Source organism: Labrus mixtus, chromosome 20 (genome assembly GCF_963584025.1).
Source record: "Labrus mixtus chromosome 20, fLabMix1.1, whole genome shotgun sequence".
Lineage (NCBI taxonomy): Eukaryota > Metazoa > Chordata > Actinopteri > Labriformes > Labridae > Labrus > Labrus mixtus.
The window spans coordinates 21,259,700-22,413,132 of NC_083631.1; the positions used below are offsets into that span (position 1 = coordinate 21,259,700).

At 42.9% G+C, this 1,153,433-nt stretch overlaps 38 protein-coding genes, 3 long non-coding RNA genes and 1 other non-coding gene across 60 annotated transcripts in view; 21 read left to right on the plus strand and 21 right to left on the minus strand.

The window, feature by feature from the left end:
* Positions 1-9,090: 9,090 nt before the first annotated feature.
* On the minus strand, positions 9,091-14,150 carry tmem100a (transmembrane protein 100a). 2 transcript variants are annotated; one of them, XM_061026695.1, is made up of 2 exons: positions 13,911-14,150; positions 9,091-10,399 (listed from the first exon to the last, which is right to left on the minus strand). In XM_061026695.1, exon 2 carries the CDS (start codon positions 10,312-10,314, stop codon positions 9,904-9,906), a length of 411 nt encoding a protein of 136 aa, XP_060882678.1. In that variant the 5' UTR covers positions 10,315-10,399; positions 13,911-14,150; the 3' UTR covers positions 9,091-9,903. The 2 variants fall into 2 exon arrangements, with proteins under 2 accessions (XP_060882678.1, XP_060882677.1); XM_061026694.1 differs by having other exon boundaries at positions 9,091-10,402; positions 13,911-14,149.
* Positions 14,151-14,876: 726 nt separating this feature from the next.
* Positions 14,877-20,717, plus strand: pctp (phosphatidylcholine transfer protein). Its single transcript, XM_061026565.1, has 7 exons — positions 14,877-15,052; positions 16,026-16,143; positions 18,020-18,099; positions 18,212-18,383; positions 18,706-18,773; positions 19,296-19,676; positions 19,726-20,717. The coding sequence occupies exons 1-6, from the start codon at positions 14,924-14,926 to the stop codon at positions 19,368-19,370; spliced, it is 642 nt and encodes a 213-aa protein (XP_060882548.1). The 5' UTR covers positions 14,877-14,923; the 3' UTR covers positions 19,371-19,676; positions 19,726-20,717.
* A 30,951-nt stretch (positions 20,718-51,668) lies between these two features.
* On the plus strand, positions 51,669-53,151 carry nog1 (noggin 1). Its single transcript, XM_061026189.1, has one exon. The coding sequence runs from the start codon at positions 52,078-52,080 to the stop codon at positions 52,777-52,779; it is 702 nt and encodes a 233-aa protein (XP_060882172.1). The 5' UTR covers positions 51,669-52,077; the 3' UTR covers positions 52,780-53,151.
* Positions 53,152-72,363: 19,212 nt separating this feature from the next.
* cbx2 (chromobox homolog 2 (Drosophila Pc class)) lies at positions 72,364-79,139 on the minus strand. The gene is made up of 5 exons (XM_061065899.1): positions 79,002-79,139; positions 78,859-78,902; positions 76,434-76,499; positions 75,863-75,932; positions 72,364-75,790 (listed from the first exon to the last, which is right to left on the minus strand). The coding sequence occupies exons 1-5, from the start codon at positions 79,071-79,073 to the stop codon at positions 74,459-74,461; spliced, it is 1,584 nt and encodes a 527-aa protein (XP_060921882.1). The 5' UTR covers positions 79,074-79,139; the 3' UTR covers positions 72,364-74,458.
* A 1,280-nt stretch (positions 79,140-80,419) lies between these two features.
* Positions 80,420-86,426, minus strand: LOC132953885 (ectonucleotide pyrophosphatase/phosphodiesterase family member 7-like). The gene is made up of 6 exons (XM_061026235.1): positions 86,093-86,426; positions 85,511-85,656; positions 83,565-84,194; positions 81,430-81,661; positions 80,792-80,915; positions 80,420-80,631 (listed from the first exon to the last, which is right to left on the minus strand). The coding sequence occupies exons 1-6, from the start codon at positions 86,328-86,330 to the stop codon at positions 80,574-80,576; spliced, it is 1,428 nt and encodes a 475-aa protein (XP_060882218.1). The 5' UTR covers positions 86,331-86,426; the 3' UTR covers positions 80,420-80,573.
* Positions 86,427-286,096: 199,670 nt separating this feature from the next.
* On the plus strand, positions 286,097-570,850 carry LOC132953909 (RNA binding protein fox-1 homolog 3-like). Of its 9 annotated transcripts, none has more exons than XM_061026269.1 (14): positions 286,099-286,752; positions 354,453-354,546; positions 421,492-421,601; positions 521,370-521,672; positions 529,252-529,395; positions 535,954-536,007; positions 539,303-539,395; positions 540,188-540,248; positions 540,769-540,822; positions 547,489-547,615; positions 549,563-549,602; positions 551,957-552,015; positions 555,880-555,958; positions 558,260-558,747. In XM_061026269.1, exons 2-14 carry the CDS (start codon positions 354,525-354,527, stop codon positions 558,302-558,304), a joined length of 1,191 nt encoding a protein of 396 aa, XP_060882252.1. In that variant the 5' UTR covers positions 286,099-286,752; positions 354,453-354,524; the 3' UTR covers positions 558,305-558,747. The 9 variants fall into 9 exon arrangements, with proteins under 9 accessions (XP_060882256.1, XP_060882258.1, XP_060882252.1 ...); XM_061026267.1 differs by having other exon boundaries at positions 286,102-286,752; positions 547,483-547,615; XM_061026271.1 differs by having other exon boundaries at positions 286,103-286,752; positions 521,370-521,621; positions 547,483-547,615.
* Positions 286,807-287,718, plus strand: LOC132954191 (uncharacterized). Its single transcript, XR_009665729.1, has 2 exons — positions 286,807-287,505; positions 287,568-287,718. It is a non-coding gene; the product is annotated as an uncharacterized LOC132954191 (long non-coding RNA).
* LOC132953912 (uncharacterized) lies at positions 528,274-715,158 on the minus strand. The gene is made up of 2 exons (XM_061026279.1): positions 703,834-715,158; positions 528,274-528,305 (listed from the first exon to the last, which is right to left on the minus strand). Exon 1 carries the CDS (start codon positions 705,375-705,377, stop codon positions 704,472-704,474), a length of 906 nt encoding a protein of 301 aa, XP_060882262.1. The 5' UTR covers positions 705,378-715,158; the 3' UTR covers positions 528,274-528,305; positions 703,834-704,471.
* On the plus strand, positions 589,217-658,613 carry grin2ca (glutamate receptor, ionotropic, N-methyl D-aspartate 2Ca). Its single transcript, XM_061026719.1, has 13 exons — positions 589,217-590,496; positions 612,098-612,542; positions 626,762-627,363; positions 632,685-632,799; positions 638,007-638,218; positions 644,790-644,958; positions 646,708-646,861; positions 647,039-647,164; positions 648,798-649,027; positions 651,540-651,700; positions 651,811-651,998; positions 654,346-654,578; positions 656,301-658,613. Exons 2-13 carry the CDS (start codon positions 612,114-612,116, stop codon positions 657,921-657,923), a joined length of 4,242 nt encoding a protein of 1,413 aa, XP_060882702.1. The 5' UTR covers positions 589,217-590,496; positions 612,098-612,113; the 3' UTR covers positions 657,924-658,613.
* Positions 698,499-757,060, minus strand: tmem104 (transmembrane protein 104). Of its 3 annotated transcripts, none has more exons than XM_061026265.1 (10): positions 756,792-757,060; positions 755,256-755,327; positions 753,544-753,665; positions 751,731-751,812; positions 749,130-749,232; positions 748,088-748,171; positions 739,708-739,807; positions 738,128-738,224; positions 715,166-715,259; positions 698,499-703,599 (listed from the first exon to the last, which is right to left on the minus strand). In XM_061026265.1, the coding sequence occupies exons 2-10, from the start codon at positions 755,298-755,300 to the stop codon at positions 702,836-702,838; spliced, it is 1,491 nt and encodes a 496-aa protein (XP_060882248.1). In that variant the 5' UTR covers positions 755,301-755,327; positions 756,792-757,060; the 3' UTR covers positions 698,499-702,835. The 3 variants fall into 3 exon arrangements, with proteins under 3 accessions (XP_060882248.1, XP_060882249.1, XP_060882247.1); XM_061026266.1 differs by having other exon boundaries at positions 749,139-749,232; positions 756,783-757,060; XM_061026264.1 differs by having other exon boundaries at positions 756,783-757,060.
* A 1,348-nt stretch (positions 757,061-758,408) lies between these two features.
* Positions 758,409-763,476, minus strand: LOC132954186 (5-hydroxytryptamine receptor 3A-like). Of its 2 annotated transcripts, XM_061026676.1 has the most exons (10): positions 763,304-763,476; positions 763,121-763,209; positions 762,843-763,012; positions 762,698-762,742; positions 762,462-762,571; positions 761,343-761,515; positions 761,072-761,229; positions 760,776-760,986; positions 759,484-759,642; positions 758,409-758,965 (listed from the first exon to the last, which is right to left on the minus strand). In XM_061026676.1, the coding sequence occupies exons 2-10, from the start codon at positions 763,158-763,160 to the stop codon at positions 758,685-758,687; spliced, it is 1,347 nt and encodes a 448-aa protein (XP_060882659.1). In that variant the 5' UTR covers positions 763,161-763,209; positions 763,304-763,476; the 3' UTR covers positions 758,409-758,684. The 2 variants fall into 2 exon arrangements, with proteins under 2 accessions (XP_060882659.1, XP_060882658.1); XM_061026675.1 differs by having other exon boundaries at positions 763,121-763,476.
* A 334-nt stretch (positions 763,477-763,810) lies between these two features.
* On the minus strand, positions 763,811-771,837 carry tsen54 (TSEN54 tRNA splicing endonuclease subunit). The gene is made up of 12 exons (XM_061026543.1): positions 771,702-771,837; positions 770,329-770,487; positions 769,050-769,113; positions 768,873-768,956; positions 768,665-768,763; positions 768,323-768,375; positions 768,037-768,159; positions 766,841-767,294; positions 766,630-766,765; positions 766,468-766,528; positions 765,344-765,457; positions 763,811-765,043 (listed from the first exon to the last, which is right to left on the minus strand). Exons 1-12 carry the CDS (start codon positions 771,755-771,757, stop codon positions 764,893-764,895), a joined length of 1,554 nt encoding a protein of 517 aa, XP_060882526.1. The 5' UTR covers positions 771,758-771,837; the 3' UTR covers positions 763,811-764,892.
* A 2,845-nt stretch (positions 771,838-774,682) lies between these two features.
* LOC132954171 (C-reactive protein-like) lies at positions 774,683-776,045 on the plus strand. The gene is made up of 3 exons (XM_061026655.1): positions 774,683-774,749; positions 775,043-775,250; positions 775,389-776,045. Exons 1-3 carry the CDS (start codon positions 774,698-774,700, stop codon positions 775,792-775,794), a joined length of 666 nt encoding a protein of 221 aa, XP_060882638.1. The 5' UTR covers positions 774,683-774,697; the 3' UTR covers positions 775,795-776,045.
* Positions 776,046-777,233: 1,188 nt separating this feature from the next.
* On the plus strand, positions 777,234-778,712 carry LOC132954344 (C-reactive protein-like). Its single transcript, XM_061026880.1, has 3 exons — positions 777,234-777,456; positions 777,750-777,957; positions 778,096-778,712. The coding sequence occupies exons 1-3, from the start codon at positions 777,405-777,407 to the stop codon at positions 778,499-778,501; spliced, it is 666 nt and encodes a 221-aa protein (XP_060882863.1). The 5' UTR covers positions 777,234-777,404; the 3' UTR covers positions 778,502-778,712.
* A 285-nt stretch (positions 778,713-778,997) lies between these two features.
* On the minus strand, positions 778,998-779,069 carry trnat-cgu (transfer RNA threonine (anticodon CGU)). Its single transcript has one exon. It is a non-coding gene; the product is annotated as a tRNA-Thr (tRNA).
* Positions 779,070-779,652: 583 nt separating this feature from the next.
* LOC132953883 (uncharacterized) lies at positions 779,653-783,409 on the plus strand. Its single transcript, XR_009665676.1, has 2 exons — positions 779,653-780,041; positions 781,228-783,409. It is a non-coding gene; the product is annotated as an uncharacterized LOC132953883 (long non-coding RNA).
* Positions 783,410-784,666: 1,257 nt separating this feature from the next.
* On the plus strand, positions 784,667-797,918 carry LOC132995511 (polycomb protein suz12-B-like). The gene is made up of 16 exons (XM_061065518.1): positions 784,667-785,397; positions 786,394-786,440; positions 786,537-786,601; positions 789,191-789,259; positions 789,349-789,398; positions 789,499-789,584; positions 789,687-789,933; positions 790,707-790,809; positions 791,017-791,122; positions 791,719-791,893; positions 792,002-792,090; positions 792,207-792,350; positions 792,447-792,604; positions 792,779-792,977; positions 793,442-793,521; positions 793,770-797,918. Exons 1-16 carry the CDS (start codon positions 785,256-785,258, stop codon positions 794,251-794,253), a joined length of 2,244 nt encoding a protein of 747 aa, XP_060921501.1. The 5' UTR covers positions 784,667-785,255; the 3' UTR covers positions 794,254-797,918.
* Positions 797,919-798,285: 367 nt separating this feature from the next.
* On the minus strand, positions 798,286-811,471 carry crlf3 (cytokine receptor-like factor 3). The gene is made up of 10 exons (XM_061065693.1): positions 811,359-811,471; positions 806,629-806,756; positions 803,378-803,585; positions 803,009-803,096; positions 802,747-802,924; positions 802,313-802,541; positions 802,059-802,197; positions 801,851-801,960; positions 799,551-801,597; positions 798,286-799,496 (listed from the first exon to the last, which is right to left on the minus strand). Exons 2-9 carry the CDS (start codon positions 806,743-806,745, stop codon positions 801,329-801,331), a joined length of 1,338 nt encoding a protein of 445 aa, XP_060921676.1. The 5' UTR covers positions 806,746-806,756; positions 811,359-811,471; the 3' UTR covers positions 798,286-799,496; positions 799,551-801,328.
* A 1,651-nt stretch (positions 811,472-813,122) lies between these two features.
* LOC132954480 (mpv17-like protein) lies at positions 813,123-817,575 on the plus strand. The gene is made up of 4 exons (XM_061027034.1): positions 813,123-813,967; positions 814,393-814,463; positions 815,104-815,133; positions 815,445-817,575. The coding sequence occupies exons 1-4, from the start codon at positions 813,661-813,663 to the stop codon at positions 815,658-815,660; spliced, it is 624 nt and encodes a 207-aa protein (XP_060883017.1). The 5' UTR covers positions 813,123-813,660; the 3' UTR covers positions 815,661-817,575.
* Positions 817,576-819,708: 2,133 nt separating this feature from the next.
* On the plus strand, positions 819,709-829,034 carry LOC132953911 (nuclear distribution protein nudE homolog 1-like). 2 transcript variants are annotated; one of them, XM_061026277.1, is made up of 9 exons: positions 819,709-819,814; positions 820,714-820,859; positions 822,095-822,248; positions 824,832-824,980; positions 825,325-825,461; positions 825,758-826,045; positions 826,650-826,738; positions 827,865-828,010; positions 828,273-829,034. In XM_061026277.1, the coding sequence occupies exons 2-9, from the start codon at positions 820,774-820,776 to the stop codon at positions 828,319-828,321; spliced, it is 1,098 nt and encodes a 365-aa protein (XP_060882260.1). In that variant the 5' UTR covers positions 819,709-819,814; positions 820,714-820,773; the 3' UTR covers positions 828,322-829,034. The 2 variants fall into 2 exon arrangements, with proteins under 2 accessions (XP_060882260.1, XP_060882261.1); XM_061026278.1 differs by having other exon boundaries at positions 826,653-826,738.
* A 1,624-nt stretch (positions 829,035-830,658) lies between these two features.
* LOC132953907 (myosin-11-like) lies at positions 830,659-852,278 on the minus strand. Of its 2 annotated transcripts, XM_061026263.1 has the most exons (42): positions 851,969-852,278; positions 851,429-851,599; positions 849,166-849,322; positions 847,428-847,455; positions 847,053-847,146; positions 846,455-846,484; positions 846,190-846,282; positions 846,043-846,106; positions 845,819-845,917; positions 845,153-845,296; positions 844,947-845,042; positions 844,717-844,835; positions 843,713-843,865; positions 843,450-843,623; positions 843,183-843,356; positions 842,873-842,987; positions 842,315-842,502; positions 842,051-842,172; positions 841,158-841,227; positions 840,808-840,968; positions 840,549-840,657; positions 840,299-840,430; positions 840,005-840,211; positions 839,517-839,654; positions 839,314-839,437; positions 838,885-839,056; positions 838,341-838,553; positions 838,021-838,165; positions 837,738-837,944; positions 837,413-837,517; positions 837,174-837,326; positions 836,840-837,088; positions 836,532-836,744; positions 836,227-836,439; positions 835,799-835,960; positions 835,574-835,702; positions 835,363-835,451; positions 835,012-835,135; positions 834,099-834,307; positions 833,892-834,000; positions 833,629-833,801; positions 830,659-833,144 (listed from the first exon to the last, which is right to left on the minus strand). In XM_061026263.1, the coding sequence occupies exons 1-42, from the start codon at positions 852,122-852,124 to the stop codon at positions 832,901-832,903; spliced, it is 6,027 nt and encodes a 2,008-aa protein (XP_060882246.1). In that variant the 5' UTR covers positions 852,125-852,278; the 3' UTR covers positions 830,659-832,900. The 2 variants fall into 2 exon arrangements, with proteins under 2 accessions (XP_060882246.1, XP_060882244.1); XM_061026261.1 differs by lacking the exons at positions 846,190-846,282; positions 846,455-846,484; positions 847,053-847,146; ... (2 more) ...; positions 851,429-851,599; positions 851,969-852,278 and having other exon boundaries at positions 832,994-833,417; positions 846,043-846,100.
* A 3,798-nt stretch (positions 852,279-856,076) lies between these two features.
* On the plus strand, positions 856,077-857,553 carry hoatz (HOATZ cilia and flagella associated protein). The gene has a single exon (XM_061026280.1). It carries the CDS (start codon positions 856,255-856,257, stop codon positions 856,714-856,716), a length of 462 nt encoding a protein of 153 aa, XP_060882263.1. The 5' UTR covers positions 856,077-856,254; the 3' UTR covers positions 856,717-857,553.
* Positions 857,554-869,793: 12,240 nt separating this feature from the next.
* On the minus strand, positions 869,794-892,250 carry gsg1l (gsg1-like). The gene is made up of 5 exons (XM_061026912.1): positions 891,573-892,250; positions 883,568-883,615; positions 876,140-876,292; positions 873,111-873,222; positions 869,794-870,157 (listed from the first exon to the last, which is right to left on the minus strand). The coding sequence occupies exons 1-5, from the start codon at positions 891,898-891,900 to the stop codon at positions 869,794-869,796; spliced, it is 1,005 nt and encodes a 334-aa protein (XP_060882895.1). The 5' UTR covers positions 891,901-892,250.
* Positions 892,251-921,764: 29,514 nt separating this feature from the next.
* On the minus strand, positions 921,765-927,792 carry si:ch211-76l23.4 (uncharacterized). 2 transcript variants are annotated; one of them, XM_061027032.1, is made up of 4 exons: positions 927,765-927,792; positions 924,204-924,359; positions 923,324-923,453; positions 921,765-922,491 (listed from the first exon to the last, which is right to left on the minus strand). In XM_061027032.1, the coding sequence occupies exons 1-4, from the start codon at positions 927,775-927,777 to the stop codon at positions 922,260-922,262; spliced, it is 531 nt and encodes a 176-aa protein (XP_060883015.1). In that variant the 5' UTR covers positions 927,778-927,792; the 3' UTR covers positions 921,765-922,259. The 2 variants fall into 2 exon arrangements, with proteins under 2 accessions (XP_060883015.1, XP_060883016.1); XM_061027033.1 differs by lacking the exon at positions 927,765-927,792 and adding an exon at positions 927,539-927,703.
* Positions 927,793-928,500: 708 nt separating this feature from the next.
* ift70 (intraflagellar transport 70) lies at positions 928,501-940,385 on the plus strand. Of its 2 annotated transcripts, none has more exons than XM_061026456.1 (19): positions 928,501-928,695; positions 929,158-929,223; positions 929,880-930,089; positions 930,580-930,636; positions 930,743-930,878; positions 931,168-931,272; positions 931,453-931,581; positions 933,282-933,331; positions 934,042-934,194; positions 934,726-934,791; positions 934,885-934,938; positions 935,114-935,179; positions 935,611-935,681; positions 935,870-936,077; positions 936,821-936,892; positions 937,080-937,183; positions 937,634-937,712; positions 938,784-938,913; positions 939,208-940,385. In XM_061026456.1, the coding sequence occupies exons 1-19, from the start codon at positions 928,648-928,650 to the stop codon at positions 939,342-939,344; spliced, it is 1,941 nt and encodes a 646-aa protein (XP_060882439.1). In that variant the 5' UTR covers positions 928,501-928,647; the 3' UTR covers positions 939,345-940,385. The 2 variants fall into 2 exon arrangements, with proteins under 2 accessions (XP_060882439.1, XP_060882438.1); XM_061026455.1 differs by having other exon boundaries at positions 928,502-928,695; positions 935,605-935,681.
* A 439-nt stretch (positions 940,386-940,824) lies between these two features.
* Positions 940,825-946,352, minus strand: c20h16orf89 (chromosome 20 C16orf89 homolog). Its single transcript, XM_061026457.1, has 8 exons — positions 946,023-946,352; positions 944,541-944,693; positions 943,473-943,623; positions 942,870-942,987; positions 942,566-942,728; positions 941,961-942,065; positions 941,583-941,672; positions 940,825-941,084 (listed from the first exon to the last, which is right to left on the minus strand). The coding sequence occupies exons 1-8, from the start codon at positions 946,198-946,200 to the stop codon at positions 940,981-940,983; spliced, it is 1,062 nt and encodes a 353-aa protein (XP_060882440.1). The 5' UTR covers positions 946,201-946,352; the 3' UTR covers positions 940,825-940,980.
* Positions 946,353-947,172: 820 nt separating this feature from the next.
* Positions 947,173-953,678, plus strand: alg1 (ALG1 chitobiosyldiphosphodolichol beta-mannosyltransferase). The gene is made up of 13 exons (XM_061026650.1): positions 947,173-947,550; positions 948,150-948,227; positions 948,334-948,437; positions 948,682-948,830; positions 949,329-949,418; positions 949,622-949,735; positions 950,494-950,615; positions 950,781-950,819; positions 950,921-950,980; positions 951,064-951,174; positions 951,326-951,440; positions 951,594-951,669; positions 952,164-953,678. The coding sequence occupies exons 1-13, from the start codon at positions 947,256-947,258 to the stop codon at positions 952,293-952,295; spliced, it is 1,485 nt and encodes a 494-aa protein (XP_060882633.1). The 5' UTR covers positions 947,173-947,255; the 3' UTR covers positions 952,296-953,678.
* On the minus strand, positions 952,595-956,300 carry eef2kmt (eukaryotic elongation factor 2 lysine methyltransferase). The gene is made up of 8 exons (XM_061026651.1): positions 956,124-956,300; positions 955,825-955,887; positions 955,648-955,728; positions 955,364-955,465; positions 955,001-955,134; positions 954,659-954,903; positions 953,008-953,157; positions 952,595-952,731 (listed from the first exon to the last, which is right to left on the minus strand). The coding sequence occupies exons 1-8, from the start codon at positions 956,277-956,279 to the stop codon at positions 952,622-952,624; spliced, it is 1,041 nt and encodes a 346-aa protein (XP_060882634.1). The 5' UTR covers positions 956,280-956,300; the 3' UTR covers positions 952,595-952,621.
* A 1,679-nt stretch (positions 956,301-957,979) lies between these two features.
* pigq (phosphatidylinositol glycan anchor biosynthesis, class Q) lies at positions 957,980-969,610 on the plus strand. Its single transcript, XM_061026221.1, has 14 exons — positions 957,980-958,085; positions 960,321-960,518; positions 961,238-961,418; positions 961,590-961,858; positions 962,209-962,405; positions 962,492-962,623; positions 962,728-962,848; positions 962,967-963,093; positions 963,241-963,394; positions 965,185-965,296; positions 965,410-965,490; positions 966,026-966,140; positions 966,460-966,521; positions 967,584-969,610. Exons 2-14 carry the CDS (start codon positions 960,366-960,368, stop codon positions 967,734-967,736), a joined length of 1,857 nt encoding a protein of 618 aa, XP_060882204.1. The 5' UTR covers positions 957,980-958,085; positions 960,321-960,365; the 3' UTR covers positions 967,737-969,610.
* Positions 969,611-971,987: 2,377 nt separating this feature from the next.
* On the plus strand, positions 971,988-986,463 carry rab40c (RAB40c, member RAS oncogene family). Its single transcript, XM_061026657.1, has 6 exons — positions 971,988-972,177; positions 980,311-980,371; positions 981,770-981,830; positions 981,987-982,064; positions 983,786-984,008; positions 985,291-986,463. The coding sequence occupies exons 1-6, from the start codon at positions 972,036-972,038 to the stop codon at positions 985,563-985,565; spliced, it is 840 nt and encodes a 279-aa protein (XP_060882640.1). The 5' UTR covers positions 971,988-972,035; the 3' UTR covers positions 985,566-986,463.
* A 4,797-nt stretch (positions 986,464-991,260) lies between these two features.
* Positions 991,261-994,500, plus strand: LOC132954190 (gastrula zinc finger protein XlCGF26.1-like). Its single transcript, XM_061026680.1, has 2 exons — positions 991,261-991,586; positions 992,377-994,500. Exons 1-2 carry the CDS (start codon positions 991,412-991,414, stop codon positions 993,801-993,803), a joined length of 1,602 nt encoding a protein of 533 aa, XP_060882663.1. The 5' UTR covers positions 991,261-991,411; the 3' UTR covers positions 993,804-994,500.
* A 6,936-nt stretch (positions 994,501-1,001,436) lies between these two features.
* On the plus strand, positions 1,001,437-1,015,566 carry LOC132954467 (uncharacterized). Its single transcript, XM_061027020.1, has 6 exons — positions 1,001,437-1,001,509; positions 1,002,930-1,003,440; positions 1,005,150-1,005,199; positions 1,006,030-1,006,131; positions 1,010,202-1,010,711; positions 1,014,835-1,015,566. The coding sequence occupies exons 2-6, from the start codon at positions 1,002,943-1,002,945 to the stop codon at positions 1,015,400-1,015,402; spliced, it is 1,728 nt and encodes a 575-aa protein (XP_060883003.1). The 5' UTR covers positions 1,001,437-1,001,509; positions 1,002,930-1,002,942; the 3' UTR covers positions 1,015,403-1,015,566.
* Positions 1,015,567-1,016,584: 1,018 nt separating this feature from the next.
* On the plus strand, positions 1,016,585-1,032,508 carry LOC132954468 (uncharacterized). Its single transcript, XM_061027021.1, has 7 exons — positions 1,016,585-1,016,635; positions 1,017,422-1,017,870; positions 1,025,592-1,026,036; positions 1,029,267-1,029,474; positions 1,029,517-1,029,663; positions 1,030,794-1,032,014; positions 1,032,323-1,032,508. Exons 2-6 carry the CDS (start codon positions 1,017,430-1,017,432, stop codon positions 1,031,356-1,031,358), a joined length of 1,806 nt encoding a protein of 601 aa, XP_060883004.1. The 5' UTR covers positions 1,016,585-1,016,635; positions 1,017,422-1,017,429; the 3' UTR covers positions 1,031,359-1,032,014; positions 1,032,323-1,032,508.
* A 5,502-nt stretch (positions 1,032,509-1,038,010) lies between these two features.
* Positions 1,038,011-1,070,982, plus strand: LOC132954008 (xylosyltransferase 1-like). Its single transcript, XM_061026435.1, has 11 exons — positions 1,038,011-1,038,458; positions 1,048,428-1,048,965; positions 1,052,309-1,052,481; positions 1,052,592-1,052,794; positions 1,057,278-1,057,358; positions 1,057,601-1,057,817; positions 1,058,630-1,058,806; positions 1,061,910-1,062,178; positions 1,065,107-1,065,302; positions 1,065,522-1,065,858; positions 1,067,616-1,070,982. Exons 1-11 carry the CDS (start codon positions 1,038,174-1,038,176, stop codon positions 1,067,936-1,067,938), a joined length of 2,799 nt encoding a protein of 932 aa, XP_060882418.1. The 5' UTR covers positions 1,038,011-1,038,173; the 3' UTR covers positions 1,067,939-1,070,982.
* On the minus strand, positions 1,060,935-1,061,997 carry LOC132954009 (uncharacterized). Its single transcript, XR_009665705.1, has 2 exons — positions 1,061,864-1,061,997; positions 1,060,935-1,061,686 (listed from the first exon to the last, which is right to left on the minus strand). It is a non-coding gene; the product is annotated as an uncharacterized LOC132954009 (long non-coding RNA).
* Positions 1,070,983-1,072,566: 1,584 nt separating the features above from the next.
* kat8 (K(lysine) acetyltransferase 8) lies at positions 1,072,567-1,078,230 on the minus strand. Its single transcript, XM_061026571.1, has 11 exons — positions 1,077,845-1,078,230; positions 1,076,721-1,076,795; positions 1,076,440-1,076,618; positions 1,076,281-1,076,334; positions 1,075,996-1,076,160; positions 1,075,335-1,075,424; positions 1,075,050-1,075,190; positions 1,074,545-1,074,638; positions 1,074,276-1,074,426; positions 1,073,991-1,074,145; positions 1,072,567-1,072,914 (listed from the first exon to the last, which is right to left on the minus strand). Exons 1-11 carry the CDS (start codon positions 1,078,158-1,078,160, stop codon positions 1,072,850-1,072,852), a joined length of 1,485 nt encoding a protein of 494 aa, XP_060882554.1. The 5' UTR covers positions 1,078,161-1,078,230; the 3' UTR covers positions 1,072,567-1,072,849.
* An 896-nt stretch (positions 1,078,231-1,079,126) lies between these two features.
* On the minus strand, positions 1,079,127-1,083,322 carry rnf25 (ring finger protein 25). Its single transcript, XM_061026563.1, has 10 exons — positions 1,083,094-1,083,322; positions 1,082,774-1,082,845; positions 1,082,272-1,082,368; positions 1,081,317-1,081,384; positions 1,081,158-1,081,227; positions 1,080,954-1,081,025; positions 1,080,718-1,080,864; positions 1,080,551-1,080,640; positions 1,080,251-1,080,388; positions 1,079,127-1,080,039 (listed from the first exon to the last, which is right to left on the minus strand). The coding sequence occupies exons 1-10, from the start codon at positions 1,083,108-1,083,110 to the stop codon at positions 1,079,371-1,079,373; spliced, it is 1,440 nt and encodes a 479-aa protein (XP_060882546.1). The 5' UTR covers positions 1,083,111-1,083,322; the 3' UTR covers positions 1,079,127-1,079,370.
* Positions 1,083,323-1,084,917: 1,595 nt separating this feature from the next.
* anapc2 (anaphase promoting complex subunit 2) lies at positions 1,084,918-1,091,289 on the plus strand. Its single transcript, XM_061026511.1, has 14 exons — positions 1,084,918-1,085,281; positions 1,086,223-1,086,472; positions 1,086,555-1,086,879; positions 1,086,964-1,087,096; positions 1,087,180-1,087,426; positions 1,087,999-1,088,118; positions 1,088,321-1,088,438; positions 1,088,587-1,088,765; positions 1,088,858-1,088,999; positions 1,089,215-1,089,290; positions 1,089,536-1,089,739; positions 1,090,155-1,090,287; positions 1,090,461-1,090,702; positions 1,090,812-1,091,289. Exons 1-14 carry the CDS (start codon positions 1,085,183-1,085,185, stop codon positions 1,091,019-1,091,021), a joined length of 2,478 nt encoding a protein of 825 aa, XP_060882494.1. The 5' UTR covers positions 1,084,918-1,085,182; the 3' UTR covers positions 1,091,022-1,091,289.
* A 4,379-nt stretch (positions 1,091,290-1,095,668) lies between these two features.
* si:dkey-16l2.16 (ras-related protein Rab-35) lies at positions 1,095,669-1,105,880 on the minus strand. The gene is made up of 7 exons (XM_061065773.1): positions 1,105,721-1,105,880; positions 1,103,368-1,104,285; positions 1,100,956-1,101,006; positions 1,099,184-1,099,307; positions 1,098,968-1,099,092; positions 1,098,578-1,098,702; positions 1,095,669-1,097,974 (listed from the first exon to the last, which is right to left on the minus strand). The coding sequence occupies exons 2-7, from the start codon at positions 1,103,420-1,103,422 to the stop codon at positions 1,097,825-1,097,827; spliced, it is 630 nt and encodes a 209-aa protein (XP_060921756.1). The 5' UTR covers positions 1,103,423-1,104,285; positions 1,105,721-1,105,880; the 3' UTR covers positions 1,095,669-1,097,824.
* A 1,120-nt stretch (positions 1,105,881-1,107,000) lies between these two features.
* srrm2 (serine/arginine repetitive matrix 2) lies at positions 1,107,001-1,118,500 on the minus strand. Of its 3 annotated transcripts, none has more exons than XM_061026735.1 (13): positions 1,118,266-1,118,500; positions 1,115,500-1,115,751; positions 1,115,070-1,115,165; positions 1,114,785-1,114,973; positions 1,114,550-1,114,633; positions 1,114,391-1,114,459; positions 1,114,269-1,114,304; positions 1,113,966-1,114,082; positions 1,113,043-1,113,178; positions 1,110,827-1,112,910; positions 1,109,495-1,110,190; positions 1,109,283-1,109,369; positions 1,107,001-1,107,527 (listed from the first exon to the last, which is right to left on the minus strand). In XM_061026735.1, exons 2-12 carry the CDS (start codon positions 1,115,745-1,115,747, stop codon positions 1,109,291-1,109,293), a joined length of 3,834 nt encoding a protein of 1,277 aa, XP_060882718.1. In that variant the 5' UTR covers positions 1,115,748-1,115,751; positions 1,118,266-1,118,500; the 3' UTR covers positions 1,107,001-1,107,527; positions 1,109,283-1,109,290. The 3 variants fall into 3 exon arrangements, with proteins under 3 accessions (XP_060882718.1, XP_060882717.1, XP_060882716.1); XM_061026734.1 differs by having other exon boundaries at positions 1,110,827-1,112,913; positions 1,114,391-1,114,456; positions 1,118,266-1,118,499; XM_061026733.1 differs by having other exon boundaries at positions 1,110,827-1,112,913; positions 1,118,266-1,118,499.
* Positions 1,118,501-1,120,447: 1,947 nt separating this feature from the next.
* On the minus strand, positions 1,120,448-1,134,004 carry LOC132954228 (SEC14-like protein 1). The gene is made up of 16 exons (XM_061026742.1): positions 1,133,828-1,134,004; positions 1,133,434-1,133,525; positions 1,127,558-1,127,707; positions 1,127,046-1,127,177; positions 1,126,641-1,126,769; positions 1,126,302-1,126,521; positions 1,125,950-1,126,059; positions 1,125,505-1,125,694; positions 1,124,268-1,124,356; positions 1,124,091-1,124,161; positions 1,123,597-1,123,768; positions 1,122,876-1,123,010; positions 1,122,599-1,122,733; positions 1,121,700-1,121,951; positions 1,121,421-1,121,599; positions 1,120,448-1,121,147 (listed from the first exon to the last, which is right to left on the minus strand). Exons 2-16 carry the CDS (start codon positions 1,133,494-1,133,496, stop codon positions 1,121,042-1,121,044), a joined length of 2,133 nt encoding a protein of 710 aa, XP_060882725.1. The 5' UTR covers positions 1,133,497-1,133,525; positions 1,133,828-1,134,004; the 3' UTR covers positions 1,120,448-1,121,041.
* Positions 1,134,005-1,148,315: 14,311 nt separating this feature from the next.
* LOC132954227 (alpha-1,6-mannosylglycoprotein 6-beta-N-acetylglucosaminyltransferase B-like) overlaps positions 1,148,316-1,153,433 on the minus strand; it is a 73,881-nt gene continuing 68,763 nt past the window's right edge. The window contains exons 16-17 of the mRNA XM_061026741.1: positions 1,151,062-1,151,330; positions 1,148,316-1,149,043 (exon numbers count right to left, since the gene is read on the minus strand). Of these exons, the coding sequence (XP_060882724.1) occupies positions 1,148,845-1,149,043; positions 1,151,062-1,151,330 (468 nt within the window). The 3' untranslated portion in view covers positions 1,148,316-1,148,844. The remainder of the gene's footprint in view (positions 1,149,044-1,151,061; positions 1,151,331-1,153,433) is intronic.

Consider the following 1,153,433-nt stretch of genomic DNA (forward strand, 5'->3'; position numbering starts at 1 on the left):
GAAAGCCCCCCCCCCCCCCCCTCGTTCATGTGCTGACTCACACATCTGTAAACTTTTTGTATTTTGGTGATCGGTGTCCAACATTTGACAAATCTGCTCCTCTGCTCGTATGTCAATGAGGCATTTGACCTCCTCACTGCCCCAAGTCAACCCACAACTCATTTTTGTCAGAAGCAGAGGCGCAGCTTGTCAAACCCCCCCCCCCCCCCCCCCCCCCCCCCCCCAGAGGGCCCCATCTGACACCATCTTGTTGCGCCACTAAGTGTTGCATCCATTTATCCTGTGATAACCCGAAGTTTGTCAATGAGAGTCCCTGAAGGGGAAAAAAATTGGGAATTATCAGTCTGGTGGTGAAGAAAGAGAGAGAGAGAGAAAAAAAACGAAAGTAAGAGAGTCCATGAGAGTAGTCGTGTTTATTTTAGCGGAATAGTTTCTGTGGGGAATAAAGTTGCGAAATTATGGCATCAAACCAAAAACTCTGAATAAGTCCTTAGTCACGGTTACACCACTCAAACGATTCTGGTTTCATTCATTGTTGACTCTTTCAAACTGGAGCGGATCCCGTCTCCCTCGCTGGGCCCGGAGGGGAATATTGAGTTCAATCCGAACCGGTTTGTAGGTCAGAGGTCTCCGGTGAGGAGGGAGGAGATGTGGAGAACGTGATCCTCCTCGTCTCCTATAGTCCTCTCCTGTCTTCAGAGATGTTCCATGAGGTCAGAGACGAGGCGCTTGTTACACAAGCAGGAGACAGCTGAGAGGAGCTCCTGCTGCTGCTCCGCTGATGGACGCTCGGAGTCTGAGCCAAGAGAGAATCTGCAAATTCATTTTAATTAAAAAAAATATATATATATCAAAATGAAGCAGTGATAATCTGTATTATTTGAAGAATAACCAAGCAGTAAACCTATTTCCCTACATAACAACCAGAGGCTGATAAGTACTGTACTGGGTCTTTATGGGTCTGTGCTGTGTTTGGTGGTTCAGCCGGAGGTTGAGTGACAGACTGCAGGCCGCTTTGGGTCCTCGCGGAGAGGAAACCCTGAACTCTGGGAGGAGCCGGTTCCCACACCCAGAAGAAGAGACGTTCAAACACAAACAGTCCGCGACATTCAGGAAGGAAAGGGCTCTCTTTATCTGATCTGCGAGACCCTCGAGCCTGTCCATCACCCGCTGCTGTCCGACAGCTGAGGCCACGCCCTTCTCCGTTTGTCTTCTTCTAACACATCTTTTTTTTTTTTACCTCCACATCTTTTTAGCTTACTTTTTTTTATCTTCTTTTTTCTGTTCCTCTACGTCTTTTAACTCCTCTTCAATTCCCTCTCCCCTTCGTTCTTCTTCTATTTATGTTCTTTGTCTTCTTCTTCTTCTTCTACACAAAGTTTCTCCTTTCTCTTTTTTGTTCTCATGATCTCATCTTACAGATAATAATAATTTTTTTATTTTTTTTATCATTTTTATTATAACTTTGATGTTGAAACAGCATCATAACTCATATTTGATGCACCCAAAAAGTCATTAAAGGATGATTGTGCGACTTTTTGATCCAGTAGAGATGGCTGAAACAGCTTTATATGCAAGGCCGTCCCTTCCATGTAAACATGACTCTGACAACAACACAGCCAGCGGGACTCAAACTTCTCACTCATTGTTGACAGTCATGACTCAGAGAGACATTTACAGATAATATATTCTTGATTTCTGCTGGATTCATGTGTGAGATGTTGCACTTTCTCAATTTCAACACTCTCAGTAAGCTTTCGGATTTTGCAGACATCATGATTGTAACACATCACGACCAATAAATAACTTTCTGAGAGTGATAGATTAGCACACGTCATGCACATGTTGTTTGCATTACCATAACTGACGCTGCAGCTGCCGTTGACGTCACCTCTGTAAGACTTGTGGAAGTTTTTCATTTACAAAACCACAGAAATACACTCATCCTGATGCGTCTATGAACAGATGTTGTAACCCCGGCTTACAGGAAAATGAATGAGAAATAAATGATTGCAGGACAGAGCTTTAAAAATCCAGGAAACATGCAAAGCTTGAGATTTTGAACCAGGGTTTATATTTTTTTGCACTGAACAAGAACATGTGCAAAGTTTCCAAAGTAAACACACACTAAGGATTATAATTCAGCGCAAATGATCGTCCTCTCTGCGGGGACATAAATCGGCATGATTGACGACAGACGTTTTGTGTGTCCTCCAGCTGCGTTTCAGTCCAAGTGTCTGAAAAGCGTTTCACGTTCACACCCAACATCTATACCAGCAGGGAGCTGTTAAACCTCCCTCCTCGCCATTGTCTCGTGTACGTCATCACAGGCAGCTTGTTCGCTTCTTCCCAGGCAACGCGCAGAGGAATGTCCACAGCTGATAAAGCCACAGCTCCCATCACAACACTCCCAACCCCCACATGGCTGCATACACACTGCGACTCAGGAGAGTAAAGAGAAGGGGGGGTGGGGGGGCTCTGGTTCCCTTGTTGATGGAGGTTCCAGTGTGGTGAACTGTGGCTGCATTGGGCCACAGCTCTGACGTTTAAAAGGGGACCCAAGAAGGAGCGAAATTTGTTTTTAATAAATCCAGCAGATGTTTTCCCTTAATTGTGACATATGAAAACGAGAAAGAGGCCACATGTTGAAGCTCTGATCTGCACTTCAAATGCATAACAGTCGAACTTAAAGCAACAACAACAACTTTTAGAGTAGTGGTTTCAATGTCGATCTAATAGAAAAACAACTTTCAAAAGTGAGAACAGCATCTCTCTTATATCCACAGATCGCTCCAGTCGCCTTCTTAAAGCGATATACGTATATGTTTTGCAGCGGGTCACGGCTCAGTCGCACATGGGCGGTTCTAGGCAGGGGCCAACAGGAGCCAGTGCCCCTGTAACACTGAGCTTGGTCCCCCCTGTGGCCACCCCTCCAAAAGGAAGAGCCCCCCTAGTATTTAACTCACAATCTAGTATTAAATTCTGTTACTGAAACAAATATAAATCATGGTATTTTATGATGTGCGCTATTATTTGGCATAATATATATATATATATATATATATGTAGGTAAAGCGATCATCTTTGTGTATTTTTCACTTGGGTTTAATGTTCCTCTCTGACAAAACAACTGGCCCCAGTTTGGCCCCCTCAGTAAAAGTGGTCTAGAACCGCCACTGCAGTCGCAAGAAGTATGTACAACTTTACAGTTATGAGAATTTATCGATGAAAACTATTCAAATCCATCCAGCATCTAACATCTATCCATTTTCTTCCCCTTATCCGAGGTCGGGTCGCGGTGGCAGACTTTCCTCTATTCAAAATGTACATTCATTTTCTTGTAAAGCAAGATGTAGATTATGTAGGGTCCAAGTGGGGCCCAGCTTTTCTTAGATAGAATTAAGGAGGGGCTTCAAGCAAAAACAGGTCGGGAACCTCTGTTCTAGGATCCTGTGCTGTGTGATAAGATCACCCTGGATGCATGTTGGTGTAAACAGAGCCACAAAGTCTGCCTTAAATAAAACACTATTGAACACTCTGATTTGATTTGATGTTCAGGGAGAGGCCTCATTTCAATTAGGAAGGCAAAGCGTCTCGCTGTAAGTCAAACTTTGTTGGAAACAGATGTGTGATGGTTGCATGACGTTCTCTATCAGATTGTGGGTGTTGGCACTATTGAGCAGCAACTTTTACTCATACTTCAGGTCACAAAGCTTTATTGCACATCAGGGCACAAAAAAACCAATGCGCCAAAAGGTTTGCCCAGAGAGCCCGAGGATTTTACTGCTTCTCAGAGTCGCTCTGCTCAGCTGTTCGAAATGAAAAGGAAACCAAGTGCTGTGAAGAATCCACTTCCCATGACATCATTGTGTTTGTTAAATGACCTCCGCGGGCATGTCAGACACACCTTCTCATTTCCTCCCCGAGCCGCTCAAATTATTTACTCAATTTACAGACGTCAGAAAAACAGTCGATGATTGCAAAGACTGTCCTTGAAACATGAAATGGGATACTGAAAGCCAACAAATCTCACTTTTTAATCACAGAACTGGAGGTGCTCTACAGACTTATTACTTCTCTTATCAACCCTAATCCTTCAACTCTGTTCCAAACTCACTCTCTTTTATTATTTATAAAACAACTGTACTTTATTGAAGTAAAATTTCAATTACAGTCGATGTGCACACACATTGCCATGTGGTGGACTCTGAAGCTTCAGTGTTTATCCAGCTCTGCATGGGTCTGTAAACCTTTCTGTGTTCTAACCTCTCTCCATTTTTCAAAAAGCATCTCCAATATTGATCCTAGTTTGAGCACATTTCTGCTCGTGGAGCTTATTAGAAACATGCAGAGGCTTTTTAGGTCGGGTACAATCACTTCTATCTGAACAAGTTTGCTGGCCTGCTTCCATCACTGCTACACCTGTGGGTTTGCAGTTTGTCTGGCAAACTGAGGGGTGTCCAAAACGGCTGTTTGAGGGTGCCTTACCTTCTCTTGTCAAAACAAAAACAAACCATTGAAAACCAGAATCTAAAGTTAAAAGGAGGACATACTGGATGCTGCATTGTTGACAGAGAAACTGGAAATTCAACATAGCATGTTTCCGATTTGCTCCCCAAAGATCCCCAAAGGGGGGGTGGGGGGCATGGCCCAATTCAATGCTTGGCACAACCGATTATTTGTGTGTGATTTTTCCTTCTTCTTGGCTGAACACCGTTTAAAAATCACCATATGTTTTTGTAGTGAAATGTTTAAAGGTTAAAAATAAAAGTAGACTTGGTTTTTAATATTTTTTTCACCACTTTAATTCCCAAAACTGTTTTGCAGGAATGACTGTTGGTCATAAGTGTCGACCTTTCTCCAAACATCCTTGTTTTGAGATGTTTGTTAATCAAGACGTCACACAGTCATCAGATTAAAACTGGGGTTGCTCCTCTTAAGGTTGCTGAGTCATTATCCTCTGCAGCTTAAAGTGACCCGTTTTCAACCGCCTGATTGTCAGATATGACGGCTGCATGACACAGTAACATACTTTTGCCAGATGTTTTTTTGTTATTAATCAAGGGACAAAGACAAAAATCAATGACAGAGTAAATAAAACAACACAAAACGAAGCAGATTCTCCTTTTTTAATACTTTTCCTTAAAAAATACTCTTACTGAGATATAATCAGATGCATTTCATCCGTCTTTAAGCGCCTCTTGCTCTATCAAATGGGGAGGATTACAAGAACTAGGCTGACGCATTGACAATGTATGCAACCTTCTCGACTTTTGCAACAGACGTGCGTCAGAAGAGTCAAGACCAATCACAGTCCTGGAAAAGGACAAACAAACTGCCTGAAAAAAAAAAAGTCAAGCAACTGGTCCTGATTTCTCCACGCACATATGGACGTAATCATTCTTGTTTGATGGGACTGACAGCTGGGTGTTAACGTTCCTTATTTTTTCTGACGTCCTTTTTCTCTTCTGTTGCTGACCACAAACTTTAAACTGGAGAAACGAGGATTCAGACGTGGTGTAGCAGTGAATACAATGGTGAAATATCTGATCTCCAACTGTTGCAACATTTTAACATATAGTTCCAATCTAGAGTATAAAACAGACGTGCTGCACAAAGTGTTTCTGGCTATTGCTATTTTTTTAAGCAACTAGCATGTTAGCCTTCTTACATACAGTATGTCTATAGTTTAAAGTGCCAATGTGGATATACTTTTATGATATCAATTGCAGTGAAACTCAAAATAAATTAAAAATAGAACACTTACAAAACACAACTCTTTGTTTTATTCCTTAGCTAAATACATTTTTCATATGAATAACTGGCAACGCGGTCTGCTGAAAAGCTTTGCCAAAAATCTCCCGAGTGTCAGTTTTCATTTCCCATCTCCATCTCCTGATATCCCCAAAAAGTTTGTCTTACCACTGAGAATACCTCGCCTGACCTCACGCTTTGGCCTTTTGTTGGAACGGATCTTATCGACACAATATTTGTTCCTCCTCCAGCGACAGTGCAGAATAATGTTTTACAATCAGGCAACCGGAGCCAGGTTTAACAAAACAAACCTTTTAGGGGGGGGGACAAATAGCTTCTCACTAGTTCCAGTTCATTGAAGAAAAATGTCATTTTTAATCCAGTCAGCTGGTCAGAAGCTGTCAGGTCAGCTCTGTTTCAGCCTGTTTCCGCTCCTCACAGCTGTCTCATTAGACGGAACTGACCGGACCTGGTTCCCTGTAATGCTGAGCTTGTTATCTTTAATTGTGTTAGATTTGAAAAAAACAGTTGCATTGTTAAGCTTTCCCTTTGTACTTAAAGGAGCCAAATTTAAGGTATCTACTAAATAAAACCAACGGAAACATGTTGTGTTCTAAGTTGGTTTGTTTTAGTTTTGACCAGAGAAGGGAGGCGGTTTTAAGACGCCCCCACACGGCCGTTTTGGATGCCCCTTGTTTTGCAAACGGCAAACCAACAGGTGTTACAAAATCGAAGCAGGCAAGAGAACTGGTTCAGATATAAGTGATACTACTTGACCTAAAAAGCCTTGGCATCTTTCTGATATATATACTTATACTTGGGGTGGCTGTGGTTCAGTTAGAGTCGGTCGTCTCTCAACAGGAACGTCGGGAGTTTGATCCCCGGCTCCTGCAGCCACATGTCCGATATGTCCTTGGGCAAGACACTTAGCCCCATGTGGCTCCTACTGCTTCGTCGTCGGTGTATAAATGTGCATGAATGGATGAGTTAATACTGATGGACACTTTAAACTTCAACCATCAGGGTGTGAATGTGTTGGTGTGACCTGCTGTGTCTTCATCCTATATTTCTTTCTTTTTCCATTTCCGATTACTGAGTTTTATTTGTTCCTATACGACCATCTGTTATAACTTCACAAGTCTTCTCCCTTATCTTACCACCCACGGTCCTTTTCTGATGGGCCATCTTTGCTTTCCCTCATTCATCATCCACGTTCTCTTTGTTTTCCCCCCTTTTTCTATCTTTTCTATGATTTGAATTTTTCCTGGTGTTCTTTCCTTCTGGATACCATTTTTACATACAGTACATATGTTCTTCTTTTTGTCCTCCTCGTTATAGATTTGATTCCCTCTTTCTTTTTTCAACAATCATTTCCAGATATCCATCTTTGTTTGCTTATTTCTTCTGGTCTTTACCGTGTTCCTTTTTTTGTTTTTGCATTCTGTATTATTTCTCTTTTGTCCTTCTTAAACCACCATCTTTGTTTTTTCTTCTTTCTTCTCCCTTGCTCCTCTGTTAAAGTTTCTATTTGTTCCTTCACTCTCCTTCTTCCTCCCTTTCCTCTGGCCCCTTATTTATTCTCTCTTTATTCCCTCCTTCTGTCAAAGCTTTCCTTATTTCATTCCTTGTCTCCCTCCCTTTGGTCCTTATCTGATCTGCAAATCCATAAAACTGGACTGACCAAACAATAATCCCATCACATTGATTGTTGATATTGCCAGACTACTTAACGGTTTAAATGTGACTCGAGTTGTTGTACTTTAGTTTAGTACCTGTTGTGGATATGCATCCTTCTTGTTTATTGATAAACTCACCCGGCAGCGTGGCCCAGCGTGGAATGACAACCACGTGAAGCACAAAGTGACGCACGCAGCCCTCGCAGTGTATAAAGAGGCTAAAGACGCTGGCGGAGAACACCTGTCAAACTTCATATCAAGTCACCCGTTTTTCCAGCTTCAGTCTGCCTCGCTCTAAACCCGAGACGGCAGGCAGGAGACGCCTCGCGGTGTCACGTATCCCATAAAAAGTGCTCCTGATCTGATCTCGGCCTGTAGCTGACGCCGTGTGTGTGTTGGTGGTGATCTCCCAAAAGTGTGTTGGAGGTTCTCCTCTGACGCAAAAGAAAACCATTTAGTTGTAGTGTCTGGTGTCACATAGCAACGCAAATGCTGCCTATAAATACACTTCCACATCCAGACTATTTTAAAACCCAACACGGTCAAACAGGAGAGTTCAACTTCCTTTTACCACAGAGAATTTATATCCTGAAATGCTGAATTATGCGGAGAACCTGGCAGAGGAACGAGCTGCTAATGGTTTAGACTAAACACTATACAAACATGATGAGGTACGGCCAAAAAGGGTAAAAAAAAATAACAACAGATTAGGAAAATAAACCAACTGGAAATAGATGGTAAAAGCATCAATTCAGCCAAACTACAAGCAAAAAAAACACGATCTTCTGACTTGCATTAAGCGTTGTTAAACATTTGCAATTGGTTCAATTTTTAGATGTAAAAATGTCTTCATGTTCTTTTCTGGCTTAGAATTCAATCCAGTAACTTCTCATGACTTTTATCAGTGGAAATTATAACGAAGTATTGGAGCCAAAAACTTGGTATTTTGAGAACAATCTAAGTTGCCAGGGTTTCTGTGCTGCCTGCTTTAAAGAGTTATCACGTTTCCTTAATCCTGATGATGTTTGGGTTCTGGTTTGGATGTTAGTTTTTTGTTTGGGTTCCTTTACGGTTGGGGATTTGTTGTTGTTGGTTGGGTGTCATCAGTGGGTTGATTTGTTGTCGTGGTCTGTTTTTAAAAGTGCTATAAAATAGAGTTATTGTTATTATTACTAATTTCATTCACTGATGGAAACCCCAGAAGATGTAGATTTGAAAAAACAATATTAATCTCACTTGAATTGTTATGTTGAAGTTAATTCTGGAAAAAAAAACGGCTAAGTCAAGTAATTCCAGGTCTTGATATTAAAACATCAGCTCAATAAAGGCCTGACTTGACTGATGGCGCATCTGGAGATACATTGAGTATAGCTTGGGAAACCAACACTTTGTCTTTTTTACATTTTTTTGAAGCTTTGTGCTAGCTGTTTCTTGTTTGCAGCCATATTCTTTTAATGAGGTCTTGATAGCACACTGTTTTTATTTTTTTTACCATCGTTGTATTTGTACGATGACCTTAAGTGTGCTCTTACAGTCACCCTTCAACAAGTGTATTATATCTTTTTATCATTAATGCTAAGCTAGGCTAACCTCATCCTGTAGGGTGTGAACACTGACGGAAACCTTCCAACAATTGGTCATCATTGGGCTCTAAGAAGTATTACATGTGTATCAATGAGTTTATTGAACCTCATGACGTCCTGGTAACAGTTAATACATGCAAGCAATAACAAAAAACAAAGAAAATGCTACATTTTTTTACAATATATTTTTTACAGTATGGACATAATGTTATAGCCTGATAAAAAGATTAGTGTTTAGATGTTTAAAATATGCCAAAATTAGCAAAAAATAGTACAATCCTTGATATATTACTTATTTAATTTTGTGAATATAGATCATTAACGACTGATTAGGATGATAATGTAGAATCAAAGTGCTGTAGGATTAAGTATACTATCCTGTGTCCCCTCAATCTGACACAATACATCGGCAGGTTTTGAACACAGGCCTCGTTAGTACCGTATTTCCAGTAAAGGCAGTTCATAATAATTCCCTGTGAGATTACACTTTATGAACAGAGCTAGAGCTATGAATCATTGTCCTGGATTCTTAAACCACCATCCCTCCCATTACAATCAAAGCTGCTGTAAACAACAGCAGATTAATGAGAGACTTCCTCTCTGTCGCTTCAGTGGTTATTCATCTTAATTGTGATACATTCCTCCTGGCTGCGTTCCCGGCCCACCAGATGCTCAACGTCTGTTTGACAAATAAACCCCTTAAAATGTCTTCAAAGCTCCGAGTTCCAGGCCTTGAGATTTTGCAGCTTTAAAAAAAAAAAAAAAAATCCAACATCTGTCCACAGCTGGTTCTCCAAATCAATCTTAAAAAAAAAAAAAAAAAAAAAAAAATCAGGCTTTTTTTTTCCAAAACAGAAAACCTGCTGATGTGTTCAAGTTCAAGTTCAAGTTCAAGCGAAAATGCTCCTCTGGTTTGCCACCAGAGCGGTTTGGCTCTCCCGTCGGCGCTCCTTCTTCCGCTCCATTCTGATCTTCCAGCAGACGACGCTGGACGCCAGGAGCACCAGTCCGGCCGACAGGAGCACCAGCCCGAAGTAGGAGATGGTGGACCCGTGCGAGTTGAAGCTGTACGCCACGGCGGTGACCACGATGCCGGCGATGAGCACCACCACGCCGAACGGGACGGTGCAGCGGTAGCAGGAAAGCTCCGCCCCGCCGGTGGCCGCGGTCAGCTCGACCTCATTGACCAGGGGGATGTTCACAATGGTCACGTTGCGGGGGGCTACGGGAGACTCGTTGTTGTTGGTCTTCTCTAGGGTCGCTGGCGTTCTCATGGCGTCCTTGTTGGCTTCTTCTGGCATCGCAGGGTTGAGAAGCCTTCTGTCGACCAACCGCAGACGGGTCCTCGTTTGATGTTTTCACCTGTTCTCGCTAAGGTGTTCCTGTCTGCTGTGAAGACAGAAAAGCATTTATTGAAGGGACATTCTTACACTCTAGTCTAAAACAGTTTTCATAAATGCTCTCCTCAAAATGTTTAGAGACTTCCAATAGGACTGTCCCTTAAATCCTCCTGATCTGGTTGTTCACACCTCACAGTTAGGGTTTGGTGTGAAGAACAACTTCAGGGGCAGGCTGTCCCGGGTCAGGAGATATGTGAAAACAGCTTAAAGGCTTTATATGCGACTTTTTGATCCAGCAGATGTCGCCCTTGAGCACCAGCATGAAACCAAAACAACTCGCGCTGCATTGTTGTGTTAGCATGCTAATGCTAGCGATCTTTATTATGCTCGTATCTTCACACTGCATGTAAATTTACCTGAAATGAGCGTGATCTAGAAACACAGTTAAGCAGTGAGTACAGTATGTTATTCTTCTTTTCTCTAGTCCCTCAATTAAACAACTTTTATACACGAGGGGAGGAGTCAGCCGGCCGTCCAGGCGATGTAAACAAACTGAAGATAGGACTCTGAAAACTCTGAAAACATCACAGACAGTGGGACTCGGGTGTTACACCCATTGTAGACAGTCATGACTCACAGAGTTATTTTCAGAGGATATACTTCATTTATATTATATTTAAGTGTGAAAAATCATATCAAAACATATAAAGACTTTAAGAAAGTTCACTTATTGAAACAAAGGTAGACAAGCAACAACTTCTTTCAACAAGGTGAAATTTTTGTTATTTTTCAATGGAGTCAGGTGGCTTTGAGGAAAGCAAACAGCTTACCCTCAAACAAAAATGTCTAATTTTGTAGCAGTCATGACTGTAATGTTGTCAGAAAGTTTCAAGACAAATCTGAGCCTGTCAGTGGAATCAACAAGAACTTTTAGTGGACTCATTTGCCCAGGAAGATTGCGGTGAAGCCAGCAGAGCCTGTTGTGAACCGGCTGGAGGAACTCCAAGACACTGGTGGCGCAGTTTTTAGAGCGTGCGTATGGAGCGGGCGGCCCGGGTTCAAATCCGACCTGTGGCTCCTTTCCCGCATGTCATTCCCTACTCTCTCTCTCCCTAATTTCCAACTCTATCAACTGCCCTATCTCTCATATAAAGGCACAAAATGCCCAAAAATAAATCTTAAAAAAATGTATGGTCAAGGTTTGGGGCGCAGATGGCCTAGTGGTTAGGTCGCTTTTTAGGAAGCTATAGTCCTCCAAGCAGGCCTATGGCGGTTCAAGTCCCAGCTGTGGCTCCTTTCCCCCACTCTCTCCCATTTCCTTCTCTATCCACTGTCCTGTCAAATAAAGGGCAAGAAGCCCAAATAAACATCTTTGAAAAACAAACTATGGTCAAGGTTTAACAAAAAGAATTGAGGCAGTTGAGGGTTAAAGCTGCGGTCCGGAGCTTGACTCAGCGCTCCAGGAGAGAAAACCCCTGACTCTGCAGATGCTTTTTGTCAGAAATCAACACCACATTTCACAATTCCAACAACACTCTCGGAGCAACACACGCTGCTTTTGCTTTAAAGTAACCCCTGCTCGGCTCAAACCCCAGCCGCCTCCTGACCCGGTCGGAGGAGCCGTCTGAATGACGCAGGAGCGGCCGGCCCAGCACGAGCTGAGACATTCCCTGGAGAGCGCAGGATATGACATTACAAACTGCCCCGTGAAACGCGAGGAGCCTCAAAATCAACGGCAATTTCACAAGCACGCATTCTTCGCCCTCCGTCACGTCTGCTGCGGGGAAAGCTGGGATACGGAGTCTGAGGAGAAAATATAAACTACTTTCAATCACTGTCAGGGGTTTGAAAAACAGGAAAGTATTCACTGTTCCTCCCCCAGGACTGATGTTGTACTCGCTGCATTTTGGGAAAGACTTCAGAGTGTAGATTCTCCCCATTAAAAACTAACACATGATTGGTTGTTTAATCCGCTGATTCCAATAACAAAACATTCATCAGCCCCCTACCAGCTTTTAATTCTGCCCAACGATGATAGAAGTAGTTCACCAATGAACTGCAGGCTCAACAACTGTGAGAGTTTGATGGTTTTTTTTATCACGAAGAACTGTAAATGTTTCCTCTTTAAGATTCAGATTGAATAAAATATGCAATTTAGGTCCATCTTTTTGGGTTAGTGAAGAATTATACTTCCACTATTTTTGGAAAATGAATAACAAAGACCAAAGGTAGACTTCTTTCAGACGAAATTAGCTCTTTCTAATCGAATGTTACCTCTTTTCTTTTGCCTTTTAAGACTGTTAAAGTTAACAATCGGAGACTCTGTCTGTCTACACTTTCAGTGATTCACAAATGTTCTCAAAACTTTCTAAAATTAATACCAATTTTTCTTCTTTCTTTTTCTTTTATTACAAAAGGGTGGGCTTATAAAACTGTAAACGTTTTGGGTTAGTCTGTTTGAGCTGAATTATTATGAAAAATTACAGGGAACCCCCCCTTGAAGACCCCTGGAGACACATGAGGGTCCAAAAAAACTTTAACCCTAACCCTATCCACTTTGAGAACCAGTGTTTTCAGGGGACAGCTTTGCATTTGGAAGATGCTTGTTGTTACTATGGTAACCTCAGTTTTACATTCGGAAAAAGATGCTTGTTGTTACTACGGTAACCTCAGCTTTACATCTGGAAGATACCTGTGGTTACTATGGTAACCTTTGAACATGAAAATTGTTTTCCGTTAGTGAGTAAAAGAAAAGGACGTTAAGTCAAAGCGGAGAGAGTGAGAACTTCATGGTTGTAAACAGTTTTCAATATACTTCGATATTTTTTCAAAACCACGTCTTTTAAAAGGATTAAATGATATCGGCCGATTGTTTTAATGATAAAAAAGTGCCAACGCCTCTTCAGTCATATTTTTTCCACAAGCAAAATAGAGTGCACTGCCTAACTTTCTCAAATAATTTGACAACTAGGCTACTAATTAAAGAGTTTTCTTGCAATTTTTAGCAATTAAGTAATTAAAAAACATGTTTGCTGGTGCCCAATATCAGGTGCTGCAGATGTTTGCTGGTGTCATATGGAAACAGGTAACCTACCTGCCTTTTTTATTTATATGGTTTGATTTGAACTAGCACCATATCAAAGTTTAAAATGATGGTATTCAGTCTCTAAAGGTTATTTTTGACAAGCTATTAATTAAAAATGAACTGAAGAAATAAGTGGAATTTGTGCCAGGGAAAGAGAGGCACTTGGGTTTAAAAAAGTAAAACAGCAAAATAAAAAGATAGTTTAAGTACTTGAAAGTGTAATCTTCAGTCCACATACGACCACTTATTAAGGGTTTTACTGTTTGGACAGGTGTGTACAGAACATTTTGGGTTGTAGCCTAATTATGGCTGCTGTTACTGTAAAATTAGTTTTTATTTTTAAACACACTCCTCCATGTAAAGTGACTTTAAAAAAGCAGGACAAAGTGATGAGTCCCTTTAATACCGAGCCTCTTCTTTGTCCATGCTCGACTGAAGCTCCGCACAGAAGAAAGCAGAAGAAGTTCTTTACCTCACAGCTGAAGGTCTCCATGTCGCTCCTCTGCTGCAGGGAAACTTTGTCTCAGTCAGAGTAAAAAACATTCAAAACATTCATTTGATGAGAAGAGAAAGTTGTTTTCTTCTCCTGAGTTCAGCTCGACCGAACAAACTGCGTCTCTGTGCCGGACTGGAACCTGACTCCCATCCGTCCCCCTGTTCAGTGCTCAGGTTCAGGGCTGCGGGTCGGACTGCCATCCCCATTGAGAACAACTATTTCAAGTATCGATGACTGGAAGGTGAAGCCCGAAACAGCAAGACAAAATACCTCTTCCGGAAGCACATTTCAAAATAAAGCTAGTTTTGCTGCAATAAGGCTATTTTGATTTCAAAATATATTTTAACGACTGGTGCTGAATTATTTGCATAACATAGACATAAGTTGAATAATCTATTGTATTATATCATACCATATTTTACTATATAGTATGCCTACAATGTTATTGTATGCTATATTATATATATCAGTTTATATGAAATTACTAAAAGTTATAAGCTAATTATTTACATGTTACATTATTTCAAATGGCACTTCATTTTGCTACACTGAATTGCCTTATATTTGTACAAAATTAAATTGAATATTCATTATTACACTTTTTATAGGCTTATTGTATTTTATTATTTTACATTTTGTTCTATTTATTGAACCTTGTTATTAATATTTCCCAGTTGTGTTCACAAATTTGCACATACCCTCATCAACTTTTCTATAAAAACAAATTAAAAACACAATTAAGATTAAAAAAAATAGATGTAAACATGCTTTATTTATTTGTTTGTCCTCTTAACCCCTCTTAAGTTTATTTTCTGTCTTAATCCTTTAGCAAACTAGTAAAATAATCATTACATTTCCTCTATCGTGCAATCTTTTATGCTGAAGGTTACGACCGGAAACCCTGTGAGTGTTGTGTGTTGGGATTTTGTGTGCGTGTGTGTGCGTGTGTGTGTGGTTTGTGTGTGTGTGGTTTTTGCGGTAGAGCTGTCATGTCGCTGCAGTTTACAGATGTGGAGTTTCAGAGCGCGTGGAGGGAGCTGGATGAGCCGCAGCTGGAGGGAGGATGGGAGCTTTTCACCGAGACCATGGGAGTGAAAATCTACCGGCTTTATGACAAGGTAGCGAAATACAACAAAAGTGCTGATTTGACAAACGGAATACGGCTGCTGAATGAATGAATGCGTCTGTGGCGTCAGGGGGGGGTCCTGTGCGGAACCTGTTTATCAGCTGTTTACAATAATAATCTAATAATCTTTGTTGTAATTCACTGATTTAGTTGACATAGTAAGCAAAAACATTAGCAGTTATCTCCAAGCGGCCAACATGGGAAATACCCGGAAACTGAGGGAGAGTTGTTGCACCCGGAAAACTGACTGAACCGTCCAACCAAACTCCATTTAAAAATGTGTTATTTTAACTTTGCCACACCTTTTGACACTTTTTAATCACTTGTAAAAACCGATGTAACACATTTTTAAAATCAGACAGAGCCAGTCTTCAACTCGGCATAACCCTGACATATCAGGATAACAGATATTAATTCATTTCATACAGAAAGTGTAAGATTTTATGCTTCATACTTTTGCCCGTTATTGAACAAATAGTCATTGAAATATAAAATGATATTTTTATGATTGAAGATATTTTTGGGGAATTAAGTCAGAGACATATCTGGATTCTTAACAACAACTCAGTGTCTTCTGAGATTAAAAGGTTTTTAATTTGATGAATTTACAAACATTAAATTACTTTAGGAAAGTCGTTTAAGAAACCTTTGTCATCTCTTTGAAGTATTGTGATTGGACACGTTAAGTCTTTATGCACATGTGCAAATTTCCCAACAAAACCTGCGAGTAGGTGTTCACTTTGTCAGATTTTATGGCATTCCAGTGTGAGGAAATAATCCTCAGACCTGTTTTTCTTCATTTGATTTAAATCCAACACTCTTCCTCGGTCGTCAGCGGGAGAAAGAATGAACCACAGGCCGCTCCTAATCAGAGTTGTGTGGTTTGGGATTAGTCACATACTGTGGATGCGGTATGTTGTTGGCCTGCATTTTCAATGGGGAAACTTTCACGTGCTGTGTTTCAGGAAACTGGGCTTTATGAGTACAAAGTCTTTGGTGTGCTTAACACCTGCACCCCAGAGCTGTGCGCAGATGTCTACATGGACCTGATGTATCGGAAGAAATGGGATGGATATGTGAAAGGTAAAAAAAACAAAAAACATCAGAAAATTAAGGTTCATGTTATAATTACCACTTTCATCCAACTTTCCTTCATCTTTCCTGCTCCATTATTTAAATTCACCCTGGATACATGTTCATTTACTTTGGCTGGAGCTAGTGTTGTAGTCAAGACCACACTAACCGAGACCAGAGTGCTTAAAGACCGAGACAAGACCAAGACATTTAGGGATTGAGACCGAGACAAGACCAAGACATTTAGGGATTGAGACCGAGACAAGACCAAGACATTTAGGGGTCGAGACCGAGTCAAGACCAAGACATTTAGGGATCGAGACAAGACCAAGACCAAAGCAGGATGAGACCAAGACAAGACCAAGACATTTAGGGATCGAGACCGAGTCAAGACCAAGACATTTAGGGATCGAGACCAAGACAAGACCAAGACATTTAGGGATCGAGACAAGACCAAGACCAAAGCAGGATGAGACCAAGACAAGACCAAGACATTTAGGGATCGAGACCGAGTCAAGACCAAGACATTTAGGGATCGAGACCGAGACAAGACCAAGACATTTAGGGATTGAGACAAGACCAAGACCAAGGCAGGACGAGGACAAGACAAGACCAAGACATTTAGGGATTGAGACCAAGACAAGACCAAAACCAAGGCAGGAAGAGACCATGACAAGACCAAGACATTTAGGGATCGAGACCGAGACAAGACCAAGACATTTAGGGATTGAGACAAGACCAAGACCAAGGCAGGGCGAGAACAAGACAAGACCAAGACATTTAGGGATCGAGACCAAGACAAGACCAAAACCAAGGCAGGAAGAGACCATGACAAGACCAAGACATTTAGGGATCGAGACAGAGTCAAGACCAAGACATACTCGAGACCAGAGTGTTTAGAGACCGAGTCAAGACCATGACCATAAATGTCACTGAAATGTCACCAGGAAGGTTGCGGCCGTAACCGTGGGATAAAAGTGGTGGTCTTGACCGGTCTTGATTTAAAATCCGGAGTCCGCCCAGTTTGAGACCGAGACAAAACCAAGTCAAAATGCTTTCGATTCTGAGATGAGACCGAGACCTTCAGAAAGTGGTTTTGAGACCAAGACTGACCTGGAGTACTACAACACTAGCTGTAGCGCACTGTTTCCATTTGCTTCCTTCTACACCATCTCGTCCCGTAAGAGTGCTCTTTATTTAAGTATGCTCTGAAGTAACCTTTTCCTTTTCCATTCTTGTCTTCATGCACCTCTACAGTAGCCTAAAGGTAACATGTTGTAGCGCTAGTCATCAGTCTCACTGTATTGTAGCGCCCTGGTCCATTGGAAACAAAACCCCAGCTTGAATCACAAATAGTAGGTATAATTTTAGATGTTACACATGATTTTTGTAGTAGTGAAAGTAGTTTTCCCAGACCTTCATAGGGTGTTGTTTCAGTAAGTGATGTTGTCTTTGGTGGTAGCAGTGTCTTAGTGTCTTTGTAGTGGTTTCTGATTGAGAATATGTGTAGAGCTGGGAGGAGCGGTTATACACATGTAGGTGTAATGGAGGAGCATTTCAAAATCAGCAGCAAAAAAGGAGGCAAGTCCACACACTCACTCAGTGCCACAGAAGAGCTTATTAAATCACAACGTTTTAACCCAGACGGTGGCCACAAAAAATATATAAATCATTCAGTCAGTCTTTATTTGTACAGCACCAATTCATACCAAATATGGTATACATAATAAACAGAACTACAGGTGTTTGCAGTCCACATTTGACAGAATATCATAAATGATTACAGAATCACTGGATAGTCCGTCATTTCTGAAAGTATTATGCATTCAGTAACCTCCATTGTATTTGTTTTTATTAATGTACATCTTATTTTTTTTCTACTCAGAGCTCTATGAGAAAGACTTCAGTGGACAGAATGCGATCTACTGGGAAGTGATTTACCCATTCCCTCTGTCAAACAGAGATGTATCCTTTATTTCCATTTCCCTCTTTGCATTATGCATGGTTCTTGTAGGTGGTTGGTTGGTGGGTGGGGTGGATTTTCACAGAGTGTCTTCCCTGACTGCCCAAACCTCAGTATGTGTACGTCAGGGAGCGCAGGGATCTGGAGATGGACGGCAGGAAGATCTCGGTGATCCTGGCCAGAAGTTCTCCAGAGACGACGTGCAAAGAGAAGAAAGGAGTCCTGCGAGTCAAAGACTACAAGCAGAGCGTCGCCATGGAGAGCGATGGAGCCGGTGGAACTAAAGGTAACACCTGAAGAATGAAACCATACTAATGCAATTTTTTTTAAATGTATATAAATCATCCTCATGTATTTTATTATTCAAGTCCTTGGAAACACATTTAGAGAGACCCTCACTCACTATGTTGTGGAGGTACAGAAAACAATAAAGGCAGACTTGATAAACTAATCAGTGGAGACAACAGGTAGAAAGAGAAAGTTAAACATGAACAAAACAAGAAAAATCACAATATTTAAAGTCAAAAGTGCAAGAATTCACAAAATAACACATGAAATATCTTTCCATGTAGCCTTAATATCAGTCATGAACGTTTGCTTTGTTTCAGTTTTCCTAAACTACTTCGACAACCCCGGGGGGATGATCCCTACCTGGCTGGTGAACTGGGCAGCTAAGGTGAGTCTATGCATTGTTTGCCAAAATAAAACATCAATACCATAACTTGAAAGTCAAAATTAAGAAAAAGACAAACAAAAATGAACAAACAAACAAAAATTCAGTGGTCCTAATACTCTTCCTTGCGGTCCTAATAATGTAAAATGTCGAGAGCAACCTCATGTTTTCAGACTTATTTTATTAGAGGGAACATTTAATCTATTATTGACATGTGGAAGTCTCTGAGAAACCATTTTCCCACGAACACATCAAATGATTAAAATTGCATGCATGTTTCCGTAGACCTACTCAAACAGATCTTTGATGAGGGCGTTAAAAATCGTGTTAAAGGGTTCACTCTCAGGCCTCAGAGAGAGCTCCATCTCTCTGCCGGCTTTATGGTTTTTCCATCGTTATTGTTTGCAGATGTGTTGCAGGGTGATGCAAACAGCTCCTCTCCTTGCTGCCTCACCTGGGTGGCTCCATGTCGCTCACTGATAGACAATCTTTGTGTGTGTGTCTGTGTTTTTTCTTTTGTAACAGACTGGAGTTCCAGGTTTCTTAACAAACATGCAAAAGGCCTGCAGCAACTACAGCCAGTACTGCCAGGGGAAATGAGCAGAGCTGACAGGACGCTGGAACATGCACAAGGGCTTGATTTAGTTTTCCTTGTCTTATGTTTGGCAGGTATTTTAATGTTGAATGATTAAATGTGACCTTTCTTTATGGGGTAAATGTGACACTGTGTGGGCTGCTACTCATCCTTGTAGCATGTTGTGGACTCTTGACTCAGGCATGATTTGCATGACCGGCCATCCGCACTAACAGGCTGGAGGGAAGAAATCAATTGTGTGTATTGTCTTTTATGTGCAATCACTAGAAGCTCAATAATAAGGAGCTTTTCTTAAAAAAAAAAAAAAAAATGTCAAGGTTTATTTGTAGAAAAATTCAAATGCACTGTAAACTATGGAAGCCCTGAAGGGCAAGTGAGAAAATTGAAACCACTAGCCTATTCAGGCTGCTGTTTCAAGGCACGATATTTAGATCCCTGTGATGTTTTGCATGACTGCGGAGCTTAGTTACTGCCTATAATGATTTAATTCCTCTGTTTTTACCTTTGCTTAAGGAAAAGGTAAAAACAAATGCATTGCAAGCTTTATTATTCTAAGATTCCAATTTGGAACAAGAAAAAAAGGTCATGGACAATTTGTTTAATTACTGTTTTTCCTCTTTTTAACCGTGAAAGCATGTCTTAGCATGCCATAATGTTTTTTTTTAAATATTTATTTTTTATGTCAGGGAAAACAAAAACAAACTTTTTATGCAGTTAAAAAAAGTTTAAGAGGATTGTAATCTGTTTTTTAAGGAACAAAAAGTTAACGCAAACCACTAACCTCCTACAATAATTTGTAAAACAAAATGTTTCAAGAACATTTTTTCACTTTTGATGACATCCAAAACAATGAAAAAAAAAAAATAGATTAGCAGACTTTTTTTTAACCATTTACCCCTCAGGGCTTCCGTAGGAGGGTTTTTTTTTATGTGCATAGGATTTAATCGTTTTACCTTGTTTGTAATCTGTCTTCTGTACATGTTAAATGTTATGGATGCAATATAACTTGATTTATGTCTTTAACTTCACACTGGGATTGTACCTTTTGTCCTCTTCAATTCACTCAAGCCACGCCTTTATTACGAGGAAGTGAACATGACGAATCTCTACTTCTAAAGGAATGTTGCCTGTGAAGATTGTTGGGTGTTTTTTTTTGTATGCAGAGGACGTGTTTTTATTCACTACGCTGGTTTATTGTGTGTACATGAAAGATACAATATGTGAGAAAATACTGTAGTGATTTAGGCTTTACTTCAATACCTCTGTATTTCAGGTGGATACAATTTGAACTTTTCATGAGATCTATTACTGTGTAATACTGCTGAAATGAATAAAACTTTACTTTGAAATTTCTTCCTGCACATGAATTATTCCATTGTCCCCTCATATACAATGATGCTTTTTGACATTGTGAACATTGTTTTTTCTAGCTAAAGACAAAACAGTCCATTATTAAATCCTGCCTTCATGAAGGTCATGATGTTCAGACTTAGTTTTTAAAATATTGATGTAACTTAATGAACAATTTGAAAGATGTATTGTGGTATAGTTTGAGCTGTTTTGTAATTATTCAGTGAAGTATTACAGGAAATACTGTCATTTAACCTTCCCACATTGGAAAGAGTCAGCTTTGAGCATCGGTCAGAAAATTGTTGTTTTTTATTGATTTGATATATTAGCATTTTAAATGACAGATATTTAAATTGAATTAGCAACACCAAAAATAATACCAAATGTTCCTGTTTATCTTCATATACCTACCTGAATTATAAATGCTGCAGCTCATGTGCATTAAACTTGCACATTTAATTTGAAATAATAATAATAAAACCGGCTGAATTATGCCTGTTATTAGCAGGTAGGCCGCGCACAGGCACCTGTAAAGACAGCCGTTTTTTGGGGCCTGACAGCTAAAGATATGCCAACCAGGAGGAGGTGCTGCTGCAGGTGAGGACACAAAGTAGGCTGAAGCAACATTTATGTGTTTTATACATATATTTTTATATCTTACGGGTCTTTTTTGTCCTGTATTTGGCCAAAGTTTTTTGTTGTGAGAGAGGTATTTAACTGTTACACTGTTAGTGTTAGGTTACTGGGGCAAGTTAGTTTTAAAGGCTCCCAAAAGGAACTAGGTAGGCTAACTCCAGCTAGCAAACAGGTGTGAAGCTGTAGCATGCTAATGTTAGCCAGACTTAGCTTAATGTGGCTGCCTGGATAATAAAACAGTAATTTTCTTGCTTCATTTTGTGTAGCTAATAACTTTTCTTATTAATGGTTAAACTTTTTAGGAAAGATATAACAAAGGCTACACTTAACATGATGTTCTGTGGTGGAAGACGAGCTATTGGCTCATGGATTGGCAACATTATGCGGCAACGGAGCCACAGGTTGGACTCGAACCCGGGCCACCCGCTTGGAGGACTGCAGCTTCTGTGCATGTGGCACACTTACAACTAGATACTGGTGTCCCAAGATTATTTATTCTTTATTTAGGTAATGATTTGACTGAGCATCTTTCACTTGTACTGGAGCAATATTTGACCAGCAGTATCTATACTTTGACTCAAGTTATGAAGTTGTGTGCTGTGTCCACCACTGGTATTTATTTATACTTTAAAATGCACTTTTACCAACATTTAAAATCTTTTGTATGTATCTTAAAGAGCCCATATTATGCCCTTTTTGGGGTTCGTATATTTAATCTATGTACCTACTAAAGTATGTTCACAATAGCTAAAGTCCGAAAACAGTGTCTGTTTTCATGTACTGCTCCTCCTTGCTCCCTCTACGCTCTGAGTCCGTCAGCTACGCTCTGTTGAGCCCCCACTGTTAGACCCCACGTGGGCCAAGTCTGCTCTGATTGGTCTGCCGATCCGCTCTGTCGTTATTGGTCAGTTGCTCAGCACGCGTCTCGGAAATTTCAACATGAGCTGCTGGGCTTGCCACAACGAGCCAATGGGCTTAGATCAGTGATCTCACAATGACAATGACGTCACACTGACAAATTTTTATCGAGGGGGGCTAGAACCGAGCGTTACATGCGGCTAATGCTACAGCTAACAGGAGGACGTAGGAGAAGCCGCGTTTCTGTGGACTTTGAATTTTTGCACATAGATGTGCCTAAACATGCACAGGACACTTGGAAAACACACTAAAGAGCATATAAAACCAGAAAAAACATAATATGGGACCTTTAAGACGTTGAACATTACAGAGTTACGGTTGGACCCAAACCAAAGGCAGCTGCAGAGTAATTTCTTCATCATGAGCTCTGATAGTTCAGTATGAAAGATGAGCTCTATGATGGAATAAAGAAGCTGAGTAGTTAAATCAGCACAGATGTGACCACCGTGATGATGGTTTTCTGTCCACAGATCAGAAACATGGAATCAGACAGAAGCTGGATCCTGTGAAGGTTGGAGTCGAACGTCGCTTGCCGTGACTGCTGCAGCTGTTTGATGAGCCAGAAGTGAACTGATGACATATTCGAAAGGTTTGTAAAACTTTTCGTAATACATGCAGGAAGATGAACAGAAAAGTTCCGGTCTTTAGACAAATGTCTCTTTTCAAAGCTTTTAACCTGCTTTTAACCTGCTTTCTGGTGAGAAGGCAGACTCAGAGGGCAGAACAAACACCACTCACTGTGGGAGTGTCACCCACCTGGGGGAGGGGCTACTGCCCTTTGTGATGTCATGAAGGGAACATCTCCAAACGGCCTGTTTGAGCACACATTTTCTGAAAAGTGGAGCAGGCAGAAGACGGAGCGGTTGGACTTGGACTTGGTTTGTAGACGGACTAGGGATGCATATTAGTGTCAGAAAAACATGGTGAAGTGTATTATGCATAATATTTGACCTTTAACTTGATCAGGCATCGTTAACATGATCTTTTCTGCTCTAGGATGTGAACAATTCATCAAGTTATATATTTCAGTTTTAGTAGCAAGGATGACTCTGTCTTCTTTATGACTGATTATTCTTAAATCTCTCAGCTTTGTTTTAGAGCTTCAATATTTCAGTATTTGATCTGCACAACATCAGAAATGTCACTTCCCCCTGGCTTTTTAGAATAGAAGAATAGAATTTAGAATTTATACTTTATTGATCCCGCGAGGGGAAATTCGTTTTTTACACTCTGTCTAGTAAACATGCTACACAAACATGAACTGAAATACACACACATGCACAAACAGGATCCTGTGGACATGCACTAATGGAGAGGTCTCAGAGTGAGGGGGCTGCCCTACGGCGGGCGCTCCTGAGCTTGTGGGGGGGGGGGGGTTAGGTGCCTTGCTCAAGGGCACCTCGGCAGTGCTCAGGAAGTGGCCTGGCACCTCTCCAGCTACCAGACCAATTTCCGGACTTGGTCCGTGCCGGGACTTGAACCGGCGACCTTCCGATTCCCAACCCAAGTCCCTACAGACTGAGCTACTGCCGCCCGCAGTTATGTTTATTGGATCGACCATCCATTGAGGGATGTGCATGTCTTTTTTGATTTTTCACCTTCCCCGGCTTAACTTGATATTTCAAACTGAATGTTGGCATATTGGACTAACTAACCCAAAAAAGCAAATAATTTCAGAGTGCCAAACCCGAACGTTTGAGCAGATATTGTTCAGTGTTTTAACTTTATGTAGCACTTCTGTTAATAACTGTTGATTGGTTAAAAACGTCCAGGTAACATCACTTTGTGTAAAGCTTTCATTCATCATCGATTATAATCTGTAATCAATGCATTGTATTCCTTTTCATCCGTTCAGTTGAAGCCCACTAGTTGCCGCCTCAGAGGGGCTTCTCAGTGGAAACAATGAATTGTGGGGTCATTTCCTCGTCGCCCTTATAATCCTCCTGATTACTCTCCTGCCACACTGATAAAAGAGAAAGCAGAGCGACACACCCACTGCACTCCCTCTGCTGATCGGTTGTTAAAGTTGTGAAGTGTCGGCGCAGATGTTTCCTGAGGGAAGAAGCTGGTCCCCGTTTCCTGTGATGTCACGTTTCTGCTGGTGGTGTAGTGATGCTTTTGGAGACTGTTATCCTTTATTGCCCCACTTTACCATCTGTCCGCCATTATGCACCGACAAGATCTTCCCCATAGCTACATTTACAAGCAGTCTGTTATAATATAATCACTGCAAAGAGGTGGTTTTAATCCACAGAGAACCATTTTAACCTGATTACTCTCCGGCTGCTTACCTTCTATAAATGCCCTCCATGTTTATACCAATAACTGGAGCCCTTATTTTCTCTTTTACAAAAACAAATGGTGTGTTACAGTCTGGGTAAGGAGATTTCATTTTCAATACTTACTCTTGAAGACACCTAGACAGAAATATCAGATCCCAAAATGGTTACAACACTGAGATAAATCCCTTCTGCAGATATGGTAAGGTGCATCCGATCACAACACTAGACAGTTTTAAGATCACTTTGCATGCAAACAGTGAAATATCTGTATATATACATGTAAATCAAAGTAACCACCATGGCTGCAGACTGTAGTTCAGTGTTTGGATCAGGATTCACATAGATCAAAAGATTAAGGAGGAGGCAAACACTTTTTTGAAACATATTAAAAGCTGTGGGTCAAAATGCACAAATTTCATACTTAAATTTGAATTAGATTCTATGTAGGTTAGAAGAAATTCATTTTTTAGAAGTCCAGTATCTACAACTGTTTTGTGGAAAGAGATCTGTTTTGTTTTGGGGGTTTAAAAATATCAGAGAAAAAAACACAAAAATGGAAAGTGGAGAACTATGTAAATGGCAATATTGTTAGAATAGAGCAAGTTGGGGCGCCGGTGGTTTAGTGGTTTGTGTGGGCGCCCAATGTGTGAAGGCTATAGTCATCAAGGAGGGGCGGCCGGGGTTTGAGTCCGGCCTGTGGCCCTTGTGGTCTTTCATGCACGTCCCTCCCTACTCCCTCTCTCTCTCTCTCTCTCTCTCTCTCTCTCTCTCTCTCCGATTTCTGGCTTTGTCCACTGTCCTATCTCTACAATAGAGGAACATAAAGCCCCAAAAATACATCTTTTAAGAAAAATAAAAAAGAATTAATTGTCTCAAGTGTTTGAGATAATGATGTTTTCTTTAGAGGCAGCATTATGCTTATGTATTTTTTATATTGTTGTGAAGTTGGTACGGTTTAATATACAAATCAATACAGGAGCAGTCTGTTCTGAAAGAAGATGCATTCACACTGAACCTCATCCAGCTGAGAGCTCGGGCAGATGTTTGATGTTTTATCGCCCTCTGCTGGTGAAAGTAGAACATTGGTAGTTTAAAATGTTGCCTGTTTACTGTGAGCTCAAACTGCTGCAGAGTACATTTTAACTTTTTGAATGAAACTCTCTGGAATCACAGTGAAAGAAGCGTTATGTGGAGTTAAATAACAAAATCATTAACATGTTTTTTTGACATCTATTGCTACCTTCTGTTAGGATGAAGCAAATTCATTTTATTAAAAAACAGCGTCTTCAGGTTGGAACTTCTTCTTGTCCGTTTTTTTCTGTATTTTTTTTTCCAGATTTGTTCCAAAATGGTGCGATCTAGTTTCTCTAAAGTCCTCATCCGTTTGTTTGGGAGACACCGTGGCAGCAGTGACACAAATCAGACGTCGGATCTGCACTTTAATGCAACATTGAATCCGCTGGAACGTCTTGGATGAATAACATTGAGGCCCTCAAATCTTTCCACCGCCAGTCTCTCACAAATGGAGGACAAATATATTTCTTGGCCGGCCGTTGTGTTTGGGAGCGAGGCTCTTATGATTGGTAATACACCGGGCTAATTAGCTTAAGAAAGTGATCTAGTTTTTTCTGCTGGACTGCTGCCCCCCCCCCCCCCCCTCCCCAACTCTTCACGTCAGCTCAGATTTCCCAGGTGCCTCGCTGTCTGCCAGAGGTAACAAAATAATGGCTCTCCTTGGAAGCCTATTTTTCAACCTGTTTTTTTCAAAAGTGATTTTTAATAGATTTCTCTTTTAGATATTGGTTTACTCAAGGGAATCTGTGACCCTCTAGAGGCTTTCCTGTGATTTTCTTTCGTTTTCTGGTAGTCAGCTGTGTTTTGGTGGAAGGCCTTTGGCTCTACTTCATGTCTGAAGATTCACATGAAAGCTCGACATGAGCACATTTTACACATTTCACTGCTTTGATTTCTTTTACCTGGAGTGAGCACTAGACCTGCATGATATCAGGAAAAACATGTTTTGTTAAATATTGCACAGATTATATAGCAGATAACAGTCTATCTGCTGTTTGTGTCTCCTGAATTCAAACTTCATCCAAAATCAATTTAAAAAAAAAAAACTAAATTGGCGCCAGTTTATGTGAGCGTAGTGAACAACTGGCTTGAGCTTCATGTGACTACGGCAGAATGGGGGCAAAATTAAGACCACTACATCCATTCCTGGGTTGCACGGTGGTTAGCACTGTTGCCTCACAGCGAGGAGGTTCTTGGTTTAAATCCCGCCTCTCGCCCAATGACAGCTGGGATCGGCTCCAACTCCCTGAGACCCAGAACGGGAAAAAGCGGTATAGGTCATGGATAGATGGATATCCAGGTCTTCATCCAACAGGGAAGAAACAAAAACTGAAAATCTGCTGTGGACTTAACGGTTCTGACAAGGGCTTGGGGTCGATCCCCGGTTCCGACCAGCGGTTTGACCAGCCAGCTCCCTTCTGCACACCAGGACAATAAGTCAGCGTTCCATCGCAGCGATATTCTGGCTTCAATTCAGTACAAGGAAAGGAGACAGAGAAGCGCTGTCCTTTTTAATATAAAGTCAATTTTTGGTATCAACACATAGTTTTGGTTAAATTCACATGAACCGACATAAGAGAGATTGAGACCTTTTTGCTTTGTCACTGTCTCTTCATATGATTGTGCACTTACTGTGTGTGTATAAAACGATTAAGAACTGATTTAAACATGACTCTAACGAAGCTCATGGAAAAACGTCTGCTTTTAGAAACATATATATAAATAAATAAATCCTTTCAGACTGTCTGTAAAAATATTCCAAATCTGTCAAACACAAGAGCACCATTGGAGCAGACACCAGCTGATAATGTCGTGATGTCTGTCTGACATTTATCCTCCGGCCACGCGTCTTACATAACTCAGTTTTCATTGCAGTCAAGCGGCTCGATGTCAACATCAGCGACGGCAAGCACAGAGGCCGTGTTTTCTCTGCCAGTCGAATAAATCAAACATCGAAACATGTTGGGCTAATTTCAGCCTCACTGAATCATAATTCATCAAGCTGTTACTGAGCTTAAGTGCTTATTTTAGATGAGAGGCTTCCTATAAATGAGGGGGTTGTCTTCAGGCGGGTGTAATTGAGATATGATCTATCGGTGCGTTTAAGGGAACTACAAGAAGGTCGTGCTCATTAAAAACCACTTAAACCATTTTCCCCAACTTTGCCTCAGAGTTCTGATTGTCTTTAGAAGAATAATATCACGTTGAATATCCAGCTGCCAATCAGATCTCGACAGAGGTCCTCCTGATGCTTGAGTGAAGACTTAAGTTAACTGGAAAACAAGCTGGCCTCTTTGAATCAGTTTTTTTTAAATACTAAATCTTGGCAGACGGGCTTCTTACTTTACAACAGGCGCAGCGCCAGGATCCCATTTGGGCCCACATCATTTTTGGCTTGCCCTGTTAATATAGAAGATAGAAGACGGTTTGCTCTTATAGCCTACATGCTAAACTTTTAAAGTACTTACGTGTCATGTTTTCAGTGACACGCCCGAGTGAAACACGCTTCCTTGTTGCCCGATGCAAAAATAATGAGCGATAAATGTACCTGTCTGATCGATGTCTGTGTAGGTTCTAGTTATCCGAGTCATGGTAAATTCCAAGCTTGATCCAAAGGAAAATGGACTTGGATCTTGAAGACGTTTCTCGTATCTTGAAGAGGTGAAACAAAAATTGTCAGAAGAAAACTTTATTAACAATTTGGGGCAAAAAAAATCTCTTTTTCTCTTCTCAAGATTCTTTTTTTGGGCTTTGTACGCCTTTTATTTTTAGAGACAGGACAGTGGATAGAATTTGACATCGGGTGGAAAGAGATAATGGGGAATGAAATCCAGGAAAGGAGCCACAGGTCGGATTCGAACCCGGGCTGCCCGCTTGGAGGACTATGCCTCTGTACATGGTGCATGCATACTCAACGCTAGGCTACCTACAGCCCCTAAAGTTGGCTTCTCTAATCAAGTGTGGATATGATTGACGGTTTCCAATCCTTTTTTTAAAATGAAGAATTGGGCTCATTATTTTTATCACCCACATTCTGGTCCATCCTGTGGAATCGTACTCACATAACAGCACAACAGCAGGTTCTTTATCCCCCCCCCCCAAAGAAAGTGAGAGGCAGAAAAACTACAATTAAGAGGACCCGTCTTTTACAGCACACTAACATTGAATGAAGTCCTATATTTAAAAAGTTTGTCTGCGCTCGGATGGATATGATTGCGTAATAGCAGTGATCACGGGTTGCATGCTTAATGCCAGCTATTTGTTACCCTGAGAGTATTTTTTTCTCCTTTCTTGCATTCATCAAAAATAATTGTGTTTTGCAAGCGGAGCATACTTCCAGACTGGCACCTCCTCAGAGTCGCAGCCCCCCTTTTTCCTCTCCGGGCCCAACGTAAGCCCCCCCGCATACCAAAGAGGGACGACTCGTGTTTACCTCTCTCCCCACCGGCACAGAACCGACGGCAGACTGACTTGAGGGTCCTCTTCTCCTCTTTTCTTATTTTTTTTTTTTTCTTCTGTGGTTTCTGGCAGCCAGCGCCAGATTCCTCCATGTCTATCACTGCAATCAGCAGGCCAGACCCGCAGTCAGCCAAGCAGCTTGAGACAAAGCAGCATGAACAGCTGAACACAGAGTAGGTGAAGCGTTTCTTTTCTGGATACTGGAGTCGTTCGGATCTGCATTTTTTCTGGCAGCTTTGTCAGGTTTTTTTTTTTTTTTTTGTCATCGCTGTCATTCTGCTTCTTCTTTCTTGATCTGCCAAAGTGCTGCACGCTCCATTTCCTCCTGAAGAACTCAAAGGAGTATAGCTCATCTGAAATCTTGTACTGAAAGTCTAAGTGTAAATTCTCCATGATCTGTTAGATTTATGATTGGCCCTGATTAATCACAGGCTAAATAAAACCTCAGACAACCTCAAATTATGTCACCACCCCTCTCTCTCTCTCTCTCCCCCCCCCCCCCCCCCCCGTTCCCTTTCGCTTGCCCATGATCATAAAACCAAAGTACGTGCTGATGTGCTAAACGTCCTATTTAAATGGCAGAGGGTGTAAAGCATCCAGAAAATAAGGGTGTCGGTTAAAAATGCATGTAACGCAGAGACATGTTTATCGAGGAATGAAAAATAGCGATCATTTTCCTCTGGCAACCGTCGGAGTGCTTTTCTTGGAGCGCTGCTTCACCTTCTGTGATTGTTTGGATTGGACTAAATCAAACTCAACGCCGAGATGCTGAGGCGGCGGAGAAACACAGGACGAGCGGTGACACAATGTGAAGTTTTTCTCTTTGAAAAATGAAACAAACCATTTGAAACTGCGGCTGGTGTTGTGTTCCTTCCTGATTCTCAGGGCGGCTTTCGAAGCACAGCGGTAGAATATCTAGAGTGTGTGCGGTGGGCGGTTTTTTTTGTTTTTATGTTTTCACACTGTTAACCTCCTGAAATGATTTGTTGTGATTTGCATGTGTGAATGCAAATGAACACATTTTTCACTTCAACTTTTTACTGCCCGTCCTCAAGTTAATTTTCAGTCTGAAGTTAAGTAAGTCAAAGTAACTCAGTCTGAAGGGACTCAGGTTGTGAACATGAGGATCTTCTTCTTCTTCTTAAATGAGCTGATGTGAGAACGCAGCAAGTGTGAAGAAGTGATGACTTTAATCTACTTGCGACGCTCTTCATGCATGTTTGTCCTTCTCCACTCTTGTTGATGCCATGAATATGTCGAACAGCACGCTGCATTGATATTAAGGCAAGAACAATCCCCTTTCTGTAGCTTCATCCGCCATTTACTCCCCCCCTTTAAATTATTACTAAACAATAAAAAGAACCTGATAATCACATGATATTTCTTTCATTTGTTCTCCTCTGTTCAGTCACACGTGGGCACTTCTGTTTTTAGCAGTTCTGTGTTTGAGGTGTACTTCCTGTCATATCTCACTAAGACATGATCTCACTCTGAAGAGAGACCTGGACCAGACGACAGCTTGCATGCGATTAAAAAAAATTGAACAAATATAAAAAAAATGTTTTTAAAAAAAATAAAATAAAAGTCAGCCGAAAACAATCTGCACAGGCGCAGTGATTCTGAGCTCTGATTGGCTCTGTTGTTATCTCAACTTCAAGATACAAAACACGGCTGAGCGCCCGTTTAAAGTGTCTGAAATGATCAGATGTGGCCAGACAACATGCTTCTTAAGATGCACGACATCTTCTGTCTTTCTGTTTCATTAGCCTGACACACAGTCAAATTCTGTGGATGAAGATGAATAATCAAACTATTTGAGTTTCATACTTGAACAACAACATGTGTTTGCTGTTTCTGTCCCTCACATAATGACTCTTGTAATTTTTCATACGCTGACTCTCTTTAAACGTCTCATCCCGCCGCAGGCTACACTTCAGATTGTGGCTTCATGTTACGCTGTCATTATCAAATTAACCAAGAATGACATCGTTCTTCGGTGCGTGTCGACACCAAAGAAGAGGAGGAAGGAGAAAAAAAAACTGTGTTGTTTTTAGATATGAATCTCTGTGTCTCCACTCGTATTTGTGTTTCAGTAACCCCACACTTTCTATGGAGCAGTGAAACCGTTTTAAGAGAATTGTTTGTTATTTCACACCGAGCGCACGGAGCCAGCAGTAAACCCGTCTGTGAACTTAAGTGCTCCTCTATAAACTTCCCAACAGTGTATCCCCTGGTAAAAAAAAAAAAAAGAAGTGTTGGTCAGAGATGGATAGGGGGCAGTTTGGGACCAATAAACCCAAAATCCACAAATACCTCAAATGAGATGTCTCATTGTGTCCCTGCAGACTGATTTACTGACTCCCAGAATCAAAGGCCGTCACCCTCGCTCTGTCGTCTTTCACAAACAGCGAGGGAGTCGGGGGAGGACACACAATGGCTTGCGACGATATTACTGTTATTATCACCCTGCTTTTGTTCGCTCTGTGGCATCAGATCTCTGGTAATGCGTATAATTCATGTGCTGCTGCAAAAAGTGTTGGGAAAGGGGCCATTTTTAAATTGGCCTTCCCCAAAAAACCCATAATGCAATGCTTTATTACTGGCACCCCGTTAATGTTGAACATTTGAGTCATCAGGCATGGACACAAAACCAAAAAAACAACTTATCTAAAACAGTTCAAACCAGAGGACTCAAGTCTTTTTTTTTTGCACACACAGAAGTTCCTGATTTAACCAAATAATGCATTTCAAGTTTTGTTATTACAGATCAGAAAAATGAAACATGATTATTGTTGCACTGACTGAAATAATGTTCTTCTAAAATGTTCTCCTGCTTAGCCATGCATGGCGGTCTTTGAATATAACATGACTAATCAGGTCCTCCGAACATGAGGCAAACAAACAGCTCTTAAAATGCTTCTTTTTGAACTGGGTTTGGTTCAAGCCAAGTGGCAACCTCCGGTGATGAAAAATAAAGCCGACGCGGAAATGCAAAATCCCGCTTGAAGCTGGCTCCAAGAGCTCTTGAAGTCACATATACACCACATTCAAAAAAGTCAGAAATAAACATTTTTACAGCCTAGTACAAAAAACAAAATATGTCTGATTATATAGATTATATAGGATAGGATAGGATAATACTCTATTGATCCCCAGAGGGGAAATTCCGGCATTGCAGCTGCAAGACAGAGAAAGAAGTAATACAAAATTCACAGGATAGATAAGATAAATACAGATAGAAACAACAATAGGATGTCTATACAGAAGAATATAAATAGTTGATCAATACAGGACAATTACGTGGAGTGGATGGCAAAGTGACCAGTGATGATATAAAGTGACTTGTGTGATCAAAAAGTTTAGGGTTATGTAAGAGTAGTATGATATGACGATCTAAAGGGGCGTTTCTTTACGTTTTGGTTCAAAAGAAATCATAAAAATAAAAGATTAGAGCTTATTCTACCTCCCCTGACCTGATCTCTCACTCTGCAACAGTAGCTGGTTTGAATCCTGCTCTTTGTTCCCTCTTTTCAAACACTATAACCTGCTGAAGTAGCCCTGCACAAACCCAGGTATTGGCAGTAGTTGAGTACTCTGGCGGGGAGCACATCTTGCAGCATCATTAATGCCACTGCTCATTACGGCTTTGACCTTGAATCCACACACACACGGGCAGAAATCCAAAGGTTTGAAGGGGGGTTGAACTTGGCCACAGAAACTCTGACTCTTCCACTTTTTCCTGGGAAAAAAAAAATGCATCTTAATAGACCGCGCTGTCGTTTTTTATTTTATTTAAAAATATTTCTCTTTGGTTCTGCATCCACCATCCAAGACCCAGTTAACAAAAGTAGGCCGTGTCAATAAATGATTCAATCCACCTCAATTATTTTTGGTTGTTTTGTCAGTGTGTTTTCAGAATCAGGAGAGAGGCTGAGGTTCAGACTCTCAGGCTTTGTCGCCGATTCATTTGTGATTGTAGTTAGTTTAATTCTACGCCTATTAACCGGTCTCACAAATACCGACGGGGACCCGAGCTGCAGACGTGATCCTCACTGAGGCTGTCTGGATGAGTCTGGTGCCGCGGTTCTTCTGTGAGCTGATTCCACATGTTTGTAGTTTGTTTTACACACACACACAATCACTGGCAGGCTGAACTGTACAAATATTGTGGGAGGAAATCGCTTGACCTTCAAGTATCAGTCTTCATGAGAAGGAATGAATGAGTTCATCAGAAATCTGAGCGCGTTCAAAGAAAATTTCAATAGTCTTTGGATGAGCCCCCCCCCCCCCCTTTTTTTTTTTTTAAGTGTGATAACATCAGCTTCTTCCAGGATCACTGTTGCATAAGATCAAAACCAGCCCCTTGATCTCCACATACATTTTTCTTCACTCAATTAATGTTTTGATCTCAGACGAGACAACAATTATAAAAGTCATATTGCCATACTGCTGCCTAGATATTCACTGAGGGCAGTGTATCATTTGAAATATGAGCGACATTCAGATTTCTACGGAAGCCCGAAGAAGCCCTGAGAGACAAAACAAAGATGTTGATGCAATTATTAAGTCTGATCAAAATAGTTTTCTCTCCTTTGGTGATGACAAACGATCAGCTGAAAGAAGTTTTCCTGTTTATTTTAGAAGGTACCCCTGTTTTTCCTCATTTGTTGTAATTCTCATTTGGGCCACAAGAGGCTGTATTGTGCCAAATTCCCATGTTTTCAAAATACATTTCTGGTCAAGATGAAGACATGACAGTAATGATTCATAACTGAGAACAGAATAAGGTATTTTGTAGAAATTAGAAATCTCATTTAGAAGAAGAAAACATGAAGTGAGTAGCGTTGGGAGGGGTTCCTGGAGGTCCTTGATGCTTCTTAAAATCACAGTGTAGGGGGCGCCAGATATCTGACTCTGTCCACTTTCCTATCTCTAAAATAAAGGCATAAAAAAACCCAAAATAAACCTTAAACAGCAAAAAAAATCACCTCCTGTGTGGCTCTCTCGGTTTAACAAATTGATGTATTGTCTTTCCCTTTAGGACACTTTTTTTTTTCTTTTACTGTAAGATCTGCTTTGTTTATTTAAAGTGACATTTATGTGACTGATAAGCACACCTTTGAAGTGTCATGGTGTCCATTATTTCCCCTCAGAATATACGGCCACTGATTATACACATTACGGTTTAATGTGAACGCTTTGAGTAGCTTACCCACTGCCCCGCTCTGAGCGCTGCTCTGGACTTGGGATTGAGAGGAGCAGATTTTTTTTTTTCTCTCTTTGTAGTTCCCTGAGAATCCAGGGGTTTCGGTGGGCTTTGTTTAGTCTGACCCTCCGTGTGTTTCTTCTGCTCCTTAAGCCTTTGGAGACGCTGATCTCAGAGTGTCTTTTACGACCAGCAGCACATCATTCACTGTCGAGCTCCGCAGAGTCTCTTCTCCTACCGCTGCAGATTGTCACCCAGAGTAACTGTCCATACGTGTATATCAACCTGGTCATAGAGTTTAAAAACAGAACTGTACAAAAGGAGACCATCATCTAAACAGAGATCTCTTACCATTATCTTTCAATCAGGGTTCCTCTGGTCCATCCAGACTCCAAACTAAAAGCTCTAATATGTAGGAATTTGGTTTGGTTTGGTGCACAGCGAAGGTTTCTAAAACTGTTTCCACCAAGCAGTCCGGTTCACTACGGTTCAGTTTGGTACCCGTTTATTGGTATTTCCCCATCAAAAGTTGGGAATGGCACCAACTAACCGATCTGTTCAGTAATACCTTTTTGCTACCCTTCTGTCGGGGTGCCAAGCGTACCGAGCTCACCCTAAAGTCAAGTCAAGTCAACTTTATTTATATAGCACATTTATAACAGCCGAGGCAGTTATAAAGTGCTGTACAGTAAATCAGGCAAAATACATTACATCCAAAACATCATAAAGACACGTAAAAGCAAAAATTAAAAGTGAATTAAAACACAAAACAATAGTAAAAGTTCTAATAGACACTGCTGCTGGGATAAAACACTCAACTAGAGGTAAAAGCCAAGGAAAATAAATGTGTTTTTAAAAGTGACTTGAGCTGTTCAGTTGTGGCAGCAGATCTTATTTTAAATGGTAATCTGTTCCAAAGTGTCGGAGCTGCAACAGAAAAGGCTCGATCGCCCCTCGTTTTGAGCCTTGTTTTGGGCACGTCCAGGAGCAGCTGGTTGGAGGACCTTAGTGCTCTGGATGGAGCATGAACATGTAGTAGTTCACTTTCGGTAGCGAGGTGTTGAGCCATTTAATGATTTAAAAGCCAGAAGTAAAATTTTAAAATCAATCCTGTAGCAAACAGGAAAGCCAGTGGAGGGAACGGAGCACAGGGGTTATGTGGTCCCTCTTTTTTGTGCCTGTTAGGAGGCGAGCAGCCGCATTTTGGACAAGCTGCAGGCGTTGGATGGATGACTGGTCCAAGCCCACATACAGTGAGTTGCAGTAGTCCAGGCGAGATGTTATGAATGCATGTATTACTGTTTCTAGATCATTGGCAGGGAGGTATGATTTTATTTTGGCTGTAAGTCTGAGCTGGTAAAAACTAGATCTCACAACAGTGGATATCTGTTTGCCAAATTTAAAAACATGATCGAAGTGCACACCAAGACTCTTTACAGATTTTTTCACAGCAAGAGGACCAAACGTTTCTACAGCACCAGGTTCTCCAAACACAATGACCTCTGTCTTATTGGGATTGAGTTTGAGGAAGGCTCAAAGGCTGGAGCTAGACACACTGCAGTCTGTAGATTGGTGGAAAGATTCATCACTGCACGTGCACTATCGCTATCTGACCTACATCCCGCCCACCAAACTAAGGGATACGGTTGGCTGTGGTTAAGGAAAGCCAGATCAGGGTTTACCGTACCACCATACTGGACCGCTTGGTGGAAACAAGGCTTTAGTGGAACTGTCGTTAATACTGTTACACCTTCCCCTTCTTGGTCAAGCTGCATTTGTTTACGAGCAGATAATTGGGAATTTGGTCTCAGGTGGATTAATTTGTTTCAAACCTGAGGCATAACTTGGCTGAGACGACTTTCTGAACCCGCTAAAGCTGCTCAACATGCGACAACGATGACACAGATCACACTACAGCCTAATATTTCGATGTCTGGTATGAAAAACATCTACTGGGATGTACACTCCACCTCTTAGTCGGTCGCATAGACGTAGAGGTTATTATCTTTGATTGCCAAATCCTCGGTCAAAAACCAAATCTTCCTCATGCGTTTGATTGACCTTATTAAGGTACAGCTTTTCTCAGATCTAAAATCCTTTTTTGGAGGTATCACCTGGACACTTTTAACCAATCAAGCCCCTCAGCAGACGTCACACAAATGAACCCCTTCAAAGACAGTCAGGAATGTAGAGAGAGTTTAAAGGTAGGAGTTGATTTTGAGGGTATCATATCCAGTTAAATGATGCACTGTCGAGTCACTGCATTTGTTTCCAAGGATAAAAGAGATTTAATGAGATGAGTAAGGTTTTGAATCAGCCTTCATATGGGCATTTACTTCCAGTTTCTGTTTTTCTTTAATAAAGCAGCAGCTCCAGTCACAGAGTCGGCTAGGATCGACCATCCTGGTTCCTGAGACGAGTTAAAGATCTTAAGCTGGGTGTCTGTGCTCCGCACCCGGTGGGCTTAAACATATATCACACTGGCAGAAGGCTGTTTGCTTTCAAACCCCCCCCCCCCTTCAACCAAGCAGACCGCTGATCCCCTCCTCGTCTCTATCTCGCAGTGAATCCCTTAGAGTCCGGGACACAACGTTGAGTTTTCACAGCCAGACAGCACCCATGCTGGCCCAGAACTTCTTTGATCCCCACAGAGCTCGAATCTAACAGGTTAATGACGTGTGCTCAACGTCAAGAACTTACATAAATAAACAGAGACACAAACGGTTTTAAACATTTCCACAAGGACGTACCGCAGCATTTTGATGTTTATCCATTTTCTTTTGGTTTTACATTGTAGTTTTAAATTCCACTTGTAGGGTCAGCTTTCCTGGACAACTTACAAAGAATTGGGCACCACCTGAAGAAAAACCCCAAGACACATTTTGGGACCACTTCCTGTTGTGCTCAAGAGAGCGCAACAAAAAAATGACATCCAAAATGATAATTACTCACCAAGCTGGGACAGTAAAACCCCAAAATACGGCATTTAAAACATAATTTATATATCTTAAATGATAATGATTATACGAGATTAAAATGTTCTAAAGTGGCTCAATTAGTGGAAATATGTTTTTTTTTGAGTTTGCAAAATGTCTGTTAACAAACTTTTTTCAGTCAGCTCCAAAAGGATGATGGGAGCCAGGCAGAGGGGACTAATGTTAGCTTGGAGGCTAGCGCTAACACTGCTGATCAAATGTGCATATTGATACAGCTAAATCGTATCCTGGGAGCGCCGTGTTAGCGGCCGAGTTATTTCTGCAGGCAGGACTGCTTACAATGTTCAAAAAATATCTGTGAGTTTTTCTTTTTCTTTTCCTTGACAAATTTCTCGTTATCATTTCGGGAGGGAATCTTATCAATGGGGAAATCTGGCAGAGAGATTAAAATACTTGGTATAGGAAAACTTTCTGTCCTTGATCCTTACGAACGCAGCTTGAAGTGAAGTTTGAGCTGAATTTCTGCGGCTAAAAGTCAGGCGTTCAGAGTTCACCCAGCAGGGGCTGAGGTGGAGAAATGTGCGGGGTTGTGAATGACGCCTGGCTTTTTGCTGTTGTGTGTGTTTTTTCTTTTTTTGTAGCGTGAAGACTGTGAACTGTCCTGCTGACCCCCCCCCCGCGTGACCCCTTTGATCAGTGGAGCGCGGTGACAGTGTGCCGTTCCAGGCCAAACTGCTGCGTCACATCACCGCAGACCATCTATCAATCTAGACTTCCCCTCAGAGACTCGACATTTGTCTGCAGCACATCTGACGTGGGACGAGAAAACACCAGAGATACGCTATCTGCTACACGACTTAGATAATTAGAAAGATCACTTCTTTAGATTTGAAGATTTGATGGTAAATACATTCTTTAGGGTCACTTTTAAAGCCATTTAAAAAAAACAAAAAACATACAGTGTGTGCCAGTGATGATGATAACTAATCAGACCTATTTAGTTTTTTGTACCAGGCTGTTGTGTGTGTGACATCCGGTGTTCCTGGAGCCAGCCTCTAGTGGACACTCTGTGAACTGCAGGATTTTGCACTTCCGCATTGGCTTCATTTTTCAAGACCAGAGGTTGCCGTTTGGTCTGTATTTCTGTTTGGGTGCCCCAGATTCTCACACAGAAATATCCTCGGTACTCTCTTCAGTAGTAGTCCGTCCTTGCAGCCAAAAAATAACCCAGGATTATTTTTTTTATCAAACATATGATTGTAAAATGTTTTCCCTGCCGTCGAGCTTCTTGCAGTCGGTGCCACGTCGAGTGTCCGTGCGAGTCTTTACGTTTCATTGTGCGTGAGAAAATCGCTTCAGAAAACAAACAGCGGGCCGCCCGCAGCAGTGGAAAATGTCTTTCTCTCTCTCTGTTTATGTGATGGTCTAATTTAAACCAAAACACATCTCATTGGTACAAATTGCCTGTTAATTTGCTTGTGTGCAACGCAGATGTTCCTTTTCAGCGTCCAATAAATTTGCCCTCAAGAATCTCTTGAAAAAAGAAAAAAACAGTCAGTAACCGTTAAGTCCCCCTCTTTTTTTTCTGGTTTATTAAGAGGGGAAAAGAAGGGTCTCTGTTATTTTACCCACAGATCTAAAACACACACAAACAAAACCCATCACATGCATCAGTGTATGGATGGATGTCAGAGAGCCCCCCCCCTATGAGCTATGAGTATGACCCCTTAAAATGACCAAAAAAACTCAAATATATCTCAATAAAGATTCTAATTTGTGGACTAAGACTATGTTAAAAGTGGCTCCCTAATTTCATAATTGTTGGTTAAACTTAGTTTTAGCCACTTCATTGTACTCTTCTATGGGATGCTATAAAACAACTTCACCCCAAGCATGCTGAAGACCCTTACAATAAAATTGAACATTTCTTGAGATTGAAAAAGATTTGATAGTTTTCAAACACATGTTTCAGACTCTAAATAATTGTTTGTTTGAAGAGCCTGTCTCCCACCCGACCCCTCTTCCCTTAGATTCGATGTTTATGCAGTTTGCCATTTCACGGACACTGAAGCTTCAGTGTTTAGCCAGCTCAGCATCCGTCTACTTTTCACAAGCAATCTTCAATATTGATCCTAGTTTGACCACATTTTCTACTCGTTGAGCTTCATTGGAAACTTGCATCCCATCCGATGGAAAAAAAAAACAAGCGTTGACGGTCATATGTAAAAAAAAAAATTTAAAAAGGCAACCCAGGATGTTTTCAGGGACAGGCTGTCTGAAATGTTTTTTTTTTTACATTTTAATCTGTGAAAACAACTTTAGAATAAAGTCACATTACATGTAACATGAAGTGACTTCTTCATGCTCCTGCAGGCCGACCAGGAATTCTGGGAAACCGTCAGCGTGTGTAAATCAGAGCTAATCAGCTACCTGAGCAGGTATGATCTCTCACCAGTGTTTTTAAGAGTTTGACAAAAGAAAGAAAGAAGTAGAGAAACCGACACAGTTTGAGTTGTTTGGCTGCAGGGCCCTGGGGAAGAATGTGTCTCCCTCTAAAGCGTCACCTCTTAAAGAAAGCAGATTACGTTACACACAAACATGTCATTTGTGGGACACTGGGGTGGAAATGTCTCCCTGGGGAGCAATCAGACTGACTCCAACTTTTTTTTTTTAAAAAGTCTCCTCTCTCTCTCTCTCTCTCTGCCCGCTCCTCATTTTTCAGACTCCTGGAATTAGTCGAAATCCTAGCTCGTCCCCACACAGCTCGGTTACATTGATTAGAAATCAATTAACAATTTCCTGTTTGTAGAAGTCGCTCTGTAATTCAACGCCGGCCGGAGATCAATCAGAGCTGGGAACCTTTTCTCTGCAGCAAAGACTCACAGATACTTCTTCTCTAAAGATTCACAACATGAGATCTATGGAGACAAGGAGTGCAAGCAAGTGACATGTCTTATCAAAGTGTTTAGTCCAAAACTTTATGGAGAAATTCCATCGGTAAAACCCAGTTAAAGAAGTGAGTGGCAAGCCTTTACACAAAGATTACGTTCAATTTTCACTTCTACTTGTTTAAGTAAATTAGAGAATTTCTCCAAATCTTTAATTTTGTGCTTTTCATGCCTTTATTTCAGAGATAGGAAAGTGGATAGGATCAGAAATGAGGGAGACAGAGAGTGGGGAAAGGAGCCACAGGTCGGATTCAAACCCGGGCCGCCCCCCCCCCCCCCCCCCCCGGAGAACCACAGCCTCCCTTCAATGGGCGTTAACACACTCACCACTACGCTACCGGCGCCCCAATAACTTAAAATTCTTACCAGTCTTTGGCTCCCAGTGAGTCCGCTGCACCGCCGCCTCTGAGACATTCAGAGTGAAGGTGAAATGTCACAGGGGTGAAAATACCGCTGCTTGAAACTGAAGGCTTAAGTCGTGAATTTAAAGTATGCACATCTTCTCAAAACCAAAGCAAAAGTTCCTTATAATAAAGATAACAAACATCAAAGGTGATGTCATCTCATCTATCATCTTTCTAAATCTGACTTTCTTCAATTGACCTTGGAGATGTTTTGTTCCCTCTTAGGGAGTTCGGGACTCTTGTTTTTGAACCCATGAGTCCCAGACCTGGTCCAGCCTGCATAAGCTCCAGCACCGCAGAGGGCATCTGCTCAGTGGGGACCTCGGGTGTCTGCGCGAAGTTGCTCTCTAACATTTACACTCTTGGCACCGGCAACAAAGCTAGCAGCCATTCCTGTGGAAGCAGCGCCGGTCATTAAGCATAATTTGTCTGCTCTCTCCCCGAGTAGAAAACGCACAAAGCAGTGCGAGTAAAGTCAGCGTGAGGTTGTCTTCTGAGCTGTCATGTGGAGGGATGGAGGGGGGGGGGGGGGGGGCACATGCTGGGTAGTGGTGGGAGTGTGGGGGAAGAAAGGGGGCAGACAGCGACAGAGAGGCTGGCTGGGGGAGTTGGGGCGGAGGGGGCGGGGGGGGGGGGGGGGAGCTCCCACAGGACTGTTTGGGGACAGCAGCAACCCGAGAGGGACCCCCCCCCCCCCACACCACACACACACCACCTACAACCACTGCACCCACCCCCCCCATACCGCTGTGTGTCTGACGGTTAAAACAACAGCCCCTGTGGCCAGCCAGGCTCCATCTCCCCTACTGGATTTACGCTCGATTCCCAGTACCCCCCCCCCCCCCCCCAGTCTCCTCTTGCTTCTTCTCCTTCAACAGCAAGTAACTTTCACTGCTGCTCTGTAAAGCAACTTCTAGCCCATTTGCACTATTGGAAAGTCATGCAGCATCATCAGAGCTTAAAGTCTTTATATGTGATTTTTTGATCCAGCAGATGTCGCCCCTTGAGCACCAGCATGAAACCAAAACAACTCGCGCTGCATTGTTGTGTTAGCATGCTAATGGTAGCGATCTTTATTCTGCTCGTATCTTCACACTGCATGTAAATTTACCTGAAATGAGCGTGATCTAGAAACACAGTTAAGCAGTGAGTACAGTATGTTATTCTTCTTTTCTCTAGTCCCTCAATTAAACAACTTTTATACGTGAGGGGAGGAGTCAGCCGGCCGTCCCGGCGATGTAAACAAACTGAAGATAGGACTCTGAAAACATCACAGACAGTGGGACTCGGGTGTTACACTCATTGTAGACAGTCATGACTCACAGAGTTATTTTCAGAGGATATACTTGATTTCTACATTTAAGTGTGAAAAATCACAAATAAAGACTTTAATGTCACAATAATTTGCTGCATTTATTTTATATTGTGATTACTGTTATAATTGTCAGGGAGGTACATATTTAATCAGGGAGCCTATATGTCAATCAAATTAGGAGTATGCGCCTTTCTGTAAATATTAATTTTAAAGGCTGGCATAAATCCCGGCTGATTCTGAGTCTGTAGCCCAAACATCTGACAAAGTAAGGCTCTGTGGCTCTGATGTGTCTTTTTATCGGTGTTTTGACAAAGTCCTGATCCAAACCAGCCGAGCTGCTGTTCAATAACAGAGCGCAGAAAACTTCAGCGCCCTCCGTGTGTCACGTTCTGTGTCGACAGGAGAAAAAAAAAAAAAAAGAAACACTCTCCCTGTCTGCCAGAATCCGTCTGAAAAAACCTGTCTGCCTCCACGTCTGTTTGAATTCACAGCAACAACGCTGTCGCATGTTGAACCAACAGAGAGGCCGAGGTGTGAACGAGAGGAGGTGCGAGAAGCTAACAGAGCCAATAAAGCGATTATAGGTTCCTTCCTATATCGAGCCGCCTGACAGAGAAACTCAACAGCAGCTGATAGTTAAACAAACATGTCGAGGCTCAGACACACAGACCTGTGAATAACACACAACAGACTTTTTTTTCTCCTTTTATTTCATTTAATGCGACGTCGTTCATTTCCTCCTTCTGATTTATTTTATTCCTGACGCTGAGTTTGAAAGATTATTTGATCCATTGACGACAGCAACAAAGGATTTATAATTTATAGTTGTATTTATTCATGAATAACTGAGTCTGCACATCTAATGCCCCACACATTATCACAGAGTTCAGTGACACATTTAAACGGCTCATTTAGATTTATTAACAAACCCAGAGATGTTCATTTTATCGACAATAAGGATTAAGAATCACAGCAAATCTGAGAAGACAGAAACGGGGAATGTCTGACTAATGAGCTTATAACTGACTCATGCATTTTATCAAAACAGTTGTTAGTTCATCTTTAATTAAATATTTGATTAATTCAGGGGAGGATGGACAATGTTTTGTGTCTCCTGCACTATGGTAAGGGGGGGAAAAACTTTCATATTTCCTTTTTTTTCTAAATAATTATTTGATTAACTTTACATTTTGTCATCTTAATCTAATTTTGGGGAGAAACATTGAATATTAATGTGGCAGAATTGCGTTCACATTTTACCTGGTTCTCTGCGGAGTCTAGTTTAAATTCATCTGAAATAAAAACTTTAATTTCAAGAGTTTTTCTTGTTTCTGCGGTACGAAACAAAGACCTCTGACTTTTTGTGTCAGTTTGTTTTATATTCAAAGTGCGGACACATTCCTGTTAAAGTGGGTAATTTAATGATTTAATCAAAATAAAACATGCACCTTGCACGACATTTGGGTTGCACGGATTGAACGAGCTGGAGCATTTAAAGATACTTGAAGACTGAGGCTGTATGCTGCATGTCGTCCCCCACTTTCTCCTACCAACATTTCCTGTCTCTCTTCAGCTGTACTAATCTAATAAAGGCAAAAAGTCCCAAAAATGTATTGGCAATACTCAAAGACATGACTTCACAACACGCCCAAAAACAAATTTTGTACCTTATTTACATGCAAATCAAAACATACTGTATATGCACTCTGATCATAAAAAATGCAGTTTTTCTTTTTTTCAAATTAAAGATATTCAGAGTTATATAGACTTGACTTTTCTATTCTACTAGTCAAAGTGTTTTTACGTCGCATGTCACACCTACACATTCACACACTGATGGTAGAAGTTTCTATGTGACGTGTCCACCAGAAGATGAATTTGAAGTCTGATGTCATGTGTCTTGTTGCCCGTTGCTTAAACCGCCTCTCGGTGAAAGTGACCGTCTGTCTGTCTGTCTGTCTGTCTGTCTGTCTGTCTACCTGCCTGCTCTCCCTCCCTCCCCCGGGCTGCGTCTCAGCCCTGCTCACAGCCTCACTCACGATCTGCTTGCCGGAGAGCTGTGGAGGTGAGCTGGGAAGCGCCTGGGTGGCAGGGCAACACACGGGGCCTCCCTGGCTGGCGCCTGTAATTTTACCTTCCCATTCATCAGCCAGAGATATTAATAATAACAGCACATCTGGATTCACTTTACTGTCTCCTGTTAACCCTTTCCTCTGCAGCCGCTGACTGCTACTGCAGCCGCTGGCCAGGCCTCAAAACCCCAATGAAACCCCCTCCCCCCTCCCCCCCCCCCCTCCCCTCCTCCTCCTCCCCCCCTCCCCTCAGGACTCAAGACCCATTCCTCCTCCTGCCAGTCTTCATTTCTCTGTCTCTACCTCTGCTGCTGTTTCCTCTCTCAGCTGCACAGAGCCAGCGAGCTCATCTGAAAGCTTTGTGTGCACTTCACATAAGTCAGAGGAGCTGTCTGCATGGGCACAAAAAGACATTCATTGTAAATAATATGCATGTACATCTATTTAGCCATCAGTTTTTTTAACATAGAATGTAACTCCATGTGTATGCTATCTTGAAATATGTTCAAAACGAAGCAGTGTCTCTAAATGAAACAAATCAGGAACCACTAAAAACGACTTAATCGTTTGATTTAAAGAGACAAAGTGTTGTGTTTTAGACTTCCAATATGGCTATCATCATTTTTAAAGCAATATGCTGCTCCTTGGTTGCGCTGCATTGCAGCAACGTTGCATCAATTTGAATTTTACTCAACTGTCTCCTGTTTTGAGATGCTGAGTTTGGTCCGCCGTTCTTCCACTCTCTCGGCTCTCCTAAACCCTGATTTGAAAAACAAAAACAAAGAGCCAATGTGTCTATCACTGACCAAATGCAATTCAGTCTTAAAGTCTAATTCCGACATCCAACTAGCAAATATGTTCTTCACCTGCAGACAAAATAATATCACCATCACCTAAGCAGAGTTTTCAGACTGTTTTCACACCATCTACCTCGCCCCACTTGGACATTTTCACAATACTACAAAATACTTTTAATCAAATCAGAAAAAAGGGTGCAAACATTTTTTGGGGAAAGACAAAAAGGTAATTCAGGAAAAGATGCCATCCCTAATGTCTGTTAACTGAGAAGACTGGCAAAGTACAGAAATACTGACGCTGATTTGGCCAATTCCAAAAATGTATCAGAAGAATTCAAGGAAAGAGATTTGGATGTGCAGGGTAACAATGAATCCATCCATGTCAGTACCTTTTAGATTGTCACCTACAATGGAAAAGGAGAGGAAACAAACACAAAGACTATAAGACCTTGTGTGTCAGAACCAAGCGGCGACCTTTGGTGGTGAACAATAAAGCAAAACGTGGAAGTGGAAAAATCTGTATTTCTTCATTTTTGTTGCCGTGGTATCCAAGCAGATATCAATATTGTTAGATTTAAGAGCGCAAAGAGCGCTAATTAGCCGCGCCATCCACTGGATTTTTCCAAGCTACGGCCAAACAAACCCCCCCAAAAAAATGACAACCGTTTCATGTCAACATCAGACATTTTAAGTGTAAGAACTCAGACATTGGCCTCTGGCCGTGTGCCCGCGGCCACTCGAGCGGCGCATATACAGGACGAGTGTGTCTCCCGTAGACACACTCGGCGTGGAGGCGAGGAGTAAATCACCCGCTGAGCTGTCTATAGGTGGAGTCCGGGCCCACGGCTACTGGCCCGCCAGCGCTGGCTCCTCGCCCGTCGCCCTGAGCCTTCCCGCTGGTGGCAACAGGTGACAGAGGTCTGCTGTGTGTAGCGCTGAGCTGACAGCCACCCCCCCCCCCCCCTCCCTCTCTCAAAGCAAAGGAACACTTGCTTCATTACCAACAGACCCCCCCCCCCCCCCCCCCCCCCTTACCCAAACGCAGAGAGAGACAGAAGCAGAGAGGCTTTACTGCTGTTTCTGTGCCACTAAAGTTTGAGAGCTCCGTGTGCATCACTCATCTGCTCATGAGTCAACACTCATGATGTCACACGCCGCCGTGCCAGCCTCACACACAACTATACTGTAGTACCACATTTCGGTATAAAAGACCTTATTTATTAAAGAAGGGGGGGGGCGGAGAGTTGGCTCTTTTTTCCATGCAGTGGACTGAGCCGTACCTCCCAGAGAGCCCCGACTGTTAAACCATCGTGCCACAAACAACCTGCTAAAAACACTTAGGGTATTTCTCCCAAACAGAAATAAACACTGGCCAATTAGTGTTCTTATTTTTGGAAACCGTTCGAGCTGCCAGAGGAGTCGAAAATATAACGGACTAGACGTGGCCTGACTCGGAGCTCCTGGACGTCCAGGCGCTGCTGCAGCTATCGAGTCCTTCATGAGCTTCACCGTGCTCGGGGGATATTTTATGTCCATGAAAATGAATCCCCAATCGTCGGAACAATAGCACCTCTATTATCCAGCACAGAGAGAGAGAGAGAGAGATGAATTCACTCGTGGACAGGTCATCTTGATTTATGAAGTGTGAATTAGGAGCTGAGAGTTTGGAGACCCAAGGTGGGGTCGGCAGGGTTTGGTGGAGGGGGGGGGGGGGGGGGTTGCGTGGCACAAACAGCCGTCTGTGTTGTAGAGGTTTGGAGACACCGCGACCTCCCGTCATCCCCCCCCACCAGCTCTACAGTCTTGACCCCCCCCCCCGGCATGTTGCTGGTTCACAGGAGCCTCTGGCACAGCTGAAGCTCTGGCTCCTGATGATCCGTAGAAATCCAGCCGGGATCGCCTCATAGGAATCAGCGACTCAGCCTCAGCAGTGGCATTGAAGTTTTTTCTAAATTACCCCCCCCTTCCCTTGGTAGCTGCAGCAGACGCCTGCTAGCTGCGGTGTTCTGCGCCGCTTGTCAAGCTTCATTTATATCACACGACAGGTTGATGGAGTGTTGAGTCATCCATCAAGAGCTCAGGTGTTTACTTTGATTCCAGGAAAAATAAAGGCTGATCTTTGACTGCTGACTTGGACTTGTTCTCAAGCCAACAAAGTTAGAGAGAGAGGTTAGCATGATGGCTTTGAGAAGTCCATACCACACAAGGTTTGACCGGTACAACCTGATGCATTAAAGATAGCTGTAGTGGATCGGTGTTACTTTAGTCTTCAGACACAAACTTTTATAGGTTTTATTCACATTTTAATCAACAATGACAACTCAAAACACGTCGAATATCGGAGTTCTGGGATTGCGTTTTGGTCTGCAAGTTGCATCTTTTTTCTCCCCACTTCCTGCAAGCAACAGAATCCATAGACGTAGTTTGTCAGTTCTACTCAAGACTACAAACCAGATATCTGTTTTTAAAGATTACGCATGGTTATCCATTTCACTCCTCAACTTCAGAAGCTACAGGTGATGATAGAGGATGATCTAAGAGGTTGACGATGACACTGTATCGTAAAAGAATGCAGCAGACAAATATATTTCAACATATTTTTTCCTCCTTATTTTTTAATGATTTGCCCAAAACTAACAAACAGTAGTGCTGCGTGGTTTGTTATCTCTTCTTTTCATGCATACTGTATATAATAAGTCCATCAGTCACCTGTCCGCCCTGCGCCGTATAAATTCAGTCTCCTGAGTAATCACCGAGCACTTTGGTCTGAGCTTTGGTTTAATGACTTTATTTGCTTGTTTGTGTCTGTGAAAAAAGTTTTATGGAGGAATGGAAGGAACACACACTCAGACGCCCGGGCTTTGAGCATCGACTCTACAACAACCTGTGGGAAAAATGAGCTCAATGTGCTCCAGTAACTGTGGTGCTCGTTATACCGCGGATATATTTATGGGTCTTTGCTTCAACCTGAGGAAGACTCTATATAGATTCACATTTAAAGGCTTAATATGTGATTTTTCACACTTAAATATAATATAAATCAAGTCTATCCTCTGAAAATAACTCTGTGAGTCATGACTGTCTACAATGGGTGTAACACCAGAGTCCCACTGTCTGTGATGTTTTCAGAGTTTTCAGAGTCCTATCTTCAGTTTGTTTACATCGCCAGGACGGCAGCTGACTCCTCCCCCTCGCGTTTAAAAGTTGTTTAATTGAGGGAAAGAAGAATAACATACTGTACTCACTGCTTAACTGTGTTTCTAGATCACGCTCATTTCAGGTAAATTTACATGCAGTGTGAAGATACGAGCATAATAAAGATCGCTAGCATTAGCATGCTAACACAACAATGCAGCGCAAGTTGTTTTGGTTTCATGCTGGTGCTCAAGGGCGACATCTGCTGGATCAAAAAATCACATATAAAGCCTTTAAAGCTTTGATGGAATAATATGTATTCAGACTTTACTAATTAGGATGTATAAGGTGTGAACTTTTTCTGTTTCTTTAAATGATGTAAACATAAGGTTTGAAAAATTCAAACGCAAAATCTTCTTCCAATTTTTACTAAACTGAAGCTAGTTGGAATTTTTTGTCACTGACATTGGGCAATCGCGCTTAAGCATGGTACGGGACAACTTTGCCCAGTGCGAGTGCGCCCTTACTCTTTGTCAAAAGATCCTTTTCTGCAGGCGTCCTCTCTGTAAAGCTGAGCTCGTCGGTGGCAAAAACACCATTGACCATTTTTATGGACATAGTTTGATTGGAGGCCTTTTCCTTTTGTCCAACCTGTTTCACAAACACTGCCAGCAGAAATCTAGCGTCACAATTCCAAAACTTTCTGTCCCCATATCAGTTAAAACACCTTAAAAAGAATAGTGCCGAGATTGAAAAACAAAATACTAGAATGACTCTTTAAAGTCAGAAATAGCTCGGCCTCTCAAGAATGCAAATCAGCTGTTTGACTCATGGTCAGCCGTCAGAAGAAGCAATTATTTCTAATTAAGCTCCCAGCAGGAGTGATTATTGTGATTGTGTGGGAATGGAAAAAAAAAGCGCTAAACAAACGAGCAAATTGCACACACCTCCCCGAGTGCCAGAGTAAACAGAATAGCACCCACATCGTGTCTGTGTGTATTCAGCTTGGTAATGTGGCCTCAATTAGCACGAGGTGTGAAACAGGCGAACTGAGGGGAGATAAAAGTATGTGAAAGGTGCTTTGTGTTCGGTGATTGGCTCTATAACTGCTCTCTCTCTCTCGTTGATAACCTAACACTCAAAGCCTCCCAGGACGAGATATCACGCCTGAAAAGTCTGTTCGGATCGTTCTGTGTCTCCTTAAAGTATCTCGGGTCTTTTTTGCGGTTTACCCCTCGCATGCATGAGAGCTATCAAGAGTCGCCGAGTCCTCCCGGCTGTGTGTGTTTCTACCTGAGCGTGCCGTTTCTCAGTTTCACCGCCGCAGCTCTCTCTGCCAAGAGAGAAGTCTGCTTTCTCTCACCAAAATGAGAAATCAGCAGGGAAGTACACAAAGACCTGCGCTCGGCTCGGCTCAGACAAGGAGATTCATTTTAAACGCGTATCCTTAAGCGCTTGGTTTTAAGCGTCTTCTCAGGGACCAGACCCCCGTTTAAATAAAGGTCATTACATCGGCAGGTTTTATTAGCCAAGGCAGGCGTCTGTCTCAAGAACAACCTGTCATCTCAGGGAGGAATATTTCACTATCGAACGTTCCTGTGGTGAAACAGTAGGAAGGGATTAGAGGAAACAAAAACAACCTCGGCGTTAAATGAGCCTTGATGACACTTAATGAGAACCATGTTTGGACTTCACCCGTGCAGCCGCAGTAGAAATGAAATATTCCGACGCGAGAAATCTCATTAAACATGTCAGCTTCTTTCTTTGAGACGTTCCTCGAGTGTGCAACGACGCCCTCTAAAGCGCCGTTCTTGTAATAACAAACCGAGGCCCTATTTGTGTTTTTCAGAATTACCCTTTAAATAAGGTCCAGTACTGCATCGGCATTGTCGTAATACATGTAAATGATTGGTGCTGCTGGTTAACAGCATTATGCTGATGTGTCTTAATGCAGTTTAAGAGGCTGACATCAGGTTTATATGTGTCTGTTTATGTGACTCATTCACTCTGCACCATCCCACATGTGAATGCTGAATTGAGCCGATCTGTCAGGTATTTTTTTTTTCTTTTTTTTTTTTGGGGGGGGGGGGGGGGGGGGGGGGGGGGGTGGGGGTCCATAGTTTATGATACGTGCTGGTCAGATGAAAAATATAAGGGTGACATTTTCCAGACTTTTCACCATCATTTGACCGTAAACTAAATGAGTCGTGTTGCGTCGAGCGCCCGTGTGAATTAGCTCATTCAAAAAATGAAACAGAGATGCATTTATCTCCAGCCGATGGTTTATGTAGCAGCTGGCTAAGTTCTTCCATTAAATTATTATTTCATTTTTTTTTTTTTTTTTTCAAAGAATGATTCTCTGAGCCCCGAGTTTAGACAGGTTTTCACAAATTGTGATACTTTCCATGGCTTGCTGCTTAGACGAGCGAGTTGTTTATTTGGGCGCTAATTTGGCCGGCTTTTATTGAGAGGCTCGCCGTGGCTCCGTTACAGGCAGAAATATTGTCCCACTTGGAGTTGGAAACGAGATGTAAATACGCTGCAGAAAGTCTACTTAACGGGGCATATTCAGCCTGTAAATTCTGCCTTTCCACTAAGAATTTTAATGTTCTGGTAATTAGGTGATATGATTTGGCTTCTGTGATGGAACATCTTCTATCTTCTTTGGCAATCTTCATGTTAGCACCCATACAAAGTGAAAAACAAAAACAAACAAATAACACCAAAAATCGTCACCATGTGTACAACCTATCCAGTTTTATTTTACATCATGTTGTTACTTTACTGTCCCCATGTTTTTCTTTGTCCTGTTTGCTCATTCACTTATTTTGTCCCTCTTTCTAATTCATTCATTTTATTTTCCTTTTGTTTTGTTTTGTTTGTTTTTGTCTAAATCTGCTTGCAAAACTGTATCGTACCACAGTTCCCCTCTTGTTTGTATCTCTTTTTTTTTTATTGTGTGAGTGTGTGTGTGTGCACGTTTTGGTAAACATCGTCTATAAACACAACAAGCCGGAGCGTCACACACTCAGGACATCTGTGAACACACTGGAACAAACAGCTTTCTCCTCATGCGTCCACTTCTTTTTGGCCTCACACACAACAACTTTAGTCACACACACATTTCTGAAATCTAAAAAAAAATCCTGAGAGTTTTGCGAGAGGCTCCTTAGATATGAGAGGTGTGTCAGATGAAAGTCTGATGAAAGATGATTCCCCGGGCCGGCCTCAGCGTCATCTTTTGTTTTTGTACTGATCGAGAGCCCCCTGGTGGCGCAATCTACACACTGTGCCTTTAACTCGGATGTGACTTCATCTCCAGCTCCAACATCTGGAGTTCTGAGGTAAATGGAATTATAAGTTTAATAAGTTTTAAAAATATATCTTGAAATGTTAGAAAAAATAATATTTTCGGTATTTAAAAAAAACGATATGCGATATGACTGATTTAGCATCAGACTGGTAACCGTCAGTGTTCATTCATGCTGTTTGAGCAGAATATAAATACATATGGCAGCCTCTAAATGATACAGAACACATGTTGTATGAAGTTTTTGGAGTTCTGGTTGTTTAGTGAGACTCTCCATGTACCTTTTGGGTTCTTCATGCTGCATCTCCAGCTGAAGGATTCTCCAGATGAAAAGACTCCCCAACAATCACTCCTACTGTGACTCTGATTTAAGGAAGTCTGGAAAAACCGACAGGGGGCGTCTCCTCTCCCTGCATGCCCCCTCCCCTCTCTCCTCCTCCTCTTCAGCGCGCTGGAAGAAGGAGCTGTTGGGGATCTCCTCCTAGACAACAAACCACCACATTCAAAGAGGGGGCACTCGAATGACGTCACGCTGTGAGAGGGGAATAAAACGAGGGGTCGCGGGTTTCACTCACTCACTGCTTTAATCTGTGGTGGAGTCATCGAGAGCATCATGCCGAGCCCGCGCGCACGGACTCCGAGGAGACATTTGAGTTTTGTCATCCAGTTTGAAGTCAAGAATAGTTTCCACTGATGCTGACTGGAACTGTTTCTTTGATTTCTGTCACGGATCTTCACCATGGGACACTGACATTTAAAGGGACATCAGAGACGCAGGTTTGGATACTGCTCACGCGTAATTGCGCACCAGAAAGTGGACAATTAGCAGCTCCGTGTGCGCACAGATCTCACCCTCTGGACCCGTGAGACATGGATCAGCCTCAGCAGTGTGTGGCCATGTATCTGCTCGTGCTTTCCCTCGGACTTCTGATGGAGAGGGGGATATGTCAGCACTACTACCTCCTGCGCCCCATCCCGAGTGACAGCCTCCCGCTTGTGGAATTAAAAGAAGACCCGGACCCGGTGTTCGACCCCAAGGAGCGGGACCTTAACGAGACCGAGCTGAAGAGCGTGCTGGGGGACTTTGACAGCCGCTTTTTGTCCGTGTTGCCCCCAGTGGAGGACAGATTCACCGGCGGCAACGACGAGCTGGACGACTTTGACGTCCAGAAACCCGGCGGAATACTCCCGAAGGAGATCCGAGCGGTGGACTTCGACGTCCAGTTCGGCAAAAAGCACAAGCCGAGTAAGAAACTGAAGCGGCGGCTGCAGCAGTGGCTGTGGGCGTACTCGTTCTGCCCGGTCGTGTACACGTGGACCGACCTGGGGAACCGGTTCTGGCCGCGGTTCGTGCGCGCGGGCAGCTGCCTCAGCAAAAGGTCGTGTTCGGTTCCGGAGGGGATGGTGTGCAAACCCGCGAACTCGACCCACCTGACGGTGCTCAGATGGAGGTGCGTGCAGAGGAAAGGGGGACTTAAGTGCGCGTGGATACCCGTGCAGTACCCCATCATCACGGACTGCAAATGCGCTCCTGCTCGAGTTAAAAAAAAACAAAAAACAAATAAAGACTGAAAAATAAATTATAAGCTCATTATTTTTGTGATTCTTTTCTCACGTGCACTACCGAGTGTAGGAATGTATTTTCTGTATATGCGGTGCCATGCAGTTCTATTATAGCTCCCTGTACAAAGTCAGTATTATTTTGTAACCAGAGTCTACTTTTATTTGTGGAGAATATTGGTTCTATATTTTGTATTTATGGAGATATGGCGCCATGTTATAGAGACCACTCGCTGTTCGCATCCGTATTTGGATGAAGCAGATCGACCTCAAAGAGTGGACTATCGAACACCGCCATGTATCTGTGACCTGTTTTATCCTGTAAATTAAAGAAATGTGCTATTTATTCTTTATATTCGTACAATAAAACAACACAGAAACGAGTTGAAACGCTGTCCTTTGCTTCCTTTGCGTCACCTGCCACCAGTGCGCACAATGTGTCACGCTAACTCCATTTTACGCATCACCTACTTCTTACAATCCTGCACTTACATACCACTCCACGGTGTCAGGGCTCATCCGAATTAACATTTATGTCTTAGCACTTATTTATGGAAACAAAAGAAGATTAGGTGACCGTGTAGAGGTGTTTGGAAATATATATGTTTCTGATTTCAAATGAGGTGATAATCCAACATTTTTTCTATCTAGGTCTCCAGTCAATCAGAACGATCTTATCACTGTTAAACTGTCAGTCATACATCAGACCCATTACATGCTGATAAAGAGAGGAGCTCTAAAACAGTGATTGAAGGAATCAGCTGCTAACAGTTCTCACTCTTTCATCTGCAAAACCCCTCCTTCCCATTTACAACCCAGCAGGAGGAGAGGAGAGAGCAGCTAGATTTAGCTGAGACTGATGCTTCTGCTGTCTCTCTGACTGAATGCAGTGAAACCATTAAAACATACCCAAGTTCATGTTTTTTATGTTGTTGTAAAGCCTTCATCATTGGGAGAAAACAACCTGCAAACACTTCATTACAGCTTCATCACAGGACTTAGGAAATTGCCGATAAAAACAAGAGTGACTTCTTGAGAAGTTGACATTTTATTGATTAAGGATTGAAGGATGATCCGATGAACTGCTGTCCAGAAACAGCACGCTGAGCGGCAGAAACTAGAACTGTTGTTGTCCACTGCAGACATCTTCACATAGTTTTAAATACATCATCAAGGCAAAAATAACCCAATAAATAAAAGACAACAGAGGTTGGGTTTGAAATCAAGTTTCTAAAATGTCCAAAAGGTAAAAACCTCAATAGTATAAAAAAATAAATCACCACTGAACAGATACAATATGAGTGAAATCTTTACTTATAAAAAAATCTAAATCTTTTTACCTTTTTTATTTAATTTGGCTTCAGTGAGCATGCAAAGTGTTATAGAACAGAAAATCCAGGTGCTAAAGTGTATTGTTAAATCTTTAAACCCCTCCTGTCAAACAGTAATGAACTGTTCAAAATACTTCAGTGTAAATTCGATGGGAGTGGGACCGTCGCTGCCGCTGTAATAACTTCATGAGATGCTACAAAAAGAGACTTTAAGGGTTTATTTTAACAGTGTTTTGCTAGAAGTTAAACATCTGAATTGCTCTTCCACCGCCGGGCAACACACACACACACACACACACACACACACATCTCTCGACATCAAAACACCAGTAAGTGCTTCACATCTTGGCAGCCAGGTACCCTCCTCTCTCGTTTTACTACCACCGCATAATAGCCGTCTCTAACTGACTCCGAGCCTGATGATGCTAATTCATCTCTTAAACTCTTCAACTTCTGCCCTCCCTGTCTCTGTTTTTTCCACAGCGTCACGTTCGTTCTGTTTCAGCTCGGTCCAGCGCTTTTATTGAAGGCACATTTTTAACTGCTGCACTGTCATTATTTTATTAGCATTTCCCCCCACGATTCATACGGAGATTTTGCACTTTTGGAAACTTTTGGGGAGCATCACCAGAATCTGAAAAAAAAATACTTTCGGCTTGAACAAATTTGGCTGAACAATGTGAGTTTTTAAAAAAAAAGATGTAGCCATCGATGTGTCATGTGCAACTCGAGAAATAAAGAATGAATCGTTTTTAATAAATTACAGCTGTAATCGTCTGAGTTTTGTGTTGCTTCTCTCGCTCGCTGCCTGAAAATGACTCCCCCCCCCCCCCCCCCCCCCCTCCCCGTGTTCTTCCACTGCCTCAGCCGGGCAGACTGTGGGGCACCAGAAAGCCTGTGTTTTGTTTTAGTTGTGTTTAGTCCGTAATGATGCTCCTTAGCCTCCGAGCCAGCTCCGCACGTACACAAGCTGCAGACAAATCCCCCGTTCTTGTCACCGGATAGCAATGCAAGGGTGAAGATCTCCACCATGCAGCGCTAAAACAAACACAGTAAACAGGCTTTTGATGTGTGTGTGTGTGTGTGTGTGTGTTGGATCTTCAGTGTTTAGCGGTGATCCTCAGGTCTTCTCCCGTGATTCTGTTTTGTGCTGTCGCGTTAAGCTAAGCGCAGTCCAGCTTTACAGCCGACAAGCTCCGGTGGATATCCGCCTATATCAGGTCGTGTGTGTCACAGTTGAAGCTGCCGCGAGGATTAAAGGCTGGGCAGTGTACAGCTGCCTCAGAAAGAAAGGCACATCATAACGTCTGCTTTCCACTTCATTTCAACCTGATGTTCCACTCTGAAGTGACAGGTGTCCTATACCAACTTTATTTCTCTCTTCTCCATCATTCAGCTCTCTGATGATTCTTTGTTTGATTATGTCGATTCTTATTATCAGGCTTTCCATAACAAGTCTCTAAAGGCCGTCCAGCTTCTTTCAAAAACCTCTGAAACGGAGGTCGTACTTAAAGAATTGCTGGATAGTAAGAGGGATTCAAAAAGATGACAAGGAGGTAAAGTGATTTTGATAGTGAACTGGAAGCTGCAGTAGTTTGATTCTCTTGAAAAGAGCGGCAGTTGACTTAGGGCGTAATCACACTATGCGATCCGTACCGTGCCCAAGAACGCTTCCCCCCGCTAAAGTCCAGTTCCAAACGAACTGAATTGCATGCCACAGACATGTCCTTAAATTCCTGCATCTTGCTCGCATTTGAATAATGAAATATTTCCTGTTTTTCTTTAATCCTTCGACATCCTGACCCGGGAGTCATCTTTTGGTGATTTTAATAGTAAATGTGATTATTTACTGAGAATAACATTACAGATATTGATTGCATATTTGTAATTTTCAGATACTAGTTTGAGTGCTCCGATCCGCGCATAAGCACAGTATACTTTTTTTTTGGCCCTGGCACGCTTGAAAGAGGTCTGCTTCAGCACCGTGCAGTTCATCCAAATCCAGATCTGTGCCTATAGGGCACCAAAGTGGCTGCAGCCGGCCCTGCATGTCTACTTGTGGTACCTTAAGTCTCCAAATGTACTATGGGAGGTAGAGGCCCCTCTTCTTTGGAATCATCTACCAGTCAGGGTCCAGGAGGTAGACACACTCTCTACTTTAAAGACTAGACTTTTTTTTTCTTTTTTTTTTAATAAAGTGTATAGTTTCTGTTTGTTTGGCTCAGGCTTGGCTTGGACCTTAGTGTTGCTGCTCTTCGCTTCATTTTTCATGACCGGAGGTTGCCGCTTGGTTTTCACTGGGTTTCTAATGATGACATTATTTTGAGGATGGTTTAGATATGTGATATATCTTTAGATGTCATCAGCAGATTCATTACTTTAACCGTTTCAACTTCCTCCAGTTGCTTACTCTTACTTGTACAACTCAAAAAATGTCCTCTCCTCCTGTTCCTCACCTGAGCAGCATCCTCTTTAACTTTCTGTCTTTCCTGCACTGTTCCCTGCAGCACCGCAGAGCGCTGACAACAGTCAGATGATTTGTGTGTGGAGTAATATGTGTTGACAGAGTGCTCGGTGCCTAATACCAGCTGCAGACTGGAGGATGCGGGGCTGCTAACACCCTTCGTCACTCCTGAGCCGGCTGTCAAGCTCTGAGCGTCGCCCGCTCAGTGTGGCGCTCAAAACCACTCGGCTGTCCGCAGATCTCTGCAGCCTGAGATACCAAGGCAGGCGGTTGTAATGCTTTTAGCCACCAGTAATCCATTACCTTAATGATCTCTTTAGGTTTGGACTTGTTTTATGCTTCTCCCCTCCCTCCCCTCCCTTTAACCTAATCAACTTTCCTTTTTTTTTTTTTTTTGTACGGAGATATTTTGAAGCCAAAACCTTGCTGCTGATTAAAACTCTCCTACAGGGTTCAGATATTTCGCTGATCAAAGCGAACTTTCTCCTTGTTAGTTCTGCCAACAATATCAAACACGAGCCGTTCATTTTTTTTCAATACGGATGATAAAATTACTTTTAATAACGTCGACTGGATCATTAATATGCCAGCGGTAGCCTTTGTGGCATCTTAACGATGAAGACAAAAGGAAGCAGAAGAAGCCAGCTCTCGGAGTCGTGTTTATTCAGTGAAAATGACGAATTAAAGAAAGAATGCAGTTTAACAGTTCAGCACATGAAAGAATGTTCTGTAATGATCAGGTTTGAAAGCTCTAAAGAAACACTCGGACTACAACTCTGTAATAAAATCAAACACAGAGTTTTGTACTGTATGCAGTGATGAAAGCTGAAAAGTTTCCTTTTGATCTTCAGAGACGGTTTCTATATGTGCGTTAGTGTGTTTCCTGTAAGCAAGGATTTAAAATGAAAAGCTGAGTGGACATTTTTAAAGATGCATTTATGTTTTTGTTTTACAAGCTCAATTCGTTAACAAAACAAGAAAATAACTACCCTTTCTTTTATGTGTTCTCCCTGTCCAAAGACGTGCTCGTTAGGTTTACTGGTGTCTCGAAAATTGGCCGAAGGTGTGAATGTGAGTGTGTCTGGTTGTCTGTCTCTATGTGTCAGCCCTGTGATTGACAGGGGAACAAACCAGGGTGTAACCCCGCCTCTCGCCCCAAAGCAGTAAATATAATGGATGGATTGATGGAAAACAACTTTATTGTTAAAGAAATATTAAATTCTAAGTATTCAAATTCCAAGCTCAACGATGGCCCCAAAAAATACACTAAAAGGTTCCCAGGCCATATTTGGAGTCCATTAGTCCATCGACAGAGCTGATCTATGTGACTCATTGTGAGTGAGAATGGGTTGAAATGACCGAGACAAAGAATGGTTTCATTTGAGGGGCTGCTTGTCGGTGCAGTGGTTAGCGCTGTTGCCGTACAACAGGAAGGTCCTTGGTTTGAATACCCCCCCCCCCCTGTCTGACAGGTGCCTTACTGTGTGGACTTTGCATGTTTCCCCCCGTGCAATGCAGGCATGGGTCCCTCCTGGCACTCCAGCTTCCTCCCACTTCTATTTTATCAGTAATTCACAGCTTGCCAGTGAATACAAACCATGCTGTAATGGCCTGAGTGATTTGTCCGTGCACATCCGTCAATATGGTCGAATATAATGGAGTCTCTTTCAGTCGGTGTGCACATGTCAGTCTCAGGGAAACGTCCCTGAATGAAGGCAGGTGTTCAGTCCCATGCAGCAGAAGGGTGGAACAGCTGCTTCACTTATTCACATCGCTCTGATATGAATCTGTGCTGGCAGTTAGGGCCTTGATTTGCCCTCAGTGTTTGGTTTGGGTCGAATAGAAGGTTTTTGGACTCTTGCTGAGTGTGAACCCAACGGGTCCTCAAAGGCGCTCTGTTGCTAGTAGCTTAGTGGGTTTTGTTCCACTGATGTCATCTCAGTTTCAGAACAACCACATGAAAGCTCAAGTTTGGCACTTTAGCCATTTCCATCTTGGATTTTCTAAAACCAGTAGTGACCATATTTGGAGAAATGGACTCAAAATAGTCCAAAATCTTTTAAAATGTCTTCCTGCCCGTCAGCCGCCATGTTTGTTCACTCTAAAGTCTTGTTAAGCCCCCAACAAATTTGTGAAATTTCCAGTTCTGAGAGTCAAGACTTTGTTTTTTTGGGTGATGGAATCTGTTCAGCCCAACAATGTGCCCAAAAGAGCAGACCATACGTCGTCATGTGTCGGGTCTCTCACACTTTGAAAATCTGTTAATATTTTACAAATCTTTAAGTGAAGACCAAGCTTAGAGCAAATCCCAAACCTTTTAAATATAGAAGACCCTAAATGAGTTAATATGGGACTAAAATGACCAAACACTAAGACTATATTTCTATATACCTTACATTACTTTAAATAGCGGTTACTATACAAATATATTACCTTGTCCCAAACTTTAGCCGGATTGGCAACAAATACTTTTTATTGGAGCCTTGGTCCATGGCCTGATTTTGATATCTGGTAAAATGTTACGAGGATAAATTGTTAATTAACTTAATAGTTGCTCTTTTAGGTAGACAGATTTTATCTTTAGTAACTTCTCTTATGTTTAACAGCTTTAATCGTTAAGTATTCCTAACACTAGCAGCCATTAGTGTCATTATATCTTGTGTCTTTATTCTGGAGTTGCTGGTTTTATTGTATTGTTGTTATTTGTTGAATGAAGTAACAGGAATCAGGGCGCGTTGAGTATGAGGAGTGTTTGTCGCTGCCCTGCACGAGCTGTTTGTTGGTGTGCAGTCCTCTACAAGGCAGACACGTCCTGTCAAAAGTTTTATTTGTTTGGTAAAGGATGCTGTTTGGCACGCGGCCCAGTTCATTGTGCTCTCCCACATATCAGATAATTGGAGGGCTTTTGAAATATCCTCTCTGCTGCCGCGGCCGTCCTGGTCACGGTGTTCAAACCGGGATGCGTGGCAAGGTTGATGTTGATTTTTCCAGCGTTTTTTTTTTTTTTTTTTTTGTCCGCTGTAAATTTTCACCGAGCTGGGTTTGATGACTTGTGCGGGGGTGATCCTGCTGTTTGATGTCCAGAGCTCGTTAATCCAAACCTCATCTGGTATGCAAGGTCAGACCCAATACTTTGATGTGCGCAGGGCCAGCGCTGCCAAGTCTGGAGAGTGGAGAGGGCACTGTTCGTTTATGAAAGATCAGGAACTGTAGCAACCCTGACACATTTTGGCTTTTGTCCATTCGACTACTGTGAGGACGAGGTCTGGTTTGTTAAGGGGGCCCTTTAAGCTGGAAGCGCACACATGGACATTTCCTGAGAGGTTGAATCAAATACAAATCTTTCCCTGAGCATGCAGGCTAATTGGAGGAATGTGTGGAACTTTCTTGTTTTCCTCTGGGAGGCATCGAGGCCGTTTATAAGATGAAAGCTTTATGATAACACTGGATACATAAACCAAATATTAGCCAGTATTAACCCACAGCTTTCATTTGTTTTGCTAACACTTACCCTAATTATCTTTTTGATAAAACCTCTGCCATCGCTGGACCACATAAAAAAAAAACAAGAAATAATATGAATCTTTTTTGGTTATTTTGGGAGGGAGAGTTTTGTCTCATTATCGTGATTGACTTGCAGGAGTTTTGGGGCCTTCTTGCATCTTGGGTTCAAGGTTCCTTGGAAACGGAGAGGAATGAGTCGAAACTCTGTTTGTTATGTAAAATAAAGCAACAACAGCCCCCACTTTGCACCCAGCGCAGGAATTCAGCGCAATTAACTCTTGAGCGTCGCATGTAAATATGAAGGATTGGGGCTCCGCGGGCAGGCCGGCACTCACTCGCTCACACAGGGATCCTGGGCCTTTTGTTCTCCCGGGGCTTTGGCTGGCCGCCACTCTGCCTCAGTTGGCGGCACCTAGCTATAATTTTCTCACAATGGCTGGCGTGTGAGCCGTCCATCATTCCCCTCCCGTGTCTCCCTGTTTCTCCCGAGCAAGTAACCCCCCCACCTTCCAATCCACTGGCACCTCCAGAGCCTGGAGCAGATTCACGTTTACCCATTCCTGAGTGCTTGCCAAGTCCTTTCCTATCATTCTGTCATCTTGCACAACCAAACAAGCTGCCTGAGGATATTTATTAATTCCCTGTCTTCACACTTGGCTGAGCTTTGATCAAATGTTAAGTATCTAAAGGGATCATTTCTGGAGGGCTGCGAGATCTCTGCAAATTGTTTCCAGATCCAACTCTTTGGTTTGGTTTTTAGCATCTCACCTTCTACAACTTTCCTGAAATTTATACCAAGGTCTTCATTCTCTGTTTATTCTCTTCCCTGTTCCCTAAAACACCATGCATGTTTCCACTTTAACACCAATGACAGCATGGTGTTGGAAAAGGTGCAAAGGAGGACGTGATGGGATGGTTGCGGGGTGACACAAACCAACGCAGATTTAGCTGTTTGATCTGGATTGCATGATTCATTATTTGATGTTAGTCACATTGCTAAGCACACACGTGGTTTCGTCAGCCGTCTTTCACTTCCCTGCAGTTTAAAACTCTGGATTTGTAAATATTAGATTTCGTAGTCATGCTTTCAGTAAGTGCTTCAAGACATTTTGATTAATATTGGATAAAAAAGCAACACATTTTCCCAAAAGAGCACATCATTTAGGTCTGGATGGTTTAGGACGGTTCACAATACTTTGCCTCTCCTGGCAGCGCTGGGATGATGGGAGTCGAGGTGTCTGGTCTTAGAAATTGGGAATATATTTGGGATCTCTCCTGGAAAGGCTCAGCTGGATCTTCCGTCTTTTTGCTCTTTTCCCTGTGCGTTGAACATTACCTGGAAACAGTCCAAGCGTTGTTCCCGTTGGTCGAATCTGCTCATAAAGAACAATGTAGCTGCTGTGGTTGCTAGCTTGTTCCTTTAGCAATTTGAACTTGGTACATTTCTTGTGCATTTTTGGAGGCTCTCTTCAAGCTTATTGTTGGAAATGATTTTACATAGCATGGAAAAGAAGAAAGTTCCCTTGGAGTGAAAGTCAAACATGTTAGACATTGGATTTCAATATGTCTCATTTACATGACATCACATGCACCTGTTTTGTCACAGCCATACGTCTCGTCTTGTGTTGTTTGGCCAATCAATAACTCCCGACCTCTGCTGTTGAAGGACCTTCTTGGTCTTTACACCACGACTCAAATAACTGCTTCTCTGAATGCGAAGGAGGCCGTGCAAGGGTTAATCCTAAAGGGAACCTTGTGTGACAGTTTGACTCTGACAAAGCCACAAGAGTTCAAATGCACTTTTGATTGGATTCCCATGTGACACCAAAAGTTGAAGGTTGACTGCTGGTATGAGACGTATCCATGTATACGTCGGTACCAAATTAAACCCCAAATCGTGATTATTTCCGATACTTAAACATCTTCTTTTGATGCTCAAACCCAACCAAATAGCAATCCTTCAAACATTTTCAATGGGTGTTTATTGTTGCTGCGCTTTCTAAAATGTTAAATATGTCTCTGCAAGATGTATAATTTAAGTGTAACCAGGCCTTGTCGGTTCATTATCGCCCACTTAGCGTTGCACGTGCTTAAGTTGACCTATTTGACGAGTGTGGAGTCAGAGCACTTTGTTCTTTGATTACCAAATGTGGCTTTAATGGCTTAGTCAAGATGATCTTTTAATTGAAAGCCAAGATATTGACCACTGAAACATTTAATTGTTCAGTTATTCAAGGTTTTCTCAGCCTGCTGGAATATTTCATGACGCTAACAGTAAATTAACCAGGGCCAGGAGGTTATTCCAGAGCGTATTGAAGGCAGGACACGGTCTGACGTTGACCAGAAAAAGGACTTGTCTCTCGAAAGGCATCGCTTGAGAGTTTCAGCATGTGGTTGTCACAGAGTAAGAAGGGAATGTGGATGCATGCGACAGCCTGAGATTATCTGCGAATGACTGATTTGGCATGCCTCCTCTGAAAACAGGATTACCCAAAGTTCATAAAACACGAAAGGTTATCAGGAACAAGAGCCCTCCAGCACCAGAAAAATGAGACTAAAACAACTTCACGGCTCCATCCCGGTGACTGAGCACCATCATTAACACGCCTGTGGTTTGCTGATATAATTGCGTTCTGTCAAGGTGCTGCACAAACATGTCACATAAATCCTGTATGTTTTATGGGCAAGGACGTAATCCCACATTTCAGCAAAGAGATTTAAACAAATCTGCTCGTCACAAAGAAACGTTTCTTCATTGTGTATTTCTCACTTATTGGAGAGGAGAACTTGACTGACAAGTATCGCACGTTGGACCTGCAGGGTTTAATACTCTTGTGCATGGATTCGGTTTACCAGGCTTTGCTGAAGTTATTGTTAGTCATGAAATTGTTCCAGCATGTAGCACCTCCTTAAACCACAAATTGGTGTTTTTACATTTCTGTTTGTGTAAGAGTCAAACAAACAAGATACGACATGTTAATTAGTCGAGTTTCAGAAGAGAGCCAGAGTGGCTGTTTCCCCATCTCTGCATGCCTTATGCTAAGCTAAGCTAATCTCCTACAGTCAAATCGTCCATCCCACATTACAAACACATAAAGGAATCCATCCAAAATTGTTGAACGTTTGCTTAAAGTATCTCAAGGGAACAAAACCTGCAATCTCATACTGTTATCTTTTATTGAAGGGCCCATGCCCCAAATTGTGAGATTGAAACCATTTGTAGCGTCATGTCGATCAAAAACTCGATCTTTGGACGTTTTTAACTCGATTCAGAATCTTAGAAATGAACGATTGATTGATACTGATAATTTGCAAACCACCTAAAGGAGTAAGGAAGTGAGGATGAAACCCACTTTCTTTGATTTCTGCTGAAAAGATTGACGGAACAAACATTAATTACAGCAAACAGAATTTAAAGAGTTTCAGTCTAATAATCTCAGCAACCTCCACTTGAAATGTTTCCCATGCTTTAGGAACGTTCTTCTGCAGATTTCAATAAATCTTCCGATCCAATCTCACAACCCGTCACCTATTTTTGCGCGTAAAAGCCGCCCGAACAGACAAAGAAGAGGAACGCTTGTTTAAAAAAAGAGAGGAACAGGAAAGGCAGGCGGCAGAGGATGGCAGACTGCAGATTTATCACCCCGGCGCAGGAGTGGAAAGAAGTGCAGCTCGTCTGGAGCGAGCTGGTTTCCACTTCACTTTAATTCAGTGTGAAGTGTCCGGGACACACGACTGTGGTTTGGGGAAGATGAATGGCTTTTTTTTTTTTTTTCCATCCAGACTGACACCTCTCTGTACTCTGATCCATAATAAATCCTCTCAGTTGTTTCCAGTCTTCTGTGTTTAATTTCTTGCATGTTAATTCAGGATTTTCAAGCTTCTGATAAACATCTTTTTATTTTCTTTTCCAGCTGCTGAAATAGTATTCTTTCAAACATCGCTGGAAGCCGTCAGCTTTTAATTTCAATCCCAGAAATATTAGTGACAGCTGCTGTGTCATGAGCTGTGCAAACTGCATCGCCTGCATGGTGAGTATTTCAGGAGATATCTGCCACCTAGTGGTACAGATGTGCACAGATGTTTTCCCACAGCTGCACAGGTTTTTTTTCTGCTCGCCTCAGTGATGACAGATACAGCATGCAAACCTTTTGCTACTGTTTGCACTGAACATGAATTTAGATATTTGACTAACAAATGAATCTGTTTGGACAGATTTTTATTTTGTCCCAATATTTCATGAAAAAATAGTTTTTTAACTTTACATTCTTAAACAACTTTTTTGGAAGACTTTTCCTTTTGTATTGGCCGTGCGTGTCCTGCACTAAATGGCACGTTTGATTAACGCTCAAAGACTTTGGCCCTCATACTCCGAGGTCATCGGCACATTAATGGCTGCTCTTTATTACCGTAGCCTGTTAACCTGAAGCGCCGCTTGCCGTCTAAGAAGAAGCCGAGGAAGCGGCATGAAAATGATTACACTGCAATTATATCGGCCACTTTGTTGCGACTCCACGCTGCCCAGCTGTCTGCCGCCTGCTGCCAAGAAATGGATTAGTTTCAGCGCTCCTCTATTAAGACTGTTAGACCGACAGCACGAGCTCAAATAAATGAATGAAAGCTGCAAGATTGGTGGGGGGGGGGGGGGGGGGGGGGGACAGAAATAGATTAATATTGTCAGGCTGCAGCGTGCGTCTTCATCCAGTCAGAGCTGGAAAACTGGCAGCACGGGGAGAGGAGATTCTCATTATCTGTGAAGAGCCAGAAGACTCACAGAAAGCTGTCAAACGTTCTCACACAGGGACAGGCCGACGTCAAACAGAGAGTGTTTTGTATCCCCGGAGGGCAGAAGCACAACCCAGGCGGTAATAAAAACTCAGGCAGACCGTGTTGGTCCTGTAAACGTAATCTGAAAAGTGTTAATTACAACCTGGCGCCTCTGTGAAGCTTGTGCGTGTGTGTGTGTGTGTGTGTGTGTGTGTGTGTGTGTGTGTGTGTGTGCTGGAAGTCAGCTGAGTCGTCAGCGGCGTCCTGATCTCCTTCCCCAAACAACACAGAACCCAGCCATGGCGACAGCCCTGGAAACGAGATTTTCCTCTGTGTTGACGCTCCCCGTTTGAATGGGCCGCTTTAAACAAATTAAGAGCCCGGTCGGATGCTGTGTTTTGTGTGGAGCCCTTTCTCTCCTCGGGGGTTAGGTGGTGGGGGGGGGGGGGGGGGTTTCGCAGCCAGAGATCCTGTGTTGTTTACTGTCATTCATGTGAAGGGTCGACGGTTTGTGTGTTTACCACACACAACTTCTCACAGATGACACTCAGTGAAAATGCTCTTTACACGGCAGCGCAGCCCACACAGCAGTGAGACGCCACGGCTGCAGACTGCAAACACTGATTAATTGACCTATTGTCAGAAAGTAAAGGGGAGTCCTTTTATTTTCTCAACCAAATGACCAAAAGACAAACGGTTTTAGAATCGCTTCAACCAAAACAAGCTGCAATGACTGCAACATACAAAAATGCACCAAAATAAAGTACTCAGATTGATATTTGAGGTGTCTGACAGTTTCACAGAGAGGATCCCTCAGAGTCAGACCTTAACGTTGAGGTAAGATCAACTTATTGAAAACCTAAATCACCATTATGTTGTCATCTTCAGAGCCTCCAGACTCTTTTCCCCTTTAAGAACACAACACTCAGAGGTTTCCTGACAGATTGCTTTGCCTTCTGCATTATCTTGTGTTTAATGAATACTAGATTGGATACACAAACAAACTAACCAATGATGGGCAGCGTAACATCAGTAACTCAGAAGTCCTGTTGGGTAAAATCTCCATTCTTTACTCTGCAGTTTGGTATCCTTGCAGAGAGCAATAAGAGATTAATCTATCTATTGATCTATTTTTAAATGCACAGTTTAAGTTTGATTCATCTAGGGGGATTCTTTCAATCTTTTTTTTCAGGTTAATATATATGTATGGGAGGAGGGGGGGGGGGGGGGGGGGCGTCGGTTTTGTGGTTAATTTGTAACAAATGTTTCATGTCATGTACGTCTTTGTAACCTGCTACTGGATGCTTTGAATTTCCCCCGGGATCACTAAAGTATCTATCTATCTATCTATCTATCTATCTATCTATCTGTCTTAATGGACCCCATAAAAGTCCTGTTCATTGCAAAGAAATCCACAGAAGCAGATCTTAAACTTTCTACTTGTTATTTGGATCCCAAACTATAAAAAAAAAAAACAGCACCAGTATATCGGGGAATTCCTCTCAAATCTGCAACTATTGGGAGAATTAGTATTCATATGAATTATTTTGATGCTCAAACTTTACCTTTCTTTTCTTTCAACTTCTCATACCAGAGGATTTGGTTCTTCCATTTGTCATAAATAAGTGCAAACTAAATGTCTTCGGACTGCTTTCCCAATATATAAAAAAAAGAGATCTTTTAAGATGTTTTCTTATAATGAACATGTTAAAGAGAAAGCAGATAATTGATGAATTGAAAGATGAATCAGTTGTGAGAAAAATCACAATTTATCCTCTTGTGTGTGATCTTGCAGAGCGTAGAGAACGGTCTTCATGTGCTCACTCTGCTGTTTCAGAAAAAGTCATCCGTCCTCTCCTCACTCAGGCTTAATTCAGAAAACCCCTCTTCCTCCGTCTGCCCGGCTCTGCGCGGTCCCCAGAGGGAACGGGGGGGGGGGGGGGGGTTTCAGTCAATGAGCCCCTCTTTTCAGATTTTTTGTTATTTTGTTATTGTGTAATGGCCTTCCGAGAGGTTGAAGGATGGCTCCTCTAACAGGTCTCCCTGAGGAGCTAGGCCCTACTATCTCGACATTAATCTACTGCTGTGAGACAGACACGCTTGTTTAGCTAGCACAAAGCCCGGTAAGCTGTTGTCTCTGAGAAAGAAGAAGAAGAAAAAAAAAAAAAAAGAAGCTGGCCGTCTCCAGAGCCACTGCAGGCTGCGAGGGAGGCTGGAGCCAGAGTAATGACCTGTGAAATTCACCGATAGACTTGTCCTGTTGCACACAGGTCCGCCGGCACCGGGGCCTTGTTCGCCGGCCTGCCCGCTGATTTATCAGCGCGCCTCCGCTGGGGGGCCACGGGGCTTTGTGGAGTTTTATGTGGGTCGACTAATGGACCCCAGTTTTGGGTGAAATTGATGCGGTGTTTGTCGGAGCCAAAGCTTGGAAACATCTGTGTGATTAAAACAGAAACAACCTGACAGACGAGACGCTTCAAACGGCTACATCTCACAGCCGCCTCATTTCATTAAAACAGTCAATATTTGAGCTCCCAGTGTATCACAGCATTGGCTTCAAATATTTACACTCGCTTTGTCCTGCGAAATAGTCAATATTTTCTCTCCTTCCTCAATCAGATTAGGGTGTGAGGGTGAAAGTAAAAGAGAGAGAGAGAGAGAGAGAGAGAGAGATGCCTTTGAAGGGTGGTATAAGCAGAGGAGCTGTGTCGTCTTCCCCAGAGCAGATTATATAAAGATCAGAAGGGCAAACTCCCCGCTGGCACCTTCTGTCTGCGAGATACAGTTTGACTTTGTTACCTCGGCTTCACAGCGGAGGGAGATTCCTCCTTATTCCTGCCCCCGTGGGTGTTAAAGAAGCCGCTCGCTGGAAGAGGAATCTGTTTAATGTCGAATACTGTTTTAGCACAAGAACTCCTCGGAGGCTTTGTCACACTTTTTCATTTTCTCTGCGTGCTTTACAGTTACTGTCTTATTGCTTAAACACTGGTGTTACCAAGGCAACAAACATGTCATGTGTCCAAACCTGAACCTGCAGAAAACAAGTTCTACAGCCGAATGAGTCGTTACACCTTAGCTTATCCAATATGCAACGCTTACATGTTGTGCACTTTAGCAATGTGCATAAATGCGAGTGTTTGAAAATGCAAAAAATTTGGAGCACATTGCAGAAAGTCGCGCTGAATGCCGTTGCTTTTTCAGACACTGGGTCAATCATTCATCATCGCAGCATCTCCAGTAATCGGTTTGTAGGGTCAGTCTGGGTCAAAGTTGTGATCTGCATTAATAAGAAACATGACTTTGAATTAAATCACAACGTTTTAAAGAGTTTCATTATCTTCACAGTTCTCTCAAAGGCTTCTGTTAAAATGTTTTGTTTGGAAGTGTTGGGCGTCATGCTGCATTATCTGTTCCATGAGAACATCAACATTTGTTGGTGGAGATTTATTTATTAGTTTCTGGAGAGGAAATGATAGAACCAGTTCTTCAGTGAGTTTCCCTTTAGAAAACGAAATACGGCGTCAGCGTACAAACAATCAGCAAGATGATTAAATATTTCTATAAAGTCATTTTAAATGTCTGTAAATGCTGCAGCAGGGTATAGGTGTCAGATGAGGCCACTAACAGCACCCTGCCATTTGTTTACATTTTGCCACAGTAAAGATTTGCAATGAGTGATACATTTGACTGTTGGTAGATAAAGGGGTGAGGATCATTTAGACAGGAAACACTTCTAAAACAGTACAGGACTTAGAGGTACTGCTTTGTCCACAGGGGGCCCAATTAGGGACATAAAATTAAAGTTCCTCACGGGAGCTTTAATTTGACACTTTTTGGTTTATATGTCGACTTTTCTGTGTTCAGGTCGACGCCTCAAGATTGACTTTGCTCGCTCACATTTTCCAGGTAGCTGATTGGCAGAGGAATAAGTGTTTCAGACACCAGATACCATGACTAATCAATAGGTTTTTCTCTCTCTGCCTGCTTGCCCTTCAGGTGTCCGTGAAATCCACAGGGAAGGAGGCGGAGCTCGTCCCGTGCAATAAAAGTAAAGTTGGAGGGAAAAGGTGACGGATGTGGAGGGCCTGTGCCAGCGAGAGAAAAAGCGAGAGTGGGACTGTCAGACATGTCGACTCCGGCGTAGTGATGGATGGAGAGTGAGGTAAGACAGATGACATCGTCTGTCTGAGGCCGTGTTGTCATAGTGGAGGATTGCCGCTTGTCTTAACCTCTCAATATCAGAGAGCAAACTGAAGTTTGTTTACACTGCTCCAGTGGAGTGATTTAGAGCGAGGGGGCTCAGGAGACGAGGGGTGGAGAAGGTATGCTCGCTGGAGGGCCGGATCAGGTTTCTAAACATTCCCTTTGAAATCGAATAGCGACCCATCCCAGGCGTTTAAAACTCAACAAGCCCCGCTCGGTTACAACCGCAAGATACGGAGGAGTCCCAACACAAATACCAACAGAGACAGTTAAATATCAGAATCAATAAAGGTCTTTAAATAGTTGTGTTAGTCAACATCCAGCCTGGATTCTGCCAACCATGAGTCAGAAAAAGCAAAAACAAGCTAACTGGGTGCCTCTACTCACTAAGGAAAAGTGTTGAAGCAAGACTTGAGAAAATATTCTTCAGTTTTGCATTTCAGTCAAAAAAAAAAAAAAAAAGAAATGTCAGAAATGATAAAAAAAAATATGTCACATCAAGTTTTCTTCACAATTTGAGCAGAAAGTCACCAGTCGAGAATAAAGTCGACATTTTGAGAATGAAGTCATAATTATGAAAAAGGTTTAAAAAAAATGTGTAGAAGTAAGTAGAAGTTTGAAAATATTACAACATGCACAGCTTTAAAATAAATGCAAAGGAGAAGTCTCCTGTCTGACAAGAATCAAGTCAGAATATAGAGAATAAAAGTCCAACCGACAAAGATGAAGTGATAACGTCCCAATTTTGGGGACAGAAATTGAAATTTTTGAGAACAAAGATGAATTTTAAGAATTATTGCCTGGTTTAAAAAGATTTTAAGTAGGTAGTTTTTTGGGGGGATTTTGAAAAGAAAGCCACCCTTTATGAATAAAGTAAAAAACTGCCAGGTTAAAAGTAAAACTAGTTTGAAGAAAGTCGTACAGTCACAGTTATTACCAAGAATAAGAAAGAATAAATCAACAGTGAAAGACGTTGAGAAGATGAGAAGATGAATGTTTGCTTTAGTCATCAAGTTCACAAAACATTAAAGTGGGGTGAATTTTTTTTTACATTTGGACTTCATTCTTAATATTTCAAAAATTAAAAAAATGCAAATACAAAAAAAACAAAAAAACACTAAAAAAATGAAAAAATTCTGCTCTGCCTGAATCGAATCTTCTGCAGGTTTGCAATGAGGCCATTACGCAACATAGAAAACATAAAATCAACATGTTTAAATCCACTTGTGTGTACTTTCCTGAACAGTAAACGCTCTTTTATCAGAGATTTTGAGCTTTTACTTCTTTATATTCTTCTATTCTGTCTGCAAAGACCTGCAAACAAAACAAGGTGCAAAATCATTTCTTTTCCTCCTCTTCATCTGGGTTTGTGTTTGCACGGTTTGTATCAGTTCTTCACTTTCAACGATGCATCATGGGGAAAAGAAAAATCGTATTTCTGGCTTTTAACCAGAGGCCGGAGTGAAACATAGAGCTGAATGATTTACTGCACCTTGTGTTGCTGAAACAATAAGACGTCCTGGTGGAAAAGCACAAAAACATCCCTGGAGAAGAACTGCTGAATGCGCTTCCAAAACAGCGTGGTCCAGGGCGTGTGTGTGTTTGTGTGTGTGTTTGTGTGTGTGTGTGTGTGTGTGTGTGTGTGTGTGTGTGTGTGTGTGTGTGTGTGTTATTGCGATGGAAGATGGATTAAAGTCCGGCTTATTCTGCCAGGAGTCAGGTGTGGGGGATCGGGGTAGGTGCATCGGGAAGGGTTTAGGCTCTCTTCCAACCCCGGTGTGAAGTCAGCGCTGGACCCGGTTTGCTGGGTGTGTGTGTGTGTGTGTGTGTGTGTGTGTGTGTGTGTGTGTGTGTGTGAGTGTTGAGCTTGGGGGTGTAGTATGGGGCTGGGATTACACTGTCACACTGTTCATACTGTTTATGCATACCAGGCCACTGTGAGTGCCTCTTTGTCGCGTAAGTGTTTACTTGAATGTATTTTGGGAGAATTCCGCATGACTGGGACGGGGATCTCTATAAATTATGGAATCGAGCGCTTTGTGTAATGATAACTTCTGTCAGTCCGTCAGGCCGCCTGACACTGTTTTTAAGAGTGTGTAAATACAGCGGGCTGGTGAGAGAGAGGGAGCGGGGTGTCTGGGTGCTGAAAGGTGCTGCAGACTCTCTTGTTCATTGAGTCTCCTCAGCGGAACGATAAGAACACTTTCTAATGAGTTTTTTTTACTCCACTCTGACACATTTATTAAAATGAAGAAAAAGCTGTTTAATTTACTAAACACTGCCATTAGTGGAAGAGAGAGAGACGGGCTGATTTATCTGGATGTTAAAAGCAGAAAGCGACCCATTATTGGATGCCTGTCTGACTTTTCCTTTTATTGCCACAGTGTGGAAAGTGGATCCTGTAGTGCATTAGATTAGAACATGTTTTCATTTGATGCATATTAAGATATAATCCCTGTAATGGTTCAAATGTGAAGTGTGTGAACTAACAGATTATTTCATTATGCTTCATTAAGACTCTTCAGCACCTTCGGGGGCTTCAGCCGTTAAGTACAACAGCACCATCTAGTGGCAGAGTCAGGTCACGTTGGAGAGTCTGAGTGAGTGACTTATTTATCTGTTGTATAAAAAGAAAAATGCTGCAATAATAATGCATTTTATTTTTAAAGCTTTTTTTTTAAGTACTCAGGCGCTTAACAAATCAGTGAAAACAAAACAACAAAAAAAGAATTAGCAGAGGATGAGAGTTGAGTTTGTTGGTGGTTGTAAGCAATGTTGAAGAGGTGAGTTTTTAGACGTTTCTTGAAGGTAGAAAGGGAGGGGGGGGGGTCTCTGATGCTCTTTGGGAGTGAGTTCCATAGGGTAGGAGCGGCAATGGAGAAGGCCCTGTCCCCCCAGGACAACATGGGGTTAAAAAATCAAATCCAGTCGTGACATTTTAGTAATGTCAGTAAATCTCTGATCAGCAGAAATCAGTGATTTGGTATTTCCATGTCCCATATTTGACATCTAAGCGCACTGTAGACAAGATGAATTGGGCTACACTTAAAGACACGTATCAGTGTCAGTTTGTTTTTTGAGTTTAAGATAAGATAATCCTTTATTTATCCCACAACAGAGAAATTTACAGTGTGTTTATCGACTCAAAAGTCTTGTATGTAAAACAGAGAAAACTCTGAATAATAACTGTTTTAATCAGACCTGATAAAGGTTCCAAAGGTTCACATTCAATGAGGATCGAACCAGGATGTGATCGGCATTCATACTTGATAAATAAATCACAAAAAGAAAAAAAGGAAGACCAAAAAGAAACACCAACGTCCGACAAAAGGTTGTACCATTTATTAGTCGATTTCGACATGTGGCCCAATACAAGGACTGATGACACCGTCTTACCCTGGAGGAGGGCTCATGATGTGTAATAAATAGATTGTAAAGAGGGAAAACGTTCTCTTGAGATGGTTAGTAGATCTAAAACAAAACTGGGAAACACATTTAGGCCAAGGTCATTTTTTCACCCCCCCGTCAGTTAAGAAAAGTAGAATCAATAAAAACCATAGTCTAATGCCGTAACCCATGGCGATGATCACCTCTGATGTCATTTGGAAGAGAAACATCCAAATCCTGTGCAGTTTTATCTGCAGCTCATTTAAGATGAGAAAGCACTTCTGTTGTTTTTGGCCAGTGCGAAATGGGAACTACCTTGAGAACTTTTTGTAAGGCGCATTGTTTCCATAAGGCATCAGGTGTTTGTCCGGCCCTTTGCATTCCTGTTTAGTCTACCGACGAGACTTTTTTTTTTTTTCCCGGGTCACAGCAACCCGGCTAAGAAAATAAAGATGGTCCGTCTCCGTGCTTTACTCTGGGGGGGGGGGGGGGCTCTCCCATTGAACGACCTGAAATTCTAGCTATCTTTGGGGTAATGCCTTTTTTTGTGTGTTTAGTCTCTGAGAAGAAGAAAGGCACAGGGGCAGACAGAAGAGTTCAGTACGAAGTGCTTGGTTGCTGAACTCCTCTCGTGGGAGCCGAAAGTAGCGCACATTGTTGCGGTTTCTTTTCCGTCACATCAGATAAAAAAAACATTTTTTTTCTCTCTTTATCTGGGAGGGCCAGGCCTGCAGCTCTTGTACCCATGCAGGCAGGCAGGTGGGTGGGTGGGTGGGTGGTTGGTGGTGAAATGAGACATCTGCAGCTGCTGCAAGCACAAAAAAAACAAACATGGCATTTTGTTTTGATACGCCCAAGCAGCATACAGAGTGACATCTGGAGTCTTGTGGTCAGTTACAAACAATGCCCAACGTTTTATTGTCAGGGCTTTGTCCACGCCCAACCCTTTCCCCACAATGACTTCAAAGCAGATGCCTGAAGCCAACGCAAAGGCTGATGGGACGCTTTGACGGCGAGGCATCAACAGGTATATCGTCTGAGAAGAGAAACGTTGCTGGTGAAAACCCTGGAGGTCAAAGTGATGCAAGGACAGGAGTCTTATCCTCATGATGGAAAAACCCAAGCGATATCGGGTCCTGTCCAAACGTGCTGAACTTTGCAATCCAATTGTTCTGTTGATATGTTGAGTAGGGTACTCATCAGTTAGAATCAATCAGTCTCTTTTAATTGAGTTTTTTCATGACACTAAAGAATCCGTTGCCTGGCTGCCGATCGAGTTGGTCGCTGGTAATTAAACAAGAAACGGAAGTCCAATACATTTCGAGCTATATAAAAAATACTATAAAGGACACAGTGATATATACCCTGGAGGGAGAGGTTTCCCAATCCCACGAGAAATGAATATGCAGCAGACGTAGGAAAAAGAGGTAGCTAACTTATCAATAAACAATACTATACCAAGAATAAAAAAAAACTGGTCTACATTAGCTATCGAGTGATTTGGATTAAAAACATTGACGCATTGTGAGCTAAATGTTTTCTACCGATTTAAAAACACACTAAACCAGTCCTTCCATATTTTCTTCATTAGATCACCTTTCAACAATAAAACACAATAGATGAACCGGAAGGAATGTATGAATGCTAGTTTATACTATAAAAATGTTTAATATGAAGAATCATTTACGATTCTCCAGGATGCCAGTGACGAAACAAATGTTGGACCCGCTGAAACCACAAAGAATTGTCTCTTTTGAGGCGAGCAGGTAGGACCCAAATGCAGATGGGTAGTGTCCTTCTTCTACAGCCACTTTGGGGGTAAAAGTATGCAGAAACGGGCAAATAAATTAACACAATCACGGATGTCCAGCCCATTCTCTTAACCTTCAAATAGCTATTTGACTGAAACGAGTCCAAGAGCAAAATTAACTTCCATTCCTTGACGCATTCCTCGGGAATTTTCCAGCAGAAGGTTTATCTAAAAAAAAAAAAAAACACCACTCTGTACGCTTCAAAGCCCATCTGGTTTGCAGTTTCAGTAATTACGAATGCTGAAGAATCCCACGCTGGTGGGCGACTCCTTGACTGTGACGGTAACCAGATTAGCGGTGACATCCGTGACAAACACGTGTTCAATCAGACTCCTTGTCGGCTTCCAGTCCTGGTTCTGGATCGCCCCTGCGCGATCCTGCCCGGTGTAGGAAGAATCCTGGTCCGAGTCCGAGCTGCTCTCGTCCTCGCCCGTGCTCATGTCGTTCATTTTGGCGTTCTTGCCGTCTTTGGAGGCCGATCTCTCCCGCTGGCTCTGGATCTCCGTGGTGGATTTCTGCAGGCCGCTCTTCTCCAGCTTGCCTTGGATTTCAGTCGTCTCTGTGACTTTGTCCGCTCCGGGCTGGTTCTTCCTGGTGGGTAATCGCCCAGGCGTCGCCGGACTTTTAGGAAGATTATACTCCTGATTTTGCGCTACGGTAGTCTTTCTTGCTGGATTTGTAGCATTTCTCAGACCTGATCCTGGAGTAGTTCCATTCCCAGGAGCATTGTTCCTTTGCACAAGCTTGTTCTGAAGGTTGAGAGGCTGAAGACCAGAACCTTGACTGGAATAGGCGGTCTTGGATGGTATGGACGCCATAGCTTTAGTATTGGGTATCCGCTGCAGTGTTGACACAGGGGTCTGCGGTTTCTTTTGTCCATTGGGGGAACTTAGAGTGTGCTGAGTGGTGCCTTGAATGGGGTGTTTGGAAGTATTTAAATTCAAAGCTGCTACCCCTTTTGATTTACTCGCAGCTGCTTTCAAATCCAGACTCGTCCCGCTGTTCACACCAGAGACAGACAGTTTACCCTCGCTGACATTCCTGCTCTGGCTTGATTTGTTCATGGAGGGGGAGGCGGCGGGTTGGACTGACCTCCCGGAAACCACAGAACTCTGCGAGCTTTTAACCGCCCCTCCCTGGGTCAGAGAGCCCCTGTTCTGACCAGCCGCTGTATCCCGAGGCGAGCCCCGATGGAACCCCATGAAGGTGAAGCTCGCCGGGTGAACGGGCTTCTTTATCACTCCTGGAAGATCAGAATCTTTAGACCCCTTCAGGGTTTTGCGCGCGCCCTTGCTCTGTTGGAATTCCTTCACGTCCGGTTTCTTGCTTCGTTTTTTGGGCGGCTCCTGTTTCGCCACCACAATCTGCGCCTTCTTCTGAGGGACGGGGTGGAGGTCTCGTGTTCTGCCGGTCGGGTTGGCCTGTTTCACATTGCTGCTGTCGTCGTCGTCGTCGTCCGAGGAGGAGTCTGAGGACGAGCAGGAGGATGAGGAGTCCGAGGAGGAGGAGGAGGCAGATGAAGAGCTGCTTGGCTTTGTATCCTCAGGCACATTTTCCTAAATTAAAGAACAAATATTAGACTTTATAAACCCAGAAACCAAAGAAAAACACTTTTGTTTTTTACTTACTACTATTTTCCGTGGCCTTCCTCTTGGTCTTTTCCCTTTCTTGCGAATCAGAAGCTCCTTTTCTTGCTCTCTGTGTAAGAAGAAAATGTCAACAAATGCTTACTGGGAAATTGAGCCTTTGACTATTAAAAAGATCCACATTATTCTAAAATCCTTCTTTTGTGGATTGGCTTGACTAAGTGTGTATTTGCCAGCGTTCAAACCATAAAATAGATGATAAATAAGGTACTCAACTAATAAAAGTAGAATCTAAAGTACGTTTACAAAAAAATGATTGATTACAATTGCTCCACACATTACCTGTCTGGACTTCTGTTGCAAACCAAACTGCCTCTCTGGGACAATAACAATGTAACTACCTGTAACGTGCGATAATTAGACCGAGATCTGACCTGTCTCAAATGTTTTCCATACTTCTGCTTATACTTTCTGAGGTGAAGTCCTTAAAATCCATTAATGTGAATACAACAGGTCCATAAATGCAGGTCAAACAACATTCACCAGCGTGTGCAAGTCACTTTAAATTGTTTCTTGATGTCTAAATAAAAAAAATAAAAAACAGGACACTCACTTCTTGTTGAATGCTGCCAACAGTCTCGGGTCCAGGATGTTTTCTTGGGGCTCCCAGCTGTTGTGTCTGAAAGAAACAAAATGAAAAGTGTCAATTATCATAGTGTCATGTAAAACTATGAATGTAGGCCGTCGTGCAAGGCGACATGTAAATTCTGTCCTAAGTGGTGGAGACGCTAAAAGTCAGATTCAGAGAAGTTGTCTAAACAGACAGTAACTGACTCATCAATGGAGGAAAGGTGTGTCATTCATGTCCGATCAAGTAAGCTCCAGAAAGCTGAAATCTGTTATTAAGCAAGAACACCTTATAGTGTAAGTATGCTATAAATAAGGGATGTTTCAAGCCAACTCATTTCCTGGTTGGTAAAACGGAAATATTATGTTTTTTAAACGACTATTCTTAAGGTAAGAAACACTCAGATAACAGCCAAAATGTATCACAACTTGTTCTAAATCGTCAGCTGGATAGATAATATCATTTGGTCTACTGAGTGAGGCTAATGTTAGCAACGCCAGCATTCGTCCCTCCCTGCAGGATAACATCGTCATGCCGGTGATAAATGTAATTATGCATTGGTCTGGTCGATATTCCCAGTTTAACCTGACCCAGCTTCACAGAACCTTTTAGATCAAAATACTGTCAAACCGCGTCGCCCCTCCATGATGCTATCTGTTTACTGTGCTTGTTTACATCTGGGTTGTAGATCCGGGAGAACAGGTCCATCTCCAGGAGCTACAACCCCGGCTATTGGACGGCGGCTGAGTTGCAGTTTGAGCGTAACATTTGACCGACACTGAAGCCCAGATTATGAATCATTCTGGTTGCGACGAGCGGTGCGATGACGTGGTCGACTGAACGAGCAAATTCCTGCTCTAAATTAAGACTCCTTTGCTTTAAATAGAACCGTACAATCCAAACGAATTACAGCAGGAGATGAGAAGTTAGCAAGCTTGTTAATTGCTCTTTCAAAATAAAAGACAACAAGACCAAAAAAAATAAATATTTCCAGACTAATAAAAGAGACGATGCATGAGAGAACGGGAAATTGAGACTTCACAACTCGCCTCCCACGGCCACCGAACCAGTTCTGTTTTTAGTCTTTGTGAACACGACAGGAAGGAAGAACTTTTTTTAGGTCATGAAAGAGCTCTGACATTTATGGGAAGTCGTGAAAATAACAAAAATAGTTCTTGGAATGACACGCCATGGGGGCATCTGCTGCTTTTTTAGCACCTGCACATTACCAACTTGCTTCATTTCAATCTGACCTTTTACATATTTTTGTCTTGATTTGAAATTGAAGCATCTGTGGAGTGTCCTGATGACTGGGCGTAAACATGTGATAACTTGTATTCATGCAGGGGAATAAGAACTTGTTTTGCGCCACAAACAAACTGAAAAATGGATCCACTTTGTCTCCTCTCAGAGTGATCTGAACCACATGCATGTGTAACAGCCTTTCCCCTCATCACTTGTTGTTGAATGGCCCATTCTGATCAGCAGTCCCCGGTGAAATAATCAACCCCCACCCCTTCCCCTTGCACACACACACATTAACACACACAAAGGATGTGGGTCTAACAGAAAGCCATGGAGCTGGCAGGCAACAGTGTGCATTGATGGTGGATTACAGCAACAATGTGGAGTGAACAGAAAAGGCCAAGTGACAAGAAATGAAGGCAGAGTGGAGCTCTTACAAGCAGCAGAGGGAAAGCGTCGCAAAATCACCATTTGTAATTGAGTAATACATCTAACCAGTGGAGTAGTGCAGCGTATACACACTTCTAAATCTTCTCTGATTCACACCAATTAATTATTGACAATATTTTGTAGCATGCTGCAAGGATGGTGAAGGGAGGACCCTCCCTACTCTGTCTCTAGGCTGGTATGCTTTAACTAAATATGCAAGAGTAGTCTTAAAAAACACTGTTTTTAACACAGGCCACTTAAAAGAAACATTTTGGGGAAAAATGAAGAGTATACCACAGCTTCTAACCTTCTATAAAGTGATTATAAATTAAATATTTAACACATTTTGAATTTGGCCGCTTGTTTTGTTAGTCATACACAAAACAACTTTAATAAATCGGATAAAAAAAAATACATAAACGTCACGATAACTAAAAAAAAAAAAAAAAAAGGAGGTTTAGTACAAATGGAAAATAGCTGATTTAGCATATTTTAATTAGCTTTCCGCTAACTTCCCAAATTGGAGTTGTTATGAACAAAAGGAGAGAAACTGTAAAGGCTGTTAGCTGAAATGCGACAGAAACAAAATGTTAGCACATCCCGCCACATTTGTTGTTCAGTCGGTGTTTTGTGAAGAAGTGAGTAAGGTTACAGCAACAGTTTAAGTTGAAGCAACAAGCGACACGTTGTTGTTGTTGTTTTCATTGTTCCGGGCAGCAGCACCACTTGTACTCACTTGGATGACCATCCTCTCCACTTCACCAGAAACTCCAACTTCCCCTGAGAGAAAACCAACAAAGAAGAAGGTTTATAGAAAAGCCGCTTTGCTTGCAGAATAAAACGAGGTGACGAAAGTTTGAACGTTTTCACGGCTCGTACCTTTTTCAGTCGTTTATTTAAAATGCATTCCGCATCAAAAACCTGCTCCCCCACCGCGCTCAGCTCCTCCATGTCTGCCTTCTTCGCCCCGAGTAAGAATCCCTTTATCAAAAAGACAAGAGGCGCTGCCAGCCAATCAGAATTCACCTCGTGCGGGACCGGAAGTTGAAGACTTGGCCTTCACAGTAAGAGTCTAGTAGTGAAAGCGCTGTCAAATACTCGGTGAGGAGTTGGTTTTTGTGGAAAAGTAAGACATTGATGTTGGGCTTCATTTAGTAGCCTAATTGAAAATCATAATGTTGAGCTATTTGTTTGTCCACCATCTTTATTGACAGACTCAGGAGTCCATTTGAAAACAGATTTAAAAAACAAAACAAGAAGAAAAACACAATGTAAAGGTAAAAAGCAACAAACAAACAGCAAGGTTAAAGTGATAAAAAAAAATGTGTTTATTGATTAAAATGTATTTTAAATGAAGTCACTCATTATTAGGGCTTCATAAAAATACTCACAACTGCAAGTAGGTTTTTTTTGTAGGATCTGAATCCATTGGTCAAAGCATAGCACACCACAAATGTTATTTAATACATTTGTTAAATAAAAAAACACTACTTTTTATTAGGGACAATACAAACGGTAAAATGTTGTGATACCTTTTTTTTTTACGTGAAAATAGAAATGGTAAACATTTTTGATTTTATTATTTCAAGTAGGCCTAACGTTTTATCTCCATTACAAGTTAGACTTTAAATAAATGCAATTAAAATGCATGGCTAGAGTGAGAAAAACTTAATTTAGATCAACAGGCATTACTTTATTCTGAAAGCCACAGCCGGAAGTTCAGTACCATGGTGCTTAACTTGACGCTTTTACTCGACGAGAGGCGGGCAATTGTGAATGGGGTTGCTGAAATATGTCCCTCAGCAGCCACCGTCCTCTAAGCGTTACATGTTTATTTGTTGCACTTCATATTTTCAGTCAGTGGTTGTAACCTGATTATAACCTGAAAGAAGAGACATCAAAATAATTACAACCATGGGATAAAGTCATCACATTTCCACTCAAATAAGACTTAAAAAAAACACACATTAGAGTAGAGACTAATGCATTTAATGTTTTTATTTTATATATACATTTTCTTAAAGTAGGCTTGGCTATTTCCTGCTGGACTTTTTATTCTAATTAGCCTATTTGTGCCATACTTCCTGTTTTTCTTGTTACACAGGAGGCCTAATTAAGTTTGCATGAGATATAATTATATAATTACAAATAAGTAGTTACATCTTTTACTTTTTATCATAGACGCTCATATTCAGGAAAGTCATATTCAGGAACGTCATCGATCACATAAACATAAGGGTATAGGATTTTCAAAATAAGAATTTTCTTTGAAACAATTAATTACAACATGTACAATGTGATCCCTCTTTATTGTAAGGCCTACTTGTGTGTTCTGTTCATTTGTGTCCAGTGTTTTTTTCTTTTTTGGTTCCTCGTGCTCTTCACACGGGCGTTCATTTCCTCACACACAGCTGTGTCTTGATCTCACACTGAAGTGTTCATTTGCAAAGATTAGAATGAACTTTGTTGTGTAGTTTCGTTTTCTGGAAGATGTTTTGAACTCCCCGATCTGAAAACAGAAACAAAGAATTAAAACATCTGAAAGTCATAAAAACAAGTTAAATAATGTATAAATATGAATATACATAACACTCCCTTAAAAAAATAACTTTAATTTCCCAGTCCTACAAGTCAACCTCCCAGTTTAAAGAGAGTTCCCCAGTCTTTACCTTTGACTCCTGCGTTTCTTCTTCAGTATGTTGTGAGACACCATGGCTATAAAAACTACAACAAGAAATCCACCCACTGCCGACAGCCCGGTGAAGACTTTCTCCAGATAATTCACAGGTTCACCTGAAACCAAACCAAAAAACACAAAGAAAAAACGTTGCTATTATAAGTAAATGTCTTTTTCCTAGGTTTGGTTTATTTCTCTGTTTCAGCGTCCTACAGTCATCTGAGCTGATAGGGAATATCTTTAAAGGACCATTATGATATTTTCTCTCAATTTGCTTCTCTCCCCTTAAAAATATTTGAATTATTTGACTATAAATGAGTTCTGCCCTTACTAAGGAACTAAATGATATAAAAATAAATAGGACATAATCAGTAAAGAGATAAGACCTACCTACCGCTTTGACCACAGGAAACACCTATAATGAAAGTTCCTCACAGCTACTTTTCCACTTGGCCTCAGATCTGCAGACCTCCTTTCTTTCACCTTTTTCAAACTTACATCTGATCTGGGTGTATGTTGTCGGAAATGATGGATGAATGGCCTATAATAACGAAGGAGCAGGTGCTGAAGCGACACACTTTTCTCACCCTCGGGGAGAGCGCCTCATTAGTCTGAGGTATAAAAACTCACCCGGTTTAGGACTGGTAACCAGCATGTGTTTGGTGACGTCCAGGTGGCCGTCGTTGACCTCGGGCCGGATGTTCAGGATGTGGCACATCAGGGCGTAGATGTTCACCGTCTCAAAGGGCCCCACCTCCAGGTTCTTGTGAAACGCCGGACCCGCCGCCCTGAAGAACGCCTTCATGTCCAGCTCCTGGTTGTCGAAGCCGTGCTCGCCTTTGTTAAACTGAACCGGAAAATACTGCACGGGACACAAAGAACAGACGGACAACTTCACTTTAAGATGGTGCAAAAGAAGATAAAAAATAAACAGGAATATGCATTCACAAAGGAAAATGCACAAGTGGAATGAAACAATCAAACAATGACACTTGTGAAAGACACCTTACATGGAAGTTAAAAACATCTGCAAAGGCGTCCTGCAAAATTGAACCTAGTTTGTTAGATACAAATACATTGTACCATTTTTATAAGCAAATTAGAGTTAAAAAAAAAAACAGGACCTTATCAGCAAAAGAACTCACATATTATTGCTTTCTCTTCTTTCGTCAGCAGAGGGCGATATTGGCCAAGCAACAAAAAAAAGCTTTCACAAAGGAGAGTTATATCCTCTTCTCTATTTGTGATGTCTTCCAACCAATGAAAATGGTTAAATAAGATTAGAATTTGAATCTCTATTTTAAGATTTTCAAAAAGAGACATGAATCCCTTCGGTAATGTCTGGTAAATATTGTGCTTGTGACAGATTTGTCGATATTGTAGGACGGCTGGTTATCTCTTTTTTTAGTTGTTAAGTAACACTCTCGGCAAGCTTATCCCTCCCTGAGATCAAACTGAAATTGGCCATAAAGGGAGTGAACAAAGAGTCAGATAATACATAGGATCACGGCCGCTGTTAACCTATAGACTTTAGATTACCCGTTTCATCATCAGAGGAGCCACAGGGCTGATTATTTCCCCCTCACATTTCGGCATTTCGAAGCCATTTCATGATTGAATTACTTTAGTCTTTTGAAATAAATTCAGATTTAATGGCTCTCAGCGCTGACTGACACATTCAGTTGCAAAGTTAGTGCACGGTGGAACGACTGAGCGGAGCGCGGAGCCAAGTGAAAATGCTAATTTTTTTGAATTTCTGAGGCATGAATAGCTTCATGAAGCATTCGAGAGCCCTGCATGTCATCAGCCGGGCCTGGATTATCCCGAGGACATGCAAATGCACTTGATTAAAATTGTAATGTACTAAGATTAGAATATGACTGGTTCAAAAGAGTCCAGTTTCACCATTTGCAGTGAGCAAAATACAACTGGTGATTTAAGTATTCTTGTAGTCAGGACTGGGGGTGGGGTGGGGGGGGGATTGTATAAACCAGGTGGTGTGTAAAGACCTTTCACCATCATTTTTCTTTTGTGAGTACGTCAGGACTATTCAGTTAATCCCATTCATTCAGTTGAATAGGCCATAATAACCACATTGATTACTAACTGGGATTAAGAAGTTACCAAACCATTACAGCAACAAGTGTGATTGTTGCAGAAGCTCTTCCCAACGCAATGTTTGCACGTTGGGGAGCGGCTCTCTGCAGCTTGGCATGTCGATGGGGCACAAATGGCGACCTGAGGTAACTGTTAACTTTAAAGGGTAAATCAATAGGACTTGCAGTTGGGGTAGAAAACTGCTGCTGCACATCTCTCTATGCTTTCCCAATGTTCCAGCATGTTTCATTCATGACCAAAACCAAGTGAGTGACATCAGAGAAAACATCTGGTATGTTAAGAACATCACTACAGATGGGTTCGCATTGGAGCTGACTGAAAGCCCGGTAAGCGCCTTGGGTTCTTGGCTCAAGTTGTATCGCTTTACTATGTTTCTCTCATCTCAAGAATTGGCTGTTCATTAGGGGTCAGCCCTATGTTCCCACAGCCCAATGGTCCCACAGCCCTATGTTCCCACATTTCTAAGATTGTTAGGGTTAGGGTTAGGGGTTAATTGGGTGTAATTGGCTACCAAATTGGGAGAAAGGGGGATAATATCTGATTCAAATTTATGAAAAAGGAAATGTGGGAACATAGGGCTGTGGGAACATAGGCACGCTCCCATTTATTAAACTATCAGAGAAGAAAATTTGACTCCATCCACCCACCCCGTTGATGACATATCCTGAGTCAGCCCATAAAACGATGGGGAGGATACGATCATTCTTGGCAAAGTGGAAACGCTCTGGCATCTCTTCCTTCTTGTACACATGGAGGTGTGGATGGGAACCCTTCAAGGCGTTGTAAACCTTCTCCAGCTTCCCCGGCTTGGGCAGCAGCATCCCAGAAGGGCCAAAGTCCACCAGGTGAAAGGCCAGGTCGCCGAAAGAGAAGCCGGGTATATTGAACAGGGTGATTTCTTCCACCAGGCCGTTGCGGTACACCGAAGTCATGCCGTGGTCCGCCGTGATGATGATGTTCAGGCGGTCGCTCAGCCCGTGTCGCTCGGCCGAGTGTCGGATGTATCCCACCGTGCGGTCCACTTGCCTCACCATCTCCCGACGTTCCGGAGAGTCGGGGCCGTATCTGTGACCCGTGCCGTCTGGCTCGCCAAAGTACAGGGATACAAAGTCCAGATTCTGGTCTCTGAACCAGCCCATGACCTTGTCAGAATTCATCCTCCATGCAGTCTCGTTTTTGTAGTTGTAGAGCAAGGGCTCCACTTCCCGCACCACGGCAACCTGTCCCTGGTAACTGGAAGCTGTGCCAGGGAAATGAAGGGAGCCAGCTTTTAGCCCCTGGAAGGGTAGAAAAAGAGACACGTAAATATGCATCTAGTTCTGACTCCAGACTCCCAGAATGCAGCAGCTTTGTCAGTGGCCCTATGTTTTAAAACATGATGTTCTACATATATCCCCCTGGTGGGCAGTTTTACACATGCAAAACTCATCAGAAAAGTAAATAGTAGTAATTATATGACATTCTGTTAAACTTTATATACAGCTTGCTAAGAAATACTTTACATTGCAAGAGTTTAAGAAGTCCACCAAATTCAACAAATGAGATTTTGATAAATGGTGGTTGGCTAGCTGTTTTGCAATCGGCTTCAAAATGACACTTTCTCATTCTTCACTACTGAACCAACCAATCAGGAAGATATTCTTATTATGTTAACTTCCATTCAACAGCAAAATTAACAATATTAAGACAGAGGAGAGGGTCCAGAGGTGAAGCTTGAAGACTACCTATAGTGTCGTATTTTGAAGCCTGAGACCCATGGACTGTGCATTAAGATGGACAAATTCTGAGTGATGTCACCCATTGGTTTTCCTAAGGGTTATTTGGAAGCCCATCCATGGCTGTCACCACTTTATAATCGCTCTCTCAAACTAACTTTTAGTCACCTAGAAACGGGCAAAGAGCTGGCGCTGAGGTGGACTTTAAGCCTCTTGACAAACGGCTAAGACACGTCCATAATTATGCTTATCATTCATGAAATAAAAAACTGATGAGTTATACAAATATTCCCCCGTTACAGTCTATGCAGAAAATTAAAAGTGCTATTCTAACCAGGCTGTAAGCATGTTTATTTTTGTAGTCAAAATTGATATTTTAATATGGGATGTGTATGGGACTTATGTGTCTTTTGGAGCCTCAAGTGGACACTCCAGGTACTGCAGTGTTTTTGCACTTCAGCTTCATTTTTCAACATCAGAGGTTGCCACTTGATTAGGCCACTGACAAAGCTGCCAAATGTAATATTTGGTTGTGGGAACTGGCTGTATAACAGAACAAGTTATGAACATTTTTACCAGCATGCCAAAGGTTGATCCATTCATATTTCAGAGCGACATAAAGGGAAACATAATCAGAATTTCAAAGATGTTTCTTTAATCCACAGCTCAACATTTTAAGCAGCCTTTCACCAGCTGTCATTTGCATGCAGTCAACATCCACACCCTCGACATAATTTGCAATATAACTGCGATGATCTGGGCCTGAAATTATTCATCAGGCCATCTGAGGTGTTTTAGTCAAGAGAAATTGTTTCTTGCGCTGCAAACAGCCACACAGTCTCTCACAGAGATAAGCTGGAAATGGTTTCTGCACAGACCTGTTTCTGCGCTGTGATCCAGATAGGCAGACTGCCATTGTCCCACCACTCATTCACAAACTGAGTCTGATAGTACGGCTTCGTCTGAGTGGTGGTTGTGTTGAACCACATGTTGTGGATTACCCCGTGGTTCTCAATGTAGCGGCCTACAGAAGAGAATCACTGTCAGTCTTGCGTGCACTCATTATTCAGAGCGTGACACATTCACATTAAAAATTCTATCAACTTAACGGGGCTGAGTGGCATGAAGCTTTTTTGGACAAGGTCTTATGACCAACTTCGGAGATTAGAGGAATTTAATTTCAAGGAAGTTAAATTTCCTTTAGCTGGCGCTGATGATTTGAGAGTCAAAATAAGAAAAGGGGAGCACAGAATTCTTTCCCTCAGTCATCCAAGTATAATTATCTTACTCAGCTATAAAAGCTGTTGGACCCTGGGACATTCAATTACAACTAATTCCTTTTTCCCTTGGCTTTTTTTTTCCAATCCCGAGCTAAACCCAGAGCTGGTTCCCACTCTGCCATGATATGCAGATCCCCCTTGCCAACTGGGAGCACCGTTGTAGAAAATGAAACACTTTACCTGTCAAGAGGGTGAAGTGTGAAGGGCTGGTGATGGTGAGGTAAGGAGGTGTGACATACAGAGCTTTCACTCCGTCCCCGGCCATTTTGTCGAGGTGCGGCGTGTCCACGTCGCGGTCGTAATCCCAGCGGAAGCCGTCGAAGGAGATCAGCAGCACCTTCTGTCTCGTCTGTTTGTTCGCGGGGGCTCCGAGGACGCACAGGGCCCAGAGGAGGCTCAGACCGGCGGTCCACAACATGGTGAAAAACAGCCACTTCACAGGTCTTGAACTGAATCTATCCTCGAGCTTGAAGCGCTTATTTGTAAGAGGATCCGCCTCCTTTGAGTCTCACCTGAGGACTCCAAAGACAACAGCCCCTGAGCAAAGTTTCTCCAACTTATCTTATCTCACAGATTGGACAGACATTATCTGAGCACTTTCAACCTGGTGATGTTTATGAGCCACTTTTTTTTTTACAGATGGGACTTGTGTTAACAGTGAGTTTCATTCCCCCCCCCCCCATGTTTTGCTCTTGAGGACTGGCAGTAAAAGCAGATTAATCTCCCCGGGCATCCCGGCTGTTTGTTTCCCTTTTAACTCGCTTGTTGATGCTGTCTTTCTGTTTGTCTGCGCGCCCGTCTGTGCTTCGGAGTTTCCTGTATATCATTGACAATGAGGGAATGGCACTTTGATGGCTTTCACCTTGAGTTGGGATGGCGCATGATTGATCTGACACCGGGAAAATGAAGAGGAAAATGAGAGTACATATCTCTTCGTCAACTAGCAGTGGTCTCTGGGGGGGGGGGGGGGGGGGGGGAGAAACGACTCTAATAGACATATTCATTTTAATAACCCTAATGTGTGTTTTAGCCCCGGGATATTTTTAAAAGATCTACATTGATTCCTGCAATGGACAAACTATTCCAACTGCCCCCCCCCACCCCCTCCCCTCCCTCAGTGTTTCAACTCAGATCATACTCCGCTCAGCCACACATTATATATCACTTTCATTGTGATGTAATCTTATCAACGTCCATCAAATTGCGAGACAAGGTAACTCTTCAAATTGGTTCTTTATTGTGTGTGTCCTTGGCAGAGGTTCAAGGGAATCGTCCAATCTTTATGGAGATAAGGGATAACATTCATCAGCTTTCATTTACCTCATTCATATTCATTAGCTCTCTCGTATTAACTCTATACTGCGCTCGTCGTCCAATGTCAGCAAGATTTTTCGGGAGAAGGAGTGTTGTGGACTGCTGAGACCGCCGTGAGTCTCAGATCTTTGCGATGAGAACTTTATCAAACACACACACACACACACTCCTGAACTTGAGGGGCAAGCAAACTTTATCTGACCCTCTCAATCTCTGCACAGGGACTCCACAGGGAGCCTCACACATTCTTGGAGAAAAAAAAAAAAGACAGTCAGGTTTTATTATTTTTTTGCCTTTAGCACTCCCTGCTGCCGATACACAACCACTGTAGCACCACTTCCCAAAAGACAAACACAGCGTCATCACATTCAGCCAGAACATGGACATTTCCTGTTAACAATATAAAAGATATTTTCCAGGTTGGATTTGCAGGGACAAATTAGACTTCTGTATCAGACTGTTATATCTTTGCACCATTCTCTGGACACCATCTAAGATCATACTATAAATGATCAGGGTCGGAGCACCAAAAGCAGTGAGATAACCCATTGGAAAGCAATTTTTTCTGCTGAACTTATTGAACATTTGGCAGCTTTAAAAGGCCCCAAAACTCACTAAAGTTGATCCGGGAATCAGACTAGGTGAAATATTAGATATTTAATTTTTGCTAAATTAAGTGTTAAGTGCCCCTTGAACTTGACAGTTCTGCCCTTAACAGATCTACTTATAGGATTTTGTCACAGTCATAGTGCCATCTAGTGATAGGGGGAAGAAACAGAACGAGAAGTCAAGGCATGGCTTGAACTTCATGTCCATCAATGCAATGCATGACTACTTGCATGTTCGTTTATGCCACCTAGTGGTCACAGCCCAGAATGTCACATGTAACTCCATTTTTTCCCATCATAGAATAGAACAGAATTACTTTATTGATCCCAAACTGGGAAATTGTGGCGTTACAGCAGCAGCTTATCCAAACACACAATATTAGCAAATATACACAATATAATATTAAATACAAAGTAAATAAGCACTAAAAATATAAACACTAAGAATAAATATATATACATCCAGGATTTAACTTTAGCATTATTTCTAGTCTTAAATATGAAAGATTAAATACAACATACTTTGCTGGAGGTAGAAGTAAATGTGCCAAAAAACAGAGTTGTAAATGAACAGTATTGAGTGAGACATGAGTGATACATTAGTTAAAGTGCAGGAGTGTAGATATGTTATCAGCAGAAACTAGTCAATATAACAGCAAGTAGACAGACAAATGAAGTGAACTTGAGTGGAGGGTTAATTTGTAAACTTACAACACGCGGCTGTATCTGTCCCCAGCTTGCACTAAGATGCAAGGGCTCGTTCATGCTGTTTTGTTTCTTCTATAATGCTAAGTGCATCGTTTCTGTTGAGCAGTTTGAGTGAAGAAAGTTTTGAAAAATCATAAAATTTAGATAAAATATGATCAGATTGTTCTTAATTGCAAATGAAAACCTGCTGCCAGATTGCTCCAAAAAGTAAAGTGAAAAACTTGAGAGTGAAAACATCTGAGCATTTAGATAAAAACATAAAAGTGAAACAACAGAAGAATCAAAGAAACAATGCCTAACACTTTGAGAATAGAAGAAAATCAATACAAACTTGTTGAACAGGCTTTTCATTGACAGTCTTGGCAGTAAAACGAGAGGTTTTTCTTCTTTCATTATTGAATTCATCATGTTTTATACATACTTTATAACTGTGAAATGTTTGGCTTTCTGCAGTGCACATATAGAAAAAACTAAACTGCTACTCTTGAATCAGAATTTCTGATGAAACAGGAGTAAGAACCTTTAAAATCACACCTCAAAAATGCTCAACTTGCATCGGTATTCTGCTCACTGTGCGGTTTGAATAGCATGCTGCTTCTCTCCCCGCTGTGCCTGGAAGTAGACCATCAGGTTCATGCCGGCGTGCAGAGATCGATGTGTTCTGAATTGTGAGCAAACAAACTTTTAATGCATGAACGGCTTGTTATCAAGTTACATGCAAGGAAGTCCAGGCGTAAAAAACTTCAAACCGCGGGAGAACTCCACTGGAGGTGTGTGCCGCACGCTCACACATAATCCGCTCTAAATAAATGCTACACATGTTTTCCTTTGATACTACAACAGTCTGTCCAACATAGTTAATTGCCCTCATACTGGAGGAACCCAGGATGTTGTTTCTATCAGCTATGGAGGGAGGCAGCGGAAGAGCTTCAGTCTGTAACCTGATATTGATCAAAACCTGCACTGCTAAACTGTTTCAACATATCAACTTGTCAAACTGTAAGTGAATTAACATTGCCATTTTTCGGAGGCATAGACTGTATGAAACATGATTGAGTCTTAGTGACAACCCCCATTAGTTTCTGAAGACGTGTTTTGAAGTAAATGGCAAAATGGACATGAGCTTTTCTAGTCTTCTGACGACTTAAAGCGCTTTTCCACCGCAGGTCAGACGAGTAGTTAGGTGCTGTGTGACCATCAGAAGTATCTAAGCACTGTGAAACAAAGAGAAATATCGACTTCTTTAGAGAGTATTGCGTGCTAAAGATGAAGCAATGCACTGATTAAAAAAGAAAGAAGACCAAAGCCGATGTTACTGTTTCAGAGTTTCAACATACAAAAACCTTGACACCTTTTTTTTTTTTTTTTGGTATGAAATTGAAAATGCATTAAACATTTGGCAAAGGAGATACACTCTTGTTTTTTGGTCTTTTCAAGGTGTTGTTGACAAAAGTGAAAAGAAAAAGAAATGGAGTAACGCCAGACTTATCATTTTGAACAAGAGTCCAGAAGCACTTACACTTGAGCTGCAGTGATCATTTCACCTCACAACATAAGACAAAGTGTTCAACCTGGTGACTGCACACTGACTCACTGTGAAAGCACGCTGGCAGCAACATGTGGAATTATCTAAGAGGATAACATGAAGAGGGGGGGAAAAAAAAACCCTTTATGGTTAAACTTGCTGCTCTGACTAAACAGACGCACTCAGTCACACACACATCAAAGCCGAAAATTCCCGAAAATTCCCGTTTTGACATCAGAAATGAACATGTTTACAGCCTGGTTCAAAAACATGATATTGACCTGATTAGTTCCTCTTTATAGGGGTGATTTTTTTTTTAATGCATCTGTTTTGATTTTTATGAACGATGCGAGCTATGCGACTTGATTGACGGGTGGGCGTGGTTTGTCAAGAGGCTTAAATCCCACCTCAGCTCCAGCTGACTGAAAGTTAGGCTGAGACAGCATTTCCAACATGACGGCTGCTGCAGATGAGCCTCCAGAGCCCCCTGCAGGAACAGATGGCTGACATCACTCAGGCTCCGTCCATTAATATTTACAGTCTATGGCTAAAACACAAAGGTAGCAAATGAGACCGGCATCTTCTCCGTAGCGTGCAGCAGTAGAAAGCCTTTTCTTGCCTTCCAGCTGGTCGGTTTCGAGTTAATTGCTAATTAGTTAGTTAAGTTGTTAATTGCAATCACGGCTAAAACCGATAAATTTAGTCTTAAAACAGACACAGATGAGCCGACACACAAAGTGAGCATGTGGTGAATGGTCACTATTAACCTGGAATACCTCTCGCATGTGAACCATATGTGTGTGTGTGTGTGTGTGAGAGAGAGACACACAGAGGAAAGGGAGAATGGAGGTGAGAGCATGAGTAAGAGCCGGGAGCAGGAGTGGAGGAGGCTCAGGCTTGTGGAGGCAGCAGGGCTGATTTGCGGCTTCATTCCAGCGCGTGGGCCCTTTCAGGCTCTGTTGCCTGTAACAGGTTGACGTGATAAACTCTGTGGCCGAGCCAGTCAGATGTGGCGCGGTGTGGGCGCCCTCCTCCTCCTCCTCCTCCTCCTCCTCCTACTCGCTCCTCTCCCCTTGGCCTGGTGTCTCATTGTGGCGCTGTGGGGCTCCAGTGTGCCGGCGTTACACTTTCACACGGCAGTAATTGATTTCTTTAATTTGCTTCAAGAGAAACTGTTGTCAGCCAAGCAGGCAGCCATTTTTCAGGGCCACTTTAATTAAATGCCAGGTCTTTAGGTGTGATATGAAATTCGTTTGGCTCCTCTGATCTTCTACTCCTCAGACAATTCATTAACATTTCCCTTTTCTGCCTTTATGTTTTACACAAAGCTTCAAAAAAAAAGGGGGGAGCTCATCAGTGACATTTTCGGTTTCCTGCGCAATATACATTCAATCGTTTCTTTAAGTGCGTTTAAACTAGAGATTAAGTGCAGTGCGGCTGTTTCGCTCGAGATAATGCGGAGACTGTCGAGCCGCGGTCGGCCCGAGGAATTCAAGAGAATGAAAAAAAAAAAAGCAGTTGGGTGTCTTTTATTCACGGTTCTGTTATGTATTGTGAGTGTTTCAGGTTACTGAAGAAGTACCTGAAGACAATGAGATAATAGAATTAACTGCAGTGAACGTCAAACACAGATACAGGGCCAGGTTCCTCGCTTTGTGAAGGGGGATTCCAGTATTTTATTTTTATTTTTTTTTAAACCTGGGCTTTGTTTTTCTACATCTGAATCACTAAAAAGTACAAAAAGTTTTGCAGTAGCTTCAGCTGTCAGACGTGAAACAGGCCGTAATGGCTGCATCCTGGTCTCCAGGCTGCACAAAGAGTTCTTGTTTTCGTCACTGACAGACTCAGATTGGTATCCAAAGATTCCAACGACATAACGGCACGGATCACCAGAGACAGAGCATTTAAGTCAAGAGTGAGGTGCTCTTTTTAATCTTTAATTCCACCAATCTCCACTGAAAAAAAGATGTAAATGTAACCAGTGGTGCCGCCAGGATTACAATTTCACAGTATGCACAACAACCATTCCAGTTGCATGTAGGAGATCTTTTCCTCCTGTTTTCCCCACGCGCACAAACAACTATCGGGTTTTTTCGGTGGGCGCCAAAGAGCACCAAACCACATCCCTAACATACTGTTGCTTTGAAGAAAGAGGTCCAAACATTTGGCGATCCTCTCTATAACGATATCAGATGGTTAGATACATATTTAATATAATATTTAATCGATTTCAATCTTTATCCTGTTGCTTGTTAAAAAAAACGAGTTTTGGTACTTCCTTTCTGTTTTGATATGCATGCTCCAAAACACCAAGACGTAATCTACGTTTATAGATACAATAAACCCTGATGTACTAACAAGAGAGCCTGTCATTTGCAGAAAAAAAGTACTTGCAGTAGACAGAAGTTTAATCGCGTATAATCGCCCCTAAGGATTGCATTGCAGCCATCACAGCCAGTTTGTGGCTTCCAGATGAAGAAATCTACTTCAGCAATTGAAAAACTTTTTCTACTCATTAAGTTATTTAGACCCCAAGTCATGTTAAAAACCTAGTGTCCACCAGAATAACTTTTAAAATCATCCCCACTGTGCTGGTTAGCCTAGCTTAGCATTACTCTTCATTTCATCCTGATGTCCTTTCTCGCTCACAAAACAATCAGAAGTGTCATTAGCCCCATCATCTGACTGGAATTATGTGTCACATCATTTTTAACATCTCACTGTAACACCTGATGGAATAACACTGGGCAGGTGTATCTTTAGTCCAAAGCAGCAGCACCATTTATTTCAGTCATAATAGCAGGGCAGCAGGCACACCTCCCTAATAATATCCTGATGCCTCCCCACTCGCTCTGACTCAGAGATGTTCTGAGCGGGCCCCTCTCTCTCCACTCATCCTCACAGAGTGGCCTTCCTCTCATGGAGATGAACAGCAGCTGCCTCCTCCTGCCTCCCACCATACGTCAACACATCAGCACCACTCTGCCTGCCTCCTGCCTGCTGCCTGCCTTCAAACACCCAAAAATATGAGGCCCAGCTAAACCCCCCAAAAAAATAACATGCTGCAGTTCACATTACAGTGGTTGATATGTATTGACAGAGATATTTTTTTTGCTGGCGGATACATCCTTTACAGCTAGACTGAGTCGGCAGAGCAGGATTTCTTTTTTTGTCCTAGTTCTGGGATTGAGAGGAAAAGTGAGGGGATGTATGGGGGACTATTTTAGGCGCCAAAAGGAGACAACTTTTATTTCTGTTTTAATGAGTTGAAAAGGGTCAAACACCTTTTTATACTCGTGTGTTTGTCTTCTTTTAAATATAGTTGCATAAGTGTATAGTCCTTGGATGTGAAGCCAGCTGACTTTAGTGTTCATTAGGACTTTTCCTCCAGCTCAAGAGGTTAAAATAGTACACTTTTGGGTCAGTACCCATTAGTTCAACAACTAATGGGTAGTTTGATGTAAAATTTGGTCTATCAGGTGTTCCTATTTCTCAGGGGATGCCTCTTAATGACACTTATCAACTGGTTCATATCAAGTTCCACCAACATGTCAGTCTTGTCATTAATCCAAAGCGTTTTCTTGGAGATTCTTGGTTCCCAGGATCACGGCTAACCTTGCTTCCATTCAGTGTCAGAATATTTGAAAATGAGTTCCCAAAATATTCATGCGGGAATTCCAGTTAAGGCATCCAAGGACATACCAAAAGCGTGAACAGTAAAAGAAAAAATTGCAGAATAGCTCACAAATATTGGTTTGAATAAATATTGACAGGAGAAATTTTCACTATAGTGTTGCAAGCGTCTCATATACAGGGTATGAAACATGGACGTAGTATCAGTGACCTCACCCATTGGTCTCTGAAGAGGCGTTTTGAAGCCCAGTGATGATGGTCGTCATATTGTAAATGCTATCTCAACTTAACTTTAAATCAATCGATCAATCAATCGATCAAGAAACATACAAGGAGCTGGAGATCTACTTAGGGTTCCTTGACTTTTACAGCCAGCCTTAAGTGGACACTTAAGGTACTGCAGTTAGTTTTTTGCACTTCTGCTTTGGCTTCTTTTTTCAACAGTGTTGGTTGCTGCTTGAATCATTGAAAATAAACCCAAAGATTAGAGGTAAAAGCATAAAAAAACACGTCGACTGTAACGAAGACGTCCACAGTGACATGTCGGTTTCAGACAAAATAAAGAATAACAGTGCGTGCGATTGTCGGGGACTTCATCCCAGATGCTTTGAAGAAAGGGTTTTCATCTGGAAATGGAGCGGGGAGGCATTGTAAATGGGACATTAAAAGGAATCCCACATCAATTTCCCACACCAAATGCTGCATAACAGGAGTCGTTTTGACAAAGTAGCCGTGTGATTATTTTTTATTTCCATTTGAAAGCAATTAGCTGAAAGGTCCTTCCCTTGAGTTCTGTGGCAGAATGTGTGGAATGACTCAGGATAATTGCTGTGAAATGAACAGAGTGCCAAGTTGAGAGAAGCGCGGAATAAACCGCAAGGGTTCCCTCTCCATGGAAACGCCCTCTGCCTTTGTCAGTGCACCAGGAAATTAGGCAGCGAGCGATAACGGGGCTTGAATGAGTAACAAATGCAGGGGGGCGAGTGATATTTACTCCATTTCAAGCCATTACAGAAATTGAGTGTTTCCCCACGTCTCACGCTGTGCCTGCTGAGTGCTGGATACAGGAGGAGGAGGAGGGTCATTAAACATGGCAGCCGCCAGCGACGCACGCCTGAATAACACACTGTTTTCACTCTCCCACCGATGGGCAGGACGGATATAATGAAGCCCGGCGCTGTCAGAGTGTGGCACCGACTGATGATCCTGACGCCCGAGAGGAGGACAAGGTGTTAGACGAGAGACAGCGCCGAGACCGAGGTTTGCAGCTCGTCTCCGAAACTCCAAAAAGCTGCCTCCTCAGCCCTGGCCCTAATTGCTGCCTTGCTTGGAGGCGGCGCTCCCTCGGTGTGCCTTTCATGCCTCGCTTAATTACGTCAGCCGGAGAGGAACGTGATTGTTATTGTCATTACTCTCGTTAGTAATTAAGCAGCTATTGACTTCTCCCCTACATTCGGCCTGTTTGATTAGGCCTGAGGTCTGCAGATATGGATTAGGGCTTCACAATGTTGCAGCCAGAGAATGCCAAAAACAGCTTCTGGAAGCAGCATGGCCATACTGATACAAAGAAAAAGAGATAGTGAAGAATTAAAGGAAGAGCCTAACTTGCTGCTTTCTTTTTCTGGGAGCACAACAGACAATCCTAGAGCAGTTTAAGCACATTTACCTCTCATGCGACATTCTCGTTGTCGCTGACATGAAAATCAACCAAAGCGAGATTGGACTGAATGGATTCTAAGGTGAAGGTGGTGTAGTTTCCGCTTGGTAGTGATGGAGAAGAGGATAAGAGTCCTGTAAAATAGCGACAAAAATCAATGTTTTGTGGTGAAGTTATACCTCTCTTTGAAAAAGTTTCAAATTAGGAAAGAGACTCTTCCATTGCCGAGTGTGTGAGTTCCTTCTTGACTTCAGGAAAATTACTTTCTCGAGGTTAAGTCAAAGTTTTTTGTGGTTGTACGTTCAATGAGAAAGGACCTTGAGTGAACAACTCTCGAGCAGCAGATCCGTCCACAGAAGCTGTTTTTTTTTTCAACGAGCCTTTTATTCAACTATACGCTTCACAATGAGAGCTCAGGCAGAGTTCTAAAATAGCCTCAGCCCAACACCGAAAAACCATGAAAATCAAGACAAGAAAAAATGAATTTATGTCCAATTAAAAGTTGTCTTTCAGGCTAAGTTAACAGAAAACCCGTACACATCATAGTCTTTCCAGAAGCTGCCGGAACAGACGGAATACTTGGCGTTATATTTCATTTATATTCTGTCGGATGGTATGGATCAGGCGGTGGTGAAATGGCGTTACCAGGTACTTGGCCGGTGTGCAAATATATTTAAAAAAAAATCTATCATCTTTGATCACGTACTGGTCATAATAAGCAAAAAAAAAAAAAAATCTGTTTTCACAGGTGAGACTGAGAGTGTGAAATGTGAAGTGCTGGAGAAAATTGCTGCTTTTTTTTTTTTTCTGACCGCGGCGGCTCATTAATTGGTTGGAGCATCACGCAGCTGCCAGTGTTGGTGTTCTTTTCTCTGTTCAGGTCCACCGCCTTTTGGATCTGGTCAAATTAACTTTGGGTGTATTTCCTGGCACGTCTGTTTAACTCTGCAATAGTGGTGTCTTTTTTTTTTTTTTTTTTTTTCACTATGCATGTGTTGAACGACCTTATGCATGCAGATTTTAAACCTCTATCACCAAACATGTCACCAAAATCAAAGACTCTTAGAACCTGCTGGTTTGCCGTTTTTAAACCCTCAGGGATTCCCGGCCTTTTGGGGAAGTGGCAGAGAGGGATGGAGAATAATAGTCTAGAGTACAGAAGAGGGAGTTCAATAATCGTGCAGGTGAGTGACAAGGACCCAAAAGCAATCCCTGACTGAGCACTAATCCCCACTTTTTTTTTTTCCACGGGACGCACAGAGAGTGAGATAAGCCTGGAGGTTAATGCAGAGGCGGTCTCTACTCTGTCCTCGGCGGTGACAGCCCCCCCTGACAGGCGGACCCCAGCAGCACGCCTTGTTTATGCTAATGCAGGTGGCCCGGGCCAGCTCCCACACTGAGAGCGCAGATAGAGACGTCAGAGGCTCGTCAGAGTGGCACTCTAACCTCTCGCCGGGCCGCCCGGGATCCCTGCGTTTGCATGTTTGGGGATCGGCCACGGAGGAATACCCGGGGCGAGGGAGATGAGTTAGGTGAGGCAGCCCCCCCCCCCCCCTCATCATCTGTGGACGCTTCATCTACTTCTCTACACTTCGTTTGAACCACAAATGACATTTTGGGGAGAAGTGGAGAGAGAACGAGAGAGAGAGAGAGAGAGAGAGAGAGGGGATTCAGCTTTAATATATGCAGCTTTGAAAATGTGCATTTTTATACCAACTGTTTCTCTATTTGGTTTTTATTTTTGATGGGGGCAGACCCTGACAGTAACAATCAGAAATAGCTACGCACTGCCGGTTCTTCCTTCGTTTTCTGAGCGTGCAATGTGTTGTTAATAAAAACTGGTGTAACAGGAACAACATACAGGCAACTGATACTTTAAGTGAGTGAGGTGCAGCATAAAAACACTTTTCTATTAGGAGGTAAATATAAAAATCAACGCGCTGTCTCTTTATTATAATAGAAACCAATTTGAGCTTTTAATCTCATGCCACTGCGACATTTTGTGTCAACTACTTATATTGACAACTGAATAATATAATTTCTTAAATAAGTCTTTGATTGATCAAGAGTGTAAAACCATTCTGGTTCTAGGCTCTTATTTGCATTTAGCTTAGAGACTCACAAATTTTGGATTTCTCTAGAATGACACAGACGACAATTTTAGAGTGAACATGCTCTCTATTGGAAAAAAAGAAGAAAAAAAGCAGGTGTGCCTGACTGTTATGTTGCCTCCCCAAAGTACAGACTCCAGAATCAGAATCAGAATCGAGGTTTATTGCCAAGTACATTTACACATACAAGGAATTTGACTTGGTGTATTGGTGCTAAACAATTAGAATAGAATAGAATAGAATTACTTTATTGATCCCAAACTGGGAAATTGTGGCGTTACAGCAGCAGGTTATCCAAACACACAATATGAGTAAAAAACACAATATAATATTAACTACAAAGTAAATAAGTACTAAAAGATATCAAAAATATGAATGTGAATATATACAACCAGGATTTAACTAAGCATTACTAGTCTTGAATAGGAAGATTAAATATGGAAGATTAAATGTAAATGTGCAAAAACAGAGTTGTAAATGGACAGTATTGACATAAAACAAGGAAATAAAGCAGAACTAGCAACAACTTAAGTAATACAGTGTGAGAAGCTATTACAATATATAAAATAGAGTTTAAAAATGTAAGATATAATATATATAATAAAAAACACAAAATGTACAAAAGGTGCAATGTAGGAGCTGTGCAGTGGACTTTGGAAGTGTGCAGCCTGCGTTTGACTTCAAAATCCTGCACCGCCTGCCGTCTCTGCCACACATCTCGCCTCGTCTCCTTGTTTACCTGTTTGCTACTCTGAGGCATCATCCTCATCGTCTTGCCTCGTCTCTCGCTGATGAATGGTCACGCCTCAGTGACCTCCCCCCCCCCCTCCTCTTTGTTTGTGTCAGTGTGATGTAGGGGGCTGACCCGTTGGAGGTTGGAGCAAGGTGGGGGTGGGGGGGGGGGGGGGAAGGGGGGGACATTGAGACAGATGAAGGGGTCAGAGATGTGTTCTGAGGAGCTTCTCCTTTGGGTCTCCTTCACCCCATGCCTGCTCCGACCCGCGTCAGCCTTTCATTCTAATCTGATGATAATGATATTTGCTCAGGACGACCTCTGCTTGCACAGTGTAATTACCCACCCCAGCTTTTCTATGATCTCGGCTATTGGAAATCGATGGGCCATAAGAGGGCCCCATCAGAGCTTATTATTATCACTGCTCGCTTTTCGTTACAGCGCGATCAGATTTAATATGTTGTCCACTTTTTTTACTGCATGTTTTTCCCCCCCTTTTTATTTTACATAGACTACTGTCAGTGTTGTTAAGTCAATGTTGGGTTCCTTCCTTGAGCATGCACTCACAAAAAAAAAAAATATGAAGCTTCTTTTAATGCATTGAATGGTTTACTGTAGCCTACAATTATAGAATCCCAACAAAGTTTTCACATTGTTCAGTTAAATGATGAAATATCAGAATCTCTGTCTGCTCACTGCAACCAAAAACCGCTTCTGTTGATATTGTTGAGTGTTTTTTTTTCGTCCCCTTAATGGCACCTCTGGCTCGGTAGCACTCAGCGGTTCCATGCTTATCCATGTATTTGTGAGTGGATGCCTATTTAAATCAGTTAGGCGACTCTGCTCTGGATGACTCCCTCCATTAGCTACTCATCCAGGGTTAAGCACCCTCAGGAACAGACGGCAACGGACCCGGCCAGATGACCCTGCCGTCTGCAAAAGCCGTGATTGAGACACTTCAGTTGGAGGCCTTGTCGTCGCCGCCGCCGCCGCGGTGACCTTCCGCAAGAAAAAGCTCCCAGCAAATAGACCTTTCTTGTACCGCCAAGGGTGTGTGTGCGTGTGGTCCACTGATCTGGACATTATTGCCACTACTCCAGCAACCTTTTTTGAAATCCAAACTTGTTATTTCAAGAGCAAAGCAATGTCTTTGCAGTGACCTTCGCGCTTGTTATCGTCGGCCCCTGTCAAAGAGATAAGAGGATCACAGGTGAGATTCCATTGGTGAGGGCCAAACGAGGGCAGAGTTAAGGCACACTTTTTTTTTGGACACAGCCCTGATGCCTGGTTGTACAATTAAACACTGGCATTGGAACTGAAGGCGTTGTAGACCCTGTGTTGTTTATTTATTTTGCCTTGGATTAGGTCATAGCTGGAGTTTAACGTCCCAACTCCCACAGCGTCTCTGAGCAGCAATTTCCTTTTATTGACCCCGGTAAAGTGCCTGGCTCTGTAAACGTCAGGGGACTGTCATGTTTTTTTATGAGCCTATAAGGAACCTAATAACACAGCAATCAGCATTTGTTTTGAGTGTTGTTATTTTAGACCAGTGGGGGTTTTGCAGATTTCTACCATCCAAAAGCATCGCCAAACACAAACAGGCGATGATCTGACCTCAGGATAACAATGATCACATCTTAAGGTCATGAAGCCCCGAGGACGACCACAAGATGGATTTTGAAGAAACAAACATTCTGGATGCAAATGCAAAAAAGGATGAGAGCAGAAGCCCAGAGGTCAAAGGACAAAAGCAAAAAAAAGAGGATTGGAGGTGGTCGTTGGCGTCACGCATTGGTGGTGAAAATGTATTTTTAGCCCAGGACAGAAGAGGCGACAAAGGAGGAGGAGAGAGGTGGAAGTGATCGATATGTTTGTGCAAAAAAAGGCAGAGGACTGCTGAGACACAACGGTGGAAGTCATGAGTGAAGCGCTCCCTCCAGGGGACGGCCGGCTCGGTGCAACGTGGAAAACACAACAAATGAAGGAAATGGTTGCAGAGATATGGCCGATGAGCATGGGGGGTGGGGGGTGGGGTGGGGGGGATTGCGCTTGGGAGTTTGGGGGCACGACTAAATGACAGGAAATATTTGTAATGGAAGAACTGGAGGCCATTTGAACACGTGAGAGAAGTCGAGGCCGGGGCTGGGAAAAGCAAAGGGATATATGTTTGCAAGAGGAGCTGAAGTCAGGCCAGTTCTCTCAGGAATCTGTAGCACAGCGTACGCAACGAGCTGGTTTTGTTGTTTTTTAATAATACCGGTGTAACAGCTTACTTAACTGGTGACTTTCAGTCAAATTTGTCCGTGGCTCTCGTAGTTACAACAGATGTCGAAGACAGAAAGTGCTTAACCAATGGGTCTTTCTTTAGTTTTTTATTGTAATGTCAAAAAGTCCCAAGCATATCGGCCATCATCAGCTTTCTCCATAGAGAAAGTTAAGTTTCGATTGTGGGAGTGAGTTCCCACCCACTGATCTGTGATTGGTCTGTAGCTTCAGTGGTCGAAAAATACGAGGACCTAGCGTTGTAGTTTCACCGCGCTAACCGCAAACGTGACGCAAAAATCGTCATTCTGCGTCACTGGAGGCTCCTTTTCAGACGCAGAAATACAAAGATTTCCCGTCTCAGGGGAAAATGAGGGCGGGATGCACGACCATTCAAAAACACTACCAGGTTTCTAATGATACAAAGCTTAATGCAGATGGGTGAAGTATCCCTTTAATTATAAAAGGAATAAGTGATTAACTGCTATGAAAGTGAAACGTCTCTGTTTAGGGATGAACAAAGTTTACAGTGTCCCCCTCTGATCTAACATGATTCAAGTTGACACAACGTTTCTTCCGCTTATAGATTTCAATCGATTTCTTTCGATCTTTTTTTGTTTTTAGATTTCACTGTACAATGAATTTGTGCGTGTATTTCTCTGACTTTTGGCGTGTGAGCGCGTGCATGCATTGCTGTATTTCTCTCAGCTGTGACTGGTTAAATGATTTTCTTGAAGTGGGCTATGGAGCGACCATTTCATTTTGGCACCTAATAACAGTCAGGTCACAGGGTGCCCCGGCTCTGATCCTCTTTGATATGGTCCGTGCACTGCGCCCGAGCCCTCCTTTCACAGGTGCCAATCATTATAATCAAGCTCCCAAACCCCCCCCCCCCCCCCCCACCACCCCAACCCCCCAACCCCAACAACATCACACTCCCAGCTCCTGAGGCCAGGCGATGGCTTCACAGCAGTTGTGTTGAGGAAGAGGAGAGTTTAATCTGCCCCCTGTTCTGGCATCGGGGCCATATTCTTTGACCCTTTGCTAAAGCCTGTTCTGCCGGCTTACTCCCCATCTAGGTTTTTTCTTCGAAATACAGTTGTCAGCCAAAGATTCACCGACCGGCATTGGGAATATTTGCTCTGATCTCGAAGCAGTGGAAATATTCCTGCAGAGATCTAAGCACACCAGGGCATCATGACAGTGGGGACTAATGATTTTGGAAGGCAGAGCTTTCCACATTCATGTACCCAAGACACACTTCACAGCTGGTGCAGGCGGGGGGGCGGGGGGGGGGGGGATTCAAACAGGTCACCTGGGTTAAAAGGTTACCCATTTAAAAAAAAAGGCCAAAGGTCCAAAGTCAGAGTGGTTTCCAGATTATATTTAGAGATTGGCTGGGTCTGACACTGCCCTTTTTCTGAGATGAATTACTAACTTTATTGCTCTCCCCCCACGGACTGGTCAGTGTTAAACCAATGACAGCACGACAGGAATCAAATTGAACCCCAGATCAAATCAGGGCAAACAGGCGCCAAAGGCAGCCTCACCTTTAATGAAAACTTGCAGACCAGCTGATTGCTCCTGTTTCTCACATGGTGTGAAGCTGTTTCGTTTTCTGATGAACTGCTCAAATTGCCAGATGTAGCTTGTTGTCGGTGAAGTCGCAACATCTTCAATATTTCGCTGTCAGCTTGTCGCTGCTTCTTGTTGCATGGTCTACCAATACTGATGCCCATGTATGCAATAGGGACAAACCCAACACATATTTATATAATACATTTTTTGTCTTTACAGAACATAAATAGTATGAAAGTATGCAGTTCTGGACACAGCTAATATCGAAAAATATCACAAAATGAAACCAAAATTTTATGTCAATATGGTACCATACGACCTTTAGCACTTCAGTGTGCAGTATGTGCCAGCTTAGAAATACAACAACAAAAGCAAAACTCATGTGTACACAGAGCCAGGCTAGTAAACAGAACTTACAACATATCACATACCACGGTGCGGCTTATTTATTTATTCATTCATTCATATATTCATCGGTTCTGCCTAGGGCTGACCATCATGTGGTTCACATATAGGATAGGATAGCACTTCATTGATCCCCTGAGGGGAAATACGGGCGTATCTATATATATATACCTTTCCGTGCTACATGGAGAAGGAATCTATATTCTGTGACAAAGTAATTATTTTCCTTTAATGTCGTTTTTTTTCTTTCTTCCACGAATCTGAAAGTAATCCATTGAACCAACCACATAAATACATGTATTCTGTCTGTCTTATGTAAGGATTAGGGTGGGAGTAATCCTTAAATAAACAACATTTTCTTCTAGAGGTATAGAGGCACACATAATATATATTCTCAAAGTGTCAATATGTGAGATTGTTTCTTCCATGGTGATTTAAGCCTCTCTACCTTCATCACAAAACATTGAACCGCACTGACCCGCGCTGTTTACTATCACAAACAGGACTCTTCACCTTTCCCACATTCCAGGGGCGCGTCCAGACTTTTTTTTAAACCTGGGTGGCCCACCTTGGGGGGACTGACTTGATTTCATTAGGGTATATTTGATGTCTGCTTTTATTGATGTTTAAAATGTTCCCTTCATATAATTGAATGTAATTGAAGCAGCCTCTCATTTCAAAGAAAGAGACGTTGAAGACATCAAACTCACAGATTGGAGTCTGCAATGAAAACATGTTTTTCACAGATTTAGATTTTAAACTAAAAAAAAAAAAACAACCATCTTGTATTTGGTGAAGAGAAGTAAACAACCTTTAAAAAGGTCAGAATCTGCCGAGGTGGCAGGTTTTGTTTGTCAATGTATTTCTACATGTTAGCAGTGATGAGTCATTCACCAACATTGTGAGGACAAGCAGCTTCTGAAACTACTGAGGGCTAAAGTAGACTTAAATTTATTCCTGTTCCTCAGTTTTTGTGTGATTTTTTTTTTTTTTTTGCAGTCCTCTTCACTCTGCTGCATATTCAGTGGAGGCCGGAGCCGGAGCTGAAGCTTGTGGTAGCAGCATGGCCTGAACCTGTGTTTCAGCCCTAATCTGTAATTGCATCCAGCGAAGGAGGAAACGGCCTTCTCTGACGTGACCGGCCCACGGAGCACGAGGCCCGGAGCGGCAACGCGGAGCCGGAGAGCGATGGTATAGAGATTGAACACGGAGAAGCAAACACAGATAAAAACGAATACAAAAAAAAAAAAGGCGGGGGAAAAAAGCAAACGGATTGACTTTGGTAAGAGGTCACTTTTGAAAGTCCTCCCAAGTGATTGTTCCAAAGTACCATTTTTTCTCAGTTCAGGACACCCCAGAGATGTGAAGTGTAAGGTTATAGTATGGCCCAGTGCTCTATATTAATGGTGACTTTGGCTCACCTAATACGGATTCTCAGGGTTATAGCCCCCGGGTGCCTGCTGAGCAGAATGTGAATGCAAAAAAGAGCCAATCCCTCTCCCCATCCCCTCCGTGGTCACCAGGGCCCCACCAGCCCTCGCTCAAGGTTACAGCGCGTACCCGCCTGGCAGCTATGAAGCCATCACGGCTGATTTTAAATGATACCCCGGACTAGCCACCACTTAATGTGTTCCCTCTCCTTTTTTTTAACTTTTTCTTTAAACTCTTCATTATCCCCCTTTTTTTTTTTTTTTTTTTTTTTTCACACACGATATTGTAATGCATGATCAGAGGAGAGGCTGAACGGGGAAGACGCCGTTCTCCTTGAGCCGGTCGCTGGAGTTCCTGCTGGGAGAGGAGAAAGGAGAGGTTATGATCAAGGGGCCTGCCTCCTATAAGCCCCGCAGCTACACGCGGGATTTGTTTGCATTCAGTGTATTTCAATGTGAGCCTGGCTATAAATAACCTTTTTTTTTTTTTTACGCTACAAATCCAGCAAAAATATGTTTTTACTGGAAGTCTGCAACATCATGTGAAGATATTCCGCGGGAAAACAATGCTTCCCTGTAATTATTCGGTTTCCCCCTGCAGGAGAAGAAAGGTCTCTGCCTCGGCTGTGAAATGACACAACCAAAAAGACACCGAGACTTTTCTTTTTTTTTTGTGTGTGTGTGTGTGTGTGTGTGTGTCATTCCCTTCTCATTGCTCATGTAGATTCCCGCTAATGCTTACTTGACGAGTAAAAATGTTATTCTAATAATGGTCGAGGGAGCAGGGTTTTTGCAGGTAGTTGTTATGGAAACTGCAGCTGCAGCTTAACTGTACGATAAGCCTCCTCTCTTACACACACACCCCTGCACACACATCGTCTCTTCCTTTTCGATCTAGTGAACACAGCATGTTGGAGTCATTACCAGAGTACAAATGGTTAAGGACAGAGCAGAGACATGCAGGGGGGGGGGGGGGGGGGGGGGGGCAACAACATTCAGTCAGATGCTCAGAGGATGTGTGCAAACTGTTCTCTGTTGTTATCTTTGAGCAACAATCTGGCCCTCACAGAGGAGGATTGTGATTCTGTTTGGTTTATTCATTCCTTCACATGATTCTCATTTCTCCCCCAATAAGAACTAAAGCTATACATTATATTTATAACTAATGCGGCACAGTTATTTTCCTTCTATACGGGGGACTGTGGGGAAACCCCTACTGTGAATCATTAGCCATTTTATGTGGAGCTGATCCGTCTCTTCTGTTTGTGAGAGATGTTGATCAGAGTGGTTGTGTTGCACCTTTCTGACTGTGCAAAACAAATCTAAGTATTGATTTAAATTAAAAACAGTCTTAAAAAGCTCATCATGATCCGCTGTTGATTTTGGGTCTGGATGCAAAAGCACGAAACAGAGCAAGGCGGACATTTAGGAATTTAGGTCATATTCCAAAACAAATCTTTGAAGACAATATTATTATTTTTGTTTTGTTTTTTGTTAATCAAAGGATGTTCCAGGTTCAGGTTCAGGTTGCTTTATTTGTACCCGTAGGTAGATTTGGTTGCAGGGAGAGACACTTAATACAACACAGACAACACATAAAACGCACAAAGTGCAAATGCACAGTAGACGGGTAAAAGTGCTGAGGTGCATAAAGTGTGCAGGTTCCAATCACAATTAATGAAACAAGTTGATCTGTAAAAGCTACAGAGCCGAGAACACCAGAATAAATAACGCATGACTAAAGAACCACTAAGAAGCATGACAACAACTTCTCAGGCTGCTATCTCCGTCCCTCCATGCAAAGGCCTTCATGAAATTACAATGTTCCAATCATAACAGAGATATGAATTCATGAATGCCTCCCATCAGTCATTCTGACCATCTTTTATTACCAGATTTTACCATGAAATACCAGAATCAACTGGTTTCTAACTGGTTTAAGTATCCATGCTAAAAAAAAAAAAAAACTGTCATCTGAAGAAGGCATACAAAAAAATGTGTTAACTTTGGACCTTGATCTCATCCCGATTAGCGGGTTAACACTGACACTCCTAAATTAAACATGAATGTGCAGCTGCTTTGAGGTACTATGTATGTACAATACTCAGCAGCTGATAGTAGGTGTCTCTCTTTCTGACTCAGGGAGAGGAGGAATTCGTCCGACCTTTATCTTTCTTGTGTTTTAAACAAAGCAGAGCAGTGTTTGCTCTTCAGTTTGCACTAGCCTGAAGTCTAAATTGAGGCTATGAATGAACGGTCCATTAAGTGTTTCTCAAGGCTGTAATTTAAGGGATAACACTGTGTTTTCTTGCCAGAGCTTTTAATTATACTTTTTAATAAATTGGCATGTTTGAATGTTTTTAATTGATTGAGGCATCATCCTCACAGAGTGCTCAAATGATTCTGGACCCCCTCACTGCAATTCCTCCCAAAGTAGCCTTCTTAGTAGCAACACATGAGGTTCAATTAGCCAGCGACGAGAACCTCTTATTATGAAAATAGCTTCAGATGAACTCCATGAATGAGAGCTCGTCTCATTCTCCGCACAGCGCGTGCCTTTAACCCGACAAATGTTTAATTCAGAAAAGAGTTTGGATTGAAGACGCAGACATTTCTCTGTAGATTGAAGGCCAAACAAAATATAATTACTACGAATGTGAGAGTGGATATTTTGACATTTTTATTTTTTGTCTGATTTTGACATGGCTGGTATTAGGATTGAACTGTTAGCAGTGACTAATGAGCTCCGTGTGAGATCACTCAAGGTTATAGCCGGCAGTGTTACGGCTTAATGCAACTCTGTGAATGTGTGTGTGTTTGTGCGTGTGTGTGTTTGTGTGTGTGTGTGTGTGTGTGACAAGTCCTCTTCAGTTTCCGTCGAGGCTCTGTCTTACTGAACTTCCACAAACTTCAGCTGAAACTGCGGTGATGTCAGTAATGATCTCCAAGTAAACCCAGCTAAAATAGCACCGTGACCTCGTTATTGTTTCCATAGTTACAGAATGGCAGGGTTACAGCTCCTATCTATAGCCACATTCACTTCACACAAAATACTGTTTTTTTTTTTATTCCCACAGATGATAGTGGTTAATGGCTAAATAGCAAAAAAGAAAACAGCTTTATAAAGGTGTTGTTTAGTGCAGCTCTTTCTGCAGCTGGAGACTAAAGAACTGTGATGATTTTTTCTATCAGATTTCCAAAGTTGTAACCTCTTCTTTAACACATCCTTCATTAGAGGTCACATATTCTGTTTCTTCTTAACAAGTTTAAAGAAGTCTCAGAGCATCCCATAACACGTCTGTGAAGTTTCTTGTTCTAAATCCACTCTGATCCTGTATTTGATCATGCCTATAAACCCCTCTATTTCAGCCCGGTTCAGAACAGGCTGTTTCTGTGTCTGTATCTTTAAATATGTAAATGAGCTGTGTCTCACCACGCCCCCTCTCTAGAACGGCTTGAATGGCTCGGTCTTTCCCGCTTCATGCCCTATTGTTTTAGGTGAGAAGGCAGAACTCAGAGGGCAGAACAAACACCTAGCTGTGGGAGTGTCACCCACCTGGGGGAGGGGTTACTGCCCTTTGTGATGTCATGAAGGGAAAATCTCCAAACGGCCTGTTTGAGCACACATTTTCTGAAAAGTGGAGCAGGCAAAAGACGGAGAGGATGGACTTTTACTCATAATTGTGGGGTTTGTAGTCAGATAGGGAAAACAATGGCCTCTGTTTGTCGTCAATGCTAGCTACACATAAATGCCTACATGTTTGAAAGTTGGCCAGTGTTTCCACATCGTTGATACAAAATGGCTGATGGGATCCAAAACTGCCAATTTCTTTCAGAATGGTTTTGATAAATTAAACATTTGTGGTTAATTACGACGTATTGCTGCTGATAATGGTTGATATCAGTATTTGTTTATGAAATATCATCATCATTTAAATTGCACAAACAATGATATGAGCTCCAGAACCTTAAACTGCTTCACTGCTGCCCACCCACCTATTTCACTTTCTGTGCCAGAGAACGCATCACACACTTAATTGAACCAGCTGGCTTAGTCAGGCTGAGATCCAAAACAGGGATCTATATTTACAAGATAATATCACTGTACACGAGTCAACGAAAATAGAATTAAACTCATATATAGTGATAAAGGACAGAGGGGTCCCTGAGGCCTTGAAACATCGAAAGCAAACCTCCAAACAGAAGCGAACCAGTCTAGTTTTTGTTCTGGTTCAAATGTGGGTGAATTTATGGGATTATTTTCTGCCTTCTCCAGTGTGGTGGCTGCTTTGTTGTTTCAGTTTCACAGGCACAGTCATGCCTCTGCTGTTTGATATTTTGGTGACTCATCGTAAAATTGGACTGCGCCAAAAGTGAGGGGGAGGCTCAGCGGGAGAGCGGGAGGGGGGGGAGGGGGGGCGAGTCAGCAAAACTGGGACAGATTGGTGTCAAGAATAACAACAGGCTTGGTTTTCTTTGTCTGCTTGGTCCAGGTCAAATGTTGTTACCCACAACTCACTGAGATGTTCTGTAATTGTGTAACATGTCGACCATAACAATGAGCATGATTACTCAAGGTGGCAAAGCTTACAGCTGGTTTCTAGGAACATTGTTGCAGGACTTTGCTTTCACCTCACAAACACACACTGAAGAAAAACGCCAATGGAAAGTAAACGATAATCATTTTTAACTGTGGAACCTCATCATTGAAAAGTCTGGAGATATAATATAAAGAGCTTGTGGAGGTCAGTGAAGTTTATGGAGGGATATTTTAGTTTGAGTATGAGGACCTTACTACTACTTGAGTAAAGTTTTTGTCTCTCTTGAAGACTGACAGATATTGAAGTTGTTAGACATAAAATGACTCTAAATTTAATAGGAGACCAATTCACAGAGATAACCAATGTGGCAGCCAATCCAGTTATTGTTCTAGGCCTAGTCCAGTTAGCTGAGAAAAAGATGGAGCCTTTCTATGCTGATGACGCTCCGTTTCTGAATATGCCGCATGTCGTTTCGGTTGTTGAAGGTCGGTCGCCCTTGTCAGCCACTCTTACAGGTTCTTCAACACAAAACTGAGAACATTTTTTCTCTGGAGTTGCCACACAGTTTGACGACACTTTTTATTCTTTTTTTTTTAGATTTCCTTTGAATCAAACCTAAAGGAAAAACAGCCCCGGGCCAAAAAGCACAAACACAGGGTGTCCACTTTCTTTAGGAACACTCATTGTGTATGTCTGTCTTTAACTGTAGCTCTGAGAACAAAATGTAAGAAAATACTGTGGCATGTCATATTACAAATATGTTATTCAATTGCTTGCAAGAAAAACAAGCCAAACAAACAGTTTCAAATAGAGTTAGTATGAATAGAAAAAAAGGCGCAGTTTTAAAAGAAAACATCGAAAATGTTTCATTTGCAGGTGAGCTCTAAAAGATTGTTTTTATTGTAATTAGCAAAGTGTTAAAAAAGACAGCGATGCAAAATGAATAACAACACACACACACACACACACACACACACACAGAAAAAAACATTTTTAATCAACTATATTTAAAAAGAGTATTTTCCGCTCAGCGCACACGGTGTGTATCCCAACACATGCTTGTGATTTCTCATTTTGCAGAGTGTAGCACGACTCCATCTTAGAGTCTGCAATTGAACGCCCCGACCACGCATTGTTGAACCGCAGGTTCAGCTGCAGACAGGTGCTCTTGAATATTCATTGGCAGTAAGCCCTCACAGATTCTAATCACTGTCAATATGTGTGCACTTTGCAACTGTCAACTATTCAGAAAACAAAATATGCCCCCCGCTTAGACTGCTTATGAAAATGTATGATGCAGGTAGAAAAAAAAAAAAAAGAGAGTGCACAGTATATTCAGCTGAGATTTATTATGAGCTTGAACAATGGAATTGCTTCCAAATCGTGTGTAGTTATGGGGAGATGGAAGGTGTGACTTTTGGTTTTAGTCAATCTTTTCAAATGTCTGTCATGCAAACTCTCAAATGTCAGTAAAAAATCGTTCTTTTCTCCTCAACTGATGCATGAAGATAGAGACAGACCGCTCCACTTCTGATGGTCAGGAGTCCCTTTTTTAGCCTCGGGTTTACTTAATTCCCTTCAATCCTGTCCCTCCTGTCCGTCTGCCAAAAGAAAGTTTCAGTTTTTACCAGGATCTATCTAAAGGGCTTCAATATGTCACCCTGCTGACGCCAAAGAAACACAGCTCCTCAAACTCTGCCAGCTCCTTGTTACGGTGACATCCATACATCCCTGTCCTGTTTGTTTCACTTCCTATTTGATTTGAAAAGGTTAGTGTCCAGAAACTCTTCACGGTGATGGGCAAACATTTGTTTTCAGCAACTTTCTGACAACATTGGGAAGCCATTCAGCGGAATATATGACAGGGTCCTGCAACGCTTTCAATCTGTGTGATGGATGCATCTTAAACTTTCAATAAAACCGGCCTCCTGAGTGAGGACATCCTATTCCACTTGTCAGTGTGCATTTCCTACTTTGATATGATGCAGGTCCAAACTATATTTCAGAACAGGGGATGAAACAATGGTTGATTCGCCTAACCTTCATACGAGATAAAACTTTAACTTTCCATTCAAATTCAGCTCAGATGTAAATGAAGATATTCTTTTGTTTAACCTGCAGCTCTCCAAATTAGTGCTTATTTAGCATATTATCCAATCCTTGTTGTTGTCTGAGAGGTCAATGGGCATTATTTGATGGTGGCAGGAAAGTGTTGAAATTACGCATTCATGTCACTACTTGGTTAGGTTAAGGAAAGATTGAAGATTGTGCTGAAATAATTACATATGTCAGTAAAGTTACATACTTAAGTCATCAATGGCACTTTACAAAGCTTAAGTATGAACACCTTTTGCATTAAATCAAAGCGGCAACCTCCAGTGTTGAAAAATTTAGCCATTGTGGAAGTGCAAAACACTGCAATTATGAGAAAAATCCACCCTCTCCGAAAATGTGTGCTCAAACAAGCCGTTTGGACTCTTTCCCTTCATGACATCACAAAGGGCAGTAACCCCTCCCCTCAGGTGGGTGACTCTCCCACAGCTAGGTGTTTGTTCTGCCCTCTGAGTCTGCCTTCTCACCGTAAACAAATAGGGCATTGAGCGAGAAAGCCCGAGACACCCCCTTCCAGAGAGGGGGCGTGGTCAGACACAGTTCATTTACATATTTAAAGGTACAGACACAAAAACAGCCTGTTCTGAGCAGGGCTGAAATAGAGGGGTTTATAGGCATGATCAAATACAGGATCAGAGTGGATTTAGAACAAGAAACTTCACACACATGTTTTGAGGAGCTCTGAGACTTCTTTAAACGGATTGAAAAGAAGTATAATAAGTGACCTTTAAGACAAGACACCCACAAATGATTTCTTTTGTTGGGTAGTTCAGCCTTCTTGTTGACTTCTACACTTCGGTCGCATCAATAAAGTGGGTCAGTCGTGGTACCCAAACCACAATGCAAATCACTTTGCTGCTTTACAAAGGGCTTCTTTTCAGCAGAGCACATTTGAGACTTTTTTTTTAAGAGCCTCAAGAGAGCCTTTTATGTTAATGATTTTTAGCTGTTGTCGAAAATTAGCCCGGTTCAAAGGGTGTCTTACAAGCACTTGGCACAGTCCTCCTGAATCTCATGACTGGGCTGAGCAATATGAGGTCACAGCCAGTGCCAGGGCTGACTGAGTCATTTTACACTCTGTCATCACTCTTATCACAATTTTACCCCCTCTTTCACTCTATCTTGATTGGTCACTCCTCTCTGGAACACGTCTGCACCCTGGAGGCTTTATCTGTGATTCCTTATCATCCCCAACTCTGCCTATCTCTCTCCCAGCTCCTCTTTTCTCTCTCTCTCTCTCTCTCTCTCTCTCTCACTCTTTCTTTCCATTTGTCGGTCGCTCTGTCATATTTGTCCTTCTCTATCTCCTGTAATAGAGCTGGAATAATATAGTGACGGTAAATAGTCTTAAGGTAGAAGAAGAGACACAGGTTTGGGTCAGGCCTCTCCAGCAGAACACATCTTCAGATCCTGACTTTTATTATGTGTTTTATCTTGGTGATATTTTTTGGTTTTTAATCACACTGATGAACTTATCACTGCAGTTCATCAGATGCCAAAGCTGGACTTTGCACAATGTCATCCAGGCTTGACACTAATTATGCCATTTTCAAAGCCAGTCAGATTCACAGCAGTAGCACATTTATGCAGGATCCATTTAAATTCTTAATTGTGCCTTACTGTTAAAAGTAGAGAGTCCGGGTATTTGGTGTATAGCCGCAGGAGCTGTTTGCCCTTGGCGATTCTTTCATCTTCAGATTTAATAGCGCGAGTCAAACAGTGTTTGGTAAATTTGACTGGGGTACATCAAGTAGCTGGAGTTCCTTGTGCTAATATTGACCTGAAGGAGCGGGTGAGGAAAGGAACGTGTGGGACATGAAGATCCCTCCGAGATAGAAGAGGAAAGCAGCGAACATTGTCAGAGGACAACTGTGTTTGATATGTGTCCTTAGTCTTTCTTGCCTTGAAAGTCACTCATATCCAAGACTTTTGTTTGGCATCTGATTTTCATAATGAAGGTGACGGAAGCTACTTTAAGGTCTTTTTACCGACGCTTTGAACTTCTTTTAACGTGAACCCAGGCAGAGTTCAGAAGACACTTCCTTTGCAAAGCGTGCACGATGTACCCCTGAGTACACTGATTAAGAATGTGAAGGTAATTCAAGGCTTTTTCTCATGTTTTATGGTTCATACTTTTTCCTTGAAGTGAAAGTAGTCCACTAAAATTCACATTTAACCCGCTGTAATTCAAAGCCTATTTAGGGTGCAGGCAACAAAACTACCTAATGTTTAGAAAATATGTCATACCATGGGTGGAAATACACAAAAAAAAACAGTGGTTCTCAACTGGTGGGTTGAGACCCAATAGTGGGTCACAGAATTTTTTAAGCAGGTCGCAAATGTGTGCCTGGAAAAGAAATGGTGAAAAAGTCTCTAGTGCTTTTTAGAAGCTGTTTGTTTGGTTCCTTCTCTTCTCTTTTTCTGAGAACATGTGACAGAACTGAGGTCCAAACTGCACTGTTTTTCATGGAATAAATCTGATTGGTTGAAATTATCAGGTCTTGGTTTGTGATTTCTCGTTAAGGAGTTGATGTCTTTGGCTTTAATGTATCCAATTATAGCCAGAGCCTCGATGTGTTGTGCATATTCTAGGATAGGAGGCTGAGCTTACTGTCTGGTGTTTCTGAATTGTTGGACTAGTCAGGCAAAACACCATCGAAAGGACGTTCCCACTCGACAACCACGGTGATGTCCTGGCTCTGGCCGCCCATCGTTCTACAGGGTTGAGTAGGCGGGGGGGTCAGAAGGGGCCATGTGGTAGGGTAGGTATTATCGGCATTGTCATAACGGAGCCTGGATCTGTTGAAGGTGGCATCGCTGGTTTGGTTGTGGTGGCAACTAAGTGCCATAAGGTTGGCGTCTGATCCAACCTTCACAACAGGGTCCTAAGACGCTGACTAGACTCTTCTCCTCTGTCGCCCCCCGGTGGTGGAATGAACTTCCAAACTCTATTCGATCTGCAGAGTCCCTCTGCACCTTTAAGAAAAGACCCAGCTCTTTCATGAATACCTACTAACTTAATGATGATGGTCTCCATATTATTGATGATGATGATGGTAATGACGATGGTTTTTGTTTGATAACGACGACTTATAAGATGGTTTCTATACTGATTAGAGCTCTCAAGAACTGCCCTCAATGTTGTGCTTTGCCTCTGGTCACTTCCTGTCAGCACCTGTGTGTCCAATCAGACTCAAAGCTGATCGTTTGCTCTTACTGACATTGTTCCCTTTTTTTCTAGAGCCTTGCTTGTGTTGTTCTTACTCTCTGATGTACGTCGCTTTGGATAAAAGCGTCTGCTAAGTAAATTGTAGAATTGTAGAATTGTAGGTTGGTTAAATAACCTGTCAGTATAGGCAGTTCCTGTTCTTACTACAAATGAAGCACACCAGAGTCCTAAAAAAGGGGGCTGAGACCGACCTTTTCAAGTGCTCTTGGTACGGTTGTTTGGTACGGACCAAGCTTTTCTCAACAGCGCCAACAAACGCACTTACCTGGCATACGGACTCAAATTTGTTTCAGCCGATCCAAACAGGATAGGTGTGAAAGCGCCCTGAAAAAAACATTCATCTTAAACATTAGGCCCAGATGTTTGAGTGAAGGAACTGTGGAACTCATTTTGCGCTGCGGCGTTAAGATTGGTTGTAGATGGAAATCAGTCTTACTGGAGGAGTTTGAGAGTTGCTTTGTGACAGGCTGCAATTATCCTGCATGGATTTGACGTATGGACCGCAGTGGCACTAATCTGTTTGTGTTCATAATGTTAATATTTTAAACGCCTGTTTTAAATCAGTGGCTCTTAATTAAAGGTACTTTGTGTTTGATTAAGTCTCATGTCCCTGAATCTGCGCTGCTCTCGACTTTTAATGACACATTAGTATGTGTGTGAGATGCCCCCCCCCCCCCACCCTCCACCCCACCACCCCGACACCTGCCTTTCCCATTTCCTCCACTCCAGTTCATTCGGCGGCACATTGTGCTGGCACTGAACTAACTTTTGATGAGTACTCTGGCTCCCAAAACATTTTCCTACCCTTTGAAGTGAATATATTTCAGAAGCAGCTCGAGCTCCTCGCTCCCTTATGTTTTGTGAAGCTGCGGTTATCGCGGGTTACAGATCTGGAGACTTCCATCATTTCCCTGTTTATCAGTTAATTCTGGCCAATGTGACTTATTGCTATTTCCGCCATTTGTCTAATGGAACCGCATTATCGAGGCCTCTGTTTTTACGAGATAGTGCCCGGGAAGACACTGTTCAAGGTCTGCCGTGGTCTACCAGATGTCAGATTAGCAACAAGAAAAGGCACTGTAAATAAAAGCACAGGCAGTCTTGCTGTTGAAAAACCACTTTATACAACACTGTGAGATATCAAAACCATCTGCCTATTACAGTCTTGACTGTGTTAAAGCCCAATACATGGCCTTCTTGAATCCATATATAAAGTAAGTGAAGGCATTGTACAAAAAAAAAAGAAGGGGGGCTTGTCCAGTCTCCAGGAGCACCATTCCATTTTTTTTTTTTTTATCCAGCTGCGAGTCACAGCTTACATTGTCTTATGTTTGCTCCATGTTGTCATTCTCAGCACATTTCATAATGGATGAACATATTTCCTTCGTATACAGGAAAGCGCTGATAATGAGAGTTCTCGTTCTTTAGAATTTGCACCACTGATGATAATGGACTTCATTATGTCCCTCTTCCAGTAAGCTGTCACCCTGAACAAATTTAAATTAGCCAGCCCCCGGAACAGATCTTACACCGAGATTATTCCCATTCAAGGCACCATTTGGAGCTGTTTTGATTCCCTTTAATGCAGGACTTTTTTCACTCCGGCAAGCAGCAGCAGCAGCAGCAGCAGCAGCACTGTTTATTTGACTGTCACAACATTATAAATTACTGGCAGCTTTCTAAGCAATGACACCAAGGGGGGGAAAGTCACCTCGAACCAGCCGGGGCTAAGAGAACGGGGGGGTGTGTGAAGGATGCTGGCTCACTCGCTCCGAACGGGGCAAGGTGGGGTCTTGGGCGATGGACCCTGAGGGAAACCATGTGGTGGAAACCATACTGCGACTCATTCAATAAAGTTAATTAATGATATTTAATACATAATGAGGGTCGCTCTCCCATGTGGTCCCCCCCCCCCCCCCACCTCAGGTTGGGTTCATGGAGGGACGGCAGTTTTTTTTTGCTGCGGCTGCAGGGAACATTCTGGAAACAAAACAAGGGTTGTGTCAGGTTGTGTTGAGGTCATTTCGTTATGACTTTGTCTGTTTTGAAACTATGGAAGCCCTTAGGGGACATGCATCTGTACATTTTATGGACTCAGTGTTCCCGTACTTTCCGGTGTTCTCTCAAGATCTCGACTCACTTCTCTCGTTATCTTGGGATAAGAAACCTGGGTTTTCCCGTTTATAACAGATTTATTTATCTCGTCATCTTGAGATAACAAAGATTGATTCCTGGTGATTATAATCTGGAAATCTAGAAAACAAGGTACGCTAGGTAAATTAATCCTATGTCTTTGTTTGTTTTGTGTTTTTGTAACTCTGAGCGAACAACATCGTCGAGATCATGATAAAACAACCCAACGGTTCTCTTTATCACAGGAAAACAGAGTAAATAAAATGAGGGATGCATGTCCACTCATGGCTTTCTATATGAGCTCACACTTATCTTGACATATTCATTAAAAGATGATCTGTTTGTGGATTAACTCGCTATTTAAAAGCTTTTCAAAAGGTTTAGAATGATAAACTAATTTGTTGTATCTTTTTAATGGTATTCATTGAGTCTAAGTCACTTGTGAACTATAAACATTCAAGTTGGCTATAGGGCAATACTGTTGCAGGCCCTGATAATAATATGTAAATATGAAAGATAACCACACAGGTGTTGCAGCGATGAACGCAGAAAGGTTTCAAGACCGATGCAGAGCTGGCTAAACGCTGAAGCTTCAGTGTCCATGACATGGCAACCAACTTGAGCAACGACTCTAGAGAGGAGGAGGAGGGGGTGGGGGGAGAAAGCTCTCTTCCATGTCTTGAATTCGGACTGCAGTACCCATTTTAAACACCAGGTGTCATCGTTACATACTGCTCCTTTAAATATTAAAAGAATTGCCGAAAAGATTCATCCCATTGCTGCACGATAAATAACAATATTGTGCAAACTACTTTGGACTGTGTAGATGTTTTAGTAAAAAATGGAGCTGCAGATTTAGATTATTTGCACATAGTGAATAATGTCCTTTCTTCCCTTGGTTCTGCACAGGAAAACATCCTGACAAATAAAGCAAACGCACTCACAGCTCCGCAAGCCAAATCCTATTTATGACATGACGTTTGATTGAAATGCATTCTGTGAAAAACACACGCAATAACATCACTGCTAGTGGGAGATAAAAGCCAACAGATTGACGATAAATATAAATACACCCGATGTGTCGCATTTCATTTAACAATCATAATGCAGATTGCTTATAAATCCCACACGGAGCACCTGTATAAGGACATGAGTTGCGCTGTCATTTGCCGCTCATTTAATGGATTTGAAGGTTAGACAGACTCGGAGGGAACTGGATTAGTGCGATAGCAACGAGAACAGAAAAATCAGACATCAGCATTGCATCATTTTCTGAGTTACAGCACCTTGTCTCTTGAGTAAAATATGTTGCTCACAGAATAAAGTGTACACTTCAAAATGAAAAATAACACAGCCAAGTTTTTCCCACATTTGGTGTTCATCCGTCTGTGGGCCGATGACTCAGACTTGCTGCCAGTTTGTGCTTCTGATTAGCATGTTTTCAGCCGTATTGACTGATGGTGAGACTCTGAGCCGGCTTTCCTTCGAAAAAAAGGTGTAATAAACAGAACCTGGGGAGGCTGCAGCATCTGCATTAACACCTTGCCGGGGATGTCTCCTAGGGCCCAGGAGCCGAGGACAGTGCCTTCCCTTCACACCTCGTTACTCCTGTTCCCTCCCATGACCTTTCCCTGCAGGCGAAACACGCACCCCAGGAGACGGCAAGCCAATCAGTACCCCTCTCCCCATCCAGCCCCACCCACCCCACGCAACCCTCGATCCCTTCTTTCCCTCTACCCCAATGCACCCTCACTGCGACTGTCACGGGCTCGTTCCCTGAGTGGTATCGTTGTCAGCGGCCCCATCATTGTCCTCCACTCTATCAGTCGGCGCGTGTTTACGTTCAGGTGATTTTTGCTTTGAATCACTCCGGTGGAAACTGATGTGACCTTGAAGAGAATGTCTTTTAAAACCTGAAGAGGAAGGCGAACGCTCTTTGAAAGTCTTGTCTTTCATGTCACTAATAGACAGGAAGGCTGTCTGAATTACCTTTTTTTTCCCACTCTTTTTTTTTCTCGACCAGTCATTACAAAGATCAGGACGGGCTTGAATGCATCGAGCCTTGGAGAGTGAAAATGGAGTTCTCCAGGTGAAAGGGAAAACAGGCCCAGTGGCAAGGTTGCGTGGTTTGTCTTTGATGCTTCTGGTTTGACATGGGGAACTCACCTTGACTGGGTCGTTTATTCAGACGCACACTAAGTCACCTGGCACTGGGAGGCTGAGCGACAATTGCGTTTAGCCTTCATGGATCGATGGCGCCAGGTCACCAGAAAACATCTATATTTTAAACTTTTCACGGCCTGTCGTCGTTTGGGCGGTGATCCAAATTTCCCAACCAGCCTTTTTCTTAACCCTAATCTAAAATATTAAGATGTCTCAACTTTAATTATTGGTTAATTCCCCTCCCCAAAAAAAAAAAAACTTTCTGAAGTCTAAAAGGAAAAAGTAGAAGGAGGCATGGGAAACATGTAAATGGTGCAGAAGCATTGGAAAGATGGCGCTGCCCTTATCCTTTATCCCTTCTACCTTCTGAACAAACCTTCCCAACCTGACCTAGGACGTCTGCGAGTCTCACACCGTAGATGAGTTGCAAACTGCAGTGTGGCGAGTCAGAGCACAGAAAAACCCTGTTAATTGGTCCAGTCTGGCTGGCCCCTGTCAGACGAGGCCTTTCATGGCCTTTTCATGGGTTCCTCCTGGGAGAACTGAGGAGGCTGCCTGTAATGAGGCACCGTACCTGGTTGCAGAGGGGGGAATCAGGAGGGTCACTCGTGGGCAATTAGGGAGAAATAATGAGAGCTTTCTCTTTCGTTCTGTCTCTGTTTTTTACCTACCCCACCCCTCCTCCTCCTCCTGTTTCCTGTGAGGACGGTGGCTCATCAGGCAACTTTTTTTTTTTTTTTTGGGGGGGGATCCCGTGAGAGGCAGCTCGAAGCCAAAAAGTAGCAGTGCGAGTGGAGAGCCAGAGCTTTGTAGATCTTCAACAAATATGCACAGCATTCAGCACATATGCTGCAGCTCTGTCAATCTCAGAACTCATCAGCTATCGCCTGATGGGGATTTAGCTTCCTTGGGCTGACGGCCTCCTTTTCTGGGATTTTTTTTTGCTGTATCCAAAACCCCAAACACAAAACTAATACGCCATATATTGTGTCAACAGATTCTGCATTTGTTTGCAGATCTTTCTTACTAGAGAGTATAGCTCTGACTTTCAGTAAATAAGAATGCAAACGCAAAAGTTTGTGTTTGATTAAGTCTCATGTCTCTAAAAGGGCTAACTAGCGCCATAAAGCCGTACGCAAGAGAGAACGGCGGCTCACTGTCGAACTTACTGTAAATAGTGCATACAAAAGGCCTACAGGGCGACCTGTGGACATGAACGAAAGGCCGTTCTCACTGTTGAAAGTTATTGTTATTAGATCAGACCCACAGCAGGAATTGGACCAGCGACGCTCCAGTCTCAAACCCAAGTCCCTATTGGACTGAGCTACCTCCGCTAAGTCCTAAAAAAGTCATAATGTAATCCTTAAAACTTGAGCATCATATGTTAGTTTGCGTTTATCGAACTGAAGAAGATCTCAATTTAGCTTTGAAAGACACACAAACCCAGGTGTCAGAAACTGTGTCCTGAAGGAAAGGAGACGGTACAGTATCTGAAACATCTCCATGAAATATGTGTTTGTCAAACCGTTGGATATCTTAAAGTGACACTTGACATGTTGTTACTCACAACAGGTTGTTAGCACCCAAGGACTATCATAAGAATATATAGCTTAGCATATAAACAGTTCATTATACATGGCCAAGATGAAATGCTCAATGCACGCTCGTACACAGTCCATTATACAGCGCTCGTCTTCCTATCACTCCCGGGAGTTCCAGTTTTTTTTTTTTTTTTCATGTGTCTGGCGTTAACTAGTGCAGCTCCTTCCTGGCTGCTGCCTGTCTGGAGACACATTTCCACTTCTCTGACAGAGATTGATGTGCTGCCTGTCCCCTGGCTTGTAATAGCACTCAATACCCACTGCACTTAATATCCAAATGGCACCAAATCAAAATCAACGCCAAGGCTTGACACCCTGGGGGGGGGGGGGGGGGGGGGGGGGGCGACGACACCTCCGTTAAGTGCATCGTCTTATTTACATGCGCCAGAGCTCAGTCATTTTCTTAAGCAGTGGAAAGGTGATCAATAATTTACATGCAGGTAGATGTGTGAGGCGCGTGAAATCGTCCGCCACGCTCTGAGAATAATGGTGGAATGTGAATTGCGATATAGATTTTTTCATTAGCGGAAATGAGCCGTGGATAATATATTGTTCTAGAATATTTTAGTTTTGCCTGTTTAGGTGTGGAAAAGAAGAAGCCGGAGAATATGAGACAAACATTTCTTCTTTTTCTGCAGCCTTAAGGTTCTGCATTAAATCAGACCGTGAGAGCAACAAACTAAAAATCACCGTGAAGCCGGTCCTCCCACTTCCTTCTACTTCAGTGATAATCATAGATTCCCCTCTCTACAGGCTGCTCCACTCTTCCATTTTTTTATTTTTTTTTTATTCTTGCCTTCAATTTTGCTTTGGCTTGCTTTCAGAACCCTTTTGAATACATTTCACGTTCAGGGGAAAGTTATCCACGGCGGGGGTTGAAATGTACCTGCTGCCCTTTTTCCCGTAGACCCGGTCGCACATTAAGCTGGAGGGGAGGAGGGGAGGAGGGAAGGGGGGGGGGGGACAATAATGCAGGAGTAAGACAAGTACTGCAGGCTACGTTTTGAATTCAGTTTTCGGTTTTTGTTTTTGAAGCGGTACGAGTCGACGTACCGCTGATGGCATGACAGATTTGGGTTAGGATCCAGACCTTGTTTTTTTCTGAACCTCGCCTCTCGGAGAAAGGACCATTAATGTTACAGCAAGTCGCAGGAAAATCCCTCCCCTGGTTAAAGCTCCATCTGTGGCGCGCACGAGGAGCAGAACGTGCACAAGGCAATAAAAAAAAAAAAAAAAAAAATGATTGTGAGGATTGCGAGGTGGCCCAGGGAGTCTGTTACGCTGATAGAAAATGTAAAGTGCTATAGTCATGGATGTAATGTAGAATGATTGTCTGTCTCCCCTGTTTATTTGCCGGTGTGAGGGCCGTAATGGAGACAAATGCTCGCCTGAGCTTGTGAACCGGCTGCTTTGGCAATCTAACTCCGCGGTATGTGTAGCCGTGGAGGCCGCCCGCTCTGAGAGGACCGTGTGACGGCAGGTGAGAGGTCCTCAGGTGACTAACCTAGCTTTTATGCTTTAATGACTCCTTGTTTCTCTCATAGCTATTTCCCAATTGCCACCAGCAATTCCACCCTCTGTGTCCATTAGATGCGGGGAACATGGATCAATATGTGATGCAATTTCCCTGGGGAATGAAGCACGCTTCTTTAGGGTGGCCGGCACAATGTCTCCCTCCTCTTTTTCCCCCCTCTCTCCCTCTTTCTCCTCCTTCGTCCTCCTCCTTTAGCCCTCCAAGCCGAGTAAACCCTCAGGTAGGTGCTGCAATAGACGAAAAAGGAGATTTTTTTTTTTTGTTGCACGATCACTTATCTATATATAAAAGTATAATTCACCAACGACAGGAAACACTTTGTAACAGCAGCTAAAACAGAAACCTGTCACCCTGGGCTCTCTAAAAGCAGATGAAGAATGAGTCATCAGCAGTCCCGACACCCACCCAATAGCGGGGCTGGCACTCAGCATGCCAGCAACATCATCTGCCTTACAAGGAATGTTGCCCAGCTATTATCTTTGAACAATGAGACACGCTTTGCTAGTATTCGATTTCGCAAAAGGTCAACATCATTTTGCCACTGGAGTAAAGTGTTGTTTTCATAATGAATATGCCCTAGATTATGCACAGACACAACACAGCCTATACAGTCTGGGCACATAAAAAACCCAGGGAGCAAAAGCACATTATAAAGCAATTGCATACCTTTGTTAACAAAACTCTAAAAACTGGCTATTTTCAGTTTCATGTCAGGGTATTTTACAGCAAACTGTGTTATTCATTTGGCTACAAAAAAAAACCCATTAGTAATAAAAGTAATGCTCAGGAAGAGAGGCTGTAAAGAAGAGGCTTTTTATGAAGCAGGGCCTTTTTTTTTCTTGGTGATATGTATTAGATTGTATTAACTCTAAAGACTCGATTGGAACTATGTTGAACACCAAGATGATTAAAAGGAAAATCCATCCTTTTAGCTTATCTTATGTGACTTTCTGTACTTCTTTAAACCAATGTGTAAAGCGATCCCTCAACATCTTCTCTCAAACTGTGACAAACCAACAGCTCTTTGTCGACTATGCTTTGATTTTTCTCACAATGGTTGTTCTTCTCAAGCTTGGCTCACCCTAAACTATTCAAAAAGAATCTTAACAGATGCTGAAAATGTGAGCGATCCGACATGATAACAACTAGAGGAAATGTTTTTTGTCCATAAAGTGTGTAGAGAGTAATGATATGGCCAACACAGCACACCTAACCGCATGCTAGCAGATTCTGTTCACCATCAACCAGAATCCTGACTCTCAAAGCTAGAAATCTCGCAAAATCTCTTGTGGTTAAACATGACTTTAAAGTATGCAAAGATGGCCGATGGCAGGCAAGAACAGTCGGTCGATCATAGCTTTTGGACTATAGAAAAAAGTTATGGATAAAGTTGTTGGAATGGAGTGAACATGGGAGTTGAGTAAAGAATCGATTTGCTGCTGTTGTTGGGATTCCTTCTTCAGTCAGCCGGCTTCCCAATTTGGAGATCATTTTGTTCCATGTGGCTCAACTTTCGCTGGAGTTCCCCAACAGGATATTGGGATCTGTGTGGCGTGACGTTCTTGCGAGCAGATGAGATCACTCTAAACACACCTCACATTACAGGAAAATCTTGCAAAAATGATCTTCAGAACCATACAAAATTGGTACATGGCTTACTTTTTGCAGAAGAAGGGAATTGGGCCAAAATTCTGTCCGATTATCCTGTAGTGTGTACCCAGCTTTAGAATACTTAAACACTGTGTACCCATCAGTCCAGACAAGGTCTTGGTCTTATCTAAATTAATGTTTTAGGATGCCAAACATTCTTCTTTGAATTCATCATGTTGATCATGTAAAACATTTATTCACAGAAGGCTACACAGCATCTCTTAGCAATGGCAGGAATGTCCTCTCTTCCAATGTAGACAGAAATTATCCAATGAGACGAAGGCCTACCCTTCTATGCATCGTTCAGTACAGTCGGACTCGCAACTACAGAACCCAAGGATTTGAGTTTAGACAATGAATCCACAACTGGATTTTTATCTTTATGCAAATGCAGACGTCGATAAAAAGCTCAATTATTGCAGACAATTGCTAATGGATTAATGGATTGCAATTTGGCCAAACTGCTCCTTCTCTTTTTTTTGCAACTTAGTTCTGCTATTTCTGCACACAATCAAAGCCTGGGCGGATGTGAAAGGTAATTTCTACCTGGTCAGCAAATGGACCCCAAAAAGGAAACGAGAATTTTTCAAATACTAAAAATCTTGTCTCTGCTTTCATATCCTGATTGATCATGATTACAGTTGTGTAAACCAATTATTATTCCCTTCCGTTTGTTTGGTAGAAGTCCTATAATGATCGCGGGCTGTGAAGTGCACCATTTAAATGCTTCCTCGCTGTGAAATCCTGCAGCTTTTGTCAAGGTTACTATTTTCGTGACAACAGATTGTAAATGCAAAATGCAATGTTTACAAGGCAATGAACCACAATCCCCCCGCTCCCCCTCCCCCCTGCCCTCCACCCGTCCACACTGTTATGGGTCAGAGATTTTCTGTGGGCTTTAGGGTTTTTTGTAGTTAGCACAGTGTGGCAGTTGAAAGATGTGCATGGTGCGGTTGGTGATCAGAAAGTCTGAAATTGGCCCAGAGAGAGAGCGCCGCTGTCAGAAAAAAAGACCACAGCATTGAAGAAACGAAATGGAAAATGCCATCCCCTGCTGAGTGAATGAATACATGAGTTTCTCTGTGAACTTTTGGTTGTGTCGCTTGGATCACAGCATCAGTGGAAAGCACTCTTAACAGTCTACGGGTTTCTAAAGGGTATAATAAAACAGGGAGGGCAATTTATTTGAAAATGCAAAGGTGAGGGTGAGCTGGGAGAAGGAAGAGGGTATTTTCTCTAATGAAAGATGTCAGTGTGAAAGCGGAAGGAACAAACAGTTAACATCTTTACCTTCTCCCATTGTTGTTTTTGTCCACATGAGGATATTTCTGTCAGCCCTTCGGCGTTGATGTGAAAGGATGCTGTAGGTGTCTCCCTCCTTGTCTTTAATCAACCCACAATGTTATCTTCCACCAGCCCTGGCCCTGCGTTTGTTTCATGGCTGAGCCTCCGCTTCTGAATGGCACCATTTTTGGGGATGAAAGACGAGCAGTAGCAAAATGTCTTTAAAGACGGACAAAGAGCCAGAATGAAACGGGTGGAGACAAAAGCTACAAAAAAAAAAGAAGTCTTGTTCAGGATCAGACTACGAGACATCAATATGTGTGGGCAGTGTTAAATAATTTACTGCTCCCTGATCACACCCCGTTTAATTAGTCCTTGTTCTTTCGATTTAATCAGGCCCCTCTTGGTTGGGGTTTTTGGGCTATGAACTGTGAGGGGCGAAGAAGTATCATATGGTCTCCTGCTGTGTGATCACAGCGGGGCCTCAGGTAGAGGACGCAGGGACACCCGCCTGACGGCTGGCTCCGGTTATTGCTAACAACACCAACAGGGCAGAGCAGCAGACCCCGCCGACTTCTGCACGCCTGCTAACAGGTTGCCGTCTAACACCTTCCATGGCTTCTCTTAACAAGAGTTTGCCTTCTAATTAGGGCTCCTCCAAACACATGATTCAATTATCCTTGTGTGCGATGGTTCACAGGAAGCCTGTTTGCACTCCCGACTGGTTGAATACTACAGCTTTGGCATTTGTCTAATAAAATTACAGCACAGTTTCAGGAAGGGAAGAATGTGAATCACTTTGCATTAGCTTGAAGAAGAATCCTTAAAAAATGTAAATCCACTGTATCGTGGCATGCAAAACCAACAGGTTGCCCCAAACTGTTCAAAGAGTGCTGAAGAAGACTATAAGTCGATAAAGAAAATAAATATAAGGACCCAATAGAAAGGTGCAAAGTGTGTGATTCTGATGCTCAGAAAATAAAACAGTTAAAGTTGATGCTTGGCCATGCATTGATCTAACCCATACCTTGTTTTCCTGTCAGATGGTTGAAGATATACAGTACAGTACTGTGCAAAAGGCTTATGCCGCCATGCACTAGCTTTATCATTTTAGGCAGACTAGGGACAGATATTAGGGACGGCTGTGGTTCAGTTGGTAGAGTCGTCACCTCTCAACCGGAAGGCCAAGGGTTCGATCCCCCGATGTGTCCTTGGGCAAGACACTTAACCCCGAATTACTCCCGCTGCTAAGGCGGCAGTGTATGAATGCGATTAGTTTCTTCTGATGGATGATACTACATAGCTACATTGCCATCAGTGTGTGAATGTGTAGGTGTGACATGCAGCGTAAAAGCTACTTCGAGTAGTCGGAAGACTAGAAAATTATGTATGATACCATATGATGATGATAAGCTCAAGTCCATTTCCCATTAGTGTTAGAAAGACATGGTGAAGTGTATTTTTGCACAATTTGTGACCTTTTAAGTGGTTTTGGTGTCAAACTGTATACATAATGATGAGTAATGCAGATGCTAATTGTTGTAGCATGTCAGTAACTTTAAAATGAAATGTGAACTTTTTTATCAGCAACCTTTTAAGACAAAAAAAATTAAACTATAAAATTGCAATGAAACATATTTTTAAGTGAAGGACAACTGACCAAGTTGCGCTAGATATCATGTCATAATTGCGGTGGTGGTGGTGGTGGGGATGTTACCAACCGTCAGACCCATTCCTGCTTCCCCTTCCTCAGGATAAACGGCGGCACCTTTAGAACTTGGATTTTTCCTTGGAATGATAGCAGAGAAGAAGGGGGAAGTATTGTGTTGCCCGAGGCTAGTTTAGAGGAAGAGTAAGCCGCCAGAGGATCCAATTTCAGGCCATTTCCTCCCCGGGAAAAAAAAAAAATTGTCTGAAGTGGAAAATCACACCTGATGGCCCAGTGGCATAGCTTTCAAGCCACTAGATGGTAGTACAGAAATCTTTGTACAAATCAGTTTTCTAAAAAAATTGAAAAAAAGAGGGGTTTATGATTAAAAAAAAGGTCAGACTAAAGTCCAGATGACCATCTGCGCCCTTTGGTAAAAGATTTAGTTCCCTGTTCTACTCTTATTGAAGACGGGCTATTAGAGCATTTCTTTTCTCAAACTGTAGTATAGACGTGAATCTGCAAGTAGAGGACATTGAATTTGTTTTAAGCTCCACTCCCATGGCGTGCAGCCAGTGCTGAGGTACACACTTTGATTTGTGACATGCAGAGCTGAGGGGGGGGAAGAGAAGTCGAAGAGGAAGAGAAAGAAGAAGCTAAGGGAACAGAAGTGTAGTGTCCCGCTGAGGTAATTTGCCTTGGGTCTTATAGAGCTTACTCGCACTGCTGGCAGAGTCATATGCAGGCTGATACGGGGAAAAGGAGAAGATGTGGGAACAGCGTGAGAAGCCAGCGGAATCACAAGTGTTGTGGCTTTGCCTTGTAGCTTCAGAGGAAATAAGAAAAGAGTGAGACCGAGCGAAGGCTGGGAGTGGAGTAGGGTTTAACTAATACTCAAACAAAGGTACCTGCAGCATGTGTGCAGCCCCGGCACACGTGCACACACACACACACACACACACACTCAATTCATCATCTGGTGCATCGGGGGAAGGCCAATTTTCATGGGAGCGTAGCAGTTTTGAGCACACATAAGCGCCTGTGACACCTTTGGCAGTGCCAGGAGCCGGGGACATCAGCCGCCGCTGACAGCATGGCTGGCACATGCCTGAGGGGCTGCAAAACTTTCCCCTCTATAATTGCATCCCATGTCAACCTGTGACAAGTCAGGCTCAACCAGCAACGGGAGCTCACTAATCACCGGGCCGGACGACCTCCACCTCCTTTACCCTCTCATTCCGGGCGCCTTTCCCCTTCATTTTCAACCCTGCCACTCCACACATTCCCACCTCAGCTATACCTGCCAACCATATTTTGTTTCCTTGCATCCGCTGGGGTAGCACCTCTGAGGGAGCCTTTACATCTTCATCCAAGCACCATTACCATCAGCATGACTCGGCAGTCAAAGCACTGTCTCATTAGTAACACAACTGCAGAAAAAGCTGTGTGAACGCAAACAGACAGATTTTTCTAACTGACTACACCCCCGGACTTATCCCGCAAGCCTCTTACCAAAACTTATCCTGCCAGCCTCCGAGTAAAAGGTAAATGGACTTGAGCTTGTAAAGCGCTTTTCTACGGTGGCTGGGAAGTGCAAAGCAAAAATTACAAAGTGTGAAACACTTTTGCAAAATTTGAGACAAATTTACATTTTCAAAAAACGTTTTTACATTTCATAAAACAAAATGACAAAACCAAAACACTTTTACCGAGGAAAAAACACATTTATATTTTATAAAAGACTCTTGACGGAAAGGGTAGGTACCAAATACCGGAAGTGACCCGGAAGTTATTGAACGAGGGGTCATTTTGATTGTTTTGGCGGTAAGATTTTGCGAACACAGACAGTGATACGAAATTTAGATAGAAAGATGTTTTGCCCTTTTTTGTGGAAGTAGTTTGAGCAAGATTAGTCAGTTTTGCTCCTTGTGTGGACAGTCTCTCCAATTTTTTACATGTTTTATGAAATGTAAAAATGTTTTTCAAAATGTAAATTTGTCTCAAATTTTGCAAAAGTGTTTCACACTTTGTAATTTTGCTTTGCACTTCCCAGTCACACTTCTGTATACTCAGAGCTCTTTCACACCTTCACATTCACACACTGATGGTAGAGGTTACTATGTAAAGAGACCATCACAAGTAACTCATCCATTCATACATCACCGACAAAGCAGCAGGAGCAACTTGGGGTTAAGTATGTTGACCAAAGACACATCGGACATGTTGCTGCAGGAGCCGGGGATCAAACCCCCGATCTTCCGGTTTGGAGACAACCGACTCTACCAAGTGAGCCGCATCCGATGTGATCGATGTGAAGTGAGGGCAGTGTTAATCTTCACACCATTTTCTAATTTAGTCATAGTCTCCTGATGAACATGTCCTTTATATTTAGTCAGATATTAGTCATTTGTTATTGATTTAATTTGGTCACTGACTAAAATTGCACATCATTTTAATTGACAACAATAGAAGATATTTTAGTCAACAAAATCAGATGCAAGCTTTTATTTTGATTATCAGAAGCTCCAGGGGGCGGGGCTTCACGGAACTGCAGGCGAGAGGCGAGAGGCTGCACATTGTTGCACTCACCACACACACGCACACACACACACACACACACACACACACCTTTGATGAAGTCTGCTGTGGTTTACGATGATTTTAGAGCAGCTGAGGCGGGGACGTGATAATCCTCACTTGTAATGTAGTTTTCGTTTCGTCACATTTTCGTCAATTAGATGATGAAGTTATATTATTTATCAAATCGTCAAATAGCGGCGTTCCGTCTCGTCATCGTCATAGTCGACTAACTTAAAAAGGCCTTTGTCAACGAATACTTTCGTCATTTATTTCGTTGACGAGATTAACGCTGAGTCAGGGTCAGCTGATCTGAGAGTGCTGCAGGAAAAAAAATCAGGAAATTCATGACAGACGAGTTTGAGCGAGTGGTGATGTTTATATCAACAACAGCATCTCCGTGCACATAATGAAACTGCTCCATTATGTTTTCTTCTCGCCAATATGTTCCCCTTGGTTATTTTGTCGCTTTTGTGATTTTATCAAACAACCAAAACTTCTCATTATCGCATCATATAGCAGACAATTCTACAATTCACTTAGCAGACTCTTTTATCCAAAGTGACGTACATCAGAGAGTAAGAACAACACAAGCAAGGCTCTAGAAAAAGGGAACAATGTCAGTAAGAGCAAACGATCAGCTTTGAGTCTGATTGGACACACAGGTGCTGACAGGAAGTGACCAGAGGCAAAGCACAACATTGAGGGCAGTTCTTGAGAGCTCTAATCAGTATAGAAACCATCTTATAAGTCGTCGTTATCAAACAAAAACCATCGTCACAACCATCATCATCATCAATAATATGGAGACCATCATCATTAAGTTAGTAGGTATTCATGAAAGAGCTGGGTCTTTAGCTTTTTCTTAAAGGTGCAGAGGGACTCTGCAGATCCAATGGAGTTTGGAAGTTCATTCGATCATTCGAGCAGACTCTGTTGCTTTCTGTTGACCACTTCTGGCTCATTTCTATTTACATCATGTCTTGCCTCATGAGACCCCACCTCGATTACCCTCCGTCCACTAGGGGCTGTCTCCCGCTGCGAGGTGCATGTGTGAACATCCAACTCACAGATTTTGTCTCCCGGCTACCCAGCAGTGATTTAATTAAACGTATAAATAACTATATATAAACAGACAGTTTTTTATGCTAATGGTCTTTTGCATTTGTAGCCCAAAGAGAGTCACACATATTTATTTCTTATTTCTTATTTTAGTCTGTTTCATAACCCTCTAAAAAAAAAAAAAACGTTTTACATGAAGCACCTTCCATCTTTTTTTTCAGTCTCGCACCTTCGAGCTGACACGTCTTCACTAATTTCACACTAATTGGATCAAATTTGTCAAAACGGGGGAGCTGAGGCGGTGAAGACGAGAGTGTGTCCAGGGTAACAGGACGGCAGGAGCTTCTTCACACCTCCCGTGAAGAGGGCTTGTGAGTGATACAGTCGGATACCAGAGGCGTTATGGCAACATTTCTTTGTGATTTAAGACCAGGGGGGCGCAATTCACAACAAGTCTACGTGCGTGACAGCAAGTTTGTAAAAAAAAAAAACTCTGTAAAAAAAGCAGTGCAGTGATTTTTGATAAGAGATATCAGTGTGTGTGTGTGTGTGTGTGTGTGTGTGACCACATCTTTGATCTCTGCTGACTGATGTGTGTGTGTGTGTGTGTGTGTGTGTGTGTGTGAGAAAGAGAGCGACATGGCGCTCGTGCCTGCTGCCTCCTACAGATTGAGGTGAGAGCAGCCAGGTGGGGCCCCGGTCGTGTCTGTGTGCCACGGTAACTGGATGTGATGGCTGGCCTCTGGGGATCTGTGCCTTAGAAGTGCTAAACGAGCGAAGCAGAGCAATCACACTCTTCCTGTGTGCGTGCGTGCGCTTGGCATGTGTGTGTGTGTGTGTGTGTCACAAGCCCCACACACACACACCTATTTTCCTCGCTTCCCTTGTTGCCAATGGCTCTGGTGTCTGCGTGGGGCGTGCGTGTCTGCTTTAAAGGACACTGCATTTATCCCCGGACTAAATATAAAGCACCGACGAGATGGGCGATAAGATATAAAAAAAACAAAAAAAAAAACAAAAAGGCCTTTTAATGTATTAAATGTTGCCTAGTAACAAGGCCTTTTAAATAACAAAAACACACACAAACATGGCCGCCGCTGCAGGTCAGCACGGTGCTGGTGATGATAAGTGCTGCAGACAGTCCACATGTGGTGGAGCTGTAGCGCTGCGACTCCAGTCACAGAGGTGGTGACAAGACACTGGTCCCAGTCTGGAGAGTGTGACCCCCCCCCACCCCCCACCCCTCCTCTAAACAACCCCCCCCCTACCCCCCCTGTCCTGCATGTCTCATTGTGATTGTTAGCCTGATGCCCCCTGAAAGGGCAAACTGCCCCCCAGCCCTTCATTAACCAAATGGAATTGACTTAATTCAATTAAGGAGTAAAATGTTCCTCCCATGAGAGAAGCCGATGTTTGTGTGCATTACTTCCTTTTGACTCTGTGTGTGTGTGTGTGTGTGTGTGTGTGTGTTCGTTCTCGTGCATGCTCCCACATATATTACATTCTGTGAAATGAGCTCTCATGCATATGAAAACAAAGGCAAACGAGTGCGTGTCACAGGTTGTGTTCTTGCCGCGGGGCCAACAGAGTGGCGCTTGCTTCAGAGGCCTTCCGGTAACACCTGGACCCCCACAGCTCCGCCCCCCCCCCCCCCCCCCCCGCACCCTCGTGTTGCCGCCGCAGCCCGAGGTGAATGCCAAGAAGTCTCCGAGCCACTCCATCAAGCAGCCCCCCCCCCCTCCCACCCCAAACCCAACCCAACCCAACCCAACCCAGGGGAACGCCAGCCAATGAATTACAGATTAGATCATTGTTACAGGATCATAACAGTGATCTAATTGCCAATTTCTCTTTTTTAATTGAATCTGGTGGAGTGAAGAGGCAGAGATAGGATTCAGGGGACTTTGTGTGGAGCCGATTTGGGAGCGGGGTCCGTTGTTGACTGGACACGCCGGTTAATTAGGGAGGGGGGGGGGGAAATAACGGAGCTTGACATTCGGCTGCAATCTTGGGCGTCGACTGCAGAAAAGTCAGGCTTGATATCCTCCGCTGTGCTTCTTGTTCTTGTATGAATCTTTCGTTTACGTTCTGGATGTTGGCTCGCTGAAATCAGTCAAACTGTAACGACATCTCGAGGATTACAAAACTTTGCGTTGTGATTCTCATTTCATTTTTTCTACTCTTTTCACTTTTTTGGTAACAATCTAATGATGCTGGTACCTGGTTGATACCAAAGCACCAAAAGTAGAAGTCCAAGACACCCTATACCGGGTCACTTCATGATGTTGATTAACTTGATTTTTAGGCAAACGTTGGGATTTGTTGCAGGAGACATTGGCAGTGTTGGGATTCACGCGTTGGACGTTGCCAATGTTTTGGTGTAATCTAGACCAGTGGGTTGGGAAACTTGAGAAATAGAGAAGGGGGGGGGGGAGATTCCTTCCAAAAACATCTAAAAATCAATGTAGCATATCTTATAATCATTATTGTGAAAATATATACAAAAAGTAGTTCAGTAAGTTCTCCTTTGAGCGTTTCTTACACTAAATTACTCAAATAATATTACATGTTTGGGCTGTTCTAATGCCACTATTTGGATATGCGTAATAGTGCAACATTAAATGTTTTAACCACTTCCAGGGACAATGTCGTCCCCAGTTGCTTGCACCGTTGTTTTGGGGGTCTCGGGCTGAAAAGTTTAGGAACCCCTGATCCACACAATGTTCAGGAGTTTGCAATTTTGGAAGACTTGACTTCACACAATAAGACTCAGTAGACTCAGATGGCTTACATTGATGAAAGTTTATACATAAGATGAATACTCGAGGAGGCATGGATCAACATCACACTTCGTGTCTTGCTCAACCACATCTGCCGATTCCTCGAAAGTTATCGCATATACCCCAAAAGACTTTATCATTATCAGGGTCACATTGACCCACCTAGACTAATCTGTGACGTCTATAACACTGGAGCAGACAATAAGTCTACCAAACATCCTGATAGCAGATATCAGGAAGAACAGTTGACACTCTCTAAGCTGTACTTGGTGTTCTAATCACAGCTGAACTCTGTCAGGTCTGACTGACATTAGAGAACAGTGAATAAACCTCATGACGTCTGCACATTATGATCGAAATAACTGCAGAAATTCCACCACAACAAGATGTAGTTTCTCTTAAGTTTAAGTGCGATCGCTCATTAAAATAAAGAGAGTGTACCCTTTTATAATGTCGACTTCCTTCATTTAAATCTTTGACTGGGTCGTTTGTGTAATCGAGGTGTGGTTACAGAAATACCTCAGGGTTAGCTGAGGCTGTGGTGGAGGGAGGGGCCCATTGTGATATATGTTGATGGGGCCCAGAAATCCTCGAGACGCCCCTGTACATGTGTACACACCATAGTTTGGGAATCACAGTGCCACAGAGAATCCGTCTCAAACTGATTTTTATCCACATATAACCTCACATTTTTGCACACTGCACCTGAATCTTCACTCCTTCTAGTTTTCCTCCTTTGTTGTCCCTGCTCTCTTTCTTTCTTCTCCTGCAGACGTCTTTAATGTGCATCCTCAGCCCCGCTGCATGCTCTCTGACCCGACATGATCTAATTGCAGTTTTGTCTGCGTCTTGCCTCTGCATCCTCACCTCCACCTCTAGAATCCCTCCACCCACCCACCCACCCGGTCCTGGCCGTAAACGAGCTCCACGGTGTTTGTCTGATTATAGCTCGGTTAAATGAGATGAGATAAGTTAGCCTCCGCGTCTCCTGCACAGCCTTTGCTTGAGAGCTGACAAGCCCAATACATCTGCCGTGGCCATGGTAATTGAGATGGGGAGGGGAGGAGAGGGGGCTGGATGTGAGGGAGTGATTTGTGTGCGTGTGTGTGTGTAAAGCCGTGTGAATGGGAGTAGAGGAGGAAGAAGGGGGGGGGGGGGGGGGCTCCCTCTGTCTCTTGTTCCTCAGTACCTGTCATTGATGAGGAGCCAAGGAGAAGCTTCAGCTTGAAGCTGTCATCGGCCCTCTGAATCTGTCTGCCTCACTCTATCATCCCTCCCTCCTCATCCTCACTCTCCCACCCCCCCCCCCCTCTCTCTCTCTCTCTCTCTCTCTCAGTGTGTGATGTGGATGCAGAGTGTGTGAGTCGTGAGCCAGCCAGCTAAGCGTGTGTGCACACCGTAGGAATCTGCGCGACCAGAGCTCTCGAGGCGCTCAAATCGGAGAGACGCCAGCAAGAGAGCGACTGGGGTTGCTCGCTCGCCCGCCACCCTGACACTGCCGAGACCGACGCTCCCCCTCCCGGACTGACAGGCCAATCGCAGGCCACCGCTCAACCCTCCCCATTCCAACAGCACGCTCTCTCTTTCTCTTTCTCTCTCTCAATCTCACTCCTCCTCCTCCTCCTCCTCCTCCTCTTCTTCTTTCTCTCTCACTCTGCTTCTCATTCCTTTGCGCTCAATCCGTGCATCCCCTCCTCCTCCTCCTCCTCCTCCTCCTCCTCCACATTCTCCTCCTCCTCCTCCTTCTTTTCACACCTTTTGGTCCAGAGAGGAAGAGGAAGCCCAGCCCAGCGAGAGACGCTGAGAGGATGAAACTCTGACACGCCGACAGACCACAGGGAAACAAGAGCACAACTGTGAGTACAGCGGTCCTTTCACCTCTCACTCAGGCTTAACGCCGTCACACACACACACACACACACCTCAACTCTCACACACAAACACACACACAGTCCCTCACTCACACTCGCACGTGTCCGCCACATTGACTTCAAACACACAACGGTGACTTGACTCCATATCCAGAACTCATCCTCCATCCCTTTTCTCGAGTGTCTTTGTCTCAGTCAGAGAAGTGCAGGAATGTGTTGAACATGTGTTTTTTTTTTTTTTATGTGTGCTGTTTCTATGGCGCTGTGCCTTGTGTGCTAGTTTTGTATTCAAAAAAAAAAAAAACAATCAAGCAAAAAGTGTGTTTCCTACTTTTGCAAAAAAAAAAAAAATGCCTGTGACATTTCTCCACACTTCACTTTTCTGCTCTTTTGCAAAAAAAAAAAAAAAAAGTCAGCGGCGCGTTTCTTCTTCTTTGTTTGGGCTCAGATGAAAAAAAAATCACTCGGGGGGGGGGCAATATGCAAGGTCAACTGAATAATGTTTTCACACGCTGCGCCTCATGTTGGGAGCATCTTTTGTCTGCTGTTTTTTTTTTCATTTTTATTGGCAATATAGGCACGCCGGAGCGTCCCTGCTCTTATCTCTACCATCTTAAACGTATAAGCTGCTATAAGCCAATAGATGCCCGCTGGGTGGGAAAAAAAGAAAAAAGAAGGGGGCGTACTTTCCTCGCAACGGCAATCCCCCCCCTCTGCTTATTGTTTAGCGCTTTAGCCAGTGGGGGCGGTCTGCATGCATGCACGCACGCCCGGTGGCTGATCTGCACCGTTTGCGCCGCACTAGTTTTTTGATTATGTTCCCGGTTCATCTCTGGCCGAGGCGATTTCCTATTTCCTTCTCCCATTTCGAGAAGCGGGGAGTGTAATATGATAGCGGGGAAGTGCAGACAGTGGATCCGCACACAGAGGACACAGATTGCATTTCCCCCGGAGAATGCTCCCGCTGTATTAAAAGGCAACTTGCAGGGCTGCTCGCCACTTGTCATCAGCTACCGCTAGTAAAGCCGGCGAGGCGGCGAGGGGAGGGGGGGGGGGGGGGGGGGGGGGGGGAAGTAGACGTGGTGTTTACGGCCACTCTCTCATTTAAAGAGCTCCCATTGGCCCCCTAATGCCACCACAGCTGCATGGCGCCCCGGCCCGCCGCTGCTTCTCCAGGTTATATTACATTTGTGAGGCCCAGGATATTGCGTGGCGCCCTCGCTTTTGCTTTGACAATCTCATGAGGAGCAAATGTAGAAAATGAAAAGCTATATATGTTAAACACCTGATACATTGGATTTTGTTGTTGCACTATAAACTCCTGGTGTCAGATCTACAGTATTAGCATTTGAATGATTAGGTTTAACATGCACTACGGCGCATGTTTACGCTCCAAATTGAATTCATATTCATACATTTTTTTTTGCAGCTCGGTTTCTACTCATTCCTTTTAATGTCTTTGTTGTTAATTTATAATGGTAATGATTTCCTGACATGTTAAGCAACCATAGGTGATATATATATATATATTTTCCACATTGCTGAATCCAAAACGAAGGGATTGGTGTGGAGTGTTTGAGATGTGAAGTGACACATCAATGGCTCTCGAGGCCCCAGACAAGCCTCTGGTCGCCCATGTGTCAGCAAAAGTGAATGAAAAAAAAAAAAACCCTGAGACTCACTTTCTCCTCCGTCTGGCCTTGGCAAATTTACAGAACCCTTGTGGTTTAACACACACACACACACACACACACACACACACACAGAGAGACATACACACAGACACACACACAGACACACGACATTAAATCAAGGTAAACAAGACAATTACCTACCCTTTCCTCCTCTGACGTTCCCCCCCCCCCTCCCTGGTGAGGATTATTGGAAAAGACTGATTAGAGGTGGAGTTGGAAGGCACACTGATTCAGACACACATAACTCCCACTGACCATGCATCACCTAGAACTACCATCAAAGCTCTGATCTTCTTCGCACGGGGAACACTACAAAAGCTGCATCAGAAAAAGTAATTTAAAAACTCTCGCCATTAATGCAACTCTCATTCCAGGTTTGCCTCCAGGCTTTGGTAGAAAAATTCGGCTTTTTTGAAAACTTGGAAAGCCTTTCTCTTTTTTTTTTTTTCCGACTGGGTCACTCACCGTCAAATTTATCTCCTCCATGTTGCATGTAGCATTGTTAAGGGATGTATTCAATGTTAATGTTAAAAGCCGTTTTAATGCTTGGGAACATATCTAATTACATATTTCACCCCAGAGGTGCTTTTTTCTGGTAGAGGAAGTCCGGGATCTTTGCAGTTATAAAAAAACCCCGCCGGTGAAGGCTAAGATAAGTAACTGCCATACCATATTTATGACTATCTGCTCGTGTATCTGCACTTATTGATTACACGGTTGGTAACCAGTCCTGATCATCAATAGAGATCCTTACAAGGCGAGGGCAGATAGTCTTTCCTCTCTCCCTGAAGGCTCAATTACACAGTGTGCACGAGGAAATGAAGGTGGGGGGGGGGGGGACGGCTTCTGACAAGGTCAAATTATACACGTCAGCCTTAAAAAAAAAAAAAAAAAAAAAATCATATCGTTGCGGTCTTTCGGCCACATCTGAATGTATGAAGTAAGACGAGGAGTCGATAAATGTTGAATAGCAGAGCTCTTTAAATATTCACATACTTTCCTGATTAAATGATGTCTACCGGTGGAGACAGCGAGAGCTCCTTGTGGCTGTGTTTTCATTTATTCTCAGAAATATCTCCGACCTGACTTTGGGGGCATTTGGATGCAACTAATTGCACATCTTGAATAAATCAGCAGTGCAATTTACTAATTTGCCAACTTGTTTCTCATTTATACATCATTGATTACAATTGCAAAAACCCCCATCATGTGTTTGTGTTCCAGCCTTGACACCATTGCGGTTTTCTACTTTTGTTGCAGCAGAGAAGAAGAAAAAAAGTCGATTTTGGCCATAATTGGTGTTTAGCCGTTATGCTCGTCCTCTTAGACAATGGCACCTATTCAAAAACTCATGAATATCATAATTCATTGATGAAGGACATGTGTAGCACGTACTGAATGTACTTTTCTTTTTTTGTGTTGGTAGAATGCCCAAAGGCAGAATTGATTTGTTCAGTTCAGAAGGATTCATTCTTCTTCTCACCTTTGTGAGAAAGATGGTGATTGTAGTCCAAAGAGCTGCAGGAGGATTAGCAGATGACTCCAACCACAATGTTTGGAAAGCTATACAGATCAACCAAAGCACTAGATTTATCCCACAAAGGAGCTAGTACATTGGGAACACGTTTATCTGTAGTACTATGTATCCATGGAGATTGTCATTTTTACTCAGAAACAATGGAGGTAAATGGCGTTGTTGTTGTTGTTGTTGTTGATGTTGTGCAGGATGGTGAATTCTACAATTCACTTAGCAGACGCTTTTATCCAAAGCGACGTACATCAGAGAGTAAGAACAACACAAGCAAGGATCTAGAAAAAAAAGGGAACAATGTCAGTAAGAGCAAACGATCAGCTTTGAGTCTGATTGGACACACAGGTGCTGACAGGAAGTGACCAGAGGCAAAGCACAACATTGAGGGCAGTTCTTGAGAGCTCTAATCAGTATAGAAACCATCTTATAAGTCGTCGTTATCAAACAAAAACCATCGTCATTACCATCATCATCATCAATAATATGGAGACCGTCATCATTAAGTTAGTAGGTATTCATGAAAGAGCTGGGTCTTTAGCTTTTTCTTAAAGGTGCAGAAAGGATCGAATGGAGTTTGGAAGTTCATTCCACCACCGGGGGGCGACAGAGGAGAAGAGTCTAGTCAGCGTCTTAGGACCCTGTTGTGAAGGTTGGATCAGACGCCTTTCATTGGCGGAGCGTAGTGGGCGGGAGGGAGTGTAGACCTGGATGTGGAGTATATGCTGCTTGATGTGGTTGTTGGAAGGTTTCATGAAGGTCTTGTATGGAGGGGCAGAATGGGAAGATGATGTCATGCTTCTTAATGGTTCATTTTATTTATTTATCTATTTTAATGTTCTCAGGTCTGGAACTTTTACAGATCATCTTGTCGCTCGTTTGTACAATTGGCACACTGATCTTTTAACCATGTACCATGCATTTGCACTTCGTATGCTTGATGTATTGTCTGTGTTTTATTTAGTATATGGGACTCTCCCTTCCACCAAATGTACCTATACGGGTACACATTAAGTAACCTGAACCTGATGCTAGTCATGTTTTGCTTTTATTTACCATGAAATCCAATGTAGAAGATGCACTTTTGAAATCAACTTTTGCATCTTAAAAGTGGATTGCTGCATCTATCAATCAATCAATCAATCAAATCTAATCAATCTTTATTTGTATAGCACCAATTCACAACAAGTGTTATCTCGAGACACTTTACAAAAAGCAGGCCGTTGTTCATGCAGGCCGTCCACCAACAATCCTGAGGAACCTACGAGACATGAGAGCTCAGGAGCTCACATGTTGTTAGTAACTAAGATTAAAGATAACGACATGAAGTAGTATGATGTGAATGCACAGAGAGAGAGAGAGAGAGATGTACCAGTGCGACCAACATACCAGTATTAAAAGCTGAGACGTGCACCGTCATTACAGCGAGTGCAGCAGACGACAACCTGGCGTTCGAGACAACTCGCTTCCATTCGTCGTGTAGTCGCTTCACTGCTCTGAATGTTGACACATAGCGACACAGACCAGGCCGGCGGCGCCACATTTGAACTGCTTTTTCTCCCTTATTAGATCATAATCATGCTTTTAAAGAAAACGGTGGTATACTGTTGAGTAAGTAAACCTTGTTGAGAGCTGGTTAGATTGAAAAGATTCCTCAGTTGAAGTCAAAGAGGGACCAGTGGAGGTCGGCAGCACGTTGACCATAGGCTGAGAGATCAACTACCGTACTGTAGCTAGTAGGGATGGGTACGAGTACTCGAGTACTCGCCGTTAACCCCATTATTCGAGTAACATTTCGTTACTCGCTCACCTGTGCAACCGTTGCTTTTGGCTACAAAACATGAACTCATACAGCGTTACATGTGTGACCCAGCTTTTTGTTTTCACCTAACTGAATATACTAGGTAGGAAAATAATTAACGGGATACAAACGTATGACTTCTCCGGCCACGGCTTCAGCTTTAGTACACACCGAGCCAGATTTCAGCAAAGACAACTGTTTTTACGGCAGCTACGGCAACTCTCGAGGAACATTACACCGAAAGCAAAAGCACAACAAATACAGAACCGTCTGCTACACCTGCGACACGTCAGTCAAGAAAAGTGATGTCTGGAAGCACTTCGACAAGAACGATGAAGTTAATGTGCAGTGCAAGATATGTGGCGCTCAACTTGCATACCATAGGAATACTAGTTCGATGCTTAACCACATGCGCTTAAAGCATAAGGAGAAAACAGGCAGTCTCGCATCACGTCATTTGCTAGCCCTGTTAGCACACGTCGTTGTTAGCGACATTGTTGAAATTGAAATCGCTTTCTGTTGTTGGTTATTTATTTATATTTATGTTTAAATATTGGATGTTTATGTCATTTTACAGGCGTAAAGTCTACAATTCCGGTCCGGGAGGTCCGTGTCCGACGGACCCTGTTTTCGTTTACGGTTACGGTTTGCGGGTACTCGAGTACCCGTTCATTAGGTAATTTGAGTAATCGAGTACAGGGATTACTGTGAATTCCCATCCCTAGTAGCTAGTAGGAGTACAAACTCCACATGGTGAAAACCAATGGTACTCAAAGAGCCACACAGCTGCTCAGAAACTGAACGTTGTGGAAGTTGCTGTAAGCAGTAGGGATGTACCTCTTGGAGACCCCCATATAAACACACTACGTCCCATGGTGCGACTTACATTCTGTTAATACTTTAAAACATCAGGCTAAGTGAAGGATTGCATCAATAGTTTTCTTCACCAATTCATTGTTTTTTTTTTGTCGTTTTTTTTTTACTCAGAGGTGAAATAAAAACCACTGGTGAAGTCTGTGTGATCCAGAATAAATAGGAAGGTTTGTTGTTGTTCAATAGTCCTCTGTCAAAGCTGCTAAAAGTCCCTCCACCTCTGTTGTTTTACGGAGAATGCAGAAGGACATACATCTCAGGTAAACCAAAACTGTTTACATGATTAGATATGACCACAGGTGAAAGGAGGAATGTGTTTGTGAATTACCTCGTTAAAGTCGTCCTGTACCTAAATTGTGCTGCGGCAGGTGTTTATTTAGTGGGTTTTATTAGAAAGTTTATAGCGGCCCTTAGCGGGCTTTAGCCGCTCAGTCGCTATTTAATCAGTCTCTACCCCCAGCGTTAACCTTCATTACCTCTCCGTGTCATTCTCTGCAGGGTCATGCAAAGTATCATCAAATATTTATGGTATTAATAACTGCCTTTAGGAAGGAAAAAAAAAAAAAGGGGACATAAATAAATCTGCCCGGCAAAGCACACGATTAAGAAGTCCATTCCATTTAATAAATGGGGTGAAGGGGGAATAAAAGGGTCGTCCTGGAGCAGAGAAGGGGCCGAGACATTACAACCGGCAGCGACTAAAAGATGGAGATGCTACAAATTAGCAGCGACGAGCAACGAGCAGACATCTTTTGTGCTGCAGCGGGATATTTCTTGTGTAAAATTTGTGCATTATCCGCTGTGCAATTGTTCTTCTGAGAGCTTATGTGAGCCTGAGAGGAATCGTTGTTGTGGATTGCTTGAGCATCCACGCTCCCCTGGGGGGGGGGAGGGGGGGCCTCCTACATCGACAGACTCCAAATAGACAAACATGCAGACACCCACACACATGCGCTGCACATATGTACACAGAGCTGTTTAGCATGGGAGCCGATTGAGGCAGCGCCCAACATTAATTATCTGTTTTTCAGCCGAGGTCTGGTGACAGTGATTAGAGCGAGAGGGGTTTTTTGGAGAGTGCTGCACATGCGGTCTAATGAGGAAAACTGGCCTCTCCATAGAGCTCTCCAGGCACACTTGATCTGCTCCGTGGCTCTGCAAAGTGTATTTGTGTATGTGTGTGTGTGTGTGTGTGTGTGTGTGTGCGCACAAGTGTGTGGGTGTGACTGTTGCTCCTCCAGGCTCGCCGCCTCGCAGAGACACGCTGTGAATGTGTGAGCTTTAGGAGCTGATGTAAGAGTCAAGACACTCCCAAAGCAGGAGAGGACTTTTTTTTTATTTTTTTATTTATTGCTGTTTAATTGTGTCGTATTGTGTTGACGGATGTTTTGGTTTTTACTGGTCGAGGCTTAAAAAAGCTAGAGCTAGAAAAAAAAAAAAAGAAGAAGAAGAGCAGACCACATGACGGCGTGGACCCGTCTGCATCCCATGGAGTCTGTTTTGGAAAAAAAAAAGGAGCAAGCTGCTTTGCTTGTGAGAGAATTATAAATGGCTGTGTCCAAACTTTGGCAGCACCGAGCCAAAAATACTCTGCACAGTAGCGTCGGAGCAGCAGTGCATCTTGTGCTCATCTCAAAACAAAGGAAGGATTTTTTTTTCCACAGGCTGGCTTGGATCAGGGTTTTTTTTTTTTTTTTTTCCCTTTTTAGAATTCAGAGTCAAACGCTCACAAGGTTCAGGGTACTTTGACCTGATTGTGCTCTGATATGCTGCGGGGTTTCACATGTAAAAACATTGTTTTATGTGAACATGACAGAGTCAAACTGAAACCAGACATTTTCAGCAGCATGGAGCGGCAGATTGCATGGCTGGAAATAGTAGTTTCCCTCCACCAGAAGCACCGGTCCAGCACACAGTTGCTCTCCAGTATTGTCGACTAAATCACATTTGTGAAAATGCCAATGTTGGTGTGCACCTGACTGATAGATTTCTGGTTTGGCTTTAGGCGAGGGCCTACACATCATTTTCCACACCATTTTGTCCCAAAGTCGATTACTTTGCCTCCGCAGCTATGGACCGCCTCTGAATTGAACCGCACATTTAGCTCTGGAGCTGCCAATAAAAGTCAAGAGAGCCCGGGCTTCCATCAGCGTAATGATATTTCAGCCTCAGTATTAGTTCAGCACTGTTCTCCACCGCTCCTTTCTGCTCAATTAAAGATGGTCCATATTTAAATATGTAGAAAATCATAGGACGCCGGCGGGGGGCCCGTGTGCATTCAAATATGCCGTCCAATGGTTAAATGATGAAGTTTGAAATTGACTTTCTTTTTTTATTTCCCCTGCTTTGAAGCAAGTTCCACACCTTTTTTTTCAAGTTTGAATAAGAGGAACTGTTCATTTGTGGCTGTGAAAATTGTTCCGTTCACGTTATTGATGTAGATGAACTTTTAAAAAGGTAAGTAAGTGAAATGTGAAATCATTCATCAAGAGGCAGCCATGTAAGAAATGTGATTTTCACTTTGCAGAAAAACCTCGTAGACCATTACCCCAAACAGAGGGAGTAGATTAAGGGCGGGTCTGCCGCTCTCTCTCTCTCTCTCTCTCTCTCTCTCTCTCTTTAGGCCCAACAGTATGAATAGCACATTTCCAACTAGATTGCCAGCCAGAGCCGAGGAAATACATTTCAGCTCGTGTCAGCCCCGTGCGCTCGTGGTTTTGGAACTTCCGTTGTCTTCCCCCCCGATTCCACTTCGGCTTTATTTAGCGGGGGAGCTGTCATTTCCCATAAATCCCTAGGAGGAGGCGTCCGTCAGAGCTGCCAGCTCCCCTGTGTGGAGCACCTGTAACAGGGGAGCAAAGTGACAGTTGTGCTGGGACTGTCCCATCAAACACACACACAAACGCACACACACACACACACACACACACACACACACACACACACACACACACACACACACACACACACACACACATAGAGGATTGTTGCTCTGAGACCTTTGTATGTTTCCGCCCCCAAAAGAAGCAGCTTCAACAGATATTAGAAAGTCGATTCATCAAAAGAAATCTGAATTGTTTTGGAGATGATTTGAATATTTTGAGGTGCTTCTTACCGGCTTCCATAAAGCGCCATTTAAATAAACATTAGACTGTTGTTGCACGCCTCAGTCTCAGCGTTTTTCTATTTACGTCTGAGTCTGTCAGCGTTGACTCTTGAATTAATGACCAGAGTGAGAGAAATGTACAGTACACACGAGGACAAGTTATCTGTCTACTGCCATTTTCCGACGACTAATTGTTTTATTATTATATTTATGAACGCCGCTTTAAAAATGCTCGCAACGTCGGCGGAAGAGAAGTCTTTTTCCCTCCCTTTTTTATTTTTTATTTTTTATCAGATTCAGCTGTCAGCACACATGCTCCATCATCTGCGCTCCAGGAAATTAGAAAGGAGAAACGTTTGACAGCACAATTTCACAAAACACCGCCACGCCATCATTTCATTTTCTCTGAACCCTTTTTTTTTTTTTTTTTTTCTCTCTCTCTCTCTCTCCGCCATTTATTTATTTCATTGTCTTTTTTGAAAAACAAACAGAGCGATAACAGCGGCTCCTTCTCAGGTAATTTATCCCGGTCGCCTTGTTACTCCGCCGCAAAGCTTTAACCCTGGCTGATTAGGGAGCAAGGCAAGGTAGGATGTCGGCCCAATCAAAAAGAGGAGGGTCATATCGTGTAGGGGAGGACAAAACATGAATAAGAGGTGCTTTGGTTATTCAGCTGGTGGGTTTGATGCCTTTTTGATGAGGTAACTCAGGTGTGTGTTTGGTTGGTTGGTCGGTCGCCCTTGACCTGTTGGTCTGAGCTGCTCCGGTGAGACTTCACTAGGATGGCAAAGAGTCATCACCCGCCGCGCAGCAATCGCGGTTATACATCACCAATATCAGTAGCTGACGGCTGCTTATCTCGCGGGTATCGATTGGAGGACTTTGCAGAGGGGGTGGGGGGGGGGGGACCAAAGCGCCACGGCCAATCAATGGGGGCATTTCATTCTCCTTGAACGTCTGCTTTTTGATCCCTGACACTGATTGGTCGGCCATACTCCGATACTGTGGGGGATTTTCTTTTTTTCTTCTTCCCTTTTCTGTGTTATGAAAAGGAGTGGGAGGAGAGTGATGAACACTTTGGTGTTGGCAGCCCGCTGAGCCTCTCGTGGATGTGCACGGCATATGTGCGAGGATCCCGTTGTGTTCCCCCCCTCGCTGCCAAGAACCCACAGATCCTGCTTAGAGGGTTTGATTTAAATTTGCACTCTAATTTTGGGACACATAATTCCATCACAGAGATATGGAGACCCAAAAAAAAAGCTCTCACAACGTTTCCCTGGCAAAGCTCCAGTGTTTCGGCAGCGGCACAACATGTGTAATCTTTGCAGAAACTGTGAGAGATCTTTGTATATTCCACGCGGTTGTTTGAGATTTCAGAGAATTACTCAGCTTTGCTCGGTGCAGCTGATTGCTTGAAGTGTTTTAAGGTAATTGTAAACATGACTTGTCATCTCTCAGCAAACTGACATTCAGAAGTTGTTCTTTTATTTACCTTTTTACATGGTAACAAGGGACATTGTGTAGACCAAGATGGTGGCTCAAACCTGGTTTCTGGGAGAATGCAATGGCTCACAGAATAAATCTGAGGACTTGAAGGATGACTAGCGAGGTTAATAAGTCACACAAAAAAAAAGATTATTTCTGTGTCAGTTTTTTTTTGGTCAAAAAACAGAGAAGTGCTAATAGACACAAAGTCCACCAGCCCATACAACAGCAAAGGTTGTTCTTACACCTGAATATGACCCACATGAGCTTTGCCTTGATAAGGTCCCTTTTAAAAACGCCATGCCGAGTCCTCATACCTTTTACATTTGTACCAGTTGAACAAATGGAACATAAAAAAGTGAAGCCATTGGAGCTGGTTTTCAAAAAGTACTTTCAAAAGATTGTGGTTTGGGTTTAACGGTCCTAGGGTTAGGGTTAGGGTTTAAAATGTTTTTCCAATGAAAATTCCCAACCAGCTTTTTATTTAACAGCCAATCATATCGCTCGCTGTAAATCTTAAAAAATGTAAACCAAGTCTGTTTCTGCAGCGCTTGTAACTCACTCGCTCGACACCTAACCTACAGGATTGGTTGCGAGCATAATTAAGAATGACCATAAATAAATCATTAGTCTTTTTGTGAGGATCTTATTGGTTATGAAGAGGCATCATTATGGATTTAATTCTCTTTCACACCCAGCTAAATACTTGAACTAAGTGTGACTTTGGTTTAATACAGGAACTTGGACTTTGGTCTCCTGGGTAAAAGTCCCGCGTTGGTTGGACCCATCCATCGCCCCTGACAACAACAATTTCTGAGTCTGGATATTAGAGGTAGCTATGCAGGCATAAACACAGCTATTTGTTGCAAAGATGATCTGCACAGTTGTATTTTTATGTTGGGAAACTTGTGACCTCAAACTTGAACTCTAAAAAAAACTTTGCTTGATGGAAAACTTCCATTTCACTAAAATCGATGTTTTTCTTAAACCTCTTCTGACCTCATGAGTTGACATTTAGTCATTCTGAGAGAGAAAAAAGACTAAGCCCCATTTCATGTAAACGAGTTACCAATCAGAGCAACAGAAACATGGTAAAGAAAGACGATCAAATGAAATAATACGATGACTTTGTGTCTTAAAACTGGTAAGACTCAGATATTTTTCCTTTTAGCAGCTCTTCTGGTGACAAGTGTTGATTTTGGCGTATGAAGCAGGCGAAATGTTTCAATGTTTTTAAGTTGGAATATTGATTGTGAGATCGGGGGATAAAAGGTTGATGGGAATTTTGTCAGTCTGGGTTTGGCTCATCATCGTGTTAGTAATGAGTATGACTTACAGTCTTAAAAATGTGCTAATTAATCCTCTGACATTTACAGGACAGTAAATCTCAGATGGAGGACACTATCATGTTTGTCCTTCTCCCTGTTTGTGCAAATAACCCGGCTGCCAAGGTTGTTCGAGTTTGAGAAGTTAGGATGTGCCTCGTCTAGAGTATCAAGTATTTAGTGCGATTATGGTTTTAGTCAACAGCTTCTTATACAGTGGTTAAAATGATGACTTGCTGAAAGTTTTGCTAAGTAATTTTTGCTGAAGAGTACACAAAGTCACGTCTGTTAAGTGTTTGTTCCAAGGTACCTTTAAGTGTCTGATTAAAGTCTTGGAACCCCTTTGGCAATCATCGTCTATCACCATCTTATAGACAACGTATGCCTCTGGGAACAATTTAAGTTAATTTCTCATTTATCCCGGAGATTAGCGTTGAACCACCTCCAGGCAAGACTTCCTTTTCTGTGCAGCTTTTACATCTGTAAGTAGAGGTTAGGCAATCTCTGAACCAATTGACTATTGCTGGACGACCGTTTAGCCTGTGGAAGCTAAATCTATCTTTTGGGGCTTAGCAGTTAGTGTTTCAGAACGTCCAGCCTATAGACATCCTCTTTCATGCATTGATAATTGTTCACAGTCTGACAAGCAGAGTGATAATGGAGTCCAAGTTTAAAGATGATGCCTAAGAGTGGGCTGTTAGCTGCACTTGCATGCAGATGTCAGCTAGTAGAACTATACAGAGGTAATCATGGCCAGATAAACCATTGATGGGCTTTTGGATTTCTATGGATTTCTGCTGATGGGTTCTGCCTTTTTTGCTACCCACACAAGATTTTTTTTTTCTCTCCTGCTTCCAGCTTAAGCCTGTGGGAACCATGGTGGGTGATACTACTCTGACTACAAATGGAAACCAAAACATTTTTCCAACACCGAATCATTTTTGCTTGCCTCCAGATTCTGAATTCACAAGCCTCGAAATGTAGAAACCGTTAATAGAGCTAAATATTTAAAAAAACAGTACTCGACCCCTGTCTTAGTTGTTTCCACAGACTGTTGACCCAAACAGACTTCACATGCTTACTCTCATGACTTAAAACATGCATGAAATGGATGGGTCCAAATTTGATTAAAATAATGGACATTTGATTGTGAATGTATCTTTTGTTGGTTTAATTAAGAACATTAAATAGGAAATTCCTGTCGTAGTATAAGTCAGAGACCCCTCCATTATCACTATTCCCACACATAGCTGCACTTTTCATGCTCTGTGAATTCAAGTCTTTAAAATGTAACTCTGATTCAGTATCGTCAGTGCCATTTGAAGTGACCAAATGAATCACTAGAGACTCATCGGTGATTGATGATTATTGTTCTTTGTTTGAATCCTCCATTTTTGGCCATCTGTTATGCTGTCTCACAGTCTTTTGTTTTCACAAAGTACTTTGTGTCGAAGTGTATAGATGGCTAATATTGAATTCACAAGCCAGTCATGCAGGGAAGAAAAAACGAGCACCTCTCCGTGATTCATTTCCAGATGGAAAGTGAACAAAGATAGTTATGCCACTCTATATGTGGTTGAGCTGAAACCGGAGAGATCGCTGTTTGCATAATACCTTTCTTATAGGTCTCCTTAACCTTTGCGGAAGGCTTATTGACTCTCACTAACCTTGCAGCGAGCTGCTGGAGGACAGGAGATGATGAGCGTGCTCAGTGTATGGAAAAAGCCCTATGTGGAGGTTTTTTCCGCCCCCACCCTGCCCTTGCTGAACGGCACCTCTACCAACGCTTTGCTTGACCTTTGCCTTCTGATCCCTGTTACCATGGTGAAGCACACAATGCTGTGAATTCAGCTACAGTAGACTTATGATACAATAACTCAGTGTGCCTTTGATGTACTTCCAGCAGGTACTGCATACATATCATTCTGGTTAAGATAGACGTAAATGAAAAGCACTTCTGTGTTAGATGGGATGATTGATGAGATTTCATGATATTAAAAAAAAAAACCTCACTATCCGCCAACACCTGCTCAACTTTAATTTCCATCCCCCTCTGACCTTTAGTGGCACCTTTGCCCCAAGAAGCTCAAAGTAGCAAAATTGCAAAACATATTTAAAACTCGTCTTAGTATCACCAATGTCTTGCATAATGTAGACAAAGACTACATATCCCAACACCCAAGACTCTGACCAGTATCCTAGCAACATTTTTGGCAGGAAAACTTTCATTCAAATGGTTTATGGTTGTGTGCCCCTCCCCCACTCACACACTCAGCTTTCCATTTAGGACACATTTCAAAAATCCTTCTAAGCTCGTTTTGACCTCTAGCATTATTTTAATTTCATTTATTCTAAAGTGATAATCGATGAAAAACATTTACACTGGATGGTCTAGATGGAGCAGGGGTAGAACAACAACTCCCTCGTTCTGCAAACATATGTAGAAATAAGACTGCAGAAAGAATGTGCGGCTTTATGTCATTGGTTCACATGCCAGCCTTCAGTTTTAAAAAGGAAGCCGTCGACCACCGTGCAGGTTGGTAATATATGAAACACAACATATTGTATCCCTGAGGCTTTCTGCATATTCGATGTTAAATCCAGAGACTTTGGTCTTGATGTTGGCGTTGTTGGAGGAGGCATGGGGAGGGGTCAAAACGAGACAGAGCTGTCGAAACACTGAGTGCCATCCTTCAAGTCTGACTGTAGTGGTTAAAGGCCAGCCAGGCTCTTAAAGAAACCATTAGCATTTAGATTTGAGACGCTCCCCCCACTGAGCAGCGGGGAGCGGGTTGCGTCACACCTAAGACTTTTTTTTTTTTTTTTTTTTACCTTGAGTGGGCCCGAGTGGCAGCTCTGTAGCTCTGATCAATCTTTCAATATGCCCAAATTGCTTCGGACGACCTCCTCTAAAAGAGACAGGATTGGCCGTACTGATGCTCCTCCAATCGATAGCAGATGCTATCGCGGCCCATCAACAATGAAGTGTGTTTAATGGAGGTCAGGGCATGGAAGATCTAATTCATTTTAATTTGTAAATTGTGGCATGACAAAATTCTAATCAGGCTGCTTTGCCATCAGATATGCAGACTTCAGAGCCTCTCGCTCGGTCTCTTGCTCTCGATCTTCCTCGGCTTCATTTGCATTCAAGTCTGTCTATGAATCCACAGTGGGACTGGGAGAGCATGAATGTATACATGACATATATTAAATATCAGACAGCATTGACTATCACTCAGTTTTTAATGCTGAGCATTTCGACAAACATGTTTTAAAGAGTAACATCTCTACCAAGACAACTTTTACTCAGGAGCACACCCTTGCACGTGTTCCAGCTCATTAAGTAAAGATTGAAGAGATTACAAATATGACATGTGCAATTTATTATCTTAATGAATGTACTGTCTTCTGTCAGAGACAGGCAAGGCGGCTCTGTCATCTAGAAACCATTTTTTTCTTCCAGTCGAGATGTTCATAGGAAGCCGGTGCCGTGTTGTTCGCTTAGATTAGTGTAAGAGGTGAGCCTTTTCCATCTCCCCTTCCATTTTCAGCTAAATTTGCCTCAGCCGCAGTAATATGCACCGCAGGATCTTTCCCCCTCCCCGTGAGCGGAAATGCAATTGGAATGGGATGCGGCCGTCCGTTGTGATTGTGTGCAGATGAACCTGTCTGCCCTTGCACCCCGTGCATGAGTGAGGCCGTGTGATGCTCATCGTCTGCAGAAGGCTTTTCAGAGCGCCAGAGGAGGAGGGCAGGTCCGGGGGGTCACCGTCTCCGCACAAGGCTGCATGCTTGTCGAGCTGTGACCAATACAATCGGTAGAGGAGATCGCCACGCCGTTTCAAACGGATTATGCTTCCTTGGAGCATAAAGGAAAAAATTGGCAAAAGCCTCCCGTCATTGTTGGCATAAACAGAGAATTGGGTGGCTGTCATTACAGAAATTCTCAAGTCAAGGATACTGCCAGTGGGGAAAAAAAAAATGTTTTCGAGCACGATCAAAGAGCCTTGACGAATGCACATTCTTTTAAAAATGATTGGCTGAAACTATTCAAGGTCTGTCGTACCTCCCCCCCATCAGTTGTAACACAGAAATCTATGTGTGAATTATGGAGAATAATTATTGATGAGAAGTAAGGACGTAGCGCTTTATAGGAAAAAAATAAAATAAAGGAAGCTTCAGAAGCAAGCAGCACCAACCCCCGTCTTCACTCTCGAGTGTCCCCATTGATTTATCAGGACTCTATTTTTAGTTGCACATGGAACAGTAATGGATTCATGGGAATTAACAATGATTCATGCGAAGCTAATATCAGAGATTTCAGAGGCTCGATTAATGCTGGAGAAATTCCGCACCTCAACTCCTCCAATTATTCATAATATTTCTCCGGCTACATAAACACAGATGCTTCAGCCTTATCAGAAAGACTTGTTAAAAAGGAGCCTGTGTGCCTTTTTTCTCTTTTATACTACAAGCTGTAAGAATATCTAATGGATCGCAATTAATAGTGTGAACTTTTTACCTTCATGGTCCAGCAGAGAGTGGAGTAATGTTTTTTGGATTCCTGTAATCAAACATTGATTCTAAAGCCACGCACTGGAGCTAACCATTTATCCCTGCTGGAGTTGAGCTATACGGATCATAAGGGTTTCTTTGCTGTCTTTCTAAATCACTTACATTGACTTATCGAAAGCCGAACATCTAATCTGCTCATACTGCAACTGAAAAAATGTACAAGGATACGAGCTTCTACTTTAATACAAGCCTGGTTCCTGACTTATGTGTCATCCTTCACATCTACAACGTTCATCAGCTATACAGATAGATGTGGTGTTTCAGGATTGGACCATCAAATTAAAGGGATAGTGGGGTTGTAAGAGGCACTTAGACAGGAGCAAATGACCCCGTCTACTTAGCCGTATAGCCTAGCTTCCGGGCCGGACACTGGTGGACCTCACCTTAAAACGGCCACACTGACCCACATGTCCTGTGGTTAACATACTCGCTACTAACAAAAACCTCATACAACTAAGCCTCCAGGAAGAGCACCGACCGTTCAAGCCAGTTTTACATGGCGGTCAAACCCAGTTTTAGCAGCGTCATGAGATGCCATCGGGCCCAAAATGACTTTTTGCCAAAAGCTTACATTGGGAAAGACATCTTACAATGCCTCCTCTATTCTCATGTCTGTGGTTGCTAACCAGTTTGTTAGCAAACTGTGAAAATGAAGTCCTCTCCAGAATTGTGATGACGTGTATCTTGACATCTTTGGCAACATTGAAAGCTTTGATAAACTGGCTGTCACAAACGGAGGCTGATAATCTGTCAGATTTGCGCTTGTTCATTGGGTTTATACGACATTGGTTCCATATTTCTCTATCTCATTTTTCATCTTCAGCAGTTCAAATAGGTCTACTGTGTCAGGATAAGTAGGCAGGACAACAATGGATGAGAGACATAATGGTGGGAAGCCTACATGAGACTAAACTGTGCAGGAAGACTTTTCCTTTCAGGACTATATGAGTGCTACTTGTTGATACCAAACAGTGAAGGGGCACCAGGACCATAATGCCAGGCTGAATAATGGAGTGGAACCAAATGGCAATTCAGTCCGATTGTCAAGCTCGGGTTATATGGCATCATTTGTTGGTCTGTGATTGAGTTTAGATTCAATTTGTTGGTTTGCTTCACTGGATGAATGAGCACTAAGTCTGTAATGCTGTATTTATGAAGACTTGTCTGATGCTGTAGTGGATCCTAAAAGGTTTGACCGGGCTGATCTTTAGTTTCATCTAATTAAGTCAGATAAATATTGAGGGCTTTGGAGTTGGGAAATGGCGTGTGGGGTCAACCATACAAATACAATCTGCAGTGGAAGACGTTATAGGCTAATGAAAAAGTTAGATCTTTCTTCTTGTTTTGTGTACAGCCTGTTTTAAAATGGTTTTAAAATGAATTACTGGCAACAGAAAGTTTCTATTTTACGTCTTGAGCCAAGAAAAAAGTAAAGGACAAACATTCAATACATAGTGTTGGAATCAATAAATCCGTTTTAAATGTAGCACTTTTTTTAAGTTTAAATTTCAAAGTAAAAGGCTGTTTTGGAAAAAAATAATGTTTCTGAAACTAGTCTTCAAACCTTTTGCAGAAGATATAATCCTTGAGCATCCAGTTTTACACAGTCTGTTGAAAGATTAATATTATCACCCAAATATACGCAGAAAGAGTCAACAAAGGAATTGATATTGTTGTGGAAATGAGCTGAATAAAACTGAATGCATGGTTTGATTGTGTGTTTTTAGGTGTCTAGTGTAAAATTGTAGGGTACACAGGGAGTCAGCGTCGGCCATGTTGGTGACCCACTCCTTTGTTGGGATCATACTGGTGTCAGTTCCTCATAGAATTGTACTTTATTACTTCTGCCCCAGTCCTCACTTCACAACATTAACCTTACCTCAGAACTCCATCGAGAACCTTGTTGTTGTTGTCGACACGATCAATGAAGCACAGAAAAGCTCCTTTTAGATAGAGTTGACTCTGTGAGAGGAATTATGAGACAGCTCTTATGAGTTTAGTCTTCCAGGCGAGACTTTTTCTTATAACAACTCTGCAGTGTCTGGCAGAGAAGATTCAGGTCTCCTGTTGAGTCAATATGTTTCTTCTCTGAGCTTTTCTTGGCAAATAAGCCAAATAGAAGTACTTCACTTTGTGGCCTGTACCAATCAATGCCTCATCACAACAAACTACCTTGCTTCCATCGCAGCATTTTTCATTTTTATTTTATATGAAGTGAACTTCAACTTTTACCAAATTTGTGTGTAAACAATATTTTTGCACAAACAAGAAGCTTGGCGTTTGACTATTGAATATGCTTTTGGTATAAACGTTAAACTTCTGGATTTGACGCTTTCTCCCTCAAGTTGTAGAGTTATTTGCAAACGTAAATATGTTTGAAACAAACCCCAAAGCCAGCCATTTATCCTCAACTGTGGATCAGTTTTTCTAAAGTATTCTATAAAATGGTGTGCAGTCTGTAAATGTGTGGTGACTGCAGTGATGAATGTGTGTGGTGTTGAGGAGGTGAAACAAAGACAACTAACCAAATCTAGTGTAAAAGAGAGAGAGAAAGGTATAGAGTAGAGTAGCCATCTTAAATACCATAGCCCCGCCCCCCCCCCAGGTGCATGAATCAAATGTACTAACTCCGCCCCCTCTCTGCCTGAAGGCAGCCTGAATGGGGAGACAGACAGGAGGAACACTGACAAAGTCAGGTGTCACATTCTTAATGAAAAGAAACTTCTTGAAGAAATGTAGAAGACAGCAACAAAGCTTGAACGCACAGTTTGAATGCTGCCTGTCGGTATAGAAGAGACAGTCTGTGAACGGGTCAGGGTTGAGGACGTGAGAGGTCGGCGAGTTGAAGTCTGGGTTGTGTAACATCTTGTGGCCTTGACATTCCTCACAACACAACATTGTTCCTCGTGTTAGTCTTTGTGCTTCAGTCACAAGAGGCAACGGATCGGACTGTGAAACTTCTAATTCTTTTTTACATCACTTGATGCACACTCCCCCCCCCCACAACTCCCGAGCTGTCCAAACACATTTCAAGCAGCTTGTGACAATATGTCATTTTTTTTACTTTTCAGACCTGTTATGCAGCCATCACTCCTCTAATCAATGATTAATGCTTTCAGTCGGGCTCTGTTGAAGGCACTGAATTGTATGAGTAAGCCACTTCAGAACTGAACAATACGATGTGACCGTGGCTGCCTGTGTTACACTGAGATAATATTATATTGAAGAGAAGAAAAAAAAAAAACATTTGATACATCAAAAATGAGTTTGAAATATCAAAAAAAAAAAAAAAGCCAGCAAAGCTTTATTTTTGCAGTTGTCATTGTGAAATGAATGACAGCTTTACTTTGGAGACTTTGTTGCAAAAAGTCTGGGAGTTACTGAAAAGGAGTTCCATGGCATGTTTTTCAAAAGCTTCATAATATTTTCTTACGTTATCTAAAATGTGCACCGCCGTACCTCCAAATTATCTCCTCGAGCTGCCGTTCCTCTTCCACGAGACTGACAAACACTTCACACGAGCCTTTCATATCCCAAATGTTTTTTTCATAACTTCAAAATCTCGGGAAATTGGACTCAAATGCGGATCAAAATGAATGAACCATGAACTCAACTTAAATATTTTAGCAGCATGCATGCACACCCTGCCATACAATCCAATCCAGTATTTTTGATATTTAATGGACATCATAAGGGCTTTGATGTTCCCAATCAAAACGATGTCAGAATGACTGAATTTACAAAATTCAATAATTCTCTAAAAGCTTACCAGGTTTTCGAGCTGTTGGGAGCCTTGCCCGGCGTGCATTGATTTTTAGGGTGGGGTCTAACTTTGACACATTCAAACTGTCAGACGCTTGGAGTTCATGCCAGACCTAAACACTCAGCCGAGAGCGCCAACGTATCGAACCTCACACTAACTATCGTATGAACTCTTTTGACATTCAAAAGTAAAATCCCTCAACAGGAAAAAACAGCAAAACAGCGTCTGTCTAGTGACTTCCTGTTTCTCATCCTCTGTACAGGGTCAGTGTCCAGTCCCTTTGTCTTCCAGTTGCTATGCAGATTGTTCTGTTACATAGCAATGGCACTTTTTTAAATACATTTTTTAGATTTATTTTTGTGCTTTTTGTGCCTTTAATGGAGAGATAGGACAGAGGATATAGTCGGAAATCAGGGAGAAAGAGAGAGGGGAATCACAGGTGGGTGGGATTTGAACCTGGGCCGCCCACTTGGAGGACCACAGCCTCCATACATGGGACGCGCGGTGGATTTGAAGAGTTCAAAATAATGGATTTTTATGATTAACAAAATAGGATATTTCCTTTACTAATGGGTCTATCCCTTTCTAAAATGTGGTTAGACGTTTAGAATAACTATTTGAGCCAGTCGGTGGAATAAAAATCTGTTTTAGTAGACGTAGTAGGAGCAGGCACAAATGCCTACAGGATACATTTGCAGCCTTGACAGCCGGTTTGGCTGCTGAAGATATCTGCTCGAGCAGTTCAAAGACTTTTGTACCTATGAATCATTAAAACCTCAAAATATTAATATATGAAAAATAGAACACTCCAGATTCCGCCCTTTAAGTAGCCGATGAAGACAAAATAATACATGAAATACATCTGTACTAGTCGTCGAGGTCTGGCAGATAAACTGTTTGTGTAAATGGTTTGTTGCTAGCAGGAGCTGTGAATTCTAAAAGTTTACCCTGATGACATGATAAACCAAACAGTTATTTCAGGGGATAAGCTTCAATATTTAATAATTTAATCGATGGTAAACCGGAGACAGGTTTTTGAAGGATGAGAGTTGTAGCCAAGTTTTTAGAGATGAAAAAGTCCTTCACTTTGGTTTCAAGGATTTCTGTTGTTGATGTAATATTGAAGAGATTTTATTTGACTTTGGCTTGTAAAAGCGGTTTGGTATTAGATTATTTTTTTCATGGGGAGGCTCAACATTGGAGAGGGGGGGGGGGGAAATCCAGCCCAATATTTCTTAGAGATTCACTTCACTGTAAATACAATTATCACTTCTCATTTGAAGTTTTTCTTCTTTCTGTTGAGCTACGAGGAACATAATATATATCTATAAACGACACGCTGAAAAACTAGACATTCATCACCATGTCAGCATGCTGAAGTGCTCCAACACCTGAAAGAATATTAAAATGTATCTGCCAGTCTGTGGCCGTGTAATATGAGATGAAAGATGGGGCGGAGAGCGGTGAGGAGTGGAGGCCAACCTCTCATCACCTGGTCACCCAGACAGGCAGACGGAGCGCCGGGCCGTCTGTCCACACGTCTGATTTCCATCCCCCCTGGCACACCGGGTAATAGAGATCAGTAATTGGGTGCTATAAATCCTGGCCGAGGACAAGGTGGGTCAGAACAGGCTGATTACTTAGGCATTACAGTCAATCTACGCAAGTCCTTGAATTGAAAGATTTGGTGAGGTGGATTCTCATTATCGGGGCGCCGTGCATGTATGCATTTGTGTGCGAGAGTAAGGGCCAAGGTCCCCTTTGCTCGTTCCCCCCCCCCCCCCAGTTGCAGGATGACATTATGCGACGCTCCGATGCCCTCAACGGCGCCGACTCGTAAACATCACAACAAATTTATTTTCCTCACCCCTCTCGGTTTTACAAGAATGTTTTCAGAATCGTCAAGAGAGCAGTCCGAGGGGGGGGGGGGGGGGGGGATTTTTTTTAAAGACCTCTCCATTGGAACAACTCGGCCCGGGTCACACTTTCACTGCAGGTTCAATGTTAGACCGCAGGAAGGAAGCGGCCTGCAACAGGCGTGCAAACAGGACTCTCGCCATCTGCCGCCATCATCCCCTCAGCTTCTGCTGTGTTTATCTTAGCCAGAAAACAAGCCCTCAGGATGATTAGCCCCCCATCATTTAACACGCAGCAGACTGATGGCTCTATGAAACACACCTTTCTGTTATTTTTCATCTCCGGGCCTATGAGCTAAATCCATTTTAAGCTTCTCCGAAAAGAAAAAGAAGGAGTCTATGGAAGGTGAATTAGGGTGTAAAGCCGATAGTCTTTCTCGGCGTTCTCTCCAGTTGAGGGTGTGACTTACTGGATTATGGGAACAGTAGTTTCTGCTCCAGCCCCCCCTCCCCTCCCCTTAACTTCTCTGATGTGGCTTTTATATTCCCACCTATTTTGATACAGATTTTTTTTTTTTTTTTTTTTGTATAGAGAGCGCATCAGCACATTCTGACTGTGAATTTCTCATCACAAGTTCCCTTTTCTCCTTTCCATCCCCTCAGCTCTAAAATTCACAGTCCTCGAAATCAATTGTATGAAAAATAAAATCAGCAGAAAAAACATGAATAGCAAATGGCTTGAATCCAAATTTGAGCTAAATGAGCAAATGTGATAAATGATCTTAGCATACATTTAGAGCTGGGTGAGAAAAATATACGCAAAAGAGAGAGATAGAGAGAGAGAGAAAAAAAAAGATATATGACAAATTTATGCTGTGGCATCAGTGCAAACCCCTGCAGTGTGAAGTGTTCCCACTCAGAAAAGCACTCATGCTACCATCATCCCTCGACTCCTATAACAGCATGCTACTTCACTTAGCAGCCTCCATTTGGGATACAGCACAAACACTGTTTTAGCGCTTTTATCTTAATGCACTGCAACACTCGGCAGCACTAAAGGCATGATTATTGTACAGAGATAGGGGCGGCCCTGCATTTAAGCAAGACGTATTTAGGCAGAACTTAGCACCATCCTAACCACTCAAGGGCACGCGGCGATGTGATTCCCATTATTACTCAGTTGGTTCATTTTGTTAAATGGACTCTTTCCATATATTTTAATAAATCAGACTAATTCCTGGCATCTATATCCCGTGTTTAACCATAACGTCCTACTGGGTTTGTTTACTGTATTCTCCAGATACCAGCGGCCTTTGAACTCTCCAGCAGGACAGCCAATGCATACATCTTTATTTTAAATATGGTGACATCATTTCTTGGATTATTATTTCATCTCCCTAGATTTGATTGGACTTTAGCTGCAAATGTTGTGTCAATAAGCCAACACTAATGAGAGATCATTTACATTTGGTTGGCTTAGAAAAGTACAGGAACCAGATGTTTATTTGCTGGATTCCGTTAAAACATGTAAAACTCATTGGCCAATGGCAGTGGTTCTCAAACTTTTCACAATGAGTACCACCACATCAAATATTTGGCTCTCCAAGTACTACCATTATGTCTAACATTGAAATACAGTATCGTTGGGCTATTTAATAGGACTGGGAATCAGTGGGTGTCTTATTCGATCCAATTTTGATTCTTGGGGCAACGGATCGATTGAGAATCCACTTTTTGATTCATAACGATTCTAAGTCTGTTTTGTAATTAGTACCTTACAGTCCACAACAAATACGCATAGTCATTTCAGAGTGATGCACACAGCCAAAGGTTACTTCCACAGAACAACCAATGGCGAGCTTTGTCTGCATTAGAAGTGTGAGGCTGACACGGCAGTCGGTTTTCACACCAGTCCAATCCCATTCCCACAAAAAGTATCTGGTCCCGTCCCAATCCTGTGATTAGTGGTGAGATCTATTCCTTTCCCGCGAGATTCCCACGGGATTCATGAAAAAATGTCAGCCTCTAATTGGAAGTTAATTTATCCTAAGTTGACTTTTTATCATACCGGGTGTTTTAAAGAGATTTATGCAGTACACACTTTGACATTAACAAAACAGCAACAGAGTTGTGAAAAAGTAAAAGGGTCAACTTCCAGACCATATGGAGAAAGTCAAATCACTGAAAATCTGTCTTAAAAAAAAATAAAGATTGATATGCTAGTCTGACTTGAACTGTTACTACACTGCCCCCAAGGTTTTTGGTGGTATTGCAACGTTTGGTCCATATCTGTAAGAAAATATGAACACAGAGTATGGACGGAAGTAACCAGGAAGGCCTGCCCCCCCCCCCCCCCCCCTCATGCTTATCAGCTATAAAAGACAACCAATCAGAGACGGTGTCGCCTTAACACGGCAGATGGAAGTCTTAGGTTTGCACTGCAAAAAACAACAACTGTTCTAGCTTTAATATTTTTGATCGATTAAAAGAATTCCAGCGTTGAAAAAAAACAAAAAAACGGCCCCTTCTGTGTTCAAAGAGTTAACCATCTGCTGGCAGGTTGGGCTGGGCGGATACAAAAAAAAAAAAAAGCAGCTGAAGGTTAGAGGGGATCAAAGTGAGCTTTGTTTCCATGTTTGTGACGGGAGCAAAGTGGCATATGGCTGCTGTAGCTTTGTGTTGGAGCCAGGTGTGGAGGTGAGCCTCAGCAAAAGCGTTCCCTGCCACACCCTTCAGAGGGCGTCTTACAACACAGGAGGATAAAACATCCGTCACCCCCCCTCGGCTCTGAGACAGAACGGACCCTGTGTGACAGCGAGGCTTGTTCTTACACTTTCAGAGGCCACTGATTTAATAGAGGCACACTGTCAGCGCTGACCTCATCCACTGATGTCTTCACAGCTAATGCCCTAACATGTGACATTGACACTCAGTAAGACAAACAGTAAAGGAGGGAGATGGATAGGCAGAGTGGCTCGTGTGTCTCCATCTGGATGCGGGAGAATGATGGGTGACAGACAGCGAGACCGTAGTGTCCATGAGAACGGTCAAAGTAAGCATGAATTACGTTATATGTTGACTTAGTTGTGGTGTTGTTACTGTCAAGCTAACTAACCTTCAAAACTAAATTGCCGATGTACTGATTTAGAAGTTTTGCTTTAGCTGATTTGATGCTTTCCATGTCTCCAGAAATCTTTAAAGGAGCAATATGTAAATCTGACACCTTGTGGTCAAAATGGGTACTGCGGGCCGAATTCAAAACATTGCATAAAGCTGTCTCCCCTGCCCGCCCGCCCCCTCCTCTCTAGAATCGATGTGCACGCGCAGGTTGCCATGTTTTGGAAACTGAAGCTTCAGTGTTTAGCCAGCTCTGCATCTGTATAGAAACCTTTCCGCGATCTAACCTCTCGCCATTTTTCAAAAGCATCTCCCATATTCAACCTAGTTTTGCCACGTTTCTGGTCGTTGAGCTTACTAAAAAAAATGCTGAGGCTTTTTATGTCGGGTAGAAAGAATCAGTTCTATCTGAACGTGTTAGCTGACCTGTTTTCATCACGGCAACACCTGTTGGTTAGCTGTTTGCAAACCGAGGGGCGAGGGGGGGGGGAACCGCCTTTTGTAGGTGCTGCTTTACTTCTCTGGTCAAAACAAAAACAAACCATTGTGGATCTGAATTGAAACATAGGGTGCACACATATCAGTCCTTTAAGAAGTTGAATGTCCTCAGAGTTGTATTTACTTTTTGTAGCTTTTTGATGTTACATTGTCGTTTCATGCAATTTGCCGCATATGCATTCCACATTTACACCTTTCCTGGCTAACTTCCAACCACATACTTTAAAACTCATTGAACAGCTCAGTCTCCACCTACAGTTAGAGAAGAGATCAGCCTGCCATGGCCACACTGTATTTTCATCAGCCCCGAACAATGAGAGAAAAATGTCGGGTATTCGTATTTTTATTCCTCAGTGTCTCGATGTGAATGTATTCTTTGCTAAGGTTGTGGCACGGCAATCATGTTCAAACTTTTACATTAAAAATAATGTTTCCGCACTTTGACTGAAGTTAATCAGGTTGAAAAAGCAATCAAAGATGCTACCAAAGAAAAGAGGAGGGAAATGTCCAACATATTTTTTGATTCTGAATGGATGCCCTTCAGACAGGCGGAGGCTGTTCAGACAGGCTGTGTACAGAGTGAAGGCTGCCACTTTGATTACTATTTATCATTAAAAGCTGCCAATATATTTTCTAAGTTACACCCTAATGTGATGTGTCGACTCAAATTAAAGTAAAAGTTCATGGAAAATAATCAGTACCTTATAACTTCAAAGTACTTCAATGATGACGATGCAGGTGATCCTTCAGAGTCTTGAGCATGTCAGTGTGGTCAAGTCAGCAAGACCATGACATCATCCTTTTCCAAGTATACCAGGATATGTGAAATAATCCGCCTTCAGGAGGTATCAGGGCAACGCCTGACATGTTTCCTGTTCTCCTCAAATTGTGCAGAAGCAAAAACCAGGGTTTGAAGTAAAGTACGACTGAAATAAGATAAACTCAAACAGGTGAAACTAATAACCATATTCAGAGGTGATTCGAAAACGTGGAGCCAAAGTAACCTTGATTTGATTTTTCTCCTTGCAACGCAGCGCTGTGTTTTTATTATTATGTTTGTGTTGTATTATACTCACTGTTCATACACAAATGAACTCTGCTTAATGGACTAACCTGCCAAACTCACAGCGGCACGAACACAAAGGACCCGCTGTTTTTTAAAAATGATTGAGCCACGACTTGTCAGGCTGAATCTACTTTCGTCCTTGAATAGTAAATGCGTGATGTTTATGCGAAGACACGTACGCACTCCCAGAGGATCTTAGGGCTGGATTTCCAAACTCTTAAAACAAATCTTAACATGTTGTCAGCATAACAATGTCAATAAAATGACACTTCACTTTCTGTGTCAGTGAGGTACTTTTTCATTCCCCTCTAACAGGAAAAGCTTCAATAAGTCTCCCCCGCCCCTCCAGCGTTTCACATTATCTAAATCTGTGACACATTTTCTACAATCAGCCTGACAGCTGCCCTAAAACAAATTAAAATGTATGAACTGAAAAATGCAAATGCGATCCAACTCATTTCAGAAAAGTTTTCTGTTGTTTAAATGTTTGCTATAATCACGGTTCACGCTGCGTAGGGGCAAACCCAGAGGCATAATTTATTAATGTTTAGAACTGGCAAGTTTTATTGGCAAGTTCTTGTCGTATACGTTGAAGAAAAGTTTGACAAATTGTCTTCACAGAGTTGAGCGTCTTACTTTTTGGTATCGGTTGGTAATTGCTGCAGACAGTCTTCTTTCCCTTCTGAGGTTTACTTGTGATCTTTTGTAATGAAGGTTAGACTCTTAATAGGAAGGTTTGGTGGAAGCATTGAGCTCTTTACTTGGAAACACCTGATGCACCAATATGTTGCAGATCTTTTTATATGATCATTTTTCCACATTTTAGTCCTCAACTTCAAGACAGAAGTGGCAGAATGCATTTAAAAAAAAAAAAAACGTTGTTGTCTTCATGTACGAGAAAGTCATCTTGGATTTTTTGGAAAATTTGAGCCAATTCACAAGTTGAGTTGCATGGCCGGTTCTAGGCAGGGGCCAACGGTAACACTGAGCTTGGTCCCCACTGTGGCCACCCCCCCAAAAGGAAGAGCCCCCCTCATTACACACACATAGTATTTGACTCAACAACCAGACTCACAATCTATTGAATACTGTTACTGAAACAAATATAAATCATGGTATTTAATGACGTGTGCTATTATTTGGCATAATATATATTCTTGAAAGCGATCATCTTTGTGTATTTTTCACCTGGGTTTAATGTTCCCCTCTGACAAAACAACTGGCCCCAGTTTGGCATCCAATGTACCCTGGCAGCTAACCCTAACCCCAGGGGGTCAAATACCACTTCTTGGCCATACCCTCCTTTGGTGTGTTCTAAGGAACCCTTTGGCAGCTGTCTCAAGGGATTCTGTCTTTCTACCAATTTGTTAACATGACATAATGTGTTTGGTCAGCTTTAAAGCAAAAATAAATTCGATCTCCTGGTTGAGAAACCTCCGTCCATCCTGTGCCCCAACGGTGGATTCTTTTTGTCTTCTCTACAACGTTATGACTCCCATCATTGTTGAAGGCCAGACCAGTTTCTCTTAGTGTCTAATGTTGCTCTAAATGGGTTACAACTGGAACGAGAAGACATCTGCATATTGTACAAGACTATCAAGAGCCCTATAGACGTTGCAATATCTCAACAGCATCGCATTGAAGTTCGGCCATCGTTATGGAGGCCAACGTCTTCCCCCAGAAGGCCTAGCTTCGAGGCCATTTGGTAGGGTGGGCAGTATCGGTGTGGTCACTGCCTGGAGCCTGGGTCTGTTGAAGGTGGTAATGCGGGTTTGGGGCTGCGATGGCCATGTGGTAGGGAATGTAAGAAATTCTGCATGTGGGTGTGGTCAGCAGGGAGGGGGTGGCTTTGGGGCCCAGGAGCTAACAGATGATTGTGTTTGTTATCCCATTGTAACATAGTAAGAAGTGGTATTTAGGATAAGCAGGTTGAAGTTGTATTGTTTCAATATCAAACACTGTAAGTTATTTCAATGCTTTTTTTTTTCTTCAAACCTGGACTATAAGTCAGTTGTCAAGATCTCAACAATACGTAGGCCAAACTAAAAAACTCAGACACTGCGCTGTCCTTTAACATCAAGAAGTTATTTTTCCAAATCACCAAACCATCAATCAAAACTTCCAGCCATCGTAACCTCTATAATGTCTCACCTGATGTGTGATTGCTAATCAGCCTAGTCTGGAAATGAAATGAAGTGAAGACAAGGAGAGGGAAAGCAAGATGAAGAAAAATGAAGTGGGGGTGGGGGGGGGGGGGGGGGTGGGGGGGGGTGAGGAAGTGTTTTGAGGGGGGTGGGAGGGAGTCGCTGCCGCCGCCGCCCACCGCTGCCTGGCCCTGACACCTTGTGAAGAGTGCTCATTCATCACGCGGGCGCAGGGCTTGAGCCTCCGTAAATCACTGTGGATAAAGGACGCGCCGTAAAGAATGGAATAGTGAAGGTAAGGGTTTTAAATCCCCCCTAGATGATCCGAGATAAACACGGAGAGACTTTTGACAGTCCCTCGTTACCGCCACGAGCGAAGAGGAGCTGTCACCCGCTCCCCTCCTTTTGCCTTTCATCTCCTGGTAACAGTCTGGCTGCTAATATCCTCAATTATCTCGGCAATATGTTGCTGGGAAAAAGGGAAAGTTCCGAGGAGGCATTCGCACTATTTAAAAAGTTTTAATTTGACAGCTTGTGGTGTAATGATGGCTTGTGATGAGTGTTGAGAGGGGGGCCCTGAGAGCCCCGCACTGAGTGTGTGACAAGTGATTGGGCCGGACTGAGAATGGTTTTGTGGATGTCAGGACATCTCTGGATCAGATGTCAAGAAGCCAAATAGGAGATTCACAGGTTGATGTGGGGAAAGAAACTCCGAGCTCCTTAATTGCATGTGGCAGCGGCATCTCTTAGAGGTATGAAGGCAAAGATTCCCCTTCGCCCTTAGGGCCTCTTTACAACAAAATTAGATATAATGGATTCCAATTTCCAGGTAATATTGTGTTATATTAATGTCGGTTAAACCTCCATGACATTTCGCCTCTTCTGTGGAGAGAAAAAAAAAAGATTTCAAAAGCAGGGAACTGTGCAGCTACTAAGGCTGGCTAAATGTGCGAGAATCCATTCAAACATGCAGGAGGCAGAACTCGGGAGCATTTGCATTGACAGAGCAGCCGTCGGCCTCATAATGACGGCTAAGTCACAGTGCATGATGGAGACACAAAGGGCATGAGACTGTCGTGTGAAGGTTGACTCTCAGGAAATATCCTCCCACCTCAGTACCTAGCCTAGGTAATTGTCTTTTCCCCCTTCTTTTTTTCTCTTCCTCCTCCCTGATATATATACATAGCTCCTACTTGGAGGATAAACCAATCGATCACTCCGAGTGTCTCAAGTAATAAGCGAAAGTGATAAATCACGGCTTTGCACTCAGGTTTATGAAATATGCTCCATCCTGCAGGTGCGGATGCATTATCTGGCAGTCAGTGTTCCACGGGCTTAAGGTGTGAATGTCAGAGCACGTGGGCAGCACTGTGCTGCCACTAATAGGAGGATCCGCCTACGGTGGAAGTGCCTACTCCATCAAGGGCTTTGTGCTGCTGCAGTGCAATTAGTACACAAAATATTAACATAAGGATGAGACGTGGCGTTTCCACCGGGGCGCAACTTAAAAGTTCAAGGTAGTTCACATTATCCGTAGTTGTGATCTTTTTTTTTTTTTTTTTTTTCTCCTTCTTGGAGTAATTGCCTCAGGTTCATTCAGCTTGAATCAGAATAAGGTGAAGTCGGTAGCCTCAGTGGCATAATGACAGAGTACACACTTTCTTTCTCACATTAACAGCTTTTTCTTGATAGATAAAAGTCCCAAATAATGGCTTCTGTGATGGAGTGAAACCGGGATAACAAATTGGCCCTTTGTGATAACAACCCCCGTGTGAGCTCCTCGGCCGTGCGAGATAGACAGGCGGCTTTTGAGGAGAGGCAGGTCTGCTGCAGCGCTGCGCCATGGGGAAAAGGCTCCATGCCGTACAGAAGGATGGATAGAGGAGATTTTGTAATGGTTCCTCCTTTCTTTTTTGACAAAGTAACCCAACCTGCAACTTTCATCCTCGTTGGGTGCTGAGTGAAAGGGCAGAGGCATTGGCAGGAGGAGCGGGGGGGGGGGCAGAGATAAGTGAGGTATGTCGCTCCGGCTGGGACGTTATAAATTGCAGCTACCTCAATCATGTGCTCAAGACAAGCGAGCTGTCTCCTGTGACAACCTCCCTTTGACTTGACATGCAAAAAAACAAATTGATACAAGGCGGAGAAGCAGGGATTGAAAAGAATGGGGGCTGAGCTGATGTGGGAGGTGATGTCTTCCTACACAACTCTTATTTAACATTGCATAATGCAGGTTTTTATAATACATTTAAAAAACACAGCTGTACTCTCTTTTAAAAAGCAGAGGGCTGTATGACAACATTCATTCTATATAATTCCATATATATATTTTATATTATAATATATGTAATAAATGTGAAATTGGCTGTCTATGTAGTCTGCAGAAAAGTTAATCTTTACTGAAGAGAAATCCTTTTATTAGAGACCTCAAGGACTAAACCTTTTGATCCTCTGCAGTTAAATGGATCAAGATAATGAAATCTTCCTGAATTGAAATGATGTCATTTTAAAACCGTGGTCCCTCTTTTCCCAATGTGTGCTCAAACAGGCCGTTTGGAGATTTTCCCTTCATGACATCACAGATTATAACACACTTTAATGGTGATGTCATACACTCTAGGATGGCCACTGCTTTTAAATCCCCCTTCAACATTTTGCACTTTGCTCATCAGACTTTTCGCTTTGACAGTTTACCGCTGATTGACCTCTCAATTAACTTTTATTTAAAGTAGTACAACACATTTAACCTATAATATACATTATAGTGGTGATTTATTCAACAGCATTGTGTCTTAAGGACCAGCCTGTAAGCGTGCCATCCATTTCTGCAGGTCACTGCCATCAATGGGCATTCTCTCTGTTGCTAAGTGCTGCAAATGGGAAAAAATTCTTCTTCTGTTATATGCAATGCAAAAAAAAAAAAAGAGATTACACAACCTTGACTGTGTGTTTTATGTGGGTGTTGCCATGGACAAGCACAGTACTTTGTTGATCAAAGTCACTCCTGCAGTAGCGGAGATATTTGACAGAGGAGTTGGACTGAGGAGAAGGATGTTCACTTTAAACCCACACTCTCACCGAGTCCTCTCTCGCTCTTGGAAAATCTTTTTTTTTGTTTTTTTTTTTGTTCTTGTTTTGACCGTATGCACAACACAAATCTTTTTGTTGTTGTAAACCTAAAGCCAGGCGTTAGCTCCTTGGCAAAGTCTCAGACAGGAGCATTAATCACATGACCACAGTTCACTGAACTCTGCCTTGAAATATGAGACTCATTTCTCCTTCCTGGATAATCAACTTAGGGGGGGGGGGGGGGGAGAAAAAAAATCTGATATTTCACCTTGAAATGCTTCATAACTTGCTTGTGGGATTTTAAACTCGTCATGCTCATGCCTGATTATACCGGGCTGAGGGAAAACTAATGAAATCAAATTTTTTAAAAAGGCTGGAGCTCTGCAGCACGGCTTCTCTTAACACATGCATACCACCTTCTGCATCCCAAATAGCAAATGTATAAATCTATATGAAAGCTCACATTAATTGAAATGTTGTTTTCCTTCTTCTAGATCTGACAGCAGATGCAAAAGTAAATGTGGACTACATATTTTGGACGATTCTGCCTACAAAACTGGCTTCAAATGAAACCACTTTCTTTTAAGATCATCAATCAATCCCAGACCCTTTTTTTATAACTTCACAGCATTCATGCAGCAACCTGGGGGGAAGCTTCTGTGCCTTTCTTTGTGCATATGAGAAAAGTACAGTGTGTCTTTTGAAAACAAATAATTTAAGCCGCGGTTTTAAGTCCCTTAGACAATTCTGGAAAGAATTATGTGTACATTGGAATATTCATTTTTTGGCACTTTGAAGGAGTAAACACTGCGAACGCTGCATAAATCACACCTGATACTGTCAGCGATCCCAGTAGGTCTCTGAATAGACGCTCGTCTTTTTTTAATTTTTTTTGGTTTCACACAATATTGTCGTGGAACAGATTATTTAATGCACATGAAGCACTTGTCAGATGCTTTTTTTTAACACAACAACACCTCACTGGGCAAAACAAAATATTTGTTAAAGGACAAGTTTGCTGCTAACCAGTCTCCTATTACTTCCCAATGAGTTGTACTTGATGTGTTAGCTACTTCTGGCAATCCCACAAGATAAAGTATTGAATAGAAGAAAACGTTCTCTGTGAATCCAACTTGATTCTTTTTGTTTATCTTGAGCTTTATAGTTTTAGTTTTTGCTGGACTTTTTGCCTAGCTCGCTTAAGGATGACAGGATTGTGCTGTAGTGGCCAAAGTTGGGACTGCATGCCTGGTGCTTGTCATATGTAATGGACATACACCGATGAGCCAATACATTGTGACCATCTCATGTACTAGAGTGCATTATATTGAAATGTGTTCCTAATATTTGCATCCCCCATGTGTGTTAATGGGGTGGGGAGTGTAACTGGTATTTTTTTGGGGGTGTAAATTTGCTGTTTGCAAGGAGGCCAAAGACCCGCCTCAACACCTCTTTGCCTGTAGAGCCTCCCATTCATTTTCTCTATAGCTGATTTGATTGTTAGCCATAGTGTCATAACCGTCTACGGTGGACTTACCACGAGATACCTGAGTGTGAAACGATGGTAAATGCTCCTGTAGAGGACACGAGTTTGTATAATATTAATTTGGATTAAAGAAAAACATGGTTTATTCACGTATTGGTGAAAAGAACTACACTACCCACAATCCTAGAGTGTCACATTGATGTCTCTGATTGGTGGAGCCCACTGCTACCATGGAAGTGTTTACCGCCCCTCCAAACATCAGCTGTCGTCTGCTAGCACTGAAGTTCACAGAGGTTCAACACACTATATCAACACAAACTACAAAATATAGAAATGGTTTATGGGATGCGTAGTTCCCTCACTCCTGGAAAACAAATATGTCCACAGTCTTGTTGCCCATTTCTCCATTTTCCAATTGATTTATTTATTTTCTTTGTCACCAAATCAAATGTTTTATAGTCAGGAATACTCAGGTAGCAGGTTGGCTTGGTTCAAGGATTTAAAATATTCATATAAGGATTTTCTGAAATGCCAATGGAGGATTTGAATGGCGGAACTAGAGCTGTCAAGAAAGTGGGCGGTCACTGTTAAACTCTATTACTACTGTAGATTGTTTGAAAGTTTGGTAGAGTCAGTACTTCCATTTTGATGACCATAATGGTTCGGCTTCAAAACTCCACATCTGACACCAAGGTGTGACATCACTGAGGCTACATCCATATATATACACATTTTTTGTCTCAGTGATATTATTCCATGTTGTTTGGTTTAATACCAATATGAATGTCAATGTATAGCAGTGAAAAGTGAGTAAACAAAACCTCCAGTAACATTTTACCCATCCACTGGCCTAACAAGAGGAACACAATGCAGAATGTTTCCTCCCAATTTTTTAAAACTTTGGAACACCCCAATTACTTCCGAGAGACTTGAGGAGGAACAAAAAATGATTATTCATGAAGGCGGTCAGATGTTAGAGGTCAAAGTGGTTCCCTGATGGTTCCACGTCCTCGTGCTGAGCAAAGCCTCCCCTGTCACCTCCACTGCAGCTCTCCTCTCAAACAACACTCTGCATTCAATCTTTTTTTTTCAGGAGAAGCTGTGCCCTTCCTACCAACACACTGATGTTTAATTCATTCCTGGACACCTGGGGGACACTCATAACAACAACAGAAAAAAAAAAAGGCGAGGGGAGAGAGAGAGAGAGAGAGAGAGAGAGACAGGGGGAGGGGAGGATAGGAATTAGAAGGAACTAAACGATTGCTTTGTATTTGCTATCCGTGGGATGTGAAATGAAGCAAGACCTAGAGCAAACAGACTCAAGACGTTTTAGAGACAACACCAAGGAAGGGAAGACAAATAAATCCTGTTTCCTCCAGTGGAGATGTTGCCGGACACCTTGGCGTGCTCCCTCTTAATCAGAGGTTGATTAAGCGCACTTCCAGAGGCATGGATTAGGGGGCTCCCCTCGGACTCGGCTAAATTGGCCGGAAGGGAAGGAAGGCAGAGTGTTGAGCACCGCTGAGGGAACTTTTGATGTGTCAGTCAGAGAGTCTGGCATGGTTTGCTTTTATTGACCTTCCCATCCTTGATTTGTGACAGATCCCCTGGTGCTGGGGAAGGTGGGGAAGGTGGGGAAGGTGCTCTGAGAGGGGTGGGTGAGGTTAGAGGAGATTCAGCTTTTGGAGAATTTTCCTAATTCTGCTGATCCGGTTGAGCTGCCACAAGCATTTCCTGAAAATTCCTGACAATGAAGGGCATGGAAGTACGCAGCATTTGCAGTCTTGAGGTTTTTTTTTTTTTTTTCCAGCATGTTTTTTTTTTTTTTTTCCGAAGATTATATTTCTGTCATCTTTGCTTTATTTGACAACAACAAGAACAGGCATGTGGCAAGGGTCTCGCAGATAGGACCCAAATCCAGGATGTTGTACCCAAAAGTTTGCAGCTGATCCGACAGGAAATCCAGGTGCTGTCCATCAGTTTTCTATTCACTCAAAACTTTGGATTTAGTTTTTTTTTTTTACTATTCTACACCTAAGGATCAAGATAAGGGGCAACACATATGAAGGCTAATGTGCTCCAAGCGGGCGACATGGGTTCAAGTCCGACCTGCGGCTCCTTTTCTGCATGTCTTCCCCAACTGATTTCATTTGATTGAACTGAATTTGTTTTATTGGTAAAGGCATCATGTACAATATTAAACATATGTTACCAGTTGATGCATTGTACCAGAGTTAGCTTAGAGCTAATTCACACCTGCAGACCCTATAGGCTAATTTTCTATTGATAAAAACTGCAGGGGGTGATATCTTTTGTGAATAACCTTTTTTTTTTGAGTTTGCATTCATTTGCATATTTCGGGACGTGATTGGTTTGACTAACAGCTGGGTGTGGGTCCGCCTTAGCGCCACCTCTTAAACTTCTACTAGATTGATTGTAAGCGAGGCAGATTGCAGGATTAGGCATGTGGCAAGGATCAAAGGGTAGGACCCAAATCCAGGATGTTCGTTGCACTTACATGTAGGCAGAAAATCCTGGTCCAGTAACTTTTTTATCAGCAGGTTATATCCATTTGTCTTTTATTCAGATGTAAACAACAGTTGTTTCCTCTCATATTGTGTGTGTATCCAGTCAATGGATTCACCTGGATCCTATAGTTCAGCTCTAAATATATCCTAACCCCGGTATGGACAGTCTGTGTCATTTATGGATTTATGGTTAATAATAGCCCGATGCTTTCTCCTGCCGTCAGACTGCTTTGTAACCCCTTCACAGACGGGAATGGCATTATTCATGTTGCGGCAGTGCCACCGCTATTAATGTAATGAGTCAGGCTGTTAATGTGATCCCGCCTCAGACACAAAGGGGGGATCTCTCAACCCGCGCTCCTGCCGCAGACAGGAGACCTCTGCGCCCTACATAACAACGACGGGACGTGTCGTCGCTGATTTATTTTGCCCTTGAACCTCCCCGTGATAGGACCTTGTGGGATAGCCTTTAAAAAGAAGAAGCGCCCAGAGATGAAATGAATGCGCTGCACCGAACTATTGAAAGACATGCGCTACAGGCTGAAGGCTTTTAGAGGGAGTGCTGTAATCTAAAAAAATGTGCTATTTCTCACACATAGCACACAGCTCTGGGATGGGGCTGATCTGATGAATCTGACTTGACCTGTGAGCTGCAGTCACTGCCTCCTGCATTGCCGGCCATGAGAGGAATCTGCAATGGATTCCAGGTAGATAGAAATCGATTCAAATTCAGCCGAGGCGCCATACCCCGATGAGGCATGGCTACACCTATGCGCACAAATTTCATAATGAATAGATAAGGATTAATGTCATTTCAAACTGTCAGCGCCTGCCAGATGGCACGTCATGAATGGGCTTATCATTGTGCCGTGATTTTATTTACATCCAGGAGCCCGGCTCATTTGTGTACCATCCGTAAACACGGCTCCATGGTAACCGCCAATGGAGGTGCATCCTGGGAAGTGTTTTAAACGCAGCCTTGTTAACTGAGTCCACTTGCTCATGTAATTAATGTCTGCTTACAATGCAGCTAATATCCGCTTTGTAACCTGTGAAGGCACACAATAATTACAGGAGCGTTTGAGTGACAGAGATCTGGAGAGCAAATAGGGGAGGCCTGTCCTCGGCCTCATCAGGAGGGGCAGAGTGTTGGCCCAGGTTAATAGGCATCCTCCAGGGAGGGATTAGCCGGAGTTAAAAGAAAGTAAGGAGGGCGTGCATTTGAATTCAGTGTAATAATGTCAAATACCTTTTTAAAAGCCTCTCTTCTTTCAGTACCATTGTCACGGGGGCCATTTTGCAAGTTCTCGGTCCAAGGCTTTGTGAAGTTCCCCTTACGCAGACATTAAAAAGACACCAAGATCCTGTGAAGGAATATTTGAGCTGGACACCGGACCCTTCCACAAATAGCAAGCCATCTGTTTCCTGCTTCTACACACGCCAAACGCTGAGCCAGAAAAAAAATATTCTCAAACCAAGCGAGTCTTCTTGAGTGAGGAACAAAGGAGGACAGAAAGTGCTTCTTATTGAAGTCTAAAGCGAAGGTAGTCCGGACCCCCTGAAAGTCAGCTTGGGTGGGGGGGGGGGGGGGGATATGCTATGGTTTGAAGGGGAATGCCACTTGTAGTGGAGTGGACCTGTGATCGATTGGGTTGTAAAGTGGCTTAGCCATTCTTCTGTGTGTCAATAGCTCCCCCCCCTCAACCCTGTGTTAAAACAGGCTTCAATTGCAAACTCTCAGACCTGGTATGTTGTGCTCTGAAGATGATGGGATATCAATACAGAAGATCTGACACCATGTTTCTCGTCTGGCAGCTTCATCGAGAATTTAACTTTGATTTTTTTTTTTCCAAAATGATTAACATATTTACTATGAACGGACCCAGTAGGGCATGCAGTCTGAGAGAGTAAAACTGTGGCGCTGACGGAATGCGGTTTGGACTGACTATGTGAAAATTGGCAGGATAATAACTTTTCTCCACAAGATAATTATATTGTATGCACAGATTACTTGTTCCCACAAGATAATTATATTATGAGCCAAGGAAAATATTGTGTTTCCACAATAAAAGTATATTGTGCAGTATGATTATCTCGATTCATTGCTTCCTCTCTGATCACGCATCCAAACTTTTACTTCAGCCAGGACAGAAGACCGAGACGAGTTAAAGGTTGAACTGACATCAAATTAGAATGCACTCCGCGGCGCCATGGATTGAGACAAGGATTTAATTGGCTCCATATCAGGGTTAGATAGCAGCGTTGTTGACTTTTGATTAGAAAAAAAAAAAATAGAAGAACAAGGTGACTTGATATTGTCGTGATAAGCAAAAAAATCCCAACTCGATCACATCAATAAGTTTCTCGGGTGCACGTAGGGGGGTCTCACCTTGTAACCAATGACAGTGGCTGCAGTGGCTCGCCGGCCGATAGACATCAGAGCGCTCCTCGTTGGCGTGCTTTGTCATACATTTATTGCTGTGTGTGCAGGGCTCTGTTTTCCTAACAATCCTCCCGGTTGTTCTTCAGCGTACGCTCAACTTGGAGGTCAAGCCGCACAAAGACATAAATTCCTCAAGCGTCCATGTTGGTTAATTCACAGCATGTCACACGGCAGCTCTTCAAAATAAAGGTCAACTCTGAGAAGAACATTATAGCTTTTATATCTATTTTATATGAATCTGTGCTGATTTACAGCTCGACAGAATCAGAATATGAATCACCTCAAGACTTGGTGTCAGTATTCCCGAGGTACAGCTTACATTGGGTTATTTATTTTCAGATTCTGAAGAATACATATATCATGACAGGGGTGGATCTTTTCATACTGATTTCTCGGTATAGACGTTGGGAGATCTCATTTGCAAACTTCAATCCCAAAGTCAGTGCATCATTAGAGAGGTCTGGAGCAGCATTATAACTGTCAAGCCTCCCACAGGCAACCCAGAGATCATTGTTTGCATAAACTTGTTTGGATTGATGTGAAATGAAAACTACAATAGATAGAGAACGATATATTGTGTAAATGAAAGCGAGGGGTTCTGTATTTGTGGCTTAAAACTGACAACTCACAGGTGGCAGGGGACCAATGAGATCTCACAGTGGGAGTTTCTTTTCCTGTTTAAAATCTCAAAAACAATTTCCTTTAAAGTGAGAGTACAATATGGAAGCCCAAAGTGGACATGCAACCAAACATTGAGTTTAATTGCTCCGTTTCCCCGTTATTATTTGCGGTTGTTTTCCCGTTGTCTCTTCTACTTGATCTTTTTTTCCTCAGAGTCACAAAAGCACAAAATAAACATAATAATGCTGAAATAATGCTATCCCATTAGTATTGCTCAGGGCCGTCACAGTGACCAGACTATTGTTTTTGTTTTCTACATCACCATCACCTTCTGTTGTGAGAAAACAAAGCTTTGTGAATAAATTAAATTAACTAGTTATGATGGGAAACCAGCAAGATAATGAGAACACTATGTCGAGATCTGGAGAAAAAAAAAACTGAAATTATTCATTTAAATGTGACAATGGAATCTTTTAAATGTATGGAAGCATGTCTGCTTCGGGCTTCCGTAGAAAAATGTTTAGAACTCAAAAGAACATAAATTGTACAGACATCACTGATACAAAGGATTCCAATATTTGCCATGTAAATTCTTAATCTCAATGAGCTGTTCCTGGTTAAAGGCAGGGTTGGTCATTTTCGAAAACAAGCATGATTTTGAAAGTAGTGTTCCCTCAGTGCTTCGTCTGCACCCACCCCCTCCCCTCTGTGCTCCCTCAAAAGCCACGCCCTTTCACTTACGTGCACCTTCAAGTTCAGAATGTGGAACTTCTTGGTGACTGTCATGGATAGGTCATGATTTATTATTTTGAAAGCCAAAGGCCAACCGGACTATTGGTGCTAAACCAACCAGGCACCCTAACCACTGTGCATAGCGTCGTTATTCAAGTCCATATTCTGTAGAAGAAAGACTAAACCATCTTTTAAAGTTTAAAGAAGAAGTAAGAAAAGAAGCAGCATCCTCTTCTCGAACGTCTTCAGAGTCCTTGAAAACTAACTTTATAACCAACTGTTCCGGGCATAGACTTCTGAGTTGCTTAATATGTTTTTTTTTTTTTTTGCTTTTCAAGTATGCTTTCCAAATGGACTTTGCATTATGTTTTTAGTTTGACTTCATGTCCCTGACCACCGATCCAACCTTGGCCCCTAAATTCACATCGGCCAGAACACAGTGTAAGATTAGTTTCTTTACTCTCCTGTGAGGAAATGATTTGAAAAAGTCAAAAGGTCACGAGTTATTAAAATGACATACAGAACACGATTTCTGCTGAGATTTCCTTTTGCAGTAAAAGTTGTTGAATGTGTGTTACTCACACGTCTTTTTTAATTTAAACTCCTCTCAGCTACAAAAGGTCTGCAAGAAGTCAGGGTTGTGACATGGGAGATCAATACGGATCTTTATCTCATAGTAATCTTCTTTGATTTCAACTTAAGGTCCCGCCTCTGACAAGGCAAATAGCCAATCATTGTTTGGTATTTTGGGACGGCACTTGGATTGGCCACCCCTCTGGAAACGCCCCGTTCCCCAATGTTTTTTTTATTTGACCATTTGTCAAAATGCTGTTAGTGTTCTTTCAAGCAGTTTCCAGAGCCTGTTCTTTGGACGTCTGGTTCATAAAAATGCTATGTAGCTCTAATGTTTGGCTTTTGGAGCTGCTGTAGTCAAGGTCAGAGTTTAACAATTTGATTTACATGGGCATTGAAACACATCTGATATTCATATCTGCAGCTTCAGAACATGTTGGTCACAGGTCGAGCCCTTTGTGTGTGTGAGTCTGTGTTGACATTACTTCCCTTTGTCTAAGCCTGTTATCTTTGTGCCCCACAGTTTGCTTCACTCGTTCCAAAAAGCCACTCTACGTGTCTTCAGTTTGGAGCATATTAGTCTCCATGGTAACTACTCTTTTTTTTTTACCAATATTTCAACAGCGCCAAATGACCCTGTACTGTTACTTGTAGCTTCTCGCTGCTTTGTGTGGAAGTGTTTTCTTTTCCGAGATTAAATGTTCAAAGGCAAATTGAGGTCCTGCTGGGTTTTATCATCTAGATATTGAATAAGCATGTGTGGGGAAATACCAAAGTGTGGTACTGTAACACATCTTTTGAAAACCGATTATGATGAATTTCTTTGCTTCTGAGGGGCCGGGGGGATATCAACACGTGAAATGTCAGGGGTACTGCACCATTTTATCAGGCATGAACAGGGTGTAGAAGGCAGCACTGAACACATCTTACTGCTGTTTGATGCTTGATGTGTTATTTTACCAGAACGATATTCCTGACCCTTGCAGAACATTTCTACAATTAGTAGAGCAGGTCGTTTTCCTTTTTTCTTTTTTTTTTTTTTAAATGTGAGCATGTTTTGCTTCCTTCTGGTTCTACCTGCATTTTGTATTGAGCGGTATCTGCTCAGGGATTCCCCCTGGAATATTTATTCCTCTCTTCAAACCTTCCCACAGATAATTGCTGGAAGGAAGCGCCCGGGAAGGTCAGCCAAGAATCCCGCAGTAGGTGCCAAAGTGAAAATCTACAGGACTACAATTACTTGGACAGACTGAGGCTGCGGAGCAAAGTGAATGACAGGTAGGAAATAATTCATACGAATCACCTGCTGTATTATGAATAACCACCTGCTGAGAGGACATAGCACGGTCAGTTATCCTCGGAATTGCTTCTGAATAGCCCTTTTCGTCATTTGTTGGTAATTGCCTTAATTCTCTGGGTAATATAGTGAAATTAACCTCCGAGAACATTTCTTCCTTATGGCATTTATTAGACAAGGTTGAAGTTGACATGCCAACAGTCACGCAATTATATTTAGATTATTCTACTCCGCTCGCAAATTTGGCTTCGTCGTTTGATGTCGACACTTTAGAGGAGAATTCTCGCCTCCACTCATAATTCATAATCTTTGTTTTACCAAAACACACACTGCAGAATCCTTACACGAAGGGCATCCTTTTAAGAAATTTCGGGATCACTCACTTCTATTTTCTATTTAGGATACATCTGACCTTGTATAGAGCAGACATAAAAAGGCTGTCAGTCAAGCCGTCGCGCCGTCTTTGTTTCTTTGTGCTTGTCATTCTCCTGAGGAGTCGAGCCGCCGCCGCCGACTTAAATCTAGTGATTCGACGCTCCTGGCAAAATGCTTCTCTGTCCTTCTTTCCACACCGACTCGACGGCCGCCTCGGGGAAAGGTGGAAAGAAGGTGAAAAAAAAAAAGTTTTAAGAGGAGTATTTGGATGGTTCTAGAATATAATCAAGACCAGGAGGTGGTTGTAAAGTTGAGTCTTTATTAATGAATCAGTCAAACTTAAGAATCTGACCTTTTCATCAATATTTAAAGGTCTTGTGAGGAGTCTTCTAACTGGTGATGACACATGATGAAAATAAAACTGATGCCTCTATGAGCTACCAAAACAAACCAGACCTTCAAGCTTAGAGATCATTCTCTATAGTTCTTTGAATGACTTTTACTGTTCAGTGTTCTCAAAAGCAATTTTGACTTTCATTTTTTTTACATTTAAAGGGAAAGACCAGAGGGGGCGCCAAAATCAACCAAAACCAAATCTCAGTATCTTTGTATTTTTCTGTTAAAGGTATAATATGCAACTATTAACACATTCATTTAGCAGACATCAAATCTTAACACATTACATCGTTGAGTTATGACTATAAGGATTGAGTGAAGTCAAACTCCCTCTGGGTTTGTTGTTCTGAGCTCTGTGTTCACACCGACAGGTCAGCGCCTCCTTTAGCTTGTTATGAAAATAGAAAACAACTGCATTACATAAACAGCAGTTTACAATCACTTTTTAAAGGCCGTTTTGCCTTTATTTTGATAGGACATCTGAAGAGAGACAGGAAATGTTGGGAGGTGAGAGTAGGGGATCACAGCAAAGGGCCGAGGTCGGATTTGAAACCTACAGCCGCTGCAGCGAGGACTATACCCTCTGTACATGGGGGGGCGTGACAGAACCGCCAGGCCATCTGGTGCCCCAATGATTTTAATTTTGTCCACAAAGTCTTAAGCAGTCTTAAGGGGTGCTTCCTGCATCCTTCACATTCTGTTTGTTTTAGAAGATTAGTCTTATTCTGTGCTTTTAATATTTCAACTATACAAAATGATCCATTTCAAAGTATAATCCTCACAAATCGACTTCACAACAACTCAAAACTTTAGGCCCGCTATCAATACCAAGCTTCCGATCAATACCAATTATTTCATACGCAGACGCCAGATGACACCATGCAGGGAGTTATTAATGCTTCCTGATGGTGCTCATGATTAGTGATCATAATTGCACCAGCAAACAAGTCCTTATGTCCATTAATTTAAGTATGAATGTGCTAAAATGTCCTCATTTTTCATCGTAATCTTCAATTCACCATGTTTATATACTCGGGTAAATACACCATTTAGTTTTCTGAAAAGGCCTCAAATGTGAGCATCAGTATGTTAGCGGTTAAACAGAGATATATTCCACCTTTAACATCATGCTTTAGTTTGGGTTTCACCGTGTTGGCATCTCACAGAGCCATGCGTGCCGCCTCAGATGTCCGTGCATGTTGTTGACCGCGGTGTTTAGGGGCATTTCAGACGTTTGTGCATCTAACCGCCGAGCTGGCCGAGCGACTCAAACCCCTCAGCAACAACATCAAACATCACAGTATCTCACTGCTTGGCTCAGTTTCACATACACAGATCAAGGCTACCACAATGTTTTTTTTCTTCTTCTTTTTCCTTACAGTTGATATGGAAATGTCACATCATTTCAAAGAGAACTTCTGTTTTATTCATGTCTAATATCCTTTTACTTCTCACTGTGTCATACTGGCCTGGAAGGGCTGCCATAAAGCAAAAAAAAATAAAGCTCTACTGTCAGAGATACAGTGCACTCTATATGCAATTGTTTGGCTGCATATAATGTGAAAACCTGACATAGAAAATGTATACACTTCTTACAAAAAAGTATAACTCGTAAATATACAGAATGAATTTCTGAGTCTGGATTCGAGACAGATTGGCAGGAGGAAGATGTTTTATGCAAATTTTGAAATATATAAAAAAAAAGGTTTTATTTACACTTATTTAAAAGCAGAATAAATGTAATGCCTTCCACCTTTTCCTATCCAATTGTAACACCAGCTGTTCCATTCTTCCACAGTGGATTCATTTTTGTTCTTCAACAGATGTTACTGTGGCTCTTTGAAACATCAAATTATTTGGTTTCCTAACTCGATAACAAGTTGACATGAATACGTCTGTGTTCCAATTCAACTTGTTCCTCCTCATATTCAAATGTATATCGTGCATTTCTTAATAATGCTGATGACACCGTCATTAGTTTCTGTTTAGTTTCTCTCTCAAGCAAGATATCTAAAAGCAATTAGAGAGGAATGTGTAGATCATTACATGAATTTATCTAGGGCTGCGATTAACTAATTATTTTTATTATCATTAATCTGCCCGTTATGTTCTTGATTAATTGATGAACAATACAGCAAAATGATATCAAATACTGAAAGTTGCAAATCAAACATCCCAAAGGCATAAATAAATATTCAATGGACGACAATGGATGGATCAATGGATTCTCTTCTATTCTATTCTATTCAAGCAACATGGTCGTTGTCTCTCAACCGGAAGGTCGGGGGTTCGATCACCAGCTCCTGCAGCTACATGTTCGATGTGTCCTTGGGCAAGACACTTAACCCCGGATTGCTCCCGCTGCTTCGCCTGCGGCTTCCTAATGTGTATGAATGGGATTAGTTACTTCTGATGGTCAGTACACAGCAGCCTCTACCATCAGTGTGAGAATGTGTAGGTGTGACCTGCGGTGTAAAAGCGCTACACAAGCTCCATTTACCATCTATGTATCTTTTCCACTTTACAACAGTAGTTTCAGTGTCGATCTAATAGCACAGCAACTGGGAGAATGGCGTCCATCTCAGTTCCACAGAGCCCCCTGGTCGCCTGGTTTCAAACAATGCCGGACTTTCATCCGGGGTACCATGGTGTGAGTGTTGAGTTTTTAATTTATCCCACACCATGCTGTTTATCCTAAGATTTAAGAATAGTTGTGTGCCCAAACCCTACCATGCACACCATCATAAGTGAAGCAGAACTTTACCAGCTGTTAGAAAGAAAGAAGACATACACACTTTGACAGGGTATACCTAAAAACATGCATAAACAGGCCCTATGTTTTGTGTCAAATCCACCTAAGTGTGGAGATAGAAAAGGACAATAAGTACAATTAATTCTGCGTATTTGTGCACTCAAACTTTGTCGGTGCCCCAATCGGGCCACCCCAGTCAAAAAGGTCTGGACACGCCCCTGTATACACACCAACTCACACCAACAATGTATTTTCTGTACCCAAAGACTTCCACCAGAAGAAAAGGTAGAGCATGTTTGATGCATTAGGTGGAGAAGAATGTGTTGTCTGGCAGCAGCAGCAGTGGACTTAAATACAATGAATGTCATATTGGATCTCATTTACTATTCTTCTAGCTTGTTACAGTACCCGGTCTGGATTGCTTCAGTACGACTGCCATCTTCCTCGAGGGCCCTGCTTAATGTTTCCATGATTATGTCTGGTTGCCACACCTTATATATCTCTGTTCTCAATTAAACATGGCTAGAATGGGAAATTAACATAGGGCACGTCATAAAAAAAGGCTTGATAAGAGAGCTAATACAATTACATGAGAGTGATTTAAAAAGGTTAAATAGGTGATCTATTACATTGATATTAAATGCATTCAGACTTAATTTAATTTAACAGTGCTATAATGCTCTAGTTAAAATATGTCCTATTAGTGTTTGGAGCCTGCATGTATAACGATTAATTATTGAATAATTGTTCATGCATTTCAACTCTGGCAGGCTCTGAAGGGTGATTTATTTTCTTCAGTGGCTGTACAGAGATAGGGCTTAATTACAGTGGATAGCCTTATCTCCCCTCTCTAATCCTCTCTTTGGAGTCTCCCGCGTTCACGCCATCTAGTCGTCGATATCATCAGGCTGTTGGCGGAGCCAGACAGAGAAAGTGATCCCCAATTTCTCTGTCACATTAAGGCTCATTCATGAAGTCTCCACTGTGGCCCTGATTTAAGAACTCCAAAGTGGGAGGAAAGAAGAGTCGCTGAGTGCCTGAAAAAGCTTTTTCCCCCATGGTCTGAGGTCAGCGCGGGCTCGGCACATTACCCACTTGTGCAGTCTTTGTCGGCCGGATGGAGTGAAGAACAAGGGGTGGTCAAATCTGATCAGATAATGGGCTCAGTTTCCTGCCAGGAGCAATTTGTTGCGGATATTATTCTACTAATCTTGGCAACTCCATTGTTTACAACCTTACTACAAGTACAAACTGCATATCTGTTATTCACAACTTTAAAAAAAAAAAACATGGCGCTCCAAACTGATTCGCCCCGGCAGTGGTGACTCATGGTGACACCACTTCATGGCTCCTCGAGGTGGTGCTTCAGACATGGAGGAAGGTAACGAGATTGGAAGTATGGCCAAAGAACAAGTTGGCTGCAAGATGAAAGAAGAAGAAAAGGGAGGAGATGAACAGCGGTGAAAATGAGTGAATGGACGACGCGCTACACCAAAATCCAGCAATTGATGCTGTTCTCTACCATTTTAGGAACATTTGTATTCTTCAATTAAACATTTCAGGTTTTTTTTTTTTTAAAGCAGATTTGATCTTTCGACCGTGTGAGCTTCTTACATGTGAGGATTTGCTGCTTTTTCTTGTCATACGGAACAGTAAATGAATGTTTTTTTGGATTGTGGATGATTGGACAAACTAAAAAGGTCATTTGAAGACTCCACTTTGGGATCTTCTCGATTGTAAAAGAGCTTTTTTTCTCACAACTCTTTGGGATTCTGACATGGATATTTAACAATCAGGTTACCTTGGTTATGGTGGGCAGTTCTTTCGAGCTTTTGGTCTTGCCCCTGGTTAGTGAATGAACTTGTAAGATTGTAAATCTGCCAACAACATTGTATGTTTCAATAAAGCTGCCTTTGATTTTTTTGATTGAGCCTTCAGTGGAATGACAATCCTTGCAGAAAGTTGGTAGCTAGACTGGGCTGACAAGAAGTTAACTAAAGGTTTGAACATAAGCCTTCCAAAACCTACACGAGAAAGTTGGCATGCATGGTTGATGAAGTGGAATCATACACACTGACTGTCTCCGAGTCCTTCCCTGCCCTTCCTTCCTGTTTCCCGGGATGATGAACACAACACTGGAGATGTGTAGTATGCCGATTTCTCGGGGAGATGACAGGGGGAGGCTGGATGTTCTGCTGGATGTTCTTCCATTGGCTGAGTGAATTCATGTTTGTTAGGGACTGCAGGCATTATGGTTTGTGACAGGTCTGGACATCGTCAACATTGGAGGTGCTGCTGTATTCACCGTTTTTTTGTTTTTTTGTGACCGGAGAGAGGAGTGTCAAGCTGAACGCACCGACAGATTCTCTCCTTAAACATCATTCTGTCGCGCTCAGGCTCGGTGACAGCTCTACTTGAAACTGACACATCTCCCAGCGCAAAGAGACAAGTAAGATAACTAATTAGAGCAAGAGATCCAACACAAATGTTTAATGAAGAGACACCGGAATAATAAGTCTTCTTTATCATTAGCCTTTTTTCTATCTTTGAGTTGTTATTTCACCCTTCCCAGAGGCATGAAAAGTCGTCTCTTGCTTCTGCAACTTTTAAATGTTAAAGTTTTCTTTAATTGCTATCCACAGCTTATTTAAATGACAGAGTATACCCTCCCCTTGGATTTAATTGTGTATATTCAAAGATGAATACATTTCTTAAGGCACATTAAGATAATTTGATCTCACTTCTTTTTGAACCAATGTTTTATTTTTTCTTAATCACATCTATACTTGATCATTTCTGTTATTAAGCTACATGGGGACCTTTGTTTATTTCAGTTTTTTTTGATGGTTACAAATAGTAAAACACTAATTTTTAAACACATTCTCTCATTATTGTAAAGTCTCATTTTCCTACCATAATCCCAATTTCCACATACTCCGTGCTCCACAGTCCGTCAGCGCCGCCCACTACACCGTAGTTCGCTGCAACTAGTCAATGATTGCGTTTCCACAGCGAGTGCCTCAGTCCGTCCCTGGAGCCTAGCCAGCAGCGCCACTACACTCTGCTCCGTTTCAAGTATGTCATGAGTGTATTCCGACGGAGCCCATTCCAGAAACGACATTATGAAGGAGACAGGACAGTGGATAGAGTCAGACATTTGGGAGAGCGAGAGAGTGGGGAATGACATGCGGGTGAGTAGCCACAAGTTGGATTCGAACCCAGACATCAGCCTCTGTCCATGGGGCAGCAAACTAACCACAGGGCTACTGGCACCCCAAATAATTCAACTTTCCTTTGCACTCATACGATGTAAGAGGGGATTTCTTTGGGCATTATTTTTTAATCTCCGTCACTGAACCTTATATTTACTGTCTTATAACAGCTAATTAACATCTTAGGTACATACTAACACTCATGTCATTACCTATTAGCACTTAAAGTCTTTATATGCGATTTTTTGATCCAGCAGATGTCGCCCTTGAGCACCAGCATGAAACCAAAACAACTCGCGCTGCATTGTTGTGTTAGCATGCTAATGCTAGCGATCTTTATTACGCTCGTATCTTCACACTGCATGTAAATTTACCTGAAATGAGCGTGATCTAGAAACACAGTTAAGCAGTGAGTACAGTATGTTATTCTTCTTTTCTCTAGTCCCTCAATTAAACAACTTTTATACGCGAGGGGAGGAGTCAGCCGGCCGTCCCGACGATGTAAACAAGTCCAAGATAGGACTTGGGAAAACTCTGAAAACACCACAGATAGTGGGACTCGGGTGTTACAGACAGTTATATACAGGCATGACTCACAGAGTTATTTTCAGAGGATATACTTGATTTCTGTTACATTGAAGTGTGAAAAATTGCATAAAAAGCCTTTAAATGAAGGGAAAGCTAAAGAAGAAAGTCAGTTCTTCAGTCAACAACCTTATGTGCACTTGGCCTGTATTGACAGTCACAGCGACCTCCTGTTGTGCTTAAAAGTGAGATTGTGTTCTTTGTCTCACCTTTGTCTGACTTGGAAACTTTAGACATGAATCAACTATCTTTACCGACACTGAATTTCAATACTGGCTGTCTGTTTCTCCCCCCATATATTATATTTGAGTCTGGATCCGCATGAAGTAAAAGGCCACACAGCTCAGACCCCTATCAAACAATTCTTTTCTCATTGATTTTTAAAGCAACTTTAATTCTTGCTCATCTCCCCCCGCTCCTCCCTCCTTAACGTTGCAGCATCCCATTTTTAAAAAAGAAGGTAATAAAACTAAGCCGTCCTCTCGCCTGAAATGTAATCAATATTCAAACGAGCTGGCTGATTTCTAGCTGAATACCATATGCCGGCACCTGATGTTATAGTGATGGTAATGGCACTGTCAAGTTTGACAATGTGGAGAAAGCAATACTGTCATTCCCCATATTCACTTTTGAAAATCTCATTTTGCTTTCATCTCTTCACTAACACAGAGCTGTCAACACATAATTCAATGAGTGTCACCGCTGCGCTTGAACATTTTCTTCATCTGTTTTGCCAACAGTGCTCGCACCCTCCAGCCTACTTTACTGGTGTTGAGTTAAAATCGTGTTAAAACCACTTTGCTTGTGATTGTGTATCGTTAATATGCAAAACTCGGTCCTACCTTTGGTGTAAACCATTCTCTTTTTTTTGCCTCGGCTTCTCGGCTCTTTGTGCACATTAGATCTGAATGTGATGTGTTGGTGTTTACGGTAAAGCCACGACAATAGCTGCCTGAAATGGGCTGTCAGAGTGGAGGAAATGGAAACCTGTCATTGTGAGAACACTATCTACAAAACATATATACATGTGGTATACACTGCACCCTATACAGAGTAAGCATTCCCAATGCATCAAACTGTGATATATCTTCTTCCTTTGTGGCACAGAACTCTATTGGTGTCCAAAAAGTATCCAAACACATCAATGAGCCAAACTGTTACACAAGGGTGATCACAATAAAGATAAAGATAAAAATACACTTTATTGATCCCCATGGGGGAAATTTATTTGTCACAACAAACCAAGAAACAGGAATATAATTATCAAAAAACAACAAGAAGTTAAAAATCAAACATGTACATCAGTTAAATAAAGGAGAAAAAATACAATAATCGAATAATACAAGGTATGTACACTTCCACTTGTGGAAAGAGTTATTATTATTTAAAAAAAAATAAGGGATTTTTCCAGTATTTTCAACCTGGGCTTTGTAGCTACATATTTTGGTATCTACATTACTTAAAGGTAAAACTGTGTGGAAAAGTTTTGGATGCTAAAGTGGGCTTAAGTTTAAGATTTCAAAATATTTCAAATAAGGGCCCGGAGAGAAAATACCAGTTTCCCCTTTCAATAGAGCTCCTTGTAAGATGACACCCATCATTCAGTTCCATTAGCAAATTATGATCATGTAACATGGTCAAAACGATTGCAACATGAGGAAATAGAGACTAAGAGGTGTTGTGGTTTTCTGACGTGTAAATTCTGCATTGCCAATGTGGATGAGAAATCCTTAAACCCGCATAACAAAAAAAAAAGAAACTTCAGCTGATGAAAATGCGATAAAAAAAGCAAACAAGAAAATGAACCCGAGGGTGAGATTGTTTTGTCAGCAGCTGTTACAAGCGACATATCTAAGCCGCTGAAAGACAGGACATGTGTAACACAAAAAGGGAAAATAACACTTACGTCTCTCCTGAGCACAGTTTAAAAAAAAAAAAAAAAAAAAAAAGTAGACATTTTCTTTCCTCAGACAGGATTTGAGTCACATTTGTAATCTCTGTCCTTGTTAAAAGGCAAATACTTTTATCTGCTGTCTTTCTTTCCCGAAGATCCGGAGATTCAAACGGATCATTTACATACAAAGGGATGATCCCCCCCCCCCCCCCCCCCCCCCCCCCCCCCCCCCACCCTTCCTCAGCTTGTACAAGGGGATGGGAATTATCCGCTGTAGTGCTACTTGTGTTGTTGGCTTGTTTTCACCACAAGATGTGTGAACAACACTTCACTTGTTTCCAGGCAGGCCGACACTACAGTCATTTTCATCAGCACTCTTGTTCAGGTAATGTTCCTTCAGGCTGCCTGATTTCAGGGCTTATCTTGTTAAGAGCCCCCCCGCCTCGCCGCGGATCTGCGCGGCTGTCAGAGGCACGGCCCGCACATATCAGGGCTGTTATTGGCGATGCTAGAATGACACTAATTAAAGTCATTGATGTTAAAAAAAATCAAAGCGCCGCGCGTCCCGCTTGTTTTGTCACAAAAAGCTCAGATAGCTCCTCAACCTGGCCCCCGTCGTGTCGTTATCATGTCATTTGTTTTCAAGCCATGTGGAGAAACTAGCATGTGTGTGTCACTTCATTAAAAATAAAACACACCTCAGGACGGCAGAGAGCTCTGCTTGAGCTATTTACATTTTAATTTGAGCTGGGGCCTTCACTTGCCTATGTGACGTACTACAGCTCACTGGTTCAAACTTTAATCTAGCTTTTATTACAAGGGAGAAATAGAAAAAATAAATTCTATTTATAAAACGCCTCTCTTCCCTCTCAGCTGGCTGTGGTGATGTAATTATGTTCGAATTTGAAGTATAAGTAAGTCAAATACACAACATCTTTAAATGTTAGTGTTTTCAGCATTAAAGGAGCAGTAGGTAACTCTGACCCCTAGTGTTTAAAATGGGTACTGCAGTCCAGATTCTAAACATTGTAGAGAGCTTTCTCCCCCCGCCCCCTCCTCCCTAGAGGGGATGCTCACACAGGTCACCATGTGGTGGACTCTGAAGCTTCAGTGTTTATCCAGCTCTGCATGGGTCTGTAAACCTTTCTGTGTTCTAACCTCTCTCCATTTTTCAAAAAGCATCTCCAATATTGATCCTAGTTTGAGCACGTTTCTGCTCGTGGAGCTTATTAGAAACATGCAGAGGCTTTTTAGGTCGGGTACAATCACTTCTATCTGAACCACTTCTCTTGACCCGCTTCCATCGCTGCAACACCTGTTGGTTTGCCGTTTGCCCGACCAAACGAGGGCAGTACAAAAACAACGCTTCCTCGCGTTGCCTTAAAACTTTGGAGGAGGACATACTGGCTGCTGCGTTGTTGTCAGAGAAGCCAGCACTTTAACACAGCGTGTGTCCTTAATGTCTGATGATACAGTAAGGACATGTTATGATTTAATTCAGGAGTTATCTTACAGATTGGTCCTTTAATGAAAAATAATGTCGAGTGAGACATTTTTGAATCAGGAAGTTTGATAGTTTAATAATAATACATTTAGCTAACTAACTAATAATAAAATATTGAAAAGCGCCTTTCAAGATGAACAAGGACACTGTACAACAATCAACATTTAAAAAAACAACGATGGATAAAATCTGCATACAATAAAAGAGATGAAATGTAGGACAGTGTAATTACAGTTAAAATGTTAGAGTGAGTAGGCGATCTTGAACATATGGCTTTTGAGTCTGGATTTGAAGATGGGGAGAGAGTAGACACTTGTATTGTTGTTGCCAGGGCCAGAGTGGGACTCACTTTCAGCTGGGAGTTTCATGGCTCAGACCCGCCCCCATTAGTTCACAAACCTTTACTGGAGATATATCATTTTAGCCTCACTAGTACATACATTCAAAATCTCCTCCCACTTTTAGCTCTGGTTTGGTCTCTTTTCAGTTTTCCTGGTACGTTTACTCACTTGTTTTCTTGTGTGCTTGTTGACATTGCTCAGGTAAGGTTTGTGTTGTCATCTTCTGACCCCCAACAGCAAAGCAAATGAAGCCAATAATAGTTCAGTTAATTGGTGAATATTTACACATATTTACACATTTATTGGAAAAAAAGACTCAATGTTGTTTGTAATAAGTAGCTAAGAGTCACCCAAATGATCCTTAAGACATGACTAACAGGCCTGATTCGACCCAACGACCACCATTTGGATAACCCTACCCTTTGGGGCGTAATGCATTGACAACCTTTGATTTGAGACTTTTGCTTCAGTCGTCACACGCCTCACCTCCGTGTTGTTAAATTGACTTTCCGGATGCTCCATGCGTGTTCCACCTCTTATTTATGGCCGTAGTAGCATCTGGCGGGCAGCCACAGCCCGCCGCCCCTCCCTGCTTAAGATGCAGCGGAGCCTCTATGGGTTAGGAGGGCCAGCTCTATCAATCTGCTCCCATCCGGCCCCCACGTTCCCCAGCGCGGTTAATCACTGCCACTAATTAGTGCTAATTACTCATGGCTGCCCGGGAGAGCCCCCCCTCACTGGCTCACGCTGATCTGAAGGTCCTCTGTGGTGCCCTGCTGCTTGGCATTCCTCAGGTACAGGACGTGGGAGGTGCTGGGGGGGATGGAGGAGGCTACAGGGGAGCTCATCTTTTCTAATTTCCCTTTTTTTTTTTTTTTTGGGCCGGTATTATTCAAAACATCCCCAGTGTGTAGCCTCCTCCGGCTGCAGGTAGAAGGCCTCGTCCCAGCGGTGCCTCCAGGGCTCCAGCAGACTGGTTTGTGCTGGTCTGCTTTGGTCTGGCTGGTGGCCTTGTCTGCATGCACAGGCCCCGGCCAGGCCTAATGAGCCAGCACCTTTTTGCTCCCTCTGTCATTAATTGTCTGCGGCCGTGACTCTCCGGGTTGCGTCGCGTTTGGCTGGCTTTTTTTTCTTTCCCTCAGTAATTTTGCTTTAATAGATTCAATTTGCTTTCATTTGCTTTGTATTGATTTATTTGTCCTGCTTTGTCTTGTCAACCATAAAAAACCTATAATTTTTCACAAAACTTTGTGAGAAAAACAGCTGAGACACGAAGCTCATTTAATTTGCTAATATTGAGCGAGTTATTAAAAAAAAAGAAAAGAAAAGAGGATGACAAATGATGTTGATGTGGTTAGTAAGTGAGGCTTGACTAAAGCTGAACACATTCCTCTGCCGGGAGAAAAATACTCCAGATTTCCCTTCAGTGCTGACTGTGGAGCTTAATAACAGGTTGAGAAGTCTGACGGGTCATGCTGCTAAATGCTATCATTTGATCTGTCAGGTTTTAACCTGTCCAAAATGCACAGGAATCTCAGTAATTCAAGGAAGTGGAAGGTGAGCGTGTCACGCCAACCCTAAACAATCATACAATGACAGCAGATTTGGGGGGAAATGAATAAATTGGTATTTGAGAACATCAGTTTAGACAAAGAGGAGGAGGCTGGCTCTTAAAATAAATTGCTTTAGCCTCTGTCAGAGGGACGTGGAGCACGACACCGAGTGTCACCGGGAATCAACGGGAGTGTAAAGCCTTTACCTCTCACTGACCTCCAAATGTGAAGTGTCCAGCTATAGTAACTGTGACAGATGAACCAGCCATAGTCATCACACACACACATACACACACACACACACACACACACACACACACACACACACGCATAGACCAAGTCAGACAGATTCAGTCTGAAAGTTTCAAAAAGATAAAAGTAAAAAAAAAGCTCTGAGGTCGCTCTGACTGAAACAACCCGATCCCACAGAAATATGTGAAATCAAATCGACCTCTTCACCCTGCATTACACGCTGGTACTTTATGTGCAAAAGTTACGTGTCTGCACTACAGAAGCTGTGTGGTTACAAGCGTCACGTTAGTCGAGGAGGAAAAACGCCCTCTTTTTACAACATTAATGTTGTAAAATGAGAACAGTTACATTAGGTCAGAACACCATGAGGCACTTGGTGAGGTCGTTAAAATGATCTTAGTCTGTCTCCTAAACCACATACCATCTTACTACATACTCAAACAGTTTATATAATTCATTTATCAGATTTGTATCCAAAGACATCTGAGTAAGTACGTCACAAGAAAGGAACTAGAGAGGAGGAAACAGTGTCCGCTTTAAGTCCGATTGGACTCACAGGTGGTGACGGGCAGAACACTTTTATATATCATCATCAGCGACAACTAATCATAAGTGAGTAGGTGTTCATGAAAGAGCTGGGTCTTTAGCTTTTTCTTAAAGAGGTTCGTATATATTTAATCTATGTTCCTACTTTTGTACGTTCACAATAGATAAAGTCTGAACAAAGTGTCTGTTTTCATGTACTGCTCCTCCTTGCTCCCTCTACGCTCTGAGTCCGTCAGCTACGCTCTGTTGAGCCCACACTGTTAGACCCCACGTGGGCCAAGTCTGCTCTGATTGGTCTGCCGATCCGCTCTGTCGTTATTGGTCAGTTGCTCAGCACGGTTCTCGGAAATGTCCCGCCTCTTTTACCATATTGGGAATGCAGCCACTGGCTCCGTCTGAGGGGAGCATAAACATTAGCACCTTAGCACTACTGCGCTACCGCAGGCTACGGCATATCGTGGGCGTGCCACAGAAGTTAACGGGCGTGCAACATGAGCTGCAGGGCTTGCCACAACGAGCCAACGGGCTTAGATCAGTGACATCACACTGACAATGACGTCGGACTGACAAATTTTTATCGAGGGGGGCGAGAACCAAGCGTTACATGCGGCTAATGCTACAGCTAACAGGAGGAGATAGGAGAAGCCACGTTTCCGCAGACTTTGAATTTTTGCACATAGATGTGCCTAAACATGCACAGGACACTTGGAAAACACACTAAAGAGCATATAAAACCAGAAAAAACATAATATGGGACCTTTAAAGGTGCAAAGGAACTCTGCAGATATAATGGAGTTTGTAAGATCGTTTTTACCACCAGGGGGCGACAGAGGAGAAGAGTCTAGCGAGAGACTTAGGTTAGGCAGTAGACGGAGATGAATGGGATTTAAACTCTCTGTATTGAAAGCGTTGTGTTAGTGTGAGTCATCACGTATCCCCCACAGGTATATGGATGAGTTAGCGTTGGGCAACCTCCCAGAGTCAGTGCAATCCAGGTTTAACACTTCAGTGATGAAAGGATGCAGATCATTTCCTACATTTCAAACAATCATTAACAGCACATTTCATATATTAGCACGCAACAGCCAGCCAATAACATGAAATCTACGCCCAGCTACAATTCTATATCAGTCAACCTTTACATGTACGCTCTTTCACCTTGATTACATCATGGGCTCCATATACTCACACTATCAGCTACCAAATGAAACAAAGCTATCAAAGGTCTTTAGTGTGAGCTGCACATGTGAACACAAGAAATATTATACATGTAACTTTGTACAACTTCTAAAAGGGATACACATTTTCGATAGGTCTAGTAGTTAATTGCATTTCAAAGAAAATCTTATATTTCAACTGGATAATTTCTGGTTTTGAGAGGTGATGTCATCATAAAGGCACAGGTTAATGGTTTGCAGATTGATATTCTTGAGCAACATGTTGCTCATTATTGGGTATCACTCTGTTTCCATCTTTGTCTTTAAAGTCAGCTCATTTTCAGGAGTTCAGTGAATGTGTGACAGCGGTCGATGTGTCTTGATAACAGGCTGAAGTCATGCTATGTCTCAAACTCTTCACACTGTTGTTGCAGGTTGGCAATATGAAGCATACTGTTCATCACAAGTAATACCCACTTTATGACATCAAACACTTGACTTTCTTACCATTCCCTTTTTATGTTTTACTTAAGTTTTTGAAGTGTTTAAATTACTGTGTTAACCTTAAATCTACCAGAAGTAGCTTACTTCATTTCAAAATAAAAGCATGGTTCAATTCAAAGAGTAAGGAAAGTACTCTCAGTTTAAGATTAAAAATGTGATTAAGTTTGTAATTGATTGACGGCCCTAGTTAAAGACTATGTTCCTGACTTAGGTAAAGACAGTTTGAGTCCAACATGTTACATTAGCACTCGGCTATCAAGCTTTTCTGAAGCTATTCTACAAGGCAGACAACTTAAAATGTTAACACCTACAATTCCATTATGAGTGGGCTGTTGATGGAGATCGTGTCATGTGATCGAGATTTCCAAGACACCTCATACATGGACATTTTCTCAGCTTGTCTTAGCAATTGAAAAAAAAGTCCAAGCAGTGGAGATAAGGATGGATGAATGGAAGGATAGATGTGCTTTATTGATCTCAAACCATGCAAGAATGTTAAGCTCATTTTGAAGTCACTAACCACGAGGCCAAAAATGTTGCCAAAAGTAAATCAACACCAAAATCAGTCATCGTATCCAGTTAGGGAAAACACAAAGCAGGAGATTGACGGAAAGAGAATTTTTTGAGTTTATGTTCAATCAGCAGCTGAACTGAGCTGACCAGACGTTCTCACGTTGAAGCATTTCTTATCTTTGTGATATTTGCCGCCAAGGCCAAATAAAAGCTCTCCAGCTATACAGGCAGGTTAGACCATGAATAGAAAACACTCAATGTTTATGTCTCTCTGTGTCATTACTTTCAGGGAGAATAGGAGCCGTTTTTGAAAGCAATCTCAGTCGCAGCCTCTCACAGAAAAAAAAAAAAAGTGTCAGAATCAGAAAGGCATCCGGGCGGGTGCGTCAACTTGAAACTTTTATACAAATGACAGGAGGACGTTCTCTTTCCAGCCTGATACCTTGATGGATTTCTATTTTTTTCATGACAGGAAGGTGAAATTAAGTTGTGTTTTTGACGCTTTTCAGACAGACTCTAACAGGTGTGCTGACAACAAAAGATGTCTCATTCAGCTAATTGAGTTATGTCTGTGTCCCTAGGTTAGCTTTTGATGTATGAGAAAGAAAACATTAAAGTCGTTGTCCCATATTTTTAAATACACTTTACCGTTTTTGTCGACACGAATATGTGTCTCTAGTCTGTCCCCAATGATGAGAAAAGTCCATCCTGTCCGTCTTTTGCCTGCTCCACTTTTCAGAAAATGTGTGCTCAAACAGGCCGTTCGGAGATTTTACCTTCATGACATCACAAAGGGCAGTGGCCCCTCCCCCAGGTGGGTGACACTCCCACAGCTAGGTGTTTGTTCTGCCCTCTGAGTCTGCCTTCTCACTGTAAACAATAGGACATGGAGCGAGAAAGCCAAAGCCACCCAAGCCCTTCCAGAGAGGGGGCGTGGTCAAACACAACTCATTTGCATTTAAAGCTACAGACACAGAAACAGCCTGTTCTGAGCAGGGCTGAAATAGAATAATTAATAGGACCCCTCTCTGATTGGCCACCCCGAAATCCTAAACTGTTACTGGCTACTTGCCCTGTCAGAGGTTTTTACATATCAATGTAGCATATTTTATTTTTATTATACTTTCAATTGTAAATAAAAACAGATTGGACATAGGAAAGTAATGCACTCTATCTTACTTGCATTGAACTAACCAGCAATGTGTCGGGACCAAAAGAAGTGCAAGTTAGTGTGCAGGCGCTTGCATGCTTTAAATTGTGACTTTGAACAAACGTCTTTATTTTTTTGTCATTAAAACATTAGACCAGTGTTGGCATTTTCTGGTGTTTTAAAGTAGATACAATGAATGAAGTTAGAACGGGTTAATAAGAGCTATGTATCATCTTGAGAAAGCAGGTATTTATTTGTGAAAAATCAGTCAAATCAAATCACAACATGCTTCATGTAGATACACATTCTGTTCAATGAAGTCAGTCTTATTGCACTGAGCTTTGACTCTGCACCAGTGCTCTTAAAATGTGCCCAGCAATGCTTGACTCAGGCCTTGTTCGTTCTCTTCATGAAGTGGTTCAATGTATTGGGACGTTAAACTGAGATAGCAAAGCAATTCTTTTTCAGAGCTAATTCCTCTCAATGGAAGACGTGAAGCCTCTTAACTGTTTGAGAAGACATTTAAATCTTGTCAGTATGCCTCCCTTGAAAGTGTCTTCATCTTTCCAATAAGATCAAATTCCCCCCGCACCAACTTTCTTCATTAAACCTCAGAGATTCATTCAGGGTTTATTTTTAGAGACATATTCATCCTTATTGCCGTGTTGATTTTCTGCACAGTCTAGTGGGGTTTTTTATTCGGTTGCTGCCGATACTCGCAGCAATATGTTTCCTCAGTGCAAACACGAGGTTGGAGGTGATCTCCTCCACCGTGGATATCGGTGCGCTTGAAAAAAAAAAAGTCAGTTGCCAAAACAGAGAATGTTATCTTTTTGTGTCACGTTGAAAGGAATCTGTTGCAGTCATACATCTAGCTGTGTTTGGACAGCATCTGGTGTGTGAAGGTTGACTTTTTCTTTCTGTCTTTAAGCACTTAAATTGTTTATTCCCCGTCCACTTGCATGTTTTTTTCTGAATTTATAAAGTCCAACTGGGGATAAAAATATTTTGACAAATAGAGAATCTAGATAGATGTCAGATACCCAGAGCCAACTGTTCGGTTACAAAGGATCTTCTTTTGCTATTGTGAACAGCTATTGCTAAACAGAAAAGCCCCACATTGCACTCATAAAAGGATGCCAAATCTGTGCTTTGTTTATGAGGAGTCTTCTGTTGGATTTGTTTGCATGATACTCTCTGTTTGTTCTGTTACTTTTTTCTCCTCACCACTCCCAATCCAAAATACTTTCCTCTAATTGAAAAAACAGCAGGTGTCAGCTTGACGATACAGCATTTCTATCAGCGCATTGTTAACTTCTCCACATGCAAATGTATGCAGATGTCCCCGAAAAACCCCTCGAACACACACACACACACACACACACACACACACACACACACACACACACCTCTGTTGAGGGATCGGGACAGGACGCCTCACTTTGTGAATTGGAAATAACATTTCTGCAGAAATGTCACCGACAGCATCAAACAAACTGTAATCTGTTGCGTCCCACCAACCCTTAATTGACCTTTTGTTTCTAGCCTCTCTTTTCCATCTCTTCCTTAATTCTCATTTCATAAGAAATATAGTCGTAAACCTGAAGCAAAAGAGCCAAATCGAAAGGCCATTCTTATTCATTAGCCGGCGCTCGCAGCGTTGTTGGCTGTCACTGCCACCGAGGGGCCTGTCTACGGCCGCCGCTGACATCTGTTGGCATAATGTAGCGTCCAGCGCTGCGATAGGCCACATGAACTGATTTATAAGGTTGCCTGTTTAAGTGGGTGTCTTAAGGTAATTATAAACTGGTAGGGGGTGGGGGGGGGGGGGGGGGGGGTTTCCTGCTAATTGCACCTTCCCCTGATCTGTAATGAAGGCCAAGCAGCGTGAACGAGCTCATCCTGCGCGTCTCGGGCAGCGGAGCAGCGAGGGCGGCTGAGCTTGACCGGTTACTGTTTGGTTTAGCTCTGGGCTGGAGCTTCCTCACCTGCTGTTACGTCCGCGTCTTCAGCCAATTCCTCTTGAGTAATTAACTGCGATGCCACATATGGCGGCGACGGAGAGGAAAAAAAAAAAAAAAAAACGTGATCGCTGGTGGATGTAGAGAGAAAAGTGGAAGAGAACGCGAGGAACCCTGCGGTGACCAAAGCTCCCAAACACCCGGTGCGAGCACAAATGGGGCGAGTGGAAAATTCTCTTGACATGCACAATTAAAAACAAATGTTGTTTCCACACGCCACAAATGAGTGTAATTAATCACCGAGCAAATGAATTATTAGGAAGATTAGAAAACGAGGTAGATTAAGTACACCAATGAGGCTTGAATTATTAACAATATTTGTATCGGTTGATGAAGATGTTCTAGAAAGAGAGCTCATTCTGCCAACATGCAACAAAGTCATTAGAGATGGAGTTTAGCATCAGAGAGCTGCAAAGACGAACAAAGTGTTCAAATATTTGGAAGACTAGTGCACACTACATTTCACCCTGGACATTTCATATGCAACCACTACTTCCCTCATATCTCTCATATGTTTTAACCCTCTCAAAAATGTGTTTATTGTGTGTTAAAAACGCAAATCCCTCTGTTTTTTTTTGCCCTCATCTCAAGTGTCATCTAAGGCACAAAAAAAATCCGGCAAAGACAGAATTGTTTTTCATTCATATTTTTTACAACAATGCATTGATAGCAACCACTGTGCACAGGGATCCACAAAAAAAACAAAAACTAATGTGCTTCAAATGATCACAGACTGTAAATATTAATGGAAGAAGCCTGGGTGATGTCACCCTTCTGTTCCTGCAGGGGGCGCTGGAGTCCAATCGATCGTCGCCATGTTGGAAATCCTGTCTCAGCCTAACTTTCAGTCGACCTAACGACAGGCTGAGAGCTGAGGCGGGTTTTAAGCCTCTTGTTACATCGCGCCCACCTGTCAATCATGTCAGCTACGTGCCTTAGCGTGAATAATGCTTATCCTTCATAAAATCAAATTGAATAAGTTAATTAAAATTGACCTCCATCGAGACATGAGCTATTCAGACCTATTTGTTTTTTTGTACCAGGCTGTAAACATGTTAATTTATGCTGTAAAAACAGGCTTTTTTGAATGGGTGTGTATGTGACTTCTGGTGCTTCTGTAGCCAGCCTCTAGTGGACACTTGATGAACTGCAGGATTTTGCACTCCCGCATTGGCTTCACTTTTATACACCTGAAGTTGCCGCTTGCAACTGATGCATAAAGCTGCTTCAATGTGTATTCATGCCAGGCCCGTAGTTGGCAGTCTGACTTTGTAATGAAACACCATTATGTAAAAAATGGCCCTAATACTCGGTCGTGGAATAACATTCACGCAGCTACATTTACAATTTGTTGAAAGTAAAATAGGCGGCAGGAGTTTTATTGAACTGCCATCTTTTGGAGAACACATTGTGATCTTCAAGAATTGTTTCGGCAATAAATGTTTTTTGTTCAAATAATCAAATAAGCGCTTTAACTGCACTTGAAGATCAGTGTTGAACAAAAGAGGTATCCAAAGAGGGGGGAGGTGAAGCTGCGTTTAAGCGCCGAGTTACACAGGAAGAGTTTCTGTCGAGTGAGTGACACAAAAGCAAGATTAGGGGGATCAAGTGCTGAAAGATGAGAGAGGAACTTAGTGGAATTGACAGCACATTTCGAGGGTTTTTTTTTTTCCGAGAGGAAGGAGGAAGACAAGAGACAGGGCGATCATTCGAGAGATTTGAAGGGTCAAGATTAAGCGGCCTGATAATCAGCGCAGTGAAATGAAGCAATTTTGAAACTACATGCTGATGCAGTCAGGATGAGGGGAGGGGAGACAAAAGGGAAAAGGCTTGTCAGTGCTTCCACAAAATGACTGGGTATCAGACAACAGGCTTTTGGAAATATTGGATTGTACAGTCAGACAGTTTTCTCTGCCTTCCGCACTATATTTATGCACAGATCATATTCAAGGCTACATTAGGACCGCCTGCTCGCTTGCCGCCGCCTCTTCACGGCAAACGCGAAAGCCCAATAAAGAATTTCTGGAGGATGTAATTAGCCAATCGTTTCTAATAGTGTCCATAGCAATGCGTTTTCACAGCGGTGTCATTTTACCCCCCCCCCCCCCTCCCCCCGAGCAATATGCCTCGGAGTGTAATTCCTGCCTGAGCGTTTAGACACAGAGCTATCGATTGCATTCAGTGAATGATCTGCTCAGAAACCCATCATCTGCTTTAATAATGTCACTCAGAGCGCCACATTCTCTCTGCTCGGTTCCCATTAATAGTCGGCCGACGTGACATTGTCAACATTCCCTGCTCAAACAACAGGCCCTTTGAAGCATGGCCGCCTGGCAATCGGGTCATTTAATCAATTTATACAATTGAACCTATTTAACATATTGATATGCAGTTACCCTGTAACGTGTGTGGCCTTTTATATCTCCCCCTTACCAAGAGCGAAAAGGAAACTCCAAGGGGAGCTTTTCAGATCTTCTGCCGTTATTTATCATGTGACATTTAGCCGGGGCCCTGATGGCGGCAGCTCTCCACTTTAATTAAAGGTTCAACCTCTTCACTGGATGACAAATTGACTGGTTTGTGCTTCGGAAAAGTGGAGGAACATGTCTAGTCCACCTCGGCCCCTCTCACTATCGCTGGGGCTAACACCGCCGAGAGAGCGAGAGAGAGAGAGAGAGAGAGAGGGGAGGCAGAGCTGGCATTTCCGTCAGCGAGCGAGGTCAGAGAGGGAGCCGGGTAATCCACAGCACAGCTCTCTCTGTGGTTAGGAAAAAAATAAATCATATTTTATCTGTTTTTTATGTTTTGGTTGGGAAAAAGAAATTCTTTTTTTTTACTTGAGAGGAAAGCAACATATTCTTCTGATCTTTGGTGAGTTAAAAATTTGGACTTTCAGTGTTGCTTAAGTTCCACTTTAAAGTCTTAATATGTGATTTTTCACACTTAAATATAATATAAATCAAGTATATCCTCTGAAAATAACTCTGTGAGTCATGACTGTCTACAATGGGTGTAACACCCGAGTCCCACTGTCTGTGATGTTTTCAGAGTTTTCAGAGTCCTATCTTCACTTTGTTTACATCGCCCGGACGGCCGGCTGACTCCTCCCCTCGTGTATAAAAGTTGTTTAATTGAGGGACTAGAGAAAAGAAGAATAACATACTGTACTCACTGCTTAACTGTGTTTCTAGATCACGCTCATTTCAGGTAAATTTACATGCAGTGTGAAGATACGAGCGTAATAAAGATCGCTAGCATTAGCATGCTAACACAACAATGCAGCGCGAGTTGTTTTGGTTTCATGCTGGTGCTCAAGGGCGACATCTGCTGGATCAAAAAATCACATATAAAGCCTTTAAAGATTTGTCTTTTTTGGAAGGTGATCACTTTTCAAACTTTATTACAATCCTTATCCAGGTTGTATTATTGGCCATGCAGTGTGCTTTCCAAATATGTGTCCCTCTAGAGCAGTGGTTCCCAAAGTGGGGGTCAGGACCCCAAGGAGGGTTGTGCGCGTCCAAGAGGGGGGTCGTAAGATGCCATCCAAATAAACTAAAACATTTCAAAATAGTATATATTTGACCAATTATTGTAAAGTTGTTCAAAATCAAATGAATCCGTGAAATGAAAGAGTCTTTGGCACTCAGTTTTGAGGTTTGCAAGCTAAAAAGTTTGTAATTACACAAGAATAAGTGATGTTCTTTAAGGACCATATGTTTTAAATTAGAGTCTTGATTTCATTTTCTCATCATTTAAATTCTGCCCCTCCTCTATTGACGTTTTCCTCGCTTCCCCACTTTTCATTTGATGTAGTATTTCTTCAGCCGGCTAAACTCTTCATGTTTTTCTCTTTTTGTTTGTCCTCAACATTATTTCCTCCCCTGTGCCGCCGCTCGTTTGTTAAGTTTTTTTTTTTTTTTCTTTTGGTGACCTTCTGTTTGTGCAGATGCGAGATCTGCAACTCTTGTCTGCAGCCGGCGAATGGCTAATGGTCCGTCCCCGCCGGTTATTTTACGGCAGGCTGGAGAATATGTCCACTTTGCATGGTTCCCTTCTTCCATTTCTCAAACTTCGCCTGAGTTGGGAGGGGGGTGACACAGCTTGAAACGCGGCCGGCTTCAGGAGAAGAAGCAGCCGCACACAAACGGAAGAGTAGGCCCAGATGATACAATCACTTTGTGCAGCATGAACACTTCTGCAAACATGGTGAGGGGTGGGTTTGAGGAGGTAAGGGGGGGGGGGGGGGGGTTCCGCAGGGCAGGCGCCAAGGCTTCTGTGTAAGATGAGATGGTGTAAACAGGCAGATTGGCTCTCTCCTCCGCGTTAGCTCCTTGAGATTTCATGCTGGCTGGATTTATAGAGAGAGTCAGAGTGCAGGGGGAATCTGCCGCGGGCTCCTCTGGGGGCCAGTTTCACCGAGAGCACAGAGCTGTGAACTTCAGATGATAAACCAAACATAAACCCATAAAAAAAACATGAATACATTTTACCATCTTAAAAATAGAGTCCGCTCTTTTTATTGTGACGTTCTACCTCCTCGGCCTTCATTTTCATTATGTCTCTACCTAACGTTATGCATGTTGTGTTTAGAGGTTGAACATTACTCCGGATGTTTTCAGATTTAATTCATCCATGTCATTTTATTTTTTGTTTCCTCCTAAACTTTTCTCATGAAGGGATTTAGACGAAAACAAACTGTCACTAACTTTGTTATTGGGCTGAATGAAGCCACTTCAGACCTAAAGTCTTTATTTGTGATTTTTCACACTTAATGTAGAAATCAAGTATATCCTCTGAAAATAACTCTGTGAGTTATGACTGTCTACAATGGGTGTAACACCCGAGTCCCACTGTCTGTGATGTTTTCAGAGTTTTCAGAGTCCTATCTTCACTTTGTTTACATCGCCTGGACAGCCGGCTGACTCCTCCCCTCGTGTATAAAAGTTGTTTAATTGAGGGACTAGAGAAAAGAAGAATAACATACTGTACTCACTGCTTAACTGTGTTTCTAGATCACGCTCATTTCAGGTAAATTTACATGCAGTGTGAAGATACGAGCAGAATAAAGATCGCTAGCATTAGCATGCTAACACAACAATGCAGCACGAGTTGTTTTGGTTTCATGCTGGTGCTCAAGGGGTGACATCTGCTGGACGCATATAAAGCCTTTAAGTAAGAGTTTAAAATTATTTATTGAACAGTTCAGGAGAAGATAAATGTGCAATTTATTTAGCAAATGATGAAGTCATGATGATTTAATGCGCTCAGACGGGTAGCGAGGCCAACAGCAGGATAGGATACCCCCCCTATGGAGTCTTGACCCTGGTGGTGGAGGTGGTGATATACAGGAAGTGATGAGGAGGCTCTATCTGGACTCTGCTGAGCTGGAATGGATGTGACAGGGATGGTCGCACTGAAATGACAAACTGACTGCAGATTTTAAAATTTGACCGCAGCAGGATGATTGGTTGAGAGAGGTTGTGTCAGAATCGGGGTTGACTCGCATCATCCCAGCATGGGTCTGTTGGAGGTGGCCATGCTGTTTTTGGACCATAGGGTGGGTTATGTAACTAATCAGTAGAGCATCATTTGGACGAGGGATTTCTTCACTGAGCATTTATTTATTTTTTTGATATCCTTTATCCTTTATTTATCCTTCCACTCTGGCCCAGGTACCTGAGTGTTCAAATCATCATCATCAAGTCTCTGCCACTAATTCTTCTTGAGCCATTTGTTCATACACAAGGTGTAAAATAAACACAGTTCATTCATGGAGGAGAGGAGGAAACCATCACTCTGATGTGGACTACACCTCCACGTGAAGTTCATCCATGCCAAAGTGAAGCAGGACTCTTGTTGTTTTTGTTGTCTATATGACAAACCAGCAGCTTCTCCATCAGCACAGCAGCGTCGACGTGGACCGATAGGAAGAGGCCGCGGCTCCTTAATAACGGTCCTGCGTTCAGAGGGGACAGTCGTCTCGGCTCCGAGCCCCACTTCCTTGACAGCCCCTGGGATCCCTTTGTCCTGCTGTAAACTATTCTGAAGGAAGGACATTTAATTGCCCGGCACACACTAATGAGTTTGCAAACTAATTAAAGGGGGTATATTACGCCCTGTGGAGGCCCACATCACTAAGAAAGCCAGGGACATCTTTAATGAGGAGCCTTGATAACCCTTCAAAGGAGGAATGTGTAGTGTCTGTAATGATGCCCAGGGTAAAGCCGAGCTCAGCCAGGGAAAAAAAAAGCATGTGTGTATATGTGTGTGTGTGTGTGTGTGTCCCTCACCTCGGGTGTGTGGAGACTTGCAAGCAGATGCCAAGTGTTTTCAGTCCATCGCCCACAGCTACCTACCTACATGTCCTAATCAAAGAGTTTCACTCTCCTTTCCAATAGGTTCAAAGAAGAGCGGCTGCGGCTCCTCTCTCGGTGGGTGGTGCAACGCAGACTTCTGGGTCGTTTCATTTTCCCTCTATTGTATAATTCACTTCAGAATCATTTGCTTTATTAAGGAATCAGAGGAGGCATTTTAGGAGCATTTTTCACGAGCAACACGAGTGACCTATATCGCACGTGCATGTGAAATAAAAATAACCTGCAGAAGGAAGCCGAGGGAGAAACTGAGCTGAAAGAAAGATGGAGGCAGGAACTTGACGGATAGACAAAACGGTTCCTGTCTTTTTGTTGTAGTTCTATGTTTCACGCAGTAAGGATCACTATTGTTTTGCTAGAAACAGCAGCTTTCTTCATTTATCTGAAAGGTACCAGAGTCAGTTGTCAAAAAACATCGATTTTAGCATTCAGATCACAGGAGCTGCTGCTTCACCGCTGCCCTGATTGGTTGGGTTTTTTTGTGCTTTGTAGGACTTTGGTGTCTTAAATGGTTGGATCAGATCCAACGTAATATTCATGAGACACAGTTAAACAAGAAGAATCAAGGCAGTAGCAAACCAGAAACCTTCGCATCGTAAGAGGCTAAATTACTCGTTTTTTCAATGGAGTTTGGTACAGCATCAAAGAAAGGGACTTCTGGATTTTTTTAAAAGTCTACAGACTGGCTTGACTTTAGGTGTCATCCTTCAGTGTATCATTCACTTCTAAAAATCCATCCCTTTAATAAGGAATCAGAGAGCTGGAACTGTATCAGGCATGAGAATACACACAGGAGAGACAGAGGGAGAGTCTTAGCTTGGTCAAAACGACAGAGGCATGAACTAGAGAAAAAAAAAAACTTCTACAAAAGCTGCGTCTTGGAAAGTGTCTAGCATCAAAATAGAAAAGATCCCTACAGATATTGTTTTTTTTAATGAAGGTAAGACCCTTTTTTAAACACCAGAAACAGCCCTTTCATTCATCTCTTCACAGCCGCCAAACCTCCTTGAAAAAAGCACAACTTGTGCCCTGCAGAAGAAGGGAATCGTAGTCTCACCCTGGACACAATAAGTCAGCTCGTTTACATATGAGTGTGACTTTGTTGTTCACATTGGTTGTAGTTCAAACACAATATTCTCAGACATTATAAAACAAAAGAAAAACTGAACCGTGAGGGTGGCAGCAGCTCTTCTTTCATATGAGGCAAAAAAAAGGACTGTTTTTGTCAATGGAGTCTGGTGGCTTTGAAGCAAGTGATTTAAGCGTTTGTTTCTGGTTCCAAACGACGGGGGAGGGCGAGGGGAATTATTCTGCAATCACAATCGATGAAGGTCTTGATTAGTCCACATGTGTAATTCATTAAAACACACCAGAGCGCTTTAATGATTTCAGACAAATTAAACTCTTTACTGTCGCCGAGGTTCAGCCATCCCTCTCCTTCATATCTGCCTGGCGTCCCGCTGAGGCAAGCTGCAGCCGCCAGTCCTTTTCCTCTAACAGAAGTCACCCCCCCCCCTCCCTCCCTGGCCTTCCCCTCTCCAGTAAACAAGTGCTTTTTTTTCTCCTTTTTTTTTTTGTTTGGTCACAATATTTTTCCTCCCAGACAGTGACGGCTGTTATTTCGCCCGTGGCTCCTGTCAAAACTAACATGGCTTAATTGACTGCGAGCGAATGAGCTCCTGGATTGATCCTGTCAGGCTCCTCAGGAAGTGATGCTGCTCCATCTGTGAGGCGCAACTCTAGCGACAGCAGCAATCTGTTGCTTGGGAATGAGCCAAGTCTTAAAAAAAAAAAAAAATAAGGGTGGGGGAAAAAAAAAAAAAGTCAGAATTATAGAAAGTACCTCAGGCGCTGTGTGTATTCTGATCAGCTGTCAGTGATGACACACTCAGATGAACACGCACATGGAGAAGCGACTCGGAGAAAGGAGACAGACATGCACATATACACAATGTAATTTTTGCATCATGGTTAGCAATGTCACATTCAAGGGGGCCCCGTGTCTCTCCCTGAAGGTACGGGCGGGGAAATCAAGATGGTCTTGTCTGGCTTGTTAGACATTTGATGTCAGCCGACGTCGTCCTCGGGGTATATCCAAAACACAGCCTGTCATCTATTCCTGCGCCGCTGTCATTTGTCCAAACTCCTGTGGCATATACTGTCATCTTAGGTTTTTACCTGTAACTCAACTGAAGCCAGGCCGCGTCGTGACCCCCAGCAGCCTCTCACCTCTCTCTCCCCTCTCTCTCTCTCTCTCTCTCTGTCTCTCGTTCCTTCCGTTTCATCTTCTCCTCAGTCTATCTTCTTCAGCCGGAGATACAGTAGTTCCCCAGCTAAAGTGCGCCGTGCGGCAGCGCCTTCTGGCTCGATTAAATATTTAGACGGCTGTCTATGTCGGGCGGCGGTGGCTCGGGAGACGCCGAGGAATAATCTGGGAGACAGCTGCTGTGGCACATCTGGGTGTCACTGATAGCAGAGGAAGGTGTGCGGCTGGTGTTGCTATGGAGGGGGGGGGGGGGGGGGGGGCTTAAGAGACACAGCTGTCAATCAGACGGGCGGTAACGGGCGGCGAGGCTTCATAGCGTCCCCCTGCATGGTGGGCCCCGCTCGCACAGACTGATGCCTGACAGGCTGAGGCTGACGTCTGGGCTGAATGCACTTTTTTGGTGAAGACGACCATATGCTAATGTTGTCTAGCTGCATGCTAAACTTTAAAAAGTTCATCAGTTAAACTTGCGTTCACCTCAGTTTAACTTAGAACCTTTTGAACCTGGGCCTGATTTTCACAAAACTGAAATAAAAGGGGCAGAACGTTTTGAAAATGCTCCTTTAAATCAAAACAAAATGCTTGTTTTTGCCACCTGAAGGCAAAAGGATCATGTACATCATTTTATTTTTTAAATGTCAGAACATTTTTTTTAACCAGGAACCTCGCTGCATAGATTTCTTCAAGGCCGCCAGACTCCATTGACAAAACAGTCATTTTACAAAGCAGGAAAACGGGGTAGCATGTCGACCGCTGCCTCCTTCAGTTAGGTTGTCGGTGTTATTGTGTGACTTCAGTGTTTAACATACATGCTCACTTGATGCATCCAACTTAATGTTTGTGTGAAAAAAAGAATCTCAAGGCAGTTGTCGGAAAGAAACTCTGTGAGGTACAATATGCTTTTTTTGTCAATGGAGTCTGGTGGCTTTTCAGTGAGTGATGTAATGACTTCTCTCTCTCTCAAAAAAAGAATCTAGCTCTTTAAGAAAATCTTTTTATGCAAGGCTTCTTTCTGTAGACACTTTAAATACAAATCTGCTTCTGTCAGTGACAAAAATAAGCTCTTGTAGTTGACATGCAAGCCAGGCTCTCGAGTAGACGGAGCTCCCCTAACCTTCAGCGAGGTGATCGGGCACTACTACCACCAGACGTCCCTGACGCCCAGCCACCAACATCTGAATGTATCGCCCCCACAACCACCGCCGTCCACATTCATGCACGGCTTCGGCTGCGAGGAAGTGTGGACAGCAGTAAAGCAAGGAATACAAAAGAGAAATACTTCCTTCATATCATCGCATATGCTCTTTGGTAAAGCGTCTCGAGGTGACACTTGACTGATTGATTGTCTCCTGTTTTCTGACCATAGCAAGCAAACTACTGGAGCAGTTTTAACACACTTTTTAGTAACTGAGACCCTGAATATGTAAAACGTTCGGCACCAGGTTTTAAAAATACATAAATGAGCCTCTAATCCCATGTTTGAAACATGCTTTAATGATGAGTTCAACATAAAAGAGCGGCACTTAATGACTCGCCTCGTGCAGTGACACTCTGAGAGCGGTTTGAGGTTTTTAAATAGCCGCTGATCCTCGCTTAGGTTGGCTGGTAACTGGTGGGGGGGGGGGGGGTGTCTGTAGGTGCAATGTGTCAGAACATTTGAAGAAGATTGAGTGTGAAAAGCCGCCCACTTCTTCTCTTCCTCCGCCCGGCAGCCCTGAACTTGGAGGCTTCGCGCGGCGGCGGCGCTACTACGAGGGCCCGGCTGGCCTGAAAATCACTTTTCTGTTCCTCTCCCAGGCACATGGCGGTGTAACGGGATGCGTTCTCCACTCTGGGCTCAGGCCCTCTCCCGACACACCGTGATTAATGGCGCTCGCTTCCCTCCCCATCTCATTCTGTTACTGTCAGAGTTAAGTGGGCCGAAGACAATAATAAACAGTCAGTCTTCTGTGAACCCCCTAACACGATCATTCCACCCAGCCCCACCTTTTTCCAATGAGAAAAAGAGGGAGAGAGATGGAGTGAGAGATAGAGAGGGAGTGTGTGCATGTGTGTGCTGTGTTTGTGTGTGTGTGTGTGTGTGTGTGTGTGTGTGTGTGTGTGTGTGTGTGTGTGTGCATGTGCTGCACAACAGACACAAATACAGGTTAAAGACACAGCAATGGGGCTTGTAAAGGAAGTGGAAGCTGTAGAGATTAGTCGGTGAAGCAGATTGTGTCATCTGCATGTGAAGTTTTAATCGCATAAAGGGGTTCAAAGTGGTTTCAATCTTGCAGGATTAAGCCGCGTGAGTGCAGGTTTTTGACTTTTTAACTACAAATTATGTTAATATTGTGTTCATTTACATTTCATTATTTTTTCTTTTTATATTTGTCCAACAAGTTGTTCCTATAATGACTTCATTTCATTGTTTTTTCCATTCCTCTTGTAATTAAGGCGAGTTAAAAATAACGTTTTTTTTCTCCTCCTCCAGATGGCATTGATTACATAACTAATAATGCTGCGAGCTTTAGCTGGGGTGGTTTTGTTTCTTACAGCAGATCTCTTCTCAGGGTCCTCTGGGACCTTTGTAGGTGGCCTTGTGTGTTAAATATGTTGTTAGGATGAGGATAACAAACAAGCGATCACAAACATAAACAGTATGCACATGATTTGATGCAGAAGAACAAACAGAAAAGAAAGAAAGAAGAAGAGGAGGCATCAATAAACACAAAGTGTAGCTGTGGAATTAACTGCTTTTGTTTATTTTACAAAAGAGCCTTGGGGGAAAAAAAAGTTGTTGTAGCTCCAAACATCTCTTCATGTTTGATTTTCACTACAATAATGTCAAAATTAAGGCTGTCAACGATTCATTTTTAAATTGGAATTAATGGCTGAATTTCAATAGTTAATCGCGATTTCTCACATTTTTAATCGCATGTAGGAAATTCCATTACTTTGGATTTTTGTTATGCTTTCATTTTGAAATCTTGAACTGTCTTCAACTAAGGGTACTTCACTACCTGTTTGTTTGCAGACCTTTTATTTTGAAAGTAAATAACATCCTTCTGGGGTTTCACCCAGGCTTTGATGTAAAGAAAATATTTTTTATTTGAGTTTTGGTTCCTCATTCAGATGTTTAATTGATCGATTGGCAATTCATGATTTATCATTGTTATTCATGTTTGCATTTCGGAGCTTAAAGTGATCTTGATTTGTTGCTAATATAATAGGGGGGTGTTGATTTTATGGCTGTCTCATGTAAGTCATATTTGAGGTCCAAACAATCCTCCATCTGGTCGTATGGATTGAAGGATTTGTTGTGATCCAATGTTGAGGATCTATGAAGGAATCTTCTTTCATTCTTTGGTAGTATGACAGTCAGTGTCAAACCTCAGATCAGATGCTAACAGCCTGTTTCTCTCCGAGCGGCTGTCTCCAAAGACTTGTTCAGACTCCACAGATGTATCCATTGAGCCGCGCTTGCCTGGTCTCCAAGGAAACCAAGGTCATTGGCAGATGGATGGATTTAGACTCCACACTACAGTACGACTGTTTCTTCTCTGACATGTGCCTGTGTGACCTGACTTTGGTTCATTTAAGGTAACCATAGCGCCCTATAGTATCTTTAAATACTCCGCTTTATATTGAACCCATCGGATGATATTAAACCAGGCGGTTGGTGTCAGTAACTGTTTTTAATGATGTGAAAAAAGTAACAACCAACCTAACTCAGGCGACTCTGAATACATTGAAATGATAACTTGACGAATAAGACAATGATAATCGCCAAACAAGAGAAGTACCAGATGAGAGTAATGATCTTGCACATCCCTAATACTGTAAATTCAGCCGTTAAACACCAAACTTATATCTTGGAAACCCTTAAGAAAAGATCGGAAACAACAGGGAAAGAACTCAGATTGACTTGAAAAGTAATTCTGATAAAAAAAAAATGCTTTGTATATAATTCAACAATGTGATGATGGAACACAAGCAAACACTCTTTTTATCACCTGGTCTCAAGACAAGTTGATGTGAAATCTCTGTCCTACAGGAATAATCTGAAGTAAACTCCCTTTTCAGGCGTTAAGGAAAAACTCGAAGTTCTTACTCATTGAGAGGAAAAGTACAAAATGAAGACAGCTGGAGCCGAAGAAAGAAAGAAAAGAGAGAACATAGCACATGGAGCCGCTTTGAATCTCAAACCCTTCCGCTTTAGTCACCAGTGATCTGTCTCCTCTGTAAATCCCAGCCTCCTCTTCCTCCCTCAGCGGGCCTGTCACTTTCCCTCCTCCTTCAGTGCAGCTCTCCCCTTCCTTCCCGCTCGGTCTCTGCAAGACACCGAGCAACAACAAGGAGCTCATGTACGGCAGGCGGCATCATCCAATCCTCCGAGGGGGTTTCCGTACACAAGCAGGAATAAAGAATCAGCGTTTGAGTTCCAGTCACTGACCTCGCTTTCAGCGGCCTCGAGAAAGCCTTCCACCGAGGCTGCGAGACCACCGCTACTTCCTCCTCCTCCCCTTCCTCGTCTCCTTCTTTTTTTTTTTTCTTCCATTTCTTATTACTGGGGGATGACCTGCCTCGCAGCCCTGAGCTCAGTGACCGGAGAAATCCTCCGTCCACCCCCCCCCCCCCGTCCTCCTTGCTGCACAGGTAGATTGTCTTTGTGTCTTGCCGGAGAGTGGCCTCGGAGAAAATGAAGTGCCGTGATCTCATCACGCCGAGCCCATTGTTTTCACTCTCATGCACACTGTGTAATAGCCATGGAGATAAGGGGATGATTCAGGCCTTTCACGCGAGGAAAATGTGGGGAAAAAAAGCCCCGCCTGTGAAAAAGTGAAATTACTGTTTTGATGGCTTTTGATGGCGGGGGGCATAATTGCTGGATCGAAGGAAAGGAAGGATGGAGGGTGAAATGCACGTCGGGAGATTAGTATTTCTAATACTGGAGACGTTGGTAGGAGGCCTGCAAAAGGTTACGCACACAGTGGGTAGTTCTAATGAAGCCGCCGTGTATGCAGAACAGCAGATTGACTAAAATAGCTCATTGTTCTTCTTTTTCCACGGCGACCTTTGCCCCGCCGGATTGAAACTGCGTTCTCGATGGCAGCGCTGATTATGATATTGTTGGAATGCTCATCCCCCACAGTAATGGTGATTATTCTCATATTGTTTTTCTGCTTGGAATAGTTTGCCGGAGCCTTCAGGAACGGGAGGGAAAAACGAGCGTTAGTATTTTTGGCAACTGGCACAAGGCTCATCAACACATGCAGGCAACACAGGTCGGAGGATTACAGCTTGTAGTAATGACAGGGGCAAGAGCGTAAATAGTATAAATACTCCATGGGATTATAATTAGCCTTACCCCGTGCGTTTGGGCACACTCAAGTGGAACTAAAACCTTATTGACTTCTGGAGACAATTTCATATTAATTGGATGCCTCTACTTTCCCGCGGTCGGGTTTCTTTTAGGTTTGTTTTCTCGAAGGCTGCTGACAAACCCTTCGCCGCCGCCGTGCAAAAAGCAGGAAGCAGGCAGAGCGGGCGGATTAGCATTAGCAACGGCGAGCACAGAGTCGTCGGACGTATAAGGAATGAAGCCTTTATGCCGTCGCCTGGGCCCCGACGAGGAAACGTGCTGATGGATGAGAATCCAAACGGGGGAGTCAGAGCGGCTTTGAAGGCGACTTAAAAAAGCGGCAAAAAAAAAAAAAAAGGGCGGGGATCAATACGAGAGAGGGGGAGTGATAAGGAAAAAAAAAAGGCGTGTGATGGTGGAACTGTATCCCTCGGGTAAGGAGACACAGTCGCGCAGAGGTGAGGCGGACAGGGTGTTCCTGGTGATGCTGGGGCAAAAAGAGGGACACGCGAGGAATTAATGTGTCTGCCACCGCCGCCCCCCTCAAAACGCACACACATGCTATATTTCATCTTCCATCTCTGCATTCAGCATATGTCCTCCTCCCTCTTTCTCTCCCACCTCTCCCTCGCTCGCTCGCTCTACAGTATCTGCACACCGGCCACACATTTTCTCCCTTATTTTTCCGTCCACAAGTGGGGGGGGGGGGAAGTTGTAAAGCTAATTAAAGAGCGGGGATGCGGCAGGCCCGACAGATGTGCACTGAGATGGGTGCTATTGAGTAGCGGGGATAATGGTGTGTGTGGACCTGGTGGGCAGCGGGGGTGGTGTGTTGGAGGGAGCTCCTACCTGGGCGTGCATGTTAATCAGCGCGCCTGTCTGTAGAGAGCCGGGGAATTAAGGGGGAAGGGAAGCGTGTCGCCAGCCTCCAGTGAGGAGACAAGGCTGGCAAGCTGATTAAGAGCACAAATTTGCCAGTTTGGTCAGACAGGGAGATATGTGTACCAAGGAGGGAAAAGGGCAAGAAAAAAGTGTGTATTGATTAACAGTGCTGCAGGTGGTGGAGTTCAGGGGGAGAAAGAGGTGGGTAGAAATCTACCTACCGATGTCAAGCTAAATATTTCACAGTACTTGAAGGCACCACAATACTTCAATGGGGGGGGGGCAAAAAAAAAAAATCACAAAATGGCCATTGCATATCTGCAGGGAGGGCTGTGGGAAGTTGTTGATAGATGTTAATAACTTAACGATTTCTCGACCCGGTGCTGAGATTCCTCCCCGTGAAAAACTCACTTTGCCTGCACTCTGAACAAAAACAAAAAAAAAAAACTCCCAGCCTGATGAATTTCATGACATTCACAGTCTCCTTCACGTCCACACGCATTTACAGCTGCTCAGCAATGGAGGACGGAGCTTCAGTTTTGAGCGAGCAACACTCCAGTGATGAAAAGCTTTTCCGGGCTTGTTTTTCAAGCGCAGAACAGAAAGGGAAAAAAAACAAAACGCAATACTTCCATCAGAAGAGTCGAATCTCCTGCTAAATCACCGACAGATTACTGCTGCAATAACCTACACATTACTTTGTGTTTTATACAAAAAAGCTCACTGACTGGGACTTTGAATAGCAGGTGTCAAGTCTTTAACCTGCTGTATGCACGACAATCTGCAACATGCAGCATTTATGTTAACAACATAACTGTAAATAAATCCAACACTCAGTATGTTTACATGCAGTTAATAAAAGTGGATTTCTTGTGTTAGTTGGACTGAAACAGGACTTGTGATATGCATGTAAACATGTTAGTGCGGCTCAAATGGTACTAAATCAGATTTCTCAAAGTCGGTCTAACACACTTACATAATGCACGTGGAGGTCGTTTCACTCTTAAGTCCTCAATCGCACCTAAACTGGACTAGGCGTTCTGAGCGTGCTCCACAATCTCAGCACCTGGTTTTGCTCTGGAAGCGGAAAAGCAGAAGTGTGTAGCAAAAGTAGAAGCGGCCTTTCGGCTAGAGGGATAGCTTGCGTTACATTTCAACCAAAGCGTAAAGAGTATTGTTCGCACCGTGCGACAAACAACCACCACTTTGCTGTTTGCCAACTTGCTAACATGTTAGCCATGTCGAACGGAAAATAAATGTTTAGCTGAAATGGGCTTCAGCTCCGGTTACCGCAGAGTCTTTTCTCTCAATGAATCAATTCTCCAACAATAAAACTGGGACAGACCTAATCAAGCATTAACAATAGCTTGACGTAGCTGTGCATGTAAACGTGCTGTATGTCAGTATTGTGTGTTTTGGACTAAATAGCTACATCTAGACCAAATGCTAGTTTAGCTACATTTTGCGGTTTCTTGCTTGCAGTTCTTTCATTGCACAGAGAGTCACGTACTCTCAATTTCTTTTGTGTGCAGGTAACGGTAACCACAAAACAATTTTGTGCCATCATTTATTGCTTACTATTTTAACTGCGCTTCTGATGGACCCTACAAAGGTTATTGTCTTGTCACCATGATTACTGAGGGCTTGCCTGGGCCTCACTAGCTTCTTATCAGCAGTTGATCAGAGACTTTTTTTGTGGGATTGGACGTTTACTGGCTAACTTGGTGCACGTCAAACACCTGACCATCTTTTCTGAACCGAGGCTGACATTCCTTCAAACTCAAAGTCTAACTGCTGTCTTTTATGATTATCTGGATACGACTGCTTTTCGATGGTATACCTGGATTTTTTTTTTTATTAGTTATTTATTACTCCTTAACTATTTACCTTACCTTGATTATTCATACCTATTACTACTACACTGCACTTTATTCTTTTTTCTGAATCGCTTTAGTTAACCTAACTAGGTTTTTTTACCATGGTGCTCCTTCGCTGTTGTAATTGGTAGCTTGCAGAGCTAGAACGTCTCGTTGGAAGAGGATGTCAGATCGAAAAAGTGCACTTAAAGTAACGCTACAATGAAACTGAAGGACATAAAAAAAAAACTGATATTGTATTTTGTGATACCATGAAACTTTTGGATGAACAATATATCCTCTCCTCGGCTCTCATTAACTGAAAGAAAAGATCAAGTACTAATCTCCAGTGTCTATTGATTGATTTATTTTGTTCGGTGAGACTGTCTCTGAATTTCTGTCAGAACATCACAATGTTCAACAATATATAGCAGATTCTCTTAATTGTTTATTTAGAATGGAACACTTCTTCTCTCTCTCGTTCTTTGGTGCTACAGCGTACACAATAAGAAGAACAGATTCAATGAAAAAGAGACTATACATGCGCGCGGATACTTTGTTTTGATTTGAAAAACATCAGAAGTGCTGTAAAGTATGTGACGCTAACCCCATGAAAACAGAAAACGTTTTAGCAGATAATTAGCTGCAGGAAATGTCTCTGAAAGTGTCAGTCAACAACATTAGAAACAATTAGGAGATTGATGAAGAGAAGATTGAGTTCAGTTATTCATCATTTTTGCTTTTCTCTGTGTTATTATTTGAAGAGTTTTCAAAGTAATTAGGTCAAAATGTCATTTGGCCGGACGCACCAATTCAAAGTATGAATGTTGAACACATTCACACTCAAACTTCAACGCAGCAGAATCTTTATAAAACGGGCTTGATGAGCAACATTTAACATTTTGTATGTCATTGACCTGCAACAATGATAAATTCAATGGACACTTAAGGCGGGGCTAATTGATTTGGGGGCATGTCCAACAACATTGAGCTTCTTCAAGGACTCACAGACAATATGTAAGTATTTAAAAAAAAGCAGAGAAATAATAAGAAAAAATTCAAACAACCATCTGCACATTGAAAACTATGAGCTGCCTGTTGCCACACAGCCTGAATGGTGGAAGTCCCGGCGCTGGTAAGCAAATGACTAATCACAGTTTAGACATTTTTGGGTGGCACCTGGAGGTGGCCAATAAGATTTCAAGGCCAACCCTCTGGAAACGCCCCTGTACGTGCCTACACCCGGGCCTGTCTTTCCTTAAAGGGGGGCCACGCTGACCCACATCTCCTGTTGTTTATACACTTACTATTGACCTCATACTGAACTATCCCTTTAAATACCTCAAACAGAGTATTTTTAATTACAGAACACTGATGGCATTTCATATCCAGCTATTACACTGTTCTGGGAACACGGCCCCTTCTGAATGGGAGTTGATATTTACATTGTAGAAGAAGAGTGAGTTGGTAACGTGACACCTTGTAAACAACACAAAAGTCTTCCACACATGAGCGCACAATAATTCACTCCCATGGATCGGCGTGCAGCTTGATGCTTTCTTCCCCAGATATGTGCAGGTTTTTTAATTAGAATTATCTCCCTTTTCAGCAGCAGCACACCCCTGATCTAATTTCTCCCCCTAATTGTTGTTATTTACACAGTGAAGGTTTTACGGGGTATTTATCGACATTCCCCCCCCCCCCCCCGATCTCAGTGTCTGCGGTTTGATAATGAGTGGGGGGAAATTATTTTTAACACTCAGTCATTATCTCTGTGTTCAAGTAGTCTTTTCCTTTTAATATGCTAATGCGGCTGATATAATCAGCTGGTAATTGTGAAACACTTCAAGTACGACACATTTTCGCGGCACTCTCTCCTGAATGAAGAAATCACAGACAGCAGCAGCTGAAGCCGAGCCGAGCCGAGCTGAGCTGCAGGTTGGATGTGCCCGACGATCTGTTTAGTGTTCTCAGGAGACTTTGTGGAGGGGAACGCCCGCCATACGATCCCCCGCATGGCAGCCATCCAACTCACACACACACAGACTCCTATAGAAGTGTGTAGGCATGTTAGTGATGCCCCTCTAACACCATCACCAACACCAACACCATCAACATCACAATCACCATCACCAACACCATCACCATCACCAACACCATCAACATCACAATCACCATCACCAACACCATCACCATCACAATCACCATCACCAACACCATCACCATCACCAACACCAACACCAACACCAACACCGCCACCACCATCACCAACACCACCATCACCATCACCATCACCATCACCACCATCGCCATCACCATCACCACCATCATCACCACCATCACCATCACCAACACCACCATCACCATCACCATCACCATCACCATCACCAACACCAACACCATCACCACCACCACCATCATCACCACCATCACCATCACCAACACCACCATCACCATCACCATCACCATCACCACCATCACCATCACCATCACCAACACCAACACCACCATCACCATCACCACCAACACCACCATCACCATCACCACCACCACCACCACCACTACCACCAACACCATCAACATCACAATCACCATCACCAACACCACCATCACCATCACCATCACCATCACCACCATCACCATCAACATCAACATCACCATCATCATCAACATCACCATCACCACCACCATCACCATCACCACCATCACCATCACCATCACCATCACCAACACCACCATCACCATCACCACCATCACCATCACCATCACCATCACCAACACCACCATCACCATCACCACCACCACAACCACTACCACCAACACCACCATCACCATCACCACCAACACCACCATCACCATCAACATCACCATCACCATCACCAACACCATCACCATCAACATCAACATCACCATCATCATCAACATCACCATCACCACCACCATCACCATCACCATCACCAACACCAACACCAACACCACCATCACCATCACCAACACCATCACCATCAACATCACCATCACCATCACCATCACCAACACCAACACGAACACCTCCATCATCATCACCATCACCACCATCACCATCACCATCACCACCATCACCATCACCATCACCATCACCAACACCACCATCACCATCACCATCACCATCACCAACACCATCACCATCAACATCACCATCACCATCACCATCACCATCACCAACACCAACACCACCATCACCATCACCATCACCACCATCACCATCACCATCACCATCACCATCACCACCATCACCATCACCGTCACCACCACCATCACCACCATCACCATCACCATCACCATCACCAACACCACCATCACCATCACCATCACCAACACCAACACCACCATCACCACCAACACCACCATCACCATCACCAACACCAACACCAACACCACCATCACCATCACCACCATCACCACCACCACCATCACCAACACCACCATTACCATCACCATCACCACCAACACCACCATCACCAACACCATCACCATCACCACCACCATCACCACCACCACCATCACCAACACCACCATCACCAACACCACCATCACCACCAACACCACCATCACCAACACCATCACCATCACCAACACCAACACTAACACCGCCACCACCATCACCAACACCACCATCACCAACACCAACACCACCACCATCACCATCACCAACACCAACACCACCATCACCACCACAACCACCATCACCACCACCACCATCACCATCACCAACACCAACACCACCATCACCATCACCACCAACACCACCATCACCAACACCATCACCAACACCAACACCACCATCACCAACACCACCACCACCATCACCAACACCATCATCACCAACACCAACACCACCACCATCACCATCACCAACACCAACACCACCATCACCACCACCACCACCATCACCACCAACACCATCACCATCACCATCACCAACACCACCACCACCATCACCACCAACACCATCACCATCACCACCACCACCATCACCACCACCACCATCACCACAACCACCACCATCACCACCAACACCATCACCATCACCAACACCATCAACACCACCATCACCAACACCACCACCATCACCATCACATCATCAACATCACCATCACCATCACCACCATCACCATCACATCACCACCATCACCAACTCCATCACCACCACCACCATCACCATCACCAACACCATCACCAACATCACCACCACCACCACCAACACCACCATCACCAACACCACCACCACCAACACCATCACCCCAACCACCAACTCCATCACCACCACCACAACCACCAACACCACCACCACCAACACCACCAACACCATCACCACAACCACCAACTCCATCACCACCACCACAACCACCAACTCCATCACCACCACCACAACCACCAACACCACCACCACCACCACAACCACCAACACCATCACCACCACCACTACCACCTACTTCTTCTTCTAATTCATCTCCCTCTCATCCAGCTATTTATATATTATTTTTTTAAACCCACCTTTGATTACCATTGATCCTCCCATATGGTTGCTTTTATACCTTCTAGCTATTCATGTCACAACATCTTTTTTTTTATTGCGCGTTAACTAGAATGATGAAAGAAGTGTTCTCCCCCCGCGTCCTCTGGGGAACGCTCCTGCTTTTTTTTTTTTTTTCTGCTGCGAGAGAGGGGATGGAATCCTGACTTTGTTTTTTCTCCTTCGGCTGTTATTTCCCCGAAGAGAAAGAGAAAAAGAGTGAAGGAGAGCTATGAGTGATCGACTCTGCCTTTATTCTGCAGGTTTTTTTTCGAGGGGGGGGGGGATTTGAAGTTATTGAAAGTCTGGGGATGGGTGACAGCTTGGAAGATGTCTATGTGATGCGTGTGTGCAGGCATGAGGCGTGAGTCCCAACCCCTCACAATCAAGGGGGGGGGGGGGGGGGGGGCAGAGGGCACGGGGCTCCATGTTCTCAAATACATGTTATTCTTGCGGCCAATCATTTCTGCTCACACATGACATCTCTCCCAGATTGATTTCATTCAGCTGTAGAGGGCGGCAAGATCAAACAAATGTTGTCTGAAATAGCAGCGGCGGCAGCGGCGGTGGAGGAGGGGGGGTCGGGGGGGAGGGGGGGTTTGCTTGCTTGAAAGATGAAGTGAGGGATGGAAAAGGAGACAGAGAGAGAATCAGTCATCCAGTCAGGCCTGTGCCATGCGGTGACATGGTATAGCGAGGGGAAGGTCTATAAAGAAGCGATCCTTTCAACAACTGCTCCTTTCACAGCGAGGCGGCTTTTTTTCCTGTAGAGGTGGCGGCGGTGGTGCTGGTGGTGGAGGCGGTGGAGGGGGGGCCCCTTTTCCTTCACGATGCCTCTGAGTACCCATGCAAGGAATAATGGATGCGTAATATGGAACGACAGCTTGCAGAGCACTATCATTAATGTTGTAATTCACTTTTAGTGTTTCTACTATTGCGCGGCAACAGGAGGCACAGATGTCACCTGAATCTGCTCCTTCTAGCAGCCAGAGCACACCCGCTTTTCACCAGCTGTCTTGGAATGCACCCTGCCAACTCTACCCCCACCACCACCCCCACACCTACCCCCTATGTGGGCAGTAGTGGTCCTGTTTCCGTTGCCTTTTCAATACAGGTTTTTGGGATTTTTCAGTTCCAAGGATGTTTTTTTTGGTTTTGATTGTTTTTTTTTAAGTTTGTTAACTTGATGCACGTTTGCTTCTTCTTCCAGGGCTTAGTTTAAAGTCTGCTCTCGCGTTTAAGGATCATAAATCATCGCTGCATGCTCTGTAAGTCATAAAGTAGAGTCTGCTCTGTTATCATTTCTTTTTCTGATCCCAGGTTATAACCACGAATACAATACCTAGTAACGTTCATCCATCATCTGGGAGGAGCGGATGAAAAAAACAGAACACTCTAACCTTCCTCGTTCTGAAAGATTTCATTTTATTATTCAGTAATAATGTTCACCTTAAAAACACTGAAGTGTATGAACCCGTTTGTGTGAACACAGTAACGTTCTCCTGTCAGGTGAAACCAAACAGGCCGAGCTGAAAACAAAGCAAACAAACACTACAGAGAAATATTCAAACATGAAAAACAATAAACTGAGTCCTGCAGCACCTTCACCCCGTTTCAGCACTTCATATTCTATATTACAGCTGGATACATTATTTCATTCCTTTATTCTTTGACTTGATCTGCAGGAACAAAAACATGAACCTCCTCTCTGATGAACAGGTATGATTTAAAAAGCAAAGAAAAGGACAAACACATCAGATACATAGATCTCCTGTAATAAGATACGATACACTTTATTGTCTCCCTGGGGAAATTTGTCTTGGACTCAAAGTTCTTCCAAACATGGAGGTTCATGTGAAACAGCTGTGACACATGATACAGAATGTGAATGTCACTTTGAGCATTTGAAAATGTTTCAAGTCAAAATGGAGAAACATTAAAGGGGTCATAACTCCAGCTAACTTTTGTCAATTCTTTTGGTTTCATCGTTTTGTTTGGAACTTTTTGAGTTTTTTTCTTTAAGTTGGCATTTTTAAGAATATTTTTCAGTCTTGTTTGGACTTTTAGTTTTCTAGATATGACATTGTAAGGAATTTTAATTTATTTAGTATTATTATTTTTTGAATTATTAAATCAGCAAAAAAAGCAACTTTTTTTTTCAGTTCCCAAAAAATGTGGATTGCAATTTTTGGCTGGTGGGGGAGGAAGGGGAGGAAGTCAGTGGAGAATACAAACAGTGTGATATCTGAGAGAGAGAGAGAGAGAGAGAGAGAGAGAGAGGCAGTCTAAGCCTATAGAAGCATAACTAGGAGGTGGTCCGCAATATTGTCATCATATATTATTAATCATACATTTATTGTTGACTTTTACAAAAGAACCAAAATGACTGCATTTCAATATTCTACATCTTTAAATAGTGAAGTGACCACACACTGACCCCACCCCCCTCTGACTCTGTTAGTTTCTAAGGACTTGATGTGACCTTTGTGACCGCTCCTCTGAGTGAGCTTCACGTGGAGGTTAATGAAATGCAAATATTCAAACATTTTGTCACTTTCCTTCAAAGTGCACTGTTTTCTTTTCGGAGGCAAAATGAGAAAAAACAAAAAAACAAAAAAACAAAACAATGAGCAAATACCGATATGGATTTCATGGACGCTGGGGCGCTCTAATTGAAACAGGTGCGATTAGCATATTGTTTGTGTTTCACGCTGCACCGTAGGCCTTATTTGTGTAATACCGGGGAACCTGTATGGAAATGAGCTCTTTGAGAAAGAAAATCAACAGAAAATGTATCCTATTTCTTTAAAAGGGGGGCACAAATTTAGTGTGAAGATCATCCTGGCAAAACCACAGAGGGAAATGTCAGGAAGACGGAAGAGAAAAAAAAAAAAAAAAAAAAAGCAGAAGGTTCAAAGAGAAAATAGCTGACTGACTCTGTAAGTGAAGCTAAGCCCGAAATGAAAAATGTTCATTATATGCCCGTCAAGGTGAAAGGAAGCCATCTCCTCGCTGCTGCAGTTAAAATGTCGACCTCTCGTTTCTCCGAGGGCGAAAATGTAAAAAGAGGAGAAATGCTGCTGTGTGTGTATGTGTGTGTGTGTGTGTGCGTGCATACATGTTCAGCGTGTGTGTGTGTGTGTGTGTGTGTGTGAGTGACTGAGCTGAGCTCCAGTTCAGACAAGGGCAGCGATGTTAATGGTGCTGCTCAGTAAAATGACCCTCACATCCGTTTCTTCATACATTTTACAGCGCTTCAGAAGTCCTCATATTTTCCTCTTGTCAGCAGTGTTTGTGTATCACTGTTGTGTGTGTGTGTGTGTGTGTGTGTGTGTGTGTGTGTGTGTGTGTGTGTGTGTGTGTGTGTGTGTGTGCGTTCTCCGAGTGTGTTTTGACCTCTACAACAAGCCCGCCGCGCCCTTTTGGACCTCCGCTTGTCTCTTCGTATGTACCTGCTCGTGTAAAAGGCTGTTAAATCGCTCTCAGGATGCATTTTATTCAGCAGTGAAGCAGAATGTTCCGGTTGACCTCTGCAGATCGCAGATGCCGTCCCCGGTGCCTCATTACTGACAATTTATATAATCTAATGTTACTTGAATGGCTCGCTGTGTTGCAGAATGTGTTTATTTTTTTTTCAAAAAACAGCTCTCATTCAGAACCGCCACGATGCTACAAATCCAGAAAAAAGAAAAAGATGAAGAAGGAAAAAAAAAAAACCACACAAAGCATCAGCAGCAGCAGGTGGGGGCCGAGCAGCTGACCACATTTTCCCGTCAAAAAGATTTCAGAAACAACCTTCATGGCTGGACTACAAATGAAGCCTCGCAGTGTTTGATTTGTGGGATTGGGAGCTCGTGCCAAGGCCCGTTACAATCTTCATAAGGATCCGATGCCAAGCTTTAACTATCTGTTATGGATTATGAGCTAACCTTCCACCTCGCCGTCTTATTCCTCATGGCAGAGCTGGATGGGAAAGGGCTCCACTTTTTTCTTTTATGGATGTGAGCGGCGACTGCTCTGAACCCGGTGCAGACGTTATATCCAATGATTACAAAGTTCTCTATTGCTGCAACGTCTTTTTTTTTTATCTTCCTCTGTCTTTGTAATGGATCAGTCACAAGACATTTTATGGAAGTTTTCAGGGATAAATGTTGTCAAATTCTCTAATTTTCTTGACTAAAAGACTCAAACACACACTCTTTTACTTCTATCTGTCGTCATTCGTTCCTGTTAACTTTTATATTTTGTTCATTTCAGTGTAAAGAATCCATTTCCTGTTTTATTTTGTAGTAATCCCTTGTGTTGCTTTAATCTCTAGTATGAGTTTCTGGTACTTCCTGTTTTATTTTCTTATGTGTATCCTCGTGTTTCTCTCGTCTTGTTTTTTAGTGTTTCCTGTTTTATTTTGTAATTATTCCCTTTTGTGTCATCTCTCGTTTCAACTGTTGTCCCTGCCCATGTACTGTTTTATTTCTGAGACCCGTCTGTTGTGTTTCCTGTTTTATTTTGTAGTTCTTGTCTTCCTCCCTTCGTCTGGTTTCACTTCATGTTGATCGCCCTCGTTGTCCTCACCTGTGTCTTGTCAGTCTCACCTGTGTCTGATGACCCCAGTGGAGGTCTCTGGGTTTCTTCCCTCGTGTGGTCAGTTCACGCGTCGACCTACCTCAGTGATCGCTCGCTCTGTTATTTTCTGTGATTTTGCGCCTCTTCCGTTTAGATTTTCCAGTTTTAGATCTTTGTTTTGGAGCTTTGAAAAGTAAGCTTTTGCCTTTTGGTTTACATTTTTAACATCGAGTTCTGCACTTGGGTCCTGTTCCTCGTCATTTAAGCTAGAAGCCTGACCTATTATTCAGCCAGCCGATCATGGGACCATCGATATCGGCTGATTTTATTGCACACATGTGCTGATATTACTACATTTATTACATGAAAATAGTTCTCAAAAATCTGTTCCCATATCTTTTTGAGTAATGTTCCAGACAACGACCGAGACTTTTGTGAAACATGTTTTTAAAGACTGAAGTCATCTTTTGAAGTCAATGAGCTCAGAGGCGACCGACAGACTTAAACTGTTGGTATCTGTTGGTGCTGGTCTTTCATTGGTCGTTTGACGGTACAAAAAAGTGCAGAAAAAACATCCAAGAAAGATTTGACTTGCTGCATAAAATAAAAATAACATCCTCTATTGATTTTCTCATCTTGTTTTAATTTTATGACTCCACTTATTACCTGTTTGTGCCTTAATGACTTTATTTAGATTTCTTACAGGTATAATAAGATAAAACAAGATAAAACTAACTGAACTTCCTTACATCACTCCCTCAAACACTGTCTTGTATTTGTTCTCTTGCAGACTCTTGATCGCTTTCAGGGGGCGCTGACTCTGGACTTCACTCTCGGCTTCTGCAACAAGTGATTTCTCCCCCTCCCGGTACCATCCCCTCTGACCTCTGACCTCCAGCCCTTTTTACAGGTAGGATGACTCACACTCACAGTGCATTCACACCTCACACCTGAAGACAAGGCTCATGTTGTAGCCATGCAACAAAGGGAGGATAAAACTGACAGCATGTGCACACTGTTCAGGAGAAATCAGCTGCTGCGTCCTTCTAGGTCTTCATCAGATACAAAGAAATCCAAACGGCTTCAACAGCAACACTCCAATACAGACACCACAAACAAGTTCTGACATACAGGATGAATGACGCTGTATCTTCCACAACATGTAATGTCAAATCAGACTTATGGGACACCAGTGTGACGCTGTTGCAGAGTTCAGTCCATGACACTGTGTCCTATCGGCGTTGGATATCGTGTCGCATCAAGCACGATTGCACGCTCACTGTTCACACTGCATCTGTTAAATTCTCTGTTCTGTGAGTTTTAATATCCCCTCCTATCAAAGAGTGTGACATCTAGTGCTTTTGTATTGAAGGTGGACAGACGGATGTTTAGAGTTGACTCAAATCAAAACTCTCAGAGGCTTGTAAAACGGCTTGCGGGGAGCCAAAAAATTTGTTTTTACCGGTGTTGGTACAAGTCAGAGCAAGATATTATTAATGCAACGTTATCTCCACTTTGTAAAAAAAAGTCTTACAAGTTATGTTGAGTGAGGAAAGCGAGATCCAGGGCCTCGCACAGCCCCTTCCTTCCTCGTCCTTCAACATGAGCGACAAACTGCCTGTGCATCGTGCTGAGTCGCTTGCGGGCAGTTAGGACACTCCAATAGGAAACAATGGAATCAGGGCTGATGTTGTCGCTGATGCTCTGTGAGTTGGACAGGCTGTTAGTAGAAAGGTGGAGTCATGGCGCTCCGGCAGAATCTCAATGTAAAGCTGTCCGAGTCAGCTTCCCACAAAGGAGTAAAAGTCGTCTTTAAGTCTGACGCCTTTCCCTACAACACCATTTTTCTTTCAATGGCACGTAAAAAAAAAAAAACAATAAATGGTGGAGGACGGGGTGAGGAGAGGATGCTGGAGGAGCGCCGAAAGCTTTCTATTTTTTGAAGTGTGGACCAAGCTTCTGTAATTGACGAGTTGTGAAAACAGACTGACACCACATGATACTGAACAGACCTCACCGACCAGAAGACAGTCGTAATAAAAGGGGGAAAGAACTGGAGCAACACTGCAAAAAAAAAAAACGAGATTTAATGAAAAAAACTATCTCACCCGAGAACAAACAAAAAAAACTAAGAGTACAAAGTAAAGATTTTCTCGGCCTGCAAAGACGGAAAAAGTGAAATTAATAATCTTTTTTTTCTCACTACACTGCACCCGACACTTCCTCATTATTTATCTCATCTTGTAATTAAAAGATGTCTCAGCAGGTCTTTAAATGCCATATTGACTTAAGTTACAATCCACTGGACACCCAAAGAAACACCATTTTTCTTCTTTTTTGCCATTTTTTGTGTAATGAGCCCCTCAGCGCTTTTTGTCTCGGCAGCTCGCGCTATATGCAGACAGTAAAAGACATCAGGACTGACTCATTGGAATGATAATCTGGTGTGTGTGTGTGTGTCTGCACTTGCCGAGGATATCTTCGAAGCATGTCACACTTTGCATCAAAGGTGCTTTTGTTGAATTCTTTTTTTCAAGGGCAACTTGAAAGAGGAAGCCGGGGAAAAGAAAAAGTGGCATTAGTTTTCTTGTCTTCTCCTATACGAGGCAGCCGGTTCAAAAAGTATCCCAGTGCTTTTTTTTTTTTTTTTTTTTTTTCTCCTGACGGGATGATTCAGCAGGAAACCCAACAGCCCGTCTGACTGATTCACATTTAAACATAAACAGAAATATGGCGGCTCCCGGGAGAGCTCCTGCAGAGGAATGGAAAGTAGCCCCAAATTTCACAGCTGCAAATCAAACGTCTTTTTTATTGAACCCTTCCTCTGTTTTCCACTCTCTCTCTCTCTCTCTTCCTCGATGGCTGAGCATTCCGCGCACATAACAGCGCCTACTGATTGGGCTTATTTGAAGCACGCACCCTGACACACAAAAAAAAAAAATGGAGAAGAGGAGATTTTCCCCGTGTCACGACGGGATTGAATGTGGTTCTCCAGAAGAGGAGGGCCCTGAGAGGATTATATGGCTCAGTGGGCGCTGCATTGTGCGAGGGAGAGAGAGAGAGAGGATACAGCAGGTACCCACCGAATCCCCAGCCAAGAAGACAGACACAGTGTTGCTGGGGATAATGTTGCATCCCAGCAATTAAACTCTGGAGGTTTTGGAGTGGTTTAGGAGGAAGCTTGTTAAATTATCCCATCGCTTCTTTCTCTCTCTCCGTCAGCCTGCCTCTCTCTCTTATATCTTCCCTGTCTGACTGTGGCACTGCAGGAAAAGCCTGAGAACTACAGGGGGAGTCATTCTCCTTGAATACTTTGCTGCTTTATTGAATTCTCCACTGCTGTTGGTCCTTTTTGCATCTTTTTTTTCTTTTCAATCACACACAGAATAAAAACACTATTGCACAACAGCCCTAAATCTGGAGGAGGAAAAAGGAGACACACAAAAAAAAATGCCAAAAGCAGCCAGTTGATGGCAGCTTTGAATTAGAAACAAGACAAGCTGTGTAGTCAGAATAGTCAAGGATTGATTCTTCATCTTTTCAAATGTACTTTCTTTCACTAATTATTTTCAGTTTATCTGCTGCAGTTAGACCTTGAGGCAAACGAACCTCATTACTGTGACATACACGAGCTTTCCACAACAATACACCTCTTATTTTCCCAATTAGACGCAGAAATGTGTCATATTATATTTTCGTCATTTGTTAAATAGGCCTAAAGATGTATGCACTTTTGGGTCGCCGGTGGCTGAGTGGTTCATTTGAACTTCCTATGTACAGAGGCTGAAGTTCTTGTAGATTTCTTTAGACTTTATTGTCCCCATGGGGAAATAATTTTATCACAGCACCGTTACACTCCAAACAGACAATTCCCACCAAAGAACAAAAACACAAGAGTGTAACACAAACAGAGTTAGACAACAGCTGAGAGTTCCCTCTCTGGCCTGTTCAGCGAGGCCTTCTGCATCACCTGTGGCTCCTTTCTCACATGTCATTATCCACTCTCTCTCTCTCTCCCTCGCTCTCTCTCCCTGATTTCCGACTCTATTCTCCTCTTCCTCTGTCCTGTCTCTCCAGCACAAGTCCCAAAATAATCTTATTTGCCTGAGCTGTTCAATGAAATATCATATTGGCCTGACCGTGCGACACTTCTATTTTCAGTTATTGCATAAATGACTTTTGCTCACACACATTGGCAAAAAGCTTTTAGGTTGTAACTTGTTAACCTCGTCAGTGACTCAGATTTTTCTGAAGAACAAATTACACCACAACTTTATAGCATCCATCCAACAGTTGGTTTCCATCTGAGTGATTTGATTGGACGAGAATGATTTCATGAGAGCTGATATAGAGTACAACTGAGTGGAACTTTTTGTCTACCTGCAGTCCGTTGAAGGTGTTTTCTGAATGCCGCTGATTAAAACAGTTGTTGTGGAGGATGTAGTGAACTTTGCAACACAAAGATTGAAGACCATGGACACTCTTCATTTCCAAATGCGACTCTGTGCTGCCTTCCACCCTTCGGACTTCTGTGTCAGTAGTTCCAAAGGAAATGGGACCATGCATGGAGGGTGTGAATGCAGCAGAGTGAAGTGAATTTAAACACACCCTCGTCCATGTTTGTATCCATTTACTGCGTTAAGGTCCCAGATTTAAAACAGAAAAATACTCTTACTTGTCCCCTGAAACTTGTGATGGATTCACTTTGTTGTTATTTTGCCTTTCAGCTCGACCTCATAAACTCCTGCGTTGGTTTTTTTTGAGTTTTATGGGGGCAGTGTCGCTCACTAACTTTGACCAACTGTCCTCGTCCTCGGGCGAACAAACAGCCCATTTCAAAGGTGAAAGTCCATGGCATTTCCTCTTTTAAAAAAAAAAACACCCACTCATTTATTTCCAAATGTGACACTGTGCTTCCTTACACCCTTGGGACTGCTGTGTCCGTAGTTCCAGGTCGGTTCCCAACAGCACAGCAATGCTGCGTTAACCTCTTTTCCATATACACACACACACACACAGAATCACACACCCCAAGGTAACTGTGGGTAGTCGAGCCCCAAAGCCTCGTGGTCCAGGACAAATTGGTAGCGAGCGGCTCATTTACTCGGAGCCGTCATGAATGGACTGTGCCGTGACTGTGTAAACAAGTGCAAAGACTCCCAAGGGCATTCCTGCATAAATAATGACTCCGAGAGATGTTTGCCATTTGTACCACTCACCGGTTGCAGACATGGGTCAGCTAGTCTCCTCTGTGGGGAGTCTTCAGTAAACAACAATGTCCATTAAGGACTGTGAGGAAAGTTTACCTGGTCACAGGTGCGAGGGCCGGTCTCCCAGGCAGGGGGGTTCTGGGAATTTATTTGGCTTTTATCTCCAGCTTTTTTTTTTTTTCGGTTTTTGGAGGCTCATTTGCAGGCTTTCTTTGTAAATGGTAAATGGACTTGGATTGGCTTGTAGAGCTCAAAGTGCTTTTACACCGCAGGTCACACCTACACATTCACACACTGATGGTAGAGGCTGCTGTGTAGAGTGTCCATCAGTATTAGCTTATCCCATTCATAAACAGGGGCGGCTGTGGCTCAGTTGGTAGAGTCGCTACCTCTTAACTGGAAGGTTCAAGGGTTCAAACCCTAGCTGAGCAACATGTCCGATGTGTCCTTGGGCAAGACACTTAACCCCACATGGATTAGTACTTACTCTCTGATGTGCGTCGCTTTGGATGAAAGCGTCTGCTAAGTGAATTGCAGAATTGTAAACATTAACTGGCCGCCAAAGCAGTGGGAGCAACTTGGGGTTAAGTGTCTCTGGGGATCGAACCCTCAACCTTCCAGTTTGAGAGACGACCGACTCTACCGCTGATCCACAGCCGCCCCATGTTCCTCTTTGGTGTAAAACCAAAATCTGACAAGTTGACTTCATTTACGTCTGTATTTGGTTTGTGTTTCTTCAGACAAAAGTCTCAAAGTAAAGTTTTTCACGTCGTCAAAAGAAGTTCATTTTATAACGGTGGACATCTGTGGACTGTGTTTTGTCATGCTGCCAGGACAGAGATTTTGGTGGCAGGTTAGGAGTCAGAACACATAACATCTCCTGTCATTTAAGCTGCGCCTTGGCTTGTCTTCAGTCTACTCGTAAAAAATCATAGAAAGCTGTGTTTGAGCTGAAGCATTCTTTTGGGTTTTTTTACACTCCACCAGTTCGAACAGAGAGCGTAAATACTTCTATATGATTCTTGTCTTCAGTGAGTAATCTTTGCTTTACAATAATCGTTTAATGTCACACCAAGTATCTAATACATGTTAGCTGTCTTTATTTACATTGTAGGCGTACTGTCTGAAGGGACTTGGGGTTGGGAACTGGAGGGGAGGCTGGTTCAAGTCCCCGATGCGGAGCAAAGTTTGGAAGTTGGTTTGGTAGCTGGAGAGGTGCCAAACCCCCAACAGGGGGCGCGCTCCCAGTATAACAGCCCCATTAATGAATGCGTGTCCACAGGTCCTGTTTGTGTGTGTGTGTGTGTGTGTGTGTGTGTGTGTGTGTGTGTGTGTGTGTGTGTGTGTGTGTGTGAGAGTAATGTCTCTCAATAATAGTGTAAACCAACATTTTCCCTTTGGGATTAATAAAATATGTATAAAAAAAAAAAAGATTTACATGTATTTATATGAAACCTATGGGCTGAGATTGATTGTAGCTACAGAGCATTTCGATGATGTCATCTTCTTCTTACACCTTCAGTGCATGGGGGATACATTGGATTTTTTTCAGGTTGTATGAACATCTCCTTTGACACGGACCGATATTTCTCTAATAACTTCTCCACAGCCACAGTGTCAGGTCATCGCTCGTTTTTTCTTTAATTTTCCTTTTTCAATATTAGATCCTTAATCAGAGCTCTATCGTTTGTGGAGGGATAATGTCATGATCTAAAGTGCTGAACAAGTGGAATAATTCAACAGACAACGGTGCTGCGTGGAAAAAGTCAAGCGGAGTTCAAAGTCTTTAAGATCTTCTGTGAAAATTTGACAGCGCAATCATTCCTGTGGTTTTTATATGAAATGTGCAGAGGAGGCGTCTCTTCCTGGACCCATCCTGCACAGTTCCTCTTCATATCACTTTGCGAACGACTTCATCATCTCCAGCTCCATGAGAGGTCGTCGCTGCACATAAGTACAGCTGCTGGGGAACTCTGTGTCGTTTTTTTTTTTTTGAAGACGACCACCGGGGCATGCGAGCGGCGCTCAGAATAGTGTTTCATAATTGTTTGGCATATAGGTTTTTTTTTTTTTTTTCTCCTGCTCGGAGCGTGGGTTTGAGGGAAGAATGGAGCGCTAGAGGATGTGTCGGCGGGAGAGAGAGGGGAAGAAATAAAGAGGGGAGACAAAGCGACACCCACTCCTCATTAGCTTAAACATTGCGTGTATCCGTTTATCCTGTAAGATAAGATTTAAAGGGAGGGGGGGAGGAAGAAAGCGGAAGCCTACATGTTCTGCGCCACAACATGGGATGGAGATATAAAACAAATCCCCACACTTACACTCCGCCATCTGTTCATCTTGGAGAAGAGCACGCCTTTGCGACACTTTTTTTTTTCTTCTTCCTCCCCTCCCTTAGAAGCCATGGAGCTCTATGAGAAAGCTACAGCTTGACAAAGTGACATGCCTGGATGCAAGCCCTGTGGATGCATGCTCTCTCCCCCCCCCCCCCTTCTTTTTTTTTTCTTTTTCTTTTTAGAAACTCACTTTTTTTCCTCCCCTGACAGTTTGCATATCTAAATCCAGTTTTTGATAGCATATGCAAAACACAAAGTGACATAATACAGTTTGAGCTCCATGTGAGAAAGGGAATTATCTCAGTGGTGATTGTTTGCGCCGCGTCACGGTAATCACTTTCTTCCGGGAGCGACGACGTGACTCACTCACAAGTTGACCTGCTGTCATTATCTATTCCCTCTGACAGTATTTATGTATTTGGCTCGATATTTTGTTTCCCTTCAGGTGAATTAGAAATGAATTTGGAAATAGAATAAATGAATAAAAGGATGATGAAAAAATGAGTAATCCCCCTTTGCAAATTGGAACAAGGAGTAAATCCCAGCGGCAGTAAATCCTCCTCTGTTTCTATCGCACTCTCTCTTTTCTTTTTTTTTTCTCTCTCTCTCTCTCTCTCAAAATGGTGTTTGGATGCTTCAGAGGAAGTGGTCGATGCTCACAGGGAAACACACGTCATGGGCTGCTTCCCTGTGAAGCTCCACAGCCAGACAAACTCCCCGGTGGTCTAATTGATACAGGATGTGTTTTTCCAAACTCCAGAGGAAGGTCGCATCACAAGAGTCCGACACACTGTGGGGACACACAACAACAACAAAAAAAAACTCAGCGGAAAGTGTTATTTACACAAAGAGTGACTTCTTAGATGTTGCAGAAATCATGTAATTGAATAATTTCCCTCACATTGACACCCACTGGACCCACTCGAGTTGATTTACCAGCTGATTTCCTCCTCCCAAATTTAATTCTGGAGCCTCACAGATGTGGATTTAAGATAAGAAAAACTGAAGTTTCTGCTGGATTTGTTTAAGAACATCCAAAAATGTAATTTAAAATCACATCGAAATAGTGGCCACCCACGCATGTACCATACCCTAAACCAGTGGTTCTCAACTGGTCTAGCCTAAGGACCCACCACCAACTCTTATGACCCAAATTTCTGATATTTTTGTTCAACCAATCACATTTATATGATGAAAAAAGAGAAGGAACACATCCAGCATGTTTTTAAGAGCGCTTCATAGTCTTTTTTTTTCCAGTCACAAATTTGCGACCCACTATTGGGTCCCGACCCACCAGTTGACAACCACTGCCCCAAAACAATATTGAATCCAGAGCTAGGTGAAATATAGGAACGTTAAAGGGATAGTTTGGTATTTTTTGACTAACATGACCCCTCAACTTGATCCAAACCCCGACCCCATTCTCTCAATTTAGTTTTTCTGATTCTGATTTTACTAAAAAGTTTTTGTTGCACAAACATCTATAAAAGGAACAACCAAAAAATGTTATATTAGGAACAATACCATTTTTATTTTGCTTATTTTCAATGCCTCCCACTTCAAATTGAACAGCTCTTTTTCCCACCACATTTTCTTAGATTTATTTGGATTGCTCACCCTCTCTCCATCATGGCTCATAATCATCAAATTCAGAGACTTCACTCTTTCAGTGTCAGAAGTGATAGCAGTCAAAGTTCTGGTGCAGGGTCACCGAAAGGCTAAGAGATAAAGGCTAAGAAACACATTGAGGGGGTGGATATGATCTGAATCAAAACTTTTCACACTTTAAAAAAAATTCTAAATGGTACCAAAAAAGGTGCCAAAGTGATTAGCATGCTGTATTAAACACAACATGGAACAGGTGATTGATCTTTGAAGAGTCAATTTACACTTATATATATTTTGTTTTACAAGTTAATTGACATCAAGATCTCATTCACAAGGGTGACCTGGCCAAGAGGGCTGCAGCATGTTTACACCGTCTACATGTTGAATTTTAGTCTCATCATGTCTTATAAGCGTCGTATCTTATTGATCATATTGTGAAGATGCCTCATGCCTGCAGTAAGGCCTGTATCAAATCAGCTTTGGTTCAAGAATTTAAAAAGATTATTGATGCATTCTTGTAAACAACATTAAAGCCATCCGCATGATTTACATGGATTAATTGGAGCTCGTGTCTCTCTGTGGTTTGGACATTAGTTTCTGGGTGACACACCCCCTCCCTCCTGCCCGCCCTCTGCCATGCCAAGCGTTGACACATGGCCGGCTGTGCATCCCTTTTTTTTTTTTTTTTTTTTTCTGTATTTGGTTGAAGCCGTGTCCTCTCTCTCCCCCGGCCGTAAAGAGGACATCCATCAGGACAGGTGTAATTTGCCATGCAGTCACGCATAATACAATTTGTTAACCAGTTGTTAAATGTGTGTGTGTGTGTGTGTGTGTGTGTGTGTGTGTGTGCACATGTGTGAATGCACAGTATGACCTGAAGGTTTGCCGTTATTTTCTTTCCACTTTGCACAACTTTTAGCTCTACTTTTCGGCCACTTCCTCCGTCTCTTTAACAAGGACGCTAACGATGCTAATTGGCCGGGTTGACTAATTTGTTTCTGTTTTATGGAACTGATTAAGAGTGTGTTCAAAGAAAGGTAAAATTCTCTTTAAACCCCGTTTCGACATGGTGCACACACAAAGAGCCCTGAGCTTTAAGCTCACAGATACGGTGATCATTTGCAGGCTTGACATGACGGCTGCAGCTCTACGATCAATTCGCTCTACAAGTATTTGTTGCTCAGTGACATTGAAGTGACCCAGATAATTCTATGCCATTAAGTGCTCGAAGGATTTTTGTACACATCTCGACTAACTTGCTCATATAGCTGGTTCCCCCCTCACTGGAGTATTTTTCCAGAGTGTCATCTTTTTTTTCTTTCCTGCTGTAATGAAATTCTACAATTACTGTGCTCTTCAGGCCTGTTTGTTTTGTTCCCCTCACTCTTGCATCACAGCCGAACGGCTCTCCCAGACAACCCTCCTCGCACAATGCCATTTAATTCTGGTTACACAACACTAGGTGTCACTCCGATGTTCTGAGATTAGTTTGATGTGACTGCGTTTGCCCACAACCTGGGTGGACATCCCTCTTCGCCTTTTTAAGCAGCGTTTCCTCCCATCAGCTCCGCGATGCTTTCACATCACATCACATTACATCACGCGCCGTCCCCGTTAGTTAACCACGGATCAAATGCTCGTGTCATCCGAGTCGGAGACGCTGCCTCAGATAAGCAGATTTTAAAGTGTGTGTTATTTGAGCAGAAAAGTGAAGGGGGGGGGTTAGCGCTGTGGTGTGATCCCGGGTCTCGAGGGGAGGCTCCCGCTTGTCAGAATGTGCTGTTGCAGGATCTTCCTGATGAAGTCATTAAGAAGTCATTAAGAAACCATTAAGAATCATTAAGTCGAGCGAGGTGGCACTCCGAACGCGCGCACAGCGAAGCGCCGCGGCGTCAGGAAAAACTTGTTAATCACGCAGTTTATTTGTTTCCCCAGTGTGAGACTGTAAATACTATGACAGTGTGTTGAAGTGTGCCTCCTAATGAAAGTCTGTATTAGCTCCTTCGCCAGCGTGTGAACGCCCGTCTCCAGAGGGGCCGCTCTCATCATCACACAATGGCTGCCTCCTCGCCAGCTTATACTCTCAAAAGCAATAAACAAGAGCACGCGATTCTGAATCCGGGCGCTCCTTTCCCCCCTCTTCTTAATCGGCCAGGTGGCGGAGGTATCAGGGAGCCGTGCTTTTTTGTCCTTTCTGCTTTGATTTGGAAGAAATGCACCTCTGGAATAAGAGCACAAAAAAAACCTGGTTTAGCACCAAACGGTGATCTTTTTGAATTCATCAAAAAGATGCAAAACATGTTCTAGATTACACACTGGATGTATTTTTTTAAGATATATCAGTAAACACACAGATTGGACTCTGAAAAATGCCAAATCCAGATATCCACCAATGGAATATGTTAATAAAATCTTAAATGTATCTACTAAAGAGCATTTTTATTCTGATCCGTCCATGTTTCGAGTGCATCTGTCTTGATGCTGGGGGAAACAATTCAGCCATTTAATATGCTTTAGGATCCTGTACCTCATCTTGCTCTAAAGTACAGAAATCCTACATCGGCAAACATCCTTGCATTTCATTTTACGCCATTTTCCGCTGATGACAAATGCATTCTGATTGTTTTCTAGAGATCTTGCCTAATGGTATGTTAACTCAATCAATCAGTCAATCAATCAATCAGTCAATCATTATTTGTATAGCGCCAATTCATAACATAAGTGTAATCTGAAGACGCAAAGATGCAGGAAGGATTTATCCTTTGTATTCCTCACGTTCCTGTTGTCCACACTTCCTCGCCGCTGAGGTGGAGGTCGGAGCAGGCCGTGCATGAATGAGGACGACGGTGGTTGTGGGGATGAAAGTCCGATGGTGGAGACTGGGCGCCATGCGGTGGTTGTGGGGATGAAAGTCCGATGGTGGAGACTGGGCGCCATGCGGTGGTTGTGGGGATGACAGTCCGATGGTGGAGACTGGGCGCCATGCGGTGGTTGTGGGGACGACAGAGTCCGATGATGGAGACTGGGCGCCATGCGGTGGTTGTGGGGACGACAGAGTCCGATGATGGAGACTGGGCGCCATGCGGTGGTTGTGGGGATGACAGTCCGATGGTGGAGACTGCGCGCCTCACGTTCCTGTTGTCCACACTTCCTCGCCGCTGAGGTGGAGGTCAGAGCAAGCCGTGCATGAATGAGGACGACGTGGTTGTGGTGACGACAGAGTCCGATGGTGGAGACTGGGCGCCATGCGGTGGTTGTGGGGACGACAGAGTCCGATGGTGGAGACTGGGCGCCATGCGGTGGTTGTGGGGATGACAGTCCGATGGTGGAGACTGGGCGCCATGCGGTGGTTGTGGGGACGACAGAGTCCGATGGTGGAGGCAGGGTGCCATGCGGTGGTTGTGGGGACGACAGAGTCCGATGGTCGAGACTGGGCGCCATGCGGTGGTTGTGGGGACGACAGAGTCCGATGGTGGAGGCAGGGTGCCATGCGGTGGTTGTGGGGACGACAGAGTCCGATGGTGGAGACTGGGCGCCATGCGGTGGTTGTGGGGACGACAGAGTCCGATGGTGGAGACTGGGCGCCATGCGGTGGTTGTGGGGACGACAGAGTCCGATGGTGGAGACTGGGCGCCATGCGGTGGTTGTGGGGACGACAGAGTCCGATGGTGGAGACTGGGCGCCATGCGGTGGTTGTGGGGGGATGACAGTCCGATGGTGGGGACTGGGTGCCATGCGGTGGTTGGGGGGATGACAGTCCGATGGTGGAGACTGGGCGCCATGCGGTGGTTGTGGGGACGACAGAGTCCGATGGTGGAGGCAGGGTGCCATGCGGTGGTTGTGGGGACGACAGAGTCCGATGGTGGAGACTGGGCGCCATGCGGTGGTTGTGGGGACGACAGAGTCCGATGGTGGAGACTGGGCGCCATGCGGTGGTTGTGGGGGATGACAGAGTCCGATGGTGGAGGCAGGGTGCCATGCGGTGGTTGTGGTGACGACAGAGTCCGATGGTGGAGACTGGGCGCCATGCGGTGGTTGTGGGGGGATGACAGTCCGATGGTGGCGGCTTGGCGTTTTCTCATTAGGCTAAAAGGCTTAATTTCATGAGATCTCTAGAAAACATAAATACAATAATATCTGCATCACTGAACCTTGAAGGGGTCATTTGTGTGATGGAGGTGTGGTGATAACAACATTTCCAGGTTCGGGCTGATGAGTCCCCCAGAAGTCCTGTCAGCGCCCCTGCCTGTATGTATGTTCACGGGTATGCACACCTGCCAAGTGTCGCCACTCGTCATGCGGATATATGCGTGCCCTCAGTGTTTTCCTAGCTGATTGTGTGTGACCACTAGAAGCTCCATACTGTGACAGGTCGGGAGGCGGAGGGTGCTGCTTCAACAAGCGCTGAAGAGCTCTTATCTTACTCATTAGGCCTGAGCGAGATGTTGCCTTCCCCCTTAATTATCTCCATACAGTAAATCTCTCATTAGGAGGTCCCTCTAAAGGAAACCCCAGAGACACACGGGGCTATCTCCAGGATGAGGAGGGAGGGGACGGAGGCTGAGGGGCCACGTAACGCTACCTATCAGGCCAAATGAGGCTCAATGGGGCCAGCAGACATTAATTCAAGGTCCTTTAAACAGGAGGTGAGGGGAAGAAGAGATATGTCATTTCTTTAACTGAGAAATAACACTAAAATGTACAAAATGAAATGCATATTTCATGAAACAGAACTGTACAAATAAATAACTAGTTAGACAACATTTGGAAGGGTCATCGATCTGGTAAATAAACTGTTTATTTTGCTTATTTTGAAATAATTATGAGGGTTTTTTTTAGTTTATTTCCCAAACTACAAACAATGAAAGAATCATTATGGATGAATCTTATTTGGTGCCAAATTCAAATACTCTCAAATATATTTTTTTTTACCAGATTTTACGGAGCGAACAACAGAACCAGCTATGTCTATATAGAAAATGCAACATTCCTTGCCCTTTTTGGGCTTGATAAAAGAAAGTGGCAACCGTTGGTGTTGAGAAATTAAGCCAATACAAAATAGCAAAAAAAAACTGTAGTTCCTCAAGTGCCCACTAGAGGCTGGCTGCAAAAGCCAAGAACGCACCATTAGGTCCCATGTTAAAAATTCCCATTTTTACAACAGAAATAAAACATGTTTAGAGCGTAGTGTATACAACATGGATGGGGTCTGTGTGATGTCACCCATCGGTTTCTAAAGGAGAGTATTGAAGCTAATCGATGGTGGCCGCCATATTGGAAATTATGTCTTAAACGTACTTTCAGTCAACCTAACAGGCAAAGACCTTGATACAGATACAACATGCCTGCCCGTCAATCAGATTAGCCACGCCCCTTTATCATGAGTAACTCTTTTGGGCTCCTGTATCTTTTAACCCGACTGGTTTTCTCCTTAGGTTAGCTTTGCTGTCGTTTAACTTCTTCTTCTCCACAACTATAGCGTCTAGACATTTTGGCCTGCTTGAAAACGCCTCCACAGCTGCTCTTGACGTGACATATATCTGTCATCCCTTGAAATGTTTCAGAGCTTTTCGGAATCATTTACCTCCTCTCCCAAAAATAAACACTGAAAAATGCAGGTGCGGGCCTCGTAAATCCCTCGCATGAACTTTTACTGTCATTCAGCCGTTTGCAGCCATCGAAGGATATCGACATAAGTGCTGTCAAAATACCAGAAAAGCAGCCCTGACAGACGGCTTTCAGCTGCCACATTCAGCTTATGGACGGTGGCTTTTTTTGTCTGCGCGTTTGACTCGAACACCTCTCCCCACCGCTTCTCCTATCCGACAAAAAAAACCACACAACCCCTCCCGCTGACCGCGTGACCCGGGTCGACCGACTTCTCCCAGGGATTAATCCTCGCTGTGTGTAAACACATTAACTGGCAATTAATATGGTGATTCTGCTCCAGATGTGCTTGTAAAAGTGGAGTTTGGACTTGGCAGGCAGTTTTTTTTTTGCATCCATATGGGTTAGCTGCCGAGGCAATATTCCACCTGCTCCCGCCGCCATTATTTTTCACACATGCAAACAAATGCCCCAAATGAGAGCATTTGGTTTAGCTGATGAGTGAGGGAGGGAGGAGGAGGAGGCAGGGGGGGGGGGGGGGGGCGCCTCATCGCTGCAGCATTCATATACACCTGGTTAGTATGTGTTGGGAATCTGTTTCTGCTCTTCCCTTTATGTTAATTCAAGTCCTCCTCCCACACTCGGAACATGATGATGTGAGGGTTTCATCAACAGCTGCAACTGTCTGTCGGAGTGAGACGACATCACTGCGGTATCAGTGATTTTTTGCCGTCAACTAGTTAAACTCCCGACAAACTTTAAAAAAAACGTCGGATTGCGTCGATAACGCGGAAGAGAAATGATGTAAAGCGGGGGAAATAGTTGTTAGAAGCCTGTAGCGGCGGCGGCGGCTCAATCACCGTCTGTGACATTTTCACCTCAAACCTGCTAACTCGGGACACGCACGCGGGCGCAGAATCCCCTCCAAATTGAACCGAGTTGTGCTGAATTACTTTTTTTTTTTTTGTTGTATCGATTCTGGCTCATTTTCAAGCCGTGTAATTTAACCCCCCCCCCCCCCCCCCCCCCCCATTACTAGGCCTATATATCATCTTTGTTTATGAAGAAGAGGGCGATCAATAAAAAAAAAAGAATACTGACTCTCTCTCTGAGTCGGTGTGCAACATGATGCTGCAGTATTATCATTCAAAAGCAACGTGGCAACCCCCGATCTGCCTCCGATTGTCCTGCCGCAGCTTCAGTGTGCAAAGGTCTTATCTGACTGGCAGCATTGGAGGTATTAAAATAAAAACAAACAGGGAAAGTAACACACTGGAACAGATAAAAGCTCATGCCGTGTGTCAACCAGACACCTCTTTTTCTTTTTTTTACTCTGCATGTTGGATGACTGGATGTTCGCCTGTTGCTTTTGCCGTCCTCCAGTCTTTTTTCCCTCAGTCAGGTGCATGCAGGTCACAGCTGAGACATTGTGCAACGCCCGCAGAGACCGCCATCAGCGGCGTCAACCAGCTGCACAAAGAGTGGCTGCACACAGGCTCCGTTAACTCCTCTCTCATCAGGATTTTCCTCAAAATACACCCACTAATTCAGAATTCAGAGCGGCAGCTAAAAGCGGCTAGTTTTCATGTCACACATCCTCTCTTTCTTTTTTTTTTTTTTTTTTTTTCCTTCTCAGCCACAAAAAAAAATTGCAGCGCTCTCATCACCCACAAGATCGACTCCATGATAGAAATATAAATGTATGCATATGTTAAAGCCTCGTCCTCAGTAGAAAACACCCACATTTGAATGCTTTTTTGTACTGAATAATCACAGGATTCCCAGGCTGGTTGCATCAGTGCCTTTCTCGTTCTCGCTGCCTTTGCCTCTGTGTGTTTTAAAAAGCAGGTGTGTGCTGGGAAAGACATTGATCTCATTTTGACTTGACATGATACACTAGTGTATTAAAACTCATTAAATGTTCGCCTTGCATATAACCGCACACCTCAGACGCAGCTGTTAACCTTGCAGGCTTTTGTCATTAACTGTTTTGCATTACAATTCTGAAATCATCCCACGTGTTTGTGAGCAGACGTGGAGGCTTTACCTGCTTATTGTTGCCTTTAAACAGCTACAGAGGGTACCCTAAAACAGCTGCTAAAGAAGACCATTTTTCTGGGGGGAGGGGGACTTTTCTATGCCCGTATTTAGAGATAGGACAGTGGATAAAGTCAGAAATCGGGGAGAGAGGGAGTGGGGAGTTGCATGCGGGAAAAGAGCCACAGGTTGGATTTGGGCCGTCCGCTTGAAGGATTTACAGCCTCCATACATGGAGCTTGTAAGCTAACCACTATACCGGCACCCCTGCTAAAGAACACCTTAAAGGTCACATATTATACAAAATACACTTCACCATGTTTCTCTAACACTAATGTGTCCCTAGTTCGTCTACAAACCCCCCAAATTATGAGAAAAGTCCATCCTCTCCGTTTTTCCCTGCTTCACTTTTTAGAAAATGTGTCCCCAGGTGGGTGACACTCCCACAGCTAGGTGTTTGTTCTGCACCTCTGAGTCTGCCTTCTCACCGTAAACAATAGGACATGGAGCGAGAAAGCCTGAGTACACCCAAGACCTTCCAGAGAGGGGGCGTGGCCAAAAAACACAACTGATGATTGGCCTATCTTGAAAGTGCCTCGTAAGTTAATATTCAACACCATTCTGCAGCAAATTGATCTTTTTCTCAAGGACTCACAAGCGTCCCTTTTGACTTGTTGGTTAAGGGTTCACTTCAAACTCAGGATTGTAAGTAATATTTGAAACTTTGCCACAGTCCAATAAGAAGTAATTAAGTAAGCAGGGAATTAATGATCAGTCATTAAAAAAATGTTAATGTACTGTTAAATGTACTTAAATATTGTATTTCTCACTGGTGAAATTGAAGCCTCGGAGAAGAAAGTCTAACATCAGTAAATGAAAACATGAAACAAACACTTCTTCCACTCCAGGAGGACTTCATTACTAATATCCACCGTGTGACAGGAAGCGCTGGGATTTGTGGGAAATGTGACATTAATTCTTGGAAACACAACCACTAATATCATCGCTTGCCACAAAGGAATCACAACTAATTGGACTCCATTGCTGCACTGTAAGTTGCTTTACGTGGCACTTTTAAAGGCAGTTGGGGGGGGGAGCTTTGGCGTAAATTAGACATCAACTGAAGAAGAAACTAAAACAAGACACCAGGCTGCTGGCTGTTTTTTTTTTTTTTTGTCCAGCAACAGCTACAAACCTCCCACTCTCTGCCACATGGGGTCTGTCCTCCAGCCCGGCCCGGATGGACTAGTGGTCCCCTGATGGTTGCATCCTTTCCCCTGAGGTCCGCCGTGTGCCGACGGGCAAAGGGGAGAGATGCACTAGCAGACGCTGGCCACAGTTGCTCTGCCTGGCAAGAGCGTCGTGTTGGCTCCGAGCAGACCCGAGTCTTCCAAGAGCTCTGTCTTTTTCCGGGCCGGCCTGAGCGCCCGCATGGGGCCTGGCATGCTGAGCGTGAGCTTGGCATCCCGGACAAACAACAGGAGGTGGAGGCATCCTCGCTCTTTCTCTCTCCTCCTGATGATCTGCTCCAAGGACGATTTCTCTTCTCTCACAAAAACTGGCTGCTGTTGAAGCACACAACAGCAGCGGCGGCGGCGGCGGCGTTCACAGACCTTCAAAAAGGAATAGAATAGAACAAAAAGGAACTGAGGGAATATGTTTGATTTGCTTGAAACATATTGCGAAGAATCACATCCAGGCTAATTAAATTGCATTCATGTCTGGAAGCGGAGACATTGACATGCAGACGATGCATGCGTCGTGTGTTCGACTCTTTGGCTGTGTCTTGGCCTCTGCGCTTTAACTAAATATTTTCTCCAAAGCACAGAGGCCAAAGATATCTGCCAGATTTTCTCCATATCTGCTAATGGTGGAATATAAACTAATGGCATGTCTGTTACAGCAAGGGACGAGACTATCCTGATAATCAGGCTGAACTCGTGCTCTGATTCGCTGCATTATTTAGTCTTGACATTTTATTTTGTGTCCCGCTATGTTCGAGCCTCCGAGTTGGCAGTTTTTTCCCCTCGCCATCTTGGACTTTTGGATCCAGAAATGACCATATTTGGAGGTGAGGGGGGGGAGCAGGAGAGGGGCTATGTTGACATTAGTGCTACCTCGGTTAGCAATGTGCATACCTGAATTATTGTACTCACTACACATAATGAGACGCTTATCAGCTTTACGATGCAAATGTAAAATCTACCTTAAGAAAGATGACTCCTCAATGTTAACAAATGAACGGTCAGTCCCAGAAGTAAAAGCATACCATTTGTCTTTGATTTGAAAGCGATGATGTTACTTTAAGTAAATTAAGACTTCAAATTTGGGAATTAATGCAAAAAAACTCATTAGGAAAATCTTTACTGGCATTATGAATCAAGAGAGACGTAGCCCCGCTTTCCCATTGACTTCTATGCGCAATAAATTCTTGCAGAACCAGTGTAGACTCCCCCTGCTGGTCATCAGACATAATGCAGGTTTGAGTCACTTCCAGTTTGTGTCTTCATAGGATCATTATTTTTGCCCTAACCAATCAGCAGGGACTGACATATTTGTGATGTCGAGGCTAGCGGGGAATCGTGGGAGTTCTCTCTGCTACTCCCCATCCCAATCCCCCCATCCCGGATGAAAACGAACTCCGAGTTGACCGTAGTGAAGAGAAACGAGCGAAACCGACGTGAGGAAGCGAATATGTTTACCGACAATGAATCCAAAGTATAATTTGGATAAGCAGCACATACAGCAACAGTACGGCAGCTTACAGTAGCAATTCCTACTTCCTTATGTAGCGGTCTATGGCGTAACAGCCGTTGTTTCCATGGAAACGATAAACATGCCGTGTCTGTCATGGCGGCTCTGTTATGACCCATCCCGGTACAACTATAAAATGAAGGATTTCTCTGGCTTTGATAACTGTTGGAAATACTTGAGGTAATGTAAGCACTCAACAAAAATATATATAACATAGGTTTAGTCAATTTTTCAATTAATTGAGATATTTTGAATAATAATTGAACATATTCCAAGTTTAACTGGGGCAGTATAATGTAGGTGAGATAGTTTTTGCACATGGGTAAGATGAGCCGGGCAGGATTTAAATAACAAATATTTCCTATTCAGTCAAAAGAATAGATTTAACAGTTTAAAAAAGAAAAGTCGGCAGGGTGTTAAAGGATTTGTAAACATTACATTACAAGCTTTTTTTTTCCTGATGTTCAAACTGTAGTGCATCACCAAGTTGAGCAGCAATTATTTCAAGTTTGATGTCCTTACAGCAAAACATCTCAACTCCTCAATCCTGTAAACACCTGTCTCCGTATCTCAGAAAACAAAGTCAGCGCACTGCAAAGCATTAATTAACAAACTTTTTTTTGTTGTTGTGCCAAAAGCTGCCAAATGAAATCTATGAACGCTTCAAAATCCTGCTGCCAGCTGTATTGTTGTGTATAGATTACTGACTTTAACTCCCAACGCTTTCTACAGCTGTGCCGACTGGAGTTTACTCGTTCCATTATATCACACTGTGAAAGTTAGCAGAAAACAAAAGGTCAAAAAGGGGACCAGCAGTGCGAGGAGAAACCCTCCAACCCGTGCTGCTTGTTATTCACAGAGCTGTAAAAAAAAAAAAAAAAAAACACACACACAACTTTTATTTTTGATTTACATCTCCATCACTGCATTATCATATTGATCTCGTACTGTGGCTAATGAGCCGGGAGCTACACTCTCTCCGCTTCTCACTGCCGCCGCCGACTGACCAACAGGACATCTGAATCCTAACAACGTCCTTCAGGCGTCACGTGACTGAAACAAAAAAAAAGAAAAAGAAGCATCTCATTTGCATACGGAGCTGTGCGGATGGCTAGTTTCCTGACCGCCCCAGCTGATGAAAATAAAGGAAACTGTATTTTAAAGCGGCGCCCTTCCCGCAACCCCCATAATTCATGCTGTTTATGATGTAAATATTTCAGAGAGGTGAGATGACCCCACAGCATGGCAAAGGCCATTAATAATCATAAAAAATATGAACCGCCCTCTCGGTGATTAATCGCATGCGTTTTGCATAATGCTTTGTTTGCCGTGAGCATTCAGCAAATTCACTATCAGCCGGCCAAAACTGTCAAAGTAACCAAGGCTACTTCAAAGTGATATATTTTTTTTTTTTGTGCCTGTATCACGAGTTACTCGACAAGTTATCTCCACGCGGGGCTCGGAGACGGAGGCCGGCCTGTTATGAAACCAAGAACTGTGTCTCTGCAGAGGAGCATTCCTGCAAACACTTCACAAAAGAGTGATGCCCACAAGTGTCATCAAAAGCTCCTAAAAAAAAGTCAAGTGGTCAAAATGCTCCATATCACAGTTATGTGATGAGGTGCAGGTTGTGTAATAGATTCATATTTCAATTCTGGAGGGTTTTTTTCAGTTTGGGAAATGTTAAATCTCTTTTAACTTTATTAAGAAATATAATGTCTTGTATGTTTCCATTGAAGACAAGGGAGGCAGGTGTATTTGAAGTATTCCTTTTTCATTAACAGAGCTGGATGAATGTGCTTCCCCTTCATTTTACATGTTGTCTGAATCCTAGTGATATGGATTTTACTGCCAAGAAGTACTTGTGTTAAATATTGACTCTTGAGCGAGATGAGGGCATGGAATATTTGCCAAATGTTGAACAAGTAGACCCGGTACCTTGGCAAACTCCAACATTTCCTGCTGGCTCATCTGAGAACATTTCATCGACTGGATCATTCATGTTAACTTATTTAAACGCGACTTGGAACATTTCTGTAGAAGAGACGGAACTGTCTGCTCTTCTGCCAACTTTAAGAAGGGAAAAAAAAAACACCCTGCAGTAGTACCTGTTCCTTTTCTGTCAACAGTTAGCCTCCAGGGCTAGAAAGTTTTACCGTTGCTTGGGAACACAGTGAGCTTGCTCTGTGTTCTGTAGACTTCTCTCTCATTGGCTGTGATGGTCCCCTTTGGAAAGTACTAACGTGATTTTCAAATTAAAGCTCCTGTGAGGAGTCTTTGTTTAATGGTTATGAAACACACTGGAGTTATAGTATTGGCTCTAAATGACCTTTTAAAGCAAACCAGACAGTCAGCGACAGCGACAATATTGATTCTTCCTATACTGTGATTTTTAAATGCCTGAAGCCGCTGCAGCAGGATATAGTGTCAGACAAAGTGATTAACAGCTCCCTGCAGTAACAGACATTTTTCTACATGACTTTAAAAGTCAGCAGGGTAAGATATTTACACATGTACGCTAAAGGACAAAAACAGCAATGAGATCAGAGGAATCCTTTTGATCACAGGGGTCACCAAAAGAGACAGAAACTGAAAGTAACTCAGAGGAGCTTTAAAGCAGAATTACGTTTATGAGAAAGTAACGAGCTAGAAGCAGAGTGTACATCCCTGTAGATATTATTCAGAACAGGTCATGTTAGGATTGCCTCATAAAATATACATCTATTTATATTCATATAGCATCGTGTGAGCAAATGTAAACTGGAAAATTAAAAGCTTTGTGGAGAATTTGAAATGCTTAATTAACTCGTCGTTTAAAGACAGGGTTGGTCATTTTCTCCAGATGCTCTTTTTTAAGATTTTGGTTGAAATCGTCTTTAGGTCCTGACAGAAATTAATATCTCATGAGCTCTGAAAAAGGAATGAAGAAAATCCGTCATCCGTAGCAGTTTGTAAGCCTGTAAAAACTTCGACCAATGTCTGCCACAAGGTAACAATCTGATGAACCAATCACACGCCTCCCTGTCTCCCTGCTCGTTCTCTACCCCTTGTGTGTACAAGCTCACACTCAAAGCTTGAGCTGAGGTCCGCTTCTGGACCAACAGCGCTTGTGCATGTAGGTGAGGGGGCGTGGCTTTTAAGGGAGCACAGAGGGAAGGGGGGGTGGGTGCAGACGGAGCACTGTGGGAATGCTACTTTCAAAATCATGCTAGTTTTTTTTTGAAAATGACCAACCCTGCCTTTTAAGGTTACAAAACAAGAAGCTCCTCATTACCAACTCTTAAAATCCTCTCAATCTGACAAACATATCTAATTACTGAAAATCAAGAGTAACAAGGGGTTTGTTTTTCATTGTCCTGTCCCATGTGTCTCTAAAGTGTCTGCTCTCACTTGTTGCATGCAGTACATGTGTACACACTGGATGATACTTCTTTTTTATTTTATAGTCGCCTCTGCGGTCATAAGATCCAGTTCAGTCTCACACAGTTACATTTGGTGGTAAATCTACAGCACTTTTTTTTTATGGCACAAAGACGGATTGTTTCACAGCCCCAAACAGGAAGCCTGTATTGTTCTCCTGTGTGTATACAGGAGGAGGGGGGGGGGGGGGAGCATCAAATACAACAAAGCAAAGTCAGAGTTTGTTTGTGTGTCCTTGTGGCAAAACCACGCTTCCAAGTTATCTCTGAGAAAAAAAATTGAACAGAGAGTAGCATCCTTACACTTTGGAGATGGGCTGCGTGCTTGATATCGCATGTGTGACCAATTAAAACACACAGCTGTTCTTTTCTCCCATCTGTTTGAAGCGGCTCCGTATTACAGACTGTTTTGGATGTGATGTGTCATTCTCACGATGAATCACCGAGCTCCTCATTTGTTCTCATCAGCCCGAGATGCTGTCTGATTTATCTTCATCCATCTCCCGTCTACGTGTGCGTTCGCGCTGGATTCTTAACTCGGACGATTAGACAACACAAACAAGTTTTTCTTTGTTTTTTTTGTTTTTTTTTAGAAGAGCAGTTTTTACTGGGAATTATGTTTTTGAAGTTTGACTGTGACTTGTAAAAGTAGAAAAACATGTTTTTTATTTCCTGCTTTGTTCCTTTAATATTGGTTTTGCTGCAACAGCCTTACATAGTGTGGTGTTTGCTGTAGTGTATGCTGGCAAAGGTTAGCTTAGCATAAGTCAGATTGACCCAAGTTGTGTTTTTGAATTAAAATAAAATAATCGACTCCCAAAAACTTAGTTGGTTTAGGCACAAACAATGCCTGGGTAAATTAGGGGAACATCATTGTGTGGGTTCAAATAATAACTCACTTTTAATTTTTAGTTTACACATCAACTCTACCACCACGTTTCTGTAACATCAGCTGACTTCCCCCAAGCTGAAAAGCTGCTGCAGCTGCTCGGAGCGCTTAATATTTGGCTGAATGAGTCAAAACCCGCCAGCTATTACTTCCCATTTTGAATTACAGTGTTTCTTTGAGGGCTCCACAGGGACCGACACCCAGAGCAGTTTTTTGGGGTTTAGTGCCTTGCTCAAGGGCACTTCTGCAGAGCTCAGGAAGTGAACTGACACCTCTCCATCAACCAGACCCAATTCCATTCTGATTCTGTATGGGGACTTGAACCAGCGACCCCGCTTCCCAACCCAACTCCCTGCAGGCTGATCTTAGGCTGGAGAACAGTAGTGTGGGAGGAGAGGGGGAGGAAAACTAATTTCTGTATAGCCCACGTTTCCACTTCTGTGGTGTTCTTGTGATTTCACATGTCTGAGCTTTAGAATGTGGAGGATACTTGTCCTTGTTGGGTGTGTCAACAAAAATTTAGATATTAGCTCACAAGAGTTGTGACATTTCATTAAATGATCATTTCTTTCCACTGATCAGTCATGTGCTTTGATAATATCCAAAGATACTAAATGCACAAATAACCTGAGGATGAGGTTCTTCAGCATGCATCCCCACGTCTAATTAATGGCCTTTTACTCGGAAACCAGAAGTGACCTTTGATACTAACCTGATGAAGGCATGACCACATGTTAAACACAGTAGAATGTAGAAGAGAAAAGTTATTCAAGATAAATCTGTAGTGAGGGAGTTTCATTGAACTTTGCCGCATCCACAAAAAAAGAGGCAAAATATTGAGCACAAATACCAAGTCATTTATAAAAGAAAATCAGTTATTTTGTGTTTGAAGCATCTCCATCAGGATGATAGGTTGGTTTTTTTAATACATTTCAATTGATTTTTTTAGAAATATTTCACAGTTATTGGGACAAACACTTTCTTCTTCTTTTTAAAAAACATAATTTAACAAGTAAACATTCTCAAAGTGTTAACAGGGGTCTCAGAATCTTTATAGATGTTTTTGCTTTTTTTTTATGGCTTCCTGTTCTCCATTAGCAGTTATAGGATTAGGCAAGTAAAATCATCATCACCAAAATAATGGACTTCTACGCAGCTGCTACTTGCAGGACTTGCTACAATAGCAAGAATCACATTTCTAGAAACTCACTCATGGTCTGATCCAGAGGTTGACTGAGTCTCGGGCGTATTGGATCAAGCAGACAGATAAAAAAAACTGACCAAACAAAGGGCTTCTCTGGTGGAACATTGCAAGCGCTGGCAGTCAATAGTGTTATTTGATGTAGATTCCTGAGAGGATGAACTAACCCGCAGTCTGACTGAAGGTTGGCCCTGGATACAAACCACTGCCTCCCCCCCCCTTCCCTCTCTTTGGACAAAGACAATACATCTTGTGGCCTTGTGAAACAGGTGCTGGCAATTTAGCCCCAACCAGCCAGACACAACCTTCTGATTGGAGTGGAGCCGGATCAGATTGTTCCCTTCCAATTGAGCCACAACCAGCTGACATTTTCACAGTATTTAATAAAAGCCACTCTTGATTAGCGAGGCCTAACCACAATCTTTTTATTTATTCTCGGCGGCAGAAAAGCATTAATTCAGAGTAATTAATGAACAAGTGGTGGAGGGGCTGAGAACAGCTGCCTCCTCTGGGAGGCTGGAGGAAGGGGACTCTTTCCTTTGCCCTGATTAGATGCACTCCATTTCCAAGCTCCCCATGACACTTTTACTGTCTAATGATAGCTGCTGCTGTTGAGCTGTACCTGGGTTTCATATTCGGCGACATACTGGAATGAGGCAGCGCTGTTTTGGCTTTGTGATTTCTGCAGCTGTGCAACATAATTGTGTTTCTTTGGGAACAATATAACGCCTTTGTGTCCCGGCTCTCTGCTTTCTCATTGAACAGACAGTGAATCAAATAAGTGATCTTGTTTTAATAATGTCTGCACATATACTACGCCCACTTAGGTCGTCTCTGCAACAGATTATGATTGGCCCCATTTTGGAAATTCATGGTAAAGTGATGACCTCTTTACATGGTGCAAAAGCCAAAAGTTATGGCATACTGAAAAATAATCCATTATGCCCAATTTGTGTGGTGATGGGGGTTGGTTATTGATTCAAAGAAGACTTTAACCAAGGAACAGGAGTCCCATGTGAAACTATAACAGTCAGCGTTGGGAAGTAGTTTATGTTGTGTTGTACATACAAAAATCCTCAGAGCCGTAAAGATGTCCATGTTTTCACCGGTTAACATCCAACCAGTTTGCCAACTTGTTTGTTGATTGTTTGGTTTGTGACATAATAGGTCAAATGGAAGAAGGTCCAAAAATTACAAGCTGAAAGGGGGCTTATCGCCCCCTTCTGCGAAGTCAGACACACTTCTGTCAATACATTAATTCTCCCACAGTGCTTGTATACAAGGACAAGGAAAGTAGTCCAATTAAATGGCCTAATCGAACTGCAACTGTAGCTCGACTTGACTGTGCATGTAAACGTACTGATTCATTCTGTTTCAAATCAGCACACTACTTAGCAATGATCCATTAATGGAAAATCAAACACCTAAAAGCTCATGGCGTGATCTGTCCTGCAGCTTCAGTGTTAAAAGTAAAATTCACAACAACTGATTAGAATCAAACTGAGATGAAAGTGTTAAAATCAAACAGAGCCCATTTTCCAAACATGATTTCATGCAGCAGCGACAGCAGACGTGTTATGAGTCCATTTGGAGTCGTTCAATTTGCCATCCATCTTCTAATGTGCCCATTTCTGCACTGCAGTTTTTTTTCTTATTTAGTTCAGAGTCATTTTGTTGTCTTCCTCCAGCCCTTCCCGTCTCATATCCTCTGTCTTTGGCTGTCACTCGATTTTAGTCAGACGGATAAGCTGATCTCTTTTATCCACACTTGATCTTTTTCTCTTTTATCACCACGTCTTGATTTTTTTTTCTCCCCTGACATCCTTCTTCCTTCCAGTTGGCTGGCCATAGAGCTCTGCTTTATGAAAACAGTTTAAACTTGAAAGGCAGGAGCGAGGTGGTGCAGGGAGGGCTGGGGAAAGGGGGGGGCTCGGCAAGCCCATAGGTCAGACTTTCTTTTCGCATCTTGTCTGTCAATGTGAAAGCAAGGCATCTCCGCTTGGCATCCTATTAGCGCCTAATTGTCTGTGTGCCTCTTACTACTGGCTGAAGACCTGGGCTTAAATTTAGCCCTGCTTACTTGCCAAAAAGTAAGTTTATCCTCCCACAAGGAAGTGCTGGTGGATGTGGTGTGAAGCCAGAGGAAATTGTTTTCTCTTTCCTTCCTTCCTTCCTTCCTGAGACAGATTGAAGTCAAACTTTTATTGCTGACATCGACCTCATTTTTTACTGTGGAGATGCACCATGACCATTTATACCTTATTTATCTGAAACTTTTTGGGACTGAATATAATATTTCTTTACACACGTAAGACAGAAAGTATTTCACTTAATTTATTCCTTTTTAAACAAAACACTAATATAAGCAAATGTTAAAAATCCCCAAAACAAAGTGAACAAAAAAAATCTTGTAACAAACTTTCTCTATAACTATAGGCACATCAACGTCCATCACAGTAGACATCACTGGTGGGGTACCCCAAGGCTCGATTCTTGGTCCCCTCCTCTTCTCCCAACACATGCTCCCTCTGGGCAATATAAACCGTCAATACAATGTCCCGTTCCACAGTTATGCCAATGATACACAGTTCTATCTACATTTAAAACACAACCATTGCAACTGCTTTAACATCCTCAGAAACTTTCTAAAGGCCATGAAAAGCTGAATATCTAGAGGGACTTTCTTCAGCTTAAAGACAATCATAGTTTTTGGGGCAGCAGAAAGCCAGAAACAAAGTTTTAGAAGACCTTGGTGATTTGTCTCCTAATATGGTGCCAGCAGAAAGCAAGTTGTGTGTAATTTTTGTCAGAATAATGACCTTTGACCAGCAGATGTTGTACAGTCTTTTTTTTAATTTTTTTTTTAATGTATTTCGACTGTAGATGACTGTAACTCTTTGTACACCCATGTCAGCAAAATCTATATAGAACATCTCCAGCTTCTCCAAAATTCAGCAGCAAACATTTTAACTGGCACTAAACATAGAGACCATATCACTCCTATTTTAGCTCACCTGAACTCTGTGCCTGTACATTTTAGAATTGATTAAAGATTTTACTGATTGCCTTTAAGATCCTCCTTTACTGACCTGCAGGCTAAGATCCTTTGACAAGGCCCTTTTAGTTGTTCAAGAGTTTAGTTGGACAATAGGTGACTATGCGTTCTCTGTTAGGGTACTTGTACTGTGGAACAGTCTGCTAGAAGAAATGAGCCCGGCACAATCAGTTCAATCTTTTAAATCTCTCTCTATAACACACTTTTATGAGCAGGCCTTTATGTGAATCATTTTGTGATGTCCTTTTTAATCGAATATTTTAACAAATTCCTGTTTCTATTTCTGACTGTTGATGTGACTTACTTATAATCTCCTTCACGCTCTTTTGTGCTTCTTATCGTGAATAACTGTTGTATGTTAATGAACTTCACCTCAGAAAAATGGCTTCAGACTCCAGTTTCTGAGGCACATATCTCCTAAAAAAATCTGTCTTTGCACCACCCAAATGAAACACATTTAACAAGTGCGCATGTTCTTTTTTTCGAAGGGGTACATTTTGATTATCTCTGAACTCAGTAATGACATTCTCTGTGTCATCAAACAGGCGATAATCATCTAAACTTTTTATCAGAAATAAGTGGGAGTGGGAGTGTTTATTTCCCTTCACCGTCTAACTGTCCCTGTGTGAACCATCACAGAAAATCAAACTGAACAATCTTATTACCCATAATTGGTAAAAATGATTTCTGAAAACTCAGACTGACACCAGTGAACCTGTGCGTTGACAAAACTTCACAGAGGTACCTGGTGATTTAGCTCTTTTACCATCATAACACTCGGAAATACAAGGCTGTAGGAGGAGCAGCAGGTCCAATTTTTACCCGAGACTCTCCATAATCACTCAACACTATTTGGGTGACATTACAATGATTAGTATTTGTAGAGACACGTGTAGCCGCGGAATGTGAGAGTTTTAGATATTACATTTCACCGTATGCCGACGATTAGATTGTATGCATGATCAAGCTCTGATGGTGTCACGTCGGAAACGGACAGCATATTTTATTCAACCTTCTGTTCTAATTTGTTTGAATGTATGAATAATGAGGAGAGCAGAGCGGCTGTCTGTTGAACCTTGTATTTATGGGCCCAATGCATTAGAAAGTGCAATCCCTGAATGATAGAGAAAGCCATTAAAGTAGTAATAAAATTGCAAATGTCTTCCTTCTCTGTTTTGCTGCCTTTCAATATGGGCAGCCGAACACATTGCTCTCACCAACTGTGTGCGAGCCTCTGGCGAACACATACATACCAATATGATACAGAACACATTTCCCAATCCAATTCCTCCCCGCTGCGTCGCTGAAACACTTGGTGAGATCCATCTTTTTCAATTACGCCGAGAGAGGACACGCATTCCTTTAAGCCTGGAGGGAGAGGGAGGTTTTAAGGACAGGTCTCATCCCCAGATCTCAGGCTGCATTAAAATGTATTGGTGCCATTGGATATTGAAGGAGAATCTGCCGGATTAATCGGTGAGAGGCTTGCTGAGGAAATCGTCGTCAAGGGACATACACTTACTTACAGGAAAGACTTGCTATGATAACAGATTAAAAACCATCAGCAACACGGCAGTGAGTGTTCAAATTGCAGGTTTGTCTGTGATGGTCTAAAGAAGTAGTTGTAACAGGATGGTTGCCATTCAGGTCAAGTTTTTAACATGAATACATTTTGAATGCCATAACTTTTAAGGCTGATATCGTTGGTATTCATTACACAATGTTGAATTCAGGAGAAAAATCTGAGATTAACACATCCACAGCAGATCTATTTTTACTCACCTCATGCTCATGCTGTATGCACAGCCCATTTCTCACCATCTTCACAACCACATACATACATATACCTTTTTTATTTGTGATTATTAGAAAATGTAGTCCAGAAACGATCGCCAATTCTTCCTGCCCATCAGCCTCCAAATTTGTTTACTTTAAAACCGCATCTAACTACGACACATTTAGCGAGATTTCCAGTTTTTAGAGTTGGGAATCTGGTTGTTGGTGAATGGAAACTGTTAGTGTGGGGTGTGCTGTTTGGGGGATATTGCTCTCCACACACAATAGGTTAAAAAAAAAAAACATACACTAAGTTTTTAATTTTATTTGTGTATGCTAGTCTTAAGGGGATTGAGCGCCGTGCAATGTAAAATGTATATTTTCATTGTTAACATAGGAGTGATGGCCAAGCTGTGTAAGTAAAACCAAAGTTGATGTCAGAGACTCTGTAATTATCTTTACACTGTAGGAAGAGAGAAAGGAAAAAAATATAATAAGACTGAAACGCCTAAAGGTGTAAGCAAAGATTCACAAGGCACCCACTAATGGTGTCGTCCAGCGTCAGTGTGAGGGGAACCGGAGCTGTGCTGCTAAAGGTTACAGGAGCAGACTGTGCCCCCAGCCAGGCCCCCCTCACAGCGCACTATAATCAGTTCAGTGTGTGATCACTGTGTTTGGTGTGTGATCACTCAAAAACCCTATTGTGAATGGGGATTGGAAACACCAGGACACTTATGAGTAATGGACAGAGAGGGGTCCCTGTTCCCTAACCCGCCTTCTCCATCATACACTGCCCTGCAGACAAGGTGCAGGGAGGAGGGGGGGGGATGGGTGAGCAGCGCCAGCGGGTGGCGAGGTGGTTGAAGCGTTTGATGTTCGCCGCACCTTACCCACGATTCACAGCTGGTCATTTGTTTTGCTTTATGTAGCGCGGCGTGAGCACTGCAACTGCCTTTCTGATCACCTTAAACATGCACGGGGGGGGGGGGGGGGTTTGTGTGTGAAACCACGCAGGCAAACAAACAAGTCACCTCCTCAGCTCCTAATCAGGGAGCCAGGCAGCATCCATCCTCCTCCTCTTCCTTTTTTTTTTTTTTAAGTCCTCACTCCCCTAACCGACCAGAGGAAGGGAATTACATTTCCCCTGGGTGGACCGGCGCTGGGAAACAAGCCCCCACTGGCCTCGTGTTAGGGGGGAAGATGAAGATAGCCTGTGGGGTAGATTGAAAAAGTGACAAAATCTTCCCCAAATCAGAAAGGTGACCTAACCCAGATTGTTTGGCAGATTAAAAGTCTAAGATTGTGATACTTTTCATTTGTCAGACTACGGTGATTGATTTGTGCTCTAAACCCCTTTTAAGTGCAATGGCATCACGGCCGTCACAGGGGGCTGTGTCTCCCCCAATGACATTAAGAACACAGAGACAGAGCTATAGAGACTCTCTTACACCTCTATATTCACACTACATCTGTTCTTATATCATTCTTTATCTATCGGTGGAAGGATTACTGTAGTTATTTATGAATGTACAGAATTTATGGAGTCATGAACATAAGCCCTTTATCAAGGTAAAGTTTAATTTCTAACATCTCAAATTTTAAGACACAGTTATGAAAAGAGTTAAATCATATGTTCAGTATTTAGATTTTGGACAAATTGTTAAAGCAATGATTTTTGAAGCATTTTGTGGATTTTCTCTTTATTTTAAAAGTCATAGTTTTTGCTCATATCAGTTGCTTTTGGTTGTTTTGGCTCCCAGAATGTATTTATCTTACTTGCAAGTTAAAGAAAAACTGCATTCGTTCTACAAGCACTACATTTATAAATCGCAAGACAATAGATTCCTTTATTGGATGCAACAATTCTTCATGAACCCTCACTGTCGATTATTAAATTGCAAATCATCTGCACAGTTCCTCAGTTTGAAGTTCGGCTGTTAAAAACACAAACATGCAAAAACTCAAATCTCAGTGCGTGCAATTGTGGAAATTTCCCGTCTAAAAATATGACATTACACTAAAAATTAACTACCAGATAAACATCTCATTTCAAGGTGTAAGAGGAAAAAAATAAGGCCCCAATTGCTTGTTACAAGGAACAATGAGGCAAGCTAATTAACTGAAGTGTCTTAAAATAGGCTGTACACTGCAAAAACTCCAATCTTACCAAGTTTACTTCTCTAATTTGTTGTTAAAAAAATACACTTATTATAAGCAACCTTCACCTGACAAGTCCAGATAAGCATCTTATTTTAAGATATAACACGCAAAAAAAGGCCCTAATTTATTTTTAGACAGCTCTTTCCATTGTTTTGAATTTGGACTGCAGTACCCATTTTAAACACTAGGTGTCAGAGTTACATGCTGCTCCTTTAAAATTTGTATCTAGACTTGTCAAGTGAATGTATCATTAAATATTTTTGAGTAGAAAAAATCCACTTGTCAAAACTTGTGTTTTTGCAGTGTCATGACTACTCCACATATAGAGAACTAATATCAAGCCACCACAAGTCACATTAGTAATTTTAACCTTTAACAAGCAATTCAGGCCTTATTTTGTTGTTGTTTGTGTCTTTAAAGTCTTAATATGTGATTTTTCACACTTAAATATAATATAAATCAAGTATATCCTCTGAAAATAACTCTGTGAGTCATGACTGTCTACAATGGGTGTAACACCCGAGTCCCACTGTCTGTGATGTTTTCAGAGTTTTCAGAGTCCTATCTTCACTTTGTTTACATCGCCAGGACAGCCGACTCATCCCCTCGCGTATAAAAGTTGTTTAATTGAGGGACTAGAGAAAAGAAGAATAACATACTGTACTCACTGCTTAACTGTGTTTCTAGATCACGCTCATTTCAGGTAAATTTACATGCAGTGTGAAGATACGAGCATAATAAAGATCGCTAGCATTAGCATGCTAACACAACAATGCAGCGCCAGTTGTTTTGGTTTCATGCTGGTGCTCAAGGGCGACATCTGCTGGATCAAAAAAATCACATATAAAGCCTTTAAATAAGATGTTTACTGGACTTGTCAGCTAAATGTTCAAAATTTTTGGTTGAATTAGTTTTTTATTTCACTAGAAATGAGACAACATGCTAAGATTGGTGTGTTTGCCGTGAGGATTCATTATTATTAGTACTAGCTTGTAAGGTGCCTGCATTTGTAAAGAACTAGTTTTAAGCGTAACCTCACGTTGGAGTACAATCCTTGACATACCTCCTCTTTATCAACACATTTATCTAAATCGTGTTATTGCACAAAACCTTTTGTGGAGGCTCCATAAAGAGTGGTTTAAATAGGCACTGGATGCCTCTTGCCCGATTCTGACCCCGTGAAGGTCACCGTCGGTCTTTGTAGTAAAACTTTATGGGATGAAAGAATCCCCAACCGAGCGGAGACCTTGGTCTGTAATTGCTTGATACCCTTTCTGCTTAACACCAGAGAAAGGGGAGAGCGTGACTGAGCGCTCCGACAGCCGGAGACTCTCAATCTGCGAGTATCACAGATGAGATCGAGTGACACGGACCTGAATATTCCGGGTGATTCGGTTTGGACGCGGGGCGATCGGGCCTCATCCTCCATTGTTTTGTGTGTATTGCCACAGATGGGATAAGAGTGACGAGATGGGGGCCTTTTGTTGTCTCTGTGCTCATCGCCGCTCTGTTCTTTATGATCCCCGATGTCCCCCGTCTATTCGACACAGAACCGCCGATTGTCTGCGCAAACAAACCCCCCATCCCGAGCGATCACTTTCATTGAACCACAGACACTGTATGAAAATATGTTCTCTCGTATTCAGGCGTGCGAAAGGGCAGCCGTCAACAATACCTTTGCCTTTTTTGCAATTCATCAAAAGACAACACAGGGAAAAAATACAGGACAGTTGCCAAGGACTTCACACTTTTTTTTTCCTGTTATTGTGGCTTTTTTGTGTCCTCTTCATAAAGAATAACAATGGCTCATTGTCTCTGGTCCCTCGCTGGGAGAGCCAGGCAGGGACTATCAGAGGAAGAGTAATAGGACGTGCAGGTTGGGGCATATGCTAGCGCAGACATGGCCCCTAAACTTCCTCTCCATCATTCTCTCCATTTACCCACCGCTGAGGCACATCTGGGTCCAGGTGGCATCCAAACATGTTGTCAGCATGTTGTGGTAACTGCCTTAATGGCTCGAGTCATTCTAACTGACACGGTGGGGAAACAGACATGGCAGAGTCTCACTCGGCCCCCTTTATCTTGTGTTTACCCACCACTGGTTCCATTGATAACAAAAGAGCCTCACACCTCCGCGGCGTGCAGAAAAGCCTGACACCGACGGTCAGGTTGGAAGTCCTTGGGGGTTTTTCATGAAATAGATCAGATAGAACAGATTAGTGATGTGATCGGGCCCAGCTCTATGTGCCGGCTCTTTTATGAGAACGATGGGAGCCGGCTTCCCCTTTTTTTTTTTGTTGTTATTTAACGGGATGATCTTTTCTTTTTTTACCACTTTTTTACCACAGGCACACCTTGTTCTCTGTGGGATAACACGAATGTTTTGCACCAGACATCATGGGAAATAGTGTTATACTGGGAATTACACAATCTAGTGTGATCGTATCATGTGTGAAAACAATGCTAAATGTGACTGATTTGATAAAATGGTACCAAATGAAGAGTTGTTTTGGAGCTCTGAGATTCTCGTTATGTCCTGAGTCTGCTTCAGACATTGTTGCATAACTCCATTTGGAAAAAATAAAAAATCTAAATGATGTGATTACTACTATTAATACATACTTTCTAGTCCTCCAAGCAGACTGCCAGGGTCTGAAACCTGTGACACTTTCCTCCCTTAGCTTAGTTAGCTTCATTTGTAAGTACGTCCACATTCTATGACCACATTGAAAGACGGTACAACCGTTTGGTCCTCTGTAGTTCCGAGATAACAACAGAAATAATTCCCACAATGCTTTTCCGGACAGTCAGGAAAGGCCAGTACAGTCTTAGTCACGCTGTTCTAACCTGCGTGATGCTTTCAGCAGCTGTATTTGTTTAGAATTTACTAGCTCAGCCATAAAGTTGAGTTTAGTCACCGCATGCTGCAGGATTTATGCACCGTCCACACACACACACACATTTCTGCTCGGTAAGCGTGTGTGTGTTTGTGTGTGTGTGTGTCACTCCCTAATAAACCTTTTGTTTTATCAACACACATACACACACACACACACACACACACACACGCACGAGTCCATACCTAAAATGTTTAAAATAAGGGATAAAAGTTAGCCGTGGATGAATCCTAATGAGCTCAACTCCCAAGATGAGCTTGAGGATTTTTAATTGACAGCACAGTCAGCTTGTTGCCCACCCCCCCCCCACACACACACACACACACACACACACACACACACACGCACATCAAATAAATTGGCCCTTGCTTCCGCTGAGCTTCGAGTGTTGCATACGAGCTTCCAGGTAGATCCTTAAATCGGAGTCTTTCCTCATAAAACTTAAGAGATTTGTCCTTGTTTGTGATGACTTGCCGAGACACGGTGACCCAGAGGAGTTAAGGATATTATCTGGACAGACCGGGGTGGAGGGGGCGGGGGGGGGGTGGGCCTGTGAACCACCATAAGTTCTACTGAGACGTGCACTTATGTTTAATTAACGCAGAGTTCAAGAACTGCTGGCTTCATCTGTTACAGAGACGGGCAGACGGAAGCTGCTTTAATTGGGGATGAGGGAGGTAAAAAAAAAAAAAAAAAAAAGAAGAAGCAGAAAAAAAAAAACAATTGAGCTGAGAAGGTGGGTCATGCGTTAAGGTCAATATTTTCTTTTTTTTCATAGAAACCTCGGATCCTCTCTCTCCCGTGCAGCATGATTAACTTTGTCACAGCTTCATTTTCTATTTATCGCGCGCTGAGATAATGAGTTTAGAGTCTGAGCTATAATTCATAGATTCTTCACTTCCGCCTCAGCTGGAAAAGAAGTAACTTTTACAATTTGTTAGCGTTGGAAATGAGTCAGTGATGCGGACGCTGATGTGACCCGAGGACGGACGAGGTGACTCAGGTAATCAGGGGAGCTGTTGTATGAATGTATTAAACTGTGTCAGATTCATTCTTAGAATTACAGATTCAGTCTACATAGACACTGATTCACGCAGACAACTGTTACACACAGATCCTTACTAAGATGAGTGTGCGAGCCTTAACGTATTGGTGACTATTTGACTGAACTCATGTTGGTGTGCATTAGTCTCTAAATCATTTTTCAACACTCCACTTTTAGTCAATCCCTTGTAAAGAATTTTAAACCAGAGGGTTACTTTTTTTCTGGAGTCCCGCAGGTCATGGGGCGGGGATGGATTTCATTACTAATCATGGTATTGGAATAGGACAGGAAAAAAAGTCAACAGGAGAAGACAGGCTGAGAAATTATGATACATGTATAAAGGCTTTTGGAAAAGAAGAATAACCTACTCACTGTTTGTTTGTTTGGATGTAAGTGTCTTTAGATCTCGGTCATTCTGTGTCAATTTAGTCGCAAAGTGAAGCTAAAGGCTAACTAGTGTGCTAACATTAGCCTGCTAACATAACAATGCAAGACACAGGTGATTGCAGCTCGAGGAAATTACAATTTTGTCCTCCACTTGTGCTTGATGGTGCTTAATTATGGTGTGTTCTAGGAGAGTGGAGGCGTGGCCAAACAGCAGTTTGTTTTGGTTTAATGCGGATGCTCAAGGGCGACATCTACTGGATCAAAAAGTCACGCATTCCTCCTTTAAAAGTCTTTTTTTTTTTGTTCTACTGAATCAAAAAGCACACGGCCAAACTGAGTCTTTACTATTGTTTAAATTGTCACTAAGATGTTTGCACTCTCTGAAAGATGCATCAGCGAGTTTAAATTTCAGTCTTCTTTTCAGGAAAACGTTCAAAAGATTAGTATTCAGCTGTATGCTGAGGGTCAGTTGGGGAGGAAATGTAAAACTATAGCCTGAAATGAAAAGAAAGGTCAGACCTTGTTGCAAGGATTTTTGGTCCAAATGTATGTTACAGAAGAATTGGAGATTAAGTAAAGACGTGAGGCCCCTGCACAGCCCGTGTTTTAACTTGTCATCTCTGATTTACTCGTGCAGATGGAATATTAAGTATGTTCTTTTAAACACAAGAGGGAGTTAAAGAAAAAAAAAAAAGGAAACACGGTAGAGAAAGGGAATTAATCCGCTTGGCTTTATTTTGATAATGTTTTAGAGCTACGCCTGCCCAAATCCATCGGCAGAGCTGCTCTACTTTCTCTTCCACAGACAAGCCAATTCTTAATCCCAATTCATCTAATTGTACCTCAGAGTGCTAATAAATATTGTTATGAATTATTCAGGCTCTGAGTGGGCTGATGACACAGAAACGGGTGCAGTGAGCGGAATTCAAAGCACTCCAAATTGGAAATGGGAAAGTGCACTAAATTCTCTCCGACTCTGAATTAATGAAAGTTACATGTAAAAATGAATAGTGCAGGGACCTTCTCCACATGATTATTCTTCTAATGGGGATGTTAGTATAACTGTCCAAAGGCAAAACACTGTAAAATACAAGCTGGTCTAAAAGGTAAGTGGCATTAAACGTTAAATATTTCCAGAGATGATAAACACCCCGGTATTAATATGCCTATTACACATGAAAGTTTTTGCACTCGGTCACTAAATGGCGTCGCCTGATCCCAGCGTGATGCCCGGCCGCCTATGTCGCAGAAAAAAACGATGCGATAATCTATTCACGCCACACCTGACAGTCATTTAAACGTCGTTTAAAGTGTTGCTTTCAATGCATTCATCTCTTAATTTGCCCACCCAGATACTGTATGTTTTCAAATGTCAGCCATGTTCCACACAGCTGGGGGTTTTTACAAGTCGCTTCATGGCTGCGGGTCCCCAGGGGGCAACCGGGGATTAGGCTCCGTGGCTGCATTGTGCAGAGGCCTGTCTCGTCGTGGTGCTGTTCCACTACTGAGCTCCACTAATGGCCACAGCTCAGACCGGGCCTCATTAAGACAAACTGACACCAGGAAACTGGGGCTTGCGGTAGGCGTGATTAGATTAAAAGTTCAGACAAGCCTTTGGTCTGTGTAATTTGTGGGGCTCCGGTGATACACAAATAAACAAAATGCAAGAGCACTTTAGAAACAGCCCCCTTAATTAGCTCATTGGGACTTGGGTAAGCAATATCAACACCGTGGCCTTGGGCTGTGGAAGTAGCAGCTAGAATAAGGGGGTGGGGGGGGGGGGTTAGTGGGGGATAGAGCTGAAGGGAAATGAGGGACAGGAGAATTATTCACTGTAGAGTCATGTTTGTATGAGTGTTAGTTTTCGCCGGCAGAAGCTGGCGGGAGGTCATTGGAAGCAGCCGCGCAGGTCCAAGCTGCTGATTTGGGGCTGGAATTAAAATGTTCCACAGCTGTTTGGCTGGTCTCCGTACCTTGACTAATGAGTTGTGGAACAGGCTGATACGGCGCCAGTCGGTGACATCCTCACTCCGACCAGTCAACTGTTTCAAAGTGTTTTCTGACTAAAATACCACCTGCCCCACTCAGCTGTTGCGACAAACAGCTGCCTCTCTAACATGTGGACTGCGGCGCGCTGCATGCTAACGGGACTTTTCATCAGACAACTTGCACAATTAACCCTGCAAACACAGGCATCCTCTTTAAAAGACTTGCTATGTTCTGTATGCACGCTAATAGATCTACAGGAACGAAGAATGTAGTCACCATTGCAAAGGTGTTGTTACTATTGTTCCTGATTGTGATGTGTCATAGAATTTATAGACTTACTGATATGTATAAATGAGGATGAGAGCCACATTTGACTTTTGTTGAATCTCAAAATCCTGTCTTAAACAAAAGGCTTTTGTATTGATATACATTTTTGCATCAAAAGGAGCCAGTTGAGGTGGTTTTGCCTACTGGACGCCTCCCTTTTGAGGTTTTCCAGGCACGCCCAACTGGGAGGAGACCCTGGGGCAGACCCAGAATACGCTGGGGGGATTATATATCCCGTCTAGCCTGGGAACACGACAGAATCCCCCAGGAGGAGCTGGAAAACGTTGCTGGTGAGAGGGAAGTCTGGGTTGACTTGACTGCGCCTGCTGCCACCACGGCCCGACCTCGGATAAGATGAGGAAAGTGGACGGATGGATATTTTTTCGTTGAAACCCTGCTTATGGCACAAAGAGATCATTCCATTCCAGCTGCATGGGGGTGCTCAATGTAGAGTCGTAGTCAAGCCCACACTAACCGAGACCGAGACATACCCAGGCAAAAAGGTCAGAGTGCGGCCACAATTTTGATGTATCAAAGGAAACGAAGGAAATCATTCATACAAATGGTTCTCTTATGTAACTTAAAGCCACCTCAGGTAAGCTACCGAAGCGTCTCCCTGTAGTCACAATGATGGAAAAGAAAAGATCAGTAACGATTTCCTCTTTCTAAGTAAATGACGTAACCTTCAATCTACCAGAAGTTCCAAAATTGAATTCAAAATAAAAGCATGTTTGTATCTAGACAGGAAGTAAAGTACCCTAAGGATAAGGCAGTACACATTTCCAAAATAAAAGCATGACAAAAACTGTTTGAAAAAATTGAATTTCAACTATTGCAATTCAGCGATTAATGGTGAATTAATGGTGTTCACAATCTAAATCAAATCTTTGACCACAATTCAAAAAGATACTACCCCCCCCTTTAATCCCCTCAATATAAACACTTCAGCTGGTCTTTTGTGTGCCTCCTCCTGCCTCCTGGGGATAGCAGCTACCTGAATAATAACTCCATCAAGGTTGGCATGAATATCATTTAGAAATTTGTGAAAATGTTGGACGGGGCCTCATCATTTCATTCACAATCTTTCATTGAAAAGAACCACACAGCGTGCAGGTCTTCTGCAGCCTTTTGGGTGCTGAGGAAGGGGCGAGATGAAAAGCCGAACAAATCAAACAAACAAAAGAAGAAAACAACCTTGACTGTCAGGGGGGCGGCCCAGAGAAGTCAAACGCCCGTCCAATTATTTGCGTCTCTTGCCAGGCTTGATTGGACCCCCGTCCAACAGATTGAAGAGATCTTTTGAGCCGCTTGCTGGTCCAAGATTTTTTGATGCCACTTTTCTTTTTCGGTAATTAAAGAGAGTGATCTTTATCAAGCAGCTAAAAAAAAATATGCACCAAGTCAACCCCCTACCGTCTAAGCTGATGCATTTTCCTGCAGCATCTGTACTTCTTTAAACACCTTTGATAAAGTACGGCATATATTTCTTCTTTTGGGAGCACCATCAGTAAACATTATTACAGAAGCTGCATGATAGCTAATCTGATTGATGGATCATGCATGAGTAATGGTGACACATAAGTGATGGATAGTGTTAATATCTCTGAAAACATTTTTCCCTCCAAAAAAAAAAAAGGAGAGAGAGAGAGCAGCAGGCAGCCGCTCTCTTGCACTTATTTCCCATCCACCAGTTAACTTCCATTTATCATCACATTTGTCAAAATATGTGCACTAGATGTATTTTTGCTTCTCTTCTCAGTCTCCCTGGTCGATAAAATGTTTCCCATGTGGTGATTTGCAGGTGATAGGTAATCAGATTTAAGTGATTTTCCAAACCTTTAACATTTGAAAATTGTCATTTCAGACCAGCTGTCAGAGAGATGAGAAGGGAAGGTGAAGGTGTGTGTGTGTGTGTGTGTGTGTTGTCATGGCTGCTCTCTTTGCAGTCTATTTAACAAGCCCATGGCAGGTGATAGAGAAAAGTTGGTGCATTTTTAATAAGAGATGTGCTTTCAGTGTTTTCTTATTGACTCGGATGCTGAGGGAACTTTTTGGGGTCGGAAACAGAGAAAACTGTTTGTTACTAAAAAAAAAAAGCTCCAAAATACCTCATCAACATAACCGATCATGAACTGTATATTAATTTGATGATTGACAGGTGTGCGTGATGTAACGGTTTATCAAGAGGTTTAAAACCCGCCTCAGCTCCAGCTCTCAGCCTGTCGTTAGGTTGACTGAAAGATAGTTCTGAGACAGGATTTCATCATTAGTTTGATCATGTTCTGGTTGTGAAGATTTTTAGGTCGGGTACATTCCAGTTCGCTTGCCCGCTTCCACACCTGTTGGTTTTCTGTTAGCCTGGCAAACTGAGGGGCGTCCAAAACGGCTGTGTTGTGGTGCCTTTAAACCGCCTACCTTCTCTGGTCCAAACAAATCCAGAGCATTCAGGAGCAGAATCTAAAGTTAGAAGGAGGACATACTGGCTGCTGCATTGTTGTCAGAGAAGCCAGCACTTCAACATAGCATGTTTCCTTAATGTCTGATGATACAGTAAAGGTCATTTATTGATTTAATCCACTAGATATCTTACATATTGCTCCTTTAATCTTCTCTTTGATTTCAGTCCCAGTATCACAGCTCTTCTGGTAATTGTGCTGCTGTGGGTTTTGCCAAATCTGTGACAGGCAAAGGTGTTTTTCTTTTTGTCAAAATGAATCAGCTCAAGATTCGATCATAATTATGCAAATTGCCCTTTGACAACAACTTGAAGTCATCCACAGCAGCAAGTCATGCCTTTTTCACATTTCCATGAGAAACAGAAGTTGAGTTGTAGCTCACCAATAAAGCACTCCAAAAATCTGATCGTCATGACGAACAGCTTCTTCCCCAGTCACTGAAGTATAACATTAATGAGCATTGGTTACCATAAATGATGCACCACTTTCTACCTCCTCGCACCCACTGTAACAGCAACTGGAGAAAAAAAGGCACAGTCCAACCAGAGGCGGAGTATGTAAATACAAGTTTGAACACTAAACCAAGCTGAAAGATTCAGGCTTGTGAGGAAGCAAGAAGGAGCCTCTGCTTTCTTTGAGCCCTTTGTTGTGATGAAGTAGCGTGCAACAGTGCAATGTGAAATTGTGTACTGCACACTTGAATGGAGAGATCAAGTATGCTTGCATCAGAATCTGGTTTCAGACACTTTTCTACTCTGACAAGCCCCGGAAAATGAAAGAAGAAAATCATGATGCTTTGCATGGGAACCCAGAAAAGAACACATTCAGGTCATGGAAACAATTGAAATTTGATCTTACATATAAATAACAACATTATATAAGACATATATATCATTTTAACCAGCTCAGGGTGCAAAATATTTCAATTTTTGATGATAGTTTGATCCAGTATAAACCAATGTCTATTATGGGATTGATATGTATTTTAAAGGCAGGGTTGGTAGTTTTTAAAAAACTAGCATGATTGTGAAAGTAGCATTCCCTCAGTGCTGTGTCTGCTATTCAATTCATATTTTAAGTTCTTGCCTCAAAACAAAAGAGCTTAACAAAAATCAATAGCTTCTTAACAGGTCAGGATTTTATTAAATGACCTGTCCAAACACAAACTCTAAGACCAAAATGTGCCAGAAGCACCGAGTATTGAACACTAAATCCTTTTAAGTACCCGCTGGTTATCTTAACAGTCTGTGATCAGATAAGTCCAAAAGTTTCAGTTTTGTTAGGAAAACGTTTTGAATGATTGATTGGATTTAAGCAGAAGACTCTGAGGCTTTGAGTGCGCCCTAGTCCATCGCTTCACATTGTATTTAACACTGAGATTTTTTCAATTTGTAATCCTGAATCCATGATTTATAACCCCATTTTTTAAAATACCAAATATTCGTCAGCACCGCTCTGCAGTGTCTCACACGGGTGGATAAGTTGGCATCTGTTTCGACCCTGAATACTGCGCCTCAAGGTTCATGTTAGTGTCTGTTTTGAAGTACCATTAAGCTTCTGTTTCAAGTTGTTCCCTAGCAAAGGTTACCTGTAATATCCAGCCAACCTGAGCAAACCTACCTTGGCCTTTTTAAAAAATCACTTCAATCAATCAGTCCGTCAATCTTTATTTGTATAGCACCAATTCATAACAAATTTCATCTCGAGAGACTTTCAGAAATCAGGTAAAAGACCTTCCTCATTGCTGTATTACAGAGACCCAGCGTTAATCCATCATGAGCAACATTTAGCAAAAGTTACAGTGGCAAGAAAAAACGTCCTTTCAGGGGTACAGGCAGGCCGTCCACCAACGATCCTGAGCCACCTACGAGACGTGAGAGCTCAGGAGCTCCCAGGAAATGTGTGGTTAGTGACTAAGATTTACAGATAAGAAAGTTGACTTCAAACATGTTGGACAGAGTGATTGCTATGGGCTTCAAATACTGTTGAAATTAGGTTAATATCACAAGATAGGTGAGTTTTAAACAAATTATAACACTCTCCTTTTAAAGTCAAAAACTTTATATGAGAACAGTCCAAAAGCACTTTTAAAGTTGTGTTCCTCAAAGTGTACTGAAAGTCAGATTTTTGGTAGTGTACTGAAACCCCCGGTATCACATTGGCATGGAAATATTTTAGAAATGATACCCAGCGTTCCCAAAGTCCAAAGGTTCTAGACAAAGGTTTCATACCCAGTGGGAACAGTTTGTGAGATTCGAAAAAGAGAAAAGTGACAGAAACGTCAGGCCATTTTCTATTCCTTTTAGATTCCTGTCTTCTGGCTTCTGCCACCCACAGTGCTAAATCAAGGGGCCAAGTCGAGCTCACTTCTCGTCTGTGTGTGAGTGTGTGTGTGTGTGTGTGTGTGTGTGTGTTGAGGGGTGAGGGTCACAGGGAGCTGTGAAGTGCACCAGTCCCATGCCTGTCAGCGAGCCTACACCACACGCCTGGTCCAAAGGCCAACCCTGAGCTGTGGAAAACTCCGCGGTCGCCTCCACACCGCTCTGCTCCCAAAAACATCCACCAAACAAAAACCCAGAGAGCGAGCAAACAGAACCTCAAAGTAATATTATACAACATACACACACTGTGTGTTTGCGCAGGGGCACTCTGTTTACAGTTGACATTACAGTATATACATAGTGTATATATATATATATATATAAAGCACCTGGTAGAAGGTGTAAGCACACACACACACACACACACCAGCACACACTCATCTCAGGAAGTACAGAGTAGGAGGACAAGCCCGCTATCTCATCTCTTCCCCTCTTCCTGTCACTGTGCGGTGGTGTGGCGGATCCAGGCCTTGTGTGTTTGCCACAAAAGGCCTCCTACGTGCCTGGAGGCCAACTCCTACAGGCCGGTTTTTACCCAGCAGGTTTCCTCCCACCAGGATCCCGTCTGAATCATTCAACTCTCACCGAGGCTTTTTCCACATGTGTCAGCCTCTGACAGAGCTAAAGCTAACCGCTAACACAGAACGTCATTGTCATTTTTTATTTGTCAAACGTCCCTCGTTACTCCTGAGATTGTTTTTCACTGACAGAAAGTAGGCTCACTCCCCCCCTGATGAACCCCCTTTGCTTTCTGCTTCACATCCTCAAAACCATCTGATGGATTTCTTTTTCTTCCCGCACAATAAAAATCTTGGTAGAAAATGCTCGAAAGGCAGGAATGAAATCACTATTTGAGGAATACTTTCATGTGCAGAGCATAATAACCACCATTTGTACCGAGTGGATTTTTTTCTAAAGTGCTAAGATATAAAGCTGCTTCATTATATAATCTTCTCACTGCGTTCCCATCGTGGTATGAGAGTAGTTTTTAGCTGAGGTTTTTTTTTTTTTTTTTGGCTTCTGCCTCTATGATTAAAAAAAAAAAAGGAACTAATGAGAATGTTTCTCAGCCTGGTTCCAGCCTCTGAACATCTTCAACACATCTCTAATTTTAACAGCACTTAAATTTTTTTTTAAAAAATTGTCTTTGTTGTTGTGCTCACCCGTCGTTTTGCACAGCGGACATTATTGAGCTTTTAGAGCGGCTAGAACAGAAGCATTAATAATAAAAGGAACAATAGGTCGAAGGTTTGTCTTATTTTGGTTTATTAATGACAATAAAAACAGATTTTTTTTATCATGTATTTTCATCCATAGGCCTGTATATGGTAGTTTTTAAATGGTTCTTGTAGTTTATGGATTGTGCTACCTTTGTCGTCCTCGTCCTTGTTTTAAGTGTAGCAGCTTGTTAGCAGGCTGAAAGAACATGAATGAGCTAATTGTTACAGTATCATTGAAGCGGCAACCTTCAGTGTTTAAAAGGAAGCCAATGTGGTCGTGAAAAAAACCTGCAGTTCATCGAGTGACCATTAGGGGCTTGGCTGCAGAAGCCCCAGGATTCACATACACACCCATTTAACAACACCCGTTTTTACCGCAGTTGTCAGTTTGCTTTTGTTGTCGTGATTTGTGAAGAAAACAAAGCAAACTTTGCCCTCTTAGCCATCTAGCATCTGTGGAAGATGATTAGGGCAACTGAACATTTTTTTGGGGGGCGGAGATTAAAGTCAGAAGTAAAAAAAAAAAAAAAGTCAGAACCCAAACGTTTATTTTTCAGTGGCCCTCATCCTCTTCTGTAAGTATCCAATATATTATGATAAAAACACAGAATTACCCTTTACTACTACTCACATCAAATCTACAGTTACAAGATAAAAGCAGTCCAGTCGAATCAACGACTGACTGGTTTAGGAAAAGTTACAACCCCCCTCCCCAACAGAGAACATCAAATATGAACATGTTGTCAGACTGAATAATGAAGTCAAAACAAAGTGAGATTATCAGGCTGATTATTTCTTCACTCTGCCCCCCCCCCCCCCCCCCCCCCCTCCTACCTCTCTATAAGAAACACTGATGATAAGCACAAACTGCAGTGTGCTGTCTCACCCCAGGAGACATTCATTTCACTGAGATGACCTTCAGAGAAGAGCCAGTGACACGACAAGATTAGTATGTTAGAGGATAATGGGTTGTGTGTGTGTGTGTGTGTGTGTGTGTGTGTGTGTGTGTGTGTTTCAGGGGTCAGGGACGTTCCAAGGGGAAGTCATTTTACATCAGTCACTGACCGAGTAAATTTGGTTTGTCATGGAACATGTTTGTAGATACAATCTCTTATTTGTCGTTTTTATTTTGTAGCGCTGTGCGATGATGACAAAGAAAAGGGGCCAGGATGAGTCATACTTACCCCCAAATTTGCACAAACTCTGTGCGCACCGTGGGCCTTCAGCGCCACGGTTTTGCTCCGTCGGAGAGCGCGCACCCTGCCCCCCCACTGGCTGCGTTTCTGGAACGTGAGCAGCTGTACTCACATCACAGGAAACTACAAGATCAAGCTGGAATAAAGAGAAAAAACAGAACATTTTTACTTTGTCTTTCTGATTATTATTTTTTTTTTTTGTTGGTTTGCTGCCCGTTTTATTTTGAAATTGACCGGATGCTTTCTGCACTTCCTTGTCTGACTTCCTGTTTGCTCCGGAGATGCTTTTATTTTGAAACGTCCACCATCGTGTTTATCTGAGCATCATCCATCTCTGGTCCCCAACAACACCAACCATCAGGACGCATGTTGGAGGCGAGGCGAGGCGAGGGCGGCTCTGGGATGTCATAATGAGTCTGGACAGAATCAATAAACATCAAGTGTATGATTGATGAAGACCCCGAGCGCTGTGCACTTTGCGATGCACTTATACTTAGATACAAATTAGCATCTCTTCTTTAACGAAGGAACGGAATGAAAAAAAAACAAACGCCGTTCTCGAGGGACCGTTGTCTAATTTCTCCGTCACGCTTGATTGGGCTCCTGGTGGCGTCCTAGTAGCCCATTCCAGTCACCATCAACTAACTGCGGTACTCTGGGGCTCCCAGGCAATGACTTAATCAGACCAGATATACATAAATAGCAGGGCAGCCATATGGTTCCAGTGTGACGGCGAGTCCTCATTACATCGGATCTTTAAGGGAACTAGTGAGCGGGATACCTTCAGCGCTCCTCCAGAAAAACAAATAACAGCTGCACATGAGTGTGTGTGTGCTGCATGGCCTGCTGTATATACACTGTATACATGGTGCAGAGAGCCTCAGGCAATGCAGCGTTTACCATATGCACCGGCCTCTAGGTCAACGCCGAGGATGGATTCACAACATGTAATTTAGTCGTACGAACGCTCGGCTTGTCGAGCAGGTCGGTGCGGGAGGGGGGAGAAAAAAAAAATGGATCGGGGCCGCTGCAGAGTCGGTGGGAGGGGAAATCTATAAATGTTTGCCGTATATTGTGTCAGAAGCGGTGTAATTGTAGCCTATTAAATCAGCGGGGTGTCCGGTGGGCTATAGCTTCTGATGAAACGTTGCGCCCCGCCATCCGCAGCGGGGTCAGCCGGCTGGGGGGGGGGGGGGGGGGGGGGATCGGCGCGATGATTTAAAACCCAGAGTCGCTGGTTAATAGTTAATGAGAGTGAGTCGTTTTCTGGAAAGGCTCTTGATGGTTTCCAAGGTCTGTTGGGCTCGGGGGGCAGCGACGGAGAGGTCTAATCACTTCGTTAAATAAAGATGGCCTTCTCTTTTTATCCCCGGTGCGTGCAATAAAAAACAGGAAACAAACACAATAGATCCACCAAACGGGGTTCCCGCGGGCGTGCTTCTGCCTCATCTCGCCTGCCCCTGTCCCCCCACTTGCCAGATTTACAGCTGTCCCCCCCCCCCTCTCGTCCGCCTCTGCAACTCGCTCCCTGTATTCATCACTTTTCCATTTTTCAGGCCGTAATTCAGGATCGCCCAGATGCCTTGACATTCAGGGCCGGGGAAATGTAAAGGTTTTTTTTTTTTTTTTTTTTTAAAGGGGCCGGAATAAAAAAATGTAAAACAATAAAAAAAAAACCTGAGGCTCTTACGAAGGCTCTTTTTCACAATAAGGAAGCTGAGGCCGACATCAGGCTGCATGCACATCGATGACATCATGACGCTCTGATGTGGGATGGGCAACACACAGGCACTCCTCCTGTCATCGTAGAAGATCTTTGTTTCTTAAATTCATGCTGGAACGTGATTTAGATCAAGTCGCAATAAATACAGCAGAACTTGTAAGACTTAAAACGGCCTTCCATCTGTAATGATTTCGTCCAATGACAGCTGGGATCGGCTCCAGCCCCCTCCCTTGATCCTGAACTGGGAAATGTAGATGATGGATGGATGGACTATTATGAGCATTGTCAAACTATTTTTGCAGTTCTAAGGGGTTTAAGGGGGCCGGAATAAAAAAAAGAAAAAAAAAAGAAAAAAGCTGAGGCTCTTACACACAGTCGCTTACAAGGGTCCTCTCAATCTATGACTACAGCCGGGAGGAGTGATAAGTGAGGGAATCAAGGGCACATTAGTCTGCAGAGAGAGAGAGAGAGAGAGAGAGAGAGAGAGAGAGACGTCCTACAGTAGGAAGCCGTGATTACTACAGGTGTTTGGCTAATGCATAAAGTGGCCATTATCAGAGCACGGCGGGCCACACTTCTTCTTCCCTTTTGGTTCAGAGGTGTTTATTAGCATCCGCACACTCGCTCGCCGCACTGCACTGTACCAATTTAACGCGGCGGAATTGAAACAGAGCAAGGTATTAGTGCTGGCTGCAGGAGCACAGAGATCTGAGCTCTGTTTCCTCGTCGTCTCATTACGAGGGGGTGGAGGGGGGTGGAGGGGGGGTTTCATGATGATGATGATGACGTTGATGTGAGCCCTGCAGAGGTGACGATGAATCAGGACTCATTCAGAAAAAAAACAACAAGAAGAGAACAGGGGGAAAGTCAATGTTAGTGTAATGCAATGTGGTCGTGATAATTGCATACAAACCTTCAGTGTTGCATTATTAGCCTTTTGGGATGAAGTGATGAGGCCATGGAGGGGATTCTGAATCGACTGTCCCTCTGGTTGTCCTCTGTCCGTCTTTACATTCTGTGTGAATGTGCACTCATGGCACCATGCAGCCAGCTTCTTCTTCTTCTTCTCTTTTTTTTGTCTTCTTATGTCTGTACCTTGTTGGCTGTGAGAAAAGACAGAGATTGGGTGAGAGCCGCAGAGGGCCTCTCCAGGGTTTAGAGAGAATGCTCATTAAGGCCTCCTATAGCACAGCCAGCTCATTCCTCACAGTCCCAGCGGCCGGCTCCACTACGCTCCGCTTCCTCACCACATCCTCTCTCCCCTCTCTTTATCTGCTCTCCTCTATTTCGGTCTCCTTCTCTCTCTCTCGCTCTCTCTCTCTCTTTCTGTCTCCTTCCCCCTTGTCTGTGTCTCACCTGCTTCCTTCCGCTCGGCCTTCCACCTGCCATTCGGGCGAGCTCAAACAGCAGATGTTTTTTTTTTTCTTTCTTTTACACTGAGGTGAAGGTGATGTCATGTAGACTACTTCGGCAAATTAAAACACAGCAAATACCTAAAACTAAATCTATGATGGATAGAAAGAGCATTCATCGTTTTCACAATAAGGAGGCTGAGGCCGACCTCGGGCTGCATGCACATTGATGACATCATGACGCGGGATGGCAACACACAGGCATCCTCCTGTCGTCGTAGAAGATCTTTGTTTCTTGATTCAGATCAAGCCGTAATAAATAAAGCATAACTCGTAAGACTTAACCGGCCTTCCATCTGTGATGATTTAGTGAATATGAGGCTTTTCTGAAGACGCTCAATGAGATCCTAATAATCTTGTCAGGTTAAATGTGGCTTATGAAAAAGATTTAATGAAATATCTCTGACTAGAAACAAGATAAATACTCTTGCTCAAGATTTGGGATTTTGAATGGAGATGTGAATGCTCTTGGAAAAACATTCAAAGCGATGACATCATACTAAGGAGTAAAATCCTTGACCTCCCTGCCTGATCACTGAAACTTTTCTGCAAACACGACCACTTTTAAGAGAGCCACAAAATCCCGGTTAGTTCAGCAACAGACGAGTTATCATGTCTAATTTTTGTTGTTGTTGCTATACATCACAGCTGAATGTGTTTCTTATTGTATCTTGCTGTACCCAGTTTACTCTCTTTTATTTACACAGGAGCCCTTCTAGGAGCGGGTGTTGCAAATTAGCATCTGCTATGAACAGTATGATACATTGGACTGCTGATTTCTGATTTGTCTATATTGCATCTGTCCCCCTATCAGATAAATACTGTCATAAGCGGCTGCGCAGTGGTCCAGTCGTTAAGCGCTTGTACCTCACAGGTTCCTGGTTTGAATCCTTGTTGGACGGGAGCCTCTCTGTTAGCATGCTAGCGAGTTAGCATGTTCTCCCTGTGCATTTACCGGTTCTCTCCGGGGACTCGTTAGTTTAATTGATGACTCTAAAATTGCCCGTTGGTGTGAATGTGAGTGTGGCTTGGTTGTCTGTCTCAGCCCTGTGATTGACAGGGTGTAACCCCGCCTCTCGTCCAATGACAGCTGGGATTGGCTCCAGCCCCCCCCCCCCCTGTGACCCTGAACTAGGAAAAAGCAGTGTAGATAATGGATGGATGGATGCACTATTATAAGCATTGTCAAACTATTCTTGCCGTTCTAAGGAGTTAATTATGAAGCGGTGCATGTAAGTGCAGTCCCCTGATATTTGCATTCTTTAGTTTAATTGTGCCAGAAATATTTACCAAGGTGCAGTTCTGCATGTAGGACAACATTAAACAGGAGCTGGTTGTTTTCTGATAATTAGGATTTTTTTTTTTTCATGCAAACCTCAGTATGAGCTCAACTTCTCTGTCCTCGTGTGTGTTTGTGCAGCGAGGGCGGAGGTGATGAACAGGTGGAGCCGTCAGCGGGCGAGCCCAGCTGTGAACCTCGGCGAGCGCTCTGCTGTTTTAAAGAGACAGTTTTATATTTAACTCGGCTGTTTACGAATCGTCTCTCCTCTCCTCTGCCTTTTTTTTTTTTTTTTTTTTCTCACAATTAGGAGCAGAACACTCGTCGTCTTTGTTTCTGCCTCATTTCCTGGTTGGAAGTTAATGAGGTTAGTGTGTTACTGCAGGAATAACTCATAGAGAAGCTTTACAGGATAACGACGCGGGTGTTAAAGCATCTTCTTCTTCTTTCTTTTTTTTAATTAACAAACAAATCCCCAAAAGACACCAAAACCAACAGTTTGACTTCATCCTGCTGTGATTTAGTTCTCTCAGCTGCAAAGATGGTTTTGTCGAGAAAAAAAAAGAACACTGTTGCATATCAAAATACTTCTTAATGCACATGTAAAGCTTATTTTATTGTGTATCAACACGACAACTTTTTTTTGGGGGGGGGGAAGTAACTTCAGGCTTTGTGTAGGAATGGAAAATAAAAAAAATACAACTTTTGTCTTTTAATCTTTTCAGGTGTAATATTTGTTTCGCTGCAAAGTGACGCTCTGATGCAGAGGCTTCCATGTTTGGCCAATTTTCATCTTTTTCATTTTTTCCCTCCTCCCAGAAAACCTTCATTTTCATTGCATAAAAAGTAAAAACACTACTTTGCACGTAGGTCGAGTCCTGTGCCAAGCTTTTCCTCAGTGACTTCATACACACATGCTCCTGGTGGAATAACCATCAAAAGTTAAATAAAAACTTTGAAAAAAAAAAATTGCTAAAATGAAAGGCCCCCGATCGAGCAGATATGTTCAGATCTGACTCTGATCATTAAGGCCATCTCTCTGTTTGTTTAACTATCAAAATAATTAAATCTGTTTCCTCCTTCCTCTTCTGCTGAATCGACAACAAACCTGCTGCGCTGCATCTTCAGACTTCCCTCCACAAATGAGTGTCACCCTTAAAATCTAAATCTGAGCACGCGCTAATTTATCTTAAAGTTAAGTTGGTCATTTCCAAACTTTAACACCGCTGCAGCAAACCAGACTTTGTGTGTGTGTGTGTGTGTGTGTGTGTGTGTGTGTGTGTGTGTGTGTGTGTGGGTACATTTGCGTGATGGTGTGTACAGATGAGTGTCAGTGATGTTATCTGTCACGCAGACAGGCGGCCTGCTGTTAGCTTGATTACCGTTGGCCAGCCGAATGCTTGACCCGCGAGCGGTCGAGGCCCCGGCGGTGGCAGCGGTGGGAGCATTATCCACTTCCACCCCTGCCTGTGTATAATGGCCGCGGCGTGTGATCGATGGCCTGTGTACCTGTGGAGCCCAGCAGCTACAAAGCCACACACGCACACACACACACACACACACACACTTACACAAGCAAACGGCTCTCATAAAGGCCAGGAGACACACGGCGCTCCTCAGGAAACACCTCCAAGTCACACCCTGACACATGGATCCATTATACAGGCTTGACTAGATGTATGGTATATTCATCATTGTGTCCAAACTCGACGCGGAGTCGCCTGAATGCAGAGCTGCTCACCAGTCAAACAGATGCTTTGTGCTTTTCCTCTTTGCTTTGAAAGAAAATAAATCTTAGAATACGCTCCAGAAAACATCAGTCAGTACGTTAACATGCAGTCAGAGAACTTTATTGTTAGTCAGACTAAATGCAAGTAAACTAGGGCTGTCAGCAAAAAAGCTTTATTATGATGATGATTAAGGACCGAAAGTAACACTTTTGTTTTTTTGAATAGCATTGATTGACATTAACTCCAGATGTGACGGGTGGGAGTGACCTAGTTGTTGGTGCACAGGCTCCATATACGCAGGCTTTTGTCCTCCAGGTGCGCAGCCGGGGTTCAAATCCAACCTGTGGCTCCTTTTCCGCATGTCATTCCTCTCTCTCTCTCGCTCTCTCTCTCTCTTTCTCTCTCTCTCTCTCTCCCTGGTTTTTCACTCTATCCACCGTCCTTCCTCTAAATAAAGACATATAAAGCCCCCAAATACATTTTTAAAAAAATACTGAATTTCAGCGATTAATCTCGATTAAAATATATAATTTGACGGCCCTAATGTAAACATGTTTGTCTGACTTGAGTGTGAAGTTAAACTTCTAGAAGTTGGACTAACACACGCAGATATTGCGGTCGGCTCCGCAGATTCTTGTAGCATCAGTGGACGCAGAGAATATCAGAAGTGGCACTGTGATCTGCCCTCAGATATCGGCATAAGCTAGAGGTATAACGTGCATCTGATTCAAACCAAGAGTAAAGTGTACTAAACGTAAAAAGTTGTAAATTTGTCCATGTTGTGACTTGCAGCCGGTTTGCTGCTTGCTACTTAGGTAACTTGTTAGCAAACCCAACTGGAAGAAGGTCCAATGGTGACTTCCTGAAAGGGGGCATATCGCCACCTACTGTTGTGGAGTTGAACCTAATTCTGTCGGTGCTTGTACACTGGGAGAAGGACAGTTACATGGACTAATCAAGCTGTGTAGCTCAACTTAACTGTGCATGTAAACATACTGACTGGGCTAATTCTAAAAAATGTGAAATGATTTAGCTAAATAAGCTGCAAACACATTTCTCAAGCATTAGCACACTAAAGTGATCTTAAACCAAAATGTTTGCTCATCCATTAAAGTCAACTAAAGCTGCTTTATTGAACCTTCTTTTTGTGTTGAGTTTGGCGACCCCTGTGGCCAAATGTGGTACAACTCTTGTCAGTGCGTAACAGTTTTTGACGGTTGAGGGAGGCGTGTTTTTACCACAAGTTCCTGACACGTCATGAGGAACGTGTTTTACAGTGATGTCCACAGCGACCTGTCCTCAGCCTTGTCTCACAGTGTGTTTTCTAAATTATCTTGACATATGACATCCCTGTGTTTGCGGGAAAAGGGGCCCGTTTAGGATCTGTTTCAAATTAATGTCATCACTTATTTTCACTGAGCTCAGTCAGCGCTCCATTCGAGCTTCGTTGTAGCTTCTGCTTCTCGTCTCTTCCGCTCGTCCCTCGTCCCTAACTCACCACTCATAGTGAAGCTCTGCAGGGGGAAATTCAAACATAGGCTCTTTTGTATGTGACCCATAATTTGTTTTCTCAGATTTTCATTATATAACAGCAGTGATGGATACCAAACGACACAAAGAAACTGCAAATCTTCTAGTTGAGGTCCTGCTTTGCTTTTGTAGGTCAAATCGAGGAATAGGTTGAATAGAGACTTTTTAATAACCAGTAAAAAAAACTGCTCTCTATGTTTTTTTTTTTGCAAATATTAAAGGATGCTTTGACCAAAAAATTTCGGCAAGGATTGCAAAAAGCATTGCTATTCCATGTAACCATGTTCGAGGAATTCCTTGAATGCCCCAGTTGCTCAAAAGTGAAATTCTTCACTTTTTTTAAAATAGCTACTTTTTGTTTTGCATTCCTGTTAACTTTTTTTTTAAAAATACTGTCAAAGGATTACAAAACGAGAATGTTTTCATCAACATGCCTGAATACACTGCCGCGTCAGCTTTAAAATTCTCTGAATGCCGAATTGTCCGAAAAGGCTTTTCACCTCTGTTAACGTTTTGATATTTTGACGGTAGCGTTCAGATAAAGACTCTTCACACGGATGAAAAAAAAAAAAAAAAACTCTCTATTATCAACGCTCCCTTGTTTGCCTGTGCAGGAACATGTTCTGCTGCAGGAGGAAGAAAAAGGCAAGTTTAACACGTTGAAATTAAGTCCTTTAGTTGTTTTCCAGAAGTTGAGGACGCGTTCTTTTTTCTTCAGCTCGTTTTGCTCTGGTTTAAATTTTTCCAAAATATGAAAGGAGGCAGCGTTAAGCCTGATCACACACGCCCATAAGAAGGATAGAAAGCTCTGCGTGTGGGACCGTACAGATATATTCCCCATGCACACTCATGTTCTCTGCACCGTCCTTCTTCCTGTCCATCTCCTCCATAAACAAAAACCCCCCACCTGCTTGATCTTTAAAAAAAAAAATAAAAAAAAAATCCCCGTTTGTCCTTTGGAGAGCCAAGGTTACCATGTCCATCGCTCCCCCCTCCCGCCGCCGCCGAGATCTGTCAACAAACTTCTGAAGACTCTCTCACTTGGCAAACTTAAAGAGGAGCTGGAGGAGGAGGGGGGCGTTGTCCCAGGAGGTAATCAAGCTCCTTCTCTCTCTCTCTCTTCCCCGCAAACCGGTATCTTTAAACAGAATAGATAAAGGAAGGGGAGCGCGGGTCATGCAGGAGAGCTCAGGTACTCGGCAGGAAAAGTTCAGCGTATTGATGTGCTGCAAAGGGCTGCGGCTTCACAGAGAGAGGAGCCCGTCAGACCCCGGGCTTGGTACCTGCACAGGTAGCCCAAAGGGAGCTCGCTTTAGTGCCCCGCAGAAATTGACTTAGCCTCTCTCTTTCTTTTTTTCCTTCTTTTTTTTTTTTTTTTTTTCTTCCCCCTACTCTCCTTCTAACTCAAACGAAAAAAAAGCTCTTTCACTCTTAACTTTTGTGAAAAGGAAAAAAAAAAAACCCACATTGGATAAATGACTGTCTTCTTCACTGGAGACTAATGATCCGCTGGTGTCTTTCAGTTTTTTGGCACTGAAAGTGGAGAAGAGCTTTGATGATGGAGGATTGCGGCTGACAGATAAAAGCTGGATGCCCCCCCCCCTCCCTTCCCTCCCCTCCCGTCTCTGAGAAGCGCCCCATCTCTCATACTACTTAGCTATGTGCTCCACTGTTATTGCTATGGTAACCCATTGTTATTTTTATTTCATCTTTGCCACAAGAAGTTCAAGCCCAAGGCAGAAAGGAGCGGGGTCCTGAAAAACGGAGGCTGCCTCTCTCGCTCTCCCAAGTCTGCATGCCTCCCCTCATCCGGCTTTGTCTGCATCCGCCTCCTTTTTTTCCTGTCTGGATCCGTTCATCGTATACAGAAAAAAAACTCTTAAATAACACAATGGCGTGTCATTGAACCACGTCTTTTTTTTTCTATAAGTGCTCTTTATGTGCATCTTCAGGACGAGATTAAGGTCTCCTTTGTTGGCCGTCCTTTTCACGTCTCTAGATAAACATTTCCCGTATCACACATCAAACTGTGACAATTTGAAAGGTCACAGTATCGAAGGCTCCACCGTATATAGAACTCTGCGCTGATCTTTGTATTCACGGCGCTGACTTCTTTACCTTCCCTCTCTCGTCAGTGGAGCTGTTGCTTCTCGCCCAATTCACCCACATTATTAAGTAAATTGCTGTTCTGCGCTATTAAAGGTTAGAAAGGACGTGAACTCCCTGAGAAAATTTGACTGGTTTTCAAGCCCTTTTCTCTCTGCTAACCCCCCCTCTCCCACCCCCGCCTCCACCTCCACCTCCACCTCCCCTCACTTTTTTCATCCCGACCCGCAATTTGATTTGACTTGATTTGATTTGAGCCCTGCCACTTTCAGTTTGAATAAGGTAACCAAGAGTTATTTGCCAGGAGAGACAAGGGCCTCACCGGCTGAGGGGGAAGGTTTGATGAATTTTCACGCTGCTTAAAAAAGAAAAATTCGAACTTTGCTTTATTCAAATGTAACGGGGCTGACTACAAAGGCCCGCTGTTTGATGAGGTGTATGAGATGTAAATGTCGAACGGAGCCTCTCCACTTATCTGGCCCCGCCGAGGAAGGTGCCCGGCATCGTAATCATCTGATCTGAATGGATTCAAAGTGTGCTCCTTTTTATGTGAATGAGTGCTGCTCCATTGCTTTGACTGGTGGAAGGGGTGTGTGTGTGGGGTGGGGGGGGGGGGGGGGGGGGGTAGCAGGGGAGCCGTACAGTAACATCCCCCCGGGGTGGTTTGTGGATCAGATGGAGAAGGATGAAGGAGATGTGTGCTGCACCCCCCCTCTCAGGGAATCTGAGGTGCAGAATACAGTTATTTTTTTTCTCAGCGTCCGTTTTTCTTCAAGGAGGACCACTTCAAAATCCCCGGCTCTCGCTGCAGCATTCATGCTGAATTTGTACCTGATTTTTACCGCTTCCCAAAAAAATCAACTCCACTCAAGATTCCCTTTGACACAAAAATGATTTCACAAAAGGCACAGCTTGAAATTCTTTTTAAAATATATAGTTAACAAAAAGAGGTTTCAGGTACATTACATTTGATAACCAGCGGGGAAGCATTTCAGTGCGGTCTATTGAGATGAACCAGACCTCTGTGGGGAGATCACTTGTGTTTTGAAATGCACAATACTTGTAAGGAAGACTGGTGCAACCTCCAGCGCTGAAAAATGAAGCCAATGCGGAAGTGAAAAAAAACCTGCAGTTCATCAAGTGTCCACTAGAGTCTGGCTGCAGAGGCCCCAGACGTCACATACACACCCATTCAAAAATGTACGTTTTTACTGCAGTAATAAACATGTTTACAGCCTGGTTCATAAATCAAAAAAAGAGCTGGTTAGCTCATGTCTTTATCGGCACACACTATACGAGGGTTGAATTTTTTAATAACTCATTTGTTTACATTTTATGAAGGATAAAAGTTTTTCATAATAAGGGGCATGGCTGACCTAATTGAAGGTGGGTGCTGTAGCTGTTGGTTGGGAGGCTTTAAACCTGCCTCAGCTCCTGGCGTTAGGTTGACTGAAAGTGAGGTTGAGACATCCTTTAGAGCATGGGGACCGCCATCGACGGGATTCCAAAGTCTATGGGTGCAACGCAATACAGATGCCGGTTAGAAATAGAAAAAGCTAATGCAAGGACCAACAAGGACGACAGCAGCAGATACCATGCGAGTGTTGTTTGGTACTCTCACAAATGACAACTTGACTCAGTCAGTAGTCTCAATTTTCAGTTATGAGACCAACATGGAGTCTTAGGCCACCACTGAACGCTCTGCGGAGCTGCAGCACAGCCTTGTTAATTTCCATCTCTTCAAAACATGTTTACGTCACCTGGAAACCGTATTAAAAAGAAGACATGTAGATAAACTGCAAAATTTGGGCAATTGTGACCTTTAAGCAGCGCCTGCGACAGAGCTTCCCTTCGGTGATGTTTACATATATTTAGCAGAAAATCTTTCCCCCCACCCCATCGCCTGGATAACTACTAAAGAACAGACAGATTTATGTGTTTTCCATGTTGCTCGGTCAATAATGCTGCCGTTTGGAAGTGAAGGTCAGGAAATCCTTCATAATCAAAGCATAAATGGATGCTAAGTAGCTAACATTAGCTTATGTCATTCTTCCTTAATTTCATGATGAGTGCTAGAGTGTCCGTGTAAGCCATCCATACCAAAGAAAAGTTATCACCATATTGGCTTATCCTTTGGATTTAAATCATATAGCAATGCTTACATGCAATTAAAATTCATATTAGTGAACACCTTTCTTTTGCTATAGCCACTAGGGGGTTCAGTGAGCCCCCCCTGAACCAACATTAAAAGAATCCATGCAATTTCAGTCACATTGAGATTTTTTTTCCCCCCTTTCTTCGCTCTCATTTTAACCTCTACACTTTGTATTGTGGGCTGTTTGAAGCCGTTTGGAATTACTCCACTCCTGTATGTACAGTAAGCCACTCTGGATAAGAGTGTCAGCTAAATGTCTAACATGTAAATGTATGTAAATGTGAGACCTCCTGTGTACAACTCCATGTCTTGACTTTGCATAACTATCAGCAGCTTCTAGTAGGGAATCATATCGGCTCCTTTCATTCAGTCGGCAAAGTACCTCGCCGCTCAGAATCTCTCCACAACCACATTCAGAGCTGGGGTCAGAGGTCATCTACACAAGTGTTAATTTGGTTTGATGAAAGATGGCAAAAAGTGATAAATGATGTGAGCCAGGATCTGTACGATTGAACATCAGATCGTCAGCAGAGTAGCTCTTTGCTTGTACAGTAGTGAGCTCATGGATTAATGCACGTCTACCTCTGCACACGGCTGAGCCTCTCTGCATGGCCGTGCATCCGTCTGGGGAGCGAGCTAAGAAGCTAAGCTCAACCCTTAAACACTCACATGTGTGTGTGTGTGACCGAGAGAATGTGTGTGCAGGATGCATGCAAAAAGCTTGTATTTGTTGGGTGTGTATTTGTGTTTGAGCCCCCCCCCCCCCCCACCCCCGCTCCCCCTTCACACGAATCAAGCTGCTCACTGCCTGCCTGTCTCTCGTCCCCCTCCAGAGGGTCATTCAGCCCCTCTTCCAGCTTCTAATCCCGGTCTGTCCGGGGGAGATAGAAGGGAGCGGACGGGCTGCGGCGCACCCGGGGCCGCCGCAAACACAATCACCAGCCTTTCACAGACACTTAACGGGGGCTTTGCGCTTGTTCAACAAGGCAAAACGCGGCAGGAGGGATCAATTTAATACGAGGCCTGACTCAAATGGAAAGAGGGTAAATAAATAAGCAATGACAGCAGAGGACTGTCGCACAATTTGTGTAGTGGGGCCGTCCACTTTTCTCTCAGTCGCCCCTTCTCCTGCTTTTTTCCGGGATAGCACCTATATGATTCCATTTCCAAACCTCTGCGGGCATACGAGGGGGACAACTGAGAGAGAGAGCAACCCTCTCTCATCGGGGTGTGTTATTTTAATAAATCACTTCCTGCCATTGCTTGGTACATTAATTCCCTGGGCCCAGAGGGCTGTGTTGCCACTAGCAGCGATCTGCATGAGGCGCTAAATGATGTTGGGTGGGGATCCCCCGGTGAGAGAACAGAGGCTCTCTGAAACTTCCCTCCATCTCATCCCTGCCGGGTTTTTGGCTCTCACCCGTGGGCTGGCCCCGGCTCTCAGCAGACATCATAATCAGAAGAGAGCCAAGGCCTCGTCGTGTCGCACATACCAAATGAGACGCACATGTATAGCCAGGAGGGAAGTCACCTGACGCCTCGACTCTGCAGACGACTATCCCCTCGCGTGGCTTCATTACGCTTCTTTGCTCTGGGGCTTTATCATCCCATGCATGTGTTCTGGTGTGTTGCATGCACCAGTTTTCCACAGGCGTGTTTATTCTCATGTTCCTCTCAGTGTAATCCAAAAAACAAAAGGCCTCTTAGGAGTTTAAACCTGAACCTCCATAACCTCCCGTTTTCCACTTGTCAAACTAAATTCCATCACATTGTTGCAAAACCGAGACCACCACAGCCCTCAGAATTTTTGTGTTTTTTATTTTTATTTTTTATATTTTATATTTTAAATTTCATATTTTATATTTTATATTAAATTTTTTATATTTTATATTTTACATTTTTAAGTTCTATTTTATATATTGTAATATCTTCTTATACTGTATTATTTAAGTTGTTGCTAGCTCTGCTTTATTTCCTTGTTAATTGTTTCGCACCAAAACACCAAGTCAAATTCCTTGTATGTGTAAATGTACTTGGCAATAAACCCAGATTCAGATTCTGATTCTGATGAGCCACATGTCTGCGGGTGCTGGCGTGCATAAAAGGCTACATAGATGTGGCTGTTTTTACATGGCTGCTTGATTGAATCCAGCGCAGTGTGAATGCACAGAGGCAGGTGGTGTAGGAGTAGCAGCCCACCCAAAGTGGTAACATTGGCACTGGTGGTGTTGATGGGAGTGATCTCTCCACTGGGGGTTTTCCAGACACCTCCATTTCCCCCCTGCAATATTTTGACGCATCATGGACTTGCCTTGCAGGTTTTTTATTTTTTTCCCCTCACTTTCTTTATACATCATAACTCCACTAACACAGAGGTGAGGTTGCCATTGGTATGCACAGACAACACTGGGCAGATTCACCACCCAGAATACCGCTGGGAGATTATACCCTTCCTTGCTCCACGCAGCAGGGATTCGGCCACCGTAAATAGAGCGCTTGGGAGTGCGCGATGTGCACGGAATGACAGAGCGCCGCGGCCGCTGAGCACACGCCAAGCCAGACGCAGAGGTGCAACAACCTCAAGGACTGCTCGCAAATACAGTAATCTCTCATGCTTTCGGTTGCGGTTTTAACCTTTTTCCTAAGGGGCGGGGGGGGACTCAGGAATCGTTGCACTTGAGATCCGTCTGGCTGATTGTCAATGTACAGTGGGCAACCGCCGGGGTGTGCAGCACATAAGCCACAAAGAAAATCTCTTGGACATCAGAAAAGATATGTCACATGAGATGGCAGGAAGGAAATAATCATGGTACAAGAGTTCTGCCCTCAGGAATCCTGTTGTCTACAAATGTCGCCCTTTGTATTTGAAATGGGTTTGAATACTAAAACCGGGCCCTACTTTCATACATGTTGGGGTCTAAATGACAAATGGTGCTCAAATTATTTTTAATTTTCTCCTATAGTATGCTTGAACCTGAAGCTGCACAATGGACTACAGTGTTTGCAACATTATTTTTCAGGGCAAAGCGTGTGCCACTGAAACATTGAGCTCATTAAACTGGTAGTATTTTTGAATGGTCGTGCATCCCGCCCTCATTTTCCCCTGAGATGGGAAATCTTTGTATTTCTAAGTCTGAAAAGGAGCTTCCAGTGACGCAAAATGACGATTTTTGCGGCTATATTGCTGGCCGCTGCCGGTCGCTGCCAGCTCAGCAGCCGAGACACGAGGCCTGCCTGTCGGCTGCGGTGAGGACGAGGAGCCCGGGCCGGCTCGAGCTGGGGCGGACTGGTAGTGTCGGTGCTCTCACTGTTTGCCTATGGACACAGACATAGAGTTTTTTTTCTGCCAGGAATTTCCAATCAGTAAATATGTCTGTAAATGTTTTTATCACTATATTTCTACTGCTATATTGTATATTTTGGAGAAACTGTAACAATCGAATTTCCAAAAAGACACTTTCTGCCTTTTCTCGGCCAAGAAGGCACCAACTTCAAAATGTATTTCACATTTCTACATATATGACCCAATGTCAACACAGATTCATGTTTCAACGGGTGAAGTATCCCTTTAACAGACCATCTGAAGGTCTGGTGTCTTTTGAAAGTGCAATGTAGCTCTGCTTTTTGTTTACTCAGATGCATCTAACTCTGAAAACAAAGGTTTATTTCTGAAGGTATAGGTGTAGAAGTTATTTCTGTAAAGCTTTAAGACATTTACTATAAAAACCTTAGCATGTTAGGGTTCAGCACAATCCATTTAGGTTGATGTTTTCTGACCCGAGCCCTTTTTTTCTTGAGGATAATTGGTGTATCAGTTGTTGATTACGGCCATAAAAAATAGGGGTATATGTTAAAAAAAAAAAAATACCAGCATTGGGGCGCAGATGGCCTATGTTCGGGGCTATAGTCCTCCAAGGTGCTAGCAAGGGATCGAGTCCAACCGGCAGCTCCTTTCCCACATATCATCCCCCACTCTCTCTCAATTTCCTACTCTATCCACTGGCCTATCAAATCTAGGCAAAAAGCCCCAAAATAACTCTCTCTAAGCTACTCAGTCAAGGCAAGAATTCAGCCCAAATGATAGTTTACAGAAGAGAAAATTGGCCCCATTGATTTGCTTTTTGCTCAAACATTAAACTGGTTTATTAATAAATTATTCAGCATGTGTTTATATCCAAAACTTCTGAGGGATGGAAGAACTAGTCATGGCAACTGGCTCAGCATTCAGATGTAATCGTAAAAAAAAAAAAAAAAAGAAAAGCTGCAGTTTCTCTGAAGAGCTTATGTAGTATCAGAGACAAAAAAAAAGTGAATGACAGCAAGGGAATGTAATGACTTGGCTGTTGCTATGGTGTGCAATGACACACAGTGGAAGCACAGATGCAGCACACTGAAAGTCGAGATGAGAAGTACTTTGACATTTTTTTAAACATCCAGCTCCAGCTCCTTCTTACGTAATGAATCGGTAAATAATGTAGGCGTAGAGCCAAGTATTTCAAATTTCATCAAATAAGAGTCTGTGGTCATTTTCAGATTTACCAGCGTCTGTTTTTTTTTTTTTTGCACATTTCCATTTGTCTTACTTGTGCATACCCTGACCCGTTAAAACTGCATCTGTGCATTTGACTTAATATGGTGCATGGAGGGCTGTCTTAATTAATAAGCAGGCATCCACCAAACTAATCTGCCTGTGTTGTGAAGTCTGTCCTTTCCATTAAGTGGGACTCACATTATCTCCTAATCAAATTAGTCACTTAATTGTGGCCCTCCCTTGATGGATCCCGTGAAAAAAAAAAGAAGGAGCGGCGTATTTGCTGGAGGGGGGGATGTGTGAAGATGGAACACGGCTGTTTCATTACGATATGAATTTTTTAATAACCAAAGCGTTCGCTGTCATCTCCTTGCTTTGAACCTTTTCGCACAGGGTGAAGTTGAATTTGACATTTTATCCACTCTCACAGTCGAGTGTCTCGCTGGTGTGTTGTGGGCTAAGTACCTCGCCCAAGGCCACTACCCAATTGCCCAACAGGGGATTGACCCCTGTCATCCGCTGATCACTAGTCTGCTTTCTTAATCACTTCCACACACCGCCCCGGCGCTCTACCTGATCTCAGTCAATACATTAGTGCCTTCAGTCCTGATGGAACTGCTATTCCCAGAGTCGTGATTAAGGACGGAAATGCTATGTGACCAAAAGATGCCACTCTGTCCATCCCACATTTTCAGGGGGCGAGCAAAAAGGCTATATACCCTTGCGGCGTCGGAGAGGTTGCAGTGACCATGCGTCCACAGGGGGAGAACCCCCCGGGGTGTCTGATGAATGTCGGCGTGCGTGGTCGTTTGTCCCGCTGATGGAGTTTTATCCCCTTGCCCTTTTCAGAGCGGCCACACAATAAAGAGAGCCACAGCCGAGCGTGACAGGTTAACCCAACAGTAATAGAATAGTCTTAATGGTTCTGGCTTGAGCCAAAGTGGGCGGGCAGGGCCGGGCCAAACAGCCAGGATACCTCAGAGCAAGAGTGCAGGGGTGGACACCGGCTCGCGCTGTTGTTGTCAGACGAAGGGGGGGGGTGCAAGGACAAAGAGGGCAGCGTGATGGCTTAATGGGTGGTTTGATGGCTTCATAGGGTGAAATTGAGAGGGCAAACCAAACAAATGAAACAGGGCATGGAGGGCATTATACAAAGCAGGAATTAGCCCTACACGAGCATGACGTCAACAAAATATCACTTAAATATTTTATAGGAATCCTTGGGCTTAAGGGAAGCAGCATTGTCTCTCTCTCTCGCTCACATAAAGAATGATTGATAGAGGATGCAGTGACACTGTGGTGATGCCCGTACACAAGGTAGAAAATAAACACGATCAAACAGTCGCCGGAGATTTAGATGATGTTGTCATGACGCTGACGTGAACGTGCCTGTTTTCTGGCAGATAATCCCCCACAAAGAGAATCCTCGGGGCTACAAGAAACCCGGCGCAGCAGCCAGTGCTCCTGACGGTGTTTGTTTCTGTAGCACCTTTCCGCTCTTGCAGTTTGTCATGTCTGACTCGGGCTTTAATTAGGCCTGCGGATTGAAAGCGGCGGCGGCGGCGGCAGCAGGGGCTGGGAGCCCCCTCTGTCCACCGCTCAGCCGCTCCTCCACGGCAGTCTCCTCGGAGGACCCCTCTCTCCCGCTCTGTGCGGTTAAGATAATAGAGGCTCGCTCAGAAGATGTTAATTGAGGGGAGATAAAGTGCAGTAGTGGCTGGAGGGATGCAATGTGCGGGGGCGGGGGGGGGGGGGAGGAGGGAGGGCTACCTGATTAGAGGTGTTTGACTTACAGCTCCTCTTCTTTTTTTGGGTGATATATGTACTGCTAGGTTTTCAAAGAGGAGAAAAACAGGAGCAGCATGCATCAAAAAGCCAGACCTAAAAAGACAGTTATTCAAGTTCCTTCTGAATCATTTGTGTTGTGCCGTGCCGCACTAGCCTTGCAAGGCCAGATAAGGTTGCGAGGGATTAATATATTTTACCTCTGGAGCTGAATGTGGCTGTCAGGTTGTGCAAGGTGGAGTTTGGAGTCAAGAGTTTGGAAGCTTCTTTTTTTCAGGCTGACAAAAGTGTAGCAGCCTCGTCTGTTTACGTTCAGCGTTTGTTTATGTACCTCGGATTGGATTACACTAGTGTTTGTCAAACTGTGGGGTGCGGCCCCCGTTAAGGCAAGGTTACATGAAAGAGGAGACACTAGGGGGTGACCTGGACAGGGGCGTGGCTAAATTGGTGCCCCCCCTAAAAATGTGATCGGCCACCCCTAATGATTGCTTTCGTCAGAGACAGGATTTATGTTCAACTATTTAGGTTGTGTTTCAAGAGGCTGTTGGTCGATTTCTTTGTATTTTAAATGTGGAACATTTCCTTTTGTTAGAACTTTAAAGCCTCTGTACACCCACACAGGATGATTAGACCAGGACAGATTGTAAATAGGTGGAGCTGTGATGAGAATTTATGATGTAATACATTCTAAGCACCCATAAGTGTTATACCTTCATCAACAAGTCCTCCTTCCCAAATGTTTTCTACAAAATTTAAGAGGATAGGGGAGCTGTCAGTCACACGACTTTATGTTTCAGGGGGCGTTTTTTCCCGCTCAAAGGGCGGGCATTACAGAAAAACTTTGAGAACTACTGGATCATACGATAATTCACATTTTACCCGGTAAATCTAAACCAATTCTGATTAGCATTAGCATCAGACAGGCTGGTCTACTACGTGTGAAACAACGTAGATTTCTTATTTCAGCAGACGCATCGATCGATCTCGTGAACTAGGTCGTCGTTTCTCGCCTTACCCGAACCACACAAACTTCTCAAACTTAACAAAACAAACAGGTGTATCATGGGTACCAGGAAGTGGAAACTAATGTGTATGTCAGAGTAGAGCCATGACCTGGGGCTGAGAAGAAAGCATTGAACATTTTTTAGGGTCACACACACACACACACACACACACACACAAAAGTTAGTGCATCATTTTTCTCACGTTACACCTCACCACACCAGCAGGTAAAACAAACAAAACAAAACAAAAGGCGGCAGAACATCTGAAGTGATCTGACCAAAAACAGCTGAACTGACAGAAGCCCCATTAATAGTGGCATATGCCTGAAGCTGCAGAGGAAAAGCGAAAGGGAGGGAAAGTAGACCCCCTCCACCTGCCCGCGAGAGGACAGGGGGGGGGGCGAGGAAGAGGAGGGGAAGACGGGAAGAAGAAGCTGAAAACAGCGCCAGCAGCCTCTATAATTGCCTCAATGCCGCTGGGATTGCTTTCATTCAATTGAAGCGTTTCTCTTCTCTGTACATTTTTTGAGGTGGAAAAGCGTGCGCAGTTCGTGATTGTGTTCAGGCGGGAAGAGGGGGGGGGGTTGGTTGGTTGGTTGGATGTCGGGCAGGGTGGCGTGGGCGGCCGGGAGATTCCGCCGGTGCCCCCCCCCCTCCCCTCTCTTTCTGTAACACACAGCGATGAGGGCGATATAGCTCCCCCCCCCCCTGTAGCGGCTGAATCTCTCCGGCATCAGTGTGAGCAACAGAGAGGGATGGAGAGTGAGCGAGCGAGTGAGAGAGTGAGAGAGAGAGAGAACAGTGCCTTGGAAGAGTGAGGTAGCGATAAGGAGGTAGGTGGACCGCAGATCAGACCTGTCAGATGTGATTGCGCACCCAAGTGCAACCCCGCATGTGAGTGTGTGTGTGTGTGTGTGTGTTTTTATATTTCCCAAAGACAACCTACCTCCTCAGCCCCCTCCTCACTCATGACAACACACACCATCACTGCCCAAACACACACACTCACACATTCCTCGAGGAATCCTTTATTTCTTTATTTGGGCTCTGTGCATTGGATGCTCTTGCTCCCTCCTCCTCCCTCCACTTCTTCTTCTTCTTCTTCTTCTTCTTCTCCTCCTCCTCCGTGTCCTGCTCTTCTCTCCTCCTCCTCCTCCCTCCTCCTCCTCTACCCTTTTTGCCGCTCTCACAGCCTAGTTTTCTTCTTTTTTTTCTCCCTCTTCAATCTCGTGTGCGCAGGTTGTATCTGACGGAGGGACCGGTTGCCGCGCTCTCCCCATCCCCGCGCCTTCTCCTTCAACAACAACAACTGTGAGTATTCTCATGCTAATTCGGCTTCTCCGAGCCTTATTCCCCCCCCCCCCTCCTCAGCCTTTCGGTTTTGTCTCTGTCTCTCTTCCTCTCTGCCTCTCTCTTCTTTTTTTTTTCATATTCTTTGCCTCTTTTTTTATGTTTGCATCCGCGGCGCCGAACGCGGCAGAGGCAGCAGCAGCAGCAGCAGCAGCAGCAGCGCCGGCATGTAAGGAGAAAGAAGAAGTGGAGACAAAAAGGAAGGACGGAGAAGGCAGGGGGAATAGAGAGAGAGAGAGAGAGAAGCGATGAGGGGAAAGAGAAGGGAGACAAGGAGGGGGGGGGGGGGGGGGGGGGAGAGCTTACCGCTGCTTCTGCTGCTGCTGCTGCCGCCACTGTGAGAGCATCCCGTTCTGCTTTTCGGAGGTGTTTCTCTCCGAGGATGGAGGAATTGCCGATAGGGATGAAGGGGGCGGGTCTTTGGTTTTTTGTAGAGTAGATAGTTGATAGGTGATGTTGTTGACAAGCATGGAGCAGCTCATCAGACAGCCGGGCAGCTGGAACCAAGGTTTTTTTTTTTTTTCTTCCTCTGTTGACTAAACTTCTGATTCATCCGTCACTTTTCTATATTTACTCACCACAAGAGAGGCACCGCTCCTCTGTCTCCTTCTTTTTGAACTGACACCGCTCTATTTTTCATCCTGGGAACGAGGACTCTCCCATTAAACAGTCATCTCTCATGATGCCTGCCAGTTGCATCCTGTGTGTGTGTGTGTGTGTGTGTGTGTGTGTGTGTGTGTGTGTGTGTGTGTGTGTGTGTGTGTGTGTGTGTGCAGATGGGCGATGATGAGTCGTGGAGTGGATGTTTGTCTTTTGGTTTTTCATACCTACGCCAAGATGTGCTAAGCATATTGCGTGTGCCATTCATAATATGCCTTTTTAGTTTTAATGACTTCAGTAGCAGCTGCACAAATTAGCATTTTTCAATCAACATTTGTGCCCACATATGTGTGTGTGTGTGTGTGTGTGTGTGTGTGTGTGTGTTTGCAATAAGTGGGAGAGTTTGTGTTTAATTGCAGGAGGAGACGCTTCAACTCCAAAACTTTGACTGTTTTTTTTAAAGGAATAAACCGTAATGAGTACAGGGTGTTTATGGATGTGTGTGTGTGTGTGTTAGTGCATCCATGTGTGTGTGTGTGTGTAAGTGAAGGTCAGTAAGTCACTGTCCGTTCCCACACTCTGCCCTTTGATCAAAGGGCCGCATTTAGTCCGCCCACGGCATGTGTCTGAGCCATATGAAGAGTGGGTGTACTCTGTGTGTGTGTGTGTGTGTGTGTGTGTAGGCAGAGATGGATAGGCCTGGTGCCCTCAACTGCAACGCCATTGCTAATGGGCATGCAGGTCAGCAGGGGTTCAACATGCATCGGAGCTGTGGGGATAAGTCACCGGGACCGGAAAAAAAAAAAAAAAACATCTCTCGGAGAGTCAGGAGGAGAAAGAAAAAAAAAAAGAAAAGCATATTGGGCCAACGGAAAACCGCTCGGAACACACTTTGGCAGATTCATCTGGCAGAGTTAAAGGGATTGATCTGAGCGTGGCAATTAGGCAAATTTCAGAACTAAGCATCTGGCGAGGCGAGAACGTTTTTCGCCTGGCAGAGGATTACCATTTTAGTTCCATTTTTGCGAAAAGCCCAGAATGTTATGTGTTGTATTTCGCAGCACTCCAGCGAGCAGGCACAACCGGCACATGGGCGGGTGTGGGGGGGGGGTGTGGGGGGGGGAGATCTCTGTGCGACGTTTATGTTGTGTACGCGATCTACCGCCGGACCTGCGAAGTAAGAGTAGCGCTTTCGATTCACAATGATGATGATTAGGTTTAATATGTGTGTACGTTTAGCCGCAGCGCGACGACCCTCCATTCCCCCCCCCCCTCCCCCTCCCCCCGGCTTTTTATGAAAATGAATCGCCCGAATAAAAATGCCGGGAGATGATCGCAGCCTGCCCGATGAGCTCGCTTTTCTAAAGTAGGCTGATATAAATGAGAACCATTCCCCCCAATTACGGAAGATTAGGTTACCCTCCACCAATCTGAATCCTTTAAATCCCTTCTGTTTTTACAGCTCTGTCTGCCTGAATGTAATTCAGCCCAGAGAACCTGGGCAGAATAGCAATAAAAAGAGAAGGTAGAAACTTTACCAGTGGAAACCGCGGCAGTAAAAATATCCATCGGGAGGAGAGAGAGAGAGAGAGCTAAAGCAGATGATAATTGACACAGCGCCTGTGTTGCAGTTGGCTGTAATTAACTGTGTAACAGAGGTTGTCAGTTGGAAAAAAAAAAAAAAAAGGAGAGAAAAGCCCAGACTATCTTCGTGCATTAAGACACTTGAAAGTGTAACATTTATCGTGTCTTTGCAGCCCTTTAGCGAGGGGGGAACAGTTTCAGGCAACCCGAAGCTGTATTTATCCTGATCCTTTTTTACTACAGGCCCCATTCAGTCATTACACACAGCTTCCTCATTCCCTTTTGTACGGCAGTTTGAACACATGAAAAAAAAAAAAAAAAAAATCAAAAGCAGCCATTGTTTCTGGGGCGAGCGCATGAAAAAAAAAAAAAAGCTTATCATCTATTTTTAGTGCACTTTTTCCTCATTGTTGCCTGGGCCACGATTCATGCTTATACGTCTAGCGCTTGTGTCGCCATAAACTATGTTGTGCTTCGCAGCCATGGCGCTGGGCTGGTGACAACTCTCACCCACACGTTAGTGATCTACGAGCCATATAGCACAGCCTCCCCCTCCTGCTGCCACGCCAGCCGCTTTCCCCAATGCACAGGACCACAACAATGTCACCCCCCCCTCCCCTCCCCTCCCCTCCCCTCCCCTCTGTGATAGCACCCATATGCGCACAGAGCACCTGTATTAGCGTAATGTGCCAACCTTTTATTTCTCATCACTTATCACAAGCCTGCTACATGCTGTGCTGAAAGAGGGGTGGCGGTGGTGGCGGTGGTGGCGGTGGCGGCGGCGGGGGCGGCGGCGGTGGTGGGAGGGGGGGGGGGGGGGGAAAGCTCATAAAGATAAAAATCACATTTCACTAGAGGGTGCTTGTGTGACAGTGATATATGCTGCGAGCATCCTGCCACCTCATTGAGATGGGAGTGAGTTCTGGGTGGCTAAATCAATTTGTGCAAAGGGCTGTTGGCGCTCGGATTGGTGTCGCGATATGATCTTTGTTGTCCATTTTTAGAGGTCAGCGCATGCGACAAGGGCAAAAAAACCTGACCGCTTTTTTTCCTCTTGTTTCGAGCCCAGTAAACGATCCCTTCCTCCCCAAGAGGATTGTGGGTAAAGTCAGTCCTGTTTAAAAAAGGTATACGCTCCGGTTTGTTCTTCCCACCCTTTTTTTTTTTTTAAGACACTATGGATTCTCTATTAAGAATCTACTTTCATCCATTACCGCACGCGTCTTGATAGAGTGTCCAGAGCCAGAGGCGAGCTCCGGCCTTGCATTAATCGCTGTAATTACTCACAGAGAGAGCGACAGTGATTCTGGAGGTGCGTCTGAGTACATATACTAGTAGAGGAATGGGGTGGGGGGGTGGGAGGTGGTGGTGGTGGTAGACCAGTCGATAGGGTGAACCTGACTCCATCTATTGTTAGAGATCTCCGCTCAGGAAGGGGATGAAAAAGAAGGCTTCAGCAAAGTGGATGTGAGATGATATGATGTGAACATCATGGCCCACATGTTGGACATTAAGGACGAATCAGAAATCACATGCTCGGGTTTTAATCTCAAACTCATTCACTGGTCAAACCAAACTATCCCTGAAGAACGATTCATTCAGAAGTCTGCAGTGTGCCATCTTACTAGAAGAAGAAGAAGGAGATGATATCACAGCACTTTGAGCTGTCCTGATCAGGCGTTCAGTGTCTTTAAGGATTGATTTGAAACTGTTTCATTAGCCTCACATTGTTTGAGCCTCAGCCTACAAATTCCTAATTCTCTGATGTCAAATGCTTCTGTTTTAATCCCAGAAGCCTGTAGCTCTGGGGCGTCAGTAGCCTAGTGGTTAGTGCCTCTCCCATGTACCCCATATATAAGGTCCTCCAAGCGGGCAGCCCGGGTTCGAATCTGACCTGTGGTTTCTTTTCCCGCATGTCGTCATCTCTCTGCCCCTGATTTCTGACTCTATCCACTGTCCTATCTCTAAAATAAAGGCCATAAAAATACACCTGTCGAAAACAAAAGGGGACACAGGTTGCAAATTAACCACGGCTAGAAATCTGCATGCATGGTGTCGACTATGTAGTTTACATTTGAAGGAAGGCTTCATCATAGCATGTTTCCCTATGTTACCATTGTTTAATGAGATTCTGTTTCCTTCTACTCTCTGCAGACAGATCTCTAAAAACTCACTATTACACACTTTCCAAACTTTGCATTTTAAAGTGGGAGCTTCCGACCCGAGGCTTCAAGAGATGCAAACTCTGAAACACAAATGAACATGTGTTTATTCAAATTTCTTATGTTCCTCTTTTAGGTTTTCCTTGTGCATTTTGCTTTTCATACACCAACCTGACGTTGCTTGTGGTGCATGTTGTTGTTTTTATCCATTTCTTTGCTTCATTTTACTCAGGCTGGATTTGAACCCTTTTTTTTTAAACGTGCTTGATTTAATTCCTCTTCTTTTTTTCCCTCCTAAATCACTCTGAGAGACTCCACCTGCATGAAAGGTGCTCCATCAGTAAAGTTTTATCACTGCTATACATCATCCCAACACTGCTTTCTCTGACCTTATTTTTTATAAAGCTGAAAGAAGGATGTTTTTTTTTAAAATCTTGGGATGCACAAGAAGAAGTGGTTCACCTCGTGCTTCCAGTGCATGGGGGGGGGGGTAAACAGGGTGTGAAGCATTCAAGTCACATAAAAAGAAAGTGAGAGAAGTCAAAGTTCCCTTTCACCAAATTCACCCCGAGGAAGACGTCACCGTTCCCGGCCACACTCTTTTGACCGACTTGTGATCTCTGGGAAGTGCAGCGCAAAAAAATCACCACAGCAACGACTGCTTAGCAACAAAGATGTTGCCAACATTAAAAAAAAAAAAAAAGCAAAAAGAAGAGAAAACAACAAAAAAAAAAAAGAGAGCTCAGGATCATCACTCGATTCAGTACGTTGGAATATAATTACAGCGCTTTTGGGTTTCATAGCACAGGCGTCGGCTGTGCGAAGATGCTTGTAAAGAAAAAAGGAGACAAGTGGTCAAATCAAGGCTGTCAAGTCAGGGAAGAAAAAAAAAAAAAAAAGCGGAGGAGGGATGAGCTGAACATGCTGCAGCTCCGAGGGCTCCCTATTGTCTCTACAAGGGCAGCGGAGTTTGTCTCCTTTTGTTACGCTGCTGAAATGCGTCTCATAACGATGTCCATGTGTCCGCTTAATAAGAACAGCATTGTCGGGGCCGTGAGGAAGTGAGCAGAGTTTAATAGGTGAATGTCTGCCACTTCCCTTCTTATCTCGCACTGACTTTCACTTTCTTTTCTACTTGCCTGCAGCAAGTAATCATGGGAAATATATACGACTCCAAGACACAATTTTTTTAATTAAGGGGCTGTGTTTTTTTTTAGCGTCATAGAAACGAGAAGAGAAAGCAACGTTTGGAAAAGAGCGTGCATACATTCTTGTATTTTTGTTGGAAGGGGAGGGGTTGGTGGTTAGTTTTCTCATTAATCACAGCAGAACCATGTCTGATATTTAGCGTTACAGGAGATGAAACCAGGGCTGGAACGACAGAGTTGAATATTTGAACATCTCAGTGCTGATGTGTGCAAAGCAGAGTGGTGTGTCTGCAGGGGAGGCTTTGAAATTTCATCCACTCCATCCCTTTTAACTCTGCAGAGGGGGGAATGTGTGTGTGTGAGTGTGTGTGTGTCTCGCTCCAGTCGGCCAATGGCTGTTAGGGAAGCTCCTGAACTCCCCCCCCCCCCCCCCCATCACCACCACTAGCAGCGCCGCCACTGCCACCCTTCCAACCATTCACATCGCCGCGCTCCTCGCTATCTGCCTCCTCCTCCTCCTCTTGCTTCCCTCTACTCCACCGACCTGCATTGTGTCAGATAGTTTAATGTGAAATTGCTTTTTCTTTCAAATTTCCCTCTGGAAACGCAGGTCGTCGTTTCAAAAAAAAAAAAAAAAAAAAAAAATGTTACATCTCATAATGGCGTGTTATTGTTGTTCTTTCATACGAGTCCTTGGCTTTCTGAGTGCATGATTTTGTCAGAGCACAGCTGAGGTCACACTCGGCTATTTCTCTCTCTCTCTCTCTCTCTCTCTCTCTCTCTCTGCCGCCGCCACTCCTCCTCTCTTTTTTTTGCCATCTCAGATTCTACACCGCCGCTGCGCCCACGGTAACCCCGTTGAAAAATTTATCACCACCTCGCTCTATGATTACGCTCTGCATTAGCGGGGCTTAAATTTAATTTGTCGGCGGGGGCCCCCTCGCGGGGCGACTGCTACGGGCCTGGCCTATCAGAGACACTTTGTAGAAAGGGCCCCTGGAAGAGCCTCCCGGGGCGATCCTATCAGTCAGACACGCTGTCAGCAGACACACTCAGTTAGTCAGCATCGAGTCAGAAATGTGGCCCCGGCCAAGCCACACGCCACCGTTGGCTGCCGCTCCGCTGGGCCGCCGCTGTGGGGCATCGAGCTCCCCCGCCTGCCAATCAAAGCTCCAGCGCGGACGCTGACCTTTGTTCCCCCCTGTTGAAATGAATGCTCTTCAACAGGTGATCCAACCGACATCCCCTGCCTCGGCACCCTCAAGTTTAAATATAGCATACTTTTCTCTTTCCTCCTCCGTCCCTTCACGTTAGCTTGTTACAGCGCTCCCTGTATGTTTATGTCAGAGCTCTGTAGGATGCACTCACATTATTTTCTTATATTTTTAGACTTTATTCCGTACACAATGTCAATCGCCTCAATAATAATCACCTGTCTCAAAGTGGCTATTAGCGTCTTCCACTCCTGTGATTTACATTAATACCCGGTGGTTAATGTCATGTTTCTTCACGGAGACTATGTGGAACGTTTAAGTGCTAGGCGCTACCTCTGCCGTAATGCGCTCTGTGATTATGCTCCCTTTTTCTTTTTTTTTTTTTACACTGCCTTATTTATATATTTTTTTCCACTCACATTTTCATCCTCACAGACGACGATCAAAATAGCTTGATCTGAGGCCACTCAAGGCTGCTTTTATCGCCACTCTCAGAACGAGAAGGTCAATTTTCAAGGCATTTCACGGATGTGTGTGTGGGGGGGGGGGGGGGGGATGTTTAAACCGGCTGGTAACCACGAGAACCGAGAGGGTCTTGCGCTTCCCGCGGCTCTAATTGGGATCCATTTTCATTTTCATGTGGTTTTAAATGTCAAGAACGAGAGTACACGCAAAGTGTTTTGAATTTGCTCAAGGAAGGCCTCAGTCCCGGGGTTAGACAGGTTGAAAGCATATTGGTTTATTATGAAAAGAAGACACGGTGCACTCTGTAGCCGAGTCTCACCAAAGAAAAAGGAGAGGGGGGGGGGGAGATGATATACTGCTTCTGACCTCATCCGTGGTCCGCTGAGAACATAATGTCAGAAGTTGCCAGCGCCTTTCTTCATTTGACAGAAACAAATCCTCAGGAAGGGCTCAGTGGCCCTCCCTTCCCAGTGTGCAGGCGGAACGCTCTCCTCGCCTGTGTGGGTCTCCCCTGGGTGCTCCGGTCTGCACTCATGGTCCAAAGATATTCAAGTTCGGTGGACTAGAGAATCCTAGTGTTTCATTTTCAGCGCTTGGTCACAAGTAGCCGAGCGGAATACACTTGGTGTAAAGAGAAGCTTAATGGTCATGTAGAGGTTGTGCTGTGGCTGCTCTTGGTTGTGCATGGTTTTATTCATCATTTCCTGTCCCTTTCATTTAAAAAAAAAAAAAAAACCTCTACATAACAGAACTAGGACAGCTCTATTGGTGCTGCTTCTCCATAGCCGTAGATGATTTTGGTCATCCACAGAAAACATCGACTTAAGTTGCTTTGGAATCAAGCTGCAACCTCTGCTGTTGAAAAATGAAGCCAATGTGGAAGTGCAAAAAAAAAAAACTGCAGTTCCTTAAGTGTCCACTTGAAGCTGGCCTCAAAAGCAGAGTAATCCCCATTGGGACGCATATTACAATGTCAATTTTTACAGCAGAAACAAACAGGTTCACAACCTGTTACAAAAATGGTTTTGGCCTCTATAGCTTATTTCACACTTTTAGATTTTCTCTTTTGATTTTGTTAAGCCTGTGAGTTTTTCATGAATTAGCATAATCAGGGACGTGGCTGAGTTGGCAGATTGGTGGCTGCTTATAGCTCCACCTCTTTGCCTGTTACTTGATTGACTGAAGGTTAGGTAGAGTCAGCATTTCCAATATGGCCACCACCGTAGTTCAGCTTCAAAACGCCTCTTCAGAAACCAATGGGTGACGTCACTGAGACTGTGTCCATGTTTTATACAGTCTATCTTTGGAATATGCCCCAATTGGTGCTTGTTTTAGTTGACATGACAAAGACCTCTAATGGTTGTAGGAAGTGTGATTCCTGTCAGTCAGGGCTCACAGCTTTTTGTGGTGAAGTCAGAAAAATACGATATGTAGAGTAGGTGCTGTTGAAATTAATCATTTCATCGGTGCATCGCGATGCAGTCTAGACGATTAATGCACCGACGCAGGGACAGGACGTAATCGATGCCGATGAGGGTTAGAAAAAAGCGTCTGCTAACCGCTAAATGCACTTGTTTTGCGCAGCATTGAGTGAGTTTGTTTTACCTAAACACACACGGTGGTGTGTAATGACAGTAACGTAGGCTAACAGAGGGATTTGTGACAGAAAACAACATAAATTGCCTATACTGTAGGCTACCTCTATAATGTATTCATTTTAACTTACAATGTAAAGATATTGATAATGACATTGTTGTCTAACTCACTTTTTAAATTATACAAAAGGAGTTCATATTTATAAGACTGCTTTTCCTGTTTATGAAAAAGTAGCCATGTGCAGTAATATAGAAAATTGAGGATGCATCGTGATGCATCGTGATATCGAATCGAATCGAATCGTTGACTGGATAATCGTAATCGAATCGTAAGACCAGTGAAGATGCACAGCTCTAATGTAGAGTCCTGTAAATTGAACCTAAGTTCTGACCAAAGCACCAAACACTAACCAGGGTTTTCCCTCTACTCAAACCAAGTATCTCAAACCACAAGTGCATTCAAGTCCGCTTGGTGCGTCAAGCTATTAGCAAAATGAACCCGAGCTGTGCGAGATCAGAACATGTGTTTGTGATGTCCTGGAGGTCGGTTACAAACGGCATGTTTTGTCACTTAATTTGGACTGTTTTGTTGTAAAAATTACCTTGGGTCCTCTTGTAATGGACCTCTCAGTTCCCTTCCATTCCCTCCAAAGGTCAGAAATGTCAAATGTGTTGCAGCTACACCGATTCCTGTCATATTTGCTCTGCAAAAGCAAAGCAAACACAATCCACAGATCAGATGGCAGGAATCCCAACACTACATTAACACTGCTGCAAAGCCTATAGGGTGATTTGTCCAGAAACCTGTCCAGGTTTAATAAATACTCCTCAGTCTTCACCCATAGCATGCTGGATGTATGTGACCATGAATAGTTGTCAGGACTATAAATTAATGGAAAAACCCCCGGAGCCTGGATTTACACCCGGCGTATAAATGCAATTTTTCTCTTCCTGTAACAATGCATAATCCCTCGTCCAAGCAGCCCTGTGTTCTCTACCTTAAACATCCCTTTCATTCCTTCATTTAATAAATGACACCCAGAGGACGAAAACGGGGACAAGTCCCCGCTGACACTTGTGAAATATAGACTGATAATGCTCCTGCCACTCGCTTAACGCCCGCTCCCTTCCCAACCTCCTTCGGGTCTGACAAGGCCCGGCCCCCGCCGACGCGACGCATGTATCATAATGAGCGGATCTGGACGCGGTCATTTAGGAGCACCTCACACATGTGACTGAACTTCTGTGATTCCTCCAGATAAAGGCAGAGATGAAAGATCTCTACCCAGCTCATGGGGATTGAACGCCGATTCTCCATCGAGGTAGACGAGGTAGATCCCCCCTTCAGTTTGAGCTGTTTCTGCCAGCGTTGTGTCTTATTGCTCCTTTATGTAATGTGTGTGTGTGTGTGTGTGTGTGTGAATACGTGGCGGTGGTCCCATGGGTGGTGTGATGGAGAGGAGCAGAACGTACCGGCTCCTGCAGATGTGGAGAGAGAGAAAACTCAGTCAGTCATTGTCTGCATGGCTCACTTTGAATGATTTAATTAGTTGCTTTTCGACTTGAGCAATTATAGCTGAGCAGCACATATGTTAATTATATCTGACCTCACATTTTTTTGCTGCTCTGTTAATTGTTCGCTCCACGATGACATTCCGAGATGAGTGTCATTGCCGCTCTGCGTATCGGGCAATTTTTAAGGGGGGAAAAAATGGCGGCGTGTCGGCTGAGGGACAGACTTTCAGGGGCGACGGAAAAAGAAGTTTAAGCTGCAGTGTTTCGCTTCCAGATGGAGGGGGGGGGGGGGTCAGTCAGCGCTCGGGTGTTGTCTGCCTCTGTTTGCTCGTCATCTGTTATCATATTACCATATTCCTTTCTTTCTTTCTCTATCTGCAAATAGAACAAATATGCGACCGTTTCCGGCGGCATGAAAGTCGTTTTAATCTGCAGTCTCATCACACGTTTTAACATCCACTCGATGACTTAACAGCTCTGAAGAAGTACAAACAGTGTGGTTAAATCCCAAACTCCACCCGCACAGACTCACAGAGTGTGTGTGTGTGTGTGCGTGTGTGTGTGCGTGGCGTTCCCTGTAAGCGTGTGAGTACTTAAGATAGGAGGTATTTTTTTCCTGTATTATTTGATGGCGTATCTTGTTTCCAGGCAACTTGTGATGTCATGACAGTGCGTCCCATTACTCGTTTCTTAAACCCCTCGTACGCTCAAGCAACTCACACACCGCAGCTCCTGACGCCGTTAAAGTCCATAAGGGTCGATTATCAGGCTGAGGGTGGAGATTAAGATCGGGCCTACTACAGTTTACAGAAGAAGACTATATATGTTTCTGTACTTTACACGAGTTTCTTTGCTCTGAAAATGCTGGAAGAAAAAAAAAAACGACTTTCTCCTCCTGACATTTTGAAAACAGGCTCTTTTCACCCTCCATCATTCATTAAAGCTCCTGCGGGAAACTTTCTCTTCTGTTTTGATTTTGGCGACCCCTGTGGACAAAACAGTGCCTCTTTTCTCTTTGTTGATCTTGAGTAGATGTTTCCTATCTCATCCTGTCTTTGAATAGTGTAAGTAAGGGCCTGTGTCCACAGAATGTGTTTTTTTTTAGTGTGTGCTGGCGGCGCTCTTTTTTCAGTATAAAACGTAATGTAGTTGTTTTTTATCGCTGCACGCCCAATGCTCTCATTTGAAACTAGTTAAACCAAAGTCCCAGCTGGGCGCTCTTGAATGTCACTTTTCCCTCCCTGACCAATCAAAATCAACAAGGGGCGGGGCTTCTGATATCAGCTTTCTCAACAACTGGCCGAGGAGTCGCTAGTTCGACTCGTCTTTTCAAGGGTACAGTTTCCTGCTCTAGAGCTGCTGCTACTGCCAGGACCTGACATATTTACATTACTTGCATGTAAATATTAAGCACATGGAGCTATCTAAAGCACACCTAACGCTCATTACCGAGGGAAGCAGAAGTTAGCTTTTGTAACCTAGCAACAATGAGCGCTGACAAGAAGCGCTCTGAAACTGAGCCTAAAAAAGCTCCATCGTTTTGTCTATTAGTGACACCTACCTCTTGGCAGCAGATTCAGTTATAAGTAAGAACTATACAGAAATAATCAGACTTGATGCTGATGGTCTTGTATGCTGATGGAAAGATGAATCTGTATTCATTTCAGACTGTTTCATAACTGGCCAAAAAATCCTCACAGGAGCTTTAATTTCAATAATCAATCATTTTGGGTTTTGCATTACATGCTCCATCTTCCCTGCATCAATACTAATTTCATCTGAATGACAAAAACACAATGACAAAAGGTTTTTTTTGGAGGTGGTGGTGGTGTTGGTGGGGGGGGGGGGGGGGGGCATATTTGAATGCCACTGACTGACTTACATTTTTATGGCTACTTGTCATCAGGCCCCTGAAGTTGCCTTCAGTGGTTTTTGATCATGTGTCTGAACGCCCCCCCCCCCCCCCCCAGCGATCAAGGGACTCCGTGTTTGTGCTTTAATGAACACTTTTAACAGACTAACAAGCGCACATAACAGCTGAGGACTGATGCTGCAGAAACTGTGAGTGTTGGCAGAGACGACTCGTGTAAGACGATGCCAGTAATCTGTACACAGCACCCATGTTTAGCAAACAGGGCCAATCTGCAATGTGTTTTTGTACAAACAGAATAAATGGATGAGCGCGGCTAAGATGTACCGACGCCAAGCTTTCTCTGGAAGTACAACTCACTTCCTGTTGTTTGTGAGATGATGCATTTTTTTTATTTTTTTTCTCCCCTACCATTATTGCCCAGGAAACATCTAAACCTCGCTAATGTCCCACTTCCAAGCTCGCGCCGGCTCTTCTAATGCAAGTTTCCGGAAGTTCTCGTCTCCGCAGATCCATTAAAAACAGCTCGCAGGGACAAATTACTACCTGAACTAATACATCTTGTTGAACGACACATGTATTGTGAACCCCCCCCCCCCCCCTGCCCGAACATGGTTTTATTATCACGCTCAGCTTATTATCACATTTAATGGGGACTGTTTTCACTTTTGCCATTACCGCACACTGCGGTTTAATTTTTCCCGGCAGCGAGGAGGCAGAGCAGAAGTTAAGGCGGCGTGGAAGGCAGACGCACACACAGCGAGCTCTTCACATTCATTTTGTCTTGTGATATGATTGCAGCTGCTGCGTGACTGTGGCCTTTTTTTTTTTTTTTTATAGAGGCAGTGGAAGGAGAAATGAAAAACACATGTGCCGCTCAACACAATTACCTTTGTTAATGCTGCAGTATGTCTCCGCGTGCTCTTTCTAATGGACTGTGCTTTTTGTTTGTCACCTTAAGTGAGTGCAGACGTTTCCTGTTTCACTTCACTACACTGGAGTTGAGTTTGGAGAAAATAGGATGAATCTGGTGGGTTCTATTGAGGGAGTATTTGTTTTTCTTCTTCTGTGCTGCTTTTGGCTCTCAGATGTATCTGGCTGCAGTTGTCTCCATTGTAAAAATACTAAAGGCTCTTTTTCACGTTTTAGACACTGGCTCTATTGTTATATACATTAAAGGAGATCTATTATACTCACTTTCAGCATTAATGATGTCAGTCTGGTACACCTGCTGAGTAGCATTGCGCGGTGTGTAGCTCAAAAACCTCCTCATTTATCTCATACTGGCGTCGGTAAAATCCCTAACTTCAGCCTCTGCCTGAAACGCGTCATTTCAGGTACTGTCTCTTTAAGGCACGTCTTCCTACTGCCCTCTGATTGGCCAGCTCTGTTTTCAGGGAAATTTGAGTGAGCTTCCAGCAAACTCTGACTTGTTTTCTCTGTCAAACATGACAAATAATGTCGTCGTTGTTGGGAGTCTTACACCAAGACAAGTCATGAAACAAACATCCAAATCAGATTTCGGCGAAACTGTTTTTCTTCAAAGATCGGTAACGGCATCGGCCCCCGATTTTTCTCAATCGGTGCATCTTTAATTTATAGTCATTGCTATGTGAGGACACTTAGCAACTGTGTTTATCACAGATAAAATACAGAGACATACTATTCCCATGTCTTTGAATGTGAGGGGTAGACTGTGCCTGATCCATGCATTATATATATCAATCAGTTTCAGCTTCACTGCAGGAAGCAACTTCATATTCGGATGTGTTTGCCAAAACTGAATAAAGGTAAATCTTGGGAGTGCAGAAAAAACCAGAAGCCAGCAGATTAAACTCCAAACTCCATTGGATCTGCAGAGTCCCTCTGCACCTTTAAGAAAAAGCTAAAGACCCAGCTCTTTCATGAATACCTACTAACTTAATGATGATGGTCTCCATATTATTGATGATGATGATGGTAGTGACGATGGTTTCTGTTTGATAACGACGACTTATAAGATGGTTTCTATACTGATTAGAGCTCTCAAGAACTGCCCTCAATGTTGTGCTTTGCCTCTGGTCACTTCCTGTCAGCACCTGTGTGTCCAATCAGACTCAAAGCTGATCGTTTGCTCTTATTGACATTGTTCCCTTTTTTCTAGATCCTTGCTTGTGTTGTTCTTACTCTCTGATGTACGTCGCTTTGGATAAAAGCGTCTGCTAAGTGAATTGTAGAAATGAATACGATGCAACCAGAGTGGCATTGAGTTTTATATAAATACAGTCCATCTATTTTAGTAACCGTCTACAGGAGAACACATTGTCTCTCTACATTACCCAGTGTTTTTTTTTTTTTTTTAAATGCATTAATGCTTAAATATAATGTTCATGCAGGGGCTGTCCTATCCACCGCCCTCCTGGAACAAAAGATATTAAAGTTATGGCGCACTCAAACATCTGATAGAAAGTCATTATAGGAAAACAGCAATGCAGGTTGTTTTTGTAATTTTCTGAATGTTGTCCAGCTGTGAAACACATTTAAATAGCTTCTTTTTTAACTGGGTGTACTGCTGTGCAGTTTTATTCTAATGGGGAAAAGAACAAATGTTTCTTTACAGGAGGATCATTGTACACTTTCATTCCAATTAGCGCCTTTTAACACATTATATATATATATTCAGTTTGTCACATCGCTGTCTGAGCTTCAGCTTCTGTCTGCTCCTCTTTTTTACAATTCAGATACTGTGCAATTCTTCCAGCCTTTTTCCCCGAGAGATATTAAATCATTTAGCTTTTTTTTTAAAATGCTAACTGATGCACTGGTGGGCACAGACAGTTTGTCCTTTTTGGAACTGATATATTACTTTAAGTCACATAAGTGCCGGTTGCCAGACTTGTTTTTTTGTGGATGACACGCCGCTGCTCATTGGCATTCAACCTACCATGACTCAGCGCTGCAGCACTGTTTGTAATTGTTATGAAGTTACTCAAAGATCACTTTTAAATTAGGTGTCGTTTTTTGGGTTTTTTTTCAACCCGTTTTGGCTGTCGTTGCGGTGCAGTTCATGCTGGGTGTTTTTTTTTTTTTTTTAAAGCGTGTGTTGGTGCGCTCATCTGTTTTGGTTGAGACTCTGAGCTCATGGCAGCTCACATTCATTAAGCGCTCTGGCTGCTCCTCACTAGGATCCACAGACAGCTGTCAGTTCGCTGAGGGACTCCTGCAACTGATTGTACATCAACATTCACTCCGACTTGCACATCCCACTGCACATATACTCACTTCGACATCTACATAGCCGTCAACGCGGGGGGGGGGTGCCGCAGTGTAAGGGGCTGGGTGACTGTCAGGACCAATTACACTGCAAGGACCTTTGCTTCCCTCTGCATGGGAATGGGCAGGTTGATGTTTATGTATAAATGAACGCTCACACGTCAGTATAGAAATGTCAAGTTCATAGCTGTATTAACAGAAAAGCTCTGTTGTCACATTTCAGCTTAATAACGTTTTTAATGCTGAAAGTTAATGAACAAACAGTACATAACCAACCGCTAGGCCACTGGTGCACCCACGTAGTCATTTGTGCATGCATAGAGAGGCCAGTCGGTCGAAAATGTGAATTTAGAATAAAAATAAAAACGTTCATATCGCGGCTTAACCTAAACTTTTGGCCGCTGAGGGGCGACATAGACGGGCTGGTTTATTAATTGAGGCGCTTTGCTTTGGCTTCGCTCCTGAGCGTCTTGTGAAAGAATACAGTCCAAATATTTTCTTCTTCTTCATAACTTCCATATGCAAAGATTCAAACAATCGTCCATACATTTTTCCAACACCTGACACCCCGAGTGAAAGTTCCCACCTACGATATAAAGTGTATGACCTGAACCCAAAGGTGACACCTGCTCAGAATCAGATCCAGATTTATTTTCCAGGTATGCTTACACACACAAGGAATTTAACTTCGGTGAACTGTGCTCTCTTATGTACAGGTACAACATTAAATATCAACAATAAACACAATGAGAAAAGACTAATATTTACATGACTAAATATGAAACAGTGCAGTGGTGAATAGTGCAAAAGATGCTGAATTAACATGATAATTAGAAAAATGCAGTTATGTGACAGATGGGTCAATTACAGTGTTTTCATAAATAAGAGCTCTTACACTTCATAACTCCTAAACATGACTCCTACAGTTCAAATTCTTTAATCGAGACTGGCAAATAGCTTGTTTTCAACATCCTCCTAAATTGAAATGTTACGTTTTGGACAATTGCTCGGACAAAACAAGGCTTTTATAAAAGGTCATCTTAGGCTTCCAAAACTTGTAAGGACAAAGTGTATAGGGAATGAGATATATCATTTAGTGCAGACTTAAAAGTACACATATCTTTATATCTTCACCTCATGACTTCAGAAAGTTTCACCATAGTCTCTTTTTGTAATAACATATGTCTCTTTTTACTTTACCTCAGTGTTCCCGTCTGTCGCTGCAATAAGGAGGCTCTTTTTTTTTCTTCTTCATTGGTATTCAGATATATGCTGGCCCGAGGTGGCAATCTGTTAAAGAACGTGGAGGGGGGTGTCACCTCTCAGTTATGGCGGGCGCTGCCATCCTCGAGGCCCCGGTGTGCTTGGACAGCTGGCCTCAGAGTTAGTGAGTGTGACTGCGGAGGAATGGACGCTAAATAACAGAGCCTGCAGCTCTTTGGCCTCCCCGCCCGGGCCGGCTGGCTGGGCTGTGCTAGCAGGCGTGACGCTGACAGGACGGAGAGGGCCAGAGCCAGCTACAATCCATTACTTTTACCTGAGGAAGAGCAGTGGTGAGGGGGTGGGGGGGGAGAGGGAAGGGAGAGATTGAGTTAAGGGCCAAGGCACCTTTCAGCGCTCTCTTCTGCATGCTAATTCCAAGTAGCGCTTTTCAGAGGGATCAAAATCTGCAGGCTGAGAAATGTGGCCTCTCGACTCACTTAAAGGGAGGAAGAAATCTTCCCTTCCTTGCTTGATGCTTCACCGGCTTCTACTCTGCACACATATGCACGTTATCACCGAGCTAAATAACATTTTAAATCAAGTGTTTTAGAGCCTGGTATCCCCCCCCCCCCCCCACCCTCCCCCGAGTGTTACGTCAGCTGGCTCTTAAAACATATGGAGATTGAACCTGGAAAATACGAGATTGGATGTTATTCTTTTGTGATCTTATAATTACACACACTTGATGCATTATGCAAAATACATTTTCTGTAGGCACAGCAAATCTTTAAAAAGAAAAAAAAAAGAAAAAGGTGCACACATTGGATTTAAATTTATGGATTTTTCCATCATCAGTCAGCGTTTTTTTTTTGTGTGTGTCAAATCCATCTGAAGAAATGATAAGAAAGTGGCCTGATAAGAAAAGTAAAGGTAGAGGTATTATAAGCCTACCTGTCACATATCACATGTTGCCTACACACACACACACCGACACACATCCTGCACCCGCGTGCAAAATTTCCCATGCAGGCCAGACAGAGAACGCGATGAGCATTTGTGCAGAGGAGCATGAAGCAGAGGGTTGATTTTCTGAGGCGCTGCTTAAAGCTATCACTACCGGAGTGGAAAGTACACATGACAACTGGTTTGCAGGTTCCAAACGAGAAACCACCACAAACAGTTTAGGTGGGGCAGCGGAGAGAGAGGGGAAGGGAGGAGCAGAAGGAGGAGGAGGGGAAGGGGAGGGGGGGTTGAAGCAGCCTGGATTGGCACCCAGTGACAGTGATAAATTTCACCAATCGTCCAGTGTGAAGATCTGTCTAATCTCCGCGGTGGCTCGCAGCGGGGTAGGGACCCCCATCACTCTCCCATTATTTGACAACAAAACATCCGCGGAGAGCAGTGAGCCAGGTTCAGTTAGCCGCGATGCACTCCCCGCATACACAAACACCCAGCGAGGGGGTGCGGGGGGGGGGTTATCAAGTGGCTCTGTAGCGTGTCATTAAAGGGGCAGGGCCATTAAAATGCAACCCACCTATCCCCACTCTTAAGCGTTGGAGTGGCTGAAAGAGAACAAAACAATCTGTCAATAGCCTTTAATTTTGAATAGAGAGCAAATAAAAAATCCAACGGCCGGTAATGGGCTGCGTTTTTTCCCTCCACACTCTTGAAATTGATTCGATGGCTTAATTTTGGCGACTGGCAGGTGGTGGTGGGGGGGGGTTGCGGGTTGGCAAACATATACGGCTGCATGCAGTTCACCCCCGATGACTCCATAAACAGTGTTCTGCAGCAGTTTAGCAACAAAACATTTATTTTTTTTTTCCCTTCCGAGGGGCCATGCATCACGCTCCATATGCATCCATCACGGCCATGTGGCGTTCGCTTGGCAGCTACAAGCTCGGCGTTTACACCCAAAATGTTATTTTGATTTCACTGACACAGAGATAATGTTTCATAACACACAGTCAGTCACGAATTAGCCCATCTGTCTGTTTGAGCTCCCCCGGTGCTGATGGAGTCTCTCTGTGTGTGTGTGTGTGTGTGTGTGTGTGTGTGTGTGTGTGTGTGTGTGTGTGTGTGTGTGTGTGTGTGTGTGTGTGTGTGTGTGTGTGTGTGTGTGTTTGACCACAGTGGCTCAGCCTTCCTCTCTCCCCCCACCAGGATCCACTGACGGCTGTCAGCTCATTGAGTGACTCCTCCGCAGATTGTATTCGAGCCAAAATCCTGATCCCTCATCGTGCTGCTCCTCTCGTGCTTCGCCTTTTTTTCTCGCTCCTTCCACCCGGCTTGTCGACATGCATATGCTGACACACTCACACATGTACATACAAGCACACACACACACACACACACACACACACACACACACACTCTCTCTCTCACACACACACACAGGGCGGTATGTTGTGCTAAAGCTTGTGGGATTCAAACAGGAGACACAATAAATCTCGTCTGTGCGATGACTTCAATGAGCTCGTTTTGGATCCGCAGTCATTCCCCGACAAACTAAAACCAACTGGCTGTCATGTGAAGTCAATGTTATTCCTTGTTGTCAAAGGACATATTTACTGCAGTTCAGGCTTCTTAATCCGTCTTCAAGTGGCTCAACGGCCTCCAGCTACACTGGGGGGGGGGGGGGCTTCTTCTTATTGGACAACATTCAAGTCAAAGGGCAGGAATCAGAGTCTGTGGAAACTATAAATGAATTTACAGAAAAACAGATCTGAGACCTTATGTTCAGTGTGATGACTGATGATGTCATGTGTTTTTTAAGAGTTCTATGCACAAGGAACACGAGCTGTATTAGACTTTTGGTGGCAACACATGTATGCTTTGTCATTCTGTCCTGTGATTGGCTGTTAAAGAGCTCAGGAAGTTGTCAAACTGACCCCTGGAGGGCCGTGCTCACACTTCACTTCTTTTTTCAACTGCCGGCGCCTTTTTTACATACGAGCCTGTGGAAAAAGGAAAAAGGATGACGCCTTTTCAAAAAAGCGCTGCGCCCGACGCCTTTTTCAGTTGAATTATTTCAACTTTTCAGAAAAGCGCTGGGTGACGTCAAGCGCGTCAAGGTGACAGCTGACCGATCAGGACGAGTAGTAACCTACGTCCCGAGTTACCAGTGCTCAAAAACGGCAAACTTCCACCAGATATGTGTGCACTGCGTGTCCGCTCCGGTCTGTTACGGGTCCGTGCACCCTCATCCGTCAACAACCACCGGCTGCGTTCTCAGTCCGCAGCACGGAGAGCACAGCTGGAGCACGGAGACAAAGCAATTTCCGCGGTAATTTAACAGATTCACTCGCGACAGCACGAGATAATACGATGTACGTGGTATAAAACTCAATACAAACCTTACAAACACGTAAACAAACACACGAACGGTCGTTTTTCTGAACCGTCAAAAGGGAGGGTGTTACTCTGAAAATAAACCGGATGTTTTAATGTTTGTATCGGTGTCTGACTTCCCGTCCCGTTTGTTCTTTTCTGCGCTAAACTGATGCGTTGTGCTCCGGCGCGGTTGCACCGCAGACTAGATCACGTTGCTAAGGTTACAGAACACTCACGCATAAGCGCTCAAAAGGCGAAAGAAAAAAGAAGTCAAGTGTGAAAACGGCCTTAATTAGCATACACAACATAGAACAAGCCGAAGTGTCTGAATGATCACATGTTGGATTCACTGAACATCACCAATGTAATATTTATAATTCCATTTGTCGTAGTAGAAAAATGATTTTTCATTTGATACCTGTCAGCACCTCATAACTCCCTGCTCTTTACCGTCAGCCTTCCCCAACATGTGTTTGGTGTGTCTGCTGTGTGCTACAGGTGTTAAATGTTGTGACACACACACTGTGCGGGCCACTTAATGCATCCATGAGTTTGATGCGATAACAGATGTCACAACATTGCATGGCTGCTTGACGCTGTGAGATTTTCTAGATATAGCTTTACCGCCCTTCTCTAAACACCGGGTGAAATCAGAAGATTGCACGCTCTCTGCAAGGACGCATTGCTAGTGCCTGCCTGGATCCACTTTAGGGAGCATGTTGGTTTGGGCGCCATTATTATCCTCTCACACCTTTTTTTTTTTTTTTTTACGATCCCCTCAGCTCTCTAGACGGTACTTGACATTTGTTTTTTTTGTATTTTCACAATCGATGAGTTTAAAAAAGTTGACCTTCAAAGCGTTTGTAACCGGGGAAGGCCGTGATTCTTTTAATCATTGTTGTCAGAACTTGAAATTTGCTTCCCCCGATAAAACAAAAAATGAAATCCACTTCAAATGCTCCGGTGTCAGTGTCGCTGCTCAGGTTTCAAACAAAACTTTCACAATTATATTTTGTTCCGTCCTCCATCCTCTCTCTGTTTCCCTCATCGGAGAAGAGGCAGGAAGCCTTTTGTGCTTCCAAGTGTGCGTCGCTGTTACAATTTGGATCATGGTTTGAATTTAAAAAAAAATCCGAATCCAACAAGAAAAAATGATTTCAGGTTTGAGAAATTGAGGCGTTCTTGAGTGTTTTTCACATCCTCGCTACTTGTCAAACTCTTCTGTTATTGTCTTTTTCTTCCCTGTGCTCCTTCTCCCTCTCTCTCTCCCTAAAGCTCACCCATCACCCGCACACCATTTCCTAAACAAGTACAAAGCCATGATGATGCCCAGATTGAGAACCAGTGCGATTTACATGACTGATTAGAGTGTAATTTCACACTTATTTGCATGGATCCCCTCAACATCCTCGCAGAGCTAATGGATTGTTAGAGCTCTGCAGCGCGGGCCTTGTAAATGAGGCTGAGCAAGATGGAGTGAGAGAGACGGGAAGAGAGAGAGAGACGGGAAGAGAGAGAGAGAGGAAAAAAAAAGAAGACGGAGAGGCAGACAAAGTTCAAGTTAAAGTTCAAGGACATTTATCTCCATAGCCCCCTTTATCACGCAGAGGTCTCAAAGGTCTTTAAAGGGGAAAGAAGACGAGAAAAAAAAAAGAGAAAAGACAGACAGGAACCAAAAAAATCAAAAAAAAAAAAAAAAAAAAAAATCCAATTACATCCAACTAATCAGGAGCCAATCACAAAACAAAATGAAACAGTGTGTTGGAAGGACGTGGCTGCTCACCAATCTTTCTAATCAGCTGAGAAAAAAAAAGCAAGGCTGATGCTTTATTAAGCTCAGGAAAATCTGCTCAATAAAAATGGCTCCACGCTTCTCTGTAGGGCCAATTTATTCCATTAATATACACTGAATGATTGCTCGCGCGTTATCACTTTAAACTAGTTAGAATTCAAGTGTTTATAAGGTGATGCATTTTCAACAGGTTGCACCAAACAATTCCATTTTTTCTACCTTAAAATGACGGGCATTGATATTATTTAGGACCACCACCTACCTGTAAAGCCAATAGACAATATCATAATGGGCGTGGCCAACATGACGTCAGCCGGTAGTACGTCCACTGTCTTCTATGAGCGTTTTTAAGTAGCTACCATGTTGCTATTAATTAGCCAGTAGGGACCCTGATTGGCTGAGTGGGTGGGGCATAATTGAGGCAAAAGGGTAGGTGAACAATAAATGATCAAAGCTACATGGTGTTAGCATTAGCAGCAGCTCTAGACCGGGACATTTTTCCATGGAAAGGACAAGTCAGATCACTTTCTCATCCGCCACTTTTGTTGACAAAGCTGATATCTTGATTTTGATTGGTCGGCACTGCCAAAAAACAGTGCTGAACTGCATCGGTTTCCTAGAGAAACTGAGCGCCGCCAGCGCAAAAAAAAACAAACACCCCTAGTGGTCACAGGGCCTTATGGTATCTTCAGCCCAGTGTTTTTAGCCAATGAGGAAGCAGCTTTGTTAAACCTTGAAGTAGCTAACTGCTAGTCCATCACCTGTACAAGACAAGCAACGACCATCAGGGGGAAAATAAACGTTAGCAAAGAGCAACCTTCACATGAGAACGTGATGGATTTGTGACAAACTGGTGCAAAGGCTTAATAAAATGAAGTTTATAAAGAGTGTTGAGAAAGATCAAAGTTTAAAGATCATGCAGCTCCTGTAAAGTGAGAATGTACAGATTGAATTTTGTTCATCAAGGCTGCAGCAGATTTGTGTTGCCGCCGTTTGTGTCACGCGGGGGGGGGGGGGGGGGGTCTACATATCCGATTGTAAAAGAATGCATTAAAGCAGTCCAGCTCCGCTCTATAAAGTGCAGCATTATATTTTTCTCTACAGATGCCATTTATAGTTTTGTCTGAGAATTTCATCAGCGGCTTTTATGAGAGGTTGGCCGTATTTGACATCGCTCTTTATGAGGCCAGTTACTTTTTATGGGAAGCCTTCAGCGGAAATGTTGATGCGGCATGATTGCTGGATTTGGTGAAGTTTATAGGGATGAGTGGCTCCGTCCAATATTCGCACCGTCCCTTTTAACAACAACAACAACAACAACAAAAAAGAGCAAACTTCAAAGACGGTTGCTCCCTTTTTAAAAAAACCTGAATTAAAATTAATTTCTTGCGGATTAAACTCCCACTGTGTGAAGCAGACAAATATGTAGGTCTTAGTTTCATTATTCTGCTTTATCGTACTTATTTGTTTCTCTTTACTGGCCCCCCAACTCTTCCCTTTTTCTACCACAAGTAATTAATTTCCACATGTTGTCATTAGTTAAACCAGTTAAATAAAAAAAGAAAAAAAAGAATTATGTCCTACACCATGCAAATAGTGATTAATTGTTGCTGGCTTTAGTCCATTTGTTCTCATGGAAGCTGTACAGAGAAGCTCCCGGGGTGATTCATTTCTCCTGCTTCCAGAGATACGTAGCTCGTCTTGCCTTTTCATCACCCCCCTTTTTTTTTTTTTTTTGTTTCTCATTGTTCCCCTTCACTTTCATCATAAGCCGCATGCTAATGTACAGTGCGGCTGGGTCCGGGGTACAGCCTGGAATATATCATTTTCTGATTACATTCTATAAATGGATTTGTGGCTATTTGCACAGAGGAAGTGTCACGGCGACATGAGATGTTGAAAAGCTGACTTTTTTTATCTTTTTTTTTTCTTTTCTTTCTCTTCTTTTCTTCCGCGGCGCAGGTACACCCGCTTGCAGGTTGTCAGAATGTCCGTCTGCTCTGCGGCGGTGGCGTTCGGCACTCTGACGGCGAACGCTGCTGAGGGAATTACCGGCCGTCACGGGGGAAGCTCTATTAGAATATCTGTGATGGATCCCAGAGTGAGAGTTGACGTTGAGGCTTTTTTTTTTTTTTTTTTCAGAGTGATTTTTTTTTTTTTTAGCTACCTTATGCATAAATGGTTGCAATTCAGACGGCTACTTAAGCCCTTTGCAGCGGTGCTTAAGTCTTCCCTCGCACGCAATTTCCTCTCCGTTCATTCTGACATTGAACTGAAGTGCAAAGCCGCGCTGCTCCCAGCATCGTGCACACTCACTAAAGGCCATTTGCATTATTTACATTTTTTTTTTTTTTACTGTGAAATCCAATACAGTCTCGATCCAATAATTCTATAGTCTGAGGTGCTGTTGATATTTAAAAAATGCAATTAAAAAGTCATTAATGCATTAATTTAGAATGTATGCATATTCATAGCTGCATATATATTTCAACTTGACCCTTAGCATCAGTAAGGAACCATAAGTCACATAATTAAGTCTCTAAAAGTTCCACAAAAATCATCAATCAGCAGGAAGAGAACCAGAGGAAAAAGAGTCTTTGAAACTTTAGATTATCAATAGGGGGCGTTTTGTCCTGAGACCAGTCCTCACCAGTTCAGATTTGAGTGTTACCCAATCACAGAAGGGCGTACCATCTCAGGACGGGCTGTGTCTTAGGGACAGTGTTGCCAAATCTGCTTGTTATAAGCGACTTCGGGGCTTGTTTTTTCTGGAAAGTCGCTGACAAATATGCAGGGGCGTGTCCAGACTTTTTCTTCCTTGGGTCGTCCCAAACTGGGGCACTGACTTCTGCATGGGTGGCCTGAAGCGTGATGTGCGACTCAAACACAAATAAATATCAATGATTTCACTACTTACTCTACTTTATGACACGAGATAATGGAAACACATGAATCCTCTTAGCTTAATTCATTAATGACACAAAAAGAAGATGTACGTTCAAAGTCACACAAGAACTTAAACTCTCGACAAATCTCAGAGTGCATTACTTTTCTATGCACCTGTCTCATGAAATAGATGTGCAAAGTAGTTATTAACAATTTAAATTACAAAAAAAAAGGAAAATAAAAGCAGGTTTTTGCAAAATCAAAAACCCAGAATAGTCTCAACTCTGACAACATAGCCAAACACAGTTTAGGATTTTTAGGGTGGCCAACCAGATTTCAAGGGTGGCCCACCCCTGGCCAACCCTCTGGACACGCCCCTGCAATTATAGTCAGTCGAGGGTTGTGTTTTTTGTGCTTGTGTTGCCTGTTTACGCTTGCCTTACATACCCTTTATAAGACAACTATGGCGGCCATCTTTGTTTAGACCAGTCAGAGAAATGCTTCCTCCTTTCACATGCATCTGCACTAAAAGAAAAAGTAGTTCTTTTGTGGCACTTTGAAGTTCAACCCTGATAGTAATACATTTTTTTTATAATTTCAACCTTGACATCCCAGATAATGCTCGTTGGGAAGTGCAACATTTTTGGGTTCATCTCACATCGTCCAAGAAGTGGCCTGGTGTCACGTTCAAATCTAAAAGTCAAGGTTTGTGCTGAAGCTGGATAAATAGTGATGGATCTGGGGACTTCCCTGGCTCTTAAAGACAGAAGACGTTCTGGCCTCCTTCGGCTCACCACGCTTCAGCATATTAGCAGAACAAAACTAGCGGGAGATTCCTGCGTTTATCTACAAAATATCAGTTTAGAAAGAAACTCCCCGACAAAATCTAGCCTACGTCTTTGTTCTCAGTGACCACGGGGAGCTGGAAAAAAAAAAAACAAACAGCTTTGCCACTTTTTTTTGAGAATCTTGTTGCGCTCGTGTGATTCACCACCAGGTCTAACCTGCTGTACCGAAGCTCCAACGCCTCTCCACCACTTACTGTACTGCACCTCGGTCCAGTCTGTACCAAAACCCCCACACTGCGCCTCCCCCTCCTCCTCGCTCTGTACTGTACTCCTTCATCTCTTTGTCTTCCTCTCTCTCTCTCTCTCTCTCTCTCTCTCTCTCTCTCCCTCCTCCTCGCCGCGACGGGGCTCTGCCAGGGGCTTGTGATCGGATTTAGCGCGGCGTTCTCACTCCGTCTCCCGGAGATGAGTGACAGATGGTGGCCATTAGTGTATATTCCATGCATCTGTTGCGAGGCGCTAATTTATCTCATTAGGGGAACGTGTGGCGGGGGAGGAGGAGTGTGTAGGAGCTTTTTATTATGAGTGTAAAACACAGGGAAAGATGCGCCGAGCTGGCTGATAGACACACGCAGGGAGGAAGGGGGGCGGGGCGGGGCGACAGAGTCCTGAGGTCATGGAGTACAAGCACTAGAATTTTTAGATTCCTCTGCATGCCTTTGTGTGTGCGTGTGTGTGTGTGTGTGTGTGTATTTTACATTAAGAGTGTTCATTTTATGGAGCCATCATGTACATGCATGCTCTCCCCCCCCCCCACCCACGGACGCTCACCCACTCACATTAGCAGCCACACCCCCGCACACCTCCGTCATACTGTGTATTTACATTAACAGAGGCCTGCAGTGCAGAAGCTCGGGCTTAATTAATGTTCCACTGCGCTCGTCTAAACGCTGCACACACCGACTGGCTGTGTGTTTGCAGGGGGTGGGTCCACAACGTGCTGGATCAACCGTCTGTAAGGTGATGTATGCTGCTGTTGTGTTTGTGGCACATAATGAAGACTAAAAATAGAATTCTATATGTACCATGCCTCAACAATGGCGGGGAAAAAAAAATCTCTGAATGGACAACAGTGGTTCATACGAATTTCCTGCAGGTGCAAATCGGTCAAAGGAGAATGCTGTGTGCATTATTTTGCTTAAAATGATCCTAAATTAAATAAATCATTGTATCCTCATCATCACCTCAATAACTTGGATAACTCTTACTGACCAATTTCCACAATTGCCACTGTAGTCAATGCTCCTGTTTCCGGGCCGCAGTCTGTCTCCGGCGCCAGCCAGCAGCGCCACTCCGCTCCGTTCCAAAAATACGCTGCAAGACTTGGGTCAAGCCGGACAAAAAAAGTGAGACAAAGGAAACGCGCAGGGCCTCCTGTGATCCAGTGGTGACGGAAAAGTAATGAAGCTGATCAGCGGTGGTCCTGACCGGTCTTGATTTAAAATCCAAGAGTCCGCCGAGTCTGAGACAAGACCGGGTAAAAGTGCTTTTGATTCTGAGATGAGACCGAGAACTTTAATAAGTTGTCTTGAGACAAAGACCGATTTTCGAGTACTACAGCAACGGACCCCTAGCAACCCATTTAAAAACAAAAAAATGTTAGCTAGCTCTAATTTGAGCTCTGGTTTGGTCCCCTCCAGCTACTTTTTAGCCGCTAATAGCTCCACTGCATTAGCCCGCCCCTCACTGTACATGATTATGAAAGGATGCATCACCCTTCCCTTTACATTTGAATGCCATTTTGCTCTATTTGTGGTATAAGAACCATGATAAGTACAGATTTGAGTTAAATTGTAGTGTAAGCGTCTCTTTGCTGGTGCTCATTATGATATTATTGTACGTGCAGCCAGAGATGAGTTGTCCATCAATCAGTGTAATCGGTGCTGCATCTCTCCTTGTATTGTCTCTTAATGAAGCCTGATTGTTTCTACGGCGGGGGCTGAATCCATTGCTTTCTTTACTATTTATATTTCCCGTTTCAAATCCAGGTGCAGATGACAGCTCTTTATTTGATTTAATGTGATAATACTGTACTGCTGCGATGAAACAAAAACCCCTGCGTCCAGGGCCTGTCATGCAGACCCACTCTGCTCTGATTAGAAAATATTGCACTTAAAAGGTTCTACATGCATTATTTTGACATTGAGTCTCATTACTGCGTGAAGAATTACTCCTAACTAAACAATGGTGGGAGGCAGAAAAAAAAGCTGTGAAATTGGAAATTGTAAGATTGGCAGCCTCCTCCACATTTTTACATTGTGCTATTGTTACAGGAGTGAGGCTGAAGTTTTCTACACAAGATTTGAGTTCAGAAAAAAAAAAGGCCAGCCGAGAATCAATGTGAGGCCGACGGCTGGACCTCAGGCCGGTCTGTGAACTGTGGACTTTTTTTTTTTTTTTTTTCCCAGATGATTGAGAAAATGAGCAGCTCTGTGGTTTTTTTTTTTTTTGAAAGTTGACTTGGATAGAAATAGCAGAAAGTTCAGATTCTCTGGTATGGACAGAGCAGAGCAGGAGCTACGGAAGCCCTGGAGGGGGAAAAAAAACATTCTGAGAATCTGAAGTCTGGTCTAAATTGTTTGTCACTGTTTTTCCTGTTTTCAGAATCATGGAAAAGTCTGTTTTCACTTATGGAAGAAAAGTAGCTTTGAGAAATGATTCAATGGTTTTTTTTTATGGAATTGCTTGAACTGTTTTAGTTTCTCCTGGTGAAAATATTTTTGTGGAAAGAAAGGGAAAAAAATACTTAAAATTAGTCCGAGCTAACCCTTTGTTATCTAGACATTTTAAAGTATTGATACATTTAACTTTGCTAACCTTTTGTTCAAACTAACAAATCTAGTTTTTACTGAAGAGGATCATCTGAGATTGATTTTTTCTCAGAATTTTGACTTTTTTTCTCAGAATTTTGACTTTTTTCTTAGAATTTGACTTTTTTTCTCAGAATTTTGACTTTTTTCTTAGAATTTGACTTTTTTTCTCAGAATTTTGACTTTTTTCTCAAAATGTTGACTTTTTTTCTCCAAATTTTGACCTTTTTCTTAGAATTTGACTTTTTTTCTCAGAATTTTGATTTTCTCCAAATTTTGACTTTTCCCTTAGAATTGTTTGTTTTTTGTTTCCGACTTTTGCCCTGACTTAAATTTCAGATGTTTGACTTTAAAGTCAGAATTCTTAGAAAAAAAAAAAAAATGACCCTGATCCTCTCCTTTAATTTTTTCTGTACTGTTCCTTTAAAAAAAATATTTTTGTGGCCACTTTATTTTCCATTTTGTGTTAAAAAGTATACAAAGAAGAGTCATTTGAACCAGTTTCAGAAAATAAAGGACAATATTCCCCTTAGGGCTTTCATTTAAAACATTAAAATGCCCAAAGAAAAAAATAATGCATGTTTATCTTTTACATTAGAATGAAAAGCTTTAAAAAGCACCTTCATTAATGGATAAAGCGAAATAGGAGCAGCATCATGAGTTATAGAGGCTCGGGATCATTGCAGCGACGGTCTCATTTGTTTGCAGTAATTACACCAACAGTAGGTCGCCTAATTACTTCAACAATAACACAGTGATGATTAAAAAAAAAAAAAGTAAAAACGTCGCCTCCACAGCCGCCGCCGCCGCAGCCAAAGGTAGCACACCATTCATCCTCCTTATGGACTCGGAGTGCAGGGGTGAGCATGTTTTTAAAATTTCTGTGTTAACCAAAAGTGGATTAAAGAGGCCCCTCACTCTGTTCACAAACTCCCCGATACCTCGGAAAGATTGTTTCAGCACACGTTCATGAATAAAGAGTGACTTTTAAGTAGATTTGGCATCAGGGCTCTTATTGACCCGTCTCCTGTGTACGCTTTTTTTCACCGGGGCTATCTGCGAAACCCAGGGGAAGGATTTAGCCTGCCCAGGAAAAATCTAATATTTCTTCACATTAGAGTCAAATAAAAGCCACCTGGCAGCCAACCGTGTGTGTGTGTGTGTGTGTGTGTGTGTGTGTGTGTGTGTGTGTGTGTGTGTGTGTGCGGCAGGGAGATGATACAGTGGTGACCTACAGCCATTCACCGCAGCCCGAGTTAAACACTCTGGTTTGGCCTCCTGCTATCTGCTCGGGGTGCCACAAGAGGTGACACATTCTCATAAGCAGGCGGGAGGCCACAGTGGGTGTTGATACGCTGTCGATTGATGTGTGTGTGTGTGTGTGTGTGTGTGTGTGTGTGTGTGTGTGTGTGTGTGTGTGTGACTGAGTGGGTGTGGATCTGTTTGTGTGTGTGCGTCTGGCTGTGCGTGAGGTGAGGCTGGGTGAGCTGTTCCTGCAGATACATGTTATATTTAGGAAACAGGCTTTTGTATCCAGTGAAAGAAGACACAGCAGCGTTTTTTTTTTCTTCCTGGTTGTCATTGCATGCCGGGGAGACCATGAATAAGGAGAAAGAGAGAGACAGAGAGAGAATGCATCCGGTGCAGATTATGCTGTTTTTTGTTTGATTTATAATTCAAGTAATGCTCCTTTTAGTAATTTTTGGGAAGTGCTTTAGAGGCGCTGTATGTGTAGAGCTCATTAAAACATGATCAAATCCACTAAAAACAACATTTGCAGCAAAACATTTTCTAATATATCTTCTCACTTTATTGCTGTTTACATCTTAGCCAAAGAGTTGAAAGTATTACATGCCTTCTTTCCATTTATCTCCTCGTGTTTCAGGTTATTGTTAAATAAAAAACTGATGTTGCAGCATTTGTTTAAAACATGCAAGCAACCCCAGACATGCAGGGACACATGAGACATTTTGACCTTTATGCATCAAAGTAAGCGAGAAACTACGATAATGCTGCATGGCAGGCCTTTAAAATAATCAGTGCAAGGAGACGAATAAGACATTTAATCAACCTAACATCAAAGAAATGCCACAATCAACGCCGAAAAACTAAATTGGGCTGAATGATTTTTTTAAAATGGGAAAAGTATTTGCCTAGTAACAAGTTTTCTTTCTTCGCTTGTCACTCCGAGAGTCAGAATGAAATCTATTAACGTCCATTCCGGTCAGCTTGCAGAATAACACGTCTGCTCTGCTCTCTTTGTAAATATTGTTAATGACACATGTTTATCATAGGCAGACAGTCACAGCAGACTTTAGACTTTGAAAAACAACAACAACAACAACAACAGCAGCAACAACAACTGTACATTCACTTTTTTTCTGCTAAAATCTCCTTAAAAGGCAGCAAAATAAGAGGCTGCCATCCAACCATTTATGTGTATGCAGGGGCATCTCTAGAAGTGTTGCCAGGGGTGGAATCCCCCCCCCCACTAGAAATCTGATTGGCCACCCGAAGTGCCACCCCAAATATCCTAAGCTATGATTGGCTCACTGCCTTGTCAGAGGCGGGACGTTTGTTAACAGAACAGGTTCTTGCTTCCTTCTTCTTTTTTTGCAACGTGCTGCAAGTCGTTTTCTTAACTTGTGAATGTCACATAAATATTTGATGTTCTTTAATATAAGGTTTATTCTTTATTACAACTCTACAATTCACTTAGTGGACGCTTTTTTCCAAAGAGACGTACATCAGAGAGTAAGAACAACACAAGCAAGGATCTAGAAAAAAGGGAACAATGTCAGTAAGAGCAAACGATCAGCTTTGAGTCTGATTGGACACACAGGTGCTGACAGGAAGTGACCAGAGGCAAAGCACAACATTGAGGGCAGTTCTTGAGAGCTCTAATCAGTATAGAAACCATCTTATAAGTCGTCGTTATCAAACAAAAACCATCGTTATTACCATCATCATCATCAATAATATGGAGACCATCATCATTAAGTTAGTAGGTATTCATGAAAGAGCTGGGTCTTTAGCTTTTTCTTAAAGGTGCAGAGGGATTCTGCAGATCACATGGAGTTTGGAAGTTCATTCCACCACCGGGGGGCGACAGAGGAGAAGAGTCTAGTCAGCGTCTTAGGACCCTGTTGTGAAGGTTGGATCAGACGCCTTTCATTGGCAGAGCGTAGTGGGCGGGAGGGAGTGTAGACCTGGATGAGAGAGTTAACCTTTTGACCTTTTGATTCTGATTCTTAAACTTCAACGTTTTGTCAAGTTGGAAGACGAGGGTCAACTTAAACGTATCGCCGGGGAGCGAGAGAAGACGCCGCACTGCTGCCGCGCCGCCATCTTGGAGCAAAACATGTGACATCACAACATTTCTGCAAACCTTTGATCAGACACTCACATCTAAGTATGTATGACGGTTTGTTTTTGCAGTGTAGCACTAATGGCGGTTTGAACTGGTTAAAGTTTAGCGTAACAGGGAGCCCTGTTGATGCCCTGCAGGTAACACAAACCACAGCTTAAAGAAGGGCAGCCGTTTCTGTTCCTGCTTCCATTGTTGGTGTCTGCTGCATGTATTGAATGAAAAGGTGCTTTACAAATAAGGGATATTTTATTAACATTATTATGTTGCTTTTGTGTTTAAATAGCGGAGCCTTGGAACTGATGTAGAAAAAGGTGTCAGGGCCGTGATTGAAAGTGTGTAACGTTGAAGGCTTCAAGGTCCAATCGCTGCATAACAAAGATACAAATAACACATTGGAGTGAGACACAGGGAGGTTGGAGGCTGTGAACAATGCAGACAATTTAAACAGAGTATATCATCTGACTGTGAATTATGACTGTATAATTCAGCCTTGTCAATCTTCTCTGGGGGGTTTTGCTTTCGAGTTTCTCCCGATTTTCTTTCCTCTTGTGCGTCATGAATGACATTATCAAGAGATTTCATCATTTCCTGTGTTGTGGCTCATTTGGGAGAATAAGTGGAATGTTGTCAGAAGAGCAAAAGAAGAAATAATGCACCGCAGTGGCCTCGTTAAAATCACACCTTTTGGGATAAATATTGAGATTCAGTCGCAGGGTTTTTTTTTTTTTTTTGGGCGTGTGGGGGGGGGGGGGAGGTTTATTGCAGAGTAGCAGGATTTTTATCTCAGTTTATGCTGCCATGGCTGCTGCAGAAAGCGTTTTTTTTTTTTTCGTATCTCTGTGTACTCGTCTCTGTCTGCCGTCACATGTCTCTGTGAAGCCGCTGTACCGTGTGTTCCCCTCTCTGCCGGCAGCCTCGCCGGATGAAAGCGGCGTCGGTTGGCGGATGAGGCTCAGATGCAGAGAGCCTGCGGTGTATTGGTGAGCAGCAACTTGTCTTTATGGGGGGGCCAGGTCACCAGGAGGTCTCCTTTCACCAAGGTGACAGATGAACCAGGAGATGTGCATCACTGTGTGTGTGTGTGTGTGTGTGTGTGTGTGTGTGTGTGTGTGTGTGTGTGTGTGTGTGGAGGAGGTTCCTTCTTTTTTGGGATTTTTGCATTGATCAAATTAGACCCTTCCCCTAGATGAGAATGTTCATTTAAATGTCAACACTGATATTAGCAGGCCTCCTGTGAAATATGGAGGATTGGGCGGAATCATCTAGATGTCAGCCTCCGTTTTATGTCTCCTCTTTAGTGATGAATGGCTCCAGTTTGAGTCTCCTGAGCGGATTCAAGGGGAAGGTCTCATCATGTCAAACCAATATTCAAATTGGGAGATGGATTTTTTTGTTTGAGTGAACGGAGAGAAAGTTCCCGGGATGTGATTTTTTTTTGTTGAAGACTTTAAAAACAGCAGTTATCAACATCAGTGCATATCCTGTTGCAGACAAAATACCCAACAAAGAAGAGCAGAAGTACGAGCGAATGCCATAGGGGGAAATTACCGAGAAGGGAAAAAGAAAAAAAAGAGCAAATGTTTGCAGCCTAATCTAATGTATAAGAAGTTGTAATGGGAAAGCAATTAGTTGTAATAGCTTCTCCATATGCATCTCATCAGTGGAAGGAAACGAGACTTGATTATCACTCCTGCAAACAGCTACTTTTATATTTTGGGAGTTGGAAAAAGGCAGCATAAGTACTATAATGTTTCTTTTCTTGTGGCAGAGTCTTGCAGTGCTGCAGACAAAGTTTAGCTCTTGATGCTTTCACTTAAAGCTCCTGTGAGGAATGTTTTTCCCTAAAGTTAAACACACAGAAATTCCTACTGATGTGTCTTTATTGCCCACAAATGCAAAAACCCCACCGTCTCAGATCAAATTGGTTGTGTATACGGATCATTTATTTTAGCTGTTGTGGAGATGTTTGCTGGATTTGAGGCATAAAAGTGGAAGTTGTGTGTTCGTTATATTTTTATCATCTTGATTTTACAAAATAATTGAACATGCCTGATCGTAAAGAGAGTTTTTCATCTTGGCTCCTGCAAATTGTGAAGTTCATTGATGGAGCCGCAAACTGCAATGACAGTCAACGGGAGAGGACTCCTGAGAACGGCCGTTTTCCATGTTTCCTAGCTGAACGCAAAGCCGTAGAGCGATGCCAATTTTGCTGTTATGAAGCAATGTGAACCACGGCTAGCATGTGATGCTAACCCAGCTAATGTCACAACACAATCACCAAGGACAATCAAAAGTACAGCACTTCGTATTGTGTCCCGAAGCTGCTTTTATTTACCCGCCATTGCTGACTTTCTTGGTGTACATTTCCACCAGGTGCATTATGGGAAATAATGCGCACAGAAAATCGAGTGAACCTGCAAGACACCCAACTTTGTTAAACTTAAAGCTCCTGTGGGGAGTATTTAGCTGATTAAAAAACAAACTGGTATCAGTATTGATGCCTCTCTATGACCGACAGAAACCAACAAGATCATCAGCATAAAGACTGACTGTCTCGATGTAGTTATTACGACCATTGTTTACATTTTCCATGGCAAAGATTTTGGATGTGTGACACATGTACAGGACAAAATAAGTTCACCAGAGGAGCTTTAAAACATTTTACATTCTCCAACAATTTCAAGGATATCAGGACCTAAGTGTTGATTACTTTTCGTTAACATCAACTTATTCCATTATAAGGCAGACATTCAGGGAGGTTTTTTTTTTTCTATAAAAGTTGCTCTACAATGGTGCATATTCATGAATCAAAAAATGTGTTTATTCAAACACCCACGAGCTAACCGACACAGAAATCCCGAGGCAAAGTCAAATACTGAAACTGCACCTCAGAGCAAGAGCACTTGTTGGATTTGAAGTCTCTGAACAAATAATGAAGCCCCGATGTCTGGTCTGCTGTCAGCATGTAAATTTGGATTGGGGAGTAAGGAGGGGGGGCTATGGGGCCCAAAAGCACATTATCAGCCCTGGGACCCTGTAACAGGTTAAATCCAGCCATGAAAGGAGGCCTATCTTGAATGCATTGATTCTCTGTACAGGTAGAGATACAGTGTAGAGTACAGCTCAGTTCCTCGAGAGAGAGAGACGGAGTTACTTCTCCACTTCTACTCCGAACCACCACCACAAACTTTCCCTGAGCCCTGAAGCCAAAGTACACAGCAGCTGCAGCCACAGCTCCAAGTCAGGCTGACACTCTGAATTATTCACTCTACTCTATCAACATGTTTTGGAGAAAAAAAAAAAAAAGTCAAAGAAAGAAAAAGTCCTTGCAGCTTCTTTTCCCTCCTTCTCCTCCTCCTCTCATTTTTTGTTTCATTATAAATCAGAACTACAGCCCCCCCCCTCCTCTTCAGTTCTCAGGCTCTGGTGTGATGTGCTCCGATGACAGGCACCTGTGTGCGTGTCAGCCTCCCCTTTTGTGCCAGCAACTTAATTGGGAACAATTAGCCCCAGAGGTTGTTTTACATGGCAGGACATGATAGACTTCAGTTATTCCATTGTTCCTTGTTTTTTTTTTTTTTTTTTGTGAATGGCGCTATCGGAGTGGAGCTCTGATTGGAATTGTCTTCCACCATGAGCCACTACGGCGGCGTGTGTGTGTCATCCTGTCGAAAAAAAAAGACGCTTCCTGAAAGCTTCCCCGAGAAAAGGCGACGGAGTTGTTGAGGTCATTGTCGTCGAAAAAAAGGAGCAGGCTGATGAAGCGCATGAATCTCATGATCGGGGCCGGGTGTTAGGGGGGGGGGGGCTGCGGGTATCAAGAAGCCTCTCATTTCTATCAGCGCTTGTAACGAGAAAATAAGAGGCTGTCATCCAAGTAGTGTACAGCCGTGCATGTGTACGGTACGATCAGTTAGGGTGATAATAAGTCATGATGGATTCTCATAATGACTCCGCTGGCTTTGCCCGCCGCACACACACACACACACACACACACACACACACACACACCATCATCACCTTTTTTTTTTTTTCCTTCCACTTGCTCATTTTTTGCGAGGCCAGCTCGGCCCGCTGGTTGCCAAATGGAGCTAACCCCGAAGCCAGCCGGCGCTGAGTCTCCTGTCTCCCCGTGGCTCTGGAGGGGGAAGCCATCGTCCCGAGGCCAAGGCAACGTCTCCTCGACAGATCCCTCTCCTCTGTCACTCTGCGGGCACACACAGTGTCTGTGTCGGAGCGTGTTTGTTCTCCTCTTTGTCTGCTTCGGATAAACACTAAGCAGTCTGTAGAAAGTCAGATCTGATGCAGTCAGTGTGGGCCACACCGAATGTGATGAAGAAATAGAGTTTGCTGGATTAACTGACGATAAATCTATCGTCAAAATGAGTTAAATAGTTGCAGGATTAAATGTTTTGTTGATTGACGACATGGACGGTTGAGCTCAGTCTGTGGGGAGTTGGGTTGGGAACCTGAGGGTCGCTGGTTGAAGTCTCGGTATAGGGACTAAAGTATGGGAGTTGGTCTTATAGCTGGAGAGGTGCCAGGCCACTCAAACCCTTTTCACACACACGGAAATCTCCTGAAAAACTCCAGAGATTTGGCTACCTGGAGGGTCTTTAGGCTATGTGTGAACGCAAACAGACGCATTTTTCGTGCAGTCTTTACCTGGAGTTTCTCCGGCCAGACCCCGAGTATTTTATCCGCAGAACATCCGAGTGAGCTGATGTCTGAACGTGGCAGCATATACTCCGGAGATTTCAACTCGAGCCAATAGGAAGAGAGTGACGTTTATATAGTGAGTGTATAAAGTGTCTGCACGCGACCACTACGATCTCCGTGCTCTAATTAAACGTCTGCATTGTGTTTTCTGTTCGTCAGTATGTTGTTCTCCTCTCTTTTGTGGATGTTGTCATTCCATTGGATTACACATAGCATTGATATAAAGACAAATATTCTCATTATAACGTCGTGTAGCGGACTCTGTTGCTTCGGCCGCTACTTCCATGTTGTTTTTTGACGTCACGTCTTACCTCAGGAGACCCCGCGGCCCCCCCCCCCTCCCCCCTGACAGGGAAAGCCCCCCGCTGTGAGGAGCATATGTGAACGGCTAGTTCGGGAGAATCTCCGGAGAAGTCCTCCTGTAAATATCTAGATATTATCTGGAGTGCATATGTGAAAACGGCTTCACTGAGTTCTGCCGAGGTGTCCTTGAGCAAGGCACCAAACACCCAACAGCTCTGGTGCACTCCCTGTGTAGGAGTGTGTAGCATAAGCGCTCTTTAGTTAGCTCGTATCTTCATATTGCACATAAAGTGAAAAAGATTGACAGAGATCTAAATACACTTGAGCAATAATCAGTGAGTATGTTCTTCTTCTTCTCTAGTTCTTCTTCTTCTTCTTCTTCTCTAGTTCTTGACTAAAACAGCTTTTATACACAAGGGGAGGAGCCGGCCATGTAAACACGGCTCTAACAACAACACAGCCAGCGGGACTCGAGCTTCTCCCTCATTGTAGACAGTCATGACTCAGAGACACATTTACACAGGATGGACTGAATTCATGTGTAAAATATTTTTGCACATTCTTTCTTTAACAGTTTCCTCCTGAAAACCAGCTGCCTGCAAATGTTAGAAACTGGCTTCATAGGCGCATTAAGAGAAGAATGTTCTGTTAATAGAAAGTTAAAAGGAAAATGAGTCTGAAAGTTGATGATAGCTCTCCGTGGGCTTTGTGTTTACGAGGGCCCACAAGAAGAAGTTTCTTCTGTTTCTCGCCGAAACGATTGACCTGTGGAATTTTTAAAAAAATGTAACTTTTTTATTATCGTCCTAGTCAGCTGTAGTCCGCGTCCTGAGATGATCCCACTTGTGTTTTCAGAGGCTTTCCCAGCCTGACAAAAATAAAAAATCTGGAGGATGTATCGAGTACTTTCTCTTCTCACTTGTTTTTTTTTTTTTTTTTTTTGGGTTGTCGATGTGTGCAACTTGTGCACCTACGTCTTCTTCTGTTCTCTGCTTTGTGTCGGTGTCAGCAGAAATGATTCTGTCGTGCATGCGTGTTGTGTGTGTGTGTGTGTGTGTGTGTGTGTGTCCGTGTGTGTGTGTCCACTCGGCTTTGCTTTGTCGGGACACCTGCCACACTCTTCTTCCCACGTGCTTTTTTGTGCGTTTTGAGCTGAGTGGGTTTTTTTTTTCTGTGTGGGGCAGTATGGTCCTGTAGGGAGGTGGGTGGTGGTGGTGGTGGTGTGTGTGTGGGGGGGGGGGATGGGGTGCTTGGTGGTTTTTGTGTTGGCAGGCGTTGCAGCTCCTGATCCATGGCTTTTCGCTCTTTCTTTAGAGCGGCGGCCTTGGCTGTTGTTACCGGAAGTAGCAGCAGGAGGATGGCAAGGAGTGTTGGAATAGCCAAGAGAGTGTATCTGTGATATAAATACAGAAAAATAAATACCTGTGTACTCGCAGCGCCGTTGTTGTGTGTGTTTTTTTTTTATGCCAGGCATGAGCACATTACTCATTTTGTTTGTTTACATCGGGCCTGGTTATGAATATGATTTGAGTATCCGAGCAGCTCATTGTGCATATGCATGCCGGTGCATGTTTGTCTTGACTTTGTGCGTCTGTGTGTGTGTGTGTGTGTGTGTGTGTGTGTGTGTGTGTGTGTGTGTGTGTGTGTGTGTGTGCGCGGGTGCCAGCGGGTGCAGCTTGCAGCTCAGTGTGTTTTATATATTCCTGCTCTCAGTGTGCGTCCGGGCACTGCGGCACGGCGCCCAGCTTCACCTGAGGCCAAGGAATGTCCTCTCTTCCTCTTCCTCCTCCTCCTCCTCCTCCTCCTCCTCCTCTTCCTCCTCCTCTTCCTCCCAGCGTCCCCTCACACTCTCCGCCCACGCCCTCAGCGGGGGCAGCGGGCGCCTCCGCTCGGGCCCGGGCCAAACAGACCTGCCGGGCATCTGGGTTTTTTTTTTTTGTTTTTTTTTTGTCGACTGAACCCATCCGCGCTCACCTGGACCTGGACAAGGTCAGGAAGTTGGGAGAGAATACATAAGCGCAGAACGCTCGGGCCTGCGGGGCGAGGAAAAGAGCAGAGGCAGCGTGAACCCAGCAGACCTTCTGTTCCTTTTTTTTCTTTTCTTTTTTCACCAGGAATTCCAGCGTTCAGGCTACAAAAAAACCTACACTTTCTCCGATAACTCGATGATCAGGAGGTTACAGTCGAGACAAATGGAAAGTATAAAAAATGAAACCCGGCCGAGGTCAGTGGAAAGTAGATGAGCTGCGTGTTTGCCTTCGCCCCACAACACAGCCACGTCTTCTTCTCTGGGCTCGGGCTGCTGTGGGAAATGAGTGAACCAGGAGGGGGCGGGGGGGGGGGGTTATTCTGGGGATTTTCATGCTGTGCTGCACACCAAATAGGCAGAACCACAGTCAGTCGGAGCAGGCAGAGAAAGTCAGAACTAACCCCGGGATCACTCAGTGTCTACAGCGTAAAAAAAAAAGAAGAAGAAGAAGAAGCCGGATCTCTCCTTCACTGCCCCGTGTTTCTCACACAGCAGACAGCGTAGCTTTGCCTCGTCAATCCCCCCCCCCACTCGCCCAGAATTCAAACTAACTGCAAACCCCCGGCGCCCACGAGTGTCTTGACTCCTCCGTCAGGATGCGTAAGCTACAAGAGATTTGCTTCACTTCGCCGCCTTTTTTCCCCCCTCATCGCCGTCGTCTGTTTGACTTTTTAAAGATGATACTCCCGAGGAATACAGCACGGCTTCTACTGGGGGATTGTAGGGGGGGGGGGGGTAACACAGAAGACAGCGGCCTCTGACTGGGAAGCACACTCAGACGAGCTCGTCTAATCGCCGGCAGGGTTTTTACACGCGACGTTTGAAACGGGGGCCTGAACTACTTTCTCATGCTGGTGTAATACCCTGGATATTTTCCCAGGGCCTCCATCCCCCCCCCCCATCTCTCTCTCTCTCTCTCACCAGCTCATTCTCTCACTGTCATACCCCTTCTTCTCCCCCACCCCCTCCACCCCCGCTCCCTACTCTGTCCCCTCTTCCTTACCCTCATTTTTATCACCGTCGTTAAACTGGACCTCCTCGCCCCCCGACAGCGGTTTTTATAGTCCTTGAAGTTATTAAACATGTATAATTACTTTTAGTCAGTTCTGCCGTGGGGAGATGAAGAGCGAGTGTAGAGGGAGAGGATGGAGATGGAGGGGAGGAGGGGGGGAGAGGGGGGGGGGGGGGGCATAGTGGAGACAAATAGAGTTGGATTTTGTGTGCTCGTATATCCTCATTCTTCATAGAGAGAGTGGGAGCTTGCATGTGAGTGCTTGTGTGTGTGTGTGTGTGTGAGTGCTTGTGTGTGTGTGTGTGTGTGTGTGTGTGTGTGTGTGTGTGTGTGTGTGTGTGTGTGTGTGTGTGTGTGTGTGTGTGTGTGTGTGTGTGTGGGAATGTTTGCCCTCCCGCTCCATCCTGCTCATATTTCTTTTATTGGCTGTGTGGCGGTGCTGGTGGAGGGCCCGGGGCGGCCGCGGGGACAGCAGGTGCGGCCCCCTCTCCGCGCTACTGTATTAGTGGCTATAAAGGCAACGGACTTGCCCGGGAGTGCAGTGCATGCTGGGATGGATTCCCGAAAAACAGCTGCAGAAACGGCCAACCGGGGGCCCTCCATTGTTTAGCGCGGGTGTTCGTCTACCTATTCATTATTCACAGTCCGACCGTGTGAGCGAGCGAGCGAGCGAGCTCTAATTTAATCTTTCTTTTTTTCCGTTTTCTTTTTGAAGCAAGAGATGGGAGTGTTAAGGTCAAGCTCCAGTAGGGGGCGCTCACCCCCGTCGCGAGGTGCTGACAATTGATTTAGGTCACCTGGTTGAAGGACGTAGCGGAGGATTTGTGTTGTCGTTTTTTCTCGGACACGGCTTCTCTCTCTCCGCCTTCCTGTGAGCGTGCGAGCAGAAGCACTAAATATAAACCAGGAGATGCTTCTTCTTCTTCTTCTTCTTCTTCTTCTTCTTCTTCTCAGGAGGATTTAACTCCTCTTTAACCGGCTGAATGTGTTTCCCCCCCTCTGCTAGGGCGCTCAGACAGGTGACATGACGCCCGCTCCTCCAGCTCAGGATGCAAAAGGGGGGGCTGATGGGTAAAGGGAGGCAGAATGGGGGGGGCGAGCCGGGGGTTTGGTTTTGTTGCTGCATTTATTTTGGAAAAGGGGTCGGCTGAGGACAGAGAGGTGGTGAGAGTCTTTGGCATTTCTGTCTGCACGGGGACATCTGGTGGACAGAGAAGGGACTGCAGCATGAGAACACATCCATATATACATCTTTGTGTTTTTTTTTCTCTCAATGGATGTTTAGTGAGCTGCAGGTTTTCACTGCAAGTCTAAAAAGTTAACCAGACATGGATGCAATTGTTTGCTCAAGAAGTTTTTTCCTCTCATAAATAGAAACATTAAATGACATTCGGAGCTCTTAACACATTTTTTTTTTTTTTTTTAGCATCTCAGCAATTTAGTGTGCAGATGTTTTTATTTTATACGACTCTTGGCATAAATCTCAAACTGTTCATGTGTAGTATATGTCTGTATGTTGCTCTGAGTGACTGCCTTCCTATCACTGTGCTGTAACTCTGTTGTCAGATTCATCCAGTAGATGGCAGCAGTGCTCTGAATTTGCTTCACTTGCAAAACAAACAAACCTGCATGTGAAGGAATGAAACATTCATTTCTGCTTTACTTTTTTTTTACTTTTTGTGCAATTCCTTTCAATTAATGTAACATGAAAAAAAACAAAAACACGTTGTTTTCTTTCATATTTCAGAGGAAATGACTCTGTTAACCTAATTATTTCATATCCTCTCTTAAATCTCTCTCCTTCCTTTAAACTCTAAAAAAGACGACTTTCAGCAGGAAATGACTCAAAGCTGTTTACCGAGTTAGATTTATGCGTTTGATTTGATCACTGCGGCTTTAATGAGTTCTTCACATTAAACACAGAAATGTTTGGGCACAAAAACAAACAGAGATGTCTTTAATGCACGTTGATAAATAGGTACAAACACCTTTAAATTCTCCATAAACAGAATACAAAGACTCAGAATGAGAACTGTGTTTACTGCAAAAGTGAGGAATTGATTTGATGTGTGTAAATGGATGTAAAAGTAGAGGAAGTGAAACAGCTACTCCTAATGAGAAGTAACTTAGATACAAATTAAACACCAAAAAAAAGGCTATTATAAAGTTTTATGCTGAAGTTCTACCCTAAACAGCTCCCAGATAAAAAGCAGTAAAGACACCTGATGTGGAAGAGGACATTTTATTTAAAGAGTTAAAGGATCAAAATGATGACATCACTTTAAACTCTTTGTAAAAAGAAGAGGGATTCAAAGATTGGTGGAGCTCTGATGTTGATCTTTCACCTCCGTATGCTCAACATGTTTTCACTCATGATGGATGTCTACTTTTTATCAGACTCTTTTTTTTTCTATTGTGAGCGATCAAGTGAGAAGGAGTCATTCACGAGTCCAAGGTTTCACTTACTGTTTGTAGAGATAGAAAAAGCTCTTAGCATGTGTTTGCATATAAAGAGAACATCTACGTGGATGCCGTTTTTGCATCTGTGCATGAAAACATCTTATCCTGATTTTGAGAAACACAATTTTGCTACCCGGAGAGCTCTGAAAGAAAAACGGGACACTGTGGCATGACCGCCTTACCCCCGGTTTCTGACATCTGCCGACTACCTGCACAGGCGGTAAGAGCGTCGTTGCACACTGAGTCGTTTTCTTTTTCCAGATGCGTTTTTTTGGGTCAAACGGGTAAACGCCCCTGCTAAACTGCGTCTCGTTGTTCAATCCTTTTTACTCAATCTAATCTGAGTGCAGGATGAGTCATCAGACATTTTATAAACAATTTACAGGAAGAGAAAAATACGCTCATTTAGAAGTACAAACACTCAGATCATGCTTTATAGGAATATATTTGGTAGATAAATAAACATTTACCCACCGGGGACGTCGGATTAAAACTGGGAACACTTATTTTTTATACCATGGGGACTTTAAAATGAGCCAAATGCGTCTGACATGTCCAGATAAACTTCTTATTTCAAGACTTAAAACGAACAATTGAGGCCTGAAGTGCTTGTAAAAAGTCAAAATATCTGCCAATGCTGCAAGTAGATTTTAAATAAATGGACTTCACACCGCAGGTCACACCTCCACATTCACACACTGATGGTAGAGTCTGCTGAATAAAGAGTCCATCAGAGGAAAACAGAGGGAGCAATTCTGTGTTAAGTGTCTCGCTAAAGGTCACATCAGACATGTGGCTGCAGGAGCTGGGGATCAAACCCTCGACCTAACGGCTGAGAGATGACCAACTCCACCGCTGAGCCACCGCCGCCCCCTTGTTGAGTGTCTTGAAATGAGATTTACAAACTTATTTAACGACATCTCATTACAAGAACCTGAAGAAGTTCACTTTGGGCGCTGCATTGGAAGACACTTTTTAACTTACTGCAGCTTGTTCAGGCCCTGTTTCTATTTTTGAACCTTTTTGTACCTTTATCGGAGCGACATGACAGTGGATATAGTTTGAAATCAGGGAGAGAGAGAGAGAGAGTGGGGAATGACATGAAGGAAAGGAGCCACAGGTCAGACCTGAACCCTGGAGGACCACAGCCTCCATACATGGGGCGCCCGCACTAACCACTGCACCACCAGCGCCTCTAAATTGTCATTTTTTACATAAAATAAAACGGCCTGCCTGATGGAGCATCAGAATTGTTGTTGTTCGTTGCATACAAGTTTTATTCACCTCAAAAAAAAAAAACTCCCAGTGTTGAATGTTCTGCAGAAAACCAAAAAAGGAAACAAATTCATTCATGTGTAATTATCAGCGCTGCTCTGATGTCATGAGCACAACACATCTCGGGGTTTCCAGGCCCCCCTCGTATACCAGCAGCAGCAGACTGAGAGTATAAACTGGGAAAGCCTCCCTGTGAATGTCTCCGCCGCTCTCTGCCAGCTGCCTGTCTGGAATAAACAAACACGGAGCTTATTTGTCGCAGGCGGAAATAGGCAGAATCAAAAACTCCGCGCCGCTTATTAAAAAGCTCTCCTAATCTTTTTCGCGGAGCACACATTGCTCTGAGATAAAGACCACCAAATTAATTACCGGTTAATTATCATTTCTCACACTGCTCGTTTTCCAAAGAGGACAATGGCGTCTTTTCGTTTTCCCCCTCCCGCTCCTCCCCCCCCCCCCTTACATACTACATTTTTCTTCTTCTTCTTCATTTTTTTTTTACACGGCCTGATAAAGTGTTTATTTATTCCCACGGTATATTTGGCACAGGCAACCTTCTTTTTTTTTTTCCCCAGTTACCTCTGGAGCATCTGCACTTGAGCATGCTCGGGGAAGAGAAGAGGAAATATGATTTGAATGCAAATCAGCGATGTAAACACAGACAGGCAGCAACATGTTGTGCTGATTATGGAATAATATTCAAATGGAAGAGAGATTCAGGAGGAAATCTGAAAAAAAAAAAAACGTCAACAGGGCCGGGATAATCACTCCACTGAAAAACTGTCAATGAGTGGAAACAGATGATGAATATTTACAGTAAACAGTGAGATGACTTGCACTTAACCGTTTTGTCCTCTCACAAACGCGACGTGATTAAAAACGTAATGTTTAAATTATGGAAATGTTTGATTGTGCATTGTCGGGTTTCCTTGTGGGCTCGTGCCTTTTGAGCGTGCAGACAGAGAGGAGACAGACGTGCAGGCGAAGGTACTGGAAGAGAACGCGTCTCTCGACTGTTGACATGCCTTAAGGCGAGGCGCTTTTACATTGCAGAGGCATCAGTCAGGGATCCTCGCGAAACGGCGACAAGACCCTTTTTAGTTTTCGGTCTGCTGATATTCTACACTTTTTGTGCTGTCAACAAAAATGCCGTTCAAAGAAGCAGAAAAAGAAACAAAAGAAGACGTCCTGCTAACAAGTACTGTCTGTTGTTATCTTCTTCCTCTGGGCCACGGCGCTCCGTTATTGTCCGGAAACTATTTAAAAACCTATCAGTGAGTCACACTGTTGACATGTTCTTTTATTGCTGTATGAGCACACACACACACACACACACACACACACACACACACACAACATCTTGCTTGTCATGAATATGCATTAATGAGGGCTCCAGCTGTGGACAAATCCGCCGCTGAAAATAGTTCCCCACAAACACACCGTCGCCGCTCGTCTAAGTAACATTTAACAAAAAAAAAACTACAATTCCCAGATGTGTCTGCTGCATAGTTCTGGAATTTATCTCTGATGTTGATGTTTTACATTTCTTTTGTCTTATATTGTTCCTGGTGTTTCACCCTGGGACGTTTTGAATGTTTGACCACACCTGTGTGATCATACTGTCTATCAGCCGATTGGTGTAGAGATGTCCTTATATGGGTATGAGGCCGCCAAGTATTACCTTAAGAATGATTGTATTTATCTGCACTTCTGTTACTTTCATGACTTCTCCATCAGTTTAATATTCATGGCAAAACTTTCTCCTTTTACAAACACAAGCAATACCACAAAGTGTCCGTTTCACTTCCTGTATTTGTTTAGTTAGTGCAGCGTTGTCATCTGCCGGATGACAGCTGCAGAAACCAGCCGCCCCACTGGAAGCACAGGAAGTGTGTCGGGTCGTCTCCTCTGCCATGTGTATCGTTTTCATATTTGGAGTCCTCTCCACTTAAGTCCTCTCGAGTTGGTTTGTAAAAACCAAAGCAGAGACGAGGTCAGAGGTCACATCAAACATGACATCATCCACCCAGGAGCTCATTAAGATTTTTTTTTTCCTCTCAGCACTCAGCGGGCTGTGTGTGTTCAGCAAAGTTCTCCACAATAAGACAGTCGGAGGCAGATTAGAGCGTTTATGAATAAACACTTGGGAGCCATGAGGGACTTTTTTTTTTTTTTTTTTGACACATATCCTCCAAATTAAATCTTCAGCAGCAGTTAAACACCACGATGAGACTGTTGTGGTGACACGTCATGGTTTACTGTTTTCCTGCTTTAACAGGGATGGGCAACTTTGGCCACAGCAAGGGACACATTCATTTAATTTTCACTGCCAGGGGCCGATTTCAGTCAATTATGTCTCAAATTTAACTCAACATATACCAGAGATCAAATATTATGATGGACATAATTCTGGTTTTCATTGATTCAAGGCAGATTTTTTCTTTTTTTCTTCATGTTTCCAATTAATTGATGTGTAAAAATCGACCTGAGGGCCACGTTTTGGGTTAATGGAGGCTGCATGTGGCCCCCGGGCCGCCAGTTGCCCACCCCTGTGTTATAACAGTGAGTGGTAGGGGCCGCAGTAGCTCAGTCTGTTGGGAGTTGAAGGGTGGCGGACCAAAATATTGAAGTTGGTCTGGTAGCTGGAGAGGTGCCGGGTCATTTCTCAAGTACTGCCGAGGTGCCCTTGAGCAAGGCACCCAAGGCCCAACCGCCCCCGACCTGGACCTGTGGACATGCATGAATGGAGATGTCAGAGAGGGACTGCTATGCAGGACGCACGCTAGAGCGGTTGGGCCCTCCGGTGCCTTGCTTAAGGGCACTTCAAAGTGACCTTGCACCTCCTCGACCACCTGACCAACTTCGACATTATGGTCCGCACCGGGACTCGAACCAGCGACCCTCCGGTTTCCTAACTCAAGTCCCTCCAGCCACTTAAAGCTTTCAGTTTCTAAATTTCAAACATGTATTCAGAAAATGTGTTAATATTTAATAAGTCGTAGTTTGACACGAGACATGAAAACATTTAGTCTGAAGTTATAATTTGGAGTTTAAAGAGACGTTAACGCGTGTGGAACAGCCACAACAACACTGATGGATCTACTTGATGGATTCATGCTAGTTTAAAAGATGCTTCTCTAAAGGGAAACAACATTTTTATACCCGAACAGATTTCATTTCATCCTCTCTCTCCCCCCCCTCCCCTCCCCTCCCTCCCTCCCTCCCTCCCTCCCAACCGAGCAGTTAAAGCTTAGTCCTGCTGCCATATTGCTGCTAGCGTCGTATGCTAAGTTCCCCTCATTGGTACTGTACTGTTTGCCCCCGCTGGTGGCTGCCTGTGTCAAAGACTTTGACTCTGCTTCAAAGCTCGTGGCAAACAGTGGAAAGGCTGCAGCTGTACAGAGCAGCCTCCCCCCCCCCCCACCCCCCCCACCCCACCTCCCCCCCGAGTGTGCATCTGTAGAGCTGTATGAATAAAGAGACTCCGCTGCAAACCTGTTCAACAGACTCTTCTCTTCACAAAGTGTAAAAAGGAGTAAATGTTGGAGGCGCGCTGCTTTTAATGCTGCTTGCCCTCCAACATAAAGAGCCAGTGAGGAGGAGGAGGAGGAGGAGGGGGGGGGGGGGGTTTGGGGCAGAGCAGAGCAGGTACACGGACACGATGATAAGAGCGGGGGACGCTGAGGAGGCCCCAGCACAAATGAAAGGCTAAGTAAGGCGGGCAGGCGATCTTGTCATCACATTAGCCCGGGCCCTCATTGTAATTGTGAGGCTATACTGCTGTCAGCCCCGGTGCAGCACGCAGCTCCCCCCCCCCCCCCCGCCCCCCCCCAGCCGGAGCTGTGCAGCCAGAGCCCCGGATAAAGTGCTCCTCCGACTGGAGATAATTGAAAATCCAAAAAAGACTCGGGCTAATTTGATTACGGGCAGGCAATCGCTGAATTGTTCCCATTATTAAAGGGATTTGATTATGACACGAAGTCAAGTCATTATTGGTGCCGAAACTGCAGGAGCTGTCCCTTCTGATGAGGGCCAGCACTACAGGGAAACAATGGTCCCTGTGTGTGTGTGTTTGTGTGTGTGTGTGTGTGTGTCTTAATGTGTGTGTGCAAGATGTGTGACATGAGTGCGCTTGAAGGTAAATCACGATCAAAAGCAATCACAGAAACAGCTTAATGTCAGGTTTGTAATAGATCTTAATCCCTCATTTCAAACGAGTGATCCTTCACATTTGATGAGTAAATGTGTTGAAACAATTATTGTGACGCTCAAACATTTTCATTCTTAACTTAAAGAGGCAACGATTCGAAAAAATCCGGACTTCAAAAAATAGGAATCATGTAATATGAGGCAGAAAAAAACATCCTATAATAAAGTTACAACATGTGATTGTCTTTGCATATGTTTATGTGGACTCACCTGGACAGCTGGTTAATGATGCTTACTGGATGTTAGAGATTATTTTTAAACTTGGTATGTTTGAGTTTTTGCAGTGTATTTGTGCTCTTAGTGTGAAATACATTCAGTAAAGTAGGTTTCTTTTTCTTCTTTTTTTTAAATATATTTTAAAAGTGAAGTCTTAATGTTGGAAGTGATTCAGAATGTCTTCAGTATAACGTCGTACTTTAAGAGATCCAGGCGTGAGGACACAATGAAGCAGCAGAGGAGGAAGTTCTAAATCAGAGAAGACTTTACTCCTTCACAATAAAACAAAATAATATTCCAACTCTGAATCATACTTTTATGCCTGGAATTAATTTTGAATTTTTGATTTCAGCCTAGATATTTCAACTTTTTTTTTTTCATAATGAACTTTTTTTTTTTCTTGTCCTGGTGCGCCTAATCCAGACGGTAAATTTGGCTTAAAATAAAACAACAAAAACGTGTCATGCCTGTACATCGTCGAACATTTTTAAAATATATTTACATGTGCATGTTCTGTCATCATCGGAAAAGTTGTGAAATTTCAAGCTAAAGGAAAAGCACATGGGTTGATTTTACTGCTTTTAATTTGACCCGGGCAATATTCTATATAAGGCCGTCCCCTTGCAGTGATTTGATCAAATGTAGTTTTTCCTCTTTGATGCCAGGTTAACAGACTGTCACCCAAACACAAGGGTGTCTAGCTGTTTAAAAAAAAAGGGTTGAATGGTCCCAATCAGACCAATCATCAGCTGTGGGATAAAAACCAAAAAAACACATCAGCGGCACAAATAGATAAAACAATAAAAGCGCGGCGCTGCTCAGGCCGATGTATATTACATTTGTGAAGGCAGCAGTATGGCTCTGCAAGCTGTTTTTTAATGGATTCTCGAGAGCAATGGGCACACAAGCAAACCTGCAGCCCAACAGACTGTCGTGCACTTTCTGAAATACATCGGCAGGTTTCAACTTTTTTTCCCAGGTTTTTAACAGCAGAGGGCAAAAAAAAAAAAAAAAAAAGTGAAATTGCAGCAGTTTTCACCTTTCACTTTTGATTCATCACTTCCTGAGGACGAGGCAAGCGCTACACCGACAGCGGAGTATAATTTGGGCAAATAGAGTGAAACTACAGCATCTCACTTGGGGGGGGGGGGGGGGACGGACGAGGAAGAAGCTCTCCTCTGTTTCTGCCCCACCTTAAGTGATTTAGGCTGATGGGGGATGGCCGTGTTTGTGTGTGGCGTGCAACAGATCTTGCGTTTACTCGCGGCGCCCTGTTACCGGGCAGGGAACAGGTGGAGAAAAAGGAAAGTTCAATAGTTCGGCATGCTCATCATTCTCACCGCCGCCTCCCCCCACTCCCCATTCTTACTCGCACGCTGATTTAAATATCAGCTGAATTCACTGAACACTCCCCATTAAGGCCAAAGACAAGTCGTGTGTAATGTATGCCCCCTCATGCATTCGCCCCACACACTCGCCGCCTCTTCCTGCTCTGCCTTTGGGCGCTAAAAATTCATATGAGGGATTAAGAAGCCTTTGTCACCGGACCCCATTGACATTTGAGTGAGCATTAGTGAAATTATAACTGCATCTGGACAATATCCATCCACGTTTTTGCCCCCGATGGGATGTGACGATAGGCTTTTTTTTGGGGGGTGGGGGGGGTGGGGGGGGTGGGGGGGGGTGATGTAGCCACACTACACACTGCAACCAGAAGGGAGCAGTCTTGTGCCTGGGAGTGTGTGTGTGTTTCGGGTGTGTGTGTGTGTTTGTGAGTCTCTGTACAGTACATGGGAATGCAGAGAGATGGGAGTGTGGAAGTGTAAAAGAGTGATTTTGTCCCTTTTGTATCTCTGCGAGCGGCGCCCTTAGTTCTGCTCGGATGGAGGTATGAAGAGTCGCAGTGGGAGGGGGGGGGAGGCGCAGCTCTTTTTGAGATAGGCTTTACCCACTCGAGTGTCCCCGTTTGAGACACAGTGCCCAGCTTATCCTGCACCCCCCCCCCCCCCCCCCCCCCCCCCACACCAAAAAAAGCACCTTTGACTGGGCCAGCCTCCCTCATAGGGAAAAAGAAAAAGTGCCCCCCCCCCACACCCCTGCTGGCCTTTTTGCTCGAGGAGCGAGGGCCACCAGACCGACATGGGATGACTCATCCACAAGCCTCGTCTCTCCCTCCTCGATCTCTCTCTCTCTCTCTCTCTCTCTCTCTCTCTCTCTCTCTCCTTTAACCAAATTTGAAAGCGACTGTGTTTGTAATTCACCTCTGCGCTCGAATAAAGCCACGCTGCTATCCGAAATGAGCTTTATATACTGTCGATGTGCGATGGCTGCCCGCGCCGCCCACCCCCCCCCCCCCCCCCCCCGTCCTCAGTGGCAGCAATAGAACATGAGTGGTTTGAGGTTTATTTATTCATGCCTTTCGGGCTCTCCTTTCCTCTTCATTTTGGGGGCTAAGAAATGGAGCAAGTGCCGCTGAGGCTGCGGAGATTAGGTTAGCATTGATTGCTTTATTGGTGGTGGTTGGATTGTTTCGTATCTGGGAACATTTGATGTAAGCACAGGCATTTGTCTTGTCTCATGCTGTCTCTGTTTTGTCGAAAAATCATTCATTTCTCTCAGTGCGTGGGATTTATTGGTGGTACAGAAACAGGAGGGGGAGGGAGGGGGGGGGGGTTAGAGAAGCAGAATGCTTTTTTTTTTTTATTATGCACTGTGTATATTTTCAAATGATGAATGGAGATATGTAAGTCCAATCTTTTTTTTTTTCGCCTTGCTGTTATCACCCTCATTGGAACTATTGCAAGTAATGTTCCAATTTTAATCAACACCTAATTACATCTAATAATGCACATGTAGCTAATCTGCAGTTGTAATTACTACGTATTCCACCCTGAGAGGTATAGATCTGCAGATGCCTACTTGGAGCTCTGCTGCTGCTGCTGCTGCTGCTTGTAGACTTCTGGATGTACAGCAGCATTGATCATAAAAGTCAATCATGACAACACATTATAGTAACTTTTTTATGAGGGGCTCTGCAGCGTTATGCAATCCCTCCTCCTCAGCTTGATGCCCCTTCCTTTATTTATTGTGCTGAGCTGGTGCTATCCCCTCCAGACCTCATTGTGGATGTGTTTGAGCGGAGTCGATACCGTACTCTTTTGGCATCAACCATCAATAGTCCGCCCATTAAAATGTGGAATTGCTTAACGCAACACAGTAAGATGCATTTCTCTGTGTGGAGACGGGTATTTGCAAATAGCCGTCAGATCAATGCTCTTTTACTGCCTTCTGAAACCATTGTCTGCAAAACAATTGGAAATCTTTGGGAGAGGATAGTAGGGGGCAGCGCGGGAGGAGCTGGAAGAGAGCAAAGCATCCCAGCACAGCGGCGAATTAATTACCCTTGTGAAGAATGAAGGTCTGTGAGATTTGCTTTTTTGGGCCATTATCAAGTGACACTCCGAAACGATTGTTTGTCCCTCTCTGGGTAATGTAGCCCAAACAATGGCTGGCCCCGGACCATCATATGGATCATTAGCGGCTCGCCCGTGGGACCCCCATCCTGTGGAAGTCAGTCGCCCCTTCCAGTGGGAGCTGCGAGGGGGCTGCTGGGTGCTCTCCTCTTCCCTTGCACCAGGGGACAGACAGCTGACAGGCCCGCAGGAGGAGACGGGGCGCCGCCTTGCCGCTCATTAGGAATGGATGCACTCGAAGTTGGGTCGTCAGAGCAAAATCCCAAAGGGCAAGAACGCGGCTATTACTGTGACTGTTCCGCTGCTGAGGGACACCAAAGCTCTCCAAGACACCAGAGAGCTAACATGACGCATGCAAGTCCAAACAATAAATGCCAACAGTGTGTGTTTTTGTTTTTTTTGTGGATTCGCTGTTGGGTTTAGTTTGAAGAGTTTAAAATAATGAATTGCTTTTAAAAGGAGATTTTTTTCACACTTAAACGCACGCCGAGTGTCTGTTGAGTGCAGTGCACTTTTAGTTTGTCCTTATTCTCTTCATACACGTCCTAGAGGAGAGGCACCAACATTTCGCTTCAAAGTCATACGACTACAACATGCAATCGAGTCGCCAACTAACTCAATCATATTGGGGATTGTTCATGAGGACGGCATGGAGCCTCTCAAAGCACTGACTTTCATTCTGATCCATTGGCATGTGCTGCTACTACTTTGTATGTGACACTGGCGTTCCTTTGTTTTCCCCCCGATTGACTTTTCTTATTACTGTTATTCATCATTCCTAACATGGTTAGTCTTTAGAAAACAAGCTTTAGCCGTTTGATTCCACGGGACTAATGGCAAAACCTTGTGGATACTCGTATCCAGGGTACTTTGGTTTTCGATGTGTTTCACGTTATTGGCAGGCTTTGTGGTGTGTGTTGTTTTTTACATGTTGTGTTGATGCATTTTTCCCTTGAAGAAAATGTTTTGATATCATCACTAAAAGGGTCATTCTTGTGTTTTTGAAGTCCAATTTTTGCGTTCTTATGGCTCCACATCGGTCGGTAGATCTACATGCAGGTAGAAAGAGTTGATTTGTTGTATTGGTTCAACTCAAACTTGAATGTCAAAATGCATGTACACATGCAAGTCCAACTGAAAGTGGAATTCCTCCAAGTTGGACCAACACACCTCGATAATGCGGTTCAGGGTCGATGTAAATTTTGCATTTGTAACCTCAGTCGGACTCAAACTGGCCGAGGCATTCTGCTCATGATCCTCAGTTCCCGCGCCAGGATTTGACCCAGAAATCGGGTCAAATGTTGTTTTCTTCCCAGAATAAGAAAGCCGGGAAGAAAACAAAACAAAGGTTTCTATATAGATCACTAGATTCTTCTTCTTCGTTGAATTTATTGGCTGTGTCTACACTATGTCGCGCCACTGACGTGTAAGGGTACGGTTGACTGTGGAAACTCGAGCAAGAGCAGAGTTTACTGGACCAAACTGGACCGCTTGGTGGAAACAGGGCTTATAGGATTTGAGTGTTTTTGGTGTTGATTACCTATAAAGGTTGGCTTAGGAGGTAACAGCCCTGGGCTCAAAGTATATCCATTAAAGGTGTTTGCTTATGCCAGAAAGACTGCAAACACTAAAGTCCACTTTTTGTTCTTAAAATCAACAAACTCAGGTTCCATCTGCCTTCCATTATGGATTAATTACCATTCAACCAAGCATTAGTAACTGAAAAGAAGATGCCATTTTTGGGTGGATATGTTGGCCCAGCGTTTTGTGTCAGAAATATAACCTATTTTTTCTGTCCTTTTTGAGAAAGCTGATATCAACTCAGCACTTTCCTTTGCTTTCTTTTGAGAACAAGGACAGACTACAAATGTCAGAATTGAAGGCTTTTCTACCCACATGCCTCATATCATCACCAAAGCAAACAGGCTCAAAACGAATAAATACATTGGTAAAACAGTTTGCATTTGAACCTTTGGTCCAATTTATTTGTCCAAAAAAGACATATAATTTAATTCCATTGCATGTTTTTGAATGTAGTGTGCATTGGAAGAGAAACACATTTCCCCAGCCAAATGGGAAAAGCACAAACACAATTGGCAAGGTGCTGATGGATTTTATGTACAGAGGATGCATAATGCCCCGTGTCAAAAAAGCAAAGTGAAATTTCCTGTTAAATATGCAAAATCCCGGCTGTCTATTGAATGATAATGGCTCGGCACCTTGTCGCTGGGTTGCTGACTCCGTTGGCTTTGCTTCAAAGGCCTGTTGACTAACTTTGAAAAGACCTTGTGTTTCCTGACTCTGGGCTTTCTAAGATTGGACAAATGCAGCAGAAAGAAGGCTGTACGAGTGCCAGTCACGGCTTCCCCTAGACGCCGGAGGGATGTCAGCCTTTGAAGTGATAAAGACCCACTGTTTCTCAAGACTGCCATTTCAATATGGCCAAGCTCTGTGATGCGCTCATGTTTTTTTTTTTTTTTTTTTTAAATGACCATGTTGCGTCTGCGCACCAAGCCTTTCTTAGCAAGAATAACATTCTGCATGAGTTTCTCTGTTTACAAATTTCTGTGAAGTCGGGGGTATTCTGGTTTCTAGCATGCCTGGTGGTCTCATGGCCATAAATAAATAGACACCTTGGTGAATGGGACTGCTCAGGGCTTGGGTTGGCGCTTTGGTTCCATTTAAGGGAATTTATCAAGTTATTCTTGTTGTTGGATCTAAGATTTTGCGCATTTTGGGGGAAAGCGATTGCACAAAGAAATGGTTTTCCCCTAATTTTATGGAAAAGCTGTAACATTAACCCAGCTAATCTTAGCCAGACTAACCTGTAGGAGAGCGAACACTGCTTTTAAGCCCCTATGAAGGCCTCCTATGTCCCACCTAAAACATGAGCATTGTGTATTCTTTGTCTTTTTTCATGTTCCCTGCAGCTTCTTTCATTTACTTTAAGATCTGTAACAAGTTATTTGTTCCATGGTTGAGATAATTTCCTTGCTTTCATTCTTCCAGAAGTTCTTTATTTCCCTTCAAAATAAGAGCATGTTTTTAACCCTAACCCTAACCCTCCAAACAGGAGGTCAAGCAAACTTAGCCTAAGACAGTACAAAATACAAAATAAAAGCATAACAGAATCAATTTTTATCAACGATTAATCGCGATTAACTCTTCAAATTCAGCTAATTGTTTGTCCATTCTTTGACTGCTTTAATAATTATATAAACCAGCAGGTTTTGTCCATTCTGTGTGTGCCTCTGAGTCTAATTCATCATCATCCTAAGGCTTTAAGACTGCCTCCTGATTCCTCCGAAATCCAGTCTGCAAGGTGTGCTCGGCGCCCACCAGTTGTTATGTCACACGTGTAAAGGCTTAATAAATGGTGTGCGGAGCTCCACTTCATGAAAAATGGGCTGCTCCGCGTAATCAATGCGAGAGCAACGTGATTCCGGCTGGCCATTATTCTGTTGGCCTAATCATTTGAAGAACCCCCGAGACAAACTACCACCTGCGCTCGGAGCATTGATCAAGTGTAGGTATTCTATTAAATCTAATAATACACTTTCTTTTGGCTAAATCACCCCGCACATTTCAATACCAAATGACTTCTGTTCATTCTATTAAAGTGGAACTACTCTCAATTATGTTTCATAGTCCTATTGTCTGATGCTAATGAAGATGAAACACTTTCATTTTTCCACTTAATTAGTTCATATTTAACAAAGGTGCTGTGCCATCAGACTCCAAAGAAGGAGCGCTTTCTCTCTTTTTTTCTTCTTCTTCTTCTTCTCCTACTCCTACCCCCCATTTTCTGTTTCTTCTTCCCTCCTATGGCATTGGAAATAATCCTTTTACTTTCATCCTTTTGTAGAAATTTAACACTGTTTTTAATTGAATCCCTCAAAAGAATCCACCTGATCCCATTTTTTTCTTTTGTGTGTGTGTGTATTAGCTTATGTGTTGTGAATGCACTGATACTCCAGGTCCAGTTGGCAGGCAGTGCCAAGGACAGCTAATTGAAGGTGAATTGATAATGCCCCAGCTGTCTGTGTGTTGCAGCCTCATAGCCGGTCTGCTGTGCGCGTCTTTGATAAGTAATTCATCTGTTTGGCCTCGCAGCACTGCCTTGTTGCTTTCATGTCACTCTCTCTCTCTCTCTCTCTCTCTCGCTCTCCTCGCTTTCTCTTTTCCTGTGTGTGTGTGTGTGTGTGTGTGTGTGTGTGTGTGTGTGTGTGTGTGTGGAGCCTTGGATGCTACCTCCCCCAGGCTATGTGTCTGTAGTCATGGTCAACAGGGGGTGAATCCTCCGCTCTCTCTGCTCTCACACTCTTGGTCTCTGGGTGGCATTATAGTACTTCATCTCTCTCCTCCAGGCTTCTTTCTAATTGGACCTGACTCCCAACTTGCTGCAAAAAAAAACTAAAAAAAAAACTCTCCAAGTCTGCCACCTATCCTCATCAAAACTTCATCTTCAGAAAACAGTCCCGAGACTCCCTCTGATGTGGGCACCCAGAGGTGCAGCTCCCTAGGACTCCACACTGACCTCCTCCTGTTGCTTTAAAGCACAAAATCTCTCCCCTCATGTAACCCCATTTCAGCCCCTCGTTTCAGGTTCTTCTTTTTTTTTTTGCAGCACGATTCATTAACATGTTCGAGGTGGATGCGCGCGGGGGCCACAGCGCGGCACTCTGAATCAATGCCCCTCGCCTCCCAATCTGCCCTTTATCATGTTAATATGATTTCCATTGATGGAACGCTTTTTCAAAATGGCATCCCTCTATGGTTTTACATATCGACTTTTTAATTCATGGCCCTCAGTGCCGCATCACTCTTGTTGTGCCGCCACTGCAAGAACGCTCCCAGATCAGAGACGGATGTTGCTTGAGTGTGGAATTGACTTCGGGGCAGTGTTTTTTATTTTCTCTTTTTTTTTTTTCTGACTTTGTGCAACTGTGTGTGTATGTGTTTGTGCATCTGTGTGTGTGTGTCTCCAGCTCCACCCCTTTCTGAGAGCTGCTGTCTCCCTGATGCTGAACGTGTGAATGTGTGTGTGCATGTGTGTGCATTCTCTCGTTAGGCTCGAGCCAGACAGAAAAAACAAAAACAAAAAACAAAAAAAAAACAACACTCCGCTCCGGTTTCATGTCGCTGGGGCGATGAGTAACTCGCCTCTTTGCTAATGTTCTCACCAAAATACAACCCGGCCTCAATAGTAATAATGTTTACAGCTCCTCCCAATAGCCAGTGGAGAATTGCCTGAACCTGTAACATAGCTATAACAGGAAATGGAGAATTTAATGCCCCGTAGAGTTGCGTCGCTCCAGCAGTAAAATAGATATTTTATTATATATATTATGAAGACTGAAGGATGTCGATCCTTTTCCTTTTGTGTTGTTTCTTTTCTGAGGAGTTCAGCCGCCTGTTGTTTTGTTTTTGAATGTTTATTTCCTGAAATATCATGTCATAAAGAGACTCAGTCGAGGGGGAAAGTGTTATTTTTATCAGTGAGTCTCGCAGCTTGTTTCAAACATTACAAGTTTGATTGGGTTCCCAAAAAAAAGTCTTGGAAAAAATTCATTGTGTAGACTAAAAATGTGTATATGAAGTCAGTGTTGTTGAGGTACAATACAAAGATCTGAATCCCCATTTATGTAGTGAACAGATGAACAGATCATTGTTGCAACTGCAGGTCAACTCTCCTCATATTTTACAACAAAATGTTTTTATCCAAACAGATTTACAAGCTCTCCTTTTTCATCTCGCACAGATGCACACAGAAGTCTTGTAAGCATGTTCTGTACCCTCAGTGAGCGTTATTTATATCATGTCACACCGTGCATGATCGCAGGCTGGCTGTCCACACTGCATCCGTTAAATATGTAACTCCTTGCTCTGTTCAGTTTACCCCTTGCTATTGGGATAAGTTACTTCTGATCAACCACTGTCATGTGTGAATGTGTCGGTGTGACCTGCAGTGTAAAAGCTCTTTGAGTAATCAGAAGACTAGAAAAGAGCTACACATTTACCAGTATACCCTTTGACGTTGGTTTACTGGTCCCATATGGCCCCTGATGTTGAACTGGAAGTCTATACCTTTAGGATGTAGTTTAACTACCGTTTTCTTTTGTACTGTTGTATTTCATGTTACCCTTTATGGTTTGAATGGTCGAGGGTTCGATCCCCAGCATGTCCGATGTGTCCTTGGGCAAGACACTTAACCCTGCATTGCTCCCGCTGCTTCGGTGGCGGTGTATGACTGAATTAGTGTTAATCTCTGATGTACGTCGCTTTGAATAAAAGCGTCTGCTAAGTGAATTGTAACACTGAATCATTTTAAGTTCATGTTAGGATTCCTTAAGCAGGTTTCGACGTACCCTTTAGCATATGTTTCACAACGCCATTTCATTGGCCATTCTGGTGTGTTTGAGGCTACCATATACGGTCGTGTTCAACGGGAGTGAAGTGTCCATTGGAAGTGTATTTTTCTAAATAAGTTAACTTGTGATATTCAGGAGATAAAAAAAAGAATATGTTTCTAATGTACAAAGAGAAATGGTCTGTGGATATATGGTGCAAACCAAAACTAAGAACGTATTGTCTCATAAAGGATTGCTACAGTGTAGAAGCCTCTGCTAAATTTAATTTAACCAAAAGACAAAGATCCCTCTGCGCTCAGCTACGTTCAGGAACATTGCCTTTAGCTTTAGAGAGCGGCAGGTTTAATGCCATTCCAGAGGAAGACCCAGTTTGTTGTGTGAGTTAGGAGAAACTGAAAACGACATTCACTTTTTGTTTTACTGCCCGATGTACGCTGACATCAGGGATGTTCTTTTTAAAAGAATGTCTTCGATTTATGTTGATTTCTTTTGGCTAGAGACGATTATGAAAAGTTGTGTTTTAAAAAGAAGGAACCTTTCTTAAAGCAGATTTTGTTTGTAAAGCCTGCGGGAAAAAAAAGACAGAACACGTTGTTTAAGACTGAACTGGAGCCGGCAACTTTGTAATGTTATGATTTGTAAATGTGAACCACTGCAACTGAATTCTTTGGTGTCTTATAAGCCCATGAGGGTTGGGCACTTTGTGTGCATGACACGAAAATGAATTAATCAAATCAAAAAAAAATGTAGAGTCACTCCTACATGTCTGTTTTAGGGAACCCCTTAGTGGCTGTTTCAAGGTACCCTGAAGTGCATGTGCACTTTAGGGTTTGTTTCACATGATCCTTGATGTATGTTTTTCTCAGTATTTGTAGAAGTCAAGTTATTGAAGTTGAAATTACTTTAGACACAGTTTCCAGATCCAGATTAAAGTAAATATTCTAGGTGCTTACAGACTGTTGCCCGATGTCTGTAAGGGACATCAAATAGCGGCTGTGAATTTCATCCCGAACCAACTGGGAGCAACAGTTGACTGCTCTTTTACCGGTCAATTAAATGGAAATGAAAATCATTGTCAGAGCACCGAGATTTGACGCACAGCGATTCAATCAACCAATCACATGAATGCTTCAGATCATAAAACGTTTCATTTACAGCGGCGGCAGCAGCAGCAGCCAGCCAGCCAATCACTTTGTCTTTTCTTTGGCGGTTGACACTGAGCTTCAGCCATGTACGTCTGGGTGGGGAGGGGGAGTGGGTTGGGGGGGGGGTGTTCCTCGGTGGAGAGCTTTGCAGATCTATGTTGAGCTCACTGATTAAGCAACGGCTCTTCTCTCCATTTTCGAATGACAAGCTGCCAGGGACTTTGGTTTTAAATTGTGCAATTAGTGATCTGGCATGCTTTGCTTGGCTTCAGTCAGACTCAAATCCCAGTCCAGGGCCTTAGCTGAAGCGCAGTTCGACAACACATACTCCAGGAGCATTTGTCAGACAAATTCATCTGAGCCTCCACTTCCACTCGCCTCTCTGAGCACACTAACCTCCCCGCAAAATGTCAGCCAGACTATTTACTGTCTCACCGGTGGGGTAAACAGTGGTGATCCGGGGGTTAGGCAAGCTCCGGATTTACTGAGATACTCTCCTCATTCAGAGCACATGATAATTCACTGTTTTCCTGTTTGTTTGTTTATTTCACAAAGATGCAAAAAATAAAAAAAATAAAAAAAAAAATATGTTGAGTGTGCACCGTACTCTGCCAAAACAAAGTTGAACTCGTATCCGCTGTGTTAAAAATGATCCATTTCCCCTGCAGTCATAAATTATAAATATATTTACATTTGCAATATCCACCTAGGATTGCTGCAATAAATCTGCATAACCGCGTTGGCTTTACTGCAGCAAATATATAAATTAGGTTACTCCTTTTTAAGGTTTGCAAACTCACAAAAACCAAGCCACCTCTTGGATCATTACGTTTTCGCTCCAAAATGAAAAGCGGCTTATATAACACAATTATTACTGTACTATATAAATAACCTAAGCTGGAATAATATTGGGAACAGCTTAGATAATAGCCTTAATATTTAATTCCCCCCCCCCCCCCCACCCCCACTCCTCTTTGAAGTGGCGCCTTTGCTACATTAAAAGTTCAAGAAGAAGAATATGGTAAAACTTGTCATCCCTCGACCAAGATTCATTTGAACATGTATTTTTAATGGACTCTTGTAGGAGTCGGATTTTCCACTGCTCCGAGAAGTGCTTTTCATTTCAGCAGTAGTTTGTTTCAAGTCTAAAGCCCGAGCATCAGGAGTCTAGCATCTGACCAGCTGGGATTTAATGTGCCTTGCTGATAGATGAAAAACTTGCTAAGTTGCAGAAAAAAAAATATATATATTCTGAATTACAAGTACCTTTCCCCCCCCCCCTCCTCCTCCTCCTCCTCTTCCTCCGCCTCCTCCTCCAGAAGTACAGCTGGATACTAAATATTATTTTTTCCGGTTGGCGGAAAACGACAATCATTTGCAGAAATGGCATTATCTCCCATTTACGACTGCTGTATTTGCTGCGGTAATTAACTTTATTTTAATAGCTGGGAATTTTTGATACCTATTACAAATTAGCACCGTTTCTTTTCTGTGCCTCTCATCGGGGACACAACAAACACGAGACGTTAGACACATTTAGGATGCTAATTCCCCCCCCCCCCCCCCCCCCCCCCCCTCCCCACCGCCCCCACCTCTGCAGCTTTTGTTCTGTCGCAGTGACAACTGTTGGAATGGGCCCGGGCGAGCGCAGGAGGCAGCCAAACAGGATGTTCTCACATTCATCCACAGTGGATCCAGGGCAGCAGTGGTGGGAAGACATAAAAAAAATTGCAGAAATCATGGCCTACAGTTTATGTCCCAATTTCCAGTTTTGGGGCTTTCAAATCTATGAGTGATTTTTTTTTTTTTTTTGATCACTTTCCTCCCTCAGGAAGAGAAGCTGTAAATGTTAACAACACTGAGTTTTTTTAAGAGTCTGGCACAGGCTGAGATCACGTCTTCCTGCCAGTATATCTATCTGCTGCTGCTGTTTAATATGTTTTAACGAATTGTCACTGCAAGAGCTGGAAAGTATCTCACTTCATTTCCTTTTTTTTTTTGCAATTTACTCAGGGAGAAATCTGAGGCGAGAAAGTCTTTTTTTTCCCCTTTACACATTCACCTCTTGCAACAAAAACAATAAGGTAAATGTACAGCGTTATACTGACAGATCAAATAAAGATCCTTTACAGGGAGGGAAAGTTGGCAGAAATAGGTTTTGAAGATGTTTTTGAAGAAATGCCGTTCATTCTTTTTTGTGCTGTTTAAATTATTTATTTTTGGGGGGCTTCGAGGACATCAGATGAGAGAGAGCGTGCAGGTCAGATTCTGACCCAGAGGTCGCCTGCTTGGAGGACCGTAGCCTCGCCGTCTAATTGCGAGTGCCCTGTTTATGCTTTTAAATGACAAAAGCGCAAACATGGGTTTGCAGAGGAAGCAAAGTTTAAAGAGTAGAGGTCGGTCAAATGACCTGTGAGGCCCGGCGGTACAGAAGTATATTCTTAAATTCTACAATTCATTGAGCAGACGTTTTTATTCAAAACGACGAAGATCAGAGAGTAAGAACAACACAAGCAAGGATCTAAAGAGGAGGAGACAACGTCAGGAAGTGCAAACAAGCAGCTTTAAGTCCGATCGGACACACAGGTGCTGACCGGAAGTGACCAGAGGCAAAGCTTACATTGACAGAGATCTAATCAGCATCAAAACCATCCTAAACATCATCATCAAGTGCATAGGGGTTCATGAAAAGACTTGGATTGAAGGAGGTATATCAGTTAGAGAATACATGTGTTGGCTTGTAATATGTGTGTGTTCAATTACAACCCTGAATCACAGCAGGTGTTATTTTTTTTTTCTTTTCATGGCACCATCATGCCACACATGACACTGATCACATCCATTAATCAAGCCGCTCACAGCGCTCTGCCATTCAGGCAGTCTGTGCGCATTGTGTGCACTATGATGTAATATCCACAGCTGGACTTGTAAGGTGATGGAGAAAATGCCTGCTGCATGTTTCATCCACATCGCCCCACCAAGGCGCTTTGCTCGTCTCCCCGAGCTAACATAGCAATTACAGGCGCTGTCAGTCACTGTCAGATGTGGCATCGGTGATCAATCCAGCCCATTGGACTCAGGACATTAGACATGAACATACATGCAGGGGAGTTAAATCCCCCCCCCGCCCCCCCCCCGCTGCTCCCCGGCCGGCTGTTCAGCCAGCTTCCTCCGCCGGGATCGAGCGCGGATCCATTTTGTGTAGCCGGCTGCTTTTTTTTTTTTTTTTTTTCCAAAGCAACATCTGTCTATTTCAACCCTCAAAACTCCAACCATTCCCCTTCAAACAAAAACAACAACACTCAGTAACAGTGTGTGGCTACGAGCCTCATGTTTCAGGGTCTGTATCATCTTTATTCTGTTAGATAGCCGGCCAAATGCAGACATCATGTCACCGGAAAAAAAAAGAGGAAACTAATTCCAAACTGTCCAGAAACATGAAAGTGTTAATGTCAGGTTTTTTTGCTTTTCAGCCTGAAACAGCGAAAGGCCTTTTAACTGCTCGTGTCGCACAGGAACTGAACACCAACACAGGGAGATCTCCAGGGTAGCAGAGGCAACAATAATATTGACCAGAATGCACTGCTGCAATAAAACAAAAGGTTGCAAAGGTGTCCTGGTAGCAAACAATGAACGGGTGATGCAATGTGTGCACATTCAGACTTTTGGGTGACTTTTGAGTGACACCACTTTTTTCAACTTTTTCAAAGAGAAGCCGCTTCTTTTGTTTCTTGTGATTTCGGAGATTGTGTTGCTGCTTGGTTAAAGGCTTAATATGTGATTTTTCTCACTTAAATATAATATAAATCAAGTATCTCCTCTGAAAATAACTCTGTGAGTCATGACTGTCTACAATGGGTGTAACACCCGAGTCCCACTGTCTGTGATGTTTTCAGAGTTTTCAGAGTCCTATCTTCACTTTGTTTACATCGCCCGACGGCCGGCTGACTCCTCCCCTCGTTTAGAAAAGTTGTTTAATTGAGGGACTAGAGAAAAGAAGAATAACATACTGTACTCACTGCTTAACTGTGTTTCTAGATCACGCTCATTTCAGGTAAATTTACATGCAGTGTGAAGATACGAGCATAATAAAGATCGCTAGCATTAGCATGCTAATACAGTAATGCAGCGCAAGTTGTTTTGGTTTCATGCTGGTGCTCAAGGGCGACATCTGCTGGATCAAATAAATCACATATAAAGCCTTTAAGTTAAGCAGACACAACTTTTGTTTCACACAGGACTCTTTCCCTGATCACCCAATTGGACAGCTCTCTCTCTTCTCACTTCTCTGTCCATAAAGTCCAGCAGGAGTTGCTCTAAGATTATTGCAGATTGGTGCGAATTCATGACTCACATGCAATACTGACATAATGACAGTGAGTATTTTGTGAGTATGAATCAAGCTGCAATCTCCGGTCTGTTGAAAAATGAAGCCAATGCGATGAGCAAAAAAAAAACTGCAGTTCCTCAAGTGTCCACCCGACTCTACATCAAGCAAATAATACTTTTCAAAATGTTTGAGAAATTGAGTTTGTGCAGAGAAACCTGAAATGTAGATAAACGATTCATCAGCATACATGCATTAACATTTTTAAACCACACCAACAAGTACTATATCAGCCATCTTTGGGGTGGATGTGAGGGGCTGACACTGCCCCCCTCTATACCCCTGATGTGTCCAACACGCCCCTGCCTTTTCACATCAGCAGGAGAGTCAATAACAGAAAATAGTTGGTAGAAGTGGGGCAGATTACATGATCACAAAATAACTCCTGGAACACTCTGGACACCGCAGATGGATGGATTTAAAGAGTATGTGAGGCTGGACTTTTCCCCCTCTAAGTGCACAGTTATCACAGTGTCAAAGCTCTGAGGGGGAGGGGGGGGGGGGAAACGGCATAATAGCCTCATTCTTAACTTCATTTCATTGTGGCTCCTGTGCATGTACATTATTCTCACGCACCCCTGTTGCCCCCTGCACAGCACAACAGATAAGAGATCTATAACTACAATCGGCAGTCTAGGGGGGGAAACCGAGGAGGGGGGGGGGTAGGGCTTTGTAAGGCCACGGGTCCCCCGCCTGCACCCCTGCACCCCTGCGCTCCAGCATTGGGTAAAGAAACAGGCATTCGCGCTGACCTCAGAGCTGTTGTTTAATCACCAGGGCATTTTAATGGCTTGTCAGAGTAATGAAATATGGTCGGAGGCTACCTGGTGCAAACATTACGATAAATCCCCTCTCACGCGAGCCTACGCGCGGGCTTAATGGTTATAAATCATCACTTTGGGGAGAGAAAAAAATGACAGCTATTAAAATAATGAATGGGATGATTAATTTTTCACATTAAAGATTAAAAGCTATGAGAGGTATCATCAGATATTTGAGCCGCCGTAAACGCTTGAAAGTGAGAGCTTATTTTCCCGCACTTTACGACGCCCTCCGTTTCTTCACTGTCATGCGAGTTTCTGCCCCTCTTTTTCTTTTTTTTTTTTTTTTTTTTTAGTATTTTTACCCCCTTTCTTTTCAGTGTGTGTGTGCGCACTCGCCCCGACACACACAGGCAGGCATCCCTTACACCTAATTTGTGCTCTTGTAAAAAAAAGTGCTCTGAGGGGGGAGAAAAAAAGCCTTGAAGAACACTCATTGCTCGAGGCAGTACAGGACCCTCTCAGCCTCTCTGCGGGGGCTCCTCAAGGCTCTCACCGACATTATTTCACACCTCTAAAGCTGTCATACCTATAGCCTCAAACAAGAAGAAGAATAAGCCGGGCCAGAGGTAGTTTTTTTTTTTTTTTTTTTCTCTCTCTCAGCTTTTCCCCGTGCTACATCCGCTCTGACGCTGGCGAGAGCTGATTAGTCAACTTCCTCGTTGTTGGTACATTACAAGACGCGCTGACTGAGCCCCCCCCCCCACCCCCCATGCATATAGACAAAACCATGACAAGCTTCCTCTCTCTCTGTCAGATGGCTCCCAGGAGAAGGTGTGTTATTGCACGTACGTTTCCTAATTCCTCGCCGCGTTGTTCCCGACATAGATCAACCGAATTGCGCGGCGAAAGATTAGAGAGGAGAAGCATAATTAGAACATTAATAACCATACATGTTAGGGAACATAAGTAATTGAGTTTTTTTTTTTTTTTTAATGATGAATGGGAATGTAAACAAAAGGCAGGAGAGAGCGAGCGCTTCAATTAGATATTTTTTTTTTTGTGTCTCAGCAGAGACGGTTTGTTTTTTTTCCGACGTGGGGCTCCTTCTTCCCGCCGTCGGCCCAATTATTTTCTGTGTTCCCCGGCAATGATGGCGTCGCTTGTCCGTCTGCAGGCCTTCAAAGGGATATTCAAATCGTCTCGTTGAAGCGACGGCTCCATTTGTTGGCATGAGAATAAATTGTTGGCTTGGAGTTTTTTTTTTATTTTTGTATCTGCTCAGAGCAACGCCAGGTATTTGTGCAGCTAAAGTTATTTACAAAGTGGTGGGAAATTTAAACGACTCCTCTGGCGTTTCCGCGTCCCTCTTTTACCCCCCCCCCCACCCCCCCACCGCTTTGATTTCTGCCTCCTTTTGTTTCTTTTTTAAAACGTGTGTGTGTGTTTGGTTTTTTCAGCCGTTTTCATTTCACATGCTGTCACCGGAGACGCCCACACCTCCTTCATGTCCTTCCAACTTCCTTCCCCCCCCCTTTTTTTTTTTCTGCTAATGATCCAGGGACACCAAATAAAAGGCCCACTGAAACAAAATGGCCACCTTAGCTGCCCACTTATATCTCAACCCCTTCCCTCTCGAATCAATTCTGACATTTCATTCTGCCCTTATAGAAGGTAATGGTGCATTCAGAGGTTGTTACCGATAATGTTGAAACGGCATTGCTTGGTTTCATTGGATACCGTAACCTCTTCAGCTCCTCTCCTTCTCTTCACTCCACCTTCTTCTTCTTCCTCTCAAACATCTCTTTTTTTGCACAAAGTGAGAGCTTTCTTCTTCTTCTTCCATTTTCTGTTAGCAACCAACCAACCAGTGTTTGTATTTTTCCTCCCACTCTCGCGTTCACACAACATGAAGTGAAAACACTCTTTTAAGTCGGGCAGTCAATATGCTGTTTCTAATACATTATTTACCGCCTATGGGCTGTATATCAGAGTGCGCTAAACAACTGTTTCGGTTTTTTTGCACTCGTAATCATGTCGAGAGAAATCACAGAGCCAGATGTCTGGCCCCCTCGTTTTACAGCATTTATGTTTTCCTCCGAGTTGATGTAAAATTCATCCTTCCCTGTTTTATTTATCCCCCCCCCCCCCAGTTTTCACAGACTCAACAATTAGTCAATTCCCAATCAACAAGAGAAAAGAAATTGCTTTTAATTACTTTTGATAAATGACAAATTGTGTTGGCACGGCTCCCCTGCAAATGCTTAATCAGGTGCTGGGCGGGGTAGGGAGGCGGGTACCGGGGAGAAGGGATTTCTGCTGGGATGAAATCAATGCGCTTTCTCCGCGGTTCACCGGCTGGGCTTCTGGGCGGCAGCCAACCCGAAGGAAGGCCTGCACCAGATACAGCAGTCAGCAGAAAACAGAGAGTGCAGCCGCTGTATGAGAGCTGCCACACACTGAGGCGTAAACATGGCTGCAAATCTATTGCACCGTATGTAGCAGAAGAACTCTGTGCAGGTTCTAATGATGAGATGACAGTGATGCACATGCACACTCAGACACAGTTATGCACTCGTTCACTCACTCCCTCTGTAACCACAATTAGAAAGTCCCTGAAAGATCATCTGATTACATAAATGTAATAACACCTTTCAAATGAATTGTAACCATATGTTCTGTGCCCAAATATAATTACAAAAGTGCTCCAGCATCATTTCTTTTGTTCAAAGATTCACTTAGAGACAGACTTAACGGGCCCCCTTTCTTCAATTTTTTTTAGATTTACCGAGGATTAGAAGAAAGAGGTGTTCAAATCTGCAACCCCTAGATCCTCAGAAAAGCGGAGACGCTGTGTGAGAAACATCAAAACCCACATATTTGATTTCAAACAGCACAAAGACAACATGTCAAGTTTTCAGACTCAGAAAAATGTCATTGTATTTGGAAAATGAGAAAAAAAAAGTTGGGCCTTGAATTTGGAGATTTTTTCAGATTCTCCAAAATGTTGATGCTATTTTGTGATGTAGATGAAGAAATCTCCAGATTCTTATTGAAAAAAAACATTATTCCTGGGCGCTGATTTGCCTTGCGGTTATGTTTGCTTAGGATATAGTCCTCTTTGTCGACAACAGCCAACATATCTGTCATCGGCGATGTTGCCAGATGTGTTACCATCGTGCATGTGTGGAAAACAAAGACTAGAACTTGCAGTAATCTAATGATTCTGGTAACAAAATGTTACATCCTTACGACACATCGTTATGCACAAAGGGGGGGAAATAATGTACTGTTGTCTATTTAGAAATAATTCTGACATGTAAAGGGTTAAGGGGGTCAGCAGTCTTGGTTGCCACAGTCCTGGTTTAATAGGTCCCTCTGGGGCACGGATTCTACAAAACGTTATGCATCATGTCCGGGTGAATTTCTCAAACTTTGACAGAAACAGGCCCGTTTGTTTCCTCCTGTTTTCAAACTTTGTGCTAAGCTAGGCTAACCACAGCTTCACTTCAGCCATATACTGAGCCACTAGATTTATCATGGCGTTTATCCATCTTACCTTCTTTAACTCTAAGAGAAGAATGCATAACAGTGAAAAAAAGAGTTCCTCAGTTTGTATTTCTAACCGGAGCTTATCTTTGTCCCTCTCTGCAGAGTTCTTCAGGACCTGTGGCAGCAGCAGCGAGTCAAGTGACCCAGCTTCAGCCCGACCGGCTTTACCTGTACATGGAGACCCCCAGCTGGGCAGGTAAGCCCCTCAACAGAACCTCTTTAAGCGACTCATGACTTCACCCTGCATGTCATATCCTGTCTGTCTGCAACTTACACCCAGTCGCACTGAGCCAAGGTGGAAAAGGTTTACAGGTTCACTCTGATCAAATGCAAAGTGTCTAATTTTTCATTTTTTATTTTCTATTTTTGTTGCTTTTCTTGTTTTTTAAAACTCCCAATTTGAATTTACAACTCCTAGAATCTGGGTGTAGATAGGAATGGATTACCGTCTGCGCCCGCATGGCCTCATTCTTCTTAACTGAACCAACAGAAGAGCAGTTTTTGAGTCCTCTTCCAGAACTTTAACGGGCAGCCAAAGTGACATCCATCGTGTAAATCTGAAAGAGGAAAACAGATGAAACCTAAAAAAAATGTTTTCTTCAATCATTTACTGTAAAGTACATCTGTGTTGGAGTTCTTTGTCTTTGTCATTTTCAAAAAGAGACAAACACTGATTTCCTCACCTGAACATTTGAAGAACAGACGCGTCGGTGCATTCCGAAAGGTTTTTTTTGGCTTCTGCAGCTGCTTCCTGTCGATTGTTTTGGTGATGTACATCCCCCTCCCGTGCACGCTTCGTTTTGGAAAGCGAGGCTCGTTCTTTTCAGGACGTTTATTTAAGAGCTTGTGTTCAGCCCCGGCCTCACACGAGGAGCTCCAGGAGTTTTTTTTTAGGTGGAAAACGGCTTCACGCCCTTCTCGCTGTGGACGCGCCGTTACTGTAATATAGCCTGTATGTATGCACGCCTTACTCTCCCCTATCCGGCCATATTGTGCTAATGTGTGCTGGTTAAGTAGCGGAAGACTAGAGAAAGACTCTTATCCATATGCCGGAGAGCCCAGGAGCCGGCTCGATCTCTCCCCAGATGGAGTCCTCTGCCTCCCCTCCCCGTCCTCGGTGGAGCCATATAGCAGGTGGCGGCGAGGATCAATGGGCCTCCGCCATTACCTCCTCTCCACTTCACATCTCCAGCCTCATCTCCAAGGGGGGGGGGGGTTGGCCCGCGGGGGGGCACGCTGCGCATCTCGCTGCAGCACACCGGGAGAAATAGGGACGTTTTCCATTAGTCTAATTGCTCGGTTATAGTTCTATATTATTGCCGTGATCACCACTGCGGCGTTGGTAATGATGGACCTCCCGTGCCCCCCACGTATAGCCGGTGGGTGTTATGTCTCCCCCGTCGCCGCCCATTGAAAACCTCGGCTTGTGCGGTGGGTGTAGGAGGAGAGAACACAAAACTTAATGCAGAGAAGGAAAACAGGAGGATAAACACACAAAAGAAAAAGAAAAAAGAAGAAGAGAGAGAGAGAGGGGGGGCTCTTCAAATGTTTTGATGTAAGAGTTTAATCAAATAGCCGCAGCTATTTACATTCTCAACAGGTGCGGCGGCGGCGGCGGCGTCGGGCCTGATTTATGGAATACACACTGCACTTCTAGTGCTTGTTCATTTGCCTCGGCGAGCAAAAAAAAAAACTGGCAATACGGGACTAATTTGCGATAATTTGCTGCTGCTGCTGTGGCCACTGGTTAAGAATGTTTATATAATCATGATATAATAAGAAAAATGAAAATGAGTTTTCACGCAGGGTTCAGGCCCCGTCAAACACAGCTCACGGACCCCTGCTAAATGATAATTACGTTCCTCGAGCACGGCATTACATTTTACCCTCTTAACACGGACTTTTATTCACGCTAAATGGGAGGGAGTGTTATTTTCATTCGGCGGGGCGATACGACCCCGGTATTATACCCCACATCTGAGCTCCCCTTATACAGTACAAGATCCCCCCCCCACCACCACCACCACCACCACCACCACCACCACCACCCCTCCCTCCCTCCCTCCCTCCACCACCTTCCCTTTCCTCCTCAATCAGCGATTACACGAGGAGTCTTCCATCAGTCAGCAGACGAGGTGAGGATTATAATGAATTAATTTGCCCTCAAAGACTCCTGCCTTTCTTCTTCTGTTTATAATATCCCATTAGCATAACGCGCTCGCTTATGTTTGGAGACGTTTGGCAAAGCTTCAGTGTAAGCTCAGCCCGCCTAATCGCCCGCTGAATATTTCACAGCCGAACCTGTAGCTCTCTCTCTCCCCCCCCCCCCCCTCCCCCCACAGGTCATGCACATAAAAGCTGCTTCCTGTTTTTTTGGGGGAATTTCTCCATCGTATACAGTACATTAGATCGCCTTACATTCCTTTGGAAGGAGAGAAAATCCTTGGCTGTAAATCCTGCGTTTTAATTTTTTTTTTTTTACACAGGTATTGATCTTTTTGCCTTTTGCTGCGGGGGCTTGTGTTCACATAAAAGGCCCACTGATGTAGCAGAGCTTATTAAACAAATAGGCCAGAGAACAAGGCCACAATCGCTTTGAATCATGGAGGAGGTTTGCCCCCCCCCCCCCCCCCCCCACCCCGCACCCCCCCGTCTTAAAGCGCCGATGTATCAAATATGAAACGCTCCGCTAACAAGGTGTGTAATCTATTTTAATCAGATCATATTTTATGAAACAAGGAGAGAGGGGTTGAATTTAAGTAAGAGAGAAAGATGGAGATTCTGGTGGCGCGATGTGGGAGGATGGGGGGATTGTATTTTGAAATTGAATGTGACGGCCGGGGGACCATGACTTGATTTTACATGCATGGCTTTATAATGAAGCCGCGCCAAATGGTCAGTTATGGTTAACTTTAGGGAGGGGAGGGGGGGCCTCGCTGTAATGGGAGGCTAATTCGGGGCCCATAACGCCTTGACAGGCTGCAGAGCGGAGCTGGAATATGGATAAGGATGTGCGTCAGAGGCCCGGGGGCTGAAGTAAAAGGTCTGTATTTGTCTGCAAATTACCAGGTTGCCTGAGGATATAACAGGGTCAACAGCAGCAGCAGCGGCGTCTTTTCCCTGAGTGTACACAGCTGCGTCGCAGACATAAATATGATACAGAAACACACTCAGTCAGACGATACACTCGCTAACTCGCTCAAAGTGACTCGCAGGAGCGACTTCATGTTGTCATCGCAATTCAGGCCATGATCCTTCTTATATATCTTTACACTGGCTGGGCTCGTAGCCGAGTGTTTTCAATCACCCTCTTTTTTTTTTGTGCTCCTCTTCTTTGCGCCATAAATTGTTTCAGATCCTGTGACACTACACTTGGTTATGAATATATGAATATATATATATACACTCCCCAAGACCTTAGGAAGCTCCACTAGTCACCCAAGGTAATGGACAGAGAGACATTATATACTGCTCAGGGAGGCACCACTTGGATTTTTTTTTAATAATCACAAGAAAACATTTGACATCAAATCTCTGCCCACAACTCTTAAAAAAAAAAAACATTCTTTAGTTTGAGTTTTATTTTGAAGTTAACAGTGTCGTACACTTCCTCCCCGTCCTCCTGCTGTAATAATCGCAGAGAGATATCATTGATTCTGCTGCAGGAAGCAACACTTTCAGAACATGTTTTTTACAGGTTTCGGCGAGGAAATATTCAAAGGAGGCAGATTTTGAGGTCTGAAGAATAAAAAGTAGAAAAGTTTTTTGAATTCCTCCAGGAGATCGCTTCACCCTGGAGCAACAAAATGGCCTGAAGTGGTCACAATGTCCCGTCATAGTTCTTTGACAGCCTCAAATGGCTAATCTAAGTGTCTGAATTTAGGATCCCTGCAGCGGTAGAGCTTTTTCTCTTGAGGTAAGATCCTGATTTTTTAACAACAGTGGTCACATCTCGGCCACCAGACTCCTTTGACAGAAACACTTATTTTAACCATCTGGACACACTCACTAGTGGCTGTACTTCCACAACCTCAATCAGTCTGTTTTTTTGTGTTGTGTGTTTAATGTGGATATTTAGGATGCATTTTTGTAGAATCATCAAGACAAGCAACTTCTTGTTCTGCAGGATATTGTGGACTTAATTTTAAAAGTGAAGTTTACAGTGTCATGCAAACCAGTTTCTACCAAAATGACAGATACAATATATCCATTGATTTGCAGAAATATATGAGAAGCTCCACATCCTGTAAACAAGTCCAAAGAAATCCATCCTGTCAGTTATTGTTCCTGTTTTATAATTATCTAATGTCATGAGGAGAGGACAAGTGTGATTTTTTTGATCCCTTTTCAGTGTAAGACTCTCCAAATACCTACATTCTTGTGGTCTTCAATGTTTCCAGGACCCCCCTGATAACCACTACAGGGATGATGAGGAAAGAAATAGATGGGGGGTGGGGGGAGAGAAGAGGGAGGAAGAGGAGGGGTGCCTGCGTCTTTAAAAGCTAGATGGAGTGAGGGAGTGGGGCGGACGGGTGGCTGGCAGGATTGTGCTGACGGCAGGGCTTTGGTTCAGAGCATGCCCATTAGAGGGAGCCATAAATCCTGGGCTCTCTGGGCCGGGCTGTGTCAGCAGTCCACTGAATGAATTGATTTTAAACGCCACTGAAAAAAAAAAAAGAGAAAGTGCGAGAGAGAGAGAGAAAGACAGAGAGAGAGTGAGGGAGGGAGAGAGAGTGACTATTTAATTCACCCCTCCGCCAGAAGCCCACACCCCCCAACCACCGCCCCCCCCCCCCTCCCCCCCCCTCCCTGTTCCACCCCGCTTCTCAATTCAGGACTGAAAAAAAAAAGGGGGAGGAGAGAAAGTCTAGAAACACTGAAACTGTCACCAGCAACAAGCCCAGGGCTACGCGGCCCCCACACGTTTGATTTAAACAGGAGGGGAGACACACAAACCAAATACATAATCTCAAATTCCATACAGCATTTTGTTCTCTCCCACCCCTCTAATTTTTGTCCCTCTCAGCCCTCTCCTTTTAAATCTCCACAAGAGAAATGAGACATATCGTAAAAAAAAAAAAAAAAAGAATGAAAAAGAAAAAGAAAAAGAGGCACCGCTGCATTTGAATTTCAAATGTGTTGGATTTTGAAATTGATGTATGTGTTTATTCATTTACGAGCAGCATCCATGTGTGCATGCATTTATATATTATCAGGCCCGGCTTTCTCTCCCCCCCCCCCCCCCCCCACCACCCCCCTCGTCTTTGTTTCAGTGTAAGAAATATGTCTGCAAACAGACACACAGTAAATTGTGCATGAGGACCAGTATCAGTGCAGCCGTACTTATTTAATGTAAACACATTTAGTATCTGAACCAACTTTGTGTTTGTCACACTTTATACCCACGCTCTGACATCCCTCTGTGTACCAACCTGTTGGTGTGTCCTCAAACACGACGCTGAGAGGTTTTTTTTGTTTTTTTTTTCTGTTGAACAATGTTTCAGAGACACAACAGAGGCTGGCCTGAAGACACCTGCAATATTACTGGAATAGAAAGTTAAGGACAGAGCATTTTAAGCATGCAAAATCCCAATGGCAAAACAATAATTTAGATGTTTTCAGCACTTTAATGCAACAATATGTCGACGGGTTATGCACACATATGACTCTGCAAGCGTCTTCCCGCGAGATGACCTCGTTCTGCTGCCAAAGTTACAAAATGCAGTTTATTTATTATTTGTTATTCTGTTAGATCCACATTTAAAAACTTCTATTTTAAGGTGTAAACGTTGCATATTGTTGCTTTACCTCCCATCAACACCTGAACAAAAGGAGTCAGACTCTATATTTAAACACAAGTCCTTTTTTTAGATAAATTGTGCATTATGCAATATGTCCACACAAACATCCTCATACTGCCAAGCTTAGCCAAGGAATTTTTGTTCAACATTATCCAAATATATCTGTGCTAGTGTAAGCTAAAGCCCAAGCTGTGGCTTTTTGAACTTCTGCAGCAGTAAAGCGAGCTTGAGCAGGTGTAGCAGAAACAACACCTGTGCACTGTTTCCTCCTGTGCCTTTGCTATTTTAGTTCTCTCTGAGACAATCGGTTATTCTTTTCTGTGCTATTGGTTATCTCATACTGCTGCTAAAGATGATCCTAACTCTCACACATGAACCTGGCATGATGACGCTGTCACATCAGATCAGAGAATGAATTAAACCTTCATGTTTTGGACGTTTTCTCCCCGATATGTTTTCTTAAAGATCTTTTCTTTCACTGTTTCAACATTTAACAAATGCAATGTTTGCATACGCTGTCTGCAGACATGACTGACTCAGACACAGTTCTGAGTTGTAGGTCTGGAGTGAGGGGGGAGGATGTATGAGGCAGTGGCGATTCTAGAGTCTGCAGGGGCCCTCGGCAAAAAATGAACGAAGGGCCCCTCCAACCGCTGTTATATCTAGCAGAGTCACGACGCTCTTCCTCTTCAACTGGTTTTCATTGATGGACTTTGGTTTTCCACAAGAGTAATACATGACATGCTAAGCAGGACGATGAGAGTGAGTGCTGTCAGATAGGGCCCCATTAGGGAGGTTTCCGACTGTCGTTGCAAAATTTGTGCATTTTGAGGTACTGCTGCGGTTTAAAGTGTCTAAAAATGTAAAAATTCTGGTTGCCGTTTTTGGATTTTGGATTTTGAAAATTTGAAAAAAAACAGAGAATTGAAAAAGACAACGTACTTTGAGTTTTCTGTTGTATCTTTCATCACTACACTGATTTACACAAGTTTGGGACCCCATGCAGTTGCCTGTTGACAAGCAGCGCCTCTGTGGAGACGAGCAGGTTCGTGGTTGGAGTTCAAACATTTGGAAAAATTTGTTGAATGTATTCAAACAAAGTAGCACGGTTTAAGTTTGAAGGATGTTTTAATCGCCCCTCTTCTGTTTTGTTTTTAATAATTTGGGCGACTACATTTAGTGACTTGGTGGCCATTTGGACAAGTGGTTGTCTACATCTGTCGAGGACTTATTTGTTGACATTTTCCATTTTTCTGTCTAATCTTTTTTTTCCAGTCTGCCATCTGGCACTGGGAAAGTAGAACACAGAGGATTTATCACAAGTTATTTACTGCAGTAAAAAAAAAGGGGATGAGAACCACAAAGTAAAATGTGCCTTTACACCAAAAACACTTTGCAAAATTAGCTTGAGGCTAATTTAGCTAATTGGAAGTCGTGGAATCCAGTGGAAGTAGCAACATATTGAGAGGATATATCACTGTTAGTGTCTCGGCGTCACGGCGACTTACATCAGTACTGTGTGAAACGACGTTATGAATAAGAGGAGCCTGACGCACTTTTTAGTTGTTTTGTTACTTACAGAAAAAAATCTGTTGTCACTTCAACATGTGAAGTGGAGTGGGGCTTGGTTGGGGGCGGGTGTTTGGTTGGGGGGGAAAGGGGGGTGGAGCGACGTCCTCTCTGGCTCATTACGCTGTTTAAAGAGCCGGCGCCTTCGAATCACCTGCCCGGCTCCACGCTTCAAACAAGCTCAGCCACCAGGGATCATACATCAACTTCCCCATCGGTCCCCCCCCGGCTTCACTTTTTTCCCCCCCACCACTCGCCTCACCAACGCACGACTCTCACATGTAACGGCGAAACAGAAAGCACCGCTGGTTGAATACTGATGTCACAACCTTCCACAAACAGAATAATAAATTAGCAACAAACCAGCCTGATGTTGTTCTGCATGCCATCATACATTTTGTCCCAACGCTTCCAGTGGATTTTTGCAGCATCCGAGGCCCGGTTTGTGGCCTACAAGAATCCCATTGCACGGCTCTTCTTCTTCTTCTGCATGTACAGAGTACACTTTCTCATGCCTAATTACCCACAGGCGAAGGCATGAAGAGGACTCGCTGTGTATTACCACAAAGATTGCGAGGATATTTCACTTTGAAAAATGGCAAAGCACACAGGACTAAGGGCTTGATTACAGGGAGCGGGGCACACAGCCTCTACATCTTCCTTCCCTCATTTCAATTATGGCTGACTGGAGGCACGGTGCTGCCACCGTCCTCAAATAAAACTAAAATATGATAAAGCTGAAATATCAGGCCCGGGACCGCTCCCCGCCTCGAGCCATGTAAGGGAGCAGATACCCGGCACGTAATTACAACATTTGCCAATATTTTTTTGACGGGAGTTTCAACGTGGATATGAGTGAAAAGGAGGATGGGGGGAGGGAGGGGGACAGCATGAAGAGCATTCATAGCACATGATAAAAAGCACATTTCAATTTTTGCCCTTCCCTGTGGATAACAGGAGACATGCATGCATTGAGCTGACACCACTCTGCACCCCATACATGTGGAAGTGTATAGGATAGCGGTGTTATTTTGAAGTTGCGAGATCATTACTCATGTGTGAGATGCACGAGGAGAGGAATCCGCTGTCACAACAGAGGACGGCGGTGAGCACGGGGAGTGCTGGAAAAGAGCGTGTCGTTTCAAGTCACATGTTTTCATGAAGAATGCGTTCCTGTGTTTTGAAACGAGGCATCTGAACAGTCAAAGCGGCTGCATGCAAATATGATTTCTGTGTTTCTTGTAAGAGAAGGCAGAGGGGAAGATGCTGCAGAGCGTTTTTCTTTATTCAACTCGTGTTTGCCCTTTTAAAAAATCTGCCCCCTTACGACCCCCTGCAGCCAGAGGTGATGCACGACGTGGCCGATGTCTCACCGTGACGCCCCCCCCCCCCTCCTCCCCCTCTCCCCCAGCAAGGTGGACTTCCTCTGGTACTACAGGTTCCTCGATGGCCTCGGCACCGCGGGCGACCGCGTTCCCGCCCTCTGTTACGTCAGTGTTAATAACAGTCTGGCATGCTGTCTTTGACATGTGGGGTCAACGCTCTGCAGATCCAGGGGGCTTTCAGAGGAAAATCCCAGCCAGCGTGGTGCAGAGATTTCTTGCATCCCAGGGAGCATGAGAATGAACGCGAATTGACAGGAGGATTCGCAACGAGTGTAATCTATCTTAGCACATTTTGAAGTTAACCACTAATTGCTCTGAGAATATAGTCTCGGTTCAAGCTTTGTTTTGTTTGTGTGGAGCAACAGTTTAGAAGATTTAGAGGATTAAAATTTAGGGGAAAAAAAACACACATGTTTATGAAACGTGCACGCTGGGACCTGACATGTCAACTCTCAGCAGAGTTATCTCGTTTGAATTCAGAGCACCAGTGTGGCTGTAAAAAAGTAGAAAATGTTGTCGGTAGCTTCTTTATTTTCTTCATGGAATTATTGATTCAAAATAATAAAGGAAAAACTTTGAAGTCCGAGAACTTAAGACATTCTGTGAAGTATATCCTCGTATAGATCTTATCTCGCTCATTAAATGTGATAAACAACCTTTTTTTTCCTCTCCTCCTCCAACATGATTTACCGGACGCGGTCACAAGAGCTCCTTCAGATAAAGAATCTCAGTCTCGCCGTTTTGTTTCTTCATGTTGTCGTTTTTTATCTCGGGACACTTGAAGTATAGCTCCAGCAGCTGCTTTTCAAAAGGAAGGAAATGTTTTTTTTTTCTTTCAAAAGGGAAGGAGCCTCTGCAGCAGAATCAAGAACAATTCCGCCCCCCTTCGCTCGTCACAGTGTGGGGGATTCAATCAAAAGTGTGCCCTGTGACCTGTTCTCCGAGAAACAAACAGCCAGCAGAGTCTCCCAAGACCAAAGCCATCAGAAGGAGGGCGGCCTGCACGCGCCTGTGAGCTAAATCGTGGCACCTTTTTTTTTTTTTTTTTTTTTGAAAGCTTCCATCATGGAAAAATTGTTAGTTGTCGCAGTGGAGAGTGACTAGCATTGGCGGCACATTGATACATTGATGCAGTGAATGCCTCGGACAGTGCAGTAAAAGTGCTGAGGTTGAAATTAAGCTGTTATCTCTGGCATGTATCACTGGGGAGGCAAGAAGCAGTGGTGCAAAGGCAGCAGCCTGTTTGCTTTACTGTTATTGCCTCTGCACGTCCGTCCTCGTCTGACTCTCCTCCTTCCTCCTCCTCGGACATTTTAAATGCAACACTAAGTTTGTACATCTTTGATGTCGAGATAAACTTAATTACTGCAAAAAAATAACTGCACGTTAAATTTCCTAAATCCATTAAACCTTATCGCCCTAACTGTAAGAAATCAGTGTATTTGCACAAACACATTATACCATCGTTGAGAAAATGTGTGGCCTTATCTAGGCTGCTGACCTCGTTGCTTTGTTTTATCTCTATTTACCAAATGACTACTTTACATGCGATTGTTTCAGATATTTTGAAAAGTTGGGAAAAGTTCCAGTTTGTTTTTGGTGAGAATTGTAATTTGACCATGCATTGTTTTCTACTTGAAGGCACTCTGGTGCATAATCAGCAGCTTGTTAGCGGCTTGTCCCCCGTTTGAATCGGCACTTTCTGTTATCTAAACTCTACTCTGAGCTGTCCTGGAATAACAGGGACCTCAAAGAAGCATGGAGAAATGAGCGGCCTCTCGCAGCAGGAAACAAAAGCATTGAAACTAAAGCAGTATGTCATGTCGACGTCAATTTGTTTCAAACAATGTCCGGATTCCACAGATCTCGAAATGGTGTCACTTGGCTTGTTTGCAATTTATCCTCACACTAGCTGCCTCAGCCTCAAGTAGGGATGTTCCTAGCGACTGATTTCAACGTCGATTGTTCTCAAATGTAGACTCGTCGACCGGTCTGGAGTTAAGAAAACAGTAGAAGTAGAGCACAGATCATCCTGGTAAACATTGTCCAATAGTTACCAGCAGCCTTCAATCCTCAATGCAGGTTAATGTGTAGTGCAGGGGTCTCCAACAGGTAGCTCTGGACGTAGCTCACGGCCAGGTTTTAAGTAGCTCGCCTATAGTTTGACCGACTGTTAAAACATTTTTTTTAAATCTGACGACAGTAAATGCACCTCTTCCCACTATTCAAATATTTGGCCCATGAAAACAGGTGTAAAGTAGAAATGTTTTCTTGGACATTTATGTGAATTTTCAGCAACATAGCTTACTATGTGGTACAATAAGAAGCCTAAAATATTCATGTTTTTTTCCTTGGACGTTGATGTGAATTTAAAGATTATTGATAAGTGATCATGTGTGCTATGTAAATAAATGCAAGCAATTTGATGCAAGCAGCTCTTGGCCACTTTCATTTTTAGTAGCTCTCAGATGAAGAAAGTTTGGAGACCCCTGGTGTAGTGCCTGTGCCGGATGTGGTCTCTGTTGTTGTTATTTTTCTTTCTCTGGGTTGGGTTTGAACTGCCCTGTGAAACTGTCGGCGTGCTTCTGATGTCATACTGCATATAGGGAAGTGTGCAAAACTTTGATGCATCACATAGACCCCTCTAGCCGGTCCTAACAGAGGGGTCGGCTAAACTCCTAGTCCTACTATTAAGATAAAAGTTGTGAATAAAAACACATCTCCACCCAATGAGGCCGTCATTTGTGTGAATTGTTTCCACAGGAAAGAGGGCGTTGTTTTTGTCAGCGCAAGCAAGGAGCGACAACTTTTCCCACAGAGTCTGATTAATCAAATACTAATTACTAATTTCTCATTTTCAATAGGGAAGAGAAAAAAAAAACCAGGAACAAAGCAAACGATAACAGGAAGTAATGTGCAAAAACTTTCAGAAGCACCAGCACAAACACTTCCATGAGCTATAGAGGCTATAATGGTCTCATTTGTTTACAAGTGAGGTAAACAAATGTATCACAATTAATTTGACAATGATGTATAGATGTTCAGAATGCTGCACATAGCACCTTTTGGAAGAAAAAAAAAACCCTATTCAATGCATATTATCATAAAGCAGACAGTGAGTAATACCCCCCCAGGGCATAACAATTGGGTGATGTGATCAACAGATTGGTCTTTAAAGATGGAGAAGAGATACCATCCTTCAAAATCCGGGGGCCTTCTTGTTTTTTTTCTTCTTCTTCTCCAAAACATGAAGGACATTATGTTTTCTGGATCCACCAGATAAGTTTGCTCGTTAAAAGTTCAGGGCGCTCGCACGTCATATTTGTCTTTCCGCGGGTTGCGATGAGTGAGGGGAACATAGGTGGAGGTGCTGGTTCTGTCACGCCGCGCTGACAACCCCATGAGTAATCTGGCGCATGATAAACAGAGGGTCGAGGGTGTCACGGGAACACCTCAGCGACTGGCACAAGGGTAATTACTCTTTTCCTGCGTGGGTGCAACTCAAAATTTTTGAACCTTTTCTTTCTCCAATCACACTTGATGGATTGAGTGGAAGAGGGCGATCATCTGGCTCTTAGCAGGCTCACTGAGCGTGGTAGGGCCCTCTGTTGATTAATGATATCCGCTGCGAGTCGCCCAAAAGCGGAAATTAAGTATTTCTGTTTAAATGTAACATTTGTCTCCTTTGCTGCCGTTGAGAAAGGCATTTGTCAAAATCCCCAGGCTTTGGCGAAAAGGTGGATTTCCTCTGGGAACAAGCTGGGAATTACTCCCTACTTTCACATTAATGGCATTCAGTGTTCCTATTTTATACCTTGAATCTACTTCTCAACCCTTTCACCTTTACAATGTATTCTGAATAAAGAATCGCTCACCTTAAAAAAAAAAACAAAAAAAAAACACCAGGCTGTGTGACAGTTTAGGAATAAGCATGTTGTAGATTCCTCCAGGAAAGACGGACGATGACCTTGGGAAGGGATTGCTGATGGCATCTCTGTCTGATGTGGTGGGCACACAGGAGGGGGGGGGGGGGTTTCTGGTGGTTTTCACTGGTTGAGTTGGGTTACCGTTTTTTTGCCTGATGGGCGAGCGCTGGAACAGAACGAGAACTCCAGCTCCTGAGGTGGACTAATGGTTACAGGGGCCTGGCCAACGTCCAGTGCTGGCCCCCCCAGCCCCCTCGCCTCGCCTGCCTCTCCCGTCGCTGGGATATCATTACCTCCAATGTGTTACATCAGACTCGCTTGGTCAGGCTCTGAAACAGTCAATACTCCACAATTTAGAAAATCAGCCAAGTTTGCAGAAACAAAGAGGCAATATCGGAAATAAAGACGGATATATAATCTGACGCTGAGGCGTTTTTTTTTTTTTTTTTTTGTGCTGGGTGAATTATTTGTTGTCCGGAAGGTGGGGACGTGGAGAAGAGGGTAAGGGGAGGGGGGGGAGGAAGGGAGGGAGCCAGGGATCTGTCAGGGGGGTTAAGGGAGGTGGTCAAGCGGCCTGAATAAACGTGCAAATCACAGCGCCCAATCACTGACCCTTCCCCGTCTCATACAAGCAGCCCTCTACTTTTTCCATCAATGGAAATCTAATTGCTTGAAATGCGATCAATGGAAACTAAATTGGTTTTTGTGTGGAAGCGCACATGGAATAAGCTCTGAGCTGTTTTAATGTGTGTTGGTTTTTGCATCTTAAATCACGGCAATATTTGGAGCGAGGCCCCCCCGGCTTCTCCGGAGGGGGTAAAGTTTGGTAGTGTTTAGACATCGGGGTGGAGGGGAGGCACTCAATCAAGCCCCTAATAAAAATCACAGGCTTAATTGTTTTTCCAAACTCATAAATCGCCCCCGACTTAACGGGTTAATATTAAGACGTATATGAGGACGGTGGGGTGCTTGTTTCAGCGCGGGGCCGGGAGCTCCTTTCTTTGCGGAGCTGCGACCACCGATAACCCTCAAGTGATCTGATATGACTAATCCCCTCTAATCCTTAATACACTCCTTAACATGCTCCTAACTGACAGCAGTCGATACGGGCGCACTTCTCTGTCTTATCGCTGATCTCTTTGTCTTTGTACACTCTCCGCGGTGAAACTCGCTCTTCCACTCTTTTTTTTTTTTTTCCTTTTGACCGAAGATCACTGGCACATCTGCGCGAGTGTCACACACGTTTTTAGCTCCGAGTGCCTCTCGATAAGGAAAAGGAGTTGATCAGAGTTTTCGAAAATTGCACCGACTCGCGAGGTTACCCGAGGGCTCATTGAAAGTGGAGAGAGAGAGAGAGAGAGAGAGATAGAGAGAGAGAGAGAGTGTGGTGGTATTGGGGAACGGTAGAGAAGCAAGACCTTTTTTTTTTTTCTACCGCAGTATCCGAAACTGCTGCTTTTTTCCCCCCCTCTCTCTCGCTCTTGTCTTTCCCAGCGGACAGCTAGATGGACTGCTCAGGAGGTTGGGATGTGGGCTGGTGGCCGCCCGCTCGTGTAGCCTTACCCAGGAAAAGAAGAGTCCCAGCAGAGTAATTTATTGACAGCATTGAGATGTGTTTCTGGCCAGGTGCTCCTCTCAGCCATCCCTCAGGTGCTTATCTATCAGTTATCAGTGCAGACAGAGCACAGACCCAGGTTGTATTTCTGTCTGCTATTGTAATTACATTGTAATTGATCCAAGGGCTGTGCTGGGCAGTGCCCCATGCAGTAACTTTGCAAAAGGCTTTTCTTTCCCCTCTTGTTATCTGGAAAAGTGCTACAGTATCGTTTGTGAGAAAACCTTGTGATGGTTTTTTACAACCTTTTGTGGCTCGATTAACTTTTTTTTTTCTTCTTCCTAATCAAGAGATAAAAACGTGATTACAAGGCAGACTCCTTGAAACCTTGAAGACATTTTACAGGACAACTTATCCTCATTATATGGGTTGTATGATATCTTATTTATCTGATCTTATAAATGTTTTAGGTTTGTTTTAAGGTTAATCCTCTTAATCCCCTGCTTACACATAAGTACGCTTTAGCATATATTTCCAGGTGCCATTTACATCCGTTTAGCAGAGACTTTAAGGTTTCCTTTGGTATCCGTTTTGAGGAAGGACTGATTTGAAGAACACGTCATCATTTGTTTGAATGTTATCTTTGGTGTGGGGTAGCGGGCTGAAAAGTTTGAGAACCCCTGATTTACGGGGGGTCAGCCCTATGTTCCCACAGCCCAATGGTCCCACAGCACTATGTTCCCACATTTCTAGGACATTTTCAAAATAAGCCTATCCTCCCACAAGATTTTTTGGAAGCACTTGATAGTAAATGAATGAATGAGTAATTTTATTTCGCGCACCAGATTTCGCTAAAAGCTACATTCCATCTATAGTCCATTGCTACTGGATAATAGGTTGGGTGTAATTGGCTACCAAATAGGTAGAAAGGGGGATACAATCTGATACAAATTTATCAAAAAGGAAATGTGGGAACATTCCCGTGTTGCCCTTAGGCATCTGCTTTACATTTGGTTTGCAACGTTTTCAACACCTGGTAAACCTGAAATGGTTTTAGGAGATAAAACTAATTTGTTATGATTATGTTGGTAAAATCATCACCTAGGGTTAGGGTTAGGGTTTCTTTTTACAACAAGACCTGACTTCCATCATGTTGGATTGCCCAAGCTTTTATTTTCTCTGAGCACATAGATAGGTTCAGATTTGCTCAACACTACGTGTGTTACATACAATTTCTAAATAATATTTTTTTTGTTGGTTTAACAGTGAATCACAAACAGCCCGTGCAGGGACACATGTTTCATGAAAGTCCCAACATGGACCTTGCAAACAAACCCACACCAATGTTGACTTGTTCCCATGTGCACATTTGCAATCATTTCAAAAAAGCCTGAGACAAGACAGAACTGCCTCGACGTCAATACCGCCTCCATTGGAATTAATGTTGATCCTGTAAATCCGAGAGCTTGTCTCTTCAGTATGTGCGCCGTCACTCTCGCTACAACAAACAAACAGAGCAGAGTTTGTGTATCATTCCAATCACGCATATTAACCAGCACCTCGCCACACATCAATCTTCCAGGCGCCATTTTGTAACTGATGCTGAAATGATGTTATAAATGATGTTTGAAAAATATCCCCCATGCCGCCCTGCATCAGCAGTCTGCGTAAGGCCTGGATCAGATGTTCTGCGCACACATCTGTGAGCTGCACTCACCTCCGGGAAATTAGCAATCAACCTTTTTCAACAGCCAACACCTGTATAAGGAACACAACATTTCCCCCCCCCCCCACATCCTGCTGCTCGTAATGTCAGGTCACACACCCTGCGCGCCTGTTGTGTCGAGAATGTTATTGTTATGTTGATAGTAATTTCACAATGCTAATCACTGCCTTGGCATGCAATTTGCATGTGGACTCACAACAGCCCCGTAGCTGCGTCTGAAAACCAGGCAGATCGTCCATGCTGTTTGCAGCTCTTGAAGCTCTTGTGCAGTCTAATGTAAGTATGCACGCTCTCCCTCATGATCCCTCATTTATCATTTTGACACTGGCTACTTTTTTTGAAGTGGAGAAAAATGTTGCAGTCAGCTCTTCCTTTGGTCCTCGGAAAAAAAAAGAAAAAAAAAAAGAAATATGTGCGAATGAGTGTGCGTGTGTCGCGCGGGCGTGCCGTCGACTGCTCGTGGAAGATAGAGAAGAAGAGTGTGTGTGTGTGTGTGTGTGTGCGTGTGTGCACATGCCTTTCTGTTATTGTGTGTTTGCGAACATGCATCAGTATGATTAAGGAGCATGGGAACATGGCACCGGCTATTTACTGCTGATAAACCCAGAGTGTGCATATGTTTGTTGTGTTTTGCGGGAGCCGCTTCATCGGGGTTGCTTGTTATTCTCGTTCTGATGCTTCATGGTAAGACAAATTGTATCCTATTTTAAGGAGCTTGTTGACCCGACGCAGAAACAAAACGGTCTCAAAACGTCTTTTTTTTTTTTTTCTTCTATCCTGGAGCACCACTTTAGCTCACTTTAAATCGACTGTGTGTAACAGTCCACTGTCATTTGGGCACCTTTCAATCCAATTATTACCTCGAAAACACTGTTTAGCAGAACTCCTGACATTTACCTGTGCGCAGACTAATATCCCTGTTAAATGGCATCAATAGGTATCTGAATGGGTATCTATATTGATTGCCATGGAATCGATTGCTGACATTATGATCCTTCTTACAGTGTGCTGCTGGAGAGCCTCTGATAAACAGTCTGATCCATCTAGCTGCACAAGGGGATAATGTTACTTGGCTTTTCTGTTGTGTGTGTGGGTGTGGGTGTGTGTGTGTGTGTGTGTGTGTGTGTGTGTGTGTGTGTGTGTGTGTGTGTGTGTGTGTGTGTGCTTGCATGTGTGTGTGTCATGGCAGGTTACAAATGAGTTTGTTTGTGCTCTGGCCGCAGAAACCTTTTATGCCCCGGGCTGTGTGTGTTGTGTGGGTGGGTCTTGGTGAATGTGATAGAGACTAAGGATCTGTATGTGCATGTATGTGTGTGTGTGTGTGTGTGTGTGTGTGTGTGTGTGTGTGTGTGTGCGCCCAAATCGCTTTATATGAGTGGGATGGTTATGAGTTTGCCGTTTTAGTATTTCGCCTGTTGTTACCACCCTAAGCCATATAGTTTCCTGTCCAGTCGGCTTCGATCCTCGTGCTCACGCCGAGGTCAAGCAGGTGACCTATCGGTGAAAGTGCCTAGCGTGCCAATAAATGCCTAGCAGTATTAATCACATAGGAGCCCTCACTCTGCGAAGAGGTCAATGCTTTAAAGGGCACCCAGAGAGCTGCCTAAGACTGAAATACAGCCAGGGCATCTTTCCGGTTGAATGTACCAAAAGTTTTATTAGTTCCCCCAATGAGGTCAGTCTGCCCTGCATAAATGAAATCTGTCGATATCCCATTATAGGCTTTTGGAACTTGATTGTGAGGCATCTGTCAGATGCATATTTCATTCTAAATTTAGTTAGCTGGCTGTAAGCAATGCATACATTACCAGCAGCTTATTTCCCAGTGTACACGGCTGCAGAACATCTGTTTTTCTATTAAGTGAGAGATGAAATATTAATCCAAAGGCAGATCTGGTGCGAGTCAATCAGCGACGGGCCGCAGTGACAGCTGCTGTGAAAGTAACACTATCACGTCAGGTGTCGGCCTGGAAACATCTGATCACAACAACACAACGTAGCTCAGAGCCAAAACACGAACAGGGTTCACCCGGATCAAATGGACTGTTTTATTAACTGGGTCGATCTGAGCTGGTAATTGGAGAGCAGTTACAGTTAAAGAAAAGGTGGTTGTTCAGAAGGAAGATGTTTAAAACTCAAAATTCACCTCAGTGCTGGGGAGCTGAGTCATTTTTAAATTGAGGTGACAAACCTGGTGCCCTGCGGGTGGGGGGGGGGGGGGGGGGGGGGGGGGGGGGGGCATGTAAGAAACATCATTTTGCACATAGCTTGACTCTTTAGGGACTCAAAAACAACGATGCATGTGCAAAGTGACAATGTTGAGAAGATTGCATGTAAACTCTTGTACGCTGTCTAACTAACAAACAAACATGTATTGGCAATTAAGTTCAGTGCGATTTTTTTCCTGTGAAAGTGCTACCATTAGCCTGTTGAACAATCAGAATAGTTGATTTGTACTTAAGTCCCGCCTCTGTTTAGGCAATTAGCCAATCATACTGTAGATTGGGATTTTGGGGTGGCACCTGGGGTGTCCAATCAGATTTCAAGAGGGGGCCAATGCCACCCTTGGCCGCTGTATCTGGACACACCCTTGCCAGGGAGGTATTTGATTGGTTCTTTCCATCTGGACCCGACGTGTGATTCCAAAAATCTGGATTAACATGATCTAATCATCTGCGGATTCAGAGTGAAAACTAGCAACAAAACTGAATTTTGAAATTATTCTGGCAATGCAAGATTTGCAGCATTCATTTATATCATATCTCATTTTTATATTGTCTTTATAATTTGTGTCTACATTGGTAAAGACGAAACAGATAGTAAAACTAGACTGGTTTGGTCCCATTTAGAGCACTGGAAATACAGATTTGGTCAAGATGATGCAATCCAATGTTGCTTTGAAAATTGGGCCCAAAGTAGAAAGGATAAGCTCACCTGAAAGAAAATGGGATTTCCAAACCAAGAACCAGATTCTTTTTTTTAAACAACTGGGACCCAGTAGTAGGAAATATATTGATATATCATGTTTGTTTGTTTTTACAAAGAACACACACCAAAATCATTAATAACTACATGGTTATGTAATGGAAATCAGAAAAAAACGCTGATGGCCATAATGTTCTGCGCTATTAGCCAGAAAATCTGTCATCTGCATCAGTTTAAAGTCACTGCCATGTATGACTGCCCTCGACAGATGTGCCCAATCAACATCATGTATGCTCAACATTTCCCTGTTCTGCCTTTTGAACATTGTGGAGGGTTAAGACATCACATGTTCAGATATATCAGGATTGTAAATGTTCATCTTGAGGTGTTGTAGTTAAATAAAAGAGAGAGCGAGTAAATACATGGAACCCAATTCTAATTCTGCCAACCCACTGACCCACTGTGATAGATTTCGCATTAATCACTTAGTACATCATCCATCCATCGAATGTATCAATCCACTCGATGAATTCACTCACCAAACAGAGATCCATACTATGCAATTATTGCTCTCTAAATAGCCCCTGTGAATACTTGAAAAGCTTATTGTCTGTCAATACCGCCCAAAGGCTGAATCGCATTCACGCGCACCATTTAAGGAATTTGGTATTTGGCTCAGTTGCCATGGTGACCGGAGCAAGACCTTGGCTGGAGGTGGGCTGAAGGGTTTCTTCTCATCGACGCTAATTAGCGTTGCCACATTTCTTTCAAGATGCCGTTAAACGTTGGCATCTCAGACGATAACAGCAAACGCAGCGGAGCATTAATAAATCAGTGCATATCACTATTCATTTTCAAGCATTAGTTCAATTAGACTGGTCTTAATGACTCCACTTGTACAGTCTTTAAAGCCTGCTCTATTCCTTTAAGTGTTGTGTATACAGCAGGAAAAGGATTTAATTGCATAACCACACAAAAGGCGTTCTTATAAAAGGCTCGGAGAGTGAATGAAAGAGAAAATCACAGTTTATTAGATGGTGGGAATCATGACTATTTGCAGTAATTTAAGACTAATGTCAGCTTTGCTGGTGTTTAACCAGATGCTTTTTGTCTTTTTACCTTTTTTATTTAAATACAGATGTTGTTGTGGAAGAATTTACTATCAAAAATCATAGACTGTGAACATAATGGACGAAGCCTGAGTGATGTCAGCCATCTGTTCCTGCAGGCGGCTACAGAGGCTCATCGGCAGCAGCCGCCATGTTGGAAATCCTGTCTCTGTGTGCCAGTGATGACAATAAATAATCAGACCTATTTAGTTTTTGAACCAGGCTGTAAACATGTTTATTTATGCTGTAAAAACGGCTGACAAGGTACAGCATTATTACCAGATTCTGCACAAATATTGAGTCTACATCTCGTTGTAGGGACAACTTTGGTTTGTTTATTTATTTGTATTTAAGCCTGAGACAGAACTCGGGTTAGATGACTTTCTGCACCCGGTAAAGCTGCTAAACCAATTCAAAGAGAAAATGAAACAAAAGAAGCGGAGTAGAATGGAAAGGGCTGTGTCTTTGTTTTTTACAATACGGATCTGAAAAAGCAGTACAATAATTAAGCATGCATCACCACTGTGACCCACAGGGCTGCATAAGGGACTTCCATTGTTAGGAGGCGCGCGGCTCAGCTGCACTGTACGTCCCCGCAGATTTCCCTTCAGGGCCCCCCCGACGTGTGCCGACACAACAGAACTGTCCTCCTCTCCCTCTTGAGCTAAAGATGCTCGGACATTAGCATACACAGGTTGTCACGGGTAAATGAATGACAAGACTTTCATCTCCCGATGTGTCAGCCTCGCTTAGCGGTGACACGGTTCAATGTGCCCGCAAAGTGCCACTTTGGTCGCCTGTGGAACCGGCGCACGATTGAAACCCTGCCTCACAGAGATTACTTAATAAATAGAATAATTTCGCCATCAATATTATCCTAGCTTTGTGACAATGTCAAAAGAGAGCAAGAAAACAACCCATCTATATTTGTTATGAAACTTTGCCATCCTCCCTGTGCTGTGCGCAGCCATTTATAGCCTAATGAAAAATGGAGGTATGTTTTTGTGCACACAGAAAGGGGGTTGATTGCACGTCTTTTCTTTGCTTGGCTTTTATATTTTTCTGCAAATTCCCTTCCTCTGCTGCGTTTTCCTCACATTTGACTTTTGACGCAATTGGTCACGGTGCAGTTTTTATTATTTTGCACATGCATATGCACTTTAATTTTTACAGGTTTTTACAGATATGGTTCCTGATTTCTATTGCTTGGCTGTCATCTTCACCTGGATAGTTAAAGAGATGTCAGTTTTTGTTGGAGTTATTTAACGCTCATTTAAAAGATAGATGTGTGAAGACTCACTTTGCAGAGAAAAAAAAAGAGTAAAACCCGAATATTTTACGAGTCTTTCATGCCTGTCTTGATGACTTTGACTAGTTCTGCTATAGCTGCAGCTCCAAAGCCATTCATGATCCAGTCCCCCTCAAAACTTCTGACGTCCTGTCCTCAAAATGGATGACATCTTGATTCCCCCGGTAATGAAATCATCACTGGGATATTGCAGACGGTTTTTAATTCTGATTAAAAGTCATTTTTTAAAGAGATGACCTCAAACATCTCATTCTCTCATCTCCGCTCTTAATTCTTCATTTCCCTCCATTGCTCGGAGCCGAAGTCCTGAGTTTGCAAAAAAAATTCCCGCTCGCGAATAGAAGACGTTTATCAAATTTCTCCATTAATCTGATGTGCAGGGCCTTGATTAAAAATGCTACCCCACACAGACAACGCAGATGCTCAAAGTGCAGACTTATAGGAATATACAGATTGATACAGATGTGCTGCGCCCCTCCGCCTCGTTCGGACGCAGAGGGTGGCTGCTGTGGGAATCGATAAAGGCGATGCTCTGTGATCGGGGGAGGGGGGGGGGGGTCGGCTTTTTGTCTTTAGTGTTTATCCTGACTCAGCGCAAAGTCAAAAAGGCAGCATGTGAGCGAAGGGAAGACTGATGTGCAGAATACCCCCCTCCCCTCCCCCCCTCTCCTTTTCCTCCTCCCTCCTGACGGTCAGGGAATCCACAGAGCGAGCAGAGATTGATTCTCCCTCCATCCAGAGATGGGGCTTGTTTTTCACATAGGGTGATATGAGACTTTCAGAGACGGTCTGGGAGAGGGGTTAGGGGCGAGGGGGGGGGGGGGGGGGAGGTATTGTGCAGGGGCGGTGAGATCGGTATTGGTGGAGATGACAGGATGGTGATGTGGGGATAGGCAGGGTCTGATTGGAGTTGAGAAAGAAGTGAAAAACTGAGACAAGAGATGGAAAAGCAGCGGCCGTGCTCCCTGAGACTGAAGGGGGATCGGTCGGCTGCCTCGTACCAAACATCCCCGAGCCCAGAGACTCCACTTTAGGCCGGCTTCTGCTTGCTTCTGGACAACTTGTCCTCCAGGCGTATGGATCTGCTGTCTTCTAATGCTGATTGATATTAATCAAATTGCCTTTGACTGACACAGCAGCCAAGAGGCACCATTCTTTAGCCCCAAAAGGCAATTTTCTCAAATGGGCCGGGGTTGAAGCCTACAGGCTTTTCTCGCCGAATGCTCCTGCCAGGGCCACTGACCCCTGGATAGCACATGTAATGGATGAGTACATATGCCTTGTGCTGTCTCCCTCTCTCTCTCTCTGAGCGGAGGAGACATGGACTAATTAATTACGGGGGATGTTGGCCAGGCTGGACGCTGACACGATCGTTGTGGCTGTGTGGTTATTGACTACTCCACAGAGGAAAGTTGCTCATTTAGCACTGTGTTGCGAGCCGGGGAGGTCACTGATCATTGTAGAAGGAGCATATGCTCTGTGTTTGTCCGTCTCTCGCCTTGTGTTTGCTCCTGTCACGCGCAATGTGTGCACATGTCTTCCTCTTTTGTGTGTGAGGTATTCATTGCATGATGAAACAAGAAGACATTTGCATTTTGTCACATTTATTTTTTTTCTTCCTGCAGTCGCTGTTAAAACAGAGCCCTGTTATAGAGGCCGCTTTTGTTTCTCCAAGCTCCAAGAGCGGCTGTTGGACATTCCAAGTACATGGCAAGTAGAGTAGATTAGAGGGTTGTGCCCTTGAACATCTCCGGTTCTCTGTATTATTCTGAAAATATAGATTACAGACTCGGGGTCAGGGAGAGCGCCACAGGAGACTATAGAAAACCACTGCAATCATCTCAGCCGGTCTCCAGCCCTGATTCACAGACGCTTTTGAAATTCTAATGCGCGCCAAGATGGATGTGGAAAAGTACTCAACGGCAGCTTAAAAACACATAAATTATGATGACCATCCTTTTTACAAAACAGATCGCTTTAATGGCGGGGCCTAACTGTGTCGCAGCTTATGGGCGTTTCGGCTTTAAATGGCGCACCTCAGGGACCCGTCAAGGTGCTGCTGATCTTTAGGGGAGGAGATGCTTTTCTAATTGCTTTGACTTTTGCCTTTCGGTTCTCGGGCGTGCATGGCAAGCGGCCGGCGAGAGGCTGTGGGAGACGAGCGTCTTGAGGGAGACGAGCTAGGCTGGTGTTCGGATATTGTCAATGGGAGAGGTTAAGGTGGAGTCTGTGATTGTGCTGTTGTTTTATTTATGAGGGTTAGCACAAGGCTGAGATTCATGGTGGGAATTGAGGTTACGAGCTTAACTTCAAAGTTCTCTGACAGGTAGGTTTTGGGTATTGATGCGCTGGTCTGACTCGGAGATGGTTCCAGATTCATGAGAATTGGTGATCTGTTGCATTGCTGAATCGACTTATTGATGCCTTCAGGAGAAGATTGGACCTACTTTTTTTGGCATGCATTTTGGATGCCTTTGGAAAATCTTTAAACTTCCCATATTTACATTTCTGGTTAAGCAGAGAGCTCCTGTGGCCATAGAACTCTTTTAAAGGAGAAAAGGTTGACAGTCAGGTGGCTTAGTATGAAGAGCAATACATTCAGTTTGGCGCGCCACAGACTGTGCCGTAGTTCGCTTGCCACTCTAGTCAATCATTGTGTTTCCACAGCTAGCTGGAGCGTGCCACCAGCACCACGACGCACTGCTCCGTTTCAAATATGCTCTTCAGCAGAGTATGCTGGACAGAATATCACAACCCGGACAGGAAGTCAGACAAGGAAACACACATAGCTTGTCTGATCAATTTCAAAATAAAACGCAATATACGAACTCTGGATCATATTTTAAAAACAGACACTGAATGAACAACGAATCATCCTCACATCCTCAGAAAGACAAAGCAAACATGTTATGTCAAATGATAGTGCAGAACCAGGTTTTAATTGGAACCAGACCAGTAGTGAAAATGGAATCAAAATCGTTACACTCAACAAGATACAACAACGTCTATGATGTATAACAGGGTGTCTCTCCAAATATTTCAAATATCTTTCTGCGTTGTGTCTGTATGTTTATGGCCAGACCAAAATGGCTTCCTTTGCCTCTCAACAGAAATAAGAAACCTTAGAAAGGTTACAGGAAACAGCTCAATTAAAAAAAAATGAAATAAAAAAAAAAAGCCGTTAATAAATTATACCTTTAGTATCTTTTCTCTCTCTGCTGTCATAAATCCAATATAGCTAAGGTCCTGTGGGGTCTTCTCATCATAGATGAAGACAAAACTCCCCCCGGGACCAATTAGACCACTAGGAAATTACTATCTATTGGATTGTGTACCATTAGAACAATCATATTGAGGATTTCTTCGACAAACACTTGTCAGGAAAAACAAGATCGGGGCAATCCACACGAGGCCGAGAGATTTTTATTCTGCCATTTTTTACTTCTTTATGGCACCCCTGTAAGTGATTGCCAGTTGCTCAGGGTTTTTTCATGTGAACATCAGCGTCGGTGTAATGACCCTGTGGTATCAGAATCGAACAGCTGATGGTGAAGGGGTGACATTCGCCTTTTACTATCCCCAGCTGATGGAGGTGACAGTGATGTGGCACAGACAGGTGACAGGAGGGAATTGGCAGGTGTATCTTGTTGCAGTTGTTTGGGGGGAGGAGAGGGTTGAGGTGAGATTGTGGTGTGGTGGTGTTGGTGATAGGGGGGTGGTATGATCCTCTGCCTGGCCAGAGGGAGATGGTGATTCATACATATTTAATGCTTATTTTCTGAGGGGTGCTTACGCAGCTCCTCGTTACTGCCCATCCAACCTGTCATGGCATCGGGCCCGCCGAGCCAGGCAACAGGCCCTCCTTTACAAACTTCAATAATTTAGTGCATGTGTTTACAGAACGTTGACAAAGTCAAGTGCGCCGGCCACTGTATACATCCCCGGATGAATAATACATGCGGCCGGTTCAGGAATTGTGCCTTGCAGTATGGAAGTTCAGATCTACCACACATAAGCAAGAGTAAATGTCCTGACATTTCAAATATCCACTGTGCTGAAATGTGCTGAACGCACAGAACTGCTCTGTGAAGAGAGAGAGAGAGTTGGTTAGGGGGTGGTGGTAGTTGGGGAGGGGAGGGGGGCAGTCGGTGATGATGGGAGGGGGTGAGGATTGTGATCCAGAAATAAAAAAAAGCCTCTCTTTCTGAACAATGGCCTGAAAGCAACTCTGAATGGCCAAAAGGCTCTTTGACGGGATGTTTGATGCCTCCTTGTTTTTGATCCGTTTTTTTTTTTTTAGATGCTTAGAAGAATTACAGACGGTGAGAACATGTGGGTGTTAAGCCTATTCCCCCATTCCCTTTTATTTCTACTCAAAAATAGGAGGCCAAACTATGGTCCCAGGAGCATGTGAAAAACAGACGAGAATCTCTGCAGAAGGAAGGAAGGCAAGAATCCACTTTGTCTTCACTCTACGAGCGAATAAAGTTTTGGAAACTCATCAGGAGCGAAACGATGACTAATCAGATTTTACAGTTGCCCCAGTGCAAAAGCATAAGACGAGGAAAAGTCTCTAATTGTATTTGTACTTTACAACTGCATGAGTTTTAGTGCCTTAAAAAAAGCGCAAATTAAAGATTTGGACAGTTTTCATGATTGATCGTATGTCTTAAATGTTCCCAGTCGACAGAAATGAAAACCAGGGATGGCTCACACAGGCTCACAACCCTAACCCTAACCCTTAAACTAGTTAGATTCTAACTTCTAACAGAAGTATCATTGTTTTGGTTGCACCATAAAGTTCATTTTAGCTAGTAAAGTGTAACTTCTAAATGAACCAAAATATTTTTGTGGATATGACATTTTCACATTTCAGGGCCAATCAGAGAAAAGCCTTATTTAAAAGCTGTGTTCTCTCTGGACAGACTTAACGGCTTACCAAGAATATCTGATGGGTGGGTTCAAGATTTCAAGGTACACAAAACTGTTTGGACAAAGAACGAATGCCAACAGTCAATCATTGAAGACCGCCCAACCTGTCGCTTATTCCAGAACATAAACACTCAACATGGAGAATCGGCAGCGCTCACAGTCGACAGCGATGTAAATCACCTTCCTTTCCTCACTCCCAATCAGTGTCATTTTTTATGCACAACACGACATGCTTACATTGCAGTGGATCTCATTTCAAATCCAGTTATTTGCCAGGAAGACATTATGCAATATTGTGTTAGACCTGTGTACACTACATCCACAAACACAAACAGACATTGCTTGCATTTACTTTTCCCCAGGGCGGCATCCGTGTTTCTGAAATAAAGCAGACTGCAAACACTTCCTGTTTGTTACATTGTAGGTATTATGCCATCTTTTTCTGGAGCAGACACCCGCATGGCTGTTTGAGGGTTTAAAGAACGAACGATGCTGCAATCCTAATGAGTCCCATGCCTAATGAGGGAGTCTCACATAATTTAATTAGGGTTTTGCAATCTGAGAGTGGAACTGCTCCAAACTGTGACTCTAATATCAGGACTATTGGACATGTGAAACAACATCCAATCAAAACACAGTTATCACCTGAATCACTCTTGGGTTTTTTATCTTAGCCATGATGACAGGTTGCCCTTTGGCTCTCTTTTTTTACTAACCAATCAAGCTCTGTGGGCAACTACACCCTGGGGAATTACGCATTTCCAATGTATGTATATGTTAAGATGTATTCAATCTTACTACTTTCACCATATAAGTGAATTATTGCTAAATAAGCTATTGGTGATGGTGGACGATGAGGGACCAAACCATCTGGAAAAAAATCATTATTTACAAAAGTAAACTGTAAATGAATTACAATAAATGAAGCCAGGACCAAAACCAATGAATGAGTTGGGGAAAAAGCACAATGATTAATCATTGTGCTTTTTGGGGCCCTTGGTAACAATCCAAGTTCTTGAGCCCTCAGGGGTCCTCTACTGGTCTGGGGGCCCCCAAGCAGTTACCTGCCCTGCATGTTGACAAGCAGCGTCTCTGCAAATGATTCAAGAAACGAAATAAGATGTTAAAAAAAATAAATAAAAATAGTCGAGGTTCAGTAGACTTGACCATTTTTGCCAAAGAAACTCACAACATGGAAATCTGGTCTTCTTTACTTCTGCCATCATACGCTGGCGGCTCTAACACCTGGTTATATAAGTCTTTAGGCGTCTTGACAAACGAAATATTTACAGTCTTTGATTATGATCGGGATTATGCAGCTGCAGTTTGTTTCATGATTGTTACATGACGCAGCGTACTGGAACAATAGAAACGATTTTTTAAACCTATAGTCACATTATATGAAGAAAATGGGAGATTTCCCCTTTGCACACCTCAGTGTCTTTGGAGCTGAGCACCTTTCACCTTTTTGGACTTTGGGGCTTCCATAATTTAAAAAACATCGACACGTCATGTCAGTAAAGTGTCAACGTTCATATCCAACACATCACAGTGGACTGACCTGCGGGGGGAAACAGGCGATAAGCTATTACAGGGGTGGTTGTTGTGAAGTTATTTGCAGTGGCAGTAATATTCACACACTCATGTAAGCGTTGCATTCACCTGGGGGTAGGAGGAGGGGGGGGGGGGGGGGCATGTTGACGGGAGCCCGGCTCTTGATTGAGGGGCTGTCCCTATATGCCTTTGCAGATTTATGACTGAGAGGATTTGTGTCCAGTCCAACTTATCTTGCTGATAGACAGGCTTGTAGATTTCCTCCGAGTGGATTTATGCTCTTGTGGGCACCAGCACTGTTAAGGGGGTGGTGTTTGGCCCCCCCACACCATCCCCCATTTCTTTTTTACACTTTATTTGAACTTCACATGTCCACACGGCTGCGTCGTGCAGCTCTTGAGTGGCTCTCGACCTCCAGCCATTTACTAGAAATGTAATTATTTATGCTCCGGCGTAGAGACAAGATTTTATAAGGAGTCTCGCATTTTATCTAATTCCACCCTCGTCTCCGAAGATGGGCGATAATGGTGTTGGATTTTTTTTCCCAGCGATGCCATGTATGGAATATTATTTTACTACATTATTTTAAAGTCAGCATGATTTATAGGGGCCCGGACTCGAGACGTGATGATCGTAATTAATCTGAACCGTCGTGAGAGGGAAAGGCCAACCACTGATCTGTACACGGCATATGGCTGAGGGATCTTATTCTCCCTGCACCAAATCTTACTTCTTTCACCTGAATCAGCACGTTTGGCTTCTCTGTGCAAGGGTGCTTTTGCCAGATTGTAGTCATCCCGTCATCACTCACACGTAGAGCTGTTTACCCATAAGCTTGAAAAAGTGTTTCGAGCAAGTGTTTTATTTTAAAAGGCTTTATTACCTTTCATTTTTTAGGTCTTTTTTTTTTTTAGATGTATTTTTTTGGCGGTGGATAGAGAAGGAAATCGAGAGAGAGAGAGAGAGAGAAAGAGGAATGATATACAAGAAAGGATCTGCCAGTCGGACTTGAACCCGGACCGCCTGCATGGAGGACTAGCCCCCCTACATGTGGTGCAACCCAACTGCTAGGCCATCATTCATTATTACCTTCCAAAACAAAAAGGATAATCCTCATACCTTGGACACTTGATATCCATGTAACCACACTAACACGTTCACAGTGAGATCCAGCGAAGGCTTACATCCAAGGCTTGCAATCCCCCCCCCCCCCCGGACTGGCTCGCACGCTGACCTCCCCCATAACGAGCACATTTGCAGAAATAAAAACTCATCTGAGGCTCCGACTGGCAAGACAAAGGAGACACAAGTAGCTGGAGAGCTGGAAAGACAGAGAAAATTCTGAGTAATATTGATCTTAGTTAATTAGATTCCTATCCAGTCTCTGGGGACTGGTGTTCCGGCAACACATTTTAGAGTGAAGAAAGTGGCTGAGAGATATACCAGTATATGAACTCAGTTAATTTAATTTCAAAGCCCCGAGTACAAAATGTGATTTGATTATTGTGAATATTTTTCATGTCTAATTACAATTTCTCTTTTCTCCCCTAAAGTTTATCTAAACTTTTTTTTCTTCTTTTTTTTCCCCTGAATCCTAATGAGTCTCAGTCCATGTTTAGAAGTAATGACCAAGTATTAATCCCCCCCCCCCTCCCCCCACCACCCCTCCACCACCCCTCCACTACCGCCAAATCCCTCCCCATTCAGTTGGGTAATTCAATATGGAGTGAGGAAAAAAATTGGATTTGAAATTGAACCCTGATATTGTTAGTTTCTTCACACATTCGTGCTAAATGAATTTGCACATTGAATAACTAATTAGAAGGTATTTTATTTCACTTTACTGCAAGTCGGCTCCTGTGCAATAAAAGATTATGTTATGAAGGTAGGTCCAATTATCATTCCTCGTGTGTGCGTTTGGAAAATTCAGATTACATTCAGATTAAAAAAAGAGCCTAAGGAATGCTTTAAAACCTCACACCCCAGAACGTCCTCCAGATACCTGTGCATTGTGTGTCAGCTCCGCTCTGTCCTGGTCCGGCTCCCTCGTTCTTAAAAAAACCCACAAGCTGCGTCGTTCCCAACCATCAAAAGAGTTGTCCTTACCTTTGGTGTTATGAATCAAATGAAAGAGTGTAAAAAAATGGACGTAGCGATCATGACATCAGCCGTTTTGTTGTTGTTTGTTTTTGGGCCTTTATTGGATAGAAAAGATGAAGAGAGACGGAAAAACATTGGGAGGAAAGAGTGGGGGGATGACATGCAGCAAAGGGCTGAGGTCGGATTCAAACCCACGGACGCTGCAACGAGTACTGTAGCCCCCAAAATATGAGACGTGGGACATAACCGCTAGGCTATACAGCGCCTCATCAGCTAGTCTTTTTTAACAGCTATTGAAGTCTCAAGTTCAGGATTGTGTTGTGGCCATGTTGCTTTTTGGAGTCATAAGTGACCGTATTCGTTTGAGAGGGAGGAGGACGAGCCAAAGCCAAGCTATCAAATCTATAAATTCTGTGCTCTTGGCTAATTTTTTAGGTTGCAAATGGAGCTTGGTGATCATCGTGTTTCCCACAAAGTCGGCTCTTGTGTGTTGGTAGCCGACCAAAGCTTCAAGCTAAAAGAGATCCACTTGTCAGACCTGTTTATTTCAGCAGTTATTGGAGTTTTTAACATGGGGCCTCGTTGCAACTGACTCACTTTTGGAGCCTGCCTCAAGTGGCCATCTAAGGTACTGCGTTTTTTTTTGCACTTATGTTTGCTTATATTTGAAAATCCCTCGGAGATCGCTGCTTGGTTTTCACGGTCTTGGTCTGCGCTTCACTTCCTGGATGTGTCTCTCTCTGTGATGGCAGATAGAGTGGGGGGGAGGGGGTCGTGTTGGGAGGCGGCGGCCTTACGTCCCGGGGGGCCACAAAGCCAGGTCACCGGCTTTCATGGCTGATCTGTTTGTCATAATGGCTTTTAAAAGGTCACGTGTTGATTAAAATGACTGATCGTTAAAAGCATCCGTCGGTAGCACACGGGGACACACACACACACGGCACGCCTATCCGCGGGTCATGTCCGACGGTGTATAGTGGCATTTGTTATGGATGGATGCAGAGAGGGCACCGCAGATACATGAATTAGGGGGAGCGGGTCAGGCAAATATATGGAAAAGCTCCACAACCCCACCAAAAACCATTAAAATGTGTCTCGTGTCACGTGGTGCGGCGGGCGCACATGTTACAGAATTCATGAGTTATATGGTCAAAAGTAGAGGTAGACGTGTTGGCGACAGCACCCGCGGAAAATGATCATTCACGTCTTCTCCGAGGGAAAAATTGCTGCAAAACAATTGCTCTCAGCGAGTGGCCGGCTGCATGAGGACATACCTGCGTCTCACTTAAAACCCCTACACACGACACCCCCTTTCCCCGAGCCGCTTCCCCCCCCCCCCCCCCCCCCAGGCATCTCGTTGTACGGGGGCTATAATTGTTGCTGTAAATTCTGCCGCTCCCCTACGCCCCTGTCTTAACCGCCCATTACACATGGTTCACTACGGCCCTTGTTGATTGCAGCTGTCAAGAGGAGCAGATTTATGCACTCTGCCTCTGGAATGGAGGGATGGAAGGGAGGAGTGAGAGAAGGGTGATTAGAGGGGGGGGGGGGCTGGTTTATTGGGTGAGCCCACGCTTGACCCCATCCTTGCCAGGCCCCCGGTGTTACCCTTCCCTGGCGTAGGTGGAGATGAGTGAGGGTGATCAGCCAAGGCGGTCTGGTATGGAGGAGAGGCTCGGTTTGCGAGCCTGCAAGATGGAGGGAAGAATCAAAGCTCTCAAAGTGGGCTGATGGTGATGAGATCTGGGCCTGATCCGCTCAGCTATGTTGTGTACGTGTGTGTTTGTGTGTGGATTTCTGCTCACACACACACACACACACACACACACACACCCCTCTCAGCCAGCCTCTCAGACACCCTGTCCTTTTTCAGAAAACACCACTTGTGTAACAAAGGCTGCTAATCTGTTGAGTACAGCAGTGAGCCCAGTTTGTGTGTGTGTGTGTGTGTGTGTGTGTGTGTGTGTGTGTGTGTGTGTGTGTGTGTGTTGGGGGGGGGGGGGGGGGGTTGCACTTCCTCATCCCATCACAGAGACCACTGTGGTCACACTCTAATCCACTGAGCCATCACAGCACTAAAATAAACCATTATACTCTGTTAGCTCCTCTCCTCAGCTCAGCTCTGTGGCACTGTGTTGTTATATATCAAGTGGAAACTCATCAGTTCACAGGGACCTGGATAATTAATTTAAGTTTCTGAGACAGTGCAAAGACATTTAAGATAATCCACAAGGGTCATTAAAGACGTTCTGGACATTTCTTTTATTATATTGTTTAATGAATTGGGTACTAAGACATTTAAATTATTATGTGTTTTGCCAATTAAAGGAACAATGTGAAGGAATTAGGTTGGTGCACTTTGGCGCCCTCGAAGGTGTGACTGTGATTTGAAACACACAGTGCTGTTACGCCTCCGACTCTTGCAGCGAAATTCCACCAGAGGAGGTGTGATCCGTCGGTCCGTCTCTGCTGCGGCAAGGCTTCTATTTTTGCCAGATGCCGGATCAGGGCGCACCAATTTACCCGCAGCAAATCAAGCAAAACAGGAAGTCAGACACTGAAACAGACTGAAAGACATCCCATTTATTTTCAGAATAAAACACTCCTTTTTGACAGTTGAGAACGATGACCTTATGTGTTTTTGTTGTTGTGTTTATAAGGCTTTTGATTCCGTTGTACACCACCTACATCGCGTTTTCTCGCACTGTCGCGACCCTGAGGAACTCCTTTGTCAAGGGACTCCAGCTGTTCCGGCGGTGCTGCTCCCTCGCTCGTTTTCACGGAGCCATACTGGAGCGAAGCTGAAACGCAATGCACATCTGTTTGGTAGAAGTTCTGGCTTGGAATCTGGTAAAGACTTAAGAAGCCAAACTGGGTTTTATTGGCCATTATGTGTTTAGTATGTTGTTTGTAATTTGTTATCCCTTGTCTTCATTTAATTGTGTTTAAAGATTTTTGTAAAGTAGTATTTGTCATCATTTAATTTCATGTTTTTTTTCCGTCCCACTCCTGCGTCTTGACCTCACCTGTCCACACTCTGCAGCTGAAGCTTCTGTTTTGTCAGATAGTGACAGATCGAGCTTGTTGCCCTGTTGGCAGCATTACTGTAACGCGGCTAAACGTGCACAAGTCTCTAAGTGGCCTCTAAGTCGTCCTGCGGGGATGATGGGATGCCATAGCAGCGGCGGTAATGGAATTACAGGGAAAAGACTCTGCCCCTGGTCGCAACTGGTGAAAGGTACAAGTGGAGGATGAGATGGAGTGAGGAGACCAGAGCTTACAGAGCCAATCCACACTGTGGCACTTGTGGAGTCACCTACAATCACCTTCTTTCCACCAAATAATCAACGGCGCTCATTAATAATTCACACAGTCTTAAGAGGAGGGAACCGTAACTGTCCTAAAATGTGATTTTGTTTCATCATTATGATCCTTTTCATTGGGATAAACAGACATTATGCATCTGAGAAAAAGCATAAATATTCATGACACGGACACGTTCTGTAAACGGAATAGCAAGGGACCTGCAAGGAAAAATATATATCCAGGCTGTATCGATGTGATTTCCCCTGAATGATGAAATAATTTACAGAATTGATTAAGATGAAGGCTAATCTTTACGAGGCATATATGGCTGAATATTAAACGCACGGCCCCGGTGCTGGTCTGTCATGTGGTGGATGGATGACGAGTTGTCTTTTTGAAACTGAGCATGAGCGTGAGTCCCAAACCCCCAGAGTCATGGTCGAGTCTCAAGTCTTCGAGGGGGGCAGCTCCAAGTGGAGTCATATGTGTGTAGTTTTAAACTTGAGACTCAAGCTTCGACGGGAAAATATCACATTTAGTCTCGGACACGTGAACGACTTGTCCATGAACAACGCTCCCGGCAATATGTCACCTCCAGTTTCTCCACTTGCCACCGAGAGTATACCAAGTCTGAACTGCTTTTGAATTCTTATTTATAGCCTCATTTGCTTTCTCAGACTCGCGGAAAAGAAAAAAACACAATCACAGTTGCCGCTGCAATCCATATCTATCTGTTTGTGTCTGAAATAAGTGCTGTGATATTAGATTGTGAAGACGGAGGTTTTCGCTTATGAGTAGGAAGAAACAGATGGGCTATTACAGATACAGAGACTGAAGCAAATTGAGGTCATCGAGCAGGTCTTGCGAATCGTGCGCTTCCAAGACGTCGAGCGTCGGTGTAAAAGGAAGGATGGAGGTTTTTGTTTAAGGAGGTGTCTTCGCTCGCAAATGTATTCAGCGCATATGGGAGAGGACGGGCCTCTGGGCACAGACAGCCGTCAATGGGTAGGGATAATTTGATGAATGCGTTCCCCCGATCTCCCCCCACCACACCCGTTTCATAACCAGATTTCTTCTTCTCTGGCTTTATTTTTGTCTCTCAGATGAAGTGAGAGTGGTGGAATTTGCTATTCATGCAGGCTCGTCCGTGTGACCGCAGGGCTGGGTGACTTCAGGAAAAAAGAAAAAAGAGAGGAATCGCTCTCCTTGTTCAGCCTCGCTCCATCATTGTTCCTCCTCTTTGAAAGCCCGTGTTGCTCACCATGTTCGGGTGTTTAGAAAAGAAAACCGGTGGCTGTGTCATTACAGCCAGCATCACACAGACAAGGCAGGTTTTTTTTTTTTTTTGTCTTTCAGCCGTTTCTATCTTCAGCCTCGGCGATCTGATCTCCGCTTTTTGTTCCCCCCCCCCCCTGTTTGTCTTCACAAGTGTGTCGGTGCGTGTACAGGATGTGTGGGGAGCAAGCAGCTGAACGCGAGCTACTCACCACCGGGGAGCGATTTAAGGGGCCTTTTTATAGAGACAGATCCGAGCGCTTTACTGGAGCTGAAGCTGGGCTACCAAAGAATTGTGACAGACATGTTGCCTGCTCGACCCTCATACATAAACCACTTGGGGTTGTTTGTATGCATTTGTGTGTGTGTGTGTTTTATGGGGGGGGGATAACGCGAGGGCTGTTGTATCTCTGCTCACGTGCCTCGCCTTCAATTGCCCAATCAGTCAGCGGACCCTTCAGACAGTCTCCTCTTAATAAGGAAGCTTCCAGCCCAATTCCCACAGATAGCCTAAGTAAATCAAACCGGTTGAGGAGGAGAGGAGAGCCTCTTCAATCAGGCTCTAGAGAATGGAGCCCGGGCAACTCTGGCACTCTAGACAATAAGAGAGAGAGGAGGGGGTGGGGGGGGGGGGAGCGGGAGATACAGTGATATTCCCGTATGGTGATGACTACTCTCACGATGAGGTATACCATTCATCTGGGCTCAGCCATCTTCTCAGAGCTGCATCTCTGCACCCCTCAGGTCCTCTACACTCTGCATCCCCGCTGTAAAAAAAAATAATCCTTCCCCAATTGTAATTCATGTTATGCCGCGAGGGGTCTGGGCTTTGGTATGGGCTTGCACCCCTTTTTACTTCCACCTCTTCCTCCACTGCAGCCCTAGTAATAGGGTCCTCATGGCGAGCTGAGCGAGCCGTAATGCCGTGTTTTGTATTCAAACCCGATAGCAGCCATTCCGAAGCAAAGCCACAAAAACAAGGGGGCCCCAGCTTGCACATTGGTCAGGGTTCAGGTTGGACCATTCGGCGCTGTCCCACGATGGCAATTTGTGGGCTAGAGCGCTCCAGGCCACATGCGCCTTGTCCGTCCATCACAGGTGAAGAGGTGTAAAGGGGGACAAGAGGGAGCAGGCGCAAAGGGGGAGGAGGGAGGGGAGACGGGCTAAAGTCGAAAAGGCAAGGCCCTGGCATCTGCATCCGGCCAGACTAGCAGATGTGACGATCCTGGTCTATTTGAGCTAAAGTGATGATTAAGGGATCATGGCCCTTAAATAGACAATCCTGTTTACCCAGTTTAGGGCCGCAATCAATCCACCACTCGCCAGATTAATTGAGACGCTTCCGATTGATTTTTTTTTTTTCTTTCTTCCCCTCCTCCTTCTCCTCCTCCTCCTCTTCTCCTGCTCGGCCTTCCTATCAATGACTTCTCAAACTGCGAGGTCATAATTCATGAGAAAGGGCTGCAGGGGTTGGAGAGGGCTGACTGCATAGGTAAGTGCATGTAAAAAAAAAAGGATGACATCACGCTAATGCTTGCCTACAGTAATGTATACATGTGGCTCAGCGTCGACTCTGTCAGGCTGCGAGAAACCTTTTGTTTGACACTCTCCTGGAAAGTCATTTAAAGCTAAACTTTGACTCGAGTGCCCATTCTTATCTTTCCGAATGATTCATCTCTATACATACTTCCTACTGTCTTGTCTTCATTACTTAAAACTATGTTAGCATAGCACACATCATAAGAAAGGGTCAGGGTGAAGAAATCTCCAATTTGTTCTCAACTGTAACGATGCTGATGAGTGACAAAGAAGGCATCAGTTAATTGGTTCAAACAGGCTGAACTTTAAAGGCTTTATATGATCCAGCAGGTGTCGCCCTTGAGCACCAGCATGAAACCAAAACAACTCGCGCTGCATTGTTGTGTTAGCATGCTAATGCTAGCAATCTTTATTATGCTCGTATCTTCACACTGCATGTAAATTTACCTGAAATGAGCGTGATCTAGAAACACAGTTAAGCAGTGAGTACAGTATGTTATTCTTCTTTTCTCTAGTCCCTCAATTAAACAACTTTTATACGAGAGGGGAGGAGTCAGCCGGCCGTCCTGGCGATGTAAACAAAGTGAAGATAGGACTCTGAAAACTCTGAAAACATCACAGACAGTGGGACTCGGGTGTTACACCCATTGTAGACAGTCATGACTCACAGAGTTATTTTCAGAGGAGATACTTGATTTCTACATTTAAGTGTGAAAGCCTTTAACCATGGCGGCCTGTACTCGGCGTTAGTCCTATAGTTATTAGTCTTGACTCGTCTTAAAGTCATGACTTGGTATCTTGGTTTAGGGTGCAGCACTATGGAAATACACAATAGTAGACATTACTCATGCATGTTTGATGTGTGTTTATGCACATCTAATTGGGAAAGAATAAGCCGTCTGTCGGATGGTTTATTTATTTATTTTGATCGGAGAATGATGGGAACGGAAGGTGATCACGACTCGACTCGTCTCCAGCTGATCTCCTTCATGTTGAGACATTGTCTGTCAGCCGTCACCACCATCTGTCAGCGCAGGGAATCTTTAAAGACTGTTCTCTGCACTTTGCCTTCGGGGCAAACACATTTCTCATGTCGCTACCCCCCCTACTCCCATCACTCCGACGTCCCCCCCCCCCCACCCCCAGCTTCCAATAAGCACAGGAAAAACAAAAGCCTGGAAAACAAGGCAATGAGGGTATCAGTTTTGGCAGCGCCTTCTGAGCGCTCACTCTCACCGAAAGCAGATTTGTCAGGCTTTGTGAGGCTGCTCCTTGACAGCTTAAGCACAGCGAGCTACCTCACTGTGCATTTCTGAAGCGTTGTGTGAAAAGTAGCCGTAGATCATCTTCGAATTTCCTTTTTTCTTTTGGTCAGCGCTATGAAGCAACATGGATGATTGCATGAGCGTGTTATGTTAATCAGGCTGGTAATGCAGTTTGCCGTGTTGGTGATGCTTTATTGAAAGTGACAGTACGACATCAACAGGGACTGGATGACATGTAGTTAGCCGTGCTTGTAGTGCTGCAAACAAAAAAGGAGCATCGATTCCTCTCAACATGTCACCTGAATAATAAAGGAATTCGTCAAAGACAACCACAGATTTGTTTGTGGTGTTCAAGCTTGTATTGAAACCTGTTGCACAGTCATTTATTTGAATTGCAGCACAGCAATGAGAATTAACGCCTTAAGGCTCAAAAGATAGCAAAGTATTCATGCATGGTGTATGACGGTGCGTGCAACATATGTAAAAAAAAAAAAAAAAAAGCATCTTACATATAGATTTCTCAGACGAGACCTGCAGGTGCACAAGCAAGGTGCTTTGTGGAAGCGCGGCACTTCCTCCTTCTGTCTTGTGCTCTAATTTGATTACAGACTGATTAAACCCTCCCTAATGCAGTCAGAGCTACGGCATGCTAATGTAATAAAATCACTTACAGCTAAAACAGGTTAGCTTAATTGGCAGGAGGCACGAAGCTGGGATTTGCATTAAATTATTTATTTGCTTAGCAGACGCCCTTATGCGGGGCAACTCTCAATTCCATTATACACATTAGCCATTTGCGCAGCCAATTTAGCTTGAGCACCTCGTTCAAGGATAGAACAACAAGTGTCGGATCGCCCCCCCCGCCGCCACCATACCCCCAACTGCAAAACCCCACGCCACCGTCCCTCCATTTTGTGTGCTTTCTTGTTTCCTGAGGGAACATCAAGACAACAGGAAGTGGATCCTGGATCGCAGTTGAGCCAAGTGACACATTGTTGGCAAACCTCGCAGAAGCTCTCTAAAAGTATTTTTGCCTTCCAGCAATCCAGCATGTCCACTCAGTGTCTGGTGTTAAACACAAACAGCACACAGCAAACATTAGTGCGCTCGTCCCGGTCAGTCCACTGAAAGTCAAAGCGTAATTGAGCTGCTCCATTAGCACCGGGATCAACCAGATGGTGCCCTCGTTCTTTTATTCGCCCATTTATGTGGGCATGTCATTCTTCCAAGAGTAGAAACAAAAAAAAAAAAAAGAAAAGCAAGAGATGAAAAGAGTGTTTGCATGCATGTGTGTGTATGTGGAGGCGGGGGGGTAAGGGTGCTCATGGAAAACAGTGGGTGCCTTCAGACTCCCACCTGTTAACTAATCTTCCGGCTTGGTCTGTCAGCACGATCATCTCTTCCTCCAGCAGCCTAATGGCTAACCTAGTTATCAGACTAACTGTACACACCACTGATTGGTGTCTACACTTAGATAAATGAATTTCATGGGTGCCTGTATGGTACGGGTGTGTAGCACCTCCCATACCAACATTAGTTACTGATGTTTCCTCCTTTCTAGACGCTTGTGTTGTACTTACTCTGTGATGTACATCGTCTTGGATAAAAGCACTTGTTCAATAAATTGTAGAATTGTTAAAATCATTATTATAAACAACTGAAATAATGAAAACAGATTGAGCCCCTGTGCAGTTTGTACCTATTCATAAATATTCTACTCAGACCAAATTCATCTTCTGCACCAGGCTGTAAACATGGTCATATCTGCTGTTCAAAGTTGGCATTTTAGAATGGGTGTTAATGGGACTTTCCAGTGGTTTGGAACCAGCCTCCAGTGGACACTTAAAGAACTGCAGTTTTTTTTTTACACCTTTTCTCCATTGGCTTATTTTTTCAACACCAGATGTTGCCAATTGGTTGTTTGACTTGGGGATTTAAGAGTATACCCACTTCTTAAAGGCTTTATATGCGATTTTTTTGATCCAGCAGATGTCGCCCTTGAGCACCAGCATGAAACCAAAACAACTCGCGGTGCATTGTTGTGTTAGCATGCTAATGCTAGCGATCTTTATTATGCTCGTATCTTCACACTGCATGTAAATTTACCTGAAATGAGCGTGATCTAGAAACACAGTTAAGCAGTGAGTACAGTATGTTATTCTTCTTTTCTCTAGTCCCTCAATTAAACAACTTTTATACACGAGGGGAGGAGTCAGCCGGCCGTCCGGGCGATGTAAACAAAGTCCAGACAAAGACCCAGTTTTGGGTCCCGACCCACCAGTTGAGAACCACTGCTTTAGATAGTATAAATGAAACACATAAATACAAAAGGGGGGAAAAACAAAAGAGATAATGTAGATATGCTCCAAAGAAATCCATGTGTTGTATCCCACTTAGTAATTGTGTTGATGAGAATCCATTCCTGATTAGGCGCCACGTGCCAAGGTTTATATTTGGCTTTTTGCGCATTCAATTTGCTTTACATTTAATACAGTGTCTTTCACCCAGTAACAGAACTGGCTGCCTGCCACCGAGGCTTTTGATTGGAATTGAATGCACAGTCATTTTCCTCTAATATAAATCAATACTCCGCAAACCTGCCACAACACATTTTAGATGCTCACTATTGCTCGGTTGCAGTTTGGAGCACTAGTGAAACGGTCAAATAGTTTGACACGTTTTTGAGGAGGGGGGGTGGGGGGGGGGCTGCGATCGGTCTGTTTGTGAAATGCTGGAAAAACAAATCACTTAAGAACCACTCAGACCTAATCGTATTACCTTCCTAAGTGAGAAGTTTCGGATCCTTCCTGAACTTCTGAATTTGTCTCCTCCTGCAAGTGGAGCGGCTGTGTGGAGGCACTGGTGGTTTGTGTCGAGTGTTGTTTTGTTTTCATCTCTTTCGTGTTTACAGTCCTGTTTGAAATGGGATGAGGGTTAAACGGCTGTATCGGCTTCTTAAGAGGAATGTATTACAAAGTTGACCAAATGATCAGACACTAGATCCCCGGCTGCACCATTTGTGTTTCTCCTCCACTCCTTTCTTTTGTTTTTTTTTTTTTTGTTTTTTTTCCTTCTTTGTTTTTTTCGCTGCAACAACAGTATTGTTTGCATTAAGGGCCTGGCTTGGAGTAAATGGAGCTGTTTTCAATTAGTTTTCAAAGTGCTTATCCCATTAAAGGTAATGACTTATTGATTTAACGACAGTGGCGCTTTTGGTGTGAAACGTGGTGCTATTATGACTCTCTCCTCTTCTGTTATTTGAAAGAGGCCAGCGAAACGGAGCCCGACGGGCTGAACCGCCTTTAGTCTCAGCCTTCCCATGACCGCCGTCGTCGTGCTTGTTTGTTTTTTTGCAGCGGTTTCCCCGGGTCATTATTGAGTGGCATAAGTAACTCTGTGCTCTCGGGGCGGAGCAGGTGATTTTTTCTCCTCCTGGCCTTTTGCCAGCCGTGTCAGCCGGGATCCAGGAGCCATCACAGAGGTGGGAGAGCCTGATGTCATTGTCAATGTTCCTGTGCGTCCCGCAAACCGCAGTGCAGAGGAGGGCCCCGTGCAAGCTAATGTGCCCGCTGCCTCCCCGTGGGTTCCACTTTGCCATGCAGCCATATGGCCCGCGCTCCTCCCCTCAGTAATCCCTCACCGGTGTCAGCATCCAGCCCAGGAGGGCCACACTTTTGTGTGTTTGCTCCTTCTCCTGCTCTCGCACTCTCTCTCTGTCTGTCTTTCTCTCCCTCATCTTTCTCTTTCTCTCTCTCAGATTTTTTCCTTTTCTTACTCCCTTCTTTGGCATTCTGCGCGTCTCCCTGTTGAACTCCCTTTGTTTGCCGTCTCATTCTCCCAGCATGCTAAAGGTTGAACCATTGTTTTTTAACCTTGACAGAACTTCCAGAGGCCGGGCAGCTCATCGGTACAGTAATATGCACCCCGCTGAGATAATTGGCTTTCACTTATAACCCATTATTGGTGGATGCTACTTGCTAATGTACTGTGCGTCCTTTCGTATCCTCAAAGAAACAGTTGGTTCAAGGCTGAAAATGTCTTTACAGCTATTATGAATCTTTTAAAATACCCACACTACTATCCTGTCACCCACATTTTGAGTTTCTTTTTCGCTAATTGAGCTCAGCAGAAGTGGCATCACGGTTGTAAAATAAAAAAAAAATGACCTGGAGCTGTATGAGTTATTCAGCTTCCTTGTTCCACTGATCCCTTTTCTGCTGGAGTATGGATATGTGCTGGACCAGGAGGAAAGATGTGCAGGTGCTGACAGTCGCTGTTTCAAGTAATGAGACAAGTGATAAGTCAGCTAGCGACCTTGTCTTATTCCCTTTTGCTTTCTCTCTCTCTCTCTCTCTCTCTCTCATTTAAATCTGAGATATAAACTGTATGCACAACTGACTCTGCAAGTGTGGAGAACAGTTACTGTTTGTCTTTATCTTCCGCTGTAAAAAGTTCTGCTTTAACAACCTCAAATAAATGATAACAGCTGAAATTCAGACAGAAACAAATAGATACGAGTCTGTGGAGAGAAGATGATTTCTAATTGTTGATACTTGTTTTTGTATTTAAAGTATTTGTGTTTTTTTTCATGCTGTCGAACCTTGTTTGCGTTAACCCCCATTAAACACCCCATCATTAACAGCTTTCAGTCATTTTGCATATGCATATGAAAGGTTCTGTCATTCCTCATCACAACGCCCGCTCGGAGAACTCTAGCCTCCGCACATGTGACCTAACCGCTAGGCCATCTGCGCCCCAAAAGCCTCTGCATGTTTCTAATAAGCTCCACGAGCAGAAACGTGCTCAAACTAGGATCAATATTGGAGATGCTTTTTGAAAAATGGAGAGAGGTTAGAACACAGAAAGGTTTACAGACCCATGCAGAGCTGGATAAACACTGAAGCTTCAGAGTCCACCACAAGGTGACCTGAGTGAGCATGGACTCTAGAAAAGAGGCGGGAAAGCTCGAAGTGACATAACAGGAAACTGAAAAGTCAGCAGAGCTGCAGGCGGGCGTCTTTGATCCACAGTGTGAAAAAACCACAGCAATGTCGTCTTATCACCAAAGTTAATCAGAGACTGAGCCTGCAGAGTAATTCCCTGCGTTAGATACCTCTGATGAGGATGCACACATGAAATGTAAAAAGTTTCTAAACTCAAAGTAAAGCACCATGCCTCCTGTCATGATCTGATTGTCATTTCTAGCCGCCTCTGGTGGCTCTTGGCTGCATTGCTGTGAAAACGTGCAGCTCGTGGAGCACATGAGCGGCTATGAACAGCTTGAGTCACTTCTCACTGTCAGCGTGCAACTTGATTTCTGTTTCCCTGAGGAACGAAAATGAAATTATTTGTGCGTGATTGACACAGCCTATAGTTTACACACGTTTCCACTTCGCCCGCTTCAAAGCTTTCATTATGTTATTTTGATGTGCTTTTATTTAATTCAGTTTACTTTTGGTCCCCTGTTGAATATTTTCATTATTTTTTTTTTGTTTGAAGTGAACACATATTTAATGATACTGAAGAGATATATTTATAAAGTTGTTGATCACAAAGTGGGAACATGCAAACAAACTGGGAAGTTGTAGTTTTGAAACTGTAGTTCACTTTTGTGGTGTTCCTGACCATCATGAATAACAGCACTGGGGTCACAACACTACCTCCTCTCTGTATATTTTATAGTAGGGTCAGTAAGTCAAAACCATGGTCCAATAATGAAGATATTTCAGGATCTCAATGACCAAAAGAAGCATGACGAAGCAAAGGGCCGAGGTCAGACCCCAACCCACGGACTCTGCAATGAGGACTATATCCTCTGTACATGGGGCGTGCAACATGACCACATCGTAGTTAATAGTCTATTGTTAATAATCTCAGATTACCTTGGTTTTATTTTGGATCTGACCTAGCAATATAAAACACTATAGTAACACAAAAACACAAACAAGCTAACTAATCTAGGCAGCAGTAGACCGCCAGCCGCACGCTATTTATATTTTCTGAAAAGATTTAGGCTATTTTGGGGCTTTTATGCCTTCACTTTAGGACAGTGGATAGCGAAGGACGGTGAGACATGTGGGAAAGAGGCTGGGTCGGCCACTTTAAGGACTACAGCCTTAGGGTACACAACTTAACCACCGGGTCAACTGGCTCCTTCAATCCTCGGTTTTTCTAAGATGAATTTACTGTTTTCATCATTTGACTCTGGTGCTATAAAAAGAGTGATGTTACAGTTGTTTCTAATTCATAAATGTTGTCAGACCTGACCATGTCAGTTGCAAAACTGAACATTTGTAATGTACATCATTTGATTGTGAAGATTAGCCCCAGTTGATTGTGTTGCAGCGTTTAGAGCCTGTGTCATGGCTGCAGGTGAAGCAATCTAACCGGGCCAAGGTTTAATAATAACTGAATAACCCTTCACAATCAGTTATGATACAATTAATTGTGGTTTGTCATATTTTGCTAGATAATATATCCAATTTTATCATAGCGCCTTCATGTACCTGCAGGCTATAACAAACAGGGGGGGAAGGGATTGAAGAGCTTTTGACAACAGCCCCACCGCTCAGCATATGTGAGATTAAATGAACACTGCACACACCGAGTGTGCACTCACAGTAGACTGGAGGAGACGTCTCATTTGTTCCGGCGCCTCACACTCTTTGTGGAGAACCTGGTTGGAGCGGGAGTCAGGAGTTAGTCGGGCCAGAGGCCAACAGAGGAGTGAGAGAGTTCTCATGCTCTCTACGTGCATTGGAGGTTCGGTGCTGTGTTGGCGCGTTGCATTCACATCGCCCCGAGCACTGAGCGGTTGGTGCAACAGCGCACCACCTAGTCTTACAAACACAAGGACTGAAGTAGTGTTCAATATGGTAGAAGATCAGAAGGTCGGCTGAGAGTAGAGCCACGAGGTTATGGTCCTCCCCCGGATGATTCTTATAAATAGACCAGAGTTGAGCTTCAGCCCAACAGTTTTTATGCAAATCATGAAAGCTAAAGTTAAAAAGTGCACTTGTTCGTTTTATACTGTAAATAACATATTCATTCAAATAGAGATTTATTTTAACAGAAGCACATTTTGCAATATGTGTAGGTTATGAACTTAAAACGCATTTTTCAATACTGCTTTTGCTTCAAATCAGTGTCTTACAGGAGTATTGGGGAAGCTGGTTGTCTTGGTTCCAGACTTCAATCTCTTGATATAATGATTTTGTGAAAAATCAATGGAGGATTTGAATGAGGAAATTAACTTCCGGGATCAGAACCGCTGACAAAGTGGGCGGGCAGTGTTGAGCCCTTTTGGAGCCACCAAATGTAGGGTCTTTGTGGCAGTGTGAATGCTTCTTAGAAATATGAGCGCCCATCCATGGTTTGTTGGGAGTGAAACAAGGAGCGCTAAGGAAGAAGAAATCTCTGTTTTTCCTTAGTTAAAATAGTCTCAAACTGTAAAGACAGTGCATGATTTTGCCTGCTGCTTACCGCCATTCAGAAGTGCTCCCTCATTCTAAATAATTACTTGGCTAATAAATTAAGTGAATTATCTTGTGCACTCAACGTGCCAAGCACTGGTTTCATGTGACAGCATAAACAAACAAAAAAAAAAATCTAGTTTCCTTATTATGAAGATGTCACCCTACGCTGCAGGACAACAGGGAGGAAGTTACTAATTCAATCATCAAAACTAATACACTGCTCATGACCTTTACTTTTAATTCTATTAGAGGACAATCTTTGCAACAAAAAAAAACTTGGTGAAAGATAGATCAAGTTGCCTTCGAGAGTCTAAATTAGTCCTACCTTCGCTGAATTTAATGAAGGTGGTCAAATGCAAATGTGGTACTGTGGGCTGCGTGAGGGTGTGCTCTGTTGTCTGTCTAGCGTGGTGCGATGATGGATAGGGCTGCCAACAGGCTGGGGTTTCACTAATACTAGAGCCTCAGTAGAAGGAAGGGGAGGGGATGCATTAATGGATGTGTGAGTTTCGGTGTGTGTGTGTGTGTGTGTGTGTGTGTGTGTGTGTGTGTGTGTGTACCTGCATGTTAAAGTTAGATATGTGTGCTTTGGTGCAGGTTTTCTGTTAGGACCATGTATCGTATATATCTGGCTGTATTCACGAGTTTAAAACAGAGAACCATCTTCTGAAGATCTCTCTGTTCGGTGGAATGCGTCTTCATGTTTTAACATCACACTGTTTCAACAAAACAATGAGTCAGAGGGGTTGAAATAGATGTTTTTGGAAAGACCCAAAGACCTAAAGTCTGACCTGGTGTCACAGGTGAAGACATTCAAGTTTTTGCAGAGACTGAATATCTAATGGGGATCATTATTTACTGGACTGCATCTAGATTCAAGTTGAGATGATTTCCCATCCTGCTCTTGGTGGAAATTTTAAAAAAAGGGTAGCATATGTCCAGCAAGGCTTTATTCTTCCACTCTCTTAGTTGATACTCACTCTAGGTTACTGCTGGAGCTAGTATTGGCTGCTGTCTAAAGTGGTGTGCGCTTAGCTCGATTTAGATCCAAGTCTTCTGTCGTATGACTGATTTTGAAGTCTGGGCCCACTTCAGCACATCTTTAGTCTTGCAGTGTAGCTACAAGCGGGCTAATAACAGCAGCTCAATCAGGATTTCCTCCAATGCTTACGATCCACCTGGTGTGCTGCTTCCTAAATGGTTCCCTTTCTGTACATGACTTTTAGGATGCTGACAAAGCCTTGGGTGTTACATGCCTTTCGAACAGCATTAACTGCATGGTGATCATCTATAGCAAATGCGATGGCTATATGACTGTCAGCTATACGAGGAAAAGTTGCTCAGGACCAATCTGTTTGGACTACATACCTGCCCTACATTACTATCATGAGATCCCGGGCTTATTGGATGGAGCGTTTTGCTTACCTCCACAGCTGCAGCACCGACAGCCACCTTATATTACTCCAGCGATGTAGTCTCAAACGGTCACAGTCGTAAAACTTTCATTTTTACAGACTGGAAATTGCTTAACAGCGTAAGTGTGCGCGGCGTCCCAACTCAAGATGGCCAATCTGGGCAGCTGCTACTTTGAGAGTTGTTGCCTTACGACTCTGCGGAGTGTAAACAGCAGTATATATCTGCATTTGTGTATGTGTGTGTGTGTGTGTGTGTGTGATTGAAAGCCGCGGCAGCACACCTGCTATGCTTGGACCAGCAGTGTCTCTGGACCTCATATCCCATTCAGGCGAGCTCCTGTGCAGAACAGGAGCATATGGTCGAAGGGAAAAAAAAAAAAAAAGAAGACTTCTCCCTTCCTTTGTGCCACCGTTTTACAGACGGCCCATATACCCTCAGCACTCCCTGGAAAGCTGTTCCTTCTTCTTCGTCTTATCCCACAGCACTTTGCCCCTGTCTGTCTCCGCCGCCTCATCCGCGGTGGCTTTGGCGGGGTTCATCATCCGACATATGAATATAGACACCCTGGGAGGCAGAAGTGAGTGGGTTGAACTATCTTCAGTCTGCTAAAATAACTTCACGACTTGAATGTATAATTTATCTCAAAACGCGGGTGTCTTCTGGGCGTCGATGCCTTATCTATCTTGTATGAGATTATTCTCCAAAAAATGCGAGGAGCAAATATCTATCGGGGCTGATTACAAAACATCATGTTCCCATTTAGAACAAAAAAAAAACTAAAAGCATTTCTTCCATAATATTTCTGTAGGAGTGCTCGTTTAAGACGAGGCAGTGGATGGATTGCTTCTGCATGGGGGAGATTGTAGGAATTGTTGCACTCCTATATGCGCTATTCACTATTGATGTGTTTTCTCATCGGCGCAGAGATTTGGGTTGAAGGAGCGCCTCCACTCTGGAGGAACACCTGTTTCAGCGGGGCCTCCAGATGGTTAGCAAATCCAAATGCATTTTATATGATGTCACACTAATCTGAATATAGGATGGGGGTGCACATCAAAACCTATGCCTTAGGTGGTGACGCCGGCGTCCATATGCCACCATACATGGAACATGTTTACAGTAATGTTATATACCATGACAGTTTTTTTACCTGCACAGACGGCGTTACCAAGACGACATGCGGTAAAAATAAACATAGGGGCATTGCGTTTTTCTGAAATGTACTCGATAACTTCAAAGATATGCTTAGATTTTAATTACTCTTGACTAATCCCTTTGCTATATTTTGGTACCATATGCCGTAATGATGTCAGGTTGTTTTGAAAATGGTGTTAGACTCTTGATATAGGGTCCAGCTGTTTTCCAGCACACAAAAAACTACAATGGGCTTAAAGCTGCTAAAGATGGCGATGCAGTAGATGCTTAAAGCTCTCACTGGGTTTTGCTTTTCTCATGTACACAACATCTTTACTGCAGAAAAACACACGTCTAGACCGCAGCAGGCCCCAATATGTATGTGCCTATGTAGGCTCCAAGGTGTGTCAGTCAGGATGGGAGCTTTTAGTACACGTATGAAGCGTATCTTTCACCATGGAGGCCATGAAAACAGCAAACTCATTGCATGTTCTTCTTTTTTTCAAAAAGGCCAAATTCATCTTTTGCATGTGTCAGAATAAGACTTAAAGGCTTTATATGCAATTTTTTTATCCAGCAGATGTCGCCCTTGAGCACCAGCATGAAACCAAAACAACTTGTACTGCATTGTTGTGTTAGCATGCTAATGCTAGCGATCTTTATTATGCTCGTATCTTCACACTGCATGTAAATTTACCTGAAATGAGCGTGATCTAGAAACACAGTTAAGCAGTGAGTACAGTATGTTATTCTTCTTTTCTCTAGTCCCTCAATTAAACAACTTTTATACACGAGGGGATGAATCGGCTGTCCTGACGATGTAAACAAAGTGAAGATAGGACTCGGGAAAACTGTGAAAGCATCACAGACAGTGGGACTCTTTTCAGAGGATATACTTGATTTATATTACATTTAAGTGTGAAAAATCGCATATTTGGCTAGCAAAAGCCTGACTGATTGATTGACACCCATCGAGACAAATCAGTGTTGACTGCAGGCACGTTGATCACTTGTTATGCTTTTACATCGGGTCACTGTGTAATGCTCGTTATCGTCTGCAAACCACATTCGGCTTGATTATGTAAAAAATAGCAGGGACACGGTAATCAAGGAGCGAGGACGACGTTAATGATGGCGCATAAACACGCACGCTTATACATATAGGCCGAGGCTTTTGATCACTGCGCTCCTCCTTCATCATCCACAGCCTTTGCGTGACATACCCTGTGAGATGTGTTACTAAGGAGGCGGATGCCCCGGCTTCATAGGTTCACATGTATATTTAATTTCCTCTCTGGTGCATTAGAGAGCGGTACAGCTAGAGCTACCGAGTTCACCAGTGTCCACATGTGTTAGCAAAGATCTCTGTGCATTAGCCTGGGAATAGTTACACGGGATATTCACGTGGGTGTGTTTGCTCTGCATTTGCTTATCAATAATTAAAGATGTGTAACATATGCCATAAAGCATATTTTTAGATCAGTCCCGCTCTCTTCTGTTGAGTTAAGTCGAGTGTGCCTCACTTGTTCTTTTGGGGGGCTTTTTGCATATATGTGTATTTGAGTGTATAAGTAGCCCCAGCCCCTGTGATCCATCCTCCTCTGCACCAGGGTTAAAGCCGCACACTCAGGGCACAGGGGCTGCGGGAGGGAAAAGCGCGGGTGGGCGGCTCATTAGACAGCACTCCCCGCGGAGTGTGAAGGAGAAAAACACCCATTAGCAAAACAAACGATGTGCCCATCGCTCACACAAACACAGGCCAATTGTTTACAGAGAGCCAGGCGGCCCAGCCCCATCAGCAACCTGTGCCTGCCGGGGGCTTCCTGTCAAGGTACTTCCGGGGTCATGCATTACAGGAGAAGAAAAACAAAAAGTTATTTGGTGATATCTGCAGTGTCTTATGGATGCATGTGGATTGTTTACTGTGTAAGCAACAGTGTTCAAGAAGTTTCTGGGTCAAATAAGTGATCAGCAAGACAAGACATTCAGTGCTGTATTGAATGATTGAAAACTCAAAGATTTAAATTTTTCACACTTAAATATAATATAAATCAAGTATATCCTCTGAAAATAACTCTGTGAGTCATGCCTGTCTACAATGGGTGTAACACCCGAGTCCCACTGTCTGTGATGTTTTCAGAGTTTTCAGAGTCCTATCTTCACTTTGTTTACATCGCCTGGACGGCCGGCTGACTCCTCCCCTCGCGTATAAAAGTTGTTTAATTGAGGGACTAGAGAAAAGAAGAATAACATACTGTACTCACTGCTTAACTGTGTTTCTAGATCACGCTCATTTCAGGTAAATTTACATGCAGTGTGAAGATACGAGCATAATAAAGATCGCTCGCATTAGCATGCTAACACAACAATGCAGCGCGAGTTGTTTTGGTTTCATGCTGGTGCTCATCTGCTGGATCAAAAAATCACATATAAAGCCTTTAAAGTACCAACAAAACCCATGATAAAAAAGTCACATGATATCCGAAAAGCAGCAAATAGTGTTTCATATTTTTGGATTAATCAGTGACTTCGTTTGAGATGAGATTTACTTCAGCGCTTGACGTAAATAGACTGAAGGAGATACTCCATCATTGTTAGGATAGGTATATGAAGCTCACTCCTGTGTGTGAGCAGCCAGCTGGGCGTAGCCTCGTGGTTAACAAGCGTATCTGAGGCAGGTTCATCCCTAAAACCTCTGACCCTTCCGAGTTATCTCCCAACACATCCCCCCAACTTCCCACTCCAAACCCCCTGTCATCCCCTCACGACTCTCGCGCCGAACAAAAAGACCAACCAGCACTTGATCTGCGGGGTAGCGGTGCCAGCGCTAATTTGCTATTATGCATCATCTTCCAATCATTTGTTTGGCTGGGCTGACTACACAGTGTGTGTTACGGTCTGCTGGCTCTGTCTGCAGAGTCCTCCTGCCGTCAGGTGAACGATGGAGATAATTTTCATCAAATGAGAAACAGGCCGAGCATCACCTCTCATGTTTCTCTGTTGTTTGTTTTTTTCTCTCTTTATCCTCACTCATTATGAAGCGAGAGTGATCAAGACCCCTCTTTGTTTTTTTTTTTTACATTTAGCTTCAGATTCTACGTCGAATCACCACACCTTGAACCCCCAACCCCACCCCCCCTCCCTGTCGCCGCGGTCCCCTATCACAACCCTCTCAGATGACTAGTTTGCTATAGCTGTCGAGAGGTGGTGGGAGGTTTGTCTCTCCCCCTCTCTTGTCTCTGTGTCTCGCTACAGCCGGATAATTAGCTGCCCGACTGTCAGATAATTAGCCGGGCTGCATCTAATTTTGGTCACAACCTCAGACGATAATGGTCAAATGAAATCAATGGCGTACAGGAATGCGTGGGATTAGCTAAGCAGCGTGTGCTCAATTAGCTCATTCCAAATGGTCCGTCTCGATTAATGAGTAAGTTGCTTTGTGTTAATGGTTACAGTCACATGATTGTGTTTATATCTCTTAGTATCTGAAGTATAAATGAATAGGCGGGATTTGAATGTGCCTTCCCTCCTGTTTCTGGATTGTTTCCCTCACTTTTTAAAAAGCAGCATTGTTTTACGTCTCAAGCTGTGTCACCTTCTGATACCAGCCGAGGTGTTGAGTGAGAGGGAATGGATAATAACGAGAGCCGTTGTGTGGATTCCTTTGCCAAGAGTCGGTTTTTCCAACCCAAACACACGTCTGCACAAGTCTTCAAAAAAGAATATTGCAGTAGCTTCCTGGGTAGAGCCATTTTGTCAAGAAAATGATCCTCGACCCAAGACGTTCTGGGGGTTGCCAGGAAGTGCCATTAAGTTGAGTAGCAAGTGTAATAGGCAGGTGTGACTGAGGAAATACCCCCACCTTCAAACCCCCCTACTGAAACCTCCCAGTGCCAGCCGGGGATTTGGGTTAATGCGGAGTTATAAAGACATTGAGTAGAAATGGAGGGATTGGAGGGCGTATATCATCAGGATGCACCTCTGTGTGGTGACAGCCCTACTGTATGTGACGGTAAATCCTTGATACTTATGCATCATTTCCTATTCCTTGCTCGCTGGCGACGTATCAGCAGTCAGACAACAGTTTCTGCTGGGGCATCATTCTCTCTTGAGAGCTGCAGCGCTGGTGTTTGGTGGAATATATGGATGCCTGTGAAGCTACAAAGAGCCCACTTTTGGGTTTTATTGAGTCTTTTTAATGCAAAGATTCCTAGTCGTCCATAGAAGTAACTTTTTACATGCCTACAATACTATTTTAATCCAAGCTTTTACATGATAATCTCATATCATCTTTTAATACTGGTTTTCTAAGCGTTATGAACGACTATCTTCACTCAGGATTTTGTGGATACGACCTGTCCAGGTAGTACCTTCCAAATGAAACTCCACCTGTGGTCCCAGAAGACAAAAAACTTAACCGACTTTCTAAATAGGATAAACTTCTGTTTTCTCTTTCTTCTACAATTCTACAATTCACTTATCAGACGCTTTTCTCCAAAGTGACGTACATCAGAGAGTAAGAACAACACAAGCAAGGATCTAGAAAAAAGGGAACAATGTCAGTAAGAGCAAACGATCAGCTTTGAGTCTGATTGGACACACAGGTGCTGACAGGAAGTGACCAGAGGCAAAGCACAACATTGAGGGCAGTTCTTGAGAGCTCTAATCAGTATAGAAACCATCTTATAAGTCGTCGTTATCAAACAAAAACCATCGTCATTACCATCATCATCATCAATAATATGGAGACCATCATCATTAAGTTAGTAGGTATTCATGAAAGAGCTGGGTCTTCAGCTTTTTCTTAAAGGTACAGAGGGACTCTTTGTTGAATAACTTCTTTCCAGAACTCTTCAGTGTAAGCATCCATCACAGTTTGACGGCGGCTTTCCTGCTCTAACTTTCCCCAACTGTACAGTACTCATATCTTTTGTCTAGTCCTCTCTTTCCTGTGCACTGTGGCATGACTATTGACATTTGAAGGGGCTCTGCCTCCTGGTTTTACATCCAAATAAGTCAGCTGAGATTGGCTTAACTTTTGTGTTTTCTGGTTTTCATTTCCTACATGACTTTCTTTTTGCTGCCAGCACTCGTATGTCGAGTAGGATCCCAATCAACAACCCAATTAGACGGCATGTTTGGTTAAGTTGGATGAAACCAAACTCTGCAGCTCATCCAAAATTCCTGTCATCTCCTCGGCAGCCCTTCGGGGGTCTCATTTGGCAGCCATTTTCCCCCCTTTAGGGCTTCCCGGGACTTCACCATTTGCGTGAGTTTTGGGGAAAAGTGAGGACGTCGTGCACGTGTGTGCTCATGTGCACACAAGCACACACACACACACACACACACACACACCTGAGTGTGTTGAGTGTGTTTTCCCGAACTCATTCCCCTATACGCACTTTGTTTCTTTGTATCCGTTTGCCAGGGAACTTTGTGTGACATTAGTATTCCGACAACATCGCAGGGGTCATGCGATCTACACCCTGTTCCCTCCCAGCAGTGCATCTTGTTGCCCCCCCTCCCCTCCCTATTTCTTCCCTCTCCCCTCTCTCCATTTTGTGGGCTGCAGCACTGCATTAACTAGAAGCACGGGGAACAAATAAAAATAGATGGGCCAAGTTGTGAGATGTGAGCCCTTAGGGAGGCACTGTACGGATATACATTTTCTGTACGCTTTTGGAGCAGGCCCTTCTCATCAAAGAATATTACACCCCCCCCCCCCCTTCCTTCCTCACCCCGCCTCACCCTTTACCTCCCCATCTTTGGACCGAGGCAGTAATTCAATCGGGGATAGACAAGAGCAGGATTTCCTTGATGCTTTTTTTCCTTTCCTTATAAACGGGTTGTCTGCCTGTCAGCATTGATAATGCTAGCCGGCGCACACTGCGGCTAACTCTTCCCAACCCGCGCTGCCATCCTCCATACTGCCCCGGCTTTGAGGAGCTCCTCCATGATTTACTCTATGCCTGTCTACCCATCTGGCTTTTTTTTTCCTCCTCATCGGCTGCCTCTCCAGAGGACTCGCTATAGCCGTCTCTCATTCTCTCCCGCTCATCTGTTTTTTTCTGTTTGACAATCTAAGCATTGTCCATCTGATATGTCTGTATGTCCAGGGCTATCTTTCCATCTGTGGAGATGGGATTGAAATGCGATCTGACAGCAGGCTGGATTTAGTATACGCTACCTTTACAGTACAGTCACCCCTGATCTCTGCTTTTTCTGTTTGAGTATCTGAGATGATCCACTCTCCAGCATATCTATCTGACCGCCAATGCTGGGTTAAGCAATGGTCAGACATAAGCTGTTCTAAGGAAGCAAGGTAGTCCAAAAGCTAGCCACGTCATCAGATGGCTAACAAGGAGCCACATGAGTAAGTGATGTACAGGCTGACAGGTGTGATCGACCAAGAAACCTCAACGCCGAGTGTGGTTGGTTTCCTCTGAGAGCTTCATCTTTTAAGATTTTTTATTCTGACAGTTTCCTGACAGTCTTGACTTCAGAAGGGGTATCAACCACTCAGACATGCTGTTATCGTTTTCCAAAATGTTCGACATCATGTTAATGGACGTCGGGGGGGGGGGGGGAGGAATGTGACAAGGTGTGGCGAAAAATATCACAGATGCACTTAGGCTCGCTCAGATATAATTTTCTCTTTAATTCAGAGCAAAGATCAAGTAGAGTTCACATAAGAGGGAGGGGAGGGGGGGGGGGGGGGTGAGTGGTCCCTATCAGCTCAGAGTTTAATGCTTAGTAGACCAAAGGAGAAATAAAGTCTCTCCCCACCTCAAAAATGTGATTCATTTTTGCAGAAACTATGATAATAATATTTCTTTGGGTTTCAATAGGGCCCTAACAAGGCGGACTTCTTTCACTGTGACGCTAAAGGCTAAAGAGCATCTATACCCATTTCTCAAACAAATGTCTCAAATCCACTCCCCGGATAGATTTGATCATCATGTCAGACTGAGCGAAATCCAAATCTAAGTCTTAATCGTGTCGAAGTGGATGTTTTTATCAGATAGAGTCTCGCCAGTGGAGCACAGATTCAAAACAAAAACCCGAGGAACAAGATGGAGCGAGCGAGAGTAATAGGCTGCATCAGAGTGGTGAGGAAGCTAATGCCTCTCGAGACTGTTTGTAAGTGAGGGAGGCCTTTTTGGACGGCGAGCTGCCTTTCAGTATGTGCATTACTCAGCCACATAAATCTGGGAGCCCCCGCCTCGCCTGCCTGCTTTGGTTTGGCTTTAATTACCTGAGCTATCCTGCACTCACCACCAGCACTTCCCTAATGGGGCTGCCTCGCTTGGGCATCACTCACACTCAGTCCGGCCAGCTGGCAGGATGGCCTGGGGGGGGGAGCCTGGCCCTCCTATTATAACTCCAAGTCTGTGCCCTAACACACCTGTAGTCTGCATGTGTGTGCGTGTGCTGTCCGTCTCAGCTGTCACACAGACTTACAAAAGGGAAAACAGAACGTTGAGATTTCTCACACAAACAATCCAGAAACATAACCTGCTGGTCTTATTTGAGCTTGTGCTGACCAAAACTTACCACTAATTTGGTCCTCCATTACTCCATTAAGTATCAAGTTAGTAATCTGTCCTTTGGGAGGGGTGGGGGGGATGGGGGTTGCTGTCAGTCAGCGACATGTCAAGGCAGCTTCACCACTTGTCAAGAGCCTGTGCTTTTCATTCATTCCTGTGTACGGCCGCCTAACAATGTGCCAAGAGCTTTCAGCGCTGACTTAAAATGCATCAGGCCTTCTTCTTTTTTTTTGTCCCCCCCCCACCCCCCATGTGAAAAGACACAGAAAGAGATGACTTGGTATGAGCTCCTCGCGTTCCCCCGGCCACCATTGAATGTCTCACAGTGACCTTGGAGATTATTGCTATACTAGACAGAAAAAAAATGCTATATGTTTGTCAAGAGCTGTCTGTCATCAATGAGCTTTTGTGTTGGCTATCGATCGGCTCCTGGGCAGGACACCGGGGTTGATGGATGCACAACAAACAGACTCTGCATCGCCAGCAAGCGGCCCAGCCAGCAGGCCCCCCTCATGATGGGATGTCAAGTCCGGGGCGGGAGGCTGCCGCCGCTTCGCCCCCTCAGGCCCTGCGCTTCCTCACTCGAAAATTCACACAAGTGCTTGCCCCACCCCTCAGCCCGATGCAGAATGGAGCTGCCTCACTAAATGGCGGTTCATTAGTAAACATGAAGTGGATTACTGTAGTTTAGCCCTGCTACCCATGCGTCGATAACAGGCCCTGATTGCTTTGTAAAACGTAGCGATCTGCTCGCGAGGTGCTGTGCCACTGCATAGACTGCAGCATTGCACATATAAAGATAACGACACAATTCCCCTACCAGTTGACCTGGTTTTTCTCTTCAGTTAGCGAGCTCCAGCCCCCAGGGTGCAATTGAGAGCGCCTTGGTCCGATACTGGATACGAGTGAAATGCCAGGCGCGATGCAACAATCATCATCCCCCTGTGATTTTGGCGATTTTTTTTTTTCAGGAAGTGAGCTACCACTGCTACATTATTCAGCCTCCGTCTCACAGACGAGAGAGAATGACATTAAAGTTAATATTCCGCCGGTGCTGTTGCATGCAGAAAATGAAGCTGCATTGTTATTCCATTTTATCACAAGTAGCAAAAAGGCATCGTGTTGGAAAATCAGCTGTTGTGAAGAAGCTTGTTTGCCTCTCTTGACTAGATTTAACCCCGTCTGGATGGGTACGCTACGAGGTCAGACTCATCAATCTGCTTTGATATTTTGTAGACCCTACCCAGCTTCCTACCAGAGATTTACCTGTGGCCACCATATAGCTTGCTTTTTTTTATTTATTGTTTTTATTTAAGCAGGTTGGTCCCATTAAGATTAAAAACCTATTTTTCAAGGGAGTCCTGGCCAAGACAGGCAGCAGCAAAAACACAAAGTTACAGACGGAAATACAAAGACAGACAAGGTACAATTTACAAAGCGCTAAATTTTGGATTCAAAATAGAACCATCTATGAGTCATATCTGGGAGTCAGTTGTTCAAACAGCCGAGCTAAAACATCGACATCCTATAGAATCTGCTTTTCATGTCTTTCATTTTAGATTAGGACACCAGCTCCCTTGAGCTTTAAGCCATTCTGCAACAGATTCCAGGCTGAGGGTGCAGAGTACCCAAAAGCCCTTTTCCTAATTTCTGTCCGAGCGTTTGTGACGGAGAGCTGAACTTGAAAGCACACATTCATGAATCAAGCTAATTTAAATCCCGCCCCAACCAGCAGGGTATCTTTCCATGGCTCTCCACTGACTTTGTATTGGGTGCCACCCTGTAGTTTTCATCTGCCTGCAAAAATAAAGTGTCCAGCTAGTGCTGCATGGCTAACACTGGCTAAGGCTGAACATTGCATTCATAGCTTTGAGAACCAATAGTAGCATCTCAGCTATCTAAAACGCTATCTCTGATATTGATAGAAAAACATTTCAAGCCAAGTTTTGGTTTGAACCATGGCCAGCAGGTTGAATAAAATACCCAGAATGAAGTAGTTGATGTTTACTAAAATCTGCAAAAGAAGACAAAGCTGATATTGGGAATAATGAGAAAGCTGTTGGAAGAACGATGAGATCCTGACACTCAGTCGTTTATCCAGAGCTACTGTAGATTATCATATACCTGGTGATTCATTCAAATAATGCAACAGACCCAAGTCTTTAACTACTTGTGATTTGTATCGGATCATCCTGCCAAGAGATAAGGAGAAGGGACACCGAGAAAAACTGAGTTTGTCAAAGTGCCTTTTCGTTTCCTGTGATCTGAAATAGTAATTTGCTGATGATGTGGTAAAATATATTTGGGCTTTTATCAGGATACAATCTTTTTCTGATTGCATTTCAGCCCATGTATTCTGTCCCAGTACAGACACACACACACACACACCTCCACTTATATAAATCAGGAAGCAGTAATTGACCTCCAGAGTTTAACACCTTCCAAAAAACAATGGAACATCACAAAATATAAACGGTGAAATTTTTACCGCCTGTAAGCATCTTTCTTTATAGTTTTACTGTCGACCATTATCCGCAACATCTGGGCCAAGAGTGTGTGGCACTAAAGTCCTTTTGTAACTGGTAAAAAAAAAAAAAAAAACCTGCCATACTGTTCCCTTTCACAGGTGCTGGGCTGGACCCAAATTGATAACAATTTTTCAGAGTTTGCAGACTCAATAACACTTAGAAGGATACAGGAAACAACAGCGCCGGACATGGAGGGGAGGTCTGGCAGATTACAGGAGATTTGTCGGCACCTGGGAGTTCTCACTCAGCTGATGTTGACAAAGCATGGCTGATGTAGGTTAGAGGAGGGGGAGAAAGAAAGAGAAAAAAAAACCTTTTGTAAGAGAAACCATTCATGTATACAGGCCGGAGCATGATGCATTCCTTTGTCTTCTCCTTTTCAACACCCTCTACCTCCTCTCTCTTGCACCAAGGGTACGAACATCAATGCATAATTCATCAGCCAAATCCAAAAATCTATGAAATAAAATCATTTGTTGCCCTATAGTGTGCTTGACAGAGAGATTGTTTATAAGGGTGGTAAAGCAGGACTCGAGCGTTGGTAGCAATCAATAGTCTGATGGAATCCCGAGGCCCTCTCCTGTTGCCAGCGTGCATCCAGACTGAGACATCAAAACAGCTTTTGGTTTCCAACCTCTCGTTTGTTTCTGCAGAACCATCTCGAGCCAGATGGGCAGTTACGAGAGCTTTCATTGGTCGTTTTTTTTTTTTTTGCATTATTTATTTCTGCATTACGAACCCCCCCCCCCCCCCCCCCCCCCTTGTCTGCACATCTTGGGGTTGTCATTAGCTGCAGTATGTTACCATGATGCTGAGAACAATTAGGATAATAATGCTGTGACCGATCGTAATGGTGATAATGATAATGAAGAGATAATGATAAGACAGAATGGAAATGACTGCAGCAAATAGGGTCGCTGTTTTTTTAAGTGCAATTCTACGACGGCAAAACACACTTTTCTTCTACCAATAATAATCATTATTGTAATGATGTTGATGACTACAGAAACAGCCCTTCTCCTGTCATCCCCCCGCCCCCCCTGCTGCATCTCATTAGAAGCAGGAGGGGGTCACAGTACTACTGCCACTCATTTTTACCAGTTATAACCAGACATTCCCACAACCTGTCCATGCAGTCTTCTTTGCTGGTACTGTAGGTGGTGAATATAACCCCAGTGCAGGTGATGACTTATTAATCTGTCCACCGTAAAGTGAACACGCCCGTGCACTAATGAGGAGAGATTAAAGGGAACGAGGAGAGACTCCTTGAAGGGACAGAGAAAAAAGTGTCAAATGAAGGGAAGGAAGGACACAGACAGGGAAATAAACTGGAAACTGGTTTGAATGTACTTCATTATTATTAACTCTCTAAGCTAAAACTAAACATGTTGACACTAAAGCAAGTCACAGATTTTTTGCAACCATGATCATACTTTGCATCAGCCTTGTTCACACTTGCACAAAACTCCTAAAAAAACGAGCTGCATGTGTGAACGCAAACAGACACATTTTTCACTCAGACTTTATGTGGAGTCCCTCCTGTCAGCTCCCATCGTTTTATTTCTGCACGAGGTCCGAGTTAGCTGATGGAAGAGCACAGAAGTATACAGTATAAATGGGGGTTTCCAAAGGATCTGTGTGCGAAGTTCTGGTTTTGCTCCATCGGCCGCTTGATTGGATCTTAGACAGAGTGCCAAAAGAAAAGAAGGTGGAGGGGTTATCCACATACTTTTGGACCATATAGTAAACGTGTAGTGATCACAGAACAAGTGTGTTTTTCTGTTCTGGATCCCTGCTATGTTTTCATCCTCATAAGCTACCCCCCTCCCTCCCTTCCTCGCCTGGTTTTGCCCTTTTTAATTTCCCTGCTGCAGAGAAATGTACATTCCTTTCACTTTAGATTCAACAACTGATCTATTAAAGCAGGCTTGTGTTATGAGAAAGGGGAAGACCGCCGAGAACCCCCCGTGGGGTTCTGCTCTCTACTGTATGTAGGTGTGTGTATACATTCTGTAGATAGAAAAATTGGCCCTGCGGCTTGCAAAAAAAAAAAAAAAAAAAGGAAGAGGAATCCACTTAGCAACGTGGCTAATTTGCATAGCTTTGAAGAAAAACAGGGTGTGTGTGTGTTTAGTCAGCCTAGATGGCAGAAGCAGGAAGCACGTCAGAGTCTGACACTCGGCGGGAGATGAAGCTGCAGCACGACTGGTTTTTGTCTGACGTCGAGGCTGGGATGGATGACTGGCCGGCTGGACGGGTTTTGCTTTGATGTCCTCTCATCAAACGGTGGATATGAGGTGAAGAGGTGCTTTGAAAGTTGGACCAGCGGAAACACTGGCTAGTAGATTTTAGTGAATTGGCAGAAAAAAAATGTAGGGGGTTTCCAAAACTGAATTTCTCAGCTGCTAAACTAAAGGATGCTAACACAACAGGCAATTGGAGCTCAAGTCGAGGACTATTTTGTCCGCCCAAGCGCTAAACTCCTTCGTAGGAACTCGAGTAGAGGCGGGGTTGGAGGTGTGTCGCTAGAGGAGAGCGGAGGCTTGAGAATGTCGGAGGTGTCGCTAAACAGCAGTTTGTTTTGGTTTCATGCTGGTGTTCAAGTGCGACAATCTACTGGATCACACATTCAACCTTTAGAAGTCAAAGTTCCAGGCACACTGCATTTTAATTTGTACATTTTATTATGGAGAAAGACAACAGTACAGTTATCAAAAGTGTAACTTTCTGAAATGCACCAGGTAAAATCTCATGCCGTTTCTGTGTTCGGCGTTCTTTTTAACGTTTTTATTCTCTCTAACGACTTAACGTTTCATTTTTATTTACTCCCTCCATAAAGGGGCCTCTCTGACCGGCGTCTCCTGTGGCTAATAAACGTATCGACAAGTACCTGATACAACCCCACTTCAGAAATACCAAACCGTCCCTTTAATGTGTTTCATGACCATCAATCCAGAAATAAACAACACTCACTCGACCACACTAATTCCTCATTTTGAGGTCGATATATCAGCCAATCATACAGCACCTGACAGCCACATGTCTTCCTCTCTGTCTCGTGTCTCTGCGTCTCTCACAGCACAGCAGACTTTGATTTAAGAGCTCTGCAGCACTTCATGGTGTATATATCCTAAATGGACGTTTTAATAGGCCTTTACTTTTTTCCCCCCTTCTTTGTATTGTGCAACGTAAGCACTAATCATAAATTATAATAATTGTAATTTGTTGCTGCGGGGCTGAAAACCTTCCCCGGTATCTCTGAAATGTCAAGTTTTTACAAAAAGGAAAGAGCTTGTTGGGGGTTGACTTGATAGGGATTTATAGAGGTCCCACATCCACATCCCCATCCCTGTTCCCCCACTCCCCCCCAACACCCCAAACCCTTTATTTCATAGCCTATACAGAATCAGCCAAAAAGTGGTGCCAATGTGGGAGTGTCTAAAACTCTGCATTGTGTTTAATGGCCAGCAGGAGGAGACGCAACAGGTTGAAAGATAAGTTCATAAGAAAATAAGCCAACTTCTTCCTTGATTTGTATCAACCTAACACCTAAACTGGCCAAGGCGTTAGGCGCTTGCTGGACAGGCCAATGACTTTGACTCAAGAGTCGATATTGTCGCATTGTTGTCTCTCTTAGCATATCACCTTAGCATGAGGGATAGCGTGCAACTCGTTTGTACCAAATGTAAAGCGTAGCATACGAAATCTGCGGGGCTGCAACGATGTCCATGTTTCCACCTTTCAACATTCTACAATTCTCTTAGCAGACTCTTTTATCCAAAGCGACGTACATCAGAGAGTAAGAACAACACAAGCAAGGATCTAGAAAAGAGGGAACAATGTCAGTAAGAGCAAACGATCAGCTTTGAGTCTGATTGGACACACAGGTGCTGACAGGAAGTGACCAGAGGCAAAGCACAACATTGAGGGCAGTTCTTGAGAGCTCTAATCAGTATAGAAACCATCTTATAAGTCGTCGTCATCAAACAAAAACCATCGTCATTACCATCATCATCATCAATAATATGGAGACCATCATCATTAAGTTAGTAGGTATTCATGAAAGAGCTGGGTCTTTAGCTTTTACTTAAAGGTGCAGAGGGACTCTGCATACAACCTGTTCGCAGCTAGCTAACTTGTTTGTCGAATAATCGGTTTGTGATGTAATAGGTCAACCTGAAGAAGGTCTTATAGTAGCTTGCTGAAAGTGAGCATATCGCCACGTACTGTAGCGGAGTCAATAAATCAATTCCTCCGCCGGTGCTTTTCTACAGTCCAAATCAAACGGTGAAATCAAGCTATAACGACGGCACTGGAACTGATTTTGTTTGCATAGACGTCCCAAAGTTTCCAGAAACATGCCTGAGATATCTGGAGAATTCCCCATTGGATGGAAAGACGCTGCCATGCCAAAAAACATGGAGTCTCTGGTTTGAACATTTCACTTAGTGTAAACATCTTAACACTTCTATAAGCAGCTGAATCAAGATGATACAGAATACTTTATACATCATGCTGTCAGACAGCAACAGTGTGGATTAAGATGTGAGGTTTTTTTACATTCATAAAGCTGAGGCAGTATCAACATGTTGAGAAGTTCGTATGATCAGCATACACATGTCAAACTGATCGTTTGTGTGCACATGTTGTTTCAGAGGATGACAAAATGTGCACACATCTGCATTGGAGTGTGTTCCCATTTCTCCATGTGCCTGCGTATCTCTTATTCATATTCACTCTCTTTGCTCAGGAAAAGAGCCAATCAGGCTCCGAGGCAGTTTACAGTACCTTTGAACACGTCCTTAACGGTACCATCATGCGTCCATCAGTGCCACATCGGACACGATTTTTATGACTCAATTTGATTCCGTACAAGGTTCATTCCCCCACGTTTTTGTATGCATCGTGGGCTTAGCTCAGGCAGAAAAATAATCTGGACGGCGGAGGGGGGTTGGGGGGGGGGGGCTCTGTATTACGGTTCAAACAGGATAAAGCACTGACAAATTCCGGACCGGAGGACTAGTGAGCGGGGAGGACAGGGGAGAAAGAGAGATTAAGAGCTACACCATTATTTACCTCCTCCTCTAAGGTGCAGGATACTCTGTCGTTTATAAATGTTGCTAGCTGTTATTGGTTACCTCGCAGGCTTTTGTGGGAAAGAGGAAAGGAAAATGAAAGAAAAAAAAAAAACTTTAGGAAAGACCCAGGAGGGGGGTTCGATACAACTTTAATAATGCGTAGCAGGAGCTAAATGAGCCATTCTGCGGTACTTTAAGACGTCTTCCCTCCACACACACCCCCCCCCCACCCCACCCCACCCCCCGCTCCCCACTCCCCACCCTCTACCCCACCCCCCCCCCCCCCACCCACACCCCCCACCCACACCCCCCTCACGGTCTCAGGGCCTGAATTATTAAAAGTGTTGTTTTCCCTTATTGCATTGCAGCAATGTGCCTCGTTGCTAGAAGTGAGCCGCACATTCTGGAGTTTGAATGCTTAGAGCTATCAACCTCCAACGGCACAGAGCCAGGGGAGGGGGGGCCGGAGAGCATGGGAGGAGGCCGGGGGGGCATCGTACTCTCAATACATCTAAATAACCACAGTCACCTATAAGGCTGACACTCCACACTCATATGGCTCCTTCCATTTATCTGCTTCTAAACGTATCAGTGGCTGGAAACAGAAGGTGGAGATACTAACCTTTTTTTTTTAATTTACCATATAGAGCTAAAACTTCAGATTATTTTAAGTCAGTGGATCCCAAAGTGGGGGTCAGGACCCTCGGGGGGAGGATGGGTCGCAAGCTTTTGGGGGTCACGAGATGAAACGTTTCAGAACCCTGTGTTTAAGTATCAAAACGCTGTGAAAATGCACATTACCATTCCAACAGTCCATCATGTTTTCCTTCAATATTAAATAAGAGAAATGAACGTGCAACTTATTTTTGAGCTTCTCCTTCTTCATTTTTAAACTTAAAATAGTTTGAAACCATGAATGGAAACATTATGAGTGAATAATTTAATAGTGGGACTGTGATGTTTTCAGGATCCCAATCACAACTCGGTGGTGAACTAGCAACTTCGATGTTCTGCAGGATAAAAGTTCCGTTCTAATCTTGTTATTATCAGTCTCATTCTGTGTTTTCTTAAAGATGCAGGCTCTCTTTAATATCTTGTAAATATACATATAAAGAAGTGTTGAAACGTTGATTACAGTTGGAGACACAGACTGTAGTTTTCACTTCTGATAAGATTCAATGAGTTTATAAAATGAAGACTTTTGCAACCTTTGTATCACATCTCATTTAATCGCCGTGATATTTAATCTCGATGCGATGCAGAAATGATCAACGCCACAGCCGTGCAGGCCGCCTGAAGTGCTGCAACGGTTTTCTTCTTCTTGAAAAGTTTGAAACAGTGTGAAGTTTAAGGTTGAATATTGACATTTAGAATAATTTATAAAGCAGGTTCAAACCCGAAGTATTGGCCTTGAAATCCTGCTTCGGCATGAACTCCATGCATGTCTACACCGAGATGAGATGGAAGAAGAAGAAGAAGAAAAAAAAGAAAAAAAGAAACTCTGACTTGAAGCCAAAAGAAAAATTGAGCCAGACTCAACCAGGCATCACTCACTTAATAAAACAATACCCTCTCCTCCCGTTCACCGTGCTCTCGCAGGTATTGTACATGCTCGATGATTTTACCTATTAAATAATCTGCTGCCTTCAGTTAAATGTTCTGTTCTGAAGCTGAAGCAAAAAAAAAATCAGTGAAGGAGTAAAAAGTTGTAGATAATACAAAAGAAGACTGCAGGTTGCATTCCTTTATACTCCTTGCAAGCCACACACACACACACACACACACACACACACACACACACACACACACACACACACACACACACGGCTGCACACTTTAATCACACAATTAATAATTCATCAGAGGTTGGGGCTGGATGCTGTCGACTCTGCAGATGAGAGAACACCCAAGTGCTGAGAGGAGCCCTAAAAAGGCTCGAATAACTACCAAAAAAAAAAAGGTTAAGCGTGAACCAATCAGCTTAGCTTTAGGTTCGATTGGTTTTGATAGAAGAGAACTACAGATGCTGCAAACGTGCAGAGCTTCTTGTGTAAACTAAACTAAATGTAAAAAGCATGCTCAGAGTTTGTGAGGGGGGGGGATGAAGCTGTCTTTTCTTTGTGACATTTTCAACATGCAAATACGTGGAAATGAGATTATTACATGCTCTGTTCGCTGCATGTAAACACCATTAATAATATCATAACAAACTGCCTCATAGTGAGAGAGCAGGGTCAGGGGATGAGTCTTTGTGCACCAACAGTAAACACCCCGGTGCATTGATTTTCAACGTGCAACAATCGCTCTGCAATTGATCCCCACACAAAACACAGACGATCATTTTGTTCAATTTATTTATTCCCGCTGATTAAATATTTTCCGATACTGTCAGCAGAGAGATCAAACGGCGTCCTCTTTTCCTTTTATTGGTCCTGCATGCTCTCCCGGTGTTGCAGCGGGGCGAGCACAGTGTGTTTTGCCCAGCTGTAATTACAACATGCACAGTGACCTCATTCTGCTGTGTCAGGAGCGGTAATGTATAGCCCTTGATCTTAAACTGCAAAGAAAAAACTGCGTGCACTTATTTTAGCAATATGCTGACTTACATTCCCGGCTTTTTTTTTCAGACGTTGCCGTGACGGCGGATCAGAATTTGATATAAGCACTGGTGCTCCTATTCGTCTGACAAGGTCTCTCTCGCTCTCTGCCTTAATACGCATTCAATAATGTGAAATGATATTAGCTGTAGGAGCTCATTGACTGTGCTCTCGGGGTCTCGCGCTCTCTCTCTCCGTCTCTGTCTGTAGCATGCTCTGTATCTGTTCCTCTTCCACACACACACACACACAGAAGAAACGGGGGGGGGGGGGGGGGGGGGGGGCTTGAACCGCAGCAGCAACAGCAGCAGAGCAATCACACTGAAGAAATGCCCCCCACGCCTGGCCCATTAATAACAGTAATACGCACACCGCGCCCAAGCCAGCACTGCCGAAAGCACCACTGACACTTTAATGGGCATTTTTTACTTTTGTTTTTAAATAATGCATGTGCTGCTTGTCAGCACTGCTTCACTCCACCCCTGGTGTGCCTTTGCAGCGCTCCTTTTGTGCAGGAATTACAATGGGGACCCCGTGTTTGCTGTGCCGCCCCGCTCCATAAGCTGCATTCATCACATACATGGGGACGCCAGTGTGCAGTACATCACACTCTCGGGGACATGTGTGTGTGAGTGTGTGTGTGTGTGTGGGCACGTGTGTGCGTGTGTTTGCGTTGTGCTGAAGGCCGCTCATTGGCACTGAGCTAATTAAGAGTGTGTTTGCGAGGATGCCCAGGCTCACAGGCAGTGGACGGCACTTCTATAGGAGGGCGGTTGTGTACATTTTACAGCAGTGTTGTGATACTGTCGAGCAATATGCTGATCTGAATGTTCATAGAACCTCTGATTCTACAATGAGAAACATCTTTAAGAGCCAAAGTTTGAATGGAAGCTCCTGCTTTGATTCCATTCAGGAATTGAAAACTTTGAATGTACACTGAATTTGTTAATTTATGTGAACGGACAGGAAGTGAGAGTTATGTAAGAGCACAGTTATGATCAGAGGGGGGGGGGGGGGGCACAGATAATAAAATAAATGTCACTTTGTGAATAAAGACGTTAACTTTGATAGCAGTTAATCATTTAATTCCATTATTACTGCCTGAAGTTAACATTTACATCAACTTCCCCCGGTGTTGTGGTTTAAAGAGCGACTGTGTTGCCATTGGTAACAGACATATGTGATTGGTACTTTTGACACAACAATAACAAACATAAACAAAGCAACATTCATTTGGACACTTTCCGTCCTCAACATCCGTTGTAACTACGAGAACCACACACGCATTCTGCTAGAAGTCACCAGTTAACACGGTCACTTTTTAAACCATAACACCGGTGTAAAAAAAGATGAACAGCTTTTTCGCAATGTCAGTAGATTTGAGTTCTTCAGAGGCCATGACGACTTAGAGAACTCAAACTGAATCTACAAATGGTAGAAACTTTATCGATAAGTCTTCACTCATCGCACAGGAAGAACCATGATGTAGGTCACGCAGCATTTCACAATAAAAGCGCTCGGCTATTCAATGAGCTCTCTAAAGTGTAGGAGCTGCTACGCTCTTGCTCAGGTTGTCTGTGATTCATCGTACCATGTAAGAGCAGGATTTGGATGTTAACAGAAACCATATTTACTGGATACGACATGCTCCAAAAATCGTTTTTCAAATTAAAATAGATACTTCATACCTGGATATTACCAGGTGCAAGGATTTTGCACTTCCTCATTGGCTTCATTTTTCACCACTGGAGGTTGCCGCTTGGTTTGTTCCACACGTTTATTAAGTTATTTTAAACAACTTCCCTGTGTTGTTAGATCCACCTGGCTCAGTCAGTGAAACCTTATCGATTGCAGACATGCTACCTCTGTATTTATCATTACATGTAAGGTCAATAAACCTCTGAAATCAATATTTATAACAATCGATGATGCATCCACTGTTATTTCCTCTGATTGCCCCCCCCCCCCCACCCCCCCACCCCCCCTTCAGAGCTCAGTGTCTTACTGCCGGAGTGCACACAGTTGCCCCCCTGGCTGCCTCCTGTCTGTTTAAATGACGTCTGCCCTGTGTTTCTTTCTCGTCCCTGTAGGAAACACGTTGTGTAAGTCAGGAAGCATTGCCGTCTTCGGGAACGTGGTGTACAGCGGACTGCTGAACGACCACCTCTGGCATTTGGGAGTGCCCCTCTTTACAAGACTGGTAAGAGCAGTGGGCCCCTGTGTGCACACTTACCTCCATTTTGTCAAGAAGAGTTTTAGGTCGGACCTAAACCATGCTCCATGTGCAGAATCCCCCAAAGTCTCTAATGGGGCCTCGTTTGATGCCTCCTCTGTTGACATGTGTTAGCTGACGCTCTACAGGAAGTGACAGTGCTATGCATGGATGTTAGACCAGGGAACCCCACCACATCTTAGTCTCTTATTTCATATCAGACTTTCCAGGCTCCAGCTCCGAGTACACAAGTCCCGTGTGAGGCATATTAAAAGATGAGTCCTCCTCTGCAGCCCCCTGAAAACACATTAGGAGCAGCCATTTGTGCATTTGTTTCTTACACGTTGAGGCTGAACTGGTGTTAAGTTTGACCTTAAAAAAAAAAAAAAAAGGCCCATTTCATCATTTATGGATTTTAGTTTTAAGGCAACAACTTAAAAAAATCATAAGGCCTCAATTAAGAGCTGGAGCGGCTGAAGCCTGAGTTTAAGAATAAATGATAAAAAAAAAAAAAAAATCCATCCCTTACTGTCAAAAAGGAAATTGAAATTTTGTTTTACACACTCTCACTTGTGCCGGATTATGTGCTTGAAGAGATTCTTTTGAAAGGCATAAACCTCGAGGATCTCAGAGTTAATTTTTTTTTTCCCAAAGAAAAAAGCTAAATTCAGCACAGCACTTTTTTTTCTTCTTCTTCTTCTTTTTTTCTTTCTTCCTGTTAATTACCCTCTTTGGAAGCGGGTCGCAAGTTTTCATCAATGTTTATTATTGATTAAATCTGTCGCTGTGGCTGTCATTTATGAGCCTGGGAATTACTGTTGATTGGTGCACAAGGGTTGCATATAATTGGGTTACATTAAATAGATAATTCGGCTGATCTCATAAATGTCTAATGTGAAGGCTTGTTTGATTATCAATTAATGTCAAACGGAGATGCAAGAGGCTGCAAGGAATCCAGTCGGGTCTGCTCGTGTCGCGAATTGGAAAAGCGTTTCGACTGTGTTTCTGCAGAAATGTGAGCTTGTGGTCTGCATGTGTACTAAAAAACATATATGTATTATATATTGAATAAATTCACTGAGGAATTCAAAGGAGTGTTTAAGCATGCATGTGATGACACCCGTCGACACACTGCAGCTGTTTGACAAACCTCTGAAAGATGCAGCACGTGATGACAACAACAAACATGACAGCTGACTGAGATGCTCCTACATTTAAAAACTGATATTGTTGTTTCTGGTCGTTAATGATGTGAACGGAAAATGATTACTTTCAGATTTGTAAAGTATCAAATCTTTTTTAGGGACATTTTTTACATTATTGGTGACTGGTAGTATGGGTGAAAAACTGAAACTTTTAATTTCACTCCATACATTTCAGCCAGGGCTGCATGGTGGTGCAGTGGTTGGCGTTGCTGCCTCACAGCGAGAAGGTTCCTGGTTCGATTCCCTGTCCGACAGGGCCTTTCTGTGTGGAGTTTGCATGAACTCCGGCTTGGAGTTTGTGTCTAAATCGTCTGTAGGTGTGAATGTGAGTGAGGCTGGTTGTCTGTCTCTATATGTCAGCTGTCAATGACAGCTGGGATCCGTTTCAGCCTCCAAACGGGAAAAGTGGTAAACATAATGGATGGATGTTTTACTCAAAGGATTTACAAATCAAGAGACTGTTGTTTTTTTGCCGCTTTTTTTGTCTGCAAGTATTTGGGGGGGGGGGGGGAATATATTCAATCTGTTCATGTTTTGTGGCCCTTTAACAGCTTTGTCACTCGTTTTTTTAGATGATATCTTGTAGAGATTTTATCTGAGTTAGTGCAGCACTGGCTTGCAAACAAACTTGTAAATCTCCTGTAAGGAGCAGGAGGAGATTTCTTGTACAGGAGTGAAACAGAAGTGATGAGAAGCACCACAAAAAAGGGGGGGGGGGCGCCAAAGTCAACACAAACCAAAAGGTCCTCAGAGGAGCTTCAACAGAAAGCCCGGACAAACAGGATACAAAAATCAAATAAAAAATAAAAAAATCTAAAGATGTCCAATTACATGCCCTCGTGTGTCCTTGTTTTTGGCCACCGACCATAGACTGTACATAAATATGGACAAAGCCTGTGTGACAAGAGGCTGTTTTGGAAGCTCATCCATGGTGGTTGCCATATTGGAAATGCTGACTTAGTCAAACCTAACAACAGGTAAAGAGCTGAAGGGGAGGCGGGCCTTAAGACTCCTGACAAACCTCTACAACCGCTCACAACCGCTCACAACCCTAATTAGGAATAACTCACATCTCTTAAACATGTTCATCTCTGCTGTGAAAATAGACATTTTGATTTAGGGTGTGTGTGTTGGGACTTCTGCATCTTTTTGGGGCCGTCCCTCAAGCAGACACTTGTGAAACTGCCGTTTTAAGCACTTTTGCATTGCGTTCACTTTTCAACAGCAGAGGCTGCTGCTTGCCTCCGACTGAGCTCAAGCCGCGGGGGAACTTGTTGGGAGTAAAAAAAAGTGGCACGTCCTGCAAGGTGTGGCCTCGCGTAGCGCTCTGTGCGCCCTGCTGCTAACACACCAGTGGTATCAGCATGACACTCAGCCAGCCTTCACATCCCCAACACACGGCCCCCTAATTACTGCAGAGCCCTGGGCCAGCGCTGCCTGCTCTTTGCCAGGGTGTAAACACTGCATTATTAACGCTACATACAGTCTGTGCACACGATACACTCCATGTATGTCTACACGAAGGCGTTACTGCGGTGGGATTCTTTACATGGAGCCGTACAATAGATTTATTGTTTCTCCGACAGTGAGCTCCAGAATCAGCAGATGGGCGGTTTGCTGCGTGGAGTGTAATGTATGCTTACAAATGATGTTTAATGATGTCTTCCAGGGCTGAGAAACAACATTACCGCTTTAAGGCTAAACATACAGGCAATGTGAGAACGCTGGAGTTAAAGAAATTACTACATAAAAACACAGGTATTGTTATATTACACATATTTATTATAAGGCAGTAGGTCTAGATAGAGTAACACAATTTCCTCTGTTATTGCTGCTTACCTATCTAACAATATTATTTTATATCACTGAATGAAAAAATCTAAAATAGCGCATTTAAGTGAGGGCTTTAACCCATCCACCAATGATGTATCCCTGCTGATTCTGTGCAGTGTTTCAGTGGAGCTGGAGCCGTTTCCCATCATGCATGGCTGAGGAACAGAAGCAGCCAGTCTCACTCTGAGCTGACAGAAAACCATTCAACTTCTATTTGAAATAATCCCAGTATAAACTTTGAGTGTCTTCAGTGAATACTGGGTCAATGCCTCTGAATTGTTTTCAGTTGTCCAACAAGTTCAGAACAAACAGTTTTGATTGAGCTGTATGTTTGCGTGAAATCATTATGGAGACATGATGGCGATTGAGGAATGTTCCTGGTGTTTCTTCCTTTTATCTCCATGTGTAGTACGCTGTGCACTCTTTGTACTAACTGTATCGTGTGGTGGCTTAACCAGGGGTTTGTTGTCTTGTGTTTAGCAAGAATATTTTGCAAAAAATAGAGACAACAGGAGTGCTTCTGGTATCCCTCAAACCACCAGTGCTCATTGAAGGAGTAAAAATGTAAGACCAAAACAAACGTAGGTGTAAATAACCCAGGTCCAGACAATAATAAATTATGATTACATTAAATATTGGAATCGGTAGGCCTATCGGTACATATGTATCGAAATTGGATTGGAACTGAAAAAAAGTGGATTGTGCAAATCTATTTTTTTAGGAAATAGATGTTGGACATTTTTTTCAGCTTCTGTACTCTTCGATACTATCTGTCATGAAAAGAACAGAGTTTGTTCAAACACACGTGGCATCGGAAAGTATCAGAGTATCAAAAGTGTTTAAAGCCGCACTTTTCATCTGGTGACACGCAACCTGCAGAACCCAAACCAGCATTTCTATACCTGTCCATTAATGTTTCAAATGTATCTGCTTGATTTATCAGCATTTTGTGCTGTTGAAGTAAATCAAAATTTACATTCAGTATCTTGAAATTGCTTTGTGTGCTTCCTGTTCCAAACCGTGTGGAAACTACACCATCATCTGCATACGCGCAAATGCTGTGCCACTTGCAATATTATGAAATCCACTATGGTTCCAGTTCAGCCTGTAATCCATGCTTTTCCAGATTTAACACATGGTCTAAACATTAATAATCAACTCTTATTGGACGAGGAGCCTATCATTCAACTAGAAGATGTTTCCCAAATCCATCTCAGGTGATGTCTAGCCAAGCCTACAAGCCTATCGGTAAGAATTTAGCAACAATCGGTCGCATAATCCGTCTCTTGACTTCTTCACATGATCAAATCTCGATGCTTTAGAAGCGGCGGAATGAGACAGAACTCTCTGCACAGCCTCTTTTTCACCATGTGCCGTATTTAGCAGAGAAATGTCAATACCTACCTGTGGAGCTGATGAGCACAGCCGAGGATCCTCGTCAGCGAGTTGTAAAAACGGGTCACTCCATAAAGTGAAGTGTGTGATTAGAGAAAAGGAACCTTGAATAGACTCGGGGATGGAGCCGCGTGTCCTCCTGCCCTTCCGCTGACCAACCCCGGGTCCTCCTGCCAGCTGAGGCCAGCCGGCGCAGGGCCGTGTGTTTGATGAATGAGGACGATAGGTCGAGCGGGCCGTAACTATAACCCACATCTCCGCTGGGATTCGGCGTGAAGTGAGAACTCTGAAGTGCGGCTCATTGTCTCCTCTGGAGTCTTTCTAATGACAGAGACGTGAGTGCAGTTTGACAGGAGATGTTCTGTAAGTAGCAGCGCACTACAGAGGAGAGGTGAGATCATCATGAAATATTAAGACAGAACAGATCTGGAGTCTGCGAGAGTCGGTGAGACATTTTTAGGAAGAGCGCGCTCGGCTCTGTGTGAGGCCTTCACTTCCTCTTCTCTTTGAAAGCTCTATCTTTATAATGGATGGCGGGAGTCTCCGGGGAGTGTCTAGACTATGGTGGGAAATCTAAATGGTCGGGGAAAAAGCCACTCGCAAACCCTCGGTAAGCAGTGTGGGAGAAAAAAAAAAACGGCAGCTGCAGAGGGAGAGGCGGGATGCGAGGGAGAAGCTCGGTCTGCACCCGGAGCTACGCCATCTTCGTCCCGAGTTCCATTTTTCATCTGTAATTGAAGGAGATTCCTGGAAAGGAGTCGTGGGGATTAAATGAAGCTGAAATGCCCTCAGATTCCTATTTTCCTACCTTATTTCCTAATCCCTCCAACCCCAAGTGCCCTTAGCTTCAAGACCATGATGCTCTCTGTCTGCACCCACACCACCCGCCTGCCTGCCTTCCTGCACCTTCTCCTCCGGTTTCCCCTCTTTTTTTTTTATGCCTCCACCCTTCGTCTTCCCCTCCCTCTCTCCCCCCCTCAGTTATTTATGAACAGGACTTGAAATAGACTTTAGTATTTGATAAAAGCGTGATCCTTAATCCGAGGTTGCCTGAGAAGTGCATTTCATTTTTATTTCCCATCAGAGATTGATGGAGGAGTGGGTGTGGGGGGGGCGGTTACCCACTCTGTGATTGCTAATGTAAATTCATTGGGTTCTGGTGGACATGTTTAAAGATATGGAGGGGGCCTTGTATGTGCACTGCGAGATTGTGTGCATGCAACGTGATGGAGAGGCTGAACTGTGATGTGAAAAAGGCCAAAAGCGTCGTTTGATGCATTTCATGATCCAAATTAAAAGAAAACAATTCTGCGTACATATCACAAAAACGTGAGATTCTTCCACATCGCCGTTCTGTGCAAAACGTTCACTTGTGCCTTCCTGGAGGAGGGCGGGAAAAAATAAAAACGGGTGATAAATTCGAGATGACAGTTGCGCCATATGAACGAGGCCCCTCGTGTATCAATTCGCTCCAAAAGCCAGCTGCAAATTTTAACTCAGCCTCCTTATGTGGCAATTAACCGACGGGTAACATAACCTGAATGTATCTGCTCTGTTCATTACGCCAATGTTCTCTATAGCTGGCAAATGTTCTTCAGGATCCTACAGCAAATTAGCGGATCCCCCCAGGACGCCTTTTTATTGGATGATCCAGCGCAGGAGGACGCCGCAGAAACCACTCGAGCTCTCCACAACCTGGTCCCCCCCCCACCCCACCCCACCCCCCCCATCCTCTCCCACTTCAACCCACCACGGTCGACACAGGGTTAATATTTAAAAGCGTTGGATGCTCCCAGTCGTGTATTGATGATATGTTTTGAAAAATTGCTGAGGCAGGCTCATTGTTACAGTTGCTGTCTAGAAGATAGCCAAACCCTCCCCTCCCGCCCTCCCCTCTCCCGGTCCCCCCCCCCCCCCCCCCCCCCTTCTCTTCTGTGAAGCCGCCAGATGGAAAACACTCTAAATCTCGTAATGCAATATAGCGCCTGGCGAATGAGAGGTGTTTCAACTTCATGTGGGGCCTCCTCATCGGCACCAAAAAAATGTATATTTGTTCTACCTAACCGGGGCCACCAACCTGCTTGAGGCGGGGGGCGGTGTAGTGTGTGTGTGTGTGTGTGTGTGTGTGTGTGTGGGGGGGGGGGGGGTTGGAAGAAAACGCATGAAGACGGCGAGCATCAGCAGCTAAAAGTAGAAAACAAGCGGAGAATATGCTGTGCCTCACCAAATTGCCTCTGGCATACTTTTAAGGTTTTTCTCTGAGAACCCCTCCTCACACACACACACACACACACACACACACACACACACACACACTACTCTTTTTATTCTGCCTCTTCTGCATTGTCTTCTTCTTCAATGAGCTACAACTGCCACAACTCCAGCGCGACATCTCACTCACAGGCGGCAACAAGAAGAAAGAGAGGAGCGAATCTCTTAGTCCTCCACTTTCACCAGCATCATCATCAACACAAGTACCCCCCCCCCCCCCCCACCCCCAATCCTCCTCCTCCTCCTCCCCCTCCTCCTCCCCGCAGAGCTCTCCACCGGCTTCCTGCCTCCCCCCCTCCCTCCCTCCCTCGCCCTCCCTCCCCGGGACACTGAATTTTACAGTACCGTCTGCAGGATCCCGGTTTTGTTCGGCTGCTCTCCTCTATGCAGAGCAACACGGCTCCGGTGAAGGAACGCTGGAGGCAGCTGTCAAAGCGCACGGGCTGCTGCTGCTGCTGCTGCTGCTGCTCTAGTTGAGCCTCGGTGCCGTACCGACTGATTTCACATTCACCAATAAGAGACGGCACAAGGTGGGGGGGGAGAGAGAAGCGAGAGAGGGAGAGAGAGAGAGAGAGAGCGAGAGAGTGAGTGAGCAGAGAGAGACAGTGGGGGAGAGTCTCGAAGTGAGTGGTGTTGGAGAGGCAAGTGGAGTGAAAGAGTGTCAAAAGAAAAAAGAGGTTACAACACCTCCCAAGCTCTCTCTCTTTTTTCTTTTCTCCCGGCTGCTTTTTTCAACCCCCTTTTTTTTTTTTTTTTGCTTGTCTTGAAGAAGAAGAGGAAGAAGACAAAGAAGTGGAGGCTTTAAATATTAACTGAGAAAGAAGCGAAAGAAGAAGAAGAAGAAGAAGACGAAGCAGGAGGGGGGGGTAAAACCTGAAGTCAAGCCCCATTGAACAGTTGAGAGGGCGGGCTGCAGCCTCAGAGGATCAGGGGACCAGTATCGCTCTCTGTCCACACACTCGGACTCCTCCTGACTGGACTGGACTGGTCCCAGTGCTCGGCCCTTCTCTCCTCCACTCACCCGCCTGCTGACACCTTTTCCCACATCCACCATGATGATGTACTTTTGGGTGAGTAACCCCCCCCCCCCCCCTCCCCCTCTCTCTCTGTTTGGACATATGAGTGTTGATGTGTGTGATGTGCTTATGTCAGACTGGTTCAAACCTTTACAGTTTATACACAAAGTTCAAGTGTGTGTAAGGGGGTGGAGGGTGTGTGATGGGATGCACCTCCCACATGCACGGACACAGCTTTTATATTTTCCATGTGTTTTATTGATGCTGGATTTGCTGCAGCCAGATGCTACAGAGAGAAGGCCCCCTGCGTGTTGGGATTTATTCAGCCTCAAACGAGAGAGGGACGTCTGAGCGTGATTGTTACCCCAACACCTAATACCTTTTACAAGTACTGTTATTCAACTTCCTCTTGACAGTTAAACTACCCAGAATGCAACCTGTCTGTCACCTGAAAGCATATCTCTCAGATTTAACGTCTGAGCTAGGAAACCCGCTCAGGGGTCTTCTGGGGACACGTTTTGATTTCCCCTTTTTTTTTTTCCTGTTCGTCTGCATGCGCTGTGTTTTCATTCTGGTGGTTTTTGTTGTTGTTTTTTGTTTGGCCATATATCCAAGTCACTTTACTATTCTTCTTTTTATTTTCCCACCTCCTTCTTCTTCAGTTTTGTTTTTTTTCCTCCCATAAATTAAGCAGCATCAGGTTCGCAGAATGAGGATGATTACAGATTGTTAACCAGAAAGCTGCTGATTAATTCTGTTTGAGATCATGTTGCGATTAGTCAGATTGGTTTTGTCTCCTCCGTGGTTTTCTTTTTTTTTTCTACGCACCACAACAATACCCCCGCCCAGCCAGCGCTTGCTTTGCTCGCGTGCATTTACAGAAATAAGACAAAGTGGATGAAATTATTCTCCAATGCAACACATATTTTCCGGCAATACCACTGGTAAACCGTTGGAGCTGTAATGCAGTTTCAGACTCGTCTCCTGCAGACTGTGTGTGTGTGTGTGTGTGTGTGTGTGTGTGTGTGTGTGTGTGTAGCTATCGATCCTGGGTGTACATTTCTTTGCAGAGAGCCTCTTTTTTTTTTTTTTTTTGGAGGGGTGTCGGGGAGTTATTTTACCTGGATTATTTCATTGAACGACTTAATACTTGGGCCACATTTCTTGGATAGAGAAAGCAAAATATAAATGATAAAAAACCATGTTCAGCATGCTGTGAATCAAGCAGCCTCGGCTATCGATCTGCAGCTCACATTTCTGGAGAGAGAGAGAGAGAGAGATCGAGCGAGCGAGAGGATGTTTTTGGGGGCTAAAAGTTACTCCAAGTGGAGAAGATGAGCTCCAGTTTAAAAACCGCAAGAAAAGTCGCTTTGCCAGTGGAGTGGAAGTGACAGGAGGGAGTGTATGATTTCCAAATTATGTCACAACGATAAAGACAAACAATGCAGCGTGAGGTTTTGTATTTTTGTTTTTTTTGAGAGGCCGCCTTCGCTCAAACACGAGGCCTTCCCCCGATACTCGTCCTGCGATGCCTCCCGGAGGCCGTGGTGTTTGATCGAGAGAGGCTCTCCGGCCTCTTTGAAGGCGCGCTTGTGAGGACGCTGCTCACCTTCTTTTTTTTTTCTCCCCCACCTCAAGCTTCATCACTGATTCTCCCTGCAGCCGGTCACAACCATGACCACGCAAACATAGATGTAGAAAGAGTAGAAGTGATGGAGTACTGCTAAGTCTGCAGGATCCTCAGCTGTTAAACACAGGGACACAATTTAGTTATTTTTTCAAACTGCTGCACAGTTGTTAAAAAAAAACACAGCGGCAAGTACACATTCTCAGGTCCTTGCTCACTTTAACTTCACCTGAGTAGTTTCTTTTTGATGGTACTTTGAGGACTAATCCTGCTCCACATTTAAAGACAAATACTGCACTTTTCTCTCAAATCATCTCGGCAGTCCAACATACTTTGCAGAGTCCGTTTATTTGTGGAAATAAAAAACATAATAAACTCAAATAATTTGCCTTTTTTTTTTATTTATTTTTTTATGAATGAAATCAAATATGCAACATCTTTACCGGCTGCAACCTCTGAGTGATGAACCCAATCATTCATAAATTATAATAATAGAATATTTATCACCCCAAAATACAAAAAGGTTAGCATGTCAAGTGTGTTTCCTGTCGCGCATTAACTTTATTTTGGTTCTAAAAGTCGGACTTTTTACTTGGAAAATACAAGTTACATCTACTTCAGTAAGATATCCAAGTACTCCTTTATCTCCTATGTAGGAACATCACAATAACTCTGAAGCTCTTTGTTTTGCTTTTTGTTGCTATAAAGAAGCTAATCGCTCACACACTCTCGTTCAATTTCGGTAGATGTTCTTCCAACTGTATTTTCAGCTAGCTCTTCTTTATTGACTCTTGTATCCAATTGGGGCGGCAGTAGCTCAGTGCGTAGGGACCTGGGTTGGGGTCGCTGGTTCAAGTCCCGGTGTGGACCAAGTTGGTCTGGTTGCTGGAGAGGTAACAGGGCACTTCCTGAGTACTGCCGAGGTACCCTTGAGCAACCGGCCTGGTGCGCTCCTTGCATGGCAGCCCCGCTCTGACATCTCTCCACTGATGCATGTCCACAGGTCCTGTTTCTGTGGGATTCTGGCCTATGTGTGTGAGAAGCATGTCTCTAAAATATCCTCAGGGATTAATAAAGTATATCAAATAAAATAAATCCAGCAATATGCAACCACTGGGGGCTGAGATAAGCAAAGAATTGATCTTTTATACCTAATTTGATAATGCTAGCAATGACAGTCTATGACACAGTGAACGTAGCGATAGCCCTGATGGACACCCAGCATCAATCAAAATGTTGCTAATCAATTTTTTTGACGGGGATCCATTGCATGCAGCTAGCGGTGTGCTCCACCTCTAAAGACAATTGATGACAGTTTGTGGTGAAGCGAGCCGATCTACGCCACAGATAACAGCCGTGGCGGCTAATTCTGGAGCCTGATTTCACCATCTCCTCTTAACAAACCATCTTCTCTAAACACTTATTAAACACATGAACCTCTACTTTGTAACCACTCTCTGACTCTAAAAAAAAAAAAAATCATAATTATGTCTTGTTCTTAACAGCAGTAGCAGAGAAGCTGAAGTCAAATATCCAAAATAAGTCGTAGGCACATTTTACAAAGACTAAAACAAAAAGTGAAGATTTTCACTCTGGAAAGAAAAAAGGAACATGAAATATATGGAAGAGTATTTTGACATTTTTGAGTCAAGGGTCGTCTACAGTTAAGAGGAAAGACTCCCTGTGAGGTACTGAAGAATATGTGTGATTGTAGAGAAGCTCAAACTTAATGTGCTGCTTTTTATTTTATTTCATTTCATATGCTGGATATTTGATTCCTTTTAGAAGCGTGGACAGTTTTTGGAGGGAATACAAATCAGCCTGGAGATGCCAAGTTAAAAGGCCATTTTGACATTATGCAGAATGATAGTAAAACAAATTTGCAGCCATATACCACCAGCCATGGAGAGGGGTTGCAAATTAGCCACGGCTATAAACCTGTATGCTTGGTATCTGCTTAGGATTTTACAAATGAAGTGATGCTCATTGCATGTGTCCCTCTTAAATAAACGAATGAATAATATCAGCAAGGATTGGGATCCGTTTTTTGCTTTCTTTAATTCGAGACAACAAGCATTACAGTTCAAATAATGTCGCTTAATGATGGTCAACAGATTTTGAATTTATTCACAAAAAAAAAAATCTAAATATTCTCTGTTTCCAATTTTTAAGTACGACTTTTCTTCTCTCTTGGTTTTTTACAAACAAAGATTGCATGATGTGAAAGTTGTTCTTTTCCTCATCAACTGTCAATGTTCATGTTTTGTCAACAATGGGCAGGACGGTGACAGTGACTAGTTTTAAAAGGAAGTGTTATGAAAGCAACTTTCTGCAGACTTTTTCACATTTTTTTGGGGCATTCCGACCAAAAACATCCCCCACTTCCACCAGAAAAATACTCCGATTATGAATGTTTGTGGGTGCTTTAGAGTAAAGCAGGTGCATAACCGGCTGGAGTAAGATGATTGATTGCAAATAGTAATAACGATCTGTAGCTGCATGTAACACTGCAGGATGACGTGCATCACCTCTGCATGCAGCTGCAGCTCTCTGGATCAACATCTCTTCAGCTGCAGACGCATGAAGAGTGAAGCTACAAGAGTCTCACATTGCACTTGTCGTCTCTGAGAACATCACAACCAGTGCATGATCAATGATTTACCACCCATCCCTGGTATCTACAGGGATGCGTGGGTGGCCGTGTGTGTGTGAGTGTGAGTGTGAGTGTGTATGTGTGTGAGTGCCGACCAGCGTTTAGCCGCGAGAGGAGGGGTGGGGACCGCCTCCTGCTTGAACTGCAGGTGGTGAGCATTACCTGCGGGTCCCTCCGGAGGGCTGTCAGCCGTGCATCAGTCTGGGGAACCTGCAAGCTCCCCCTCATTAGAATATTTATTCACCAAGCAGATGTTCTTATCCGGGGCAATTACCTTTGGCTTACATTTCCCTATTGCCCACTGATATAGATGAATGTGTATACAAAGTCGTCCCACGTTATGCATGGGGCCCCTGGGTGCCAACCAACTTTTTTTTCCCCCTCCGTATGCACGGCGGGGCGGGGGCGAGCGAAGCCAGAGACCGGTCTGGTCTTGCCACAATGCAACCCAAACCCCCGACCTCAACTTGGCTGCGGTAATTGGAGGAAGTGAGGGCGACATCTCCTTTGCGATTGGCCACACAGTGATGGAGAGACGGGGCGCCTGTATATCATTCTCTCCACCCCGGCTGTTCCTTTGCATTAGAGCCAGGGAGAGAGAGAGAGAGAGAGAGAAAAGAGGGGAAGAGGCATGGAGTGGAGAAACCATGCATGCTTCTGTCCTCCCCTCAGTGTGATGAATAATTTAGCAGTGCAGGGCCCTCGCTGTCGAGTGGAGATGGTGGTAATGGGGGAGACTGGATATATATATATGGCATTGGCAAGGAGCAGTGGTTTACGTTAGACTCCCCCCCCCCCCCCCCCCCCCCGACCGATGCATTCAAGTGTGCCGCAGGCTGCTCACATGGTGTGTTTGGCCCTGCATTAATGCTTCTTTTTGTTTTTCAAATCGGAGGGAAAAGGCGTCCACAAGAAGAGGCTTAAAAAAACAAAAGGCAGGAAGGAGCCCCGATTTGAGGCTTTAGGAGCTGCGGTCATTAGTAAGGAGTGGATTCCCTTTAGGCGGGCGCTCAATCAAAAAGCTGCTGTGATTCGCTCATACGCCGTGCATTATACTGCAAATTGTATCTGTAGGTTTCCACGGCGATAAAAAAAAAAGAACAGCTCGCAGCGCTCCCGCGTCTGCCCCTTATTGCACGCTGCATATATATGTGCAGCATGTTGGTTACAATGCATGCCTCTGGTGGGACATTACAAAACCCCACACGTGGAGAGGCGTTTCCCCCCCCCCCCCCCCCCCCCCGCAACCAGCTAGACGGGCCGCGTTGAAATTCATGGGCAGAGAGAAGAGGGGTGTGTGTGCAGAGAGAAAAGGCAGCCATTCTTGGGGCGGGGAGGGGGCAGCGAAAAGTCCAGGCCCGCCCGGGTTTCATATTGCAAGATGAAGTGCTCGCGATGGTTTGTTAATGTATTTAATTGATCTGTGTGTCCTCAGACGGGGGGGGGCGCATCAGGAGTAGTGTCACGCAGACTCTTTAGTACTCCCCGAGACGCCTTCATTAGCTTGCTGCTGACCGGCTCCCCTGCCCCCCTATTTACAACGTTTGCCACACACTTTTACCTGACTTGCTGTAATAACTTTAGATATTTCTATCTCCCTTAACATCAAATGTGAGGCTCCTCTTAGACTGCAGGTGATTCGCTCCCGGGTGTGTGTCACGTGCACCGGCCTTGTTTTGTCTCGGAGTTGTTGCTCTACTTTTTTTTATTTTTTATTCTCCCTACAAGTTTCAGGAACGGCTGTTGCAATCAGTCATTAACTTCCTGCTCAATGTTTTATAATCTGGAAGGCTACACACACACACACACACACACACACACAGGCCTTTGTAGCAGAGCTCTTACATCAGCTCTGCTACAAAGCCGGGGCTGAGGAAAGCAAGCCGAGTCGAGAACATCCAGGAAAACGTGTTATCATCTGTTTATCCCAGTTGTACCCAAAGTTCCGATCAGGCAAACTTCATCAGGCTGCAAAATGTTTATATACGTTTTGAGTGTAAATCTGATGACATTAGGAGAAAACCAGGATGGATGAGATTGATTTAACCTCGTTTTTTCTTTTTCTTTTCCTCATTGGGATCATTAGCAATCACTGTGCTTAGCAGTAGTACTAACAATAATTCTGTCAGCTTTTCGGTCTCTACCCCCTTTGGGGCTAACGGGTCTACAGCCCCGGCTAATTGTGATTAGGGCTCTGACAGCAGGTTTTACTTGCAGGATTTTCACACCACAGTCCTCTTTGATATTAGCCGCACAGCTGATGAAGAGATTAGATACAGGAGAGAGAGAGAGAGAGAGAGAGGGGATGGAGAGGAGTGAAGGAGGGGGTTCTTAAACTACAGAAAGACACCTACACGGGGGAAATCACTGGCGAGTTTAGCAGGAGGAAAATAGATCCGGACGCAGTAAAAGCCTCGCGCTCGCTTATTGCACCTGCTATCATTAGCGCTTTTGTACACATGGTCAGCCTCCCAGGGAAAAGTCATTATCCAGCTGTGCCGTTATTTTTTTTTTCTGCTGTTTTCTCCTAGTGGAGTGTGACTTCAGGGCTATAGCCAGCGCACCATTTAATGCCTCCAACACAATAAAGGACTCCAGCCTTAATGATGTGGGATTGGATGGCCATGCCTCAGGTTGTCCAGGGGCTTGTGAGCTGTTACCGCGGACGGCCATTTTGCACTCGCCCCACACTTGCCGAGGCTTTTCAGTGTCAATTTCGACTCCGGCCATTCCAGAGCAGGGGCGAGGAATAAAAAAAAAAAAAAAGTCCGGTTTAATGATTAACTGCGGCGGGGGCCTGTTGTTTAAAAGCCTCCTCTTTCACTTCAGGAGAACAGGGCAGACAGAGAGAAGAAGAAGAAAGTGTTGGAGCAGCTAAACAATGAGGAGAAGAAGAAGAAGAGTAGAACACGAGGAGACATTTTCTGCTCTCTCACTCAAATCCCTAAACCTGGTGAATCACACGCAGAGAGGGGGGATGCGTGATTATGCAGAATAATGTTTTAAACTAAAGCCGAGCAGACGTTTTTTTTTTTGTTTTTTTTTTTACATCTCACTGACTGACTGACTGACTGGGAGAATTAAATATTAAGACTATGGCTTCTGCAACAAAATGATAATCCGAAGGAAAAGTGGAGCAGAGGTTCAAAGATTTTGCCCCAAATTTCACAACGTCTAAAAATAGAAGAAAAAAAAAAAAAGAAGAAGGCATCATTTTGAGCAATGACAGCGAAACAACAAGTGAGTTCCGCGATCATAGCGTGTGTCATTAAAAGCCGGAGAAATGTGGCGCTCTGGCCTAAAAATGTCCCCCCCCTTCAGCTGATGTATGGAAAGAAATGGCTTCTCTCAGCACCGACTCATTTGCAGAAGTTCTCTTTGTAACTTTCCAAAAAGCACTCCAACAGAAGTATCAGTTTAACGCCGTGTTTGTGTAATTTTTGCAGTCTTCTATATTTATTTAACTTTCCTGCGGTCGGGCCTGTTGCGCCTGCCAGTATAACTCCAGTAGAAAGTCTTCCCTCATGGCGGTTCTTCACCGTCTCCACGGCAGCAGAAGGCGTGTGCATCGCTAACACGCCTGTGCCATAGATATGCCCCCGAAGTGTCAGCTCTCACATAAGGAAGAAGATTGGAGGAGAAGCCCCTGTGAGAGCGGCAGCAACATTTCCACTGGCAAGCTGCCACGCATGATAAGAAATCCACGTCTGCCCCCCCCCCCCCCCCCCCCTCTCTCACATGGCAACGAATGTCATTTCTGCAGTTTATTACGTTTTTAGTTCTCAGTTTCTCAAACAGGATCATCAAGTGTTTACAATGCTGAAACAAACATGAGCTTTTTGCTTTTCTTTTTTTTCACTGCAATACTACAGAAGCATATTTCATTCAATGTGAAATTGTCAGACTGTTAGCATGACTAAGAATTTTTAGGTGAAAGTGTGACTGTGCATTGATGCTAGAGTCTAAAAACATGTGAACATCGGGCGAGAAGTTCAACGTCTGGTTTATCGTACTGTCAGGTCTCTCATTGGCTAAGCCCGACCTCATGCAGAAGGGGCCTGGGCAGAAAAAATTCAGGGTAAAAGTCGGGGTGAAAATCTGATTGGGCAACCTCAATTTGCAATTTGCCTAATCAGAGGCGGGACCTACAAGTACAAATCAACTATTCTTGCTGTTTTCAACAAGATAATGGTAGAACCTCAGTTGTAAATGAATACTTTGCTCTTTGCAGAAACATTTCCAAGGAATGTCTTGTGCACACTGACTAACTTAAAATGGATTTAATTGCCAATACATTTTTTTTTGAAAGTAAGACAGCGTACAAGAGTTTCCATGCAATCTTCTAAATACTTTGCATTACAACTTAGTTTTGAGTCTCTAAAGAATCAAAGCTAGGAAGATTTGTATGTAGCTAAATAGTGTTTTTAACATATCATTAGTGAGGATAGAAGGGATAAAAAACGTTGTTTTATTTATGTGCATGTGCCCACAAAAGTCATGCCACCCCTGCATAAGTCAGGTGGGCCACCCCAGTTTAAAGAAAAGTCTGCACACGGCCCTGAGGTTTGATGCAGTAAAGAAACCTCATTTAAAAGAGTTGGAGACGTAGAGGTGAATGTGGAAACCCTTCAGGTGTAGTGATCCTGCAGACAGGCGGTTTGATTCCCTGTGAAACTTCTATTTGTGAAGTTATTTTTATTTTTGTTATTTTATTGTTGACTTCTTTTTCAAGTTACCAGACCAACTTTGGATTGGTAATGTTTGTACTCTTTCACAAGCTCAATCAAAGTCTTGAATATCTTTTGCTTTTCCTTGTAATCTAAGAATGCCAAATACTTCTTAGCGTGTTTTATTTGAAGACATGAAAAGACCATGCTTTGCTTGGGCTGCTTCATCGTGAACCTACAGGCATGTGTAGGTCGTAGTCTCCAAAGACTCACACAGCCAGAGCAGTTTTTTTCATACATGTGTTTGACTTTATGGTTGCAAAGGCTCCATTCAAACCTAGTTATATACTATTCTCAATCAATCCCGGGGAGTATAAACCCCACCCTGTCACGTAAAAACGGGGGTTAAGAAACAATGTGGCACACTGGCTGTAAAATTAATGGCAGGAGAGTGACATTAGTGTTATAGGTTATTGACCGATTTCATGGAATTTATGACCCTAATCGAGAGGAAGTGTCAAAGGGAATGAAGCAAATAAGAGTGGCGGTGACAGCGGGGCCCGCGTCGTGGCCACTGGACACTCCGCAATTTGAGCCTCCCCAGTAAATTGTAGCAGGGACTTTATAAGTCTCAGCGGAGGGCCCCCCTCCCCCCCTCCACCGCTCACTCTCGCCTCGCCTGGGTCCCGAGGCCGTGCCCCGAGCCTACCTCCATCCTCCGGGTCATACACAGCCCGACTCGGCCATGATGAGATATGCTACTTCATCTCACCTCGTGTCAGGTTTAGCCTCTCTCTCTCTCCATGTGGAACACTGTGTGTGTGTGTGTGTGTGTGTGTGTGTGTGTGTGTGTGTGTGTGTGTGTGTGTGTGTGTGTGTGTTTATGTGCAAACACCACATGTGCAAACACACTCCTCTACATTTGATTTCCTCGTGTGTTTGTTGGGGTTGTTGGTGTTTTTTTTTTTTCTCATCCACTTTTCATGATCATGATGTAACCATCCTGCTGGAGCTACCTGTGTCTTGTTTGCCTGCCCCGTGTGTGAGAGCCGGTCAAAGCTACCTACCTGCTTAAGCTCCGACTAGAAACAGAAATATTCAGTGGAGCACAAAAAGGCCGGCCCATAAAGATGACTGAACCCCCCCCTGCTGATAAATAATTCTCAGTTGAAATGCTGCATAATGTGACACACACAAGTCATTGCATCCCCAATACACACATATATTCATCCATAGATAAATATAGATTTTAGAAAAAAAAAAACACTTTAACTACCTTCTCTCCCTTTAACGACTTCTCCGTTTTCATCTTTTAGACTCTTTTAGTAAAATCAAGCCACACTTTATTTTTGCTCCTGATTTGATACAGCTGTCTGATAAACATCATTAACATGGCCGACGGCGTTCTGTCCTCGTGTGTAAAGAACACAGGACTTTGATCCTGCAGACAGGCGGTTTGATTCCCTGTGAAACTTCTGTTTGTGAAGTTATTTTTTTTTTATTGTTGTTGACTTCTTTTTTAAGTTACCAGACCAATTTTGGATTGGTAATGTTTGTACTCTTTCATAATCTTAAAGTCTTTATATGTGATTTTTCACACTTAAATATAATAGAAATCAAGTATCTCCTCTGAAAATAACTCTGTGAGTCATGACTGTCTACAATGGGTGTAACACCCGAGTCCCACTGTCTGTGATGTTTTCAGAGTTTTCAGAGTCCTATCTTCACTTTGTTTACATCGCCCGGACGGCCGGCTGACTCCTCCCCTCGCGTATAAAAGTTGTTTAATTGAGGGACTAGAGAAAAGAAGAATAACATACTGTACTCACTGCTTAACTGTGTTTCTAGATCACGCTCATTTCAGGTACATTTACATGCAGTGTGAAGATACGAGCATAATAAAGATCGCTAGCATTAGCATGCTAACACAACAATGCAGCGCGAGTTGTTTTGGTTTCATGCTGGTGCTCAAGGGCGACATCTGCTGGATCAAAAAAATCGCATATAAAGCCTTTAATCAAAGTCTTGATTATTTTTGCCATTTCCTGTAATCTAAGAATGCCAAATACTTCTTAGCGTGTTTTATTTGAATACTTGAAAAGACCATGCTTTGCTTTGGCTGCTGCATCATGAAAGTCTAAGTGTGCATTGCATTATAAGTTTTATAGAGAAAGGCGGCTGACAAAGAGGCCATGGTTATGATTTGGGAATCACCTTTATCATGTGTGGTGCTACATGTTACATCGCTGACATATTTTACTACATTTGTTTAAAACTCAACAACTTCATAGTATGAAACAGTGTGATGCGATACGATACCAAAAGGTCACTATAAATGATACAGAACATTAGGGTATGGTACGACAACACAGGACTGGAAGCAACACAGCACGATATGATACACTTAAGTATGATGATGATGAATGTGGTACAACATGATGGGACATGAAACAGTATGATTGGACAGAACACAACAGTACCGTATGATACAATATGGTGAGATATGATACAATTGATTAGACTTGTCTTCCTGCAAATTTAGCCGGCTACACGCAAGTCATGTTTTGCAAGCAAGCAGCGCCACTTGGATCATATGTATTCAGTCAGTTCAGATTGCCTTCAAATCTGCCCAATCCAGAAAAACACCTTTTTCATAAAACCTCTCCTAAAGAAGAGGGACACAACGATGTGAAACCCATCGCCCATGTTGTTGGTTGTTTAACTAGAGCCTAGGCCTCACTGCATTCAGCTGTGCAAACGAATAAGCGCCGCCTTTGTTTCTGCCAATGCCACAAATAATTCAATTTGGCAAAACACGTCCAGCTTTTAAAAAGAGCTCTCGTTTGCGGGTGAAATCTCATCTTAAAAAATATTTTGTTGAATACAATTTTTTTCCGCTTATCACCTCTCTTTTGTACGGGGAAGAGCTGCGAGTCACTAAAACTTACTTGACCTTTCTGGAGTACCAAACCAAAATGGAAACTATTTTAGGTAATTTTAGGCTTTAAAAAATATCATTTCACATTTCCATGACTGTGAAGTGCGTGCAGCCCGAGATGGCAAAGCTTCCTCTCACGAGCCTATTAATATTGTAATTGTTTTTCTCCATGTTTGACAGCTATGATATCTCTCCACTGTGAGCCAAGTAACGGCTGTAAATCCACCTTCGCTGACTGATCATAATCCTGAATACAATTAGACTTCTAACTCTACCTGCAAGAACGATACACAAAGTCTGTCTGCATGTGTTAACAATCCAGATGTTTTTAATTCATCTTTAAGACCACTCACATTAACTACTGATCTTTCTAAATACCTATCGGATGTGACAGGTTTAGACATGAAGTTACCGTGCAGTTAGCATGTAAATAGAAGGAGTGTAAAGCAGGCAGGAGAGTGAATCTTTTGTCAAAACCAGCTTGAAAAAAGTTTAAAAAAAGAGTGTTTTCCTCAGGTGCACAGAGATGGTGCTAAATAGAGGCAAGGAATGAATATTTAAAACAGGCTCACTTCACCCAAAGACGCTTTCATTCATCTAAAAATAGCAGCTGACATTATCTCGCTGTCAACAACTCTGTCCGGGGCCTTCCCTACTCGCCGCCGTTTGTTCACCCCCGCGGGTCCTTCAAGGCGACGCGAGGACTGGTCTGCTGTCGGCCCCCGACCCGACCCGACCACAGCTCTTGTGGCTTTGTGCGCTGGCTTTTTGTTGCGGTGCACTAACCTGCTTTAAAAATCCCCCTTCAGTGTGGTTGGTGACATGCTGTGCTATCACATCGTGGCCTCTGCAGAAATGTATAGAGCCATTCAGACACTGTGCAGAGAGCGAAATGAGTTTTATCCAGCAGGTTGACGATTGAATGTAATGGCACTCTCTCCGGGGAGTTCCAGTTTTCTATCCACTGATGTTCACACTGATACGATGCAGCGCTCGCTCTCGCTCCGCTATGCACCGCCGAGGAGCAGGCTTCGAGGTCTCAGCTCTTTTAAATTATGCATTTTCATGACTAGAATATGGGACGAGAGTGTGCCACTTTTGGACGTTTACACTTTAACAAAACGGATGCAACGTGTCACGTGTTGCATAACAGCCTCGGCATATGGATGCATATGTAAGTGTTGCCTCTGTTGTTGCATCGTTTTTTTTTTCTGGTGGTGGGGGGGGGGGGAGAAAAAAAACATCAGAATACAAGTCGCTGTGCTTTTTGGTGCAAAAACGTTGAGTGGAAAACGATGCTTGCATGAGCGTCAAATACATAACACGGATTGTTTTCGAGCGCTCAAATGACGTGTGATAAGAGTTCATGTCTGTGTGAGTGTTTGGGATATGACAGAGACAAACAGGAAATGCATTTCTCTGCCGGCGCTGATTGATGACGCGCAGACACTCTTGTGTTTTTCATACACTGATGAACATATAAACAAGCCCTCTCCTCTTCTCTCCTCGTCAGCAGCAGCCGCGGTACTTGACAGAGGAGCGCACTCGTGTGATTTTTTAATTAAAAAAGAAAATTCAATAACCTTATCAAGACTTGCCATTTTACTTTTGAGACGTATTGATCGGGCCCCCGTTCAGTTATGCAGATCGGCGGTGGCGGCTTTCATCTTCGGGGCAATTTTTGCATGGCGGCCTCTGGATACTGAAAAGATCTCATTTCAGAAAATCTATTTCATATTTTATTCAGGTTCTGTTTAGTTCAGCTTACAATACAATATTCAAATAGGTCTTAATGCCGTGTACAGTGTGTCTTAAATATGAAAGGGCGACGGATTAGAGGGTTCAAACTGAGGCTAAAGGAAACATCTGGCTCTCTTTGTGCAGCCCTGCACATGCCCAGCAAACACTTTAAGAATAAGAGAGAAGAGCACAAAGAAAAGGAAAAACTGTACATTCTCTGCACATACATGTCAATGGCATGACAGTTCACAATATTCTGTGGATTTTTCATCCCAAATGTGCTGCCCTCTCTTATGGGAAAAATGCTCAGAAGGACCTGAAAATGTCGGATGTTTTTATCGTTTATCGATTTATCGAGTTTAAAGGGGACATATTATGAAAAATCCACTTCTACAGTGTTTTTGAACATTTATTTGGGTAACCTGAGTGTCTACCGACCCACAAAATGTGAAATAAACCCATCCAGTCCTTTGTTTGTGGTCTGCATAAGTCTTACAACGCAGAGGAAAATGCTCTGTTTTAAATGTGCTCTCCTTGTGATGTCACAGTGGGATTCTGGTAAAAGAAAAATCCCCTCCCCTCCCCTGATATCTCCACCCATGGACTCCGCCCCCAGCCTAGAACAAAACTTTTGCGCAGGTCTGCCATTTTTATTCTCTCTACAGAGGAGTGACGTCTACCAGGAAAACTCAGAGGGGGGCTCATTACATTTAAAGAGACACACACACCAAAACGGAGCATTCTGAGAGAGCTGGTTTATACAGGGTCACAAACCTCCTCTGCTGCTTGATTCATGTTATATTTTGACCAAAGCACAGCACAGATGTTTCATTTAGACCACAGGGGGGCTGTTTGAAAAGGTGGAGAAGGGGGGATAATATGTCCTCTTTAATATAATCTGTTCCTCCTTCTACTCATGAATGGAGCACGTTTACCTCAAACAAATACGTTCTTATGAGATATTTGAGGACTGAACCTGAAACAGAGAGTTTGTGAAGTGTGTGTGAAGGTGAGTTTTGTCACCAGAGACCCGGGACAAGATGGACAAACTCCCCTCAGCGTTAGAGGAGAAACTGTGCGGCTGATGATCCGTCGCAGCAGTAGGCTAATTGCCCCCACACACCTCTGTGTATCCCCCCCTCACCCCCACTCCTTCTTTTTTTATTTATTTATTTATTTCCATTTAATATGTCTGCTAATGGAATTAAAAACATGTTGCCAGGGGTCTTTTGCAATTTGGAAAATAAGTCCATTAAGTTCATTAATTTAATAATGGGCAATAATAATGAATAAAAAGTATTGCTCAATTAGGGGGGAGCGTACGGTTGGCTGTTTCACATTCATTCGAAATCACCTCGGTGTGCAACAGCTTAATGAGATTATAATGGAATTGATATCGCATAGGTAGTGAATTAAAGCGTTACCAGAGAACCCATTAAGAGTGAAATTCTAATCCTGAAACACTTGTCACCGCTCAAATAGGATTCTACTTTTGTTATTAGCGTCAGACCGAGCGGTGATGAACGCAGAGGCTGAAGGCAAATCCCTCCTGATAATGAGGATGATGATGATGATGATGATGAAATTAAGTGTTTGTGCTGGGTGCAAAGAGTAAAATGGAAGGATTAATTACTAAACAAGGCAGTGCTTACTTTAAAAGAAACATATGTGTTCGCTCAAGGCTGTTACTTTTATATGAAAGCATTTTTGTAATTAAAAGACATAAAAAAAACTCCAAATTGAGATTTAATTACTGGTCCTAAACAAGCGGCAACCTCCGGTGTTGAAAAATGAAGCCAATGCGGAAGTGTAAAATCCTGCAGTTCGTCGAGTGTCCACTAGAGGCTGGCTCCAGAAACACAGGAAGTCACATACACACTGCAGGCAAAAAAGCAGTTTTTACAGCATAAATGAAAATGTTTACAGCCTGGTACAAAAAACTAAATATGTCCGATTAGTTATTGTCATCATGGGCGCACACTGTACAGGAGGGGAATTTTTCTTTAAACTGCGCCCATTTGATTTTGAGAACGATACGTGTTACCCATAGTTAGGCGCGTAGCTGACCTGATTGACAGGTGGGCGGGATGTAACAGATTGTCAAGAGGCTTAAATCCCGCCTCAGCTCCAGCTCTCAGCCTGTCGTTAAGTCGACTGAAAGTTAGTCTGAGACAGGATTTCCAGCATGGCGGCTGCTGCCGATGAGCCTCCAGAGCCCCCTGCAGGAACAGATGGGTGTCGTCACTCAGGCTTCGTCCATTGATATTTACAGTCAGTGGTTTAGCTGCATGCTGCGTTAAAAGCCTTTATTTTAAATCAACTGCAAATCTGAATGGGTGTTTCATTTGACTGAGATTTTATTTAAAAAAACACCCACAGGGCAAAGTCAGCAAAGGGAAGTCATACCTCGTATTTCCACAGGTGGCGCCAAAATTGACACAAACTGAGAGTTCCTTGCAGGAGCTTTAAGTTGTTTTTCTAATTTTATATTTTTTGTCCCCATGTTTTTTTGGACACTATACTTATGCAGTGTGGTGTGAATAGCCGTGAATGCCATGCAGTCCCCTCAGCATTTGTTTGCTGTTGTATCACTGCTGTATTGGTGGTATCAGAACCATTGATCCCATCAGCTGCCGCCTGCTCGGGTTTCATAGCCAGTGTTTCCAGACCAGCAAAGCTGCTGAGGACTTCAGTTAAAATTACACAGACAGCACATTCATAGTAATCTAAAAAGGTCAGGATGAATTACACTGCTTATTTCAGTGAAAAAGGCAGGTAATGTGATCGCCCGCGAGTAGTTTTTCATGCTGGCCGCGGTGCTTTCTCCCCCGCGTTATGGCGCAGATTTGACTCTTTGACTTTTACACGGTTGACACTTGATGTCAATTTACAGTCTCGCTTGAAGACCGGGAGGGATGGGACGAGATGAACTTTTCCTTTTCATCAAGATATTGCAATAATTTGAGGTGTTTTATATGCATAATGGCTTTTTTTTTTTTTTTTTTTTACAGAAACACTTAAAATAATGTGTCGTCAGGAGGATGTTGTTAAGATCAGAAATAGATTGGTTCATAATTTAACTTTTCATTTAATGTGGGCGCAATGATACACCTTGTAAATCCACCGTATCAGCAGTTTGTGCAGCTTCAGCAAGGCAAGCATGTCAAAATGGATGATCATTGTCAGTCTTAATGTACTATATATAATGTATAATGTGCCATACATAACAGGCTCAATCAAAAAAATGAGATCTCTGCCGGTTGAGTGATGTGGAAAGAAGAAATAAATCTCAAACTCAAACAATTTACGGTACTTTTTAATGGAGCTGGCTCGGCCTTGGCTGACAATATGATCACTTTATTTTTTTTTGGGCTCCAGTCTTTTTTTTTGTGTGTTAGTGAAACAATAAAAATGATGCAGTCTGTTATTTCTCTCCAAAATAGAAAGGTTGTGTTTTCAGATGGAAAAATACAAATCTCATGAACTTGACATTGTCTGAAAAACATTTTTTGAAGAATTCACAGTGACCCTAAATCTGATAGGCCAATATTTTGAACATGTAGAAAAAAATATCTGTAACAAACCTCAAGTTAATCACACAATGCTGGAGAGGAGTAAGGCCAGTTGTGAATAGAGTTTGAGCTTAAAGTCAGGATCCTGAACAGGATTCTTCACAGAAATGTCTCTTTTAATCATGTTTTATTTGGTCTTAATTTGTTTCTATAAATTTTGACATTCTTGGAAAACAACCTCTGAGTTTAAAGTTTGAATTTTGTGATACAACTTTAGTGTTTGCAGTTTGAGTTTGTTTCCTAGTCTAAGGTCAGATCCCGAGCTTAGCACTTCTGACAGGAGAGTTTCTAGTTTTGATAAGGTGTGAAAATTCTGTATTCTTCAGTTTAAAGTTGGATTTTTGAGTTCAAGGCTCTGGGCTTCATGGCCAAATCCCGAGGAGAAGAACCTCATTTAAAGATCAAGAGTTCTTCTTCTTTTGGGGCTTTTTATGCCTTTATTTTCTCAGAGATAGGACAGTGGGCAGAGTCAGAAACCGGAGAGAGAGAAAGAGTAAGGGGGGCCCCTGATGGCAAACAAACTGAAACCAAAGCAGTGGCTCAAAATGTGCAAATTTTCGCAACGACAGTAGGAAACCTCCCTGAGGGGGCCCCACCTGACAGCACTCACTGACGTTGCCCTGCCAAGCGTTGCATGAACTATTGCTGCGAAACCAAAGCTCGTAAATGAAAGTCAACCAAAAGAAAAAAGAGGAGGAATTCTCCGTCTGTCGGAGAGAAATCAGAAAAAAGGAAAAAAAGAGGACGAGGAGTAAACGTCGGGACGCTGGCAGACATGATGGTGATGAACGCTGGTTGGAGGGGCCCTGCAATTGATTTTTGCCGAAGGCCCCAACAGACTGTAGAATCACCACTGGGAACAAGTCGATACAGATTTGAACCCGGGCTGCCCGCTTGGAGGACTATAGTCGTACAAGGGGCAGACGCACTAATGAATTCTCAGATTGAAAATGTTATTCTGGTTTAAGAGTAAAACTTCTGAAATGAAAGCCTGAATTTAAAGTCGGTGGTCTGAATCCTGAGTGCACAGTCAGTCAGATCTCAACTCTAAAGTTACAGTTTTGAGTCTAAGATCCAAAGTCCAAACTTTGAGTTTCAAGTAGAAACGAACACTTCGGTGTGAATCTGAATTCTGAGGCAGAAAACTGATTAAAGAGTAAAACTCCTGAGATGAAGGTCAGAATGTTTCAGTCGTAGCCTGAATTTTGAATTTGGAAAAATCCAAATCTGACACTAAAGTCCTTATTCTGCGTGTACTTTTGTGATTTTGACGTCAAAGTTATCAGACTGTTAATTCATTTGAGATATGATCATGATCCTCCTCTGCATGTTAAACCTCCTGATACAGAAAACCAGAGTTTGTTTTCTTTTCCTGGACTATTTTTGCCAACAAAAAAAAAAAGTGCAATGGGAGGATTTTGGTTTGAGTTGAGAGAAGAGGAGTACAGAAACGACAGCACTGAGCATCCCTAAAAAGGAATGAAGGAATTAATGAGTAAGATATGTTTTTTTTCTGCCGTATGAAAATAGGCCGTGTGTGTTTGAGTGTTAAGCTGGCTGCGTGTGTGTTTTTCACAGACAGAAATGGAGGTTTTATGGTGAAGAAGGAGGCACTGTTTGACAAAGTGAGACAAAGGGAAATCAGAAAAAAGGCCCGGATATACATTCTGTAGTTAATCCCGAGCAGAGCGAGCGCTGCATAAACTCTGCCTGTATGTGTGCGTGTGCATATGGGCGGACATGTGTGTGTGCTTAATTAATATTTAAGCCACCTTCAGCATACCCTGGAAAGGAAGTAAAGGGGATTGTGTTCTCATGGATCCTTTAATCCTCTGAATTAGCAGTTTAATAACAAGAAGCCATTTGTAGATTAGTAAGATCAAGCTTCCAAGACGTGCTTGTGTACAATCTACTTAAATGCTTTGATTTTTGATGTCGGAAAATTCCGCTCACACACACACGCTGCATATACAGTGAGGGCTCAGCTGTGCATGTGTGCGTGCATTTATGGCTGTGATGCTGCACTATTTGATCTTCAGTTTTCATTTCATTCACGATAATGGAGATGGAAATTCAAAGGAAGGACATTAATTGAGACAATAACTGATGGTTGATTAATCATTCATGTCATCAATAAAGCCAGAAAAACAAACTCCACTAGGGTCAAGCAATTCTCCTGATTGGCAGCAGCGGTGTGTCCGGAGAGTCGGACGGGGGCATGGGCCCTCCTTTGAAATGTGATTGGCCACCCCATATCCTAAAATTTGATAGGTTATTTGCCTGATCAGCAGCGGGGATGTGGCCCTATTTTAAAACTTTAAATTGTGACTTTTGACATACCGACATCTTCTTTCTAACTCCTAAAAATGCGAGGCTTTGAAGATTTATATTTTGACACTTCGTTGTGTTGCTTTTCAAATTAAAACACATTAATATACCATATGTTTGATACTGTTAGTCGTTAAATAACATATTATGAAACAAAAAAGGAAATAGATGTTAATCATTCATGTGTTTGCACACACCCTTGCATATATCGGTGCCCCAGCTTGTCCCCCCCCCTAATCAAAAAAGTGTGTACATGCCCCTGGGTGGAAGTCTCTTTAAAGTTGATTGTGGTGGAATTTCACAGCAGAAACATCTTTACATTTACAGTTTATGTAACTGAAAGCTCCCAGCATGCACCAAGAAAACAGATGCTTTGACATATGTCGTGTATACCGTGTTATTGCAATGGTAGTGAAATAGTAGAACATACAGTCTCCTATATGGCCTGTCCGTTTTATATTCTGTATCAGTCAGCACAATTTTTTAGCTGAAGTACTGAATGAGGATTTATTTTTGGCCTGTAACACAAAAAGTACGGTGGCTGACAAGGCCTATCGTGCTCCTTCATGAGCAGCCTCTTTCTGTCGTTTCATTTGTTTTGGACATTTACTTTTTAACCCCCCCCCCCCAATGGAAATTGTTCAGGCCTTTGTAAGCCACAGTACAATATTATTTAGGAAGTCAGGGGTCATATGAAGTATAGAGCCAGGAAGTCTTCGGGGATGGAAGGGTCAAACACTCATGGAACCAAAGTTTTAGTCCCATTTAAGATTTCCAACTGATTTGAGTTTTGCCGAGTAGAAAATGTGACTTCAGCAAAGTTCCCATTCAATGACGGCAACTCCCACCTCTTTGTATTTACCCGACGGAGCTAGTTTGGATACCTGAACATGATAGAACTGTGTCAGCGTTATGCACCACAGCTACTCGGTAATGTTTAAGAAAAGACAACACAATAATCGTCAGGCCTTTTGGGGATTATTTGGTCGGGAACATTTTGGTTTTTCATATTATGTCACTGAGATTAAAAAGATTCAATCTGAGAATGACACGTTTATCCTCAACTCTGGTCAAAAGTCATCAGGATGAACATTCATAAAAGGTGAATAAGTTTTAATAACCCTCAGTGTGTATGTCTTTGTGTTTTTCATTGACTGATAGTCTCTGTGTGTACAAAGCGTTGCTGTACTTTGCACTATCACAAACCCCTCTACTCCTCTCCACACACACACACACACACACACACACCTACCCAGATCACATCTCCTCTATCGGCGCTCGGCGGCGTCATCATTTGCCAGCGATGACAGCCGCCTCTGTTTAAACCGCCACAGATCAGCGTGTCACAGCAGCCGCCGCCGTGTTTCTAATCATCCGCGCGCAGAAAAATCTCCGCCTTTGTTGGCGTCCGCTGATAGCGTCTGTGTTATCCCTGACTCTCCCAACCCGGCCAATATCGGAGATTGATTGCTTTTGTCTTGTTATCGGGTTTGGTTCAGGTGAGATTGACATGGCGCTCACCATCACCGGATAAGGAGGCTCTCTTGACTGTGGAGGAGGGAGGAAGGAGGTCGTCCGTACAGTGCAGGAACTTTCTGCCTTTTAAACATGCATGACGACCTGCATGAAATGTTGATGAGGAATAATCAGCGGCATCATTGGAGGCTGCAAATAGGTCAAGTTGTCCCCCCCCTTTTGTTTCGGGGTATACTATTTTTTGGTGCATAAACAAAAGGAAAAAAATCTGCTCACATTTTTCTGTAAAATTTAGTTATAGTGCCCGATTGTCGTAAAGCCCAAACTCATCTGTCACTCCAACAAACTGACGTCCAAGATGAAAAAAAATAAAGATGTCAGACAGACGAAATGTTTGTTGCACGCTGAATTCTCTGGGCCACTCTGCCTGGCAGTTGCCGGGCGGAGTGGCTTCATGCTCTGCACACTAGCCACACGTCCTAAATAATTCACACTCTACTTGAGAATTCTCCAACGGACTCACCGCCGCCATTAGACAGTCTCTGGCTGCCAGTTTTTCTTTTTCTTTCCTTTTTTTTTTTTTGTTTTCCCACATTCTGACTCCAACATTTCAACCTCAACCAACCCCCCCCCCCCCACCCCAAAAAAAAAGAGAAGAAGAAGACAGTGGGGAAGAAGTGAAAATCGAGTAAAATCTCAGGTCAAAGAAAGTTCATGGGCAATCCAATATATAAAAATGAGAGTACATATGTAACATTTTTTCTTTTACAGAGTTCAGCATATTTTCTAGAACTCACCCCCAACTCGTTTTTTTATTTTATATATATATATATATATATGAGACGCCTCTCTGACAATGTCTCCCTCATGCAAAATGCATGAGCGCGCGTGGATCGATACAGGCCCCTTTAATCTCTCTACATAGACAGCTCCAGCGCTCAGGCGTTGAACCAACACACCAACGGCTGCCACCGCTGCAGCCCGGGATCAGAGGCCAGAGAGAGAGAGAGATCAGCCCGAGGAGCCACCGGAGTCACCAACACGAGGGGGTCACGGCCCCCTCGAGGTTCGCCCGTTGACTGTTAAAAACCTAATCTCTCCGTTATCCGTCTGAACAACACTCGGATGTGTTTGTCCCTGCTTTATACTTCATGCAAACATGAAATCAAAAACAAAGTCTTGACTTCAAGAATATTTGAAGAAAAAAGCATGAAGACAACGAGAGGCCGTCATACTGTATGGAGCTGGTATTCAGTAACCTGGAAAAACCCCCTTTGGACACTCCTGGGATTACACACAGGAAGTGGTTTCACCTCATATAGGATGTCATGTGAGCAATAGTCTGAGGATATCTCACTAAATTGTTGTCCACCACTGAAATCACATCTGTTTGAAACAGTGTTCAGCATAAGGAAACACTCTGTTATTTCAGGAGCTGCATTCAGTCCCTTTTGTTCGATCAGTTTTGGGAACACAGATTGTTACAGTGGATATTTGAGATGTCACAGCTTATGTGTGATTACACAGAGCTGTGACTGTGAGGTGCCTGAGCTGAAACGTGGTTCCGCCTCAGAAAAAGAAAGCCCTTCTTCTTCTTTCTTCTTCTTCTTCTTCTTCATTTCTTGTTGTTGTCATTTTTTTTCCCCCCCTCACACAATAGAAGATTTTCTTTGGCTTCCTTTTATCAACACTTCTGTTTACTTAGGAGGTGCCAAATGCAGGATTTAGTGTCACATTTGTCTGAGTGTCTGGCACTTTCTCCACTGAGCTCATACTTCAGTAGTTCTTATTATCAGCCATTTTGAAGCTGTTACTCATTTTGCCAGTCATTTAGTTATTTTGGAGTACGTTGTCACTTTTCCCCCCACGTTGAGGGGTACACTCTGCCTCGCGTGAAGCTTTGATCATGTTTAGTACAAACAGATTTCGGAAACAAAAAGCAGAAGCGCTGAAGGTTTTTTTTTCTTCAGAACCCTCGGTGTTGGTGTAAATATTAAAGGGGGGGGGGGGGGGGGAGAAGACACATTATTGCATTTAACAATAGTAGACGGCGTTCTCAAAAGGGAAACAAGGCCCCCAAACAGAATAAGAGATTAACACCTCGTCTGAGCTCGTGTAAACTGTGGAGAAACTCTTTTTGATTAAGTTGTTGTTGATCAAGGCGGAAATGTGAAACAAAAAGTTAAGTGATGAACCAGATTTAAAAAAAAAAAAAAAGAGCCATAAGTTAAGTATAGGGGGGGCCACCCTCGGATCATGTGCGGCGTTTTTAATAATGATCCAATATGGCCGACGCATCAGCGCTTCCTCCCCATTGTTTTCCACCCCCCAAACAATCCCTCCCTCCCTCGCCTCCTCCACCCCCCCCCTCCCCCCCATAATGCAATGCAGCTTTTTGTTCACTCATTCTTTTAACCGTTTCTTTGGCTGCGCGACTTGTCACGGCGGGGACAAATTAAGGAAGCGGTAATAGGGTTATGTCAAGTAGACGGAGGTGCCGGCTCTGTGTGGATGCCTCCCTCCCTCTGTCTCCATGAAAGGTTACCGCGCTCGCTGGGGTTTTTTGTCTCCCACCGCTGTAATGAGAAAGGCAACAGACGAGCCTCGATCAGTCCTGCAACACCTACTGACAGATAGCATTTAGAGACTGGAGGGGAGGAAAAAAAAAGAAGCATTAGGGAAAGAGCGAGCGAGCGTCACAGGAAGTAATACAGCAACATGAGCATGACTGATCACGACGGACATGCATGACCGGGAAAAACAATCCTTCTCGCCGAGGGTTGCCGCGCTCCAACATTTACCTATGACACCTTCACGTGTATATCTATACATATGTTTGTAATTCTTCTGTCTCGCAGATGTGCGCCCTTGCAGAGTTTAACATTTTCCATCGGAGCCGCTGATATTATGCACTCAACAGGACGACATTACAACCCCGACGTCTTTTTAAAATATTGAGCAGGGGATCGCTGCATTTTTGGTTTCGGTATGATATTACATTCCCGCTCTCAGATATTACACTCACATTTCTTCCACCTCCTTTGGGCAGATTTTTTTTTTCTTTAAGCCCTTTTTCTCTTCGAGCCGCCGTCGTTCCTGGGGGCAGATGTCCGTGGAAAATCTGTGTGAGCGTGAGAGTCCCTGTAGCTACGTTTTTTGATGGCGGCGGGTGGAAATGGGAAAGAATGCAGGAGGTGGCAGCGGTTTGTTGTTGTTGTTGTTGTTGTTGTTGTTGTGTGCTGCTGGTGATATGGTCAGAGGGCAGAGTTGGATCTTAGGTAACAACAGCAGGCGCTCCGGGCACTTCATGCTACGCAGGAGGGTTTTATAGCCCAGCAGGTTTCCACACACACACACACACACACACACACACAAAACCCACCTACAGCAGGAGAAACACCAACAGAGAGATTCAAACACCCAAACAGTGAGGGAAACACATTGGGACTGGGACAGAGGCGTGCACCCACTCAAACTTTATATTTAGAGCTTCTATTTGAGTACTACTTCACAAAACATGAGCGCTTACCAAACAGGACTCTGAAACAGAAAAAGACACTGGGAGAAGAAAAAAAAAATATGCTACATAAAACATTCAGCAGCCAGATTTATGAAAAGGCCTTTTGGAACAAATGGTATTTGGGAAGTGATTCAAAGGCGGGCATTGATTTAGCCTCTGCAAAAACAAGAGGCTCCAGGCTCTGATGGAAAAGCTGGGTCACGTTCAGTCTTTTTTTTTTTTTTTTTTTTTTACCCATTATTTAGAAGTTTAAGCTTGGAAAAAATTGCTTTGCTCAGGAGTTAGAGATGAAGCACGGGGCAAGACATTGATGATCATTTATCGTTCCATAAATTAATGAAGCCAGTCCATTGTTTGTAGGGATGCCAGGGTTTGTTAGAATATGGATCATTGTTTTTTTTAAAAAGAAAAAAGGTCCTTATCAAATTTCCCAACCCTCTCCCATTTTTAAAGTAATGAACATTTGTTTGGCATTCGACTTCATTCAATTATCTTTGAATTGGATCAAACAAACTAAGCGTGTACACTCCTGTAAGACGAGCAGGATGATGTTGAATTGATGTTGAGCTTCTTTTAGAGAGTTTCTGGCAATTAAAGATGTTTGGACTTGTGAAAGACCAGAGCATAAACTACACAGTGTATCTTGTTTTTTCTCAGTAACTGATCCATTTTTTTTTTTTTTTGGAGTCTGTGTAGTCGGATCAACATCAATAATGTTCAAATCACGATGCTACAACCAAAGAATGTCTTGCTTTTTTTTTTTTTTGGTTGAAAGAAAGTCGATGAATCAACGTATCCACATCTGTTAAGTCAAGGGTGAAAAATGTTTGAGTGATTCATGGGAAATGTGGTCTCAATGCTTGATTTTTATTTGTGTATTTAAGCCACTCAGAGCTTTGCCTTAGCTTTTCGTTAACCTCAAAAAAGGGCAGCTGAAACATGAGCAGATCATCTTGGAGATGGAGTCGCTAAATGTAGAAAAAAACCCAGAATTTTAAGGCAACACAGTAATAATGATGCACACATATTACAACTAGAGACATTGAGACTGGCAATGATTATTCCACTTTGAGCTTCAGGGGAAGTTGACAGGCTGGGAGAGCTAACTCAAGTTAGCATAGTAGCCTCCATCGTTTGGGTGTGATGCTAGCAAGTGAACCAATTACGTCCATTGCAGTCGAGGTCGCAGTAATGATTAAATTCTTTCTATCTATATTTTTTGAAGAGATGCACATCAGGCTACAGCAAAGGCTGCGGCATATGCACCTGGGGGTTTGTGGCTTCCGTGTCCCGAGGATGTCGATTTGAAGCAGAGGTATAAATCAGGAGGTGAGCTGGAGACGCTAACTAGAACCAGAGGTTACCAATCGTCCACAAAGATCCCTGTCATTGATTTTTAAATACATCAAAGTATGACTGTAAACACACCGATATGTTTTAAAACCCTAACAAAGGCTCGTTGAAGATGACCAGTCAAAGCTGTTTCAGGCGCTGATAGCCGAGCAGTTACAGACGCACATATATTCACACATTTCATGACACCTCCTGGACCCGGCTGACGCTCCATTCTGATATGATATGTGTGTGTGTGCTCGTGCGGCTGTGGTGCCCCGTGTGTGTGTGTGGAAGTATTGATGTACCATTTCTCACCCGCCGCCGCTAAATATGAGAGCCCGGTAGCTGCAGCGTGAACCCCTGACCCCTCTGGGAGACACACCAGCATTCACGGCTGTGGGAAATAGGTCTCTGGTTCCCCAACTGCCTGTTTAGAGTAATGGTCAAAAGGTATGGCTGCTGGAAGGGAACATTACTGGGCATGACCAATCTGCTCCCAAATGGAATACACTTTATGTCACCGCACCAATCTGTGTAATTGACTTCGCTTTGGGCTTGCAGCCATTATGGTTAAGGTTGCTTTTTTATTTTTTGACAGGACGTCAATGAAATCTGAAATGCACAAGGCTGCTGGATTTTGAAAATGATTGCTTTTGATAGATCTGAATTGTGGGACATTTTGGCTATAAAGAACCTCCTGATATGTGTAATGTGCCTGTCAAGCAGCACATGCCGTCAGGTGTCTTTACACCCGGTCCTCACAAGTTCCACAGCGTCGCTAGGCGATGCCTCTGCCTGGGTAGCACTGCGTCTGTTTGAATAAAGGACAGATTTAAGTCTGGGACAACAGGTGAATGCAATTAAACAAGGTGGCACAAAGGAAAGCGGTAACACTCTGGACCTTCAGGGGTGGATTTAAGAACACTGCCCTGACTTATTGATCAACAACTTAGCGAGATAACAGCGTGTGTGTGTGTGTGTGTGTGTGTGTGTGTGTCTGCTCTTGCACTTTCGTGGTTATAAAAAATAAACAGAATGAAGACGAAGAAGAAAAATTATTCTATTTATCCCCTCGGGGAAGCTCCGAAGTAAAGTTATAAGGCTGGAATGCCTTCTACAGACACAGTGTTCATGGTTTGGACTTGAGTGGGGAGTTAGGGGCTAGAGGAAGGAGTGTTATTAAGTTAGGGTGGCATGTATAGACCATAGGCTGCATAACACATGGTCGTAGTCTCAAAGATGTCACCCATTGGTCACTAAAGGGGAATTTTGCAGTTTGGTAGTCACTGTATTGAAAAGGCTGTCTTAACCTTTTGTTAGGTCAGCCTTATAACAGGCAAAGAGTTGAAGCTAAGGCGGTCCTTAAGCCTCCTTGCAAACAGCTTGTCATATCAGCCACACCATCAGCAAAAAATTGGCGACCTTTATCGACACCGGAGGTTGCCGCTTGGTATAAAACCCCAAGTTCCCCCGAAACAGAAGCTAAACTCTAACTTCCTTGTGCACATTTATGAGACACCAGTGACAACAGTACAGTTGTTTGATGGTAGAGACGTGGCGGGAATGAAACAGTAGAATAAAAACTCTGAGTTAAATGAGTTTGCCTTGCAGTGTATTCATAGTGCTTTGAAGCCAGTCAAATTTGAATCCTTGAACATAGTGCTCTAATTTGGTTACAAGCAAAGATATTTAAGGCACTACGACAAACTTATACAGCAGGCAGTCTTCTCAGTAGTCGCCCATTGCATTCTCTTCCAGTGGAAATACAGTAATCATAGTATAGTACAGTATAGTACGAGTAAGGGTTGACAAAATAGTTCTTGTCTTTTTTGTGTACCTGTATTGGTTGGCTACGATAATGTAATCAGGCCAAAGTACTGCATCAAGAATTCCAATGGTCTTATATGTTTTCAATGCATAAATGTTACATGGACCCATCTTGTTGTTGACCATCAATTATTGTTCTGGTAAAGGTTTTCAGGGGGGGATAATGGTGGTTTTGAAAAGGTTCACCTCTGACTGATTAAAAACAGACAAACTAGAGACCAAGTTTCTTATTTAATTGACAACTGAAGTGAACACATGCAGCTCTAAAGACATGCCCTTTTTGTCTCTTGTAGTCACTTCCTTCCTGCTATTAAGTCCATTTCTAACCGACCACTCCAACCTCAGAAGACGGAAAATGCGCAAATGCACATTTCGCATGGCTGACATATTGGCCCTGCTCATGTACATTCGGGGGAGTCACACGCTTACATGCACCATGTGACATCAACCCCCGAGAGCGACTCTTGCCACCACTGAATTTTTCATCATTGATCTGATGTGATTTCCATGCTCGGCTGTCCCTCTGCCCTGTCAGCTCTCTCTCTGTCATAGCCTCTGTCGAACCTGGAGGGCTAACTGGGCGTGAGCCATCGCCACAGTTTGTTGTCTCACACCATGCCCCCAACGAAACCCCCCCCCCCGTCTTCCGCCCACCACCCTGGACTATCACACACACCCCCCCTCTGGCCTCAGAGCTGCTACACAGCCACGAGCAAACCAGACCTTTGGATAAGAGGGTGGTATGTATTGATGTATTGACGTTGAGTGTCCACTGCCATAAAGCTCCATCACCCCCCCCTCCTTTTCCTTTCCTTGTCAGAGCGGGAGCAGCCGTCGGTGTGTGTGTGTGTGTGTAGAGGCTTGATGTATGACGGTGTGGGAGGCAGAGTCAGTACCCCCTCGGTCTGCGCTCTGCCTCCTCCGGTGGAAGCTTTCTCGAAAACGTCCTCATATCTGGCCGGAGCTCCGGTGAGCGATGGCCGCAGCCAACCTGCTGATCTTAGCACCGGGTGCATTAGTTTGCCATAAAGAAAGCAGTGATTTTTGAGACGCGGCAGGGCGAAAACATATGAGGATGAATGACACCATATAAAAGCCAAGCTCTGTTTCGAAATCCATTAGGATAGAAGCAAGTGCCTCACACTCCGCGCAGCAGCAAAAAGCCCGGGCGCCCCCCCCCCCCCCCCTACATCCCGTCTCTGCGTCCAATTGAGGCATTGGATCGCAGATCGCTCTTGCAGTTCCTCCCTTAACTGTCCATTTAATCAAAATTTTTAATCAATGCATTAGTACATGACAGCTGTGAGGGGAGAAAAAGCATACTTCACTCGGTGCCAGATATTGGCATCCAAAGATAGGTGGGAGATGAATGCGGCTCATTTGGGCCTGAGATTGAACAAGTGCTTTTTTTTTTCTTCCTCCCTTGTGTGTGTGTGTGTGTGTGTGTTGTTGCGCACTTTCTTCCTGATGTTGTGAGTGCAGAAGTGTGATTGTGTGTGCGTGTTAACTCCGGATGTGTGCGTGTGAGCTTCCATAAAAGCCCCCTCCTCCCCTCCCCCTGTGGCACTGCCTCCTAATTACTCAGAACTGCGCTCAAAGTGAAGAAATAATGAACGAGAGCTTTAATTATGCCTCCAGACAAAGGATCCCTGATGCCTCCACAACACCCCGCTGGCACGCCGAGATGGGGCGAGGGGCAGGTTAAACGGGAGCCCTCTCCTCTGGGTGCAGGAAGCCGGTCAGCTTCAAATACAGACCTATAGCCTGCAACCTGACAAGCTGCTGGAGATCGCGGATATATCGGCTGGGTGGAGGAGGGGGGGGGGGGAATCTGTGAAAAATGGACTCTACATAGGTTTGTTATCTTTAACAGATATGACACAACCTTTAATTAGCGGGGATCCCTGAAGCTCTGGGCCTGAGATATAATCAGCGGACCTTTAGCGAGATCACAACCCTGCCCGTCTCTGGGTACTCCTGGAGGCGGGCTGATCCAGGCGTCCTCCTGCCCCCTCTTCTACACTGGCACTCTGGAGATGCCAGATAATGAGGAAGACCTGTCAGAGGGGCACTTCAAGGGTGCCCCCCTCCAAAAGGCCTCGCCGCTTCTCAACACAATCCAGCAGCACCAAACACTATACTGCTTTGTTGCCTCCAGAGGTCTTGGTTGTGTGTCCAGTGGGGTTTTTTTTTGGATTGGGTGGGGGAACCAAACTGCTCCCAAAGTTACCCTCTACAATGTCTTCTACAGGCTCGACTGATCACATCAGGGGCTCCGATGGGCTAATTATACCCCAAACTAGGTCTGTCACTCTTTATTCTAAATTGAAACATTCATTTAATCGTGGAGAGAGAAGTCCGTACCCAACTAAAGTGCACCAAACTTTAAATGTAGGGTCCATCAAGCCACCGACCATTTGCACTGCAAAAACTCAAATTGCATTTCTGGCCAAAAACATCTTACTGAGTCACATTCACCGGACATTTCTTTCTTATAATCCAATTTGCAGTGTGGTGCTCTATAAAAAAAAATAAATCGCCCTTAGCTTAATCTCTTGCCTTCTCTTTTGATATCTCACTGTTAAAATGGAGGACACTGGTGAGCCGAGCAGTCCAGAGAAAACCTTAACGTTAACCAGGCACCTGAGAAGCAGTGTGTGGAAGTATTTTGATTTACACTGTAAAAGCAGACCATTCAACACATTCATATTCCTCAATCGAACTGTTATTTCACATTTGTTCAAAGTAGACTTTTTGAAAAACTTGACATCCCTACCCTACGCTTTTACTAAAAGACAAATGGCAAAAGTTTCATACTCACTTTCAAACCAATTTACAAACTTTGGATCCTTGCTAGTATTTCATAATCCTCACTGTGACGTACTTTGTGTTTAAACTCTGGTGGTCCTCCTGTTGGGGGAGCTGTGTCCATAGTGAAGTACATTCACTCAGCGACTCTTCCACCTTGAGCTACTTGACTTAACATGAATATTTCCAATCTCTGCCACCCCCCCCCCCCCCCCCCGCCCCCCCCCTTTTGTTTCCCTCTGCATTGCAGAAGAAAATATCTGCTGCACATCTCTCACAGCTATAGTTACTCATTAATTCACAGCAGGGTTGTTCTACGAGTGAGGACACTGAGTTATTGTCTTCTGTTTTTCTGGGAAACTTGGAAGAGTTTAGGTACCTGTGGGTTTTTTCGTGCACTACAATATTAAACACTGAGCATGTATTTTGGGTATTTTATAGGCTGCGTTTTAATTTCTATACTGTTAGGGGGAAACGTTAATTTTTTATAAATTGAAATGTATTTTCCCCGTAACAGAACTTAATTCATGGTCGTGTGGAGAGGCCCTTGGAAACAGACTGTAGGATGTAAAAACCTGCAGAAAATGAAATTTCACAGATGAATAAAACATGACAAATGCAAATGCTAAAAAAAAAAAAAAAGTTGTACAGACTTTGTGTTTCAGAAGAAAGGTACTTTATCATTCTTGCGAGTTCGACAATTAAATTGTAACTTCATTTAAAGTAAAATGATTTGAGATATTACATCTACAACATTTTAAAGCAACAACATGTAACTTTTCTATGTTAGAATAAGAGTCAAAGTCATTCTTGTAGTTTAATAACTTGCAGCATGGATCAGACACACAAGCCTTTAGCTCAAAAGACGCCGGTTAGCCCGTCTTAGTACAGTTTGATAGAGCGACTGAGGCTAAGAGACGATGACGGATGAAGCTAAGAAGCAAAAAGAGAGAATCGGTGAGAGAGTGACCGAGCAAGAAGCAAGACTAAAGTAAATACTCTACCTCGTCAGTCGACATAGTTCTTTGGGCTCTCACAACATCGTCGACGACGTTCTGTGGAGATGTGCTAGCTTGTTGAAAAATGCTACCATAGCGCAAAACAGTTGCAGAGACTACCTGAATCGCCTAAGAAATAACGCTACCAGAACAGAATCACCACCAAACACCACAAGTGACTGCATTTGCACTGTACAGAAGCAGAACGCATGTTTAGATGCTTTATAACAAAAAGCTCCATTTAAGGTTTTAAGAGGAAGCATTTATCGAGAGATGAAAAGCGGCTATCAAAAAAATGTTCCCTGTACTGCGCAGAGCTGTATCGTAGCACATCGCGTTGGGTAGCACTATTCTTTAGAACACCTGCTTTACCACCCTTAGCTTGTTAACAAATGAACGTCGTCTATGACATCACTGTGCAGTTGCACTCAGAGACCTTTGGTGGGCGCCAAAGCGCACCGAAACCAAATTCCTCCATAATGTTGCTTTAAGAAAATGTGGAAGTTTGGGTAAAGAAAGAAAGAAAAATGTACTTAGATGTATCTAAATCCCTCTAACAATTCTGTTTCTTTTTCATAACTTAACCCCGTTTTGATGACTTCCTTGTAGGAGACGTATGGAAAGTGGGACATTCATTGAATGGATTGTTTTACACAAGTCTTAAGTGAAGCATCTGAATCCTTCTTCCTCCACGTTCAGAGTAATGGGAGTTAAGGGAAATAAACCGTCATCTCTTATGAAGATTAGTGCAAGTGCGTCGTATTGATCAGCGGTCGCACGGTAAACAGTGGAGAGAACAGGGAACGCGCCGCCAATCGTTTGGGCCCCATTAGTCGCCGCTTGTATTGCCTTTGATTATTGCTGACTGTGCTCTCCCCGTGCATGTGATGGCTTTTTTTTTTTTTTTACTGCAAGAACTGCTGCTTTCAACCTTTTTCTTTGAGAAGCACATTCTAACAACATATCCTCTGTCCCGGCTGAAGCTGCCTCGCATGCATAAGAGCGTTTATGGTCGTGGATGTTTTTAGGGAGATTAAAACCAGATTTAGACGCTTTGTGTTGCTTTGATTCAGGTCGATCTTAAAGAAAGAATGAAACGCAAACATCTGCACAAATGGACATGCAATTCAATAACAATCAAACGCATGGAAGTCCTGCCTCGGAGGGTAAATCACGTTCTATTGCAAGGACGGCGTTACAGGCTCAGAAGACAGACATGACAAGAGTCGACAGTGACAGTGATGATGATGGTGATTGTGGTAATAATGATTAGGCTGATTATTACAGGGCTGCCACCGCGATGTGGTGATTGCGCCGCCAGGAAGAAACGGAGGAAGACAAAGGGCGACAGTGACAAAATTGATGATGAGGATGATAATGATTAAGATCACTGTTTTTTTTCTTCGTCTTTTGGTGATAAACCGAAGAGCCGTTTCGCAGCGGTTGTTGATCTTTCTTTAATTGGCAGAACAGCAGTGCGGGGAGTTAACTGAGGATATCTCTACCGCGCTTTGAGGGCTTTGATTTCACATGACAAAAAGAAAAAGGCACTGTTGAGAACATTCCAGCAACTCCCTTTGAAGGGAGTGATCTGGCAGTGCTCATTTGAATTATTAACTGGGTGAGACAGACAGACTGAGCAAAAAAAAAAAAAAGAAAAAGAAAAGGGGGGCGAGCAAAAGAGTGAGACAGAAAAAAACACACAGAGGAGAGACGGGGAGATGGATTTGTGTCTTTAGCCGGCAATGCTGAACAGTTCAACCTAAAAAAGCGTTTCACATATCTGTGATGACTGATTGTTACATCAAATAGTTGGGCAAATTATGCAGGAATAAGAAGGTTTGAAGGCAAAAAAAAAAGATGGTTTTCAATGTAGGTGAACATTAATTTGGTCTCTTTCTGTGTTATTCCCCCTGTTCTTTCTGTTTGAGTTGATGCAATACAAGTATGAATGTCTAATTATGGGTCATGTGTCCCCCCTGCCGCCTGCTTGGAATTATTTAATCCACAGAGGGAGCATCCCATCGGGAGCTAATTCTCCTCTGTGGTTGTGTTGTGTCCCCCACAGTGGGACTCTAATATTCCTGTCAGTGTGGCCGAAGCGGCAAACGTTCAAGGTGTGATCTCCCGTATTTTAAACGAGACCTACAATTTAGCCCACGCTCAATCCCAAACTTGCCAAATGCGGGAATTTAGAAAGCAGCAATGTGCTTCAAAAATGACGATCTAGGTACCTTTTTTTCGGGGTCATTTCTGGACACTTTCCCGTGTTCTGATGTTCCGTAAATGGTGGGTAATGTTCTACCAAGTGCACAAAAAGGCCTCCTAGGATGGCTGTTCCAGGGACATGAATGGTTCAAACAAACATGGTACTTACGTTCAGGAGATGAGGGTTCAATCCCTGGTGCAAGGTCAGTTGTACAGTTTTCAGTGTAATCTATATAGTTATAACAATTTTGTTTTTAGGCCAATTTCTGGACACTTTTCCACAACTTGGTGTTCTGATGTTTATGTAAATGGCGGGTAATGTACTACCAAGTGCACATACTTTTGCACATTATCCCAGGGAAAGTCCGCAATGCTGTAGCCTCCTGGAGTCCATTTTTGATGTTCGACTTCCGGGTCAGAGTGCATGAAGCCAAGAAGAGGAAACGAGAGAGTGACAGAGCAAAAAGCTAGACTAGAGTAAATATTGGACAGGCTTTTACACGTTGGCAAGAAAGACACCAAACAGCAGGCTGCAAGCCCGACATCAAGCTGGCTATGATGCTGTTGGACAGTTGCAAACTGGTAACACTACTGCTCGCTAATTAGGTTTTGTGTTCTGTGTTTCTCACAGCTAATGGGAAAGCAACAATTGGCAGAATTCACATCTCAGCAGATATTATTCATCACAGATTGTGAGGTAGCGTTAGGCTGTATCGTTATCGATGACGACGCTGTCTCATGTTTGGGAGCCTTCACCGGATGCGGGAAAGTCATCTAACACAGGTTTTTAGACATCATAGTTGAATACACAGACACTTACTGTGCATGCAAACGAAGGGCTGTGGATGCTAGCATGAGTCGTGTGTGCGCAAAATCCAGTAATATTCCTGTCATGGTTCTTTGGGTTCTTCTAAGTTTAGCTCTCCTGCTTGTCAGAAAATGCACATTGTCTATATTTGGGAGGTGCTAACGTCGCTATGCGTATTTTAAGAAAGTGTAGTTGCACTAAAAGACCTTCGGTGGGCGCTAAAGCGCACCAAACCAAATTCCAACATGTTGTTGCTTTAAGCACTGTGAGTAATATCCAAGGTGGATCCTGGAAGACCTCTGATCTCAGGAACGTATCAGGTAACTTAGAAATAGAGTTCAAGAGCAGGAGTTATAGGAGAAAAGTGTTGAGAAGCACGGGTTTAAAACTCTGCAGGATCATGTCACAAGTTGTGGACCAAAGGACCAAAATGAGTTGTTACGTTTATCACATGTTTCGGACTGTTGGGATTTGACTCAATTAAAGATGTACACACTGAATCTTTTAACAGCATATCGTAATTTTTTGTCGCAATTTTATCACTGGGTGTGCCGGATCATAAAATTGACCTAAGACACGACGAGTGTCTCTCCTCCTCCTCCAGTCTGTTATCTTTTAAAGCAGACACAATTTGCTTTTTAATGAGCTGGTCGTCTCTGGGTTTTTTTTTTTTTTTTCGGGATCCATAAGAGTTCAGACTCCTGAGGACCCTCTCAGGTGCTGATGATGACCCCTGGTTCCCCCCCCCAAAAAATGCCTACTCAGACATCAAGCCTGTAAAGCCTGGCACTGTGTTGGATCAGATAAAAGATAGATTTCTTGCGTTTTCCCCTTCAAACCTAAAGGTAATGGAGTCTCCATACTCCAACTGGCGCCTGTGATGTAACCAATACATCTTGTGCATTCTCTTTGTCAGTTCCTCTTAGAGCCGTATCAAACAGACTTAATCAGAAAGATACATTAAAAAAGGGAAGCTCTTGAGTTGTTTTTGCTTGTACAGTTTAGCGTGCGCTACGCTACATGCATGGCTGGATGCACGTTAATAGATTCCAGAGCAGATGAAGGATTCAGCAGCGGCGGCCAAACGAAAGCTCTTCTTTTGTTTTTAAAGCTTTTTTCCCTCGGCTTCTCACACAGATATGTCTGTTATACATGCTGTACAGTATGTGTCCTTGAGCGCAGCATACACATAAGAGGGAGGTGGTGCCGGCCACCGGGGGGTGGGGGGGGGGGGGGGGGGGGGGGGGTGGGGGGGGTGCGTGTTTATGTGTGTGTTTGCAGGGTGGGGGGGCCCCGCAATTAAAAGGCAGCATGCAGTGTCCCACGAGGTGCTAATGCCCAGGATCAGCTGTTCTAATGTCATTCACATCCCCTCTGTTATTCCGCCGGCCCCCGTTTGATGTATGAATCCATCGGGGACTTCATCAGTAACCCCCACACCCTCTCTCCCACCCCCACCCCCACCCCCACCCCAATGCAACCACCACTTTTATAACCCCACCCTAACCGACCCAACCCCCTGTCGGCTCTACAACCCCTCCTCCTCTTCTTCCTCCTCCTCTTCTTCTTCCTCCTCCTCCTCCTCCTCCTCGGCTCGCACAGAACCTCCCCTTCTGTGTCTGAATGCTTATGTTGGCTTTTATCACGCTCAAAGTAAACAGAGTCGCGCCAGGGATAGTGAGAGAGAGCGAGAGAGAGGAGAGAGAGGAGAGACCTAAAGCGAGAGATACAGAGAGAGAGAGAGAGAGAGAGAGAGAGAGCTTTAGTGATAAAGGTGGAACATGCACATTGTCTGCGCATCGCTCTCATCCCTGCCACATCTTCAATAGAGACACAAAAGCCAGAAAAGGGGAAATTTAAAAAGGCAAAAGGAGGCGAGAAGAAAGGAAGTGATCCGAAGAGAGAGAGAGTGGGAGCACGCAAGCCAGAGAAGAGAAAGAGAGAGAGGAAGAAAGAGAGTAGAGCAAAAAAAAAGGATCTCCCTGCTAAATGCGCAAAGCGTCCCGTCACCCCACGCTCAGCTCCATGGCCAACTCCGGCTGCCTGCTGCTCTCCGGCTCCGGGATGCTACCTCACTCTCTCCAGTGTCCCCCCGCGTTCCTCTACCTGCCCGAGGTAAGACTGAATGAAGCTCGCTCCGTCGCCCTCCCCCTCTCTCTCTCTCTCTCTCTCTCTCTCTCCTTCTCTCTCGCTCTCAGCCCTCACACATCTCGCATCTCCATCCGATGCCTTTCTCATTCCTCCGCGCGCTCCTCGGGGCTGCACGTGATAGCATCGCGGCTGGCTTTTGTGTTGTTACCCTGAGTACTTCCACCCCCCCCCCCACAACCCACCCACCCCTTTTACCCCTTGACCCTCACCCCGCATGTGTGCCTTTGTGGTGCTAAAAAAGAAAAAGAAAGACGGGACGAGTGGTGATTAGAGGGGGTCCACCTCTTGTAATTTTATCATCTCAACCAGCCTGTTCTTCTTTGCTCTCTCATCCTCGCCCTCCTCCTCCTTTCTCCCTTTCTTGCCCCCCTTTTTTTGGGGGGGGGTGGTATGCAATTGAAGCAGTGAATTAGGGATCTCTGTGACGCTGGGGGGGGCCACGCAGTGTTTGTGTACATCAGTCACTCCATGACTCATTGTGTTTGGAAAATGCTTTTCTCGGGTCACTTTTGTCGGGGCTGATACATCCTCATCGCTCCTCTGCTGCCACGATCAGACGTTCCTACAGTCAGAAAAACCCTCTCAGATATTCCGCCCACATTTTGACTTTTAAGAGAAAAAAAATGCAAAACAAAAAACTTTGTCTTTTTTTTTTGTTAAGGATGAAACACTTTTTTAAATTCCCTGACACCCCAACATGGATCAGCATATAAACGAATGAAAAAAAAAAGAGATTTCCTCATGCTACCGTCAAATGTGGAAGTTTTGCAAGCTGCGAGGCCTCCAGGGAACAAAAACTGGAAACAAATAGAGGAAAATTATATGTTTCATAGCTGGTATTTAAATAATGCTAAAAAAAAAAAAAAAATCCATCTCCAGCTGCAGTTTTGATTGCATTGCATTATTCTATGATGTGAAACTCTCTCTGAATTCATATTTCTTGGTCATCTTATCTTTTATAAGCGATTCAAATCTTCATATTTCTCTGTTTGTTAGAATCCTTTGAATAATAGAAATCACTTGTTATGGAGGGAAGGAAATCAAACGCTCTGATAAATTGCAACATCACATTCAACTTGGTAAATAATACCAAAAAAAAAAAAAAAAAAAGCTTCTTTACTTCAGAGAATTGTTTATCAGAGGGCCCACAGCGAGGGCTTTAATCTCCTCGACACCCCTTCATTTCTCTAATAGTCCAACACTTGGAATAATTACACATCTCTGCAAATTAACATTGATTTTCTCTCTTTTTTTTTTTTTTTTTTTCTTTTGGCTTCTTGTCCTCCTCCTTTTGGAAATTGATTGTGTCACTGATCCCCTTGTTTTGTGAAACCTGAAGACTGCAATTTTTGTGAGGAAAGGGAAGCTGAAAAATCAACAACAAGGTGACTCTTAAGAGCTGCCCGTCTTATCTGCTGAATTATTCACATGTTTTAATTCACCCAAGTTGGGGACGCCGGTGGTGGCGCAGTTGGGTGGAGGGGGACGATGGGATTCTATGTGTGGTTAGGCTGGGGGTCGAGCATCCAATCCAGTTTTTTTTACTACCAGCAGCATGTGTTGCAGTAAACAGTGTGTGTTTACTGCAGCTGATTGAGGGGAAATAACGGCGCTCGCGATTGGAAACTCCTGCTTTCTCATTTGGAGTCTCACCCCCTCCTCCCCTCCTATTCTCCCCCACCATCACAGTAATGGCCCTCACCTCCTCCCACCCATCTGTCCAGAGCGGGCGGGCGTTGGGCACCGCCGGGTGTAGGGAAGGGAGGGGGGGGGGGGGGGGGGGGGGGGGGGGGGGGTGCATGTTGGACAACCAGGTGCCACCAACCAAAAAAAAAACATGCCACCTTCACAAACTCTTCTCCTTAAGTAACGCTTGGAGATGAGTTTTTGAATGGTGAATGGCTCGGTGTATTTAGTGGTGACACAAAAAAAGGGAGCATAATCCCGCCCCGCCCCCCCCCACCCCCTCAGGCTGCTGATCTGCAAACATCTCTGACGTTTAATAGATATTTCAGATTCATCATTTCCTCCTTTTTCATTGAACGGAGGATCATTTGTTCAATCGTCTTGTCTTAAGTGCCGCCGTCTTCGGATTGATAACATTTGAATAGTTTGCATTTTCATGACAGCTGTTCACGTTTTTTTTGTTTTTTTGACTCCTGAGCTCAAGTCAAAAAGTGTTACCAAACAGAGTTCAGGTGGGTTTACCTGCCACTACACCCCTGTTACATCCAAATCCTCACACCGGCCAGTAAGCCTACCTCAGTGTGTACATGTGTGTGTGTGTGTGTGTGTGTGTGTGTGTGTGTGTGTGTGTGTGTGTGTTGAACCACAGTCTGATGCTCTAAAAGTCCAAGACAGAGCTGAAATGGATACTTCCTGTGTGCTATTCTCATGAAACATCCTTTTTTTTTTGTTTGTTTCAAATCCCTTTAATGTATCAGCAGCTTTTCTTCATTTTTTCTTTTTCTTTTTTCTCCTCTCTCTCTTTGCGGTAAATCCTCGCCCTGCAGCGCTGCAAAGGGGGAAACAACCCCTCTGAATCACACAGTGGCCAGCATCCCCCCCCCCTCTCCCACCCACCCTCCCCCCCTAACATCCTTCATACTGTAGGATGCTTGCCCGTTTCCCGCCACCTCCCCTTCCAAAGTGGCAGGGGCTGCAGCGTGGGCTCGTGTGAGACGACAGCCACAGAGAAGAACAGAAGGGGAATAGATTGAGGTGATAGCCTCTGCCTCGCTGTTTGTTTGCATTTCAAATAAGAACACTGTATTAACAGCTTTGCTTATTATGTGTGAACATGGCGCTGCATGATATCACAGGAAGACAGGAGTTTTATTACATAAAAGATTAGCGAAACATACCTTTTTGCCTTTTTTTTATTTGTGTTGCAGCAGTGTTTGGGGTGTGTGTGTGTGTGTGTGTGTGTGTGTGTGTGTGTGTGTGTGTGTGTGTGTGTGTGTGTGTGTTCCCAGGCACTTTGCTTTGATTTCTCTTTGTAGTCGGCGGCGGCGGTGCGTCTAAATCCCGGCTAAATGTTTGTTTTCATTAACACAAGGAGAGGCTCCCCGCGGTGAGGAGGGAGAACTGTGGGCTTCTGATTACTAAAGAAAAAAAAAAAAAAAAAGTGGAGGTGTCACAAAAACGCCGCTTAAGGGCCGTCCCTCTGCTCTCCACACACACACACACACACACACACACACACACACACACACACACACACACACACACACACACACACACACACAGGGCAACCGGCTTCATCCCTCCGCAGGATGATGTCACTTTTCCCCCTTCCGTCAATTTGTATCGTCGGGGCTCATTTTGTGAGTTATGGCGCGGGATATTGAGGGAGTTATGAATTACAGCGTGGTGAGGCTTTTACGGGACGCAATGCTCACCGCTGTAGGCCCCGTATTAAAGTATAAATATATTTATGGCACACAAACCGAAGCTGACGGTGGTGGTGGGTGGGGGGGGGGAGCTCAGCTCAGGTTGGCTCATGGTAGTTAGTAGCTGTCTTCAGAGCCATAAAAAACATGGCATCTCATGGATTTTTCTATTTACCAGGCACTGGGTGGGCATATGGCATCCGCTCGTAAATGTAACTCTATTATCTAAGACGGCGCCATTGGGCGGTGAAGCAGGGTGTTAGTTACGTCTAAAGAGGGGGGAGAAGAAGAAAAAAAAGAAGCAGCAGTTGTTATTGTCTTCATGTCACATCTTTTTCTCCTCGTCTTTGCCTCGGACTTATCTTAAGATCTGCCGTTTTTCTAAAAATTGCCTTCCCTTTGATTTGTAATTGGATTTTCTATCATGGCATTCCGCTGCTGCTGCTGCTGATGTCTATTGTTATTGCTGCGTCTATTGATTTCTGCTTTTCTGTGGCTTCGTCGGTCGGGGCTTGTTTTGAATTCCCCCCCCCCCCTTCCACGCCACCCCACCCCACCATCCCTTAGCTGTACACACACGGCTTGGGTATCGTTCTCTAAACGGACCGGGTCACCGTTAGAGGAGGGCGATCCCTTTCTTTTTTTTTTTTAATGTTGGATCCTGAGGTGGAATCGCTCCGGGCGCTCTCTGGTTTCAGGGCCTCCTCCTACTTCCTGATCTCTTTTTTATGCGACTGCGCTGGAACCCTGCCTCCTCCTCCTCACACACACACACACACACACACGCTGATACATCTGGTGAGAGGCTCGGGGATGCTAGAGAGGAGAGGACTGGGAATACCCCCGTGACACACTTCCCCCCCCCCTCAGTTCAGGCCTTGATCCTGCCTCCCAAAGCGCTTGCTATTCACGTGGACTTTAGATATCGAAAAGGATTCAGGTTGGGAGCGGTCTCCCCGGGGGACGGACTAATGCGAGCCGCTGCAGAGACGGCTCCTTTCCTGGGGGATAATTATTGTAGGCCAAGCTGTACTATTGACTATCGAGCTGTAAATGGAGATGCTGTCTGTAACCGGGGAGGCCTAATAGGTTTCTGTCCCTACATGGGCTCTCGTTAGGCCCGGTGCGTGAGCGTCGGAGATGAGTTTGAGGAATGAGCTGGCGGTCTCTCTGGGCTTCAAATGGGACTCAGATACCCCCCCCCCCTCCCCCTCCCCCCCTCCTCCTGACCTCTGGGGGAAAGGGTTAACACACAATGGGTTCAGTCAGATCTGCTATTAGACTCTCACTGTTCAAACACTCCCTTCATCTTTAAAGGACAGAGCTGCTCACATCCTAACACTTAGCCAATGAGCACTAATACCTTCTCTTTCACACGTTGATGAGCCACACTGCAGCACTCACTGACATATATCCCCGCATTACCTTGAACGCACACTGTAGTTTGTTTAACTCAATCACTGTGCTTGCTACTCCGAGAAAAGAGCACCAAGTGTGGATTCATCCGCCGCTGAAAATAGTCCCAGGCGACAGCAGATAAAGCTTCAAATAAAGAGATGTTTTAAAGTATTTAGAGTGTTTTAACAGAAGGTCAAGAACCTTCAAACATCAGGCTAACACTCTGCAAGTTTTAGATTCTTCAAGACGTTTTTTGGCAGTTCAATAAAAAAGTGATGAACAAACGCTCAGCAGACGTAACAGGACGAGACCGTTCTTCTACAAGATCAGCTGTTGAAGTAAACTAATTCGTCTGATTTTGAAAATGGATTCATAGATTGGTGAGTGTTTAAAAAAGAAAATTCATACCAGTGTGTTTGGGACATGGAGCATCCGAGAGAAAAGGGAAGTCAGAACGTTTTTTTAGACAAATGGACAAATGCTGCATTTTCAAAGATTCAGGTGGAAGAACAACGCGTTCAAACAACGACAAAACTAAGCGGGCGGCCCCCGGGTTTGAGTCCGACCTGTGGCTCCTTTTCCCCGCTCTCTCTCTCTCCCTTATTTCCGACTCTATCCACTGTCCTATCTCTAAAAAATACATGTTGTTGCACCAACATTTTGAACCACCTTACATCGTGTTATATGATGTCATAGTTCACTTTGAAAGGCTTTACTTCATTGCGCTTTCCAGCTTTCTTTCACTCAAATGATCTACAGTTTGCCGTCTAATTTCCGCCTGAGTCCATGAGTTTTCACCCGGACGCGTTGTGTGTTTTTTGGAGATCTGTTATCAGTTGGATGAAAAAGAAAAACTCCCAAGTCTTTTATTTGCTTTATCCACCTGCAAAGTCAGATCTTGTGTTTAGGGCGTTAGTCACATCACAAGCTATCTGATTCCTCTCCGCCGTGTTAGTAATAGGTAAACGCTGCATTCCAAATATTTCCATTATATCATAAAGCAACGCCAGCTTTTGTTGTTTTTCAGTCAATTTCTCCGAGCACAATTCACTCAGATTCAATCAGGCACAAATACAAACAAAGAAAAAAAAAAAAAAAAACTTAAAACCCAATTTCATGGGCTCTGGAATATATACACCTCTCAGAATGCACCGTGTTTGTGTGTGTGGAAAATCATTCGGCGTTCGTCTCTCGCCGCCGTTCAGCTGTTTTGTCCCTTAAACAGCTGATTCATAGCGGCATAACAAAGGCGGAGGGACTGATTGAAATGTTTTCTCACTTTTCCTCCTGGCCCGGAGGAGAATTGTAAATCACAGCTCAGTCGTTTATTTTGAAATTTCATTTGGTGTGTGAGCGAGTGCTGCCTTGTTCTTCACAGAGACTTCACAGTCAGCCTGACTTCTGCGTGTGTGCGCGTGTGTGTGCATGTGTGTGCATGTGTGTGTGTGTGTGTGTGTTTTTTTCTTTCTTAAGGCTACCCACCGTCTTACTCCACTAGACCTTTGTAAATGGAACAAAATTAAATTTGTTCCCTGTATAGAAGAATGGCACAGTGCAGGAGATTTACACAGCAACAAAGGTTTTCCACTGGGGAGGGGGGGTGTGGAGGGAGGGGGGGGTTGAGCTTACATATGTATGTGCATACTTGTCATCTTTAGGTGGAGGCTTGCAGGGCCTTTGCATGCACACAGCTGTGCAGTGCATCAATAAATGTGTATTTACATTTAGCCAATAATGCTAAACCTCCTCCAGTCATTAACGGTGAGCGTTAGCCTGTAGCGCTGCCGTCTATATTCTGGACCTATAGTGTTGTGGCGAATTAGCATTCACGGTGCTCCAGATGCTAATAAACTCCACTTCAGGAAAACATCGCTGCAGTTGCACGTGGCCTCACCTCACACAAATGAACACTTTTGCGCCTTTTTTTTAAAGTGGCAAATACATAATGAAGCTTTTTTTTGCTCGTTGTGCACATCCAGTCTTATTGAAACAGGAGGGGGTGACTCACTGCAGCCACTAGTGGCCAAGATGAGTATAACAACAACAAAGACTTTTGAAAACAGGCTTTTTTTTTAACTGCAAAATTTGGATTTACATTTTTTTTTTCTGACTTAGAAAATAGACAAACAATACATATTTGGCTCACTACAGCCTCTAGTGGCCAAGATGAGTACAACAACATATGGTTACCTTTTTCACAGGGAAAAAAGGGTTTAAAAAGTCACAACGAGAAGTTGGATTTGAATGCATTTTTTTTTTTATCTGACCTAACTTTTATTAACCTTTATTACAGAGAAAAATAAAGTGACATAAAAAATGACCCTTTATCCCACCGAGCAAACTTGTTTCCCCCTCATCTGTTGCACAGCTTAAATTTAAGAAAACTAGATCATGATGGGAACACCTGTTATTCAGGTATAAACAGAAGAGCTAAATCAGACTGTAAAAAAAAAAGGATTACCAGTACTTTTTTTTCCCTCACTTGCCGCCTTTAGGCTTCCGTAGGTTACAGCTTCCTTTGCTGTGAACATGTTTTTGACAGTACTAGAAAGCGTTTCAGATATGATATCCCTTTAACTTGAATGTCATATGATGTGTTAATTCACAGAGATGAAGTGGGTTCAGCCAAAGGCCGCTGGTCACAGAGGGGGTGTTGACACTCGCTTCTGTCAAATCTGCATTGCAGTGGCCTTATTTCCCAGCCAGGCCCTTTCAATACCGCTCAGGAATGTCCGCCTGGTTTAGAAAATCTCTGCTGCTCGGTCCGCTTGAGCGCTCCTTCAGGCCAAATGCAGACCGTGGAGTGAGTAGAGGGGATTCACAAGAAGAAAGGGGGGACAAGGCACACGACACAACACCTCCCTGGATTTTCACCGCGGGACCTCTCGCTACATCAGACACACTTCTACACGCTTACACTTTACAGGAGGATAACCTCGCCGTAGCAACCTTTTCTTTTTTTCTTTTTTTTTTTCACCCTTGGACTATAATCTGTCCAGAGGTTTTTTTCTATTCCTGCAAAAATGGCATGCTAAAATGCTCAAGTAGCCAGAGCAGCTTGAGTCCAATTATTTCTTTACTGCAGTCTCTCAGCCGGCTGTGATTAGTATGTTTATAATGTAGTGTCACTCTCGTACTGTCCTTCAAGCATTCTCCTCCCGGTGGGATCCTCTCAAATGAGACGTATTAGCCTGTGTGCTGAGTTAACAGAGTGGCCGTACAAGTGAAAGCAGAAAAAGGAGCTATCACAAGCCATTAAAAGCACTGCACCTTTTTATCACCAGCGGCTTAATGGCAGTGGTGAACAGCAAAGCATTATTACCGCTTCTCCTTGTGCTCCTGCAAGCGTGTTTTTTTTTTTTTTCCCCCACCACCCGCCAGAAGACACACTGCTGACAAATAGATCTCCAGGCAAACGCTGAAATTTTGTTTTTCAAAAGGTCATTATCCGTCTTCATCGGAGCAGCGGGGCGCGTTGCATGGGAACCAAGTGTGGGGAAATTCTTCTTCATATCAAAACCGGCCTAAGAAGTCCATTTTTTTTTTTTTTTCTCCCACCACCCTTTTAGTTTCTGATCTCATTACTTCCCTCTGTTTGTTTTGTTTTTTTATTTATTTTGAAGATGCAACCGTACAGTGTGTTTGACTACTAAGAGGCACCCTGGGTCACCCGCTTGGGAAGATCAATATTTGAACTATGCTGTTGTGGGTCAGCATGTACGGGTGTATAAAATTAAATGGTGCTTGAAATTGATTTCAAGTTCTCCTTGGAAAAAAAAAAAAAAAAAAAAAAGTCGACAGGTATTCTGATATGAATCCAAGAGGAGGGGTGCTGCAGGGCGAGGGAGAGAGAGAGAAAGGGGATGACCTCCACCCAGGCTCATTCATAATTGTTTTTGTTTCCGCAAATTAAATGAGCCCTTTTATTATTATTATTATGATTTCTAGATTGCGGAGCTGGGGGTCCAAAATTGCCAGTTATGGCACGTTCGTTTTTAGAGACCTGGAGTAATATAAAGTAATGACTGTGATTCTAAAGTGCATCTCCACTGGCTACTCCCTTTAACCAACGATGATGGGATGGACTTCAGAGTAAAGAACGGGGGTGGGGGGGGGTTTCGTTTTGGTTAACCTCAGCTCTGTGTTGCATGAACAGCAGGGGAGGGAAGGGAAGAAGAAAGAAAACAGCAAATGCTTAGATTCTGTTTTTCCCCTCGCAGGCAACCAAACAGGTATCCAACTGATTACTCTGCTTTGGGTAATCTGTAAGAGACGAGAGAAGCTCATGTAATTTAGCCCAAATCAGAGCCCCCTCCTCCTCCTCCTCCTCCACCACCACCTCCTCTTCCTTCTCATTTTTCCTCTCCTCAGATGGAGAGTCTAAATATCACCACTGTTTTTTCTCGCAGCACTTTGTTAGTGGAGCACGCCTCTGTGTTTTTCTCAAATCATCTATCAAGGTGAGATCTGTGGGAAAGAGCAGCGCCTCGGGCTTCCTCTCCGTGTGCTTATGAGGTTTTATTAGGTCCCACAGGACCGCTGCTTTGGTGTGTGTTAAAAACAAATGGAACTTACAAATTACAGATTACAGCCTCCGCAAGGCTCGTGCATCCACCTCCGACTGTGTGTTAGTGTGTGAAAGTGTGAAAGTGGCCAGTTAATGAAGAAACGGCTTTTGTGTGTGTTTTTTTTTAAAGACGGTGCGAGCAGGTGCGCGTGAAGGTGTTTGGTCATTGCTGCAGCTCCAACGGTTAGTAACGGTCTTCATGGGCGGGGTCTTCTGCAACAATCGTTTGCTGGGTTGTTGATATTCGGTCTTCTTAAGTATCACGATATTATCACGACATTTGAGTCATGATACGATGTTATTGTGATTTTCAACATTTTTGTGACATGCTGAGAGTTAGCTGAGCTAGTAGCAGCTGAAGTTGTTGTGACGTCTGCGCGGCATCAGGTGATGATCTGATTTGGCCTGGCAGCAGAGTGGCGGGCGTCCCGGTCAGCTGCTGAATGATGCATAATGTGATGGTTGTCTCAGTCGTGCTGGTTTGATTGGTTCGCCTCAAATAACATACAACGTTTGCTTGTGGTGACATTGAAATTGCCAAATTATCATACATCATACAGAGGGCAACATGATGGATCACAATATGTATTAAAATGCAACAAATGAAAAATTAAGAATCTGGTCATTTCGTTTGTTTTCCGACATTTTTGACTCCTGTCGAGTGAGGAATTATTTTTGAAGGACATAAACACTGAAGCTCTATTATTTCAGACTTTCTGCTTTCTGCAAACCAGCCATCCTCTGCAGAGCAATAACACATAATACAACACTGGAGCAGACAAAACCTGACAGCTGACATGAGTTACGGCCAAAAGAATGTGTTTCCAGCAAAACTATTAACGAGTCCAGACTGGGCACGTTTGCCTCTCTCTCTCTCTCTCTCGTCCAAGCTCTCCTACAACACGAGTCCTTTCTTTTTGCATCTTCTTCTGCGTAATGGTTTTGTTGGATTTGTCCAGCTTTTAACACGTCGGTGTCTGAGATTGCTCCCCCTGAGGCAGTGCAATAAAAGTTGAATAAAATCTCATATGTGGTGCCTCAGTAATCAGTGGAACTTTTTTTTTTTTTTCACTGTCATAACTGTTTACAGTGACTTCTGAAAATTATCCAGAGATCTTAAAGCGAGCCTGAAAGAAAGACTGCTGAGGTGCACTGCAAAAACTCAAATCTTAAGAAGAGTTTGATTTATTAGTCAGAAGTTTCACTTATTATAAGTCATATTTCACTTGACAAGAACAGTTAAACGTCATATTTCAAGATATAAAAAGCAAAAAATAAGGCCTGAATTACTCGTGATAAGGAAAAAAAACCAACTGCAACGGAAGCAAGTTATTTTTCCTTTAGTTCCTTGATATCAGATTTACTCACTACAAGTAAACCCTTTTCAAATTTTGCTCAGATTGGAGTTTTTGCAGTGTACTAAGACATCCCTTAAAGAAAAGTTGCTGAAGTAGCCTACACAAAAATTCCAATCTGATCAAATGTATTCATCGTATTCCTTGCAAAAACAAAATCTCATTACACCAAATATTAGCCGGATAAATATCTTATTTCAAGGTACTACAAGCGGGGGAAAAAAAGGCCTGACTTGCTTGCATTGAGTAAAAATATCTGTTGCAGCAAAGCAAGAAAATTTCACTTGCACAGTGTCTTGCAATAAGAAGTACTAATGTGAGTTATTGCTGTAAAAGTTGTTCCTGGAACACATTTGGCTGAGGTACACTGCAAAAAAAAACCCTCCAAACTTAGCAAGTGAAATCATCTAAAAATATCTCATTACACTCATTATGAGCCGCATTCCCCTGACAATAAACATCCTATTCCAAGATTTTACAAGCAAATAATGAGGCATGAATCTAGACAAAAATATCTGCAAATGTAGCTAACAAGGTTTACATTATTAGTTGCAGCACTGGCAGGTATTTATTTTTCTCATTTTACTCCTGCCTCCGTTTTAACTCGTAACATGTTGAAATAAGAAGACGATTTTTGACGAGAAACGATCAGAAGATTTGAGTTTTTGCAGTGCATGTTTTTATTTTTCATGCCTCATTTACATGATTCCACCGCCGCAAATTAAAAGTCATCCGCTGCCATGATGACGAGGCTAAAAATCTGAGATAAATCAAACCAAACGATGTGCATAAGTAAGAACATCTGGTTATTTCGCGCCCGCTAATTTGGGTGGAGTGACCCTTTAAACAGCACCACACTGTCATCACTCAGCAGAGATTTTTTTCCAATGCCCACTCCTCCTATTCATCCCCCCTTCCTCCTAATTTAATGACTCAGAAGTGTAACTCCCAACATTGTTATCGTTCAGCAATAGCGAGTAATGAATAGCAATTAACGTTTTCAAAGGAAGGGAGTAAAAGCTTGAGAGACGTCGCTTTTCAACCCAGAAATGTTGGAACAAGCTCAGTGGTGGGAGATACTGTCATGTAGAGAAAAGGGGGGGCCTAATTTATCTGTCCAGCTGTTTTTGGTAAATAACTTCCCCCTCTCTCTTCCCGTCACACAGACTGCTATCAGCACAAACACGAGTAATCACTCTAATATCCAGCGCACTCCGGCTTCCTCAATGAACTGTAATAAAGTGTAATAAATTACCCCCGCACATTTTTCTGTCCAATGATTGCTCTTTTCTGGTGTCGGCGAGAGGAAGCGCTAATTAACTCGGATATGAATGGAAATTCCGGGGCAGCCGTGGTATCAAACGGGGCGGGGGGGGGGGGGGGGGGGGGAGACAAATGCGATTTAGCTCTGTCGCGAGCGAGTGGAAAATTGCTGTGTAAATAGGAGGTTGTTGTGGAGCGAGAGCGTTTTTTTTCTGTGTGCTTACATTTCACGGGTGAGAATCCAATCTCGCAGGGGCAGCATGTGCGGACTGCCCTCTCTGATACACTCCACCGTCCTCCACCTACTCTATGATAGCGCTCTAAAAAGCTCCCCCCCCCCCCAAAAAAAAAAATCTCTTCACACACACACACACACACACACACACTCCCACTGACAACAGAGAAACACAAACACATATTTATAAAATAAATAAAAAAACGGTAAAAAGCTATTGTTGAAAAAAAAAAAGGCGAGGAGCCGCGCCAGCTCGAGGTAAAGATGTAAGCGGAGTACGCCATGGCAATTTTGACTCATCTTCCAATTCAACAAATTCCCCCGACACTTGATTTCACGCAACGTAAACAGAGCAAATTCTAATTGTCACACTTGTCCTCTCCTTTACTCTACTTCTGCATATTTACTCCTCGCTTCTACCCCGGATGTAATGTGTGCTCGAGTCAGAAAAAGAGACCCCCTCCTCCCCTCATCCACTTACTTCCCCCCCCTCTCTCTCTCTCTCTCTCTCTGCTTTTTTTTTTTCCATCTGTAGCTGCAGCAGTGGCCGTTTTTTTTTTTTTGTTGTTTTTTTTTTTATCTTTGGGGGTTTGGGCAGTTTTCGGAGAGAATTACGGTGACAGAGCCGTGGAAATGATAGGCCCGGCAGTGAGATATCTCTGCCTCATAAATTCTACATCGCTCAAGATAATTTACGAGGGAGGTTTGTGTGCGTAAGACAGACACACTGCTTCCATGGTATCCATCCACTCCACAGCCCCTTCATTCACTCACTTCAGCCCGGCGAGTGCGGTCGATTTATCCAAACAGAATTTATTCTCACTTTCGGTTCCCTTTCACTCCCAAAAGCTTCACTTTGAATGATTATGATAATTCTTCTTTGTGTGTGTGTGTGTGTGTGTGTGTGTGTGTGTGTGTGTGTGCTCAGAATATGCCTGGATATTATTTGTTCTGTCAGGATTATTACAGATAAAAGAGCAAACGAATAGATCTTTGGCGATGTGTCTTTTTTTTTACAACTGAGAGGCCTTCTTGATGAGGTATTCTGCCATCAGCAAAGGTCATCAGCTCCCCCCCGATTGTGCCGCACGAGCACGAGCACGAGCACCAGGCCGAAAGGGAAAGACGGCTCTAACATCGGTAATCATTCTTCATGCATATTTCTGTTTGAGTGCTGCGAATGTACTCGACTAACTCGAAGGAAGCATCTATAGGGATGAGCTGCTGAGGTCAGTCCCCCCCTCCCCCCCCTCCACATGCATTACTGCAGTAAAGATTTTTATTTTTTCCAGAAAGTTTCAAAGGCCTCGATATTGCTCCTTAGAGTAGAATTGGATTTTCTTAACTTATTTTGATTTAGTTTGCATTGTCCATGTTTTCTCTCTTCTTTACACACATTCTGTTTTCTGCTTTTTTATTATTTTTTTTTGCTTTCTGAATTCTCTCTCTCTCTCTCTCCTCCGTTCCCCGGCTGATTCGATGAGCAGAGTATGACTGCAGCCCTCGGGCAATAGAAGTTTACAACTCAGTTAGTACCGGGCTCTGTGTCTCTATCCAGTTAGCTTTCTCTGGCCTCTCTTTTTGGTTGCAGGAATGCCTCTAGTCTCGACTCCCAGCAAGGAGCTTTTTTTTTTCTTTCTTCAGCATCACGTCCACCGTGTCAGTTCACAAATAAATAGACATGTTGGAAGATTTCACAAAGAGGTCGTTGCAGGGAAAACCTTAGAAATGCATCAGCCACAACCTGCATTTGTTGATTTTATTTACTGTGATTTTATTTCTCTGAGTGTTTAAAGTCTTTATTTGTGATTTTTCACACTTAAATGTAGAAATCAAGTATCTCCTCTGAAAATAACTCTGTGAGTCATGACTGTCTACAATGGGTGTAACACCCGAGTCCCACTGTCTGTGATGTTTTCAGAGTTTTCAGAGTCCTATCTTCAGTTTGTTTACATCGCCCGGACGGCCGGCTGACTCCTCCCCTCACGTATAAAAGTTGTTTAATTGAGGGACTAGAGCAAAGAAGAATAACATACTGTACTCACTGCTTAACTGTGTTTCTAGATCACGCTCATTTCAGGTAAATTTACATGCAGTGTGAAGATACGAGCATAATAAAGATCGCTAGCATTAGCATGCTAACACAACAATGCAGCGTGAGTTGTTTTGGTTTCATGCTGGTGCTCAAGGGCGACATCTGCTGGATCAAAAAATCGCATATAAAGACTTTAAACGCTTTATATCCCAAGAATATGGACAATGTAGGCTGAAAGTGAATAACTGTTCAAATCAGTGACATAACATTTCTATACAAAGTGATGGTCATTAGCTTTGTGTTGCAGTAGATTTAAAGGTTTATTTTTTGGCATTTTGTGCCTTTATGTGAGAGATAGGACAGCGGATAGAGTTGGAAATCAGGGAGAGAGAGAGTGGGGAATGACATGCGGGAAAAGGAGCCACAGGTCGGATTTGAACCCCGGGACCGTCCGCTTTGGAGGGCTACAGCCTCCATACACGGGGCGCACGCTCTAACCACTGCGCCGGACCACATTTAACTGAAAACAATCCCGAGGTGGTGCCCCGCAAAGTCCGTTTTCATAAAGGGACCAGCGGGGTGCATCGAGGGTCCACTTGAAGAATCCCAGACTTGATCTTCATGTGAGACGGTTTGCTCAGAGGGAGGGTTAGAAGCTGCACGTCAGCCCGCTGTTTGTGTTTGAGGAATCCTCTATAGGTTTTCCAATCAGAGCCAGTATTCCCAACACGGCTCTGATGTCAGCGCAGCCTGCTTATTGCCGCGGCGTACCTGTGTCTTTTTAACTAGACAGGATGCACAATGGAAGCAGACAAGGCTCTTTCACAGGGGAGTTAATCTAATCTACTCCCGCTCAACCTGGACACTCGCTGTCACTGACACGCCGCCGTCGTCTCCAATAAAACAGGTGACGGCAGAGCACGTCGGCAGGTAAACCGGGGGCTGGCACTCTTTCGCTGGGCTTTCATGTATTTTTTTTTTTTTTAACCCTCCACGGGCCCCCCCCCCTCCCCCGCCCCGCCTCATCCAATCATTATACATGAGCATTCATTCTCCATTTGGGGGCTGCTCCGACTTCCAATCTGTTGTTTTTTTGGGGTTTTTTGCGCTGTCTTCTCGCGTCGGAGAACCAAAGCGTGACGCCCCCCTGACAGGAGAGGTTTCCAAAAATATGTTTTTGTTGTAGTTTTTTTGTCAGGTGTTTTGGGGCTTTAAAAAACATCCGCCCGCCAGGCAGATGTTAACATCACCTTCCTCTTCTTTCTTTCTTTCTTTCTTTCGCTTGTCTCGCCGTCTCTGTGTAGGTGTGTGTGTGTGCGCGTTTGAGTGAACGCACAGGTGACGAGTCGGTAATTCAAGTGCTCAGCAGCAGGTTATTTCCTCTGAACCGGGGCCCTTATTTAATGCTAATTGTAGCAATTAGCATGTGAATGAGGTAAGAATTGGATAATAGAACTAAGATAAATATTGATGTTAATTCACATTGGTGGAGTAGTGTGTATGGGGGGGGGGGGGGGGGGGGCGGGGGGGTGTAGAGGTTTCTGTAAATGTATCCTGAACTCTCATTTGCATGCATTAATGCCGGGGCAATTACCACCTTCCAAAAACATCAACGCTTGCTGACGTTAAAAAACAAATCAATTACTCCTCCTCTATACAAGGCGACTCTTTTTTTTTTTCTTATCAGGAGAAAATGGATTTAGGGGGGTGAGGTGGTGGGGGGGTTGTTTTCAACTTTCCCCTCCCTCTGCCTTATTTACTTTGGTGTCTAAAACCAGTAACCAGCAGCTTGTGGAAGGTTAAATGACATCCATCACCTGTCAGACAGCTGACCTGGGGATGAGGCTTTTCATTTTGACTTTGTAATAACTGCAGCTTCGCTCGCAAAATGAGACGGATGACCTTGCTCGGTCCGTTCGGTATGGGGGCTCCCTGAAGCTCTCTCTCTCTCTCTCTCTTCGTCGCAGGTGTGTATATAACAGGTGATGAGCTCGTGTCATTTTCTCCAGGGGAGACATGCTGGGCGTTCTGTTGTTGAAAAGAGGAGGGTCGGGGGGGGGGGGGGTACAGGCATGTTTTATAATGTCCAGTGGCTTTAAAAGGGAAGTGACCCAGGGTAGCTGATGCGAGGATGGAGCTGGGGGTCTTTGCGGGCTGCTGCTGTGACTGAGCAGTTGTTGGGGTGGAAGTAAAAAAAAAAAAAAACACAGTCCCGGAAGGCCGAACTGCCATCTGGACATCGGGTCCCCCATGTCTGCAAATCAGCAATCGGCCATCTCTACCTTCCCCTTCACACATGCTCACACCAAACATTACTATCGTGCATCCTCTCGTAGAAAAACTATACGCAGACATTCACATCAGCTCCTACACCCCCCCCCCCCCCCCCGTCCCCCCCCCGTCCCTCTTCTTCCCCATGTCTGCTGTTTTTGAAAGAAAAATGTGAGAGAAGAAGAAGAAGAAGAAGAAAAAAAAAAAAAAAAGCGAGGGAAAGAGGAGTGCAGTGCCAGGGGCTGGGCGGTGGAGAAAACCTCATTTCTTCCGGCCGTGCTGCAGCGAGTGGGTTATTGAGGTGGCTGTAATTTGATAAGGAGAGGAAACTCAATGGACTGTGAGCAAGTCAGCAGTTTGAGGCCAGTCACATTTCTGATGTGATGTGGAGGAGGAGGAGGTGGCGGCGGCGGCGGCGGCGGTGGTGATAGTGGAAGGAGGGATGGAGTGAGAGAGAGAGGAGGACAGAATAGGGATTGAAGAGGAGGGGAGGAGAGCGGGGGGAGGGGGGGGGGAGGGGGTGTTCCTGACATCGTTGGACTCTCTGTTCCCTCCATGAGAACAGGGAGGAAAAAGAGGAGCACTTAGCCTCCTCGTCAGGTCCGAAAGCCAGAGGCAACATTCCCATGCAGGCAGATGGCCCATATACATCGGGCCTGATCACTTCTAATCTGGAGAATCTCCCCGCAGAGCCCCCCCCCCCTCCCCCCCTTTCTATTTCAAACGCCTTTATCCCCCTACCTTTCCCCTCCGTGATCAGAATCCCACTCCTCCTCACCGAGTCACTTTTTGTTGTTGTGGCTGTTTCTCGCTCTCGCTACAGATAAGAGACACAAGTGTGATCAGCGGAACCTTTTGAAGTTCCCATAAATAATCGGGCAGCGTGGCCCCCACTCCCCGAGCCCCCCCCCCCCCCCCCCCCCTTCAGCTTCCAGTTCAGATCAAAGATTAGCCTCACGTCGGCCCCAGCCCCTGGAATAAAGCACTTTATTGGATTCCAAAAAGCCGGGCAAGCAGGCCCCTCTTTTCTCTCTCTCTCTCTCTCTCACCGCGGGTCCCTCGTCAGACACGAGGCCCGAAGACTTTCACACGCAGCCTATCGAGCTGTTTGTACTCCCAGGATCCACAAGAAAGAGAAAACAAGAAAAGCCCGATACAATGCTGACTTTTTAATCAACACCACGTTCTGAAGGCAATCAGCAACCAAGGCCCGATGTCTCAGAAATCTCTTTTGTGGAGAGAGGGGGAAAAAAAAATGGGGCGAGGGGGGATTTTTTTTTTTTTTGAAGTTACTGTTAAACAGGCTGTAAAATGCTCCCTCGAAACCTGCGGGGCATTTAGATGCTGGCGAGCCCGATGCAGGCAGTTTGGAGGCTGTTCACACATGAGCGGGCGCTCTCATCTGGCTGAGGGCGAAGTCGATCTGAGGGGCCCGGTGTTTCGAGAAAATGCGCCATTCAAAAAGGTCGGCGCTGGGCTTCTCTGGCCTCGTGGTCACACTTTTTTTTTTTTTTTTCTGGGTTCCGACGGGCGGGACTTGCACTCCAGGGTTAGAAGAACTGGCTCGAGCCCGTTTTTTTTCTTTTCGATGCCCGCGCTAAAATGAACGCCGCCAGCATTTGGATGTCTGAAGGAAACTAAAAGGGTATAGGCTGGTTCTGTTGTTCGCTGGTTACAGACAGGGCTCGCTGAGTCTTTTGTGAAGGATGAAAAACGACGTCCCCTCTGAATGCTAGACTGCCCCGAGGAGGAAATGGCTGATGAGGATGGGGAAGAAGGGGGGAGGGGGGTGTACAGCAACCCCTCAAGAAGAGCAGAATTATCCTCCCATTATGCACCTCCCACTCGCCAACCTTCTCAACGAGTCTCCTTTACCACTCAACACCAGAGAGTTACAGTGGAGACTTTACAGGTCTGCATGAGCATCACCAACACTGTGTAAAACATTAACAGGCCCTGTTTAATATCCCCATCATCCTCCACCAGCAAGCTCTACAGCTCTCCCAACATTGCACATTTTCTGACAATAGGTAATACTCAAAATCTCTCTTCCGGAGCCTAAATCCCCATAAAAACACATCTCATCGTGGCAGCTGTATTCTCCGGGGATTTGATGGCGGTGTCATGAAAAGCCATACTGTGCAAGAACACAGAAGCGAAACCCACGCACAGATTAGGGCCGGTCATACCAGCTCTCTCTCTCTCTCTATCTCTCTATTGCCATTTAAAAAAAAAAAAAAAAAACACATTTTGTCTTTATTTTGCCTTTTGAATTATTCTGGGTAAACAGCTGAGGATTGTACCAAGGGGAGGGCTTTTTATGAGCAGGAGAGAATGTAATGACAATAATAAAAAATACAAAAAATGAAAATAGTTTCAGCTCTTTTGGTAGATGTTCAGTACAGAGAGGGAGGCTTACAACGGAGCCCCAACAAGGAGATGAGAAATAATTCTGTCAGCAGACACTTTTCTCCCTTACATCACCCCATTGCACTCTTAATTGATAAATGATGTCCGTTCATTTCATCAAGGTCAGGGTACAATTAAAACCTTCATGATTTATCAGCCAATGAGGAGAAAACCCAAATCAGCAGGGATCGCGGGCAACAAACCTTGATGTTTGATGACTCGGACACACACACACACACACACACACACACACACACACACACACACACACACACTGTGCAGAGGAGTGCGACCTGAGCAGCTCAGTGGGGATATCAAATAACTCTCCAGTCCAGAGTGACACTCCTGCTGCTCCTGCTGCTCCCCGAGTGCGCCGCCTCTCAGACACACAGGACACATATCTGTTTCCAACATCTCTGACAGCCAGGCTTCATTTCACTCTATCCTCATTCTTCATGTGTCCTGGATGTTTATCCATTTTTTTTTCTATCTAGATCCAATTCACTATTTTGCTGGATATTCATTGATGCAGCCATCAGAATTTGTGTATTTTAAAAACAAAAAATCATAAACGTGGTCGCCAAATGAACAGAAACAGTTACAACTGCAAAGCTGGAAAAACACAGATCAGCTCGGGATGAGGCAGAAAGCTGGATGTGGATTAGTGTTACTAATCATTAAAGCTGCCAAACGATTAATTAGTTTAAATCGGGATTCATCGTTTAATTTCAATAATCAATTTTTTATTGCATGTTATTTTGCATTTCAAACCAGTGTTGGTTATGCTTTTATTTTGAATTTTTTTTCTGTCTTAAAGGCTTTCTATGTGATTTTTCACACTTAAATATAATATAAATCAAGTATCTCCTCTGAAAATAACTCTGTGAGTCATGACTGTCTACAATGGGTGTAACACCCGAGTCCCACTGTCTGTGATGTTTTCAGAGTTTTCAGAGTCCTATCTTCAGTTTGTTTACATCGCCCGGACGGCCGGCTGACTCCTCCCCTCGCGTATAAAAGTTGTTTAAATGAGGGACTAGAGAAAAGAAGAATAACATACTGTACTCACTGCTTAACTGTGTTTCTAGATCACGCTCATTTCAGGTAAATTTACATGCAGTGTGAAGATACGAGCATAATAAAGATCGCTAGCATTAGCATGCTAACACAACAATGCAGCGCGAGTTGTTTTGGTTTCATGCTGGTGCTCAAGGGCGACATCTGCTGGATAAAGCCTTTAAGCTAAAGGTACGCCACTACCTGTTCAGATGCAAACCTGCTTTTATTTTGAAAGAAAATAATTAACTTTCCGGCAGTTCGGAGCTTACCGCATTAACTTATGCTGCATTCATGTGTCGCTCGGCTGTGGTCCAAGTTTCCGACGTTGGGAAGTCGTTCTTCCGACTTCACTATGTTCACTGTGATTTCAGTTCGGAAAGTCGGAAAGTTGTAAGAACAGCACAAAAAAGCGTTGATGCTACGAATATGATCAGTGAAATAGTTACTGTTAAAAGTTATATTGGAGCAAAACGTTGACGTGCAATACTTGAATTAACAAAAACATTAGTACAGCAAAATGGATGAAAGCTTCCACTTTTGTCCACAGGGGTCGCCAAAATCCAAACAGATTTGAAAGTTCCTCGCAGGAGGTTTAAACCATTAAGGGGAAAATTACTTCCTTTTCAAATTAGCGTTGCACTTAATTTCATTAGCATTGCAGGTTTTTAAGATTTAACCTCCAGCTTAAGTCATTTTTATCCATACTAGCCGCACCATCTACCGCATCCTAATCCCAGGAATTAAGAGAAGCATATATGTGCCTCATGTAAATCTATGAGATAAGGCCGTACCGTATTCAGATTGACACTGAATTAAACATACAGGCCAGTGCAGTCATGCCACGGCCTCTTGTGCTCGTGCTTTTGGGTGAATTTCCACTCTCGGAATCTGCATTACCTTTGCATATGAATTAAAAAAAAGGTCATTACAAAGTCTCCTTTTTGATGTCTGACTGATAAATAATATATAGAAGCTTTTCGCAAGATATGCTCTTTCAAGTTCTATCAGCGGATCTTTTCTTAATATATGCGCTACATTACTGTGCATGCACAGCCTTCGGTGCACACCCCCCCCCCCTCATGCATACTCCTCGATGTATGTTAATGACTTTAATGGGCTGTTCTGTTTCCATTTAATCAGAATCTAAGTTCTGGGATGCAGCTGTGTGTTCAGCAGTGTCGAGGCATCTTGTTCAGGCCCAGCTGAACGCTCCTGCTGCCTGCTTCAAAACCTCCGCACTGCCAGCTTCCCCCAAGACTGCCCAAGACACCGGCTTGATTGCACTACTCTCTGTGTGTGTGTGTGTGTGTGTGTGTGTGTGTGTGTGTGAGCAGAGGGGGAGGTGTCAGGTGGAGTTTAATGTTCTTAAGAGAGAAATCTCAGTGTGAGAGAATGAAATATGAGAAGCTTGCTTGATGTGTGGCGACTGCAGTCTTAACAGTTTTCACCTCAGATGCTTTTTTTTTTTTCGCTTCCTCGCTGGTTCAGTGAAGACTCGATAATGGGGTCTTGCAGAAGCCTTTCCAAAACTTCCTCCCTCCCACAGACTATGCTATGATTTTATGGGCTGGAAAAAAAGAACAAAAAGAGATAAACAGGAATGCATTTCCTTATCAACTATAATGAGTTGTGCCTCACATTTCAGCGTTCTTACTTTCTCTAGTGTCTCCTCCGCCCGCCCGCCCGCCCGCCTCCTCTTCTTCTTCTTCTTCTTCTATCCACCCCCGTTGGTAGTTTCTTTGGCATTCCCCTCCCCACTCCAACGCGGCCCCATCTAACCGAACCTGATACTGAGATTTGTGCGGCTAATTCCCTGCACTCACACGGCTCAGTGTGGTGTCATAATTGGCACGCCATTGATTTATGTCTCCTCTTACAGCGCCCCTGAATGGCTGATGAGTGGAGCTTCCTGTCATAATAGGCCTTGTCCAGGCCTCTTTGCCGCTCGGCTGCTCACCACACTTCTTCCTGTCCTTCCGCCTTTTGTTGTGGCTGAAACACAACTGAAACTATGTTAATTTCCCCTTTTACACGGGGACAACACAGGACCGAGAAGAGCTCATATTTTACCTCGGCGCTAATAACATTCTGTACATTTCAAATCACTGATGATGGGCTTTGAAAACCCGCATAAATCCACATTGCTCAAACTGCGTTAGCCGGTAATCACATTGCACCAGCAATCGTAGTAATGTGAGCAGCAATACATGGGAGGTTAATGGCTTGAGTGCAATGTTTTCTTCATTCAAAAAGTGAGACATAATCTCTAACAGGCTGACCCCGTGTTAAGGCCCGAGCAGGATTTTGAAGTGTGTTCTCTGTTTCTCGTGTCGGCAAACCAGCAGGGGGGGGGGAGAGGGGGGGAAGCAGGGTTTCTCCCCAGGGGAGCGTGGTAATCTCGTTGTCCCACAGTCGGGGAAGGAGAGAGAGGAGGAATAGATGAGGGCTGCAGCCCCGGGGGGGAGTCTCAGGCTTCCCCCGAGAGCACTTTCTCCATCTTCCCACCGCTGAAACGCTTAACAGCAGGAAAAGATGGTGCTGGTCACCACAGCGGCTCATTTGTGAGCTCTGCATGCTTTGAGTTGCATCTTTTGTGCTGAGAAATTAAAAAGGGATCTATGTTTTCTGGAAGGTGTTTACGTACTTTTAACATACTTGTGATGTGCTACTTTGGTGTTTTTTTTGCATTTGATCTCTTTATAACAAGCTCAGCCCACGAGCACCAGGCACACATTTGTATATCAGCGTGCAAAAACCATCCATATTAAGGGCGATGTGAATTGATAGATTTATGAAAAATGCATTGAAAGGCTTTAAGCTATGTGGATGGTAAGAATAGAACAATATTCTGCCTTCATGTTGTTGTGTTTTTTTTTCTTCTTCATGCTTGCATGTCATTAAAGTTTTAGTCGGGCTGGCTTGGAGAAATCAAATAGCATCACAGAAGCAGTAAGATGCACTGAAATCAGACTGAAGCAGACAGGGTGATGGAGCTGCGTCGAGGGGTCTGCCGGGTTAGGAGTGTTGAGCTAGAGATGCGAGCAAAGCTAAGATAGAGCAGACCCCCCCCCCCCGGGCGTGGCCCTGCCTCCTTAAAACTCTCTTCTGCGTTTGCGGGAGCTGCTGATCAGACAGGCGGGGGCCGGGGCCAACGCGAGTTGTCAGGCAGGAGTCAGGGAATCCATCGGAGGCGGCACGTGGCTAAGGGAAAGGGAAGAAAACAGCATGGAAGGAGAAGGAGGAAGGAAGGAGTGGCAGGGAGTGCGGGCAGAAAAAAAAAAGCCCAGACCTTGTGTTTCCAAAGCCCAACTCATACATTGCTAATGCCTGGAGTAATATGGGTTCATTCATAATGGATAAACCCTTGGCCCCGGCTTGCAAAGTATATCATGCGCACTGCAAAGAGGTTAAAGATTGGGCTGTGTTTGCCAGGAATGTGGCGACCACTTTTGGCCCCGTGCATTAGCGTATGCTATTGTTGTGAATGTGGGATGCAGAGGGAGGGGCCACTGCATAACAGGCCCGAGGCACATGGTGCACTAGACAGTCAGCGGCAACCCAGATGAAAATCCCCTCTGCGTTTTGAGAGTCTGCGCTGGTCTCTGTCGAGCTTGATTTTTTCATTTTTGGTTACCTATCGCTGCCGTAACGTTTTTGTAAATCAGCCAGAAGTTTCTAAAAAGGGAGGGTAGGCCCCCCCTTTTTTTTTCCCTTTTAAATTTCATGATAAATTCATGACAGTATCACAGGGTTTTGCATCATGTTGTACATGCCAAAGATCAGTCAGTGGCGCTGGGTGGTGCTCTGCAGCTCACCATCTGCTACTGCACCAAAAAAAAAGCTTAGATGTGACTTTTAACTTCAACTTAATTGACAGTGAAGAACACACGCAATTAAATATACAGGAGATACCATTTTTGGAAAGCTTATCATTGTTTAGCTTTCGGCATATCCGTCAGCAAACTGGCAAGCTGATAGCATGGGCCAAAACACGATGCAGTGCAGAGAGAGCGGCTGAACTGCTTTTGAAGATTTGTGAAACACTTTCTCCCCCCTTGTTTTTTTTTTTTTTTTTTCCAGTTTCTCAGTTTTACCTTGGTGACTGTGCACATAAATCAGCACTCCTGTTTGGCCCCATTACCGAGCACTTCCTCCGCCACCATCCGGTCTCCCCCTCCCCCCCCCCCCTCCTCTGCTCCGCTGCCTAAACAATGCATGAACCTCTCAAAGGGCAAAATGCTGTACCACTTAGCAAATGCATATTTTATAGTGTGTAAAAACTACGTACAGCCTTGCCTTTTGACTGGCCCTGTTTTTGCTTTTGCTCTTGCTACTGGAGGCCCTTGTTGTTGATTGGCTCTGCCGTGGAGGTCAAAGATCATTCCACCCTTTTCCCCTCCACACAACAGCTGGTGTTTTGTTTTTTTTAAATTAAAGGAAGCATTCAATTTGCTTCTTTCCATAAAGCACAGTGCATTGGCGCGCTAAATATGTTACATTTATTTTCATATTAGTGCATCAAGCCCGCTGAATCTCCTCCTTAGATTATGTACAGTACACTGGAGTCCAAATGGAGGGCACGACTGTAAAGAGTCCAATAAAAGCCGAGAGAACTTATGAGAATAATGCATCACAGGATTGCGGTTATGGCTTCATTTACGCCCACAAGCCCGTCCGCCTGCCCCATGTTCTGTGGTCCCATAATTCTCGAGCAATCATCCAGAAGCTTCCTTAATGCCCTGCGTTTCAGTCAGGGATCGCTGAGCATTCTCCTTAGGTCACTGGTCTTTGGGTTAATGATCTTATTACAGTGCCACTGCTTTCAGTAGGAGATGCCTGTTTGACAGCGTCTGAGACACAACACGATCTCTCTCATCCCGTTTTTCAACGCTTTCTGTTCCTCGGTAACAAATAGCAACGACATTGTACAGAAACACAAGGTAGCGTCTTATTACTACCTCACCCCAAGGCATCTGTCATCCTTTTTTTAAGGAACAACAACGCTGACTTTTTTTGGTTTTGGGTTTCAACCCCCGGTCCACTTGACGAATGTCCTACGTTGTTTGACCCTATTCTACATTTCTTCACTTAGCAGACGCTTTCATCCAAAGCGACGTACATCAGAGAGTAAGAACAACACAAGCAAGGATCTAGAAAAAAAAGGGAACAATGTCAGTAAGAGCAAACGATCAGCTTTGAGTCCGATTGGACACACAGGTGCTGACAGGAAGTGACCAGAGGCAAAGCACAACATTGAGGGCAGTTCTTGAGAGCTCTAATCAGTATAGAAACCATCTTATAAGTCGTCGTTATCAAACAAAAACCATTGTCACTACCATCATCATCATCAATAATATGGAGACCATCATCATTAAGTTAGTAGGTATTCATGAAAGAGCTGGGTCTTTAGCTTTTTCTTAAAGATCCAGATCGAATGGAGCCTTCCTTAACTAAAGATTCCTACTTCAAGCGAGTTGCATCAGTCGTGCTAATTCATTAAAAGGCACATTGTGTCATGCCCCGTCGTAGCTCATACAGATGTAAAGTGTTCTGAATTGATGACTGAGAGAGGAGGACTGGCTGCCTCTTTATGCTTTTATTTTCTTGCATATTTCAGTCCCTTCCAATTTTCTAACCACTCTTTTACCCACGTCGCAGTAGTAGTGTGTGTGTGTGTGTGTGTGTGTGTGTGTGTGTGTGCGCATGTGAAATTCACTCAGAAACTTTCTGCCTTTTTGCAACTTACCCACATACCTCACCTCTTTGGCCTCCATTTCCGACTTCCCTCCCTCAGCCCATCCCATCTCTCCATCCCCCCCACCCCCCTTTTCTCTGTATTTTTTTCTACCCATCTCTTTCTTTCAATTTCTCCCCCCTCTCTCTCCCCCCTCCTCTCTCTCCGCTGATCGATATTTGGGGCTGAATTGGCTGAAAGGGGAAAAGAAGCCTGTAAAATTGAGGAGACAGGCTGTTGGAGGGTAGCCAGCCTATCTCCCTGGCTTGTTTATGCTTCAGGAATGATTCCCAATACCAGATAACCTGCAGAAAAGTCAGCATGTGTCTGTCTTGAGGGATGGCCATGGATCCGCCAATTTCTAATTATCGGGCCAGCTCGACCACTTATTCCGACGGTATTTACTGTTATTAAAAATGTTAATTGCATTCCAAATTAGGCTGTTTTTTTAAAATGTATTTTTGTGCATAACTAATGAGTAAATAGGTTGTGAAATCAGGGTTTTCTGAAAGTATGATGGAAGAGGCTGCTGGGTCAGTTGCTGGAATGTTCTGTCCGCTTTTTTTTTTTGCACCGTGGCGCTCTATATCTGTGTGTGTATGCATGCACAAAGGGGCGCCCCCTTGGGGAGTTTGTCTTTCTCTATTTGTGTTTGTCAGGGGGATTTTTTTTTTTTTTTTGAAGCAAACACACACTTCATCACTTTTGACATTGATTAAAAATACATGGCCCTGTTCTCGGGGACAAGTCAGTGCACAAATCAGCACAGTGTTCAGTTCAGCACTCGCCGTCCAAAGCTCTCTGCCCCCCCCCCCCCCTTTGCTCCTCCTCCCCGGTTCTTAGCATCCAGGCCCTTTTACTTCCTTTAATTGCAGTGCTGCTCTGGGCAGCGTAACGCGTGGCGGCTCACAGGGCTGTGGGCGTGCATCCATCCGTCACCGGCGCTCCGCCACAGTCTACTGCTTGCACATACACTCGATGCAGTGAAGTTTAGGGCTGTGCTCAGGGGTGATCATCGTTCTTCAGAGCACTCAGAAAATATCTGCCTTCGAGGATCATCGTCCCTTTTGCATATTTTTCTTTCACGTCTCAAAGCAGGCACACATCTCCTCGTGTTACAGCTTGTTTTTGATTCTTGGATGTTTGGCCTCTTTGTTGCTTCGTCCGTACCTCTACTCTATCCCAACATCTTTCCCTCATTCCTCTCTTCCCCCCCCCCCTCTTCAGTCCCCGAGTGCCTCTCTTGTTTCCTTTGGCTCATCTGTTAAGTGGGAGATAAACCTCACTTAGCTTGTGTGTGGAAGTCTCTTCAGTGGGGACGGTGTTATCTGAGATGAGGCGGTAGTACCCTGAGAAGCACAGAAAGGTATACCCTGGTGTGTGCGTGCAGACTTGTGTGTGTGTGTGTGTGTGTGTGTGTGTGTGTGCACTCTCAGGTGTGTGGTGCGCCCTCGCGGTTTGTTCACTGTTGTGGTTGTGGGGACGAGCAGCAGTACCCACTTCCTCCCTCTCTTCCCCAGCTGATTCCCTCGCCCCTCTACTCTCTTCGATAGTCTGGTGTGGTCATCCGTATACCTAATGGGCTTATACGACCGGGGCCCTGTTTTCAAGCTCCTTCCAGCGGAATTGTTGCTCCAGCCGTTCGGTCAGGGGGCCATTTTTGCGAGGTGGTGGTAACCCATGCGGCAGAGCAATTAGAGGGGGTATATTGAGGGGGTAACACATCCAGTCTCCCCCCTTGCGCCTCATCACAGCACCACTGCTGATCGATGGCTGGATCTGGAGGGTGGGAGTGGGGTTGCTGATTAGGGAAGGGAGATCGGTTTTGAGGGCCCCAGAGAAGCCACAGCCACTTCTTCCCCTCTGTCGTTCTCACTTCTGTATCTCCACCTCAGACGTTCTTCCCCCCCCCCCCCCATTTGAAAAGCAGCGTGCGTGTGTTTGTGTGTGCGTGCAGGCACTACCTTTACCCTGACATCAGTGTGACATGGCACTTAATGGACTCTGCCATGTGAAACAAGCACCCTCAGTTAATTACCTTGCCAAGGCTCCTGGCCTTTTCTGGAGCAGTTCATTCCCGCTTGGGCAGGGGACCGCTCCTCCTGCAATGTGTGTGTGTGTGTGTGTGTGTGTGTGTGAGACACAAGAGTGTGTGTGGGTGTGAATGCAAGTGTGAGTGCACAAGCTTCGCCCATTGTTACTCTAATCCTCTGAAGTTGAATCAGATTCAGGCTCTTTCGCTCTAAAAACAAGTGTTTTGTTGTCGCTTTTTTTTTTTTTTTTGCACAAATGCAGCAAGCTGAGGCTAGAGGCGAGGCGCTAACAAAGAGCCAGAGATACAGTGAAGCTGGAGGCTATTCCGGGAGTGGATGGGGCTGCAGTGGTACACCTCCTGAATGAGCTCGCCTCCCCGGCTTCATTCATGTGTCGATTAGCATTGAGTCCTCTCTCCTATCGCACATTTGAATAGAACTGACAAGCACTTTGTCAACTGTTGCAAAAAATGTCCCCTTTTCACATCTATCTGTTTACCCCGAATGGATGAACCGTGCGAAAACATGCAACATTTAGAATTTGCTCCACATTTTTGCACAAATATCTTGTTCATTATTTTTTTCATTCTCGACTCTACATTCCTGTGTTTGAGTTGCTCTAAGATACACATTAGGACTGTTACTTTCTCCGTGATTCATACTGTCCATTTACTCCTCAGTTTAAAGAATGAGCTCGGCATTCCCCTTCACTTTGATTTTACTTTGCTTTACTTTATCTTTACTTCTTTGCCACACGTCCGCCATAGTTCACCAGTCTGAATTTCATCCACTCCCAAACTCGCACACAAACACACCCACTCCCCACTCCCCACTAAGAAACGGCCAGAGTCAACCAAAACCTCCAAATATAGACAAAGGACAGGATTCACTGACACACTCACCACTGAGTGATGATTGAGCAGCAATTGGGGTAAATGCTGCTGACTCTATCTTTAAGCCATTGACTGTATTTTATAATATGGACTTAACTGCCTGACCTCAAAAGTGAGGCACAAGGGCCTTAAACCTGCAATCATTCTAATGGCCAGCAGGGGGTTGCAGAATAATATATGATTATATACGTATAAGTCTGTGAGACACTTGGTTAATTAGGTGAGTTAACATTTTCTTTTTAAGGTTTTCCCAATAATTTCCAAGTCTTTGCATGAACAGAATCATTTTCATTTGGTAAATTATGGCCCAAATTAGTGTGAAAATAAAAATGGTAAATTGGGTTTTGCTATTTGGCGAGGCTGTCTGTGAGTGACCACTCATGAAAACCTTTTTTTTTCCCCTTCCAAATATGATGTTTTGGCTCCAACGAAACAAGACAGACAGAGGCGGCTAAAATACCAAAGTCAATGTTCAAAAAAAGTCTAATCGAGCATTTCAAATCCCAGTGACCGCGTCCACTTGTTATGTACAGTCTGTGGTTTAACCCTGCTGACGGTGCGAAAAAGAAGCGTCTGTGAGATGTGGAGCAGCACTCTCAGGTTGATTGCCCGAGCGCTCTGCTCTGAAAACAGGTGGTGTGGAATAAAATATTTAATGGCATACTCTGAATCGACACATCGCATAAAGTAGACTGTAATGTCCAGTCCATCTGTCGCAGAGGTAAACAAATCTCACCATCGCACGAGGCTACCGCAAAAAGACCTCTTCATGTGAGATTATCGGAGAAATCCTGAAAACCAAAGCAGCAATCACAATTCTTCTCAAGTATTAAAGCAGATTGCCAAACACCAACACAACGATTTAAAGGCATAGAAGCTATTTGGTGTTTTCCTTTATCATAAATGCTCATGGAGATGAAATAAGATGTTTAAGTTTGATGTGAAAAAGGTCAAAAATGGGAACAGAAATCAGTCAGGATTGACTCATTTACCATTTGTCTCCTTTCTGTTTTTTTTTTTGCTCTGTCACTCTGCCTCGCTCTATAATCTGTATTTTTTTTGACGTTGAGTTAAATATTAATAATAAAGACAAGAGTGTGCAAAGGCTGTCGCTTTCTGCCGCCTTTGATGTATTCAAGAAAACACAGCACAGTCACTCCAAACTTTTCAAATAGTTGTGGATTCTAGTCGATCCTTAGTGCTACAGATATCCCAATTTATCCAATAAACAAATTATCATATGAGATAATAATAATCCGAATGCCTCCGTGGGAGCTTTCAAAGTGAAATGCCTTCTAAAAAGTTGATGCTTTGTCAGAAAAAAGGAGTCGAAAAACTCGTCACTTCCTGCATCTTGCTGTTTTGAAAAGTTGCCTCAGATGTGACTTTAAACAGTGTTTGACTTCCTCCGTATGTTTGAAGCGGAAATTAATCAAGTTAATGTTGACAAAGTGTAATGTACGGTAAGACCTTGCAGTCCCCACTCTTTTTTGGCAGCGTGATGTTTCATATTGGGCGTCAGAACAGATAGCTTCCCGTCCCTGGGTTCAGATGTTTTATTGGGGGCTACCCAGTGTTTATCTCTGAATAACAGGTTGGGGCCTCTAAATACTGTTTATACGTTTTCTGTCATGCGGGCTTTTGCCGAGACTTCTGAGAAGTGGCAATTTTCTGCAGAAATCAAAAAAAAAAAAAAAAAAAGAAGTATCGATTGCACTGACGGGAAAGTTCAACTCACCCCGGAATGAAGTATGGCTGCGATTTGAAGGCTTGGAACTGAACTAAGGCACTTTGATCAGGAAATCTGAGGAGGCAACAATAGTGACATGGTTGTCTTCACTGTAGATGAAAAGAGGTAGTTCCCCCCCCCCCCCTCCCCCTCTCTCCTCTCTGTCTGTCTCCATCATGCATTTTACAGTAAACAGACTCTGACAGAGCTTCCATCTCTCTTTGAGATGCATGTTATCCAGGATTCAATCAAACATGAGTTTTGAAAAAGTATCCTTTAATTAGCTCATTGTTCTCCACTGCTGCTTAGTTGAGATTATAGACACAGACAGCAGCTTTCATGTTCAGAAGTTTTTTTTTGATGGATTCTCTTTGAGTATTTCTCCTTTTATTAGCCATAAAAACTCCACAATGGTGCCCGACGTGTGTGCCAGCCCCAAAAAAAAGTTAGCGGACCTAGCTCTCCGTCTCCCGAGGTTGTTCCATATTCGTCATGGCTGATTATACAGCGTGCACTGCCAAAGTAGAGTGAGGCCCGGCTTTACCTTTGTCATTACCATAGTGTGGATATACACTACATCAGCTCTCTGTTTAAAAAACTTCCAGGCTGGAGTGCAGGTAGCAGGAGAGAGAGGATTCTGGCTGCCGTGGGCGCTGCTGCACGGGGCGTCAACCGCCTTCATTAAAGATGCAGGAGACACTGCCTCTTCTCTCTTGCCAAGTCAGACACAGGGAGAGGGGAAGGGGTCCCCTGAACAGAACAGCCCCATAGGTTAGCCTCGAACAATGCCCCCCTTCCTTACTCCCCCCTCCAACACTCCCCGCAGACTCAGTCCGCCCTCCTCGTCTACTTCATCCTGGCCGTGTCTCAGACCATGGCCAGGATGAAACTGAAACTGGTCCCAGAGCAGTAGAGGGAAGGGGGGGGGGGAAGGGGGGGGAGCAGGTGAGGAAAAAGGAAAGAAGGTAGAGTGACAGATAGCGGTTAAAGGATGCTGACCGGAGCCTCAACCGCACTTTTTACCAGCCGGAGAGATAAGCCACATCCTGCTGCAGGGATTCACGCTCGAGAGAGAGGGGGCGGGCGGGGGGGGGGGGGGGGGGGGGGGGGTTGGTCTTCCTTTTCCTGCCGTTTCATCCACGCATCATACATAGCTCATCTGCACAATTCTTGCTGGATCAACTTGTGCATGTATAGGCATTAAAAGCTAGCAGCTTCACTGACGGCGCAAACACACAAAAAAAAAATGTACACCAGTTAATCGAGGAAATGGGGGGGGGGGGGGGGGGGGGCTGTTTTCTTGATTAAGGCACAGAAATGTTACTTTTATTTTTTGGTGCTGTGAATGCCCTCTGGTCTTCTTTTTTATCAAAGCAGCTGAATGAACCAATTTGTTCCTCTGCCATGATTAGATAACAACACGCTGTTATTCTGAGGATGTCATACTTTTTATATCTTATGCAACCATATGTAACACAGCCCCCCCTCCCCCACCCCCCGACAGTAAACACCTGTAAGGCACCCTGGCTGCTGTCACAAACTGATCTTGCACCATTTATAGTTCTTCAAAATCTCAGCCACCCCAATAGTTTGTCGCATTCACAATACTGAGTCTTTTAAAAGCAACAATATGTAACTTTTCCCGCCTTAAAATTGTAGTTTCAAAGTCAGTCTTGCTTAACTTGTGGAATACTTAAAACATGGGATTAAGAATGTGTAGTTCACTTTCCAGATTTAAATTTCTGTTTAAAAAAAAACGTTTTTTAACAAATATAAAAGGTCGGTTTGATTATTTTTTGTGAGTGTGACTTCTGTTTTGTTTTTTGTTTGTTTCATTTGTTTTGTTTTGAAATTCTTGGAACAAATTTTTGTTCTGATATGTTTTGTTTTTTTTGTAACCAAACTAGTAGTGGCTTAAATAATAAGATTTGTAACAAGGGTAGGTGTAATAAGTTAAAGCTTCAGCCTACACCTTTATCAGTCAAAATGTTTTTGTTTTTTTCTTGTGACCGAAATAAATTACGACTACTACTACTACGACAGGGCAGTTGCTCTCAGAGACCTTCGGGGGGCGCCAGAAGATAGCGTTGCTTTTCAAATTGCTCTGATATTTTTGCGATTACAGGACCGCAGTTTTGGAGGTTTTTCAAAAATAAAAGCACATTATATTTGAAGACCAGAAATAAAGGCATAAGGCAATAAGAAAAGCAAAATAAAAGCATCACAAAGAGTAGTTTTGAATCTGTTTTTTTACAGCTAACTGGGTTACTCACAATGGATGTTCATAAAGTTAGAGTCTGATTAGAATCTTTTGTAACTTTGTCTTGTTGTATGATGTGTCAGCTAACAGTAGTAGTTATTGGAAATTAAATGAACCAGAATGTGTTGATTTGCTAGAGGGTAGCACTAGAACACCCGCACTTTTAAAATCGCTGCTCCACCCCTGCATACCTCCCACATCACCATGATTATTTGGCATTAAGTTAGATAGTCGAGTTCTGTCGCAGTCAGCTCAAACTCCACAGCGGTTTCATAAAACACAAACGAACATGATTGAAAGATGTAGTAACCTAAAGGAGATTCTGTTCAACCATGCAAACGACCCCCCGCCCCCCCCCCCCCCCTGCCTTTTTTTCTTCTTCATCTCTTCCCCACCCACTCCCAAAGCAAAGTGGCATTTCCATTTTAAGATTGCCTCTCGAAGCCCCCTTTGTGAATAGAATCGAATTACGCTGAAAAGCTCCGATTGATTTCTTTTTCTGCGCACAATAGTTTTCATCATTTAAGCCAATCCCAGCAGGTCGTCCCCCCCTCCCCCACCCCGTGTTCTTGAAGTACCCTATTGAATCCGGTCGGAGGAGTCATCGTGGCCGTTTCATTGTTTTAAAAATGGGTAAATGGGTTGAATGGGTTCTGGGATCAGGAAACACAGCTCTGAGGAACCAGTGTCAGAGGTGGTGAGATGTAGATGGGATGAGGCGGGGGGGCGGTGGGGGGGCGGGGTCAAGAGTTCAGCCCGTACATGCTTGAGGTCCAGGGTTTGCATTTCTCTGCTTTAATACTCCGATGGTCTTGTCACAGAGCCGACCTGGGACCCAAGGGCCCTTTTTAATGGCGGCATGGAGGAACTGGATCCCAGCTCATTATGAGTGCTAATTTGCCACAAGGACAGCGCTCCAGAGAAGCGCAGGTTTCAGGCTCAAAGCGAAAAAGCTGGTTGAGTGGGATTTTTTAATGCGCCGCACACCTTCTTTTTTTTTTTTTTGATGGAGGAGAAAGAAAGAGAAGAGGGAGGTTATCCTGGAGGTGTTTGATAAATGAGCACCCCAACTATCCAGCAACTCTTTGCAACCACCCACACCCAGGAACACCCTACCCCCCCCCCCCCCCCAACCCCGCGCCCCGCTCTTTCTGATTAAGGCACAGTAACGCAGACTTCATGGTCATAATCTCGAAGGGGCGAGAGGCTCCACCCCCCCCCCCCCACCGGAGCAGTGATGAAAGGCAGAGCAGGTGAGAGGAGTTCACATCTGCGCCTGGGCTTTAATCAACTTTCCTGCAGACATGCGGTAATGTAAAACAGTGGAAGAGGGGGCCAATCCCATCACTGACACTATAACAACCCCCCCCCCCACCCCCTCCCCAGCTTGCCTTATCAACGACTAAGTGAAGATGGGGAGGGAACATCGCTTTTGCAACCCCACTCAGCGGCTACTGACATCATCAGCTGCCAAGTTTACCGGAGCTGGGCGCGGGGGGGCTAGAGAGCCTTTTGGATCAGATTCAGGTTTTTGTCGTCACTCTCTCTGCTTTTGACGAGCTACCTGTGCTGACGGACAAAGAGAACAAGGGGCATTCTGGGTAGCACCACAAAGCGGTCGAGTTTGGACGAGTCCTTATAGGAGCTGCCGCAAGTGATGTGCAGCCAGCGGTACATGGACGAGATCCACGAGCGCTGTCACACACACACACACACACACCGGCACGGCGGCGTCGTTGTTGCATATATATCAGTGAGACACTCCAGTCCTCGTCTGGATCGACGCCAATGTGATGAGCTAGAAAGCTAGGGTTTATTTTATGTTGTAAATTTTTGCTTCACTTTTCTTTTTTTTTTTTCGTCAGCAGTGCACTTAAGGGCAAGAAGAAAAAAAAAAAAAAGATGTGCTCTTTAAGGCTTAGCTTTTAAAACCAGATATGAGACAGGGACTGAGGAGGCCTTTTTGTTGCATTAGGAAACGTGTGAAATGTGGATCATTGTCGAGAATGTCAACCCGACAGTCATGGTCACGTTCCCTACACCTGCTTATGAGGAAAAGACCAAATTTCATCCCATTTTCCAAAAGGCAGCAAGTGAGGGCGAAATTGGCCATTAAGTGTAAAAAGGAAAAGAAAACTGAGACTTTTCTGTGTGTGTGTGTGTGTGTATGTGTGTGTGTGTGTGTGTGTGTGTGTGTGTGTGTGTGTGTGTGTGTAAAGAGTGGGCGAGCTGGTGTGTGTGTGTTTATGTGGGATGTTTTATTAAAGGTGTCTGTCTATTGTGTTTTAAAATGGAGCTTGCTTGACCTCCGCGGCGCGCCCCGGCACTGTTGAAATATTTACCATCCGCCAAAAAAAAAAAATGTCACTTTGCCCGCCGCCGCGCGATCACTCATCTGGCCTGTGTGACCCACGATTACTTCCACCCCCACCCCCTCCCCTGCCACCCTGTCAGGCCTACATGATCAGGCCCTGGTGGCTGCTTTTGTCCTTTCCCCCCCCCCCCCACCCCCTGTAATGTAGTATTTCATGCTTTCTTGCCCGATCTGCTCGATCAGCACTTATTCCCTCTGCACTCCCCCCCCCCCCCCCCCCCCCTTAGTTCACCTCCGTCTATTTCCTCCCTCCAGTGGTTTGACATACACGGGCGGAGAGAGAGAGCGAAATACCAGCTTTCCAGCGATTTGGAATCAGTGAAAGTCGGGATTATGAATCGTTTTATTGACTTTCTCTCGGATACCGTCCTCGATGCTTCTGTGGAAACTTTTCAGAATGACTTGAATAAATGAATGAAGGTCTTTCTCTGCACAGTTCTTAAAAAGAAAAGAACGAGGGCATGTATCAGAGTGATTCCTTTTTTGAATTTCATCTTAAGTAGGGTGCAAAGTTTTGTTTTTTTCCAAAAGAGCCCTTGTAGTGCTCTTCTAATAATCCAAATGTTGCCGTACGAGGGGACGTCGTTTGCTCTCTCTTGAACCTTCTCGTGAGTGAGTCACTTCGACGTCCTCCAAGAAGAAACGAGCTTTAGTTTTGCATGTTTCTTCCTCAAACACTGAATAAAATCTTGAGACTAGAGACTCGCACTTCTAAGAGGAAATTGGCCACATTTGTTACAAGCTGGTGTTTCCAATGCACAGTTAAACCAGCTGCAGAATTTAGACCTGAAGGGATTTTTTTTCCCCCCGCACTTATCTTAGAATAATTGGGAGTAAAAGATAAATGTCAGAATGACCAGAAAAGTGATAAAACACCCGATATTCTCCTGCTCTTGTCTAATTAAAAATCCACGCCTGATATTATCTCCGAGCTCTTCACCAAGGCGGACAGAACTTAGACAATTCCTGTCAATGTTGACGAATACTTAACTGTCACAAAGTAATTATAAAACAGAGCGATTCCCACCGAAAAAAAAAAAAAGAGATTGAATTAAAGTTTCCAGCGGAAGAGTGAGAAGTTAATATGTAACGTGAGCTTCCTGAACGAGATCAAGATATAATCCTCCTGCTCTTTCCCTCCGTCGTTGGATAAACAGAGACAATCTCAAAGCTCTCTTTATTTATATCCTTAAGACCCAAACCCAAACCTTGACTGTATATTTTCCTTTTGAAGATCCCTTCCTGTGGATTAAGGTGCTCCTAATTGACTCAATTATCCCGTCCAAGTCAAAGTTTGAAAAAGTAAAAGTGTGGGTTGCGAGGGATTTTTCTCGGCATTAAGTCGTCATTGAGGGGGCACGCGGGGGCCCGGTGTATTTACTGCCAGAGCCCCGCGTTTATCCGACCTGATGCCTCCTAATGCGGGTATTAATCTCCACAATGCGTTCTCCCTCCAATATGGGTCGTGTCATCTCTGGTTAGCGGAGTCTCCTGATGAAATTGTCCAAAAACTCCGCCGATCAATCAGGCTTGCCGAGGGATTGATTTTCTTTCATCTTTCTCGTCTTCTTCTTTTCTCTTCCTGCCCCTCTCGATTCCGAGGGCCTCTGATGTTTCTCAATGTAAGACGAATGTCGCACAGAGGGTAAAAGAATGGCTTTCTTTCTGACCCACACCAACAAAACATTTCAGGGCTTTTTTTTTTTTTTATCTAGCTTTCTTTCTCTTTCCCGTCAAATCCTTTTTTTTTTTCTTCACTTCAGAGTTTGATAGAGGAAGCTCCTCTCTCATCATCAGGATGCTCCCCCTCCCCCACCTCCTTCCCCCTTACCGCTCTCACTCGCAATCTGTTGCAAAATATTTCTCCAAATGTTAACAAAGTCCTTTTTACTTCTTCGTGTATTGTTGGGAGTCAAATTGTGAAAAAAAGGTGCTCCACATCAGGCAGGTCTGCCCTCGTTTTTTCCCGTCGTCGGCTTGGGGACGGCACAGCTCGACAGATCAACACCCCCCCCCCTCAAGCCCCCCCATTTATATGGGCCTCACGACTTTCCCCATAATGAAATATTCACAGGTCACTGGTTCCCTGAGAAATGATGGGGGTCAGTCAATTGCTTTTCAGCGAGTAATTTTCTCCCCCTTCAGACGGCCCTGCTTGTCGTGTTGACAGTCATTAGCGCGGGGAGGAAGGCTGGATCGAAGCGCAAGTGTGACACTTGTCAGACAGTGTGGCAGTCTTTAGCTCCTCTGCCTCGCTTTTATTTCCTACCACCTTTTTCTTCTTTCTCCTATTTTATCTCGCTGCTCATTTTTTTTTTTTTTACACCCTGCTGCTTTTCAGCTGGATAAATCATGCGCCTGCAGTTTTTCTTTATATTTCTCCCCCCTCTCTTCTTTTCTCCCAAAGCTGGTAAATTCCATCCAGAGAATTCCCCCTTCATGTTGCTATGTAAGGATTAGCTCGCTACTGCTCCTCTAAATGCCCCCCCCCCCCCCCCCCCCCCCCCTTTTTTTTTTTTTAGTGTAATGATTCACTTTGAAACCAGGCCATCAAAAGCCAATCAAAAGAGACACTTCAGATTTGGTGATTGGTGATTAGACCTCTGGAAATCCCGGGGAAAGTTTAGTCAAGGCTCCTTTTTCTTTATGACTCGGCCTGACCTTTAAAGATATTACCATGTGACATGATGAATGGTGCACAGAGGAGACAGAGACTTTTCCTATTAACCAGCTTCGGTGGAGGGAGTTCACACTCTTTTCCTTAATCCCTCTCCCTCCTCCACACCCAGCCCACCTCCCTATCCTTAAAGAAGGGGGGGGGGGGGGGGGGGGGGGGGGGGAGAGAGAAAGAGAGGGAGTCACGTCAAGCGGTGGTGACACTGTTAAAAAATGATTCGGGAGGGTGGTTTGAGCCGGGGGTCTCCGGTTGGTAAAGGCACCGCAGATGGCTAACCTGACCCCGAGGAAAACTCCAATTAGCTCGCAGTAATGGCCGGGGGGGGCCCGGTGCCTTGTGTCTGCAGGCAGCCGCGCCGCTGACCCTTAAGGGCCCCGCGTTCCCTCTATCTGCTGCGCTGCGATGGAGAGCTGCACAGCGGCCACGGCAATCTGTTTCCATTGTGTCAGCTGCCACACACTGTACCCCGAGCCGAGGCGCACACACACACACACACACACACACACGCACATACACACACACACACACACACACACACACACACACACACACACACACACACACACCTGCATGCATGTCTGTTTACACCAGCATATACAGCCCATTGCAACCTTTCAAAAACACTGGATGCCACCAGACAGGCTTGCCTGATACGATGACTTGTGTTCAGTTTTAAGGAAGCCAATCATTAAATCTGCTCAAATTGGTCCAATTTGGTGGTTGTGCTGGTTGTTATGTTAACATGGACAAAAATTGGATATTTTCTAAAAGTTGAGACATGAGCCAAAAACTTCTGCGGTTGTTTTCACAGTGTCAATCCAGACTTTATGAGCGATTCCTTATCTCTGCGATAAACAAATAAGAATGGCATTAAGAATATGTTTTCATCACATTCTGCCACACTACAGTCGCATGTCATCATGTGTATTGTTGCACAGACACAGACTGAAGAATCTCTTTCGAGGAGAGGTGAATGTCTTCACTCTTAACATGTGCACGCTAACAGACTTGTCAGTTTTGACATTTTCACCTCATCTGCCTCTTTCCAGATGCACTTCATGTGATTTCTCCTTTTTTAACATGATCACACTGATTACATCTTTAGCGCTGCCGGAGAACACACAAATCTTTTTTTTGTCAGTTTGGCAGCGTGACTTCCTTTTTGTAAAATCCCCCTCCTCAAAAAAAGTCTTAAATCCTCGGTAATGTGCCTGAGTGAAAAAAAAAAAAAAAAGGCAAACATCTCTGCAATCATATTAAATCCTCAACTGTAATAATTTCCCTCTTAATGAAAACAGAGCAACTTTCTTCATATCTTGAGTTGCTTGTTTACTCCTTCACTACATCTTCTCTTCCATTCAACACGTGTTTGCTGAGTGTGCAGCGTCTCTCACCCGGCGTTGCCCTGCAGCAGCAGCAGCTCGGTTTAAGGGGATAAGTGCTCCTCTGAAGGCCACGTGGTTTGGGGGGGGGATGGTAACTTAGAGGGAAGTTTCATTTACCTGCCAACACTTAACGCTTGCAGGAATTTATGTTCAGGAGGGGAAATTTCAGGTTTCTGCTCCGTCTGATAACATAAACTAAAACCCCTCGGTTGATATCATGTTTTAAGGAGGTGCAATGTGAGGCTTAAATTGCCAATCACTCATTTTTCTGCAGGTATTCTAAAAGATAAGGCCAGTGTTCTTACATATTTCAGACCAGTATTCCTGCAGTCAGGGGCGTCACCAGGTTTTCTAGGGTCCTATAAAAAAGACACTTCACTTTGCCCCCCCCCCCCCCCCCCTCCTCAGAGATGCTGATTAATGCTTCACAGAGTTTTGTTTTTTTCTATATGTGGAAAAGTCACGGTGTGTGTTCATGTCGCCCCCCTGTTTTGTAGAAATCCAATTGCTTGTTAGCGGGATCAATTCATTGCTCCTTTTTCCACGGGGTTTTGCTGACATTAAGAGAATATCACTTTCTATTTCCACCTCGTCCTCGTTTCCTGCGCTTTGTCGCCGAGCTTATTGGAACACAGAGAGAGAGAACGCTGCCCCCGCGGTTCACATCCAAATGTCACTCTCTTGTAGTGTGCCGTGCAGTTTAGCCTCTTGTGTCTGAATGTTGGAGGGAGCGGGGGGGAATCATCCGTTAATACAAAGTTTAGACTTTTAAAAAAACCCGATTAATTAGAAAGGATAGATCTCTCTTCTTCTGTAAGCTTCTCTCGCTCTTTCTTTTTTTCCCACATCTCCTCCGAGGGGGGGGGGGGGCAGATGTTTATACACAGAAGTTTATTGCAGAGCAGAAAAAAAAAAGCCAAATATACGAGCTGGATCAGAGCGCACAGAGAGCTTTCAAAGATGGGTTTGATCTTGTTTGGATTTTGATAAACATGACCAGAATGAGAGCAGCCTTGTACATTACTGTAAATGTGTGCGCGCGTGTGTGTGTGTGTGTGTGTGTGTGTGTGGATTATTTCACTTGTAAACACGGGGACCTGCTGTGTATCACTATTACAGCTTGTGTCAACATGTAAACATTGCGCGGCATCAATCTTGCACTCAGCACAAGTGGACAGAGCTATTATGTTAAAAGCCCATTTGCTCGACATATTCTTTAGCAAAAAGATGGCCTCTCGCGGTGGGCGGAGCTTCACCCCCCTCTGCGAGTATTGATGGGCCTCATTGATTGATTGATGGTCCCTGGTGATTTATCGATTTATCATCTCGCTTCCAAATGAGCTACGAGTGCTTTTCCCCCTTAGCCCAGAAGGAAAAACAAGCGCACTCTCACACAAGCCCCCCCTACTGTAATGAGAATTCACCGACTGACTTTCAGCCGCACGTACGTCCCACTTTTCAAATTTGATCTTTTTTTTTCTTTTTAAGGAGTTGAGGAGGGGTTGGGAGAGAAGTTGCTGTTTTGAAATTGGAAATGAAAATTGTTGCGCGGTGTTGTGCTGTGAGATTTAGAGAAAGATTCAGTCAGGCAAAGCACTTTTACCCCATCACTGTACAAAGTCAATCTCCTCCTCCCCGAAGGTTTTTTCAGAAGAGTTTTCGGGGGGGGGGGGGGGGCGTCCTTAGGTAGTTAAAAGTGCATCGACTGCGGATGGGCTAGTGGGATGTGTAGATTAATGCGGTGGAAAGCCATCCCTCAAAGTGCTTAGAATAATTAGAGTCAGGCTTCCAACAGAATGGGCATGTCACTGGAGGAAATTGTATTTTTATTTACTGTGTCGGGTCTCCCCTGGCCCTCCCCGCTCGCTCTGTCTCTGCCTCTCTCCATTTGTATACGGGCGCCGGAGCTCCGTATTCAGGAAACGCCGGGTGTTTTCTCAAAGTGTCTTAAAGGTGCTGTCAGCGCGCGCCCCGTGATGCATCTCCTGGATTTGTATCTCTTGCCGTGTTTCCACGTGTGGGCGCACACCATTTGTATTCTGGCACGGGTGTTTTTTGTATTCAGGAGGGGAGAGATCTGAGTTTTCTGTAGGTGTGCAGATTCACCTTTTGTACCCGAGCTGGTAACTATGTATGTAAATGTGCAGCATTAGCATGTGTTTGCATTTTTAAACGTGCATGATACATGTGACGGCGTGTGTTAGTCTTGATGGAGGAGGCATGGTGTTCACCAGTATGAGGTCATGTGTAGGAACAATACTTTAATGTTGTTAAACCTACCTCCACGTGTTTCTGATTTATTATCATAACACAGTAAACACACTCATATCACACATTTATACGACATCTGATCGACTTTATATGACATTATATCACAATTCATCTCTTTCTGGACAGATACTTCATGTATCAGTCAACGCCTTGAAGTATTTGAAATATGTTTTTAATCATTTTTAGATCTTTTTTAAGGAATTTTCAGACCAAAACCGACACTGATTATACGGGGAGAAACTATTTTTTTTGCACGAGTGAAAAGTGGAGATGTAGTCTTCTCTTAATAAAAATGTACAGATTTTCAAACAAATAACTTTAGAACATGTGGCCCAGTGGTAGTCGGTCGTAACTCACCTGGAAGGTTGGGGGTTCGATCCCCAGCTCCTTGCATCCACTATCCGTGTGTCTCTGGGCAAGACCCCAAGTTGCTGCTGTGTCAGTGGCGTGTGAATGTGTTTGAATGGATTAGTTCATACTGTTGGTCACTTTCAGCCTCTTCCGTCAGTGTGTGAACGAGAAGGTGTGTGACGTCCATTTACTTTTACCAATACATAATAATGGACGCCACCTAAGATGTTACAGTGCTTCTTAAACAGTTTTAGCGCGTGGTGTCATGGAAAGAGGATGAGCAGGGGCGTGGTGAAACGGGTATGGGTGGCATCTGCAAAACAGATGTCAGATGTCGCATTTGTGTTAAAACCAAATATTTGTGTTGCAAAAGGCTGCTTGTAGCTTTCTTTGTACTCCAATGTAGAACATTTTATTCTTTTAGTTCCTCAAATTGTGACTCGGTTGAATCTTTTCTGGAAGGTCCTCAAGGAAATACACCTAAAACATAAAGTCATAACGATATACAGAGGAACATGCACTCTTAGATACTTGAATTGTGGTATTTGAGGTAGATATGATTTGTCGGTATAGAACTGGATTTCGGTGTTTGCACACACATACTTACTGGGAAATGAATGTTCACAGTCTTGATGGTATGAATTGTAACTTAGCCCTTTTGGTAACCATTTATTTTGGGTTGGCTGAGGGTTATATACTTCCTCCTGCAGTAGGAGGGGCTGGATGGAAAAAAAATCAGGTGATTCATTATTGCAGAAGTCTAACAAAACAGGTAGATGTAGTTCTTAAATAAGCTCCGCCTCTAACTTAACTAAAAGTTTCTCTCACATCTGTTCTTAACCTCCCGGTGCAGCACATATAACAAACTGTACTATTGTTACTTTCATGGTACTTGTAGTTTCTTATATTTTTTATATATTTTCACTTTCCTAAAGGATCCTGATGCTTCCTCCATCACTGCTGTTGTGTAACTGTGTGTGTGTGTGTGTGTGTGTGTGTGTGTGTGTGTGTGTGTGTGTGTGTGTGTGTGTGTGTGTGTGTGTGTGTGTGTGTGTGTGTGTGTGTGTGTGTGTGTGTGTGTGTGTGACTGTGTGTCGGCCCTGCGCACTAAAGTGTTAAGTCATTTCCCATCTCGGTGCAGTGGACGCTGGTGGACAGCGAGGCGGGCCATTGATAAATTGATCACGGTGAAATTGTGGAGTAGTGAGACATGCTCTAAATCCCTCCCCCATCACTACACGTCCCACGCACACACACACATACACACACACACAATGGCTTTGGCATCAATTATTGTGGATTGCGTGGTTGACAGAGTGTAAACCAGGTGCCAGCCCTCAATCCAATTAAAGAGATTTAATTGGAGAGAATAAATGGAGTGTGTCCACAAAGTGCTGCCTTACCCACATTTACCAGTTGTTGTTTTTTTTTCTTACCTTATTGAAAAAAGTGAGTTTTTTGTTTATGAAAGACCGATTGAATCTAATAAAGCCTCAAGGCTGTTGCTTTCTCCCAGACTTGCCTTGCTCCACAGGTCAGCAATGCAAACAATCCAATTTCTCCCGTCTGAGAGCCGCGCTGGCATGTAGAAATGGGATTATTATCTCAAATGGGCCCAGCAGGTGTTTCTGTGATACAGTGTAATTTTCAGGAGGGGCGATAGCGGTTTTTCCTGCGGTCCGGAGGTTTTAAAAAATTCCCAGAGACACTTTTAAAAAAGGAAACATCCAACAAAATAAGTCGGCAAATCTGCCACTCCGGCCCATTAGCGTTATTACCCCAGATCAGGCTTCATAACAGGGCTGTTTACCGAGCTGATTTCCTGTGCACCGCAGAGGGGGAGTGTGTGTGTGTGTGCAGCTCTGTGTGTGTGTGTGTGTGTGTGTGTGTGTGTGTGTGTGTGTGTGTGTGTGCGCAGCCGTCACAGTTTGACGAGTTCGAGGAGCTAAAGAGAGGCGTCTGAAGCGGTCAGGTCGCGCTCACGGTGGTCCCGACTCTTCTTTTTTTTCCCACACACCTACTGGAGCTCTTTTCTATCCAAATTTGTCCCCGGGGAGACGGGAGTGTGGCTCATCTCTGTCGCCAACCAGCACCACCCCCCCCCCCTCCACCCCCTTCCTCGCCTCCTCACAAGGGACAGACATGCATAATTCAGGATTGTTATCTGTCTGCTGCTAAACCCCTTCCTCCCCCCCCCACGCACACACACACTCACGCACACACAGATCTGCAATGAAACAGTCTGACTGCACATCAATGATTCACCAGACAGAACCCCCCTCCTGCACGCCCCCCCCCCCTACCCCCCCATCCCATCCCCTTCTCCATTCCGTTGAGGGAATCATATGGAGTCGACAGGGACTCCACAAGCATGCAACTTTCCTATAATTGGAATGGAAAAAAAAAGGGGCGAGTGAGGGGAAGTGCTGTATCAGGGAAATCTGCGGCACAGGTGCTCAAACAGACATTCAGCGGTGTCAAGCGGGCCGACAGACGGGGGGCGGCTGGGTGAGGACGCCGGGCCCACTCTTTAGCCATTGAAGAGGAGACGAGACAGGAGAGAGGAGACGAGTCAGGAGAGAGGAGACGAGTCAGGAGGGAGGAAGTTCGGGGCGCAAGAGTTGGTTTTTTTTTTTGTTTTGTTTTTGAAGGAGGAGGAAGAGTTTGGATCTCTCAGATTTTTAACCGTCTGAAATGCAGAGGCAGCGCTGGGACTGGAGACGGTTACAGTAGCTCCCTCCCGAAAGAAAGAAAAATAACACACACACATAAAAATAAAAACTCCATCCCTCCCGGCTTCCTGCTGCGAGCATTTCTGTTTCCCCCCCAGTTGCACCCAGGCCTCTTTATCCTCCATGTTTTCTCTCATCCCACTTACCTTTCTTCTTCTTCTTAAACATCACAGGAGCAAATCAGCAGACAAGCGATCGTACAAGTTTTCCCAAGCTTTCAAGAATCACCAGCGTTTCATCATGGATAATCACAGTTAATAACCCTTCTCATTAAGGAGACGAGGATCACGGGTCATTAATATTGTTAATATCTTCTCCCTTTTTCCCTTCTCTTCTATCTCTCTTATCCTCCCCCCTCCAAACTCTCTCTGCGTGCCAGAGGGAGTGGAAACAAAAGGATGACTAAAAAAGAGCTTAGCGCGACAGTGATTAACCGATAGGGGTAGATGGACTGTGATGAATCAAAGTTATCTCTCAAATCTTAATAACTGGAATTAGCCCCTGATTAGATGAGCTTTTGGCTACAGCGGGGAGTATAGTCGGCATTTTTTCACTTCAAAGAATCCCGCCCATGTAAACCTGTCCCTCCTCTTCCACTGCAGAGCGGAGGGGTAAAAAAAAAAAAGATTCAGCGAGGCAAATAGGCCAATGGAATAAATTACAAAGACATGAGAGAGCAAGAGAGGATGACGATAACAAAAACAACATGTTACACCTGTTTCTCGCAGAATCCGGCCGTTCTTCCTTTATCCCCCCCGCCCCCCCCTCCTCTCTCTTTTCCATACACGCTCGTGGGGGTCCAGTGGGAGGTGTCAGTCTCCGTGACAGGGTCATAACGACAGTGGCACTCTCCTTCATTTGCATATGTTTGCCATTGTCACAGCGGTCAACGAATGTCATGTCGAGATTCCTGCATGCTTAAGTAATGGCATTTTGTCCCCACGAGGAACTCTGGCCCGCGCATATCATAATCCCAGCATGCACAGAATAAAATAAGGAGTGAAAAAAAAGACTGAATTAACATGACAATCAGCTGATTCTAAAACTAATGTTGGCATTTTTATTTTATCCCCCACTTAGCTTTTTCAAAAGACTCATTTGTAGTCTGAAGAGGAAGCGTGGAGGAAGCGAGTTCATTGAAAAAATTTGAATTTCAAGTTGTGTTTATGAAGCAGAGGCGGACGGACAGAAGGGGCGGATGTGTGTGTGTCCAGTGTGTTTGAACACCTTAAGAACAAAGAGACAGGTGCTGTGTTACTACTGGCTGTTATTTGTTGAAGACATCAGCTGTTTGGGAGTCCTTGCAGAGTCATGTCAGTGCAAAATCAGGGAGCAACAATAAACATGCAAACAGAAAAATAAGTAATTTTTGGGGCGGCAATGGCCTAGCGGTTATGTTGCGCCTCTCATGTACGGAGGCTATAGTGTGGGTTCCAAATCCAACCTCCGCCCTTTGCTGCATGGCATCCCCCAACTCTCTTCTCCCAACATTGCCTGTCTCTCTCTCTTCATCTGTCCGTTCCAATAGAAGCAAAAAGGCCCCAAGAAAAACCAAAACTTTTCACTTCTTAGTTGCAGGGATCACCGCTCGAAGCTCCATGTAGAGAGGAAAGTAAAAGGAGAAAGTAAAAGTGTAATAATACACTTTCTGGTCATGATAAGTACTCCCACACACACACAAAGGAAATGTTAACCAGCACACATTCTCAGCTACGGAAGCCCTAAGCGGACAAACATCCATGTATGTTATTTAACTCTCTTTTCCTGTTGTTAACATTTTGGTTTGTTTTCTGAAGAACACAACTTATTTCTCCTGTTACCTCAGTATTACAAGTCTTGTTTACATGTGATAAGAGTTGATTTCTTGAGATATCGAGGGAAAAAAAACAACCAAATTAACTTGGGGGGGGGGGGGGGGGGAACGAGCGCAATTACCCCGAGATTGAGAAATAAATAAGCAGAGCCTGAAAGAAAATATGGATGCATTTCTTTTTAACGCTTCCGTAAACGGCTAAAAAAAAAGTTTCAAAATCTCAAGTGTTGAAGTTAATAATTGACATTTACTTAACTTCTAACAGCCTCCCCCCTCCCCATACCAGGAAGTGACCCTTTGTCAAGCCCCGCCCGCTTTAGTTACTCTTACTAAAGTAGACTAATTGATTCGATTCTTTTTGAAACTTTGACTCGGTGACAGAACAAAGACAAAAAGACGGTAGTTTGTATGAGAACACTCTAAACAAAACGTGTTAAGATCATTTCAAATGTGATGGATGTCTGATGCTAGTGAACGTTAGCTGTCCTCCCGCTTCTGCTCGCCTCCGTTGACCTATCGCTGGACTCCATCAGTGAACATTTCTGGAGCGAGTGTTCTGAAATATCCTCTAACAGTCAGTACCAGGACCTTCACTACGCAGTTGAGAGTACTTTTTTTTTTTTACAATCAAAGCAAAATCAATTTGTGCTAAACGCTACAGATCCATGCGGCAACAAAAACTTCAGTTGTGTTCACAGACACCCTGAGCACCTTTTAACAATGTTTAGTAATAAAGTTGAGGTTCACAATTTCGCTGAAAAGACTCGGCTAAGGCCAAAGTATCTCGGCAACGGTTGCTATGAGAACAGGCTCTCTGATTGGTGGGTCAGCGCGGGCCAACAAAGGGTCAACTCTTCCACTGCAGTAAACTAAACACTCGATAAGGTAGAATTTAACACATAACTCATTGTTGAAAGGAGAAGTTGCTCACCTAACTTTTTATGATTCAGAAGAAGTCCGGGGTCGTCGTTGGCTGTATTTAAGCCCGGAGCTTCACGTAAAAACTGGCATGAAAACCATGTGGAATACGTTTCCAGGTTTAAATGACAAGAGTGACAGAACGACCCCGCTGTTCTGTTATCAGCTTTTTTTTTTTTCTTCATGTCACTCAGGTCTTTATCTTAGTGATCAATAGCAATCTCAGAGGAGTTGTTGGGTTTGTGAGGACTTTTTAATAGAATAAATGTCAATATCACTTTGTTCTGACGACTTCAGAAGAACACACACACACACACACACACACACACACACACACACACTCTGAGAAGAAAAGTAAATGAAAAAGTTCTTTGACGGGGAGGGGTCAAAGCAGCAACGGCGTCTGTTCTCGCTAATAAATGAGTCTGAACACCGAACTGGATGCAACCCACAAGTTAATCCAAATGTTGACACCTCAGTCTGGAGTAATTAGTCCCAGATGTAAATATCTGTTATGCAACAAAAGAGGCAACAGCACTGAAACAGACAATTATCTCCTCTTATGGCCTTGGCAAAACGCTGGAGTCTAACCATGTGTAACTGATGGCTTTTTCACAGGGGCCTCTAGGCTTCTCCTGATGTCTTTCTCTTTTTTGTTTATTTATTTATTTATCTGCATTTTTTTTTTATTTTTTTTTAACCAACGCCGAGCCCGAGCCGCGGCTGAGACAGACAGGTTCATTACATGTCACAGGAGTTCAAAGTGATCCTCTGTCTACTCTGTTTATTAAGTGGCGCTCCGGCGTCTCTGAGGTATATGGTAACACTCGCAGTCGCATCGCTAAGAGCGGTCCCCATCTCAGTACCGGGGGATCGGTGCGGCGGGCGGGCGCCTCCGCTGCAACATAATGAAGAAATCAGCAAGGGATTGAGGAAAATGAACTCTCTTTTCTAATACCTCCAATCCGAGGGTGCCCGCGGAGCAAGTATAAGTGCTCCCAATAACGAGGAAAAATCACGTTAGAGGGGATGAAACATATGTGACATGTGAGAGCGATTAAGCCGCTCGGAGAAGAAGAAGAAGAAGAAGAAGAAAAAAAAAAGAGAGCGAGCATGCGCCAAATCTAAATTGAACCGGACGTGGAGGGTGAAGACGCCGAGTGTTTATTCTCATGAATTGATTTCTTCACAAATGAGGTGGAAAAATGGAGAGACGGGGACAAAACAATAACCCTCTCCTCCTCCTCCAGCCTATTTGAAATCATAAACCCACTGTAATGGGGAGGAAGACGGAGATTTTTGGTTGAGTGTGTGTGTGTGTGTGTGTGTGTTTGGAGGGGGGGGGGGGGGGGGGGGGGGGGAGGTTGCATTTTGAATCTGCATTAAATTGGACTGCTTCTCCATATCTCTCTCTCTCTCTCTCTCTGCTGTAATTGGTTCACTAGGGGGGTGTGGGGGGAGGGGGGAGGAGGAGGGGTGGGAAAGCTCCAAATATGTGCCTCATCATGAGAAACTCAGTTGAAGGTGTTTTTTTTGTTGTTGTTGTTTACCCCCTTTTGAGTTGCCTCTTTTTTTCTGGCTCACCTTGGATTCACTGTGTGGCATGTGGTTGTAATTAACACACGCTGCAGCCCTCTGGTGGGTGTTAACAGAGAGACTTGGAGTAAGATCATGTGGCTCGCCTAATTAAAATGGACCTGGCTAGACAGCCCCTTTTATTTATGCGCCTTCAAGACAAAATGAATGCCAGTTGCCTGTGGAAATCATCTCAGGCTGTCTCTTTTTCTTTTCTCCTGCCTGCCTGAGCGCGGGGGCTACAATTAACCGAGCATCAGCATCAGCAGCAGCAGCTCGCAGAGTCGGGGACAACAAGCTCCGGCTTTCATGCAGCTGCCTGAAAAACCACTCAGTGTTTCGTTTGTGTTGCATCAACTGATTGCCGCCGCGTTGGCCTCTGCTGAGCCGCGTTACACTCCTCACTATAAACTCTGCTCGGGTTTTTTTTTTTTTTTTTTTTTTTTTTTGCGCTGTTGACGGCCCAGCAGGGATTTGTCACAAGTTTGCCACCGTCGCTGTCAGGCTGGTCATTAAAACCAAATGAGCGTTGTTCTAAGAGAGAGAGAGCGGGCTTGATGCTTTTGGAGGAGACGCACAAAAAACAGTTCTCAGGCACTCAGAGAGAGAGAGAGAGAAGAGAGAGAGCTCAGGATTCAAATTAGAAAATGTTATGTCATGTGTTGCATCTGACAAAGCAAGTTGCTTGCGCACATTCACCATGACGGAGTGAACGGCGGCGATGCTTCACGGTGGAAACACTACCGCAGAGCTGTTCATAAATCTGTTTAAATTGCTCGGCGTATAGAATCGTGCCCGAGACTATTAGTGTGCGGTACAGTCGGGGACCATGCAAAGCAAGGAAGAGACCCCTCCGCTGAAAAATGATCCGAGTGAGCCGAAGCCATAAAGCTGCCCCCCCACGCCCCCCCACCCCACTCCATCACGGCTCGAGATTGCTCGAGATTGATCAGCCCCTCCGTCGCTCCCATTTGAGTGATTTCCCTCCGGATTCAATGCAACGCAATTAGTCGCCGCGCCTGCCTGTAGTTTTGCCTCCGCGTTGCCCCTTGACCCCTCCGTCGGCTACGTACGAGTCGGCGCAGCACTCTGCCGATATGAGTTCCTCCTAACAGCTCCCTGTATTTGCACAGCTCCCATCTCTCTCTCTTTTGGCCCTCTCTCTCAACACCCCCCCCCCCCCCCCCCCCCCCCTCCCCTGCGCTGCTAAAGAGGATCACAAAAATCGCTGGCGAGCAGCCAAGCGGTTGTACCTGCTGAGATGGAATATAGCCTTGACCATCCACACACAGGTCGCCGTCTCTCTCTCTCTCTCTCTCTCTCTCTCTCTCTCTCTCTCTCTGAATGATGCCGGGTGTGTTTCTCTCAGACTGGCAGCCTCAGCATTGGGCATCGCCCCACAAGGCTCTCCACCTGACCTCTTTGGCTCCTGATGCTGACTGTAAAAAACAAAACAAAAAAAAAAACTCCAAAAAGTGATCTCCTTAAGTAAAGGGGGTTTCCAATCCAATTTTACACGAGCAGAGTGCTTAAGATTAGAGGTAGTGTTTTTTATTGTGCTCTCCAGTAATAGGAGGAGAAAGGGTGAAGGAGGGAAAGAGGAATGGAAGGGGATGGGCGATCGATAAAAGGCTGCTCTCTCTGGTTGTCGTCGTCGCAGTCGTCGTCCGTGGAGACGAGGTTCGGGCGGCTGGCCATGTAAGGAGGGCATTAAAGTGCCGCACGGGGACCCCCGCTCCTTTTTCCAATAAACCGAACCCTGCAGGTAGAGAAACACTCACAAGTGCCTCCAATATAACAACAACTGGTTTCTCAGTCATAATGAACAGCAATCTGTTTGGGAGGAATGAGATGTGCTGTGACTTGTTTGGCCGTTGGAGGGCTTTTCATTAGGCGCCATGGATTCTCTTGATGATGGCGAGTCAGCCCCCAGTGAAAATGACCACGTGGTCGCACTGGGACCAGCACAACTCCCCTTGATTTTCATGGACCTTTTTTTTTTTTTTCTTCTCTTCCAGTCGAATAACTCGTTTGTCACACACATCAGAGGAAGGCGAAGATCATACGAGAGAGCCGGCGTTACTTTGTGTTTCACTAATGAGGCCTGTACTCTCCGCCTCCTTGGCTTTTTTTTTTTTTTTTTTTGCCTTGCTGCCCTTTGAAACAGCAACGACATGGTGCTACAACACTCTGGCAGTTTTTCCTTTTTCTCCCCCCCAAAAAAAAAAAACGAGCTCCGGGCTGCATTCCTGTTTGTGTGTGTCACTCAGTCTCCTCCGCTCTTGTTCAAGGCTCCTAATAGCAGCCGACCTGACACAGAGACACCGGCCCAGTGGTGATAACGATTCAGATTCTCACCAAAGTGCAGACGGTGACTTTACAAAGTTTCACTGAATAACGGAATCATGACAAATGCAGAACAGAGTCTTGACAAAGGAACAGAACTGTGGCTCAAGTGCAAGTGAGGAAAGGAAACTAAACCATAGATTTCCCTTAATTAAGAAACTGACAAACAGAACACACAAGTAAAACTGGCTCAGAAGGAAAAGCACCAAATATGTCGTGCTTTTATCTCGCTTTGTTGACATGCACAGAAGAAGACTCCTTCTTCTCTTATTTATTTGGGATATGTGGACATGCCTCCAACATTTTACACTTTCTTATCCTCTATGTTTTGTTCTAACTTAGTTATTTTAACAGTTCATTCAAACACTTTTTGTAATCCTTTTATTTTGAAATTGTAGTATCATCAGCTATAATGGTTCTTTACATCCTGTAATGAACCCTTCCTGTTTAAACTTGCTTTTATTTTGAAAGAAATTAGGACATTTCTGGTAGATGTTTCGGAGATGTCCCTCAGTAAGCGTCTCTGTATTGGGGCCGTCAGCGTTAACTTTTTTTTTGGGCCCTAGCTTGTCTTCAAACCCCCCAACGATGAGAAAAGTCCATCCTCTCCGTCTTCTGCCTGCTCCACTTTTCAGAAAATGTGTGCTCAAACAGACCGTTTTTGGAGATTCTCCCTTTATGCCATCACAAAGGGCAGTAGCCCCTCCCCCATGTGGGTGACACCCCCACAGCTAGGTGTTTGGTCTGCCTTCTCACCGTAAACAATCGGGCATGGAGCGAGAAAGCCCGAGCCACCCAAGCTCTTCCTGTTTCAGTGGGTTTATCTCGTTAATCAAGTGTGAGGAGCTTTTTGAAGAATCACTAAACTTGCAAAATGATTCTCTTAAACTCGGACAAACCCTCTGAATCCTGACATGAGGACTGTGATGTTTTCCCTCTGTGTTAGCCGGCGTGTAAACACACTCCTCCGCAAATCCTTACAAACACCCAGTCAGGACCCCGGGGCGGTGATCCTGACAGTGGCTAACTGAAACGGCATAACTGCTGCTTTGATCTCCTTTAATGACATGAACAGTGTTTGATGTCCAAACAGTCGAACACAGCACCTTTTCGAGTTTCCCGGGCTGCTGAGCACGGACCGCGTTGACGCTTTTTTACAACAGGCCAGTTTTTTTTTTTTTTTTAAAAGGAGGGCATGGGAATCCGGGTTGTACTTTTTCAGCTGTCACACCAGGAGGTGCGTCTTATTTTTAGGTAACCAACCCCATTCTCCTTTTTAAAAAAATGGGCGCTTAGAAGTTGAAAATTGCCAACATCAAGAGCTTCCTTGAATTAGGATGCCCCGCAATGCAAGTGTGTTATATAATGCCATGACTGGAGGGAGAGGGAAAGTAGAGCACAGGGGTAGAGATTAAAAAAGTTTCTGCATAAAAAGAGAAGGGGGGGGGGGGGTGGAGGAAGAGATGAGCATGAAAGGGAAAGGGGAGGGAGGGATTGAAAAAGAGACAGAGGAGATAGAAATACAGTATAATGAAAAAGAGAAGGGGGGGGGATTAGGTCAGGCAGTGAGTGAGGGGCTCCGCTTCGTACAGCAGGAGCAGCCTCGAGGCCCTGCAGGCTTCAGGAAGGCCGGTCAATCCTTCTCCTCTCTCTCTCAAGGCGTCCCTTCTTTTTTTTTTTTTTTTTTTTCATTAAGATAATGGAGCATTTCCTTAATTGGCAGAGCACAGTTAAGGACCGAGGTTTTGTTTGCCAACACGTCAGGAGTAGAATTATTTCCACTACATTTACAGCACAGTGTTGCTTGGATCTCTCTCATTAAAAAAAAACAAAAAAAACACAGACTTCCCGCTGACCGTGCGGAGCTTTTCTGCGGGGAAAAAAAATCAGCAGAAAGAGGGCCAAACACCACAAACAAAAAAAAAAAGAGAAGAAGAATAAAACACATTTATCTCCTTTCTCACCGTCCCCAGCCGGCTTGTAAAGGAAGAGACAGAAACTTCTCTATCTGTTTACTGTTATTGTTTTTCTCCAATCATAAACCCTTACCTCTGCCTGCTATTGTGTGCTTTTTTTCCTCCCCTCAGTGTTTTTGGAAAGAGTTATGCATCGAGCTCGTATGATGTGTATCTTTAAATTTGATTGAGGGTATTTGCAGTGGGGGGGAGTTATTGGATTTCGGTGTTATTGTCTCACCTTTTTTTTTTTTTTCCCCTCCCTCTCTGTGTTTTTAATGTCGGGGATGGATATCCGCTGCAGCAGCACTGATCTCACTGTTCTTGCTCATTAGTTGGGATTCACAGTCGCAACAATAAGACATGCACTTCTTTAAGTCCGGCCATTACCCGGTTTAACAATGTGCACCAGCCAAGAGAAAGAAAAAAAAAAAAAGTCCATTATATCTGTAGCTCATCATCTCGAGCATCCACACGAGACAAAGGGTCTGTGAAGCTGCTTCATTGCAAAAGGGTTCATCTATCACTTAAGTCAGGAGTGAGGAATAAAAAAAAAAACACATATGTGGTGCCGGGATCAAATATTGTGACTTCTATTGAGGCTCCAGGGGGAATGAGAGTTATATGAAACAGACCAAGGCTTCTGACTGGAGTGTGTCTTCAAGTATGATTTCAAAACGTGCAGAAGCAAGTCTAATTATCAGAAGAGTTTTAGCCTGGTTGAAGGGGAAGTCTTTCATTTTAAAACCTTGGCCTTGCTTTAATTTTTTTGGTTTTCTGAGTGACTCACAGCTGTAGAACACTTTTGGTCTCTAACTTCTTCTATGATTAGAAAATGTTCCGTTTCCTAGACCAAGACATGATGCCATTTTGCTTGCATTCTTTTGTACGTCTACATCAAAATCAAACCAGAGAGAAATCGTAACAAAACTCTGCTATCATGTTAGTTAGAGGTGCTCCGATTTGTCCTAGAAAGATTTTCAGCGTGCTCATCCTTGATTAGCGACTGACCTTGTGTCTCAGATTCAAGCCGCACGTTTAATGCACACAGGCAAGCTAACACGTCGGCAGTGTGGACGTGCGGTGCTCATCGGCAAGAGTCGAAAAAAACTCATCGACATACAGGAGGATAAACATTAGTCACTTCCATGCATTTATTGGCTCCTCGTGCCAAAAAGTACCTCGTTTTTTTTCTGCGTCAGCACTTTACATATATATGTGTGTGTGCACTCTCTCTCTCTCTCTCTCTCTCTCTCTCTTGCTCCCCTGGGCTGGGCGAGAGAACAGTACATTATCATGTTATTGAATTCATATACCTTTAATATTCTTTGGTTATGGTGGGACACTGAATGATAAAACCTCAGCGTGTGTGCGTGTAAGTGAAAAAGTTTGACCATGAAGTGTTTGCAGGAAATATTGTGAGAATGGGAGACCTGGTGTAGCTGTATTTTGGAGATTTTTATGCCTTTATTTTAGGGATAGGACGGTGGATAGAGTCATAAACCGGGGAGAGAGAGAGTGTGGGGAATGACATGTGGGAAAGAAGCCACAGGTTGGATTCCAACCTGGGCCGCCCGCTCTCCAGGACTAAAGCCTCTGTGCATGAAGTATGCGAATAAACCGCTAGGCTACCAGCACCCTGAATCTGGTGCAGCTTTGAAGCTGTTTTTAAAAAATGTTAGCCTGATTAGCAGTCAGATTGCAAATTGCATTTCCAATAAAGAAATGTTTAGAACGATTCGTTTTTTTCTGCAAAAAGTTGGAAAAATAATCAGGATGTCAAAACTTGCAAAAATCAGAAATGCAATCTTTGCATCTCAAAATTGTTGGACCAATAAATCTCAAAAATGTTAAAAAAAAAAAAAAAAAAAGTCAGACACAAAGGCGGTAGGGGGTAGGGAGCGATAAAGGAAAAGCTCATAAAGAGAGACACTGGTTAGTGGTAAAAAAAAAAAGTAAGATAGCAGGGGCGTGGAGACGGAGCAGCTGCTACTTTAACACACCTGTCACTGGAATCAAAGGCCCTAATCAAAATTTTATCAATTAATTGATCTTTCCTCTTGTGCTTTGCCATCGAGTGCAATCGAGATCCCCCCCTGACTCCTGCCCCCTCCGACAGCGTGCCGTGCTCTACAACATAAACTGTGTTCATTAGCAATGATCAAGGAATTCTCTAATGTGAGCCGAGCTGTGATATGATGGCTGTCTCCCCCCCCCCCCCCCCCCCCCACCCCCATCCCCCCGACTTCGTTAGTTTGCAGGACAACTCGCACTCGCTGAACTCACAATCACATCCTGTTTTTTTGTTATTCTCAACGCCTCCCTCTTGTTGTGTGTTTCTCTCTCTCAGGGTAACCAAGAGGCCACCAACCCCCCAGAAGCGATGGCCCAGCCGTACACCCCAGCCCAGTACCCTCCCCCACCACAGAACGGCATCCCCGCCGAGTTCGCGGCGCCGCACGCCCTCCCGACACAGGACTACACCGGGCAGAGCCGGGTCCCCGAGCACGCCATGACCCTCTACACGCCCACGCAGACGCACAGCGAGCCGGCCGGCACCGACAACAGCACGCCCGCCATCACCGCCACCACGACCGCACCGGTCAGTGTCCTCCATCACCTGCAAACACTGTTCCCAACACGCTGTCAGCAAGTAAAAAAAACATTATTATCAATATTACACCTTTTCCTTTTGCATTGACCTCTACCAGATGTTTAGAGAAGATTTAACAGTTTAAATTCAAAACGTTTGATTTAAGATTTAAGAGTCTAATATTTCTACCTGTCTTTTGTTTTTTCTGAGTCAAGTTTTCTGTAATGCTTGTTTTTCTCTTACTAACGTCTGCCACAGCCTTACCAAATGAAATCTTTAGCTCTTGTGCTCAGGGAAGTTTGACATATTTGGTGCAACATAACAGCATGTCTCTGTGTTGTTCAGAGATACAGAAGATAAAGGCCTCACAGATCCAAACTACCAATCCAACATACAGAGGTGCTCCTTGTCCAACAGGCAGGCAACTGCTCGGAGGCCCCAGACCAGTAGGGTCCCCCCCCCCCCCCCCCCCTCCCCAAGAGCTAACAAACCAAAGCAGTGGCTCAAAATGTGCAAATTTTGCAATGACAATCCCTTTGGGTGCCCCATCTGAAAGCACTCACTCTATCACTTAGAACAGTGCTTCCCAAAGTGTGGCCCCCCTGGTGGTCCGTGTGGGTACTACAGGCGGGCCGCAAAAAGGCCTCCACCAGGTATAAAAATAAAAAAATATATCACCTGAGCCAACCCCTCAAACAGACCTCTCAAAGAGTGATTAGTAAGGCCTGTCATGGACATAATATCATATTTAATATCTGTTTAGTAAACTTTCTTGTCTATCTTGCCATAAGATCATGTTGTCATGTCCAATAGTTTACCCTTGCTGAAAGTGGGAGCTGTAGTCACAACTTTTATTTTATGACGGTCCCCGGAGTAATTTTGTGTTTCAAAGTGGGCCGCGACAGTCTTAAGTTTGGGAAAGGCTGGCTTAGGAAACCAAAGTTTCTCAGTGGAAGTAACTGATGAAATATGAAGAGGAATTAGCCGTCGACAGGAAGGAAAGGTAAAGGAAAGGTAAAGGAAGAGGAGGACGCGTCGGCTGGCAGACATGATGGTGATTAACGCTGGTTGGACGGGCCCCCTAATTGATTTTAGACGGACTCTAGAATTGCCACTGCCAACATAGTAGGAGCCACAGGCCGGATTCAAACCCGCTCTCTTGGAGGAACATAGCCTCCATACATGGGGCACATGCACTCATTAGGCCACCGGTGCCCCCCCCCCCCCTACTTTCCTATTCTTTAGAAAGATTTATTTTTATTTATAGCCCTCCTATGGCTTCATGTGTGACTGTGCCTGGTCCTGATTATAGTTTTTTCTTTTACATGTCACCATAAGGCTGCATGTATTTAAAGTACTGGCACTCCCAAGTAGGGAAGAAAAAAAAAACAAACCCCTGGCAATGCTGTGTGTCGAGATAGAAGGCTTGGAAGTGAGTGAAATTCTGAATTATACATTAAACATTTCCGCCCTTGTGTGCTGATGCTCTCATATGGAAAGCCTTGACCTGGGATTTACCTTCACAAGAGGCAGATGTAGATAAAAAAAAAAAAAAAAGAAGAAGCAGGAGGAGGACGACTTAGCTGCAAACTTGAGAGGCGTGTTCAGAGAGTCAGATAATGCATGCGGAGATGAAAAAAAAAAAATAAGACCTTCAGACCCTTCCTCTCTCTCCCTTTAGAGTGAAAAAAACACCTGCTGGGGAAGAGGTCACGGCGAGGGCACGGGCGCTCCTGAGACGGATCTGGGTCACTCATAAAAGAGACGGTTAATAACTCCATTCTCTCTCTGCCGCACAATTACAGAGCGTCGATGAACATTTGGCAAAGCGGGGGGAAAAAAGTGCTTATGAGGCACATGCAGAGCGGCGGCAACGGCGTATTATCATCTGCCTATAATGTCGCAATGTTTGATTTGAAGATTTGTGTGACGCTCGCCGACTGCTTCCCGCGGTTATAACGCCGCACTTATACAGTAATGGCCGACACACGAGAGAGTTTAAAGTGAGCGGAGACTTGGCAGGAGGTTCAGTACCCCCCCACCACCACCACCACCACTCCTCCACTCACTATCTCCCACTGTCTTCCCCCCTCTCTCTCTCTCTCTCTCTACATTTGATTTCATTTCATGTTGCTCACCCGCTGTGAAGAAAGAGACGGTGGCCATGGAGAGATGAGAGCTCGCCTTCATGCTCTCCCTCTATCTCTCTCTCTCTCTCTCTTCGCGCCCGTCCCTCTACTCTCCTTCTCTCCTCCACCCGTTTTTTTTTTTTTTTTTTTTCCCCAGTGAGGACAGAGGGATGAGATTAGTGGGGTGTAAACACAGAGTCTAATCCTCGGTGGGGCCGCTGCTGTAGTGTCGCCCACCGCTGTGTCCCCCCCCGCTTTTATGACAGACCCAGCCTGTTTTACTCTGGGTGCCACAGACGGGCCCGGGCGCCTTTGATTAGGGCACCCTGCAGGAACACAGATTGAAGGAGCAGATCAGCAACTCTCTCCCCCCCCCCCCCCCCCCCCGTCACACTCGCCCCCCTCCTCCCTTGGCTCGACTCTGCTGCGCTCAGCTCCTCTTTCCCCCCCGCGACGGCGCTTCACTCTGCACATCTTCTCTCGACTTAAAGACATAAAAACGAGTCGAGAGAGAGGAGTGAAAATTCAGTGGAACGTATGGATTCTGTGTGTATTCCCCGCAGAGAGCAGGGAGTGTGTATGTTTTAATGAGGCACAGGGACTCTCTCTGTTTCTGTCTGTGTCTACCAGTATGCTCCGTCTATACTGGGGGGGGGGGGGGGGGGGGGGGAGGTGGTGCTGTCCAGAGCCGGAGACCTCTGGGACCTCGCTCTGTTGCCGTGTTCAAACAAGCCGACTTGAAAGAAAGCAGGGCGGCTTGAGGAAGAGAGACAGACCCCAACTTTTTTTTTTTTTTTTTTCCACCAAATCCTCCGAGATGACGGGGAGCAGAGGGCTGCCAGTGAGCTCCACTGGAGGAGAAGAAAAAAACCCGAGCTCGTTATCTGGCTCAGTTCAAATAGTCTGAGGTTTTGGTTGGATTTCATGAGTAATCATTCTCTTCTCAGATAACAAATTAATGGCAGTGGCGTTGGGGCAGCACTCAATTTTCAGATTTTCCACAGCCCGTGTCAGCGGCGTGAAGACTTTCCAAAGGGTGTTCTGAGGCGACTGTGATAACGTGAACACACGAGGGGCAAGCAGACATGTGGCAGCACATACACACTTGCTGTCTTCTCCCATGAGCTGCGTTTCAGACACGACTTGGGAGTAGATTTTAGAGGCGGTTCTGGTCGGCCACCATTTAAAACAGGACGACTGCAATATCTAGAAGTGGGTGGAGCCACTGATTTCCCCCTGCTGTAGATTATCAATCAGTGCAAGGATACTTCTTTCCTGGTATGTAGCTTGTTTATGTGTCAGAGGCTCATGCAAGTTTTTTTTGCATGAACACCTCCCTCTCCAGCTTTCAGCCCTGCCACATTGTTGGGTGAAGAGCCACGGCCCCGCCCACTCTCTGGTAGTTTCTACAACTTCCCTGTGCGCCCCCTCTTAAGTCAATGTTAGTGTTTCCACCGCAGCGCCACTCTGCTCTGCTCCGCCCCCCAAAATACTTTCAGTGGAACCCCCTGCCAGCACGCGTCGAGCTAAACAGAGCAGAGCCACCCAGACAGGAAGTCACACAAGGGCAAAGCATAGAGCGACTTGTCAATTCCAAAACAAAACACAGGCACAGGCTCCTGATCGTGTGTCCAACCACCAGCAAATCAAAAAAATTGCACCGAATGAAAAACAAACAGCCGCAGAAATGCAAAGTAAGCCGTCGCTTTCCCGTTGTTTTCTTTTAATCCCGCGTGATCTTGTAGTTCTCCTGGGATCTCGTGAGTCCAGCCGCTCATGGCAACGCTTACACTTCAGACACAGACAAAGTAAGGTGAGGTGTGCGCCGTCGGACGAAGCGAAAACCCACGACGGAGGCCGAAATATGTGCACACCGATTCTGTGTGGAATCTAACCATTAGGTACACTGTGTGTAAAGAGCACAATGACAGTGACATCACAAGAGTTCAACTCAAGGAGAACAAACAGACTTTCCAAACGAAGAAAATTGTTGTTTTTTTTTAGTCTAAAAAACATATAGCAACCAAATCCACTTCTTAGCTGCATATCTGAATAGAGAGTCCTTCAAGTGGCTGCACATCTCCTCTGAGGAAGAATGGCCGAAGAGAACTTCAACTGCTACATACCATTGGTAACATCCTCTATGGAGAATATTCACAGGATTACAACTGTCGCCTAAAATAACTCCTCTTCCTTCTGCCACTTGGGAGGAGGGGGGCGGGGAGGGGGGGTTAGGAGGAGGGGAGCGGGCCCTCTACTCCACGCTCACTTTCTTTACCCCCGCTGCTCTCCCAGGTGATGGAGGGGGATATATATTTGCAGCTTCTTTAGAAAACCAAAACAAACAGTGGAGGAACCGGGAGTGGAGGGGGAGAGAGAGAAAAAAATAAAAAATAATAAATTAAAGCTCAGGCATTATAATTCTTGAGAGCGACGACTCAGTATCCCCCCAACTATTTAATCGGATGTAATCTACCTGCTTGGCAGCATTCCAATCAGATAGTTTCAATTATGCTCTTGTAATGCCACTCTGCGAGGAGAGAGGGGGGGAAAGTGCTGAGCGGAGCACTTTGCAGGCGATTTGCAAAATAACAGCGAGGGGAGTCTTTTAGAGGAATGACTGAACGGGAAGCCGGTAGAGTTGCCGGAGTTGACAGCTCTCTCACTCTCTGGTTTGCTGGCTTCAGCGGTGACGGCATGTTTTGCATCCCCCCTCTCTCCCCCCCCCCCTCTTCCACCTCCTCTCTGTGACAGCAGCTGTCGGGACAGTAAAGTGCCACTGAAGGTGGCCTCCTATGGTAATACAGAGGTAATTATTTTCCACTGAAACACCACCATCTCACAACCAGGCGGGCGGGCTGGAGCCTTCGGGGAGCGGTGTGCACAGGCAAGCGTTCCAGATCTCAGTGACACCCCAAGTTATTGAGTTAGTAGGATGCAGTCTGGGAATGCTTGGGAGTCAGCGATTCAGTATTTGTGTTCTCCGTGTGTGTGTGTGTGTGTGTGTGTGTTTGCCCCCGATGTCAGCGTGCTGCCGTCCTGTCTGAAAGTTAATCTGGGTGTTTGCAAACAACCGCAGCCTGCTGGGATAAAAAGAGCAGACAGACAGAAAGAGGACAGCGGTGCTCTGTAGTCTGGAAACATACGCTAAAGGTCGATAGTGTCATGTGTGACCGATGAAACAGATTGACCCGCGGGGGCCTCTGGTACCTTGTCACCCTCCACGGTCCCAGCATCTGTCTGCAATGTGTCACCCCCCCCGGGGCCCCAACATGGCTACTCAGGCTATTAACCTCCAGCACGCGAGGACACGGCAGAGTTAAGACCCCACTCCGGCCCAACTCTCTCTCTCTCTCTCTGTCACAAATCCACTCTCCACACCAGCCCGGCCCGAGTTTGCCACATTTCCCCCGCCGTCCGTGTCCTTCTCCACTTGTTAACCTCTGGGGTCCTGGATGCCTTCAAAAAGCCCAGAAGACGGAGGCTCGGGGAAGCTGCCGCCACCGCCCCCCGCTCTTACCTGTACGGCTGCAGGCGGGGGGGGGGGGGGGGGGGGGGGGGGGGGGGAGACAAAGTGGGACCTTGAATCAAACAACTGTCACCGCTAACAATGTATGTCACTGTCTCGGAATGGGCCATAAAAAGCGAATAAATGACGGCCATTACAGTGGAGATTGTGATTATGATAATGAGAATAATAAAGGCGATCATCATTACGATCATGATGATAATGATAATACTGTGATGATGAATTATAATGAATAAATCTCTACCCCATTTCCTAAATGGTGGGAGATGTATCACTAAGAGTGGCCCGCAGCCATCTGACAGCCTCAGAGCGGGGCGAGGGTTATCATCGTGTGAGCGTGCACGTTTAGTGTGAGTGTGTGTGTGTGTGTGTGTGTGTATGTGTGTGTGTCATTTGAACCGTTTGTACTCCGGCAACAACCTGCTCCCCCGTTCCACGTCTGTATCTCGGTACAAGATTGTGTCTGTGTGTGTGACTTCCCTGCCAGTGTATAGTGTGTTTGCTGTGCTCAGAGAGCACTTCCCGGGAGACCTCGCAGTTTACATATCACATTCAAACAGCTTTTTGTGCTCAATATCTGCCACTTCCACTCCGCCGTGTCTCAGTCTCCTCCTCCCCCCCCCCCCCCCCCCCCGCTCTCACTTCCTTTATTTAGTCAGCCTTCTGAGTCACTAAATCAGGGTTCATTTTTTGTTCGTTTTAATCATTTTTTGTGCTCTTGCAGAAAGGAGAAGATTCGAGCCAAAAAAAAAAGAAACACAGCGATGCCGTTTCTTTTTCTTTCTTTTTAAAAAAATAAATAAATCAGACCGTATATATGAGAATAGATTTAGCTTCTAGGTTTCAAAACGCAAAATCAGAATGCATTCTTTCTAACTGCATGCATGCATGGGGCAACCCCACTGTTAGCACAAAATAAGTCTGATTGTATAGAAGTCTACGAGAAAACCAAACTCCAGTTTTTAACCTAGGAAAATATTTTTCTTAAATGTTTCAATCAATCAATCAATTTTTATTTGTATAGCGTCAACCAAACTGTCCACGCTTTATGCTACTTTGTTCAACAAAATGACATCACAGTAGTCAAAACACTATTTCAGGCACTGACACCATTTCTATTGAGGATTTTTAAGGGTTAACTCAAATAATACTTCTTCTAAAATTATTCATTTCATCCACGCTTGCGCTGCTTCAAACTGCCATCTATGTAATAAATCACAGAATAAATAGTGCAACACTGAATTTTGAGCTTTTAATCCAAACAGGAGGATTCCACATGATCTACACCACAATGTGAATAAAAGAGAGGATTAACAATATACCACTGAACAAATAGGATTTCTCCACAGTGCACATCGGAAAAGAAACTGCCTCAAAAACAACAAGGTCCGTCCGAACAGACAAGCAGCCGGCAACCTGTGAGCGAAATCAATCAGAGGTGTCGCGCGGGGAAACAAGTGAGATTTGTCATTGACATCAGACGCGTCATTTATATAGAAATGTCAGCATAGCATTCGCATAATGATGGAAAACAACAACGCTGAGGGCTGTGGGCCTCGCACACTTGATGGCTGTGTGCAAAAAAAACGTCACCAATAATGTGTCTTTAGTCTAGACATGTCAGGGCTCCGTGGGATCTATATCCACGCCTTTTTGTCAGCACCTTCAATCTTCCCTGTTGCTCAAGAGCTAAGTGCAAGAGATTAATAAGTGGATTTGTAATGCACAACCTGAGGTTTGACACGATAAGTCATCGGCTGTTTATCGCTTTGGCTTTGCTCGCCAGATTTGAAAAATGGCAGACGCTGAGTAAGTTAGTTAGGCAGGCCTCCCCCCACCCTGCATCCCACTCCCCCCCCCCCTCCTTTTTTTTCCAACCCCTCCCCTGTTCTGGTATAGTTCAGGGCCGGGAGGTAGAGTATACTGTAGCGGCTAATGAGCAGCTTGTGTCTCTCTTTTTCTGTTTGTTTCCCTCCGGCAGACAGATGATGTGACGCAAACAGAGGGCTCTCAGCAGCTCCAGCTCCAGCACTCAGACTCTTCAGAGAAGCAGCAGCCCAAAAGGTTACATGTCTCCAACATTCCCTTCCGCTTCCGGGACCCCGACCTAAGGCAAATGTTTGGGGTGAGTATACCTGGAAGGGACATCACAAGTCAGTAGGTCTAACTACAGTGGCCCTGAAGGCAAACTGTTAAAAAAAAAAAGCCATTTCACAGAAGGCAAAAACATTTCATTAAAAGCAAAAAAAAAAAAAAATTAAAAAACTTTAAAAATTGCTTGAAACAGACATTTACGTAAGTGAAATAATTTGTTTCATGACAATTCTTTTGCATTTGCCATTTACATCTCAGGAATTGAATATTTTTTTTGCATTCTGTTGACCTTCAGAGCCACCGTATGTAGCCCATAACATGAACAAAGGTTTCTATGGTGATCTGAGAACACGTTAACAATAATTCTACAAAGCCAAATTAGCCGTCAAGTAACCAGTCCAGTTGTAAAAACTCCAATCCGGTACCAAAGGAACGTTTTAATCAGGGTGTCCTGCAGTGTTTTATATTAGTACAGCTCCACCTCGCTCGCAACAGAGCGGACCTCTGCTATCATCAAAGAGTTATTACTATAATGAAGTGGCTTATTAAGCATCGGGGATAACAAGCAGAGGGGAAACATCCTCGAAGCGGGGTGGGTATTTGTATAGTTCTTGGTTGTAAGGTTTTGGAGTAGTTCCTGCTTGTTGCTTCAGCCAGCAGCTCAAACCGGGATGTGATAGCTTCAACGTGATCCATTGGGAACTGGGCTTGGTCGAAAAAACGTCCATTAAAAGTCCTTGATTTAGCTACAGTCACGCTCTGATTGATATTGTAAGTGTCTCATAGAAAGGACACCTACACAGATTGGGGTTTTATCATTAAAACTTCAGATTTTTGTCTTCTTTGCTCTCTTCAATGCACCAGACTCCATTGACCAAAAAAAAGTAGTTTTAACTTGTAGAACAGGAGAGTGTCTGGTACCACCCTTCTTGAAATGAAACCTTTTGTTTGAGTTATTGAGTACATTTTGTTTCCACTGACTGGTTCCGATGCAACATGTTATTTGTGCAATAAAGAAAACTGACTGACAGGTAAGGTAAAAAAACTGTTTTCATCAATGGAGTCTGGTGGATTTGAAGTTAGCTATGAATGTTTCATACTCAAAATAAGCATCTTAGTGATCAGTGGTAGAGTCGGTCGTCTCTCAACCAGAAGGTCAGGGGTTCGATCCCCAGCTCCTGCAACCACATGTCCGATGTGTCCATGTGCAAGACACTGAACCCCAAGTTCCTCCCGCTGCTTCGTCGTATGAATGGAATCAGATAATACTGATGAACACTTTCCATCAGTGTGTGAATGTGTGTGAATGGGCTGGTGTGACCCGCGATGTAAAAGCTACAAAAGCACTATAAACGCTCAAGTCCAGTCCAAATCCATTAGCTCAGTCTTTCAGGATCCTTTCCAAAATGTTACGAGAGTCCAAGAAATGAGCCAGTTAGAAGCAGAAACTAGCATTTGTAACATTCAAAGTAAGCTGTTGTTAGTTCAAGTAGATGTTTTGAGTTCAGATGCATTTGCCTGCAAAGATGAACACTGCAGTCACTGCAGCCTGTTGTTGGCTGCAGACTAAAACAATCTACAAAAACATTTTTGTAGTCAAGGCTTTAAGACATAGAAAAAGGTAGCGCCTTGGTTTAACTTTGCGGTAAATGAAACTTCAACGAGTAAGACGACTTCTACTACTAGGGATCTAGTGACTTCATTGGTTACAAACGTCAGAAGAAATTTAAAAAAAAGAACTCCAGAGTTTTAACACGTTTAGGGAGGTAAATAAAAAGAAGCCCAATTAGTCACAGAGGGGGGGGGGGGGGCTGGTGTGAAAGAGATGAAACACACTGGTACATTAACACCAGGCTGAAGTTAGTGGAGATATAGAGCCAGTCCAGTATCAACGTTTGCTGAGAGATTTTAGCAATTAAATCAGTGAGAAGAACGCTGTCAACACAACTGACTTTAGTTCTTCAATTCCGGTCACTCATGTTTACCAAATATTTCCAAAGCATACTTTTTGTTGTCATCAAAAAACAAACCACTTCTCAAGTCCATCATTAAACTCTGTCGGCTAATATGAAGACTGGAGAAGAATTATTTGTTGAGTGGTCCGCTGCAGTACGATTACATGTTCGGCATAGCAGAGGTCCTCAGCTAAAACTCTTCTCTTCCCTCCCTTCTGTCTCTCGGCCAATTAATGAGGCAATGAATAGTTCAACAGCTCACCCTTGTGTCTCGCAAAAGCTTCAATAAGAATTGAACCAAACATCCCCCGATTCAATAACTATAATGGATCTGAACGGAGACGATTGCCAAAAATGTACTTTAAATGTTGCGCGCTAATTGGACCATTAGAAGCCAGCGGCGTTAATTCTCATCGTTATGAAGACAACATCCAGCTGATGATATTAATTACTCGAGAGGCCTGGCTCGGGGGTTTTTTATAAATTGCAGACAACATGGCTGCTCTTTCTCTCTCTCTCTCTCTCTCTCTTGATTGTTGGTTTTATTGTTCCCAGCTCTGGTGCAGGTCGTGTGGAATCCAAATCGCCTCGGTAATTAGCTCGGAGGCTTTTGTGTGCCTGGCCGCCGCACTGCATGCAGATATACGATAGAAAATTGATCGCAGCCCACCCGTTCCCCCCCTCAATCACCCTCCTGCACCCACGTGGTGGTGCCCCGTTCCTTTCTTTCCTACATGCCCTGCCCTTCTCAGCGGTTGGCATAGCAGATAGCGGGGGGGTTGCAGGATTGATTGTCTTGGGGTAGGTCTTGGCAAAGGAGATAGCTGGTTGTTCTCCACCCTCTGACATGGCCTCCACAATGAGCCTTTTGTGTCATCAGCGTGTGCAAAATCCCTCTAGCTCCTAATGGCTTCTGGAGCGCCACCGGCTCAATACGCCATTACTGCTGTGCATGAGTGAAACCCACACACATGAAGGCGATGGGAGACCGAGGAAAAGAGGTGTGAAGGTGCGGCACAGCCCACTAGAGAGGGGCCCGACAGGCAGAGAGAAAAGCCCATCTGGCTCCTACACGAGGAGGAAGAATCCCAGCAGTATAGGAAGCTTTTTTGAGCCAGCACCCTAAAAAAACACAAAAAAAGGGGAGGGGCTTGAGATGCACCCTGCCACGCCACAGGATTAAAGGGTGTGGAGCAACCTGTGAGCCTTTAACGAGGCACTGAATGAAGGGGCTCATTAAGGGCGACCACAGCGGACCCTTAATCAGTAATTAGAAACTGTGATCTCTGAGAGCTCGCGAGTGAGAAAAGGAAATGAAAACACTCTGTGCAAGCCGCCGCGCTCGCACTGCTCGAGGGTGCCCTCGTTTGCGCGACCGGAGTTCTTCAGCAGTGCTTCTCTCCGAGCATGTAAGGGCTCTCACAGCGCTCCCCCAGAGCAATCAGGACCTCTGCCCTCCTCCCCTCCTCCCCGCCCCCATCCTGCTGTCACACTCACTGCTGTGCCCTAACATGCTCCACACACTGGAGCCCGGCTGCTGTTTGAATACACAGGGCTGCTGCTGCGGCGGCGGCGGCGTAATTATAGGTTTCTGAAGAGCTTAAAGATATTCAAGCTAATCAAAGGTGGAGGCACAGCGGCCGCGATCTTGTTTGTGTTGCTTTCACACGAGGAGGCTGAAGGCATCAGGAGCACAGTGTGCAGTGATTTGATCAAGGATAAAGGCAGCAGGGTCCACTGCGCATTGGAGGACCATGCCACTAAACTGAAAACCTTTTGATTACCTTTTTGTTTGCATACCGTTCATTTTCTTGCTTTTTCAAAGAGGTATTGTAAGTGCTGGAGAAAGGCAATCCATGGATTCTGCTAGATTGGTTGAAGAATGATTTCTTGAAGCATTGGGGTCAAGATTCAGTCAGAATGGGCTGCTGATTCTGCACATCGTTTCCTGAGAGAGAGATAATGTAACAGAAGCCAAAGCAGACTCCAAAAAAATTGTAATAAAACCAAACCGATGCCCGGAATAGTTAAAAACATGTTAATTGGAGGAACAAAATTTGCAATTTAGGTCAGCACTTGTATAAAAATATCTGCGATAAATGGGGTAAAAGATGCAAAATCACTGGAGTGGGGCTCTGACGTGGGAGTACTTCTGCTTCTATCTCGCTTTTTTCATCGCTGTTCAATTTATTTATTTAAACAAATGGATGTGTGATCGAGCTGCAGCCTCTTAGATGACGTCAGCCTCTCTTGTCCTCCCTCTGGAGACTCCTCCCATTGAAGCTATTGTTTATCGGTGCTGCTGAGGCAGCTGTTTCTCTGTGTGTGTGTGTGTGTGTGTGTGTGTGTGTGTGTGTGTATGAGTGTGTGTGAGTGGGTGGGTGGGGATAGCAGTGCATGAGATCACTGGTGAGCAGCGAGCAGTCCCCAGCGCCATGTGGAAATCCACAAAGACGACTTCCTCTGAAACTAATTAATCGACGCCACAAGCCCATTACGCTCGGTTAAAACAATTAGCATCTGCACATTGCGTGGGGGAAAGCATTGTCATCTCAGGCGAGAAAGGGGGCATCACGCTGGGATACAAATGCCTGTGTGTGTGATCGAGCCAGCACTTCCCCATTCGAAATCAATGAAGCTAAGCGCCATATGAAGCAGCTGTGTGGATACGGGATCTATGGAATGTCTTTTCCAGAACTTATATAGGGGGAGGAGATGCCCCCTGCTGAAACAGGAAATGGTTTAAATCACCAACCAAGAGACTTTGTTTCATTTTAAACCAGGATCCTGCATTAAAGTATCTAAATGACCAATTGGTACCAATTGTTTGTTCAAGTTGAAGGACACAGCTGACAGCCATAAAGTGGGCTGTAACCCTCAGGGGCGCATTCACATAATCAAAGTATTCTCACTTTAAGTGTTGTTTTTTTTTGCCACTGATATACTTCTTCTAAGTGCCTGAACGCATTACACAAACCTACGTAAATAAGCCTTTTAAGATGCCTTCAGTTTAGCAAGAAAAAATGTCTTGAAACCTAATGTTTACAACCACCAGACTCCAACGATAAAAAAAGAATCATTTTACAGAGAAAACAGGAGTTTTATGGTCTACTGCTCCCTCAATGGGGTAGCTTTGTAATATTTTGAGAGTGTGGGTTTTTTTTAATGGTAACCACTGATTGAATGTTTGAGTCGCACATGGCAACACCGATTCATTGGAGGAGCAGCGCCTGAGTTTCAGGAAGTAAAATGACTGTTTTTTTCTTAATGGAGTGTTGGCTGTTAAGTCATCCATGTAAAAAAATAAATGTCTTCCTCTTTAACAAAAGTTAAACGTCTGTGGGGATGCTTTCAATGTATGAGACAGCTCAAATTACCATCTGAGCCAATTAGTGGCAAAAACAAGAGCTTTTAGTGGATGTTCTTTGATTGGGCACATTTGCAATCCAATGATTAATTTGCAATCATCAACTTTAGGAGTTCTTACATTTTTGGTACCTTTTAGATATTAAAACCCCCCAAAAGCTAAATCAAGTTGCCCACATTCAGAAATAATTACCATTGTGCTTGGAGTGGTGATTCTACTGCAAATCCTCTCCAGTGCAGGGAACATGTGTGCCTTTCTCCAACCCGTAGACCCTTACCGTCTCAAGCCCACTCCACTCGCTTCAGCCAGATAATAGCCAGCTCCTCCTAACCCCTATTAGTGGCTCAGTCAAACGATCCATCCATTCCCATTGAGCGTCGACCGCATGGAAGGCCCATTTCTTCCCTGTTGTGCCGAAATGAAGGCGACGCGGACCGCTTGACAGGGTAATTACTTTTAATGAAATAATACGGCCATCGTAGACAGCAATTAAAAGTCTCTCTCACTCCACTCATTAGAGGAACTTACAGTTTACTTTCATTCCTCCCTTTTCTAATGATCCGAATGGCAGGCCTGTTAAATCGAAAGGGCTGGAGCATGTTAACCCCCGGGGACTGGCCCTCAGGTCCTGTTGACTGCGAGAGCACACAAACAAAGGGGCGGGAGAGAGAATAGAGATGAGACGGAGAGAGAGAGGCGAATAAAAGGATTTTTTTAGGGTACTTTCAGAACGGATCCACCAAACTTTTCACGAGTCAAAGCTCAGCTATCTGCTCGGGAGACTCGGCAGAAATCCCCAGGTGAGCGTGAAGGTGGAGGGGGCGGGCGGGGGGGGGGGGGGGGGGTTCAATATCTGAAGACAACATCAAAATATAATCAGCTTTTTTTTTTTATGGTTGTATTTCCTGTGTGAAAACAAGCGAGCAAACAAACATCAGAGATGCTGATGTGTAATCAAAGATCCAATGTTTTTACAGATGCTGTGATCTCATTTCATATAGTATCGATAGATCTACAAATAAAATGCATTAAAGCAGCAGCAGCTCTCTTTTTTAAAGCTTGCCAGCCAGCTTCAAAAAGAAGTGTTTCCCGAGCTAACAAATGCAAATTGACCGCCATTTCCTCACAAAAGTAACATTTCCATATTGCCTTAATGGTTTTTTCTCTTTCTCCAGCCGTCCTTCTCATGAATTCACAGCCAGTAAGGCTTTTCTAACTCCGTCTCTGCCCGTTTTCTTCTCTTCTCTTTTTCCTTTTCTCTCTGCAGCAATTTGGAAAGATTTTAGATGTGGAGATTATCTTTAATGAGCGAGGATCCAAGGTAAGTGAACTAGAACGCCAGCTGCTTCATTACCATGTACTTCTTCTGTTTCCTAATGATGGCATTAGTGTAGTGTGTACATTGGCTGAGAGTAGTGGTCCCTAAGCCTGGTCCTGGAGAGCCGCATCCACCATGCCTCTCCCTTTTTTCTCCGTCTCCCTCCCTCCCTATTGTTTTTGTTGTTGCAGCTCTAACCCGAGTTGTGAATCATTAGCCCTGTCAATCAATTCATTATTGAGCTGTTTCACAATTCACTTAATCCAGCAAGCCGGCTGCGGGTCCTCCAGCTTCTGGAATTTAAAACCTGCTCGTTTAGGGACCACTCTTCTCTTTGATGCCCAGCATTATTCCGGTTCTTTCATTTTTTTTTTTTTTTTTGTGAGATGTACCGCGATTCAGGGCAGAGAACAATGCTCTGGGATGTTTTCAACACAAATGTAATTTAGTCCATGCTTTCACTTCACATTTCAAACTTCCCACAGAGTGCATTAGCTGTTTGCAATGTGAGAGATTTTAAAATATTCAATTACATCCACAAGATGATATGATCATTTTGAGGAGCAAGTCGAGGAAAAAATGGGTTCTTAGTGTTCAAAAAATCCAACTGACAAAGTGTTATAGTGTGTGTCAGTCTGTGGAGCTCCACCAGAGGCCCATTGGTTCATAGCATCAGGTCACAGTTATAAAAACTGATCTTATTGGAAGGCTTAAACAGCTGATCTCTGGAGGTTTTTACATCCATTTCTCAAATGGGAGAACTCAGTTTTTGTGGGTACTTTGTTTCAAAGATACTGTATGTTGACATTAAAACAAATACAGAGTTAAGACAACCTTCTCCAGTCCCAGAGCAAAATGTCCAGAGATGGACACCTGTCCATCAATCCACTCATCATCAATTATCTTTGGTATAGTTTTGGTTAACGTCCAAACCCCGCCCTTATATGGTGAGATGGATGGCAGTCAACCTGAGCAAGAGCATACCGCTTCCTGTTCTTTACAGAGCCCAAAAAAAGTGTCCATTATATGTCACCACGGCCTCAAAAGAACTGGATAACACCGGTTAAAGTTAACACTAATTTAAACATGAGTACTTTGAATGTTGGTTAAAGATCATCTAGACTCCCAAAACCCAAGAATTCCAAGAAAGCTGCTAGAGAAGAAGAAGCCCGAGCTCCGCCCTCTCCTCTAGCATCAGGTCACAGATATACAAACTGATCTTATTGGAAGGCTGAAACAGCTGATCTCTGGAGGTTTTTACATCAATTTCTAAAATGGGAAAGCTCAGTTTTTGGGGGTCTACTTTAAGATGTGGAATTAATCCACATTTGGTGCCAATGTCCATTTTTCTTGAGCAAGAGCATACCGCTTCTTGGTCTTTACAGAGCCCAAAAAAAGGTGTCCATTGTATGTCACCACGGCCTCTAAAGAACTGGATAACACCGGTTTAAGTTAACGCTAATTCAAACATGAGTACTTTGAATGTTGGTTAAAGATCATCTAGACTCCCAAAACCCAAGAAGTCCAAGAAAGCTGCTAGAGAAGAAGAAGCCCGAGCTCCGCCCTCTCCTCTTGCAGTATCAGTCTCCTAACCAGCTCCCATGGACAGGTGAAGCCTGCGGTGGTGTGAACAGCCGAGTGCTCCTCATCCAGCTGTTCATTTAATAGAGTGTACTAAGCTCCACAGCTTTCCATTCATAAAGCAGACAGGGTCCCTGGCTGGGGGTGTTGAGGCATGAATGCTATTGATTCCCATTCATACCTGGGAGTAGTTTGGGGTTGGTATACAGGCTCGCTGGGAGCCCTGGAACCCGGCTCAGTCCCCCCCCCCTCTGCCAGACAAGATTGAGCACCGGATAAACCTGCCTCCCCCTGCCGTAACAAGCATTTATTGTTTGTGCCCTCCAAAGCCATTACCCATGATGCCCCTCTCTCGCTCTCTCTCCCGCACCACTGTGTGCTACATAATGAACCGACCAGGCCATTAATAAACAATCTATTTCCTATGAAGCTTTGGCAATTTGCATTCAATATGTTTGTCTCCTTTGAAAAATGGTGGCCTCTCTCTACCCTCTTGTAAGCTAATTATTTGTGCATGATAAAGAAGAAGAAGGAAAAAAAGATAGAGGGGGGTAACCACAGTCGGGTGAATGTCCAAAGGATTAATTTTGCCCTCAATTCCTTTTTTTCTGAATTTATTTCTTTATCTCTCTTCCCCCCCCCCCCCCCCCGAGGACAGGTCCCCGTGTTATTTATGCTAGGAATAGCGGCCCCGGAGATATCCTGCGCCATGCATACGAGATCGCGCCCGCTCGCCATCTCTCACATGTATTACATCCTCGAGCAATTATCAGGCAGCGTGGCCATGCTCCCTCCCCCCCCCCCCCCCCCTGCCCCATGCCTCTATAAGTATATATAGAAACCAAAGGAATGGTTGCTTGTTTGGCCAGCATATCATAAAGCTCCTAGCTGTAGCGCTCAGGTCCAGCATCCCAGTCCACATAACTCAAGGAAGTGACAACCCCCCCCCCCCCAGGGGAGCGAGGGAGACAGAGAGCTGAGGGGGGGATGGAAATTAGACGTTGCGTATATTTTGGTCAGGGGGGTTTTAAAGGCAATATCCTCGCTCTTCTTCATTACAACAGGATGGTATTTTGCGGTGACACCATTCACTTTTTTTCGCATCAATGGGCCGCTGTAATTTTTTGCCTCCATAAAAATGTCCTACTTATTAGAGCAGTGGATTAGAAATAGTCAGAGATCGAGTCTCCCTTGCCTAGGACTCTCCCTCTCCTGGTTGTCCGTGTTTTCAAATGGAGACGGATGAGGCGAGGGGGGGGGTGGAGGGGGTTTGTTTGAGCGGCCAAGCTGCTGAAGTTGTGTAGATAATTATACAACTATTATGGCAGCTAACAGTGTTTTGCATCTGCTGCCTCCCTCACATTCAACCCGTGGCACCGGTGCTGTGCTGTTTAATTGGGTAAAGCAGGCAGGTTTGTTGGGTGTTGTTGTGCGAGGTCATGTCACCGTTATCCTCTCTCCTTCCTTTGGATCTCTCTGTTTGCTGTTTCCTGACGCCTCACTAACTGCCTCTAATTAATCTGGCTGCTTACAACTCGACTCTGCTGCTGCTGCTGCACACCTAGTCCTGTCTTCTCACCTCTACTTTCCCTTCTCTCCTTTTTTCTTTTTCTTTGTGCGCGTGTGCGTGTGTGTGTGTGTGTGTGGATGTCTTCGGATGTGTGCATCCCTTCCTTCTCCCTTTTTTCTCCACCGGTGGCTAACGTGGTGCTCTCAGGGCTTTGGGTTTGTAACTTTTGAAACAAGCACAGATGCCGATCGTGCACGGGAGAAACTAAACGGTACAATCGTAGAGGGACGCAAAATAGAGGTGCTTTCACTTTTCCTCTTCTTCCCCCCTCATCTTTCTCTACTTCCTGCCTGCTGCCTCCTTAAAAATAAAACTTGAAACCCCATGCATTAGCATGCGGCTGCTCTGTGTGTTTGTAAGTGTGTGGATATCTGCATCCCTGGATGCATGCATGCATAATGGTGCATATAACTTGTTCTCAGTAGAATGCGGGATGCACAGACATGTCGACCTGGACACACCAGTTTTCCATCATTACCTGACAACGCAGAATGAATGCATGCCATCATCCTCCGGGTTCCCCGTCTAATCTGAGAAGACCTGCATCCCCCCCGTTGTCACCATCGTTTAGTGTTGCCTGCTCTTATTCTGCTCTTGTTTACGACAAGCGGACCCCTCTCCACTCAGTCATTCTCATCGGGTCAATAGAAGAAAATCAAAGCACTGTCTGTGTTTTTCTTTTGGAATCCATTTGTTTATCCAAGCAATTACTGAATTTGGAGGATGTTCTCTTTTTCTTTTTTTCTTTTTTATCCATAGCTCTGGGTAATTGGTGCATGCTCTTCCTCCTCTTTCCAGTAATTTAGTAATCTGCAAGAAAATTGAGAATGATGAATTAATTCATGAAAAGGTGGCCCCCGAAATTCTGCTGCCACAAACATTTAACATAATCATTTTTTAATGTAGTTATTATATTATAAATGTGTCCTTATTTTGTCTTGGTTTGCTGCCTGCTCCTCTTCCATCCTTGACTGTCTGGAGTGTTTTAATTGATTGGCTAAGTGATACTAAGAAGTGTGTTTTTTATTGCAGGTGAACAATGCAACAGCACGGGTGATGACAAACAAAAAGGTGGCCAACCCTTACACGAACGGTGAGATACAGAAACATAAAACCAACGACTGTTTAAACTATAAGATGTGGACGCAATCTGTGGATTACAAAGTGGAGTGAAGTGCCTGAAACCTGAGTTGAAATGGTCAAAAGGGGGGCGACTCCACGGGCGGCACAAACTAGTCTGATTGTATGAACGTCTACAAGAAAATATGTGTACTTCTTATTTATCTCCTTACTGTTTTATTCAATCAGAGAACATTTTCCTAATGACTGAAGTGTTCTTAAACACAACATGAGGTTCATTGTGTAGATTTACAGTAATGAGCATTTTCCTTATTCCTTCCTCCAAAGTATTTCCAATTCTACTTCCCAAAAAAACAAGATTAAAATGAAAAAAATCCAAACATCAGGTTTCATGAAGTAGGCAGCAAAACCAATAGGTGATTTCAGAGTTGCCCACTTCTTATATATAAAGTGTAAGCATGCCTAAAATGTGAGAATATATTTTCATACAAGTCCAATTGTTCTCTGTTTGCTTTGATTTTTTTGCTTACCAGGCTGGAAGCTGAATCCAGTGGTAGGAGCTGTCTATGGTCCTGAACTGTATGCCGGTAAGAGACCCGCAGCCCTCTGCAGCCAGAGTTTACAGGCTCTTTTTCTCTCTCTCTCTCTCTCTCTCTCTCTGCCTTTCACCAACATGTACCGCTCTGTACCTGAGGCCACTATCAGCCGCAGCCAATCCCAATCTGACCCCCTGAAAATTCTACAATCGGGCTCATCCTGCACCTACTGAACATGAAATCCCCCCCCCCCTCGAATCAAAGTGAATCTGAGAGCGGGCCCCAGATAAGCAGTGGATGATCCAAGCTCTCTCTGAGTGGCTGAGGGAGCCTGAGCCATTGTTTGCGCCGTGTGCAACTGTAAAAGCTAAAAAAAAAAATAGATTTCAAGAGCAAGCGCCCCTGCAACTCTTATCAGATTGTGGAGGCTGCTGCTGTGGATGGATTTGCCAAGTGCGCCAGATTGACTTTTACAGAGCTAACCGAATAAGGGAGATTGAGTGAGCGATATTGTTGGCACCTACCCTGTCGAAGGCCGCTATTCCTTTTTTTGGTTCTCAGTAATGGAGGAACGAGATGAGCTCAGTGGGGTTTTCCCTATCTCTCTCTCACTCTCTCTCTCTGCCTCTGACATGCCAGCTTTATTGCTGTATGTTATATGAACCCTTTGCATTTTAATGAGGGGGAAATGGTACTATTTCATTTGGAAGAAGTGCTGAGCACATCGCGCCACTTTAACGGCTTTCCTTTCTGCTCATTAGACTAAAATCTGTTCATTCCCCGGACAGCTTTACGGCGAACCTCTAAATAACTGTCCATGACAGAAAGCAGTCATCTATCATTTTTATTTCATCCCCAACCCCTCACCCGCTCCATGCCTCCTCCTTTCCCTTCCCTTCCCTTTCCTCCCACCTCCCCCTCCTCCTCCTCCTCCTCCCCCCAAGCACTCCATTGGGTTTCGACATCTTTCCCCTGATAATTATGCACACGGACGAACACACACACACACATCCCTTGTGCTTATATTTATATATGTGTTGCCATGGTCAGGTGGAGTTTTCACTAAATCAAACATCTGGACGACAAAGTGGAATTGAACCTTGGCTTGTTTTTTCTTCCTTCTCTACAAGCCAACAGACTCCATTGACAAAAACAGTCGTTGTACTTCATCACAATGTTGGCTTGACTTTTGCCGCCTTGACTGCTAAAGTTTTGTATTGTCATGTGACTTAAGAGATAACTCCGTCCTAACACAAAACCGACTAACTGAGCATGGCATAACTAGTGTTCTGTCCATCCAGTCTGGTAGTTTAAAGAGGGCAAATAAACATCCGTTTCTGATTTTTAAAAAGTATCTTACTGTTTAAAAAAGGTCTCTGTGTAGAGATCTTGTTGTTCTCCGTCTGTTAGAAAAACAATCTGAGACTGTCAGTCTGTGTTGTAGTCAAGACCACACCAACCAAGACCAAGACGTATCGGAGACCGGAGTGCTCTGAGACCGAGACATTTAGGGCTCGAGACCCAGACCAAGGCAGGGAGAGACCGAGACAAGACCAAGAGTATAGATGAAAACATTGATCAACTTGTGTGCAGGGGGCGTGTCACTCACTTAGACCATAAGACCGGGAAGATTATTTGTTCTTTTAGAAAGGGGCGTTTTCCTTGTAGTCACAGTTATGACGTAGAAAAATAACCTTTAAGTGGTGGTCTTGATTCAAAATCCAGAGTCCGCCCAGTCTGATACCGAGACAAGACCGAGTAAAAATGTGTTGGAATCCAAGACAAGACTGAGACATTCAAAAAGTGGTCTTGACACCAAGACCCATTTTGAGTAACACAACACTACTGTCAGTGGCAAAAACAAACACTTTCAGTGGACGTACTTTGATTTGTCCTAACGTTAAAAATGTTACACATTTAATTTGCAACAACTTGAGTTGGTAAAGTTTTTACCCACGAGTTAATATCACAATGTTTTGAACACAATTCTTAAAATCTAAGCGCTAATTCCACTGACCTATATGCACACTCAACGCTGTCCTCTGCCCTGTTTCTTACACCCAGACCAAAGCATTCCAGCACACAGAAATAGATAACCCTATGTAGAACACAGACACATACACAAGTCCCCCTTTTCTCATGTGCACTTTCTCCATTCCATGCTCACAGACACACACACACACACACACATACACACACTCGAGCACAAACACACACACACACACACACTTCCCAAATCATCTCATAAATCAGAGGGAGTGTGGTCCACCACTCCAGGCAGGGGAAGCAGGAGGGGTTGGGTGATTTATTGGCTGCTAATTTTTCAAGTCGTCTTGACATGGCACTGGAGTTTGCCAAGCCTAAACGACGACATATGCTTGCCAGCTGGGAAGACGGGAAACATAAATAAGAGATACATTTTTGAAACAAAAAAACCCGCCCTGATGAGCAGGAAAAGGTAGCTGTTATCTGTTAGGATAAAACAAAAAAAAAAACACACAGAACATGCCTTTCATTAGGATGTTCCTCCCATCTCCAAGAAAAGAAAACACAAAAAGACGAGTTCCGTCGATTCAGGATGTATTCCAAAATCATTATGGCTACAGTTAATATACTTTTGGTGGGAGTAAAATGGGATATAAAGGCGATTAATCACTGTTTATCAGTCCTCATTTCTGTGCGGGAGATCAGTGAAATTGGGAGCCATAAATCCTGGCTCGGTGACAGCACACTTCGTCTCCATTCGTCCTGGCGCTACAGGTTTATTGTCCTCAAAACCCATTCAGGAGAATGACGGATGAGCGCCTCATGCCGGCTCCCCGCTCTTAACCTCTTCCCGGGTAGATTGGCTCCTCCTACCGATGGAGGAAGGGGGGGGATGTGGGAGAAGGGGGGGGTTTGATGGTAGGGGTACAGGCAGGTGGCGCCATGTCCTCTGCTGCCACCTAACACCCAAACCTCCCCGAGAGCCTCGTTGGGGGCGGGAGGGGGGTCGGTGGTTGTAGGGAAAGAGGAGCAAGGTGATTGGGTTCCCAGTCAAATGGAAGGATTGGCAATAAAACATGGCAATGGCACAAATCATGGTGTGTGTGTGAGACAGAGCTGGAAGGCGTCCAGTTTCAGTGCTCATCTTTGTTCTTCTTTTTCCTGCGGGCTGATCTGTTTACAGAAAAACTTTTGTAAGCAAACCCCAGAATCTGTCCTCAACTGGGTCCAGCCATATACAACAACTATCTGATGTCTTTGTTTTGGTCCATTTATTTGCTTAGCAACACATGCACCCTTGTGTACAGTCTGTAGTCAATGTTTACAAAGAGAGGTTATCTCACTAAAGCTCATGAAAGGGTTTAAATGAAGTCTAAATTCCTGATAATTCATTGTTTTTAACCCCTTAAAACTCCATAATCTGAAGTGTCCTCTCATGCCTACATTGGCATTTTTATCTATTGTAATATCATTCCTTTTAGTATCTCAAAATGCATCTTATCCTTTTCACAAAAGCCCTTTTAGGGACGGTTTTGCAAATTAGCATCCACTATAAACACCATGATACTTTGCTGTTTTCAGTTTGCCTATGTATATTGTATCTGACCCTATCAAATAAAAAGATAATGTAAAAAACCCTTAGAAAATGTGCAAGCTTAGCTATATTATTGTGAATGTTATGTAAACATTAAAACTGAAAAACGGAAGTATTCAAGCTTTAAAACATGTTTTTTCTTCAATTGAAAAATAAATTAACATCCAAATAAAATGATTTTAAACATAAATGAATGAAGTCACTTGCCACAACAGTTCATCTCTATATAAAAAGGGTAATAAAGCAATAGTTAAATAACAATAGAATGATTTAACATACATGTTAGCATGCTTCTGTGGGTATCCTAGTGTCGATTAAGGGTATCCATGAGTACATATATCTATTTTTTGCTTCCATAGGAGGGATAAAATAAGTTAAGAATACTAAGGCAGATCTGAGTGGGCCCCATTCTGCACTGTTTTGTTTGTTTTTTTTACAATAATTGGCAAACTTCTCTGGCATTTCCTCATTGTTGGATGTTTTCAGCACCATGGACAGCTGCCATTTAGAAATCCCTTCATATGGTACCCCCCCCCCCCCCCCGGGCAAACAGACAGAGGCTCTCCTCTGCAGCTATTTCAAGAGTAAGCAGGGGGAAGAGTCCTTTCACTCACCAGTTCATATTATTTGGTGCCGTTTCGTTTCATTGAGGACTTGACATGAAAAAAGCGAAAAAAGCTGTTTAAATGACAGAAAAGAAAAGGCTAATTGCCGTCTTAATACATGTAGACGGAGCCTTTCATTGTTGGAGTGTACGTTAGGGGGATAATTAGGGTCCAGACTCTTGATTAGATTAAGCTGTTTTCGGTCCCCAGTGCATGGATTAAGTGCTCATTGGCCGATGTATTTGAGCGGGAAGTATTAGAGAGATCAACCTTGTGGAAAATCAGATCTTTCTTTATGGGAGCCGGTTATGACCCCATCATTGGCACAGAGCTGGATTACCTCGGGTCCAACTGGCTCCGCAGGTATTGAGCTTCTCTCAAGTTGACACATATGACATATGAGGTGCAGCGTGACCCCATCGCCCTCCAGCGCATAACTCATATTTTTCTCCTCGGCACCCACCTCGCGGAAAAAAAAAGGTGTTTGACTTTGGAGGCTAGACCAGGTTTGTGCTCTCGTACAACGCGGCTGTTGTTGCTTTTCACATGCTTACCAAGGTGTGACAGTGCCTTTGATTTATGGGTTATTATTGAAGCAGTGTAGCCTATCGCCAACTCATTATAAGTTTACATTCACATACATCACCGCATGCATATTGCATACAAATTTCCTAAAAAAAAAAAAACCAGGCAATTGGACTCTCTAGGGCCAGGAAACAGCAGTGATTTGTTAAAAAGGAGGAGGGAAAAAAGCACACCAAGGAAACTATCAAAGAGGATTGTTTTTTGCCCTTTAGCAACCGTGCTCAGATGTCCAGTGCTCCAAAAAAAAAGAGACTCATTTAAATGTCAAGGTCAGCATTATAAATCAATTGGGGGGAAAGAGGGCACAAGGCAAGTCCAGGCAGTCTATTGGTATGTCGGCAGCAAACAAAGTGGTACGCACCTTGGTGGTGGTAGTGGTGGTGGTGGGGTAGATGTAGGCGTTACCTGGCCAAATGAGTCGCAGAGTTTGAATATGTGTGCGCGGAACCCACTAATGGAGCGTGATGTTAATGGCAGAAGACATTAAACCTGGCTCTCTGTGTTTTCAAAAGCACCACTAATCTGTCTCCCTGTCAGCTTTTATTGAAGCAGCAGGGCTATAGGGTGTGCATCGTTCATTAGGGTGCTCACTGGCCACGTCTACCTGCAGGGCTGGGCAAGACGCGCCGCACATGTCACGGTATCGCCAGACCCCCCCCCCCCCCCCCCCCCCCCCCCCCCCCCGGCGTAAACCGACACACCGCTGATTATTTACGAGCCGCCATAGTTCTTTACTGCGGACCAGCTTATCTGCGATTGTGAGGGACTGCCAGCGCCGTCTCCTCTGTGGGAGCCTCTTCATATGAAACACATTGGACACATGTTATTAACCAGTGTTACTCACCCAGACCCAGACCCAGACAGAAGCTTCACCGCTCCACAGAGTCATCTCTGATTGGACGATCTGAAGTGGCCTGTGATGAATTCCCCCCCAAAATATGTCATGGAGTTGAATCAAGAAGAATAAGGCAAAGGGAATGGAGATGAGAGGGGGGCGTCGCTGGGGATGAAGAATAATGGTGGATGAGTGTGTTGTGATTGCCTAGGCATCGGGGGGGAGGGAAAGAGAGCAAAGGAGACGAGGGAACAGGATGCTGGGGGGATTTAAATCGCCGGAATAGGGGGAAGCAAAAAATTTGATCGGTGTTTGTTGCATAGTCACACACAGGCACTGGACTGATTGAAGGTTAAGTAGAAAGCTGGAGATCACATTGCCTGTCTTCTAGTCTGTGACCACGGACACTTTGTCGCACCATCGCACCGACCCCTTGAACACACCCCGATGCTTTTCCCCCCACGCCCCGCCCCTTCCTCTCTGATTCACTTACAGTCGTCAGCAGAGGACACACGTACCTGTGTGACTTGTCCAAAGATGGTCCCAGATAGTTTTTCCAGATAGGGGTCATGCCGGGGGTTCCGGGGCCTTGGTTGTCCAGCACCATCTGCTCCATTTCACCTCAGGCAAAAGATCTGGATGTCTAGTCCTGGTCGTTCACCTCCCGTTGAATTCAACACCTAGAAACGCCCTCTACCTCTCCCCCTCCCACTGTTCTCCTCACCGCTAGCCCATTGTGTCTCAACTATGCAGAAAGCCGTGGTGCGAAACTAGTGGTATTGCATCCATTACCTGCCTCTGCTCCAAGGCTGCCCCCTCGCCAGGCATCAGGGAAGGATGCGTACAGCAAATGTGGATCCTTGCTGAGTACGGCACAAAGCAGCGAGCTGGGAAAGGGGAGAGAGTGCTCGATGAGGCGCACCTAGAAAAGATTAAATCTATTGTTTCCTTGTCGTCCCCGTAATGCATTCTGTCATAGGGAAAGCAGTGCCACGCGTCTCTCTCGTAATGTATTCTGTCATAAGGTAAGCAATGCCAAGTGGAGGATGTTCTGTGAAAGTCATTTTCTCTTTCTCTTTTTCTTCTGTCTTTTCCTTTTTCCATAGTAACAGGGTTTCCCTACCCTGCCACAGGCGCTACGGTTGCCTATAGGGGTGCCCACTTGCGAGGTCGGGGACGGGCTGTGTACAACACGTTCCGCACGGCTCCACCGCCGCCACCCATCCCAGCTTACGGAGCGTGAGTATTACATCTCCAGCCTCGATCTAGAAAACAAAAATGAGCACTTCAGACTATTCAAGACTTTTTTTTTTTTTATTTCATTCTTCTGTGCTACCACTGATTACAATCCATGTTTACATTTGTCATAAGGCTGTAATGTTAAGCGGCTGTATTCAGTACTTTAGTATAGAGAGATTAAAAAAAGATAAAGACCATTTGGGGCAGGGGTTGGGAGCAATAGATTGGTTGGTTGGTCCAATAAACAGGACTTTAAACCCGGAGATCAGATCCCAAATCTTGTTGGAAACTAAAAGTCATATGGGTTCTGTCCTTTAAGAACATAATGCCCCATTTGCCTCATCTGTAACATAACCACATATATTTATCAACAGATGTAAGATGCCTATCAATTGAAAAATCTTGTTTCTATGCTTTGTCTGTCGAAGCACTTTGTAAACATCTTTCTTTAAAGGCTTCATATGTGATTTTTCACACTTAAATATAATATAAATCAAGTATCTCCTCTGAAAATAACTCTGTGAGTCATGACTGTCTACAATGGGTGTAACACCCGAGTCCCACTGTCTGTGATGTTTTCAGAGTTTTCAGAGTCCTATCTTCACTTTGTTTACATCGCCGGGACGGCCGGCTGACTCCTCCCCTCGTGTATAAAAGTTGTTTAATTGAGGGACTAGAGAAAAGAAGAATAACATACTGTACTCACTGCTTAACTGTGTTTCTAGATCACGCTCATTTCAGGTAAATTTACATGCAGTGTGAAGATACGAGCATAATAAAGATCGCTATAGCATTAGCATGCTAACGCAACAAAAAAAAACTTTTGTCTAAACTCAACCAAGTCTTTCTGGTGCCCAAACTAAACCAAACTGCAACTGTTCCACATCCTCAACCATGACTTTGATGTGTTTGTCAGCACAAATATGTACATATGTCGATGTGTTGAAAATATGTTATTATAAGAGGTGATTCTTATGGTTGTAGAAGTGTATATCTGTGTGTATTGCATGCCTTGTTTTGCTTGTATCATACAGGATTAGACTTCACATTATACATTTTGGTTTGTCAAAATAGGATAAAACTCAGATCTGTCCAAAGAATACCATTGGGGTTTTAAGGTGGTGCGCTCCATTTACTCTTTATACTTCCATGAGACGTCTTGGGGGAGTAAAATCAGTGTTTGTATCTAGGTATGTACATGCCCCCACTCTGCCCGTCCTTATTTATACGTTGTCTATTGACAAAGGAGGAACTAACAAAGCCACAGGGAGCGCTGCACAGAGCCCAGATAGCGTATTACTGGGGCAGATCTCACTGGACTGTGACCAGGGCCTATGCTGATCTCCTGGCTTTGTGCAAACCCTGCCTCACACTCGTCTCTTATCAGCAGTGGTCTGTGTGGCCGTGGGAGAGGTCTTGACGGAGGCCGGCTAGGGGCCCAGTGTAGCTGTCTATCTGTGATTAGATCAGGATCCGTCTTACTGCAGAAGGGAGACTCGCTGCTGAAGCTCGGACTAGAAAATCCCCACTTCCCCTTTCCACCCTCCCCTCCCTCCCCACTCCGGGGCCCTCTGCTTCCAATGGCAGCTGGTTGATTTATATAGCGGGGACATAGAACGCAGCTCCTTCTTTTTGTGCCCCTCCTCCCCCGTCAACCAGCAAACACCGGCCCTCTTGACAACACTGCAGCAACTGGAAAAGACAAACATTTTTTACCGGAGCAGAAAATTGGACGCGGATGTGAAGCGGTTGCACTTTTCCCTTTCAATGTGTCATTCATTATTTGTGCTACAGTACGCTAACGCTGCTAAGAGCTGACCCCCACAGACCCACTTCCAATAGGAAGAACCAACCAGAGAGGGCTGGGATTCAGCGGGGGGGGGGGGGTTGGGCAGCATGTATGCCCTGAATCAACTAATGCTCCTTTCCTGTTCTCTAATTTCACAGGGTGGTGTACCAAGATGGCTTCTACGGTGCAGAGATCTATGTAAGTACAGTTGGCTTTTTCCTCGCGCCTGCTTAGATGAAACAGAAGTAAAGCAGACAAAAAAGCCTCAGCCCTGGAGACAAAAACGTGATCTCCTTAGCCCCCGGCGTTCTCCAAGCATCGCTGCCAAGCCGGCGTCGATTAGGCCTCTGTCTACTGTGCCAAGAAACCCAACAACAAAATTTAAAACCCCCTCAGCTCCTCCCTTCTCCCTCTCTCTCTCTCTCCCCTCTCTTCCTATGATCTCAGACTTTGGCATAGAGGCAAACCCAGGCTCAGTGTCCCGATGTCAAGTTAGGTCATTTCTTACTTTAGATGAGTCTGGGGTTTTTTGAGGTGGCTTGTCTTCTACAGCCCTCCCCTCATCCCCCATTTTTCTTAATACCTCCTTTCCTCCTCTCTCATGTTTTTGTATTTGTGTACACTCAGAGGGGTTTTTGGTTGGGATATCCCTTCTTGCCCCCAAGGGGGTCTGCGCAGGCCCTGAGTGGCGCCGGCTCCTCCCAGCCATCACCGTGCGGGAGATAAGAGGAGCGGCAGCTGATAAAGGGATTTAGCCGATCCCCTCTGGAGCTGTCCGTGCAGGCGGGGGTCAGATCAGGGGTCTGGCCCTTGCCGCACGTCGCCCTTGACAAAGAGAAAGCACAGACGCCGTGGAGATAATGCTGAAATTACCACGCGCTGCCCCCACTTTGACATGATAGTCCAAACATTTGTGGGACGATGTAATTTGCCCCTTTTGATTCTGCAGCTTTTTTTTTTTCCTCTGCATAGATAGCGAGATGACAGTTGCCTTTCACTTTCAGCCTGGGTGACGACCACTGTCTGGGGAATGAAACGCTGAACCCCAGTGATATACGACTTTACACACCAGCCCACATGATAGGACTGTATTTCACCGGGTTTTTTTATTGTAACGACATCCAGCCGCCGAAGACGAGACCCCGGCCGTGCTCTGAGTGATACTGTTTGTCTCTCATGCTCATTCAGCTCCACCTCCAGCTAAGTCCTTCTACCCCCCCTATGTCCCCTGACCAAAGCCCGGCCAGGTCGGCCCATCATTCAACATGTCATGCCAGCCCCATGGCGCTTTACTGCCATTAGTTCTGGCACTGGACACTGCACTGCTTCAGACTGGCTGAGAGGTGGGTGAAGGCCTCGGGTGACCAAGAAGGAAGCGTCCCCTTGGCCCTCAGTGTCCTCCACAATCATTCTGTGGACACTGGCTGACTGTCAAATCCAGCCAGCTGATATGTCGAGGCATTCCTTTTGGAAATAGATCACCTCCTGAATCATTAGCAGAAAAAGGATGCATACACCTATAAATATACTCGCCATACATTGCATGTGCTTATACATATGCATGCAACCCCTGGATAGAGACGCACATACATGAAGGCACAAACACACACTCACTCGCGACAAAATAACAAATGTGCTGCGCTGTTTGTGTGCAGGATCTGACAATGTGGGAGAGTGATTTATTGGTTCACGTGTTTGTTCAGGCTGTTGCTGTAATCAGCGCAGTCCCAAGGCATGGCTGTCCCGCAGGAAGTCATCCGCCTGACTTCCTGTCTCCATGGAAAAAACCTTGTGGGGAAATTCAATCGCTGTGGCCCCCTGACCTGATTTCATGTGCAGCCACAGCCGAGACCGTCGCACAGTTACCTCTCCATTGGACGTCACCCCCCCCCCCCCCCCTCCCCTCCCCTGAGTTTAAAAATGAATGAAAACATGCATTATTAAAAGCCACCTATCCAACGTATGGACTCAGATGGGCACACACTCCGCTGGCACTAATAGAAAAAACAGTGGGAGAACGGCTTCATTTTTCAAAGAGAGTAATAGCAGCACTCCAGAATGAGGTCTTTAATTCCTTCCCCACTCTGGCAAATGAATACAGCGGTCCTGACTCCCCAATGGTCCGACCGTCTTCCCCCCCTTCTTACTTCATTTGTGAGCCAGGGGGGTCGTATAAAAGGGAAAAAAAAGGGTCTCTTCAATAATGAAGCAGCAGAACCTCCTCAATCTAAAAATGGGTTGAATTCGGGGAGTTGGCTCACATGGCCTCTGTTCTTGCTGTTGCTGCTACTTTGGACGAGCCTCTCAGAACATCACTCATTCCCCCGCTCGCCTCAAACACCATAGATCAAACAGCACCCTCTGGTGTCTGAAAGGGGTCCTGCAGTTTGGGTAAAGTGGGCTGGTGATCAACATACTGTGCAGTAACATTTAACTATTAAGGCAATTTAAAGCTCTGTGTGTGCATTGTTGTTTCTCTGCATCTCTCAGATCTAACCTTTCTCTGAGCAGGTTGAGCTTCATCATTGATTAACACTCTGCTATTTTTACAGGGCGGCTATGCAGCATACAGATTTGCCCAGCCCACCACCACCGCTGCTTACAGTGACAGGTGAGAGTCCTTCTCATTTCACATTGGATCTTTTTTTTTTTTTTTTTTTTTTAAACCAGCGTTTCTCTCAAGAAAGTTAAATTACTCTCAACGTGCTCTTCAATGATTTAAAGACTTGTGGAAAGAAGATCAAACTAATAATTTATTCCAATCCAATCCAATCCGACTTTATTTGTTAAGCACTTTAAAACAACCACAGTTGACCAAAGTGCTGTACAGAAGAATAAATAAAATACGTAACAGCTCACACGAGAAAACTACATGTGAAATACAGAATCAAGTTAAAAGACATAAAACATAAAGTAAAAAATGAATAGGCATGCAAAAAAAGAAATAAAAGAAATAAATAAATAAGTCAACGTCTTTATCGACATTTATTGAATGTGTTTATTGGTTATCCGAATTTTGTACACAGGTTCATATTCTTTCTGGTGAAAATTTGAAATGTCATAGTCTTTCCCATTTTAACTGTGCACAAGTTTAGTTTGAAAATAATTAAAGGGGCGTCTCATATTGACGCCTAGCTCACTTACTAATAGAAGTTTTATGGTATTTCTTTTTTGGGGTGTTTTTTTCCCCCATATTTCCATCAATTATAAACATTATGATGTCACATTAAGTGTTCATGCACAGATCAAAAGAAGTTTCATAGAAATGAAAAAATATAACGAGCGAGAGCTTCTTTCTTAAGCTGCTCTTTTAGCACGAGTTCCATCCATTTGCAAAACTTTCGTTTGGCAGTATGAGCGGAAAAAAAAACAGAAAGTAATTCTGACAAAAAAAACGAGTTGAGTGAATCACAAACAATCATATGAATTAATATGAACATCAACCAAAAGGAACAAGTTCATCCTGCAGGCTGTCAAGTAGAGAAAATAACAGAGTGAGAGATTAATAGATGAAGAGGACTGAAGGACGAGGAGTAGTCAGAACACGTTACAAAACGAGTCTTTGCCAACGGTTACTGGAGACTGTTCTTGTATATGATGAATGTGGGGCTGCCACATTAAGATTTCTCTACTTTCAAAAAGGTTTCAAGGGTTTTTTTTCTTCCTCTACAGTTATCTTATCTATTAGGCAAACCCGCCATATTCTTTTTTAGCTCGGAGCTAAAATACATAACAAAAAAAAAAAAAAGGACTAACCTTGTTGGACTGGATGAGAAAAGCGATGATATATGTCGTGACTCTCTGCTTGTGATGGGAGAGTGGGTATATCACTGCGGTATTTATGAATGGCCTCAGGTTCTGAGCGAGGGGAGGTAAGGGGAGAGGGAGAGATGGACCGGCAGGGACTCTATCACTTCTGAGTGATGTCACTCTGGTTCAGGTGTGCTACGTTTGAGGAGGCGGCGCTGATTCATTCGGGGCCCCTGAAAGCCGTTGTCAGCCGGGGATGTGGGCTGGTTTGGGAATCTAATCTGGGAAGGATTGAGCATGTCACTTGTGATAACGTACACCCTGCCTGAGAGCCTGAAGATCATATCGATAATGTAAGATTTATCAGGCCTCGCCGCGGCTCGAATTATGAGCAGCCGTGCTCGGCGAGAGCAGAAATTGGACAGCAGCTTTTTTTTCTCTCTCTCTTTCTCTCTCTCTCTCTCTCTCTCTCTCTCTCTCTCTCTCCCCCCGAGTGATTTAATTCCTGTTTCTCTTGCCTATACTTTTCCCTGAGATTTAATGTAATTCGCCCCCAAGTTGTTTGTTTTTGCTTTGTCTGTTTGTTTCCCTTTTTGAATAAAGCGGTCACGCCCGTTGGATCAATAGGGGGGGTTTTGTCTGTATTGTCTCAGCAATACCTTATCAGACTTAACCGCGGAGCCGTCAGCCAATCATAAAATGAGGTCAGCGGGCTTGTGAAAGGCGTGTGAAACCGCTGCAAAAAATATGAAACATTTATGATCTGAAAAGCCTTCGTTGCTCACAGGCTGCATTTCCAAAGCCCTTAAAGTAACTAAACAAGAGTTCATATATCCGAGAGTCTGACGCATTAAAAGAGGACTGTGTAGAGCTGGACATGTTGGAAAAGTAAAGTAGCAACGTTACCAATTTGAGCTACATTCCTCTGCAGCCAGGTGGTAGAGTCACCGCCGCCACCAACATATACGGACGTCTACAAAGTTAGCGACAGACCTCTGTTGAATAGTGACATCACTTTCCAATACTTTAGCTGCTGTCTACAAAAGTCTATACCGCAGGGAAACATACGTGATGAAGAGGAAGACACCTTCAGGTGATTCCCGAGTTGGTTAGTCCAACCGAACAAGCAACTAAGCTAGCTAACAGTTCAGTACAGCGTGCTAATCACAGCTAGTCGTTTGACGAGCTAAATAGTCTGGTGGTTTAAATGTTTGCTGGCGGGAAATAAATACAGTGAAGCATTGAGAGGTTGGAGGGCTGCAGAAGTCAAAATTAAGCAAATAAATACAGAACACATGAGAGAGGAAACGGGTAAAAAGTCAATGTAACACATGCCTGTTAACATTTGCATTAGCATTTTCTGACTTGACCATGAGATGGTACGAGAAAAAAACAAGTGTGCTCATCCATCAGAGTGTTTGTTTGACCCCGAGATACGTAAAGGAAATCCCTAATTTACTGAAATGACTTGGATGAGGTTGGTTTGATGTGAAGCAACAACAGAATATAAATGTTTGATGATGTAGTACGCTACTCGCTTTAGCTTAGCTCGCTACATTCCTCTGGCAGCGCACCGGAGCATCATTGAAGTAGCTGGTAGATTAGCTCACCACTGTAGTTTCACACTGAATTGGTCACCACAGGGGGCCAGTCACATTTGTGGAGAGTCCCTGCCGACGTCCAATCGGCTCTGTGGAGGCTCTGTGACATTGCACAGGGTGGTTTGACCTGCCGCTCGTCAGCGGTGCCACTCTGTCGAGAGTCATTCTGTAGATATATTAGCCTTCGAGGGCCTGTGGGGTTCGGTGCTCACAGAAGATAAGAGGACCACGGAGACTCTCCCCCCCCCCCCCCCCCCCCCGACCATCTCAACGGCACTGACCTCCCCCCCCCCCGAAGGAGCCGAGGCAGCCCTTTCCCCATTTCACGTCCTGCTCACTGACCTTGGCTGAGCCGGACTTAAATGGGCCGAGCCACATTTTCGATTTTATACAACTCGATGGTAGCTCATGCGAACTGCATGTATGTTATGTAGCCCTCCTTTAGGAGAATTTCTTCCCTCTGTCTCCTCCTCTTTTTTTTATTTTTTTTATTCCTGGTTGATTTGGTGCCCTCAGTCCTTGGCTGGTTGCGCCTTATCTGCTCCGTGCAGACCCTCATTTGCAAGCAAGCATTGAGGGGGGGGGGGGGAAGCAAAGTAAATAGAGGAATATGTGAAGTCGAGTAAATAAATAAATAAATAAAGCAGACACATCTTGTCCTGTCTCTGAAAGAAATTGGAAGGATTAGTTCCGAACCAGCAACAATGAAAAGACAGGGGGGCGTGAGCCCAGTGTGCAGCCCGGGTAAACAAGAACAGGGTGAGAGACCGAGCCCTCCAGCACCAAACGTGTTCCCTCTCCGCGTCCTCCTTTCTCACCGTGCGCTCATTACTTATGCCATCCAGCCAATCAAGATGACAATGAGAAGACAAGTATAATTCGCCCACCTTTGAACTCCCCTTTTTGAACCACCTTGTTTAATGTAGAAGCCCAGGAGGCCGAGGAGGGAAATAATTGATCGTGTTAGAGACTTGAAAGAGTTGACTAGAGGGGGCTTGAGCATTAAACAAGCATGCATAAATGTTCTGCTCTCCTTGTCAATGATAGATCAATGACTGTGTTCTCTGTCTCTCTCTCTCACTGTGCCCCCCCCCCCCCCCCCCCCCCCCCCCCCTGTTGTGCAGCTATGGCAGAGTCTATGCAACAGCAGACCCCTACCACCACACGATTGGCCCTGCAGCCACATACAGTGTGGGGACTATGGTGAGTGTATAAAAAAAAAAACGCCCCTCTGTTTCAGTCTGCGACCTCACAACACGAGCCAGCACACACACACACACACACACACACACACACACACACACACACACATACACATACACACAAACACACACACATACACACTCCAAAAATAAAGACCAGAGGCCGCAGCGGTCACTGGTTTTTATTTATGTATCTACTCATTAATTGATTTGGTTTTGTCATGCTCTCTGGCACCCCCTAGTGGAGCTGAGCAGTACCAGAAACCCCCCCGCCCCCTCCAGCATGTTGGCTAAAACATTTAGTGCAACAAAGTTATGTTATGCCATGCAAGCTCACCCCCCCACCCACCCACCCATGTAATATATTTTTGACTTCCCCACTGAAATGAGAATGAGTGATTACTGCAGTGTGTTGTTGTTTTTTTACACAAAATTTGCATCTTATACAACATTTCCAAAAGCTTTCTGTTCATTCTACATCCCTCAACTCTCTGTGAGTGAGTTGGATCATCTTTACCCCCCCACCCCCCATTCAGACAAACCAAACTTGAAGGGATGGAGTTGAATTGTTAATGTCTGTTTTTAGCTAGCTTTTGCAGCTACTGTAACATCAAAGATGAAAAAGTGAATAAATAAAGGAGCATCTTTAAAAAAAAACAAAAAAAAAAACAGAGAGAGAGTTTCTCTTTTTTGTTTTTTATGACGATGAGAGGACGGGACCGGGCTCGCAGACCAAAAACCTGGAGATTAAGGACCATCAAACGCATGCAGCAGTGTGCCGTGGGACATAAAAGAGAGAGACAGCGAGAGAGAGAGAGAGAGCAAGACGAAGGGAGGGGAGTTGTCTCGCCCTCCCTCCCTCCTCCTGCCCACGAGCTTGGTGCGAGGCGTGCTCTCTGCTTGAGAAATGACTCAAATTTACCATTCCGGCATGCATGCGATTTTTCAACAACATAAAGCGTACAGTTCCCCGGTGCAGCTGCTAGCTAAAAGCTTTCATTAATTAAGACATTTCTTTTTCCTCTTCATTTACTTAATTAAAAAATGTGCTTGAATGTTCTATTTTTTTTTTTTATACTTTCTTCTTTTTTCCTCCAAATTTCCTTCCATTTCTCTGACACTTTGCTCGTCCTCTTGATCAAAGTCAAAGGCAGGATTTGGCCCACCCCCCCTAAAAATATCAGAGCTAATGCTGTGTGTGTTGGGAGCTCGGGGAGCTAACACAGACTCCAGAGGATGTGTGCGTGTGTGTGTGTGCTTGTGGTGGTGTTGAACAAATGGCGAGGCCACTGGGAGCGGGTCTGTTCTGAGGGCCGACGTCGAAATCGGCTCGTGAGCTGAAAGAGAGTCGACCAGTTTGGCTCCCTAATTCTTTAATCATATTTGATTAATGGTTCTCCAGCAGAGAGGAGTCATTTTTTTGCATTTAAAAGCTATACAATAATTAGTTCCTCTGAGGTTGGAAAATTCTCTTTACTCACTCCTAGCGCACAGAAGAATCTCAAACGGATGAAAGTTTCATACGGAGCAAGAGGGCTCCCCGAAATTAGGCAAAATTAGCCTTTGAAGACATTCAGTAGCCTTTGGAGTTTGTCTGAATTCTTAATTGCAGCAGAGCCACTGAAAGATGAGAGGAGGGCTGAGTGTGTGTGTGTGTGTGTGTGTGTGTGTATGTGCATGTGCAGGTGTGCATGCATAGGCCCACTTGCATGCTTTATTCTGTGTGTGTGTGTGTGTCTGCCCTAGATATCTCGAGCATGGTGCTAAATCTAAGGGCTAATATCCTGTGGAGGTTCACACCCCTCCAGAAAAGGTGCAGACACCTCCGGTAGACATGAAAAGGAGCTGTGATTAAACCTCTCTGAACTTATTCCGCAGCAGTCGAATCTCTGATATTGTATGAGCCTGAAAAAAAAAGAAAAAAAAGAAATGGCTTTTCCCTCAAGGAAAAAAAAAAAGGCACAAAGCTCAGAAGTGATTTAATTTATTCCGCAGTGTTATTAATTAGAAAAAGCTCAGGCCCGGTGTTTCTATGACTTTATTGTTTTTAAATAAAAATGCTCTTTTTTTGCGTCAAGCGATCCCCACCTAACTCCCGCTGACCCTGTTCCTAACACACACTCTGATTAGTGGGCTGGAATATTTCAAAGTATCAGCCAAACCATAATATGGAAACCACAAGACGATAACTACATGGATTTAAAAAAAAAAAAAAAAAGGAAGGAAATTTGTGGAGAAAGAGAAACGGACTAAAGCTGTCGCCTGAATACTGATTGGTACTTTTTCATCTTTGATGTTGCAGGCTAGCCTATACAGAGGAGGGTACAGTCGCTTCACTCCCTACTAAAAGAAAGAGAAAAAGTCGAGAAAAGACAGAGACATTTCCCCCCCAACAAACAAACAAAAACATTCTAAAAAAAAAAAAAAAAAATACAAACACAAAACAAGCCGGTCCTCGGTGGAGAGCTAAATCAAACTAAAAGCTTCCGTGGTGCCCGTCCTGAGCCCCCTTCCCTGACACCCTCTCAAGCCGATATTTCTACAACAAGCCCGATTTGATGTCATCATTGTTCTGCTCTTGTTTTTGTATTCATTTTGTGCTTTTCTTTTGGAAAGTTTTTTTTATCATTATCTTGATTGCTGTATCTGGGTGCTGTGTCACCATAACCAATGTGAGCCTACTGCAGCACGCATGATGCATGCTCAGAGGTGTGTGTATGCAGCTGCTGTCTTCTGAATAAGAATAAACCTTGGCTTTTTTTTTTTTTTTTTTTTTTTTTTTTTTTAAATGATACACATCCATACAATGAGAAACAGAAGAAAAAAACCCCAGAGGAGTCTGATCAGGTTTCTACTGGTCAGTAATCCATCCTATAGCTCATAATCCACTATCTTCCATCTAGCGTTCAGAGACTCGCTGATGAACATGCCTCGGTGATTCTTAGCTCAAAGACGGCGCTGCTCTGATTGCTTTTTGTTTTTTCCTTTTAAACGTTGGAGTGTCCTACTGTTGTGCACTTGCAGTGGAGCCTCACCAGCTGTACTGTGTGGTTTGACAGCATGCAGAGTTTTAAAAAAAGGGTCACAAAGATCAGATTTCTGTTCTGTACTCACAACGCTCATACTCCAGCCGCGTCTCCTGCAAATTTATGACACCTGAAATGCAACTTTGTCTGCAATGGCGGGGATGATTATGGGGTGGGTTGAAATCATTAAGAGACATAGTTTGTAGTGTTTTGTACAAGAGAGGTATAGAGCAATAATTAGGGAGTTCTTCCAACAGCAGAGCTGCTGACCTTTGACCTTTAGCGTGATAACAAAATCATGCAGAGTAGATTTATTTGTTGTGCATTTTTTAAATTTGAATTTCCGGGTGTGCCCTGCAGCAATCCAAAATAAGAAATTACAAGACATAAACATATTTTACCAAAAGCATCAGTACAAATACCTTACATTGTAATTAGAGATGAGCAATGGAACCTGGTTCTGTTAAGGACCTGGTTTTGCATTTTTCAAAACCTGAAAACAAACGTTTTAGCTTATCGATGACTGCTATCGAGTCAAGTGGCTCCTACAATGAAACGTTTATGTATATTGTCGCGTCATGTACATTAAATTAAGTGCAAAGAGGTTTAAAGTTTGGCTACTAAAGCAGAAGATAGAGAAGGGGGGTAATGCAAATTTCCATGCAAAATAATTTCTTGCAAGGTGTTGGGACACAACCGCCATGTCCGCCTTGTCCATCAAATCTCTTAGTTGTTAGTTTTAGTCAAAGACACCACCGTTAACTTTGGATTTATTTTACACTTATGATACTTAGTTATTAGTCTATTGTAGAAATGTCTTTGAGTTTCTTTGAATGCCCCCCTTTCCCCCCCTCTCTCCCTCCCCCAGAAATGTAATTGCTAAATGCAAATAGTTGCATGTGAACTTAATTTGCAGGAGACACGGTTGCATATCCTCACTAATACACCATGGCAGATAAACTACACTCAAGGTGCACTGGAACACACTCCACATTTTCCACATTAACTCTCTCACACACACACACACACACACTAATGACACAGCACTACGGTTGGGGGGAACCTAACAGAGGGCTCTTTCTGCTACCAGTCACCGGTCTCTCTTTTTTAAGCATTGCACAAGATATTTTTAACCTCAGGATAAGCTAACTGAAACTCACAAAGTAGAAAAACAACAACAACAACAACAACAACAACAACAACAACAACAACAACAACAACTGTTCACTCCTCAGCAGGCAGCAGCATTTTGATTTCTAACACAACCAGCAGGTTTTTTTTTTTCTGTCCTCTTTGCAACACGGTTTTCTAAAGGAGCTGACTTTCATTTAAGCCGAGACCCCGAGAGAGGACGATAAAAAATGAGACTGTACTGTTGTTCTTATTAAAGCTAATGTATTATATATATATATGTAGACATATACTGTATGAAACTGTCTCGACCACATACACACATGAGAGCAGTAAGATGGGATCTAAAAGCACCCAGGAGTTCGGAGACAGGAAGTAGAATGTGTGCAGCGTGCAGCAGCAGCAGCAGTGGTTAGCTTCTATTACAACGTTGTGCTATACTCGAGGCGGAGAGGACTAATCTCTAGCTGTCCAGATATCCGTGCAGCTACATACTCAGAGCTATTGCCAATAATATTGAATATCCTCACAGAAGTTTGTGGTCTCCAAAAGAAAAAAAGTTTGTTTGTTGCACTTTATCAGCCTTTTTTTCCCAAATCCTTTCAGAGATGTAACATATTTATAAAAGTATCATATACAGCTAGTTTATGTTTAGTCGAGATGTTAAAAAGATATAAAGTCATGTTGTATATTTCAGAGAAAAAAAAGAAAAGAAGGAAAATTAATCCTCGCGAGTTGAAGGAGAAACTTAATGTGGGGGAAACAAACATTGTTCTTCCTTTTCTATGCTAGTACGTACGCAGCGTTTGAAGTTTTTATATGAGTCTAAAGAAGCTTTGAGTTTGATTTGTTTTCATTTTCAAACAGGTGAAGTGGGTTTTTTTTTGTTTTGGGTGTGAACTCTGCAGCAGAGTATTCATGAGCGGGCGTTCAGGTAGTGAGCACGTTTAGCGAGCTGGCCTGGAATGGAAGAGGTTTTTTTTCCTGATGTGTGTGTGCCTATGTGCTTTATATTATATGCATTAGAATGTGTGTGATTGTGCTTGAGAGAGAGAGAGAGAGAGAGAGAGAGAGAGGGACAGGGACAGGAAGAGGAAGTGAGTGCAGTTAGCGCACACAGTATGGTTTGCAGTAAGCTAACAGTTTGACTTCACTCCTTCGCCCTGTAATAACATGACTCAGTTTGACCTCAGACACAACAAAAAAACATTTTTATATACTTTAATTAGATTTTCTTCCACTATTATAAAAGACTACTTTGACCATTTGTTGTCATTAATGACCGTCTAACAGAGCAAGCCTCCTGTGGACAGGTGTTGAGAACTAGCATGTATGCTAAAACACTTGCAATGCATCTGTTTCGTCCAGTGAGTGTGTGATGTCCATGCCAAATAAATCTTATCCATGTGCACACACAAACATAAAGGGCTGATCATTCTGCAAGAATCTGACCATACCATAAATATATATCATGACAAAATTGTCTTTTGCTCGAGCTGCAGTCACCTGTGTTCTGCTTTGTTGTGTTAGCAGGCTAATGTTAGCGCTCTTTAGTTAGCTCCTAGCTTCACATAAATTGACACAGAATGACTACATGATTACATGACATCCAAATAAGCAGTGAGTATGTTCTTCTTCTTTTCTCTAGTCCTTGACTAAAACAGCTTTTATACACAAGGCCATGTTAACACGGCTCCGACAACAACACAGCCAGCGGGACTCGCGCTTCTCACTCATTGTAGACAGTCATGACTCAGACACATTTACAGGAGATATTTTCGTGTGAAAAGTGGCACATTCTTACTTGAAGGACCTCTCAGATTCCAAACATAGTCCCAAAAAAGCAGTTTAAATGTGCTTCCAGACGCTCAGAGACCTGCTAGTCAAATTAGCTAATCTGGAGGTTTCTGGACGCCTCCTACTCTGCTGTCATGTTGTTACAGGGGGACGGGTTTGAGATCTGTGTGCATGGGGGATCGTGTCAAGTTTACAGAAGAAGTTCAAACGAGGCATTGTTAAAACTGTTTCAGTGTCAGCTTACCAAGGCTTCAACGTTAACGATGTAACAATGTAAATAACTGCTAGTCAGTATTGTAGAGGTCTGAGCCGTCATAATTACGCTAACAGTGAGTCTACCGTCATTCTGAATGTGAATTTATATTTAAAAAAAAAAACAGAAAACTCTTTGATATTTGATTTGTTTTGCTTTCGTTGTATTCCATAACCAGCTTAATATGCAACCAGACCTCTTTATCGACTCGAAAACATTCTGTTAGTTCGTAAATAGTCGTATTGAGAAATGTTTACATATTCCGCAGAGAGTAGTCTTTATCTATCCATTATATTGAATACAAGTATCCACTCAGCCCTGATAAGCTGGCAGGTGCATTTATTAAAAGATTTGTACAAAAGAGAACCAAGCAAAAAAAAAGTGACAGTACCTGTACATACATTTAAATGTATATACACACACACACACACACACACACACACTCTATATCGCTGACTAACTGTTTTATATGTATTCCTATATGAAGTGGGGTTATCTGTGTGTTTTCAATTCAGCTGAACTTGTTCTTGAATTGTATGTACTTTCTATATTGAGAATATATTGTCTGAAAGGTGTAAAGTAAATTTTCCTTTGGATGAATTACCTCATAGGTTTCAGTAAAAGCATCATGATGTTTGATTTATCCATGTTTTTTTATGTTTCAGTATGTGACCTATAAGTAACCTCTGATTGTTTTGAGTGTCAGAATAAAGCAGTTATAAGAACATCATGTCTGTTTTCACACATAGATGTCGTCGCTGATTTGGGATTATTCAACTATGATGTGATTTATTTTTCTGATTATTTTTTTTTTTGGGGGGGGGGGGGGGGGTGTTGATTTTCTCACTTATTCCCCAGTGGAGGTCCGGCCATACAGAGAGCTGCAAAATGGGAAGAATGCTATGGTGGCCGTGAGAGGTCAATGCAATGTGACAAAAAAAAAAAAAACTAATACCACACACGACAGCGTTGTGGGCTGACACATAGAGACCAAGCAGTAACCTCCGGTCTTGAAAAAAGAAGCCAAATGCGGGAGTGCAACATCATGCAGTTCCTCGAGTGTCCACTAGAGGCTGGCTCCAGAAACACAGGAAGTCACATACACACCACATGCAAAAAAGCAATTTTTACAGCATTAATAAACATGTTTACAGCCTGATACAAAAACAAAATAGGTTAGTTATTATCCACACTAGCACACACTGCACTGTTAGGCGCGTAGCTGGAATGATTGACAGGTGGGCGGGATGTAACAGTTTGTCAAGAGGCTTAAAACTCGCCTCAGCTCCAGCTCTCAGCCTGTCGTTAGGTTGACTGAAAGTTAGTTTGAGACAGACTAACTTTCGGCTGCTGGCGATGAGCCTCCAGAGCCCCCTGCAGGAACAGATGGATGACGTCACTCAGGCTTCGTCCATCAACGTTTACAGTCTATAGAGAACAAACCACATGACATATTTTTGTAGGCCAACCCGGAAGTAGCATCGACCATGGGGTCTAACGAGAATTCCCCTATGGGATGTTTTCATTGGATTTTGGATCACTGCAGAAAATAAGCTCTGTGGCAAACGCACGTTTCTGAAGCGTAGGCGTTTTGTTCAGCGGGATAATCTTCACAGATGAACGCCATGTTTATGATGTTTGAAGCGTCAATGCGGCCAACAGAAGTAAAAAGCTGACGTTATGCTACAAGCGAACTACACAACGGGCGGATGATTGTGACGTCACTAGCGTTATGCTTCAGACAATCTCCAATAAACTAATCCACGTAGCTTAATAAATAGTTTACTAACATAATATTCACCTTAACCTAAAGATTAAACCTACAGGAGACATCTCTGACTAGTGAGAGAGTTCCCGGCCTCTGTGTCCGGCGTGATGGCGTTTAATGTCCCCGACCCCATGACGCTCAAATGCTTACTTACTTCCGGGTTTTAGGGCTCATTCCTGTGGCGCTCTATGGACACAGACGACCAGCCACACTCACATTCACAATACGTCAATTAAGAGTCGATTTAGAGAAAATATAAATCTCAGGAGCACACACCTGAAAACAGAAAAGCGTCATTCTCTGTTTGGCTCAGTACGAGCAGGTCTAAGTAGAACAAGGCATCTTTTTGTATCTGGGTGACCCCGGCCCTTTAACGGGCTTAACTTTTAATTACTAAAGATAGACTTGTTAAAACAAACTGTGACTGTAAGAAGCAGAGACTGTGATGCCTAAAGTAACCCTCCCCCTGAATCCTTCATGTCCGCGGGTGATTAATATATTTGTCTCTGCAGCCCTTTGAGGTCTGCACCGCCTGTCAGAGAGGACTATATGTAGCTCCGACGCTATTGTGCTCCCTCCCCGCTGAGCTATAAGGCTGCGTGTGGATATTTTTGTATGGTCGGGTCCCTAGCGAGCGCTCAGTAAATCTGAGGTATAGAATAGATAGGGGGAGGTGGCGAGGGCAACTCCTGTATGAGAACAGATAGAAACAAAAGGGGGGACAGGGTGGACGCTGATCGAGCACGCCACTGGGTTGAGTGTCAGTCTCTCTGGATTGGAAGTTGGGTTGAGGGTGGGGGGGGGATGGGGGGAGCGGGGTGGAGAGTAACTCTCTCTACAAAGGCAAATTAAAGCCTCGTCTTCTTTCATTTCTTAATTTATTTATTTTATGTCAGAGGCTCCGCAGAGCTGCCGGAGATCACTCTGAATTAGCGAGCATCTGTCATGACGAGGGTCCCGGGATGCTCGCCTCGCCTCGCCTGCCCCCGACACCGACGCACCCCACCCACGCAACACCCCACCCCTCCATTCTCTTGCTTCCATCCAGCCCCATTACTCTGAGACTTTTTTTTTTTTTCTTCTTCTTCTTCTTCTTCTCTTTGCAGTGCCAAAGTGCCGATCTCCACTCGTATGATTACAGCACGCTCTGATCTTTATTCTGGGGAGAGCGGGTAGCACCGGCTTTGGCAGGCTGAGAGGCCTCTGCTCTCGCTTCTGTTATGTCGCATTATACAAGAACGGGATGAAAAGTGAATGAAGCTGTTGTCTCTCTCTGCTCTCCAACTTTCCGCAGCCGAGTTGGAAGAATTGTTTCCTTTCAACTGTGCTTGACTCCACTGGCTTGTTTTAACATATTGTGAACTTTTTCCCATCATCACAGAGACTTTTTGGGGTAGGGGGAACTTTAAAAGAAAGTGTTGTGGTTTTTTTTCATACATTATCCCATATGGGTTTTTTTTTTTTTTTTTACTCAAAGAATGACTTCTTTCCTGCCTATATTTTCTGTGACACTTCCTGAAAACTTGTTCAGAAACTTGCCCTAAGCTTGCTCCACATAGACGTGTTATAGCACCTCTCATTATGCATGCCTATCAGAAAACATCACCTGCTGCATATTTACCAGTCTCCCCGCTTTTCTCCCCCTGTTTCCAGTAAATACAAAAGGAAGAGCTGTACTCAGTATTGATGGACATCACAGATGAAAACAACGAAGGGAGGAGAACTAGCTTTAAGAAAATAACACAAGAAGAAGACGAAGAAGGAGTCCCTCTACTGAGGCTGGCGAGGGAATGACGGGAAGGCGTACAAAGTGGCGCCGCCGCAGCGGTGTCAAAAACCAGCCACAAACTTGACAGACGGAGTGAGCCAGTTTCCACCAGGGACCACCTTTTTGTTGGGTAGAAAAAGACAGAGAGAGAATGAAAAGTGTCCCGTTATTATAAAACATTTTATTTTTCTATACTTTTGTGATTTACAATGGTAAAAAGTGTGTATAAAGCAGTATATATGTACAAATCTGTTTTTATGTTTTTTGGTAAGGGGAGATGAACAGTTGGCCCTTGATGCTGATTCTGTGGTATGCAGGAAGGAGGAGGGAGAATCCCCCCCTTCTCTCTCTATGGCACACTGCTCTGTCGCCTAAGGTTGTGTATAAAAAAAATAAAAAAAACATGAACAGAAAAGGTGGCAAGGAGAGCTCGGCATCCAGGCAGACGCACTTTCTACGCTGTACTTCCTGTGGGTGGAGTCAAAGGTCAGCCTCCTGGTCTCACTGCTCCGCCTTCTTCCTTCCAACCTCCCCGTGACCTCCTTCCTGACTTAACTTCCTTCCTTTTTCTGGGCCGGTGATGTCGCACCTTCCCCCTTCCTCGTTGCGGTGTCACTGACCGGCAGCGCCTACTGTTAGCAGCGTCCCTTGTGGATACTGTCGTGATGTCACTTTCTCCTGGCAGCACCATTGGGCATCCCCGCCCTCCCCAATGGGCAGCGTCATTGGTTTACAGCATTGGGGAGTTTGGGGGGGGTGAGCCACGGCGGGACGGTGAGACGGTATACAGCCGAGCACTCCCCGGTCTGCCCCTCTCCACGCCCCAGCAGAGGTCAAAGACTACGGACTAGTTAAGAGAGAAAAACGGTCGCAGAGGTCGCCGACTTTCCTCACCTGCCAGACTCCGAGCCCAAGCCTTTGTGTCACTCTGCACCGACGGACAAAAACGTTCAGATCGACGTGAAAAACAAGGTGCGTACAACTTACCAAGGATGCACGTTTCCACCCTGACGAGAATAACTCATCGACGTCCATGTAACAAATTGAAATATACTCGAATTATCCCATTGTACTACATCAGCAGGTGCATAACCAAAACACAAGCCTGAGGCATAAATAGACTATGTCGCTAGATAAAACATTATAGAAATACAGTAGTGCCCATCCAACGGTAACAAGGAACGAGGGCTGAAATATGTCGAATTCTTTTGTCAATGTATTCTGAGAATATTTATTTGTGTGTTTTTAGTTTTTTGGGGTTTTTTTTGTTTTTTTTTGCAGCACTGAAAACTTTTAAAGAGGAAAAAAAAATTTGGTGGAAGAGGAAAAATTCTTTATATCAGGAGAGTCACTGTAAACGTGTTTTAAAAACGAGAATGTTGGTTCAGTTCTTTGAATGTACATTAATGTCTAGGGTGTCCAATAAGTATGTATTCTTTTTTCTGTATATAAATATATATACATATCTATTATATGGGCTGTGGTGATGTCAGGGAGTAGAGAGGGGGTGGGCAGGAAGCCTCTGCCCCCCGAACATAGATATCAGACCTCCCCCTCCCCACCCCCCTCCAACTAAATATGTCCCTGATATTTACTGTAACATGTGATCATGTGTTATATGATTGAAAGTGTGATGGTGATAGTGTGAACTGATCTACCCCCCCCTCCCTTTCCCGCCAAAACCTCCTTCTTTACCACACAAACAAACACAGTTCTAGATCTTTACCCCCCCCCCCCCCCCCCCCCCTCCCCCATCAAATGCAAAACTCCATCCTCCTTTTCTTTTCTTTTTTTTTTTACCCCACAGACACTTCAGGAAAAGAATCGGTAATCCGGCCCTTCGTTGGCGCTGGGGAGACTTTGCTAATTAGTGCTAGGTGTTGTGGGCGTCAGATAAAAAGTTTATGAATATTGATTTTATTTTTTTTCTCACTTGAACCAAAGTATGATTTGAAACACACAGTCTCAGCGCTCTTTGATCAGGAGACAGCGAGACTCTGTGATGACGGCGGAGCCCCGGATGTGTATTGACGTGACCCAGATTTCATTCGCTCATCACCGCAGAGGAGGAAGAGCTCGCTGTTCTAATCTAACGAGCCCACCCCCCCCCCCCCCTCCCTCCCCCTCCCCCGTACTGATGAGGCCGAGCTTCCTGCAGCAGCCTCGCTTTATGAACCGCTGTTTCTCATGCTGACCCTGGTGGGCGGGCGGTTTTATTGCATATTGGGGAAGGAGAAAAAAAAAAAAACCTGCTGGCCCTGAAAAGAAACTTTTCTTTTTTCATGAGGAGGCGAGCAGGTTCAGGTGAAGCACAACTTTGTTTGAGAGTTCAGGGTACACTACTGAGCTGGTAGTGTTTTTTTTTTTGTGTGAAATTGCTCCAAGAGGGAAACACTCGGTTTAAGCTCCTGACTTCCTGTACAAAAACTGCAGTGTGTACTGTTAATATGCTGTACAGTAAATCTCACCTCACACTTCTTGAGTAACTTCATCTTATTTCAGGTTATATATAAAAAAAAAAAAAAACTTGTTCTGAATCAGGGCTCCTACCCACGCGACCTCTGTTCATCTGTAGACAGCTTCTCATATATTACAAAGAGTATCTATATCATGGCAACTAACTGTTGTGAAGTCTAATTGGGGTAAAGTCGGTCATTTGTTCTCCCATGCTGCGATCATGTGCAGGCTTAGCATTTCTTTTTTTTTTTTTTTTTATATATACCTGTAGGTTTGTTTCTGAGAGTCACATGATTCACCTGGCCTACTTACAGACTCGTGGTGGGTCAGAAACGACTCGGGAGCAGGTTGGAGTTTTTTTTTACTCTTGACGGGGGAACTCGCTGGGAGGCGGAGCCGCTCTGGAGGCAAAAAAAAAATCAGCTTAGCGGTCGAGTTAATTGACAGAGATGAAGAACCACAGTTTTAATTTTGAGCTTTCTTCTGGGCTAACGAGCTTTAAGGTTTGGTTACACGCTCTGATTTCATCCACTGAACAATCTATGCACTTCACAACCAAAACTGATATGATGTCACACGTGCTAGGCAACTGTTATCTCTTCGTTTTTAATAGGTTTGTAGTTTGTTTAATCTTAGGCAATAAGGTTGAAATCACTCCTTCTTTTTGTCAACTTAACCCATGAAAAGACTTTAACAATGTGTTAGCCTATCTATTTATGACTTCCCTTTTATGACTCCAAAGCAGCTTACAAATATATTCATTTATGGATTTTAAAAAATGAAGTACTTTCTTTAAGTTGGGTTCTGTAGTTTTTTGTTTTTTTTACAAACTGATTTAAAACTAAATGAAACGGCGCATTAGTTTGGGACTATTTCCAGCGGCGGATTAATCCTCATTTGGTGCTCAGTTGAGAAATTGACCTTTGGAGGGCTAAACCTGTGATATAACGATGGCCACACCTCCATTACACAAATCAACCATTAATACGTTTTCCTCCAATACTTTACTCACTTTTTAAAAGGATACAATCTCTCTTATTTTAATGTTTGACACTATGAATAAAATAGTGCAAAAGAGGGGAATGGGTCAATCAAAACTTTCAGGCAAACTCCTGCACACTGTCTGAAATGTACAAATAAGTTGGCAATGTTTTAGTAAGGCTTCCTATTGAAACTTCTGTACGAACTTTCTTATATGGCTTAGGAACGAAAATTCAGTATAAAACTTTCTATTCTCTAAAAACGTTGAGTCAGAGAAGAATTAGTTTATCCTTAATTGCAATGCAAACCATAAATCCCAATGGCGCCAATGTTATTTGTGCAGGTTAGACAGTGTGCAGGAGTTACTCAATGACAGGAGACAAGACATTAGTCAATACTGGCTGCCTGTAGGATAAAAACAGGTATCAATACAGTTTTCTTTTGGTAGATTATCTAAGTTTTAAATTCACATATTTCTTCAGTACAAATGTGTAGGTTTGATTACATGTGGCCTCCAGTCCGTAGGCGCTAATTTAGGAACACTGTGGGGTTGTAATCGAGGATCGCCGGGGTCGGAGAAGTAGTTGCAGAAAAACAAAGATGCTTCAGTGAGGCATGGGTAGTGTCCCTTTGCAAAGCCTCATGGGATCTGGAGTTTAATGATGATACAAAAACATTCACTTCTTATAACACCTTGCTTTCTGTTTGTCTTGCTTTAGTAGCTGTTAGCATCGGTGGTCAGACATGAATTCCAGATTTCTTTGTCGTTTTTTTTTTTTTTTGTTTTTCCTCATTTCAATTTGTCCAGGTAGTTTTAATTTAATCAAACTGTGGTTGTTTGTCTCTGCTCTGACGCCAGCGAGTTTATTTCTGCTACCAGAGAAGTTCTGCCTTCACAGAAACCGTCTGAACCTCCAGCCCGCTCCTCAGCAGTATAGGGATGGAATGGGGAGGGGGGATTGGGTTTACAGCGACCCTCCACCCCTGCCCTCCTTCCTTTAGTTGCCTTCAGTGTAACAAACTGGTCCTGATCTTCCTGAGCACAACTGCTTGAGCTGTGACACTCGCAGGATGTCGCCCCTCTGAGAGTCCACCCCCCCCCCCCCCCCCCCCCTCCTCCCCCGCCTCCCTCTCCTCCCTCCATCCCAACCCCCCCTTTCCTTCCCCCCTCTTTACCTTCCAGTATGTGAGTCGACCGGCCCCTTTTGTACTCCTGTTGTTCTGTACATAAAATCCCAACCCACCCCACCCCGACCTTCACCCTCACCCCTCCTCCTCCTCCTCCTCCCCCCCTTAGCCGTCCTTCCAGGGGGGAAAAAGAAAAAAAAAACATCCTCCGACTCCCCCGAAAAATCTTGTATTTTGTTCTAATAATGACAAAATTTATTTATAAGGACTTTTTAAAAAAATCTATCTCTTTCTCCTTTTTGTAAATGTTCCAGTAAAATAAAGTTTAAAAATGTGAAAAAATTTAATGGATATATTGAAAGGTTAAAAAAATGTCTCTAGAAGTCCCCGCCCCCCCTCCTCTGGCTCTGTACTCTGAACTTTGTGTTTTTGTTTTTTCTCTTTCTGTATGCTTCTCTTTACGTGCTTCAGATGAAGAGTTCTATTTATTATGACATTAACGTTATTATAATTATGACTAATTATTAATATTATCATCATCCTCATCATCCTCATTATTATCATTAATAAACTTGTCTACTTCAGCCTCGCTGTCTCAGCGCTGTTTTGTGGTGAGTGATGAGTTGCTGCGTGCTTTTTTTGGGGGGGAGGGCTGTGGGACTACAAATCCCATGACACAACATCACTGCAACACAACAGGAGATGAGCCAGGTGGAACGGGAAACGGATGACGCTCCCAGTGCCCATTTGTCTTATGCCAAACCCCCCCCCCCCCCCCCCCCCCCCCCCTCTGGGCTTTACAAGATGGAGAGCACCTGTCTGTCGCCGAGGCCGCCATTTACCTAAGCGGGAGCAAAGACAAACTCTGAGCGTGGAGCGGAGGATGAAGAAATATAAGACGCACGCCTTCAGGGGGAAGGAGGAGGAGAAGCAAAAAAAAAAAAAACACAAATGTAAATACTTCAAAAGATCAGCGCATTTCCATCACTGTTGACTTTGTTTTAATCCTTTGAGCCTCTACAAACAATGGGAGATGGGATTTTTTTTTTGTGTGTCACAGCCCAACGGGGGGAAAAAAAAAAAAAAAGAAGAGAAATTGACATGCCAGCAACACTGTTGTTGTCGCTCTTTCTGTGTGTCACCGCTGTGCCGCATCAAAAATGTGCACTACGTGAACACGCCGTGCCATCCTTTTCTTACATTTTGGAGTGTTTTACAGCTGGAGGCTCACACTGAAGAAACACTCACATCTACCTCTCTCTCTTTCTTCCCCTGGATTGAGCGATCGCAAATCAGGGTTGAAATGGAAAAGAAAAACAAAGGTCAGACTCTGTGTGCTGATAATGGAAAAACTAATCCCAGAATCTTTGCTGTTAAAGTCTATCTCAACACACAAACACTTTGCAGAGCGTTTGATTTCTGCTAAGTGCAGGCTGCTCTGACTCACTGTTCCTTCTTGTACCGACAAGAACGCCTTCATATGCAAGCGATATCACCGTGAGGTCATTTAGACACAAACCTTTTCAAACAAGTGTAAGACACCAGGAGCTTCAGCTTCCATCATGTGGTAAGTGATGTGATGTAGTAAAAGACTTTAAAGGCTTTATATGTGATTTTTTTTGATCCAGCAGATGTCGCCCTTGAGCACCAGCATGAAACCAAAACAACTCGCGCTGCATTGTTGTGTTAGCATGCTAATGCTAGCGATCTTTATTCTGCTCGTATCTTCACACTGCATGTAAATTTACCTGAAATGAGCGTGATCTAGAAACACAGTTAAGCAGTGAGTACAGTATGTTATTCTTCTTTTCTCTAGTCCCTCAATTAAACAACTTTTATACGCGAGGGGAGGAGTCAGCCGGCCGTCCGGGCGATGTAAACAAAGTGAAGATAGGACTCTGAAAACTCTGAAAACATCACAGACAGTGGGACTCGGGTGTTACACCCATTGTAGACAGTCATGACTCACAGAGTTATTTTCAGAGGAGATACTTGATTTCTACGTTTAAGTGTGAAAAATCACAAATAAAGACTTTAAAGGAAACATCCAACTAGCTCATGACCGAGGTGTGGAGGACATCACACTATCACATTGAACAGAAAAGCTCCAACACACTGCTCTTGAAAAAGGTTCAGATGGACTGAAACGTTGTGATTTTTTCTGATAAATTGGTCATGCCGAGTGACCCCCCCCCCCCCCCCCCAATCCCCACATACTCCGTGCATTAAGCCACTCTAGTCGCTGTGTGATCTTGTAGTTCTCCTGTGATGTGAAGGTACAGGACACCTTCAAACACAGACTGTAAAGATTTCCTTTAAACATAGAGGAGAAAATGTTTCATTTGAAACAGCTGCATGAGTGTAACAGACGATACCTGAAGGAAATGCAAATGTATACTTTGTGCATCTATTCAGGAGGAAACTGTGTTTATTCTTTTCATGAGACAGCATGCATCTGTTGTTCCTCGACGCTATGATTATTATTTTTAATTATATATTTAACCGGGAGAGACGCACTCTCTATTTAGAAGAAAGAGCGTCCCGGCCAAGACAGTCAGCAGTACTGTTATCAAAGTTTCCAACAGACATGAGCAACAACACATTCATACAAACATGATATAAAGGTACACAGGTACAAATTAAAAGACAGGAAGTAAAAAGTGAGGCAGCAAATATTTGGCAAAATTGACTAAAATCATAGCCGGGTGTGTCCACCTCCAAGTCATTTAACATCGTCTTTAAAGTATCCAATGAGAGCAGTTTGTTAAGTTTCAGGTATTTTTGTAATTAATTCCAAGAGAACTTTAACATCTGGTTCAGTTCTGAACTTTGTAACAGACATCTAGAGAAGATCCCAAATCCAAAGACTGTAAGATCCTGCACTGATGTGACTGATGTGGGTCAGACAGTACGAAGGAAGCAGACCTAAAACAGCCTTGTGAATAATAAGAATAAGAATAAGAATAAGAATAAGAATGTGTCAGTGTGTTGGTCTATACCGTCCAACACGTGCGTACATCAAACAGTGATGAGTGAGGCCTTTCAAAACGAGTGATGAACCTCTGAGCTCTGTGATACTCAGAGTCCAGAGCATGTCAAGCTACTGATGTATAAAACATCAGTACGGCGCAGCACGGAGAATAACAGATATGAACTATGCAAAGATCTGTGTTTTTTTGTTGTTCTTAGGCTCCTCTGTTGTAAACAGCCGTGAGGTTCAAGCGTTGGACAAATAAATTGGTGCAGGCGCCCGGGAGCGGGAAGTTTGAGAGTAACGCTCTCAAACGAGGTTGTTACAACAAAAAATCTAAAATTGTAAAGCAATAGAAACTGAGACTCTGGGTTCCATATCTCATACTTTACTACATACTGTAGCGGCCTTTACAATGTTCTACTGGGACACAATTTAAAAACGGGTTAATAGAGGAGATGACTAAAGCGGGCCGATTCCCCCTTCACAACAATCCCGAGAGTGTTCCCGACTAGAGGCTGCTCAGAACCGCTTACCTTCCCGTGTTGTCTTGTGGTGTGAGTGGTATAAAGATCCAATCTTAACGTCCCCGATCTGCTCGGAGGTCGTCGGGGACGCCCCAAATTTAATGAAACTAAATCAGTCAAAATCTTGCACCAAAGTTAATTTGATGGAATAAATTTTAAAAAATCTGCAAAAATTGACTTTTAAATGTGTTTACAAGCTTAAAAAAAACATTTAAGCACCTGACCTTATACTGTCCTCCCATGTCAAAGACAAAAATGTCAAATAAAATACACAACCTGTGCCGTCTATAACAGGCTGTATTGGTTGATTTATTTGCAGGAGGTGTTGTTTCATTATACTCCCACTTGGTGGCACTATTCAGCTCTCATACATTCCTCCAGCAGGCCTCAGAAAGTGTTTCATCTTCTCTCTCGGGCCTCGGCGTCTCCTCTGTCAGACACCTGATCCTCCTCGCTGACTGAAATATGATCTCCCCCGTTTTATTCAGACGCGTAACGCCTGATTAAGGTCGGACGAGGATCTAAAAATATGATAAAAGCATCTGTTGGGCTTCAATAGAATCTGTCAACCCAACTACAGCAATTGACCATAATCACACAATTATGAAGCGATGAGACACTTCGGCTTTATGGGGAGGGTGCTTTGCTAAAATGGCCTCCACGTAAAACCCCATCTGTACAAATGGGCCTTGGACTTGAGCCAAAGCAGGGGCTAAAAGACCCGATATATCAACTCACAGCACATCTAGCAGAGGGGGGAGCGGCGAAAGCGGCCGACAGAACGCAGAGTGTGTCGCTTGTCAAAAGGAAAAACACGGCTCAAATATTTGTAGCCGCCATCAATTGTGCGGTCGACAGGATTCCCCTCGTGTCGTTCTGGGTTGCAAATAAAAAATTAGCGAAGATGATTCACGAGCCAAAAACGACTTGTGAATGCAAGAGCGGCTGATAACAACCCGTTTCATTTTCGGTTCAGTCGAGTATTTATGAGACGCCAATTAATCTCAGCTGTCGAAAGAGACGGGCCCCGAGAACGTTTTTTAATTTGACAGAGTAATTAAAACATGTGTTTTTATATCCACACTCTAAAGGTGCCTTAACTCAAACTGTAAAACACAGCTCCCCTGCGTTGTGTTTCTGTTTCTTATATTCATTCAACACGGGTTCTGTAAACGGTTACAGACGTATTCCTTATGTTTGTAAAGAAAATCAGAAAAAAAGGGGATATTTTGTAGTTTTATTGTCAGAGAATGAAATCAAAATTGTAGTTCATAAAGTGACTTCAATCCCATGAGTTTCTAAAAGTTAAAAAATTGTGACTCATTATGATGACTTCTGATATCCTGAGTGTATCGATGCATCCTTAGCATGAACTATGTTTATATAAATTCTTGTAAATACTAATTTTGCAGATAAAGACACAATAATAAAAGTGTTTTATGTTGGGCCTTTAGAGGTATTTAAAGGTGGAGTCAGTAGCTTTTTTTTCGTTGCAGCTTGTAGCAAACATTCAAACTGGGCCCCTCCTCCTGAGCTCATCGCCACAAGAAGCTCACACTCACTGCAGCCAGGACTTAGTGTGTGTGTTAACTGCTTGTACCTACACTGCAGGCTACCGGACTCTAGCACAAGCTAACCGCCGGTGTTCAGCACCTGTCTGTCCAACAGGAAGCAGAGCAACTCAACGTCCCCGGGCAAGAGCCTCGTTTTGGAAAGAACTTGATCCAAAGGGAACTGGACTTGGTTGAAGACCTTGAAGACGTTTCACCTCTCCTCCTCCTCCTAAAGGCTTCTTCAGTTCTAAAATATCTGCTGGGCGGAGCTAGAAATGTAAGCCCCATTAGCATGTCGAGGATGACACACATCAGAGCTGTTAGCTGAGTCCTTTATCCTTGTTTATCCTGTATTTTCTCTTCTTTGCCGCTAGGTCCACGTCCATCATATTTGCCGGTTTGGGATCGCTGAATTATGTCCCCTTCTTAACTCACCTGTGCCCTCTCATTGGTTGGAGGAAACGCACCAGCTCCCCGCAGAGAAACATCCAGAGTCAACCAAAACAACACAAAACATTAAAATCCCGTCAGAGGACAGAGTCTCTGCAGACACACTCACCTCCACACATGTATGGAGGCCCCAGAAGGGATGAATCAACAACAATACTTTTGCATAAGTCTATTTTTTATAGCTCCCAATCAGATTTAATCCAATTAAAACCATTTAAGAACAAATGACCACTTCTGAAACATCTTAGTTTTCCTTTCTGCAGTGTTTTAATGCTTCTATGTGTATAGGTGTGTGTGTGTGTGTGTGTGTGTGTGTGTGTTGGGGAGGTGTGCGAGTGTTTGTTGTGTGGATGTTTTGGGAGCTGCAGATTCTCAGAGTAACTCAGACGGAGGAGGAGCAGCAGGCTTCTTGTCTGGAGCTTCAGACGGAGCATCCATCAGCTCGGCACCGCACCATCTGCTGCTAACACCACAGCGCTCGGTCCGGCTAAGTGCCATCTGCAAGCCCGACGCACTCACATCGCTCCGACGAAGTTTTACTTTGGATGCAACAACGAGATGCCGAGTTAAAAGAAAACAAAACCGGAGATGCTTCCTGAAACATTTTTTTATTTTATTAAATGAGGTGCAAAGTGAATAACAAGACACATCAGTGAAACACCATCCACCCTGACATGAGATGTGAAATGCTTTTATAAAAGTTTATAAAAGTGTAATTACACTTTTTATCCACAAGAGGGAGACAAACGCTTAAGAAACACAGACTGATTTTGGACATACAGGATGAAAGCGTCTCACATCATGGGTGGAAATGATCAAAGTCAATATAAGAATGAGACATAAATAACTGACACTAATGGACAGTAGCATCTTCTTTATTTTTTTATATGTCCAGCAGTCAGTTAACTCTGGAACTGACTGCTGGACATCAGAACGACGAGATGTCCAGATTGTTTTAAAGGCCCTCTAAAGACCTACCTTTTTTTTTATCTGGCAGAAAGAAATTACTTCAATTTTATAAATTATCATGTCTTCCACAAAGTATTATTAAAATAACTATTTCGTATCATGTCACATTTCAGCATGTCAGACAAAAACAGTCACTTAAAAGCATTTTATTTAAGCTGGAGTGTCAATTCCCTGAATTAAGATCATTGCAAGCAGAAAGTGATCCACCATCAAGCTGTCCCTCCTGGGTGTTAAATCAGATAAATCATCTTTTTCATCTACAATCTGAATTTGTAGTAATTGTATAGTCTTGGTCAACATTTATTTAAAGGTTAATTGTTGGGCTTTGTATGCCTTTATTCTAGAGGTAGGCTAGTGGATGAAGTCAGAAATCAGAGAGAGAGATCGACTCCAGCCCAAATGTGACCCTGAACTGGAAAAGAGGTATAGATAATAAAGATAATGGATGGAAGTATTTGCATGCTGGATGTCCCAGACGATGCTGTAAAACAACCTCTACATGAGTTGTATGTTCAGCATTGTCAGCAGAGCGCCCCTCTCTTTAAACATGAAGCACACAGGCAAGAGAAAAATACCGTCCTGTGTGACACTCACTCCACTCTGCACAGCTTAATATGATTGTGGTTTAATACCCATTACAACGCTGAGGAGGGGCCGTCATTAGGAGCCCAGCCAGCCTCAAACTCACCTTCTCTTCTTCAGCCTGTTAGGGGAAAATAATGACAAGAATCCTGAAAAGCTTCGGCGCTAAAAAAAAAAAATGGAAACCCAAAGTGCTGGGCTTGACAGAACGGGAAGCTCGGGCCACAATTTGTGGAATTAGGTGAGCACACTGCAGCTGATGACACCCGCATGCATTGTGGGTAATGCAAGGTCAGAGACAGGGGAATCAGGTGATCTGAGGGGCCGAGCATTAAAAGAGTCACTCTATTGGCAACAAAGCCTGCGAGTCATGGAGAGCAGAGAAGGATGAAGGAACAAGGAAATGAGGTTTAGAGAGAGGAAATGGAGACAGAAAGGAAAAAAAGGAAAGTATGTGAGGAAAAATAATTACTTTAGGTTAATATTTACATTTATGTAGCACCTTTCAAGCAGCCCAAGGATGCTTTACATCAGAATACACAAACAAAAAACCGCAATAAGTCCATAAGCCGAGTTGAACAGGTTGGTGTTTAAAAGTTGTTTGAATATGTCCGAGGATGAAGCATTGTGGGTAACTGCCTGGGAGAGATTTCAAGAGGGTGGGGGCTGCCACACTTAAGGTCTTTACCCCCGAAAGTTGGCAGGTTGGTGCGGGGAATGGAGAGCAAACCAGTGTCCGGGGGTGGAGTGTAGGGGTGGAAGAGGTCAGAAAGGTACAAGGGCGGGAGGAGGATTTTGTATGTGATGCTGGACTTGACTGGGAGCCAGCGAAGGTGAAAAAGGGTGAGGGGTGATCAGCTGCCAGGGCTAAGTGGCAGGTGAGTTCTGCACATATTGGAGCCTGTCCAGGGCTTTAGGTACCCCGGATAGGACTCCATTGCAACAATCAAGCAGGAAGTGAGAGATTCTGCAAACGCTGTCTGTAAGTGATGGCTGAAGTCTGGACATCAGGGCTGATCAATGTTCAAAGATTTGGTTAAAAAAAAAGAGAGAAAGATCAAGACACACAGAAGGTCGACACCTAGTGGTCTTGGATGAGAAATCACAACAAAAAAAAAACTTTTCCTCAAGACTAATTAAAGAAAATTTCACAGAGAAGACATAATGAGTTACAGAATCAAGTGGAACCAAAGTTAGAGCAGGGACTCCTGGTTCCTTTAAAGCACACTTCATAAGGAGGCTAAAAAGAGAAGTCCTTAAAATCTGCCTCCTGCAGCTATGACTTCTTTTTTTTATTTTTTTTATTCATTCCTAAAATTAACTCAATTGGTTCCAGCTTTGTTCAGTGTGGTGATGTAACTACTGGAGGGCAGTTTCAGCAACAAGACCGCAAAAGCAGAAATGAGGTAGAGAGACGTACATGTGGATAAATAACCAGATATAAAAAGCTTTTTATTTTGGGGCTTTTTGTGAATTTATTTAGAGATAGGACAGTGGATTGAGTCAGAAATCAGGAAAAACATGCAGGAAAGGTCCCAAAGGTTGGATTTGAACCCGGGTCGCCCGCTTGGACTAGACCACCGGCGCCCTATTACTAGTCATAAATTAACAGAAGGGAAAAAACATGGAATATGTTGTTAAATGAGCAGATAAAAAGCTTGTTACACCCAAAATGTCTCCTGCTCCAGTCAGCAGTGGAGATCTGATGTCCCAGGTAAAATATTCCAACAAGCCAAGATGTGATTCACGATAAAATAACAACCTGGGGATGCTATAGGTCTAACTCTAACTCTGTCTGCCCTCTCTCTCTCTCTCTCTCTCTCTCTCTGCTGCCCTGTGCAGGATTTAGAACCACTACTGGTGTCCATCTGCACACCGGATTTAAAATGTGGCTTCGCTGTGACCCGTCTGTTGTCCGAGGCCTCTGGAGACGGAGGCAGGAGCGGACGCTGTGCCAGGAAACACTCGCTCACTCTGACAGCCTCCAGCCTCCAGCCTGCACAAAACATGTGCACTAATGCCGCCTTTTTAAAATCATAATCGAGAGGTAACAGGCTTTTAGTCGGGGGAGTTCACGGGGAGGTTGTCAAACTGTGCAAATGCTTTTATTCTGCACCTTTAAAGGCCAATAGCTGTTGTCTTTGCTTGCTAATTATCATGTCTCAGGTCTCATTTTTACCACGTGCAATTAATATGTTAAATAACAATTAGGTATTTGTTGCTCTTTTTGCACTTGAATTGCACATTTGCACACCTCCACTTTGCACTTTAATAACTTGATTTTCCATTTTGGTACGGGCTCTTGACTGATTTTATTGCGCTGTTTTTATTTGGTTTTATATTTTGCTGTGTTGTCTGATTTTTTAAATTTGCTTTGGTTTATGTTTCATGGTGATGTTGTCCTTGTGTTTCTTGTCTTCTTTGTGCTCCTGTTGCAACGCAAATTTCCCCTTGTGGGACAATAAAGAATCTAAATCTGACTCATTATAAATCAAATATTGTACATGTGTGTTGAAGAGCTGCAGGGTGTTGTTCGGTGCAGGTAGAGCATTACCTGTGAAAAATGAGGATGCACATGAGAGAATCTGTGTTGAGGGCTATCATGGCCCTTGGTTTAAGGCAGCTTACTGGGCGTCTGTTCCAGCCAAATCCATTTTTATTCACCCCGAGGATTATAGGACTGCTTGGCAGGGCTGTCGTAGTAGCACCAAAGCCAAAAAAAAAAAAAAAGGAGCATGCAGGTGGATGCCCTGCTTGCAGAGCGCGGAAAATTATGGAATATATTTGAAATATCTCCAAATTGCATGTCCCCCCCCCCCCCTTATATGTTAACCTTTTACGCCAAAAGTGAAATCACTCAGTGTTTCGAATGTGTGTAAAGTTATCCTCTGAGTGACCTTTAGAGGGCGCTGACACACCGCGGTGATGAGAGCAGCTGTCGGGGAGGAAGGTGCTGAGGAACACACTTCTCAGCCGCAGCATGTGTGTGTGAAGTCTCAGGGTTGGTGCTAACAAGAGCGGCTCGCCTGCAGAGAGCGTCCTCAATCAGACCTCTGAGCCTGTCAGCGCTCACACAGGAGGGGGGAAGAGAGAGGACGCTGCTCAGTCTGACATCTCAAAGCTGACCGCGATATTGTTTTCATCATCACCCTGCACGGCCACTTGGATGGACCTGTGTACCTACAGCAGTTTCTTAATGTCAGAGTCTTTTAAATGAACAAAATAAAATGATTTTAACACTTTAAACACTTTGAATGTGACATGATGTGTATGCATTAGGTCGTATTTGATGTTTTCTGTATCTTATCTTGTTTTTTTAGTTTTTAGTTTATTTGCACATTGATTGAAGAAGAGAAAAAACGAATAAATATAAATCAGCTACTTTGGGCCTCATATGGATTATTACAAATATCAGAATCAGCACAAACATTGTCCCCAAACTTTTATTTTGAAGGACATATTGTGGACAATCTGTGTTTTAAATGGTTAAGAAATTGTTTTGTCAGAGGTGATTCTAGAGTCTGTTGGGGCCCCGGGCAAAAATTCATTGGGGGCCCCTCCAACCAGCATTCATCACCATTACAGTATGTGTGCGCCAGTTTTTCCCAGTGTTCACTCTTAACCTCTTTCTTGTTTCACTCCCAGACAGTTCATTCCTCTTGTGAATTTGACAAACGTTGGTTTTAAAAGCACATGCAACGGCCAGCACGGCAACAAGAGAGAATGCCATTTGATGGGGCCCCCTTAGAGGAGGTTTCCCTCCGTCATTGAGAAATGTGCTCATCAATCTCTCTCTGCTGCAACAGCCTCAGTTATCTTCCTGTCTTGTTTGATGTTTTTCCAACTGAAGTTCATATACAGTATGTTTGATTATTTCAGTTAATTAAACATTTGTTTGACTCCATCTTTGTTCCCAGCCCTGAACCAGGTGGTAACAGATACATATACCGTTTATAAATATATGAAAAATAGGAAATTAAAAGGAGAACTCTGACCTAACGCTAACCCTGCCTTCCCGACATCTTGGAAAATCACTCTCAAAGTGGGGCTGATAAACAAACATTCATTTTTTTTGGAACGTTTCAGGACTTGTTGGCATACCTGTGATTCAGGTTTTCATAAATCGACTTAAAATGTGACTACAGGCAGGTTCTCTGGTGTCTTGTAGGAGCACACAGGGCCTCTAAGGGAAAAGGGGATTTAACTCCGCTGCATCTTGAAGTTTTCTTCCACACATATCAGCTGCTGTAACTTTCCAACCATGAGACCCTGAGGCTTCACTTTCACATCACTTCTTTACGGTTTATGAAATGGGTTTTGATTGCAAGCATCACTCCACTCAGGTGTGCCATCGAGATGCGTGTCTGAAAATTAGATTTTTTATTTTGTACACAGATTTGGTGATGGTAGATAGATGTGAGGATATCAACTTATGGAGCAGACAAGCTCCATAAAGATGCAACAGAGTCTCGTTTTCTGCACATTTTTGCGCCTCTTCTTATCAGGCGACATACAGCAGGAAACAGAGGAAATGGATAGGAGGGGGGGCAGGGGGGGCAGGGGGGGCCTCAGCAGTGATGTCGACTTGTTTACAGTCACTGCATCATCCATCAGGCAACAGGTCCAGGCTTGGCATGACTTCCCAGAGTGCACAGATGCTTAATGGCATGACAGGTTGTGTCCAGGCTCAGAGGCCCCAAACCGAAACGCCTCTGGCTGCAGGACGCAAACAGCTAGACGGCCTCAGGACGCCAAGAGCACTCTGAATTCAGGGGCGACGCGGCGTGAGACGCTGCTGGATGGTGAACAGAGGTTAGAAGAGAGAGTTGTATTTGTACCTTTCTTTTGGAAAGCTGAACCAAACGTCTTTTATTTACATGCAGATATTTAAATAGAGGGAGCAGAACGGCTGCAGGGACTCATGTTGGGAATCAAGTCCTGGTGCGGATCAAGTTATTGGAATTGGGACTGGTTGGTTGAGAAATGCCAGTTTACTTCCTGGGCATTGAACAAGACAAAGAACCCCCAACTGCTTCAGGTACTGTTGCATCCCCCCTCACTCTGACATCCCTCCATGTGTGCAGGTCCATAAGATTCTGTTTGTGCACGCTGTATTCTTACTTAACCTTTGTTTACTCTGCTGCAGAGACTAACTTATAATAAGGATATCGTTTTATTTTCTTGACTTTTTGCAACTTGCTAATTGGTTGCACAAGCTAGTTTGTATCTTTTGGGGCATGGACACAGATCTACATGATCTAAAGTATGATGTGTATGTTATCTGTTTTTGTTTAACAAAACTCATCCTAAACCCTAGATGTTTCCAGGCCGTTGGACTTCTTTTGTTGCCCACCTCTGCAAACATCTAATATTTGTTCTGCCTGTGTGTTCAACATTAATGTTATTCCTCTCTTCGGTACTTCAGCCTCTCCATTCAGGATATCTTATGAAAGGCTGCCGCTGCAGGGTGCGCCAGAGTGCTTTGACAGCTCCCTGAAAATGAAGCCGACACATCGTGAAGAGCTTGATTTGGTATGCAAAAGAGTTTTATTCATTTCAAATCTAAATATTGCAGCTTATCGTGTTAATTTAATTATTTAATTATATAAGATTATTGATTTGTAGGGTCGCTCTTTTTCCTTTGTGGTTAATTTTAAAGTCAGTTCAGCCGATAGGTACCAAACTTTGGAAAACTCCAACGCTCTCTTTTCTTGGGCCATCATTTTGGGGATTTTCTCCACTGAGGAATTATGATGAAATATTAGTAAATAAGTCATGGTCTTGTCTTCAGACCCTGACCTGGACCTTTTTCTGACACGACAACCTCTGTGACTTTATTTCAGTGTGTAGGTACGATGTGCTTCATACTGAGGAACTAGTTACTTCAATGGTGTAAGTACAATGGTCATATGTAACCTCTACACCAGCAACCCTTGAAATCGAGCCCATTTTGCCCTGAAAAGATCCACATCAATACTTCCTTAATAGCTTCTATTATTAAACACCACTACAACATACTGTAGGAACAGCACATGATGTTCTTTGTTTAACAGAGGGGAAATAAATCCAAGACATTTGATCACCATTCATCAACACACAACATGTTGGAGATGAGTATTTGTTAGTCGAGATTTGTTTTCTGTTGTAGGGATCAGGTGGAGGTTGGCAGAGTGCGCCGAGAGGCTCACTTTGCAACAGAGCAACCTCGGTGTCAGGGTGTAAGCTGAGACGCTATTGGTCGATATTTGGCGACGATGGAGATAAATTGGGCCCCCCTCTTGGGATCTACAAAAAGCCAAGTTTGGCCTTTTTGCTGCGGTGTTTTATCCCAGACGTAGACACACCTCTGCAAATAGCTCCAAGAAAAAAAACCTGTTTGTGGAAAAAAAAAAAAGCAGTGTGCTTGTAAAATGACACCAGTTTGAGTCATGGCGATGGCCGACGTGACGTGTGGATCGCCGTCTGTAGAGATTATTATTTTGGGTCAAACTTGCTTTCTCTGCCATATTGTCCGGTGAAGCGGGACGAGCCAGGCCACAAAGAGCGAGCATATGCCTGCCTTTCCCTCTGCTGCCGCCCCTGACATGTGTTACTTCCTGCACACTCCAGCCCACCTGCTCCACAAAAGCCTTTTTACTTTACTATGAATACCAGACTACTGCAACAGTATGCACCAAGTGTCAGTCTGCAGAGATCACTCGTATCCAGGATGGTAAGTGGACAGTTCAAATGTTTCTCTACACAGCTGTAATGTCTACTGACCTCTAATGCCTATGTCAGCATTTTTTTAAAAGAGTCACATTTTCAAGTTATGAAACAACACAACTGCCCACGGATTCAGAGTAAAGCACATGGATAAAAGATATTAATGGACAAAGCCTGAGTGACGTCACAAATCTGTTACAGAAGGGGGCTTTGGAGTCTCATGGATGGTCATCGCCATGCCGTAAATGCTGTCTCAACCTAACGACAGAAAAGTCATTTTAAACATTAAAAGTTCTATTTTGTTCAAAGCCTTTTATAGGTTCAGTCAGGAACATCCTCCCCATACCCTTGGCCCTAAAGGCTCCCCCCGTAAAATGCTCCCTGGGTTAGCTGGGGCAGCATGTCAATGGCAAATGGTGAAAGGACTTTTCTAGTCTTTGGACGGCTCAAAGTGCAGGTCACACCTACCACCGCCACCTCTATCAGCATGTCACGGCTTTCCAAGAGGTGCAATTCTAAACCCCCCTTCAAGTGTGAACCAAAGGCTTTCAGGCCATAACGGAGGATGCTGTGGTGGCGGTGGTGGAGGCAAAGCTTCCCCAGGCATCAGTGAGAAGGAAGTCGTGTTTAAATGGACCGCCCTGAAGTTAAACCAATTGTGATGCAATGATTCAATCAACAGGCCGGGTTGTTGGGATTCCATATCCTATGAGCTAGTGCGAAATTACATTTCTTGAAAGGTCTTTGCTTTATGATGTTCATGCATTGACACATGCGAGATTCCTCAGCATCAGGTAAGAGGGCGGGGTTAGCTACAGCATCACAGCGGTCGGTGTGTTGCAGTATTGCGTGACCTACCTTGGCCGACACTAGTTCCTGTTATCTACTAAAGCAAGCTGCACAAGCCTTAAACCGGCCCCAACAGCAGCCGACATGTAATTATCCGGTGCTTTACAGTCCTATCTGTTTGCCTTATCGATCATCCATCGATCCGAGGGGGATTCATGGATGTTTATTGTGATATGCGGCGATTGATCTGTGGTCACGCGGACCTGCCTCCACCATCAGGCCGCGGAGAGAAACAAATACTGCCCTTGCTGACACATCTCTCAGTGCCGTCCTGACAGGCTCATAAAATCCCTCTGATGTCCTCCCGCCTGTGAGAGGAGATTCATTTTTTTTCTAGGGATTCATCCACAGGGGGAGAAATTAAGATTAATGGCTTCTTCTTCTCTGCTGCAGTTTGCAATTGTCTTTGCGAGGGGGAAAGTTGGCAGTCAGGCGTTGATATATATGCAAATGTGACCTGGAAGTGCATTGATGGGGTGCTCACAAACTGATGTGTTTAGTCCCAGGTAAGGTGTAAAAGCAGAGCGCAGGAGCCAACGTTAAAATGTAAAAAAGAAAATTAGGTCAAGGGCACTGGAAGGCACATTATCGACGGTTTATCATGCAGATCAGGAAAACGCATTTCTGTTCTTGAACTCCAGGGGGGGCTCATGTCCTGACCCACACACAGGTGAGTGGAGCTAAAACAGCTTCAGGCGTGGGGAGTTTTGTGGCGAGTTTTTTTCAGAGGAGAAGGGACAGACATGAGTCACCCGTCGACAGCCTGCAGCGGTCTGTTTCGACTCCAGACTCGGTCTCAGTGCGGCTTCTTGTCCCTGAAAATCATTCTGACCTTTTCAACAAAAAATTCAACTCTACACGTCCAGCAGACTCGAGAAAACAACACTGAGGTTCTGTGCTATGCATTGTGCTGCAGGCGGAGGAAGAGGCATGTGGTGTGCCAAAGGGGGGCTATAGTAAAGTGGCTTGCTGATGGTTTTGGATTTTTTTCAATATGGTGCACATTCACCCCCAAACGTTAGCCTAGCTTCTGTACAGCACTCTCTCCGTCTCTCTTTAAAGGGGCCAAGCTGACCGACATCTCCTGTGGCTATTATACCCACCATAGACAACCTCTCTCCAAAAAAAAACACAACTATGTCTTTGAAGAAACAATATGTTCATTTTTCATCTTAGGAAGTTGATCTGATAGCACAACAACTTTCAACAGGTAGAGTAGCGTCTCTCCCATGTCCACAGATCGCCCCTGGTTGCCTGCTTCAAACACTATGTGAGTTTGACAGCGAGCCGGGGTTCTGTTGCGATAAGTTAAGAAGAGAACAAGATAGAGTGACGGAGGAAGAAGCAGAAGCAGAGTGAACATCCTGACAGATATTACTGATAACAGATTCAGATACCGTTGTCTCGTGTTTAGCATTTTTAGCGGGTGTAGAAAGTCATCTAACCTAAGATATGTCTCAGGCTTGCAAACCAAAAAACGCCATCTTATGCCAGAAGTTTTCTCTACAACGGGCAGTAGACACTAGCAGATTCATACCTGGTAATGTAGTTTTAGTTTTTTATTTTATTAGTGTGTCATACATACATCCATATGCCCAGCCCGGATCAGAGTGCACTAGGTAAGCTATATTCATTGTCAAGAAACAAAAAGAGAAAGCAAGAAGTCAAACTAATCAAACAGAATATCCTTTCTTCTTTTTCCAAGCTTTTGAAACAAAATGATCAAGTTTAAACACATCAAACTTAAACAGCCGTTCCAGTTTCTGCACATCTGTCCGCCCCCAATAATTCAGATTTTACTTCATGAAACAACAATTCTCTTAAATCATCAGATTTTGTACAACGCAAAAGAAAATGGGACTCTGTTTCAACTTCGTTCAACTCACACATCTCACAAAGTCTGTTTTCTCCTGGAAGATTTTTTAATGTAACTGAGCCTTGTCAGTTGACATGGGTCTTTGGCTGTACTCAACACTGATCTTCTGCACGTTTTCGATAAGTGGGAGTAGTAGGGGAGCCGGCGCCAAAGTGCACCAAACCGTATTCCTACATATTGTTGCTTTAATGAAAAAGCCGCTAAGGAAAGTTGTTTCCTGTCACACCAATGTGGACGTGAGGGCTTGATCGGTATCAGTCATTTGAGAGAGATGGTTCAGTGTTTTTTTTTTTTTTTTAGCCTTAACTAAATGAATTGTAAGTTCTATTTTCACAGACAATGAGAAAAACAACTCCCTACAAGGCTTGCAAGGGGTCAAAGTACAATTTGAATTATAGAGATAGCTATAGAACAATAATTGTATTTTTCCAGATGTTGTACAAAAGTTAAAATTTTCAGTTCAACATGCCCGCCTCATTTCGTTGCACAGATGTTTTTAACCTGCTGCAATGAAGCAAAGCGTGTTTAAGCCACTTTCCATCAGGTAGGTATCAGCGTTCCTTCAACCACAGACGGACATATTTTTGTTGAAAGCACATTTCCTCTGTGATCAGTTTCTCCAAACTTGGACAGCTCCAAATTAACAACAAACTGCAGCTGGAAAGCCACCAGTTTAGAAGCAGTTGGCTCCTGTCCTGCCGTCATGAAGCCAAGTAGATTATTGACTCTTAAATCATTACACTCCAGAAATAAAACAAGAAGAAAACAATCTGCCACCTCTATCTGTTTATTATCGTTTCCTAACAGGCCTGATGAGGAGTTGTACAGTATGACTCACATTATAAAAGAGGGCAGGTAAAAGGAGGCACGGCCCCACAAAGAGGAACTTCAATCAAATACTGAACCTTCAAACTCTGCTCATATAGATTTATATTGCTGTAATGAAGGTTAATGTTAAATATCTTTGTTTTCTGCAATTAAAAGTTAACCAGAACCCGGAACAATCATCTTTCAGACAACTGGGCCTGGTGTGAGTGCGCCCTTAGTCCCAATGAAGGAAGGTTTTAAGGCTACACATAAGGACCCATCTTATTAAAATATACCTATAATTTAAAGGCTTTATATGTGATTTTTTGATCCAGCAGATGTCACCCTTGAGAACCAGCATGAAACCAAAACAACTTGCGCTGCATTGTTGTGTTAGCATGCTAATGCTAGCGATCTTTATGATGCTCGTATCTTCACACTGCATGTAAATTTACCTGAAATGAGCGTGATCTAGAAACACAGTTAAGCAGTGAGTACAGTATGTTATTCTTCTTTTCTCTAGTCCCTCAATTAAACAACTTTTATACACGAGGGGAGGAGTCAGCCGGCCGTCCGGGCGATGTAAACAAACTGAAGATAGGACTCTGAAAACATCACAGACAGTGGGACTCGGGTGTTACACCCATTGTAGACAGTCATGACTCACAGAGTTATTTTCAGAGGATATACTTGATTTATATTATATTTAAGTGTGAAAAAACGCATATAAAGACTTTAAACAAACACACATTAGAGACTATCAGCAAACACATCAGGAGATACAGGAAAAATCATTACAGAAATGTGAAAGACTTAGTTTAACAATGAAGTTTGCTGCATTAACATGTTTTTGTGAATGTAGTCAGGAAGCTCTGAAGACTGCAGAAAGTCTGTTCCCTGTCTTTTTTTTTTTCAAATGGATGCTTTCTGGTAATTGTCCGTCTCTTAGGGTATCAATCTGAGTCTGTCAAGCACTTTTTGTTGCATGCATGTGCCAGAAAAGATTGTGTTGCAGCTACTACAGCTGCAGGCTGCATCAAGTTAATGGAGCATTTCCAAAAACTATTCACCTTATAAGCCATTTAGTCCCCAAAATATACAAACAATAATAAGGCCGACAGGTTAAAAAAAACTGCCTGAATTAGCCTTTAATATGCCCATACATGGACAATATGTACTGTGACTGAATGGCTTCACAAACATTCTTACATTCTGTATCTTCCCAGACACACCTGGCTAATATTTCCCAGAGATTATAGGAAGACAAAAAGGCAAGCACTGATTCTGCTTGTCCCAGAGAGCATTTCAAGGACAAACCTGTTGATGGGAGCTGCAGCATCACAGACAAGACGCGGAGCAGAAAACGAGAGACGCCAAAAAAAAAGACTGAGAAGAGAATGAGTTGATAAATTGAAAGCTTCTCTGGGGTGAGAGAGTGAGGAGGGATGATGCATCACACGGTTGGGGTTGAACAAAAAAAAAAAAAAAAAAGAGGCTGTAGTATGTTGAGAGTTGTAAGGCGGCCGGCGCTCCATCAGCAGAGGGAGGGAAATAAATGGGAGGGGTGGAGGGAGGGAGGGAGGGAGGGAAAGCGAGAGGGAGGGAGGGAGGGAGGGAGAATGAGAGGATAAATCCTTACTACATAATGATTAGAGCTCACAAGCCCTTCCTGTGACACCGAGTGGAGGAATCAGGATTACAGCCGGTCAGAGAAGCCAGAGTGAGAGAGCTCTGCTGATGAAGGAAGGAGGGGCGCAGGTAGGACGAGAAACAAACAGGACAACAAGTGCAGTCCACCGAAGACTACTACAAAACAAGGCGTGTTTCAAGGGGAGGCATTCCAGAAGACACAAACTCAAACCAGAGGCTGATTCACATCTGTCCGCCCTGTCCCGGCCATCTGTCACCGGCCACTGATACCCTCGTTTCCAGGCGGCTGGATCACATCTTCACGTCTTGTTTTTTTCATGGAGCGGACACAAGAGCGCGGCTCAAATCAGGAGAGGAGGGCAAAGACGGGAGGCTGGGAGAGGAAGACGAGGGTCACCCTGCAGAGTCTGTGATTGATGGGACTCACAGTGGTGGACAGGTGTCTCAGCCAAAGATGGAGTACTTGTGTACTAAAAAAAACAAACTGAAGAGCTGAATGTTTAAGGATTTTGTTGTTGCTGGGTTTTTTTTTGGTTTTTTTTTCAAGCACTGATAAATAACACGCTGTAAGTTTTTTCTGGCAGCTTTTTCTGAAGACTCATTCTCCAGCCAAGAGAGGATTTATCTTTTTTTTTCCCCCCCAGAGGTGAGCAGCTGCTGAAGAACCCCCTTAAAAAAAAAAAGACAAATACTCCATGGGCAAAAAAAATACGCACACTCACAGGCTTCACCTCAAAGCATTCTGGGACATCTTACCTGAAAAGCCTCTTCTGATGGAGCCGTCTCAACTTTAACTCTTTTGGGAACATTTGTCCCAGAGCACAAGTGTAGCAGCCACCGTTCATTTCTTTTCTTTTACCTTTTTCCTCCTTCTCCTTAAGCCGCTCACTTCGGCTCACTCCGTCCATCCTCCTCTTCTTCTACTTCTTCCCCCCCCTCCTCCCCTCCCTTTTTTTTTCACCAGCGAGTGATAATGTGACCTTCTGCCAAAGTGCTGGAAACCATGCCACCGTCGCAGCGGGCTCCTCTGTTGCTGCCACTGAAATAGACTCAAACAAGTGCAGGAGAGGAAGAGGGGACGGGAGGAGGGAGAGGAGAGGAAAAAAGAAGAGAAGAAGAAGAGGGCCAAAAGAGGAGAGAGGAAAAAGGAAAAGAGAAAGGAGAAGGGGAGGGGGGGGGGTAAAGAAAAAAAAAAAGAAAGAAAGAAGAAAAAACGGGAACAGGACAGCTGAAGCTGAGGACACGGGATGAGCGGTGACGAGCCAGGGCTGGATGTGGATTGCCGACACAGGTAACGGATCACCTTCATGTGTCACTTAAGACTTCTCAACACACGATCACATTTTCTATCTGCTTGTTCATCGTTTAGGGTCCAAAGATGCTCTTTTTTTTAACTTGTGTTACAAAGTCTGGACATGCCTTCTGCTTCCCTCTGTTGTGTTTTGGAGGTGTGTTTGAGTTTTAAAGTCCCCCCCTCCCCCTCCCCCACCACCTCTCTAACTGTCAATAGAGAAATTATCAGAGCAGAGAGAATCACATCAAAAGCAGGGTTTGACAGCATCCTTGTTGGGGGTGGGGGGGGGGGAGTCAAACGGCACGCTTGTGTTTTGGTTCTAGGTGTAGGTGTGTGTGTTGTGGTTGTAACTGTTGCTTTAACTCACTGAGCTGCCGGCGGGATTAAACAGAGCAGATCGATGCGTCATTGTAAATAGTTAGAGCAGCTGAGAGGGGGCTTTGATACCTGCCCACCGGACCCAGCATGCCATCACTGCTGCTGTTTGCTGCTGTTTGCTGCTGCTGCTGCTGCATGGGAAATTGAACTGTCACTGAAGAGCGACTTTCGAAGGATGTGAGAGAATGAAAGGCTTCTGTAATTATTGAAGGATCCATTCCCCACTTTTACTCCTTGAATACAGAACAGTCTTTTTTTTTTTTTTTTTTAAATGGGAGAACGAGACCTGAATTTGTGAAAGTGAAAGCTCAATTTACCAAGTCAGTTATAGAAATGCTAAAAGTTTACAACACCGAGAGCACAGAATCAGAAAATTCTGTCACTGATCAACCTGGTAAAAATGTAAATGACCTTTCAAGGAGAACACCTGGCTGCATTTTTAACCCTTTTAATCTTATTTATTTTTGTTTGCCTGCTTTATCCAGCATCATGGAACAAGCTGTAATGGCTGAAAAGTCGTCCATAAAGGAAGATTTGCATGATTAAAGTATGACGACTGAAGTTTTTTTATGCCACTTAAAGGCTCAGATTTGACTCCTTATCCGTCAAGGAAAGAATCCCTATAGTGGTAGGTTGTTTTGTTGAGCTACAGGTATTGTTTTTGATCGAGAAAAAGCCATTAATTCGCTTTTTTTAAAGCCACCATTGACAATTTGCTCTCCTATAAAACAGGAGTTGCTTGTCTACCTGCTAGATTGTGTATTTTGGGTTATTGGGTATCACACAAATATCATGGCTAAACACTAAAAACACAAAGTTGCACACTAACCCCAAATTAAAATTCCACTAAGGTAGTGTTGGTTGAGCAAATCCCCTTTCCTGCCATGTAAAATGTATTTTTTTTCCAATGAGTGTTGTGGCATTAAAGTTCATTTTCTGCTCATAATCAAAAGGAATCTTTTTAAATGAATTTGTCCTCGGAAATACTTCCTCTAAAGATGCCAGACGATCTTATCAACCAATCAGAGCAGGTTAAAAATCAGCCCTTTTAGACGTTCTTTAATTGAGGTAGCTGGCCTCAAAGATTTAGCATGAGTCCATTACAACCTGCTATGTGGGAAATGTCTTAAAAAAACAACTGGAGCATTAATAAAGTTATTGTATGTGTTCGTCATTTAAACCCCAAAATATGTGTCAAAAGTGAGAAGTGGGATCCAAAGAAGGGGCCAGGGTAAAAAAAAAAAAAAGATATCCCCTCTTAGGTTAACCCAGAGAAACGATCACACACAAAGGCAATAAATCAACAGATAACAGAGAACAAGAGCAGCGGAGCAGAACGAGAACAAAGCCATATTTCATATTAACACTTCCACAAGATCAGCCCGAATCGTCTGCCGCAAAGTGTAATAACGTGCAGAAGCAGCTGCTTATCAGCGACGTGTTTCCTCATTACAAAGTGTCAAGAATCCGTCTGAACACAGGGGCCAAGTCATCCATAACACTCGGATGGATCCGACTGAACCACGGTCTCTCTTCATCTCAGAGCGTTGCTTCCATTGCTCTTTCATGAACCAAAAAAAAAAAAATGCCTGTTGCCCTGAAACTTGTTGGATGGAGGAATGAGAGTGAAAATGGCTTTTAATGACCAGGGGGTCACGTGTCAGAAGACGGTACAGGGTTGTGTATTTGATTGGTATATCTCAGAGGTGACAGGGGTGAAGTAAGACAAAAAAAAAATCCACTGGGACCGGTCTTGTAGATCAACTTTGCTTCACATCGAGAAGTCTGTTTCAAACCTCTTTTACTGGCATCTATTGTTGAATTTAAAGGGGCAGTGTACCATTTCAGAACACAACCGTTGTTATAAAAATCTCTATTAAACCTCTTATCATTTTTAAGTTTCTAATAATAACTGATGGTGTCGGATCACTGGACTGATTGGTGTACTTTTTGATGCATCAATTCAGGTTGTACCAGAGAGGCTTGTAGTAATACAGGTGTCAATATCAGAACAATATATTCAATGATTGATTGCTAATTTACTAAGCTGTCAATCACCAAATGAGCTCTTAGACTTTCCTCAAGTTGGTGAATCAAATGGGTCACCACAACCAGGTTAGGACTTTCTGCATTCTGGCACTGGTTCCTTCCGACTCTTCAAAACCTGCTCATGATCCCGCCACAGGTTTTACTGTGTGTGTGTGTGTGTGTGTGTGTGTGTGTGTGTGTGTGTGTGTGTGTTTTTAAAGCCGTGAAGAGTTCAACAAAGGAGTAATGTTCCCGTCTTAGATTTGTCTATTTTTACAGTTTCTTTAAGTCTGAGGAGATTTGTCAAAATCAAGCAGAGAGAAAGGATTTCATGCTGTGAACTACTTTCTTCTTCTGTTATTTCTCGTCATTCTTTTCAACAGACTAAGGACGAGAAATCAAGTTGTTTTGATTTTATTTACCTATATTAAAAGTATACTAAGAATGAAATTGCATATGTGGTACTTAAAGCCTAATATATACTAAGTTTTTAAGTTATAATTACAGCCACTCATTTCTGCGGTTTAGTCATAAAACAAATCAGGGATCAGTTAGTGTCGTAAAAAGGCCCTTATAGGTTTAAACTTTGGACAAAGTCATCCACCCTGCAGGTGTAGGTTTACCTCTGTGCAGATAAAATGTGTTTTTTTCTTTCCACCAGTTCCACCTGAGGATGAATAAGAGTGTGGAATGAGATGGTGTGAACAGTGCGGCACCAGTTAGGCAGGTGAAAAATGGCTGTTCATTATGTTATGCCAACCATATCTAGCTTCAGTAATTGGATGTACTGGCATGCATGCGTGTGAAATAAGACCGTTTGTACAGTATGTGCACGCGTGTGAAAGTGTGTGCCAAGGCAACTGTACACATATACTCACACACACACACACATACACAAAAACGCTGCAGGTGAGGACAACACACTGACAACCATGATGGAGGAATCTTCTATACTGGATGTCAGGCTGAGGTCCGACACTGATCAATAACACGACTGATATATTGTCTGATTAAGCAGATTTATTTTGGTTTAAACAGATGCTCTACTAATCCCCCTGCTCCCCTCCTTACTGCTATCACACACACACACACACACACACACACACACACACACACACACACACAAACACACACACACACACACACACACACACACGTTTGTTTTCCCATCCATGTGAGGTCCGAATGCAGATACTGGCAAAGTGAGGACCGTCCTCCCATCTTTAAACTGTCCTCACATGTAGGGTTTACTTGTCTGTCCTTACAAAGGTATTTGTCCAGGTAAATATTAGAAAATGCTTTTTAGTATTCTACTCTTCAAGTCTCGTTCCTAAAATTGTCCATCAGACTAATCGGATTTAGATTAATAGAAACAGGACAGAAATTGTTATTCGTACATAATCCTGTTAAAGTTGGCTAAAAATAGAAACTATAGTAGCTTCAGCGTTTATTCTTTTTGCAGCAAAAAGCTAAGACTCTCATCTTTCGGGTCACCCAAGGGTCAGTTGTTGATGACATCATTATGTTACATTTGGTAGGCTGGAGGGAGGTCACAATACCAGATTTTTAAACTTAGATATAACACTAGTAAAAAATCAAATGATATTTACACAGTTTTCGATACCATGGAAACAATAAAAGAAAAGTCCTGAGCATCCAATATTGGAGTTAATTACCTAATTTTGCAGGCAAACTCCTGCACACTGTCTAAATCACACTAATACATCAGCAATGTTTAGACAGTGCTCTCTCTCATTGGTTAGAAATATAACAGAAGGTCTGTAGTTTTTTTAAAGCTTTGGTACTTTTCACTTCTATCAATCAATAAAATAACATTTTAAAACACATGATATCAAAAAGTATCAAGGTAATGACATTTTTGACAACCTAAGTAGGCGGTGAATCGGGCTGACAACCTTGATCTGGCTGCAGAAGATTCTTGTTTGTATGATCACGTTTCAATGGATCCAAAATAATAAAACATTATATCGAGAGCATAACTTACACAACTAACATTAACTTCAGGTTGAACAAGTTTTGGTGATTGAATCCTGACTTTAACCATTTAAAAAAACTCCAAGACATGACCTGACAAGAAGAAGAATATTAATGAAGGCTCTGTATTATACTGCAGATAAAACAACTAAAATGCCTTTGAAACCTTCTAACAAAAATGATCATATTTCAAAAACTTAAATCTGTAAATAAATCAAATAACTTCCTGTGTGAAGCGTAAATATTTGGCGGGAGTTTCTACATTCCCAAGATTCTTCAGATCAAGTTTTTTGTGTTTATTTGGACAAATTTGATCAAAAAAACATGTCCGATGTTTGTACATGTATATAAATAGCAAAGTATCAATAGCTGCATCATATTTAAAGTTAATTAATTAAACATTTACCTTGGGCGGTTCCTGGGGATGTAAGCGTTTGAAAATGTGCCAAGAAATGACTTTACAATGAGCAAAAGAAATGTTTGCATGGAGGAAGGTTTAGATGGTTAATGCATGTAATTAGTTACAGTTTGTAATGTAGGATTGTAGGGAGGTGAGTAGGTAGTAAACAGGCTTTTCAAACAGCACAAAGCAGCTGTCATCAGTCGTAACATTACATCCACAGGACATGTTCGTGCCGGAGGAGGCGTTGCTAATCTTACTTATATTTAGGAACAAAGCTCCTGCCCTACATCCAACCACGTCCCCTGTGAGTCTGTCCATCTTTTTTTTCTCCTTTTAGATCACAAGCCAAAAACGAAATTGCTTAACTGTGGCGTGCAGGCAGAGTCCTCATTTGCTGATCTGCTGTGTAATATCATGCTTTTGTCAGAGATGTGATCCATTTGCAATCGTTTTAATGTTCCAAAAAATCCATCGTCATGACAGGGGTCTCCCTGTTGTGTTCATATAACAATTACATAAATAAATAAAAACATCATTTACATCGTTTACAGTACATTAGTGTTGTAGTACTTGAAATCGGTCTTGAAACACTATTTGAAGGTCTCGTCTCGGAATCGAAAGCAATCTTTGTCTCGAACTGGTTAATTTTAGATCAAGATCACTGATGGGCTTTTTTTTCTCCACGTCATTATCCTTTGATTCTAAGGAACACGCCCCTTTTTAAAAACACTTAACTTTAATTCATTCATAATTTGATTTCTATCCCCCGGTTACGTCAGCAGCCTTACCGTTACAGTCTAAGTGAGTGACACGCTCGCTGTACACAAGATGATGATTTTTCATTAATATTTGTATTATTATTATTTTTTTTATTAATATTTGTGGTCTTGGTCTTAACTCGGTCTTGATCACTAAATGTCTTGGTCTTGTCTCGGTCTCGGAGTACTCTAGTGTTCGGTATGTCTTGGTCTCGGTTAGTGTGGTCTTGACCTCAACACTAGCTTACATATATGTAACCTTTATCACCTTATGAAAACACTAAAGTCAGAAAAAAGCATTATTGATCTGTGACCGTCCATGGGAATGTAAATGCTTGGAGAAAAGTAAAAAAAACAACAAAAAAAACACCTTCCGTTGCGCTTTAATTTTTTCTTCATTGGACCATGACAAAATATCGAATGGGTCATAATATTAAGTGATTGTGAAAAGTTCATGTGTTTGACGTTTTCCTACACATCTTTAAATTTCATAGACCGAAGTGGTCAAGAAGAATTGTTATTAAGAAAAAAAAAAAGGTGCCACACATCCACATTCAAAAGTTACCATACAAAAGGTAGCACCAAAGGTAGGACACAAAATAGCAAACAAGGTAGCACACAGGGTATCATAGAGGTTGGCATACAGAGAAGGATGATACAGAAACTGTTGAACGTTATGGACAATAACATGCATCCCTTACACAATCTCATGTGTGAATAAAAGAATGTTTTTAGTGGAGCTGCAAAAAGGACAGATTTAAAAATACTTTTTTACCTACTGCAATTTCACTTTATAACGACTCCCCTTTAAGTAAGGACAGAAGACATTTAAACTTTTAAACTTTAGCCTGAGCTGCATATCTCAAACTGTATTTTGCCCACTTGACTGATTTTTTATAATAATTCTTTATTTATCTATCATACTATGTACTGGCAGAGCTAGTATTTTGTACTGTTATCTATGAGTAACAGTTACTTATGCACATGGACCATCCATACCACTTTTTTATCCTGGCTATGTATTGTGGGCTCATGTTTTTTTGTATGGGTGGGATATGTATGTATATATGTGTTGTGTTGTGTGTTTGTATGTATGCTGGCTGCTGGAACACCTAAATTTCCCTGCTGGGATGAATAAAGTATATCTTATCTTATCTTATACAGGCAAGGGGGCGTTCAGATCAGTACATAAGGAAACATACAAGGTAGCATACAGATAGAGTAGTTTCTTTGAGAATCAAATACTCTCTTGGATAAGTCACAAATCTGATCATGTTTAAGTGAGTTTTATATGAATTCTAGTATTAAATATAAATGGTAGAAGTACACACAGTGAATAAGAACAGCCGGAGTATCCACTGGTTGTAGTTGGGAAACATGAGCAGAGAGCAGCCGTTTGACTGAGAAGGGATCTTTAGCAGCAAATGCCCAACAAAAACATGTCATTACTATAGAAGCTAAAACAAACCATTAGGATGATTAATCTATTTTTAGGGTTCTTTAGTAAATTGAGGGGCGCTGTGTGCGGTTGCATGTGAGCTTTGAGTATCTTGGCGTGTATTTGTAGCCAGCGGGCGGGCAGAAATGACCTCTGGGGTTTTATATCTCATGGTAACCGGCTGCTTTGTCAGCTGTCCAGCTCTTCCAAGAACACTTTGAGGCGATCTGCTTAATCAATCGTTAAAAAATCAGACCTCACGCCATCTTCACCGTCACTGCAGACGGAAAGAGGAGAAGGAGGCTGACAGGACACGGGAAAGACAGCAGGAGGGGAAACGAGAGATGGGGGAATGGGACAAAGAGATTAGACGACAAAAAAAACAAAAAAAAACAAGCAACCATGCTTGCACAGACAACTGTTTCAAACGGATATTGCACTGATTGACAGCCAGTCACGAGCAAGCACAGGCAGTAAAACATTTACTGCAGGGGGAGTGGCACGGGCTGCAGGATATCTGAGCAATTCATCCAAGGTCATGAGAGAAGAGTAGTAAATTCCCCTTCAAATCAGGCATAGCTGCATCACCAGGTGACCCTTTTTCCCGCCAATTTATTGACACCTGACAGGGCCACTTTTACATTTTTCAAGCGCAGATTGTGTGTCGCGATACGGCAGGTGCACGAGTCCTGGGGGGGGGGGGGGGGGGGGGGGTGCTCTCATACTATGCGATCTATCTGATGAGATCTTAAACTCAGGGCAGAAGAACTCTGACAGGAATGCGTTGCTCTCTCTCTCTCTCTCTCTCTCTCTCTCTCCCAAAGTTTATGGCTGTGCTCACGGGCACAACAGAGACTAGAGGCCCATTTATATTCATGGCGCACCTCATCTTACGTCCTGTCCCTGTTGAGAGGGGAAAACTGACACGCCATGGGCTAAGGGAGCGGGGGTGGGGGGTGGGGGGTGCTGTCTCTCCTCTCTTGTCATTCTTCTGCCTCTTGTGGATACTGACACTAACCTGTGCATGTGTAGCATGCGTGGGTGCATGTGCAATTTGTATAACGGGGAAATTGATTAGCCTAATTGCTTCTATTCAAAGCTGCATGTGTACTGCTTAATTTTTCACAATTAGCCCTGAGCTGCGACACGGTGGGGAGGGTCCCCATGAAGGGTGACGATAACCTCACGAAACCAAGCCTGCAAAGTGAGTTCGGGTTGAGGAGCAGGTTGACTTTGCGTGATAAATCTAAAGGAACAAGGCTGGACGACCTGCACAACAGCCTAACTATAAGTGACACAGGGCTTCCTGGTGGCTCAGTTGGTAGCAGCAGCTTGTAACGGTGACATCGCTAAGGGTTTTTTGTTTTTTTTTTCCTCACATTTTCTCCCACCCCTTCCAGAGCCTCTTGTCACTCTCCACTGACACCGAACAAACACAGCCAAAAATGCTCAGCAGACCTGGAAAGATAGCGCGAATAACAGACGACACACTCTGGGCACCAGGCCTGTTTTCAGGAGCTGCATAAACACCCCCATGCCCCCGAAAAAATGAAGAATTGTTTTCACTTACTGTTGCAGCAAAGATCAATACATCATCTACAGAGAAAAATAAAAAAGCCACAGTTGTTTATGGCATGATCTGATTGCTTTCTATGGAGCGGTTTTTACATTCTGAGCTGCAATTACAGCGATTCAGTCTGTGTCTCAGTTTTTAAGAGTTACACAACCTGCAAATTATCCAACCAGCAATACCAGCGAAAGATTCTATAGTACTGTACAAGAACACTGAGTATGTTTTTCTCGTTCCTTAATATTAGTTTTTGATTCCCTAAGACTAATAAAAACCTTCATCAAGATCAATAATCTGGCCAGAAGGTGTTCTTCTTCTCACCGAGGCCAGACTGATGAAAACTGAAATAAATGAGGAAACTCTCCCGCGATAAAGGTCGGGAAAATCAAAAGCGATATCCTTTTTCTTGCAAACGTTTCACCAGCACTTGAGGCATTTGAACACAGTATCTCTTTTATTTATTTGCTGTGGTTGTGCACAGAGGTGGACACAGTTAATCAAAACTGCTCCCTTGTGTCTTTGCCGGAGAGACAGGACAGACGGTGGACAGAGTCAGAAATCAGGGAGAATGAGAGTGGGGAAGTCGGACCCGAACATGGGCCACCCCCATGGGGTGCGTGCACCAACCATTGATCCACCAGTGCCCCGTCACCTGTCCTTTCCAACAGCATTGTCACCCCCCCAAAAAATGAGCTATTGCTGTGATAGAATTCCAGTTAACAGGTGGAGACGATGATGAAGTAATGACTTCCTGATTCAGATATTTCATAGTCTGAATGTATTCTGTGTCCGGCCTTGGAAGCAAGACATGTAAAGAACTTAACAAATGCTCCATTCTTTTTTATTGAGTCTGGATCAACCACTATGTTTGAAACCTCTGGTTGAAATAAAAAACTAAAAACTGACAAAAAAAACAAAAAACTTGATTGGTCTGTTTCATTGCAACATCTGTACAGTGGTACACTGTATATCTTGCATCTTTGCATTTTACTTGTGATGGATTTGTCTAGGATGAACTTTGTTCAGTTTTGTTTGTGTTGAGTCATGTTCAGTTCAGTTCAGGATACATCAAATGAAAATGTTTTTGTTTTTTTTTATGATATTATTATTTTATGATAGTAAGCAGTGTGATTTGGGCTGAACTAGCCCTTTAAATTAATTGATTTGCACAGTTGGTTTGACTTTACAAGCGCCTGCTCGGAAAGTATTAGCAGCAGGGACAGAAGAAGGAAACAATGTCAGAGCAATTTAATGCACTGATAGGAAAACACACACACACACACACACACACACACACACACACACACACACACACACACACACACACAGATGCAAAACACACAGGATAGATTAAAAACAAAGTGGTATGCTCATATGTGGATTAGAGCATGTGTGTGTGTGTGTGTGTCAGAGATCAGCTGTATGTGTGGGCAGTCGCCGAGTCAACAGGGAGAGCAGGCTTGTGACAGCTGGACCAGTGGCAGGGGTGAAGAGGGGGGTGGTCTGGTTCTGCACGGGCAGCTACGGTTTCAGCTTAAACAGGGTCTTACACTGATCCCTGCTCTACATACAGATGTATGAAGCTGAGCGATGAGGCCGCCAAAGACTGAACAAGGACTTTTGTACTCCCGATGTCACCTGCCGCTGCTGGTCTAAAGCCAGGTCGACCCTTCAGGGTCAAAGTAGCAATACTAATATCGGTGCGCTGTGCCGAGGCCAGTAAGCCTCAGGTAAGCATCCATCCATGTGTTATAGCAAAATGGATTACATTTGCAATGCCATTGTAATCTCCAGCCTCCCAAAGATTATTACCCTCCAAACACTTGCCCATACAATCTGTCCATTGTGGCTGCACGGGGAGCTGACAAAGCCAACATTGTCTGATTGAGCGTTGCACTCGCCATAAATGTGATAAACAAAATGGGAGAGAGATATATCAAACATCTGTCCAATGACGAGCAAGCACACGGGCCTGTCTCCTTGGATGATAAAACAAAATACTGCTCTGTATTTTAATCTTATTTGAGCTGCATTGATTCTTTCTTTCACTATCAAACAACTCAGACTATCTTTGATTGTTTTTAATGTAAAAAGACTCAAGCCTCGTCATGTGTTCAAGGTTATCCTATACGCACACTGCTTGCGGGGAGCTTTGCTCTGGATGGGATTTCAAAGACGGCACTGTAATAAAGCACAACTACATCGCTTTCCATCTGCTGTGGCATTTAAAACCTGCTGATCACTGCACGTCCCATTCTATAGAGTCGAGAAATCCAACTGCTCAGTTCAGCTCCACTTCACGTCGGTATATTTAAATCCTTTAATGCATAGAGACACTAGCCAAAGCATGAATACCCTTCAATTGATTCCCCTTGCAGTATGTGAAAATTTACAAGACATTTTAGGACCCTCTTCACTTCTCCCACCTCCTCCAGTCCTTATTCAGGGGGCAGCAGTAAAGATCTCATCAGATTTATTGGGATTTTACCCAGACAGGTTTTCATCTCGCCGAGAATAAATCATTTGTCATGTACAGTTAATGCATTGGCGTACATGTCTTAAATATGTCCGCAGAGCCACTGGTAGAGTGTCTATATGACAGAAACCAATCACAGAGTGAATCTTGATATACCTTCATCTCCCCGGGGTCAGAACAAACAGATAAATTACATGTGGTTGGGACTGAAAGCCCTCCATTGTGTTTGGTGTTCAACACTGGAATAACTGCTGGACACTTCCTGGGGTGTAGATTTTTTTTCATATGACAGCATGAGGATGCCATTCATCAAATGACCATGATACAAAAAACTACCATGAAGAAGGAAGTAGTAAATCAACAGACAGGTTTAGAGATGGTCAAGAGGGGGGGGGGGGGGGGGGGGGGGGACTCTCTCCGCCAAGCTGGTCATTCAGAACCTTGAATGGGAGTTTCACAGAATAGACCAAGCAAAACAATGTGTCCTCGTTCAATAACTTGCATTATATCTTGCATAACAGTTGCTTTTAACGTCAAACTTATCGGCTAATCACAAGTCATTAAATACCAACCCTTACCTACCACTCCCTTTAGTCTCTACATTCACTCAAGGTATCATTGTTCCCGTTTGTGCTGCTGATTTGTTGGTTGTTGGAACCAGTACAATGACCCAGTTTCATTTGTTTAGCCCGATGGGTTGAGGCAAAACTCTACTTGGTTAAAGTTAAGAAATGCATCAGTTAAGATAAACCAAAGTTGACGTCTTGTTTCATACGGGACTCTAACCTTGATCTCTTGGGTGAAAGTCCAGCATTATTTGATAGACTCATCCATCACCCACTAACTGCCCACCCATCCCCAAGCAGACTTTAAAGGTGTTTCTCCACTGTTACGTAGATGTGAGCCTACAATATGGTTGAAGATGAGATTAGACTGGAAATGGCCGAAACCCTGGAGTGACTTGTGCAGATGAGTAAGGTTTCCAAGAGTCCTCCAAAATGGCTAACGATTTAATTAGATTTATATGAATGGTAAATATAAATGGACTTGAGCTTGTTTAGCGCTTTTCTAGTCTTCTGACTACTCAAAAGTGCTTTTATACCGCATGTCACACCCATTCACACACTGATGGTAAGGGGTTGCTATATAAAGTGACCATCAGAAGTAACATAAACAAACATATGCCACTGACAAAAGGCGGGATGAATTTGCGGTTAAGTGTATTGCCCAAGGACACATAGGACATTTTGCTGCAGAGATTGAACCCCGACCTTCCGGTTGAGAGGCAATTGACTCTACCAGCATGAATGAAAATGCATCGTTATGAGTGCAAACAGATAACAAGAAGAGCCCAATCAAAGATATCTTGTCCACATGAGTCTTGAGTAATAGCTGCAAAAATGTGATGTAAGTAACACAACATGCAAACATACCAAACAACCACATCGACCACTACCTTCTCGTACCTCACTACTAAACATAAGCCATCACTCTGGGCCATGAGTGGAAAGCACAGCAGGATATATTCAATATAAACCGTAGCCTTGAAGGTATACTGTTTTCTTCTAAATTGTATTCCTAGAGTAGGTATTACAAGTATCATTGGTGAGATGAAATCCATTGAAATTCAGCCCCCATTAGCAAACAAAGTGCATGACACAAAGTCAAAGTCTTTGTTCAGCGATGACATTTACGTCGTCGTCATGTAACGCTATGTTTAAAGTTCATTTAGATGTTGTAAAGCAGCTGCACCCTTTGACTTTCAGAGACGTCGTACCAGCTGTTCATACATTTATATACATATCTTAGGCCGTATGTCTCATTACAAAGCCCCCCCCCCCAAGACATATTTGTGTTGTCATTTTTGCCTCAAAGCATTTTCAGAATGATCAATTTTGGCCGTTTGGTCTGTGAAATGAGTTTATTTTCTATCTTGTCCAGCCAGTTCCCGTTGACCTTCAAGACACAGTACCAGCTGTTCATGCATCTACACACACATTGTGTCTTTTATGTCTTTTTTACACTGAGTTAAATTCAGCCAACAGGCATCTATACACACACATCTTTGCCTGAAAGCATTTTCAAAATGACCATAACTAGCCGTTTGGTCTTTGAAATGAGGTTATTCAGTGACTTGTCCAACACTAATCACATCATGACAGGTGTTTATTTCTCTGCCGTTTGCAATCAAAGCCTTTTTATTTGTGTGCAACAGCTTTCCAAACATGTTAATTCACACTGTGAACGTCCATGACAACAGACACAGCCATAAACACAGTTTGTTCAAGATCATTATCTTGTCTTACAATTCTCTGACTCATCATTCTCCAAATGATCGGTGAGGACTTGCGCAGGAGGGTCAGTGAACAGATGCCGGGTCGCAGCTATATCTACGATCATGGCTCCAGATATGGCTCTGTTTATCACAGCTGGGTCACCGGATCCAATTTAAACCAGGAAAAGACAAGCTGTGGTTGGATTTCAGCGCCAAGTGAAAGTGAAAACACAAAAATAAGTTTGCTTCGACATGTGGAGAAACTCCAACTGAGTCAAGCCGTCAGTATTTTTGTATGCAGATGTTTTTGGCCTGTCGACTCTTTTCGCTCGCTCTGGCCTCAATGATGCCCCATGATTCAGATTAGTTAAATGCCCGTGGATTTAAGGAGCTTAGCGGGGGCTGTATTTTATTTTAACCACAGCTTAGTTAAATATACTCATACAGGTAAAAGCAAAAAGAGGCATGGCCATTGTAATAATGAGGTCGTCACTCTCGGTGTAACGTAGTGGCATCACAACAACATGCATCAGGTCCAAAGGCATCTCTTTAACATAATTCAACAGTCAAACTATAAATCACACATTTGTAAAATTTCCACTTAAAAAAAAAAAGATTTACTTAATCCATATCAAGTAATAACAAAGTGTTGCATAATCTAATTACAGCAAAAATATCCAGTATAAGTCTACAATGAGTTGATAGCGAGATAGGTCTTTCAAAATGTGACTCAACCATACAGAGGTGCTGCATGTCAACAAGCAGGGCAGAGCTAAATGTTGGATGAGTGTTTCTTGATGACCCTGATGAAGGCCACAAGCCGAAACGTGTCGGTCTAATTTGTTGATAAAGTTGATCAACAAGTGTTGCCGGAGATGTTTGCCCTCTTCAGGACTTTCACTCTTCCTGCACCGTGTTTGCTCGGTGAAGTAGTGCCAGAAAATGTCTCTTACTTAGGGTTAGAAAAAGTCATTAAATAGTTAAAATCATTAAAAAGAAAACCATGCTGACCGTTTATAGGAGTCAGGATGAGCAGCTTTTCTCCTGAAGTGCCATCTCTCTGTCCACCCATCCGTCCACATCAGCTGCCTAAACAAAACGAGCGACATGATTCACGGGGCAGCTGGAGGTCTTTCTCAGTCAAACCTGTTGTGTGTAGGTATTTAGGGGGGAATTGAGTGATGTTTTTCAGCCAGGAGGATGAAGGATACGGGAGGATGTCAAGGGAGTTACAACAACGTTTTGGTTTGTATGCCGAGCATCAAAGCAAACATTGATGCTGCAATATGCTCCTCACTGGAGGGGCCTGTTTGGGATTAATTAGCTCCTTCAGTGGTTTACACGGCGGATATGAAGTCTACTTTGTCTTTACTCTGCTCTTATTAATGACAGAGTATTAATGGAGGGATGTCAGTAAAGTCATAGATAACCAAAAGGCATGGTGTCCCAGAAGAAGAAGAAGTTGTAGACTCTTTGGTTTGTCAGCAGTTTGACTGATAATGACACGAAGGAGGACGAGTTTATCAGCGTGCAAGCCGCAGACACACACACACACACACATGCAACGGGTGCATTGATCATGTGGCAGGAGACGGGACAGATGCACATTGTTAACCAGCTGCAGCACACAGGCGTCATGCCCAGAATATAAAAGCTGTCATTAAACACTGCACCGCTGAGACCTCGACGCTCCGCCAGATGTATTTAACACTGCGGTCCTATAACGCTGGAATGAGCGAGATCAGGAAATCAGTCCGAGGACTCGCCACCTTTCATCAAAAGATGACGGTTTCCTATCTGACTAAACATTTCACATCATCAATATCGTAAAAATGAAGACCTGGACAACATGAGCGTACAGGAGACAACAACATGAAGCTTGGAAATGCAGTGTGGGGAAGCCTGGGTGCTGCAGTAGTAGCTTTTTAAGGGTGATTCAGGTATTTTGCTAAAGTATACTGAGATCCAATTGACCAACAGAAATGACAGTTTTTTTTTTTGCATCAGCAAAGGAACTAAGCTGGTTGACAAGGAACTAAACATAGTGGTTAGTGTGTGCACCCCATGTACGGAGGCTATAGTCTATAGGCTATAGTAAAATAAGGTACTAATAAGCGCTTAATAATGACTAATAAGCAGCCAGTATGCTACTAATTAACATGCCAATAAGCAGCTTGTTAATGGTGAATACTGTGACTTTGATTTGAAGTGCTAAAAAATGTATTTTCCCTTCCTGTCTGATGACTTATCCTGACCTCAGGGATGTTGAAGTCAACACTATAAATTTTTCTACCAATTAAAAAAAGCTTAGTCGACGCTTAGGGTCCAATCAAATTCATCTCAACGTTAAGCCCCACCTTCTTGTCTTCTTGTGATTGGTTCTATCCCATTTCAGTTGGAAATACATCATGATCACTGCATTTAGATACTCTCAAAGTTCTGTATCATGGAGACTTGACCAGAAATTGACCAAGGTTGGTCGCCGGTAGCCAATGCGGTTAGGGGGCATGGGCATCCCGGGTTCAAATCTGACCTGTGGCTCCTTTCTCACACGTCTCTCTCTCTCCCCAGTTTCTGACTCTATCATCTGTCCTATCTCTGAATAAAGGCATAAAAAGCCCCCCCCCAAAAAAAACAAAATAAAAACTGAGACCAAGGTTGAAAAACGGAGGAATTCCCAAATAAATGTCTTTGTAATAGAAATGTAGAAAAAAAACCCTCATGGGGATAAACTAACCACAGCTGATGAATTACCAAAAAAAGAGAATGCAATGTTTGAGTATACAGACAGGGAAAAATGTATATAGTATAAAAATAAGAAAACAAATGTATGGTTTCATTACAAAAACAAATTGTGTGAGATTACACCGTATATAACTTTCTCCACCAGGCATGTGTTATTCTCATCAGCGCATCTGCCAAGGCCATACATACTGAGCAGGAAGTGTCAATGTGTGCAGAAAATTCAATTCACCTTATCAACTATATTCAACACACAGCAGCAGATAGCAGGCTGAACACGCAGCTGTGGATATTTGCATTATTACCTGTTCAGTTTATCAAAAACGTTCCGCGCGTCGGTATTGTGAAGAAAGCAGGAGGGAAGTAAATTATGTGATAGTGTGATAAAGAATGAGCAGTTACTTTTTTTTTTTTTCTATCTGCACCTCTTGAATGGAAAGTTAATTCTGCAAAGGAAGTGCTCCCACCACGTGTCACCCACTAGAGGGGGATAAGCACATCTTAAATGTTTGTTAGTCAAACAACACTGAAGACAGAGAACACAGAGAGTCCCACTGATGGACTGCTGGCGTTCAAATGTTTTCTCACATCAAGTCTAATTTCTAAATCTAATCTCTTAATAGATTGTTTTTACACCATTAACATGTTCTTTTAGCCTTCATTATCCAGCCCAGTGAGAGAGGCCGTGTAAATACTTTTTAATAATCTGTCCCGAGGACTAAACTTCTTAAAATTTGGTGAGATCTCTGTGATAGAATTTCTGTATAATTTAGAAGTACAACACATACAAGTGTGACTCGGCCAAGTAAGAACATTTTGTGTTCCCTCTCATATTTGCATGTTTGGTAGACTTAGTGTCTGCTCCAAATTGTCTTAAGACATCACATCCTACTTTAGGTGGGGTAATATGACCGTGACCTTAATAATATCTTTTGTATATATGCAGAGCCTTTGTGGACGGTCTGGCAGAATTGGCATAGCAAGACACAGTATCACACGTGTTCTGTTACTCCATTTCTCCTCCACAGTCTTTTATAAAGCTTCTTCAACTTAAGTCATCTCGGTCCTCAATCTTTCTTGTGTGAAGTCAAGTCTTGAGAATTTCCTCAACAAGCTCTAAGACAAGCTGCTGACCACGATTCGTCCAGAAGTGCACATGGATCACACGAGCATTTGTGACAGTTTGTCATTAAAGGTGTTCTAACAAACTGTATAGAGTTAAAGACTTGTTCTTGTAAGAGTTTAGAAACAGACTCGGGTGGTCTTTGAGGGCTGCAGTAGCTCAGTCTGAAGGGACTTGGGTTTGAAACAGGAGGGTTGTCACTGCATGCCCTTGAGCAAGGCACCAAACCCCCAACAGCTCTGGTCCACTCCCTGTGTAGCAGCCCCGCTCTGACATCTCTCCACTAATGCATATCCCCAGGTCATGTTTGTGCATGTGTATAACTCGGGCCTATGTGTGTGAGAAACATGTCTCAGTTACAGAGTGTAAAATCTGAATTTCCCCTCTGGGAGATGGACAGTCATGACTGCTGAGGAGGTAAATGTGAGTCTGTTAGCTGGGGGAAACATGAGGCCTACTTTGCACTTTTTCTTTTCTTTTCTTTTCGTTTCATAAAGTTACTTAGGCATGGTCATATCAATGCAGAGCAATCCAATAAAGGAAAGGTACATGGATGTAAAGGTGTGGATTTAAAACTCTGATCATATCGTCTGTTTGTCCACAATTTACTGGAAATTTACTACTAAAAGGGGTGCTTAATATGTATGCATGACATAATGAGCAGAAGTGTTCCTAATTGGTTTTCCCCTCGCTCATCACCAGGTACAAAATGACTCATGCTGAATTTAGTTTGTAGCAACGTCATGAGGCAAAAATCAACCTGCATCTCACTGGCAGCTTAGACAGGATACACCTTCTATCTGCTACAGCCAGAGCCAAACAGACGCTGTGTGCGCTGCGATAATTCAGGACAGATGAACCTGTTCATGCATCCAACTGTTGCAAACGTCTCTCAAACAAAAAACGGACGTCCACTCAGACTTTTGATCCCTGACTCCAGAGTGATGCCTTCAGCTGTTGTATACACATGAGTGTTTTTCAAAGGATTTGCCCAGACGCACATGAAAGCTCTTTCCTTTTTTTTTTTTTTTTTTTTGCAGATTCTGCTGACTCTTAGAATTTCAGCAGGTCGGTGCCAAAAAAAAAAAAAAAATCTACAAAGTCAATCTGCACTTCAGCTGCGTCACAAAGCTGACGGCACTATGACAATGTAAACATCAGATAAGGTGTATTGGAAGCGTCTGTAATCCTAAGTGCTTTTCTGTTGTTATTTCCTTGCCTTGGTATTAGACGGCATGTTGACAATACAAAGCCTCGCCTCGGAGTTATTGATGACTCATTCCCCGTTTGGTTTAATTCTGTATCCGGGCTTTGACCTTCATATATCTGCCTCAGCTGTTTCCCCCCGCCCGCCCGCCTTGATTAAACACACAGAAGGTCGAAGCTTTTAAGCATTTTGACCACGTACTTTTTTTTTCCCTCCGTCAAAGACATTAACCCTAAACTGCCGCGCTGCTGTCGCTGCTGAAACATGGCTAATGTCATGGAGAGGAATGTGGTGAATGCCCTCTCACTGTGGGGACTAATCAATTTATAAAAATGATTCATGAGCCACTTCCTACCTGGAGAATCACATGTAAGGACACAGCATGTACAGCTTCCTGTGCGTGTGTGTGTGTGATGTGTTTTTATTTGAAGTTCAGCGTGTGACATGAAGAACAACCACATGATGGATATGAGCTCCACAAACCTCGTCTCGTGCATTATCCCGCTGAAATCGATGAATAATAAAAAAAACTATGACGGCTTTCCAATCATCTTTGCAGCGCTAAGCTAGGACCGCTGTCTTTCATGACAGGTCGTGACATCGTCCATTTATTGGTGACGTCATAACATTTTGTCACATGTGTCGTAAAAACTTTGAGATTCGACGCCCCCCAGGGCAGCAAAACAGCCTGCAGGGAGATTGTTGTTTAAACTGATTTCAACTTTAAATCAATAATAACAGGAGGCTTAATTATTCCTGCAAAAGGGAGCTAAGGTTTCTGTGTTTTACGACAACACATTTAGTTTGTTAACGATGTCATTAACATTGGTTTTGTGATGTACAAGATGAGGCAAAGACGGGCAGGTAGAAGGAGGCGACTGTATTTGGCTGCAGAAAGTTGCTGTGGGAATATCCCTGTGTAAACTTAGACTTACATTACCTTTATGTTACACAGATCTAAGGCATCTGAAGCATTAATAGATACTAGAAGAAATGGCATCACATCATGGCATCAGTAATAATGATCCTGTGTTATTCAAAAACTACATTTTATTAGTTAAAGCTCCTGTAAGGACTTTTTACTTGGTTATAAAACATACTGAAATTCTTATTGTTGCCTCTTAAAGGCTTTATATGTGATTTTTTGATCCAGCAGATGTCGCCCTTGAGCACCAGCATGAAACCAAAACAACTCGCGCTGCATTGTTGTGTTAGCATGCTAATGCTAGCGATCTTTATTATGCTCGTATCTTCACACTGCATGTAAATTTACCTGAAATGAGCGTGATCTAGAAACACAGTTAAGCAGTGAGTACAGTATGTTATTCTTCTTTTCTCTAGTCCCTCAATTAAACAACTTTTATACACGAGGGGAGGAGTCAGCCGGCCGTCCTGGCGATGTAAACAAAGTGAAGATAGGACTCTGAAAACTCTGAAAACATCACAGACAGTGGGACTCGGGTGTTACACCCATTGTAGACAGTCATGACTCACAGAGTTATTTTCAGAGGATATATTTGATTTATATTATATTTAAGTGAGAAAAATCGCATATAAAGACTTTAATGACCAAAACAAAACAAAACAAAAGACACGTTGGACTGATTACGTCAATATAGTTATTTGTTCAGCCTTAAACCGCTGCTGAGGGGTAGGTGTCAGACAGATGATTGCCAGTTTCCTTTTTGATAAGTGATGAATTTGGTTTATTAAATGTTGAGTCGGAAGCTTTTTCCTGAAAAATGAAATATTTTATAGGCTACTACCCATGTGTGTTGTGTAGATTGTTAAAAACATGAAAGATTTTTGTATTTTTATTTTAATGACTTAATCATCATTTTAGTAATTATAATGGTTCATTGACTCATAAAACCTTTTAGTCAGGGTTGACAAATTCTTGGATTAAGGAGCATTTTCAGGTTTCAGAATGAGCGCAAATACCAATTACAAGCACTGTCAGACCATTTCGATGGCAGTTTCATTTTTTTAAACATGTTCTAAGTGAAGCTCACTGCTCGGCCCCACACAGGATGTAGAACAGGGAGCGAGCTGCACCACACAGCTACACCGAGCCCCGTGCCGTATCCAAATCTCCTGATAAGTTTATACACTACAATCAAGCCATAGGCCATGACGCCTGGCAGGGATTATCAAGGGATTACAATATATTCACCCCACTGGGATTCCATCACATGGTGGATCAGATCTGTGCGACAGGGGACCAGTGTGCAACACTCCCGCAGGGCCACCAACACAACCGTGGCAGATTTGACAAAGAGCCTAAGTCCGTCTGACAGCAACAACACAAACCAGTGTCTGGCTACAATGAGAATGCTAAACTGATGCTACGGGGGTTTGTCATCACCGAGCTCTGCCATGAAGTTTCTCCTCCATTACCTTCCACGGGGCAGAAAGCAAAGCAATTAGGGGTTTTTGGAGGAAATTAAGATAGTTTGGCTGGGAGGTACTGGTTGTTTGTCTATTAGCAATGCAAAGCAGCCCAAAGAGCTTTGATTCTCTTCAAAGGCTGACTTTTCAGATTTCAAATGCCTTTGTGAATACAGACTTTGCTGTTGTTATAATTGAAATGTCAAAACCAGAAAATGAACAATTTCCCAAATGGCTTTCAATTCATTACAATAATAAGACTCTGCATGTCAGTTATTTGTAGCCAGAAACCATGCATGCAGAACCTTTGTCAGATTATGTTGGAATGCTTTGGGCCACTGGAAAAAAAAAAAAATAAGCAACAGCATCAAAAGTAATGTCACGAGAGGAAAATTACAAATCCTCTTGTTCTCCATTTGTTGCATTAAACACTGGATACCATCTGTTGGGTTTGGACCGCTGAATACGACAGCAGCAGGGTGGCAGCTGCCACCCTAAGACGTAACAGCCTGGCCACAGCCTCATGTAGCACGCTGACACACTCTAAAAATACAACTCTGGCCTCCGTTAATGGGCTCTTACGCTGTCTTAGTTATGGCAGACAGACCGGCACACTGAGCAGAGATAAAGCTAAAACGTCATTAATCAAAATAAGCCAACTCTAAACAAAAGGCAGTTTGGTAGCTCGCCCCAACTGGGATTACGAAGTATTATCACAACATTTCAGAGAAAAAAGACACAACTGAACCCGTGTATCGAATATGTCAATGCCCACTTCTGACCCCTCTCTCCCTTCTTGCCCGCCATCTTCCTGCAGGCAGTAGGTGACTGAGATGGGCGTTCGTCTAGGCTGTATGAGCGACTCCCCGTGGTGGCCGCCGCCGCTGCTGCTGCTGCTCTTCTGCACCCTCCCCGGCTGTTTGGGAAGGCCGTTTGTGAATCCGATGCCCTCTGTGAACGTGGCGGTGGTGTTCAGCGGCTCGGCCTACCAGACGGAGATTAAGGGGAGGTTAAGCCGGGAGAACTTCATGGACCTGCCTCTGGAGGTGAACCCCATCACAGTGCTGGTCAACAACACCAACCCGCGGGCGCTGCTGACCCGCATCTGCGACACCCTCTCCACCAACCGCGTCCATGGGGTGGTGTTCGAGGACAACGTCGGCTCGGAGGCCGTGGCACAGATCTTGGACTTTATTTCCACTCAGACAGCTGTACCCATAGTTGGCATCAGTGGAGGATCTGCTGTCGTCCTGCCGTACAAGGTCAGTGTGGGGACAGGGTCGGGGAGGGGTGGTACAGAGCTGGGTGGGGATTAAGACACTAATTGTTGAACTCTCATTGGGGAATTTAATTGCATGCTGTCCCCACTATGTCGAATGCATTAACGTTCGAAGGGGAATCTTGATTCGACCAAATCTGGGCCTTCTTTTTACACATTTAGGGACCAAGTACAAAAAGCTTTGGAATTGCACAAGTATATTTTTCTCAATTCCCGGCTGCGTAACTGGCTGTAATGATACTCATCAGATCAAATGCGCCCAAGTAATGTCCACTAAAACTGCATGATTTTCCACTCAGATTGATATTCTATGGGTCTCACAACATTTGAAGTGATCACCGCATAGACTTCTGTGTATAAAAAAGAGATTTGAGTTTGAACCAGAAGCATTTATCTCAATCTCAGATTCCACCAAACTTCATGGGTAAACTTCAAACTTCATTCTAAGCCACCATAGATCTAAATTACCCTTTTATTCCTGTCTTTGGCAATAAAACTGCTTTCTAAGCGTTGAGGTGGTAGAGAAGGTCTAATGGTAAAACTGATCATAACAACTTAGAGGACAGAAATCAGAGACTCACTTAATGCTCGCCTGAACAGATCTTCAGGTCATTTTCACTGATATCATTCATAGTCTGCTTCTCACTGCAGCTACGCAGAAAGCTTTATACAGTAATGAACACAAGAAATGACAGTATGAATACAGATTATCGGTCGTTAACCGCTGCAGCAGAGATGCCACAAGCTAGAGTGAACCTTTCGGCTGTAAATCACGCGTAATTTCCTAATGTTATAGGCTAAATGACAGACTCGCATTCATGCGCTGAAAGGGGCAAGCCAAAAGCATTTCATCTTTTCTCCCTGTCATCCTCGTTTCTAACTGCTATAAATTCAGAGTTTTTAGGAGACAGAGGCAGGAGACTGCGGATAGATCAATCTCAGAGCTTTGGGAGAAACCTGCAGAGTATTGTGTCATACAAACAGAAACACTAATAAATCACACATCAGTGATGGAGCCGGTCCCACAGTTTTTTTTTTATTCAGACCTTTCATTTAAATCAGGATGTTCCGACAATCTCTCTGCAGAACGGCTATCATCAGGGAATCCACGATGAGACAGCAGCATCTTCAAAGACTCCAACCACCTCTAGCTCAGGTTTTCACAACCAAAACTCTCTGGCAGGAGGCGGAGAAGTTAACAAACAGAACCATGAGACAGAGAGACTACTTTTTGTCCTCAGGCTATCATGAAAGAATGGAACAGATCTAATCGTTTGTTGGTAAAATTGAAGCTTTTACGTACCTTATTTGAGAAACTTATGGCTGACATCAAATCTTTACTTAGAAGTGAAAGCAGCGTTGAAAGGAAGAACTTGCATATACACAGTAGAAGTACTTCTGATTGGCAGTTAAGTACCTGTGTGTGCACTATGATCACTCCATTACTTTTGCATTTTTGCAGTTAGAGTGAAATGTTCTGATTTATTTTTCGAACTACATTGTAGTCCATGATGCAGGGGTGTGTCCAGAGGGGTAGTCTGGGGTGAAGGGCACCCCATGAAATCTTGTTCTTGTTTTTTTTATGTCGGGATCACTCGTGTTTATTGTTCATTGGGAAGTGGAACAACTTAGTGACTTGAAACTGGAAGGAGATTGGTGTAACACTGAGCAGAAACAATAAACAAAAGATGATCTTTATATTGTGACAGCTAAATCCAAAATGACGGAAGGACCTTTATTGATTTTAGCCCTACCTACACATAGACTAACAGGTTCAGTACAGAAAAACACAACATAGCAGTTAGATTGTCTTTAAGATATTCCGTTAAACTGTTCAAGCTGAGTCTGAGAGATTAATCCCATAAAGCAAAAGAATAAATTATTCTAATCAGTAATTCTAGTATTTGAAGATTGATTTTGGGAGCAGTCAAAAATCACACGGAGAAACATGCACTGCAATTTGAGTTGCAATTACATTAGCCGTAATGAGCAATAAAGGACAGGGACAATCTGTCACGATAAATTGACAAAATGATTTATTAATTTCTGAGATGGCAATTTGATCATGAAGGAATTACAGCAGCATGAAGTAAAAGAGACACAAAAATCATTCAGGGAACTTTGTCAAGGTCAAACTGGAAAGCTAAATGCCTCAACTTCACTGATGCAGTAAACTCAGGTTTAAGTTTGTCACTGTTTAATGGTGCCACATGTGTTTGACATAATTCATAGGGAAATGTTATTCACAATCCTAATGGTGTTTTAAAAGATTTTAACTTTTAACTCTCTTTTAGTTATGATTTTGTTTGAGAACCACTCGTGTTTCAATGCTTTACCAAAAAATACACACAGTGATGCAGCATTACCTCTCAGCTCAAGAGATGCTTGTGACACATAAAAGCCATCAAACTGCTTTTAGAGGTGAAGCTGTAAGATTTAGCTGCAAAGATCCGTCTGTGAAAGCATCACCATTTACTACAAAAGGATCAGCCACAGAGACCCACTGTAATCCGTTTAGGATGGCTTTTTATTTCTGACATTTAAGCGCACACTGCAAAAGAAGAAAAACAACTGGGCATCAAAAAACTACAGTACCTTTAGAAAATGTATTCCTTCTTTCAATCCATGACCATTTTGATCATATATAATAATTTTTCACACGGTACAAGTTATTTGAAGAAATTGTAAAAATTGAGAGAAGTTAATGTCGAGATTAAAATTATATGTTTATGAATTAGATTTACAACTCTTTTTGGTTGTAAATGTTATAAATTTTGATCTTTTTACTTCTAGAGAAAGTCCCTATTCCAAGCCTTTTGGATTTAATATATATTACAGGACGTACAGAAATAAATAAGAGTGAAGAAACTTTCATTTGATATGGATGTGTCTGAAATGAAGTATAAAGTATCATCAGCAAAGAAAGACACATCTGAATATGCAGTTGATGAGGATCAGATGGAGGTCCAAGAATAGACCCCTGTGGGACACCTCAAAAACACACATCAGATGTCCATTTAAGTACCTTTAAAAGAAAATAGTTTCTGAGAATAATGATAATGAATCATTTGCAATGCATGATGAAATTCACTTTCACCTACAGCGACGTAAAAGTGTGTATGCTTTAAGATAATACACTAAAGTGAGCTATAGTCACACATGAACAAACAGTAGGATCGTATGCCCCTGAAAATGTGTGAGTCACACATGTCCCTCACAGCTGGAGACACTTCTAGAATAGAAGATGGGACAGAGTCTGACACTATAATGACAGTTATGGACAGACAAATTGATGCTACATGTTATTGGACATAGTCACAGTATCATCAAACGAGTGGTGAATAACGTACTGGGTGAACATTTGAGCCGTGTGCGTTCATACATATAATTTATTTTTGTGCATGTGTGAAAACATCATTGGTCCATAAGAGAACACTTTGTGAAAAACAATGAAACAGTAGTTAAACTCTGATTAATGTCCTTGGTTCATATGATGTGGAGCCAGTTCTCCTGTCAACTGCATCCATTTCAGAAAACATGTTGGGTGATATTACCATCAGCATGGCTTCTCAGGGGTAATAAAAAAGATGTCATTTAGCAGTTAATGCCTCCCGCTGCTCATTTGCACCCTGACTATTGGAACGTGAGGACAGTAACAGCAACTCAATCATAATAAATCTCCCAAACACATGTAGTAAGAGGAGAGCGTAATTATAAAGGCTGACAGCTGTTAAAATGAATAACTGCTTTTCATCAGTAATTAGCCAGTGAATGAAGTAAAGACCATTAATATATGCTATGAAGTGATCGCATTAAAAGTGCCTTATAGGACAGTGAGAGCATGCATAATTAATATAGGCGGTCCCAGTTGGAAACCAACCGTAATCCTCTACTACCCACTGAGGTACAAGGTCTCTGATGGACACCTCATCTCCCTGCCTCACATGATAATTACTTCTATTACATATTGCAATCTATAATATATAGGGCTGCTGTGCGCTCAATGCTCCTGTGTGCTTTAACATGTTTTGTCCCTTTAGCAATTAATTATTACAGATTTAGATTGATGATGCCCATTTTCAAAACATCAGGACAGTCACTGGTCCCTGTTCTGCTCTAGAATCGAATTACAAAAGCTCAAAACTTGTTTGAAAGTCGCGTTTTTATGCCAGTTAAATGTCACGCTACTGTTGCAAGGAAGTTCTGTTGATCTGTTTTCAATCAATCAATCATTATTTGTATAGCGCCAATTCCTAACAAGTGTTATCTCAGGACGCTTTACAAAAGAGCATATGGGATAATATGCAGGAAGGATTTCTCCTTTGTATTCCTCGTGTTCCCGTTGTCCACACTTCCTTGGTTCTGAGATGGAGGTCGATGCAGGCCGTGCATGAATGTGGATGGCGGTGGTTGTGGGGACGACACAGTCTGATGGTGGTTGCTGGGCGTCTGGCGGTGGTTGTAGGGACAAGACAGTCCGATTGTGGTGGCTGGGCGTCAGGGACGTCGGGTGGTAGTAGTGTTAGATCAGCTGGTTTTACTCGACTGCCACTTCAAACTACTTGAAGTCAACCAGTGATGAGTTGGACGTCAATTAAGCTGGGAACAATACTAGAAATTCTCTAAAGGACAACAAATACCAGCTTCACGTTTTATCTGTAGAGTAAGGAGGCAATAGTCACCAGTTCATCACGTCTAACTGTATCTAACAAGTCTACTGAAAAGAGTGTAAAGGGTGCCAACACAAGAACATCATCAAGAAGGTCTATCTTCAAGACCTTCAGTAACTTCAGAATTTCAGTTTAAAGAAAGCATTCAGATCAACATACAACATAGCCTTGGAACAATTGATATATTGTGCAGGATTGGTGCATATGCAGATGCAGAAGGGTTGCCATTTGCAGGCTGTTGGAAGTAAAGAGAAGAGTGTCAGCACATCTGCTTTGCATCCAAGGACAACTAAATCTCACAGAGGGAGCAAGAGAAGTAGCATTTTACCTCTGGGATCGGTCCGTTCCAGAGCGATTGGAACTTTTTGCAAAATCCAGATGGCATAAGGCCCGACAGCGACAAGCCAGTGGTGACACGTATCATTCCATCACTGCTTCAAAATCAGATCACAACTACGGGTTTGAAACATTAAAAAGACTTTATCCTGTTTGGATAACACCAGTAGTCACCCATCGTAAATGTTGTACGCCCTTTATTAATATTTAAGAGCTGTAGAGGTATTAACGTGCACACGACAGCTCTTTACCTCGTACACAGAGCTGAATTTAGTCCAACCCTCTCAAAGTCTTCTCAATAATCCGGAGCACCACCCGTCGATTGATTTATAGGACGCTGTCAGAGGTAGTCAACAAGGCATTGGAGCTCATTCATTTTTCATACATATCACTGGGAGCCGAGTGATCTTTCTGGAAGTGACAGCCCAGAACAAGGTGATAAACCAATTCCTGTACAAATGACATTTTAGTTTATTGATTGAGAGGAGAGGTGCCTTTTATCTTCTTTCTTTAAAATTGAAAAATGAATAGAATAAAAGTGAAAGATCTGGCAGTGAAGGAATTAATGTTACGATAATAACTAGGGATATTAATCAAAGTTCAGTCTTCTTATTCGTGCATATTTAGTTAGAACGCACTCAAGCTAGCAGCCATATATCTACTTCAGGTGGAGAAGAAATGAAAGCCCCGTACTACACTATTTCCCGCGGATCAATCAGTTCCCATTGGCCTGGTCAATGTGCAAACTCTGGGTAGATCAATAGTTCCAATTATGGCTGACACAAATGACTGAAGTGTTTGTGTAGCACTAAAGAAAGCTGGACCTGCACCTGGTTAAAGGCTTTAAAAAAAATGCTTCTTTGCCAGTACATAAAAGCGCAGAGTCCTCTGTCAAAATGGGCCATTTGTCAGTGCTTTCCAGAAGAATACATGATTCATGAGCATTTCCTCTACAATTAGCAAACCATTTGGCAAGGTTCAGGCGATCTTAAAACACTGGGGAAAGATTGGGGAGATAGTGGGCTCACATTTTACCAAGCTTGAAACCAATCTCATGAGCTATTCCTCTGGGGGCATTGGCCGAGTTTTAGAGGCTTCCTGTTTAGTTTGTGGAGTGATAAAGGAGTTCAAGCCCAGATTTATGTTTCAGAGCGTTGCTTTTGTTTACAGACTGACTTGAAACTTAAAATGAAAGTAGAAAGTGGATGTTGAAATGACCTTTAAGAGTAGATTCCAAGCTGCATTTGTATGCAGGTATTTGTTTGTATGTATAGTGTATCATATAGCTATGCTAAATCATTGTTGGATAGCTAGTGATGACAATGGGAAAGTAAAGTATCATAACCTTATAAGGCCAAGGATTACCTCTATAAAGATATATAGGTATATAAAAAAGCTATTGGGTATGACTTCCAACAAAAGAGGCATCCGGTGATGTCCTTCAAGAGTATTTTGACACCCAAGGGGGTAAGTATACTTTCTTAATCCTACTACAGACATAAAGTATCATAAGTTTCCCCTCATTATGCATTTAGCTCAAAACCCTGTCTAAAAATCCAAGGCATCTGTTGAAGCATTCATTGTGAGGTAGGACAGATCACATCCTGGGAGCACCGGAGCTGTAAGCGAGCAAAGAATCTGAGTGTGACACGAGCAAGCCCTGATTGTCTGAGCAGGAACATGAGCCTGGGGCTTTTTCTCAGAACTACATCTTCTTCTTTTTTTTTATCCTGTTTTCTTTTCACAAACCTGAACTCACTTGTCTCTTTACCTGCAGCTCCTGCTGCATTTTAAAACCACTGGCACAGTTACAGTGTAGTCTGTCTAGACTGAGACAGGGAAAGTGCAGTCACACAGAGCAGCCTAAGGGGAGAGAGACAAGACAGCTAGCATATTCATACGCTGTCTAACTTATACAACGGAGAAGTGAGGTTGGGCGAAACTCTTCTTCTGCCTGGGAAACAGTTGTCCTGTATACTGCACCATTTAGTGTGCCCAGTTATATTTCCATTTTTAAAAAGACCTTCAAGCCATACCACCACTAAAGGTGTCGTTCCCATGGTAGGCAACACTTAATCATATACCAACTCTTGAATCCTGGACAAATAATAGAACATAGATGATGTCGACCAATAAACGTCCCATACAACTAGAAAGAGGTCAACATTGACTTTAGGTTTCACACAGGACTGATGTAAAATCTGGGATCTTTCTTTGCAACTTCCATCACCTCTGAACACTGTCCCAAATTATCTTTTGCACTCTTTATACTTCACCTGACGTCAGATTGTTTTTAACAGCAGTGGAGTTATTTTTTGTATTTGTTGTAATAAGCTGTAGCCATACTAGGTAGTGTTGTGGTACTCGAAATCGGTCTTGGTATAAAGACCGGCCTCAAGACCACTTTTTGAAGGTCTTGGTCTAGTCTCAGAATCTAAATCATTTGTACTCCGTTCTGTATCAGTCTCAGACTGGACGGACTCTTAAACAGATTTGAAATCGGTCAAGACCACCACTGATCAGCTACCTTTCCAAGTCATTACAGTAGTAAGAAGGAAAACGTCTCTTTCTAAGAGAACAAAAAACTTCAATTTATCCTTGATTTGATTTTTTTCTCCCCGGTTACAGACGTTTTGCCAAATGCAGGAAGCGTGCACATTCACACTCTTGTACTCTCTTATACTCTATACCCTATCCTTTACTCTTGTTGTGTTATAGTGGAAAATGTCCAGGGAGCTACAATATGTGTCTGTTCTCGGTTACCGTGCAGGATCTGCTTGTGACGTCAGCAGCACAGGAAGGTGGTGCCAGGGCATTTCCTGCTGCGTGGCGGAGGCAAACATATGTCGCAGCAAAGAGCCGTGGCCAGAAGTGACTCCTCATGAAGCAAAAAAAAAAAAAAATTAGAGGCTGCAGTTCAGTCGTCTGACCGATGGCCATGTATATCAATTTGTGCTCCAAAATCTTCAGGGCTACTTTAACTCCACTGTCAGAACACGTTTACTGCAAATCATAATATTATATTGGCTTCATTTCCTTTGAGCCAAGTGACTTCATCTCCTGTTTCCTTTTTGATTTTTGGATGCACTCCATATCCATATCCATCAAGAGGCGATGACGCACCTGAGTCATTGAGATAACCTTCAGCTTTTACAGAAAGTCTGTTTTAGAGAAGGTGAAGACGGCTCGTTCCTATGCTCTCTAAATGAAAACAAGTGTTGGTTTCGGTGTCATGGCCGCAGCTCTGATATAAACAGCTGTGGTTTAGAGATAATCACTGCTTTACACTCTCATCTAACTCAGACCAGTTTCAAAGCATCTAAAAATCTAATCTTCTGGCTGCAGAGCATTCAGTCACCACAAGGTTTGAACAGCCAACATTTTTTTTCAGAAAACGTAAAAAAGGGGGGGGGGAGTTAACTGTGCGGACTAACGCAGCGTTTCTGCGTTTGTTTGTAAAGCAGTGTGAGGTCTGTATATTTTACCCTTGTGGATATAATCTCAGCCTTGAGAAGCTAAGCTTTCCACTCAATGGCTGTAATCTTCTTTGGGACTGTAGACTATTACTGTGAGCTTCTGTGGACAACGCTGTGCGACGACGGCTTACTGCCTGATAGAGTCATGGTCCCATTTCAAACGCCCCAGGTTATAATCTAACATGCATTATTTATAGTATTGGGCAAAATGATCATTTTTTATTGTCAGCTGATGGAGATTTGTCATCCAGCGGAGATTTCGCCAATCTCTTTTTCTATCACTGTTGTCCTGTTCTGCATCTACGTCATCTTTCAGAGGATTTAGAGGATTTCTCTCTCTGTCCCTCTCTCTTTGTTATGCTCCTGGAATATCTGGAATATCAGTATTTATGTGACTGAATGTCCATAAATAAACTTTTCCAAGTGATGTATTTTATTTAGACAAATTAGATGTATTTCTCAAAACATTCAACATGTATGCTTTAAGTATATATCTCAATATTTAAGGTGTATTATAGGGACCTGTTTGTTAAAGGAGCAGTATGTAACTCTGACACCTAGTGTTTAAAATGGGTACTGCAGTCCAGATTCAAAACATTGTAGAGAGCTGTCTGCCCCGCCCCCTCCTCTCTAGAGTTGATGCTCACGCAGGTCACCATGTGGTGGACTCTGAAGCTTCAGTGTTTATCCAGCTCTGCATGGGTCTGTAAACCTTTCTGTGTTCTAACCTCTCTCCATTTTTCAAAAAGCATCTCCAATATTGATCCTAGTTTGAGCACGTTTCTGCTCGTGGAGCTTATTAGAAACATGCAGAGGCTTTTTAGGTCGGGTACAATCACTTCTATCTGAACCACTTCTCTCGCCCGCTTCCGTCGCTGCAACACCTGTTGGTTTGCCGTTTGCCTGGCAAACCGAGGGGTGAGGGGAAAACGGCCATGTGGGGGTGCCTTAAAACCACTTACCTTCTCTGGTCGAAACAAATACAGACAACTCTGCAAACCAAATTACGTTGTTTACCCACCTACAATTTTGAATATATTGTGCTAAATTTAGACTGTTTTCTTAGTCTTATCAGTTGTTATGAACAGATTAGGGAGGACGTGCAATGCAGCCATGGAAGAGACTCAGACTTTACATCATCTTTAGGAGGCGGTTTGGATTGGGGTATAAACATGTTTGCCTTTAGATGCTGCCTGCATTTGGCTCCTAGAGAGGACGGAAGGTTGGTGGAAGGTTCATTTTACATTCAGTGTAACCAACTGTGACTGTTGGTTTGACTCCATTTCCCCTGCAAGCATATGCCTTGGCCCGTACTGTACACGCTCTGCACACTGACTTCAGGCTTTGAGCTGCAGCCGAGCCTGTGGTAATGCCCCAGGCTCATTTGGACCGCACGATAGTGTGCCCTCTACTAATTGAGCTGTTGAGATTGGAGTTTGCGAGCGGCTTTACTCCGACTATACCCTCAGGCTATCCCGCATACAAACACATAAAACACACACCTGCACATACACACTCTGACGCCTCGGCACCTGTTGGGGAATGAAGCGATTGAGAGTCGTTGCAGATGCGGGGAGGCAGCAGCACGAGCAGGAATAAGGGCAATAACTCTGACAGATTAGCTGTGGGACAGTGAGGGGAAGGAGAAAATGAGTAGATTTACACCGTCTTCACGAGCTCCTCCGTGACTAACCTGCATAAGATCCCTGCACACAGTGTGGATGTATGCATGCAGCCGCCCGGGCCTCCACTGCAGTCCAATCCATCTAAGTCCATGGTCTGTCCCTTACACTGAGCTCACAATGATTTCTAGTAAAGATGTAGATAACTGAACGTCATTAATATGAATATAAGGCAGCTTTTGTAAGATGAGGCATTAAAAATAAATGACACGAGCTCTGGGTTTTAATTGAATGAGTAAGAAATGAAAAATGGTAGTGTCGCTGATCTTTGTCTCAGTTACACTATTTAAAGCAATTTTTATTTTTATTTTAAGAAAACTTTAAAGCTGGAGTCATCGGTTTTTTTTGCCACAGAAAACTTTAGCTTAACAGTCAACAGTCAACTCCCTGGTCACTAACCCAGCGAAGACCAAGACATAACCGAGACCAGAGGGCTACGAGACCAAGACAAGACCAAGACATTTAAGGATTGTGACCGAGTCAAGGCCAAGACCATAATTATCAATGAAAAATCATCATCTTGTGTTTAGAAAACGTGTCACTCACTTGGACCGTAACACGCCCACGCCCAGTCTGAGACCGAGTAAAAAAAAATTTCCAATTCCGAGACAAGACCGGTCTTCAGACCAAGACTGAGTTTGAGTACTACAACACTATATTTACATACAAAACATTCTGGCTTGGACTGTAAAGACTCTATGCTTAGAGTTTAAAGAACCCACCTGGGATTGACACCACAAAAAGCAAAAAATAATGAGGAAGACAGCTTTGCAGCATTTCTTTCTCGTACCTTAAAGTCTTTATTTGTGATTTTTCACACTTAAATATAATATAAATCAAGTATATCCTCTAAAAATAACTCTGTGAGTCATGACTGTCTACAATGGGTGTAACACCCGAGTCCCACTGTCTGTGATGTTTTCAGAGTTTTCAGAGTCCTATCTTCACTTTGTTTACATCGCCCGGACGGCCGGCTGACTCCTCCCCTCGTGTATAAAAGTTGTTTAATTGAGGGACTAGAGAAAAGAAGAATAACATACTGTACTCACTGCTTAACTGTGTTTCTAGATCACGCTCATTTCAGGTAAATTTACATGCAGTGTGAAGATACGAGCATAATAAAGATCGCTAGCATTAGCATGCTAACACAACAATGCACCGTGAGTTGTTTTGGTTTCATGCTGGTGCTCAAGGGCGACATCTGCTGGATCAAAAAAATACCTGCATATAAAGGGTTAATAAATGGTTGGATGTATTTAAAACTAGGCCTTGAAAAAAAAGCTCTGTTACTGTACATAGCTCCAACCCTGTGTGGGGATTCAAGAAAAGGTCTGAGAAAACAAGAGCAGTGACAAGTGAAACAAGGCTACAGAAAGAAAGAGAATGTTTTCCGGGGGCGTGAGCACGGTTACAGTCGGAGGCACAAAGTCAGAGGATTTAGCCGTGACGTCTGAAATCGTAAGATGCTCATACATCACAAGAGCGCTGAACTTCTCTCAAGGACAGCAAGGGAGACAGGCGGAATAAGATCACAGGCGTGTTTGCTGTCTCACGATACCTGACCCCCCCCCCCCTCCAATCCTCCGCTCAGAGGGGCCCACAGCTCGGCGTGGTAGAGCTTTTTCCTCCAGAGAGGGAGAGGGTCAGGAGGGGGCCGACTACCCATCAGCCTGACAGAGGGAGAGAGAGAGAGAGAGAGAGCTTTACCAACGCCGCAGTCAAAGCAAATACTTTGCAGGACAGAATTTTAAGACGGCGGTTAAAAGATGAACATCGTCAGAGAACAATAAACCTTATTTACAAATCACAATGGAATTACTTCAAACAGTCCCTCGCATTGACGCCCGCCCCTCCTACAAATGATTCCCCGTTAATGAACATGTTTGTTTTGCAGAAAGACGAGGCAGAGTAATTGAAGTCTGCTGAAGAATAAATAATCTCTGACAAAAAAAACAATATGTGAACGAGCATCACTCCATCATGTTAATTATGATCGCCTGGAATAAATGCAGTGAAGACAGACAGATGACGGTTTAGACAACTTCAAACAGAATCTGTCTGTCTTGTAGTTTGGCTCTTGTTTCTTAGAAGCATCCTGTTAAAAAAGGGTTTAGAAATGATAGAAAGCTAAGTGCTCATTGAACACGGTGGTGCAGTTGTTAGCGCTGTTGCCTCACAGTCAGAAGGTTCCTGGTTTGAATCCCGAATCTGTGTGGAGTTTGCATGTTCTCCCCGTGCATGCAAGGGTTCTCCGGGTACTCCGGCTTCCTCCCAAAGTCCAAAGACATGCTCGTTAGGTTAACTGCTGACTATAAAATTGCCTTTAGGTGTGAATGTGAGTGTGTCTGTTTGTCTGTCTCTATATAATAATAATAATAATAATAATAATAATAATCATCATCATCATCATCATCATCATCATCATCATCTTTATTCATAGAGCACAAGTTACAAAGTGCTTTACAAGGACAGCAAATATAAAAACAGGCAGGTCATAGAATAATAAACAAGGCAAGATTAAGGAATAAAAATCACTTTAAAATATAAAATCCATTTTAAAAGAACTGTAAAATACATACAGTTCTTTTAAAGGAATTCTAAAAAAGTGAAAATAGTAACAATTTCAAATCAACAAAAAACAGGAAAGGCTCGCCGGAAAAAGTTTGACTTAAAAGAGGTGACTGATTCTGCCGACCTGATCTCCTCGGGCAGGTCGTTCCATAGTCTTGGAGCCCTCACGGAAAATGCTCTATCCCCTTTTGTTTTCTATGTCAGCCCTGTGATTGGCTGGCGTACAGCCCAGGGTGTAACCCCGCCTCTCGCCCAATGACAGCTGGGATCTGCTTCAGCGCCCCCGCCGACCCCGAACGGAAAAAGCAGTAAAGATAATGGATGGATGGAAGACTTAAATGTACAACAGAATTCTATTAAATGTTTACATTAAAAATCCAAAAAACAGATTTAACCTATATTGTATTTTTTTTGTTACATTACCTCAAATATTTCCAACAGCGATCAAAGACAGAGAATTTCCGTAATTTTATAGCTGTAACTGGATGTATCTTGTGCTGGCGGTGACCATGATAGACACAACATGTTTATTGTTGCCGTGGGAACACAGGATGTTACATCAAAGAACGTCGCGTACAGAATCAGGAATTTGCTATTGAAGCTGCCGTACTGTATCTAACTTGTGGGAGAATACGTTTAAGATTGGATTGTGTGTTGTGAAATTATTTTTCAGATTCTCTATCGCTTCTCAAAAACGCTGTACAGAAATTAGATATATAGTTGATGGTTCACTTTCAGCATAGTTTGGCACTGTGTGCATTTGACACTGTTTCTTATCTGGAACCTGTCAGGCACTTTGGACCCAATCCATGATGTCACAGCAGGCGTTTGTGTGGAGAACTTAACAGAAGGTGCTGATTTCCAAACACAACCTTAAACTTCACCTTCAAGTGTGAAAGACTGCTCAACATCATTTCACTGAAAATCTCAAGGGAAAAGAAATTCACAACCGCAAGATACTACAAAGACCGGTTCCCCCCTCTCCATCTTTATTTAAAAAAAATAAAAACAGTAAAACAGAAAAGCCCTCGCCCGTTCTTCTCCTCAAGGTCGTCTTATTTGCAGAAAGAAACGCTGGCCACACTGATAGTGCCATCCCTCTGCATTTGCGAGTACGGATGACGGGCCAGTGTTTGCGCTGCAAAAGTAAGACGTGCAAGTTTATGTGATGAATGAGTGCTCGGCCCCCCCGGAGAAGCAAAAAGCAAGCAGGAACACTTAGCTACTGTCAGACTCACCTGGAGGGGTAACTCTCCTCTCGACGAGGGATTTATCCTCGTTTTAATAATGTCTGTGTGTGACCTTAAAAGATATAAAGAGGGTTCCCCCAGAGTTCAATCTGCACATTAAACAAATTTAATTAAGACGTGTTAATTTGCTTGTTAGTCCAGAGCAGAGAGCGTGCAGCGAGTTAACCAACCATAAAGGTTTTCATGCACATATCGATGTTTTTTTATTATCCTCCAGGGTGAAGGCTCCAACTTCCTGCAGCTGGGCTCCTCCATCGAGCAGCAGATCAACGGCATGTTCAAGGTGATGGAGGAGTACAACTGGGACAGCTTCGTGGTCATAACCAGCCTCTACCCGGGGTATGAAACCTACGTGGAATATATCAAGTCCTTCACGGACACCAGCTACTTCATGTGGGAGCTCCAGGACGTTCTGACCTTCGACATGTCCGCCGACGGCATGAACGACATCCGGGCGCGTCGGCTGCTCCAGCAGATCGACGCCCAGGTGCTGTTGGTCTACTGTTCCCACGAGGAGGCCCAGTACCTGTTCAGCATGGCGGCGGACTCCGGATTAGTGGGGCCGGGCTACATCTGGATTATCCCCAGCCTGGCGGTGGGGAACCCCGACATGCCGCCGCCCGACAGCTTCCCCGTGGGGCTGATCAGCATCATCACAGACCGCTGGAGGATGAGTCTGAGGAAGAGGGTGCGGGACGGGGTGGCCATCGTGGTGAAAGGGGTGCAGAGTTTCCGGAAACAGAGAGGCTTCGTTCCCGAGGGCCACAGTGACTGTCACAACCCCGCCAGGCCCGTCTCTACTAACGACACTCTGTTCAGGTGAGAAACAAAGTCTGAGAGAATAGAGAACAAACCACATGACGTATTTTTGTAGGCCAACCCGGAAGTAGCGTCGCCATGGGGTCTTACGAGAATTCCCCTATGGGATGTTTTCATTGGATTTTGGATCATTGCAGAAAATAATCTCTGTGTCAAACACACGTTTCTGAAGCGTAGGCGTTTTGTTCAGCAGGATAATCTTCACAGATGAACGCCATTTTTATGATGTTTGAAGCGTTAATGCGGCCGACAGAAGTAAAAAGCTAACGTTATGCTACAAGCTAACTACACCACGGTCGGATGATTGTGACATCACCAATGTTATGCTTCAGACGATCTCCGATAAACTAATCCACGTAGTTTAATAAATAGTTTACTAACATAATATTCACCTTAACCTAAAGATTAAACCTACAGGAGACATCTCCGACTAGTGAGAGAGTTCCCGCCCTCTGTGTCCGGCGTGATGACGTTTAATGTCCCCGACAACCACTGTAGTCACATTTAGCCGCTTGTTAGCAACCGCCTTTTTAAAGACGCGTAAAAACGTCAAAATTCACAAGTGGGGGTATTACCTAACGTAGTTTATGTGGTCTAACAAAACACCAACATCTCTTCAGCTCGTGTTAACCACAGACCTTATTTCAGGAGTCTAACCACAAACACATTCAAAATCAACATTGACTTTTAGACGTTAGACCCCATGGCGCTCAAATGCTAACTTACTTCCGGGTTTTAGGACTCATTCCTGTGGCGCTCTTTAAGGTGTTTATATATGAAGCAGTCTTAAAATTAGGTCTTTAATTTAGCTAATGTTTGAAAGAGCCATGCCTTCATTTGAAACTGTCCCAGAGGCTTCAATGATCAGACCACCCTCTTCATTTTCGCTATATATTCATCTTACGTCTACAAAACTCCGGCACCACAGCCCCTTAATTAAAAAAAGATGTTAATTTAAATGATCAGGATTATGATCAGCCTTAGGGAACTAACAGCATACCAGTTTTAGTTGTCCAGCATGTAAACACTAAGCGCAGATGGAAATGAGTTCTGAAATGCTGCCGTAATTAATTGTATGCATTTATTCAGGGATTTACGTTGCATCACTAAAATGGAAAGCGATAAAATGCCGTTAATTCTTGTCTTGATGAACAAGTTCCTGTGTTTGTTGGCAGGTTTTGCTCACTTGTTTCTTGTATTTAAACATGCAAAAGGCTCACAGAAGGAGCCCTGAGGAGCTATTGAATCATTCTCTGAGTGCAAAGACTTCACTCGCGTTCATAAAAAACGGCCACCAGGGCCTCCGTAAGAAAATGTTAATAAATGATAAGAGTGAGTTACAGAGTGAAGGCGTCCCCCCATGGAAATAACTCTGCAGATGCATGCTGATAATGGTGCTAATGAATGAAAATGGAGTATGGACCCCTGTAGCTTGAGACCATCTCATGTATATTTGATGTTGTCTCATTAGTTGTATTAAACGAGACACAGTGGATACTTCTTCAGTCGAGATCGAACCCCTGAGAATTGTGAAAATGCTCTTGAAGCGACGGTTAATGTAGCCAAGCAAGACGAGTTAAATCCAACTAAAGGACAAATTTTTAATCATAAATAATCAAGTCCTCATACCCAGGGGCAAGTCCAGACTTTGTTGACTGGGGTGGAACCAGCCTTAACAAAGAAGCCAATCACAGTTGAGGATTTTTGGGTGGTAACAGTTGGTTTACTTTTATTGGGCACATTTGTCCCAAAGGCTTTATTTTTGTTGAGGTCTGAGCAGGGGCACATTTGGGTGGAATGGGCCCCTCTTGAAATCTGATTGGCCACTCCTGGCCACGCCCCTGCTAATCCCTCAACAAGAATAAAGCCTTTGGGACAAACGCGCCCAATGAAAGTAAATTACTAAAAGTGTTTGTTATTGAAACTTTAGAAATCAATCAGAACTTTTTGTACAGGGTCAATTCATAACCGATGTTATCTCAAGACACTTTATTAAATTACTTACAGAGACCCGACATTGTTCCACTTTGAGCAAAGCCCTCGCTTCTTGGCAAAGGAGCAGTTGCAAGAAAAACTTCCTTTAACAGGAACAGAAAACCCGGACCAGAGCCAGCCATCTGCTGTGACTGTGTTTGTGCTTTAAAGGTGGGACAGTGAGTAATGCAGATAGAAAGAGATAAATAGAGACAAACAGCCCAACAACAAGAAGAACAACGAGTAAAACAGATTTATGGCTACAGTACCAGTAATAGAGGCAGAGGTATGTATTAGCAGATTTTGCCGCCAACTGGCCCAAATTGTTTTTTTCTAACTTTCTAACAACATTTCCAAAAGGATCCCAATGAGCAGCTGTTCTTTCACGCTACCAAACGTTATGGATAAAACCAGCTATTTTACATTGCACTTAAATGTCCAACACTGGCTCTTTCTGTTAATTTGTATGAATCATTGTGAGAAAATCACAATATTGTTTTGGATGAAAACCACAGTGAGACGAACGAGCCAACAAACAGAATGGGACAGGATCCTTTGTTCTAGGAGGTAAAAATGTCTTCTTTTTTTTTTTTGGCCAATGGAGTGTGGCAGCTTTAAAGACAGCAAACCAACAGCTGTTTATGGTTGTAAAAGAAGCAGCACCTTCGCATAAAACTAAAAGGTCTATCTGAGCAGCAGTTTATAAGTTATATACGGTCACACTCTTGGCATCACATCTTTTAATGGATGTACTTGATTGGGGGGAATTCCCCCAAAGGACTACATCGCAGCCGTTACAGCAGTTTTTAAGAAAAAGTTTTACTTGACAAAATAATGACTTTAAAGGAACAATACGTAACTCTTCCATCTTGAAATAGTAGTTTTAAAGGTCCATTTATCGGCACAATAACTTTCATCAGTAAGAATGGCGTCTCTTCCATGTCCATGGCGCGGCCCAATCGCCTGTTTACTGCAGTGTTCAACTTTGGCAGCAGGCCAAATGCGTTCGGCTTTACAGTACGGCACTAGTTCACACACAAGCCCTCAGTTATAAAAAGAAGCTAGTTAGCACGTTTCTGTTTCTGTACTGTTTGACATAACGGCTAAGAGGAAGAGGACGGTGATGGATAAAGCCAAGAAGACAAAAAGAGAGAGAGACAGAGCAAGAAGCAGAGTGTACATCACTGAAGATATTATTCAGATTTAAACAAAACGTTAGCCTGTATCGTCATCCATGTCATTGTTGTCTCATGTTCAGCAGCTTTACCGAGTGCATAAAGTCATCTAACCCAAGTTACATCTCAGGCTTGCACACAAAAACATCAATAAATCATCCTTACACCGATTACCTATCTCAACTAGTGTGTAATAACTTGCCGTCTCCAATGTAGCCATTTAGCAACGGCCTACATATATCATGGCACCAGTTGAATACACTTCCAAATGCTCCACATGCTAACAGTTTGCAAACAAAAAAAACAGGCTGAAGATTCTTGCAGAGTCATGTTTGCACAAAATCTGGTAAATGTTCTGCACCTTGCAGTCACATGGTTAGTTGGCTTTCTCGCAATGTTTTTGCCAGTTATGCACCCTCTGCACCCACGTCTGCAACAGTGCCGTTGCACTCAGAGACCTTTGATCGGCGCCAAAGCACACCAAACCAAATTCCTACATATTGTTGCTTCAATTAGTCAATCCGCAGTTTCTCCCATCAATGTGAAGTTTTGTACACTCATCGCACAGAAATACTGAACATGCTATCAGGTGTCAGGAAAAGTAATCACATATTGAAGCAAGTATTTTACCACCCGATGCACTCGCATTTTTCCATTAAGATTTGTGGGCACAGCTATCCCTGCTCTGTACAAAGCAGGTATCAAAGTGTTGTCTTTAATTACTGATAAATCACAAAGATGCAGAGATGGCTCGTCGTTCCCGGCAAAAAAAAGAGTGGCTAACAGTTGATTATTTATTCATGACTTCCCATCTGTTTGGTGTTGTGAGGAACATTTTACGGCAACCTGTCACTCCATTCCAAACTGTGCCCTATACCCACTGCCATCCATCCATCCATCTCCTCCCCCTCCTCTGCTCAGCATCCATATCTCTTGCAGACTGTCAGGGAGCAAGTAGAGGGGCGGGGCTTCTCCTCATTTTAAACCGTGCCCAATAGAGCAATCCAGTGCCACAGAACATCGAGCAAATCCTGTTATTTTTTTGGTTTTATTTCAATTTAGCAAAGAGAAGACCCCCCCAAAAAAAGAGGGTTCAGCGTCAACGTTTGGCTCGTTTGGAAGCAAGGTCGTTCAAGGAGCTTTGGGAATGTGTTGTGTGTAAATGTGGACGAGTTAGAGCAGATGGACTGCTAACAGGACTCGAGCATTGCGAGTCACCTCTCTAATAAGTCATTTATCTTTCAGGGTCTCCAAAGCCAAAGCCAGAGACAACTTTTCCTTTTTCGCAAACCCAAATCATTCCACTAAAAAGGGGGAAAATCTTGAACATTATCTCCGGCTTTGATACAGTACAAACCCCTCCTTTTTAGACGTTCTAAACCCAGCAGGCATGACTGGAGCAGAGGCAGCTCTTGTCAGTATCATGAAGGTCGGCGTGATAGAACAAAGCACTTTCTATTAACTTTGTAGTCTAGGCTATCTATTTCTCTTTCCAGCCACTTCAAACATTAACATCCCCCCTCGGTTCTCAGACTCGTCCGCACTCGGAGAATGGATTTTTTTTTTTTTTGTCTTCAAACAAGCTTTGATAATGAGTCAGCTCACCTGTTAATGGGATTATGGCAGATTACCAGATTAAACAGGCTCTTCACACAGACCGGGCTGAAGGCTATATTCTCCTCCCAGCAGGCTTTTCCTCGCCTCGGCTGGAGTGACAGCTGAGGTGAGAGAGCAGCGCCGCAGGTTTAATATAACAGGATGTGAAGGATGAAACAATGGGATCACAAGAGGCAGGTTACAGATTTCTGACTGTCATTGTCTTTTATTTTTACAAACCGAAGGGGGGCAGCTGGGTTTGTTGTGTAAGAAACGTATATCACACTCACATCTGGAGTTAAAAATGGAAAACCATACACAATAAAAAAAGTAAATAGACTCCATTTAGCCAAGCAATTTGCATGAAAGTCAAATTTAAAAGCATGTCTTCTACATTGGTGTCCAAAGAAGGGTACCGCCATGTTTGTTTGCTCTAAAGTTGCATTTGACTGAGCAAAGATTTCATATGATTTCCAGTTTTGAGGACTGCATCCTGCTCCCGAAATGAGCTTACAAATGATGCTTTTATGACAAAAAAAGTCACCGACAATGTTTTTCTCTTTGTTCCCCCTGCAGGCACATGTTGAACGTAACCTGGGAACACAACGACTTCTCCTTCAACAGCAACGGTTACCTGGTGAATCCAGCCATGATAATCATCACTTTGGACAGAGAGAGGCAGTGGGACAAGGTGAGCTTTGCACAACACGGCTGATCTATTACCTAACACATGCAGGCAGGATTTTTCTTTCTTGGGCCGTGCAATCATATATAGCTGAATAGAGAAAACATCGACTTTATTAGCAGGATAATGAGCGAAAGATGAAAGAGGGGAGCTGTTCTGCAGTATCACCGTGACTTTTACTGACATCTCTCTCTTCATGCTGGCAGAGTGATTTCATACATCACTGGCTTCTTTGTGAGGAGTATCGTTAGAGGAGTCAGAGCGCCACTGATACCAATGAAGCCCCCCCCCCCCTAATGAAAGATCATCTCCTAATCACACACACAATACTACAGTCCTCTCACACACTCACAGAGACACACCTCTCTTTCTTTTTTCTTACCCTATATCTCTTCAAAAGATGTTGAAATAAGTCCAACATGCACTTTGATCAGGTGATTTTGAATCGGCTTCATCGGCTCAGTCAGAGTCTCTGGGTGTGATGTGGACACCAGACTGGAGGGAGTTTACTTCCTGCGCTGATTTAATGGATTCTGTTTATGCTTAAAAGAAAACTGAAGCATGCATATTGATGTATACACAGCAGAAGACTATCCTGGAGGGGGATTGGGGGGGGGGGGGTCTCCTGAGGCAAGACATGACGTAAAAAATAAAAATGACACACAAGTGGCAAACCAAGAAACAAAGTCCATTTTATGATGCTTTAATGAGAATATTTTTGCCTTTATATCAATGCAACATACTGGTGAACAAAGAAAAATTAAGCAGTTTGAATGTGTGCACGGATATAGTACCATACAATGCATGCATACAGTCTATGGTCGTGAACCAATCAGAATCAGAATAACTGTCACCATCACCTTTTCACCTAATCTAACTATGTTACACATGTTTCTGCAGAAAAAATGTGAGTGTGAATGCTCATATCAAATTTGAAAATTGTGATTGGGTCTTGATCTTTTTGCTAACTGGTAATGCAGCGAGGGGTTGGAATTGCCTTCATTACGTTGGATGTGTAATTGCACTCTCTTCATCCCAAGTGACCCCTGCAAGCAAAAATCAAATCATCATGTCAGGGTGTCGCGTTTCTCTCTGATCCGTCTGTGACTCCTCCTCTTACTTCCACATGAGTGACAAAAAACAGAGTTTAAAATGTCCCGTCAACACTCCTGCACTCCACTTCCTGTTGATGGAGAGAGAGAAAAAAGAGCTGCATCAAACACGGAGACAATCTTCTGTCAACTCATCGACAGATGTATGACTGCAGGAACACTTTGCAGAGAGCAGATAACACACTGTTTTTTATACCGACACCGACAAGCAGCTGCGTCTCACTCTTCTTCTGGCATCCTTTTCTGCTGTTTTTGATGATCATGTGTTCTTCCCTGCAACCCTTCTTACAGATAAGGGGGGTTTTAACGGTCTTAATGTGCTTGCGCTCTCTGACAGACAAGGCAGCTTGCTCTTGAACCATCTCGAAGGTGTTATAGAGTAGCCTTTGATTTTACAGAAACAGCAACTGGACTGATTTCACATTTACTTTAATGTATTCAGTGGCATGAAACATGAAAGGGAAATGTCTGACAGAGAGACGTCTTGGCATGAGACGTGTCCTCTCGTTCCCCTCATTGACTCCAGCATTAATTTCCTCCATGATGACCTTCGTTTAAACCTTTTGTGCAAGAAAAGAAAACACACGTACTCTTCACCCCCTCCAGAATCTCAACTTTGTGCCCGTTCCAGAAACATTTCATTTAAGGTGATTCCTATTCGCGGTTAAATCTCTGAGGCCTCTGGCGAGTGAAATCAATTCCACCTCTTGATGCCTTTCAGTGTTCTTATTGTACACATTACAGGGTGGTCACCTTATCCAGCCTCAGCTTGGCACTGTACAGACTGATGCAATACACTCCTCACCATGTGTAAGTTTGAGCCCGAGTCCTATTTCTCACACTTTCCTCGGCTCTCACAAGCCCTATTCAGACTGCCTGTTCAAAGTGCAATGAAGTGACGTCTCTCTGTGTAGGCCTTACAGGGGCGAGAGAAAACTGTCAATCAAACCCAGGTGCTGACCAAACTACTGTACTGAGTTCACTTTAAAAGGCGGATCTCGGCCCACTTTTTTAAAATTCTGGTGCGATTTGTTTGTAGTAAGAAAATGAAGCGACCTCATTCCAACACAAGTGAAGGAAGCAGTCACTGTGGGCCCTCTCTCGACGCCAGGCACACCTGTTGGATTTGAAATAATTCAGGTGGATGTTTCGAGTGGTTCGAGTGCCTTCTCCTGAACTGTTTTCTTAGGTGCTTACGACGACTCCAGTCCATCAACATATTATTTTGGAGCAGCATTTGTACCTCATTTTCAAACTGTATCGTTTGCCTACAGGGGAAAATGCTAACGATATAAAAAACAATTACCAGAGACAACATCTTTCCGTCCAGCCGTCTGTCCATTTTAAAATTGGAAAGTGTCTTTGGAGCAACCACAGCCAGGCAGGAGTCAACCTGTATCTTATACGACTTGATATTCTACCAGTAAGTGACCATTACACATTTTGGTCATTTTGGTCATTTTGTAAATGTCCCCGTGTGAGCACAAACCAAACTTGAGGTAATTGCACAACATTATAATACTTTGGTCCATGACTCAGACCAGAGCAAACAAACTAAAGGTGTGAAAACACTCACTTAGAATATCAATCTGAGGCTTTCAGTGGCAAAAACATCGGACATACTTAAGGATTACATTGCAGCCATTCAACCTGTTACATGTTTGCCCCTAAAAACTATATGAATTTGTTATTTACACAACGAAACAGGTAAAATAAGGCCCCAATCAGATATTACTAGAATGTATCTTTAAAGAGCTCCAGTAATCTTATCCAAAGCTGTTTCTGTATTGTAATTCTTCCCAAGAGAGATAGCGTTCAGAGCGTTTTTACAACTTGCTCCAAGATCTAAAAGTCGTGGTATCTCAGGGAGATGGAGTGAGGGGATGACAGAAGAGAGTGGCGACAGAGAAAAGGCGCCCTGGAGGATGATGGGAAGTGTTTCCTGTCACTGCTGTTTACAGCGGCAGGGTGATATATGGCACCGAAAAGCTGCTGTTCTCAGGATGCATATCTGTGAAAAATCACAGCCTCACCGGGAGGTTGCAGACGAGAGAGAAAGATCAAAATAAAGTGATTTCCTGAAGGATTTTTTCAATATATGTACAATGCAACTAGAGTTACAGTTATTGCAAATATTTTTTAAGACACCTTAAGGCAGCTTCTGAATAAAACTCGATGAGAATGTTTCCTCACAACATCGCTTTTTAATTTAAGCTAATGTAGAATAAAGGATTTGTTCGTTTTCAAACATGAGTGACAGGAAAGATTCTCCACAGCCGAAGAAAGAAAAAGGGACATGATGTGTCTCATCAGTGTAATTTTCCCCAGAATTAGAAATTCTAAATGACTTGCCTGAAAGCCCACGAGCTGAGCGAAGTGTGAGCAGCAGGACTGATCAATATGACTGACAGGAGAGAGGAGTAACTCAAACATCCGCAGGGAATCAGGATATTTGCTTTTTTCCCTCAAAAACTCTGTTTATACTGAGGTTGAGTTGTGCAGACTGAACGTGATTGTCCTCTTCCTGCAAAAATAGCTTATATTGTGGGCAGAATATTTTGCCCAAACTGATTTTTTTTTTTTTAAAGCGTTTTAATGCGATTGACCACTTACCCCTTGCAGTAAGATTTTACTTAGTACTTTGTTTCAGGAATTGATTATTAAAGGCTTTATTTGTGATTTTTCACACTTAAATATAATATAAATCAAGTATATCCTCTGAAAATAACTCTGTGAGTCATGACTGTCTACAATGGGTGTAACACCCGAGTCCCACTGTCTGTGATGTTTTCAGAGATTTCTGAGTCCTATCTTCACTTTGTTTACATCGCCAGGACGGCCGGCTGACTCCTCCCCTCGCGTATAAAAGTTGTTTAATTGAGGGACTAGAGAAAAGAAGAATAACATACTGTACTCACTGCTTAACTGTGTTTCTAGATCACGCTCATTTCAGGTAAATTTACATGCAGTGTGAAGATACGAGCAGAATAAAGATCGCTAGCATTAGCATGCTAACACAACAATGCAGCGCGAGTTGTTTTGGTTTCATGCTGGTGCTCAAGGGCGACATCTGCTGGATCAAAAAATCGCACATAAAGCCTTTAAAGTCATTTATTTTCAGTCTTCACAAGTTTCAGGTTTCTGGTTTTTGCAATGAATGTGATGAAAACATTTGAAAAAATGCAGTAAATTGGCGTCTTGTATTTATCTTATCAGATATCTCCTCCTTCTAAGAATCCGGTGGAAACTGAAATTAACATAAAATGATGGTTTATGTGGTCAAGCTGTTTAAATAATTGTTGATTGGTGCAGCCGTCTGCAGGTTCTGTAGCCGCTTCCTGTTTTCTGTGAGTGCATACAAATGTTTGCATCAGCATCTAATCGCCCCGTAGACAGTTAGCATTCAGTGTTGGTGTTTCTGTAATTGGTCCAAACGGGTCCTCTGCGACCTTCGCCGCTTTATTTCTCTCGCTGATTTTAACAGCCAGAGTCGGGGAGTCGGGACATGTGGAGCGTGTTACTTAACAGGTCACGGCTTCGTTAAACGAGGGAGCTTGAAATGTTTAATTTCAGATCTTGATTGTGCATTCGGTTTCCTTGAACGCCCATTTCCCACACTACATCCAATTAAAATAAGCGAAACTGGTAATGCAGCGAGGGGTTGGAATTGCCTTCATTACGTTGGATGTGTAATTGCACTCTCTTCATCCCAAGTGACCCCCAAATCAATTTCCTGTAAACTGTTGATGAACTAAAGAGCTCCTCGCTGCACCGGGTCCAGGTGCTCCAACAACAGAGACGTGATAACAGCATGTGTAGTCAAGGGATCGCATTGTGTTAAGATCTGAGGTTGATAGTCCACTAGGTTTCAGAGATACATGATGGGAAAATGACCAATACTTCTTGACTTTTATTTCTTCTTATGGCAGAGCTTAACAGCTTTCTTGCATCCTCAGCTGTTCTTCAATGTGTCTTTTCAAGAATCATTGCTTTCTGCTGAACACTTCAGTGTAATACATAACGCTAACCATCTGGACTTTGGTGCAGAGATTTGTCATCGGCTTCCCCTTGGCTCACCTCTTCTCTTTTCAACACCCACAGGTGGGGAACTACGAGTCGGGCATCCTGCAAATGAGATACCCCGTGTGGCCTCGGTACGGCTCCTACATGGAGCCGGTGTCGGATTACCGGCACCTGACGGTGGCCACGCTGGAGGAGAGGCCCTTCGTCATCGTTGAGGCGGTGGACCCTGTGACCGGTACATGCGTTAGCAACACTGTGCCCTGCAGACGGCAGTCCAACAAGACGGAGGCGTAAGTGATGCTGACGTGCACCAACAGATTCTCACTCTTACAGGAAAACAAACTTTAAACAGCTCAGGTATATTGATGCCCTGGGCCTAAAACTGAGGGGCGTCAATATTGTGCAATAATAGTGAACTGCTGCATAAGATCCCAAAGTCAGTACACTAAGATTAGGGCAAAAAATAGGGCTGAATTGGTGGATATTTATATTAAGTACAAGTCAGAAGGAGTATGTTAGTTTGATGCAGTGTAGCAACTGAAACATCATTAAATTCAGGTTTTATTTCTCTAAATATTCTGTGATGTTGCAAAGATGGATAGAGGTCAAAGGATGGAGCGTTTTGAGGTTCTTCTCCACACTTTTACTCCATCGTATCATCAAATGAAACCCCGTGAAGTCAGCCTCAAGTCAAAGAATTCTGCCTATTCAAACCCACTTGTTGTACCAACAGTCCCCACATGCGCTCTCACATGTTAACACGCTGAGCTTAATTGATTATGCATCCAACTTCAGAGTGCCATTAGGTGTGAGATTAAGAGGCTCTTCCCCTGCCATTAGCCCCGGCATGGCTTCTTATCACTCAATGAGACGAGATACTCATTAGACTGCTTGGCCAGAGTGCAATATCCCAGGGATCAACCTGTGACCCAATCAGGAAAATATATGTGCTGCATGGTGGGGTATCAATTAGATGGGACGATTAGGCCATGTCATCAATCCTCAACACCTGCAGACTGATATCGGTGTTCATTAGTGGGGGGAGAGAAGCGCCGGCCATTACCCATTACTGACAATAGTGTTAAGGAGACGAGGGGAAACGGAAGATGAAGAGCATGTCCCTTCAGTGTTTTGAAGCACCGAGGTGCATTATCGCTCACGCTGATCAAATCGTCCCCGACAATGTGGAAAGTGCACAGTCTCCATGTTGGACAATGGCAGAAAAGAAATCCAAAGCAGAAGCAGATAAAGTCAATAAGAGGTTCAATGAAGCAATCTGCATTCTGGTCAGCTGAAACAATGACCAATGGATAATGCAGTAACAGTTTAAAATAATGGGGAGACTAAGGCTACATCTATTGATTATGGTTATTAATTGTTAATCCATGTCTTGTTGCTACAATTAGCTGTTGCTGATTTAGTCCATAAAATAACAAATAATATGTGAGTGTCGACTACAATTCACAAGACCCAAAGTGATGTCTTCAATTTACTTAAAGGAGCAAAATTTAACACTCAAAGATGTCTACTGAATTAAATCATAAAACGAATCTGTCAACATGAACCACTAAGTGTTTAATCCTTCACTTTCTTCTACAAACTGAGAAGCTGACATTTGTGTTCTATTATCCTTAATGCAGGCTCTACTTTCTTTACACGAATCTCTTCCACTGCCTAATGTTTCCCTGCAGCATCGAAATGCAAACAACCTCAACTGACATCAGTGCTTTCTAAATGGGGAGTCATTGGTCATGCAGGTTGTCCATTTCGATTCCTCAGCCCCCATCAGGCCCATACATTTAGCCTGTCTGTGCTGCTCCCTCATTGGTCTTTATGCCACCAGAGCCCGGCTCAGACTAAAGCAGCCCAAAGCAGTCGACAAGATATTCCCCTTTGAGTCGCACATGTTCCTCCAGTGGAATCAGAAATATCCAAAGCTTCCTCACTGCTTTGACACTGCTGACAGACTCTTCTCCCTCAGAGCTCACTGGCATAGATTAATTTAGAGGCAATGCCCCGGCGAACGCTGGTATCGACCTGGGAAGATAATGTCATCGAAGATTAGCTGCTTTCAAAGGGAGTTAGATCATAAGTTGATTAAATTAAAGCTGAGACGCGAGTGCAGTGGCCGATGAGCTCCCATGAGCCTCTGGGCAACAGGGCCCAGGACAAAGCACTCGAAAGCTGCACTTAGCAACTTCAAACTGCCAGATTTCCCAAGATAATGTTTGAAATCTGTAGTAGCTTTAGATTGTGTAATGTGATGTCTGTAAACATACAGTCATGTATATGAGGATGATTTATCCTTGGATAGAGAATGTACAGACTCCTGCTTATTGCAAGCTTTTCCCAAAAGAATGGAATTCATGTCACCACCCCCCCCCCCCCCCCCCCCCATTCATCCTTTGTTTATCTTAAGAGCTACTTATCCAATTGACTGGGCTGAAATGAGTGCAGCATGGAGGGTGAAGTTCATCAGGTGAGAGGTTCTAAAGAACACAGCAAGCAGCACTTGCAAAAGCAAAGTGATCGTCTTGTTCTGAATGGACGAGCACAGGACTTCTCAATGGTCATGAATTCAATACCCCAACAAGCCTCCCAACAAAGTGGTTGATGCTAAGATTACTTACAGAAAAGTTAATGATCTAAAATATAACTGATTCTAATCGAACTAAAAAAAAGCCTCTGCATGTTTCTAATAAACTCCAAGATCAGAAACGTGCTCAAACTAGGATCAATATTGGAGATGCTTTTGAAAAATGGAGAGAGGTTAGAACACAGAAAGGTTTACGGACCCATGCAGAGCTGGATAAACACCGAAGCTTCATTGTTTGAAACATGGCAACCTGCGTGCACATCGACTCTAGAGAGGAGGGGGCGGCTCTTTCCAATGTTTGGAATTTGGACTGCAGTACCCATTTTAAACACTAGTTGTCAGAGTCACATATTGGTCCCTTAAACATCAGGACAAGCTAATGCTGAACAATGTTTGTTTTTAAGCCAAGCATTTTCACAGAAGACATTTGGCCTTTAACTTTAGGTAGTTTCATTACAATAGTCCTTAAATCCTATAAATGCAAAATCTCTTTGGAAATTCACATTCTGTGGCGAATATTTCCAGAGATTCTCAGAGTGAGACTCTTTTATTTTTCTTGAGAGTGGTGTCTTGAACCAATGAGTCTCAATCACACAAACACTAGAAGATCAGTCTACGCACATGCTGTCACCGTTTAAACAGCATCTTGAGAGCATTTATCCAAGAATGACCAATCTTCCAATAAATAACCTCACACACGGTTTAGAAACTATTCCCAAAGACCCACTTGAAGCAATTGGCAGGCGTCTTGGAGCCCAGCCTTGAACCCTGGCAGCTGGTGAGACAGGGGACACTGGGGCCGCTGTGTTTACTCCTGGTGTGCTGTGGCAGCTTCGTTTTCCTCTAAAGTGTTCATTTGTTTCGGTTTGTTGTGGCCGGGCTCGGTCTGTTCGTCTCATTGCCTCCACCGTCCTGATGTGTGGGTGCAGAGTCCATTAGACCAAAGGGCTGTGGGGGGGGGGGGGGAGAGGGTTAGGGGTGACATGTCATTAGTGCTCTCTACATCTCACCCATGGCTCACTAGTTCACTGCCACATCTCCTCACACGGACAGACCACGTTTGAGCGCTGTGGAGGTGTGTTTGCTTTGGTGTCTCTGAAAGCAAATGAGCACTCAAACATGTCTGTGTTTCAGACAAAACAGACACAAGTTCCTTTATTCTGAATTCAAAAGTTATTCAAGCGAGGTGGGGCGGACTCCTACAGGTTGACAAAACAAATAGTCAGTCTGATCACCAGAGGAGGTTTCCATCTTTTCAATCAAATCTGTGAAGTTTTGTTTTTTCAAAAGGCGATTTTCAGAGCAGATTGCCAGACCAAAACAAAGGCTCTCTTTGGACACACCCCATCCTTCATCCCTCAGCACCCCTCTCCCGCGTCTCTCCACACTTCCCTCACCCGCCTATTGTGTTTCACAAGAAGGGTTCTGTGACGCAGAGAGAGGCAGACAAGTGCTGATAGACATCTGAAAACAAGATTGTACGATCAATTTCAAAAAACGAAAAAAAACAATTTCCTTTGGTTTGGAAAGTCTCATGGTTCTCGTTCAGTTTTACTCTTGCAATCACACTCCGTTATCATGCCCCTAGAAACATGCACCGATCCCCCGGAGGCCCTTACCTTTCCAAATTACCTACCTCCTTAGCAGGAACCTTTTGGTAGAATACAGTCTGGTCCCTGCTGTGGAAATGTACTCAGTGCGTCCTTACTCCCTAAGGAAAGATCCCCTTGGTTGAAAGGATCCCATGAAAGGAAGCTATAGGGATACAATGTGGGGATCTTGATTAAATCCGACAACTTAAAAAATGCGGAATCAAACTACACGATTTAAGCACAGTCGTGGCCCAACGCAAACTTGCAGTAAAAATCCCAGAGGCAACACAACTACTTAATGTCTCACAGTAAGTCTGATATGGTGAAGGCAGCCTCTTTCGCCTAACATGTTCTAGGATGTGTTCAGTGATGTTGGCAGATAGAAGCAGTGAGTGCACTTTCATGCATGAATTGAAGCACACACTGAGACGGAGCAATCCAGCCCGTTTTCTTTTTTTCTTTTTTGGCGTCTACTTCCTCTAAATCAGATCAGAGTAAAAGATGTTTTACAAGGCAGCAGTCTCCGTGTTTCTCTGCCTGACTCACATCACTGGCGTCATCCTGTTAATGTGAAACTGAAGGACGTTTTCATCCCCCGTGTTCTTGGAAATCCTTCTGATAAGTAAGGGGAATTGATTTTCAACCCCTTACGTCAGCTTCTTTTACTTGGTATGCTGAGCCCCAGACTGACAGTTTAGCTTCTGCTGCGTGCTCGGCCTGAAGATCAGAGCTGTTGTGCGAGCAGGGCACGCCGCGTCTCGTAGCCAGGGTCACTGGGGCAGTTGGGCGTGTGGTTGGTATTACACAGGCCAGTGTCCTAATTAACACAGTTTAGCATTCTGTAGTACACGCACCTTATCACAGTCTGGATATTGCAATGATTACTCTTAGGACGAGAGGGAAATGTGAGCACACGGGGGAGGGGGAGGGAGTGTAGGAAATATTTGTAATATGCAAAGTGAAACCTGTGCTATAGGATGCTGCCATTGGCGAGAATTTGCCCAAGTAGACATGAATGTTAAACGCTTTCTCCAGCCACAACTCATCAAAGTCATGGCGTCTGTAGTCCGTTGCATGGCTAAGGCTTTTTTCTACTCTTCAGGTAACATTTTAGTACAGGTGGAGGCCAAGTTGCCATCATCAGCTCCATATAATCCAGCAATGAGTTTCACTCTTCCCTGCCATTGTTTCCTTGTGATTAATTTGTGTCGGATTTGTTTTGGTGGGCCCAGCTGTCAGTCCATCTGTCGGGGCCGTGACACAATGTGCGAGACTGCGGAGCTCTATCTCTATATACCTCCCGCAAACCCCAAACCTCCTGAATGTTTCCTGACGTCAGAGCCCCAGCTTTACATGTCAAGGAGATGACTCCTCCGCTCCTGATCGCAGACAGCCACAGCACTTGTTTGTCATTAACTTTAGCCGCACTTGAAACTCTTACAGCTAGCCACTTCCTGTGGCTACTTTTGTTTCAATGTCATCAAACTTTTGAAATGCTTGTGGTCTGTGTTTGTTGAGGGGTTGATTGTAAAACAAGGTCATTTTCTCAATATACAATGCAGTTAAATAACAAAAGCTGAGGTATTGTATTGGCAATTATATCAAAAAAAGTAAACATGTAAAATTGGGGCTTCTCCCCGTGGATGTGTGGGTTCTCTTCGGGTACTCCGGCTTCCTCTCACAGTGCAAAGACTCGTTGGGTTAATTGGTGATTGGTGGTCTAAAACTGTCAAAATAGGTGTGAATGTGAGTGTAGCTGCTGGTTGTCTGTCTCTATATGTCAGCTCTGTGATTGACAGGCGACCAGTCCAGGGTGTAACCCCGCCTCTCGTCCAATGACAGCTAGGATCAGCTCCACCCCCCTGCAAACCCAGAACGGGAAAAGATGGTATAGATAATGGATGGATAAATGAAAGACACTAAAAGGACAAAACTATGAAAATAAGAAATATGTGTAATATATGTAAAATCTGAATGTTCCTGTCCATGATAACTGCGGGGTAACTTTAATGCATTACAGGCTTTTCCATCTTGTTCATAGTTCTGCTTTAACCTCGTATTGCTCCTTTTATTTTTGGAGGATGCTCGGTTTTGTAAAATAGCGTTGTCTTGTAATCCCTTGTTGAACTGTTCAACCTTGCTCGACTCAACTTCCTTCTAATCCACGCTGACCTTAACAGAAAAGCAGGCGGAAATTCTTTTCATCTTTTTTAGAACTCAAAGTTTAGTTTTTATTTAAATTGAGTTCATGACGGGGGTCGGGCAAGTCTTAACATAAAACAATGGATACATGTTTCCACTGCGACTAAAGCATGGTGAATTTGAGTGAGTGGACTTCCAGGTGAATGTAAAGCTCTCCTCTCTACTCATATCAACAATTTGGTCAATATTTTCAATTTTTCTCAGTGTGAAAGAGCCTTGGTTTTATTGGTATTTCCATATATCCAATATAAATGATTGTGAAAATAATTGCTGATTTCCTTCCAATTGATAACATGTAATGGGAGTTTAATAGCATCATCTATAACAATGAAAAGTGAGCAGAAACTAGAGTGTGAAGAAACCAGTTTTAAAAGAGATAGAGCGTGACCTCTTACAAAGGATCTTACTGTAGAAAAATCGTAATTTGATTATGAATTCATCTTTCTTCTTGTCTCTTGTTGTCTCTTAAAGAATTGTGGGTCACACTGAGCCGTACACCAAGCTGTGCTGTAAGGGCTTCTGCATCGACATCCTGAAGAAGTTGTCCCGCAACATCAAGTTTTCCTACGACCTCTACCTGGTCACCAACGGCAAACACGGCAAGCTGGTGCGAGGCATCTGGAACGGGATGATCGGAGAGGTAAGAAGTACCAACAGCTGGTTGGGACGAAAGGGGAAAAAATTACATGCGATTGATGCAATTCTTGAGATGTAATTCCATACCATGGTAAAGTGTATTTTTCATAATATGTGAGCTTTAAATGCAAGTTTTTGTCGATTGAGTCTGGTGGCTTTGAAGACTAATTTACAAGCCTTCACGTAGTTTTGGATAAAAGCATTTTACTGGTTAACAAAGAGGTCTATGTAGTGCTGTCAGTAACTTGAATGACAGTCTTAGCCGATCAGAGACAAAGATGAGAGTAACTTCTAGTGGACCTATTTTCATTGGGACCAATTTTCTGCAAAGAGAAAGTTGCAGCCACGACTACCTGTTTTGAAATTGCAGTTTGATGCAATCCACAGCAGTGATTCCTATATAGTTTTTTTTTTATAAATGTGGGAATTTTGCACCATTGTGGTGTAGATGTTCAATCAAGCTCTTCCAAGTGATTGTAAAACTGTGAAACAGAGAAATTGGAGTGAAAACCATTTTACTACCAACGTAAAAGACGTAAATCCATCTGAATATTGATTCATGAGTATTTGAACAGGTACCAAGGTCACTGTGTTGGCTGAAGGAAGGACTGTAGAACAGAAAGGAGGAGTAGGTGTCCTCGTGAATAATCTCCACAGTCCGCCTGGCCGGCCCTCCTCTTGAGGAATTGGTGTATGCAGCATTACTTTACCTTTTTTTATTTATTTTTTTATTTTTTTCACAAAAAGAGGAAGGCTATTGTGCTCAATGAGGCATCGACCTCCATAGGAGAGCTAATGGCTTGCATGAGGCGGAGGGTCTGGAATGTAAATCTACCGGCTCTCCATCAGTATGATAAACTGTGGCACACAGGGCTGGAAAAAAAAAATCAGTCATGAAGAGAGTTCAAACCCTTCAGGTGGACTCTGAGGCGCTCAGCATCGAGCCCTACCAATATGGGAATTTTGACACCAAAGACGGATTTTAAGAATAAATTCTCCTTTTTCTAAGCCCTTTCCAAAATGTTGACCAATTTACTCTGACATCCCGTGCAGGATGGGAAGCTAATATTCTGTTATAATGTCCTAGTCATTGTGTAATCATAGTGTCAAATTATTAACAAGTCCTGGTGAACTTTATAGAAAATGTATTTCTACATTATCAGATACCCATCTACCGAACTTTGACCTTCTGCTAAATATGCTGCAGACAGTGCTGATATCAACACCTACTGGAAAACTACCCCAATACCTTCTTTCTGTACATTATCAGCAAATAACAAATACATACTGTGAATCAGACAAACTGGAATTCAAAAAGTATAAAATCAAAGTATCACTCCCTTTAAGCCAAAGCACCACTGACCTTTAGCTTAAGCAACCACTTCCACTTCCTGCTTGTAATATTCGTCAGCAGACATCGTATGCAATAGGCATTATGCTATATGCTGCAATACTTTGTAAAGGATTAGCGCTGGATTAGATGGTGAATCATGCTTTACGATGCATTGTTGTAACTCCAGATCACAATGGAATAGGCTTTTGAGTTGCGTCCATCTGGAGGAGGCAGACAGTAGATCACTTGAGGGACAGAGGCCGAGTGTGTTGACATCACAGAGAGATGAGATTTATCTCAAAAGGTCAGCGTGGACGTTAAGTGGTCGGTCAAACACTATCAAAGCATTCAAAAAAAACAAAAAAACATCTGTTTGCATTTTTGATCTTACAAATTGAAATCTCCCCTCTCCCGCCACAGGTGTTCTACAAACGGGCCGACATGGCCATCGGCTCTCTGACCATAAACGAAGAGCGCTCTGAGATTATTGATTTCTCCGTGCCATTTGTGGAGACGGGGATCAGCGTGATGGTGGCCAGGAGCAATGGAACCGTCTCACCGTCAGCCTTTTTAGGTGAGAAACTCCTCTGTGCTCCTTTGGAACGTGGACACTTGAATAGAAAAGTTATTCTAGCTTGTTTTTGTTTTGGATTGTTCAGTTAGATTATTATTCCTCCCAAGGCTCTTCCTCTTTTTTTAATATCTTTCTCTTGCCTGATTTTTTTCCCCCCGTTTCCTCTGATCCCTGCAGAACCGTACAGTCCAGCAGTCTGGGTGATGATGTTCGTCATGTGTCTGACCGTTGTAGCCATCACAGTCTTCGTCTTTGAATACTGCAGTCCAGTCGGGTACAACCGCAGCCTGGTCACCGCCAAAGGTGAGTGACATTTTTCTCTGCCTCTGCCAACCTACACTGATTGGCATGCAATGTGTTTCTACAAAATGATGAAATGTAGACTAACATCACAAAGCAGATACAAAGCTGTCCATCATGCACCATGCAGTTTTAGGTTTACAGACCGATGCAGAGCTGGCTAAACACTGAAGCTTCAGTGTCCACCACATGACAACCTGCGTGAGCATCGACTCTAGAGAGGAGGGGGCGGGGGGAGACAGCTCTCTCTAATGTATTGAATTTGGACATTTTAAACACTGGGTGTCAGAGTTACATATTGCTCCTTTAAAGTGTCAGTTCAATACCCTATTGCATACAGTATGCATATTTATTAAAATGATATAATTGTGTTAACGACGCAGTGTGCAAAACTTTTTATTTAACGGTTTTCTTCCTTTATTTATGGAGCTATAATAATAACTTTTGTTTTTGTTCACTTGCATAATAGAGAAAAAAAAGAGCAGAAAATGATATTGTGCTTAAATTCATCGTTTTATTTCTGACGTTCCTGCACATCCACACACAGAGGGAGAGGCCCCTCGTAAGGCTCTTGAGGGGCTTTAGAGAACAGGTGAAATTCCAAGCCTATTTACAGCGAGCACATATTGGATCAATGCCTGGAAAATTGAGATAGTGCAGTTTCATCTCTGAGACGTGTGCTCCATGAGATATCTAATAATGGATGGAGAAAGGCCAAAGGGGGCTGCACTCACCGCTCTGAAACTCGTCTTTGTTTGGATGCATTTTAGGATGAGTCATAAAGATGATAACAGAATATTTTGCAAGGTCAAACGGGGCCTGTTTTTTATCATCATATCAACGAGACTACAAATCTCTTTTGGTAAGATATGTTTCAAGTGGACGGATTTATCTTTTGTGACCACCAAACAAGACAGCTGCTTCACGACATATAAGATTGGATTTCCAGTAAAGGATGTCTTATTGTTAATCATTTAGACTGACATATTCTAATGTGCATGAAAAAAATCAACCCCACCAACACTCATCATGATTCAGATTTGTGAAAATACAATCATGTTTTTTTCAACTCTGTCCACAAGACGAGGGAAGAAAACACAACGTTTAGAATGCTTGTTTTTTGAGTTAGGTTTGGTTAAAGGTCACATAATATGCAAAACACACTTCACCATGTTTCTCTAACACTAATATGTGTCCCTAGTCTGTTAATTATGAGAAAAGTCCATCCTCTCAGTCCTTTGCCTGCGCCACTTTTCAGAAAACGTGTGCTCAAACAGACTTTGAAAAGCACAAGTCTGTCAGTTTTGGCGCCATTCACATCAAGTCGTTAGCATCGCCCGGTGAAAATATCTTTCTTTTTACATCTTTGCATCGAGTTTGGTTGTAATTTTGAAAAGGATTCACCTACTTTTGGTCAAGGCACATCTTTACAGAGCTATAATATCACAATGGTTAACATGCAAAGCTGAAGACCTCTTCATGTTTTCTATTTACTGCTAATTTTAAAAGTTGTTTTTGGAAAGACGCTATGAAACGCCAAGTTGAAGAAGTCAATTACAGACTTATTTTGGTCCTTTGAGTATTAAAGCTGCATGTTCTGTGACTTATACGGATTCCTGTCCGCTCTTACCCGTAGACCCCGGAGGCCCCACCTTCACCATTGGGAAGTCAGTGTGGCTGCTGTGGGGAATCGTCTTCAACAACTCGGTCCCCATCGAGAACCCAAAGGGCACCACCAGTAAGATCATGGTCCTGGTCTGGGCTTTCTTCGCCGTCATCTTCCTCGCCTCCTACACAGCCAACCTCGCCGCCTTTATGATCCAGGAGCAGTACATCGACACGGTCTCTGGACTGAGCGACAAAAAGGTACAGAGCGCCGTCGCTGTCATTGACAGTGCTGCTGTGTGTGTGTTTGTGTTGTGTTGCTGTGTTTGATGTACAGCTTAGGAATAAACACAAAGTGGTCTATTTTTGGGTGTGTAAACAGCGTGTGGTCGAGATATGAAGGCGACTATCCAGAAGAGACAATGTCATGGCTGTGACTTTTCACTCTCCTACAAAAAGGGTTCATAGACTGATTGGGGGAAATTGAATTACATCTGCGGACTCTTTAGCTTGGGATGTATGTGAAAAGCTTATGAAATGTAATACATCAGTGGATTTTGGTGGGGGGCAGACAGTGGTTATGAATTCTCGTATTATCTTATGCATATTTGTCCGGCCTGAGGATCTGGTTAAAGGAGTATTGACAGCGAAATCCGTGTTAAACCGCCCAGCGCAAGAAAATGGTTTTGTAGACTATTTTTTTGCTCGCAGGCAACTGAAGGGATTAAAGAGGCATTTGAGGAAAGAGACCAAGCTGTCCAAATGCTCATTATCATTCAGGCAAAGTCGTTTACAACTCTCGGTCCTCATAATACATTAAGTCTGCGAGGCAGGGTAAAGACAGAGAAAGACGTTCTGACAGCAGAGAACATAGGTTATTGAGGAGCGTTCTGTAAGGTGGTGTGGAGAGAACGAGGAGGGGGGGGGGGGGGGTTGAACTGCTGTTAGTCCAGCTGTGCTAAAGCCCCTCAGGTTAAGTAAATGTAAATGAGGAACAAGATGAAGGCACAGAAAAGTGACCTTGTATCAGAGGAGGGAGTGATGAAGACGAGCGGGAGCGGGGCTCTGAGGATACCGTGATGTAAAGGCGGATGATTACCTCCACCCTCCTGAGCGGACACTTCACTTAAACGAGAAGTCCTTGTGACGGGGTAACATATCATGTTAGCTCTGACATGGACCGACCCCCTTCAATCTTATTAGTGTCCAATCCACTTCACGTAGTACCCCCACAGACTGTACAGTATATAAACATGTAACATAGTCTTATGGACGTCACACACTGGTTTCTGAAGCGGACTTTTCTGAAGCCCATCAGTCGGTGGTGGTTGCCATATTGGAAATGCTGTCTAAAAACTAACTTTCGATTAAATGTAGTGGCAGGTGAAGACGTGGAGCTGTCTGACAAACAGCTACAATGCACCTGCCTGTCAATCAGCTCAGCCACGCCCCTTTTTATCAGAATCTGAATCGGGGTTTATTGCCAAGTACATTTACACATACAAGGAATTTGACTTGGTGTGTTGGTGCTAAACAATTAACAAGGAAATAAAGCAGAACTAGCAACAACTTAAATAATACAGAATAAGAAGCTATTACAATATATAAAATAGAATAAAAAAATGTAAAATATAAAGAATAAAAAATAAAAAACACAAAATGTACAAAAGTTGCAACGTAGGAGCTGTGCAGTGGAATGTTCCTATTGGAAGGTATGAGGACCCAAAATAATGCAAGCGGCATAGAGCATGCTCTGTTGGTAACAAAGACATTCTGATGGTTTTCCTTGTTCATCTGGAGGAAAGCAGAAATCAAGTATATCATAAATATCTCACTGAGTCATGACTGTGTGCTGTGCAGAACATAAAGGGGCCCTCAGGGACACATTTTGTGATTTGGGGCTCTTCACATAAACTCGACCTTGTTAAGACAACTCAAGGTTTTTACATCAGATTGCAGCAGCGGTCTGCTCCATTTTCCAAGACGTCCTGTCATGATATTACCTTTTACCTTTTCTCACACACACAAAAACTTCAGCACAAATTGTCCCCCAGCAGCTGAGGCACTCGGAACATATTTGAATAAGGTTAATGAAAAAGTGCTATTCTGTCGATTGCATTGTCGCCCCATTCCACTTCCTGTCCTCACGGCTAATTAAAAGGTATATAGAGCTGCCAAATACAAAGGGATAAAAAAAAAAAAAAAACTGCAGACAAGGAAAGGATGAAAATGTGGAAATCTTTGCACAGTGAGTCTTGATTATTGTGGCCCCGGATCGTTAGGTGTGTAAATGAACAGATAAAGAGCAAGCAGGATGAGTAACACTAAATGCATGGGACACAAATAACGGCTGTAATAACGTCTGAAAAGCAACCAGTAAGGGTATTAGGACAAACTGGATCTGAAGGCGTGCACTTACATGGTGGTTGTAGAGGGTATGAATGATATTCTCAACACCCTGTTGTGTGCATATGCAGCGTCGGCATTACAGAAAGTTTAAGTCAGGTAGAAAAACTTGAGACCGTCATGATGCAACTTCTTTTGTTTCTTCGTACAAACGGAGAACTTGCAGGGTTCTCATTTTCCAAAACTGTTACTACAAGAATTATTTCTGATATAACATTACACCATTACACCACGTCTCCTACCCCCGATATCCTGCAGCACTACGCAGTTTTAATGACTGAATATTATGCAATTTATATGCAATTGCATGTGTTGTCATCAACATCCCCGACTCTGTCATCGACTCTTTTTCCATCTCTCTCGACAGTTTCAAAAGCCACAGGAGCAGTACCCTCCGTTCCGCTTTGGTACGGTCCCAAATGGCAGCACTGAGCGCAACATAAGGAGTAACTACCCAGAGATGCACTCCCACATGGTCAAATACAACCAGAAGGGGGTGGAGGATGCCCTAAACAGCCTCAAAACAGGGTAGGTGGCTGCCAATGATCACATCGTGTTTAAAGCAGGACGGAGAGGCAGAGCCAAACAGCGTTTTAACATTCGAGTAAAATAACCACCTCTTCTTGTAACCCTGCTAGGAAACTGGATGCCTTTATCTACGATGCTGCTGTGCTGAATTACATGGCTGGCAAAGACGAGGGCTGCAAGCTGGTGACCATTGGCAGTGGGAAAGTGTTTGCTACCACTGGTTATGGCATCGCCCTGCAGAAGGATTCACGCTGGAAACGGCCCATCGACCTGGCCCTGCTTCAGTTCCTGGCTGATGGTAAATTCCTCATATAAATACACTAGATGTCAGAAGTCGCTGAATATTTAGCAGTAATGCTTTAAAAGCCGAGTTTGCGGCTTTTAAAAGTGTTTTCCATCAAATCTAAAACGGGAATGAACGGAGAGGCAGAGACGTTTATTGTCTCATAAGAGTTCGTAATGTATCATAATGTACTGTGATGATACAATGGAAGCTGTAAAGGGGGGGGGGGATGGGAAAATAGGGTACAAAATATTATTACAGTTAAATTTATAGGAATGAGAGACACGCCATAAATGCATGTCAATGAAACTCAGATGTGACACTTATTCTGCTCGGCTGAGCTCCGCGGGGGAAGTCATTTCAAAGCCTTTGGCAAAAGCCTGGTCACCTTTGGCAGAACGATGCAACGAATGGAAAGAAGGAATAACACTGAGAGGACTGAAGCCAAGTGCTGTGATTTGTTTCCCCTCATAGACTATAAGCAGCTATGAAGTGCTATTAAGACAAAGACGGTATTATCCTTTGAGGTGACAAGTTAGAAAACTGTAAGAATTTACACAAAAAAGACCAGAGAAAGTATTCTCTTAGGGGTGGTGTAACCTTGGATATCCAGTGATGAAATATCCAAGATGTTCCCACTGATCTTTGTCTTATGAGAGGACGGCTTGGTGGTTTAAAAAAATTATAATTTAAGGCCATTTTTGCCGCCTGTATGAGATATGACAGCTAAAGAGATAGAGAGAGGTCTCGTTTGAAGGAGAGAGCAGGGGATGACATGAAGCAAAGGTCAAAGGTCGGATTCAAACCAACTGCGGCTGAGACGATGACTATAGCCTCTGTGTACATGGGGCGCACGACGTAACCAATAGGCTACCAAAGCGTGATTGGTTTTGACAATGAAAATAATGAAAACTGGGGCGCTGACGAGATGATTCCCAACTCTCCGATTTCACTCTATCCACTGTCCTATCTAAATAAAAGTACATCTTTAAAATAAAAATAGTAATCGAAGAACGATACAATGTGTTTCCAACCTGCTGGACTACGACCTCCAAGAGTAGAAGGAAATATCTGAAGGTTCATGAGACGTTAAACATGACCAGACAACAGAAAGAAAACAACCCCATCTCCCAGAAGTAACCTTTATAGATTACCTCATTATTTTCCCACTCACACTTTAGTAGCAAACGTAATCACTACCTGGATTATATTCATGGTCAATGTTTGTTGAGTGCTATCTTTATGTGCCGGCATCCGAGGGAGGAGGAGGTTGGAATGGATGGTGGTTTAAACAAAGTGCATGACTTCTACGTTGGTGGTGAGGGTCACTTCAGATGTCCTTATGTCCCAAACCCGGAACCATTATCTTCACTCACTTTAACCAGACGCTGTTTGGAAGTTTGATAGTGATTTAGTCAGTCTAAGGGTTATTGTCATACAAATTTGTAGTGATTTCAAACTCCTGAGAAACCTGGTGAGCTGTATGTGTGAACGCAAACAGCCAAATATTTAACTCTTTATTCTGAGTTTCTCCTGCCAGCCCAGTAGAATATTTTCCGCAAGTGAGCAGGAGAATTCACCTCGAGTGGCCCCTTAATATGATTGCCCAAATGCAGTTTTGATGGCCTACATGAATACTTAATAATAATAAATAATCAACACAGAAAAGTCACTTAAATGCAACTTCCTTTCCTAAATGTGTCACTTGAATCATTGAAAACATAAACACAAAATAAATGTGTTTTCTAAACTACATTCCTGCCTCGTATGTTATTCCTCCTTTAGCACCAAAAAAGCAAGCAAGAGACTGTCCTAGGGGGTCTTCCTTTACCCGCTCAAGCTCTTCCGCTGCATAAGCAGTTAAAGAGCTGCAGCCCTCTTTCCTGCTAAAGCTCGCTCTAAGGAATAAGGATGTTTGTGGAAATGGTTCGGCCCACTGGGAAAGGCTTGCAATGTGTTGCTGAAGATTGCAGGGAGTAATACTTGGTGGCCTAAAGAGTAAAAAAAATAATAATAATATCAAAACTATCGCATCATAAGTGGTATCAAGGAGTCATTGGTAAAAAAATAAATAAATGTTAGCAATGTTTGAAAAGATGAGAATCTGAGATCTAGCTTTGTAGCAGCCATTATTTTTCTTTCTTCAAGCAACAACTGATTTCTAATTAAGAGTTTAATAAGTGGCAAAGATTGGGTTTTGTTCTAAATCACAAAGAGCTTAGTTATGTGTGAGATTCTCATGACTCTCATTTCATAAAAAGGTGTGACGGTGTTTCATTACTAACTCAATCTCAAAGTCCCCAAAATGAATGAAGCCTAACGTCATGCATATCAATCTGTAATCTGTGCTCCTCTCTCGCAGGCGACACACAGAAGCTGCAGACCGTCTGGCTCACAGGGATCTGCCGTAATGAGAAGAAAGAGGTGATGAGCAGCAAGCTGGACATCGACAACATGGCGGGGGTCTTCTACATGCTGCTCGTGGCCATGGGCCTGAGCCTGCTGGTCTTCGCTTGGGAACATCTGCTCTATTGGAAGCTGCGGCATTCGGTCCGCAAATCGGAAAGCCTAGATTTCCTCCTGGCGATCAGTAGAGTAAGTAAAAACTTTCTAAACTGTAATAATCAAAGCATTAAGGGAACAAGGTCTCTACTACGTGGAGTCAAAGTCATTCAAATGCAATAGAAGTAACAGACAGAAGTTAAAAAGTAATATGCAAACAGCCCGGCTGCAGAAAAGTTTCCTTCAGAGAATCCTTTAAACATACCATTAAGAGATATTAGAAATGCTGTAGGTCATATGAGTACACACCCACATAGTTTAAGGGCATCAACAATATAAAAACTAGAGTACAATAAAATGAGATTAAAGCAATAAAAAGAACGTCAGGGATACTTGCTGAGATATTCTGATCCTGCAGAAATTGAATTTAAATTGTCCCATTAAAAAAAACCTTCATCTGTCGGCTGTCGACGCCCATCAGAGTCGAGATTTAGCATTCCGAGCAGATGCACAATTTGAAAGTAAAATAAAGCCGGTGCTAAGGAATCTGAGAAACTAATACAGTAAGTGCGTGATCAGCAACTCTCCTCATTTATATGCCTGAGCTGCTTTTTAAGTTGAAGCTATGTGCAAACAACATTTCAAACAAAGGCAACATGAATGCTAATGCACCAAGAAACAATGAATCTCTTTCTGCATTGTCAGGTTTTGAAAAGTGTTTTTTTTGTTGCCTCATTTGCTCAGTAAGACAAAACAAATGCTGTAGAAATTGACTCAAATTGAAGGGATACTTCACCCGTTGAAACATGAATCTGTATTGACATTGGGTCATATATGTAGTAGAAATGTGAAATACATTTTGAAGTTGGTGTCTTCTTGGCCGAGAAAAGGCAGAAAGTGTCTTTTTGGCTCACGTGGATGAAAGACACCAAATCCCAGAATGCACAGCACCGCAGGCCACTCCCACTAAGGTCCGAATCAGAATCAGAAGTACTTTATTAATCCCAGAGGGAAATTCGATCGTTACAGTTTTTCCAAAATATACAATATAGCAAATAAAAACATTTACAGACATATTTACTTCAACACATACGGCCATTTCCTCAGCGTTGTAGTTTCACACCGCTAACCGCAACAGCTTCACTGGAAGCTCCTTTTCAGACTTCGAAATACAGAACTTTCCAGTCTCAGGGGGAAATGAGGGCTGGATGCACGACCATTCAAAAATACTACCAGTTTACTACTGATACAATGCTTAAAGGCTTTATATGCGATATTTTTGATCCAGCAGATGTCGCCCTTGAGCACCAGCATGAAACCAAAACATCTTGCGCTGCATTGTTGTGTTAGCATGCTAATGCTAGCGATCTTTATTATGCTCGTATCTTCACACTGCATGTAAATTTACCTGAAATGAGTGTGATCTAGAAACACAGTTAAGCAGTGAGTACAGTATGTTATTCTTCTTTTCTCTAGTCCCTCAATTAAACAACTTTTATACGCGAGGGGAGGAGTCAGCCGGCCGTCCGGGCGATGTAAACAAACTGAAGTTAGGACTCAGAAAACATCACAGACAGTGGGACTCGGGTGTTACACCCATTGTAGACAGTCATGACTCACAGAGTTATTTTCAGAGGATATACTTGATTTCTACATTTAAGTGTGAAAAATCGCATATAAAGCCTTTAATGCAAATGGGTGAAGTATCCCTTTAAGGATGAGGAGTATTAGTGGCACACGGCTGGACGACTTTTGGAAGTTTAGTAAAGTTTGGTGTGTTCTAGGTGAACTAATTTCCCTCTCTTGCCTCTGTAGGGCATCTATAGCTGCTTCAATGGAGTGGAGTCAACCGACCGCAACGGGAGCATGCAGAGTCCGGACGTCACCACCAACTACACACAAGCCAATATGCTGAAGATGCTGCAGACGGCCAAGGACATGGTGTCCTCCGCCCGGGTGGAGAACTCTCTGGACAACGCCACCAAGCAGATAGAGAGCTGGAGCAGGCGGGGGGGCGACAACGTGCGGGTGGGCCTGCCGCCCAGGATAACCACCACGGACGTGACCCACGGCCGTCTGCCCTACATCTCCAGCATCACGGACAACCACTCGCCGTACCCTCAGAGAGCTCTCACGCCCACCTTTCCCCTCCACTACGCCGACAGCGCCACCCAGCCTCTCCTCGAGAAGCCCCGCGTGGTGACCCGGCCGACCCCCTTGCGTTACACCCTCCCTTCCAGAGGCAGTCAGCAAGTCGTGGAGAGGACTCTGCCCATCTCCAGCCTCAGCAGCCCCCACCTCGCCATGAGGGACGCGTCCCCCTCCAACACCGCCAACCCCCACCACGGCAGCAGGCTGTATGTGGACAACCAGCCCCGGCATCAGACATCCCATTTCATTCCATACCGAGAGTTCCAGGTTCCCGATATCTACGTGGAGCACAAGGGGCCTCTGAGGAGGAAGTTCAGTTACCCCCCCGACTGTGTGAGCCGTCGCAGGAGGTCCCACAGCTATATGTTCGACGCCGCAGACCCCAGGATGAGAGCGGACTACGATGAACCTCGATCCTGCCTTGCCGAGTTGAGAGCAAACCACCTCCTGAACAACCACGCCCCCGTTGCTGCTGCCATGGCCCCGCCTTCAGGACACTACCCGGGCGCCAGCACCAGCTGCAACTCCTGCATGAAGTCCTACCTGGAGCCGGAGATGGACGAGGTGCCGCTCCTGGGGAAGGACAAACTCAACCGCCGAGCCTCGTTCCTCAAGGCCACGTGGGGCAACGATCGGATCCACCAGGTGGACGAGACGAAGCCCAGCACGTCCGCGGCTCATTCCAACCGCTCGGACATGCCGGACCTTTTTCCTCGAGTGGTGGTGGCCAATCAAAAGCCTCACAAGCTCTACGGCAGCCTGGGACACAATCTGTCCTGCTACCCGTTGGCTGCCGAGCCGGCCTACTTGGACCCGGCCCACATGGGCTCCTATCCCTACAAGCAGAAGCTCAAGTACTCTGAATCCACCCGGCTGCCCTCTTACAGGGAAGCCATCCTGCAGAACGCCGCCGCCCTGCGCCGCTCCTCCTCCACGGTGGTGCACAGACACTACTCCACCTACCTGAACTCGTACACAGACTTACCTGTGTACGTGGGGCCACTGGCCCAAGGACCAGCCCAGTTCTACGACAGCTCTAAGGACATGTGCCACTTGTTTCCCTGCACAAGCCACTGCCCCGACAACGCGCCGATGTTGCCTCGTGTGAGCGACAGGCAGGTGGTTTATCACAACAATATGTTCGGGCCCTACGACGGCACAGGGAAGAGGGAGGAGCCCGGCTCTGGGAACAGGGAGCGGAGGCAGGTGTTGGTGGCGCGCAGAGTCAACAGTCCCTATGTGCCAAAGCCCTGGGGCAGAGTATCCAGCCTGGAGTCTGAGGTCTGAGCCCCCGTCCTTACTGGACCTCCACTCAGCTCTCAAAGGAAGCTCTCTGAGAGAGGCGTGCCTGGGGGTTCTCCCCCTCAGCCTCTGGTTAAAGCAAAAATTAAACTCTACACCGATAGTGTATTTGAGAGTGCTGACTCTCAATTATCAGTGCAATAATATCATGGGCAGCGACATGTAAAGGAGACGACACAGGAGGAGAATATTACTGCTGGGACTTTGTAAGCCAAACCTAAAGTATTATAAAAAGAAAAGGCTATGTTGACAAGTATTTAATATAAGAATTTAACCTGTTGATTGTTATTTAAAGGATTTTTAAATGCTGTGTTGCTATGTGAAAGAATTCTGGGAGACAATATACTGTAGCCTCTCGATCTGATTCAACTTGAGACGTTTATTTATCTCATTTTTTCACCAAACCATTTCAGTACCCGATGTGTCAAATGAGAGACAAATTAAGGTTATTTTCTGATCGAAACATAGACATATCTTACGTATATTTTCTAGGTTCTACAACCTTGGGTTTGCAGACGCCTCGAGGCGATCTGCTGCTCCGTTGGTCTGTCATGTAATTTGAGTGGGATTTTGAAAAAAAAAAAAAGGGAATCTATAGAAAGTATCACGTGTATTTCCATTGTTACAGTACCCTTTAATAAAGAACAAGGTCATCTCAAGGGCCTTTTAAAACGGTCTGTCATCTCCAGTTGAATTTTTACACTTTTTTTACACACCCAGATCAGCCCCCTCATACAGAACTATTGATTATAGGGGTGTTGTTGGGGGCTGGTGGTCTGAGTGCATGCCCCATGTGAGGGCGCTGTGGACTCAACACACACAACACAGCTGATCCAATTATGTACAGTGTAACCCTCGACAGGTTATTGAAAATTAAAGGCAATTGAGTATAAAAATGTTTAGAGGCAAGTGAGAGACGGATGTTTGGAGGTAAGGAGTTCCATCATTTTGGTCCTGCAATGGAAAAAGCACTATCCCCATTGCACCTTGTGCTGGATCTAAGCATTGACAGAAGGTTTTGTTCGGATTACCTTAGATCTCTTACCGGCTGATATGCGGGGACAGGAGTTCTGAAAGGTAAGCGGGGGCAAGTCCATTCAATACTTTGAACACAGTCAACAGACCTTCAGACCTCTGGGCGGGTAGAGTGTTACAATGCTTGGATGTCCAAACTGAACGTGGGCAAAGTTTCAGATCAAGAGGTAAGCGTATGTTAGAGTAATCCCAGGATTAAACTGCAGAGGGCGCTGAGGACATGAAACCAAGAATTTCATGAGAAAAGCTTCAAGCGTCCATGTGAGCCGTTGAAACATCTTTACAAAGACTCTCTTCACTGGAGAGCAGCCCTGCAGCATTTAGCCAACCCCCCTGAAGGCTTCCAGAGAGCTGGCCAATCAGAAGGAAGTAGGCATGTGGTGAGGAGGGTCTTAAAGAGACAGCAGCTGAAATTAGGGTTTTTACTGCCGCTGCAGTTAAGGATAAATAAGTAGTTTTTTGGTTTCACAGACTGACAACATGAAAGGTGAAGATGAGGATAATATGGGATCTTTAAGACAAAGAAGTGTGTTATTATGATCAATTGTAAAAATGTCATAACACAAAAGCTTATAATGATGTGCACTTCTGTCCTCTGCCTAACAGCTGTCTGCAGAACAACAACAAACTGGACGGAAACAAATGCAAAGCAAGCCTCTAACAGAACTCATCATAACTTATCAGCAGCATGAATGCATCATCATACATGTGCAAAGGGACAGCCAGGACTCACAGAAAACAAATTCATACACTGCAAGTGCAGAAAGCAGCAGCAACATATCAGCAAATCAAACAACCATGAGTGTCAGCAGAAGCTTTTACAAGCACATAAACAACGACTGAACCGAGACAAGTTTTGTGGCCCAATACCACGCTACAAATTCACTGCACACAGTATGCACTATAGTTTTATAGTACACTGTTTTAGAGATGGGTGCACAGCCTTTTTTTTTGACTACTGAAGAGAAACAATACAATATGTGTGATATCAGCTTTAAAATGCTGCTTCTGAATCTCACTTAGTTTAGTAGTATGCGTCGTCTCTGCATGGCATTGTGTGAAGACAATAGCACAATCAAAAAGTAAATTGTCCTTCAGTTCAGAGAGAACACTTTTGTCCTTCTTCAGCATGAACATCTGATGGAAAATCCACATAAATATGCTATACACAAGCTGTCTTTGAGTATTTAGGCAAAAGCAGCAGGCACTTACTTTGCTGTAGAGAATGTGGGATGGTTAGTTGATGTTTTCTGGGGAGAGTCACCATGGTTACAAGCTGCATGGAAAGGAAATATTGACAGCAGTTAGCAACTCAGAGAAAATACTAGCTGTGCAAAGTGCTACTCTTTGCTTCAGGACGGCTTTTAGGGAGCTATGCGGAAAGAAATAACCCCAACAAAGAGTGAAATGCAAAACCAATCAGGCCCGTAAGAGCTGCATCTGAAACAGCAGCATTTGTTTTTCCATAACAGCACAAATCAAGCACCTTTAAAACAACAATGTATATACAGGGAAAAACCTTGGGCATGCAGTAAAAACTTCAGTTTGAGTGAAATTCTGCATATTGATCCAAAACAGAACCACTAGCAGCCTGAAAGCATGAAACACAAAGCAGCTGGACAACCAGGAGACAATGCAAACATATTTCCATGAACATAAAGAGAAACTAAAGAGAGGGGAAAAACATCAACATGTCGACATAAATGTCAATGAAAGCAGCAGACACTTACCTTGAAGGAGTGAAGCAGGGTCTGACTCACTTTGGTGAAGCACCAACAACATTTCAAACTCCATATTTGCTCATTAGAGAAATGATAACAGCCACAGGCAGGAGACAGCAGAGTGCATCAAACTTTACTTCTTGTACACCCCAAAAAAAACTGAAGAAAAAGCAACATGATAGGACTGCTAGTAGGCACACATCATTAGCAGATGCTGCAGGAGCAACATGCTAACATACAACAAAAAGGGTGCGGGGCCTGAACACCTTAAAAAAACACCTTGTGCCACAAGGGTGTGCTTGATTAATGTGTTAGGCTGTGATCTGCAGAGTCTTGTGACAGAGTAGCAGCAACTCTAGAAATGGATGTCAGCACTAGGGAGTCAGAGCATCATATTTTTTGTTGGGGGGCTTTTTGCCTTTATCAGTTAAGACAGCTGAGCTCATCATTTTCATATTGAGTGGTAAAATATCACCAAGGGGCAAGGTGAAGGTGTTGGTGACACTAATAAAAACCATATGGGCTCTTTAAAAAAAAACAGCAAAGGTGATGCAGTAAAAGAAATGTGCTTCTTTGAATTCAAGTTTCACCGGCTGGTGAACTCTTTAAAACCCAGACAAGAAACAAAAGATTATTTTCACCCTGACATTGAACAAATGAAGCTAATACAGACCACAGGGCTGAGAGCCAAACTTTTATTCTTAATCCCTCAAAAGAAAATACTCATTAGAGGAGAGGGAACTCACATTAACAGCAGCCTTAAAGTGTTCCTGTCACATCAATTACACAAAGTTAAATCTAAAATAACGCTGATTGCAGAGGTCGGAGTGTAGCAGCTCTAAACTATGTGAAGAACTTCACAGAAATATAAAAAGTCATGCAACTAAAAGTGTTTTCAGCGGTTGTTGCCTCTTCTTCAGGTGTTTTCAGAGAGGGCAGCGAGGAACGCAGTTATGTATTCTGCTCTCCTCTCTGAAAGCTGCAGGATTGATGGCGGGGCCGGCTGATTGCAGAGCGGATGATAAATGATTCCACACATGCAGATAAAATATCATCAGCCATTTGCGAAGTCCGAGAAAAAAAATAAAAATGTCAGCCGACACACACGTGCTGTTGTAGTTCTGGACTGCACACTGCTTGAATAAATGGAGGACATTTAGAAAAAAAAAAAAAAGCGTGGCTCTCTGACACTGTTGGAACCACAGCGGAGAGTAAAGCTATTAACCTTGATCATTATTTCACATCAGCAGCCGAGTTAGAGCTTCCATCGGGGGCTAAATCTTAGCAGTGAAAAATATCCATAAGTGTTTTTTTTTATTGTATTAATATTCAGCACGTGTTGGAGAAATAATTAAAGCAAAGGCAACGCTGAAGTGTCAAATGAAGAAATGATAAGTGGTGCTGCGGTAAAATAAAAAAGTTTAATGTGGAAACTAAGAGTCTGCAGAGGAGTTCTGGTCTTTGTAAAGAACCTGATCATATTTTAACATTCAGGACCTGAGTCCATTGACGGCAGCTTCATGGTTTCTCTCGTCGACTACACAGATGAGTTTCCATGTAACATGATTTATGTGTAATTCTCCGTCTCTGTTTTCCCAGGAAAACGCTTTTCCTGAATTTGAAGATCATTCTGTGTTAAATACTCCGTCTCAGTGTGGTGCTCTTCTTAACTGAAGCTTCTCACTGATGCATCTGAGCGATCCGAGCACTTTTCACTGAAGCCCAGCGCCGTACAGTAACAAGAGCCCTAATTGGACAGAGGGAGAGATTAGCACTTAATACGTGTGAGAACTGACTCACAGCTGAATTAACTCATTTCTGGAACCTTAAAAGTAATTCTCTTCGGACGAAAATATGAACTCTTTCAGCGTTCTCTCTCTAACCGGGACCAATCTTTATTCATTTCACACAATAATTAAAGTCTCCTTCTGTCATCTGGGTGCTTTGTAACGTGACCAATTCATTCCCTCTCTCACTCCCTCTCTGAAATGTAGGAATTCACAGAAGCAGGGCGGATAAAAGAAGACGAGCCATGCAGGACGATTCATTTTCAGATTTAACAGGTAATACTGTGTGAGATTATATCGAGCATCAGGGAACAGTTTATGGAGAATGTTTCACTCCTGATTCCCTCTGCTTTTTCAAATAGTTGAAAAAAAAATCAAGTCAGAGGTAAATCAGAGCTGCTGCTGCTGTGGATATGAAGTTAGAGAGTTGTAGCTATACGAGCCTCAGGCGTCCACTGAGGGAGATGTTTTAATAAGATGGCGTCCAATAAAATGAAAAATTCATTTCTACTGCAACCACACTGCTGTTTTTTTTTTTTTTGAGGGGGCTTTTGTGCCTTCTTTTTAGATACAGGACAGCGGATAGAGTCGGAAATCAGGGAGAGAGAGAGGGGAACGACGTGCGGGAAAATGAGACACAGGTCGGACCCTGTTACTGAGCTGAGACAAATCATCTCTCAGTGGTTCCCAAACTTTATTGTCCTGCACCCCCCAAAAAAAATATTGGTGCTAGAGACCTGGGAGCCCCCACTGCGTCACCCCAGCCCACTCATTAGTGGTACATTTTCCTATACTTACAGTATTCCCTGCTGAGTTCCAGACATCGGTTTCTTGCAGAAACTTCATTAAGGGGCAGAAAAAGTCTGAATTAAGTCGGGTTGAAAATCAACCATTTGCAGCCCCCTCCCCTTAGAATCTCGGGGAACATTTTCAGGAGTTTTGTGCAGCTTTAGTAAGTTTTACTCTTAGTCTATACTTCCTCTACTTTACCCTTCACGGTTACTCCCGGACCTCTCTGCTTAACCCACAGACAATGTGTTAGTGATGTGTTTAATCAAACCAGCTGGATGGGTTTGAGTTGGCACCGAGCCATACTTCACATACACACACACACACACACACACACACACACACACACACACACACACACACACTCTTTCACGCACAGAGACAATAAAACTGACCCGTCGAGGCCCTTCTCATTAGCTCCGTCATGATGTGTGGACCTGATCCGGCCAGCTGAGCAGTTTTTCTGCAGAGACCGAGGCCTGCTGTTTATTTGATGAATCCTTGAACTCCCCTTCCACCGCAGTGGAGACGACAGCTCTGTGCAGGGAAACACACGAAGCTGCAGGCGGGAAGCCCGGGGGGGGGGGGGGGCAAAGTCACAAAAAAACCAACACCCGGATAGAGACTGATTGAGATTCATAACTTTTATCTCCCTGAACCACAGACACAAAGGCTGTTTCACAGAGAAGTTGCAACGTTCAGCTTTAAATACTCAGCATCTTTTATTATGTGAGTTTTTCTCAAAGCAGCACGATGAAAGCCAGATCCAAAGAACACACAGTTGGTGCTGCGCTGCAGGTGGAGCACTCAAACATAGACTTACCTCAGCACTCTGAACAAAGACTTGGCATCCTTCGCACAGGTAAGACCTCTGAGTGACCAAACCGAATCGCACTCAACTCAAAAAAATGTAGCTGGATTGGAAAGTTGCACTTCAAAAATTAATTTGATGCTTAAATTTGAATGCTTAAAATCAACATGAGAGGCCTAGATCTTGTTTGCATCATTTTCTGAAGGATTGAAATGTCTCCAGTCAGTATGTAAATAACTTTATGACCTCCTTAGTAAACAGATAAGCAGACACCAAGGAGGACAATAGATGCTAACTTGACTCTCCTTCAACTCAAGTGATACATTTCACATCACTCACACTCTGCACACTGACCTCTGCAAACACCCATTGGGAAGCATTCAATTAAACACATGCATATGCTGTGTCATACTTTTGGTTATATATTTAATTTGCACAACTTTACATTGAGTGTCATAGCATGCACTCTTCTGAGGGTAATGTCCGGCTTCAAGTGAACTTTTTTGACCAAGGTTCAAGATGAACCTTGCTGACTTGGCCACTTGTATAAAGTGCATACTTGCTCACTTGCATGGGCTGCTGCAGCATTTTAATGGCACTGAGCCATCAGAGCGGACGGAGCCTCTACTGTGATGATGAAAAAAGTCTTGAGAGTGTACTTGTGATTATCCATTGGTGCATCAGAAACCCTCAGAGTTAATCACTTATAATAATATAATAATAATCAAATACACAAGGTGGTTTACAAACTCAAAAACTGCACAAAAAGCTTTTTAAAAAACGGTCAAATCCGAATTTCAATGATCTCGTTTGCATCATATTAATCGACATAAATGCCCGTTTATATCATCTACATTTGTTGCTGTCCTTACTGCGTTTCAGGTCTTTAGAGGACAGATCTATAAGCCAGGGGAACAGATTTAGGACCGGACCCTGGCGGCTCCAGTCTGTGGGAATCAATCCAGTCCTCCCAGCCCCAGAGAGCTCCAGCATTACGTTGTATTTGCAGGCAGATGCCTCGGCATCTGGACCCCGGGGTTAGTGAGCAACCATCACTATGTGCTGGCGCTGAGAGGATGGTTTCGGGGGGTCGGCGTGTCTGCAGGGCCAGGAGCTTTCCGTGGAGCAGATTGTTGGCCATGATGGGGCCTGATTTCCATCATCCATTATCCAAGGCCTGCAGATAAGTCCGGGTCCCACAGGAGCCTTTCCTCTCTGAACCCCAACTCTCAGAAAAGATGGCGTGCCACATGTGAGGGTCTGTGGTGCCAGGACAGCTGGGGAATGAGAAAACTGTGGGTAACACAAGCAGATATAACGGGTTTAGATTATGTAATCGTTTTGGGAAGAAGGTCGTCTGGTTTGGAATCGCTTGTTTAGAGATAAACAATGGGTCACCGCTATGGTCGAGCCATTAAATTGTATTAGATTAACACGAGATTAGCATCCAGGGCCTATGACATTTTGTGTTTGTGTCTAAATAATCACACGATATAAATTAATATCTGTTAAATTAAATTAATTCAGCTGATAGATTCATAAATCTCAGCCAGTGCAGGAAAAAAAAACGGAAAGACAACAAGAATATAAACTCTGACATGTTGTTTTTGTCAGATGTGACTGTGTTACCATCTCATGTTCTGATGCTAAAACTGGTTATTTTCAAAAAAATCATACTTGCACATCATGCCTGTAAGGTCATTCATTCAACACATCTTAATGACCAGACAACACTAATGAAACTGAACATTTCTGCAGAACTAAAGATCTCGGATCAATGGAAAAAATACAAATTATAAGAACTTCACATTTAAGGAACGAGAAAGTGTTTGCATGTTTGTCCCGGCTTGTGCAACCGGAACAACCCAAATATTTGTTGCTCAATTGAGGAATCCACTTAGTTACACCAAAGCTTTCACTGCTTCATGCAGCCTGTCCTTGTTTTAATGTCTGCTTTGGTAAGGCACTTACTAATAAATAACATGAAAAAACATTTGAAATATAAAATGGAACAGTAAACACAAATAAATTTGTCCTTGGGTACAAATTGTTGCACACATTTAACCACTTTGGCACATTGTGTGACATGTTTTCACTTCCTAAAGTGGGGGGAAACACTACGAGATATTTGGGACGATTTTAGGAAAGATTCTGATAAAACTAGTCTCTTAAGGCTCTAAAGATTTTCTTACCAGTTTTCCTTTTGGTGTGAGGAGTGTTAAGAGTGATCCAATCTGTTTGACATGTTTAATATTTATAATCCAATATCCTGGTTTGAGAGGGGGAACCCCGAGGACGGCCAAGGGCCAAGCACACACTCTGTGGATGGAACAAAAAGATGGCCGATTGGGAAGCTAGCTGCCTGAAGAAGGAAGCACAAAGCAAATCCATTTATACTCCACTTTACCTCACACTCTAATATGTACAGACCAATGCTAGAAAAGTCTATTTTTCATTTTTAATTAATATAGGACAAAAACTATGAATGCCAACTTTCCTGCCTGTCGTCGACCATCTTTATTTTTCTCTAAAGTCAGGTAAGACCATGAGAGATTTGACAAGATATCCATATTTGAGAGTCATGTTGTCACTGAATAGAAACCATAAGTGCGTGGTGTGCTGGTCTTTAAGCGCAGGCCGGACTCAAGTCGATCAATCAAGACCTTAATGACCCCATCCCTCAAATCCCAGGCTGGTTTTATTCGTTCACCCTTTAAACATTCATTTTGTCCAACCACATTTAGCCATCTGGCTCAGGCTCTCAAACCAGTCTCCTGCTGGTAACACACACTTCACCACACCGCAGTAATGCTGATCATACATTTGCAGTCATTTCTGACCATGCAAACTGAGAGAAACTTCACACTTTGCCTTTGAGCTCTTGTGTTATGTTAAGTGCACCTCGCTCATCTCAGGAAGTCCTGCGTAAAAATGTCAGGAGGTAAATTCTCCCAGACGTTCTTCCTTCTGTTTTTCCGTCGGGGAGTTGACTTACAGTTTTGACCTTGTGACATTGATGAGTATTTATCCTCCATTAAAGTGGCATGCCATTAATTAGGCAGCAGTTTGATCAATTAGCAAAAAAAAAGGCGGCGACTGGAGGCCATTTGGAAACACAATTGATTTTATGACCTCCTCCCTCCTCCTTTAAACCATACTCATGTCTCTAATGACATGCCACTTATCTGCTCCACAGCACACAAGCTTGCATTCAAATGAAGCGTTCATGTCTGTGGATTCCTCTGAAAACCTTGTCCTTACTCTTCATTACCCATAATGCACACACTCCAAACATGGGAGATAAAAACAGGGGTTAGGCATCTTTACAAATGTTTTGGAACTGAAGTTGATTCTTTTTAAATTCATTCAGAAAATCAGTATTTTTACACTCAGACCCTCACCAGATGGTTATTATTCCATCAGTCCTCCTGAGCCACACGTTGGTCCACAAAGCAGCTCTATAACTGGATTCTCAAGGCATCCACTCTTTGAATAAATTGCCTCACACTCCATGAATTTTCCCCCGATGCAAAGAGTCACTTTGCGGGTAGGGTGGGGGTTGTGTGTGGCAGGTGTAAGGGTGAAGGTGTGAAAGAGAATAAGAAGAAAGTGAAGGTTCGGCAGATTGAGAGAACAAGAAGGAAACAGACATTAAACTGCCAAATTGAAAAGAATCAACTTCTCCAAAACAGGAGGTAAGTGTGCCATAAATAACTTGAAAACAAAAAAACTCAAATGGCTCTTTTTTTGTTTTTTTTTAACAAAATGGGAATATTAAACTAAATAAAAATCCCAGCTCTAAATGCATACAAAAAAGAAACGAATGGAGAAATCTTGTTAAAGGAGCGGAATGTAACTCTTACACCTAGTGTTTAAAATGGGTACTGCAGTCTAAATTCAAAACACTGCAGAGAGCTGTCTCCCCCCCTCCTCCTCTCTAGAGTGGATGCTCACTCAGGTCACCATGTGGTGGACTCTGAAGCTTCAGTGTTTATCCAGCTCTGCATGGGTCTGTAAACCTTTCTGTGTTCTAACCTCTCTCCATTTTTCAAAAGCATCTCCAATATTGATCCTAGTTTGAGCACGTTTCTGCTCGTGGAGCTTATTAGAAACATGAAGAGGCTTTTTAGGTCGGGTACAATCACTTCTATCTGAACCACTTCTCTTGACCCGCTTCCATCGCTGCAACACCTGTTGGTTTGCCGTTTACCTGGCAAACTGAGGGGTGTCCTAAACGGCTTTGTGGGGGCACCTTAAAAACCGCCTACCTTTTCTGGTCAAAACAAATCCAGAGCATTCAGCATTTGACCAGAATCTAAAGTTAGAAGGAGGACATACTGGCTGCTGCTGCCAGCACTTCAACATAGCATGTTTCCTTAATGTCTGATCACATAGTAAGATCATTTTATTTTTTAATTCGAAGCCATCTTCCATCTTCCATCCAAAATCAATAGACACAGTATGGATACACCTAACATAGCTTCACTTATACCTGTGTATGGATTAACTAATCAATATTAGATTGGTTTCTTTATGGATGGACATCAGCTTATCAGCGTCATCCACCTCTAATGTCATCTGGTATCAACCTTCAAACCCCATATCAGTTTTATCCCTCCTCTCGTCAAGTGCTTAATCCTCTAGCATCACATGTCTTTGGTTATGGCTGGTCCAAGGGCAATGGGAGTGCTTTAATGGGGTCCTTCCTTCCTCCCCCATTTTCATTTCCTAAGTCAATGAGAGAGACTCGTGAAAGGAGGACAAGCCAGATCATTTTGGAGAGCTATTCCTTTTCCTCGTAATGAGACGGAGAGAGAGACGGATTCAAGGTTAAGTAAAAAAATTGGAAATATTCTGCCGCCGATTGACTCAGTCACCTTTTCTTCAGAGTTCATTTGTAAGAAAACGGTTGAGACTGTCTTTTGTATGCACGCTGGGAGGCGTGTGTGTAATCAAGGTAAAATCAATAAAAGCTTAATGTTCCCAGAAGAAAGTCCAATGTCAACACGCTTGTCTACTTAACCCTATTTAACATTTTAAAGAATAGCTTCACTGAATGCTTCTCTGTCAGGTAATGAAATGAAGGGAGTGAACAATGAGAGACACTTCCTCTATCTGCAGAATGGTGATGAGGGCATCACAGGTTGCATTTCCCAAACCTTACAAGTTGATAAGATAAATCTTAGCTTTAAAGAGAACAGGAATCAACCGTCCATTTCAACAACATTAGCTGCCATTGAACGACTTCTTACTACCGCAGTTGCGCTGCTTTTTGGCAAGTCGTTTTTAGAAAGGTTTAACCAGGATTTGGCTGGATGTGTTAGGACCATACTCATTTTATATTTGCTCAAAGGCACCGACAAGTTGCCCGTCCGCCTGCAGTCCAAAAGCTGCAAGCTAAAGCACTTTTCAGTGGATTTAAGAGCCAGACTTCTACCTTAAAGTGGTAGCAGTAGCTCAGTCTGTAGGGACTTGGGTTCAGGTCCTGGTACGGTCAAGCTGCTGGAAAGGTGCCAGATTACACTGCTGAAGCGCCCTTGAGCAATCCCAATGGATGAAACATCCCTGCCCTCTCAGGTGACCTTCCCAGTACATAAAAAACATCATGCCCTCTCAGATGCCCTCCATAGCATACAGACGGTACATACATGACTTTTAGTAAATCCAAAGGCCGCTCTGGCCACGCCTACTGCCTTCATATGTCAGTCCAGGTTTCCAAACTTAACTACTAGTCAGTTGAATTGCCCCTCTGATGAGAAGAAGAGGACCTTACAGACTTTTTGCATAGTGTTGAAAATGACTCCAGGTAGATCGCAGGTGAGACTAACTTATGACTTTGAGACAGGATGTTTGCAGAAGAAGAGCCTTCATGCTCCGCAAACCTTCCCTGGATAAATAAAGTATCAGGGAAATCATCATCGGCTGTTTTAACGGATATCAATCAAGCCGTTATATATCAACATTACAAACTCTCCGAATCATCCTCGAGGCCAGGAAATGTAGTTACAGTACAGGTGTCATAAACCATATCCCCCCTCCTCCCCCCCCCCTCCCTATCCCTTCAGACGACGCCATCCATCAGTTTGCTTTGATCCATGAATTGTTTTTCTGCTTCAGAGTTAATGAGCCTCGGTCTCGGCAACAAGGAATCGACTCATCCTCATATACTCGCCTATGGATTTCACCACGGCAGACAGTACAGATGGTTGACTCCTGATCATTTTTGTTATTGATTTTGGACACAAGGCCAAATGTGGCAACAGCGACAACACAAGAGAAATGACGGTATAAATCTGCTCTAATACACGCAGCACCACAGGAGGTTCTACTCTTCACAATTTATAAGCGATTAGCAGAATGAGGGTCATCCTGACAGTTTTGGGGTGGAGCTGAAAACAAAAGAGGAAGTTTGAGTTTGGAGTTTGAGAGAAAGTTTAAGTCCCTCATCAACTTCTACAAAAGCTAGTTTGTGCTTTTATCATGATTGTTTACCTTTATTTACTTGCATCTTAGTTTTTTCATTGAAACTTATCTTTGAAACAGAGGAGGCATTCCCATCCTTGCACTCCCTGTCAAATGGACAAGTGTCATAACAAAATAAAAACATCAAAAGTACACATAAAGAGAATAATTCAAAATTTAAAGCGGAACACATGAAAGATTAAAACCACAAGACACACAGAAAATCAGAGATAAAGACAGAAATAGTGTGCGTAACAGAGAGAGGTAAGTCGTACAGGCACTCCTCTCTGATGTGGAAATTTCCCTGGAGGAAATCAGCGCGAAAGTAGAAACCATTTATGTGTTCAGTCCTCACCATTGCAAAGAAACGATCCCCTACAAACCTCCCTATACGTCTCTGGTAGCTGGGCTGCCTTGACCTTCTCCACGCTCTACCTGTTGTAAAAGCCTCTCAATTTGCAGCCCACTTTGTGCTGGATATAAAAGTGGAGCGGGTGCTTGCATCAGAGAGTAACATGTGTTGACACATCCATGAATTCCAATGAAAACACAAACGGACACCGGCAAACGACCAGAGTCCAGTCGGCCTATTTGGAGGTTACAGACCATTTAAAGGAATAAAGGAACAGGTCTGACCCTATGAGCTGCATGGCTTTCACACAAAGTCAGTCAATGCTGCCGGTGTCCTGAATGTCATTGTACCAGCGAGTACAACTCACTACAGGAATGTTCTGGCAGTGGCAGCTTATTAACTGGAGATCTAGAAAATATGATTTATGTATATGCTGCTCATTTTGGTGAGTCCTGATCTGTCAACCCACAAAAAAAACATCTAAAAGTGAGAATATCTGAACACAAAAGAACTATTTGGACATGCAGTTAAGAGTTAGGATTCTGTCTGACCCAAAAATATCAGGATGGATTCAGGAGGCTGGATTCAGACTGGCAAAAAAATACAAGAAAACTATGAAATTGGTCAAACAATGCAACACTTTGACAATACAGAGACAAAGTAGAAAAGGTACACATTAGAAAAAAACTGGCCCGTCCTACAGTATAAGGCTAACACTAAAATAGAACTCTTGTAGAAAACAGCTGCATCGGGAGGTATAAGTGTGTGTGTGTGTGTGTGTGTGTGTGTGTGTGTGTGTGTGTGTGTGTGTGTGTGTGTGTGTGTGTGTGTGTGTGTGTGCGTGCAGTAACAGCAGCTGAGCTGAGTGTGTGCACCGACACTTTGCCCTTTGCTGTACCTGCAGTCCCACAGGTCTCTCGTCCTACACAAATTTGTTCCCTCTTTGCTCGCCCTCTTGACTCCTCCTCCTCTAACTCGGTTTTTATCTATTATTCATTATTTTTATTTTTCCTGCAGAGTACGTGAAAACATTTCAAAGTCACTGGAGACCAAGGTCAAAAGTTTCTTCTCAGCGGATCACAGCCCACGAGAAATCTGAGCCGCTGGAGACACTAAATAAAGAAATACACTATGGAGATTTTTTACAGCTCGGCAAACAAGAATGTACATCCCTATAGCTATAGGCTTTATAAATGCAGGATGTGTGATTTGAAAATACTTTTGTATGAAAGCCTAGACCGGCATGATGCAGGAATCTTAAGACTATCAGGTTATACGTTTGTTATCTTGAGCGTAAAAGCCTTTTTTTTGTGATAACAGGTCCATTATTCTCATTATCTCCAAAAATGAAAAGTCAGTCATTTAAAGGTGACATCTCCTCCTCCTCTTCTTCAGTTTAAATAAGTCTCAGAGCTCCCCAAAACATGTGTGTGAAGTTTCTTGTTCTAAATCCACTCTGATCCTGTATTTGATCATGTCTATAAACCCCTCTATTTCAGCCCTGCTCAGAACAGACTGTTTCTGTGTCTGTATCTTTAAATATGCAAATGAGCTGTGTCTGACCACGCCCCCTCTCTGGAAGGGGATGTGGCTCGGGCTTTCTCACTCCATGTCCTATTGTTTACGGTGAGAAGGCAGACTCAGAGGGCAGAACAAACACCTAGCTGTGGGAGTGTCACCCACCTGGGGGAGGGGCTACTGCCCTTTGTGATGTCATGAAGGGAAAATCTCCAGACGGCCTGTTTGAGTACACATTTTCTGAAAAGTGGAGCAGGCAAAAGACGGAGAGGATGGACTTTCTCATGATTGAGGGGTCTGTAGACGGACTAGGGATATTTATTAGTGTTAGAAAAGCATGGTAAAGTGTATTTTGCATAATATGTGACCTTTAAATATTGATGCTGATGCATTACTGAATAATGGATACTCCCTCAAATAAAACTTTCAGCTTGATTAAGTTGCTACAGCTGTGACACATCAGCTCTACATGCCGGCATGTCCCTCCTGATCTCTGATAAACCAATGTAATAAGAGGAAGTGACCTTGTATTTCTTTTTGATTAGGGGTTGGTTATCTTGTTATCTCTAGATAACAAATCTAATTCTGGAGATAATGATTATTAAAATGGTGAATCCTGGCCTTGTTTTTTTCCCAGAATCTTTCAGGGGTGCATTATTCAAATGGCTTGACATGTTCTTCTAGTTTCTAAACTGATAGTAGGTATTAAAGTCTTCTAAAAGCAAATGATTCCTGTGGTTCCCTCTGGACTATAAATGCGGCGCTTGTGGGACATTTCAACATTTGATTCCATCATGCTGCTACAAACAGGTGGCTCTCTGTGTGTTGATGAATGCTTTGGTCACATTCAATCTGTCCGTTTACTCAAACCACTGGACTTCTTGTTCCTCTGTCTTCCCTTTTTTTTGATGAAGCCGCGGACTCTTCCGTTCTCCTGCAGACACTTTATGTGCTATTCATCAGTGTCCAAGATTCGGGGAAACTTTTCTGAGTGGCCGCCAACATCGCGCCATCTGTCTGCACCTGTCCAACACTGGAGGTGCTGCATGAGAAATTGATATCTGGTGTTCCGGCTCCACCTGCAAGGGAAAAGGGGACAGAAGGATGGATGAAAAGGTTGCAGACTAATAACTGCAAATTATAAGAAGGCATTGGCATCCACTGGGCTAATCAGTCATAATGGGGCCACTTTGATCTCTGCTGGAGTCATAATTTAAAATTTCCCCAACAAAAAAATATCGCCTGAAATCTGCTCTCTAGCGATGCCTGACGTGTGGATGGATAAACAAATGATTCCAGAAGAAGAAAGAATGTTCCTCGGTATGTATTAGAGAACATCTGTTGTAAGCCACAGAAGTTTGTGCCCCGCTGAGCATCTGCCTCTGCAAATTGATTACCCAGGGGGGGGAGGCCAGACTCTGCCCCCCTGCCACACACTAACCACAGCTGCTGCTTTGATTAAAAGTTGAACGCAGGTTTCGCTGTTCTCCCAAAGCAAAGGGTGCAACTCTGAACTGGGGACCAGTATTATCAGTGGGAGACAGAGACAGGGGAGGAGTGGCAGGATTACTAAACACACGATCATCAATGAGCAGAATACTAATGTTTTATTAGCTCCAAAACTGACCAGACTGCAATGAGACCAACCCCCAATTCACACATACCCCTGTGCGCGCCGCGGCCCGTCAGCGCCACGGTTTTGCTCCGTCGTGCGGCTCGCGCCCAATCACACTGGATCCGTTTCTGGGACGTCAGCGCAGCGGAGCGCACCCATGACACATCACAGGAGAAGTACAAGATCCCGCGGGAATAAAGAGAAAAACATGCAAACAACACGTCGCTTTGTCTTTCTGAGGATGCATTGTTGTTCATTCGGTTCCTGTTTTGACGTAATGTTGATAAAGTGATGAAAAACACGATCGAGAGTCCGTATATTGTGTTTTATTTTGAAATTGACCAAATACTCTGTGAGTTTCCTTGCCTCACTTCCTGTCCGGGCTGTCATATTCTGTCCAGCTTGACGCGTGCCTGCGGTGTACTCCGAGCGTAATAGACTCGCTGCGTATTTGAAACGGAGCGTAGTGCCGTCGGTGGCACGCGCCGGAGACGGACCGCAGCGCGCCCTGTGTGAACACAACGATTGACTAGAGTGGCAGCGAAGTACAACGTAGTGCGCTGCGCTGACGGACCGCGGCGCACACAGAGTATGTGTGAATTGGGGGTAAGAACCTGGTTCTCTAAAACTGGTTTGCCGTAGCAACATTTTTTGATTTCATGTTCTACCGCTTTCAGCGTAGTCTCAAGGTCTAGAACCCCTGAATATAATAATAACAGTAAGGTCAAAGTCATATTTTGTAATAGTTTGCCTCATAAACAGAGGTGGGCACACAGTAAATCTTTACTTTGATAATCCCTTCAAAAAGTTGTAAACTTTGGCGCTGGATGATGTGAAGACGAGTCCTTCTGATCATGTCTCAATACTTCGAGAACACATTATTTACCCAGCAGAAGGGGCTTGCAGGTTTGCTGCACTCATCCAAGGGAAGAAATCGCTCAAAGCAGGAAATTGGTCTGAGGTTTATCCTGCCTTCACAAAATCACATCTTCATGGACCAATGAGAAGACCCCTCTGTATGTGTTCCCTCTTCCGATAACTAATTAACTCCGCCGCTTCCAACGGAAACAAGAATTGACCTTTGAGTCTTTTTCTGACATTTCTGGAGCCAAACATCGATCCCAGTTATCACAGCGAGTCTGTCTGGTGTTTCCTCCTCCCTCATGAGCAGCGCCTCGCTTAGTTTTTTTTACTTTTCTCCTGACCAAGTCGTGTGGTCAAAGTTTGGTTTGGTGTGATCATTGAGGTAAAAAATAACAAATCTCCATCTTTAAACACCATTTCCCATAGCATGTTCCATTGTGTGTTGACTTCATGATCCATCTTCAGTTCAGATTTCTCTGTCATGGCGTGCAGTTATTCGCTTTTCATGCTCTTTCCACAGCTCCTCTTTCTCCTTTTCCCGCAGTAAACAGCCCGCAGTCCAATGACTTCTTTTCATGGATTGATATGGTTAAAGTCATCCCTCCAGATCCTGAGATTAGAGCTGCGACCCTGGCAACCGTCTGCTTTCCATAGCAACCGTGCGCTCTTCTTAACAACAGTGATCCATAGAGGCATAGCTGACCGTTACAATGCACAATTGACCGATCAGAATCAAGAAGTAAACAAAGCAATAAATAAAGATAAAGACTTATTTACAGTGACAGTGGGTGTCTGAGTCACAGGGTTTTTGTGGACTCGGTAGACTCATGGAAATGTTGTCTTACTAGAGACAGTCCCACAGTTTAATAAGGTAGTCAGTACGACATGTTTGGAGTTTGTTATCCATCTGAGAAATCCTGTAAAGTGATCCCAGATACAGCTTTTGGAAAAGATGGCAAAATAATTTTGGTTTTGTGCAACTATAGGGGGGCGATGTTAGGAACTCAGACACAACGGCGTTTGGTTTACAGATTTATAAACAGAAAAATGATCCTGCAGTCAAACTTGTGCAAAAAGTGGCCTTGCAATTGAACTGAGAACATGACAGCAAAGCGAATAACAAGTGTTTAAAAATCATTTTTTAAAGGGATTAAAGCAGTCCGAGGTAAAAACAGAAACTCGACAAATTTTTGCTAAACTGATTTTGCCTTCCTCAAGCCATTAACATCAGAATGAGTCGACACTTTCAGACGCTCTTGTTTGGCCTTGTGCTGAGAGCATAAATTCATTTCTGTGGACCTGCGCTGCATTAATCAGCTACAGCTGTTTCAAGCACTGGATGCTCCAAGTCTAATTATAATGATGAATAAATATTGACGTGGCCCCTGAATTACATTATCAATGCGCTGCAGAGGAGATTTATCATCGCTCACTTGGAGAGTACTTTAATTGTTATTTATCTTAGATATGAAAAGCAATTAAATGACTATGTTTTTGTCTGTGTGCAGCAAGTGAGGGCAGAGACTGAACGTCGGAGCGCTGGGTGCAGACCGCGGTGGAGATTGAAGAGGACAGTTGTAATGGCTTCATGTCATGAGAGAAAACAAATGAACGGAGAGAGATTCATGATTTTTAAATCAAGACAGGCTTCATTGTTCACTCAAAGGACTGCACCTCATTTAAGATAACTACACTTGATGGTACTGGAAGAGCCAGAAAGTCACCACACTGTCTTATAGTGACTTTAATGTGTTGGTTAATTAATGGGTTAAACATACAAAAGACTGGTGTTTGTGTCCCACTGATGTTGATGTATTTTCATTTACCAGTGTAAGTTCGCTCACCAATCTCACTTAACTTACATCTGGTGATACATCGCTTTTGTTTGTAAGCCATGTTACCAAACTATGCATCCATGATCTTTTTGTCACCTACCACCAGCCAAGTACTTTTTTTTGCCAAATCTACCAAACTGCTAATATTCAATTTCAGTGTCTATTTAGGCCCAGAGACTAAATAGACACTGGGGAAATTAAAGGGGACATAATATGAAAAAAAAAATTTGAACATACATTTGGGTAACCTGAGTGTCTACCGATCCACAAAATGTGAAATAAATCCATCCAGTCCTTTGTTTGTGGTCTACATAAGTCTTACAACACAGAGAAAAATGCTCAATTTCAAATGTGCTCTCCTTGTGATGTCACAGTGGGATTCTGGTAAAAAAATAAATAAATACCCTCCCTGCTCCTGGTATCTCCACCCATGGACTCCACTCCCAGCCTGGAACAAAACTTTTGTGGCCAATTTTATTCTCGCTAGCGAAATAGTGATGTCTACTGGGAAAACTCGGGGGGGGGGGCTCTTTGCACTTCCACATTGGCTTCATTTTTCAAGACCGGAGGTTGCCGCTTGGTCCCAACTTTGAAGTACATTCTAACTTAAGTATTTCCTGTTGTAGTTTTTATATTGACTGAGAAGTTTCATTTGGCTTCAATGAGAAAGAATTGTTCATTGCTGCCATTCAAACTGAGAGCTAAGAGTGCAAATTATTATTTCTCAAACTGTCCTCGTGCTCATGTTGCATCAAAGTAGGAGACGTGAAACCGGCCTTTTCGAGCAGCTTGCCATGAATCACTTCATGCGACTGTAGTTTTGTCGTAAAGTATATCGTCTCAGAAATAGCCCGTCTGTCCCCGTAAGTAACAACGACACCAGCACGACATGAATTATTACGTTCAGTGAGATGGAGCAGGACGGCTTTGACGGCCGAGCAGTGAGGCCGGCTCCATTTCACTCCTCAGAAGACACGGACAGACAAATAACACGTTATCGATCTGGGGTTGATTCTTGGAATGAACCCAGGAGGAGGGTGGCGAGTAAGCAGACAGGAAGATGGTAAAAATAACATCGAAAAATTTGGTTTTCAGTCCTTGTTGAATTGTTTTGCCCTCTATATGTGATGCAATAAAAAAGTCAGCAGAAAGAAGAAAAAATGGAAAGGCCTTTTCATCAGTTGGAAATGCCTCCGTCTCTTTCAGCCCATAAGACTCATATTAGTTTATTCTTGTCACGGTGCACGTCCCAGAACCCTTTTTCCCACATTTGCCATTACGCCTGTTAAGCCCTTGTCCTGAGATTTACAAACTCAATCTGCTGCCATGCCGGGGGAGGAATCTCTTTGTGTTTATTACTTGAATGAGACGACTGAAGAGGTGTTATTAAATGCTCATAGACCAATATTTTCTTCTGCTGATTGCGATTAGAATATAAAGTAGCTTGCAAAGTGACATCTGACACCAACCCTGATACTGTCGTTATGGTAACGCAAATGAATGTTAGCACTCTCTTCTGCTGTCATGATGAAGAATTTCCATTTACTTCCTTCATGGAAGAATTTTTGATGCAGCCACACCATTGGGCGGCTGTGGATCAGTGGTACAGTCGGTCATCTCTCGAACCAGAAGGTTGAGGGTTCGGTCCGGTATCTGTATGGGATGAGTTAATACCGATTGACACTTTACATAGCAACCTCTACCAGCAGTGTGTGAATGGTTTCAGTGTGACCTCTGGTGTAAAAGCACTTTGAGTAGTCAGAGGAAGACTATAAAAAGCACTCGAGCTCAAGTTTATTTTACCATTCAAATCCAATGACAAAAAACTTTAAAATATATGTAAACATCACTTATTACCAGCGTGGAGTGGGAGTTGCTCAGTCTGTAGGGAAAGGGGGGTAGGGGTGGGAAACCAGAGAGTCACCAGCTAGAGTCCCGGTGCCGACCAAGTCTGGAAATTGGTGTGTATTTCAGATTATGTGTGTAGTGCATGTCAACAGAGTGACATTGAATTTCCCCTGGAGGAATCAATAAAAACAAACCTTATCTTATCCAAGTGAAGTTCTGGCAGGATTTTTCTGTTTTTAGCAACTGAAATAGTGTCACTGGTGCTGTATAAGGGTTTATAACGCCCAAAACTTGGATTTTATCTTAATGTCTGAGTTTTGTCAGTGGATGTGCTGTTTTGAAGAGATGGAAATTTTTAAAAAAAAGGCTGTCCTGTAGCTTCACAGTGTCTTCAATTGTGGGCGCCACTTTCCTAAGTTTATCTTTGCCCTCCAGCGCATGACTGACAGCTGTGAATATTAGCCAGAAAACTTACTGGGAGCAATGTCAGTCACCTAATTAACTCTGGAAAAACTGCAATGAAATATTTTAAGACTTCCTGTAGACTTGCTGATGGGCTATGGGTGAAAAGGTTCAAGGATCACAAAAGCCAGAAGAATACAAACTATGGGCCTCTTTTAAATTAGAACCAAATTTCATTGTAATCTATTCAACAGTTGTTTTGGAAAACGTCCACCTGATGAAGGCGCAAGAGAAGCAGGATTAGTAAGTAGGGTATATCATCTGGGAATGTTCTGTTCATGTTTTGATGTCCAAGGAACACTAGATAAAATGATCAACGGATGACCAATGTCAATAGGATATATCCTCTGAGTATCCTGAATATGTGTACCAACTTTCACATTTACCAATTTTCAAGTTGTTGAGAGACATTCTACTCTAAACTGAAAATCTTTCCCCTGATGGTTGGGGGCAGGACGGTCGAAGAATAACCATAGTAGATTGACAGTTCCATCTGGGAACCATGAATGCCAACTCAAAATTGCATGCCAGTCTTATCTGGTACATCATTTTTTCTAACTTAAACCAACAACTGTTGTACTCATGGATGGTGGCAAAAAGTTAAAAAGTGAGTTGCTGAGACATTTGATTCATGGCTGTCTTGCATGTTGTGCCAATCATTGCTGGATGTACTGAATGAAAAGGTCAAAGATTCACTAGAATCAGTAGTGAAGCGACTGATAGGTTGACAGAAATTGCCATCCTTCAAGCCACAATACTAGCATATCTGAAGACCACTTCACTGCACAGTGTCATACATTACACATGTGTCCTCCTCCTCCGACCTTGACACTGGACCTTTCAAACTACTTCAACAATCATCTCCATCGTGTATCGACCCTTCAAGGCTACAGAACTGAAAGAAGAACAATCATCCTTCAAGGAGAAAGGATTTGTGGCTGTGGATGCTTGAAAATGCGACTAATGAGATTTCATTGTCGCACGCGGCCTCATGAATCTCAAATGTAATCTAAAAGACTCATGGTGATAAAAAAACCGTCTACCAACAACAATAATTGCTTTAGCTTGTATATTCAGGCATGTTTCAAACTGTTCACATGGGTCTCGTTTGTGTTTATTCAAGGCTGTTTTCTGTAAAAATCAAAGCATCAAATCACTTCCAGCAGAGTGCAAAGCCGCAGTCAGCTGGCCATGGAGTGGACAAACTCACCATCTACAGAGAAGTCACAGGGTTAACAAACAGATCCTTCATTATAGCCAAAAACAATCTCCTGCTCCCACACAATTAGTGGCGGAGCTCCCAGTAGAGCCCCCGACAGCACCGAGCAGATGTCTGTGTGCTCCCCACTTCATGCAGGCGGAGAAACAGTCGGCTCACAGCGGTCTCCTCCCTCCGCTCTCTGCTGCTGTGCTGTGTCCAGAACAACAGGCCGAGTGTGTTTTCCAGAGACGGCGGGAGGCAGACTAAGCTGCTGCTGAGTTCATCGGGGCCAAAAGAGGGTCTCTGAACACATGATGCAGAAAAACAAAGTCTAGGTCTAGGTTTTTAAGAACTGTGTCTGGGAACATTATATTGATTCATGAACTTTGGAAATCCTTCCTTGCAAAATTTCTGCAACAAATATTATTTATGTCAGCACAGACTTTCTATCAAGCATTGTTTGTGGGATTCAAAACTCCATTTCAGAAACCATACAATGACGTCACTGAATCTACATCCATGTTTTATACAGATGATTGTTAAACTCATGATGGCAAAAAGATAAAAAGTTAGTAACTGAGACATTTGATTCTTGTCTGTCTTGCATGTTGTGCCAATCATTGCTGGTTGTGCTGAATGAAAAGGTCAAAGAATCATTAGAATCCGTATTCTCTTGGGACCTGCGATATCTGCACCAAATTTAGAGGTGGTCCTTTTAACAGAGATAGCTTAGCTTTCTCTGGCTCATGTTGGTGAAGCGTCCATGCTTTATACAGACTATGGTTGATTTTCCCAGTACCCATCCATTTTCTCAGCTAACCAATGCTTAAACATCAGGATCATTCCCAGAACATGTGCTTTACAGTGATGGTGTCCGACAGCTGAAGGGTCCTTAATTCATTGTCATGTTGAATTTGCACAACTGGTCTGAGCCAAGCCTCTTGTTGGGGAGTGAGATGCTGCCTGACAGGGGCGGGCTTGTCCTTTGAGGCTGACCCAATGGCAGTGCGGTCAGGGATCCCTTCACGCGCGAGAGTGAATTGATGAGGAACACAAACAAGACGAGCGGTAATGTGCTCATCCATAACGTGCTGAGCAAATATCCCATAATTACTGCACGCATTGGGGTCCAAACATACATTAGCATTGATCATCGCAGCACAGAGCTACCTGGTTGCACCAACTGATGACACCAATCACAGCCTTAATGAATCCCACTTAGCACCAGTGGCTAGTTATGCCAGAATGATTACTTTCCCAGTAAATTGGAGGCACACATCTGTCACAAGGTGCTACAAATGCTTTGCATTACTCTAAATCATATCAGATACGCTATGCAGTCCCCGTTTCCAGCAGAAATCAGAAAACCTTGATGAGGCTTTGCAGGTAATTCTGCTCATTACAAACTGTACAGCTTGGATCCACTCTGCTGGCTTTTCAGAGTGCCCTTTACGTCAAAGTGAATGCAAAACTAGTTTGCATTTCTTCGAATGACTTTGGCCACTTAGCGGAGCGACGAGCCGTTACATGCAGCCTTAACGACTATCCTCCTCTGGCTATTAGCAGGACATGTCGGTGGATTTACAGCTTGAGGTGTCAGAGTGTGAGTAAAATGATCGGGATTATTATTCTCCTCAGAGACGCAGACAAAGGAAGGAGACAAAATGGTTTGAATTTTTTTTGCTGACAGGTTCAATACACAGGAAGAGAGAAAGTTTTGTAACTGTTTCACCGTGTGCCATGGTGACAGTTAAAGACAGTTGGGGTCGGTGAGTCACATGCTTTGTTTTTAAGGTCAGCTTTTCAAAGAATCCAAAAGTGACACACTCAAACGGAACTAGACACTGAACATCAACAGAGAGAATGAAGGGAGTTCCACAAATGGATGGCGGTGTTTGCATTAGGTGCAGGGAGCGGGGAGGGTAATCCAATAATATCCGGTCGACTGCATTCATAATGTTTGAGTGAGACTGCTCCAAGGGGTTGACTTTTATTTGAGTGAATAAGACCATTGGATTGTCTTGAATTAGCTCGTATGGACAAATCAACATGTTCCAATCTTGTGGTTTTTTTATATTAGTTTGGCAAAATAGACTCAAACATACTCGAAACAAATCAGTTTTGTCGAATTTAACACCCGAGTAGTTCACTTTATTCATCCTCTGTATGTAGGAGAAATGTAAAATTCTGACTTGAGTTTAAGCATTTGAAGTTGAATGTTTACATTTGTGCCTACAGCCAAAAGAAAATTGCATCCACTCTTGGTTTTTGCTTCCCTTTGTCGGGTTCGTTCTGTATTCAGGTAGCACACACCTTTGAAATGCAGTATAAAATGTTACACAGAGAGTGAGTATTTCCCTGCAAGGAAATGTTTGCATAATGAAAGCCTGCTTTGTGATAGTTGCATGCAGCATTTAAATGACCAAAGCACTGTAAGGTTTACTGTCAAGTCTTTTTTTTTTTTCTGGGCTACATCCACCGAGTTTTGATTTTCAATTGGCTCTGAGAAGATCACAACTGCAGGTGAGGCCCCTTGAAAATGGTAAATGGTAAAGGGCTTGAGCTTGTGTGGTGCTTTTCTAGTAGTCTGACTACTCAAAGCGCCTTTGATACTGCAAAAGGAACCGACTGCTGCAAGAGGAGCAACAAGGTCAAAAGACTCTTTCACAAGTTATCGTCCAGCATTCAAATCTGTACTTGAGTGAAAGCTCCAAGTAGTAGCAGAAAATGATTGAAGTATATAATGTCGAAGTACTTGTTCTGCAGAGAAAGGAGCATCAGGTGGCTTTTTTTTCAATAATGGCACCCAACCTAGGATTTGAGAGTCATGAGATGATAAATGTTAGAGAAAAGATATTAATATCCAAACATGCACACTAAACGGTTTGGGCCGCGAGCCCACACACCTGCCATTTGTAGTAATGATTTCACTGAAGAGATTCCACAGACACCAGATCTCACAGAAACAAATATGGAGGGTAATCAACATGGTCAGCTGGCTGTCCTGAGTTGTTATTATTCCTTTTGTTGCACAAGCTGGTCTTCTTTTTCCAATAGTCCACTTGTCTCAGGACGCAGTTGTGTTTGTGACCATGGCTATGTTTGTGAGCTGATTGGTGACGATTCCCCGTCTGCTTGCTCTCATTGCCTTTTGCAGGTTTTTCAGTCAAAGAAAGCCCCGATATGGAATCATAAATATCAAACATGTTCGAGATCGGGAAGGCTCCGACTTGATCAGGAGCCGTTAAACAGTCGTATTGACACCACACACTTGAGGATTATTTGGACAAACAATTAGTTGCGGTGAGCCTTGAATCAGGCCACGCCCCCCCCTGAACATTGGGGGGAAAATCGGGCCCAAAATCGTGACTAAAGTCTTTTAGTGTGTAGCCAGATTAAGGGATCAAATACCAAAATGGTTAGGACCAACTGGGTTAAAGGTAAATAAGCATTTTGCTTGAAAAGGCCGTCATTTGATTCTGTGTTTAAACATTTATAGAACCATAGAAGCCATTTGATGGATGCACCCCACAGTAGAGGTACCATAACATTAGACCAAAACAAACGTCCACCCCTGTCCAGACCTCACCCCTACTTTGACCTTATTTGTACCATAACGCTTACTGTTTTTTAATATAGCTATGGTTTAATCAAAGGATTAGCTATAGCAATGACTGTTTTATATATGAAAGCATTGTGGCCTAATACATTTTAATGAATCGTCTGAAAAACGAAAGCAGAGGAATTATGATAATGTGATATGTTTACATACTTTCATGTCTGCTTTGTGTAAACCTCAAGGATTAAAAAAGCTGTTGTTTTGTCACAACTGTCAGATTAGCATCAAATCATCCTTCATTGCACTCTGAAGAAGTGACAACAGTACAGAGATTATAGAAGAAAAAAAGCAGATCTATCTTATCGCTCTTCTCTGTTCAACTTTCTGCCATTGATGTTGAAGTTTATTCAGAGTCTGATATTGACTTTTCTGTAATCCTGATTGATTGCAGCTTCTGTTTGTTTGTTTGATTGATTGTATCTCTCAGAACTGAACACAGATTTTAAAACGTGTCTTTAAAATCAAAATTGATATTTCTTTCTATCACATACTGTACAGCTCGAGCTGATTGTCACCTGTGCTGACACCACACCCACAATTTCAGTTATACGGTAGTTTTTACTAATGATGTGCAAAATTCAAGACACACAAAAGACCTGCAAGCACAATGTTTGATGAGAACTTTCAATAGCTCTCCTACCAAGAAAGTATAAGTCCTCAAGCCACATTTTCTCAAACAGCTTCTAGACCCTTTTAGGACCGACGTCATGATGATTCGAGGGAATCATGAATCGCCCCCCGCTGGGTAGTAGGACTCTTTAAATGTCGTCTTGTTGTGTTGTTGGGTGCCAGAATAGAAGGAGTAATAACAGTGACGTCTCAAAACTAAAAATCTACCACATATCAGACGCCATTACTCGTCAACAAAAATTAAGAAAGCTATGCTAAAAGCGAAATGACTGGACAGATTAGATCATCAAAAATTCAGCTGTTCATATCAGGTAAGATGTTTACTGTTGTACGGAAGGATGACATTATGTAGGCCTACATTTAGGGTACTCATGTCCCCCTTATCAGGAATTGGGGAAGTATTAACTGGAATATGAAGATTTCGCCATATTGCTTTTTTAGCAGCTAACGTTAGCTTTGTTAGCAAAACAAAACAGTTTGTGTGCTGTCTTCCTTTGTACGGTTACCAACCACAAAGCCTTGTATTTACCATATATGCACAAGTATGTACTGGAAGTAGAAGTACAGATAGTTTGTGTGGGGGGAAATCCATTAAGAGTCAGCATCAAACACGAGGGGTTAAGAAAGCTCAGCGTGGATCCAGAGGACGCCCTCCATGCAGCTGAACACCATCGTTCCCACTTTGCAGGAAACACCCGGTGTCTCACACATGACCAGTCGCATTAGTGGAGATTTAAACACAGTGTTCCCAGACTCCCTCAGGAGGAGAAACAAGAGCGCTGGTCGCCCCACGACAGAAGCAAGGCAGGCAGAGGAGAAATACATGCGTAAATCTCAGGGCAATTTTCAGAGGCAGGGGTGAGTTGAGTTTCAGAGGGACAAATATTATGTCTCGTCTCTATGAATACAAGCCATAAAATACAGATGTATCCTCCGGTCCTTGGAGAGCGTAAAAACAAACCAGCTCAGATTACTCAGACTGCAAGGGCACTTGTGTTTATCACACGGACAAAGTGTGCGATCAGGAAGCTGTACAAGCTGTTTGGACGGGGTATTAGAGTGATATTTCACTTTCCTCAACTACTTTTACTTTTTTTTCGATCGCTGCGTAGGAGCACATCCCTCGAGGAGATGAAGTTTATGTCACACTCTGCTCTTACAGTCACCCGTGGGAACAGATTTCTGTTGTCTCATTAACGACCCGCGTAGAAGACAAGCTGCGGCTCAATAGAAAAGAGATGTGTTTGTCTTCTAAATTTGAGAGGTTTTTTAAGTTTGGGACCTGGTTGACAAATGGATTTCATTGGCTTTTGCACCCATTGCACCTGTGCAAATGAGACAACAAACACCATCTACATTCACAGAACACTTGTTAAGGGTTAATTTCACCCCTAAGTGTGCAAAACAGCATGTCTGTCCTCTGGTGCTTTTTAAGTGTGATTGAATGAACCCTACAGCATTTATTTGGAGTGAGCCTCATTGTAAAAATAGTCAAACTCACAAAAAACGACACTACGGGCAGTCAGAGGGAAAAACAGCACCTGTTGAGAGTTGGTGGTAACTGCGCCGCAGTTTTTTTCAGTAGATGTCATGCTCTGACTTTCCAGTGATCATATTTCCAACTCTGTTTGACCTAAAAATAACTTGTAAATATAGTCAAATGTTTGAGTAAATGTTACCCAGACTTTGAGACGGAGAAGACAGCGGGAGGAATTTCTGTGCAATTTTTGCTGCTATCTGCAGCCGCAATCCATTCTTAGTGAATTCTCCGCTCTGTTATTGGTTATTAGTAAACCTCCATTATTCTGTAGTAAATGAGCCAGGGTCAGGGGAAGGTCAAATTAAAGATGATAAGATACTTTTAGGTGGATCCATTTCTTCACCTTGAGCAGAGGTGACTGCAGGTGTTGACGCTAGAGACGAGACCGTTGGGTGATTCTTGGCACTTGTCGGCACATGTGGGGTCTGATTAAGCCGCCTGATGGACAAGTCATTTGGGTGTGAACAAATTGGAAGCTGAGGTTGGCATTACTGCACCAAAGTCATGGAGAGATAGTGTTGGGATGGGGGACGGTATGAGGAGAGAAACAAGGCACCTGGAGACTAATTAGATATGACATCCAAAGCCTGCTATCAATTTGCACCCTACACACAAGCTTTGGCAGGATGGACTCAGACCAAGGGCAAGGCAGCCAGGTAAGAAGAAAGAAGAAAGGAAAGCCTATTGAAGTGTGAAAGAGGGAAAATTAATTACTGTCCTGTGATAATGAAGAGTTCTTTTTTTTTTTTTTTAAAGGAAGCTCAATCTCAACAATCCAGTCAAACTCATCCAACAAGGACAGAAAGTGCTGAAACAACCATTTCATCAGAAGGTGAATAGCTTCAGTGTTTAACATTTCTGGTTCCAGCTTTTGAAGTCAGATGAGTTTCTAATGTTCTGTGTTATATAAGTTAAATTAAATATCTTTGGGTTTGGACTAGTTTGAAAATAAATCAGTGATCAAGGATAGAACAGGTGAGATTCGAAGGATATCCCCCAAAAATGGTGAAACTGAAAATCTTAGGACTTAGGAGAGTAGTTTTTTGTTTCCTAGGTTTAAATACTGAACTGTGACGTTGCTATCAGGTTAACTTACTTCCCATTTGCTGGACGACACAGGAGGTTGCTCCGAGTATCTGATTTTGCCCAGATGGTTCCAAGTGGTAATGTTTCACACACAACAGTCTTTGGTGATGTCGTCAACAAATGAAGGGGACCATGACCTTGAGCTTTCCGTCGCTCATACTTCTGTAGAATGAGGTTTCTCTGAGGGGTTACAGCTTGTCACAGAAGCTCTGGCCCTCAGAGAAACCCTGGTGTTTATGACAACTAAACAGGAGTTTTGCTGCACATGTGCTCCACTGCACACATTGTAGGAAGCTTGCAACAGCGGAGGACAGAGACTGGAGGGACAGATGGCCTCAGACGAAAAGAGGGAGAGGGGTACAGCATGTCATCAATTCATTTGAACCGCAGCCTGAATCCCAAGTGATGCTCCGGTGAAAATTTCAAAGACACAGCAACAGATTGAACATCAAGCCTGTGAGGAAATCCGGGCAGTGCGAGTTTAATTGGGAGCGCAGACGTGCAAGTCCACTGCGGCATCAAAGGTGACTCCAATTACTACAAACTCGTCTATTCAGGCTGTTGATTGTGTATTGCTGCAAGAAGTTGCTCTAAATTGTGCAGGAAAGGTTCAATATGATCATTTTGACCAACATCATAGCAAAAATCTGCTTATAGACTTCCATACATTATATTCACCGCTTATCCCATTAAGGGTCGCGGGGGCTGGAGCCAATCCCATTGGGCGAGCGGCCGGGTACACCCTGGACTGTCTGCCAGTAAATAACAGGGCTGACATATAGAAACAGGAAACCAGCATTAATTTCTTCAAAGAATTGTGATTCTGCTTGCATGCAAACCGTCAGCCTTTTCATTACTAACCCTAAAATGACATGTCGCTGTTACGCTGATGATGCAGCGTTATATACATCTCTATCAAATACTCCGACTTCAACAAGCTGGGAACACTTGAGAGATGTATCACTGATGTGGGAGGCACGATATCACAAATCTGTCTGCAGTTTATCTCCTTTTTTAGTTCACCACAGTTTCTGCCTCCCTGCACTTGTTAATTTCAGGACCATCCCAATTCCGTCCAATATGGAACTCTGGTTGTTCAATCACCTGATCAAAAGCTGATGTTAATAGAATTTCCCATTTTGAAAAGTATTTACTTCTTCAATAATTTTAAATGGTGTGCCTTTATTTGCTGAGAGTAATTTTCTGAAATACACTTTTGCTTGTTTTTATGTGGTCAATGAAAAACACTTTGTGCTCCTAGCTTGAAAAAGTGCAATACAAATACAAATGTGTTTTTTTCCCAATTGCCAGAAGCAACATGTTTCATCAGTTAACAAGCATCTGATGAAAACAGAAGCAACATGTCATGTTTCCTGCACTTCAAAGTTCACTCACTGTCTGCTTTAGAAGCACATTTCCTCCTGTGATGACACACCGGGAGATCAGAGCTGACTGGTTTTGCTTTGTGTTTAGTTTCACCTTGTGTACATCCTGTTTGCCTCCAGTGTTTAAATAAGTTTGGCCAAACCTATAAGTTCCTTTTTTGTCTCATTGTGTAGGTACATCTTAACAAGCTGCGGATATTTTCATTGCAATGTGGTTTTGTGTGGATTTCACAGCATAACTTTAGACAGAACTTAAATGTACAGTAGCTGGTTCAACAGGATACTGGTTCTTAGAATTTGTGTATTTTGGCTTGAGAGTTCTGCATGACAGCAGGACATTACAGAACATGCTGTTATCCAGCGCTGGCAGTGTTTTTGGAGTCAGTGTGGGACTCTAAAGGTTTGTCAGTGACCAAAAATGGCCTCACGTCCGGCCCGTCTGCGGTCCCTCTGGGCCTGTTTCAGCATCATCACTCTACACTCTGCTGTCACTTCCACCATTTTACGTTCATACTGAGAGTTCTAATGAGGAGCGTGGAGGTGACTCCCCCAAACCGCCCACCCCCCGCTGTTCAACCACATCAATCCAAACTTTGTCACTTAATCCTCAGTGGACGGGCTCGCGTCAGAGTCACATCCTCATGGAAGCTTCTGGGGAAAAAAATGTCAGTCATTTAAAATGCAGCAGCAGCAGCTTTGACCTCAAAGTAGCAGAGAAAATCTTTTTTTTTTTTTTGCATTTCAGCTTGGTCGTGCGTCTTTTTTTTGTGCAGTGTGAGGGTGGCACGACCGCCAATCAAGGCCCGATCTGCTGCTCCTGAGAGGTTAGATGACTTTCTGGCATGTTTCAAATGTTGGTCAAACGGCTGCACACATTCACACAGTGAGTAAGTTGCATTAGTGTGCACTTTAAGAGTGATCCCTGAAGGCACAAGGCAATCAAGAGAAAAAACTCCAACAGAACATAACTGATTTTAAAAGTTGAAGAAGAGGTTTATTTGAATTTAGAAAAGGGGACGTTGGAGAAATATTGTAAAACTTTCTGTCATATTAACAGATCTTTTCACTTTCAGAGGAACGACAGATCAGGTTTCTCTCTCCAGTAGTTTTAGTATTTATTTGACTTTTAAGCCGTCACCGCTGCCACCTGCTCTGCCCGCCAGCACAACACATGACTCCTGGCTCCTCCAATAATGAGAGAAGAATGCGCGGTGAATGATGATTAGCCGTCGCCCCCGTAACCCTCGGGAGGGCAGCTAAATATTAAATCATTAACTTTGTTGACCTTCTCACAGGTTTCCTTCAGGTGTGGCACAGATTTCAACCCCAGAGAGCCGACGGACGCGTGGAAGAGAATTTTAACGAGGCTCGTTCGTGATGCTCGTATAATGACAGAAAACTCGGATATGCAGCACACATGAAGAAAGTCTTTTTATGGGTGATTAACGGTGACAGTTTCTCTCTTGTTAACATTAACTTCTAACTGCAATTTAAATGACTCATCAACCTGATTTATAGAAATTCAGGGACACATTTTGTAAGTATGACTGTCATTAAAATATCATAATGTGCAGGGAGTCAGATTCTCACCAAGTGAGACAGAGGAAATGAAATAAATAACAGAAACAGTTGTAACTTGTTCATGGTACTCTAATGATATGAGCTACACCTGTATATTTATACTTTTAAAGCTTAAGCAAGGAGACTGCATTTTTTAAATGTTAAGAAAAATTCTTTTTACACCTCTCTGATACATCCAGAAGAAAAAGAAGAAACATTTAAAGGTGAGTAAGTGAATTTGGACGCCCGTCGGTTTGCCAGACAAAAAGCAAATCAACAGGTGTTGCAGCGATTGGAAGCGGGTAAGAGAACCGGTTCAGAAAAACGTTCAAGGTTGCAATTTAGGAAATGCTACTCTGAAATCAAATTTAGACTTTGCAGAGTTTAAAGTCGCATCACGTACATTTCACAGTCAAGACAGAATCATTTGTTTCTTGCCTGTTTAGATGTTTGTGATACACACACACAAGCTGTGTTGTATCTGTTTGTTTATGAGGCGGCGGTGGATGAATGTGGCATGTATAACACATCACAGGATCTGCAGGATGGATTTGGAGGCTTCACTCAGCTCTGACAGAGGAAACTAAAATCTGATCCCTCAGATCAGATTCACAGCCTGTCTGAGACCCACACGGTCCCCCCCTTCATCTCCCTCATCTCACAGACTGAGCTCTAGCATGTTTGGTTTTCTGTTTCTTGGACACTGATGGTGACAAACAAACAAAAAATGCATGTCACTCACTTATCTAAATGCTTCATTTGCAGCATTTTATGTTCGGCCCCACTGGAGTGAAGTCTCAATATTTGTTTATTGCTTAATGTTTTCTCCACTGTAAGGGCACAAAAGAACACTACACACTTTGGGCATCTCCATTTTTAAAGGCATCAAAATGTACTGCAGCAGGTTTTTTCCACCATAAGGACAGCATAGAACACTGCATCCCATTTTGCCATTAGAAGGGCAGACAACAGGGCACTATATTAGGTTTTCTCCACTTTTAGGTAAACTGCATCACATTTTCCGATAAAAAGGCTCCTTAGGGAAACCTGACTCAAGTCTTCTCCAATGGAAGGGCACCAAAGAGGACACAACATCATGCATCATGTTTCTCCTTTCAACGGCACCCTAAGAACAATGCAACACATTTTCTCCACTGGAAAGAAAACAATGAGGACAAGCAGGTTTTTCTCCATGAAAAGGTCACTTCAGAGGTCACTGTACCAGGTTGTCTGAACAAGAAGGGCACCATGGAAGTCAAGAAACTCTGTTTTAAGGGCTCCTGTTAGGACACTGGACATTGTGTTTTCTCTACAAGAATAACAAGCTAGAGGAAGCTTATTTGGATTTCTCCACTTCAATGGCAACATAGAGGACGCTGCGTCACATTTTATCTACAGGGAAGGCACCAAAAGTGGCAAGAAACATGATTTTTGTCCATTTCAAGGTGCCAGAAAGGACACATTATCATTATCAGAAGGGTAGTCCAGAACGCACTGCATGACAATTTCTCCACCTATAAGTCAACTGCATCACATGTTTCCATTAGAAAGGCATCAAGTGTGCAAATGCATTCAATGAATTCATTGAATCAAACTTTAAATTGAAATACTGTGAGCACACACAGCAACTGGCACTTAAATGGTTAAAGTATATTCTATCAAAGCAAAGAAGAGGATATTTGAGAAACATTTTTTCACACAGTGAGGAGTGCAGCTGACTGTTTGCGTTTGTCTAGAGGACGATCCCCCTCCGGCATCCTGATACAGAGAGAAAATACCAGCAGCAGGTCCGATGACGGCCACTCTGTCTCCGAGTGTTTGCTCTTTTTGATCCTCTAACCACGGGGGCTCCTGTGAATTCTGGGTACACACTCTGGCAGACAGAGTCACTGTCAACTCAGAGCTCGGCAAACAGTCCACACTGAGGAGATGACGACTGCCAGGACCTCAGAGGAAAAACACAAACTGCGGGTTACCATTTATGCAGGAGTAACCTGAACGTTTTATGAATGTTGTTTCTCCTCCTTTTTAAAAAAATCTAAACAATTTAAATCAACGTGGCATAGATGGAGATGTTTTTAAAACAATGGGTCACATTAATCTCCCCCCTGCAGGACAATTTCAAGGATTGGATTAGCTGTTGAAGAAAGAATGTTTAAGATTCATAAAAAACGATGTGAGTAAAGGAAACAGATCAAACTGAAAAATGGTGGAAATTGATTTTTCGTTCTTTCTCCTTCTACCTCTCTCACCGTTTGGAGAGGTGCAGGGACTTACTATTGATTATTTATTGGCAGAACACCAAGCCAAAGTTCATTTGGAGAGAGACATTTGTTACTGCTTAATGATTGTTCACCTTTAGTCCATCGCACTTTCAGAAATTACCCATTCAATTACCCAAACTGTCCATTGAGAACAACTGATAGAGATACTGACTGGTTTCACTTTGGCATGCCGTACTGTCCACTGTCAGCTGTTTGTATTTATGCAGTTAGGCTCTGAAGTGGTGTTAATATAACTAATTTTATCATTTAGCTTCTGTTTTAATTGCTTCTTTTCGCATTTAATTGCAACACATTTGAATTTTCATTAATTATTAGAACAAATTCTAGGTATTCTAAGTTGCAATTGGTGAGAGTTGGTCTGTGTGGGTGCAGCTCCTGGTATCTGGAAGTCTGAGCCAGCATGTGAGCTGTGACTCCACACAGACTGCGCAAACTGTGAGCCTGAATCCTCTGGAAGACGTTTGTCAAACGGAGTCCATTTCAATCGTTCGTTCACTATAAGTGACATGCATTAAATTATCTAAATTGATTAAAACTGAGTACTTACATCACCTCAAAATGTTCTAATAGTTATCAAAGCCAGAGAAATCTGTAATTTTGTATTCGCAACGAGAGGTGTATGTCGTGGAAGCCGACATGACAGACACAACTTGTTTATCGTTGCCGTGGAAACACCAGATGTTACGTCAAACACCGCTGCATAAGGAAGCGTGACCCGTTCAACCATTAGTCTTCACTATAGTCAACGCAGAAACCAAAAGAAGAAATATCATTTATTGTTCCTGTTGGTCCTCCTTCAAATTGTATTTCTCCTTCAAATTGTATTTCTTATGTTCCCCATAGGTAAAGGCGTTTACGTTTCACTACATTCATGTTTTAAAGATGTTTAAATATGTGTCCAGTGTCTGTGTTGGCTTTGAAAACACACAACACATCATCACATTAATCTAGTTAAACTGCATGTCTGGATGCAGGAGCTCACACTCTGCACCTGATGACTCCATGTCCAGTTTCAGCAGCCTGCTGTATGCGACATGTTGGACTCGTGTGTGTGTGTGTGTGTGTGTGTGTGTGTGTGTGTGTGAGCAGCCAACGTTATGAATGACTGAATGACAGAGAGCCACTAGGCATGGCTGTATACGCTGTGTGTCATGGACTGAATCTGTTAACCAGACAGGTGTCAGGGTCTCCAGCTCCTGTAAAAAAAGGTTTCTCAGTGAAGCGGCGAGCAGCAGACAGCAGTGAGACGCTCGCTGACCCGGCAGCCGTAATGGAGAGCTGAGCTGCACCACAATCTCTTTTTTTTTTTTTTGTCCTTCTCTGTCTTCAGTCAAAATGTCTGTCCTCACACCCGTATAAATAACCGCTGAAGCAGAATTCCCGGCGTCTAAGTACACATTGTTGGACATTTGTTGCGCTCATTTAGCTCCTGCAGGGTTCAAATGACATAATGCTGCCTGGATTAGGATTAGACAAATATGGCTTTTTGAATGCTGATACTGATGCTAAAGTGAAAGTATTTAACATGAACATGTGTCCCCCCCTGCCAAAAAGTAAAAAGGCTTCAGGGATTAGTGTTTCCCTGAGGATGGAAAAGCCTTTAAAGCAGCATTTAGACCGTCACGTGACGCTGAAAACTCCCAGAAAATAAATCATATATTTTGAGGCGGACTGGTGTCTCCTCAAGGGATTAAGAACAATCAGCAACAATAAGTCTGTGAGGAAACATGAAATGAATAAAACAAATAATAACACGCAGGCAGTATCCGTTGACTTGAGAAGAGGGAGGTGTTGATTGATGAATGGCTGCGGGGTCTATCGGGTCAAAGACGGAAGTGAACGCCTCCTGAATGCAAACAGAGTGTCAGTGTCTCTGCTCGTGCTCATCTCAATGTTTCGGTGTAATGGTGATAAATCTTCCTCTGACACTCTCACCAGACGCGACGCCGGCAGAATATTCAACCGCCGCTCCTGTCAACGCATCCCGAGAGGAAGACGAGAGGATCCAAAAGAATGGCAGACATGGTGGAAGAAATGAGAAAAAACTGAGTCTGAGGTCCGAATGAAAACGAGTCTGCAGGTTTTTAGAGCAAGTAACAGAGAGATGACATCAGCACTTAAAGGCTTTATATGTGATTTTTTCATCCAGCAGGTGTCGCCCTTGAGCACCAGCATGAAACCAAAACAACTCGCGCTCCATTGTTGTGTTAGCATGCTAATGCTAGCGATCTTTATTATGCTCGTATCTTCACACTGCATGTAAATGTACCTGAAATGAGCGTGATCTAGAAACACAGTTAAGCAGTGAGTACAGTATGTTATTCTTCTTTTCTCTAGTCCCTCAATTAAACAACTTTTATACGTGAGGGGAGGAGTCAGCCGGCCGTCCAGGCGATGTAAACAAAGTGAAGATAGGACTCTGAAAACTCTGAAAACATCACAGACAGTGGGACTCGGGTGTTACACCCATTGTAGACAGTCATGACTCACAGAGTTATTTTCAGAGGATATACTTCTATTATATTTAAGTGTGAAAAATCACATATAAAGACTTTAACTGTGTAACCAATTGTTGAATCAAAGCCCAGTATCCTCAGGGTGGGGTAGATGATTGTCCTCCTCAAGATTTACGTTTACTGACAACATTAGGTGGCAACAGAGAAAGCAGAAGTGAAGAGTAAAGGTATGGAAGATAAAAGATAATCGGGCCGATTTTGAGCCCGATTCCCTCCTTTTTTAGAATCAGCTGCTGAGACAGTCGAGCAAACGTTCTCAGACGACCACCTCTGTCCCGCATGACGACAAGGCCGTCAGCTCAGTCAGGGCTTGGCCACCATCCCTCAAATACTGTGACCCTAATCTCTCCACAAGACTTCTCCTAAGCCCCCCGTTTGTGCTAATGAACCTTGCAGCACCCAGGCACGAGCGGGAGAAGAAAAAAAAGAGGTCATTAAAAAAAAAAAAAAAGGGGGGAAGCATCTGCCTGGAATTAAAAGAAAGCCATCTGTCAGTACAAGATGAGACTACACCTGGCTGGTAATGAGATCCAAATGTGCTGAAAAAAAAAAAAACCTCAGGCAGGGAAATGTTGAATGTGAATGATGTTGGAAACTAACAAAAGGCAGTTGGCAGATGACGTAGATTCTAACTTTTTAATGCCTCTTTTTTCGATCACGCTCATTCTTTCGGGTACTTAGTGAAACTGCCAGTAAACAAGCCCCCGGGCGCAGCTTAAATAACTGCAGTCACGTCTTATCTTGTAGCCACTGTGTTTACCGCTGCTGCCTGAAATGACTCCCATCACCGGGGCCGAGCCAAGGTGAACACCAAACCTTTCAGACAGGACGGCTGTGCAGCACGACAGCAGACAGAGGGAACATGCGACCTGCTAACGAGCGCCGGGGCGGCCTGAAATAGGGCGCCGTGTGTCCGTTTTTCCCCTCTGCACCGTCGACTGTGACTGGAGTCTGCAGCGGGCCCCGCCGTGTCCCGCTTCTGCTGACACTTAATAAGGCCGGTTGATAGAGTCATAATCGCTTTCACCGCCGGGGGCTCACCTGTGGGGGGACAGCAGGTCTCACAGAAGCACCTGAAGCAGCCAGAGTAAATAAATCGTGTAATAAAGCCGGGGGAGCAGAATGGGGGTTCGACCGCAGATGGTCCAGTGTGTGTGTGTGTGTGTGTGAGCTACTGTCTCCTCCCAAGGACAAACATGGGAGTCATTCTCTGAGCATCCAGCAGGCTTCACAGACTCTCAGTAAAGGGACAGAAAAATAAACTTTCAGACTTTTTTTAGTGGGGTGCTTTCGGTTGCAGCGGCAGCAAATTGAAGAAAAAGGGGAGGGGCCATGGTCTCTGGTTTCATGAGGCTGTGATACAGGAGGATGTGCTGGAGGAAGAAGCTGGGGTTATACGAGCTGAGAGTTACAAGACTGAATGGGTGAAACAGATTAAGTATACTCTGCAGGTACAGTTTATAGACAGTGTAAGAAAAATGGACATATCAAAGAGGTCTGAGAGGTGAAGTCAAAACAAAAGTGCAAAAACAACCAGTGTGGCTGAAGCTTTGGCTAATTTTGCCAACCCTTTTCATAACATGTTTGCGGGGGGGGCAGTGGTTGGTGCGCGCGCCCCATATCTGGAGACTGCAGTCCTCCAAGCGGGCGGCCCGGGTTCGAATCCGACCTGTGGCTCCTTTCCCGCCTGTCGTTCCCCTCTGTCTCTCTCCCTGATTTCGGACTCTATCCACTGTCTTATCTCTCGAATAAAGTCACAAAAAGCCAAAAAAAAAATATTTAAAAACATATTCTGTCAGGAAAAAGTTTTAGTCACACCAAAACAAAAGAGAAAAATGTCCCAAACGTTCCCAATAAAAAATAAAAGAGAAGAAAACTGAAGATCCAGCATTTCATAGGAAACAAGTCAGAATCAGAACAACCTTAGGGATGGCCTGTTGCTGTTGATTTAGCGTCAGTCGTTCCTTTAAATGTGTAGAGACGTGATATGAAAAGCAAAGTTATCATAAACATGTTTTCACTGAGTAGCATGAATGTCTAATAAAACACATATTTGTTGTTTTACCTCGAGCTCGGCTGAAAGCGTCATGTAAATACGTCATGAGCATACAGTATATGTTTGTACATTTATCATGGTTAGAGACGCTCTCCATACTATCACGCTGCATGTTTACCTTCACATTACCTGCTACATCCATCATATTTTCCTCTGCAACCACTTTGCACTCCGTCATCTCGCAGCAGTCTGTTGTTTGGTTGCCGGATTTTCAACGCAGTAAACACAAAATAAGATGTGCAAATGTGCAGCGTTTCTTACCTGACAGACCGGTACACACTGAGTGTAGATTGACTACCTGACCATCCCGATGGGGAAAAAGAAGCTCTTAAAGTGGACGTACTTTGATTTTGCTGAGATTTTGCTTATCTCATAGCCATTAGCTGAAAAAAAAAAAAAAGAGAAACTCAAAATCACTTGCTACCTATTCTTCATTCAGACTCCAAAATGTTTTTTTTTAAAAATAGGACAAAGTTAGAAAAGTACAAACTGTGTCGACAGGTAACATGAAGGACAAACTCCAATCAAGATCATCTCATTACCCAGAGTTTAATTCTGCAGATAATCTCATTTAGTTTGTGCTTCACTGAAGAAGAGAGCACATCTGTCTGATTGCATTTTTTTTTTTTTTAATAAGATGAGTTTTATATTTTTTAAAAAGTCCCAATTTTCTCTGCAGGAGATCAAATATCTGCAAACAAACATCAGCCGGCACCTGCTCTCCACACTGCATAAACCAAGCAGCAATTAAACGCACTGTGAATTAATTAAGCAGTGCCAAGTTTGCATTTCCAATTATAGCTCTACCCCACAAACACACGACGGGCACACGCCCCACCTACATAAAGAGGGCAGAGGGTGAATTCAGTTACAGCGGAGAGAGCAGCCTGCAGATTGGAATTCAGAGGAGGAGCTTTGGTTTGATCATAAAAACAGAGATCTCGTGTCAATAAAAAAAAACTCACTGAGGTGCTTCAGGGAAGATTGAGGTGAACGGAGGTGTAAAAAGAAAAAGCAGCAGCCTATTACCTGGAGAGCAGGTACAAATAGTGCCGACCGCTGTGAAACAGAGTAGGAGTACGACTGAATACCAGAACGCCGCGCTGATTCATGCATTCATTTCCCCAGGAGAGACTTTGATTTTGTTTTTATTGACACCCGAAGGAGAGACAGCTGGATGTGTTTTTGACAACAAGCAGTTTGGAAATAAGCCAGACGATGATCCATCACCGAAGAGGCGGAAGGATTTCCTCCAGTTGTTCAGCTGTCATCACTAAACTCTGACGTTGTGTTTGTGCAACCTGGTGCATTTATTTGGAGGATTTTGTCATCGAGCGCTTGTTATGAGTCACTAAAAAAGTGGATTATATTCATATCAGACTACCCTCGACACAGATTTAAATGTATGTTAACTGGAACACATTCATGGCCTGACACATAATGTGCTAAAGTACACATGCAGAGGGAAACATCTGACCTGGGATTTAAACGTGTCATTAACGATTTGGCATGAGGGTCAAACACTTTCAAATTCAAATTTCAGAAAACCTGACACCCCTTGAAGTAACCGACATCCAGGAGACTCAGATGAACATAAAGCTTTTATTTTTTTCTTTGTAATTCATTAAAAATCAAACAGAACATCAATTAAAGCAGTTAACATCCAGAAAACGATTGAGAATCACAAGCTGGCAGAATGAATGTAAACAAAATTTGTGAAATGACAGAAAAACAGTGAACGTAAGGACAACAGAAGATAAACGACAGAATGAAAGATGATAAGGTATTTGGGATGCACACACACAGATTGTCAGTTCAATAAATTGGCTTACATGCAGATGAAGTCTGGCAAAAGAAAAACAGTTGATAAGAGTCGACGAGGTCAGCGCAGGAAAACCTCCCGCACAATAATAAAGGCACATTTCAAAACTCCAAGAGTCATCAGAATCACATTCAGCACATTTAACATCTTATCATCCACTCACACACACACACACACACACACACACACAATCACACCTTTATCCTCATACAACATCAGAGATATCTATCAGGGTTGAAGTGTTTGTACTTTTCGTTCCAATGTTCCCCGTCAGGTGGAAACATCAGAAAATGTGAGAATTAATACCAGACGGCACAGAAGTGGGAATGTAAACATCTTCATTACACATAATAATAATGAATGTTTATGTTTCTGTATGCAAAAAAACAAACTGCTGCAGATTTCACATTGACATCACGCAGCAAATTCCAGAGCTGAGAAATAAAGCCAACGCAGAAATGCAAAAAAAAAAAAAAAAAAAGCTGCAGTTCCTTATACGGCCACAAGAGGCTGGCTCAAAAGCGAGTCAATCCCCATAGAGTCCCATGTTAAAATGCTACTTTTGAATAATTTTTAATGCAAATATCATACCGTTTCTGAGCGGCGTTTTGAGCCTGAGATAAGTGAATACCTAGAATGCTAATAACACAGTTGATGTAATTACATCAACTGTGCATCAAAGACAGGATTGTTGTCCACTTTTTCCATAAAGAGAAAAAGATGAGAAGAAATTATGAAACTAGGTTCTTTGATGTAACTGGGTTCATTCATTTGCTGCGTCCTACTCGCCCTTTAAGGTCGTCCAATTATATCAAACTGCCTGTTAGCCACAACCACCGACTGGATCTCTTCTTTTGAATAAACTGGCATAAACTGCTAAATTCTTGGACATGGATGTTGTAACTTTGCTAATCTGGTTTAGCTAGCTCCTGTCATGTCCAATCTGGAACCAAAAATTAACAAGATTGGGAGGGCCACAAAGCCAAGATGGAGGCTTTAAATTGGTAATCAACAAAGAGATAGGTGACATCACTATGGGCCACATTCAACTACTATTCACAGTCCATGTTCCAGTACCCTCCCAGTTAGACAAAAGCAAACAACTATAGGCCGAAAGCTGTTATGATATGACCCGATGACCTGCAGTTTTCTGTAAAAACTGAATTAACTGATGAATTCGACCAAGGAGGACGAGCAAAGTCCATCTCTGGTCTCGTAACAAAAAAAAAAAAAGACTCATTACAGTCTGATGAGGACAGGCAGAACAAAGCAGACAATATCACAAAGCTTTTAACAGCTTCTACAGCCTTGACAGCACTCCAGCAATGACTACAATGATGCCATGATGCATACAGTCGCTGTGGCCTTTAAAACACTGGAGTCACAGCACATTACCTTTCCATCTAAACGGTATTCATTCCAGCAGTTGATGAAAAACGCTGCACAGCCTCTCGAAACGGCCCCGCAACCCACTGAACTGCTCCTCACCCTGATGATGGCCATGCATGTTAATTGACCCAAACTGTAGTAGCATTTAAATACAAATATGGGACCAGTGGAGTCCATTTAACCAGAGTGAGTGTGCCCTAAAGCTCTGACTCGTGGTAACAGCATTGATAGACCAACAAGTCGGTTATTCTCTATATCTACACAGTTGATTGTGTTATTATTGCACACATTACATAAAAATAAAGATTTTTAAATCGTTATTCATACACACTTTAAACAGTTTTTTTAAAGTCGGTTTAACTCCCATGTTGATGTCCCAACTTACACAATAGACAACGTGGATATGGATTGCTAATTTCCTCTACTTTGTACACATTTTTTTTTTTTACAATATATGCATTTGAGTCTATACTGTAGTTATTCCACTTTATGGTGAGAATTTCAGGTTTTATGGAAAATAATATATATTTTTTCTACAATTTTTCAGAGAGAGAAAGAACAGGAAGCTCAAATTAGACACTGAATTTGGTTCAACTGTTTGCTGAATGTTAAAGCTACAGTACATAGTAGTTGTTTTTTTAAATTGACCATACAGCGAGTCATTGACTCATCCACATCAGGTCTCCTAAACTTCTCAACGCCACAAGTTTGTTTTTGCGAGACCATCAGAGCCCTAAGGATCTTTTTTACCCCAACTACATTTGGTTGAACTTGTCCAGGTTTGGGAGATTTCTGCCTCCAACCTAACACATCGGATATTTCCTAAGAATTTGGTGTGGAGCTTTCCAGCAGCAACATTTCTTTCCACAGACAATGCCATTGCTGGTCTGAATAGCCCATAAACAGCATATTTAACAGATTCCAGAACTTTTACTTTCTTCTGTAAAATAGTCCTAACGACTCCAGCCTGCTGTCAGTGACACAAACAAACCACCGTTAACCAGTCATGTGTCTTTGTGCTTAGGGTGGGCCGAACATTTAAGGAGTATTTCTTTGTTGGCAATGCATTTTGTAAAACACAAATACAGAATAAGAAAGATGAAAGGTGTGAAGTCCGTTAACCAGAGGCACAACTCTGAAAGAAAGCTGCCACCTGTCCGTGAAATCAACATTACTAAGCTACAGTACAGATGTGTACGTTTATGAAACTCTGTGGTCACATTACGTTCACTACCATTCAACTTCCATACACTGATGCCGGTGCAGATCCAGAGCAGAAGCCCTGTAGATCACTATTATCCTGTCAGGTCAGGTGTTGCACTGCGTGATACATACAGCATGAGGCTGACAGAGTCATGAACGTGTGCTGAGCAGTAAAAGACGGAGACATGCCCTGAGAGTGAACTAAAGATGTGATATGTTGGGGTGATGAACAGAGATGGAGCTCTTCCTGGAGGCCTATCTGTCAGAGGATCTGTCACTTCAGAGCTTCATCGTTCACAAGGGGACGAGGGGCAGCAGACACTGCTGACGTATGGATACACATCAGCCAGGAGAGAGGGATCATCCCTGATTCTTTCCTTTTTCTTTCATCCGTTGGTTTCGTCCAATTGCATTATTCAGCGGTGCAGACGCAAAGCAATTTCCGCAACAGAGCTCAAGCCCGAACGTGACAGGCTCTAATTCTCCTTTCTACTCGGCTCTCCCAGTTGGTTGTATTTCTTTTCACTTCAACGTTTTGCCCTGAAGGTCCAATGGATATCTCAGAGTTTTAACACCCTGCCCTTTTCCAGAGCTTTAGATTTAAAGAAGAAACACTGAAATATAGAATTACACATCGGACAACTCACAGAACTCGTAAAGTGCCAGTAGCTACAAACCTCGGACTGTATATAAAAAGTGGACGCACTATATACACTTTGGAAAATGTTTCTAACCCAGGTAAAGCTAGCTTAGGCTAACAATGTCGCATATGGTAACCAATTGCTCCCCTGCAGCTCCACCATTATGTGGAGCCAAAATGGTGGCGTAAAAATGTCCATCTTATGGCTTCAAAGCATTTCTGGAAAACCAGTGGATGACATCATGATGGCTTCGTCCAATGCTTACATACAGATCATGCACCCTACCATTTCCAGAGTTTGGGATTTTGATGACAAATACCTAAACGGAGAACTACAGGGTCGATAACCAGCAGAACCCTTAACGAGTCAGTCTGCTTCAACCAGACAGTTTGTTGGATTGTTCCACAGCATCCGACACCCGGCGGTGAACTTTGTCAAGTCAGGGTTGGATGTGTGTTCAAACTTTCTGAAACTAACAATTTGACTAAAAAGCTAGGTCAACACTTTTTAAAAACTTCCTTGTTTGACGCAAACTGAACGTTGAGATATATTTCTAAATAGTTGTGTAAGTGCAAATCCGCCAAACCTTAGACTGTTGATCGTTTTAATAAATCACCCGTTTCTATTCCCTTTTACTTTTTTTTTTCATGCACTGTGCCGGCTATTTTGATGGAACAAAAACACGTAATTTGGTCCCTTTTAACAAAATTTGATAAATTACTCTTAATTACATTTAATATATGCAACATAAGTCCCATAAGAAGGCACTGTCCAACCAGCAGCAAGTAAGGCCTCGTGTACAGGAACAAGGAAACTGGCCAAACAGATTCGGATTTTCTTAGAAAGTTTGAGGATCAGTGAGTTCTCATTTCTTGGTGTCCGTCAGGATGATGTTGGCCGTGACAAACATGAGGCAGAAGGCGGCCCACAACCAAACAAACCACACCCAAAAACTGTGGCGGAACGGAGACCGGTGTTTGTTAACAGCATCTCTTCCCACGACGGGCTCCAGGTGGCGTCGAGCGTAAAACACGAGGCTCGCTGGGATGATGTACTGGATCCCAGTGCCAGCATACGCTCCTGTAATGCCCACCAGGGACTCCAGGTTGTGGGTGCAGAAGGCCACCACAATCGGGGGCACCAGGGTAATTAGGGGGAACACAACACGGTCGACCACCCAGGGGTAGGTGCCACCATCACGATAGAACAGGGTCTTCCAGTTGTTGCGGAGTGTGACGGCGATGATTGGAAAGTTGGTGCTGATGGTGAAGACGGGGAAAAGGCCCAGGAAGTAACACAAGAACGGAATATTCAACACGTGGCAGTTGTCCGTGAAATTAAGGGTGTACATGTCGTGTAGCAACGAGCTGTCGAAGCAGAAGATGGCGGTGAAGGATAGGAGCACGTAGAAGCCCAGGATCAGGACGTAGTCTAACAACACCAGTTTGCCAACATGCTTCTTGTTGGAGATCGGCGTCACCAGGGAGGGCAGGGAGTGCTGACACATGAAGGAGTAGACACACACCCCAAACAGGTTGGGCACCCCGGCGAGGCTGGCAGCCGGTGGGTGACCCTCACCGGCGCCTTTACCAATACGGATTAGAGCCAAGACGATCATCATGGTGAACGCTGTAGACAAAAGACAAGAGAGGACATTAAGTCATATAAGTCATGGATCATCATAACACACAATGAAAAGCATGAACACTCAGCATGAGGTCATACTTTGCCCTATAAATAACAAATAAAACAGGAAATGTACAGTATATCAATCAATCAATCAATCAATCAACTTTTATTTGTATAGCGTCAACTCATAACAAGTGTTATCTCGAGACACTTTACAAGAAGCAGGTAAAATACCTTACTCATTGTCTGTTAACATTACAAAAGAGCAGGTAAAAAGACCTTACTTATTGCTATGTTACAAAGATCCGGCCTATCCATCATGAGCACTTTAGCAAAGCAGCAAAAGTTACAGTGGTAAGAAAAAACTGCCTTATTAAAAGGCAGAAATCTTCGGCCGGATCCCCGGCTCATGACGAAACAGTCTTCACAGGCCTAGACTGTGCCGGGCTTGGAAAGGGATAGGGGGAGAGATGGGATAAGATGCAGGAAGAGGGATAGAGAGCAAGGGGGTGGGGGGAGGTAGACCGTCCATCAGCAATCCGGTGGGGAGGGGAGGGGGTGTGGGGGGTTGTTCTGGCAGGCCGCCAACCCACGATCCGGTGGGGAGGGGGTAGTGGTGGGGTGGGGGTTGTTCTGGCAAGCCGTCAACCGACGATCTTGAGGAGCCTAGGAGAGCTCAAGAGCTCCCAGGAAAGTAGGTGGTTAGTGACTGAGATTTATAGATAGATACATGCAGTAATATGATGTACTGTATATGCAGAGAGAGAGAGAGAGAGAGAGAGAGAGAGAGAGAGGAGCTCAAGGTGCCAGTTCCCCCGGTAGTCTAAGCCTATAGCAGCATAACTAAGAGCTGGTCTACACCAGCACCAGCCCTAACTATAAGATTTATCAAAAAGGAAAGTTTTAAGTCTAATCTTAAAAATACAGACTGTGTCTGCCTCCCGGACCCCGGCTGGAAGGCGGTTCCAGAGGAGAGGAGCCCGATAACTGAAGGCTTTACCTCCCATAGTACACTTGGAGACTGTAGGTACCACCAGCAGGCCTGCACTCCGGGACCGCAACGCTCTCAAGGGACAGTACGGCACTAGTAGCTCCTTAAGATAAGATGGTGCCTGGCCATTTAGAGCTTTGTAGGTGAGAAGAAGGATCTTGAATTCTATTCTAGACTGTATAGGGAGCCAGTGCAGAGAAGCCAGGACAGGAGTAATGTGGTCCCATTTCCTGGTTCTGGTCAGTACACGAGCTGCAGCATTCTGGACCCGTTGAAGAGTCTTTAGAGATTTGCCAGAGCACCCTGACAAAAGAGAGTTACAATAATCCAATCTGGAGGTAACAAATGCATGAACTAGTTTTTCTGCATCACTTTGCGACAGGATATTCCTGATCTTGGATATATTACGAAGGTGAAAGTAGGCTGTTCTTGAAACTTGACTGATGTGAGAGCTAAAAGACATATCTTGATCAAAAATAACTCCTAGATTCCTAACAGTGGTGCTAGATGCCAGGCTGATGTCATTAAGGACAGTCACATCACTAGAAAAAGTCTCTCTGAGGTTCTTAGGGCCTAGCACAATAACTTCAGTCTTGTCTGAGTTAAGTAGCAAAAAATTTCTGGTCATCCAGGTCCTAACGTCCTTAAGGCATGTTTCTAGCTGACATAACTGACAGTATATAAGGTTTCTACTCTGGGAGTGGATCTGCCTTCCAGCTGTTTGTCCCAGAAACATCAGGTGTAAAATAAAAACCAGGGGAAATGTCACGGACAACCATAGAATCATTGGAGTTAGTAGAAGATAGAAAAGCCATCCCCATGTGTCTCCACCTCCTGCTGTTAATATCCCATCTCCAATTGATTGTGGAGGTGGCAACTAGCATGAGCATGTCAAAAGGAGACCCCCCTCAGCGTGGCATGCAGTGAGGTTATGGACCGACAGCTATGTGACAGGCACACTCTGAATCAAGCCGTGACACCAGGAGTTAGTCATAGCCCTGCGATGGCACGCAGCCAGCTCCACAACTTCCATCATCAAGCTGTCCTTTAAACACAGGCAGTCCCATAATTTGTCACACATGTGCAGAAAATGAGTTTAGACCACAGACAGCGCTCTGAGACTTTAGTGTACACATGAAAGAGAGACCCTGCTGTCTTGGATGGTTAGCGCGGGTAAGAACAGCAGGTTTCAGAATGGTTTTGTTTCTGGTTCTAGCGCAGGTTTGCAGTGATTACAAAAGTTGCAGGAAAATAATCCAAACAGGCATCATCAATCAGCTGCAGTGGCACTTTAATGCACATCAGGAGGACAGAACTCGTTCTAATTATCAGGCCGGACTGAACAAATGGAAACAGCAACCATCAGCAATAAAAGGGGATAGGAGGAAAGTGTCAAGGAAAAAAATTAACAAGAATAGAAGAGTCCTTGGAGGATTTCAAAGGAAACAGTTGTATTACTGCAGGTAGAAATACTCTTTGTTTACATAAAGCCATGTTTCCACCAAGCGGTCCGGTTCAGTTTGGTTTGGTACACATATTCTGGTACCAAAATAACCGATCCATGCCGTCCTACCTTTTTGCTGCCCTTCTGTTCAAGTGCCAAGGGTATCAATCTGACCTTAAAGGCTGGAGCTAGACACACTGCAGTCCGTTGATTGGCCCAAAGAATCAGCCCGTGGCACCGCCCTATGGACGACCTCAGAGGTGCCGACCTCTGATGGAGGTTCTCCTTTCTTGCTCTTTGTTTACTGTGTTGCGTTCTTAGACTAATTTTTGGTGTCTGGGAGATTTTTTGCAAGTAAAAATCACTTTCCCTTTTAAACAAAGAAGAGGCAAGTTGGCAAATTGACTCAGTTTGCATTCACTCAGAAGGGCTGCTGATGATAAATGTGACATTAAATATGCACGATGCATATATTTTCATTGTCTTCTAATGGGACATTAATGGTGACACAAGGTGATCTTTGCTGTGACTACAACAAAGAAATATATCCAGAATTTGAAAAGTCAAACCTACATCCTCCCCCCTTAGTTTCACACTTTTTACGCACACACACATCCACACACACACACACACACACACACACACACACACACACACACACACACACACACACACACACACACACACACACACACACACACACACACACACACACATATATACACAGTACACGTGTAGATGGAGCACTCAAACATATCAGCTGCCAAAGTGAAAACCTGTCCCATAGGTGGTCAATATTTAATGCTTTTTTGGCTTTCATCCAAAGTAATCTCTGGCTCTGGGAAAAGCTCTGGGAGTTGAAATCCTCCCCTTTCTGACCTCCATCCCCCCCTTTATACACATGGGTTAAACTGCCGGGCATCGGACCAACCTGCAAGGACACGGACAAAGACGTAGGGCAGCAATGACCAATTATTTTCCTCATGCTTAATCTGTGAGATATTGTCTTTATATAAATGTGAATAAATGGTGACAATATGCGATTTCATTTACTATAATATATAAACAATACAAGCAGAGAATGTTCTGACACTTTGGCTTAACTCTTGGCTGAAAAGATAAATCAATGACTGTTAATAGTTTTCTCCCGATCCACTACAACTCAGCTTTAACCAGAAGTCAGGATCACAATCCCACAAGCTATCACTTTAATAAAGGACTCTTTTTAGGTCATGAAAGCGTCTCCGATTCTCCGCTCTTTTGTAGATTGCCTATTCCTTTCTGCATGACTCTCCACTTCTTTGTCATAAAAAACATCTCTAATATGTGAAAGAGCCATCACTATACCCCATCTGTCTGCTCCTCTTTGCTCCTCCTGACATTTTTCTCCTTCAAACTCTCATCTTCATTCCACCTTTCTGTCTGCAGCGTGTGAACGACCGAGCACAGCCACCTGTCTCCCCGCCGTACACGAGGGAGGAAAAGGTGGCGGGCAGGAGAAAGTGAGCTTTATGCCTATCTGACACCGACACTCGCAGGAAGGAAACTGGCATGGGGCTTTTAATTAAGAGTGCCTCGGGGTGGTTCGGCACTAATACACTACCTGAAGCTCCTCTTTTACAAGTTCAGCCAAGACTAAAATACTGCAGGAGAGGCTGTGAGGAAGAACACATGATGGCAGACTCCAGGAAAAAAGGATTCTGTCTTTACTCATTAACCTGTTCTGAAATGTTTTTTTTGAGAGGAATGGCTAAGAGGTACAAAAAGTTTAAGAACTGCTTCTGTAGATTTCTTCAGCTGGCAGCAGCGTGGTCCAAATTACTATGGTTTTGTGACAGTTGCAGGATATTACCATGATCACCCCCCTTCGACTTACTCGTGGGGAATTTTTCAGGACACTACCTGCTGCATTCTCACATCAGCTCACCTCAACTTCATACAGAAACTTTACTCGTGTCTAGCAGCAAAGATTCCAGGTAAGGCAGGAGTGGAGAAATGCGGCTCTCTGCGTTCACACATGAAGCTCAGCCTGAAATTTTCTGGAAGTTTTGTGCATGTGTGAAAGCACCAGGAAAGAATCCTGGCAGTGATGGAATTTAGAGTTAGATATTTTTTTTCCATCAACAGCTCTTTATAACAAAACAACCAGAGACCTAGAGAAAAGCAGGATTTGTCCTTGCAGTAGTAGAGGGTTGCATATCCCTAACAGTTAGTTTTTTTGTCTTATTTGTGCTACACAAATATTATGTCTCGTTCAAATTTGCCTTTAAAACGCAAAATCACAGACAGACTTATTGCTTCAGGCAGCTGTAGACACTTTGAAGTTCATGTATTGAGTAGATCAATGAAATGGCACTTTCCTTTAAAAAATTGCTTTTTCTGCAGTGGTGTCACGTCAAATATCATTTTGATACTGTGAGTGTCAAATCAAGCATTTATAGTGGATATGATTTTTATGTTATAGCCAATACAGCCTGTTTTGCAGCTGCCAGCTCAAGCTATTTATGCAGGTAATTCCAAGACTTTCTGTACCTATTACTTATTGAGGTTTAAAAATGGTGGAATTCCCCTTTAGTTCTATCCCTCCTAATTGCAAATACTAAAGCATAACATCTCTCTTTTTTTTCTGCCCACACGTATTTCAAAAAGGTTTATGCTAATTGGAGGGAAGAACTCATTCGTCTTACTTAAGACACAGGAACTAATGCGTTAGTTTTCAAAGAAATTGAAAGTCAATCAGATGGTAGAAGGGAGCTGAACACCCGAGAACAAAGCCGGGCAGAATGAAGCTTTTCATAATGTGCTCATTTGTCACCGACTCTCTGCTACACGAGGTGGGCGAATCACGTCTGCCCATGACAATTTTATCGCACTTTATTGCACCTACAGCCATGAATCTCAATGCTTTGTGCAGCCCTGAAATAAAAAAAAAGCATATTATCTGTGATCACCTTGACAGCTCTCTGGAGGACCAAGGAAACAAGAGACTGGTATTTTATTTACACAGTAAATCCAGCAGGGCCTCGGAGGTCTCTGGATTGATGCAAAAGATTGGTGTAGGTCTGAACCTGTCATCTCTTCTTATTGTCATTACAGCATGGGCCTTGCATGACGATCTTCTTTTCTTATTATGCATTGACAGATTGATAAAGCCCCTCTAAGAGATGCCATTGAATCTCTGATGGAGTCTCATAGAACACATTTCCATGTCCCCAGTGACAGCAGTAGCAAGGACCATCTTCCCCCTCCTCACAGCTCCTTCATTCAGATTGGACGGGCCGTATAACTCTTCAGATATCTGTCAGGATATTGTGATTACGTGTACTTTCAAATTGACATGCGACTCCGACTACGCTTGACGCGCGACAACGGAAACTGAGTAAATTGAGAAGGTGTCACCGGGTCACATATCACCTCCACATAACTAGTGCCCCCGTCCATCTCGCAGCCTCTGATTTATATTACCTGGACGGGAATGGCAATGACCTTGTGAGGAGCGCTTCAGCTTTAACAACCCTCCAGAGAAGGCTCCTACAGCTGTATTCTCGCTGGTGGCAAACAAAGCTGTTGCTGTTAAGCCTTGGATGGCACACACCCTCAATGCTCCAAGGAGTCATTGACCGCGGATTCTTCAGAAGAGATGGGATTCCTGGACTCAATTAATGAGTAGAAAATGGTAGAAGGTGAGAGGGGATGATCAATCTTGTGCGCAGCGGAGCAGAAGAAAGCTGCAAGTTGGGGGGTCTGGTTTCTCTGAGAGGATGACTGGGACACTTAAGCCTGAGCAATTTCTCATTGATGATAGTGTAAAGGTCAAGGACTTCCCAGCTGCGCTTGAGATCGGTGGCCCTGCTTTTCAAACACTCAGGAAAAACACACTGTACCTCAATGCAGCGCAACAATCCGGTCATGCAGCGCTTCTCTTTTCTCATCTCGTTTGCCAATCCAAACATGTCCTCCCTCTAGTGGTTTTGGAGCGCAGCAATCATCCCGGCGTTAATTAAGAGAGACTCTTGAAGCGCCTCTTGGATAATCTCTTAGGTAATTAGTAGAAGCCTTGGCTTTTTCCCCCCCACTTCTCACCAAGGTCTGTGGATTTCGTGCTGCAGTAGAGCTTGAAATCTTCAATCATATCGGGTCATACTGCTGCTGAGTTTGTTGGGAGGACTGAGTGATAAGTGGCTGCCTTGCCTCGTAACAAGTTGTGTCCTCTCAGATACGGCTATCGGTAAACACAGCACAGAGCAGGCACAGCGGTCGGCCCCGCTGTTTAGCGCTCCTCGCTGCTGCAGCTCCGGTTCACAGGGATGAGTCAGCCAGACTCCATGACGCTCTCTAACAGCTTCATGAAAACATCAATTAGCCCCTTTCACTCAGTCGGAGCTCTAAAATTGTGCACATTAAAAACCCAGATAAGAAGGTAATGCATCTGTCTCTGAAACCTGCCAGACAAGAAACAATCCAATTAGGGTTTTGTGAAGTCGGCTGAATAGGAATATCAAAATATCTAGAGTGTAACCCCTCAATGCTAGATGAGGGTGGGGTCCAACCTCCTCTTACTCATTTATGACTGTGCAGTGGATATTATCATCAGAATCCTTGAAGCAGAAACGCTTCATGTAGCACTGAGATATTTTAACAGAACCAGAGCAGGATGCAACCTTTTACTCTGAAAGAAAATCTGATATTTTGCAAAAGATTCAAAAAGCATGGGACTGTAAGTCTGACAGAACAAGAAAGGACGTTTTTTTTCATGTTCACATTAAATAGAGGAAGTCTCAGGACTGAGATGATAGAGTGTGGGGGTATTTATCATCCAATTGGCAATTATTATCCAAACTCTGCATTGAGCTGGAAAATTTGCATTTACAAGCAAAACAAACCGCACAATGTCTAAACTTTGTGTTTGAGTAATCATTTATGAAAGAGGGACTGAATATATCTGGTAATATTAGACGCTCCTGATACAGGTGAGGAGTTTACAGTTTCAGAGCATCCTTTGAAATACATAGTGGAAGGTGCAGCAAAGTCTAGCTCTGGACTGAAGGCAACTTTGACGTAAACAAGACCTGGAGGTCACAACCATAATTAAAAGCTTCGTTAGCGGGTATGGATCCAATTGATCACGCCCCCAACCAAAGCAGACATCCGAAAAACATTCCCCTAATCACCCTGAAACTCATCTCAGCAGAAAGTTCAGCGTCTGATTACACACACACCGACATCGATACCGAGCAGGGGCCCTCAGATACATGCGGAATACGTCTGATCACTGAAGTCTTTTACTGACTAAAAGATTGCGATAAAAGGAACAGAATTTGAGGGATGTTTTCTAATCCACCCTTAACTGTAATCTTCCTGGACCTCTGAACTGTGTTCCTGCTGCACGGTTCATTACCACCTGTTCATATTTGTGCAGCTCCCCTGTGAGCAGCAACGCTCTGGACAAAGCGAACTCTCCACTCAAGCAGCCATGACCTTCAAAAGAACAATATCGCCATCCCTCACCCATTTAAAATGGCACCGGGCAGCTGTGAATATCCCTGCGGGCATTTCCTCTGCTCCGTACACCGTGTTGGAGTAAACTAAGAGCATTAGACGGAGGGTGAGACGGATGGATCGCTGAGGCTGAAACCTTAAGTTGTTGTTTTTTTCAGAGCGCAAAGAATGGAAATAAAAATGTGGTGCAGCTTCTCCTACATTTCACATAAAAACTCAGTTTATCACAATCTGTCCAGTTACTTTGAAGATACAATAAAATAATCATTAGACCATTTCCTTTCATGAGCTCTCAAACAGAACTTTATATTGTGTACGATTTCTGAATTTTCTTTACATTGACAGCTAAATAAGACATTCATTCGACTTTGATTCAACAGATTTTCATTATAAGCAAAGCCTCTTTTGTAATCTACACCCTGCACAGATCATTTTGAAGTCTTTTTTCTTGAGGAGCACGTGATCCATATGTCACTGACTCCACAGTTAATACAGACAGTAACTCCTCTGAGACTCCCAGCAGCCATCCATCCATCCATCTGTCCCAGGAGAGATGGACACGAGTGATTAATACTCGTTTACTGAGTGAAGAGGTTGTTAACTTATTCCCTCTCCTCTCATAGCACTCAATATCAATTAGAGAAACTCTCTACTGTCAGTGTGAAGGAGGAGGAGGAGGTCTTCTGAAGAGCTGATAATGATCCTCATGCTTTATGTAGGTAGGAGGCGGGGAATGAAGAGGCGGACTCCGACAGGTCGAGACAGTATTTACCTTTGTATATCGACATGATGTGGAAGGCGGATACTGCAGTATACTACCTGTTGTATCTATATTTGGTGTTTCATGATTCTCTCTGTATTGGGTGATTAATTAAAGGCTTTATATGAGATTTTTTGATCCAGCAGATGTCGCCCTTGAGCACCAGCATGAAACCAAAACAACTCGCACTGCATTGTTGTGTTAGCATGCTAATGCTAGCGATCTTTATTATGCTCGTATCTTCACACTGCATGTAAATTTACCTGAAATGAGCGTGATCTAGAAACACAGTTAAGCAGTGAGTACAGTATGTTATTCTTCTTTTCTCTAGTCCCTCAATTAAACAACTTTTATACACAAGGGGAGGAGTCAGCCGGCTGTCCTGACGATGTAAACAAACTGAAGATAGGACTCGGAAAACTCAGAAAGCATCACAGACAGTGGGACTCGGGTGTTACACCCATTATAGACAGTCATGACTCAGAGTTATTTTCAGAGGAGATACTTGATTTCTATTATATTTAAGTGTGAAAAATCACAAATAAAGCCTTTAAAGTCGTGCAGCAAAAGACTGGTAACATAATGCACTGTTGTCAAATATCACCACCATGGGGCAACAGTATCTCAGTCTGTAAGGGACTTGGATTGGGATCCAAAAGGTCGCCAGTTCATGTCCCGGTGCGGACCAAGTCTGGACATTGGTCTGGTAGCTGGCGTTGTGCCAGTTAACTTTCTGAGCTCTGCCGAGGTGCCCTTAAGCCAGGCACGGAGCCACTGAACCAATCGGCGCACTCAACCGAGGCCCTAGCGTTTTTTTAAATTTTTTAAATGTGTTGTTGTGACATCTTTTATTCTTATTATTTTGAAAAAACAAGAACTCAGTTGATAGAAGAATCATTTGTTTGCAGTTGTTAACTGCTTGCTTGTGCATGAAATAATTGGAGTGACGCCCTTAGGCAATTGCATTTGGGGCGATTTGAAATCTCATAATTCTTGAATTAATTGTTCATTTTAGTTTGGCAAAAATAAAACCATGTTTCTAAATATGTTGTCAAAATTTCCAACCATAATGTGAACAGATGGCCCGAGCCCAAACGCTGCCCTTTGCACCACTTTCTATTCTAATTAATGAACAATTAAGTAACATGGCAGGAGGGGGAAAAAAACAACTAAATTGCTGCAGACCTTTCACGGTTGCACAAAAGGTCTCGCATTGTCCCGGGCTAATGGCTACGTCTTTGAAAATCACAGCATGTCACAAGGCAGCGCAGCAGCAGGAAGTCACACCATCACTCATGTTCCCGTGTAGAAACAACAAGGCTCGGTGGACGAGAAGGTTACTACAGTTGAGTGGCAACGGTACTGACAAGGCCAAGCAGAGGGCGGGAGGCAGGGCCCCGACACACCAGCCAGCTGTGAACCCTGACATTAAACACACCCCGTCCCCGCACAGGGCAGCACAGGTGACTGCAGGTGTAGCCGGGGAGTGGTGAGTGATGGGCAGGAGGGGAGGTGGTGTCTTGTGTCTGCAGAATGTCAGAGGTTCAAACATAAAGAGAGCAGGAAGACACAAAAATAACCAAACTGAGCTGAAAAGACGGACGTGCTGTGCTTAAAATAACTTCTATTTTAGGAAACTGTTATTTTTTAAACCAAGAGCACCTTGATGATTGGGACAAATCTGTGTCATTGAAGCAATGTAAACTTCCACCACTTTATTAAAGGTAACATTTTTTTTCTTTTCTAAGCCTTTTAATGGATTTCTGTCATTTATTATTGTTGCTTAATGGACAATACTGGAAGTCAGGTGATGGTTTTTCATCATCAGTTTTATTTTTCATTAAATGAATCTTGAGACCGGGACGCAAATATAAATCCAAATAAAGATGGAAGGATGAATGTCGGTTGTTTATAAGAAGCTTTATCCCACCAGAAGGTTAAGTAGTCAAATATCGGGGTGTTAGAAACCACATCGGACAGCCTGGCAGTTATGTCCCGCTCCATGTACAGAGGCTAGAGTCCACATCGCAGTAGTTGTGGCTGTAACTGTCGCACACATTTAAACATTTAAACTCAACCACTCGACATTTATCAGTGTGTTAAACATCTACAGACTCGAACTAATTTAGACTAAACAGACTGACATTTACTCTGATTTTTTCATGATTTAAAGCTAAATGTTCCTGGCAGTTTGAAGCTTGGGATGTCTGTTTTTTATCCCATATTGCTCAAGTACAAGGAGTAAACACAGTATGTACTAGAGCCTTTTTGAATCAACCGGCGGGGTTGTAAAGAGCCGTGCAAACAACACCAATCAAACACAGAACACGTGAGAGGGAGGAGTGAAGATAAAAGAAGAGTGAGAGGTGCAGCTAAAACCCTCGTGTTTCTAAGTGGACAGCGTGTGGATGTGTTTGCGTTGTTTATGCCGCCGAGCACCCAGCTGTGCATGGGGACGGCTGGAGCGCCATGATTCAGCGGTGCTGTGATTTTAACATCGGGGCCGAGGACGGACGGTTTATTTTCGCCCGTCGCCCTGTGAGTGACGGTCCAATCAAGCTTGGGACGGGCTGTCAGGCCTGTCAGGCTGAGGAATGAGAGGAGATGGGAATCAAAGACACAGAGCAGGACCGAACCATGATGGACGGACCTGAGCAGAGGAGCCGCACGGGCGAGGGGAAGGAGGAAGGGAGGGAGGGAGGGATGAAAGAAATGGGGGAAGACGCTGGGAAAATGGAAATATGTGTCGGTATGAAAAGAAGGAGGCAGAAAGAGAGGGCCAAGAGGAAACACAGAACTGGAAAAGGGAGATGAAGAGGAAACATGTGAGGAAGTCCAAATTGTCATATTATAAAGATGAGCTTGATCTTACCAATCCAACGCATGAGTGAGGTGAGAATCTGAAGATACTTTGTTTTCTGGGCGGTGAAGAAGGTGAAAGGCCCCAACATGACGGTGAAGATGCTCTGCAGGAAGAGAGAGGAGAACAACATGATCAGTGGTGTACAAGGCAAAGATATTCTCACATATAAACAAACAAAGAGCTTAAGAATCCCCCTTAATATATAGCACAGAAAAAGGATGACAGGAACAACACTGCTGTCTTGTAAAATCAGGCCTTAAGTGAGGAACTCTCTTTAGTATCCAATATAAAGAAGCAGCAAATACTTAGAAACTGAGGCAATAACGTTAAAATGTCAGCAGCTGTGAATGATGTCGTAAATGTCAGAGCTCATCAGTCAGTAAACGTGATTTACAGGTGATGTGTATCGTCAACATCTGTTCAATTCAAACCTATTAGATACTTCTAGTTTTAGCCGATTGTTGTTGTTTTTTTTCTATCAGACGTTTTTTTAATGAAAAATGAAGATTGTTGAGGCTGTCTTTTGGTGCGTCTCGAAGCTTTAATTAGAGCTTTAATCATCGACTAACATCATCAATTAATCAGGTTGGGTTATTTCATTGATTAAACATTCAAACATCTGTTGTTTTCAGCTTCGATTGAGACTTTTTTTTTGTATTCTTCTTAAACCTCAGCCATGTCTTTTGGGGTCCAAGGGTGCGCTCACACTAGGCAATCCTCACTGTGCCTAAGAACACTTCACCCCCAAGGTCCAGTTCATTTGACTAGTGTGCTAATAGTGCTTTAGCAAGGTATGGGACAACTTTGCCTAGTGTGAGTGCGCCCTAAATGACTAAAAAGGTAAGGAAGCGTTGCCATTGCTTCTGCACATAGCTTCAGCTGTGAGCAACAAAACGGGCTGTTAAAAACGGGTATGTAATCTTTATGATCAAATCTAACTTCTTGTTTCTTTTCACTAACAGCCTCTTGGTGTCAGGAAAAATTTAATGTAAGATTTTCAGATTTGTTCCAGGATTCCTTGGAGGTCAGTTCTTGTGTTTGTTTTGAATAAATACGCATGCATGTTTGCTCGACCGTGGTTAAATACAGTTTTTGACGGGCTGTTGTGACACTACCCTGACATGTCATTTCAAAACACAAGTTAAGCGCCATCGTTCCAGCAAGTGCTGTCAAAATCCCATCAGCCCTCTCAAAGATCGGCAAACAGATAAACAGGTGGACCAATCCATAGTCCACCAACAACTGTGGAAATCCTCTGACTGCCTATCTGATACTTTTCTCTATCAAGAGCTGCAATCAGACGCAGCGGCTCAGCTACTGCAGCTCCAAACTCCTTCAGTTCCCCCTCGCTCCTCGTCCAACTGCAAACTTATTCCCATCATACATTTCCTCCCCTCGTCCCCAGCATCCTCTGCCACTCTCAGGTCTGACTGCACAGTTTGAGTGGCATGTGATCTCAGACGCAGTCACTTGTGTGCCATTTTATCTGCAGAGATAGCCTGCAGGGTTTCAAGCAGGGACCTCACCCTGCCCTCCACAGACACGCATGCAATCACTCCTCTGAGAGAAAAAGAGAAGATGTGCTTAGCTCAGTGATGCACGTGTAAAAACAGGGTAAGATATCACACAGAAACATCCTCTAGAAAACATATCCTTTAATCTACAGAGCTTGACTCACAAGGCGTGCCACCTGTTTTTATGAGCGTTTCCTTTTGGGTGGCAATGTCAGTCAATTGTTCCATCGTTTTGGCCAAATGTCTCAAGGAAATCATTCCAAATAAACGATGTTGTGCAACGGAGATGGTTAACAAATCCTGATCTGATGATTTAACAAAAAATCTCTAATCTAAAAAAAAAAAACACATAGCAATCCTTCGAATAATTCTCAACAGCCATTGGATGGATTGCCATGACATATTCTACAGACATGAACGCCTCTCATGTAACATATTGAAACGGTTGTTGTGTGATTTTTTACAGGGATTAAAGATGTTATCTTAAGTCTGTCGAGAACAACGTGTACACCAGAGCATCGGTATTACACGAGAGCATCAAAAATGGTGATTAAGATCCATGCTGACCTTAGCAGACCTTGAGGATAATTAAGAGGCCGTGGTGGACAATGGTCACCACAATGTTTTGTAATCTATGGAGATGTTCATCTCTAAGCCTAGCATCCATGCATTAATCTTTTTTATTATAATGAGGATGTACCAGACCCAACAATACAGCTATCAAAGCAACCTGGGCTTCCATAACACCTCAGCAGTGCCATCAGGTGACTGCCTCCATTCCTCGCTGTATGATGGAGGAACTGGTGCAAAAGAAGCCAATTATTGATCAATCATCAAATCCATAAAATCAACATACATGACACTGTTTCAAGTGGGAAAAACTACATTTGGAGACTTTTTTGAGTAAGCTGTATACAATGAAAATGTGAAAGCTAGATATAACCTACTAGAAAAAGGGTTATGGTTAAGCAGTAAATCTACCTGTAATGCAATCCTTCTTGTATATTTAAGAAGCTGAATCAGGGGGCACTTTACTTATTTATGATGTCGATTAATCAGCTAGTGATGATGCAAAGCGGTGATTTAAAAGTATCTGAAAGCCCCCTGCAGAGTGTTTCCTTTGTTTGAACTTGTGCTCGAGAAAACAAGGGAATCATTTCAGGGGGGAAAAAAGCTAGGTCAGCTTTTATTTTCCAGATGTACACATGGACAGCTCGGGATGTCAGTGGGGGTGAGAGGGGGGAAAAAATACTAGCCTTTAATTCTGCTGAATAATGATGATGCCTGTGTGTCGGTATATTAAAGAATTACCAGCTGTCTTCTTGGCAAAGTGCAGCCAAAGCTCAAGGCGAGCCAAAGCATAAATCCTCGACGTCTATTGGAGGTAATGAATGAACCATTATGGAGAGAGATGTGTCTGAAGAAGAAAGTGAAATTAATGGCAGCTGGCCGACTGTCAGCAGAGTTTAGCCCTGAATGTTTCAGCGCGGGCGGCATGTTCCCAACAACTTTTGGTTTGTGTCTAAAGATCCATTTGTAAACAGCAGCATGATATGAGCCTGGACATTAGGTTTATCAGAGATGTATCAAAGTGATCTGTCATACTCAGTCAGCTCTAACATCTTTTTATAGAGACTTTTCTGAAAAGACAAACTCAATCTTTCATTTGTGTGTTTTTGTTGTACCTCAACGTTTGTTTCAACTACTTTACAAGTGCCAATATGATGGCTGGATGTTGGCCTGACACAAAAAGGGTTTGTACTTTTTCCAATACAATAATCTGAAGACAATAAAGATGTTCAATGTTAAGAGAAATAAGCCAATGATCCAATGCATGTGTGTCAATAAAAGACTTATGGCCCACATCAGGTCCACCTCTTTGCCTGTTTTTTTAATCGATTGAAAGTTGGGTTGAAATAACATTTCAAATATGATGACCTCCATCGTTGGGCTTCATAACCTCTCTTCAGACACCAATGGGTCATGGCACTGAGACTACGTCCATGTTTTCATGAGGTCTGTTTTTTTGATAAGACCTTTGAGCGAGTCTGTTTAGACTTTTGTCCTTTGCTACCTTTTGATAGAGCCATCGACTGATTCTTTTTGGTAACATTTATAAAGCTTTATAGGGTCTTTGGCAATTATTTGTTTTACACATTTTCTTCTGTTTTTGGCAAGATGAGGAGCTTAGTTAATCTTTTATGTTCGGTTGAAAACTGAGACTTAATTGTGGGTTTTATGGTTCAGATAAATCCTGTTACCCATTTAGCTTCCAGTTCTTTCATTATACTAACTTTATATATGCAAATAAGTTGGACTTTCAAGTTCTTTCCACAGCCTCTTCTCTTTTTAGCAAAAATTCATGTATTCCTATGGTTCTACTATACATCCAAAACAGGTTATTACGCCTTCAGATCAGGGAAAACTTCATTAGCCAACAAGTCGTTATAATCTGTTTCAAAGGGTTTAGAAATTTATAAGCTGAAGAACAGACAGATCCCAATGCACAAGTCAGAATCCAGCCCAGTGTTGCAGAGATAGTGATATCCCTGAGGCTTAATAGCAGCGAGTCTGTTCTTTATGCGGACACAGGGCTGATGAACAGTTTCTCCACCACTCATGAATCAAGACTGAGCTTCCAACTGCTTCCAGCCTCCCATAAAACCCCACACCAAACAATGGCCTGAGGAGACTGAACTGCTTGACCATACCTCAACAACCAGAGCGCTGCAAAAACACAACACCACCTCTCTGAAAATACATAACTGTAAAACCTCCTTCTTTATGGAGAAAGCTACGTTTGCACCAAACTAGATCACTATCATGACAACAAGGTCGCGTCTGTGGCCAGAAATACAAAAGTTGACATAACCAGAAGTATTTCTTGAAATAAAAAAGCTGTTTTGCAGAGATTTTCTACAATACAGAAACACAAAGGGAAGGAATTCAATTGTACCCTACAGAAGCCTCAATATATCAGCCATAGGTTCTGAGTGTTTTCAGAAATTGAACATCAACAAGAGGCTTAAAACAAGCTAGTAAACAATGGCCCATGGCATCAGCTAAGAACGACTCGCATGATTTCTCCAACTCAAAAAATGCATTTTTAGGGTGCTTTGTCCAATTAACTATTTCTTGCAAATAGTCACTGTTAATCATTGTCCAATTATGCTAATATTTTTATCATCTCCATACTTTGGCTGGACTAACAATACGAGTTAAAGACTTGAAGTTATAGGGCTGAAGTTAGAGAGTCCATTATCTTCACAAAGACGAATCTTGACTGAATATCAGACGATGTTTTTTCCTTGTTTCATGTTGGACAGAAAAAGGCTTAAAAGAAGAGTTCTTGAGTGTGTTAGATATTAGATTATGAAAGATTTCAGGTACTTAAGAGAGGAGGGAATAAAAAAAGTAAATGACTGTTTTCTTATTTTTTTGTAAAGACAGAGAGCGTGGGGGAAATTCTGAAGACAATGTGAGCTTAAAGCATTAGACGCTGTAGGATGACTCAGACACAGAGTTGGAGTGGTCACACCAGAGCCAAGAGACAGAATGGCAGGGTCACTAGCGGTGCGACCAGCAGGAAATCACACTTCCCTGTTCCACCTTAAAAAAAAACTAAAAAAAAAAAACTGCGATTTTGTGCACTGTCAACACACAGCCTGTTACCCAACAGCTTCACTTGCACCCTAGACACTTTCAGCTGACTACTGTGACTAAGCAACCCGCAGAAAACAAGCATGTCAATGCGACTGCGGTGGGTTGAAAAGGATATTTTTACCTACAAGGCAATCTCAGAACCCATAGGCAATCGGGAGATCTCTGAGCTTGATGGTGTCGTATGTTCTCCACACAGTTTAGCTGAGAACCACCATGGATTTCCTCAGCTGCTGCAGCAGACAGATAAAAGTGCCAGACACCAGAGGAGCAAGAGATGAATACAACCAGAGATTCACGGCGTAGACAGATTGAATGACACTTTGTTCCGATGCATTTATTCATTTAATTCTTTGTTCGGGCGGTTCCAGCAATTTCATCTCACTTTTGCTCGCGAGGTGGACATACATATTCTGCCTGTGGTTTGGCTTCCCTCGCCGCAGAAACTGCTGACGTTTCATGCTGTCTTTAATAAATGTCTCAATAAACAAAAACAAACTGTCAGGAGAAAAGTGGCATGAATCAATTCTGGCTCGACCTCCCCCCCTCGTTCCCTCCCTTTCGGCAAGCTGATGGGTTTTGCTCCTCCGCTGCAGCTCACTCATCAAACTGTGAGCGTTTCACTTCTGACAGGAAAGACATTCTTAAAAAAATCTGCCATTTCTCCTCCCGAGTGTGAGACAACACTTTCGGCGGCAGCCACCTGGCCGGCTGCAATCACACACTTCAGTGGAACACAAAATAAACAGGGAGTCTGAGATGAGAAACTGCAGAGGTGACCAAAGCAATCATGGATACAAAGACTGAGGCTTATCCTATTACCTCGTTTAGGAGGTACCGACTGAAGGTGCATAAACAAATACTTAGATTGTTGCATAACTCATCTTATTTTTATGGTCAAATCACTATTATTACTCCTTACAACAGATAAAAAAAACTGATCAGGAGCAGTGTCTGGTGAATTTAAGCCCAATTTCATAAACCATATTCAAAGCTAAAATGCATCAATTAAAGTCGGTATATGAACGTTGAACTACAAAAATGTATCTTCACTTATCTGACAACCTAAAAGATAGTGATCATCATGGGGTATTTCTGCACAAAAAAAAAAAGGCTGTTTGGATAATGAGCGCTTCAGGTAGCAACACATTTCAGTTCATCCCGCCAATGACACAGAAACACTTTCACAGATGATACAAATACAAGAATTGGCATTTGCTGATACATACAGTATTTATCACAGCATGTGTGTCATTCTCATTCAAATGCACATTTGTTTTTTTGTGGTGAAACAGTCGTTATTTTGGCACCTCTGTTGGCCGTCCTCATTACAGACCATGACCCAAATCACAACAATGCTCAGAGGAAACCATCTTTGTATTATTATTCTGTCAGTGCCAGAGGGCCAAATAAGCTGCTGTACCTTAACCCAATTCTCTATTACCAGTCTGTCCTCAAATAACATGTGAACATCCAGGGATAATACAACCAATGCCTTTTCAAGCATTTTCACTTCCAAGTCCTAATTTCATGGGTTTTGATGGAATGTGGCACACATCTGTCAAGTCAACTTTTATGGTTTAGGTGGTCCTCAATCCTGAGTGTTTTAAATCATTTTTCTTCTATTAAGGTCAGTAAGATCAAACATGTCAAATATGTTACGTTTTTATATCCCGACGTTCAACGAAGGGAACATCGTCAACAACCTATAGATACACCTTTCAATGTAACAAAGAGGAAGCAAGACAGTAAACATGGAGGGCACTACAGGGATGGCTAGGTGACCGGAAAGATGGAGCCTCAATGATGCTATTGAGCTGAAAGAAAAATGCTAACCTAGTTGACTTGAAGGTTGAAAACTCTGTTAAGGCCATTCACTGCACACACACACACACACACACACACACACACACACACACACACACACACACAAACAAGAACAAGAAGCTGTTTCCAAAAACTGCTTCTTCAAAGCTTGATCCAACAGTGGACATGGTTTGAGGTCTTGCAGAGGGTTCACCACTCCTCCAAAAGTCTTCTTCAGTTTTAAACTGACTGCTGGACGAAGCTAGAGCTGTGAATGCTACTTTCTGTTTTCCTATGACCGAAGAGGGTTTATCCATGACCTGGATGACTTAGGACCTATCAAAAACTGTTTCTGTTCCTGTTGTGATTGGGAAATAATCTCATCTGGTATCTAGTTGAACTCCTGAAAAAAGTAAGCTTGCAAGATATTCAGTTACAAAATATTCATTCGACCTGAAGGGATTGCAGACTTGCGTTTTTAAAAAGTCCTTTTAAAGAGTTTGACAAGTCCTCTAAAGTATTTTTTTGTAGTCTTTAAGTTCTATCTACTTTTGAAAAGAAAGCATGGCCTTTAGGAAGTATAACAAAACAGGGATGTTGTGGGTTCCTATCCATTCAGGAAGCATGACTAAAAATCCAAACAACTCCATTTGAAGAGGAGACTGGGGACCTTTTGTGCAATCTTTAGTCCAATTTCCCCGCATTTCAGTCCTCAACTTTTCTCTGATATATTCACAAAGTGCTCAAGTTTTCCAGCGCTCCCTCTGACGCCACACAGTTATAATTTGGGACTAAGAGATTAACGGGGCTTAGATATGGTGAATGATCTCAATAATGGCGAAAACCCGCCACCAACTGGCAACGCAGGCTGTCAATCACTTTCAAAGTCTATAAAGGACCAGTGTTTTGGATTTGCGCGGATGAGAGGTTGCAGAGAGTATGGAAAGGCATTTAATTGGCATTAGGTTGCGTCAGTCGGAGGCCACGGGCCAATCCACTGGTCTCATTAATCTCCACATATGCAAGCGTTTTCTCCTGAGCCACGTGTTGCCTCTGCTCTTCATCCATCACAGTTGGGCTACATAAGTCGACCCCTGACCGTCCAACCCCATTTCGGTAATTAATCAACATATTTTCTGTTCTTTCCTGCGGGGTCGGCCAACACCGTGGTGGCCACAGATGTCCTCGAGCTCTTGGACGTCAGTGTGGTGGAGTTTTTTATCCAAGAGAGCCATCTGAGCGCTTTGTCTGTGCCCACCAAGCTGTCGGACGTTTAACTATTGTCAAATCCCTGTTTAGTTTGGTCCACGGTTTTGGCTGACACAAAGAAGGTTAACAGTAAAAGGGCCAGAGGGCGAGCAGAGATCACATGAGGGAGAAAGACCAGCAAAGTGCCCTGGTGCTTCCATGCGGTGGTCCAGCCTGGACACTGATAATCCCCCCCCCACTAACAACCCCTACAATCAAACAGAGAGAAGGATTATGATTACCAATCCCAGGAGTCCCAAGATCCCAAGCCATTAGTGTCTCATGTTATTCTCCAGCACAGATTTCAAGGATTATTTACAGAACTTTATTCTGATTACTTGTCAACGTCATTGTCTTTGCTTTGGAGAGAAAACAAATACTAGACTTATTATTTTTGTTAAAAGTTGTTTTTCTGTATAAGAAAACTAAAGGGAAGCCAGATGTGATTAAAGGGTTACAGTTCATCTGTATGCATCCGGGTCTTTTCCAGTGTCGACTAACTTCAACTCAACACAGACACTGTTGGATTAGGACCAAGTGTTGTTGGTGATTTACTTCCAGCTGAGACACTGCTCTGATTTGGAGCTGATTTTTTGGCTGCCATTGGTTGTTTGTAGCATAGTTTCATAGCTAATTTGAAATTTAAGGTTAGGGCAGGAAACACATGTAAACCAAAATGGGATCAACCAATTCAAATTGTGCTGTTATAATTATTTTACAACACCTTCAGTTGTTTTCGACTCTGTATATGTGTATTCAACACTGATTAAAAAGGCTCATGTTACATGACAATAACAAGCATCAATCACTAATAAAAGACTAAGTACTTCAATTCCTGGACAATATTTCTGTTATATCATTGCTGGAAAAACCTACAACCCATACCACATCATATACATGATGTAGTGATATACATGATGTAGTATGAGGGACTAATTGGATATTATGTGGGGAAATTCATCGCCTTGGTGGTGACATGTATGATGAAGGACTTGAGGGTGGTCCGACCATGGTGGTATGGAATGGAAACGGCATAAAAATAGGCCATAAAAGCCCAGGAGATATGTACAAAACCTTATGACCACAATAACAAGTCAACTGATTCACTGAACACAGGCAGCGGGGGGGGAGGGGAGGGGGTAAGACAAAGATGAACATGGTTGGCGGGGTAGCCTGGGAGGCGAGGCAACGCAGTTACAACCATATGGGAAGTATACGTTTGTCAAGATGAGGGAGAGTCTACATTCAGCGCCATTAATCACCAGACAACCTCTCCATCCATCAACATGAATATCAAAGACAATGAATACAAGAATGGATGAAAGAAATGATGCGATTTGTCATGTTTTAGGAATCAATTAACAGCACCAATTATGATATCTGTCTCCATCTGTTTGATTTCCTTAACATTGTGTAGAAAGGCCAACAATAAGCATCATCAAAACTGTTATGTAACATTATGCTAGTTGTTATGCAAAGTGATGCTATAATTAATAATAATTAATAACAAGAAGAGTGCAAAATGGCAACAAGTGTATAGCTTGAATGATTACTCAATTAAGCCTTATGATAATGGTTGAAAAATGCTGTAAATCGTTTATTTAATCAAATAATAATCAAGTAATTTAAAGTAAATTTTCAAGCAAAGACACCAAATATTGTCTTATTCCAGCTTTCTTTTTGGTTTTATGTCATTACGTTCAACATGGTTCATTCAATAGCTATTAGTTTCAAACTGATGTTTGGACAAATTATAAACTATGAAGAAGTAACCCCCTTTGAAATGTTAATGTTTTCCATTAGAGTGTCCTTACACTCCTTGAGAAAGCAAAGAAACAGCGTCTTGAGGGAGCTCACAGAGAAAGTGTGTTTTCTGTCAGGATGCTAAGAACTAGCTACCTTAAATCTTGAATCAAAAGGACCGGGCTTTTATTCACTTCAGACCCTGCCTTTTATTTGGGACAGTTTCAATCGATTACAACGCTTCAACCAGAGGTCTTCTTCAGGTGATAATCTTTGAACTGAATACCTCTGGTCGAAGCGTTTGTGATCAATTGAAACTTTTTGTGCCATTTGAGCAAGTGTACGGGCCTGTCTTCTTCTATAGGTCTGCTGATTTTGCACTGCCCTGCACCTAAGTGATTAACTCCTTTTCCTTTACAGTATAAGTTCTGTACATATATTTTTTTAGGGGTATTTGCTTTTAAATACTCCAGATTTGGGGCTTGGGCTTCCATTGACACAGTGCAGGAGAGTCAACACAAGAAAGGAGAAGGGAGAGAAGGAAGAAAGGACAGTGAAACTACTTTTTTAGCAACAGTCTTTTCTGTAGAAAATTGGCTGTTTTGGCTGTTATTGACACTTATTTGCTGGACTAAATCAGCTCAACTCTGCAGGACAAATGCATATTCCTAAATCCCACCAGTAGAAGACACTTCACACATCTTACTCAAAAATGAAATGCAGTTATAAATAATATTGGCAGATTTAGAGTCAATGTTGTGCTTATTTCTCTGAGCGTGTACGCTTATTTGGGGGTTTTATGAGATGTACATAAAGACTATAAACTGGGGGCTTATCTGCTGCCAACAGAAGCCTCTCCATCCATCTCTAATGTGACCGTCTCTGTCAGCTCTGGACGCGGCTCCCATTCCTCTGGGTCTTTGGGTCATCATCAAGCAACATAAATTAAACATACAGACATACAGACACACACACACACACACACACACACACACACACACACACACACACACACACACACAATGGGAAAATAAACCTCACCAACACACGATGAATAAAGAATGGCGTCACTCTCTGAGCACGCATTGCATTCCCAAAGAGAGCTGATGTAGGCTTCAGGAAACCGGTGAACCAGGCTGTGAAGGACTACCGGGCCAAGAGGGAGACGATTCAAATCGCTGAAGGTCCTTCAGACTGTTTGTTCAAGTCTTGGTTATTTAGCACTCACCAAATTCCAAATACAATCTACAATGTTCTGATTTAATGTTATTGGTCAATAACCACTGGGGATGCTTTAGCTCAAAGCAGAGTTTGGGTTTTTCTGGCACAACTTTACCGACATGCATGGAGAGTGAAAGGCTTGAAGAGATGACCCCGATGAAGGCAACAAGCGGAAACGCGTCAGTCTAATAAAGTTAATAAAGTTGTTCTCCATACTACAAGTGTTTCTGGAGCTTTCTGACCTCTTTGTTCATTTGTAAGCCAGATCCAGGCAGCAACCTCGGCTGTAGCCGTTTGATTTTATGAAGCCTAAAAGTTGTGTATATATTTGTATAAATGTGGGTGTGACTTAGTTGACAGACAGAAGCCAGGACGCTTAAAGCTTGCCTCAACTTCCCCTTTATGCTCGTGCTAGTTAGTGTGAGCATTTTCAAATAGTGACTGCCATCATTGGACTTCAACATGCCAAATCAGGAACCAATAAGTGACATCACTGAGACTACGTCCTTGTTTCATAGAGTCTATTGATAGATATGAGCCAATCAGTAACAAAAACAAAGTCATAATCAAGGTCAAAGTCAAACTTTTCCTACTTAGGAACACAGAGTTTTGCAAAAGGGAATTCGGGAAATATCCTTTGTATTTCAGAAACTTGGTGTCAGGTTGGTTTTGGTTGGTTTTTCAGCATTTCATGTAACAGATAAATGTAAAATACTTTAACAGATCTCGTCGTAGACAAAGTATGAGAATAAACTGAAAAAAACACCAATCTACGTGAGCGGATTTTCAAAAAAAATCACACAAAACAAATCTAGACGGACTCTCCGAGACGCTCTTTCATCTCATTTGCAGTTGGTGAAAGCGAAACACATCCGACGCAGAAGCCTGTACTGTTAATTAGGTATTTGGCCCCGGGGACTTCCACGTCTCCACACGATTAAAGATAGGACTCTAATGAGGGGAAGGAAGACAACTCAGACAAAAGGAGAGGTGGAGGAGGGATTAAGTGAGGGCGAAGATGCAAGGAGAATGTATCATGGTGTTTCCTGAGACACAGCGCGGGACGGGTCAGTATATTTTCAACACGGAGTAAGGAGTGGAGTTGAAAGATTAACCAAAGGATCACTTTGATTTGATAAAGTGTGAGCAGCTCTTTGGATTTTATTCTCCAAGAATGTGGAACAAACAAGTGTGGGACATTCAACTTTGGACTACACAAACGACCTGAGGGTAAATCGTTTGAGCACAAACATCTTTTTATTACTGCTGTCTTACTAAATCACACCGATTACATCACTGTCAGCCAGAGGGACTTTGTATGCAGACAGGATGATTTGTTTGCTTGATGGTTTTTGGCAGATCCTCCGTGTAAAACCTTATCACATAATGGTCGCCTGCAGTGTGATGTTTCCAGGCGACCTGGACGCTCCACTTCAATGATTTTAATTACAACAAAAAGGTGCGACTGACCGCGAGTTCTCCCCTTTTTTTCAGCAACAATGTGACATTTAACCGCAATCTGGTTTTCCAATACTGGGAATGAAAATGAAGCAAAGTACAGTAAACACTGACACACAAGTCTTCATGACTTTGAACAAGCTGCTGTATCTTCTAATTAAAGCCTGTAAAGCACAAGAAAACCATTTTTAAATCCATCCAGGTAAAAATAACGAGCAACATCACACGGTCTAGATTTACGACTTCATGGCTTGCGACGTATCAGGGGAGGAAATGAGAAACGATAATTTGCTGGAGGTTTAATAGGAAGGTGGCTATTTCACTCCACCCCATCATCATCACCTCAGGTATTGTAAAAAGGGAGAACGAGAAGAAAGGGAGGGGGGAAGGTGCATTACAGTACATGACTTTCCAAATTACACCGATGATAAACCTGAGGAGAAGATAAACGATGCACCAACAAAGTGAACGTGCGCTGCATCACGGCTTAATTGAAAAAGGCAATGATTGGTTGTTTTATTTTTTTTCCCTTTGGGGAAGGGCGCCGCAGGTCAGCGGACAACACTTAAGCAGCTTGCTCCCCGAGGAGCGAATACAGAGCAGCGTGAGAGAACTACCCAATCCATTCAGAAGCACTGTTAAGGTGCAGCCCAAAGCGAAGAAATCCCCATGTGCGTAAAGCGCTGCATATATAATAAGCTAAAGGTCACGCTGAGTCTCCACGTGGACAGCTTTGGTTGACCTGGTTGCATTTTAAATATGCAGCAGGTTGCATAGAAATCAGGTTCATTCGCCTTCAGCGGATGTGACCTTTCCATCGATCTGAAACGTCCTTTACAACTTTACAACTCTTTGCATTTTGGATGTTAAGAGCAGAAACTCAGAGTGCTCAAATATCGCTTTATTATTTTTTTTTTTCCATTTTAGGAAAACGTGCTTTGGGTTAAAGAACGCTCGTTTATTAAAGGCTTTATATGCGAAGACAAAAACAATGAAAAAAGAAACTGTTAGAAATAACTGAGATGTTTGTGTCACTGTGGAGAAAATCAACAGATCCTTAAAGGCTTTATATGTGATTTTTTTTCATCCAGCAGATGTCGCCCTTGAGCACCAGCATGAAACCAAAACAACTCGCGCTGCACTGTTGTGTTAGCATGCTAACGCTAGCGATCTTTATTATGCTCGTATCTTCACACTGCATGTAAATTTACCTGAAATGAGCGTGATCTAGAAACACAGTTAAGCAGTGAGTACAGTATGTTATTCTTCTTTTCTCCAGTCCCTCAATTAAACAACTTTTATACGCGAGGGGAGGAGTCAGCCGGCCGTCTCGACGATGTAAACAAGCTGAAGATAGGACTCAGTAAACTCTGAAAACATCACAGACAGTGGGACTCGGGTGTTACACAGTCATGACTCACAGAGTTATTTTCAGAGGATAGACTTGATTTCTATTACACAAGTGTGAATATATATAAACCCTTTAAGGTTCAGAAATAACGATAACAATTGTTAGTAGAGATCTGCATTGATTGTTTTTGTAGGGAAGAGGAAACAAACATTGATTTCCAAGTCAAAGGTAATCATTTAGTTGATGGAGTCCGACACTCCTTAATGGGGTTTGCAGCGCTACAACAACACTCGACAGACTACTTCCTCATTTGCTCCTAAAAAACAAGAGTTTAGTCATTTGCACATCTCGAGTGTTTTGTCACTTGAAAGTTAACATTTGTTTGTTTAGGTCTGAAATGACAGATTTATTTTATCTTGGGACGACATCAGCAAGCCAAGAGCTTTTTAAAAAAAAAAAAAATGACCATGCCTGGGAGATTTCAAAATAATGATTTATAACAGAGTGGCAGGTGAATTTGAACATTTATCTGTCAGAGGCTGGTAGACGTTCACATTTACCAAGTTTATTTCCCAACATGGAGGACAGTTTCATCAGAGCCAGACGCACACACACACACTCTCTCTCTCGATGTCTTTGAACGCTACAAAGCCAGAGACATCTGATAAGGCTTCAGTGTAAAAAAAAAAGCTACTACAGTTTAATAAAAGCATGATGCACGAGTACATATGTTATCTAGTACAAACAAGTCTGCAGAATTAATCACTCAAACTGCAAGAAACAAAACGGTTTAATCTACAAAACACCCTGTGACCTCTGTGTCTCCTTTACATCCAGTCATTCAAGCATCATGTGTCTCCTCCTGTCCTGATCTGCTGCTCTGATACAGCACCCTGCTGTTGTCATGAGTGCACCCCCCCCCCCCCCCCCCAACCCCCCTCACCTCCCGTGTGGATCGCAGCACAAACACTTCTTCCTGCTGCGATAATCTTCATTAAACCATCTGCACTGCCGTCTCTCCCCACAGCTAGTGGGAGTCCCTGTTAGCTCCACTACTGTATATACTGTTCCCTCTTTACTGTACACAATGTAACACGAGTCCTTAAAGCATGAGATGTAGATCTAAGGCTGATTTCAGCTCCAAAACATCTGTACTCAAATCACTAAAGTTCTGGTGATAACGATATCCTTGTTTTTTTTAACCATCCTTTGTTATGAAGTACTATTTAAACATTTGGATTTGTAGTGAATTATTTTATTTGTTGTACAATGGGAGTGTCTGTGACTAAATTGATATAGTCGGTCGTCTCTCAACCTGGAAAGTTGGGGGTTCGATCCCCAACTCCTGCAGCTACATATCAGATGTGTCCTTGGGCAAGTGAGTTAACCCCAAATTGCTTCCGCAGCTATCATTTGCAAACCTTTCATCGTGGAGAATTTTTCTGATAAGAGGTTGTACAGAACATGGCCCGAGGTGTTAACAGCCCTCGTTCTTTATGCTTTTTGGTTTGTGGAAGAAGAAAAGTCCAATCTGTTTGGTTCCCTAATTCCTGTTTGTCTTGGCTGCGCACTGGTTCCCTTGGCTGCGCAGCCAATCGGACAGATTTCTCTGTCATTGACCATCTCCGCCAAAGATTCGACATTCTCAATCCATTAAAAAAAACGCAGAAGAGAGTCAACTAGTGCCAAAAGTAGAGACAAAGATGTTCACCAACAATGACCAATCGAACACATGGTGTGTTTTCTCTGAACTTCAACAATCCAGCAAGACGCCTTAAAGGGGAACAGGCGTCAATGTTACTGAAATGTCTCTTTGAATTAAGTAAGTTAGTAAATCCATCAGCTCCGTATGGAGGGAAATGTCAGAGCAGGTAGTTTCTGAACTCTAGAAGTTTGCCTGCACTTGATATTAACTTTATCTCAATACATGATACAGTGTGTGGCTTAATAGAAACGTACTATAATTGAAGCATCTACATAAAGATAAGCAATGGACAGTGCAGTGTAAGCATAAACTCCCTTTCAGCTCATATAGGGCCATTGATTTTCCGTCCCTTCCCACATACTGGGAGAACATTAAATCAGCTATTTAAATTGTAGTGGCTGTCCAGCAGGATGGTGAGTACCAACCGCTTGCTTGGCCAGCCGCTGTGACAAAGCCCCTGCAGCGATATTCAAAGAGAAAACTAAGCAGGGGACAGTCAAGGACAGACGAGTTTAATTGAGGTCTCAGGAATCTCTGCTGGAGCTGAAAAACAAACCCGTGAAGACCCTGATGCTGTACAGTTCGCTTAATCTTTTTCAATCACAGCAGTGTAAAAGAGCCCGGATCAACAGTGAGTTCTCTGTTATGCAACATACTCTGTCGTCTTCCTTTCACATCCTCAAAGCCAACAAATATTGAAGACATGGGACGGGGGGGGGGGGGGAAGAAAAGCCCTGAGTCGTCCACAGGAATCAATCGGCAGCAGAGCAATTCAAGTTCAATTGATCTTCTTAAGAGCTTTCAGAGTCTCAGATTAGGGAAAATGGCCGTGGTGACATGTCGACAGCTGATAGTGTTGATGTGTGAAGTCAATGCTGATTAAGTCAAAGATGTGACCTGATGAAATAACAACTGGGCAGCTTGGGGCCTTGTTATTCTGGAGTAATTAGTCTGTGAATTCAGCACTTCTGTCTCTATGAAAAACATTGATTTACATGACGGCATTGTTGAGTAAAAGTGACAACACTGGATGAAACTGTGCGAAGATCATGGAGAATTTTAACTCTCCTTAACCCACACATACCCGCTGTTTCCCCACTGACTGAGCGTCAATGTCGGGACAGACGCTCAGTCGATGTGACTGACACGCGATGAAGGAAAGAGCCCGAGGTGTGAATCTGAAAAGGAGAATTTGCCGCCTGAAAACACACCGAGTTCCAACACGCCCTCCCAAGTGTTGAGGTGAGAAACGAGGGTCAGGCAATCTGCAGAAAACAACAAACAGTCCAGGAACCCCCCGGGGGCAAGAGGTTAAATAAAAACAACGGCCTGTTGGCAACCTTTTGAAGGTACTGAGAAAGGGTTCAAAGCACAGACTGTAAATAAGATACATACCCACAGTGATGTCACCGCTTGGTTGGTGGAAAACTGTTTTAAAACCCCAAGCTTCACATGGTTGGGGTTGCCATCTTGGGGTTTTCTGGGGGGCTACAAGTGCCCATAGTTTGGCTAAGACAACAATGTTACTGTCAAATTGATTTTATATGACCATATCTGTGTTAGCGTGGCTAGCCTTAAGAAAGAAACTGAATTTAAAGGAAGTGAAAGCTGTTCAATTTCAACATCAGAGAGTAGCATCAGAGCTACAACACGGCCATTTTGGATGTTTGGACTTGACCTGGAAGTGTCATAAAATAATAAAATTTATCATTTCAATTCTATTTTCACAGATTCAATGACAAAATCAAAAGGAACTATGACAATATTTCATAAAGGTTAAAGACATCGCCTGAGGATACGTCTTCTGGTGTACCACTCAAACATTAAGAGAATCAGATTCCAGGCTAGATTCCTCTGCTCACTTTCCCTCATCCCCTCCGTCTCTATCAGGACCGCTGTTGGTAAAGGTCTTGTCATCTGTACCGGGACAGCTGTTCTCAAACCTAAAAATAACTCCACAATCTGTTGTCCACTGCGAACAAAAGCAGCCCAATTGCAGCCGAGCAGCCATCTGGGGGAAAGCTGCCAAAACTGTTGAGCAGATTCACATATAAAATTTAAAGGGACCACAAGTCCAGACAAAAAGGGACGCCAACCGAACAAGGTCAATGATGAGAAAAAGGTCTCTGAACACCGAGCTGTTACGCTGCGTTTTAAGGATGATGAAACACACAGGTGCTGGAGAACAACGTCTACAGATCTATTTGTCAATAAAGAGAAATAGCGATGTATTGTTTGAGATATTTATCAATGAAACGAAGGCTAACTTTCCCTCGTTAGTTTGGGGTCTTACTGATATCGATGTTTTAGGTTATCGTAAACTGAACATCTTTCGGTTTGGGAACATACATTTTACTGTCAGTGTAAAGGCTCTGAGAACTTGCACTTAAAGGCTTTATATGTGAAAACAACTCGCGCTGCATTGTGGGTTAGCATGCTAATGCTAGCGATCTTTATTGTGCTCGTATCTTCACACTGCATGTAAATTTACCTGAAATGAGCGTGATCTAGAAACACAGTTAAGCAGTGAGTACAGTATGTTATTCTTCTTTTCTCTAGTCCCTCAATTAAACAACTGTTATACATGAGGGGAGGAGTCAGCCGGCCGTCCTGGCGATGTAAACAAAGTGAAGATAGGACTCTGAAAACTCTGAAAACATCACAGACAGTGGGACTCGGGTGTTACACCCATTGTAGACAGTCATGACTCACAGAGTTATTTTCAGAGGATATACTTGATTTCTATTACATTTAAGTGTGAAAAATCACATATGAAGACTTTAAGATTTATTTTTATGCCTTTATTATAGAGTTGGAAATCAGGGAGAGAGAGAGTTGGGAATGACATGTGGAAAAGAAGCCACAGGTCTGATTCAAACCTGGGCCGCCAGCTTGGAGGACTACAGCCTCCATACATTGGGCACACGCACTACCCACTGGGCTACCGGCGCCCCAGCTGTCTCCATTTTGCCATGCCCTGTTTATGTAATTATGACACTTTGTGAAGGTGTGCTATCTAGACCTGGTCGACCCCAAGAGACGGATTTTATATCAAGGGATTTCCTAAAGTTGAATAAAAGGTGAAGAAAATGTTAATGGACCAAAACTCATATCTTGATATTGATTAGCTGAATAGGGACACTCGATATATATCAATATGTATTTTATTAACAGTGAAAACACTTGGAAAATAAACTACCTGATTGTGAATTTAAAAAGTTATATTATAAAATAAAAATGTTCCTTAAATACAATAAAAGAGAGAGAGAGAGGAGGAGCAGGGTTACCATCATTGAGATGAGAAAAAGGTGACCTGGCACCTCTGTAACGTTATTTTAATGCAACATAAACTATATCCATATTAACGATATTGTCTTACCCTAAATGTTGTTTGAAAATGTATCGATATATCTTAAAAATTCTATATATTTTCCAGCCCTAACTTGTGTACATGTCAATGTGGAAAGGGACATACAGGAAGAAAAATAACTTATACTCCGCCAGCAGGGGGCTCTCTAACAAAACAATAACAAAAGATGACGTCAACGTCTCGGTGTACAGCTCGTTCACCTCTTGTGATGAAAGAAAAAAAGATCAACTCTTCCTTCATGTTTCACTTTGCACAAAAGGAAGACTGACAGTTTGCCCCGTTTCGCTGTATGCACTTCTGCACATTTTTTACTCTCTTCTTCAGCCCTTCAAAGGCTTACTTTGACTTTCAAAGCAGATTTTCAGATCAAAACAAAATGCTCTCTCCCAAGCCTACCCCTCTCCCCTCCCGTCTCCACACTTCCCCCCCGCCCCGTCTCTGTTCGAGCCGGAACAGAGACGGCAAGCAGAGCGTTTGAAACCTGATTCTGTGATCACTTTTAAGTAATGATCTCAAAGTTGATTCAGTGATGTTTGTCGTTTTAGTCTAGAGAACGTTATTTTTATTTTTCTGTTTGGAAAGTTTGCTGGTCCTTCTTCTTCTGTCGCACTCTCGTGACAACAGTCTTCACTTTTAATGCACCTGGACACAGCGTCCCAGAGTGGGTGGGGCTGTCACTCTTCCCCCATGTGGTGACAGGGCTAGCGGTTTGACAGGGAGGGGTACACTCGATTAAAAAAAACAACATGTATGAGACATGTTTGAGCCTCTGAGCGGAACATCAAAAAGCTGAAGGAAGCGCCGTCCCATCCATGTGAACAAAACACTGAAAACAACAAATCCAGAGGGAGCTTTAATTCACTCTCTTAGCAGGAAGTCTCTACTCTACATATCTACAAGGGATTTTTCTTATTGAGCCATATTAATATTCACAATGTTGCATTATTATATAAAAAATCAAATTTAGTCCATCTTTTATTGCGCTTTAAAACTAATTCAGATTAATTCGATCCAACGTAGTCATGCAGGATGGATGTAATAAAAAGTTGGGACTTTAAAAATGCAGTCTGGGGCGACCAATTCTTCTGAAGCACTTCTTAATACACTTTTATTGAGTCAGGAACGGTTCGCTGCTCCTCAGAAGTGCCCCTTTTTCAAACCTCAAATCCATACTTTGAGGTCTATTTCATCTCAGGTAGCAATTTTGGGGCCGGGCTTCTCTCTGACTGACCCGCTCTAAAACTCTGAGAGACCTGAATGGAAATAGTCCGTTACAAAAACAGACATTTGGTTCAATACTATGAACGAAGGGCACTTTGTCCTTGCAGCTCAGCTCTCACAACACTGAAGAATACAAAGGAGCCCAGGTGGGTTCTGGGTAAGGCAGGTTTTTTTTTTTTTTTGATCGCTCTTTCCACAGGGTAAAGCATAGCTGATGAGAAACAGTCAATTATTTAGACTCATCATTCAGAGTCTGTGCAGTGTCTTTGAGGCCAGAGCCAGCGGCATCACGGCGAGGAGACACCGGAGTGAAGAGGCAGTCAAACTCACTCTACAGAATCAGAAATACTTTATTAATCCCAGGGGGAAACTCGGTGTTACCACTGCTCTTCACACAGTACAGCAGTAGGAAATAAAGTAAAATCGAGATAACAAAATAAGCAATAAGTCCCAACTAGGGCTACAATAATATGATATATACAAGACAAAGGAAGCTGCTGAATGTTCCATCACAGCTCAAAGATTTTGGATTTATTTAATGGAAGATCGGGCAAAACATAAGAAAGGGTTTTTGACTATAAAGATATGTTGTGCTTAAAAAACTAAGCGAGTAATATCAAAGACAAAAACCTGAAAATAGGTCAAAGATCATCAAAGACTGATAAAGAAACAGAGTCTTACTCCAGGTTTGTTTACAGGTTCTTTGCCGACAAAGCTTTTTTTATGTGAGGTATCTTTAAGGCAGCAAACGGAGCCATGTGATGAGGTCTCATGCAGAAACTTTAGCCCTTTTCAGACGGCCGTTTCAAGCCCTGATATTTACGCTTCGCCTTCAGTCTGAATGCAGCAGAGCCGTAATCGGGGGACAGAGTAATCACATCTTTGTTCTGCACCGTGAGACTAGAAACCTCGGTCCAGACTCCAGAGGGAAGAAGATGAAGAGCGTGGTGCAAAGGGTGAGAATCATCGTTGCAATATCGAGGTAGCTAGCTATCCGCTGCAACTTGCCCGCCATGTGACAGATAGCCTTGCAACATTAATATGCCAAACATAAACTGTGTCTGCATTAGGTGCTTGATGGGTCTTAATTGCAGACCCTGTGTTTGGATGTCTTCATTTGCAGTGACATTAAGAAAGAACGGGAGGCTACAGCCTACAGACAAATCGGATAAATCAGTGCGAGGAGAAGGAGACATTTTAGGAGCAGAATTTTGTTAGGGCAGTAAAGTTTAAGATAAAGGTCAGGTTAGGTCAGTGCTCCTTTCTTAAAAAATAAACAAAATCCTTACTGTTGTGTTTCTATTCCCCTGAGCGGGTGACACGGGCAAACGTGGGAAATGAGTTTGCAAAGCTGCAAGTGTAAACAAATGGACCAGAGATTACAGATCAGCATTGTTCCTATTTCACTTCCATACAGTAAGCGGCTCGTCCCCGGAGGAGATAAAAAGGGAAAAGTTCATTTATTGCCAAATTATTTCCTCATTCTGTAACGGCACAAGCAAGGACGGGAAAGGGAGGCTGGGAGATTATACGGGAGGAGATCAGCACATCTATCACTGTCGCCGCGCAAAGTTAAAGCTCGAGACGAAATCACAGAGTCTGGCTCGCTTAAGTCTTCAAGGACACACACACACACACACACACACCACACACACACAGGTGGGTGTGTTCGGGGGAAGTTTAAGGAAGGGAGGGACTCAGAGGACGTAAGGAAGTTATCAGAGCTGCAGCCAGCAGAAAGGCAGCCATGGTACACTGGTTTATTGGTCCCACTGGTATAACGGACACAGCCAATTTATTAGATTAAAAAATATCTTATCCACCTGTTCAAATGTATTATTTAACCAAATGTAGGATTTGGTCTTATATATATTTGTTATTTAAAGTCTTTATATGTGATTTTTCACTTTTAAATGTAGAAATCAAGTATCTCCTCTGAAAATAACTCTGTGAGTCATGACTGTCTACAATGGGTGTAACACCCGAGTCCCACTGTCTGTGATGTTTTCAGAGTTTTCTGAGTCCTATCTTCAGTTTGTTTACATCGCTTGGACGGCCGGCTGACTCCTCCCCTCGTGTATAAAAGTTGTTTAATTGAGGGACTAGAGAAAAGAAGAATAACATACTGTACTCACTGCTTAACTGTGTTTCTAGATCACGCTCATTTCAGGTAAATTTACATGCAGTGTGAAGATACGAGCAGAATAAAGATCGCTAGCATTAGCATGCTAACACAACAATGCAGCGCCAGTTGTTTTGGTTTCATGCTGGTGCTCAAGGGCGACATCTGCTGGATCAAAAAATTGCATATAAAGCCTTTAACCAGCCTAAACAGCCTCATGAGATAAGAATCTACTCTTAAATATTGATCCAGCAAAGCGAGAACTCAGATCCTCAGTGATCTGATAAATGACATGAGCTCACGTTAGCTCAGCTCACAGTTGTCCAGACATCAGGTGTCCACAAGGAACTGGATATTTAATACTTTAAAAAGCTTTATTTAGTGTTTTTACTGGTTTTTCACCGATCAGGTCTGGTTGTTTAATTAATTGGCTTGTGATGAAAACCTCATGAATATAAAAACTTACGTTTCATTTTGATAGGAGCAGTGGACTTCAAGAAGGAAGCCCGTCACCGCTCTGATCATCGAGATCATTTAGAAAACAAGACTTACCAGAAACACCCGGTACGCATCCTTCCTTGTGACTGAACCCCAGCACGGGTCTGTGTCGTTGTACTTCACACTTCCAGCGCTGCAGGAGTGGTTTCCACTGCACAGAAACAAACACCAAATCATGATTACCTTAAACCTTTTGAGATCTGATGCACACTGCAGCTCATCAACCATGCTCTTTAAACGTCACACTTTAGACTCTCCCTGCATGGCTTATCATGTAAAATGGCGTTCAAATGGATGAGTCAGAAGCAGAGGTTGTGAGTATTTCTTAGAGGTAATATCACACACCACATCATTGTAAAGCATGACAGAAGAAGCTTTAGTCATCCCGGCTCCGCACATGCTACTTAGAAGTCTTTGGCTCTCGTGCCTTCGGGCAAAGCAAACTGCTTTAGAATTCTCAGTTACATCTCACACTTGTTCTTTGCTGGAAGGTTAGCGAGCGTTTGGACCACAGTGGGGGGAGAATTTAATACGATAAGACGGCGTCAGCTTGCCGTGCCTCGGGACAGGATGAGGAAAAAGGCTTTCTTTGTCACAACAACAATTAAAAGGAGACTAAGAGGAAAGACTTTACACTGGGATGCTTTTGAGCTGAAGTATCCACTTTGAAATTGATTTATTTTACATTCACACAATGGAAGAGGCAGGCTATTAGTAAAAAAAAGCTTTAATGACTAAAAGCTGTATGTCGCTCGATGAGGCTGCATCAGAGCTGAGATCAGCCCAACAACATAAACATTGAAACATTAGGACTCTAATAAAGTCCTGCTTTTTGTGGAGGGGGAAAAATGAGCTTTCAAAAAAGTCAAAAGTCAACTTCTTGCACATTTAGCATTTAGCAAGGTTAGACAAGCAATGTTTTTTTTAAATGCTGTGCATATGTGTTTTTACCTATTTAGGGTACTTTTAGCTATTTATGACCTAATGTGAGTGTTAGTGTGAATGTTTGTATGTTTTCATGTTGAGCCTCAACAAAAGGTCATTTGTGATAGACAATAAAGTTTTTTGAATCTTGAATCTTTAGACTCTAAAAACTAAAGTCAGGACATTTATGGAGCAATAGTGGATGTGTGTTAAAAAACTTTCTCTTCAACTTTGTTTTTTAAAAACAGTTTGAAACGACCAGAAACTTTATATTAGCCACCATTCTGAAATCATGGCACTTAAACAACACTAAAAAATGGAGAGGCTATTCCTGTGGTCCAAGATCTGAAGGGCAGAGTCTGTAACTATATGAAATACCTCATTCTCACCCCGTGCTGCCAAAGGACTTCCAATAAAAATCTATCTGGAAGCGAATCAACACCGCTCAGACGCCAAGAGCTCCCCGTAAGAGGTCAGCCTCTGTCACTAGAGCTTTATTGTCTTAATCTGGAGTTCAGGAGGTGACAACAGGACCAAAGTGGGAGGGAGGGGGGGGGAAGGGGAGTCAATGAAATGAAGACTGAGGAGCTGCGTCTCGCCAAGACGGAAAGTGGCAAATGTTCTTCAAAGAGAACATCCATTAAATCTATTTTTATTCAAGTTTAATTTCACACTTGAACTCAGAATGAGTGTGATGAAGTCAGTCTCACCAAGCGACTTCCATTAGAGAGATGGGCACGGCTGCTGCATAGATGGCCATGTCTCCGTACAGGTAGACAATGATGCAGATGTAGAACATATTCACTCCAACTGAAAGACAAAAACAATGAAAAAAGAAACTGTTAGAAATAACTGAGATGTTTGTGTCACTGTGGAGAAAATCAACAGATCCTTAAAGGCTTTATATGTGATTTTTTTTGATCCAGCAGATGTCGCCCCTTGAGCACCAGCATGAAACCAAAACAACTCGCGGTGCATTGTGGGTTAGCATGCTAATGCTAGCGATCTTTATTCTGCTCGTATCTTCACACTGCATGTAAATTTACCTGAAATGAGCGTGATCTAGAAACACAGTTAAGCAGTGAGTACAGTATGTTATTCTTCTTTTCTCTAGTCCCTCAATTAAACAACTTTTATACTCGAGGGGGAGGAGTCATCCGTCGGGCCGGCTATGTCAACAAACAGAAAAAAAACTCTGAAAACATCACAGACAGTGGGACTCGGGTGTTACACCCATTGTAGACAGTCATGACTCACAGAGTTATTTTCAGAGGATATATTTGATTTATATTACATTTAAGTGTGAAAAATCACATATAAAGACTTTAAAGGGGAATTCTGTTTTCGATTATTTACCTATTTTCAGGTCAGAAGGACAAGAAGAGATGGCTGAAATGACGCCAACATATTTTAAGTATCTGACAGTAAAATCTAAGACCCTATGGTTTATCAGTAAGAAGCTTTTTGTGTAGCCAGAAGTGTTGTAGTACTTGAAATCGTTCTCGGTCTCGAGACCAATTTTTGAAGGTCTCTGAATCCAAAGCATTTTTACTCTGTCTTTACAGTTTTCACCTCAAAAGAGACATTCAGGGTTACTTTATTAGTTTGATCTTGTCAAATGTTATTGATTCAATAAAAGCTAAACTTGTTTTGAGTCATTTCTTTGTCATTTGTAGTTTTTTTTCAAGAAGCCCTAGTTCAATAAAATGATCATGTCTCAACTATGATGTCCTTCTCTTTAGTGCCACTTTGTGTAATTGTGTCACCTGGAATAAGAATCTGAGCCTTTAGGAGAGGAAACAACTTTTAGTGGCGGTGCTTTCATCAGGTGCATTTGGCCTCCATATTTATGTTGCAGCCATTAAAGCTCACTTTTGTGTTGTCCTGGCAGAGCGGATGACTAGAGTCATTCTGAATTCTCAGTAAGCACTTCGACTTTTGTTTGAAGGAGAATAAGGGGCTTAGGTTTCAAATCAAATGAATTCCCTTTAAAATAAAATAAAAATAAGTTTTTTATGAGTGATCCGAACACTTCACCCCAAAATATTTGTGATGGAGCGTTCATGTCAAACTTTACAGCTTTGGTGTGATCTCACTCTCATCCACACCTCCTCTCCTTTCATCCCGCCATCCCTTTTCTGGGACAGCAGCCTGCGCGGCATAAGCACATCCTATTGGTCCAATGAAAAAATATTTATAGCATTAATTAAAAAACTAATCAGCCCATGAAGGAAAATTTTCCTCATCAGCCTTTACTTTCCGACGGTGACGAGCTCTTCCAACGTCTCACTTTTTCCTCTTCACCCACACCCACACCCACACCCACACACACAGTCATCTGGAAAAGGCTCTGACCCCGTCCGGGCATGGCCGCCTTTTGCCAAGACAAGATCGAGAGCTTTTAACCAGCAGACGGATCCTCCCAGAGCACCACACATCCATCACGCTCTTGAATTCTCAGAGGGAGGTTCAAACGTCCAACCGGACCCCTCAGCTAATACATTACTGACAAGGAAATTAGAGCATGGAGTCCATTAAAAAAGGAGTAAAAGGAGACAGATTTACAGCTTCACAGGGTGGACTAACTCTTTTATGAATTAAGGGCCGAGGTCAGCCTATCATTCAGTTACATTAAACTGAGATAGAAGTTAAAAACACAAGGAACGAAGCCTATGAACTACATGTCATCGAGTTGTAAAAGAAAATGTGAAGAGAGGAGGCACGCAGTCGAGGGCGCCAGTCCAAAGACGAGATGGACCGCATGGCCACAAGGGGCTGTAAGACTCCAGAAATCATGTTGAGTGAAAACAGTGATCGATGAGTCGGACAAAATTGGGACAAAAAAATGTGATCATAATACAGCTACCTTAGCTATACTTCATTGGCTTCCCATTTTGGCCAGATAACAGACCTGGTAGTGTTTTTGAATGGTCGCGCATCCCGCCCTCATTTTCCCCTGAGATGGGAAATCTTAGTGGGAGTGGCCTGCGGTGCTGTGCATTCTGGGATTTGGTGTCTTTCACCCACATGAGCCAAAACGACACTTTCTGCCTTTTCTCGGCCAAGAAGGCACCAACTTCAAAATTTATCTACTACATATATGACCCAATGTCGATACAGATTCATGTTTCAACGGGTGATGAACTGATGACTTAATAAATTGTAAATGTTCTTGCCTCTTCTTAACCTCTCTGTCCTTCTGAATACTTAAACCTCCTTCTTGTGCTCTACACTCACAGAATACATGCTAATGTCTGTACCAATAGTTGATACAGAGCTTTTTTGAACAACCAATTTTAAAGCGAGGTATTAAAAGCTCTGTTTTGGTGTCTAAATATAAGGGTTCTATATTGCTTACAATATTGCCCGAGCGGGGGCAGGTGGGTGAGCAAGTATTCAAATGTTAAAAAACGTGCAGTCCCTTTTTTCTCTCGGTGCACAAACGCTTCGTGCAAGCACTTCCGAGCGCACTTTTGTTCTTGGTGGACTGGACACGGGTCCTAAGGTTGCTTTAAGGCGTGACCTCGGGGAAGGTTCAACTATATTCTGTTTTTATCAAGTACTCCTCGTGCATTGTACAGCATAAGTTGCTCTGCAGTGAATACTGGTCAGACTCCAAAAGAATGATGCAATATGATTTTAAATATAGTCAGAGTTCACACTGTAAAGAGTCGTTGATTATGGTCAAGGAAGAAGCAGAATTCTGTTTTCAACCGTCTTTCTCACATCGTCAGCCCATGAAACAAATCCTTCTCCCGCTGCATAATGTCTCCTGTGGCATGACGCTAGACGAGTCATATTAGCGTCCCAGTGGCAGATAGCAGAAACAGAACGTACTGTACTCTGCCGTCGCTGTCGGTAAGCGATAGCCGAGGCGAGGGCTCTGCATGACCACAGGGATGCAGGCCTTCACGGCTGTGTAACTAATATTTCCCAATTACTCTGAGCCACGGGGCGAATCAGGGGCCCAGTCTTTCATGTAGCTGTGAAACGCATCACTTTCCATCATCGCTCGTGCTCCTGACTGACTGACAGCAGACCTGACAACATCCTCTGTGTGCAGTGCAGCCGTGGGAAAAAGCAGCCGTGGTTGCGTACAGTGCATGACATGGGAAGGCTCTCGTTCACCATATAAAAGGTTTAACACTGGGGATTAAATTTGTTTTCAGGAAATCAGGTCAGAAAATAACTCATCAGAAGACGCCCATGAAAAGAAAAAAGGAGGACAGTGAATCTTAACCCTGAATTTCACCTCATTAATCTGCCTCTCTTTATATTCAGATTCCACTCCTTTGGTGAGTCACAGAGGGAAATTGTGATGAAGTGCGATGACAGATTTTCAATCTAAACTGAGCCTGCCTCGGAGGCAACAACACCATTAACAGTAAATAGGACAGAGCAGGGTAGGAAAATGGCTAATTTAAGTCCACCTTGTCAACACCTCAGACTGATTACGCACTCAGTACAGTAACAATAAGAAACAATAACAACACATGCATGTGATAGGCCCGTTTTAGGTTTGTGTCATGTAATTATAACCATAATTATAACCATAACAGCATCTGTGTTTCAGAAACCCTCAGTGGGCACCAAAGTCCCCAAAAACAAACGTAATGTTGTCTTGCCCGTCGACCAATAACGACAGCCAAATGATATACCAGTCAGGCGTGTTTCTGATTTTGTTTTCTGTGTATTGATCATTTTTTTCTTCAGACTTTGAGCACAAATGACCGAGCCATATAAAGATTTATTCTGAGCAAATGTTGATTGAAGACTCTCAGGGTGGCAGTGGCTCAGTCTGTGGGACATAAGGGTGGGAACCATGAGTTCAAGTCCCACTACAAACCTTACTAAGAAAGAAAATTGGGACTGGTTCATTCTCTGGGATCTGTAGAGGTGCTCTTGAGCAAGGCACCAAGCCCCCAACCGCTCGAGCACTCATCTGTGTGCAACCCCCTCACTCTGACGTCTCTCCTTTGATGCGTGTTAGCATCCTGTTTGTGCATGTTTTAAATAATAAGAGAGTGAAACATTTTCCCTCTGGGACTAATAAAGTATATCTGAATGTGAACGTTATCTGGTTTCTACTAATCATGCAAACAAAGCTTGAACCCAGATGTGAAGTTCCTGCAAATCCATTTACACAATCTGATCCATAAAGTCCCTTTGACACATGAGCTCCAGACAAAGTGAGGTCGTTTAGGTCCTGTTATTTTCTGGAATTGCCTTTAACATATACCGCATAATGTACGAAACAGACACTCTCACAACAAGAAAGAACTCTGAGGGTTTGAGGTGCAGGAGGACAAAGACGAGAAGAGTCTTTGTGTCTGGGTTAAAATCATGACAACATGTTGAAGGAGGTTTCTGCAACAGAAGAGCACACACAGCCGAAACAGCTGAGGTGAGAAGTGAAGAGTATAAACTCTGCTCGACTTGAACTGTGTCATCATCCCACCCACCCACTCACTCACTCCCTCACTCACTACGAGAACCATCACCTGCTGTGTTCACACATCGGCTCACCCTGAGTAAGCGTGGAGGTTTCACCGAGGGGTTGGCAGGAACAAGTCTGCATCAAGTCGGGGTGAATGAATTCAGACGTTGTACTCATTCTTAAAAATGTGTGAGAATTTTCAGGAGTTCAGCACATTTTTCCTCTCTCCCTCTGGTGCTTCTAACCATCAGTAAACAAAGAGGAGAGAGTCAAAACAGCCCTCACTTGGTTCTATCTTGAGTAACAAATAAAGCTTTCATGGAGTGAGCTTCTCCCCTCGGACTCAACTTGTCATATCGATCTGTCGGCTTGATCACAGTCGGCCCGTTACAACCCTGAAATTAAAGTGCATCTCTTACCACGCTGACACAGGAAGCTATGGTAGCAGTGGCTCATGGAAAATGATTGTGCTGCAGGCTTTAACAAACATGTCCATTAATCTTCCCCGCTGGCTCGGGCTCTCCTAGTTTTCATTTTCATTTGCTCTCGATGCTCAAGTTTGACATTTAAGTAAAAAGCCATTGAAGTGTTAAAAAATGGATGTGACCATGTTTGTCTCTCATTAAAAAACAGAAGGCAGTGAAGATGAATTACTATTCTCCACCACGGTGCTCTGTGTGTCAGCGGGACGACGCCTCACGTCGAAGAAACAATCTTCGCTGTTTGCACACGTTAACCTGCCGCTTCACGTCACAGAGGCCGAGGGGAGAGCCGAGGCAAGACGCTGATGCAAGGACGCCGCTCTTCTCAGTCCATCTCTCTTTGTGACTTTAGCCAAAGTCGTCTTCTAATCAACTTTCAAATCGTCGACGTGAAGGTTGTAGTCACACCTTTTCCTCGCTGGTGCAGATAAACCGGCCCCCATCAACATTCCTGTCAGCGGCTGCGGGTCAGCCCGATACGATACCCATGGCCTTATTCCAAGCCCGCCTTCACTCTGCTGCTGCTGCCGCGTCAATTTCAGTCCAGGAGGAAGTCAAATGCCCTCTAAGAGTGTCTCTTCAACAGCAGGAGAGAAACATTTTAATTGCCTGTTAAAGTTGCAGGACAGAAAGACAGTGCACAGCGCGTGCGTCTGGTTGATGATCCGAGAGGAGTGTGAAGGTGTGTTAAAACTGTTTTTAACACCCTTTAAATGTGATAGTCTCTTCCGTGTTATTGAGCTCCTTGAACGCTCAAACAAAGAGCTGAGCACATGGTCTGTTTTGTTTTGGGCTGATTTTCTACAGTGTTTTCAGTGTTTTCAGAAAACAGGATGCTTTCCTGAGTTTTCAGGATGCATGTGGGAACGCAAAGAGCCGGAGTTTCTCCTGCCAGCCGCCCCTGGTATTCTTTCCACAGATTGTCAGGTCAGGATAGAATCAGGAGAATTCACTTTGAGTGATCGGGAGGGGGTGTACTGGTGCCGATCAGTGCACGAGCGTATACTGTATGCATTCGACCGGTGCCATCTCTGTGCATGTAATAAAACTCCTGCATTATGTTTTCTGTTTTCCAGTATGTTGTTCTCTGCTCTTTTGTTGATATTGTGATTCTGTCAAACTACACATAGCCTTGATATAAAGGCAAATACTTAATATATTCTTATATCCTCTTCCCATCTGACCAGGACAGCCTCCCCGCTGTGTGAGGGTGCATGTGTAAACAACCAGATCAGGAGGATTTCAGGGGCAGTCCTCCTAAAAATGATCTCTCCTGAAAACTGGCTCAAGAAACAAGACACTGCTGTTTATCTGATGCTGTTTATCTGTTCCTTTACACCCATAATCCTTTTCACTTTAGTGTTTTGTTTCCTGGATTGGATAGAATTGATTTGTGTCCTAGCACCCCGCACATTTCTCTGCTGATTCATGATTATTGAATGCTCTGCAAAATAAATAAAACAGTATTTTTGAGGGTCTGGGACAACTAAGAATTGTGTTTTCTAAAGGTTTAATTTTTTGGGCTTTTTGGGCCTTTATTTAAGAGACAGGACAGTGGATAGAATCAGAAATTGGGGAGAGAGAGAGAGAGTGGGGAACGACATGCAGGAAAGGAGCTACAGGTTGGATTTGAACCTGGGCCGCCCGCTTGGAAGACTACAGCTTACATATATGGGACGTGCGCACAAACCACTGCGCCACCAGTGCCCCAGAATTGTGTTTTCTTTACTAAACAATCAACTGGTATCTTGAGCTCCTAAGTATACTATTACTGCACACAATATGACTTTTTGCAAGTGCTTGTCTTCACCTTTAAAAAAGTCTCCCTCCAACTTTTAGAGCAGCCGTCTGCAACACTTCTGATTTGTGATGAGGTTGGACAACATGAAAATCTTTGAAACTCATCTTCGTTGAGTGTAAGGCATCACAGACATTTACAGTAAGTTTAGCGTAGCAGGCCATTTGTGCAGTGTTTTTTTTTTTTTTAATAAGTTTTGGTGCCTACTCTGTTTCATTCAGTTGTGGACAAACAGAGGGCTATCACACATCACAAGGATCTAAATATCAGGGGAAAAAAACTGAGCAGGTTGTTTCTATCAGGACAGACAAAAGAGCTGCGTCTCCCTTATCCTCGTCCAGCATGTGCTGGGACTCGTGCCTATCGAATTCATTCCTGATTAGAGTCACCGGGCAGCTTTCCCCGTAGCGTGTGGAGAGAGCGCCGAGGAGAGAAAACTAATTTCCTTATTACCAATCGATACCTCCACGTGCTTCACCTGCACAGTTTCATGGTGAGAGAGGAGGTCATGAGCACAGTTTTTTTTTTTTTTTAAACACTTCACATTCACGGGCAGGACGGACGCTCTGAGTGACAGGAGGATGCTGAATGGACGGGAGCACACTGCAGCTTTAACAGCAGGAGCTGCATGACGGCATGCATGAGTGCGTTCACACGTGTGGGTGTGAACACGAGCCGCGTGGACTCGTGCAGCGACGTTGCATGTGTGCCGAGTGCACCACCTAGTGTTGAAAAGGCTGACGGACTGGAGGTGTCAGCACAGATGATGTTGTCAGAGCTTTGACCCTTTTTGTTGTTCTCTTACTCCTGCGACAACAGGGACGCCGCAGACGGTTGAGTCACCCGCATCTGCTTAAGGGGAGCCGCCGGGAGTAGTGATAGCGGACTCGAGGAGAGGGGGGGGGAATGAGGAGAAGGAGGACATGCTGCTTAAAAGTCACGACCAGGACGATGTATTGATATGAATAAGAAATGTGAAGCCGGGAGGTTTTTCTGTGTGATTCAAGGTGAATTCAATTTAGCTAACACAGGCTTCATTAGATCGCAAATCATTCAGGATGACGCCTTACAGTCCGGTACAGGTTGTGCCCCCTCACTCACACACACACACACACACACACACACACACACAGTAAGGAGATTAAGCACCTTGATGGGGTCTCGAACAGGTAATTACAACCAAAGGCAATTTATCCATATATAATTACTTCCAATTAAGGAGCCATCAGCCTTCCTTTTGTGAAAGTTAAGATTGGACAGAAAAGGTGTAAAAATCATCCCACACAACCTTCACTCCTCCTACACGCTGTGTGTCTGCAGCTAATGGAATAACTGGAAGTGAGATTAGACGCTGGAGGACAGGAGACTATTACCTTTATTGAAGAACATGGAGGCCATCTGACCCATCTCCACCCGCTCCACGATGTCGAAATGATTGACGTGACCTCCGGATCGCTCTGTGAAAAACAAAGACATTATCTACAGTCAAAGTTATGTACAGCGGAGGAGGTCGAATGTTAAAGAGAGCCTGATGTTTTTTGATTTATTTCGGTGTCTTGTCAGATTTCTATGTAGGCTCACAGCTCTTAGGTCCCGCCTTCGCACACTTTTTCTGTGTAAAAAAAGTGCTGCACATCAGTTCTGTCTCTATGGCAACAGTCTGACGACAACAGCCGCTGTATGACCGACAATGTTGCTTTTTACTGCATGTTTTTCTATTTGAGAATGTTACTACTCCAGCAGACATGCAGCAAAGAGGATGGGCTGCAAAAATACAGGCAATCTCTCATATTTTGAAAAGAACGCCTTTCTGAAAATTTGAAAGATTTGAAAGCACAATAAAGGCAGAGCGCACAGGAAAAAAGACCCTGGACGCTGCTCTCTTTCTCCGGCAGCCGCCTTCTGCTGCAAACGCGCTCTACTCATTGAAAACAATTTATAAAAAGATGCTGGTGCTCAGAAAAAAAAATGCTAGGTGGACACGGGACCTTAGGGTAGATCTGCTGGATACCGATCACCGGTATCCAGCAGCAATACTTAGAAGTTGTATGTGTGTATACGTATAGAGATTGAAAAAGAAATAGGATTAGGGTTTGCATATGTTGAATCACAGCAATAATAAAAAAAATGTTTTTAATTTGAGGTTTGTTGTGAAAAAAAAGAAATGGTCATGTTTTAATTAAGGTTGTAAGGGTCAATTTCTGTACTGCAAATATGGCCATGCTTCAGTGTATTTTAGGGTCCCAATTTTAATCCAAAGACATTTCTTCTCTAAGAATTTGTCAGGCAATGATCTGTTGATAAACCAGCATGTACCAGTGACCGGTCCAGTATAGCAGAACCTTCTGTTTACGATGCTACTTGCACTGTTAACAGGAATAAAGCCATGATATCATGAACACTTGTAATACTCACGATACTTACGGATAGACAAGATAGGCTTGGTCTCCGGCTCCGATCGACCTCGGCCCATGACATCATCATCCGAGTACTCCGATGTGGAGTCGCTGTCATCGACCTGTGAGAAGAGAACGCGAGCGGTGTGAGGCTCGCTCTAATCGCTGAACGTCGACAAACATTCAGTTAACAAAACGCAGCGTTTTAAATCGAAACATCTGGAAATAACGAGCAACAGCTGGGGATCACTTTGGAGAACTTCGGGAATTCGCACCGATCGCTTTATTAACTGAACTCTCTGCAGATTAATGTCAATCAGCTGTCGATGATAGTCAACTTTTGCGAGTGTCATCGGCTGAATTAATGGTTGATGAGCTGGCGGGAGTCCAGGGAGGAAGAGGAGATGAGAAGCGACAGGAGCTCATTTATCCAACACAAACAACATACACAAACCACCCGGCAAAACAGCAGAATAACGAGTGCAGATCTGGAGATCTTGGCAGAGTGTTCGAGCTTTAAGGCAGCGAAAACAACACGTTTGATGCTAAACAAGCAGCTTCTTGATAGTAAAGTGTTTCTACAGCAGAGTACACAGACAGAAGGAGCATTCCCTCACCGTTAGATCTATTTCACACCTCATACACTTCAGTGAGGCTTTCTCTGAAAACATATATGATGCATAGCTGTGTGTGCCTTTACTTTCATAAATGTACCTCACTCTAGCAGAGAGAAATAAAAAGCATTCAGCTGCAAACATTTCCAGCTTCCTCCCTCCTCTTGCTTTCCATTACGTAGGAGTGAAAAAGGCGGCGAGGAGAACAGGAGCCATGAATCAGGGCCGAGTGTTTTTTTTTCGGGGGGCTCCGTTAGAGCCGGGGCTATTGTCCTCAGGCTCATAACTCCTCGAGTGGAAACACATGAAATGACTTCTGTACCGTGGGGACAAACACAAAGCAAAAAAGGCCGAGCCATTTAAAGTGCACAGAGTCGTTTTCTTTAGTCAAAGTGAAAAAAAAAAAAGAAATGATGGAGGAGCGGGACGGTAATGGAGTACAGTGTGTTAGCGACGGCTTTCGTCCACGTTGGGTTTCTAATAGATGGAGGGGAGGAGACGCATTTTCACTTCTGCTCTGATTGGACAATAAAACAACAGCAGCAGCCGCCTTCTGAGTAAAAAATACAGCTCGGTGATAAAATGAGAAATCTTTGGCCGGATTTATAAGAGAAAATATTTTATACTGTTCGTTATTTTCATGGGTCACAAATATAAAAAACTTCATCTTCAACGCTGAGTTTACTGTGACACTTAAAAAGTCCTGAGAAGTTTGTAATGCGCTTCAAGGTGTTTAATCTAAAAAGACCTCACTGGCCCTCGGGTGTGTCATTCCCCAATGAGGCCACACGGGGGTGCCAGTGTGCATCTCTGTTTGTTGTCTCTGACATACTCATCTGGTGTTTGTTTGTAAATGTTTGTATGGTGGTGGACTGTGGAACCCAATGACCCTCTGGGATGAATAAAGTTTTCTTTGTCTTAATATTTAAGGTCTGCTTCTAACAATTACTTTCTCAGTTGATAGCTGTCTTGATTAATCCAGTCTTTGTTTGGTCTGTCAATCAAAGATCAATCACTGTTTCCCAAAACCAAAGATTATGTCCTCACGTCTTTAGTCCACAAAGCACGGACATTAACTTTACTGTTATTAAAGCGACAAACGGCAGCCTCTTGCCAAACTTACAAAGTGCTATAAGCAGGTGACCGGACCGATCTGTGGACAGGAGAGAGACGACATTCCCCCCTGTTGAAAGTTGTTGTTATTTCAGCTTATTCTTATTCCTTTCTCCTTCATTTGTTTGTCTCTTGTTGTCCCCCCCCACTTTGTAAAGCGTCCTTGGGTGTCATGAAAGGCGCTACATAAATCCAAGTTATTATTATTATTGTTCTAAACCCGATAAGATGGGGTGTTTAGAATTTTTTTTTGCAGGAAGAAATGTAAATTATTTGATATCAACTCAAACTTACTTTGAATTTAAAACAGTGCAAACTCATTTTTAAAGCAGTATGTTGAATTGAAGCACACAGCCGGTGCTTCTGTTGAGTCTAAATCTGTACTACGACAGGGTTTGTATTTGGTCTATTTTTGAGAATCAGAAGAACAAAGTCGAGAATTCTCATTGATCTGTCTTTCTTAGAGGCTCCACGTGAGCAATGTCACTCACAACGGCTAAAATAACTCCTGATTTGTGTTTATTTTGAGACACATTATTTCTCCAGTATATCTGTGTACATAAAAACATGAAGTCTATTTGGCTTGCAGCTTTCTTAACATGTCAGAATAAGAGCAGCGAGCACATTAAACCACAGCTAAGGGGTGTAAATGTCCCCGTGCTGCATTTCTCCAAACATTAGTTCCACTTTCATGCCTGCAGGGTGTAACGAGTGTTCGGCTTAATGTCTTATTAGACAAACTCTCCCCCCCCCCCCGACAGAGAGGAGCGTTTACTTCTCTAATATTTGATTTTGTTCGACATACATCCTTACAGCTAATAGAAAGTCATCTGTACAGCCGACATCCCATTGAACATATTTACATATAGAGTACGACTGTTTCATCATCTCACCTCCTCCTGCTCTCTCCTCTTCCAGCGCAGCTGAGCGTTCGCCGCCGCCATCGCCTCGATCACAAACGTGGTGGTCATGTAGCTGAAGAGAGGAGAGACAGAAAACTATGAGACGACTAAGAAGCAGCTTTTAATGACCCTGATGATGGAATGAAACGTGTAAATCATCCTTTAGGCCGTTGGTGCAGGTTTTCTTTTTTTCTATAACTTTTCTGTAGGATGTGTATTGCCTCAAGCCCTGATCCAGGAGGAGCCACAGGCCGGATTCAAAGCCTGGCCGTCCGCTTCAAGGACTACAGATTCTGTACACTGGGCGCAGGAACTAACCGCTAGGCCAGCAGCACCCCACAGACACATTGTTGACACTTTTAAAGGTTCAATGGATAACATTTCCCCCTCCTCTTTCATGTTATTCCAGCACAATATGTGTAATAATGCAATGATGATAAGAAGTTAGTAGGGATGCGTCGATGGTTCAACATCGGTATCGGCCGATATTGACAGATATCTGCAAATAATGTGGCATGAACCGATGTCACAAGGTATCGTTTCAGCCCTGAATTTCCCAATCGGTGCATCTCTAATTTTAAGGTATAAACTGGCTTGGTAGCTCGTGTTTTTCTTTTTTTTTTTGTTGGGCATCAAGTCAACTCTCCTGATTCTGAAACATGTCCAGATAAAGCAGGAGTCGACCATGTTTCTCCTCCAATTATTTTTCCTTCATCTAATCTCACTATCACCACACAGGACTTCATGTCAGTGAGCTGCTGCACCAATTAACACATGACAGTACAGGCCGGGTTAAAGGAGCGACCACCCGGGTGTCAGCTGACGACCCACTAAGGAAAGTCGGTCAGCGGGGCAATCATGGAGCTTTCCTGGTTAATAACTGCCAGGATGAACATAAATGTTTACAGTGTAATCTTACATAAGCCTGGATAACATTATCCGCTAACTACTTCATTCTTGTATCATTCATGTGTTTGACATGAGTCATGCCATGCCGGCTTTTGCAACGAGTTTATTTCCTCATATTTGGGCCGCAATGACACGTGGCGTTTCAACTTATCGCTCAGCACTAATTCCTGTTCCTGTTCTGTTTCAGACTTCAAAAAGCACATCATCGCTTCTTTAAACACATGACATGAAAACAAAACTTTAACTTTCGAAATCGCGTACAATTCATTTTGTGGTAAAAGCTGGAGGTCCTGGATCTCCTGTGATTTGCACATTGTATGTTGCACATTGTAAGTTTTCTAGCTGTGACATCTGTGACACATCACATGCATGAAGCATTTATTTTTAGCTCATCAATGACACCAATGCTAAAACCGCTGTTACTAACTTCTCAATGCATGTTAATATCACAGAACTTTTGTTTTCACTTGAAAACCCATGACAGACCACACACGTACCACTACAAGTGCACTCAAATGTTCAAGTACAAGCTAGACTGAATATAAACTTTGAAATGAAAGCATGCATTCTTCTGTCGTATGCAAGATCTAAAAGAGGAGGGTCACGTGTCAGACATGGATAAGAACTGTAAACAGCAAACAGTAAAGCTTATGTTCATGATGCAACAAACTGAGGGCTGAAGTAGGGGTGCACATGGCTTAGTGGTTAGGTTGCGCCCCATGTACGGAGGCTGTAGTCCTCCAGGCGGGTGGCCCAGGTGGCTCAGGCGGCTCCTTTCCTGCATGTCATTCCCCTCTCTCCCTCCCTCTGATTTCCTATACTCTATCCACTGCCCTTAAAATGAAGATCAGGTCTTAAAGAAAATAAAATGAGTCTGAAGTAGAGCAAGACTTACCTCATGCATCCTAAGAAGGTGATGAGCGCTATACTGACCACCCAGCCGGCTGAAGCAAAAGCTTTGGGCATGGTCAGAGCACCTGTGCCCACGATCAGGTTGAACATGTACACCAGCCCCACCTGGAGGAGACAGGAAACGATGGACGACAGAGGTCAGGTCCAGATTCATCTCAAACAGCATTTTGAGTACTGTGACCTCGGAATTTAATTTGAATCCAACACAATATCTGTGTAACAATCACCTACACACACAGAAAACGTATCAATAAAGGCAACAACAAACCAACGAGTCCAAGTGCAAAATGTATTTAATGACTGCACAGCACTTTATCTGACTTAATGCACTTCTCTGTGCTGTGTGTCTGAGCTGTTTCCGCCTCTGGCTCAGTGCGGTTGAAGTACCTGTTTCTCACTTTTCTCTACGTCTGTATTTCTGATGCTGTCTTTTGTGTACCTGTCGTGTCTTCTTGCCTGGAGCAGATCTGCAGATGTAATTTCCTTCCGGATAATAATGAAGTTGAAGGTTATTTTATTGCTTTTGTCAATCGAGTTTGGTGGCTTTGAATGGATCTCTGTGAAGGCTTCTTGTGGTTTGAAAAAGCATCTTTTAATTCAACAACAAGGTCTCTTACAGTCCTGATCATTTCTGTATATATTTCTTTTGACACTTGGAATAATTATGTGAGCCTTTCTTTAACAAAGAGCACTTGACAGGCCTTAAGACAGCGCTTTAGACAGCTCTTGATCCGTCACATTTGAGTATTACTTTGCAGATTTTATATCAATACAGCCAAGAAAGTTCCAAACCCTAAAAAGATGCCGCAGTCAGTCTGTAATAAAAAACTATACACTCAAGTTTCACCACCAGAGTTTCAGAGAAATCCCATTCCAACTACATGCAACCTTTTTGTTTTGCTGCTCCGCTGTCTCTCTACAGGGATCCGAAGATTCCCATCAAATATTTACGATCTACATTACGTAGTCTTTCTTTGGAGGGAAATCTCAGGCCAGACCGTATCAGGTTTTTCCTCCGCACCCGGCTTGATAACAATGGGACAACTTGTTTGAAGACTCAACCCTTGTTGAAGAAGACAGCTGGACTAATTGATCAGCCGTTCGCCCCGCTATCAGGTAGCAGAGTGCTTAAATGATTCAGAGCTTCAAGCGTCCTGGAGAAGAAAAAGAAAACTTGTCGAACTGAATTTTTTCTTTGTGGTGAAGTGATGTGGGCGTAAGCAGATTCAGAGACTAAAATGAGTAGTCAGGACTTCATCCACACCATAAAGAGGAAGCTGTGATTCAGCTTCCTCTTTATCTTTCACGGCACCAACACCTACTTACTGAGACATTACTCGTGATGAAAACCCCAAAGAAGGTTTGAATTTTAACTCTCTTAATTCTGCTAGACATGGTCAGACTTCATATCCTGAGTATAATCATGAAGATAAACACAATCCACTACATGAACCTTAAACTCAGAAATCTTCACCTTCTAAACTCAGAGTGTAAAGGTCTACAGCGTTGACTTTATTTTCTCTGTCAGTGGGACTTTGCATTCAGCGGCTTAGAGTGAAAGTGCACTTTTTTTTTTTACAGATCTTCCTTTACAGTATGCACATTTTAACAGTAGTTCCAACGTGCATGACCTCTTATGCCTTTAAAAAAAGAAAAAGATTAGTTATTAACAACAGCATTCTGCAGGAAACTCACAAACGGGGAGTAGGGTTCTCCGGACTCTGTTATTCCACCTGCCATGGTTGATGATGACACGGGTCTCTTCACCTGAGGGACAAAAACATATTTACATGTAACTTTAATTTAGTTAAGATAGTGCAAATTAATGCTTAAATAATATGGGGGGGAGGGGGGTTCTCGTAGTGGTGGTTGTGCAATAAATCTACCTTGGGACAGGTTTTTAGAGAGATAGATAGATAGATAGATAGATAGATAGATAGATACTTTATTGATCCCGAGGTAAATTCAAAGCATCCAGTAGCAGGTTACAAAGACGTTCATGACATGAAACATTTGTTACAAATTAAACCGCAAAACCGACCCCCCCTCCCATACATATATATTAACCTGAAAAAAAGATTTAAAGAATACCTCTAGATGAATCAAACTTAAACTGTGCAATTAAAAATAGACTTATACAAGAAATGTACATAACCTGTGCAGGTATAAAAATATATGTGACATTTAAACAAGAACCTTTAAACAGTTGAGGAAAAAATCTGTAATTAGACCTGAATTAGGGCTGGGCGATACATCGAGTTTTTAAGATATATCGATATATTTTCGATCCAGATATAGGTTAGGACAATATCGTTAATCTCGTTATAGTTCATGTTGCATTAAAATAACGTTACACATTTCTTCTGTAGAGCTGCCAGTTCACCTATTTCTCTTTCTCTCTCTCTCTCTCTCTCTCTGAGTCAAACCCAAAACACTAAATGGATAATAAAATACACAACTGTGTTTATTTTGTTATGCAGAAAATGAATTAACTTCACAAACAGGTAGTTAGTGTTCACGTACATGTTGAACTTGTGCAACTGACTGTTAATAAAAGACATATCGATATATATCGAGTATCGCCATTCTGGGAAAAAATATCGAGCTATGAGTTTTGGTCCATATCGCCCAGCCCTAACCTGAATATAAAAAAAAAATTAAAAAGTGTTGACCTTCTGAAGTTGTGAAGTTGAAGTTGTTGTTTTATGTTATTCTCAAAGTCTTAAACAGATAAAAAAAATTAAAAAATAATCTTATTCCAAGCATGTGAGCCTGCTGAACACATCTTATTTCAGGAGGGGATTACTCCATATTAATAATTGTGAGAATAATGCAGAAAGTGAGGTGGGAATAGACAATAAAGGAAGAACTCCAACAATGCATTTCACTTTTCCCATATGTTGCTGTGCAGCCAGCTAAATCTCTCCTTCTTTATTGTATTCATAACAGACTTTCAGCATTATGTAGTTCCATATTCTAGTGGAGTTAAACATTTTTTATGGGTTTTAAGTCACTGTTGATGTTCTTGAGCTGACATCTGCTTGCCAACTACGCAGACTGGGACAGACTTAATCTATCTTTATTATTATTATTATTTTTATTATCATTATTAGTATTATTATTATTATCTGACATTAAACAATATCAGTATATCGTTGCGTCGTTGCATGAAACTGATTTTTTTTTTTTAAATACGTGACAAGCTAAAAAACAGAAGTAAACACATCTCACCTTCTTCTTCTTCCCAGAATGTTTTGCTAGCTACTTTAGCTCCTCGGCTAGCAGGATGCTCCGAGCTGTCACCCTCTCTAGCTAGCGAAATAAACACGTCCCCCTCGCCCCCCTCTCAGCTAACATTAGCTGTTCCGTTGTCAGATAAATTTGAGGTGAGTCCGTTCACAACTAAAAGGGCCAAGAGAAAGAAAAAAACACTTTCCCATTGGCTAGCGAGGCTCTAACACTTAGCTAAGTGAAGCAGTAAACTAAACAACCAGCTGATCTTGCCCCGCTGCTTAAAGAAACTCGTCGAACTTCCGGTAATCGATTTCAAAATAAATCCAGTGTCCAACTTCTTCCGTTTGTTTCGGTGAGTTGTTAATAGGCAAATCTTTTATTTTGAAGGCAGTTTAAGGCTATGGTCGCTCTTTGTTTTGTTTGGCTCAATGCTGCTTTTAACGTTTACCCCTGCTTTTATTGCCGCCTGAATCACATGGAAAGGTCCAATAAATTAGTTTGAGAGATATTCCTTTACAGTTATCCCTACTTTGCTGGTGGATTTTTATCAAGAGACATTTAATACTATATTACTACACCTTGGTTAAATCATTGCTGTTTTACTCATCAAAACAATCAACCCCCTTGACCACAAGATACATAAACATGTCATATGACTTGACACACCTGTCTGTGATTGCTTCTGTGCATTTTCACTGCTTTTAAAATATTTTGAAATGTATTTTTGTTTTACACTTTTTGCAGCATTAAAGACATTAAATCATGAAAATAATATAAAGGTTATACATGTTGGGAAATGCCTAACTTTCAGCTTTTTGTGGAGGGGAAAAACACATGCATGGAAGACGACAAGTAAAAATAAATTATTTCATTTCATTCTAAGAAACTAGAAAATAAGTATCTTCAAAAATTCTTCAAAATTTCTTCTCAAGCCATTAATAAAATCCAAGCCTTCGTTTCCCATTCTCACAGTACATAGATGCCATCTCTCTTTATATATTTTAATCAGAATAATGTGTAGAAAGTAGAAATAATCAGTAAAAAATATATACAAAATAGAGACTGTATCTACCCTGATATCTAGAGAAAAATCCAAAAATAAATTTTAAGTAATTTATTGTTTATTACATAAATAAACTTATACCTGTTCAATCTAAAATAAGGAACCATTTCATCCTCCCATTCAACATTTTTAAACCAAATCTCTAAAAGTAAAGAGGTCCAGAGAAATGAGGTTTACGTGATTCTTTTCCTAGCTTGTTATGTAAGACATTTCTTCTGAGCTGCATCTTTTAATACAGTAAAAGTAAAAGTTTGCTGACTGCCAATGCAAATCAGAACATAAGAGAATTGGCCATTATAGGGGAAGGGTTATTTCATTTTTCATGTTCTAGAGGGTTAAGGGTTCAGGGAGATTATACAGAGGCTGTGAAGTAAAGGAAAAAAGCACCAACAATCTGATCAGGAATGTGCAGAAAAGGGGGCTGGTATGTCGGGATTATGTTCGGATATTAGAGGTAGGATATGACATTTAAGCCTCCGTCCTCTTTTACAGAATAGTTTTTTTATATGTAACATGTCATAAGAACTCTGGTTCACAAAACCACCGAGATAAACACAATACAACTTTAATTTCATCCAGTAACCATGACATTTATTACCAGCTGTAAATACGTTAATTTCATGATCTGCAGTTTACATGTATTTTTTTTATTATGTTTAAAAGGTTAATAAATATTGTTACCCCTTTATGAATAATAAATAAAGAATATGTAGAAGTCACAACTCAAGAAGACTCAATTCAAGTATTCTTGTTGCTTTATATGTTAAGCAATGTTTATAGCCACCTGATATTTAGTTATTATCCATCAAAGCATACACTGTCACACATTAGCTAAGGATTTTGCTGAACCACACTATATACATGTACGCTAGAAAGACAACAACCGTTAATAAATAGAAGACAAAGAACAAATGGTCGAGGATCTCTGCTATTTTTTTGTAACCTCCGGGCTTCTTTTCCTCGTCTTCTTCTTGTCTGCTCGCTTGTTGTCGAGCGGCCTTCACTTCTTCAAGAATTCCTTTCAGCATGTTTAGACCGTTGGGACCGTCCAGAGGAAGAAAACTTTTCTCCTCTTTCATCTGGATGTCTTCTTCTCCTCCAGAGGGCTCTGTGAGGGAGAGACAATGATCAGTGTGTGTTTGTAAATTTAAAAAAATAACAGTTACATGTAGGATCATTGGGCATTAAAGGAGCAGTATGTTACTCTGACACCTAGTGTTTAAAATGGGTACTGCAGTCCAAATTCAAAACACTGGACAGAGAACCGTCTCCTCCTGGAATTTCAAACATGTGATTAACGGTTATTATCAACTCTTAAAATTTAGCAATTAATTACGGCCCTAGTTTTTTGGGATCTCAACATAAATCAATATTTTTTATGATAACTTGTGAATTGATAGTTTAAAAAAAAAAAAAATGTTGCAATGATAAAGAGGTATGTGGTACCTTTAAACGGGTAAACAATCATCAGGTGTGTTTGCATCTCGAGCTCTATAGTTAGTACTGATTACCCCACCGTGGCTCGTTTATCTCCAGCAATTTGGATCTTGTTGATTGCTTCTGTTCTGACTACAATTTATTTCTGTTTTGAAGCAAAGTGAGGTGAGGAAAGAGCATCTTACGTACCGTTTTGGCAGCCATCTTCCAGTTCAACCTCCACCTTGGTATCAGCACAGCAGCCACGCTTACTGGCACAGTAACTATCCAGGTCATATAGGAAGCCCACCAACATGGCCTCCATAACACTGATCCCCACCAGAGCGAAGACGGCAACACAGTAACTGGCTAAAATAAAGGTGCAAAAGACACTTGAATGAAAAGTAATATAAGTAATAACCCCTTTTTGGCGCGAGGGAAAATACATATCTGACAGGGGTTTTATTTTTTAATGTAAAAAAATCTGAAAGGAAAACTTCTCTTAGAAGTCTTTAATTCAATAAAGCTATTAGGAAAGCCTCCATTGATATAGTAAAAAGAGCAGGTTTAGTTTGGGTCAATAATTGGGACCAACAAAGGACATTCATCCAGGAGACCACAGCTTGAGTCCCAAACACAAGTGTTTTTAATCCTTGGTTAAGCCTGCACAGAATAAATGTGTTGTTATGTAAACATACTGGCTCGTTTTATATTTGTATGAATGTCCTTCGTTTGTCCAACTGTTCACCCAATGGATTTCAAACTTTGGAAATGTGTTGCTGTGCCCCCAAGAGAGGGCAGTGTTGACTGTGAAGTGGATCTGATGAGCAGTTCTCGACTGGCTTTTCTGCCAGAAGTCCTTAAAGGGAGCCTAAGGTGAATGTAGTTAAAAAAAAGCAAGGTCCATGCAGAATCTAGAGGCCGAGGAAGAAGTAAAACATCAAACACTTTTGTGTCTCATTGGCAAAGCATTGATCCGGTTCCGATAGGCCACACCCAAAACATTCACCAGTTCAACTATAAAGCAAGGAATCGCTGTCTGTCATAAGCCACGTTCCTTTGCATCCAGGCAGCTTTTTGGACATTTTAAATCGTATGCCAATGTGCTTTACTCTGCAATTTTTGGGCAACCGTTACCAAATTTTGTTCTACACCTCTCTCGACCAATCTGGAGAGAGAAAAAGAATCCCTCCAGTTTTTACAGAAAATCTCAGATCGCCTGAACACTTTGATCTATTGGAACCAAATTTGGTGGATATGTGTAGATAGGATCCATGTTGAACCATGCCAAATTTGGTGGGATTCAGTCAACAGGGGGAGCAAATGTTCACATTTACATTTGGGAGGACCAAAGTGAGTGAAGTATTGAGAATGAAGCTAAAAGGGCAACTGTCAGGTACAACAGTTCTTAACATAGACACAGGAATAAGCCACCAACTCCAAGCCTGAGCTAAACCAAGACACATTCAAACCTCTGGTCTAACACCTGCACAGCAGCTCACCAATATATGGCATGTTGGACTCAGTAGACGGCAACATGTCCTGAAGAATGAGCAGTAAGACGGAGATGGCGAGCAGAATGGTCACTTTGAAGCTCAGCTTTTCACCACCGGACTGATTGATGAAGAAGGAGGCCAAATCCAGGACCAGTAAGTAGAACAGCGGCACGATGAAATTGATCACATAAAGCATTGGCTTCCTGGAAATTAAAACCTAACAAAAGAAAAATAAAAAGGCATGTTCATAGAATGGTACATGCTTGAAAAATATGCAAAATTCATGACAAATACTTTCTTACCGTGTATACAAGTCTGGATTGCACTACATCTTTTTTTATGGATTCACTCCTTATTATCATGTTATCCAGTTCCCATTCTCCCCGTGTAACCATGAGCTGGTCAGAGATTCTATAAAGGGATGACCCATTGTTTTCTGTTCCCAGCAATATTTCTTTCTCTGTTTCAGATGATAAAAACAAGTCGTTAACAATTAAACCAAATATGTTCAAAAGCATTTTGACTGCGTACAAAAAAATGAGGTGAGAGTGAAGAGAATCTGACGTGATTTACCAAAACAGTTCATGGATGCAAATGTGATTTCACATTTTTGGCTGTCGAAGGGAAACAGTTTGAGATCGAGAAGACAGGTGGAGGTCAGCCGCTGCCGCGAGCTTGCAATCACGACACCGCTGTTCAACAATTTAAGAAGTTCACTGTTTTGGATACTCCCAGTGTCCGAGGCGCTGAAAGGGGTCAAGACAATGAGTCACTTAAAAGTACAAAATATAATCAAAAAAAACAACAACACAGGAGAGCAAATAAAGAACAATCGTGGGCAGGATGTCTGTTATCAGTAAGTAGTTTGACTGACAGGTCTTTGACCGCAGATGAATTAACCGAGGAATATTGGGAGGAAAAACGACTCTAATGTCAACACAGTCGGCTATAATGGAACTATTGATTTATCTCGATTACACACACACACACACACACACACACACGTGTTCTACAGAAACTGATGAACACACACAGCTGTACTATTGTGCAGTCTGGCTCACCTGTTAGTTTACTCTGCTGTAGAAGGAGACGTGTGACCATCGGGCTTTACAAACATCGATACGGGCAATTAACAAATGTTTAAACATCAGAAGTGAGTGAGCACATTTAAAAGGTTCCTTAGCAGCGATGAGATCAATATTTATGTGGTCAAAGTGTATCAAATAAGGATTAAGGATTTTATAATGAATTAAAAAGTTGATTTGTCACCAGCTTATTCACATTTATTCCATTTATTATGAGTACATTTGCATTGATATGACACATAATGATGGATATTTTTACTGGTTTTTAATGTGTGTTTTAAAATGCACAAAAATTAAGGTTGTCAAACTTGCACATGCGGTTTGAAGTTTATCTGCCCTTGGGGGCCTCAAGCAGCTGCCTGCCTTGCCCGTTGACAAGCAGCGCCTCTGTTAGTGTAGCCTCACATATAATACCAACAACAACAACAACAACGCTATCAGTTATAATGTGAAAATATCGGTATTGGTATCAGAATCGTATCAGAACTGAAAAAAAGTGGATCGTGAATCTCTATGGTTTGTGGTTCCCTTCTGATACTGTTAAAGATCCATTTTAAAAAAGATTCAACCTGCAGGTCTGTAGTTTAATAATAGTTTTTATACGTACTCCTCTTGGATGTAGATATCTGGGAGCCACAGTCTCGATCTCGGGACGGTCAGCATGTCAATCCCACAAAAGTCTGAAGGATTCCAGGACAGATACTCATTCACCCAATTCTGGAAAAAAAGAAACATGGGAGGTTTTTTTTTTGGTAAAGTGAAAGAGAAAAGCTGAAGAGTGTGAGACTGATGTTGATGTTTGCTGACGATGAAGGCCTCTTGATCTCAAAGATAATTTCTTACCATCTGGATCCAGATGTGACTCTCGACAGTTTGATACTTTTCATCCTGCAGAACAAAATATCATGTTTACCCAAAATAATCTAAAAAAAAAAAAAAAAAAACAATCCACACTTCTTGAGAGTAAGAATTTTTTTTTTGTACTCACCACGTGTAAAATGCCGAATATCACCATGTCCAGCCCGACTGTGGTGGGCTTTTCCCAGTTCTTCACGGGGCGCATGATTCGTAGCGCGTCATTGGCTGGTGTCAGCTGCAGGTGGGTCAGAAGGTTTAAGTATGAGCAGTCTTTAGTCTGATTCTGACTGCTGGAAACACCTGCAGGGAAAGAGACGAAACATCGTTATAGAAGAGGACAACAACAAAACCTCATGCCTTCATTTAAACTTGAAATACCGGCCGCAGTGATTTATGCAAAAAACTCACCGATAAGAGTGAGGAAGGCGAGAACCCTCAGGGCGTCCATGGCCGTTTGCCTTCATCTCCATCTCAGCAAAGCCTTTTTAACCGTGAAGCTGTGTTGCATAAACACGACAGTAATACAAAGGAACCAATAGATCGGATCTGACTCACTGCGCTGTAAACGTGTAAAAGAAAGCCTCTCCTTACATTTCTATTGTTAAAGCAGAGACAGAGTCAACATGAGGAGAGCGCAGAGGTACAGCAGCTGGGAGAGCTCGCACTGTGCTCGATGTTTTTAAACACCGGTGGTTAAGGGAAAAGCGAGATCTCAGCGAAGACAAAAAAAAAAAAAAATCAACAGAGCAAACATAACAGCTATAAAAAACATAAATGATTTAAAATTGTATATTATTGTAAAAATACATTTTTTTAAAAATAGCTGAATTTAAAATACATAGATTGACCTGAGTGTCCACTCAGTCCTTCAGTTTATACATGGAGATTATATGTTCTGCTTTTCGCCTTTTTTGCAAAAACTTACTAAAATAGGGACAGTGGGGGTCCCCGGTCTCCAGCACAGTTCTTTATGGGGTTCCTGAACTGAAACCCTGCTCCAGAACTTCTTCTAATTCAAGTTATGGTGAAATCATTGTACAGGATGAACTCGTAAGAACGATTAGAAAGAGAAAAGATGCTAATGGTTTGTCCTGTATATTGGTGTATTGATAAATGTATTTATAACAGAAAAATAAAACATGACAGTCATCGTAGAGGTTTTCTGTGGAATATATAACTCTAGGTCCACTAACCAACTCGTTCTCCTCTAGAGCAGAAGCTGAAGACGTTGTGAAACAGTGTGCGTGTACACATGACGGTACATCAAGTTAAGGGAATAAAAACAAACGCAATTTAAGACAATGCAATTTGAGTTTGTATTTAGAAAGTTCATCTTAAAGAGAGATACTGACACATAAAATTAATCCTTCTTAAAAGAATGCATTTCATACAAAACGTCTTGATAGAGACAGAGGAACTGGAGAACACAATCAGCAGCTCTCCGGATATGTCTCTGAGTCCTCGGGGGTTGTTATTGAGTGTTATTGAAGAAAAAAGACTTTCTTTTTGTAATGAATGTTTAATTAAAAAAAGGGCGTGCAGTGAGCTGTACACTGTGCAACCTACAGACGTGATAAACCCATTTTTTTTAAAGGAAAAAACATACTCAGTGACCCCTCAATGTTTCAAATTGAAATGAGCAAACTTTGGCACCGTTCTACGAAGGGCCACATTAAAGCAAAAGAAAATCCAAAGTTTCGAGACTGAAGTGGTAAATTTACTAGAATAAAGTTAATTAGTGATATGAAATGTATAATTGGATTTAAACTAGGCGATGGTTAAAATTATTATTCTGAAAGGTTGTATCAACTACTGACTAAGTACTCGACTTTATTTGACTAAATTTAGGATTTTATTTCAGTAAATTTACAACTCTAGTCTTGTAAATGTATGACTTTAATTTTGAAATCTCAGTTTTTTTCCCCTTAATGTGGCCCTAAAAGTCCTTCATACCATTTAAAGGTAGTATACTTTTCTTTTTTTTTTAAAAAAGAAGCAATGCAGGCCCCCCCTTCAGTTCCCACCTAATGACTGAAACTTTGGCAAAAAGTCCACTCCATGACGTTAAGCACCGGTCAGACCCACTAAACACTCTCTCCAACCTGTGCCACCAAAGGTTCATCATCCAACCCACAGATTCATACAGAAGTCCACAGATGAGTTTATACGGCTGTGAGGTGTCAGGGGAAAACATCAGTGGGTATCTGGAAGTCTTTGAAGGTGTAGAAGGAGATGTCTCCGTGGTCCACTACGGCACAAACCACCTGGATGTCTCCACTGCTGAAGGCCAGCAGCTTGATGGCTCTCAGGTCCGGCACGGGGTCGTTGAAACTGAGACACAGAACGGAGGCGGTTCATTTAGTGTGTGAGAAAATGTCAGTCCTAATTAGTAATTGCTCATAATTTTTTTCTCATGTCCTTTTTTCTGTTGTAGATCTTAGGCGGGGCTGACATCTGTTGATTTTAAATGTTAATTTAAGCTCCATCAAATTAAACAAAAGAAACATGACACAAAAGAGGGTTCTTGTTTTTTTTTCAACCACTGTGACTCTTATTCTAATGTTTCCTGTAAACCAATCTTTTGCAAACATGGGTGTGTGTGTGTGTCGGCGTCTGTGTGTGTTTTCTTACCTGCACACACACATGCGGGAGTGCGGTTTCCCCGGGTTGCTCTTCTTGAAGTCAGCCACCGTGTCAGGTTGGTAAACATTAAAACAGATCCTCCACTTGTCTGAACCTTTTAACCTGAAAGGACAAAAAAGCGCGAGTCACCCACATCAGCCGAGGCGTCCTCTCTCGCTCCTTTGTCTCGCCGTCTTTTGTGTGTTTACTGATGAAAACATTAAAAGCCGCGATGGAAGGGAGACAAAAAAATCTAAACTCTGATTGACTTTCCAATCACAGGTGACTGGTAGTTCACGTTTTCTGATGACTATTGTCAAATAAAATACACGGCATGAGGTCACTTTGTGAATACCAGCCTGGACTGTTTGATTACATAATGCTTGTTTACTGTGACTGCAGCACATGTGCACCCTTACTTTACTGTTTTAAAGGCCGGGTTGGTCATTTTCTAAAGATTCACTTTTTCAGATTTTGGTTGAAATCGTCTTTAGGTCCTGACAGAAATTAATAACTTGTGTTCTCTGAAAAAGGAACAAAGAAAATCCGTCATCTGTATCAGTTTGTAAGTCTGTAAAAACTTCAACCAATGTCTGCCACGAGGTACCAATCTGATGAACCAATCACACGCCTCCCTGTCTCCCTGCTCGTTCTCTACCCCTTGTAGGCACTACTCGCCCACATTCAAAGCGCGTCACCAATGACGGAGTTTATACCAACGGAGCTGGAGCATGTAGGTGAGGGGGCGTGGCTTTAGAGGGAGCACAGAGGGGGGGGGGGAGGGTGAGTGCAGACGGGGCACTGAGGGAATGCTACTTTCAAAATCATGCTACTTTCTGAAAATTACCAACCCTGGTTTTTGCAACTTTTAACCACTTAAAGACCTTTCTTTGCTTTGACCTTTTTTGAAGCCGAAATTTTTTCATTTAAAAATTTTAACTTTTTTGAAGCCGAAATTTATTCTTGAAAATTTTGACATTTTCTGAAGTCAAAATTTTTTCATGAAAATGTTCAACTTTTTTCATCAGAATATTGATTAAAAACTGCCTAACTCTGCATTTAGAAGAAATGTCTCATTAAGCACGGTTGGTGAATGAGGCCAAACCAGAAACAGAAAGAGAAACAAACAGTACCTGGACGCTCCCTCGACTAAACTGGTAGATTCAGTCACTCTGATTTTTTCCAAAAGATCCGCTGAGGAAAACATTTTTTTGAATCAGATACATCTTATCAAAGTGGATTAGAATCCAGGAACTGTGTGTATTGAATTTGAGAGCATGTCGCTGTAAACTTACCCGTGGGTATTTGTTCTCTCGGGTTGTGTAAAGGAGTCACTTCCCTGTTCCACAAATGTGCTGGTCCACCTTTACGTTTCTCCTGCCGCCTCGCCTGGAGCTCGCGATACTCCGCCCAGTTTCTGCAACGCCGAACCTGTAAGAAACTCCAGATTAAAAAAAAAAAAAAAAAGTCATGCAACGTAACAATAGCGTGAAATAAAACAATAACCTCTCTGTCATTGTTGATGTTCCACCGGTGACTTCTCCTCTCCTCCCTCCTCTGCTCCTTCACCTTCCGCAGGTTTATCCTCCCTCTCCAGGGGGCGACGTCGCACACCCCCACAGCTAGAGACCCCGGGAGCAGAGAGGGGTCCGGAGGGGCCAAGCGGCTGGGGCGGCGCTCGCTGGAGCCCAGGTCAGGGAACGAGATGGAGCCGAAGTGCCAGCGTGAGGAACCGGAGGCAGGCTGGTGATCTGATTGGTCCTCGCGAGCATCCATCATCCACCAGGTCCTGCCCCCTTTGTCTTTCTCTGCTGGACTTTGAGCTGCCGTTTGGGTCTCCGGTGTTGCCGGAGATGTCATCATGTCTGACTTCCGACATTTTTTATCCTCGTTTTCCTCGTGGCGGCTTTTATCCTCCTCCATTCTGTCGGCTGTGGAGTCTTCTTGTGTTTCAGTTTGACTAAAGTGAGAAAAAAGGGATGGAAAATCTCATGTCGCTTTAATATAATATGGGAAGTGGGGCGCTGGCTAGCCTAGCGGTTATGTCCCGCGCCCCTTGTACGGAGGTTACAGTCCTCGCCGCTGCTGCAGCCTTAAGCTCAAACCCGACCTCGGCCCTTCGCTACATGTCATCCCCCGCTCTCTCCTCACAACACTTCCTGTCTCTTCTAATAAAGACAAAAAAAATTCCAAAAACATAACTGGTGGTGCAGTGGTTAGTGCACGCGCCCCATGTATGGGGGCTGTTGTCCTCCAAGCGGACGGCCCAGGTTCAAATCCAGCCTATGGTTTCTTCCCCTTGTACCGAGGTTACAGTCCTCGCCGCTGCTGCAGCCTTAAGCTCAAACCCGACCCTTTGCTACAAGTCATCCCCCACTCTCAACATTTCCTGTCTCTTCAGCTGTTCTCTAATAAAGACAAAAAATTGCCAAAAAACATAATCTGAGGGGCGCTGGTGGCGCAGTGGTTAGTGCACGCGGCCCAGGTTCGAATCCAGCCTGTGGCTCCTTTCCCGCATGTCATTCCCCACTCTCTCTCTCTCTCTGATTTCCAGCTCTATCCACCGTCCTATCTCTCCATTAAAAGGCACAAAAATCCCAAAAATAAATCTTTAAAAAAAAAAAAACACAACTTGATAAATAATAACAACACAGGAGGCGGAGCCTTCAGTTATCAGGTCCCGATCCTTTGGAGTAATCTACCTTGTTAACCTGGATGTTGTTGTCGGCGCGGGGCTCGCACTGCGTTTCCTCTTCAGTTGTTTCCCGCCTCTGTCACGGGACGGAGGAAGGTTCAGCTGCCTCGCATAGGACGACGGCTCCGAGCTGCGACAAGCAAAAACCAGATGGATTGATTTGAAATCTGTTGAGTTTCACGACCACGCCGTCTCTGTCACGTTGCTATCATTAGTTAAACTCTTCTTTTTTTCTTTTTTTTTTTTAATCTCATTTTAATGTATGGGTTAGGTATGCATTGAGATTCAGTTACCTGGGATCAAATCTGTGCACCACGTAGCCGAGCCTCTTCAAATGAGCGAACACCTTTGCGGTGAAAAGAAAAGTCATTCTCGAGAGTGTATCGAACTGCGTACAAGCCAACTGGAACGCTGCATCAGTGGCCGTTACTTAACAGTAAGCACCGTTCTGTTTTTTGACAAATAGCCATCACAAAAGTAACCTCACAGTGACACACCTGCAACTTTGAAACGGTTAGTGCTTGGTAAGGTTCTTATTATTGCCCCCTGGTGATTACAAAGAAAACTTAAAAACAAAATGCAAAACACATTCTAACTGATGAACTAGCTACAACAAATCAGCACACGTTTAATACCTGATACTGCTGGAGGGTCACTGTGCTCGAGGACAGAAACCTCTCATAGCCGTCCTGGATGGACAGAGGCAGGCCCCGGTGAAACACCTGCACGTTTCCCTGTTCACACAGATGTCATGGATCAGTATTCACAGATGAAGAAGTGTTGCAGTGGATACATTGAGAGGGGTGCACCACACCCTGACAAACAGGTTTCATCAGCACTCACACACTCCATCAGGTAGAGAGCCTCTTCAGGGAGGAGATGCTGCTTTCCGTTAGCAGAGAATCCCATCGTCTGCCAAAACTTCCCCTTTGTGGAGAAATAAACAAACATCCTCAAAATGTTGTAACATTTTATTAAAAGATACCTTAATCAAACAGTGTGTCAAAAAGTAGAACTTACAGCTGGAGACTGAAGCTCCACTGTCTGCTCATTAGGAATCCATGTTGCCTGCACCAGGTTCCCTCTACAGTGAAATAACAAACAGCAGTACCTTATATAAAGTTCAACAGTTGAGTTCAAAATCTTTATTAAAGGCTTTATATGTGATTTTTTTGATCCAGCAGATGTCGCCCTTGAGCACCAGGATGAAACCAAAACAACTTGCGCTGCATTGTTGTGTTAGCATGCTAATGCTTGCGATCTTTATTATGCTCGTATCTTCACACTGCATGTAAATTTACCTGAAATGAGCGTGATCTAGAAACACAGTTAAGCAGTGAGTACAGTATGTTATTCTTCTTTTCTCTAGTCCCTCAATTGAACAACTTTTATACACGAGGGGAGGAGTCAGCCGGCCGTCCGGGCGATGTAAACAAACTGAAGATAGGACTCTGAAAACTCTGAAAACATCACAGACAGTGGGACTCGGGTGTTACACCCATTGTAGACAGTCATGACTCACACAGTTATTTTCAGAGGATATACTTGATTTCTACATTTAAGAGTGAAAAATCACATATAAAGACTTTAGGGTGTCGATGCCAAGAGAGCCGAAAAAACACAGATACAGCAAAAAATACAAACGATACAAGCAGACAAATACGACTGTCACAACTGCAACTGGGGGATCTTCACAATTTCAAGAGACACAAGAACCTGCGACAGGTGGTGTCGACATATTAGAGCAAAGCACGGCGCAAAGACGTAGGACGCGCCCACCCGGAAGCGAACCCAAAATTTCCCTGCAACTGCGAAACCAGAGCTGGCCAATCAGAGACTTCTGGGCCTCCCATTCATGTGCGGTGGGGACTGTGTCTGCAGAGACTCTGTCCTCTGTCTGGATTTTGATGATTTGTTTCTGTTGACTCTGGATGATTCAGGGCGGGGAGCCCGGTGTGTTTCCCTTCAGCTAATGACTGCGCAGGTGAGTTTAGGAGTGGATACAATTCAGCGATTGGATGTGATTCAAATCAGCGAACATGACGGACGTACACGTGGCAAAAAAAGAAGAGAAAAAAAAATGATCATGACAAGCAGATGACGCTCATTTCAAAACCAGTATGAACCTTGTGTCGGCTTTTACCCGGGGATGCAGAGGTGCTGCACCAAACAATGCTACTGACTCCACCTTCAACTTAATGAATTTTAGTTTTTGAATTGAACATTTTAATGCTCACACATTAAGTGTTTTTCACTGGGCGATGGGACAGTGACTTTGATGTATTCCTCTGCTACTCACAGCCTCTCCACTCTCTCCTCTGATATGAGGCTCCAGTGCTCCTCCAGACTCTGCTCGAGGCGCTGTCTCTGCTCCTCCGAGTCGTTGGGGAAGAAATCCTTCTGACCTCGGACCGGGATCTTGTGACTCCTGGACCGGGCTGCAAACAGTTCCGATGGACTGAAATGAAAAGAAAGACTGTTTTACAACTGTCTGATATAGACAAAAACATTTAACCACTAAAGTTCCACACTTACTTTTAATACTTATATTCACTGAAAGAACCATGAAACTTTACAAAACTAACTGAAGTAAATAAAATTAGAAGAAATAGTTCTTTGTCTTTGATACAAGTGACACATAACCGATCCTTACGAGTTGTCTCCATTGCGGCCCGGGGGCCACATGCGGCCCTCGTCAACCCTCAATGTGGCCCTCAGGTCAATTTTTATATATCAAGAAATATGAAGAAAACATGACAAAATCTGCCATGAAATCATGAAAACCAGAAATATGTCCAAAATAATATTTGATCACTGGTATATGTTGAGTTAAATCTGAGACATAATCGACTGTTATCGTTTTTGTATGCTACAATTTGGCCCCTCTGGTAGTGAGAATTAAATGAATGTGGCCCCTTGCTGTGACCAGAGTTGCCCGTCCCTGCCATAGACTGTTTCAAGCAACATCAGTTTCAAGTCTCAAAAAAGTTAATAAATACATATCTTGTGCGCCCAATTTACTTTTTGAGCCTTTAGGGGATCCGTAGCTTGCTGACTGGAGGAGTTAACACTTTTTCTCCCTGACTCATACAGTAGTTTGTCGGGTATTTTACAGCTGGCTCAGTTTATTATTATTAGTGAGTGAGTCATAAAGTCATGACTTACTGCTTTGGGACCACACCCAGACAACTTTTATCATTTCAAAAACAAGTCAGCTGCAGGAAACTCTGACCAAAGTTGTCTTGAATGTTTTAAACCATAGACTGTAAATAACTACAAATATTCAGTCTACGGTTTAAACACGTAAATCTCCTCTAACACCTTGGACCACATGTGTTTTTGTTTTGTTTTTTTCTCACACAGCAGAGGGTGACAGAGAGCAAAGGGTAGAAAAACAATGATGATTCATAAACTACTATAAGCCAAGATTTTTAGTAATTAAATGGGTGTTTTCCAAGATGTTAAAATATGCACCAGGACCTAAAACTTTAGAAGCTGTCATGAGAAACAAACATGTTCCATGAACCGTCCCACCATGTGTACACAGCGACCATTTAAGAGCACAGAAGACAGGAAGTCTGAGAGTCAACCCCTCTGAGTTTTAAAATGTGTTCAGTTATTGCTCTACTGTTACTACATGATGTGAAAACTGACGTTACGACGACAACGCACCTTAATATTTCACTGAAGAACTTCTCCCCGGTGTCTGTCATGTTTTGCTCCGCCATGTCTGTCTTCTGCGCATGCTCATTGCTGCAAACCTCCTCTGGGTCCTAGGTCCTAGCGCCCGTCAGGTTCAACAGTAATAATAACAAGTAGTTACAAACATGGCCAGCAGAGGGAGCTAAATCGTATAAAGAGCTGTTAAACTTATTTTGACCTGTCTCCAACACTGTTTTCTGTCACTGCTGTTATACGAAAATAGCTAATATTTAGTTGAATTAAATTAGCTTGTACAAAAGAAACTTGACTGCAGGGATCGGCTCCAGCCTCCCTAAAGCGGAAAGATAACAGATGAATGGATGGATGGACAGTTACTGAAGCACATAAATTCAAAATTCAAATGAAACACTCTAAATCAACAGGTTAAGGGAAAACAACAAGGGCGGATTCACCTCAGGATTTTTTTGCTGGAAAGTTTGCAGTGACGCCCTATTTTCCATGGAAGTTGTCAACTTCACAGTATAAAAACAGCAACTGTTCAGGTTGTCTGTAGCAGGTTCTTTGCAGCGCACAGTGAGTAAACATCTACTTATTTCTAAATATTTATACTTATACTAAAGAAAGGACACTGCATGAAACTAATGAGTGAATTATCTCATTTTCCTGCAGGTTTCCTGAGACAAAATGACTTTCTTTGGTGTCCTGTTTCTCATCGTCACCTCCACGATCTTATTAAATAGAGCTAGTTTTCCTAATCCTGTCTAGTGAACTGAATACCTCTTTTATTATTATTCTTTTAATCTTTTGGTCAGACATTTTCTGAATTTCTGAACCACACTGACATTTTCAGACTTTGAATTGAATTTGGGTTGAATCATTTGTATCCCTTGTGATGCAAACATCCTGAAAAAAGGGGCAACTTTCTGATATGATTAACTGGCTCTGAAAGATGCATGCTAATTACCTTTATTTATTTGTGTTCAGATTGTCTTTCTACCTGAGCGGAGAAGGAGTTTTCTTCAAAGTCCCTGAGCTCGGGCCACTGGAGACCCACCTGTGCTTCACCTGGGATTCCGGTTCAGGTGCGGCTACCCTCTTCATGGACGGGAGGAGAAGTTCGACTAAAATCTACAAGAAAGGTCACGCTGTGCGCAGCGGTGGAAAGGTTATCCTCGGACAAGATCCAGATTCTTATTTGAGTGATTTTGATGCCAATCAGAGCTTTGTCGGGGAGATCTGGGATGTGAACATGTGGGACTCTGTCCTCTCAGACAGCACGATCCGAGACATGTCCTCCATGAATAGAGTGCCCAGGGGAAATGTCTTTGACTGGGAAAGTACAGAGCTTAAAATTAATGGGAATCTGGAGGTTGTAAATCGAGAGCTTTAGGCTCTGGCTCTGAATGCTGGGAAACTACACAACTTAACACTTATGGGAATGTTGATGTTTTTAACCCTATCCTGTAGCTATGACACAACAGGCTGAAATAATGTCATAAAGTCTACAAAGGCAATATAACGCTCTGCAATTAATGGAATCAAATGAACCTAAATTTCACCTGTATGACATCCTCATATGAATCATTAGAGATGGTTGTCAAACTTAATTCTTGTCACTGCAATAAACGCTTCTGCAAGCAATTCCATGTTGTGATGTGTTATGTGTGTAAGACTATTATTCGACAATTCTACTATTAATTTAGCAGACGCTTTTATCCGAAGTGACTTACTGTACATCAGAGAGTAAGTTCAACAAGTAAGGATCTAGAGAGGAGGAAACAACATCAGTAAGTGCAAACAAACAGCCTTAAGTCTGATCGGACACACAGGTGCTGACAGGACGTGACAAGAGGTGCTGACAGGAAGTGACCAGAGGCAGAGCACAACATGGACAGCTGTTCTTGAGACTTCTAATCAGGATCAAAACCATCCTAAAACCGCCATTATCAAACAAAACCATCATCATCAGGCGTTCATGAAAAAGCTGGGTCTTTAGCTTTTTCTTAAAGGGGACATGTTCTGAAAAAATATTCTTCTACAGTGTTTTTGAACATTTACTTGTGTAACCTGAGTGTCTACCGACCCACAAAATTCTCCTTCTGATGTCACAGTGGGATTCTGGTAAAAAAATAAAAATAAAAAAACTCCCCTCCCTTCCCCTGGTAACTCCACCCATGGACTCAACCGCCAGCCTAGAGCTATGGGCTCACTGGCCTTAGCGTTAGGCACAAGGATAGCATTTGTCTGTGGGGTTGTGTGGCGGTGTAACAGTCACAAACCTCCTCTGGTGCTTGATTCATGTTATATTTTCACCAAAGCACAGCACAGATGTTTCATTTAGACCACAGGGGGACTGTTTGAAAAGGTGGAAAAAGGGGGATAATATGTCCTCTCTAAAGGTACAAAAGGACTCTGCAGATCGACTGGAGTTTGGAAGTTTGTTCCACCACGACAGAGGAGCAGATTCCAGTTAGAGACTTATGACCCTGTTGTGAAGGTTGGATCAGACGCCTTTCATTGGCAGAGCGTTACATGATGGTACCTTGCTAAAGACAAAATTTGAGCAGATTAAGCAGTGTACGTGATTACAACAGATGTCTCTTTTATGGTGAAACATCAAACGGCATGCCAAAATTTGTACTTCAGCACATTCTACATTGTAAGACAGAATCTATAACATTTCCTAAGCACTGTTGGGGAACGAGGGCCCTGAGCTTTGAAAATGCTTCCATGTTAGCTTTAAGATCTATATTTCTGCCAATTGAACTTTGAATTTTGAACTAAGATTAGAGTTCCTGTTCAGTCAGCCCAATTGTTGATTTTGAGCCAAAGTATACAGACTTGGGGACCAGCATTTGGGGGAATTATATATCCAACCCCTCTGCTCACATTTTCTCTACCTTTGCAGCGGCACAGAGAGTACTACAGACGTTCATATCTTCCTCTCCGACTGAATTAATTAATTAAAGTACTTTGTCTTGTTTTCTGCAGGTCAGTGGGACAACATGAGACGTTCACTGGGCTTTTTACTTATTGCCATCTCCATGGTGTTGGCAGGTAATTGTTTTCCTTTTCCTCTAAGGACAATTTCTGAACCACATTGACATTTTCAGACTTTGAATTGAATTTGGGTTGAATCATTTGTACCCCTTGCGATGCAAACATCCTGAAAAAAGGGGCAACTTTCTCAGAGACATTAGCCTGACATTTGAATCATTTCAAACCTTAGATTGATTCGTATTGTTCAGAATCATAATGTACAGAAACTGTCTCAGCAGGTCTGTATCTCGCTGTCTCTCCTACTCATTGACCTCAAACATTTGTCTTCTGTTTCCTATATTTTTTCTCAGGGAGTGTCACCATCAAGACCTTGGTGTTCCTGGGTGAGTCCAGCAACACTTATGTTGAGATGGTCCCTCAGAAACCTCTGAACCTGAGGGCGTTCACTCTGTGCATGCGAGTGGCCACGGAGCTCACCGGGGAGCGTGAAATCATCCTCTTTGCCTACCGGACCAGAGACTTCGATGAGCTGAATGTATGGCGAGAGCTGGACGGCAGGTAGACACTCCGCAAGCGACTGCAGTATACTGTAAAGGTCAAAATTCGGACTTTAAAGTCGCTGCCTATCGAAAGCATGAATATGATTAACTGGCTCTGAAAGATGCATGCTAATTACCTTTCTTTATTTGTGTTCAGATTGTCTTTCTACCTGAGCGGAGAAGGAGTTTTCTTCAAAGTCCCTGAGCTCGGGCCACTGGAGACCCACCTGTGCTTCACCTGGGATTCCGGTTCAGGTGCGGCTACCCTCTTCATGGACGGGAGGAGAAGTTCGACTAAAATCTACAAGAAAGGTCACGCTGTGCGCAGCGGTGGAAAGGTTATCCTCGGACAAGATCCAGATTCTTATTTGGGTGATTTTGATGCCAATCAGAGCTTTGTCGGGGAGATCTGGGATGTGAACATGTGGGACTCTGTCCTCTCAGACAGCACGATCCGAGACATGTCCTCCATGAAGAGAGTGCCCAGGGGAAATGTCTTTGACTGGAAAAGTACAGAGCTTAAAGTTAATGGGAATCTGGAGGTTGTAAATCGAGAGCTTTAGGCTCTGACTCTGAATGCTGGGAAACTACACAACTTAACACTTATGGGAATGTTGATGTTTTTAACCCTATCCTGTAGCTATGACACAACAGGCTGAAATAATGTCATAAAGTCTACAAAGGCAATATAACGCTCTGCAATTAATGGAATCAAATGAACCTAAATTTCACCTGTATGACATCCTCATATGAATCATTAGAGATGGTTGTCAAACTTAATTCTTGTCACTGCAATAAACGCTTCTGCAAGCAATTCCATGTTGTGATGTGTTATGTGTGTAAGACTATTATTCGACAATTCTACTATTAATTTAGCAGACGCTTTTATCCGAAGTGACTTACTGTACATCAGAGAGTAAGTTCAACAAGTAAGGATCTAGAGAGGAGGAAACAACATCAGTAAGTGCAAACAAACAGCCTTAAGTCTGATCGGACACACAGGCGCTGACAGGACGTGACCAGAGGTGCTGACAGGAAGTGACCAGAGGCAGAGCACAACATGGACAGCTGTTCTTGAGACTTCTAATCAGGATCAAAACCATCCAAAAAACCGCCATTATCAAACAAAACCATCATCATCAGGCGTTCATGAAAAAGCTGGGTCTTTAGCTTTTTCTTAAAGGGGACATGTTCTGAAAAAATATTCTTCTACAGTGTTTTTGAACATTTACTTGTGTAACCTGAGTGTCTACCGACCCACAAAATTCTCCTTCTGATGTCACAGTGGGATTCTGGTAAAAAAAAAAAAAACCTCCCCTCCCTTCCCCTGGTAACTCCACCCATGGACTCAACCGCCAGCCTAGAGCTATGGGCTCACTGGCCTTAGCGTTAGGCACAAGGATAGCATTTGTCTGTGGGGTTGTGTGGCGGTGTAACAGTCACAAACCTCCTCTGGTGCTTGATTCATGTTATATTTTCACCAAAGCACAGCACAGATGTTTCATTTAGACCACAGGGGGGCTGTTTGAAAAGGTGGAAAAAGGGGGATAATATGTCCTCTCTAAAGGTACAAAAGGACTCTGCAGATCGACTTGAGTTTGGAAGTTTGTTCCACCACGACAGAGGAGCAGATTCCAGTTAGAGACTTATGACCCTGTTGTGAAGGTTGGATCAGACGCCTTTCATTGGCAGAGTGTTACATGATGGTACCTTGCTAAAGACAAAATTTGAGCAGATTAAGCAGTGTACGTGATTACAACAGATGTCTCTTTTATGGTGAAACATCAAACGGCATGCCAAAATTTGTACTTCAGCACATTCTACATTGTAAGACAGAATCTATAACATTTCCTAAGCACTGTTGGGGAACGAGGGCCCTGAGCTTTGAAAATGCTTCCATGTTAGCTTTAAGATCTATATTTCTGCCAATTGAACTTTGAATTTTGAACTAAGATTAGAGTTCCTGTTCAGTCAGCCCAATTGTTGATTTTGAGCCAAAGTATACAGACTTGGGGACCAGCATTTGGGGGAATTATATATCCAACCCCGCTGCTCACATTTTCTCTACCTTTGCAGCGGCACAGAGAGTACTACAGACGTTCATATCTTCCTCTCCGGCTGAATTAATTAATTAAAGTACTTTGTCTTGTTTTCTGCAGGTCAGTGGGACAACATGAGACTTTCACTGGGCTTTTTACTTATTGCCATCTCCATGGTGTTGGCAGGTAATTGTTTTCCTTTTCCTCTAAGGACAATTTCTGAACCACATTGACATTTTCAGACTTTGAATTGAATTTGGGTTGAATCATTTGTACCCCTTGCGATGCAAACATCCTGAAAAAAGGGGCAACTTTCTCAGAGACATTAGCCTGACATTTGAATCATTTCAAACCTTAGATTGATTCGTATTGTTCAGAATCATAATGTACAGAAACTGTCTCAGCAGGTCTGTATCTCTCTGTCTCTCCTACTCATTGACCTCAAACATTTGTCTTCTGTTTCCTATATTTTTTATCAGGGAGTGTCACCATCAAGACCTTGGTGTTCCCGGGTGAGTCCAGCAACACTTATGTTGAGATGGTCCCTCAGAAACCTCTGGACCTGAGGGCGTTCACTCTGTGCATGCGAGTGGCCACGGAGCTCACTGGGGAGCGTGAAATCATCCTCTTTGCCTACCGGACCAGAGACTTCGATGAGCTGAATGTATGGCGAGAGCTGGACGGCAGGTAGACACTCCGCAAGCGACTGCAGTATACTGTAAAGGTCAAAATTCGGACTTTAAAGTCGCTGCCTATCGAAAGCATGAATATGATTAACTGGCTCTGAAAGATGCATGCTAATTACCTTTATTTATTTGTGTTCAGATTGTCTTTCTACCTGAGCGGAGAAGGAGTTTTCTTCAAAGTCCCTGAGCTCGGGCCACTGGAGACCCACCTGTGCTTCACCTGGGATTCCGGTTCAGGTGCGGCTACCCTCTTCATGGACGGGAGGAGAAGTTCGACTAAAATCTACAAGAAAGGTCACGCTGTGCGCAGCGGTGGAAAGGTTATCCTCGGACAAGATCCAGATTCTTATTTGAGTGATTTTGATGCCAATCAGAGCTTTGTCGGGGAGATCTGGGATGTGAACATGTGGGACTCTGTCCTCTCAGACAGCACGATCCGAGACATGTCCTCCATGAATAGAGTGCCCAGGGGAAATGTCTTTGACTGGGAAAGTACAGAGCTTAAAATTAATGGGAATCTGGAGGTTGTAAATCGAGAGCTTTAGGCTCTGACTCTGAATGCTTGAACGAGGGTAGTGTCAAGGAACATGATTTATTTTTCTCTGAAATAAAAAACTTGACCTCACAATGCCTGTTTTTTGTGCAACTTCACTACATCGTGGAGGTTAGCATGAACTTTTTTTTACTCACCATATTTGTCTCACCAAAGTCTATTATATACAATATTATATAACGCAGTAATCAAACTGTATTGTGGGCTAATTTTGTGTATGGATGGGATATGTATGTATATATGTGTTGTGTTGCGTGTTTGTATGTATGCTGGCTGCTGGAACACCTAAATTTCCCTGCTGGGATGAATAAAGTATATCTTATCTTATCTTAAATTAAAAGTACATGCATGTCTTTAATTTTAGATTTAAACTGTTTAATTAGCACACGGAATAGGTAGGCTACCATTTGTTCAACTGTTGCGCCATCAGTCTTAATTGTGCTGATGTTGCATGTTAGAAAAGAAATATGACACACAGGTCTGTTGACAGGCACGGACGGGGTTCGAACCCGCGATCTTCGGTTTACGAGACCGACGCCTTACCACTTGGCCACCGCGCCTGGCAGTACGAAAGGGGCGGAATCTGAGTATATGAAGGCATTTACAAAAAAAATTAAACAGCTGATATATTAACAAGTGTTTATAATCCCTTTAAAATTGTCATCCCCTCCTGAAAACCGATCATATTTACACATTCCAAACACCATTTGATTTGTAAAGATTTTAAGTTCCTATGAGTAAACGGACTGATACCACTATCAAACAAGTGGAGACGATTTGAAATCATGCACAAGTACTTATAAACAAATTCTGCAAAATCCCAAAAACCTAAAATCATGATTCAGCAAACTTGTGTAAGGGTTTCCCGCATGCTCTCCTTGTAGTTTCTTTCCTACGCCTCATCGTACAACAAACAGGAACTTGATGAGATTTTTAACAGTTAAAACTAAATATAAATGTAAACACATTTTACTACCGGCGCCGAATAGACCGACAGACTGTCATTATCTAACATACAACTCTTGTGTTGTGTTTTATTTTATGTATATTTCGTGGGGCATGAAATTATTAAAAACGTCAAATGTGTAAGTGAAGTCTGGAATGCTTCGCTGCTGCGCGGAGGGAATCATTATCGAGGACACACCCGGTGTTATCGCGAGATGTGCTACCTTGTTGAAAAATGTCACCAGAGTGCGAAAAGATAGCAGACCCTTTCCGTATCCACTATCATATAACGCAACCAGAAAAAAATAACATTACATGAATGTATATGGATTGTCAGAGTGTGGATACTCTCGTTTTTAAGATTTCATATAACCTTTATTTAAGATATTAGCGAAAGCATTCTCGGCGACCTCGTCATTCGTGGTAGCATATCTCGACGGGTAGCACTATTCGACATAACACCCGGAAGTAGCTACAGTAGGTGACAGCAGCTGGGTTTCAATCTTTTCCGGGGGACATGTTGCTTGCAAATGAAATATGATGATCTTCGTATGCAGTCCTTGTGAATGTCTGTAGTAGCAGATGCTGTAAGTAAAATTATATCGGGGGGAAACCAGGGCTAACGTGAACAAGCAGAAACAAGCATGTATGTTAGCTATCGCGTTAGCTAGCCTGCTATCAGATGAGCTCAGTATTTACCTTCATTTAAAAGTAATAATGACGACTTAAATAGCTGTCTATGTTTTTTGTTTTTTTACCAATCATTATTGCGTAATAGCATTACAACAAACCGCGTTACGCTGCTGCAAATAAAATAAAAAAAACATTTACATTTCATAAAAAGCATCAACATTCATGCTAACTCAGATTAAGCTCCTCCTTCAGATTATTAAATGTACTAACCACTGAAGTGACCGTTATATGGAAGGCTTTAGTTAAGTACATTAAATAACATATTCTTGTTAATATCATGTGTCAGAAACTCTGATTATTGCTGATTAAATTAAATGCACACATCTCAAAACAAGACAGAAATGTGAGTAATTGGAGGTCTAACTTTTGGGGGGTATTGCATTTGAATCATTATTTTTCATGCATTCAAAAGGTTCTTCCTCAGGTGATACTTTTTTTTTGTACAGATTTGAATGTTGTCTCCCAGCCTTCTACAAGGCAGGAAGCCGAAGAATTCAACCACATTTCTGTCACTTTAGTAAACACTCCTGTGCATAAGGCTTGTCACAATACCAGAGTTTTAAACTTCTTTAATAACCAGTAAAAAACAAAAGATACTGATACCTGTGTGGAAGTCCTACACCCCGATTATTGCATTATTTCTTGTGTTTAATTACCAAAAATTGCAGGCAAACAAGACCCAGCTCATTCATGAATACCTACTAACTTAATGATGATGGTCTCCATATTATTGATGATGATGATGGTAATGACGATGGTTTTTGTTTGATAACGACGACTTATAAGATGGTTTCTATACTGATTAGAGCTCTCAAGAACTGCCCTCAATGTTGTGCTTTGCCTCTGGTCACTTCCTGTCAGCACCTGTGTGTCCAATCAGACTCAAAGCTGATCGTTTGCTCTTACTGACATTGTTCCCTTTTTTTCTAGAGCCTTGCTTGTGTTGTTCTTACTCTCTGATGTACGTCGCTTTGGATAAAAGCGTCTGCTAAGTGAATTGTAGAAAACACCTGTTGTCTAATTTGCACAAAAAAACATGTTGCCAATGTTTTTGTGCCTTGTTCTGTGTTCTTGTACCAGTCTTTGACAGAGTCCGTCTGACCTGCAGCTGAGCCCACCCCCCTTCGCCTACATCACCATGCCTCTAGTGGTGGACGCTGTGTGGGCGATTTGGAGCATTGGCGCTGGCGTCTACGACTACTTCCACACCAGTGCCATGGAGGAGAGGATCCACACGCTGGAAAACGTCCTCTCCATCCACCAGTTTGTGATCGCCGGTCTGTCTGCAGGCCTCATCCTCCTCATGACCTACATACTGTGGAGAAAACACTGAAAATCCCCCCACGGACCAGGCCCAAGCACCGACTTGATGTTGCTTTGTCGCTGGACATCCCACATTGTCACGGGCAGTTTCCATCCTCATATCAGCCGGAGGGGGAGAGAGTTTGAATTATGTTGACTCCTCACACTTGAAAATCAAAGATGTCCCAGATGAAGTCCGGAGCACTGATGGGCAACTTAAGTCGGCGTGGACTCCTCCCAACATGCAGTCTCCATCCGGTTCTCTTGGGATAGTGGGTGCTTGGCCTGTTTATCTATCTGTCTGTGTTTTGTATGTTTATCAGTCTGAGTAACACTTTTACAAAACCATAGCGGCTTCTGAAGGCACCTTTGCACTTTTCCATTCATGGCTGAGCTTTAACGACCTCATCGCCTGAAGAGAACCTCACTTTGTTTAACATCCGCCCCCTTGTGTGATGAGGGACGAGAAAGTTTAGTCATTTTTCTGTCGCTACAACTTCAACAAGTTAGTAACTTTTGATTTATTTTAGAAACTACGTAAAACTGTGGTTGTTAACTTTTTTTTTTTCCTGTGATCTAAACACAACAACATAATGGCCTCAAGTCTGATCAATGGTTTTTCTCATGTTTACAAATTGACTCGTTCTCTATGCTTATAATATCTGTTTTTGTTTGTGCATATTGATACCTAGAGGAGCGTTTACTCAGAGTTACTGGGGTAATTATCGTTCCGTCCTAACATTGCATCATCATCAAACCGACTTTATTGCTCTTTCTTGAGAATATAAACGGTGGTATTTGCCTCTTTACGTACTGGCTGAGTTGAACAATTCCTAAGCTGAGAACATCGGATGGTCTGCTTGATACTCGTTACTGTGTGAAGAAAACCTGCACATCAGAGGACTTCACTTCATCGCCCAAAGACAATGCATCACTGTTCAGACTTGATCTCTGATATTTAAGGGTGATTAAACACTTGTCACACTCAGTTTGTAGACTTAATTAAAGATACAAGGAAGCCTCCGTTTATTTTGTGGGCTTTCCCACGATGAGATAGAATGAACATTTTGTAAAAAAAATAATAATAATAATTGCAACATCAATTCCCCTGAAACATGTGCCGTGTCAGTTTTAATGAGTTGTCCTTTGATGGGGAGCTCTTGGAGGGCCTACATAAGGACGTCAAAATGACAACCAATCCTAGCTCTGCTTTTTCTGCTCTCTGGAGACTGTTTTAAAGTCTGTAAATACTTACATCAGTACATTAACTAAAACATTAGACTGTATTTTCTGTCAAATACAGTCTCAGGATATTAGCCTGTCAAACAAAATATGATAATGAAGTGTTGATCGTGAGTAAGCAGGATTAAAAAAATGTCTTTCAAGCTCTTTTTGGGGATCATTTTCCACTAATTTCTTTATCTGGCTCTTGAATTTTAAAGCTCTAAATGTTAGAAATGTGTTACCTCTTGAGGAAGTTCACGGGAAGGGAATTGTCAACATGTTGCTACCCCTGATCAATGTGTGTTTAAGGTTCACTGTGGCCAAACTAGGGGTGACTACAACAAACAAAAACACTTTGAAGAAGTTGTAACACTGGGAATGAATTCATCCTTTAAGCGTTTTTTTGTGTGTATTTTCATGCTGAGCACAAGGGATCTGAGATGGAGCTTACTGTATGCATTTAGTGTTTTTTAATGTCTAATGAAAAACTGTGTGTGTGTTTAATTTGTCCGAGTTTACGTCATACAAACACTGTTTACAGTCTGTAAACCGACCGCACACAAGGTTGTCTAACCAAGTGATAACAGAAATGAATGGGTCAGGGGCAGTGCTGTATCTGCTCTCTCTCTGGGGTTCATTGTGAGTGTCTACGATCCTGTATGTAACTCTGACATACCACTACCATGGCTACTGTAAAAGGGAATATGTTTGAATAATAAATCAGAGTCTAAGTCTATGCTGCTCTTTCTGCTACGTGTTTTTGTATTTAATGATATCACAATCATCTACACGGGGGCGCTGTGAGGTAATGGGGACCCCGTGAAAAGATGTCACATTGGGCCCCACCACCACAGTCCAAACTGACCCTGCACAACTGCTATAACCACACCTCCAAACCTTTATAAGATAAATAACTATAACTTTTTTGTTAACAGTCAACTTCATACACTTTGCTAAACTTATAATATTACCCAAGTACGTGAAAGGACTAAAAAGTCCAAGGTTGCATCTGTTGCAGCTATTCTTTAGGATATCTTTTTATTTGGCTATGATTGGTTTTGGACCACTTGTGGAATCTGATGGTTGGTTTTTGTGTCCGCTGAGTGTCACAATGGAAATATCAGTAGCCGCCATGTCTGTGCTCGTGACCTATTTCAGACCTCATTACATTTTCCAGTGGTTTAGTCATGTTCAAGGCAGTAGCAAGCTCATCTTGTGGTCTTGTTATTATTATTTTTATGGAAGTCTCCCTTTCAATCTTTTTTTTATGCAATTTGATTATTTTTCTGCACTTCTCTTTTTTAAAAGATCACATTAAAAAAATAAAAAATTAGAATAATTTTCACTAGACATGTGGTTATCCTAATTAATAATAATTTTCTATTGAGATTCCTATTTGATAATACAATTCATTTGTGAATGTGAGGGAATTACAATTTTTATTAGGATTTTTAAGTTTTTGATTTCTGGATGTATTCTTTTTAGGGGGGGGGGGCACATGAAATGTATTTTTAAAGGTTGAAAGATATCCTTCCTTTATTGTTAACCGGTAAATGTATTTAATTGTATTGCTAAATGTTGCAGGCGGCAAAAATAAATTTGCCTACACCTCCTGCTTCTAGTTTTTACAACGAGGCCAGCCAAAAAAGTGTCCACCAATGAGATCACGGGGTTTCCCTCATAAGCACGCTGATTGGTTAAAGTTGTTAGAAGGCGGTATCTTTCAACACAAGCGGAGGCTGCATCATACATTTGTCAAGTCACAATGAAGACGACGAGGAACTCAAATTAACTATGCCTTCAAAATAAAAGTATACACCCAGTAGCTAATATATTTACAGGGAATATGCGAGCAATGAAGGGAGTGTTGTAAATGTAAATTAATTTTTAATCTTCACATTACTAAAATTATAAAGAAAAACTAAGCGACCGTGGCATTTAAAGGAGTTAAAATTAAATCACAAATTATTTTGAAAATACTTCCGGGTAACATTTGTGTTGCTAAGCGGCGCTTTCCACTACCGCTAACCCCGTCCTGCCAAGAGACGCTAGGAGTAATATAGTGCGAATTTACGCCGAATTATGGCATCGACGCCTTTGAAACGTGTGCTTATTTTTTGTTGAATCACTTGTCATTTAGCGTGAACTTTCAAAGTCGTAATTACTAATGTCAAAGAGGCAGACGATGCTAGTCAGTTAGCCCCGGGGTTGTCGCTAGCTGGCTAAGGAAGTTAGCCGGTTAGCTAGCGAGCCGCGTCAGCTCGCCGGAGGCTGATATCTCGTTTCGCGCATTTCAAAACCTGTTCGCCGACCTCCGTAACGGGTTACACCGACTCCCTGAACGAAAACGAAATATTCTACGTATGGCAACGCACCAAAGGGAAGACTTAAAATGTATATAAGTCGCTTGTAAAATGAAGAGATAGCATTGTTTCTGCTGCTCGGCTAGTTTTCCTCTGAACGCCGCTCTTTTGTTTTGACAAAGGAAGAGGACTTGAGTTTCTCTCTTTTTAAACATCTTTTGGTTTTTTTCATCATACATCTGCTTGTGGGACAGTTTAGTTTGTAGTTTCTTGTCGGTAATGGCTCCACAGAAGCAGAGCCTCCCGGCGGGGTTTGGTTCTGGGGTGTACCCGCCGTCCTCCTCCGCGGCGGCTGCAGCGAAGAAGCCCAACATGCAACTCGTTCAAGCCGACCACGAGTTGTTCCTGCAGGCCTTTGAGAGTGAGTAGCTCCTCTTATTGATTTACACTTTTATCATGCATCAGAGTTTTTTTTTTTTTTAAAGAAGGTCGAGGGGCCATTTGAATGGTACACCCAGTGTCCAAATACTGCACATGTTGCATTGCTGTGATTCTGTAGCTGAAAGTCTTTAGGTTCTGATTGCATGTTTAAATAAATACAAATTCTAATAGATCAAATAAATAAAGTGAATTTCCACACGAACACATTTGTTTCTGTTGTTTTGCACTTGTTTGAAAGTGTACCAAACATTGCAGCACGAAAGGATTTATTGATAAATCTGTGATTGTGATTTTATATTTCAAATGTCTTTTATTGAGTTTTCATCATGTGAACACAAAAAGAAGAATAGTAAAACATAGAAAACACCAGGCTTGGGCAGTAATATTCCACATTGCCACAAATGGTATAGAAATGTGCAGAACAAGTAAGACAAACAAAGTCTCTGTGACAGTAACACCTGATAAAGTGCAATAGCTCTTCCCAGCTGTCCTGATGATTGAGATTTTAATCAAACATCTGGACTGTGAAATGTATAAATTACATTTTTTTAGTTACCTCAGCTGCACAATTTGATATCTTCAAATGTCTTATTTTGTCTGAGAAACTACTATCAACATTATAATACCTCTGTATGAGAACTGTCATCATGATAATATCTGTCTCTCCGTACTGTAATCTGTTCTGCACATGTTAAATTGACTAATTATCCCTGCACTCATGATCACTTCATTTGTCTGTCTACTCACCGTTATATTGAATAGTTTCCCAGTTTGGGATCAGTAAAGTAATTCTGTTCTAATGTATAGCAAAGAAAGGTCGGCAAATGATATTGTAAGTTGCAGATGTATTCTGTATTGACTTTGCAGATGAGTAATGTTTAAACAATCTTTGACTCGTGATAAGCTTTATGCTTTTTGTTTGGTTTTTGGCTGTGAATGAATCAACAAGTAATGTGCTCATGACGTTTGTTCTCAGAGCCAACCCAGATCTACAGGTTCCTCCGCACCAGGAACTTGATCGCTGTGAGTGTCCCTCCATATAATTTACCTGCCCGAATGTATTCTTTAATGTCGGCATGTGAAAGTGCAGAGTAACACTGAATGTTTATTACCTTTCAGCCCGTATTCTTGCACAGGACGCTCACCTATATGTCCCACCGAAACTCAAGGAATAACGCCAAAAGGTAAGAAAAAAAAAACACTCTTCCTGACTGAAGCTGTTTTGTGTGACCTCAAGTTGGTTTTCAGCACTTCGAGAAGTTGTGTAAAAAAATCAAATCTGGAGGTGAATGTGTTAGAAAACTTTTAAGGATTAGCAGATCATGTTTGTCCAAAGTTATCCTCCTCCCTGTGCTCCTTTTCTGATTTCTATCCTCTCAGTTTAAATAACTGTACGTTAAATCTAAAGCTGGTGTTGAGCAGGCTGCCTCTTAGAAAGCAGGTGAAGTGTTATGTGGAGTGAAAGTTAACCGACGTGCCGGCTGCTGTAGGCGGGGGCTTGGATGGATCAGTTCAAGCTGAGGTATGAGACGTTTTCAGTTAGGCTGCTTTGCATACAGACGTTGAACAGAATACACATGGGGGCTGCTTGTGGTTTGGTCTGCAGTTTGGTGTGATAACATTATGAAGGAGGACTGGAGCCAGGTTATGCATTTTACTTTGTTTAAAGCTCGGGCTGCATTATCGTGTCATAAAGAGGATAATGGTGGTGATAGATCTTTTAAAACATCTACTTCACATTAAGAAGGCGCTGATAGAATATTGACTTTTATATCTCTATTTTTAATAGTATTTCATGTATTTAGATTAGTGTATCTGTATGTTGTCTGCAGGTTTTTTGGGCAGTGTTCTGCAAACTTTTTTGTTGAAATATGTCGACTTCTTCTGGTGCCAGACTGCCTCAGGTCGCGACTATTTCCTCTCATGTTTGACAATTAAAACAAGTTTCTTCAACAGGTGACTTCATCTACTCAATAACAAATCCTTGTCTTTGAATCAGTAGTTAGGTGTGCTAGATGTCAGCATTGATTGAGGGTACTACTGGCATCAGTTCATGCCGCATTGTTTGGCCAAATATCGTCCGATACCGACGTTGAACCGATGCATTAATGCATCCCTAAAAATATAAATGAAGTTAGCCTTAAATCAAATAAAGTACATCAAATATAAATAAAGATCTATAAAATAAAACTTCATCTCCATCTTACAGTAGCAACAGTATTTCTTAATTTTCCAGATAAATGTTTCTTGTTGTAGATATTTTTCTGTTAAGTTTTTTCTGCAGCACATCCCGTAAGCCTCGGAAACATACAAACTGAAAACCACAGATTAAAGGAAATCAAAAGTTTTGCTTCATGTCTTTAAAATAAGACTCAAGCCTCCAGCTTATTTGTTTACATTTAATAAACCAGAGAAACATTTATTTCTCATAATCCAATCTATCTTCTTCAGACTGTTTCTGTGAGGATTATCAATAAAGATACTCAAGAAGTTGTAGTTTCTTTTCCCAGTCCTTATATGGTCATGTAGTCCTCAGACTGGTGCTTCCTCCTCTTTGAAATACAGAACCGTTTTGAGGACTGGCAGCCGTTATTTCATGCTTTATTCCTGATTTGAAGTGGAGGCAGCGTACCAGGAGCCCCCTACTTTTGCAGCTCGGTTTCACTTTCTGCTGCACTCGTCGTGCCACATGCTGTGGTCACATGGAACGCTGCTTGTGATTCAGGATGATAAGATGAACTCACTACACCCCACTTTAAAGTTTCAAACTATTCAGAAAAAAGTCAAAAACCACACAGACAAACTAAAGGAAACAAAGAAGTTGGATGAAATGCCATCAATGTTCAGGTACTCATTTAATACGAATCTGAAGCTCAAACTAGTTCAGAAGGGATTAAGAGTGTGAAGAGTCAAAACCCTGACAGGTACTGGCCTTTGCCTTATGAATATGTCTACTCTCTTACTTAAAAATATGGCCAAGATGTTGCTCCCTTCATGCACGTCGCCTCCCACTCTCTCCTGGATTTCTGACTCTATCAATTAACCCATCCTTCAAATAAAGACATAAAAGGCTTATAAAAAAAACCTTTAAAAAGAAATAAGATACATATGATATATTATTGCACGTGCTGGTTACATGAAGTGCGGTTGGATAGCAGCTGAAATGAGTTTAACAAAATGACCAGAAGCAGCAATTTAATCCTGAAGAATAATAAAAAATAATGACCATAACGTTACAGAACAATGCACCAGGGATTAATGCTGAATGCATCGTGCTGCTGGAGGTTGTTACTTGTTGCTGTGCAGTTTGATTCGCAGTGGAAGTTCCTTGTTTTTGATGTGAAGGCCCTGCACAGCCTCACAGGTGTTTTCAGTTACATGAGCTCATTAGACCTGCGCTCAGGTTGACGTCGGGACAGATTTATGTGAGTTTGTTAGTTACATGCGCTCCAAAAAAAAGCTCCAATACGATCCAGGTGTGGCATGTGCAATGCTTTCTGTTTGACTTCAGGCTGGCGCACACACGCACACACACACACACACACACACACACACACACACACACACACAAAGGAGAACATGCTGTTTGAAGTTTACACAAAACGCTGCATCTTACGGTTCATTTATAGCAGATCATGTAGTCGGTGAACTCAGTCCATTCTGGCTCTGATTTATCTCAGGATAGAAATCTGCTCATGTTCAGTGTAATCTGATATTTCTTCCCGTAGGAACCGCCTGTTTCAGTAACCCCTGCTGTTTGTGTGCATGTGCAGGAAAAGCTCCAAGGTTGACAATCTGCTGTTCAAAGTGGAGAAGATGAGAGGAGAACCGGAGACTCACAGGTAAACCGTCGGCCCGCAGATTTCCACTGAAACCATCTCTTACTGGGATTTAGAGATGAACCAACCATGTGTGTTTTTGTTTTCCGCAGCTTAGCCTCTAATCTGCAGCTCACCTTCACCGGCTTCTTTCATAAAGATGGTAAGTTTGATCTTCTCGGCGCCGTTTTCTTTTTTTCAGATAAAGTCTTTGCACTGACTCAGGAACGTTTCTGTCCCTCTTTGTGTCGTGGTCCTCTCAGGGAAGCCGTCTCAGGACTGTGAGAACGAGCAGAACTCTGTTTCTCTGGAGGTGCTGCTGGTGAAAGTTTGTCACAAGAAGAGGAAGGTGAGTGTGATGAGTATGTGGAAAAAAAACAAAAAGAGGGAATGTATCAGACTTCAGATAAAACTTTTAACCACGCACATCTCCTCCTGCCGCCCCGTTCAGGATGTGAGCTGCCCGGTGAAGCAGGTCCCCACAGGGAAGAAGCAGGTTCCCCTGAACCCAGACACGAGAGCTGGAGTCCAGGCCAAGCCGGGCTCCTTCCCCTCCCTGCTGGTTCCGAGCAGCGAGTTTGAACCCAGCAACTCTCACATGGTCAAGTCCTACTCGCTGCTCTTCAGGGTGTCGAGGCCAGGGTGCTCCTGGACGCAGAGCAACGGCCTGACCAACGGAGAGAATCACCACAACAGAGGTGAGAAGACGACATTTTATCTGCTACAAAATATCAACACAGCAGTATAACCCCGTCCTGACTTCAGTGATACAATTATTGAATCACAGGTACCAAATATAAATATTTTAATTAAGAGAGAACAGGGCGCTCTAAACAGATTCCCCTTCCAGTTAGACTAAGTCACCACTTCATGGCTCTCATGGGGTCACTTAATTCATGAATGAGGGTAAAGTGACCATAAGTCAAACAGCTAGAAGAAGAACTGGACAGGGGAATAAAATCAGCAGGATGATGTCAGACAGCAGTGAAAAAAGTAAAGAGAAGAAGTGTGAAAAGTGGGGAAACTTGACACTGGGTTAAATAAAATACATGAATCCTGCACGCTACCTTTTTAAGGTGTTTTCTATTCTTCAGTTAATCAGATATGGTGACATCATTGAATGATAGTTTTTAGAGACACAGGAGCTTTAAGTGATGAGGTAACCACATGTTTTAATGTGGTTATTGTTTCTGCAAAGAGACATGTTGGAAAAACAACCTCATTGTTTCTCCACTGGCAGAGATCTGGTTCATGGTAAAGAAAAATAGAATACTTCAAGAATTACTTAATAAACTCTCATCACAATATTCTGATTTGTAAGCTACGATCTGTGAGTACAGCGATGTCACAGCTGGTAGAAATGATGCCGAAACTGCAAAATAAAAAAATATTAATACTCTGATCAAGCCGTGTTTAACGCGGTGTGTGTGGTTAATAACGGCTACATTGTGTCCTCATGTGTCTCTTATAGATTTTACAGAGGAAGTGATCAACAGGAAAAGGAGGAGCTCCTCTCTCAGGGACGAGGGAGAAACCACATTTGTGGCCCAGATGACAGTCTTTGATAAAAACAGGTGAAGCTCACATACACACATGTCCTATCCAATACGTTAAAGGTTAAAGGTACGAGAGGTTTTGAGATATATTTACTCTTTCTGTGACATTCTTCTTCTTCTTCAGTGTGTATACAGAAGGAAAATTACAAACTGTTCTATCTTCGCTGCAGAACATTATGTTGTAATTTACCTCATAATGTTGTGAAACGTTCTGTCTGTGTGCAGACGTCTGCAGTTGTTGGATGGGGAGTACGAGGTGTCTATGCAAGAGATGGAGGAGTGTCCGGTCAATAAGAAGAGGGCGACCTGGGAGACCATCCTGGACGGAAAGGTGTGTTCCAGACTTACCTGTTTAAAGCATGAAGCAGGAAGCAGCTGGTGAAATCCTGGTGTCTTGTACATCTGATGTTATATGACAGTACACAGAAGGTTTTCTTCTTCTAAATGAATCCGTCCAAGATACACATTTGATATTTTTAAAATCTGTGTCCTTTTAATGCCCCTACAAGATCTTCTCTAAACATTTTCTTTTCTTTATTACACTCAAAAAGCTCTCTGTAAACGAGTGAATATTTTGATCAAATATCAGATACACTGAAAGCCGGTTAACTTCTTAAGAATCCCTTCGTTGCAGAAGCACTAGAACAATAATACAAACTAATGTAATAATAATAAAACTTCAGAATGAGTATAGCTATAATTGATCTATTTAAGATCCTAATTGCAAAGTGCTCGACACATAGAAGCAAATCAAATGTAGAAAAGCACAATTTTGGATATTCAGATTTAAAAAAAACATTTCATAAAACACCTCAGATGAATTTGTATTGCTGCCCTTCATTTGGATCTTAGTCTAGCTGTTGCTCATGTTCACAACAAGGCGTTTAAGCTTGCTCCGTGTAACATGTTGCTCCTGTGTTTTTGCAGCGTCTGCCTCCGTTCGAGAGCTTCTCTCAGGGTCCCACCCTCCAGTTCACGCTGCGCTGGACCACCGACTCCTCCGACCGCTCCACGGCCCCCGTGGCTAAACCTCTGGCCACCCGCAACTCTGAGACCAACCAGGACAGCAGACCCAGCACCCTGAGAGCCACGCAAACAAACGGTGAGTCCACACAGCAGCACAAAGAGGAAGAAATCTGCAAAAAAACAAATATTCAGCACCAGACAAACTGACGAGGGGTCGGGGGTGTTTTTCCTTTTTGTGCTGCAGATGTTAAAGAAACCGTAAACACCGACGTGCAAACCAGGAGAGAACTCATCTCAGCGGATCCACGGCAGAAACTACGCATCTTCTACCAGGTCTGATCCTGGATCTGCCTCGTGCACATCATGTTAGCTTAAGTCAAGAGAAGTTACAGTGAGCCAGGGACATTTTATTTAGAGTACTTCATGTCGTGTCTGTTTTCCCCGTTCAGTTCCAGTACAACCACAACACGCGGCAGCAGACCGAGGCCAGAGACGACCTCCACTGTCCGTGGTGCACGCTGAACTGCAGGAAGCTCTACAGTCTGATCAAACACCTCAAGCTGTCTCACTCCCGCTTCATCTTCAACTACGTGGTGAGACACACTCCCATCTTGTGTGTGTGTGTGTGTGTGCAGAGAGCGCCATTGTTGTGATTGTTATTCACTCCTCGCTCTCCCGATCTGTGTCAGCCTCATCCTAAAGGAGCCAAGATCGAGGTCTCCATCAACGAGAGTTACGACGGATCGTACGCAGGAAACCCTCAGGACATCCACAACCAGCCGGGCTTCGCCTTCAGCAGGAACGGCCCGGTGAAGAGGACGGCGGTCACGCATGTTCTCACCTGCAGGTACGGCAAACATTTCCTATTTCTGCTTTTATTCTTTTATTCAACCTTATCGACTGTCAGTAATCCCAGATAAAAGTGGCAACATCTCAGAGTCGTTCAGGGTGGAAATCTTTTTTTTCTTTTTTTTTTTCCATCCTGTAACGAACCGCTTTTTGTAAATGTCCTTCTGTTCAGAGCCAAGAGGACGAAGCCGAGTCTGTCTGAGTTTCTGGAGTCGGAGGACGGCGATCAGGAGCAGCAGAGGACGCTCATCAGCGGTCACAATCGCCTCTACTTCCACAGCGACAGTTGCGTGCCGCTGCGGCCTCAGGAGATGGAGGTGGACAGCGAGGACGAGGGAGAGCCCGACTGGCTCCAAGAGAAGACGACTAAGGTGAGGACAAACCCACTTTATTCTACACCTCGTGTGTAGGTAATTTGCTCTACCTTACTCTGATGTTTTTTTGTTTTTTTTTTAAGATTTCTTTTTGGGCTTTTTTGCCTTTTATTGGAGAGATAGGACAGTGGATAGAGCTGGAAATCAGGGAGAGAGAGAGTAGGAATGACATGCGGGAAAGGAGCCACAAGTTGGATTTGAACCTGGGCCGCCCGCTTTGAGGACTACAGCCTCCATACATGGGGACTAACCACTGCGCCACCAGCGCCCCATTACTCTGATGTTTTTGTAGAAATTAGGCCTTTGTTTTGGTGAATTTTAATGGCCTTTTATCGATCTGTTTTCTCGCTTTATTATCTGTCTTGTAACTGACTCGGTGTCATTGTAAATAAAGGTTTCCCCTCAACGATCTCTCGAGTACCCATGAAAGTCGATCCATAACGTTTCTGCTCTCTCTGCAGCAAATCGAGGAGTTCACTGACGTCAACGAGGGGGAGAAGGAGATCATGAAGCTGTGGAACCTCCACGTCATGAAGCACAGGTGTGTATCAAGCAGACATGAGGTCCAACTAGATTGTTCCCTCTTATCAATCTGCACTTGATAAGCTGAGGTTTGAGAGTTAGCAGCCTTAGATACTGACCGGACACCTGCTGTGTTTTTATGATATAAAACACACTGAATGTACAGGACATTTCGCTGGCTTCTCAACAGCCATGATTCAATAATGCCTTTTTTTAAATATCTTTTGCGTTCATGTGTTAAACTTCCTCCTCCCTCTTTTCTTCCAGCTTCATAGCCGACAACCAGATGAACCACGCCTGCCTGGTGTTTGCCGATCATTACGGCGAACACATCGTCAAGCACGACCTCTGCCGCAACTTCCTGCTGCACATGGTCAGCATGCACGACTTCAACCTGGTCAGCACGCTCACCATCGACAGGGCCATGGCCAGACTCCGCCTCCTCGGCACCGAGAGAGACACACACAGAGGGGAGGACGAGGGAGAGGAAGAGGAGGAGGAGGAGGACTGGGAGACGGCTGTGGAGTCGCAGCCCGAGCCCGATCCGGATCCAGATCTCGATCCGGTCGAGTACAAACCCTGCAGCGAAGAGACTAATCAGGGCTGCCTGAAGACCGGAAACCAGCATCAGGAGGAGAAGGAGGAGGGAGGAGCTGTGACCAGCAGGCCCATAACCGAACGGAAACGCTCTCAATCTGATTCGGATTCTAAAATGCTAAATGCTAAGTCGGAAATCCAGGAAGATCTGTGAGCAGGACTTTTTGATCTAGAAAACAGAGCTGGGAGTCATGAATCTACGGTCTACATCTCTGCAGGGATTTTATTTTGAAGGGCAGAAACACGATGAAGTCGCTAGTTTTCTTTTTCTTTTCTTTTTTTTTTTACAAATTTAAATCCAAGAGAGGCTTCAGAGGCATTTCTCAAAATTTCAAATCTGGAAAGAATTAGAAAAAACTGAAGCGAAATCTTTAAATCTTTTGTAATTTTCTTTGTATTGTGTTCTAGATATAACCGGCTCAAAACTCCAGTTGCCACATCCGGTCCTCTTTGAGGTCAACCCATCAGGTTATTAACGACCAACATTACAGGACAAATCCAGAATCAGTTCAGCTTTCAGTCTGGGGACGGATTTGCAGACAGGTGTGTTTTTAACTTCATCCGACATAATCTGGGGTCCAAAAAGTTTATTAAATGCTGCGTCAGATTGCTTCTCTTTCCTCTCATTTATCAACCACACTTTAACAAAAAGGTCTGAAACTGTAGAGAACCTTTCTGTATTATTGTTCAGATGACTAGTAAAGTCCATCAGTGCCACAAACAGGAAGTTGTTTGATCAGTCGCAGGTCACCATGGGGAGAATGTAGCGACCTGTTTCACTTCTGCAGGCTGAAGAAATCTGCTGCAGCTTTTCCAAAACGTTCTGTCTCTAATCTAAACTAAAGAACGGATCATTTCCTTTGTGTTTTTGTTTTTCTGGACCTGAAGCACCCGTCAGTTGGACTTTGCTGCACCAAAGGTTTTCTTTATTACTTAACTATTACCACAGTTATTGATCACACATACCGGTACGGTTCTTCAGGGCTCTGATCGAGCAGCTTGTACAGTTTCTATCTCTCAGTCTTCTTACATTTTCTGAACAACAACAGTGGACACGAAGAGGCCAGAACTCTGCCGCAGTGTCGCCCTCTAATGTCCATCTGATCTCTGGTATGTATAGACAGAAGGGCTGTCAGCGGTAAAGCGTTAACTACCAGACGGCTCAGCTGATGAGTCAAAGGTCATATCGACCTCATGACTTCAATCGTTTCATTTTTTTACCGTTGACTCGAGCCGTTTTATTTACTTTAACATACATGACAAGTTCCTTTTCCCCGTTTAAGTTAATGTCATAGCCTTCTATCCTTATTTCAAAATAAAAGCAGGTTTAAATCCATACCACAAGTTAGATATTCTTATTTTATTTCAAAATAAAAGCAGGTTTAAATCCATTCCAGAAGTTAGTTATTCCTTATTTTATTTCAAAATAAAAGCAGGTTTAAATCCATTCCAGAAGTTAGTTATTCCTTATTTTATTTCAAAATAAAAGCAGGTTTAAATCCATACCAGAAGTTAGATAGTCCTTATTTTATTTCAAAATAAAAGCAGGTTTAAATCCATACCACAAGTTAGATATTCTTATTTTATTTCAAAATAAAAGCAGGTTTAAATCCATTCCAGAAGTTAGTTATTCCTTATTTTATTTCAAAATAAAAGCAGGTTTAAATCCATTCCAGAAGTTAGTTATTCCTTATTTTATTTCAAAATAAAAGCAGGTTTAAATCCATACCAGAAGTTAGCTAGTCCTTATTTTATTTAAAAAATAAAAGCAGGTTTAAATCCATACCAGAAGTAAGATAGTCCTTATTTTATTTCAAAATAAAAGCAGGTTTAAATCCATACCAGAAGTAAGATAGTCCTTATTTTATTTCAAAATAAAAGCAGGTTTAAATCCAAACAAAGAAGAAAAGTATCATTGACTTAAGACAGTAAAGACCTTCAAAATAAAAGCAAAAAGAACTCGTTTGAAATGCAAAATAATGGATTTAAACATGTGATTATTCCCCGATTATCTACATATTATCGTTTGACAGCCCTGACAGATCGTTTTATATTTATTACTCTGCTCGTTTTCTAAGGACTTTCCGTAAGTGAAAAATCACCTCAGACCAGTGTTTTCAGAATTCTGGATCAGCCCTCGACTTAAGTAATCCAATTTAAGGATCTTTATGTCTTTTACACTTCATTTCTTTATGCACATTCAGACACGAACACCTCCGCTGCAGGTTTCATCTCTGGTGCTAGAAGCCTCGCTGCTCCTTTTCTGACAGCGATCACAGACGCATTCTGACTTCATCAAAATCTGTCTCGGGATTTTTTCCTCCTCCTCTTCTTCAGGAACAACAAGGCCCCGCCCCCCTTTTAAGAGGCCACAACCGAAGGGGCAACATTTTTTGATTTTGAAAGTTCGGCGATGCAAAACTTTCTGTTATCAGTCTCGGTCAACGTGTGGAAGTAAAGTCTCTGTACAGGTTCAGTTGAGAAGTGAAGATCGGTTTGATTTTAGGTTCAGCACTCACCAACCAGCAAGTTTTTCTTTTTTTTTTTTACAAGAAGACGATCTACAGAAATGGACTCTTCAGGTGCTTTGTAAAAAAAAAAATGTCTGCCTTTATTTGAACTAAGGGCTGCATTGAGTAATTATCTGTATAATCAATTAATCTGTTACACTTAGAAATGTTTATAAAATGTGTAAATAAGTCCCTTCAGATTCCCAGAGTCCTAAAGCATTGTCTTCATATTGCTTCTCTTTCTTCCCAAAACATACAAAATCACCTTTCTTTACTGACCTAGAGGAAAAGCGAGGAGGCAAACCTGCACATTTCTGAAGCTGGAATGGACATAAACTTGATATTTTCATCTAGAAACTGACACCAACACGGAAAAATTCAACTCTGATCTGTTTATTATCTCTATAAGAATCTTTGACGACAAACATTAAGGTCTCTGGGAACCACTACTCTTCTATTTCTCTGCTTAGTTACCTAATTGATTATTTGAGAAATGAGTCATGCAATTTAAAAAAAAAAAAAAAAAAAGCTGCTTGTGCACGTTCAGAGGAGGCGGAGCCCGCACAGCACACACATCCAGGTGAAAACATCGACACAAGGTTGATTTTTATAGATTTCTCTGCAGGTGTTTGGTTTATTTCTCCCTCTCATTTTGGTTCTGCACCTTACGCTGTCAAAGTCAAACCCTGTGAGATGAAACCAGCGTATTGATTAGGATTGTCTGAAAACCTGAGCACCACCTGGCAGGTTTAGTAGTTCAGTATTTCACACACCAAAGGGGATCGTTTCGTTGCAGATTTCTTCTCGCCTCTCCGGTTTAGTTTTGTAAATAAGTTGTAAAGCTTTCACTGCCTGGACGGGATCTCAAGTTTCAGTGAGACCGAAAGCACAACATCCACATGCTGGGGTTTTAGTTTTTTTCTTTGCTGCATGTTGCAAACTTCTTTTTTGTTTGCAGTGAGATCCTGCAGCAGTCAGGACGGACGTTCCTGCTGGGACTGAAGCAGAAAGAATGAAGAGGTCCGATCTGAAGTGTTGGATTCATTTGTGACTCTTTTAAAGCTTTACATCAGTTTGAAGGATGTTGTTTAGGACGTAGACAACGCAATGTTTCTCCTGATCTTTGTTTGACTTTATTCTTTCACACGAGACCAGCAGCATTTTGCACAAAATGGGAGGAGCCATGTCAGGAATACAGAAACTTTCTCTTCAACGATTTATGTAAAAAAAAAAAACAGCTTTGATGAACGGGAACGTTTTGAGTCGAGTCAAAATGGTTTTCTATTAAAAGATCAACTTTGTACCATTATCGCTGACACGGTCTCTTTCTTTCCCTAGGAGTAAGCGCAAAAAAAACCCATTTGAAATAACCTCCAAGGAAGAACATGTTTGTTCTTTTTGATTGTTTAATGTTCCTGTGATCTCATCGCCATTAGTAATGAGTAAAACCTCAAAGAACAAAGAAAATCCGTCATTTGTATCAGTTGTAAGCCTGTAAAAACTTCTACCAATGTCTGCGAAGAGGTACCAATCTGATGAACCAATCACAGCCTCCCTTTCTCCCTGCTTGCTCTCTACCTCTTGCGTCACACTCAAAGTGCAGCGTTGTAGCTCGCTGTGATCTGACCATAACAGACGAGGCTGAATTATGTTACAAACTGAGTTGAAAAAGGGAGCAGGTTACAAAAACTTTATTTTATTCACCAAAAAATGACAGAAGACAGAAGTGACATCAGATGCAGTTCATGAGTGTATCCAGCAGGGGTCACCGTTTTGACCCCCAAAACATTGAACACAGTTTTTTTCCCCCTCCTTCTACCTGAAAAAAAAACCTCAAGTCAAGTTGTGTGCACTGGTTTGAGGAATTCTGTACCATGAACTGGACGGCTCCAGGGTCCCACTCCCCCCCCCAACACCGACAAAATGCTGACCTCAGATCAGCTGGACAACAAGAAAAACGTCTCGATCCCGCAGCAACATGTCTGCTGTGTCCTTGGAGAAGACACTTAACCCCAAGTTGCTCCTGCTGCTTCGTCGGCAGTGTGTGAATGTGTTTGAAGGGGTCACTTGAAGTAGCAGACGTCAGTGTGTGAATGTGGAAGTGTGACGAGCGGTGATTGGTCAGAAGACTAGAAAAGCGCTACACAAGCTCAAGTCCATTTAACATTTACCAAGAGATGTTTGTTGGTCGAAATGTGGACGATGAAGCTTCTACGTTATCTCTGAAATATATTAAAGTGACTGAAGGAGTCTCCTGAAAGCTTCCTGTTACCTAAAGTCTTTTTTTTCTCATTTCAAAGTTTCACAAGTAAACAAACGTTTGTGTGCAGGGAGCCAGACGAATCTGCAAGCGCTTGTTTTTTAAAAATCGTCTGCCAGCCTCGTCATTTTCAGACCGATTCTCGTCCATCCTGAATCAGAAACTTAACGATGAACTAAATGTGATCATTTGAAGGTTATCTGAATCTCCAGCTTTACTTCAGCGATGCTCGTTCTCATCTTTGACACTTTATTTTAGCAACATCACAGAAACCGTTAACGCTACACTCTTAATAATAACGCGACAAAATGAGGCTGAATCATCGTTCCTCACAGATTTATAAATAACCATCACTTCGACATCGAGCTAATGTCATCTCATACGTAAACTAAAAGTGGAAAATTGAGTGAATACTGTGAGGATGATCGTCGATGCAAAAGTGTAAATATCATTCAGAGTAACAGTTTGATTACTTTAAAGGCGACAGTTCAGCAAATGAAAAAAACACTTTCTTCAGTTTCACAACACTTTGAATGATTGTTTCTTTCTAAAGATAAAAGATGATACGGATAGATTCCCGAGGAGCGAGGTCACAGGTTTCCTGGCACCTGTGATGTCCTCCCTCACCTGATGGCTGGTGAGTACATTTAATTTGTGACTTTGCCCTCCTGGATGACACACAAATATTTTAAAATACGGAGACGTATTCACTCTTTGTGGAGTTTTCTGTGATAAAACAGAAACTTTACTGAAGCGTTTCACTAAAGCAGACTGATAAAACACTCAGGCCGGTTTGTTTACGTTTTTGTTGTTTTTGCTGAACTGTCCCTTTAAGAAGACAAACACACGACATGTGTAGTTGAGTGACTTTCACAGTGATTGGTTTCTCTGCAGGTTGATTCCTGGAGGAGGCAGCAGAAGATTGTAACACGGTCTGTCTTTGCATTTCTGCTGCTTCACTAACACATACCTATGATCCTGTGGCCTCTGCCGGCTGTGTTTTTTATTACACTAACACATTGCATAGAGAGTCACAGCCAACTGAATCCACGTAACACGACAGACAATGAAAAAAAAAAAAAAAAAAGAAGAAGCTGTAAACGATGGCTAACCTCTAAAGAAGGCCCGAGAAGAATCCATTTCAGAGCGAATAAAACGTGATGACACAGATCAGTTCTACATTTTGGCTTCCTGAAGAGCTGGACGATTGTTGTTGGGTCACAGACTGTTGATCTCTTACCGTCCTTCTGACAGAGTTTCATAAAGAGTCTCAAAATATCAAGCTAGGGGGCGCCGGTGGCCTGGTCGGTGGTGTGCACCGCCACCACCCCATGTACTGTAAACTGCGGTCCTCCATACAGACGGCCCGGGTTCAGGTCTGACCTTTGACCCCTTTCTCTCTCTCTCGCTCTGATTTCTGACTCTGTCTCGTATAAAAGGCATAAAAAGCCAAAAAAATAAATCATTAAAAAGAAAAATTAGTTATCAGCATGAATTGTCACATTTTCCCTCCAGAGAGGCTTCGATCTTCTCTACGTAAATGTATAGAAACACAAGACAACAAGGCGACGAGGAGAAGGGTTGTCATGACAACTTCTATTCTATTCTAGTAAAAACCTAACAGTATCGACACCTGTTACGATACCACAGGAACAAAAACAGAAGTCCTAGGAACTCCTTATCTGGTCATTTCTTTTTTTATATACGACCAAGAATTATTGGCATGTTGTGTACGTGTGTTCGTATGCTCGCTCGCTCTCTCTCGCTCTCTCTCTCTTTTTTCGTACATGGCAGCTTTAACTGAACATAGGGCGAAAGTTTCTGAACTTTTCCCTCCATCGACAATTAAATTGTTTCATTTTTAAACACAAGGTATCGAAAAGTATTCAAAAGAATCGAATGTGAGATTTTGTTTGCAAATCCACCAGGAAGCAGAAAGAAGAAGTAGAAACCATGGCAACCATGATGACTGAGTCCAACAGCTAACTGTAGAAGTTTTTATTATTTCTGAGACGCCAACAACGACCCTCTTCCTGCTTCCTCATCTATATAAGGTAATTTTTTCTTCTGAGTTATGCCTTTGATAATATTCTGTTGGATTTGATCTAACCCGTTATCGAGCTCACAGATCGAGGCAGCGGTAGACAAACAACTCCCGTGTTCTGATGCGTAAAATCCCTTTTTTTTTATGAATGGGATTTGGCGGTTTTGAAAAGAGAAATTAAAACGCTGTTTCTGGTTAAGTTAAGCTTCCTCTTTAAAAAAATCAAATCTTTCTGTGTAGTTTTCCTCTCGTTAATGAATCCTTTGAAGCAGCTTGAAGTTCACAGGTTGGATAAAAACAGATGTGTCCGGTTGTTTCCAGGTGTAAAAAGCAGAAACAGTAGAAGAAGAAAAACTGAGCCTCTGCGGGTGTCTTCAAGCTCCAGCACTTTAAAAGGATCCGCTCGCTGAGGCCGTTAAAACACGAGCACTTTCCAGCCGCAGCCGACGAAGGAGCAGCCGAAGTAGAGGCAGTCCACCGCCTGATCCACCAGCCAATCAAACACCACCTCCCTGTTCCCCGAGCCGATGGTCACCCTCAGCTTGAAGTGCCCGCCCTCGCTCGGGGTGTTGTTGTTGCTGATGGGGAACAGGTTGACCACCTCCATGTCGAAGGTAACGGCCGAGCCCACGGTGACGGCCGGCAGCTGATTGGTCATCTCTTTACCGTTGACGAAGACGGCGCCTGAACGTCGACACACAAAACAGCAGCAGAGGAGAGAGTCAGGAAATGAATGTTTTTGTTCCAGTACACCTAAAAAACTAAATCAACTGGGCGCCGGTACCCTAGTGGTTAGTGTGGCTTTAGTCCGCCAAGCGGGCGTCCCGGGTTTGAATCCGACCTGTGGCTCCTTTCCCTGCATGTCATTTCCCACTCTCTCTCTCTCACACTGTCCTATCTCTAAATAAAGGTTACACTCATATCTGTGTCAGCGTACCATTGGTGGAAATGCAGACAGCCTGGTCCCTCTGAAGTGACTCCGCCCCCTTGCTGTCCACGCACACGCCCAGGCTGTCCCTCCGATCCGTGGGACCTGCTGCAGTGATCCTACAGAGAGAGAGAGAGAGAGAGAGAGAGAGAGAGAGACATTAAATACCTCTTGCAGAAATCTACAATCAGTGCTCGGATGAAGCGTGTGTGCGTACTTGAAGGTCAGAGTCTGCCCGCAGAAGTAGGTGGGTGCGTTTGAGTAGAGGGCGGGGCAGCGTGACTGGGAGGAGTCATTCCTCAGAGCGATGTTTCTCCTGCTGCTCAGGATGTAGCCCTCGGTGCCCGGACACCACTCTGCATGACGACAGAACACACACACACACACCATGATTGACAGCTCTGTTGACAAATGAGGCTCCTGCAGCTCTGTGTGCACCAGACTTCAAGAGTGGGCGGAGTCTTGTCCTACCGTGCGGTGTGAGCGTGGTGTAGCCGGTCTGTGGGATGCTCCAGGGGCTCCACTCGGTGCGACCCTCCCCGCGGGCGCAGACCCTGAACAGGTAGTCCGTGTGAGGGTCCAGGTGGAGAACCAGGAACTCGCAGTCCCGACCGATGTAGGCGTCCTCGTACTGGCTCCCCCCGCTGCCCGACCGCCGGTACTGCAGCCGATAATCTGCAACTGCAAAGTCCTCATCCACCTAGTTAACACGTGGAGGAATGATAACATCGGCATGATCAAACACACTAATTTTTCACAAGTTTCATGTAAGATATATACCCAGAACTATGACATCATCACATCAGAGGATTAAATATTTTCAGTATCAAAAGTTGTAAAATTGTTTACCTAAAATGTAATCTATATTTTTTCTATGTAACCACTCAGAGTGTTCTTTCTCTGACCTTACACCAGCGGACCAAGATGCTGCCCGGTCTCTCCTGCAGCTCGTCGATCTGGGCGGGCGGGTGAGAGGAGACGGAGCCGTGGCGGGACACTCGCTCCCTCAGCAGCCCGAGCACAGAGTCGTCCAGCTGGGCGGAAACACACGGCACGTCCACCAACGCTGGAACCTCTGGAAGACTGGAACACACACACAAACTGTTAGAAACATGTAAGCACTGAAAAGTACCTTTACAGGATACGTACAGAGAGTCTCTGTCCTACCTGTCCAGCTGGATGTGCATCGCCTTTTTGGTGAAACTGCCCAGTTTGTCCTCCTTCTCCCCGAGACCACAACGCAGAGCTGCTTCTCCTGTAGAGACACAAACAACATGTGTGACTATGGATTATGATTGTTTTTAGGGAGAGTGCTTTTTAACCACAAATTATAAATTAAAACGATTTTCATCCTCAGTTATTAGTCTTTTTAGCTCTTAGTTCAGAGAAAGAAGTCAGAAATTTGAAGAAAATCTCAAGTTCAAAATGTGATCTTCTTACAAACACTGAGCCAATACCGCTCTGCTTTTAGCTGGGATTTTATTTTATTTTAAATAAATTCTAAAATGCTTTAAATGTTGCTCTTCTGGGACCGACCCTCTCTGAGCAGCTCGTCCGCCTGGCCCACCCCGTGCTCGATGAGGCTCTGGCAGTCGTCCAGCGGTTTGACGCTGTCCGCCTCGATGGTGTCCACCTCAGCCAGCAGGGCGTTCAGTCGCTCGGTCAAAAGCCGCCCCGCTGCCGCCTGCAGCTCCGTGAAGTGCCTCCGGAGCGTCTCCCTCGCCTGACCCGAGCTGCCCCGGACCTAAAAGTGAGGATGGAGGTAGGAAACTGAACTTAGCAGGCTGGTATTTCAAATCATCATTCTGCAACGATTTAGCAGTCAAGTATGTACAGGTGGATCCAAGACAATAAGGAATAATTCAAAGTTAGAAACAGTTAGAAACACAAACTGTTAAATAGACAGTCACAGTGTGTCTCGTTGATAAATGCATGGTGCATGTAAACACATACAGAATAAACTTTCCAACAATGACATCGACCAGCGTCAAGGGACGGTCTATTTACATTTCAATCCAAACAGTTTTTTTTCCTGTTGTTTATTTATTTTTTTGTGTCGTAGCTTCAACGTGTCAGAGATTTCTGCACATTTCTGCTTCAGCGAGCACAGCGACATGACATCTACCAAAAAGCAAATCAACAACAACATCTTCAATTCTTCCCTGCTAAGTTCAGGAAGCGCTGTGTGATATGCGTTTGATTCAAAGTGAGTAATTTAGTACTTGTGTCCATTTCAACACAAACCCCTGTAGTTCAGAACTAAAACAAAAACAAACAAAAACACCCTCAGCTCTCAGAAAACGCTCTCAGTTGAAAACTGCTCAAATTTTGGAACGCCACACTCGTCAATGTCACTTCTTCCTCGTAACCTAGCAACAATGAGTACAGGTTTGAAGCCCTTGAAACTGAGCTCGGGGCCAGCACAAGAGGCGCCATTCTTTGCTCAAAGAAAGAAGTTAAGTTGTATTTTAAGAGGCAGATTGAGCCACATTTAGAGCTTCCAGTAGATCAGGATGTTGATACACTTCAAAAAATCTAACAATATCGAAACCTGATTTCATATCACGGCGGCTAAAAAAAAGAACTGCTAGGCATCCTGTTACGGAAATATTCTTTTCACTACCCAAACATGCTGCTGCACAATGTCTACATTTCACAAGTTGGCAACTTGTTACAACATCGGCAACATGATTCTGCTATTCAGACAGTGCTCTCTTTTTTCACTTGCAGCAGCTTTTAGGTTTTAAATATGCTTGAGGGTCTGTATTTTTTTTTTAAAAGCTTAGGTACCTTCTGATACTGCCAATAAGAGGATATCGTTTTTTTAACACATGGAATCAAATATGGAAGTATCGAACGTTTTGAAAACCTCAAAACTACTCTGCTCCTACCGAACACAAGCTAAAAGAAAAGTAACTTAAAGGAACCCTCTCTGGTTTCAGTTCCTCTTTGCAGAACACACACACACACACACACACACACACACACACACACACACACACACACACACACACACACACACACACACACACACACACACACACACACACACACACACACACACACACACACACACACACAATGAGTAAGAACGATAAAGAGATATCAGGAAACAGATAAAGCGACGACGGCATGACTATGAAAATAAAAACACACACCACAGTCGAAGAATACACACTGGACTCTGTGTGTGTGTGTGTGTGTGTGTGTGTGTGTGTGTGTGTGTGTGTGTGTGTGTGTGTGTGTGTGTGTGTGTGTGTGTGTGTGTGTGTGTGTGTGTGTGTGTGTGTGTGTGTGTGTGTGTAGCAGAAACAGGACGTTTTCCACCAGAGACACCCAGCGCATCACTTCCTGACGACTATCAGGGCGACACAGACGGCCGATGATCGATATTTTTGTGTCGGTGAGATAATAGTCGATCTAAAAATATGAGCGGACATCATTCAAACGACGGTCAGACACGGGAGGAGCTGATCTGAGCGCAGGCCAATGTTTGTACGACGACTCCTCCGAAGACGAGATGCAGCAGTGATAGCATTGTCTGAGTTTTTCAAACACACACACACACACTCTGCTATCTCCTCTAATGTGTGTGTGTGTGTGTGTGTGTGTGTGAGTGTGTGTATCTGCGTGTGTGTGTGTTTCCTGTATTCCTTCAGTCTGGTGCTGAGTCATCCCTGCTGTGGGACAGAAGGGGGTTATGGGAAAGAAACCCCGGCACAAAGTCGATGCAAAGAGATAAAGTGTGATGGAGCAGCTGGGACTGGGTGGGGAGAGGAACGACTTACTCTGTGGGTGTGTGTGTGTGTGTGTGTGTGTGTGTGTGTGTGTGTGTGTGTGTGTGTGTGTGTGTGTGTGTGTGTGTGTGTGTGTGTGTGTGTGTGTGTGTGTGTGTGTGTGTGTGTGTGTGTGTGTGTGTGTGTGTTTAGACTCCTAGGAACATCCCTAATCACACGACATGAGTTGTATCGGAGCTGGGTTCACATTCTCTGACTGGTGTTCTGTCATATGAAATGAAGTGCATACCTGACCTTCCAATGAAGCGGCTCACATACGTCCAAATGTAAATTCTGCTCTAAGCAATCAGCAGAAAGTAAGAAACATGCGTCTCAACATTTTAACTGATAAGTTGTAAGTCCGTCTGGTAATCAAACCTCACACACTTTTATTATAATCAATTCCAAAAAGGTGGCATCTCATGTCTGGATAGATCCAGAATCTTTGTTTCTTTTTGCTTTAATCATCAAATTTACTGACTTAAAGACTGTTCATTTATTAATGGTATCTAATTTAAATGAAAGTCTTCATGATTTCACATTTGAGTTGAACATGTTTGTTATATTTCTTGCATCATGGCGTCCTCAGTCCTCAAAGCAAAGTGTTGTTCATAATATCGATCTTTGAGCACGTCTTTCATTGTTGGATTTAAATCTGATCTAACGATTCTTCTGCTCCGTCTCCTCTTTTACCCTCATCTCATCTCTCCTCTAACTCTTTCTGCCTGTTGATATTAGCAACAGGAAATAGCAGCATTGTTTACTGTGAGCAGCTGGAGGGGTAGATCTAGACAGCAGGAGGAAGGAAGAGATAGCAGACAGAGAGAGAGAGAGAGAGAGAGAGAGTATAGACTTTGTCGGGTCAGGGGTCAACACACTTCATACTGCCCCTGCTTGGTTAAATAAAGAGAGAGTGTGAATGTGAAGAGGTCGGAGAGATAGACATATAGTGCTGCTCTCGGTCCTGTTGGGTACATTTTGTGTGTAGAAGGTGTGGGCAGACTGCGGTACCTGTTTGCGGGCCTGGTTGAGGCCATTCAGGCGCTGCTGGAGCTCACTGCGGTAGTTCTGGGCCGCCTCGATGCTTTCCTTCGCCTCCTGCAGCAACAAGTCCACCTCCACAGACATCCTCCCGCCTCCTGACGCACACAAAGACGGATATTTAAAATGTAAAATCCACACAAGAGACAGAATGACCTCAGAACAAACACAAAACCTGAAGCGAAAAGTATCAGAAAACACCAATCTTTACAAACGGTGTAACCTTCAAACAGGAGACAAAATAACGCAGAGTGAAGAACCAGTTTCATAGTCTCAGAGTTTCTGTGATCAACCTTAAAATGATTATTAAAATTATCTCGTCTCCCTTTGTTTAAAGAATTGCTATCTCTATGTTCATAATGACAAATGCATGCAAACAGTTTCAGTTAGAAGTGTTTTATATTCAACCAAAACATGTCAAGCAAAAATTAAAATTGTAATGCAAAATGTTATCATCCACTGTGACCAGGGACACGGATTGCAGATTAGCCAAAGCTAGAAGTCCTATGTACAGATTGCATTGGTTGCTCTTTAATAACATGTAACCATGCCTACATGTATTGTCCCTGACAGATAAATAAATAAATGCAATATGAGTTTTTGACCATATCGTGCAGCCACACTAGAGGTAACAATACTTTCCAAGGAGGCCCAACAGGATATGAGAATTTGTGATTGAATTATTCAATAATACCATGAGGACAGCTTCTATGTCTTTCTGCTGTTTTTCATGTTTTACACAAAACTTGTGTTTGCAACATGTCACTTGTCACTATACTACATCAGCACCAATCATTCTGGATGTTGCTGATGGATAGTTTGAGCTTCACCTGAGTGCATCAAAACAGTGTAAAAGCATCGCTAATACATGCATAAGGAAGAAATGGTCTTGAGCTTGAATAGTTATTTTCTAGTCTTCTGACTACTACAAAGCGCTTTTACACCGCAGGTCACACCTACACTTTAACACATGGTTGGTAGAGGGTGGCTATGTGAAGTGACCAGCGGGAGCAATTTGGGGTTAAGTGTCTTGCCCAAGGACACTTCGGACATGTGGCTGCAGGAGCTGGGGATCGAACCCCCCAAACTTCCAGTTGAGAGACGACCGACTTTACCAACTGAGCCACAGCCACCCTGAAAGCATCCTAATCTAGAATTTGTCGCTGTAGCCTCTTTAATTAAAAACTGAACTGAGACACACAGAGGGCAGAATTCAGGATTAGTTGAACCTTTGCTGAAGGAATCAAACAAGATGATTTGGTGGAAGGATGCTCTACAATGTCTACAATCAAAATGATGCATGGTGACACTCTGCACACTAAAAAGTGTGCAGAGGTAGAAATCATAGTACAGTGTGAGTGTTTTCTCCTGCAGAGGATGTGTGGCAAGAAACAACTTCAAACCACTTCCTACCAGCCAGCAACAAGTCAACCAGTCAGCTAACAAAATAACTTTACTGTTGAGTTAGAATCAAAATACACCGCGGCCCCCCCTTCGGATACAACATGAACCTTCATCACATAAAATACCTAAAAGCACTCATGAAGCATCACTGACCCCCAGAATATACTCGGCGACCTGTTGTTTTTCTTGGCAGGTATCAGTTTAATAAGCTATTCCTGTGACGCCCTACTTTTATCAAAGGTCACTCAAATAAATAACGCTGATGCTGCTGCGCTGATGCTTGTGGTCAATACGAAGAGCTTATCTACAACATTAGACTGAAAGTTCAAAAGTTCAGTTCACAACTTAAAATCTTTAACAATACGACTCAAAGACCTTTTTCAAGAACAGAGTTTATTAAGTGATAAAATTACTTTTAAAAGTACTTTTTTGTGGTTTTAGACAAAAACTCTAAAAGGTTTCTGCTCCATATCTCTTCATATTTAACCGTGAGGCATCAGTATAGATTCAGGACTTTAAAAAAAAGATGCTGCAACAAATCTTCAGGTGGACTTCAAAGTCTTCCCAAAGAAAATGAAGGCTTGTAAAAACACCTTCTTGACAAACTTTTTTCACAAAAACCCAGAAGCCATTGAGGATCTGGATCTGGTGACTTGACCCTGCAGGTGTATCAATCACCTTTATATGAGATCAGTCTAATACCAAGCTGAGTCCCCGTCAGAGCTGAATGTTCAGTGTTGAAACAACCCCCCCCCCCGCGGTAAAGCTACGCTTCCTTTACAGCTATAAGAGGAAGTCACTGACAGGCCTCATGCTTCTGACACTTACAGTTTACACAGTAATCAAAATGATGTGGACGCTCACGCTGCTACTATTATTTACCTTATACTGAACGTTCATTTTGACTGACTGATTAGGAGGACAGATTGCTACATATGGGAAAACGTGGAGGGATAAATGGGAGTACAGATCGTTTGCTTCATGACTAAATTAAATAAATGATTTTCAAGATAGTCTCTGAGTCATTTTCTCTCGGTAAGCTAACTGACAGATCAATCGTCTGCTTGAACCAAAGCCACAAAGGTTTGAGATGAGTTTCACGTTGAACAACTTTTTCAACAGGATAAAAATGTACGCAATGTTATTTGAGAAACTTGAAACCCGAAATACACCCACGCACGCTCGCACAAACATGACCTGTGGACATTCACTAATGGAGACCTGTCAGTGTGGCTGCGAGGCAGGGAGCGCGTCAGAGCTGCTGGAGGTTCGGTGCCTTGCTCAAGGGGCACCTCTGCAGTCCTCGAGAAGTGACCTGGCACCTCTCCAGCAATCAGACCCCCTTCCTTATTGAGGGACTTGAAGCGGGGACCTTCTGTTCCCGGCGACCCGATACTGCCGCCCCCTGAATCTGATCTTTCTTTGTGGTGATATGTTGATTATATTCAGTCTGAATAATCTGGATCTGGTGACTAAAGATTACAGATACGTGTCGGTGGGCTGAAGTCTGTCTCTGGATTGAAGGCGAGCACAAGTCGCAAAAATTGAGATTGACAACGATAAATACAACTCCTTAATTCTTCACCACTGTAATCACAAAACAAACACAAAGCTGATTGTTTGTTAAGATCTAGTGCATGCATTTATGCACATATCAATGCAAAGACAATTATGCATGCATGCAGTGACATAAACAACATGCACACACTGATATGACTCCTCACGCCCTCTTTCTCTCATTACTTTTTCTTTCTGCTAACAAACACTGCAGACATTAACACCCACCCACAACACAGATTTTTGCTCTAAAAAGCCCTCTCTCTCTCTCTCTCTCTCTTTATCACTCTAATCCTGTGGTTTATAATCCCTCTTTCTCTCTCCAAAAAAACCTACTAAAGATTCAGAGTGAACGCCGGGCACTTAGCCAGGCAAGCCGATTTTCATAACACCGAAATCTCTGACAATATGGGTGTGGGTCAGGAGGGAGCGAAATAACTGTTCTTTTTTGTCTTGTGTGTTTTTTATGTGAAAATGTGCAGCCACGCATATTTATTCAGCAGCAGGGTTTCTGAAAATATTTAGGTCAACTTGCATGGTGGAGGGGATGTCCTACTGTCCTGCTTTCTTTCACACGTCTGTGACAATGTCAGAAAATATGTGCCTCGTAAAATTTTTTAAATAAAATGCTCTGGCTGTTTTTGCAGAATTTAACATAATAAGTGGACAGAAACAAAAACTAATAACCATAATGCTAACTACATGTCAAATCAAGAAAACAGGTTTAAAAAAAACACTGAATTAACTCGGTTTTAAAATGTGTTAGGCTCTTGAATTCTTCCTCGTGTGGTTAAGTGTCATCTTTCCACAACTGTCATCTTCTCAGGCAGGAGGTTCAAAGAGGCTGCAGGCATCTCCTTCAGGCATGCGACACATGTTCTGACTAACATGAGAGTTATGAGAGGCACTCAAGTGCAAAAGCACATTTCCATTATTATTAGAGCAGACAAGAAGAGGCAGCAGCAGAAAACACAAAAACATGTCTCAACTCGCTCAAGACCACTTCCGTATTTTTGAGTTATTTTCATCATCTTAAACCTCCACCCACCATCACTGCAGATGACTGATTAGTATGTAAAATACATAATTAAAAATACAAGATGCATGATTTATCAAGTTGTAGTGTATGGGATGCCAAAGCTACTCAAACTGTTTGATTTAGACTTCATAATCTAAATTAATCTGGTGTATGTGTGAGAACTTCTACCAGACTCCATTCATAAATCTCACATTTTCAAATTCACTTTACTTTTTTCCAACCAAAACATCACATACTAATTAAATTAAGTACTTTTCCATAATGTGTCATGTATTTAAGTTAATTCGGTGTACAAGTTGCTTAAATATAAACATTAATATGTATGAAATGTCAACATTTGTAGTGCAGTTCGGTTGATGATAATAACAGACGAACCAGCAGGTAAATTGTCAATAACATCTTAAAACTGGACTGAAAAAGAGCAACATGAATGTAAGGGGAGTTTGTGTTTATATAAAAGAGGTTTAAATTGTTTAAGGTACAATTAGCCAGCTTTATGAGGCGATGTAACTTCATGTTTGAGTAGTTTTTCGTTGCCTTATTTCAATGATAATAGTGAAGGAAAGTTGGTGCTAGCTTGTTGCCAATGACAATGAAACCCGAATCAGGCTTGAAACAGCAAATATTTAAAAACTACTAAAAACACAATAACAGACTTGACTTGTCTATCTTCTTCAGTTGAAAAAGCTTTCAAACGTACCTGTTTGAGTCTTATCTTGTGGCCATTTCTTCCCGAAAGTTGTGAATCAGCTCGTCGCCCCTCCACCGCCACCGACAAGATATGCTGAAGTTTTGCTCAAGTCCAAAAATGACACTTCCGAGGCTTCGGGCGAAGCAGCCAATCAGAGGCAAGATACGTTTGACGGACGAGGAAATTAGCCAATCGGCTTGATGCATTCTACATTCACCCCTCCCTAATCAACTGACACCTCGGATTAGTGTAAAATTAATTAAATCAGTCAAAATATTTTATTTCTTTACATTTATATTGATTTATATTTACATACAGTACAGTATAAATAAAAATCTGAACAGCACAAAGTAAACAAAACACATTTAAAGTCATGTTGTTATTTAATATGCAGTACCACGTAATTGGGGTTACATCATTTTAGGAAGATTATGAGACCTCGTGAGATTAATGCCGAATATAGAAACAATTCAAAGCCTAATTTATCCGACCGAATATCTCAGAGCTTATTTTGTTTTTATGTTAATCTTTAATATGTAAAATGCAGATTTCAAACTCGTAGAAAAGAGACATTTAAATGCAACAAAGAAAAAACAAGTTTGTTGTTTGAAAAACAAAACTATTCAGTAAGCAACCACAGATGATGGCATTACTATTCCAACACAATGATATAATACATCACAGTGAGACCAGTGAGTCAGTGTAATAAAACGTATGCTGAATCCGAGGTCTGACTGTATGAGGAGAGATGTCTCCCTCTACTGGCTGTAGAGGATACAGCATGACTCAGTGCAGAGTTAAAAGTTATCATTGCAAAAAAAGCATCAAAACTCAACTTTTTTAGAGACTGGATATAGTTTAGTTATTAATATTAATATTTTATTTAATTTTAAATAATCTTAGTGTTTTATTTATTGGGTCTGGAAGTGTCATGCTTAGATGTGTGAATAAAAAGTTGTGATTAGATAGATAGTTTATTAATCCCGAGGGAAATTCAAAGCATCCAGTAGCAGGTTACAAAGACGTACATGACATGAAACATTTGTTACAAATTAAACCACAAAACCGTGCAGGAAAAAATAAATAAATACATGTGCAATTTAAACAAGAACCTTTAAACAGTTGAGGAAAATCTGTAATTAGACCTGAATATAAAAAATAAGAATAAAAAAGTGTTGACCTTCTGAAGTTGTGTTGTTTATATATGTATAGCAATTACATCCTTTTTTACTTATTACTTATTACTTTTCATATTAACGACCCTGTGTCTAAGCGAAGTTTGTATGGAGCTGTAATTTTGTTTATTAGTGGAAAATGGATCTTAAAACTCAAAATGGAATGACTTTATTCTACATTGGGGTGGGCTCTGAAATCCAAATGGTAGAAACAGAGGCTGGTTGTCCTGAGACGCACCTTTATGACCCGTATGATCCCCTTTGATGATCTTTTCCCATTTTAGCACAAGTTAAAGAAAGGAGATTATTTTAAAAAAAAGAACAAAACGATTAATTTAACACTTTCTTCTTGGTAGATTTACACTCTGCATTATTCTTCTGACATTTCATATCGAAGAACTTCATTACTGTGATGCATAATTTGAATAGCAGTGACCACGGGCATTACCAAGTAGTTTGTGCACGGCTGATCTCACACTGCGTGGACCGGCTGAACTCGCCTCGTGCCCGAGCTCTGCACACCAAACTACAACTGTTTATATCCGTGACGCAGTGAGACGTGAATCTACGTGTGGTGCAGCCTGCACGCACACGCACAATCCCTCAGATTAGCGCCTGACCCGCAGGATTTGTTGTAGAGGCACCTGATTCACCGGGATTGACGAGCCGAGGCAGAGCAGGGAGAATAATCTAGATTTATATTCATATTACACTGCAGCATTTTCCACGCGATTCCTATTGAGTGGATACATTTTTACGCATGGAGAACTCCAAGAAGCAAGACCTCAGAGAAACAGTGTCTAAGTGACCACAGCGGTGCCATGGCAGGTTTTACGCACAGCGCAAAGCTGCCAGTCGGAGTGTTTGATAAACTTTTTGGTGGAGTTAACATTTCTCAGTAACCACCTGAGGTCTGATAATGTGTGATATTCATACTGCCGGTCGAAACGTCTAATCCCTGCCTGATTACCGCTCACAGATGGATTGCTTCCTGTCGAACAGCCTGCTGACATCAGGGCCTAGTCATATTAATTTAACCGCTATGCTCGCGTCTTGATTACATAATTGAGGCCGTTTAGGGCAGCCCAGCATCACTTTGTAAGACCCCCATCGTCTCCCCCCCCATTGGTGCCAACATGAGGAGAGCTGTACTGAAGGAAGCAGCCAAACGCTTTCCCTGGCTGGCCAATGTCACTCTGTACGGGGGCTTATTTGCCGGCGGTGACCTTGTGCATCAGCTCATGGCTCAGAAGGAGCACATGGACTGGAGACATACTCGCAACGTGGCCATTGTGGCAATCAGTTTCCATGGAAACTTTAATTACTTCTGGCTGCGAGCTCTGGAGAGGCGCTTCCCTGGGAAGTCAGCAGGGATGGTTTTCAGAAAACTGCTGCTGGACCAGAGCTTCGCGTCGCCTTTGGCCACCAGTGTCTTCTACACAGGTAAGTGAACACAAAACACAATGTAAAGAACCAAAGCATTTAGATTTGGTTTCTACAATTGGCCCTTGTCATAAGATGTTTTCCATGCAGAGAATACAATCTAATCCAAATACATCAGATTAACTATAGCAGTAACTACACTACGTTTTGAAAGTCACCAGAACCTTCTGACCAAAATTAGTTTTATGTTTTAAGTATTTGGTCTCGTCCCTAAAACTGAGTCCTAAATCGTCAGGATTCATGGCTACCTGGTTATAATCTTTAGTAAGGGTGGAAGACCCAAAAGTGAGCCGATGACATTTCCCATTAAAGTCTTCTGTCAATCAAATACCACGCGGGCCAAGGTGAAAAGTCATTACGCAACTTTTTCCCTGTGCGTAATGTCCGTGCGTAAAGTGTGCGTAAATCCCTCCTTTGTCCTGCAGGGGTGAGCTTCCTGGAGGGGAAGGAGGACATCTTTGAAGACTGGAGGGAGAAGTTCTTCAACACCTGGAAGGTAAGGAGGGAAGAGAGGAAGGAGGGAAGGGAGGAAGGCCTCTGAAGCAAAGAAAAGTCACCTTCGTCAACTCTGCCACGAGCTCACTAACAGATTAACCTAGTTTGTGCCACTGGTGCTTTCTGTGGGGTGGGGTGATTTAATCGAGTCACTTTCAGAATATGTAGAAGCTGAAAACTTGCCGAATGTAAAACTCTGTGTCATTCCAACATAAGTAGATATATAAGTCATAAGTCTTATCTAGATAATGTATGAAATGACCCCAGATGTTTTGGGGGATTATCTGTTTACACCTGACAGCATGTGCACATTTTTTACAGGGCAGAGTTCTAGATCATTCAGAAATCCACTTGCTTGTACTCGGCCTCCTGACGTCTTTCCACAATAGAGCAATAGCTCTTTTGGCCAATAACAAACCGATATGTAGACACATTTGACAGAGAGGACAGTAATTCATTTGTCAGTCAAATGTAAAAACAGAAAAATGTTAACAAAGCAGCTGTGAGTACTTTTTCGTCTTGTTTTTTAATACTCCATCTGACCTAAACCATAAAGGACTTCTGTGCATAAATAATCTAGATTTGCCTCTCTTGTTCTTGAAGGTGTTCTGTGTCTCATCTGATCTTATTTTCACTTTCAGACTGGACTCATGTACTGGCCGTTCATGCAGGTAAACAGAAGGGAAATGTTCTGTTTTGTGCACATTAACACCTCGCTTTTGATTCTGGTTGAAGTAAAAATGGAAGAGAGACATCAATCAAATATTTTAACTTTAGTCAAACCCATTACTTCCTCTGATTAATATGTTTCATGTTGATATTAAATACCTTAAGTTTTTCCATTTTATTCAAACAGTAAGTAGAGTGTAGGCTAACTGTGAGGATGAGAACATGAAGCTTCAAACCAAATGAAAGAAAAAACTATTTTAATAGAAAGACAAATCTGATTCAAATCTCAATAACATTCTGTTTGTCTCCACAGTTTCTGAACTTCGTCCTGATGCCGCTGTACATGCGGACGGCGTTCATGGGCTGCTGCGCCTTCCTCTGGGCCACCTTCCTTTGCTTCTCTCGGCAGGATGGCGATGGCACCGCCGGCGTCGCTCTGGCCTTCGCATTGGACCCCCGGAAGACCCTGGAGGAGATACGCGAAGCCAGGCTGGCCCGGAAAAAGCAGAGGAAGCAGAGGGAAAACTGAAAAGAGGAGGAGGTGGAGGACAGCACTTCTGTTTTTCAGGCCTTTCAGCATCTGTTGCAGTAAAGCTTGGTGTCCACTTTATAGCTGAACCAGCACCTTTTAACTTGAATTCATGGAGAGATTAAGGGCTGAGGAGGAGATCAACATCTGTCACAGATGCACAAAACAATTGACTTTAATGGAACCCAAAAGCTGCGGTAGAACAACAACACTGAAGTCAAAGTTTCTTGTGTTTAAAACAAGACAGTTCACAGACACAAAGGCTAAAGGCTTCTTCATAGCCCAGGTGTTGGATGAAATTACTCAATTCTCTTTCAGACGCTGCACAGGACAAAAAGATTACAAAGTCATTTTAATAACAAGGGTTCATCCTAAGAGGAAATGTGGCATCTTCACTACAGATTTCAACCATAAAATATTTTGAATATTCTGATTTATGGAGACCAGCAACTCTGATCGATTAACCCTTCAGCAAGGGTCAAATGGTTTAAGTGGGATTGATAAATAGGATGTAAGGTGTACGTGCACAAGACCGGCAAATTGGCTGCAGTGAGGTAAGAATGATCTTACCTCTGAACTACAAAAGGGGTTGGTTGAAATCATTTAAATCTAATGGACGTCTTCCTGTAAAGGCTCTCTCTGTTCTGCTGGTGATGCTGGTTTCGACGTGTAGTGAAGCTCCTGAGATCAGATTTAAGGGCTCAATATTTCTGATTTCTACCAGCTGTGCCTTCGCTCTGAGACAAGATTGTCCTGAAGAAGCATCTGATCGACAAGACAGCTCCTAAAGATAGTCACCAAAACAAGTTGTGTGTATGTTGTTTTTGTGTGTGTACCACTTTAAATGAGGTTTCTCGTCTATTTTGGGGTGCACTGGTGTATCAGGCTGATTGCACAGAGCGAAAAGTCTTTAACAGGTGATTTCTAAAAGCTTGTTTTACAGCATATTTAATCATAGACGTCGGTCATTTATTTAAAGATACAGTAACATTGACCCAGAGTGTTGTTCAATAAGGAGAGTTAACATTAATGTGGTGCTATAATGAATTAAAAGTCAATTGTTTTATTTTCAGTATTTTCCCTTGATATCTAAAAATCCAACGTTAAGAGAAAAACCAACAATGTGACAGAAGATGCTCAAAGACATCGAGTCATATTTCATGAACCTTTATGAGAAAGGCTTTAGTTTTGAGTTAAAGTTACTTTTCGAGGATGTCACTTTTTGCCATTTGAAGAGCGACAGGAAATGTTGGGAGGAGGAGAGAGAGTGGGGGATGACATGCAGCAAAGGGCAGAGGACGGATTTGAACCCATGGTGGCTGCGACGAGGACTGTAGTCTCTGTACATGCGGGGTGCAACATAACCACTAGGCTATACGACACTCCGTAAAAGTTACTCTTATGGTCGACAATAATCCATTTGTTTGGGATTATCTACAACAGTGGATTAATCAACAACACAGTATGTATGTGTGTGTGTGTGTGTGTGTGTGTGTGTGTGTGTGTGTGTGTGTGTGTGTGTGTGTGTGTGTGTGTGTGTGTGTGTGTGTGTGTGTGTGTGTGTGTGTGTGTGTGAGTGGTAATCCTTTGTTTGATGTTAATCTCTGTTTCTATATGATCTGATTTGTTCTTTTTATGTGAAACTTTTTCACACTGCCGTCTTGACCAGGCCTCTTCCTGATTTAGTATCTCAACAGGAATACTAAATATTAAAATGAGACCAATGAGGGCGCCGGTAGCCTAGTGGTTGGTGTGCGCGCCCCATGTACAGAGGCTTTAATCCTTCCATCAAGATACCTGGGTATGGATCCAACCTGTGGCTCTTTTCCTGCATGTCAATCGCCTCTCTCTCTCTCTCCCCGGTTTTTGACTCTATCAACTATCCTGTCTCTAAATAAAGGCAAAAAGAAAAAATACTGAAAGTAATCTAAACTTAAAGCTCCTGAGAGGAACTTTAGATATGTGTTTTTGGCACCCCCTGTGGACAAATCTATACCTTTTATATCTTTGCTTATCTTGTCCTGAACATGCATAAGTACAGTTTTTTTTTTTTAAACAAAAATATCTCCCAGTGCTTTCTGTAAAGAGTCACAGATATATCGCTCATTGAGAATCTTTTGGTGGAAAAAAGGTAAACAAAGGCGGCCGTGTTATCGTACTGTTAATCCCCTCATCCGACACCTACCCTGTGGCAGCAGTATCAGTCAGTAAAATGACAACAAAGAAATAATCTATCTTGTCACCGGTGATATCGTTCGCTTTTGTAGCACAAAAAGAGGCATCAGGGTTCATTTCAGTCTGTTTCATATCCAGCTAAAAAACAATCCTCACAGGAGCTTTAAACAACAGAATAAAAAAGTTAACATTGAATTTTAGAGATTTATTGATTATAAGGAAAATACTGAAATATCGTCACATATTTATGTTGCATAATCATCTTAGGCCTGAATCAAATTGAATAGTTTGAAAACACATCAGAAATCCTGCTCTTAGGATATTTATCAGTGCATCCCACTCGTGTTGTGTGTCTCCTAGTTTGACCTGTGAAGCTGCAGTGTTTTTGACCCTGTCCTCTTACTTGAATTAAAAAACATAGGTTGCCATCAGACCAGATACCTTATCATGTCACTTTCCTAAACTGGACCCATAATTTTCTCCTATTCAGAGTAAAAATATTGATCTAATTAACCTTCCTTCAACGGTAAATCGGTTTGGACACATCTCTTCTGTAGATACGTTTCCCCATGTACCAAACAAAAATAAAACCTCATATAATGCTCAATTATGTTCTGAACTTTGTCTGAAAGTCTGTTTTGTGATATTTTGTCGATTGGTTTACAGCCAAACGGAGAAAATAAGCTATTATGATGATTCACTCAGGCATCATCTTGTCTCTAATTTCTCCATATTTCTCCAAATGTTGAATTATCCCTTTGACCAAATTCCCTCAGAGGTTCAAGGACACATGTTTGTAATCTACTGAAAAGATTCATGTAGTCCAGATATGAAGCAAGGGCAGAGAGGATTGGAGTGTGTGTATAACAGCTTTATGCCCCAGTGATGGTGCGTGTGGATTAACCAGGATCAGATGGGACCGGTTAATCCCTCTGAAAAGGACAGACCTCTGACCCCCAACGACAGGAAGTGAAATTCCCCAATCAGAGTTAAGGATGGTGTCAGGTGTCTCCGCGCTCAGGCATATGTTTAACACAAACTTCTTTACTTACAATCAGAGAAATAACAAAGAAATGATACATCAGATGCAGAACAGGAAGCAGGTGAATGTAAAATAGGATGCTTTAATTTACAATGTTAAGGCCTTGAGGGGGAAAATGAATGCTAAGGAATTCATCTTTAAAAGAAATAATTTAATACATAATTTATTTTTCAGAAACCTTTCTTTTTGCTGATTGGGTCTTCCATATGTTTGAAAATAACCACGCTGCATTCACTGCCTCCTCGATATTTATTTATTGACTGTTCATTATACTTAAATTGCAATGCTTGTTCTTGTATTTCTTTATACTTTTAACATAATTTATGTTAATTTTCATGCACCAAAACAAGAAAATACGAAAAAGAAAACACAGATTCTGAATTTAAAAAATTACCTCAAATATGAACAAAAGAATTTGAAGATGGGACACCCTACAATCAAGGAGAGGTGGTAGAAATTGAGGACGATAAAGCATTTCTCATGCTTCAACTTTTGTTATTTTGAGGCTCAAGCTAGAATCTGGACTCTGATAATATTGGGTTGGTTTATTATGCAGCACACATATAGACAAATCTTTAACCATTGATTTAAAACTTTTAAATTGGGATTTTTTAAAAAATCTTATCTCTAAGGTAATTTAACTAATACACAGTTTTATCTTGCTTAAAAGCTGTTATCGTCCTCTTGTAATCCATCAAAACGTCTAGACTGCAGGCAGATCCCCCCCTCCGTTCAGACTCGTTTCTCTTCTCTGATTGGACAGTGAGTCCGATCCCGCCCATCAGTATTCGATTGACAGGCGACTGACAAATAGCAAAAGATGACGAGGCTATCATCTAACTTGTGATTGGTCGATGGCCCAGGACAATATGAATGGCAACATGTATTGTTCGACTTCTTCCCAAGACACTCGCAACTTTGTGGTTGTGAACTCCGGGTAAGTCTTCTTACACTTTTCTTGAATCGGTTTTACTTAATATTTAACCGACAAAACGTAGTCGGTAACACAACACGGGTAAATAAAGAGGACTTTACCGTTAAACTGGACAACCCGGCGTCGAAAGGGAGCTAACTGTTGAGCGTAAGTTTCCGTTGATATCTCAGCTGGGATTTAAATGGTTAACGCTAAACTCCGTTAGCTAAACTAGCTAACTTATTTACATCAACAAGCTTTCTTTTAACTCTCTTCTCCTTTATTGTATCGTTTTGTTGCTATGAGCTTCCTGTAAGGTTTATAAAAACAGGTGTTACTTGTGTTAAACCACATTAAGCTAGAAATTAACCGTTATCTATTGTGTGTGTGTGTGTGTGTGTGTGTGTGTGTGTGTGTGTGTGACGTTTACTTTGAGTTCCCCTTTTTTTTTTTTTACGTTCAGCTGGCTCCCACCAGACTCCGTTGAATTTCGGCAACTTTTTTATTCTATGTCTTGCTTAAACTATAATTAATTTAATTTGAGTAAATTAAGTATATATAAATTACAAATAGAATATATTGGTTAATTCGGCATACATTCAGTATTTGTGGGAACATTATTTAAAGCATTTTGGGGAGGAAATGTCCATCACTGCTCAGGAAGCATATCGTTAACACTATGGTGAGAGGTGACGACCAAATGTTTAAAAACTGAGATAAAGCTAAAACATTTGGCGTCGATGTTTCACTCATATGCCGAATTAAGTGTGAAGTCCTAATTAAGCTATTAAACATGTTTTTATAATCACTAAGACATGTAGTTTAATTGAGTTACAAGAAAGATAAATTGTCCTATTTTTTTTAACTGAATTCCGACTAACAGGAAGTTGTCTGAAATATCATGTTTTGTTTGAATCACACAGACCAGTGTTGAGGTGTCACAGGAACAATCCGCTCTTCACCTGAGCTTTACCTGGCTTGAGATGGGGGATCCAGAGCCTCCGGAGTTTGAGTCCCTGGAAGAAGAGCTGGAGTACTGGAGGGAACAGGCTGCCAAGCACCAACAGAGGTGTGTGTCTCAGTCCCACTCTTGAAAGTTGTTTTTAACAGACCGCAATCAATTTTCACTGCCTCCTGCATTTTCCTAATTCTCATCTGGTTTAACTTTGCACACGCAGTAACACAGGATTGTGTATTGACACTGTTAAACAAAATAAGAATACATGTCTTGGATTAGTTTACCAGCAGTGATTACTTTTTGTTTCCCTCATTGCATAATGCAGGAATTTGGGCTTCTTTCATCTATCCTTAATAATTTTACTTGTGGGAGCATGCTGTAGTGTTTTAGAAAATGCCTCTCCCACAGTTGAATCATGTGGTGTCTTAATAAATGGATATAAAGAGCCTCAGATTGAAAAAAAAAAATGCCCCTCGAGTCCCGACAATGACTGTTGGAAATGTTTATACAAGACTTGCAGACTTTACAGACAAGAAAACAAACAACAAAAGAAATGGTTGACTAAATGGTCAAAACCTTCTCAAAATGCATGCATTGCATAATGATATTGCTCAGGTTGATATTTATAGGATTTAAAATTGCAATCACAAGTTGCTGTCCATGTAGAAAAAAACCTGAACTAGGGCTAAACAAAAAAAGAAGGGTTCATGTTGTTTTGAAATTTGAGCTTAAGATGAAATCGGTAAAACTCCCCAGCTCAGGAAATTGAACCATCTGAGTAGCAAATTGATTTTAGGGCCTTAGAGAATCTAAAATATTTTTTTTATTCCTGTTATGTAATTTGATATTTTGCTTGAATAAGGTAAAGTCTTGTGCCAACAGGAATCTATCTTTCAGTACTTTGGGGGATTTTTCATAATCGAGTCTGAAGAAAATAATTCTTAAGGTTTTTCCTGCTCTCCAGTTCAGTTGAAAGTAATAAGAGACTGTAGAGACTCCTGCAGGATAAATAATGTGAACTCGATGTGTTTTCCGAACAAACACGTTTTTGTGATGTTTAGACTTTAGTGTTTAATTCATACGATCCAGAGCTTCCTCCGGTTTGGTGGGAAATGTTCGGAAATGGTTTAGAAAAATCTGAGACAGCATGTTATTGTTTTTCTCCAAACGTCGGTGTGATTACAGAAAATCCAAACTAATAAATCAAACAATTGGCAGTGATTGCTTCCAGACACAAAAAACATAGGCTTTATATTCTGTGTGTGTGTGTGTGTGTGTGTGTGTGTGTGTGTGTGTGTGTGTGTGTGTGTGTGTGTGTGTGTGTGTGTTTGTGTGTGTGTGCGCAGTGCAGAGGAAGCCCAGGAGGAGCTGCAGGAGTTTCAGCAGATGAGTCGGGATTATGAGGTGGAGCTGGAGACGGAGCTGAAACAATGTGAGGCGCGAAACCGCGAGCTAACTGCCTCGAACAACCGCCTCTGCATGGAACTGGAAAACTACAAGGTACAGCGGAATTAATCAGTAATTAGATACAGGGGAACATTTTTTAAATCATGCGTCCCCCACTTCCATAAATAACACCAAATCATTGCATGCCAAATAAATACTCCTGAAGGCTCCAGAGAATTTGCAGAAAATAGATTTCAGATAGGGTTGGAACTTTCCCTCAGGTCCTTCAAGACAACGCTCTGAAGTAATCAAAAAAAAACATATTTAACTGTGATGTGAGGCTGCTTTGTCCCACTGCTCCTAAATAGATGTATAAGTTGTGTAATGTGTCCTCCTGACCGACGACCCTTGAGGCTTTGAGAAGTATCTGTAAAAGCAGCCATTGCCTCTAAATTTGTTCTTATGGGCAAACCCAGAGGCAAGGAGCCGCTATCATGGTTACATGGTTATTTTAGATATCATTCAACCTACTTAAGGATGGTTGTGGGTATTTGACTGGGGATTTCCATATTATCCATCAGCTGATAAAAGCAGCGTTTTATGCTTCATGCTGGCTGTGCTGCATCGTTCTCTCATCCAGGCGCACACACATGAACACACAAACACTTTCGCTCTCACAGAGGATTGATTCAAGGCACAGAGAGGCAGCTGATGACTGTCCGTATCTGGAGGGGATGGAAGTTCTACCTCTAACTGTCCCATTTGTGTTTGCCCCCTTTTCTCCCTTTATAAAAAAACGTGTTGGAATCAGAAATAATTAATTTGATTCTTTGGGAGAAAATGGGTCATGTTACAGTTGCTCAACCAAAGGCTAAAAATATGAGCATGGAGTAACTGTTAGAAGTGGAAAATAGCAGTTTAAGAATTAATATCGTGGTTTAGAGCTGCAGTGTGTTGTTGTCACATTAGAAATTAATTATTTTAAATTATAAATTAACGGGAGGCAGGCAGCTAAAGAGGTGTTCAAATCAAGCGTCTTCTGTATGAGTTGGTGCAGGATGAAGCTGAGGTCGTTAGCCCGTATGTGTCACTGGCTCAACAAGCCAAAGAAGCACTCGTTTTTTTTTTAACCTTCCACATTTTCTAGGGCTTTATCTATATCTTGATGTGACCTTTGCGAGGAGAGAAAAAGTTATTTGCCCATTGTGTCATTTGCTGCTTTAGGTATTTTGTTGTTGTTTAGTTTCTGTTGAGCTTCAATGAACTCTGTAGAACTAGACCAGTATCATGCCATTGATTTATGTTCATATTTAGGTTGATTCAAACCAGTGTGTGCAATGTCCTGCTACTGATTTGCTCAATTAAACTGCTAAACTTCTTGATGTCATTTAACTGTTAATATTGCCCGTTTGTACGGACAGTAATAATTATTATCCACGATGTTTTAATGCAGGCGTGTTTACTAGTGAGTTCTAGAATCAGTATTACTAGTGTGATGTATTTATTGGTGGGAATCGAACATTTCTGTGCGTAGAAGTAAGGGAAATACTAAGAAAAATATCTAAATCTTAATTTTAAGTCATATTGCTAAGCCCCATTTTGGAGAGGCATTTTAGCGACCACACTTCAACCTTTGTCATGGAGATCAAACAGCGTTCAGTGACAAAGTAAAACATCTGAGTTATTAACGGTTTTAGGTTTATTTATTTATTTTGGTTTTGTGCCCATTCTGTCGTCTTAACGCTCATATTTTTAGTAAGCTTCAGTTTAGATACATGTACACAGTAAGGAAGACATATGAGGGTTTGGGTTGAGACTGTTATGTGAAGTTTAGAAAGGTTTCCACTCACTTCCACAACAGTAACATGTTTCCATGTCTGACAGCATGTATGACCAGTATGCAGAGACTTCGAGGAATTCAGCTGGAGCATGCTGAAGCTTGACACAGTGTCCTGTTGTCCGCTCCTGCAGGGAGTCAGCTGATGCAGCCTCAGCAGAGAGAATTATTTTCCATTTCAGAGCGTTAATGTGAATAAATGTCCATCACTCAACATGTGGTGCAAATCAAGATCTTCAGCAACACGCCTGCAGGGACTCGGCACAGGTCGGCTTATGTCACTGAACCTTTGAAGGGGTTCTGTTTGTTTATCGTGTTCTTTCTGTGTGAAATGTCAAATGTTCTCTAAGCTTGTCCTTTAAAACACATGACGACTGTTGCTTTGGTTCTTTATAGAGAAGTCAATGTCCGCTTTCATTGGATCGATACACTTCACTAACATGACATTTAAATGGTTCTGCTTTTAAATATCTCTTTGGAGTCATGCTTTTTAATTAGATTTGATGTTTATGGAGTCATATGTACCAGTTCCAGTGAAAGACCGACGCTGAGCTGGCTAAACACTGAAGCTTCAGTGTCCACGACTTGGCAACCTGCATGCACATCGACTCTAGAGAGGAGGAGGAGGGGTGGAGACAGCTCTCTAGAATGTTTTGAATTTAAACTGCAGTACCCATTTTAAACACTAGATGTCAGAGTTACATATTGCTCCTTTAAATATGCAGAAAAATGGCAAATCAGTGTACAAGACAAATGTATACATCATGTATACTCTTTAATCCTACCATAACTCTCTTTGTTGTTATGTCTCCTCCTGACTCTGTGGGTTTTGTCTTTTTTTTTTTTTTGTCCTCCTGCAGGAGAAGTACGAGACGCAGCACTCGGAGGCCTACAGGCAGATCTCCACCCTGGAGGGAGACCTCTCAGAGACCACGGCCGTCAGAGACCAGCTTCACAAATACATCAGAGAGCTGGAGCAGGCCAACGACGACCTGGAGAGGACCAAGAGGTCAGAACTTCACCCAACACAAAGAAAACATCTGATTGTATAACTCCACTGAATATATGACTCATCTTGATACTGAAGACGTTAAAGCAGGGTTCAGAATCTGTTTGAGACAAATGTAGCTATATTTACAGGATGTAAGAGAAGGGAAGTTTAAATATACTAAACAACAGCTTGAAAGGTTCTTTTGTGTTTCTAAAATACTTGGATGAATGAAACTCCAGAAAGAAAGCAGGGACCGGAGGAGACAACCAAAAGAGTTTTCTATCTTTGTGGCAACCTCATGTGAGGTATAGTTCCCCGAAAGCTTCACTAACAGCCTTTCTTTCCCCGTGTCTGTGTTTCAGGGCGACCATCATGTCCCTGGAGGACTTTGAGCAGAGGATGAACCAGGTCATAGAGAGGAACGCCTTCCTGGAGAGCGAGCTGGACGAGAAGGAGAACCTCCTGGAGTCGGTGCAGAGGCTGAAGGACGAGGCCAGAGGTACAACTTGTTTTTAAGGGCTTTAACTTTGTTGTGTGATGTGATGGTTCAAAGAGAGACAGCTCGTTCTTTCTCAGCTAGCTGAAGATTATACTATGTAAATACGATTTCATCAGATATTTCTGCGGTTAGCTCGATAACTGAATGCACCACTGTTGAGTCTGTCCTCATCGAGTTTCTGTCTTTGCTTCTCTCATATTTTAAAGAGTTAAAGCCGCAGTTATTGCTACTCGAGGCAAAGCTTAAAGTCTTTGTTGGATGGCAAATAATCATTTTGGTATGTGTGTGTGTGTCAGACCTGAGACAGGAGCTGGCTGTGAAGCAGAAGCAGCAGGTTCAGGACAGAAAGCCGTCGCTCACAGGCGGTGCACTCAAAGAGCCTTCAGCATCCACCTCCTCCGCGTCATCCTCAGCCGGTCTGCCCACCCCCCCTCTCACCCCTCCAGACAAAAGAACCGTGGACAAAACTGCGTCTTCGTGCTCTAACCAGCCCGTCCCCACTGCAGCAACTACCATCGCTACGCCATCCAGACCTGCAGCCTCAGCAGAGGCCTTCTGCACCCCGCCGCCCTCCATCAGCAGAGGTCAGCTCATCTGTGATGTTTTCTCTTTTACATTCAGCCTGGTTTAAACTTCTCTGTTGAAGAGCTTCACTGTAGTGACCTACGCTGTTGTTAGCATAACATACTCGTGCATTCTGAAATACTTCAGCATTGTGATTTCTATGCTGGTTTTATCGGTTCCTCCACATTCTGTTTGTTTGTGTACAGGAAACCATCGTGACTGAAACAGAGCGTATAAAGTTGGAGTTAGAGCCAAACAAATCAGTTGATCATACTGGCTTGTAGCTATTTTCCTTCTGAAGATTTTTGAAAACGGCGGCGTTACCGGAAATGTTGTGAATGTAGGAAATACAAACTACCCAGCAAATCAATCACACGGCTTGTGGTTGTGTCGTTTATTTGATAGGACAGCAGATAGAGTAGGATATTGGGGCGAGAGGGGGGGGAAGGTTTGTAGCCGCCATACACGGGGCACAACAGTGTCAAAAAAAGTTTTTATTTTATTTTTTATGTATCACAAAAACATGTAAATGTTTGTTGAGATTTGCTGATGTTTGATGTTTTCTTGTTTGACGTCATCTTACATTTGAGTGTCTTTGTATTGACGAGGTGATTTTTGTTTCAGCAGGTGAAGGCCTCTTAGGGACTCCTCTCACCACGTCGGCGAGGATCTCTGCTCTGAACATCGTCGGAGAGCTGCTGAGAAAAGTCGGGGTAAGTACCAATAATCTAAAACCGGTGTATAGGATGCAGCCAACCTTAAATAGGTATTAAAAGTGTGCCTTATACAACAGATTTTACCACTACAGTGCAACCTCAGACACCCAACAAGGGCTGTATAACGCCAATGCTTTGCAGAAACTTTTTTTTCCTGGACCAATCAAGTGAAATTGGATATTTTCCCATGGCTAACGTCTGACACACTCTCACATCTAAAGACAGTTTGTCAGCAGCTCACAGAGTTTTTAGTCACTGACGGAGATTTAGCAAAGACCGGGGATCATGCAGGGTCACTAACTTCAAGACTACAGCTGGATTCCTTTTTAGATAATTTCCCATCATGCACCTGGTGGACATTTACAGCTGCAACTTTTGAGCAGAAAACTGAAAAGGAGGAGGGAATAAGAAAGCCTCTTCAACATGTCCCCCTCTTTGTTCCACGATAGAGGAGAGGAGAAAAAGGTGGACAGAAAGTGCTGCTGCCCGAGAAATCCAGAAACGTATGGCTCAGTTAATTTCCCTGGTAACACTTCCTTTGCCTCCCCGCCATGTTTACTAGTTTGCAGCTTCTTGAGAAATACTGCCTGGATTGAGTCTTATGATCACCTTACACCCACTCGATCGAGATCACAGGAACCCACCTCGACTCCAGCAAAACTCTGCAGATTTTATTCCCACTTTGGACATTTGTGTGTGACCTTAAAATCCCTTTAAGTGTTTTTAGGTGTAAGACCAGCATTACACTCGTTAAACAGAAACAAAGTCATGCCTGATGATTTGACCTCCTGGGTTTAAATCAGCTGCTGACTCACATCATGAGTGGCTGCAGGGGGGGGCTTCACTCTGCTTCTCTTCTTGAAGAGCATGAAGTGTTCCTGCTCTGGAGCATCAGGGTTTATTTATTTTATATTTATCTGAGAAGTAGCATCAAAGAAAAGTTCATAAATAGTTGTTCTACATAAACGTGTACATTCCTTCCTCAGTGCTTTTACACTTCAGACTGAGAACGTATCTGTGCTCAGACTTCAGGGTCATGAGACATGCCCTGAGGATTGCATATTTAAGGTCATCAATGCTAGCAGACTAAATCGAATGAATATATGTCTCTGTTTTCTCGTAGAACTTGGAGTCAAAGCTGGCATCGTGTCGGGAATACGTCAACGAGCAGACGACTAACCGCAGAGGACACGCTGGTGGACAGGGGGCGCCGTCGGGCCAGAACACCTTGTCAGAGACGCATCCTACAAACGGCCTCTACAACAAGGGGTGAGGGCTCAGTCCTGCACTGCTGGACCTGCTGGATATTAACTTGTAAAGGATGAAAATGTCTTGTGGGGAAAATTTGCTCGATTAAGATAAAAATTGTATTTCTGCTCTTCGTCTGGATTGTTCCAAACACGTCTATTTCTAGCGATGTTTGACGTTTTTTTTTTAGCACATCAATGTGTCTCAAAGTTGGAGTGATTGGTTGAAGCAGGAGCCGCTGATGCACACGAGCCCTCTGAGTGTGTTCTTTGTGTTTTTAAAGGCTGGTGAAGAGGTTAGACTTCGGAGCGGGATCCAAACTGCTGCTGTGAAAAGTGAAAAAAAGAAAAGAAAAACGTCCTAAACCTCCATCCTGAATCCTCGATTGCACGCTGTCCAATCCCCTGCCTGGATCTCCTTTACGTGTGACGGTACAGTGTGTGTGTTTGCACATCAAACAGGCAGCTCTCACTACGAGCTGCGCTGATGAAACTGATGGAAACGTTACTGAGAAGACTTCGGGGATGTCTGATTCAAGCACAGAGTTTCTGAACGATTTAAAAGAAAACAAAAGAAAACAGACTTCTTTCAGCACTCGCACTTAGCTTGAACTAACCTTCTGGACTTGTGCTGTTTGTCACCACCGCACCTGCTTTGTTTGATGTTTTTTGTGTGTGTGTTGTTGCTCTAACGGTGGGTTAAGACTGAATTTGAAGCACATTTTATCGATTTAACGACAACACAAACAGTGAAGGAAAAGACTTGACGACTTGATGTGCATGTGTTGCTTTTGTAACGGCATGAGAGAGAGAAACTACAAACATGGGTTACACAGCTTTCCACTGCGGAAGACTTAGAAGTCCTGTCTCCTTTCTAACAGTGTTGAGCTGTCAGTTTAAAACTCTTCTTCTCGTCTGTGTTGTCATCCAAACTGCTCTGCGAGTAGCATCATGAGTTCTTCTGCTCTTTGACTGCGATCTTTAAACACAACTGAAGGTGACGTCTAACAGCCGGAGAGAAGAGGGAACATTTAGATAAAGATATTTTTTTTAAAATAACTTTTTAATCTGTTTGGTAAACACTTTCTTCATGAAACTTTGAGCGTCTGCTTTTACACAGTACTTCTCCTGTCAACTCAAGTTTGTCAAACAAGGTGCGGAAACAGGCCGAATCTTATGAAACAAAAAGCTGATTATCACTTTTAGGATAAATTAACTGACGGTTGAAACACATGAATTAGTTCTGTTATTATAAATGATTACAGATAAATTAGACAACTTGGCACTGACTGCAGATAAACATGGACATGGTAACTGATTTGCTCTCAGTAATGATCTAAAACCAGCTTAGAGCCACAAACAAGCTGAGCAGCTGCGACCTGCCGAGTCTGCTGACGTGTTGCAGAAACACAATTAGTTTTTCTCCTTTGCGTCTCTAATAAAGGAGCTAAAGATGACAGAAATTAAAACCTCCACAGTGGCCGCACAGCACAACTTAATGAGGAGAGAAGTGTTCCAACGCATCACTTTGTATTCAGGTACTGCATCGTTGCACAGACTAGTTTACTCGCCGCTGCATTTCTGATGGTATTTAGTTACATTATTTGATTCTAGTTTCTAGAAACGATGACCCGGAGGAGCCTTTGAATCTCTTAGAAAGTAGCTCCTGGGACTTCAGGTTGTGTTTATTTTAGGTGGAAACAAAGCGATAACCTCTGATGAAGCCAATGCTGAAGGGTAAAATCCTGCAGTTTGTAGAGGGTCCGCTTGAGTCTGGCTCCAGGAACTCCAGGAAGTCACATACACACCACATTCAAAAGTCTGTTTTTACAGTAGTTTACAACCTGGTACAAAAAAAACCGAAATAGGTCTGATTGGTTTTTGTTCTCATGGACACACTGTACGGGGGGTGATTTTTTTGTATAAAGCATCCGATTTGATTTTATGAAGAAAACGTGTTATCCATACTTAGTCGTGTAGCTGACCTGATTGACAGGTGGGCGCGGTGTAACGGTTCATCAAGAGGGTTAAACCCCGCCTCAGCTCCAGCTCTCAGCCTGTCGTTAGGTCGACTGAAAGTTAGTCTGAGACATGATTTCCAGCATGGCGGCTGCTGCTGATGAGCCTCCAGCGCCCCCTGCAGGAACAGATGGGTGACGTCACTCAGGCTTCAAACATTAATATTTACAGTCTGTGGTGGAAACGCAGCTTTTGCTCTTCTGTGTTTTTTGCAGGAGTGAAATAGGAAAACGTCTTCTGTTCATGAGGAGATTTAAAACTTCAGTGAAGGCTTCTCGTGTTTTATGTTAAAAAGGAAAAGTATGAAACAGAAGGATTTATGTGTAAAAATAAAACTACCTGTACTGTAGGGTCGCTAATGTAGGAACAGTCTGTAGGTCGTAATTATCTGCTCAGGGCGAGTTCAACACAGAAACAAGACGCAGGCGTGGGAACGAGCCGACGTGTTTTCGTTCGCTTTGCCTTCTGTGACTCTAAAGGAAGACTTGCATGCTCACACTCGAGGTATTACACATCTTTTTATTTTATTTTTTGTTGCTCTTTGTTTACTTTCAGTGTTGCTTGTGTGTCTGGAAATGTAATAAAACTTGAATTTAAATCAGAAGTCTGGATTTGATTGTTTCAGGAGGAACTGAGGCGACACTGTTGAGGATTTAATATCTCTTTATTTAAAGGCACTCCGTCGGTTCACTAAGCAGGGTCATCACAGCGGTCCTTGTACTCACTTTAATTATTACAGAATTATATATAATTGTGTATCTGTGAGGTTTTAAATCACACTGTCTAATCTGGAGAATGAATACACAACAGCTGGGGAACAAATACAGTTTTACAGTCAGATTCCAAATACATTATCTCTAAAATATTCGTACACCCGGCGGACAGAGAAATGCAAAGAGGGTCAAAACAGTCTCAGTCTGGGACGAGAAATTTAAAAATGTTTATACTTTATTCAGACTTTTACTTGAATTATCGTCGTCTTTATTAAGATGCAAAAATATGACGTCTGATGCAAATTACAAAAATGTGTTTTCAATGTCCCACCAAAATAAGATGTAAAGCATGTTCTCGCTTAGTTTTTCTTATTAAAATAATATTTTTTACCACAATACATTGATTTATATCACTGTTTTTCTCTGATGTGAGCAAAGACTGAGAACATTTCACTCCGTTTTGAAAGAAAATAAAGATTTGACTTCATTAAGGGGTGTATAAATGTGTTTAATTTAGTGCAACAGGTGGAATATTTTTGCACTCAGTTGCTAAGAAATGATTTTAAAGGACTGTAAATCTAATCAGTCTTTCAAAGATCTCCGGGTGTTTATTTTTTGATGTGAGCGCTGCGACTCGGCTGTAAGGACACCAAACTACAACAACAAAGATTTAAACTACCTGCAAGATAAATAAATGTCTATAAATAATCATAAATTATACGTCATATTAATCTCCAAACATTGACAGAACTTGACTTCCTCTCTTTGTGCTGTTGTGAGAACTGACCTGTGAAATTATTTTACTGATGTTTTTCTTTAAAGGTGACATATTCTCCTCTTCAACAAGTTTAAATAAGTCTCAGAGCTCCTCAAAACGTGTGAAGTTTCTTGTTCTAAATCCACTCTGATCCTGTATTTGATCATGCCTATAAACCCCTCTATTTCAGCCCTGCTCAGAACAGGCTGTTTCTGTGTCTGTAGCTTTAAATATGCAAATGAGCTGTGTCTGACCACGCCCCCTCTCTGGTGCTTTCTCGCTCCATGTCCGATTGTTTACGTCGAGAAGGCAGACTCAGAGGGCAGAACAAACACCTAGCTGTGGGAGTGTCACCCACCTGGGGGAGGGGCTACTGCCCTTTGTGATGTCATAAAGGGACAATCTCCAAACGGTTTGAGCACACATTATCTGAAAAGTGGAGCAGGGAAAAGACGGCGAGGATGGACTTTTCTCATCATTGGGGGGTTTGAAGACGGACTAGAGACACATGTTAGTGTAAACATGGTGAAGTGTATTTTACATCATACGTGACCTTTGAGAAAAACTTTCAGGAAAACCGTTTAAAGCTTCCATTTTCTTATCATGATTTAATGAACACAACAGAAACTAAAAATTACCGACTGAAACTCTACATGAGTAAAATAATGAGAGCCATTTTATTTTAACATTTTGTTTGAATATGAGAGTTAAAGGAGGGTTGGAGGTGTGTCGCTGGAGGAGAGCGGAGGCTTAAGTATGGAGGAGGCGTGGCCAAACAGCAGTTTGTTTTGGTTTCATGCTGGTGCTCAAGGGTGACATCTACTGGATCAAAAAGTAGCACATTCTTTCTTTAAACTTTTGTAACATTTGAGACTAAAATTGGATGGTTTTGTTTTTACTTTCTTCTACATTTTTGTCTTGTTTACTTCCTCCACTGTGGCTTTTGGATTATTTACTAAATATGCACTTTGATATGAAACACACAAATAAATAACTTAACAAATGGTTTAATATTCCATGTTCTCCAGCAGTAATGACTCATCTGGACAGGAGAAGACTCTGTTGGAACCAGCAGATATTCATGATGTATTTGTGAAACATAGTTTTGGACTTTTCAGGGCTTAAATAATGTTAAGAAACAATGAAATGAACAATGTTTGTACGGTCAAAATTGTATTTTTATCTAAGTATTGGAGGGAGGTTGTTGAGTTTGTGATTTTAAAACATCAAATTGATCGTCTGAGCTGTTCCTTTTTAACCCCTGCTTGTTTACATTTTTGCTTTAAGGCACAACAACATGTTTTAATATCAGCTTTAGTCTAAAATGTTGTGGTTTGTCGGAAAAAGAAACTTTAAAATTTAAATGAAAAGCATTAGGGAAAAGGCTCCGCCCACTTGACACAGCTGTGGTATGATCTTTAAACTACTCGTCGGGGGGGTAGTCCTCCACCTGGTTCTCCAGAGGGGGGCTGCAGCCACGAGGAGACGGGGACCGCGGCTCCTCCTCCTGCAGCTCCACCGAGTTCTCCTTGATGGTGCTCCTCCTGCTGATGCTCCCTCCCAGCCCGAGGCTCCTCAGGCTGCCCCCGCCCACGCTGCTGCTGCTCCGGGGGCTGGGGCTGCTGAACGACGAATCCCCGCCGCCGCCACCCCCGCTGCTGCCACGCCTGGGAGAACACCCCGACACACCAGGAGGAAGAGAAAGAGAGGAGGAAGAGGAGGGTCAGAAAGGAGGTGCAGGACAGAGGAAGAACAGGGAGCAGCTTGTTGCAGAGCGAGGTTTTGATTTGAGATGAAGCGCCCTGAAAACGATGCAGCGGGTGTTTAACTGGAGAGATTAAAGGGACAGCGATGAAGAAATGAAAGTTTTAAAAGAAGCTCGCTGAGGGAAGAGGAGGCTTTTTCCCAGAATGCTTTGAGGACAGTTTGCAGATCAGTGTCTGAGGAAAAGGTGTGAAGCAGGACATGAAAGGAGGAAGAGGAAATGTAAAATCACAAATCATCTAATGCCTTCACATTTCATAGTAAAGTTAAATGTCTCTTTTTTTTCCTTCAATACATTTCTCACTCAGGGATTCAACTTTTGATTATTGTCTGAATTATTTTCATTTATTTTCATTCTTCATCATCCCGTGTATTTCTCTTCGTTACCTCAGTTTGCTCTTGAGGGACGTTATCTCTCTGCTCATGGCGTCGTTGGACTCGCTCGCCTCCTCCAGCTCCCTCTGCAGTTTCCTCCGAGAGGCGGCCATGCGCTGCGCCTCCTCCTCCGCCTCCTCCAGCTGGTGCTTCAGCTGCTTCACCCGCACGTTGCCCTTCTCGGCCTTGCACAGAACAAACCGATCGTTTTTATAAACAGGTGTGTGACGGTGACGGTGAATGTACTTTTGTTGTTTTTTGCACGCATGCGTTACCTGGTCTTTGTACTGCTGCGCCTGCTTCCTCTCGTCCTCCACCTGGATACTTAAATCCTTCAGCTTCTTCTCCTTCTGACGTAGATTCTTGCCGTTTGCCTGGCGCTCCCTGCACAACATAGTTTACCAAAAAGTGGTCATTTACATTTTCCTGCGTCTTCTTGCAGTTTATTTTAATCCTCACCACCAGCCTGCACGGTTGGTTACCTGCTCTCGATCTCCAGCTGCTCCTCCGCCTCTCTCAGCTTGGCCTCGAGGGCGGCGATGGAGGATTTGAGTTTGGAGCGGCCCTGGCCCTCCATCTCCTGCAGCTTGGCCTTCAGGTCTCGGTTTTGTCTCTCCAGCTGCTGCCGGGATCCCTCCTTACTCTGAGAGGCCGACCTCTCCGCGGTCAGCTCCACACCCAGCTGCTCCACCTGCACCGAGATGTGACATCAAACATCAAGAGGAAGGGATACAACTTGCATCATTATTTTTTTTTTGCATGCAACAATACAAAAATGGAGCTGTATAAAGAGGAGGTAAGGCTTTGTTATTTATACTTTGTTGATTTGAGCTTTTGAAAAATAAAAAAGCTGCGGGTACAACCAGTCAGAAATGTTGCTTCCCAGAATATTCTGTTTTTTTTTTGATACTTTCTTTTTGATATTTTCAGAGTAAAATGAGACAAAAGAAAAGAAGGGAATAAAAAAAGGAAAGAAAAGAAAAAAGGTAACATGGGCCCTATATTAGTCAAAATACACAAATCAGGGTTTTTCAATTAAGATGAGTTACATTCTGTACAGTACATATTCCATTTCTTTGGGGCTATTTGTGGGTAAACAAAGCCGTGTTTGCACTGCAGGAACTTTCCCAGAGGGACTAGATACTTTAGGAGGTACTGCCCCTCACCCTGTAGATAGAAGGGTCAAAAACCCTCTTTAGGTTTCTGCTAGAGGGGTTTCTGAAAATTGAGCCTTTTGTCCCAGTAGTATGAACCAGTTGTTTCCTGTCTTTCTGAAAAGTCTGTGTGGTTGAAAACGGGCTAATCGTGTAACAGCCCTGACCGGTCCTTGTTCAAACCCTCTGTAGTGAATTAAAGACCCTCTCTCTCTCTCTCCCTGGTCCACCCTGAACCCACCAGCTGCTGGCTCTTCCTCAGCCGGTCGTTCACGCTCTCCATGTTGGCCTGCTCCTCCTCCAGCTCCTCCTCCAGCTGGCTGATCTTAGCGTCCAGACGACGCTTCTCATCGGCAAACATCGACCTGAACAGAAGGCAGGATGAGGACAGAGAGATTCAGATTCTTTTATTGTCCCACAAGGGGGTAAGAGATGTGACACTCTCCTCTGGATTTAAAATGTGAACGAGGAAATGTCATTTCTTTTTAAGTTAAAATCAATAACCAAATCTATCCAACCTAACATTTCACTTTAACTCTTATTATATCCATTATTACCTGACATGTAAATGTTAATCATGCATGACACTCACTTTCCAGAGGTGTTATTTGCCATTTCTTCAGCCATCTCGTCTCTTTCTGTCTCCGCCTGCTTACGAGCTCTCTCAGCTGCTGCCAACATCTGGACGGACAAAAAAGCAAACAGTTAAAGCTGACTCGTAGCGGAGAGTCAAGGTCACTTAAAATTCAAATGACAAATGCAAAAAAAACCACGCTTTTACTTTGAAACTGATGTTTTCTCACCTCATGCAGCTGGACGATGTCCGCCTCCATCACTTTGGTTTTGCGCTCAGCCTCCCTGGCGGAGGCCTGGACCTCCTTGTGGGCCGCACGCGAGTCCTCCAGATCCCTCTGGAAATCCTTCACCTGGCCCTGTGCGAGGAGCAGAGAAGGTCATGCAGGGATTCAGCCCCTTTGGAGGATTGAAATCTTTATGTTTATGTTTATGTCATGTATGTTTGAGCTTACCTGGATCTTGCGGAGCTGCTTGATGGCCTCGTCACGCCCCCTGTTGGTGGCCTCCAGCTGGTCCTCCATGTCCTTCAGCTCCCCCTCCAGCTTCTTCTTGCTGCCGGACGCTTGACCTCGCTGCTTCCTCTCCTCCTCCAGCTCCGACTCCAGCTCACGCACCTGACGGAGAGAGCAGGGAGAACTCTTTATAACACCTTATTATTATTTTTCATTCATTTAACTGTTTCGGCTTCCAGTCATTCAAAATGCAACGCTCAAACATCCACACGCTGTAGTTGAACCTTGCAGAAGCTGTTTCATGGCTGCCTCTTTCCAAGATTCCAAGATTTGTACCCGTAAGTGATTAAGACCACAAAATGTCTAAAAACAGGTCTCAGACTTTAAAATACCTCCCTGTAAGGAGAGCAGACGAAGTTTCACTCCACCTGTTTGAGGAGCTGCTTCCTCTTCTCCTCCCCCATCTCATCGCGGGCGTGCAGCTCCCTCTCGTGCTGGGCTCTCAGCGCCTGAGTGTTGACCTCCAGGCGCAGCTTGGCGTCCTCGGCGACCTGCAGCTCGTCCTCCAGCTCCTCCATCTGAGTCCTCATCTCGTCCACGATGGCCTCCAGGCCTCGCTTTGCCTTCTCCAAGTCGTGGACCTGACGCAGGAAGGACAGAGGTTTTGATTAGAATTCCAAGTGAACTGGAGTGGATCGAGGAGTCATTCATGGTTAAGCTGTTTTCCTCTTACATTCTTCCCCACGTCGTCCTTGGAGCTGATGAGGTCCTCCATCTCGGCTTTGAGGGTCTTCATGGTCTTCTCCGCCTCGTCCAGAGCGTCTTGGCTCTCCTCCAGAGCTCTGGCCAGAGCTAACACCCGCGTCTCCTTTTCCCTCGCCTCCGCCTCTGCTCGATCACGCTCATCCGCACACTTACTGGACACCGCACGCTCTTCTGCCAACATCTGACAAACACAGGAAATCACAGGAGAATAGAAGTTGACATGAAATAAAGAGAAGAGTAGGAGGAGATCCTCAAGTTATCTGAAGTTAATGTAACCTGATCAAACTTCTTCTGCTTCTTCTCCAGGTTGGAGACGAGCTGCCGCTGGCTGTCCAGGTCCATGAGGACGTCCTCCAGCTCTTGCTGCATCCGGCTCCGGCTCTTGTCCAGCTTGTCGTAGGCCGAGGCCTTCTCCTCGTACTCGCTGTTGGCCGCCTCCAGGTCCCGCTGCAGACGCTTCTTCCCCTCCTCCAGCATCTCCACCGACCCCGACATCTCTTCCAGCTTCTTCTTGTAGTCAGAAACCTGAGAGGAGGGTCAAGGTACAAATTTTTAAAGTTCTTGAAAACAGTTTGCTGTAGTTTTCTTATTACTCTCTGAAGTTATCTACCTGCACGTTGAGGCCGGAGACCTGCCTCTCCACCCCCCGCTTGGCCTCCGTCTCCTCCTCCAGCTGCTCCATCAGGCTGTTCCTGTCGTCCTCCATCTGACGCAGACGTCCGGACACGTTCAGCTTCTGGCGGGTCTCCTCTGACAGCAGCTCCTGGAGGCACAGAGGAAGGACTTTGAATCCAGACTGAACAAACCTTAAAAAAGTGAGTGTAATTGTGTGCAGACATTCATTGTCACCTGTGTATCCTGGAGCTGTGAGCTCAGAGTGGAGACGTCTTTACTCAGCTTGATGTTCTTTCCCTCCGCCTCGTTCAACACACTCGTCATGCTCTCCAGCTCCATCTGGACAAAGACAAGAGGTGTGCATTTAACCGACAACGATTTAGATTTCTAGATTATTCTTGCAGTCAATTCAAAATAACTAAGGCTTCTTAAAATCTTATCAACAAATCTCATCTGTTTTTCATGTTGATGATGAATATAGTTTACTTATAAAAGCAGCATTCAACATGTAACCAATGAAGTGCTTTCGGTTTTCAATCATCCTGTTCTCATGACTCACCGTCATCTTGGAGACTTTCTCGCCCAGCTCCGTCCTCTGCCGCTCGCTCTCCTGGAAGCGGGAGTGCAGTTCGTTGAGCTGACCCTCCACCTTCTTCTTCTTGTGCTCCACGTCCTGTTTGGCGCTGGCGAGGGATCTCAGGTCGGCGCCCAGATCTGCGGACTCCTTCTCCAGAGCCTGCTTTGCTTTCTCCAGACCAGCTCTCACCTGGACGGAGTGATGTGTTAATCTTTTATTCATCAAATTTAAAGAGCCAAAAGTCAACACTGAGTGTGTTTTTTACCCTCTTGGCCTGCTCCAGCTGCTCATTGAGCTCCTCCACGGCCTGGCTGTGTTTCTGTCTCAAGTCCTGAACCTGGGCCTCGTGGCTCCGCCCCTCATCCTCCATGGCTTTCTTCAGCAAGGCAACCTCCTGCTCACGCTTTGCCCTGCCATTAAAATAAACACAAGACATCACATCACAACACAACACACACACAACAATAAAACAGCATGGAAGCTCAACTAAAAGACAGCGATATCCGCCTCTATGCAGATGATACTGTTGTTAACTCTTCTATACCTCACGGTGTTAAAAAGCCAATCAGAGGTTTCTCTACAGACCGTAGCTCTTGCTGTGCGGCGGTGGTGTCCAGACTGTCCTCCAGCTCGGTGCGTAGAGCGTTCAGCTCGTCTCCGAGGTCCCGTCGAGCCGCCTCCACCTTCGCCCTGGCTGCCCTCTCTGCCTCCAGGTCCTCCTGCAGCTCTGAGATCACAACCTCCAACTCCCGAACCCGCTTCACCGCCGCCCCACGCTGATTACTCTCCTCCTCCAAGCTGCGGACAACGGACACAAAAAAAGCGTTTAATATAGTTTCTTTTTTTGTCTGAGAGGAAACAAAAAGCTTCAGCCACACCTGTTATAACATGTAGAACTAATCTATTCTATCCCATTAGCAGGTGGCTCTAAGCAGCGTTACACACCTAAACTACTTCTAAATTACATCCCTCCCTGACTCCTCCTTTAGCACCACACTCTGGATTAACCTGCTGTTCTTTGCTCCAATGCCGCTAAGGCGTTCTCTAAATCGATCTATGACGTTTTCTGTCCAACAATACTGTCAGCATTTATCATTGGAACATCTTCCGCTCGTGTCGTTCTGCATACCGGCCCTGGGTGGCCTGCAGCTCCTCCTCCTTCGCAGCCAGCTTGGATTGGAGATCGGCTAGTTGGGCCTGCAGGTCGCCGTGCTGCTCCTGGAGGTCGGCAAGCTCCGCCTCCACCTTCCTCTTGGCTTTCTCCATGTCCAGACGGCCCTTCTCCTCCTTCTTCATACGCACTGCGAACACACAGAGAGGGAGAAAACACTTTAACTGAGACTTTAAAAAGACGTTGAAAAATTGAACTCCTGATAAAAGACAAATAGCATTTTAGATTTGAATCTTTTATGTCCTCTCCTTTCTAGAGCTTCTTATTTCTCCTCTGTGCAACATATGACATGTTCTTTGTTTTTACATGTTGTCAATATAGAACTTATTTCTATATAAACTGGCTGCATGACTTTAAAAGACAAAGTTAAGATCATTCTTGACTGACCCTCCAGATCAGAGATCATGGACTCGTGTTTAGCTTTGAGTTTGGTCAGATTCTTAGATTTCTCTTCCTCCTCCGTCAGGTTAGAGCTCATATCAGCCATCCTCTCCTCCAGCAGCTGTCGCTCCTGCAAACACAGATACCAGTATTAAAAAGTTATACAGTGCATTTTAACCCTGATATTACCACATGCTGCTTTTTTTTACCTTCTGCAGTTTGTTATTCTGGTCCTCCATCACCAAAACGTCCTCCTCCAGTTTCTTGACTTTTCCCTCCACGGCAACTTTCTCCAGCTGCAGCTTCTGCTTGGCGTCCTCCTCCTCGGCTATGTGGGCCTCCATGAGCTGCGGAAAAACATGAAGTGTGGAATAAAAAAAAGGAAGTTAAGGAAATAAATGAGCTACTGTGAGCCGTAGCCCATGCTGAAAACAAACAAACTTGCAGTATCTCGGCCTGTCGCTCATCCATCCGTCATGCTATTAGCTTTTATTTCCAGCCTTTGTAAAACACACTCACCTGGCTGTACATATCTTACACTGAGAAAAATAAAATCCTCGCTTCCTCTGTCCACCATTATATACATGAAAAACCCTAATGTGGTCTAAAATGAAGGTTGTGAACCAGTGGTTTTAACAGCTGTGACTGTGATAGTGTGTAAATAAGAACAATAATAATAATAACAGCGTGTGTCCACCGTTAGCTGCTGCTCCATGTCCTTCCTCTCCTGCTGCAGGGAGTTGCTGCGATCCTCCTCCTCCTCCAGCCGCGACTCCATCTCGTGCAGGACCTCCTCCAGCTCCTGCTTCTTGGTCTCCAGCCTCACCCTCATCTCCTCGGCCTCCGCGTACATCTCCGTCTCCGCATGCAGTTTTGCCTCCAGCTGGACGCGCTCCTCCATCAGCTGCAGACACAGACGTAGAAGTATTTTTCTGTAGATGTAACTTTTTAGATTGAATAATAGAAGATGAAATGAAAACCTTTATCTCACCTGGGTGTGTTTCTGGGAGACTTCCTTCAGCTCGGCCTCGGTCTTTGCCGCCACCTCCTTAGCCACTTTCAGCTCCTCGTCTTTCTGACCCATTTCTTCTTCTTGTCTGGTGACCTGCAGCAGGGGCTTCACCTGGACCACAGGAAGACACATTCAAAGGTTCGAGTGCAGAATACACAAACTCAGATTTTAAATAATGTGGGGAATCAGTAATCAGTCATTCTGAAGACCAAACGTGTGTGTGTGTAACCTTGGTGAAGAGTCTCCACCACTGCCAGTTCTTGAGTTTGAGGTAACAGGCACAGTTCCTCTGGATGACCTTCATGGCGGTCAGCTGCTGCTGACGTTTATTGAACGCCCTGAAAAAAGACACACACACACACACACAAAGATGAAGTGAGATTTGAGCTTGTGTGTCACCTCAGTTTGATCCCACCAGTCTCATCCCTTTTCCAAACTCTATCCACTGAAAAAAAGAAAAGAAAAAGAAATGTGAGAGTTTGTCGTACTTTCGGGCCAGGAAGCCTCGAGCTTGCGCCTGGAAAGCGATGATGACGACGGTGAGTTTGATGTCTCTCTCCTCCTCCAGCTGAGCCAGAACTCCGGTCCTGAAGAACATCTTACTCTGACCGACGCGATACAGGTTAGTATCCAGATCAAGGTGCTTCACCTGGAGGAGAGGAAACAAGGGAAAGTGTGTTTTAAGAAAGGAAAAAAAAAGTCTTATTTTAATGACATTTACATGAAATTTTTTGAAGAGGTCCTGGATTACAGCGAGCCGTGACAACGTGATCGATGTTCATCTGAACTCTGTTACAGTATCAGATCTGATCTAGGACACAAAGATGTTGCAGCTCACCATCAGAGAGCACGCCTGCTTCCCGTCCATGAAACCCTTCGGGATGGCGTTGGCAGCCAGAATCTCATATCTACAAACAAGAATAACAGAAAATAAACAGCAAATATTTTATTCATCGAGTGAGGATGCACAGGGGGATCTGTAGGAAAAAACAAAACAAAACAAAAAGTTCAAGATCACACAGTTGATCTTCAACATCAACATGAAAAAGAAATAAAATAAAATCAGAAGATAAAGAAAGAAACGGCTTTTCACATTCATAGTGTCAGCCAAAGAGTAAAAGTTTCAAACAGAAGAGTTTGTCATCTGATTTAAATTCTAATAATGCAGGGAATAAAATATGAAATGTACACTTTAAAGTAAGTAAAGGGGTGATAACATGAGGTCTGAGCTTAATTCAAAGTGAAAATGTTTACATTTAAAAAAAGGCTTTACTTTACTAAAACTAAACGACTAAATAAACTGTTGAATTTGAAATAGGAAAAATATTTAATTTGATTCTTTTTCTTGTTGAAACAGACTTAAACGTGAACTTTTTTATGTTGTTTATGCTGCCCCCTAGTGGTTAAATATGGGAATTTCAGCACTTCGTTTAATTTGACGACTTCCACAGGATTCAAATCGGTCCAACTGCATTTTCCCTTCGCTCGTAAAAGTGATCTTCATGAATTGCTGCATGAAGCATCATATTAAAACAGATACTTTAATCGGTTGTTTTTTATTCTTTTGTAGATTTATTGTTTCTGTCGCGACCAAACTCCTCTCTGGTTTACTTCTCGAAATGTGTGCAAGATTTGCACTTTGAGTAAACATCTTGAACTAAGTCGATACGACACTTAATTTGTCAAAAAAACTTAAAAAGGGTCTTGCAGCAGGTTGCTTTACTTCTTTACCTCTGCCTGAACTCCTGAAACAGTATTCGGTTGGGGAATCCTTGTCTGCAGATTCTTATTCCCTCCAGCACTCCGTTACACCTGAGCTGCTCCAGGACCAGGTTGGCGTCCATCTTCCCCGACTGCAGCACAGGAGCAGATCAACAAACCCTTAAATGTATGCACACACTCCCTTATCTGTGCTCAAACTTAACATGGATACAGTCATTTGTTGTGGCTATATTTAGATGTAATATATAAAACGAAGCTCTACACACGACCCACCCTCTTCTCGTGGTTGGGGATGATGCAGCGGACAAAGTTGGGCTGCGTGTTGTGCAGAGTGGTCATCAGTTTGCCCAGAGACTCTTTGTACAGCTGCCCCACCGTGCGGAACATTCCCTTCTTAGATTTGGTCGGCGCCGAACTCTCCGACATCTTGGTGATGGTCTCCAGACCCACCACGCGGTCCGCTGACACAAAGGGAAACATTTAACACACATTTAAGTATCATATCTGTCGATTTGTGGTGAGAGATCTCGTTAAAAAAAAAGAAGGAAAATGGGCTTGTATAGCGCTTTTCTAGTCTTCTGACTACTCAAAGTGCTTTTACACCGCAGGTCACACCTACACATTCACACACTGATGGTGGAGGCTGCTTTGTAAAGAGTCCATCAGAAGTAACTACTCCCATTCATACACATTTAGACACAGCCGAGGAAGCAGTGGGAGCAAGTTTGGGGTAAGAGTCTTTCCCATGGACTCATCGTACATGTGGCTGCAGGAGCTGGGGATTGAAAAAAAGCCAAATGAGCACATGTTGCCCCGTCATGGAGGACTGACCGTCTTTCCACAGGTCCTGGATGAAGTTGCTGGAGGAGTTGTTGAGCAGCGCGGTCACGTTGTCGTTCAGAGGATCCATGTTTTTAGTCAGCCAGTTAGCTGCATTATAGTCCACCTGGAAATGTCGAGTCAAGTCATCAAAATATTTCTGAATGTTAAGAAATCTCATTAAATCAAGGACGTATGAGGAGATCTAGATCTACAGAGTTCAATCCAGCCTCAGATTTACCCCCCTCTATGGCCCATGAAGTTAAAGATTTAAAGCTCCAGTGAGGAGTTTCAAATCAACATGGATGCCAGTGATGCTCACCTTCCCGGCGTAGTGCAGGACGCTGAACATGAGTTTGTCTTTGTGTTGTTTGGGTTTGGAGAATTTGACGTGACCGGTGTGAGTGTTCAGCAGCTTCTCCACAAAGGACACGTCGGTGGCTTTGGGGAACCAGCACTCCTCGTCCAGCAGGGCCAGGATGCCAGGAGGGTTGTTCTGAAGAGACACAGACGCTCAGTTTAGAAATGAATACAAACACATACAAGTTTAATTCTTATTCTAACTCTGCATTTCACATTAGACGCTGACCGGCCTCTCGATGAGCTCGATGCAGGGCTGCAGGTCGAGGCCGAAGTCGATGAAGCTCCACTGGATGCCCTCCCTCTTGTACTCCTCCTGCTCCAGGATGAACATGGTGTGGTTGAAGAGCTGCTGCAGACGCTCGTTGGTGTAGTTGATGCAGAGCTGCTCGAAGGAGTTGTCCTGGAGCAGAGTGGTCACGGCGGTGATTAGAAAAATTGTGATCAGTGTGGTGAAATAAAAAAAAACACAGTTTATGGCTCATAGATCACCTCGAAAATCTCAAAGCCGGCGATGTCCAGGATGCCGAGGAAGGAGGACGACTGCCTCTTACTCTTGTCCAGCGTCTTGTTCACCCGGGCCAGGATCCAACGAAACAGACGCTCGTACATGGCCTTAGCCAGAGCCTCGATTGCAAAATCAGCCTGGAGGAGGAGGAGGAGGAGGAGGAGGAGGAGGAAGAGGAGGAGGACGGGGTTAAGAGATAAACAGGATAGTTTAGACCAGTGCTTCCCAAAGTGTGGGCAGCGGCCCCCTGGTGGGCCGTGTGGGTACTACAGGTGGGCCGCAAAAAGGCCTCCACCAGATATTAAAATAAAAAGAAAATCACAATATGATGATATGAGAGTGATTAGTAAGGCTTGTCATGGACATAATATCATAAGATATTTTACTATCTGTTTCGTCAACGTTTGTGTCTATCTAAGAGTCAGTCATAACTTTTATTTTATAACGGGCCCCGGAGTAATTTTGTATTTCAAAGTGTGCTGCGACAGTCTTAAGTTTGGGAAAGGCTGGTTTAGACATTTAGCCTGCCTTGTCACTGTGATTATTTTACCGTTTTTTTGTATTTTTCTTACTGTGGATTAACGTTGTAGCCGTCGTTATCGCCTAATCATAACTTCAAAATTGCTGCCTAGGCTAAAAAAAACTACTACAGTTACCCTCTACGATACCCTTTCGCATTCTACATTGCAATTGGTGAGAGTTGGGCTGTGCATGATGCTGCTGCTGCTGGGGGTTTCTGGAAGTCTGAGCCAGCCTGTGAGCCTGAATCCTCGGGAAGACGTTCTGAGGATTTGATTGTTTTTACAGAATCCGTTTCGATTAAGCGAAACCAGCAGGTGAATCCGTCTCCGTCGGTCTTGTGTGGATTGCCTTCTTTGCTGAAATTACCCTTGCCTTTAATTCTGACTCTCAGATAATTTACTTAATTGCACATATCGTCTGCATCCTGAAGGGAAATCTGTATCGAAGAGCTTTTCTCCTCCGTTACCTGCTGCTTGGTCTGCGCCTTCTGCACCACCTCCCTGCCCACTTTGATCCGCGGGGTGAGGATGGCGCGGGTGAAGTCTGTGACATTGATGCCCTGCAGGTGGCACACCTTCTGGGCAGCTGCGGTTAATGGGGGAACAGAAGAAGAAAAAAAGAAGACGTCAGAGAGGTTTATAAATACAGGCTGCTTTTTCTGTTTGGGGAGTATTTTTTTTTAAAGAAATGGGTTACCGGTGTTGTCCGGCATGGTCGCCTGCTCGCTGTTCCTCTCCTTCTCGAACTTGACGTTGCCGAGCTGCAGCACAGTGGACACCACCTTGAACATCCCTGCAGCGAGAGAGAGGAACGTAATCAGAATGAAAATGGGTTTTTAAACAGCTGAGTAGGTAGTAGAAGTTCGAGGATTCTACATTTTGTGACTTCATTGCAGCGTGTACCTATTCTCTCCTCCTCGGAGAAGCCCATGATCTCCATGGCCTCCAGAGTCTCCAAAAACATCTCGTCGTCCTCCTGACCCGGGATCTCCACGTGACCGGCCACCAGGAAACGATAGCTGCCGAAGTCCTCCAGCAGAAGCTCCTCTAAACAATCACACACACACACACACACACACACACACACACACATAAACAGAAAGTGAAAGATCACATCTGTGTTAAACAAAAAACACAAAAAAAAACAACCAAAGTAAAGCTGTTAGGAGTGAGAAGAAGGATCAGGTGCAAGGAAAAGAGCCGCCATGACAGACACGACATGTTTATTGTTGCCATGGAAACACATCAATGACCGCTGCATAAGGAAGCGGGAGGCTGTATGTGCTGCTGTGGTAAAAACTTTATATTAGTTACACTCGGATACATTAGCTTCTTCAGGTCGGTTTCGCCCGTTCCTCTTGACTACGGTTACCTCGGAGGTCGTTTTCATCGGGGTGGTTGGATTGGAGTAGCGGAGAGAATCACTCCCATGATTCCCCGCCCCAGCCTCGACGTCATCTTTTTTTTGTTATTGTTTTGATCGAGAGCCCCCCTGGTGGTGTAATCTACGTACTGCGCCTTTAAGGGAAGTGTTTTTTTATTTAAGTGCTCGTGTGATCGTTTCCTCACCCCTTATCTTGTCTTTGGCGCCGGCCACCATGTAATAGAAGATGTGGAAGGCTCTCTCGGTGTTGCCCTGACGGATACAGCGAGACTTCTCCAGAAGGTCTGATTGAGTCAGGAGACGGTTAAGATAAGCCACGCCTCGTTTCATGTTTACATTTCAAACTGAATGGCAAATATATATTCACAGTTTAGAAAAAAAAGGGATTTAAAAAAAAAAAAAAGGATACAGGTGTCAATATTCGCTCCGACAAGAAAGCCGGTCACGTCAAAGTTGAGCTTGATGAACTTTCCCTGCGGAGATAAAAAAAACCTTTAAACACTGGACTAACATCAGGTCCAAATGTTTCTAAAAAACGTGCAGAATGAAAACGAACAAATCGAGAGGAGTTGTCGTTCTTGATGGTTTTGGCGTTTCCAAATGCCTCCAGGATGGGATTAGCCTGCAGCAGCTGCTTCTCTAGCTCCCCCTAGAGGTGATAATGAGGTCAGACATCTAAACAGTACGTCTGTGTGTCTATTAATCTGTGCATGAAAAAATAAATATCTCAAAGAAAGAAATGCATCATCAGGAATTTTTATTTTCTGTCATGTAGAAGTTAAACTTTTCCTACTTATTGTGTAAACGTGTTTTTTTCTTACATAGGCCAGGGAGCCTTGCTGCTGCGGTACCTGTGGCGCCTGCGGATGAAAACAGGGACACAAACTGGTGAGAAAATCAAAAAAAACTTTCCCATTTCTTTTAGTATTTCCTAAATATTATCTGCTCGTGCGACGGCTTAAAATGCACCACAGAGGCAGGACCAGAGGTGAAGCATCGATAACTGTCAGCTCAACAAACCGCTCAGAGATCGTCTCTGGATGACGTGCAGCTCAGCGGGCGGCAGCTGTAACTCTGAATCAGGGTTGATCTCTTGTCATTGCACAAGATGCAAAAATGTGATTTTTGGATTCTGCTTAGTTCAAAGTGTTCACCAATAATCCGTCCACAGAGGTTAAAAAAGTCTTAGACACAAATTGCTCCAGCAGGTGTCACCTTCGGGTTCAGGTCATGCACTTTATAGGTAAGAACCTTCAAAGGGGTGTCATGTGTTGCTGGACGCCACGCTGACGCACACAATGTAACGTGGAGTGTTCTGAGTGAATTATTCAGCGGCTACATAGATTCAGTTAGAAGCAACCTTTGACCTTTTCTTAAACTTTATTCACAGAGCTCCTGGTTTTTTTTTTTTTTACTTACAGCTTCCTTCTTCCCCTTGTGTGAGGAGGCAACGACAGCCAGGTACTGAATCACCTTCTTGGTGTTCTCGGTCTTCCCCGCTCCAGACTCACCTCTAGGTGGCAGAGCAGAGGAAAAATGAATACAACACGTTCACTTTGTGCGGACGAGTTTCTCCGACAATACAAAGAATCAGGTTTTTTTGTGTTTGCACTTTGGTTTAAGGTTTAGATTAGTGTTAATCTACAGGAAATGAAAATGAACCAATGTAATGTCCTCTTAAGTGGTGAAGTGGTGGAAACTGTGTGTGTGTGTGTGTGTGTGTGTGTGTGTGTGTGTGTGTGTGTGTGTGTGTGTGTGTGTGTGTGTGTGTGTGCTCCCTGTGGTTTGACTCACGTGCAGAGGATAGACTGATCCTCACGGTCTGTGGAGAGAGAGAGAGAGGGGAGAGAGAGGGGGAAGAGAGAGAGGGGGGAGAGAGGGGGAAGAGAGAGAGGGGGGGAGAGAGGGGGAGAGAGAGAGGGGGGGAGAGAGAGAGAGGGAGAGATGGAGAGGGAGAGATGGAGAGAGAGATGGAGAGAGAGGGGAGAGAGAGAGAGAGGGGGAGAGAAAGAGAGAGAGAGGGAGAGAAAGAGGGAGAGAGGGGAGAGAGAGAGAGGGAGAGAGAGAGAGAGGGGAGAGAGAGGGGAGAAAGAGAGAGAGAGGGGGGAGAGAGCGAGAGGGGAGAGAGCGAGAGGGAGAGAGAGAGAGAGAGGGGAGAGAGAGAGAGAGGGGAGAAAGAGAGTGAGAGGGAGAGAGGGAGAGAGAGAGAGGGGAGAAAGAGAGAGAGAGGGGGGAGAGAGCGAGAGGGAGAGAGAGAGAGAGAGGGGAGAGAGAGAGAGGGGAGAAAGAGAGAGAGAGGGGGAGAGAGCGAGAGGGAGAGAGAGAGAGAGAGAGAGGGGGGGAGAGAGAGAGAGGGGGGACAGAGAGAGAGGGGGGAGAGAGAGAGAGGAGGGAGAGAGAGAGAGGGGGAGAAAGAGAGAGAGGGGAGAGAGAGAGAGGAGGGAGAGAGAGAGAGAGAGGAGGGACGTTCAATGGGATGTAAATTGTTGACTGAGCTGAACTCGTCGGTCGAAGCCGTGTCGACCCGACCAAACATGAACTTTGAGGCGGTGCCGCTTCACTCGGACACCGGAGAGAAAACAGTTCTGAAAAATCTGGTTCTGATGGAGATTAGCCTCCGTCAGTCAGTCAAATCGTCTAAAAATAGCGGGTGGATGCAGAGCTCCATCGCTGTAATCTTGACTCCCTGCTCCATGTAAGGCCATGCGGAGGCTGAGTGGAAAATATGGAGTTTGGTCTGAGGTCACTAGTGGAGCATCCGGAGCGTGCCGTCTCTCTCCGGCACGCTCTGAGGCTTAAAGAAGGGTTCCTCTCTCTCTGACACCATTCTCCTCATATTTAGTATCTGAGTGAGAGAGAGTGTGTGTGTGTGTGTGTGTGTGTGTGTGTGTGTGTGTGTGTGTGTGTGTGTGTGTGTGTGCGTGTTTCACTGAGGTGACTAACCTGCCACCGCTCTTCATTTTAACCTCACTGGGCTTTTACACATTTTTTTAAGGAGGAATATTTTGTTCTAAACGCATCTTCTTCTACGTTCACTGAAAACACAACGCATTCTTTAACTGACATTTTAAATTATGTGGTACAATAAACAATTCACATTTTACTCTTTATTTTACATTATATTTTTATATTTATACAATTTTTTTAAACTATTCGTACTCTTGAGATGTTTTAAATCTGTCATGTATATAATGTGTATATCTCTCTTGGCTGGTATCTAAACAGAATAACCTACTCTGTTTTATAAATTATATTTATACATTTTGGTATATTTTTTAACTTATTTATCTAAATCTGGAAGTTACAAGAATTATTTAAAATAAATGTATTGAAGAAAAGAAACTCACAAAGTGAGGAGTGAGAACAGAAATACAGGAGTTAAAAAAGAAGTACTTCAAACTTGCAACACGAGGCTAATAACACAACATAGTGACACTCTCTCTCACACACACACACACACACACACACACACACACACATACACACACACACACACACACACACACACACACACACACACACACACTGTTACCTTGCATCATGTTCCTGTAGGCGTTGTCGGTGATGGAGTAGATGTGCGGCGGCACCTCGTGGCGTTTCTTGCCTTTGTACATCTCAATGATCTTTTCGGAGTAGATCGGCAGCATCTTGTAGGGGTTCACCACCACGCAGAACAGACCCGAGTACGTCTGCAGAGAAACATCAGATTATTCCAACACGACAGAGCAGATATCCTGAAAGTGATCAGTTTGTAAACCTTGTTAAAATTAACTCTAATGCCATATTCATAGGTCCCATGTTTGTTCATATTGTTCCCCTCCATGTCATTATACTTCTTCTTTATATTGCCGAGAGACTCGTTTCCACTGCATTTGATTGACACTTACCATTTGGCTATAAAGTGTCTTAAATTGGCTCCACATCAACAGGAAACAGCATTTCAATATCCCTATGTATGTTTGTTTATGGACACTATTCTGCACTATATCTAACATTAACCCTTTGAAATAGGGTATATATATATATGACCGTGTATATTTAATGTGTGTATACTGACGATCATCAGCATTGAAGTATACTACATTTTTATTTTTGTGCATTATGTTCATATCCCTCCATGTTTACATAAACCACTCAGAAAAAGTATTCATGTAATATACACCTGTGCAGTAATGGAGCTCAGAGTCTCTCACTCATTCATTAGTTTTCCTTCATTTAAATATCCTCTCCCTCTGTCTCCCTTCTCAGATGATCAGCTGATTATGGGCGTTTATTCAACCAAGTAATCAACCAACCAGATTCTGCCACATCCTCTCTCGACCAATCATCCTGCTGCGGTCACATTTTTAAGATAAGATGAACTTTATTGTCCCAGTGGGAAATAAGCCTCTGAACTCACAGCGCTCTGATGCAGCAACAAAATATCAAAGTACCACTACATTCATTCATCAGTAAAATATGTCCAGTTAAATAATCGTTCAATTCCTCAACTAAAAACATAAATATGATATAATGAATAACAGTGATGAATAACTGCAGGTAAAGCTACAGAGTTGTTCCTGCCTAAGGGAACTATGACGTCAGCCTGAGGGGAGGAGCTTGTTCTCAGGATGGAAAACATGAGATGAGTCTGTGGTGTTTTTTTTTTTGTGCCTGTCTGATTATGGTTTGGTGAAAAGTATCCTGGATGTTGATGGACTGTCTGTATGAGTCTGTGGATTTCAGAGTGATCGCTGTGACCCTCCTCCAGTCCAGCTCAGCAGAGTTCAGGTACAGCCTCAGAAACCCACTCCTCATCACATCCTGAATTCTTCTATAAACACCACCACCACCAGGGACTAGACTCCATAGGGGGGTATCACCATGACCACCAGGATCTAGACCCCACTAGGAGGTCGTCATGACGGAAGTTGCCTATTTATCTTTTCCTAAACGGTTAAATAAATACATTTTCACTCTTAATGAATCTTCTCCTGATTTAACTTTTTGTAGCAGAGTGAACATTCCTGCTTTATTTCAACGTGTTCATTTTCTCCTCTCTGTCATCACACTTAAGTTTTTAGAACTTTTAAGAAATAAAATTTTAAAAAAAAGAAAATCCAGAGATATTAATTGAAAAAAAGTGGAATGAAAGGTGAAAAAACTTCACAAAGCTTACGGCTCTTCAAAATCAAATGTATATAAATTATTTTATCTTCACAATGTTGGACCAGAAGGTCGCAGCTCATATTGTGAGCGCTTGTAATTTTTTCTTCTTCTCAGACACGTCTGCTCATATATGGACCGGAGGGACTGAAGGTCTTAACCTCCTGTGATCCTCATGGCACTCAGTATTAGATGCACCAGCCGTGGGGTTTTAATTTTACATCTCGTACCTTATTAGACTTTGTAAGAGTGACTGAAAAAATAAAAAACATAAGCTGTTGATCCTTTCATCTCAACCTGAGTCGACGTAGAGCCCAAAGAGTCGGCACAAAGTCCTTCAACAAGGACTCTTCCACCTGAACTTCATAAGGGGGGGTAAGAAGCCGGGTCTTACCTGTGCTGACCTTTATAGGACATACGCTGTTCCTGCTTTCATCCTGGTTTACATTCTTAAATCAATGTTTCGTTAGTTTAAATCATCGTTTCGTTTTTCTAAAATGATATTATTAAGTTCCTCACACAATTCCAACACAATGAAGGTTAGTTTATTAAGACTTTAATCTAGGCATAGCACTTGACTTTCTCACCCTTGGGCCCACAATCGTGTATGCACATGTGTGTGTGTGTGTGTGTGTGTGTGTGTCACTCACATAGATCAGGCTGGAGAAGTATCTCTCCTTCAGGTTGTGCAGGACAGACGCTTCGTTGAGGAAGGTGAGAGCAGCCATGTCCTCCACCTTGCTGAACTTAGGCGGGTTCATCTTCTGGACGTCGTCTTTGGTCACAGTCGTTTTTTGACCGTTGCTTAGCTCCACCAGCACCTGCAGGTTGAAAAAAATTAAGCCAATGCGGTAAGTGCAATTAGCTGCAGTTCCCTCAAGTGTCCACTAGGGGGCTGGCTGCAAACGCCCAGGAAGCCCCATCAGATCCCATGTTAAAATGAGCTTTTGTTTAAGCAGAAATAAACATGTTTACAGGCTGGTTCAAAACAACTTTGCGTCCAGCTTCATTAAAGCATAAAAATGGAACAGAATATTTATTGTCATTGCTATAAAAAAAACAACAAAAGACAGTTAAGCTTCTCTTTGTCAGTGGCAGGACTGAAAATTAAAAGTCATGTCAGCATGCAGAGACAGCTAAGATACTGCAGCATCATCTGTTCACAGTGACATCATCAGGGTGTGCGTTACCTCATCCCCCTTCTCCTCCTTCACGCTGGCCGCCTCGAAGCCCTCCTTCTCCGACGGGATCCACACCATCTTCTTGGCCGCAAAATCGGCCTGCGCCACCCCGCTGTTGCGGAAGTCATTTTCCAGGAAGAGGTATTTGTTGTCTTCTTCGGCCATGTTTGGAATATCACCGTCGGCGCTGGAGTCGATCTGAGGTCCGCCGTCCGCGTCCGAGTCGTCCTCTGGTAGCTCCGAGGAAGTCGAGCTTTGGTCCTGATCGTCAGCGGTGACCGGGTCGGCCTCTGGAGGGTCGATGGGAGTCGGGTTGACCTCTGACCTACGGACATACAGTCAACAAAAATCAAACGTTGAACTACAACACATCGCGTTAATTCAAACCCATGTTTAGAACTTTGTGTCCTACATTAATCAGCCTGTAAATAGTAAGATAATATTCACTCTTCAATTTTTCATATTTATCCAAATCATCAAATTGTCATCGCTGCATTGAACAACACGCTTGCCGATTCAAACGATTCAGATTTTCCGCAAACTGTATCTTGTATGCTGGAGAGGTGCCAGTTCACTTCCTGAGCATTGCCTAGATGCCCCTGAGCAGAGCAGCGAGCCCACCCCTCCAGCCCAGGAGCGCTCACTGGGGGCAGCCCCCTCACTCTGACATCTCTCCATTATTCCATGGCAACAGGATTCTGTTGTGCATAAGTGTGTGTGTGTGTGTGTGTGTGTGTGTGTGTGTGTGTGTGTGTGTGTGTGTGTGTATCAGGTTCAACAACAAAGTGTGAAATTGAATTTCCACTCACAGGACGAATAAAGTACATCTTCTTCTTAGTCATTCAGTAATTTACTTACTTGATGTTAATCTGCTTGAGGAACATATAGGACTAAGTTTAATACAGTTTATGTTATTATAAAGACATTTGAGTCATTATTAATGCTTTTATTTTGCGTCATTATTAATTAATGCTTTTATTTTGAAAGAATCAGTCGATTCTCTACTAAAACTGTGCAATCTGTTGAAAACTGGACAATATGTATACATCAAAAATACTATCTATACATGAACGGTGCAATATCTACGCTGTTAATCCATCAGTGTATATTCATATTTGTAAATATTGTTTATTTTTTCAATTACCTGCGCTTGAACATAGCTTATTACTTATACTACTTTATTATTGCTTTCACTTATTACTTATGCTTATTATATTGTTATTACTATTTTTTATATTGTGAACTTATCTGTACTTCCTACTGATTTTTGATGTTAAGAGCAACTGTAGCAAACAAATTTCCCCCTGGGATTAATAAAGTTCTGATTCTGATTCTGATTACACCGGGTGATGTATATACTGTAAAGACGGGCCAATAGACAGGATAGCCAACATCTGGGAAGGTGAATGTATTTTTTTTTTTAACTAGGAACACAGGACACACCACGAGAAATAATAATTAATTGAAAGCCAAAATAAACACAAGGGAAATTGTATTTTTGCCTGCATATGACTTTGGATCCTGTCTACAATGAATTGTCCCTGTGCCCCGCAGCTGGTTTAATTTTGAGTTTATTTTGTTGTAAGTGGGCAAAGTCACCACTACACACTATGTGAATTACTTGTTTACATCTTGCTATCACCTTTCCAACAACCAATTCTTGTCATTAATGAACATTTCTGCTTTAAAACGTTTAAATCCTGTCATCACTACCGCCTTTTTATTTATCTTGTCTCATATTCTAACGTCTGCCCCTGTTTACGTCTCATACTTAGATTCCTGTTTTTCACCTTTTTTCTCTCTAAGGATTTAATTTTTTTCCGTCAGATGGAGCTTGAGAAAGTAGATTCTGAAGCAATGACTGCGTGATTGCAATAATTGTGCACTTGACAAATAAAGACGTTTAACTTGAAACACATTTTTGACGAGCAGTAAAGAACAAATTTTACATTTCATGAAGCGGAAGAGCTCAAAAACATCAGACATACTGTGTATTACATAACTGCAGATATTTCAACAGGCACACAGCTCAACACAACCCAGCATGTTAGCTCATCTTTTGTACCTCTGTCTTCCTCCTTCTATGACTCAGGCTCTATCTTTGCATCCAGGTGTCACAGACATCATTTACATTTTGGTTTTTAGTGAACTGCCTGACAGATTACTGCTGATAACGGCCTCTGCACACTTTGCAACGAGCTACTTACTCACTTATCCTTGGCTCTGCCTCTTCGTGCGGGTCACAAGGCTGCTTTGACCTCCCATTGAGCAGCACGCAATAAAACATGAAAAGCAGCACACAGATAACCCCTATAATCAAACAAGCGAGTTGCCATGCTGGAATGCCCATGTTTGGCTAACCCTTTTGCTCCTGGTAAGCTTGGTATCCCAAAGAGGGATGCTAGGGACTTAGCAGGCATACTTCCTTATAAGGTTCAGCTCATGTGTCCAGCCAAGCTTACCGTTTACACCAAAATTGTGACATGTCACCAGGCGCATCCATGTGTAGCCCTTGGCAACACAGGCAAAACAGAACAGGTATGCAGGCAGGAATTAAAAATCCTGCAGCTCTAATGAGGATTTCTGACATATTTACAGAGAAGTGGGAATTCTTTAGGTCAGTCAAAATCCCAAAAATAATAGTTAAAGCAGCTTTTTTGGCCTTCCTCCATCACTTCCATTCAGCAGAAATAGTTTTTGAATTGGGCTTAAGTAAAAAATAATAAACTCATTTTCATTTAAAGGTCTTTGACAGTAAATATTTTTTAGAATTTGAGTCAAAAAAGTGAATGAAGAATGACTTTTAGTTACCAACAAGCTTCTTAAAAGTTCTTCCATAGAGTTATTTTGCATGTTCTTGTGATATGAACACCCTTTCCATCTAATTAAATAAGTAATTTCTGCAGATATCCTTGTATTAAACTAATAAAATCTTCTACCTGCCATCTGAACAAACCCTTTTGTTTTGTCTGAGGTGTCAAAAGATAAATTCAGAAGTCTCTATACTCACTGTGCAGCACGTCAGCCCTCAGTGCAGGATGGAGGCTCAACTCCAGGGATGTGAGACTATCATGTCAGGTGAATGAAGTGATGAGGATGATAAGGTTGAGGTCCTTCCTCCTCTCCACGCTTTTTTATACCTCCTTGCGACACCTGGGGGTGGAACGGCTCGTGCAGAACCGCCTCATTTTCCAAAGTTGGCAGCAGCCATATGGGCAACTTTGTTTTAGCCTATCACACACGCAGAGAGAGAAGAAGGTTTAATTGCTCTTCATTCAGATTAAAGCCTTGAATTGAACACGGTTGATAAATGGTTTAATAATAATAATACATTTTATTTATAAGTGCTTTTAAAAAACTCGAAGACACTTTACAATAGTTGAAAACATAAAGAACAGCACAGTAAGGACAGACTAACAGACATTGCAACATTACACACAGATCATAAAGATAACAACAATAAAGGTAAAACTACAGAAAACAGAAAATACATCACAGTCATACATTAAAAGCTTGTTTAAAGAGGTGAGTTTTGATAAGTGATTTGAAAGTAGGAGGGTCGGTGCAGTGTTGAATGTGTGTTGGCAGTGAGTTCCAGAAGGGGGGGGGGGGGGGGGCAACTATGGAGAAGGCTCTGGTCCCCCCCAGGTTCGGTGCTTGGTTCTAAGAGGGGGAGATAGGAGGTTGGCTTTTGAAGAACGGAGGCTGCGTGCAGGAGTGAGGGTAAAGTTTACTGTTTAAAAATGTGAATTTACATTTTGCTGTTTTACAGCGTGGCCTACAAGCCAATATTAAGTAAAAGTTAATTGTACTTTTATTGAGTATTACAGCATCATTTTCACTGTAGGATAACTACACAACATTTCAGATGTATAACCCAAGTTTTTTTTATCATTTTGTAAAAAAAAAGTAAATATTTTGGGGTATTTTATTTTAGTTAATGCCACACAGTTATGATTGACTTAAAATAGATCACCCACCACAACTTGCTACTTCACTTTATTGATTTCATTGCATTCTTCAGAGCTATAGGCCTACCTGAATTCTGCATTAAGTGTCATAAAATAGCTTTTTTTGTGATTTGGTGCTACCTGGAATAGCCTACCTTCATCCGGTTTAACTTTACTGTCAATAACTCGTACGCAAGGTAGCGTTAATAAAATGTTTACGCGGAAGGTTTCTTGGTCTCGCCGACTTGCCGTAGCAGTCTCGTTTCCATGGTGACCATACCAAACACTCACTCTCTCACTCCAGCTGATTTAACGTTGAGCTAATTTTCACGTTTAAAGTTTTAAATGTGTGACCAGGAGGAGATTGATAAATTCTTCACCGTGTTTGAGGGCTCTTCTCCGGAGGACGTGTCCCACGCCAGGAGTCTCTGGAGCTCGCAGTCGCTCCTGCCGCCGCTGGAGTCCCGCCTCGTGTCCGCAGACATCCGCCAGAGGCTACCCGTGTCCCGGCCAAGAGGAGTGAGCAGCACCGCCGGTCCCAAACAGTCGGTCCAGGTCCAGCAGCCGCAGCTGAGCGTCCACGCTCTCCGGCAGAGACAGGAGGACAGACGGCGGTATGAAGCCATGGCGGACCAGAGGAAGGAGATCCTGGCGCTGCTGAGGAGGCACAGGGAGCAGAGGATCCAGAAGGAGATGATCTCTGCGGACTTTAAACCGAAGGTCAAGTTGGGCCAAGAGAAGCAGACCCAGTTTGAAAACTCCTCAGACTCTGAAATGGACATGGAGTTGGTGCAACAGCTGCAATAGAGACCCCCCAAAAAATATGCATTGATTGATGTTTATAGAGGAGATGATATGTCATGAAAAAAAAAAGTCAATAGGCCTAATTAAAACAATAGCCTACATGCAGCTCTTTCTCTATGTGAAAGGTTTGAGTCAGAATGCACTTGAGTGGTAGCAAACAGCTTCAGATGTTTATATTTGACTCATTTACACTTGACTTAATGTATTTTTTTTTTAATTAAGTTTTTAACATTTCCTTAAAACGACATCACAAGAATGAAGCAGCGGCCTTATTCCATATTTATGAAGGATTCAATCATTTGAGTGTTTCATGTTGTGAGCTACAGCTGCCAGTAACACAGCAGTTCACTTCAAACAGCCTTACATAAGGTGAAGTGAAGCCTGTGTGGATATTCAAATTCCAAATATCCAGTGGAGAAGGCCCAACCATAATAGGATAAGAAGAGACCGGCTGGATGTTGACTTTAGCTAATTTGGGTAAAGTTTTCAAAGCACAATGAGCACACAGAAGCAGAGGTATCCTTAAGTAGCTTTTAAGTGATCCTCTATATTGAATCAATCTCTGACTTCAACCATCACTAACTTCGCGCTTACAATTAAAAAAAAATAATTTTACCTTTGAAGAAAAGAGTCTGGTTAATGTTGTGGAATGTATTAATGTAGGTTTAAACAGAGGTAGCACTATACTTAGTCATAAAAATAGAACAGTTTGGGAATATACTGAGGTTATTAACAGCTAAAGAAGAATATTATTTTATGTTCTGGAAGAAGAAAATGATGTAACTGGCTTGCAAAGCAACACGATAAAATAAAATATTATTTTATCACATTAATACTTGTGAGTAAAAAAACGTGTACAAATGTTGTATATTATTAAAAAAATATATAAAAAAGTATGTTGAATAAAAAACCTGATAAATATATTTTTAATTTATGTTATGACGGAGCAGTTACTCCGGTGTATCGGTGTAACAAGCGACCGTGTTAACTGCCTTTTAGCCGAGTGCGTGTGAGGTTGTCATAGTTACAGCAGATGTTGGAAATTAAGAGTCCTCACGAATTTCTCTTTTTTTTTTATTTTTGTCATTATAATGCTAAAATAAATACTTATCACATGTGTATAAAATGAAAAACTATACGAAGAGGCCTTCAGTCACTTCCGTTTTCAATATATGTTGTAACTATGACAACCACAGACATATTCGGCGGAAAGGCGCCAGTTGATTGGGTCACTCGTTAAATCATAAGTCAACATCAAGTATCGAAACTACTCATCGTACTGAAACACAATAACTTAACTATTACTAAAACACGGCTGTTACGGACCGTGTATCAAATCTATAATGACATGTAACGAGGAAGGAAGAGTGGATATTGCTGGAAGCTTCTAGCTAGCAGGAGACCGTTTCCTTAGCAACCAAATCCAATTATAGAAAGTGCTTCTGTTTTTTTTTAGTTCACAGCTGAAGTATTTTGTTAGTTGTGTTTGCTGTGATTTAAATTGTTGTTGGTTGAAGTTGCTGTTGTCCAGTTTAGTACTAATCAAAATGTATTGAAAACACTTACCCCCCTTTTTCTGTTGATACTTGAATTGAAAGATAGACCTTACCTTTTCAATATAAGATTGCTGCTCAGAGGACTGCTGGGGCTGATGGGACTGTTGTTAGATTTGCAGGTATTAAAATATGGTAATTTGACCTGAAGGTGATGCTATTGCACATAAAAAAATTCAGACACCATAAAGTTAACACCCTTCTCCCTGCAGGGAACATAATGAGTGAACAAAATACAAGATAAATACACCCAAAAGTTATAGACATTTACATATCAGAGAGAGTATTGGATTATCTAATAATAATAATAATAACAATAATAATAATAATAATAATAATACATTGGTTTTATATAGTGCTTTTCTAAAAACTCAAAATATCACAGAATGTCTTTGAGATATCTCAGCCAGGACCTAATTTGTGGATTTGCAGTTTGAACTTTGGCAAAATATGTAATTCCTTACATCTTGAAGCTTGAAACACTCAAAAAATAAACATAAAAGTCAAGAATGCATCTGGTCCAAGTTTCATGATGCCAGTTTGTTTTGATGCAGGAGGGTGTATTAATAATAATCCGCCACAAGATGTCAGTAAAAGCTCACTTAACTTGATACACAGAAACCTTAGAGATTTAATGTAATGAAAAGATTATAAATTATATAACACAAATAAAATTAGTTTAACTTAATTTAAGTTCACCTTCCCATTCAGTTGGGGGTTTACCTGTGTACCCTTGAGTTGAACCCTGTCTGTTTTTATCAAAATAACTCCCCATGAAATCCATCAACTCTGAGGCTGTGTGGGTGTCTGATATCTCAGCGCAGCAGTGTGTGTTTTTCAGGGGTGGAAACTGATCACTTTAATATCTGTATGCCAGCTGTTGCTCGCTCAGTTTGCTGCACTTCATCACCGCTCATACGAGAGGCAGGGCTCAGAGGGACTATTATGGTCAGTGGGAACTGATGCTCGTGATATTTAAGTGACATTTCATACTGAGCCCCGGGAGACTTTACAGTCGGATACAGAGCCGATCAGATGAAGGTTCAGCCGAGCAACATTTACAATGTGACTCATAATGTCGTGCAGTTTGTCTTCTTCTCTGTTAAAAATAGTTCAACTTGTTCTAAAAGGTTTGTGTTGGGTTGAACATTATACATGAAAACAAGATGTTCCTTTTTCTGTTTTGGTAAATATTGTCTAATGTGTCCGATCGATGATGTTTTGCTGTTCACACCAGCATCCAAGAGGTGAGAAAACATACACTGTCAAATTCAAAATTCAGTCAAATTCTGGCGGCTCGGGGCTTGATCCCCTAGTGTGCTTGGGCAAAAAACTGAAACCCAAATTGGTCCCACCGCTGCATCTGCTGCTTATGAATGTGTATGAACAGGATAAGTTATAACTAATGGACTGGGCACTTTACATAGCAGCCTCTACCATCAGTGTGTGAATGTGGTATGAATGTGTAGGTGTGACCTTCTGTGCAAAAACTGCTTTGAGTAGTCAGAAGACTAGATAATCTCAAATCCATTTACCATTTAAATTGATTTAAATCCCCTCAGAATATAAATCATTAACACTTTACACTGACATATTGACCATTTCAGACAAACAACTGTTATGTAGTGTTTTTATTTATTGTCATGAAGTCAATTTAAATGACCCCAAATCAAAGTAACATACTAATTTTTAGGGGTTGGGCAATTAATGAAGTTTCAATTTCAGCTTCCCCCGATAATGAAAACAAGATAATCGAGATTATACGATTTATGTATGGTGGTCGGCGATCGGCAGTCACGATTGTTGTTGTCTTTTTCCCCATGAGAAGATGGTGGGTGGCAGTGATGAGAGGAGCCAGTGCTTTTACAAGCAGCCCGAGCTTTTTTTAGTGTAATAAAAACTGTTTAGCATTTTCAGAGCCAGCTAATGAGCTAGCACGGGACTGTCATACTGTTGAATTTAAAACTAAACATGTGAAACATCTGGCCTCTCTCCAGCTCCAACCTCTTGACCAAATATGGTCACTTTTGGTTCTCAAAAACCCAAAGACGGCGACGGCTAAAATGTCAAACTTTAGGCTACTAAAGTGCTCAGTGCATATAAATGGCTCGTGCTGAGTGAGTATGCAGTGCTTGTTTGAATACATTTATTGTGATAAATTCAGATCTTTGAGACGTGATTATTGTGAAAGCTCATTACGTTATCAATAAAATAAGGATTTATTGTGCAGACAGAGTTATTAATTCTTTCTGTATCTAATAGACTCCAGTAGATAAACAAACATCCTAATCATGTATTCAGACAGCACAATCAGCTGGGTTTGTTTAGAAATGACAATCAAGCCGTCAGAATAAACACAAACACACACACACACACACACACACACACACACACACACACACACACACACACACACACACACACACACACACACACTTCATTTGTACCTCTGTACTTGTGGGGGCCCTGGTGTAATGCATTAACTTTCCCCTTATCTGTAAAATACAAGGACTTCTCAAAATGTCATCACTATCAAAGATCTACTCAGTGTCACGGTTTGACACTCAAATGACTTCAAAGGTTGAAGGAAACACACACACACACACACACACACACACACACACACACACACACACGCACACACACACACGCACACACACACACACACACACACACACACACACACACACACACACACACACACACACACACACTGGCTAATAATCACTCTCCTTGGTGTGTGCACAATCGATTCATTTGGCTCTGAAGGGAGTGTGTGTTATTTGTTAATGTCACAGACTGACGGAGGACTCTGATTAACAAACTCCAGTTTTTTTTCAGTTCCACGTATAGGCAGGAGGACCGGTATGGTTTTCACATTTAATCTCTATAATCTGCACTTGGTTGGATTGTAACAACTACCAAAGGAAATAGCAAACTAAGATTCACCCACTGGTAGCATCACCATCATTCTTCAGATGAGTAGTTAATGAAGTCTTTACTTGCCTGTCATCGCCCAAGCAGCAACGTCTGGTGTTGAAAAATGAAACAAATGCAGAAGTTTCCACTTGATGGTTAATTTATCAGCTTTATGCGATTTATCCCGCCCCCTAGTGGGCAAAGACTGGATTATCAAAGCATTAAATTACATCGGAAAAGTTTTTTATTTCTCTGAATCCACCGCTGTCAATATTTGACCGCTCATACTCTCGTGTGGCTAAATAATACAGCAGTTAAGGCATCAAAGGGTTGCTCCCTGATGCAACTTTGCTGCAATAGTCCAGTTAAGTAGCCAGTAAGCCTTTCAGAGCTCTGAAGTTTCTAGACTGTTGGCCGGGGAGGCACAGCGGGTCAACTATTTAAATGTTGAGAATGACTGTGAGCCTGCTTGATAGCCTGACGTGAACACTTTATCCAAATGTCTTAGAGATAATAAATCCCAGTTAAAATACCAAATTTGAGACTGGTGGGTGAAATAAAGAGTTTAAGGTTACCAAAGGTCAAAAACAGGCAAAAATCAGAACCGGCAAGCCGGGAGGGAGATGAGTCAAACTTGAGTCCAGTGTAGGGATCAGGGTCGAGAGCGGGGGCTTTGTGTTGATTCCCAACTAAATCTATGAACACTTGAAAAAGTGTGAAGTTTTACAAACTGTTGCATCAGCGAGGTTCTCCAAGAGCACCAGAAAAGCTATAATCAAAGGTCGTTAATAGTGGTCATTCCATAATTGATAAGCATGGGCATTTACAACCTGCCAACAATGATTCAAAGTTGATTTCATTCAACATTCTACAATTCACTCAGCAGATGCTTTTATCCAAAGCGACGTACATCAGAGAGTAAGAACAACACAAGCAAGGATCTAGAAAAAAGGGAACAATGTCAGTAAGAGCAAACGATCAGCTTTGAGTCCGATTGGACACACAGGTGCTGACAGGAAGTGACCAGAGGCAAAGCACAACATTGAGGGCAGTTCTTGAGAGCTCTAATCAGTATAGAAACCATCTTATAAGTCGTCGTTATCAAACAAAAACCATCGTCACAACCATCATCATCATCAATAATATGGAGACCATCATCATTAAGTTAGTAGGTATTCATGAAAGAGCTGGGTCTTTAGCTTTTTCTTAAAGGTGCAGAGGGACTCTGCAGATCACATGGAGTTTGGAAGTTCATTCCACCACCGGGGGGCGACAGAGGAGAAGAGTCTAGTCAGAGACTTCTGACATCTGAGAACATCTGACTTTTATCCCACTTGGGGAAAGTCTTGTGTTGACCCATCCATCGTCTTGAACAGCAGACTAGTTTGTTATTTAATAACACAGACCGGCACACCCCCGAGCATTGAACTCTGAGGATATTTATGGATCGGTCTCTGGTGTCTGTGACAACCTGTTGTTGTACAAGAACAAAATAAACTGTCGATGACAATAAAACCGGAGCGGGACACAAATCACAGCAACATGTAAGCTTTCCAAAGGCATGTCCCCGAGGTTGAGTTTAAAATCAGGTGATATACTGCTGTCCCCTCTCTCATAAAAGCCACACACCCAGCGGGATGTTTTACAGTTGATAAGTACCGGAGAGACTCTTGTAAAAAGTCACACTTTTAATGAACAAGCTTCTTGGCCGCTGTCTGACTTTGAAAACGTCCTCTGGGATTCGCCAAGACGGTCTCAAAGCTGTGTTAAACTGCTGGATGTGTGATAGAGAAGCTTTACTGTAGTCTCAGAGGGATGTGACAGCACATAGATATTCAGACAATAACACATTTTACAGCTCATAAAGACACATCTTTGATACTGTTGGTCCTGGTTTTTTTTTTTGGTTTGGGCTAGAACTGGCTCTGGCGAGACATTTGCTCACTGAAAAATGTTCTACAAGGCATTTAATCAACTTTATTGAACATGATAATTGCTTCAATTAACTTTTTACAATGAAAACACTTAGCTTTAAAAAGCAGAGTCCCTACGGCCCATCAATCCGGTTAGCTTGTTGCATTGAGCTCTGTTGACTACAAAGCTAGTGATGGCTAGCTTTAGTTCACAAAGCTAGTGAGTAATAGTTAGCCTCATAGCTACAGGAGTTCCACTAGCCAACTACTGTTTCTTCTTGTGGGCAGAGATGGTCTTTCTAGTTAGCTTAAATGTCATATGGTACGATTTTTCTGGTTTCCAGTTGGGTGTCTCGAGTCATGACTTATATGTACTGTAACACTAAATCGTTAATCTGCTATCAAGTTGTCAAAGTTTTCACCACAAGGCTTCCAGTTTGGAGTTAAAATATACCACTCTTTCCAGGTAAACCATCAAGTACACTTCTGTAGCACTAGATCTTAGCATCACAGATTTATCTCTGTTTCAGCTTTAAGTCAATGAAGAAAATTGGATGAGGATGGAAATATAATTCTTAAAGATTGATAAATTGTAGATACAGATACTGGCCTATAATACTGCCAAAAATGGGGTACTTGTCATTGGTGAGGATGCTAGTCAATGCTCTTATCTCTTAGCATAACCAATTAGCCCCAAAATATCATAAGGTTTGGAGCTAATGCTAAATGTTTGTAATCTCAGGAGCAAAGGAGGATTACTCAGTATCTGAAATAATCAAGTGGAGATATTGGGAGGGAAGTATTGTATTAGGAGACGCTGTAACTCTTTATCTGCATACCTTAGTTTTTCCCTTTGAAAACTTCTATGATTAATATTGATTACACATAAAACACATTGCAATTTTTAGTTTCAAAGGGGTTTACAATGTTTTCAACCTTCCCTGAATCCCGACCCTCCAGATCAATTTAAGTTTCTTGCTGGACTGACTTGATCAAAGACGTAGCTGTGTCGTCCACGTTTGTAATTTTTGTTAATTGCAGTGAAGGCTGAAATGAAATCAAAGGACTGATATCAAACACTGCAGCTTCAGTTTGAAGTATCAGCTCCCCTGACTACATCTATAAAACGTCTGTTAATAGAAACGCTCATAATGCATTGATCAAACTGAGAAGTGGGGAGACTACGGGGAAGGATGGCAAGTTCAATTCACGAGAATAAAAGGTATTGATCGCTGGGATGTCCATTTAGAAATGACTTGTATCGTTTTAAATGCCTGCTGTTTTCTGATGGAAACAAATAGCTGTTTTCTTTTTCTCTGTTTACAATTTGTTCGTCTTACTAATGCCAGAATCACATCAAACAAAGCAGAATGACTTATATCCAACGTCTCTTCAGTGGATAAAAACTTTAGTTAAATACAGCGTTGTCGTTAATAAAGAAGGTTATAAAGTGAGGCTGTTTGTACTCACTGAAAAATGCAGGTCCACCTTGAGATGAAGCATTACCGTCATCAAGCCCCATTAAGCCCAGGAGGAGAAATATGCATCTAATGTATTCTCCAAGGACTGAGCCTTAGCTGTACCTCATTTAGTACCAAACTAGAGGTGCTTGTCATTATTTGGAGGCTGTAGGAGAGCGTCATGTATCAACTATGATTCAACTATATTGAATATGCTGCACTGATCAATTATCTTGTTTCAGCAATAGAAAAAAATAATGTTTGTTGTACAAATTTACTTGTGGTGAAAATGATTCTCCAGAATGTTTATTGACTATTAAAGCATCTCAAATGGCATTTGTTAAGCCGAGTTGTATACTGTAAGATTTCAGGCCAATTTAGACCCGATATTTCGGGCTGAATTTAACCCTGCAGTTAGTCGTGCAGTGTGCATACTGAGGTACGACGGCGCCGATCATGCCACAAGCCATCTGACTGCATCAGAGTTGTGTGAAAGCATGAACATTATGCCCAGGTTTCCATTCATGGTTAAAATGTGTGCATGCGGAGTGATGAGGCATTGCTTGTTCACAAAAAACAAAAGACTTCTGCAATGTGTTTATTGCAAGTGCTCAAACCCCAATGATGATGAAATTGCGATTAATTGCGCAGTCTTACTCCGAGAGCTACGGGTACTCATTGGCCTGTAAAGTAGGTCACCTGGATGTAAAGTCGATTTATATATTGACATTGCTACGATAATTTAGTGGCTGAAACGACAGTAGATTTGACAAAGATTTGCCTGGTCTTATGAAGAAGAAGAACCATTTGGTTTAATGGAACTTAAGTGTTAAATATGAATGAATATGCTAAATGTTTGATACATACTTTGATACATACTCCACAATATAAAGAAATACAGTTAAAACAAAAAGTGTCCTGTTGTATCTCCTGTTTCTCGTACAAAGAGAGCCTCCTCGTCTGCAGCCTTCAGCTTCACACTTCCTGTGTCACCATGCAGCTCTGTATGTTGTCATGGAGAATGTATAGAGCCTCCCTCATGTGTCTCCCCTTCGATATAAATCCTCTATCTCCATTTACAACATGTCGATGCAGTGAAACAGAGGCCATAACTGCTCAGCTAATCTTCCCACTCTGCATCTCCACTGGCCATTACGGCTCAGAGTCCATCCATCAGGTCCGTCTGTGGACGCATTATGGATCACAGTGAATCTAGTTGACACGGCTGTAAGTGATGGGAGGGGAAAGGAATCCATAACTGAAGGTAACCATCAAGTTCGACTCACCCCTGGAAAGGCGTTAAGTTATAACTCATGCTGACAAAATGGGATCCCGCAGATTGAAATTGGTAATTTGTTGGCCGCATGTTACTTACATTTGTAACTTGCATGAGCTTATGTTGCTATCTGTAAAGGGATTGACTTTCAGGGTACCAATGACAGTAGGCTTGTGTTACAAACTGGCTGTTTGTATCCTTAAAGAGAAAAACATAATGGTCATTTCAATTTGTTTAAGACCAATCATTTTAGGAGTTAAGGTTATTTCTCTTCTTGATGTGCTTAAAAAAATCTTATTGATCCAGTCAGACAAAAGACAAGAAACAGAATGTGTAGTACATAGATAAATATTTGTAATTAAATGCATTCAGACAGCATTTTCCAGTTCAGTCACCAGCATGTTTACATCGGTGTACAGAAGATTCACAACCCGCCACTATAACCACCAGTTTACAGACAGGCAACACCAAGATTTGTGTTTGGATTATGTCTACCCCCAAAACCTCCCCTGAACTACGACTGAAGCTCTGAGCCAATTTAATCCCTGCTGTTTACAATCTGCCACATGTTACGTAACACACAGAAATATTCCCAGGCTCAGATGAACACTGAAAAGCACCCAGGAGAAAGTGCAGAGAGACCTCAGAATCAGCAGGAGACGGGATTTCCGTCCAATATGTCGACAATACCTGACGATAAACATCACAAAAAATCCTGACATGAGTCGTCTGTTTTGGTGAAGATGAATGTATTTCTCAGGGCACTGGTGTTGTTTTTGTAAATGCATGAAACAGAATTGGCCATATAAACTAAACTCAGAGTTAAAGAACAGCTATTGCACTCTCAGTGAAGTTAATGAACCCAGCTGATTAACACAAATGAAAGTGTTTGCTGCAATATAACCAATTTGTGCATTTCATTTAAAGGACTTTTAAGTAGTTATTACTCTCTTCACATTTCATCTTATTCCTCTACAGGAACTTAACTTGATGCTGTTGTTACAATTCCTTTTTTCCTTTTTTCTGATTTTCTAAAATCAGCTCATTTTCAGCACAACTTAAAGCTGTATGAATATTTGTACCTTATACTTTTCTCTTAAAGGCTTTATATGCGTCATTCTTAATATTGATAAAGCAAAAATATCCTTTGTAAATATATTCTGAAGTCATGACTTCTAAAAAAGAGATTCGGATTTGTTGTTGAAAGTTGCATAATGAGCCTTTAAGTTTCCGTTCAAATTTGGTCCATGCAATCTTCTTGATTGTTAAGAATGCAAGAGCAATCTTATCTACTCAAACATATTGACCAGTTTAGTGAGGATATCAGAGTAGAACATTATGGGCTGGTGTAGTTAGCTTGTTTTCCCTTTCCGTTTATAACTTGAGAACACAATCAAAAGTTTGTCATTTCATAACTTTTAATGAGATCTAGCGATGCTCATGGTGCGTAACAAACACGAGTTTCACCATTGTTGTTGTGCTTAAATTGAGGCACTGACTCTATTATCATTTTCAAAACTATTGTACTAGTGACCTAAAACTGAATTTGTATTTGGTCAAGGGACCAAAATGTCGAGCAAAATATTTTATCGATACTTTGACCCTTTATGATTTTTACTGGTATCGTATCAAAGTTTAAATTCTGGTATGTTGACAACTGAAGTCAGAACCTACAAGTGTCAAGTAGTTTTCTAAAAGTAGTTTTAAATATCTTGTTCTACGCTAGCCTTGATAAAAACCGTGTCAGAGCACAAATCAAGTTCCACTTCTTCTTAAACTAGCGACAGAAGAAAGGGATATCCTTTGATTGTATTTTAAATATTCACGTCATGGTTGAAAAGAAAAGGCGCTAACGGGTCCGTTCAGCTTTGATCTATGAGTGTCAGGCGCTCCATTTTCTTTTGGAGCACTCAGTTACTATAAGGATTTATTTCCTAGGTGCAGTTTATGTCCCCGTGAGACTCACACAGGGACCATTCATGCAGCTAATTTTCAGAGAGGTCAGAGGTAAACGGTTCCCTGCAGCAGCTTTCCCAGAGGACACGCCGTGCAGCACATTACCTCTTGTGATAGGACTGACCTCTGACCTCTAAGTGACGGGGCTGTCAGTTAGTACAATGAATCATTCAGTGAGAAATGTTTAACCTGCAGCCCTGCCAACAAACAAAGCTTCAAATGTTGTATGGATAATAATGAAGTTTGGGACAGGAGTGAAAGCCTTTAGAAATTGACCTTTTGTTAAGATGGATGACATCACCCATCGGTTTCTGACCAAACAACACAACAACACAAAAAAAAACTAACCAGTTCAGGCAGCTGAAGACCACCAACTCCCACGTTCTGTGAGGTAAAAATAGCTGATTTTGTCAATTAAATTTGGCAACTCTTTGGAGAGTAATGTTATTGCTATTTTTCTGGAATAAACCGACAATCCCTTTCCCCAATGTTTGTCTGTCAAGAAGAATAAACCAGCAGTCCAATATCTATAGGCCATACAGTACATCTACTGTTCTTAACCCTACACCAATAAAGCTCTAAAGGCTTTCACTCTCATCACAGTTTATAGTGAAGCTAAAGCGAAACATGAGAACCGTCACAAAGCTGCTGATGATTGAAGAAATATGGTTAAACCAACACAGCTGATAAATGATCAGACATGTCGTTTTAATAAGACTCTTAACACTAGATTTCACATTCAGTGTCATAAATAGGGCAGGGACTGGACGTACTGCCCTGAAGTGCTATGTGTAATATTTTGTGCCAGTCTGATGGTTTCCTGTCCCCAAGAAAATCAGGCTCCTTCCTCGTCCCACCCCCCCCCCCCCCTCTCTGAATCAGTCTGTTTGTCCTTCAGAATCATACAAGTACAAGAGGCAGTAATGAGTCCTGACAATTAAAATATGAAATCCTGGCATCTTACCAAGACTTGCTGTCTAACCTTTCATTGATTTTTTTATTTTCTTTGACTCTCTTCATAAAAAGCCAAGCACGTTCCTTTGGATTGATATTGAAACATTGATTTTCAAGATGTCATGTTTAAACAAGCTCCCTCGTCATAATTTAATCAGAGGTGAACAACAATTAACCCATCAGCAAACCAAAAAAAAAATACAGCTCAAATTGATTGTGTGTACAGTGTCACAGCATGCATAATACCTTCTCACAATTGGTATCTCTTCTCTCCAATGTATTAACCTGCTGATAGTCTTGTTTAACGTCATCTGTCTTGCAAAGTGTGACCAGAAACTTAACGTTTAGTAATTTAGTAAAGTGAATGTAGGTATTGCTGAACCAAGATGATGCAAATTGGATAATATTTGCTGTTTCAGAAATTCGATTCAGAAATCAAGGACAAACTTGTAGCTGTCGATGGGAACCCAGAGTACTCATACTGAAACTGAGATAAAAAGGAAACTGCTTGGAGTATTCGAAAAAAATAGAATTTGTTGTTAAAGGAGCGATACGTAACTGACACCTAGCTTTTAAAATGGGTACTGCAATTCAAATTGAAAACTTGAGAGAGCTGTCTCCCCCTCCTCAGAGTCGATGCTCACACATGTTGCCATTTCGCGGACAATGAAGCGTCAGTGTTTAGCCAGCTCCTCAACAGAGTAACAGAATTGATTGTGAAGATGGTAAAATACTACACATAGCACCTTAAAATATGCTGGGAAACATCTGACTTCTGCTGTCTATCGAAGAAAAATCTGAATTCCCAGTTCTCCAAGTCACAAATCTCAGTGTCTTTACTTTATATTTTGATATATTTCAAAGAAGCTTCCACCGTCTCTACTCGTCAAGTTAAAAATCTTTAAACAGAAAGTAAGGGCTGCTGTGCTTTCTTGTTTTTGGTGCTAGAACCAGTTCAGACCTAAAGGAGCAGTTCAACTTTTAACGTCTCCTGTGCCCCCCCTCCCCCCCCCTCTTCGTATTTAGCCCCCCCTTCTCCCAAAGAGTCCTCAACACTGCTCCTCCCCCAGCGAGTCTGTGTTCTCCCCCAGGTCTATGGAGGCTGACGTGGCTCTCTTTCCCCTCCCGGGCCCCGGTCCGGGACCTGTTCCCGGACCCGGACCCGGGCCCCCGACGACCAGCCCGCCTCTGGTTCCCCCGTGGCCTGGGTAGACCTCCACGGTGCTGGAGATGGACTGGAGGGAGCGGTCCCGAAAGTAGTGGAAGGCCTCCTGGTCCAGGTAGTTCTGCTCCTCGCGCAGGCCCTGCTCAAACAGCTTCCGCTTGTGTCGGAACTCGATCACCGTCTTGGTGTAGGAGTTGAGGGTGGTGACGGAGGCGGCCATGCAGCAGGTGAAGGAACCCCAAGCCATGCTGGTTTGAGAGAAGAAACACATTTAAAGAGATGAGGTGAAAATGAAGGGAGAGCTGATATGATTTGGACACATTTTGGGCAGAAATGAATGTTTCAGGAAAATAAACTGAAAGGATTTTAGCGACCTCGCTTTTTCTCCAACCTCTCCACCATCAGATCAAAGTTTTCTCTTATTTGCAAGTTATTGATGGATAATTGGAAACATTTTTACAGCAGTGTTCATAAACACTGACACCAAGAACAAGCCGTTTAACGCTCCTTATCCTGGGATTACTCCAACATACGTTTACCCCCTGATATGTAACTATAGGCAGCTTATTTCTCTTTTCTTTTCTGCCAATACTTTAAAACATCCATTGTAATCTGGAAGACAATTGTTAAGCTATCTTCCTGTGAACCAAAACGTTGGCCGGAGAGCGGACAAGATAAACCGTATGGTCGTCCATGCAGGGCAGATACGCAGGGAGCTACTCCGAGAGGGAGACGTGACCATCCAGATGGAGAAATGAGACAGTTATTGAACTAAAAACCACTCGAGAAACATCTGCGGGTGATTCATTGAATACCCCGAGCTCTTCAGCCATGGGCTTTCTTCCAGCTAATGTAAGCGGAGACACATAACTGATGAGCTGCTAATTGAGAGAGTGTCTCGGCTCTGAAGGGAATAGGCTGAGATACCAGCTGGTTAATATAAGGAAGCTAACCATCCCTCCAAGCAGAGTCAATCACTGCACGTCTAGGATGATGTCAAGCAGAGAGAAATAGACAAAGTAAAAGACACAAATACAGATAAAATACAAATTACTGATTCAATCCATCACTCTTTATCTGAAAAAAAAACCAGGAATCATCACTATGCTGTGATTTGATATTATGTGGTTTCATCTTAGTCATATCCATTACTCATATTTCTTTTATCTGTTCATAATATACGACCAATGTTGTCCCATATTGGAAGCTGAGGCAGAAATGAACAGAACAGAGGCACAATAATAAATCATAAAGTTCAGATGGAGTAACACAGTACAAATCACCAGCATGTTATCAAACATGGTCAATGGCACTCTTGTTACTGCTGTTTGAAAATATGTTGCATTGTGATTGAATTAGAATCAATAAGTGTGTCAGCTGAATGATTGTACATTCATGACTCCATTTTTCACATTTAGCGTCAAACTTAAGTTCAATTTAAGTACAATACGTTCCTCATGTTTCATACAGGCAGCTACTGCTCTACTAATATAACTACTGACTAAAATAACAACTTTATTCTTGTAAATGTATGACTTTATTCTCTTATGATTCTATTCTCAAAAAATGTGGGGATATTTCTCGGAAATGTACGACTTTGATCTCGAAATCTCTGATCATTTGAAATGATTTTGGTGCCAACAGAACTATGAAACCGTCAGTTTATTCTTAAATCTCTATATAGGATAATCATATGAGATGATATATTCTCCTGCACTGTAAACCCTCCTCTGCTCCCCCTCAGACTTTCGCATGTAAACAAACCATCAGGTTCAGATGAAGAGGCTGCTGTGGTAGCAGCCTGCTTGCTGCTGAGCCTCGTCCCTGTGCGGTTTCCTTCAAATACTAATCCGGTGATGAAATGTTCTGTGTTTACTCACAGATAAGATTTTGAAAGTTAAAGTGTATTTGATAAGCTTTAGTGAGACTTGCAATATTTGCCCTGAAAAATGTTTTACCCTCATTTTCCAAATCTCTAACATGAAGGTGGTGAAAACAAAATCATCGTCAGCCGGAGTTAAAATGAAAAACACAAGGTGGAAAATAAAGTCTCGATTTTGGAGATGCTATCAACAACCCAACATGCACAGCTTGTGTGATCCAGCTATGGTTTAAAACAGTATAACTTTGCCTCTGACTCTCTTACTTCAGTTTGTAGAACGCTTTAAAAAGAGCTAACGAGAGGGCGTATTGCTCATTCATCCCCCCTGAAAAGATCACATTCACACTTATGAAACCCCCTGAAGGAGATTTCTGTCCGTTTCGGTAAAGTTTAATTAATTCCTGCTGGGATTATTCCAATTTGACGATCCTGAATTATTCCTGCATGTTGAAAAGTGAGAGCCCCTCTCTTGAGCGACTGACAGAGAAAATCTCCCGTTAGGGTGAGTGACAGGTTCTTGTTTTTGTTTGTGTCATCTTAGTTATATTCATTCATTTTGCCTCGTATAATCTGAATAATTTTTAATGCTGCCTTTGGTGCATATTACATATCCCTACTGACACAAAACAACAAAATTACATGACCTTGGAAACAGCTGTTTTAAAAAGCCACTACACCATATAGCAGCTGTGAGCGTAACACATGATCTTCATTAGCAGATGCCAGAGCCAAGGATGAACCTTTAAAGCTTCTCTTTTTTTTTTTTGAGCTTGTCAGTCTGTTAAGTGCCCCGAGATCAAGACAATGGAAATATAAACAACAACTATTTTAACAAGTGGCCTATCGGCAGAAAAAAAATCACGTCATCCAATCAGAAACCCTGCAACAGCTACTGGTGAGATTCGTCTTTCATTGCAAGGTGTCCAATACCTGCGACTGATACGTGTGATTTATTTGGTTGTCTAGACACCGCTCTTCTCTGAGATTCTCCGTCCTTGATCCACAAATGAGCCACATGAACTCAGACAGCAGAAGCTGCAGCGGCGGCAGCAGCAGTGTGGCTTTACCTTCGAGCGGAGAGCAGAGAAGGTCAAGGTGCATCTTGTCTAGCTAATTATCTCCGAGGCAACAGCCCGGTCTCTCCCCGAGTACCTCATCATCACCGTACGCCGAGTGCAGAAACACTGCCGCAAAATATGTCTCCAGAAACATAAGTTAATGAGACAGACAAAGGGTTTGTTTGTTTGTTGGTTTTATGTTGCTGCGACGCTGGATAATTGAGTGTTATGCGTGCTTGTGTGGGTGAGTAGTACACTAACCAGAAGGACCAGCCGTAGTCCCAGCTGTGGGGTCTCCAGTCTTCGGGCCCCAGACTGACTGTAATCTGGAACACCTGTGTGTACATCATGTGGGCCACCATACCTAGTAGACCTGAAACACACAAACATGCTTATCATCAGTGGATATCTTTCTATCTTTCTTTTTTTTTTGGAGACAGTTTAAAAAAAGTAGGGGAACTTTTAAGGTTGCCCCCAAACTGACTTTTTGGTGTTGCAGCGATAGAAGCGGGTCAAGAGAAGTGGTTCAGATAGAAGTGATTGTACCCGACCTAAAAAGCCTCTGCATGTTTCTAATAAGCTCCACGAGCAGAAACGTGGTCAAACTAGGATCAATATTGGAGATGATTTTGAAAAATGGAGAGAGGTTAGAACACAGAAAGGTTTACAGACCCATGCAGAGCTGGATAAACACTGAAGCTTCAGAGTCCACCACATGGTGACCTGAGTGAGCATGGACTCTAGAGAGGAGGGGGGGGGACAGCTCTCTGCAATGTTTAGAATCTGGACTGCAGTACCCATTTTAACCACTAGGGATCAGAGTTACATACTGCTCCTTTAAAAACATCAGGGTGGCTGCTATCATTGCTGATTCCCCTTTAACTTAAAGAAGAAAGCGTCACAAATACACAAATAGAAAGGCTCTTAAACGTCACAGCGTCACCCGCAGTATGTTTTCTTGTTCTTACATAACAACAGTAACCCTCAGCAAAAGATGATCTGCCATGATAATTACCATTAACAAAACAACAGTAAATCAAATCACCTCTAAAATGCAGCTCAACATAAAATCTGTTATAAATCAGAACACATGTAACCATTCTAATTACTCATTATGCAGCTCCAATTGATTTAACTTTCCGGTTATAAGACATCCGATCAATTATAGATAGGGATGTAATCACTCATAAATGTACGGTAAATCAAAAGGCCACATTGTAAATGAGTCAATGAGAGAGGAATGAATCAATGCAGAGGTCATACATCACAACCACACCATCAACCGCAGACAACACTGGGAACGTGTGTGTGTGTGTGTGTGTGTGTCACGTGGAGTGTGTGACGGGTTATAGCCACGTGTGCATGTTTATGGTCGGTCTCACTGAGGTGGAAATAAAACTCAGCTGCTCCAGATTTACAGTTCACTATAAAAGAGCCTCGTTTCTCCTTGAGCCTGACACCTTGACGACACAGATTTCTAGGAATTGTGTTTCTGTGCGTGCGAGTTAATGAGAACATCTATTACCAACATTGTAAGGACAAAAAAAAAAAAGTGTTTTCACAGACACATTCTTGGGACTCCCTGTAACATAAACATTTAGAATTTGTAGGGTCGGGACTGGAACTGGAGTTAGGTCTGTTAGAGAGATCACAGGTGAAGGTGTGTGAAAGAATATGTTTTTGAGAGTAGAATAGAAATACTCAAGTGAAGTACAAATACCCCTTACTGTAATTGTACCTCAGCCCAGTGTATAAATAAATGTTCTTACTTACTTAATGCAACTGATAAGATCTCAATCAGATCAAATCAATGACTTGTGCTGTGACGGGGAAAAAAAGACGTTTTCAATCACAGCTTTTAATAGAATCACTCGTCTGATGGGAACATCCTTAGAGAGGCTGGAGGAGGAGGCTGATAGTGCGCAGTGTTTCTCTGTGTGTGTGTGTGTGTGTGTGTGTGTGTGTGTGTGTGGGATGACACAGTGCCAGCTTCTTGTGTAAGAGGTTTATCATGACTTGGGAGAAAAATCCCTGGCATGCAACACTGCGAAGGCTTCCAGGGGATAACCTCCAACCCCCCCAAAAACCCCAAATCACAAATCTGCATCAGTCTCCCTTCAACCCCGCGCGGCTCTTAGACTATTTTCTAAATGTATAATTATGAATTTTATATTTCTATCCTGATCCGCACAGAGATTACAAGATCTTTATTACTCTCAGGAAAAGGAACATCTTCATGAGATTGCTTACAAGGCAAATCAAGCTTCACCTACTTTCACAGTGGGGGACGGCATTTCAGGTCAAGTACCAAAACAGCAGTGATAGTATACTCCAATAGAAGTCAAAGTATTGAACTCCATTCCCATTCATTCACATACTTAGTACCTTCAGCTTGCAGCAGCGACAAGATCAAAAACTGCCATGTGGCATTCCACTTCAGTAACACTGGCATGCCGGTGTTTTTCATGGCATGCCATTCTGCATCTTCCTTGGCCAATTGCATGCCAGCAGGGGGCCAGCACGATCTACCACTTGTCTCTACCACCAGTACCGCCCATTTCCCACCACCACGGCCTCCACCATGACCACAGAAGATGCAGCTGAACTTATAATGCCATGCCTTGCATCACTCCAAAGAGGCATCTGTACTAATTTCAGCCTTTTTTATAGCCAGCTTAAATCTTTAAATCTGCACATGTTAAATTTACTAATTATCCCTGCACTCATGTTCACTTCATTTGTCTGTCTACTCGCCGTTATATTGAATAGTTTCTGCTTATAATATGTCTACACTCATGCACTTTAACTTATGTCAATACTGTCCATTTACTACTCTGTTTTTGCACATTTACATTCAATCTTCCATATTTAATCTTCCTATTTAAGACTAGTAATGCTAAGTTAAATCCTGGTTGTATATATTCACATTCTTAGTTTTGATATTTTTAGTACTTATTTACTTTGTATTTAATATTATATTGTGTTTAGATTTTCTAACGTTGTGTTTTTTACTCATATTGTGTGTTTGGATAACCTGCTGCTGTAACGCCACAATTTCCCAGTTTGGGATCAATGAAGTAATTCTATTCTATTCTATTCTATTTATCATGGGAGCTTAAATGAGAAAATATCTATGATGGTGGATCCTCACTTTAGTTATAGGTATCTGAAATGCTTCTTGGCTTGAGTGTAGTCAATGTATTAAGTAGTAGAAAATCAGTATCAGTGTCCAAACTGTCAACGACCTGAGGGTACATAGTCTTTAGGTTTTGGTTTTGTGTCGATCTTACCAGATAGGACGGTGAAGACGGCGGCGAAGGCGTTTAGTTTGAGTCCGTCGATGACGTTGCTGGAGTGGAAAAGCTCGAGACACATCAGGCTGAAGCCGACCACCAGCAGCAGAATGTAGAGCACTTCGGACACCACTGACAACCACAACACACCTGTGAACACGACATACAAAAAAACATTCAAATATACACCAGCTGAAACACACAGAGAGAGAGATAGTATCAGTGAGGCTCAAGATGCTCTTCACACAGTTTAATCTGCTGGGGAAACTACTGAGCCTTCAAAAATCAATGAAACAGAGGAGAGGATTCCTACAAAAGGAAATAAAAATAAATCTTATATTATGATTGTCTGCTGTAACTTTACAGGCAAGTTGCAAAATTTAATGGTAGCACTGTACCCGAGAATTCATTGGGAAAAAAACAGCACTCTAAGCTTTTATTTTGTAATGGTAAAAGTTGTATTTTTGGGAAACCCAAACATTGAAGCACAATTTTTACCCACTGTCTAGCTTCTCTGGGTTGTTTTTCCTTCATCCATACACAGTTCTCAATTAAATAATATGAAAAGTGGATTTTTCCTTATACAGTACTACAACACAGTCTCAGGGGCTTCTTCATTTTCATTCTTTCACATCAAGGACCTCAAAACTGACACAAAGTAAAACAGATCCTCATCAGATTTTGTGCAACGTTTTGAATGCATCACAATGCCGAGCGTCTTGACTGGGTTTAAAATGAACATGTTATCATATTAACATCTCCAGTGAGAGTCTGTCTGAGGGAGACATGGTCATTCAGAGGACACCAGAAGACTGGGATCCGTTCCAAAAGAAGAAATACATCAAACTAAATATAGCTTGGACTGTTGGGATAATGCTCCTCTGACTCTGTCTGTATTTTTCCTTAGTCATGCAGAGAGATACAGAAGTCCACATCCACAATAAGAAACACAAGCTGGTGTTTCAAGAAGTCCTTGACTCTCGATGTAAGGGTTTTGACTTATCAAACATCTGAAGCTTTTCCATTTGTTGTTCAGGGATTAAAACCAAGAGACATGCTGAAGAATCATGAGGTTAAATGTTTCGACTAAAGTTGAGCATACAGTGCGATTTCAGGCTATTAGACCGAAGTTTTGAGTCGTCCGACGGGTCGAATGCGTGCCAATCGAGCGTCATTAATCATGAGGTGTACACTGTGGCAAAATGGCCGATCATGGCCAGATCAGATGATTTTTTGGCACGTTTGATAATTGGGTTGTACGACTGCACACATTGCACAGTGAGAGCAGAGCCACGAGCCAATTCCCCGAAATCCAGGACTTTTTTTTCCTGGTAGTGTCTGCACAAACTGACAGGCAGTGTCCAAAATCCCCATGACAACGGCAGATATGCCTGTTTAATCTGTCTTCCCCCTCCTCATCATGAAAGAGACATCGGCAGGAAATATCAGCAGACCTCCAGTCGACGGGGAACATTTGCTAAGTCAAATGTCTTGATGTAATCCTCAACTTAAAGTGAAACTTATTTCTGGGCTTTAAGCTGACATTTGGATTGGACAATGGATAGAACAGGAAATCATGGAGAGAGAGTGGGGAATTAAATGTTAGGAAGTAGCCTCAGGTCGGACTTGAACCCGGGCTGCCGACCTAAACACTAGACAATCTGCCCCCCCCACCAGCAATGTTGATCGCGATCAAAATTCTGCAAGAGGGACACACCATTGACATTGATGGTGTCCTGACAACTGCAGCAGCTGATTAATGCTGGAAATGTCAGATCAAGGTGTAACAGTTATTGATCTGAGCATCAGACTTCGTTTAACTTCAAATCCCGGCAGAAATTGAATTGAGGCTGTAAGATAAAATGTTTCGATCAATCCTCAGTATTTAAGACTTGCCTGAAAAAAAGATCCTGTTAAGATTTGATCCAAGGTTTCCCTACAGAGGGTTCTACTTTGACTTCTTTAAATCCTCTTTTGACTAAACCAGTTGTGTTTCCAGTGAGTGTTAGCAAAAGGCTCTTATACGTTTACAATATTATCTAGACAAGAACTTTTTTTTAGATTAAATCACAGCGTCCACCTTCCCTTCTGGTCCTCTCCTGTATAGAGAAGGATGTGGATATTAGATTTCCATTTTTTGTTTCATTCTGACCTCCATGCACACACTGAAGGCGGGGCCGGGGACATGACATTATTCCTCCATCAATTGAGTCTTTATTCATTCTTTGGGTGTTTGACAAGCTGATGAATCTTTGGAGAATGATGATACATGTTTCTACACAGGCAGGACATGACACTGTGGGCTCAAAAATAAGGTGAATTATTTGCTTTTGATGGACCCACAGGAGTAAGGCAGGGTGATGTCTGACATGCACTGATAGGCTCTTTACTGTGTCGGCGGGGCCCTCTAGTCATAACACCAACGGGGGGAAAAATCCCATCATAGCAGAGAGAGACATTATGTATGATGACAGAAATGTCTTACAACTCTACTGTCCTTCTTCACGCTCTGGAAATGTGAACATTTTTAAAGCAGAGACGAGCTGACACACCGCAACAGAAACGGCCCTCGGGATCCAACCCTCACTTCCAGACTTTTTCTCTCCAATGATCTCCATATTGGTAATTTCTGAAAGGCAGGAGCTGCTCTTGAATCACTGAGGCTGACAACAGCAGCATTAAACGGGATTATCTGCTCTGCTCCGCTCTGCTGGGGATGTAGATGAGTTGGAAGTACAAACTCCGGGCTGAGTTTTCAATTTGTGCATCAGTCATTTAAAGGGGGGGGGCTGCTTGTACCCTGAACAGCCACGACTGGTTGTTAATTTATTGGCAAACTTCTCTGTAGGCTTGCCAAAGCAAACTTCATTCATATATTATGGTTTTGCGAAAAAATATGAAGTGTAACAACTGATTATTAAGGTAGAAAGAAGGGAAAAAATGTGCAGTAAAACCATTTCTATAAAGAGCAAATGATTGAGCTTTGTTCTAAGAATAAAAGAAACAACTTTTTATCCAATGTTCCTGTGCAAGACAAACATGAGATAATCTTGATTATTAAAGGGAGGTATATACAGAAGCTTAATTAATATACCTGCAGAGGGTAAATGTCATTGGCTATCAATGTAACATAAATAAATATCTACTGCTGTGTCTTCATTTATCAGAAAATGATCCTAGCAACAGAGTTTTTAGCTTGTGTCCTACAAGCTGTGATGAAGTGTCTTCCTGTAGAAAGCTAATATACAAGTTTCTAATGGGATCTTTTTGACGCTTAAAATACAGATTTCAAGACAGACAAACAGCAGATAGTCAGAGGGAGCTGATACAGAAAGACTGGAGATAGAAATGAGTCAGAAGATATCAGGTAGTGAAAGAAAGGATGGGCAAAAACCCCCTCTGGAAGCGTGAGTGATAAAAGCAGCAATAACCGCTTTACGGTGTCAAGGTGCAAAATAAATGTGATGTGCTGCTCATATCAGGGAGGAGAAACTACAAACCTGCAGAGTCTCAACACCTGAAACCTTTTACAACGACAAACAGTAAAACTCAGCAGCATTTCCTCATGATGTTGTTTTTCTTTTTCACCATGCTCGCGGCATCTCGTCCCACACCTCAGTCCAGACTGAAATATCTCCACTCCTGGATGGATTGCCATTAAAGGAGCAATATGTAACTCTGACACCTGGTGTTTAAAATAGGTACTGCAGTCCAAATTCAAGAAATTGAAGAGAGTTTTTTTCCCTACTCAGGCTGCCTGTCAGGACTTATTCTGATTTCTTATTAAAGACCTTCTTGTCGCTGTGTCACCCAAACATCACTCTGGCTCCTCATCAGATTTAATCTCCAACCAGTCCATGGATTTACATTTCAAAACGCCTGCTAGGGAATCTCACAATGCAACAACAATATCAACCAGAATGATTCTCTGTCGTATGAATATGTATCAGAAGACGTAGCACAGACTTGATCGAACTGAGCGATGCGTTTGGGGCGATTTAACCTGCAGCGCCAATAACAGGAAGGAAGCGGCTCGTCGAACCGCATCTCACCTCTCATAATTACTCTGCGGGCTTCTTTGTGTTTGTGTGTTTTCATACGTGTGTCAGTGGAGCCAACAGTTATACATAAAACATGAACACAGGAAGAAGCCCAAGCTTACCAAAAAACATAATAAAAAACTGATGAATAAAAAGTGGAACTGAGTAGCCGCCGCAAGACGAGGCAAGTTCATTTAAGAGCAATTAAAAGTGAAAAACAGAACAAAAAGAGTACGACAAGGAAATATGAAATCCAGACTAGAAATCAGAATACAAAATATCAATGTCATGATCAAATATGGTGATGCTTTAAATACTTTAAAGAATTATTAAGAGCTTGTTTTGGTGGAGTTCTCTACTCCGCTGGTGGATCTCTGAAGCATGACAAGTATTTTCTAAATTCCATCTAAAACAAATGCAATTAATTTGATTAAAAGACGACGCTGAGCGAGTCATGGACACAGTGGTCCGGGTGTTTGTTCAGAAATAACTTGAATCTGACTGAGAGGCAGCTGTGTTTTTGGAATACACAGCAGTGGGCACGTCGGGGCTTAAAGGAAGCCAGATTTACATATCGTATCCTTGTGTGAGAAACAAGGTCGCTCTGCTCAACACATCATATCATCGACCACTGCTACGTGCAGCATCATGCTCGTCTTCCAGATGGCATTAACAGATGAAACCATCAGAGAACTTTTATTAACTACCTGCTCTGCATGAAACAGCCAATTAGAGGCTACGCCCACATGCAGCAAAAATGTTCCTTTTTCTTCTGGACTTTAAAATATTCCTTTTTATGAGCCGCAGGATGTTTAAACACCCCGCTCTGTTGGATATAACGTGCTCCTCACTTACTGCAGTAAGAAGAATCTGGAGGAGGTATGCTCTCATTAACAAGCACCTGATGCGTGTTCTGCATAATGGATCTTATTAAAAAAGGCAAGATGCAGGGCGCACAAAAAAAGATCACTCACATCATGTTCCAGAGATGGTGAGAGCAAATGCGGTTAAACTTGTTGCGTTCTTGGTCGTTAGCATCCAACCTCTTCAAACACAACAATTACTAAGAAGTGAGTTTCTTGCTATCTTGACGTTAGCTTGGAACTAGAAACTCAGCAGTGAAAAACCACCCTGAACAAAATGTATATGCCCTTTATGATTAAAAAAGGTTTGCCGACACATATTGACCGTACAGGCCGACCCCGATCTCCTGAGAGGAAATCTATAAATTCATGAAGGTAAAAATATCAGCGCTAATCAGCAATGACAAACTAAGATTTACAGACTTTCTGTGTTCCTCTGATAAGGTTCATCTCTTTTTTTGTTCAGGGTATCGTTGATGTAAAGAAATCACAATTCCCTTGTTACAACTTTTTACACTTAAAAATTATCTCAAAAGTCTGCCAAGTTAAAAATCTGGATGTGAACACACAGCATTGGCCTCGTTTTTTTTTTTTTTTTTGTAAGCTTTCAGGCTTCTATTACTTCCATAAATCACAACTGACACAGCACCAGACAAGACTGAGCTTGTTTCATATCAATTAATAAATGTCACTTTCATTCCGCTGCCTCCTTCGTCAATATAATCACGCTGAAAGCCTCAGGAAGCTTCAGATAAAGTGCTTGTAGATTTTCTCTAAATGCGATTGAAATCACATTATCGAAGACGGAATCAGAAGTCGTCCCCCGACAAAAATGTGTTCATCTTCAAAACGGACAATCTGGCACTTCGCATTGTGACCGGCCAGGAAAAAAGTTCACTCTTTAAACAACTTCTTCCTCTCCTTATCTTCTGTTCATGACGCTGCAACACTGTGAACGATGAATTTACTGAGTAAGGACCAAGAGGAACTTTCTGGGGCTGGGAAATGAAGCCGATGCTCAAGTGCCAAAAACTGCAGTTCTACATATGGCCACTTGAGGCTGGCTCCAGGTACCTTGTAGTAGGGCTGGGTGATATGGACCAAAACTCATATCTTGATATTGATTAGCTGAATGGCGATACTCGATATATATCGATATGTATTTTATTAACAGTGAAAACACATGGAAAAATAAACTACCTGTTTGTGAATTTAAATAGTAATATTATAAAATAAAAATGTTCCTTAAATACAATAAAAGAGAGAGAGAGGAGGAGCAGGGTTAAGAGGGACAGACAGTCAGTCATCATCAGTGAGATGAGAAAAAGGTGACCTGACACCTCTGTAACGTTATTTTAATGCAACATAAACTATATCGATATTAATGATATCGTCTTACCCTATATCTTGTTTGAAAATATATCGATATATCTTAAAAACTCGATATATTTCCCAGCCCTACCTTGTAGGATGTACGCCGTACGCCTTAAGGAATAGGCCATAGTGCCAGATGGCTAATTTTGACGACATAGTATTTGCTAGCGAGACCCTCTGGTGGTCCCTTCAAACCCCAAAAAGAATGGTGACCGCCTGAATGTCAACCCGACGCCTTAAAGGTCCCATATTCTTCTTTTTCTGGTTTTATATGCTCTTTAGTGTGTTTTCCATGTGTCCTGTGCATGTTTAGGCACATCTATGTGCAAAAATTCAAAGTCCGCGGAAACGTGGCTTCTCCTACGTCCTCCTGTTAGCTGTAGCATTAGCCGCATGTAACGCTCGGTTCTAGCCCCCCTCGATAAAAATGTGTCAGTGCGGCGTCATTGTCAGGGTGAGATCACTGATCTAAGCCCATTGGCTCGTTGTGGCAAGCCCTGCAGCTCATGTTGAAATTTCCAAGAAGCGTGCTGAGCAACTGACCAATAACGACAGAGCGGATCGGCAGACCAATCAGAGCAGACTTGGCCCACGTGGGGTCTAACAGTGTGGGCTCAACAGAGTGCAGCTGACGGACTCAGAGCGGAGAGGGAGCAAGGAGGAGCAGTACATGAAAACAGACACTTTATCTATTGTGAACGTACAAAAGTAGGAACATAGATTAAATATACGAACCCCAAAAAGGGCAGAATATGGGCTCTTTAAAATCATGGTACACAATCCAAGTGGTAAAATTACATTTGCTTTATCCACTTTTTATTTGAAGTCTTTGAGTCAGACAACACACAACCCATTGAATTTTCCTGTAGTTAAGTTGTGATGCACCTTTTGAGATGAGCCAGTTTGGGTGTTGAATATTTAAAAAAGAGAACTGTTAACTTTTGTACAAAAAGATAGACACATATCGTTTATTGTTAGCAGATAACTAAAGTTGAATTTAAAGAAAAGAGGCTTCTGGAAACTCTGAGCACCCACAGAAACAGAGCATGTATGTCCTTTTTTGTTTTCCTCGTGGTTTCTCTGTTCCTGTAGAACAGGTGGGGAGCGGCAGGGAGTGGCGGCAGAGCCTAATGACCGTCATTACTCACCTCTCTCCGACGCCGGGGCGAGATCAATGAAGCTCCGACACTTCTCACCTGAGAGAGGGGCAGAGAGGAGAAAGGGGGGGGGGGGGGGGGGGGTGGAGGAAATATAGAGATAAAGAAGGAAAAGGTGAAATGAACTGGGAATGAAGCCGAGAGGAGGTGTGAGAAAAGGGAAGGAGCGAGAGGAATACAGGTAGAGGTAGAATGAGGTGATTAATGAGAAGGAGAAAAAGATGACAATGAGGCACAGAAGGGAAGGGAAAGGATAAAATGAGCATTAGTGTCACAACGTCAAACCAACAGTACAGCTAATAATGCATTAGGCAGGAAAACAACGACAGTGATTTAGAGATTATACCATAATGTTCCATGATGTTCCTCTAACCAGCGCTGGAGGAATATTGAGCTAATTTACTGAAATCAAAAGAATCTAAACTGCAAAATCCTGCATTAGAAATAGTTACAAAAGTCATTTCTCTTAAATAATTGTTCATCATCATGAAAGAAATCTTGGACTGATGGTCTCTCTTTCCAAGGACAAACATCATTTTGACTTCAGACTCATGACGCGTTCATGAGTCTGGCCCTCATATTTTTTTTAAACATTATGATTTTTTATGGTCTTTTCATGCCTTTATTGTAGAGATAGAGTGGACAGAGTTGCAAATTAGGGACAGGGGAGTTGGGAATGACATGCAAGCAAGGAGACAAATGTTGGATTGGAAGCTTCAAGGACAACTACATCTTTACATGGGGCGCACGCCTTAAACACTTATCCACCGGTGCCCCAAAACAAAGTTTGAATGGAAAGTGTGATGTTTCAGTTATTTTACTGTCAGGTTAAAGATATTTTGAATCCCTTTTATTGCTGCCATAATATCCTGAACTTGTGAATTATCAGTCATCATTATTCAACTACTGGACCTTAAGACCGATTTTCTGGTATTTTCCTCACATAATGTCAGTGCAGTATTCATGCACTCAGTGTTTCTGCAGCATCACTTGGGCTGCAGAGAGTTGATCAGAGCTCGGTTGGGACCCTGCAGGTCACAGATCAGCAGCCACAACACGAGCCATAACTCAGCCTCTGCAGTGTCTCGGGCAGCGAAGAGGCCCATCCATAACCAGCATGACCACCAGCATCCTCAGACAACCCCCCCCCCCCCCCCCCCCCCAAGCCCAAAACCTCCACCCGCCCAACAACAGATGAAGACACTGTGTGTTCCCAGATACTGAAGATGATTTAAGTCTTTGAGGCTTAAGGAGACCTGAACTGAAACGTTGAATCTATAATGAAAACACTGCTGTTTACCAACCGTATCTGCCTTTTGAAATCAGATACATAAATCTTCTCCTAATCAGCCCCACGACTTACAAATAAGATTATTATTAAGTGCTTAATTACATACATTATGCAAGCTAAGAGGGAACTCTGAGAATATTAAGCTTTGTAAAGCAGAAAGCTGACCAAATACATAAACCTTCAAGAAGCTCAGTGACGCCCAGAAAAGACAAAACAACATTTTGCTCCGTCTCTTATGTTCTCTTTTTGACGTATGCACTCCTGAAAATATTCTAAATAATTTCCGGAGGACTGCTCCGGAGATTCTTCTGATCTGGCTGTTCACACGTGCTCCTCACAGCTGGAGACTGGTCATACATTTCAGCATGATGGACGTTATAACATGTCACAAAACTCAGGGAGACTTTTACGAGCAAGAGCGTTCTTGTTGCCAAGGAGCAAATTCAAAATGAGCAGAACTTTTGCATGGTTGCAAAAAAATGTATTTGACACTCCAATTGTAATCTCTTAAAAGTGTTTTTGGGTGTCTGAGGAACAGGACGTATGAGCTCCTTCCTAAATCTTCCTTTAAGTGGTCGCCTGAAAGTGATGAAGGACATGGCAGACATCTGTCTTGTCCCCTGTGCTCTCTGCTTTCCCTCAGTGAGATTATGATCTGACCCTCTAATAGTCCTGCTCAAGTGTGGCTCATTCTCTTTTCAAACCTCAGCTCTCAGTTATAGGGCTGCATGATCTATCATAAAAAAAAATCACAATCTCAATTCACACATACTGTACTATACATGCAAGCTAATTTCTAAATGATGGTGATTCAAGCGCTCATATTTCCCTATGCGTTCAGAACAATCTGCAAACAAGAAAAAAATCACAAATATCCCAGTTCAGTCACACTCACACAGCATGTGGCAAAACACGCATGTAATTCATTGATCAGGCCGTAGACTAACCTATGAGTGCACCATACAGTACCGCTCTCATATTTCTTCCTCATTCACGCTCTCCCCTGTCAGTCACTGTAACTATAGTAACGGAGAAACAGGGAAGGCAGTGACACAGGTCGACAAACACAAAGGAGGTTGCTGCACAGTTTTCCCTTAAAAAGTGAACAAAGATGTTCACCATGTTAGAGAATCGGGATCTACATTTCTCAAGGAGAAAACTTGTGATTCTACTCGCAGTACATGACTCTGAAGTGGCCGTAAGCAAGGTCCTGTAAAACCTGGTTTCTGGCATTTTGTCTAAAAAACGTAAAAGTGCAAGATTAATCATTCTGTAGTTGAAGAAAATTCTTTGACATCCACCTTTTGATAGCCATGATTCAGTTTCTGAGGGGGTTAAGGCAGTTGGGATAGGTCTTTTGGAGTGGTAGGTATAACTGTGTATCATCAGCGTAGCTAATTTCATTTAGTTTTAAACCTTGTATCTAAGCCATCTCTTCTGTTTTCCGCTGAAACTTTTACCTAAACTGAACCTAAAGGATAATTACAGCTGCTTAAAAGTTAGTCAATCATTCCCCTCTTGTAAAAATTCTTCACACTATTCAACCAAGTCTGCAGAGCAACTCCTCTGAGGCAGATGTGATTCATATTTCTCAGGGAGAAAACTTGTGATTCTACTCGCAGTACATGACTCTAAAGTGGCCGTAAGCGAGGTCCTGTAAAACCTGGTTTCTGGCATTTTGTTGCCCAAAATCTAAAATTGAAAGTTTTATCATTCTGGAGTTGAAGAAAATTCTTTGACATCCACCTTTTGATAGCCATGATTCAGTTTCTGAGGGGGTTAAGGCAGTTGGGATAGTTCTTTTGGAGTGGTAGGTATAACTGTGTATCATCAGCGTAGCTAATTTCATTTAGTTTTAAACCTTGTATTTAAGGTAATTTACAGCTGCTTAAAAGTTAGTCAATCATTCCCCTCTCATAAAAATTCTTCACACTATTCAACCAAGTCTGCAGAGCAACTCCTCTGAGGCAGATGTGATTCATATTTCCAAGGTTAGAACTCGAGGGAAGTTAAGCGAGCGAGTGAAGGGAACAGAGGAGTGTGTTTATGACTTGTTGAGCCGCAGTGGAAAGTGTGCCACAGCTGAAAGGTGAGCAGCTCGGCGTCTGATTAGGACATGAATCTAAAATGTAATTAAAGAGGGTGGCGGGCTCGTCCGTGACCTGCCGACAGGACTAACTAACAGCACGATCAGTATTCTTACTCCTACCTGCTGCACATAATCAGACGACGGTGCTCAAAGATGACAATTAACCAAAAAATCCAAATGATCACGCTCCCAGTCTCGGAGGTAGTAATGGAATAGAGTCATTTAAAGAGGCTTCAGGTGGTTTCAAGTTTCTTTTTTGGGGATATTATTCTCCACTCTCACGCTTACCCCACTTGTTCATTGTGCCCTGCAGCTAGCAGCTCTGCAGTCCGTTGAACGTGGGATCTGAGGTCATTCAGGGCTAATTGCAGCTCTAATGAGTATGAATGGTTTTGTGAAACAACGGCTCACGTACCATATCTTCAAAAAATGTGGCCCTGTCTGCATCCTGTGATTAAACACTAACAAAAACTACACTGAAATGGATTAGCTGAATACTATTATGAATTGTTTAGCACTGATTAGCAAGTCTGTGCTCACATCTGGCTTGTTAGCTTAGCTCGTTACTCGTCTATGAAACCAGCTGATGAGTCGACCCCGGGTTTAACTGTACTTAGATATCTTAATCTGGTAACCCCTCGCTCCTCTCCACCTTCATCCAAAAAATTAAAACAACATGAAGATGGAAAAAACATTGAACTCCAGGCTTCAGTACACTAGTTCACTTGGTCAGTGCTGTCAACCAATCAGAGAACAGTATGATGACGGTCCTGCAAAAAGTAAGTTCCTTATAGTAATATTATTTTAATTGCAATCATTTTGCTAAACTTTACAAAGGAAATATTGAGTAATTACTGCAGGGACATGATAAATGAATGAATATGTTGATTAATGGAAGAAGTGCAGAGGAATGAAAGACGCTGCTGATTGGTGCAGGGAGAAAACTTTGCAGCGTTTACAGGCAGCTCAGTTTGGTGTCAAAGTGAACTCTGCAGACTAAAGCCTGTTCTTGGAGCGCCAGCTCTAGTTTCTCATTACTGCTCAGCTTACGGCGTCTCTTCAACGGTCGTGCCAGACTGAAGTGATGTAATGAATTAGTAAGCCTCGACGAAGTGACCACGGCAGCGTGTCTCTTTCATTTTAAACTTTGATGGCGGTCACTGTGGCTACATACGGATGTGACAGCAGCAGAGTGATAGTGGAAAAACACACTGATCACAACTGGATCCCTAACTGTCCGTCTGTGAGAAATCAAAGGTTCTCTGCTCTGAGGAGGATGCTGAGAGAAGATGCATTAAATCCCAGAGGCAGCCCTGATGTCTCAGTGAGGTGAATTATCGTTTTGTGTTTCTCCTCCAGAACACCAAATGACCACCTTTCCCTTGACTCCATTTATGGGGGGGTTTGGCAAAGTTGCAGTTTGTCTTATTAAGGCAATATTTTCAGGATAAGGTGGCTGACGTTCAATTCATTTAATTGCAATTATTAGCAATGTCGGTCTATGAATGTGTATTTTGGATTGTCAGTGAGGGCTAACCCTCCCTCTTTGCTCGCACCCTGTTTGCCTGTTTGCATGTCTCTTATTCTGTGGTCACTTAGCGTTGGCTGTGCACTCGGGAGCGTTTGTTTGAGTGCTGGGAATAAAGGCGCTGCATGTCCAAACTGAGAGCAGGTGAGCTCACTGAAGTCCCAAAGTACGACTTCCCAACTCGTAAACTGGGACCATCCGAGGAGCTGCAGCATCAGTCCTGTCTGCTCTTTCAGGTGTTTGGAGTTTGCATGTGAGTGGAGCGGGGAGGGTCGTCAGCTGTTACCCGCTCAGCCTTCTGAAAGGCGTTCAGGCCCGCCTGATTGAGACGCTCACTGCTGGGACTGCTGCTTCGCTGCACTCATCACAAACCTCATGCATTCCCACTCACACAGACAGTTCAGACATGACTGATTCTTCATTCTCACATTTCATATAAGTTATCTATCTGCTGTTGTGGCCTCCCTCTTTGTTACCAGCCCTGAGCCAGGTGGGAACAAGTGTGACCGGGATTAAAAAAAGGTCATAATCATTCATAATCTTACGAGTATGAGGTCGTAAATTTACGAGAAGACAGTTCTAATATGACGAGATGAAAGTTGTACATTTACAAGAAATCAAAGTCGTAAATTAACAAGATTCAATTTAAGAGCTTGAAGCTGTGAATTTTAAGAGATCAATGTCATAAAAGAAGAAAGTCGTTATGAATCTTCGTCGTACATTTACGAGTCCAAAGTCTCAGGAAGTCGACATTAAAGTCGTATTCACGAGTTTAAAGGCGTAAAATTTACAAGAACATCTGAATCAATGTGCGGCACGTGATGGAGAGACTCAAACTCTAATCTTAACGGCGCAGAACTTTTCGTTTTGGTTTCAGCCCCAAAATGCTCATTTTGGATGTTCACGTTCCTGCGTCCAGACTCTTTTTTTTTTTGTTTTCATATTTTATTCTCCGTGTGCTAATTATAGATTCAAGTCACCAAACACTCCGTGGGCCTTTTTTTTAGTGAGCTGAAGTGAAATGAAAAGTGAAACCCCCACGAGACCGGGGCGATGCAGTAATGTGCAGGTCTGGTTTTGGAGCGTTTCCAAAAGGAGTTCACTGTGAGTTCATGTTCCTCGATGAATTAAAACCAGAGTCAAACGGGGCAGCGCGAGTACTGAGACGGAGGTCTAATCTGTAGAAACACAAGTGACAACACCTGAGTGGATTTAAGAATTAAGTCCTTCATTATTCACCGTTTGCAGAAATACGAGCGCAGTAAATCTTTTCTGTGGGAATTTTAAAGCCGTAATAAAAATCTGTTAATCTACTTTTCTTTGTTGGATTTGACTCTTCTCACAGTTTCACAGAAATCAGCACTGCAACTACTGCATGTTTAAATTCACCCCATCTCATTTTAAAGGAGGAATGTGCGACTTCTTGTTCCAGCAGATGTCGCCCTTGAGCACCAGCAGGAAACCAAAACAAACTGCTGTTCGCGCGTCAATGTCACTTCTCCCTCACCGACCAATCAAAACCTTGAAGGGGCGGGTCTTCTGATATCACCGTTTGTCGACTAATCTTGGAGCATAAAAAAAATCTCCCAAGTCGTCTTTCTGAAGGAAAAATGTCAAGGTCTGTAGACGCTGCTGACTCCTTTTCATTATTTCATGTTGCCATGGTGATGCTTCCCCTAAATAAAAACAAATATTAAGTTGAAGGAGCTATTGAACGACAGACCTAACAATCACTGCTGAGGAAAGCAGAACTTTTAAAGTTGATTTAATAAACGTCTTTGTACTTTGAGTTACCTCTGTGTCTGAAATTTGCCCCAGTAATAAATCTCTCTCCTGCCTTTTGTTTTGTTTTGCTCCAAGTAATTCACTCCAAGGACAATCAGTTCAAGGCTGGGCTCGGCACAGTGCAGCGGCGCTCTGTTCAGAGCTCTTAAAGGAGCCTTCAGAAACCTCCTGAGTATCTTCAAACGCCTTCTCAACACACACAACCTTCACCTGAGGATTATTTTTAAGATGCTACGTCTGTTTGTATTTTCATCTCGCATAACTTTGTTGAGTTTAAAACACAGCCGAAATGCAGACGATTAGTTCAGATGCAGAATTGAAGCTGTACATAAGTAGCAGTGGTCATAAGCAGACTCATTCATAGTTTCCCAGATGTTTGGTGCAGTCAGTTGCTTGTTGAGCCGTTAGATGATGAATGTTACAAAACATTTTCTGGTGCTCTAAATTGTGGTCTGGTTCCATGTGCACTGCTCAACCTGTGTCTCCTATTCCCTTGTACCTTTTGACACAGAGGTTAAGGTTTTAGGAAACTTTTGTGCTCGTGTCAAAGTGACATTTTTGTTCTTATCAGTTAATCCTTCAGTCTGTAAAGTGTTAGTAAAGGTGGTGTAGACATATCAGTTCTTAAATCTTACAGGTGACATCTAGAAATGTGGGGTCAGAATCCAGAATACAAGCAGTAAATCTTCATTTTTCAGGAAATGAAACTAAAGAATCTGCTGTATTTTGGTTGAAAAGTGACGTCAGCTGCCAAACGAATGTGTGTTTATCAGCTTACTGATCAACCCCCTCTTCTCTTATGAGAAGCAAGAGTTTGACTTCAGTGTGTTCCTGTTCAGTTAGAATTCTAGATTCACATCGACCAAATTACAACTGGAAACTGCTACAAACACACGCACACACACACAACCACAACCCTGTCCTATCTGTTATCAAGCCACACTTAAGCAATACAGAAATAAACAGCCTCTTTCTCGCTCTTAAAACTGAAGTTGTGTCATTTTTACGCACAAAGATGCGTCTCTTTGTTGCGTGCGTAATACCCGAGTGACCCGTTGTCATCCAAAGAGGGATTCAACCAGAGGAGCTCTGATTTAAGGGATTTAAGACACAAATATCTAGGGACAAGACAGAAAAATATTCAGAGAACGAGGCTGAATTATTCGTAAAGTAAATCTCTTTTCGTGATTGCAGCCCAAACTGGATCTCAAAGTGCCCAGGACACAACTCCGCCTCTAACAGCGAGATAACTCCTGGTCTGGTTAGAGATTGACAGTAAGGACTCCAGGACCGATGTGCCCACCTGCCTCGTGGATGTTCTCCTCGCAGGAGTACCAGATGCCAGTGTGGAAGCGGCGGAAGAGGAAGCGGTCGTCCCCGGTCTCCCAGCTGTAGTGCACCTTGCTCGGGTCCGTCTCGTTCACGCCGTAGTCGATGCAGTTGTGCCGCCGCTGCTTGCTGCAGTTGGGCTTGGGGACCCGCTGGGTGCCCTCGCACCAGTACGTGGTGATGAAGGCGGTGGTGGAGAAGAACAGGGCCACGAGGTTCAGACCCACCGACAGCAGCGCGCGACATTTCCGCGTCGTCTTCATGGTCTCGACCGCGTCCCCGCAAACGGCGAGAAAGTTCATCCAAGAAGGAAGAGACAGGAGGTGGTCAGAGGAGGAGGAGAGGAGGCATGGCGCGGGGAAGACGCACAGAGAAATTACGCGCGTCTCTGCCTCTTTTTCTCTTCTTTGAGTGAGTTTTTCCTCCAGGTGAGAGAAGTGACAGGTGGTCCGGACTCCCCGAGAGAGAGAGCAGGAAAAAAAAAACGTCCTCCTCCTACTTCAGCATCTCATCCCGACATCTTTCAGCATCACCGAGAGAAGAGAACTGACTGAGAGAGAGCTGGACGATGACTGAGGAAGCGTGATCTCTCTCTCTCTCTCTCCCTCTCTCTCTCTCTCTCTCTCTCCATCGTCCTTCTGCGTCATAGGACTGCTCGTATAAAAACAATTGAGGCAAAGTGAAAGAAAGCTGATAATACCTCACTGCATTAGCAAACTTTTTGATGTAAAAGGAGATGCTGTGATGCAAATTTCAGACTTCCAATAAAGACAATAAAGTTTTATGATAGGCAAGTTGCACCTTTCAGACACCAGTGTGTTTTACAGGGCCCCATCAAGCATTTCAAACATTTCACAAAATAATATTATGTGTCTCCGTGTAAGAAACACATGCTGACGTGAAAATACAAACAACATTAAAAAGTTTTAAGAAAGTGATAAAAACACAAGTTTAAAACAGCAGGTAAAAAGAAGAGGCGGCCGATTTATTGGTCGGGCTTTAGTTGAACAAAGAGGATTTAAAGGCTTTATATGTGATTTTTTGATCCAGCAGATGTCGCCCTTGAGCACCAGCATGAAACCAAAACAACTGGCGCTGCATTGTTGTGTTAGCATGCTAATGCTAGCGATCTTTATTATGCTCGTATCTTCACACTGCATGTAAATTTACCTGAAATGAGCGTGATCTAGAAACACAGTTAAGCAGTGAGTACAGTATGTTATTCTTCTTTTCTCTAGTCCCTCAATTAAACAACTTTTATACACGAGGGGAGGAGTCAGCCGGCCGTCCGGGCGATGTAAACAAAGTGAAGATAGGACTCTGAAAACTCTGAAAACATCACAGACAGTGGGACTCAGGTGTTACACCCATTGTAGACAGTCATGACTCACAGAGTTATTTTCAGAGGAGATACTTGATTTATATTTAAGTGTGAACAATCACATATAAAGACTTTAAAGTGTATTTATGGATGCATGTTTCACAATGTTCAACAGCTCATTACAGACGCTGGTCTCTTCTCCTCCTTTCACTTTTCATTGGCAGCATTGTTGCAGGACATTTTTTTGAGAATGAGCATTAAAACGGTTTAGTTGATTTTAGGGAAACCCCACTTCACAATGACAAACCTGCAGCACAAACTGTTCAGTATCTGATATAACACACCTCTCAGTTGTGCGTTTTTTCAGGTGTGACCCCCCGGTGATGAATACATGTAGAGACCCGGCCGTCCTTTTTTTTTTTTTTTTTTCATCGATCCGCCCACAGAGAGCTCACATCTCCAGGCACGAAAATCATCAGTGACAAGTCCGAGCCGCCCACCCCACCCATCCATCACCTATTTTATGGCCCCCACCCCCAGATCAATACAAACCTGCCCATGCCTGAGTGTGTGTGTGTGTGTGTGTGTGAGAGTGTATATGTTGTGTGTGTGATGTATGTCAGCTGGGTCTGATTCGCTGTGACAAAGCACTTCAGGAGGGTCAATAAACAGAGCAGAAACCGGTGCGTTGATAAATGTGAGATAAAGCTGTTGGATTTATCTGTTTAACAGTGACGACATGAGCACTCGGGATGGATAATTGCGCCGCTCCGAGGGAAACATGTTTGAACTCCAAGTCCAGCGCGGGATGAAAGGGATCTGTTTTCCAGATCAGAGAACATTTCGTCCTCGATAGAGCAACGTTTTTGAGGCTCTTTTTCTCAGAAGTGAGACGTATGGACTCTAGATCAGGTAACTTCAGTTTGTCAAGAAGTCGCTTTGTGACCCACACTGAGTCGTTCAGTAGACTCCCTATCCTCAAAAAATGTCATCTTTGTCGTCTCCTTAATGAATCTTAAGAACTTCCTCATCCCCTAAAAAGAGTGTGATGTGTTGTATTTTGATATACTGTATGAATCAGAGTTGTCAAAGAACCAAATCCACTGTGTTTTTTAGAAGTGACACTCTCCATTGTTTGAACATGAAACCAATGCAAAGTGCAACAACTGCAGTTCCTTAAGTGTCCACTTGAGGCTGGCTGCAAAAGCCATCGAATCCCCATTAGGCACCATATTAAAATGTCCAACTTTACAGCAGAAATAAACACGTTTACAGGCTCTTTCAAAATACGGCTTTGGTCTGAATAGCTCATGGCTTTATCGGAACTTATTTTATGGGGCTGATTTTCTTTATAAGTCGTCCATTCTGGTTATGTAAGGGTTAAGAATTATGCACACATTTGCATATTGGAGTGTGGATTAGTTGGCCCGAGAATTGGGCGTACTGTAGTTGCAGACATAAGACCCACCTTAAGCTCCACCTTTTTGCCTGTTTCTTGATCTTGAGTTTGTTCGACAAAGCATTTCCAATATGGCGACCACCATCGTTGGGCTTCATAACTTATTTTTAGACACTAATGGGGGGTGATGGTCAGGACAATATCCAAACATACAGCTCCTTAAACCCATGATGCTTTGCTTTCGTTGTAGTTTGTTTCTGGATTGGAGAATCTTTATTGTGCCTGAGGGGCAATTTGGTTTGCAACAGACGTCCTCACAATGCACAGAGACGTAAATACATTATGTTGATGGCATAAATCACTTTCTCACACTGACGTCATACCCATCTAACGCTGTGAGAGAACTTGTTAAAGTAAAGTCATGTGACACAGAAATAAAAAATGATCTAATTGACAGCCAAACAAATATTTACTCTTCGAACAGACACAGTGTAAACTTTTACGTCAGCCTGTTCTTTGTTTGCTTTTAAGCTCCAGAAATAGAGCTATGAATCACTTAGTCTGTGTGACGATTAAATCCCCTCTCTCTGGCTTGAAAACACACACAGATACACACACCTGCACACACACACACACACACACACACACACACACACACACACGTTTTCTGCAGTGTTGTTGGATGGATGCCCCTGACAAGATTTCCCATTGGAAATATGGGACCATCTGTGGGTTCGCCCCGGCTTTGTTTGCTGTCAGAATTAAATCTCGGCAGCAGCCAGTAGATCACGATGTAACACGATATACAACAACAACAACAACAACAACAAGACACTGCTGCTACACACCACAGCTAACTCATCTTCAAGTGCGCACTCAGGATTTTAACGTCAGGGGCAACACACTTCAAGCACCTTCTACTGTTTACGACTTGTTTCAGTTTTTCTGCACGCTCTTCGGCTCAGGGCAGAATGTACATTTACAGTATGTTTCTTGCGGCACACTGAGGTTGAGTTCAGCGAACAATTAAAGGAAAGCACCTCTAAAAATCCACCGTTAAGAGTTTCAAACTCTCGTCTAATGCTGGCTGGGAAGGTGACCAGAGAAGTTTGTTGCTCACTTAATGTTTTGACGAGACAAAAACTAAAGTAGTGACAAGTTACCGTCCAGTTTTCTGCCTAATCTGTGAATAGAAACTACACCATGGTTAGTTAAAGATCCCTTAATTATCCTCTGTTTCAACTTTCATGTTGTCAGTTTGTGAAACCTAAAGAGCAGCTCAAAAACCTCATTATTTATCTGATAGTGCGTTGTCAGTAAAAACCTTAATTTCAGCCTCTGCCTTTAACGGTTTGTTTCTTTAAGGCCCACTTTCTGATTGGCCAGCTCTCTGGAAGCCTTCGAGTGGGGCAGAACGCTGCAGGGCTGCCAGGGGAGGGCTGCTCTCCAGTGCTGGGAGATAAGAGGTTTCAACAGATTACGTAGAGGCTTGAAGCTATCTCGGGAACTTCTTTGGTTTCATAACGGGGAACTATCGCGTGATTATCAGAACAGGATGTTTAGCGCCCTCTGCAGACGTAACCTGGAATTACTCCAACACATGTTTACCTCATGATCTGAAACTTTCCCCAGTTCAGTGTTGGCATCCAGCATTGTTACCCTATATGTGAGTTTAAAATTAGCAGATTTGGTCAACTTTGTACGTGCATATGTGTGTGTGTGTGTGTGTTTGTGTGTGTGTGTGTGTGTGTTTGTGTGTGTGTGTGTGTGTGTGTGTGTGTGTAAAGAGAAAGAGTGAATTCCCTCCAACGGTTCCTCAGTGTATACTGTGGGCTGTTATAGGACTCCACTGATCCTATTAGGACTCACTTTGTACACACACACTCATTAGAGGGTAAGATGACTCCACTCTATGGATAACACACACACACACACACACACACACACACACACACACACTCTGAGATAAAGATGCCTGATCACGAGCACCACAGAGACGCCGCTGATTATTTATGTTCTTCGTTTTCCCCGTGCTCGGTTTTAAACTAAGTTTAGCGTGCTTTTATTGTGAAAGGTTGCGTCCTGTGTTTCAGGTGGAGTGGAGCGATGGCAGCAGGTGGTTAGGACCGAGGTGAAGGGGCTCATGGGGGGAAAAAATGCAGCCCGTCACAAAGGCGTCTTCATCACAGATTAACACCTCCGGCAGAAAGTGATCAACATCTGGACACACTGCTGCGGACGACAGAGGTGAAGGAAACTCACTCACTCACACACGCACACACACACAAATACACACACACACTGCTCCTGAATCCACACAAGAACAAACACAAGAGCACACACACACACACACACACACACACACACACACACACACACACACAGGTATCTGCAGGTAAACACTCTGTACTGAGCTGATATTTGAGAGCTGTCAGCGGCTCAGAGCGACCTTGGCTAAAATTGACTGCAGTCTGTGATCTAAAGAGGTTGTTGTATTTCATCAAAGTCAGCAGTTCAGCTCTTTGACACCACGTTTCATGACTCGACACTCAGAGGCTGCAAATACTGAATCCAGGCCCCTAAACCTCGGCTGCACCCACAGTGATACGTTATCATATTTAAAAACTGTGTTATATAAGGATAACAATCTCTGTCCAGATAAGTCCTGTTTTAAAACCAAACTCCATACTAACCTGTTTAAAACCACACACATGCAAGGGTAATAATTGATTAATCAGCTGTTTTTCATCCCTTTACTTAAAGGAGCAGTATGTAACTCTGACCCCTAGTGTTTAAAATTGGTACTGCAGTCTAAATTCTAAACATCATAGAGATCTGTCTTCTCCCCCCCCCCGCCCCCTCCTCTCTAGAGTCCATGCTCACACAGGTCACCATGTGGTGGACTCTGAAGCTTCAGTGTTTATCCAGCTCTGCATGGGTCTGTAAACCTTTCTGTGTTCTAACCTCTCTCCATTTTTCAAAAAGCATCTCCAATATTGATCCTAGTTTGAGCACGTTTCTGCTCGTGGAGCTTATTAGAAACATGCAGAGGCTTTTTAGGTCGGGTACAATCACTTCTATCTGAACCACTTCTCTTGACCCGCTTCCATCACTGCAACACCTGTTGACCTGATAACTGCTCTCACATCAGGCAAACCGAGGGGCGTCCAGAACAGCCGAGTGGGGGGGTCGGCTTAAAAGCGTCTACCTTCTCTGGTCCAAACAAATCCAGAGCATTCAGGAGCAGAATCTAAAGTTAGAAGGAGGACATACTGGCTGCTGCATTGTTGTCAGAGAAGCCAGCACTTCAACATGTTTCCTTAATGATCAGATAGTAAGATCACTTTATCATTTCACTCAGTAGATATCGTACTGATTGCTCCTTTAAAAATAAAACACAGCTGAAAATACTGGTAGCTAACTAAGTCTGCTAACACTTTTTAAATGTACTTTTCGTACATTCGAGTCAATGATCTGATTCCATCTGTAGTTTAGTGTTGTTGGTCAACTTGTTGGCCCCGATACCCCCTCTCACTCTCAGCAGCCATCCCAAAAATAAGTAAAAAAAATGAACAACAGTTTGCAGCAAAAATAACCTGCGAATCAATTCCACGCTCAGCAGATTCCTCCTGGTTGTGTTTTTCCAATTAAGTGTCTGGATGGGTGCGTGAAGAGGCGGCTGGGTGGGGGATTCAGGGGGGTCTTAGGAGAGGTAAGTTGTTTATTTGGGGGCCGGTAAATAACATTTATGCAAATGCCCTCGGGATGGATTGCTGACAGAGGTGTTTGGCGTGTGAAATGCAGACGTTTTTTTTTTTGCAGTCAGATTACTGCCGTGGACGTCTGCATGGTGGATGGAGTAGAAGTGAAGTCGGAGTCTTTAACCTCGTGACCCCAGGAGCTGAATGGACCTCAGGAAAAGAGCTGCGAGATCTTCAATTTAACCCAAATATTTAGTTAAGGATTCAGCCAGATACAGGTTAAATAATGGAGCCGCTGTGACAGAACCCATTAGTCTGTTGACCGCTGTTTAAACCTGGAGTTTGGAATTTCAGCCGTCGATAGCTTGTTTTTTTTTAGAGCCAGAAGTGACTTGGACAAGAGCTGGATCTGGTTGAAAAAAAATCATTTTTATTAAAGCTATACAACCTGTGCCTCTGGCAAAGTCAATATTTGACCTTTAAGAAAGCTATTAGACTGAGAATAAAAAAGTATTTGTGATGGTTGCAGGCTGCTGAGGCTGGAGTTGTTTATTTATCAGGCTAAGGAAGCTAGGAGAACTTGTTGAATGTCACAAAATCCTTGTTTCAAAACCTGAATCCCTGCAGCTGAGTGAGCAGCAGGTGAACAAAACAAACCAAGTGTTTTTAAATAAGTAGTCCTCTCTTGACTACCGGATGTAGGGGGGAAGGCCGAAAACAAATCTGAGTCCCATGTATGGGCGCCTGAACAGAAATCAATGAAGGATGTACATCTGGCAGGCTAACAGGCCAGGTGTGCTGAGTGTATGATGTGTGTGTAAGGTGTGTGATGGAGCTCAACCTGATTGTTTCTGGAGCGAGGTTGTTGATACAAAATCAGATTTCTAAAAGAAAAGTTAAAACATCATCCTCCTTCAGGTGTCATAACAGGCTGTAGACGTGTGTATTTCTGCCGTAAAGTTTGGCTTTTTGAAATGGGGCTTAATGGTGATTGACTCGCTTTTGGAGCCGGCCTCAGGTGGCCGCTGGAGGTACTTCAGTTTTTGGCACATTGGATTAATTTCCCTCCCCTGGAGGTTCCTGCTTTGAGCCAAGACTTGGCAATTTGTGAGAGTCAAGTCATCCACTGATTTCTCTCCTGATGAGAGCGGACATGATAGAAAATAATAAAAACTAATAGATCGAGGCATTACAGGAGGAGTGCCTGTGAAGCACATCCAGACAAGTTTTACGATGCCTGTTGGAAGTCTGACAGCTTTCATATATACGTATAAGAGGGTGGGGACAATTTGTTTTATATTTCTGTTAATCTGTAAACCAATCAAATAGATTAAAAATCAGAAAAACAAAACCAGGATTTTGGGGAAGCGAGAGTGGCACATTCCCAGTTCCTGTGTCTTCATATTTCAGCCCGTGTCGGAGTTCTTCTTCTGCCTTCAAGCGACTGGAGGAACTTTTTGATGCAGATTTGCATTTGTTAAGATACAGTTGGGAAGTGTTCACTCTCAGAAACAGATTGTGGACCTGAATGTTTTTTGAAGAGAATAGGATTTAAAAAAGAGAAACAGAAGCGATGGCAGTCAGTCGGCTTGTTAATCCTCTCTGTGACCAGCCACTGACTTCAATAAGCTGCAGAGGAGCTGTGTGCATGCATGAATATCAGTCCATCTGTGTGTCTGTTAGCCTGTCGACACACTATGACTACTCAAAGTGTGTGTGTGTGTGTGTGTGTGTGAGCAGCTAACACCCCGGCTCATCCCCTTTTTTCCCCTGATTTCCCCTCGGTGAAGAACTGTGGCTGTGTGCTGACCTGCAGCTCATTATACCCTCTGCTGAACCTCCTCTTCATGCTCCTCTCTCCTAATCTAATGGGACTTTCTCTCTGTGTATCTGTCTCCAGCAGCCATCCGTATCGCGGTTCCACCAAAATGACTTCCTGAAGGCCGATGCCAGTATTTCCATTATCTCACGCCGTTATCTTCCACTGGTCTTATGCCAAATGTTTCCCTCAAATTACAAATGCGTCTCTCTAAAAATGTTTATTTTCGTCCAGGTGGAGAAGAATCTGGATTCAAATCAGCATAAATGTATGTATTTAAAAAGTGTAACTCGGGGGGGCTTATGCACGGATATTCAGGCCCCAGGTTGAGGAAGTTACACGGAAGCAGTTTGACATCAACAAACCAATCATTCAAAGTAATCGCTGCCTGCTGTGGCTCGACACCAAACAGACAAAGAAACAGACGGTGGATAAAGTTTAAATCACTCACTTTTAGTAGCTTAAAAGTCTGTACAAAGAGATAACACTCAATTAACAGTTTGGGTCTTACTACCAGTTATTAGAGTCGTGTGTTTCAGTGGATTTCAAGAACACATTCTCACAAACCTGCGGACAAATAACCAGCATCCTGTATTGATTTTACTGCTCTTAGTCCATACCTGCCTGTTGAATCTGTCTTATTCCTGTTATTTGCATTTTTACAATTTTGCCCTCTCTGTTGATCTCTGTTCTGTCGTCGTGTTGCTGTGTTTGCTCTGCCTGTCACAGCACTTTGTAAACATTTGTTTTTAAAGGTGCTATATAAATAAAGATATTATTATTATTATCACTTTTGGTGCGGCTGTGGATCAGTTGGTGGAGTCGGTCGTCTCTAAACCTGAAGGTCGGGGGTTCGAACCCCAGCTCCTGCAGCAACATGTCCGAAATGTCGACTTTCATTTATTCCATGAATTAAAAATTACTTCCACTCACGTTTATCTGCTAAAGGTCTAAAAGCTCTGCAGAAAATATACTCTAAATAAACTCCAACAGCTGGAAGAGACAACCATAGTCGACTTTTTTTAAACCCTGGAAGACGATTTGCAGATGGTGCTTACTGAATAGTTGCTTTGGGACTTCTTCCTGTGATTGGTTGATTGCCTAATTCCTGAAACTTCCTGAGACAATAATTTCAGATGCTGGATTATCACTTATTTCTTATATTTTTATATGCTTAAATAATAATAATAATAATAATAGACTTTATTTGGCATGGACATCATCACAGATACATTGGACGAACCAGATGCATTGTTTAAGTGTTTTAGCAAGCATGCTAGGACAGGAGGCTTTTGAAAGGAAAACAATTAAGATTGGGAGAAAAGCGATAAAACAGAGAAAACAATAAGGAGAGAATAAATAAATAGACATAAACTGTAGAGCAAAGGCAGCATGATCAAACAATAAAACAGTCAAATACTGTGTATGAAAGAAGTAATCATAGGTAACACGATGCTGCAGTACCTTGCTGTGGCCAGCAGAGGGTAGCACACCGATGGTTCTTTTAATACATTATTAAGTAACCTTTATTTTCTTTCTTAAGGCGTAGTGGTTAGCTGTGAACCTCCGGGCTGTGAGCAGGATAAGTGTGGAACAAAAAAAGAGATCATATCACTTTCACAGACGATGTTATCTTTGTGTCGACACAGTGATTAGTTTTGTATTCCTGCCTCTGGGCGCGGCGTGAAGAGTCTCACCGCTTAACCTGTCACATAATAAAGTGATTGTGCCGTGATGCAAGCGCCGCGCCGTCTCTGGCAACTCCAGCAATCAATCCAGAGCCACGTCGACTCCCTTCAGAGGGGCCGCGCAGCACAACAGGCCTGCGCTTGTACTTCAAATCACCAAAGTCGTAATTTAATTTCACACCTGCTCCTGCTTTCATGGGATACAGATGAGCTTTCTCCCAGGTGGAACGGGGGACTTCAGCACCTGCTGCCCCCGTCTCGTCTCGACTCGCTCAGACACGACTCATCTATTCAGCTCTACGATGAGATCCCCGAGGGACCCGTTCGGCTCAGGGTGGACAGAAATCACTGAACTTCACATGAACAGCAACAAGTATTCAGAGTGCTTTATGCTTTGGAGTATTAGAAAGTAACTTACAGAACCGTTCTCTCCCTGCAAAACTAAACATGAAAGCGCTGAAGATCATATTTAAATCTGTTTGGGTGTCTGATTCAGAACGAGTCTAAAACTCGGACATCAAGGCCAAAGTTGTACGTCTGCAGTCTCCAAAAAGTCGGCCATTACAGTGGAGTCAGGTGTGATTGATGGTCGCCGCTGCGGGGAGAGGGGAGGGAGGAAAAGTGACAGACGAGCGAGCGACAGCAGGAAGTGGAAGAAGGCAGATAGATCGTCCTTCTGCTCTCTCTTCAATCTGTCTCCGCTCCCAGGGCTCTGCAGAGAACGAGGCTCCACCAGGAGCACACACAACAGACGTCCTCACCTTCACCAGTGACCTGTTTTTAAAAACTTCTGTGTCTTTTGCTCCAGAAAACTTCAGTGAAAAACGACAAACAGAGCTTTGGTGAACACTCCACTGAAAATGGAAAGTCCACGTTCAGATAATAAGGTTACAATACGACTAAAAACGCTGTAGTATCCATGCCAGACCAGAAGTTGGCGTCGATGATCTTAACGGGATCCTCATCTTTGTCCATTCTTCTTTTTAGTTTTGAAAACTTGTTCTGGTTTCTCCCTTTACGACTGGTGGAGGGGGAACTCAAAACTCTCTGATACACACAGGTGATACTCGAGTTTGTACACACAGCTTTTTGTTCCTGATCGACTTGGACTGCTTTTAATTTGACCTTTTTATAGTAAGATTGCAACCTGTCCTAAGATGTTTCCAACTTACTTTCAATATAGTTACACAAACTGAGCTTTCCTTGTAGCATTATGGCCTCACATCAGGAAGAATTGTCACCTCAAAAAGCTCAATTCAGTCAATTCCATGGAGTTTGTAGTCCCAAACGTCTGGACTCATTCATGCAATATACAATTTTCTTTCTGAAAAGTACACCTGTTGTAATGAAACTCTGCTCTTTTACGTCAGCTCTGATTCTAAAAATCTTCTCTTTGCCTCTAAAATTGCTCCTAATGCTCTTTCTTAAATTGTAAATGTTGTGTATTTGGGTGGAAATGTGTCCCTTGCCCTGAAGGTTTTCTGTGAGTCTGTGCAGCACCATGAAAACCTCTCTTGAAAAAAAAGTCTCAGCTCATTCCTAATCCTTTGAGCTTTGATTGAAATTCACAGAGACCATTAACGCCCAGGGGTCTCGGGCCAATTGAGGAATCCAAACGCCCCGTCGGGGGACCCCAGCATGACGCCGGTCCATCCTTCTTTTCTGAGAGAACCCTCTGTCATGTGTCAGGATTAGTCAGGCGTCCAGGTGGACCTTGTTATTGAAAAGCTCACCTGTCTCGCTCCCCTCACTCTCTCCTGCAGAAGGAAATGTCCAATTTCAGTGATATTTTACTTTGTAATGAAAGTGTCAAAGGGATGTGGAAAAAGGAGGAGATGCACCATAAATCCCCACCTGGGGAAAACAGCGTGGAGAGCACACGCGTCTGATCCGGTCCGACTGCTCGGTGAGTCGATGTTTTATTCAGTCTGTCTGCGTTCGACGCTCGGCTTTTTGACGTAGAGAAGGACGCTCCTTCAACTGACAGTCCATCGCTTCTCCTCTCTTCTTTTTTTTTAAAGCCTTCAAATAAAGTCTCTGTTCAAAGAGTTATCATGAAAAAAAGAGAACTGCTATGAAGCTGCATTCTTTCTTCTGTCCAGCAGGGGGCCAAAATAAATCAATTTGTATTTAAAGTCCATGAGAAAATGCGCCTACTTCTCAGTCGATTTATTACTCCGGAAAAAACGTTTTTCTAAAAGGTTTATCGTTGCGATCTCTACTTTCAAACCTTCTTTAATACACGCTGATGTTCATTTATTTTGTCATGCTCCCAATTTTGATCAAATCAGTGATAAAGCAGGGTATGCTTTAGATCAGGGGGGGCTGCGCCTGTCACTCAAACACACAACATCACGCTACGACTACCTTGTCTCTGGCTCAGCGCTCACACTGATGATGAGTTAAGTTCTGGGTTTCAGGTGTTTTCTACAGTAGTTCAGGTTGCATTCTGATTTACTGTACTTCATATATCTTAACGTGATGTTAGTCGAGGATTGCCATAAGGTGTGTAATAATCCTCCCCACCCCACTGGTGCGTCAGAAATGTGACAGCTGCTGTCTGGTTTGTGTAGTCAAGAAGTTTGTGGACCCCCGCTTTAGGAAAAGGGCGACAACATATTAACAAATAGCTACCACAAAAACCTGAAAAAAGAACTTCAGGAGACTTTAAGGACTTTTTTGCAAGTTTGAAATCACAATAAATCAAGTTTAATAATGCAGCATCAAACTGTAGTCCAAAAACCAATGGGTGGTATCAAAGTAGCTAAACGATGAAACAAAGATTGCAATCATAGAACAAAAGCCTCCCTTATTCCATTCCTTTTGTGAAATGCATGCTGGGATACTTTGTGTTTCAATCAGCAGCGGGGTAAGCCTCGGCTCTCCTCCATAATGTCACCGTCTGAGCTGTTGTGGCGTCCTTTAACCAACCATACGGCCAATTGGTCAATTTCAATTACTGCCTTTGCTATCAGCCTTCAGAGATCTCCGCTGCTGATTGGACGGACGTGGTTTCATTAGCCGGAGGAGCTCAATTTCTGCCGTCTTTATCTGTGTTTTTCTGCTTTTTCCCTTCTGCGACATGTCGGCGTTGAAAGCGGACTTTAAACTGACAGTGAAGTGACAGACGGGGAACATTGTTTCTGCTTGAAGGATCAGATAAGTTAATCTTGAGTTTAATCTCAAGTCTCCAGCTCCCTCCCGGCTTCTCGCTGCATCCTTTACGAGCGACGTGTGGAGCTAATGGATCCAGCAGAGGAGTGTCTGCACACTGAGAGGACGACAGACGGACGGCTTACTTCAGACTGCAGAGACCGAGAAGTTAAAGCACAAAGAACAAAGTTTCTTTCAGACATTTACAGTGTGAAAAAGCCAAACACTAATAAGTGTCTCTAGTCCGTCTTCAAACCCCCCAATGATGAGAAAAGTCCATCCTCTCCGTCTTCTGCCTGCTCCACTTTTCAGAAAATGTGTGCTCAAACAGGCCGTTGGGAGATTTTCCCTTCATGACATCACAAAGGGAAGTAGCCCCTCCCCCAGGTGGGTGACACTCCCACAGCTAGGTGTTTGTTCTGCCCCTGTGAGTCTGCCTTCTCACCGTAAACAATAGGACATGGAGCAAGAAAGCTTGAGCCACATCCCCTTCCAGAGAGGGGGAGGAACTGCAGTTTTTATCGCTTTTGCATTGGCTTCATTTCTCAGCGTGTGAGGTTGCCACTTTTGCTTGGGAATTTGCAAGAATCAAAAGATTGGTGAGGTTTTCTTTATAATTTGTTCTGTGCTTCTTTAACTCACCTCTGCAGGACTACAGTGTCCCCTCCAAGACATCATGTACATCAAACAACTCGATCGCTGTCTTGCGTTTGAAGAAGTTCTCCGCTCCCTCGCCGGCTCTCCAAATCGATGGTTTGACTGATATCACCGCGGGCTGGGTGGCTGAGTTATTCCTCCGGGCTGCAGATGGACTGAAGCTGAAGCGACTGGCTAATGGAGGAGGTGTGTGGGGGGGGGGGAATGAGTCCGAGCAGTGGAGCGTTGACTCTGGATTGGATCTGGGTGGAAAATATGCGAGGGGAGAGATAGAAAGATGTGTGGCTGAATCTGTGTCTCTATGCAGCCATGTATCCAGGATCTTTGTTTATATTCCTAAAAAAACTTCTGGCATTACATTACCCTGACTTCTTGGGGAAATTTGACCAGAGAGCTGGCAGGAAAAAGTCTGAGGGTTAAAAATAAGTCTGCTGGCGTTCACAGATTCAGCCCACCCAAAACGGTGTCAAAAAAGGCGGATACAGTCGGATCATGTCCACCATGACCACACACACCTGATTAAATGTCGACTTAATTAAACATTGGTAGATGTAAGCATAAAAAAACAATCCACTGATGTCGTCGTCCTTCCTCGTCCTCAACATTTCCTTCTATAACTCTTTACAAACAGTGAGGTACGGGAAATTATCAGCGAGCAACACACCACATTAGAGACAGGTTGATGATTGTTTTCAGGCCAGAAACACACACAAACACACACAAACACACACAAACACACACACAAACACACACAAACACACACAAACACACACACAAACACACACAAACACACACACAAACACACACAAACACACACAAACACACACACAAACACACACAAACACACACAAACACACACACAAACAGCTGACACTTCATGTCAAGCGTCCTTCAGCAAACAGAGTATGTAGACTAAGTGTGTGTGTGTGTGTGTGTGTGTGTGTCCTGCCACCTCCCATTTCACCTTGTCGAGATAAGACCTTCCAGTGCAACGAGGGCAAAATTAATCAAATTAAGGCTGAGATGTCCAATGAACCAGTGACCTCCACTAAGTCTGAAGACGCACACACACAAATATATCCTCTGCTTGAATACAGTAAACACACACACACACACACACACACACACACACACCATCCATTTCTATGCTAAATTAAATCAACCTCGCTCAAATGGCGATAGACTCGAACCCGAGTTATATTTCATCTGAGCGATGTGACAGGTCATATTTCATGCAACTAAATGCAGCTAAATGCATGCTGCAAAATATCTGATCCTGATTCAAACCCACCTGTACCTGAAAGATTCTTGCACTGCAGACACAGACTGATATACGTGTCTGCAGGGAACAGATCTGCAGGAGGTGGGGATGCGTGTCCTCACCCACCCTGAGGTAAAGGGACCCAGCAGGGGCAGGTCGAGCCCCTTCCTCTAACTGCACCTCACTGACGCGCATCGCAGCCTCTGTGACGTCCGCGAGGGATTTCCTCACACAGCACGACGCAAAAACAACAATATCCAGACACCTTCATGTTGCACATACTCTGACTAATGAAAGCGCCAGGTGCTTTATTTCCATAAGAACAAAGGTCACAGGCAACACTTTGCTGATATTACGCCTGAAGATAATCACCAGCAGAAACAAGGCGGTTTAGCATTTAAAAGGTCAAACATGCAAGATGAACAATATTGTCTCTTTTTGGAGAATAGCTACTTTGTAAAGTGCCTCTACCTGAAAGTGTGACTCCAAAAGATGTTTTGCAAAGGTGTTGTGGATAAAAGTTTTACTCTACAGAACTGTTGGGAACAGTGCTAACTCTACTCTTAGTGCAGGTTTTAGGAAAAGTTCAAACAAGGTGGACATTATGCTTCCAAGACAACAGAAATAGATAGATAGTTTATTGATCCCGAGGGAAATTCAAAGCATCCAGTAGCAGGTTACAAAGACGTACATGACATGAAACATTTGTTACAAATTAACCACAAAACCGACGCCGCCCCCCCCCCCCCCCCCCCCCCCCCCCCCCCATACATATATATTAACCTGAAAAAAGATTTAAAGAATACCCCTCGATGAATCAAACTTAAACTGTGCAATTAAAAATAGACTGCCCTGCCACCCTGCCACCCATCGTACTGCGCGTTCTGCCCGCTCGCCTCACAGACTGTAAATATTACGTTCGCCTGCCTGGGAGCTGGAGTCTGACGTCACTTTCCTGCGCCGTCCACTTTGCCATTTCGTTTTCGAGTTGGTTTGAATTATGAGAACTTTTTAGCACGGCAAGTTTGAAAACGAAAAGCCAAAGACCTTTTCGTTTTCATTTGAATGATGTCATACAATATGCATACATAGAGAATAAAAGTATAATGCAAACTGGATGACTGAATATTCATTTTAAATATAGGTCAAATAATGCACCTATATTCTGAAAATTAAAACGTGTTTCTGTGACTGTATTTTCATTTTAAAATTAGCTTTTTCATTTGAATTATGATACAGATTTAGCGGGGCATTTTTTGAAAATGATAAAGCAAATGCCATTTTCTTCCTCATTTTAATTGAGTCAAAGAATGTGCATTTTTGAAGATGAAAACTAAAATTCAAATTAGATAAATTAATCATAATTTTATTTTTGAGTCAAATAATACACTCATATTCTGAAAATGAAAAAGCATTTCTGTTAATGCATTTGAATTTTCAAATTAGCTTTATCATTTGAATTCTGATCACTAATCGCTTCCGTAGACTCTTGGTACAGCTGTGCAAATGGGAAATGGAAAAGGGAAATAGAAGTAGCTGCAAGCTCAAACTCATGTTACATTTGAAGAGATGAATTCAAAAAAGTCAAGTAAGGGTTAACTCTGACTGGATAAAATATGAATCTACTCTGTGACATCACCCATTTGTTTCTTGAAGAGGCGTTGGAGCAAATATCAGCTAGTGGAGTAAAATGAGTGAAATTCTGATTTGAAGCACTGATTAGCAGGTTTCAGTGTCCCTGCTCATCATACCTACTTCTGGAGTGTTTGTCATGCATTGATTTATTTTTGCTCCTTTCTGGATTGTTTTTGGCTATAGTGATAAGAGTGTTGTTTTCAGTGACTCTGTGGCGCTGTAGTCACCTCTAATCAAAGATTTAATTGTCGTCTTTTCCACTCTGACGGGGATCTGGTGATACTGTGTTTACCTTTCTCAGATTTCTCGCCTCAGCGTGTTTTTCCAGCTGATCATCACTGAGCCGTGAAACTGAGAAATCCTTCCACATTAATGAATCACCTCCCACTGCCCGAGACATGATTTCTAGGTGAGTAGAGTTCCTGCTGTCTCACACACACACACACACACACACACACACACACACACACACACACACACAGAGTGCCTCTTGCAGCAGGAAGCATCTGGTCTCAGCGATGACACAGGTGGTGGAGTGTGACTTGGACCACCTGGCCCTCTTTAAGTATCCTTTTATAGATGAAGTGAGTGACATCATGCCCGTGTGTGTGTGTGTGTGTGTGTGTGTGTGTGTGTGTGTGTGTGTGTGGTCTCATCAAAGCTTTCACCCTGTAGAGGCTCTTTATTAAAACATCTGCTGGGTTTCCTCTGAAAGATCTCACCTGTCCATCATCGACCAAAATGACCGACGGGCAGGCTGCAGGTGTGTGATGAAACATTTTCTGTGTGTGTCGGGTATATTGGATGAACAGAGAAATGGAAAGGAACCAAAGGACGGACTTGAACTCCTCGGGCCATCCTCTTGAAGGACTATAGCCTCAGGACCTAATCACTAGACCATCAGCTAGCTGGATAAATGTATCCAACTGATGCAGGGTTGACAATATCTAATTTGTTTGCCAACTGTGGCTAACATTAGCACCACCTGCCTTCGGTTGTCCTCGTAGGTTGTTGCAAGATTGTTCCAATTAAGATAAAATAATTGTTTCATTAAAAAAAAAGAGTCTTTGCACAGACAATAGCATGAAAAAGAAACAAAGAAAGAATTCCTGAGATTTCAGAGATCTTTGAAGTAAACCAGTCAAAAATAAGTCGATAAAGTTTTGGGATCCGGACTCCTCGATGCAGAACTGTTGGGTACAGTTCCTTTTTTAGTGGTTCCCGTGGTGCATTCTGGGTACGAAAAATAAACCAAATGACATCAAACTGTTTCATGACCATCTGAAAGTTAAACGAGGTTCACTCAGATAATCATGGAGATTTAAGAGTTCGTAGTTATAAACTTCTTCTGTGAGAAAGACAGAAGCGTCTGTAAGCCACTCACACTGAGCATTTTTAAACCATATGTTCCAAAAACGGAGAGGCTCTATATCAGCGTAATGTACAGCTTCAGAGACACCCAGGGGTACTGCTCATCGGCAGAATGAATAGATTATAGTTTGGAGAGCTGAAGGGTCCAGATTGAGCTCAGAACTGGTTCTAATTACAAGAAATATGGACCAAAGAGGAACACCTGCACATGTAGACTTCCAAACACAAAAAAGAGGCTCTAATGACCCGATCCAGGAGCTGAGAGCCAGCGACAGGGCGGGCTAAAGAAGATTTATTTATGCCAATAAAGCAGATACATTTTGTGCTGAGCCGAGAGGAGGAACAAGGAGTGAAATCTTCATAATAAACGGGAGAATCCTGATCCAAATCTCACAAAATTCAGAGAGCGGTGCAGCGCAGATGAAACTCATTTACAAGAATTTACACACCCTGACATCCAGACAGGCCTTTGTACGGGCTGCTGTCCCACAGTCTGTGAGGCCCCACATGGCTCTTAGTCCAGGGCCAACACACACACACACACACACACACACACACACACACACACACAGGGCTAACCACCGGTTCCAGCCTGCACCGTCTGCTCTGCCTTCGTGACTGGACTATGAATGAAACGTACAAGTTTTTAATGCGTGTGTGTGTGTTTCTAAGCGTGTACATACAAAGAAAGTGTGTGTATGCATGTGTGCTTTGTATGTTTTTTTTGTGACACTGTGGGCATCATTCTTTCTGGTGAGGCTTAAAGTAGAGTCAGCTTGTTTATGATAGTCATACGGCACATTAAGCGTGAATAACAGGTAACTGCTCCGCACACGTGTGTGTGTGTGTGTGTGTGTGTGTGTGTGTGTGTGTGTGTGTGTGTGTGTGTGTGTGTGCGCACATCTGTCCTGGTTGGCATCAGATGACAGTCACAGGCTCCTCCGTGACCAGCTGGTAGGAAGAGTTGAACTCTGTCTGATGTCTCACACACAGACACACTGACTTCAAAAGAAATCTGAACTTCATTCATAAAATTGACGCTCTCTTTTGGGATATTCTGTGACTGAAACAACACGTTTAAAACACAAGTTGTTCTGGTTGAAGGAAAATTAACCGACAAAACCATGGGCTGTAATTTTGATAAGAGAAAAAAACAAAGATAAGTAGAAAAATGATAAAAATCTAATTTATACTGTATGTATTTTCTTGTAGCACGTAGGGCACACACTAGATTATTTTAGGCCAAATTTTGGGCCCGATTTGCAGATTTGATTGGCGCTTGAATGGCAACATGCCATTTAAGTGCCATTTAAATTTTTGTTCACTTCCCTTTGGGCTTCAATTTTCATCTACATAGATTTATATCTCTAAAACTACATAAACTAAACAAACAATGAGAGGACCCGGAACATAACCTTGAGGAACACCACAGCAAGGAATTTCTTATAAGGAGAAATTATTACCATCTTAAATGATTTTTAGAGTAAGAATGCACTCTAAATAGATGTTATAGAATACACTGATTTATTAAATGATATGCAGCTTTAGATTTTATCTTACTTTTCATGCTCCTATGTTGGTTCCCTTTCCCTTCACTGATTGGCCTTTTTTAACCATTAAGGTCTTGGTATAGTTCTCATCAATAGTTTAGTATTTCCTTCTTTTCTTACAGGAAAAAGAGACAAATTGTGACTACAACAGGAATCCAGTGAACAACAGAAAAGGTGCAGAAGCATTTTAACGGTTACTGCATTACAAGGAAGGAAGGAAATGTAACAAAAATAGGACCAGTATTCTTAGTAATCTCAATATTTCAGTTGTTGGTTAGCAGATGGGGAGTTTTATTGATCACAAACTGGGATTTATGTTGTTCCCATTTCAGCCAATTTAATACTTGAAGAACTCTGCAGCTTCAGTTGGGACTTATTGGACTGAAATAAATCCGCCCCACTGAGATGCTCCAAACAAAGCTGAGAGGATCTCAGAGAGAAACAATCCCTCAGGAGACAGAGTTTTAAAATGAATGAAGGTAAGTATCCTTCCAGTGAAATCCCAATTCTCTTCTTCCTGACTTTTTTTTTACCCCATTGTTGTTTACACTGTTAGAGACAGTTTCCCTCCACAGCGGCAGTATTATTTACTTTCTCCGGTGTCTCCCAGCAGAGGAATATGTGCTGCGTATGAGGACGGCCTTAAATCAAACGCAGTGAATCCCTGGCAGGTCAATTACTGTCCGACCTTGTGAGTTCAAAGTTAAACACAGAGTGAATCACTGGACAAAGTGCTGACAGCTGACACTACACGCTCAGTGTCACTTCTGGGATTTATCGAGCTTGAATAATAATTGATGGTCTCTTTGTCTGAAAAAGTATTTCTTTATTTTGCCAAAAGTGAAACTGGATGCTTCCTGTCTAGACGTGTGTATGAAGTTTTGCAAAAATGCACATTGGAGTAAAATTCATGATGTGCAAACAGACACACAGTATGCTAACAAAAAATGTATTATGTTTGTCCAACTTAAAATGGACTTTTAAAATACAAGTTAACATGTTAGTCCAACTGAAATCGTACGAGGGGAAATTTCTAGTAGTCAGACTTAGACACCTAGATAGTGCAGTTGGAGATCGATTTACTCTTAGAACAGAATAGAATAGGATAGATGTTTATTGCCATTTGCACAGGTACAGGGCAATACAGGTACAATGGAATTCTTGTGCGTTTCTCCCTGAGTCAGCTTCTACAAAAAAGTTAAAATTATATATAAAATAGAATAGCATTATAAGAAAAAAAAGAGTAGAAAAGTACAAATAAAATAAAAAATAAATAAGTTGTAGTAACAGTGAATTAAAATAAAGTGTACAGAAGCTATACACTGTATTAAAGCAAAGATATAATACAAAAAAATAACAAAGGGGAACACTGTACAATGAGATGAAAATATAAATATGTTTTCTTGTCTCTAACTTTCTACATCTCTTATTGCACCTGAGGTTACTGCACACATATTTTTCACTTCTCTTGCGTGTATAAACCTTTTTTCAAAGGGTTAGGAAGAAGTAATAGGTACAGAAATGGGCGTTAAAGTGCAGGTGGCAAAAGTAAAGGTTGTCAGAAAATTAAATAATCAAGCAAATTACAGATACCTGAAAACTCAACCTAAGAACATTTTTTTTTTTAAAGTGCTTTGATACTTCCCATTCAAGCCCACTGATACAGCCTTCCTGTCACCAGGCCTGGATATCTCTGTGTGTTATTTTCCAACATTTATGCACTCGTCCTTTTAAATTCATTGAATTTCAAAGTTTGGATTTTGAAAAGACCTCTAAAGCAGCCTTCAACACTTTGGTATTTGAAAAGGAATAATTGTGGTGATATTTCTGACGCTTCCCCCCTGAAGTGACAGCTCTGCTTTTTAAATCCTGAAAACACAACGTGACAAGACACCCTTCAGAGGACACTCGGGAGAAATGTCAGACGACAGAGGTGAGGCTATACACACACACACGGAGGAGGCAGACACCTGAAAATGTTACAAAAAAATAACCACAAGCGTCACGTATAGGTTCTACGTCTTGTGTTTCTCATCGGGAGCGGCCCCTTGACGGCTCCGCTGACATTTACAGGAGCTCCGCTGACATCCGGGGCACGGGCTGTCTTTCATGAGGACGACTTTTCTGTCACAGGAGATCTAGAGGACACGAACGTGCAGGATGTCGGGACTCTGAAGAAGCCCAGATTGTGCCGACAGTCAGCGTGGTTAGTGTGATTAGGAGTCGGAGACGATGGCAACTCCATTTTCTGCTGGAGGCCGTTTGATTACAGACACTTTGATAAACAAGTAGGTGACACCTGAAGCGGAAAATTTCCCCTTGTCAATTTGATTGTCGCTTCTCTCTCTCTCTCTCTCTCTCTCTCCCCCGTCCACACAAACACCCACACCCACACAGACACACACACACACGTTGTCTAATAATGCCTTAACTGTGGCCCTGATAGAAAGCATTGGACTGTGACCGCCCTGTAATAACCTCAGATACCTTTACCTGCCTGCTGGAGCCCATCTGAGATCTCCAGAAAAGAAAGAAAAAAAACTGTTTTTATCATAAAAATACAGTTTTAGATAAAAACAAAAATGTTGATATGCTCATTAAGTCCGAGCCTGATGCATGCAGAGCACACAAAGTCCCCAGTGTATATGTTTAGTATTGATAGACTGGGGGATGTCTTTATGCATAAATCCAAACAGATTGGCTGTGAATAAAAGTGCAGAAGTCGGTCTAAAAGAGCCGACCTGTGGGACACTTCTGTTTTACCTGCAGTAGGAACAAACCCAAATTCTCAAAGGCTTCGTCTTGGTCCAATAAAGCTTGGACTTAACATCATTTGTACGACGTTTTGGACAATGACTTTGGATGATTGCTGCATCTCTTAATTTTTCAGATATGACTTCCATTTAATTTTTTATCAGGGAGTCAGCTTCATTCAGCGGTGCTGAGAGAAGTCCTTCTATATGCAAAAGCTTATTTTCTCATTCAGTTGCAATGGTCAGTGTTACAGTGTTTCCCACAGAATGACGCAACACGTCCCGTTGTAAGCGGTGGAGCGTAATTTTGGACGTAATGAGGGAGAGGAGCTGTTAAAAAGGGTCTGCGCTGCGAGCAAACAGTAAACTCATGGTAGTAAATAAACCTTATGATATGCAGATTTTATTGGAAAATACTTCTAGATTCAAGACAAAAAGTGGGCAGGTGCCGCCGTGTCTTTAGGCCAATTGGATTTGTGCAGATTTGCCGCTCTGTCAGAAGTTGTTCTAAAGGCTCTAAAAGAATATTCAGCTCAGATTTCGAAATCTGAGCTGACAACTAGTTATGCTGTTCTGCGTTACAGGATGATCAAAAGTCTTTGATCGTGTTTTAAACATAGGAAACACCTCAAAGTGCGCGCAATGATCTGCTCAGCTCCAAACTGCTGATGGGCTGTTTCACTCTGCAGGAAGTATTATAAACAAGGTACAGACTGTGATAGTGATCACACATATCGGTGTGGGCTACATCTTCATATCCCATAAAACGAGGAAAACTGTAGTTTAAATGTTCTTACAGCTGATGGTTTTAACGGTGCCTGATTTTAGGAGAGCTGCACCCTACTTCCTGTGTCCCAGCTGTTTGTTCACACAGATTATTGTCTCATATAAACCTTGTAGATTTGTGAGTACAGAGTACAGAAAGCTTTCCTTTCCTCTGTAAATATGAACTTTATTCTGGACTCACCCTGCGCCAATAAAATGTGCCGCACTTATTACATTACTTTTCTTTTTTATCGTGCATCATACAGCGCCTCCATGATTTATCTCCTCCCGCCTGACCGCGAGCCAACTCGTTTACGAGTCCGACACCAAAGTAGCAATTAGCTGCTGCAGCGCCTTCTGCTGTTCGTGACTCCCATCCAAAAAGTCTGCAGAGTCTCCAAACAAATTAACAAGACACTCAAAGATTCCAGCTGTTTCCTGCTTTGTCTGCAAACACAATCCCTCTGTTTGTGTGTGTGCCGAGCTGCCGCGACACCGACACAAACACGCAAACACACACGCTCACACACATCAAGTTGGCTGAGGAGCCTGGGGCATCTGGGACTTGGATTAGAAGCCATGACAGGGAGATGGAGGAGGGATTACTCTGCCTGCCTCGGTTTGTTTGCATGAGTGAGAAGTGAGGAGGGAAAAAAGAAAAAAGAAGAATCAGAGGGACTGAATGTGCTGTGCCCTGACGTCTGCTTCATTATCAGAAAACAACAACAGAGAAAAACCAAAGCGAAGAAACACAGCGATTGAAACAGTTTTTGATTTGAAATGATTGTAGATGATTTGTCAGTCAAACAACAACAACTCAAAACAAATCTGCTGCTCTGCTGTAGTGACAAAACAAAGATTCTGTATCAGTGAGTAAACACTTCTCTAGTACGAGTGTGAAAATGATCTTCTCGTCTCGTAACAACAGACTACCGCCGCCTGCTGTCATGGAGGGTTATTTCCTCTCACACATGTGCAGAACGTCAAGGCCGTCGACCGTCGGCTGTAGTCTTTGCGGTGTGTTCAAGTGCAACTTTTTGGCCAGGACAAACTAGTTCTACTTCTTTGCCATCTGCTTGGTGTGTCAGGGCCTTTAGGACTTGGGTTGGGTCCTGTTTTTTTTTTGTTTATCTATTTTTTTTAATCTATATTGTGGTAACTATCTATTTTTTTGTACATTTTTTTCTTTAAATTGTACTGTGTTCACTTTTTGTTTGCAATCTTTGCTCTTTGCTGCTGTAACAATGTAAATTTCCCCGTTGTGGGATAAATAAAGGATGATCTTATCTTGTCTTATCTTACAGACTAAAGTACTGAAGTTGGTCTGGTTGCTGGAGAGGTGCCAGGTCACTTCCCGAGCACTGCCGAGGTACTGCCAAGGCACTGAAACCCCTAACAGTCCTGGCGTGCTCCCCGTGTAGCAGCCCCACTCTGACATCTCTCCATGAATGCATGTCCACAGGTTCTGTTTGTGCATGCGTGTACTTCAGGTGGATGTGTGTGAGTATAACCAATGTAAACCCAAATCTTAGTCATTAAAAATATGAAATACAACGTACAAGGCAGGGTACAAACTTCAGTATCAGATATGGAGTTTGTTTGGGAGGTTAAATGTTGTGTTGTAGGAGTCAAAGTACTGCTTGTTAATAATGTCTTTACAAAATGCGTTCATCACATAAATCTCATAAAACTCCTCTCGCTTCATTAGGTTTAATAAAGTCTGTCTGTTATTACACTCGCTGTTTAACGAAGCAGAAGAAAATATTTGTTTCCTTTTGGCAAACAAAAAATGCAAATATGTGTAAATGTTCTGTAATTCAAACATGCTCCTTCTCTTGTCATTCTCAGCGTGTTCAAGCATGCTAAAGTCCCGTTAGGACGCGACAACAAGATGAGAATGACGAGAGACGGAGAGTGAATGAGGCCGCTAACATTTAATTACTTTCCAGTTTTGTCTGATAAATATTTTCTCAGAGTCTGTGTTGTCTGCGGGGCGAGAGAAGCTGTGCATGTCTGGGAGTTTATCGCTCCTGATCTGAAGAGTCGTTACTCATTAATAACCATCCTCAGCGTAACAGCGCTGAATATTCAGCAGCAGATGCCAAAACAAACTGGAGGAGGAGCTTAAGGGCGTTTCTTTTTTTTTTCCTGATTACAGTGAATGCAGCGTGATCGCAGGAAGTCCACTGTGCCTCTAACACAGACCGTCTCGGGGGAAATACATTGCACAATGAATGGACCTTCAAAAATGGTTTAATCCTCCCATGTTGCCCCAGAAAAGGATTAAAATATCCACTTGAGTGTCCATCTGTATCGTCAGAATTTTCAAACTCTAATATTTTAGTTTGCTTGTGTCTCGCTCCCTGGCTGTAAACTCAGAATTTAGGACTAAATCAAGGAGGTGCAAACAAAACTGCAGTTCCTTGAGTGGCCACTTGAGGCTGGCCCCAAAGGTGAGTCAATCCCTATTAGGCCTCATATCAAAACTCCTAACACAAACTTTCTTTACATCCTGCTGGTCTGAACGAGGTCATGGGTTCAAATTTGATTCCAACAAAACCCGCAGGAATACAAATCACTACATTTTTGCATCTCACAAATAATGAAATCAGAGACATATGACGATGTTTGTGCGGAGCTGAAACAAAATAAAACACCTCCATCACCTCCACACAACCTCATATCTGCACCAACGATCAAACGTATTAGCATCCACATCTGCTCTTATATCATTTGTATGCTGCTGATTCTTTTCCTCCCCAACTTTTTTTTTTCTAATCAGACTCGTTCCACTGAGTGTCTTCTCTTTTTTTCTTCTTCCTCTCCCACTTCTCTCATGTCATTGACAGCAACTTAAGGAGAAGCAGCTGTACGGCATCAAAGGCGGGGAGGAGTCGGCTTCGTTTTGCATTCACGACGGTCTGTGTGGCTCTCTCACCGATGCAGCACAGACTCAGTGACTGGATGAAACACAACTCTCTGTTTCCACAAGCTGCTGCCCTTCATAGATCTCTTATTATCTTCTGCAGCAGCTACAGTTCAGACAATAATTACGATTTTTATGACACATTTTACAGCACTTTTCTTGTACGTGCATAAAACTTTTTTCCCTTTCACACAACATTAGAACGGAGGAGGTGACCAAAACAACTTGAAGTGGGGCACTGCTGGCGCAGTGGTTAGTGCGCACACCCCGTTTGTGGTGGCTGTGGTCCTCAAAGCGGACCGCCCGGGTTCAAATCCCACCTCTGGCTCCTTTCCCGCATGTCATTCCCCACTCTCTCTCTCTCCCTGATTTCCAACTCTATCCACTGTCCTATCTCTCCATTAAAGGCACAAAAATAAATCTAAAAAAAAAAAAGGACTTTCACACTTGCAGAAAACTTTTTTTTTGTGAGCGCTCTTGAAAATGTCTCTAAGGAGCATGATGTGATAGAGTAGTTTTGTGAAATATTGGAGCTGGAAGATGCTCGGTCTAGTCTGGAACTAAAATGTCTGCAGGTTTCAGACTTCAGTGTTTTAAATTCTTTCATTGTAAATTGAAAAAAAAAAGCCACTGACATGTTGAAATGAACGTTTACTGTCATGCATACTGAGCCGCACGTATTTTATTCTTCCTTTATCTACTCCATGGGTGTTTTTTCCGTACTTTTTCCTGCAGCATGGATAAGCAGAATTGAGTTGAAAGCTGTATCAGGAATAGCTTGTTTTATCAGCGTCGCTCATCCCCTTTGTGTTCCGTTTCAGGAGAGCGGAGAGATGCCACTTTGAGTCGGTGTGGAGGGATTGTGAGACAGTTTCTCTGCAAACAGTTTGTCAAGCGTTTTACCAACTCAAACAGATTAAGATCTTAAAATGACGAGGGGGGGCGGGGAGGGGGGGGGATGGGGGACAGCTCTCTACATCCGTCCCCCTGGACTGCAGATTTAGCCTCTGATTTAAACGCCAGCCAAGAGCTGCAGCATCCTCCCTCTCTCTCTCTCTCTCTCTCTCTCTCTCTCTCTCTCAAACTGTCTGACTTCTTGCAGTGAGAGGTTGTTGGAGTGACAAACAGGAAGACAGAAAATGCATCAAGGCATCCAAATGAGTACATGAGAACAGGTGTTAGCTGCCCTTTTTTTCCTGCTGCAAATACTTGAATCTCTTCATTTAATATTTTCATTAAAGACAAACTTTCATACATTAGAAAGATGAAGATATGTGTTGACTTTTCCGTCCCCCTGCACACAGAGGACGGCGTTCCCTGCAGCTGAAAAATTGACCTCTAAGGCAATTTTCTCCTTCTCCAGTTCCAGAAAGTTTCACTCTCATCCTTCACCTGCTGTTATTTTTTTCCGCCGAGTCACACCGCAATCTTCTGAGAAATTCTCACCTTCAAGCTATATCTATTAAAGCCCGTTGACTTTTTTCAGTTTAACGGATCTGTTCTTGATTCCTGGAAATGCAAACGGCTCCACCGGCGGCACGTCTCCAGGAAGAAATGATGCAATCTCCCCCGTTTCCTGCAGACAGGTAAGACCGAGCGCACGTTCAGTTTTACAGCCGGTCGCTGAAATACTGTATACATCATGAACTCACATTCAGACAACTACTTCCTGTGACTGAAGCTGCATGAAGCCTTTGATAGGAATGGTACTGTCATGACAGCCTGTGAAGAATCTGTCTGGTTTCATTTAATATTTTTCTTCTTGTCAGCAAAACCAATAAACACACCCAAGACATCAGTAAAAGCATCTCCTTATAAATATTGTGCACATATCACAGCCTGGTATATCTTCTTCCTACTTGTGCATAGCTAGGCTAAACATCGATAGCATTATCTCCGCTCTACATGCACAGATAACACTCGGATCCATCTACTCATCCTGGTCAATTTAAAACGACTAACAGGACGCTGTTCATCTTTGTAGAACAACCATTTGTCATTTTGTTAAAGAGGATGTTAATCCTTGATGAGAAGCATCCTTTACTGTCTCGTTGCAGCAGTCGATTCGAGATGAAACCGGCCGAGTTAAGACTCGAGGCCACGGCTGAATTATGGAGGTCAGCTCCTTAGATGGAGGTCAGACCTACCTTCTGACCTCCGGATCAAGAGACCTTGAGTGATGTCTTGTGAAATCAATAGCCGCATCTGATTGGAAGGAGTTTGTCACAAACAATGACATATGACTGTCTTTCAGATGAGAGGTCGTAGGTCAGGTGTTTTTTAAAATCGTCACAGAGAGAGAGAGAGAGAGAGAGGAGAGACGAAAGGGGACGTTGCTGTTGTCATGGTTTGTGTGAGAACAAGAAAACAAATGAGTTTAATCATCTTCAGAAATCAGAAAATCATCTTTTATCTCGGCGGTGTCATCACAGAGACACCAGACATGAGGTGAGTGCTTCTTCTTCCCTCATAATGCCGGCAGCGCGGCGTGTCGCTGACATCAGGGAGCATGAAATTTGTTATTGATCCGAGTTCCACTTTGACTCAGAGATGTGTGGAAGACAGTCGGAGAGCTGCGGCCGGAGAATCCACTCATGAACCGGTCGAGTGAGGCGAACCAATAACACAGTTACACCTTGAATTGTGGCTTGAAAGTGAGTCCTGGGTTCTGGATTTCTCTTTTGACCACCTGCTGCCTCCATGTTGAATTCAACACCTGATTTACTGCACGGTTTGTCAGTGAGCTGAGAGAATATAGACTCCACGGTTTAGTTAATCAGCTGTCACATGAACATGAACTCCTCTGTCCCTTAGAGGGACTGAGGACTGGACGGATCTCCATTCAGACATGCAGCCTAAAGACCAATCAGTTCTTATTTCTTTGAAGAATGTTTGACCAAACAAAGACTTAACTTCGGCTCTGTAGAGATGTTGATTCTCCCTCAGCTGGATACTCTTGCAATGACACTCTACTAACAGCGTCCCTGAGCAGGTGGGACGTCGAATAAGGGGGTAAAAGAAAGCAAAAGAAAGCGTTTATGTGAACACAGATCTGAGAACAATAACCCTAAAGGGAGTTTGACTTCACTCTTTTTTAGAAAGTAATTATTCTACAATATACAAGTTATTTTTCAGATTTATATTTGGCCGTTTTGCCTCAGAAGACAGGACAGTGGATGTTGTAGGAAATCGATAGAGAGAGCGGGGAAGGATTTTGGAAAGGGGCCGCAGGTCGGACTTGAACCTGGACCGCCCTCTTGAGGACTATAGCCTCCTTACATGGATACGAGACCTCACCGCTAGGCCTTGTTGAGTCCAAAAACTAGGCTTTACACTTGTAAAGTTAGACATTTTAATAAGGGGTCGAAAGGGGATTGATTACCTTTTTGAAGCCAGCCTCAAGTGGCCATTTGAGGAACTGCAGTTTTTTAGAACTTTCTTTCTCAGGTCAGGTTGGCGGTTAGTTGTTAAATCTTAATCATTTAGTTTTCTGTTTTGCTCTTAATTAAACCTTTTGATAGTTTTCTATCTTGGTCATGTTTATCACACCATGACTTCTGTCATATTCACCCCGTTTCCCCCTCTCAGTGTGATCTGCCCCACATCCTCTCGGTGCTCTGCGTCAGGATTGAGAGCAGCCACAGATTACACACACTATGTTACAGTATATGGGATTACTGATATTTTCTCTCAGTGGCTCTTATGCAATACAGAGCGTCAGAGCTCAGAGACCCAGATGCTGAAGAGGTTGACTTTCTTTTTGGCACTTTGTTTTGATTTTGAACGTCTTAGACGACAGATTATATTTCATGCCCGAACAGATCTTTTACTTACAAATTAAATGGACACAAAATGCCAAATATTTTAAATTTTTGTGATTTACTCGTCTTCTTCCCCTCCATCAAAATGTTTTTTCCTCTTCACTGGACAAACAACACTTTATCATCACAGGTTAACCCTGCTAAACTGACAGAATTATGGCATTAACACAACATGTAAAAAATGCTCCAGAAGTTTGATTTACACCAAATAATTCTGAGTAGTACTCTAAAGAGGACATCTCTACTTGTTCAAAATCCTCGTCTCAGGTGATTCTGAAATTCAAACACGTTGGCATCATTTATCATCTGCAGCTGTTTTTAAAGAACAATGAGCGAAACAATAATGGTGAATGCAATAAGTGAGTTTATTAGGAATTCGTATAATGCAGCAGTAAAAACCCCAAAACCAACAAGCCTTTATTTTTTTTAAAGTAACAGAATCAGAAGAGACGGATCAAAAGATTTCTATTCAGCTCAGCTGGATAGATGAACAGGAATAAAAAAAACTAGTGATATATTTCATCTGTGTTTTTTCAATAATTTTTTTTTTTTTCCAGGATTTATTTTTTGGCTTTTTGGGCCTTTATCGGAGAGATGTCACAGGTCGGATTCTAACCCGGGCCGCCCACCTGGAGGACCACAGCCTCTATACACTTTGCCACCAGCGCCCCGTATTTTTAATCTTTATTTGAGATATTTTTTATATCTTTATGACGTCCTCATGACTCTAACAGAATCAAAAGAGGATTAGCTTCAGACAGATACATTTAAATTCAAAACAAAGAAGGCAGTTTTAAAAAAGAGGCAAATATCAGGAAAGAAAAAGCACGTGATTGGCTGGTTAGGAAGTCGTGGCCTTCTTCCTCACCACTCTCCTTCCGGCCTGTCTGGGCACGGCGGCCGGAACTGGATTGGCAGCTGGACCAGCGTTGGCGTTGTTGGCTCCTCCGGCCTTGAACTCGTCGATGAAGGTCTCTATGGCGGAAAACTTCTCGGTCAGGTCGCCCAGGTGAGCTTTGAGGGCGTTGAACTCCTTGTAGAGATCGTCTAAAGCCTCAGAGAGCGGCTGGATCCTGAAGACCAAACAGAGGGCAAACAGTTGAACGGGACTGGTTTCAATGAGGCCTCTTGGCTGTGTTTATTATTTTATAGGAAGAGGTAATGTGTGGTCAGCTGAGTTTAGTGAGGCTTTAGTTTAGTCTCTCTCTGTGTGTGTTTTGAATGAGCAGAATATTCCATACGAGTGAAATAAAACAGTCTGGGTGGTGAGAGCCCCCCCCCCCCCCCCCCCCCCCCCCCACAGGAATTTGGCTTATCCTTCAGACTGGAAATAAAGTCAGGCTTTTGTTGGGAACACTCTGTGACCGAGGTCGTCAAAAGAAACTGAAGCTGAAACTGCAAATTAGAAGTCAAAATATAGCAGAGCAACACGGTGGAGTTTTCCACAGGGAAGTCAGGGGTTTCCTGCTCCTCGCCACACGTTTAGAGGACGAGACATCGCTATGGTTACAAAGTCGTCACAGGAGAAGCTTCACGTTAAAGGAATACACTTTGACTTATACTGTATTTTCTTTTTAGTGCGGCCTCTGTGTTCAAACTAAGACTTTGTATTCTTCTCACATTGGCTTCACCTTTAGAGTTTTGTTGTTAATTACTGCAACACTTTGTAGATTTCTTCAGATGTTAGTTCAGTTTTTTATGTGAGGTTGCAGCTTCATTTGCAAAATGTTATTACACATATTGCAGACACGTAACATTTACTGTTGGCTCAGGTTGCAAGTCTGTCGGTCAGAGTTACATTTTCTTAGCTTCTGTACACGACTATTGTAATCAAATCTTTGCTCATAAACTAGAAGTTAACAAAGTTTCATTATCTACAGTTTTGTTTTTTTTTCCCCTCCATACCTGGCGTAGTCGGGCAGCAGAGACTGGTGGTCGTTCTGCAGGAGTCCTCTCATCTGGCTCAGGATGTCGAACCTCCAGTTGTCCAGAACCTGAGTCAGGTTGGCCACGTTACGCATGTTCACCTTCTCAGCTGGGACAAAAAAAAGAATACAGTTATTAAACTGATAATTGCATAAAAGAATAAGTAAAATACACACAGGGGATGAGTGATTTTGCAACAGACTGAAATGAAAAATGGAGACTCAGGAGTCCAAAACCCTAAAAAAGTCTGATTCCATTTAGGACAACTGAAGTCATTTAGATTTAAATTATGTGGAGGGGTTCTCAATGACTTATCTTGATAAATTCCTTGATTTTCACACATACAAATAAAGGAATTTGGCTTCTTATTCAGAGCCACTAAAGCAAGGAGGTGATTGAATACAAAATGATACAATATGATAAAATAAGTAAAATTATGCTACGATACGATTTGATAACATACGATACATTACAAGAGGATTTGGTAAAACTGCCTTGGTATGAAACGATATGATTCGATATGATACGGTACATTATGGTCCAATATGATTTCCAACTTACAGTACAATATGATACATTACAGTAAGGTACTGTACAGCACGTTGGAGTAATGTAATGTTGATAATATTGATATGATACAATACGCTATGATACATGGTTGATATCGGTGTTGAAAAGTATTGATGCATCAAAGCGTTCGACACCCTTCAGCTTGAAACTAAAATCACATCTGTATTCATACAGGTTCCGCTCGGGGGGCAGCGGTGTGATCTTTCACCTCCAGCTTTGACATCACCATGGTGAGCCCTGAACTTGACCTTTGACCCCAGAGAAAACAAAGAGTAATGTGGGTGCTCACAGCCATCCCTGTAGTTCCACTCGTCCGTGTTTGTTGACGTCGATGTGGATGTGGACGTAGATGTTGGGCGTCGCCGTTGGGCCAGCACGGTTACTGTGGCAACAGCCAGTAACAGCAGCAGCACGCTCAGCTTGGAGGCCATGATCAGACCAGAACCTGAGGGGGGGGGGAAAGCATGGACGGGGTAAGACTTCCCAGCTTCTGTTTGACATTCTTTTGTTTAACAGTGGATCTAATGAACTCTGTGCATTGCAAATGGAGTATTTTAGCATTTTTAAAGCTTATTGTTTTGGATTTTTGGGTGTGAAACTGAATCGCCCTTCTGCGATTAATAAAGTCGTCTAAATCTGAATCAAAATCTTTATCAAGTCAAACAAATCAGCACCAGGATTGTGTGTTTGCAGTGAATTAGTATGCAAGCTTTCTTTTTAGCTTCAGAAGCGGTGACGTCATGAAGTGCATGCTCTCCTCTGAGTTCTGAGTGCCATGTCTTTACTTCAGTCTATTGTTCTGTACAGTCTGAGTCTGCATGCTGCGGGGATTAAACTGTTCCTCGGGTAGTAGGTGTTAAACCTCGTACGGCTTTGCTGCTGCTGTGGCTATCGCTCCTAATAAAGCAGAGAGAAAAAGAAATCTAACTTTACAGAGTTAAACCTCTAAGTCTTCCAGGCGTGTCAGAGGGTGGAACAGGGGAAGATGCCCGGAGGCTAAACTCTCAGCTCTCGCAGTCGGCTCACATTAAGGAATGAGTCCGAGCAGCAGTCAAGAGAGCGGATTCACCTGAAGAACTGACAGAGACAGACTTGGAACACTGTACACGACATGTCTCTGCAGCTCTCCTCTCCTTCATATTTGTTCCAGAGACGCACACACACCATAATAACACACAGAAGCTGCAGTAGACTACACAACACATCATCTTTGACGTGAGTGTTTGAGTAAATCTCATATATTTAAAAGATGAACCGGTTAGTTAGCATGTATGCAAAACTTTGAAATTTAAGATTTTAGATCTCACAGAAGAGTGACTATCCAACCAAAATGTATTTTTTTTATGTTTCAAACAGCATTTTTTTCTTCAACTTTTGCTTCACAGCCATTGTGATTAGCTTCATCCATCCGGTATCTACACACAGCTTATTCCATTCAAGTCGCCGGTGGCTGGAGCCGATCCCAGCTCTCACTGGGCGAGACTTGGGATACACCCTGGACTCCTCGCCAGTCAATCACAGGGCTGACATAAACTGTAGAGACAAACATTCACACTCACACCCTCAGGCAATAATTAACCAAACGAGAACATTTTAGGACTGTGGGAGGAAGACGGAGTACCTGGAGGGAACCCATCAAAGCACGGGGAGAACATGCAACCTCTGCACAGAAAGGCTCCTGTCTGATTGGGTTTTGAACCAGGAACCTTCTTGCTGTGAGGCAACAGTGCGATCACTTTCAGTCTTGCAAAAACATTAAAAAAGGAATCAAAATTTAAATTCAAAACCTCTTCTGAAGAATGGAAACATTTCTCCGTTGTCTCGTTAGTTTGTTTGCAAAAATGTGCATGAATGCAAAAAGTGGCAAAGCTTGCAAACATAGATCTTAGTGCTGTATTTGATATGATTGACCATCGCGTCCTATTACAGAGACTAGAACAATTAATTGGCAATACAGGAACTGACTGTGACTCCATAAAACTCCATTTTGAAAGCTGCCAGTTGGACTGTCAACAAAGAGCAACACAAGAAAGAGGAAGTCTGCTGGATATATTCTGGCTCCATCGCAAAACCCCAAATATTGACTGCCTGCCCAAGAAACTCAGACAACTCCCAATCTCTCTTCAGCATAATCAAGTCCTTATAGCCAAACCGTAAAAGCACCAACCACTGATTATTAGTCTTCACCACATCTCTTCCCGATACCATAACATTAAAAAGAATAAAAACCGAGGACTTTTTAAACCTTGGCGTTGACATTAGAAAAGTATTTTGACTTCATGTCAGTGGGGTTTGGCTGAACGAAGCAAAAATGTCTTTTTTCTGGAGAAATGGTTGCAGAGCCTGATTTATGTTCTTCCCCTCTGCAAGTGCCAATGTAGTCCAAAATCACAACAAGCCACACTGCTGCACCGGGTAACATGTTCCTACCACAAACACACACACACGATGGATTGCTTTTGAGTACAACCTATGTACACCGTCCCCAATGAAAATAATCATTGCAGCACTGAATGTGGATCCGCCCGCCCCTGAAAACTCTTCAAGTTTAACGTCTAAAGTAGGAATCAGTGGACCTTGAGCTGAGAGGCTCTCACAAGAAGTTCGAAAAGTTGTTTTTCTTGAGATGTGTAAAAAGTGAAATAAAAGAACAGTGTCAGCCTCGTTCTTCAACACAGAGTCGACTGGATATGCTGAAAACACCTGAAGGATTTTCGGTCATTCAAATAAACTTTTTCCCAGATCTTGTTGAGTTTTGATAATAACACATTTTCAGAACTTTAAAAAAAAAATGCCAGAGTGCTTTCCAAAGAGCAACAGTAAAGAAATGATAAAAGAAGCGACAGAAGCATGTGAACAACTTCTGTTGCTGCAGGTTAAAACAGGGCGTTGGTAGCCTAGTGTAGGGTGCACGTTCCCCATGTGCTGATACAATAGTCCTCCAGGTTCTAATCTGACCTGTGGCTCCTTTCCTGCATACCATTCCCCACTTTCTCTCTCCCTGATTGCTGACTCTATCCTCTGTCCTATCACTAAATAAATGCACAAAAAAGCCCCAAAATAAACCTTTAAAAAACAAAAAAAAGGACCACATTTTAATTTGCAAGTGTCCGTCTCCTCTGCAGATTTTCTCTAATAAATCTGCATCATGTTGAACAACATAAAATGTCATCATCTGGTACCCGCTCAGTGTGAACACCATGAAATAAGTTTGGCTCTGCAGTAAAGAGAAGGCACATGGAAGAGATTTCCCAGAGTCATTTAATATTGAAAAGGCAGATGCCTTATTCAAATTCATGCACAACATTAATAAAGAGTCCCATTCAGTTTCATCTCAAGCATGAACACTTGTATTGCCCATGAGTTCATGCAATATGGATCCTGACATACTTTTCTCTAAAGCAGCAACAGACGACAATATATTCCTCACTAATAAGAGATTTATAGCATAACGAACTACGTTTTGGTTAGGATGTAAATAAAGCACTTTTGAAAACAGAAAATCGCTGGAAAACAAATTTAAAAGTAAAATTGTGTATATAAAAGCATGCTGTGAAAGTTATAGTAAAAATATGTTAATAAAAACATGCACTCTGCACGTACCTGTGTAAAAATAGTGTGTACCTGTTGTTTTGTAGCTCCTCTTTCACAAAGCTTTTAACACAAGGCAGTGGAAGGCATGAAAGAGAAGAGAGAGAGAGAGAGAGAGAGAGAGAGAGAGAGAGAGAGAAGATACACACCCCTGCTGCACACAAGCATGCATCCACATGCATATATACACACACACTCTCACTTTGCAACACGCACTTATAGACATGACACATTCACGCATACACACTCAATTTCTAACCTCTTCCCCTCATTATGGAGGCCCGGTGGTCAGCACACTGTGGTTTTGGTTTGAGGCGAAGCTCCAGCACCTTGTTGGTTTCATCTGTTTTGACTACTGTGTGTATGTGATAATGTGTGTGTGTGTGTGTGTGTGTGTGTGTGTGTGTGTGTGTGTGTGTGTGTGTGTGTGTGTGTGTGTGTGTGTGTGTGTGTGTGTGCGTGCGTGTGTGTGTGTGTGTGTGTGTTCTTTTCTTTTCTATGACCCTTGGATGAGATCAAATCTTGGATCCTACAAGCATGAGCTCACTGGTGAATTTAACCAGACTACTTGTGTTGTGAAAAAAATCTCTCTTCAATGTTTATTCTTCTTGTTTTATATTATTTAAAATGTTTTATTTCATATTCTGTTCATAATAAACAATGTTTTAACACCATCATTAATAATAACTATTATCATGCCTACTATATTAATGATACTTACTATTATTGTTGTTCGAGATTGTGTGTTATTGTTGGATGCTTTGGCAATATTATCAGTTACATTCATGCCAATAAAGCTTTTAAATTGAATTGAAATTGATTGTGAATATAACTATTTATCTTGTATCATTATATATTTAGACTAAAACAAGAAAGAAGAAACAGAAAACAATATTCTGGCTCTGTCAAAAATACATAAAAAGGAAGGTTGGGCAGCTAAGATGTATTCTCTCTGTTGATTGGCTCTTTCGAACGTCTGTCAAATTATTCGTTTCCGGTGTGCTCTGTTGCTAAGTAACAGCTCCTATGCGCTCCGTTCGTTCACCAAACAGAAGCTAGCTAGATGCTATATTTATGAGTTAGTAAAGCACACATCATCTCGAGTCTTTTTCTTTACGGTCAGAATCACTCGTTTTGAAACCATGACAGCTATAAAAGACGGAGAATACACCGCTACAATCTACAAACTGGTAAGAATACGTTTGTTTTGATGGAGGTTAGGTTAGCTGGAGAAGCTAGCACCACTAAATCTGTCACCGCTGGCTGAAACTTGCGTTCAAAAATAGTTAAATTTTGTGTTTTCTGCTGGATAATAAACACAAACATGACTTTTATAACACATCAGCACTAACAAGGGTCTTCTGGTAAATTCGGCATGAAACTATACTCCCCAATTATTACATTATTATAACTTTTGTTAATTTGATGTCCGTTAATTTGAGGCTCCGCGTCTCTAAGTTATCAGTCTGACGTCACACAGGTAGATATTTGATGCAACCTTGGATAGTAAACAACCACAGTTTAACACATTCTAAGATCATATACAGCTTGTGTAGTAGGTTGTGTTTCACCTTCAGTTTGTTTATAAAGTGTTTCATACTGTGTGACGTCTCATTTAACAAACATAAATGAATTGTAACATGTCTTTATAGATTAAAGATGGACAGTATGTGGAAGCGATTCACATCCTAAACGGCCAGCTTCAGAAACACACAAAGGTAAGTATGGTTTAATATCATATTTTTTCAATTTCAGCTTCATTTTACCACGAAAATATTCTCATTGAGGTTGAAGATCTCTATTTCAAGAGAGCTCTGGTGAAGACAGCAAAGTAAAAGTTTCCCACAGAGAACAAAAGACGCGCCGACACAAACACTTGAAGGAATCTTGGTGTTCATGGGTTACTTTTAATGACAGATGTCCTTTTCTATCGGAAAGGTATCCTTAAATGACTTCTTTCCCTGATTTCCGACTCTATCCACTATCCTATCTCTACAATAAAGGCACAAAAAGCCCAAAAAGAAATCTTAAAAAAGAAATATAGTATAGTAATATAATGGTAGGGGAAACACTGCTTCTTCATTTTCTGCTTCCCTGCTAGTCTTTATACTCGTGTTTCTTTCTGCTCTTGATTTAATACTTTCGTTTTCTTAATTCTGTTGCACTTTTAAAAAAAAATTCAAATGAAAAGTGCACTACAAATGACATTTAATGTTAATATATTATGATTGATCATTTCAGTTTAGGTGTCCTTGTTACTTTTCAAAAGGGGGAGATTTGACTTTCCTCTTCTCTTGTGTACATCAGGTCTCTGTTTTACAAACATGTAAAGTGTCCTAAATGTAACCGTCTCTTTCTTAAAACTGTGTCCCAGTCCAGGGCAGCGTTATCTCTGCTGGGCTTCTGCTACTATCACATCCAGGATTTCGTCAACTCTGCAGAGTGTTACGAGCAGCTCACCCAGCTGCACCCGGAGGTGGAGGAGTATAAGGTGTACTTTGCTCAGTCACTGTACAAAGCCGGTGCATATCCTGAAGCCACCAAAGCCTCGTTCGTGCTGGATAACCCCAACAGCCAATCCAAGGTGCAGCGCAAACTTAAACACATGGCGCATCATCAAAATGCAAACTTTTCCCTTTGTTTTATGGAGAAAATAAAGCATTTCAGTCCAGGTGTTTTGCAAGTTCTTCCAATTGGCAATTTAAAAACAACTCACACTTATATACATTGATTTTATTCACTCTGTTCCCTCCATCTGTTTCACATTTTCAATCACTGGGAGCTGTTGTTCAACACACGTTCTCTAACATATGCATATGGGCCATAAATGCACAACAAATTCTGAATGGCTCAGCAACAAGGAACACATTTCAGTTAACAGAAAGTTATAGAAATAATGCTTTTCAAGTGTATTTATTTAAAGAGATTAAACAAATACAATACAAAATGTGTGTCACTTCATAGACATTTGGAAATCAAAGGACATGTCTGATATTTTAATACTTGGGACATATGTATTTATATATTTTTTACATAATTCAAACAAGTAAGGGGTACAACTCTCTCTCACACAGATGATCAAGCTGCAAGCATGTATCAAATATTGTGAGGAAGATTACTCTGCTGCCAAGGTGACGACCTCCCTCACATTTTCTTTTTAATAAACACAAATAATAATGCCATTTCTATTCAATATGGTGGCAGTTTGGATCATAGTTATCTGTTGTTTGTGTACAGTCACTACTGGAGCAGCTCCCTCAGGAGGACCCCGACTACATCCACAATATGGGCTGTTTGCTCTACCAGGACGGCAAGCATGAAGAGGCCTGCAAGAAGTTCACGTCAGCCATGCAAATGCTGGGATATGTACCAGGTACACACCTGACACACACTTCAATGACACTGGTTCTTTTAGGGCGTTTTTATGCACTGGTTTACTTTTACTGTTACAGCATTTAACAAATCATTTAGCTCCTTTTTGTCGTGCAAAATTGAAAACATCTCTTATTATTCTTTACTTTTTGCAGGTAAATCCACTTAGACAGACTTTTACATGGAGAATGTCAAACTATGAAAACATGGGACCAAGTTAAACTTTAAAATGCTGTAAGGTGTTGGATCATGACTGCTTGTTTTTGTCCTGTGTGTTTTGTCTCTGTCAGCTTTGTCGTACAACATCGCCTTGTGTTACTACAACCTGAAGAATTACGCTCAGGCCCTGAAATACATCGGCGAGATCATAGAACGAGGCATCAGGGAGCATCCAGGTAAAAGCACACCTTTAGTGAACCACAGTCATCACATCTGTGTTTGTTCTGCTGAATTTATTCCAACTGTCGACAAACCTTCATCTCTCTATCAGCGGGATCCTTTGGTGCTTAATTATTTATTGACCTTACAACATTTTTGTTTTGTTTTTTAACCTACGTGTATTTTTCACCTTCCAGAGCTGAGCGTGGGGATGACGACTGAGGGCATCGACGTCCACAGCGTGGGGAACACTCTGGTACTTCATCAAACCGCCCTGATCGAAGCCTTCAACCTCAAAGCTGCCATTGAGTACCAGCTGAAGAACGGTAAGAAGTTCACTCAGTGTCTCATAGCCTTCATAGCCACCCTAGAAATATGATTGGCCAACCCATGTGCCACCTGAAAAATCCCAAACTGTGATTGGCTATTTGCACTCTCAAAACCATTCATTAGGTCTTTTATTCTTCCATAAGGCTGCTAGTCGCTTTCTTTACTTATCAATACAACCTGTTTTCTTTTGTTTGTACTTTAAATTGTTAAAAAAAACTTTTCACATCTATTTGATGCAAGACAGGTGCATGGGAAAGTAATGCTCACTGTCTTAAACTAACTGGTATACGGGACCAAAACATTGCAAGTTAGACTGTGCAGGAGTTTGTATATACTTTTTGAAGTATTTTAAATTGTGTTTTTGAAACAAATATCTTCTTTATTTGTCATTAAAAAAATAAGCTTAGCCGTTATCTTGTGTTATAAAGTAAATATTATTGGTAAGGTTAGAAAGGGTAAATAATTAATATTTATTTGTGTGTGTTTGTTCGCACATCACACCCAGGCCTCCCCTGTATAAGTCAGTGCCCCAGTTGGGCCACCCCAGTCAAAAAAAAACCCTGTGTAGCAGAGCATCACCGCTGAGCAGAGGGTGATATGCACTAAAAATAGCCCCTCAATAATACCACTGGATTGGATTTGGGCGACATATTCCCTCCACAAACTTAAAAAATGTTTGTTTTTCCTCTAACTTCACCAGGCATCACAACAGTAACAATGGCTTAGGTTAATATGCATTTTCCCAGCTTACACAACCACAGGTTATAATGATTCTGTTCTGAATCAGATCACTCTCACAGAGCTGAATTCCTCCAGCTTTTAAATGAAGTTAGAGAGAGAGAGAGAGAGAGAGGGAGAGATGAAAATCTCCTGGAGAGGAACTTGTTACGCCTTTTATCTTCAAAAGTGGGGTTTTCCTCCCTCCTTTCCCCGACTCCTTTACAAGATCAGACCGAGGCTGCCGAGTCGAGCTCACATGTAAAGCTTTAAAGCAGTTTAAAGGAGAGTCCTGATACCCAAGTGGTCAAGGGACTTAACCATAAGGCTGCAATGTCCCCAAATTGTCCCTCTAAATTACTCTCTTTCTGTTTCTCTCACACGTTTCTTGCCTCTAACTCCACTTTCATCTGTCTTTTAGAGAACTCAACATGAATTTAGACATATTTTAAAGTGCAGTGAATTGCAAAGATTTACCAATGTTTGCTCCTAAAATATAACATGCAGTATGTTGTTCCATTTTTAAAACATCTTTTGTCATTTATACCCCAAAATTATGTAAATAAAAGAGCCCAGGCTAAATGAAAAACAGATCGAGCTACCTCTTCTAGGTAATTTAGGAATCCTTTCTATCAAATGAACATCAATCCAAAGGTTTTTTTTACCACGTCTGGTACTATGGAGCAACGTTTTTAATGAGGCAGGGGATGGAAGAGACGGCGTGCAAACTGGCAACAGGGAATTTAAAATCCATGAATTAAATATTCATTCATCAACATATGTTAGACCACAAGGATACAAAACATTGTTTGAATGTATACTAACACTTTAGAAACTCTTCAGATCACCTTTAAGAGTTGACTATTGGTTTCATTCAAAATCATTTTGAGTCCTGTGTTCTTGTTCGTCCTGCAAAGAAAACAAAACACAGCCTCACCAACAAAGAATAAAACAAACTGCTTTCTTTGTTGTCCTGCAGTGAAAGGAGCTCAGGAAGCTTTGACAGACATGCCCCCCAGATCAGAGGAGGTAAGCATCAACACCCGCTCACTGCCACTGTGGTCTGTGTGTGTGTGTCTGAATGTGTGTGTCTGTATGTGTGTGTCTTTGTGTCTCTGTGTGTGTGTCTCTGTGCATGTGTGTCTTTGTGTGTCTTTGTGTCTCTGTGTGTGCAGCTGGACTCTCTACACCCGCGGCTATGTGTGATACTTCTTCTGTAAAGAGAATGAGCGCTGTCTGGACCTGCCCCCCTCCACCAGCCTGCAGATAACAGAGATTAATAGAATATTAGAGACGGAGGTGTGAAGGCTTACATGGACATAATGATGTAGTTTTATCGTCTTGAATCTGCTTCATTAAAATTAATGTGCAGATGAGGGCACTGTCCTTGGTCCAGTCTGTAATTGCCACCCAATGGGTCAGGATGGTCATTTTAACATGGAAAAAAAAAAGTCAGGGTAGTGTACAACTACTGCCCCCTTGTGGTATTTAATACTCACTGCACCCTGAGAGTGTTGAGTTGTTTTTTAATACTGAAGTGCAATGCTTTTCCATCGCCTTTAAGAGAAGTCTTTACTTCAAAATCTAAAATTGTAACATATTTGTATACATTTTATACATGCCAGCTTTAAATAATTATATTTCATAACAAAAAAAATGACCAAAACAAAGATTGAATTTCAAATACTAGGATGAAAAAATATTTAAAACCCTGATTTGTGTTTCTGTCTCGGTTTCAGGAGCTTGACCCGGTGACCCTCCACAACCAGGCTCTGGTGAACATGGACACAAAGCCGTCTGAGGGGTTTGAGAAGCTGGCCTTCCTCCTGCAGCAGCCCTCCTTCCCTCCTGTCACCTTTGGAAACCTGCTGCTGCTCTACTGCAAACACGAGGTACAAACACAGCAGTCCACAGACGCGGACTGTCCTGAACCCAGAGGGTCCTGAACTATAATAATATGATAATATGATTAGCATAACAGTTGAGCTAGGGGTTACTCGGAGTTTTGCATGTTCTCTCCATGCATGGTGGTCCGTCTCAGCCCCCTGACTGACAGTGACGACATCAACATCCAAAGAAAAAGCTTGTTTATTCCCGGGTTGTTGATTAATATTCATTTGAACATGCAGTCCAACTTCCTGGAGCTTTCTTTATTAGACAGAGAATTATCAACATGCTCTCATTCAAGATTATGACACCCCTCTGTGTCTGATGAGGGGGGTCGGAGGGGGGCTGTGTCAGCATTTTCCAGCATAAGGTAAAACACTGAGAGTCCACACGGGCAGTACCAATGTTTCCAAAAGGATTTGGAGTCATGTGGTGAAGGATGTGTGGCGCTTTAATTAAAATGGCATTAATAACACTGCTGGAGTCTCTCTCTCTCTCTCTCTCTCTCTCTCTCTCTTTCTCTCTCTCTCTCTCAGTACTTTGACCTGGCGGCTGACGTCCTGGCAGAGAACGCTCATCTCACCTACAAGTTCCTCTCCCCGGTAACAAACCCACCCCGCACAAATGTACTCATTAATCATGGAACATTTCCGATGGCAGCATCCATATTTGTTTTGTTTTTTTGTCCCTTGCAGTACATGTACGAGTTTCTTGATGCCTTGTTGACCTGCCAGACGGCTCCAGAGGAGGTAAAGAAAACTAATCCTAGTTACATTTCAACTCCTTGTTTTGTTGTGTATTGTAAAAATTCATGGTCATCATTATCTCTACACCAAGCAGCTGTGTGATAAGAGCTACAACTAAACATTTTATTTACACATAAAATGTGTCCCCTCTTTTATCTCCTCTTTGTTTACGTCTCAGGCCTTCAGGAAGTTTGATGAGATGAACGGCAAACTGACAGAGCAGTTACGGAAACTGGCCAAGCAGGTAGTTTCCTCTTCTTTGTTTCTTCTTAACTTGTGTGTTTGATTCTGTATGTATGTTTGTTTCTACATTTAATGGCCTGATTTTCATTTAAACGCCTGGTTATGTTGCGGCAGCAGCTCAGAATGTAGGGACTTGGGTTTCAAACTGGATGGTTCGGGTCAAAAGTCTGGAAGCTGGTCTGGTTGCTGGAGAGGTGTTAGGTCACTTCCCGGGTTGCCCTTGAGGAAGGCAACGAACTCCCAACTGCTCGGGCGCTCTTTCATGTGCAGCCTCCTCACTCTGACGTCTCTCCATGCATTGTGTGTGGGAAACATGTCGCTCAATAACAGAGTGTTGACCAGAATTTCCCCTCTGGGGTTCCTAAAGTCTGTAAAACTTTGAAAATGAAAATCTTAGAGGGGCACTCTTTGTTTGTTTCCTGTAAGGTGCAGGAGGCTCGGCTGGCTCGAGACGATGAAGTGCAGAAAAAGGCTGTGCAGGACTACGACCTGATGCAGGAGAAGTGAGGACACACAAACACACACAAACACACACACACACACACACACATATTATTTCTATTCTTATTAGTTAGAGTTTGTTTTCTCAGCCTTAGTTTTTCTGTTTTAGTGAATTTGAAAAATACACAAAAGAGGAAACTTCACAGATCTGACCAGCTGTTCCTCGGCACTCTGGTGGTATTTTCCCCAGGTACATCGTGGTCCTCATGGCTCAGGCGAAGATCTACTGGAACCGGGAGAACTTCCAGATGGTGGAGAAGCTCTTCCGCAAGTCCGTGGAGGTGTGCAACGAGGACGACACCTGGAAGCTGAACGTCGCCCACGTGCTCTTCATGCAGAACAAGTACAAGGAGGCCATCGGCTTCTACGAGCCCATCGTCAAGAAACACTACGATAACGTGAGTGCTTCAGGACAGCGCTACTGCGTGAGCCACGGGGAGAGAGTCAGGTCGAGGTCAGGTCTAAACAGTTTTACCTTTCTGTCCAGGTGGAGCAGTGTAACATTCAGGAATGTCCCTGCAAGTGCAAACCTTCGGTAAAAAAAAGGAGACTGAGCCGCTCTGTGTTGATTCCTCTGAAGTGTTCTCTCCTCTGTGCATGACAAGAACGATGCTGTGCTGGTTGTTTTTAATTCCCTTTGCTTGTTTGCAGTGCTGTTTTTGTCTTTTCTGGCATCTAAAATGTATTACACATTTCTAAAACGTATGGTATTATTTACTTGGCTGAGGCCTTGTCCCACATTGTCCCACAAGGAGAAATATGTTTTGCAGCAGAAGGCAACATAAGGAAGGACAACATCAACAGTTAAATGAACAATAATAAACAAACAAATCACTCGAGGCAGCTGTGGAGCAGAAAGCTCACTGTGGCCCAGGGAGGTCAAATCACTGGGCTCATATATAATACCAGAACTATTCTCTAAAAGGTTTTAACGAGTCTAGAATACGTTCTAGGACACGTGCATGCAGCCTCGGTTAGTTCCCCCAAAGGTTTCTTTTTCAGTGTTCAAACATCCATTGTGAGCCTTATATGCTTACAGGTTTAAAAAAAGTGTAGAATAAAGGAATACGCTAAGAGATAAAGAACCAGAAAAAAGGTTTACAATGTGATTTTATATGTGTGTGTTTGTTTGTTGCTGTAGATTCTGAATGTGAGCGCTGTGGTCCTGGCCAACCTGTGTGTGTCCTACATCATGACGAGCCAGAATGAAGAGGTACTGCACACAGTGAGCTTTACAAATAAAGACTGATTGATGGTTAATGGATGGAATGCTTCTTTCACAACGATTTACATTTGAGACGTATCTGTGATACTGAGGTGCTTTTTCTCTCTTTAAGTAAATGGCACTCCTTTGTCTATCTCCTGTGGTTGACTCTCGTCCTCTTCTCTCTCCGCGACAGGCCGAGGAGCTGATGAGAAAGATCGAAAAAGAGGAGGAGCAGATCTCCTACGATGACCCTGAAAAGAAGGTCTTCCATCTCTGCATCGTCAACCTGGTGATCGGGTGAGTTCCAGACACTGCTGCCTTGTTGAATAATCCTGCTGGAAAAACTGATCCAGGGCCAAAATAATCAGGGAGGGGAGGGGATTGTGGGTGAAGCTTTATATAGTCTGCTGTTGTTTTGCTTTGCTCCCTCTATTTTTCTGCACATGGAACATCATGAATTTAAACACAACCCAGTGTTCAGGTCAGGGTGAGTGGAGGAGCATGTGTATGCAAATAACACAGAATGATCTGCTTCTCTCAGACTTCAACAACAGAGAGTTATACATGTGGAGACATACATAAGAAGGAGGAACATGGTAGATTATTTACTTAAAAGCATAAAGATAAGGAGACAGTAAACAGTGTGTACTGTCAGAGATATTTAGTATTATATAGCTAAAAACAAAAAAACGGGACTGTCCCTTTAAGCTTCTTCAAGCTTTTTCTGAGAGTGTGTTTTCCTTTCAGGACGCTGTACTGTGCGAAGGGGAATTACGACTTTGGCATCTCTCGTGTCATCAAAAGCCTCGAGCCCTACAACAAGAAGGTGAGGCGTTTAAAAGTTGTTCTCTTAGCTTTCTTTTCAAACCGTCTCAAAGTCACATTTTAATAACAGATTACGATAAACTCATAGTTTGAAGCTCTGTGGTCTTTGTACTTTAAGGGCAGCAGACAGATTTTTCTATATTGAACCCACTGATTGATCTTGAAGAATTCATTTTGTTGAAGGTGGTCGGCATTAAAAGGCCAAACATCACGTGTTGAACCAAAAACACCCGTCCAAGCCCCCTCCAGAAGTCTCCCGCTAAGTTTTTTTTTTTTTTGGAAAACCTTTTGATCTGATCCAGTCACAACACTGAACCCCGGCTACAGCTGAGTCCACTAAGCGTCCAGCTGAGAACACAAGCCGTCATTCCTGAGTGTTTCCTCCTCTCATGCTGACTACAATCACCCAGCACAGAGTCTCATCCGCAGCGAGAGCAGAGAGGAGTTCAGGAATGTGAAGCCTGGAGACCCACAGTCACGCCAACCTCTCTAAATCTGACCAAAAAGTCTGAACTCGCTCAAACAGAAGGAATTAATCTTCTCTACAAAGTGCCATCCTCTAAAAATAATAATCATATTTTTACAGCACTTATCTTAAAAGTCATGCAGCTCAAAGTGCTGCACAAGTGTTTTTGTAAAAAGGCAGAAGGAACATAAAGAAGGGGGTCATATTGATAACAACACAGAAAGCAGATGAAGTGTTTTATGGTGAGGTTTTGGATGAATGATGCTAGTCTGATTTAGAATTGTATCATCTATTTTAATCAATTATACAATATATATTCTTAATATTATCTGCTGCTTTACCACTTCTTCCTTCTTTATGCCATTCTTTGTCACTACATTTCCAATTATGTCAAAGTCTAAAGTCTTTTAAGGATACTATTCTGTATAATATTGTCATACATGATGTCGGTTGTGTGTGTGTGTGTGTGTGTGTGTGTGTGTGTGTGTGTGTGTGTGTGTGTGTGTGTGTGTGTGTGTGTGTGTGTGTGTGTGTGTGTGTGTGTGTGTGTGTGTGTGTGTGTGTGTGTGTGTGTGTGTGTGTGTGTGTGTGTTCTTGTTTGTGTAGTTGGGAACAGACACATGGTTCTACGCCAAGCGCTGTTTCCTGTCTCTGCTGGAGAACATGTCCAAACACATGGTCATGCTGAGGGACGCCGTGGTACAGGAGTGTATTCAGTTCCTGGAGCACTGCGAGGGTGAGCTGCAGTTAGACACACAGACACACAGACACACAGACACACACACACACACACACACACACACACACACACACACACACACACACACACACACACACACACACACACACACAGACACACACACACACACAAACACAGACACACACACACACAAAATATACAATCCTCCCCAAATCATACGAGCTGGAATCAAAAATGAAACTGTTATAGACTAGAAATGAGAAGCTGCTTTTGACTGTGAAGAAAATGTTGAACCAGTGTCGAATAAAAGTCGTTTCCTTTCGTCTGCAGCGTACGGTAAGGAGGTGCCTGCCATCATCGAGCAGCCGCTGGAGGAGGTCCACATTCACATCGGCAAGAACACCGTCACCTACGAGGCTCGACTGCTGAAGGCTCTGTTTTATGAGGTCATCGGCTGGAACAAGTGACATCATCACACAAGTGTTGCATATCCTCGTTGACCAGATATGAGACGTCACTGACCGCGGCCTGGGATGTGTGGTTGACATTGTCTTTGATTGAAGGATTGTGGACTGGACACACACACACACACACACACACACACACACACACACACACACACACACACACACACACACACACACACACACACACACACACACTGATGTATTTTGAGTAAAGCCTGCTGTGCAAGCTTTAAATTCCTGGGAATCAAAACGGCTTCCAGTTCCTGACTTCATTTGGGCAGATTTTGGACTCCCTCCTCACACACACACGTCCCGGGGGAGGCTTTTATTTTGAAGTTGAGCTGGCGGGGGTTTGGCCGAGTGATCGCTCAAACAGATCTTATATAATCATTTTCTGTTCGCTCTAATGTATGACTCATTTAAAGGCCGTCTGCTTAAACCAAAGCTCCTCTTCACAAACGACAGGATCTCTATTTATTGTTATAAAGACTAAATGTCATTGAAGACAAAAAGATTTAACAAATACTTTGTTTTGTTGGTTGTTTTATTCTGCTAACATAAAATACATGATGATATTTTATATGTCTGACTATTTACATGCTTATAAAGTTCATGCGTATATCCTCTCAGTAGATAAAATGTTTGTGGAAAGCAATAATTTAAATAAAATGAAATGTTATTTTTGGAGGAAAAAAAATATCCAGGTCTTTTACTTTGAAGCTTCGGTAAATATATTCTGGATTTTGAGATAGGGGTGCTCTAACCCGACTGTGAAGGACTGATAATAAGTTCAGTTTTTAAGCATATTTAGACCCTGCAGTAAGAGTCTGTAGGAAGCCAGCAAGCTTTAAACTAATCAAGTTTCAGATCATCAAACATCTAAATGCCCTCTTCTTACTCCCCTCTGAAATTTGTAGGATAAATCTGATTATTATGTTACTTTCTAAAACGTACAATTCCAAAACCCTGCCCTACAACTAGCACGATAAAGAACATCTGTCTTTACATTCTTCCCACAGCTGCTCACCTAAAATCCTCCCTGACGAAGAAAAAGCAGCCAATCCTCACATCTTAGAACGCTGTTACCACAAAATGTTTCTCTTTGAGCAATGACTGAAAAGATGAATAGATCATCAAAAGCAGCCCGGTGTCTGCCTTCATATAAAATAAAAACCCTGATTTAATCCAGAAACAAATGAGCATTTTTTGCAGCTATTACCTACATATAGAGAGGAAACGGTACCAAGCATAGACATCAAATGAACTCCCATGGACAATCATTTTCTATATGTCAGAGTAACCCTTTATCAGGTCTGCAAAGAGAAACTGTGGAAGCTGGTTTGTAGGATTGGAGCATCAAAACTTTAAAAAACCTGCCTCTTTAAGATGAATCAGGTCACATTCAACACATGCTGCAACCTCACTGTGATCACAGAATTCAATAAGAGGAAAAGACTGCAGGAAAAGAAGAAGTGTAATCTGTGTCAAACAGCCACATCCCAGAGTTTATTGAGCATTTACATCATCTTACGACCGTGTTCATAAAGTAACATATTGTGTCGTGAGTCATGAAGAGCATCTCTAACCTGATGATCTACAAAGTGTTTATCAGAGGAAAACCCCCGGGTGAGGGCGTTCAGGAGAGCGGCCGCTTTGTGATGTCCTGTTCTGCCAGGTAGTAGTTCAGGTAACCTCCCAGAGCGCCGACAGCCACAGCAGTCATGTGACTGGAGCAGCCATCTGTGAGAGGAGAGGGGACGCAGGGAAGCAAAACAAAGAGGTTAGTTAGAGGACGAGTGAGAAGAATCGAGGATCTCTGAGCTAAAGGAGCAATCTGTAAAGTGACATTATTCTGTGATCAGACATTAAGGAAACATGTTGAAGTGCTGGCTTCTCTGACAACAATGCAGCAGCCAGTATGTCCTCCTTCTAACTTTTGATTCTGCTCCTGAATGCTCTGGATTTGTTTGGACCAGAGAAGGTAGGCGCTTTTAAGACACACCCCCACACGGCCGTTTTGGACGCCCCTCAGTTTGCCAGATATGAGAGCAGTTATCAGGTCAAACCAACAGGTGTTGCGGCGATGGAAGCTGGCAAGAGAACTGGTTCAGATTTAGTGATTGTACCCCTTTAAAGCTGAGACATTTTTGAGGAGTGCACATGTGAAAAGGGATCCAAACTACCTAACTTGTGTTATCCTGTGTGCATCATTATAAAATCGGTCCATCACAAACTGACCTGGTAGTATTTTCTCCCTCCTCTTCACTCTCCTGTGAGGCTGCAGCTGTTCCAGCAGCTCGTCTCCAATGATCTGAGAGATGATGCTCTCTAAGAAAAACAGCAGAAGAGGGGAAAGTCAAGCTTTCTCATGCTCATGAAAAACCATGGAACCTAACGTTTTTCAATTCAGTTTTAGAGTTAGATAAACGACATGAACTCAAAACCCAAACAGAGGGAAAGGACTCAGACAGCTGGACCAAATTCACAAAACATCAGACTTTTTTAAAGTTATGCTACATGGAAATAAAAAAGGTTACTAACTCTGATTCAGAAGCATTTAACTTGTTGTCTGATACCGGTAAGATTTCTCACTTTTAACGGCGCTCCATCACTTACTGTCTCTCCCAAAGCAGCCCACTTCCTCATCCTGCAGCCTGAGGATGTGCTGCAGCCAATCAGCTTTGTAGAAGTCAGAGAAACCAGCCAATCCACAAATAAGGACTGTTGACAGAGAGCAGAGGGACTCAGGTCAGACTTTACATTTTAATATGTTTTTCAGATTTCGACTCTGATAAATCTCCCCAAAAGAACCCTGAATTAAAGAAATCACTGTAAATAAGACATTTAAAGTAAAGTTGTTTTTTTCATAGACTTCTGTTAAAGTCTGACTTCTTTATATAACCAGTACAGCGCCCCCTGCTGGCCATTAGGAAGAACGCAGGTTGCCACTTTTGAAACCCAGAAGCTACATTAATTTCTGGTAAATCAGAAGCCATTTTTAGCTCCTGTCACTTTAAGCCCCGCCTCCCTAAAAGCTCACCCTCCTCTGATTGGTTAAAAAGTCACAGAAACTTTGTATACAGAGCAGCATGGTGCCTGAGCATTTCAACAGATCTATGTCAAATATGTGCAGTGTGGAATAAATAACACTGACACATGATGAAATAGAAAGTACGGTTGTCCTTTTTAAAGATGCTAACATCTGGTGAGCAGACACTCACTGTTTTCGATGAAGATGTCCACCGTCTGCTCGGTCAGGCCGTCTTTGATGATGTCCTGGTTGGTCTTCATCATGTTGGAGCAGAAGATCTTCTCGTAGCTGCGTTCGGTCATGTTGGCTCGGGACGGTCGTGTGTCGCCTTTCAGCAGGTTGGTGCAGCCCCTCTGATCGGAAGCAAAACACAGGAGTTTGGTTATTGTCTGTGTTTGTCTGTAAAATGTTTCCAGCTGAATGTCCTTCCTGCTGCAACATAATCTGCCTTTTATTGATTGTGTAATTTGAGACCATGAAGTCGCACATCTCACCATTTTTCCGATCATGAAGTAGAGCAGCTGGTGAGACAGAGAGTAATGTGGACAACCGAATTGGGTCATGGTGTCCCGACAGGGTTTGGTGACGATGCAGGGCGTCCCGTTCATCTTCCTGTACACACACACACACACACACACACACACACACACACACACACACAAACTCTTGTTGTCTTAAAACAGCAGCAAAAGTTCACTTTTACAGTAACTATTGGGTATTTTTTTAGCCTTTAAATAAGGAATTTCTTGTTTATTGAAGTTTTCTGTTGATTGAGGACTAAACCTTTTGGATGGATAGATCGGCATCTATGTGGGAACAAAAGTTACAGTCCTCGAGGGCTCGTCTTCTCCAGGTTTTGGCAGCTGGACAGTGAAAGTCTCTTAGGAGTCTCTTAGGTTTCAAAAGTGGATTCATGAATTGTTCACCTGCCTTTTCTGAGGTTTGGGTCCAGTTAAGATTTATTGACTAAAACAAACATTTTCTTAAATCAGAGCTCGCCCACTTTGACTTTTCTTTGCAGCTTTGAACCTCAGTGTGTTTTCACGTCATGCTACAGTGTGTGTTGTTGTCGTCCCTGCCGGTTTGTGTGTTCGTACCACGTTCCCAGCAGCAGCGTCAGACACTTGTCACTGAGCTGCTCGTCGTAGCACTCGGTGGTCATGGTGGAGGAGTAGACCAGGCTGGGGTCTGTGGAGCTCCAGCCCTGAGGGATCAACCAGAAACTCCACGACAGCAGGGGCTCAAACTCTGCAAGTCACACGACGGGGAGAGAGAAAAGAGAAAAAAGAAACAGGAAACATTTAGAAGATGCTTGGTCACAAAAAGTGATGTATAACTGCAGTCAAGACATCAGAGGGTGCAAAGCCAAGAAGCAGTGGATAGAGTTGGAAATTGGACAAGAAAGACATGTGGTAAGGCAGCCAACACCCGCCCACTGGCGCCCCAAAGCAGTTTTAATTCCTGTTACTGTTTCCATTGGCCGGGTGTCGGACAAAGTGAGAAACAACACGCTGCTGAGACATCCTTTTTTTCCCCACATTTTCCCAACTGTAAACATTGTTTGTTTGTTTTAAACACCAGACCCCTGACAAAAAAAGCAACTTCATCTTGCAGAAAATATAAATTATAATTTATAGATAGAGGGGAAATTCATTTTTACACTCTGTCTAGTTAACATGCTACACAAACATAGGCTGAAAGACACACACAAACAGGATCCTATGGACATGCACTAATGGAGAGAGCTCCAAGTGAGGGGGTTAGGTGCCTTGCTCAAGGGCAACCCTAACCAATGCTCAGGAAGTGGCCTGGCACCTCTCCAGCTACCAGACCAATTTCCGGACTTGGTCCGTGCCAGGACTTGAGCCGGCAACCCTCTGATTCCCAACCCAAGTCCCTACAGACTGAGCTACTGCCGCCCATAAAAACAAGCTAATAAATCAAGGCTGCAGCTAAACAGAAACATGTGCTCTATTCTTTACTATGGGACATAACAGTTTAATAGTTTGTTCTGGTATCATATTTATAGTAAAAGTAAAGTTTGTTTTTATGTGTTTACTTGTAAAAGAAAATATTGACATGCAGCGTTTTCACTTGAGAAACAAGTTTGTGTACTAAGACCACAGTGGACATGACACTACAGGAACAATCAAACACTTTCTCACCTCTGTAGTATTTGGCGTCGTTCTGCTGCAGGGCGGTGACGGCCTTCTCGAAGCTTTGGTCGAGACGCTTGACCAGAGCGACGGCGGTGGTTCTCTGAGCCCAGCTGACCGTGTCGGTGTGAGGCCACGTCCGAACTGCTTCCTTTAGCTCAGCTGAGAGCAATAAATCACAATAAATCAAAGACACAAAGAAGAGCCTGGATCGTGGTGCAGAGATGAAGGTCCGTTTGGAATGTCTCTACTCTGCAAAACCTCAAATCTAAGAAACTGTATTTGTCTCATTTCTAGTCAGAATGTCTCATTACACTTCAAATAAGTAAAAAATATAAGACTTGAATCTCTGGTAATGAGTAAATAGCTGCCAGTGAAGCAAGCCTTTTAATTTGCTTGTAAAGTTTCATGAAATAAGAAACGGCAACTCATTTCAAGAAAACATAACAAGCAGATATTTAACAAGCTATTTTTACATACTACAAGAACATTCAGGCTTGAGTGTTTGCTTGTAATATCTTGAAATAATAATGATCTTGACTTGTCAGGTGAATGTGACTCATATCAAGTGTAATGAAATATTTTTCACAGAAATTAGATAAATAAACTTGGTATGTTTTGAGATTTTTCAGTGTTTGGATTTTGGATAAGACAGTCCAGATGTTTGATTTCCCTTTGGATGAATTGTAATAACTTTGATATGACTAAAACTTATACATGTGCTGATTAATAAACATATGCATGCTTAGAGTGTGTAGATGTATTGTTTGTTTACTTTTAGTGACACTGTTGCAATGCACTGACATGATGACATCTTATCCTAACCCCAAAATCTGATCTGATTTTGTACAGCAAACGATTAAAAAAATCTAAAGGTCAAAATAAAACATTTAAATTTACTTTTCACATTTTTAGACCTTTTTTGTTCAAATCAAACAAAAACATTGAGACCAGAAACGTTGCATTGCACATTGCATTTTTCAACACTACCAGACTCCATTGAGAAAAACAGCAATTTAACATCACAGAACACTTTTCTGTACAAATCATTGACCATGTGTTGTAAAGCAATAGTTATACATTAACTATAGACAGTTGTACCAGATGACAGCTTGTTTTTTTTAACCCTGAAAAAAATCTATCTGTGATAGGCCTATATTTCAGAAAACGTACAAATTCATTAAAATGCAAAATAACCTCTGATACAAACTCAAACTTATACTTGACAGATGAATTGATTTGTTGAAGAGTAAATTACCAATATGGGAAAAGTTGTTTCGTTTAGTTTAAGAGTCAATCCTTGTTAATCCTTAACATGCATTAAATTGCCCTCCTAATTTCCCATGATAAGTAGGCTCGTATACTCGCATAAAGTCGGGACTGGTGTGAGTGAATACTTTAATATTTAAATATAGCTGACCCAGTGCAGCTGCACCAAAACTCCGAAAACAAACGGATGTTTTTTCCTCCTCTGCAGACTTGTTTACTTACCCTGCAGCATGAGGAAGCCCACCACCCCGTCCAGGTTGATGTGCTCATGCTGTAGCTCCAGGAAGGATGCTCCCCTGTTGAGGCTGCTCAGGATGTCATCGATCACCTCCGCCTGCGACCCGGACACTGCGGCAAACAGAGCCAGCACTGCGGCCAGCGTGTGCGCCGCTGCCCGCATCTTCTCACGACCGATAATCCCAGTCTGGAGGCTCCGGGACAGAAACAAGAGGAGGAGAGAAGAGAGGGGCTGGGACGATGGGGCTGTCTCTCCTCTAAACAACAAGGAGGGAGTCAAAGTGAGGAGGCTGGGGGAGGAAACAGCCGTGACGTCAGAAGAGTTGCCATTATGAAATCCAGTAAAACTACAAAAGCAATCTTTTAATTCAGGAGGCTTATTTGAAGTTTGCACATTCACATGCCTCATTACAACCTTATGATCACATATAACCTCTTTAAAGTTTTCAAAAGCAACAAAATGTAGACCTATGCATTGATCAAAGAGACTTACATTGTCACATTTTCATATTTTGTTTCTTACAACACACTAATATCAGGTTGTTAAAGAACTCAACTTTTTTGTGCTGTTAAAATTCGATTCTTTTGTGACCAAAACTTTCATCAGGAGTCAACAAGTTGCCATCAATTATCTGTTACAAGTACAATTTATTTTCCTACATTATTATTTCCTACATTTAACAGTTGAATTAATCTTCAATGCTGCAGATTTTGGTGAGACAACGGTCTTGTTAAATTAAAGCTTATTGAAGTAAAGATACTAGACTATGAAATAAAAATAAGTATGGAAGCCTGAGGAGGATCTGTATTTTATTTTAATATTTTTTTCTGTGATAATGGGTGATTTCCAGTTGTTTTATTGAGGTCTAAACTTATTTATAAAGTTTTAACAGCTGGTTTTCTCCTGATAACAAGTTAATTTCTCCTAATCTCAATACAACAGAAAGTTACTTGTTATTAACAGAAAAGGAGCGTTTTTATCCCAAAATAACAATAAAAGAATAGCAACTTCAACATATCATATTTCCTTAATGTCTTATCATATAGTAAGATCACTTTATTATTTAATTTTGTAAATATCTCACATATTGGAACTTAAATTTTGCCATGATTACTGTTATTTTACTGTAGTAGCTGAACAGTGTGCGGTCCCTTTAAATCTGAAGCCCCGCCCCCTCTCACAGAACCACCACGTCATCACAAATCAAAAAAACAAACATGGCGGTGCACTGCACCTGCACAGCTTTCCTGACTGTATTTATGCTCGTTTCGTCCGTTTTAACGGCGTGTTTCCTCTCGGGTTCGGACGTGACATGTCCGGTTGTGTCTCTGACCGTTGTTACCGTCCTGGTGTTGCTATGGTTACGGGGGTTACGGCGGGGGCGGGACGCGGAGACTGACCGGCGGGTGTGCGTGCTGGTGTTGGGGGACATCGGACGCAGCCCTCGGATGCAATATCACTCCTTGTCCCTCAGCAAACACGGATTTAATGTGACTTTTGTTGGGTTTTATGGTAAGAATTTAATATAAATAAGAAGAATAAGAATTAAATATACATAAATATTGTAAAGAAATATAATAATAAACATGTTTTTATACTGTTATCTATGCTTTCATCCGTGTGGAAGTGCACATACCTGGTATTATTCTATTATTGTATTTTTTCTGCCTTTATTTAACTGATGTACATATATTTTATTTTTATTTTTCATAATTTTATTCATTTTTCCTGTTTTCTTGAGCTGTTGTAATGCAAAGATTTCCCCCATGGGGGATCAATAAAGTTTATCTTTATCCCCTTACAGCTGTCAGGGGTTCTGTCATCTCTCCAACACATAACACGAATTCAAGTTTAAAAAGACCAGACAGAATACAAATCAGGCCAGGAGTTTATGAATACATACATGATTTGTCACAATAGAAAAATAAATAAATAATTTGTAAACAATAGCAGCCTAGTCATTTATTTATTTATATGGCTTCTAATGTGACTCTTAGAGATAATCATGACTGCATTATCAGCACTTTACATTCTCCACAAGCAGTCAAAAAAAAGGAGAAATCTTTCATCCAGCTGTGGAATTATTATTATTATTTTTTTTCTCATTTAAGATTCAAAACCTCATCCAGACGTCCTGAGACAAGAGAACATTCAGATCGTCCCCATAACGGAAGTGAAAGGTCTTCGAGGTAAGTAGAAGCTCTCTGTTTGCAGCCCCACACCCACACACACACACACACACACACACACTGTGTCTGTTTGGTGACAGTAAACTGAGGATGTTGTTTCTTTCAGGAGGACCGAGACTCCTCACCTATGTGACGAAGGTGATCCTTCAGGTCCTGCAGCTTCTCTTTGTTCTGCTGAGGATGGACACACAGTCTCATATACTGATGCAGGTAAAGACTCACATTTAGTGTTTCACTTCTGGATGTCCACACTAAAGAGACAGCAGCTGATACAAACCGTTTCATGCAGAGGCTGAAATGAGGGATTTTACTGACGTCACTCTCAGATACATAAAGGAGGTTTTTGATCAGGCAAAGCTCCTGTAAAGGTTTCACAGTCTGACACCTCTGACACCCACATAAACACATATGCTGATCTTCCCTGATGTTAATGATTATCCTGTTTGTGTCCCAGAATCCCCCGGGCCTGCCCAGCATCGCAGTAGCGTGGCTCGTTAGCGTCCTGCGAGGCAGCACATTCATCATCGACTGGCACAACTACGGCTACACCATCATGGCCCTGAGTCACGGACAGAGACACCCGCTGGTCCGGATGGCAAAGTGGTCAGTCAACTGAACAGATCTATCACTTATTACTACAAGAGCCAACGTGTACTGAGGTTTTCAGTATGTTCTCGACTTTGTCTTTGGATCTAAATTAATTATTTTGAGATACATTTTTTTTAAGTTTGTGGTGGGACTTGCTGAACATAAAAACATGTTGTGTTGATTTTGGGTTTCTAATCAGTTAATGGGGTCACAATAGACCCTGTGATGTTTTGACAGTGTTGCTGTTGGGTATCGTGCACTTTGGGTTCTTTTCTGTTGAATTGTATTTAATTATTTTTAGTATTTTGCATTTGTTATGTTCTTGCTGTTGTTTATGTTCTTCTGTGTTTGGTTTGGTTTGTTCTGGTTTTTGCTGTTTGTCAAAGCACTTTGTAAACCTGTGTTTTTAAAAGGTGCTGTATAAATAAAGTTATTATTATTATTATTATTATTATTATTGTTATTATTATTGTGGATCGTATATATTGAGGAGTTTTTCTTGTATTCTTCCAGGTATGAACACTTCTTCGGTCCTCTGGCCGCTCACAACCTGTGTGTTACCAAGGCGATGAAGGACGACTTGCAGGAAAACTGGGGCATCAAGTATGTTTTGTTTTTCACTTTTTATACTATTTTAAAAGCCATGCTTGCAGCGCCTCTCCTACTGGAACCTGACAGTATGAATGTGGACTTTATGAAAGAAGATAACGGGGCTTGTGATGACTATTTCTCAGATCAAAGCTTCTATAAATCTCAGTGAATGAATGTCAGCCGACAGCTTGAGCGTCTCTTTTTGTCTCTTGCAGGGCGACGACGCTGTACGACCGACCGGCCTCCATCTTCAGAGAGACTCCTGTGGAGCTGCAGCACGAGCTCTTCATGAGACTGGCCGACACATATCCTCAGTTCCAGAGTGAAAGGTGAGGAAAGCGATATCAGTTTATCAAGTGGCAGCAGTGGCCTAGCGGTTATTTGTGCGCCCCATGTACAGAGGGCTGTAGTCCTCGACGGGGGCGGCCCTGGTCCTAATCCGACCTGTGGCTTCTTTGCTGCATGTTATTCCCCTCTCTCTCGCTCTCCTCCCTCTCTCTCTCTCCTCTGTCTCTCTCTCTCTCTCTCCTCTGTCTCTCTCTCCTCTGTCTCTCTCTCTCCTCTGTCTCTCTCTCCTCTCTCTCTCTCTCTCTCTGTCTCTCTCTCTCCTCCCTCTCTCTCTCCTCTGTCTCTCTCTCTCTCTCTCTCTCCTCTGTCTCTCTCTCCTCTCTCTCTCTCCTCTGTCTCTCTCTCCTCTCTCTCTCCTGTCTCTCTCTCTCTCTCTCTCCTCCCTCTCTCTCTCTCTCTCTCTCTCCTCTGTCTCTCTCTCTCTCCTCTGTCTCTCTGTCTCTCTCTCTCTCTCTCTCCTCTGTCTCTCTGTCTCTCTGTCTCTCTCTCTCTCCTCTGTCTCTCTCTCTCTCTCTCTCTCTCTCTCTCTCTCTCTCTCTCCTCTGTCTCTCTGTCTCTCTGTCTCTCTCTCTCTCTCTCTGTCTCTCTGTCTCTCTCTCTCTGTCTCTCTCTCTCCCTGTCTCACTTATAAAGGCGTTAATAGACCAAACATTACATTCCTCTCTCTTGACGGGATCATTCATGTCCTCAGTTGTCTGTAACACTTACACTCTTTGAGCCTTCTGTTTTGTTTTTTCAGGTCTGATGAAGCGGACGTTCAGGTGGAGAGGACGGTTTTCTCAGCTCGTGACCTCACAGGTGACACGGTGACTTTAAGGGCGGAGCGACCGGCGCTGCTCATCAGCAGCACGAGCTGGACAGGTGAGAGGAAGAGACTGTAGAGGCAGCTCTTATTAGCTGAGTGTCACTCCTTAGACACCTGTTTAAGTCATATAAGTCATGTTTTTGCATTTCTTTAACTGATTCTGATTATTTCAGTTTCTTTTGTTTAAAAAAAATGACAAATCTTTCCTTTCTTTTCCACAGAGGATGAAGATTTCTCCGTCCTCCTGAAGGCTCTTGAAGGTGAGAGAGGGTTTAAACTCAACTGTTTTCCTTTTATTTCTGACTTGAAAATGTGTTGTTTTTATGATTCTTCACCTCTCACCTGTTTCTCCTCCCAACAGAGTACGAAGGCTTCATCAAAGGAGGATCGTCTTTACCGTCTTTAGTGTGTGTGATCACAGGTAAACAGTCTTTCTCTGCTAACATGTCTGACTTTCAGCTGGTTTTCATCTTTCACTGGAGTGTGTTTTCCTTTTGTGTGCAGGTAAAGGTCCTCAGAAGGAGCACTACATGAAGCTGATCGACTCTCTGAGTTTACAACATGTGAAGATCTGCACTCCCTGGCTGGAGGCCGAGGACTACCCGGTGTTATTAGGTAAGGTTAAAGGTCAACGTTACACACCCTGTCTCTCTCTGTATGTGTGTGTGTGTGCTGGTGTTCTCTCTTCCTCTTTGTGTGAATTTAAACTCACATGTTGGTCTGCTGCTTGAAACATTTCATTTTGTGTGTGCGTGTGTGTGTTTAGGTTCAGCAGACCTGGGTGTTTGTCTCCACATGTCATCCAGCGGTCTGGATCTGCCCATGAAGGTGGTCGACATGTTCGGCTGCTGCCTGCCGGTCTGCGCCATCGACTTCAACTGGTGAGCATCAAGCACAGTCTCATTCAGATTTACATTTATTACACACACAAACATGCAAACACAATCTTCTAGTCATCACTCTTTAAGGCGGACACACACAGCGTCATTAGTTGTTGATTTGTGATGAAGGCTCTATCTTCTGTTAATCCTCAGTTTGCACGAGCTGGTGAAGCATGAGGAGAACGGACTGATCTTCAGAGACTCTCAGGAGCTCGCAGAGCAGCTCAAGGTGAGAGGAACACCTAAACGCCCTCCATTCACCTGAGCAGTCAAGAAAAGCATCTTAATTCAAGATATTACAACGAAAAGAAAAGGCTGCAAGAAAAATATAATTAAGTTTCCTTAAAGTAGATGTAATGTCTTATTTCACAAAACTTATCACTTATTTTGTAACTTTTTTTTTTACCACTGTCATCACTGTTTTTGCAAACTTACATCTCTTACCTCCAGCAAGTATTTTTACATTCAGTTGATGAGCCTGAATAAATGTTGTATTTAATTTTTCTTTTTTGTTTTTAAACCAGTAGGAATGTTAAGTTAAATCCTTGATGTATAAATCTCTTCCTATTCTTATTTTTTATATTTGAAGTACTTATTTATGTATCTATTCTTATATTGTTTTATTTGCTTTGATAACCTGCTGCTGTAACACCACAATTTCCCAGTTTGGGATCAGTAAAGTAATTCTATTCTAACTGTGGATTTGTCTTTTTTTGGTTTCAGTCCCTCCTGTCAGAGTTCCCCAGTTCAGGCGGCAGACTGGGCGCGTTCAGGAGCAGCCTCCGCTCCAGCAGAGGGCAGCGCTGGGACGACAACTGGGACCAGAACGTCCTGCCTCTGATCACTGCTCCCTGAGGGAAAACATCAATGGATCATTCCTTTACTTTCAGACCAAAACGAACAGTGAAGTGTTTTTTGTTTTTTTTTACCATCGATGTTTGCCTGGAAGATTTTCTGTTTTGGACGAACCAAAAGGAAACAACACGGTTGGTTCAGAGCAGAGAAATTGAGACAGAATATTTGGGATGTATGAAAGATGGGACGTCCAGATTTAATATCTGGTACTTTTTTAAACTTGTAGGAAGTGAAATGTGGCAGTAAAACTCTCTGCCTTTCCATTCCTACTTCAAAACACTTGAATGTATAAAAGGACAATTTGTAAATAAAAAATCTTTATTGTTCTACAGCCGTGTCGAGTACAGCTGAATCAGTTCTATAGCCGAGTCTCTGTTGTAAGGAAACACGTGGCTGACGGGCTCTGTGATCACACGGTGGCTGATTCCTGCATTCTCTGTCAACATAAAAACAAAACAAGAGTTAACACCATCCAAGAGATCATCACAAGTGAACTTTTTTTTATACCAGAAGATGAGCTTGAAAACTCTAGAACAGCTTTGAAACAAGAAAGGTGAGAAATGAAACCTGAAGACAATCCATTATAGTCTGCACCTTTCAGTCATTCAGATCCTTAAATCTAAGTGAAAAACCCTCTAGAGCTGATAAAGGAGTCATTTTTGTTTTGCATTCAGACTCTGGTTTCTGTAAGAAGCAAACCGTGCTCTCTTACCGAGCTGCTGCTTGAAGCCGCTGTAGGTCTCCTGGTTCCTGATGGTGGAGCAGATGAGGACCTGAGGGAGGACTGCAGGGCCCGAACACCTCAGGATCTTCGACAGCAGCTTCACCAGAATCCCCACAACGTCGGGGTCGTACACCACATCTACACCACGGGGGAAAAACCAGCAACGTCATAAATCAGTAGAGATACTCGCAGTAGTTTGTTATTGCAGAACTTTCACTCCATTTTTAAACATTTAGTTTCACTACCCAAAAGTTTTTTTTAAGTACAGCTGCATCAGTCCATTTATTTGATTTGCAGAAATGAATCTGCAACTGTTTTGATGATGGTTAACCCTCAGGCATCAGTTTAATTTATGACCCTCTGAAGTCACTAAGGACAAAAATGTCCATTTACAAAAAAAACTCAAAAATAGAACAGATTGATATTTTTTCTACTTTTTTCTGCATGCATCAAAGGGTTAAATTCCTAAGAAAAAGATTGAATGTTTGGTAGTTCTGAGCAGGGCTGAAGTTGTTTAAGAGATTTATATAGAAAAAAATCTCAATCTGTTTTATTTTTATAGCAGTTTTTTGTAAGTGGCCCTTTTCGCCTTAATGACTTAAGAGGGTCGTAAACATGTTTCAGTGTTCTATTGATCTATTAAAAAAAATTAAAATGTGCATTCCACAATTTGTCAAGAGAGACTTTCTTTCAAAAAATGTGTGCCATATGCACTAACAGACAAAATGATGGACAGATGGACAAAAATGTCCATAATGATGCATGAGGGTTAAAATAATGTTCCTCCATCCAGCTTTCTGTGCAGCTTTGCTTTTTGAATCATTTGAATGTATTTGAAATTATTCAGAGGGTTGAACTTGTAAAGCAGTTTAAAGTTTTCCCATTTGGGTTCTCGGTGTGTTGGCCTTTCTCAAACCACTTCCTGCACCCTCTCCCTTTAACACGTCCACTCAGTCTGTGCGCTCTTGTGGAGGATCTGCCACATAGAGGGCCGTCCAAAACCTCTGAGTGCGGACTGAGAGTGGGAGGTTAAACCCTCAAAACAGCAAGTCTGCACCGATGCTGGCTTACAGAAAAGAGGTGTAGGGTTTTTATACCATGAGGAGCCAGAGAGTCAGAGAGTTTTATAAAGAATCATAGTATATCAAGTTGTATATATGTATGGAAAATCATTGGATTGTAAATATCAAATACAGTATCATAAATATAGTAATATAGAGAGATTTTATATAGAGAGAGATTATAAGGAACACAGGAAGTTAATTTAATTTAATAAATATTAATTATTGAGCTGTGGAAAAGGGGTAGGATTAAATAAGTTTTATACTTCTTCCTACTCCTTTTCAGGCATATCAATTGAATATATGTAATTTGCTTTTTCTTTTTCTTTTTTTGTGAAATAATTTGAACATTGTTTTTTGTTTATTGTATTTTCGTGCTTTTCGTTTTGTTTTGTATTTTTGATATGTTTGATATTTATTTACCAATCAATCAATCAATCAATCAATCAATCAATCAATCAATCAATCAGAGTCCAACCTGCAGGGATCTGTGAAAACATGTGTTGTATAAACAGCTGAATGCGATTCCACACTCCACGATATAGACTCATAGGATGATAGAGAGAATTAACTCTGACCTGCAGCGATGACAGTGTCAGCTCCGATCCGTCGTATCGTCTCCTCCGTCACCGCCGTCCAGTCCAGCTCCTCCACACAGACAGCCGGAGCCGTCCGCTCCGTCAGGCCGTTCAGCTCCACGTTGTTTCGCAGTTTCTGCAGCACGCTGGGGTGACAGTCGCTGAAGACGAATCTGTCCGGGCCGCAGGAGCGACAGACGGTGATGCCGGTCAACCCCACGCCGCTGCCCAGCTCCAGAACCGTCCTGAACCAAACACAACAAGAGGAAGAGGAAGGTCATCAGAAAACACTAGACGTGGTTAATGTTGGAGGGCACAGAGTTTGTTGTAGAAGTTGAATACCGGTCGGAGAAGGACTGTCGGTGATCCAGAGCCCACTCAGCCAGGTAGAGCGCTGCCTCCCAGGTCACCAGGCCGGTCGTCCCCTCTGAGATCACAGCTACGTTCTCCAGCAGACTGACAGCGCCACCGCTCGGCTGCAGGAGGAAAAACAACTTTATACTAATGCCTACTCCTTTCTGGATGTGTAAATTGAACTAAAAGTGTTTGGCACTAATTTTTCAAATCAGTGTTTGTAGGTCAGTTTACTACAGCAGGCGTCACAGACTGGTTTCTCCATGTTTTATTTTGAAAAGCTAAAAAGGAACCCAGTCTTCATCACTGTAAGGGGCCTGGTTGTAGTTGAGTGAAAGTCGTGTTTGGTACCAGTAAGTAGCTCTTGTAGCACTCCGTCGTCTCTTCAGCTCCCACCACCTCAGCCAGCGCGTCGTACAGCTCGTCCAGAGGATCGCAGCCTGCAGCCTCCTGCTGCAGAGACACCACAGAAGAAGACGTTTTATTCATAATATATAGAAGGATGGGCCTGCTTTCTTTCATATTTAAGTATCTCCATGTTCAATTAAAATTCAAGGAAACACTTCTGTAGTGCAGATGAATAAATACCCATCAGGCTTAGCTGTGACTGTAAGTGATATGACACACAGACTAACCCGTTTGATAATCTCTGTGAGGAACAACCTCCTGAATCTGACTGATGGAGGAAACTTCTGGCACAGAGAGTGAAGACACGTCTGAAAAAAAAATACAATTTAATATGATTATTTATTTATTGAAATCAAGACTGTGCAATGAAGATTCGTGAATGTGTGCTCTGCATGTCTCCTTACCTGTTTCAGGATGGCTAAAATTAAGTTTGATGATTTGTTGCTTTCGAGGTCTTTTTCTAAAAACTGAAAATCAGAATTATATTAGTTTAAATGAGTTTAAACTGTATTATTCCGTGTTACAGGAGGGTCAGATATGTGCCGAATTACGCCGAAAAGTCCACACACTGGTGAAATATTATCACTCATAATTTAACATAAGCATGATCTGCAGGAAGACACTAAATCCCGGATATGCATTTATTTAAAAGGAGTTTGGCGTGAAGTTACCGCCAGGCAGGATCAAACTGAGTGATACTCACTGCCCAGGGAAACGAGACCAGACGAGACATCGCGAAGAAAGAAGCCTGAAAGGTTCGTAAAACATCCGACATGTTTGATCTTTTACTGTCAGAGATTTGTTTCCGCTCAGACTGATCCATCTTCAACGTGCTTCTGTTTACTGTGTCGTTACCCATAATGCACTGCGATCCTTACTAGGCAAGTGTAGTAGTGGTAGTGTAGTTTTTTTCTTAAAAATCACCGAACAGACTTTCATAATAAAACAGACTTTTCAAAATAAAAGAGAGCAAGCACCATCATACAAAATAAAACGTATCAATACACCAGTATATAAACTATACAAATATAAAAATATTCACAAGATAATATGAGAGATTGGTGTAGGCTATAGAATATATCAAATAAAGACAAACTCACAAAAATAAATAAAACTTGTGAAAGTGATAAAGTAAAATAAAATAAAATAAAACAATTAAATTAAATTATATTTCTCTAGAAAATGAATAGTGAGCAGGAAACATGAAATCCCTTTATTTATTTATTTTAAATTGTATATTAATCAGAAATTTAAATAAATAAACACATTTAAATATCGTAATATTGAAAAGAAAATAGTAAAAGGAGGCATTGACTGTCCAGATAATCTGAAGCATGTGTAAGATGCAACATTATGAAGAAGTATTTTTCAAACACTGATAATATTAGAGCAACCTGAAGTTTTAACATTCATAATAAAGGTTTTTCACCACCTTGGACTGTCAATGGTCACCACACAAACACAAAGAGAGTCGTTTAAAAAATCAGTACTAAAACACTGGCCAAAGTCAACTTCTTCCACAATGAAGCAAAGACAAGACCAATAAAGATTTAAGATGTTTTATTTACAGAAACATCTGTCAATGTGGAGAGACAACATGTAAGCCTTGAATCATTCAAGATAATAAAACATGATTTGTGTCACTATTTTCAGTCTGTCTGGGTTTTTTGCTTCCCGCTCTTTTCTTGCTGTGTCACTGCAGGAGGAGATAAATGTTAACAGTTGGGCCAACTCCTCATTTAACAACAACTCTGACAGCAAAGGCACACACACGGGTGAGTAACACACAGGTTACTTTACTGACTATTATGATGATGATTATTATTATAGTAGGAGTAGTCTGGTAGTTAGAGATTTGTATCTAGGCCTATGTGTCATTATGAATTTATAATTAGTCAATCTTTATTTTAAAGTTAGTACTGACTTTAATATTTTCAGTAAGAAAAAAGACTGAGTATATATAACATAGTGTACCTTTGCCATTTACAGAACTGTTTTGAGATTGTAGTTTTGTATTAAATCCATCATGAAGAACTTGTTTTTATTTGAATGATTAAACAGAAAGTTTAAGGTTGACAGTTTACATATTAAGTTATTATAAAATAAAAGTGCCCCCAAGTGATCAAATCAAGGAATTGCAAGACAACATTTACATTAGTGGAAAACATAGACCTTTTTTAATCAACCCAACCAAGCGTTAAATGTTTTTTTGTCAATTTAATGAATTTAATTTATTTGTATATGTATATATTCTGCATGTTTATACATGCATACTTTTCTGTTTCTTTTGCAAACTGTTGAATTCACTGTAGGAATTTTGTTCAATAAAGTATATTGTTTTAAAAGCCATTATTTTTATTTTTACTCATTAAAATATGCATTTATTCGTTAATAATATAATTCAAGTGAATGGATGAGAAGTGCTCGAAATATAATACTGGTCCAAACCGTTTAGATTTGATATGCCATCGTCCAAAATAAAATAAAATGTTCCACTTTATTTTGGAAGTCACATAAGCGGAAACAAACTTAACTTGTGTTTCTACCCGGAGAATTTAATTTAACGGACTGTCAACAAAAAAGATGGCGCCGCTCGCTACCTAGCTTCACCCAACTCTGCGGAATAAATGGAAGAAGAACGCTTTTGTTTGAATTAAGATTGAAGGTAAATAATATATTTTACACACATTTATTCCGTGTTAACATTAACATCTTTAGCGTGTTTATTCTCCGCTGAATTATTTCTTTGTTTTCGAGTAATCCGAAACTTTCAGTGTGAAATGACGATGAACTTGAAACAGGTTACGGATTTAATCAACTCGGTTTGACTTATTTAAATACACGTATTCAGTCTTATTTTATCTCTTTGTTATTACTAACTATCCTGTGTTTCCCGCTAACTCTACAGCTAACCTACTTTCCTGTGTTTGTCTGCTGATTGAAATCTCAGCCATCAATGACAGGCCGGCCCCGGGGGGCTTTTATGTTGCCATGACAACAGGCTGCCAACTCAATACGTGAAGGGCGTTAAAGGAGGTCAACCGACTAGTCCCGACTCCCTTTGTTCACCAAAGCAGTTTTATTGAACATTTTTATTGGGTGGGACATTAACAAGTTATTCTGCCCTTCAAAGGAAAAATGACTTTAAAGTCTTTTTGTTGTCCAGCCAAATGAGTTGCAGGCAGAATGTTGGAAATGTGGCAATTATTTGCCTTTTTAATCAAGTTATTAATGTACATAAAAATATTTAGCTCAAACATGACCTTTGACCCTCATTTTGGAAGTTAAGGTACTCTGCCTTTGCATTGCCTGTACAATAATAACGGCGTCATGCCAAGGCTAAAGGCATTCACTTCCATTTGTTACTGTATTTCACTTGGTTTGCATTGTTAAAATAACACAACCAACACTATTTCTTTGCTACACTTTAGTCACTCTACTGTGTGTGTCAGAAGTGCTTGATGACAGATATTAAAACAAAGGCATAACACCTGTTGGAGCCATGGATTGATATAATTGTCTTTGTGGTATTTATTTAAGGTTAAGGTAGTCTGTTATATATTGGTGTTTTGGGTTATTGATTATTATATCATTTATTAGGATTGTGTTGAGTGGGGGGATGTCGGGTCACATGGTTATGGGCGGAGATGTGTTGATTTAACTCACCTGTTCACCTTTTGTTCTCAGTGGAAGAGAGAGGGTGAGCTGGGTTGCCGTATTTTTTGTTGACCGCTATTGTTTCTGGCTCACTGTGATTATGAGTTAATGCACGTTATTAAGTCAAGTTAAGTTGATTATCTTTTTTATGGTAATAAAAAGGTCAAACTTATTTTTTACGTATCACAGTATTCTTTTGAAAGTGTGTCGGACAAGATATTGGGCCCAACCTCAGCCTCTCAGCGGCTTCATATTCAGGAAAGCCGCTAAAACACCTTAACTCCACTGCAGTAAAACAGTAACTTCACTTTGATCCGCAGTAAAACAAAGGCAGAGACCCTGATGAGTGAAGTTACTCTGCCTTGGTTTCTCGAGGGCTTTTGGAAGTTACTATTTTTTCAAAAAAAACAGCACAATTGACTCAAGATATTTGTCCACGTAATAAAGCACATCTGTAATGTTCCAAAAATGACAAAAACTCATTTTTGAAAAAATTGAAGTTACTGCCATTTGCCTTTGTAGGGCAGTGTAGTCCAACACTATTCAAGGTCTTATTTCCAGTTATGATGGCTTCATAATGCCAAATATGTGCTTGTTTATAGAACATTTAAGCATCAATTCACAGTGCTTCACACAAAACATTTCCATCCATTTGTCGTGTTTTTTTTGTTTTTTGTAACTTAAGTTTTTATTAACTTTTAACAGTTTTTAAAACAATGCAGCACATCTTATAGCTAAAAAATAAAAAAGGTACAGAGCACTTAGGCAAAGCATGCAAGTCATCTCCTAGCATGAGATAACAAAAATAATGCCACAGACATGAATCCATTCTATGACCTTATTTTAACATGTTGCCAAAACAGACCCCATCTCTCCGTCATCTTTCCACCAACATTCATGTTTTCATATGAAGAGATCTTAACCATTTTGTCAGTCCATTCCTTCACAGTGGGGCGCCTGGGGTCCTTCCAATTTCGCAGTATAATTCTTGCGGCTCTCATAAATCCGACCTTTAAAATGCTAAATTTGGGATTTGTTACGTTAGGCACCAATGACTTGTCACAAAGGAGGCAAAGCCTTGGGTGCACTGGGAGAGTGACACCAATCCAATCCCCCAGTATCTCCAAAATACTACACCAAAATGGATGAATTGTTAACAGCACCCGGTGTCTTTCTGTTCTGTCCAGCAGATGTGGAGACAGACTAACTTTTTTTTTTTTTTAATTATTTGTTTGTTTTTCAGGTAATCCGAGCTGCTGGAGGCCGAACACTGAGCTGCAGTGAAATCATGGTGCTGAAGATCTTCTTCCCACAGTGCTGTAACCGGGCGGACAGCGGGCTGCTGGTCGGACGCTGGATCCCTGGTCATGACTCGGCCGTAGTGTTGGCTGTAATCCACTACCCGTTCATTCCTGGACAGGTCAAACAGTACATCCAGCAGGTGAGGGCAGCACTCCTTTGTGCTCTCTATGGCAGGGGTTCCCAAACTTTTCAGGTCGTGACCCCCAAAATAAGGGTGACAGAAACTGGGGACCCCACTGTTCTTTAAGGTGGTTAGTTAGGTATATAATGTAGCGACAGCCACGCACACACTAATAAACCTATCCAAAAACTAGGAACACAAAATAATAAAACAATAAAACAAAATAATAAAACAATAACAATAACAATAAAAATGTACACATTAATTTAACTTAATGATACTATGTCTTATATGACATTAGACTACTTTTTGTATATTTACAAAAATGGGTAAAAATATATACTTATGCACTTTTAAATGATTTTTTATTTTTTATGGAAGGCATCTCGCGACCCCCCTCTTGGATGCTGGCGACCCCCACTTTGGGAACCACTACTTTATGGCACTAGGACGGGGTTACATTTAGTCTTAATGTCTTTTGATTGATTCTCTGAAACATAAGTACCCAAGTCTGTCAAGATTCCTCAAGGACATTGGTTGAAAAAATGCCTAAAACCCTTAATTTAACTTTTTCCCAAGTTGCTAATTTTATCCTGATCCACACAAATTAAATTGGCATTTCATCGTGCAAAAGTTTCTGCAACATTAACAAACATTTAAAAAGTTAAAGCTCACCCAAAAAGGAACTGCTTTGTTGATGAATAGGAGTTGAAAGTCTTTCCTCCCCCCCTCCTCAGGTACAGGCTCAGAGTGGGGTGGAGCTGTCGGTGCTAGGCTCGTGGAGTTTACCTAAAGAGGGTCAGGAGGGGATGGAGAGCTTCCTCAGAGACCTCAGCACCATCTTCCCTCAGGAACGCTGGCTCCAGATCAAGCGCAAGCTGGGCAAGACGGGCTTCACCTGCCAGATTCTCAACCGGGGTCAGAGAACCTCAGACTTCTGTTCATAGGGTTTATACAGAAGAACTGGAAATAAGAAGAACTGCTTAGTGTATTATGTTTAAATGCTTAATAACCCCAGGAGGACTTTCTGTTAAAAACACTTGAAGCATTTCAGGATTTTAAACAGATTTTTTTCTTTGTTACAACCAGATGGGAAGTCATCTCAACCGGACAGTGTAAAGAAAACGAAGAAGGAGAAACAGAAGGTTGAGGAGGAGGAGGACCAGCTGGTTCAAGATGAAAAAGAAGAGAAAGAGCAGGAAGAGGTAGAAGAGGAGGAGGAGGAGGAGGAGGAGGAGGAGGGAGAGAAGGTGATCTTTGTCCACTACGAGCAGAGGAAGGTGATGCTGTCGCAGCTTCACCCCGTCGAGAATGGAGTTCCAGACCCCAAAACTGAACTGCCATCTGAGCTCAGACAGGTACGAGGTGGAGGAGACCATGAGAAATAAACAGATTCTCTTTGAAGTTCTGTCTGCTGATTTTAATGAGTTCACAAATGAAAGCTGTTGATTTAGACTGAAGGAGGTAATGATTGTACATGTATGTGTTGAGTGTCTTGAAATGAGATACAGATCTAAATTAGTTAGAATTTAAAAACCTATCTTTATATTTCTTTCTTCTCAGACTGTTGAGTTACTTTGTTGAGGGTCTTTTTTCATAAATTTGTTAAAAATATGACATCAAACCAAAGGCTTGAAAGAGCATCTGTGAAAGCAGCTCAGGTGGATATAAACGGGTCGTCATGTTTGTCTCCTCTTCATCGGTGCAGATGTTTCAGACGGTGGCCGGCAGCCAGGCGCTGTTCTTCCTGGACAGATACGACGACGGGCCGCTGAAGTCGACACACTGGCAGTCTGACGGTCGAGAGGCCAGCATCATCGTGGAGCTGCTCAAACAGGCCTCCGTACCGTTCTGCATGCTCATCAGCTGGCTGCTCTCCATATGGACCTGGATCTGTAACATGCGGTGAGACGAACAAAGAGCATAACGTAGGAGAAATCCTTTACGATGATCTAGAAAAATATTAAATATGATCCACATTTGATCTTCAGGATCTTCAGTCTTTATCCGCTCCGGTTCCTGTCCAGTAAGCTGTCCACCTGCGTCCAGCTCAGCTACAGGACCGAACACATGAGGACACTCAGCTCGGCAAAACCAGCCGCAGGACACACCGAGTTCATGAGGTAAACGTTTGTAAAGCAGCGGAGAATCTCCCAGATGTTTGGGACTTGCCTTTGCGTTTGTGTTTCCTCTGAGCGTATCCTTCATGCTTGTGTCTGATTTGCAGAAAAGCCAACATCGTGGTGTCGTTCTTGATCGACGTGGCGCTCGGTATGCTGCTCATGTGGTGGCTCTACAGAGACAACCACATCAGCACGTTAGCCAACGCACTGGTGCCTGCAGCTGATGTGAGTGTGTGTTTGTGTGTGTCTGTTTCTTATCAGCTGAGATAAAAAAAAATTAAAAAAAGCAAATCTAAAAAAGTTTTCTTCATCGTCTTGTTGAGCTCTTGTCATTCTTCCTCAGCATGTGGCTAAAGAGCTGGAGGAGCTGCTGCAGTGGCTGATGGGAGCTCCTGCAGGGCTGAAGATGAACCGGGCCCTGGACCAGGTCCTGGGTCGCTTCTTTCTCTACCACATTCACCTGTGGATCAGTGAGTCCCAACACAAATCCTCAGAGCTTTATGTAGTACAGAAACCTTCTTAAGTTTACATTCTACAATAAATCTACAGAAAACAAGACAAAAAGTGTCATCACCTCTGCCAGACGTTGACCTCGAGTTATCCTTGTTTCCATGCAGGCTACATCCACCTCATGTCTCCCTTCATCGAGGGGATCCTGTGGTACGGAGGCCTCTCAGCCTGCCTGGGCCTGACCTTTGCCCTCTCGCTGCTCTCTGACATGGTCGCCCTGCTCACCTTCCACATCTACTGCTTCTACGTCTACGGAGCCAGGTGAGACATCTCAAACTTTAAAAGAGAGCTAAACAATAAACAGCATGGGTCATCTCGAGGACGTTTCACTGAGCAGGTCTTTATAAGGCCCAGACCTCCTTTGTACCCACATCTGGAAGAACTGCTATTTATATGGATCTTACTCACAGCTGATCACAGCAAGTCTTCTGTTTCATGTCTTGTGGTCTTAGTGAGGAACAGTAGGATCAGCGTCCTCCTTTTAATCCCTGTAGGGGGCGTCTTTCTCCAACCTTGTTTTTTTTTTTTTATCAGTGGCTGCTTCCTGCAGACGTTGTTATCACTGCTTCATATTCTTCAATAAGCTCTTTGAGTGTCAGTGTTTAAGTGCAGAAGGAGCCACAGGAGAGGAAGCAGCGATCATCCTTTTGAGTCGCTTGTCAACCTGCTGGAAGTTGTGATTCTTTGTTTTGGGATTGGACAAAAGGTCAGGAGATCTTAAAAAAACATTCAGAATCATGCCAAATGTCACTGCATGCTTCAAGTTAAAGTGGGGGAAGGAAGGACCAACCACAATCGTGCCAACTTATGAGGGAAATAATTGTTTATTTTATTTTTTATTTTTTAAGGTTTATTTTGGGGCTTTTTATGCCTTTATTATAGAGATAGGACAGTGGATAGAGACAGAAATTAGTGAGAGAGAGAGAGGAATGACATGCAGCAAAAGAGCCACATGTCCGACCTGCACCCGGGCTGCCCGCTAAGAGGACTGTAGACTAACAACTCCCTGTACTGTGAGATTAAATTAAGTGTTTTTGTAAATGGAATCTGGTTCCAGCTGTTAGAAACTTAATTAAACGATCTTCCTCTTTTTTCATGTTTAGTCCTTCTTATGATGCAGGAACATATACATTTTGGTTGTCCTCTTAAATCGTGAGGTTTGAGTAGAGTTGCCTCTCAGGTTCACTCACCTGCTCTGCGTTCAGTTATATTTCTAACCACGATGACTCATGGCTGCAGGTCTCTGTCGAAGCATGAACACTGCCATCACGGTCTTGAATGTTGGAGGAGAACGGATTGACTAAATTATGCATCCGCTCTAAAGATAGCTTGGCATCGCTCGGTGTATAATGAAATATTACCCACTCTCCTGGTTTACATATTTATGCTCCGACAGCTTTTTGGAACATGTCGAATGTGTTTTTGAATCCAGTCAGAGAAAAAAAACTCTGTGAGGGTTTCTTATTCAATCTGTACGCTGTGACCTAACAGTTTCTCAGGTTCAGGTTCTAATTGACAGAAAATGAAGGAGATGTAAAAAAGAGCTCTCGCTGTCGGAAATATAAGGCTAGAATGTCCTGTAGACACAAAAAGCCGACTCCAAAATGCCATCAGTATTTCTCAGGATGTGGCGAAAACTTCCATAATTTTGAGTACTTTTTACCAGTCTCTTATCCCGAGACCAGAGCGCTCCGAGACCGAGACCAAGGCAAGATGATGCTGAGTCAAGACCAAGACCATAAATATCACTGAAAATCATGATCTTGTGTGCAGCGGGTGTATCGCTCTCTTAGACCGTAACACCGGGAAGGTTGCGGCCGTAAACCGAGGGATAAAAATCTAATTATGAATGAATTGAAGATATTCATTCTTTTAGAAAGAGCCGTTTTCCTTCTAATCACAGTGATGATGAACATGAACCTGTCAGTGGTGGTCTTGGCCGGTCTTGATTTAAAACCCAGAGTCCGCCCAGTCTGAGTCCGAGACCTTCAAAAAGCTGACGGTTATTAAGTTGGTTTAAGTTTTTGTTTTTCTCTCTGTGTGTCCGTCAGGCTGTACTGTCTGAAGATCTACGGCCTCTCGTCTCTCTGGAGGCTCTTCAGGGGCAAGAAGTGGAACGTCCTGCGGCAGAGGGTGGACTCCTGCTCCTATGACCTGGACCAGGTAACACACACATTTACACACACACACACACACACACACACACACACACACACACACGTCATCGTCACAGCAGGATGCAGGTGTTTACTGTGAGTGTGTTTTTGTCGCTGCAGCTCTTCATTGGAACGCTGCTGTTCACCGTCCTGCTGTTTCTGCTGCCCACCACGGCGCTCTACTACCTGGTCTTCACTCTGGTAAGACGAGTCACCTTCTAGCCACAAATGGATATAATTATCAACACAACTATACTGGTCGTTTTGCAAATCGACTTAAATCAGTAAAGGCTCCTAAAGTGACACATTTCTTTGATCTAAGTGACAAAAATGTGTCACAGCTGACGACTGAAAAAGATTCTGATGGTAAAAAAGTGACTAGAAGACTTTCAGGAGTGGTTTGAAAAATGTTTGTGGATTTAAAAAAAAAGTAATCTGTCCATACTGAAGATTTGTCACAACAGGAATCTGTCAAAATAATTTTGAATTATCAGTTAAAACTTGCCGACCTTCTTTAAAAATCTCCTCTGTGTGTGTGTTTGATAGTCATCATTTAATTCAGGGTGTGATATCCCTTTAAATAAATTACAACACGTTTGCTGCATTAATGAATTTATTAACAGGTTGGATGCTTTATAACGATTCTGTCACAGAGCATGACTCTGAGGTGTTGCACTAAATGATTCCCAGTAGGGTGTGTTTGTTTTCAACGCCTGTACGTCCGTGTGTTGTGCAGTTGCGTCTGGTGGTGGTGCTGTTCCAGGGCGTCCTCCACCTCAGCGTGGACTTCATCAACTCCTTCCCTCTGTTCGCCGTGGGCCTCCGAGTCTTCCGCTCCTACAGACTGGCAGGTACATCACCTTTAATCACCGGCCACACCATCTCTCGTATTAAACTGTGCATGTTCTCACGGGTTTAATTAAGAGCAGTTACAGATTAATCAGTTCCTCAAAACAGAACTCAAATCAAATGTAAAGAAATTTGTTTTTTCAAAGTTGACGCTAACTACTCATGACATTTTCTTAAAATGTTGCCTTGAATGTACCAGAAATAAAAGTGTTAATGTAACGGTTAATGTGCTGGATGAATGGAGGGATGGCTTCATGAAATATTGTACAAAGTCCATTCCCGATCTCTGGATGACGTGTGTGTGTGTTGCGATCATTACAGAGGGAGTGAAGTTCAGAGTTCTGTGTGAGGAGCCGGGGACCGCCCTTCACCTGATGATGGAGGTATGATGTCACACTCTGTTGCTGTTTAAAGATCACCATGGTAACTGTGTTGGTTTCCTTTAATTAGTCTCCCATCCAGTGAATAAACTCTTTGGGGAGCTTTTCATCTTTGCCCCTAAAGACAGGAAGTGAAGCATTACACCGAGGTGAATGTCACTGTGATGGATTTGTTCATTTGAATCAAATTACAAACTAATAACAAAACTCTCTCTTCTTGAAATCTCGTTATCTAATACTATGGCTGAAGCTGACGGCCTGTTTGTTTCTAAAACTGCTTTAAATCAAATAAAAAGTGTGACTAGATGAAGGTACATTTAAAGTCCCTCCTCCTTTAAAAAAAAAGTGATTTTACTTTGAGGTTTGAGCGTGAGGTTTGAAGTTTGTTTTCACATTCCGCCGTCTAAAGGAGCACAAAGTTTCTTTCAGGTCATTTTTTGATCTGAGTGAAACGACGGGATGAACCTGAAAGATTTAAAACATCATCACAGCTAGTTTGGATCATCATCAAGTATTAAACTCTCACTCGCAGCTTGATGTGAAAAACCTGAAGCTTCCAACTGAAGGGACTTGGGTTTGGAACCGGTTCAAGCCCCGATGCAGACCTAAACATGGAAGTTTGGTCCTGTAGCTGGAAGTGTGCCAGGTCACTTCCTGAGTGCTGCCAAGGTTTCCCCTTGAGCAAGGCACCGAACCGATCATACAGAAACACAATATCAAATTCAAAGCATTACAAAGCACTAACTGGTTTGGCACCTTGCTCACTGACTACAGCCTGATCAGACCCTCAGATCAGCGGGTATGAATTGACCTACAGTCAAAACTAAATCAGGTGAAGGTGCATTTAGTCACTCATCATTCTGTGGAACAAACTGTCGACTGACTAAAGGTCTGTGGAAAGTTTAGAATAGGAACAGAGTAAGCAGTAATAAAAATCACAAAATCTGTACATCAGAAAATAAGTAGGACTATCCAGACATATACAGAGGCCAGTTGTTGTTGACATGTTGCACTTGTGTCTGTGAGTGATTTATTCAGAAGTCTTCTGTGTGTTTCCTTCCTCAGATTAACCCTCTGAAGGGCAGCACTGTGGTTCAGACGTACCGCACCCCGACCTACAGCTGCTACCCCAAAGACTCGTGGGGCGCTCTGGTGAAGAAGCTGTTTGTCGGGGAGCTGATTTACCCCTGGAGACACAAAACCACCAAGACTGACTGAGAGAACTCAGCATCAAGTGTGTGTGCGAGAGAGAGAGAGAGGGGGGGAACGGCGGAAAGGGAAGCGACTGAATAAATAATAAGGTGGAGGCGGACTGGCGGAGGGTAAGAGGGGGGACAAGGGAAGCGAGGTCGAATTAAGTAGCAGGATCGTTGAGTTGCGCTGCTTTCATGTAAGATGAATGACTCAGAAAAGTTTGAAGCTGCTGAGTCAGCACATTTTTCGTTTGATCTGGTGTTTTTTCTGATCAGGTCGGAAGAAGAACAACAAAAATGTGTCAAGTGTTTTTAGAGCTCGACGAACCTAAAAAAACCAGCAAGTAGTCACGTCCAGCTGCTGTTAAAATACCTGTCAACGTTAAATTACTTTGAGTACATGAACACCATCATTATGAGCAGTACTTAACGCTTATAAACACACTCCTCCAGAAAGGAAACAACACTAAGGGACCAAGACGATTCTTTTCTTTCTGTGTTTGAATGTTAGACACAAAGATCCGATATTACAAAGAGTTGTAAAATCAGTCATCCGTATACAGACTTAGTATTCACACACCTCAAGGTCAACTGCAGAGGTCAAGTCCTTAGACAGTATTTGGTATTTATGTATTAACTGCACTGACCATGTGAATAGTTGTAACTTTTAGATTTTATATTATTATTATTATAAATTAACTAGAATCTACTTGAAATGGTACAAGCTGGAAAAATAGTTTAAAATTCTTTTTTTTGTGATAAAACCTTTTGTAATCGTTTTCCTTTTTGATTAAAATTAGTTAATTTAGTATTGGAACATGCTGATCACTTGACGGCAAATTTATAATAACATTAACTTTATTGATATAGCACCTTTAAAAAACAGGTGTTTACAAAGTGCTTTGAGGGACAAACAGTGACAGGAAGTCAGGACAACAACAGGACAGGCGTCAAACAGTCAAGCCAACAAAGAGATTTCAAATACATTACACATTATAATTTTTTTTATTTTACCAGGAAAATATTCTCGTTGAGATTGTACTACAACACTAGATTCAAGATCTCCTTTTCAAGAGAGTCCTGGCCGAGACAGCTGCATAAAAGTGTCAGATATTTCATCTATCAGAAGCATTAGGCAGAGAAACATGTGGTTAAATGATCCTTTATCTTACTTTAACACCAGTTGAGGTGCAGGTGGATCATTTGGCTTTTAATAAATTAGCCATCAGTGATTTGTGTCCTCCAGTACTCTCTTTGGATCCTGCCTGTGTGAAGGAGTCTCTTTGGTCCTTCTCTGAGAGCACCGACCTCCACCTGTGGACGGACTGAAGCACAAGAGTTTCCTCCTCCTGTGATCGTTTAGGTTCATGCGTTGCCATATTGTCATAAGTACACTGGAAGCTATTTACCTCTGACAGACTGTTACAGAGAGATGAACAGTCCTGCCATGCCGCTGGCTGCATTTTGTCATTTTTTTTCGTCCTTTATTTTAATACATGTGCCTCTTTCTGTCTTTTGAAATCCTTTAATTCTTGATAACAATCTTAGTCAGATGTTTCCGGTCTTTATGTTGTGTTAGTCTAAACTCTTTATGACCAATCCCTGTACTTGACAAACAAAGAAGAAACTGTGATTCAATGTGTGTTTTTTAAATCAGGATAAGGAAGCAGGTGTAGCTTTTATCCAACATGTCAGATTGTTAATTAATTGTGAGTTATTCTCGTTTTATTTTACCTAAATCTTTACACATGGGTCTGTATCATCATTTAAACAAAATTCTGTTTTTTTAAACCGTAAAATCTTTCCTTTCATTTCGATTAACCTTTTGATTTATTATTTCCATTTGATCTGTCCTAAATGTTAAGATGCCATTTAATAAAATTCACACATATTTAAGTACTTGTGACTCTTCTTTGCAGATGAACAGTTTATTAAAGAAAACAATAATTCAAAGTGAAATCATGTCAGTCGAACAGGATTTAACGTCAGAGAGGAATCAAACTTCGAGCTTCAACATAAAAAAAAAAAAGAAATCAGGTCAATTGCACATTTCTTTCAAATCCACTGATCAAAATAAGAAGAATGAAATTGACCTTTGACTGCTGCAGCATGCATGTAGATGTTATCAGTAGCACAATGGAACATGTGTTTCTGCAATAATGATGAGGAAAAGATTTTTTTTGTGGCTGTGGGAGGTCTGTCTCTTCATTTGATGAGTTGTTTATTGCTTGTTTAAAGACCAGTGCATGCTCCAAAGAGATATGAGGGAAATTCTGATATTTTACATAACCTGTTACCACTGAAAATGTGCTCTACTCATCATATTACCTTTAGCTGCCTGTCAAGCTGATGCTGCTTTGTCTGTATGTTTCATTCATTATGTGAGTTGGCGTTGATCAGCAGGTTGTTCTGGCACAGCTTACCAGCCGGGTGAGTCATGATGTTACACAAACAGATTAGACACATAATAGCAACAAATACACACAACTGTACGTCACACATCTTATTAATATTTATATCTCCCACATGCTGTGATAAAGGGCTCAAGAAGACGTTTCCTTTCTCCCACAAATCAGTTTGATGATTCAAAATGATTAATTATTATCTGACGTGAAATTGAAAGTGGTTATGCCAAAAAAATATGACTGTATTATTTGAAGAGACGGTCCAGTATTTCAGGAATAACAGAATGTGTAAGTGATGTGTTGATTTACTTTGTGTCTCTCAAAATCGGGATATTTAATTAAAAAGGGTTCTGCAAGAAATAATAATAAAAAAAAAAATCCCCACAAAATGTGTCTTTTTTAATTCACTTAAGGCTTAATGACTTAAACGTCATTATTTTAATTATAATCAACAACTACATTTAAAAGCTTTAATCTAATCATGTTCTTTGGACGTGGAAATAAGTATTTGTCTTTGTTCTGTAGCTATTCAGTGAGAGAAATGCATCATCTCTGTTGTTCATGTCCCCCATGCCATCTGCGTGTTGTTTACAGCAAATGTTGACGGACGTTTTGTTCCGCCAGTGCTTGGCATTTCGTGAGTCACGGTGGACACATCGTCCAATCGCTGAGTCGGGGGGCGGGGCGTGGAGTCAGAGGGCGGGAACAGAGAGAGAGGGGAGACTGTGGCCAGCAGCCGATCTGTCAGCAGTGTTGTTGTGCGGTGTTGAGGAGCCGCAGCTGTGATTATAAGTGGATATAATGGAGAAAATTGGAAAGATTACCGATCGAGATCAGTGAGTACATCCACAGAGACTTGGACTGGACGTAAAAAGCACCACGGAAGATATCGTTGTCTTCTGGATACGACCGATACGACGCATTGAAGTTACGGGAATCTTTGTCACCCGGACTGAACGAAGACAAGGGGGCCTCAAATTACACGGATGTCCGTTGAAGTTGAAACACTAGCTAAGTTAGCACTCAGCTTCCTATTAAGTATTTATTTTATATCCATTTAGTAGGAAGTTTCCCTGCAATATTATATCTAACTGTGTGTTGCGTGGCATTACGCACAACCACAAACAGCGGCTTTAAATAATTATCGCCGCTGGTACCATTAGCACTTGCTACGCTAACTGGCTAGCTAGCTACCTGGTAGGGCTAGCTTCTTGTTCCTCTGCTAAATTCAGCCAGCAAGCTTCTTTTAATGGAAAACAAAACACATTCAAGCTTTTTTAGTTGACTTGCTTGCCCGAAAACGCATCACATCATAAATATACATGCTCAAATCTGTATTAGACGCACTTGGATTATTATAATCACCACACCAGGCAATAAGCATGTTCTTCTTTCCTACATGGACTTTGTTGGAGCCAGCCACAGATGTAGTTACACTTTGAATGTCTTTGCTCTTAATCCTTAATAGATTATTAATCTGTCACTAAGATTAAAGTGTTTTTTTTTTTAAACTCAAGACCAAACTTTAACCTCAGAGTGGTTGTGGTTTCACCTGTCTATAAACTGACAGTCTGAGTGTTTGCAGAAGTTTTGTACACCACTGAGTACCAAACTATTTTTAATTTCAGCAATACGGATTGTTTGCTCTTTGCCTGGATTTTTGGAACAAAATGTGTTTTTCAAGACGGACATTCCTTTGATTCTGTGTCTTTTTTTTAATCCCCCCCCCCCCCCCCCCAGTCTGTAAACTACCCACTTTATTGGTAGATTGTTAAAGTTACCTGCCACACAAGGACGGTATGCTCTTGGACCCTGATTCAGCAACTTCATGGCACAACAAACTTAACCTTTGTTTTGGATCAAGTGAGTAACGTAACACACAAGAGGGGTTGGTTTGCTGGTTACCCATCCTTGACACGATGGGCAGCCAGGGCAGCCCGGTGAAAAGCTACGACTACCTGCTCAAGTTCCTCCTGGTCGGAGACAGCGATGTGGGCAAAGGAGAGATCCTGGACAGCCTGCAGGATGGATCAGCCGAGTCACCATATGCATACAGTAGTGGTGAGTCACTCTTTTCTCAGCTGATTGGGGATCAGTTGGCTCTGTTTTGCCCCTCTTTTCATGATCAGCTCCATGTGTTATGTCATGCTTGCTCGTCACAAAAGTCCTGAAAATACTAGCTGCTCATTTTGTTGTGTGGGACTCTGGAGAATACACAATGAACCCTGTGACACTCATCACATACAGCATTCATACAGTCACACAGTCATGACTGTATGTACATTGTTGTTGAGGTAGTGGGAAGTATGTCTCTATGAACAATAGTTTTCATGACCTCATCGTCTAAAATGAGGCAACATGTTGGACCTGTACTTTAAACACTGAATATTTTCCAAACAACATCATCACCACCAGCGTGAAGCAGACTTCTTTCCTTAAAGAACTCGTTTTTAAACCTTTTTTTAAACATGATTTATAAATTCCCAGTAGGTTAAAACTGAACTAACTCCACTGGAATGACATCTGGCAAAACAGGCTGCAGTGTCGGCAGCATAATCCTTTAAAGTAAATGTTATCAAAGTATGTTACAAAGATCTGTTTTGGGTTTTTTTTTTTGCCACTGACCGACTCTGATTGTTACTCAAGTTGACTGACAACATTACAGTAGTGAGTTTTACAGAGGTAAAACCTTCAGTGGCTGCCATTTGAAGCAATCTACAGGAGGATTTCCTTAACTTTTTCTATCTAAATCATTTACACCCCAAAACAGGAATATTGTATTTCTCCATAACAGTTCCACCAGTATACAGATGTTGGCCAGTAAAGATAGAACAGTGCAAACCTAACAAGCAATATTCTTTGGTACTTTTAAGACTTGAATGCACATGTGTTCTGGCGTAAGGCTGCTTAGCTATAGACGCAAATGTTTGCTCCATCCCCATGAGAAATTGATTTGAACATAACTAAGGTTAATTGAATTATTACGATATTTCTAAGTGGTTGTCATTTGCAACTTTAGAGTAGGTCCATTAAAACAACAGCATGCTGTGAGGTGGGGGGGGGGAGACTGATGGAGCTGTGCCCAGTCTGATGATGTCTCCCTGGGTGTAGGAGCGCAGATCACCTGGCTCTCCTGCTGCCATTGCTCCGGGGCTGAGAGCCTCTGTGTGATCACTGCCTGCTGCTGCAGTGAGCTGGTGGGCTGTGGCTGCTGTAGCACATATACCCACAATCTCCAACTTCTATAAAAGGGAAGCCTGAGAACAGGATCAGATAGAAAACAGGGCAGAAAAATGAAACAGCAGAGCAGTTTTTTTATTTGTTGTAGTCCCTTTGATACAAATGATTCATACATTACTGTTGGATGTTGTGATCTTAATCTTTCTTTCAGGTAAGAATCAGTTAATTACAGTTCATTCACAAAACAAGGCATGATGCAGCAGTCTGTTTCTTTATGTTCAATGTCAAGAAACCTCAATCTCTACATGGCTTGGTCTTTATAAATAGCACATTGCTGCAGCGAATATACAAGCGGCTCTCCCTTTTTTTGCTCCCCCTTTTCCCTTGTTTCTTTAAATAATTAAATTACTCGCTTGAACTGCATTTCCCCAACGGAAAAGAAGGAATAATTCATGTAAAAATGTAACAATGGCCTTGTGGGCCAGAGTAAATCAATCACCATTTGGTTTGGTTTTTACAAAAATTGCTGCACGTTATGTACACTTTATTACAATATGTGTTATTGTCGTTGGGTATGTTGAAAAAAAGTATCTCTGTTGTGAAAGCTTCATTACAATGCCATCAAAAAATGCAGAAATAATTCTCACTGTTGCTGCCAATTTCCACATACTCTGTGAACGCCACGGTCTGTCAGTGCACAGCAAGTGTCATGGTCCGTCTACAGAGCCTCGTTCAAATACACTGCGAGTCCTTTTTCGACGACGCACACTGCACACACAAAACTCCCCAACAGGAAGTCAGACAAGGAACCACACAGAGTGTCCGGTCAATTTTAAAATAAAACAAAATGTACAGACGCATTATCATATTTTTCACAACTTTATCAACATAACATCAAAACAGACACCAAAACAAACAAGAGCAAATCTTAGAGTCTGATTTGCAATAATTTCAGCAATATCTGTTTAGATATCACAGGGTTATTTATAACTATGTTCAGCTATCACATTTCTGAATAAACCCTGAATCACTGGCGTCCTTCTGGTCATGCTGAAATAGGGTAGTTGTCAGGAAACATTAATAGAGCGCATAGCCGGACAGAAAGGATGAGAGTGCATCCATTACAAGCATGTGATTAGACTCTCCTTCACTTTAGTCCACTTGGGATAAAAGCTGCTGCACGGTTGCTAATATTTGAAATGTAAAATGTGCTCATGAATTACATGTGTGCTTATGTTTTCCTCATGGAAATGATTCTGGTCAGAGATGCCATAAGTATCCATTTAGTTTGTGAGATGAAGCAGATTTCCATCTTCTTCCCTGAGGATGAAAGCAGTTCATGAAAAATACATCAATCAGCAGAATGACCCCTTTTCACCAGTGCTTATCACACGAGGAAATCGACCAAACGGTGGTGCTGCCTGTTGGTATTTCTCAGCAGTATGAAGACCTCGGACGGTCATGTGTGTTTTCAGACTGCCCTGTGCAAACTGTTTGATTGCAGCAGGTAAATGATTTAGAGCGGAGGTCATTGCTACAATTAAGAAATGTTTTAAAAGGGGGTGTTCGCACAGCCAACCATCTCATGAAGAAGGTGTGCAGACCATAAAACTGTCACATTTAAAAAGAAAAAATCCTGCACTACTCTTGCTCAGCATCACCAATTCATCAGAAAAGATCTCAACATTTTGTTTCGCTCTCTCTGAACCTTTGTTAAGTCGGTTCCCACAATGTCGAGCAAGAGTATTGTGCAGGATTTTTCTTTTTGTCATAAATCAATATTTATTAAGAAATAAAAAGTCATGAGCAGAATCAGGATGCAACAATACACTCGACTCATGATGATACAGTGCGATTCATGATGCTTGGGTCATGATTAGGGTCCGGTATCGGTCAGGTTTTTTTTTTTTACGATACTGGTGCTAAATATATACTCTGAAAACGGTGTTGGGGCCTGAAACAAACAAGACCATGGTTGGCAACATTAAAAAAACACTTATTTGTACGTCTTCTATATGTGGTTGGTGTCTGTCTGTCGTGGAGGTTTCTGAGTAGTCTGCCAACGGACAATTTGTCATTCTTCAAATGATCAACTCTTTAAATATGTGAGCCTGGTCAGCTCCTGGAAGCTCGCTGAAAGAGGACGAGGTCCTAATTGATGCGGGCAACATCAAAAGCCTCGAAGCAGGCTTCATTAAATATGGAGGGCAGAGTGGAACGCAGCTGAACGCGCTTCAGCCAAGATGTTTGTGCAGACAGAAGCTCTGCTATTGATTTCCATCCCTCTGGCAGTGAGAGGTTAGCAGGGATGGGAATGCTTGTAAGGGGCCTAAATATTTCAAGAGGAGAAAATCAGGACAGAAGAGCTGTATTTAATTGGATGACATCATCCGGAGGCTATGATTGGTTCCCTGAAAGATGTCGGGGCAGCCAGCTGGATTTATCTGTAATTTTCCCTCTTCAGTGATCAGTGATTGTTTTCTTTATTATATATGGCCTAGTGGTTATGTTGCATGCGCGTATGGAGGCTTTAGTCCTCGTCACAGTAAGCTGTAGGTTTGACTCCAACCTCGACCCTTTTCCTCATGTCGACCCCCTACTCTCTCCTCACAACATTTCCTGTCTCTCTCCAGCTGTTCTATCCAACAAAGGGCAAAAAATGGTCCATAAATAACTTTTTAGAAAGGTTATATGTGACTTTTCGTTTTAGCAAAGGTGTCATACTTGTCCTTGTTAAAGATGTTGATGTAGAATTGGTGCTGGTTGGTCGGGGGTTCGATCCCCGGCTCCTGCAGCCTCATGTCCAATGAGTCCTTGGGCAAGACGCTTAACCCCAAGTTGCTCCCGCTGCTTCTTCTTGGGCGTATAAATGTGTATGAATGGGATATGGGTGTTGCACTTGTTTATATTATTGATAATTTGTTTATTTATGGACCCAAGTCTTTATTGACAAAGAAGAACTGTAAACAGGAAGTTAGCATCTGCAAATGTTTGACTTTTTATTTTTTTTGCTAAATGGCCAAAGCTATTGATAACGAATCAATTAATCAAGTTATTAGTGATGTTGTAGCTAATCATAAAACATTTCTGATTGATTATTTTCAGTGTTTTTTGCATAATGGTCTCATACCTATCAGACCATTTTATGATGGTAGGACAAAGTCGCCATTTTCTTCGCTTTTCTGGCTATTACAAACCCCACCTCGTTCTCGGTTGTCTTTTCTGTTTGGAATAATTCAGCCCCTTTTGACAGGATTTTTTTTTTACCTCCTTGGCGATGAAAACCATTTTCTGATTGCTTAAAAAGGCGAGCTTCGGCGTGTTGGGGGTGACAAAGAAATCCGAGTGGATCTAAAGATTCATGTGAGACACTGTAATAAGGTTTTGAATTTCACACTCGGTGGATGTGAGCCATCAGATAACGCCAGCCTTGGAGCCAATTAAAATGCAAAATCAGGCTGAAAAGACACTTTTCAGAGCAGCTGCTAGACAAGTGGGACTCTTAAATGTTTTTTTTTTTTTTTTTTCTTTCATTCAGCACACACTAACAAAGGAATATTCCCCAGGGGTCAGGCAGGCACGGCGGCCCATTGTTCCTCCGCAGCAGTGACTGGCTGTGTTGACAGTTGCATATCCTTACACAACAGTTATCTCTGGATGCAGGCCAGCTCAGAGATAACCCCCCTCAGACACACAAACACACTGCTCTGGGGAGGGGAGGGGGGATTTAGAGGGTTGATAGGTAAATGAAAAGCTGAACCTGATTTAATCCTCCTGGAAGATGCACAGACTGACACACTGAAGGTTCAATATTAACAGAGCTTAACTGTACACCGAGTCTCACTGCTGTCTTAGCAGTCTTTTCCTTTCTGTCTTTTTTCCTTCTCAGCTTCCTGTCTTCCTTCACAACGCTGACATGTTTTTCACACCTGCACATGTAAAGTAATTCATATTCACTGGTTACCCATGGTAACAACACATTTACAGTGTTTGCCGTTCTAGGTGCTGCTCCAGGTTTTTTTTATTTGTTCTTGTATTTTTTAAAGCTACACACCACATAAAGTAGTAAGGAGCTGCATTTTGTCTCATTGTTTACTCATTGTAGGGCATATGGATATAAGATCTGAGATTATTTCACACCAAAAATTGATCTCAAAATGTACTTGTTTGTTGGCTTCCATAAAGGAAGCAAAAGTCAGAGGTAGTCTTCCAAAACTTGAAATGTGTGCTGTTGGCTAATTAGAGTTTTATCGTCTTGGTATGTTGGTAAAGTCGGGCCAAAGAATACAACAATCTCTTCAGCTGTTTTCACACATGCATCCCTGAAATCCTCCTGGTTGATCTGGTTGTTCACACACATGCAGCTCACAGCTGGAGACGATCCCTGTCAGGCGGGAGAGGGGACAGGGGGTCTCCTGAGGCAAGAGATGATGTAAAGATAACGATGCCGAAGTGACTGACAAAGATAAAAGAGTCAGCTATATATAATGAAGATATTTGCCTTTATAGCATTGCTATGTGCATTTCAGTGGAATCAAACGAGCTGAGAGAAACTTACTGGGGAACAGAGAAGATAATGCAGCAGCAGTTTCATAACGTGTTCAGAGATCTTAGTGGTTGCTTGCTTTGATTTATGTAAAAAATATATATATACTTATATATACTTCATTAAATGTATCATTACATTTACAGCCCGGATGCTCCTCCTGGGTTCATTGTTTTGCACAGTGACAAAGAAAATCATCTCATTACCGCCGACTTAAATCGCTGCCTCTGACACAGTTACACAAAACATGAAACGCGTCATGCAGCTTTGAGCACGTCCACAGAACAAACAAAGTCAGCCTCCTCCCAGAATAGAAGCAGCCGCAGCAGCAGCGTTCAGCTAAGACATCAGAGACATCAGAGAAGCTATTGATTATCTGGGATATCTAAGTGAGCCTTGGCAACGGGAGGAGAGGAGCCACTTGGTACGAAGCCCTGCACTCACTCCAATTAAATTAGGCCAGGCTGAGCTCAGCACTTTAGGCCAACAGCAGCTTTTTGCTGCCTGGAAAATTGGAAGATATTGCTAATGTTGTTAGCCAGCTGCTGCTACCTGCCAGAGGCTGAGGCAGTCATGTGTGAGAGTCTGGGAAATAAATGTAATGCTAAGATCTCTCTCCCAGGAGTCTTAATTTTTGTATACTGAAGCAGAAAGGAAAACAATCTGTTTGAAGGCAGTGCAAGGCTTTGTTGAGTAAAGCTAGAGATAGAATGATTTGTTGAATTTGGCAGTAAACTAACAAATACCACTTTTGAAAATCGTATTCAAATATCAAGAAATTAGACAAACAAGATTAACTAAATACTCAAAAGTGGCTCAGAAGACGTAGGGATCTGGTTGCCGGTGACTAACGGGTTGGTGGTTGTACCCCATGTTCAGAGGCTACAGTCCTCCAAGCGGGCGGCCTTGATTTGTGTTCCACCTGTGGCTCCTTTCCCGCATGTCGTTCCACTCTCTCTCTCTCCTCGGTTTCTTGTCCCTTCTCAGGATGAAGATGTAGAAAGCCCAAAATTAACCCAAAAAAACCCCCAATATTTGGCTAAAACAGCTGTAGTAGGGCTGCAGATATATGTTTTTAAATCATCCATTAATCTGCAGAGACCTTTCAAATTGGTAAGCATCATTCAATAAAAATATCAAAACTGCAAAGAAAGGCTTGTAACAACTTTCTTGGTGCAGACACAAAATTGCTTCTCTGTCCAATTTAAAGACCAAAACCAAGACACTTACTTCACTTAATGTCATGAATGACAAGATAAGCAGCAATTCATCACTTTCTGTGAAGCTGAAACCAGCCGATTATGACGTTTTGTTTCCAGCTATTTACTTGTCTTTTAATTTGCTCATCTTTGCAGCTCTGTGCTTTTCTTTTCATTTCAACTTAACTGAAACAGACATTTGTTGGGGTGTACTATTGTGGTACATTTTCCCACAAGGTTTTGTTGGATTTGAAGAAGAATTGAGCTCGTTGACAAAGAGGAATAAAATTCATTGAGCTGTGATACATCTCATACTTGTAATTAAAATACTTTTATTGTGGGTTTTACAACAAAAAAGGAACAGAAACATACCAGCCTTATTCTTAAAGCAGCCTGTCAAACAAGGACTGAGCGCGCCCACAGTAGTTAAACTCATGGCTTAAGTTGAAAGTCATTCAAACACCACTTAGCTGGTTAGCATGTCGGGGCAGGGCGAGATGAATTTCCTAACAAGTTTTACACAATCGCGCGTTAATCTGGTGCTTAGCAAAAAGAAAAACATCTTCTGGGTTTGTGCAAACACTGCGGTTCACCTGTTTGGCCTCAGGTGGTACCAGATTCAGTGAAAGACACAGGAGCCCGGTGACGGCGGGTGAGGTGAGCGTGTGGAGACACAGAGCTGCAGGACGACAGGTGTAGCAGTCAGACGGGTTTTGTCAGCTGCCTGAGGCTGAACGCTGCTGCTTATCCAATGACGGTTAAACAATAAATGTGGGATTCAAAACACTCACCATTGGATTTAAAAAGTCAAAGTTTAAAGAGTGACTTTCTTCACTTCTTATTTTTAAGTGCTTAAGTGGTTTGAGTTTGCAGTGTAATTCTTGGAAAGCAATGTTGGTCTTTTAGGTTTTAAAAATCTCTTTAGATGGATTGACATAAACTCCTGTCCAGACCTCCATGGTCCCAAGTCATTTTCTGACTGTTTGATACACTTAGTGAATCCCACCTGCAGGTCTGAGTCTTCATGTATCCTGCAGAAATGTTGTTGATGGATTTGGATCAAATTAATGTATTACAGTCAGATGAAATAAAAGATCTGTCCTGTTGTGGTGTCGTCAGCCGTACATACACAGCTGATAATAACAGCTCTCTGAAGTGGCTCAGATAGACGATGAGTCATTGTGTCGGCTCGTCTCCTATCACTCTGCTGTCATGATATTGTCTAGTCGTCTAATCCTTGCCTCTGTCTCTCGTCCTCTGTCTGTCCAGGTATCGACTACAAAACCACCACCATCCTTCTGGACGGGAGGAGAGTGAAGCTGGAGCTTTGGTAAGCAAACATTACTGCTGAACCAAAAAAATGTTGATGAATTCTCAGTTGCATCGAATGGAAACAAATTGCGTTTTTAACACAGCAGCAACACGATACAGCACGGCAACTTTCAGTAGCCTCGTCTTCCAGGTGGAGACAAAAGTTTAGAGGCAGCGTAATGATGGAGAATCTGTCCTCTCCTCTCCTCTCCTCTCTGTCCTCTCCTCTCCTCTCTGTCCTCTCCTCTCTGTCCTCTCTCCTCTCCTCTCCTCTCCTCTCCTCTCCGTCCTCTCCTCTCTGTCCTCTCTCCTCTCCTCTCTGTCCTCTCCTCTATGTCCTCTCTCCTCTCCTCTCTGTCCTCTCCTCTCCTCCTCCTCTTCTCTCCTTTCTCTCTTCTCTTCTTCTCTTCTCTTCTCCTCTCCTTTCTCTCCTCTCTCTCCTCTCCTCCCTCTCCTCTCCTCTCCTCCTCATCTTCTCTCCTTTCTCTCTTCTCCTCTTCTCTTCTCCTCTCCTTTCTCTCCTTTCTCTCCTCTCCTCTCCTCTGTCCTCTCTCCTCTCCTCTCCTCTTCTCCTCTCCTCCCCTCCCCTCTCCTCTCCTCTCCTCTCCTCTCTATCCTATGTTTGTTTCACAGTCTGGATTTTTTTCTCTCGCTCACACTCTTAGCTTCATCGTCTGCTTGGTTTCCATTTCTGTCTTTTCTGCCATCTGTCTACACGCTGTTGTGTACACAGTCACCGTCCTGCTGCGTCCCAAATACTAAACCGACCCTCTAATCTACAACCAAATGTGGATTAATCCACACCTGTAAATAGTCCCAAACAAAAGCACTGTTCATTCACACTATGCAGTACAAACAAAACCAACACAATGGGGGGTTCTGGTATTTTTTAAACCTGTGCCCTGATCTCATCCAGTATTCTGCTTTAGCTGGCAGCTGTTAGCAAGCTATAACAACATAATCCTTTTGGGCAAATGTCCCCGACCAAAGTACATCCACTAATGTGCTTGTTTCCGCAAAGGACAGGCTCAGAGGGTTCGTAAAAGTGTTGGACAATGTGACCAAAGGATCCCCAAAGAGAACACAGGAGTTAGTGGTCTACTGCTTACATCTGTTATTTTTCCTTTTTCTGTTTTTTTAACTACAAGGATATTGGTGATCAATGTGAATTTATTCAAGGCGTTGGGCTTGTTGTGTTCAGTTTGGAGAGCAGTCTGCTTCTCCGAGTCGCTACATGAAAGTTAGCTCCCCGCTGCCTCTGCCAGAACTGATGAAGAGATCTTTGGATGAAAGAGTCAGACTAGTTTTCAAGCCAAAGTTTTATCCTCAAAGCTGAAACCTTAAAAAAAAAAAAAAAAAAAGATCCGAGCCGACTATTTATCTTTCTGTTTGTCTTTTTTTTTCTTTTCCTCCTCAGGGACACCTCGGGACAGGGGAGGTTCTGCACCATCTTTCGCTCGTATTCCCGCGGGGCTCAGGTGAGGAAAAGACAACTTCACTCATCCTGACTTAAAATTGTTCTCAATCTCGAGGTCCAAGTTTTCCTCAGAGAGAGATAACAGACAGCGGGTTTCTCTGTTGACTGTAATGATCAAAATGATAATTTACGTGTGTGTGTGTGTGTGTGTGTACAGGGGATCCTGCTGGTGTACGACATCACCAATCGGTGGTCCTTTGATGGAATCGACAGGTGGATTCGAGAGATTGATGAGGTGAGTTTTTATTTGATTTATCCTTAAGTTTAGCAGGGAGGACCCACCCAGACTGAGATTTCTTTTCTCGGGATGCCGTGCAGCAAAACAACAAATAATGACTTACTGGTTTATAAACAGAGTACAAATACATAGTAACATATGTGTAGGGACTTGGGTTGGGAACCAGAGGGTCGTGGTTCAAGTCCCAGTGCGGACGGTAGTATGGAAGCTGAAGGAGCTTTCACTGCCACCCTGAAAGATGTTATTGCAAAATTAGATGCACCACACAGAGAGCAGGTTTTCAGCTGATCCAGACACCTTCACTCTGAGGTGATAGTTGATCTATTTAATTATTTATTTATTCTGTAAAATGTTACAACAATCCAGCTGAATATCCACATGATGCTGCAGGGCTGCGATGATTTCATGATTTCTTGCTCTTGGACTTCAGCTCGAAGAAAAATGTTCCAGTTTTATTAGATGGAACAAAAGGTCAATCGAGGGAGTTAAGTGAACCACTTAAAGACGACCACATATATGTGTGTGTGTTTCTGTGTGTGGGTGTGTGGGCCACACTCATCATGTCCTTCCTGCTGACTTGGAAAAAAGAGGATGTCCGTGTCCTGTGTGTGTGTTTATGTGTGTGTGTGTGTGTGTGGTTGTGTGTGTAGTGATATTTTCAGCCTGTGGAATGCATGTTTCAGTTTGCTCTTTCCTGCTCCACCTCCATGGACGCGATGTGGTCGGCAGCTTTTAAAACTGAACTTAGGTAGAGAGAGGGAGAAGAGTAAAAGTGTCTGTATGAAGAAGGTTGAATGAGTGTCGACAGGCAGTCCTCAGCGCACAGACTCTGAAATGAATAATCTTCTCACTCATTGTAGACAGTCATGACTCAGGGAGACGTTTACAAAGCGCTTTGAGTAGTCAGAAAACTAGCAAAGTGATATTTTGACTGGGTGAAGGAATTTATTAAAACGGCACAAGTTCATACAAAGTCAGTGCAAAGATGCCGCTGCTTTTCAGCCTTCACCATCATCATGCTGCTGAAGCTGAAACAGTTTCCTCTGCTGCAGCAGCTGGAACAGGACCGACCTCTGTGTAGAGACTCGGAGCATGAAAAGGCAGCAGGGAGGAGAGAGAGGCTGATGAAAGGTGACAGTCAGGGGGAGAGAAGGAGGAGAGAGGAGGTCGACCTTTTGCTGCCATCATGTTTCATCCAGTTAGTCAGAACAGACGGGGATGAATTAGAGAGACATGAGCCTGAGTGGCAGGAATGAGATACACGCTGCCTCTTTGAGCTTGTTGAATTAATAACAAGCCTCCGCTGCTCGCTCTGTATGAATGTTGCATCTTTCATTCACTGTCTTTCTCTGTCTCACGCTTTGAATCATCTGGAGAGGCTGCACAGCTATCATTTTCTTGAAGTACACTGCAAAAACTTGCAGTGTATTTGTATAATTTCTGGTCAAAACACATCTGATTTTAAGATATCAAAAGCAACAAATAAGTCCTGAATTGCTTGTTACAAGTAATACAAGTATTTCATCTACTGAGATATAATGTCCTTATTGTGATGTCATGCTGTATTTCATGACACTTAAGAGTTCAGGTCTTGTTTTTTTGTTGGGTTAGTTTTTAATGTTACAGGGAGAAACAACGTTACCCTTCAGGAAGTTTCTTTCATCGCCTAACATCTACGAGCTCTGTCCTTTTGTTTGATTGTTTTTTTTCCCTCCCAGCATGCTCCAGGCGTGCCTCGAATCCTTGTCGGCAACCGCCTGCACCTGGCCTTCAAGCGGCAAGTTCCCACCGAGCAGGCGAGGGCGTACGCCGAGAAGAACGGCATGACCTTCTTCGAGGTGAGCCCTCTCTGCAACTTCAACGTCATCGAGTCCTTCACGGAGCTGTCGCGGATCGTCCTGATGAGGCACGGCATGGAGAAGTTCTGGAAGCCCAACAGAGGTGAGTGGAAAGGAAACAATGGAAACTCTGTGACCAAAATTATAAAAAAACGATTTCCAAGCTTGTAACAAATGCTTCTGTAACATCTTGACAGCAGCACAGGGTTGCACCAGCTACTTGAAGTACAAACTTAATATAGTAAATCAGAACATGAAAATCTTATATGATGGAGAAATCTCTGACCTTATTTAGAGCATCTAAACAAAAACTCTTCAGAGGGGGCACCGGTGGCTGTGTGGTTAGTTTGGGTGCCCCATGTAGGCTGTAGTCCTCGGAGCGGGTGACCCAGGTCCAGATCCGACCTGTGGCTAGTTCGCCGCATATCATTCCCCATTCTCTCTCTCTCTCTCTCTCTCTCTCTCTCTCTCTCTCTCTCTCTCTCTCTCTCTCTCTCTCTCTCTCTCTCTCTCTCTCTCTCTCTCTCTCTCTCTCTCTCCCTCTCTCTCTCCTCTGTCCTGTCTCTACAAAAAAAAAACAAAAGCAAACAATAAAAAGAAGGTTCTGGTTCTGACACATTTCTCTCGTAATTTAAAAACCATTTACAGTATGATGCTGTAAAAACTTTAGCATGAACATCTGTAATCTCTCTCTCTCTCTCTCTCTCTCTCTCTCTCCCTGATTTCCAACTCTATCCACTGTCCAATCTCTAAAATAAAGGCACAAAAGCCCCAAAATAAATTTAAAAAAAAACCTCTATACTATACTTTAAAACAAGAGAAACAGAAGTAAAAAATATATTTTAGGACTCCTTCCTGTTCCTGCATTATTTTTTGGTAACTTAACAACAATGAAGAAGTGAAATAAAATCAGGATTAATGGAGTGAAAGAAAGCTGTTTTTCTGTTTCAAAGAAAAGCTAGAGGATCTTAAAATGAATCTGAATGTATCTCCAGGTAAATGCCCTGACCTCTGTTTCAGAATGTGTCGTTGCAGCAGCAGCAGTTCTGAGTCTGGAGTTGTTTATAAGAGTTATGTCTGTCTTTTTAAACAACAATGTAATCTCAGTGGGATTAAGAGCACTTTACTGAGTCTTCAGGAAGACGTCATTCTGTGCTAATGTGCCACAGCAGTCTGATGGGATGACACATAACCTCGTGCGCTAATTAACTGTCCCTCATGCCTCTCATCCTTTTTGTCTGTAATTAACGAGGACATCAGGTTGAAGCGATGTCCTTCTAAACCTCCGAGAATTAACGGTGGACAGACTCAGAAAAAGCTCGCAGGTTTTCAGATTCAGTCTCAAACATGCACGACGGTCTTAACTGTTAATCCTCTCTCCGCAGTGTTCAGCCTGCAGGACCTGTGCTGCAGGGCCATCGTGTCGTGCACGCCGGTCCACCTCATCGACAAGCTCCCGCTGCCCGTCGCCATCAAGTCCCACCTCAAGTCCTTCTCCATGGCCAACGGGATGAACGCGGTCATGATGCACGGACGCTCCTACTCGCTGGCGAACCCGGCCGGCGGCTCCAAGGGCAACAGCCTCAAGCGCTCCAAGTCGATCCGTCCGCCGCAGAGCCCGCCGCAGAACTGCACCCGCAACAACTGTAAAATCTCCTAATGGAGAGACTGAGAGGGGGGCAGCGGGTTAGAGACTATGACTTGATTGACAGCATGTGGTCAGCACACGGGATATACAGGTTGGTATTTAAAAAAGAAAAGGAGCAGCGCGTCCCTGAACCCTGAAGAGCTGAAGAGCAGGATGATGGATAAAGGGATGGATGAGCACTACCTCTCACCTTTTTGTGTTAAAATAAATATTATCCAGGTGGAGACGGGGCCCCGAGCGTCGCCTCACAATACCAGAACGACCACAAACATTTTTTCTCTCCACGGACCTGATTCAGAGACTCTAGATTCTCTCCTTGTCCGCTAACTACGTGTACAGAAATCCCTCACAAGGCTCCGCGTTCGGTTCCTCGACATGAAGCACCCTTTGTGTCGGTGCAATCACCTCAAGATCACTTCTTTCCTTTTTTTTTTTTTGTGTTGTGTTTCTTTCCGTCTTGTCTGTCCGTGTATATCCGCACCTTTTTTCTCTCTCTACATTGGATGTTTAATGACCGATAAGCTAAAGAACGAGACACTAATACGCAGTCTGTCCGTTACTTATCATTATTTATCCCCCAGCTGGTTGTGTTTGAACACTCATTTGAAAAGGTCTTTGTTTGATTCACAAACAACACTTTAGGGAGGGGAATCTTGGGTACCAGACGGCTGAAAGTTTCCATCCAGTTTGAGGTGAAGTTGACTCCGCCCCCTGACTTCCCTGAAAAGACGTAACCTGAACTAGGAGCTAGGAGAAACGGTGAAATATTATTATTTGATAGTAAATCTCTGATTATGAAGGATGCTGCAAATTTGACGAGTTTCTTGATACTTCAAGTTATATTTCTAACATGCACCAAAGTTGACTGTCACCTTTCTTTTTACTCCTGTTAGTAATTGACCCTAATGGTTTCATTATCGCTCAGCTTGCTTTTAGGTTTAGGTTCCTTTTTCCTCTTTTTTTTTTTTTTTTTTTTTTTTTTTTTTTTTTTTTTTTTTTAGCATTGACAAGGACCCGAATTATCTGCAGAGATCTCCTCCTCATGAAAAGAAATTAGCCTGAGTATAAAAACTGATTTAAACACTTTTAATAAGTGCAGCACTTAAAGTTACTCATGAGATTTTTTTTCAACGCTCTTCAGCAGAGCTCAGCATGTTTCTCTTTACAGCTAAAACATGCAAAAATTCTTGATTCAGTCCAATAATGTAGTCTAACGTTTATCCGTTACCCCACATGAACTTTGGCCCTACATGGAGATTGTTTTATCGGCCAGTCCTGACTTGAATCAGATCCCGTCTCGAGACTTGCCAGTGGGCCTTGAGTCTTAAGTGGATTATGAATTCTCTGTGGTGTCAAGGAACATAAAGTACATGCAGGTTCACCTGAAACGGCCACTAAAACAAAGTTTAGATTATTATTATTCACACAGCAACATACTTTAATGAGAGAACCAGTGATGCTTGTTGCCATGGATACTAGGGGAGCCTATAAAAAAACATGATGCCCACAGTATTTAATCTCTACTCACTTTGTATTTTTATTCTGATGCTGCTTTTTTGTACAGGTGAGCTGATGTCGCTCACGACTTTTGTTTTACATTTTGATGTTACTTTTTTTTTATTTTTGGCCCAAGGGATTCTGGGGGTTGTAGTCTGCAGAGGAGATGGAGGAGGAAAGTGTCACCCAGGGCATGCTTTTGGGGTTTATATAAAGAGATTTATTTTTCTGTCACTCCCTCCTCTTTCCCTCACAAACATTCAGTCTCATATTCTTCATCTTCTCAGATTTCACCCCCACCCCACCCGCCCCTGTCTGTCATTTCTCACCTGTTAAGTGCAGCAGCAACATGCACACACATTTTATGTCACAAAAACACTCGGCGTAATCCCTTCAATCTGCTCCTTCAAAGTGATACTCCACTCAAAGTTTTGTTTTGAGTTTCTCACTGCGAGCTGAGGATAATCTCTGCAATCCCAAAAGTCCCCAAAATGTGTTCAGAGATTTGGCCCCTTCACTTTGGAGTGTTTTGATCACACTTGACCCGAGCAGACTCGTCTCATGGGGCTACTTTTCAAGGTCATTTCTGTGACTAGAAGGAAAACGGCCCTTCATTCATAATTAGATCTGTTTCCCTCGGTTACGGCCACAACCTTCCCGGTGTTACGGCCTAAGTGAGTGACACGCTCGCTGCACACAAGATGATGATTTTTTTTCAGTCATATTTATGATCTTGGTCTTGCCTCAGTCTCAGAGCACTCTGGTCTCGGTTAGTGTGGTCTTGACTACAACACTACTATTGATCATTAAAATAACAGATTCTGTCCTTTTACAGATTATTTATATCTTTGACAACTTGCAGCCCTGTTGGACAGTAGAGAAGTTTCTGTGGTCATATGAGACACTTTCTTAATAAAGAAAGTTCCTAACATTTGAAGCCGACAGAGATCAGTGATCTGGATGGAATATAACTTAAACCATCCCGTGCCAAATCTTAAAACCTTTAGATAAAACACAAACTGTCACAGAACCTCTTCAGGGTCCCTCCCACCCCCCGGTATGACCTTGTGTGTTTTTCATACGTTTGTCTCCGTGTGTTAGAGCCAGAGGGAGAAAAAGCTCGGATATCTGTCGCCCCTGATGGAGACGCTGTGATGAGTGAAAACAGAAACCGGCCAGAGTAGCTGGACAGGACGGAGGAATGTGAAGGCTCATGTTGTCGTGGTGAAGTGTTGATAGTAAACAGAGCCGTGTTTAAGTCCCCTTGTTGTTACCTCATCTTCAACCTAAGGGACCAAACTGGTGGTTTTATCTGAACGAGGCAGCACTGTGTAGGATTTACAGCCGTCTAATGACGAGGTTTGCAGATCTTAATCAGCTGATAACAACCCGTCTTTCCAAAAGAAATGTCTAGCAGATGATTGGTTCGTCCATTCTGGGCTCCTTTACAGAGATGACAGTAAGCAGGGAGCACTAACTCCGTTCTCATCTGGAGATGTGATTCTAACAAAGAAGTGGTGGAGAAGTTAACAGTTCAAGAATAAGCAGCTGTGTTTTCACTCCATGCTGCGTTCAAGTCCAGTGGGACACATCTCAGAAACAGGTGGACCAGGTGTTTCCAAAAACAGAAACGTGTCACCGCTGTGCCGCTTCAGAGTCTCGTTCTTGCATGAAAATATGATCCGACTGATCCGAGAGTCGAGTCTAAACAAGTTTGAACAGTTGAACTCTTCCGAGTCGCTGCTTTTCAACACCAAACCTTTCCCGACTGGATCTCCCACGGGAACGAACGCAGCATGTTTTCTTCTCCCCCCCCCACCTCCTCCTCAGATCTGCACCACCGCCTCCGCCTGCTTGCTGTCCCATGATTCATAGCTGCTGAATAATAGATGCTCTTTTCATAGATCTCTGGAGGGCTTCATCGGTACGCCCCGGCTGCGCCTCTCTCTCTCTCTCTCTCTCTCTCTCTCTCTCTCTCTCTCTCTCTCTCTCCCCCCCCCCACCCCTCGCTCTCTCTCTTTCATCCTCCGCTCCTCCTCAGGAAGCTCAGCGTGGTTTGTTTCTTCGTCCTCCTCAGCCCTTTGCCTTCTTTTATTCTTCGATTACATAAAGAATCAGCCAGGCTGCTTTGTGTTGTACACAATATTTGGATTAGATTTTTGTTGCTCCTCTCAGGTGTTTGATAGATTTCCCCTCCTGAACCCGGTCCCTCCAGCTCAGTGTGAACCCCCCCGATCTCAGATATCTTTGCCTTGAGACTTGAACGTGTCTCGACTCACGAGGAGAAGCTTCTTCTCTTCAAGGAAAATTTCCACTGATTCCAAAGTCAAGATTACTGCAGGACTGGGCATGACGGCCTGAGTGATACTGGGACAATATTGATTGCTGATTACAGTTGCAAATCCCATAAACAGGCAACACACCCCCAAGTGTAGGACGCGTCTTCAGATTCAGTTACGACATCCAGTGGTTGATAAACACTAGAATACCATTAAGATTGAGATAGAAAATGGAGGAAGGGCAACGAGCCATGACAGACGTGGCATTAAAATACTAAAATAATCGACTTTGATTTCACAGGATTTTTGATTAACATCTCACACAATAGAAAAATAATATATAACACACTGCAGCTGCTGTTACAGTATTCTGTACCTCACCTGCAGTTTGGCCATGCTTCTTATTAATAAACTATGAGTTTCTTGATCATTTCTCCGTCCCAGTGTGAACCAGAACATTTGAATACTTTTCTCTTTTTAAATTTGAAAACAATGCTCGCCAGAATCCACTTTTGTTGTGTCAAAATAGCAATAAAAAGCATCCTAGCTCGTTCCCTGCTAGATGTATTTTGATATCCAGTGACTTTTTGGTTAGATAAACTGAAACTTTGAGCTGCACCAGAGTCAGAAGAAGTGCTCAAAATGTTCATTTGAGTTGTATAAAACCTGTTAAAACCTGCTCTCAAACACCAGATCTGGTCTCTTAATGAGGTTTAAAAAAAAGTTTTATTCATCATGGCTACAGTCCAGGAGTTAAAGGGAGAGAGAGAGAGAGATTTAGATCAGCTGACAGCTTGTGTTGTGTTGTGTTTTGTCACCACCAGTGTTTGAAGAAGCAGAGAAAGACGCTAGTTGCCAAGACTTTAGGGAGAAGTTTTCCTCCTCTGTGTTTATTTTTGCTGCCGACTCCCAGAGTGTTTTAACTCACGTTGTTTTGTGTTGTGTTTTACCTCCATCTCTGTCTTTCTCCCCTCGTGTTTCTCCTGAACACAGCTAACATTTTTGCATTTTAAGTGACACATTTTGAAATGTTTGTGGAGGACGGTGGGAGATTCAGGGATGCCCTCTGATGTGTTCAGTGTTTCGATAAAGAACCGACTGTTGTGATGACAGAAAAAAAAAAAAAAACATGTAATACACTACTCTGGTTTGTGGCTGAAGCTGATGAATAATCCGAAGCGAGTGTGTGAGAGTGTGTGAGAATGTTTCTTTAAACACCAAGCTGACCATTTTTCTTTCTTTTTTTAAATTATTGATTGTACAGTTTTAAGGCAAGTGTATGAAGAGAACGACTTTTTCACAATAAAGCTATTGAATGTCGAAGTCAAAATGAATATTTTTGTGAGTTTTTGTTGATCTAGTTGTTGTTTTTTTAGGGAAGACTGCCACCTGCTGGAAACACCACGACACATCTCTTTAGACAGAAAACAGACTCAAGAAACTTTTGACAGAAATGTTGCAAGACTTTTATTTTAATGGCTTAAATCAAAGTCATTGTAATATCATGTGAGCACTTGTAAGATTTACTTTTTGGGTTGTTGGTAAAGATTAAACTTACACAAAGGTGCTGACAGGAAGTGACCAGAGGCAAAGCACAACATTGTTTTTCAGAGTGCTAATCAGTATAGAAAAATCATTGTTGTCAAACAAATCCATCATCAATAATATTATCAATAATAATAATGAAGCAGTTATTTTTTTAAGCACATTGTGAAGTATTCTCTCATAGTGGTAGCTTACGTTTATTAATTAATATGACTAAAAATAATTCATGTTCTAATATTTTTTAGGGCCCCTGATAGTCATGGGCCCTTGGGATCTTCCTAACGTACAGGGGGGCTCCGTAAAATACAGTTGAAGTCACTTTTTATTATGAAAATATTCGAAGCTACTTTTATTTTGAAATCAGCAGCATGTGACCGGAACTACGTCACAGCGCCGCCTGCACTGTGTTCAACGTTACACGCGGAGCTGCCGTTTCCTCAACAAAAAAACAGAATACAAAGTGTGAATATCAGCCACCCTCCGGCCCGGTGGCTCAGCGGGGAGTGTGTGTGTGTGTGTGGAGTGTGTGTCCGCATCATGTCGAGCATCCAGCTGCTCAGAGTCCTCGTCAACGAGCGGCTCTCTGCGGCCGCGGAGGAGATCTTCGAGGCGGTGAAGAAGACCATCACGGGCTACGAGGAGGAGATCCGGCGGCAGAGCGCGATGCTGCACAAGGTCTCCAAAGCTGCAGAGAAGTCAGATAAACACTCAGGTTTGTCAATAGCTTTCAGTCACACCTTAATATGCACGACTCTAACTTTGCACGGAAGCTTGTCGAGCTCAGTCTATCAAAAACTTTATCCATGAAGCTGAAGAAGGTGTACTATCAGTCTCAGGTGAACTTCCTGTTTAATCCAGCTCCTTCCGGGGTTTGGGAACGCCTTCCTTATATTTAATATATAATATATTAATTAATTAATTATTATTGTTAATTATTAATATATATGTAATATTTATGTAATATAATAATTATTATTAAGAATATTATTGGCTGTGTTTGTCTGCAGCTAATTTAATTTAATTTAAATTGTTTTTGAATTAAGTGTTTTGTTTTGTTTAAATTAATGTTTTGTGAAAGAGGGGCAGATATTATAAGATTAGTCTTTCTGCTCCTTTTCATTCAGGGTAAGGGTTGTTTGTTTTTCTTAACTTTATTGTTTGTTTGAATGAAATAAAAATTTACAAAAAAGTAATTAATATATATATTTATTTTTTATTTTTTAAATCTATTTTTTTGTACATTCTTAATTTTTCTTTTTTTTAATTTAAATTGTACTGTGTTGACTTTTTGTTTGCACTCTTTGCTGCTGTAACGATGTAAAATTCCCCGTTGTGGGATAAATAAAGGATTATCTTATCTTATAGTGGTAAGAATACAAAGATGTCAATTAGATTAACAATCCTACAGACTGTATTTTGATTTTGGTTATATTTCTGTCCATAAAATATCAAATTCACTGCCTGATTTTCTGACGGTTTTGTACCTTTTTTTTGTTTTTAAGATCAATCACAGCTCGCTCTCTCCGTCTGGGACGATGAGTCTAGTCCCACTATGGACCATGACGACGACCCAGAGGAGCGGCCGCATGCTGGAAATCGGCTGGAAGACCCTCCGAGCGGCCTGGAGGTGGACCTGCAGGGGAACCCCACAATCAAGTTCATCTTCACCTCTCCATACGTTAAGAACGAGCCTGACCCGCTTCATGAGGATTATCAGAGCGCTGAAGGGGACGGAGATCCTCTGCCGGGAACGTCAGCCGAACAGGACGAGGAAGAGGACGGGGAAGGGGCGGCTTCCTCCAACTCTTCTGTCACCGACAACAGCGACGAAGAGTGGAGGGGCAGTGCGATATCTCAGAGCGATGACAGCGAGAGTGAAAACACCCTAGATCATAGAAAGGCGCCTCGTCTACCGATGGCCCCGAAGCTGCACTCGACTAAAAAATACAAAAAAAGGAATTGTTGTAAAGTCTGCGGGAAAGCCTTCCACTCCGTCTTCCCGCTGGTGAATCACATGGAGGTGCACCCGAAGGACGTCTGCGGCGTGTGCGGGCAACGTTTTGAGACCGAGGAGAAGTTTCAAGACCACCTGAAGACGCACGTGAAGGCCGAGGTCTGCAAGGTGTGCGGCAAATGCTTCGGCGCCTCCAGCTCTCTGGAGACGCACATGAGGATCCACACGGGGGAGAAACCGTTCGACTGCAACGAGTGCGGGAAGTCCTTCAACTGTCAGCACAACATGAAGCGTCACATGCGGATACACACGGGGGAAAGGCCGTACCCTTGCAACATCTGCGGCAAATCCTTCAACGACTACTCCACCATGAAGCGCCACCTGCTGGCTCACGCTCACAGGAAGGAGGGGGGCCTGACGTCCGCGAACGAGAATGAAAACGGCGGCGAGAAGAAATTAGCGTCGGCGAAGAAGCCGCCGACTCCGAGCGTGTGCACACTGTGCGGGAAAATGTTCCACTCCCTGGTGTCTCTGGTGAATCACGCTAAAGGTCACTCCACGGACCGCTGCGTCGTCTGCGGAGCAAAGTTCGACTCCGACGACGACCTCAAGAACCACCTGAAGACGCACAAAAACGGGAAGGTGTGCGAGGTGTGCGGGAAATGCTTCGAGTGTCAGACGAGCCTGGAGACGCACATGAGGATCCACACGGGCGAGAAGCCGTTCCTCTGCAGCGAGTGCGGCAAGTCCTTCAACTGCCGGCACAACATGATGCGCCACACGCGGACGCACACGGGGGAGAAGCCGTTCCTCTGCAACGTCTGCGGCCGCTGCTTCAGCGACCACTCCACCCTGAAGCACCACAGCAGCACGCACACGGGGGAGAAACCACACCGCTGCGAGATCTGCGGGAAGGGTTTCCACCGCAAGACGTACGTGAGGCTTCACATGAAGAGCCACTCGACGAAAAAGTGACCGAGCAGTAAAACGCGTCAGAACATTTCTCATCATGACTCTTTTATCTTCTTTTTTTAAAGAGATATTTTTTGAGCTTTTTGCATTTATTTAGACAGGACTGGATATTTCAGGAAATCATGAGAGTGGGGAATGACATGCGGGAAACGGAGCCGCAGGTTGAAGTTGAATCTGAGCTGGCTACTTGGAGGACTAAAGCCTCCAAACATGAGGCTGGACCGAACGGCTAGGCAGACCCGCCCATGAGGATACCTGAGCCCTCCCCAGATATCACTTCATCTGGATTAGTAGGGTTAGCACTAGCTCCCTGGCTAACATTAGCCTCCTGGCAATCAAGTTAGTTTCATAAAAAAACTTTAAAAAAACGCTCATACTATTTAAAGAAGAGAGGAAAGAAACTGGCAACAAAGAAAAACTTATTTTTGTACGTTTAGTGGTGAGAACTGAGTTCTTAAATAAAATGTGGTCATTGCTTCACATTTTCACCTTGTTTTTGATTCATTCTTTACACCCAAGGCTGGATAATAAATATGAATTTAAATGAATTAAAACGCTGTAATGACGTCATTTGGCCACTAGGGGGCAGCAGAACAGCTGTCAGCCAAAGACTACTAAAGTACCAGTGTGAAATGATTCAATACCATTAAATAAAAGTCTTACTTGATGAAAGGAACAAAAGTAAAAGTATTCAAAATGACTCCATTTGAAGTAGTTTGTGTTCAATGACTGAACGGTGGTGATACATCATCATTTAGTAGTTGCTAATAATCTTTATTTATTTTTTTATTTTTTTATTGACATTTTTATGACATCACAATACAAACAAGAGTGAAAACCCACAACCCAAACCATAGACATAAACCCCCCCACCCCAGAAAACACACACACACACACGCACACTCACTCACAACCCACAGTGGGCGCTCCTGAGCTGGTGGGGGTGGGGGGTAGGTGCCTTGCTCAATGGCACCTCAGCAGTAGCTCAGTCTGTAGGGACTTTTTCGGTTGGGAATCGGAGGGTCGCCGGTTCAAGTCCCGGCACGGACCAAGTCCGGAAATTGGTCTGGTAGCTGGAGAGGTGCCAGTCCACTTCCTGAGCACTGCCGAGGTGCCCTTGAGCAAGGCACCTAACCCCCCCACATGCTCAGGAGCGCCCGCTGTGGGCAGCCCCCTCACTCTGAGACCTCTCCATTAGTGCATGTTCATAGGATCCTGTTTGTGCATGTGTGTGTATTTCAGCCTATGTTTGTGTAGCATGTTAACTAGACAGAGTTTAAAAACGAATTTCCCCTCGCGGGATCAATAAAGTATAAATTATTTAATTATTATTTAACCAGAGAGGAGGTACACGTATTACAAATAGTTAATCTAAACCCTGTGCCAAGGACACAAACAGCATACATATCATTATACATCATCAATTTGTTAGTGCTACATCCAAACTGTTCGCAATAGAAATGTCCATCAATAAAACAAGAAAAAAAGATAAATCCATACAGGTACAAATGCTGTCAGGGTAAGTCCAAATGTTGCAAGAAGGGTCCCCAAGATTCCTCCCATAATAATAGTTTTTAATATTCTACACTGATGCGGACTTACTGACAAATATGACCTTATATTTAGGATCACTTGTACTCCTCATGAAAGTAGAAAATGCTAAAGTATTTCTACACAAGCAGTGTTCAACAACAAACAAACTTCCATCTAATATCTTCATGATTCTGTCAGATGTTTGTTCTCTGAGGACGACACCCACTTTCTCCTCTTTGTGACCTCTACCTGTACAGGTGAAGCATATTTCTTGTCTTTGTTTTAATAGTTGTGACGTCTGCTTCACGTTTACCTGGAAGTCCTCTCGCCATATTTGCCATACATTGTTTTTTATTTAGCCTTGGTGCCCCGCCCCCTTCCTCATCATAGTGGCCCACGTCCTACTCAGGGAATCTCTGCTCTATGGAGTGCTTTAAATGATGGAGTTACACAAAAAGAATTCCTGAACGAATACTTTCATCTGATTATTTGCACCAAACCTCGTGTGAATGTAGGTGGAGAAATTCTGTGAACCTTAAAACGTGCTCTTGTAAAAATCTGAATCGTATACCAGAGAGCTTCTTTTTTTTTCTTTCTAAGACCAAGAGAGTCAATCTGTGCAGAGCTTCCTTTACCTGACCAAGGATTTCTGATAACGAGAGAGAAAAACAAAATCTCTTTAAAACCGTGGGAGCTGCTGGGCTGTCCCCTCATTCTGACACAAAGTCTGAAAACATCCCAACACACACACACACACACACACACACACACACACACACACACACACACACACACACACACACACACACACACACACACACACACGCAAATTCTTAGTTATCTGTGCAGCTCAAGGTGAAAAAGCCCTGCCTCCCACACCACAGCACACACTCTTTCATATGAGAATGAATGAAACCTTTCTTGCCCTCTGGTGCCTTGAACAGAGAGAATAAAAACACTTTTTTTATTCTGTTGTTCTGGCAGGCCGTCAACCAACGATCTCGAGGAGCCTAAGAGAGCTCAAGAGCTCTCAGGAAAGTAGGTGGTTAGTGACTGAGATTTACAGATAGATACATGTAGTAATATGATGTACTGTATAAGCACAGAGAGAGAGAGAGAGAGAGAGAGAGAGAGAGAGGAGCTCAGGGTGCCAGTTCCCCCGGTAGTCTAAGCTTATAGCAGCATAACTAAGAGCTGGTCTACACCAGCACCAGCCCTAACTATAAGATTTATCAAAAAGGAAAGTTTTAAGTCTATTCTTAAAAATACAGACTGTGTCTGCCTCCCGGACCCCGGCTGGAAGGCGGTTCCAGAGGAGAGGAGCCTGATAACTGAAGGCTTTACCCCCCATAGTACACTTGGAGACTGTAGGTACCACCAGCAGGCCTGCACTCCGGGACCGCAACGCTCTCGAGGGACAGTACGGCACTAGTAGCTCCTTAAGATAAGATGGTGCCTGGCCATTTAGAGCTTTGTAGGTGAGAAGAAGGATCTTGAATTCTATTCTAGACTGTATAGGGAGCCAGTGCAGAGAAGCCAACACAGGAGTAATGTGGTCCCTCTTCCTAGTTCTGGCCAGTACACGAGCTGCAGCGTTCTGGACTAGTTGAAGTGTCTTTAGAGACTTACCAGAGCACCCTGACAAAAGAGAGTTACAATAATCTAATCTGGAGGTAACAGTTCTCTTGCTGCCTAGTTTAACAACCTTGTCCAGTTTGTTCTTATTTTGTGCGGATAATGCTCCTCCCCAACACAGAATACAAAAAAGGTCAACACAAAGAACTGGTGCAAGTTTAGGCACTGACTCTGAACCAGCTCTGGAAGTGGCTTGGTGGAGAAGGGGCATGAGTGAAACTCAACATCGGGCAGAAAGATCCACAAAAGTTATTTTTAAAGAGGATATATGATCCTCCTCCTCCACCTTTTCAAACAGTCCCCTCCTCCACCTTTTCAAACAGTCCCCTCCTCCACCTTTTCAAACAGTCCCCTCCTCCACCTTTTCAAACAGTCCCCTCCTCCACCTTTTCAAACAGTCCCCTCCTCCACCTTTTCAAACAGTCCCCTCCTCCACCTTTTCAAACAGTCCCCTCCTCCACCTTTTCAAACAGTCCCCCTGTGGTCTAAATGAAACATCTGTGTCAAAATATAACATGAATCAAGCACCAGAGGAGGTTTGTGACCCTGTATAAACCAGCTCTCTCAGAACGCTCCGTTTTGGTGTGTGTGTCTCTTTAAATGCAATGACCCCGCCCCCTGAGTTTTCCCAGCAGACATCACTCCTTCGCTAGCGAGAATAAAAATGGCCGACCTGCGCAAAAGTTTTGCTCTTAATTCTTTAAATGTTAAACTTTACAGCTGCTTAGTCACACTATTTGTATCTTTACTTCACGGTGCTTCTGTGAGAAGACAATAAGAGAAAGACAACACGGACATCAAACAACACAATTAACATTAGCGCATGTGACGGAGGCAGTAAAACAAAGATAGAGAAACAGATGAGTCACAGTGCGTCACATTTTAATCTTCGGGTACATTTGTTGCACTGGATCTGTGCAGAAATAAAAAAGGTGTATGTGTCATCAGTTTGTCAGTAGAGCTCACAGAAATAATCAAGTGTGACGCTTTTTTTTTTGAGGGAATCCGCGGGCCAGAAGATGTTCAACCATCCAACAAGTGTCTGTGACGGAGTATACTCAGTCTTTTAAACGGCCCTCATATGATTGATGTTGCAGAAAGATTGATTGGGGACACATCTTCAGTTGAACCACACTCAAACTTAACAACTCAAAGACTGGACTTTTGAAGGAGGTTAAATAAAAATGAATAAACCCCAGAGACTGGAGTCATTACTGACTAAATGTTCAGGTATGTCATCATCATTTTAGTGAAATAGTCGAGATTAAAAGAAGCACTTTGCAACATGTGCTCATTTTCTGCCTTCTCTTTTTTTTTATTCCAGCGGTCATTCATGCGCGTCTGTCTGAAGAGCGAAACAACAGCTCCACGAGTGAAGGGAAACCAACCAGAGATTGTAATGTTCGTCTCATGCTCATGTTTCAGGATGAGTCACTGCAGATGAGCAGCCACGGTCTGTTTTAAATCACACCCGGAGAAAGGGACAAATGTGTCATCCACATGTAGAGCTCGACACGCTCAACAACTGTGATATAAATGCATCTTTAAAGACACCGGGAAAAAAGTTGCAGAAGCATTCAAACCTGATTTCACGTCATATTTGACTCATGCTTGAGCAAAGTAGGGAGACAGTTTGGAAGGCAATTTAACCCCAGACCTTTTTGATGTTTTCATATTTGAGGTTTTAATAAAAAATAGAAAAGACTGATTTTGTTCAAATTACTCCAGAAGATTTCCTACGCTGAGAAACTGGCTGTAATGGCTGCAAAGAAATCATTTATACGCCTGATAAATGTTATCTGTTTGAAGTGCTTGTTTTTGTCAATGAAAGTCTCAGATTGTTATTCAGAAGGGGTCAGCCTTATGGTCCCACAGCCCAATGGTCCCACAGCCCTATGTTCCCACAGCCCTATGTTCCCACAGCCCTATGGTCCCACAGCCCTATGTTCCCACAGCCCAACGGTCCCACAGCCCTATGTTCCCACAGCCCAACGGTCCCACAGCCCTATGGTCCCACAGCCCTATGTTCCCACAGCCCTATGGTCCCACAGCCCTATGTTCCCACAGCCCTATGTTCCCACAGCCCTATGTTCCCACAGCCCAATGGTCCCACAGCCCAACGGTCCCACAGCCCTATGTTCCCACAGCCCTATGGTCCCACAGCCCTATGTTCCCACAGCCCTATGTTCCCACAGCCCAACGGTCCCACAGCCCTATGTTCCCACAGCCCAATGGTCCCACAGCCCAACGTTCCCACAGCCCTATGTTCCCACAGCCCTACGGTCCCACAGCCCTACGGTTCCACAGCCCTATGTTCCCACAGCCCTATGTTCCCACAGCCCTATGTTCCCACAGCCCTATGTTCCCACAGCCCAATGGTCCCACAGCCCAACGGTCCCACAGCCCTATGTTCCCACAGCCCTATGGTCCCACAGCCCTATGTTCCCACAGCCCTATGTTCCCACAGCCCAACGGTCCCACAGCCCTATGTTCCCACAGCCCAATGGTCCCACAGCCCTATGTTCCCACAGCCCAATGGTCCCACAGCCCAACGTTCCCACAGCCCTATGTTCCCACAGCCCTACGGTCCCACAGCCCTATGTTCCCACAGCCCTATGTTCCCACAGCCCTACGGTCCCACAGCCCTATGTTCCCACAGCCCTACGGTCCCACAGCCCTACGGTCCCACAGCCCTACGGTTCCACAGCCCTATGTTCCCACAGCCCTATGTTCCCACAGCCCTACGGTCCCACAGCCCTACGGTCCCACAGCCCTACGTTCCCACAGCCCTATGTTCCCACAGCCCTATGTTCCCACAGCCCTACGGTCCCACAGCCCTACGGTCCCACAGCCCTATGTTCCCACAGCCCTATGTTCCCACAGCCCTATGTTCCCACAGCCCTATGTTCCCACAGCCCTACGGTTCCACAGCCCTATGTTCCCACAGCCCTACGGTTCCACAGCCCTATGTTCCCACAGCCCTATGTTCCCACAGCCCTATGTTCCCACAGCCCTACGGTCCCACAGCCCTACGGTCCCACAGCCCTATGTTCCCACAGCCCTATGTTCCCACAGCCCTATGTTCCCACAGCCCTATGTTCCCACAGCCCTACGGTCCCACAGCCCTATGTTCCCACAGCCCTATGTTCCCACAGCCCTACGGTCCCACAGCCCTATGTTCCCACAGCCCAACGGTCCCACAGCCCTATGTTCCCACAGCCCTACGTTCCCACAGCCCTACGGTCCCACAGCCCTATGTTCCCACAGCCCTACGGTCCCACAGCCCTACGGTCCCACAGCCCTATGTTCCCACAGCCCTATGTTCCCACAGCCCTACGGTCCCACAGCCCTATGTTCCCACAGCCCTATGTTCCCACAGCCCTACGGTCCCACAGCCCTACGTTCCCACAGCCCTACGGTCCCACAGCCCTACGGTCCCACAGCCCTATGTTCCCACAGCCATATGTTCCCACAGCCCAATGGTCCCACATTTGAGATTTTTCTCAAAATTAATTGGCTACCAAATTGGGAGAAAGGGGGATAAAATCTGATACAAATTTATGAAAAAGGAAATGTGGGAACATAGGCACGCTCCCATTGAGAAGACTTTTTTCATAAATGCACTGGTGAAAGTATCTAGGAAAATTCAGGGTGTGCTGCATCTGAAGTAGGAGTATGCTACGAGGAAGACGATGTGTGTTTAGTGTTTGTTGATATATGATGATGTGTATGGTGAGGGGTGGAAGGGCGGGGGGGTCTAGAAAATATATTTTCATCCCTGGCAGAAGTTTGGGAACCACCAGCTTAGCCGCACTTCACGAGGACATTTTAGTACAGGAGCCTGCAGGGAAACTTCTGGGTCAAAAAAATCGTCACATGCAGCTTGGAAGTGTTTTTTGTTTCATGTGTGAAAACACCAAACGTGTGAGACAACGTTACCAAGTGTGAACGCAGTCTAAGTCTAAACATTTTTTAAAATGACTCCAGTCTGGATCCCTGCAGGTAAATCATTCCACACGTTGATCCCCTGAGCACAAAAGGCTGCGAGTGAATATTAATGAAATGACACATTACAGCTTCCACATGTTACAGAGCCTGGAGACACGAGGTCACCAAGCACCTGAGGAGCCTGATGATTTAAACATTTAGAGATGAGTTTAAGAGAAGGAACTCTGAGCCTTTCAGTGGCAAAAAACAAGAAGTGGAAGTAATTGCACTATTTTTAATCAAATCCAATGAATTTATTTACATACTACATCAGTGCTGCACAGAGGATTAAAATAGCAGAGGTCAAAACAGGGTGCTTGAAACACATAAAAAGCAAATAAGAACACTTTAAATTACTGTACATGTTAAACACAAGAGGCCGCAAAGCTTTCCATAAACACATGAATTAAGAACATAGAACAACAGAAGAGGGGAAGTCTCTGTTACCCAGTGACCAGAAAAACATAAATACATCCTGTCGATGAACGAAAGTTATAAAACTGCAAAAGTGACCTCACGGCGTGCACCACTGGAGAGAGCAGCCAAGACGAGAGGTACGTGATCCCACACTTAAGTTTCTTTTACTGTTTGAGCAGAAAAAATGACATCTGTTCGGCGTGTTCATGGACACACCGTTAGTTAAACATCAGATATAAAGTTTGCTTTTAAGACTAAAGTTAAACATGCTTTTTCTGGATGTCTGACTCAACTGTCAGCTCTCTAATAAAAAACAGATGCATCCTGATGTCTGGTCTTACAAAAGGGTATTTTTTTTAGTTTTTTTAATAGATTTTAATACAGCGAGAAGCTGCAGCAAGAACAGTGTGTCTCAGAATCTTAAGAGGGAGATAAAGTTTAATAAGACCAGAGTTAGAAAACGGGGAAGCAGTCTGAAAAACAGAACAGTTTGTAGACGTCTGCACGGTGAAATTTAGAGTGTTTTACACTGACATGGGATAGCATGAATATGAAACTCTTTAGGAAGTCTTTGCCATCTACGGACAGTTACTTCTCGTCCCTAAGCGTTTCCTTTTCATGATAAAGAATCAGGAAGGGAGACGGTGCTGCGTACATAAAATCCTATTTCTACAGGCCACAATCTAAAAGAAGAGAACACTCACTTTATTTTCAGTACGATGAACAGGAAGAGTGGAAAGTAGTGTAATTATTGGCAGAAAACAAATTGAAGCAGCTTCATTACCGGCACAACTGTCACGATGGTCACCCACTGGTTGTGTAATATTAACCCCGACTGAACAAGGGGGCGGGCAGGAAACAGTCCTGATGAAGTCAGGTTAAAAAAAGTTGACCTCTTTACGTTCACACATGCAGCTCACCGATGTGTTTGTTGCTTATTAGTAAATGTAAGGTAATGTTATGTTGAGGATGTTAGCATTGACTAAGTGAGCATGTAGGCTGTAAGGGCGCGGTCACACTGGCCGTCCCTACCGTGCCCAAGCACGCTTCAACCCTAAAGTCCAGTTCATTTGGCCAGTGTGACCGCTCCATATCGTGCTCAGGCACGGTACACTTCATGCACGAGCACAAGCACGTACTAGCATGTACTAGAGGTAGTTGTGCTTAAGTACGGATACTCCTGTGTAATGTGACCGCGGGCCGGGCCGGCCAGCGTGGGAATGGCGCAGCGGGGGGCCAATCGTGCTTGAGTACGGCACGGTACAGATGGCCAGTGTGACCGCGCCCTAAGTTAGCTTTTAATTCACTGCTGGGTATCTGAAATGAGAACCTGGCCCAACGTTTACATGACTGCATTAGTCCACTTTGATATATGCAGACCAGCCAGAAGTATGTTGTGTGCTTGTACTAAAAGAAAAAAATCTGTTTATGACTGCGCTTAAAAATTCAAAAATGCATATGACCATAGATAATTTCAAACTGAGCCTTTTCAGTCAAGATTTTGAATTCCTGCTACATACAGTATATTTTCTGTGTTGTTTATTTCCTCACCTACAGTGATACTGACAACATGTACCAGTGGGCTGAGGATGACGGGGATCTGCCATGTGGGGTCGATCGACTGGGTCTCTCTGAGCCGGTCAGTGGTAGGCGATATGTCATGTACCACGGCACCACCAGTCAGGCTGCTCGGTCCATCATGAACACAGGTTTTCAGCAGTCTGCAGGCGGGATGCTCGGCCGCGGTGTCTACCTCAGCAGAGCTCTGGAGAAAGCCAGCCGCTACCCCATCGAACATCCTGAGCACGACAGGGTCGTCATTAAGGTCGTGGTCAATGTGGGGAGAGTGATCGCCATCAATTATCAGGGCCACCCGCGTCAGAAGAACTGGCACAACTCAAGATACGGCGAGGTGTTTGACACGGCCTGGGTGCCACCCAGATGTGGAATGGTGTCAAGCGGTTTGGAGGAGAATTGTGTCTGGGATCCCGACCAAATCGAGATCATTAGTTCCATCAAACCACGCCGTAGGCAGCCTTCTGCTGGATACGGTGCACACGGCTACATGTGAGCTGTACATGCTGTTACCAATTCATTTTCATTGTTCACATGAAGCTTTCTACATTTGTTTTTTTTTTTACTTTGTCATCTTAACCTGGAAAATAAATTGGTTAAATTAAATCAGATTTTCTCTTTTATTTTGATGTTTGTATTCAGTGTGTTTGTACTTTAAGCTCCTCTTAAAGGAAGAGGAAATGTTTTAATGTCTTTAGTGATGAGTCTTCATGTTCTGAAAGGGGTCAGAGCACATTACAGTAAACACAACTGGAACCTTTACAACATGTGGAAAAAGCCTCACAGCTTTGAGAAATGTTTTCTGATGGACTAACAGCTCTGCTCAATGAGCAGCAGGTCAGCACCACTAAAGCTGTTTTCTCCTGATAAATAATTTTATCTTTTATGTATTAAATCAGCCACTGCACATGAGCGTTGTTATGTTCCAGTTATTACATTTCTTATTTCTTGAAAGCACCCAGGTGTAAAAGCAAATCTGTGTTCTAAAAAGGTATAGATGATCTGCCGTTGGGTGTCATACCTGAAATTTAATTTTTGTTTATAGATAGGTTATTCCAGTATAGTTTGGATAGTGTGAACATTTTTCAGTACATAAAACAAAAAGATGACATTTATTTTAGCCAATTCTGTATTCACAGTTTGGCCTGGGCGAGATATCATCAATACAACATCAATATATCGACAGTAATACAATAAGAAAATAGTTAAAAACCATATTAATAGTATCATTCATCATAAGAAAACAACAAAAACGACATAAAGAAATGAATAAAAATACTATTAAATTCTTACTGTTTATTTAATTAAAAACCTGTCATCCTCCTCTCTATGTTACAGCAGTGTCAAAAGCACTTCAATAATACTCTGTTAATGAATTAATGTTAAGTTAATAACTTTATTTTAAGTTAAGTTGTAAATTAAATAGGCCTAGCTAGTAGTAATCATCTGCTGAAGTCCTGTTAGGTTCATTGGCAGTGGCAACCCTAGCTGCATCTGAAGTAGGAGTATGCTACGAGGAAGACGATGTGTGTTTAGTGTTTGTTGATATATGATAATGTGTATGGTGAGGGATCAGAATCAGAATCGGGGTTTATTGGCAAGTACATTTACACATACAAGGAATTTGACTTGGTGTATTGGTGCCAAACAGTTAACAAGGAAATAAAGCAGAACTAGCAACAACTTAAATAATACAGTATAAGAAGATATTACAATATATAAAATAGAATTTAAACATTTTAAATATAAAAAATAAAAAACACGATGTACAAAAGGTGAAATGTAGGAGCTGTGCAGTTGACTGAGAAAAAATCTTTCAGTGTATGTAACAGGTGGAAGAGGGGGATCTAGAAAATATATTTTCATCCCTGGCAGAAGTTTGGGAACCACCAGCTTAGCCGCACTTCACGAGGACATTTTAGTACAGGAGCCTGCAGGGAAACTTCTGGGTCAAAAAAATCGTCACATGCAGCTTGGAAGTGTTTTTTGTTTCATGTGTGAAAACATCATACTCGTGACGTCACAAGGGAAAAGCCCCAGAACTTTCCTGAAACTTCCTGGCAGGGTGGCATGCCAACTTTTAAATAAATACATCCTGTCGATGAACGAAAGTTATAAAACTGTGCAAACTGTGAAACGGAAGTGAAAGCAGAACTCAAAATGTATGATTATTCCCTCCTACAACCTTGTGCCCTATAAAAGGCAAGTGACCTCACGGCGTGCACCACTGGAGAGAGCAGGCGAGACGAGAGGTACGTCACTTAAGTTTCTTTTACTGTTTGAGCAGAAAAAATGACATCTGTTCGGCGTGTTCATGGACACACTGTTAGTTAAACATCAGAAAAACTTTTCTTTTTCTTTTTTTTAACTATAAAGTCTTTGTCTTTTTTTTTTTACAAAGGAAATATATATATAAGTGATTTCCCGTTAACTGTTTGTCCATCAGAGTGAAGCTTCAGCCACACCAGGAATTACTCAGAACATTATAAAACTTTAAAAGTTGCCATAAAGTTTCAATAATGGAGAATAACTTTATAATCAGGTCAGGGCTGGAAAACTGCAAATCAATCCATTAGGACAACTCTCTGAATATCAATGAACAACAGAATAGAGACTGATTATTTTCAGTGTAGTATCACAGAAAAATTGTTGTAAGTTTTACAAGTTTTAGGGGATTTTTGCTAATTAAATAAAGGTCTTCAATCAAAGAATATTTTATACTGTATAAAACGGAAAGCATTCTGTGATGCCTTGGATCCAGTAAAATAATTCTAATTCTAATTAATATTCTAAATAAGAGGTAATGTAGGATGTGCACTATGCTAATATGTCACTGCTGCAAGAAGAAGTTTTTGTTATTTAAAAGTGGAACTGTCACATGGTATGCTCTATGTTCTGTATGATCTATATTTATGTATTTTATTTTGTTATTCTCTTGTAACTGCAGGACAAAGTCCAAGAAAAATTTTCCCTCCAGGGACAATAAAGTCTATCTTGATTCCTGAATGATTTAAATTCCTTTGATATTAAGTTTCTTCACATCCCTCTAAAGTTTTAACATTGACAATCCTCTTTCTTACAGTGACAGTAATCCAGACATCATCATGCAGTGGGCTGAAAATGACTTTGACCTGCCCCATGGGGTCGCTCAACTCGGGCACAATGCACCAGTTAATGACAGAAAGTACGTCATGTACCACGGCACCACCAGTAAGGCTGCTCGATTGATCCAGGCCAATGGTTTTCAACGCTCTTCAGATGGGATGCTCGGGCCTGGAGTCTACCTCAGCAGAGACCTGGAGAAAGCCAGCCGCTATCCCATCGATCATCCTGAGGATGACAGGGTCGTCTTTAAGGTTGAGGTCAATGTGGGCAAGGTGATCGCCATCAATAAACAAGGCCACCCACGTCAGAAGACCTGGCATGACTCCAGATATTGCGAGGTGTATGACACCGCCTGGGTGCCACCCAGATGTGGAATGGTGAAAAGTGGTTTGGAGGAGGATTGTGTCTGGGATCCAAGTCGAATCAAAGTCATTAAGAAAATGAGAGCAAAGTGAGCTCTAAGAGATGATACCAATTTTATTTGAATGGTCAAATGTATTTTTATATATTTGTATAATGAATCAAGACATTGCATTTTGTATCACTTCCAAATGTAACCCTTAAAATAAATTGGTTCCATAAAATCAGATTTTCTGTTTTGTTCTATTGAAAGCAGAGTGATAACTGATTTTAGCTGCAAGAGGTGACAAATAAAAAACAATCTATTTAAATTTTTTACAAAAGATTAAGTATGCCGTAGCCTGCGGTAGCACAGTAGTGCTAAGGTGCTAATGTTTATGCTCCCCTCGGACGGAGCGGTGGCTGCATTCCCAATGTGGTAAAAGGGGCGGGACATTTCCGAGAACCGTGCTGAGCAACTGACCAATTACGGCAGAGCCGACAGGCCGACCAATCAGATCAGACTTGGCACACGTGAGGACTCTGAACGTGGGCACTTCAGAGCCTTAAAGAGAGAGAGTCAGAAGCGAGCCGGTGCATGGAGCGACAGAACATGAAAACAGACACTTTTTTATAACTTTAGCTATTGTGAACATACTTTAGTAGGTACATAGATTAAATATATGAACCCCAAAAAGGACAGAATATGACCTCTTTAAAGTGCGCCTGCTTCCTGTGAGGTGTTCAAAGCTCGCCTGCACAGGAAACAAGATAAAAGAAAAGGCAGTTCAGACTTGAAATGAGAGGGACATTTCTGTCGCTTAAAGTAGCTCAATCAGGAGACACTCTTTTTGTTTTGCATTGACAATGATTTATTTACAAGTTACAAAAAGGATGAAATGTTATAATGTCTTTAGTGATGAGTCTTCATGCAGCATGTGGTAAAAGCCACAGAGCTTTGAGAAATGTTTTCTGATGGACTAACTGCTCTGCTCAATGAGCAGCAGGTCAGCACCACTAAAGCTGTTTTCTCCTGATAAATAGTTTGAACTTTTATGTATTAAATCAGCCACTGCACATGAGCGTTGTTATGTTCCAGTTATTACATTTCTTATTTCTTGAAAGCACCCAGGTGTAAAAACAAATATGTGTTCTAAAAAGGTATAGATGATCTGCCGTTGGGAAAATAAACAAATTCATTTTGTCTCATTTCCTCTTGGCCAACTATTCATTTCCCCAAGATAATTCATGTTAGTCATCTGAGAGCTCTTTAGTGATTGAGTGAGAGAAAGTCATAGGAGTCAGAAGGAAACATGTCTGCAGGTGTCTCTGATTCCCGCACAGTGAACCACTGAAACGTAAAATACAAGGGAAAAGCCCCAGAACTTTCCTGAAACTTCCAGGCAGAGTGGCATGCCAACTTTTAAATAAATACATCCTGTCGATGAACGAAAGTTATAAAACTGTGCAAACTGTGAAACGGAAGTGAAAGCAGAACTCAAAATGTATGATTATTCCCTCCTACAACCTTGTGCCCTATAAAAGGCAAGTGACCTCACGGCGTGCACCACTGGAGAGAGCAGGCGAGACGAGAGGTACGTGATCCCACACTTAAGTTTCTTTTACTGTTTGAGCAGAAAAAATGACATCTGTTCGGCGTGTTCATGGACACACCGTTAGTTAAACATCAGATATAAAGTTTTCTTTTAAGACTAAAGTTAAACATGCTTTTTCTGGATGTCTGACTCAACTGTCAGCTCTCTAATAAAAAACAGATGCATCCTGATGTCTGGTCTTACAAAAGGGTCTTTTTTTTGTTTTTTTAATAGATTTTAATACAGCGAGAAGCTGCAGCAAGAACAGTGTGTCTCAGAATCTTAAGAGGGAGATAAAGTTTAGTAATACCAGAGTTAGAAAACGGGGAAGCAGTCTGAAAAACAGAACAGTTTGTAGACGTCTGCACGGTGAAATTTAGAGTGTTTTACACTGACATGGGATAGCATGAATATGAAACTCTTTAGGAAGTCTTTGCCATCTACGGACAGTTACTTCTCGTCCCTAAGCGTTTCCTTTTCATGATAAAGAATCAGGAAGGGAGGCGGTGCTGCGTACATAAAATCCTATTTCTACAGGCCACAATCTAAAAGAAGAGAACACTCACTTTATTTTCAGTACGATGAACAGGAAGAGTGGAAAGTAGTGTAATTATTGGCAGAATGCTTCATTATTGTCATTACTAACATTGTATTATTGTATTACTATACTGTATTATATATATTTATACATATATATACTGTACATTTTATATATTATATTATTATATTAGTCTATATTATATAACATCTCATTATATTACACTATATTGTTCATACTACACTATATTATATTGTATTATACTACATTATATTATATAACTGCACTCTGCATTACTGTGGTACAACACTGCCTCTCTTCTCTGATGTTTACATTACTTGCTGCTATTTATCATACCAAGTCACTTTAATCAACACTTGTCACTTTATCTTTTCATTCTCTGTAAATACTGTCTCAACTCCCTGCATAGTTAACTTCATCATTCATTTTGTATTTTTATATACCTCCTGTTTTTATTTTTATTTATCTTATCTATTCTGTTTAAAGTGTATTTTGAGCTTTCTTGTCTGTGCTGCTGTAACGCCCGAATTTCCCCTCTGGGGATCAATAAAGTTTTATCCTATCCTATCCTAGAAAACAAATTGAAGCAGCTTCATTACCGGCACAACTGTCACGATGGTCACCCACTGGTTGTGTAATATTAACCCCGACTGAACGAGGGGGCGGGCAGGAAACAGTCCTGATGAAGTCAGGTTAAAAAAAGTTGACCTCTTTACGTTCACACATGCAGCTCACCGATGTGTTTGTTGCTTATTAGTAAATGTAAGGTAATGTTATGTTGAGGATGTTAGCATTGACTAAGTGAGCATGTAGGCTGTAAGGGCGCGGTCACACTGGCCGTCCCTACCGTGCCCAAGCACGCTTCAACCCTAAAGTCCAGTTCGTTTGACCAGTGTGACCGCTCCATATCGTGCTCAGGCACGGTACACTTCAGAGAGGTGTGCTTCAGCACGGTACACTTCAGAGAGGTGTGCTTCAGCACGGTACACTTCATGCACGAGCACAAGCACGCGGGTAAACAACGCTGACAGCCTTCATTCTGGAGAAATCCAGAGTTTCATGTCTGTATCTGACTAACATGACAAAATATAAGACGTAGCTGTCATGCTCTCTGTGTTGTTCTCCGATGTGCGGCCGCGGACTCGACTGCGTCCCTTTTTTTCTCTCTCTCTCGTCCGCCTGTTTGTCAACTTTGCATGCTTCATAATAACATTCAGCAAGCATGTGTTGTATGAAGACGTTATGTACTAGAGGTAGTTGTGCTTAAGTACGGATACTCCTGTGTAATGTGACCGCGGGCCGGGCCGGCCAGCGTGGGAATGGCGCAGCGGGGGGCCAATCGTGCTTGAGTACGGTACGGTACAGATGACCAGTGTGACCGCGCCCTAAGTTAGCTTTTAATTCACTGCTGGGTATCTGAAATGAGAACCTGGCCCAACGTTTACATGACTGCATTAGTCCACTTTGATATATGCAGACCAGCCAGAAGTATGTTGTGTGCTTGTACTAAAAGAAAAAAATCTGTTTATGACTGCGCTTAAAAATTCAAAAATGCATATGACCATAGATAATTTCAAACTGAGCCTTTTCAGTCAAGATTTTGAATTCCTGCTACATACAGTATATTTTCTGTGTTGTTTATTTCCTCACCTACAGTGATACTGACAACATGTACCAGTGGGCTGAGGATGACGGGGATCTGCCACGTGGGGTCGATCGACTGGGTCTCTCTGAGCCGGTCAGTGGTAGGCGATATGTCATGTACCACGGCACCACCAGTCAGGCTGCTCGGTCCATCATGAACACAGGTTTTCAGCAGTCTGCAGGCGGGATGCTCGGCCGCGGTGTCTACCTCAGCAGAGCTCTGGAGAAAGCCAGCCGCTACCCCATCAAACATCCTGAGCACGACAGGGTCGTCATTAAGGTCGTGGTCAATGTGGGGAGAGTGATCGCCATCAATTATCAGGGCCACCCGCGTCAGAAGAACTGGCACGACTCAAGATACGGCGAGGTGTTTGACACGGCCTGGGTGCCACCCAGATGTGGAATGGTGTCAAGCGGTTTGGAGGAGAATTGTGTCTGGGATCCCGACCAAATCGAGATCATTAGTTCCATCAAACCACGCCGTAGGCAGCGTTCTGCTGGATACGGTGCACACGGCTACATGTGAGCTGTACATGCTGTTACCAATTCATTTTCATTGTTCACATGAAGCTTTATACATTTGTTTTTTTTTTACTTTGTCATCTTAACCTGGAAAATAAATTGGTTAAATTAAATCAGATTTTCCCTTTTATTTTGATGTTTGTATTCCGTGTGTTTGTACTTTAAGCTCCTCTTAAACTAAATGGGGGAAGAGGAAATGTTTTGGCTGACATAATGAAAAATACATTTGCAAAAAAAAAAAAGCTCCCCTCCCTAAGTCTGGATTCAAAACATCTTCAAATCCGTACAAACAAAACGCACATCCTACCAAACCTGTTTAGTAAGTTAATAAACAGGTTTTAGATATAAGAAGAGAACTTTAAATGCTTTTTTACATCTCCACTTTGAAGGCCAATATGACTTTTTTTCTGAACCTTATTACAGACTCAAGGTCCAGTTAAAAAATGACACAATACTTAAAAAGATGTTGGAGATCACCGTCACAAATACTGAGGACATAAGCCTGCATGCAGCCTGCGGTCTTCTACTCAGGATATTGAAGTGCGCCTGCTTCCTGTGAGGTGTTCAAAGCTCGCCTGCACAGGAAACAAGATAAAAGAAAAGGCAGTTCAGACTTGAAATGAGAGGGACATTTCTGTCGCTTAAAGTAGCTCAATCTGGAGACACTCTTTTTGACAATGCTTTATTTACAAGTTACAAACAGGATGAAATGTTTTAATGTCTTTAGTGATGAGTCTTCATGCAGCATGTGGAAAAAGCCACAGAGCTTTGAGAAATGTTTTCTGATGGACTAACAGCTCTGCTCAATGAGCAGCAGGTCAGCACCACTAAAGCTGTTTTCTCCTGATAAATAGTTTGAACTTTTATGTATTAAATCAGCCACTGCACATGAGCGCCTGGAAAGTCCCTCATGACTCACAGAGTTATTTTCAGAGGATATACTTGATTTATATTATATTTAAGTGTGAAAAATCACATATAAAGACTTTAAGCTTCCTGGAAAACAGCTGAAACAGAAAAAATGTATGATGAACTCTTGGGCTTACTAAAATCAAAATGGATGAGTTATAAAATAAAATCGCACATACAGCGTGTACCTAAAAAGAAATCAGCCATTGTTACCAAATAGTTTTTTTGTACCAGGCTGTAAACGTTTTTATTTATGCACTAAAAATGAGCATTTTAATACAGGACTTAACAGGGACTCCTTGGCTTTTGCAGTCAGCCTCCAGTGGACAGTCGAGGAACTGCAGTTTTATGATTTTTTGCCGATCGAATCGAGATCATCAAAATCATCCAGCCAATCCAGACATCCAACACCCCAATCGAAGGTGCTGGACTGGCTGGCCTGGCTACTGTAGGACTCGTTGGTGCTGCTGCAACCTTATTGTTTGCAGCTTTAGGTAGAAACTAAATGACATCCCTATGTGTTGTCTTTTCCCTGATCATTCCCTGTCTAGTCATACTGAAGCAGTGTGAGGAGTGTTTTTCTTGTATTTAAAGAGGTTCTTCTCTGAAATGTCTGATTCTGCACAAGTGCACTTAACACGAATAAAAATGTTACCGATGCAACACAACAATAAGCAGACTTCTCTTGGCTGCAGATAATAAGCCTGAAGAAAATAAAAAACTAAAACACAGCTGCAGAAAAAGAGATCAGGGCCTCTACTGTCAGATAAGGAGATAGGAATGTATGATTCAGACTCTGAGGGGGAAATTCCCATTCCTGATGGGGGGTGAAATGTTCCCACTGATCAGGGGTGTGGGATGCGTCCAGCGTTTTGGACAACACCTCCCTCAAAGTGAAGCCAAACAGATTTAGAGCTCCATCTACTGACCAGCTGCAGTATAGGTCATAAGCTCGGCCTCCTTTGTGTTATCAATTGGGACATGGGGCAAACTTTAAAATGAAAATACAGGTAAAGAAAAGTTTTCTCAAACCCTGTTTCTGTCATGCTAGCTTGTTTGTATCATGCTGATTTGGGTTCAAGTCCTCCCTCGTTTTCTGAGAAGTTTCATTTTCAGTTATTATTTGATTCTGTAAAATGGAGTATAATGAGTGACAGCTCTGTTGACAAATGAGGCTCCTGCAGCGCTCAATCAATAAATCAATATTTGTATAGCGCCAAATGACAAGGCCAAAAAGCAGGTGTGAGACCTTATTGTTCGGACCTGTGTGCAGCAGGTTATCAGAAACAGAGAGAGGAAACATTACAAACACAACCGTGAGCGTCTGCTTCAAAGCGGAGCGGTGTGACATCAACACCTTAGCTCTCACACGATATATCTACAAAGTCACAAAAATGTTTTTTAAAAACGATCACAAAGTCATCGGAAAGAAACTCAAAACATCAACAAGGGCAGAACAAAGTAATATAAAAATAACAGACAGAGAAACAGAATGATTAAAAAAGAAACACAAAAGGAACTAAAAAGCAGAAAACAGGATTTTTCAAAAAGCCTCCTGAGGTCGCTGATCCATTTACAGGAAAGTCAACTCACATCACAGCTGCTATTAATAAACCAACTAAAATAACAGTTCAAATCAGGATATAGAAAGTGAAAGTGTGCATACCTTCCTCTAAAAACTCCCCTCACAGCTCAACAGCGTTAAACACAGCTGAAGGAAGTCAGAGAGAGAAGTCGTGGAAGAACCCTCAGAGAGGTAAGTGAACCAAATCCACTTATTCCTGAGAAGTGTTTACAGAAAAATATTCTGAACATGACATTGACTTTTTGATAAATATGAGGAGAGTGAGGGCTGTTCCAGATATGTCAACACCTTTTTTTAATCTATTAACCCCTTGATAACAACAACTGAGGTTTTATTTGTTACTTTCTTTTCATTTAAAACTATTTCTCAAAGTGCTGCCGAATGAAAACCACATGATCATGAATATAAAAAGTGAAGCGGGAGTGGAGGTTAATGATTTACTTCACAGCATTTAAAGCAGGAATTGAGAGGAGAACTAAATCAGCTTCATGTTTTTGAAGTCGTTCGAGAGGCTAAAGCGCCTGTTTTTCTTAAATGAAGATTTTAAAATGTCGGTCACAAGGGGCAGCAGGGGTTCACATTTTTCACACACAAAAAATAAATCCGAAACAACAGGCTTTGATGACTTTCTTGTGAGATAGGACAGTGGATAGAGTTGTAACTTGGGGAGAGGGGAGTGAGAGAGTGAGTGGGGAACGACATACAGGGAGGAGCATCAGGTACAACCTTTGTACATGGGCCCTTAACCATTTAGAAACCGGCGCCCCAGAGGTAGTGGATTGGATTTTCTGATCTTCATCATTATTCTAACATAAACATCGCACAAAAAGTAAGGACATTTGTGTTTGTTAGATTATTTTGTTGTTGTAACAATGCTTCTTGGCAATACATCTTATGCTGTTGGGAAGCCTGTTTATTTCCCTTTTAAATGGTGCCACATTTGTAAGGAACATTCATTTGTGGGATGAGCAGCAGAGCTGAGTATGTGGGTTGCGCCCATGAAAAACATGCCAAATCTTAAAATGTTTCATTAAAATCAAACATTTTAAGATTGTTTCAAGTAACCACACGTTTTTTTTCCCCAGTCTCCACTCCAAGTTTTGTGTTTTTTTATAGGATTTTTCCAGAACATAGTTAAAGAGGACATATTATCCCCCCTTTTCCACCTTTTCAAACAGTCCCCCTGTGGTCTAAATGAAACATCTGTGCTGTGCTTTGGTCAAAATATAACATGAATCAAGCACCAGAGGAGGTTTGTGACCCTGTATAAACCAGCTCTCTCAGAACGCTCCGTTTTGGTGTGTGTGTCTCTTTAAATGTAATAATCTTTATCTTTCCAGATAAATGTTCAAAAACACTAAGAGTGGATTTTTCAGAACATGTCCCCTTTAATCTAGTAGCTGGCAATGAATGGGTTAATAAGCATAAATAGTGTTTTCTATGGTGGCGACTGCTGCACTTGGAAGTGTCTTTAGTTTATCCTTGTCTGTATGAATAAGAATGGTTTAATTAATCACATTTCTTTCAGTGTTACTGACACCATCACGCTGAGCAGATCCAAGTTCCAGTGATAGTTAAAAAAATCAGTTTGGCTCTGTATTAATAAAAACTGATTCCTCTTTCTTACAGTGATACTGACACCAGCATGCCGTACCAGTGGGCTGAGGATGATGGTGGTCTGCCTTATGGCGTCATTAAACTTGGTCACTCTCAGCCGGTCAGTGGTAGAAGGTACGTCATGTACCACGGCACCACCAGGCAGGCTGCTCAATCCATCAAGAACAGAGGTTTTTGTCGGTCTAAGGATGGGATGCTCGGCCCTGGAGTCTACCTCAGCAGAGATCTGGATAAAGCCAGCCGCTATCCCATTGGTCACCCTGAGTCTGAAAGGGTCGTCATAAAGGTCGTGGTCGATGTGGGGAAAGTGATCGCCATCAATCGTCAGGGCCACCCACGTCAGAAAACCTGGCATAACTCCAGTTATGGGGAGGTGTATGACACCGCGTGGGTGCCACCAAATTGTGGAATGGTGCCAAGCGGTTTGGAGGAGGATTGTGTCTGGGATCCCGATCGAATCGAGATCATCAAAATCATCCAGCCAAGGCAGAGTGAAGGTGCTGGACTGGCTGGCCTGGCTACTGTAGGACTCGTTGGTGCTGCTGCAACCTTATTGTTTGCAGCTTTTAATAGAAACTAAATGACATCCCTATGTGTTGTCTTTTCCCTGATCATTCCCTGTCTAGTCATACTGAAGCAGTGTGATGAGTGTTTTTTGTATTTAAAGAGGTTCTTCTCTGAAATGTCTGATTCTGCACAAGTGCACTTAACACGAATAAAAATGTTACCGATGTAACACAACAATGAACAAAGAAAGGATGTTTTTTTGCACTTAGTACTTAAGAACACGTTCCTGAATGCACCTGCATTCCCCACAAACAAAAGAGACTTCTCTTGGCTGCAGATAATAAGCCTGAAGATTATGCAAGTAACTAATACAACTAATAAACCTCTACTACTAGAAACACAAAATATCTACAAAATAATAAACATTTTTAAAAAGATACAAAACAGTGACACAAAAACATCCAAAGGACACAAAGTACGCTCACGATATATCTCAAGTAAAAAAATGTATAAAAAAAGAAACTCAATGTAACTAAAAAGTCACACAAAAGGTCAAAACATCAACAAAGTCACAAAATAATACAAAAATAACACAAAGTTACAAAAAACAAACATGATACATCTACAAAGTTGAAAAAATATCCAAACAATAAACTGAAATTAACTACAAAAGAATCCAAAAACAATCACTGAGTAACTACAAATAACTACAAAGTCACACAAAAGGGTCAAAGGTCACACAGTCACTGAAAAGAAACTCAAAACATCAACAAAAGTCACAAAATAATACAAAATTGTAACACAAGGCAACAAAGTAATATAAAAATGATAGAAAGTTACAACAATTAAGTCCAAAGTAACACAAAAAGGTCAAAAGGTCAAAAGGTCACAAAGTCCGAACACGATGTATCTACAAAGTCACAAAAATATTTTTTTAAAAACGATCACAAAGTCACCGGAAAGAAACTCAAAACATCAACGAGGGCAGAACAAAGTAATATAAAAATAACAGACAGAGAAACAGAATGATTAAAAAAGAAACACAAAAGGAACTAAAAAGCAGAAAACAGATTTTTTAAAAAGCCTCCTGAGGTCGCTGATCCATTTACAGGAAAGTCAACTCACATCACGGCTCTTAATAAGAAGTTTCTTCCTGGGTATAAACCAACTAAAATAACAGTTCAAATCCGGATATAGAAAGTAAAAGTGTGCGTACCTTCCTCTAAAAACTCCCCTCACAGCTCAACAGCGTTAAACACAGCTGAAGGAAGTCAGAGAGAGAAGTCGTGGAAGAACCCTCAGAGTGGTAAGTGAACCAAATCCGCTGATTCCTGAGAAGTGTTTACAGAAAAATATTCTGACTATGACATTCTGACTAGAGCGAGGGCTGTTCCAGATATGTCAACACCTTTTTTTAATCTATTAACCCTTGAATATAAAAAGTGAAGCGGGAGTGGAGGTTAATGATTTACTTCACAGCATTTAAAGCAGGAAATGAGAGGAGAACTAAACCAGCTTCATGTTTTTGAAGTCGTTCGAGAGGCTAAAGCGCCTGTTTTTCTTAAATGAAGATTTTAAAATGTCGGTCACAAGGGGCAGCAGGGGTTCACATTTTTCACACACAAAAAATAAATCCGAAACAACAGGCTTTGATGACTTTCTTGTGAGATAGGACAGTGGATAGAGTTGTAACTTGGGGAGAGAGAGAGTGAGAGAGTGAGTGGGGAACGACATGCAGGGAGGAGCATCAGGTACAACCTTTGTACATGGGCCCTTAACCATTTAGAAACCGGCGCCCCAGAGGTAGTGGATTGGATTTTCTGATCTTCATCATTATTCTAACATAAACATCGCACAAAAAGTAAGGACATTTGTGTTTGGTAGATTATTTTGTTGTTGTAACAATGCTTCTTGGCAATAAATCTTATTCTGTTGGAAAGCCTGTTACTGACACCATCACGCTGAGCAGATCCAAGTTCCAGTGGTAGTTAAAAAAATCAGTTTGGCTCTGTATTAATAAAAACCGATTGATAAAATATTCCTCTTTCACATCCCTCTAAAGTTTGAACATTGACAATCCTCTTTCTTACAGTGACAGTAATGGCGTGGGCTGAAAATGACTTTTTCCTGCCCCCTGGGGTCGTTCGACTCGGTCTCTCTGCACCAGTTAATGGCAGAAAGTACGTCATGTACCACGGCACCACCAGTCAGGCTGCTCAATCCATCCAGGCCAATGGTTTTCAGCAGTCTACAGATGGGATGCTCGGGCCTGGAGTCTACCTCAGCAGAGATCTGGAGAAAGCTAGACGCTATCCCATCAATCATCCTGAGGATGACAAGGTCGTCATTAAGGTTGAGGTCAATGTGGGCAAAGTGACCACCATCAATAAACAAGGCCACCCACGTCAGAAGACCTGGCATGACTCCAGATATGGCGAGGTGTATGACACCGCCTGGGTGCCAACAAATTGTGGAATGGTGCCAAGCGGTTTGGAGGAGGATTGTGTCTGGGATCCAAGTCGAATCAAAATCATTAATAAAATGAGAGCAAAGTGAGCTCTAAGAGATGATACCAATTTTATTTGAATGGTCAAATGTATTTTTATATATTTGTATAATGAATCAAGACATTGCATTTTGTATCACTTCCAAATGTAACCCTGAAAATAAATTGGTTCCATAAAATCAGATTTGCTGTTTTGTTCAATTGAAAGCAGAGTGATAACTGATTTTAGCTGCAAGAGGTGACAAATAAAAAAGGAACAATCTATTTCCATGTTACAAAAGATTAAGAATTTTTAAATGCAAAGTGCTGTCATTTCATTGCTCTGTCATTTCATTAATTAATATTTGGATGGTTATGTGGACCGCAGAACCAGTACGGCCGGTAGGGCCATGCAGACCTGTAAAACCTGTTTACACAACTAATAGCACACTGCTGTCTTGTATGACCTTCACAGCTTATGAGAACATAATACATTCTGTTTTCTAAAAAAATGTGTATTGGCTAAATGAGTCATGTTATGTAAACAGAGCTTTCTCACACATCTATATCACCCACAGAATCAGGAAACATCAGAAAGTTAGAGTCCAGGGCAATGGCAGTAAAAGAAGGAAAGGGGACTGCTCACGATGCAGCTGACAGTATTTGAATAGCAGTCATCAATCAATCAATCAATTTTTATTTGTATAGCGTCAACTCATAACAAGTGTTATCTCGAGACACTTTACAAGAAGCAGGTAAAATACCTTACTCATTGTTATGATACAAAAAGCAGGTAAAAGACCTTACTCATTGTTATGTTACAAAGGTGAAAATAGGCTGTTCTTGAAACTTGACTGATGTGAGAGCTAAAGGACATATCTCGATCAAATAGAACTCCTAGATTCCTAACAGTGGTGCTAGATGCCAGGCTGATGTCACTAAGGACAGTCAAATCACTAGAAAAAGTCTCTCTGAGGTTCTTTGGGCCTAGCACAATAACTTCAGTCTTGTCTGAGTTAAGTAGCAAAACATTTCTGGTCATCCAGGTCCTAACGTCCTTAAGGGACGTTTCTAGCTTACATAACTGACTGGTGCCACCGGGCTTCATTGATACATAAAGCTGAGTATCATCTGCATAACAATGAAACTGTATGGAGTGTTTCCTCATAATATTTCCCAGAGGAAGCATATATAATGTAAAAAGAATTGGTCCAAGCACTGAACCTTGTGGGACTCCATGGCAAACTTTAGTGTGCATAGAGGACTCATCATTAACATGTACAAACTGAGATCGGTCTGATAAGTAGGATTCAAACCAACTTAAAGCAGTCCCTGTAATTCCAAGCAAATGTTCCAGTCTGCACAACAGGATCCGATGGTCAATGGTGTCAAAAGCAGCACTAAGATCTAACAAGACGAGCACAGACAGAAGTCCCCTGTCTGAAGCTAGCAGTAGATCGTTTGTAACTCTAACTAGTGCAGTCTCAGTGCTATGGTGGACTCTAAATCCTGACTGAAACTCCTCAAATAAACTGTTGTCATGGAGAAAGTCACACAGCTGATTAGCTACCACCTTCTCCAGGATCTTTGAGATAAAAGGAAGGTGGGATATAGGTCTGTAGTTAGCTAGAGTTCCTGAATCTAGAGTAGGTTTTTTAAGTAGAGGTTTGATTACCGCTACTTTAAATGCCTGTGGTACATAGCCTGTCAGTATAGACGAAGTAGTCATGAGTTTAAACTTTACAGATCCAGAATACTGAGGACATAAGTCTGCATGCAGACTTCTACTCAGGATATTAAAGGTCCCATATTATGCTTTTTCTGGTTTTATATGCTCTTTAGTGTGTTTTCCAAGTGTCCTGTGCATGTTTAGGCACATCTATTTGCAAAAATTCAAAGTCCAAGGAAACGCGGCTTCTCCTACGTCCTCCTGTTAGCTGTAGCATTAGCTGCATGTAACGCTCGGTTCTAGCCCCCCTCGAAAAATTTTTGCCAGTGTGACGTCTTGTCAGTGTGAGATCACTGATCTAAGCCCATTGGCTCGTTGTGGCAAGCCCAACAGCTCATGTTGCTCGCCCGTTAACTTCTGTAGCACGCCCACGATCTGCCGTAGCCTGCGGTAGCACAGTAGTGCTAAGGTGCTAATGTTTATGCTCCCCTCGGATGGAGCGGTGGCTGCATTCCCAATGTGGTAAAAGTGGCGGGACATTTCCGAGAACCGTGCTGAGCAACTGACCAATTACGGCAAAGCCGACAGGCCGACCAATCAGATCAGACTTGGCAAACGTGGGGACTCTGAACGTGGGCACTTCAGAGCCTTAAAGAGAGTCAGAAGTGAGCCGGTGCATGGAGCGACAGAACATGAAAACAGACACTTTTTTCGAACTTTAGCTATTGTGAACATACTTTAATAGGTACATAGATTAAATATATGAACCCCAAAAAGGGCATAATATGACCTCTGTAGGTATCCACTGAATGAAGCCGAAGCTTGACGCTCCCAAAACTCCTCTCTTACGTAATTTTCATCCAAAAAATCCACAGGACCAAATGATCAAAGTTTAAATGTTTACTTAAACAAAAATAAACAAAAAACAGATACAGGTTAGTCCAAAACTATACAAAAAGAGAGATGAGGAGAGAGAGGTCAAAAAACTGTGTGGCTCCACTCTCTACTAGCCTGAACTGAGCCCAATTAAGTCCACAAGCCCCTCCCCCTCCCAGATCCAATGAACAAAGAGTATTACATGCATCCTTAAATTTAACATGATGAGCAATAAGGCTCCTACATTACCGGCCCCTAATTGTTATCAATGCCCTTGAAACAATTACTCAAAACATTAACTTAAATCAAAAGAGCCCACATGCTATGTTAAACTAAAGAAAACTTCTTGTTGTTCTTCATCCCATCGAATACTTGGCTTAGGATCTAGTCCATTATCATCAATGCCTCATCCTAATTGAGTGCTTGGTTTCCAGCACAGATCAAGTGTCCTCAGTTTCTTGAAGAAGAAGTCTTTGTTGAAAACACCTGGAGGTAACTCTGGTTTAACCTTCAGTAACAACAGGTGGTTGGGTGTTAAGGCCTCTAAATCATTGAGGTCTGAAGATGCCTTTGTGATGGGCCTGCTGTTTATGACTGCCTCTGCTTCACACACCTTCTTCATCAAGAACCTGTTCCTTCACCGTGATGTTAAGAACCTTTCTTACTGAGCGTATCAGCCGCTCCCAGCTTCCTCCATGGTGAGAACCAGAAGGAGGATTAAAGTGCCATTGGACACCCTTCTGTTGCAAGGTATCAGCGATCTTACTGGTGTTCTCCCTCTTGGAGTACTGGGTTCAACTTGTAGAGTGAACTGTTTTTCTTTACCCTTTGATGTTCTTTTAGCATTGTCAAATCTTCTTTGAAACTTTTCTTCTGACAGTACTTCAGTGACTTCAGTTTCTGCTTCGTTTAAATCTTCACAAACTAGCTGTGTTCCTTTGAAAGCTTTTTTGAACTGAGTCACTCTGCTTTCACCATCTAATGTGTTTGTTTCTTTTCTCTTTGCTTTCAGTTCCTTAAGCAAATCTTTCAACTTAAGAAACCAGGCAACTGCACGTTTTAGATTTGTCCAAGATGAGTAGTAAGTCATCAATTGGTCCATCACATCTTTGGGCTCTTGCACCTGAATGACATGTGCTTGAGCCACTCTTTTGACCTCTGGGTCATCAACATCAAGCATTCCAGGGTCTGGATTCTTGGGCCACTGGTCTTGTATGCTGAGCAAGAAACTTGGGCCTGAAATCCAGCTTTCATTCTTCAAGAATGCCTCCACAGTCTGTCCTCTTGACACGTGATCAGCAGGATTCAAGTTTGTATTAACATATCTCCACTGAGAGGTCTGAGAGTGATCCAAGATTGCTGAGATTCTGTTAGAAACAAAAGTCTTGAATCTTGTGCTTTCACTGTTCAAGTACTTTAGCACAGCCGTGCTGTCAGTCCAGTAGATTGAGTCTTTAAGTTCAAGTTCAATCTCTTTCTTCAGAAGCTTGTCCATCTTGACTGAGACTGTGGCTGCAGTAAGTTCCATTCTTGGTATAGTTGGAGACTTTAAAGGCACGACCCTTGCCTTAGCCATCACCAAGGTGCATTGGGTTTCTCCAGATGCATTACGCAGCAGTAGGTAACTTACATGCATTCATAAATTTAACATGATGAGCAATAAGGCTCCTACAACCTCTTTAAAGTGCACCTGCTTCCTGTGAGGTTTTTACAGCTCGCCTGCACAGGAAGCAATATAAAAGAAAAGGCAGTTCAGACTTAAAGTAGCTCAATCTGGAGACACTCTTTTTGTTTTGCATTGACAATGATTTATGAAATCCAACTCTTGAACTGTGTTTAGTCCTGTACAGAGCAGAAGCAGAACAGCTCTCCTCTGAAGTCTGATGTATTTGTGTAATTGTGCTTCTCTTGTTTTAAGTTACAGGAAACATTATCGTATTGCTGTGGTTCAAAACACGTACATACCTTTAACAGAATAATCTATTGAGTGATTCAAATACTGAATACCGGGTTAGCTTTGGAGAGTATTGTGGTAAAAACATAGTCTCTTTTTTGTGTTGAATTAACATTTAATCTGGCTTTCTGAAATGATTCATCTAAAATCTTTAAATGAAGGAAGTTGTAGAAACTTATATAGATGATCTGCCGTTGGGTGTCATACCTGAAATTTAAAAGGAAAATAAACAAATTCATTTTGTCTCATTTCCTCTTGGCTAACTATTCATGTTCCCGAGATATTTCATGTTAGTCGTCTCCATGCACGGACTGTTTATTGTCGATAAGCTGATAAATTAAATTAGGAATTAAAATTAAAATGTTGGTTTTTACATATTAAAATAAAATGGGATTTATTTAAATTATTATATGTTTGTAAAAAACTAAAGCAACAATAAACAGTTTCTGTATGGAGATGACGAACAACAATGAACTCAAGGCAGCATAGACTGTATGAATCATGGACGTAATCTCAGTGATGTCACCATTGGGTTTCTGCATAGGCGTTATGAAGCCCAATGATGGCGGTCACCTTATTGGAAATGCTTTACATTAGATCAATCTAGTGACAGGCTAAAAGGTGGAGCTGAGACGGGCCTTAAAGGCTTTATATGTGATTTTTTGATCCAGCAGATGTCGCCCTTGAGCACCAGCATGAAACCAAAACAACTCGCGCTGCATTGTTGTGTTAGCATGCTAATGCTAGCGATCTTTATTATGCTCGTATCTTCACACTGCATGTAAATTTACCTGAAATGAGCGTGATCTAGAAACACAGTTAAGCAGTGAGTACAGTATGTTATTCTTCTTTTCTCTAGTCCCTCAATTAAACAACTTTTATACACGAGGGGAGGAGTCAGCCGGCCGTCCGGGCGATGTAAACAAAGTGAAGATAGGACTCTGAAAACTCGGAAAACATCACAGACAGTGGGACTCGGGTGTTACACCCATTGTAGACAGTCATGACTCACAGAGTTATTTTCAGAGGATATACTTGATTTCTATTATATTTAAGTGTGAAAAATCACATAGAAAGACTTTAAGCTTCCTGGAAAACAGCTACAACGCACCCACCTGTCAGTCATCTCAGCCACAGCCTGAGTTATGCAAATGTATGATGAACTCTTGGGCTTACTAAAATCAAAATGGATGAGTTATAAAATAAAATCGCACATACAGCGTGTACCTAAAAAGAAATCAGCCATTGTTACCAAATAGTTTTTTGTACCAGGCTGTAAACGTTTTTATTTATGCACTAAAAATGAGCATTTTAATACAGGACTTAACAGGGACTCCTTGGCTTTTGCAGTCAGCCTCCAGTGGACAGTCGAGGAACTGCAGTTTTATGATTTTTTGCATTGGCCTATTCATTTTTTAAGAACGGATGTGACCACATTTTACTATCTGGTGGGAATGCGTTATTCATTTTAATCCAATGCAACCAGAATATGTTCTGCACTCTCAGATAAAGAGAACTTCAGATTATTTTTCCAGACGAGACAAAGCCACATTTGCAGGGATACCCCGTACTTGTCAGTCATTCTATAACATCACTGTGATTTGAGCTTCAAATGCTACCTATACATTGAATCATAGGCCACACTATATACATTAGTGTCGATTATATTGAAATTTTTTGGGTTTTGTTCACATATTTGTTTGTATACATTGATGTTGTATTGTTTTGCATTAAATAATTCTGAAATCTTCACACATAAAATCCTCTTTCCTTCAGTGATACTGACACCAAGATGTCGTATCGTTGGGTTGAAGATACTTTTGTTAAGCCTGATGCCGTCTGTCGGCTGGACCTGCCTCAGCAAGTCACTGTCAAAAAGTAAGTCATGTACCACGGCACCACCAGTCAGGCTGCTCAATCCATCCTGGCCATTGGTTTTGGGCAGTCTACAGGTGGGATTCTCGGCCCTGGAGTCTACCTCATCAATCATCAAACATCCTGAAACTCAAAACATCAACAAGGGCAGAATAAAGTAATACAAAAATAACAGACAGAGAAACAGAATGATTAAAAAAGAAACACAAAAGGAACTAAAAAGCAGAAAACAGGATTTTTCAAAAAGCCTCCTGAGGTCGCTGATCCATTTACAGGAAAGTCAACTCACATCACAGCTGCTAATAAGAAGTTTCTTCCTGGGTGTAAACCAACTAAAATAACAGTTCAAATCCGGATATAGAAAGTAAAAGCTGTGCGTACCTTCCTCTAAAAACTCCCCTCACCGCTCAACAGCGTTAAACACAGCTGAAGGAAGTCAGAGAGAGAAGTCGTGGAAGAACTCTCAGAGTGGTAAGTGAACCAAATCCACTTATTCCTGAGAAGTGTTTACAGAAAAATATTCTGAACATGACATTGACTTTTTGATAAATATGAGGAGAGTGAGGGCTGTTCCAGATATGTCAACACCTTTTTTTAATCTATTAACCCCTTGATAACAACAACTGAGGTTTTATTTGTTACTTTCTTTTCATTTAAAACTATTTCTCAAAGTGCTGCCGAATGAAAACCACATGATCATGAATATAAAAAGTGAAGCGGGAGTGGAGGTTAATGATTTACTTCACAGCATTTAAAGCAGGAAATGAGAGGAGAACTAAATCAGCTTCATGTTTTTGAAGTCGTTTGAGAGGCTAAAGCGCCTGTTTTTCTTAAATGAAGATTTTAAAATGTCGGTCACAAGGGGCAGCAGGGGTTCACATTTTTCACACACAAAAAATAAATCAGAAACAACAGGCTTTGATGCCTTTCTTGTGAGATAGGACAGTGGATAGAGTTGTAACTTGGGGAGAGGGGAGAGAGAGAGTGAGTGGGGAACGACATGCAGGGAGGAGCATCAGGTACAACCTTTGTACATGTGCCCTTAACCATTTAGAAACCGGCGCCCCAGAGGTAGTGGATTGGATTTTCTGATCTTCATCATTATTCTAACATAAACATCGCACAAAAAGTAAGGACATTTGTGTTTGTTAGATTATTTTGTTGTTGTAACAATGCTTCTTGGCAATAAATCTTATGCTGTTGGAAAGCCTGTTACTGACACCATCACGCTGAGCAGATCCAAGTTCCAGTGGTAGTTAAAAAAATCTGTTTGGCTCTGTATTAATAAAAACTGATTGATAAAATATTCCTCTTTCACATCCCTCTAAAGTTTGAACATTGATAATCCTCTTTCTTACAGTGACAGTAATCCAGACATCATCATGAATGAAAATGACTTTGACCTGCCCCCTGGGCTCGCTCGACTCTTTGGACTCGGTCTCTCTAAGGCACATAATGGCAGAAAGTATGTCATGTACCACGGCACCACCAGTAAGGCTGCTCGATCCATCCAGGCAAATGGTTTTCAACGCTCTTCAGGTGGGATGCTCGGGCCCGGCGTCTACCTCAGCAGAGATCTGGATAAAGCGAGCCGCTATCCCATTGGTCACCCTGAGTCTGACAAGGTAGTCATTAAGGTCGTGGTCGATGTGGGGAAAGTGATCGCCATCAATCGTCAGGGCCACCCACGTCAGAAAACCTGGCATGACTCCAGTTATGGGAAGGTGTTTGACACCGCGTGGGTGCCACCAAATTGTGGAATGGTGAAAAGTGGTTTGGAGGAGGATTGTGTCTGGGATCCCGATCGAATCGAGATTATCAAAATCATCCAGCCAAGGCAGAGTGAAGGTGCTGAACTGGCTGGCCTGGCTACTGCAGTCTTTGGTGCTGCTGCAACCTCATTGTTTGCAGCTTTTAATAATAACTAAATGACATCCCTATGTGTTGTCTTTTCCCTGATCATTCCCTGTCTAGTCATACTGAAGCAGTGTGATGAGTGTTTTTCTTGTATTCAAAGAGGTTCTCCTCTGAAATGTCTGATTCTGCACAAGTGCACTTAACACGAATAAAAATGTTACCAATGTAACACAACAATGAACAAAGAAAGGATGTTTTTTTGCACTTAGTACTTAAGAACACGTTCCTGAATGCACCTGCATTCCCCACAAACAAAATCAGACTTCTCTTGGCTGCAGATAATAAGCCTGAAGATTATGCAAGTAACTAATTAGAAACACAAAATATCTACAAAATAATAAACATTTTTAAAAAGATACAAAACAGTGACACAAAAACATCCAAAGGACACAAAGTACGCTCACGATATATCTCAAGTAAAAAAAATGTATAAAAAAAGAAACTCAATGTAACTAAAAAGTCACACAAAAGGTCAAAACATCAACAAAGTCACAAAATAATACAAAAATAACACAAAGTTACAAAAAACAAACATGATACATCGACAAAGTTGAAAAAATATCCAAACAATAAACTCAAATTAACTACAAAAGAATCCAAAAACAATCACTGAGTAACTACAAATAACTACAAAGCCACACAAAAGGGTCAAAGGTCACACAGTCACTGAAAAGAAACTCAAAACATCAACAAAGTCACAAAAAATAACACAAAGTTATAAAAAACAAACATGATATATCTACAAATATCCAAGCAGTAAACTCAAAATATCAACAAAGTCACATAAACACAAAAAAGGAAACAAAATTTACAAAAAGTAATCCATAAAGAAACTCAATGCAACAAAGCAATGAAAGGTCAAAAGGTCACAAAGTCCCTGAAATGAAACAAAAACACCAACAAAGTCACAAAATAATATAAAATTGTAACACAAGGCAACAAAGTAATATAAAAATAACAGACAGAGAAACAGAATGATTAAAAAAGAAACGCAAAAGGAACTAAAAAACAGAAAACAGATTTTTAAAAAAAGCTTCCTGAGGTCGCTGATCCATTTACAGGAAAGTCAACTCACATCACGGCTGCTATTAATAAGTTTTTTCCTGGGTGTAAACCAACTCAAATAACAGTTCAAATCCGGATATAGAAAGTGAAAGCTGTGCGTACCGTCCTCTAAAAACTCCCCTCACAGCTCAACAGCGTTAAACACAGCTGAAGGAAGTCAGAGAGAGAAGTCTTGGAAGAACCCTCAGAGAGGTAAGTGAACCAAATCCGCTGATTCCTGGTGTTTACAGATTTTAAAATGTCGGTCACAAGGGGCAGCAGGGGTTCACATTTTTCACACACAAAAAATAAATCCGAAACAACAGGCTTTGATGACTTTCTTGTGAGATAGTGTAGAAGAGTAAATGCTCTTGAACGATGAGACAGAGACTATGGCTTGTGAATCGAGGATCTGTTTATTTCTCTTGGAGCAGTTCTTTTATACACACTGAGTAATTACAACATGTGTGCTATATAAGGACCATGTCCTAGAAGTTTCTTGGACAGACAGCTGGTCTCTTAACAGGAATGAGTGGGTGGGTATGTGGGTACGTGTATCAGAACATGAGCTTATGACTTATGAATTCAGAGGTTAAAAACGTATTGATTTGTGCCTGTTGCTGTCCAGATTGTGTGTTTCTGTTATGATTCAACATTTCAAACTACAACAATAGGACAGTGGATAGAGTTGTAACTTGGGGAGAGGGGAGAGAGAGAGTGAGTGGGGAACGACATGCAGGGAGGAGCATCAGGTACAACCTTTGTACATGTGCCCTTAACCATTTAGAAACCGGCGCCCCAGAGGTAGTGGATTGGATTCTCTGATCTTCATCATTATTCTAACATAAACATCGCACAAAAAGTAAGGACATATGTGTTTGGTAGATTATTTTGTTGTTGTAACAATGATTCTTGGCAATAAATCTTATGCTGTTGGAAAGCCTGTTTATTTCCCTTTTAAATGGTGCCACATTTGTAAGGAACATGCATTTGTGGGATGAGCAGCAGAGCTGAGTATGTGGGTTGCGCCCATGAAAAACTTGCCAGATCTTAACCCCTTCAGACCCAAATTTTTTCTGCTGGGCAAAAAAAAAAAATATTAAACTGATTCTGACTCCTCTCCAACATAAAAACAAAGTGGAAAAAACACATTTTTTCTAAATCATGTTTTTATTGGTAATTTTTCATGTCCATTCCAATGGACGCCATGACAAGATGGGCGTAAAATGTCATAAAAACTTAAGAAAAATAAGGCTGAGTTTTTCCACATAGTAATCAATCAGTTATGGCCTACACATCTGGAACTGGATGTTTGCATGTTTTTGAGTCTGTGGAAGGTTCTGAACATGCACATGAACTAAACTAAACTAACTAAATCCGAACTCATCTCCTCCTGTCTCTCCCTCCCTCATGATTTATTAGTGGACTCTGGGGCTGATGGCAATTTCATGGACTTTCATTTGGCTAAGAGACTGGGTTTAATTCCTATTCCCCTTTCTAAAGTTCTGATTGCTAATGCTCTGGTTGGCCGCTTGTTATGTAGAGTTACGCATGAGACCCCACACATTAAGCTGATCATGGCACATAATCATTCTGAGAACATTTCCTTCAATCTCCTAGAGTCCCCAATGCATCCCCTCATTCTAGGACTTCCTTCGCTGATCAAACATAATCCGCACATGGACTGGTCTACAGGAGAAGTTAAAGGGTGGGGGGAGAAATGCAAAGTAACCTGTTTCCCCTCAGATAGCATGCAAGGACCTTCGGCTCTGGCGTCAACTGTGTTGCCAGAGTGCTCAACGCCACCAGAGCTTCTTCAGCCTCCTGACTCTGAATTCCCAGACCTCATCAAATGTGCCCTCTTGCTACCAGGACCTTAAGGAGGTATTTAACAAAACACGAGCAACTTCTTTACCACCCCACCGTGCATACAATTGTGCTACTGACTTGCTTCCAGGAACCTCTCCTCCCAGAGGTCGTCTGTACTCTTTATCTCCTCCAGAAAGAGAAGCCATGGAGCAATATATCAAGTCTTCCCTTGCGTAAATTGCCATCTGCCAAAGAAACTGCAGAAGCCTTGCTTTCCAATGTGTTTCGTCTCCATGGTTTCCCTAAAGATGTTGTTTCAGACCGAGGTCCCCAGTTCATCTCGAAGTTTTGGAAAGCTTTCTGCTCCCTGCTGAGTGCCACTGTCAGCCTCTCTTCTGGTTATCACCCTGAGTCGAATGGTCAAACCGAACGGATGAATCAGGAGTTGGAGACCTGCCTTCGCTGCCTGGTCTCCCATAACCCATCTTCCTGGAGCAAACACATGATATGGGCTGAGTATGCGCATAATACTTTACCATGCTCTTCTACTGGTTTTAGCCCTTTTCAGTGTGCCTATGGCTACCAGCCACCTCTGTTCCCTGAGCTAGAGTCAGAAGTCAGTGTCCCATCAGCTCAGGCCCTCATTCGATGTTGTCGCCGGATATGGAGACAGGCCCGTCTGGTGCTCCTCAGGACATCTCCAAGGTATAAAAGGGGAGCAGATCATCGTTGAGTTCCAGCTCCCTCGTATCAGCTCCCTCGTACCAGCCGGGGCAGAGAGTCTGGTTGTCCACCAAGGATCTTCCTCTGCGAGTGGAATGTCGTAAGTTGGCCCCTAGATTCGTTGGGCCATTCCCAGTGTCAAAAGTTGTCAATCCTGTTGCTGTTCCTTTAAAGCTCCCAAGACCCTGGCCGATTCATCCTACGTTTCATGTGGCACGCATCAAACCGGTTCAAGAGAGCACACTCGTTCCCGCCTCCAGACCCCCCCCCCCCCCCCCCCCCGGATTATTGATGTTGCACCGGCTTACTCCATTAAGCACCTCATGGACGTCGGGGTCGAGGTCGTCAATACCTGGTTGACTGGACAGGGTATGGTCCAGAAGAGAGATCTTGGGTGCCGTCAAGCAACATAGAGAGACCCTTGCTGTTCCAGCGGCATGAATTTTCCTCTCAGCCAGCAGCTCCAGAAGATTGTACGTTGTGAAATAATTGTCAAAGTACAACTTGTGGTTGGCCTCAGTGATTTGCTGGCTAAGATGGTACACCACTCCAACTCCATGTCCCAGCTGCTTCCTGTGCTGTTGTGATAGCTCCATTGTAGTGCCTTGGTGCAGCATGAAGTCATACGCCATGCCACATTTCCCACAGAGGAAGTATATCTTCTCCCCCCATGGGTGTGGCTTGCCTTTGATGTATCCCCCCCCCCCCCCCCCCCCCCCCCCGAGTTTTCCCGTAGACATCACTCCTCTGTAGCGAGAATAAAAATGGCGGACGTGCGCAAAAGTTTTTCTCTAGGCTGGGGGTGGAGTCCACGGGTGGAGATACTAGGGGAGGGGTATATATATATGAATATGTCCCCTTTAATCTAGTAGCTGGCAATGAATGGGTTAATAAGCATAAATAGTGTTTTCTATGGTGGCGACTGCTGCACTTGGAAGTGTCTTTAGTTTATCCTTGTCTGTATGAATAAGAATGGTTTAATTAATCACATTTCTTTCAGTGTTACTGACACCATCACGCTGAGCAGATCCAAGTTCCAGTGATAGTTAAAAAAATCAGTTTGGCTCTGTATTAATAAAAACTGATTGATAAAATATTCCTCTTTCTTACAGTGATACTGACACCAGCATGCCGTACCAGTGGGCTGAGGATGATGGTGGTCTGCCTTATGGCGTCATTAAACTTGGTCACTCTCAGCCGGTCAGTGGTAGAAGGTACGTCATGTACCACGGCACCACCAGGCAGGCTGCTCGGTCCATCAAGAACAGAGGTTTTTGTCGGTCTAAGGATGGGATGCTCGGCCCTGGAGTCTACCTCAGCAGAGATCTGGATAAAGCGAGCCGCTATCCCATTGGTCACCCTGAGTCTGACAAGGTAGTCATTAAGGTCGTGGTCGATGTGGGGAGAGTGATCGCCATCAATCGTCAGGGCCACCCACGTCAGAAAACCTGGCATGACTCCAGTTATGGGAAGGTGTTTGACACCGCGTGGGTGCCACCAAATTGTGGAATGGTGCCAAGCGGTTTGGAGGAGGATTGTGTCTGGGATCCCAGTCGAATCGAGATCATCAAAATCATCCAGCCAAGGCAGAGTGAAGGTGCTGGACTGGCTGCGGTGGCTACTGCAGTCTTTGGCGTTGCTGCAATCTTATTGTTTGCAGCTTTAGGTAGAAACTAAATGACATCCCTATGTGTTGTCTTTTCCCTGATCATTCCCTGTCTAGTCATACTGAAGCAGTGTGAGGAGTGTTTTTCTTGTATTTAAAGAGGTTCTTCTCTGAAATGTCTGATTCTGCACAAGTGCACTTAACACGAATAAAAATGTTACCGATGCAACACAACAATAAGCAGACTTCTCTTGGCTGCAGATAATAAGCCTGAAGAAAATAAAAAACTAAAACACAGCTGCAGAAAAAGAGATCAGGGCCTCTACTGTCAGATAAGGAGATAGGAATGTATGATTCAGACTCTGAGGGGGAAATTCCCATTCCTGATGGGGGGTGAAATGTTCCCACTGATCAGGGGTGTGGGATGCGTCCAGCGTTTTGGACAACACCTCCCTCAAAGTGAAGCCAAACAGATTTAGAGCTCCATCTACTGACCAGCTGCAGTATAGGTCATAAGCTCGGCCTCCTTTGTGTTATCAATTGGGACATGGGGCAAACTTTAAAATGAAAATACAGGTAAAGAAAAGTTTTCTCAAACCCTGTTTCTGTCATGCTAGCTTGTTTTTATCATGCTGATTTGGGTTCAAGTCCTCCCTCGTTTTCTGAGAAGTTTCATGTTTAGTTATTATTTGATTCTATAAAATGGAGTATAATGAGTGACAGCTCTGTTGACAAATGAGGCTCCTGCAGCGCTCAATCAATAAATCAATATTTGTATAGCGCCAATTCATGACAAGGCACTTTACACAAAGCAGGTGTGCAGCAGGTTATCAGAGTAGAGGAGAAACAGAGAGAGGAAACATAACAAACACAACCGTGAGCGTCTGCTTCAAAGCGACACAAGAATCCGTTCTGCTGTGGACTGAACCCACCTGAGAGAGCTGTGAAGTTTTATCATGAAGTTAAATGTGTTAGCAGGAGCGGTGTGACATCAACACCTCAGCTCTCACAGCTGTACAGACTCTGGCTCGAAAGGAGAAATATGTCAGCGTCTGTCACAGGGGTCGTTTGGCTTCACTGTTGTAAACTGTAGAAGGTGGTGATGTGTTGTCCATCTTTGTATACAGTCAATGTTGCACACATATCTTTATAGAATTTGAATGCTATTTCTGTAATCGCTTATTATACTTTTACTACTTTAAAATTAAAGTATCACACTGATGTTGTATTCCTGTGTAAAGGACGGGTTTTATTTAAGTTAAAAAATGAGTGCAGAGTGACAATTCTACAATTCACTTAGCAGACGCTTTTATCCAAAGTGAGGAACATCAGAGAGTAAGAGCAACACAAGCAAAGACCTAGAGAGGAGGCAACAACGTCAGGAAGTGCAAACGATCAGCTTTAAGTACGATCGGACACACAGGTGCTGACAGGAAGTGACCAGAGGCAGAGCACAACATCAACAGCTGTTCTTGAGAGCTCTAATCAGTATAGGAACCATATTAAAACCATCATCATCATCATCATCTTTAAGGTCGTAGGTGTTCATTAAGAGCTGGGACTCTGTAGATCACATGGAGTTTGGAAGTTCATTCCACCACCGGGGGGCGACAGAGGAGAAGAGTCTAGTCAGCGTCTTAGGACCCTGTTGGATCAGATGCCTTTCATTGGCAGAGCGTAGTGGGCGGGAGGGAGTGTACACCTGGAGGAGAGAGTTTAGGTAAAGAGGAGACGTTTTTGTCGCCATAGATTCAGACAACATCTTAATCTTCCACTGATAATTCTTTAAGGATTCGAAACGTCTCTACAGATCATAAAAAAAAATAATAAAAGTGCCAAAAATAGAAAATGTCCTACTAACCTGTTACCACCGGCAGCCTGTTGCAACACAGCCAATGTGTTGAATTTCCACCTTTGACTTGAAGGATAATCAATCATTATTAAACATTGTATGAAAGCACCTGGGCTAGCCAATCAGATGTTTGCCCAGGCCACCCCCCCCCCCCCCCCCCCCCTCCCCCCCCCCCCCCCCCCCCCCTTGAAACAGCCCAGCTGTTGAACTTTTTGTGCAGGAATAGATTCAGATTTTAGATATAAATAGATTTTTTCTTCCGTCTTTTGATAACTTCTTACTACGCCCTGATTCTCTGATCACTCTGCAGCCTGTTGCCAAAACAGAAATTAAACTTTCCATGTGCATAAAACCACACCTGAATAAACAGAACTGACTGAACTCAAAACTTAAAAAAACAGTGCATGAGTGAAACAAAAGTGAAAGTAACACACTTATGCAGATGTTTTTTCCTACCTGATCCTTTATAAAGCAGACTGAAGTCAGAGCGAGCACACTTGGACGGACCTGGAGTGAGGACAGGTATGTGAACACAACTTTTATTTTTTTTAACTATAAAGTCTTTGTCTCTTTTTTTTTTTTTTTTTACAAAGGAAATATATATATAAGTGATTTCCCGTTAACTGTTTGTCCATCAGAGTGAAGCTTCAGCCACACCAGGAATTACTCAGAACATTATAAAACTTTAAAAGTTGCCATAAAGTTTCAATAATGGAGAATAACTTTATAATCAGGTCAGGGCTGGAAAACTGCAAATCAATCCATTAGGACAACTCTCTGAATATCAATGAACAACAGAATAGAGACTGATTATTTTCAGTGTAGTATCACAGAAAAATTGTTGTAAGTTTTACAAGTTTTGGGGGATTTTTGCTAATTAAATAAAGGTCTTCAATCAAAGAATATTTTATACTGTATAAAACGGAAAGCATTTTGTGATGCCTTGGATCCAGTAAAATAATTCTAATTCTAATTAATATTCTAAATAAGAGGTAATGTAGGATGTGCACTATGCTAATATGTCACTGCTGCAAGAAGATGTTTTTTTTATTTAAAAGTGGAACTGTCACATGGTATGCTCTATGTTCTGTATGATCTATATTTATGTATTTTATTTTGTTATTCTCTTGTAACTGCAGGACAAAGTCCAAGAAAAATTGTTCCCTCCAGGGACAATAAAGTCTATCTTGATTCCTGAATGATTTAAATTCCTTTGATATTAAGTTTCTTCACATCCCTCTAAAGTTTTAACATTGACAATCCTCTTTCTTACAGTGACAGTAATCCAGACATCATCATGCAGTGGGCTGAAAATGACTTTGACCTGCCCGATGGGGTCGTTCGACTCGGGCTCAATGCGCCAGTTAATGACAGAAAGTACGTCATGTACCACGGCACCACCAGTAAGGCTGCTCGATTGATCCAGGCCAATGGTTTTCAACGCTCTTCAGGTGGGATGCTCGGGCCCGGCGTCTACCTCAGCAGAGACCTGAATAAAGCCAGCCGCTATCCCATCGATCATCCTGACTCTGACAGGGTCGTCTTTAAGGTTGAGGTCAATGTGGGCAAGGTGATCGCCATCAATTATCAGCGCCACCCACGTCAGATGACCTGGCATGACTCCAGATATGGCGAGGTGTATGACACCGCCTGGGTGCCACCAAATTGTGGAATGGTGAAAAGTGGTTTGGAGGAGGATTGTGTCTGGGATCCCAGTCGAATCAAAATCATTAATACAATCAAACCAAGTGCCATCCCATCCCCGTCCCCAGCCCAACCCTTCGGTGGATGGTGTGCACGAGGCTACATGTGAGCTCTAAGAGATGATACCAATTTTATTTGAATGGTCAAATGTATTTTTATATATTTGTATAATGAATCAAGACATTGCATTTTGTATCACTTCCAAATGTAACCCTTAAAATAAATTGGTTCCATAAAATCAGATTTGCTGTTTTGTTCTATTGAAAGCAGAGTGATAACTGATTTTAGCTGCAAGAGGTGACAAATAAAAAAGGAACAATCTATTTTCATGTTACAAAAGATTAAGAATTTTCAAATGCAAAGTGCTGTCATTTCATTGCTCTGTCTTTTCATTAATTATAACCTGTCGAGGTTCTCCATTATGATTCTAATATTTGGATGGCTACGTGGACCGCAGAACCAGTACGGACCTGTAAAACCTGTTTACACAACTAATAGCACACTGCTGTCTTGTATGCCCTTCACAGCTTATTAGAACATAATACATTCTGTACATTCTTCTAAAAGGTGTATTGGCTAAATGAGTCATGTTATGTAAACAGAGCTTTCTCACACATCTATATTACCCACAGAATCAGGAAACATCAGAAAGTTAGAGTCCAGGGCAATGGCAGTAAAAGAAGGAAAGGGGACTGAAACTTTTGGAGCCGTATTGTCCCTTGTTATTGTTTCTTTATTCACATATACAAAAAAAGTGAGTTTAATTAAAAATTAAACCAGCACAGTTGTCATAAAAACAGAAATAAGCCAAAAAGGCCAATATAATTTTGGTACCAGGCTTCAAACATGTTTATAAGTTGGGCACATTTGAATCATGCTCTATGAAGATCGACTCACTTTTATGGCCAGCCTCAAGTGGCCACTCATGGAACTGCAGCTCCATGCCGTGATTTTGCAACCCTGGATGTTGCAAAATGGATCGCAACCCTTGACGCAGGATACAGTCTCTAACCATAGCTGCATGCTGGCTTAGGAAAAGACGAAAGTCTCCAACAAGTCAAATTTTAATCATATTAATATATAAGGAGACGATCCAGTGAGTCCATGACGTCTGAAATGAGACGTCTGGAAGAAGACAGTTTTAAAAAAAAGAGAGAGTGGAAGGAGGAGAAATGGAGTCTATTTTTGGATGTTCACTCAATTAGATCGCTGGCACTTCTCTGCAATATGCATGAAATCAAACTAATCTGCTGGAAAGTGTATTAGTTGGGCGAGTAGAACAAGATTCACAGAGTTGCTGGAGCGCAATGCGTGTGCGTGTTTTCTGCATGGCTGATGATACATAACGGTAGAGGTAATCGTTTCCTCTGATCACACAAAGGACGCTTTGTTTGTTTATCAAATTCATTGGAGTCATTCTTTTATTGAATTTCATTGTATCTTCCAACAGTTGTACGGGGCCACATTTACTCTGCTGGATGCACCATTAAGAAACATGCAAAGACCGAACTTTATTCACACAAGAATCAAATACCTCTTTCAAATTATTAAATTACAAGATAGATAGATAGGAATTCATGCAGCAGTTTCATTTAAAAAACAAACATAAAAGTACTGAGAATTAGGGCAAGACATACAGAGTAAAAACAAAGAGAGGGGGAAGATTTTTTTTATTGAAGTATCATTTTGCATTTTGGGGATTTTGGGAAGTTACACAAACAAAATCTCCCTCCTCTTTTTATTTTCCTTACAGCCGGCCCCTCATACTCTTCTTTAGGAAAAGGTGCAAATTAAATAATAATTTAAAAAATTGCAAAGTAAGAGTATTAGCGGTAAGGGTGACAAACAAATCTGAATAAACTCCAACCACATGTTACGATCACTCCCTTTATCTTGTAAATATCGTTATCCTCCTCATCAGACATCAGTCTGTATATTGTTTACTTGTGTTGTTAATATGTAAACTTTTCTACAGGGAAATGTGTGTACCTGTCCAATAAAGATTGATTCTGATGTTTGTTTAAAGTTGGGGGTTAAAAATATCAAGTGGAATATGATATGAAAGTACAGGTAAGGGCTTGTTGTTAAAGGCTTTATATGCGATTTTGTTGATCCAGCAGATGTCGCCCTTGAGCACCAGCATGAAACCAAAACAACTTGTGCTGCATTGTTGTGTTAGCATGCTAATGCTAGCGATCTTTATTCTGCTCGTATCTTCACACTGCATGTAAATTTACCTGAAATGAGCGTGATCTAGAAACACAGTTAAGCAGTGAGTACAGTATGTTATTCTTCTTTTCTCTAGTCCCTCAATTAAACAACTTTTATACACGAGGGGAGGAGTCAGCCGGCCGTCCCGGCGATGTAAACAAACTGAAGATAGGACTCTGAAAACATCACAGACAGTGGGACTCGGGTGTTACACCCATTGTAGACAGTCATGACTCACAGAGTTATTTTCAGAGGATATACTTGATTTCTACATTTAAGAGTGAAAAATCACATATAAAGACTTTAAGTTAATTCAATCTGCATGTTATTTTCTTTTTTTTTCAGTGTTAATAATTTCACAATTTCTTTTTTGTATTAGGTGATGCAGAACAATACAAGACAAGTGAGGGATATGACAAGAGCAAAAGTATGTAGGAGACACGACGATACGATGAACAGCATAGACAAAGACAAAACAGGCAGGCAGGGAGTAATAATAACGTTTTGCAATTTTGTATGTTGAGGGTGTTGAAGGGCCCTGCTTGTGTGTGTGTGTGTGTGTGTGTGTGTGTGTGTGTGATTCGAGTGTATGCTTGTGTGTTTTTTTGTTTTTTTCCTTTCCCCTCCTCTATACCCCTATTCCTCTTTTTGTCCTTCTTCTTTCCTTCATTCCATTTTTCTTTTCTTTTTGCATGTTATTTTCTGATAGGCTATCTATTCGTATGAAGGTGCCCAGGGGCCGTGCAGACGCTGCTTCAGGCCCTGCACAGACCGGACCCTCATGCTTCTCTTCTTCGCTGTTTCAAAAACTGCAGCTACGTCATTCGCTGTGAATGAGAAAATAAATGATTTCTCTAAACTGTTGCCTCGTTATTGGCCACATGAGGGCCTCTGTGTCCTCTCTGCTGATCTTCCAAACCTCTCTCCTCATTTCATGCCTTTGCCAAAATCCCTCCTCCCTCCCTCCCTCCCTCCCTCCTCCTCCTCCTCCTCCTCCTCTCTGCCTGCCAGAAGCTCCTCTCAGGCCGTGTAGGGGAGCATTCACACCCCGCTGTTGGCGTTTAGCGGATGGGGCTCTCAGCCTAAGCCGGAGGGAGGAGGAGGAGGAGGAGGAGAAGGATGAACGGTAACCCGTGTGCCCGCAGGCTGGCCCGGCGATCCAAGTCCGCCCTGCTGGTCGCGGCTCTGGCCGTCCTGCTGGTCCAGACTCTCATCGTGTGGAACTTCAGCAGCCTGGACTCTTCCGGAGGGGACGGAGGCGCCAGGAGCCGGGAGAAGAGAGAGGACCGCGCCGGGGGGTTCAACAAAGCCGACTGGGAGAACCCGCGGAGGGGGCTGCAGAAGAGGGGCAACCCGCCGCCGCCGCTGCTCGGAAAGGCGGCCGTCCGGCACAAGCTACAGGCGGTATGTTGGGATGATGATCAGCTTCAGTGTCGTGCGGGTCTAAAGAGGTTTTTGTTTTAACACCTGTGTTTCCTCTGCCGACTGGAGAATGAGCGTTTGTCTCCGAGGGGAAGAAGCAGCATGGTCGTTATACGGAGGAAGATGCCATGAGAGGGGCTGCAGCTGCTCGTCTGTTGTTTTGGCATTTGCATCAACACAGTCAGGCGCCTTCGCTCCCTTGTGTGGGGAAATGTGTAGCCTAGGTAGGTAGGCCAAAACATAATGTAAAAAATCAGCCAATTTAAGGAATCAGTTACTGCCTAATGTACCTGACAAGAAGGAAGCTCGCTTGCCTTCTGGATTGTTGCAGCAAATGTGAATTTGATTGTAATCACAAACAGATTACCAGCAGCATTTAGGCTACACAAATTGTAGAACTTGCAGCTGTATACATTGTGTTTGTTGCACCCCGTTTTCCTAGATATCCTGAAGTGCCACCTACACATCAGCACGAACAGAGTATGTCGATAAAATACACGCCGAATGTAAGAGGGACTCATATTGTTGTTAAAACATTCATTTTAAATCTCTGCTGAATGGCTCTCAGCGGAAAAAATCAACAGAATACTTGTAATTGAGCTTTTTCTCAACGGAGTTTGGTGTGAAATGCCTCCTAATCACTTGAAAACTGCCCTGTTTTCGTTTCTGTGAATGATAAGGATCAACAATTTTGTCAGGATATCCTAAATTCTGATATTAAAAACGCCACAACAGTCACAAAATGTATGGAAGCCTAACAGGATCAAAACATGAAATAGTCGGCTGAATGTGTTGATGTTAGATCTTTGATTTAGAGTTTATTTTTTTAAATTAAAACCCTACACTTGATGGTATCAGCGGACTCTGCTGCACCTTAAAAACACTCGGAAATGATGAAGACATTTTCATTAAATCCTTCTCCTCTGATATTACTTCGTAGGCAACTTACTCAGGGGGCAAAACGAGCAGCGTTTATGTGTATTTCAGCTCAGTTCTTACATTCCTGGACATCCCCCTATTCTCAATCTTTCCCCGTCTGTACACACACATCATCAGTGTAATGTGTAATCACTGCACTGTCCCGCATGTCTGATCTAGAGGAGATTCTTCTGTGAAAATAATGCTGCTGTGTGTGTGTGTGTTGCTTTACCTGGTGGGATCCAGGTGTTCTCTCATGTTGTCAAGACATGAATGTACTGTATATGCTGCTGTGTGTGTGTGTGTGTGCATGAGTGTGAGAAAGAGGGAGAGACGTGGGCTGTATTGCAGGCATCCATTTTTACGTCCTTTCATTACAGTTAACCGGATACCCTGTGATCTTCCCCCGTGTGTGTGTGTGTGTGAGCAGTGAAATGTCCTGACAGTTATTGGCTTTAAAAGCGGTAGAGATACACGCCAGCACTTTTTTTTTTTTTTTTTTATAGAAAAGGGAGTTTTGGGAGGTTGAAAGGGGCCAGAAAACGGAGAGAAAATGAAACAAGAGCTGCGTTTAGTGTGTGAGGGCAAAACGAGTGATTTTAAATATGTGATCTGATGTTGAATCAAAACTACTGAGTCAACACTTAACTCCTTTAGTCATCCTTCAATTTGAGTTTTATTCTAACCTTTTTAAAGATTCATGTCAGTGACAGCTCCGAGGTTTTCCATGTGCTCCTCTTCCTTTTTGTTTTTGTTTACCTCCACTCTCCATCCATTCTTCTTTTTCTTTTATTAGGTGTCAAACAGCTTCAGGATACGTGCTCTTTTTTTTTTCCTTTTTAAATCGTGCTTCTTCTACATTTCGCAACATGCTGTTGTAATCTTCTTTTAGTGCTCTGTCTGCAGAGTTTAAAAGTTTGACCCAGTTGAAGGAAATTCAGCTCTTTGTTTTGACCGGTTTTGGGTCATGAATGTAAAAGTCTGAGACTAATCTTTACAGTTAAAAAAAAAAAAAAAAAAAAAGGCCTCTTAAATATCGGCTTGCTCTGTTGTGTCATCATCAAGAGCACAGAAAAAGTACATGATCAGTCTGTTAGGGGTGCTGCAGGAGGAGTTGGGAACCGGAGCGTTGCTGTAGTCTGGTAGCTGGAGAGATGCCAGTTCACTTCCTGAGCGCTGTACCGCGCTGCCCTTGAAAAACGCGCCGAACCCCCTAACTGCTCCGGCACTCTTCCATGTGCAGCCCCTCACTCTGACATCTCTCCATTAGTGCTTGTCCGGCTGATTTCCAAAACGTTACACAGACTTAGTGACAAACATCTGAAGAGGAGGTCGCCCTTTTTTTTCTTCTGTCCACTAAATTCATCTCAAGTGAAAGTGGGTGATAGTTTTGGAAACTGGTGATAAATGCAGGGTTGTCATGATACCACAATTTTAAACATAGATATGATACTACTAAAAAAAGGGACAATAATGATACCTGTTTGGTTACCACGGCAACAAAAACATAAGTTCTAGCCACCAAATCCTGTGATTTGTTGTTTCCAATGACCAAAAGTTGCAGTCAAACTTTTGAAAACTGTCCCAATTGCACAAATAGGCTGTTAAAACATTCGGTACCAAGCGATGCCAGTGTTTTTGTGCAACTTAGACAGTGCTCTCTCTCTCTCTCTCTCTCTCTCTCTCTCTCTCTCTCTCTCTCTCCTGTGGTTTCTGACGCTAGCAGTTTGAAAACATGGTATTGAAAAGTATTGACATTCTTGTGACAGCATTCGATAAATGTGTGAGAATGCTCTTTTGTGATTCATATTTTTAAGTTAATTGTTCAAAAAGAAAAAAATATTCACTCTAAATTTGATCAAATGTGAAGATTTGCCGCTAACTGTGTTTCTTATGATAATAGCACACCGAGTATCTTTCTCTCTTTTAGACTCTTACACAAATTTGAGGTTCAGAAATTACTTTATAAACAACAAGAAAGTCAGACAAATGGATAATGAAAATGAGCACTTCAGGGTCTGATAGATGCGTGTTGCGTTCAGGTGAATGTCGCTGAAGGTTACATGAACATGTGTGCAGGTGATAAACTGTGTGGAGGAGGTGTGTGTGTTTATTGAGGCATCCGCTTTCCAATAAAAGAGGAGACATCATTGGAAGAAGCTCAATAAAACCGTGTGTGGTGTGTGTGTGTAGGTGAGTGTGTGTGTGTGTGTGTGTAGGTGTGTGTGTGTGTGTGTGTGTGTGTGTGTGTGTGCATGTAGGTGTGTGTGTTTTTAAGTGTGTGCATAAACAACCTCTGCAGTGGCTTCCACAGGACACACATTCACATCACAGATTCACCAAAATACCTGCAGTGTTCAGCTTTCTAGAAACCAGCCAACAGGAAGGGTGTCTACAGGTGTGTGTGTGTGTGGGGGGGGGGGGGGGAGGGGTTGTGTGTGTGTGTGTGTGTGTGTGTGGGGGGGGGGTTGTGTGTATGTGGGGTTGTGTGTGTGTGTGTGTGTGTGTGTGTGTGTGTGTGGTTGTGTGTGTGTGTGGTTGTGTGTGTGTGTGGGGGGGGGGGTTGTGTGTGTGGGGGGGTTGTGTGTGTGTGTGTGTGTGTGGGGCTGTGTGTGTGTGTGTGTGGGGGGGTTGTGTGTATGTGGGGTTGTGTGTGTGTGTGTGGTTGTGTGTGTGTGGGGTTGTGTGTGTGTATGTGGGGTTGTGTGTGTGTGTGTGTGTGTCTGTGTGTGTCGTTGCTCCATGCACACTGGCCGTTGATGTCCAGTTGAGTGTGTGTACAGCGGTCGTTGATGGCGCCACAGCTGCACAACTCTCACATTCATCACACCTTTTGAGGGGATAGACACACACACACACACTCTCTCGGACACGTGTGCGCAAACACACACACCCGCAGTGATGTCAACGTGTGTGTGTGTTAGGCAGAGCTGTTTCACATCCTAACAGCCAGGTCAGATCAGATTAGAGGATTGGTTTGGATCAGGTTTCTCTGATGGGATTTATGCTTTCTAATCTAGTTTAGATTGTCCAATAATCCCTAAATACTGTGTGTGTGTGTGTGTGTGTGTGTGTGTGTGTGTGTGTGTGTGTGTGTGTGTGTGTGTGTGTGTGTGTGTGTGTGTGTGCTCCCATGTTTGTTTCTATCTCTATCTGTGAGGTTCAATTTAAGACCTTAAAAGTGAGAAAATAGGTTTAAAAAGTGCGGACGTTTGGCACAGTTTAGGATTAGAAGACGCAGCCGTAATTGTTTCCTTTAGAGCTCAAAGCAGAAAATAATTCTTTTTGAACTGGACGTAAATACATTTTCCCAGAATTATTGTTCTCGTGTCAGTGTTTCATTGTGTTTGAATTTGTTTTATAGTTTAAATTAATGCTGAAAATAGAAACATATTAAGGAATACAGGAGCTGTGTAGTGACTCAGCTATGTAGGGTTGTTTACCAAAATGTAACACCTTGATGATGAAACTAAATGAAAATCTGGTTTGATACCAAGGCAATAAAAAAGTTGTACTCACCCATATTTTGGGTAATTTCTTGTTTCAGTAACAAAAACATTGCAGAAAAACTCCAATGCACGGTACCAAAGACTCTACAGATGGTCTGCAGTTTTTCTTCTCCTATCTCGTGAAATCAAAGTCGTTTTTTTAAAGATTCGGTACTGTTATCAATCATTAAAGGAGCAGTATGTAACTCTGACACCTAGTGTTTAAAATGGGTACTGCAGTCCAGATTCTAAACATTGTAGAGAGCTGTCTCCCCCCCCCCCCCCCCCCCCCCCCCCCCCCCCCTCCTCTCTAGAGTCCATGCTCACACAGGTCACCATGTGGTGGACTCTGAAGCTTCAGTGTTTATCCAGCTCTGCATGGGTCTGTAAACCTTTCTGTGTTCTAACCTCTCTCCATTTTTCAAAAGCATCTCCAATATTGATCCTAGTTTGAGCACGTTTCTGCTCGTGGAGCTTATTAGAAACATGCAGAGGCTTTTTAGGTCGGGTACAATCACTTCTATCTGAACCACTTCTCTCGCCCGCTTCCATCGCTTGGGGTCAGTTCAAAGATTTGTTGCCGCTATGTGTCACTTTAATCCCTAAGCCGAGCCAGCACTTTCTCTCTCAGGACATACAGCTGCAAGTGAACACATCGCCATATGCATTCATGAAAGCTCACAGAACCAAACTCCTTCATAATGTTGCTTTAAAGCCCATTTAGTCTCATTTCAATCATAGCAGTAGGATTAAGTAAAGTCCTATTTATTCCTAACCCTTGCTACAGCTGTTCCCACATACACACATTTTATGTACACTTAAAGTTGTTTTCAAACATCAAATATCTCCATTCTGTGTGAATAGCAAAGAATAAAACAATAACCAGATATTTCTTAAACTGAAAACTTGTGCTTTGTAGGAGTTCAAGGTACACATCTGTCCTAAAAAATACACAATGCATCGATTCCTCTTTGTCGTACTTGGGTTGTCATTGTCAGAGTTTTAAAATTCGACGATATTGAGACCTGTTTTGATACCACCGCAACAACAACAAAAGAAGCTCTAGGCACAAAATATTAGCTCATTTCCTTTTTTTTTTATAACCAAAAACTGCAGGCAAACTCCTGCAAACTATTTAACTTTCATCAAAAAAACACATTGACACTGATTTACCTTTAGACAGTGCTCACTCTCTTTGTCAGACGCCATCTTTCGGCAAATTATGACTCAAGATCTGTCTTAAAAAAAAAAAGTTTTGTTACTTTTCAAGACTAAATGGTAAATGGACTTGAGCTTGTATCGTTCTTTTCTAGTTTTCTGACTACTCAAAGCTCTTTTACACCGCAGGTCACACCTACACATTGACGCCCTGATGGTAGAGGCTGCAGCATCAGAGTGCGAGGTGTGTCTGATGACTCCCTCTGTACGCCCTGCTGCCATGTTACTCTCTGTTTGCCGATTAGGCACAACACACTGATGTTAAAACCAGAAAGCTGCTTTATGTGTGTGTGTGTTTTTTTTTTCTCTATTTCCTTTGGGGATAATTCTCACTAAATCTGGTATAGATAGACTTAATCCCTGCTGTAATCCCGACTCGTCCTGTGAGTGCGTGGGCAACCACAACCAGGTTTCACAGCACCAAACCCGGGCCCTTCATAATAGTCCATTTAGCGTACTTTCCCTCCATCTGGCTGCACCCCCCCCCCCCCTGTTTCACCACCTCTATTTTCAGCAGAGATAACCTCCTTTCGATTGAGTTCTTTGTTTTTTGGAGCTTTTATTTAATCCTCATGAGCTTCCCAGTTTTCCTCTTTTTTTTTTTTTGGCTGCATCTTTGCACGAAGATAGAGACAGTCGAGTTGTCACTTTTTTTTAATTATGGCTTTGATGATGATGTGAAGACAGATTCCTCCTCCAAAGTTTAACAAGGAACTGCCTCTTCATTTCAGCATTTGCTCTTTTCCTTATGTAGTGATGTGGTGAGTTAAATCTATTTAGATTGTTGTGATAAAGCATCGGTTCAGTTATTGTTTCGCAATTGAAACAGGGGGATGATATTCTGCCTTATCTGTATTTTGACCCACCCCTATTGAGCTGTATTCAAGTTAGAACTCATAGTTCTTTTAAGTCGAGATGAAGTGATCAGTTGCAGAAGTCCGGGTCTGGTCTGTTTTCAGCTCCTCACGTGGGAGGATTCAGAGTTTAAATCGGTACCGGGGAGAGGAACTTCCAGAAACTTCTCATATGCTGCAGATTCCCAGAACCCGCTGTCCAGCGTTTTGGTTGGTTTCATAAACACAGGTCACATCAGGCTGTTTTTTTTTCTTAAAGACATCTTAGTGCAAACACTGTAAGGTTTCCACTCAGCAACAGCAATAAATTCCAGGCTGTGAGATCCCACAGGTATACTGAGAACAAACACACACACACACACACACACACACACACACACACACACACACACACACACACACACACACACACATACAGAAACACACACACACACACACACACACACACACGCACAAGTGTTTGATTAATGCATAACTGGGGCCTCTGGATGCTGTAAACAGCCTGGTGAAAGAGCTCTTTATGTGAAGGTGTTTTTAGCACACACACACACACACACACATCCACACACACATATATACACACACATCCACACACACACACACTGCTTGAACAGTTCATGAAGCACTTAAAAAATTGGTAATTGTCTGCATGCATAAGATGGAAATCACCCTTAAAGGCAGACATTGACACGGTGTTATCTATCATTAAAGGAGCAGTATATAACTCTGACGCCTGGTGTTTAAAATGGGTACTGCAGTCCAAAAATTCAAAACATTGATTGAGCCCCCCCCATTCAATTCAATTCAATTCAAACGGCTGCAGACGACAAACCAATTCTACTCTAAATTCTAACTTAATCTTCTTGCCGATATCTGAACATTTTGGTGCTCATCCTCGTGGACCGCTGCTCAGTTGCCATGGTTTCCTGTACACTAACGCATGGACAGCTAACGTTTGTAGGCTGAGTATCGCAGATTTACGCAGACACCAAGTTAGTAAAGTATTTACTGCTCGCAATGGCGTTGGCCACTACGGTGTAGAATCTACACTGTGGATACAGCACAGAAGTATAAATCAGGCTTTTAGCTTTCACACATTTTGGGGTGAGCTGGATGTGTGATTTTTTTTTACCCTTAACTTTTCCTGGAATTTTTCTTGCCAGCTGCCTTGTAAATGTAATATTGTGAGTTACTCTGCAATGCCACCCCTTATCACAATATAAAACTACAATGCCATGATGGGGGACTTCTTCATCCTTATCACCTTTTACCTACAACCATTCACTTCAAATAATCCAACATCCCGACATGTATTTTCTGATTCTTCCACATCAGTGTTGTTGTGGCCTTTTAGCAACAGATGTCAGAGCAACAGGTCTTCTTTCTTCCACTTTTCCCCCCTCTCTCTCTCTCTCTCTCTCTCCCCTCTTTTAACGTCTCTCGCCCCAGGCGCCTGAGGGTAACGGGCTCTCTTGTCTCTTCTCTGTTCTGCTTTATCATCGAGCAGCAGGAGGTCTGAAGGCAGCGTAGACGACTTCAATAAGAGCCTGCTGAGGAGGAGAGAGCAAAGTGACTCACACAGCAACACAGTGTGTGTGTGTGTGTGTGTGTGTGTGTGTGTCTGTGTGTAAGGAGTGTGTGTGTTAACATAAAGAATGATGTCTTTGTAGGTAAGCGGTGGTATTTTAGCCGGGGTTGGTCTCCATGGAATCCAAAGACTTCTGGGGGAGAAAAAGTCAGGCAGAGAGAAGTGTTTGTCTGCAAATCAAGAAATCACTCGAGGTTGTTTTTACGTCGTTTAGAAATATAAAAACTATAAACTGTAACTGTTATTGTAAAAAGCCTGAGTGATGTCCCCCGTCTGTTCCTGCAAGGGGCTTTGGAGTCTTATCGATGGCGGTCTCCATGTTGGAAATCCTGTCTCAGTCTAACTTTCAGTCGACCTAACGACAGGCTGAGAGCTGGAGCTGAGGCGGGTTTTAAACCTCCTGACAAACCGTTACACCGCGCCCACCTGTCAATCAGGTCAGCTACATCGCGCCTTATTCTGAATAACCCTTAAATAATCAACAAATTCACCCCGACACAGAGGGTCCCGATCGAGATATGAGCTAATCAGACCCATTTTCGTCTTTTCGTACTTGGCTGTAAAAATGTTGATTTCTGCTGCAAAAACGTCTTTTTTTTGTGTGTGTATGTGACTTCCTGTGCTGCTGCAGCCAGCCTCTTGTGGACATTTATACCTCAATGATGGCAAGAAAGCAGAAAATCCAGCGTCTCACACACACACACACACACACACACATTCTTCTTAGCTGATACCACAGATGAGATAATGAAAGGCTGTCTGAGGAGCAGGTGGCAGGAGCTGATATTTCTGCCTCACCACAGGCTCTCTGATTGTGTGTGTGTGTGTGTGTGTGTGTGTGTGTGTGTGTGTGTGTGTGTGTGTGTGTGTGTGTGTGTGTGGGATGGGGGGGTGGGGGGTCCAGTATGTGTCTATTTGAGTGTGTATGTGTGTGTGTGTGTGTGTGTGTGTGGCTGGAAAAGGCAGATGCAGTTGCGGTTTGTGAGATTAAAATACCCCTCGGAGGTCAGGTGGCTTTTCTAATAAAACTCGCACACAAACACATTCATATATATGAACACCTGACTCATGAGAGGTTCAGGGCCACACCTGTCTCAGGGGGTCAGAGGTCACATGAGCTCATAGCGGTAAGTAACCCTTTTCTCAGTCTCAGTCCTGTGTGAAAAGTGAAAGTGGTGTTGTGTGAGTGAAGAGGAAGACATGTAAGTTCTGTCATAAAGGACTGAAGTAGATTCCGGGACCTTCAGAAAGTGGTCTCAGGCCGGTTTTAAGACCAAGACTACAACACTATGCTGCCTTTGTATGGATTCAGGTAGAGAGCAGCTTACCTCTGTGGACAACGTCGTATCAGCATCGATATATAAGTTTATACTATTGTGTGTGTAAAGGGGAAAGAAGTACTTAAAGTCTTCATTTGTGATTTTTCACACTTAAATATAATAGAAATCAAGTATCTCCTCTGAAAATAACTCTGTGAGTCATGACTGTCTACAATGGGTGTAACACCCGAGTCCCACTGTCTGTGATGTTTTCAGAGTTTTCAGAGTCCTATCTTCAGTTTGTTTACATCGCCCGGACGGCCGGCTGACTCCTCCCCTCGTGTATAAAAGTTGTTTAATTGAGGGACTAGAGAAAAGAAGAATAACATACTGTACTCACTGCTTAACTGTGTTTCTAGATCACGCTCATTTCAGGTAAATTTACATGCAGTGTGAAGATACGAGCAGAATAAAGATCGCTAGCATTAGCATGCTAACACAACAATGCAGCAAGAGTTGTTTTGGTTTCATGCTGGTGCTCAAGGGCGACATCTGCTGGATCAAAAAATCACATATAAAGCCTTTAAAGATAACAGGAAGTCATCGTTTTGTCCTCTCCCTCACAGGATGTCTACCATTCTCACCGGCCCAAAGAGAAACTCCGCCTCGACAGCAACAACAACGAGAACTCCGTCCCCAAAGACTTTGACACCATCGACAGCAACAGCAACCTCGGAGCTCGATCCCAACGCCAACGGGTGCCGGTCGCAAACGCCAAACGAAAACTGGAGAAGGCCCAAGAACGGGGCATGCTGGGGAAACCCGCCAACGACGTCCTCAAGTACCCCGCCGTCCAGCCCAGGGGAGCCGGCCACAATCACAACCGCACCACTCTCGTCCGGAGGCCCCACCCCCAGGTCCCCACCAGCTCCGCACCGGTCCAAGGGTCCAATCGGGATCCGTCGTTCCTCCAGGTGAAGAAGTCCGCCTCGCTGGAGCCGAGGAAGGAGCAGCCGCAGTGTGAGATCAGCGGGAAGGAGGCCATCTCGGCGCTGTCCAGGGCGAAGAGCCGCGAGTGTCGGCAGCGGATTGTGGAGGTGTACTGCAAACACAAAGAGAGGGCGCTGATGCCTGAGAAGGTGCCTCGCTTCTGCCCCATCGAAGGTGAGACGAACACACACACACACACACACACACACACACACACACACACACACACACACACACACACACACACACACACACACACACACACACACACACACACACACACACACACACACACACACACACACACGCACACACTTAACTAGACGATGAAGTCATGATAAACACCGTGGACATTTTAAGCTACTGAGGGGGGAAAAAAAGTACCAGAGACGGACAACAAGACAGCCCTCCAAAAGTGAAGCCAACACATTTGGAGCTCCCTTCACTGACTCGCTGCAGTATGGGTCATTAGCTCCGCCTCCTCCGTGTTAACATACAGGACAAACTTTAAAATCAAAATTCACATCAAATTAATTTCCTCAGATTTTTGTCCTCAAAGAAAGTTCTCATCAAGCTGATTTCTGCCTGAATGTAGTGTCATAAAAGCCGTCAGCATTTAGATTTCCCAACTTCCCTGAATGCATCAGAAATGATCGGTCCGACCTCCATTCAACAAACAAACATTTTAAAGATTTATTTTTGGGCTTTTTGGGCCTTTATTGTAGAGAGAGGACAGTGGATAGAGCTGGAAATCAGGGAGAGAGAGAGAGAGTGGGGAACAGGCCGGATTTGAACCTGGGTCGCCCGCTTGGAGGACTACAGCCTCCACACATGGGGCGCGCGCACTAACCACCGCGCCACCAACGCCCCAACAAACAAACATTTTAAACGTTGTTTATTTCTCCTCTTGAGGACAGCAAAACTTTACTTGTTACTTTTTTTTTTTAAATCTGCGTCATGATGCTGTTTTTTTTTTTTTTTTTCAGCAAACTTAAAAACCTGAAAATCACAAGAAAAACTGATTTTCTATTTCAGGTTCATACCGCTGAAGTAATCCAGATTTGGACTTGGTGGTGGCCCATTTTTTTTTCTTCTAATGGAGAGCTGAACATATTCCCCAGTGAAAGTAGAACACCGAGTTATTGTACGCAGTTATTTCAGATGTGCTGACCATTTTAAATTTGAGGGCTGGTTAACTCCTTCATGTTAGCAAAGCCGGTGATTGAGCGAGTCAAAGAAATGACAGAGTGAGAGAACGAGAGACGGAGAGCAAAAGGAATCACAAAGGAAACAGTTGGCTCCTTTGAAGTTGGGGGCATATTTTCTTCAAAATTCACCCTTTGAGAAACTTTTTTTTTTAACCCACCACGTGCCGGTTTCCACACAGAGGCGGAGGCAGCCAACTATTTTCTATTCAGGGACCGAAAGCATGAATGGACACGGGGAGGATGATACTCATCCAGCGTAATTACTCTCTAATTAAATAGCTTGTAGGCTTATTTTTGGAATAGCTGACTAATGATTTAGTTGTAAGCAAAAGCTCTCAGAACCTCCCTGGGCCAATTGAGGTTTCATTTATATGATTACAGGTTCCTTTGATGAAACAGTAGTCATTATATCCACAGACCAGCGACGCATGATCTGGTTAGAGTCCGACTGTACTCAGTATTTTACAGAGTGAGATCTGTGTTTCTGTGCTCATGTCGGCATTAAAGTGTACATCCTTTACATGTGCACGACATCGCTTGCCTCCCTCTGCAGCGCTCCACCGAGCCGCCTGATTACAGTCATTCCTCCTCAAACTCCAACCCTCAGCACGTCCCGGGGTAGGTCACTAATTAGACCGAGCAGGCCTCAACCCGTGCCCTCTTTTAGAGACAGCAATGATGATGGAGAAGCTTTTGGCCCGTCAGAAGATTTTTTTGTATACACAAGAAGCGGATTTAGCTCAGGCAGCCTCGGAAAACCTGAATTCTTCCAGGAAAGAAGGGAAGTGAAGATAAAGGGCGAGAGTGGAGAACGGTGACTCATAACCTTGAACGTAGAGTCTTTCCCGCTAACCATTTCTAAGATTTTTTTGATGACGCAGTGTCTAACAACGGTGCTCTGAGTTAAATGTCACAAACTACAGACGGACGACAGTTGGGCTGCGATGATGATGTTTGATTAATCTGTTCCATTTCTTTTTATTGACCAAGGATATACAAACAATTTGGCACTGATATATAAAATACATTTAAAAGAAAGACACAGGTGCAAATCCAAAACAGTACTGAACAAAAAAAAAAAGTAAAATCTTCTTATTTGTATTCTTCTTCATTTCTTACAAGTTTCTTTACATTTTAATTTCTATAAAGTAGAATAGAAGAAACCGAAAGGTGTGTAGCAGAGCCATCACAAACTTAGAGGTACCGAACATGTACCAACACTTTGCCAGCGTGGAATTTAAAGATGGCAGTCGGTGGTCGCTGAATTGACTTTTGTGTTTGACCAATCAGCGTACACTGATGTGTGGACCAATCACAGAGCACTTGAAAGTGCCCTCTTGTGCTGGGAGAGTACCGACTCTGAAGCAGGAACTAAAAAAGGTTCCTCTTAACTAAAGTAGCTCATAGTTCCTGCCGGGTTACGACAGTTCCTGGAGGTCTGACAACACCCAATAACAGAGGAGAGACTCTTGTTTTTTGGGGATAAACATTTCATGTTGGAACTGGAACGGAAAATAAATTGTGCTGATGTGTTAAAATATAACACTCTTCAGATCGCGCCTATCCCACACATATCCTGTTGACCCGACATGCATGAACTTCTGCTTTTGCAGGAAACCTTTGCATGGCGCAGCTTTTCTTTGGATTACAGTACACAAAGCTTTTTGATATAAAGTATAAAAGTGCGGTTCCCCCTTTGCCTTCTTGGAGCTGACTCTCTGCAGACTGCTGTAGTACTCTGTGTTGTTTCCTTCTCGCAAGAATACAGAACACAGAGAGACAGATCATTGGTTGAGAAGATTTGTCACCTGGCATTAAAATAAATAAATAGATTTTTTTCAAGATTCTTTTACATTTTTCTACGTTTTCTTTGTGAATTTGAGCTTGGAATAAAGTAAATCTAAAGCATAAAGAGAAATTTAACCGAGGCGTTCGGTCACTAAGAGGGGAAGTAGAAGTGCAGAGACAACTTTTGTAACCTATAGCAACAACAAGCGCTGGAGAGAAGTGCTCTGAAACTGAGGCTGGGGATGTCTCAATACCAGAAAATTAAACTTTGATAAGACACTAGTGAAAATCAAATGACGTTGATACCTGTTTCAAAACCACAGCAACAATAGAGGAAATCCTAATCATCCAATATTTGGAATTTCTTGTTTTTAAATATGAAAATGTAATTATGATTATCGATGGATGAAAAAACAAGTTCTTAGCATCTCAGCACTTTTTCCCACAGAGCCTGAAAGCATCATTAAAGTTGCATCATGTCGTATGTCTTTGGAGCTGAAGCCCTTGTCTCCTCCGTCCAGGTAAAGCTAACGTGAACATCCAGTGGGACGAGGACCCCTCGGCTGCTGCCCGGCTCGTTCCCGCGCGGATCGCCTTCGTCCTGGTCGTCCACGGCCGAGCCTCGCGTCAGTTTCAGCGTCTCTTCAAAGCCATCTACCACACCTCGCACTACTACTACATCCACGTTGACCAGGTGAACCAAGCGACCAAAATATATGTTGACGTCGTTAACAGATTCACTAACTCCTCTTATCGATCGTCTGAAAATGGACTCACCTCTTATCATCTTTTTTTTTCTCTCAGAGGTCTAACTACCTCCACAGAGAGATCCTGTCTCTGGCGGCCCGGTACCCCAACGTCAGGGTGACTCCCTGGCGGATGTCCACCATCTGGGGCGGGGCCAGCCTGCTGACTATGTACCTGCGCAGCATGGAGGACCTTCTCAAGATGGCCGACTGGTCGTGGGACTTCTTCATCAACCTCAGCGCTGCAGACTATCCAATCAGGTGAGAGACTGAGCCGGTCCAGGAAGCGAAGGGTCAACAATCAGCTGACTTTGCTCCGGTTCCAACGCGTTCTCCTCCATGTCGGCTGACGGTTCATTATTATTATGACATAAAACACACGACAATAACTCAGACAGGAAAGCAACTCCCATGATGCATCTCACAGCCCCAAACATTTATCAAGTACCTGCCCACCTCAGCTAATCAAGACGGTAGCTCCCCAGTCATTAGCCGTACAACAAGGCAGGAAGGCCCGCCCCCTCTCTACATTGACAGACATGCAATACAACCTCTCAGGGACAGTGTTACTGGAACAAGATCTCCAAAGCCACCAGAATCCACTGACAAGAATGGACACCACAACGGACATTTAGGTTCTGCTGCTGAATAAAGTTTGGTATTTAAAAGGAAAAGCTATTTTTATTTTGCAGTAAGTGAAAGGCGGAGAGTCTCTACTACTTTGAAAAACTTGTTGAGTGTCCTCTCTCATGGTCTTATGGGTTTGGTGTGGGCGGTTCTGGAGGTTTGTTGTGTCATTTTGTGTTGTAGAAATTTTGAGTTGGATCTAAACTCAACATTTAAAATACCAAAGTTGCCCAACACCCATAAGTCGTTCAGACCCGGGCAGTGTTAGACTCGAAGCTCCTGTGTCCTGCAGGGTGACATGATCGTCCTGTCAATGGAGCCTGGTAGCTGCGGAGGGAGCGGTGTTATGGTGGTTTTGGGTTAAAAAAAATGAATCGTGCATTTGCAAAAAAGATCTAAGACTGTCAGAAGTGAAAATGATCTCACATCAACAGACTCTAAATCATTAGAAGCTTGGTTCCTCTATTGCGTCGTGTTTTTCCCTTTTTGACTGAGGGGGGGGGGATTTATTTATTTACTCGTCATGTTTGGTTCCTGCTGAACATCCCATCGATTCGTCTTCAACACTGTGGCAGCTAAACGCCGCTAAACAGTGATCCCGCAGCCCTGTGCGCCGCCTTGTTTGGTGTGTTTAAAGGTCTTATGGATCAGGTTACCGGCGTCCAGCAAGACCACAACTTCATCGACTCGGCATGGATCGGGGGAGTCCGTGCAGCGCTGAAGCGGAGCCCTTTAATGGCTGCCCTGCTGCTTGGGGAATTGAGGCGGGGATCTGTTGTTGTAGGAAGTGCTTTGGCTGTGATCATTGGAGATATTGACTGATGGTTTACTTCACAGTGTGGAAGGCAAGAAAAGAGATAGCATAATGAGGTGTTGTGTTTTGGCTTATCGATGTGTTTCAGCTGGCGCACAGATGTTGTCTTTCTTCACTCGGCTGTTTGCGGCACCACATGTCAGCCGGCTCTGATCGCTTTCTGTCTTTTTTTTTTGGGGGCGGCTGTGGCCTCAGTTGGTAGAGTCGGTCGGGGATTGGATCCCCGGCTCCTGCAGCCACATGTCCGATGTGTCCATGGGCCAATACACTTAACCCCAAGTTGCTCCTGCTGCTTCGTTGGCCGTGTATGAAACTTCACTCAGCAGCCTCTGCCATCAGTGTGTGAATGTGTAGGTTTGACCTGCGGTGTAAAAGAGCTTGGAGAAGTCAGAAGACAAGCTCCAGTCCATCTTTCTTTTGGCTGACTCGCAAGTACATTAGTATGTTTAACATACTAAGAATTAGGGCTGGGAAATATATCGATTTTTTAAGATATATTGATATATTTTCAAACAAGATATAGGGTAAGACGATATCATTAATATCGATATAGTTTATGTTGCATTAAAATAACGTTATAGAGGTGTCAGGTCGCCTTTTTCTCATCTCACTGATGGTAACCCTGCTCCTCCTCTCTCTCTCTTTTATTGTATTTAAGGAACATTTTTATTTTATAATATTACTTTTTAAATTCACAATCAGGTAGTTTATTTTTCCATGTGTTTTCACTGTTAATAAAATACATATCGATATATATCAAGTATCGCCATTCAGCTAATCAATATCAAGATATGAGTTTTGGTCCATATCTCCCAGCCCTACTAAGAATCGGCTCCATTGGGCAGGAACTCATTTCGGTTTTCAGGCAATAAAATCAGAGCAGTTTAATCGTCTTACTGGGCTGATTGGAGCCGCGGTGGTTTAGCTCTGCCGCCTCAGAGCAAGAAGGGTTCCTGGTTTGAATTCCCCGCCGGACGGGAGCCGCTCTGTGTGGAGTTTGCATGTTTCTCCCTGGGTACTCCGGCGTCCTCCCACAGTCTAAAGACGTGCTCGTGAGGTTAATTGTTGACTCTTAAATGGCCCGTAGTTGTGAGTCTGTCTCTCTGTATGTCAGCCCTGTGATTGACAGGCAGCCCAGTCCAGGGTGTATCCCCGGCTCGTTCCCAGTGACAGCTGGCATCTGCTCCAGCCCCCGCGGCGGGCCTCGATCGGGACAAGTGGTATGGGTAATGGACGGATGGATTCAGTTAAGAGTGATTTTTAAAAAAAGCAGCAAATCTATCTTTAGACTGGAGAAGATAAACCCCCCCGACAATAACTCAACCAAACGATTGCAGCCACATTATGTGAAAGAAACATTTCAAGTTCTTCTTGCTGTTCTTCTGAGTGCTCCTCATAAGGATAGTAATATAAGAACACACACACACACACACGTACTCACTGAACTGCTCTCCTCTGTCCTCCCATCAGAGTGACTGTTTGAACACCCTCGCAGCTAAAATCCATAGCGCAGCCAGCCACAGCATTAACACAACCATCAATAGCTGTGACATCATGAAGGCACATGGAGAGTGAGTCAATGGAACAGTTAGTGTGTGTTTGTGTGTGTGTGTGTGTGTGTGTGTGTGTGTGTTTTCATAGCTGCTGTATGTTTCAGGAGTAGGTCACTTGTACTTTTTTAAAATATGAAACCTCAGTGAAGTCCAGGAGATCAGACATCCAACAAAACCCAAACAGCTGATTCAATCTGTCAAACATTGTGTCCCTTATTGTTCATGGTTGTTCAGACATTGTACTAAGGGCCTTTAACGTCGTGCTTGTCAATGTCACTTCTCCCTCACCGTCCAGTCAGAATCAAGAAGGGGCGGGTCTTCTTGGTTTGTCACCTGTCAAAAAAATGGTGGAGAAGAAACTACTTGTCTTTTTAAGAGAACAATTTTCCAGGTCCAGTCTAGAGCTGCTGCTAATCCCAGGACTTGATTCATGGCGGGGGGGGGGGGGGGGGGGGGTCCGACAAAAAAAAAATCCACTTCTTTCTCGTTGTGAACCCCATGGCAGCTTTACCAAACATTTAAAAAATACAGAATCTGAATTGTCAAGCTTGTTTCTGTCTGTCTTTTTTGATTCAGTAGGACATGTAGAGTCTGTTTCATAACCAGTTAAAAGCTACATGAGAAGGATGTCATGTGAGACCGTCTGTAGATGAGCGTCCTCAGTCAGATTTAAAGTGTGTGTGAGAGACTGATGAACACAAACATGCCCACAAACACACACGTGCATGCCTGCGGTTCGTCTTAACGACTGTAATCAAATGTAATCAAAGCGATCCGTCTGTCTGTCTGCTGTCCTGTCTACTCATTAGTGCGACACCGGGACCGAGACGTACATGTGCTTACAGCTCAGGAGGGGGGGGGGGGGGCTGTTTGAATGAATGTGCTTCCTCTGCTCCAGGACTCACACACACACACACACACACACACACACACACACACACACACACACACACACAGCTTTACTTTACTGTTGCTGTTTTTCTCCCAGTTGGAAGAGGAAGCTAAATAAACTGGTCCAGCTGTCCTGAACACACTTACATGAAGCTCTTTGAATTCCCGTTACTGGAAGATTGTTTTGCATTGTTTGACCGAAGAAAGTGCATCGGTTAATAACATCCTGCTGAAAGAGAAATCCTCCCTTAAAAACAGTGTTTAGAAACAGTGTTTTTAGGGTTTGATTATACCGGACATTAAGATGTTTTCAGGGCAATAAGGTCCAAATTTAAGATTTTGCTGCAACCAATGGACCCTCTCTGTTTCATTAGTTTACAGTCAAACACATTTCTTGTACAAACAGAAACTCTGACCTGAATATTGTGCAGAACCTAAGTTCAATTAAGTTGTTTTCTTTACGTCTAAAAACAGATATCTGGATTAGAGTGACGCGTTTGGAGCACTCTGTTGTCAGGAGCTTATTGACCATTTACATCTGAATGGCTTTGATTGTATAAATTGTCTGTATTTAAAAAATCAGACCACCTTTTGTCGGTTTGAAATGCCTTCAACCTGCATTCTTTCTAATGGCCAGAGGGGGCGACGCTACTGACTACATGAAGAAGTCTGATTGAATTGAAAGTTTTTTGCATTACTGAGCCTGACTCCTCGTTTGATTAATGCCTCAGTAAATATTTTCCTCATGGTCCCGTAAAGGGTCTCAACTGCTAGTTTCAAGTCTTCTTCAATACAGCTTGATGTTATTTTTAAGCCTGGTTGTCTGAGTTGTTGACTGATTGCCGTCGTCTTCCTTCAGGACCAATGAGCAGCTGGTGGCTTTCCTGTCCAAGTATCGCAACATGAACTTCATCAAGTCTCACGGCAGAGACAACGCACGGTAAGAGAGCGAGGCGCTGGGATTGATTCAGTGAAGATATCGTTTAAACGCTTAAAAATAGATTTGCAAATTCCCTTCATTTAGGATTTTATCTGCAGCTGTTTAGTGGAATTGTCATTTCTGCCATTTTGACAAAATGTTTATAAAACTGCTAAATAATGAGCTTCATTTTGTAAACATTAAAGACATGCAGTCTATTGTTCTCTTTCCAGTTTAACACTTCTCCTCTGTGTCCCCCTCAGCTTCATCCGTAAGCAGGGTCTGGACCGTCTCTTCCTGGAGTGCGACACCCACATGTGGCGTCTCGGGGACCGCAAGATCCCGGAGGGCATCGCGGTGGACGGAGGCTCTGATTGGTTCCTGGTAAACCGGCCTTTTGTGGACTATGTGGTGAACTCCAGAGACGAGCTGGTCAGCAGCATGAAGCGCTTCTACGCCCACACACTGCTGCCAGCTGAGGTAACAAACACACACACACACACGCACACGCACACGCACACGCACACGCACACGCACACGCACACACACACACACACACACATGCACTGGAGTAACCCCTCAGATACAGTTTAACTACAGAGGGAGAGTTTGCTGGTCTCCTATAGAGGAGTACCAGCTGCTTATTTCAAGGTAATCCACCTGGTGGTCACGGATGGTATCACTCTCTGGACTGATTTTAGCCCTGTTCACACATGCACTGCACACCTGAATAATTCCTGATATCATCATTTTGTGTGAATCCAAAAGACCGTTTTTTTGCTTCCTAAGAAATTTTGGTCGTTTTTATGTAACGTTTATGTCTGAAATCCACTTTTAGCATCCCTCTTCTTCTGGTGTGTGCAAAGAAGCAAAATATTGAGTTAAATTAGAAGTGATGTAATAAGTGCGTGAAATTGTTCAATGGGAATATATTATATTCGATTTACGCTTCTCATGTCAAGTGTCTTATATCCAAAAGACTGGACACTTTAATTTAAACTAAACCACAAAATAATGTAAAAAAAAATGTTAATAATTCGATTTTTGTGCAATGGAGATGGTGTGAAGGAATTTTTTTGCAATTTTAAATAACTGAAAACAAGGAAAGGTATCGATGTCCTCTGATTTTTCCTGGTTTCATTCAAGTTTTAAATTCTGGTACAGTGACAGTACATGAGTCTCAGCTGGCTGGAACACAAATCTGTCCGAGCTACGTCTGCTGTAGTGATACACTCTTTAAAAATATAATGTATCTGAATTCCTCATTAATGTTTTTCCGTCTCTTCCTGCAGTCGTTTTTCCACACCGTGCTGGAGAACAGCGCCCACTGTGAGACCATGGTGGACAACAACCTGCGGCTCACCAACTGGAACCGCAAGCTGGGCTGTAAGTGTCAGTACAAGCACATCGTGGACTGGTGCGGCTGCTCCCCCAACGACTTCAAACCCTCCGATCTGCCACGCTTCCAGGTAAGACTTTTTTATTTTTATAAAGTCTGAGCAGCATCGTCTCACGTGGCGTCTTAATACTTACATTTGCAGCAAAGAGGCATTTTCCTGAGATGCACAGAGGCATATGTTTTTACGTAAACTTTTTTGACTGGGGAACTGGCTTCTGCAGGGGACGCATGAAGTTTGTGGGCACATGCACACAAATAATGTCTTTTTTTTTTACCCTTTCTATCCCCACTTATGATATGTACTTATAAGTAACCCAACCTGGCAACGTAAACCTTCTTACATAAAGGACCATGATTCAAAGTACAGCGATGATCCTTTAAGTCCTCAGTAGTCGTTGTCTTAGTCCTCATTTGTGCAATGACCCCCTCGATTTAAAGGCTTAATATGTGATTTTTTGATCCAGCAGATGTCGCCCTTGAGCACCAGCATGAAACCAAAACAACTCGCGCTGCATTGTTGTGTTAGCATGCTAATGCTAGCGATCTTTATTATGCTCGTATCTTCACACTGCATGTACATTTACCTGAAATGAGCGTGATCTAGAAACACAGTTAAGCAGTGAGTACAGTATGTTATTCTTCTTTTCTCTAGTCCCTCAATTAAACAACTTTTATACACGAGGGGAGGAGTCAGCCGGCCGTCCCGGCGATGTAAACAAAGTGAAGATAGGACTCTGAAAACTCTGAAAACATCACAGACAGTGGGACTCGGGTGTTACACCCATTGTAGACAGTCATGACTCACAGAGTTATTTTCAGAGGAGATACTTGATTTCTACATTTAAGTGTGAAAAATCACATATAAAGACTTTAAAGTCGGATTAACACAAAGACACAAACATCTCTCTGATTCGCTCCTTTTAAAGAACTTATACTCTTGACTTTGCCATGACAACGGACGCCCCTTTATTCTGTCAGACTTACTTTAAACTTCTTGGTATTCACAGTTCACTATTTTTGATTTTAATTTGGATTTTTTTTTTGGATCAAACATGATGATGCGTCTGCGCTGTAACAGCTGGTACAGTAGAGACCTGCCACATATATCACAGCATCAAGGGGTCATATAACTGTACTCTTCAGTCCTCCTGTTCTGTCCAGCCGTCCCCTCTCAGGCCCTCAGTGGCTGAACACCAGAATAGCTCCATATTCACAAATTAGCAGTGCTGCTTTTACTTGCATCAGGCGGTCCCTGGCTCCCTGTAACGACAGACCTGAAGACAGCGTCTGTGGTGGAGCTGCTGATGGTTTCTATAAGAGGAGCTGATCCTGGAAACAGCTGTGCTCTTCAGGCAGATAGTATTTTTAGAGCTTTGTAGCTAGCTGGCTGCCGCTGAGGTTTTATAAGGTTGTTATTATCATAATGCCGGGGTTTGCCAGCTAGAAAGGCGGCTCAGAGACCTGAATGGAAGGTCAGGAACATACTTGTGCTGAATATACAATACACACACTATTTCCATCTGCTGCTCTGGCTGTGATGTGACCGTACTATACTTAGTTCAAATAAAATAAAATGATAGAGAAAAATGTCTTGAGTTTTCATCAGAGCGACACATGGCCCGTCCTTATGGTTTGTTTCAGGCACATTAGTTTTAATTTGGATGAGCCGCCTCGCTGCAGACGTTCAAACTCTCCTCCCCGACTTATAGAATATTTGAGAGGGTATTTTTAAAGAAGTGACTTCAGATGTTTCTGTGACAGTGATACAAACTAAACTTAAACTAACAACGCTGAAACTAAACTGACATGTAAAACAAAAAGAAGAGGGATGGATGGATAGATGGATGGATGGATGGATGGATGGATGGATAGATGGATAGATGGATGGACGCTAGATGGATGATACATTGATGGATGGATGGACGCTAGATGGATGATACATTGATGGATGGAAGATAGGAAGGATGGATGGATGGATAGATGGATGGATAGATGGATGGATACATTGGTGGATGGAAGATAGGAAGGAAGGATGGATGATGGATGGATGGATGGATGGATGGATGGATAGATGGATGGATACATTGATGGATGGATGGATGGATGGATGGATGGATAGGTGGATGGATGGATGGATAAATAGATGGATGGAAGATAGGAAGGATGGATGGCTAGATGGATGGATGGATGGACGGATGGATGGATGGATGGATGGATGGATACTTTATTTACCCCCTGAGAGAAAATTAGGTGCTCCCGACTATAAGTTTTCACATTTAACAAACAGTGAAAACAGAAAATATTAAATTCTAAAAACAAGACACCAAACAGAGTCCTGAATAATTAAAAACTGCATCGACTAAATGAACAGATAATTAAAATACTGAAGGTCTCTGCAGTCCTAAATAGTTCTTATTATTGCACCAATCCCCAGAGTGTTGAGGAGAGAAAGGAGGGCAGTGATGTCATCCACAGCTCCAGTCATGAGCCTGTGTGTTATGAAACTATGAAATACTATAAAAACTTCCAACTTGATAACTACTAAAAAATATATTTAAAAAAAAAAGGCTCAGTGAAGCTGAAACGGCTCCATCAAGAGAGCAGCTGCTTTAATCATATTTGGCTGACCTCCTTCGTGCAGAGTGAAGGAACAAGTCCCGCTCTGATCCTCTAAACGAGCGCCGCCTGACTCTGTAACTAGTGGTCAGCTCGTTGTGTCAGGATGCAGGTCGTTGGGTTTCAGTCCCAGAGAAAGCCCGCAGTAAGATCTGACTCCGCTGAAGCCTGGTCAGTCCTCGAGGGTTTTTCTTAACGATGAGGTTTCATGGTCGCTGGAGCTGCTGGGGACCACCATGAGCTCTGGGTTTTTTTTATGTCACACCCTCCTGATGACATCATCGACCACACCTTTCCCTCCTTCTCAGTCGAGAAGCCTAGTACCTTGGTTTTCCTGGAGATGTAGAATAAACGTTTCTCATATAAATGTGCTCGTTGTTAAAATGTAGAATGACAGTTTTCATGCAGATTTAGAAAAAGGCAAAACTTTACTGGCTAAACTCCTGGATAAAAAAGTTGCACATCCTTCCTTTTAAGTTATTTCACTGAGTTATAAATGTTGTATTCTCACCACGCTCATCCCTCCTTGTCTCTTGTCCGTCCGTCCTGACCCACAGCAAGCATCCAGACCCACCTTCTTTGCCAGGAAGTTCGAGGCCAGCGTCAGCCAGGAGATCATCAACCAGCTGGACTCGTACCTGTTCGGGACGTACCCGGCGGGCACCCCGAGCCTCCAGGCGTACTGGGAGAACGTCTACGAGCAGGAGACGGACGGCCCCGCCGGCCTATCGGACGCCACGCTCAGTCACTACCACGCCTTCGCTCGGATGGGGCTTTCCCGCGCTGCCAGCTCTCTGCAGGGGCATCCCAACGACAACAGCTGCAGGTATGAACATTTTAAACCAAAGATTATTTGAGAGCTGGGTTTGTTGTCATGGCAACAAGGCAGTCAGTTTTGTTCAAAACAGTTCCGGAAAGAAGAACATCCAGAGTGCCGGATGAATAACTGAAGACAAACCAAAGATACTTTTTAGGAACGAGTGATCTGAAAAGTGTGTATTTGAATCATTCCTTGCTTTCTTTATAGGCTCACACAGGTATTAGTCCTCTCTGTCCTGAGTGTGTGAGGTTGTTGTGTCAGTTAATTTGAGTTTTTGCAGAGTCACTGTCTGAAGGGAGCGAGGAGGACTGGCAGAAAAATGTGACTTTCCACCAAAACTAACCACCGCCTATATTTTGTGAGTCTAAATTAAACATAAAGATAACGGGAGCTTGTCCCGGGATACAATCAGGCTACAGTGCCCGCTCAGACTGGATTTTTCCAGCTGTGTGTGTGTGTCGGGTGGAGACCCACAGTAGGTACAAGGAGGTACTTGTTGTTAGAGTTTTTGGAAGGGGACTGACTGGTGGATGGAATGGGGTGGGGGGGGGGAACATTATGAGAAGTGTGTTAGTCTGTGTGTGTGTGAAGGGGGGAAACGGGGGGGGGGGGGGGGTTTAAACAGGTCGACTCTGTTTTCCTTCAACCTGTGAGTCTAGTCGAGCAACATCTACGAGCACGTCCACACTAATGTGGGGGCACGTTTAAAAACATCAGCTACATGTCAGACACGGGTCCATCCACATCGGTAACTTAGGAAACGTTTTCCTTCAGGTGAGCGTCACAGAATTCAAGAGACGGTTAAAAAACTTCTTCTTTTGCTTTGGGAAATACTAAACTTGTGCATTAATGCCAGCTGGTAATAAAAAGTAGAGTTGTCAAGATACCAGATCTTTAAAACGACTTCAGTAGAATTCAAACTTTTTTTTCATATTTAAAAATCCAGATTTTCCACAAATACGATTTATCAACAAAGTCGATTTATCAACAAAGTCGATTTATCAACAAAGTCGATTTATCGCCCAGGAGCACAACATCTGAGGTAGAGCCAAGGAACGGCTGACCTTTGACCTCAATGCTAGCCTGCTGGTGTTTCCCATGTTAACAATTACGAGCACTCAACAAGTGGTCCAGCCGAGGTTAAGTGGCACGTCGGAGGATCAAAAAATGTCATGACAATTCATCCTGACTGGGCGTATAAATGTTTGAGACACACTTCCCTGAAAATCCATTTCATAGTTCGACTTCACTCGAGCTGAGAGCGGCAGACTGATCGACAGACCTGCCTTTGGATTCATGCTGCCAGCGCGGTTAAAAATATCTGACCCTGCGATTGTATTAGGAAGTGTGATGAAGCGGTCAGCCAGCTAGCTTTGGGTTTAGCCAGGTTCTGTCGTGTCCTGAAATAGGCTCAAAGGATTATTCACCGTTTGAACCTGTGGAGATCCCCATGGTGCACCAATAACACAATCCCAAAGCTAGCGTATGCAAATGTTACATATCTTTAAACTCTTTACACAAATCCAGTGCCAAGCCTTTTATTAATCTTTAAATGTATTTTATTCCATCTTAATGAAACGATTGGATGACCTACCTGCCTGTCAGTGTTCAACACATTAGAGCTAGCAGCTGATTTCAAAACCATCGACCATGAAGATCTCCATTCTCTCCTCAAAGCTTTTCTGTGGACGAGTTCACCTCCACATGTCAAACTAAGCATGTGCAAGTGTTCTTGGGAATTCCTTTTTTCTCTTTTATCCAGTTAGATGATTTAAAATCTGGTTCAGTCTAGATGGTTTCTGCAAAGTGTCCTACCAAAACTTTAATCTAAGGGCAGCTGATCCAAGCCTACCGCTGACCAATCAGATGACATCAATGAGCAATTACTCTTACTACTTATTAGGAGAAAAAAAGTTTACAATAAAGAGACAAGTGCACCAATCCCCATCAAATCAAAGGATGAAAGTTTTATAAGATGAGTAGAATGGCTTTGTTTCTCCACATCCGTTTATTCAAAACAGAACTTCTTATGAATAATAATACGGTTTCCCTCCACATTTATATTTAATGACAAATAAAGCTGCTTTTTAAATTTAATCTACACTCACCCTCGTATTCCCTCAGGATATCAGCCTATGCAGAGGGTGTTGAGCTTCTCAGAATAACATCAGGAAAGATGGTGAAATCTAAATAAACCTCTGATTGTTTTTTTTTAGAAAAGTCTTTGTAGGCGCCGATGATTTTTGATTCAACACGTCTGTCAGGTTGAATTTAGGATGTTTTTCTAATCTTCTATTAGAAAGAAAACTATATGACATATACAATAATTCCCATCTTAATCACAGCCAACGCATCGCCTTGTTTTTATAGCTTTAATGGTATTCTATTTGTAGGTAAGGCAAGTTTATTTATACAGCTCATCTCTGCAACACGGCAATTCAAAGTGCTTCACACAAAACAGCAACAACATCACGACAAAGGGAAAAAGAAACATTTAAAAAATCATTAAAAATCAAAGAGAAGATCAAATAAAAACGGCAAAAATCAGAAGGCTAAACTTTTAAATGCTGTGTGTGAAAAAGGTATTCAAATGATTTATTCAAAGGCGGCTGTGAACCGGGACGTCTTCAGCCGTGGTTTAGAAAGACCTGCAGTTTTCAGTGAGGTTGTTCTGATATACAGAGCATCAAAACTGAATGCTGCTTTGCCGTGTTCAGTTCTGACTCTGGGGACAGGAAGCAGACCTGTCCCGGACGACCTGAGCCATCTGGATGGTTCAAAACCAAGAAGGCGAAAGACTAATGTTTCGACCATGATGTTTACAAATCAGTTTGTTAGAAATGTTTTAAACCAAACACTCCTGCAGGTTTGTTTGCGTTCCTGCAGCTGATTGGTCTGAGTTCAGTGTGTACTGTCTGGGTCTCTCTCTCTCAGGTACGTTGCAATGAGCCACCCGGTGTCGGTCCACCTCTACTTCCTGTCGGACCAGTTCCAGGGCTACCTGGTGCGTCATGTGGCCACTAACCGAGCCTCCACCCAGCTGGAGACCCTGGAGACCTGGGTGACACCCAGAGACCACTTCGCCCCGGCCAGCCCCGTCGTCGCCAACAACAGGCTGCAGCACGTCCAGGTCACACACACACACACACACACAAACACACACACACACACACACACACACACACACACACACACACACACACACACACACACACACACGCCTACACAACATATTTATTAAACCTACCCAACACAGACCTCTGACATTCTTTTATAGAAAGAAAAATAGAAACATATTTTACAATCAAATGTATAAACATGATGATCCTGACCCTCTTCTTTCCTTCAGGTCGGGACAGACTGGGATCCTAAGGAGCGCCTCTTCCGGAACTGGGGGTGCCTCGTGGGGCCCGAGGACGAGCCGGTGGCCGTGCAGCGCTGGAGCCGCAGTCAGACCAACCTGACGGCGACCGTAGTGTGGATAGACCCCACCAACGTCATCGCCGCCACCTACGACATCCTGGTGGACGCCTCCGCCGAGGTCACCCACTACCGGCCGCCGCTCACCCTCCCGCTGAGGCCCGGCGTGTGGACGCTGAGGGTGCTGCACCACTGGAACCCGCTCGGCCAGACCAGCTTCATCGTGACGCCGCTGGAGTTCCGCCGACAGCAGCCGATACTGCAAGGTGAGCCATCCAAAGATAAAACGCTTTCACACCACCAACCATTCACACACATTCAGACGCTGCCGCAGAGCAAAACACTTGGTTAAGTGTCCAAGGAGACATCAGACATGTGGCTGCAGGAGCTGGAGATCGAACCCCCAACCCTCTCTGATTTTTTCAAATTTTAAAAATCCAAACCAAAAAAACGCCAACCAGAATTTACACATTTAGACACTTCAAATCCATTATTACCCCTTTACCCTTTTTCTGAAGATCATTTCCTTTTTTAATATAGATGGAAATGGAATTTAGAAGTGACACAAAATACAGCAAACGGTATTCCCAGGACAAAGTGACCGACTCTACCACTGAGCCACAGCCGCCCCAGCAGATTTGTTGTGAATGGCAATATGTTCTATGAGAAAATATGCTGACATCGCTTGGTTTATTACCTCAGTGTACGTTTAGGATAAATGATATTGTTGCTGTGCTGACAATAAATGTGTGTTTCTATATTACTCATTTCATCAGATGGAGTTCATTGTGACTAATTTGGCAGAATTAACCTTCAGAATGTCTTGTGGAAACACCTGTTGAATTCAAATGTAGGAGCTTTAGAGGGGTCCCTGTGGTTCTCCTGTCAATCATAGATCTTAAATGACACACACACACACACACACACACAGAGGCCGTCCTGTCTCAGCTGTCAGCACCGTGCACACATATATTTATTTATAGTGTCAGTATCCAGTCACTCGCTCACACAGTCTCGGGGTCACCCCTATCCAAATTATCCTCCCCTCCCCTGGATTACAGTTTGGTTAGTTTGACCTCTGCAGAACTCAGCGAGTGTGTGTGTGTGTGTGTTTGTGTTTGAGATGGAGAGAACGCTAAGTTAAGCCTGATACACGAATAGACTGTGAGGTTTATTGACTGGTGTCATAAAAGTGAAGTTGACATGTGATGTAATGTGATCACAGTGTGTGTGTGTGTGTGTGTGTATTTGTGTCATTGTGTTTTAGCAGACACTGCTGGTATCCTCTCTCTCCTCTTCATCTGACGCACAGCTTTTTGAAACTCATCATGTTCTTTTCTTCATATGTGATTTTTCACACTTAAATATAATATAAATCAAGAATATCCTCTGAAAATAACTCTGTGAGTCATGACTGTCTACAATGGGTGTAACACCCGAGTCCCACTGTCTGTGATGTTTTCAGAGTTTTCAGAGTCCTATCTTCAGTTTGTTTACATCGTCCGGATGGCCGGCTGACTCCTCCCCTTGAGTATAAAAGTTGTTTAATTGAGGGACTAGAGAAAAGAAGAATAACATACTGTACTCACTGCTTAACTGTGTTTCTAGATCACGCTCATTTCAGGTAAATTTACATGCAGTGTGAAGATACGAGCAGAATAAAGATCGCTAGCATTAGCATGCTAACACAACAATGCAGCGTGAGTTGTTTTGGTTTCATGCTGGTGCTCAAGGGCGACATCTGCTGGATCAAAAAAATCACATATAAAGCCTTTAATAAAACTTACTTTAATTTAAAACAATTTGTATTTAAACTAAGTTTTGACTGAATTTAGGTCTGAAAAATGAGAAGTGTCACATGAAACAGGATTTTTTTTAAACGTCTGTTAGAGTCATTCAAAGCCTGCAGATTTGTTATGAAAGGTAAAATGTTTTGTCTTGTCTAAATTCTCCTCTCCGTCTCCCCCCCCCCCCCCCTCCCCCTCCCCCCCCCTCTCTCCTCGCCTCTTGTTTTGGGACGCAGAGGACGCTCTGCGGTTGCACGGCGGTCCCGCCAGAAACTCCTACATGGAGCAGAGTTTCCACGGCCTGAACCCGGTGCTGCGGCTGCCGGTGAGCCTGGGCGCCGTGGAGGAGGCCGAGGCCAACGCCGGCCTCACGGGGGCGCCGCTGCGTCGCTGGCTGGATCGGCTGCTCGAGGGCCACTGGTCGGCCTCGGACGTCTGCTCGACGGGACCCAGCGCCTGTCCCGTCATGCAGCGCTGCCCTCAAACCGTCTGGAGCTCGGCCAGCCCCGACCCCAAGTCTGAACTGAGCACACCCAGAGAGGACGGGCGGATCAGGTAGCAGACGGACGGACTGAGGGAGGGATAAATGAAGGAAAGGCACGGGGGGGCCGATGTCCCGACTGTGTCTGATATTTATTTATTTAAAGTTTGTGCAGAGCGAGAGTGAGTGTGATGAGAAGAAGAGAAACAGACTCAAATACTGAGGACGGAAAATCCTCCTTCAGTCCTCTGTGTGTGTGTGTGTGCTGCCCTGCTCTCACTGCTGGGACTCCGAAGTGTGTGTGAGGTATGTGTGTGTGTGTGTGTGTGTGTGTGTGTGTGTGTGTGTGTGTGTGTGTGTGTGTGTGTGTGTGTGATGAAGCTGTATGTGAGAAGAACTCTAAGGTATGAAAACTTGTTTGACGTCCGTTGCTGAAAACGACACGGTTGCTCATCGTTAGGCCCATTATTGGAAAGATGTTTGTATTAGAGACCTTTTTGTTTTTATTTAAATTGTTTTTATATTGACTTTATTTATTTCATTCCAGCCCGTTATCTCCAAATAAATTCAAACTTCCCGGTGTATCAAAAAAAACTTAAATCTCAGTCCCATCACAGAAAATGGACAGCAGATGAAACTTTTGTTTTCAGTTCCAACAACTGAACTCTGAACATTTTTGTTTCCAGATAACGGCAAACATGGGAAGTTTTTAATCTATTTTTAAAACTCGTCAAGTAATACTCTGGCTTATTTTCAACCCGTCTTCTAAACCAGGAAGGATTTCATTGAAATAAGTCCTCAAAGGTTAAAGGTTAAAGGCATCTTTATCGTCCAAAGAGAAGAAACTCTTTAAGTTTCTGGTTCTCATGAGATATCAAATCATTCCCCTTTTATTTGAAGATGATAAATTCGATCATTTAAGTCCTCCCCCACCACACAGTGCAATGTTTTGATTCTCGAGTTTTTCAGATGAGATATGAAGATGATGAGCCTTAAAAAAATAAGTTAGGAGCAAACAGACTGTGAGAGAAGTATAAAGTAAAATATTTGTCTTTGAGGTTTTTTTGTGCAAGTTGAACTTTCTAGTATTACTTTGCTAAAGGTACTCGGTTACGTTCCACCACTCACAAACTACCTGCAATTTTAAGAACCTGTTGCAGACGCTGACTGACTTTCATTGACTGTATATAAAGATGGATGACGCACCTGTTGTACAAAAGTGAAGCCAAAATACTGGCGCTGACATGTTGGGCTGGTTGCCTCATTGTTCTGTAGATTATTCCTTTTCAAAGCATGAAATAACTCATTTAAACTAAAGACAGGAGCCATGTTTGTCCCATCTTTTTACACAAAGGAGGCGGCGCTTATGACCTATTCTGCAGCCGGTCAGCAGGGAGCACTACAAATGTTTTGGCTTCACTTTCTTTCTGGGAACTGCTGTGACGTCCATCTTTTTATACACAGTTGAAGCTCTGTACATGAATCTGTGTGTGTGTCAGTATTTTCTTCCTGTGCCATGTCCGAAGCCTTCATAGCGTCTGAGACGTCCGCGATCCTGGAGCCCAGAAGAGAATCCCTCATCATCTCTTTTTTGTTTTTACTGTAACACACATTTAGTTTGCTCTCTGCTGTAAGACTGATGAGTGTCGGAGCGTTTAACTGATGACTGAGTCATTTATTCAGAAGTTTATATAAAAACATTTCTTAGTCGTTGACTAATTTTGTTTGATTTGCTGATATTTGGTGTAGAGGAGGAGAGTTTGTTTCTGCCTTTGTTTCTAAAGGCTTTCAAGTGTTTGTCACGACTGATACACAAAATGTTTGTATCAGTCAGCTCCGGGTGAATAACCTTTAATTCTCTTTCAAAGAATTCTCTGAACTTTAAAGCTTATAATTAGAATTTAAACACAGCAAACATGAAGGTATTTAAAGTCAGTTTGCAGCCTCATTGAAGATATAATACCCTGCAGCCCTTCTCTCTCTCTCTGCGTCTCTCTCTCTCTCTCTTTCTCTGCATCTCTCTCTTCTCTCTCTCTCTCTCTCTCTGGTAAATATCTAGCCTGGCTCTCTAGAAAGACAACAAACGATCCTCAGTTATTCAAACATGACAGCTTCACTGCAGGAAGTCATTGCACCTGGATAAACAGAAACATCCTTGATAGTTAAATTAACCGTAACTTGGAGAGGCTGCACCCTGCAGAGATGTTACAAAAAAATCAACACAGCATGATACGTAATCTGTAAATTTTAATTTATAATCAGAACGAGTGCAATGTCATCTCAGATTTAAAATCTATGTGGTAATAATAATAATTTATCTCTTTTTCTTAGTGTGTGAAGCAGCCATTTTTAAGCTTTATTGGGACCAAAAGTGGAGACGAGCTGGTTTGAAATCCTGAGTGAAAATAGTAAATGGACTTGAGCTTGTAGAGCGCTTTTCTAGTCTTCTGACGACTTAAAGTGCTTTAACACCGCAGGTCACACCGACACGTTCACACCCTGATGGTAGAGGCTGCTGTGGAAAGTGACCATGAGTAGTAATTTATCTCAATCACACACATTCACACCCCGCTGATGTAGCAGCGGGATCAATTTGGGGTTAAGTGTCCTGTCCTTCCGGTTAAGAGACGACCGACTCTACCGCTGAACCACAGCCGCCACAGAGGGATGGTCAGGACTCTTTCTGCCTGACGCTGGTTTTAAAATGAAAATGAGCTTTTCTACAGGAGTTGATGTAAATCTGTGTTTTTGTAACAAAGTTGATGATGTGAAACAATCCAAACAAGTTTTTTAAGAAATAAGTGGTGTGTCCAGTCGTCAGATTTTGGAGGAAACCCCAGCTGAGAGGTGCGTTTGTTTCATCTCCAACACCAAACTGTTCTTTTTTGTTTCTCTCTCGCCATTGTTGTCTTGTCTTGATGTCTTTTATTTTTTTCTGAATCTCTTTCTGGGAGTTGTGCTGTGCCTTAGCTGTGCTCCTGTTTTTAGGAAAACCCCCTCTCTGAAAGCATCGTCTCAAACGCCCAAAAACCAAAAGAAAGAATTGTTGTGAATGCCTTATCGATGACCATAGTGGTTTTGAAGTACATTTTTTGGAAAATAAAACAGAATCTCCCTTTTAATGTATGCCTGTGCCGTTTTATTTTACACTCATATTTTAACCAACAGGTGTTGGTTAAATAAGGAATAAGGAGGTGGGGCGACTAAAATGTAATTATTTAACACTTCCATCCTAACAAATAACTGTATATCTCTTATTTCCTGATAATAGGCATTAGAATAGAGCAGAGGAAACAGTCTGACACTAGAGCCTTCTTCACGCCTGCACAAAACTCCTCAAGTTTTTCGGATTTAGCTGCATGTGTGAATACAAACACACACATTTCCTGACAGCCCTCCTGGTATTTTTCCGCAGAAAGTCAGAGTGAGCTGATGTGACAACTCAAGATTCATCGTCTATAGTGAAATAAAACTAAAAGCTTGAAGCTTGGAGCCTCTCACAGGAGACTTTTTGAGTTTTCAGAAAATTAAAAAAAAAGAAAAACAGCATCATCAGCCAATTAATATACATGTTTTTTTAAATTCTCTGTATCTGGTCTGTCCCCCCCTTTGTCAGACCCCGAAAGGATCTTAAATCAAACTTTGTTAATGAACTTTCACAAAGGCGTCATGTCTGCAGTAACGAGCAGCCACAGCCAGCAGCGATGGAATCATCAATACATGAGATCGATGACGAGCAGCTGAAGGACAGAGCTAATTATTATCTGCAGCCGGAGAACATGTGACTCTGAGCGTCACTTTAAACTCATCCAGGAGATCAGAGAGGACCTGGGGGGGGATTCACTTTAGAGTGATACAGGTTTTTATGAATGAAATGTATTCATGAGGGGAGGGGTCTCAAGAACTTACTCGAGAAGTAAAGCGGTACTATACCGTAAAATACTCGTTTGAGGTTTTCCCCTACTTTTTATTTGATTAATTAATGACTCAATCAAGAAAGTTTTGGGAACTGAAATGATCTCCAGTTCTAAATTAAACAAAATGCAAAATGTTTCAAAATAACCGTAAATATTTATAAAAATATCTTATGACTACAGTAGGATTGTTCTTTATGTCAATGCAGGCCATTCAAACTCAGAAAATGCGTATATAAAATAGATATCGGTATTTTTTTCAGGTTTAAATGTTATAAAAACAGAAAACAGTTATACGATTAAGTATTTTAAAAGTGTACATTTACTTCAGTTTCAACCTGCAGCTGAGTCAGCGCTCTGCTGCCCCCTTGTGTTTATTATCTTAGTTACATCAGACACCTAGGGACATATTACCTGGCAGGGATTTCTGTGTTTTTGCTAAATGGAAAATAGAACATCTAAATACATAAATAGTAAGCAGTGTACGTCATTATCCTCCTCACATTGTAAAAGACAACAGAGACCGTCTTAAAGATCTGACTTTCTGGTGAATAACGCTGTGAATCATGTTTTAATTTGACCGTCAATTCACTGCTTTAAGGTTGGAAACTCGCCTCATTCTGAACGCCACTAAATCCCACTACATGCAGTATTAAAAATCCTATTTTAAGGAACAGGTTTTTAATTTGCAGTGTTTATTAACCTTCCTAAGAGGCGGCCATTTCTACTCGTCATAGCAGGATTAAATAGCATATTAAACGATTAAGGGAGGAGCAGCTCAACAGTCTTATGTGTATCTGCTGTTGAGTTTTATGTATTTTAAAGGAACAGGCATTGCAAATTAGCTTAGGCTACAAATGCTGTAGTGTGTGGCGACGGCTTACTTGCTCCATACTTTTGAATAAACATGAAATAAATCAGGAGACATGTCTGTGTTTTTTTTTTTTTCATATATATTTAAGAAAATACTGACAGATGCTACTAACAGCTATATACATAACGTGGTCATTACGGCAGCGTGCGTGCCAATGAGGAGGATGTGGACGATATAAAACAGGAGAGGCTCCTCTTCTTCTCACTTCTTGGACAGCTTGACTTGTTTATTTTTCGGGGGCGCCCACTTCAAACACATTGTGTCCACTGTGAAGGAGACAAGATGAACCGTCAGTGCAGGAATACATCAAGGATTTCTGAGCAGGATGAACTCCCGCTGTGGTTTTAGTTTCTGAGACGAGCTTTTTGAGATGCAACACCGAGGAAGAAATACAGACTCTGTGTTCGGCTCGGTTTACTCTACACCAGCCTTTCCCAAACTTAAAACTGCCGCGGCCCACTTTGATATACAAAATGACTCCGGGGCCCGTTATAAAATAAAAGTTTTGACTACAGCTATAACTTTCAGTAAGCGTAAATTATTGGACATGAAAAAATGATATAATGGCGAGATAGACACCAATGTTTACTGAACATTATGTCCATGAATAGTCCTGACACGCCTTACTAATCACTTAAAGGGTTGACTCATGGTAAATCATCATTATTGTTATATTTCTTTTATTTTTATACTTGGTTGAGGGCTTTTCGCTGCCCACCTGCAGTACCCACACGGCCCACCAGGGGGCCCACACTTTGGGAAGCACTGCTCTAGACGATTGGAAACGTGGGCGACAGACATGAGGACAGTTTATAATCCTTCAAACGCACAAACTAGACCAGTGGTTCTCAACTGGTGGGTCGGGACCCAAAAGTGGGTCAGGAAGCTGTACTCACTGGGTCTTGAATAAAAAAAACTTGTGTCTAATAGTCTGTGAAGTATCGGTTTTGTTCCTTTTCTTGTTTATGTCACATGTTTTGTACCGTCTGAGGTCCAAACTGGCACCATTTTTTATTAAATAAATCTGATTGGCTGAAAATAACCACAAATTTGGGTGCTGATTTCTCCTTAGGGAGTTGGTGGCGGGTCCTGAGACCACTTGAGAACCGCTGAACTAGACGATTCAGCCAGACTGCGAGACCACACCACCTCCCGTTTGTCGTAATGATTTCACAGACACGAGGTCTCACAGAAACTTGTGTGGTTAAACGCTCTTTTGCGGTATGGAGGCGTTAACTATAAATATCTTACATTGTCAAATAAAAAGAAAATACTCAGTCAGTTATAGTGTACAATAAAATATTACCAACGACATGCGATATGAGAGAATATAAGAGCTCACCTGTTATCGGGGGTTTCTTGTACTGGGCGCTCTTTAGATGCTCCTCCACCAGTTTGGGAGTGACACAGATAACGTGCTGACCTTTCCAGTACTTCACCATGTTGAGCGACTGCAGCGTGCTGATGATGTCACTCTGTGTAATGCTGGTCATCTGGCTGGAAGGAGACAAGAGGGAAGAGGGGACGATCAACACCACCGCGCTGAGTGACAACAACACTTACTGAATAAGATGGCCGCCTGTCCGTCTGATGGGACTGTAGGTTATAACACTATCCGTGTGCCTACCTGAGGTCTTTGATAGACAGCGTTCCTCTGAAGTCCCTCAAGATCTCCAGCAGGACCCAGGACCAGTAACTTCTGTAGCTCAGCTTCCCCAGATCTGACAGAGGCTTCTCCGGAGAGCCGACCGCACTCTCCAACTTAGAGAGCTCATAACCTGCACACAAACAGCAACCACTGAAACATCACCTCTTAAATAACAGGTTTTTAATGTGAGGACACATTCACTAATAAGAACAGAGAAGTCATTAGCACTAAGACGGCCTCTCACTTACTGAAAGCTATGAGGAACTTCCCGTATCCTCTGCGTTGGTAAGGCGGCAGTGTGAGAATACATGCCACGTTATTCCCATCTGGAGACTCCTTTTCCTGAAAACAAAAAAGACAAACCGTTCTTGTTGATTCCATGTTTACAATGTTGAGACGGCCGGTTCCTCCCCTTCTGCACAAAGTTGTTTTAGTCAAGGCCTAGATGAAAAAAGTGTGCTTGACTCCTTTGTGCGAACATGAGCAAGAGGAGTGAAAGCTTCAGTAAAGCGGTTTGTTTTGGTTTCATGCCGGTGCTCAAGGGCGACATCTACTGGATCAAAAAGCTGCACATGCTTCCTTTAACATGTTCCTCAGGTCTGAAGGATGCAGTGTTTTGTTCAGAAACACTAAATCAAGTCACAGCTGTTTGAAAATCTCTTAATAAGAGAGCTAACAGCAGCGAGTCCAAGAGTGATCGAAGGTAAACACTTCTTGAAAAGACCTGATTAAAGAATCTGAAACACGCCTTACTTTGGAGAAGTAGCCGACGATGTGAGCTCCCTGTTTGTTGACTTCGGTGAGGATATAGAAGATGAAGGGCTCCACGTCAAAATAAAGCGTCTTGTGGTCCAGAAATAGTTTTGCTAGTAGACAAAGGTTCTGACAGTAGATCTGCAAAACAAAGAATCAGAAACATGTCGATTATTGTCAGAATAAAAATCTCCAACAGAATTCAATTCTTGCTTTTGTTTGACGTCTAGTTTTGTTTCCAGCAGATTTCCAGAGAAACATTCTTCATCTTCTACGTGATCTCACCTTGTGGTCCCGCCCGTCTACTTCATACACCGATATGTTACTTCTTCTGTAGATTTCTTTCCCTGGAGGCTGCTTCCACTGACAGTGAGACTGCGGAGACAAAGGGCACAAAAGGTCAAACTACAGCGTGCATTTAAGACTACAAGGATGCACTCACTCATGGAAGGACTTCTGCAGGTAGTTCAACAACGAATAAAAAAGGAACAAATAGTCAAATGCATTTGAGTCATAAGAGGAAAAAATCTCCCTTTTATGTATGTCTGCAAGTTTTAAATACTCTAATGTGTCCATTCTTAGACTCGAACGATGGCAAGATCGCCGACAAGCAGCTTGATATTTTTATGCAAAAAGACTTTTTCAACAAACAACAATTGTGTGAGTTACGACTTCCCGACATTAACACAATAGGCCAGACGTGTTTATCGCTTGAGTGAAAAAAGTCCTCTGAAAAGGAAGGCAGGCAAACACAAAAGGCCCTCTGATCCGTTACAGAAGTTAAAAGTTATTAATTAATGGCTTCAGGAAAAGTTAAAAATGTGCGGCAGACCGACTTGTTTCATCTCATCAGCGCCTCCATCAGGGTCTTGATTGAGGACAAACGCAGCGCTCCTAACTATTGATTTTTCCCAACATTCAAGACTTAATTGAAAGCTATACATACCAGATGATGTCTAAAGGTCTTCTCATACTTCATGTATTTAAGGCAGTACTCGCAGATCCACAGCTTGGGCTGCTTCCCATAGTCCTCTGGAAACGGCGAGAAGTACCAGGCATCGATCTCAAAGTTTCCTATCTGGATCTTATCCACATATTTCACTTTAGTAATCTGAGAGAGAGAGAGAGAGAGATGAGGAGGAGAATAAAACAACAAACATAGACCTGTTTAATGTCGGAGTGAAATGATCGCATAAAAGAGAAACTAATGGCCACACAGAGACAACCTTACCGCTTCATGCTCCTTTTCTAATGCAGCTGTTGTTGGGTCCATCTCTGCATACGTCTGCCAATGAAAACCATATCAGATAAATATTGAGTACTTAGTTTATAAGTGTGCCACCATGAAAAAAAAATCAAGAATTAACTGTATCGTAAAAATGTGTCCAACCTTCTGCACATGGTTGATCTCATCATGCTTGCGCTTCTGGTTGCGAGTGATCTTCCTCTCAGGCTGCTCGCCCAGATCCCCCACACTTCCGATCTCTGTGCTCTTCCTCACTGCATCCTTCACCGTCTTGGTAAGAGCCAGACGGGCTTTACCCACCCACTCATCGAGGCGCCTGTTGACTGCACGCCAAAGAAAGCGAGATGAAGATCATATAGTAGGAGCAGCAGGTACAAAGTTATGACAGGTACAAAGGAAAACAGGCAAACTAGTGATGTACTCACATCCTACATAGTGAACATAAAACTCCTCTCTCCCCTCCTGTTCATTCAGTCGAGACTGAATAACCTCTGCTGTATCTGAAAAGAGAGAAAAATACAAGTTATTGACCTCACTGCTGTAAATACCCCCCTTCATTAGTTATTATTTTACTTTTACTTATTTCACTGCTGTATATACATACACCATTGTTATTTATTATTTAATTATAACTGTTGATAGATAGATAGATAGATAGATAGATAGATAGATAGATAGATAGATAGATACTTTATTGATCCTGAGGGAAAGTCAAAGCATCCAGTAGCAGGTTACAAAGACGTACATGACATGAAACATTTGTTACAAATTAAACCACAAAACCGCCCCCCCATACATATATATTAACCTGAAAAAAGATTTAAAGAATACTCCTAGATGAATCAAACTTAAACTGTGCAATTAAAAATAGATTTATACAAGAAATGTACATAACCCGTGCAGGGATAAAAATATATGTGAGATTTAAACAAGAACCTTTAAACAGTTGAGGGAAGAAATCTGTAATTAGACCTGAATATAAAAAAATATTTAATAAAGTGTTGACCTTCTGAAGTTGTGTTGTTTATATATGTACAGCAATGTTTTAAAAAAGCAGATAGTGCAGAGTTATCAAAAACAGACTTTAAATAACAGGCAGATGCACATATATATATATATAGATACACATGTTTGATAATGCATCTTTACAGGCTGCACGGTGGTGTAATGGTTAGGTGGGGAGGTTGTGCATGCTCTGCATCTTCCCGATGGGATGTCTCACCAAACCCCAGTCAATTTTTTAACAATTTAGCCAACTCCGACATTATAAGCTTAAATACTTCCTGTTATTTTGCCTTAGTAATAAAGACTTGATTTATCATGAGTCATGTTGTAATTCGGCAATCACTAAGTCCACTCAAATTCAACATTTGCTTATTTACAACGATTAAAAATCAACTTTCAGATATGGCTTACCTAATGTTTGGACTGTTAGTGTTTTTATAATCACGTTATTTTGACAAATATGAGTAATAATAATAGAGTTTGGTCTGTTATTTCCTTCTCTTGGCAGCTAATTTAACTGTAATAATACTGAGTGACCACTTACGCCATGTCTTATCGGCTCGTTGACATAAATACGTCTCTCCGATTTCGACCGACACCTCTTGCTCCCTGCCGCCGCAGAACACCCCTACATCCGGGATGTGCTGACTACTCGAGCCCCCGGCTTCTCTCGCACGGCCGAGGGCCTCCGCCTCGTCCTCTTCCGCGCCGCTGCCGTTAGAAGAACACGCCGCCGGGATACTGCTGTCCAGCTCTGCCCGCTCACTTTCCAGATGACTAGAATCCATGTCTACGTCCATCCTGTGCTCGGAGTCCTCGTTATTATTGTAGGATTTGTGAAACTCGGTCCCGCCAGTCATAACCTCGGCCGTTTGAAAACAACAACATGCCTCTGCGACCCTGCGCAGAATTATCGAAGGGGCTGGTCTACGAAACAAAAAAAGAACTGCAAAGATGGCGTCGACGGGTTGCATTCATTCTTAGTTGGAATAATCGGATAAAATAATTTCCCATTTAGAATTTAACATTCCAACAAGTAGAAACAACTGTGTCAGATATAGAAAAGGTTTACCTCTGACCAGCAGATTGACGTGATATTGCCAATGATTTTGGAGACGCACAAAAACACGATCTTGATAATAAATTCACGTTTTTCCACAATTTATTTTTGGATCATTTGCAATTTGTCAATGTTTTAACTGTTACTTTCCGCATACGTAATGCAGTCTCGCTTTAATATGTTAAATATATTTTTAAAAAACTTTGACGTGTTGACTATGACGTTTTTAAAGTTCGCTGAGACACCGAAGCCGGAAAAACTAGTTTCAATTGAGGGAGCTCCGAGCATCCGAAGAGTACCTGAATGCAGCAAAGGTTCGCGTTTCTTCTTCCCAGGATTCGCGTACATTAGTGTTTAACTACAACTCCCAGAGGTCTAACAACCGAAGAAGAGTCATTGGCTTTACCCACTTTCTGTGTATGCGTTGTTTATAAATGTACTTTTAGTTTGATGGTACTTAAAACAAACAATGTGGTTTGAGACTCTGCAATACTAAGATTAATACTGAGGAGGGTAAATAATGAAACTATCTGATTTTATTTAATAGCAACAAGAAATACAGGACTTTAAATGTGCAGGCTCCAAGTCCCCCCCCCCCTCTGGATAGTTTTTTTTTAGAAATTAAATCTCACAATTAGCTTGAAACTTCTGCTGTCTGATAAATATTGAGAAAAAAAAAGTACAACATCTTTCTGTCGGTTGTCGTGTCACAGAGGTATAACAGCCCCCCCACCCTACCCCGACCCTTCAGTAAATACAAACACACTTACAACCAGGTAAGATTTAATTTGCAGTTCTTTCAAGTCATATTTCCCCACAACTATAAGCAACATCCATCTGTATTTGAAATGTGTGTGCATGAGAATGCATAGCAGAGACCAAGATAACAATGATGCACAGGAGGTGAGGACACTACACTGCTCGTCATTTCTGCTGCAGGGCTTTAATCTATGCAAACTGATGATGGAGGCACGCATACACTTGTTCTTTGGCCCTCCTGTTGCCCTTTGTCATAGCACCTCTTCTCTGCCTCTGTCTCTTTCTCTTTCTACCACCTTGTGATGGAGGCCCCTGCCATAACCCCGACGGGGCCCCCCTCCACCTCCTCTGTACTGATTATTGGCTCCTCCCCTGCTTCTTGAAGATCTTCCTTCCCAGTGGTAGTGTGAAGCCCCCGGGGCTCCGGTGTGTGGAGCAGGTCGGTAAGGACCCCTTCTTCTTCCAGGATGACCATGACTACCTCCCGAGTCTGCCGCATCTTTTAGGCATTCAGTTTCCAAGGCTGGCTGATCACCTGGAGACACAAGGGTCTCTTTTGGCTCGTAGACCTCCCTGCCAGTCTCAGACTGACAGAACTCTTTCATCTGCTGGCCATTATTTCCCTGAGGTCTGGCTTTGTTTGGTCCTTCAGTGCCGTCTGAGGAGAGAGAGAGTTTGTCCAGGTGTTCTGTGACAGGGGCAGCTCGCCCGTGTTGTCCTCTGGACCGGCCTCCCCTCCTCTGCCCCCTCAGGTGGTTCGGACGCCTCTGGCCTTGCCCCCATCTGCCGCGCGACAGTCCGGGAGCAAACCTGTCCGCTCTGGCACCAGATTCATTCAAGGGAACATTAGAAGCAGAGGGCAAAGGGGCGCCGGGAGAACCGTCTTCATCCAGGTTTCCATTTTCAGCAGCAGATGGAGCCTGTGGGAGTGACAGTCATCACTGGAAATGTTTTCCCTACAAATAAGGGCTTTTTTTCATTTTGCTGATTTGACAAGTCTAAGAAAAGCTGATTCTAAACTTGGATTTTCTAGAAAGATATAATTTAAAGACTGAGGAAATTTCTGTATTTGAAAACTAACAATAACACACAGGCTGAAATGTAGCTATACGACTTCTGATTCATTCTTACCTCGTTGATGTGGATGAGGAAACGATTGGACTCCACCTCAGGGTCGATGATCCCTCCCTTAGATCTCTGCCTTTCCAGAATCTTCTGGAGCTCACACCACTTCTGTTGAAAACTTGAACCAATCGTTGCTCCGTCCAGCTGAATGAAAAACACACACAGAGCCGATCAACGTTCTGACTTTTCAAAAAAAAAAAATCATAGAAACGGGAGGAATTGTTCCAACAGCTAAAACCATTTCACCTGATTCTAATGAAACTGAAAAGTCAAAGTGAAGTCAAAGTCTGACGCTGTTTTTTTTACCTCTGGCAGCTGAGGTGCAGGAGAGGCCAGAAGCTGATCCACATCGTACGACAGAGGCTCTCTGCACACGGGACACACCACGGTCAGCTCCTGTGAGAAGAGTCAGGGATTAGAGAGCTCTTAGAGAAACATTTCCCACGACCAGAAGCGCGAGGCTGATCTCTCACCTGACAGTCTGATCTGTCTCTGGTCTTGTCCTCCTCCAGCTCCTTCTCCCTCTGCTGGAGCTCGCTCTCCGAGTGGCGGACGTAGCGGCCGAGGCAGTGGCAGTGGAAGTAGTGGTAGCAGCTCGTCTTAGTGAAGGTTTCTCCCTCCTTAGAAATCATACAATCAGAACAGGTACGATGCCGAATCGTTCAGGTGTTCAGATGTAGACTTTGGGATGAACTAAGAAGCAACGTACCTTAAAGTCATAAAGACAGATGACACAGTTCCCATAAGGAATATTGCTCTCAGTCAGGATTTCTTTTGCTTTCTGAAGACAAAACAGAGGAACAGTTATCAGTGTGACTGCTGAGCGTACATTCATTCATCAGATAGTCGTCCTCTCTCTTCATAAATTATTCTACATTTTGTACATGAATCAAAAGAAAACACATATACTGACCTCAATGAGCTGATACAACACTGGAGAACCCAGACAGGACTGAGCCTCCAGCTGAAGACACTTCTGGACACTAAGAGAAAAGAGTAACACGTGATTACAGGAGTTTAAAGTCAGTGATAAAAAGAGAAGGTAGTGAGTGTATTCAGCTCCAAATGTTACCTGCTGAGTTTGTCATCAGAGAGCCCGCGGGGGTTATGAATGGAGATGTCTGGAGAGGAGGAGGGATACTGGACACACAGAACAGAGAAGAGGAAGTCAAACATCACTGCTGTTCATTCTTTTTTCTAATCTAAGGAGGTTGGAGATGAGTCCAAGCTAAATCCAACGATGCACAGATCCTATAGTGAAGTGTTGCATGTGCCTGAAACTACACTGAGCAGCTGTGAAAGGAGGAAACTGAAATGTAGGATCTGATTAGTTTTGAGCAGAAAGCCTCAGATACGATTTAACATGAGTCAAAAGATACAGATAATTAGGGTTAGGGTAACTCTCCTCTCCTCTCTCCTCTCCTCTCCTCTCCTCTCTCCTCTCCTCTCCTCTCCTCCTCTCCTCTCCTCCCCTCCTCTCTCCTCCCCTCCTCTCTCCTCCTCTCCTCTGTTCTCCTCTCCCCTCCTCTCTCCTCCTCTCATCCCCTCCTCTCCTCTCCTCTCTCCTCCCCTCTCCTCTCCTCCCTCCTCCTCTCCTCTCTCCTTTCCTCTCTCCTCTCCTCCCCTCCTCTCCTCTCCTCTCCTCCCCTCCTCTCTCCTCTCCTCCCCTCTCCTCCTCTCTCCTCCTCTCCTCTCTCCTCCTCTCCCCTCTCCTTTCCTCTCTCCTCTCCTCTCCTCCCCTCCTCTCTCTCCTCTCCTCCTCTCATCCCCTCCCCTCCTTTCCTCTCTCCTCTCCTCCCCTCCTTTCCTCTCTCCTCTCCTCTCCTCTCCCCTCCTCTCCTCCCCTCTCCTCTCCTCCTCCCCTCCCCTCCTCTTCTCCTCCTCTCTCCCCTCCTTTCCTCTCTCCTCCTCTTCTTTGTAACTATGGTTTCTTTGTTGACATTAGAGTCTTATTGAACAAACAAAAGTGTCTGCTTGTACTTCTGTCCTCCTCTCTTTGCACAGATTATGATGAAGGAGTGGCCTACCTGCTGATCGAGGGTCAAAGTCAGAGTGAGGCGGACAAACTGGGAGACAGAGTCTTGAGCTGTGGAGGGGTACAGGACGAGGCTCACCTCCCAGCTCCTGGAGGGAAACAAAACACCAGCAGCTTTAAAAAAAAAACTGCTTCTTAAACGAGGAGACACGAGTGAAGAAATCAGTGCTGAGGTGTCATCAGATAATCAACATCAAGCTGAGTCAACACAAACCACGACAAGGAGCACAACAACACGTGTAAACAGAGCTTTAAGATACATGAACACAGATGTCTTTAAACAGTTTCAACATCAACACAGTTAAAGGTTTCTGAAAGGCTGAGTTTGGAGGTTTGGGTTGATGTAATATTTCAGAAACAGAAACTCTAGGGGACTTTTTAAAGAGTATAAACACACAGTTCTCCCCCTCACATCTGGAAAGACCTGTGAAGAGTTATATCAACAAAACTCGTTTAGAAAAGTGATAAAAGTGATAAATGTGATCATAACTCACCCGTCCTCTCTCCTGTCGACCACCAGCTCATCCAGGTAGATGGACTGAAGCACCTCGATTTCAGACAGCACACTGCGAGGCAGAACAAACATGACAGATTATAAAAACCAGCCTCCTGTTTTTAATTCACCACACAAGTTAAGCTAACATTAGCATGCTAGCTCACAGTCAAACATAACAGTGTCGCCAATCCCCGTTAGTTAACTCTGTCACACCTGCTGCATTAGATTTTACTCAAAGTAAGGTGTCTTTAAAAGCCCGTACACCTGACACACTCAGTGTCATGTCACATTTCTGAGACTAGCTGTCAGTAAACTTACTCTGACTCCGCTGCCATGATGATGTTTCTGTGAGCAGCGAGTCGCTACCATATAACCAGGAACCTTTCAAAACAAGAGTGCTGCGGTACGACTTTTCGTTCGCTCGATTCAACTAGCTGATAAAAGCACACCGTATGCTTATCTGTAGTTCTTCTTCTATCGAATCACGCTGTTATATATGTGTTAAAACGCACAGCTACTCTTCTACCCGGTGTGGAGATTTTTATTTTGAAAAGACCATACCGGATGTGTCAGGACGCTTTGACGGTTCTGGAAGGCCCTCCAGTGGCCGTGATGTGTAACTGCACCCCTGTTCTGTATAATAGTATTAAATAGAATTACTTTATTGATCCCAAACTGGGAAATTGCAGGAGCAGGTTGTCCAAACACACAATATTAACAAATCTAAACACAATATAATATTAAATACAAAGTAAATAAGCACTAAAAATATCAAAACTAAGAATGTGAATATATACAACCAGGATTTAACTTAGCATTACTAGTCTTAAATAGGAAGATTAAATATGGAAGATTGAATGTAAATGTGCAAAAACAGAGTTGTAAATGGTTGTAAATTAAATATGAAAGATTAAATGTAAATGTGCAAAAACAGAGTCGTAAATGGACAGTATTGACATAAGTTAAAGTGTATGAGTGTAGACATATTATAAGCAGAAACTATACAATGTAACGGCGAGTAGACAGACAAATGAAATCAATATTAATATGAATACTATTACTACTACTAATAATAATAATAATAATCACAATGCAATTATTTTTATGATTATTATTAAACAACGAGAGGACAAGCGTATCTGTGTAGTATAATCTGTGGCTACTTCCCTGTGTCCATAAAAAAACGTTTGAAATACATTCTGATCCCAAAAACATTACAACTACATATATCAGAAGCGGGTTTTATTTTGTAAGTGTTAACCGGAAATTCTTCTTTCCGAAATGTGTCTAACTTGATGCTGGCATGATCGTAGTTCCCCACTGTGGCCACAAGAGGGCGTTTTAATGATAATTACGGATACAGTATAAAAATAAAACGACTGTGTATGCTAACAGCGGCGGTTAGAATAAAGGCCTCGCTATTTAAATTATTATAAGAATGTTTTGACACTAATACTGTTATAGACTAAATATGTTTAGTGCTTAGTTACTGATATCAATAAATGTAATTCTGATTATTAACACGGTACAAAGGCACAAATTTAAAATGTTGCGATCACTACTGTGACCGCTGGAGGGCGCCAAAGACTCTCAAAGTTACACTAAAGACCATAAAGTGTAAATATTATTTATTAGACTTTCTTATTACTAAAGACTTTTAAGTAACTTTAATTTTATATATATAACTATAATTACATATATATGTATATATTTTAATATATATATTTTTTTTTTCAGTAAATGTTTTTTTTTTCTTAATCCATTGTTTCTTGCTTTTTTTGTGTGAAGATTTTACATCCATAGTTGCACATTTTTATACACTTAAATTAAAGAAATTTAAATGTATTTCTAGCACTAACAGCAAATCAATGAAATCTTATAATACCTGTAAATTGTGTAATGTTTTAATTTAAATTATGTCTATAAAATGTTTAACATAATGCTTTGATTTGATGTGTCCACTGGTATCTTATTTATATTATTATTGTTTATGCTCTGCTTTAGAAAAATATCCTTTAGTATGTATTAATAAAATATCAAGAAATAAAATAAAATAAAACGGAGCCGTAATGAATGATATTACCAGCAGAGGGCAGTATTTTTAAAAAAAAGTGTGTGGCTGGAATCTCAGTGAAAGACGAAGAAGAAGAAGAAGAAAAAGACAGTGAAGAAGAAGTAAACCCCGCGATACACACGCGAGGATAATGTAAAAAATATTTAAAATTCATAGTAGTTCTTCCACATGAAACGTGATAATATAAATCGTTTGATTTTCATAGTTTATTTAAAATTATGTCTTAAAACAATGCCTTCCCGGAAGTAGCCGTTCGCGTGATAATAAGTTCAAATGTTTCACTCAGTCTAAGCTAGTTTCGTTGAGTTCAAAGAAAGTCCAAGAAAAACAAAAATGGATGAAACAGCGATGGAATCTGAATCAGCCGAACATTTGGGATCAGCTCCACAACACGGGATCTCTGCAGCGTGGGATACTGTCACGGCTGCTCTGGTAAGTTGCTTTTATTAGTGGAAAAACGTCCCCAAAGTGCCCCATGTGAAAGCAGGGACTTAGCCCATGTAACTGAATCCCATTCAAATATTTCATGATTTAGTGTTTTCTTCCATTTTGTTGTGGTTCACATCTAAGAGGAGATGTTTTAGGACTAGTTTCTTGGATCTGAGGGTGTTCGGTGTAATTCGGCTTATATCTCTTGCTCTGGTGATTAACACACCAGCCAATCAAAATGTGAGTGATTGAAAAGTAGCTTGTAATTTTGGTGATACAATCTCTTGTAACCTGCATTAACCTTGAGATCACGAGAGGGGGTGATCATGGAGGAGGAGAGGAGAGAGAGAAGAAGAGAGAGGAGAGGAGAGAGGAGGGGAGGAGAGGAGAAGGAGAGAGAGGAGGAGAGAGGAAGGGAGAGGAGAGGAGGAGAGAGGAGAGGAGGGGACAGGAGAGAGGAGAGGAGGGGACAGGAGAAGAGAAGAGAGGAGAGGAGGGGACAGGAGGCGAGAGGAGGGGACAGGAGAAGAGAAGAGAGGAGGGGACAGGAGAGGAGGGGACAGGAGGAGAGAGGAGGGGAGAGGAGAGGAGGAGAGAGGAGAGGAGGGGACAGGAGGAGAGAGGAGGGGACAGGAGAAGAGAAGAGAGGAGGGGAGAGGAGAGGAGGGGACAGGAGGAGAGAGGAGGGGAGGGGAGAGGAGAGGAGGAGAGAGGAGAGGAGGGGACAGAAGGAGAGAGGAGAGGAGAGGGCTCTGATGGCTTGACCCGTGTCCTTAAGAAGCCTGGTGGTCGACTTGCCCACAACGCCTCTGCAGCCAACCTCAAATGGACAGATGTTAAAAAGAGTCATATATCTGAAGTGTCTTCCTTCCGTCTTCTGTTTTAGTAAGGGGTCCTTCCACAGCCCTGGATCATTTATTGTCTCCTCTTGCTGCATATTTCAGGTGTCTCCTGGCTGCTCGGCGACGGAGCAGAGTCTCTCTGACTCGCTGGCCCTGCTGTCCAAACAGGGTCTGGGTCAGCTGCTGGGAAGCTGGCTGCTGGAGACTTTACAGATGCGTCTGTCCTCCTCTGTGGTTCCCGAGTTCTGGTGTGGACTCAAACAGCCCGAGAACGAGCTGGAGGAGAGAGGCAGGGCCTGGGTTCTCCTCACGGCATTTAGGACCCTGTTAGGGCAGCTTGAACCGTTCCTCAGTAAGAAGAGAAAATCACTAAGTTCATGTCAGATTCCTTTGTTTTCTTTGTATTTTCAAGCATCCTCTCATCTTCCCTTCAGGTGGTTTGGAGAGGCTCGGAACGTGGCAGGATGAGGGACTGGGCAGTCTCTGCGGCACGGGGTCCAAGGGCCTCCAGGAGCGGGCCTTCACCATCATCAGGGCTCTCCTCCTCTTCTCCCCTTCTCCGGTCCTTCAGGAGCGAGTGCTGGAGTTTTACAGCCGGACCTTCACCGTCTACATGAACCAGGCGGGCGAGTCTGAGGACGGGGCCGAGGTACCCGACGCCCCTGAAGGTGGAGGCGTCTGCCGGGGCTGCGGGGTCCTGACCCAGGAGTGCTGGTGTCAGGAGGCCCTGGACCAGCTGCATGAGCTCAGCCACATACTGTGAGCAGGATTGTTTTTGTTTAACTTCTTAGTAATATTTTTTGCTGCTTAAGATGCAAACTGTTTTTTCTGTTTTGGTTGTAGTTCCAAACTCCAGCTGCTGGAGTGGGTCAGCTCCGAGGCCGTCACCTCCATCCTCCACAAGCTCATCGAGCAGCGGATGGAGCAGCACTGCAGGGGCGAGTACGAGCGCTCCTTCCTGCTGGAGTTCCAGGAGGTAAAGCGTCCCGTCCGTCTCTCCCTGATTGTAGACTTTAACGCGGACGAGCCTTTCATGATGTGATGTTTTCTTTTGAGCAGTGGCTCGAGCTGGTGTTGGGTTGGCTGAGCAAAGTGTTTGTGAGCGAGGCGGATGGAGACGGTCTGACCTCCACTCCCACCGCTCCCACCACTCCCACCACCGCACCAAGTGTTCCCAGTGCTCCCAGTGTTCAGGCCGGCCAGTCCGGCAGCTCCATCCTGAAGCAGTGGAGGTGCCACATGCACCAGTTCTTCTGCAGGATCTACGTCAACATGAGGATAGAGGAGCTCTTCAGTATCATCAGAGGTGAGAGAGGGAAAACAACACACATTGATTTAATGAACAGCAAAGTGGAATGTTTGAGTTTATGTTTTTATTAATCATAATGAGGATCAGAATTAAGCTTAATGATTATTTGCACAAAACCTCCTTCTGTAGTAGTCGTAATTTATTTCGGTCACAAGAAAAAACAAAAACATTTTGATCGAAAAGGTGTAGGCTGAAGCTTTATCTTATTACACCTACCCTTGTTACAAATCTTATTATTTAAGACACGACTAGTTTGGTTACAAAAAAAAACAAAACATATTAGAACAAAATTTGTTCCAAGAATTTCTTTCAAAACAAATGAAAAAAACAAAACAGAAGTCACACTCTCAAAAAAATAATCAAACCGACCTTTTATATTTGTTAAACACCATTTTTTAAAAACAAATATTTAAATCTGGAAAGTGAACTAAACATTCTTAATGTAATGTAATCTGTGAGGCGCATGTGTGAACAGCCAGGTCAGGAGGATTTCAGGGGCAGTCCTCCTGAAGATTTATAGATAGGAGTTTCTTTAAAAAATGTGTATCCTTTTTTTGTATCTGTTTTAGATTTCCCAGAATCTAAAGCTGCCATCGAAGATCTGAAGTTCTGTCTGGAGAGAACAAACCAGAGACAGCAGCTCCTCACCTCCCTGAAGTCTGCGTTTGAGAGTCGTCTGCTGCACCCGGGTTAGTCAGACACTGGTGTATCGCTCAGTAATAACAGGATTCCTGCTGATCCTTAAATTATCCTTAAAATACAATCATCTCCATTTTAAAGGAGCAGTATGTAACTCTGACACCTAGTGTTTAAAATGAGTACTGCAGTCCAGATTCAACACATTGTAGAGAGCTGTCATTTATTTATCTGTGTGCTTCATCTTCCCTTTAGGAGTTCACACGTCTGACATCCTCACAGTTTACATCTCGGCCATCAAAGCCCTCCGAGAGCTCGACCCGTCCATGGTCATCCTGCAGGTCGCCTGCCAGCCAATCCGCAAGTACCTCAGGTGAGTCAGTCTACGCTCATACGGGTGATTTCAGAAAACATACAGGGGACAAAAAACTTCACAAGAATTTAATCCAGAAGAAAGATAATAACGAGTTAATCACATTTATTACTCTCTGTTTGAGTAAATCCTCTGTGATGTGTTCAAGGACCCGGGAGGACACGGTGAGGCAGATCGTAGCCGGTCTGACCGGAGACGCCGAGGGCTGCACAGATTTGGCGTCGGAGCTGTCCAGAGGAGACCCGGTGACTCTGGAGATGCAGGACAGCGACGAAGAGGGAAACGACCCCGAGGACTGGACTCCGGACCCGACCGACGCCGTCCCTGGTCAGTTAAACGCATCATCGTCATCTGTTTGTAATCAATACGCTGTGTGCCGTTTTGATTTTTAATCAGAGTCCGTTCATCGCGTCTCACAGATAAGATGGGCTCCAAACGCCGCTCGTCCGACATCATCAGCCTGCTGGTCAGTATCTACGGCAGTAAAGGAATCTTTATAGACGAGTACAGAGCCGTGCTGGCTGACCGACTGCTGCACCAACTCAACTACAACACTGCCAGGTACACACACACACACACACACACACACATCAAACACACACACACACACACACACAGAAATGTGAAATGTTTTAGTTCAGGAGTAGATCAATACATTTAAAGGGTCGAGTCAGATTAATGTGACATCCCTGTTTTGTGACATCATAGCTGTAAAAAAAAGAATCGTCCAATCAGAGAGCAGTCTTTAAAAAGTTTTGTCCTTTTGTTGTTTTCAGGGAGATTCGAAACGTGGAGCTGCTGAAGCTGCGGTTTGGAGAGTCTCATATGCATTACTGCGAGGTCATGTTGAAGGTAAACAGCGACTGACGACATGTTTTAATCACCGATTAATTCAATGTGCAGGATGACCCTGAACGCAACCCTGATCTCACTTCTTACTCTTCCTTTTTTTTTGCATGAAGAATTACTTTTCTCTTGTACCTCACCATTATTTTCCTACATGTTGAAAAGGATTATTAGAAATTGTAAAAACTCAACAGTGGACAATTCATAACAATCCTTTGACACACATCCCCCGTCTCCCGTCTGCGATCCAGGACATGGCGGACTCTCGGAGGATCAACAGTAACATCCGGGAGGAGGAGTCGAGGCTGAGCGAGGAGGAGCAGCCGCAGCTCTCCCTGTCGGCCATCATCCTCTCCTCGGAGTTCTGGCCGCCGCTGAAGGAGGACAAGCTGGAGCTCCCGCCGCCCGTCTGCCAGAGCATGGAGGCCTACACACACCGCTACGAGAAACTAAAGGTGGAGCGCGGCCGCATTCTGTTTTTGTGTTTCAGCTCTTCTTTTTTTTTTAGCTCATTCCTTAATTAACGACGAAATTAAAGACGGGAAACTTGCAGATTTTTCTTTTGGCAACCATCACTCCTTATTCAGAGCATTCATGGACAATTTGACAGCCGAGGTTTCAGAGTTAGCCGCTAAACGGCCACACTTTGATCCAAGAAACAACCCGTGTCTCACATTTTTAACTCTTGTAGCTGGTTTGAAACTTTCCACAGTCGGCCTCGTCTCCTCAGGGTTTCCCCATCAGCCGTGAAATCCAAAACATGTGCTGTGACATCACAGACTTTAACTGTTGTGATTGAAGTTTTTTTTGCATGAACAGATGGTGACAGCTGTTTGTCTTGTGTTTTTTTTTTGTTTTGTTTTTTTTAAGGCCATGAGGACGCTGAGCTGGAAGCCTCGCCTGGGCTCGGTCACTCTGGACGTGGAGCTGGAGGACCGCACTCTCACCAACCTCACCGTCTCCCCGATCCACGCCGCCATCATCCTGCACTTCCAGGAAAAAAGTACAACCTTTATTCACAAACTGGTTTCACGTTTGACTTCCTCTGTGTGTCATGGAGATATGAAAAAAAATTAAATTGAGATGTTGGAGATCAACATACATCCAACGCAATATTTACCCTGCACGATGAAGAGCCTAAAGTTTCCTGCATTCTGCCGTCTTGTCATCCCTCAGGTTCTTGGACTCTGGAGGAGCTGAGCGTGAAGCTGGGCGCCCCGAAGGACCTGGTGCACAGGAAGCTGGCTCTGTGGCAGCAGCACGGCGTCCTGCGGGAGGAGACGGGGGGGCGCTACTACGTGGTGGAGACGGGTTCGTCCAAAGAGAAGATCGATCGAGGCGTGATGCTGATCGACAGCGACGAGGAGCGGGACTCGAACACCACCACCCAGTCGGAGCAGAGGGAGGAGAAGCTGCAGGTGCTTAAGTCATGCTAACATGCTAATTCAGTTTGCTTTATCGCCACGGGTGAGATGAAAAAGAAACTAAAACCCATCACCATCTAAAACCCTCTCTTTGCCTCTGCAGTTGTTCTGGGCCTACATCCAGGCCATGCTGACCAACCTGGACACCATGACGCTGGACCGCATCCACTCCATGCTGCGGATGTTCGTCGCCACGGGACCCGTCGTCACGGAGATGGACATCAACGAGCTGGAGGCTTTTCTGCAGAGGAAGGTCAGGGAGCATCAGCTGCTGGCCTCCGCAGGCGTCTACAGACTCCCCAAATCCACCTGACGGGAGGAGGGAACGCAAAGCAAGGAGGCAAGGAGGACAAAAGAGTGTGACGCTGCATTCAAGTGCTGCAGGAAAAATAGGACAATGCACTTCTCCCTCGGCTTTTGGGACAACAGAGAGTGCTCATTTTAATCGATGAGTAAATGAGTTTGTTTTTCAGACAGAATGTGTTCTTTGGATTCATTGGAACTTAGAAGAACTTTAAACGCAGCAGTGTTTTATGAAGACTGATCCTCTGAAAGGTCTTCTAATAAAAGAAGAACTTCCATTAAGTTTGAGATTAATTTGTCGAGAGTGGGAAAATTCAATATGTATGCACGACGAAGGCAACATGCACGCAGAGGAAATATTGTTTCAGTCTCATTCTGCTCTATGGGAAGAAAAAACAAACATGTTTTACAAGTCACAGGTAAGCGTTTGATCTCACCTGAAGTCTGAAAATAAGTTGAACTGTTTTCTGTCTTCTGGCTCCCACAACAAAAACCTTTTCTTTAACTTTTACAACATGATGAGCTGCCGTCACTGATTCTGATGTCAGACAGTGTCGACATGTTTTTAAAGAGCTGCCGTCACTGATTGTTTTCAATCCAGTAGGAAAAATGGGAAGTGGACTCTTTGCATCATTTCCCCTCCCCATGCGAGTAAACGGCTGAAGTCCAAGTAAAGTCACACATCACGGGTCGTCGTGTGATAGTCCTGACCTTTTTGAGTTTTTCAAAGTTGAGTCAAAGTCCTTAGATAAGCTTGAGTCCACACATCAGCAAGAAAGTAGTGATGACAGAAAAACATGTTTAAAGGTCACATATTCTCCTCCTGGTTTCAGAGCTCCTCAAAACATGTGTGTGAAGTTTCTTGTTCTAAATCCACTCTGATCCTGTGTTTGATCATGCCTATAAACCCCTCTATTTCAGCCCTGCTCAGAACAGGCTGTTTCTGTGTCAGAGAAGGGGCGTGGTCAGACACAGCTCATTTGCATTTAAAGCTACAGACACATGGGCTGTGTCAAAGGGCGCGGTCTTCTCGGTCTACGGAGCCACGTCCTCCATAGACCGAGAAGGCTGAACCGAGCGGTCTGGTCTACGAGAGGACTTCCTACTTGCGTCACTAACTGTTCTGTCTCCTAGCAACCCTGACAGCGTTCGTTTTGACGGTTTTTGACGGTTTGACTTCTCATTAATTAACTTTCTTTTCTAACTTAGCTACTTATTAATTTAATTTTAGTGAAATGGAGCCTGTAGAGATTATAACTTTATTTATTTTTGTTCATTCAATTATTATTGATGAGAGAGAGAGAGAGAGAGATGGAGTCATGTATCTCCGGCTGAGAAATCACCATGGTCAGGTAAGTTAACTTCGAGATTGGCTAACCTGTTTGTACTTCAGCCTTAACTTTAATCCAAGTTAGTCGTCAACAACAACAACCGTGGTTTATTTGGACTAATCAATCAATACAACTTTATTTTTATAGCGCTAAATTAAAAAGTGTTATCTTGAAAATTCCTTACTCATATTATATTAAGACCTAATGTTAATCCATAATGAGCGTAGAATTTAGCAACATTTAGCAAAAGTTACAGAGGCAACAAAAATCATAATAATATCATTTACCTCTGACAATTTTGTATTAAAAACCGTAATGTTAGACAAATAACTAGATAGATAGAGACAGCCATTAACTATGTATCCTTCTCTATTTAAGCTTTTCACATTTAATAGCTATCTAGTTATTGTTTATATAATCATTTTTCCTTCTCTGTTTTTACAATAGGCAAACCACCGATACCTGTACTGCAGGTTAAACCTCAGTGTACCTGTGCTGGACACATTTTTTAACCAGCAGGAGGACACGCGGCCTGATTACGCGGGAAAAGTGGAGCATGCGCAGAGCGAGTAGGCCAGTTCGGCTCTGGTTGAGTGCTATATGTAATAATAAATCTCCTCCAAACCGCGTTTTCTAACACAATAAATGGACTCATTCGAACCACATGAAGACGTAGACCTACTGACTCTGCTCTCGTGTCGTGTTGCTCTAATAATTGTCAATAAAGGTTTGTTAATAAAAAAGTTATAAACACGAAGACCTCCGAGTTTTTTTCTTGGACACTTGTACTGTACAACGTTCTCTCACTTCCCAGCATGCTTTGTGGTACTCGATAAACTGAAGATATTGAGCTGTTTAATGCTTTAAAAAGCAGGTGTTGTGTTTGTTAGTATTTGTAATGTGTGATTTACAGTAGAATGGTTTGTTGGCTTGTGTTCATTACTAGACTGTTTTTCCCCCCATGAGTCAGAGGGCTGTTGGTTATATATTTTGTTGAACACTCTGTTGTTACATCATTTCATCTGCATCAGAATGTTTTCGAATGTTCTATGATAAAAACTCAATCTGAGTCTCGAGGAGAGGACTGAGTCAGTGATGATCCACTCGTTAAAGTGAATAACTCTAACGGCTTGAACAGCCTCTCTTTATAACTTCGGTTTCTGACGTCATCAAGCCGCGGGTTAAAATCGAACCTACCTGTGAATCCCATCCCATGGTTACTAAGCAACCAGATCGAAAATATTACAACTACACATTGGAGTTGTGAAATACAATTTTAAAATTATTAATAAAGTAATTAATTAATCGATTAAGGCTGTATTAATTCTGATGATATTATTTAACATTTATTTATTTGTTGTTTTGAATAACGAGACGTGTCTGTGATGAAGGTGAGGTCAGTCTGAGAGCAGATAAATGGAGAACAGCGCCACCTGTTGGCTGCACGACAGTACAACACTATCCCTGTTTTGTATTCAGATCTATATAACCTGACATCATTGACTTCTCTCGCTGCAGTTACAACATGTGTACACTTTTACAAGATTCTGAGGAGTTCTATTAATTACCACAATATTTATGTCTTTGAAGGCAGCATGTGCAAAATATAATATTATATATAATAAACTTTATAAAGCATTTTTTAAAACAGGGTCACACAGTGCTTAACAAATGAAAATTAAATTAAAGAGGAAATAAATGAAGAGTCACAAATGATAGAAATTAACAATAAAAGAATGTGAAACCAGTAAGACCATCAAAGATAAAAGGGAATAAAACAATGACATGTTGACATCAATTAAATATATTAAGTAAACTTTTTCCATCTAAATGTATTATGTAAGATCAAGTCAAAAACATGAAGTAAACCTAACGTTATGTAACAAAATGATTTGAAGTCCATCCAACTAAATAAAAGTTCTTCAGAACTTCACCGTACATAGGCCTACATTTATTATTTTATCCGTCACTGTGACTTTAAATGTACATTTTTACTTCTTGTTGAAGGAGGAACTGCCCTCTTTGAATCATGAGGGTCGTCAGAAAGGCAGCTGAAAAAACACTAGTGGGCTGAAATCACAAGAAAACTGTTGAGTCATTTATAGCGGGGCGCCAGGAGGTCCGCGGGCCCCAGTTTGAGAAGCCCTGGAGTTGGTGAACTTGAGTCTGGTGTCAGGCAGCTGTGAGTCAGCCTGCAGGAACCAGGAAGTGCGTTCGTCCCCGATTTGAACAGCAGGTTTATCCTGCAGTACAGCAGGAACTCCCTTTTTAAAAAAAATTAAATGTAACTACCCAGATTTAAATATATAATATGATAGATAGATTTTAAATAAATGTAAATAGTCTTTACCTCTGTTTTCTTTTAATAAATCAAAGTTTAATTTGATTTCTGCTCGTTGTTTTCATTATAGCTATACTAGTTCATTTTGATAATCTACATAGAGGTTACATTTTGTGTATACTGTGAAGCAGGGTTGTAATAATACTCTTCATACTGATACTAACATTAGGTTTTTAGTCATTTTTCTTAGTTCCATCAGACTAACTGTAGGTATTTTGGTGTAATGAAGCTATGAGGATTGGTTGAAGTGAAAGCGCAGTTGCTTCTTGTATTATTCTACTGATATTCTTACCTTTCTTTCCTGTGAGAAACTACTAGCAGTGGCTCCTTGATACTTATTAATCACTGGGACTGTAGTTTTCTGTGGATTTAGTCACAGCATTTTATTTATAATTTTAAATATTCAAACAGGTCTGGTTATTTTCTGGTCTCTAAGGTAGGTAGCTGGCAGTACAGTAAATAATGTGCAGTCTAAATATCTTCTTGGGGGAGGAAAAGCAGCATGTGTGACAGCGTTGAAGGTCAGATTATTTTCTTGTGATTTAGTTTGAACCTGTAGAGAATTCATACATAGTCCAGGTAAACAAAATAAACAACATTATTTAAATTAACCAAATGTTTTCAATTTATATTAATTTTATGGATTGGTATATTAGATTAGCATAAAAACAACAATAATATAATAATAGAACCAATTGATATCTGAATTCAATTGAAATGATTTTCATTCATTAAAAAGTATATTATATTAAAAAACTAAACGTAGCAAACATAACAATTAAGTAAGAAAATGAACGATTTCTCGGCCACATTCGAAGGAGCCGCTGAATTGGGACAGCACTTGTCGCGCCGTTGTGACGCACTCGGTCTTGAAATGCAGCCCACGAAGGCTGCGGCCGCTGGAATGGGACACAGCTATGAACGGCCTTTGAGGAGAAGCCATTCCTGGTTTGTTAAAAAAAAAAAATGTGATGAAAACAGAAGCTTTTGATTTATTGCTTTATTTGAATTTGGACACTTTTGCTAGGCAACAGAGATCGACATTAAAAAAACAACAACATCTTATTAACATGGACACTTTAGGCTTGTACTGTGTCGAGGTTTCACACAAACTGTAGTCCTGGATTACTGGCCTCGTTCAGACTAAAAAGAAGGCCGTACAGACTGCACTCGTCACACCTGTTAGTGGGTCACAGTTACAGTTCCCCAGTTTCCCTTTGAGTGGTCAAATACTCTGACTGGATTAAGACAAAACAAAGAAATTTTAAAAAACGTCCCTACAGTGGTTCTCTAGTGCAAACTCAAAGAACCATCCCAGTGTTTTTGGACCCTCTGTCTGACCTACCCTCAAATACACTTTGAATCTCTCGGCTGTATTTCAAAGCAGACTCTTGTGTTTTGGATTCATTTTTAAAATCGGCCTCACAGGACAGAAGACGTTTGCATTTTATATCACCTCCAACATTAAAAATCGTCCTGCAGAGACTTCCTCGAGTTCCCTTCCATCACGTCTGCTCTGACCTCTTCTGTCATGTCACTTGTTTGAGGAAAAGAGGCGCAGACGGACGTTTCACTTTTGCACAATTTTCCGTGATGGATTGTCTAAAGGAGGAAGACAAACGGAGACATGGTCCATAAAGATGAAAGATGGGAGACGAGCTGCTGAAAGTAAAAAGAGCAGAGCAGAAGTTGGGCAAAAGGTTTGCTAGCTTCATGGCGTTTGTCTGATTACTTTGCAGATTTCAACTTGGTGATGTCACAAAAAGGACAAGCGGAGGACGCTTAGAATTCATCCTGTGGAAAAGCGTTTCAAAGTAATTTGATTTCAGGGTGTTGACCTTCGTTTTCTTGGTTTGGGAGGTAATAGCGTAGGGCTGTCTTAACCAGTTTATTAAGTGTGTAGACAGAGGTAATTGAAAAAACAATTAGCAGATTAATATTTCATGAAAAGAATCAAAAGTTGCAGTTCTATTAAAAACACTTCAGCTGATGTTAGAGCATCACATCAGGTGAAGTTTGTAAGACACTTTTTTTAAAGTCAAAGAAACTTGAAGAACAGGAAGATGAGCTCTAAAGCTTCAAGGTAACCTGCCTGACATGAGAACTCCTTCCTCTAAAAAGCAGAATATTGAGAGAATCATAACACGTAAACCTGATGTATGTGTGTTGAAAATATAATTCAGGACTCCTTCTCTCTGATCAGCACTGGAGCTGAAGAATCACTTCAGACAAATGTATTGAAGTGCATCCAAACGTTAGTCCTTTGCACCTTAATACATCTGTCTGAAGGACTTCTTCTTTGGATCCTGCCTGAGAGAAGGAGTCCACTGAGTCATATTTTGAACGTCTAAGGTTCTTCTCTGAGAGCACCGACCTCCGTTTGTTGAGTGTATGTATTTTTATGCTTCTGTTCAGATTTTACTCTAATAGTGGCACTTGAGAAAAGGCCATGGATCACTGAAAATATTAGAATCAATCATCTCGGGGGGCGTCGATATCGGGATAGAATTCCCTCTCCTGTGCGAAAGGTTTCTTGTGATCCAGAGTAAATGTTGATATTAAGAATCGGCATCTTGGGAGCGCGGAGATGAGAGAAAAAGGAGACGCTGATCTGGCTCAGGATGTTTTGTGTTCAAGTGGAAAAAATGTTATCCTAATGTTGGCACTGCTTGAAAGGCAAAGGGGGTCACTTAAAAAGTCTGTTGTGATGATGAATGTCAACAGAGATCGTCATGGTGATCAGGGCAGTTAGGCGTCTGTAAAGTACCAACATGCCTCGTCCTCCTTGTCCTCCTCGTCCTCCTCGTCCTCCTCGTCCTCCTCGTCCTCCTCGCTCTGACACTGCAGAGGGCTTCATGTGTGATTTGTAGTAAATGCAGTTTCAAGTTCAAAAACACCAGAATGATCCTTTAACCTCCAGGCCCGCTCCACGAGTCAGTGCAGACTGTTCCTCCAGATTCCCTCGGTTACATTCACTGACCTGTAGCCCGCTGTGACAGTGAGCCGCACAGATTCAAACGTCTGCAGGAGGAAACACTCCTCTCCTTAAGGCAACGTTTCCCCCCCTCCCCCCCCTCTTCACTCGGCGCCTTCTGTGCGAGCGATGAGCGCTGAGTTAGCTTCGGCGTGTCCGTCCGGGTTTCAGCAGCACTTCTTCCCTCTCTTCCTGCGGTCTCGGTCTCTGTGGGCGTTGATGTTCACCGTGTCCTTCTCTCGCTCTCGTTCCCTCTCCGCTCGGTTCTGGCTCTGCTTCTTGGCCCGTAGCACCATGTGGGTGAAGGCCATGAACATCTGAGTCAAACAACAAAGATACTGAGCATTCAGATTGATTGAAACATGTTACACAGCTGCAATATGCTAATGCTAATGCTAGCCATCTTTATTCTGCTCGTATCTTCACACTGCATGTAAATTTACCTGAAATGAGCGTGATCTAGAAACACAGTTAAGCAGTGAGTACAGTATGTTATTCTTCTTTTCTCTAGTCCCTCAATTAAACAACTTTTATACGCGAGGGGAGGAGTCAGCCGGCCGTCCGGGCGATGTAAACAAAGTGAAGATAGGACTCTGAAAACTCTGAAAACATCACAGACAGTGGGACTCGGGTGTTACACCCATTGTAGACAGTCATGACTCACAGAGTTATTTTCAGAGGAGATACTTGATATCTATCGCATATATAAAGCCTTTTAAGAAGTCTTTGAGCTCACCAAAACATTGCATTTAATTTTATTTTAAGGATTCTTAAATGGTTTTTAGAAAGTCTCAAATTTCACTTGAAGAACGTTTAGTGTAACCTGAAAGATGAGCAGACTTTAACACAAACAAAAAAACATCTCTGTGTAAGCAAAAGAGCATCATAAACATTCACATGTCAACACAATGACCTCTGACCTCTTCTACGTTTATGTTCTCTTTGGCGCTGGTCTCGAACACCCGGACCCCCATCGATTCTCCAAAACGCACAGCGTCCTGAGTCTCCACCTGCTTCCTGGCAGGGTCGTCGTTCTTGTTTCCCACTGAGAGAGAACGGACAGCAGCAACTTTGATTTCTTTTCTTTTCAGGACTGTTGAAGCATTTTTTTCAAAATTGTTTTTCAAACCAGTGAACGTACTTATATCGTGTACATTTGCATTGCATGCCCGTACAGGCAGCTTTGAGGGGCGTGGCTAAAGCAACACTTAAAGTATCTATTAGTCATTTAAATCCCATGATTATATTAATTTTTTTAAAGGCCTGAGGGTCTAAAAATAATAGAAATCCTCTTTCCATAGTTGACTCACCTAGGATTTTGCAGACGCTGTCACAGTTCTGAGAGATTTCATTTAACCACCTCTTCACGTTCACAAACGACTCTGGGTTCGTCACGTCGTAAACTATGATCACTCCGTGTGTGTTTCTGTAATACCTGCAGACAGAGAGGAGGACAGAATCAAATCACGCACGCCCTGAAAGAAAGCTGAGAAAGAAAATCAGCTCGGCCGTGTTTCTATCATTACGTTGATGTGATGGTTCTGAACCTCTCCTGCCCCGCCGTGTCCCAGATCTGCAGCTTGACCCGCTCGCCGTCGATGTCCACTGTTCGGATCTTAAAGTCGACGCCGATAGTGGTGATGTAGCTTCCTGCAGGAGACCAGAGAACCACCGAGGATTAGAACTCTGATTTGATTTGTATTTCATCTGCAGATCAGAGGTAATCTTCTTCCTCCTTCATTGTGTCAAAAATAATCTGCAAACTGAAATTTGCTTCAAAAAGGATTCACAGTCACTGTCGATGGGTGCTTGTACGAGGCCCTGTCACTGCTGCAGACGGTTGTGGATTATTTTGAGGTATGCATGTAAAGAATAAAGATTCATGCTGATGCTGCTTTGTGACCAATCACAATTAAACGCTGCACAGCTACGCTCAGTGCGAGCTAAAGTCAGCGTGCAGAATACATTCCTGCCACTTTGTTCAGCACCTGTTCAACAACTTTCTTTTTTTTTTTTTTTTTTTTTTAAAGACACTGCAAACAATTTCGATGGGTGTGAAAAAACATAAGTCACATGACGCGGGGTGTAGCAGCTGCATGTCATTGTTGCCAAATCAATCCCCCTCAGACCCCCCCCCCCCCCTTTACACCCACACAGATGTTTAGACTTATCCTGGACGATGAAGTCAGAGGGTGTTCACATGGACGAAAGCATCTCAGCTGAATTCATATTCAGGATTATCACGTTTCAAGGTATGAAAACTGTGACCTTCAATAACCTCAGACTGATTACTGCATGATATGTTGTTGCTGTTGGTGTCACCATCATATAAGAACAGGTAGTGTAATATACGATCCTTCTTGTGCAGCGATGGATAATAAAAGTCAACACTTGATTATTAAATGAACATGATGTTTTACAGATCAAAGATCAGCTGTGATGAACACTTTCTTAGATTCTTGATTGACACTTTTTTAGATTCATAATTCCTCTGGCTCGATGCTGCATAGGGCGCGCACACTAACCACAAGGCCACAGGCACTCCGACGCCACTTATCGTAAGCTGCACCTGTGCAGGTATTTGGAGACGTTCCAAAACCGAAGTAAGAAGAAGTTTCCATGACACACAGGATTTCACTTTCCTTTCTGAGTAATCGTGCTTAGTATATATTTTTTAAAACTGGGAATTTGGGCTTATTATGAAAATGAGGATATGAAGTTAACAAGAGGAAAAACAGGAGACTAAACTGTGACACTCGTTTCAATGTAAACACACTCACTCTGACATTTTACTTTATGAGGATGTTTATGTATACATGTTGTGTTTCCAGGCTTATTTCCCCATTGGGGCAATAAAAAGAATGTATCTATATCCAGATCACTTTGCAGTAAGTTTAACTGAACCTGACAAACTCTACCTGCACCAACACCATTCTTCACCTACAGCAGACAGAAGGAGGCTAAAAATAACTGAAATGATCTGTGTGGTGAGCAGAGTGTGCAGGATATGAGTTTTGACTGAGAATCAAAAAAATGAAACATGAGATATTTACACAACAGCTCTTGCAGTAAATGATCTGCATGTTGTCAGATTGTCGAGCTCCTGACAGGTAAGAACAGCTCTGCAGGAGATAACATGACATGACCCGACTTGATGAAATGTTTCTACGTCTCACTCAGCTTTAAGGGCGGAGCCTAATGCGTCCCACTCTGTGCTCCACACACTGATTCACCTCCTCTTGGGATGAAGGGTAATCTGAAAGTATGGAGTGACTTTCAGGAAGCCGTGATAACTCACCAGAGAAGGAGTTGTCTGCAAAGCGGAGCAGCAGGCTGCTTTTCCCCACATCTGAGAGAAAAACGGATCAGAGGGGACGAGATTAGAAAACTCACTTTGAGGACATGAATGTGACCAATCAGGAACAGCCAGTTGTGTTTCAGTTTACTATCAGAATGATGTGACCACCCCCGTCCTGAGTGACAGCCTCCTTCATGTCAAAAAACACACACAAGGAGCAAGAAAACAAAGAAAAGCAAGAAATAAAAGGTCTTTTTTTTAAAGTACTGGAAATAAAAACAAGATGACTTATATCGTCTGTGTGTAAAACTAGTTGTAACTTGACAGAATGAATCAGCAGCATGTTGGAAAATACCTCACAAGATTTAACCTGTGATAAAAAGTCACAACAAGAAGTTTATTTGTTGTCTATCTAACGCAATAAAACCCAAGAAGAAGATAAAAAAAACGTAAAAATGCACGACTCTTGAAGCTGAAAAATGGCTGAATGTTTGCAGGTAAAGAAGAAAAACACGTCCAACTCAGAAATATTCAAAGTTGAGTCCCAGAAGTGACGAGCCTGACTTGATGGAAATCAGGAATTAAAGACAAAAAGGGTTAAAGGTTTGTTCAAAGGAGGTGGAACAGAGACAACGCTGAGAGGAACCAGTTCAGAAACTGAAACCTTTTGGTTCAAAAAATGATTCACCACCGAATAATCTGAGAGCTGCAACCTGTGAGACAAGAGGAGGGAAGGGTCCTGAAACCGTCTGTGAAAGAGTCAGTGGTCTGAGTTTTCTCAAGGCTTCACTGCACTGACACTCCTGATGTGCTGTGTGAAGCCCTTTGAATCGCCTTGCTGCTGAAGTGTGTTTTATAAATAAACCTGCTCTGCCTTGATGTAATGAAATCTAATCACTGTACAAATATAACTCTCTGCTGCAGGATGCAGGACGACCTCGAACGTCTCAGGACTCAGGTCTGATCTCGATCTTAGACCTTGTTTTAGATTGCCAGACAGAATCCCTGTTTCTGGTCAAAATCCAGATTGATTTTTTGGAAAAGTCTGGACGGCTGATGTAATGTCGGGTTTGTCTAATTGGATCAGTCTGATTTAGAGGTCGACAGATCAGAGATTCCAATCAGACGTCTACAAACAGTTTGTGTCTCAGAGTGTCGACTGTGGCAGAACAACAAATGACACTACACTGAAAATCCACAGAGATTATCTGAAGATATCTGGGGCCTATATTTTAATTTTCTTCGGGATAAAGATCTGTCACATATTTTGAGTTAGGCTGGTAAAGAGTTGGTAATGTCTGTAATTGTGGTCATTTTTGCAGAAAATGTTCTAGGGCAGAATATTTGTGATTAACAAATCTTCTATGGCAATGTACTCCATCTGGTTATTTTTATTTAATACGGACAGAAATTTTTTTTGCAACATTTTGTAATTAAATTTTTATTTTATTTTGTAATATTATATTTTACTTTTTCCCCCCTTATTTATAAATGTGTATATATGTGCATGTGTATATCTTTTTTTTTTTTTTCCATAGAATTTATTTAATTGGGGGCGCGCTGGTGGCGCAATGGTTAGGGTGCGCGTCCCATGTATGGAGGCTGTCGTCTCAAGCGGGCGGCCCGGGTTCGCATCCCGCCTGTGGCCTCCTTCCCACATGTCGTTCCCCACTCTCTCTCTCTGGTTTCCGACTCTATCCACTGTCCTATCTCTCTCCATAAAGGCACAAAAGCCCAAAAACAAAAATCTTTAAAAAAAAAAAAAGAATTTATTTAATTGTAATCGTGTGTCTTGGAAAAATGTTTAAAACTCAATAAACATTTTGTTAAAAAAATAATAAATCCAGAGAGAAGACAGAACGCCTGTGCATCATAAATCAATCCTGTCATGTCATGGTTAAAGCTCGGGCCCGACCGATGTGTCATATTTGGGGCCGATGTCGATGTGATAACGGGGAGAGAGAAAAAAAAAATCAGATACCGATATGTTTGTCGATATCTTTCTTCAATCTGTAGAGATGGTTTTAGTTAGTGAGTTGATCCCTCAAAAGCAGTTAACAAACACTCATGGGAACGATACTGAACGTAGACACGATGGTCACTCAACTGTAAAGCGATGTCAAATGTCTGTTTTTAATCAATGGAGTCCAGCGGCTGCAAACACTGAGATGTTTTGTCTTCACCATCAAGCTTCTGCGGTTATTTACAGCCAGTTTTGGGGAGCAGGCGGACCGATCTAACGGAGCAATTTCCAAATTTTTAAAGCTAGTAGCGATTTTGAATGATAAAAAAATAGGGAACAAACGTATATCAGTTTACACAAAAAATGATTCTTTGACTCTTTGTCACTTCTGGGACTCCATAAATAACATGATTTGATTTGAGATCTTAAATGAATGAAAAGTTACTAACTGGAGTCTCCGATGATGAGCAGTTTAAAGAGATGATTGTAGTCTTTCCCCGCCATTTGGACGGCTTCTTACTGGATGTCAGAGTGAAATCAGTTTCATAGGAGGAGGGAGGGGGACACTCTGTATGACCCCGCTGTTTTTTTTTTGCTTTTGTTTCCACCTTCCAAATGCTACGAGCTCAGGGTGGCGCACGTCCAACAATCAGGCATTCCCATGCCGAGGAAGAATGGACTTTTCCAGTTTAAAAATCTGCACTTTCCAGTTTTGGCTTTATCCTCCAGATTCAGTGCTAGTGTTGATTTCCTTTTAGTTTCAAAGTGACACGGCAGCAGCGAGCAGAAAATGAAGCGTTTCTGTACAGCTCTGCACTAATGATTCATTCTTGACGGCGGACGGCGATCGCATGCTTCCACCTTAGTTCCAGTTCCACCCAGTGACTCTCATGCAGGGGGATTTCCAAATCGTGAGGACTCATAGATTTCTGCATCGACTTTTTTCAAAATCAGCAGTATGTGTCAGTGTAGTGTTCTCCCTTGTGGATGCGGCCCCACATTGAACGTATGTTTTTCCACACAAGTCATGAGCATTAACACACTGAGAGTCAGTCCCACAGCTGAGGCTCCATGGTCGAGGGATTTTGTGGTCGTTGCTGTGACAGCCAAATGGACGAGTGAGATGACAAACGATCATGAATCCAGTGACTGCTCGGAGCTCCTGCACTGCTCACTCATTAACGCCATCCCTTTTTAAAGAAGAAAAGAAACTGAGCTCCAGTTCAGTCGTGGTTACATCTGCTGAGGTTCCTTTAAACTGATCCCTTATTTCCTCTTCAGTTCCTCTGGTGGGTGTGTGAATTAGAAACCGTTCCCTGTTTCGTTACACGTGGAGGACTCTCGCTTCTTGCTTCTTTAAAAAGGTACTACAGGAAAAAAAAAAAATCAGACGTTAAAGAAAAGCAAACACTGTATTGCCATAAACATTTTTTATTGTTGCATAGTGTGTGCCCCTCCTATAAGTACCTCCCTGCTCCTCAAACAACAGCTGAGTCACTAAATATAACTTCCTCATCCTGCTTTATCCCCCCCCCCCCCCATCCTATAACTTAACAGGGTTAGCTAGGTGGCAACATCAGAAGCTCCCTGACAGCAGACTGTCTTTGCTGTCACTGCTTTTCTCCTGACTCACTGGGTCAAATAGGGAAGTAAAAACAGGAGCTTGGGTTGCTAACAGTATGGGCAATTTTCCATGAAAACAGGAAAGGCTGCCGATGCCTTTCAAAGAAATGAATGTGAGACATCCAGAGCCCTGTGGCAGGACAACTATCTCTTTCGTTTTCACATTTATTTGTGGAACAGCAAAACTACATTATGTATTCTAGAAATTAAAAACTTAATTTCACACAATTCGGCTACGTTTAAGATAAAAAAAACAACTGCTTTAATGCCTGTCAGATTAACAACAGACTTGGGCTTTAACACAGCTGTTAGCATACAACATCATATTGCTTGTTTAAAGATTAATTAAGTGCTTTATTAAATACCTTAGGATGCCGAATTAAAGTATAACACCCACCGTTTGAGAAAACGTCCTCATTCGCATAAAACTAGTTAAAAGTAGGCTACATGCCCAAGGACAAGCACATCTCTTTTTCTTAGATTTTTTTTAACGTGGTTTGGCGCATCATGCGAAATGACGCGAGAGGTCATTGGTGAGGAGACAGAAGGACGAAAACAAGCACCGTCGGTTTTAATCAAAAAAATCAACGTTAACGTTTAAAGAAGGTTAGCAACGACACTAACCGTTGTTGATATAGTTCTAAAGGAGAAGTTAAAACAAGGTTGTTAGGGGGAACTCACCTTGTCCGACACTTTCTAGGTTGACGCGAAACTCCGCTCGAAATTTGTAATGTTTTCGGTAATTCGATATAATGATACTCCAAAAAGGCTTTAATATTAGTTGTGTGTATGTGTGATAACGTTTCAAAGGATGCTCTTCAATTCGGCACACATTTAAGACGTTGTCATTGGACGTTTAGCTTCTATAATCACATTTTAACACCCCGTTGTTGCGATTTCATAAACGCGATGAAACAGCGCTTAAGTAAAACAATAAATTGCTTACTTCTGTAGCCGTCCTGCCGAGTCGATTAAAAACAAGTCATATTAAGGATAATTAGTGTTTTAAATGTTCTTCTTCAAAGCAGCAAATTTGTAGTAAAACCTCCAGATTTTCTAGCTAGACGGGAGTGACGATCCGTGGGCCTGACCCCGGCCTGACTCGGACACCAAGACGTCAGAAAACTTCTCACTGCTTGAAGAAACTTTGAACAAACTCCCCAACAAACACAAACTCACTTTTTATCTTTTCGTTGAACTCAGTGCTCTGTCCGTAGTTCATCCGTACAGATCCGCGGTAGGCGTTGTTGTTTTTTTCTTCTCCCGGAGGAGTGCTCTGAATCTCGGCTCCGGTCGGAATGTCTCCCCGCCGAGTCGGCCACACCTGACTGTCTGCAGCTGATGACCCATTCTCATCATCTGACGCTGCGTTCACGTCATGTGGGAAAAACCTGTACTGTACAACTGAAGCGGGCCAACGCAAGGTTTCTGTTTTTATAAACTGTTTTTTATAAACATGCAAGGGAATACTAAATAAATGGGTACAGATTAGACCCCTTAACAACTAAAATTAAAGATTACTAATTGTAAAAAGGTTTATAGATAGATAGATAGACAGCAGCGTTTACAAAAACAACAACAAAAATATATTTGTGGTGATATGAGAGAGAAGTATGCAAAAAGTGGCCAGAGCAATTGCTGTTCAGTGAATGAATGACAGTAATAATAAATAAATAGACAGTTGTGGTGACTGAAAGAATATATACAGTTATTATTTTTGCAGTGACTGATTAATTAAACAAATATAAATATAGAGAAAAAGTCCATGTGTTTTAAAATGAGACCTAACCTCAGGCCTTATTTGCTGTTGCTTTGTGTGTGTTTTTTTTTTATTTTTTTTAAATAGTCTGTACCTTTATATGGAAACATCTTAATTATATTTTGGCTGTCTATATTGACCCAATTAGAGGATAACAAATACCTTTCAACTGAAACTTGAATGACCAGCAAGCGTTCAGGTTGTTTCAAGAGAAGCTAAACTGGTTTCATCTCTGATTTGTGGTAAATGAAACCGCAAGTATGACACAACTGAGACTGATGGCGCCACCGAAGTTGTGATATTGCAAACGCAGCAAAAATGAATATCCGGTTAGTTAACCATTGAGTAATATGTCTATCGGGTCATCACTTCCATTTCCATTTTGTAGAAATGTCAGCGATGCATGAGTCGTTCTTCAGTGCTGAACGGTGGAATAATAATCTGCTTTTTGGGAAGGATTGAAACCAACACTTTAAAATCCGTCCTGAATATAAACAATGAGAAGACGAACGAACTCAGACTTATTGATTTTCACCTCATTGCTAATTAGTTTAAGCAGCTCGAGTCTCATCTCTGCAGTTTTCCCTGGAATTAAAGGGATATCATTTTCTTTGCAGAGCTCCGTTAGTGCAGCAGCAGCCTTAAAATAAATATTTGAATAATTTTTCCACAGTAACAAAACAGACAAACACTCACACAGTTAAAATGTACAACGTGTTTTATTATTATTTACCATTTCAACAAAGAAATTAACCACATTTCAGTTTCCTGTTACATGGTAATAACCAAAATACAGACAGCTCATATCTACAGGTAGACTGCAACGAAGAGTACAAGCAAAGAGAAGAATTCTTAGATACATTTTACTTTACTGTGTGTGTGTGTGTGGTGTGTGTGTGTGTGTGTATGTGTGTGTGTGTGTGAGATTGTGCACATTTCTTATTCACCTTATAAAAAGAAATGTACAGGCCAGCCTTCAGGGTCATCACTGCTTAAAACAAACGCGTTGTTGATAATTGGCTGAGAACCAGGAAACTATCATTCACAGTTGTTTCATCTCGACTGACCGCTCGCCGCCCGTTATGTCCGTGGTGACGTCCGGTTCAAAACCCCTCCGGCCATGAACAGAGAAACAACTCAAAGAGGAGAAAAGTAGAGCGCGTCAAGCCGTCTTCTCATTTCCTTCGTCTGCTGCTGGACGTTCTGCTCGGTGACTGTCTGCTCTCAGTCCTACCGAAAAGGAGAGAAATAAATATCGTTTTGATTCATTATTGCAAATATTCATAACACAGCCAGAAAATACACAACATCAGGCTTTGATGACTTTCTTATCAGCCTCTTTCCCAGTGACATCCTGCAGGTTAATATGGATGGTAAGCCATGATTGGTCGGCACGATTGAAAGACTCCAGGCCAGCTGATTGGACGGTCCACCGGCCTGCCCGAGCCAGTTCAAATACTGCTTTAAAATCACATAATTCCAAATTTCATTGTTTTTTAATGACACGTTTAAGCGCCCACACACATCATAGTTAAAAGGCAGTTGCGGCCGACAGCTTCACTGATGTGACTCCTGTGAGCGTGCTCACTGCACTCAGATTGTACCACTGTTATTGATTGTAGTGCAGGTTTATTCTCTCATTAACTAGTATGGTAAAACGTTTTTAAAACCACCAGTTCTTGGCGGAAAAAATTGAAATTTAAAGAAAAGAAAATCCCTGGAAGAGTGGAGGGAGAGTGACGAGAGAATGAAAACAGTGAAACCAGCAGACCGAGGAGGAGGAAGAACTCCATGAATGAGAAAACGTTTTTAAACAAATTACTTCAGCATGAGATCGTTTTATATTCTGCCTGTCGAGAGACCGTTTCTGGGCCAGTGGTCACAATGAAGGGGCCCGAGACCTTAGAGGGCCAGGGGAAAATTTAACTTTAAGTCAACCCCTTCTTTCAGCAATACCAAGTAAGTTAGGGGTGCAAGAGAGCATCCCAATTCTTGGATCACATCAAAGATTTGACTCGTGGTTAGGATCATTAGGAAGCTTCAGCATCTCATGATAACGCTTTTAACATCATATCAAAGTTTAACACCACTCTGACACCACCGTTTGCAGAGGTTACTTTCTAGTTTAAAGCTGCTGCCTCACTCTCTTTCCTCACCTGCGGCTCGGGGAGGACGGCGCCGCTGCTCTCATGTGCCTCGGCGGTGAATAACTGAGTGAGCGAGAATCTCTCAGTGAATCCGCTGGCACTCTTCCCGGCCGGTCAGGGCTGTGAGGAAAACACGCAACAGTCAATCAGAGCTAGCTTGGTGAAGTATGCTTGATCGGGTAATCAGCGTTTCTCACATCAACACTTCACTTGGGCAGCTCGCCATGGTTTTAAAATATAAGCCTGGAATCGATCAGTGCAAACCGTGATTTGCTCTGACGATCACACACGTTCCTGCAGACAAACTATCATAATCAATCCTCCCCCTAAACGCACTGATGGTTAAACGACTTCTCTTTAATGGAGGCCAACTCATGCCTCTTATTGGATGATTTTTTTTTAAGCAACAGAAGAGACAAAGTAAAGTGGGTTAGGAAAAGTAAAAGACGAGAAAGGCAAGCTGCTGGGTAGAGTAAGAAACCAGGGGAGTAGGCGGTCGGTGTTATGGTGTTACGTTGCTATGGTGATGAGAAGTTTGTATAAAAAAAAAAAAAAGAGGTATAAAATAAGACGGAGAATGAAGTAAAATAAAATTGATGTGATAAGAAAAAAATCAAAGATGTGGTATTTGAAAGAAAGATCATTTCCCAGTTCCAGATCTGCTTTTTTGTAAGTGACACTGAATTTAATGTACAGCAGCTCGTAATTAACCAGGACAGAATTAATTAGTTAATTGTTTAGCACCAATACATCAAGTCAAATTCCTTGTATGTGTAAATGTACTTGGCAATAAACCCAGATTCTGATAAGTTGTGATTTTAAACCTTATGAGCAGTTCTCTTCTTACCTTGTTTTCTTAGTTTCCTTTTCCTCCTCTGATGAAGACGATGATGAAGAAGAGCTTTGAGCTTTGGCGTCTTTACTGTTAAAAATAAAACACAACAAGAGTCTTTAGAACTTTCTTTTTTAACTTGATTATTAAAGATCTGCTGCAGGCCTGATGTCTCTGCGTTTAATCTTGTCATTTTGGCCCCCTCCCATGCTCACCCTTTTTCTTGCTCCGCTTCAGAGTCCGAGCTGTCTGAGGAGGAGGACGAAGAGGACGAAGAAGAGGAGGATGAGGACGAGGAGCTGGAGCCGGAGCTGCTGCTCGCGTTGGGTTTTTTGTTTGCGGCGGCGGCCTGCTTCCCGTTCACGGCGCTCTCACTCCTGACTGTTTGGTCTGACTGTTGAGGTGCGGGCACAGGTGACTCCTCCTTCCTGCTTGGACCACGAGACGACTGCTTGCCCTCTGGTTGGCTGCTGGCTGGAGACCTCCTGGAGGTCACATCCGGGCGCCTGGAGTCCGACTGGGAGCTTCTTCCAGCGGATGTTGTCGACGGAGCGCGGGGTAACTCCCTGGAAAGACGCTGTGAAGAAGAGGAACGGCTTTTCTGTTCTCTGTCCTCTCTCGGCTTGTCCTCTTTCTCGTCCCTTCTGTCTCCCTCTGTTGGTGCTTTTGTGTCTTTCCTCTGGCGCTGCGGAGAGGGAGACGACGAGGAGGAAGAGGAGGAGCTGGAAGAAGAGGAGGATGAGGAGGACCTGCGAGGTGGGGGGATCTCTTTTGGGGGCAGACGCTCCTTTTCCCTTTGTCTCTCTTTTTCTACCTCCCTCTGCCTGATTCTCTCTTGTTCCCTTTCTCTTGCTCTCTCTCTGGACAAAGAGCGACTGCTCCTCCTCCGGCGTGGTGGAGAAGGACGAGACCTGGGGGAGGGAAATATGAAACAGTTAATTCCACATAAGGCCAAGAAAATGTGATCCTTTTTGGAATCACTGGAAACGATGCGGTCAATGTGACTTCTTGAGCCTTTTTCACACATCGCACTCCTGAAAATTTCAGGATAGGCTTCCCCACTTGAAATTTTCCTGACCTGTTGCCATATACACCTCACAACAGGAGCTTCCTCTAGAGGCTGAACATGACAAAAAGGATAAAGCAGAAATGGTGGATGAAGCAACAGCGGCGAGTTGTTTATTAAACTGCTGAAAGAGAAGGAAGCAGCTTCAGGCGCGTGATAGAAATTTAATTCTTGTCGCTCACAAAAATAAACTTCATGAATAACGCAGCCCTTTTTTTTTTTTAAACTGCTGACTCATAAAAGGCCAATCATTCCAGGTAAAAGGCTTGCTCTCCTCTTATTATGCCAAGGATAAAGGTGCAGCAATTACAGCCGTTTTCACATGGAGCAACCAAATCTTTTTTTGTCGACTCTTTTAGTCCAAATAAAATACAAAAAATTAGCAAATGTAAAAAAAAAAAAAAGAAAAATACCCAAAGAAACATTTAAGAAAAGCCAGACAGCATCGATCCAGCAGATTTACAGCAGGGTGTCATCTCACCTGTAGAGCGGGCTTCTCCTTCTCGGGCTTCTGGACCTGGGCCTGATGTGCGTTCTCGGACTTCTGGACCTCGACCTGCTCCTCCTGGTGAACCTCTCCCGTTCTCTGTCCCTGTCCCTGTCCCTGTCCCGCTGCCTCTCTCTATCGCGGTCTGACCAGGACGGGGGTGGAGAAGCTCTCCTGGATCTGGAGGGTGGTTCCTGATACTGCCTCGGCGGAGTGCGACGTGGCGGGGATGTGGTGGCGGCGGTGGTTTTCTGGGGTGGAGAGCGTGACCTCCTGGTGGAGGGGCTTGACCTCGCCGGCCTTCTGGGTGCATCCCGGTCTCGCCCTCTCTCCCTGTCTTTCACCTCCGCCCTCGCTTTCACCGCTTCAGCCTCAGAGGGGGAGTGTCTGTTGCTGCTTCTGCTGGCGTCTGCTCGCTTGGTAGGGGACGGAGGCGGGCTGGGGCTGTCGACCTGCGTGGGACTGTATCGCTCTTGACCTTTGTTGGAGGAGTTACTCACGGCAGGAGCTTTGTGGGAGTCTCGTTCCCGTTTGTCTCGTCCTTCGTCCCTCTCCTTCTGAGCTCGTCTGCTGCTGTCAGACGCGGCGGGGGGGCTTTCCTTACTGCCGTTGGCTAAATACCTTTGAACCGCGGCGCCTATGGTGGAAGGGGCGTTTTTAGCAGGGCTGCTTTTTTCCCTGCCTGCCGAGCCAGCTTTCTTCGCTTTCCCCTCGTCTTCAGAGGAAGAGGAGGAAGAGGAAGAAGATGACGAAGAGGAGGACGAGGAGCTATCGCTGTCACTACCGCTGCTGCTACTGCTGCTACTGCTACCACTACTGCTGCTCTCCCTTTTTTTCTCAGCCGGTTTCACCTCCTGTTTCTCCTTTCTGGAGGGGCTTCTGGTCTTCTCTTTACTCGTGTTTGTCTCCACTCTTTCACTTCTGCTTTTCTCTGAAGCTCTGGCTCCATCTCGTCTGCTTTCTGCAGCTGGCCGGGGAGCCTCGTCTCTCTTTCTGCTGCCGTCTTGACCGATCTCTCTTTCCCTCTGCTTGTTCAGATTCCTGTCCCTCTCGTCCTCCCTTCTCCTCTCGTCCTCCCTCCTCTTCTCAACCTCCCGCCTCTTCTCGTCCTCCCTCCTCTTCTCAACCTCCCTCCTCTTCTCGTCCTCCCTTTCTCTTTGACGCCCATTGGCGACAGGAGAGCGCGAAGGGGGCGACCGAGAATCTCGAGGTGGGTGTCCGTCCCTTCTTCTGTCATTTTTCTGCTGCAAGGGAGACCCCTCTCTCTCCTGTCTCCTTCCAGTGTCCCTCCTGTTTTCCCGTTCGTTTTGCACCCTGGGGTGCACATCTCTATCAGTCCTGCGCTCCCTCTCACCACTCCTCTCATTCCTCGCCCTTTCTTTCTCGGGTGGAGGAGAAGGGGATGAGGAGTCGTGCCTCATCTTTCTGTCCTGCTTATTATTGTCTTTTTCCTTAGTCCTTTCCTTCCTGATGTCCTGTTTAGGTGGAGGAGGGGGAGGAGGAGGAGAGGGTGAAGAGGAGGAGGAGGAGGACGAGGAGGAGGAGTCATGTCTGGTCCTCTGAGGAGCTGTCTCCTTTCCTTTATCCTTCCTTTCTGTGCTTCTTGAGCGCCTCCCCTTTTGGACATCTCTGCTCCTGGACCGCCTCACCTTCTCTACATCTCTGCTCCTGGACCGCCTCCCCTTTTCCACGTCTCTGCTCCTGGACCGCCCTCCTCTCCCTCTCTCATTTTCTTTGCTCCCAGAACGCTTTCCTTTCTCCATCTCGACACTCCTCGAGCGCCTGCCTCTCTGTCTCTCGTCTTCTCTGCTCCTTGAACCTTTCTCCATCTCTCTGCTTCCCCTCTCTCTTTCGTTCTCTATGCTCCTGGAGCGCCGCCTTTTCTCCATCTCTCTACTCCTAGAGCGCCTCCCCTTCTCTGTCTCCTTCTGTTTGCTTCTAGATCGCCGCCCTTTTCCCTTCTCTCTGCCCTTCTCTGTCTGTGGTGGTGGAGAGGGGGAAGAGGAGTCATGTCTCCTCTTGGTGGAGTTCTTCTCCGACTCCCTTGGTCGCTCTTTTTCCTTTTCCAGATTAGGCCTCTTCTAGATGTGACAAGAGAGATTTGTTTGTTATTTGAAACCAAAAATAGAGTAAATTATCTCTACATTGTATTTTATGTGGGATGCTGTGACCTTAAGGAACATTTTATTTTGAATGTTTCAAAGCCTCACCCCTTCGCCTCCATGATGGGGGCTGTGCTCCTCGTAACCCGGTCTCCTCCTGTCCGGCGATCTCCCTTTTCTTCCTTCATCAGCTTTTCTTGCCGTTTGTTCTTGTTGACGTGATCTCAGAGGAGCTGGAGACGGGCTGTTAAAAAAAAATATTGCAAACACTGAAACACACCTATCTGGAAAATTAGTGGTGATCAGATTTATCTCCCTGTTTTTATGAAGTTTGAATAAACTAGTTTGTACAATGTGACATCCAAAAAGGTCCAAAGGGAGTTCATTTCTTTGCCAACATAGAAAACAAAAGTGTGGACTCTGTTATGGATATAACTCAGATAAAGGATGTATTTATTTAAACCAAAGAAATTCAGTACTGCAAGGTCAAGGCTGCTGCTATGGTGCAGTGCATTCTGGTACATGTAGGCACAGCTCAGAGAAGGAGAACTCATCATGCTCTGTCAGTAAATCTTGCACTGAGGAGTATGTTCCTTCTAGAGACTACAATTTGCATCAACAGTGTCTTGAGACTTTTGACATTGATGCAGTCACTTTGTCTGTCCTAGTTCAAGTCGTTGGACAAAGTTTGAACTTGAAAAAAAATAAGAGTTTATTTCTTCTGTCCCAATTTCATATTTACAAACTGACAGAATTTGTCAAAAACACCTACTTGCTGTTTTTCCTGTGTTGTTGCAACGTCTAAATTTACCTTCTGGGTATTAATAATAGATTATCTAATATCAAATGTTTTTCTGGCTGGATTAGTGAAGTGGCTACATTCATCCCCATATCTGGACCTCAACCATCCAAAGGACAGACATTCACAGACCTCTATATGTTGTCAGATTATGATAAGCATCCGTCAGATTTTCAATGTAAATATTAGTCTATCATTGTGTGTTTGATTTCATCACAGCATCATGTCATACCTGTGGGCTGAGCTGGAGGAGACACTTATCGGTCTCCCTGCCTTTGCTTTCGGAGGACTTGAACTTTCTCTCTTCTTTTTCTTCTTCTTTGACACTTTTTGCTTCTCATCTGAAGAACTGAGCGGGTTAGGAGGGAGAGAAATAAAGAAGTGATGCCGTGTGTAAAAAAAACCAATTTCAAATTCAATATCCAGTGACGTAACTTCCTGTCCCACGGGTTACAAATGTTTAAAAAAGTATTTCTACTAATCTCCATTGAAAGGGACATTTTAACTTTTATATGTTAAGAAATAGAAGGCCTACCTCTCTTCTTCTTCCTCCCCTTCTTCAGACACCTCACTGAAACACAACATTTTCAGTCATTAATCAAAGTCCATTAAAAACAAACAAGTGAAACAAAAGATAAGAATCCAGTGGTGTGGTACCGTTTCTTTTTCTTCTTTTTGGATTTCTTCTTCTCTCGCCGAGGAGACGAGGAGGGACTCTCTGAGCTGCTGAAGAAGAAAACAAAAAATAAGGTCAGACATTCTCGGTTTTTTTTGTCCGGGAAACTTTTTCCACTTTCACCGAACAAGCTTCCTCACCTGTCTCTGTTTTTGTTTTTCTTCTTCTTCTTTCGACTGCGCTTCTTGGGAGGAGAATCTGAATCGTCTGAATCTTCCACCAACCTGTGAGTGTAGAAGCAACAGAATGTGTCACCCACATTATTTTTGCACAGGAATTTTTAGCCATACAGTTTACTGAACTGAAATTAAAAAGAGGTTTTCATTTTATACACGCAGCAGCATTCTGGTTGTTTCCTGTGCTTTTCCTACTCACATATATTTCTGTTGTTGCTGCAGCCTCTCCTTCTCCAGGCGCTCCTGCTCTCTCTTCTCCTTCTCTTTCTCCTTCCGGTCGGCGTGGAAAGACGATCCGTCCACGTAGTCATTTGAGATTCCAAAAGCGGCACGAAGACGGTCATTCTTCTGCTGGTTCGCCGCAGCCAGAGCATGAGTCTCTGTCGCCCTAAGAGAAAAACAAACAGACAGCGGCGTGTGACCAATGAGATGCTGACGTTTGAGGAGGAGGTTAGAGTTAAATGTGAGGATCATCAGCACTTACGTTGGTCTCTCATTGGCCACAGGAGTCGGCTCCTCTTTTTCCTGCAGCATCATTCGGAAGCTGTTCACCTTCTCCTCGATTTCCTCTGCCGAATATCTGACAATACCAACAGAGAAGAGTATTTAACACCAGAAAGATTAAAAGCAACTATTTTACTTCTGTTCTTGTCCCCTTTATAAAGGTACTGTCTTAATTTTACGGTATGCTAAGTAGCTTCCAGAACTTGTACAGGGTCTAAAATACTCCATAACATTCAGTTCATCTGACTAAAAAGCAGCTGTCAGTGCTTACTAAAGATTAACACTATTTAATTAATTTGATGATGCATTAACAACTGTTCTGACAACTCATTAATCCCAGAAAAAACTTTGATCAAAACTTCAGGTTCCAGTTCTTGTTGTGGATACATGTAAAACCATCAAATAGTTACCCCTGCTCCTCCATCATGTCCTGCAGCTCTGCACACTTGACCTCCAGCTGCCTCTTGCGTTGGTGCTCCAGGATGTCCGCATTGGGCTGCCTGTTGAGCTGACTCTCCAGCCTTTCCCGGTCCTTCTCGTCCCGCTCGCCGCCGCGTTCATCCCGCGGCCGCTTGACCCGGAGGCTCGACAGGTTACGCTGCACATATCCATTAGTGCCGCTGCCCCGCGGAGTGGTCAGGCCAATACCATTGTACATGGCTCTGCAAAAAGACAGATAAAAAGACGCATTAGTGGAAGATAAACGCAAGAAATAAAACATAACATTAAGTGTTGTTCCATAAAGAGCAGGTGCCTCATGGCTGTTAGCAACAAGCCCCTTTGTTCCTGTACTTTTCTACAATTTATTCCAATTGTTACAAGATGACGTCATCTTTTACAGGAAGCTTAGAAAGATGACCACATTAGAAAAAAAGGAGCATATTTCATATCGCTTAAATGTTTCATAAACCTTCCAGGTTTGATATAGCTTAGCATATTTGACTCATCTTTCCTTGTGTTGTTGATCCAGTTATTTGTCTTAATTCTTTGTGATCAATCTGTTTGTCTGTCTTCTTCATTGTTCATTTTTTATACATCTATGTCGCTGCTTGTTAATGTCTGCTGTAAGGGTTAGTAGGGTAGGGTCAGTGTTTATATCCATTTTACAGAGTTCCTGTATCATGTGTGTCATTTCCTTAAAGCCTAACCAGGGACACAGACTGTTAATTAGCCATGGTTAGAAGTCCTACACCCATTGCATTGGCTGCACTGTAATACCTGCACGTATTGTCCCAGACTAATAAACTCATAACTAAATAAAAGTCAATTTAATCTGAGGCGTTTGTTTCTTACTTCATGGCAAATCTTTCTACAGACATCACTCAGTATTTACAGAGTAAAAACAGGCGCCATGAAGACTTAACCCAAAATAACAGACATTAAATAAACCTTAAATTACAGCATCAAATTTAAAACTCTGCTGCTCGCTTACAAAACAGCAACAAAAACGTCTCCTCCTTACTTTAACTCTCTCCACCAGGTCTACACTCCCTCCCGCCCACTACGCTCTGCCAATGAAAGGCGTCTGATCCTTCACAACAGGGTCCTAAGACGCTGACTAGACTCTTCTCCTCTGCCGCCCCCCGGTGGTGGAATGAACTTCCAAACTCCCTCTGCACCTTTAAGAAAAAGCTAAAGACCCAGCTCTTTCATGAATACCTACTAACTTAATGATGATGGTCTCCATATTATTGATGATGACGATGGTTTTTGTTTGATAACGACGACTTATAAGATGGTTTCTATACTGATTAGAGCTCTCAAGAACTGCCCTCAATGTTGTGCTTTGCCTCTGGTCACTTCCTGTCAGCACCTGTGTGTCCAATCAGACTCAAAGCTGATCGTTTGCTCTTACTGACATTGTTCCCTTTTTTTTCTAGATCCTTGCTTGTGTTGTTCTTACTCTCTGATGTACGTCGCTTTGGATAAAAGAGTCTGATAAGTGAATTGTAGAATGTCTTGTTTTTATGTGCCTAAATCATATTTGTTAGTTTTTAGTTTGGTGTCTTGACTGTGATTCCTGCTGTGACGGTGTAATTTCCTGCAAATGATTAATAAAGTACCCCATCCATCTACCCAGGGGCGTCTCACCCGTGGGTGTTGAGGGTGTCGCGACACTTTTGTGACGCCCTCACTTTTTATTTACGTCACACACACATCATGGAGATCTCTACATGTTCTCCTCTTGTTTGTTCTTTTAACTGTTTTTATTTACTCCTGTAACTTTACGGTGTAGCAGAAGTCCCCTTTGCAGTTTTTCCAAAAATAAAAGCACATTTTATATGAAGACCGGAAATAAAGAGACTGAGGTATAAGGCAATAAGAAAAGCAAAATAAAAGCATCACAAAGAGTTTTGAATCTGAGATAACTGGGTTACTCACAATGGATGTTCATAAAGTTAGAGTCTGATTATCTTTTGTATCTTTGTCTTGTTGTCTGATGTGTCAGCTAAACTTAGTTATTGGACATTAAATGAACCAAAATGTGTTGACTTGGTAAGAGGGTAGCACTAGAACACCTGCACTTTTAAAATCACTTCATCTATCTAAATCTTTATTTGATAAATCTGCAGTTTATCCATTTCCCATTTTCATCTGTTTGATTATACTGAGGGACTTTGTGCTCTAAGATGGCTGACATAAATAAACCACAAGTGAATCAGGACTTCCACACTGGCTGATTCTGAAGTCCTGAACAACACAAAGATCTTTAACAGAAGAACTTTTGCAGAAATGTTTCACAGAATCACAGAAACAGAAACAGAAGCTTTAAATCAGACACTTTGTTTTGACTGTTTAGTTTTTTTTCAACGTCTTGTAGTTGCTGGAAGGGAAAGTGAATCTGTTACTTTTTAATCATGCTTTATTATAATTATATTCTGGTTAATTTCATGAGATTGTTTTTCAGTTTAAACCTTTTTTAGATGTGGATTAACACGTGCGCCAGAACGGGCCTGTAGCTCCGGCTAAATGTAAGTTAGCACATTTCAGCTGGATTACCAAAACAAACCTTCAAATACTACATGAGGACTCATCGGATGAATACGACACGACTTTAAACTCACTGCTTTAACACGTGGTCACTTAAGAACCGTGTTAAATGTTTAAATTCATACATTTCTAAAGGCCCAACGTTGAGCTAAGCTAACTAGCATGCTAACGGATTTGTTACGTACCTGTGTCTCCTCCGGGCGTCAAGAGAAACGACGTCGCAAGTTGGTTTGCCGACAAAAACGTGTCCTATTAAATAAGACGCCCCAAACAGACCGTATAATACTTTAGTTTATATAAATGTGAGAAATAAAGAAAAGAAATGCGGCTAGTTAGCTCTTCGCCTGCTTGTTAGCTTTGTGCTAACTTGTCTGGTGTCCAAACGAAACGAAGGAGGAACGAGATGAAATCCGTGACGTCAGACGCACAGTACGTCTGGGGTTGTGTTGCGTTCAAGTGCTGGGGCAGGCCTGTTGTAAACTAGTGAACTCGGAATTTTTTTCACATTTTTGTATGGAAAAATTGAAGTATTCCATGCTCTAAAATTGCTCATAATAATAGGTCAAATATATCACTGACTTTTTATCTCTTCTTCGTAGGGTTTTAATTATTTTCTACCTATAATATCTGTTTAGAGAGAGTTTTAGTTCAAGTTCAAGTTATCTTTATTAGTCAAATGCACAACATGACAGGCAAAGCAGAAATTTTTGTGTTCCAAGCTCTCCTTAACAATGCAAAAATAAAAAATAGTATAGAAGATAAGAGTAAAAAGAGTAACAACATAGAGAGTGCAATTAAGAACCAAAATTTTAGATAAAACTAGAATATATGTACAGTATATATATATATATATATATATATATATATATATATAACAATAAAGTAAAGTGTCTCAGACAGTATCTGTGTAGTGCAGTGGCATACAGTGTGCAGTAGTATGCTTGTGTGTGCAAAAATATTATTGTGTGTGTGTGTGGGGGGGGCGGGGGGCAGGATCTTAGGGTTTAGGAGTTCAAGGGGCTTGTGGAGTTCAAGAGTCTTGTGGCGCTCGGAAAGAAGCTGTTCTTGAGCCTGGTGGTTCTTGTCCTGATGCTCTGATACCGTCTGCCTGACGGTAGCAGAGTGAACAGTTTCTGGCTGGGGTGGCTGTGGTCCCTGAGAATGATCCATGCTTTTCTCCAACATCTCTGAGTGTAGAGGTTTTAGAACTTGGGGGTAGTTTTATTATTCAGTAGATGGTGTAAATTAGTCAAATTATCTTCTAAATCCAAAACGTCAACATGACTAAGTCCAGCATGTTGAACAGAAGTAGTAATTATTACTAGTAAAACCCAGAGTAAACCCTACTCAGACCACAGTTTAAATTTGATCTTAACTTGTGTCATGATCTCCCTTCAGAATAAAAGTCTGAAGATCAGTCTAAAGACACTGATTCCCAGTTGTCTCAAATTATTTAGTACAATTTAAGTAAACCAAATATGACTCTAAAATGTACTTTATTTACACCAAATATTTTCATTAATTCACTAAAAGTTTATCAGTTGGAGTCAATGAAAAACTCCTCCTAATCCTTCTCCAGAGCAGCCAGCTCCTCTTTGTCTTCAAAGGCCTCTTCCTCCTCCATAACCTCCCTCACATACCAGAGAACAAAGACACGCTTAGCCAACATCAGATCAAACTTGTGGTTGAGCCAAGCCCAGGCCTGCATACACACAGCCTGTCTTTCTCCAGCAGGAACTAAAGTGGGCAGCTGGAAGGTGTTGCCAACCTTGAAATCGGTCCACAAACTGGACGGTGTGTTTGATCTTAATAAATGCAGAGACGGTATATTCATCTTCATGTCAGATCAGTTCAAGGCAGCGGGCCTTGAATTTGGCGAGGGTCAAATTTGACAATCTTTATGACCTGTGTAAAACACACAGGTCCAAATAAATACTGTTTTCATGTTGCACACTTCATGATTAAAATATACTTTATTGAAGCTGCACATTTGTGCACACAGAATAATCCAAGGCATGTTTTTTCTCCTATACCTTAGGACTCCTATAAAATAAAATACCGTAGCGCAAATTATTTAATTCATCACCCCAACACTTGTTTGCCCTATGGAGGCCTCCTCTTACAAGGTTGTGCGCGGCCAGTCAATTGGAGCTTAAAGAGGGTGTGGTTTAACGAGCAAAGCACCACTGCCAGTGATATGTAGCATCCAACATTTTTTTAGAAACTAGTTTTCCATTATTAGTATAATTTTAATGTTATCGTTTTGTTCTATTGTTATTGTACTGCTCCTCTCCTACATTTCTGCCACAACAGTTCTTGTTTCTGAAGTTTGAGGATGAAGAAAGACACTCCAGAGTGACAACAGCATTCATGTTAGTGAAATATTTATTATTCAAGCAATTCTTCTTTTGATTTCTCGCACAGTGAGTGAAACACACCTCTCATTTATCAAGTATACGGCTGATCTCAGAGCTGTTTTCAATCACAGTGTGGGTCTATACTGCCCTCTTGTGGACAATGAAAGAAACGTCAAGGACAGACACTGTACGGATACTTGTACCGTTTTTCTCTCTGAGTTATTTAATCTTGTGTTTGAAACATCTCCTTCTGCATTTACTGATCCAGCAGATGCTCATCTGGAAGTCATGATTACAAATCTATTGTAATTAAAAATCTGATTACAACATGTTAACTGTGTATTACATTAGTGTAACTGTATACGGCTACTGATTAAATAAAAACAAGTTAGTCAGTCATTAAATACGCACAGGAAATTGATACTTTACACACATACTTTTTCTCTGGAAAGAGATCAACAAAACTTTTCAACACAAACAATGATACAGAAATCTATCAAAACATCCTCACCTCCTTTAATTTAAGTGTACGAGTAACAAGTGTTATTTTGAAGGCACAGTGGCGGTAAGACAACCGTATGTACGTCCGTATGCTCGACAGACACTACCTCGAGATGACGGAGCTGGCTTGTGATTGGCTAGAGGAAGTGGTCGCAGCACTTAGCTGTGAGAAACCACTATGACTGGACTCCAGACTCGTCATGGATCCCCTAGAAAATAACAAAAAAAAACATCGAAATCTCAGACACAATTCTGTCATATCAAATACAAGAGAAAAACAGATGTGCAAAAAACTGAAAATATGAGCAAATCTGACAAAAAATTCTGTGAAATACAAACTAAAATATGTCCAGATATATCACTACATGGATTTTTGATTATCCTACACAGAATCGGTGCAGCACACACAAAAGACAGGATGTAGATAATCGTAAAGCAAAGCAGGAAACAACACAAAAAAATAAAAAAGTTTGAGAACTGACCTGAAGTCACTGGACGCCAGCACCTCTGTGTAGTACATGATCTTACACTTGTGGGAAGAGACCTGCAGCGAAGCCAGCACGTCGTCCACACGGGGCAGGCTGGAGGCGGAGCAGGCCGGCGAGCTGTGGAAGCGCCACTGGAGGATGAAGAAGCCGGGCCAGCGTGTCACATGGGAACCCTGTTAGATCAGAGAGAGAAAAGGTGCAGGATTGATTTATCTCTGCAGCGATGAAGAACTGCAGAAAACAGAGAGACAAATCAAGTGTAAGCTGCTGCACCTGAACACTCTCTCCCTCCCTGCAGACGAGGGCCTTCTCCACCATGCTGTAGTCCTGGCCCAGCACCCAGCTCCTGTCGATCAGCTGGGCGTTAACGGGCCCTAAAGACGGGATGCCATGAGTTCCCAGAGTGTCTCTTTTAGGAGGCTGCGGCGCCCTCTTGGAGTGGTAAATGTTGAAGATAACGTCTCCTTTGGACACGTCGAAGTCCCAGGTGATGACGGAGGAGGCCTCTGAGATCTCGATCAACATCTGGAGGAGGATGGAAGGGGATTGGAAACAGAGAAAAGCAGAAAACAGGCCGTTAATAAGATGTTTTACCTGAAACCTGAAATGTAGTTTTCATCCAGCTGATGGCACCCTAATCCACGGCAAAAAAAACAAATTTAGAAACTAATTAGAAATGTAGATACACCCTCTTACGGCCTGATCACACAGAGACAGGTCGAGCTAGGCGCATTAGGGGATAAAAAAAACATCTGGGATCGCCTGTGAAATAACAACAACAGTGACACCGAGGCGTGAAACTGTCGACACAAACACAAACTGAATTAATGCTTCTCTATGTTGAGCAGATGAAATTATCCGTAGGATGTAATCCATCATGGAGGTCACCGCTGCCCGACACCACACAGCTGGTAAAACCCTCTGCTCCTCCTTATCCACCGATTTATCCCACCTTTCAAAACGATCACCATGGCAACCATATATATATATTTTTTTTTTTACAGAGGACTCTACACCTACTCAGAAGTAGGTGTAAGATTCAAGGTGTAACTTCTGTCCTACACTAGAAATGACGTTGAAGCTAGGCTACGTTTTGAACTTTTGCAAAAGCCGCTGAAACCCAGTTCTGGGTCTTTAGTGCAGGTCTAGACGCAGAGAGAAAGGGACTGTACCTCATACGGGGCTCCTTTGAAAATACTGGCACTCTTGTAGACGGAGTCGATCAACAGGCGGTTCTCTTCACTCTCCAGCTCCTCTGCTGTCCTGTACAGAGATTTAGGAACCAAACCTCCTTCAGGAATATCACACTGGAGAAAAGAGAAGAAGAGCGTTTTTTTTTCATGCCGTGCTCTATTGCTTTGTTGTGTCATCTTTCTGTGTTCTGTTTGTGCTCCACACCATGTATGAGCCGTATAAATACCTGGAATTAAATGAAAATGAAAATCTCACCATGCAGTCCCCTCCTAAGAACTCCGGGATGATTTCTCTGTCGATGTAGTCCACCAGCCCTCCTGGACCCTGGTAGTCATTGCCAGCGTAAACAAGAAACTTCTTCCGGGTGTTCTCATCGATCAGAGGGCTGACCTGCAGAACAACAACATAAAGCTTCATCAGACACACACATCGTGAGCTGTAAAAGTCAGTGGATCATCTGTATTTGAATTTTATCATCACAATAAGTTATGCTGTAATGCTTTTAGATAAATAGTTCATATAAGATCCTAAATAAAAAACAGCCTAACCTTCATTTAGCTCATGCAGCTCCTCATCGGTGCACAGAGTTTATGACTTTTATTAGCTCCTGATTTATTTGCACATATTTGTTCACTTGTACTACAACTTATCTTCATTCCTTTCTTTGCAGATCGTCATTAGTCTCCCACAAACTCTACTCTTGTACGTTGCTGCAGCAGTAATCAAATTCCCCCTCATGTATAATGCATGGCTATAATTATCTCTCTCTGTGTTTCTGCTTTGTTTTATTAGTATCTCTAATTCACAATGTTGCTTTGTCTTCACTCGGCTATGAAGAATTCCTATCAGAGGGGAATATCTGCGAGGTGTAACGTCTGCATCTGAGCCGTAAAAAAAAAACTTAATCCACTTTCTCACGTCGGATGATTAATTAAACCCACATTCAACGGCTGCACATTCAAACGTTTATTCTCACCAGGGTCCAGAGCACAGGAAACACTCGGGGCGCCCTGAGGATGAGCAGGCGGCCCAGCGTCTCGGGGTAGTTCGCCTCGGCCACCTCGATGATTCTCAGCAGAGCTTTAACACCTGGTCTCCACAGGTGCCGCATGTTTAATCCCTCCAGGTCCACCAAGCAAGTCCAGCAGCTTGGGAGACACATTTACATAAATATTACACGGCTGCATATGCAAACATGTACACCTGATTAAAGCACGTTTCACACATGCACTCCCAGAAGATTCTAGATAATAGATAATCTAGAGAGTTTAGCCGACCCGTGTGATTCTACAATTCATTTAGCAGACTCTTTTATTCAAAGACTGTCAGAAAACAATGCAGGTAAAGTCAGGGTGAAAACATTTGGCAGTTTGAAATTGCACATGTAGCTCATCCTGAATATTTCATGACTTTTTGTGTATGCGTGAAAACACTATATGAGAGAGGATGGATTATTTTAATTTCATGCACCTGATGGGTCGACCGAAGACTCTGGTGTTTTCTTCACAGCGTCTCAGACCCTCCTCGTTGAGGGACAGCACCTGGGTCACATTCAAGGAAATCAAACAAACGTGAATTTAACTGAAGACATCTGAATAAAAAATGCTGCTGCTTATGTGCAATATGAGGTGAATGCATTCATGTCACCTGTCTCAGGAGAACCTCCTCTCCCAGAGCTCGCACCAAGCCTTTTGTGTCCATTTGACCCAGACGCAGAACATAGAGAGGACGGCCGTCTAAATGATACACACCACACAAACACACAAACACAGATTTAAGATTGAACACATGCATGGCTTTACGTGATCATGACTTACTTTACAAGACAGGCAGGCTCAAAAAAATAAAATAAAATAAAATAAAAAAGGGTCGTTCGCTCATGTCTGCGTCCGAACATCGGATAAGATAAGATAAGATAATCCTTTATTTATCCCACAACGGGGAAATTTACAGTGTTACAGCAGCAAAGAGCAAAGATTGCAGACAAAAAGTGAACACAGTACAATTTAAATAAAAAATAAAAATTAAGAATGTACAAAAAATAGATTTACAAAATAAAAAATAGATTTACAAAATAAAAAATAGATTTACAAAATAAAAAATAGATCAGCTATTTGACAAAAATGTAGTCTGTAATATTCAGTGTTACACAGACATAACAACACAGAAAGCATGACTTCAACTTTACTGATTTTTTTTGTTTATTCTGATTCTTTTATTTTATTATTTTAAAACATGTTCGAAATAAGAAAAAAACAAAAAAACAAAAAATTCATTTTGGTCAGAACACTCTGGGATTTCTCGATAAGGGAGAGCAGGGATGGATGTTAGCCTACCTGTGCTTCTGCTCGTGCATGAGCGACTTCACCGTGCTGAAGCACACCTCTTCCACCTGTGCCATAGCCGAGGAAGTGTACTGTGCTTAAAGAGTAACTAAACCCCAAAACCACTTTTTTCAACTATAAACCTCTTTATTTGAGTATTAAGTAGTGTTATGGATCAGCACGGGTCGGAGCACTCAGACAAGAACAGAACAGAACTGAACTGGACTTTGGGGGTCAAACGTGCTTGGGGTGAGTGAGTGCGTCTTAACTCTGGTGTTTACTCTTCAAAGTGGTATTAATTTGCCATGTGAACATTCAAAGGGCACTTCCTGTGTTCATGTGAAAAGCTGTTAAAAGAAATGACCCATGTCCAAGTTCATGCTTTGACAGATGGCGCTCCGACCAGAACAGTCAATAATTAACCGGCCGTTTTAAGCTGTGTGGACTTAGCAAATACAGAAACCCCGGCGTCTTTATCTTTATGTTTATCATGTTCACAGCTGCAGTAAGCAGTGAAACAAAGTGGAAATAAGTGGATAATAAAACTCTAAGTGTCATACCTCTGTCGTGGTGGTGCCAGCCTCCCGTGTAGTAGTCCTGCATCAGTTGGGGGCGCTCCCATGTGTCTAACAGGAAATCCACCTGGTGCTGCTTCCTCCAGGTGAGCGACTGACACAGCAGCTCTCTGGACTTGTCCAGGTTGAAATCTCTGGCCCGCAGGAAGCGCAGCACGTGCTGATCTTTGGGGATCTGTTGGAGAACGAGCAGAGGATCAAAACTCCAAAGCAAAGTGAAAGTCGCCGCAAAATGATTTCTCAACATTTAGCTACTTGATGCTTGTTATTTATGTTCTTCCTTTTCTAATCGACGCAACGTCTGAGACTCGAGGTACGATAGCAGAAGCAGAACCAGACGATTGTGTAAAGAGTCTAAAAAAATGTGAAAACTTTCCATGATGGTATAACAGCTCTGTACTCAAACAAACTGAGTCGGTGTTCGTCTGACCTTGCCCTTGTGGTTTTCTTGGAGCCACTGGCGCAGTCGAATGAGGCAGCTCTCCTGCATAAGCGTTAGATCTCCAAGGTAACGTCTGATGTAATCCGCATCCAACTTGTCTGCAGGCAGGAACACATATAGAGGTTTGAGCAAAAGGCAAGTTTATTTTTCTAATTTCTAGTAAATGTAATTAAACTTCATATAAGTCACTCCTCTAAACAAGGACATGCATAGAAAAGCTGCACACCTGTCAAACACTACTTTCAGAGTCTGTAAACAAGTCAATATAAAGTATGCATATGACTCACACAGATCTGTTCACCTGAACACTGCAGCACTGTGCAGGTGAAGAAACACTGACCTTCAGGAGAGCCGGCCAGCAGCTCTGAGGGGCCAGGCGGGTCTTTGCTGTCTGGTCCGTTATTAGCTCCCCTCACTGGGATGGGTCTGGCTGTGGAGGGGGGGTGCAGCTGCAGCCGGGTAGAGACACGGCCAGTGACAACAGGAGGGGTCCAAGGAGGGATGTATGTAACTCCTTCTTCCTCCAGCTGTCTGAGGTAGTACTCGATTATTTCTTTACCCTACAGCACAGAGAGACACGATGTTTAGATATTAACACAAGAAACTGACTGACTGGGAATGCATTTTTAAGGTCACTTTCCAAACACGTAAAATCCATCGTTCATTCAAAGTTTCAAACCTTTTTAATGCTGCTGGCGTACTGTTTCATGGCGATCTTCTCTGCTGTGCTTTCAAAGCCAAAAAAGGACTTAATGTCCAGACTGGCTGTTTGTTCAAAGCACGTCCAGTCCTCGTTCTCTGGATGAACCTGCAGAGAAGCACCGAAAATACAAAATATTAATAATCATCCGGACCAGATCTTTAGAGAGCGATGCACAATAAATATGATATCACATTTTGTAAACAGAATTCATCATTTGTAAAGACACTCTTACTGAATCAAGTTTTTAAAAAAAGGCTTTTGAATCAGATAGACGAGGATGGTTTTTACAACTGTGCCTCCTTTTTTTACAAGGTGATGTAAAAGCGTAAAAAACAATAAAACACACACAACAACAAAGGTGTTAAACTCATAGAGGCTCACCGTGTAGTTGCAGCACTCTCGGACGATGACTCTGTTGGAGAAAGTCTCGTTTTGAACCTCGATGTGGAGCGTCCTGTCTCTGCGATTCAGGGTGTTCTTTTGGATGAAGTATAGGTAGTCCACGCCCGCAATCTACATGCAGAATAAGACAACTGTTTGGTTTGCACAAAAAATACAAATAGCATGTGGATCATAAACATCTATCCAAAGATTACTTTAAGGTTTGAACTCTCTGACAGTCCTGACGGAGATTCTCTTTTTTTGTTGTAAAGATAAAAAAAAAAACATGAAGACAAAACACTTTTCCACTAAAGAAGACTGCACGGTCCATCTTGTGCAACCGTTTTTTCCTCCAGTGCAACACAGATCCACTCATGCCATTCTTTTCATTTGAGAGATGTTGCCTTGAATCGTAGTTTTCAAATGAAGTACAATTCTAAAAACCTAATTTAAAGACTGATTCTTAGGATTGTTTTGAGACCTTTGCTCTGCATAAAGGTCACTGGCGTTACCCTCTTTAGCAGCCGCGGGGCCTCGATGTCGATGACACAGCGCCTCTCCGTCACCAGCGTAGATCCATCTTTGCTTTGGCTCTCGTTGATGATCTCGCTGTCCACAAACACGGGGATCAGGGGGCACTTTGGGAACCTCCTCGTGTAGGCCTGAGAGTGGGGGGGATACCACAAGACAGAGACAATGTAAACAGAATAGAGGAAGTCATTTAAAAAGTCGTTTTGTAAACACCTGTGAACCTGACTCTTCATTCTGTTCACACATAGGCAGGTATTTTTAATTCTGTGTGTTTTGGCCTTTGGAACCCAAACTGCATTTTAGATCACTTTAAACTCATCTTTTGGAAAACTCCTCCAGGATGAACTTTTTTTCAGACACTCAGTTTTTAAGGTGTTAACGAGAAGACGGGGACAATTGAGTTTTGTTCTTGTAAAGTCACGCTGTGCGCCGGTTTCTCCTCCGCTTGACGTCATTGTACGACGCTGTCACTTTTGTTTACATGAGATTAGTGCGATGGCAGACGTAACCAAACTAGCGCTGGTGCTAACGTTGCTAACTGGACTTTTACATGCTCACACAAACACACACAGTTACTCTCTCACTATGTTGACGAGCAGGAGGACCACTTTGTAAATTAAATATGTGATTTAAATGTTATTCAAACCTGTAAACTCACTGCACCTTGTTTGGATAACTTCCTGTATTCTGTCACATTGCAGTTCATACTACATCACATGACAGAGTTTTCCTATATCGTTCAGCCCTAGTTGGTTGCTTTGCATGTCTTTAGCATAAACGCTGAATTTATGTGATGTTTGAAGCAGAGGCTGCTTCTACAATCACTGATGATTGGTTTGTGTTTTATTGTCCACAGCAGCACACAGTCAGACCGTCTGTCCGGACTGATTCCTGCAGGGCTCACCTGTCAATATTGACCGAGCGTCTGTTTCAGGATATGCAGAAACAGACAGGACTATGTAACTAAGTAACTAACTGCAGGGAAGGACCGGGAACATCACAGATTATTGTTTTAAAGCTCTGAAATAAAGTAAATGACACCACGAGGTAAGACGACCTGAGCTGGGTCACGACCTGCAGAGTGAAACGTTTTTATACGACAACATGTTTCTTCTTCTCTGGCAGTTTTTACTTGTTGTAAGATTTCCATTCAGTTTCTTAACTTCATACACCTTGTTAATGAGATTATGTTGTTGTTTGGTCAATACTTGTTGTTTGCTTGTCTTTGTGGTTTTATGTAAATTTGTAAATGCCGCCAAGGGACTACAAATGGAAATTAGACTATGGCTATAATCTGACAAACTTACATGTTTTCTTCCGAGTATTAGCCTTATTTAAAAAGCTAGCAGTAGACCAATGTATTTTTCTTAAAGTAGTTGAACTTTCTATATAATATATAGTTTCCTTTTCAAGACAGCGGTCTTAGTCGTTGAGAAAACTTTTTCTTAAATTTCTACTTTTAGTGTCAGAATATATCTGTGTTTTAATGCAGGAGACATTATATGGTTATTTTCACTATTAATTCACTTTTAAAAAACGTTTCCTTCCCGTCTCTCAGAGCTGATATCATGTAGTGTGAAAGCAGAAAGTAAAGTTTGGAGAGCAAAAGCAAATATAAAAAAAGACCACAGGCACTGAAAATAAAACAAAAAGTCAAGACTTTTCAGATCCAAGTTCACCCTTAGGCACTCTGCTTTAAACACACACACACACACACACACACACACACACACACACACACACACACACACACACACACACACACACACACACACACACACACACACACACACACACACACACACACACACACACACACACACACACACACACACACACACACACACACACACACACACACACACACACACACACACACGTCGATAAGAAGACATTACGCACTGAGCTAATTGATGAGAAAGGTTTTCTTGGTAAATAAGCAGCATTGACTGCAGTTGTGTAACACACACACTCAATGTTGGCCTGATTGCAAACAAATCACAGCCTTTGTCCAACAGCAGCAGAGCTATGAGAAGAAACTATAGCACAAAATATAAAAATGATAAGCACAAAGTGTTTCAGTAGAAAAGTCAATAAATATCCCCAGAAGACTTTTTTAACTTCAGTACAAACACTATCCAGCTTCATATTTCACTTGAGCAAGCCATTAACAGGCCGGAGACTGTTTCTGCAGAGCAACAAAATAAAAGATTTATTTCCCGAGGCAGGATCAATTCAATGCCACTATGCAGGTGTGAAGCGCTTACAGAGAGCAGAGTGTGTCCATGACGGCTAAAAATCAAAACGCATATGGACAATTTAAACTGATGAGACAAAATAAGCGTTCTGCTTCTGGTTTTTATTTTGAGGTCAGTAGTTGAGGAGGAGAGGTGAGCACTGCAGAAGTGAGGGGAGCACCTGATGGACAAGACACAACAAAAAGTGTGAAAATGTAAGTCTGTCAAGACCACATTAACCGGGACCAAGACAAACCTGAGACCAGAGTGCTTAAAACCGAGACCGAGACATTTAGGGATCGAGACCGAGTCAAGACCAAGACCAAGGCAGGGCGGGGCGGGACCGAGTCAAGACCAAGACATTTAGGGATCCAGACCGAGTCAAGACCAAGACCAAGGCAGGGCGGGGCGGGACCGAGTCAAGACCAAGACATTTAGGGATCTAGACCGAGTCAAGACCAAGACCAAGACCAAGATATTTAGGGATAGAGACTGAGACAAGACCAAGACCAAGGCAGGGCGAGACCGAGTCAAGACCAAGACATTTAGGGATCTAGACCGAGTCAAGACCAAGACCAGGACCAAGACCAAGACCAAGACATTTAGGGATCGAGACCGAGACAAGACCAGGACCAAGACCAAGACAGAGAGATTTAGGGATCTAGACCGAGTCAAGACCAAGACCAAGACATGTAGGGATCGAGACCGAGACAAGACCAGGACCAAGACCAAGACCAAGACCAAGACAGAGACATTTAGGGATCTAGACCGAGTCAAGACCGAGACCAAGACACGCACGCACCAACCGCTGCGCCACCAGCGCCTCAATACAGATTCATTTGAACTAGTATCATATTGAAGTATCATGACGACTCTTAAATCCACATGTAAAGAAATGTCATAAAGTTGAAGGTTAGTCATGAAGCCACGTCGTCAAAGGGACAGAACTGATGTCTCTGTTTAAACGTTTCAGATCCAGGACACTGAACGGGGCTGTGAGCTGTCCTGGACTAAGTCAGCGACACGAATGAGAAATTGTCAGATTAATGGAAGCTGGCCGGAGACGTCCTTTCACTGGATTCTCTCCTTTATCCTGCCGAGGCCCGGGTCCTTTCACAGCAGCTGTTACTTTACACAAAAAGCTTTTTTCTATTATATGATCCTTTTCAATAAGGTGCAGCGATGCAGGAGGAGAGAGAGAGAGAGAGAGAGAGATGTTGTGTAGGTGTTGACTTGGACTGCTGGGTGAAGGAGTTACAGTCTGCAGAGCAAAGTGTGAGTTTGGCTTAATATGTAACTGCAGAGAACAATAAACAGACTGCAGGAGTGTGTGTGTGTGTGTGGGGGGGGGGGGGGGGGGGGGACTGCCGGCTTCTCATGAAAATGCACATTTATATAACTTGTGTCCTACTTTGGCTTCACACATGAACTCAAACTATCGGGTTTCAGTTTGCAGGCAAAGTGGAAAAATATATAAGATAAGGAGAAATGTTCAATTCAAGGGCGAGCAGGTTTATCTTAACGGGGAATGTGTGTTGGGAAAATATTGGATTTCTTCTTCCTTTTCAGTGGATTTCCTTAGAGGGGCTGTTGAAGCGCACGGCACTCAAATGTAAATATTTTGACAGTTAACTGATGAAAGTAGAATTCAAGGAACATTACATAACCAAGAACTGTCAAACTGCAGCAACCACACAAAACAACTCTTCTTCTTCTTCTTCTTCTTCTTCTTCTTCTTCTTCTAACATCTGAGCGACCTCTAACTCTCTTGACTTCTTGTGACCATCGCTTCATAACGATATTAATTCAAAACTTGCAACAGCAGAGTAACACACAAGCTTTTACGGGGTTACAGGCTTGAGCTGAGCTTTGAATATGTAAAGAAAAGACATCTGAAAGAAATGCAAAGGTTAACAAGAATATCTCGCTGAGCGCGTACCACCGTGAAGATTACTGTATTTACCACCGCGTCGGGAGAGAAAAGCAGAATGGAGACAGTATTTTTTTGTGAAAAGCATTTATCCCCGGTAAGTGAACATCCAGAGCGAGACAGATGTCCCTAGGAGGTAGACAACGTTTCAGACGGTTTGCAGGTGTCTGAAAGGTGTCTAGTCTGCCATAACCACGAGTGGAGGAAAGTAAAGTTTAAATATATTTTATTCCTATGTCGATACTGTTCATTTACAACTCTGTTTTTGCACATTTACACTAGTAAAAGACTAGTAATGTTAAGTTAAATCCTGGTTGTATATATTCTCATTCTTAGTTTTGATATTTTTAGTGCTTATTTACTTTGTATTTAATATTATATTGTGTTTAAATTTACTAACATTGTGTTTTTTGCTCATATTGTGTGTTTGGATAACCTGCTGCTGTAACGCCACAATTTCCCAGTTTGGGATCAATAAAGTAATTCTATTCTATTCTATTCTATTTTTGAATTTTCTTATGATTGATTTAGAGCGAAACAAATTATATTTACAAATTGAAAGGATCACAAGTGACACTGTCTAAAGCAGTGGTGCTCAACTGGTGGGTTGGGACCCTAAAGTGGGACGCGGACCCGTTTTCAGTGGGTCGCGAACATGTGACTGGGAAAAAAAAGAAAAGTGTAAAAGTCTATGAAGCGCTCTTAAAACATGCTGGTTTTTGTTCCTTCTCTTTGTTTGAGATCCAAACGGCACTATTTTATTTGAATCAGTAAATCTGATTGGTTGAAAACATATCAGAGACTTTGATAAAGGAGGTGGTTGTGAGTCCTCAGACTAGACCAGTTGAGAACCACTGGTCTAAAGGATAAAGGTCCTTTAAGTCCCTTTAGTTTAGTTATGCAAGGAGCTGATAAGGAAGACACTCTGACTCGTCCTTTGGTGTCAAAATAAAACTTAGGTTAGATTTATGCCACGCTTGTTTTTACCTTTTGTTTTTTAAATACCCGGCCACAAGGAATGACCTCTAATGTCAGATAAAGAGAGGGTCTGATATAATGTCCCTCTCTGTCACTGTGAATGAACATATACAATGTTACAATTCTCTTAGCAGAATAAACATATATTATTTAATTTAAATAAACATATACGCACACTTTTTAATGTAAACACTGTAAAACTACCTCATGTTTACTTCAGCATCTTTAGACTAATCACCACTGCACTATTATCTTATATTATCCTATTTAGCCTTGTACATATTAGTCTTTGCTTTTTGTGTTTATTGTTGATATTTAATATTATATTAATATGTTTAAGCACACCTGGCCAATGAAGCTGATTCTGATTCTCTCTATCCTGCTTGTTCAGGTTTATACAAACAGATGTGACTATCCTTCATATATGCACAAACACCATGTTTTTATTTATCCTGTGTTAGACCATGGAGACGCAGTTTTTAACTTTTCACAGATGGTGCTGATTATGTTTACAGACTCTATTGTTTGAGTTTGATTTATTGTTGTTTTGTGTCTTATTTTCTTCCATCTGTTTGTCTTGTTTTACCCATCAGAGGTGGCTGTTTCTGTGTGTAGCTGGTCGTGCTGTTTGTTTGTTAAACTGAGACTTTATGAATACAATATTAAAACAAATGGAACAAACACAACACTGCATTAAGTAGCTTTTACTCACCGCCATTATTAACTCAAATGGGTGTTTGTAGACCCGAACAGGAGACTGGTATTCCTGCACCATGGTGGATTCTTCTTATTCACAGGAAGCCTCTGTTAGAAACCACAGAAACCATCATTACACAGCAGCAACGGGAAAGTTAAAGCAGCGTGAGAAGAATTCACATCCTGGCTTTTATTGAACTGTAATAAAAAAAACAACAAGTTACATCATGTCAGCAAAGTCCTGAATCGATGTTTCAGGGTGAGTAAAACGACATATTTCGGTTTTTACAAGCTTTTAAGAGACGCTGAAGTTGCTTTCCTTGTTACATAACACGTATAACAGCTCAGCTTGTTATTATGGATCGTTCTCGCCGCCCGAGCAGCGACGGAAAAAGACGAACTTTACTCACAAGTTTTGAATCCAACTTTTGAATTTCCGCTGAATCACAGTCCAACTCTCTGCGCAGTGTTCATCCTGACGGCTTGTTGTTTGTATTTTTACCGCATTATTAACTTTTACTTTCAAAAACTGCATCCGTGTGATGGTCTGTCTGTCTGTCCAGTCTGTAGCACCCCTCCTGTCACGAGTGGGCGGAGTCTAACTCGGCCAGAGTACGGAAAGCCGGGAGTGCCATAATTCGCCTAGAAATTTCAAAATGCAAATCGCAAAACACCGTTTAAAAGCTGTTTACACAATTATTTAAAGTCTTTATATGTGATTTTTCACACTTAAATGTAGAAATCAAGTATCTCCTCTGAAAATAACTCTGTGAGTCATGACTGTCTACAATGGGTGTAACACCCGAGTCCCACTGTCTGTGATGTTTTCAGAGTTTTCAGAGTCCTATCTTCACTTTGTTTACATCGCCCGGACGGCCGGCTGACTCCTCCCCTCGTGTATAAAAGTTGTTTAATTGAGGGACTAGAGAAAAGAAGAATAACATACTGTACTCACTGCTTAACTGTGTTTCTAGATCACGCTCATTTCAGGTAAATTTACATGCAGTGTGAAGATACGAGCAGAATAAAGATCGCTAGCATTAGCATGCTAACACAACAATGCAGCGCGAGTTGTTTTGGTTTCATGCTGGTGCTCAAGGGCGACATCTGCTGGATCAACAAAATATAAAGCATATAAAGCCTTTAATGCATGGAAATGTTGAAATACAACCTCCAACGTGTGATTTAAAAAAAAACAAATATCTGGGCTTTAATCACCAAGGCTATCGCCAAGGAAACACTTTTTTAGATTTTGGTTGAAATTGTCTTTAGGTCCTGACAGAAATTAATAACTCTAAAGAAAATCCATCATGTGTATCAGTTGAAAGCCTGTAAAAACTTGTCTGCCACGAGGTGCCAACCTGATGAACCAAGAGACAACATATTTAAGAGAGCTGTTTGCAGGGGAAAATATCCAAAGAGTTAAATTGATAGTGTCACCTTGTTGGTGCTTTAGGAGCAAATGTGGCCGACTTACAACAATGGGATTTTTTTGTTGTTGGACTTCTTACATCTAATTAACCCAGCTGCTGATTCATCTGCTCTCAACAGCATTCATTTAATCAACTCTTGGACAGATCAAGTCTTTCAGATTCTCTGTCAATATGTTAATCCGTCTGTCCCCATTTCTGCAGTTAGTAGTAAAGGACAACATTGCAAAAGAGAGCAGTAACATTTTATCCAGGAAAAACTATTTTGTAGAGGCATTATCTCTCTTTCACTGACTGACATTATCCATTCCAGTGAGATGCAACTGGTCCCCCATTGAGACTTCTGAAGCAGCATCTGAGCCACAGTGTGTGTGTGGGGGGGGATTCAATGCTTCTGGATTTGGCAGCCTACAAAAGGTACCAGAGTCCAGCAGGGGACTTCCTGAGAGGGGGAAGTAGAGTTCAGATAAGCTTTTTTTTTTTTCTATAATCGGCCTCAGGCAAAAGGAATTATCGCTCTCAACAACTCTTTCCCCACAATTGTGGATAATAAAACTTTGGCACCTTTGTGGAACTGCACAGTTATTCTGTTTTTTTTTCCTCTGAAAAAATCTTTAAAAATATGTGAACTTTGGGTTCATTTCTCAATCGTTGCTTTGTCACAGTAACAAACCACAGAGCTGTGTTTGTTTCGACGTCTTAGAGATGAACAGTGGTTTTAAAACAAAAATAAAAACCCCTTGAATAAAGTTACAAGAAGGATTTATTGCTCAGAAAATGGCTGTATTGAAAACAAAACCATATAAATCTCAACATATCCCTCTCTTTTTTATGGTAATTTTGGAAGCTTGGGTTCCATTTTTTAATTCATAACTGATTATGCTCAACAAAAAGCCGTTAAAAAGCTTCCCTGAATTCATTATGACGGTAGCAGTTGCTTGAATATCATGATCTGCCATAGTCCAAACCTTGTCAAAAGACATAACCACCCACCATGACTCATCGATTCCCTCTGATTAAAACGATCACCTGCGCTCTCTGTTGTTAGTTAACATAAGCCGTCAAAGGAAAGTGTGAAGTTTACTATTCGTCTCCTTTCAGCTTGGCTCATTACCTCTCTGAGCTCATCATCCTCTCAGTGCTCCTGTCTAATTATCTCTAATAATGACTGAAGCATATTGGGTGTGCATATTTCTTCGCCCAGACTTCTGTCAGTGGCTCTGCACACCCCCCCGGCTCTGCCGAGCTGAAGCCTCTGGCAGTAAAACCCCGTGGAGATTATGCAGCTTTTTATTCATGCATTGTTAATTCAGAGCACAAATAAACCTCTTTTCATCAGCTGTTCACTTACAGTAATAAAAGAATAATGTGCTCACAACTGAGCCTGTTCAGTACAGTTATACTCTGCAAACATAACATGAAAATTACTCATGGAAAGACGCCTTCAGCAATTAAGCAGATAAGATATCGTCAAATATTTCCAAAATCTAGAAAAGTCTTTGTTTTTTATTTCCTCTGTAAATGAAACTTGCAGAATGTGAGGTACAGCAGGAATACAGATCAGGTTGCTTCTGGTTGTTCAACTCGACTGCCTACAGTTTGATTCAGCTCGTAAACCATCCCCCTGTTTTCCTCCTTTGTTTCTCCGGGGGATGGACTTAAGGGAAGAAGTCAATTTGAGTTATAATAGAGGCCAACAAGAAAAAAAAACACACTGAGCTTTGAGGAATTTCAAATGACCTTTCTAAAAAAACAAAAAACAAAGAGGTTATTCAAGAATGGTTCAGCAACAAGAATAAAATAGTTTTGAAGTTAAAATAATCTGGAACAATGAAGCCGCTAATAAAACGGTGAGGTTGGGCCTAGTGCCTTTTCTGACGGGCTTACCAAACAATCACTGTGATATGAAAAGTGTTTCTGTGTCTGTACCTTTAAATATGTAAATGAGCTGTGTCTGACCACGCCCCCTCTCTGGAAGGGCTTGGGTGGTCTCGGTGCTTTCTCGCTCCATGTCCTATTGTTTACGGTGAGAAGGCAGACTCAGAGGGCAGAACAAACACCTAGCTGTGGGAGTGTCACCCACCTGGGGGGAGGGGCTACTGCCCTTTGTGATGTCATGAAGGGAAAATCTCCAAACGGCCTGTTTGAGCACACATTTTCTGAAAAGTGGAGCAGGACAGAAGACTGAGAGGATGGACTTTTCTCATCATTGGGGGGTTTGTAGACAGACTAGAGACACATGTTAGAGTTAGAGGAACATGGTGAAGTGGATTTAGCATTATATGTCACCTTTAAGACGTCACAGTACTCATTTTGTTCATTTTGCTTTGGGGGTCACCCGACATTTTGAGATGAATACTGAAGCTATTCTAGGACTGGGTTAAGTTTTCCAACAAGGTTTAATGGATGTAGCTGTGGTACTTTTCATAATGAATGTCCACTTTACGGTGATTTTGTTTTTTGGGATTGTTTCGCTCTAATAAGAAAGAATGGAGCAAAAAGTTAATTTCTCCAATTAAAACCCCTGAATGTGAGATAATGAGCAGTTTCCGTCAGGACACAAGAGACACCAACACGCTCAGTGTGACAGCTTAAAGGTCAAACTTTAAGGAGTAAGCGTGGGAAGCTTATTACGAATACAACCTCATCTAGCTCCTAGAGAGGTTTTTTAATTCAACGGGGAGGTTGTAGAAAAGAGGACAGTGGCAGTAACAACATCTGAGGAAAAACACAGGAAACACGGTACAAAGTGACCGATTTGTTGGATTCAGAATCTAAATTCTCCTTTGACACTTCTCTTATAAAGGCGGTGTTGTTCTGAATCTCTCCACTAGAGGTCCTCAGTCCATAACCAACAACTGGAAAATGAAAAACAAAAAACACTGAATGTAATTTGTTTTATATATATTTAAAAAATTAAGGTTGGAGTGAGTTAGTGAGGGATGAAAAAAAAACATCATACCAGGATGCTCAGCGTGTCTTTCCGTGTCGGGGAGGTCGACCTTCTTCTCTGCAGATAGAAAAACAGAGCTGTAGGGTTTGATTCAAGCTGACACATCAGACTCAAACGCCAACTCTTGAGCTTTCTCTGTTAGCACAGCCTGCAGCTCCATCTCCATGTCAAATAAAAGTCAGGTTAATGTGGAAATTCAGAGCACCTCAAAAGTGATAAAGAATATTGTGTATAGATCCCAGCCAATCTTGGAAACCACTGGTAATCCCTGACAGATATAGCTACATACCTCTGGGAGAGAGAGGCAACTTCTCAGGGTTTTAAGCCCCAGCAGGTAGTCATAAAGATATCTGTTTCTGCGAATCTCTTGAGATTTGATATTTAAGAGTGGATTATTAGCTGCAGTTGCATGCAGGAATCTGCTAAATTTAAGGGTTTATTTTTTGGGTTTTAATGCCTTTATTTAGAGACAGGACACTGGACAGATTAAGATATCAGGGAGAGAGAGAGAGAGAGAGCCAAATTGTTAGCTAGCTGGCTGCAGAAATGTCTAGGATTGCATTTTGGCGGATTTCATCACAGATGGATTTCCTGCACACAGCCAAAGCCTGCTGAAATCAGGGGGATGAAACGTGTCAGACTACAAACAGAAACCTGAATTTTTCAATCAATTTCAATCAATCTTTATTTGCATTGTGCCAACTCATAACGAATGTTATCTCAGGACACTCAGAGCACGTTTAGACGGTACTCTATTTACTGATCCCGACATTAAGCCGCCATGAACGAAGCACTGACAGGCAGAAACTTCACAGAAGCAGAATCGTGTTGAACAGCCATCTGCTGCAGCCGCGTTAGGATTGACACAAACAGAACAACAACAACAACAACAACAACAACAACAACAACAACAACAACAGCTGATTCAGATTAATGCCAGTAATGAGCAGAAACAGCAAAGCATGATAATAGACTGATCAACATGTCTAATATTAGCTTTCACCATGATGATGATGATGATTACAGGGGGAGGACTGATGCTATCTAGTACAGACGTTAGAGTCGAGAAGCTCCCATGAGTGTTATATAACAGAGATGATAAAAGGCAACACTGATATTGATCGTTGGAGAAATTAGAGTCAGGCAGACCTTCAGCAGCTGGCCCATCTGCAGCAACGATCCAAAACAAAGGAGCAGTGACGATTCTAGAGTCTGTTAAAAATCAATTGGGGGGCCCTTCAACCGAAGAGTTGAGAGAGTGCTGTCAGCTCGGGCCTGCTTAGTGAGGTTTCCAAAATGTGCACATTTTCTGACGCTGTTTTGGGTTCCCCTGCTGGTCTGGGGGCCCCAAGCAGTTGCCTCCCCTTGCATGTTGACGAGCAGCGCCTCTGCAAGACGGCTCAAGAATTCACCAGGAAGACGCAAGGTCAACTTTATAAGAGGTTAACAACTGATAGTACGAATTTTCATGAATTCATACATTTTGGTAACTTTGTGAATGACACATTTAAATCTGTCTACCATCTGAGAGTAACTCTTCTCTTAGGTTGAAGCTGTAACCATATCTATGTAAGGCATCTCATAGCAACAGAGTTATATTTGGTTTGGAGCCAAATGTCTGTTGTAAGCGAAGGTTTGCTAAGAATAAAATTTATATTTCTGACATTTGATGTCTTCTTTCTTGCCTTATAGAGATGTACCAAAGTAGCCAAGAATTTGTAGGATGAACCTTCTAACAGAATATAAGCAAGATGTTAACATAGAAACTTTGTCAGTACTTTGTCGGTTTGTGATTTCTAACAAATTGTGTTGTAACTGTCTGACCTCGGCCTCAGCGTTATAATCCACAGTCTGTTTCACGATTTCATCATTGAATTTATACAGCAGCAGCAACCCCCACCCAACAGCAACTTAAGGAATGCAAAATCTGAACATGTAAATAGAGATTAGTTCCCAGATATGGTACAGAGTGGTCATAAATTAACTAAATTAACAGAACAAATAGTTCATGCCAAATGTTTAATCATCCTTATTGACACATTTTAATTGCGGAGTTAAAACTGTAGAAAGTGGCCTTGTTAGTTTTCAGAGCTGTTATAGGGAAATATTATAGAAGCAGAATCATATTAATTTCAACTGGTGCTATATAATCTATTATCTGAGATATTCTACTTGTGTTCTCTTACAGTAAAATGTTTCCCTCCACCCTCCGCCTACACACTCTGGCCCTGAGTATGAGCACAGGGCTTCTTGGTCAGCACACTCATGAATCGAATCTCAGAGCGTGTGGAAAAACAGAGTGAGGAAGACAAAATGTACCAATACGAGGAGCATTTTCAGGACTTGGCTGATAAAAACTGAAGCTGGACTTAATTAGGACTGTGGATCAGTGACGATGATGTAAGGCTATTTCGGTCGTGAAGAAGTGGCATACAAGACGCCTTTAAGTTTGTGAGGTCGTTTAAAAATTGTTCAAAGATTATTTTTCCTTGCCATGGGTGATGAGGATGTTTGCGCACAGGGTTCACAAACCTATCCAGCTGAAAGTACAAATAATTGTTATCAGCGACACCTTGAAGCGTCTTTTGAGCTGCACAGTGTCAGGTTTCTGTCAACTCGACTGCATAGTCCACATTTCAGTAACCGTCGCACCAGACGCTCACATGCAGAGGGTAACGAAATGAATCCCATCTCTCCCCTTCTCACATTCAACATCAAAAACCCTGGCAGCTTCAAGCATATACCTCTGAGGATAAAAATCATAAACAGAGCAGAGAGAGATGAGGCGTGATTAATGAAATCCCATGTCTGTGATCTGAGAAGAAGAAGAAAAAAAACACATTCTTGAAGTGCATCTCTCTCAAAGAAACATCAAGCAGAGCAGTGAGACTTAAAATTAGCCTTCTGAAGCCACAGCGAGACAGAAAATCACATTATCGCCTCGGAGCTGGTTGAAATAATTACATCTGAGGGCAATACAGTCCAACGTTGGATTAAACAGAGGAAGCAGAGAGCAGCGAAGAGGCGCATCAGACTGTGAGACAGGATGAGAGAAGCAAACAACTTTACACTCTGTACTGAGAAACATCACAACAGAAGCTACTTTCATGCTCCTTCCAACTGAAAAAAGGCATGAGAGTCCAAGAGGGATACTTCAGTGTGATATGAGTGCAGAACGGCTGCAGCCTCTATTTTCCAAACTAGATTATTGAGTCAGGTCCAGACTCTACAATTCTCTTATCAGACTCTTTTATCCAAAGCGATGTACATCAGAGAGTAAGAACAACACAAGCAAGGATCTAGAAAAAAAGGGAACAATGTCAGTAAGAGCAAACGATCAGCTTTGAGTCTGATTGGACACACAGGTGCTGACAGGAAGTGACCAGAGGCAAAGCACAACATTGAGGGCAGTTCTTGAGAGCTCTAATCAGTATAGAAACCATCTTATAAGTCGTCGTTATCAAACAAAAACCATCGTCATTACCATCATCATCATCAATAATATGGAGACCATCATCATTAAGTTAGTAGGTATTCATGAAAGAGCTGGGTCTTTAGCTTTTTCTTAAAGGTGCAGAGGGACTCTGCAGATCACATGGAGTTTGATCTCCAGTAAAAAAGCAAGTTACCACTTTCTAAAACTCTTCAAACATTGCTCTCTGTTCACCAAAATGTCAGTAATCTGGTCGTCTTTTCCTTTCTTAGGTTTGTATATTTTGTTCTTTAAACATATTTCAGTGTTTCTGTCTCAGTGCATGAGTAGAAAACCTTGTTGTCGACTGATGTACATGTTTAAGTGGTGATGCAGGCGGGGTGTAGATGTTAGTGCAGACATGATTAGTCAGTCAGCCTCCACAGAGATGGCGCGGTAGACAGTTCATATATAGGTGTAATGATGAGCTCAGACTGTCATTCTGTAAATCAATAACATTTTAGTCTTGTTATATCAAGACAGATTCGGCGATGGCACAATTTGAAAAAAAGAAAAAAGACTCTTCCACAATCTGCTGCGAATCAATCATCATGACGAAGCTTCAAGTGGCCTTTCATATTCAAATGAGGAAGACGTTGGAGCGTAGAGAGTCCGGGGCAGGCAGCTGTGGGAAGAAGAAGAAGAAGAAGAAGAAGAAGAAGAAGGAACCATTCAAGGAGGGATCATCATCATTATCATCTCGGATCAGTCATCACGCCTGGTCACTACATCCCAATTCAGAGCCTCCATGTGTCAGCGCTTGTTAGCAGTTTCATGAAAATTTTCAACTTCTTCAAAATAGAGGATTTATACAAGCTGTGCGTCCAGGTGGGCGGGCTTTCTAAATCAAAAGGCACCATAATCTATGTGGATATAAATCACCAATAACCTAGAATAATGCTAAAGAAATTGTTTAACCTTTTCAGACTTTTGCTCATTTGCTATCTTTCAGAAAATCAATAACTTTGTCTCTTTAAGGCCGAGAAGAAATGACTCCAAATTCATCCGCAGAAGGTTAGAGATTGGTGAGCAAAAAGATGAATTGCTGAAATTTAACGCTGCTACTCTCATGTTTAAAGGTTCAATTAACAAAGACTCCATAGATTGCTTGTACACCAAAATATAACTCATAAGGAATCATGTAAAATGGCTCCATATGAAATTGATTTGAACCGACTTGTGCTCACAATTGAACACATTGGTTTCCAGCAGTTTGTGTTATTTATACTCTTTCAGTTTTTCTGACTTTATTGTGGGTGGATGTGTGTTTTTATTCAGTGTTTCTGAAAGCTGGAAGGTATAGATTCCCCCCCGCGGCTGCCTCACACCGGTGAACATCCTGTTAACTTTTTATTCTCTTGACAGTTTCAGTAAAAAAAAAAAAGAAAATATCACCATGCATTGCAGAAGACGTGCTCCGCTGTCGGCTGCAGACTCAGTCTCAGATCAGGCGCCTCAGTCGATCTTAGAAAGAGAAACAGAAAATCCTCAGGTGTGCAGACATCCAGGCGTCTTTGTTTTGAATTGAGCTCCAGGATGTGGATGACATGTGATCAGGAAGCTTTGACTGATATTTTTGCCTGTAATTGGGAGATCATTAACCCCCATCACTGCCACCGCAGAAACCTACTTCAATGAAAATGAAATACTCCTTCAATTTTTCATCTTATGGAAAAACTTTTCACACTTCATCAATAAGAGCATACTGTACAGAACACCCACATTCGACCTCTATCTCCAGCATGAATCAATACTTGGTTCAATAACTCATAAGAACATGAAGCATGCTGTCTGAAAGTCTGCAGATAAACTTCTACATCAAGATCCTTGCACCGCTCATCAAAGACAACACGTCATCCAAAGAGTCCCGTCGGAGAGTTTTAACTCTTAACTTTGATTTCCTCAGTGTGAAGTTTGAAGATAACTTTGAGGTCGCCCAGAGGTGCAGCTTTCCCTTTCCTGTCATTGCTCTTCCTCTTCATTCTTTCCAGATTCTTTTTAAAAACCAGCCCTGCTCGCTCATCCTCTTACCTTTTCAATCATTTGTCTTCTCATCTCTATGTTCGCTCCCCGAGATGCATTTTCTCTGCGCGATGGTCAGCCTTTTTCCCCCCACTCCTCTCCCATACATCCAATTCCTCGCACGCCACCTAAATCACATTCTATCACAGCCTGACAGTCCACTCAGACAACAGGGTCACTGGGGCCGGCTGTGCTGTCTTTTCCCTCTCATCCACCGCCCTCCTCCCTCTCAGCCGTGGTATTTGTCAGGACTGGAAGGTGTGCAGTCAGCGAGCCGCTCAGATCTCCCTTTAAAGCTGAGCCGCAGACAGCAGTCAAAAAACTGCCTCCTCTTTTTCCACTCAAAACTGTGGAGGATTGGTTTGAATGTGTCTGCTGAGCCACACTCTCAGCGTTATAGATTCAGTAATGGATTGGCCTTTGTGATTGTGCAAGTGGCTCACAGTGAGACAGCTGTGAGACGGATGTCATGGTGCTGGCTCTGCAACAGACATCCAGACTGACTGTAGAGCGGCCTCTTGACTTCATCGTTGTGCTTTAGACTTTCCCCTTAGGATGTGCAATACTGAGGCAACACATACATGCAGCAGAAGGTCTCAGGTGAAATGTACCAGCTCACCATGAGAGGGGAAAATGCTGCAGAACAAGTGAAGGCCATATCTCTGTCAGAATAAAAAATGTATTATCCAGGAATCAAAAACCATCGCACCATGGCAAATTAATATGAGAGCTTGTAGTTTATTCTTCATAAATCTTTTGAACCTTTTGAGTTATTAAATGGATTTGCACATCCAACATGAGCATTTTGTCTTTTAGTAGTGATGTTTGTTTTTTCTGACTTAGTCCAGCTACAAGGAGCAATGCGTACATACTTGAAATGTGCGTCAAAATGAGCTTCATTTAGGTTTTTGCTTCTTTGACATTCAATACTTAAAGTCTTCATTTGTGATTTTTCACACTTAAATGTAGAAATCAAGTATCTCCTCTGAAAATAACTCTGTGAGTCATGACTGTCTACAATGGGTGTAACACCCGAGTCCCACTGTCTGTGATGTTTTCAGAGTTTTCAGAGTCCTATCTTCAGTTTGTTTACATCGCCCGGACAGCCGGCTGACTCCTCCCCTCGTGTATAAAAGTTGTTTAATTGAGGGACTAGAGAAAAGAAGAATAACATACTGTACTCACTGCTTAACTGTGTTTCTAGATCACGCTCATTTCAGGTAAATTTACATGCAGTGTGAAGATACGAGCATCATAAAGATCGCTAGCATTAGCATGCTAACACAACAATGCAGCGTGAGTTGTTTTGGTTTCATGCTGGTGCTCAAGGGCGACATCTGCTGGATCAAAAAAATCACATATAAAGCCTTTAAATTATAGAATAACTACTGACATTTTAATTAAGTTAAGTGGTGTATGATACCATTTTAAATCAAGTAATGTGTTTGAAATGTGGTGTGTGTGTTCTCTGAATAACGAGCATGAACAGTGCTATATTTACGTCCACTTCCTGCAAAACAACAGAGCAAATGATCTGAAGCAGGAGCCCATTGATATCACTAATATTCTAAGTGCGATCACATAAAGCTGTTAAATGTTGGAGTCAGGGCGTACACATCTCCGCACAACTCAGTCGAGTGGGTTCTTAATTGACGCTTGGGGTACGAAAAAGCACAAAAGATGCATTTACAAGCCATCCAATTAATCTGCATAATGAGGGAAAAATGCAATTACGAGAACGTGATTTCCCAGAGTGAAGGGATATGAAAACAAGGGTGATCAGAAGCCTTTCACAGCTGTTTGCACTTTTGCATTTGAAGAAGAAGAAGCTGCAAAAAGGAGGCAGAAGAAACGAGACAAAGAGCAACGAGCAGGCAGACAGAAAAGATCCATCAATGATTTATCAATGTTTTCTTTTTGTGTTGGTTAGCTGCTTTGACTAGTATAACTACAGCATCGATTTATTCTTTCAGGGAACTGCGAGCACAACAATTTATTCTGATGAAAAGGTCTCTCAAATTGACTAATTTGTTTTTCATTCTGCAGTTATTTAGTCATAACAGACACACTCCATTTAGTGAATTCAATGGGAGGGACAGTTATTCAGACACCTATTATTACGGGGGAATGAACACACACACACACACACACACACAGCAGACCACACAGACAATTTGTGTGATGCATCTACTCTCCCGAGGCAGCGAGGAGAAAGGCAGCCGGTTTCCACTCTCCAAAACCAAAACAGTCGAGGAACACAAACAAGAGAGGCTATTGTTAAGAAACGTCGTAAGAATCCAATAAAAGGGAAAGGTGAGAGGTCAGGGTTAAGTTGCTACAGCTTCAATAGCAGTGATAGAATCATTTTTCCAGCTTGAGCAGATCAGGTGAAGATTCAGATATGAAAAAGAAAAAAAAGAGAGAGAGACCGAGAGGACGGCAGCAGATGGAGCATCGGAGAGGTGAGCGTGAGGCAGGAGAGATGAAGGAGAGAAACATCAATCCTTGTCTGCGTAACCTCTCGTTTTTTTATAAACCGTGGCCTTGAATCACGGGAGTGTGCTGAGTGGAGAAGTCACTGTTTCACTAACACACACACACATACATTCTACACATCCTATTCATTTGAGCTCGTGCTCTACAGTCATGTGAGTTATTACGATGTACAGATACATCTTTTACAAACTTCAGCTTTCTTGTTCTTTAAGACATTTGTGTCCAAGATTCACACGATGATGTCGGAGCTTCCTGTTTAAAGTGTCCATGCGTATTATCATCACCCAGCTCCTGCGGTCACATCGGACATGTGGACGCATGGGATCGAACCCCCTGAACCTTCCAGTTTAAGAAACAACCGACTCCACAAACTGAGCCACAGCCGCCTGCTGGGTGATGTGATTTAACTTCTGATCTGTTTGTCTGTTTTAAGTAACTCCTCGTGCTCAATATGTTCCTTTATTCAAGGAAGTATCACCAAGAAAACATGAAAACTATATAAGTGAATCGTGTCCGGGCATTAGCAGCAAGTCTAGACTTTGAAACTGTACCTCAAATAGAAGAGTCAGGTTAGTTTCTGCATCTTTTCTTTCACCTCTTATGTGAGTTTGGTTTTCAGAGTGTGTCACATGTTGCATCATGTCTCCATAGAATGAATCTATATAAAAAAAAAAGTGTGTGAAATGTGTTGCAAGGGAATCTTTATGTGTGATGCAGTGCAGTCCACAGCTGTTGAGATCTTCTTTAAGAAACGTCTCTCCAACTTAAACTCACCCCGGAAATAGTCCCAGCTTTGCTCTGAACTCGAGTCACTAAAGAGACATTAATGTCACTTTCTAGGAAACATTTTACAAAAGCGAAGATAGAGGTCGTCCCCTTTTTTGTCTGTGCACCGTATTAAAGGCTTTATATGTGATTTTTTTGATCCAGCAGATGTCGCCCTTGAGCACCAGCATGAAACCAAAACAACTCTCGCTGCATTGTTGTGTTAGCATGCTAATGCTAGCGATCTTTATTCTGCTCGTATCTTCACACTGCATGTAAATTTACCTGAAATGAGCGTGATCTAGAAACACAGTTAAGCAGTGAGTACAGTATGTTATTCTTCTTTTCTCTAGTCCCTCAATTAAACAACTTTTATACACGAGGGGAGGAGTCAGCCGGCCGTCCGGGCGATGTAAACAAAGTGAAGATAGGACTCTGAAAACTCTGAAAACATCACAGACAGTGGGACTCGGGTGTTACACCCATTGTAGACAGTCATGACTCACAGAGTTATTTTCAGAGGATATATTTGATTTATATTTAAGTGTGAAAAATCACATATAAAGACTTTAAGAAAAGTACTAAAGTGAGGGTGCAGCTCTGCAGGTTCTGAGAAAAGAATACCAAATCAGAAAAACTCTGATTCTTCTTTTATTCTTTTTTTTTTTCCATTTTAGATTTAAGCCTCGGAGGATTTTTGTTCACCACACCGACTCCAAATCCTTCCTGACTGCTGCCACCACATACACACATCACATACATTTATATACATCCCTCTGCCTGTGGTTTGTGTGGATCAGGAGAAAGTTCAATATTAGTCCAGAGATTATATACTGGAGAGCAGAAATGAGCATACAGTGTAATGGTCCTTACTATCAGTCAAAGAGACACCAGCACCAGCATCGTTAAATGAAAACCTGGCAAATTCCAACTCTGTCTTTTTGAGGATGTCTCATTAAAATCCTCTTATCTTAGCGGAGGGTTTCGGCTTCAGTGGAGCAGCAGCTCTCTCCTCGTAATGACTTCAGCGACATCGCAGCATCTCGGTGCAGATTTAACGTCCGTGTGTGTAAAAAAAAAAAAAAAAAGGTCATTTTGAACAGCTCTGAATGTACAGCTCAGATTTCATTTAGGAGTTAAAACAGTCAAAAGAAAAGAAAAGAAAAGGGAAATACACAGAAATGTAGCTGAAGTGGGTTTAAACATCAAACTGACCCGTGGATGTGATTTAATGTTTTTATTGTTACCAACTTCAAACTTTGACTTTGTTGTGTGTTAGCCACTTAAAGCTTAACTCTGAGACTCCAAAGGAAAAACAGAGCCTTGATATCACTTCTGATTTTGTATTCTAATTCATATCTTTTTATATCTCTTGGATACATTTTTCCTTTTACTAAATCACTTGTTTGCTAACACACTGAAGAACACAACGAGAGCTTCAGTGCTACACACACATATCTGCTTCAGTTAGAGCTACGAGGGAGCTCCGAGCATTTATTTCCTGAGAGCCAACACTGTTGTTCCTTTAATTTCAAAGCACAGTCCATCAGCCAAACACCGCTTTATAAACTAATGAGTGTGAGACAGCTTCTGTTTGCTTATAAATCACACACTGGAAGAAGTAATTAGGATATTTCCGCTCTGGGCTTCGAGAAATTGAGCATAAAAGATTGACGACTTCTTATTAAGTTAACTGAGCCTTCATTTAAAATAAATAATTTAAGTAATTTCCTCACATGAATAACAGGTCACACTTGTTTTTCCTCCAGTGTTTTTATTAAACAACACTTATGTACAAATATATTCACTACAGGACATGTAAAATAGTACATCTCATCATGGTGTAAATGGCTTTGGGTGCATCTAGTACAAATATCCAAACTCCACGATGATACTGTAAGGTTTCCACACAACACTGAGTAAACACACTTGTGAACTTTTTGTAACATGTTTGATCAAAAGCTTTCCTCTTTGGATCGCTCTGAATCCAACAATGACACATTTTTTTCAAAATGGCTGCAAATCTACTGATGCAGCCACGTCGATTTTCAAAACCTCACCGGCGCAAACTCACCAGATTCAAGAAGTACAATCATGCAGTTCCCTGAGAGGTAAAACCGTTTTTACCTTCTTTGGCTGTTGCCGCTCTGTGGTCAGAGGTAAGGAGCAGAGTCTCTGTGTTCAGCGTGTCCCAGCACTTCTTCCCTTTGCAGAGGGAGTCTTCAAGGTGCAGCCTGGACCTCTCCAGGTTTTTTCTTTTTAAGAGAAGAGTCTCTATGCCTCCTCTGGTCATAGGCAGTCTCTGCACAGCGCCACCTGCCCGCTCAGATAGTCCCTGCACGGGCAGAGGCGCTGGTATTTGGAGCTCGAGCCGGCACAGCTGAACAGTAACGGATCCTGCTGCAGGCCACACTCGGCGTGCTCGGCTGAGAAGGCCGGGAAGAGGTGGTTCATGTCTGACTCCAGACCCTCGCACTGAAAGTCCAACCTGGAGGACGACACAGAGTGAAGAACTGTTCAGTATTTCATGCATAAAGAAGATCATTAATCCCTTTTTCCCCACTCATTCAGCACAACTACATGTGTAATGTATGAATGTTAGACGGGGGGGCCGCAGGCTATCAATGATTATTCCACCTATATAATTAATATTTATGGTACAGTGCAGCCTTGAGCATCTCCGGGAATGAAGGGAAATATTTCCAGGGAGAGGGTGAGCTCGTGTCTCCTCCTGTACTTTTTCACAACTGCATAATTTTGAAAACTACCAAATAAGGCACGATACACCGTCTAGAGGGAAACTTAGCTATTCAAATTTATTGTAAGAGGGGAATAAAGAAAGCTCATTGCGATGCAGAGAGTTTTATTTTCCGAAGGTCCAGATGAGGCATTTCATGAAAAAGTCATGAAAAAAATGGTGCACTAGACAAGAAGGTATCTTTTATTTTTTTATTTGGTTTTTGAAGCTGCTGTGAGGAAAGTTTGGGTGAAAGTAGATTTTGATGATCTGTTTAGAAAAAGTATTTTCTCTTTGCTGATGTCGTCCTGTTCATGCACGAGTAATGTTTTCAGACAAAAACTGTCATCACACTTCCTCTTGACCGTCAAGCGTACAGCTAACTGTGAACATGTCCTAAGCTGCACACTGCAGACCGCTTCGTCTGACTCAGTGGAAATATTTTCATGTCATAGCTGCATCAAGAAACGAAAACCAAATAAATGTTTTCTCTTTGAATAAAGGATGTGCATGACAATAACAATAAAATGGCTTCTCCCTTACTAAGCGCCCCAGACCCTTACTCGTGAGTTAAACGTTAATAATATTTGTCTAGGGGCGCTGGTGGTGCAGTGGTTAGTGTGCGCGCGACCCATGTATGGAGGTTATGGTCTTCCAAGCGGGCGGCCCGGGTTTGGATCCGGCCTGTGGCTCCCTTCCCGCATGTCATTCCCTACTCTCTCTCTCCCTGATTTCCGACTCTATCCACTGTCCTATCTCTCAATTAAAGGCACAAAAGCCCAAAAATAAATCTTTAAAAAATATATATATTTGTTACATGTTGTGTATAAGCTGTAATGCAGCCTCCCACCACTAGTCGGCGCTGTAGCTTTGGTTAACGGGCCTCCTTCACCTCTAAACCAGCAGAGCGGACTGATGGCATCTCGTAGGAGCAGAGCAGATCATCAGGCATATAACCACTAAACTGGAGCGATGTGTAACCACACTGAGCACGGGGGCGGGCGTGTGGACGATAACCTGCGAAGAGGACGAAGGCTGGTGGTGCTAGCACTGCTAACGTTAGCCACACTAAGCAAACTAATGTGGCATTGTTTACCTGCAGAGTAATGCACTAATGTGATTCAAAGACTGATGAATTATTTTTCTTCCCTTTGGAGTAGTCAACTAGTTTGAATTTAATTTTATGTTCAATCAACGGGGAAATAAGTTGCTGGTAACATCCAGGGTTACTTTTCTTGTCTTGTCATACGTCTTGTAACACAAAACGTCACATTTTTCAATTCTCTTCACAGTAATTAAAGACTTTTATTTTGTTAAGTTCAGTTCAGGAGGACTTAAGGTTAAGCTTTGACAAACAGTGAAAAGTGATTCTTATATTTATAAATATTTGGTAAACATCGACACAGTAACAACATTTACTGTTTATTTTTACTTTTTGGAGCAGGAAACAGGAAGAATGAACTTTGCAACTTCAAAATAAAAGCTCTGTATGTTTAAGTTTCAGCCAAGTCTGAGTGAGCTGATGTGAGAACGCAGCAGGATATAAGAATATGAGAATTCACCTCGAGCGAGTGGGAGGGGCTTGGGGACGTTTTAGTCCCTGTGATCGCTGCACGACCATAGACTGTCTGCACGCCACCGGTACGACCTCCAAGCATGTAATTTAAACGTTTTCTGTTCTCAAGTACGTTCTTCTCCACTCTCTGATTCCGCCTAACTACACGCAGCATTGACTAAACAAGTTATTAAACTAGAAAGAAACGTCTTACGCGCTGAAGGCCTCCTTTATGTTGATGAATCGATACAAGGCGGGCTCGCAGATGAGTCCGGCGCTCTGGCACGCCTTCACGCAGGACTGACCCTCCAGTGAAGCCAGCAGCCTCAGCGCACTGAGGGGCGGCCAGGATGTGTAGGCGCTGGCGTTGGAGGCCCAGGTGAGGATGCTGGAGTTGTGCTGCTGCAGGATGAAAGGAGTGGGAGGACTGCCGAGCCAAGAGGAGTTTACGGGAGGAAACGGAGCTTCGGGGGAGCAGAAGTCCTGCAGGTGCAAAAGATGAAACAACCCAGATCAGAAATATTTTCAAGTGTTATCCTGCAAAACGCTTGACCTGTCAGCTTACATAAACCACCATTTTTTCCACCTTACATCAGTTTCAAATTGTACGTTCAAGCTCTGCCACACATACAAGGAAATAATACAAAAAACTGTTTGAGTCCAGAGCTGCTTATCAGAGCTGACAGTTCCTCGTCAATCATCCCGGAAAAGATACAAACGCAGTTATGCCCAGCCAATAACAAATGAGGACCGGAGGCAGAATTAGGCTCTGGTGTGAGGCCTGATTAGATTCCCCCTCCAGCTGAGGCTTTTCATAAGACCTGGGTAATAACATTTCTCTGACATATCCCACTGGCCTCCAGACCCGTTTATTAAACAGGCTCCCAGCGCCCGCAGGCAATAAGCAGACTTCCAATCTCTCCATCTCCTGCTGCAACTGCTGCACGCCTACAAGCAGACAAGAGCTCTGACACACAAACACACACGCATGAAATCAAGAACATTATAAGTTACTGAAGGAGCTAGGTTAACAGATAATCACTGGACAGATTCACCAATAAGTCACTGTGATGACACATCTCAAACTCCTCATCCTGTTGTATAAAAATAGAGCCAAATGTGACATGCAGTATACTGCAGCCAGCCAGTAGGGGGAGAACCAGAATGTCTTGGGAACTTGTCTTTTCGTCCATCTTTGCATTTAGTCTGTGGCGGTTTCGGTGGTCGTTTTGCAGTATGCCAGGCTCAGCTGGTTTCTGGTCTTACAAATGCTAGCCTCCACTTACAGTCTGACAAAAAACGTGATTAATTTTGATTTTCAAGATTTTGAGAATCAAAATAGAATAGAATTACTTAATTGATCCCAAACTGGGAAATTGTGTTGTTACAGCAGCAGGTTATCAGAGCAAATAAAACAATATAAGAATAGACACATATTAAAATATAAAAGAATAAGAAGAGATTTATACATTAAGGATTTAACTTAACATTCTTACTGGTTTAAAAAAATGAAAATTTAAATACAACATTTATTCAGGCAAATAGATAATCGGTGGTGTCTTTGTGTGTTGAGGTCAATCTCTGACCTGGCGCTTTGCATTGTGGGAAACAGTAAGCAAAAGAGAATGCTCCGATGCATATTTGCAGATCTCATCCGGGTGTTTTTTTAACATTCTGCAGATCTCACATTTGTTCTCATGCTACGTCCAAATCAGAACAAACTTGTGTTGTAGCACTCGAAACGATCTTGGCCTCAAGACCGATCTCAAGACCACTTTTTGAAGGTCTCAGACTGGGTGGACTGGGTGGACTGGGCGGACTGGGCCACTGAAAGGTTCTTTTTTCAGGTCATTACTGTGATAGGAAGGAAAACGCCTCTTTCTAAAAGAACAAATAACTTTTTTATCCCCTGGTTACGACCGCAACCTTCCCCGTGTTTTTGATATTTATTGTCTTGGTCTCGTCTCGGTCTCAATCCCTAAATGTCTTGGTCTTGGTCTTGGAGCTCTCTGGTCTCGGGTATGTCTTGGTCTCGGTCTCGCCCTGCCTTGGTCTTGGTCTTGGTCTTGACTCGGTCTCGATCCCTAAATGTCTTGGTCTTGGTCTTGGAGCTCTCTGGTCTTGGTCTTGTCTCGGTCTCAGACTGGGGGTCTCGGAGCCCTCTCTGGTCTCAGGTATGTCTTGGTCTTGACTCTGTCTCGATCCCTAAATGTCTTGGTCTTGTCTTGATCTTGGAGCTCTCTGGTCTTGGTCTTGTCTTGGTCTGGTCTGGGGTCTCCAAACTCTCTCTGGTCTCGGGTATGTCTTGGTCTCAGTCAGTGTGGTCTTGACTACATCACTAGTACATACTACACACAGGTGTGTCTGAAAACTTTCACATTATTTCCCGTTTATTCCGGTGTCCTAGTAAGTCTGAATGTTTATAACCAGAGTCCTGAAACTGAGGCAACTAAATGAAACTCGGCCCTCATTCATTTCACATTTTACAACTCAGCTTTTTTTAATGTGTGAACGGCCTGCAGGAACGTATACATCAACTTATATCCTTCATCATAAATCTCAGTTTTCAGGAGGGAAAAAATGTTT

Excerpts from the sequence above, each read along its gene's own strand:
- LOC132954186 (XM_061026676.1), bottom strand. The coding sequence starts at position 763,160 with ATGGACGCCCTGAGGGTTCTCGCCTTCCTCACTCTTATCG. Across the intron at positions 761,516-762,461 it reads GATATCTACATCCAAGAGGA|CGCCTCGGACACTGGGAGTA; the intron begins GTACGTATAAAA and ends GACCCCTTTCAG. Across the intron at positions 760,987-761,071 it reads AATCCAGACTTGTATACACG|GTTTTAATTTCCAGGAAGCC; the intron begins GTAAGAAAGTAT and ends TTCTTTTGTTAG.
- hoatz (XM_061026280.1), top strand. The coding sequence starts at position 856,255 with ATGTGTGACCAGGAGGAGATTGATAAATTCTTCACCGTGTTTGAGGGC.
- LOC132954344 (XM_061026880.1), top strand. The coding sequence starts at position 777,405 with ATGAGACTTTCACTGGGCTTTTTACTTATTGCCATCTCCATGGTGTTG. Across the intron at positions 777,457-777,749 it reads CATCTCCATGGTGTTGGCAG|GGAGTGTCACCATCAAGACC; the intron begins GTAATTGTTTTC and ends ATTTTTTATCAG. Across the intron at positions 777,958-778,095 it reads TGGCGAGAGCTGGACGGCAG|ATTGTCTTTCTACCTGAGCG; the intron begins GTAGACACTCCG and ends ATTTGTGTTCAG.
- si:ch211-76l23.4 (XM_061027032.1), bottom strand. Across the intron at positions 923,454-924,203 it reads GTGGAACTACAGGGATGGCT|CTGAGAAGGTGAACATGCGT; the intron begins GTGAGCACCCAC and ends TTTTTGTCCCAG. Across the intron at positions 922,492-923,323 it reads CTGCTGCCCGACTACGCCAG|GATCCAGCCGCTCTCTGAGG; the intron begins GTATGGAGGGGA and ends TTTGGTCTTCAG.
- si:dkey-16l2.16 (XM_061065773.1), bottom strand. The coding sequence starts at position 1,103,422 with ATGGCGGGGAAAGACTACAATCATCTCTTTAAACTGCTCATCATCGGA. Across the intron at positions 1,101,007-1,103,367 it reads GCTCATCATCGGAGACTCCA|ATGTGGGGAAAAGCAGCCTG; the intron begins GTTAGTAACTTT and ends TTTTTCTCTCAG. Across the intron at positions 1,099,093-1,099,183 it reads TTCAGAACCATCACATCAAC|GTATTACAGAAACACACACG; the intron begins GTAATGATAGAA and ends CTCTGTCTGCAG.
- LOC132954468 (XM_061027021.1), top strand. The coding sequence starts at position 1,017,430 with ATGGCGTGGGCTGAAAATGACTTTTTCCTGCCCCCTGGGGTCGTTCGA. Across the intron at positions 1,026,037-1,029,266 it reads CCAGCCAAGGCAGAGTGAAG|ATGTTGTTTCAGACCGAGGT; the intron begins GTGCTGAACTGG and ends GTTTCCCTAAAG. Across the intron at positions 1,029,475-1,029,516 it reads AAACACATGATATGGGCTGA|CCCTTTTCAGTGTGCCTATG; the intron begins GTATGCGCATAA and ends TACTGGTTTTAG.
- anapc2 (XM_061026511.1), top strand. The coding sequence starts at position 1,085,183 with ATGGATGAAACAGCGATGGAATCTGAATCAGCCGAACATTTGGGATCA. Across the intron at positions 1,087,097-1,087,179 it reads TCCTGCTGGAGTTCCAGGAG|TGGCTCGAGCTGGTGTTGGG; the intron begins GTAAAGCGTCCC and ends TCTTTTGAGCAG. Across the intron at positions 1,087,427-1,087,998 it reads GCTCTTCAGTATCATCAGAG|ATTTCCCAGAATCTAAAGCT; the intron begins GTGAGAGAGGGA and ends TATCTGTTTTAG.
- LOC132953911 (XM_061026277.1), top strand. The coding sequence starts at position 820,774 with ATGGGGGATCCAGAGCCTCCGGAGTTTGAGTCCCTGGAAGAAGAGCTG. Across the intron at positions 820,860-822,094 it reads GCTGCCAAGCACCAACAGAG|TGCAGAGGAAGCCCAGGAGG; the intron begins GTGTGTGTCTCA and ends GTGTGTGCGCAG. Across the intron at positions 826,739-827,864 it reads AGCTGCTGAGAAAAGTCGGG|AACTTGGAGTCAAAGCTGGC; the intron begins GTAAGTACCAAT and ends GTTTTCTCGTAG.
- grin2ca (XM_061026719.1), top strand. The coding sequence starts at position 612,114 with ATGGGCGTTCGTCTAGGCTGTATGAGCGACTCCCCGTGGTGGCCGCCG. Across the intron at positions 627,364-632,684 it reads ACTAACGACACTCTGTTCAG|GCACATGTTGAACGTAACCT; the intron begins GTGAGAAACAAA and ends TTCCCCCTGCAG. Across the intron at positions 647,165-648,797 it reads CAGCCTGGTCACCGCCAAAG|ACCCCGGAGGCCCCACCTTC; the intron begins GTGAGTGACATT and ends TCTTACCCGTAG.
- rab40c (XM_061026657.1), top strand. The coding sequence starts at position 972,036 with ATGGGCAGCCAGGGCAGCCCGGTGAAAAGCTACGACTACCTGCTCAAG. Across the intron at positions 972,178-980,310 it reads ACCATATGCATACAGTAGTG|GTATCGACTACAAAACCACC; the intron begins GTGAGTCACTCT and ends CTGTCTGTCCAG. Across the intron at positions 981,831-981,986 it reads CGTATTCCCGCGGGGCTCAG|GGGATCCTGCTGGTGTACGA; the intron begins GTGAGGAAAAGA and ends GTGTGTGTACAG.
- crlf3 (XM_061065693.1), bottom strand. The coding sequence starts at position 806,745 with ATGTCTGTGGAGGTGGACTTGTTGCTGCAGGAGGCGAAGGAAAGCATC. Across the intron at positions 802,198-802,312 it reads CACCACGCTCACACCGCACG|AGTGGTGTCCGGGCACCGAG; the intron begins GTAGGACAAGAC and ends GTCGTCATGCAG. Across the intron at positions 801,961-802,058 it reads GGGCAGACTCTGACCTTCAA|GATCACTGCAGCAGGTCCCA; the intron begins GTACGCACACAC and ends CTCTCTCTGTAG.
- LOC132954171 (XM_061026655.1), top strand. The coding sequence starts at position 774,698 with ATGAGACGTTCACTGGGCTTTTTACTTATTGCCATCTCCATGGTGTTG. Across the intron at positions 774,750-775,042 it reads CATCTCCATGGTGTTGGCAG|GGAGTGTCACCATCAAGACC; the intron begins GTAATTGTTTTC and ends ATTTTTTCTCAG. Across the intron at positions 775,251-775,388 it reads TGGCGAGAGCTGGACGGCAG|ATTGTCTTTCTACCTGAGCG; the intron begins GTAGACACTCCG and ends ATTTGTGTTCAG.
- c20h16orf89 (XM_061026457.1), bottom strand. The coding sequence starts at position 946,200 with ATGCGGGCAGCGGCGCACACGCTGGCCGCAGTGCTGGCTCTGTTTGCC. Across the intron at positions 941,673-941,960 it reads GGGCTGCTTTGGGAGAGACA|AGAGCATCATCTCTCAGATC; the intron begins GTAAGTGATGGA and ends TGTTTTTCTTAG. Across the intron at positions 941,085-941,582 it reads GAGGGAGAAAATACTACCAG|ATGGCTGCTCCAGTCACATG; the intron begins GTCAGTTTGTGA and ends CTCCTCTCACAG.
- LOC132953912 (XM_061026279.1), bottom strand. The coding sequence starts at position 705,377 with ATGATTCTATGGTTGTCCGTGACATTTCCCCTGGTTTTTATTTTACAC.
- kat8 (XM_061026571.1), bottom strand. The coding sequence starts at position 1,078,160 with ATGACTGGCGGGACCGAGTTTCACAAATCCTACAATAATAACGAGGAC. Across the intron at positions 1,075,425-1,075,995 it reads AGACCTTTAGACATCATCTG|TCTCACTGTCAGTGGAAGCA; the intron begins GTATGTATAGCT and ends TTGTCTCCGCAG. Across the intron at positions 1,074,427-1,074,544 it reads GAAGTTCCTCATAGCTTTCA|GTTATGAGCTCTCTAAGTTG; the intron begins GTAAGTGAGAGG and ends GTTTGTGTGCAG.
- LOC132954008 (XM_061026435.1), top strand. The coding sequence starts at position 1,038,174 with ATGAACGGTAACCCGTGTGCCCGCAGGCTGGCCCGGCGATCCAAGTCC. Across the intron at positions 1,048,966-1,052,308 it reads TCGCTTCTGCCCCATCGAAG|GTAAAGCTAACGTGAACATC; the intron begins GTGAGACGAACA and ends TCCTCCGTCCAG. Across the intron at positions 1,058,807-1,061,909 it reads CCGATCTGCCACGCTTCCAG|CAAGCATCCAGACCCACCTT; the intron begins GTAAGACTTTTT and ends CCTGACCCACAG.
- LOC132954480 (XM_061027034.1), top strand. The coding sequence starts at position 813,661 with ATGAGGAGAGCTGTACTGAAGGAAGCAGCCAAACGCTTTCCCTGGCTG. Across the intron at positions 813,968-814,392 it reads CACCAGTGTCTTCTACACAG|GGGTGAGCTTCCTGGAGGGG; the intron begins GTAAGTGAACAC and ends TTTGTCCTGCAG. Across the intron at positions 815,134-815,444 it reads TGTACTGGCCGTTCATGCAG|TTTCTGAACTTCGTCCTGAT; the intron begins GTAAACAGAAGG and ends TTGTCTCCACAG.
- srrm2 (XM_061026733.1), bottom strand. The coding sequence starts at position 1,115,747 with ATGTACAATGGTATTGGCCTGACCACTCCGCGGGGCAGCGGCACTAAT. Across the intron at positions 1,115,166-1,115,499 it reads GACATGATGGAGGAGCAGGG|ATATTCGGCAGAGGAAATCG; the intron begins GTAACTATTTGA and ends TGGTATTGTCAG. Across the intron at positions 1,114,305-1,114,390 it reads AAAAAGAAGAAAAAGAAACG|TGAGGTGTCTGAAGAAGGGG; the intron begins GTACCACACCAC and ends GTTGTGTTTCAG.
- LOC132954467 (XM_061027020.1), top strand. The coding sequence starts at position 1,002,943 with ATGTACCAGTGGGCTGAGGATGACGGGGATCTGCCATGTGGGGTCGAT. Across the intron at positions 1,006,132-1,010,201 it reads GCACCAGTTAATGACAGAAA|TGATACTGACAACATGTACC; the intron begins GTACGTCATGTA and ends CCTCACCTACAG. Across the intron at positions 1,010,712-1,014,834 it reads TACGGTGCACACGGCTACAT|TGATACTGACACCAGCATGC; the intron begins GTGAGCTGTACA and ends TCTTTCTTACAG.
- cbx2 (XM_061065899.1), bottom strand. The coding sequence starts at position 79,073 with ATGGAGGAGCTGAGCGCGGTGGGGGAGCAGGTTTTTGATGCGGAATGC. Across the intron at positions 78,903-79,001 it reads TAAATAAACGACTGAAAAAG|GGGAAGTTGGAGTTTCTGGT; the intron begins GTACGAGCCGTG and ends GTTTTCTCTCAG. Across the intron at positions 75,791-75,862 it reads GAAGGCCACGGAAAATAGTA|GAAAATGTGCCTGAGGATAC; the intron begins GTAAGTAAAAAA and ends TCTTTAATTTAG.
- tmem104 (XM_061026265.1), bottom strand. The coding sequence starts at position 755,300 with ATGGCAGGTGGAATAACAGAGTCCGGAGAACCCTACTCCCCGTTT. Across the intron at positions 753,666-755,255 it reads GAGAACCCTACTCCCCGTTT|GTGGGGCTGGTGTACATGTT; the intron begins GTGAGTTTCCTG and ends TGTCTCCTCCAG. Across the intron at positions 749,233-751,730 it reads AGAGGAGAGAGCAGGAGGAG|GTCGATGACAGCGACTCCAC; the intron begins GTGAGATGATGA and ends CTCTTCTCACAG.
- nog1 (XM_061026189.1), top strand. The coding sequence starts at position 52,078 with ATGGATCAGCCTCAGCAGTGTGTGGCCATGTATCTGCTCGTGCTTTCC.
- gsg1l (XM_061026912.1), bottom strand. The coding sequence starts at position 891,900 with ATGAACTTTCTCGCCGTTTGCGGGGACGCGGTCGAGACCATGAAGACG. Across the intron at positions 876,293-883,567 it reads CGCCCCGGCGTCGGAGAGAG|GTGTGTTGTGGTTGTCAGTG; the intron begins GTGAGTAATGAC and ends TCGTGTTCACAG. Across the intron at positions 870,158-873,110 it reads GACTACGGCTGGTCCTTCTG|CATGGCTTGGGGTTCCTTCA; the intron begins GTTAGTGTACTA and ends CTCTCAAACCAG.
- pigq (XM_061026221.1), top strand. The coding sequence starts at position 960,366 with ATGGTGCTGAAGATCTTCTTCCCACAGTGCTGTAACCGGGCGGACAGC. Across the intron at positions 962,406-962,491 it reads ACCTGGATCTGTAACATGCG|GATCTTCAGTCTTTATCCGC; the intron begins GTGAGACGAACA and ends TTTGATCTTCAG. Across the intron at positions 965,491-966,025 it reads ACTACCTGGTCTTCACTCTG|TTGCGTCTGGTGGTGGTGCT; the intron begins GTAAGACGAGTC and ends TGTGTTGTGCAG.
- LOC132953885 (XM_061026235.1), bottom strand. The coding sequence starts at position 86,330 with ATGTTGTGGACCGCCGGTCTGAGCCTCCTCTGGGCCCTGTGCGTCCTC. Across the intron at positions 84,195-85,510 it reads GGATCACAGCGCAGAAACAG|GGGCTAAAAGCTGGCTCCCT; the intron begins GTCTGTGCAGAA and ends CTACCCTTCCAG. Across the intron at positions 80,632-80,791 it reads AAGAAACGCAGGAGTCAAAG|ATCGGGGAGTTCAAAACATC; the intron begins GTAAAGACTGGG and ends TTCTGTTTTCAG.
- rnf25 (XM_061026563.1), bottom strand. Across the intron at positions 1,080,389-1,080,550 it reads CTGCACCTCAGCTGCCAGAG|CTGGACGGAGCAACGATTGG; the intron begins GTAAAAAAAACA and ends TTTTTCATTCAG. Across the intron at positions 1,080,040-1,080,250 it reads TCCTCATCCACATCAACGAG|GCTCCATCTGCTGCTGAAAA; the intron begins GTAAGAATGAAT and ends TCACTCCCACAG.
- eef2kmt (XM_061026651.1), bottom strand. The coding sequence starts at position 956,279 with ATGGGTAACGACACAGTAAACAGAAGCACGTTGAAGATGGATCAGTCT. Across the intron at positions 955,888-956,123 it reads TGGTCTCGTTTCCCTGGGCA|TTTTTAGAAAAAGACCTCGA; the intron begins GTGAGTATCACT and ends TCTGATTTTCAG. Across the intron at positions 953,158-954,658 it reads TGACACTGTCATCGCTGCAG|ATGTGGTGTACGACCCCGAC; the intron begins GTCAGAGTTAAT and ends CCCGTGGTGTAG.
- LOC132953907 (XM_061026263.1), bottom strand. The coding sequence starts at position 852,124 with ATGGCCGAAGAAGACAACAAATACCTCTTCCTGGAAAATGACTTCCGC. Across the intron at positions 846,107-846,189 it reads ACGACAACTCCTCTCGATTT|GGAAAGTTCATCAAGCTCAA; the intron begins GTTCGTTTTCAT and ends TTATCTCCGCAG. Across the intron at positions 839,655-840,004 it reads ACATGGAGCAGCAGCTAACG|CTCATGGAGGCCCACATAGC; the intron begins GTGGACACACGC and ends GTTTTTCCGCAG.
- alg1 (XM_061026650.1), top strand. The coding sequence starts at position 947,256 with ATGGCGGTGCACTGCACCTGCACAGCTTTCCTGACTGTATTTATGCTC. Across the intron at positions 947,551-948,149 it reads GACTTTTGTTGGGTTTTATG|ATTCAAAACCTCATCCAGAC; the intron begins GTAAGAATTTAA and ends TTCTCATTTAAG. Across the intron at positions 951,175-951,325 it reads GGACTACCCGGTGTTATTAG|GTTCAGCAGACCTGGGTGTT; the intron begins GTAAGGTTAAAG and ends GTGTGTGTTTAG.
- LOC132954190 (XM_061026680.1), top strand. The coding sequence starts at position 991,412 with ATGTCGAGCATCCAGCTGCTCAGAGTCCTCGTCAACGAGCGGCTCTCT. Across the intron at positions 991,587-992,376 it reads GAAGTCAGATAAACACTCAG|ATCAATCACAGCTCGCTCTC; the intron begins GTTTGTCAATAG and ends TTTGTTTTTAAG.
- LOC132995511 (XM_061065518.1), top strand. The coding sequence starts at position 785,256 with ATGGCTCCACAGAAGCAGAGCCTCCCGGCGGGGTTTGGTTCTGGGGTG. Across the intron at positions 789,260-789,348 it reads GGAGAACCGGAGACTCACAG|CTTAGCCTCTAATCTGCAGC; the intron begins GTAAACCGTCGG and ends TGTTTTCCGCAG. Across the intron at positions 790,810-791,016 it reads ACAGTCTTTGATAAAAACAG|ACGTCTGCAGTTGTTGGATG; the intron begins GTGAAGCTCACA and ends GTCTGTGTGCAG.
- LOC132953909 (XM_061026267.1), top strand. The coding sequence starts at position 354,525 with ATGGAGACCCCCAGCTGGGCAG. Across the intron at positions 547,616-549,562 it reads CCCATCCCAGCTTACGGAGC|GGTGGTGTACCAAGATGGCT; the intron begins GTGAGTATTACA and ends CTAATTTCACAG. Across the intron at positions 549,603-551,956 it reads TCTACGGTGCAGAGATCTAT|GGCGGCTATGCAGCATACAG; the intron begins GTAAGTACAGTT and ends CTATTTTTACAG.
- ift70 (XM_061026455.1), top strand. The coding sequence starts at position 928,648 with ATGACAGCTATAAAAGACGGAGAATACACCGCTACAATCTACAAACTG. Across the intron at positions 928,696-929,157 it reads CCGCTACAATCTACAAACTG|ATTAAAGATGGACAGTATGT; the intron begins GTAAGAATACGT and ends ATGTCTTTATAG. Across the intron at positions 936,893-937,079 it reads TGACGAGCCAGAATGAAGAG|GCCGAGGAGCTGATGAGAAA; the intron begins GTACTGCACACA and ends TCTCCGCGACAG.
- LOC132954228 (XM_061026742.1), bottom strand. The coding sequence starts at position 1,133,496 with ATGGTGCAGGAATACCAGTCTCCTGTTCGGGTCTACAAACACCCATTT. Across the intron at positions 1,124,357-1,125,504 it reads CTGGCACCACCACGACAGAG|ACGGCCGTCCTCTCTATGTT; the intron begins GTATGACACTTA and ends TGTATCATTTAG. Across the intron at positions 1,123,011-1,123,596 it reads TTCCTGTGCTCTGGACCCTG|GTCAGCCCTCTGATCGATGA; the intron begins GTGAGAATAAAC and ends GTTGTTCTGCAG.
- pctp (XM_061026565.1), top strand. The coding sequence starts at position 14,924 with ATGTCGCTGCAGTTTACAGATGTGGAGTTTCAGAGCGCGTGGAGGGAG. Across the intron at positions 16,144-18,019 it reads ATGGGATGGATATGTGAAAG|AGCTCTATGAGAAAGACTTC; the intron begins GTAAAAAAAACA and ends TTTTCTACTCAG. Across the intron at positions 18,384-18,705 it reads TGGAGCCGGTGGAACTAAAG|TTTTCCTAAACTACTTCGAC; the intron begins GTAACACCTGAA and ends GCTTTGTTTCAG.
- tmem100a (XM_061026695.1), bottom strand. The coding sequence starts at position 10,314 with ATGCCAGAAGAAGCCAACAAGGACGCCATGAGAACGCCAGCGACCCTA.
- tsen54 (XM_061026543.1), bottom strand. The coding sequence starts at position 771,757 with ATGGCGGAGCAAAACATGACAGACACCGGGGAGAAGTTCTTCAGTGAA. Across the intron at positions 770,488-771,701 it reads TTCTTCAGTGAAATATTAAG|TCCATCGGAACTGTTTGCAG; the intron begins GTGCGTTGTCGT and ends TTTTCATTTCAG. Across the intron at positions 768,376-768,664 it reads TGACCCTCCAGCAGTATCAG|GTGTTCGCTCATTTGAAGAG; the intron begins GTATTAAACGTG and ends TTCACCGCAAAG.